This window comes from Zootoca vivipara, chromosome Z1 (genome assembly GCF_965207765.1).
Source record: "Zootoca vivipara chromosome Z1, rZooViv2.hap1.1, whole genome shotgun sequence".
In the NCBI taxonomy this organism is placed as follows: Eukaryota; Metazoa; Chordata; class Lepidosauria; order Squamata; family Lacertidae; genus Zootoca; species Zootoca vivipara.
In genome coordinates, this window is record NC_142583.1 from 6,623,438 (window position 1) to 7,776,870 (window position 1,153,433).

Genomic DNA, 1,153,433 nt, shown 5'->3' on the forward strand with positions numbered 1-1,153,433 from the left:
CAGCCTCGCACGGCCCAATACGGACGCCCCCCACCCGGTAGGCTCTTCTCGCGTGCATCTCCGGCCAGCCCGGACCCTGGGAGGGAAGCCTCGCTCTTCCCGCCGCCTTGGCCCAGCCAGCGACGCCTACAGCTGGAGCACACGCGGCCCCTTTGGCCTCCCTCGGCAAACACAGCGGGGCTCACGTGTCGCGAGAGCTGCGGCCGGCCCGCTGGCCAGCGCCGCTATTCCTTCCCCGCAGTAGAGCCTCGCGAGATTTCCGGCCGTTTTCCTTTCTTGCCGGAGACCGAGCTCTCGCGAGAGCCCGTCCCCCCTCCCGCGACGATAGGATGGGATGGGCAGAGGCGAGCCTGTTATCTCCTCGCCGCGCTTAACCTCTCGCGGCGTTTGAGGGAAGACTCCGCCCCTCCTGGGCACTTGCCCCCTCGCGCCCCCTCCCCTTCCCTCGCCGCCGCCGCCGCCGCTTTTCTCGGGAAGGAGTGACATGGAGCCGGCCGGGCCAGGTCAGTGTGAAGGGGAGGCGGGCGGAGGGAGGGAAGGACCCCGCGCCCCCTCTGCCCTCCTCAAGCGCATTCTTTCTCCTGCCCCCCCCTCAGGCCTCCCGTCACCGCCTCATTTCACCTCCCCCTCAGAGCCCCCCCCGGGTCTTTTCTGCCCCTTTTCCTTTGTGCTTGCCTCTCCCCTCCCCCCCGCCCCCCGTCTTCAGAGGGACCGGGGTCTGTCGGCCATCTTCTCTCCCCAGCCCCGTGTAAAGGGAGCGGAGGAGGCGCAGCCCAGGTCGGCAGGGGCGGGGCTGCTGACCTCTGTCAGGGCTGGGGCACTTCAGGTTGCGGCGCGGGGGTGGGGAGTCAAAGAATGGGGTGGGGGTGGGGTTAATTTTTTTACTGCGCCTCTGGGCGCTTGATGTGGGGGAATAGGAGAGGCCTTGTTTTCGTGGGGTGGGGAGGTTAATCTCCGTCATGACTCTGCCGATTCAGGTTGGGGGGGTTGTTGCAGCGATTGCGGGGGGGGGGCTTCCCCTCAATGAATATTCCGCCATATCATCTATTCACAGAAGGCTAGCGTTTTGGAGAGAAGCGCACGCCCTCTGGTCCTCTGGCTTTGTGTACACTATACAGTATAAACTTTTCCGTTTGTGCATGAGTGCTGCAAGGGGGGTGGGGCTGCCATGTCACACTCCTGGTTTTCTATGTGTAGGGAGTTGTTTTTAAAGAAAGCTAGTGTGTCAAGAAACTTGTCTTTGCTGTGACACACTAGTTATCTTTGCGCAGGGAGTTAACAGAATGCTGCTTCATATATTTTTTAATGTCAATCTGCGCGCGCGCACACACACAGCCCCGACACAGGTTTGAAATGCATTCTCTTTCAAGTGAGAAGTAGGCCATGGCATTTGGTATAAACATGATAGGATTTTTGTGTTATGCCTTTGAGAAAATGAAACAAAATTGTTCTCTGTGCCTCATGTAACAGTTTTCATGCTCTCTATGTTGTGTTTAATTTTTTTCTATTATTTTTTGCACTCCTTGCTGCTCAGCCAGAAGAGCCTGGTTATTATAGTGGCTTGACAGGTGCAGATCAACGTGTAAAAGGGAGATTTAGGAGCTGGTCTGCGCTGTTGCTCCTGCTTCTTTTAATCTTTCCCCAGCATATATGCATTCCTCCTTACCCCAGCAAAAGCTGACAGCTGATGGCAGGAGATGGGCATGCTCAAACGGCATAGAAAATGCAAGTGATGTTAAGATCGAGTTGGGGGATGATTCTCTTTACTGAAAAGTATTTAATGTTAAGAGCAAAAGCCTCCACCAGCAAAATGGCCTCACCAGACAATAAGTCCAGCTTGCAAAATAGCCAGGAACTTTCCCCTTGGATTCAGTGCATGTCAGCATGGTATGAAGAATGGTGATTTTTTTAAAAGCACTTGGGTTACTAAAGCTTGAAAACTGTTGGGCCAATTATGAATAGTAGCAATGCTAGTACAGTAGATATAGTCACAACCCTCCTGCATTTTTCAGAATGCCACAGTCTACTAGCATGAGGAATCTATGCAGCTCAAACTTTCAAAAGATATTTTGTTTATGCTTCTTCAAATAACTTTTTAAAAAGGTATATCTTGTGCCTTAACCCTTACATTTTCCAAAAAAAATTGCTTGGGGCTACTCTAATATGATGATAACATGAAGCATGTTAATGGGAACAATATTTTATAGAAGTATGATCAGATTTGTATGGCTACATTATATATATATATATATATATATATATATATATATATATATATATATATATATATACATACATACATACACCCATTATGAAGCATGTAAACACCACTTAAAGCTATAATCAAAATATTTGTTATGTAATAAAAAATCACTTAGTCATAACCTCTAGTTCTGCAAACTCTTAATTTAGTCCCCCAGTAATATAAAGCTTTTTAGCCTCTTTAAAATTGATTCTGGTATTTAAACAATCAGGGGACGGTAAAATGGCACAGCAGCAATGAAGTACATTGCTATTGGTGTTTAGCCCACCCAAATCAAAGGGCTTAAATAGGACACAATTCCTGTATGTTTCTTTAGAAGTAAATCTCACTGTGTGTTCAGTGGGTCTTACCTGTAGGTGCATTGTATTTAGGATTGCAGCCTAAGCATGCTGACCTTTGAATTGTGACTGATTGAATAATACTGTACAGTGGTACCTCTACTTATGAATAACTCTACTTACGAATGGAACTCCATCCGCCATCTTGGATGCGGTTTAGATAGGATTTTTTCTACTTACGAATTTTTAGATAGGGTTGCTTCGACTTACAATGTTTTTCTCCCAATGCATTCCTATGGGATTCGACTTACAATTTTTTTCGACTTACAAATGTGTGTTTGGAACGCATTAAATTTCTAAGTAGAGGTACCACTGTACTGTATTCCTGTTTCAGGGGGAAATCCCCTCAGTTAAATCACAGTGCAGCTTTTTATTCATCCAGATGTTGCTGCTTCCAAATGTAGCTATAGAATAATTAGAATGGAGGGTTGAGAGAGGATTGGAAGACAGAATACGTTTAATCTATTATACACTATCTAAAGATTAGTGGCAGTAAATAGTGCAAAGCCACTCTAAATTGTTCCATTTGTACCTTAGAATTGTAATCAGTACAACTTGAGTAAATTATTTGAATAACGTATCTACAATATAAAAAAATCATTCCAGTATCACCTTAGAGACCAACTAACGTATTTTTCGGACCATAACACGCACATAGTTTTTTAGAGGAGGAAAATAAAATAAATTTAAAAATTCTGGTTTTCCACCTCTAAAAGGCTGGGAGGCGGCAGCAACAGCAGCAGCACCATTTCGGCTGCTTCTCTCAACCCACAGCTGCTGGCTGCGGAGGCAGCACCAGCCCGATTTCGGGCTGATGCTGCCTCCCCCCTTGTTGCTGTCGGCGAAGGGGGAGGAGCGGACAGTGGGAAAGCGCCGCTAATCGTGCTGTCCACTCCTCCCCGTCCCCCTTTGCTGACAGCAATGGCGAAGGGAAAGGAGCGGACAGCAGGCTGATGCTGCCTCCCCCCTTGTTGCTGTCGGCGAAGGGAGAGGAGCGGGCAGTGGGAAAGCGCCGTTTTCATGCTGTCCACTCCTACCCCTCCCCCTTTGCTGACAGCAATGGCGAAGGGAAAGGAGCAGATAGCGGGAAAGCGCTGCTTTTCGCGCTGTCCGCTCCTCCCCCACCCCCTTTGCTGACAGCAACGGCGAAGGGGGAGGAGCGGGCAGCGCGAAATCAGCTGCCTTCACTCCATAACACGCAGTGACTTTTTCCTTTCCGTTTTAGGAGGGGGAAAGTCTGTGTTATGGTCCGAAAAATACGGTAGGTTATGGTCCGAAAAATACGGTATGAGCTTCTGTGTGCGTGCATGCATACTTATTCAGATACACTGAAACAGAAGTCACCAGACCCTTATATATAGTGAGAGGGTGGGGAGGGGTATTACTCAGAAGGGTGGACCACCTTCCTCCTTCCCACCATCTCACCATATATAAGGGTCTGGTGACTTCTGTTTCAGTGTATCTGAAGATGTGTGCAGGCACACAAAAGCTCATACCAATGACAAACTTAGTTTGTCTCTAAGGTGCTACTGGAAGGAATTTTTTTATTTTGTTTCAACTACATCAGACCAACACGGCTACCTACTTGTAACCAGTGTCTACAATAGAAGATGTAAAAACATTTTTGATGTTTAAAGCTGCACTCCTAAGCTTGCATGTTGTGAATGCATTCGAATATAGCACGAAACCACAATTCAGTGCAATGGGAATAAGCACAAGTTATTTGCAGGGAACAAAATGGTTACTCATTTCATCCAAACTGAGAAGAGTGGTCAGTAATAGTGGTCGCTAACAGTGGTTACTGCTAAGGGCGGGATGGAAACAGAGTTATAAAGCACATTTTAAAAGTTAACTTGTTTCCCTAAACTATAGTTAATACTGTACTATATACGGGTTTTCTGGTTGACAACTGAAGCAAAAGCTTTCAGTGTCTTCCTCCTGACCACACTGGAGGAGTGCATGGGTCCTGAGGCTTGTGCACATAATGTATTGTGTGTAAACCACGCCCTTGAAATTAATGGAGCTTACAAACAATTCTGGGAGAGGAAATGCAGTATAAATACTTAGGTATGAAAAGCACTTCTCATGCATTATTCCAATCAGTTTGCGGATTTATGTGCCAGATAAATTGTACTGTACTCATATTTTCTCACTAGAACTTCACCCATATAGTTTTCATCCTATTTTTGTTACTTGGTTAACAGTGTGTGAAATTAGCCAGGACAATTTTGCACGTGGTTGTCGGTCACTTCCAATCAAGTGAAGATGCCTGGGAAGCAGGATGGCACCTGACATCTCCACCATCTAGAGGTGCATGCCTGGGGATCATTGGATCTCGAATGTTTTCACACACTGATACCACATCCTGTAGAATTCTATCAGTTATAGTTTATCTGTACAATCAGAATGAATTTCAGGAACCAAAAATGCTTTTTCTATGCAGGAGTAGTGAAATTGTTGTCACTTGTCTTCACTTACCCCACCCCACTGCCCTGCTCACAGTTGTGAAGAATATTATTACGTTATGAATGGTTCTTGTCACTATTAAGAAAAAGAGGTAGGAATATGCCAATATATGGATTGTCCCTGGGTAAAGTGACTTTTCTTTAAGTTCTTACAGTTCTTTACCTAACTCAGGGTTGTCATCTGAATTATACCATAGCTGCCAAGTTCTCCCTTTTTTTAAGGGAAATTCCCTTATGCTGAATAGACTTCCTCGCGAGAAAAGGGAAAACTTGGCAGCTATGCTATACAGGTGTTTAACTGAGAATCAATTGCAGCCATTCAGTCATTTAAAAAATAAGACTTTAGAGCCATCTTACCCAAAAATGGCAATTAGATATTCCGTTTTGGTGACTGTAATGTTGATTTAAGGAGTCATTTAGCACCTACCTTATATATGTGAGTTTCTAACACTGCTGGTTAATATGCATTCCTGTGGTCTAGATCAATTGTGCTTACCTAGGAGTAAATGTGAATAGAATTATAGCTGTAGTTTTTTAATCATATATACTGTACTTGTCTTCTTTTGGTAAGAAGTCATTGTCAATAGTTACTTCCCTTCTTCTGTTATTCCAAATCTGTGCTATTATCAGTTATATATATTATACCGGTAATAACATATTATATTAATCATCAGTTTGACTTGTCTTTCAGATCGCCTTTTCCAGCATTTAATTGAACCACTGAATGACAGAACAGACAAGAAGTTCTACAATGTTGCTAAACTGGGAGGCACCAAATACGGTAACACTTAATTTATTATTGTTTTTATTAATATGGCTTCATTAATAAACAATGTAATACCTGCAATATTGTATTACATAAGATTTAAATGCTGATTTTCTATAGGTTAGTATCAACTTCTGGTTTTCTTCAGAACTGTTTGAAATATATGGCATGATATAAGACACTATTACATGCTGATCTCACTGCCATGGAGATGATTACATCTACTGCATAAATAACACAGTCCTAAACCTGTCTGCTCAGAAGCAAGCAGTATTGAATCCAATGGAGCTTACTCCCTTGTGGGGTTCGGATTGGGCCTTGCTCCACAGTATTTGTAATTCAGACTACCTGGAATTTTTTTTCCACGTTTTACGCTTCTAATAAACTGAGACGAGGCCAAATTCTATTATCTGGTATATAACAAGAAGCTCAATACTATGTAGAGTTCAGAATTCTTATGTCCACTGATTTCAAAGTGTTCAAACTCATTATTGGATTTCAGCCTTAATGGACAAGAGCTATCACTGAATTAGTTGAAAATCACAAATCAGGGCAATCTCTTTGAAGTTCCTCACAGCTCTGTTACAGTACAACTTAGTTACGGTGCAAAGATAGTTAACTTTCCTGCAAGGGGGGTGGGGGAAAGCAACATTTTTTGTATTCATTGTTTGGTTTCCATTGATGAGCTGCTGGCACATACAAGGCCAATAGCCATGACTCCCAAACTCCCAGCCCCATTCATTTTTGCAAAATTTTATTAAAAATAGCACTCACTGGGTAATAGCGCAAATCCTTTACGTTAACTGTCATTTTCTGAAGCAAGAACAATTGAGCAGAATTTGGCTATAATCCTAACCAAACTTAATAGGGAGTAAGTCCCATGAAACACATTGGGTCTTATCTCTGAGTAAACATACCTAGGGTTCCACAGTTATTGCACATTGCTAAAATTCTAGATGGATGTCATGGCTTCCATGGTAATTGCAGTTGGGACACTAACTCAAGCAGAGTTAAGGTGAAGTTTACAAAGCAAAGTGTTTCACCTGAAGTGCTTCAGTAATATGTATTATTTGATCCACCTCAGTTCCAGTGGTGTGCAGTGATTTTTTTCCCTAGGGGAACAGTTAAGGCCAGAGGCTCCAGCTTGCAAGGGTGATTTGGAACTGGTTGTCACGCCTGTGAGCATCGCACCTCCCTCAGTAAGCCAGGCAGAAGCTTCCTGGGCTTCGGGAAGGAGGCGCCAGGCTTTAATACTGTACTGTAATACTCCAATTTACTGGGAACATTTAGGGGACTAGCCTAGTCCCTCTAGCCCAGGCACGTCCAACCGGTAGATCACTTGATGTCTGTGGTAGATCACTGGTTCCCTCCAAACAAGTTCAACAACTTTGGCTCCCCTAAAAAAAGTTCAACAGTGTTGGCCTGCACCCCCCCCCCAAACAGGGCTTTCCTTCCTAAAAAAAGCTCTGAACCCCCCAAAACTCAATGAGGTAGATCACAGTGTCTTGGGAGTTGGCCACCCCTGCTCTAGTCCACTGACTACACACCACTGCTTGGTTCATAGATTTTATTTGTTACATAACATAGTTACAAACGAAACCTATGAGCCAAGGTGGATCAAATAGACATATTGCTGAAGCAGTTTTTATGCTGTAAACCACCCTGTGATCCTCGGGTGAAGGGCAGTATAGAAATTTAATAAAGAAATAAATACAAAATATTTATTAAAAATACTTTTAACCACTCTTCTTACTAGGCCTCTAGTATCTCTTATTTACTTTAAACAAATATTAAACAGTGCAGTGCTTTCTTTCTCATTCAAACTTGATGTACCTTTGCAGAGCTCTAAAGTTGCCTTAGTTTTATAGAGCCACGCTATGTATGTTTACTCAGAAGAAAGTCTTGCTGAGTTCATTGGCACTTACTGCAGAATACGTATGCCCAGAGTTTTATCACTTTGTTCAGCCTGGCTGTTGCTAGGCTGCAACTGTTATCTTGTGTAAAACATGGACGCAAACAGTTTCTGCTGTTTATAGCCTTTGAGAAGCAGATTTATGAACACATCAAGCTGTCTTACCATGGGCTCTTCTAGGTCAGTATTGGCTACCAGAAGACAACCAGGATCAGGAGAGCATAGTCTAACACCAGGAATTCAGACTAGGCAGACTCTTGATAAAATTAGGGTTAGGAATAAGCAAGGTGCCCAGGGTAGGGTTTGTCTCCAATGTTGCCTCCCCCCTTCACAGGAACAGCTGCAGGGAAAAGAGACAGGGAAGTTAGGCAAGACACGGAACAGTGCAAGAGCCAAACTGAAGCTAGGTGACAGAGACCTGGGTTTCTAAGCAACTAGCCAAACGCCTGCTGTCACCTTTCAGGAGATTCCCTGTTACGTGTCAAAACAGGCAATTAGGTTGCAGTCTGGCTGGTCTACCAGACACAAAGGTGCTGTCCTCGAGTGTTGATTGTTGCTGGTTGCTGCTGCTCAAGGCACATGAGAACCCTGATTATTGAGCAAGGAAACTTGTAAGAGCAATAAAAAAAGGCCATGTTCAGGATTCTGGCCATTTTCTTTACATGACCTCAATATATGAGCTCAACAGTACTCTCCTTACTTGTGTTCCCCAGCACCTGATGTACTGAGGTTGGTGGTTTCCTGGTTGGTGCCCATCACTACATCACGTGGCAGTGAATTCCATTTTACTATGTATTGTGTGAAGTTCTTCACATCTTTTTCTGTCCTGAATGTCCCACCATCATAGGAACCGACTCCTGGGGGCCGAGGCCCCTTTGTCCCCCCCAAAAAATTTTTGAGGGAGCTGACCCCCAAAGTTAATGGGCATTGCCATTCAAATGGGGTGGGTGTCGTGTCTTGTGGTAGATTATGTGGGGTGGGGCTTATCTGGACCCCCCATATTTTATTCAGGTTGGCACCCCTGCCCACCATTCATCTTCATTGGATGACCTCTGGTTTTAGTATTATAAGGGAGGGGGGCTTTTCTATCTGCTTTCTCTTTTGTAATTAATGTAAAAAATGTATTAATTGCTCAAATTACTTGTTTTTCATGTTTATTCTGCCTTCCATTATGGAGCTAACTACATGTGCATAGGGTTTCCAACCAGTTGCCCGCCAGGCATGAACCAGGCCTGTTTTGCTTCAGTAAGGTTGCTGCATCAATAAAACATCAGTGCCAAATCTTGCATTTGACTCCTTTTGTTCTGATGCATTCTGAGGTTTTGCTATATAAATATTGAAAGTTGAGCATTGCTTGTGGGCAAACTGTATGTAGATATTGATCTGGTTGAAAATAATTATTAAAGTCTTTGGGATTCAGTTAGAAAAGTCTTGCATAGTGTCCATGTTCTTATTAAATTGAGGAAATTGCAAAAAGGACAAAATTTATGTTAAGTTCTTTGGCAGTTTGAATCTAAAACACATTTGCCGATTCATGGTTAGCCTTTGGATGAATCACCTAATGAGAGTGAAAATCATGCTGTCTGCCTTGTAAAGCCCAACTAATCTGAATGAAGCTAGTGAGCCCTGCAGCAGCACTTTGTGCTCTCTGGAGCTGAAAAAATAGTATGCGGACCTGTTAAACTTGCTAGTTAGTGCTGTGTCAGTCTACTTTATTGCAACTTTACATTGTGAATTATTTTTAAATGGCGTAACCGCTATCTCCTGAGGTGGTTGCTGTAAAATCCTCACAAATGCCCTCTATGAACACATGCATGTTAGAACATGCCCCAGAATCATAAAGACCCAGGAAGCTGCCTTATCAAATGATTGGGCCGTCTAGCTCAGTATTGTCTTCGCTGACTGGCAGTGGATCTGTAGGAATGCCAGGGATTGAACCTTTCGAGTACAAAACATGTGCTTTACCATCCGATTTCTGCTGTGTGAAAGAGTTCATGAGCAGGATTCCAGCAGGAATGTCAGTGCATAAGTATTCCCTGAAGGTGGAAAATTTGGCATGGCTGTGCTGCAGAGGCATCTAAAATATTGCTCACTTCAAGGGAAATATCTTAACATTTTCCCCATTGCTTTTAATCTGCCTAGATTTTTAATCTGAGCCCTTCTTAATCTCATTATCATTTTTCTCTCTCTCCCCACCCTGCCCCGACACTAATACTTTTATGAAATCTTTTTATTGCCACATGCTGGACTTAACATCATGGATTTGAAGCAGTAAAATTTTACTGGGCACATGAGACTTTAATAGGAAGTCCCTTGGTTTAGCCATATCCATTAGAGAAACAATTCTCTGTACTAATCTTTGCCTTCTCAAGATGTCAGTCAGTGTTCTTGCCACAACAAAAAGCCCAGAAGCACAATATCAAGGAGATCTGTCTTACAACTAAGCAGCATCATTTGTATGCTTATCTTTGTCAGCAAAGAATACCATTCAGTGTTAACTAGTACCGTGTTTCCCCTTTTTTAAGACGTAGCCATAAAGTAAGCCATGGCAGGATTTTTAAACATTTGTGAAATATAAGACATACCCTGAAAATAAGACATACCTCCATGCCGTGTGGAGCGAGACCGCCGAGGGCCCCAGCCAGCCAGCGGGACTCAGAACGCCGGCTGCAGCAGCAGGAGGCCTGCCGGCTTGGTGCCTGGAGCCAGCTGCTGCTGCAGCGGCGAGCGCGCAGAGCACCCGAGCCAGCGGTTTTGCCTCCGCCCGGCCGAGGAGGCCTGCCGCCCAGAACCGGTGGCTGCAGCGTGGAGCGTGCCAAGCGCTCCGCAGCATCGAGCGCTTGGAGCGCTCTGTCGGGCCGGGCGGAGCGCTTGAGCCAGCGGCCTCCGCTTGACCCGGCCGATGAGACCTGCCTCCCTGCCGCCCAGAAGTGGCGGCTGCAGCATGGAGCACTTGGAGCGCTCTGCAGGACTGAGCACTTGGAGCGCTCTGTCGGGCCGGGTGGAGCGCCTGAGCCAGCGGCGTCCGCTTGGCCCGGCCGAGGAGACCTGCCCTCCCTGCCGCCCAGAAGTGGCGGCTGCAGCATGGAGCACTTGGAGCGCTCTGCAGGACTGAGCGCTTGGAGCGCTCTGTCGGGCCGGGCGGAGCGCCTGAGCCAGCGGCCTCCGCCTGGCCCGGCTGAGAAGACCTGCCTCCCCGCCGCCCAGATCCGGCTGCTGCAGTGTGGAGCGCGCCGAGCGCTCTGCAGGACTGAGCGCTTGGAGCACTCTGTCGGGCCGGGCGGAGCGCCTGAGCCAGCGGCCTCCGCTTGGCCCGGCCAAGGAGACCTGCTTCCCCGCCACCCAGAACCGGCAGCTGCAGCGTGGAGCACGCCAAACGCTCCGCAGCGCCAAGCACTTGGAGCGCCCTGCTGGGCCGAGCGGACCACGTAAGCCAGTGGCCTCCGGATCGGCAGAAATCAGGGGCCTGGGTGGGAGGGCGACTGGGGTGTGCCTTTTGGATTCTTGCATTTTCTTGTTTTCTTCCCTTTTTGCAATGTACAGAAATGCAAACTATATCTTATCATCATCACTATTATTACAATTTCACCCCTCCGTTTCTTTTCTGTGTGTGTGTGTGTAATTGTGGAACCCTCCCGGCCAATTGAGAAATGCACAGACGTCTTTCTTTAGTTCTTTACAACCATTGAACTCTGTTGTCTGTTTAAATTTCACATTTAAAAAGGAAGATAACTGGGTAGTTTCCTTTTCCTTTTAAAAATATTATCTGCAGCAAAGCAGAAATGGGCACAAGAAACAGGAGGTGTGGACCTTTTGGGTTTGCTTTTCTCAGGGTTCAATCCAACCCCACCTTCCCCAGCTGCCGCCTCCCCACCTTTCCTCCCCAGATCGGCTCTGCCCCATCGTCACGTTGCTCTTAGGCATTTTGCTCAAAGCGTAGCGGATGGGGAGGGCTAAGGAGAAGATGTTCATCCAAGCCAGGCTTTCAGGTGCTGCTGGACTCCAACTCCCAATAGCCAGCATGGCCAGTGGTTGGGGATAATGGGAACTGCAGCCCCACAGCATCCGGAGGGCTGGGGGGTTGCTCTGGAACTTCTCTCCCTCCCTCCTTTTCCGTCTCTTTCCCCTCTCTTCAGACACTCATGTGCTGCATCTGCTTTGGGGTAACTTGATGGTAGAATTTGGGCTAGATGACAGGTAATAAAAAAATAAGACACCCCACTGAAAATAAGACACCCTGTGTTTTTTTGAGAGAAAAAAGTTATAAGACGGTGTCTTAAAAAAGGGGAAACACGGTATTTACTGGCCTTTTGTTGTGACACTCAAGGATACTGATACCCTGTTGCACTAGTTCAGCCTTCCCCAACTGGAGCCCTTTTATCTCAAAGACTAGCAAATGAAATTGACAGACTTCCACCACTTCCAGAATTCCATCTAGCTCTGGACAGCCTAAAATATAGGAGTTTAGTTTAATTTTCTTTCACCAATTGGCGTCCATTAGATATATACCAGTTTATGAAGGCTGTTAATCAAGAATAAAAGTGCATTGTTTGGTTCTAGCTTGCTTACATGGGGGATTGGTGCAAATGAATATCCTATTTTGATGTGTTTAATTCTCCTACTAAGAATACTTTGCTCTCAGCTGTAGTGCTATTTTGATAAAGCTATCAACATAATTTTAAAGGCTCAGTTTAGAAATGTGAAGGCCCAAAAAACACATTTGGGGAGTAGCCTATACACAGGTGAATCCGTCCCAAAGTATTTACTTGACCAATTCAGTTACTTTATCTTTTTGCAGATACCCTGCCTTACTCCATACGGGTACTGTTGGAAGCTGCTGTCCGCAACTGTGATGGCTTCCTAGTGAAAAAAGAAGATGCTATGAACATTTTGGACTGGAAAGAAAAACAGAACAATGTTGAAGTGCCCTTCTGTCCTGCCAGAGTCCTTCTCCAAGACTTTACGTAAGACACATTTTCCTCATTATATATTTTAGCTGGATCTAATGCGTTCTTCAAGCACTGCAGGCTTTATCTAAATGTTCAGGGTGGAACTTCCACAGTGTTTACAGAGAGTCAGAAGTTCAGCTATTCATGTAGATTTATACTGGCAACAGATCTACATAATGAATGTCTCTTTAGGAAAAGTGATTGAAATAATGGGGTATCATTTCACTGCTGACTTACATACTTACATATGCTGCAGGAGCTTTTGAACATCTCTGCTTCAGTTCTCATCTCACACTAATGACTTAACTGTTTCTTCACAATTGGGACATTCTTCCACATACATAAATATGGGCTGCTGCCTTATATCAAGTCAGGCCATTGGTCTGTCCAGCTCAGTAGCCATGGGGAATAGGATCCAGCCAGTGGCTCCACTTCACAGTTCCCTGTCAAGAACTCTGGAGTATAATTGATCCCGATAGGGTTTGCATTTGGCTCCAAATTTTAAAAGGTGCCCTGCTTCCTTAAGGTATGATCAGAAGTACACTTTGAGGTTTTTGCAGCTGCATCTTTACCTGCCCTACACCTGGCACAGGACATGGCATGGGGGGGGAAACCCTCATGGGTTAAATTGGGACCCTGGCTAGGTCTCATTAGGCCATGGGACGGAGGTTCCCCATGCTTGGTCTACATTAACTGACAGCTGCTTTCCAGACATGGGTCTTTCCCAGCCTTACCCAGAGGTTCCAAGGATTGAATTGGGACTTCCAGCATATAAAGGATGTGCTACTGTCCCTCGCCTAAGCATTTTATATGTTGTGTGTTGACAGTATTATTCCTGTTAGTTGGATTTGTGTCCTGGTCACTTTGAATCTAAAGGTGGCTTACAACCATTTTTTTTTTAAATGTAAACCTTCAAAGTGCAGCAGCAAACAGTAGCAGTTAATTGTTGTTTTACTCCTTTAATCTGGTCTCTGTCTCAAACACAAATTCTGTGTAATGCAAAACATATAATTAATTGTGCTTTTAATCATTTGCATATCCAGTTAGCAAATTGGTTATAGCAGCATGGACATAGCAGGAGGAATTTGAATGTGTTGCTGTAAGTACTTTAAAACCATGGGAAGAAATTTAGGTCTTCAAAAACATGTCATAGGTGGGCCTATGTCAAGGATAAGCATGTTAATGGTAAAGGATGGATCAAGACTAGAAGGGCTTACAGTGTGCTTCAGAATCCCTAAAGGATGGGGTCCCATGTAACAAAAAAAAACTCCATCAAGAGGTAGGCCCAATGTTCTCAGCTCTGTTTGTCAGAGCAACAAGATGGTACGCACTCGATCTGTTTATACTGTACTAAATGCAGGGAGTAGGTGTGCCCGTTGCCTTCTAGTGTACCCAGACCTAATCAGACTGGACTTGAGGGGGAGGTTTAGATAACTTACGTTCATGTAGCAAGTGGCTCAGTATTAAGGCTGGTGTTTGATGCGAGCAATCTGCCTGCGATTTGCCTCTTGTTGACAGTTTTGTCTTGAAATCGCTGGCAACATTGTTGTCTGGCTGGCCAGTGCTGAGAATTAAGGTGATACAGAGGTCTCATTAGACTGATGTGCACCTTAACATACAACCAAACAACTATCCAAAGTGATTAAGAGGAGTAGAAACAAACCAGGCTCACATACTTCTATTTTCCTTCTAGTGCACAGCATCACTTTCCACTTTCTGCTTAGTGCAAAGCAGGGTTATGACATCTGTTTGTGTATGAGCTCCAGAACTGGAGGTTTGATTGGGTTTCCAGTTTTGTTTTGAAAACAGACACAAGCTATAATTGCTGATTCAGATGTTATGACTAACCGGAAACTGAGAGTTGAAATTGCACGTGAAGAGGGTAAGATGCAGTGTGTAAGTCTGTGGTTTGTTTCTGTTTCTCCAAACTATGTATTTAGAGGATTGTCACACCCAGTCCATTCAGTGCAAAGATATTCTGTAGCATAAAAGTTTTCCTGAGTGTTTCTGAGCTATCATGTGGGACCTACTAAGGCTGGGTAAACCAGTATGAGGCCCATGTCATTGGCTTTAAATGATCTTTATTCTGTATGGCAACTAAATATTTTTTACATTGGTCATTTTCATTAGTGGAATTCCTGCAATAGTGGATTTTGCCGCTATGAGGGAAGCTGTGAAAAATCTTGGAGGGGATCCTACAAAAGTCCATCCTGCCTGCCCAACAGATCTCACTGTGGACCATTCTTTGCAGATTGACTTCAGTAAATGGTATTTATTGTACAACTGTTTTGTTTTTATTCTAGTTTTTGAGTAGCATTTATAGTAGAATGTGGGTCGCTTCATGTATGTGAAATTCCTATTCTCGGCTCCCCGTCAAGCCCCTCTAACCACTACACCACACTGGCTTTCTTGTATTGAGGGCTGCATACTGGAGGTAAACAGAGCCAGATCCAAAAGTGGATGGGCAACCCCTTTTCCATTCCCTTTCTTTTCTGCCACCCTCCCCCCCCCACTCCACTCCCCCCTCATCCTTGTTAAATTAGATGAAGGGCCATAGTTGCCCACCCCTGCTCTAAAGTGCACCACACAGGTGTCAGTTTTACGAGACACACAGGCACGGTGGATGTCTCCTAGCTGAAATTGCCTGCCTGCTGAAGTTTACCAAACCATGAGCATCTCTCATCTCTTGAGAGATAAAACATGATCTCACTATTCTAGTGTTGCTTTGTTTGGGGTTTTCAATGCACCGTATTTTTCGCTCCATAAGACGCACCTGACCATAGGACACACCTAGTTTTTAGAGGAGGAAAACAAGGAAAAAATATTTTGCTTTCTTGAATTGTCCTAGGCATAGCAGCCAACTCCTAGAGGCCTAGGTGCCTTTGCCCCCATTAAATATTTGAGGAAGCTTCTTTTGCAAAGGGGGAAAACTCCATTTTTTTTTAAGATCAGCTCAAAGTTGTGCAGCTTTTTTGCATATGGGAAAAGCCCTGTTTTTTTGGGGGGGGAGTCAGCTCACAGTTGTGCATCTTTTTTGCAAAGGGGGAAAGCTCCATTTTTGAGGATCAGCTCAAAGTTGTTGAGCTTACCTTACAAAGGAAAAAATCCTGTTTTCATGGGGTTCAACTCACATTTCTGCAGCTTCTTTAGGAAAGGAAAGGGACCCATTTCTACAGTTTCCAGACAGATAATCTAATCAGCCAGTCACATGTCGCTGGGGAAACAAACAGCCTCCCTCTGCAGACAACAATTGAGGCCTGGGCAGGAAGGGAGCTAGGTCCCTTATCTCCCTCCCCAATCTCTTGCAATCAACTGCTGTGCGGGTTCCTTTCAACACTCTCTTTCCCTCTTGTTAGCTTTTAGCTCTTTCTAAAAATAAAAAAAAGCATGATCTGCCTTTCACTCCTGGGCAATTCGGCTCCAGGGAACCACACTTTTGCTCCATAAGACACACAGACATTTGGGCCATTCCGTGAAAAATGAGCCTGAGAAGAAAAAAAGTATTTTTAAAATATACTTATTTTACTTATAGTTTCATAAACTAAACATATTAAAGTTCAATATTCCAAAGGAAAAAAGAATTTGAAATTATTGTTTTCATGAGAAATTTGAGCTTGAAGTTTCAGTATCACTTTTCTGATTGTGTAGCTTAGTTTTGTTCATTTAGGTTAGCATTATTTTTTAAAGATAAACAAAAATTGTGGTTGTCATTGTTGGTATATTATTAAAGTGAAGAACTTTGTCTACACATTGGACTTGAAATTTTTTAAATAGGTAAGTTATTTCTATTTTATTTTTATTATTGAATGGGATGCTGTTTCAGTGTCCCACCCGTGACAGCAAAAGGTACAAAAGTTTATTTTGTGATAAAACTAATTTATAGGTTATGTTTGTTTTATTGTGGGAGTATGTATTAGAGTATAACACACCTATCAATAATAAAAATGCAGGTAATTAATGTAAACACCATGAAATTTTAATAATTCTTTTTCTGTCCCACCCGTGACAGTTTTCAACTTGTTTTACTGTTGTAGCTTGAGTTAGTGATTTCAGCAAGTGATTTCAGCTCTCTGCAGACAGGAGACAGATTCCTCATGTAACAATTCTTTATTCTGGCAAACAAGACTGAGGGACTGAGGAGAGGGGAACTAGCTAGAAAGGGATACATTTTGGAGGGAACAATCTCAAGCAATCACGAAGCTGCCTTTTGGTGGAAACCAATAAGACTAAGGAGCCAAATGCAGTTGCTTGAATGAACCAATAGTAGCTGTTCCTTCTGGAACATAAAGGCAGTTACCGTTACTTTACCCTAATGCGAATACATACAGTAATACAGATAATATAACCTTTGAATCAATACACAAAATGGGAAAGACTACATCTGCAGAACGTATGAGAAAGCTGCGTGAAAAACTAAAACAAGATAAAAACAAATGTGGAAGCTTCAAAGACAAGGAGAGGGTCAGAGATAAGAAGAGGCGAGAAAAGATGAAGTTGGTAAAGAATTTGTCTGCAAAGAATGTACAATTTACTGTTAGAGTGGCATTTGAAAGATGAGCAAACAAAATCGGTTATGATTGATTGGGCCAAAGACTTGGGCCATAATGTTATGATGTCAGATTGGGAAAAATTGTGGAAGAAGGGTATGAAATTTACGGCATGTACTGTGCTGAAAGAGAATTTAATGAAAATGATGTACAGATGGTATTTGACTCCGGTAAAATTAGCGAAAATGTATCATAAAGGTGATAATAAATGCTGGAAATGTAAAGAGGAAGTTGGTTCATTCTATCATATGTGGTGGACATGCCCTAAGATAAAAGGCTTCTGGGAAATGATTTATAATGAAATGGGAAAAGATATATAAAAATACATTTTTGAAAAAACCAGAGGCCTTTTTACTTGGAATAGTGGGGGAAGAAATTCCCAAAAAAGATGTTAACTTGTTTATGTATGCCACCACAGCTGCGAGGATTTTAATTGCCAAATATTGGGAAAAAGAGGAATTGCCCTCTCTACAGGAATGGCAAATGAAAATGTTGGACTTTATGGAACTGGCAGAATTGACAGGAAGACTCCGAGACCAAGCAGAGGAAAGGATGGAGGAGGATTGGAGGAAATTTAAATTATATTTAGGGAATTATTTTTGAGAGTTGAAAGTTTGAATATCTAGATATACAGAAGTTAAGGCAATAGGGAGAAAAGTGGAGAGTAAAAAAAAAATTAAGAAAAATTCAGGATGATGAAAATTAAAAGTAAGGAAATAGAAACTGTTATAGCTGAATTTAAAAGGAAAATCAGATAGAGGGGAGTTGGGGAAGCAAAAGAGACAATGAGTTAAAAAGATAATATAAGATGATGTATGTGTTTTTTTTCTGTTTGTTTTCTATAAAAACTTTAATAAAAAAAAGGGAAAAAAAGAATTTGTCTGCAAAATCACTTATGGAATACAGACGGAAAGAAACTGAGCGCAAAAGAAAGTACAGACAAAAGATAAAAGAAAAAGAATCTAGGCCAATTGGCGACACTACTATTCCAGAGATTGGGTCATTTAAATGCCCACAATCTCTTGGAAAGGCTGTTACCAAAGTTAAAAGAGTGTTGCCATTAAGTCCACGGAAAAGAATAGCCGTGTTACGAAAGCTTGTGTATGAGAGTTCACCTCAAGTGCCAAAAACACTATTTGATAAAAGCCCTAAACAGAACACCAAAAGTTCTATTATTTCACAAGATAATATATCAAAGGTCCATGAGTTTTATAATTCAGATGATATTAGCAGGCAGGCACCAGGAATTAAGGATGTCAAATCTATTAAAGATCCAACAAGTGGAAAAAGAATCAAAATCCAAAAGCGGCATATGAATATGACAGTCCAAGAGGCCTATGCCTTATTTAAGATTGATAAACCAACAGTTGAAATCAGCAGATCAAAATTTTATGAACTGAGGCCTAAAAATATTGACTTAGCTTCTCAAATGCCACACAATGTTTGCGTTTGCAAATACCACGCTAATTTCAATTTCGTAATTGAAGCCATAAGTAGGAAAGACATTTTTTCCCTTCCACACATTCTGATCTTTTGAGCCTTGTTGTGATTTGGAAAATGAAAAATGCATGAATGGTGAATGCAAAAAGTATGTACTTAATTTGCACACCCTAATTGATGAAGACTTAAACATGTCGTCTGAGATTTTCTGGAAGCAATGGAAAGATGACTGTTCTAGCCGGCCTAAGGTTTTTGAAGCAAAAGGAACCATAGAAGAAGCTGTCAATGAGCTACAAAATCAATTTAGTAAATTTAAGAAGCACTTCTTTGTAAAGCGATTACAAGCTAAAGCTTTCAAAAATATGAAGGACATAGTAGCTGATGATGAGGTGATTCTTCAAGTGGATTTTGCTGGAAACTATTTGGCAACATCGCAAGATGAAATCCAAAGTGCACACTGGACCCACAACCAAATCACAGTATTTACTGGTTGCGCTTGGACTCAAGGCAAAGTACGTTCTTTTGCCGTGGTTTCGGATCACTTAACCCACGGCAAATACTCAGTATATGCATGCCTAAAAGCCATAATTGAAGAACTTAAGAAAGAATTTAACAGACTGACAAAGGTCAAAATCTTTTCTGACGGGTGTGCTGGTCAGTTCAAAAATAAGTACACACTGTCCAATCTGTGTTTTATGCCTGAAGACTTTGGTGTTGATGGGGAATGGGTTTTTTTTGCTACATCCCACTGCAAGGGTGCCGTGGATGGGATTGGTGGATTAACTAAGCAAGCAGTTTGGAATGCAGTGAAACAAAGGAGAGTAGTAATCAATTCAGCCTCAGATTTTGTTAAATGTGCTGAAAAAGCAGTACAGTGGAAACTCGGTTTATGAACACCTCGGTTTATGAATTTTCGGTTTATGAACACCATGGACCCATCTGGAACGGATTAATTCATTTTCCATTACTTTCAATGGGAAAGTTCACTTCAGTTTATGAACGCTTCAGTTTATGAACAGACTTCCGGAACCAAATACACCCATGCTTCAGTTTATGAACGCTTCAGTTTAAGTACTCCGCGGACCCGTCTGGAACGGATTAATCCACTTTCCATTACTTTCAATGGGAAAGTTCGCTTCAGTTTATGAACGCTTCAGTTTAAGTACTCTGCGGACCGTCTGGAACAGATTAATCCACTTTCCATTACTTTCAATGGAAAAGTTCGCTTCAGTTTATGAACGCTTCAGTTTATGAACAGACTTCCGGAACCAATTGTGTTCATAAACCGAGGTACCACTGTACAGAGAGTGAAGTTTGTCCTTTTAACACCTACTGATATCAGTGCAAATATGGCGATGCTAGATGAGCGCTGGACTTTGGTGAGGAAGATTCCAAACATGTAGTCCAACCATTTTTTTAAAGCTAAAGACAAAAGAAGTTTAGTTTATGGACCTTCTTTTCAAAAGTCCACCCACGTAGTCTTCACAGAACTGTTCAAGTTAAAAGTTTCTGATGTTTACAGAGATTCTGATAGTGACACAGAAAAACAAGATGGTGTAGCAAGTTGTACAAATGAAACAGGTGTGCCAGTGGTTGGAGTGAAGCCGGTCGTTGATGGAGTGACTATTGGGACATATGTTTTAGTTGAATTTGAAACAACTACAAAAAGACAAAGAACCAGGCCTACTAAATATAGATATGCTGCAATATGCCAAAGTAATGTTGAAGATGATGGAGAAGTCAAGGTGATGTGTATGCGAGCAGTTAACAATTCTGGAAAGCTGTTTCAAGTTGATGAAAAAGACATATAATATGTGCAGTTTGAACATATTCTTAGTATCTTACCCCAACCTAATGTTAAACGAGTCAGAAGGAACATTTTTTATGAATTTACTGAAAATATAGATGTGTTTGAAAGTGGTTGATTGGCCCAGAGATGGACTAGAAGAAAATATTTTTTTAATAGATTTTAATTTTAGTAAATACAACATTATACTTTGTAGGCTATGGTAGATAGTAAGTATAGTAATAGCAAAAGGTTTTTTGTAATTATTCCATTTTTAACAACCTTAATTGTATGTTAAATCGAGTGTATGTCAGACGCGTCCCACCCGTGACATTTCATTGTCCCACCCGTGACAGCATTTTTTCCTTAATTTTGTATCATTAAATTTCTTAACCTAAATTTCTGATTTCATAGTTGTAACCAATAAACATTGATTTAAACAGATATGCTGAGTTTATAATTGATTCACCTCCCAACTCACAGAGTTTTTCCATAAATCAAACTTATCTCAAGCTCCATGTCCTTTTTTTGTCCCACCCGTGACAATACTTTAACATTTAATAAAATTGTCAAAAATATCCATAAAAATAATAAAAAATTAGTAAAATGTTCAGTATCTTATTAAGAACATAGTTCAAATTTTGGTTGTTAATTTTTATGTATATTTACATTCTTACACATGTGTGAATACCAAAAAACATGGTCCAAGTGTCCCACCCGTGACAATGGAATGGCCCATTTCCTCTTACTTTTTAGGAGGGGGAAAAATGTGTCTTATGGAGCGAAAAATATGGTATATAATTTACATTTAGTTTATATCTAGTAATTAAAAGGGTTTTGATAAACTAAAACCGGTTTATTTTCTCTGTTTCTTTTTAAAGTGCAATACAGAACACTCCCAATCCTGGAGGTGGTGATCCACAGAAGCCACCACCAAAACTTTCTCCACTTAAAGCTCCTCGGAAGCTACCGTGCAGGGGCCAGTCCAGCTGCAGAGGGCCATGTGATGGAGAGTCTGGTCGTAACTCGGGGCCACTTTCTGTGCAGATTGAGAACACTCCTCCGCTGTGTCCTTTTCATCTTCAACCAGTGCCTGAGTAACTCTTATTTCCCAATTCTCCTTTTTTCAGTTTGTTTTCTTCCTGCAGATGAGCATGCATGCCATTGCTAGGGCTCGCTTCCAATTTCTCTTTAACAGTACATACCTTAAGTTTAACATGGAACATGTTAAGTATCGGGCACTGATTTATCTAACACTAAACACTGCCATACTTTAAGTTGTAACTTATTGGAAATAAAAAACTGGCAGGTTGGCTGCCTATAACAGTTCAGTCTTGCTTCTTTTGCCACAGTGAATGCTTGACAAGGCAATAATGTTTTTATTCTAAAGGCCACTTCTTTTTTTATTATTTCTTTTTAAAAACAAAACATGTGATACATCTTTCTCCTTTTTTTAACAATACACATCTACATGAAGAAAATTCTTAGTTCACTTTGTAAGTTGGAAAGTATTGTGTTTTATTTATTTTGGATCAGTCCATACGGTGCCATGGATGGTGGAATCCTACAACCACATTGTCTACTAGCCTGTTGAATGTTATTTATTTATATTTATAATTATTACACTTTTATGCTGCCCTTCACCCAACGACCCCAGGGTGGTTCAAAGCAACATAACAGTGTACCATCAAGCTACAAAGTCATCCTCATATTCAGACATTCTTGGGTTTGTTCCAGGGGTGCCCAAACTTTTTCAAAGAGGGCCAGATTTGATGAAGTAAACATGCATGAGGGCCGACCAAGGTTGTTGAGCTTCTTTTAGGATTGAAGTTGTTCTTGAGCTTTTTTATTTTTTGACTTTCACTGCTGAGTGGGGATTTGAACCCTGTTCTCCCAGGTCCTAGACCAACACTCTTAACCGCTGCACCACACTGGCTCTGTAGCTGAGTTTCTATACATGTATTTTATCAGTGGGAAACTTTCATGAAGGCCTGGTTCACACAGAATGGTAAGACAGGCTATGGTTTACTATGAACAGGAAAGTTTGCTGGTACATGCTTCTCAAATCATGCTGTTCTTCCATTTTTCCAGCTGGGAGGAAATGAACCAGAGGACTGATTTAGCATTCACATGTAATCCAGCAATCATTGTTTGTTTATTTTTTTCAAAACATGAGAGGAAGCCAAATTTGGCCTATCCATTTAACATTCTTCTGAAAGACGTGATGATTGGCCACATGCAGTAAAATTCAGTCTCTGCCAGGGATTAAGCAAAAGCATAATACATTATAGGAGGACAATTGTTGGACAGGCATAGTAGAAATACCTCCAGATATATTTCTTAATTTCTCATAAATGAATGAGATTCCTGAAGCCGCACATGCCTGACTTGTCACCTCACTGGTTTTCTAATTTGCAGTAACAATATATGAAGATAAACGGTTTTCTTATCATGCATAACATGACTCTTACTTGCTTCTTGCTCAAGGTTACTTACCTCTAAGAACAGTGGCTAGAAAGCACATATTCCCTTTATGGCAGCATCATTCTAAAAGCAAGGTTATTTTTTATAGACACCTTTTTAAAGCCAGTTTGCCCCATGCGAACTGAAGCAGTGCTTATTGTCACATAATAGACACTCACTGCATGCTTTACAAGAGACCTTGGCTTGTTTAAAAAAGGGAATGTGTGGGAGGCATGTGCTATTTCATGTGGAGTTAAAATGCCTCTCCTAACCAGTTCCAGACTTCTCAGTTTTCAACTGTAAGTGAAATATTAGGAGAGAAAACAGTAATGTTTATATGGGTTTGTCCCCCCCCCCCCTTGTAGGCCGGAAACAGTGTTGAAAAACCAGGAGATGGAATTTGGTAGAAATAGAGAGAGACTTCAGTTTTTCAAGGTACGTTGGTTTGAAGAACCTTATGCAAGAACCGCACAAAGTGGTCTGGTGGAGATCTGCTTGGGTCTGTTCTGCAATCAGTTTTGAAGCTTCCACCTTTCTTTCAGAATATTTAACTAAGAGAACAAAAGGAGGCTTCTGGTATTGAACATGAAATGGAATACTCATTCTCAAATTAACTCCTGTTTACGATTGACATACTTCAGGAAAGGTATAATGGAGAGGCAGATAATGGCTAGAATGGCAGAGTTTTTAACCTGTGCAGGAAGCTTTAATTTTTCTGTGTGAAGGGGCACACTATCTTATGAACTGTGATAGCTATGTAGGTTCTCTCCTATACTTGCTGAGACACTCATACTTTCCAGCAGTTTGCCTTTCTTTACCCAGTAGATATGGGATGCATTGGTTAAAAAATAATAAATCCTGATGTACCTATTCTTATTTACAATTACCATTGCTAAAGCTTGGTTGGTTCAGAGAGTGCGAAGATCACTTATCTTAATCCCCCACGCCTTCTCTCTCTCTCTCTCTTTCTCTTTCTCTAGTGGGGTTCCAAAGTTTTCAGGAATGTCTCAGTAATTCCTCCTGGAACAGGAATGGCCCACCAGGTGAACCTGGAGTACTTGTCAAGAGTAGTATTTGATGTTAAAGGCTTCCTCTATCCAGACAGCGTTGTTGGCACCGATTCCCATACAACAATGGTGAACGGCTTGGGAATCTTGGGATGGGGTAAGATGACTAAGTCGGCAGTTCACAATGTTCTTCCTTGTTACATCTCTAGTTTTCAATTTCTTCTTTATTTTAATTTCCTCCTTAACATTTTCTATTGTGATAGTTAGATGGAGAGGGGGAAGTTGCAAGTGTGAGAAAATATAAAGATGTTCTATTATTATTATTATTATTATTATTATTATTATTATTATTATTCATGTGCTTAAAAACATACATCACTAATTCAGTCTTGAGATCAAACAGACCCCCAATGAATTTTTGAAAAGACTACTTTAATAATTAAAAAATAAGACTCACTGTTTAAAATATTAGGCTGTATTCCTGTGTGAGTGAGGAAGGGGCAGGGGAGGGCAGGCAAAGATACTGCACATACCTGTTCATGGCTCAGTGAAGAGCTTCCCCACTTTTGTATTCAGAGCAACTAATCCACTCTCTGTAGGTGAGGCTTATTTGTTCAGTATTTTGAAATTCTGTGTTTTACTCCTGCTCCCTCTCTTTTAGTTCCATTTTCTGTGGGGGTACAATGGGTTATAAATCTAAATAGACACTGCTACCTGGGGGCTAGGAGAGAGTACCTGCTAGATTTTTTAAAGTATGAGAAAAAGCATAAAATACTACATGACATAATGGAGACTAAAGCTATGCATAATACACACCACATCATGCTGCGTACAGGCAGCCTTAATCCTTATAGTTTCTGTAATCTAAAGTTACTTTCATGAAGAAAACCTTTGCCCCCACACAGTTTAAGAGGAAAGAAAGCTTCCTTTCTTTCACTAAGACAAAGATGGGAAACTCTTCATTAACCCATCAGAAGGTAACCTCATCTTCCATTTCAAATTTTATTTATGATCAATGCAACATTAGTTTAAATAATGTTTATCCTGCTTTTAAACCAAAAAGGATTCCCATAATAGCTTACAGTTCACTAACAATAAAAATAAATAAAATTGCTCATCATTACCCTTGGTTTACAATCTAAAAAGGCACAACACAAAAAGAAAACAGATTGGGGTGGGGAGAGGAAATTGGCAGACTCGGATATAAGTTCTTAGTTCTTCTAATCACCAGCTGGTGTGAAAATGTTCAAGACAAGGAGAGGTCCAAAGTTGCTGGTCTTTTGGCTGTACCAACACATGGGTCCTGCATCCTTTCTCTTCCCTCTGTTGCAACCTAGTGTAATGACTGCTGGCTTTTCCTTTGAAATGAATGAAAACCCCAATGTTGGGACCAGGTGTGCTATCTAAAATCTAGGAAGGTGGGGGGAGGCACTTCTGGGGGTAGTATGGTCTGGAGGTTATATATCCGATTTCCCAACATCTTTCCTAAAAGGCAGCTCCATGTGTGCGTTCCAGTCAGGTTAAAATGGGGACGATACAGAGTTATTTTACAGTAGTCAGTTTTGACTTTTGACAAAGAAGATTTATGAAGATACTTCCAGCATGCTCTTTGAACTTCTAAAGAATCTGCCAGTTAACAAGCTCTTTTAAGTGATGTAACGTCTCCTTCCAGGTGTGGGTGGAATTGAAACCGAAGCCGTCATGCTTGGCTTGCCAGTCGCCCTCACCCTGCCTGAGGTGGTTGGGTGTCAACTGACAGGCTCAGCCAGCCCGCTTGCCACATCAATCGATGTGGTCCTGAGCATTACAAAGGTAAATTAGAGCTCTCTTTGTTGCCAAGCCGACCATGTACTACTAGCTCTGCTGGAGGTGACATAAAAGTGACTAGGATTTTATCTAAGGTTACAGTGTCATTAGCAGTGGTTTGGCAAGGCCTTAAGAAACTTTGTGGCAGGTAAACAAGGGAAATTCAACTCCACCTCCATGGATGCACAATGAAGTTTGTGGTGAAGCAGCTGGTGCTCTTTCAGCATGTTACCCCTTACTGGGGACAAGGAGCAGCTGTCTCTGGGCAGGTTCCTAAGCAGCTCACCGTGGTAACCCCACATGAAGCTCTCTCTAGCCTTAAAGACCTTAAAGACACCGGTCCTGAAAGACCACGTTGGCTCCCAGTACGTTTCCGAGCACAATTCAAAGTGTTGGTGCTGACCTTTAAAGCCCTAAACGGCCTCTGTCCAGTATACCTGAAGGAGCGTCTCCACCCCCATCGTTCTGCCCGGACACTGAGGTCCAGCGCCGAGGGTCTTCTGGCGGTTCCCTCACTACAAGAAGCCAAGTTACAGGGAACCAGGCAGAGAGGGCCTTCTCGGTGGTGGCACCCACCCTGTGGAATGCCCTCCCACCAGAGGTCAAAGAGAACAACAATTACCAGACCTTTAGAAGGCATCTCAAGGCAGCCCTGTTTAGGGAAGCTTTTAATGTTTGATTTCTGTATTTTAATGTTTTGTTGGAAGCCGCCCAGAGTGGCTGGGGGAACCCGGCCAGATGGGCGGGGTATAAATAATAAATTATTATTATTATTATTATTATTATTATTATTATTGACCTTCTGGTTTCAGAAAGAGCCATGCCTGGCCAACATAGTGTGTATATGGTTCAGTCTTCTTTCTCCCTTCTTGCTGCAGTTTGGATGGGAGGCCCCTGCTCCCATCTGCTTGGGGATGAACTAGGAATCACCTTCTCCTCCTTCCTCTCCAAAGCCAATCTTCCACCATACCCAATTTTCCTGTAGACACTAAAGAACCTGCTCTGTGTTGGCTTCCAGCTGAGTGTTTATGAAGAAAACAAAGTCAACTCAGGGACTGATTTGATTCCCTCCCTTCCTAGATACTGAGGGCGAAGGACCCTGGGGTGGATAGCCATCCTTCAGCTATTAGTTGTAAGGCAGATATAGAAGAGAATATTACATCCATTCTAGACCAAGGCTGAATCTGTAAAAATAATAATGATTTAATTCAAGTCTTACTGACTAGCGATTTAAATCAAGTCTTACTGACTAGTGATTTAAATTGATTTGATTTAAATCAAATCCACCCTGGGTTAAACTAACTAGTTGTGTCATTGAATCAAATGAAAAAGTGCTATTTTGCCAGTTTGTAGTTTTAGATGTAGGCACCCCCTGTCTCTGTGACTCCAGAGGGTAGTGAAATGGAAACCTTCAGAAGCATTGCCCCACAGCCTTAACTAATTGCTGTGCAACAAAAGGGCAGCACTGAAGAATGGTGACACCAGAAGATGGTGTGTTTAAAGAATTCGGTATGTAGCTTGGCTCGCTTTCCCAAAACATCTTGCACTCACTCAGCATGCCATGCTCCATACTCTGCTCCTTGCTGATTAAGAGGGCCCAAGGGTAGTCTCCTGCCTCATGATCCTGTATATTTCTCTTGGTGGAATTGGTAGTAGCTCATTCAAAACCTTTATGTCATAAGATGCCTCCTTGTTCCGCATGCAGTTTTTGATTTTTTCCCCCCTTCCCCTCTCATTAGCAACTTAGGCAAGCAGGCGTGTCTGGAAAATTCGTGGAGTTCTTTGGGCCTGGAGTTTCCCAGCTCTCCATAGGTGACCGGACCACAATAGCAAATATGTGTCCAGAATATGGTGCTATGCTGAGCTTTTTCCCTATCGATAATGTGACATTAAAGCACTTAAAACACACTGGTAAGATGGAAATTAAAACAGCTGGTTCTCCAGAGCTTTAATATAGCAATATATTATCTAGAGGCTATCTGTTAAGTAACTGTTGTATGCATTTTAGACAGAATAAATTGGTGTAATATTTCACAACATGCTGCAGGATTGGAATTTTACCATGTGTAAGGGGCAGGGAACCTTTCCCAGCCCTGGGGCTGAATTCTGTTCTGGGCAGCCTTCTGGGGGATGCATGCCAGTGGGAAGCAGGGCCACAAACACAAGAGGATAGACTTGATATTGACAGCCTTAACTTTTGGGCCGCATTCCAGCTACATGGAAATCGGAAGGGTCTACATCATGAATCCCAAAGGAAAGGCATTGTGGGGGTGGGGGGAAGTTGGGGAAGCTGCTGGTTGATGACACTGGGAAGGGGCCCAGAAGTTTGGGACAGACTGCTTCAGGGCCTCGAGTGGCAGGGAAGTATGAACAAGGAGTCAGATCCCAAGGAGGGGCCCTGTAGCATAGCCTTCCTCCATCAGTTAGGCCACAGAGAAGCTAGCGGGGTGTGAACAGACAGTTCAGGTCCAGACCTCCAGAAGAAGTTTGGTTTGCTTACCTCTTTGCCATGCTGAAGTTATGCCTGCCCCATTCCCGTGTAATGGGACCCGAGGGGGTTGTGCTACTTGCTGGATCAATGTGTTAGCTCAGGCATAGGGAAACTCTGCCCTCTAGATGTTTTGGGACTACAACTCCCATCCCTAGCTAGCAGGGCCAGTGGTCAGGGATGATGGGAATTGTAGTCTCAAATAATCTGGAGGGCTGACTTTGCCTGTGCCTGTGTTAGCTCTGTTAGCCATACATAGTACCTGCTGTGCCTTTGAACCATGCTTTGTCTGCCTATCGTGCCGACCTGAGCATTAAAGATTTTGGTAGAAACCGTACTCTTGAGTTAGTTTCTCATCCAGTGAAATTCTTGGATCTCTCTAATGTACATGTCTCTCCATCAAGTCAAACGAGGCTCACAGTTCAGGGACCCATTGCAGCCAGGCGGAAATACTGCAGAAGGGCATGGAGGAGGCAAGGCCTAGAGTGCCCAAGGGTGTCAATGGAGAGAGGTGTGTGTGTGTGTGTGTGTGTGTAAGTAAAATGTATCTTCCTACTCAGTGTGTATATCCGAGAGACTTGATTTGGTTCACTTCTGTCTTCCTTTAAGTAAGATGCTGCAGGTGGGTTACCATATTTTTTCCTGGCTTATGCATGCAGGAAATTGGGAGTTAAGTGCTCCCTGGAAGGGACTCTTCAGAGGCTTGTGGTATTTCGAGTTAGGAAAAGGCAGTTAAGTTCAAGCCTTTTGTTGCACAGGTTCTATTGAGCTAGTCTGTTATGTCGCTATATCGGCAAATAATGTTGCTGTAAATTGTTTTGGTGACTATGGGGTTTAATTTGAAATTGCGTTAGCTGATGGTGTTCTAATTTTTCTTATTTTATATTGCTGGTGCTTGTTATGTGATTACTGTGTTTGTATTTGGGTACATTTTAATGTACCGTACTTGTCATGGCCTTTGGCACAATCAACTTACTGATTTGAATATCAGCAGAAGGTTCATTACTTAAACTTTTTTTCTGATTATTTAACCGTTTCCCACAGGCTTTGATGAGACCAGGCTTAAGTTGATGGAAACATATCTTAAAACTGTGAAACTACTTCGAAGTTATGAACTTTCCGCAGAAGAACCTGAATATTCCCAGGTAATGTCAAAATGGGCTTGCCTCTTTCATATTTGCAGCTTGAGTCTTGCTTGGATCTGTACCCCCTAGCTTGCCTCACCAGCCAATAGGGTCTCCTATACCTTCAAGAGAGCCCAATTCCCTGTTCCCAGGTTGGGGAGCATGTCCCCCTCTAGATGTTGTTGGACTCAAGCTTCCATCTGTCCCAGCCGCCGTAGCCTAACGGTCAGTGATGATGGGAGTTGTAATCCTGCAGCACCTTGAGGAGCATATACTCGCCTCATTCCAACCAACTTTCTCCTTCCCATTTTGTCCAACCTGTACCCCACCCCATCTACAATATAATAAAGCTTGGGCAATAAAGATCCAGTGAACTGATGATGTGACATTGCTGATGCTGCAAGAGCTTGGATCAGTACCTGGATGAGACCACTGGGGGGAGCTTAGCATTCTGAGCTTTCAGAGCATCAAGGGAGGGCAGCTCCTATAGACAGGAATCTTTACCATCAGTCAGCTACTGAGCATCTTCAGCTCTCCTGCCCCCTCCATCTGCAATAGGAATTGTGAACTAGGATTATATTAATTGCCACAAACCAGAAGACTCTACTGTGCATGCCTCTTTTACAGTTAAGCATTTGTGTGCATTTTAACGGTAAGCCACTTTGGTACCATGTCTTAGCCAAAAGAGCACACATTATATTTGTATAATTTCGTTCCTTCCCTCAAATCGTACCTCCTGGGTGGGTTGAAGATTTCCCAAAATGTCTCCCAAATTACAGTGTTCTTTGGCAATTTCTGATATTCACGGGGAGTTCTTGTTGGAACAGGGGTGGAGCAGACTATGTCAAGTGGTTTGGGATTTCAAACGCTAGCTCTTACCGTAGTATTTCAATCTTAGTATTTTTTTAAATTGGCATTTTGGATTACTGCTGTTCAGTAAAATGGCCTTTGTAAACTGCTAATTTAGGGAGAGTTTTTCAAAAATATTAAAATCGCACAATAATACGTTGCTTCAAGAAATTGTTTTCCATCTTTTGCTAGAAAGAAAAGTTGATAATTTCAGCTTGTCTGCAAAATGTGCCTTACATAAATTGCCAAAGCCTGATTTCTAGAAAGAAACTTGCAAAATTGTCCAGGTAGTCCACAAATTTTGGCTAGCTTATTTTGAAAGCCTGGGCAGCAGTGCAGTGGTGTATACTGTGCAATAATTTATTAACAAATGTTCTACTCCATCAGGTTATATGCATCAATCTGGGTTCCATAGTGCCCTATGTAAGTGGTCCCAAAAGGGCACAGGACAGAGTGGCTGTTACAAATATGAAGAGCGATTTCCAGGCCTGCTTAAATGAAAAGGTATGTGCAGTTGAAATGAAAAACTACTGTTAGGATTCCTATGTTTTCGAATTATATATTCTCTGTTGTGTGGGAAAGAGGCCTGCTTCTTTCACTGTCACAACATTTTGTAAAACAAAAATTAAGCTCTTTCCTGTCAGCCGTGATGTTTGAAAATCAAAGGGCACACCTAGATGGCAGTCTTCCCATGCTCCCAGCTGGGCACTGTAACATGCAAACACGAGTGCCGGACCCTTGTCTCTTTCACTGGTTGAGGTGCTGCCATGCGGAAAACCAAACATTTGTCTTGGTCTGCACTAAACCATTGGGAATGGGAGAATACAGATGGAGGTATTCCATGCAGATTTTGAAATCAGAATTAATAAAACAGTTTGTGGCAGTTTCCCCAATTTATTGGAGATGTTGGCTTCCTGGCCACCAAGACTATACACCAACACAGGGTTCTAGTGCCTCCTCTCTTGCTTTGAATTCGTTGTGTAATTGATTTTGCAATGCCTGTTTTGATTCCCTAGGCTGGCTTTAAAGGCTTTCAGATTCCAGCTGAAAGGCAAAGGGATGTGGTTCCTGTGGAGTATGAAGGAAATGAGTACAAGCTGGCTCACGGATCAGTCGTCATTGCTGCAGTAATTAGCTGTACAAACAACTGCAACCCCTCTGTAATGCTAGGAGCAGGTATACTCTGTCTGGCTTCGGTTTTCTTCTCTGTCTCTTGCTGTAACAATGGCATTATAGAGCCAAGTTAACCAAACCACCATCCTATAAATGTCTATAGAAGGCACATAAAGGGGTTTGTGCCAGTGTAGCTTAAGCAGAAGCTTGAAAAGTATGGAGGTCCATGGTTCACTGCCTTTTAGTTATAATCCCGTTAAATTTGGATAGCTGAAACTGTACTTGGGATTGTGGTTTTGCCTTGAACAGTATGTCTTTAAAATGCTTCACGGATTCTGCAGTACCCGGTGCAACACGGCAGCTTTTTCACAGTTCCCAGATTTCTTCTGGGTTGTGGACAAAAAATTCTTCAACATATAACTGGAGACTTTTTTTTAAGGGATATTGCACGGTTTGTACCCGAGATGCTTCTGCATATACATAATCTGTTCTAACCTAAAGAGCAAACTTTCCTCCAACAGTTCTACCTGTTGTGGTAATTTATCTATAGGCAGCATAACTTTGCCCCTTAGAATTTTTGTGCCGTTATTTCACTTCTGCTTTCATTCTTCCCTAGGTCTGTTGGCCAAAAAGGCCATTGAAGCTGGCCTGACTGTTAAACCGTACATAAGAACCAGCTTATCGCCTGGCAGTGGAATGGTCACGCACTATCTCACTTCCAGTGGTGTATTGCCATACCTCAATAAACTTGGGTATTAACTTCTTTGCTCTCATATGTAGAAGTTTTAAATACTCTGTGATCTTATATGTAGAGGCTTAAAATGCATGCTTAAAGTGACATGTTCAAATCCACAGTAACATGCAAACATCATATAGCTTCTGAATTAGTGTGTTGCTTGCAGACTCATTGGCATTTGATTCATTTTTAAAGTTTCTGCAGCTGATGGTTTTTAGCCACATCACATCTGACCAGCTCAGCATTCAGAAGCTAAATAATTGCTGTAAGGCATATGTTAAGCATTACTGTATTTATACTCATAGTATTTTTTTAAATAAAAAAAATCAGCCACAGATAATAATTTGCTGGGGGGGGGGGGGAGACATGCTTATTTATTGAAAATTTGGTCAACCACACAGAAACATGGGAAGCTGCATTATAAGGGGTCAAACTATTTGTCTATCAGAGAAACAGTCCTGGTCTAGAGAGAGTCCATCTAGTCCAGCATTGCTTCTCTGACTGGCAGCAGCTCTTAAGGATCTCAAGACATGGGGCTGGATCCAACTAAGATCTTGTCAGAGTAGACCAACTGAAATTAATAGATGTGACAAACAGAGCTCCATTAATTTATGTGAGTCTGCTCCAAGTAGAACATAGTGGGATACAATGTAGAGGTCTTTTTCTACCTGCTGCCCTTCCTTTTTTAAAAAACTGGAGGTTTTAAAGAACCCTGAAAGGATTTCAGTATTACAGGTAGAGAGTCTTGAGACCCTGGCCATGCAGCAGCTCTCTTCAAACGATCCTTTAGCATGCAGGGAAACTTCAGAGATTTCACTACAGTGAAAAGGTGAATGAAAAAGTAGGTTGCACTAATGAAACACTGACATTTTCTTAAAATCCTGGTTTTGCTCTAGATTTGAGGTCGTTGGCTATGGATGTTCCACATGTGTTGGGAATACTGCTCCTTTGCCAGAAACCATTCAGAATGCAATTGTACAGGTATGGTTTTAACAACTGAAGCATAATGGACTTTGTTCCTGTTGACCAATTGGGGGAAATAAAAGGTCCAGACTTTGCCTAGAGCTAGGACAGTAGGGGCCTTTTCCCTATTATGGCCCCTATGCACTTAAGTATTTTCTGCCTGTCTGTCCCGTACAGTTATGAAAGCACTCTTGGGAGTATATATCTTTATGCGCTAGGAAATTTAATACCAGTATTGGAGTTCAGTTCTAGTCCCAACAGCATCTGGAGGGCAACAAGTTCCCCAGCCCTGGTTTAAAGGCAAATTCTGTAGTTTGAGCATTAAGGACCAATATGAGGTTAGGAATATGAGAAGAGAATAATCATTCCTGCGCTAAGAGGGTAATTTTGTTGTTCCTGCAAGGGGACAATGACAATAAAGATATCTTATCTTCATCAAGGGGTTTCCCTCAGCTTTTCCTTTATAGCCACTTGTAAACACTCACAGAAATTCAAGCAACCATGAGAGTCAAGCAGATGTTGAGAAACGTATAATTTTCTGCCTTTCAGGGTGACTTGGTTGCTTGTGGAGTTTTGTCTGGAAATAAAAACTTCGAAGGCCGTCTCTGCAGCTGCATCTGTGCCAATTACCTTGCTTCCCCGCCTCTAGTTGTGGCTTATGCTATAGCAGGAACTGTGAATATTGATTTCCAGACTGAGCCATTAGGTAACTATCCCTCTCCTTCCAGCTCCTATATCATCCAGGACTTGGCTTGTTCCTGTAATGCTCTCAGGGCATTTAACTTGCTCTAAGAGCAAAGCTTACCTTTCTTGCGCTGTTTGAAGCATCACCTAGTATATGATGCATTATGGCCTAGATTCCGCTATGCCATAAAATAACCTACCTATGTTTTCTAACAAAACAACCAAGTTGATCGTTGTGAACCAGTTCAGCAATTTTCTCTTCTGCAAAAATGATTTGCTTTCAGGTGAGCTAAGGGGAATATTGTGTGTCATAGAGCGAATCATGTGCAGTATGTGCAGCTAAGAAAGCTCTTCGGTGTTCGTAATGTTTTTAAGGCGGGTAGAAATGGCAGAGGAATAATTTCTGCTATTATCATCATGATCAAAATTTCTTTTGTAGGGGTCAGTCCTGATGGCAAAAGAATCTTCTTGCATGATATTTGGCCCACTCGGGAAGAACTTCAGCAAGTGGAAGAAGAATTCATAATATCATCCATGTTTAAAGAGCTGAAGGGGAAAATGGAGGTAGTTTAGCATTGTTATTAATCAGGGATAGGGATCCTCAGGGCTGAGCACTGTCTCTGCCGGAGGCTTTGCTCCTCCCCTGGCCACACCCCCTGCGCTCCAAGCCCTCTGGCGCTTTGCCTGCCTAGCAGGTGCCCTGGAACTGTAATAATGTCTCTCGCTTGCCTGTCTGGAGAGAGGTGTGTGCATGGGAAACCTATTCCTTTTTTTGCATGGCTGGAATGTCCCCTCCTGTAGACAAGGTAACAGTCCCATAGATGGATCTGCCCACTTTTGCCTCTGGTCCCTCAGGTCAGTGGCATTTCCATGAGGGAATGTGGCGCTTGGGCTGAAAAAGGTGTCCTACCCCTGTTCTGACTCAGCGAGACTCAAATGAAACACTTTTTCCTGTGTATCACTCGGTGTGTCACGTTCCTAGCGGGGAATGTAGTATGTAAATTTTAAAATGAAATTATGCACACTGGTTCAAACATCTTTGTTAGCCTTTAGCACTTCTGTATGCCAGATCTATAGCAAATATAAAAAGCAAGAGCATAAACAGCCAAATGTCATGATTTATTTACTGTGTTTATAACCTGCCTCTAAGGATCTCACTCTCTCTTAGAATCCCTGCGACAGGGTGAGCTCCCGTTGCTTGGTCCCAGCTCCTGCCAACCTAGCAGTTCGAAAGCACGTCAAAGTGCAAGTAGATAAATAGGTACCGCTCTGGCGGGAAGGTAAACAGCATTTCCGTGCGCTGCTCTGGTTCGCCAGAAGCGGCTTAGTCATGCTGGCCATATGACCTGGAAGCTGTATGCCAGCTCCCTCGGCCAATAACGCGAGATGAGCGCCGGTCACGACTGGACCTAATGGTCAGGGGTCCCTTTACCTTTACCTTAAGGATCTCACACAGTCTCCTTCATTCTCACTGTTTTATCCTTGCAACAACCCTTTAAAGTAGCTTAGGCTGAGATACAAATAAATTAGGCAGGGTACAAAAAAAATATTATTATTTTAATTATTGACAGCAAAAAAAAATTTGGAAGGCTGAGTTAACAAGAGTTATCAGTTACAAAGAAAAGAAATGTTGATGTGGCATTTTGTTGTGGCGTTTCCACTGTATTATATCCAGTAACTGGCATTTTGGGTACAAGAAAGGAGAAGATAGATGATCAGAAGTTTATATCTCCTGCTTTGCAGAAAGGAAATAAGCGGTGGAATTCTCTAGAAGCGCCTGAATCAGTCTTATTTACGTGGGATTGGAAGTCTACTTACATCCGATGTCCTTCCTTTTTTGATAAGCTTGTAAGTATGGTAACACCAAATCTGTATGTTTGAGGTGTTTTGGGTATTGTAGGAAAGAAAACTTAACAACTGAGGGGAATGTTTCTGACCACAATTTAAGATGTCAACACCGTTCTGCTGTCCTTCTCAATGGAAAGGATCTCTCATAACACTAGAACTAGGTTTAGGACAGTCAAAAGGAAGTACTTCTTCAAATACCACAACATTAATTTATGGAATTTGCTGCCACAATATGTGAAAGATATTAAAGAAGAATGGGCATATTCTTGGAGGGCAGATGTATCGGTGGCTACTAGTCTTAATGGCTAAATGGCACCTCCGTGTTCAGAAACAGTATGCCTTAGAGTACGAGAAGCTAGAGGGCACCTGCTTTGTTTGTTGATTTCTCAGAAACATCGGTTTGGCCTTTGTGGGAAGCTGGTCCTTTGCTAGATGGTCTCCTTTTGCAGGGCTGTGCGCACGTTCTTGCTTTCATACTTTGAACATCTTTACCTTTTGACATTAGCTCCATTTTGTGCCTCTTGAGTGTGTTTTCAACTAACCAGGAGGGGGGGTGTATTCATCTACTTTTGTGTCCATTCATCTGGCAGACCAAAGACCCTCTTCCACCCCAGTGTATTGAAAATGCGCACGTCTTGTTGTATTTGGGGGATTCGGTCACGACAGATCACATCTCACCTGCAGGAAGCATTGCGAGGGGCAGCGCTGCTGCCAGATACTTAACCAACAAGGGGTAAGAAACTTCAGAGGAGCTGTGAGGGAAAGAAACTGACGGATTCAGCTGATCCTCACAAATTGCTTTACTGTGGTGGTTGCTGCTTGACCAGATGAACAGTGTGTGCCATAGCTAAAGTAGGTTACTAAGCAGGATTAACTGAATTTCTTTCAGGATTATAGTCAGAATTTTCTGCATAATCTGTCCTGTTTTTCTGGAGCCTATTGATGGTGAACCTTCTGCTTAGTTCAGTGTCATCTGCAGAGCTTCATGTATTAGGCTGCAGGTACCTGCAGGGTTAACAGGTAGTCAGAATGCCTTAAGTGCCTGCTATCCATTTATAACTGACACACATGATATAAAACTTTGACCTGTATTCTTAGGGTTCCCCACACCTGACCATAGCTGCCAAGTCTCCCGTTTTTCGCGGGAAACCCCTGTTTTTGAAGCTGTTTCCTGCCGTTATCCCGATTAGAAAAAAAATCTGGAAATCCCCCGGATTTCCTACCTGCCAGGGAGGCTCCTTCTGCGCATGTCTGGGCACCAGAAATTGGGCAGAGCAGCACCGGAAGTTGCTTCTATGCATGTCCAGAAGCAACTTCCGGTGCCGCTCTGCCCATGCCTGGACATGCGTAGAAGCGACTTCCGGTGCCGCACCGCTGCTGATCCCGGATTTTTCAATCTGGGACTTGACGGGTATGCGACCTGACTAGGAGTCTATGGCACAGGAAAACTTCCCTAAGTGATGTTTGTGAGCAAAGTGCACTTTTCAGGTTGCACGTTTATATTGAGCATGCTCTGTTGTCTCTCGTAGCCTCACGCCCCGTGAATTCAATTCCTATGGTGCTCGGCGGGGAAACGATGCAGTGATGACAAGAGGCACCTTTGCAAACATAAAACTTTTCAATAAATTCATTGGGAAACCTGCTCCTAAAACAGTTCACTTTCCAACTGGACAGACGGTGAGGACATATTTGTTCAAAGCTGTGGGGGGCAGCTGCGTATTGGAAATGTCCCCATGTCCTTTCCCCCCGTCTATTTCTCTCTCTTGCTCTCTCCCCTGCAGCTAGATGTATTTGATGCAGCTGAGTTGTATCGCAAAGAGAATATCCCTCTGATAATCTTAGCAGGCAAGAAGTATGGACTGGGGAGCTCGAGAGACTGGGCTGCAAAAGGACCTTTTTTACTGGTATGTTTCCATTGTATTAACTTCGAAGTAACAAGAAGCCTTGGTGTTTATTACTTCAGGCTGCTTGACAGGATTTTGCTTGCTTGTTTTTCATAGAGCTTAAAGCATGCCATTATGTGCCTTCTGAAAATGCATGAACCAGTTTTTTCACTGAGCTTTAAAGAGTGCCCGTTTGTGGTTTTGACCATTAAATTCACAAATTGGGACCAGTTTAGCGATAATGTACATCTGAATCAAGTACATCTGAATCAATGATTTGACATAGTTGCTTCTTGCTTATCAACCAGAAATCCTGGTAAACTAGACCTATTTAGAGGTTTTATTTCAGTGGGAATAACAGATCTAGGACTCCTAACTTCCATAAGTCCCGGCTAGCATGGCCAATGGTTAGGGCTAGTAAGAGTTGTGACCCCTCAGGATCCCGCATGGACTACAGTTTTCCTATCCATGCTGGACAGTAGTAGCTAGTTAACATTTTTACTACCCTCATGACTCTTGGCTAGCATTCCAGGCCACCTTCCAATAAACTAGATTTCTCTGTCTTGAGATTTTCTCCACGTTTTGTATTAACAGGAGGGTTGAGTGGTTGTATGAAGATGACTTTTATTATTGTTTAGATGGTATTTAAGCCTGATCTAACTGTTTCTACAGGGGGTGAAAGCAGTTATTGCTGAAAGCTACGAGAAGATCCATAAAAGTCATTTGATTGGAATGGGCATTGCTCCGCTCCAGTTCCTCCCTGAGGAAAACGCAACGTTTTTGGGCCTGACAGGCAAAGAACAGTTTTCAGTCTCATTTCCTCATGAGTTATCCCCTGGAATCTCCCTAGATGTAAAGGTAACTCGGACTGACTTCTGAATGCAAGTGTTAGCAATCAGAGAGGTTTACGTTTTCCTTGAAGTGCAAATGTGCTGGTTTGTCCTCTGTTGTAATCTGCTAATGACGAGGCAGTTTTATGGTATCCACACCATTTCAAATAAGGTGGAAGTGTAAAGTAAGTTAATATGAGCTGTGTTTTGGGGGGGGGGGTTCCTTTTGAGTGAGAAGTCAGCGCCAGAGTTGGCCTTTAGATCCGGGATGGGGAACCTGTGGCCCTCCAGATGTTGTTGGACAGGCCTTCAGACCTAACTGGCACAGCCAGCGATGAGGGCTGATGGGAGCTGTGGGCTAGCAACACATGGAAGACCGCAGTTTCCCCACCCCTGTAGAGACTTGGGGAACTGCTCTTAAGGCACAAATATATGCAAAGCAAGCTGTGCTAAGCGGCTCAATGTCCTGAAAGGTGCTCAGATAAAGGGAAGACTTATGTCAAGGTCATTTGAATGGTGAAAAAACATAATTGGGAGCAATGTTGTCTGAATTCATGAAGAGACACAGAAGCGCAAGGCACAGGCAATAATTTTTTTGAGTGCAGCAAAGTTGAGGGGCAGGGGCAGAGATATGACTCACCAGGTATCCAGTGCTAGTCCTACTCAGAGTAGACCCTTGGAAGTAGATAAACATGGGTAACCTGCTTTCATTAATTTCAGTGGGTCTGCTATGGGTAGGATTTAGTTGAGCACAACTCTGTTGCACAGGTGCCCCAGAAACTGACGAGGAGCTGTGCAGTTGCCCTGTGCTCTTGTGCACCTCCCTTCCAGTGAAGCTCAGGTTGACAGTTAAGCTGACCTACATAATTATTGTGGGGTGGTATCCTGTTTAAGTTAGTCATGATAAGCTTACATCCATTGATTTCAGTGGGTCTGCTCAGAGTATGACTCGCGTATCTGCCACAGTTGTTTCCTTATACATAGAGGGGCGGTTGTTTTTATTTCATAACTTACAGGAAAAGGAGAAACACTTAGAATCAGAGCTGTGAAGAGCATAAGAGTCCCAAATTGCTGCTTAGGGGCAGATCTGCATACTCAGTCCCAGATCCCCAGCATTACAGACTTTGCTGGTATTTTTATTAAGTCATTAACTTCCACAAGCAATAAAACTAGTTTAGTTCAAAGCAAGACTTGAGGGTCTCAGGATTTTTGTTTCTGTAATATGCTGTTGTTATTACAGAATATCCTACTATAGAGATGTTAGGAAATGACACAGTCCTAACATATTTCTTGCTTTTGCCTCTCATTCCTGTCTCTTTAAAGACAAACACAGGGAAAGTATTTCATGTGGTCGCCGCATTTGACAGTGACATGGACATAACGTTATACAAACATGGTGGCATTCTGAACTACATGGTCCGAAGGCTGTTGTAGAGGCCTGCTCACACCTTGGGGGACACTGCATCAATGGGCCAACCCCGCAAAGGCTTGCACAGGCCTCACTCCATCGATGGAACTGCGTACAGTCCTGCTGCACTCTGAAATTTCGTCCATGGATGTAAAAGATTGTGAATTGTTGTAGTGACTGCAGCAAGATCCGTCTGGATTTTAAAAATAATACTCGAATGGTGCTATTGACATTGCTTAAAAAATTGACGTGTGTGTTGTGAAGGAGAGCTGTAAGTATGGGGAAGGGCGGGAGGGGGTTGTCTTAGACCATTTTGTAAATAAAGTGACATGAAACCTGAAACTGAATTGTGTTGAAGATTTTAAGCCAGAAGACTATCTGTTGTTGGGCCCCACCCCAGTTTTGGCACCTTCAGCTTCCTTATTGCTGTCTGTTGGTTTGAGGGCAGCACATGGTTTGGCTTGTTGAGGATGGGTAGTTTCCTTTTAATTAAGGTTTCCATAAAATCAAAAGCAAACGTCAGCGTGAAGGCCACAAGTTACAAACTTGAAGGGGATTTGACCTAAAAGTATATGCGGTCTGTGGCCTGGTTTGCACAACCATGGCATAGCAAGAGCATGCTTAGCACATCATACAGACCAGATATATGTGAGGAGGCTGGGGAGTTGTTTCCTCTGAAGGCAAAACACTGCTATGGGAGAACTGTGTTTGCAGACAAACAAAAGCAGCACAGGGCGCTGGAATCTTAACAAAAAACTAGGTGAATTTTTGACAAGGAGCTCGTACGGATGTTTACAGGGTTGGCCTCACCTCCTTTGCTGAAACAGCAGCAATCTCTTTTCCCCATTTGCCTTTTGGAGTTAGTGGCTGTAGAGAAGCAGTGGCAAAACTAGACTTTATTTCACCCAGGTCAAAGATTTAGTTTGGCGGCACAACCCCCCCCCCATTTCTGCACACACACACACACACACACACACACACACACACACACACACACACACACAGGCTGAGAGCTTCAATGGCATTTCTCTGGAGACTTCACCTGGGGCAAAAAAAAACCAAACAGGCTTGCCCCCCCCCCCCCGCTATGACCCTGAGAGAAGCAACCTGGGCTACCAATCGCTGAGGAACTGAGCTGCAACAATAGGTTTCAATTAATAATTTTTATGAATTTTCATTTATAACAATCCAGTTAAACCACATTAATAAAATATCAAATTATAATACGATTTAAAAAGCCAATTATCCAATACTAAATTAAACCATTTTGAATGACTTCCCGGGTTCTGGATTTCAGGGAATGATGTTCTTATTTTGTCCTGCTCCAATACTCTTAGTCCAAATACAACTGTTCCGATCTTGATCCTTTATTTTAACAGCTACTGATCTGTTTACTTTCATTCATATTTAACTGTTCCATATCCATTAGTTTTGCAAGGGGAGTTTTTATCCTGTAAATTTCTGTGTGAAATGTTTGTTTTTCGTTCATCTTTACTCTTCATGTCGTAATCCATCATCCTCAGCATTTCCCTTCACTGCGCTTTCTGCACTCAAGGACTGCAATTCTCACTGCATCACATGCCATTTTGCTTATCCAAGACAAAGAGAAGTCTGGTGTCTCACTATAGCCCGGGGCAGATATCCAGAATTATCTTCTTTGATCCCTCTCCCATCCGTTAACAAGCTGGTATCTCGCCAAAGCCATGATAAGTCAGAACCTAAGTCCTCTTGACCATTCCATAGAAGGTCAATGCCACAAATCATTGCAATGTTTTCACACAGTGCAATTGTTGCAATTAATCTGTAAAAATTAGGAAGTTCTTGTTAATTCACTCTTGCATTTTTTCCAATCAATTAATACTTTGGGGGAGGTTTGCCGAATCATAAAACATGTATATAAAGAAAGGGTAAAGGCTCCCCTCCCCCTACATACCAATCAGGTTACAATGAAAATCCTTTCCAGATCGAGACCTTGGCACTCAGTGGCTGGTTCATTTAGCAGGTTATCTTGTCCCCTTAGTCCAGAACACGCCTGTTACTTAGATCCAAATCCATCCTAAGAAACAGAAGAACCTCCGCTCATAGTGACCGCGTTGGAGAGTTACTGATATGTGCATCAGCGTCCCCTGCCTCCCGCATTCCATCAGAACGAGAGGCAGCTATCAGACAATCTGCAAGTGAAGCTCACACACACCCCTCATCCGGGGGGGGGGGACTTGCAAGGGTAATTACTCTCAAATTATCCTTAATTAGCTGCACGAACTATCTCCGCTAGTGTGGGAGCCGCTTTTCACCATGGTGGAAAGCATCAGAAGCCGCAACAATGGGTTTCTTCTAGTTCTGTTTTAACTAGCCTCTCTGGTTTCCTTCTCTTCTGCTTTTAGTATGCAGTGAAAAACAGCTGCAATTTTTTTTTGCCTAAATAATATTTTAAATACCCACTTACATTGCTGAGGCAGCTCTGTGGTCTTGTAGTCCCATTTACAGGACAGGGGACCAGTTCTTAAAGATCCTTGCATCCTGGGCCAAACCACCTATTAAAACAGGGATATTGCTGCTGCTGCTGCTGCTGCTGCTACTACTACTACTACTACTACTTTTTGGACTCTCATTGTTTCCTTTATATAATAGAGCATATTCTGTGTCACAGCAGGGAAAACAGAGAAGGCCCTGGTGGGTTTTTAATGAGTTGTCTCGGATTCTTTTTCACATGCTCTGTACCGTAAAGTAGTTTTAGTTAACAAACGTGGCCTGTGCCAATTATTCTACAGTAAGACGTAACCTTCAAGATTGACCCAGTACACCAGATGTACACAGCAAAATTGGTTTTGCTCTTCGGAAATTTCCACTGCACGGAAATGTCATTAGTAATTAAAGTCTATTTCAATTTATTGTATAAAGAGCAATTTAAGAACAAGCACACCTTCATGCAGAAAAAATATGTTCCAAGTGATTAGTGGACCACAGAAAATCTCCGATGACAACCTAGTAACCTTCCAAATAATTTTGAGGAAAGAAAGGTTAAATGACCAGGAAAGAGCATGTGAGCATGCGTATGAATCTAACCCATTTGAACCACTGTTCTTTTCAGTGAATGAGTGAGGTAAACAGCCCTTATTTTGTGGAGTTTTATGGAGTTCTGTTGGCATTCTTGAAAAGTGGTCTGGTTTGCACGTAACACTAAGCCATGGTTAATTAAACCATGGCTTGTTTGCTTGCTTGCTTGCCTGATCTCTGCCCAGGGGCTTAACTCTATTTTGCTTACTTACTGCTAACAAGCCATAATCTGAAGCTAGGCTTGTTGTTGGCTTATGACTCTTGCTTTGTTTTCACTGTAGCTTTGTGTTCTACACCAGTGTTTCTCAACCTTTTTTGGGCCACGGCACACTTGTTCCGTGAAAAAAATCACGAGGCACACCACCATTAAAAAAGTTACAAAATTTAACTCTGTGCCGCCCTATATTATAATTATGACTGTAAGAAACACTTGCCAAATATTGCTTTCCGGCGGGTTAGTGTTGTGTATTGGCGGCCGCCAGGCTCGTTTGCACTGAGCTTTGGGAAAGAGGAGGAGAAATATTGCTTTCTGGTGGGTCACTGTTGTGTATTGGCGGCCGCCAGGCACGTGACAATGCAAATCGCCCTTCTCGTCGCCGCACGTCGCGGCACACCAGCCAGCGTCTCGCGGCACACTAGTGTGCCGCGGAACAGCGGTTTAGAAACGCTGTTCTACACAAACCCATCACTCTTCGTTATTCACAGTTCCTTTGGCTACCCTATCCCAGAAGCTCACCAAGTTACAAAGGCATGAACAGCTGAAAAACAAAACTTTGGATAAGCAAGCTCTAGTTTGTTTGACAAGCCATGGTTTATTCTTACAGGTGAACCAGGCCAGTATTGTCTAAACTTCCTGTTCAGGGAAGTTTTCAATGACTGTATTTTTAATCTCTTGTTGGAAGCCACGCAGAGTGGCTGGGGAAACCCAGCCAGATGGGTGGGGTATAAGTATTATTATTATTATTATTATTATTATTATTATTATTATTATTTTATTTTATTATTTTATCATCATCATCATAATCTCCACTGTATATGATGTGCTAGGTGCTTTTCTTAAGGCTAATAATATATTTTTACTACCAACATACTGATAGAGGTCTCTTATCTGCATTAGCGTGGTGTTGTGGTTAAGAGCGGTAGACTCTTAATCTGGTTCTCCACATGCAGCTGCTGCGTGACCTTGGGCTAGTCACACTTCAGCCCCACTCACAAGAGTGTTTGTTGTGGGGGAGGAAGGGAAAGGAGAATGTTAGCTGCTTTGAGACTCCTTCAGGTAGTGATAAAGCGGGATATCAAATCCAAACTCCTCCTCCTCCTCCTCCTTGATGTTTGAATGAAATGCTTGGCATCAGAGTTCGGTCCTGATAATTGCAGAAGGCAAGGTAGTTGTTACTAAAGATACCTTACCAATAATAATATCTAAACTAACTTTTCTGGTCTGGTGGGATCTTCCTTGTTAGTGTAAGGGCTCAGTGACTCAAAAATACTTGCTCCTTGAGACGTGCAGCTGGTTTGTCTTATCAGAGGCACCCATCATTCCCTAATGCCAAACTGAACATGACATTTGTGAGGCCTGCCTGAAGGTGCAGACACATTTAAATGTTTGTGACTTGAATGCACACACAGGGTCCCTCATCTCTTGCTGCCCTATGCCTTTGGGAGTAAGTTAAAAACCACCCATAAAACGCCTTCATTAATGTTCTGATAAACTCAAATGCTTCTTTAAGCAAGCCAATTTCATTCTCATAGGCATGGCACTATTTTCCTGGTCCGTTAAATTAGTAGTAGACATTTCCTTAAAAGTACAGGGCCTCCCATTGCAGTTTTTTACTGTGTGTGACTGACAGCTTCAGCTGTCTTTATGGTTTGGCCATCACTTGGATTTTTCCTTTCAAACTCGAAATTCCTGTTGTTCGGTCCCTGCTCCTGCCAACCTAGCAGCTCGAAAGCACATCAAAGTGTAAGTAGATAAATAGGTACTGCTCTGGCGGGAAGGTAAACGGCGTTTCCGTGCGCTGCTCTGGCGGCTTAGTCATGCTGGCGGCTTAGTCATGAGCGCCACAACCCCAGAGGAGTCGCGACTGAACCAAACGGTCCAGGGTCCCTTTAACTTTAAACATGCTTTAAGTTGGGCTGCAGGTCTGGAATCATTTTAGTGGGACTTGAGCACTGCCCCCCCCCCCCCGAGATCACACTCGTGGATATGAGTGGACTTGTTTTCCTGATACAGGCAGAAAGCATATCTGAAAGACCAGAGCTGAGTGATATACTTCGTCTTTTTTGACATGCAAAGTAGTTCCCTGTATGGCCCTATTGGGTTGAGAGAAATTACCTATACCCATTGCTTAGCAGCAGCACAATATATTTTGCTCGGAAAGGCTTGGGGTGAGTTAATAAGTGCTGATCTGAAGCCCTAGGAAGGGTAAAATAATGGGAACTGGAAATCTATTTTGTCTTCAAGTTCTCTTCCATTTTGATTTGAAAGTGAACCTTTATTCTAATACTTTATCAAATTTGGGGATTGTTAATATAAATTATACAGTACATCTGTGAAATAATGCATTTTATTAACCACACTTAAGCAACTGCAAATTGAATGCTCTTTTAAGCCAACAAAACAGTATATAATTGTTTTACATTCACTAATAAGTATTGTATAGAAATCTTACAAAACAAAGTTCAGTTTGCTAAGAACTGTGCATAAAATGTTAAAACTGATGTAAATTATTTTTAATAAAGAAAATTGTACCATTTCTCAGTTGCAATTGTCTGTGACTGATTTTCGAAGACATCATTGGTAAATGCCAGGGCATAGGATGACTGTGGGAAGCGGCTCAGTAGCAGTCACAAGCACATCTGTCTAACATTTCCCCAAGACACAGATTCTATAATGTGCATTTGATACTGTAAAAAGCGTAGCAGTCACATCCCAGGGTACAACAAGCTAATTGAAGTAGCAGGTGGATAAGTTGTGCCTTTCCAGTTGTTGGGACTCACATCTCCCATCAGTCCCAGCCAGCTTGGCCCAGTGGTCAGATCATCCATTGATTGATTGATTGATTCATTGATTGATTCATTGATTGATTGATTGATTGTGTCTTTTTAGAGAGCGGCTGTATCCCTGCTTTCCACTTTAGTACTGTACTTCAAAGAGGCCACTATGGTTGCACAGGCAAATTGCCCAACCTTAGCAAACCTAACCCCTGCCTTTGTTAGGTCATGACTGCCACCCCACCCTGTCATGTTAGCTCTCTTTCAGTTGCTCACATACTCTCTCGTAACCTCTCCCTCCTGACCCTCAACCGTATCATATTAAAAGTATATTGTTTCCCAGAACCGGGATCCAGAACCGGGATCATCAATGCGGGGCCTTTCAGGTGTTCGGACTACAACTCACAGTCCTTGGGAGCATCACCTAGAACATGTTTGGAATTTGGCTTGTAATTGGAAGTTGAGTGAATGGCTAAACCACCAGCCACCTGCTTGGCTACACCCATACATTCAAAGAGCAGCATGCTCCAAGTGGCTTGGAAAAAAAGTAGCATTCAACCCATCTGTATTTTATTGGAGAGAATCCAGAGTCCTATTCGATAAATTGACAAATTTTATCAGATGGTAGTTTAAATTGTTGTTTTAAATTAGGTATTGCTGAATCGTGTGACCTGTTTTAAATGTATATTGTTTTGGTCCAAGCTGATGGAATTGTTTGATATTGTTCTAATATGGGCCAATGGCCGAAATAAATTACCTACCTACCTACCATCTTAAACACATGAAAAACATTTTTAGGCCACCTCCCTGCTGGGGCATGTGCTGCAAACCAAGTGTCATGATCCGACACCTCCAGGCTGTTTTAAGAGGTTAGTGGCAGAGATTCCTCTCCTCTTTTGGGCAAAGTTCTGATGCCAGCTCTGCAGCTTTTAAAGAGAGTGGGGAAGTCTCGGCTGAGGGCGGATCTTGCCCCTTCTTTGCCTACTCCTCCAGCACAATCTGCAGGTCAAAGGTGTAGTCGATGATGTGCTGCAAAATTTCCACTTGGCTGACTTTGGTGCCTTGCGGGATCCCCGGCACCAGCTCACGTAGCTTGGAATAGCAGTTGTTCATGTCGTAAAGGGCTCTTGTTGTTCGTTCCCCGGGTGATGGCGAGGCTCTGATCGGAGAGGCAGCACACGGCTTCATAGCAGCTCCTGACTGAACTGACGGGGCTGATAGCTTTCATGGCCACAGAGGAGGAGAGACCAACACGGACTTGTAGAAGGGCAAGGTGTCCTTCCTTAAGGCTGAGAAGCAGTGAAAGAGGTCATGATTAAATGGGCCCAATACTTTGGCCATACAATAATGATGAAGGAATGGGAGACGCTGTGGAAGTGCAATATGAAATTTACGGTATCATACACAATCAAAGAAAACATGTTTAAAATGATGTACCGGTGGTACCTCATGCCCTCTAAATTATCTAAAATGTACCAAAGTATAGCAGACGTTTGTTGGAGGTGTGGAGAGGCAAGAGGAGATATGCTACATATGTGGTGGGGCTGCCGTAAAATAAAATAGTTTTGGAACCAGATATACGAGGAAATGAAAAAGATGCTTAGAATCAACTTTACAAAAAAGCCAGAGGCATTTCTCCTCGGAATCCTGAACAAAGATCTTCCAGTAAAATACAGAGAGCATGTCCTATATGCCACGACAGCAGCCCGCTTGCTGATAGCTGCCAACTGGAAAGGAGATAAAATCCCCACAGTTGGCGAGTGGCAAGTTAAGTTATTGGGATTTGTGGAAATGGCTCAATTAACAGATAATTTAAAGGGAAGATCCAAACAGGCATTTACGGAAAAGTGGGAAAAATTCAGGAATTATATGCAAGAAAATGACAACAGGGACGGAATCTTCATGGCAGTTTTGCATTGATGGGTATATAACAAAAATTCAGACAAATTGGTATGATTGGCTTTATTATGTACAAAAAGAAAAAATAAGAATATGATGAGGAATGTCAGTACATGAGTATCATAAAGGAGATGTGTTGCGGAAGGTGACGGGAAGTCAACGGCAGTGATGTATTTAGTTATATATGTGATGCAATGATGTTATGATGTTCTTTTTCTTTTTTGTAAACTTTTTGTAAATCATTACTTTTCAATAAAGATTTGCTTATTCAAAACAAAACAAAAAACAAAACTGATTGGTTCAAAATTGGGAAAGGAGTACGATAAGGCTGTATATTGTCTCCCTGCTTATTTAATTTATATGCAGAATTCATCATGCGAAAGGCTGGACTAGATGAATCCCAAACTGGAATTAAGATTGCCAGAAGAAATATCAACAACCTCAGATATGCAGATGACACAAGCTTGATGGCAGAAAGTGAGGAGGAATTAAAGAACCTTTTAATGAGGGTGAAAGAGGAGAGTGCAAAATATGGTCTGAAGGTCAACATAAAAAAAACCAAGATCATGGCCACTGGTCCCATCACCTCCTGGCAAGCAGAAGGGGAAGAAATGGAGGCAGTGAGAGATTTTACTTTATTGGGCTCCATGATCACTGCAGATGGTGACAGCAGTCACAAAAGTAAAAGTAAAACGCCTGCTTCTTGGGAGAAAAGCAATGACAAACCTAGACAGCATCTTAAAAAGCAGAGACATCACCTTGCCGACAAAGGTCTGTATAGTTAAAGCTATGGTTTTCCCAGTAGTGATGTATGGAAGTGAGAGCTGGACCATAAAGAAGGCTGATCGCCGAATGAATTGATGCTTTTGAATTATGGTGCTGGAGGAGACTCTTGAGAGTCCCATGGACTGCAAGAAGATCAAACCTATCCATTCTTAAGGAAATCAGCCCTGAGTGCTCACTGGAAGGACAGATCGTGAAGCTGAGGCTCCAATACTTGGGCCACCTCATGAGAAGAGAAGACTCCCTGGAAAAGACCTTGATGTTGGGAAACATGGAGGGCACTAGGAGAAGGGGACGACAGAGGACGAGATGGTTGGACAGTGTTCTTGAAGCTACGAGTTTGACCAAGCTGCGGGAGGCAGTGGAAGACAGGAGTGCCTGGCGTACTCTGGTCCATGGGGTCACGAAGAGTCGGACACAACTAAACGACTAAACAACAACAGGTTTGGTTCCTTTGTCTTATCCATGGAGCTGTCAGCTCTGCATGCATACAATTGGCTGAGACACGTTCTAATCCAAATAGGCTTGTTTCATTGAGAAATACAGTGTCCATTCACGATATATTGGCACATACTGTACAAGGAAGGGAAAACAGCAACTTTATTCTTTGGCGCTCGGGATTTATGTGGTACTTAGTGCAACATTGTGAGAGGGCGGGAGGAGCTCCCATGAAAGAGGCTCCCAGAGGTCATCTCCTCGAGTTCCCCCTGGTTCTAATGGAAATAGAAGTCTGTTTGTGCACCCCCCCTCAGGGTTCCGTAACAATGTTTATTTCTACATTGCCCTTTTAACAACAAAACCTTCTCAAGGCAGCATACTTAATAAAATCAACCTAAGAGACGAAATTTAAAGATAAACCAAGAGGCAAATAACAGAACATAAAAATAGGTCACAATATTATTTAACATGGCATCTAAAATCAGGCACAGAAACCACCCTAGCATACAAATGCAATGAATTGTACAATGTAAGTGCTGCGGCATTAAATACCCAATTCTTTGTGGCCACTGGTGAATTCATTTACAATATTCCTCTTGTTTGTACAGTATACTCATTCATTTTTTAATCTTACACATTAAATCCATTTCTTTAAATGCCCTTGTTTTCTCTCTCTTTCTCTTGCCTCCATCATCTTAATGAAGCAGGATCTTGCTTACAAAAAAACAAAAACAAAAAGCCTGTGCTGCAAGCCTGCAATATATTTAGGAATGCTAGTACCGGTAGCTGCCAGGTAAGACACCTCCTTCAGTACTGTTTACTCTGGGCAGAGCATCTACTACAGAGTTGTCTACCTTGAAATTCTCAGGGGCCTTTCCCATTATCTGCTACCCAATTCCCTTTTTAAGTGATGGCCCAAGAGACTGAACTTGGGACCTCCTGCCTGCCGAGATGCAATTTCTCCTCAATTCCTTTCGCTTTAACGCACCTCAAGCTTTTAGCGAGGCCTCACTGGCACTGTTGCTCTCCTCAGGGCTTTTCCTCCTCTGAAAAAGAGCTATGGGAAAATAAAAACCAAGGAGAAGAGTGCCTCTGAGCACGTGCGGAGTGCCAGGCCAAGGCGCTTTCCCTAGCCTATCAAAAACGCCTTCCCAGCTCTTTTCCCGCCACTTCCCCAAGCCCCACCTCCCCACTCCCACGCCCTTCTCTGATTGGCTGCCGTCCGCCGAAGCCCCGCCCGACTCACTCCCATCCTTTGCCCCGCTCCCACCAGAATAACGCCGCGCGTGCTGGGCGAAGCGGTGACGAAGCAGCACGCGTTCTCGAGCACGTTCCCTGGCAGGAAAAGCAACAATTCCAGCGATACAAATGGGCATGCTTCCGTCCTGCGGGCCTCGCTCCCACACTTGCCGCCGCCTCCAGGGCGAGCGCGCCCCCCAAAGCCGCCCCGATGCACATGGGCAGCACCTGCCACTCCCAACCACTGTCGGCCATAGGGGCGCATGCGCGACGTTGCCCCCTGCACGGGCGCACGGCTTCGGCTGGCCGAACATCGAAGGAAGCCTTCGCCACCAATCCGATTAGCGAGCGGACCGCCCTTATAAGTGTGATTGGCGAGCCGCCTAGCCAATCCATCCGCCGCGGGAGGCGGGCCACGTGTTGTGTTTACCTCACAGCGATTCCTCGGTCAGTGAGGCGCTTGATTTACTTACGTTGCAATGTGAATGAATATAGTCGCCTATTTAATAAATATTTAGCAGGTCTACTCAGAAGCCCCACTGAGTCAAGACAGTAGCGACTTAAGCTGCTACACACCATGGGCGTACCCAGGATCAAAACTGGGGGGGGGGCAGGCAAGCCACGGGGCCCGGCCACCCCCAGCCCCCGATTGCCTAGCTGGCGATGACGTGACCGGGTCCGGGATCGGCTAAAAAGTAACCCTGTTCAATTCTTCCAGGTAGACTCAAGGTGCACTTGGTGTTTTGCTGATGGCCACAAGCTGCAAAGTCTCTCCTGAATTCTCAATAAAAAGCCATAGCGATCCTGAAGGGAGTTCATCACACCATTGGCTAGAACAGCCATCTTGCCGGCAACAGACTTCACCCCTTGCTTGAACTGGGCAATATCAGCAGCAGGCAGTACATTTGCAATTGAAACACCACCTGAGTTCCCTGTCTCAGACTCTCCAAACAGATCAGCAGAGCTGATGGCATTGGTGCCAGAGAGTTGTTGGAGTCGGGATGCGGCCTCATACTCAGCATCGGCTTGGCCCCAGAGATGGCTTTGGCCCCAGCAAACTTCTGTCGAGCTTCAGTGGACTCTACTACTGTACTGAGATCTTGCTCTCTGTCTCTCTTCTGTTGGTGGGTCTTTCACCAATGGGCCGAATACTGGAGATAGTGATGTCTGTCTCCTCTTCCCCCTTGTCAATCCCCCAGGTGTTGTCTGTTTCCCACTGCGAGCCAAAAGCATCTCCTAACGAGAAGGGATTATTTTTGTACTTGGGTGGTCCAGATGTAAAACTTCCAGTGTCTTCAAACATATCCAGCTGGGACCGAGAGGACTTTGCAGTCACTGGTGTTTCTTATTTTATCTTTTGCATCTTGGAAAGGACAGAGTGTGAGATGGAACTCCTGGACACCAATCCCATGCCCAGTCTCTCAGCTTGTTCACGCTCTTTTCCTTCCAGGTTCTGGAGTTTCTTCTTCTTCCGATCAATCTGCAACTCCTGGTATGCCAGTCTCATTGAGACAACTAGGGACTCCTCAGCTTGCTTCTTGCACTCTGCAGCCTGTCGTTCCCTCATCTTTTCTTTTTTTCTTTTTTTTAAAAAACTTTATTTCAGCTCTTCAAAATAATACCAAATACAAATAATATATAAATTATAAGGGGGGGGGGAAAATAACACAAGCGAAAGGGCCTACAAAGTATACAAAAGGAACAAATCAAGATTTACAAAGGAAACAAAGGAAAGGAAAACATAAAGAAAGCAAAATAATATTTCATACCACTCAATAATATAAATCATATAAATCAAACATATACAAAACAAAACATTACAAACAATACAATAAACATAAAACTTTAAAAGTTTACTTCCTACCGCTCATACATCACTTCCCTTTTCTTACATTCTTCTGATCTTGCTTTACATTAATTACCAAATTACAAAATTCTTTCCCTAATACATTTTTCCTATTTATATTAATTCTTATACCTGTTTCTCCTATTTTCTTATCTCATTTTCTTTAATTCCCTACTCTTCCCTCAATGTAAGCAAATCACCAAATTGATATTGAAATTTTCTTTGATCAAATATTCCTCCACAAATTTCCATTCCATTATATATTTTTCCTTGGGTATATTTCTAATTGCAGCAGTCATTTTGGCCAGATTCAAGAACAGCTCCGGTTTCTTTTCAAACGTCATTTTAAACATCTATTTTAGCTTTTCATACACCGCATTCCAGAATTCATGAATTTTAACACATTGCCACCAGCAGTGGTAGAAACTACCTATTTCGACTTGACATTTCCAGCATTTGTTTGAGCCGTTTTTGTACATTTTAGCGATTTTAACTGGGGTTAGATGCCACCTATAAATTAATTTTAATATATTTTCTTTTATTCCTGTGCATGCTGTGAATCTTAATCCTTCTTTCCATAGTCTCTCCCACTGGTCACTGTATATAGGTCTTCCTATGTCTTGGGCCCACCTTATCATTGTATTTTTAACAACTTCATCTTTGAGTTCCCACTCGAGCAAATATTTGTATAATTTTGACATTGATTTATTTGTATTTTCTATCAATAATTCTTGTATTTTTGATTTATTTTCTAAAAATCCAATTTTTTAATGCTTATTAAATAAATTTGGAATTTGACAATAATGCAGCCAGCTTGTGCAATCTTTTTTTCAATTGTTGATATGTTTTTAATCTTAATTGTTGCTCTTCTTTTTCTAGGATCTCCTGATAAGTTGGCCACTTCTCTTTTTTTTATTTACTGAACATTGTTGTCATCTCCATGGGGGAGGCCCACCAGGGTGTTTTTGGCTTCAAGATACTTCTATGTTCTATCCAAATTTTTAATAAAGATCTTTTAAATTCTTTGAACCCTCCTTTCCTTTCTTCAAACATGTACATATGCCATCCCTGGATATTATTAAAACCTTCTAAATTTAGGATCTCTTCATTTTCTAATTTTATCCAGTCCCCAATCCAGCATAGGCTTGCTGCAGCGTGATAAAGCCTTAGGTCTGGCACTCCCCAACCGCCTCTTTCCTTGATATCTGTTAGGAGTCTATACTGTATTCTAGGTTTCTTCCCTTCCCAGATGAACTTGCTCAGGCCTTTTCTCCATTTTTCGAAGACTTCCCTTTTTTCAATAATCGGAAGCATTTGAAATAAAAATAATAATTTGGGTAACACTACCATTTTAATTGTTGCTATTCTTTCCAATAACGATAGATTTAAATTACTCCATCTCTCTAAATCTTTTTCTATCTCTTTCCATTTCTTCCCATAATTATTTTCAAACAAATTTATATTTTTGGCCGTAATTTCAATTCCCAAATATCTTACTTTCTTCACTATTTCCCATTCCACTTTTCCCTTTAACTCTTTCACCTCTTTTTCTCTCATTTTTTTATAATTATTTTTGTTTCCCCCCGCATTTATTTTAAAGCCAGATACTTCCCCATATGCGTTCAGGATTTTTTCTAATTTTCCCATTGTTTCTAAGGGATCATCTAATATTATAATGATATCATCAGCGAATGCCCGGATCTTATAAATACTTTCTCCTACTCTTATTCCTCTAATTTTATCATCATCTTTTATTCTTCTTAGCAGATTCTCTATTGTTAATGTGAAAAGAAGGGGGGAGAGTGGGCATCCCTGTCTCGTTCCTCTGGATATTTCTATTGCCTCCAATAACTCCCCATTAATTATCAATGCACCCTTCTGCTTTTTATAAATTGTACTTACTCCTCTTAGAAAATTCCCTTCTATTCCTACATTTCCCATTATTTTTAGCATATAATCCCAATTCACATGATCAAACGCTTTTTCCGCGTCTAGGAAAACAAGAGCAGTTTTCTGGCCGGGATTCCAATCGAGATATTCCATTAGATTTAACAAGATCCTAACATTATTGCTCATCTTTCTCTTGGGGAGAAACCCTTGTTGATCATTCCCTAATATTCTATTCAACACTTCTTTTAATCGATTCACCATGATTCCTGCATATATTTTACAATCAACGTTTTATAAGGAAATGGGCCTAAAATTTTCTACCTGATCTGTTTTTTTAATCACCTTTTGGAATGAGGGTTATAAAGGCTTCTTGCCATGTTTGGGGCATAATTCCTTTTTCTAATATCTTGTTTGCCAACTCTACATATATTCCTCCTAATTCTTCTTTAAGAATCTTATAATGCTGGCTGGTGAGCAGGGGCGTAGCCAGGATCAAAACTGGGGGGGGGGGAGCCATGGTCGTTCAGGGGTGGGGCCAAGGCACGGGAGGGAAGGGACAACGAAGTGGGAACATGGGCGGGGCTACAGGGCTAGCGGGCCTGACGACATTGTGGCGGCAGCAGCAGCGGCCACCTTGTGCTTCTGGGGCTGGCAGTGTCAGCGGCTACCCTGCTTGGCTGGAGAGGACAGGAGGGTCGGGCAGGCCGAGAGGGGGTGGTAGGGCGGGCGAGGCAAGGCACAGCCGCAGTCACGACGGCTCCGAGGCGTTGCTGCATATCAGCATAATATTTCAACCATGTCGTGGGTTCAAGCCCCACCTTAGGAAAAAATTCCTGCATTGCAGGGGGTTGGACTAGATGACCCTTGTGGTCCCTTCCGATTACAATTCTATGATTCCATTGATATACTACCATAGCATATGCATCATTCTGCTTTCTTGAATTGTCCTACTCCTAGGCATAGCAGCCAACTCCTAGAGGTCTAGGTGCCTCCCCCCCCCACAATTACTGGTAAATACCGTATTTGAAAGAGTCATTCTCCCCCCCCCCCATGTTGATGGGCTTTCTATGTGGGGCTTATCTGCCCCCCCCATATTTTATTAAGGATGGAAGAGGGAGGGAGGGATGGAAGAAATAGAGAGAGGGATAACTCACATTTGTGGGTGCCTCTGGGTGACGCTGTGATGCTTGAACTCTGCAGCAAGAGGAAGATAACTGTACGCCTGTACAGGAGCAAAGAGAAAAGGAGATAAGATGCCCCCCCCAAGGTGTCAACATTGAACCCAGTGGCTGAGCCCCAAGAATCATTCTAAGGTGTCCAGAGGGAAAAATAAATTAATGAGTTCCAAGGCTCCAGAAGGAATCCATCAGTTCATAGTCTAACCCAGGCATGTCAAACCTGCGGCCCTCCAGATGTTTTGGACTACAATTCCCATCTTCCCCAACCTCTGGTCCTGCTAGCTAGGGATCATGGGAGTTGTAGGCCAAAACATCTGGAGGGCCGCAGGTTTGACATGCCTGGTCTAACCACAAGAGGGAGATCAAGAAAGAATCACCAAGCTGCAAACTCTCCAGACTTAAGTCCCATCTAGAGGGAACCAGATTCAAAATTCCTTAACATGCTCTAATCATGATATTGGACAGCAAGCAACATTCACATTTCAGAATCAATTGGATGTCAAATTACAAAGTTTGATTGTTTGGGCTCTCTCATTTTCAGCCCACTCCATAGATATTTTCCAATTTTTTGGACTCAAAGCAGTTCCTGTCAACCCAGTGAAAACGCCTGATGTTTGCTGCTGCTGCAAAAGCTCAGAAGATCCTAATTCCAGCTCCCTATATCTGTCTGGTTAAGAAGGGATTAGGTGGCAGACAATTGAGGGGACCTGAGACCCTGGAAAGCCAGAGAAGACAAGGCTTATTCGAAGCTTCCATGGAGACCAGAATACATCCAGTTTTCACTGAGCATTTGCTCTGATCTGTTTGCAGGGGCATTCTAGGTCAACAAGCATTCATTCCTGATCTGCATGAGAGGTGCTTCCAGGTCGTCCCATAAATTTTTCTTTCATCCCACTCAGTTCAGGCAACTCCCTTATTATGCGAGGGTTACATTACACAGGAGCAGAAATCGAATGAATTACCTCTCATGCCATTAAAGCGTGTAAACAGTTATGTTATTCCATGGCACCGTGAGCTCCTGAGATAAAAAGGTGGAATATAAATTCTGTGCACATGTTTTAAAGACAAGGGGAGCTGCGCTGTACAAAAATACTTGAAGTTAATCTGAAGTTTATAAAACCCAGAGGTGGCTTTTTGTTCCTTCCCCTGCCTTTCTCTCTGGCAGGTATGCAGAGACCTGTGCACCTTTTCTTTTTTAGGGGGGGATCCTGCAATATTTTGGGTTACCTAAAGCCTGCTGACACCCCCTTCTTTAAAAAAAAACCCATTTATTTGTGCCAACACAAAGTGCCCAGAGCTTTTTCTAGGGGAATACTGACCAGAATGAACCCCTCTGCTAAATGCCATACATTTTACCTAACCGCCTTAAGCAGCCGCAAAACAAACTCCCAATAAACGCAGAGAGAGCCAATCAAAAACAGTCCTTGCCGCATCCAAAAAAACTCATGTCCAATTGCAGCAGAGAATCTCCAGCTTCCAGAGCAGGACAAGGACGGCAAGGGAAAAGCAGGGAAGGGAGAGCAGAGCAGGGAAAGGGACGCATTGGCGCCGCGAGGAAAATTGAACCCACGCTGTTTCACAAAGCAGGCACCGTCCAGTTCAGCTGAAATTTTGTCACCCTCCTCCTGATGGCACCCCCCCCCTCACTCCGCCACTGCCTAGTGCTAGAGATAGTCAAGGTCCTTGCATGTCAGCCTTGTTAATTCTCTTTTACTTTTTTCAAATGACTGTCTACTGTGTTTAAGGGGTTCTCTAATAGTCAGAATATTAAAAGTTATTGATACTAGTAGATTTGCACGCATGCAAATGCACTAAAGGCTGAGGCCTTGGCTTTGTAAAATGTCATATTCACAAGCAAAACTATGCAAAAAATACACTTATACCGGTACATGTAAGAATGTAATTACTCAGTCAAGTCTTTACAGTTTTTCATGGATATTTATACCCCCAAATGCTCCTCCCCCCCCCCGACTGCTCAACTCTACAGCTGAAAATGTTTCCATACTCACTCTAAGTTCCCCCACTTGCTCATTCGCAATGCTGTGATCACATAGCCAAATCTGATTGACTGCACTTTCATTTATAAATGTGCAACAATGTCATTACATCATGTATAATATTGTGACATTCCCTGTTGGCTATATCATCCTGAGTGGAATTAACCCTCGTCACAAACTCAGGTAGATGAAATAAAAGTTGGTGGGAAACGGTGATGTGCATTCACTTCTCACCAGGTATCTGAGGATGTCAGAGCAACGCTTCTTGGCCAGATGACAAAAGCCCACTTACCAACTCTGCCAGAGGGCTGCTGGCAGTTGCAATTGTGGAAGAGAAGTACGTTTTCTTCACTGCTACCACTACCTCATGGTAAGCACAGTGCTGCAGCCTCATACATGTTGTCAGGTTCAGACCAAGACTTAAGACATCTGTGCTGTAGCCACCAAAGACTCGCCTTGTTTGAACAGATTGTGCTGGAGAGCATGACCAATAAGATAGGTCAAGCATCTATAAGTTACTCATAAACCTTGAGGGTCCAGTAAATGGGCTTCAGGTGGGCTGGGAGCAAGATCTTGAAGGAGGAATAAATGGTGGATAATGGTTTACCTCACTTTAGGAGAATCCCTAAGTCCCCTCCACTGTGTTTGAAAGGAATGGTGTTATTGAAACAGATCTTCATATGTGGTGGGGATGCCATAGTCTAGGGAACTTAGTTTTAATGAAATTAGCCCCATTACCAAACAGCTTACCAAACACTCTCTGCAATTGACTGTTTAAAATTTATTTCTAGGGCGTAGAGATCTGAAAAGTAGGGAGCTGAGGATCCAGGCACCCTCTGTATGGCCCTGGAGCGCCACCGCCGGCAAACCACTACGTATAGCGCATGTGCGGCATCGCTACGCTCAGTTCCCTATAAAAATGATTGTTCAAGTACAAGCTGCCCAGATTGCTTTGGGGAGGTGCGTGACTTTCATAAGCCATGTCTTAATTTTGTAAACATTTATTTCTAAACCAACATTTGCTGAGGTCATGCCAGGTCATAGGCAAGAGGAGACTAGAAAGGGAGAAGTGACTTTGCCTGTATATTCTCTCCCACACCTGTTCCTGCTATTCCCCCACTCCCACCATTGGGTTTATTTCTGGCTTCAGGTCATAAAATATATCATAATAATTTCCCTAGCCACTCTGGGCAGCAATAATAATTTTATAATTTACGAGTGGTGATGGTAGGGTTGGTGGACTCGTATGGAAGAATCCTTCCCTCTGATCCTCTACAAATGCCTTCCAGTCTCAACCCATGTACCGGTAAGTATTACAAATGAAACATAGGATTGGGAACTCTGCATTTGCTTTGCAATGTGAAGCTCTGCCCTGAAACTCATTCGGACTGCCAAGGTGTTGCTAAGCATCATGCAGCAGTTTCCTTACACAATTTCCTTGTACAATTTGGAAAATGGAATATGAGGTGATTGCAAGAAGCCAATCAACAAGTTTGTTGTAGTGTTTGAACTACCTTAGATGCTTCTATGGAAACAGGATATTTGAGTGTTGCTGTAAAACATTTAACGTCTGTTTGATGAACGTGGAGCCAGGAAGGAAAATTATTATGCAGTAAGATTTGGTCCTGCAAACCACATTTGTGAGAAGCCTGAAAATGAATCTTGCTTCTGTACCAGGGTTTCAGGACTTGCCCCCCGGAATCCTAAACATATTGCATTTGTAGGAGGAAAAATAATTGACAATGGCCTCATTTTGGTCCTGAGCCACCTCTAGCTGAATATGACTAGTAGTCGTGCAACAACAGCAGATACTACAATGGTGCATTATTTTTGCTACTTTTATTTGCAAAAGCATTTCCTCTAATGGCAAATTTGGGTGGTTGAGTGCCTGTCAGTCAATCAACCAATCAGAAACACCCAAAGATAAGATCAAGGTCCCTCCTTGGAGAACAAAGGTCTCAGGGTTGCAAGGTGTTACACAAAATGATCCCTTCAAAGGGACCCATTCCCTTGTTGCAAGAACAGTGGTCCTCTCATGCAGAGGGTGATCTGAGGACAAGGGACATAAGTAGCTGGGCGAGTGATGGCTGTGCAGGCTCACTTTCCCCCCAAATTCTGACTGTGAAAAGTTAAAATTTGGCTTAAATTCGTGACCTTACAAAAATTGGCTTTTACGATACGTTCTTTAGGGGTTCAGGTCAGACTTGTTGAGCTTCTTTTTATGGGCTGCAGGGCTAAAATGTAAGCCAAAGTTCTTGGGGGGAGCCACTGATCTACCAGTTATCTACCACAGACGTCCAGTGATCTACCGGTAGATCACGATCTACCTGTTGGACGTGCCTGTTGGACCTGTTGGACGTGCCTGCTATATGGTAATTTATGGACCTAATAGGAGCCTACACAACACAAAACACTGTTGCTATATGTAGGTTTTATTTTATTTGGTTTTTATCTTGTTGTTGTTGTTTAGTCGTTTAGGCGTGTCCGACTCTTCGTGACCCCATGGACCAGAGCACGCCAGGCTATTGGTTTTTAATCTTATATTTTGGAAATGTACATCCAGGTTTTTTTTTGGTTTTTTTTGGGGGGGGGCCCCAAGAGAGTGGGGCCCTAAGCTATAGCTTGTTTAGCTTATACGTAAATCCGGCACTGACAACAGTCTACTTATTTTTCCTCCAGACACCCTTCAAAGCCCAATCTGGCACTCAGCTACATGAAGAGGCTAGTATACGTGGAGAAACTTGTATGCAGTCTTCCGGCTGATCGTGGAGCAATGGCGGGGGCCGTATGGAATAATGTTCTCCCAGTGAGAGAGGGTGGGCAGGATCCATACTGGGGCCAGAATTTAGAGGGGGCGGGGCTGAGATAGGGCTGGAAAGTGGAAATATAACTGGATGGTTTTGTGCTACAATATTTAAAGAATTGGGGAGGCAGCAGGGGAGGATCAAGGAAGAATGGTGGGTAGGATGGGACAGAGTGGGAGTGGGATGAGGGGTATTAATGGATGTAATTTTTATTGATGGATTTGAATGGTCCAAAACTGGAATGACTTATGGAACTCGTTGAAACATCTGGCAGACCCTGAGCCCAGGGGAAGGGGGGGGTTGTATTAGTCTTAAGTGTTAAATGTTATTGTGATATAAGAATTATTATTTGAATTTATGGGAAATCTTTGGTAAGAAAATTTAGGCTAAAGGGAGAAATAGAAGATTGAAGGATGGGAAATGAATTTTTAATTGGGATTAATTGATTAATTATTGGTGGAATATAGTTGATGTTCCTAGAATAGAATAACTGAAAGATAATGATAAAAGGTATTAGATTGAATGAAGATATAAGATGGAAATTCCTTAAATGGAATTCTAAAATGGACCCAGTGAGAGGGGAATCGAGGAAGTCAACACTGTTAAGTAAAAATGTAATAAATGATGTTTTTCTTTTTTATGTTTTTTGTTTTGTCTTTTTTGTCTTTTTGCCTTTATAATGTTGTTTTTGTATTTTGGCAATATTGGAAAACGAATAAAAATTATTTGAAAAACAAACAAACTTGTATGCAAACTGGGTGCACTTTTAACCTGACAGATAAAATAGATTTTGAATATGTTCCAAGACCTGAGAGCAGGGCCCCTCCCTGTCCTGCTCTCATTTTCCAACCCCCCCTCAGCCAAATGCTCAAGCTACAGTTCAGATACTCTACATTATTATTTTTCTTTTGTAGTGACTTGTACAGCAAAGTCCGAATGATGTGTCTGCCTGTATGTTGCCTGTATGTTGGCAAACATACTTGGTACACTTTGACCTGTGAATCTTTGCTGACGAAGAATAGTCGAAACAGGGCCTTGTCCTGATTTTTACTGGAATTTATCTTTATTTGCCTTCAACATTGGGATTGGTTCCCATTTAAACTCCGCATCACATCAATAAAACCTTGTGAAGATTTTTTTGAAATCCATCTTCTTTTGGCCTGAGTTCTTGCAATTTATCTTTTATTTCTGGACTTTCCCAAGAACTCCAATTTCCACTGTAATTCAATAGGAACTGAGTTTCAGCTTTATAAACTGCAGTGTGCTGATTCTTCCACTGGAAGGCGAGGGGCGGCTGGAAACAGGTTGGAATTGCTGTTGACATACAGTTTAGGGTTTGAACCTCTGGTTTCTTCATGCATCCCATTTCATTTGCACTAAAATACATTTTTGTTCAAGTACTATTAAGCAAATATTTCAATATTTTTTTTAAAAAAAAAATTAGGCAGAGGATATTTTAGATGGTGACAGCAGTCACGAACATAGCTGCCAAGTCCTCACTTTTTAAAGGGAAATTCCCTTATGCTGAATAGGCTTCCTCACGAGAAAAGGGAAAACTTGGCAGCTATGGTCACGAAATTAAAAGACGCCTGCTTCTTGGGAGAAAAGCAATGACAAACCTAGACAGCATCTTAAAAAGCAGAGACATCACCTTGCCTACAAAGGTCCGTATAGTTAAAGCTATGTTTTTCCCAGTAGTGATGTATGGAAGTGAGAGCTGGACCATAAAGAAGGCTGATCGCCGAAGAATTGATGCTTTTGAATTATGGTGCTGGAGGAGACTCTTGAGAGTCCCATGGACTGCAAGAAGATCAAACCTATCCATTCTGAAGGAAATCAGCCCCGAGTGCTCACTGGAAGGACAGATCCTGAAGCTGAGGCTCCAATACTTTGGCCACCTCATGAGAAGAGAAGACTCCCTGGAAAAGACCCTGATGTTGGGAAAGATGGAGGGCACTAGGAGAAGGGAATGACAGAGGACAAGATGGCTGGACAGTGTTCTCAAAGCTACGAACATGAGTTTGACCAAACTGCGGGAGGCAGTGCAAGACAGGAGTGCCTGGCGTGCTCTGGTCCATGGGGTCACGAAGAGTCGGACACGACTAAACGACTAAACAACAACAAATTTTAGCACATTGTTATCTGAATGCTCTACTGTTAAGCTGTTTAACAAAATTGACTGTGAGTTGCTATTAGCATGAGATACAGTTCATTAATTCATGATAACAATCAATATAAAACAGTACAATTACTGGCTGAATCAGATTTGGATCTGAGCTGAAGGAGAAGCAAAACATGAGGTAGCTAATGTTGCTGCTGTTGTTGATACCAATTCATAGAGTCACAGAGCGATAGAGTTTGAAGGGACACCAAGGGTCATCTAGACTAACCCCTTGAAATGCAGGAATCTGAACTAAAGCATCCATGGCAGATGACCATCCAGCCTCTGCTTACAAACCTCCAAGGAATTAGAGTCCACCACCTTCCAAGGGAGTCTGTTCTACTACTGCTACATATTTACAATAATTTATAAATTATTTATAATCACTTCTCCTTCATATTTATTTATAATAATATTTGCATATCACCTCTTGGACCTTACAAGGACCCTCACAGATTTATTAGGTTTCTTATCCACCCCTTACGATAAGATCCCGGGGCAAGTTACAATCATGTAAAAATGCAATATTAAAATCAATTAAAACAACTTGCAATTGGAAGAATAGGGTGGTGCCAGGGCTATTTTTCCAGCCAGAATTCGCCAAAGCTGAACTCCAGCGCCTCTCAGGTGGGCACCATTGCCATTCTAAGAGAATAAGGGAGGTGTGTTCATTGTGAGTTCCGGCACCTCTTTCTCTAGAAAAATAGCACTGACTATATACTTCCAATTTTTAAATTATTATTATTCTCAGAAGCTTATGAGGAATTCCTTTTAAAAAAAATTTTTTTTTTCATTTTCTCATTTTACAGATATTATATAAAAAAATTACACTGTCAAATTAAAACACCAAATGTTGACCCCTTCCCTCCTTTCTGTGGTTACTTGTGTTATATATCTTATATCACTTCATATCCAATTCAAACCTGTTTGCTAGTCTTCCTTTAATATTCCGTTTAGTTTACGGTTACCAGACGTCCCCGGTTTCTGGGGACAGTCCCCAGATTCGCAAATCTGTCCCCGGACAAATTTCGTCCCCGGAATGTCCCCAGATTTGCACATCTGTCCCCGGGAAACGGGGCAGCGGCAGCCTCAGCAGCCTGGAGCCAGCCTGGTAGTGCATTTGGCTCTGGCTAGCTTCAGGAGCTGCTCACTGCCGCCGCCACTGCCAAAGGGGAACCAGGGACGTCCAGCGGTACAGATCTCCTGCCCCCTTCCCCCTTTGTTTTGACTGATTGGGGGAGGCTTGGGAGTCGCGGGCGAGTGGGTGTTGCCCAGGAGGGACACAAGTTTCTCTGCTGGGCAAGGTGCAAAGCCCTTCTTTTGCACCCTGTGAAACATAAATGTGCAGAGTTTTTAAAAAACTGGGCAGCGGCATGCCACCCGTCCGTGGCTCCTAAGCCTCCCCTGATCTCCTTCCCCCTTTTTGTTTTCACTGATCGGAGGAGGCTTGGGAGTCGCAGGCAGGTGGCTGTTTTCCAGTTTTCAAAAAAACCTGCGCATTTATGTTTCACAGGGTGCGAAAGAAGGGCTTTGCACCTTTGTACAATATGCATGTGTGCTTGGGCCCAGAGTCTTTTGCCTCACCATCCCCACTTCTGACTCCCTGTTGCTACTCAGCTTCAAAAAACAAACAAACAAACAAACAAACAAACAAACAAACAAAGGGTCCCCGGATTCATGGGGAAAAAATTGGTAACCATACTTTAGTTTATTCTCACTGCATGTTTTTATGTCAGTCATGCTAATGATTTAAGTTGTTTTCAAAAGTCCACATGCCCTCTTTAATTTAGGCACAGATTTTAGGCAATGGGGGTTTCTTTACTAGTCAACCTGCCTGAGTCTCTATTTGTTTGGCCACAGATAGAGATATAATTCTTTCCAGCTGGTGGTGAAGATCTGTGGCATCCAAATAGGATTGAGATGAGTGTGACCCCTCATTCACTTGCGGAGGAGAAGCAGGGCATTCTCCAAGCTGTGGGTCAACTGTTTTAGAGTGTCTCGGAGCAATTGAGCATCCTTAACTAAATTTTAAAAAGGGTGGCGCTGTGGTCTAAACCACAGAGCCCAGGGCTTGCTGATCAGAAGGTCGGCGTTCGGCGGTTTGAATGCCCGTGATGGGGTGAGTTCTCGTTGTTTGGTCCCTGCTCCTGCCCACCTAGCAGTTCGAAAGCACGTCAAAGTGCAAGTAGATAAATAGGTACCTCTCTGGCAGGAAGGTAAATGGCGTGTCCATGCAATGCTCTGGTTCACCAGAAGCGGCTTAGTCATGCTGGCCACATGACCCAGAAAAACTGTCTGCAGACAAACGCCGGCTCCCTCGGCCTGTAGAGCGAGATGAGCGTGCAACCCCAGAGTCGTCCGCGACTGGACCTAATGGTCAGGGGTACCTTTACCTTTAACTAAATAAAAAGCAATCCAAAGTTTGAAAACCTGAAAGGAATGCAGGTGTGGAGTTCTCAAAAGGGGCAAGAGGTGTTTGGACTCCCTGTTCTTTTGTCTGTAGGAAGTCTACTGTTGGTAGACACCCACACCTGCCTACAGAAACCCCTTGGTTTTTCCAGTCTCTGTAGCTTACAGTTGACCGAACTACCCTGAGAACAGCCTTCCGGATAAAACCTGACTGTCTGAGTAGCTCTCACAATGGGATGAAGTCCATGTTGGTGATACATCTCCCTGCACCATCCCTCCGAGATGAGTGGAAGGAAGCGCAGCAAGCCGAAACATGCAGCGTTTCCTGTCAGATTCTGATTTGTGCCCTTTCTGTAACGAAATCAAAGGAGTGCTGTGCTTGGAGGTAACCTGGAGGAAGTAAATAATTCCATAAACACCAAGGAGCCAACGGAAGGAGCAGGACAAGAAACAAGTAAGGAGTTGCCCTGCCTCAGGCCCCATCTGCGGAGGGGGTTTAACAAAGCAGAGGGTGCGGAGCTTGTTATCTGAGCACATAAACCGTACGTATGAACTGAGGGGAATGCATAATATGCACACGGTGACAGATTGCTGAGCTGCCGCAATGGTTGGCCACGGGCAGGTGAGGCCATATGAGGAGGTTGTCAGTCATTGGCCCTAAGTGGGAAGGGGGGTGTATCTGAAGAAAGCGCCACTGACTCATTCATTGTATCCCCAGCAGGCTGTTAGGCAATGAGATTATGAAATAGGTGTGTCGCTTGTACCAGTGCCAAGGAAGGGAACGAGTGAGGTAGGCCATGAAAGGAGTGGAAAGAGATTTCTTTAAAACACACACACACACACACACACACACACACACACCATTTCCACCAGAAAGTGTGAACAGGAAAAGAAAACTAGGTGATTAAGTTTGCAGTATGCAAAGGGTCAGAGGCCCAAGGCTCCCAAACTTTCTTGCCATGGTTACTGGAATGTCAGATGAAGCTAAGTACAATTATGGGAGCCATTGGGATGGAGTAGGAAGCTCCCGTGTTCCTCAGTCCCCATGTCCGTAGTCGAACGATCTTTCATTACCTAACAGGATGTTTGCAAGGAAACCCGAGGCAATTTTTGTTAAACATTTGTAAGTGTTCAAAAACTCAGTGTAAATGCTCAATGTTATTCCTTTTCTTCTTGCAGTGAAAAACTGCTGTGGTTATTGGAAGGACACCATGATGATATGCATATGCCAGGGTGCTTAAGTGGAACCTCCATGTGAAGGAATTGGATACCCCTGGGTTGGGGCAGACACATGCCTTGACATCCGGGAAGCCACGGTTAAAAACAGATTCTTGGGCTAGATGGAGATCTGGATGGACTAGTTCATTGGTAATATGTAAGTTCCTAATTTCTTATGCCAAGTTTATTGGGGTGCACCCAGAGAGTGGGTTTTTTCCTCTTGATAATGAAGCAGCAATAAGCAAGTGCAAATCTAGCATCGATTAAACCACAATGATGCCTTCTAACACCTCATGATGGTGGAAGAAGCAACAGACCTTCCCAACCTCTATATCCTACTCTTTCTGGTTTCTGAAGATTCTTTTCATCATCTAAAATTAATCTCTGGCATTGCATTGCCAGAATGAGGAATGAGGGAGTGCCCTTTCCCCCTCTTCTCCTCTCTGCTTTACAAGGTACATGTGTGTTCCATGTGGCTTTAGGAATAGATCTGAATAACTGCTAGCTTTTATATATTCAAAGGAGTGACAATTTCTTCTCTCTCCCAATATGCTTTGTTAGCACCTGAGAATCTTTACACTTGGCACAAAGTTGCCAAGTGTACTTTGTGGACAGATCCTGAAGCTGAGGCTCCAATACTTTGGCTACCTCTTGAGAAGAGAAGACCCTCATGTTGGGAAAGATGGAGGGCACTAGGAGAAGGGGACGACAGAGGACGAAATGGTTGGACAGTGTTCTCAAAGCCACCAAAATGAGTCTGACCAAACTGCAGGAGGCAGTGCAAGACAGGAGTGCCTGGCATGCTCTGGTCCATGGGGTCACGAAGAGTCGGACACGACTAAATGACTAAACAACAACAGCCTGCAATAAGCTTCCACAATGGCCAACTATCACAGTGTTTCTCAACCTGGAGGGCATATGGGGATCTCTGTGGGATATCCATTTCCCTCTATTGATGGGCACCACCACCTCCTTCATTAACACATTAGGCAGGGGAAGCTGGAGAAGTAATATCCACAATAGTGTCTCATGTCTTTTGTTTTCAAAATGAAGAACACTTCCTGCCTCTATTTAAAAAACTGGACTGCATTTCAGCAGCTCGCCCATTTTCCTTTGAGATGCGTGTTGTGATCCATCTGTCTCAAGAGACAATGGAGTGTGTCTCTGGGGGTAAAGTCAAACCGCTGGAGAATCACACCGCCTGCTGTGACTGCAGAGACCAGTAACTGCTACCCCCTGTATTGTTTTTGCTGTGTTAGTGGCACTGAAGTGACTTCTCCAGGGTGCAAGCCAGGGCAGTGTGTATGGAGGTCCTGGGCTGCCCAGATGACAAGACCTCCATCCTGGCCTCACTGTTGTGGTCCAAAGGAAAACAGAGCAATACATTTGGCACTAGCTTGTCTACAGGAGTTGGCAGAAGAAGGCATACAAGGGGCCACCCAATTGTCTTAGGGACTCCATTCCATATTTGTGTAGGGCTTGCTCCTTAGCCTTTTCTTCACCCAAAGATATCCCACAAAGCAGCAGAGGTTTAGGATCAGACTTTTCCTTCTCCTAGATGAGCTACGTTCTGAAATGGATGAAATCCACCTACCCCTCTTTTCTCTCTGAAGCACATGCAGAAACCACCTTCTTGACCACTGGGCCCACTATTGGTCCCGTCTGCTGGAACCTATCTACACATGCAGGGGAAGTCCCAAACTCACTGAATGTTTGACACCCATTGGCCACCGTCACCTGGTTTAGCCATCCAGTCAAAATTGTTCCCAGAGTGTGGCCACTGTTGCCTGCTGACAACTTTGAGGAGCCACAGATGGGAGCTGAGTGCAGGTTGGGACACCAAAGGTGGATAAACTACCCCAAAAGGAGCACAACATGTTCTCCACCAGAGATACTACGCCTCTCCTAACACCCCCATATACACCATACACTTCAGACATGTAAGTCATAAAGATTTCAAAAGGTGAAAAAGTCTTATACTAGAGGGGGAGGAAAATACATATATGGGGGTAACTTCTGTTGAACACAGTGGGGCATTTTACTGTCTAAACATGCATAGGATAGTGGAGTCTATAGTCTGGGAGGCACGCGAGTAGTGTTGTGGTCTAATCCACTGAGCCTCTTGGGCTTGCTGATCAGAAGGTCGGCGGTTTGAATCCCCGCAAGGGAGTGAGCTCCCGTTGCTCAGTCCCAGCTCCTGCCAACCTAGCAGTTTGAAAGCAGGCAAAAAGTGCAAGTAGATAAATAGGTACCGCTCTGGCGGGAAGGTAAACGGCGTTTCTGTGCGCTGCTCTGGTTTCGGTGTTCCACTGTGCCAGAAGTGGCTTAGTCGTCCTGGCCACATGACCCAGAAAGCTGTCTGAGGACAAACGGCAGCTCCCTCAGCCTTTTAAAGCAAGATGAGCACCGCAACCCTAGAGTCGTCTACGACTGGACTTAACTGTCAGGGGTCCTTTACCTTTACCTTTACCTTTATAGTCCGGAATGTGTAACCTGTGGCTTTCCAGATATTGTTGGACTACAAATCCCATCAATCCTGGTCACTGGCCATGTTGGCAGAGACTGGTGAGAACTGGAGTCTAGGGAAGGGGAGAAATTTGATTCAGTTCATATTTAAACATGAAGCTACCTGTTTTGCACATTCTGAAACCCCAGGTGAACTGAAATGCAGCCATCCTTTGAAATTTGCACCTCTAAATTTTGCAGTGCAGTTCTATGGCCAACTAGTGTGTACAAAAATGCATATGCCAGGGGTCAAATATGCAAATAAATGCAAATATTAATGAAAGACCAACAAAAATGCATTGTATTGGGGAAATTGCTTTGGGAAAATGTGCACATTAGGCAAAATTGCATACAAAGGTGTGTACGTTTGGAGAGATTCACACTAAAATGCTGGTGAATTTTCATGACTTATAGAAAAACACAACTCACACCTCAATGTGAAAATGTAAAGAGCTGAACTGAGACTGGAAAAATGAGAAACTGAGAGAAACTGAGAGTGAGAGCTTCGCCCATCCCTAGGAGTCACTGATTACCCATCCCTGCTAAAGTCATTTGTTAGTTTGCCACAAGCAGGATAACAGGTGGAAAAACAGCATTACTGTATCTTTTGTTCCGGGCCAAACTGGAAGGGACATGAACAATCGAGCTTCTTTAGTCTGCTCCACTTGTGTAATAAGCAGGGCCAAGGGGATGAGTCTTTTTTTGGCGTGGAAAGGGATGTGCAAGGGAGAGGAACTGAACTCTCTCTTCCCACCCCACATTCTGTCGCCCCACATTTGTCCCAGCTGAGATCACTCCTGGGAGGAAAGTACTTGGGGTTGCAGACTTTCGGATCCCTAGACTTCCTATCCCTTTTGATATTCAAATTAGACGTCTCCCCTGGCCACTGTTTTATATGTGAACAGGGCAGGCACCTTACTTAACATACAGGGACATCCATGCATATCACATCAATTTTAATGCTATGTGTGCTTCATCAGAAGCTGAGATGTGACGAGCATTATAAGTGATCTGTCATGATGAACCACAAGGGTGGTTTCTTCTGTGTGGGTGGTACTCCCGAGGGAAGAAAGCTCAGACTTTGGGGTTGGTGATGACAATGAGTGGTCAGAGGGAGAAGAGGAAGAAGACTGGGAGGAGGGGGTGTTGGAAACGGAAGAGGTCACAGGACTTAGTGAACAGGATGAGACTGGGGCAGAGAGCTGTCCAGAATCAGGGGGCTGGAGAGAAGAGGGGGCCAAGAAGCAGAGATCTGACAGGCTGCTGAAGAAGCCAGGGAGTCTCCCCCTCTTGCTGTGACTAGCTCCCTTTCTCCCTGGTCTCCCAGAACACGTAGAGGAATGTAATAGTGGAGAAAAGAGAGACAAGATGAAGGAGCCTCAGGTTGCTGGCGAAGGACCAGGAGGAGTCATTGACAGTTGTGAGAAGGCAGGGACCGTAAGTCCTCGCAGCTGCTTAATTGGGGCAAGATCTACTGGGAAGCGTTGCTGTGATCCCCAGACCTGAGGTGGTTTGTTTGAATAAAGTGTTAACTTCGCTGACACCGGGTGTTTTATTGCTAACCTGCTCCTGACAGCTATTTTGGTGCCATTATTATGGACAGACTAGTTTGAGGCTTTTACTGCCACCTGACCTCTGCAGGACAGGGGAGATGATCTACTCGCCCTTGATGGATTCCGATAGATTTTCCTATTGACCTTTCTGGTGGACATATCCTGATGCTCTGGTTGTTCTCTGGATAATAGAAATGACTGCGTAGTAGTATACGCAATCACTCTCAACTGCCTTCTCCTGAATTGTAGAGTTAAACCACCACCCTGGTTTTCTGAGAAGCTGGGGCAATAGCACAGGACGAATGGTGCTTGAATGGTATGCGATTTGTGACAAATCCAATGAAAAACATGCTAGAACGGATGTTAGAGTCTAGCCTGCAGGGCTTTGCTCAGTGTCAGTCGCATTGTGAGTGGCAGAAGTCCTATTGCAGCTTGGTCTATGAGGAGAGTTGGTAGAACCCATGACAGGCTACTGCGGCCAATTTGCAAAATAAAATCACTCATATCAATTCTGACTTAGACTCCACATTTCTGACTGAGTCAAGGAACTTATAGTAAAGTGTATATAGGGACATATGCATATATGTCTGATTATTTGGAGACTTGTGTCGTAGCATAGTCATCTTGTTCTTACGAATGCTATTCTAAGATAGCAGTCTGAGGCTGTGTTCATGCAATAGTTGATTCCATTTTCACAAGATTTCCCTAACTGTTAATTTCCACATTATATTTGAGTTTTCACACGATGTAGAAGCCACTTGTAGATATCTAGTGGGTGTTTTGTGCTTATTTCTGTGTTAATTGCTTCCAGGAAAAATAAATTGCTTGCAACACTGTTAACCCAGAAAATTGTGGGAATAAAGTGATGACATTTGGGGTGGTATCCTGGCATACAGCTCTTCGTTGCTGTTTTCATGGGTGGATCATGGGAGAAGAAATGCATGTATGTGCAGAAAGCGTGGCATTTAGTGACGTTCATTGTTGTGTCATTCCATGCCACTGGTGTGAATGAAATTGAGTGTGACATGCTGAGATATTGATCAAAAAGCCAATAGCAGGTAACGTAGCAGTGTAAAAGGAACATTAGAAATTGAGGCAGACTCCCTCAGGGTCAAATTATATCTCTGATCCATCATGAGTGGAATAACTGGGGTTTTTCTTAATAAAAAAAATTGATTACATAGACTTATGTACTCAACATGCATGCAAAAGGCACATATCCTGTGTTTGTCCTGTGTTGATTGATTTTAAGTCTATTGAAAACTCACCAAATGGTCTTAGCGCACACAATTGTCTTGCAAGCTTGACAATATCCAACAATTTGCCTTTGGACGTTACTGAATTGTCCCCCTTCAAAAACCATTTTATTTATTTTAAAAAAATAAGATCCTGTATAGTACCATTAGTCTGGGTTGTAGATTAGAATTTCATACTACCGTATATATATATAATCTGGGAATATGGAACATTCATGGACTTCTCTTGGATTTGACATATTTCATTCATTGAAGGAGAGAAAAACCTCTTGAATTTTTTTCCATATGTCAGTCACTTAAATATATGAAAATGTAAATTAGAAATAAATTAGAAATAAGTTTGCCCCTACTCCAACAAGGTTCCCAATTCTATCCCATTTATTTTGGGATCTACGACAGCTGAGCCCATTTATATAGTTCTATCTGGGATTCCAGGTCACAGTGTGATTAACTTACGAGGAAACACAATGATGTTCACTGCAAGTAATAATGAACACATCAGAGAGAAATCTGGCTGTTAATTGTGGATATAAGATATCCACGATTTTTTCATACAGAAAGAAATGTTTAACACATAGAGAACAAACCTGAGTAGATATTTAACTTTATTAATTTTCTGCAACTCTGAAAGCAAAAGTACAAAAAGTGCATAGCACTGAAATAATCACTTTGGCTAGACATACCGTACTCAAGGGAAGGAGGAGATATTCAACAAAGCATAATATGTACATTTTTACAGAGGGCTTGTAACAGCCAACGGTAACATTTATATAGCATGCGATATAAATCAATTTCTCTCTTTAGAAAAATAGAATATACAGCATCTTTGATGACCTGACAAAAACAGTATCTTCTGGGGGGGGAGGAGACCTTTAAATATTCACTTTGAAGATGTCACCCTTATATGATGGGAAAACCAGCATGATATCGGCCTCAGTCCAACCTCCCTCCTTAAGTTGCATCATGTGACCTCTTCCCCACAGTTACGTGGAGGTAATGAGGGTGCAAGTGGGATCAGTAGTTGTGGCCATGGGGTTTGGCAGCAGCCCATTCTGGAGATGAAAAAGGAATCACCTTTGAGTGTCTCCAGGAAAACTGGTTCCTGGGCAAATGTATTAGAGGGCTATTTTGAATGGTTCGTCCTTCTACAATGTGATTTACATGTGCGTCTGTAGTAACTCATGGAACTATTTGCACTTCTTATCTTGTATCATTGAAATGACGAAATGGCAAAGAGACCGCCATAACTCTGAGCAGTGTTCTTCAGCCACTTTTCTCTGATCAATATAATCGACATCTTCAACACAATTGCTGGATGCTTTGTCTGGCTGAGTTCCAGGTGTATCAGGTTCCAGAGGGGTCTCCCGTCCATGCTGAACTGGCTTGTCTTCTCTGGAAGTATGTGGTGCCACCATTCTAAGGTGAGCAGCCGGTGGCCCTTTCCTACAGATTTTAGATTTTAAGATGCTCTTTGGGTCTTCACAGATGTTCTTCTGCCTCTTTAGAGACCGAGTAATTTGCTTCCAGAACACCTTCTTGTTTTGTGCGTACTGGGGACAGCTGGAAGGGTCGCCTGAAAATTCACAGGAGAAGGTGCTCTCCGATCTTTTGCAATCAATTTTCAAGGTAGCAACCTCTGCTTCATTCAGTGCCCAGGTACACTCAGACTTCTCTTTGGTGACGAACTTGCCTTTAAGTGAACCCTTCTGACCTCGGGTTTTCTGATCTCTTCCATTCTGGTTATCAGAGCCAGGCTGCGGCCTCTCACCTTTCCCATTTCCCCTTCTCCTCTCTTTCTGTATTTCACAGTCAGCTTGTAGCATCTGGGAGAACACAATAAGGGCACACACAACAGCGAAATGTCGGACCTTCATGGCTTGCTGTTCTCTTGAAACCTGTTTCGGGAGAGTGAAATGAATTTGTGACAAGCCATTCCCTTGGGGTTTACTCATATTTTCATCTTTAGCCATGTTGGCATCAACATTATCGATACCAGCAAAGATCATAAAGCAGTATGATAATCAGTGTCTCACATCATGGTACCATTCTAGCTTGGATTTATCTCTAGGGGGGAACCTCTGTTGCAATGCCTTAGCCTCTGGAAAATCAAGGTATTGATTGCACAAAATGCAAGCAGATACCTTATGCATGATCTATCCCCTCCATTTCTGAAGGATACTAGTTGTCTCTAAGCCTCGTGTTTACAAGATCTTGAACAGGTGGAGGTAAGAGCCAGAGCCAGTAGGCTTGATCCTTACCCTTCCTCTTTCTAGTTTTGTCAGGTGATGTGTGAACACCTGTATAGAGTTAAAGTATATGCTTTTCAGAGTGAGGGACATGACTGGGCTTTATCCAGGACTGTATGAGCAGAACTTAGGTAATGCACACAAAAGCTGCCCTTCCTCTTCTACTCCCTCCTCCAGGAGCACCCCCAAATCCTTCTACAGAGGGTATAGGAGACCTCCTGAATATTATGGGCTTTTATTTACAAGGATGAGGGATAGGGGGATTGCCCAAAAATGGTGAGCAAGGATCCTTTCCTGGATTTGGGGTAAGTCCCCCTCCCACTGCAGCCCTCTTGTGGTCGTGGACACAGCCACAGTGCCCCTAGCCTTCGGGAAGGGCTGCAGGGTGGTAGAGGAGGAGAGAAAAATCGAGTTGCACGAGCTGCCTTCTGCTTGCACAATGTCAGGTACAACCCATGACCATATAGTTAAATAGGGGGCAAGTCAATAAACTAGGAGCACCTTAACCAAAAGTCCTATACTTTTGCCAGGAATTGGCAAATAGGCATTAAAAAGACTTAAATAACAGAATTGGGTGCCTAATTTAAAGTAAATATTAAATCAATCTTTCTTGGTTTGGCCAGGACCAAACAGGATATTATTTTAAAATGACAAACTCAGATGTTTCTTGACCAGGAACTCATATTATGATCGTGACTACCTGACTGTTGCCACAACCAGTCTATAAGGTTAAATCTCAAAACTGCCCCAAAGGTAAAATTGGCTTTGGTACTATGTTTTAAGACCCCCCAGATAACTTTTGCACAAAAAGTGAAATTGTTTCCTTTCTCCCACATTCGCTTGAGAATGATGGCGGGTGTCGCCCAGGGTCGGGGGGTCTCTGCCTGTTAGCGCAAAAAGTGAATTTGTTTCCTTTCTCCCACATTCACTTGAGGATGATATCAATTTCTAATCTCATCCTAGATCTGTCTGACTGCCGAACCCACCTCTGAAGACAATTTAGGTTAGGAAATGATACTTCCACTCAGCCAGAAAGCAAACAGGGGTGTGTTTGAGAGCTCAGACGAACTGATTCTTCAGTCCAGAGTTTCCCTTTAGACGGAACATCGCTTGCAGCCAATATTGCTTGGAATTTATTCAAATATGCAGCTGTTTCACATCTGGCTCCCATTGCCCTTTCTTACTATCCCTTTTCTTTCATTTCAGCCAAATCCAAGTTAAAGAAGGATCAGGGAAAGAGCCACAAACAGGATGAAAAGTCTGCCAGAGGCAACAGAAGTGAGGGCAGAAAGCTGATGCCAATGTGTAGGAGTGCCCATAGAAAAGTGCTCCACCGTTTTCCAGGATGCTAGAACGTTGGGTGTGTATCTTTAAGCCCCTGCTTCGCACAGATTGGTTTGTTGTGAGGTTTAAATAATATTCTGAGTTCCTTGGGGGCAGGATCAGTGCAATCTGTACAGCAGATTTCTGTGCTCATGGGAAGAGCCTACTAGTAAAAAAAAAACAAAACCCTTTATCCTCAAATGGGAAAGTATGAAGCACAGGGCCATTCCTTATTCAAAGCTCAATAGCTAGTAGCCCCAATCTAGAGAGAGACTGCCACGCACACTTTAGGCTGCACATGCCAAATTGGGTGGCTTGGTTTATATTTAATCCAGGAGCTCTGTGCTTTATTGATTATTGAATAATCAAACCGTGTTTCAGATTCCCCTCTGATAATCATAATATAATAGAATTGTAGAGTTGGAAGGGACCACCAAGATTCACCTAGCCCAATAACCTGCAATGCAGGAATGCAGGAATCAAAGCTCTACTGGAGTAAAAGTTCATGTAAAAGTACCTCTCCAACTTAGACTTCTGAAAAATAATGAAAAAGACTGCAATCCTCTGTGTGCTTACGACTAACCCAATGGAGATGCATACAAGTCAGCTGAATATTAAATATGATGCTATGCTAAAAAATAAATAAATCAAGGAACGTGTTTCCTTTACAATGCAGATATACACATAAAAAATGATTGGGGGGGGGGGGAATGTACATTTGGAATTCGTTCTGCTGCCATAACCTGTTTTACAAACCTGAGTCCTATTGCTGGTGAACCACCCTGGGTGGATAAGCATCATTTATTACACGCAAGAATTGACGGTTATTGCATGATCTGTAACCACAGTTAGTGTGAAATTATTAAAGCGTGCCACTGCCACATCTTCAGTGCTTGCTACCACACCTCCTCCAACAGACCATTTCCAAGGCATTCACATTAGCAAAATGCAAGATTTACTCCCTACTTAATCAGAATACTGCTCACCCAAAGGCAAAAGTGGATACCCAATGGTTTTTTCTTCTATCCAACTCTTTGCTGCCTAGTTGGGGGACAGAAATCTTAACACTGCAGTTCTTGGCCCACAGACTTCAGAGGAACTATTCCAGAGCAAGAGACTGGATCAGCACACACAGATACTGCTATTTTAAGTCGGCATACTTGGCATAAAGCCCCACTGAGGTCAGTAGAATTACTTCTGAGGAAATAGGCAAAGAACTGGGCTCCACCCAGGCCTCAATAAGATTTAAGTAACCTAATGTGAACACAGGAAGCGGCCTTTCTGTTGAATTTAGTCCATCTAACCCAATAGTGTCAACCCTGGCTGGCAGTGACCACATACAGCAGTTGCATCTTTCTTTCCTGATTGTTGTTGGTGTTGAAAAGGAGCCTCTGAAATTTCAATCAGGAACAGAAGAGCAGTAAGGATGCTAGGAACATAGGAATCTGCCTTATACGGAATCCACTGGTCATTGGTCCATATAAGCCAGTATTGCCTATACAGGCTTGCAGTGGTTCTCTAGGGTTTCAGACAGACAGACTTCTTTCACACGGCTATCTGGAGATGCCAGGGATTGAACTTGGAACTTCCTGAGTCCACTACTGGTGTGGAGTGACTGCTTAGTTCTTTTGCCTCTTGCTATTTGCCCACTCACAATCACTCTCCCCAAGTCGCCTTTTCCACTATCTTGGGAAAAGCTGCCTGTAAAATGTAGTTTATAGTGGAAGACAGAGGGGAAAGGGTAAGCAGCCATCCCCCTCACCCCTTCTGCCCTCCTGCTGTCAGTTAATAAGAGCCTGCTTTTTAGTTTTAAAATGTGAATGAAAAAGAAAAAAAGCAGACTACTGTAGGTGAAGTGTAGTTTGCCTTTGAGCAGGCAACCGAGATTAGCATCCTATTGCAGACAAATTGCACGATAGCTATTACACATACCTCCTGCTGTCTTTTCAGCTTGTCCAAGTGTAAAACTCAAGGTGATTCCCGTCTCCTTCAAAGTACTGGCGCTTCTTGCCTATTTATACAGTCAGACACACCTACACGCCTTCGGAAGGGTATTACTCCACAATAGCACATTTTATAACCTTAGTAGTTTACTGGCCAGACACACCTTCTGGAAATATGCCAGGTCTTATTTGCAACAGTTAAAACACACACACACACACACACACACACACCGGTTACACTGCAGAGGCAGATATATGTTTGAAAGAAGGAAAACGTGCCAAATCCTTTCCCTTTCTTGCCTCACAAAGGGAGTCGAAACACTCTCTTGATATATGCAGTATCAGAACAGGGAAGAAGGAGTAGCAAATGATTGCTACAGACATGAATGAAATTCAGAAGGGGGAAAAAAAGAGCGCTCTCTGGTTGACATGAGTCATTACACTTATTTTCTCTGATTGTTAAAAGTTCCGTTCCCTTCACTACAACTTTTGATAAAGGGCGTCTCCAGCTGGTCAGCATTTTGCCAAAGTGACATATCGGGAATTGCAGGTCATGCAATTAAAGCACTTTGTCACCCTAAGACAAGGTTTGCCATGTGGCACCCATGAGTGCTGATGTACCGTCATCACCTTTTATGTTGCCTACAAAAGGGACACGAGTGGCGCTGTGGTCTAAACCACAGAACCTCGGGCTTGCCGATCAGAAGGTCAGCAGTTCAAATCCCCGCGACGGGGTGAGCTTCCGTTGCTCGGTCCCTGCTCCTGCCCACTTAGCAGTTCAAAAGCACGTCAAAGTGCAAGTAGATAAATAGTGGGAATCTGGTGGGAAGGTAAACGACGTTTCCGTGTGCTGCTCTGGTTCACCAGAAGCGACTCAGTCATGCTGGCCACATGACCCAGAAAAACTGTCTGCAGACAAACGCCGGCTCCCTCGGCCTGAAAGCGAGGTGAGCGCTGCAACCCCAGAGTAATCTGCGACTGGACTTAACTGTCAGGGGTCCTTTACCTTTACGTTACAAAAGATAGATACCCCCTCAAAAACCCCATAATATTTGTGAGGCTGTTTGCTCCTCTTGCTCAGAACCTGTTTGGACTAATTTAACCCCTCCTGCATTGAACACAACATGTTCATATTTCATAGGATGCCAGGACTGGAAACCCACCCTCATATTTGTTCTGAGCAGAAAGGGGAGAGGTGCAAAGATTGAGTCTTTTGTCCTCCCCCCTATTGATGGGGCAGCTGGGGGGGGCATTGGTGTGCCATTTTGTGTTCCTGTCTCTCTTTTTTGGTCTTTTACATATGGCAGTCATTTTATACAACCCCATGGCACATACTCAAAATTCAAAAGGTGCCCCACTGGCCCCCAAAAGTTGATGATCCTTATCCTGGTGCAGGAAGTTCCCTTTAAAAAAGAAATGGACGTTTTGTGGGGCAGTGCATTGAAAAGTGTGGAATGAATGGTTAACAGGAAGATATAAAAATATCTCACAAGTGAATCAGGATGAGTGCTGATTGTTTTCTATCAAGTATTAATCAAGAGTTTGTTCTGATTTGTTTGCGGGAAGGTTATAATTTCACCTCTAGGTAAGTTTTGTGCTGGCAAATCAGGAAGAATGCTGAATAAATATGTCCTCTGGAGGTGTCCCTAAAGAGCTCTTCTACAATTAAAACCACTTGTATGTCAGCAACCGGGACTGAAAAACAACAACCCCCCCCCAAACAGATTTAGGACACTGATGTTATTGCACACGAACAGCTAGCAGTCTCGTACCAGGCATTGCTTGGGAATTCTAAGAAATGAGAAGATCAGTGTAGTTTTGAAATGGATGGTTAAAATCAGTGTTAGTTTTGAAGGGTTCAGTCTGCTGTCTTGATTCAAAATGCCTTTGTATCAAAACATGGATGAAAGTCTGCAAACTTTTGTTCACTCTTAAGAGGTGTCCAAATGTATAGTGAGCAAACAACTTTTCAAAATATATACAGTAATATAGATAATACGCAAATAACAGATTGCAGTTTGTTGCTTTGAAAATGCCCATTAATGGGAGTTCTTCTATCTGTTCCCTGCAATGCCCTTATTTCAATAATGCTAGAAGAGGAGGAGGAGGAGGAGGAGTTTGGACTTGATATCCCGCCTTTCACTCCCCTTAAGGCAGGCATCCCCAAACTGCGGCCCTCCAGATGTTTTGGCCTACAACTCCCATGATCCTAGCTAACAGGATCAGTGGTCAGGGATGATGGGAATTGTAGTTCAAAACATCTGGAGGGCCAAAGTTTGGGGATGCCTGCCTTAAGGAGTCTAAAAGCGGCTAATAATCTCCTTTCCCTTCCTCCCCCACAACAAACACTGTGAGGTGAGTGAGGCTGAGAGGCTTCAGAGAAGTGTGACTAGCCCAAGGTGAATGTGGAGGAGCGGGGAAGTGAACCCGGTTCACCCGATTATGAGTCCACTGCTCTTAACCACTACACCATGCTGCCTCCCATTGCTCCCATTGCTGCAAGGAGCGGGTGAGCAGCTATGGGTATTTGGAAAACCCCTGCATGTTTTTGTAGAAATGCCATTCAGTGCATTTCTTACTTATGTAAATGACTTTTGGGGAATCTGGCCTGTCACATGACTAAAGCTGTCTTCATTGAAATCTGCAAGGTGAAAGTGCCAAGAAATACATTATACATTCAGCAGAATTCCCAACCATTCCACCGCCCAGCTTCACACGGAAGTGTAGGGTGGAAATCCCCACTCGGCAGACTTCTTTTCATTTACTTGCAAAGTAGCAATATTGGCTAAATTTTCAATCCTGGTTGCTGGGATTGATCATCAAAGCCATTGGCAAGGTCCAATTCTTACTTGCCAGCTATTCACCTTGCCACTTAATACTTGGATTTTCAGGGTAACATTGTTGGCTTGGGCTGTCTGGTGTCTATTAAATGCTGGTGTTCGGTGGATAATTTCTTCTGGCAGCAGAACATTTGTTACATGCAACCCCTTCATGGATCAATGCCCCCTTCATGGATCAATGCCTTGTCGTGGCGAAGGGGCTTGAATAACTCAGAGAAGCTATGAGCTATGCCATGCAGGGCCACCCAAGATGGACAGGTCATAGTGGAGAGTTTTGACTAAACGTGATCCGCCTGGAGAAGGAACTGGCAAGCCACTCCAGTATCCCTGCCAAGAAAACTCCATGGACAAAGACAACAGGCAACCCCCATACAAAAGGCTTTTGCCAGTTTAGGATTTTGCTTGTTCGCATATGAATGAATGAATGAATGAATGAATGAATGAATGACCACTGTCTACTTTTATTGTCTCATTCCCCCTATAATTTGCACGCACACAACAGTTTATTGCAATCAATTGCTTGATATCTGGTTTCCCCCCTACCACTCACAATGTAGGTTATATATATATATCTTATGTGAGAAAAGTCCTCGTATATGTAGCTCCCACCTGGTTTTCCAACATCAAATTGGGGTCAAGGCTGCCCAAGATGTTCTGTTCCTCAGACAAAGAACAAAATGACACCTTCCATTCCACATACAGAAACTGGCTGGACTAGAAGTTGAATCTGGAGATGAGACAGCATCCATCACCACACCCGAAAGCAGCAGCCAGCTTAGCTCCTTGACCCTCAACAGTGACCGCCAGAGCCAGCCGCCTCACTCTGCCTGGGACAGGGGTACCATCTCATCCTTCATCTCAGGCAACAAAATGTCTTGACCTGGTGGTGGCTGGTGGTGCCCATGAAGATTGGCAGAATGGAAGGAAGGGAAGACTAAACGTAGACGAAGGCCAGAGGCAATGGCAGGTACAGCCGATTAATTCTAATTTTGTCCCCATTCTTCTCTTGGCAGAATCCTACAAAGGACATTGAGACTAGGAAGGAGGAAGCTGGTAACCAGTGCCACCCCCTGGACTAGGTGTAAACACAAAGGTGGGGACTGCTTGAGGTTGTTGGGGCAATACTCCATTTGCTCAAATGGACCACCCTCCACTGGGCAACCTTCACTCTGATCACCACTTCTCAGCCACCTCTGCCCATTTTCCTATGCCCTCACATCTTTCCCCACCCCTTGCGCTCTCCATTATGTTTACCAGTCCCCCCCCCAGGGGGCGCAAGGGGGCCCATACCTCTAAACATTAATGAATCTTTGTACTTTTGTCCATTTACTGTATTTATTTCCCCTGATTTATTTGAACTATAAAATGGTGATTTTCTTGAGTCAAAATGAGAGTACCCCGAAACATTTTTTTTTAAAGGAAAAAAGCACTGTTGACTGCCACCACGCCTATTTGGGCATTAAGCAGTGTGTGTGTGTGTGTGTGTGTGTGTGTGTGTGTGTGTGTGTGTGTACATATATCCCAAATGGTTCTGTTTGAATTCCTGCATAACCAGTGAATTGAGTACAGTATATAGGAGTTGGCTTCTGGGACATGCCTGAAGATCATTACACTTCACTGAAAATCTCCATCTTCATCTCATTGTGATGAGCCTGTACCAACTGGCTCGTGAAAGTTATAGTTTTGCTAGAAGTTCTTGTTAAATGAATACAAAACACACATTGTTTAATAAAAGATTCCCCCCCCCCCTGAGATCTTTGAATGAGTTATCCTTCTTGGATCATCAACATCTATAAATCTAATATGTGGGCATGATTAAAAAGCAAACCTTCGTAATCACATAATTACATAAGAGAACAATCTGCTTGTTTTTAACTACCAACAATAACTCTGCCAATTTAATTATTCAAGATGAAAGAAGTGCTGTGTGGAAGTGTACTAGGACTGCCTAATTGTGTGCTGGGTTGCAGATTTTGGCTCCACTTACAGGCCATGAATGTTATTCCTGCTGCAATTCCCATTATGGAATTTCCTGGAATTCTGGCTTAACTTGCATGCCAGCTGGTAAACAAGTTAAGGCAGAATGATCGTTCAAATTTCTACCACAGAAACGTATTTTAAAATGGCGAAAGAGGGAGGCTTGAGGGCAACAGGGACTGGAAATTTTTCACCTTGACAAAAAAACCTGTTACCGTTTGAGCGGCAAGGGGGCAGCAAAACAACATTATCGTCATTCTTCCTGGCCATCGGGCTGAAGTGTGTGTAAATGAGGCAGCTCTTCCTAATTCAGTTCTTAAAATAGGTGACAGACAACTGGAAGCAAGGATGACTAATCTTAGTCCCTAGTATATAGCGCCACCAAGTTGTTTTTTTTAAAAAAGTATTTTTATTAAAGATTTCTTGATTTACAAAGGTATATGCAATGCCTCTTTCTCATATTTTTACATGTATCATTTTTGCAAATCAGTTTCATTTTTTGTTGATGCCTGAAGCCGAGCATCAAATTACATCCCTGCCCCAGGGATAGGACCAATAGTTGTAGAAGACTTACAGCTGCATTCAGGCAGCAGTTCCAGGCTAGGGTTGTCACCTTTAGTTGGGCAAAATACGGGACAGTTCAGGGGGGATTTGGGGAGCTAAAAATTGCTTTACCCGAGTGCTTTACCTTCCGATCTTGCTTTTTGGCCAACCACCCTTCCTTGCTGCTCATGCATCACAAACTCTTCCTCTCTCCACTGGAGCAGTCCCATTTGCAAACCCCCTCTCACTTTCTGAGTGTGATCAACCTTGCCCCTCCACAGGGGCGTACCCAGGATCAAAACTAGGGGAGGGGAAAGAGAGGGGAAGAGGGAGGGAGGGAAGAGAGAGAAGGGAGGGAGGGAGGGAGGGGTGAGAGAGAGAGAGAGAAGGAAGGAAGGAAGGAAGGAAGGAAGGGGTGAGAGAGAAGGGAGAGAAAGAGAGAAACGAAGAAAGAAAGAAAGAAAGAAAGAGGGGGAAGGATGGAAGGAAGGATGGAGCTCCCGTCCGCCCCCCCCCCCAGCTCAGGCTGCTTCTCCCCCCCCCACGTTCCTGTCGCTGGCTGCAGCCCGATTTCCATAACCCGCAGCAACTTTTCCCCTTCGGTTTTCAGAGGGAAAAAATGTGGGTTATGGTCCGTAAAATATGGTAATTTTTTTTTTTTTGCTTCTGGGGGGGGGCAGATGACCCCCTACCCCTCGCTGGGTATGCCCATACCCCTCCGGGAGCACAAAAAGAAGTTTCTGCCTGCAGAAAGTCCGGCTCAGGCTCTCTCTTTCCTTCTTGCACTGGACCCATGCCCTGCCCATACAGTTTTGAGGAGGAAAAAAGGCATCCCGTTTGAAGTCCAAACTGGACAGGGGCACTTTACCCCAAAAAAGGATGATCAATTTTTTCTAGGGATGTGCAGCAACCCTAGTTCCTACCTTCGTCTTATCTCCTGTTCGGTCTCTTGAAATGGTCTGCTTTACTTTTCGGCCTAAGACAGTCCTGCTGCCACTGCAACACCTCATCTCAGTGACTCCCAAATACACTTTAGCCACTTTTCACCCAAAGTGAAACAGACAAAAGCTCTTTTACCTGAGATGTGGAAGGAGAAACTCTGCTGAAACCTCTGTTGTTTTTCAATTTGGGGGTGAGGGGCCTCAATTGGCTCTTTGCCTGTGTCTTGGTTCATGTGGGCAGCCTTCTTGGCCAAGGTTGCTTTGGGGGACGGGCAAGGGAGGGCTCCGTCTGGGTGGCTTTCCCTTCCCCCACCCCACAGTGAGCCGGGGAGAAGGGAGACGCGGCCGCCCGCCCCTGCGAGAGGTGGCGACAGGATCAGCACCCCAAAAGTGCTCCTTTCGGGGCACTCATCCCGCCACCGCCTCTGGCAAGAGCAGGCTTCCTCCCCCCCCCCCAGCAGGCTGGCCAGCGCCCCCTCCATTTTGGCGCCCTAGGCAACTGCCTAGTTCGCCTAAATGGACACGCCGGTCCTGTTCCTCCCCCCTTTGGCAGTAGGGACGTGGGTGGCACTGTGGGTTAATCCACAGAGCCTAGGGCTTGCCGATCAGAAGGTCGGCAGTTCGAATCACCACGACGGGGTGAGCTCCCGTTGCTTGGTCCCAGCTCCTGCCAACCTAGCAGTTTGAAAGCACATCAAAGTGCAAGTAGATAAATAGGAACCACTACAGCGGGAAGGTAAACAGCGTTTCTGTGTGCTGCTCTGGTTCCCCAGAAGCAGCTTTGTCATGACCTGGAAGTTGTACACCGGCTCCCTCGGCCAATAATGCGAGAAGAGCGCGCAACCCCAGAGTCGTTCACGACTGGACCTAATGGTCAGGGGTCCCTTTACCTTTACCTTTAAGCAGAACAAAGGAAAAGGGGTCTTCTTGCCAGTTAGAAACTTTAATGATCACAGCCAAAGAACAAATAATCCACTTCCTAGGAATGGTGGTGCTCCTAATTAAGGGTTCCACCCACATCCTCCCTAGTCACCCATGTCACTACCGCATCTTGCAACCTGAGCTCGTAACAACTGTGCTTTCTCTGCTGCCACCTCATTTGCTCTCCTTGATGTTGGGCTGAGCAGATGTATGCTTTCCAGAGACAGTGAATCTGTTAACTCTCTCCCCCTCATGCTTCTCCTACTAGCTGTTCCCCATCCAGTACTTCCCAGCTTCTACCTTCTGAACTATGTCCCTCTGCAAACCACTGTTCCAAATCTATACTGTTCTCCTGCTCCTGGGAAGAGTCAGGATCCTGATCAGGAGCTGGGGGAGGCTCCCACCATTCCTCCTCAGTGCAGCCCTCCTCAGCACGGTCCCTGACACACGGACCTTCACGTATATGGCATTGCAGGATTCAAACCTGTCCCCCATACTGTCTAACATCCGCATGAGATCACTAAGTCAGGTCACCCTGAGCTCTAGAGCGCATTGCCAGTAGTATGCTGATGATAAGCTGCTCTGCTTCTCCTTTACATTTGCAAGCCTAGTATAAGGTTACCAGATTTTTTTCAATGAATCCAGGGACACTTTTCAACTTCAGTAGGAATGATAGGATTTTGTCAGGGGACCGATTTGTAAATACGGGGACTGTCCCCACGAAACAGGGACGTCTGGTAACCTTAGTCTAGTAATGGATGTGCTAGATTGGTATCCAGCCATAATAATGAACTGGATGAGAGTCATTAAACTGCAGTTCAATCCAAATATGGCTGGGGCACTGTCAGTGGCTGGTTCCCTATACTGGATGGGGTATGTGTGTCTGGCCTATGGATGGGGTTAAACACCCCCCCCCAAAGGAGCAGGTATGTAGTTTGGGTGTGCTTCTGGATCCATTACTGTCAAAACCTTATGTGACCCGGGACCCCAAAGAGGACTCTTCCCAAATGGATCAACCTGGAGCCTGCATTTGTCTCTTTAGCAAAGTGGGAACTTTTAGCTTGTCTTTAACATCTGGGAACCTTGATTAGTTCCTCAAGGCATGTATTCAGGTGTTAAATTAAGTACACAGCACCCACATGTGCACATTTGGTGTGCCTGCAGCAAACTCTGCAGGAAGTGTAGATCTGCCCTGAAATTAAAGAGGAGGCCACCCAGATCTTAATATGGGTGGTGGTGAGAAAGATAAGACTCTTAAAACTACATTCATGACTATGCCAATAATACATATTCACTTGCCGACCTGTTTTTAAATATAAAATCAGATCACTTTTGCCAGATACCGTTTACTAAAGCTGCTGAAGTTTGGGTGGCATTCAGCTGAACACACAACTTTGGTTTAGGCTACCCTGGGTGGTGACAGATGTATATTCCAAGTGGGGTGGGATTGGCTCAAAGATGCATTCACTACCCTGAAAACAAATGCCTCTGGCTGGACCACGGTATGTCTTTTAAACTGCTTCCACCCCACACAATGTGCAATCTTAGTCATATTTGCTCAAAGCAAAGCCACTTGTACTCAAAGAGGTTTCTATCCAAATAAATCTGAAGGGCTGCTTGCCTTAAAATGCATGTCCTTAAAATGAGCCCCTTCTTGTCAGTCTCTGTAGTTTTCACTGGTTATGCTTCCTTCCTTGTTTCGGTGGGTTAATGGAGGACCAGGTTAGTGCTGGTGTTTTGGCATGGGATGCCCTGACCTCGACTGGATCTCCAACTTTAACATGATTTTATTGTCATATTGTTTTCCAAATTAGGTCTTGTGATTCAAAGAAAACAGAAAGAGACTTCACTGTTCTCAAGTTGTTACATTTTATGAATTATAATATATGCCTGCAGCCAGGTAATGGAAACGACTGACTTGGCTTTCTCCGTAGCTTCCCCCGCAACCCCCACTCGGAGCAGTGGTTGAGTGGCCTGCATTAAGACAGTCTGAGAAGTGTTGGTTAAAGGAGACAGCTGCTTTAAAAGATTTAGAAAATAAGGCACTCATTTCAGTCAACACATCCGCTCTTGTATAGTAAAGGTATCTTTCCCATCCAACCCCAAATTGTTTTAATGCATTTCACTTTATCTATAATTGCACTAGAGAAATGGCTTTTATGTTCTTAATTTTCTCTATACAGGGAGATTTTTAAAAATATTTGAACACTGATGTTACTCATAATGCATGTTCTCATGTTGTCAAAGGAAATTGATGTATGGGAAAAGGAAATATTTTAGGAGTAGCTTAAGTTGTGTGCTTGCTGTGTTTATGTATTGAGCTGCCTTTCATGGCACATTTCTGTCCTTAAAGACACCCAATTTGGTTTTAAACTACATCTTCAGCCCTTTGAGGACACTGGTACTGACTATACTGTACTGAGTGCCAAATTTGGAATATTTTGGGGGAAACTGTTCACCAATAACAATAAGTCCTGTTGCAACAGTCGTTTGAATAAAGACCAGGCCTACTGGCTGCTGCTTTGCTCCTATATTCCTGGCTGGTATCTAATAAAGGATCAGGCTTCCAGCCACTTTGCTTTCTGAAAATCCTGGTCTGGTCTCTGTTTACTGGTATTTCCCCACTGTTTGAGCCTCGATGGTTCAAGCCTTCCTTAAGAAGCTGAACCCCTTGCAGGGACCCCAAATTTACTCCTATTTCATAACTTAAATTCTGTAGCAACCTCTGTAAATAATTTATGAAAAAAGGAAAATGACATAGACACGTATACTTTATTATTAAACAATTAGATAAGTTTCTGCAATAGACTTACAATGAATGAAATATGGTCAGTTACTTTAGAAGAAAATTTATGGTTAAAATGTTGCGATTTCTGAGGATGCCGTTTATCTGTAACATTGAATTTAAGTTCATGTTGTATATACGCAAGTAAGTATAAAAAAGCATTATTATCTATCTATAGAACAAGTTGGTACAAAGTACTGTACATACATTATTCAAGTTTGGAGGAAGATCAAGATTTTATAGTTCAATACAGGATATAGTTCAGCACAACAGGGGAGACATAAAAAAAAGGAAGGGATTGACCTTTATTAATACAATTTTCCCCTTTGAGCTTGAACCAGGATGTCTGTCATCTCCCACATGATAACCATTGACTATTTTCTTGGTGATGCCCCTCTTTAGCAGAAGTCTCTTAGTGAACACACACCAATTAATTGACCCCCTCCCTCCCCACAAACACACCGCCTGCTGCTCCTGCTCTGGGACGTGCCCCTTTGCACCCCAGAATAGGCTCCCTGGCCCAGAAGGCATCCCCCTCTGCACAGAGTCCTCCTCAGAACTTGACCCACCCCTCTGCCCCCTCAGCCCACCCTGCAAGATGTCAATCCTAGGAATGCACCCATCCCTGCAGTGCATTATTCCGCTGCCTCCATTGTCAGCAAGAGCAACCAGGTGAGTGAGGGACTTCTAAAGTTTTTTCCACTACTGTATCCTTTATCTTAGGAGAAGCTTTCACAGACCGCTATCTCATCAGATGCATGAAGTCTAATAATCCTATTATTACATATCATTTGTTATAGGAAAATCCTTGGGCTCACTTGGAATGGAAGAGGGCATATTCTGGCCAGTATTCAGGGGTATATTCTGCCCAAGTTAAAGAGGGCAAGGGAGCATAGTGTGGGAAGGTTTCAGGGTGGGCAGTCGAGCTGCGATGGGGGCAAGGGTTAAGAGGAAAGGCTTGGAAACAAAGGGTCTCTTCATACAGGGAGGGCTCAGGGGGCAAGGGGCTATATTGTGGGGATGTTTTAGGGGGGAGGGGCATATTGTGGGAAGGTTTCAGGGGAGGGGGCATGTTCAAGGAGGGTGTAGGGGGGAGGGGGCATATTCACTCCTCTGCTCCTTCTCCCTTCTACCCACCCCAGAATATGCCCCCTTCCCCCCTGAAACCCCCCAAATATGCTCCCTTCCCCCCTGAAACCCCCCAAATATGCTCCCTTGCCCCCTGAAACCCTCCCTGAACCTGCCCCTCCCCTCCTTAATCCCTCCCTGAACATGCCCCCTCCCCCCTTATACCATCCCTCAACATGCCCCCTCCCTCCTTAATCCCTCCCACAACATGCCCCGTCGCCCCCTGAAAGGTTCCCATTACATGTCCCCTTGCCCCGAGCCCTCCCTGTAAGAGACCCTTTATTTCCTTTTTAACTCCTGCCCCCATCCCAGCTGTCCCCTCCCTTCCTTAATCCCTCCCTCAACATGCCCCCTCTCACCCTGGTACCTTCCCACAACATGCCCCGTCCCGCCCTTAAACGTTCCCATTACATGCCCCCTTGCCCTCTGAGCCCTCCCTTCAAAATACCCTCCCTGAACCTGCCCCCTCCCCCCCCGAATCCCTCCCTAAATCTCCCCATTCCTTATGTGCCTGAACACTGGGCAGAGTACGATGAGGATTGACTGCCTCCTTAATCCCTCCCTCAACATGCCCAGTCGCCCCCTGAAACGTTCCCATTACATGTCCCCTTGCCCCCTGAGCCCCCCCCTGTAAGAGACCTTTTATTTCCCTTTTAACCCTGCCCCCATCCCAGCTCTGTCCCCTCCCTTCCTAAATCCCTCCCTCAATATGCCCCCTCTCACCCTGGTACCTTCCCACAACGTGCCCCGTCCCGCCCTTAAACGTTCCCATTACATGCCCCCTTGCCCTCTGAGCCTTCCCTTCAAAATACCCTCCCTGAACCTGTCCCCTCTCACCCTGGTACCTTCCCACAATGTGCCCCGTCCCTCTCTTAAACGTCCCCATGCCATGCCCCCTTGCCCTCTGAGCACTCCCTTCAAAATACCCTCCCTGAACCTGTCCCCTCTCACCCTGGTACCTTCCCACAACGTGCCCCGTCCCTCTCTTAAACGTCCCCATGCCATGCCCCCTCGCCCTCTGAGCACTCCCTTCAAAATACCCTCCCTGAACCTGTCCCCTCCTCCCCTTAATCCCTCCATGAATCTGCCCCCTCCTCCCCTAGACCCCTCCCTAAACCTGCCCCATGGGTATGTCCCAGAAATGTGGACAGAGTACGATGATGATTGACTGCCTCCTTAATCCCTCCCTCAACATGCCCAGTTGCCCCCTGAAACGTTCCCATTACATGTCTCCTTGCCCCCTGAGCCCCCCCGTAAAAGACCCTTTATTTCCCTTTTAACCCCTGCCCCCATCCCAGCTCTGTCCCCTCCCTTCCTAAATCCCTCCCTCAACATGCCCCCTCTCACCCTGGTACCTTCCCACAACGTGCCCAGCCCCTCTCTTAAACGTCCCCATGCCATGCCCCCTTGCCCTCTGAGCCCTCCCTTCAAAATACCCTCCCTGAACCTGCCCCCTCCTCCCCTTAACCCCTCCCTGAATCTGCCCCCTCCTCCCCAAGATCCCTCCCTAAACCTGCCCCATGGGTATGTCCCAGAAATGTGGAAAGAATATGATGATTGACTGCCTCCTTAATCCCTCCCTCAACATGCCCAGTCGCTCCCTGAAACGTTCCCATTACATGTCCCCTTGCCCCCTGAGCCCCCCCGTAAGAGACCCTTTATTTCCCTTTTAACCCCTGCCCCCATCCCAGCTCTGTCCCCTCCCCTCCTTAATCCCTCCCTCAACATGCCCCCTCCCACCCTGGTACCTTCCCACAACGTGCCCTGTCCCTCTCTTAAACGTCCCCATGCCATGCCCCCTCGCCCTCTGAGCACTCCCTTCAAAATACCCTCCCTGAACCTGTCCCCTCCTCCCCTTAATCCCTCCATGAATCTGCCCCCTCCTCCCCTAGACCCCTCCCTAAACCTGCCCCATGGGTATGTCCCAGAAATGTGGACAGAGTACGATGATGATTGACTGCCTCCTTAATCCCTCCCTCAACATGCCCAGTTGCCCCCTGAAACGTTCCCATTACATGTCTCCTTGCCCCCTGAGCCCCCCCGTAAAAGACCCTTTATTTCCCTTTTAACCCCTGCCCCCATCCCAGCTCTGTCCCCTCCCTTCCTAAATCCCTCCCTCAACATGCCCCCTCTCACCCTGGTACCTTCCCACAACGTGCCCAGCCCCTCTCTTAAACGTCCCCATGCCATGCCCCCTTGCCCTCTGAGCCCTCCCTTCAAAATACCCTCCCTGAACCTGCCCCCTCCTCCCCTTAACCCCTCCCTGAATCTGCCCCCTCCTCCCCAAGATCCCTCCCTAAACCTGCCCCATGGGTATGTCCCAGAAATGTGGAAAGAATATGATGATTGACTGCCTCCTTAATCCCTCCCTCAACATGCCCAGTCGCTCCCTGAAACGTTCCCATTACATGTCCCCTTGCCCCCTGAGCCCCCCCGTAAGAGACCCTTTATTTCCCTTTTAACCCCTGCCCCCATCCCAGCTCTGTCCCCTCCCCTCCTTAATCCCTCCCTCAACATGCCCCCTCCCACCCTGGTACCTTCCCACAACGTGCCCTGTCCCTCTCTTAAACGTCCCCATGCCATGCCCCCTTGCCCTCTGAGCCCTCCCTTCAAAATACCCTCCCTGAACCTGCCCCCTCCTCCCCTTAACCCCTCCCTGAATCTGCCCCCTCCCCCCTGAATCCCTCCATGAATCTGCCCCCTCCTCCCCAAGATCCCTCCCTAAACCTGCCCCATGGGTATGTCCCAGAAATGTGGAAAGAATATGATGATTGACTGCCTCCTTAATCCCTCCCTCAACATGCCCAGTCGCTCCCTGAAACGTTCCCATTACATGTCCCCTTGCCCCCTGAGCCCCCCCCGTAAGAGACCCTTTATTTCCCTTTTAACCCCTGCCCCCATCCCAGCTCTGTCCCCTCCCCTCCTTAATCCCTCCCTCAACATGCCCCCTCTCACCCTGGTACCTTCCCACAACGTGCCCCGTCCCTCTCTTAAACGTCCCCATGCCATGCCCCCTTGCCCTCTGAGCCCTCCCTTCAAAATACCCTCCCTGAACCTGCCCCCTCCTCCCCTTAATCCCTCCCTGAACCTGCCCCCTCCCCCCTGAATCCCTCCATGAATCTGCCCCCTCCTCCCCAAGGTCCCTCCCTAAACCTGCCCCATGGGTATGTCCCAGAAATGTGGACAGAATATGATGATTGACTGCCTCCTTAATCCCTCCCTCAACATGCCGTTGCCCCCTGAAACGTTCCCATTACACGTTCCCTTGCCCCCTGAGCCCCCCCTGTAAGAGACCCTTCATTTCCCTTTTAACCCCTGCCCCCATCCCAGCTCTGTCCCCTCCCCTCCTTAAACCCTCCCTCAACATGCCCCCTCCCACCCTGGTACCTTCCCACAACATGCCCCGTCCCTCGCTGAAACGTTCCCATTACATGTCCCCTTGCCCCTTGAGCCCTCCCTGTAAGAGACCCTTTCTTTCCCTCTTAACCCTTGCCCCCATCCCAGGTCCGCCCACCCTAGAACCTGCCCACCCTGAAACCTTCCCAAAATATGCCCCCCTGTCCCCGATATCCTCCCAAAATATGTCCCATCCACCCCTGAAACCTTTCCAGAATCTGCGCCCTCCCCCTTAATCCTTCCCTGAACATGTCCCCTTCCCCCCTTAATCCCTCCCTGAATATGCCCCCTCCCCAATACCTTTCCACATGCCCCGTCACCCCCTGAAACGTTCCCACTATATGCCCCTTTGCCCTGATCCCTCCCTGTAAGAGACCCTCCCTGAATCTGCCCCCTCCCCTCCTTAATCCCTCCCTAAATCTGCCCCTCCCCCCTTAACCGCTCCCTCAACATGCCCCCCGATTATACCCCCGAACATTGGGACAAGTATGATTAAGAAAAAAAACCTGCTTAGACTGCAGCGCATTGGATAGTGAGGGCCAGGCTGTGATCCCCCCCCCCGTCACCGTATTCGCACTTCAGAACAGCAGGAGACCATGCTGACAGTCATCAATGTGTACTGCCCTCATGCAGACCCTAAAAAGCCAGAGGCTATGTGGTCATCCTGGGGGACATCAACACAGCACACAAGTCTATTGACCACTGTGACCCAGGAGATCTTCAATCCTTTCAGGAGCATCCCAGGCGTCGCTGGCTGGACAGTTTCTTGTGGGAGCCAGACAAGGATTCACAGGATGGGAAATGCTTTGTCAACACGTTCCGTTTTCTGCACCCTGGTCAGAGTGACACAGGTGCAACGTAACCGGGTCCCGGCAGCTCAACTACAGCACCCGCATTGACTATATCCTGGCTGATCTTGCGCTAGCATTGTCAGAGCTGCAGGATGTCCAGCTCATGCCAGAGGAGCTCTGGATTGTGGGAAAGGCTCTGTTCCCTCTAGTTCAAACCAGCCCGCTGCCCTGGGGAAGTCACTGCTGCCAGGCCCTGCTCGACCACCTCACTGCAAGGCCCATGGAGAGCCCTGTGTCCTGCGGACAGTGAAGAAACAAATTGGTTTGTGTCAGTTTCCACAATAAGTTCAAGCCATCAAAAACAACACACCTCTTCTTTAGATGTCTTAAAACAGATGCCTAGAGACCAACTTATATAAAATATGTAGCATTTCATTTCCAAAATGCTGTTATTTTAGTGCAAAGGTAAACACTTGTTGTCAGCATGTCTGAATACAGTAAGGTAGATTTTGAAATAATTCCCCAGATGCTGCTTCAGATTCACTTTAAAGAACTTGCAGGTGACCAGATTTGGGAAGTACAGTATTTCATTATATCACTTAAGTACTTAACAGGCATTGAAAACTAGCAGTGGTAACAGTAGAATTCAACAAATGAAAAGTTTAGAAAGGATTACCGTCTGACATGTCACAAGCGTGGAAAAGTAACTACATGTGCCACTTTGTAAAGATAACACAGTGAGCCAGAAGCCTATAAACTCATGGGTCTCTCTGATATACCTATACATTTAAAGGGGTTTGAAATTGGCAGTAAAGGGGCCAGATGCAGCCCCTCCATTCAGTCTGCAGAACCCCCTTCTCCTCTCAGACAAGTTTTAGAGTTAAAAAAAAACCCTAGGGGGCTTTTCAAGTCTAATTTTGGGAGGGAAGAAACAGGCAGGGCTTGCATCTGGGGAGGGAAGTGCTTACCCTCTTTTCGCTGTGAATCCCCCATGCCAGAGTAAGGCTTGAAAACAAAGCCTTGTACTGCTGCTAATGGAGGGCTGTTTTCAATGCTAACTGCCACTTGGGAAAATTGGCTGTTTTTAAAGGAAGTACAGCTAGGAAAGGAAGGCTTAAACTTCCCCTTCCTAACTAGTATCTATGAAGATTACACACCCACACCTCCATCAGCTCTTTTTCCACCCTAGTGTGGTGGAGGGAAGAAAGAGTAAGAATCTGCATACATAGATGTGTGAGGAGTGTGCTATATGTGCAGTCTTGTGGTGTAGGAGAGAAAGAGCATGATTTGCCCATGGACCCTTTAATCACATACTCCAGAATTAGCCTCTCCTGCCAATGGCATACGACCCCCAAGAGGGGTGGTCAAGATGAAACATAGTCCTCCCACTGAAAAAGATTCCCCACCCATCAAATCTGAAAGCTATGATGTTCTTATTCATCCACATCCCATGTGACTCCTGTTTATAAGGTGTGTTATTCAGGCATGTCCCACTGCCACAAGTGTCAGCTGCTGACATCGCCCAAACTGCTCTCAACAAAAAGCAGCTGCTTGCTAAGAAGTAAACCATATGTTTAGAAACGTTCCCTTCTACCTGAAGGAGTCAATAAAGGATGCACAATAAAGTGATGACTAAGCTTGAAATTCTAAAGCACACTTACAAGAAATAAGCCTCACTAAGCATAGCATGGATTCTTTCTAAGCAAGCATATATACAACCAGCCTTGTGGCACCAGAACTACGCTGAGATTGCACAAATTCACACATGATCTCAGAAATGTGATTTTGCATTCCACCACCCAGAAACCACACACTCTTCTTTCTGAAAGCTCACCTTCACATTCTTCAACCCTTTCTCAGAGGCCAAGCATTTCTAATAATTTATTATCTGAGTGTACATTAGACACACTCCAGTTGCATTGCTGAAGTAATCCAATTATGTATTCATCTTCAATTTGTTCATGCATTTTGAATTCCTTAAAAGTAGCATATAGGGATTGAAGGAGAGCCCCGAAGTTACTGTTGTTGGAGAAGTTGGTCTTAGAAAGCTGATGAGAAGAAACAAAATATGATCAGTTTCTTTCTGGGCTAATACTCAATAAATCATGTTATCCTCTAAAAAGGTATTTGACACCATCCCACTTCCCTGGTCAGATGCGTTTCCCCTCCCCACCACAGGTGTTTCTAACTCTGATTAAGACAAAACCTACCTGACAACACATTATTAATACAGGTAAAAAGTCCTTTAAAGTTATTTTAACATATGGCAAATATATCAAAAGCTCAGTTTTAACTTCAGTAGTACTGTAAATGTATTCTACATTTTTTTGTAATTATAGAAAAAAGGTTTCGCTTATAAATCTGGTAAGAGCACAAGCTTTTAAAGTGCTTTTAGGGTTGTGCTGTCGTTCAGTGCTGAGGTTCAGAGACTTTTCTTACACACACACACACACACACACACACACACACACACACACACACACACACTGCTCCCACTAAGCTGAAGGAACCATCAGTGACCCTCAGCTATGGATTGCAAATTAATTTTGTCACAGACACCCTCCACAATTGATGAAGTGTCTTGGGATACACCCTCCACAATTGATGACGTGTCTTGGGATATCCAGTCTCTGGCATCCTTTGACTCTCAACAGAGGTCATCCCAGAATACAAGGACAGAATACTGGAACAGATGAGGCTGGATGCTTCATCCTTCTCTCTTGCCATCTCCACACATCCAGGACAGACTCAATCATTAGTTTAGGAAAGATATCACATTCAGCTCACTCTCTAAGATGTGTCAGTGCAGCTATAATGCTAGCACCAGTGCAGGCAGAAAATGAAATGTCTTGAAAAAGAAGTTCAAGGAAATCAGTTCCTACACTCAGCAGTATAGCCCAGGACGATGCTCTTCTACAATAAATTGGCAACCATCCTTCTACACTAGAAATATGTGACTATGGATTATTCTGAGGTATCAGTGTTCCCAGCCAGAGTCAAAGGACAAGCTCCAGAACAACCACAGAAGCAACATTCAGGCAAACCTCATCACGGAGACCAGGAACATCTGGCCAGACAACAAAGTGCCAAAGGCAATTTTGGCCTTAAATGGAAAGCCTGGACTTTGAAGTCATCTTATTTTACTTGTTATTTTGTATTATATTTACTGTTTTTAATTAGGTTTTTGTAATTTTGGATTATGCGGAATGCTTTATCGCAGTGGATGTAGCAACCGAGTAATTTCGTTGTTCCCGCAAGGGGACAATGACAATAAAGATATCTTATCAAAGACTGTTTCCCTACTTGGGACCCAAGCTCTGCCACTAGTATCCAGAACTCGTTTCTCAATTGGCACCCACAGCTGCCCTTTCCAAGATGGCTGCTGCTTGCAAGCTGCCACAACCTATCTTGAACAGTTTGTGCTTTCTCACTCCATGGGTGTGTCCCACTCTTCGGGGCGGGGGGGTTGCTCCCATCTTAGTAGTTCTAAAAAATGTACAAAAGTGAATGCCAATGTGGAGACAGTATGAGATCACTTTAAGCTTTGTATTTGGTGTGCATAGAAATAACACTATGAGAAGAGCAACTGTCAAACACCACAAGCATTACCATTTACCAAAGGGAACCATTACGCCACTACCCACTGAGACTACAGCATAGCTACAGAATGAAGCTTTTGGCACTTCTCTCTTTTGCAACAGGAAAGAGAAGACATAGGAGCATCTGTTGGAACTAGATGACAACACCTTCTCAGAAGCAACCTAACCTCTAACAGAAATATATAAAAAATACAATAAAATTGTCCAGTAGCACTTATAGACCAATTAAGTTTGTTCTTGGTATGAGCTTTCGTGTGTATGCACACTTCTTCAGATAGCAGGTGTCTGAAGAAGTGTGCATGCACACGAAAGCTCATACGAAGAACAAACTTAGTTGGTCTCTAAGGTCCTACTGGACAATTTTATTATTATTTATATATATTTCTACTGCGTCAGACCAACACGGCTACCTATCTGAATATATAACCTCTAACAGTGTTCCTCCTTCTTTCCTACACTTTTCTTCTACAGTGCAGATGAACAAGAGTGACATGAAAAGTCTGCTTGTCACCTTGAACAACAGCTGCAGGTGCTGCTGCTGCTGAACATGCAAGTAGGAGGTAGGCTAAGGAACCAAGAGAGATGGGTTGTATACAGCTCAAAGGACTCGGCTAACACTGCTAAAATAATTGAGAATAGAGTTACAGAATAGGGTTGTGTGGGGGTTGCATTCTGGGTCATCACATGCTTTGGTGGAGAAGACGCAAACCCAACCCACCGCCTTCCAGGGCTGAAATTGCCATGCACGTTGGGCGGGTGAGTGTACCTTGGTCACACACAAAATGATCATTCCCTGTATTGAGACCCTTTACAAGCTTGATAACTGCAAACATGTCCTTGTTTATGTAGAAAAGTGCATGAAATATTTAATCCAGGGGTCCTTCATTGGGTGAGGGAGAAAAAGAAGACAGAGAAATCCTTTTGCAAATTGCAAACAACACAATTAAGGGCAAAGGTTTATTTCAGAGATTATGTAGCATTTTCTGATGTAACTGTGTAAGCCCTGCAAAGGCACTAATTAAAGACTAAGAATTTCAGAGGACTCCTCTTCCTCCTCTCTTCTTTCCACTCCCATATTCCAAAGGAAAACATCAACCCAAATTGATAGTGTCCTAAGTACTGGAAGCAACAAATGACATAACTTGAGAGGATAGAAGAAGAGTTTGGATTTGATATCCTGCTTTATCACTATCCTAAGGAGTCTCAAAGCGGCTAACATTCTCCTTTCCCTTCCTCCCCCACAACAAACACTCTGTGAGGTGAGTGGGGCTGAGAGACTTCAGAGAAGTGTGACTAGCCCAAGGTCACCCAGCAGCTGCATGTGGAGGAGCGGAGACGCGAACCCAGTTCCCGAGATAAAGAGTCTACCACTTAGCCACTGCACCACAGTGGCAGGGGCAAGGTGGTGATTTAAAACACCAAGGGGTGGGGAGGCAAATTTAAACCACTAATTTAGATCAAGTTTCCTACTGATACTTTTCATATACAGTCATACCTCGGGTTACAGACGCTTCAGGTTGCGCATTGTTGGGGTGCACACTGCGCCGAACCCGGAAGTACCGGAACGGGTTACTTCCGGGTTCCTGCGCTTTGGGCAGAAGCACCGAATCGCGACCTGCGCGTGCGCAGACATGGTGCTGCATGTTGTGAACATGCCTCCCGCAAGGATCATGTTCGCAACCCGAGCGTCCACTGTAGTACCAAAATAATAGTGTAAATATGACCAGTACACCATGTCAACTTCTAACTACAGTATCATAATATTTAATTACTACAGTGAAGCCTTACATTTATTTGTTGCACCTGCCTCTCATAAAAGCAAAAATGAAATACCCATGACTGAAGAAAATGTTTCAATGTGACTGTGAAAGGAAGACAGCAGAAGAAACCACAGGAGATGGGTAAAAATACTCTGAAAGGCACGTGGGGATAGAAAGGGGAAAATATAAAGGAAATGCCTTCTCTACTAGAAGCTTCTGGTTCAGAAAGTTCTGCCTAAAATGTGGTGGCTGAGTCAAAATCCCTTCAGAGAAAATGTCTGTACTTGGCCTGAGAAAAGCTGAGCTATGGAACTTCTTGCCACAAGGAAATGTGACAAAAACCAAATTCAAAAGTTGGATTAAATATGAGTGGAAAATGATGTCCGTAACTGCCCACTGATTTTGTTAAACCTCGCTTCCATCTGCCACCATTTGCCCTGCACCATCATCTTGTTGGGCCTCAGTATTTTCCAGTCATCTCAAGTTGGCTCTGGGGGTTGACAGCTGTACTATAGTAACACACACCACATGTGATCATATACAGTAAATTCTGTGTATTTGACATGCATATGGCCAAGTAAAATGGCCCCTCACCTGAAAAAAAAACTGCAAATAAAGTTGACCCTAGCTTCTCTTTTCTACAAAGGCTTTCCTGTAGTAGAGCAGGGGCAGGGTTGGGGGGGAGGTAGATCGGGATATACCTGTACACCTGGGAGTGACCTGAAGTAGATCAAATCTTTCTTACTCCCAGATAATTAACAACGGCAACAATTATGCTACTGACATGAAGTAAGGGTGGGGAAGAGGCATACACAGAAATGGATATTTGTGTATTGGAAGGTGTGTGAGTTCAATTCAGTTCTGGTTAAAAAACCCCCACATGGACTGAGATTTAATTCTAAGTAATGTACAGTACCTGTATTTTGTACCTCTCTCCACTTAGTAGACCTCAGGAATCTAGTGAAAAACTAAGTCCTACAAGCCTGGAATCTGCCCTGCCCTACAGTTCGATAGCTCCCACCTGAAACCTACAATTTATATTGTTCTAATTTATTTTTTACTGGCACCTTGAAATAAAGGCGCATGAACACACTCAATAATCAAAATCTGCATTGCTACGTGGGAAAAAACTGGTAACAAAAATTGTAGTTGCAAATTACCTTTGAGGGAAGAGGGGCATGCAGCTGCCAGGTAAATCAGTTACGGTATGTTCCTCATTCACAGTGTGGGAATGCCTCTTTTACAGAGTGTGCTAGAGACCACCTTTCTTCAACCTTGAGCCTTTAATTTAAACCTTGTTGGGATTACAACTCCCATAACCCCGATCATTGGCTAAACTGACTGGGTCAACCCAAACATGCCATCAGCATCAGGAAGCTGCAATAGCCAAAACACATTGAGCAATACATTATCTTCGGCACATCACTGAGGATTGGGCCCCTGTGAGGGAAAGAGGTTCGCAACCAAGAAAGAGGGGAAATCTGCCAGCCGAGGAATGTGGCGGTTGAACGGCCGCCGGCAGCGGGACAAGAGGAGCGAGAGGAGTCACGGCGCGCGCCAGGCGGTGGCAGTTGCGCAGGCGCACCTCCTCCCCAACGTCTCCCCAGAGGGTCCGCGCGCATCCCCTCACGCAGCAAACGAACGCGGGCCGAGCGAGGCCTGAGGGGCGTGTCTCGGAGGAGCGCGCGACCTCCCCGCCCCCCCCCCCCACGGCTATGTCCGGCGCGTCACCCCCCCCTCAGAAACCCCCTCCTCCTCCCTTCAGACCTTGTCACAGTGAAGCCCGGCGAGTTGCTTCATCCGCCAGTGCGGGGCCGTGAAAACATCCACCTCCTCAGGGAAGGGAGCCATCTTCTCTCCCCCATATATATACGGTATATATATATAGACGTCTGTATAGACCGAAAAAGAGAGCCAGGCGCTCTCGCTCGGCAGCCGCGTCCAGAGACGCTGCCACTTCTGCACGTGCCTCCAACCGCCGCTATCGCGGCCGAAGCGACAGTTTGCGCAAGCGCCGCCGCCTCCCTCGCCGGGTCACGTGCTTGATGGACAAACCCGAGAGCTGGGGTGGGTAGAGGAGACGCGCGGACTGGATAGGCAGTTTCCGAGTTTGTCATTGAGGCGGTGAAGAAATCCATTCAGGGATCTATATCCGCACACCAGTTAACAGAGAAGTTCCAGCTCTTCCTAAATCAGTTCTCAGTTTGTGGTCAAGCATTTAAGTTTTTGGTTTCTTTTTTACATATAATTTTTATTAAATTTTCTGTTTTACAATTTAGAATGTTCATTTAAACATCCTTAAAACATCATGTTTCATTTTGCATATCATAAGTCCCTGCAGATTTTATATAAACTATACCATTCAGTATTCCATTATTAAATCCATCAAAACTTATTTACACTGTTGATTTCATCTTAATGCTGCCAATGTTTCCAGGTGTACATAATTTCTCCCCATATAGTCAAACATTTCCCAATCTTTAAATGTACTGGTATGTTCTTCCTGTTCTCTTATTCTATGTTAAGTCCGCAACCTGCGGATATTCCAACAAATATAACAGAAACAAATATACTGTGAATGAGAGGTGAAATATACCTGAAATGAGAGGTAATCGGGTAAGATAAAAATATTTAAGGAACTAAGGATTATCAGAAAACTAATAGAAATAACTGATATAGAAATACAGTAATTTATGAAAACAATCAAAACCTTAACAGGTTGCCGGCTACAACCTCGTTTCACTGCGATTAACAGTTTCCTCAGAAGGAAATTGAAAAAACTGTCTTTTAAATAAACATCTTCAGAGATAAAGGGTAAGAAAACTCCAATTTTGCATCTTCAAAGCCTGCAACACAGGCAGAAAGGGGTTCAAATAAAGCTACATAGCTTTCTAAAAAAACTCAAAGCCTGGGCTGTGTAAACACCATTCAAAGATAAAGGGTAAAAAACCTCAGATTCTGCATTCTCAAGGCCTGAAACGCAGGCAAACAAGGGGTTCTAATTAAGCTATACAGCTTTCTGAAAAACTCAAAGTCTCAGCTGTGATAGCTTCATGATCTAATGCTGAAGGCCTATCCCAGTCACAGGTTTATATACTCCATAGTAAAAGACTTCTTAAGGGGGCATATTATTACTCAAAATGGGCGAGGCCAAAAAGCATTTTTAAGGGAGGAAGATTGAATACAAAAATACAGAATATAATTAGAACCCCTTGTTTGCCTGTGTTTGCCTTGTTTGCCTTGAGAATGCAGAATCTGAGTTTTTTTTACCCTTTATCTTTCAATGGTGTTTACACAGCCCAGGCTTTGAGTTTTTTAGAAAGCTATATAGCATAGGCGTACCCACCGCAGGGCAGGGGGGGAGCTGCCCCCCATAGAAGCCGGTCCGGACCTCTCCGCTGTGCACGGGAGAGCCTGGTGAGTGACGACGAGCGGCTCTCTCTCCCTCGCCGGGTCACGTGCTTGATGGACAAACCCGAGAGCTGGGGTGGGTAGAGGAGACGCGCGGACTGGATAGGCAGTTTCCGAGTTTGTCATTGAGGCGGTGAAGAAATCCATTCAGGGATCTATATCCGCACACCAGTTAACAGAGAAGTTCCAGCTCTTCCTAAATCAGTTCTCAGTTTGTGGTCAAGCATTTAAGTTTTTGGTTTCTTTTTTACATATAATTTTTATTAAATTTTCTGTTTTACAATTTAGAATGTTCATTTAAACATCCTTAAAACATCATGTTTCATTTTGCATATCATAAGTCCCTGCAGATTTTATATAAACTATACCATTCAGTATTCCATTATTAAATCCATCAAAACTTATTTACACTGTTGATTTCATCTTAATGCTGCCAATGTTTCCAGGTGTACATAATTTCTCCCCATATAGTCAAACATTTCCCAATCTTTAAATGTACTGGTATGTTCTTCCTGTTCTCTTATTCTATGTTAAGTCCGCAACCTGCGGATATTCCAACAAATATAACAGAAACAAATATACTGTGAATGAGAGGTGAAATATACCTGAAATGAGAGGTAATCGGGTAAGATAAAAATATTTAAGGAACTAAGGATTATCAGAAAACTAATAGAAATAACTGATATAGAAATACAGTAATTTATGAAAACAATCAAAACCTTAACAGGTTGCCGGCTACAACCTCGTTTCACTGCGATTAACAGTTTCCTCAGAAGGAAATTGAAAAAACTGTCTTTTAAATAAACATCTTCAGAGATAAAGGGTAAGAAAACTCCAATTTTGCATCTTCAAAGCCTGCAACACAGGCAGAAAGGGGTTCAAATAAAGCTACATAGCTTTCTAAAAAAACTCAAAGCCTGGGCTGTGTAAACACCATTCAAAGATAAAGGGTAAAAAACCTCAGATTCTGCATTCTCAAGGCCTGAAACGCAGGCAAACAAGGGGTTCTAATTAAGCTATACAGCTTTCTGAAAAACTCAAAGTCTCAGCTGTGATAGCTTCATGATCTAATGCTGAAGGCCTATCCCAGTCACAGGTTTATATACTCCATAGTAAAAGACTTCTTAAGGGGGCATATTATTACTCAAAATGGGCGAGGCCAAAAAGCATTTTTAAGGGAGGAAGATTGAATACAAAAATACAGAATATAATTAGAACCCCTTGTTTGCCTGTGTTTGCCTTGTTTGCCTTGAGAATGCAGAATCTGAGTTTTTTTTACCCTTTATCTTTCAATGGTGTTTACACAGCCCAGGCTTTGAGTTTTTTAGAAAGCTATATAGCATAGGCGTACCCACCGCAGGGCAGGGGGGGAGCTGCCCCCCATAGAAGCCGGTCCGGACCTCTCCGCTGTGCACGGGAGAGCCTGGTGAGTGACGACGAGCGGCTCTCTCCCCGAGGTGGAGCAGTAGCGCTGCGCAACTTGCAGTCAGCCACCGCGCGGCGCGAGACGAGCGCAGGGTGGTCTCTAGGCCCGGGTCGGGTGGCGCGGGGCGCCAGGCCACCAGGGGCGCTGCTGCGCCCGCTGAGAGGTGCAGTGGAGGCGGCACCAGGTGCGTCTCTGCTCCGGCGCCAGGGCTCAGCCCTTTGCATGCAAATCCAAGTGGCTGCTGCATCATGGCAATGGCCGCAGCGCCATCTGGCCGTGTGCCCGCGGGGAGGCAACCTCACCTTTCGCCGCTCAGGGAGGCGACGCTAAGGGCAGCGGAGTGGGGCCGAAGGTACTGCGGTGACGCTGGGCATACAGAGCGGCGAGGAGGAGGAGTGACGGGGGCTGGGACGGGCAAGCAGATCAAGTTCCCACTGGGCGGCGCTTTGGCTCCGCGTCGGGACTCCCTCGCTGCCTCAGTCCTGGAAGGAGGAGACACGGCGTGGAGGGAGCTTCCTTTTTCAGGTGGGCCGGCCTCGCCTCGCGCACACGCCGAAATGAGGTGATTGGCTGTGCTTAGTTTGGGTGGGGTGAGGTCTTGGCGGGAAAGCGCCACGAGGACCCTGTACTTGGTTGGGACCTCCGTGGTGCAGGCAGGGAGTCCCAGGCTCTCCTCTCGTGCTTGTGAAAAATAAGAAAAAAGTTTTGCCGACAGCAGCAGCTCTTAGTTGAGTTGGCCGCTCTTCCCAACTTTGTGGCCCTTCCCCTCCCGTGCCTTGGCCCCCTTGCCCCCCCCAGTTTTGATCCTGGGTACACCCCTGCTATTTAGCTTAATTTGAACCCCTTTCTGCCTGCGTTGCAGGCTTTGAAGATGCAAAATTGGAGTTTACTGTAACACTTACCCTTTATTTCTGAATGATGTTTATTTAAAATACAGTTTTTTCAGTTTCCTTCTGAAACCTTCCCGTTAAGGTTTTGATTATTTCCGCAAATTATTTCTACAGCATCTTAAAAAGCAGAGACATCACCTTGCAACAAAGGTCCGTATAGTTAAAGCTATGGTTTTCCCAGTAATAATAATAATAATAATAATAATAATAATAAATTTTTATTTATACCCCGCCCTCCCCAGTCAAAAACCGGGCTCAGGGCGGCTGACACCAACAGAACCACAATAAAACATAAAAACAATTAATTAAAATACAGATTAAAATACAGTATTAAAATTTAAAGTGCAGCCTCATTTCAAGTAGGCCATAAATCCAAGCCATGAGGGAGAAAAACACAGGGGTCAGGCTGAGTCTAACCCAAAGGCCAGGCGGAACAGCTCTGTCTTGCAGGCCCTGCGGAAAGATGACAAATCCCGCAGGGCCCTGGTCTCCTGGGAAAGAGCGTTCCACCAGGTTGGGGCCAGTACTGAAAAGGCCCTGGCTCTAGCAGAGGCCAATCTAGCCATCTTATGACTCGGGATCTCCAGAGTATTATTATTTGTGGACCTTAAGGTCCTCCGCGGGGCATACCAGGAGAGGCGGTCCCGTAGGTACGAGGGTCCCAAGTCACATAGGGCTTTAAAGGTCAAAACCAGCACCTTAAACCTGATCCTGTACTCCACCGGGAGCCAGTGCAGCTGGTAAAGCACTGGATGAATGTGATCCCGCGGCCGGGACCCTGTAAGGAGCCTCGCCGCGGCATTCTGCACCCGCTGGAGTTTCTGGGTCAGCTTTAAGGGCAACCCTGCGTAGAGCGAGTTACAATAGTCAAGCCTGGAGGTGATCGTCGCATGGATCACTGTGGCCAGATCGGGGCGAGAGAGGTAAGGGACCAACTGCTTGATGCGGCGGAGATGGAAAAATGCCACCTTTGCTGTGGATGCAACCTGCGCCTCCATGGAAAGGGAGGCGTCAAAGGTTACACCCAAACTCTTGACAGTTACACCCAAACTCTTGACAGAAGGCGCTGGTACCAATTGAGCCCCTGCAAAAGATGGGAGTTGGCCCTCCAACCCCATGTCGCCCCGACCTAGCCAGAGGACCTCTGTCTTCGAAGGATTTAACTTCAGTCGGCTCCCACGTAGCCATCCAGCCACAGCTTCCAAGCACCTAGTGAGTGTGTCCGGGGCCGAGGCAGGGCAGCCGTCCATCAACAGATAGATCTGGGTGTCATCAGCATATTGATGACAACCCAGCCCAAAACTCCGGACAATCTGGGCAAGGGGGCGCATAAAGATATTAAAAAGCATTGGGGAAAGGATTGCGCCTTGCGGGACTCCACACACCAAGGGGTGCCGCGGCGACAACTCCCTCCCTAGCGCCACTCTCTGTCCCCGACCTGAGATGAAGGAACGCAGCCATTGTTGGACTGTGCCCTGAATCCCCACGTTGGCAAGGCGGTGGTCTAAAAGTTCATGATCGACCATATCGAAGGCTGCTGACAGGTCTAAAAGAATCAGCAGTCCCGACCCACCTCGATCCAGCTGTCTACGGAGATCATCTGTTAAGGCGACCAGAGCTGTCTCGGTCCCATGACCAGGGCGAAAGCTGGACTGAAATGGATCTAGAGCCGATGTTTCATCCAGAAACCTACCAAGCTGTTCGGCAACCACTCTCTCAATTATCTTACCCAGGTACGGAAGATTCAAAACCGGGCGATAATTGGATAGATCTAAAGGATCTAGAGATGTTTTCTTTAAGAGTGGACGCACCACTGCCTCCTTCAACTCCTCTGGGAAAGTCCCTGTGCCAAGGGACAAGTTGATGATCTCACCCAGGGGGGCCCGTACCTCATCTGGACACGCTCTAATCAGCCAAGACGGGCACGGGTCCAGGGAGCAAGTGGTGGGCCTTCCAGCTCGGAGGAATCTGTCTACATCGGCAGGGAGTATCTGATCGAATTGGTCCAATACTGAACTCGAAGACAGTCGAGGGGCCTCCAGTTCCGTTATTGTATCCAAATTGGCAGGGAGGTCACGGCGGAGTGTCAAGACTTTCTCCGCAAAAAAGCTCGCAAATGCCTCACAGCTATGGGTCAAATTCGTATTTAAATTTGGCTGTTCCTCTAGGGTTGTTAAAGACCTAATTATTCTAAAAAGTTGTGCTGGGCGAGAGCTAGAGGATGCAATGGAAGCTGAGAAGTAGGACTTTTTTGCAGCTTTCACCGCCATCTCATAGGCTTTCATAAGTTTCCTGTAAGATGTTCTTGAGGCTCCGTCGTGAGCACGCCGCCATACTCGCTCTAGCCGTCTAAGGTCCCGCTTCATTTTCCGAAGCGCCTCGGTAAACCAAGGGGCCCGGTTTCGGCGGGGTCGCAAAGGGCGCTTAGGTGCGATCTCATCGATGGCCACCAAGAGCCGGTTATTCCAGTTCTCGACCAGCTCTTCTAATGAGCCGCCAGGGGGAGCAGGGTCCCGCAAGGCCTGACGGAATCCGTCAGGATCCATCAGCCTATGCGGGCAAGCCCAAATAGGCTCGCCACCCAAGCAGGGGAGGGGCGGGAAGTCAATCCTGGCTTTCAGAGCATAGTGATCAGACCATGGCACTTCCACAGTTGGGGACATGATCACGTCTATACCCGCACCAAAGATCAAATCCAGCGTGTGGCCTGCTTGATGTGTGGGACCCAAAACAAACTGGGAGAGCCCTAGTGTCGCCATGGAAGACACCAGATCTGGAACCCGTGAGGAGGGGGTGGCATCTGCATGGACGTTGAAGTCCCCCAAAACCAGTAGGTTAGGGAACTCCAAGGCCCAGCCTGCCACCACCTCCAGCAGGTCCGACAGGGTGGCTGCTGGTGCGCTAGGTGGTCGGTACACCAGCCAGACAGCCAAGCCCCCCTTGGTGCCCCACACTAGGCCAACACATTCAATGCCGGTGATTGATGGTGATGGCAGAGCCCTGAAAGAGCAATCCTCCCGGATTAACAGCGCTACCCCTCCCCCCCCGACCCACAGTTCGCGACTGGTGGAGGACGGAGAAGCCCGGGGGTGTTATCTCATGCAGGGCAACTACTTCGCCCTCACGCACCCAGGTCTCAGTCACGCAAGCCAGGTCGACCTCCAGTGAGATGAAAAAGTCTCTCATAGTGGCGGTTTTATTGCCTATAGACCTGGCATTGCACAACACCAGTGACGGAGGTGGGTAATCCCTGCTCGCCCTACCCTCGTCCCTCGGGATGGGGCGAAGATTGGAAGGGATTCGAGCATCACCACATCTCAAAACCCTTCGCCTGTAAAATCTACCCCCACCGCCATACCTCCCTCGCCCTTCCACGGTGGTGATCCCAAACCCCATGTTGGCCTCATCTATAAAGGACTGGTATCCCCTCACTAACCAGTCATCCCTGGGCCAGGTCTCTTGGGTCGGAGGGGTATAATGATGGAGTATGGAATCAGCTGGACAAACATCCCCACTAGGTATGGCCCATCCCGCAGCACCCCATGTAAGGAGGGCGGCCCCACAATGGCCCACTAGCTGTCAATCCCTTTCTTGCTCATGGGATGACCGAGGGGCTGCTAACTCTTTCTGGGCCTTTGGGAATATTAAAGAAGCATGTGCTGTAAAATGGGGATCATTCGCCAACAGAGAGCCAGCTTCCTGCTGAGGAGCTCCATCTGTCCTATCTTGCCAAAGATGGAATGGGGAGGAACGGTTGTCTTCGTGGGTTTTGGGAGTATTAAGCAAAGGACCAGACTGGGTATTTTGGATCAAGAGTCTATCAGCAACCTGAAGTTCTTTGGGAGTTGTTAACATGGAGTTATCATGGTCGCCAGGCTCTTCCTCTTCATTGCTATCACTTAGGAAGAGATCCGAGTGTTGGACCGATGTCCTTCCTTGGGATGGAAAGTTGTTGGGCATATTTAAATATTGTGTTCCAGGCTGTAGTGTCCTTATACTTTGAATTGAAATCTCCGACTTTATGCTTAATAATCTTCTCTTCAGTTCTTGTATTTCTGAGCTCACGACTTCCTCTTCCTCTTTCGTATTCATGATGTCTCTATTGTTTAGTTTGATTTCCCTTCTCAGCATTTGTTTTGATTCTCTGTCAGGGACCAACTGTCTCACTACTTCATCTTTGAAAACCCTTACCGGGTGGAGAGAGTAAGACCGCCATAAGTAAACGTGTGGCATTTCTTGTGTTGGGCAAGAAGTGGAAGTTTTCCAGGTCTACTTTTTTATAATGGCAGTTCAAAAGCTGGGATAAGGATGTTGTAATTGACCTGCGATTCGTCCACCTGTACACATTGCGATGAATCTCAAGCATAATCTGGTTCTTTTGGAGAACTTGGCAGGACCTTATTTGGTCCGTGACTTGTATTGGCAAATCGTTAACATAGCTATGCCTGGGCTTTGTAAAGGGAGGGCAGATATCCAATTTCTCCTCTATATTAACTATTTTTGTGAGAATTTCATTCAGTCTTTGGAGAACTAAGACCATAGTTTCTGCAGACATCATGCATATTTCTTGGTAAGGGTGCATGTCTGGAATCTGCTGGCAATAAGCTCTTTTGCTGTTTTGTTCCAAAGACATGGGTGGGTCAGCGTTTGGAGTAAGGGGAGTCTCTCCTCCTCCTGTCCTCTGGATCGAATCATCTCCAACCCTCCTTAAGAGGAGAGGAGTCAGGTCATCTCGTTCCCTTGGAGAAAAGAGTGGGGGGGGGGTCTCCCGACATCATTACTCACAGTTTGCTCTCTTTCAGGGTTAGGAGTAATGGTATTCGCTTTCGACCGCTTCTCAGCTTTAGAGGATTTATGAGTCCCAATTATGCTGTTTTGGTTCTTCTTGCTTCGTTTTTTCCTTCTAACAGGCATTCTAAGGAATTAGCAAAGTTCTGTCGAGTCAAAACCAGGTCTTTTAACAGGTGGAGGAAAAACAGCCAGTGAATAAAGACGAAACTGCAAGTTAATCGCCAGGGCTGCGATCAATCTTCACTCGGCGTTCAGTGATTACGCTAAGTCGAGTTGAGCCATAAAACCATAAAATAAAACCACAAAAACCAAGACTGCTTTGCTCAGGGGCCCCACACAACCTTGGAATAGTGATGTATGGAAGTGAGAGCTGGACCATAAAGAAGGCTGATCGCCGAAGAATTTATGCTTTTGAATTATGGTGCTGGAGGAGACTCTTGAGAGTTCCATGGACTGCAAGAAGACCAAACCTATCCATTCTGAAGGAAATCAGCCCTGAGTGCTCACTGGAAGGACAGATCCTGAAGCTGAGGCTCCAATACTTTGGCCACCTCATGAGAAGAGAAGACTCCCTGGAAAAGACCCTGGTGTTGGGAAAGATTGAGGGCACTAGGAGAAGGGGACAACAGAGGATGAGATGGTTGGACAGTGTTCTCGAAGCTACGAACATGAGTTTGACCAAACTGCGGGAGGCAGTGGAAGACAGGAGTGCCTGGCGTGCTCTGGTCCATGGGTCATGAAGAGTCGGACACGACTCAACAACAACAACAACAACAACAACATGAACTTCTTGAGAAAGGAAGAGTATGGCACATGTCCTCTTGTATTAGCATGTAGCTGCCATGTCTTCTCACTCTTTGACATTAAAGATGCCCCTAATCTTGTGTGCATTTTGCAAGGGTCACCATGCAATGCACACTATGCAATGAGGAGGCTGTTTCCCAACAGCTGCAGTGTCACCTAGTGAACAAACAATTATAGTTCTGTGCCACTGTCCCATGTGGCACAGAAAGGATAAGCATAGCATTAGACAAGAGAGTCATTATTAGCTTTCAAAACAGACATTGTACAGCATCAGGCAAAAAAGCTGCTGTTTGAGTTATGGCCAGGGCCCAGCACCATCTGAAGAAATGTGCTATAAAAGCCCTTTGGCTAGTCAATCAACATGATGTATTTTTCCTGCTGTGGCATGTTTTCTTTAGTTCTACAGTGGTTTTAGTGAAGGGACAACAGAGAGCCTTTCTTTTCTGAACTAGCTTGCTGGCAAACTGAGCTACCTGAAAAGATCCAGTCTGTGAAAGTATCTGAAAGCAGTTTCTGCCTAGGCATTCAGTTCTACTGCATGCACGGTGTGTACTGCAGATATATTCCTTGTTCCAGGTTTATACTGAAATTGAAATTTACCTGAATGATTCCCCTTCCCAAATCAGATGAGCATGCTCTACCATTCATAAAAGACAAAGGGCGCCACCTCTGAACCTCTGACCAGGGTTGTTTGAATGTTGCCCGCTCTTTCCCGGGAAGAACACCACCAAGATGGGCTCCTTCTTTCTCTCAAACAGAAATCCATGTTTCTGTCCTGTGGTTGCAAAGGTGAGCATAATACCTCCATCCCAGCAAAAGGAAGATCAGCTTGGTCACAACTTGATTCAAATCAGTCACAGTAATCTTCCCCTAACTTTTAACACTTCACTGCTTACTCCTGTGCTTTCTTTCCAGAATGTTAGCCTAGAGTCAGGGACTGTAGCATTGTTTTTGATTTGTATCTAGAAGTCTCCTAACCTCTGATCCCTTGCACATGGAATTTTGTTATTTGTATTAAACGTTAACTGATGAGAAGATTTTGTAGAAAATTTTGGCTGAAAAACAGCACAATTTTTTTAAAAAGAAAAGGATCACAACCAGTCAGGATATGATAGTCACCACTATCTGCTGTATAATAAAGCAACAGAATTAGTAGCACTAAGTTGTATGTCATATTTACATCATGAGACCTCAGGGTATAGGGCGGCATATAAATTCAATAAATAAAAATAACCACCCATACATTAAATTTATGCAAGTGCTAAAAGCAGGCAAAAGTAGGACCAAGTAACTTGGCAAGATCCTTTCAAAGGTCCCCTTTACCAATCCTTGCATCTGGGTTATGTACTAATCTCAACCACAGAACAGAATATGACCAAGAACAAGTAAACAGTCTCAAGACAAGCCCAGATCCATTCCAAGCAAATGCTGTGTTTCTGCTCGCTGTGTTAACTAGCTTTTGGGCACTTCCCCTAACTTTTGTTTGTGCTCCCATTAGTGACCACTCTACCCACAAACTTCCAAGACTGTTTTGCTCTGCTGCTTTAGATGTCGTTGTTTGCATCCATCTGTCTTGTGAGACAATGGAGTGCACCTCTGAGGGTGAAGTCAAACCACTGTGCTAGCAGCACTAAAGTGACCTCTTCGGGGTGCAAGCCTGGGCAGCGTGTATGAAGGGTCATGAGCTGCCCAGATGACAAGATGATTCCCCTGCTTGGCCTCACTGATCTGGTCCAAAGGGAAGCAGAGCAATACTGTTATGTACTCAGCTGAATCCTAGAACAATAGGATTCAGAATCAGCAGTCTGATTGGTCAGCAGGAGCTACCCAATCCAACTCCAGGTGGAAGTGAATCCGCAACCTGATTGGCCTGCAGGAGTAGCCAATCAGGCGGCTGGTAGAAGTGAATCTGCAACCTGATTGGCCTGTAGGAGCAGCCAATCAGGCTGCAGGCAGAAGTCAATCCACAACCTGATTGGCCCACAGTTGTATCCCTGAAGTAGCCAATCATACCTGCTGCAGGAGTTGCTGAAAGGAAGTGTACAAGGTGCCATCCAACCATCTTAGGGTCCCCACTCAAGGTTCGTGTACGGTTTACTCCTTAGTCTTTTCTTCTCCAGAAGATATCCCATGAGGTAGCAGAGATTTAAGATAAAGAGTTTTCCTTCTCCTGGATGGGCTTCCTTCCCAGGTTGACGAACCTTTAGATCAGGCATCTCCAAACTCAGCCCTCCAGCTGTTTTGGGACTACAACTCCCATCATCCCTAGCTAACAGGACCAGTGGTCAGCGATGATGGGAATTGCAGTCCCAAAACAGCTGGAGGGCCAAGTTTGGGGGTGCCTGCTTTAGATGAACCTTGGGGCAATCATTTTACAAGGCTGATCATCCAAGAATAGCAGTAAGGCTGTCCCTGTGGTGGGTGTTATTTCTGGAGTTATTGACAGAGAAATTGAACCCAATGTAGGGGTTTCAGCAGACCAATTCCTGCTCTACTCGCGCCTTCCATTTTATTCTGTGTTCCTAATGTTCCATGTCTGAACTGCAGATGACTCCATAGGGACCGAGGGGTCTTCAGCCTTCCCAATAAAATATTTGAGGGGGGGGGCAGTTGATGGGCATTGCCATTCAAAAGGTGTGTGTGCACCATGTGTCATGTGATCAATTATGCAGGTGGGGCTTACCTCCCCCCCTAATATTTTATTTAAGTTGGCACCCCTGATGGACTCAGTCTGCTCAACTCCTTGAAACAAAATAAAAAAATTCCTTCCAGCAGCACCTTAGAGACCAACTAAGTTTGTCATAGGTATGAGCACACGAAAGCTCATACCTATGACAAACTTAGTTGGTCTCTAAGGTGCTGCTGGAAGGAATTTTTTTATTTTGTTTCGACTACGTCAGACCAACACGGCTACCTACCTGTAACTCAACTCCTTGGTTATTATTCAGTCCCTTCCCCATTCCCCTGATACAACTGCCACCAACAATCTCTAAGTCCTTGATGTTGATTGTGTACCATGTAAGCTTCTCCATATACCGTATACTTCTCCATGTCTAGGGTGTGTCACCCCTGCCTGCAAGCAAGTATGCAGAAACCACTCCCTTATTTTTGGGTGACCTCGTATTGCTTTCAAATGGATAGGCACTCAGTGTCACCTGTGTTCACTGGAGACTCGCATCAAAACGCGCCAATGTATCCCCCACCCTCTAAGACACATGGGTTAAGAAAAGGGCTCCTGTTCATGGAACAGACTCTTTAAGCACTTCTCTCTCTTGTCTTTCCCCCTGATCTTCCTCTACTGTGGAATATAGTGAGAGAGAGCTGGCTACCCCAAACAGAAGCATTTTGTTGCTTTGATGCTCTATATCAGGGATGGGAAAGCTGTGGCCATCCAGATGTTGCTGGACTGCAACCCGCTCACCCTGGCTTTGTTGGCTGGGGCTGGAGCCCAACAATGTCTGGAGGACCACAGGCTCCCCAACCTAGCTACGTGTACTGGGATGGTGTACTCAGTTCAGGAGAATGAGACGGGGGAAATATGTCTTTTTTCCTTTTCCTTGTCTTCTGAAGCATGAGAGGTTTCACCTGAATGTTATGCACCACCACCGTAACCCCACCCAGAATACTTACCAAAGGTTGTTCAGGGCTTGAATAAACCATTTTTTTTCATTCCTCAAAGTTGGCAGCCCTGCTCTAGAGTGATAAATTGCCCTTCTATGAACACAAAGCCCCTTCCTCATTGTTTGCAGCATGTGGCTATCCATTTGTGGCCCAAGGGTTTAATTCACCCGTAGCCATCTATGGCCAAAGCTTTTTTTTGCACCTTTTCTCATGTAGAAGTGTCTAGAGCAGCCACTTGCAGCCACTGTTCTTGCTAGCTAGCGAAAGATGAGGGCAACCTGCTTAAAAAACCAAAAACACCAAAACCCCTAGTTACAGGTACCGGTAGGTAGCCATGTTGGTCTGGCGTTGTCGAAACAAAATAAAAAAGTTTTTTTTCTTCCAGTAGCACCTTAGAGACTAACTAGGTTTGTCATTGGTATGAGCTTTCGTGTGCATGCACAAAAATCTGAAGAAGTGTGCATGCACACGAAAGCTCATACCAATGACAAAGAAATTTATTTTATTTTGTTTCGACCAAAACCCCTGACATTCACTTTTTTGTCAATTCAATGGCAGCAGGAGGAGCCACCATGGTGGGTTCCTTCCTGCATGGTCTGGAACTTTGCCTTTGGCAGAACTGGATTTAGAGAAGTGTGACTGGTTCGGTCATGCTGGGCACAAAGCCTCTGGGCAATGCTAAAATTGGGCAACCCCTGAAATTTGAAACCCCAGGGTCTGCCACTGCTTCTGGGCATAGGAATAAGATGCTCAGTTTCACCATATGAAGAGGTTCTTAGGGGTGTGGGGCCAAAACTACTGCCTTCAATAGAATCCAAATGTCATCCACATTGATATATTGGGGTAAGGACAGAGTGTGCACCAGCAATAGCTTTATCAACATGCTTACAACTGCACCTTAAATTACATTTTCTGCCACTTCAATTAACAGACTCGTCTAAATGGAAATTGACTTTCTTAGCCCATATTATGCAATTTCAGTAAACACACATGGATTTTTTTTAATTAGTTGTACAAACTCGAACAATATTTATAGCCTGGTGTTCAGCGGGCCATTAGTGTGCTTAACATAGTACAATTTAGAGCACAATGTCATTAAATTGGCATCTGCTATATGACTCGTAGCTATCTCCTCCTGGAGATCTTTGGGGCTGTAGTTTAAAATACTCAGAGATACAGGGGAAAAAGAACAGCTGGAAAAAAAAGTAATGTGGTTTATATAAACCCAGCTGAAAAAAGTAATGATGTCGGGAGCTCAGCAACTGTAAGGCTTTTGCCCTGCAAAACAAGAAGAAATAAATAGTTTAGAAAGCTGTCTCCTTAAAAGCAGACACTGGATCTTTCTTTTCTATAAAAATACATAGAATTTAAATATTGCATTGTACTTCATGTGACACAAATATTTTATCATAAGTTCTACCAACATTTTGGCGGCGGCGGCAGATTTCAAAGGAGGCTTCACATATACTGTATCTACTAGTAAATTCAGTTTGCATTCTGTAAGCATAAACCCAGGTTTCTGGAAGCTACTCCAAGGAGCCACATAATTCATAGAATCGTAGAGTTGGAAGGGACCCTGAGGGTTATCTAGCCCAACCCCTTGCAATGCAGGAATCTCAACTAAAGCATCCTTCACACATGGCCATCTAACAGCGGCTTTAAAATTTCCAAGGTAGGATAGTCCATAACTTCCAGAGGGAGTCTATTCAACAGTCGAACATCTCTTCCAATTAAGGTTTTTTGTTTGCTCTACCTTGGGGTCCCTATTATGAATTTCACACTTATGTCCTGAATGTTGACTATTGGGTACTATCGTTCCATTTTCAGCCTTTACCAACAAGCACAATGTTTTGGGTTCTATATCTAAAAGTTTCAGCGTTCTTGGTGGTATGGAATGTTAGCTTCTTAGATACCGCCCATCATATATTCCATATGTTGTTTAAGGCTTTTACTGGACAAAGACTCACACATTTATCCAGAATAGACCTGCATTTTCTCATACATGTAGCAGAGGGTTTTTTTCTTGGACTATCACTTTCAGGGTACCAGTATACCTTCCTTCTGAAGGAAATGGCTCTTACTTCAACCATAGCATGGATGCTGAGGGTAATTTCTGGCTAAGAACTACCAACAAAATCTATGGTCGAACTTAGATGAGAACCTTACAACAGTCAATCTAGTGAACACCACTGGCTGCAAAGTTTTCTGTACAATGTTCTTTTATATTCATTTTACACATTAAAATGCATACCTCTTCTATTTAACTTCAAGCCATAAAATTAGGACAAAAAATTTAGATGTTTAATAATCTGCTTTGCTGATTGACTAAGTTAAGAACAGATTTGTAAATCAACAACCTGTAGTTAGATGCCTCTCAAGACATTAAAAGCAGCATAAGTTACCATTGCCAGAGAGAAACTCGCATTCCCCACCCCACCCTGTCCCTTAATACGGTATGACACCAAAATGGAAACAGCTTTTATAAAACAACACACTGAAAGACGGAACTTTTGTCTGTTCTCCCATTAGGTGCAATTGGCTTGACTGCACATGTGCCTTGGCTGAATGACCTAACAAAACAAACTTACAAGCCAACAAATATAGTTAAAATAATATATTCTTGGGGAACAGAGCTCAAAGTACTCTGGTGCAATAGCTCTTTAGCAGGAAATGTCCTATAAGAAAAGCATTAGAGTAATACCAGTTAATAAGGTCTTATGCATAACTTGAGTAGAAATAACTTGGGTAGAACTTTTGGTGCACCTCAGAACTATTAACTGAAAATGTATCTCACTGGAAAGTGCTCGTTTCATCACTAAATAGCTGGGGTTCGTCACTAAACAACCTGGCTCATAGCTAAACAACTTTATCCAGCTAAAGATTAACCAATCTAAGTCATGTTGATTTCAAATGGAGAATTAAGTGCATATGCTCAAATAGTTGCCATTAAAATCATTTGGATATAGAAGCACTTAATTTAGTGGGATTTTGCTAATACATGCCCCCCCCGGTACTCTTAACTTATTACAATAAATCAATCTTGCCATATCCTTTCTTTTGAGTTAAGACATGCTCCTGGGTTCAAGCTGTAATTCTAGAACCAGCTCTCAGAAATTCAGAATGATAGAGACAAAATTACCTTTTCCTCCTCAGCCTCTAAAGATGCTGATGATGTAGGAACAGATGTCGTGCAGGGACTCCCAGCAATGCTTCTGCGCTAACTTCATAGCTTCAGAATCGTTTCCAGACATCTGACCTTCTTGGGTTGCTTTTGTAGGAGGCAAAGGAGATGGTTTGGGTTTCCCTGTTTTTTTAAGTAAGGCTTTTCCTGCCTGGCTTTTTTTAACTTGCTTTGGAGAAGTTGCGGGGTTCGGGACTGCCTTTGCTTGACTGACAGTATCTGGGTTTGGCTTTATGCTGGAAGCCACTTGCTTCATGTGAGCTTCAGGAGGAGCCCTCTGGCACATGGAAGGCTTCAAAACCACATTGGGCTGGCAGGCATTGGTCTGTTTCCTTCGGTCCATGGCAATCTGATTCCAATAAATCCTTGGGTTGTTATTAAAAGAACGACAAAGTGATGGATTCCCAGTATATTCACACCAGTAAATTTTGCCTTGACTCCTGCATTCTATTCTGAGTTTCACTTCGCCATTTCCACTCATATTCATCGTGCAGGCATCTTTCACTTTAGTATAAAAATTTATTTCGTCACTGTTGCTCCTTTTCTTTGGCCTTGGATTTTTTCCTAAGCCTCCCATGAAACTGATAAAAATTACGAAAAAGATTGTGGCCGTCTTCATAGCAAAGCAGAGAGTGAGCTCCTTAGAGAAACTTAGTTCTCCACGCAAGAGAAAGTTGAAATGGGCTGCTTTAACGGGCTGACGTAGAAATAAGTCTCCCTTCTTTTTCAGGGTGTGCGTGTATCGTTTTCCTACTCCAGCCTACTTTTAAACAAACAAGCTTATGGCTGTAATTTATAGCTCAAGGGAATGCCAAATAACCTGTGAACATTCAGGAAGGAAACAAGACAAATCTTGCTGCTCCAGCACACAGCACAGCAGTTGTGTAACTAAAATAAATATTTCTGTCTAACATGCACACATCACATTGGATCTTTAACAGATGACTATTTCTATTCTCCAGTTGCCTTCCATGTCAGGTCTTGTCAGATTACACAGAAGTAGCCAGAAGCATGGTCAAGGAATTAGGGATGCTGACCTGGCTTGTATAATAGAAACCTAGATAGAAGGAAGGGGAGTGTAAATCTCTTCCAGATGTGATTTCTAGGGTACAGAGTGCAGCAATAGGCTCAGCTGGGGGGCAAGGAGGCAGAGATGCTATACTGCTGGCAAACCTTCTGCCAAGACCTCTCCTCCTTGCAAGAGGGGAGGCTTTGCGGGCGGGAGCTGTTTCCCACGCTAGCAGGGGCCGTTTCTTCGCCCCCCTGCCAGTGCACCAGCCTATGCCCACTGCTGCGCCAAGCCTCCCAGCTGGCCAATAGTGCCAGCTGGGGGGCAGGGTGTAGCTCCCACCCGCAAAGCCTCCCCTCTGCAAGGAGGAGAGGTCTTGCGGTTCGAGGACCCGCCCCCCGCGAGGAGTAAAAAGACACAGTGACACATGAATGACATGCAAAGCCGGCCACAGTCAAGAGACCTTTCCACCAGGCTTCCTTGCACATGAATGTTGTAGGAATCTTCAGTAACCAGCAACTATTTACCATCTCATAACAAACAACACCCCCCCCCCCAGGTGAGAAGGGGAGCTGTCCTTCACCTTGACCACTCTGCCCATGGAAAGTGTCCTTCACCAAGACCATGGGATAATACAGATGTTCACTCCACATCTGTGTGGTGTCTAGTCCTCAGTGTGACAAGGCCTGTGCTCTGGAACTACTGTACCTTCCCATTGACATTTGGCAGATATCCTTGTTGTGCCATTTCTGCTAAAACCTTTTCGGTTTTGGAAACCTTACGCAGACATGTCATCAAGCTATGTATGCAGGTGGCGACCATTTTGCACGGGGGTTCCGCTACTGCCCCCCTGTGTGCATTGGTGGAGTGTGCGTAAACATGCCCTGCCCTGTTATGCCACACCCTCCTTCTGCTCCTGTTATGCCCTCTTCCAGCTCCAAAAGGACCTGCGCATTGGTGATCATGTGGCAATTGGACACGCCTAAAATGGTCGCCGCCTGTACCTATTTTTAAATTCTGTGGACTTCCATTTGTATATTAATCATTGTTTTATGTGTGCTGCTTGGGGGTTCTTTGATCAAGCAATTTATAAATTATTCTAAATTTATAAATTATTTGATGCGATGCCTTCAGCTGTCTTATACGGCAAATTCTTGCATATACCAATCGAAGAGCGCCTCTGTCCATGCATGTCCAACAAGGTGGAATCTATTATTCACATTCTTCTATTCTGTGAATTCTATAATGAAGAACGATCACGACTCATTTTACCCCTATTATCAAAATTCACACCCTTGCAATATTATCTGGAATTTCCCCCTGAAAATGTGTTTTCGGAATGTGTTACGCACATTCCTTCTGGAAGACTCTTTGAGCTCAGTATCCTACGCTGTGGCCAAATTCTGCACCTTAGCTATTAAAAAACGTAAATCTCTTTTATTGAATAACATATTATAACAATTTGTCCTGCCCTCCGATGATGATATTGCGGCTACAGTTCTTAGTTAAATTTCTTATTCTTTTATGGTGTTTTATTCCCCTGGACCTGTATTTTAAGTATTGTATATTGACTGTTAAAACCCCATATCAGTTGCTTTTATTGTTCATGTAGAGAATTATGCAGAATTTCTGGTTTAATATGCTAGCTGTTTGCTGTAATAAACATTGACTTGACTTGATTATTCTAACCGTTAAAAAAATCAGTAAAACCCCAGAAACATTCTGGGGGGACGGGGGGACGGGACTCTGATACCATATGAACAAGTGAACAGTCCCAGGAGGGGCAAGTGATGTAAACAGTGTGGAGATGTGAGGCCAGCTTTGTTCTCTTGGTGGTTCCTGCCATAGATTGCAAACCCCTCCACCCCCAGAGCATTGCAAAGACTGGTGAGTTGTCTGCCTTTAGGAGCAAGCTGCTTTTCAAACTTGGGAGAGCTTTAAAACCAACTTCTAGTTTAGTGCAGGGCTGCCATTTGGGGCAGGGGAAGAGCAAAATGCTGCGTAACTTACACAAATAATAATAATAATAATAATAATAATAATAATAATAATAATAATAATAATAATTATATCCCACCCATCTGGCTGGGCTCTCCTAGACACTCTGGGTGGCTTACAAGTTAAGTTGCAATGCAGTTCTTTCTCAACTTACCAGTTACTACAAAAAGTACCTCAGTTCTTTATTTAAAATGGACTAGGTTCACCTGTAGGCCAAAATCACATCATTCCAAATTAAGTGACTCCCTTTTAGAAAGAGGCAGAAATCCATTTTACCTCTGGTCGGAGGCAATTTTAATGCAATGCACTAGCTCCTTGCATGTAAAAATTACACAAACATTAATCAAGATATTTTATTTAAATGATTTGAGGATGTTATCAAATTAAAAACAGGAACTTATTACAACCTACAACTTGGAATGTCAGATATTGAGATATAATTTACTTACATATTTTAAGATATTCTACTCATTGCCTAGTAGAAATCATCAGTTTCCCTAGTGAAAAACTATATAATACCAATTCCCATTCAGTTTGAGGGTTGCTTCATGTGCGCCATTTCCCCACCACTGAGATATGGGGAGAAAAGCACAAATTCTGCACGAGACACAGCACAATAATGCATTTAGTCCCAAGTGTGCAGACTGGGCAACTGATGTGCCATCATCATGCAGTTAAGCAATTCTAAGATTGCCAGGAATTATCCTTACGCGAAATTCTACCAAAAGGGTTTCCAAATGAATGGAGACCATCTAATGAAATCAGCAAGTCATGTGTAACGTTAGAAGACCCATCATATTCCCCAGTGCTGACTGTTGCCTTAAAACTTTCCAAACTTGGCCCTCTAGGTGTTTTGGGGACTACAATTCCCATCATCCCTCACCACTGGTCCTGTTAGCTAGGGATGATGGGAGCTGTAGTCCAAGAACAGCTGGAGGGCCAAGTTTGGCCACCACTGCCTTAAAAGATAAAAAGCCCTCCCCAGCCATGCCCCCAACAGCCCATATTTCCCCACACAGCTTTTAGTTATCATCAGTTAGATAGCTCTTGACAGCTTTTTTTGTGCAGATCAATCCTATTCACAACTTTTACAAGTAAAAGGACAGTGGGGTGAAACAGCTTCCCCATATACTCTCAACACTTTACACCTATTTAACAAAATATAGCCAATTCTTTATTATAGATATAACACAGTTTACAAGTTAAACCTATGAACACCTCATCAGGGCCATAGTGTATTAACTTTAGGCCTAGACACACCTTTGGCAAATTGAGTGAAGCAGCTGCAAAGTGGGATTTTGCCCCACAGCCACTTCATCTCCACACCACTGTAACATCTAAGTGAGGTCAATAGGTGTGCCATCCCTACGCGTATAAGTACAAGCTTTCTCTCTCAAAAAAAATGTGTATGAAAATAATGATTACCGGTATGCATATTAGGCATGTATAGCTAGGGATGTACGCGCATACGCTACATTTAGGTGTTACAGCAGGCTTCCTCAACCTCAGCACTTCAGATGCTTTTGACCTACAACTCCCATGATCCCTAGCTAGCAGGACCCATGGTCAGGGATGATGGGAATTGTAGTCTCAAAAAGATCTGGAGGGCCGAGGTTGAGGAAGCCTGTGTTACAGCAACACAGTGTGCAGTTTGGCATCCATCACACATGCCCTCTATGAAATTTGCCGAAGGTCTGAACAGGCCCTTTCCACTTTTATTACTTCTTGCTATGACAATTCAGGTTACAAAGAAAAAAATTGTAATATCTTTCCGTTGCACATTTCTGCAGAATTTGTTTGTTTTAAGCTAACTGCTTGCAAGAAAACAATATGCTTCGTTAATTAGTAATTCAGAAATAGGGAAGAATCATCTGCCAAATGGCATTCACTTTTCTGAAGACGACACAAAATATATTGCAGGTTTCCATACGTTTTACAGTCAAATGCAGCCACCCAAGAGCACCGAAGAAACACTGGCCATGCGGAACAGGTCGCATGTGAAGTATAACAAACAGTATTAAAAAATCCGCTAAAATACAGCTGTAAAAAACACAGATACAAAAAAGTGTCTGTACACAGGTTGTATTCTTCATGTAAACACATATTTTATACATGGTATTAACATCTCTGGACATGATAACAAGAACCGAGTTAATTTCGACTGGGCAGTTAATCCGAAGAAGAACAACAACCCATAGAAACAAATATAAACCACGGAGCAGTCTGTTTACAATAAATAAATATATTATGTGATGAGAGACAGAACCCCCAGTGGGAAAATGGTATTAGAAAACAAGAATGGAAGCCACTAATTCCATGTGTTAATGGTAATCCACACACACACAAAATAGATGCTGTGTGGCTTGGCATTTCATGGCATACGTTTGCACAGTTCTCTTTCCATTCAACATTAGTTAACTAGACAGGCCCCGGACAACATGGCTCAGAATTCGGAATTCAGCATTGACGGGAAAGGTGCTTCCCAGAGGAGCTACTTGCAGCATTATTTCCCAAGGCTGAAAATGAAGCCACAAGAGACAAGTCAGAATATGCTCCTAACCACCACGTTTACAAGAGAGCGGAAATAAAATGCAGTGACCTTTGGAGAACTAAGGGTCAGTTCAGACATGGCTCTGTGGACCCTCGGAAAAGAGCCCTTGGTGCCGCTGGGCTCGTGATCTAAAGGGCCACATTTGACAACTGTTAACTCCATGAGAGCTGGACCATAAAGAAGGCTGGTCGCCAAAGAACTGATGCTTTTGAATTATGGTGCTGGAGGAGGCTCTTGAGAGTCCCATGGACTGCAAGAAGATCAAACCTATCCATTCTGAAGGAAATCAGCCCTGAGTGCTGCTCACTGAAAGGACAGGTCCTGAAGCTGAGGCTCCAATACTTTGGCCACCTCATGAGAAGAGAAGACTCCCTGGAAAAGACCCTGATGTTGGGAAAGATTGAGGGCACTAGGAGAAGGGGACGACAGAGGACGAGATGGTTGGACAGTGTTCTTGAAGATACGAACATGAGTTCGACCAAACTGCGGGAGGCAGTGGAAGACAGGAGTGCCTGGTGTGCTCTGGTCCATGGGGTCATGAAGAGTTGGACATGACTAAATGACCAAACAACAACAACAACAACAATTCCATGAGGGGCCATACTTGCTAGGTCAAATGAGTTAAGGTGCGCATCTTTCAAAATGGACAATTTTTTAAAGCAGATAAATAAACAATAACACTTACCCATCACATTTCCAGTATGCACTACCACTGTTCCACAGAGCTATATATATATGCGAGAGAGAAAGAGAGAGAGAAAGAGAGACATATGAAACTGTTGGGGGGCAACTTCAGTATAGAAAAGTGACTGAATGGAGAAAGTTGTGGGTGGTTGTGCTTTTTCTGAATGCTCTTTTTAATAATTGTCTGGACAGTGGAAATCTACTAGTTTGTACCGGTAGGCAGGGGAACTTCAGATCACCAACCCTTTTCTACTCCACCTTTTCACTGGCTGCTAGATATAAATTATTATGTAATTCTCTTATAACTGCTAAGTTAGGTCTGAAAAATACAAACAGGTCATTAACTTTCTCCACAAGCAGCACATGCGTTTGCAGTCAGAAAATCCACTGGGAGATCTTCTAGACCTTAGTCGCTCTTTATTGATAGCAAGAAGACAAAGCCCCTTTTAATCAACTAAAAGCAGTAGTGGAAAGTAGAAAAGCATAGGAGGAGTGTTGCCAAGCAGGAAACAAAGTGGAGACGACCAGACTGTCATACTAAGAAGCAGGGTAAAGCAGTTCAGGGATGGTTTTTCAAACTCTGTCTCAGGTACCACTCCTCTGCAAGTTTTAAGTTTCGAGAGGGAAAAGACAATAAGATGCCTGCTTTTCAGTTAGACCAATTTTCACTGATACTTTTAAAGCTTAGTGTTTTCAAAGTTAGCGTTTCGCTTCTCAGCATATTTCAAATAATTAAAAAACGCTAACTCAATGACCTTATACACAATTTTGTAATGTTATTTATTATTCTCTCTCAAGGTACACCAACATTTATGCAAGTTAAATGCTACCAATGGGGGCACCAGGAGGCTGGCTGGGGTGTGTTTGTGTGTGGGAACAACCAGGATATTATATTTAGGAGCCTGATATAAAACGTAGAGCACTCCTGATTTCATCAGCAAAAAGAAGAACTCTGCAAGATGAAAACACTCCCAAATCAATTTTTGCCACTTTCACACGGATGCTACCACAACCTTCTGCAGGTCAAGTGCTTTCTTGAAGTGCAATTTTATGTGACCAGACTCAAATTTATTTGCATTTGCTTTAAGCAACACCTTTTCTCAGCTTTTAAATTATTCAGACAAAATTGGACTTTCTCTCACCAAGTCCAGGGGAGCTGCAGAAATCCTGAACCGATGCCTAGACCAAGCGACAAACTGCACATGGGCTAACAAGCCCAAACTTAATCCAGACAAGTAGAGGTGCTCTGCATTGGTAGGAAAGCCAACTGGCAAGAGGTATTCCGCCTTGTTCTGGACAAGGTGGCACACCCATTGACAGAGCAGCTTTTCAGTGTCTTGGGGGTTCTCCTGGACTTAACTTTGCTCATGGATTATCAAGGGGTGTGTTGGGCTAGTGGCACCTTTGCGTTTCCTTGGCTGGTGCACCAGCTGTGACCTTTCCCAAGAGGAGTGCCAGTTTGGCCCCATGACGGTGGGTGCCTGGGGCCATGGGTGCCATGCAGCGTGCAGGGCCCTGGCACCAAAATTTGTAGGTGCCCGGCCCCTTCATGGGGAATTCTGTGGGTGCTTGGGCCCCAGGGAGTTGGCAGCAGTGCCTTTTAAAAAATGCTTAGGGGTACTCTCATTAGGGGCGGGGCAAACCGCCCATAGGGATGGGATGGGGCACATGACACTCATTCCCGCCCCCTCTGTTGTTTGCTCTCCTGCCTCCTTCCCATCCTCTCCCTTGCCTGCCTGCCTTCTCCAGCTGGGAGCATGGGGTAACGGCGGGCCGCCTGCCCGCAACACCAGACCCTGACCAGGGGACGCAATCCAGGGTGGCGGCCCGGCGGGGTGTGTGTGCATTGGGCCCGCTGGGATTTTGTCACCCTCAGGGATGTCACATGGGGCAGGCCGCCCTCACCTTGCTCTGCCTCTGTGTGTCATTTGCAACCATGTTTGTGGTTTGCTTCGCGCAAGCAAACCATGACTGATAATTGAAGAACAAACCTCAATTGTCACCGATTGTTTGGAAAGGACAAATCATAAGCTTGGGCTCAGATAACGCGACATATGGCTAGGAATTTTTTTTTAGCACTGTGTACCAGCATAGTGCTTGTTCACATTAAACCATAGTTTCTTTTAAACCAAGCCAGTATATAATGTGATATAGGGCATATATTGAAAGAGAGAGCTAAGCAATGAAAAATCATGCAAAACAAAAAGTGGTTTTAAAATGTGCAGAAAAAAAGGAGTGAGTGATTAATACACTTATAAGGCAGGCAGTTTCAAACTTGGTTTACCTTGTCAGAATTGGATTGTGTATACCATATAAATGCTCTTTATGATAACCATTATTACCATTTTCCAAACTGTAATAAAATAAATATACCAAGAAAGGACTGTGTTAATGATAAGATGCAACTCCATACACACTATGGTTACAAAGATGATAATTAAAAAAAATTAATAAGGTGTTTGTTTTAAATGCTATCAGTTTCCTTTCCGAACTCTTTGCCTAAAGCAGCTGGCAATAGCCAACAAAAACAGAAGAATATAAGACAACTAAAACACCTCATTATATATATATATACAGTATACTTAAAAAAACAGTGTTAACTAGGCATGTCCATAGCGGAGCCTGTGGAATACCAAGGACTGTACGGTATGTCACGTATATTGAATTAATTCTACAGAAAGCTCTACTTCAACATGATCTGCATGAAGCTATTTGTGATAGGTATGGTGATCAATATGCCAAAAAAATGTAGAAAATAAATACAATATATATCAAATATGTAACACCTACGAATTAAAAAAAAAACCCTCCCACTTTACATGCTATAATATCAATTAAAATCTCTTACTTTTTCATGGGCATAGTTTCAACACTACAAAATATAAAAAAGAAGTAGTTATCATGTGTGTTAATAAGTAATGGTACGTGATAAATATTTGGCTTTGCAGTATTTCCCTGTTGTTGTTTTTCCACTGCTATTGTAGCAAAAGTATAATGTCATCATGATCTAAACAATAAAAATAAACAAATGAGGAAAAGGCACTGGACAGACTTACGGGGAAATGTGTGTGTTTTTTTAAAAAAAAGGTAAAAGTGAAGACAAGTGAAAAATAAGTAAAAATAGCTATCATAAAGTAAAATGCCAAGTCCCTGAGACAGAGGAACTGCAAATGGAAGAATAGAAGACTGGTTAGGGAAAGCAGAATAACTACACGCGACAAAAGCAAAGGAAAATATGAGATCAGACATAATATGTTTTTAGTTCATACCGTAGCTACCACAAAGTTTCCAATCTATTGCATTATGGAATGTTTTAAGTGCAGGTTATTCTCTAAAGCTTTAATCCTGAATAACTATTCACAGGACCTATCTACACCTCACCCCTCAACTGTCTTGAGTTATCCGGAAGAACCACTATTTCCAGAGCTCTGTACCAGGCAAACCCTCCCATTCCTGTTGTCTCTCTCTGTTTACTGTGTGTCTGTGCACTATACAGTGGTGCCTCGCTTAACGAATGCCCTGCTTAACGAAAGGTTTTTTCTAGCAGAGGTTGCCTCACTAGACGAATTCGTTTTACGAAAAATTCGTCTAGCAAATCGCGGTTTCCCATAGGAATGGGATTCGCTAGACGAATTTTTCATTATAAGAAAAGACCCGTGGAACGAATTAAATTCGTCTAGCGAGGCACCACTGTAAATGCCAAAGCTGAAGCCTGGGGAGTAAGCATTGCAGAAAATACCCACCTACCAAATATATAAAAAACCTCTGCATTCTATTCTTAAAAATAAAATAAAAATATATCTCTGTGTTCTTTGCATATCCAGGGAATTGTAGTACTGTGAGGGAAAGAGGGTCCTTCAGATTGCTCAGTGCTGAATTAAATGAAAGCTATATAACACTGGGTTGTATCCAATGGAGCAATAAGTGAACATTCCATCAGTGCAAGGATTTCCACTTGTGCAACAGAACGCTCTCCTTGCCCTCGCCCCCAAATCTATTCTAGGGGTTCCCCAGCTCTTTGTAATGGATCTGGGTAGGGTGCAGGTGGAGAGAGGAGAGGAGTGAGGAGGGAAGTCTTATTGTGCAAGCAGAAATCCTTGCAGGGACTCAAATTCACTACTTTTTGCCTACGGTTCTCGCATCCCCCCCCTTTATTGCCTACATCTCCCCTCCCTCTGTCTTCTCATATGCTGTTGGAATTTAAATGGGCAGCTACTTTCCCAGGAAACTGTAAAACTCCTGTAAATGTCGACGGCCCCAGATAACGAATTCCATGCAACCTGTTCCTTTGAGCTGCTCTGAGACACCCTGATTTGCAGTACTATACGCAATCACAAAAGAAAACTATGAACATATTTCACATAATGTGCTTTCTTGCATTTCTGCACTCTTCCATTTTGAGCTTTCTGCTTACTTACTCATCGTAAACATCTTCTGTATCCATCCTACGGTAGAATTTGGCTAGTTTCACAGCACAAATGATGGCAGGGATTAGAAATACTGAACAGCCCCCCAAGCCAAACCAGAAGGCATTCTAGGGAAGACAAGAAACAACATTGAGGCACTTAATATATTCTCCGTTATCCATATTCCTTCTCACACATTCTCCAAGATTTCCTACAAAGTTCTTCCCAACTCAGAAGGGGAGTGGGACAAGAGCCAGTGTAGATGTGATGTTGTATCATCATCATATTTCTACTGCATTTCGTAATCATTTCCGGTGGTTCCTCTTTTTCTTTCTGTTGTTATCCTTCATTCTTTCGCAGTCTCTGAGTTGTTCCCACAAGCAAGTTAAAACAAACAATGATGTGTTTCTGTGTGGATTTTATGTCTATGATTCCCTTCCATAAGTTCGCAGTATCTCCTCACACGCTGGTATTTCTGCTGAATCAACCCAAAAGTCTTTTCACTGCTGGCAGCCGCCATCTTCACATAGTTCCAATAAAATCAAATCTAAGCGTCCGCTCAATAATTTTCCCAAACCCGGTTGTCTCTTTTAAATTGGACCTTGCTAGCCTGTGGAACCATCAACTACAGCAGGCACCCCCAAACTTCAGCCCTCCAGATGTTTTCGACTACAATTCCCAGCATCCCTGACCACTGGTCCTGTTAGCTAGGGATCATGGGAGTTGTAGGCGAAAACATCTGGAGGGCCGCAGTTTCGGGATGCCTGAAGTACAGCAAATTTCCACTGGGATTGATATAAAATGGATAACAAGAATGGAAAGAGTTCAACTCTTTGCCACTTTTGTACAAGTTGCTTGGGACTGTTCACAAATTCTCAGTCACTTGAGATCATGGCATCTCGGATAACAAGATTAAAATACAACATCAAAACCTGTCAGCATTAGTGAGGTAAGGACGACAACAGCCATGGCTCCTAACAAATGTGGAATCGTAGCAATACTGGACTGTTTTGGAAAACAAGTGCCCTCTGATCGTTTGAACTGAATTTTCCTTCCGCATTAAACAGTGTGCTGGAACCAAGGTTTTTACCATAGTTAAGTTTTGCTTTGGTATGAAATCAACTTTAAATGGTGGTTAAAGATCCTAACTGAACAGAAACAATAGTTAACCATCTTCAGAGCACCAGTCAGCTGTGGGGCTGCAATAGTAGATACTATGTGCAGCAACAACGGAGTAACGGAATGTGCCGTTCAAAGTTTCAACCCCAGGTTAAGGCTGGAAAAGAATCCAGCCAGTGTGGTTGATACTGAGGTAGCTGGACCAATGGTCGGCCTCAGTATAGGGCAGCTTCCCTCATTCACTGGAACATCCCATATACTGGGCCTCATAATTTGCAATCGAGCAAGCTAAAGCCACTAGCCATGTATTGTGGGCCTGTTTAGTGTTTAACATGCCTCTGGTTATTTTCCTCAGGAAACCGGGCTGACCTTCATGGCAAGTTGTGCTGCGCTGAGCTGGAGGGAAGCTTTCAAGCTATACAGCCCCCTACAGTATATGCAGAAGGGCTCCTGTACTGCAGAGCCAGACCACCTGTGAGGCAGTGTGAAGCAGCCACCTCAGGCGGCAGAAACGCAAGAGGCTGTGGGATGGGAAACACAGAGCAGTCGAATACAACATTCCTAGAGTGGACATAAAAAGAGGATGTCTGGACCAGCCAGTCAGAACTTCCCGTTTCCTCCTGGGCTGCGACAAACTTCCTCTACATGTGACCAGAGTTGGGCGTGACCTCACCTGTGCAGGTAACAAAATAGCACAGGGGAGGCAGCCATCTCTCTCTCTGGCTCCATTCCTCGAAGAAGCAACATCTCCTTAGCCTGAGATGCTTCCAGCCAAGAGAGGACAAAGGCACTATCTCCCTATGGGATACATTCCAGGTGTATATATTTTGTAACTTAAGTCTGCCTCCTGGGATCCTTCCGTGAACAGAATGAGTGAGTAAACTATTTGATATACTTTTATACAATGAGCATAGTAGTGCTCATTTATAACAGGGAATCGATATGGAAATGCTGGGAAGTTTACTGAATTTTTCTTTTACTTTTTATTGTATATTGGTGTTTTTTTTGTTTTTTTGGTATTTTTTCCTTATTTTTTCTTTTTTCTTTCTCTATTTTCTCCTTTTTCTTCTTCCCTTTCCCTGTTTTATTATAAGTTGGTTCTTTTGTATAATTTTGACCTGTATTTGAGTTATGTTGATTTGTATTGATTTATGTTGAGTTATGTTGATTTTATGGATAATATGTTTAATATTAAATAAAGATAATTTTTAATTTTTTTAAAAAAGATATACTTTTATACAAGACTGTGTCGTGTCTATTCTTTTAAGAGGGAATAAAGGGGAATTACCAGGAAACTTATTTTAGAGGCTTATGCAAGCCTGGCAAAGACGTTATCCGATGTGCAAATTTAAAAGGGGAATGTTATTCTGCTAAATCATAGAACTTATTAACGTAAGTTGGGAAGGATATAATTTAAAAATATATCCTCTCCTGCCTCCCTGAACATTCCCACAGAGGCGGCATTTCCAGAAGCCCTTGTGAAGCTTGCCCTTTGCTTGCCTGGTGGTGGTGAGTCTTTTGCAAGGGCTTTTCCTTGAAGGGAAGCTCTTGCGGAGATCTGCCCCCGGCACACACATTGTGTGCTTGGTGACAGGACCTTCTGCCTCAGGCGTCCAAATGTCTGAGGCCCTGCCTGCTGTGTTGTGTTTTAGTGGTAGGAACCAGGATGCTATTGCAAGCCCTGTGCTGGCAAATGCTCAGTTTTTACAGAAAGTAAATAAACCAGGGAAACACCTCGCCCTCCATAACGTAAGCAGCCAAACCAAAATATACTTGTAAGCCAAGCTAAACTCAACTGGAGTGTGCCATCAGTCTAGCTCTACGCTGGGATGAACACAGAATGCATGTGAAACCCTTACAACAACTTTAATAAGAATATAAAAAAATCACACAAGCACATTGCTTTATTCCAACCAGCCTACAACAAACCGCAATGTATGTGTAGGCCTCAGAAGATTAATATCCTAGCCAGGCTTTCCTCCTTCTGTAAAGAGCAACAGATGTAGCTTTATCCCTGCTTGCAGTCGAGTAAATTCCTTGGTATCTTAGTGCAGTTTTCTGGGTCAGGAAATATTGTTTATACAAGAAATAGTAATTTAACGATTACACACACTAGCCCAATTAGTTCCAGCTGTTAAAAAGGTGGTTTTACACTTTGCTTTCAACAGAACTGGAGACAGTCTGAACTTGTTCGCCCAGTTATGCATGAAAAATCCAGGCCCATCCTAAATTAAGCCGCAAAGAAAACAACTCATGGTCCTTTAAGTACCCTCAATTATTAGCAGTAACTGCAGGCAATTTCTGAGGAACATTTAGCTTATTCCTTTCCATGGCTTTTACAAAAAAAAAAAAAAAATCCTCACACAAATATACAACTTCTGTATTTCTCAAGGCAACTAGGAAATGCAGATGTTGCCATTTCAGGACAAAAGGAATCGGTGAACGCTGCCACTGTTCAGGAATGCACCCAAAATGTCTTTCTGTAAGTCAACAGAAGAAAGTTTTCCATTGCATTTAAATACTGTAGATTTCATTATAAACTGCTTGATAAAATGATTAGCTCCAAACATATGTTTCCAGACTGGGCAGATGGAAAACCCATGTTAAAGCTCAAAATTTTGGGACTTTTTAGCTTTTATAAAAAGAGAGAGAGATGAACGAGGATGAAATCGTAAGGGCTTGTTTATTTATTTATTTATTTACTTATTTAGTTATGAGATTTATATCCTGTCTTTCCTCGGGGTTATCAAGGCTCCTATAAAATTATGCATGCCTATCACACTAAAATTCCAGGCCACTCAATGAAATTAATCAGCAGAAAGTTGAGAAAGATGGAAGTGCATTTGCCTTATGTCTTCCCATCCACATCCACATGGAAGCAGCCTATCTGTGGAACAGATTCCATGTGACTAGGAGAACATCTAAGCATGTGGCCAGGAGAACAGAAAGGCCATGTCAGGTGGGTTTTCAGAAGGGATAGAACCACTGATAAGACCACTTGTGTTGTGTTGTAAAAGTCTAACCGTTGGATATTTCTTCCAGGGTGGTGTCTATAAATGCTAATGGCTAAGCGTGCCTCTCAATATCACATGCTGGGGGGTAAACAGGGTCATCTATCTGGCCACCACTGGAAGCAAAATACTTTGGTCTGATTCAGCAGGTCCGTTTGTGTGCATCATTCCTCTAAAAATTGAGGTTTCGGCTGAATAGTTTTTTTGAGAATAGGGCCAGGAGAGAGTTAACCACAGATATCTGATGCCAAAAAATGGCCGAACACTCCATTTCACATTATGTCAATTGGCTTGGCTTTTCAGCGGCAATTTCAAATCTTGTATCGGCAACAAGCTGTTCCTCACGATTACTTTCCAGACATGAGATTTCCAAATTCCCGAAAGATATGTGAACTGCAATTCTTTGGGAGTTACTGTATAATACACATGTACCTTTCCTATTACCCAAGTCTACCTTTATGCAAATGTACCGGTTCTCTAGTCTTAGAGAAATAAAAAGATTTAACCCTCCCTCCTTCACAATTTTTTTTTTTGGAAGAATGCAAAATATTCTTACCAAAGAATCTGTTATATAGCTGCATAGAAATATATCTATAGCAGTATCGACCACATTGGCAATGGGCTTACAAGTTGCAACTTCCATAGCAATCTACAAGAGATCAGAAAAAGAATTCAAGTGCTGAACAATAGAGACAGAAAATTCCCAGTAAGAAGCATTTTATATTAAGCTGGAAAGATAGAGATATGATTCTGATACCCAATCTGAATTAATCATATTTGGTAGGATAATTAATGCTATGTTCTAATTTACTATGTTGTTTCTACCGTAGTAGCAGTGTTGATACACCAATATGTTTCATTTTCCTTTCCCCCCAAAACTGGAAGTTCTCTAAATGGCCATTGCCCAAGAGGTGAGGGTGGGGAGATATCTTACCGATTCCTTCACCCATTCAGCATACTGCTCAAAGTAACCGATTATAGTATCCATATACTTTTTAGTTTCCTTTTGGGAGGGAAAAAAGAAATGGACACATTAAGTGACACACATAAGAATTCCAAAAAACAATGCACCGTATGTGGGTTTTTTTTAAAAAACAACAACATTAAAACTTACCTGAACAATAACGAACGAAGCATTGTTGTTTATAAGAAGTTGTGCAGCATTAACAGCACTGATCACACTTCTGACTTTCCCCTGGAAGAAGAGGGAAAAGAAGATTATGGGGTGGTGAAATAAAAAGTACAGTGGTGCCTTGCCAGACGAATTTAATTCGTTCCACGGGTCTTTTCTTACAACGAAAAATTCGTCTAGCGAATCCCATAGGAATGCATTGAATGCATTGAATTTTTTTTTGCCCATAGGAACGCATTAATTGAATTTCAATGCATTCCTATGGGAAACCGCGATTCGCTAGATGATTTTTTCATAAAACGAATTCGTCTAGCGAGGCAACCTCGGCTCGAAAAATCCTTTCGTTAAGCGGAAATTTCGTTAAGCAGGGCATTTGTTAAGCGAGGCACCACTGTAAGCTGTTGAACCACCCAAACCGCTAATCATTATACAGTTAAAAGAAAAATTCTCCAACACACAGTCAACAAAATCTCTTCCCCCTAAGGGGAGGAGATGTTGTGGGCCCACGAGGCCTTCATGTGTGAGCCCATTGGTCGGCTCCCTGTCGCGGTGCGCCCTCAGCGCATCCAACTGGGATGTACTGTGGGGCGTGGCTCGCTGATTTAAGCGAGTGCACGGCAGGGAATCGGCCTCGCTTCTTCGGACCCCAACTGCTGTGTTCTGTATTGTAATTGTGTTTCTCCCACCCACCTCCCCCTTTAGGCAGGGTTCTACTTTGACATTGCTGCGGACTTCGGTTGGTCGCTGTTGAGGGGCCTGGTAGGAATTTTCCGACTTGGCAAATTGGCTCAGGCCTGGTGGTTTTCGCCTACCTCGTAGCAACTCGTCACAACTTTGGTTTTGGCGGTAGGCATTGGATTATCTCTAGAAGGTTACAGGTGTGGGGGGGAGGTTGCTGCCATCACCTCCCCCCAAATGCGGAAGTGTACTCCCTTAAGGAGTCTGGGGGCGTTGCCAAGTCCGAAGCTGTGGTAGGTGGTAGCCGTGGTGGAATGCCCTCCCACCAGAGGTCAAAGAGAACAACAATTACCAGACCTTTAGAAGGCATCTTAAGGCAGCCCTGTTTAGGGAAGCTTTTAATGTTTGATGGATTCCTGTATTTTTGTGTTTTGTTGGAAGCCGCCCAGAGTGGCTGGGGAACCCGGCCAGATGGGCGGGGTATAAATAATAATTATTATTATTATTATTATTATTATTATTATTATTATTATTATTGGTGAGGGCCAGAGGGCACACCCCCTAGTGGTGGCCCCAGGATGAGCTCCTAGTTGATGTACATCGCAGGACTCATCCAACGGTGGTTAACCCCTCACAGACTGCCAGCAGAGCGGGCTGGAGTCGGATATAGTCAGTTAGATCCAATGCCTATGCCAATACCTCTCTACATCCGTAATCAATAAAGTTGTGGCCATTAACCTTATGCAATGTGTCCTGTGTCTTTATTTCTCCCGTGGAGGCATCGGGGTATGGCCAAACAAAGGGGAGTGAAAAGCTAACAACCCAGACCACCATGGCTGCTTCATACATGCATGTTCATTACTTGATGATACAGTGAATCTTGGTTTTGGATTTGAGACTCTTGTCATTCATATGTAAGAGTTTCAAATCCAGAACTAAGATTCACAGTATCATCAAGTACAGTCATACCTCCAGTTGTGTTTGCTTCACATTGCGGCTTTTCAGGATACGAATGCAGCCAACCCGGAAGTGTTTATTTCTGGGTTCGCTGCACACTTTGTGCATGCGCAGAAGTGCTCTATTGTGCTTTGCGCACATGCAGTAGTGGCGCTCTACTTACAGACTTTTAGAATCGCAAGTAGAGGTACCACTGTAATTCTATATGTGTGTGTGTGTGTGTGTGTGTGTGTGTGTGTGTGAATGAGAGAGAATGATTTCAAAAAAAGAATGATATAGATTACAATACAGAACACAAAATGCACAATATTCATATGTGTGTGTGTGTGTACACAAACACACATGATAAGCAGTAATTCAAACATAGGATCTTTCCAAAATAAAAGAACAGTTTGATGAAATAAAATAAGGATCGTTTCCAGTCAGATACGAAGTCTCTAAATTTATGGCATCCCCTGATACTTTAAAACCAAGTATAAAATACATAGGATTTATATATACTATATAGATAAATACCCTTCTAGTCTCACATTACCATAGTTGAGATTCCAATAGTTGGTAAAACAGTTCCATCTCTCTAGTTGCTCACATCTGCTACTTCTTCCTTCCTTCCTTCCTTCCTTCCTTCCTTCCTTCCTTCCTTCCTTCCTTCCTTCCTTCCTTCCTTCCTTCCTTCCTTCCTGCTAGTTCAGTCAGTTGATTCATAATGAATACATTTCATTGATGTATTCACAACTGAATACATTTCATTGACCATTCCCATACTACAAGAACATTTGAGTCCTTCCACTTCCTAACCAAACTATCTTAGCCGTAGCTAATCAAACAGAAACCAATTCTATCAGCCGTATATTGATTTTATATAGTTAATTATTTTTATTGATGTTTTAAATAGCCTCAAAGTATTTTATACAAAGTCATTCATAAATGGAATGAAATCATGCCATGTCAGTCAATTATTCAGACCTTAATGTAGGTCAAACTACATGTGATGTGGGAGGTCTGCAACTCAGTCTCCCAGTATGTTTTTCTTTGGGTGAAAGCAGCTGTGAGGGACAGGAAAATTTGGACTGCCGCAGGGGAGGAACTCCCTAGCACTGTTTCCCTGACTTAAACACCTCCTGTCCAGGAGCTGTAAGTCAAAAGAAGGGAGAATGCAGCAGTCTTTTCCATCTCCACAGCTAATAGCAGCTTGTGGATTGTTGTTATTTAGTCATTTAGTCGTGTCTGACTCTTCGTGACCCCATGGACCAGAGCACGCCAGGCATTCCCGTCTTCCACTGCCTCCCGCAGTTTGGTCAGACTCAAGTTGGTAGCTTCAAAAACACTGGCCAACCATCTCTTCCTCTGTTGTCCCCTTCTCCTTGTGCCTTCAATCTTTCCCAACATCAGGGTCTTTTCCAAGGAGTCTTCTCTTCTCATGAGGTGGCCCAAGTATTGCAGCCTCAGCTTCAGGGTCTTCTTGCAGTCCATGGGACTCTCAAGAGTCTCCTCCAGCACCATAATTCAAAAGCATCAATTCTTCGGTGATCAGCCTTCTTTATGGTCCAGCTCTCACTTCCATACATCACTACTGGGAAAACCATAGCTTTAACTATACAGACCTTTGTCAGCAAGGTGATGTCTCTGCTTTTTAAGATGCTGTCTAGGTTTGTCATTGCTTTTCTCCCAAGAAGCAGGCATCTACAATGCTAGCGAAAGCGTTACAGCCCTGATTCAAATTCTTCCATCCTCCATAGCTGCTTTTAACCAAAGACCATAGATTTTCCCCATATCACTCATGGTCCTGAGAGACAGGCAAATGACTACACTTATGACATTATAATATTACATCCAAAAAGTTATGAAAACTCTGTGTGTGGCTGCCAAAATGCTATGATTGTTCCTTACCATGAGATAAACAAGCCAGTTGCAAAAGCTTCATGCTATACATTTTTAGGTGTTTTTGAAGATATTTAAGTGTACCCCGGTGGCGCTGTGGGTTAAACCACAGAGCCTAGGGCTTGCTGATCAGAAGGTCGGTGGTTCGAATCCCTGCAATGGGGTGAGCTCCTGTTGCTCGGTCACAGCTCCTGCCCACCTAGCAGTTCGAAAGCACATCAAAGTGCAAGTAGATAAATAGGGACCGCTCCGGCGGGAAGGTAAACGGCGTTTCCGTGCGTTGCTCTGGTTCGCCAGAAGCAGCTTTGTCATGCTGGCCACATGACCCGGAAGCTGTCTGTGGACAAACGCCGGCTCCCTCGGCCTATAGAGCGAGATGAGCGCCGCAACCCCAGAGTCTGACACGACTGGACCTGATGGTCAGGGGCCCCTTTACCCCTTTAAGTGTACACTTAAAAATTTGAAGGCTGCATGCAGACAAACCACAGTTGGAGGGTTGGGAATGGGCCCTGTGCTCACATGGTCCCTTCCTGTCCCTCCCTTTGTGCAGCTTTATTAATTGCTTCCTGGTTTGAGCAAAACATGGTTTGCTACATTCAACCACAACTTCAGATAAGCAATTCCATAAACTGCACACACAAGGGGAGTTGGGAGCACTTGAGCACAGGGATGATTTCCAGTCCTCTAAACTATAATCTGGAGGATCATCCAATCACTACTGGAGGCCTAATTTTCACTAATCTGTAGTCTGAATACTTCTAAGTATTAACAATTTCCCTTTGTGTAACAAGCTAGCATATCAGAGAGTTCACTAAATTTTAACACTTCCCCCTAACATGTAGTTTCCTATGTGGAGATTATTTTCTCTGGTGGACTTTCAAGTACTCAGCATTGTCTGAATGGAACTGATAATGTTTGAACTCGGTTATCAGCTGAATTTAATGTACAACATTCCATCTCTTCACTAGAGTAAAATGAACACAAAATACTGCCTAGCAAATGCGTCGCAAAATAGGTAGTTAATGTTTTAAAGAAACAACCCTAACAGGGGTTTTATTTCAGGAGAAACAAATGAGCAAAAACTTACTGGAAGCTCTGATGATGTTTTCTGCAGTAACCTTATGCTCTGGTTTAAAGTGCTCTGGTTAAAGACACAAAACAAAAGGAAGTCTATCACACAAACCTCTTATACCATATTCCAGAGAAAAAGCTTGATCTGTAAAGCCATATTTCCTGAACGTAAAGCCTTGTAAATATATATCTATTTTAAGTAGAATGGAAACCATTCTTGTGGTGTAGTTTTATATACAGTGGTACCTCTACTTATGAATAACTCTACTTACGAATGTTTCTACTTACGAGCAGAGCTCCATCCGCCATCTTGGATGCGGTTTAGATAGGATTTTTTCTACTTACGAATTTTTAGATAGGGTTGCTTCAACTTACGAATTTTTTCTCCCAGTGCATTCCTATGTGCATTCAGAACACATTAAATTCGTAAGTAGAGGTACCACTGTAGTTTGAAATACCTACATCTGGAGCATGAATTTACGGTGTCTGCTTGTTTTCAATGCTACAAAGTTCAGGCAATGGAAAACGAGAGTGCATAAAAATTAAGAAATCCCTCCCATTTTATAGACTACAAAGCTCTAGGCCAGGAGCTGCTAATCTTTGGACTTGTGGGTATTATTGAACTGCAATTTCCACCTGCCCTAGCTAGAAAGACCAACAGCCAATGGTAGAGATTGTAGTCAACAGCACATGAGGATCGCAAGCTTCCTCATCCCTTATCTCGGTGGTCCTACAGTTCCATGAATCTGCAGTGTGGACAAGTGTCCACTGTTAAGATTACATGCCCACTTCAAGATCTCTATGGGAGAGGTCATTCAGTGTCACGGATGCCACACCAATTTAAACCCAGGCTTTCCAAGTCCAAGGTGAGAATTACATGTCATGAGAAAGATGGGCTGCCCAATATCAACACCCTATGGGTTTCCACAGTGCCTGCTCTATGTCATGGGCTGTCACTGGTGAAGAAAAATAACCTAGTGACATTAATGCAGGCATAGGCAAACTTGGGCCTCCAGATGTTGTGAGACTACAATTCCCATCATCCCTGACCACTGGTCCTGTTAGCTAGGGATGATGGGAGTTGTAGTTCCAAAACATCTGGAGGGCCGAGTTTGGGGGTGCCTTCATCAATGCATGTACTTAGCTTGTACAACATGTTGAGGGGAAGGGGAGAAACTTGGACTGGGCTGGTGTTTATGGAGTCAGCCCTAATTTATTGGAACATGTAATTACACCCAACTCAGCTTTGTACTACAATGTTGGCTTGTAACATGCTATATGCATTTAATGGAGCAGCTGCAAGATGTTATTATGGACCCATATGCAAGGACCAGCATCTGTCTACAACCAAGAGGACTGCTGTCTTATACTCTCCCTGTCCCCACTGTTCTGGTTTTCTGCTTAGGTTTCTCTGTACCGTATAACACAGGCATCCCCAAACTTCGGCCCTCCAGATGTTTTGGACTACAATTCCCATCTTCCCCGACCACTGGTCCTGTTAGCTAGGGATCATGGGAGTTGTCGACCAAAACATCTGGAGGGCCGCAGTTTGGGGGTGCCTGCTATAACATCACCAGGTTGATCAAAGTATCACACTGAGGTTGAATGATGCGGAGTCCCTGATCTGAAATGTGTCTAAAGCTCCCACTTGCAGTGTAAGAAAGGAAAAGCACTTACCCTAGCTCTAACATATTTCTTGACAGTCAGTTTTTGGAAAAAGAAATATTGAGAATGATTAAGAGTTAATTAGAAGAGTGAGGGGGGAGGGAGGAAACAAGCAAACAAGAACACAAGTACTTTTCAGCAAGGAAATTATTTCAAAACAAAATATAGCATCCTGAAGCAGTAGTAAAATCACAAGAAAAGCCAAATTAAAGCCTAACATGTAGAAAGATATGAAATGCTACAACTGGCCCCTCCCCAGCTCAACTCAGCTTTACACAGCTTGTATGCTGGATGTTACAAGAAACTCTGCTTAGTTTTAAAAGCAGAAACGGGAGAGAAAGCTTCAGATTTCTTCCTCATAGCTGTGCCAGGGAACAAGAGGGGAGTGCACTAAACACAAAACCATAGTTTAGCTTACACACAAACAAGGACACTAAAACTTTACTCCAGAAAATCTTTGTACAAGAAGCATCCTTGTGTAAGAAGCTGGACCATATCTAGAAATTGCATGAATGGAGGTAATCTTGACTGGCCTCCCAAACTGATTTGTAGCTTGTTGAATACACTTTCCCAATCAAGTCCTAGCCCAACAACTGCAAAGTTTTTTTTTTTACCATTGCTTGCTCCAATGGAACAACTTGTTGGTTATGTATCACGCGAATACTATTTGCATGTCCTTTTAATGCATTTTCTAATGCTCCTTTAGGCTGCAAAGACAAACAAACAAGTTACTAAACAGCTTACAATTCCAGATAAAAATAAAAATAAAATCCTTCTGGTAGCACCTTAGAGACCAACTAAGTTTGTCATTGGTATGAGCTTTCGTGTGCATGCACACTTCTTCAGATACACTGAAACAGAAGTCACCAGACCCTTATATATAGTGAGAGGGTGGAGAGGGGTATTACTCAGAAGGGTGGTGGGAATGGGTGATTGGCTGGTAGGTGTGGTGACTAATTCTAGATAAATAAGTCTTATTTTCCAAAGAAGTGAGTCATTTCTCATTTTGTGTCAGAAACAGCAAAATGCCATTAAAGTTCTAAGAAAATGTATGCCCTTCTACCAATTCTTATGCGTTTTTATTTAGATGCTTTCCCTACATGGCTGTTTCTCTTTGCAATACTGAAAAAACGAAGTTCAAATACTGAAAAATATGTTTTGGTAAACTTTATTTTTTATTCAGTTATTGGGATAAACACATTTTCCTTTAAGATAAAGGACAATGATTTTTCCAGTAGACCAAAAGGTGCAATGGCGCCCTCCACTGAGGTATTTAATTATGGACAAATACTTATTGGAAGCAAATTTTTGCTTCTTGCCCCTTTTTCCTGGATGAGTTGTTGGAGGGAGAACTCTCTGTGTGTGACAAGCAGGAAGATGTTATGCCTCATGTTAGCAACACTGGCCAGGTGGAACATGCAAAGCTGACTCGCATTAATGCCCACTGCCAGCAATTATTTATATGCCAAAATAAACTACAGATAAATTCACCCAAGTTCTGCTTTCGCAGGCATCCTACTTCGCTAGCTCATATGGCCCACTGTAAGGACATACACAGTATCTTGTATTAATCCTGTCTTCCAGGGAAGTCATCAAGATGCTTTAGGTGAGCTTGGCTAAGTGGATATCTACTTTAAAAATACAGTGGTACCTCGGTTTAAGTACACAATTGGTTCCGGAAGTCTGTACTTAACCTGAAGCGTACTTAACCTGAAGCGAACTTTCCCATTGAAAGTAATGGAAAGTGGATTAATCCGTTCCAGATGGGTCTGCGGAGTACTTAAACTGAAAGTACTCAAACCGAGGCATGCTTAAACCGAGGGATGGCTGTATATTCTTCCATTTACAGCTGTGTCTCAACAATGGAAAATGGAATAAACACGTTCTCGTCAAAGTTTCATTTCGATCAAATTAAAACTCACCAGTTGGTCTGCTCGTGCTTCCAAATCATTAGCAAAGGACAAGAGATCCACTCTGGTAACACTCTTATTGATCTGCACAAGACAGAAGCAAAAATCACATCATTGTAGCACTGAGAGAATGAGGATTGTTGGGCTTCTGGTAGCTGAGCAATATTGTCTCTCTGAATTTAAACTGGAGGCACACTTGAGTCTTACAACTGAAAAGGCTGAAAGAAAGCATGCAACACCTTGCATGCAAACACACAGTGGATGACCTCCTCAGAGGGCATGAAGTTTTGGTCTCCCAGTGTGAGAGAGATGTGACCTTGCAGGCGGCTAAAAGGTGCACACCCAAAGCCCTATAGGTGTATTCAATACTGAATTTATTTCTCACGGAGCACTAGCCATTCTCTCAAGCCACACTAGGGAGCACTAGTACACAGAGCTTAAATCAACTGCTTCAAAGGTTTATGGTGATTTCATTGCAGTTTGAGATGAGTATATACAGGTGAGTGCTTATATCTTTAAAAGGCATGCCTTGGTGTCAAATACCTGTATTTACTGGGGTGGGGGTGGGTGGGAAAAAAACTCTCTAAATCACATGAAAACAGAAGTTACCTCCCCAGTGTCTTACCTCTGACAGATACGCTGCAAAGTTTATCTCATTTATTCCCGAGGAACTGAAATTCATCAAATTCTCCTTTCCCCTCTCATCAAGCAAAACTATATTGCTTAGATTTATATTAATATGCTTGATTTTCAGTGATACATCTTCTGCATACTATAGGAGACAAAAGCAGGAGGAAGCAGCTCTCACCAAAAGTTAGAACATTTACAACAGCAAGTGGAACAATCCCTACTGCCAGCTTCTCATTTGAGACACACACAGCTTTCATCTTGACGTGCAGCAGAACTAGTGTGGTAAAGTTATTGTTTGTCATTTTCTGCTCTATGGATTTTTTTAAAAACTGCCTTGAGTGTTTCATAGAAGAAAGACAGGACAAAACATTCTGAAAAGAATAAACAGAGTATCACCACTCGAGACTGCAGATAGGAAATATCTTTTCTGAATGGACCTTTTCATTTTATATTATTTTTAAATTTTTCCTGCAGGAAAGTGCTGTGCTAGGCCTTCTGTTATGCTTCTTTTCTATTAACGAATATTTCTTTACTGTATGTAAAAATGTATTCTCCTCTACGTGCTATGAAGTACCCAGATCCTATTCTATTAAATCAGGACTCTACTGCCTCATCCGGACAAATTTCAGTGAGTAACCAGTTTACAGAAATGGCCAGAAATGACCATCATTTTAAAATTCAGGGGTGCCCAAACTTTTTTCAAAGAGGGCCAGATTTGATGAAGTAAACATGCATTGAGAGCTGATCACAGTTACCCCAAAGTTGTTGAGCTTTTTTTAGGATTTTTTTTAGGATTGAACTTTAAATCCTAAAAAAAGTTGTTGGGCTTTTTAAAGGATTTTACCCCAGGACATATACTGCCATGGGGGCCGGATTAAATCCCCGAAACGGGGACTTAAAACATGCCTGCTTTAAATGGTGCTCCATTATAGCTGCCTTGATGCAGTAAGCCACATGGTCCAATAGATTCTGTGCACAGCATTTTTTTAACAGCACTGTGTTGCCCCCTATTTTGCACTCAGTAGACTAACAGGCAACCGCCACAAGGCAGAGGAAGACTCTCGGCAAGGCAGAGAAGTCTGGGAATCAGCTTGCTTTCTGGCGAAGATGCAGCAGCTGGGAAGAGAGTGGTGCTTGAATGAGCAGTCTATTGCACCCCTTAGGCTTTCCCCCCTCCCTCCTCTTTGGTCTGGTAATCCAGGAACAACACCGCATGTGCATTCGCACTGCAGAGGAAAAGTGTGGGACGGGTGAAAGAAGGAAATGTGTTTGCTTTGGACTTCCTCTGGTGGGCGACTAACACAGGATGGTGGACAGTGGGGAAATGCGACCCTGCTGGATTTATGGGTGTCCTGTTGAGTTATTTGAAGGGGTTGTGCTTGAAGAACCCTGTATTTTAGTGGTTCCCCTGCTGCCTGGAAGGCTGGTCTCAAGAAAAGGGGGGGTGTTCTGGGAGGATACTGGCCTCTGGGCTGTAGAGTAACACAGAGTTCCAGCTTGTCTTCCATTATTTTCTATACATGCAGGAAACCACTGAATTAGGTCCTCTAGAGCATGGGTAGGCAAAGCTGGATCCGCCCAATCACCTTCTAAATCCGGCCCACAGACGGTCCGGGAATCAGCGTGTTTTTACATGAGTAGAATGTGTGCTTTTATTTAAAATGCATCTCTGAGTTATTTGTGGGGCATAGGAAATAGTTCATTCCCCCCCCCCAAATATAGTCTGCCTCCCCCCCCAACAAGGTCTGAGGGACAGTGGACCGGCCCCTGCTGAAAAAGTTTGCTGACCCCTGCTCTAGAGGTCCTCTAGTAGGGAACCTCTCCTGCGAGCCGTCGGGTCTGTCTCTGGCCTCTTATTTCCCTTGCCCACACCTCTCAACCTTTGAGTGATTTTGCCCGGCTCAATTGTGCCCTTGGACTGAGATGATGCATCGTTTGTCCTGAAGGACAGTAAAAGTCACATCCATTGACCCACCCACTTTTGGCTCTGGCCACATCTGCTACAGGCTTGCAGCCCCTGGAAAGCTGTCCAGGAAGGAAGGAAGGAAGGAAGGAAGGAAGGAAGGAAGGAAGGAAGGAAGGCCTTGGGCTGAAAGAGGTTTCTGTGCCTGATCTGCTGGCTTGGGCAAATTGGCTCCCAGTACGTTTCCGAGCACAATTCATAGTGTTGGTGCTGACCTTTAAAGCCCTAAACGGCCTCGGTCCTATATACCTGAAGGAGCGTCTCCACCCCCATTGCTCAGCCCGGACACTGAGGTCCAGCACCGAGGGCCTTCTGGCAGTTCCCTCACTGCGAGAAGCAAAGCTACAGGGAACCAGGCAGAGGGCCTTCTCGGTAGTGGCACCCGCCCTGTGGAACACCCTCCCATCAGAGGTCGGAGAGATAAACAACTACCTGACATTTCGAAAACACCTAAAGGCAGCCCTGTTTAGGGAAGTTTTTAATCTGTGACATTTTAATGTATTTTGGTATTTGTTGGAAGCCGCCCAGAGTGGCTGGGGAAACCCAGCCAGATGGGCGGTGTATAAATAATAATAATAATAATAATAATAGGGCTGATTTTTCATCAATATGCAAATGGCAGGCACTCAGCTCAACCAGAGGGGCAGCAAAAGTAACAAGTCAGCTGAGGAGTGGATGGGCAGGCTGAACAAATAAACTAAATCCAGGCAAGACATAATTTATTTATTTTTAAAAGAAGATTGCAAACATTATACTAGACTACATTATACTATAGGTTATGCTCACAACCGGTATTAACTTACCATTCTAACATTCAGAATTTCATGGATGTTGAAAAGGTTTTCCAGGTGCAGGGAAGTATAAATGCCTTTGTTTTCCTTGCAATCACTAAAGACACATGTAAAATAAACACCAACAGGTTAACAAAAATAGCTGGCAACATTTGCCATCAAAAATCCCCCTTTTTAGATAAGGATGCCAAATAGCCAAATTCACTTGTGAGAAATAATAGTGTCCTTGAGAACTATTTCCAGGTGGCCAAGGAACACTTGTGTATCGCAAACATACCCAACCAGACCTCCTGGAAAATCCACATACCACCTCTTTTTGAAACAGAAAGGAGTAAATCAGTTTGCAATATGTTGTGGAGGTCTGCCAGCGGTACTGGATTACCAAAGAGGCAGGTTACGCATGAGCTTAGGGCACCACAAAGCAGGGGCACACAAAATAATAATAATAATAATAATAATGAATTCAACTTTTTTTAAAAAAAAACAACAACCACAGAAGCAGTCATTATGGGAAAAATCATAATTTTCTTAGACTGGCTTTCAGTCCACTACAGACCCCCCCCCCCATGTTTCTGTCTTTGCTTATTCCCATCTAAACCTGGAGGAGTCCTACTAATTTATATTGAAATAATACGAGGAAATCAGATTCGGCAATAAATCTATTTTTTATTATTGATACACTCTTCTGACTTATATGTACTTGACTGGTTTTTCTTCCTTTTGTGTGTGTGTGTGAGAGAGAGAGCAGAGATTTAAAGGGGGCATCTATAAGAGATGGAAGATCATGGAAGAGAATACACAAGTAGCCAACAATTGTAGGGAGGTCAGGTGGGTTTTGCGAGTCCAGACTTGCAAAAGAGGTTAATGTCTATGTCTGAAGCCAGAGAAATACGAGTTTTGTCAATTAGCTTCAATCATGTAGCAGTGCAAAATTTCAAATAAGCCATAACTGCATTTGCTTATATCATCATACATGCAGAGTTACCTGTAAACTTTTTCAAATGTCAAGTTAATGTTTGGATTTTTTAAAATGATTGCAGAAAGATAGTATTTCAGCTGCTGATTCAGCAAATATGGCGTATCCAAAACCTGGAACACAAAGAAATAAGCAATGTTCTTTTTCTGCACATCACAATTCTGAGAGCATCTCATGTGACTTCTTGAGTCTAATTTGGTTTCAAGGAAAACCATGGACCTTAAGGTTAGAGAAATCACGCACAATCTACTCATGTCTTAAGGTTATGGTTATAGACTTAAACCAATCCTGAATTTGGTTTTAGCACCTGAGGCTGCAAACTTTTATAAATAAATAGGTAACACACTCCTTTTCTATAATCTGATCACCTAATTTAGACTGATTAGGAACTCATTAAAAATAATGTCTTAGGATATGAGAAGTTTTAGATGATATGAAGGCCGTGAGACCAGCAAGACTTTGCTGTGTCCAAGTGAGACACATTTTATTGTTGCTTAGGAAATTTAACAATTTAAGAAAGAGAAAAGCCTCAGCTTAGGTGAAAAGTCTGGTAAGTCAAATTTATTCTTTGCTGTTGATCTACAAATGACAGAATGGACTTGGAGAGCTAGAGAGATGCAATTTTGCTGACCTGAAAGAAGACTTCTTTTGAAATTCAGTTTCGGTTGTATTTGGCCCCATTTAAATTTATAACCAGTCATCTGATCTGTACTGGCACTTTTAAACAATGCACCTTTTGGACATGGTCCATAACAACTCTTCTGGAATGTGTTATTAATCTAGATTTATTTTGTAGCCCAGACTTCACGGTTATGTATCCTAAGTGTAACCTAGAATTGACAGTGACTAGATTATAGCCACTAAGAGGTGCATTGAGGCCAATTAGGGAAACAGGAAGCATCTTATACCAGATTACACTATGATGATGGCATAAATTGACGAGGCTGCAATCCTATACCCACTTACCTGGGAGTAAGCTCCACTGAATTCAATGAGTCTAACTTCTGAGTTGACAGTGGCTGAGGGGTGCTGTAAAGAGACTGAACTACCGGTAGGAACCTGGAAGTCCAAGTTCAGATCTCACCTCTGCTACCGGTAAGAACAAATCTCTCTCTCTCTCTCTCTCTCTCTCTCTCTCTCTCTCTCTCTCTCTCTCTCTCTCTCTCATTCTCAGGTCCATTCACCAAACTGCAACAGGGGGATTATACAGTGGTACCTCTACTTACGAATAACTCTACTTACAAATGTTTCTACTTACGAATGGAGCTCCATCTGCCATCTTGGATGCAGTTTAGATAGGATTTTTTCTACTTATGAATTTTTAGATAGGGTTGCTTCTACTTACGATTTTTTTCTCCCAATGCATTCCTATGGGATTCGACTTACAATTTTTTTCGACTTACAAATGTGTGTTCGGAACGCATTAAATTCGTAAGTAGAGGTACCATTGTACTACTAACCTACCCTATAGAGCTGCTGATGGGATAACAAGATGTAGAGGAAGTGCTTTAAGCAAAAAAACAGCACTATGTAAATGTAAATGATTATCTAGTGTAGGTAAACAGTGAAGTTATGCTTTCTAAGGCAATACTGACTTCAGTGTATTTTCTCATTGTTGTGGATCACTTAATGGCCTTGAAATGAGGAACCTTACTTTGAATAGACTCCTGTCTTCAAATGGTTCACAAACAAGCTTCTCCACATTTCCTCCCGTAATGAAAGTGACCACTACTATTAGCATCAGAACCCAGGAGAAAAGAAAACTGAATCCAACTCCGCTGAAACAAAACGAGGGGGGAAATAATAATACATCTTATGAGTTGGTTTAAGAGGCAAGTGAAAAGGACCAACTAAAATCAACTTACTGAAAGAGAATCGTGACAAGGAAAACAAAGACAAGCAAAGTGATTTTTAATCAAACAAGCACGGCACACAAATACCGTATATACCATAGCATTCCTAGCAAAGATTGCTGTCATATAAGCTCACATGAGCAAGTATTTGTTGTATCTATCACACACAGAGACCCATTCCAGTTTGGGGAAGAGTGTCAACTGTAATGAGAATTTGTGAGAACAAGGAGGCAAATCAGAACGTTGGGGGCAAGCGTAGCTTTCAAGTAATAGGAACCAAGAACTTCCAGACTATGTGTTGGAATCGGCGACAATCTATCCTTTCAAGTGAAGAGACAGCATTACGGTGCAATTCTAGCCATGTCTACTGAGAAGTAAGCCCCACTCAATTCAGTGGGGCTTAATCCCAGGTAAATGGGGTTAGGATTGCAGCCTTAGTACTTTCCCATAAGTGGACCCCTCGGGGTGGGGGGAAGCATTAGAATAAACTTTGAGGAACAGCTTAAAAGTTCTCTCCTCCATCCACTTTTCGATTTCCTCCTTTGAGACTTCAGATGGATTTTGAAATGCCTGCTTCAAACAGGTTTGCTTTAGAGACTGCAGGGAAACACTCCTTTTATACCCTAATTAGCATTAGCTTTTTTGAAGTCTTCAATTCCCAGGATGGTTTAAAAATAGTTGCTTGCTGCCAAAAGCAGTTTCATCACAGCGATAGGATTCAATATTCTTTTCTCTATTAAAGAAATTAGCCAGATCAGACACTATAGAGCTTTTTCTAATACCCCCCCCCCCCGTTCTTCTAATTCTTCACGTTTAATTAAGGGCACCTTCATACATCACATGACAGCAAACTTGGTTTTCTCACCAGGTGTACATGGAGCAGTCACCTGGAGTTTGCAGACAAGCATACCTGTCTGGTACAAGTGCCTGCAAGGAAATATTGGTCACATTTACATGTGACATGTTTAGGTCTAAACAATATCATTTGTGACACATGAACCCACACTTCTGTAACTTTCTCCAATGTATCCTCCATTGCTCTGTACAAAGATCAGATATTTTAGAAAGGCTCAAGTTTTAATGTCATTAGACTGCAGAGGGCTCCCTCACCATCTTTTTAGGAATTCAGTCAGCTCTCTAAAGCATCAACAGTGTTTGCTTAAAAGACCTTTAATTTTTATATATATAATTTAATATCCTGCCTCAGGAAGGAATTCAAAAGCTCACACCCCACATTGAGAACATCCATTGGTGCAAAAAAGGATTTCTTTTGTTTTGTTTCTGGTTTTTGTTTTGTTTTTTGGTCTCCAAACTTATTTTGTCAATGTTGTTGTTGTTTAGTCGTTTAGTCGTGTCTGACTCTTCGTTACCCCATGGACCAGAGCACGCCAGGCACTCCTGTCTTGCACTGCCTCCCACAGTTTGGTCAAACTCATGTTCGTAGCTTCGAGAACACTGTCCAACCATTTCATCCTCTGTCATCCCCTTCTCCTAGTGCCCTCAATCTTTCCCAACATCAGGGTCTTTTCCAAGGATTCTTCTCTTCTCATGAGGTGGCCAAAGTATTGGAGCCTCAGCTTCAGGATCTGTCCTTCCAGTGAGCACTCAGGGCTGATTTCCTTCAGAATGGATAAGTTTGATCTTCTTGCAGTCCAAGGGACTCTCAAGAGTCTCCTCCAGCACCACAATTCAAAAGCATCAATTCTTCGTCGATCAGCCTTCTTTATGGTCCAGCTCTCAATTTTGTCAATGCAGCCCTCTTAACCTGGTGACATTCTTTGTTTTTTTATGTTTTCATTAAAGATTGTTCTTGTTATTACAAAAGTACATGTGCTGTCTCTGTTTTCCGTCCATAGAATCTTTGCTACAGATTAGTTATAGTTGATGTGAGACACTAATGTTATAGACAGTGTAAGGCTGGGGAAGATTCTGAAACAAAGAATAAGATGACTCACGCCATCAGGAAGTTTCCTCCAGTGTTTGAGATACAGCCTCTCGTTGTTGGAGTGGCATTTTTGTCATAACCACAGGTACCACATAACAATCCCAGGTAATAAAATACAAGGATCAGTATCACCATGCAGCAGAGAATTAAGCAACCCAGCCACCTAGACAAATCAATAAAAAGACAAATGTAACATTAACATGCATGGCAGTGGGCAATTTAAACACAGATCCAAGACAAGAAAACCTCCAGGCTAGAACAGGGGTCCCCAAACTAAGGCCCGGGGGCCGGATGTGGTCCAATCGCCTTCTAAATCCGGGAATCAGCATGTTTTTAACATGAGTAGAATGTGTCCTTTTATTTAAAATGCACCTCTGGGTTATTTGTGGGGTCTGCCTGGTGTTTTTACATGAGTAGAAAGTGTCCTTTTATTTAAAATGCATCTCTGGGTTATTTGTGGGGCATAGGAATTTGTTGATATTTTTTTTCCAAAATATAGTCCGGCCCCCCACAAGGTCTGAGGGACAGTGGACCGGCCCCCTGCTGAAAAAGTTTGCTGACCCCCTGGGCTAGAAAGCAGTTGTGTGTTGGAGAAGAAAGGCATGCAAATATTTAAACATTCAAAAGCCATGTCACTGGTACATCCTTGAATTTCTAGTACAAACCAGCTTTAGAAATCCTATATTGGAGTCACACACCCTAAAATGAGATGGGAAGAAGAAAAATATATACAAGGTGACAGAACCTACTTTGTTTATTTACTTCAGCACCCCCTACTTCTTAATCACTGTGATTGGATTGCACTGGAAAAATCCACCAAAATAAGATTCCCACACCCTCATTGAGATATGTGCATTTCCCATTCACCTAGGTTTCATTTGTCAGAAAAGAAAAGGGGAAAGTGAGGGGTGGAGGGAGGTTGTGTGTTCCTGCTAAGCGGTACAATAGTGTTTTAATGTATGATGTGGATGTGAGCTGGCACACTAACTGCAGTGTGGCCCTTTGCGCATCAATACCCAGATGAATTACGTACCTGTAGAAATCATACTGCTCCACTACTGGAAAATATTCTTGAACGTATGTCTCACCCTGAGTTAGATATAGGGTGAAGTCTGCTATTATCTTGTGGATGGGAAGCATTTTAGTAAAGCTTGTGATATTTGAACCAACAGCTTCCAGTACATTTTTAATATCTGAAATAAATGAGTGTGTTTATGATGATTATTATAATACTGCACAAGATAAAACGATTTATCACATACTAAAAATAAAAAAAAGCTTGTTGGATTGCAGCTCTAGGCAGCAGAATAAGGCATGAAGAGAAGCATGAAACTGAAAAAAGCAAGCTACAAATACAATTTCAATGAAAAATGGCATTTTAATGTTTTCTCTCTCTCTCTCTCTCTCTCTCTCTCTCTCTCTCACACACACACACACACACACAAACATACATACATACAAATCGAGTGCTAAATGTAACGCATGTTGATGCAAGCCACAGTTTTCTGCTTCTGTGTACTGAAATTGTGGTCTAATGTTAAAGCTGTGTCAGATTGCTGTGTGTGTGTGTGTGTGTGTGTGTGTGTGTGTGTGTGTGTGTGTATCTCCTGAGGTTGTACAGCCCAGACACAGATTTCTCACTTCAGTGAGACCAGACCAAAGATTAGAGTGTCTTCTCTAGGCAGTTTCAGTATTACAATCACCGGGTTAAAAACTTGAATCCCAATTTACCATAAGCCTCTTATTTTCTAGAGAGAAATCTCTATCTGGTCTGCATCCTGGATATGCATGCAAACCTCACCCAATCTAGAATGTAATACATGAACTGGGTTGTACCATGTTTATTTGCACACAATCTCTGATTAAGCATCTGTGGGTTAAACCACTGAGCCTAGGGCTTGCCGATCAGAAGGTCAGCGGTTCGAATCCCTGTGACAGGGTGAGCTCCCGTTGCTCGGTCCCAGCTCCTGCCAACCTAGCAGTTTGAAAGCACGTCAAAAATGCAAGTAGATAAATAGGAACCGCTACAGCGGGAAGGTAAACGGTGTTTCCGTGTGCTGCTCTGGTTCGCCAGAAGCGGCTTTGTCATGCTGGCCACATGACCTGGAAGCTATACGCTGGCTCCCTCGGCCAATAATGCGAGATGAGCGCGCAACCCCAGAGTCGGTCACGACTGGACCTAATGGTCAGGGGTCCCTTTACCCTTTAATAGTAATAAAAACAGTTAACATATGCAAACACTGCATAGCCCAGTTTACCGCTTTCTTTCTCTACCCAGCATTGGGTGGGACCGCAAAACAGGGAGATTCACTGTGGGCTGAGATTTGTATCTGGAAGTAACAAGTAATCAGGACCCATAGAGGGAGCGCTGCATTAAGCCCCACCTCAGAAAACGGAAATAATGAACACTGGCTGCTTTTAAATTCCTAACAATTTCAGTTGGTCTGTGCAACAAACATGATCAATTTCATCCCTAATGCCTACACAGCAGCAGCAGATATTTTTAAAGCTATCTAATGCCACTTTGTTGGGAAAACAATATCATGCAAAAGGAGTATAAGCACACTGTTTAAAGTTCCTAGGATGGAAAGAATGGGCAACCGTGACTTTCAATATGCATTAAAAGTAATTTTGAATTTTAAAATCCAACCATTGTGTCAACCTATGCCAAAATGAACCCCGTTCAAAAATTTAGTGTCTCTACATGAAATCTTAGAGTACACATCCCCCCCAAATCGAGGTATATCTCTTTTCACTGAAATAACATGCCATAATCATTCTGTTTGAGAAGTAAAGTACCTGGGACAGCTCTCGCCTATTTTATTCAACTGCATTGAAACTGTTGTAAGCGTGGGACACAAGTCAGACCAAGTGTGAAGACAGACAGACATATTTAAGGAGAAGTGTAGAAGATGAACACCAGTCAATCAAAATCCACCTGTCTTCCAATATTTTTGTATAACACACGTGTGTGCGTGTGCACCTGTGACATGCATTCAATTTGTCACTTTTAATGAAAAAACCAACATAAATAACTGGGAAACTGCTTTAGGGACTGAGTTATATTCATATCAACTACAACTGGTTTCCCCCTTTTAAAAATCAACCACCTGGAAAATGGCACACAATGTATGTTTTTCAGAAACGGCCACTTACCCAGTAAAGGGGTGGGGGGCAGTTGCGACCCAGCATGGGGGTTTCCCCTCCTCCTGAACCCACGCCATATTTGCCCCGACCATTGGCACCTCTCCCCGGGCCGCCACAGTGCCTGCTGGGTTCCCACCAAATCCAGTTTTGAAATTTCTGGCCAATCCATGGCGCATACCTGCCAAGTTGCTGTCAGAGAAATAAGGGACCGGGCCGGAAATAGCAGACCGGAAGTAGTGCTGCCACCATTTTGGAACTGGGCGGAGCATGATCAGAAGTGACTTTTGATGCTGCTTTGCCCAGTTTCAAAATGGCCACCGCAGCAGAAGTCGCACTGCAGCCATTTTCGAACTGGGCAGAGCAGCATCAAAAGTCGCTTCTGAGCATGCTCCGCCCAGTTCCAAAATGGCCGCCACGCCAGAATAAACCGGGAAAAAACAAAAAAAGCTGGAAAAACTGGGATTTCCCGGGGAAAATGGGAGACTTGGCAGCTATGTCATGGCGGCCTTGGGGGACGGCCCCATCGGAGCAGACTGCGTTGGAAGAGGATTCACTCTGCTCCAAGAGTACAAAAGGGGGGCAGAGCCACTCTCAGCTGCACACTTGGCCCCAGAGCATCACCCAGTCCACCCTCTAATCTTATTTTTTTGCAGGCTAACCTTTGCTTTCCAGGCACGTGGGCGTTGCTATGGTCGTACGATGGTTGCTGTCTTCAGAGCCGGGAAGGAATTTCCCCTGCTCTGCAGGTTTTGCCTCCCATAGCAATTATCAGAACTTTGGGGTTTAGACCTTGGGCGGAATCCTTTAGTCAAACACCTGAAGAAGGGGTGAAGTGGTGACTCACCTGCTTCCTGTGGCGGCGATAACGGGGTACCCCGTTAGAGGGGTCATGAGGGTAGTCTCTGTCCATGAGCACACGGTGGAGGGGCCACAGAGCTACCCTCAGCGATTTGGGAGGGACCAGCTGCATAAACTCGCGTTTTGCGTTGGTCCCATCAAATGCTAACTGACCCTGTCATGCCTCAGACCCCCAGCCCAATACCTCTCACAAGGCACCTGAATTCAACAAAGCTGTGGCCATTTTAATCCCACATATATGTTGTTGTGTCTTTTCCTTTCACCTCCTGGGGCAGGGGGTGCTGGGTCTGGGTTCGCAAGGAGTCAACCTCTGACAGGAGGGCGTTCCACAGGGTGGGTGCCACTACCGAGAAGGCCCTCTGCCTGGTTCCCTGTAACTTTGCTTCTCGCAGTGAGGGAACCGCCAGAAGGCCCTCGGCGCTGGATCTCAGTGTCTGGGTTGAACGATGGGAGTGGAGACACTCCTTCAGGTATACTGGCCCGAGGCCGTTTAGGGCTTTAAAGGTCAGCACCAACACTTTGAATTGTGTTCGGAAATGCACTGGGAGCCAATGTAGGTCTTTCTACTTCCAACGTTGTTCCCACTGTTCTATACATGTTATGTCTGTCTTCACCCAGAACTGAACAGTTTCGAGTCCCAATAATTTCAATGGGAAGAATGAAAACAATGGAGCTTCACAAGCTTAGTTTTGTTATAATTCTGCCCTTTGCTTTTACTCCCCTACTCAGGTACAGGAGCATGAAGATTTTTTTAAAGCTTGATGCATATTAATAGTAACTGAGAAATAACGATCTTGCTTTGAAAGTCCCCCAGGTTGAAAAATTAAGGAAGAACATGACATTTTGAAAAAAACACTTGGCATTTCTTGATGAGTTACATACTGTGGATTGCTTTTTGCAAACTTACAAGGTACAGCTGGTTATATGGGTAGAACAGGTCCACAATGCAAGAATAAAAATTGAGAGAGATTAATAAATATTTTCTCACTCTGGGTACACCAACACTTGCCCATCTGGAAAATGCTAGCATGTTAGCTATTTTAAATGTGCTTGAGGGCTTAGTTCTGGAACATTTATGGCTTAGTGCAGAGCTTAACTCAAAAGGAAGACACCTGCAATTATTAAGAGATAGTCTACATTTCTTCAGGTTTTATCTGTGACATGTATATCATTTCTAAACGTGCCTACTTGTAAACAGTGTTATGCCTATGGCACCCATGTTCCTAAGCTATGAGCCCCCTCTTGCTAGAAATGGACAAACAGTCTTGCATTTGTGTCCTAAAGAACATTTGCCACCAGTTCAACTCTCAGAGAGTGCTAATGCCAGCCCTCTTTTGCTGCTGAGGCAGCCTCTCCTCTCCAGAGCAAAGCAATAAAGAAGTCCCTAGGCCTTGGGGAAGAGAAACAGAATAGGAGGTGTCAGAGAGGCTCCAACAAAGATTGGCATGTCCCCAGCAGGCTACCCATTTTGCACAGAGTGCCATTTTTCTCCTGTGAAATCCTGGGGTTGCCGCCTTCCCATTTTCTCCAAAGTGAGGGCTGGAGGAGAGGTAGCAGCCGCTAGACAGCATGGGGTGCAAGAAGAATTGAGGCAAGGAACCTCCTGGAAATGGGCTATGTCTGCCCGTATTACACTCCCAACCATTTGAGTACCCCCACATTAAGAACTTTTGAGTTCTCCTCCCATCTACATTCATGGTTAGCTTATGCTATTTTTATTATGAAGGTTGACCTCTGGCCCCTGGACCACTATCTAGAAATCAGAATGGCCAGTGAAAATGTAGAAACTTGCTACCCATAATTTAAGGGATCCTACACTAAGACTGAATACCAGTGCTAAGCCATTGTGGGTTTTTTGGGGGGGTCTTATGTCAGTGTATAAAGATGGGGGGAGTATACCTCACCACTGCCACACCGCAGTAAGATCCTTATACTGTACAGTGGTACCTCGGTTTAAGAACAGCCCTGTTTACGAACTATTCGGTATATGAACTCTGCAAAACTGGAAGTAGTGTTCCGGTTAGTGAACTTTACCTCGGTCTACGAATGGAAGCCGAATGGTGGAAGGGCACCGGGAGGCCTCATTAGGGAAAGCGCGCCTCGGTTTAAGAACGGTTTAAGAATGGACTTCCGGAAAGGATTAAGTTTGTAAACCAAGGTACTACTGTACTCTTCTTCCAACCTTCCCTCTCTCCCCTCTCACATTACCCATGTTCCTTCTGCTACTTGGCACCCAATTGGGTGAATTGCCTTCACCCAAAGAGTTCCTTGGTCTCTCCCTACATTGTATGGACACAGTCAACACTCTTAAGCCACATTTTGGTCCCCCTTCCCTTCATCTTATCAACAGAGCCTCACTTGTGAGTAGATTAGACTACGATTTCCTCTCCTAGCTGGGAGAGTGTTTTAGGTCATGGCATTCCACTGCTCCTGGGTCAGCTACTAAGAAGTCATGGCTGGATTAGGGACTCCTCCACAAACCACCCATCCATCTCTTCCTTCTTCTTCCCCTGGAATGAAGCCTTTGCCATAGCCTTGATGCAGTGGAGATCTCCCTCAACCCACCGCAATCAAGGAAATGCTCTTATTCAATAAAAAAGTACTGTAGTCAATATTATGATTAAGCATTACCCCAAATCAACTGGGATACTGCCTTGGAATGTCACTAGGTATTTAGAAATGGAGATGAGCAACCTATATTTTAATGGCTTCTCTTTAATAGTTCTGATTTACTTCCCTAAGTAAAAAATAGATGATACTAAAATGATAGCTCACGTCAATAATTTTAACCAATCCAGTTGGAGAACCAATTATCTCATCCTCCTTACCTGATAAAATGTTCCTTGTCTGATTGAGCACCAAATCAGGTGTATCATTAAATGCTGCATAACCCTGGAATAAAAAAACTGAGATGTCCAACAGTGTCTTGACAACAAAAGACCAGTATGCTTATTTCTACCTTTAAAAGGGCCACACCCAAAAGGTTTATAGCACCACATTTTAAAGTTAGCTTGTTACAAAGGAAGTTGGGCTAACCTGCAAGCTGGGTTTATTCTATTAGACTGTACCATGAGCTTTCATAGCGCTGATGCACATTCACTATATGCCTGGTTCACGCTACCAGTGACAGCCTTTCCACGGTGGAGAGAACACCTCTCTCTCCTATCAGACACTTCAAACCATGTGGAGACCTCAGTTCTCACACAGATGCCTAATCACACAAATGACATGTGCATGCTTGCTCTCCCAGCACGTTTTCACAGTCGCGTGGGTGGTATCACATGAGTAGACATCATTATGGAATACTTGGCTTACACATTCTTGGCTTACCTTCCAAGTCCCGGACTGCAGAATCCGGGACCGGCAGCCGTGTGACACTGGAAGTTGCGTCGACGTAACTTCCGGTGTCGCTTTGCCCTTCTATGGGCACCAAAAATGGCCGCCGCCGGCTTCGAAAGTCGCTTGTACGCATGTCAGGAAGTGCGTCGACGCAACTTCCGATGTCGCTCCACCCATCTATGGGCACCAAAAAATGGCCGCCGCCGACACCGGAAGTCACGTCTATACTTCCAGACATGTGTAGATGCGGCTTTTGAAGCCGGCGGCGGCCATTTTTGGTGCCCATAGAAGGGCAAATCGGGGAAAAAAATGGCCGCCGACAGGAGAAAATAACGGAGAAAAATGGGAGACGAAGTGATACGGGGGACCACTGGGAAAAGGTAAGTAAAAACGGGGTTTTCCCGGAGAAAACGGGGTACTTGGCAGCTATGATTCTTGGAGGTGTGCAAAGATGCCCACTCTTCCCCACCGCATGTGAACTGGGATCATGCTTCTTTGAAGAATCTATGAGCTTCATTCCCCTGAACTGCCTGTGTATTATATGTGTCACAGAAGGGGGTGGGCTACTCCCGAGTAAGCACTCCACACATCCTCTGGATTTTCAGAGTTTTATTGTTGTGCATGCTATATACAGTGGTGAGATGTCTCAAATCATGTCTGCTCTGCGTGGGGCAGAAGCCCACAATGGCGTCTCGCGAGCTCTGACCCCCCTTTTAAGACTGGGCATCCAAACGTCCCTCCTCCTTGCTCTATGGGTCCTCCGTGGTCCCAAACCAGGCTCCTGGGGTGCCTTTCTACCTACCTCCTCCCTTCCAGTCCCTGCTGAAGCTAGCTCCGCCCCTGCTTCCCTGCTCCCAGCCTGGAGCTGAGCCTCCAGGACTCTGCAGAGCCCTGGACCCTTCTTGACCACTTCCTGTTCCTGGTTTTCCCTCCCAGACTTGCTGCTCTCGCTGCTGCTCTCCCAGCTGGTAGAAGTAAGCAGAGTGGGCTGCTCTCTACAAGCCCTCTCTCTTACAATAGGGAATGCATATTTTTGCTTATATGTATTATGGAAATGTCCGTCAAGCTGGCATGCCTTGTTGCAACCCATGGGGGGATTTCAGAGATAACTTAAGAGGCCTAGCAATTGCACTGACGCTCTAAACATCAAGAGAAAGGCATCCACAATTGTGTCTGCCCTGCCCTGCACATCCCTTGTCTGAGGGTGGGAGATCTAAATGCATCAGACTTCAGGACTGATGCTATGTATCAGAGCAGGTAAAACAGCCCCAATGTAGTTTTATTTTATTATTTTATGTACGCCGCCATGGGAGTCCTTCTGAACCAACAGGTGGGATAGAAATTTAATAAATAAGGCATGCCTCCAATTTCACTTTAGGAAAGTGTAACATTGGCACAAAGGCTGCGCACCCCCTCTTGTCTTATGTGCCTTGGTACACAAAGATACTCGGAGCATCTATTTGCTGACACATTTTCTTAAGGCGCAAAATTCGACAGCTTCTTGAGCACCAGGTGTGATCCTGAAATTAGAGTAAATGGATTTATACCTTCTAGTAACATACCTTTTGAACAAGACTAGAGAGGTCTGTTTTAAGGACCTCATTGACTTTGACAAGTTGAGCATTCACTCCCGGCAACTGAAGGGAAGAAAAGAGATGTTAAAGTTTGTTTTAGTCTGTGCATCATTTGTTTAAAGTCAAGTCTTCCTTTGTTCTTTGCATCATTTGTTCAGCTTCACTGTAATTCCCAATATCATCCTGTGGGCTTTCCTCTCCCGCAAAAAATGGTTAAATAATGGCAAACAACAACCAACCTTCCCCTACAATATCCAGGCCCTGATTATCATTGGGCATGTTGTGTACTTGGCAGCTGAGAATACATTCATGTGCTGCATGTGCTGAGAATACATTCTAAAATACGATCCCAAGTCTGCTGCAACATGGAATCACAGAATTTTAGAGTTGAAAGGGACCACGAGGAATCTTTTGCAGGAATCTTTTGCCCAACATGGGGCTCAAACCCACAACCCTGAGATCAAGAGACTCATGCTCTACCGACTGAGCTATCCAGGAAGAAAGGCTCCTCAGCAGGCAAATCAACATGGAAGAGGTTTCTAAAGGGTGTAGTGTTTTTAAGGAGGTACTATGCTGGCCTAGGTCTCACTGATTTGGTAAACCCATGTCTGGGGTGTACCACATCAGATTGCAAATAGGGGCTCACATGAGTTTTCCATAGCTGCCAAGTTCTCCCTTTTTTTAAGGGAAATTCCCTTATGCTGAATAGGCTTCCTCGCGAGAAAAGGGAAAACTTGGCAGCTATGGTTTTCCTGCACATAGAAAACATTCCCCAGTCAAGGAAAAACTTGCACATCAGAGAGAAGACAAAATAAAAAAAATCCTTCCAGTAGCACCTTAGAGACCAACTAAGTTTGTCATAGGTATGAGCTTTCATGTGCATGCACACTTCTTCAGAAAGCTCATACCTATGACAAACTTAGTTGGTCTCTAAGGTGCTACTGGAAGGATTTTTTTATTTTGTTTTGACTGCATCAGACCAACACGGCTACCTACCTGTAACCAGAGAGAAGGTTAGACAAGAACCACCCCTACTCATCAGCACCTTATTTTCCACGTCCCAATGAGCATTTTTGTTTGGAAAGGTGCTTGGTCACATGAGGCCCTACCTTCAGTCTGAATAGACTGAGTGAACTGACCTGAACTCTGTAACCATCATCAGAAGCCCTTCTTCATGTGCCTGCCCCATGAGAGGTCCGGAGAGCAGCAACATGAGAATGGGCCTTTTCTGCAGTGGCTCCGCACTTGTGGAAGGCTCATCTCTTGCCCTATGCCTCCATTATACATCTTTAGGTGCCAGGTGAAAATGTTTATAGCCTTGCCTTTGGGCTGATTGATATTCTATGGCCTTATAAATGTGTTTGTGGGAGGTGGGATTGTTTTGTTGTTCCAATTTTTTATTAAGCATTTTGTGTTTTTATTTTGTACTTTGATGCCGAAGGGTGATGTGCAAATTCATTCATTCATTCAATGGCCAGAAAAAAGGCTGACTTCTGAGTGAGAATTCGGCCACTGAGAAGAACTGGTGGAATGTTGATGGAATATCTCCCTTACCTTGCTGAAGTTGGCATTGATGTTTAGCTGATCTAAGGAATTCCTGATGACGTTGCAGGTGGATGACGCTTGGGCAGCTGTGCAAGCTGAATCCCCGAGTGTGTTGATCAGGTGCTCTTTAACATCCGTCAGGTTGGCATGCAGCTTCTCGGTGCCCTCCTGCAGGACCTCCACAGACACACTCACGTTCTCCAGAGCCTCCTTTGTTTCACGAATAGCTGTCATGATTGAATTAAAAACAAAACAAAACAACACCCAAGAACTTTAGCGGTATGGTAGGGTTGCCGTACGTCCGGGGAAACCTGGACATGTCCTCTTTTGGGGGGGCCAACATTCCCATCCGGGTGGATTTTTACATTTTAAAGGAAATGTAAGGGTTGGGGTTTTTTTAATTGGGGGGGGGGTGTTGGCTCAGGCTTGGGCAGTTTGGGCTGGGGCTGCTCCACATGGCACAGCCGTTGCCAGCCCGAGCTGGGGAAAGAGGCACGCAGATGCAGCGGCTCCGCGCGCCTGCAAATCTCTTTCCCCCAACTCAGGCTGTCCTCTTCTTTGCTCTCCAAGATATGGCAACCCTACCAGATGGCTTAGGCACCAGCTTTGTGCATCATCTAGCAACACAGAAAGGACTACTACCAGATCAAGGTACCAATACTGCAATTAAGAGGACAATACAGTTCTAAAAGGAGGAGCTTGAAATTCACAGGCCACATTTGTTACCAAAGTCCTCTAATCATGTTCTATCACTAGAGCCCCGCTTAGCACCAGCTTCTCCAGGACGGCCATTTACAAAGCAAGTACAGTGGAACCTCGGTTTATGAACACCTCGGTTTATGAATTTTCGGTTTATGAACACCGTGGACCCATCTGGAACGGATTAATTCATTTCCCATTACTTTCAATGGGAAAGTTCGCTTCAGTTTATGAACGCTTCAGTTTATGAACAGACTTCCGGAACCAATTACACACATGCTTCAGTTTATGAACGCTTCAGTTTAAGTACTCCGCAGACCCGTCTGGAACGGATTAATCCACTTTCCATTACTTTCAATGGAAAAGTTCGCTTCAGTTTATGAACGCTTCAGTTTAAGTACTCTGCGGACCGTCTGGAACGGATTAATCCAGTTTCCATTACTTTCAATGGAAAAGTTCGCTTCAGTTTATGAACGCTTCAGTTTATGAACAGACTTCTGGAACCAATTGTGTTCATAAACCGAGGTACCACTGTAAGGGATAGTAGACTGGAGCCTCGAGACCCTCGCCTGAATTTGTCTGCTGGCAAGAATACTTGCCCTGCAGTTTTCTGCTTCTTGGTTGCTTGCCAAGTGGGGCCAAGCAAGCTCTTTTCAAGGGCAGTTGAACAAGTTCAAGAGCCTCTAAATGCCAAACAAGCTACAATGTCTACTTCCGCTGAAATAAACATATTATTACAAGCTACGTTTATTGGAATCAGAAACATGAACAACCCCTTTATATCCATATCTAATATCTATTCCATAATTAACCACTCACTGAACACATGAAACAATGGTTTGAAGTGTGTTTATAAACTATGGTTGTGTTAATCACCATAAACCATTCTAGCCTCTCTGGTTGCAAAGTGACAGGCAAGTCTCACTTCCTTTGCATGCCCTCTGGGATTCGTCCAAAAAGAAATGGTTTCACTGGACATTTCACAATATTAATCGGGGTTAAAGCAGCAAGAAGCCATGATTGCCATCAACCATTGTTAAGCGTCGTCTATTGTCTGCACCAGGAAAAACGTGAAGCAGGGAAACAACACCCCCCCTCCCCCCGATTTTTTGTTACCCTAAAATTATTTCCCCCCTCCCATTCCTGTTCATACAATTTATTGCCAGCCAAAACCCAACTTTCCTACTGCAAGAGAAACACAACCAGCACTCTTGCCTACTAGCTAGCTTGCCATTTCCGGTACTCTCATTATCCATATAGAGTCGTACCTTGGAAGTCAAACGGAATCCGTTTCGGAAGTCCATTCGACTTCCAAAATGTTTGGAAACCAAAGCGTGGCTTCTGATTGGCTGCAGGAAGCTCCTGCAGCCGATCGGAAGCCGTGGAAGCCCCGTCGGATGTTCGGCTTCCAAAAAGAGTTCACAAACTGGAACACTTCTGGGTTTGCGGCGTTTGGGAGCCAAAATGTTTGAGAACTAAGCTGTTCAAAAAACAAAGTACTACTGTATCTGCTATGCTGAACTGACGCTGTAAAACAGAACTTTCCAAACTTTTCACGTTAATGAGATGCATCATTTTGCGACACAGTAATGCAGTTTTACTAGCAAATCAGAGGTTAAACTAACCTCTTTCCAGCCCTGTGAGGAGTGCAAGGAACATTCACACGACACACCCACACACTGCAGCTGACACACAAAAGTGTCGCGACATACAGTTTGGAAAGCTCTGGTGTACAAGTTATTATCCACAGAATACAAGTCCTATAGCTTCAATCCACAGCCTGCTTACTCCAGATCAGAGTTATTTCGCAGAGTATATTAGCTATAGTTTGCAGCTGATAACTGGTTAGCCTTTGCTTCTGGGATCCATCCTATGGACCCAAAACAATAAAGGGTTGAACACAATGGAAAGATGACCACGAAGCAACTGCACAAGGGGGATTAAGCAAGGAAGACATTTAACACGAGTCATTTGTGATATTTTACCTTTAATGGCCCTTTCCACTTTGACTTCAAGACAAACAGAGAAATAAAGCAAAGAGTGGAGGATGAGAAAAGGTTTTTGTGAGGTATGCAAACACAGTTGCCAACACACAGCAAAATAATAATAATCATAAAGAGAAAGAGATGCCTCTCCATTGACACAGAACCATTTAAGGTATCTTGTACCAGGACATTACCTTCATACAGAAAAGAGGTTAATTTCAGCCTCGGTCCAGTATACCCAAAGGAGCGTTTCCACCCCCCATCGTTCTGCCCGGACACTGAGGTTCAGCGCCGAGGGCCTTCTGGCGGTTTCCTCGCTGCAAGAAGCCAAGTTACAGGGAACCAGGCAGAGGGCCTTCTCGGTAGTGGCACCTGCCCTGTGGAACGCCCTCCCACCAGATGTCAAAGGAAAAAACAACTACCAGACTTTTAGAAGACATCTGAAGGCACCCCTGTTTAGGGAAGCTTTTAATATCTGAAGGACTATTGTATTTTAATATTTTATTGGAAGCCGTCCAGAGTGGCTGGGGAAACCAGCCAGATGGGCGGGGTATAAATAATAATATTATTATTATTACAGACCATGTTTGGAACTATGTTTTTGGCAGCAGAACCAGGTCTAGGAACATAAGCATCCAAACACCTTGAAAGCGTATTGTCCAAAACCATTTTGAAGTCTGTATTGTGATATTGGTTTCATAATTTTTTACCTGGCAATATATCACAAGTCATGATTGTGTGTGTGTGTGTGTTGCGCAAAAATGACGGTGTGGGAAAACCCGTGAAGCCAGCCAATGCCTCTTCATAGCTCCATCCTTATTTCAGACATTGTGATATATCAATATATGGTAACGTTTAGCTGGTGATAAATCGCAGTGTTGAAAACCAGATGTCGCCCAGCCCTAACTTTTCCTCCACCCACCCCAAAACTGCCATTATTGTTATTGTTCTTTGAATTTATATACCACCCTAAACCCAGAGGTTTCAGAGCGCTTTACCCAGTGCTTTTTTTCCTGTGGGGGCATGCAGGTGTTTGCATACGCCTAAACATTTTGTGAATCTCTGTACTTTTGTCCATATTCTTTTCCAGATTTGAACTATAAAATGGTGATTTTCTTGAGTCAAAATGAGAGTACCCCCAAAAAAATTTTTAGGGGAAAAAAAAGCACTGGGTTTAACCCAGGCACCCCCAAACTGCGGCCCTCCAGATGTTTTGGCCTACAACTCCCATGATCCCTAGCTAACAGGACCAGTGGTCGGAGATGATGGGAATTGTAGTCCAAAACATCTGGAGGGCCGAAGTTTTGGGATGCCTGGTTTAACCCATGATGTGACAGTCACACCTCCAGAATCCCATTGGGGGGGGGGGAAGTGAGGAAAGGTTAAGCAGCCACACACTTTGACTAGAGGCCAAAGAGAACAACAATTACCAGACCTTTAGAAGGCATCTCAAGGCAGCCCTGTTTAGGGAAGCTTTTAATGTTTGATGGATTTCTGTATTTTAGAATTTCTGTTTTGTTGGAAGCCGCCCAGAGTGGCTGGGGAAACCCGGCCAGATGGGCGGGGTATAAATAATAAATTATTATTATTATTAAAAGTTTAATTTATTAAAATAAATAAATGGCCGCCTTGTGGATTTTTAATCCTAAGGGACTACATTACGAACACATAAAGAAATATTTCGAAGTGCATGCATGGGCTGCCATTCAACCAACTTGGGAGCCTGGGGAGCATGAAATGAGTTGATCCCTGCTGTACTGCAGAAGCATCCATCAGAACTTATGAAGTGGACAAATGGATTGGCAATGACAGTGGTCTCTTTACCTCCTGCCATGGTTAGGGCTCCATCGAGTGCAGGGCGCACCTCCTTTGCCAGCTGCTCTTGGACTCTTCTGCCAAGCAATGGCCCAACATCTGTTAGAAAAGGACACAGGGAGAAATAATCCGATCGAAATGGCTCCTTGATACAGTTGGGCATCACCAACATGGCATGCAAGGATTAAATGCTAGTGGACTGGACTAACACATTTTACACTGCATAGAGCTGGTGTCTTTTATATCCCCCCCCCTAAAAATCCAAGAATAAAAACTGGAAGCAGGAAGAGCGCTGTCCTTTGATTGCACTGGATTTAAAAGTTGCAGTGCTATTTGTAACCATGACACAATTTTGCAGTCGATAGATAGTTGAGTGCTGGGTGCCTTCGTATCGTCCTCATGCTTTTTGAGATAGAAATCATTGAAAAGCATTTCTTCCTCCTCTTTCTGAAGAGACCTCCTAAGCTAAAATGACCCACCTAGAATATGATAACTGCCAGTACATTAGGACTTTCAAGGAACAGTAGGTTGCAAAGGCAAATTTTCCTTTTAGTGTTATGTCCAAAAGAGCCTTTGCTCTAAAGAGAAACTATACAAACAGACCTCATATTATTGAAGCATGGCAGTTCAGTTGCTCATGGTCACCCTATTTTTAGGTTTGAGATCATGAAGATCAAAAGGAATAAAGACAGACACCTCCTCCCTGTCCTGAGGTCTTTGCCACCTTGAAATTTGGGGGAGATCTCATTTCTCCTCCGGCAACTGCATGTTCCACTTTAGGGAAGAATGTCTTTATTTGGAGAACCATTGTTTTATCCTGCAATGTGGATGCAAACTATGAGGCTCTTGTCCATGGTATATAACCCAAACTCCCTCCCTAAAGATGTTTACCTGGCATCAGTCAGAGTTAACCCGATTTCCCTGTGTGATTTTAATGGTTTTAAGAAAATCTCTTTACTAGTTTCTAGCAGTTTTTTGCTGCTTTTATCCCAACGGTTTTATTGTTGTTTATTTTAATAGGTGTTTTTTAACGCTTGCAAGTCACCTTGAAGATGCTCATATAAAATGGCAAAGGGTTTGCATTCTAAATTCTAATAAATGATAAAAAATACAGTAGCTAGTGGTTCTCTTCTGCTTGTTATCTAGCATGAAAAATATCCATGCATACACTCCATTCCAAGAGCTCAGGTATGACTTTCATGCTGTGCTAGAGAATTCCCCAAGGAACACACAGAGAATCCCTTCTTTAAAAAGCAGCTAAGAATGTACATTTCTAGCTGAACCTGAGCATGACTAGAGCAAAGCTATGCTAATGTTGTTTCATTATAATTGGTGGTATTCAATGTTAGTCATAGGCAGAACAGACTGACGGGAATCGATGGACTCAAGTCACTTTATGTCCAATTTGTTTTCAATGGGTTTACTCCAGGTAACTCAGCTGGACATTACCCAAATAATTTTTCTTGGTGTTTAACATAATCCACTTACAACCACAAGTTTGTTTCAGATCTTGGTAATAACTTAGGTTCATTTTGTTAACACATAAACCTGCTATTTAATACTTCAGTATTTCTTAGGAGAAGAAATAGTATTTCTTAGGAGAAGGGGACGTCAGAGGACGAGATGGTTGGACAGTGTTCTCGAAGCTACGAACATGAGTCTGACCAAACTGCGGGAGGCAGTGGAAGACAGGAGTGCCTGGCGTGCTCTGGTCCATGGGGTCACGAAGAGTCGGACACGACGAAACGACTAAACAACAACATTTCTTAGTTATTACAGTGGTACCTCGGTTTATGAACACAATTGGTTCCGGAAGTCTGTTCATAAACTGAAGCGTTCATAAACTGAAGCGAACTTTCCAATTGAAAGTAATGGAAAGTGAATTAATCCGTTCCAGATGGTCTGCGGAGTAAGCGTTCATAAACTGAAGCAAACTTTCCCATTGAAAGTAATGGAAAGTGGATTAATCCGTTCCAGATGGGTCCGCGGAGTACTTAAACTGAAGCGTTCATAAACTGAAGCATGGGTGTAATTGGTTCCGGAAGTCTGTTCATAAACTGAAGCGTTCATAAACTGAAGCAAACTTTCCCATTGAAAGTAATGGAAAATGAATTAATCCGTTCCAGATGGGTCCGCAGCGTTCATAAACCGAAAATTCATAAACCGAGGTGTTCATAAACCGAGGTTCCACTGTATAACTTGTACAGTCGAACCTCTACTTACCATCGCCTCTTCTTATGGTCGTTCCAAGTCGTGACCGCGGCAAACCCGGAAGTAACCGGCGGGTTTGCCGCCGTCCACGCATGCGCAGAAGCGGGCAATCGCTGCCCGTGCCTTCGCACAACGGTGCCTCTCCCAGCAACCTGTTTTGACCTCCAGGCGAACCTCTGGAATGGATTATGGTCGCAAATAGAGGTTCCACTGTATTTAGAATTTATACGATGTATTTTAGCTGTAATGCTTCCATATTTCATTCAGGGAGCTGAGACTGAGAGAACAGTGGTATCCCTAAGGAAAGTTTTATGTACTCCAATGAAATGCTGTTGATTATACTTACTATTAAGGTCAGAAAGTGCTTTCTTCTTGGTAGTGTCATACTGACTCACCAAATAGTCAATTTGCTGCAAGATAAAATGATTAATAGTTTAAATGTTACTCTTAAACATAAAGAAGAACACACCAATACATATAAGCAGCAAGCTCCTTCCTACACTTCATTCCATTTTGGGACAAGGTGTTCTCTAATGTATGTACTAATTAGACAGCCTTGATTATTCTGTTGAGTGGCTTTCTGAAAACCTGAAGAGGAGGGAAGAAATCAAGTACAACTATAGGTTTGGCTTCTATAAAAATGTTGTACCACAAAACAACCAGTCTGATCTTGGAAATGCATTGCGCAGTCAGGCGGAGTCCCCCAAAACCCTGGGCAGCCCCCGAGCGGAATAATGACACAAGACCACGTTTGATGGGATTAAAATTGGCCACAACTTTATTAAAATTCAGATGTAGGAAGACCTTGGCGCAGGCATTGGGCGTATATCCCTCCCAGCCCCCAGCCGGGGGTGGGGTAATTTTCAGGGTTGTCCAGCATGTGTGGGGGTTGGGCTAACTCTGGAGAACATATGTTCAAGCAGATAGCCCGCCCCCCCTCGATCACAGCTGCTGGAGGGGGAGGGCAATGGCAGCCTATGCATATGGTCAATGCCCCTCCCTTATGCCCCATTTACAGGAACCCTGTTACCGCCGCCGCAATGGGGTGGGGGGGTTACCGCCCCATGCCCCGCCCATTTATGCAAATGACTAAAGGATTCCGCCCAAGGCCTGCACCCGCCAAACTTGTGGCAAATTGCTACGGGAAAGGCGAAACCTGCCAATGCAGGGAAATTCCTTTCTGGCCCTTCAACAGCAGCCTTGTCGTAGCAGCGCCTGCGTGCGTGTATGCCTGTGGAATAAAATAACCTGTAATGCAATCATTAATTAATTTTTTATTTTTGGGGAGTGGAGGGTGGGAAAGCTCTGGAGCCATTGACTGCTTCCCAAGAATGTCTCCACTTCACTGTGTGCAAGGTAAGGCTACCTGTTCCTACCTGGCCCATCTCCCCGGCACGCCTCCCTGAGCTGGACTGGATGGCTAACTGCGTGGGTGGAGAACACCAGTATGCAGCCCCAGGTTACGCAGTGCCGGCTTCCAAACCTCCAGGGCTGCCTCAAGGATCCCAGGGGGCTGTGCGCGACTGCGCAAAATGCACCTCCCCTTTGTGTGGGGAACGGTCATTCTGCAATCTAAAACACATCCAAGAAAAACTGCTTTATGCAGTAAGCTTCAATTATCGATATAGTTCTATCCAACATATGTACACCACACCAAAACAAACTGTATTGGGTTTCCAGTTGCCAGGATCATGTACAATCTTTTAGAAAGGTAAATAAAAGCTTGATCTTTTTTCTGCATCTGGTGTTTGCTGGCAAAGATTCCCCTGGATTGTGCAGGGTGAACTCAACCCCTTTCATGATCCTGTGGACACCAGAAATGGTCCCAAGCTCTGTCTGAAGGAGGGTGGCCTCCATTCTGTGAAGGACTGGCCAGGCTCCCATCCTTATGTTGAAACGAAGTGGTACACCTGTTGGCTTGGGGTTGTTGTCAGTGTGTTCAGCAGCATCAGGAGGGTGAAGCCAACCCACACATTCCCTCGGGCCCTTTTGCGAGCTGTAAATAAGGTTTGTTCTTCCACAGGGAGCTCACAGCTTGCCTGGTGTGAGACAAACTGGGAACCCAGGTTCAGACAGAACACTAAGGCAAACCATGACTTGGCTCACAAAAGAGCACCAGCAGCAGAACCAGGAGGAGGAGAAAAACAGTTGGCTTGGGGTGTTACTTGCAAACTGACTCACAATGGCTTGGGTTCTACCATACCATGAGCACAAGCCATTGTTTGATATAATGTCCGAAATCTGCAATTTTGATCTGTGCATTACTGCTGTGCCCACTTTCTTTCTTACTTGCTGTAACAAAAAAAGGTATTACTTTACCCCAGGTGTCTCATTCAGGAAAATCCTCAGGTCTTTGAAATTACTGTTCACCAGCTTCCTTGCTCCTCTGACTTGACTTGTGAGGTGCTGGTTAGCAGCATAAGCAAAAAGCACACCAATACTATGTGTAAAAGGGGAGGGAAAGCGAAGATTTTACTTTACTGTTTGCCAAACAGATCTTAATCTAGTTTCAAGTCAGAGTAAAACTATTAACAATCTACAAAAAGAACAACATCTGATGAAGAACATAAAAATGCATAGCCTACTCTAACTTCCAAGACACAATCCATTATTAACTATTATGTGGTGTCAGAGAAGTAACTGAGAAAGAGCTAACTGGACATTCGTGCCAATTATTTAACCAGAATAGTTTTAACTTCAACCTTTCCGACATATGTGTATATTTCCAGTTCCCAAGAATTCATAGGCTAAAGCAGGCTTCCCCAACCTTGCCCTCCAGATGTTTTGAGACTACAATTCCCACCACCCCTGACCACTGGTCCTGCTAGCTAGGGATCATGGGAGTTGTAGGCCAAAAACATCTGGAGGGCCAAGGTTGAGGAAGCCTGGGCTGAAGACTAGCAAACTAAAAGAGGATGTTAAGACAACTGGGAAGTTGCCATGATTCTCATAACAACCCTCATTGTGCTAAGTCAACATGAACTGTCACTTCTCAATATCACAACATGGGCTCAACATGCACATATCCAGATTTATTTAACAAGATTTTGCAAAATTGTTTTCCATGATGTCTTTTGTCACAATCTGGGCACACACTAAAGCATTCACTCAAATGGAAAGCTTGAGAGCTATACATAAACAGCAACAAAATTAGAGGAAAATGTTCAACTATTGGCTATCCGTAATAAGTAAGCTTATTTTTTTTTTAAGGACATAGGGACTTATAATATGGACTTGTAGTGGTCCACAAATTCAGTTTAATAATTCCTTTGTAAGCCCTCAAGGTACAGAACAGCAGAGAAGCCTGTGCCCTTAGGCCAACTCAACCCATTCATTTTTAATCATGACGATTCTTCCCATCTTCAGGTGAGAGGAAAAATTGTGTCCATAGGTCAAGGGGTACAAGAAATGAACAGAAATGACCCCTTTCTCTGATATAGCCTGGCAGGATGGGAATGAAGACATGTCTTACGTTCTGATCTAGAGTTGCAAGAAGAAGTCACCTCTGGAAAAAGCCTTGGCATAATTTCATAGCTTCTCATATGTACTTTGAATCTAACAGGGTACAACTTGCTATGAACTAAAGCCCACGGATGGGCCCAGGGTTTTATTTTATTTTAAGCTGTCCAATTGGCTTGCGTGGCATCAGCTGCTTAGCCCTGCCCCACAGTGTTTCATGTAACTTCCTATCCCAGGCATCCCCAAACTGTGGCCCTCCAGATGTTTTGGCCTACAACTCCCATGATCCCTAGTTAACAGGACCAGTGGTTGGGGAAGGTGGGAATTGTAGTCCAAAACATCTGGAGGGCCGAAGTTTGGGGATGCCTGTCCTATCCCATTTGTGGGCTTCTAGTGGCTGGAAATGATGGTGAAATAGACAGACTTTGGTATGATTCAGCAAAGACTCTTATGTGGGGCTTTTGCTCTGCAGATGCCAATATCGCAAGATGATTTGGCAGAAGGCAGAGACTTGGGCACAGAACTGGACACCTACAAGGGTAAGCAATGCTTTCCCGTTTCCCTGCCTGTACAGTCTGTACTGGGTGTTATTATCTATTCTTGGCTGCCTGTAAAAAGGAAAACATTTCACAATGGACAGTCAGATGAAAAGTGTATTTCCAATTCACATGGCTAGAATTACAGTAACAACTATGTTCTTTGGAGGCTATTGTTTCGGTCTTTCTGCTCACACTACAAAAAGGTCAGTAGCTCAATGCACCATGAAGGTTTTCTGTTTGCAAAACTTTGATAATTTCTCATTTTGAGCCTCTCCAACAGAGTGGGAAAAACACTTTACAAAAAAAGAGGAAAACCAGTCACCCCACTGATCACATTTGTGAAGACTATTAAACCGAGTTCTCCTTCATGTTTAGTGATATGAAAAACAAACTTTGGCTTAACGTTCTTTAATAAAGCGATGGCCAGAGACCTTGGTTTCCCAGAAATGAGGAGAGTATGCTACTCAATCACACTTTGAGAAGCCAACTGGCCCATGCACAAGCACAAGATTTCTTTAAATATATAAAATGTTTCCCTATACAGTACATGTTCAGCAAAGAGGTGGGTGCCAATTACTTGGGGGGTGGGGAGACAGAAATCCTGCCTCTGCCGCAAATCAGCACAAGTGCAGGATTCAGAAGGAAAGATATACCCAGAAGCCTCTTTTCGGGCAACAATTGCCCTCGCGGAAGGGGAACCAAAGATTTTAGATATGCCTGCTTAATGTTCAAGGGTTCTGGTTTCCTCCCTTCCACCAGAAGCCAAAGGCTCCTACATGAGTGTTTACTCACTCAAAGACAGCAGGCTATGGGGCTACAATTGGAAAGACCCCCTTTCCATAGGTCCATGCAACCACAAATGTACCATTTATTCTCTTCCATACAAGGTAATGGAAATCGCTTGCTTCTTTTAGGTGAAAACAAAGAGCTACAACTAGACAAAACGTTGAGGATTGTGTGCATATACATGCATAACTCTTGATATCTGTTTCCAAAACTCTGGTGAACAAAAGGACAAGAACAGAGGACATTTTAGGAATATTCCCGAATGTAGTTCTGGACAGAGGTCCAAGAAAACAACAATTACCAGACCTTTAGAAGGCATCTCAAGGCCTGTTTAGGGAAGCTTTTAATGTTTGATTTCTGTATTTTAATGTTTTGTTGGAAGCCGCCCAGAGTGGCTGGGGGAACCCGGCCAGATGGGCGGGGTATAAACAATAAATTATTATTATTATTATTATCATTATTAATGGAAATCAGTTGTGTTTAAGAGACAAAATGAGCAGAGCTGCTCATTCCGGTTAGAGGCAGCCAGGCTGCCCTTGGTTCTTATTGGACTGGCTGAGAAATGAGTCAAGACCATTACCCCAAAACTGGTAAACAGTTTGGTTCATCACAAAAAGTCCAGCACCGAACAGGATGCTAGGTGAACCAACAGAATATGGCCTGTGGACCACAATCTACTTTCTGCCCATATGACTCAAGGTGACTGCAAGTTCAAACCAGGGTTTAATTCTGGAATCCTGAGTCAGCTCCATCAACCCTAAAGCACTTTATATTCCTAATCTTCCACTATATATGCCCACACTTAGGAAACATGTTTTGTTATGTTAGAGAGTACAGTCTAGTCATGAAGGGGCCAGGGGTTCTGACCGCTTCTAGCTCATAAGGAAAAAGCAGGATCAAATTTTGCATTACCCATCCTCAGCAACAAAACGGGTACATTCAGAGTGAAAATGGAAGCAGCCATACAAAATTAAAAATGACGCAGGTATGATACATTGATTTTGCAGTGGAAAAGCTAGCACAGGCAGTTCTTATTTAAAAAATGGCAAAAGCCTTGCGTACTCAGTTCCAGAACAATAATCACAGAGAGAAGCTGAACGATCAGCAGTCTCACATGATGTTCTTCTCTTCTGTATTGTACCACTCTAGGCTGTACCTGGGGGACTGACTGAATTACCATCTCCTCACATTCAAATCCTACATAAACAACATTAGCTATCCTAGAACCTTTTCCTCGGCATGCTAGTTTTGCTATTGCAGAGTGGGAATGTATTAAAAAGATAGATTTGAGGGGGACCCCACTAAACCCTGGAAATTAATAAATTGTAGGATTTTGATTAATTAGGATATGGGTGAAAGTTCAAGCTCTAAAGCTGTGTCAGACAAGGAATCCCAGGGCTGACTTATGCAAACCAGCCTGGCTGGCCTACTCAAGAGCAAATCTCTTAACATGACAAAAGGTGTTGATGGGCCATCTGAGAGGAATCCTCTGGCTTGGGGAGACTGATGGGGCGAGGGTAACTGGGTGTGAGGTGACAGGAGAGGGGAGTCTTTCAGTAAGGTATTCTGGGAAGAAGAAAGAATGGGATCCATCTTGGGCAGGCTGGCTGAAGGCTGGCTGGGACTCCAAGATGGCTTGGACTCCAGGGCATACCTGCCAAGTTCCTGCTGGAAAAATAAGGGATCGGCAGACCGGACGTAGCGCTGCCGCCATTTTGGAACTGGGTAGAGCAGCACCGGAAGTCACTTCTGAGCATGCTCTGCCCAGTTCCAAAATGGCCGCTGCGCCGGAAGTCGCGCTGCGGCCATTTTGGAACTGGGCAGAGCAGCATCGGAAGTCGCTTCTGAGCATGCTCCGCCCAGTTCCAAAATGACCGCCGTGCCAGAAATCGCTTCTGCGCATGTCCAGAGACTCCAGACATGCGCAGAAGGAGCCGCCACCGGCCGGTAAGTAAACCGGGGGGGGGAAATAAATAAATCTGTTTTTCCAGCTGGGAACGGCTGGAAAAACGGGGGTTTCCCGGGGAATACGGGAGACTTGGAAGCTATGCTCCAGGGCTTCACTGTTGTGGGAGACAAGCTCCTTTTGAAATGAGCTTGCTGTAATACCTGGACTCCCTCCATCCAGACTGAAGGTGTAAATAAGTGAATAAACCATATTTCTTAAAGCTATGAAAGTTTATGCCGCGTCTCAATTCTCCAAAGGAACACAGACCCTGGGTGAGTACCTGGAACCCCCTGGAATCTGGCAGAGAGTGGGGGGTGGCACCCAACTTTTGTAAGAATATTCTATATCCTAAACTATCCTTAGTACAAAGTGGTACATTCTGACAAGTACAAAGTGGTACATTCTCAATACATCCGAAGCGCCGGCTGATCACGTAGCTTGGCTGCAAATCTTTCAGTCTAGTTATGCAGTTAAGCCTGTGGGCATCAAACAGAGTGGCTCTCTTTTAACTAGTGACTTTTATCTTCCTTAAACTTGTGCACATTATTCCCAGCCTTATAAAAAACCCCGTAAATGATAAACCAGACTTAACCCACCTTGCTTACATGGCAAAGCAAAATTCACACGGTGAGCAGCTTGGCTATACTTGCCTGATTATTAAAGCAGCAACGAAAAGTACTGTAGCAAAGCAGCCCCTCTGACAGTCAGCATTTTTCTTCTGTCTTTGGTGCAGCTCCCCGCCACAGTTGTCACAGCAACGACACATGCAGAAGCAAAGCCCCACTAGAGGCAGCAATAGAAGAAACAGCACTCCCAGAGCAGCAGAGACTATAAACCCGATTTCATAGTAAACTGCCTGCAATGCGGACGGAAACAATAGCGAGAGCAGATATATTATAACTGAGATTCACATGGAAGACATAGTTTCCAAACCAAACTCAAAGACTACATGCTGGAGGAAACGTATTGCGCGGTGAAAGGGGCTGAAGGGTGCCTTGATTAACTAAGTCAGCACACTGGATGGAAGTACAACTTTTGCCCAGTTGGAGAGGCACCGTGCAGAATTGATCCGGCTTTCTCAGCTAAAGGAACCGACAGCACCCCAAGGGATGAATCATGCACATTCCCCGATGCCGCCCACGCTACAGAGGAGAGGGGCGGGAAAACTCTAGCAGTATAGTCCCATCCTTGAGCTCCAACTGTACAAACTGGAACGCGGGGTACTAGAAAATTATTAACTAGGATATCCTGGAGTTGCAAAGAAGAATCCTGGCCATTGTTCTGGAAAATGATAAAAACAATACATTTGTTAGTCCAAGAAAGAAGCGAGCTGGCAGCTCTAATTTGGAGGCGAGGAAGGACACCCAGGCAGTATGGCTAAGTGGTCGTCCCCCCCTCCCGAAATACACTTTGAAAAGTCGCCTGTGTTAGGAGTTCTTGTAGTGCACACTGTAGTGCTGCAAAAAGGGACAAAGTCTGGAAATTCCTACATTAAACCAACAGTTCTCAGAGGGAGTCATGCCTAAAGGCTTTCTATGGTAGACTGATACAAGACTACCGTATTTTTCCATTCATAAGATGCCCCCATGTATAAGACACCTCCTATGTTGGGGGACTCAGATTTAAGAAAATGGGGCAGATGGCCCCTTGTATAAGATGCCCCCCTAATTTTTGACATTATTTTTAGGGGGGGGACAATAGTCTTATACATGGAAAAATACTGCACTAAAAAAAGAGATAGATAAGATATCTTTATTGTCATTGTCCCCTTGCGGGAACAACGAAATTACTCAGTTGCTACGTCCACTCAGATAAAGCATTCCGCATAATCCAAAATTACAAAACCTAATTAAAAACAGTAAATATAATACAAAATAACAAGTAAAATAAGATGACTTCAAAGTCCAGACTTTCCATTTAAGGCCTGAGTTTTGCAAGTTTTTAAACAGAGGTTGGATGGTCATCTGCCATGGGTGCTTTAGCTGAGATTCCTACATTGCAGGGGGTTGGACTAGATCAGGCACCCCCAAACTGCGGCCCTCCGGATGTTTTGGCCTACAACTCCCATGATCCCTAGCTAACAGGACCAGTGGTTGGGGAAGATGGGAATTGTAGTCCAAAACATCTGGAGGGCCGAAGTTTGGGGATGCCTGGACTAGATGATGCTTGGGTGCCTTTCAACTCTACTCAAGTTAACACAACTTCTCTTATTTCACCTAATTTATTCTGCTTCCACTAGTTGTAGGAAGACACACTGCGGCACCATCCTTGGCCACTGGAGACCCTGGTCAGCAACCCTCCCAGGTTATGAGGACCAATGCAAGACATAGGGCTGCTTTATTTCATACTTGTGGACATTCCCTTGCTCCTTCAAGCCTGTTTTCTCTGAAGCAACCCCACATGCACACATGTGATTGAGGAGTTAATTAGCAAAATGTTAAGGGTAAATTAGCTCCAGAAAGGAAAAGCGCTACAGAGCAGAACTGCACACTGAAACCACTCTGAAATCATAATTGCAATAATGTAGTTCAACATAAACTTAAGCCAGCATGGGTGTTGCTACCTCTGCAGTTTCCCCCCACATCAGTTCAGGTGTAAATGGATCCACCCACACGGCTCGTTCTTTGGCATTTACCTTACCACTGCTTATGTGGTGTGTAAATACAGGATCCAGATCAGCACTTTTAGAAATACCTAAAACAGCATGAAAGCAACTGTCGAGGTAGCAAGAGCCACACTAGTACAGCTCAGCTGTGCGTGAAGGGATTTCAAGTAAGAGACAGAAATAGGAACTCAAGAGTACTGCAGTTTAAGCACTAGGAATGGAAATATCCCTGGATGCCTTGAAGCCAAGCACTGGTGTGCACTTCTTGCACACATAAATAAGAATGCCTGGGAAGAACTTGGGGTTCACAGAAGAAACTCATCTTAAGGTCAGAAGAGAATAAACTTCACACGATGCAATTAGCTGGGGGAATTTGCAACTGGAAGATGTGCTCTGACCTCTGCCTTAGGTAGCTTTACAAAAGGGGCTAGACATTGTTTGCTGTCAGCCATGACAGCACTATACAATTTGTGGGATAACCAGCCTCTTACAACCAACATGGTTGTGTCTAAATAATGCATGAAGGAGCTCATACCATAGAGTAAGCTGTCCTGCCCGGTTTAATGAGGTCACTTCCCCTGGCCTTGGGAGGAAATGGGCAATCAGACCTATTTTTCCAACCTTCAGTCTACCTGACCAGCTCAGCATGTGAGGAGGTCTGAGCTGGTTGCTCCAAGCTCACACTGCATGGCTCTCACAAGCCACTCTTGAGTTCCTATACCAATAATTTAGGAATTTTCACCAATCTAACTAAACCTAGTTTTACTGCCTGTGCAACGTTTTGAAGCATGTGAATCTGACCTTTGGAGAGGGAAGCTTTGGAACTCACTTTAAAGGGCCTATATTTTCACACTTTGCTGAATACTTTTCCTGAATTCTCCTTTTTATATACCTATTCTCCTGAATTCTTCTTTTTATATACCTATTTTTCCTTGAACGAAACAAAATTTGGGACCAAACAAAATTCAGGGGGAAGCCAGTGCCTTCATATGCTACTTGTAGACTTTGTGGAAGCATCTGGCTGGTCACAGCTGAAAACCTTGAAGCTGGTCTAGACCATGGATAGGCAAACTAAGACCCAGGAGCCGGAGCCGGCCCAATCACCTTCTCTATTCGGCCCATGGATGGTCCAGGAATCAGTGCATTTTTACATGAGTAGAATGTGTGCTTTTATTTAAAATGCATCTCTGGGTTATTTGTGGGGCATAGGAATTCATTCATGTATATTTTTCAAAATATAGTCTGGCCCCCTGCTGAAAAAGTTTGCTGACCTCTGGTCTAGACAAACCTTTGATCCAGCAGGAGACCTGCATGTTCTGAAGACCGTTCCTTGATTGTACCTTTTTTGATGCTAGCTGGGCACTGCATTTTTTTGTCTCTCGTGACCATTCTGTTTATTGCTTTAATTTACCAACTTGGGAAATATTTTTGTTTTGTAGATTATGTGGCTTCTCTCCCACTGCTATTACACATTTGTGAGTGCCAGCCTATTACAAGCACAGAGGGAGAAGAGCAGTCGGACACCTTCCTCCAGGGCTCGTTGCAAGCCAGTTTCTCACCAGCTATATTCCCTCATGCTCCAGTTGTACTCTCAATGAATCTGCTTCAGATTCCCCCATTTCCTCAATGAAAATAGCTCTAAGTGAAAACAATTGCAACACATGGCCATTTATACCAGTGACCTAATTACAGTTACAAGGAGAGTTAAGAATTTTTGTTAGATAATGGGAAATGGGAATGTTAGGTTCCTTTTGAAAACCACAACAAAATATATTAACTAACTAAATTTACAATTCTGAAAATACTCCAACTAAAATGTTAGAACCCATGATCAGAAGAGGTTACATGTTAGTTAAGATAGGCTTGCCAGACATCTGGAAAATTCCTGACATGTCCTGGTTTTCGGATCTAAAAATGGTGTCGGGGGGGAATTTTGCCGAATTGGTGAAATGTCTGGGAAAACCCGGATATGTGTCAACGCGATGGAAAAAGCAGCGGAAACAGCTCAAAAAGCTGAAAATCACTATTAGGGGGCGTAGGTTTCCCCTCAAAAGCTCAACAATTTGGGTTTGTTCTCCCAAAATTTTGGTGGTCTCCTAGAAAAAGCTCAACAACTGCGGGTGTCAGGAATTTTACTTTTTGAAATATGGCAACCCTAGTTGAGAATATATATATATTTCCAAACAAAGTGTGCATCAGAAACAATAAGAGGTTTTACCTGAAGGGTCAGGACAACATTTTCTGGCTGTGGAAGTCAAGGCAGATGGAAAATGTATATGATGCAGAGGCAGCATGCATAAAAAGAATGCAGATGAGCAATGAATTAAGCACCCAAAGATAATGTTTATGATGCCCATCAAAGTAAATAAAAATAAAAATGCACAAGGGCAGTAAGCGATTTAGCACATCAGGTATTCACACACAAAACCATGATGCAGTGTGGGTCCAGAGGCATCTTGCCAATTTTGCAAAATCAAATGCTTTAGGATTTTCATGGCTTTTACTTATTTGTATTCAATTTGTGTACTGTTAACACTTGCCAGAATAAAGAGGGCCAGTTGCAGAACAGCTTGCATTTTCTTCCCAATTGACTTGAACACTACAGAAAAACTACAGTAGTAGCTCGCAAGATGAATGCCCTGCAAGACGAATTTTTCGCAAGACAAATGCATCTTGCGATCTGATGGTGACTCGCAAGACGAATTCGTTTTGCGAAAAATTCATCTTGCGAATCGCAGTTTCCCATAGGAATGCATTGAAATTTAATTAATGCGTTCCTATGGGCAAAAAAAGAAATTTCAATGCATTCCTATGGGAAACCGCGATTCGCAAGACGAATTTTTTGCAAAATGAATTGACTCGCGGAACGAATTAAATTTGTCTTGTGAGGCATCACTGTAATTTCTATTACTGTTTGGATTACTGCCTTCCATCATAAAAGTGGTGGAATTTATTTATTTTAACACCCTGAAGAACATTACACTTAAGTCTGTAATCCTAACCCCATTTATCTGGGAGCAAGTCCCACTGAATTCAACAGGACTTGCTTCTGAATAGACATGGTTACGTAAGACGTGTTGTTTACCACGTTCAAAACTGCACAACCATATCTAGGGAATTGAGTTCCCTGTGGTATTTAATCCAAGCAGCTGGGCAAATGGAGCAGAAAAATGCTGTTTGCCTCAAACCAGGGAAGGAATCACCTTGCATGAGGAGAGGTGTTAAGTAGGAGGAAGAGTCAGAATTTGAAATGAGGGTGATGTTCGGCTGTGCAAGCAGCATGGCGCCTACACAAGAGCACATGTGCACACGTCTTGATGTTCCCAACATGTTCTGAGAAAGTCACTCTTTATCAAGGGCATCTTTTGTGTTTGACCCTATTGTCTGGCTTGGGGCAATCTCCCCCTTCCCTTCCCAGTTGTTGTGGTGGTAGCGATGATGGCACAAAGGGCAATTTGTCCCCTTTTATCTCTGGAATAGTGCATCAGGGCACAAAGCCTGGACACCAGGCGAGATGTTGCTCTCCCGTGGTTCCTTGAGTTTTAAACTGCACAGCACTGATACCCAGGGCATCAGGAAAAAAGAAAAGGGAGGAGCAAAGGGACAAGCTTTCCTCTTCTATTTGTTTATCCAAGTTAGGAAGAATTCAATGACTTCACAAGCTCACTTATCATTTAATGCAGGCTTTTACAAATTTCTGAAGTCTGTATCAAGCCTGGGCTTGGGAAAACTTTCAATAATGGTTTCTTTTCCACAAAGCACATCCACACAGGACACAAGAAGAAGAGAAGAAGAGGAGTTTGGATTTGATATCCCGCTTTATCACTACCCGAAAGAGTCTCAAAGCAGCTAACATTCTCCTTTCCCTTCCTCCTCCACAACAAACACTCTGTGAGGTGAGTGAGGCTGAGAGACTTCAGAGAAGTGTGACTAGCCCAAGGCCACCCAGCAGCTGCATGTGGAGGAGCGGAGACGCGAACCCGGTTCCCCAGATTACGAGTCTACCGCTCTTAACCACTACACCACACTGGCTCACAGCCATCACAAGTATATTATAGCTATTTGCAGTAGCATACACTGCAATGGGACAGAGGTTCTTACCTGACTTTCCAGCAGGTGAACTACTGCTGCTTACTGGGAGCGGCAGGGGCAAGCCAGTGGGTCAGCATGGTGCAAACACAGCAGCAGGGCCAATCTGGTGCTCCTGGTGGCATGTTTATACTGCGTCAGCCTGCCCACCACCTTGTGTCTCTTGGTAAGCAGCAGCAACTCATTTGCCCGGGGGTCAGATAAGCCTCTCTGTCCCACTGCACTGCTTGCTGCTGGCCAGCTGCACAAACCCCAACACCATTTGAGCAAAGAGTTCATCAGGAGATAGTCTGTCAAAAGAAGGAGAACTCTAGGTCTGCCCTAAGTCCGGACACTACCAGGATTTCAAAGGTGGAATTGACGCCCAGGGGGGGTTTCCAAAAGGCGGTGCTTTGTCCTGGATCTTAGGCAAGTCAATTGAAAATTCACATTTTTTTGTATTTTTTTTAAAAAAATCTCCTGCTTTATACTTTTTTTTAAAAAAGACGGCAACCCTAAGAAATCACAACTATTACTATTTCCTATAAAACATTTGAAAAGGAGCCCATGATTTACTGACTCAAACACTGATGGTTAAAAACACCTGAATGATGCTGTGATTGATACAACCAGCATTATTAAGTACATCAAGTGATTTTCTCTCTTTGTTTTGCATGACGCAATTCGAGTTTCCTTCTTTCCAAATTAACACACAAAAAAGAGCCCTCAAAGGTTTGCAAGCTGCAGCCACTCCTCATGACCATGCCTTTCTGCAGTCATAATTACTATGTTCTGATTAGTCAGAATGGGTGAATATATCCACAGCTCTGGGCTTCCAAAATTACAGAAGAAGAAGAAGAAGAAGAAGAAGAAGAAGAAGAAGAAGAAGAAGAAGAAGAAGAAGAAGAAGAAGAAGAAGAAGAAGAAGAAGAAGAAGAAGAAGAAGAGTTTGGATTTGATATCCCGCTTTATCACTACCCGAAGGAGTCTCAAAGCAGCTAACAATCTCCTTTCTCTTCCCCCCCCCCACAACAGACATCCTGTGAGGTGAGTGGGGCTGAGAGACTTCAGAGAAGTGTGATTAGCCCAAGGTAACCCAGCAGCTGCATGTGGAGGAGCGGAGATACGAACCCGGTTCCCCAGATTAGGAGTCTACCGCTCTTAACCACTACACCACACTGGCTCTCTACAGGTAGTTTTCCACCTGAAACAAGCATTTAAATGCTCTTTGAAAAGTTAAAAGGACTGGTTCAGTTCAGAAGTCACTGTGCCAATCAAAAAAACCATAGTTTGGCAATTAGAACCATCTCTGTGTGCACCTCCCCTCCCTACCGCCCTGTGAGATAACCATAGTTTGCTGCGAAGGCAAAATTGAACAAACAATGGTTTGCTAGCTAAAGACTGTCTACAAACTAGAAACTGAAGGAGGTGCATAAACCCACAGCACTTATTCCAATCACCAAGTTAGAATCAACTAATCTTTTAAATAAATCACACCAGTGGGTTTTCATCTTCAGGGAACACTTTTTTGCAATCTTCCATTCCAATCCTGAATATTGCAAAGGATGGAGGGACAGGTTTTAGAGTGCACAGCCATCACCCTTCATGAACTGAGCATGGACTCAGGAACGCACCCAGTAGCCAGCAATCGCAGGAAAAGATTGAAGGTTAGTGAGCAAGCTGTCTTTCAAAGACAGTCGTCTACCCTTCCTGAATGTATAATTAAGAAACACAGTTTGAAACCCATTCAGTGAAGTTTATCCTATCTTTCCCTGTGCCTATGGCACACACCTCTCCCCCCCCTACTTGGAATATGCTCCCTGAAAAAGAGTGGTTGTTTTAAAATGGGAAGTGCAATGTGTAGTGTGTGTCTTCTGGAGCTGATAATGCAATGGGGAACAATATAGGGACCAATATCAGATGCTTAATAATATCCAGTCTCCAGAATTGGAAGACATGGGCTGCATAAAAAAAATCTATGCTACGAAGGGAAATACTAACGTGTTCATATACCGGTATTTCAGTTTGCCTAAAAATATTTACTCATCAGTATCTTAATCAGCAATTCGGATGAAATGTCATTAAAAAAAAAGCCCTATGCAAAGGAAGCAAAAGTTTCTATTTACACCGATCAAAAATATCCCCCAATCTTCTTGGAAAATATTTGATGCGGAAGCTAAGCAAAATGAAACATTTGTGAAACCTTATCATGCAGTTTTGACACACTTGCATCTGGAAACTTACTATTTAAAAGATAAACAAGAAGCAGATATGGGCAAGTTAACATACTGTGCTCTTCTGTTGTTGTTGTTGTTGTTGTTGTTGTTGTTGTTGTTTTAAAAGAATCAGCTCCACAAATACAGACACACAGTCATATGCAAACCATAATAAATACACGTGAAAGAGTTACCTTTTGATAATCACCAGCGGTTTTGCCAAACGATTGCTGTGCTAGTTTTTTGATAAGATCTGAAAAAAGCAAGAACACTTCCAAATTTTAGAGAATAAACTCATCATTTTTTTGTAAATTTAAAAACCATTCACACAAAATATGCTGATCAAATATCGTTGGTGGTTATTGATAAAATACAAGAGTCTCTGTTTACATATGCAGTTGTTTTACACTTGGAGGGAAATACATTTTGCTAAAATGTTTAGAGGTCAAAGCTAAGCACTTTATGGGACATGTTACCCAGCCTTTATCAGTTTGACTTGGTCGAAATTTGGGAGGAGGTCTTTCTAGAGAAAGAAACTTCCTATTTACAGCAGAAAAGGCTACAGTGCTAGAGTGGACTGTAGCACTCAGACCATAGAGGTGTGTGTTGTATTTATGAAATATATAGATAGGCATTATTTATTATTTATTTATTCCATTTAAAGGCTAAGCTAAGAGACAGTGACTGGCCCAAGGTGCGCACACACATACACTGGAAGAAAGAATTAAAATATCACGGAGATAAGCTGTGGCTCAACTCACTCCCTGCTATGCCAGTTTCTATTGGCAGGGAGGCCTTTTGTTTCTTGGAGAGCATTCAAAAAGATGATAAGCTCCTGACATCTAGAATGGTACAATCTGTTTTATCACTTCACTTCAGGATTTTACCAGCTCATTTTGTCACATATGTAGACCAGGTCTAAGTGACTAGAAGCAGGCTAACCTGAAGAATCGACTAAGTTCATACCCATCACAACTGATCCAAAAGCAACCCCTACAGTTTGGCTAGTACAAAGATTCAGCCCAACTTTTATTGTTGTTGGTGGCGTTAAGAGCTCTTTAGCTATTGCAAGCACAATTTTTTGAATTTGCTAATAAACAGTGTTAACTGTTAGCATGGCAACTCAAAAAAGAAAGGAAGAATAGGACAATAAATAATATTGCCCCAAGGTAGAAGCCAATACCAACTACTTGACTGGGTGATAATGATAGAAGCTAGATAATATACATGTAGCAGAATGAGGTGGAAAAAACCCTTTGGACTGAGCTGGAATGTGTAGAAGACTACATTTCTGAATGGTTGTAAACATGAAAAAAGACTCTCTGAAATAACTATCTCATCAGAGAGAGAAATGCTTAAAATGTCTCCCTGTTAAGCTACTTTTCTCCTAGCAGGGTGTTTATACAGAGAGTATTATAACCCTCCACCTGCAATCTACTTACTATCTCATTCTGCTATATGCACAAACCAGGTCAGAACCAGATCAAACCAGGTCTGTCGGAAAAACTGGAAACCAAAAATGGCTTTATTGTGAGGACGATGACATCATATATTTACTAAATTACTTTTGCACTATGCCACAGCAGATGCAGGAGCTTGTTTTGAAAGACTAATAATCCAAGGCTTTGACACAGCACATGTCTTATAACAGAGGTTAAAGGGGATTTATCTTCTAAAGCTTACTGGAAGGACTAATTACATTAATTCTTTACTCAGTTGCTTTCCTGGTATCCTTGCGTTTTCAAGGATGCCATCTGCCCGATCAGATACATTATTCTTTTTGAATACATATATGCATACGTGTGTGTGAATCTCTTTGATAAAGTGCTAAAGAAAACTTTAACTAACAATTGCACTTTCAAGTATCAGCTCAGTGTTCGAACACTCAGAAGAACTGGGACAGCAATAAATAAAAAAAGGTTTGCGTTGCCACACCACATCGCTCACAGACTAAGAGATAGGAAGAAAGAGCAAGGGCTTAGCAATAATCTCTCTAGACATTAAGCACCAACAAAAAATTGGTTTGTCATTCCTCTGCCAAAAGAGCTTTACAGGAATGGATGACAGGTAAACAGTTTAGCTAATAAACAATGTCTTCTCAGGGTATACAAATTCTCCCATCTGGATGTCGAATGGGCTTACATCAGCAAAGCAGCTTTTTAAACCCCTCTTGCCCTGGAGTTTAAGGTTACGTCACCCTTTTGAAACAGGATCCTCTATTCCAAGATACTTCTAAGCTGGGGGTTGGGAAGAGGCATTAAGATGCACTGCACTTTTGATTCTCATGGACCAACTGAAGGAGGAAAATGGCCAGGATGACATGAAACCAGGAATAAGCGTTAAAAAAATAATAATTAAAAGTAGCAACCATCTTAGCATTTATGCAGCACTGTTTAGCGTGGGGTTTACTCATGAGTGTAGGGAAGAGTAGGGAAAGGGGAAAAGAAAGACAGACACTTTGACCTGCAAAGCTCTGGTTCGAAAAGGGAGCGAGAGAGAGAAGGGACCTCTCGACCCTCCGCCCAGGCTACTTTAATCACACAAAAGAATTGCGTCATAGAATTCAAAACAACCAATCAAACGCATCAGCACATCCCAAAAGGGTATCACATGGGAGAGGATCAGGTAGCAGAGAATACGTGAGGAAAAACCAGGAAGGCCTTTCCTAGGCTACAGATCTATCTGCACTACAAAGCATGTAATAAACTGAAGCTACAATAAACAGCCCTGAGCACTCACTGGAAGGACAGATCCTGAAGCTGAGGCTCCAATACTTTGGCCACCTCATGAGAAGAGAAGCCTCCCTGGAAAAGACCCTGATGTTGGGAAAGATTGAGGGCACTAGGAGAAGGGGACGACAGAGGATGAGATGGTTGGACAGTGTTCTCGAAACTACAAACATGAGCTTGACCAAACTGCGGGAGGCAGTGGAAGACAGGAGTGCCTGGCGTGCTCTGGTCCATGGGGTCACGAAGAGTCGGACACGACTAAACGACTAAACAACAACAACAATAAACAGGACGGGAAGAGCAGTAGGAATTCCTGAAAGGATTAGGCAGGGGGAACATCAGGAAACAGGTTTACCACCTCTAGGATCTACTTCAAAGGATGTTTACAAAGGGGGAGAAATGCAAAATGCCTCTTTGCTTGATTTGCACCAATTGGCTTAGACAAATGACTTGTGCCTGCTTACAGCAAATTGCGAAATTATAAACAGTGACCATGTTGCAGAGCCTGTAGAATTAGATGCCAGAACTCATGTATCTAAACTGGATACCCTACTCGACCAGATTTGAATCCAGGAGTATCCTGCTTGATTAATCCACTGACCAGATTATTTCATGGATTCCTTTATCAAACCCACAGGGATGCTACAGTTTAGAGCATGGGTAGGCAACCTAAGGCCCGTGGGCCGGAACAGGCCCAATCGCTTTCTAAATCCGGCCCGCAGATGGTCCACGAATCAACATGTTTTCACATGAGTAGAATGTGTCCTTTTATTTAAAATGCATCTCTGGGTTATTTGTGGGGCATAGGAATTCGTTCATTTATTTCTTTTTATTTTTTCAAAATATAGTCTGGCCCCCCACAAGGTCTGAGGGACAGTGGACTGGCCCCCTGCTGAAAAAGTTTGCTGACCGCTGGTTTAGAGAGTTTGGAGCATTTCCTATACATAGTCATTCTTATAAGGGTAGGCCAGTAAATATGGAACTGAAATTGCACACTCAACCTTATCAGGAAGAAGTGGAAACTTCAAACAACTCACTACTGTGAAAGCAAGAGTCCAGGATAAACAAGACCCTTGAATGCTCATCAGCACAGCCTCAAGTCATCAGGAGTACTGGACAGCCCATAATCCTGCAGAGCCTTTTGCCTTTATAACTGAAAATTTCAAAAGGGTTGGTAAAAGGTCCAGTTCATATATTTAATATGGCGCTGCGGTCTAAACGACTGAGCCTAGGGCTTGCCGATCAGAAGGTCGGCGGTTCAAATCCCCGCGACTGGGTGAGCTCCCGTTGCTCGGTCCCAGCTCCTGCCCACCCAGCAGTTTGAAAGCACATCAAAGTGCAAGTAGATAAATAGGAACCGCTACAGTGGGAAGGTAAACGGCGTTTCCGTGCACTGCTCTGGTTTCGCCAGAAGTGGCTTAGACATGCTGGCCACATGACCTGAAAAAACTGTCTGTGGACAAACGCCGGCTCCCTCGGCCAGTAAAGCGAGATGAGCACCGCAACCCCAGAGTCGTTCGTGACTGGACTTAACTGTCAGGGGTCCTTTACCTTTTTACATATCTAAAATGAGTTTAAAATGGCAAACCTGTTGGATACTTCAGCGTGTAATTGGGATACATCGGGATTGCCTTCAGCTCCTTGATGAGCGTACACTCGATGGCAAACCATATAACGTGTGAAACAGCCAATAGAATGTCTGCACTTTAAATTTTGCCAACTTCTTACATGATAAAACTAAATTGGGAATGTACAGGTGAGGGCTCACATTGAGTTGAACACTACTCTATGCAGATAATCCCCTGCAAGTAGAAAGCTACCACATGGAGGAGAATTGGAACACAGATCTCTTCTTAACATGCTAACTTCTCTGGGTGTGGGCAACTGTTTTTGCATGTAGGTTAACCGTCTCAGGCCTTGAATACATCCAAGCCTAGTATCCTCCCACACTTCTTCCATGAGGCCTCTCCCTTCATTGAGATGCAATATTTATATACAGTGGTGCCTCGCTAGACGAATTTAATTCGTTCCACGGGTCTTTTCTTATAACGAAAAATTCGTCTAGCGAAACCCATAGGAATGCATTGAATTTTTTTTGAATTTTTTTTGCCCATAGGAACGCATTAATTGAATTTCAATGCATTCCTATGGGAAACCGTGATTCGCTAGACGAATTTTTCATAAAATGACTTTGTCTAGCGAGGCAACCTCCGCTCGAAAAATCCTTTCGTTAAGCAGGGCATTCGTTAAGTGAGGCACCACTGTACCACATTTCAATAAAAAGTTATCAAAGCAATTTTCAAAGCAAAAGGGGAACTTGCAAATATGTGTCAGCTTGGTACTAGAGGAATATACTGTAGGACAGCTACAAATTTTTTTGGGGGGGAGAGACTGCTTCAAATGGTTCAGTGTTTTACTTTGATTGAAAGACATAAGTCCTTCCCGATATTGGGAGAGGGGCCTTGTCGTGTGTGCGTGATGTCACACGTGTGATGTCATGTGTGTCAGAAGGAGGCCCCGTGGGGCCTGCCACCGGAGGGAAGCCCAGTCCCTCAAGATTGGGGAGGGGGCGCTCAGTCCCAACCCCACATACTTTGAGGGGGCTGAGGTGTCACAGAGCTGGCACCTATGTGGAAAGTGAAAGCTTTTCTGCCTGCCCAGGTTATTTTTCCACTGCCACTGAAGCTGAGAACAGACAAAGCTTGTCCCAGTACAGTGGAACCTCGGTTTATGAACACCTCACTTTATGAATTTTCGGTTTACGAATGCCATGGACCCATGTGGAACGGCTTAATTCACTTTCCATTACTTTCAATGGGAAAGTTCACTTCAGTTTATGAACGCTTCAGTTTATGGACAGACTTCCGGAACCAATTGTGTTCATAAACCGAGGTACCACTGTATTCTACAATAGGCTTGCTTAGCTAAAAATTAAGTATAGCATTAAATACAAGGTCCTTACCATCCTCTTTTTCAAGAGTTATTTTGAAGAAGACAGCCAACGCATATTTAGAAATAGCCACTCCATATTGTTTACACTTCTATAAGTTTCCCCCATCATTATATTTTGCTTATCATGGCTATCCAGAGTTCTTTCTGCAAGCCACCATCTGGTAGGGATTTGCAATAGATTAAGGGCAAGAGTTCAAATGAGGGTACCCAGTCTCCGGATGCCCAGTCTCAACTGGTTAAAGTTTCAAAAAGCATATTTTTCACTATTCATTGCCCTGGGTCCTCTCTCCAGAACCACAAAACGATTTTTAATCGATACAGCCAGCAGTTCCCTACCCTCCCAATAAACTAAAACTCCATTCTGTCAAAATAGAGTTTTTTGTGTTGGTGGTTACTCTCATTCAAGAAGATGGGGTGAACCTATTCTGGAGATGTTTGCACTTTCGCGAAAGCAGGAGTGGCCAATTCAATGCCCACAGGCCACATCTGCCCCCCCAAGTGATTTCTGGCAACCCCCAAAGCCTCCCAGAAAATTTGGCTGCCGTGTCCCACTTAAAACAACAATGGCAAGCAGGTGGGGGTGTTGGGGCCCAATCCCCATGCTGATGGGAGCAGAGAGGTGTCCATCTCTTTGCTCAGGCTAGAACTCCTTGGCCTTCACAAGTGCGACGCCAGCGTGAGACAGTTTAATTTGGTATGTAGGGCAGTAGCAGTTAACGCCTTTGAAGCTGTGAGCCCACTGGACCCTGAGCGCATGGTTCAGGATCAGGAGAGATCAGCGAGGCATGCTTCAGGCAGCAGGCCACCCAGTTGCCGGCCAATGTTGGGTGGGGAAGGACTTTGGTGTCCTACCTTCTGGAAGTCATTAGGGGGCAGGGGCTGAAAATCGATAGGGAAAGGAGCAGGGAAGTGGAGATCTCCCGAGGTGACAGACTGGGAGACGGGAATCGGCTCCCTTGAGAACTGGAAGCGCCTGACATTTTGTGGAGGGGAGGGTGTGATTAAGGGCTAATCTTGTACACAGAGAGGAATGTGCATTTTGCATGTGGTTTCTGCTGCTTATGTAGCTTATACTGCTGCCTATTTCCCCACCCCCCTAATTTTCATAATGCTGAAGCAGTATTATATTTTAACCAGGCCTTTAGTTGATCTGATTGACATCCTATACCCTTTTAAAATGTGGCTCTTTTGGGGGGGGGTGTTATTTATGTTGATCTTTTCTGTGAACTGCCCTGAGACCTCCAGGTATAGGGCGGTATATAAATTCAATAAATAATAATAATAATGTTTTATAGCTGTACCTGAGATGAGTATATAATAACTGACTGCTGTATTTCACAGAAGATCAAGGTAACATGACACTGTTTCTCATTACGTAATATCTAATACAGTCGGACCTTGGTTCTCAAATGCCTTGGTACTCGGATGTTTTGGCTCCTGAACACGGCAAACCTGGAAATGAGTATTCCGGTTTGTGAACGATTGTTGGAAGCCGAACATCTGAAACAGCTTACGCGGCTTACAATTGAGTGCAGGAAGCTCCTTCAGTCAATTGGAAGCCGCACCTTGGTTTTCGAATGGTTTTGGGAGTCAAACGATTAAGTTTGACAACAAAGGTACCACTGTACAGTCATACTTGGGTTACAGCTGCTTCAGGTTGCGTCTTTTCATCTTGCGTCCTGCACCGAACCTGGAAGTACCGGAACGGGTTACTTCCGGGTTTTGGCATGCGCACATTTGCAGAAGTGCTAAATTGCGCTTTGCGCATGTGCAGAAGCGCCTAATCGCAACCCGTGCGTGCGCAGACACGGGTTGCAAACATTGAGGGTTGCAAATGTGCTTCCCACACAGATCACATCCACTGTATTATGTATTACTGTGCATTGCATATTATTGTGAACTCCATTGATACAACTGTTTTAATTTTTTATATATGTGTGTATATTCTGCCATGTATTTACATTCTGTTATTATTACACTATTTTTCTATAAAGCACCCTGCAGCTTTTTGATTAAGGCTGGTACAGCAGGCTCGTAACTTATGCGGGGGTTGTGTTCTAAACCCAAAATCACGTATAGTCAAAACCCATTGGGTTCCATGGTGGGTGGGATTGCCAACGCCAATTTTCCTGGAACCCCGCCCCCTTTCGGCCCCCTTTCCATTACTTTTTTTTGCCACATTCGCAAAGCTGAATGTGCACAAGTTAAATGTGCGCAAGTTGCGGGCTTACTGTATATAAATGTAGGTTTTCTTTTTCCATCGGTAGAGCAGGAGACTCTTCATCTCAGGGTCATGGGTTCAAGCCCTACATTGGGCAAAAGATTCCTGCATTGCAGGGGGTTGGACTAGATGACCCTTGGGATCCCTTCCAACTCCACAATTCTTTGAGTCAATGCTTCTAAGTTTCAGATATGATAAATCTATTAATATAACCCAAAGCAACACCGGCGATTCTTGCCCTGGCAATGTAGGTTCACATTTAAATTTTGTCATTCGTGATGTCAAGAGCACTCTCACCTATTCAATGCCCCAACATTAAGAATACTCCTGGCAGGCCCCCAGTATCCTCCAATGAAGTGAAGAGATTATTATCTCACCTGTGTAGAATGAAAGCCCCTGGGGAAGATATGTTCCCCTCCCCCGCTCCGAGTGTACCTGTAACTATCTTGCTTTGCATGTGGTGTTTCTGTTTTTGCCCCTTCTTTCCTGCATGCCAAATGGTATTTTTGTTCTGATTAAGTTTCATTGTGATTTATCTTCTGAGTTGGGTATCGTTTCAGAATTTTAATCTTAATGCTAAAATTGCACCATACTCAGTATTTGTCATTCCTTTCAAGATATTTATCACCTGTAAATTTGATGACTGTGTTCCCTTCAATAATGTTGAACAGCTAGGGAAATATCCCTTGTTAAGATGCTGGAGGCAACAGCAGTTGAATACTGATTGTTTAAATAAGTCTTCAAAGTCTTAGGCCAGGGGTCCCCAAACTACGGCCCCCGGGCCGGATGCGGCCCACTCGGCCTTCCAATCCGGCCCGCGACGACCCCCGCCGCCCGCTGCCGCCGCCCGCTCTCACGGCGCGCGGCGCAGCGACAATCAAAAAAATCGGCAAAAAATCGCCGAAAATCCTTTGTGCGCATGCGTACAGGCCTCTCCCGACCCGGAAGAGGTCATTTCTGGTGCACTTCCGGGTCGGGGGAGGCCCATACGCATGCGCACAAGCGATTTTCGGCTATATTTTTCCGCCCGTGTGCGTGTGCGCATGCGCACGGGCGCGCACTCCCCCGCCCTCCGGCCCGCTGCGCGCGCACTCCCCTGCCGTCCGACCCACCGCGCGGGCGGCGCGGCGGGCACCGGCCCGCCGCTCGGTAAGTCTGGGGACCCCTGTCTTAGGCTAACGATATTTTCTAATGCAAGTCTTATTACAACTTTTTAAAACGGCATTCCTAATACTAATGTGTAAACTACACTGACTAAAACAAACACTTCATTATTTCGAATCATCACCCTTAGTTGACTCGAAGAATTTTAATTTATTTTGTCATTTATTTTGAAAGAAGGCGGTTTGAATCCCCGCGAAAGGGTGAGCTCCTGTTGCTCGGTCCCTGCTCCTGCCAACCTAGCAGTTTGAAAGCACCTCAAAGTGCGAGTAGATAAATAGGTACTGCTCCGGCGGGAAGGTAAACGGTGTTTCCATGCGCTGCTCTGGTTCACCAGAAGCGGCTTTGTCATGCTGGCCACATGACCCGGAAGCTGTCTGCGGACAAATGCCGGCTCCCTCGGCCTGTAAAGCGAGATGAGCACCGCAACCCCAGAGTTGTTCGTGACTGGACTTAACTGTCAGGGGTCCTTTACCTTTAAAGGTTCAACTAATGTTGGATTACACAGGCAAATTCTCCTGAATGTTGACTTCAAGATTCTGCAGATGTATGACCTAGAAGGCTTAATTATATTATGGGGGAACATATTAAACAGAGAGATCACTATTTGGAACATAGCATTCACTCTGTCACATGCTCCCCTTAACAATGCTTCACACTTCAGCTACAGGAAATGAAGTAAAGCTGAGGACTTGCTGTGCAAATCCTACTGTAAAAAAATAATAATCCCAGATTAACATCATCTTATTTGGAAGAGCACCTGGTTTCCATAGTGACCAAGCAGAAGCCACTAAGACATTCCAAGCAAGCTAAGATCAGATGAAGTTTGCCTCACTTCTTAAACAATTATTTCAACTCATAAAGGTAAAAGGTAAAGGGACCCCTGGCCATTAGGTCCAGTCGTGACCGACTCTGGGGTTGCAGCGCTCATCTCGCATTATTGGCCGAGGGAGCTGGCGTACAGCTTCCAGGTCATGTGGCCAGCATGACTAAGCCGCTTCTGGCAAACCAGAACAGCGCACAGAAACACCGTTTACCTTCCCATATATGCACACTCAAACTCTAATATCCTCTTTGGGGAGCCTGCTCTCCGTTCCCCACCCCAAGTGAACTGTTATGGTTCACCACCATAGAGAAGACTTTTCTGGTATTGTACCCAGGTAATACAATAGGTTCCACACATAAAGCCTCACCTGGTGCTTCTCTGTGGACTTTTGAAGTGCCAGGTGAATACTTTTTCATTCACCTATGCTTTTATACAGTGGTACCTCGGTTCTCAAATGCCTTGGTACTCAAACAACTTGGAACCCAAACACTACAAACCTGAACATGTTCTGCTTTGCGAACTTTTTTGGGAAGATGAATGTGCTCCGTTTTGAGTGCCACCCTTCCGTTTTGAGTGTTACACTGATGTCTGTCTGTTTTTGCTATTTATTTTGGTTTTGGTTTTTGCGGCTTTTTTGTTTTGTTTTTGTGACTGTGTGGAACTCAGTTCAGCCACTGATTGATTGATTGTGTGACTGCAGTTCATTGTTTATTGCTTTCATTTTATGGATCAATGGTCTCAATAGGTAGTAAAATTCATGTTAAATTGCTGCTTTAGGCATTGTTTTTAAAAGTCTGGAACAGATTAATCCATTTCACATTACTTTCTATGGGAAAGCGTGCCGTGGTGTTGGGAATGCTTTGGTTTCGGAACGGACTTCAGGAACGGATTAAGTTTGAGAACCAAGGTACCACTGTTTTGCATTTTAAATCCAGGCTGAAAATTGTTTTACACTTTACTGTTACAAGGATCTTTTTCTGTAAACAGCCCAGGGAATATTTATTCCTGGGTGGCTATACGTAATTAAATAAATCTCTACACAATAGAGAAATTATTCCCTAACCTGGTGCCTAAGAGCAGTAGAGGCCCTGCTCCTAGCTGACACAACATTATTAGAGCAGAGCTATACTGGTTTATATGAAAATACACCCCCTACGTCGGGGTGCCAAACCATTAAAAATAAAAATGTCAAAACCAGCATTTAATTAGGCCTAGAATATCACACACAGCTCGTGAAATCTGCCTCACACAGGTAAGTATGAGCATCTCTCAGCATGCCTTCGGAAGATGAACAGCGTTTTGTACCAGGACTTCAAGGGGCAGCCCCATGTTGATCACACTGTAGTAGTCAAGCCTTGGAATGACAAACATGTGAATTTGGCTCTATATGGCAAAGCCTTTTAACAAATGCAATTTATAAGAAGTATCTCTTGCCACAGCTATTGTGCTTTTCATCAATCATGCTGTTGTCTAAAAGCATCCTTAGCTCCTCTACCAATCAGAAGGGAATCATAGAATTGTAGAGGTGGAAGGGACCCTCAGGATCATCTAGTCCAACCTCCTGCAGTGCAGGAATATGCAGCTCGGAGATGCATTTTAAATAAAAGGACACATTCTACTCATGTAAAAACATGCTGATTCCCAGACCATCCGCGGGCAGGAATTAGAAGGCAATTGGGCCACATCCAGCCCCCGGGCCTTAGTTTGGAGACCACTGGCATAGAGCCTAAGGGTGATTAACCTTTCTCAGCTTAAGGGTTGCACTGCCCAAATGCAACCCTTCTGGGGGCTGAAAACCATCAGCAGGTGTGTTGACCACAAAGACCATGGATAGGCAACCTAAGGCCCGGGGGCCGGATGCAGCCCAATCGCCTTCTCAATCTGGCCCATGGACAGTCCAGGAATCAGCGTGTTTTTACACGAGTAGAATGTGTCCTTTTATTTAAAATGCATCCCTGGGTTATTTGTGGGGCATAGGAATTTGTTCATTATTATTTTTCCCAAAATACAGTCCGGCCCCCCACATGGTCTCAGGGACAGTGGACCGGCCCCCTGCTGAAAAAGTCTGTTGACCCCTGACAAAGACAAACAGAGAGAGCTGGGTAGTGAGAGCGACAAGAGACTCCACATGCATTTGTTCCCACATGCCACCAACAGTCGCCACTAGCTGCCCACCCCCACGGATTCATCAAAGCCCCTCTGATACAGTCAGGAGAAGCAAGCACTTCTGTGGAAGGGAGGCTCCCAGTACCCCATGGGCTTTTGCTTTTTGTGAAAGAGATGACCAGCTCCAACCATCAATGCACAGTTTGCCAGGGTCCTGGCTGTTCTCCCTAGCAGCAAGAGAGTTTGCAATGGGAATTCCTCAAAAGGTAGGGGGCTGGGCTATAGTATTCATATCTTCCACACAAACAAACACCCACCCCACCATGTGTACCCTGTAGGACAGTTTCCAGGCATTCATCCCACTCAAATCCAGCTCTAAGTTTGCCCCACATTCCCAACCAAATCCTCCCCTTTCCAGGAAAGCAGGTCACTTCAGCTTCACGCAGTGTTAGAATCTCAGGTACAGTGGTACCTCTACTTATGAATTTAATGCGTTCCGAACGCACATTCGTAAGTCGAAAAAAATTGTAAGACTAATCCCATAGGAATGCATTGGGGGGGGGAATCGTAAGTCGAAGCAACCCTATCTAAAAATTCGTAAGTAGAAAAAATCCTAAACCGCATCCAAGATGGCGGACGGAGCTCCATTCATAAGTAGAAACATTCGTAAGTAGACTTATCCGTAAGTAGAGGTACCACTGTATATAAACTCCTTAAACCAGGCTTCTTAAAACCAAGGTATCTCAGTTTCATAAACTTCTTAAATGACTCCTTAAACCAGGGTTAGAGTCCCCAAAACACAACGCCTAGTTGCCATTTTTGAGCCAGACGGCTCGAAAGTCCTGTTTTCCAATATGACTTTTCGGTTCCTGAAATTCATTCTGTAGATAAAATAGAATGGGTATAATGCTACAGGATGGGAGGGCGTTCCACAGGGCAGGCGCCGCTACCGAGAAGGCCCTCTGCCTGCTTCCCTGTAACTTCGCTAGGGAACCACCAGAAGACCCTCGGAGTTGGACCTCATGGGGGTGGAGACTCTCCTTCAGGTATACTGGGTTGAGGCTGTTTAGGGCTTTAAAGGTCAGCACCAACACTTCGAATTTTGCCCGGAAACATACTGGGAGCCAATGTAGGTCTTTCAGGACCAGTGTTATGGTCTCGGCGGTCACTTCCAGTCACCAGTCTAGCTGCCGCATTCTGGATTAATTGTAGTTTCCGGGTCACCTTCAAAGGTAGCCCCACGTAGAGCGCATTGCAGTAGTCCAAGCAAGAGATAACCAGAGCATGCACTACTCTGGTGAGACAGTCTGTGGGCAGGGAGGGTCTCAGCCTGCGTAGACAGCTGCCCTGGACACAATTGCCTTTCCTACCCCACAGTGGTACCAGCAAACAACTGCAGCCTCTGTTTTCCTCCTTTCCTTCCACCCCAGCACTATACACTCTCCTGCTGTGCTCAGTTCTTTGGTCAAGGGGTGTGAGAGTTAACAGAGATACAACATCTCCCAATTGTTCCAAAGAACAGCCAAAGCATAAAGCTAAAGAAAGCAAATAGTGACCAGTAGTGCAGAAAATGGGGGGTGGGGAGGTTAAAGCACTATCAATGACCGGGGGAGGGGACACAATAAAAATTTGGGTTGACATACAGGTGAAACTCGGAAAATTAGAATATCGTCCAAAAGTGCATTGATTTCAGTAACGCAACTTAAAAGGTGAAACCAATATATGAGATAGATGCATGACATGCAAAGCAAGATATGTCGAGCCTTTATTTGTTGTAATTATTTGTCGTCAGGCGGGTCAATTATAAATGGAATGTAATTAATGAAATGTAATAGCGATGTTTATTTTTGTATTATTGTAACTATTTGTTTTATTACTGCGGAATTTCCAAAAGAAAGCATTTGTAAAAATAAAAATAATAAGTTGCATTACTGAAATAAATGCACTTTTTGACGATATTCTAATTTTCCGAGTTTCACCTGTATATAGCTCATGAATTAGCCTCCAGGGAGTTCATGGCCCACTATGGTGTGGTTTGAACCAGGGATTTCGGGTGCTCACTCTTACAGCCAACTTGCCAGTATAAAGGCACGCATTCATTTCAGCAACTCTTAGGCAACAGCTTTGCAATCCTTCATCTTGAGAATGTAAATTCAAGAACTATGATTTCTGTATCGTCTGGAGTTACAGATAGGGTGGCTCTTCCTGAATACAACTCACGTGGCAAGAAATGGCTGGTACATTTTCAGCATGGCACACTTCCAGCATGGCTCAACTGCTCTGATATCTCAGTCAGGAGGCAACGGGATACTAAAGAGACCATTTACTTAGCAGAGAGATTCTGCTTCTACCTCCGTTGGCACCTGGATGCTGGAAGAGGTGGAACCAATCCAAGGCATAAGTGTAAATGGAAGCCATTATTAAAGAGTTTTTCTGAAACGGTAGCAGTGTCAGTCTTGTACCCTTTTAAGTATTTCCAGTTCCAAAATAATTCCACTCAGTTCCGCTAGTTAATGATGTTGCTTTAGATTTAGGTCTAGGCAGTACTTTTTTCTGGGGGTACGCAGGGGTACGCATACCCCTAAACATTTTGTGAATCTAATGGGAGAAGAAACTAAAAAATTTTTTTTAAAAAAGTTTCATCTTTAGCACGGTGAATCATCAGTTCCATTGTTACTTCTGATGGCGGCTTCATTTCCTTTCCTGGTGTTTCCTCAATCTCAGACAGAAGCGAGAGTACCCCTAAACATCTTTTTTAAAAGGAAAAAAAGCACTGGATCTAGGTCTTCTCCTGCTTTTACCAATGACAAGTCTGATGAAGATTAAACCACACTTTCTGAAATGCTATTCTCTTAAAAGTGCTTGGATAGTGTTTCTCAAGTTTTATGAAACCACAAATCCTTTCCAACCACAAAAGACCCACAGCAAGCCCCACCCCACAAACCTAGAAACATTGTTCAGTATCCCTGTCTTCTTTCTGTGCCCTATGCCACACTTTTCTTCCCATGTTCCTACGGACAATTTCCAACACATCTCATGCCAGAGGTATTAGTTTATCACTTCAAAGAAGTTCCCACAGAGTTGCAATGCAAACTTTGGAAATTTCTTCACATACTTTATGTCAGGGGTCAGCAAACTTTTTCAGCAGGGGGCTGTTCCACTGTCCCTCAGACCTTGTGGGGGGCCGGACTATATTTTGAAAAAAAATATGAACAAATTCCTATGCCCCACAAACAATCCAGAGATGCATTTTAAATAAAAGGACACATTCTACTCATGTAAAAACACCAGACAGGCCCCACAAATAACCCAGAGATGCATTTTAAATAAAAGGACACATCTACTCATGTAAAAACATGCTGATTCCCAGACCGTCAGTGGGCCGGATTTAGAAGGTGATTGAGCCACATCCGGCCCCCGGGCCTTAGTTTGGGGACCCCTGCTTTATGTGGATGTCCCCATCGAGAGGCATTGTGACCCACCAAGTCCAACCCACTGCAATGCAGAAATCTTTTGCCCAACGTAGGATTCGAACCCACAACCCAGAGATTAAGAGTCTCAACTGAGCTAGGTTTGACCCTGCCCCAGGGCCATACAAAGCAGCCCTTGAGAGCTAATGACATTTTATAAAAGGAAATTTGGCATTCTTGGAATATTTGGCAATGGTCAAATAATAATTATTTAAGTCAATTGTCTTATGTACCAACTCTATATCGTGGCAAATGAAATTGCAATGAGGAGACAGGAAGGCTACTGAAATTGTCACATGCATACAAATACATTTGCTTCATCACTGCCATGATCCAGAACACCTTTGGCCAATGCTACCTGCCACTCTGAGAAGCATCAGGAAGAATTCTGAAAATGAAACTGTAGAGTTTGAAGAGACCTTGGGGGTCATCTAGTCCAACCCCCTGCAATGGAGGAATCTCAACATGTGGTTCCCCATCCAATTTGAAGTCATACCAGACCCTGCTTAGCTTTGCAAATGTGCTAGCGGTTTTATTGCTGCACCACTACTGTTGCTGATTTCTTCTTAATGTTTTACAGTATTTTTGTTTACCATGCTGTATTCTATTGGAAACCGCTTTTGTTGATTACTAGAAAAGCAGCACATTGATAAATGAACGATGATCTGCTAATCTACATGGGATTAAGTCCCATGTAGTTCAGTGGGATTTACTTCTGAGTAGACATGGTTAAGAATGCAGCCCAAGTCTGGCACAGAAGCCTGAAATGCAGGGCACACCTAACAGCCGAAGAATGCATGCAGAATCTCAGATTGCTCTCCTTTCACATTGCCGCTGAGGAAACCTGCTTGCTCCGACATGGTCTATTGCTCTATTATTGGGGAGTTCAATAATAGACCTCCATTATTCTGCTCAAACCCAGTTGGACATCAGACTTTGTTTAGAAAGCAGTCCAAAAATACCTGTGTGTCACTAACACACTTAGAAAGAAAAACAGAGGAACATATGGCAAGAGAGATTATGGATTAGCCAATTAAGTGATGTTGCTCAAATCCACATGATCCGGGCTGGGGTGGGAAGGGAAGGCAGAAGCCACTGAGAACTCCAGTAGTTCCCTCTAAAAGAGTTAAATATGTTAAAACATGCCAAGAAAAGCTCTAAGTCTCATTCACTTCTCTTTCCTGCTACTCCCCACGAGCCATTAAGCACATAATTTATTGAATGAGCTGCCAGCTCTATATTCAATAGATATTTTGGAGTGAAGCACTTTCAAGCTTCACTCCAAAAATCAATATTTATTGGGCTCTCGTCTTATTCATTGCCATCAAAATTATTAATTGGACTACTCATAGACTGGAAGGAACTGCAGGGCCTGGTATCAATTTTTAATTAATTAATTTATTCTATATAAAAATATATACCCCACTCTTCCTCCTGAAGGAGCCTTGGGCTGCAGATGCTAGCATATCAAGGGATTCAAGATGGCAAGTTAACTTATTCATGCAAGTGCAGCAAGCAAGGAACCTTTTACTTACTTACACACACACACACACACACACACACACACACACACACACACACACACTATAGTTTGGATTTCTCCTCTACCCTGCCCCCAAATGTTTAAGCCCTTCACCTTCACACTTGCAACCAAGGATGGAGCTTGTTGTCTATATCATCTGGTGGTGCTATGCCTGGAGATCCTTGGATCTTGACTGTTTTCACACACTAGCAACACATCCTGTAGAATTCTATCAGTTATAGTTTATCTGCACATTCAAAATGAATTTCAGGAACCAAAAACGGCAACTAGGCATTCCGATTTGGCGACTGTAGCCCTGGTTTAAGGAGTCATTTGGCACCTACGGTAGATTTTCTAACACTGCCTCCGGCATATATAAAATTTAAAAAGGGGTCCCTGACCAGTCGTGTCCGACTCTGGGGTTGCAGCGCTCATCTCGTTCTATAGGCCGAGGGAGCCGGCGTTTGTCTGCAGACAGCTTCTGGGTCATGTGGCCAGCATGACAAAGCTGCTTCTGGCGAACCAGAGCAGCACACGGAAACGCCGTTTATTTTCCCGCCGGAGCGGTCCCTATTTATCTACTTGCACTTTGATGTGCTTTTGAAATGCTAGGTGGGCAGGAGCTGGGACCGAGCAACGGGAGCTCACCCCATTGCAGGGATTCGAACCGCCGATCTTCTAATCAGCAAGCCCTAGACTCTGTGGTTTAACCCACAGCGCCATATATTACATATATTATATGTAAATATAAAATTTACATATGCCAATTTTTCAATAAACAGTAAATTGCAAGAACTCAGGCCAGGAGGAAGATGAATTTCAAGTAAGTCTTCAAAAGGTTTTATTTATGTAATGATAGGATGAATTCAAATAGGAATCAATTCCAATATGATAGTGAGGCAAATAAAAATGAATTCCAGTGGAAAAATCCCAGGACAAGGCCCTGTTTCGCTAATTCTTCATCAGCAATGTTTTAATGGTCAGAGTGTACCAAGTACTATCATTACATGAATAAAACCTTTTGAAGACTTACTTGAAATTTTTCAATAAACAGCAAGCTTCTCCTTGCGCCATTTTACTCTAGTTTTCCCACTAGCAATTAGCATATCCATGATACACTAAGCCTCGGAATCAGTGGGTTTTAGGGATCTTGTTGCATTGTAATATGAGTTCTTATTCATTGCCTGTATTTCCAAGTTCGTTTTGAATGAAAATTCTATGGAAGCAAGCCTGGTCTCTAATGTTTTATTCAGAATAGAAGCCTAAGGCTAAAACTATATGTTCCATGGGGTTTGTTAATTCTGTCATCAGAAAACGTGATTCTTTCTTAATATAAAGCAGCCTAGATGGACTATCGTCGTACCTCGGCTCCCAAACGATCGAAAACCGGAAGTGAGCGTTCAGGTTTTTGAATGTTCTTTTGGAAGCCCAACATCTGACGGGGCTTCCGCAGCTTCCGATTGGCTGCAGGAGCTTCCTGCAGCCAATCAGAAGCCGCGCTTTGGAAGTTGAACATTTCGGAAGTCGAATGGGCTTCTGGAATGGATTCTGTTCAACTTCTGAGGTACAACTGGGAAGCAGAAAGGCACAGGCAGCTTAAACCAGGCATCCCCAAACTGCGGCCCTCCAGATGTTTTGGCCTACAACTCCCATGATCCCTAGCTGACAGGATCAGTGGTCAGGGATGATGGGAATTGTAGTCCAAAACATCTGGAGGGCCAAACTTTGGGGGTGCCTGGCTTAAACTCTTCCAAAACGTAGCTACTAGGCTGCTGGCTGCAAACTGGTGGTGGGAACAGATTGTGCTGGTTCTTAAAACAACTACATTGGTGGCTCATCCATCTCTGATAAAAACTCAGAGGGCAGGTGCTTGCCTTTACAAAATAAAACCTCTATTGGAGCTTGAAAGCTGGGCACCTGAGGGGTTGCCGTCTCTCACAGGAACCTGCCTGCACTCTGCACTATCACCTGCTCCCCATACACAAGCCTTTATAATGCTCACCTGATTCCAGTGCTTGTCTTTTCAGCACCAGGTGAAGCTCTTTTCACTGCTCAAGGCCTTTGAAAGAGCAAGCCTGGCACAAAGGCAATCATCCCCAGCTTTCAACTGTTCAACCGCTTGCTGTAATAATTCTGCTCTAAGCTGCATAACGGTTAGCTGAGTTTGAAACAGTACTGTAATATGTTTTGAAACCTTTTACATCCTGCAATTTTTTACACGTTTCTCAAAAAAAGTGAAGCGAAAAACGAAGAAATACACACACACAAAAGGTAACTCAAAATTGAAACTTTGCTTTCAAAATTGCTACAATAAATAGGAGACATCTTGATCTTTGGAGAAGAAACATTATCCACTGTTACACTGAAATGAGCTGAAGGTTTGCCAGTCACTTACATAAGGATTTTGAAGAGTCTATGGAGATCAGTAAGAACCCACTCCTTAAAAATGAAATAAAACTTTGCACCATTCATTGTGATTCCCTTTAACTAGAGAAGTTTTCTGCATAATGACTTCCCATAATTGCTCCTACCAGCCCTGAATCATTTCCACATTGCAATGCTTTTGCAACTTACTTGTATCTGACAGCTATTAATAACTGGACTTTTTAATACAAAGATTGTTCAAGGTTCAAAATAGTTGAATAGTATTTTGTAACCAATGATATTTTTAATACCACCTACTTACTACCTTCTCTAAACCTTGCATGGCCGTCACATGCCAACATAAACTCATCTCTTCCAACATAGAATGCCTTAACGTGCCTTACAAAGCTCATCTGGTGCTAAATACTACATGGCCAGGAATTTAAAGATGAAGAGATTACGGTTGGGAACAACCATGCATAATTCCATGCTACCTTGGTATGAATTTCACCCACTTCATGATCCCACTACAAGATGATGAAACCTGAAGACTTACAGCAGGCATAGGCAAACTTGGCCCTCCAGATGTTTTGGGACTACAATTCCCATCAGCCCTGACCACTGGTCCTGTTAGCAAGGGATCATGGGAGTTGTAGTCCCAAAACATCTGGAGGGCCGAGTTTGCCTATGCCTGACTTACAGCATATCTCACCCACAAACAAGAGAGTTCCTGTTCAGAGTTTTAACCAGCTAGGTCCTTCTCCAGAATACAGTTAGATATGTAAGTCTCAAGAAAGCCAATCTGATCAACCCAACCAGGTTTTCTGTTTGCTTGCCAGCTGACACAACGTGTTGTGGCTTCTAGAGCCCAGTGAGCATGCTCAGTCACCACTGAATTGTTATTTTGTGTGTGTGTGTTCAGGGCAGTCTCGAGCAGGTCACACGCCCTGGTGCTGAGGGGCGGAGATCACTCTGGCGCCCCCGCCCTCGCAGGGCGTAGCATGGTTTCCGCCCGGCTTTGCTGCGCGGCACCCAGCCTACTGGCCCGGTGCCCTGGCACACCGCGCCACTGGGGGTCTACCTAGAGCCGGCCCTGTTTGTGTTTATACTACTGCATACCTCATAGTTCACACCTAGGCATACTATTACCTCCCTCTTCTTTCTGTCCTGTCAGGACTCACACACCAAATTTGCTATAAGGAATGATGTAAATATGACATATTTTTAGTACGTTTACTACTTTCAGTTATTGGAACCTCAAACCTAAGGAAGTCTGTCAAATTCTTACTTAGCAACTTGCTGTTACAGCTGACTCTTGGATTCATCCTGCAAATGTTGTGATATCCAAAAATCTATTTAAAAAAAGATTACGCACTACTGTAGTCATTTCTCAATTCAAACGCTACTGAACTTGCTTTTCACCCACTGCAGAAAGGATACAAGAAAGCCATGAAAGAGGAGCTTTTGAACTGGAAAATGACCATTGAGGAAAGAGTTGAGCAGCTTCTCCACACCCGCCCTTAACTCAGGGAGGCATCCTTCTTGAATTGCTTGGTTTTTTTAAAAAGAAAAAACCAAGAGTCGGACACGACTAAACAACAACAACAACAAAAATGCTGCAAAACATTTATACAAACACCTTAGATAAATGAAAATAAAGACACAGAACTCCACGTATTCTGTTGATTATACTTCAATTCTCTTACAAAGTTATGCATAGCTAAACAGAAGCAGACAGAAAGCACACCTCATCATCGGTACCCCTCCCTTGCCAAATAAATGCCTCTACTTGTGGTCTTAAAATCACAGTTGAAGGTTTTCCATTTTTAACCCTTTTACCATAAACGTCTTAATATGTTTAAAAGGTTGAGAACCATGAATGACGAGATCTGCCTGCACCGCAATTAAAGCACTCAATTAACAATTTACAAAGTCAGCTTCAAGTCACACTGAAAGCACAATAAACTTGAGTGCTCATATTTTCAAATCCTCTTGTTTGTATTGAAAACATTTGCAGGTGATCCAGGCATACACTTTGAATGCGTTAAAGTCAGTCTTATATGATTTACTGAAAAGCAACCCAATAATTCAAGGAAGCACTTTAAAACAGAAAGGATGCATCGCAAGTGTTTTGTACGGCCAGTTAAGGCCTCCTGTGATTTAAGGGCACATTGAGAATGCCACCATGCACAAAATCTGATCAAATAGGCCAGCTGTCGGACCATTTGTCCTGCTGGCTCAGTATTGTGTCTACACTAGAGAAAGCTAACAATGGCGCACTCCAGATATTGTTGTAGCCCAATTGCCATCAGAGCAGGTGGCAGTTGTATTCCCGTAGCACCCGAAGTTTGTTAAAGTGGAAGGGCTGCGGAAGCCACCTACTTATGGGAACACTTGTCCACTACTTCCAATGTGACTGCTAAAATCGAGGGAGATGGAACATGCAGCAAGGTATTGTGTTTGCCGCCGATGCTAGCTAAAACAACTAATCGCCATTATTTGCTTTCTGCAGTAAAGATGGCCAGATCTTAACTAACCCTGCCTATGTCCTTAACCCTAGCTTGGCCATTTGGGAGAAGCTTTCCTCACCTCTAATATCCCCCCCTTAGAAAAGTGTCACCTGCTAACATTCTACACAACACGCTGCCGAGCTAAACGCCCGGGATCAAGACCAGCAAAAATGAATGGGAGCCCTCTGCGCAATATTTGCATGGCTCATTATATAGAAGTCTTCAAAGAGATGCAAATGAATTAAAATCTTGCTCAAGTAATTAGCATGCAAGGGAAATCGTTCAAGGAGAAATCTTAAATATTAGCTGAATCAGCCAAGGAGAATTAAACCCAAAGGAAAACAAATTAAAGCAGCAAATGGAATGCAAGAATGGCAGGCCCCCTTTTATGCTAGGGTTGGTGAACCTCTCCCTTTGGCAGATGTTGCTAGACCGCAATTCTTGTAATCCTCAAACACCAGCTATGATGGTCGAAACTAATGGGACTCTGGAGTCCAACTTCTAATAGAGGGACGCAGCTTGTTCACCCCGACTTCCTGCTGTACTTCCTGCTCAAATGTTTTCAATTCCCCCTCCCCTTTCTTAAAAGTCATGCTACCCTATGAACCCATCAACTCAACTTCCTGGTAGTCATTTCTTTTGCAGGCAAAACACCAAGAAAATGCCCCGCGCAGTCCAGGATCCTGGCTTGGAGCACTAATCCCATAGGAAGGGGAACAGGGCACCCCAGATTCCCTGCTAAAGTCTGCCAGCCAAGGAACGGGGTTGGCAGATCCTCCCATATGTTCTCTGCCTCTCTTCTGCTCCCGTGATTCGCTTAGCTAGTTGGCCACCCAAACTGGTGCAGCGTCAGTCCTCTGCTGCTAGGAAGTCTCTAGCGCTGTCCTGCTGAAGACTCCCTGGAAAAGACCCTGATGTTGGGAAAGATTGAGGGCACAAGGAGAAGGGGACGACAGAGGATGAGATGGTTGGACAGTGTTCTCGAAGCTACGAACATGAGTTTGACCAAACTGCGGGAGGCAGTGGAAGACAGGAATGCCTGGCGTGCTATGGTCCATGGGGTCACGAAGAGTCGGACACGACCAAATGACTAAACAACAACAAGCGCTGTCCTGCTGTGAGATCCTATCTGTCCTTGGCAGCCTGTGCCACTATCAACATGTCAACATCCCTAGGGCCCGCTCTATAATTTGAGAATGCTCTGTGCCAAGCACTTTCACAAGAATGGGCAAAGCAATGCTAACCTGCTGCTGCCACCACCAACAAGACTCTGCAGAGCAGTGGAATTATTGTAGCGTCCACAATCTGGCAGCAGCTATGGAAGGTCAGGTGGGGCAGGCACATCAGGATAGTTCCCAACACCAGCTTCAGGCTGCTATAGCAGCTGGTCCCTGGCCCTCTGTCAGCCAGAGTTGGCTGAGAGAGTGGCCTGGGATCCAGCTCAGCTCCATCCATCGAGGTCTGTATCAACAGAGTGACACCAAGTGTCACTCCATCTGTGGCAGACAGCAGCCCCTGTCCCTTGCCCCATTGACCAGCAATGGGTGGGAGGAGGAGATTGCAGTCCAAAACAGCAAAGAGACTCTTTTGCACAGAACTATGTTTTAAGCCAATGTGATGGTTCTCATACTATGGATCAGAATCTGGGCGGGGGGACAGGCAGAAGAAGGAGGTTGCACAATACCTTAAAAGAGCTGCCAACACAACTCTGGGAAGGTCTGACATTGTTAGAAGATGAACATCAGCCATATTGATCCCCCTAACTCTTGAGGGGAAACTCAACTTCTGGGTTGTTGTTGCTGCTGCTGTACACTACCTAAGGTTCAAGTTAGCCGAGATGCCAAGATATCTCTTAAAAGCAGAAACATGGACCTCTCAAACTGGATCAGGAATGTGCCTGTGTGGTGGTTATCATTTCTCCACAATTTCACAATCTAACTCCAATTCCAGCTGCTCCTTTATGGAAAACATATGGACATGATTTCCCCCAGTGGAACAAAAAGCAGGGCAGGGCAGGGGGTGAACAATGAAGGGTAAAAAGGGTACAGCACTATTTCCTTAGTACCACAATCCTGTTCAAATTCCATGACCCCTACAATTGCTTTTAAGAGAAATCAAAAGAGATCTAATTGTTCCTCTCTCACTTGTCTGAGCCTTAATCAGCTGGAGGAAGAGACATCACTAGTGATCTTCTGTATCTATTAACTGCAGTCCAAAAGATTCTCACACTACTGCTATATAGTGCAATCCTGCTGCAGAGATCACTGAGAACCCATGTAGGAGAATATAATGGTACAGACAAGTGTAACATCTGAAGTATGGCAAAAGAAGTTACAGTCTGTACTCTAGAATGGGCTTTCAGGTGACCAATTAATTTCACAATACATACAGTAAGTCTATCATTAGTGTAATATATTTTTATTTTAAAAGATCTACACCTATGGACAAGAAGGTAGCCACTCCATAGGGGAGGGTGGAGTCATTCTGATAAATTTTAAGGGCTCCCCCAGTTTAGGAAGTTTAAAGCACACTGCCCTCTCATCTACATATTTAGAAGTCCACAAGAAAAAAAAAACTGCAGCAGACTAAAGAAACTTCCACACTCGTCCTGTTTAATGGACTGCCCATCCCGTGTCGATTCTAAATTGCTGACTTCTAGGTCTGTCTACATTCCCTTTGCAGTTTTTTTCACCTGATCTATGGTAACTAATATATTATTATTATTATTATTATTATTATTATTATTATTATTATTATTATTAGGCAATTGCAGTTCCAGCCCATTCAGAGCTGCAGGTATCGGGTGCTATACAAATGTAATATTATTATTATTATTATTATTATTATTATTATTATTATTATTTTTCTGAAGTCTCACAAACTCACAAACTATAGTCTGTGATAAGAGCTGCCATGCCAAACCAACAGACATGCTTTAGGACAGTTCAATACTAATGACTTACCTTGAGGGAAATAATTTGGTTGCACTAAATAGAGGAAAGTGTGGACTAATCGAAACAAAATCCCTATTGCTCCAGGTTCGTGGTACGCTGCGGTGTCGTAAGTCTTTGCAGGAACAAACCCAAAATCCAGAGTTTCAGAAGGCGGTTGGTATAAAGGCTGCACTTCTGAAATCGTTCTTCCACAAAACAGCAACAGGAGCAGTAGACACAGTTCCCCAGCCATGACTGACCAAAATGCATAAAAATGAGGTAGAAGTTGGGGGGAGCGGGGCTCAAATATTCTGCACAGATCTGTCAAGCAAAACTGGAGTCTTTCCTCGGCTCTTTCCTCAATCCAGAATGTGCTCTTGCTTCCGAAGGCTTTTTTGGCAGCTCTTCACAGGACTTGGTTAGGGCTCCATCTCTGGCAATGAAAGAAAACAGCTGTTTATTATTAAGTGGCATTTCAACCCACAAGAAAGCCTAACAGTGTGAAACACATGCAGTCACCTGTAAGGTTTTAACACATTGCCATGTTGGAAAGCTAAACAGATAGATGTGATCCTGTTCAACATTGAAAGACGGGGCTTTCCACTAAAGAGAGAGGGTAAAGATTATAAAAATACAGTAAAACATCAAAACATTTAAACTTTCCTATAGAGGGCTGCCTTCAGATGTCTTCTAAATGTCATATAGCTGTTTATCTCCTAGACATCTGATGGGAGGGTGTTCCACAAGATGGGTGCCGCTATCGAGAAGGCCCTCTGTCTTGTTCCCTGTAACTTTATTTCTCACTGTGAGGGAATTGCCAGAAGGCCCTCAGAGTTAAATCTCAGTGTCCAGGCTGAGTGATGGGGGTGGAGACCCTCCTTCAGGTACACTGGGCCAAGGCGGTTTAGGGCTTTAAAGGTCAGCACCAACACTTTGAATTGTGGTCAGAAACATAATGGGAGCCAATGTAGATCCTTTAGGACCGGTGTTATATGGTCCCGGCGTACAGATTCTGGGTCATGTGGCCAGCATGACTAAGCCGCTTCTGGGGAACCAGAGCAGCGCACGGAAACGCCGTTTACCTACCCGCCAGAGCGGTACCTATTTATCTACTTGCACTTTGATGTGCTTTCGAACTGCTAGGTTGGCAGGAGCAGGGACCAAGTAACGGGAGCTCATTCAAACCGCCGACTCCAGTAAAGCGAGATGAGCGCCGCAACCCCACAGTCGTCCTCTACTGGACTTAATTGTCAGGGGACCCTTACCTTTACCTTTTTATATGTACAGTATATAATGCAAGATAGTCATAGCCCAGACTATTTTCAAATGGAATTTAAACTTGATTACATATGAAAAGGTTATCTACTCAGCATATTCAGTACCTAACCTCCACACAACAGAAGAGTAATTTTGAGCTTCAATTTGGGGCATTTAATTTCTTATATAAACATCCTACTTACCCAGCCTCTCCAGTTACTTGGATAATAAGGTTTTTGAGCCATTAAATTTGTACTTTCTTTTCCCAAGCGTAAAGATAAACCTGTAATAAAAAGAGCATATTCCTCTAATGTGTCTGACCAATGCACAAAGAGTAAACAATTCTTAGAAGCAGAAAATAGCAGCATGCCTACTTCATCACAGCAAAAATAAAGCGGGTAGTTCTGCTATATAAATAATGTTTTTAACTGACAATGTATTTAGTTCACACACAGAGCTTTATTGTGGTCTGTAGACGCAAAATACACAGTACAACAATAGGAAATATCAACAATTACTAAGGTATAAGATCGGCCTTGGTAGCCAACAGAGGAGCTTTAGTCTGTACATACTGATTTCTGATTTTTACTGCCTCTGAGAGGAATTTTGCTACAGCCAGTGTAATAGTATCAAACTTATTGACCTTAACAGATTAGACAACTGGGCCAAAGCAAACAAGATGAATTTTAACAAGGAGAAATGTAAGGTACTACACTTGGGCAAAAAAAATGAAAGGCACAAATACAGGATGGGAGACACCTGGCTTGAGAGCAGTACATGTGAAAAGGATCTAGGAGTCTTGGTAGACCACAAACTTGACATGAGTCAGCAGTGTGATGCAGCAGCTAAAAAAGACAATGCAATTCTGGGCTGCATCAATAGGAGTATAGCATCTAGATCTAGGGAAGTAATAGTACCACTGTACTCTGCTCTGGTCAGACCTCACCTGGAGTACTGTGTCCAGTTCTGGGCACCACAGTTCAAGAAGGATACTGACAAGCTGGAACGGGTCCAGAAGAGGGCAACCAAAATGGGCAAAGGCCTGGAAACGATGCCTTATGAGGAATGGCTTAGGGAGCTGGGTATGTTTAGCCTGGAGAAGAGAAGGTTAAGGGGTGATATGATAGCCATGTTCAAATATATGAAAGGATATGGAGGAGGGAGAAAGATTGTTTTCTGCTGCTCCAGAGAAGCGGACATGGAGCAATGGATTCAAACTACAAGAAAGAAGATTCCACCTAAACATTAGGAAGAACTTCCTGACAGTAAGAGCTGTTCGGCAGTGGAATTTGCTACCAAGGAGTGTGGTGGAGTCTCCTTCTTTGGAGGTCTTTAAGCAGAGGCTTGACAGGCATATGTCAAGAATGCTTTGATGGTGTTTCCTGCTTGGCAGGGGGTTGGACTGGATGGCCCTTGTGGTCTCTTCCAACTCTATGATTCTATGATTATCCTCAAGAATAGTTAGCAACTCAGCATGCAAAGCTAAGCCATAAAATACTGCTCACTACTTCCATGTCTGTGCATACATTCCCAAAACAGCTACAGTACTTTGCTCCTCTCGTCATGTGAACGGGTAAGCTAAGCACAGCAGGGCTTGTTCATCATGAAATTCAAACTCATGGTCATGGTTTGTTTCGCCCCAGCAAACCACAATTGCCAAGTCAACATCAAGCCATGGTTTATTATTTAAGACTGGCTAACTATCATGGTCTCTTACGGTGAACAAACCATGAACCGCGGCTCAGACATAGTTTGTTTAACCTGCTAATGTGAAAAGTAGAAAAAAGTGGAAGGGAATGCCTAATACAGCTGACTTACACAACATGTTGTGGCTTAGTATTATGTGTAAATGCAACCAAGCGTCTAGAATCTTTAAAAGTAAAGTATGCCATTGTGAACAGGATTGGCTTGCAGTTTTCCAATGATTCTTTTCCATTACAGTGGTACATCTGGTTGTGAATGAGATCCGTTCCGGAGGCCCGTTTGCAACCTGAAAAGGCCACATTCTGAAGCACTGCGTCTGCGCATGTGCGCGATGCAATTGGGCACTTCTGCACATGCGCACAGGTTATGGCTGCGCCGAACCCGGAAGTAACCCATTCCGGGCCTTCCTGGTTCAGCGCGTCCGTAATCTGAAAAGACGCAACCTGCAGTGGACGCAACATGAGGTATGACTGTATTTTAAAAGAATTACATTGTCTCCATACCCTCCAACATTTCTCCATTGAAAATAGGGACATCCTATTTCATAATAATAATAATTTTGTTATTTATACCCCGGCTATCTGACTGTGGTCTTGCCACAGCCACTCTGGGCAGCTTCCAACAGATATAAAAACATAATAAAACATAAAACATTAAAAAAAACTTTCCTATGCAGGGCTGCCTTCAGGTGTCTTCTAAAGGTTGTATAGCTACTTATCTCCTTGGTTTGGGGTGTGTGTGTCATATAACTCCATACCCTCTGACATTTATTTGATGAATATACCCTGTTTCTCCGAAAATAAGACATACCCATCAAATAAGCCATAGCAGGATTTCTAAGCATTTGCGCAATATAAGCCATACCCCGAAAATAAGACATAGTGATAGGCGCAGATCTGGAGGGCACCAAGGAAGAGGCAAGGCTGGACACGTAATAAAAAATAAGACATCCCCTGAAAATAAGCCACCGTGGGGTTTTTTTGGAGGAAAAATAAATATTAGACGGTGTCTTATTTTCGGAGAAACATGGTAGGGACATCCTACCATACCCTACAACATTTATCAGATGAAAATAGGGACGTCCTAAGGAAAAGGATCTGAGATCAACTCAGAAACTGTGACGACTTTTGTAAATTTGGGACTGTCCTTGGAAAATAGGGACACTTGGAGGGCCTGTGTCTCCGCTACAAACATTCCACCTACATTCCACTGCTCTTTATACATCATGCTGATAACACTTCCTGTTTACTCATTTCTAGATGCATAGCACATTCGATCCATACCAGCAGGCATTAACTGACCTTCAAAAGATCTGAGGGCATAGCAGGTACACTGTTTTACAAACTGAGAAACCCTACCTAAGAATAAAGTTAGCAGCTGCAGAGTCACACTGAGTCTTAATAACAGAGCTATAGAGCAAAGGTTAAGTTGCCAATTTTAAATTCCATAATATCAGACAAGTCCTCTGAAATATTAAAGCATGTAAATAATCTTAACACACCACACAGGACCACACTGCCTTCCCTTCCAGACTGAGGCACACTTAACATTCACATAGCTTTCAACATATTACATGGAAGGGGGCAGCAGAAAGAGAGCAGCTTGCTTAAGGCTACCTAGTGAGTTCATGGCAGAGGCAAGATTTGAACCAGGGGCTTCCTGGTTTGCATCACAATTGGGCTGGATGATAGCTGGTTTTCAACATCGTGATACACCACCAGCTAAACAGTGGTATATTGATAGCATCAAAATGTCTGAAATAAGGACGGAGGCATTGGCTGGCTTCACGATTTTCCTTGCATCCTTCTTTTTGCCGGTGCCTGCTCTTGTGATTGGCTACCCCCCTTGCATGAGGCAGGGGAGAGCTGAGTAGGCAGAATTAGCGGGGGCTGGAGGAATCGAGAGAAACATTGGCTGGCTTCATGGTTTTCCCCACATTGTGTTTTTTGCACACACAAACACAAACACAAACATATGCACACACAAACACACAAACACAAACACACACACACACCAAGATTCACAATATATTGCCAGGTCAAAAATTATGAAGCCAATATCATGATATGGACTTAAAACCGGTTTTGGACGATATAGTAACAACACCACGAAATCAGCAATTTGAAGAATTGGGGCTTTACAACTCCATTTACTTGTTACTATGCACTCATTTATAATAAAGAAGTAAAATAAATATGTAGACTGGGAAATCACCACACACACACACACACACACACACACATGCATCTTGAACTAACGGAACCTCTTCCTGGGATTGCCCAAGATTCAAGAAGCTGCAACTTGTTGAATACAAGGAGAATTTAGCCTTGAAAACAATGCAAGAATGTGTGTAGGGGGGTGCACAGTAGCACTGGGTTTTTTGTTTTTTTTACTGCTCTTTCGTATTGTGGTGGTTTAACTTTAACTTTTTGACATCAGCCTGGGCCATGGGGAATTTATCAAGAGAGAGGAATACAAATCAAATCTATATATGGTATATAAAAATGTAAACTGGGCATGTGGGTGTGTTTCCACTTTTCACCAAAACCGCTTGACCGATTGAGGTGAAATTTTGACACAACATCACATTCGGAAGTCTGAAGGCTATAGGAAAGTTTGCGTAGACAGATGTCACACCTGCGCAATGTAAAACCCCAAAACCCCGTGTTTCAGAACACACAACTCACCCAAAAGTGCACGCTGGGTAAAAGAAGCCAGAAGAGGTTGCAAAACAGCACTCTGTTACTCTGGTACTGCAGCTAGAAAACCTTTCCTCTCCACAGCAGCTCGATTCGCCTTTACAGACTAAGCCGAACGGAGGTGGGGACTCGCCTGGGTGGGTGTTGGGAGGAGGACGGGACGGAATAGGTCATGGGTTGGGACAGGGTTGGGGGAATCACAGGGATGAACCGGGGGGTGGGGGGGGAAGGAGACGGGATAGGTCATGGGTCAGGGTGGGGGAAATCACAAGGATGACCCGAGGTGGGGGTGGGGGAGGAGATGGGATGCGTCATGGATCAGGACAGGGTAGGGGAGAAACACAGGGATGAGCCACAGCAACACGTGGCCGGGCCAGCTAGTAAGTAAATAAATGACAAACAATAATCAAGGGTACGTGAGTGATCAAGCATTGCTGGAGATCACTTTAGAAGAATTAACACAATGATTATGAGTTGGGTGACATTTTAAAAAATGGTTTTCAAGTCTCTGTTAAGACTGGAAGCCCCTCTTTGTAAAACATGAGCTGCGCTATAATTGGCTTATTAAAGCACAGTAAAAGCATCAAAAGAGTGATAATCTCCAGAAGCAAGATTCAGCCATCTCCAGACTGGCAGCTGGTTTGAATTGCAGTCAGCTTCCAAAATTCTTGGGATTATAGTTTTGCTAATTGGTATAAAGTCAATTATTATTTATAAAGCACACCCCATGAGGGCCCTGCAAAGCAAGTGAGGAAACATTAATAAGCAACATAATACCACCCCTAGAAAATGCCAAGAGGAAAAACAGGAGGAGGGCTTTCAACTCACTTGGGGGGGGCAGGGATGGGGCGGAGAGAGAGAGAAAATAAACGACAGAGGATGCTCAGGTTGCAAACGTGATCCGTGCGGGAGGCATGTTCGCAACCCGCAGCGTTCGCAACCCGCATCTGCGCATCTGTGCATGCGCAAAGCATGATTTCGTGCTTCTGCGCATGCGGAAAGCATGATTTAGTGCTTCTGCGCGTGCACCGAAACCCAGAAGTAACCTGTTCTGGTACTTCCGGGTTCGACAAGGAGCGCTACCCAAAAAGATGCAACCTGAAGTGGCTGTAACCCGAGGTATGACTATAAAGATTTCGAGGAGAAAACAAATTCAGTTGTGTGAATCATTCCTCCTCTTTCTCAAGGTGCCCAGTGCTAATTGGCGGTAAGAAATGCCTCCAGGCATTGTTGTTGCTTATCCTGCTTTTAAAAATAAATATAAAAACTTTTTAAAAAGAAAAGAAAAAAAATGCCTCCAGGCAGCCAGGCAGACCTACCATTTTTTATATGGACTGGGTGGCAGGCTGGCTAGAAAAAGCAAAATCATAGGCTAGTAACTTTGGGGAATTTACAACACTTTATTACCCCCAATTTGGCCTTGCAATTTGAGGGCACCCTCCACTTTCCTGCTTCAGTTTCTGCTTGACTTAGGTGTCATGAAGGAATTGCATTGCATGGGCCACTTTAAACTCAGGGTCTGACGGATGAAAAGAGACAATAGTATTGTGTAGTGCTATTTTTCTAGAAAAAAGAGGTGCCAGAGCTCACCATGAACGCCTCCCTTGTTCTCTTATAATGGCAATGGTGCCCACCTGAGAGGTGCCAGAACTGAGTTCCACCTGGGGGGGGGAGCCCTGGGAGTGGGCATTTCATCAGTCAAAATAGGGTTTTGTTCAAGTGACTTGTGAAGAAAGATTTGGTCAAGTATTAATTTTATTAGCACAAACAGAAACACACACGTATGCTTGCAGTTAGCCTAACATATTGGAAAAGTATGAAATGGTTTTAATTGAATTTATAAAGAATTGGTCGTTCAAAGTTTCTGTTTCTGCTTGGAGAAGACTGCTGTTATTGCGGATAGTTTGGCTGCTAAGTTTGCTCTCGCATGACTGCTGTAGGACTATGGGGGATCAGCCCTCGCTCTTGCTATCGTGTGGCATTACAAGGGGGGGGGATCTGCCATTAAGACTGCAGCATTCTTGGCATTGTGGAATATGTGACAATGGTTAAATAACAGGTGGCCAATTGACAACACTTGCCTGGTCAATTAGGCAGTGTGCTAATCTCAGGCAAAAATAGAGAGGTCATTGCCCTGCAAGTATCTTACAGTCCGACAAGCTGAGATGGCACTGAAGCTGGATAATGAAGTAACATGCATACAATTCAATTCAGAAGAGTGGAGAGAAGATCTGGCGTTTCTTATGGACTACAGTACTTTTGGCCAGTCAGCAGCACAGCAACTGCCACCTCACTTAAAAAATAAAATAAAAATCACAATTTTAATTTAATTTTTGGAATTATAGGCAAAACAAAAGTTCAATAGCGCTCTCACAATGACACAAATTTGGTTGCTGTAAGTATGCTAAGCCTAAGCGGTATTAAATAGAGCTTTTCAACAAACAAACGAAATAAAACAAAGACCCAAAGCTACATCTCTGACAGTTCAATGAAATAATCAAGTTGTAACAAAGTCACAGCCCTCACCATAAACATAACAAAATTAAAATTAAATATATCACCGAGACTAAGCAACTACATTGGTAGCAGTAATAAGTATTCCACTAGTTCTCTAGAGCTAGTAAAAAAGAAATCTTTGTTTTCTTTTGTACCACAGGTAAGAGGGGTGGTTAACATAAATGTTATGTAGTTTATCTTTTAAACTAGGAAACATTTTTAACTGTGCTTCTAACTAAGAACTTAAATTAGTTATTATCACTTAAGCTTAACCCAGACTTTTGTTTATACAATTATGGTGGGTAAAGAGCAGGAAAAGTACCAAGTTCAATAACCTTGGAGCTGGGGAGAAATGGGAACACTTAAGGTGGTGAGAACACTCTAATAAATATACATTTAACAAGGAGAGAAAGGATACAGTCCTTTAATAAAAACAAGTGGCTGGGCTAAAAGGTTAGCTCCTTCATAACAAGTGAGGTGCAAACTTGAGAAATCCAGCATGAGGTTGTACATGGAAAGCAGATGTTCTTTGTTATCAAGTCCCAAACTGGATAACGGTACTTAGGAGAGACCATAGCTCAGAGCAGGCATCCCCAAACTTCGGCCCTCCAGATGTTTTGGACTACAATTCCCATCTTCCCCGACCACTGGTCCTGTTAGCTAGGGATCATGGGAGTTGTAGGCCAAAACATCTGGAGGGCCGCAGTTGGGGGATGCCTGTCTAAGAGGGTCAGCACTTATCTGCAAGCCCTGGGCCCCAGATTTGATCACTGGTATGATTAATTGGGCAGCTGGAATAGACCGAGAATAGAAAATAGATGCTAGAGTGGCTGACCTATACACTGGATCCATCTTCTAAGAGCCAAAAAGGCATAAGCTTAAGATAAGGAGCAGGCAACTGCCTATCTACTTTTTCGTAACTGCTAACAAGGGCAAGGAAGCTTAACATTCACTGTGCAGGCAGCACCAGGGAATGAAAAGGCTTATCTCTTCACTCTTTCCACCAAGATCAGAAGGGACACCACACACCTGTACACAGGGCCGTCTTAAGCGCCCCTGGCGCCGTGGAGCGACGGATCCCTCCGGCGCCTCCCCGCCCCATTTCCCAGCGTGGTGGGTGGGCGGGCGGGCGCAGCACGGCTGCCACAGGCGCTGCTGCGCGGCGGGCGGGCAGGCACAGTGCGGTTGTCGTGGGCGCAGCTGCGCGGCGGACCGGCTGGCCAGCGGGCGGGCGCAGCTTGCGCCGCCCTCCTGGCGGGCCAGCGCCGTGGTGCCCTGCGCCACCCAGCCTGGCCGTAGGGCCGGCCCTGCCTGTACACAGAGTAGGTGGGTAGGGGTGGGAGAGTCTTCCTTGGTGCCAAGGAAAAGCAATAGATGTAACTGCCCATTATGTATTAACCAGTTCATGTCCGCTTCCAAGAGCTTTACCATATTTGTGAACATGGTAAATGTTCACATCCCACAGAGAGCTAGGGGTGGCTGGCAGCTCCCGTAAAGCAGACAAATCTACAGTGGTACCTCGGGTTACAAACAGCTCGGGTTACAGACTCAAAGTAGCACCTCAAGTTAAGAACTTTACCCCAGGATGAGAACAGAAATCGTGCGCCGGCAGCGCGGGAGACCCCCATTAGCTAAAGTGGTATCTCAGGTTAAGAACGGTATCAGGTTAAGAACGGACCTCCAGAATGAATTAAGTACGTAACCAGAGGTACCACTGTATTCCAAAGCCAGTCCTCCTACCCTATAACAGTGGTGCTGAAACAGTGTCAATCTATTGCAGAGGACTACATATGATCTAGGGACCCAGGTGGCGCTGTGAGTTAAACCACTGAGCCTAGGGCTTGCTGATCAGAAGGTCGGCAGTTCGAATCCCTGTGATGGGGTGAGCTCCTGTTGCTCGGTCCCAGCTCCTGCCAACCTAATAGTTCGAAAGCACGTCAAATTGCAAGTAGATAAATAGGAACTGCTACAGCGGGAAGGTAAACGGCGTTTCCATGTGCTGCTCTGGTTTGCCAGAAGCGGCTTTGTCATGCTGGCCACATGACCTGGAAGCTATACGCCGGCTCCCTCGGCCAATAATGCAAGATGAGCGCGCAACCCCAGAGTCGGTCACGACTGGACCTAATGGTCAGGGGCCCCTTTACCTTTACCTTTACATATGATCTAAAGCAGGCATCCCCCAAACTTCGGCCCTCCAGATGTTTTGGACTACAATTCCCATCATCCCTGACCACTGATCCTGTTAGCTAGGGATCATGGGAGTTGTAGGCCAAAACATCTGGAGGGCTGCAGTTTGGGGTTGCCTGCTCTGGACATTTCATGCCTGACAGTGCTGTTACACTGATGCTGTTACCGTGGAGTAAGCTGCTGCGTTTTGAGGTGCTGCTGTCGGCCCTTCCATAAGCAGACTCAGGTTGTATGTTTGGGGATGCCTGATCTAAAGCTACTTCATGTGTACTTACTAAATTTCAGATTGACCCAGTGCTCCTACACCCAGTTTTTCAATTCCAAAAACTATCTGAGTGGAAGCCATAACTGAAAATATCCCATCTAAATAACAACAGCTTCCCGAAAGTTACTCCATATACAGACTAGCACCCTACTAACCTTATCTCCGGCTTATGCATTTAAGACACTCACCTAAACTAGCCTTGGAGATTGCTCAACTTCAAAATTCCTTTCCCACAAGCAACCTTGCTGCATGCCACTCAAGAGTGTCCGGATTAAAAATTATGTGAACCGAGTAGTGTGACTGTCACAATTTGGGGGAGAGATTCAATCACATACTGGCAAATTCAGGTTGTGCAATTAAAGTGGCTTTGAATGCCCCGCGGAACAAACCCACTTCCTCAAAAGATCGAACTTTTTGCAGTAAGGAAAGTGAAGGGAATGGACTTGCTTTGATGCAACATTGTTTAACCTCCCCACAAACAAATGAGAGTGAATGATCATTAAACAGCAGTTGCCCTCTAATCTCCCTGCCAGCATTTCAGGAAGGCTCAATAAACAGGTCACCTGGAAGCAGCCAGTGAAAAGTTGTGTTTATAGGTAAAGGTTGATGGGGGGGGGGAGTTCACCTAGGAGAATTTATGAAACCCAAATATTCTTGACTAGCTCACTAGAGGCAACAATTTGCAGAGCAGAAAGGGAGGCCAGATCTCAAAGTCCCTTCCCTTCTCCCTTTCACTCCTGAGCTTGTTCCAGTACTAAGTGATAGCAGCTCAAATCTAACCCTTATCAGGCAGCGAGTCCCAACCTTTTGAATTAATTTAACACCACGCATGCACTGCTGGTGGATCGCAACCTACAGCAATCTTCTAAATATGCACGGAAAGGCATGCGGTCACACATTTGCCATGCGGTACAAAAGGTGCTGTGAAAGGAAATTATCATAGAAGTGTCGAATTGGAAGGCACCCCAAGGGTCATCTAGTCCAACCCCCTGGATTGCAGGAATCTCAACTAAAGCATCCGTGACAGATGGCCATCCAACCTCTGTTTAAAAGCCGCCAAGGAAGGACTACCAGTCAGTTGCGCTGTCAAACAGCTCCCTTCTTACCGCAATGCCCAGGGTAGGCTCTGAGCGAGGCTTCAGCCCGCAAGGGGAAATGGGAGCCTCGCCATGGAGCTTTCCACCTGGGTCCCTGTCCTTCCCTCGACGGCGGCGCCCACTTGCGCAGCGCAAGCCCCCCTAAGAGCGCAGCAGCACCTCCTGGGCAAGCGAGCCCTGCGGGAATCCTCGCCTTAAAGCAAACGGAGCAGCGGTTCGGGTTGCAACGCGGCGCGCGCCCTGCCCGGGGACATTAACTCCCGCCGGGACCCCTTTGCTGCACACCTTGGAAGAAAAGAAGCGCCCTGGCAGCCTCGGGGTGCCGTGCAGCGCGCTCTTGCGCCTGTTTCCATCTCCCAAGAAGAAGCGTGCCTTTGCAGCACGAGCCTCGCATGCATTTACTCGGGAGTAAGCCCCGCCGAGTTCGAGGCTTCCCACGGGGCTGCACAGCTTCGCTTTTCTTTCGGGGTGTGTGTGCGTGCGCAAAGTCCCGAGGATTGCGCCTTTTCCCCCAGGAGAGGATCTACCGCCCTAGGAACCCCGGGACCGGCCCGTGCTTGGGTATGGGGGGGTGTCCCCCAGCCAACCCGAGCGCGCAATCCGGAGCGGAGGGTGGGCGCGGCGCAGGCTACTCACCCGGACCGCAGGCACCCGCCCCTTCGCTGCGAGAGAGGCTCCAGCCGCGTAAAAAACTCGCTCTTGCCGCGCCCGCGTTGGTGCTGCTGCTGCTTCTCCACCCCCTGCGCGCGGCATCTGCTCGCCTCCGGGCCTCCCTTCCCCGCTACGCGCTCGCGCGCTCGCCTCAGCGCGATCCCGCCCCTCTCCGATGCGTTGCGGGCTCGAACCACCTGCGCAGGGAGCGCGCCTGGGAAAGCGGGTGGGTCGAGCTGGGGGTGGTGGGAGGGGGTGTTCGAGGGATGGGAAGCGAGAGCCGGGCAGGCTTGGTAGTTAAAGCCCGTGGGGCGCAAGTCCTGGCGCAAAGCGGGCAGCTTTCCTGGGTAGGGAGCAGGAGCTTCGTGGGAAATTAGCGGGATTGGGGCCCCTGCGGGCGCAGGCTGCATACCAGGGGTCGTGGGAGTAGCCAGTGATGTAGAAAGACGCTAAATAAACCAAATGAAGACAACCTAAGAAGGAGATATATAAACCTTTTCCTCAATTTTGCCTTAAGTCTGCTCTCCTTTTAATTCGCTTCTCCTGTTATTCCCCTCCTTCCAATCCTTTCCCTCCCTTTCTGTCAAAGAAAGCATTTTTCTTTCCTCCCTGCGCTGCCTATTACCCTATTTCCTCAATTTACCCTATCTCTATTTTTATAATTGTATCCGAGTATTCTGAACTTAACTTTGGATGGGGTCCCTCATACCATTTTTCATCTTTGTGTAGGGAACCCAGTTGCAACCGAATAAAGGATCTGTGCATAGCTGCCAAGTTCTCCCTTTTTTAAAGGGAAATTCCCTTATGCTGAACCGGTTTCCTCATGAGAAACTTGACAGCTATGGATCTGTGCTTTTGAAAAGCCACTTGCTTCTTTCTCTTCTTGGTTGGACATCACCCGTCTTCTCCAACCCTAGCAGACACCTTTGGGGCCCTGAAACCAAATTCTAAGTGTTTCTTTACATCACCAGGCCTTTTGTTGGTGGGGGAGAAGCTCAGTTAGCTATGTACAGTATTTTTATTGATGGGGGGGAGATGCTCCTCCCTGCCCCCCTGGCTACGCCTATGCCAGGGGTGCCAACTTGAATAAAATATTGTCGGGACCCAGGTAAGCCCCGCCCCACATAATGGACCACATGATGCAATGCACACACGCCATTTGAATGGGAATGCCCATCAACTTTGTGGGGGCCAGGCCCCCTCAAATATTTTCTTGTGGGGGGTGAAGCCGCCACGGCCTCCTATCAAGGGTGCCAACTTCCGGCCCCTGCATACTCGACCACACACCATTTGAATGGCAATACCCATCAATTTTTTGGGGGGGGGGAGGTGACCACCTCAAATATTTTAGGGGGGGGCTGAAGGGGCCTTAGTCCCTAGGAGTTGGCTCCTATATGTGCTTCTCTTGGGAAGAGGTGAGTCCAAACATTTCCCAAGTGTGCATGGGGTTTGCTAGTATAGGCAGAAACTTAAACTTCAGGGCCCCTGATCCCAGAGGGGCCCCAGATTAATTTTAGCCACATTGCTTTAAAAAAATTGCTTTAGAAAATGCCTCATGCATGTATATTACCTTTCGCTAATTTTCCATAATTTTCATCCATCCCCATAACTCAACAACTATAATGCATGGGACATTTTTATTAACACCAGTGACTTTGACATGTGAGATAATCCAGTGCAGCCATTTTAATCAAAATCTGAGACGTAGTAGCTAATTTTTTACTTTAAAAAATAAATGTGGCAATCTGTCGTGGAACAACCCCAGGGGTTCCCCAGACCTTGCTGCTGGTTGCGAAGGGAAGCCCCATATCATTTCTGGGCTCCTAAAATGTAGGTCCGTTACTGGTTGCAAGGGGATGGGTCTGTGGCAGGCTGCGTCTGTGTGCGTTTGCTCAGAAGGGAGCCCTAGCCCTGCGGGAGTCCAGTCCCAAACCCCAGCCAGGAATGCAAGCTTAAAAGCAAGCAAGGAGCAGTTCAGAGGATTGATCCCCCTGGAGATCTGCACAAAGGACGATGGCTAACTGCAAAAGGCAATAAATAGTTCATTTATTGTGCGCTCAACCTGGGAGGGGGAGCAGATGTTAACATAGAGCGTAAATTAATTTATCCATCGATTTCCTGTCCTTGCCCTTCCTTGGTTTCTGTATTTACCCTTGAATGCTGTATATTTCACTGCCAGCTCTTCTCACTTCTTCCTTGGCAGGGGGAGAAGCAACTGCAGGGTCTAGCGAGGTCTCACAGACCTCTTGAAAGATCTCAACAGAAGCACCAGAAACCACTTGATCCAATGTGCTGCTTTTTAGTCCTCGTTTTTTGTGGGTTGTAACATAAGCAGTCAAGTACATCACTTCTTGTTTGCCTAGAGTGGACACAGATGGGGGATGTTGATCCAGCCACTTGAACTTCCTGTTACACCTGGTCTGGAGCATCCTTCCCCCTGCATGTGACCCTTGCAGACACAACAAAAGGTCCAGTCACGCAACCACCTTCCTCTTTTGATGCCTTTTATTCTCTTATACTGTACTGCACTGCTGGCTCTCTGCCAGCAGCACATGGGCCCATCTTTACAAGGATGTAAGTCACACTGTATCTGTAACTACAAGCTAAAGCCTGCCTTCAGGGATCCAACTGTGAACTGAATGTGAGTAAACTTCTTATTACTTTTAAAAGTAGCTTCTCGTGTCTTTATTCTTTTTTAGGAGGGATAAAAGGGGTCTTACCAGGAATATACTCCAATCTGAACAAAGCCAGATTGGATTGCTTAGGTAAAGAGATTCAAGCGAATATACCAAGCTAGCTTCCTGCTATATATTGAGCGATGTCACTCTGCTGATGACTCACAAGCGTGAGTTAGGAAGGATACTATTAAATCAATATATCCTCTCCCGGTATCTACATAATTCCCAGAGTTTTCCAGTTGCATTGTTTTTTTGGGGGGGCGCTTTAACAGACACTTAGAGTTCCATTGGTTAGAGCGTGGTGGTGATGACACCAAGCTTGCAGGTTCGATCCGCATACAGGACAGCTGCGTATTCCTGCATTGCAGGGGGGTTGGACTAGATGATCGTCAGGGTCCCTTCCACCTCTACAGTTCTATGAGAATGCACAAATGGTATCCCTATTCTGCGGGATGAAGTGATGGTGGTTTGAGCCTTACAGGGTGAGGGGGAGAGCTGGGACAAGTCCATAGAGCTGCTGCCTCCCTCCGGTGTGACCCCGTTGGTAGCTTCACCACCTTCCAGGAATCAGAAAGCATGAGATTCTTAATCTCAGGGCCATGGGTTAGAGCCACACATTGGGCAAAAGATTCCTGCATTGCAGGGCATTGAACTAGATGGCCCTTGGGGTCCCTTCCGATGCCACAATTCTTTGATTCTATGAAGCAACTTTACAAAGAGGAAGGCTGCACATCAGGAAAGCTCCATGAGCAGAGCTTGCTTCCCACTGCTGATGCTCCAGGCCTCCCAACTCACTGAGGGCAGCTGCGGAGGGGATAGAGGTAGCATGTTCACAACTGGCTCTTCTCCTTATACAGTCTTAAACCATGTGCAGCACCCTTCCCCAACCTGATGCCCCCAGATGTGTTTTCGACCAAAGACACTGGCTGGGGCTAATGGAAGTTATGCTCCCAAACATCTGAAGAGTGGGTTCTCTGCCGTGCATGTGGAGGAAAATCTTAAACACATTGTAGGTAAAGGTAAAGGGACCCCTGACCATTAGGTCCAGTCGTGACCAACTCTGGGGTTGCACGCTCATCTCGCATTAGTGGCCAAGGGAGCCGGCATACGGCTTCCAGGTCATGCGGCCAGCATGACAAAGCCGCATTGTAGAGTTCCCAAAAATAGACCTGAGGCAATTGCACTTAACCCACAGAGCTTTACTGCTACTGAAGGCAAATGAGCATCATGGTCACAAATCCAATACATTCAGGATTAGCACTGTCCATAAGAAATCCAGTTGCAGCAGACTTAAGTTAAACTTGCAATAACTTATAATAAGACTAAACCTTAAAACACTATATACAGAACAAAGCATCACACCAGAACAAAGAGATAGAAAGAGAAATAAGTGAAGACCCAGGTTTCTTTTGGCCTTGCTATTATAGTCAGTGTGACCTTGACAGAAAGAGATAACAGAACCAGTTTAAGCCAGCTGTACTCAGCTTCTCAGAAGGAATAACCCAAACAATAAACTTCTTTCACATAGAAAAGAAACCTTCCAGAACCCTCTTGAACTAAGCAGAACAGGAAAGATCTCTACACATCGGATCAATAGTTTCTGCACTAAGAAATGAAAACTGACATTCTCATCTTCTCAAATGCCCAGAAATTCTGCAATAGGCACACCCTGCTATTCAGAGATTGAATATAATCTTCATCGAATCATAGACCCCGAGAATCATCTAGTCCACCCCCTGCAGTGCAGGAATATGCAGCGGTCCCTTACAGCAGTGGTCTTCAACCTTGGGCCTCCAGATGTTTTTGGCCTACAACTCCCATGATCCCTAGCTAGCAGGACCAGTGGTCAGGGATGATGGGAATTGTAGTCTCAAAACACCTGGAGGACCAAGGTTGAGGACCACTGCCTTACAGGGATCAAACCTGCAACCTTGGCATTATCAGCATCACGCTCTAACCAGCTGGACTATCTGGAGAGCACCAGGTTGGGGAAGCTGATGGGAGAGGTTTGGATGTCCAAATATGTAACTATTGCATTTGTAGCCCACCTTGCATCTTCAAGAAGCTCAAGGTGGTGTACATAGTTCTCCCCATCCTCAATTAATCTCCACAACAACCCTGTGAGGTAGGTTAGGCTGAGAGGCAGTGACTGGCCCAAGGTCACCCAGTGAGCTTCATGGCCAGGTGGGGATCCGGACCCTGCTCTCCCAGGTCCCAGTCTAACTACTACACTGCCTAGAGTGTCTGACCTCTCCCTCCACATTCCATTGTATGTGCAGCCAAGGTCTTTCAAACTGAAGGCCACACAAACCCCCACTCAATTTGTATCCCCCCCCTCTCTCTCTCTCTCTCTCTCTCTTCACCTCTGTGATGTCATAATGCCAAAAGTTTTTTGTTGGCCCCCAAGACGCCTCAAATTATTATTTTAAAAACTTTTTTTTTTACTGCCTGCTCCTCTATATGTTCCCTGCTGTGATACGGTGGTGCCAAAAGTTTTCCGATGACTCCTCTGCCCCACAGCAATTTGCCATTTTTTTTAAAAAAAATAGTATTAAAAAACCAAACTCTTTTTTACTGGCCACTGCCATGGTTTCCATGCTGCGATTCCAAAAGATGTTTGTAACCTCCCAAAGACCACTACGATGTGTCCTTAAAATCAGGGCCGGCTCTAGGTAGACCCCCGGTGGCGCAGGGCACCACGGCGCCGGCCTGCCAGGAGGGCGCCGCGAGCTGCGCCCGCCCGCTGGCAGGCCGGTCCAACGGTCCGACGTGCAGCTGTGACTGTGGCAGCCGTGCTGCGCGCCCGCCCTCCCACCGCGCTGGGAAACGGGCCGGGGGGGGCGCTGGAGGGATCCGTTGCTCCACGGCGCCAGGGCCGCTTAAGATGGCCCTGCTTAAAATAAAATTTAAAAAGGCTGCACCTCCTTTAACACCTAAGTCACAGGATTAACCCTGAGTCAAACACCAGTAAAGGTTAGGACACTGAAGTCCAGCGGTTCTCTCATGGCGAGAAGTGAGGTTACATGGAACCAGACAGACGGCCTTCTTGGTAGTGGCACCCACCCTGTGGAACGCCCTCTTTTATGTCAAAGAGATTAATAACTACCTGACATTTAGAAGACATTTGAAGGCAGTCCTGTTCAGGGAAGTTTTTAATGTGTGACATTGTAACGTATTTTTAATCTTTGTTGGAAGCCGCCCAGAGTGGCTGGGGAAACCCAGCCAGATGGGCGGGGTACAAATAATTATTATTATTATTATTATTATTATTATTATTATTATTATTAGGCAGCCAAGCTTAAAAAAACGCGGGAAAGAACAATCAGAGCATGGATGAGGAGCTACAAATATGTGTTTTTACAGTCCTTCACACAAAGGTATCCCAGGAAAAGGAAGAGGCGAGTTGTTCATCTCTGCCTGGCTGTTTGTTCAACCTTATAGGCAGTCACACTGATTTCCAAACTCAAGTAATGATTATATAAATGGGAACAGCAGCCAGGGGAGTTTTGCAGCTGTAATCTTGACAGGTAATCAGAGCAGCTAGTCCTTTTCTTGTAAACCAAACATGATAGTTGCTTTCACAGAGTTACTTTGAAATAAGTTGCTCAGGTCTGAAAGCCAGCATACAAAGGTGCTTCTTTAAACCTTAAACAATGGCATTAAAAATAAAAATAAAATACTACATATACCCAGAAGAGTTTGTGGCATGTTTCCCCCTCCCCCCCCGTTTCCTAAAGTGCAAATGCATACCTAGTCTTAACTCTATGTGGGGTTAGGCCTGCCTAAGACCATTGATTTCAATACGTTTAGGCATGCTTAACTTTGCATAGCATTGAGTTGCAAGTTAAATTTTAATAACATTGTATTAAAACATGCTGCTCCTTTTCCCAACTTCACTAGTTTTCAGCATCGTAGCAAACTCTTGCCTGCTGCATCATTGCTAAACTGAGATGCGCAGACTGTGGCTCAAGCTGGCACATGCGTGCACTTGTAATTGTACATAACAAAATCTGCATAGATCCACTCAGCTGCCCGTGCGGACATATAGCCTGGTTTGCAAATTGGAAACAAGCCATAGGAACATACTGAGCCAGCCCTCTCTTCTGGCTGTCCCCCTCCCCACTACAAAATTCTCCATTCACTGATGCCGACAATGGATAATGCTAATCAGGTTCTTTCTTCAACTCCACTTCAAACATCAATTTAAAATCCAGGCTAACATAGCTGCCAAGTTTTCCCTTTTCTCGCGAGGAAGCCTATTCAGCATAAAGGAATTTCCCTTAAAAAAGGGAGAACTTGGCAGCTATGGGCTAAAGCTGAAACCCTTGAAAGGAAGTGGTCAGGAAGGGAGGAAGTTTGTATACATTACATGAATCTATGCACAGTGATTTTTAGGGAGCTGGTGTTACATCTGAGTAGGCTAGGTCTTACATTTGAGGCAAAGGACGATCACAATGTGGTTTTGGTAAAATTAATAGTTTGATGCTGCTTTTAAATGTCCAGAGTGCTTTACATACATTGCACAATTACTATAAGCTAGGTCAGTGTTACCTATATTGTAAGGGAAGTCAGTCTTATCCCTATAAACAGTTTGCGAATAAAAATGTACATTGATATGGTGCACAATCCAAAACATTTTAACTCGCACGGGCTTTGGCTAAGGAATACATATAGGTTACTTTCTGAGTAATTGGTTTATTTCTTTTACCAAGCGGATAATAAAATCTGTTGTTGGTAAATTTGACTAAGGTCCATTATCTTTTTATTTATTTATAAAAAAATACAAAATAATTTTTACCTGTCACTGTGGAGCAACAATGTGGAATACTATTGAGCTCATGATGACCTACTTGTGGGCTTGGGGTAGATAATCTGGGTGGCTGCTGTGGGAACAGAATGCTGGGTTCTTAACTTATCCTTTATATCATTGTGGGGGCGCAAAGGTGTTCTAGTCACCTCCTGTGATGCAGGAATCTCAGCTAAAGCATCCATGACAGATGGATGTTGTGGCAGAGGACATACTGGGCAGCCGCCCAGAGCGGCTGGGGAAACTCAGCCAGATGGGCGGGGTATAAATAATAAATTATTATTTAATTATTATTATTATATTCTGGATAAATAATGTCACAAATCTTCCATTTTAAGGTTTTTACACTGCATTTCTGAGTTTGCTTGGGACTCACTGCGTTCAGTTAGACTTGCACCCTAGAAAGTGTGCTTAAGGTTGTAGCCTCACAGCCCAGCCATGAGCATTACTCAGAAATAAATTCCTCTGAGTTCACTGGGGCTTGCTCCCAAGCAAGTGTGCTTCGGATTGGAATCTCAGTCAATAATTCATAAAAACCAGGCCTCTAAGCTTTCAGCAATATGCCAATTTACACAATCATTTCATAGGTTTACATTACATTCTCCTTGACTCTTGAATAAGGGGTTAGCATTTATCATGTAATGAATATCAGCAGAAAGAACCTTAGGGAGCAGACTTTGCAGCTGTCTGAGAAATAATGTTTAAAACGCTCATTGTTAATTTATTGGAATAAACTCAGCAATAACCCATTCATTGAAAACCTTGATTCACATTAGGAACAAAAGACTGAGCGTAATTAATTTCAAGACAGTAGCTGAAAGCTATCGAGGGAAGGTGTCAAATTGAAATTTGAATTCAGTTTTTTTTAAATTTAGTAATCCAGCACAAAGTGTAACATTGCTATTATTTCCACAGATGTTCTTACTTGCTAAAATAAAAATCATCACCAGTGCCCATCAACTGAACATTGCTTTTTCCCATTGTGAGCCTGTCCTCACTTCCATGTCTTCTGTACTGCAAATGCTACCCTGACACTGCTCTAAATACAAAAATTATTAGATTCCTCATGGGCTTTTCTATGAACTGGTTGCCATAGTATCTGAGTGCTTAAGACATCCATATATTTATCTTTACTCATGAGAGAGAGGGAAAGAGAGAACGGCCCAAACTCAGAAACATCGAAACACAGAATGGGTGTATTCGAACCCAGAGCCCCTTGTGCCTGCTTCTGGAATGAAAGCTGGGGACTTAGTGGCAGGAAACAGAGGTGCTGCTCCACTGAGCCAACCTGGCTTCCAGGTGAGAGGTGGGATGCTGGGGAATTGCACCTGGGATGAGAGCACAAATGCCGCTCACAAACACTCACCTAGCATCATTGGTGAGCGGCATTAGAGGTTTTCGTTTTTATTTTGTAAAAATAAGCAAGCTCCTGCATCCTGTTATTGAGATAACTGCATTGTAAAGATCCTTTGGTTGGGCAGGGGGTACCAGCGATGGCTCACTGTTTGTTAGCCCTGATGTAGTGAGAGGGGAATTTAGACTACAGAGCTGAACGCTGGGGTAAAATGTGGTGCCTGGGTTGGGCGAAACAGCCTATCACATTTTGGCGGGTTCACTGTGTTGGTACTGCCTCTTGGATACTTTATTTTGCTAAACAGTGGTACCTTGGTTCTCAAGTGCCCTGGTACTTAAACAACTTGGAACCCAAACACTGCAAACCAGGAAGTGAGTGTTATGGTTTGCGAACTTTTTTCGGAAGCCGAACGTGCTCCGTTTTTAGTATGATGCTTCCGATTTGAGTGTCACACTTCCGATTTGAGCGTTACACTGAGGTCTGTCTGTTTTTGCTATTTATTTTGCATTTTTGTTTTTGAGGCTCTCATTTTTTTGTGTGTGACTGTGTGGAACCCAGTTCAGCCACTGATTGATTGACTGTGTGACTCAGGACCGGCTCTAAGACAAGCCCGGGTGGTGCCGGGCCACCAGGGGGGCGCCGCGTGGCTGCGCCCGCCCGCCCGCAGTGGTAAGAAACCGGGGTGTGTGTGTGCTAGAGTGACCACAGCACCAGGGCACCTGATATGCGTAAGACGGCCCTGGTGTGACTGCAGTACATTGTTCATTGCTTTCGTTTTATGGATCAATGGTCTTGTTATACAGTAAAATTCATGTTAAATTGCTGTTTCAGGGGTTGTTTTTAAAAGTCTGGAATGGATTAATCCATTTTGCATTACTTTCTATGGGAAAGCATGCCTTGGTTTTGGAACACTGGTTTTGGAATGGACTTCCGGAACGGATTAAGTTTGAGAACCAAGGTACCACTGTATTATTTTGACAAAAATATTGATGATTGACTTACTGTGTATATTGTGCTTCTGTTGTATCTCAAGGGCAGAATGCAGACTCCCTCAGTATTCCCAGGCTAGCCAATCTAAAGGCTTATTGGACAATTTTGTGTGTGGCTTTTTTACATGTCCACCACGCATGATAAACCAGACAACGATGATTTTTTTTTTTGCCTGTTGTAGAAGTTGTAATGAACTGTGCTAGATGCTGTATGATTTTAAATTGTTTTTTTTTTTTACAGATGTGCCCTGGACCATCTGAATGAACTTGCATCCTTGGTCTAGAGTCTACAGAATATAAATGAAATAATATATAAACTAAATAAACTGAAGTACTGTAGCAGAATGAATATAGGTATATTCTATTTAGACAACTCCAGCTTTCTAATCCTATTCCTTTTCGTTAAAAATGGAAAATTCAATAAGTGCAAAATGGGTGGGAAAGGGAAACTTGCAGAAGAAAAGAGGTCAGCTTCTCATTTGACCTCAGACGGAGAAATGAACACAGCATTTGGCTGTAGGCATTTCATTTGTCCACTTTGTGTCAAAACACACGCACACAAACAAGGAATGATTTCAAGTTGAGTGAAATTGACCCAGCTGAATATCACTTTGCAATCCCTTGGGAAGTGTGTCATCCCACTTGGGCCTTGTTTTTAGGCTGGGCTCTCTTTGCCCTCTCAGAGCCAGGCAAGATAAAAATGACAACTCATCATGGAAGATTTAAAATGATACCCATTGTTTTTCATATTCGGTGAAAGCCGCAGCTTGTTCTTCAGGCTTCCCAGCTAAATAAAGATGTGAAATGACAAGTGATTACATGGCGCATGTACGCTCTTGTGAGTTGTTCTCCCCTCGTGATTTTCGGTAATTTGTGTTTTTATTTCTACCGGCAGGATTTGACATCCTGACGTATTGGTACATCAGAAACAGAGAAAATAGGAATTAAATAAGGGGGAGCATGCATATCTGCAGCAAACAAACCAGATGTCAATGTCCTCTAAGGTCTGTTTTTGCTAGCTGGGCAGCTGGAAGAGATGAAAAAGGATGGATATTTTAATAATGTAGAACTTAGCCTTATTAGTGCCAACCTGGTGGTCCAATCATGCCATAACAAGCATATTTCTTCAGCATATGACCTGAAACCCTCTCAGTGCAGGGATGTCCTCTTGTGATGCAAGAGAGGAGATGTAGGAAGCAACCAGGGCTAGATTTGGTTTCTGCAGGAACAACAAGACCCAAATGGAAAAAACCGAACCATCCTATTTCGTAATGCTCATGTGAGGAGTGATAAGGACCTCTGTGGCCAAGCCATTTGAAACAAAGTAGCCCCTCAAAAGCCCCCTCTTCCTGACATTCTCATTTTCCTACATCTCAAAAACATTTAACCGTATTTCAAAGCAGATTTGAAAGTTCTTCTGGCCTCTTTATGCCTGTCAGATTTATTTTGTTTTCAAATGTGTGCCCTGACTCCTGACTCCAGAGAGACCTCAGGACAATTTGCAACATTTAAATAATGGGGGGGGGAGCTCCTCTGAGCGGAGTGTCCCTTCAGCTGGATCTCCTGTGGCATAGCTGAGGTGGCCTTGCAGATGAATCTGGTTCCTCCTGAGCAGAGGTCAGCAAACTTTTTCAGCAGGGGGCCGGTTCACTGTCCCTCAGACCTTGTGAAAATGGGGGGGGGGGAAGAGGAAAGGAAATAGGTGTTAGAATTGAAATGAATGGAGCCCTCCCGCCCTCTGTAAGTGCAAGGTGGGTGCAGTGTTGTAACAAGGAAGCTGAGAGGGACATTTGAGATGGGATGTGGCCTGCAGAGCAAGGGAGGCTGCAGAAAAAGGATGCTGGCTGTCAGGGATTAGCTAGAGGGGGTGGCTGGATACTGAGCAGTAGGTATAAGGAGAAAGGGGGTTGGAGTCTGACTCGGATCAGTGAACTGAGGGAACCGGTAGCAGCCAGGAGATGAGAGACAAAGACAGGAGATGCTGCAGGAGCAGGGAGAGATAAGTCAGGCTGGTGTAGGGCCAAGAGCTCCCACACCTCCTCCTCCTGCCCCTGGGATGCAGGTGGCGCTGTGGTCTAAACGACTGAGCCTCTTAGGCTTGCCAATTGGGAGGTTGGCAGTTTGAATCCCCACGACTCCCGTTGCTCTGTCCCAGCTCCTGCCAATCTAGCAGTTGGAAAGCACACCAGTGCAAGTAGATAAATAGGTACTGCGGAGGCGGGGAGGTAAATGGCGTTTCCGTGCGCTCTGCTTTACATCATGGTGTTCCGTTGCACCAGAAGCGGTTTAGTTATGCTGGCCACATGACCCAGAAAGGCATCTGTGGACAAACAGTGGCTCCCTTGGCCTGGAAACAAGATGAGCGCTGCACCGCATAGTCGCCTTTGACTGGACTTAACCGTCTAGGGGTCCTTTACCTTTATATTTTTACCTCCTGCCCCCCACCTCTAGGGTTGGCCAGATTTTCCTGGACATATCCAGAATACTGCAGTTGGCAGCAGTGTCTCAGCGAGTATTGGAAAAATCCAGACATATGGCAAGCCATGTCGCTAGTGCCGTTTCCCCATAAAAACAGCTCAAAAATGGTTTGTTTGCTTTTTGCGATTTTGCAAAAAGCAAAACAAAACTCAACACCTTTTCTGTCCACAACTGCCTCATTGGGTGCCAACCTAGTAGTAGCCGAGAGATGTAGGACTGATAGACATGCCAAACCTAACTTGTTAGTGTACTTTCGAAAATAAAGCATTAATTCCTCACTCTGGACCAGGCATCCCCAAACTTTGGCCCTCCAGATATTTTGGACTACAATTCCCATCTTCCCTGACCCACTGGTCCTGTTAGCTAGGGATCATGGGAGTTGTAGGCCAAAACATCTGGAGGGCCGCAGTTTGGGGGTGCCTGCTCTGGACATTACATGCCTGACAGTGCTGTTACACTGTGGAGAAAGCTGCTGCGTTTTGAGGTGCTGCTGTCAGCCCTTCCATAAGCAGACTCAGGTTGTATATGTTGTTGTTTAGTCGTTTAGTCATGTCCGACTCTTCGTGACCCCATGGACCAGAGCACACCAGGCACTCCTGTCTTGCACTGCCTCCCGCAGTTTGGTCAAACTCATGTTCGTAGCTAAAAGAACACTGTCCAGCCATCTCGTCCTCTGTCGTCCCCTTCTCCTAGTGCCCTCAATTCCAGCTGCCTAATTAATCATGTTGTTGTTAATCCCACAGTTTGGTCAAACTCATGTTCATAGCTAAAAGAACACCGTCCAGCCATCTCGTCCTCTGTCGTCCCCTTCTCCTAGTGCCCTCAATTCCAGCTGCCTAATTAATCATGTTGTTGTTTAGTCGTTGCTGTTTGTCATTGCTTTTCTCCCAAGAAGCAGGCGTCTTTTAATATGTGTAACTAAACCATATGCCATAAAGACACTAAAGCCTCTGTTGTGCCTCATTCCCGAAGGAAACCCCAAGCCTGGTTAAGTACCAAGAAACCTGGAATCTAATGCAGCAGAGATTGGGGTGGTCAGTAACATTATGTTACATGTTATACATGACAGGACTCAGAATGTGATTCATGCTGCATTGTGCCATATACAAACAAGTCCTCAAAGGTTTAGAAGCCAGAAGCCTAATACATAAAGGCAAACAACTGGCGTAATTTATTCACTATCTTTGAAGAGTGCAGGGGAATAAAGTCTCCCATGGATTCCCTCTGTGGCCCACGCAGAGCAGATTTACTGATACAAGAAGTAACTTAAGATTGGCTGACATATCGTAGGATTAACCTGACGGGGCCCCTCTGAGCATCAGTTTCTATGATTAACTTTAGCAGCCGTGTGAGGCTCCTGGAGTGAGCTGCCTAAATCTGATACACAGCAAAACGTAATGCATTTTAGTTGAATATTCTTTTGAGAATATTTGCTTCTGGGACTGGGAAAGCTTTGGGGAAACTCAAGGAATTGTATGTAATTTGAACTGTGATGTGCAGAGGCACGCTTTCCCCCTGTTGTTCAACAGAATTGGGTTAGGATCTGTCCCTGAACACATACATAAAAGCACGATGCAATTAAAATTCATACTGAATTTTACCAACCTTCCCTACTACCAAAAACAGCATAGTTTAACCCCTCTCTAGTCCCACCACATAGACCTTTCTCCAAATATGCATTTTACTTTTATACCAGAGCCCTGCATGGAATACAGTAGCTTAGTGTGCATTGTAGCTTTACAAGTGTGACAGGGGTTGAAAAGCATTGTAGTGAGAGCTGCCAATAGGTCAGCAGCAAACTAAAATGCCATTTTCACCAACTGTAGCTTCAGGTAGGCAAGTTATAAATATCATTGTAATGATAAATTCTAAGAACACACATGCAGAGCTCAAAGGCATAGAAAATTTAGATTAATTTGCAATCTCAGTTTGTATTACGAAAATATTAACTTTTGTTGGATTGTAGCCAATGCTTGTTATACATTTAAGAAATAGAAAGATACTAGGCTTGACATAAAAAATGATACGTTTCACGTTTCAGTCTATCACTAGTCAGAAAGAAGTCCTATTCAATTAAAAAGGTAAAGGGACCCCTGACCATTAGGTCCAGTCGTGACCGACTCTGGGGTTGCGCGCTCATCTCGCATTATTGGCCAAGGGAGCCGGCGTATAGCTTCCAGGTCATGTGGCCAGCATGACAAAGCCGCTTCTGGCAAACCAGAGCAGCACATGGAAACGCTGTTTACCTTCCCGCTGTAGCGGTTCCTATTTATCTACTTGCATTTTGACGTGCTTTCGAACTGCTAGGTTGGCAGGAGCTGGGACCGAGCAACGGGAGCTCACCCCGTCACAGGGATTCAAACCGCCGACCTTCTGATCAGCAAGCCCTAGGCTCAGTGGTTTAACCACAGCGCCACCTGGGTCCCTCCTATTCAATTAAGATCCCCTATAACTTTAATTATGAGCTTCCTCGTGTTTCACAGCCCGTGACTGTTTCCTGTTCAGTGGCAATAAGAGACAAAACAATTTTTACATGCCAACTCAGACATAAGCCTCATTAAATTAGGTGGTACTTATTCTCAGTGGACCCAGGTGGCGCTGTGGGTTAAACCACATAGTCTAGATCAGAAGGTTGGCGGTTTGAATCCCTGGGACGGGGTGAGCTCCTGTTGCTCGGTCCCAGCTCCTGCCCACCTAGCAGTTCGAAAGCACATCAAAGTGCAAGTAGATAAATAGGGACCGCTCCGGCGGGAAGGTGCGCTGCTCTGGTTTGCCAGAAGCAGCTTTCTCATGCTGGCCACATGGCCCGGAAGCTGTCTGCAGACAAACGCTGGCTCCCTTGGCCTATAGAGCGAGATGAGCGCCGCAACCCCAGAGTCGGACATGACTGGACCTGATGGTCAGGGGCCCCTTTACCTTTACCTATTCGCAGCCAGATGTATAGAACTGCAGCCTCACTCCTTGTTCCTGGGGGGCACAGCTTTTATTACTGTCTTCCTCTCAGTTCCCCCCTTTTCTTCTTAACATAGCCCATGTGCGTTACATTTCATACCTGGGTAGAGACATACCAGTTAGATAGGAAAGTAAAAATAACTGATTTTAGAGGAAGTTACATTGTAATTGGTACTCAGCCAGATGTTACAGTGTTGCTACAGATAAATAAATGTACACAAGAACACTCTTATTCTGCGCAAATTGTAAACTAATAAACACTCCTCTTCACCCTACCTCATTTTTTCTACACTTAATATTAATAATAATAATTAATTTTATTTATACCCCACCCTTCCCAGTCAAAGCTAACAAGGCTAACAACAAGAATATCAAAGCAAGGATAAAAGAAACAATTCAACTGAAATACAGATTAAATACAATGTTAAAATTCAATTTTAAAATTAGGAATCTACAAGTGGAACCTCTTTTAAATATCTGTAGGATAAAACCTTAGGGGGGGGTAACACCCGGGTCAGACTGAGTCAGTCCAAAGGCCAAGCGGAACAGCTCCATCTTGCAGGCCCTACAAAAAGATGACAACTCCCGCTGGGCCCTTGTCCCCTGAGAGAGAGCGTTCCACCAGGTCGGGGCTACCGTAGTACTGAGAAGGCCAGTCTAACCACCTTGTGACTCGGGATCTCCAGTATGTTATTATTTGTGGACCTTAATGTCTTCTGCGGGGCATACCGGGAGAGGCGGTCCCGCAGGTACGAGGGTCCTAAGCCGCATAAGGCTTTAAAGGTCAAAACCAGCACCTTAAACCTGACCCTGTACTCCACCAGGAGCCAGTGCAGCTGGTAAAGCACTTTCAATTACTAGAATGAATTAAAAGCTTGGCGTTATCTTAGGGTCATGTCATTGTTTACTATAGACCCTTTCAGAATCCCCCTTCACATTTTTTATGAACACGTGAAGAGGAAAATGAGGTGGTTTCCACTTTCCGCACACCAGCATCAACTTTCCCACCAGCTCCTCCGTGCTTTGTGCAAAAGAACTGGATGGCGAGCTTCCTTATGTGCAGATGAACGTATTTAATTTCCTCCCAGGGCCGGCCCACACCTGAGGCAAAGTGAGGCGACTGCCTCAGACGGTAAGATCCACAGAGGCAGCAGATCCCAATGCAGATATTTATTCCTCCCTTGTTCCTGTGGTTGATCTTCTCTCACCCTTTCTTCCCTGGCAAGGAGGGGAGCACCATTTTGTGCCAATATGCATTGGGCCAGCCCTGGCTGCTCCACACAACTGGGAACCTCAACTGCTTGGTTCCTGAATGTGAATGGAATAGCTAATGCACACACAACTGTCAGGTACACAGGTTTCCCCATTCAGATGTTCCATGAGGAGGTCAAGGAGCAAAAACAGCTGGCACAATGGCATTGGGAATCAGGCTCAGGGCCGTCTTAAGCATATCAGGCGCCCTGGCGCCGTGGTGCAAAGATCGCTCCGGCGCCGTCCCCCGCCCCATTTCCCACCGCGGCTGTCTGGCGAGCGCAGCGCCGCTGCAGTGGGCGCAGCCACGCGGTGCCCTGCGCCACACAGCCTTGTCTTAGAGCCAGCCCTGATCAGACTCCATACATTCAGGAACACGTGCAGGGTCGCAACTTTAAATTTGCAAACTACCGTATTTTTCCATGTATAAGACGCTCCAATGTATAAGATGACCCCTGTTTTTTGAGCCCAAAATTAAGAAAGAATTAATTCCAACATTCCGTGTATAAGACGACCCACAATTTCAAAGTTTTTTAAAAATGGGGGGGGGGGGAGAGAGAGAATATAGTCTTATACACGGAAAAATACAGTATATACTTCTCTGTATCTGGGAAGACTTCTCACTATATAGAATCAGTTACCTTCTTTATGGGGGGCCCCACTGGGTGATATTGAACCTCACAAGTTCAGTAAAAGAAAGGGAATGATAAGAAACAGCCCTTTAAGATAGCTCAGCGATCCTATCCCACATTGATTCTGAAGCTGAGACGTAGGAACGGTAACAACCCTACAACGCTGACTTCTGAAAGAGATTAGATTAACTGGAAATTTTCCGGTTTCACAGCTCAGAGTAGTGCTAACATGTTATAAAATAAAATAAAATATCGCAGGATTTAGATATAATAATTTATTATACACCGCCCATCTGGCTAGGTTTCCCCAGCCACTCTGGGCGGCTTCCAACAAAATATTAAAAATATATTAAAGCATCAGTCATTAAAAACTACCCCAAACTTTTCTTGCAAGTTTGTCTGCCTCCCAAGTCCATTCCGGGAAGCCCTGCAATGTCATCCATGATTAGCTTTTCGAATAGCACTAAGAGGTTTACAGGAGCTAATTTTTAATCTGTCTCATTTAACCTTCATATACATACTGCCTTAGTTGCATTCTAAGATCTGATGATGTCACTGCTTGTAATTGGCTAGGACAAAATTTAGTCCAGATTTATGAATGCTTTGATGGCAGTGGAATCATGCAATTATTTTGATCCAAATAGTCTCCAGAGGGAAAATATCTACCGGCTAATTTATGTGTCATTAGCCCTAATTGGAGGAATTTCCCCTCTTCATTAATCTCAAATTGAAGAGAATTTGCAAATCAGAAAAGCACACACACCTGTCTTTGGCCAAATGGATTAGTATTTCCTGTGTGATACTGCAAGGAATGCTGCAATTACTTCTTGGGTAAAGATGGGGAGAAGCTTTTTATGGGTCAAAATGAAGGGGGCATAACATGGTGACATAGAAGGCACCTGGCTTCGGTTAAAACAAGGCAAATTGTCACAAGGTGGGAGGATGGGAATTCATATGTGGCTTTCCAGATAATAGAGGACTCCAGTTCCCACCAGTTTTACCCATTGTCTTGTTATGCTATCAGAATTGTACTGTACACAATAGTTTGTTGTGTCTTTCTCCATGCTTTTCCAAACATTATCACTGGGAAAATCATGTTGCTTACTCAAATCCTCCTCTTCCCCACTCCCACATCTCTACCAACTTTTAGCTCTCTTTGCTCTGCTACAGGAACCTTTTTTGGGGGGAGGGGGGGAAAGAAGATAGAAGAGTACTTGGAGCTGAATAGATCTAATGCAGGCATCCCCAAACTTCGGCTCTCCAGATGTTTTGGACTACAATTCCCATCTTCCCCAACCACTGGTCCTGCTAGCTAGGGATCATGGGAGTTGTAGGCCAAAACATCTGGAGGGCCGCAGTTTGGGGATGCCTGATCTAATGCATACCCTATTTCTCCGAAAATAAGACATAGCCATAAAATAAGTCATAGCAGGATTTTTAAGCATTCAAGGAATATAAGCCATACCCCGAAAATAAGCCATAGTGATAGGCAGTTTAACCTTGTACAGTGGTACCTCAACTTACGAACGACTCAACAACCGAATTTTTCGACTTACGAATGGGGGTAATGGCCGCCCGCCTATGAATGTCTCGACATCCAGAAAAAACCCGCGGCGGTTTTAGATAGGGATTTTTCGACTTACGGATTTTTAGATAGGGTTGCTTCGACTTACGAATTTTTCCATTTTCAATGCATTCGTATGGGAAATCGCATTTCCAATGGCGTTTTTCGACTTATGAATTTTTCGACTTATGAAGGTGCCTTCGGAATGGATTAAATTCGTAAGTCGAGGCACTACTGTAGGTTAAACTGTACCATAGTTAATTTAAAAAAAGACATCCCTTGAAAATAAGCCATTGTTGTTTTTTAAAAGGAAAAATAAACATAATACGGTGTCTTATTTTCGGAGAAACACGGTAGAACCTAAGGTCTCACACGGTAAGGCAGCCGCCACCAGACAGGAACGGGGGACATCAGAATTTGTGTGGCATGCCAGAGGAAGGATGCTGAGATCATGGCAAATAAAGATGCTGGATTATATGGAAGTTGCTGACCTGACCGGAAGACTACGCGACCGGGGAGAGGAGAAGGTGGAAGAGGAATGGAAGAAATTTCGAATCTATTATAAAAAATATTGTAGAATTGATGTATGAGGAGAATTATAAGCAATTGTGAAGTTGCAGGTTAAGAAATTAAGTGAGATATAATTGAAAATAGGTTAGAATAGTGTAATGAGTGGTAAAATTGAGAAAAGGATGTTGTATTTAGATAGTAAGATATAGAATTTGCCAAGAATGTTATGCAATGAACCATTAGAAGGGGGACTCGGGGAAGTCACTTACTAAAATGAGGAAAAATGAAATGTATATGTTGTTGTTGTTTTTTAAAAAAACTTTTTTCATTTTTGTATTTTTGAATATCAATGTTATAACAATGTATAATTATATGGATGTTAGTTTTTTCTTCTTATAAAATTTAATAAAAATTATCTTTTTTAAAAAAGGAAGGATGCTGAGATCAGTGGCGGAGCTTCATGCCTGGGGGGGTGGGGCTGGCACGCGTCCCAGGGGTGTGGCGTGCGTCCTGGGGGTGCGGTGCCCGGCGTGGACGGGGAGGGCAGCCACGATGGCACCCCACCGGGATTGCGCTACCGGGGGTGGTGCGCTCCCCTTGCACCCCTCTACCTCCGCCAGTGGCTAAGATCACACCACACCACCCAAGAAGTGAGTAGGTTTACTGCCTCATCATAGAGGACTCCCTCTTGATCTGCATTGAACTTATTTTACAGTTGCCAGTTCAGTAATGGAACATTAGCATTTTTATTTATGATAAATCTTTGGTGTTCCTTGTGCTTCAGTCTACGACAGGGTGACACTGGGTAAAGGCTAAACTGATCACTGTAAAGGCAAATGTGATGGTGGTTTCTCAAGGCAATCACAGCATCAGCAGACCAGTCTTTCAAAGCACAGCTCTTTTTATTTTAATCTGGTTCTCCCTCCCCCTCCCCCGCTTCGTTTCTAGTCCTCGAGCAAATCTAAACATGAAACAGAGAGAGATGGAAACCCTTAATAAAAAGGCTAATTAGGACAACTGATATGCGAGATCCAGCTCTAACCAGCTGTTAGATTTATTTGAGCCAGTTAATGAAGATAACTATCTTTGATTTATTTATTTTTTAGGAGAGAATAACGTTCATTTATATTTTCATTACTGGACAAAAGTGGTCCAGTTATTATTGTGAACCTTTATTTACATTGTGATATATCATTATATCATGTTTATCTGATGATATATCACAGTGCTGAAAACCAGATATTGCCCAGCCCTATTTGAGGCATGGCTTTTTTTGGCAAATGCTTGTCTATGGCATTAAAATATACATATATTTAGGTTGCCGAGGCACCATGAAGTGCTTCAAGTGTCCCCAATTTGATGTGGCACCTCATATGGATCCTGCTTTACCTCTGGCAAGCCAAAAACACCCTCTACCTCTTCGCCACAGGATTTGGAATCAATCTGAATCAGATCCACGTTTCTATGAAAGTCCACAGTGCTTATGTTACCGACTATCTACACTGACCTAGGTAAAAACCCAGGCTCTCAAGGCCAGAAGCGAGATGAGCGCCGCACCCCAGGGGCGTTTTGCCTATAGAGGCAAGTGGCGCAGGGTGCCAGGGCGCCAAGTTCTGGAGGGCACCAGGGAAGAGGCGGAGGCTGGGTGCAGCACCTCCTAGCATCAGCTTGCCGCCCTCGCCCCATAGCTGCCAAGTACCCCGTTTTCCCCGGGAAACCCCTGATTTTACTTACCTTTTCCTGGTGGTCCCCCGTATCACTTTGTCTCCCGTTTTTCTCCGTTATTTTCTCCTGCCGGTGGCCATTTTTTTTCTTTCCGATTTGCCCTTCTATGGGCACCAAAAATGGCCACCGCCGGCTTCAAAAGTCGTATCTACGCATGTCCGGAAGTGCATAGAAGCGACTTCCAGTGTCGGCGGCGGCCATTTTTGGTGCCCATAGATGGGCGGAGCGACACCGGAAGTTGCATTGACACACTTCCTGACATGCGTACAAGTGACTTTCAAAGCCGGCGGCGGCCATTTTTGGTGCCCATAGAAGGACAAAGCGACATCAGAAGTTACGTTGACGCAACTTCCGGTGTCACACGGCTGCCGGTCCCGGATTCTGCAGTCCGGGACTTGGAAGGTAAGTTCGCCTGCCTCGCTGAAGCAGCACCGCGCCCGGAGCCTCCACCTCCTCCCTGCTGGAGGAGCCGCCCTCCAGCCGCCGCCCGCCTCCTCCAGCCCCGCAAAGCTGCCGGCAGTGCCGTAAAAAGGTTGGAAACTCTGGGAAACGGGGGGGGGAGCCGGAGGAATCTTTGCACCATGGCACCGGATATACTTAAGACGACCCTGCTACACCCCATAGTCGCCTTTGACTGGACTCAACCGTCCAGGCGTCCTCTACCTTTTACCTTTACCTTACACTGATCTTGTACAGATGTGCAAGTTTTCAGCAACATGCACCAGGTGATTTAACAAAGGGGTGGGGATTTGACATTGTCTCGTTATTGAGCTCCCATTCAGATGCTAGCATAGGCTTGTGTTACTGTTCCCAGGCAAATTGGCTCCTTTTGAAATCCACCTGAAGTTCAAAAATGGTCTTTTAAACAGAAATGTTAAGGCTAGGTACATTAGCTCAGGAGGGAATGTAGGCATTTAAAGGCCAAATATAGTCTCAGCTTTTCATTTTCCTTCCTAATTAGATAGGTCTAGTTTCCAACCCCATCCATTTGCCTCACAGCAAGCAATTAGTTCTTGGAACAATGGCAGGAAGAAGTAAGACTCCGTTTCCTCCTGTGCTGAGAATGTACTATTAAAGAGAACTGTTACATGCCCTGTTGCTTTTAGATTACTTCATTGTAATTTCCATTACGCATAAAACTACCTTATTTGACAAATTGAATGGAAATTGAAATGACTCTGTGGCTAGATTCACATCTTATCAGATTAAGAATTTTTGTCATATATCTCCTGCTTTTTCACATCGTTGCCAACATTTTACCACCTCAAGAGACAGTTTTTATCAGGAGATTCCTGCCAAGGCACCACCAAGCAAAAGTTATTTACCTGTTCCCTTTTTGAAATGACCTCGCAGAAGCTATGCACAAATACAAAGATCTGAACTGTTTCTTCGTGCGTCAAGATTGAATCATAGAATCATAGAGTTGGAAGAGACCACAAGGGCCATCCAGTCCAACCCCCTGCCAAGCAGGAAACACCATCAAAGCATTCTTGACATATGCTTGTCAAGCCTCTGCTTAAAGACCTCCAAAGAAGGAGACTCCACCACACTCCTTGGTAGCAAATTCCACTGCCGAACAGCTCTTACTGTCAGGAAGTTCTTTCTAATGTTTAGGTGGAATCTTCTTTCTTGTAGTTTGAATCCATTGCTCCGTAGCCGCTTCTCTGGAGCAGCAGAAAACAATCTTTCTCCCTCCTCCATATGACATCCTTTCATATATTTGAACATGGCTATCATATCACCCCTTAACCTTCTCTTCTCCAGGCTAAACATACCCAGCTCCCTAAGCTGTTCCTCATAAGGCATCGTTTCCAGGCCTTTGACCATTTTGGTTGCCTTCCTCTGGACACGTTCCAGTTTGTCAGTATCCTTCTTGAACTGTGGTGCCCAGAACTGGACACAGTACTCCAGGTGAGGTCTGACCAGAGCAGAATACAATGGTACTATTACTTCCCTAGATCTAGATGCTATACTCCTATTGATGCAGCCCAGAATTGCATTGGCTTTTTTAGCTGCTGCATCACACTGCTGACTCATGTCAAGTTTGTGGTCTACCAAGACTCCTAGATCCTTTTCACATGTACTGCTCTCAAGCCAGGTGTCTCCCATCCTGTATTTGTGCCTTTCATTTTTTCTGCCTAAGTGTAATACCATACATTTCTCCTTGTTAAAATTCATCTTGTTTGCTTTGGCCCAGTTGTCTAATCTGTTAAGGTCATTTTGAAGTGTGATCCTGTCCTCTGGGGTATTAGCCACCCCTCCCAATTTGGTGTCATCTGCAAACTTGCTCAGGATGCCCTCAAGCCCATCATCCAAGTCATTGATAAAGATGTTGAATAAGACTGGGCCCAAGACAGAACCCTGTGGCACCTCACTAGTTACTACTCTCCAGGATGAGAGTCTGCAGGGAATGCCTTCACTTTGGGCAATATCCAACTAAGTCACCCCCGGTGAAGACCCATTGAATAAAAGGACTTTAGTTACCAAGTTCCTTGGTTTTATTGGGTGTCTACTTTGAAGATGGCACAGCCGGCGATCACCCTTTGGCTTTTGATTACTAGAATTAGGAACATGATAAATTATAGTAGGGGCCAGGCTACCTTATGTATCTGCCTTGGTCTTAAGATGCTCAGAAGAGCCCATTCTCTTTCTCCCACCAGTAGCCATTGCTCATTTGATGGGAACTTGACAGACAACTTTCTCAATGGCCGTGCCTAGGCTCCCTTCCTCTGGCCAGATGAAGACTTTACTTACAGTTGCCTTTGGCCTGTGATTTAATATTATTTTCTTGCTGCTAATTTTAATGAGGCTTAATTGCTGCTGCTGTTATTGTTTGGTTGCATCTGGTCGTGTTTCGTTTGTACACTGTTGCTTTTACTGTGATCATTTTCTTATCATCGTTAACGTTCTTAGGCACTCTGCAGAAAGGTGGAACAAAAATATAAATAACAGCAGGAATTACAGTATATGGTGTGGGGCGACCCCACGTCAACACAGCTGCATAGAGTGCATGTAATGTGCCCTCTTCCAGCCAGCCATAGACCCTGGGCCATACCAAGTTGGAGCTGAAGCGGGCAAACAGAGGGCAATGGCAAGAAACAAACAGCCCATTGCAGAGAGCTGGTCAAACTCAAGTCTTGAAGAAACTGGAAAAGCTCCCAGTCAAACAATGATATTTATATTGTAGAATTTCATAAACATTGTATACTGCTGGATTGCAGAGAAAACCTCAAAGTGGTTTACAAAAAAGATGAAACAATAAAATCATTTTTAAAAAAAACTTTTCAATCATTATGCAAAACACACAGAAGATCAGAAGCAATAGAATCAAACCAAATAAAACTCATACAAAAGTTTTTATTGAGAGATTTTCATGGATAACAAAGGTACATATAATGTCTGTTTTCAGTTCATAGAGTCATATCTACTGGCCAGCTACATTTGGTTTGAGACATTTGGGGGGGAGAAAGAGATGGGGAGAGGTGGGAGAAAGAGGGAGTGATGATTTTTACTTCTTTTGCCTAGTGTATGTGTACATGGGTGTGTGTGTGTGTTTGAGTGCCAGGTGGGTAGGTTCTTCATCTATTTTTTTATTAGTTTTCGTTGGCAGTGAGAGAGCTTGGGGAGCCTAGGCATGGTTGGTTGCATTTGGTTGACCGCAGTGAATAAAACTCACAGAAACTTTCTGAACACCTGGATAGGCTTGTTCAAATAAGAATGTCTTCAGCAGATGCCAAAAAGAATACAGTGAAGGTGCCTGCCCGATAACAATAGAGACGGAGTTTCAAAGTGCCCGTGCTACCAAACTCAACAATCACTTTCTTACAGATACGGTGGGGGTAGCATGTTGCCCTTGCAAAAGTGCCAATTCTTCCAATTAAGATGCTCAAGTGGGTGCATGTGGGGTGTGGCGATCTCATAAAGTGGTCCTAAATTGTTATATGCCCGAGTAAATGAGCCTTGCTGCCAGGGGCGAGCAGGACGCTGGGGAGTGTGCACTGGGGGAAGTGGGACTGGAGTCTGTGAGGCAGTGGTTTGTGGGGACCTGTAACAAACAGGAGGCAAGAGGCAGAGGAAACTTCAGGGCTGGAGGGTGGAGCACAGGAAGGGTCGGAAGAAAGGAGGAAAAAGCAGGCCAGGCAAATGAAGGATTGGGTGCTCCCCCACACTCTACTTCACCACTTTCCCCCAGAACCAGGAAGAGACTGAAGAGGGAAGAGCAGAGGACATTGTTACGCAGGCGCAGTCTCTAGTTGCATTCAGGCAGCCCATCGGAAAAAGGTACATAAGGTAAATGTAAAGGACCCCTGGATGGTTAAGTCCAAAGGTGACTATGGGGTTATGCTGCTCATCTCGCTTTTGGGGCTGAGGGAGCCGCTGTTTGTACACAGACAGCTTTCCGGATCATGTGACCAGCATGACTAAACTGCTTCTGGTGCAACAAAAGACCTTGACAGAAACCAGAGTGCATGGAAACGCTGTTTATCTTTCCAACTGCTTTCAAACTGCTAGGGCTTTCAAACTGTGCGCTTTCAAACTGCTAGGAGCCAGGACAGAGCAATGGGAGCTCACACCGTTGCATGGATTTGAACTGCTGACCTTCTGAACAGCAAGCCCAAGACAGCACCATCTGCGTCCCGGTACAAAAACTGGTGGAGAGGGAGTGGCCCATAGAGCATGGACCTGGAATTAACTGCCTAGCCTTTAGACTGGTGTGCTGGAGAGCTGTAGAAGCAACTGTGTAATATTTGACAATAAATACCATGTGCATTCCTTTGGCTGGGAAGTGCCCTTGACACCTGGCATTTCAATGAAGCTGTAAAGAGAAGGGATGGTTCAATATCAAATGGCCTCAGCTTGCATCTTTTATTTTCTCCCACAGCAACCTTGAGGAGAAAGCAAAGCCTTGGGTGACTGGCTGGCTGAGAATGCACATAGACAAAAATCATTTGAGATGCCAAGCTATTGTGGACCTGCACTCGCCCTGTTTTGGTCAATTTCCACTGTAGGATCAAGGCCAGCAGAAATCTGGTTCTGATAGTTCCCAGCAGAAGCCAGCTGTGCACAGCACTGGTTGGCTGGCCTTTGTGACATCATGAAGTCACCTCCTGTCAACCCAGGCACAAGAATGAAAACTGTCTTCATATGAGAATGGGGCGGATATTTGAATAAAGCAGAGCTTTCCAAACTTTTCATGTTGGTGACACACCATTTCACGACACAGTAATTCAGTTTTACTAGCAAACCGGATGTTAAACCAATCCCTTATAAGAGCGTTCGCGTGACACACGTAAACACTTTGGGCAACACAATAACATGTCACAACACCCAGTTTGGAAAGTATCAGCTGCTCTAATTAGTTTGGCCCTCAGTTTGAACTCTTAGTTTCACACTGGGTGGCTTCAGTCAGCAGTTCACCAAATAGTTGTCTAGCAAACTAATAGTCACTCACTATGGTTTGTGGCAAAGGCAATGGCAAAGAGCGCTCTGGGTGGTTAAATCCAGTCAAAGGCAACTATGGAGTGCAGCGCTCATCTCACGTCAGGCTGAGGGAGCCATTGTTTGTCCACCACCAGCTTTCTGGGTTTGTGCACATGATACAACAGCCATGTTTTAACATGTTAGGATTCTACCACACACCCACAGTCACTCACAAATCAGGAGAGCAATAAAAGACCTTCACCACTTACCACAACCAATCTGCCAAGGGATTACAAGACAACCGTGTTAAATAACCCTGCAGGAAATATATACCGTATCTACCCCCAGTGGCCAACACTTCTAAACCATAGTGTTGTACTATAAATAGAACGCTTCTTTCTACCTGGAAGAACTATCAGGATTTTGACTTTGAGTCATTTGGAGTCAAAGATTTCGTTCAACCATCTTCTGCTGAAGGAAGCAGTGATTTTATTTAACACAAAGTTCCCCAATCCAGATCAAGTTAGCTACATTTAAATCCTAATGAAATCAAGTGGGTCACTGTGGAGGATAGATCTAAGATCTGCAGCTCAACTGGGTGTTCCTATTGAGTTGGCAATGCAGACAGGTCAGAAAATAAGTATTATATTACTGTAGCTGCTGCTGCTACATTCAATCACTGCTGTTGAGCTCATAGGTGCAAATATATTGAACTCAAACCTGATGCTTGTTTAAGCGGGACACTTTTAAGTGGGTGATATTTAAGCTGCCATTCTACACAAATACACTGAGAAATAGGACTAACACCTGGGTCTGGCTTTGGAGCATATTGTACATTTCTCTAGCCTGGGCCTGAAATGACCCAGAAAGAGTATGAGAGTTAGGATTTTATTCCTTATCCAGCAAAATGTTTTAAGCAACAGTCATTTATCTTGTTTATGAGCTGGACTTTTGTACAGTATGTGAAATCTCTCCCACCTGAAGATCAAGTTTGTTACATTATACCCCACCCCACCCCCAATCTTCCTTTAAAAAGTATCCTGTGGCATATTTGATACAGAATTCATCCTTCCCTCGTCTGTCATCAGGTATCATAATTGCAACAACAAAATGTGGAATCTCAATTATAGGCATGAGAAGAAACAGAGTATCATCTTCTAAAATGAATCTGTGGATGTAACTGGACCATTTACTTACTACAGCATAGGGTCAAGTGAATAGGAAACTACTTGTACTGGGACACAAAGGTGCATTATTTATAGTTACAAAGAGGACTTTGAATCGAAGTCTTTCAATTCCCCCCCACCTTCAATCGAAATCTGAAGTTATACTGCAATTGCAATTTGCTTGCGGGCAAGGGAGGGGAATTGAACCTTGCCAAACCACAGAGGGGAGGCCATAGAATGTGCACCGTACCAGCATTTTCTCAACACAGTTGCTAAGGCTTGTACAATCTGTGTTCACAGCTGGCATGCAGACTTGTGGGGCTGTTGGCAAGGCTACCGCATGTGAACAAGGGGCTCAAACTGATTTGTGGTAATCAAAGGCAAGTGGGCACTGATAGATTCCATTCCAATAAATAAAAATAATAAGAGACTTGTGCTAAAGTTTCAGTCACCCCTTAAAAGGGGTGGGGGTAGGGAAGAGACCCTAGTCTTGCATGGAAACCTAGAAATTGTATTTTTGTATATATATATTTTTCTGTCGCCTCCTCCAGGCAATCAAGTCAACCCAGGCTTGCTGTCCAACATGAATCACTTGCCTGAGGTCTATATAAGTGAGCTGTAGACCTGCAGCTACTGCTGACCGGTTCACTAGGCAAACACATGAGCAGCTGTGCTCACATGTAAGGCCAGAGCAGTCAAATCATCTGGCTTTCTGTTTCCCTGATTAAGGGTACAGAGGCTGGCTTTCTTTTGACATAGGCCAACTTAATGCAGCTCCCCACTCTGTAGCCAGAAGCAAGCCCTGTGGACTGAATTGAGCACAGCTGCTTCGTTCTTGCAAAGGAGAAACTGAAGATGGGAAAGAATCTCAGGTCTCGGTGGTAGGGACACTTATTTGGAAGCAAGTCTAGCTGACGTCAGCGGGACTTACGCTGAAGACATGAATAGTAGTGGTTTGTCTTACACACAGAGCCATGCAAGCTGTTCACAACCAATTCAATCATAAAATAATGAAAGCTGAGCTCTGGTACTGCAGCAATGGCCAGCACCAATAGTCTGAATCCCTGGCAAGTGCATTTACACCAAAGGTGCCATGTGCAGGCATGTGAGGAATATACCGTAATCCACAATGCAGCATGCAATAAAATTCAACACAAGAACCCTACTCCAACCCTACAGTCTACTAGATGCACTGTAGCTCATGCACATTGTCCATACAAAGTAGGGTTGCCAGACTCAATAGAGGACAGGACTTCTGTGCCTTTAATTGCCCTGCTCTCTTTTGAGTCTGGAAACCTTAAAGAGAAACCAGCAGACCCTTTGTTTAATTTCCAAGCAAAGGGTCTGCTGGTTTCTCTTTAAGGTTTCCAGACTCAAAAGAGAGCAGGGCAATTAAAGGCACAGAAGTCCTGTCCTCTATTGAGTCTGGCAACCCTAATACAAAGTGGTAATGCAACTTGAGAGTCTTGGCCAGCACTGTTTATGAATGCATGCCCAATTCATCTGCAACATGATAAGACTGCTCAATGTGGATGGGGAAAGTGCAAAGTCTGAAAACTATGGCTCTATTTTGATCTATTTTGCTCACATTGTATTAATCAACTAATGTGGTTAATGTAGAAAATTTGTTTGAAATTTGGGAGAGATAGGAGAAATAAGTCTTGCAAGGGTAGAAATGTTTTCTGCTAACACAAGCCACCCCCTGCAGTTTAAAACAGCCACGCTGGCTGGAGCTGAGCAGAGTTGGGTTGCTATCTTCTTCTTCTTCCTCTTCTTCTTCTTCTTCGGCGATCACTCATAGCTCCGAGTAAGATCGTCTTCCATAAACACGGTTTTAACAATGAGTCCGTAAGTGACTGTGGAGGCCAATTCTGGATCCACACGTCCTTCCACAGTGGGGACATTGGCTTCCGGGTGGGAGTTGATCACGGTGTGGATTTGCCAAGCGTGCCTTCCTCTTAGCATGTTTCACCCTTGCAGCCTGAGTTCAAGTGTCTTCAAAGCCCATGACACCTTTGGTGAAGGCTGTTCTTCAGTTGGAGCACTCGCAGGCAAGTGTTTCCCAATTGTTGGTGTTTATACTACATTTTTTAAGATTTACGCTTTCCATTTTAAAGTTCGGAATAGAGTAGCTGCTTTGGAAGACGATAATCAGGCATCCGCACAACATTAAGGTACCATGGACTATTAGCTATTAAGGTACCGTGGACATGTGAATGAACAGGCAGAGTACGGATTTATTAAAAGTTGGTTCACACTTGCAGAGGTTCCTAAAGCATCAGGATGGTAGACTGAACGTTGAACAGTAACTTTTATTGGGTTCCAACATTCACCACAAACTTGAGTCTCATGCCTCTCATTCCTACCCAGCCTGGCTTTGGAACTCATGAAGGATCAGCAAATCCACATTATATCCAAAAGTGTCATCTAGACATTTCACATCAATTTAACTATGATCAATTCATGTCAGCTCCAGCAGCAAGCCCTCAAGTGAGGAACATGAAAGCATATTTTTCCCAAGGGAGACATGTTGTTAACCAACCTTTAGTAAAAAAAGTAGCATTTAGTTAATTGAAAGGTATTGACCAGGATCCAAATGACCACATACAGCACTTCTACAGCACAGAGAGGTTTTCTTTGTTTACTTAGGTCTTCCTTCCACAGCCAGATTCCTGTCCTCCAGAAGCATTGTGGAATGGTATGAGATGCTGCTGGTGGAAGGAAATATCACCCCTCATTTGTGTGTACACAGTAGCACTTTGTACTTATGTAGAACGTATTCTGGATCCTAGTGTTAAGTATTATGTTCCATATAACAATATTCAACACTCAGTTTCATTCCAGCAAGAGAAGCAGAGCCTTGAATTTTTTTAAACAAAGGATACAAAATTGATTTTTTTATTGTCACACAAGATGCACTTATAAAATTCATACAGAATATCATTTAAGAGGGGGGGAATCATTCCAAGCTTCCCTTGAGCAACAATTAAATAAAAATTAAATTACAACAAATTCACAAATATTCTGAATTAAATGTTAATGAATCAAAATTTGTCAAAATGAACACATCTGAAACAATCATTTCTGTATATTTCTAGCTTAGTTTTAAAATTCCTATTCCCACAGTATTCTTAACTTTGGCCACTTCAAGCAGAAGTGAGAAAATAGGCTTGACAAAAGGGGTGTGGGCTGGGAAATGGCTCCTTCAGAACAGCCTATATATTTCCACCTTTGTAGCATTCACTGAAGCCTCTTTAATCTGGATTTAATTTCTGTACACTGATTTTATTTTAGCAACAGCATCTGTAGCTTTGGAGGAATAAATGTGTATTTTGAATTTTAAAATTTAGTGTAACTTATCATTTTTTCCCGGGCCACTTTGTAATAGCTAATAAATGAACCAACAAAGATCTAATCAGCACAAAAAATTCTCATATTTAAAAAGTTTTAAATATTGCATTGTGTTTCTTAGACATTTGCTGATCAGGTAGCAAGAAAGCACCTTGAGTGCAACAGGCTTTCTCACTATGCTGAGCTGAAATGTCTGTTATTCCAGATTCAACCCTTCTGGAGTTCCTCTTTGCCTGTTTCCCAAGCCCTATGCACCCCAAGTAAAACAGCTTAATACTTCAAAGCCCAAGTACTTCTAAAGCAACATTCATTCTACTTAAAGTCTAAAACTAAAACCACCTATTTGGGGCTGTCTCCATTTTTGGCCATGTGCAGCTTTTCCAGCAAAGTCAAAGAAATGGGTCTTAGCTGATTGACACATTACCATGTGCAAGTAACTTATCTTGTCTATTTCAACGCAAGGGCTCACAGTTGCAAGTGAAACATCTTTAAGTGCCAAGTGCAAACCCACATGTTGATTTCACCCTTCCTCTCTCAAGCTTGTACACTTTTAACATTTACAAACTCAAGCTTTTCATGTTTAAAACAGTGCAAATTAAACAGAAAGGAAGAAAAGGCTGTTCTTGCCCAGTTATCACACATTCCACTATTCCATGTTGTTGGTCAATTTCTGGCTACTGGCTTAACATTTAGACAAAAATATGATGCAGTAAATATATCCTTTAAGGGTGATGAAATACATTTTGAACAATCCTCTCATAGCAGGAATATCTTGATTATGTATTCTACTAAAAGTTTGAAAAAGTCTTTTGGCAGCTGAAGAATTTTGAAATGTTTTGTAGCGGCTTATGAAAAAAAGCAGAAAGGGATGCTTGTTGTTAAAAGACGCAAACACGTTTCCAATGTTATCCTTCTAATTAAGGGGCTTTATGAATAGTGATGCATTCTGGAAGCACTGTTTCGTAAAAATGGATTTAAATGTATTTCACACGTTATTTTTCAGGAAAGCGATGCCGTAGCTCTGCCAAGCGGAAGCTCTCTCAAAACTCACATTTCCCAAAACAACCAAGTTAATGATGTGAAGCTTGATTGGTTATCAAGCCAAGTTATTCACTGTAATAGGTCTGCCATTAATAATTTAAGTTTTTAAATAAATATTTTTAAGTGCCTGTTTGGCACCCATCCATCGTGGCAGCGCCTGCTGTCCCAACAGCTCAGTATACTAAGCACATTTTATTTACAAAAGTTTAGTCAATTCTGTTTCCACAAATTGTAAACCTGTCTATCTCCAACAAATCTTTCTTTGCAGATCTGTGTTTTGACTCGGAATTGTCCTGGCCTATATCTTTCTCATCTCCATCAGGAGTTGTCAGGAACTGATCCGAGTTGCTCGTCACAAGTTGCGGCGCTGCATTTTCCTTCTGGTGTACAGGCTGACTGGTCACGGAAGCAGACAGGTTTTCATCTGTGGAAATTCATGCGTGGAAAACAGAAATTAGGACTTCGCACAGTGGGGGAAGATGCTGATTACAGATCTGCGCCCGTATGTTTATTGGCTTGTCACTGCACTGCAGGGTTTGCAAGTTAAATATCTGTTCAACAGATATGCAAGGCAACTCAGTAAACGTGGGATATCAGGTGCATAAAATCCTGCCACATAATTTCTCTCTTTTGTTGACAGTAGAGTTACATACTCCCGTTTCAGCCACGTTAGTAACCTTCTAAGTTTTGCATTTCTAATGTAAAATAACTTTTTTGAAACCTTCATATTTTTAAAGATAAAACCATACCAGGCCTCTCTGACAGCTCCAATAAGTAAGGGAGCTCAGTTATGGCAGAAGTTGCTAGTGATTACTATATAGTGGTATACAAAGAAATGCTAAACAAAAGCAGGGAATGATGAATGACTCGCTGACACATGATTTACACCAACTCTACACTTTACTGTCCTTCAAAAGCACAAATGGAGATAGTGATTTTATTTTACTTTAATTTGCTACACTGGACGGAATGTTCTTTATTTTCTTTTGCCTCATTCTCTTTCACTTTGAGCCTGCCCAACCGTTGGAAGGTTGGCTGTTGGGCCAAAAGAGGTTTCCCATCCCTGCTATGCTGAAATCGGACTAATAATAATAATAATAATAATAATAATAATTTTATTATTTATACCCCAGCCACTGGGTTGAGTTGCCTCAATCATTGCCACATCAGATACTGAAGCTTTAAACACTATGGAATTAATCAGGCTGCATATTAAATAACTTGAAAACCATTCTTAAATGGTTTGCATTTTCTTAAAGCTTAGTTCCTTAGAAGCCACGTCTGTTGTTAGGGGCAATGAAAACAAAGGCGAACCTTTTAAGAAATAAAATGATCAAATTCAATATAATTTTTGGAATTGCCCTGTTCAAAGTGCTTATAAATAACCCAGATAAGATGAGGTAGTTTGTTAGAAGTTCATCACTGACTGGACTAACATATTGTAATCCCAGTACTGTGACTTGAGTTCCTCAGTTCTCAAATGTGGTGCTATTACTGTTCAGAGGGCATGAGGAATGGACCAGGAGTGCATGATGTTTTAACATTACTGAAACTAATGGAGTGTAGACCTAGTAAGCTGCTTTACTGAAAAAATGTTGGGAGCCCCTTGTAAGAATAGGATAAAACAAAAACCAAATGCTGTGCTTTGAAAAAAAAATCTAGAAATGGAAAAGACCTTAACTTCCTGTGGGCTCACATACTCAGCTTTCCCCTCTCCTCTCGGCAAGCATGGCTGCAAGAAGTCCAGGGGTTTTGCTTTAGATTTCAATTCAGCTTTAATTGTGAACCCCAAGCTGTGGTTAATTTTAACAATGGTTTGTTGAAACCAGCCAGCTTCATTAACTTTGCCCTGATCCCACAATAAGGCCTCTTACATTCCCAGAGTTCTCCTGCCAAATTCTTCCTGGAGAAATTAAAAATTCAGGTCTGTTCTAATTCAGAACAGTAAATATTTGGCATTTCCCCAAAACTGCCAGATATTTTTAAGTGATCAAAAACACGAAGATGCCTTTTGGTGGGTCGATACTGGAAGCAACACTTTTGAGTTACATGGACCCCTGCGGTTTCCTAACACTTTAGCTGGTGCTTCCAAGGACAAAGCAAGGCTGCGCAGTAGACGAGAGATATGACAGAAGTGCAGAAGTAAAAGGTTCTGCTCACCTTGAGTGGGCTTGTACTTGCTTTGTGATTTGCCTAGTGGTTTGCCTGGGGTGCTGGCAGGAGGTGGGTTGAACAACTTCTCTTCCATGTTGGCTTCTTTGACATACTGGCATGACTTTCCCAAGAGCACAATGCTATTAAGTACTTTGAGTGATATCAACCTGCAAACAACAAGTATGTATGAAGTGATTCCAAAAACAGGAAGTAGATATGTCAGAATCACCACTTCTTCCCTCTCTGTCTCCTCCATCCCTGCCTTATTCAAATTTCTGCCATTCTTTTAAGTCACTACTTTCCCCTTCTGGGTGTTTCCACCTTCTCACTCCCATGCCATGGCCGCTGCTGTTGTGCGACCTGCTTTCGTTTTGCTCCCCTACCCCATCCTGACTTCATGCAAATACAGGATTCTGATGTAGCGCTACAAATCCTGCAATTAGGGTCCCTGGACCACATAAATTGTCATCCAGATCCATAGGTGTGTGTAGTATGGGTTGCTAGAAAGAAGCTGGAAGTACAGTGAGGGGGGGGGGAGTATTTGATCCCCTGCTAAATTTGCCCGTTTGCCCTCTGACGAAGAAATGACCAGTCCATAATTTTAATGGTAGGTTTATTGTAGCTGTGAGAGACAGAATAACAACAGGAAAACACCCAGAAACCCAGAATTGCTTACATCAATTCTTCCAATTAAAGTCTCCTAAATGAAACATTTTTACAAATTCTTTGATCTGTACTTACCCACAGTAGAAGAGAACAACACAAGCATAAGCCAAGACTCCTTGAACTTTTACTGAACTTGTAACAACTCTGATGAGCTAGAGGAAGAAATGAGTTAACACAGTTAAGCATTTTTTAAATAAAAGAACGGTAACAAATCTGGACATTAAAAATGAAAATAGTTCTAATAATTATGTAAAAGAATTTCAGGTATTTTCTATCTTTCTACACGTCATCCTTTTAAAGAAACCTTGCGTCTTTTGAAACACATGAAGTAATAATTTCAGTAGCGTGACATTGGCCTCCACAGTCACTTACGGACGAGTGATCGCCAAAGCAAAAAAGAAGCGTGACATTATCTTAACTACGCTTCAAAGCTGGCTATGGGATCTCTCCTCCCCTTTCATATTGTCTTTTCATTCAGCTGTCCAATGTAGTGGTGGCACTACTGCTTTGTAGTGGTTCCGGTTCTACTTAGCCAATTCCAGCAGGTGAAAGGGGAGTGTTCTCAGACCCATAAGCTCGTGGGGGGTCTGCAGGATTTGGGAAGGTTTTGTCATCAATATGTTGATCACACAGCTCTATTTATTCCTTTCATCCCAAGCAGTTGTGGCGGCTGATATAATGAACCAGTACTGACAAAGGAAATGGACTGGACAAGGGCCAATAATTGGAAGCTCAGTCCAGACAAGACAAGACAAATATACTGTTGGTGAATGGTTCCTCTGACAATGTAAGTGATAATGATAAACCGGTCCAGAATGGGACTATGTTTCCCTTGGAGGACCAGGTTTGTAGCTTGGGGAATACTTCTGGACCCAATACTGTCCAAGCAGCTCAGAGTGTCTTCTACCAGCTTTGGCCGGTGGTCCAGCAATGTGGGTGTGGATAATCTAGCATCTAGTCCAGGCATAGGCAAACTTGGCCCTCCAGATGTTTTGGGACTACAACTCCCATTGTCACGGTCCGGTCGGCGGGCGTCAGGACCAGAGGCAAGATGGTGGTGAAGAAGCAGGGCCGAAGGCAGAGGCGAAGGTCCACGGGGCACGAAGCAAGGCGAAGGCAAAGCGAGGGTCCAGGAACAAGAAGCAAGGCGAAGGTCCACGGGGCAGGAGCAAGGCGAAGGCGAGGCAGGGGTCCAAGAAGCATGGCAGCAACAAGGCAAGGGTCCAAGGAACAGGAGGCCAGATGCAACCAGGCAGGGATAGCGTTGCTGTGGCAAAGAGCTGAAGGGAAATGCTGGGCTTTTATCCCTCCCAGCTCCTGCCACCAGGTGCAGTGAGATCTCAAGTGGCCTCACCTGGGTGATTACTCCTTGCCTCTCCAGCACAAGCTGAGGACTTCACCTGTGTGGCCACGCCTTGCTTCTCCAGCACAAGTTGAGGCATGCCCCAGTCCTGCAAAGCACTACAGGCCCCAGAGCCTGACTCCTGCCCATACTCCTGACACCCATCATCCCTGACCACTGGTCCTGTAAGTTAGGGATGATGGGAGTTGTAGCCCCAAAACATCTGGAGGGCCGAGTTTGCCTATGCCTGATCTAGTCTCTGCTCTAGTAACTTCAAGGTTAGATTGCTGCAATGTGTGGCACCTGAGGCTGCCTTTGAAGATTGGCTAGAAACTACAGGTGGTGCATAACTTACTGAACATATGTACTGGCTTCCAATAAATTTCTGGAGCAAATTTTAAGTGCTGGTTTAGACCAGGCATCCCCAAACTTCGGCCCTCCAGATGTTTCGGACTACAATTCCCATCTTCTCCGATCACTGGTCCTATTAGCTAGGGATCATGGGAGTTGTAGGCCAAAACATCTGGAGGGCCACAGTTTGGGGATACCTGGTTTAGACCTAAGAAGCCTTATATGGCTTGGGACTCCAATACCTTATAGAACACTTTTCCAGCAGTAGACTCCTTGGACTTTGACGTTGTTATTAAAGAAAGGCCTTCCTCCGAGTGTCCCCTTCAGCAAAGATGTGGAGGCTGGTAACAAATGGACCTCCATTTGTGGAGTACTCTCCTCAAGAAAGTTTGCCTGCCACCAACATCATCATCTTTCCAGTGCAAGGCTACAAGCCGTTTCTTCTCCCAGGCATTTGTTAATTTTGCTCTCTCTCTGCTGCTGGGGCTTTCTGCTGGTTGCTTTTTATGGAGAATATTTTTCCCTTTTCAGACTTTTTTGCAAGATCATTTTAGGTTTTGTTTATGACGTTTTTAACTTGGAAGTCTGTATCACCAAGCTCTCACAGTAAAGTCCAAAGAGACATTTTGATTGTAAAAGCTCGCTACATAAGAATATATACCATTTTCAGCCAAGCTTTAACCTCACAGTACATGAGGAAACTATGTTCTGGGGCTACATCACATCATACCCCTCTTCAAAAATAGCAATCCAAGGTTTTAGGAATATATTTCATTCCTTGGTAAAATTTTCACCACTTGCCAAGGGAGTTTGCAATATGACAAGAAAGACATGACTTACTAGAACAGCCAATGGGAGGGGAATAAAGCCCATTCTTCTGGAAACAGAGTCGCTGTAATCTGTGTATGCCTAGGGGAAAAGAATTGAACCTGAGTTTTTAAATTAAGTGTAGAAAACAAAAATAACAGAGCAAGTTCCACTGGGACTGGCTACGCATTTTGGATGACATCAACTTTCCCTGAAGTATCTATCTGAAAAAGGACAAAATCACATTCTAAACCGGTGAAACTTGCCTTATAAAATGGCAAATATGTTTGTGAATACAATTAAAATTAATGCAATTTAAATTCACTGACCTATAAAGAAGGATCAAGCCATCACACATTCATTCACCAGGCTTTTTCTGCTTGCTTCTTCAACACTGCACTTTCTGTTTTCAATTATCACTGACTTCACCTCTCACATATTTGCTCCATTCCCCAGTGAACTATACACATCCCTTTGATCTCCAGCCCTGGCTCACACCCATGCTCTCATCCAGACTCTCCCGCTTCTCACCTGCCATCGAGCTGAACAAATGACACTGCTACCTCGGAGCATGTGAACATGCTCTGCTGATGTGCTTGTGAAGTTTGCTACTAGCATTCCGTTAGGTACTAGCATCCTATTTAGTTTGAATGCTGAAGATTGCAAATAACAATATTTTAAAATAGAGTGGCAAAAAAATAAACTCCTTTTAATATAAAACTAAATGTCAAGTGAATCACATTAAACTTGTACACATCATTTTAATTCCCTGTGCAAAGAGTGAAGTAAGCTTTTTCTAACACTTGGAGACCAACATAATTTCTGATTAACTGATGGATTCCATTTTCTGGAATAAAAACCAGGCACATCCTTTAGTATAAGGAACAGGCATTTTTCATTCTGCTACTTACATTTTTCTGTCGACTGCTAACAAGGTCAAATGCAAGACTGGCTCTGTATTCACTGTAGACCTGAAAAGAGAGCAACACAAGTCCTTTCATTCTGATCAAAGTAAATACCAGCAATAAAATTAGTACTGTTACAGCGTCTAATTATTTAAAATTAATTTAGGATTAGCACACTTAGCATTGTTGTACTGTTTCTCAGATACTCATTTATCATTGAAGAGTATGCTTAACAACTGGATTCCTATGATATGGGATAGGAAAAAGCAGATTCTGTTGGGTCAGTCCAGTGCCATGTGGATATTCTTATGTACACAGGGTTCTGCTCAACCCACATGCAGAGAAAAAGATGCATGTACTAAGATGCAGCATCTATTCAAGTGTATCCATGCAAGAGCTCCATAAGCATTTAAGAGCCCATATCCAATAGTGTGCTGTAGATATGGCTAATAGTTAAGTACTTTGCTCCAGAAAAGCTCAGTTGTTGTTGTTTAGTCGTGTCCGACTCTTTGTGACCCCATGGACCATAGCAAGCCAGGCACTCCTGTCTTCCATTGCCTCCCGCAGTTTGGTCAAACTCATTCGAGAACACCGTCCAACCATCTCGTCCTCTGTCGTCCCCTTCTCCTAGTGCCCTCAATCTTTCCCAACATCAGGGTCTTTTCCAGGGAGTCTTCTCTTCTCATGAGGTGGCCAAAGTATTGGAGCCTCAGCTCAGTATGAATAGATAAAAATTGAGTCTATAAATCATTATACATCATTGAACTGCTTTGCCGCAATCACTTTAAGTATGTTTCTCTCATAAAAACTAGTATTTCTAGGCTTGCTTGTTTATAAGTTAATCTTCCCTCCAAGCAGATATAGTGCAACTCTTGTTTTTTGATATTAAAAACATTAAAACTCGACAAGTGGGTGGAAAGCTGAACATCTACTTGGACACTAGCTGAAAAAGCTTTTTTTTTTTTAAGGTATGTGTCTACTTTCAGGCTACTAAGCCTAATTCTGATTCAGCATCTGCAACAGCCAATCACTTCAAATGTGTGTGTGTGAAATCAGGTACTTCGTAGTTTCAGTATTTTTTATTTTATTAATAAAATCTATGTGTTAATAAGAAACCTCACAGGTCTGGGTACCACAATAAATCTAGTAGGCTAGAGCTATCATTTCCATTTTTCACTGCATTATTTTTGCACTCATTATACAAAAGTAGGCCATGTATAACTGCCTTTGGCACAATATAACTTATTAAGTGCATTTATTAAATGTGCTTCCACACTATACTGCTGCTACTTTAAACAGATACCAAATCCAGCCACCCTGTCTAAATCTGACCTTGCTTCCTAAATGCACATATGTGCAGACAAATGCAATGAAGGGAAAATATTTGCCTCTATTCTTATCCTTTATAATGTCCTTGACACTAAAACACAATTTTAATAGCTAATATGAGATGGACAAGGCTTGTGGCGTTAGCAGACAACACCACTTCATCTTGTAATTTTGGGTTTGTTCCTTTTTTTACTAAAACCCCAAGATCAACCAAGCAGAGCTAGGTGCAAAAGATAGACACTTTGAATTAAAGAATTCTAAAGCCCAGGAACTTGTTTTGTGTATCAGATCTGAACTGAGCTCACACTCCTTCCGCACTAAAAAGCTCCAGACACTGGAACCCTTTTTCATAGGGAAGTCACTCTAGTCTCATGATCATTTTTTCCCTTTGCTCTTTTCAGCACCTTTTACAGGCCTTCAACACCCGTTTTGAGGTGCAGCAACGCAGCACTCCAAGTAACAGAGTGTAATGGCATTATGATACTTGTAGGCAGCCTTGTTTAGGGAAGCTTTTAATGTTTAATAGATTATTGTATTTTAATGTTTTGTTGGAAGCCGCCCAGAGTGGTTGGGGGAACCCAGCCAGATGGGCGGGGTATAAATAATAAATTGTTGCTGTTGTTGTTGTTGTAGCATATCCATGAAATTTGCATCATTTTACAGTTGCTTACAAGTGCTTACAACCATATTTGCCATTTCAATGCCTACTTAACAAATATGGATTTTCCAATTCTTGATTTACCACCCTAAAAAGAAAAGAGGTATTTATTGAGCCCTACATGAACCTTCTTCATACAGATACTGCATCCATGCTAAGACTGCATCATACCCAATTTCAAATTTAAATGTACAGTAGTTCAGCAATATACTTACATCAGCTGTGATGTCATTGAATTTTGTTATAAAAGCATGTTTTACAATATCTACTGCAATTTCTGATGCAATCACCATACAAACATCTGGAAACAACACCCAAAGATGATCTGTAAAGACAGGGTGAATGTCAGATGTACAAATGTGTCACAAAAAGAAATGACAGAAAAAGGTAATTCATACTGTTTGGCCCAACAGTCAGAACCTGAAGCTGCAAATGTCTATGTGTTAGAAACCTCAGGAAATGCCAAGGTAAGAATTGCAGAGGTTTCTGCACCACACAGGCTACAATATTACACACTTATTCTTGGCCATAATCCGCACCAATGTAACTCTTCTGAAGAAAGTGTTGTGCATACAAATTAAGAAAGTCTCATGTGATTAATTTCTGTTCTTCTCATAGACAAGGGTGCCGTTCATTATTTGGGGAAGGTCCCACTTCTTAGGATCAGGAAGGCCTAAATTATGATCTGGATAGCTAGAATCTATGAGAATAACAGGTGTTCACCAAGTAAGATGTTTCTTCTTCTTCTCTCAACAGGGTCCTGCAGTGTAATGAAGATGGGGATAGCCAAAAGCAGTGTATCTTAGTGAAAGCATGAACACTCCTGTGCCAAAATATTGTAACAGGGCCTAAGCGTCCAGTGCTCTCTGGGAGGGCTTTGTGATCAAAGGCAGCCATAGGAAGAGAAAGGGGTCAATAAGGCATTGTTCGTTTGTGAATGAAGACATAGGCTTTTGCTCTGAAAATCTTTTCAGTGAAGCTCTCTTAAAAAACAACAACTGCAGACATCCTTCTAACAGAATGTGCCAGGAGATCACCCAGGAGAAACTGATGGAGGAATGAGTTAGGCTTGTATTAACAGCCACCCAGTGAGCAGCAGTAGAAACATTTTTATTTCTTTCTGAAAGTCAGATAGTGCTATAATTTATATAGAATATAAGGTCCCTGCAGATGTCCAGCAAATGCCACTCCTTCTTAGGCTTAACAGGGTATATACAAAAGAATGAGCTCTGGAGTGGTAACTTTTGGTATGAATGAGGAGTCTGGCAGGAAGATAACACTATTTTGTTGAAAAATTAGAACACTTTTCAGTCCACAGAAAACCCTCTATAGTCTCGTTAGCACAGTGGTTCCCAACAGGTGGTCCGCGGACCCCCAGGGGTCCGTGAGCTATGCCAGAGGGGTCCGCAAGATGCTATTAGAATAAAAAATATATTAAATATATTTCGTATGATAACAGATTTTTTGTTTTGGCCGCTTCCTGCATGAGCAGAGTCTAGCGCAAAACTAGAATTAGATAAGAGGCAGTAGTTCTGCTGTATGCCGTTAGGTGGCGCTTTACAAACACTACTGTTTTGCAAAGAGGCAGCGTGCGCATTCTACTAACGCTCACCTCCCCAAGATGCTTTGCGCGCGTCGGCTTCATTTGTGCGCTACTGCGAAGGTACCCTGTCTTCTCCATTCCCCTCCCTCCTCCCTGGCGCGCGCGCTGCCTCTTTGCAAAACAGTAGTGTTTGTAAACAAAGCATTGTTTTTCGCGGAAGCTACAGTTCGCGTAGTTAAAAATGGACCGTTGGTTAAAAAGTGGTTCATCTCAGTAAGAACTGAAAATTAAAACTAACTGTATACTGATGGAGTACTCCGTTGTAACTGTAAAAAACGTATAAATATAAAAAGACTCTTAATTTGGCTCTCACTTTTTAATTTTAGGATTAAGAATTAATGGGGGTCCTTGTCACAATAGCGGCTTGATGAGGGGTCCTCGAGAAAATTTTGTTGGGAACCCCTGCGTTAGCACATAACACTGTCGTGTTCATGGCTCACTGTGAAAGAATAAGTGTGCTCGTGCACAGAGAGAAAATTGCAACACTTTGCTCCTCTCCTGCTCTGTTACCAAGAACATTATGCATTATGTTTTAACCTGAATTAAAGCATTTGGATAAATCATTAATACAGCATACACACACAATAATAAGATCCAGTGACAATACACAGATAACATACTGAAGAATTAATCAAGTCAACCACTTTTGCATTAAAATAGGTACAGCCAAATTACGTTTACGCTGCTAGCAGTCAATACAGTGGTACCTTGGGTTACAGATGCTTCAGGTTACAGATGCTTCAGGTTACAGACTCCACTAACCCAGAAATAGTACCTCAGGTTAAGAACTTTGCTTCAGGATGAGAACAGAAATTGCACAGCCGTGGCGCGGCGACAGTGGAAGGCCCCATTAGCTAAAGTGGTACCTCAGGTTAAGAACAGTTTCAGGTTAAGAACGGACCTCCAGAACGAATTACGTTCTTAACCCGAGGTACCACTGTACAACTAAAATGTCTCCAATTTTTCATTCTATATTTCTTTTCTGGAAATAGACTTTACCTGGATTCCATGAAAACTGTTCCATGTTTCTTAGACAAACAATCAGTAACAGCACATAGTTGGTGAATCTCTCCTTTATATCTAAAAAGAATAATAAACTTTTAAGGCTACCAAATAGCAATTTGCATCACCATTCTACAGAAGAGTTCTTATACAGAGGCTAAATTTAGCAGTGGGTTAATATTACTTATAAAGAGCTGGACTCTATGCAAGAGCATCGAACAAGTTCTTGACTGATGTATGGATTCATCAAATCCAGCCTAACAATCTGAAGATGGGAAATAAGTTGCCTTTATTGTTTATTTGTTCTATGCACAACTGGAATAATATACAACTGTATTCTTCCTCAGGGAACAACATACATCTGACAAAAGTGATGCTCTACAATACTGGATCATAAGTTGGCTTGATTTAATAATTACTGCTAAATGTAACATATGAAAGAAATGAAACATCATTGCTAATCACACACTACAATCCTATGCATATTGACTCAGAAAGTGAGTCCCACAGCATTCCATGTATCTTCCGCACAGGCCTCTAGTTTAAGGAGGCAGGAATGAACTTAAGTTTAAGTGTTTGAAACATGTCGAGAGTGACAAAAGATTTTCGGTATTTTTAACAGTGTTATGAATTTAACACACAATAAAATCTGGAATATAGTGTAGCTGCATCACACATGGGGGTTCCATGTATAAGCAACACTAAATATTGTCAAAGTTTACCTGGTTGCTAGCGGGGGGGGGGGGGCTCACTGAGACCCTCCCCGTGTCTTTTAACTGCCTTCCATTACTTTCTCTCTCCCCAATGCATAGAAAGGCCGCTGCCAGAACCAAGTGTGTTTAATTGAATTCATGCAAGTGATGCGCCTACGCTGCACAGAATTAGAAGCAAAACATGACAGCGGTGGGCTACATGGACTGAAGACTGGATTTCATCTCAAAACCAAATAAGGTGGACAAACCTTGGTCACAATGTATGACTTGTCTGGATGGAGTTAAAGCACGAGTCTGGTTTGGGTGACATGCTAAACCAAACCATGGCTTAGGTCAATCCAGGAGCAGACACAGCCTCTTCTCCAAAAATTTGCATTGGGCTATGGTTTGGCTTAATTTTATATGTGAACCAGACCAAAATAAATACATTATCTATAAAAGAACTGCTACTTCATTATGGTGGGAGCCAAAGAACGTTACTCATGAGTGGGTTTCATGAAAGTCAGTATGAAACAATAGTCATCATGACTAACTTCATTATTTTCCTCTGTGGGACTTGATTACAGCTACGGTAACTTAGTTTGGTTCCATCTTTATTAGCCTGATAAAAAATAGTGAAACCTCAAATTTGTACACCACTTCATAACTCACCTATGGTTTTATTTTCAGTACTGCTGTTCAAGAGAAAAACCTTTTCCAACCCGGAGCAGGGTGGTGAACAAACCCCTTGCCATACTTGAAGAGGAACACCACAAATTATGATCACACAGGTTTTTATGAAATACCACCACCTATATTTCTGTCAAATCCACCCACTGATTTCACATATGCTACATGATATATAATGTATTAGAAGCACATACTCCTGAATTAGCAGCTCACATATATGTACATACCACTGTTTGACATCTGAAACAGATTATTCTTTTCAAACTTCTTGAAAACGCTTCCTTTAATTTCAACAAACTGCAATTTAAAGAAAGTAACACTCTTATACTTTTATTTTTTAAAAAAACATTTTCTACAAAATATGTCAACTCTGGGAACATATAAACCATTTAATAGAAGTACTGTCACACATCATAAGTTGCCAAAGCCAGTAAGGTAAATATATCTATAAAACACTTACATTGTTAGACATCATGATAGTAAGAAGTGACTTGTTATGCGAGTTGAAGGCTACATTGAGTGTCGTTGCTTGGACCATTATCAGGATAGCATGCAAGACTGTAGTCATATACGTTAAGGTAATTGCTTTTTAGAAGAAAACAGTCAATTGCAATATATATTATGCCAAATTTTAAGACACCCCCCCCCAAAAAAAAAAATTAACCAAAGCAGACTTTTAGATATATTTGTGCTATACTATACTATGGAGTAGCTTGCTGATAAACATGCAGTTATATTAACCATGTCCTTTGCATGATTTTAAGCATTCCAAGAGAAGGTTCAACAATTACTAGTACTGCTTTGCTACCACTATCCCTGAGAGACGTGTGTGTGCATGCCATACTAATATTTGTTATCCATTTGGTAATGCAGTGAACCACTGTGGTTTTTCTTCTCCAGACAAAATACAACCCTGGGTTTAGGTGTAACAATAAACACAACCATGGCTCAGCTCTAGGTAGCAAACCCGCAACAGGACCAGGGAAGGAAATAAGTAGCTGCCATTTTTCCTCTGAGCACCTGCACACTGGCTCCATGGTTTAGCTAAGAGTTAATGCAAGCCAGGCCAGGGGCAAACATTAAAAGCAAGGTTAGCAGGAAAAACATGCAATGTGGACAAGGCAGGATATCAACAAGATTTGTTCTTGGCTATAGTTTGGGGTAAGTGGACAGCTTAAGTACAAGTCCTGCATGGCTGGACTGAGGAGTTCTCCTTAATTAATTCTTCACCCAATAGAAGGTTTTCAATTTACTTTCTTAAGAAAATCCAGTTTTAGTTCTTACATTAATTAAGATGAAGATTCCAACACAATTTCACAGAACTTTGAATAGGTTTGTAGATAAAATGTAGATGGTCCTCAAATTCATGCATTGTAAATACCACAGGTGAAACTTGGGAAATTAGAATATCGTCGAAAAGTGCTTTTATTTCAGTAACACAACTTAAAAGGTGAAACCAATATATGAGATAGATGCATGACACGCAAAGCAAGATATGTCAAGCCTGTATTTGTTGTAATTGTAATTATTTGTCGTTAGGCAGGTCAATTATAAATGGAATGTAATTAATGAGATGTAATAGCGATGTTTATTTTTGTATTATTGTAACTATTTGTTTTATTACTGTGCAATTTCCAAAAGAAAGCATTTGTAAAAATTAAAAGAAAAATAAATAATAATCAGCTCCATTACTGAAAAAATGCACTTTTCAACGATATTCTAATTTTCCAAGTTACACTTGTATTTTAGCATGCCTAGAGATGAAAATGAACTGCAATTCCGACACAAAAGGATACAGACATACAGCACCGCCATGAAAAAATGGGGAATCACACCTATGTGTGCCCTTTTTCTCTCCTTTGGTTCTGTAGCTGTCCAATAAAGAGCATCCAAAATATCTTGACCAAAAGATGAAAACAAACGGTCAGCTACCTAGAAAGAGAGAGAGAAAGAGAGAGAAAATACACCAAGGAAGTATAAACCAAGGAAGTTTAATTTTGTCAAGCTATGTTCCTCTTAACATGTCAGTTTCCAACATGAAATATAAATAGGATTTTCAAAAGTTAGCTACAATTTTTGTTTTCAAAGTTTCTACTTCCAAGTAGCTTTCCCCTCAACATCTGCAAAGTATCCTTGCTGCTGACTGGCCATGGAATGCCTGTGTGTTATAGAAGTTTTACAATTCTGCTTCAAGCACAAAGTGACCTTATGTGGAGCATTGGTCAGACATATCGGATTCCACCATTAGTCTGTGTGAACAAAACAGTGCAACCCAGAACCTCTGGGGTTGTGCATTGCAGGGAACCATTGGTAATGGTCAATAAATGTCATTCAGAGATGCTTTTTTTCCTGAGAAGTCCCTAATAGTATTCTAAGAAACTAGAGCCCCACGGAATGCTGTTTGAAGCCACATCTTTAAAAGGATGCAGAAGTATTTGTGCATCCTCCAATTAATGTTTTCAAATTCAACTTAAAAGACTAAATCATGGAGCAGAAAATGTCATATATTGATAATATAAACTGACTGCACATGTAAGTTCCCCCCAGGGCAATAGCAAAACTGCTGGAATTGTCACATCACTGCATCTGTGGAAATTGAACTATGAATGCCTGGTCAGAGGGCTGATACAACGCAGTTGCTGCAACAGAAGCAGCAGGGTTGTGTTTTTTTCCTCTGGGAAAATACTCTCAAGAAAAAAGAAGATGCCAAAGAACCCCGAGAGCTGTGAGAAGGAGAAAAGGAGGCACCCTGAGAAAGAAATCTGGAGTGAGCACTGAAATGCAAAATGGGGCCTGGGGGGAGATAAAGAAGAGGCAGCAGATGGACGGGAAGGAAAGACGTGTAAGACTCTGCACTGCCCACCCCCATCCCAAGCAGGAGAGGGAGAATAAATGGGGATCATCTTCCCAGATAGAAAGCAAAGACACTGTGCCACGTGCCTGGCCTGCCAGAATTCAGCCTGGTGCTGTATGATTTGCCTGCCTGTTTGTACCTGTAGTGCTTTTGCAAGAGAGTCTCTCCCAAGATGGACCAGCCAGGCCTGACTCAGCAGTTTCCAGCCAGCAGACACTCGTCACCCAATTTCAACAGCTTTCTGGTGGCAGGAGCTTAACAGGAACACTGGGGGGCAGTTTTAGGAGCTCTTTCGGGAGAAAATGGGCAAGAGCACCACCACCCTTTCAATTTTGCTTGGTGTATGTGTGCGCACAAGTTTGTTTGGCTTGCACTCCTTGCTGATCTTCTCACGGATGTGAGAAATGTTCATAAACATGAACATTTCCTAAATGATCAAAATCCAGAAGGCAAATATAATGGATGATATCTACCTACATCATACTAGACTCACTAAAATCTACAATTTCATATTTTGGCCTCGGCCATCGTTCAGCCCAGACACTGAGGTCCAGCTCCAAGGGTTTTCTGGCAGTTCCCTCACTGCAAGAAGTATGGCTACAGGGAACCAGACACAGGGCCTTCTTGGTAGTGGCGCCCGCTCTGTAGAACGCCCTCCCATCAGATGTCAAGAAAATTAACAACTATCTGACTTTTAGAAGACATCTGAAGGCAACACTGTTTAGGGAAGTTTTAATGTTAGAAGTTTTATCGTGATTTTAATATTCAGTTGGGAGCCACCCAAAGTGGCTGGGGAAATAAATTGTTGTTGTTGTTGTTATTTCACATTAGCCTTTAATTATTTTAAAGCCAGTTATTATTTTTAACATTGCTAATTAGCAATACTAGGGCTCTTTATCACTTCAGGTAGCTGGAAGCCGCACCTGATGAAGGGGCTTCCGTGGCTTCCAATATGCACAAGGTGCTGAGCTAAGGCATACATCATCAAATGCGCACCAAGAGCTTCCTTACTGCAAAAAGTGTGGCCCTTCGTCTTTGGATCCAGGTACAGAAATTCACAGGGTTGCAGGCAGGCTTTGAACCATAATGTACAAGGATCAGATATGAACTAGACCTCAAACTGAAGGACGGATCCACTGTGCTTTATACTTCTGTGAGTTTGCTCACCAATGTTCAAGCACTATTTGGGCTTGACATAATATAATCCTGGCTTTACGAAAATTAGTCAAAAATTAGTAAAAAAACCAACAACCCCACTTTTGCTTTTGAACTGTGATACAGTGGGGTGGGGTGGGGACCCAATCCGTTCCGGGGTGCCGTTTGCACCCCAAAAAAGTCCGCAACCCAAGCGGCGCTTCTGCGCATAGCGTGCAGAACGCTTCTGCGCATGTGGTGGAACCTGGGAGTAAACACTTCCGGGTCCGCCCCGTTCGCAATGCGGAAAAACGCAACCCACAGCGACCGCAACACGAGGTATGACTGTATAAGAATGAGTGAACCCGGGTATATATTTTTATTATTTTAATAATGTTTTGATGTTTCACTTTAATTGCATTTAACCTTTTAGAATGTATTAGGCTTGATTTTTGTGTATTCTGCATTTGTGAGTCTCTCCCTCCTACTCTGCATTCCATCTCTCCTTATCTACCCCTGAAAGTGGTACAAATGGAAGGATATTTTAGCAGCAGTGTTAATCAGCTATCCTTGAAGCTATCTGAGACCCAGGATTTTATGATGCTCCTCCCTCCCACTGATGGCTAGGTTGCCAGGGTAACGCTGGACATCCAAGACCTAAAATGGTCAAATGGCCTCACCCCTCCAAGGTGACTGTAAGGGTGAAGGTACGAGTATAGCCTGTTTTACTTTTCATGGCCTGTAACCTTTCCTGACATATGTGAAGATGTTTTATGACTCTTGTTTGTTGTGTTTGAACTACTATACAAGCCTTTGTTCTGAAGTGCCTCGGGACAGACCTTCTCAACTGGCACATTGAATTGAGTGAGCTCTGTCCTGTTGCAATAGCTATAATGAATGTTGGTTGCCTGCTGGATGCTGGATTCAAAATTAGTCTCCTTGGTTCTGTGGTTTATTCAAAAGATGGTTGTGCCTCACCTTGATAACAAACAAGGTGGTGTAGATGTGAATTCTTACCACAACTGGAAAATACAGAACTGACATAATAAAAAAGCAGCTTGGTCCAGTGAGAAGTGTCCTTCACAGTACAAATTATGTAGATTATGAACAAATAGTAAATTATTCAAGGCCTTCCAGTTTCATATATTTGTGTGCCTTTCTCCATACAAAAACATATTTTAAGTGTTATCCTCCTCTCTATACCCTTATGGGTATTGCCTATGGTTTAGGTTGGTTCAGAGTTCTGCAACCTCCAGCCCATGGGCTGTATCTGGTCCATGGAGGCCGTTTACCCAGCCCACGAGCTGCCCGGCACAGGGACTCACCACATGGTGCTGGAAATGCACATGCACACATGCCAAAAACAGCGTCTGTGTATGCCCAGGTGCCGGAAATCGCTTCTGCGCATGTCCGGCCCATGTACGATCGTCCTTGGGAATGATCTGGCCCACGGCCGGAAAACGTTGCCGATGCCTGGGTTACTTCAATGAAACTCTCAACAAAAGTAATTTTTTCCCTAAACGACAAAGGAAGTTCAACCTCTTCCAGCTCCTTCTTTCTCCTTTTTTGGAGGAAAACCAAACTTAGTATAATAGCTCTAAAGTATATTGTGTGGTTTGTTTTTTATAGTCTCTAATTTTTTAATTTTTATAGGACTCTTAAATGCTTACATGCCACACAATACCGCCCCTCTGTTTAAACTGGACTTACCTAAACCCTACATTCCGGCTCCAGACTCCAGAAGAATTCCATGATGGGGCTATGTCACTAGCATTATGTACATTGGGAGTTCATAAAGGAGCAGGAGCCGGGAGACATGAATCTAAAAACAAAAACAAAATGTCATTTGCGGGTATTCAGCAAATGCCTACGTTACTGGAAAGAGCTCACTCAAAAAAATCTGGCTTTTTGTTTCTTTATAGAAGTGCTGTTTTTTTTTTTTTTTGAGGGGGGAATCTTTGGGTGTTCAGTATGCATGGATGGAAGAATGAAGCCGCACATTTCTATTTACGGGGCAAATATAACAAATACATAATTGGCCCAGTGTGCACATCTTGGTAAGTCACAGTTAATGGTTCACCATGAAAGTGGAGATTTGCTCCTTCCCTCTTGTCAGTGGAAGCAACAAACCATGATCTATAGCAGAGTGTCACATCTATCCCAAGTACTGTAGTTTCACCCAAACAAACTATGATTAGTAAGTGATGAACATACCATTGCTTAACATGACAGTTTCACACCTTCCAAGTGTCCCTACTTTCCAAAGACAGTCCTAGATTTACAGAAGCCATCCCGGTTTCTGATTTGATCCCACAATGACCCACTTTTCCTTAGGATGTCCCTATTTTCCTTGGAGAAATGCTGGAGGGGAAGTTTCTATTTTCACTGGAGTAATGTTGGAGGGTATGCAGTTTGAGGAAAAACAAATCACGAGCTCCACTTCAGATATAAAACTAAGCCAGGCAACCATCATCTGTTGCTCTTGCTGGTTAGAGAAGTGGAGTGAAATGGGAGCCAAGTGACTGGCAGAAACTCTCCAGGATTTCAGATAGGAGTCTTTCCCAGCACTATCTAGAGATGTCAACTTGTATCTGGGACCTTCTGCATGCAAAGCAAATGCTGGCATGGCTTCAGCAAAGGGCAAGTCCTGTCTGATTAACCTTTCAGAGTGTCAACATGCATATAGTGTTGATCCTGTTAACATTGTCAAAAGCTTTTTGACAATCAAAGTGCACAAAGAACCTCACCAAAATTTCCTGAGTAAGCTTAGCAGTCATAGAAGAGAAGTTCTCCTGTGGATTATTAGTAACTAGCTAAGAAACATAAGGCAAAGAGATGGGGGGGATGGACAGTTTCCCCAATGGATGGATGTAGAAACTGGAGCTCCCCCAAGTACTTGGACCTGTGCTTTTTACGTTCATTAATGATTTAGTGTTGGAATGAGCAGTGAGGTAGTCACATTTGCTGATGATACCAAATTGTTTAGGGTGGTGAGAACAAAAGGGATTGATATGAAATTCAAAAATATCTCTTCTAACTGGGTGAATGGGATCATTAAGAAAGGGATCAAAAATGAAAATGCCAGCATCATAATGCTGTCGTAAAAATCTATGGCACGACCACACTTGGAATACTGTATTGCCACATCTCAAAAAAGTAACTGACGAATCAAGGGGTTGGAGCAACTCTCCTACAAAGGACTTTTTAGTTTAGAAATAAGCCAAGTAAATGGAGACACAATAGAGATGCATAATATTATGATGATGTAGAGAAAGCAGACAGGGAGAAGTTTTTGTCCCTCTCTCGTACTAAACATATTGGAGAACTGGGCCAATATGAATTTCAATAGGGACAAATGTAAGGTTCTACACTTAGGAAGGAATAATCAGCTGCACAAATATAAGATGGGGACACCTGGCTTGGCAGTAGTATATGTGAAAACGATATAGCGGTCTTCGTAGACCACAAGCTTAAATGAATCAACAGTGTGATGCAGCAGCAAAAAAAAGGCTAATGCTATTCTAGGCTGCATCAACAGAAGTATAGTGTCCAGATCAAGGAAAGTCATAGTACCACTCTATTCTGCTTTGGTTAGACGACACCTGGAGTACTGTGTCCAGTTCTATGACAATTTAAGGAGGATACTGACAAGCTGGAACATGTGGAGAGGAGTGTGAGCAAGATGATCAAGGGTCTTAATATTTAGCCTGGAGAAGAGGGCACTGAGAGAAGATATGATAGCCATCTTCAAAAAGAAAGCTGCAAAGGTTAGGACCTGAACCAATGGCTTCAAGTTGCAAGAAAAGGAATTCCGAAAAAATATCAGGAATAACTTTCTGATGGTAACAGCTGACTACCTCTAGAGTTGCCATACATCCAGGAAAACCTGGACATGTCCACTTTTGGGGGGCCAACATGCCCATCCGGGTGGATTTTTACATTTTAAAGAAAATGTATTCCAGAGACTACAGTCCATAGCTGCTGGGGGGAAATGAGGCAGAAAAAGTCACATTTTGCCAACCTTTTTCTCTAGACAGATCTCAGGATCAAACCCAAAGTCCTGGATCTAAGGGTCTGCTTTGCATAAACAAGATTATATCCATTCACATGAAAGGGGATTGCTCTGGGATAAAACTGTATTTTGAAATATTTCAAAAGATTAATAATAGCAGAGCTGAAAAGGATTTTTAAAAAACCCACTTATGCACATGTAGTTGCCTCCTCAATTGCTATACTATTCTTCTGCTTGCTTTAATTATTTTATTTTTATCCCTTCCTCCCTTCAAGAATTCTTGGATGGCACTATTAATGGCAAATCAGTTGTTTTCGAAGTCGAGGGACTTTGAAAAGCAGCTTGCTTTTTCACATGTAGGTCTACTATTCATAGAAAACAAAGTATAAGCTTCTTCAGACATGTCCAACTTCTGAGATACATGTGAAATAATTCTTGAGATACCTACCACTTTTTAAAAAACTCCTAAAATTGGTTGGGAATATATCTATTACTGTGTTAAAAATCCACCACACTTTTGTGAGAGTTGCTCTTTTAAAACCCATTACAAATTTAGCTGCTTACAAATACTAAAGAAACTATGGCATCCACAATACGATTTATTGCTTATCATTGTTGAAGAAAAATCGATCTTTGTCCCATAACAGGGCAGAAAATATATTACCATAATTCTTTTACCAACTTTGACATTGTTCCATCTGGAATATTCAGGAAGGAAGCATATTCTGACAGTTCCAATGGCAATTTGCTTACCTCAAGCATATTATAGATGATGTAGAGTTTAATGACAGACTGTCCTCTGATCAGGTGGTACATCATGGAATAGTCAACATAGTGCATCATGAAGTAGCAGATTAGCAATATAACTCCTTTGAAAACATCACACACCTGAGCGGGCTGGAGCAAGCGTCTATCACTGAAATATGGAAAGTACACAAAACAAATAGTACATTTGTAAACAATAGCCACGTATTAAATAAGTTTTTTCAAAAGTACATAAAAAAGCACCAGAGCCACTGAACGCAAAGCACTTGTACTGAATGGTATGTTTTCTATTTTAACAACAAATGCTTACATTGCTGCTGGTTTTGCCCCCAGTCAATCTAGAACTAATGGTTCAGACTTAACTCTTTGGTGAGGGTCACTCAGGACTTAAAAATGATACTGAAAGTAATTTGCAAGAGGAGAGCAGGCAACCTGTTTTGCTGAAAGCAGAATACCTCCTTTTTGAGTTCAAAAAGATCATCATTCCAAGAAGTAACCCAGAATAGTCTATTACAGGGATAGGCAACCTCAGTCTCGTGGGCCGGATGCGACCCAATCGCTTTCTCAATCTGGCCCGCGGACGGTCCAGGAATCAGCGTGTTTTTACATGAGTAGAAGGTGCCCTTTTATTTAAAATGAATCTCTGTGTTATTTGTGGGGCCTGCCTGGTGTTTTTACATGAGTAGAATACTGTATGTCCTTTTATTTAAAATGCATCTCTGCATTATTTGTGGGGCATAGGAATTCGTTCATTTTTTCCCTTCAAAATATAGTCCGGCCCACCACATGTTCTGAGGGATGGTGGACCGGCCCCCTGCTGAAAAAGGTTGCTAACCCCTGGTCTATTACTATTACTATTAATTAAATTAACTAATTGGCAAACCAGTGAAGTTAGGCCAGAATCGGTCTAATATGCTCAAACCGTCTTGCCCCCATGAGCAACCTGGCTGCTAAATTCCGAACTGTCTTCAGAGGCAGCCCCATCTTCCAACCTTTAATCTAACCTTACAGGTGGCACAGAATCCCACAAATCACTGCCCACTTCCCCTGGATCCTCCTCCCCACCTGCCTGCTCTGCTCACTTAAGACTCCTGTCTTCTTTCTAACAGTAATTTATTCAGGATTTTAAAACAAAAACGTAGGTTTATTTCGTGAGATGGAAATGCAATCAGCAAACAGACACAACAGAAATTTGTTTGTGGCGTTTTTATGGCTTTGTGTTTGGAACGCTCAAGGAAATGTTTGGACATTTGTAGGCAAACGGTGCAGAAAGGGGGGGTATATGCACAGCCAAAATGATAATTCATATCTAGCTTTATCAAACTTGAGGTACAATTGTCTGAATGTGGCCATCATGTGCTTTAAATTGCCTGAACTATAGAAGAAAATGGACCATACTGATAAGAGGGCAGCTACACAATCTATCAAAAGTATATTATACTGTCAACATTAACTCAGAAGATGTGGGAATACATTTTGATGAATAATTAAACACTGAAATCTGACTCTGGTTGTTGTTGTTGTTGTTTAGTCGTTTAGTCGTGTCCGACTCTTCGTGACCCCATGGACCAGAGCACGCCAGGCACTCCTGTCTTCCACTGCCTCCTGCAGTTTGGTCAGACTCATGTTGGTAGCTTCAAGAACAGTGTCCAACCATCTCGTCCTCTGTCGTCCCCTTCTCCTAGTGCCCTCAATCTTTCCCAACATCAGGGTCTTTTCCAAGGATTCTTCTCTTCTCATGAGGTGGCCAAAGTATTGAAGCCTCAGCTTCACGATCTGTCCTTCCAGTGAGCACTCAGGGCTGATTTCCTTCAGAATGGATAGGTTTGATCTTCTTGCAGTCCATGGGACTCTCAAGAGTCTCCTCCAGCACCATAATTCAAAAGCATCAATTCTTTGGCGATCAGCCTTCTTTATGGTCCAGCTCTCACTTCCATACATCACTACTGGGAAAACCATAGCTTTAACTATACGGACCTTTGTAGGCAAGGTGATGTCTCTGCTTTTTAAGATGCTGTCTAGGTTTGTCATTGCTTTTCTCCCAAGAAGCAGGCGTCTTTTAATTTCGTGACTGCTGTCACCATCTGCAATGATCAAGGAGCCCAAGAAAGTAAAATCTCTCACTGCCTCCATTTCTTCCCCTTCTATTTGCCAGGAGGTGATGGGACCAGTGGCCATGATCTTGGTTTATTTGATGTTGAGCTTCAGACCATATTTTGCGCTCTCCTCTTTCACCCTCATTAAAAGGTTCTTTAATTCCTCCTCACTTTCTGCCATCAAGGTTGTGTCATCTGCATATCTGAGGTTGTTGATATTTCTTCCGGCAATCTTAATTCCGGCTTGGGATTCATCTAGTCCAGCCTTTCGCATGATGAATTCTGCATATAAGTTAAATAAGCAGGGAGACAATATACAACCTTGTCATACTCCTTTCCCAATTTTGAACCAATCAGTTGTTCCATATCCAGTTCTAACTGTAGCTTCTTGTCCCACATAGAGATTTCTCAGGAGACAGATGAGGTGATCAGGCACTCCCATTTCTTTAAGAACTTGCCATAGTTTGCTGTGGTCGACACAGTCAAAGGCTTTTGCATAGTCAATGAAGCAGAAGTAGACGTTTTTCTGGAACTCTCTAGCTTTCTCCATAATCCAGCGCATGTTTGCTATTTGGTCTCTGGTTCCTCTGCCCTTTCGAAATCCAGCTTGCACTTCTGGGAGTTCTCGGTCCACATACTGCCTAAGCCTGCCTTGTAGAATTTTAAGCATAACCTTGCTAGCGTGTGAAATGAGCGCAATTGTGTGGTAGTTGGAGCATTCTTTGGCACTGCCCTTCTTTGGGATTGGGATGTAGACTGATCTTCTCCAATCCTCTTGCCATTGCTGAGTTTTCCAAACTTGCTGGCATATTGGGTGTAGCACCTTAACAGCATCATCTTTTAAAATTTTAAATAGTTCAGCTGGAATATCATCACTTCCACTGGCCTTGTTATTAGCATTTGACTTCACTCTCCAAGATGTCTGGCTCAAGGTCAGCAACCACTGACTCTGGTTAATATGTAACCACTGACTCTGGTTACATATTAGTAAAAAAAATGTTTTGTAAAGCCAAGATTTACTGAAATAGCAATTGTGATTAATTATTTTTCTCTAAATGCTCAAGGCTACACCAAAGCAATATTAGCCTGTAGCACACAAATGCAAGAATTGCTATAATCTCAGATGCTCATATAAAATAACTCTATTTCAGTCCAAACTCAAATAGTTTACAGAAAATATTTGCAAACTTCAGGACCTTTTCTTGACAAGTTAGAAGTTTTTTAGTGTTCTGAATGGCAGTGGGTAACAATACCAGTGCTCCCAGGTTCACCCTGGCTTCCTATTTTCTCCTGAGCATTTTCAGATTACAAGTATAATGAAAAGTCAAGCTCTTCTAAGAGTTAAACTAGACACAACATAGTAAAGCCTAAATCACCTAGACAAGGGTGAGTGATTAGTTTGATTTTAACTGTACTAAACCCTCCCTTCAGGGAAGTGGGTGGCGTTGTGGTCTAAACCACAGAGCCTAGGGCTTGCCAATCAGAAGGTCAGCGGTTTGAATCCCCATGATGGAGTGAGCTCCCATTGTTCAGTCCCAGCTCCTGCCAACCTAGCAGTTCGAAAGCACGTCAAAGTGCAAGTAGATAAATAGGTACCGCTCCGGCGGGAAGGTAAACGGCGTTTCTGTGCGCTGCTCTGGTTCGCCAGAAGCGGCTTAGACATGCTGGCCACATGACCCAGAAGCTGTCTGTGGACAAACGCCGGCTCCCTCGGCCTATAGAGTGAGATGAGCGCACAACCCCAGAGTCGTCCGTGACCGGACCTAAAGGTTAGGGGTACCTTTACCTTTACAAACCCTTCCTTCAACCAAAATGGGAGCAAATTCTTTCTCCATCTTAAAGATAAAGGTAAAGGGACCCCTGGTCATTAGGTCCAGTCGCGGATGACTTTGGGGTTGCGGCGCTCATCTCACTTTATTGGCCGAGGGAGCCGATGTACAGCTTCCGGGTCATGTGGCCAGCATGACTAAGCTGCTTCTCCATCTTACTTTGCCACAATTACTCTCCCCAAGTGCACTTATTCTCAGCTGAATATTGGAAGTTAACACAGCTAAGACAAAATTACTTGCAGAGAAGATTCTGGAGAGGTTAATTGGTGGGCAGGCTTCTGAAGGGGTCTGTCACACCCTTCCTGATATCTTTTTCATTTTAAGCCCTCCATTCTTCTCTGTGTGATTAGGGTAGATTTGTGTTCACACACACAAAGTTGCTACTATCACATTTAGGTGGGCTCCAACCTCTACCACAAATCTCCAAAAATTACCAAAAGTCCCACCTACCTGGTTACCGATTAAGAGCAACTAGTGCACGCAAAGGAGAGTGACCAATGAATATTCAGCTCAAATTGTCCCTAAACAATCATGAGCTATTTCCATAAAATATGCAAGGTCTTTTCTACCTGAGCACAACACTTAAAAAACAACAACTGTTTGATGTTTGTCAGATTGGTACATAACAAAAAAGCTTTGTAATGTATATCAGAATTTGCCAAAGAGTAAAGATAGCATTCCAAACAGATTGCAGTTAAGAGCTACCTTTATTATGCGCTGCAAATTTAAATAAATTCTGAGCTTGTTTCACATAATCAAAGTACTGACTCCATCTGCTGGTTAAGAAAAACATCTACATAGGCAACGCTGACCAAAAACAAGATTAACACGAGCATACCCTATGCCTGTACAGTGGTACCTTGGTTTACAACCATAGTCCATTCTGAAGGTCCGGTTGTAAACCAAAACAGGTTGTAACAAAACGTGCGCTTTTGCCAATGGGGCCTCCCCCCCAAAATTGCTTGTAATTAAAGGGACACACACTTCCGGGTTTGATGTGGTTGTAATCCAAAACAGTTGTAATCCAAAGTGGTTGCAAACCAAGGTACCACTGTACTGAAAAAGCTTCAGGATCATACTTCACGGGATAAGCCCAGTGGTTCTCATACTTTTCTCAGGGCCACACTTTCAGAATAAACATTTGACTGCGCCACATTGAATTTTTTATTGATAAAATACATTGAAAAGCAATAAGAAACAACTCCTAGCAGTACTCGATTTTATAATACTGCTTTATAATATGATCCAGAAGGTATAAAACCTTCTTATGCAGCTTATGTTCTTATGCAGCAACATAAGAACAGGAATCATTTCCAAAATATAAACGAGCCTCTTAAATATGTATGCAAACTCAATGAGAGGTGTGAGCTTGTTTTTACCAAGTAATCTCATTTATATTACATCTAATTTATGACAAACTCATCTCCCTCATCAACACAAAGAAGCCTTTCTCTTTTCTGAACTTTCATATTTGTCAGTTGAAAATCCTTGTTCATAACAATAAGTCGTAGAAGAATAGCCAATGCTCTTGAAAAGAGGCATGGATACTGCTTCTGTTGTTTATCCATACTACACAGAAATGTTTGAATGTTTATTTGATTGTCCTTGAATCTTCCTGCTACACTTGCCATCCTTTCCTGCCATACCCACTGAATTATCCTGTGTCAAACAATTATCCCAAGAACAGCTGTTATCAAAATTCTGCAATACTACACACCCTAAAACTACTTCTGAAACATGCCTTCCACAGAACGTATCTAGGGTCAACTAGAGGTGTTTCCTGCTTTGCTTGTGTGTGTCAGTAAATACTGTACACACAAAGACTGCCTCACTTGACAGTTGTTGTTGTTGTTGTTTAGTCGTTCAGTCGTGTCCGACTCTTCGTGACCCCATGGGCCATAGCACGCCAGGCACTCCTGTCTTGCACTGCCTCCCGCAATTTGGTCAAACTCATGTTCGTAGCTTCGAGAACACTGTCCAACCATCTTGTCCTCTGTCGTCCCCTTCTCCTAGTGCCCTCAATCTTTCCCAACATCAGGGTCTTTTCCAAGGATTCTTCTCTTCTCATGAGGTGGCCAAAGTATTGGAGCCTGAGCTTCATGATCTGTCCTTCCAGGGAGCACTCAGGGCTGATTTCCTTAAGAATGGATAGGTTTGATCTTCTTGCAGTCCATGGGACTCTCAAGAGTCTCCTCCAGCACCATAATTCAAAAGCATCAATTCTTCGGCGATCAGCCTTCTTTATGGTCCAGCTCTCACTTCCATACATCACTGCTGGGAAAACCATAGCTTTAACTATACGGACCTTTGTCGGCAAGGTGATGTCTCTGCTTTTTAAGATGCTGTCTAGGTTTGTCATTGCTTTTCTCCCAAGAAGCAGGCGTCTTTTAATTTCGTGACTGCTGTCACCATCTGCAGTGATCAAGGAGCCCAAGAAAGTAAAATCTCTCACTGCCTCCATTTCTTCCCCTTCTATTTGCCAGGAGGTGATGGGACCAGTGGCCATGATCTTGGTTTTTTTGATGTTGAGCTTCAGACCATATTTTGCGCTCTCTTCTTTCACCCTCATTAAAAGGTTCTTTAATTCCTCCTCGCTTTCTGCCATCAAGGTTGTGTCATCTGCATATCTGAGGTTGTTGATATTTCTTCCGGCAATCTTAATTCCGGCTTGGGATTCATCTAGTCCAGCCTTTCGCATGATGAATTCTGCATATAAGTTAAATAAGCAGGGAGACAATATACAACCTTGTCGTACTCCTTTCCCAATTTTGAACCACTCAGTTGTTCCATATCCAGTTCTAACTGTAGCTTCTTGTCCCACATAGAGATTTCTCAGGAGACAGATGAGGTGATCAGGCACTCCCATTTCTTTAAGAACTTGCCATAGTTTGCTGTGGTCGACACAGTCAAAGGCTTTTGCATAGTCAATGAAGCAGAAGTAGACGTTTTTCTGGAACTCTCTAGCTTTCTCCATAATCCAGCGCATGTTTGCTATTTGGTCTCTGGTTCCTCTGCCCTTTCGAAATCCAGCTTGCACTTCTGGGAGTTCTCGGTCCACATACTGCCTAAGCCTGCCTTGTAGAATTTTAAGCATAACCTTGCTAGCGTGTGAAATGAGCGCAATTGTGCGGTAGTTGGAGCATTCTTTGGCACTGCCCTTCTTTGGAATTGGGATGTAGACTGATCTTCTCCAATCCTCTGGCCATTGCTGAGTTTTCCAAACTTGCTGGCATATTGGGTGTAGCACCTTAACAGCATCATCTTTTAAAATTTTAAATAGTTCAGCTGGAATATCATCACTTCCACTGGCCTTGTTATTAGCAGTGCTTTCTAAGGCCCATTTGACTTCACTCTCCAAGATGTCTGGCTCAAGGTCAGCAACCACACTACCTGGGGTGTACGAGACCTCCATATCTTTCTGGTATAATTCCTCTGTGTATTCTTGCCACCTCTTCTTGATGTCTTCTGCTTCTGTTAGGTCCTTACCACTTTTGTCCTTGATTATGGTAATCTTTGTACGAAATGTTCCTTTCATATCTCCAATTTTCTTGAACAGATCTCTGGTTTTCCCCATTCTATTGTTTTCCTCTATTTCTTTGCATTGCTCATTTAAGAAGACCCTCTTGTCTCTCCTTGCTGTTTTTTGGAAATCTGCATTCAGTTTCCTGTATCTTTCCCTATCTCCCTTGCATTTTGCTTGCCTCCTCTCCTCCGCTATTTGTAAGGCCTCGTTGGACAGCCATTTTGCTTTCTTGCATTTCCTTTTCCTTGGGATGGTTTTCGTTGCTGCCTCCTGTATAATGTTACGAGCCTCCATCCATAGTTCTTCAGGCACTCTGTCCACCAAATCTAAATCCTTAAACCTGTTCCTCACTTCCACTGTGTATTCATAAGGGATTTGATTCAGATTGTATCTTACTGGCCCAGTGGTTTTTCCTACTTTCTTCAGTTTAAGCTGGAATTTTGCTATAAGAAGCTGATGATCTGAGTTACAGTCAGCTCCAGGTCTTGTTTTTGCTGACTGTATAGAGCTTCTCCATCTTTGGCTGCAGAGAATATAATCAATCTGATTTCGATGCTGCCCATTTGGTGATATCCATGTGTAGAGTCGTCTCTTGTGTTGTTGGAAGAGAGTGTTTGTGATGACCAGCTTGTTCTCTTGACAGAACTCTATTAGCCTTTGCCCTGCTTCATTTTGAACTCCCAGGCCAAACTTGCCAGTTGTTCCTTTTATCTCTTGATTCCCTACTTTAGCATTCCAATCCCCTGTAATGAGAAGAACATCCTTCTTTGGTGTCATTTCTAGAAGGTGTTGTAGGTCTTCATAGAATTGGTCAATTTCACTTTCTTCAGCACCGGTAGTTGGTGCATAAACTTGGATTACTGTGATGTTAAAAGGTCTGCCTTGGATTCGTATCGAGATCATTCTGTCATTTTTGAGATTGCATCCCATTACAGCTTTTGCCACTCTTTTGTTGACTATGAGGGCCACTCCATTTCTACTACGGGATTCTTGCCCACAGTAGTAGATATGATAGTCATCCGAACTGAATTCGCCCATTCCCTTCCATTTTAGTTCACTGATGCCCAGGATGTCGATATTTATTCTTGTCATCTCATTTTTGACCACATCCAGCTTACCTCCATTCATGGTTCTTACATTCCAGGTTCCTATGCAATATTTTTCTTTACAGCATCGGACTTTCCTTTCGCTTCCAGGCATATCCGCAACTGAGCGTCCTTTCGGCTTTGGCCCAGCCGCTTCATCAGCTCTGAATCTACTTGTACTTGTCCTCCGCTCTTCCTCAGTAGCATGTTGGACGCCTTCCGACCTGAGGGGCTCATCTTCCAGCGTCATAACTTTTATATGCCTGTTGTCTTTGTCCATGGAGTTTTCTTGGCAGGGTTACTGGAGTGGCTTGCCAGTTCCTTCTCCAGGTGGATCACGTTTAGTCAAAACTCTCCACTATGACCTGTCCATCTTGGGTGGCCCTGCATGGCATAGCTCATAGCTTCTCTGAGTTATTCAAGCCCCTTCGCCACGACAAGGCATTGATCCATGAAGGGGCACTTGACAGTACTCAAAGTATAATAGCTGGATCAGGAGTAGCCCTTCAAATGTTACTGGACTACAATTCCCATCATCCCTGATCAAGCAACATGCTGCCATGAGGCAATGGGAGTTGTAGTCCAATAATATTTGTAGGGGGCCACATTGGCTTCCCTTTACCCAGATGGTTCACAAATTGGGTGGAATTTCACGTTACAGTCTTCTGATTGTTCCTTCATTTATGCTTGCCAGGTGGAAAAAAAACCACCTCCTTCCCCTCATCTCTTCTCAGGGTTCTCCTGACGCTCCAGGAGCACATCTGGGGAAGTGGAAGAGGGGAGGAAAGAAGCCCCACTGCACTAGCAGGAACCCTTGCACTGCCTTAATGGAATCCAGGCCACTGTTTTCAGTTATAACCTAAATTTTTAAGTGCACTCCAAAAAATGTAGTATGTGAATGGGACACATTTGGAAAGACAGGCATCACTCAGATGCACTTACAAGAGCCAAGCTGCTTCAAAGCATGCATTTTGTGTAAGAAGCATTATTTAAAAGAAGCTAAACTTCCGTAATGTGTTTGCTTTTATCTTGATCAACAACAAAAACTACATGCGCACAGATAGCACAACAGCATGCTAAGGGGAAAAAAATCAACACCAACCTCATCCTTAGGCCTCGGTGAGAGCTGTCTCAAAACAAACAAGGCGAAATGAGAAATCGCACGATGATTAGTAAGATTTCAAAACACTTTCCCTAAAGAAATTTATCTTGAAATTGAATGGGTGAGGTACTTTTCATGAGGGATAATTAGTATCTACAGTATTGTTTTCACTCATCCCTGTATCTTAGCATGCACATTACTGACTGTGTGTGTGTGAGAGAGAGAGAGAGAGAGAGAGAGTGAGAGTGAGTGAGTGAGAGAGAGATTGTGTCACACCTGGGCAGGGTGGTCTGCACTATTGAAGGTAAGCTTTCTTTCATAAACCATGGTTTACGAATCCAGAAATGAATGCTCCAACCCACATACCCTTCTTTTCATAGCAGTTTTGGCATTTCATCCCTGTTTTAGATTAAGCCAGACTTCCCTCCTTTGTCCAAACCAGGAAACTCTGTCTTAATTCCTTTTTACACACCCAGGTAATCCTATTATCCTGGTTGTTAACAGCCATTAAGCCCGCCTCCCAAGTTGAGACTTTATTATGCAATAAAGCAAGGACTGTAGTACGAAGAACACTTGATATGCCCTGCACATCATTTTTAAAATTAAAACTGCTTTAGATACAGCTTACATCTGAAATATGTCTTGAATACAGAGGTGTTCTTGTGTGAATTGCAGACAAGGTAGTCCTCCAATTACTGAGGACTCCCTCCTTCTACAGCAGCCCCCTTTGTCATATCCAGGGCTGGTCTCAGAGGGGCCCAACCCTCAGGAGTGGCTTTTCATGGACAAAGGAGACTGTAGCGGGGAGGAGAGGGTTAAAAAGCCCTATTAAGTGAGCAGAGTTCCACTTGCACAGTGATATTTATCTTTCATAAGTAGCTAATACGGAATATTTTGAAACAAACCCATAGCATTCACAAAGTTTACTACTCACACACAAAAACACTATTTAGTCCTTCTTCCCGCAATTGTTTGTGGCTCATGTGAAAGAAAAAAAGAATCCAAACTTTTCCTGCCTGGTCTCTGTAGTTGATTTTTCACTTGCCACAGTTAACTTGACTAGTGGTCATTTACAAGCCTAGGACAGGCATCCCCAAACTGCGGCCCTCCAGATGTTTTGGCCTACAACTCCCATGATCCCTAGCTAGCAGGACCAGTGGTCAGGGAAGATGGGAATTGTAGTCCAAAACATCTGGAGGGCCGAAGTTTGGGGATGCCTGGCCTAGGATAACAATTCATTTGACAGCTCCTGGAAATTCAACTATTAAGATTTTCAGCGAAATAGGCAAAATTGCATGGCGTCTGTTAAAATTGACCGGACAAACTCTTCTTAGATTTAATGTAAGAATGTACTCTAATTTAACACTTTATTTCATTATCTTCCTAAATAATTTTCAAAATAAATGATACTGCAACAGGTAGGTACCATTTGTACCATTTGGTTTTCTCTAATTTCTCTCATCCCTGGGTCTACTCTGGTCAGGAAATAGTTGAATACAACCCAGCAAAATTTATGAACAGAAGTGTGATGTTAATAATTCGATGTTGGCTTTTTAACAACATGACATACAGGTTTACAATTTATGGGGAGAAATCATTTTAGCTGATAATTTAGAAGAAAAATCAGGATATATACTCACCATGAAGGAGGCCCATGTGACATCATATTCCATCCTATAAAGGAAGTGAAAGTGCTCTCCCCTTCAGTCTGATTTACAAGAAATAAAAGAGAAAGAGAGAGAAAGAAGGTTGTAATGTTGCTACACTAGGTACGTTGACCATCACGGAAAAGAGGGAAAGTGATTGAAAACTTTATTTTCCCTCATGTAGCACATACAGATTGAAGCAGGAAAAGAGTGTTATTCTCTTTGAGATGAATTGAATGAATCATATCTGCCTAATTAAGAATTGTGGGATAATCAAGAATTTAACTCAGCAAAAAGGAATTAGATCAAATCTGCTACTGTCAAACTTCAAATATGAGACAAAAGAAAAAAGAAACAGAGAAGAAAGCCTGTATTTCTAAAAAGCTGGTATTACTATTTCGTGGAATTAAATCCATCGATGATGTACATATTATCTACCAAAAGATTGAAAGCCCTATGGTCTCATATAAGGGGAATACAACAGTACATATATTTATTTGTTAGTGAACACAAACTGATCCACAAAACGAGTTACATGAATTTATGCCTTTGGGATCACACTGTAAACTTGGCAGAACATGTAGTCACAAATTACTTAAAATGTGATAAGTTTGAAACAACAGGGAGAAAAACCTTAATGGAGGTATTAATGTATTTCTCCAAAAGAAATTAAAGATATGACTGTGGAAATCCACTATTTTCTGGTTACCAACAAAGGCTCAATTTGTGGCAAAAGTCATTGCTGTATTTAGTAGAATGTGCCCTATGACAAAACTACCATAATCTGTGCTGAGCCCATCACATAGGGCACAACATAAATATTTAAGTTATGAACAAAGCTTTGCTTAAAACAGGAGGAAGGCTACCCCAAGCTTGATTTAATGCTGCAGCCCTACATCCGCTGTGGGAGTGATGCAATAACACCTAGCTTGCCTTTTCTTCCATGACTCCTGTTCTTTTGGGCAATGTTCCAAGTGCTACCTCGGGCCCCAGGCTTTGCTAGACCCAGATCTGCTATCTGGCCCAGCAATGAGTGACATAGCCGCATTTGGCTTGCAGAAGTTGGGTGTACTGAGGCAGCGCAACTGACATTCTGAAACTGTTCACCTGGAAATACTCAGGATTCTCAGGCATCAGAAGATACCTGTAGGTTTTCATTGCATGACTAAAGATGTACAAATTTTAATACAAATATATATATATATATTAAAAAGTAATTAACCCTGTTAGCTAAACATCTTGCTCAAACAATCCAAAATTAATCTGGCAGTCTTGAAAGAACCCGCCTCCTAAGAGGCACAAGTACAAAAGAGCAGGAAATAATCTTAGCTATGAAGAAATCACCTTATTCTGTTTTTATCTAGTCCAAGAGTCTGGATGCAGAAACACAGCTATATGCAATATTTGCACTTTACATGAATCATGAGAACGTGAATGACGATTAACCTCACAAAAGAAAAGGACTGCTATACTTTCAGAGCAATAAAGAATGGGGGAATAGAATCCAGTTTAAATAATTTCTAAGAGAATAGAATAAATGGAGTGTAAACGAAGGCTGGAGATATAGGATATTTAGTCTTTCTGCTGAGATCTTGAAAAAAAAACAGAATGAAGGGAGGAGCACTTTTTGTTTTTACATAGAATGGAATATGATGTTGTATCTATAGGAAGTCCTTTAAAACAGCTCAAACAAACCAATGCCCACATAATACTGAAATATGATCCACCCACTTAAATCTAATTATTTCAGTACTTTATTCCTCAGAATGTCATTTCTTAACAGGCCTACATATATTTTTCTACAGCAATATTTTCACTGTTAAAAACATACAATAATCAAGAAACTTGAAAACAGCCATTTTTTAACCATAGAAGACAAAATTTATAGTGCATTGTAGAATTAAGTGCTGAATAAAACGACCCAATTAAAGGATTTATTAAACAAGTTGCAAATTATACAGCATCAAAAATGTATTTGCAGCACAGTTCAAAAGGGACATTTCATTCTAAAAAAAGGAGCACATAACCTGATTCTTTGCACTGACAAACTCAATGAAGTCAATGGGGAACTGATACCAATTTTGATGTTTCTGGATTGTACTCAAGTCCTTCAAAGAAGCTGGATATGCTGAAGTCTTAGCTTCTGACTTCAGTAACAGGTTTTTCCCAGTCCCCTACAACTGGTCTTAACAACAACAACAGCAACAATAAAACTAACAACTGAGTACAAGCACACTGGGCATGGGATACATGGTACATTCCCAATTGTATCATGAAGAATGTGAATGTTTATTGGTAAGACAATTAATTTATTAAGCGGGCAATATATGGTATGTTCTTTCTATAGACAGGACAATTAATAAGATGGCCAGCACATCTCACAATGTTTTCAAGTTGGCTTGTTTCAAAGAAACTATAGTTAAAATTAACTATCATTTGATCATGTCTGGATGAGTTGACAAGCTGTTGTTAAGCAGAAACTATTACTACTTAACTTGTCAGCGGAGGTGTGAGCATATGAGCCTGGGGCTTATAACAACTAACTCACATCACTCTACATTATGATTTACCCTGATGCTAAATAAATATTGCTACCAGTATTTAGAGGTATTCGAATGGGTTTATTTTATAATCCTGTTATTCTACATTATCAGAGATGCTAAATGATCCTTGGAACTAAGAGGGCTATTCTCTTGAATGGTTTTTGACAAATTTACCCTGCAGGAATTTAAATACTGGGGTAAAATTCATAAGCTTTAACACATTTAAATAAAGAGTATAATCCAGAGTAACATCCTGAGGTCCACTGAGGTCCAGCGCCGAGAGCCTTCTGGCGGTTCCCTCGCTGCGAGAAGCCAAGTTACACGGAACCAGGCAGAGGGCCTTCTCGGTAGTGGCACCCGCCCTGTGGAACGCCCTCCCACCAGATGTCAAAGAGAAAAACAACTACCAGACTTTTAGAAGACATCTGAAGGCAGCCCTGTTTAGGGAAGCTTTTAATGTTTGACGGACTATTTTAATATTTTGTTGGAAGCTGCCCAGAGTGGCTGGGGAACCCCAGCCAGATGGGTGGGGTATAAATAATAAGTAGTAGTAGTAGTAGTAGTAGTTGTTGTTGTTGTTCACTAACAGAACTACTTTGTTATGTATTTTGGTCCTTTTAGAAAAATCATTATAACTTAGAAAAACAAAACCTAGAAAGTAAGGTTCCTGGCATGCCCTCAACACCAAATTCTGGGAAAGCATGGAGAATTTTTGAGCTAACTGCTATTCAAAACCACAAATGGATGAGGCTCAAAAATGAATGTCAAGTGTTAGGATTATTTTTTGTTTGCTTTTCAACATGAAACTGTTTGCAATTTCAAACCAGCTCAAGCCTTAAGACTGACAAAGTTAAATCGGCCAATTAAAGTATATTTAGATCAACTTAGTTTAGCAAAATAAGAGAAATAAAGGAACTTACCGCAAGCCATAACAAGGTAATGTGATGAACCTGAACATTGCCAGAAAAACTCTCAATGGGAGGAGTGTGAACACATAGAGAAAAGCATCCAGGCACAAAAAAATCCCAAAAATCATCAACTGCAGGGTAAAAGGAAAGAGAAATCAGAGTAAAAACTGTTACTTTAAAGATTTCCATGCTGATCAGCATCACAATTCTAAGTCTATAAAATCACCCTTACCTTTACCCAAAAGTAATACTTAGAAAGCACTTACACCCCAAAGACCTTATTAAAACTGCCACAAATACAGAATGCAGAAATCCTCACAAAACCAACATCAGCCAACAAAAGAATAATTTAAATCTTTCTAAGGGTTTGGAAGAACAACTATTTTTTTCAGCATTTCCCTAAACCTAAATGTGTGACACCATGCCAGTAAAGTGGTGGTCGTGGTTTTATGAGTTTGTTTAGTTTGGTAAACTTTATGGAACAATACACTGTGCACTTGGAAAGTGTTCAAGAAAATGTCTGCACTGTAAGAATCAGTCAAAGTTTGCAAACGTTCATGGCTCAATGATTCCAATCTTTCCTCAATAGATGACCTGTTCTTGCACACAATTTTAGATAATCAGCCCTGACCTTCCTTTCACATCATGGTGACTAGTAAAGACAGGCAGCTTTTGCAGAAGTTAGTTTAATTTCGAACGTTGCCCCTCATATGGAACAATATGGGAAAATGTTTAGCTTTGATACACCAGTATTTTTCAGTTTGTCAATTAGGGAATCCTGGGATTTCTCAATAAGTTGATACACCTTCTTAGTTGATGCAGAGTAACAATGAGGTCTAATGGGCCTGGCCAATGTCCCACGTGAACTGAAGGTGTGTCTTAGCCTGGAACATGTGGCAAAACCATCTGTATGAAATAGATATGGAAAATATTTCCTGAAGATAAGGAGGGTGAAAATAATTAGTCTATGGTTCACGTGTTATATGTTAACTGTACAGTATGGAATTGTGTACAGTACTGTTAAATCGTCTTTCAAATGACTTCAGAGTTATCACTTTAAAAGATTTTTTTAAAACCCAGTAGGATTAAATTAGATAAACATATTAATATCTAATTCCAATGTGTAAAACTTAAATTTGAAAAAAGAATCCCACCAACATATTCCTATTTTATTCCCACCAGCCACCAGTTCCAAGTCCCACTCTTTCAGTAGGAGAACTAAGTAGATTCTTATGGGACATTTCGTGGTCTGCTTTGGAGTCTTCAAAGAAGCTCACCACACTGATAAGATATAATAGTTCAGGGAGCTCAGCTTGTCAGATAAAACTATCTACCCCCCATGTACTTTCTGGGGGTTCTCCCAACTGTTTGGGGGAGATGCAGGGGGAAGGTGGGGGAGAAGCCCTGTTGAGCAGATGGAACTCTTTATTCAGGCTTCTGCTAGTGGGACTCCTTACCTGAATCCTGCCAACCGTTAACAACTTTATACTTTAACTGCATAAAGCACACATAAAAAAACCCACAGACTTCTTGAAGCAGCAACGTGGGAAAATAGGAAAGTGTCTTAAACAGAGTCAGACCATCTTGCTCAGCATCTAACCCTAGCTTTTCAGAAAGGATGATGCAGGATGTAAGTGTTGTCATTGTTTTTGCTCAGCATCTTTTAGAATAGAAATGATGTTTATAGCACCTACATAAGGTTTACCCATGGAAAAAAGTTTACAGATGAACCATTTGCGAAGGGGTTCCCCATGAGTGTGCCTCGTAGCCTGTACAAGATCCACTCATAATGACTGGCATCTGCTGGCTTTTTTTGCCAGAGGCAAGCCACTTATTGAACTACTGCTTTTCTCCTTGGCAGTGCTACTGCTGCAAAGAAAACAACAAGTGAAGCTCTGGCTGCACAGGCTGTTCTCTTCAGTCCACACACCCTTTGGATACAAGCCTACACATTCAATTATGGCATCACCATACAAAAGACAAAGTGATGCTTTTGGACTCCATACATAAGACACAGCCCTCAGACCACGTACAGGGAAAAAGTAATTTACTTTTTTGTAATTTAAAACCTATTCAAAATGCATGTTTAGAAAGTTGTGTTATTTTTTAAATTTAATCAGAATTTTAATTGATCAACCCAAGTAGAATGCTGAGAAAGTAGTTTACCTTTTCCAACTCTCTTGGTATTCGCATGCACGTGTACACTCGCTCTCTCCTTTCTGTGTACTTCGCTTCATTATGTTCCAGGAAGTAACCCCTTGTAAGCTCTGCATTGATGAACCTCAATAGTGAAAGATCTGCATTAGAAGAGGGGAAATTTGTTTTAGAGCAAGTTGTACTTCAATAAAGAATAACGCTTTACAGGATTTTTTTCTAGGCTAAAAATATTTGTTTACCAAGTTCAAAACATGTATTGTCCCTCAGACTGGATGGGTTTAAATCAACATATTACCTATAACTACATAGTATCTTTTCAATGTTGTTGCTTTCCACTTCACATCTACTCCTTTCTCTCCTACACTTGAGCCCCAAATCTTGCTCAAAGCCCAGACGCAGGGCAAGCCAACAATCAAAATGTTTGCTCATTGCAGCCCATGCGGTTAGAGACAACTAGGGGTGATTAACAACAACAACAACAACAACAACAACAACTTATTATTTATACCCCATCCATCTGGCTTCCAACAGAATATTAAAATACAATAATACAATAATCTATTGAACATTAAAAGCTTCCCCAAACAGGGCTGCCTTCAGATTTTACAGAACCGATCAGTTGTCAACTATGGTTTGGTGGTCAACTGCAAATGCCTCAGATGTAATGACAGACTATGGTTTGCCCAAATCAGGAAGTCAGAGAGGAAATATGGACATGTGAAGTGATGGAAGGGGGAAAGGGGAGAACACCAGCATGATGATGGCCAAAACTTGGTTCAGAATTACAGTACATTCCGTACATAATATCAAACCCTGAGATACTATTAGAAAAACTACAGTGTATCATGTCATTATCTCTACAGAAAGAGGCCTAGTGAACAGAAAGTGGTGAGGATGACATAAGGGCTTGTGTCACTCTCCCAAACCCTGGAGATGACAAAGCAGTCACTCCACACCTCCTTCCATCGACTTTGCACCATTTGCTTGTGCATGCACCCCAGTCTTACATGTCCCTGCTATGTCAGCTTGCCCTTACTATTGCTTGTTGTCTGCTCCAAATGCACCTGAGACACACCTGAGCTCACCTGGACTGTACCTCTGCCTTTCTGTCACATGTCTTTTGGCTCCTGTACCTTATCCACTTCATGCCAATGTCTTGGGCTTCACTCCTGTGACCACTCACATCTGAAATTATGGGCAAGAGCTGCCTATCACCTAACAGTCAATGATAGCATCAAAAGCAGCTCAGCTACCATATTTAAGTTTGCACTGTTTTACTAGAATTTGTAAGACTTCAGAGACCACCTCTCTGGCATTGTCACTATGCCAATTTTGATAAACTCACACAGAAATTCAGGGCAATCTCCACACAAAGGGAAAACTGCTGCAGCTACAAGAAAGGCATCCATGTTTATTGCCCCAAGGCTGCAGAATGATATCTTCTCTAAGGTGCATTATTTGCCCTCTGTTTCCCAGAAGAAGGTAAAGCACACCTCTTTCAGCTTGCCTTTTGCATGACTGGTTATTCTTTAGGGGGATTTGGACTGTTCATTGTTTTTAATCCACTGCAGGTTTTCTATTCTGCTGAACTCTGGAAAAGTGGCTAGTAATTGTGCTTAATAAATATAATACAACAACTGGAATCAAACTCTGTTTCAGAAGATACAGGGAAAAGTTGCACCAGTGCACCTGTTTTTATGTTTATTAAAAATATGAACTACCAACTAGTAATTGCAATAACGCTTTATCCTCTTTGGTGGAAAAATATATGAAAAGTTCTCAAGTTGACAGGCTCAAATCTAATTAAACTGTATTTACCTGATCCCAGAGAGCTCAGCAACTGTTGGCTCAATCCATTATAGACTATTTATTACTCCCTAGCTCAATTTCTGCTGCATGAGCCAAGAGCTATGCTCAGGAAACACAGATCTTGCCATGTCATCTGCCTAGTAAACAAAATCGTTGCTGGTCTGAACCTAAATTCTTAAAACAAGATTTAAAGAACAGAACTAACCTTTTCAACCAAAAGTCATTGAAGTTGAACTGTGAAATCATTAGGTCAAGCACAAACATACAAAAAATATTGGAGTGGGGAATCACCTTCTCTACTGTTAATTCTACAATGGGAACGAAACTGCTATTTGCAGAGAATGAACCTACTATCTGCCAAGAGAGGAACTTAAATGCATATCCAAAATCTCCTAATATAAAGGTTCCAATTTTGGTTAAGTAACTTGTGTATTCTGGAACGTTTACAAAGTACAAAGTGCTTCAAATATTTGCACATGTATATGAACTGTAGCTTTTCCAAACAAAAGAAACAGGTATGATGCAATAAAAAAGGTTGGCTGCACAAGGGCATTTGTAACAGTCGCTGCATAAAGACAATAAACTGAACCATAACTTGGTGGATTGTAAGCCACAAATGAGATCTCATTTCCTTCTACTCCTGCATAAAGAACTTCATTGATTATTTCTTGTTTTGATCAAACCTTAGTTTCTTATTACATCTGAACACACAAACTCTGGTTTGAGTTATCCCTTCAAGTCACAATCAAACCATGCTTTGCATTGCAGACTTGAAGCTCCAGAAGATGGGAGGCAGTGTTTGAGATGATTGCTTATTTGGGATATTCCAAAGAAAGATGAAGACATTTATCTGAATGAAGCCTCTATTTGACTGTGACAAAATAATAGGCAAGCAAGTGACCAGCCAATTGGTCAGCATTACAATCCCACCAAGAATTTACCCTGAAACCAGACAAGATGGGAAATGATGTTGGCATTCAAGCTGGGCTCTCTCTGAGGCTTTGCTTGTTATTGAAATTTCTCTAGCTCTATTGGACCAAACACAATGTGGGAGTGGGGGGTGGGCCTGGGTGATATATTGATCCCAGGAGTTGTATGAGGGGCAGATCGTGATGACAGCTTCACTCGGCGGTATATTGCAGGTGAAACCGCCACCTTCTGAGTCCCTCTGCTACCAGCGCCCAGCATGCCGAGGGAGAAACAAGCTGCAGTCGGGTGCTGGAGGCAGAGGGACTAAGGAGCGGTGGCAGCTTCACCAATATACCACTGAGTAAAACCACCATAGCAGTCTGCCCTCATACCGGCAGAGGGAGAAAAAAAGCTGCATTGGCAAGGCACGATACAGCTTGTTCCTCCCTCTGCGTCTTTAAACTGCTCAGCTAAGGAGCTCAAGGCTACCCTTGCCTATGCCAAGCAGTTTTACAGAGCCTGCAACCTGCCACTGGCTTCCACTCCCCAGCTGAGAGAGCCCTGATCTGGCTCCTGTTTGCATGTGAGCAGGATCAGGATCACGGCTCCTCAGCTGGGGAGGTGTGGGATCCGTCACATTCTCCCTTGGGGGGGCGGGGAGTGGCTGTACCATCCCAAGGGAGAAGGTTAAAGGAGACCCCACCTCGCCTCCAGCTCATGCAGGGCAGGCCCATGCACTTGCCTCATCCGCAGCAGCCTTGGCATGGGGTTGGGCAGGCTCAGCCAGGTGGTGCGAGGGCTGTGTGATGCTGCTGCAGCAGCGGCAGCCCCACTTTGTGGACTTCGCGCGGGAGGGTGGGCTCCATCTTCCTCCAGGGGTGAGCAACCACCCTAGGAGGAAAGAGGCAGCCACAGGTGACGGTGACACCTGGTCTGTCTTTGGGTAGTGGGGGCCGAGAGAGCAAGGTAGCTTGCCTGCACTGGCAAAGGGAGCCTTAGGAAGGAACCCCAAGGTCCCTACTGCTTGCGTGTGAGTGGCAGGGACACCAGGGCTGGCTCCAGTGGGGCCAGCTAACAAGAAGAAGCATGCACATGTTTAACTAGTCTTCAGCCATTGCCCTGGTCTCCAGTAAGTTTCTGGGTCAAATTCAACATGTTGCTTTAAACTTTAAAGCCCTGGGTGGTGTGAAGGTGTCAGATAGCACCTCTATGTTAGCCTGTCAAGATGATGGTCCTGCTCAAGTTATCATCATTAAGGGAACTTAAGATATCAACAGGGTCAAGCCCTTCTTAGGAGTAGCCTTAAAAATTCAAAACAAGCAAACATGAGAAGTTGTCATTTGATATTGGTCATTCACAAAGCTGTCCAAGGCCCATCTACCTACATACAACTTTGGCAAAAGAAAGCTGCTCTAAATTTTTTTGCCTGCTGTACATAGAAGCCATATGACATAACTATATTTTCAAATAACTCTGCAGTGACTGTTGCACTATTGTATCAAGGTTGTCCATGATATTTGTCTTTTGCTACTGTTGAATAAATTAATAAATAATACATTTTTTAAAAAAAGAAAGAAAGTGTGGTTTAAAGATATTTTTTAAAATATTAAGGAATCTAAGAAAAGATCTGCAGGATCAGACAAAAGTCCTACCTAGCCGAACATCTTGTTCCCCACAGTAGCAAGCCAGATGCTCCTGGGAAGCTGAACACAAGGACAAAACGCTGTTTCCCCCCTGCATTAGATATTCAGAGACCTCCAGTCCTTGAAGTAGTATATAGCTATCATAACTAGTAGCCTTAACCTCCATGAATTTCTCTATTTCCCCTGGCTATCACTACATCTTCTGGTAGCAAATTCCAGAGTTTAACTCTGCACCATGTAAAAAAGTACAGTATTTTCTTTTGTCTGTCTGAATCTGAAAAAAAATCAGTTTCACTGGATGGCACTGTTGTTGTTGTTTAGTCGTTTAGTCGTGTCCAACTCTTCATGACCCCATGGACCAGAGCACGCCAGGCACTCCTGTCTTCCACTGCCTCCCGCAGCTTGGTCAAACTCATGTTGGTGGCTTTGAGAACACTGTCCAACCATCTCGTCCTCTGTCGTCCCCTTCTCCTTGTGCCCTCAATCTTTCCCAACATCAGGGTCTTTTCCAGGGAGTCTTCTCATGAGGTAGCCAAAGTACTGGAGCCTCAGCTTCAGGATCTGTCCTTCCTGTGAGCACTCAGGGCTGATTTCCTTCAGAATGGATAGGTTTGATCTTCTTGCAGTCCACGGGACTCTCAAGAGTCTCCTCCAGCACCATAATTCAAAAGCATCAATTCTTCGGCAATTAGCCTTCTTCATGGTCCAGCTCTCACTTCCATACATCACTACTGGGAAAACCATAGCTTTAACTATACGGACCTTTGTCAGCAAGGCGATGTCTCTGCTTTTTAAGAGGCTGTCTAGGTTTGTCATTGCTTTTCTCCCAAGAAGCAGGCGTCTTTTAATTTCGTGACTGCTGTCACCATCTGCAGTGATCATGGAGCCCAAGAAAGTAAAATCTCTCACTGCCTCCATTTCTTCCCCTTCTATTTGCCAGGAGGTGATGGGACCAGTGGCCATGATATTGGTTTTTTTTTATGTTGAGCTTCAGACCATATTTTGTGCTATCCTCTTTCACCCTCATTAAAAGGTTCTTTAATTCCTCCTCGCTTTCTGCCATCAAGGTTGTGTCATCTGCATATCTGAGGTTGTTGATATTTCTTCCAATATTCTTAATTCCAGTTTGGGGTTCATCCAGCCAAGCCTTTCGCATGATGAATTCTGCATATAACTTAAATAAGCAGGGAGACAATATACAGCCTTGTCATACTCCTTTCCCAATTTTGAACCAATCAGTTGTTCCATATCCAGTTCTAACTGTAGCTTCTTGTCCCACATAGAGATTTCTCAGGAGACAGATGAGGTCATCAGGCACCCCCATTTCTTTAAGAACTTGCCATAGTTTGCTGTGGTCGACACAGTAAAGGCTCTTGCATAGTCAATGAAGCAGAAGTAGATTTTTTTCTGGAACTCTCTAGCTTTCTCCATAATCCAGTGCATGTTTGCAATTTGGTCTCTGGTTCCTCTGCCCCTTCGAAATCCAGCTTGCACTTCTGGGAGTTCTTGGTCCACATACTGCCTAAGCCCTCCTTATAGAATTTTAAGCATAACCTTGCTAGCGTGTGAAATGAGCGTGGTAGTTGCAGCATTCTTTGGCACTGCCCTTCTTTGGGATTGGGATGTAGACTGATCTTCTCCAATCCTCTGGCCACTTGCTGGCATATTGGGTGGCATATTGCTGGCATATTGGGTGTAGCACCTTAACAGCATCATCTTTTAAAATTTTAAATAGTTCAGCTGGAATATCATCACTTTCACTGGCCTTGTTATTAGCAGTGCTTTCTATGGCCCATTTGACTTCACTCTCCAGGATGTCTGGCTCAAGGTCAGCAACCACACTACCTGGGGTGTACAAGACATCCATATCTTTCTGGTATAATTCCTCTGTGGATGGCACTAGGTTCTAGTATTAAGACAGTGAGAAAAACATATCTGGTTACTTTTTTCATACCAGTCATAATTTTATAAACCTCTATCTTTAACTAGGATTTAGTGCGGTGTCACCTCACCACTAGTCAGTTCCATGATAAATTGTTCTAGGCTTGGGCACCATCATTTATGATATCTAGAAATTTTACCTATTTATCTTGACTGGAACATGCATTCACTCAGTATATAAAGCCACAGATTACTATCATGCTTTCCCTTTTGGATGCCAATATCGACCTGAACATTTTGGTAGGTGGGGGCAATAAGTTGCTTCCAGTACTGTACTAAATTACTTTTTGGACTCCATGTTGCCACTCACAGCAATTCTGTAAAGGAGTCTGTCCTATCTGAAATATCGCCTCCAGTATGCTTTTCCTATAGAGTTTGTATGCAAAGATCACAATTCTGCTCACTACGGGCAACCCCCCCCCCCATTTCATGGGGGTTACGTTCCGAGGCATCGTGTATGCCAGTGAAATCATGTATATTTTAACACCATTGGAAAAACCTGCAAACACCCCATTCCGCCCCTTCCCCGTCACTTCTGGGTTTGGCGTGATGCACATATGCATAGTTGCACACATGCTGAACACACATAAATGGGAGGTTCGTTCCTTCACAGGCAGAGACATAGGGAAAGTGTTCTAATGGCAATTTCTTCTATCAGTTCACTCTCTAGCTCCCTGTCATTTTTTCCTATCATGTACACATTAGTTGTTCCAATACGTCTGGTACTCTAATGATTGTGATCCCATTTTCCTGGGACTGTTTTCCAACTGGACAAGGACAACAACAGCTGTGATGGGGATAAATGGCCAGTTTATGCCACATGTATTTTTAGTTGCCAGCATCATCTTTTTAGGCACCCAGGAAAACAGGTGCCTGGGGGTTTTCCAGCCCTGTTCACAGCCATTTTAATGGGAAGTGCATTAAAGTGGTAACGCCTTTGGACTTACTGCTTTTGTGACCACAGGCAGTCAGAATTTGTGTATTAAGGTATGTTAAAATGCATTAATAAAGTTACTTTGCCTATCAGAACTCAGTCTCAAATTTCTACAGCTTAAGAGAATCACAGGGCCTATCCAAATGTTGTCATTTTAAGAATACACCCAAAAATTAAGTGAGTACTTAAAAATGTTACAGGTTAACATTGTAAACAGATGTTTTGTAGAATCATAGAATTATAGACCATGAATTGTAGACCACAATGGTCATATACTGTACTCCAACCCCCTGCAATTCAGGAATCTTTTGCCCAATGTGGGTCTTGCTCAAACCCATAATTCTGAGATTAAGAATCTCATGCTCTACTGACTGAGCTATCCCAGCAGTTTGAAAATATACATATTATACAAGTACCCTTATCAGAGAGCAGGAATGGCTGCAACTTCCTTTTGAGGGTACACCTGGTGGCAAACCCAGAACTGCTGCTGTGTAATGTGCAAAGCAAGCAATTTCTTCTTCCAAAGCCAAGAACTGAATTTCCCTTATTTTATTAATTTGAATTAAATATCATCCTTACTAAAAGTATGTATCATTTCCAAACTTTCTGGTCCCTTCCCTGAGTTTGCAGTGCATTGGCTGTAATGCATTTATGGTGGGAAAAATGAATTTTCTCCTATTGCAGTTTGATCCTTGCAGAGCATCTGAAGTTTGTTCTTTTACACACTAAGGGTGTTCCCTTCTCTGGTCTCGCCATGTACATACTGAAATGTCAATTTTGGGTTCGTGTGGCAAGGTTTAAAATACAAATTGTCTGCAGGTGAGAATACTGTGAAGCAAATGCAAAGTGGCAGATTAGCTAAAGTCTTAAAGGTAAAGGTAAAGGGTAAAGGGGCCCCTGGCCATCAGGTCCAGTCGTGTCCGACTCTGGGGTTGCGGCGCTCATCTCGCTCTATAGGCTGAGGGAGCCGGCGTTTGTCCGCAGACAGCTTCCAGGTCATGTGGCCAGCATGACTAAGCTGCTTCTGGCGAACCAGAGCAGCGCACGGAAACACGGTTTACCTTCCCTATTTATCTACTTGCACTTTGATGTGCTTTCGAACTGCTAGGTGGGCAGGAGCTGGGACCACACAGCGGGAGCTCACCCCGTTGCAGGGATTCGAACCACCGACCTTCTGATCAGCAAGCCCTAGACTCTGTGGTTTAACCCACAGTGCCACCTGGGTCCAAACTTTTAGACTGCCCCAAATATATTTTGTTGCAAAGCTGCAATCTGATAGCAATGAAAGAAAGATCAGTAAAAGAGCATTCTAAACAAGGAAGCCTTAAATACTGGACAGCTCAGCTGGTTAGTGTGTGGTGCTGACAATGCAGGTTCGATCCCAGTAAGGGACAGGTGCATATTCCTGCATTGTGGGGTGTTGGACTAGATCAGAGCTTTCCAAACTTTTCATGTTGTAACACACTTTCTAGACATGCATCATTTTGTGACACAGTAATTCAATTTTACTAGCAAACCAGAGGTTAAACTAACCCCTTTCCGGCCCCGGGAGGAGCGTGGAGAGTGTTCACACAGCACACCTACACATTGCAGCTGACACACAAATGTGTCACAACACACAGTTCGGAAACCTCTGGACTAGATGACTTCAGGGTCATCCAACTCTATGATTCTATGAGAACTGACAGCAGGGACAGCATAACAAATATAAGCTCTTAATACAGTAACATTTATTTGAATTGCAATAAAGCTGCAGTCCTAAACTCAGTTATCTGGAAGTAAGCCCCTGTGAATTAAATAGGACTGAATTCTGAGTGAATTTTTTAAGGATTGAACAGGTATAAAATGCAAAGAACACAGTGGGACTTACTTCCAAAGAAATATACTGCTGATTTTACAGTGGATCAGTAGCCTGCAAGGGTTATATGAGAATTATCTGAGATATTAATTTGTTTAAAAACTCAAAAGTAGAATTCGCAGAATTGCAAATGGTTTCTGTAGTGTATTGCATTCAAAGCTGTGCAAAGAAGTGTTTAGCATACAGTGGAACCTTGATTTACCAACGCGATCCGTTCCATGGAGGCGTTCGTAAACGGAGGCATTTGCTCCCCGAAGGCACGCTTCTGCGCGTGCGCAGATCGCTTCTGCGCATACACGAGCTGCGCAGATCGCTTCTGCGCATCCGGCGCTGAGGAACCTGGATGTAAAAACTTCCAGGTCCGCGGCGTTCGTAAACGGAGGCATTCATAAACGGGACTGTTTGTAAACCGAGGTACCACTGTATCCTGAAAAGCAGTCTTATTATATTTGTATCCCAACCTTCCTATAAGAACTCAGGGTAGCATACATGGATCACTAAGCAACATTAAATGTTGGATATGAGAATCTACAATATAGATCAAGATATAATTATTTGCTTTGCCAACCCCTTGGTGATATAACTACACTCACAACCATGTTACAACCATGATCCTCCTATTTTCTGTCTTTGACTAGAATTGGCACACCTTTCAATACAGGCTTCAATGAGCCAATCTGTCTGGCTGTTAGCCAGCAAGTTGATATTTTGATAGCCTACCCAGGGATGGCTCTGGGCAGTATTGCAGGGGGTTGAACTAGATGACCCTCACGATACCTTCCAACTCTACAATTCTGTGATTCTATGTTCACTTTCACCACTCCTGTTTCCCCCTCAATTTAATAGAACACTTTCCAATTTTATGAAATCACCGTTTGTCAGTTCAGACAGCAAACTGGTATGATCAAACCAGTAAGCATCCTATTTTTATTAAGTGAAGTGCTCAAGGGGAGGAAGTGGCAAACTAAGCATGCCACTAAGCAAGCTAGTAAAAGATAGAAGGATGTAAAGCACATTTGTTAATTCTTTCAGTTACAATTTGCTTTGCTGACCACTAAGTTCTTATTGACAGGCTTCCAAGATTATCTTGAACAAAGCTAATAAAAACCATTTCCCCACCAGAAACACTTTGTATATTCATTTTAACAATGTTTGATACCATTAATCGTTCGCCTGAACTAGTTTTATGCAATGGGCACTGGGGACACTGTTTTGCAGTGGTTCCAGTCCTATCCCTGGGGTCAGTTTCAAATGACAGCATTGGATTATTATCTCAACTCACCTGTAAGCAGTGTTAGAAACTGGGACAGAAAAGCTTTTGCCACATGGTTCCTGGTACCTGGGCACAAAAACAGAATGGCTAGTCACACCCCCCCCCCCCAAAAAATGCAGCAGCACTTTCTATTTATTTTTTCAAAATTCATGAAGACACAATTCACATCAGTGACACTGTTAATAGCAATTACTGGACACCTCAAATATAAATGGGGCTCAGCCCCTGCAGTTTTAGCCAAAACAATGACATCTGAAAAATTTATATTTACGAATACCAGCATGTATATAAATTTTATATGTGTACGTGTTATGTAAAGTATTGTGCTAGATTCGTGAAGGGGCTGGGACACCTCAATGTTCAGAGAGCCCCCCCCCCGTGCAATGTCAGGACATCACACAGCATTGTGTGTGGGTGACCTCAATCCTCTGATTGCATGTGGGTGCCTCTGATGAAAAGTCATTGGAGCTGTCATTAGGAGTTTGGGGGAGAAGTGTAATCAGTACATTAATGCAGTCAACTCTATTTCTCTGTAATATTTGACTCAGAAGAGGCCACATTATCCCTGAACCAGTGCCTGGACTCGTTGATGGGCTGGAACAAGGCCAACAAACTGACACTAAATTCCAAGAAGACAGAAGCACTGTGGTTGGGTAGGTCACAAGTCCAGAAAATTGGTCATTTGTCTACTGTGAATGGGGTTGCACTCCCTAAGAAGGAGCACATTCCTAGTCTGGGGGTTGGATCCATCTCTGATGACTTCATGATCTATGGGTTTCTTTACCAGCTCTGGCCATTTCTAGGCCAGGATAGCCTGAGAACTGCCACCCATGTACTGGTCCTCCAGAATCAAACTGTAGAGTTGGAAGGGATCTTGAGGATCATGCAGTCCAACCTCGTGCAAGCTGTCCCATATGGGGATCAAACCTGTGACCTTGGTGTTATCAGCATCATGTTCTAACCAACTGAGCTATCCAGTGGTCACCAATGGATTACTATCATGCATTGTACATGGGGCTGCCCTTGAGGTTGACCTGGAAAAGCTGGCAGCTAGTGTAGAATGTGGCAGCTCAACTGCTCAGAGGGGAAGAATTCTGCTGTTGAAAGAATTGCAGTGGCTGCTAATTAGCTACTGGGCCAAGTTCAAGATGCATAAAGCCCTATAAAGATTGGGGCCAGGGTAACGAAAAGATAATCAAATCCTTTACATGCCCAACCAATCATTGCACACTGCAGGAGAAGGCATCCTGTTCGCAACATCTTACCAGGAGAGCTATTCCACAGCATGCTGAAATTGAGCCTTTATTATGACAGCATCTACCTTTCAGAACTCCTTCCTCTTACGCACGAGACAGGTGACATCTCTCTGATGTCTGTTGAAGACTTTCCTCTTTCAGTAAGCCCTTTAAGTCGAGATTCCACCTCTGCACCCCACCCCTTCCCAGTTAGTATCCATACTGAATGGAAATGGTCTTTACATATGTAAATGTTTATATATATGAAATGTTTTATACATTTGTTGTATTGTGAAATTCCTTTGATTGCTTGATCCATAGATGAAATAAATAATGTAAGAGCTCCCTGTTATTATAAATCTTAAATCAATGTTCATCGTAATGATAGACCTCAAAAGGTGACGTGACATGTCATGCTAGATTACAGTTGAGTAACATTAACAAGCCAGGACAAACCTTGAGTTCACACTCTCCACCCTTCTCTCCTTCTCCTGTATAGCCAGGATTAAGAGTTCATATGTTTAAATCATGGTATGCAGTTTCATTCGTACCCAGTGTTTGAAACTCCCATTGTTCCAGGCGCATTTTGCGACAGAGAATTTCATTAGTACAAGCAGTTTCTGAGCTCTGGCAGCTTAACACCTCAGAGCACTGCTTATACAACAGGTAGTTATCAGTGTCCCTGTATTTAACCTGTGCAAAGAAGACTGTTGCAGCTGTTGCTGCATATTGATTGGTGCTTTCGGCTAATGTGGGGGAATTCTTATTATGTAACATAATGATGGGTTATGTGGTGCCATTTGTAGGGACACTGTAAGAATAGGCACTGGTCTTGCTACTTTAATTTTTGTTTCTGCAGCCACTTTTGTGCTGCTGACATAGATGCAATCCTTTAGAAACATTTCCAGTAGTAATATGGTCATCTTTTACAGACCACAGGATAGCCCACTAAGCACTTTTTTTCCTGTTTTATAATAATATTTTATTATTTGTACCCCACCCCTCCAACCAGGCCGTCCCAAGTCAAGTCAATTTGCCAATGAGATCACACATTAGTACAGTTTCATCCACATGAAGAGCCGCAGACTTCTGTGACATAATGTTCTAGTCCAGAATGTTATAGAATCTGCGAGTGTCATGAAGAGGAAAAACAACTGCAGCTTTGAGCAAAAAACTGAACTTAATTTTCACATAATCTAATCAGCTCCAATTCCAATAAAGAAATGTATGAGGTATGCATGTGTTACAAAATTAGTTTCCTATCTGTCCATATTTCATGGGCACCAGCAGTGCTTATCTATATAGAACAGATGCCTGCAATTTTAACACTATTTGTTTCCTCTTGTAGTAAAGTATTTCTAGCACCTCCTTATTTTTTCCTTTTTAGAACACAGTTTTTTTTAGCATGGTTTGATAAAATGATGCCTGCTTCCATTTGAATAATACTTATAATTCTGGAACAAAGCACACTATCTATTTGACGTCTAGCAGCTTTGTGGTATAATTGCTCTATCACCTACTGCTGATAGTCATTATTCAGACAGCCCAAATAGTTCTTCTGCTCTTGAGTTCCTTTTCCTAACAATTAACCCTAATATAAATCTGAAATATAGACTTTAAAAATCTGTAAATCCTGTCTCCTGAACCAGAAATGGAGAATGGCAGTGTACCCAACAACTTCTAAGGTGTACAGTACTCTAGTAGTAAATATGACTTCTGACATAATTTAAACAAGACAAACCTCAGTTTTAAACTCTGCACTCAAGTCTCTGTGTGTGCATTGACACTTTCCATCCTACAAGTCAAGACACTAGAATTGTGAGTTGACAAAACCCACCTATACTGTCACATCCAATGCTATTATCTCCACTCTGGAGAGGAAATTTTTTTTTTTACACAGATGCATAGTTATATATGTTCAAGCAATAACCTCTTTCCACACCTAGATACTGCATCAATACAATTTGATGAGCTGCAGAATCTCTAAGCATTTTTTTCCAAACCTCACAGTGTCTAAAATTAGATTCCCAAAAATAACTTACTGCCTTTGCCGACATGCCTAATAAACTTCAGTGACTAACTATGGATCAGAACTGGTGTGCACCAAGCGCCTGACTTAGCAAGAGAAATGTGTAGTAGTACACAAGCTTCAGCTTAGGTGCTTGTAAAACTAAAATTCCTCCAAACTTTTGACAGCACCGAATCTCAAACTTGGAAAGGGCAAGAACAGCAGAGCCAATCAGAGAGCAGTTGACAAGGCTGTCATGAGAGAGAGAGAGAGAGAGAGAGAGAGAGAGAGAGAGAGAGAGAGAGAGAGAGAGAGAGAAAGAAAGAGAAATCCTCTTAAGTATAGTACTTGACTTCAGAGGAACTCTTGTACTGTCTCAAGAGTAGAACTGCCTGATTCACTTCTTGGAGCACAAAACACGCACGCTGCTGGAATGATATTTCTACTTCTACAACCTCCTTGCTACCTTTTGATTTAAAAGAGCAGCAACACTTGGCTGAGAAAGGACAACTTTCCGCTTTGATTTCTGCTCACTCACTCACTTACTTCCTCCTGCCCCCCCCCCAGCTCCAAACACTGTCTGCCAAAAGTCACCCGCCACCTAAATCTCTCCATGCTCCTGAATCTACTCAGCCCTTCATTTCTACGGAAGGGGGGGGACACACCACTGGGGCTTATGCTTTTGTTTGGAAAGGTCTTGCCCTGGCACCCTGAGCAAGACCCACCTCGCAACCTATGAACCACCACGAAACACTAAGCGCAAGGTGCATTTATTTTCCCTGGTGCCGCCAAGACATTCCCCGAGAGAAGCGGGCGTCATAACCACAGGCGTAACAAGCAGCCCCTTTCGTTCCCACCTCTTGGGAAAATCTAAGCCCCTAAATTTGACTCCTGCCGCCCCCAAACAACCGAGAAGCGGCATGGGTTCGAGTGCGTGTGAGCCTGCTCTGCACGTGCCCAGAGGCACTCCGCATTTCTTTTTGCCCGCGCCTCCTGGGCCCGCCGCGATGCACTCTGTACATGCTCACGGGCACGCCTACCTGTTCTTCCCGCCCCCGCAGGGTCAAGCCCGGCGGAGGAATGGCCGCCCCCCCGCTCGCCCCCCCCCTCACCTGAGGCCCCGCTGCGCTTCTGCTGCCTGCGATGGTCGCTCTCGTAGAAGCCGAGCGTCTCGGCGGCGCGTTGCTGCTGCTGCTGCTGCCCGAGACCGGGCGACGGCGGGCTGGAGGCGGGCGGCGCGGAACGAGCAGGAGACGGCTGAGGGGAGCGGCACTCGCCGCCCGTGAAGCTGCTCCGCCGCTGCTGCCCGGAGCCCGGCTGGAGCAGGGAGAGCTCCGGGGGGCCGCCCCCCCGCCGCCCGCCTTCCCCGCTCCCGGCGGAGGCGGCATCGGCGACGCCCGCCATCTTCACGCGAGCGGCCGCCACAAACTCCGCTCCGCGCGCCGGCGGCTGCTGCTGCTGAGGGAAGCCTCCGCTGGCCCGTCGGAGCACGTCATCGCCGCGCGACAAGGAGCGCACGAGACGGGCCCACCTCTCCAGCGCGCGCGAGCGGCGAGCGGTCCTGGCGGCCATCTTGACGGAGGCAGAAGGGGCATTGCCATAGCAACCACCTTCGCGCGGCCTGCTGTTGCTGCTCCTCCTCCTCCTCTCGCCCAGCCCGAAGCCTCGCAGCGACGACGCGGAGGGAGGGCGGGCCCAGCCTCCTCTGTCATAACAACACACAGTGCAAATAGAAATAAAAATAAAACAATCCCCCGACGGAACGAAATACTCGTGCACTTGGAGGCACGCTTAGCTGAGAGCCCCAAAGCCACGAGGACTTTGTTCCCTAAACGGAAAATAGCCTGGCAAAGTTTCTTCTTCCCCACCCGCTACTCCTGCGCTTCTCCGGTGGGGCTGCTGGCTGGGAGTTTCCCCCCTTTGAACCGCGTTTAGGATGGGGCTGCGCGCAAATGAAGCTCAGATCTCCCCTCGGGGTTGCGCAGCTCGGGGCGCCCCCTGCAAATCCCACCTGAGCAGCTGCAAAGGACAAAGCTGTAAAAGTTTGCTTCGTTTTATTTAAGAGCATTCAAGAAAGCAGAAATGTGGGGGACTTGCATTTGAAGTTTTAAGGTTTTTTGGGGGGGGGGGTTTCGCCCTCGCGTTTCTGATAGCGCACAACGCCTGCTTCAAGAATAAACACTCCTTGCTCTCAGCTAGTAAAGCTTAAAACTACAATCCTATAAAGGGCCCTATTAATACACTGGGATTTGTTTCAAAGTACGGTAAACACGCAGAAGTGTGCAGGCACATGAAAGCTCATACCAATAACAAACAAACTTAGTCGGTCTCTAAGGTGCTACTGGAAGGATTTTTTAAATTTTGTTTCGATAGGCTAGGAATGTAATTTTCTTCTAGATTTATGGAAACGAGAAGTTAAAAAAGATTCCCATACGTACTGTATAAGATTCTTTATACTATACATGGGTGTAGCTAGGAACCTCAGTTTGCTATTTATTTTTATTGATTTGGCTACACCTACGGTATGTCTTTAGATCAGTGCTTTCATTTAAACTTACTCTCTATTAAGCCTCTTTCCTTTTTCTTTCTCTACTCACCATGGACCAAACATTAACTCCTCATCTCTATTTTTCTCTGCACTTCCATTTCTTAAGCTATGCCCTCTTTTGGAGACAGGTTTCCTTGCACTCCTCCTGAGCAGAAGCTTTGCAGGATGAGACCAAAGGTGGTAGACACACAATTTCTTCCAGAGCCTTGTGAGAACTGTAGTTTCCCACTCAGAGATCTACAATTCTCACCTCCCCATAACAAGCTACATTTCCTGGAAATCTTCAGGGGTGGGGGTGGGAATAATTTGCTTTAAAAGTATGGGGGTTGGTAGCCAACTGACTTTGCAATAATTCTCTCTCCGGTGATTATGCAGTGGCATAATACTGGCTTGGAATAAAATACTTTTTTTAATACCGGTAGATCTGACAGTTAACCTGGTAGGTTCTGCTAAGCTGCTTAACAGATCTATCCTCCATGGATTTGTCTACCCCACTTTGTAAACTAACTAGAGGTGGGCAACAAATTCAATTTAGTGCACATTTAAAGGTGAATCTAATAAATTTGCACTTTCCAGAACAGTATGCAAACTGAAACACAGCCATCCTTGGAAAGTTGCACTTATGAATTTTGCGGTGCAGGTTTCTAAGCAATGCTTGCAAAAATACACACAAGGGGAATGTGTGCATAAAAAGAAATGTATTTGTGAAAATAACAAATAAAGTGTGTTACATTAGAGAAATCTGCTTGCGTGAATGTGTGCATTGTTCAAAACTGTGTTAAGCTGTGTTTCATGAGGATCGTTTTTTTAAAGTGCACATGGCTGCAGAAATGTGGAAAACTGAATTTAAGACTGGGAACATAAGAAACGGAGAGAACCAAAAGTGACAGTTCCTTCCATTTCTAGCAGTGACCATCCCCACATCATGTGACAGTAAAGTCCTTTCATTAATTATGTGTTGTGTGCAAAGTAGTACTTCCTTTTGTCTGTCCTAAATCCTGATTATACTGCCAGTCAGGTGCAGTGTGGGACTGTGATTTCTAGTATTCTCTCTATCCACTTTTCCCACACCCATGGATCGTTTTATAAACTTCTATACGTCATCTTCATTATCATCATACCCCTCACAGCCCCTGTCACCCTTTTACCCTAAATAAAATGCTTTTGCCTTTTGTTATAAACCAAGGGTGCTCCCAAACCCTTCTTATTCTGCTTGCAGCTTTTCAGCAGCTTTTCTAATGCTGCCATATCCTTTTTGAGATTTAACAGCTAAAACCTACACCATCTTGCTGCATCACAATATTTGCAGTTTTAGTTGCAGTCCTTTCCCTAATAATTTCTAACATGGAATTTGCCTTATTCACTGCCCCAGCATAGCAAGCCAATGCTTTCAGTAAGTAAATTATGCAGTATCTACTTTAATTTCCATAGCCCAATCAGGTCCCATCTGTGAATGTGAAAACACTTTCCCATGAATCTCATTACTGTATGTCATTTTGTTATCCATTCACTCAGTTTGGGGAGTTACTTTTGGAGCTCTTCACCCTGATTGGAGTCTTTGTTCACCTTGATTCTTCCAGAGAAGGAAGGAATAAGTCCTTTGCCATCTCTTCCTCTGTGCATTTCCTCTTTTCTCTACACAGCAGGCCACAGTTACCCACTATTTTTCTTTCTGTCATTCTCTTTAGTGTTCTATTTGCTCCACCACCACACCTTACTTTATTTATCCTCCTATAGCAACTCACACTAAGGGAGTCAGAATTGTGGGAGGGGAACTTGTGCAATACAGCTGGTTGCAACAAGCTGGATAAATTGGCACCAACTTTATAGTATGCCTCTGACTACAGAGAGGAGGAGCAAGAGAGAACATACTGTTTGTGTGTTTGTTTTATTGTTATTGTTATTAACTTTTTTAAAGCATTCTTACCCCAGTTTTCAGTCAAAAAGGATTCCCAGAGTGCCTTACAGGTTTCCCAGGTTTACAATCTATAAGAGGGAAGAGGCACATGTTTTAAAATTCAAAGTTATTTATATAGCATCAGCAGTGTGCCAGGTGTTTTGTACAAGAGGACAGGTTCCTGTACAGAAAGTTTTCCAAGTTGCAACTTAACTCGCTTCCGTGTATTTCCCAGTCATCTCGATAGTGCTTCTTTACACCATTGATATATATACCAATGAATGCCTTATTTAGACCATTCTTACTATGGGCTTTGGTGACTAGAAATGTTCCAGTGCAGCCACCATCTTTTCCTTCAGGGCTTCGTTACATTGCTTCCATATTAGGTTGCGTCAAGGATAGCCAACATGATTTCCTTCAGAAGTGTTTGGCATCCAACTTAAGAGAAATGTCTCCAAATTAGTAGTAACTCCCACCATTTATTTCTATAGAAGAATATTGCTGAAACATTGAAGCAAGTGGAACACGGAAAATGCACGTGCGGAGCAGGGAGAACGAACCAAGAAGCACAGCAATGTCACTTTTAGGGGTGATTTTGCAATGTGTTTGGGGGACATGTGACATTCTTGTGAAACTGAAGAGATGGCTGTCTCTCTAGGCTTTTGCATAGGTTGATCAAGAAAAGAGATTGCTTAATGGGCACTGTTGGTCAAGTAAAGTTCCTGGAACAACATGGCACGCAAGTCGCACGCCTCCTGTTACGGTGACAGTTGAGACCTGCTTGCAAGTTGGGAAAAATCAAAGAGAGCTTCCTGGTCGTCTAGAGCAGGGCAGTTCAACATGCAGCCCTCAGGGCCCTTTTTGGCAACCCTCAGCAGCATTTGACGCCCCCACCTGCAGCCCTCACACTGCCTTCCCAAACCAAGGAAACCAAGGAGCTGGGCTTCTGGAAGTACCGTAGGTGGGAGGGCTGTGGCAGGGTCCTGGAATCCTCTCTAACCTCTTCCCAAAGCCTAGTTAGCACTTCCTCAGCTTTGGGGGAAAGGACCCTGACAGAACCCTGTGCCTCCATCCCAAAGCCCAACACCTCATTTCAGGGCCGTCTTAACCATATCTGGCGCCCTGGTGCCAAGATCCCTCCGGCGCCCCCCATGAGTGAGGCGGGCAGGAGGGGCATGCAGGGAGCTGAGAAGCGCAGAGGAGGCAGCCCCAGGCTCGCGCTCCCTGTGTGCCTCCAGAGAGCTGCCTGAAGCCGCTCAACAGCAGAGGCACGCGGAGGCAGACACCAGCGTTCGGCGCCCCTGATGGCCGGGCACCCTGGTGCCTTGCACCACCCAGCCCGGCCTAGGGACGGCCCTGCCTCATTTACCTGGCTTTGGGAAGGCAGCACGAGGGCCGGAGTGGGTGTGTCAAATTTTGGCCTGCTTCCATCTTCTTCAAACTCCCCCCCCCCAACATACACACAAGGCGGCAATGGGAAGCCTCGGGCTTCTGTGTCAAAGTATTTTTGCGGCCCACTTGGTAAGAAAAGTTGGACCGCCCTGGCCTAGAGCAATATGGGGAAACCACAAGGCTGCGGTGCTACTGTGTGGGAGGGAGCAGGTCGCACCGGTATTTTAAAAGCTACCAACCCCAACCTCATTTGTTCTATACCCCCCCATCCCCATTTTAAATAAATCAAGACTTTCCTACAGAAGCAGGGAGCATTTTTCAGCATCAGCACTGGACCGAAGGCCACCAGTGTGCAGGTCTGGAGTAAAAAATGGGCAGAGCAATTGATATGGCTAAATTCTAACCCCACAAGAGGTTTCTTGTCAAGAGGTTTTTACATACATACATACATACATACATACATACATACATACATACATACATACATCGCTCCCTCCGCCATCCAAACAAGAAAGACAATGTATAGCTAGGTGTTCAAGAACACATTCCAGAAATACAAAAGCACTTGAGGAAAACATGGAGCACAGACTGTGAGACCAGACAGAGAGGCCATGAGGGCTTAATGTACATCGCCTCGCAGCAGGGAAACATCCTTTGGAGGAGTGGAGAACATGAAACACTGATGTCCATGGTGGGATCTTGTTTCCTTGGACACAACTGTTAGTTTGCTTGAGCTAAGGTAAAGAAATAAGCAGCGCTCCTAGTAGAAATTGGACCCTTACCCCCAGCCCCTAAAAGATGAAAGAAAGCCTGCACAACATTGGACCATCATCCACAAATACACAACTGCAAGCAATCCATTTAGCATCCCATGGAGCTTGGTGTGAAGTGGAAGAGCATCTTGGAAAATAGGGGGTGGCTTTTAATTTAGAATGGGGAAGTAGGTTGAGTATTGTAAAGAGACTTTGGAACTTGATATGTGGCAACTCTACAAACTCGATCAGTACACCCATATGCAAGGGTTTCATTTACTCGGGTTTGAAGAAGTCAATTTCAGTTGATTCCTCATCTTATCCAGAAACAGCCATTGTGGCTGATTCTCCTGAATGGGAAACCAACTCTGCGGAGATCACATCTGGCATGCGCTCTTTGCCTCAGAACAAAATGAAAGCCATGTGCATAAAATGTTTCCATGTGGGTGTATAAATTTGTAGGGAAAACACTGTCACCAATACCATGGATGGTATTTAGTAGTACCTATCTTAATTGCAGTTTGCCATGATCCATTCTAGACCCCAGGTTTTATGTCTATATGTTCCATTTACACTTCGGCTCTGGGATAGCTCAGTCAGTAGAGCATGAGGCTCTTCTTCATCTCAGAATCATGGATTCAAGCCCCACGTTGGGGAAAAGATTCATGCATTGCAGGGGATTAGGCTAGATGACCCTCATGGTCCCTTCCAACAGGGGCGTGGCAATGGGGGGCGGGGTGCCTCCGGTTCCACTCTGGGGAGGGTGACACTCGCGCCCCCCCCATGAGCGAGCATCCAGTCACTGCCCGGTAAAACACCTCACTTGGCGGCTGGCTGCTCACTCACTTGCTCGGCCAGCGCGTGCTTTGCTTCTTCCTGCGAAGGGCAGAGGCGAAGGGCAGGCCAGGGCCTCCGCGGCTCCGCCCAGCAGGAAGCTTCGGCATATCTGCCAGGGGGGGGGGAAGCGCTGTGTGCTCATGCGGGTGCTGGAGCGGTTTGCCGGTGGAAGCCGCTCCAGCGCCATGCGGGGATGGTGCTGAAGTCCTGTGCTCACGGCTGCCACCGTGACCAGAGAGTCCCGCCATCATCCCCACGTGGCATTGGAGCGGTTTGCCGCTGCTGCTGCTGCGCAGTGCGCATGTGTGTAGCACACATGCGTGCGTGGTGACATCACTCGTGCATGCTGCGTGGCAACGCTCCGCCCCCGGGTGCACGCCCCGGGTGCCGCAGCAGCTTCCTCCGCCCCTGCCTTCCAATTCTATGATTCTATTCTATGAAAAGCAGCCACAGCTCTAAAGTGCTCTTTTACAATCAACAAATACCAGAGCTATTTCTTCTGTTTCAGTGTACAGTATCTGAAGAAGTGTGCATGCACATGAAAGCTCATACCTATGACAAACTTAGTTGGTCTCTAAGGTGCTACTGGAAGGATTTTTTATTTTTATTTTGACTGCGTCAGACCAACACGCCTACCTACCTGTAACTAGAGCTATTTCTACCGGTAACACTTTTGAAAGTAACTTAGAGGAAAGCATTTGCGTTGCAGCAATGAATAAGCAGATGTTTTGAAGTGATTACAGTGGTGACATAAGCAGGCTAAGTTGAGTAAGAAGTGTGGATAATTAGATATGAATTGCATTTTTCACGCCGGGTCTCTAGCCAGAAGAAGGAAGTAGAGAGGCCTGCTCCCTCTGCCCTCCCGATCTGTTGACTTTTACCGTCTTCGTTTAAAAAACTGGCAAAGGGCAACCCCAGTTTATGGCTAAGAAGGGTGAAAACAAAACACAGAATGAGTCACTTTGGGAACTGCTTCCAAAAAAATGCACACTCAAAAAAAGGTGGGGCTTTCTGCACTCCTCTGCCAAGGCACCCAGAGGAGCCTGTGTCTGATCTCATCATTTTCAGGCCCCAATTCAAGGTGCACATATTGCCACCTTCCCTACAGACCCTCGCTGGTGCTAAGGTCATCAGAGGTGGCCCTCTGGGTAGCTTCAGAACCCTCAGGGGACTTTTATTGTGATTGTCATTTGTTTTGGACTGCCACCCTGGAACCCTAAGGTGTTATCTGAACCTTGACTCATCCCCCTTTCTGCCTTGACACCATTTCCTTCCTCTTCATCCTATTGCTTTATTATTTCATAGCTGCCAAGTATCCCGTTTCCGCCGGGAAAACCCCTTTTTTCCTACCGTTTCCCGGCGGTCTCCTGTTTAGTTTTTTATCCCGATATTCTCCCTTAAAACTGCTTCTGCCGGCGGCCATTTTTCTGGTGCCGCTTTGCCCTTCTATGGGCACCAGAAAATGGCGCCGGCGGCGCCGGAAGTCGCTTCCACGCATGACCGGAAACGCGTAAAAGCGACTTCCGGTGGCGCTTTGCCCTTCTATGGGCATCAGAAAATGGCGGCGCCGGAAGTCACTTTTACGTGTTTCCGGTCATGCGTGGAAGCGACTTCCGGCGCTGGCGCCGCCATTTTCTGGTGCCCATAGAAGGGCAAAGCGCCACCGGAAGTTGCGTCTACACAACTTCCGGTGTCGCGGGCTGCCGATCCCGGATCTTTCCATCCAGGACTTGGCAGGTATGTATTATTTGTGTTGGTGCAAAGAGAGACAGAAAGGGGAGAATTCTTGGATGCCAAGAGCCAAGTTTTGGGGCTTTTAAACTCAAACGTATTTTGATCTGCATGAGAGAACCCCAGCAAAGATTTAAAATCACAAAACATGCAGCAAAGCATGGTAATATAGGCTAGTAGACCTTTAAAACATGTCTCTCCAAGTGAATTCCAAAATGTCCCCTTAAAAGCTTCCTTCCAAAGTTTCCCTCTTTCCCCAGCATAGGAAAAGACCACACATTTGGTAAATTAAAAACTAGTTTACTTACAAATTCTCCAAAGATCAGATTCATGAGCTTTTCCATACATCAGGCAGAAAAATTGCACAGGCAGTAAAACTTAGCTGAATTACAAAGTTGTGCAAGTTCCTGAATTTTTGACGTAGGAACCCAAGAATGGCTACTGAGAGCCATGTAGCTGAGCTCAAACCCTTTTCATGCTGAGCTTCATAGGTAGACTGGGGCGGGGATAATACAGTAACAGGCTTGATTACCTATTTCCTCCCAAGGTAAAGGAAGTGATATAGCTAAGCCTGGCAGGACAGCTTACTCTATAGTATTAACCCCTTCATGCATTAGTCTTAAGCATGTTGGTTATATGAGGCTGGTTATCCCTTACCTTGTACATTCATTATAACTGCAAATTAGATATGATGTGGAAAATTCATTGTCATAACTCCTGATATTATTAGCATTGAATAAGGGTTGGAGTTTTTTTCACCCATTCCCCATATTTTTTTCTTCAGTTTAAATCCGGCTCTGAAGCAAATGCTTCAGAATAAAAGTAAGATCGGGGAAATGACCCTCCTTCACTCCAAATCACCCCTTCTTTTGCTTTACTTTGTTTTTAAGAAAAAAAGGGGGCGATCTCTCTCTCTCCCCCCTCCCCTTTATGTCTTGTTTGTCCCTTTTCTCTAACAGGGATCTCAGAACAAATACAACATGCTGTTCCTTTCTTATTTAAAGTAAAACAAGATGGATGGAGTTACATCTGGAAACACACCAAGCCCAGTATTTCCTAATAAAAGAGCAGAGAGAAACATTTGGTTAATTTAATAAAAGAGCTCCAATTAGTATTCACTGAAAAAGTTTGTAAGTGGATGAACTACTTATTGCACTTTGTCTGTAATCCATATAGTTCTATGCCAGGGCACAGCAAGGCTGCATGAGAAATAAATTAATTGAATTAAAGTCTCCCGTGAGCCCAAAGTACTCACTTAACACATGACTGTTGAAGTGGACTGTACTGTACTCTACAGAAGCTTATGTCGTAATAAAACAGCGAGTCTTTGATGTGCCACAAGACTCTGAGAGGTTTTGTTGAAGGAGACTAACACAGCTGCCCCTCTGGAAAATGGAAACAAATTGCTTTGACCTTGCCCTTTGCAATAAGCCTCTAAAGAGAATGGATCCTTTGTTTGTCCCCGACTCAGAGATGTAGCGGAATTACTTGTGTTCAGCGAAGACTGCATATTACATCTCTGCAGAAGTTAGGAGCTTCCTGCAGCCAATCAGAAGCCGCAATTTGGTTTTCGAACGTTTTGGAAGTCGAACGGACTTCTGGAACAGATTCCGTTCGACTTCCAAGGTATGACTGTACACCTCTTTGTCTTGTCCAGGCTTCATCCCACTATGTGGTGGGTAGGCATTGTGATTGAGATGGCTATCTGTCTGACACTCTTGGGGCAGGATATCACCGGTCATGACTCCTTGCGAAGTCCCTGTGGATGTGATTGTACATCTCAGGGATTTTGGTGGGCTCACTCACCCCAACCCTTACACCTCATTTCCCTGGGTCCTAAACGCCATTGGAACTGAGAAGATCGATGTGATTTCTTATGAATTTCCTCAGGCTTAGAGAGGTGCCATCCAGGAACAAAGACCAGAGATAGCAGCATCAGTACCCTGGCAAAAGGTGAAACATTCAGCATCAGGCATGGAGGAGGAGGAGGAGGAGGAGGAGGAGGAGGAGGAGGAGGAGGAGGAGAAGAAGAAGAAGAAGAAGAAGAAGAAGAAGAAGAAGAAGAAGAAGAAGAAGAAGAAGAAGAAGAAGAAGAAGAAGAAGAAGAAGAAGAAGAGTAGTTTGGATTTGATACCCCACTTTATCACTACCCTAAGGAGTTTCAAAGCGGCTAACAATCTCCTTTCCCCTCCTCCCCCACAACAAACACTTTGTGAGGTGAGTGAAGCTGAGAGATTTCAGAGAAGTGTGCCTAGCCCAAGGTCACCCAGCAGCTGCATGTGGAGGAGCGGGGAATCAAACCTGGTTCACCAGATTACAAGTCCACTGCTCTTAACCACTACACCACACTGGCTCTCAATCAAAGGTGTGCTAAAGGAGAAAAGTCTATTGTTCATTGGAGAAGCTGAATTAACTCTCTACATCTGTCTTCATATCAGAAGATATAGTGCAGATGCTTGTGCCCGAAGTAAGGTGAGGCTATTCCATGAAGCTGAATGTTAGAAGATTCAAGGGAGACAAAAGAAAGGACTTCTTCACACAGTGTTAAACTGTTAGTTAGTTAGCAAAAGACAACCGAAGAATTGAGAGGGGAAGGTTGCCAGGGTCACAGGGGGTGTGATGTCACCACAGGAAGAAAAGTGTCCTTTTAAAAACTGAGGTTTGAGGGAACGCCATGTGACGCTGGCTGGAGGAAGCTGCACTGAGAGACTTGGGACCACGGCTGCCCACTGCTTTGGACCCAAGCTGGCTGAAGCTTTGAGAGGAACAATGAGAGACACTCTTGGGGGTGCAATACTCTGCACTCCCTCCATCAAAGCTCAGGTGTCAATCTGTGTAAAATAAACCATGTTTCTTAACTTGTCTCTGCTGTGCTTCATTCCCAAGCAACATAAACCCTGGTTAAAGTGCCAAGACCCCTTGAATCTTTTGCCACCACTCAGCAGAGATTGGTGTGTGTGTGTGTAACACTATAAAGTGAGGGAAGGGGGTCCGCTATTAATAACAAAGGCATGTACAGTACAGCTCAACGTCCCCTCACGTTGCCTCCTTGTTCTTACTCACACACTTTTGTCTCAGCTTAAGTTTGACACCAAAAGTAGATCAAAATGGGAAGAAAGGCAGAAGAACGAGGGGAGGCAAGTTTGGGAAGGTTCCCCTTCCCTTCACATTTTGGTGTGAAAATTGTGGGGCAGTCTCGCAAATAACAACCTCACAAACAGTCTCACAAATAACAACAACGGCAACCTTACTTTGGCCCTACACTGCCTCACACATTGATAATAGTGTAAAGCCTCTTTTTTGAGCCCTGTGGTTCCTGTCACTTTAATAGTTTTGCAGACACACCAATTTTGGCGAGGACAGCTTGTGATATCAAACCTGAATTTTTAAAAAGTAGCCATGGGGACGGGGAACCCTGCAGCTATTGGAAGTACAATGATCTTTATTGCATTTGCTAAACCTGTGTGCTCCTGTGTCACAAGACCACGAGATAACAATGTTTTCTTTACTTCTTTCCTTGCCAGGTTGGTTGCAAAAACAGACCTTAGGCTAATTTCCACGAAGCTGCTTTCACAAACACTGGGCATGATTTCTTTATATAGTTATAATTTTAAAGGGTATAGCAATTTATTAATTAAAATGCAATCAGATTTATATTGCAGTCCTTGATTTGGTAGAAAGGTGGGGTGCAAATTTAAATAAATATGTAATATATCAAATCCAATTTTAAAAGCAGAAAATTAAAAATGTACAGTAATGAGTGCATCCTGTTCCATTCGTTGTTTTGGCTATGGATGTGGAGGCCATAGTCATAATTAGAAAGCATGTTGCTGAACTACAACTCCTATCAGCCCCGGAAAGCATGGCCAGGGATGATGGGAATTGCAGTTCAGTGGCATCTGTAAGGCCAAAGATTAAACACAATTCATTGACTGTAGGGTTACTATTTTTAGAACTTCATTAACTTTTTTACATATCTGTTTATTGAAAAGTGGCATGTAAACTTGATAGTTAAGCATCAAGAAACACATTTGCTTTTTTAAATGTTCTGAAGCAACAAACAGAATACTGTACATGGATTTATATGGAATATTGGTTGGCATCCATCAGTCTAGGGAGACAGCGGAGAAGTGTGCCTTCGCGGTTGAAGACAAACCATTGGAGAGTTGCAGTGCCTGCTGGGGCTGTAGAGACTGATATGGGAGAGACATGTTTCGTTGCAGCTGAGTTAGATGAAGGTGTTTGGTTGTGCTGCTGCAGATGCACCATGGCATTTCTTCTCTCTGCACTCTTCCCAGCGGTCTTTCCTTCCTTTGCTCGCTGCTATGGTTGCCCAACCTGACTGATTGTCTCCCAGTTCTGCAGTTGTCTTCCAGGGATTCCCACACAGTGGGGCAGGGGCGTCACAATGGGGGGGGGCGATGGGGGCAGCCTGTCCCGGGTTCCATTCTGGGGGGGGTGCCACTTGGCGCCCCCACCTCCGCGATTCCCAAGCCGAGCCTCCTGGTAAAATGTCTGCTCGAGCGGACTTTTACCAGGAGGCTTGAGGCTCGGCTTGGGAGTCGCGGGGGTGGGGGCGCCAAGTGGCAACCCCCCCGACCGCCGCGCTGAGTGGGCTTTCTACCTGGAGTTTGTAGCTGGAGGCGTGCGGCTTGGGAGGCGCGGGGGCGGCGGCGATACCCCGCCATGTAACGGCGCATGCATCGTTACATAATAATAATAATATCTTTATTACAGTCATAGACCAGCAAAAAAGAAAAAGAAAACCAATAATACATAAAATAGATAGTTCTTGAGTATCATCTTTGAACAATACTGTTTCATAATCCTATTTTAAATTAAAATTGGGTTAAAATTTAATGAGGGATAGTTCCCTTTAACTATTATCCGCTGAGAATTAATAGGCGGCTTTATCATTGTTATTGACTGATGTCACGGCGTGTCTTAGTCTTGACGCGTAGTAACAGAATTTAGCTACATTCTTAGTGCACTCTGGATTACAATCCGCTAGTAGGTATCTAGTAAGCGTTTCTGTTGAGCGGCCTGGTAAGTTTTTTAACAAGGGATCAATTATCTCCTTCCTCATGTCTCGTGCATCGTTACATAACACGCATGCATCATTACGTAGCGATGCTGCACCCCCCCCCCCGGGTGCATGGCAATTTGCCGCCCCGGGTGTCGCGGCGGCTCGCTACGCCCCTGCAGTGGGGTTGATGTTGTCAGCCTTTGTGTCTCATTTGCCGACGTCTTTGTAACACAGAGTTGGTGTGCCAGCCAGTGACAAAATTTGGGCTCTCAATTTTGAGCGGCGCCCTGTTTGACGCTAACATTTGGTGCGCCCCACGCCTCTCATGCTGCGCAGTATTGCTGTGGCACCCCCTGTAGTGCGGTGCCCAATACACGCTACCCTAAAACCACCTCTGTGCCAACAGGCCTGGTGCCTGAAGCCAGTTCCCCGTAGAGCACATCCTTGGGAATACGTAAACACTAAGCCAAATGATGGCTAAGCAAAATATCGGAAGGGTAAAGCTGGAATACATGTTTCTCAATCTCTATAAAATGTTTTGTTTTGTTTGCTGTAAACTTCTGAGGAAGGGATTTCAGAAGGCAGAGCTGGATTAAAATATATTTATTTTACGAAATAAAGAATAAATCAAAATATGCGGCCAACACACATTTTATCGCTTCATCTTAGATTTGTACTTTAATATGGCCAGCTTTATTCTGCCAATTTTATTCTGTACATTAGCAGAAATTTAGGGACATTTCTGCTGATGAGCTCTGATGTAGTAGAATGTATCTGCAGCTGTTCTGTCAGCTGGCAGGCCATGCAAGAAGCACTTAGGCTGAGTGTTTGGTATTTGTAAGCAGTAACTCTTGTTGCCCTACCTTTGTGTCAAATATGATGGCAAGGCCTTTAAAGCTTCCCAGTTCCATTTTCAAATTGCCAAACGTTGTCACAACGGTCATTTCCATCATCTACAATCAATTACGCAACCCCCAAATCGGATTAAAAATAAGGAAAATATACAAAGAGCATTCAATTTTTAATCCAAATCGGATTAAAAATAAGGAAAATATACAAAGAGCATTCAATTCAGCGAGAAGGTGATCTGTATTGGCTTCTCATTGAGCCTGGGTACCACAAGAAGTATATTTAAGGAAATGGTATTTATTTAATGAGAATGGAAAAACTTGGCCATAGCCACAGAACCTGGGATTCAATCGTGATAGAAAGGTCTTGGGGCTCAGACACAACAATGGAGTTTAGCTAAAAACTTAGCTAAAAGCAGCAACACCAAGAGTTTTGAAAGCGGGTGCTGTAGTTGGTTCTTACAATGACAGGGCTATGCTTGGCTGGGCGTTGAACCATCTGTGGGGTGTAAGGGCATAAAACCTCAAAAATGAACAAAGAAAGTGTAGGGAATACTGGAAGCAGAGCGGCCAGGATGGACAGAATGAAGTGAAAGCGATCAATTAAGGAGAAATGGGTTGTGAATTCTGCAAACCCCTTTCTCTTACTTAGCCACATCTGGGCATTCCCTAGAGCAGGCATCCCCAACCTTTGGGCCCTCCAGATGTTTTGGACTACAATTCCCACCATCCCTGACCACTGGGTCCTGTTAGCTAGGGATCATGGGAGTTGTAGGCCAAAACATCTGGAGGGCTGCAGGTTGGGGATGCCTGCCCTAGAGTCTTTTTTAAAAAATCATGGCTAAGAAGGTCAATCACAAAAGGTAGAAGTTCTGTCCCACTGCCACCCTACAATGACAGGTCATATACCAAATGACAGGTCGTATTAACGTTACCAGATTTTTTTTTAATGAATCTGGGGACACTTTTCAACTACAGTGGTACCTCGTGTTACGTACCGTCCCCCTTACGAACGCTGCAGGTCACAAGCTCTGCTAACCCAAAAGTAGATGCCCCTTGTTGCGACCTTTGTGCCGGGATGCAAGCGGAAGTCGCGTTCCGGCGTTCCGGCAGCAGCGGGAGGCACCATTAGAGAAAGAGCAGTTTCCTGTTACGAATGGACCTCCAGAACGGATTAAGTACGTAACACGAGGTACCACTGTAAATAGATGGATTTTGTCAGGGGACAGATTTGTAAATCTGGGGACTGTCCCCGGGAAACGGGGACATCTGGTAACCTTAAGTCATATGCCAAATGATGCCCTTGTAGGTCCAAACACCACCCTAGACAACGCTTTCTATGTTCTGGAAGTGCCCCACCCGACCCTGTGAAATGTATACCTTCCATCATTTCACAGGTTAAGTTGAGATACCTTGCTTGTCATGCCAAGAACCACCACTGGAACTAAATTGCATGCCAACAAACTTACCTCTAAAAATAATAATGTATGTTAAATACAATGCTAAGGATAAAGGCAGGTGAATAATCTGTAGTGGAAACTGTCAGAACACATATTTGCCGCATTCAGAGTAGGGACGAGGAAGAGATTCAATTCAGTTCACAACTGAAACCGAATCTATAACAAATTTTCACTTTCTGAAAACACTGGAATTCTCACTTGCTTATTTGAATTTTGTGATTGGTATACTAGCGAAGATAACATACAAAATGCATTATGTTAGGAGAGATTGCAAAAATGTGTATGTCAGACAAAATGACATACAAAAAGATGTTTATTAGGAGAAATTATCATATTGTATCACAGTGTGGTACATTGGCTTGATAGCCATGGACAGAAAGTCTTTACAGAGGGTGGTGAACACAGCACATGATATCATGGGCTGTCCACTCAGCCTGCTAGATGACATCGCAAGGGATCGTTGCCTTAGGAGAGTGAGAAAAATTCTCAGGGACGATTCACACCCCAGCCAGCACCTCTTTAATCTTCTACCCTCGGGCCGGAAATATAGAAGTATAATCAGTTGTACCAACAGGCTAAAAAAAACCAGTTTCTACCCGTGGGCTGTTAGGCTGCTGAACGGAAAATAATATAGTGCAACTGACTTACGGGGTTGGTGTGTTGTGCGACAAGCACACAGAGTGCAATGAGATTGAATATTTTTTGGGGAGGCGGCTCGGTTAATTTCATTGTATACAGGTTGTACATTGACAATAAATGTATTATTATTATTATTATTATTATTAATTATTATTATTATTATCTCACAACGGGAACACAGCATCAATTCCTTCAAAAAACCATATTCCTATTTATCTGTTTCAGAAGCCACAATCCCTCACAAAATCAAGCATGCTTAGGGCCACTGAAATCAATGAACTTAAGTAAATTTACTTCTCTGTTATAGATTACAGCCAATCTCTTTAGGGCTCTGTCACCATCCATTGGGATTTGTACAAGATTCCTGGGAAGTTTAAAAATACAATTGTTGTTGTTGTTGTTGTTTTTAAAAAAATACTGTGCCAAACGATTGTTGACCGGATAAACTTACAAGGTGCTTAGGAGAAACTTGTTGAGTAGCATGAAAAGGGGCAGAGAGGAAGAGGAAGCCAGATTTGGATACAGAGGCAGGTATGTTTGTAAAAAGCAAAGGGGGGGGGAGAGTGTGGAACAGAGCTTATTGTACAGAAGGGAGGGGGGGGAACCACTCTGCATCCTTTATATTATTTACAAGATCTCAACCAAACTGTTCCCTTTTAGAAGCCTTCAACATTGCTCACAACACTAAGAGAGAAGTTTTTTCTCCTCTTTCACGAGAGCCAGGGAGACTGAAGGTTGAAAGATTCAGGACAAAGGGAAGCAACTTCTTCAACACAGCACATTGTTTAAATTATGGAATTCGCACCAGAAGATGTAGTGATGGAGGATACCAATTTGTGGGCTCTGTCCACTGCTGGCATGCAGTCCCCAGAAGACTACCCCTGAGAGAATCCAGTCTTTGGCAGAATCATAGAATCGATGAGTTGGAAGGGACCGTGCGAGTCATCTACCTCAAATCCTTGCAATTCAGGAATCTTCTGTCCACCATGGGGCTCGAAGCCACGGCTCTGAGATCCCCCCCCTCACCAAACTTGGTATAAACCAACACAAAATGTGTAGATTTCATACCTTAAGATATCTTTCTCTGAATCTTACTAACTTCATGCCTTTTCTGCGAAAAATGGATTGTCAGAGCTCATACCATCCAAAACTACAGAGGCAAATTGCAGTGAGGAATGCTAGAGACTATCCTATGAAGAACTGATCAAAAGACCACCATGAAATAAATGGTGCAACAGGGTATCAGGAGATATTGCTCAAGTAATCATTCAGATATATACATATATAAAACCCTGTCAGAATCTCAAGAAGTATTGGAAGCAGTAGACTACTCATTTAAAAGAGTAGTTTTAAATCATTTTCTTCTGGCACAACCTTTTCTCCTATTTGTGCTACGATTTCTTAAACCAAGGCCAATTGGCCAGGGGTCTTTCTTGGCCAGGAAGTATGGAATAAATTGAAACTCTAAATTGAAGCAATGAGTAATAATCTGCAGATGGGGTGATCACATCATCAATTTGTATGCTGATGTTGTACCAGTGGTTTTTGAGCCATGCTCTGTTGAACCCTGGCGGCTCCTTGAGAGCTTCTGAGCAGCGCTGCAGTGAGACAAGCTTCATGGAAACAGAATTCAGCCACCAAGCTTGCCATGCAATGTGTTTGGGGGCACATTTTGTTCACGTGGGCAAATGCCAAGGTTAATCACCTGTGAGCTCAACATGTCTCGTGTGAATGGAGTGTGCTCATTCCTGAGTCCTCCTAGGGCTTAGTAGTATATATGTGAAATTCCTCAGCAAAGGAGTCCAAAGGTGGGAAGAAATGTGAAAATTGCTTGTTTACACTGAGCACTTTTGGTGCAATATTGTTCTTTCCATGGCTGCTGTTCACATTGGGAAACATTAAACACCTGCCATAACTAGGAGTCATTGGGAGAACGAGGAAGAGGACACCATCAAGTGCTCAGAAGCTGATAAAGACCACTTTGATGAAAAGCAAAGGAAGGATTGGAGATTAAAGCGCACAAAAATGAGGAGATGAGGTTGCCAAGCTGAAGGACACAAGAAGCTACCTTATATTGCACCAGAATCTCGAGTCCTGTGTTGACCATTCTGAGTGGCCCCTCTTCCTTTTTCACCTGTCTAAAACAAAACAAACAAAAACTGAAGTGTAGGTGGTTTCCCATTAGGCAAGACTACATACTGGGAAACAGAAGCAAAGAAACTGCTTATATACATTCCCGAAAGCCTGGGCCACTCCCACTCCCAACGTGATTGGCTGTCTAAACTTCCAAGCTGCGGATCACAACTCAGAGTTCAAGGGCCAATGGCAGAGGCCCGAATCCCAATACAGTGGAACCTCAGTTTATGAACACCCCGGTTTATGAATTTTCGGTTTACGAACGCCGCAGACCCATCTGGAACAGATTAATTCACTTTCCATTACTTTCAATGGGAAAGTTCGCTTCAGTTTATGAACGCTTCAGTTTATGAACAGACTTCCGGAACCAATTGTGTTCATAAACCAAGGTACCACTGTATGTTCTGTGGTTGGACATCATATATTGAATCAGAACACAGGAGCTCAGAATCCTTAGTCCAGACTCAAGCTCAGGCAAACACAGGTCACTGAATACATAACAAAAACCCCTGTGATTAAACCATTATACCACCTGAGACTGCAGAAAACCGTTTCAGAGCAAGAGAGCGAGAAAAGTAAGGTGAGGAAGCTAGCCTTCTCCTCAATATGCTAGCCTTCAGTCTGTGAAGGGTTTAAAAATAGAAATGGGGGGGGGGGCTGGGGATGGGTAAGGGATATCTAGTTCTACATAAGTCCTGGAAGAAAAGCTGTGAGCCCAAACAAGTACTCAGAGTCCCAGAAACTTCTGTAGGAAAAAGTTTGTTTGCAAGCTTTCCTGCTATCATGCAGGAGACTTGTACAGTAGTTCTCAATATGGCTGCTCCAAGCTTGGCCAGTACTGTACTGTAATTGTGAGATGCCTGCCTCCCATCTCTCCTTAGCATGGTTGGGATGCTGCTTCTCCCACCTCCCGTTCTGCATTCCACCACCCTGCAGCCTCAATGGCTTTACTTTAGCCTTGTCTTTACTTTAGTGAATTACTTTAGCCTTGTCTAGCTCCCCATGTCCCCTTCTACTGGAATCTAATCTATGTGGTACAATTACTGCCTGGCTGACTATTTATGTGGGCCTTAAAGAGGTCAATTATTGCGTTACACAAAAGCAAAGCAGACTCTCAAGTAATTCTTCTGTTCACATTTCCTAGGCGACACCAAAAAGAGGAACTTGTGCATCTATCTCTCTTCCAGTGCTACATTTGCTTATTTCATACAATTCATATACTGTACTGCTTAATACTAAAGAAAAAACCCTCAGAGTGGTTTACAAAAAGAATGATACAATAAAATTGGCAGTGAAAACAGTTAAGAACAACTACTAAAATAATTTTAAAAAAGAAATTAAAATAAGTGATAAGCTAAAAACAAATTAAAACACAAGTCAACATATCTGAGCGGGATTGTCTAAACAAGAAAGTTTTTAGCAGGTGCTGAAAAAAGTAGTGAAGACATCTGCCTGGTGTCAATAGGCAGGGAGTTCCAAAGTCAAGATGCTGCCAAAAAAAAAAAAGTTTCATATCTTACAAAGCCAGGACAAATATTATGTGGCCCCTGGAACAGTGCCAGTTTCACAGATCAAAGTGGCTGAGTGGGCATGTGTGGGTTAAGGTGATCTCGCAGGTAAACTGGTCCCCATGTTGTGTTGGGGCAACAAGAAAACATATTAGAAGGAAGCAGGCCTCTGAAACACAACACTCCTTTATAACTACACAACAACAAGAATAAACACACTCTGGAGCTCTGCAGCATGTAAACTACAGTACAGGAGATCAAGCGTTCCAAAAGGAATACACTAATAGCAGCATCTCAAACCTGGCCTGGTAGCAAATCAGGAATCAGTTCAGATCTCAGAGCACAGACGTTCTATGCGGGCAAATTCTCATTCTCGTTAGCAATCATGCTGCAGCATTTTGCACTAACTACAGCAGGGGTCCCCAAACTAAGGCCTGAGCCAATTGTGCGGCCCCAACAACCCCTGCCACCCACTCTTATCGGCACGCCACGGTGCGGTTGTCCATCTCCAGGTCGGCACGGTGCTAGAAATAGCTTGTGCGCACGCGTGGGCCGGAGGGTGGGGTAATGCGCTCCCATACACACATGCACAAGCTATGTCTGGTGCTGTGCCGACCCAGAAGTGCACCGGAAATGACGTCTGCACATGCACAGAAGCCATTTCCGGTGCCGCGCCGCGCCAGAAAAAGCAAGTGCATGCGTGTATGGGAGCGCGTTTCCCCGCCTTCCGGCCCGCTGCACAATCAGCGCTGGAGGAACCGTTTGGGGACCCCTGAACTACAGTTTCTGAATCAAGTGCAAGGAGCTGCTCATGCACTGTCTTGCTAAGATTTAAGTTCAGCTTCCTTTTCCTCATCCATCTCACCACTCCATCCAAGCACAGCTTTTCCCGAGTCTAATTTTATGGATAACTCCTAATGGCTGCTCTCAGCATAGATATTAATTAGCATTGGGGACAGGTAGCTGCCAGGGGGTCAAAAGGCATTCCCCCAATGCTACTCTCAGTCCCAAAGGTAAGATTGGAACCACTGTAATTCAGTACACACACACACCCCATTTCCATTTCCATTTCCCCAGCTGGTCCAGGAAGATACCATCGTCAATGACATCAAAAGCCGATGAAAGATCAAGAAGCGGAGGCCAGGCCACACTCCCCTTATCTTGCTTGAGGCAACAATGAGTGGCTCCGTCTCATGGCCAAGCCTGAACTAAGTTGGAATGGATCTAAATAATCTTGCAGCACAGCTAGCTTCTTCTGGAAACTAGGAGAGTAGACCTCCTAAACTCAGGTCCTGCAGGTTAGTTTTTATGTCTGCCCAAACTGGGTGAGTCCAGTTCCACGTATCTTTCTGTACACATCCTGTGTTACCTCCACCTCAGGGGTAGGAATGCGGGTGGCGCTGTGGTCTAAACCACTGAGCCTCTTGGGCTTGCCGATCAGAAGGTCGGCAGTTCAAATCTGTGCGATGGGGTGAGCTCCCGTTGCCAACCTAGTAGTTCAAAAGCACGCCAGTGCAAGTAGATAAATAGGTATCGCTGCAGCGGGAAGGTAAACGGCATTTCCGTGTGCTCTGGTTTCCATCCTGTTGCGCCAGAAGCACTCTAGTCCTGCTGGCCACATGACCCGGAAAGCTGTCTGTGGACAAATGCTGGCTCCCTTGGCCTGAAAGCAAGATGAGCGTCGCAACCCCATAGTCGCCTTTGACTGGACTTAACTGTCCAGGGGCCCTTTACCTTTTTACCTACCTCAGGAGTACAACACAGTGGCGAGGCTGCACAGCAAAGTTCTGTCCTGGCACTGGGGTCCCCTATTTTGGCTCCAGCTCAGAGCCGTGATATGCTATGGGGTCACCATGAATGATTGCCTGCATTGGGATGGCCACCGATCCTCTTCAGAAAAGGACAGTGGTGCGGCAGATACATCTCAAGCCTAAAAGTGAAGTTCCAGTTAAATGCCTAGATGATTGGCAGGGCTCCCTGTGAGCCAGAGATAGCAATTCATTTTAATTTGTGTAAATTACCTGGATGCATAATATCCAATTACGCTAAAAGCAACAAGTCAGCTGATATGGTGAAGTAATTAGCTAGATGAGGAAATGGTATTAAATAGAGCAAATGACTGGATTCGTTGTCTGCCAATCTGCGATTTATTGAATGCTGAGTAGTGCCGGACATGGGGGGGGGGGAGATACTTTGTTTTTAGCAAGCAGCCATCTCAGCAAGTCGAACAGGACGCCACTGCTCACAAGATGGGCCGGACGTGATACCAGGCCCAGCAAGGAATTATTGGCTCCGTTGTTAAAACACAGGGAACAAGGAAAGCTGGCTTCTCTTCCTGGAGGGAGAACTCCACGTTAGTCTTTTTGTCCTTCAGTTTCTGTGTCTGTACAATGGGTACAAGTGCTAACCACCCCCTTTCCACTCAAGGATTGCAGGGCTGAGTTTGTTAAGACCCGTAAAGAACAGGGAAACCTTCAAATGAAATAAAAAGTGCTGCAACATTTTGTAAAATAAGAGGAATATTAAATGTATTGTACACAAAATATCACAATATAACATGTACTAATACTCCAGTTGGTATGATCTTAAACAGTATATACATACCGAATATATAGTGTACAATCCTACAAATCACTATTCAATGTCTCCATTGAATAGTACAACTATATTGTACTGAAGTCCAGAGTGTAGATTCTCTGTGTTAAATCTTCTGGTTGAAAAACGTGGAAAATTCCGACATATGGGTAAAATCTCTGTTTCATCAGGTCGGTCCAAGTACATTGCTAAATGATACATGTCATGCTGTTAATGACTAATATAATACAATCCAATATGCAAAAAGCCACATATTCAAGTATTACACTTACATATACAGTCAAACCTTGGTTCCCAAACGATTCAGTTGCCGAACAAATCGGCTCCCATACACTGCAAACCCAGAAGTAAATGTTCCGGTTTGATAAAGTTTTCCGGAAGCCAAACGTCCGACGTGACTTCCTCTCGAGTACAGGAAGCTCCTCTAGCCAATCAGAAGCAGCCCCTTGGTTTTCGAATGGTTTCCCGCAACAGATTAAGTTCGAGAACCAAAGTTCCACTTTATAGGCAACTAAATGCTCAACAATTAGGTCAGCTCCTGCCTTGCGAGGGCACTCAGCTGCTGGTGAAATGCTGGCTCAGATACTAAATCTGTGCTGTAGGGGTGCCATCTTTCCCTCAGGATTGTGGGTGCCTGCTGCCACAATGCGGACATGCGATGTCACATGTACACACCTCCAGGCAGGTTTTCGTTGTGGCTCCTCCTCCTCCTCTCCGCAGCCAGAGAGGCACCCTTTTCTGTGGGGAGCGGCACGGACTCTCTGCCTCCACAACCAAGGTGCCCCTTCCCAGAAAAGGGTGCCTCGCTTGCTGCCTGAGAAGGGTGGGTTGGACTGCTCTCTCTTAGAGCAGCGCTGCTGCTGCCTGCTGGCTTTTCTCATTGACTTTGTGGGTGCCCAGCCCCCACGATTATATACAGTCGTACCTTGGAAGTCAAACGAAATCCGTTCCAGAAGTCTGTTCGACTTCCAAAACTTTCGGGGGGGGGGAGGAGCTCAGAAGCTCCTGCAGCCAATCAGAAGCTGTGTAAGCCGCATCAGACATTTGGGTTCCAAAGAACGTTCACAAATCAGAACGGTCACTTCCGGGTTTGCGGTGTTCAGGAGCCAAAACTTTCAGCTTGCAAGGCCTTCAGGATCCAATGTATGACTGTCCTCTTATTTTTCATATACAGAATTGTTTTTTATGAGGTTTTTCTCTCTGCATTCCTTTGTTGTTTGGTACACTTTGTAAAATGGCAGCTTTCTACAATATGTTGACTAGCCTTCTTGAACGCTAGAAAAGAGCACCTCAGTATACATTATGCCTTCCTTTAAAACTATCCTAAAGGTAAAGGTAAAGGTACCCCTGACCATTAGGTCCAGTCGTGACCGACTCTGGGGTTGTGGCGCTCATCTCACGTTATTGGCCGAGGGAGCCGGCGTACACCTTCCAGGTCATGTGGCCAGCATGACAAAGCAACTTCTGGCGAACCAGAACAGCACACGGAAACGCCGTTTACCTTCCCGCTGTAGCGGTTCCTATTTATCTACTTGCACTTTGACGTGCTTTCGAACTGCTAGGTTGGCAGGAGCTGGGACCGAGCAACGGGAGCTCACCCCGTCGCAGGGATTCGAACCGCTGACCTTCTGATCGGCAAGCCCTAGACTCTGTGGTTTAGACCACAGCGCCACCCGCATCCCTAAAACTATCCTACACACACACACACAAAAAAAAAAACCCCAAACAAACACCAAAGTAAAAATTTCTTCTCCCAGATGGAGGAAAACAGGTCTACCATGATCCTATATAGTCACATGCCGTTTTAGATACAAGTAATGAAAAATGGAGGATCAGTGCCCTGGGAATATATATTATCTATATTAGACATTCTGTAATAAATCTTTAGAGCAAAGCTATTTTATGCCTGATTTGCTCTGAACGTGTTGTTCCCATTTAGCATCAGCTCTTCAAAGCAGATGCCAAAATGGGGGCACTGGCTGGAACAGGAGCTGTATTGAAAGAGTCCTTGCTTCTTCAACTACAGATTCACTCATGAGCCTGCTGATCAAGCAGTATATTGAGTCTTATATAAATGGGGGGGAAACTCTACTTCAGTAGATGGCAACTGGCACAGGATGCCATTCAAAGAAGTAACCCATTAAAAGGCAGGGCTGTCAAAACTTTCGATCTTCACTTCTGCAAGAGGCACAAAACTGCAGCAGGTGGAGCAATTGTACTTGACCCACCATGGCTGCTCTTAAGTTTGTGTGCAACTTGAGAGGCAAAAGCGTAAGTTAATGCTAAAGGACCGTTACAAGCAAGATAAAACATGGTAGCTCTGCATCTAAAGAAAGCGCATAGATTTTAGTACGTAACCAATGCACTAACAGAGGGCCCTTTGCCAATAAGAAGTTGCTGTTCTGCAATTGAAAGATAGGTTGAGCGATTGGTTTCAGTATGTGCAGATAAATGAAGCATTCAAGTTAGATAAAAAAATAGGATTCCAATCAGAAAAGTCGAAATTAGAAATAGAATTATTAGAGACAGATAGCAAGAATTTGTCCAGAATGTATAATTTGTTGCTAGAATGGCATTTGAAAGATGAACAAACAAAATCGGTTATGATTGAATGGGCCAAGGATTTGGGTCGTAATGTGATGATGTCGGATTGGGAAAAATTGTGGAAGAAGGGTATGAAGTTTACGGCATGTACTGTGTTAAAAGAGAATCTGATGAAAATGATGTACAGATGGTATTTGACGCCGGTTAAGTTAGCGAAAATGTACCACAAAAGTGACAACAAATGTTGGAAATGTAAAGAGGATGTTGGCTCATTCTACCATATGTGGTGGACATGCCCTAAAGTAAAAGGCTTCTGGGAAATGATTTATAATGAAATGAAAAAGATTTATAAAAATACATTTTTGAAGAAACCGGAAGCCTTTCTACTTGGAATAGTAGGGGAAGAAATTCCCAAAGACGATGTTACTTTGTTCATGTACGCCACCACAGCTGCTAGGATTTTAATAGCAAAATATTGGAAAAAAGAGGAATTGCCCTCGTTACAGGAATGGCAAATGAAAATGCTGGACTATATGGAACTGGCAGAATTGACAGGAAGACTCCGGGACCAAACGAGTGACAAAGTTGAAAAAGAATGGAGGAGGTTTAATATATATATAGGGAAAGTATTTGATAATTAGGATTCTGAATACCCAGGGAAATAAAGAAGTTAAGGCAATAGGGAGAAAATATGAGGTCAAAAGTAGTAAATTTTGGTGGATGGTAGAAAGTTGAAAATAAGAAGAGTTAAAGGGATTATACGATGGGTAAGAAAGATGAAATAGAAACTGCTACAGATGTATATAAAAAAAGGAAAATCAGTTAGTGGGGAATTGGGGAAGCCAAAAGACAATGAATATAAAAATGGATTGAAGATGATATGTTTTTGTTTTGTTCTGTTTGATGTATTTTGGTATTTTGGTATTTTTGTATTTCTATGTTTTTGTATTCTTATGTTTTTGAAAATTTGTGTTTTATAAAGCAATTAATAAAAATATATTTAAAAAAAAAGAAGAAGTTGCTGTTCTGAAAGAAAAGGAGTGGAGACAACCAATAAGGTAGAGACTCTAGTGGAGGAGAAAACACAGAAGAAACAAACAACTGGGGGAGTGGTTTTATAGGTACGGTACTCTGGGCCAATGTTTCCATTTCCCCCAGGAAAACCTGCTGTTTACCGCTGAATCAGAACAAATAGCAATGTCTGAAACAGTACAGGACAAAAGTCCTGAAACCATGTTGTCTTTTCCAAATTGACCTCAAATGTTTCTCTGCGGGGAAGAAGCGACAGAAGAAGAATGGAAAGATTTTAAGTTATATTAAAAAAAAAATGTAAAAGTAACATATTAAGATCAGAATTAGGTTAAAAAGAAACTGTGGAATGTATGAATATGTTAAGTGGAAAGGAGTAAAATAAGTATAGAAAAGGTGAATAAAATGGTTTAGAAATTGCTAAAAATTTAATTTTGCCAAAGAACCGCAGTGGACCCCCCCCAGGGGGTCCCCATATATAATGTGAAGGAAAAAGGAATAAGTAATTTGAATTTGTGTGTTTATTTTCTTTTTTATTGTTGTTATTGTAGTGTTTTCTTTTTGTGTCATTTTTTATTCTGAAAAAATTCTAATAAAATTTCTAATAAAAAAACCACAAATGTTTCTCTGCAAGGAGGGAGGAAATGGGGGAAAACCTCCCCATTGTCTCTTTGCTCACAAATCCTGCCTTAAGGGCACATTTAAGGTATGAATAGGGTGAGCCTGTGACCTGGGCGCAGGAATTAAGTATTTATCATCACAAAAGAATGGCCAGGCTTTCCAGGTAAACCCATTAACAGCTTTCCTGCCAGACAGGATTCTGCTGTAGACCGCTCCTTCTGTGATGTATGTATGATGTTTTGGGGATTGGTCTTGGGCTACAGGGTGGGCAATTTCAAAAGTCTATATAAGGCCATGCGCACTATTGTTCTGGGTTCCTCCTCCCTCCTGCGTGTGGTGAGTGAGGACCCTGTTGCAACAGCTTTAATAAAGATCAGGCTTACTAGCTGCTTTGCTTCTCAATATTCTCTGGTTGGCCTCTGTTATTTTCTCCTACCAATAGAGAACCTACATAAGGACTCTATACGGGTTCTTGGGTACCCCATAAGGGGAAAGGAGCAGTTTTTTTTTCTTATAACAAATACATAGCCTAGGTTCCACCCCTCCTGCATATATTGAGAGCCAATGCAGTAAGAACAAATTTTATGATTACCAGATCTTGGTCCTCCTCTGTTACAGCAATATGGTGTATTTTATGGTCCCATGATGTAACATTTGGCAGAAGCTGATACAAGTGCCCCTTATTAACATTCAGCTTCTTAAGCAAGCATGACTTGCCCTCCTTGAGTTAGAGTTCACTCTGTCCTATAGTGCTATTGTCCAATCATGCCTGTCAGAAATGATTTATCTATGTTACTTACACTTCTTTTTAAATTTGGAAAGAATTATAGTCACAGGGCTGGAACAGATACAAAGGTCAATTTCCGTAGATGATCCTTGACAAAAAATAATATTTTTTTTAAAGGGCCTATCAATAAAATTTATTTATGACATTTACGCGTAGCGTTTTTGACTTACCTGAAGTGCCTCTATGAGAAAGGGTGTTGGTTTTTTTTTAAAGCAGTAAACAACCCACACAAATAAAAACAGCTGAACAGTGCAGCCCAATATAAGTCACCAGCCCCCAGCAAAAAACATATTGGAGACCAAATATATTTTCAGCTGGAAATTATACAAGACCTATCAGACCTTCCTTGGCAGGAAGTTGCAAAGTGGGGGACATATAGCTGAAAATAATAATAATAATAATAATAATAATAATAATAATAATAATAATAATAATAATAATAATTTATTATTTATACCCCGCCCACCTGGCTGGGCTTCCCCAGCCACTCTGGGCAGCTTCCAACAGAAAAATAAAACACAGTAATCTATTAAACATTAAAAGCCTCCCTAAACAGGGCTGCCTTCAGATGTCTTCTAAAAGTCTGGTAGTTGTTTTTCTCTTTGACATCTGATGGGAGGGCGTTCCACAGGGCGGGTGCCACCACCGAGAAGGCCCTCTGCCTAGTTCCCTGTAACTTGCCTTCTCGTAATGAGGGAACCGCCAGAAGGCCCTCGGAGCTGGACCTCAGTGTCCGGGCAGAACGATGGGGGTGGAGACGCTCCTTCAGGTATACTGGACCGAGGCCGTTTAGGGCTTTAAAGGTCAGCACCAACACTTTGAATTGTGCTCGGAAACGTACTGGGAGCCAATGTAGGTCTTTCAGGACCGGTGTTATGTGGTCTCGGCGGCCGCTCCCAGTCACCAGTCTAGCTGCCGCATTCTGGATTAGTTGTAGTTTCCGGCCTAATTCTACCCCATTTGAATTCTTATCACCATTAAATAATAATAATATAGGTCACAGAACAAGGTCAATAACTTGGTGTCAATAACACAGAACTTGGTGTCAATAACACAGAACAAGGTCAATAACTTGGTGTCAATAACTTGTCAATAATTGAATGTAATCAGTCTCTCTCATTTAAGCTAGGAGGGAAAACCAGCTTCTGACAGTGTAAAACAAACAAGGACAACACATAATGGAGAATTGTGCTGATAAAATTATTGCAGGTAGCAGCAGGAATACGGCTCTCTTAGCCATTTAACATTAGTTCTTTCGAATAACCGGAGTGAAACAGAATTTCTGTGCTTCTGTAAAGGTTTCCAATGCTTTCTGCAAGCCAATGCCCAGTTATTATTTTGCTTTAGCACTTTGCTTGGGAATTAATATTTTCCCTATTATTAGTCAGGATGTAAATATTTTAAATCAAATAAAACAAATATGCAGATTAAAATTAGTGGATATCATTTAGGTGTCATTCACTATATGTTCGATTAGCCTGAAATCTGCTGCCATCTTGTGTATACAAATGTGTACTGCAGTTCTGTGGACGGTTTCTTACCTACCTACCTACCTACCTACATACCTACCTACTTATCACAAATTTTCATAAAAAACTACATTGAGAATCTCTCTTAATTGATTACTCAAGTAATCTATTTATACTAGAAATAGAAAGGACATTTTATTTTTCTTTGGCATTTTTAAAAAAGGAAGAAACGTTGCTGGTTTAATATCAGAGCTAAAGCTATTGGCTCAAGCTCTACAAACCTGGGAAATGTCTTGTGCCAACCCTTGCACTGCCTGCTGCTCTCAATAAAGATCTGACCTCATTTTATCCCATCACCATTATACAGTCTGCTTATTTTCCAGTTCTCCAGATCCTCCAAGTGTCCCTATTTTCCACGGACGTCCCTGATTTAGAGAAGCCGTCCCAGTTTCTGATTTGACCCAGGAATGTCCTGCTTTTCCTTAGGATGTCCCTATTTTCATTAGAAAAATGTTAGAGGGTATGGAGTTATCCGACTACCGAATCATCTGAAGGAAATCCTGTATAGGGAAGAGGTTTTTCTTTTAAAAAAATCTTTAATGTTTTATTATGTATTTGTATATGTTGGAAACCTCCCAGAGTGGCTGGAGCAACCAAGTAAGATGTGTGGGGTATAAATAGAAAATAGAATATTTATCAAATATTAGCACAGGGGTCACCAACTTCGTGACCACATTTGGAAATACAGTCATACCTCGGTTTAAGTACGCTTCGGTTTGAGTACTTTCAGTTTAAGTACTCCGCGGACCCGTCTGGAACGGATTAATCCACTTCCCATTACTTTCAATGGGAAAGTTTGCTTCACGTTAAGTACGGACTTCCAGAACCAATTACACCCATACATCGGGTTAAGTACGCTTCAGTTTAAGTACTCTGTGGACCGTCTGGAATGGATTAATCCACTTTCCATTACTTTCAATGGGAAAGTTCGCTTTGGGTTAAGTGCGCTTCAGGTTAAGTACAGATTTCCGGAACCAATTGTGTACTTAAACTGAGGTACCACTGTATGATAAACTTGTGGGTGCCACCACAAAACAGGTGAGTACAAGGCTGGGGCCATCTTTGAGGCCCTAATACCAAATCATAGCAACAGAACTAAAAAAACCTTGGGGAAAACTGGAAAGGAATTTGCATATATAACCAATACTTAAGGGTACAACTAAAAACCAACAATCTAACTAAAACATGCAGTTTACAATAAGCTTAGTTGCAAATGAAACACCTTTAAATTAAAATATCTTAGGATTTCTTATTTATGTGAAAACTTGGCAGACTTTAAGCACTTAGGCACACTGTTTACCACTTAATAAATGGTAGAGGTCACACAACCTGCATTGTGTGTGTTCTGTACATGATATAAAATTTTAAATTATTTCATGGTTTTTTTAAGAGCAAAGCCATTGATGATGTCAAATGATAAACTACAAAAATTATAAATTTTGATGTACATAAGGCTAGGCTGGGACACGGCTGGCGATGTGGTCTAATCCATTGAGCCACTTGGGCTTGCCGATCAGAAGGTTGGTGGTTCAAATCCCCACGACGGGGTGAGCTCCCGTTGCTCAGTCCCCACTCCTGCCCACCTAGCAGTTCGAAAGCACGTCAAAGTGCAATGAGGTAAATGGGAAGGTAAACGGCGTTTCCGTGTGCTGCTCTGGTTTCAGTCTTCCGTTGCGCCAGAAGTGGCTTAGTCATGCTGGTCACGTGACCCAGAAAAACTGTCTGTGGACAAACGTTGGCTCCCTCAGCCAGTAAAGTGAGATGAGCGCCGCAACCCCCGAGTCGTCTGCAACTGGACTTACGTAACTTTCAGGGGTCCCTTACCTTTACCTTTTAAAGGCTAGGCACAGACCTCTTCTTGCAACATTGTGGTCTGTAGTTCATTCTTGATCTTTTTAGCCATGAAAATGACTTTTCTCCTGAGCAGTTTGTTGCTATTAGATGCAAAAGGAGCTGCAATTTTGCTTCCACGTTAGGAAAAGCCAACTGAATCTTATCTTTGATGCAGTCTTGTTAACGTTCCTGGTGGCATAAATGTTTTTGATCTGACTAATTTTGTTTGATGTAAGCACAGAAATGCTGTATTTCCCCAATGAGGTTAACACCAACACTGTCAGGAAAGCCTTTCATCAGAAGCTTTAAACCTTCACACAACAATTTTTATAAGTAATCTGAATCAAGTAGAACGGGGAAAAATTGTGCAACATTTTCATATACTGTACGAGTGCTCTTTTTTCAAGTTGGTTTCAAGCACACCCACAATAGGAATAAAGGATTTCACTCAAAACGTGTCTCTTAGAGAAAGTCTTTCATTATTAGCTTTGGTGATCACTCGTAACCGAGTAAGATTGTCTTCCATAAACACGGTTTTAACAATGAGCCCGTAAGTGACTGTGGAGGCCAATTCTGGATCCACACGTCCTTCCACAGTGGGGACATTGGTTTCCACGTGGGAGTTGATCACGGTGTGGATTTGCCAAGCGTGCCTTCCTCTTAGCACATTTTCCCCTTGCGTCCTGAGTTCGAGTGTCTTCAAAGCCCATGACACCTTTGGACATCTGGTGCATCGCTATAATTTTTTCTTATTCATTTTCTTTTATCCACACACCTGTAGTCTACGTCAGGGCAGGTATTTTTTTGCACTGAGATAAAGGTTTTTCTGGTTTTTTCTCTTAAGAAGTGAGAGAGTGATGGGCAAAGCTCTACACATGTACCAAGGGCTTTCTGTGGATCATGTAGGCCTTTGCTGGTTTGGGGTAACTAAACTAACTAATTATATAGGAACATAGGGAAAACATGCTGGGTTAAGCCCATGGCACATCTATTCTTACATCCTGTTTTCATAGTGGCCAATCAGATGACCAGAGGAAACCTGCAAGGGGGATCCAGACATAAGAGCACTCTCCCCTCCTGAGGTTTCTGATCTAAGTACCGGTACAGTGGTACCTTGATTCTCAAACGCCTTGGTACTCAAACAACTTGGAACCCAAACACTGCAAACCTGGAAAGTAAGTGTTCCGGTTTGCAAACTTTTTTCGGAAGTTGGATTTGGATGTGCTCTGATTTGCATGCCACACTTTCGGTTTGAGTGTTTTACTTCTGATCTGAGTGCCACACTTCCGTTTTGAGTGTTAAGCTGAGGTCTGTCTGTTTTTGCTATTTATTTTGTGTTTTTGTTTTTGCGGCTCTTTTTTGTTTTGTTTTTGTGACTGTGTGGAACCCAGTTCAGCTACTGATTGATTGATTGTGTGACTGCAGTACATTGTTTACTGCTTTCATTTTACGGGTCAATGGTCTCGTTAGAGAGTAAAATTCATCTTAAATTGCTGTGTCAGGGGTTGTTTTTAAAAGTCTGGAATGGATTGATCCATTTTGCATTACCTTCAATGGGAAAGCGCACCTTGATTTTGGAGCACTTTGGTTTTGGAATGGACTAAGCTTGAGAACCAAAGTACCACTGTACTGCCAAGCAGTACTTTGTAGAGGCACAAAAGAACACACACACACACACACACACACACACACAAAACCCCTGCTTCTAGAGAGCCAGTGTGGTGTAGTGGTTAAGAGCGGTAGACTCGTAATCTGCGGAACCGGGTTCGCGTCTCCGCTCCTCCACATGCAGCTGCTGGGTGACCTTGGGCTAGTCACACTTCTCTGAAGTCTCTCAGCCTCACTCACCTCACAGAGTGTTTGTTGTGGGGGAGGAAGGGAAAGGAGATTGTTAGCTGCTTTGAGACTCCATCGGGTAGTGATAAAGCGGGATATCAAATCCAAACTCTTCTTAGGTAGCAGTCAACTGCAATGTAGCTCAGTGGTGTAGGGACAGTTGCCCTGGGCGCAAAATCCTTAGGTGCGCAAAATTTCAAAAAAGATAAAGAAAAGAAAGTAGTACTAATAAATAAATAAATTGCACACCCTCCCTCTCAAATATGGATTTGAATATCAAATCCAAACTCTTCTTCTTCTTCTTCTTGCACAGAAAACACAGTGTTCGTGTGGGAGGACTGGGGAGTGAATTTGGGCGAATCCCCCATCTCGTTTGTCTACTCAGAGGCAGATCTAGTGTAGCATGACTGGTCATGCTGGAAGTGGAGTCTTGGGGGTGCCACACCTATGAAATAAAATGGAAGGCGAGAGGTGGTGAAGGTGCCAAATTTTGGTGTCACTCAGGGTGCCAAAGCTTTCCATGGGAGTACAGTTGCCACCAACTGGTATTCAGTAGCACCCTGCCTTCAACAGTGGAGGTTGAACACAGCCAGCATGGCTAGTAGCCACTAGCCTGGTCATCCTTTATACTATTTGCCCCTTAAAAAGCAAGATAAAGGTAAAGGTACCCCTGACCATTAGGTCCAGTTGCGGACGACTCTGGGGTTGTGGCGCTCATCTCGCTCTATAAGTCGGGGGAGCCGGCGTTTGTCCGCAGACAGCTTCCGGGTCATGTGGCCAGCATGACAAAGCTGCTTCTGATATACCTGAAGGAGCGTCTCCACCCCCATCCTTCTGCCCGGACACTGAGGTCCAGTACCGAGGACCTTCTGGCGGTTCCCTCGTTGCGAGAAGCCAAGTTGCAGGGAACCAGGCAGAGGGCCTTCTCAGTGGTGGCACCCGCCTTGTGGAACGCCCTCCCATCAGATGTCAAAGAGAAAAACAGCTACCAGATCTTTAGAAGACATCTGAAGGCAGCTCTGTTTCGGGAGGCTTTTAAGGTTTAATAGATTATTTTATTTCATTTTTCTGTTGGAAGCCGCCCAGAGTGGCTGGGGAAACCCAGCCAGATGGGCGGGGTATAAATAATAAATTATTATTATTATTATTATTATTATTATTATTATTATTATTATTATTATTATATAACCAGAGCAGCGCATAGAAATGCCGTTCACTTGATGTGCTTTCAAACTGCTAGGTTGGCAGGAGCTGGGACCGACAACGGGAGCTCACCCCGTCACGGGGATTCGATCGGCAAGCCCTAGGCTCAGTGGTTTAGACCACAGCGCCACCTGCGTCCCAATAAAAAGCAAGATAAAATGCCCAAATAAGGGGGTCATCTAGTCCAACCTCCTGCAACGGAGGAAAATTTGGCCAACATGGGGCTCGAACCTGAGATCCAAAGTCTCATGCTCTGTTGACCGAGCTATCCCAGTTGTACGTTCTGCCTTTTTTGTTTTATTTACAAAAATAAAACAAAAGCAGCTTACATAAGCAACAAGCATTAAACACGCCAGTGAAAGCAGCAGAAAGCCAGCAGACGATTCTGCAAGCCTCATCCACAAAGGCTTCTGATTTATTTGACTATGCTCATGTCCTAAATGGCCTTGAGACCAAACCGGAAGCCAAGGGAGCCTTCCAAAGAAGGGAGTCACGGCTTGGGCAGCTATGCATCTTCATACCCCTGGCGAGGCCTGGCCTTATTATTTTCTGTATCTCTCCTATCCACCCAGCAAAGGTGTCTCACTGAACAGGAACTGCAGCCGTCAAGGCACAGCAAAGGCAAGCAAATGAAACTTGCACACCAGTCTCCCACAAGGTGGCACTGTGGGCCCAGGTCCTCAGAAAGGCTGCTTGGATACAGCAGAATATATTGTGCCAGGCAGGCAGAGGTGGGCGGGCGGGCAGTTTCGTGTTCATTCGCTCATTCACTTTTTTTTTTTAAAAAAAAATATCCTTGTCTAATACAAAGCAGCTTTATCTTGTATAAAATTTATGGCACACAGAGCTCATGTTCGAAACGTCGCCATTCATTTTATTGATTTAGATGTGTTTTAATTATTGTTGTTGAAATATTATGGTGATCAAGTGCGGTCCATGAGAAAACAGCCATTTGGTTTCCATTTGGAATACAGAATGTTGCCCAAACCTTGGACGTGAGCTCTTGTTTACAGAGACTACGGGTATTTATTGCTGGCATTTATGGCTCCTGTGAGAGTTAGAAAGAGGCTGAGAGGGGCGAGAGAGAGAGAGAGAAGGCAAAGCCATAATTTTGATCACTATCACCAACTAAAAGCATATGTTGGAGTCGGGTTGCATTCAGACGTAGCCATGTGCACAGTAGACCCACTGGAATCACCATTTATTTCATCGAGTCTGCTTTGTGCAGTAAAATATCCAGCCTATAAACAAATAATCTACTGGCTGGAGAACAGGTGTTGATGCACACGGCATTATAAGTTATGTCATTATCCTGGAGATTTAAAGAGTACAACACTATAACACTACAACACTACAACACTAGAATAATAGAATCATAGAGTTGGAAGAGACCACAAGGGCCATCCAGTCCAACCCCCTGCCAAGCAGGAAACACCATCAAAGCATTCCTGACAGATGGCTGTCAAGCCTCTGCTTAAAGACCTCCAAAGAAGGAGACTCCACCACACTTCTTGGCAGCAAATTCCACTGTCGAACAGCTCTTACTGTCAGGAAGTTCTTCCTAATGTTTAGGTGGAATCTTCTTTCTTGTAGTTTGAATCCATTGCTCCGTGTCCGCTTCACTGGAGCAGCAGAAAACAACCTTTCACCCTCCTCTATGTGACATCCTTTTATATATTTGAACATGGCTATCATATCACCCCTTAACCTTCTCTTCTCCAGGCTAAACATACCCAGTTCCCTAAGCCATAAGGCATCGTTTCCAGGCCTTTGACCATTTTGGTTGCCCTCTTCTGGACACGTTCCAGCTTGTCAGTATCCTTCTTGAACAGTGGTGCCCAGAACTGGACACAGTACTCCAGGTGAGGTCTGACCATAGCAGAATACAGTGGTACAATACAGTGTTGAGGCACTTCCTATTAAAAAATATACTATTGGAAGCTGAAAGTACACGATAGCATTCAGGGCTAAGGCTCGATGATGCCGTCTATCAGATCAGGAACAATTCCAGCAAGAGATTGTCTCTTTTTTCTGTAAAAAAAGAGAGAAAGTCTCAAACATCAATGAGAAAAGCCAAAGATTTGACTGGCCCAGGCCTCAAATTTCACACCTCCCATTCATCAAAATGCTTCTCAAAAGCAGGAATTAGGTGGCCATCGGCTTTCATCAGCTTGTATTTCCAGATGTAAGAAAGTTCCAGACTCCCTTAGCAGTGTTTAAGAAGCTTTCTATTTTTAAAAATTGCAGTAGCTTAATCTACATAACAAAGAAGCTCATGGCACCTTACTGCCATTTCAGATGCAATAGCTGAAGAAACAATGCACTATCTGGAGTCTGCAAAATAAAAAAAATTCCTTCAGTAGCACCTTAAAGACCAACTAAGTTTATATTTTGGTATGAGCTTTCGTGTGCATGCACACTTCTTCAGATACACTAGAAACAGAAGTGTCAGACCCTATATATATACAGAGGGTGGTGGGGGTGGGTGGGAATGGGTGATGGGCTGATGGGAGTGGTAAACCTGTAGATGGCTGTTAACGGCTGCTGATGTCTGCAATTAGTCCTGGGGGGGAAAAGCAACTTCTCTTTCCAGTCTGTTCAGCAACTTCTCTTTCCAGTCTGTTTCTGAAATTCAGGAACAGACTGGAAAGAGAAGTTGCTGAATTGGAACTCATTACCAAGCTTAAAACCATGGAGCCACCTGGGATGAATAGAGACATCGGATTCTTATCTCATTATGCATGATCAAGTTTTCTTTAGCACCTCAGCCCTTGCTTCCCCCCCCCCCCCGGACTAATTGCAGAGCACAACATTATAACACCTTTTTGTATCTTATTTCCCCTAATACACACATTCCTGCACACACTTTACCCTGGCATATGCATTATTATTATTATTATTATTATTATTATTATTATTATTATTATACAGATTACACGGCTGGAGAAATGCACTGCAACATTCAGAGAAGTGCGTATTTTGAAGGATGGCTGTGTTTTGGTTCATGAATTGCTTCAGAAAGCGTGAATTAGAGAGGCTGGACTGTGAGCTGAATCAAGTCTCTTCCCCCTCCCTGCCTGGCAGGCAGGTAAATAAGTCACACCGTGTGAGTCAGTGTGCAATATTTACTGCTGCAAATTTTACAAACAACACAGACAATACACTAGTGTGTGAGATAAAGGAGCCTTAAAAGGTAAAGGGACCCCTGACCATTAGGTCCAGTCGTGACCGACTCTGGGGTTGCAGCGCTCATCTCGCATTATTGGCCGAGGGAGCCGACGTATAGCTTCCAGGTCATGTGGCCAGCATGACAAAGCCGCTTCTGGCAAACCAGAGCAGCACATGGAAACGCCGTTTACCTTCCCACTGTAGTGGTTCCTATTTATCTACTTGCATTTTGACGTGCTTTCGAACTCCTAGGTTGGCAGGAGCTGGGACTGAGTAACGGGAGCTCACCCCGTCACAGGGATTCGAACCACCGACCTTCTGATCAGCAAGCCCTAGGCTCAGTGGTTTAACCCACAGCGCCACCTGGGTCCCCAGTGTGTGAGATAAAGGAGCCTTAAAAGGTAAAGGGACCCCTGACCATTAGGTCCAGTCGTGACCGACTCTGAGGTTGCGGCGCTCATCTCACATTATGGCTGAGGGAGCCGGCGTACAGCTTCAAGGTCATAATAATAATAAGTAATAATAATAATTTTTTATTTGTACCCCGCCCATCTGGCTGAGTCTCCCCAGCCACTCTGGGCGGCTTCCAATCGAATATCAAAACAATACAGCAATAACACAATTACAAAAGTCACAAACAACACATAAACCACATCAAAAATACACAACCGAATGGAAAACAGTTTTGACATGAATCAAAATCTAAAACTAAGAATACATCCTTAATACAGTTTAAAATAACATAGGTAAAAATAACAGGAATTTAAAACAAAACAAAATGGAGCCCTCTCTGCCCAGCAGCAGCGGCGGCAACAGTCCTTTATAAAGCCCATCAGGCCCCACCCTGGGCCAGGTGGTGAGTGGCAGGACTGGGGCCTTCAGGCGCTGAGCAGGGGAGTCCTCCTCCCTGTCATGTGGCCAGCATGACTAAGCTGCTTCTGGCAAACCAGAGCAGCACACGGAAATGCCGTTTACCTTCCCGCTGGAGCAGTACCTATTTATCTACTTGCACTTTGATGTGCTTTCGAACTCCTAGGTTGGCAGGAGCTGGGACCAAGCAACGGGAGCTCACCCCATCACAGGGATTGAACCGCCGACCTTCTGATCAGCAAGCCCTAGGCTCTGTGGTTTAACCCACAGCGCCACTTACGGAGCCGTAAAACTGTGCCAGCAACATTATTAAATGGCTGCTGCTCTAAATTTCTACTCCTTACTTGGTGTTTTCACACAAATTCTCCCCTCTGTGCAGTCACTCGCAGAACACCTTGGCTCCTATTCTGAGCTGCCATCATTACACAATGTGTTACATCATTTCTGGAAGAGACACCTGGAATCAACGCCCACCACCACACTTAAAATGCAGAGACAGCTGCAGCACAGTTTTCGCCCTCTTCTACATGACATTCCCATGTGAATCAAGCAATAAAGGAAGAAGCCACACTCCAACAGTTCCCACAATACCAACATAATATACAGTAGTATAAGAAAGATGCCAGGGGCTGGCTAGGCCATACAATTCTGAATACAGTCATACCTCGGGTTATAGATGCTTCAGGTTGCGTCTTTTCAGTTTGCGTCCCACGCTGAACCCGGAAGTACCCAAACGGGTTACTTCTGGGTTTCGGCGCTTGCACATGCGCAGAAGCACTAAATGCGCTTTGCGCATGTGCAGAAGTGCTGAATTGCTACCCGCGCGTGCGCAGACGGGTTGCGAACGTGCCTCCCGCACGGATCACGTTCGCAACCCGAGTGTCCACTGTAATACTACAAGACATAACTTGGGCCCTTGGTATCTTCCTGTGACTGCTGTAGGATTGTATATTAAAATGCTGTTTAAATCAGTTTACTATTAGTATGTGTCGTTTGAACATATTAGTACTGACACAGCCCAAGCCTAACCATATTTTCTGGAAGGAAGAACCATTCTCCCAGTCTACTAGTTCCATCTGGTACGCAGGCTAAGACCCTACCTTCCCGCAATCTGTCTCGCCAGAGTGGTGCATGCTCTGGTTATCTCCCGCTTGGATTACTGCAATGCGCTCTACGTGGGGCTACCTTTGAGGGTGACCCGGAAACTGCAATAAATCCAGAACGCGGCAGCTAGACTGGTGACTGGGAGTGGCCACCAGGACCACATAACACCGGTCCTGAGAGATCTACATTGGCTTCCAGTATGTTTCCGAGCACAATTCAAAGTGTTGGTGTTGACCTTTCAAGCCCTAAACGGTCTCGGTCCTGTATACCTGAAGGAGCGTCTCCACCCCCATCGTTCAGCCCTGACACTGAGATCCAGCGCCAAGGGCCTTCTGGCGGTTCCCTCAATGCGAGAAGCCAAGTTGCAGCGAACCAGACAGAGGGCCTTCTCGGTAGTGGCACCTGCCCTGTGGAACTCCCTTCCAACAGATGTCAAGGAAATAAGCAGCTATCCTATTTTTAAAAGACATCTGAAGGCAGCCCTGTTTAGGGAAGTTTTTATATTTAATGCTGTACTGTTTTAATATTTGATTGGGAGCCGCCCAGAGTGGTTGGGGAGACTCAGCCAGATTTTTTTTGGGTGCAAATAATACATTATTATTATTATTATTATTCCTTTATTACAATAGGATTTATTTCCAATAAGTCTGCTGTCTCGTACAATCCCCCCTCCCCTCTCCTGTGCTAGTTTCCTCTGCCACGCTCTGTGGACTCAGCTACATTAGTAAAGAAACAGAGTTTTGAATGCGTTATAAACATGCAACACCAGATGGCGCTGGAGAGTAAAATAAATTTCAATGCGATTTTCCATAGCGTTTTGTTTTGTTATAATGATTTAATTTCTTGGTTATTTATAGTGGGGTTTCCCCCTCTATGTGTAGATCCACCCTGTATTTCTCTAACCACAGTTTTCTGTGACATCCAAAGTGGCAAACTGTGGTTGGCACCTTGCCGCCAAATGACAATTTCAGCCTGCAGTTTGAAATGGGTCTGCAAACTAGGGTTTGTTGACAAGGCACTAACCATTGTTTGCTAATTTGGACATTGTGGCAAACTATGGCTGGTGAAAAATAGGAGGAGGAAGCTCAAATTGTGTTTGACATTACATCTCAATTGTGCCAATAGGTACCAGGGATTCTTTTACCCACTGTGGATGATGACAATGGTGATAATCTGACGCATCAAGCTTTTCAAAGTGAAGAAAACTTTATATTCTACTTATCCCACCCACCCTCTCTGTTGGATTCGTAATTCTAGAAGAGCCGTCGTACTGCTATTACATTTACAATGTAAACATTTTCTTTCAAGGTCAACATTTCAAAGCACTCGACAGCCAGTGAAACTGCAGGAACCTAAGCAATTCCTCTGCTTTTCTTCCAAAAAGGAGAGGAAAAAACGAGTTTTCTCTGAAAACTGCAGGATACATTTGGAAAGAAAATATCTCCACATCCCCCCCCCCCTTTTCATTGCCACTTGAATCCTCTTCTGGACAAAGGTGCCACTATTGCAAAACGGAAGGAGCAAAAGAAATCTGCTTAGAATCAACACTCTTGGATTCTTGCAATTTTGTTCAGTTTAACAGTGCTGGTGGTGAGCCATTCTTTTCATGAGTTGATTCTCAAGTACATTAGCATGCAGTCTGAAAAACCCAAAGGGACAGAATGCTAAAAATAAACCCACAGTATTGAGAACGCCAACTTGGTTCAATTCCGCCATGCTTCAGTGCTACTATCTCAATGTCATAGCTGAAAGCTGAATTGCTATAATTTCTATTCATGTATAGTATGAACGCAGTGCAAACATGGGACTCAGCTATACAGCTGCAAATATAATGTTTTAAGTGCGTTTTAAGTGCACTATACAAATGTTTCACTAGATGGCAATGGTGAGCTAATGGCAAATTCAATATATATTTCAAAACATTTTTAAAGCATTTTTAAATATATGTCTAGATTCAGCCATGTTCTTCCATCATTTATTATAACTTGGGGAGAAGACAAGTATGTCTGAATCTGTTTCAGGAGGGGTTTTTTTAGTATGGGGAAAGGTCATCCATTGAACCTGCTTTTCCATTTTATTGTCCACCATTTCATTTATTTATGCAGATCATTTATTAGTGTTAAAAGTACTTGTACTTGTATAGAACCCCACTTCTCTACATTATGAGAACTGCCTTCCTATTCCTATTCCCTATTTCTTGTTCTTTACACATTTATTAATACATAAAATGAAAAATTTCTAACTGCAGCTATGCTGTACAGATTATAATCCCATAAATGACTATACAAATTATAGCCCCATAACATTTAGACTCTAGTATGGATGGATGCCTGATCCCCATATCAGCAGTTCCAAATCACATTTTGAAAAAAATATATTAAGTAACATTTCATATTTGGAACTGCTTTTAGATTCAGGTTTTGAATTCGTGTAATAAAATTTGTAAGGGTGCTGTGAGTTATAGGGATTTTTTTTAAAAAATTAATGCAAATTTAAAAGGCTCTAGGTCTAAAAAATCTCAAATGTTACAATAAAATGGCGAAGAAAATGCCAAAGAATATATTAGGTGACAGGACTGTCTTATAGGAAGTCCAGATGAATTGCAAATCAAGACTATAATTCTCTGCAATTCAAGATTATGGAAGATTATTGTTGTACACCCACCATCTTGAAAATGAATCAAAAGCATTTTCTGTGATCCACCCCCGCCCGCCAGTGGGGCTTTTGTATGTATATACAGTGGACCCTCGGGTTACGCTACCTTTGGGTAACATAACTTTCAGGTTGCGAATGCGGCAAACCCGGAAGTGTCTATTTCTGGGTTTCTCCGCGCACGCATGCGCAGAAGTGCTCTATCATGCTGTGCACGTGCGCAGAAGCGGTGCCTAGAGAGGCAGACTTTTCGGGGTACGTACGGACCCCCAGAACAAATTAAGTCCACTATATTAGAAAGTTCTACTAGATTTCACACACACACACACACACGTTCCCAGTGGTGTCATGTGATTTTAGTAATATATCGATGCCTGTGAAATCTTGAGGCTCATAAAAAGGAACGGTAAAAATAAGGCATGCTGGAGCATTTTGCGGTATTCATGCTCAGTAGGCCATGGAAAACCCAGATGATTCCTCAAAGCGTACATGGCAATAAGAGTCCCCGGGGCATCTCTGAGAACTCTGTCCATGTGAACGCTTTAAGGATTGCAGTGAAACCTATTAAACTCAATAATGCCCCCAGAACGTGAAAGAAAAGAGTTCCTACAGGAAGGTAAAGGTAAAGGGACCCCTGACCATTAGGTCCAGTCGTGACCGACTCTGGGGTTGCACGCTCATCTCGCATTATTGGCCGAGGGAGCTGGCGTATAGTTTCCAGGTCATGTGGCCAGCATGACAAAGCCACTTATAGCGAACCAGAGCAGCACACCGAAACGCCGTTTGCCTTCCCACTGTAGCGGTTCCTATTTATTGATTGCATTTTGATGTGCTTTCGAACTGCTAGGTTGGCAGGAGCTGGGACCGAGCAACGGGAGCTCACCCCGTCGCAGGGATTTGAACCGCTGACCTTCTGATCAGTAAGCCCTAGGCTCAGTGGTTTAACCCACAGAGCCACCTGGGTCCCTGGAAGCTAGTACAGGAAGCTAGTGCGTAGTAAATCTTTCAACTTAATGGACCAGGTTTCTTAAGCGCTGTAAGGAAACTTTATTAAGTACTATATACAGGGGTGTACCCAGGATCAAAATTAGGGGGGGCAAGGGGTGGGGCCAAGGCACGGGAGGGGGAGGGGCACAGTGGGAATGTGGGTGGGGCTACATGGCCTGCGCCTTTCAGCTGTTCCGAGGAGGCGGCCCCAGGCTCTCGCTCCCCGTGCGAAGCTCCGGAGGCGCGCGGGGAGCGTAAGCCTGGGGCCGCCAACACTGCGCCCCTCAGCCTTTTGCTTCTGGGGGGGGGCAACTGCCCCCCTGCCTACGCCCATGACTATATAAACAGAAGAGATCTTTAGATATCATAAGCAGTGGTGCAAACGGATGAAGCACATCAAGTTTAGGGTGTTATCCATAGCTGCCAAGTTTTCCCTTTTCTCGCGAGGAAGCCTATTCAGCATAATGGAATATCCCTTTAAAAAAGGGATAACTTGGCAGCTATGGTGTTATCAGAAACGCAGGATTGTCCGGGAAAAGCCTGTCTTTACTTTCAGTTCTCTCCTCCATAATGTGCAATTCCATTTGCTGCCTATTTGCACAGAGTGTTTCTCTGTCTCTGCCCTGCTACATTGGCTATCCCTGAAATGGTGTGGTCAATTGAACTGTACAAAATGAATCGAAGTTGGGGAGGGCAAATTGTATGAAAGGCTACTATATGTGGTTGGCAATGTAAAGTTATCAAAAGGGCCTGGGAAATGACATATAAAGACTTGAAGATAATGTTGAAAATGATTTTTGTTAACAAAGCGGAAGCCATGATATTGGAAGGTACAGGATCTAATGGACTTACGGAGTGAAAGACTTTTTTCCTGCATCTGAGTATGGATCCCTACAGAAGGAAGAAGCTACCCTCAAAGAAGAGAAAGAAGATTGGAAAAACAAATTCATGAACTATGCAGGACATATTAGATCATTTGAAACCCAAGAAAGAAAGAAAGAAAGAAAGAAAGAAAGAAAGAAAGAAAGAAAGAAAGAAAGAAAGAAAGAAAGAAAGAGGACAATGATTTTTAAAAAGGGAAATGTTTAATGCATAATTTTTAAACTGTTGTGTATAGACTTCTACATTAGTAGAATTTTTAAAAGTCACTTGTATTAAGATGAACAAGGTTTTAAAATTGGATTGTTAGGAATATAAGGCTTTAATGGACATGCATGCATAAGCATAAAACAATGGGACCAAGAGGGGGAGTGGAGGGAAGACAATTGAGTTGAGATTTATGATTTGAATTTTTGTTTGTGATGGATTGTTTTTTGTCATTGTGTTGTTGTTGTTGTTTGTTGTTTAGTCGTTTAGTCATGTCCGACTCTTCGTGACCCCATGGACCATAGCACGCCAGGCACTCCTGTCTTGCACTGCCTCCCGCAGTTTGGTCAAACTCATGTTCGTAGCTTCGAGAACACTGTCCAACCATCTCGTCCTCTGTCGTCCCCTTCTCCCTTCTTTTGTCATTGTAAAATCAATAAATTAATAAATTGCATTGGAAAAAAAGAGGTAAGTTGGACTACACGTTACAGAAAGGGTGGAAGAACTCTACTTTTTTGATCGCAGCTCCATACTTACAATTAATTGACAGGAACCAATTTTCATGAGTAGCAGAAAATTTTGTCAGTGGGGCTGAGAGTAACAGTGAATGTGCTTATATTTTCCAACTCTGCTTTGTATACTTGACCGAGGATGACAAATAAAAATATTTAAAATTGTATTTTCTGTCAATAATGCATGGTGCTACTTTATGCCTGGTTCAGCTCTGCCTTAAAAGGATATCTACATTGAGTTCAGACAACTTTTTCTCCCCAAATTCAGTGATTCATCAACAAAACCCACAATCCTGTAACCAATTACCTGGGAATAAACCCCATTGAACTCAATGAGATTTACTTCTGAGTAGGCATGATTAGGATAGCACTGTGAGTTTGCAATCCTTATCCTAATTACTCCAAATGATCATAAATGCTGAGGAAACATGCTTGGGTTTCTACTGGAAAAACAAATAATTATCTGATTGTTATTGAAATATACATAAGGAACCCAGTAGCTTTCCATGACCAGAGGTAATCCTATTGAATACGTCCTATGTGATTTCTCTTGGCCTGGTTGCTACAGCCCCTTGAGAACCGAGCCTTGGCCCTGGCATTCCTTTCTTCTTCATCCTTTTATTTTCTTGTTATTTTTTCTTATTTTGTTACTGCAAGCTAACAAAATGAATTTCAATAAGGACAACTGTAAGGTTCTGCACTTAGGCAGGAAGAACCAGATGCACCCTTGGCTTACTAGCAGTGCATGTGAACAGAATCTACGGGTCTTGGTGGACCACAAGCTTAACATGAGTCAACAGTGTAATGCAGCAGCTAAAAAAACTAACACTGTTCTAGGCTGCATCAATAGAAGTATAGGGTCCAGATCAGGGGAAGTACAGTAATAGCACCACTCTAGTTCGCCTTAGTCAGACCACACCTGGAATAATGTGTCCAATTCTGGGCACCTCAATTTAAGAAGGATGTTGACAAGCTGGAACGTGTGTAGAGGTCGGCAACCAAGATGATCAAGGGTCTGGAAACCAAGCCTTATGAGGAATGGTTGAAGGAGCTGGGTATGTTTAGCCTGGAAAAGTGGAGACTGAGAGGAGATATGTGAGCCACCTTCAAATATCTGAAGGGCTGTCACGTGGAAGAGGGAGCATGCTTGTTTTCTCCTGCTCTGGAGGGTAGGACTCAAACCAATGGTTTCAAGTTACAAGAAAAGAGACTCCAACAAAACATTCGAAAAAACTTTCTGACAGCAAGAGCTGCATAGCTGCCAAGTACCCCGTTTTCCCCGGGAAACCCCCCGTTTTTACTTACCTTTCCCCGGTGGTCCCCTGTATCACTTCGTCTCCCGTTTTTCTCCATTATTTTTTTCTGCCGGCGGCCTTTTTTCCCCTTTCCGATTTGCCCTTCTATGGGCACCAAAAATGGCTGCCGCCAGCTTAAAAAGTCGCATCTACGCATGTCTGGAAGTGCATAGACGCGGCTTCCGGTGTTGGCGGCGGCCATTTTTGGTGCCCATAGATGGGCGGAGCGACACCGGATGTTGCGTCGGTGCACTTCCTGACATGCGTACAAGCGACATTCGAAGCCGGCTGCGGCCATTTTTGGTGCCCATAGAAGGGCAAAGCGACACCGGGAAGTTATGTCGATGCAACTTCCAGTGTCAAATGGCTGCCGGTCCCGGATTCTGCAGTCCGGAACTTGGAAGGTAAGAAGAGCTGTTTGGGAGTGGAACAGACTCCCACAAGAGGTGGTGGTCTGTCCTTAAGCAGAGGTTGAGTGGCCATCTTGTCACAGATGCTTTAGCTGAGATTCCGGGATTACAGGGCTAGATCAGTGTTTCTCAACCTTTTTTGGGCCACGGCACACTTGTTCCATGAAAAAAATCACGAGGCACACCAACTCTGTGCCGCCCTCCCCTATTCGGTGAGAAAACTGGGCCTGGAGTTCAATAGTACTGTAATCAATAATGATTGTGGTGGTGGCGATGCAATCGGATCGTCCCTGTGACGGGTAGGGGGCTGAAGGCTCTTACGCCCCCCTCCTTTTGAAGCGAATAATATTGGGGAGGGGGTCAACACCCCCAGCACCTCACACCGCCTGCCCCCCCCTCGTCGATTACTATTATTCCTATTACCATGAATTTATTCGTCACCCGCCCCTCACCCTAAGGACCCAGGGCAGGGGTGGGAGGGGGCACTTACCGCCCGCAGGAGGAGGCGGTTGAGGAGGAGGAGGAGGAGGAGGCCTGCCGGGCCCCTCCGGTGGTCTCGAATAGAAGCGCGTCGCTGTCGCTGTGCCTCACAGGCGCTCCCCCCGTGGCGGTGCCGGGCCTCGCCGCTTGCTGCTGCTGCTGCCGCCGCCTCCCCTTCCTCCTCAGAGGGGGCTTCTCAGCCAGAGGGCCTCTCTCCATGCCGGGCGAGACCAGACTAGCCTCCGGTTAAGCCCGGGACGAGAATGGTTAATGGCGGTGGCTGAGGGAGGAGGGACGCCCGGCCGCCTCGGCAAAAAAAAAAAAAACCATTTGAAAATGGCGGTGGGAGCCACGCCGGCCAATCAGCGCCGCCGCCGACCAGTTGCTAGGAGACGGCGCGGGGTGCGAGTGGGGAAGAGGCCTAGCTGCCAGGCCTGAGGTCTTCTTCGCTTTGGGGATTGCCCTTCTCCCCAAATCGCCCTTCTCGTCGCCGCACTCGCGGCACACCAGCCAGCGTCTCGCGGCACACTAGTGTGCCACGGAACGGCGGTTGAGAAACGCTGGACTAGATGACCCTTGGGGTCCCTTCCAACTCTATGATTCTTCATTTACTTGCACAGTGGTCCAGCAGGGCTGCCATCTTCGTTGCTCCAGAATGTCTCAGAGGCCGAGAGCACTGGGCTGGATGTCCCCAGTTCAGTATCCAAGTAATAATAAAAAATGTTCTGAAAAAGAAGGAAGAAAAATGAGTGCTACTCTGCAGCTGTCCACCGCCACCATTTGAAGCTGGAGAAAGCCCAGAGGGTGCCCTGAAAGCTGGCATACCTACGCTGATTCCCTTATGCTTTATCCTTCCCAAACTCCTGCAAGTGAGTGCAGGTTTAAGATTATTACCAACCTAGAATCTCATCCAGTTCCTTTTCTAAGCAATCCATTTTCTCAGCTTCTTTGAGTTTGACGCTACACGATAATCTCTACCTGGGTTTGCGCAAAGTGAGGAGTGGGCAGAGAGGGAGGGGTGGGGTCAACAGTGAAACTCTGAGTGACATTTTTTAGTGCTAAAACATCTTTTATTTACCTCTCTATGAATCAAGAAAACCTCTTATTCTTATCACTTTTGAAAAATTGCCAAGCTGTCGCTAAATTGTACACTGCCTGTTGCTGACAGTTCGTTCTCACCTTTGTGTCAGCCAAGGTAGAATTCATTGCTGTAATCAATGTAAATGCCTTGTTTGCTTACATTTCCTTCTGAGGATTTTTCAACCCTTCACATCAAGGTTCCTGTCCTCTGAGATGAAAAGAAAAATAGATAAGGAAGATCAGCTCTTTTCTTCAGTGTTTCAAAAACAGATTGTGGAAGGTGCGTGTAATCATCCGAGTGTTATACATGAAGAAAACATCCTCTTGGTTATTTAATTTATTTACAGCTAGACATGGTGTACTTCACCAAGGAGCTATGTAAGAACAGCTCTACAGAGAAATAATAATAATTTCAGGCCAGACAGAGAACATCTGAGTAGCGATCCTTTCATACATTAGCCTATGGGATGCTCTCCAGGCATTGCACATCTTCAAATCTTGCCTTATGACTGTTTCATCAGGGGATCAGGGCACACGAGAAATCGCCTGAAAGGGCAGGCATGGAAATCCCACTCCACTTGCATCTCCAAAGTAGACTGCTGTAATCCTCATTGGCACAGGCACCAGCGCGGTATTTGGGATGGTGCAGGGCGCTGAGCCAAAGGGATGCAAAATTGAGAAGATCCATAACTGAGAGGATCCATTTGGGCTCGCACAGGGCACCATATTACTAAAATCTGCCCCTGACTTGCTACACACTTGCCTCTGTGCTGATCTGATGGGGTGGATGGTAGTCCTCAGACATGGACCACTTATAAACACCGCCTCCAACCCCTTGAAAGATTCCATCAACGGCGTCTCTGAAAATTTTTCCACACCACTTGGGAAGAGAGGCGAATTAATGACAATGTACTGGAAGAAGCAAAGCTCACCAGTGTATGATTCTTCAACATCAACTTGCTTGGACTGGTCATGTTGTTTGGATGCCTGATGGTCGTCTTCCAAAGCAACTACTCTATTCTGAATTTAAAAATGGAAAGCATAATGCTGGTGGTCAACAACTGATGTTCAAAGACTCTCAAGGCAAATCTAAAAAATGTAGTATAAACACCGACAACTGGGAAACACTGGCCTGTGAGCCCTCCAGTTGGAGAACAGCCTTTACCAAAGGTGTCATGGGCTTTGAAGACGCTCAAACCCAGGACAAAAGGGAGAAGCGTGCTAAGAGGAAGGCACGCTTGGCAAACCCTCATCATGATGAACTCCTGTCCAGAAACCTATGTCCCCACTGTGGAAGGACGTGTGGATCCAGAATTGGTCTCCACAGTCAGTTACGGACTCATTGTTAAAACCGTGTTTATGGAGGACAATCTTACTCGGCTACGAGTGATCACCAAAGAAGAGAAGAAGACTCCTCAGATTGGGCTCTACGATAGCTATGATCTATGCTAATGCTTTCTTGTAATAAATCAGGCCTACTATTATCTGAGGGTTGTATGGGGAGGTCCCTCTGGTGGAGACACGTTGTGCTTCTTCAGGGGTAGTTTGTCCACCTTTGGTCCCCCATCCTAACTCAGCTCTCACCTGTGCCTCCTAGAAGGTGCTCCATCACATCTAGTTTGACTCTCAGAGTCTCCTCAGAATGAGGAATGAAACCCAACAATCCTATTTATTACAGGCCCAGGTCCATAGAATCTCCACCTGTACCTTAAAAAGCAGTCATTTTGCCATTGCTTGTACGTATGCATGTATTATTTACTTCATTGTGCTTTAAAAAGGGAACTTATTTCAATTAGCCTTCATGTGGACCACAAAAGCACATAGCTAAATATTTTATGTTCTATTCTAGATTAATCACTAAAGCAGAGTGTACAATTTCAGTGAATAATTTATTTGAGGAATATTATTGTCCTCCATTTTCCTGGAAGCATTTCTGAAGTTTCTTCAGTCCCTTTATTTGAAATTATACTCTAATTGATGCTTGTTCTCTAGACGTTTAACACTCCCATGACCTAATACTGTGTGCCTACATATGACCAGATTTAGAGAGACAGAGATTTGTCTGCAGGTTGAGTCTTATTTCCAAACGGCAAGCTAATAGAATATTTGTTTTATCTATCTCATCCTATTTGAGAGGCTCGGGGAAGCTTGCGGCCTGAAAACAAAAGCCAGGAGACTGAGGAAAAGATACAACACTAGTTCCAGAGGTTTACATTTGTATCAAGGCCAAAATTCCTCACAGAACTGTGCAGCACTAACTGTCACCTTTCCAAAATAAATGTTATTTATCTCAGTTTGATGGCAAGAGGCAACACAGAGCTCACCCCCACACCCAACCGCCTGATGCCCCAGCTTGTCCAACCTTCCTAGCTTCAGTTAAGCCTTTCCACGCCAACCTTACTTTGGAGGGACCTTGCTTGTTTTAGAGCATCCTGAGATGACGGGTTCTCCATTACAGAGAGCACGATTTGCGGTGGGGGCTGGCAAACCACGCATGGTGCAAAGGTGGGGGCATGAGTGGCCACTGTTGATTGGATAGGGGCTGTTGTTGGGCATATTTGTATGTAACGTTTTGTAAATCAAACCTAGGGGGTATATAAGTTGGAACGTTGGATTTTTTCTTACCCTGCTCTTTGGCTGCGTTTCTGATCCCCACCCTCCCTCCCTGTTTTTAGGCCTCTGTGTTGACATTGCTATGACTTTTCTTGGTCGCCTGTATTCAGGGGCCGGTAGGAATTTTTCCCATCTGGCTGATTGGCTGGTGCCATTTGGGTTTTCGCCTACTGCATAGCAAATAGTCACAACTTGTAAGGTTCGCGGTTAGGCATTGGTTATGTTGTTTGTATTAAGGGTCTTAAAGATTAGTTGGCCCCAAGTTTATGCCTGAGTGGTGGGGAAATCCTGGTCAGGAATACAGTGGCTCTATGCTGTGTCCGTAACCCCTAGGCAGGGGCCAGGACGGCATATTGAAGCCTCTGGGAACCTGAAGGGAGAGGGGAGAGTTCTGTACACCCGGTCCCCGTCTCTCCCTATGGGGATTTCCCCGTGTTGACAAGGCAAGTTTTTTATTCTATTATTAGTTCTGTCCTTAGGTGACAGTTGGGAACCAATGCCTACGCAACCACTCACATTGTTTTGGATTTAATAAAGTTGTGGCCAAATTCATGCCAAAAACCATTAAAACTTAATTCTGTGTTTGTTGTGATTTATTTAAGGGTGGTTTGGGGGACCTCCACACGCAAATGATGCAGGACACTCTTTTTGTCACACAGGGTGCTGGCTAAGCCTGCTGTGGCTCACCAGTGTGCCGTGGGAACCGAAAGTGCCAGAGGAACACACAAAACAATTATTATTATTATTATTATTATTATTATTATTATTATTGCTCTTAATCTCAGGGTTGTGTGTTTGAGGCCCATGTTGGGCAAAAGGATTCCTGCATTGGGCCCTCGTGGTTTCTTCCAACTCAACAGGTCTGTGATTCTATTATTCTATTTATTAAATGTGAACTTCATCCGTAGATCCCAGGGCAATTGTGCATGGGGGGGGGAGATATTGGTCGAGGTGAGCCAGAACAAGGAGCCCCAGCATCTGTTCAGGGCTGCCCCAAGGCGCCCAGTGCAACAAATTCATGTTGTAACACCTCTGTAACACCTCATTCTGCTCACAGCCCTTCTCAATAGGGGCCTGACTTCAGATTTGTACGACCTGAATGCAGCTCCTTAGCTCTCATTGGAGGCAGACTATAAATTGAAATGAAATGAGCTCCAATGAAACAGTTAGCCGAGACTGGATTTCTGAGATTCTTTGCAGAGGAACCATACAGAGGGCCTTCTTGGTAGTTCACAGCTGCCTACAATTTTGCCGATTTGAGAACTGCTGACTTGTTTAATATGTTTGAGTTTGTTATGAGCTGTATTGGATTTAGTCATAAAGAAAAGTAGGATAAAATGCTAAAATAAATATATTATTGCACACCACCCCAGTTTCCAAGGGGTTCAAGATTTCGAGGATTCCAGGTGCTTACCCAGGGCTAGGCTTTCCTCAGAATGAGTGACAGCGGAGACTGTGGTGTCTTTTGGATATATAGTTGATTTGCACATATATACAACCGGAGCCCTTGGTGGAGGGCTTCACAGGGTTAATACCTTTCTTCTCCCATAGCCACAGCTTTTGATCCCAGCACAAATGGGCCATCCCATTTGTAGTCTGGCACAGAGCCACTTCCTTTGTTACCTTAACATTGCCAAGAAACTTGCCTGGCTTTTTCAACAATTTGAATCCTTGTCTATATTTTAGCATTTGCTGGATCTAGGAACTAGAGGAGTCTCGGGCAGACAGCCTACAACCCCCCCCCCCCACTGTCCTGAAACCTATAGTAATATCTATCTGTCTGGCTCTCTGCCTCCTTCTGCTCCAAATAAACTCAAGTATAAAAAAATAAAGTTCTGTTTTGCATCAATGGGACTAAATTAATGAAAGCTTCACACACACACACACACACACACACACACAAGTCATAAGTTGATTTAATTTTTTTGATTACTATATTTCACTTTCACATTGCTGGTGTGGTTCAATAAATTTTCTTATTGACAGAAAAGCTATGTTCTAATCAGGCATGCTTCTCACATAGAAAGGACAGGAGAGTTAACATGCATATGGTGTTTGCAGAAGATGAGGTCAAGCATTTTTGAATCCTCAGTAATAAAACTTTCTGACTCGTGAGCCTACTATAAAATGTACAGTTTTTCTCCGGAGGTCCCAGTCAAATGCATCAAATCATTTGGAAAATATATCTTTGACATTTAGAGGAAGGTAATATGGAAATATTGTCTTCACTGCAGGAAAGGATTTCGGTTGGTATAATAAAGGAACACCCCTTTATGCAAGAGTTTGGCTCCAGGATCCATGCCAGGGTCGTCAAAATTAGGCTTTCTGTCACCCAGGGCAAGTCTCTCTCTCTCTCTCTCTCTCTCTCTCTCTCTCTCTCTCTCTCTCACACACACACACACACACACACACACACACACACACAGAGAGAGAGAGAGAGAGAGAGAGAGAGAGAGAGAGAGAGAGAGAGAGAGAGAGAGAGAGAGAGAGAGAGACTTGTTCATAAGGGGCATAAAAAATAGTTTGAAAGAGGCTGGAGAAGAGGTTGTCTTTCCAAATAGTAAAATTGATAGTGTATGTATCTGGCTTACATTCAGCTTTAAGTAGTTCTCCTCAGAGAGTAATAGATCATTTGAGGAATTCTAAGAAGTGTTATGATGGTATAATAATAATAATAATAATAATAATAATAATAATAATAATAATAATAGAAACTGTGATAATGATGAGGCACATACTAGAGAGTAAGTAAGCTGGAAGTCACATCTGCGCAGATGCAGATGCTGGACATTGCGAGTGTGTGCGCGCACTCACACACACGCCATACAACCCATGGATGAATCTCCGCTGGAGTGAGCTGGCCCAGGCAAGCTAAATCTTGCCAACCTCTGCTAAGCTACTGAAGGTAACGGGGCCCTTTATATGTCCAGCTGTCCTTTGTCAACAACAAATTGTCGCTGTTTTTTGTGTTGGATATATGCTATATGGTAATTTATGGACCTAATAGGTCCATTTGCACATAACAAAATATGTATTTTATCAAAGAAATTGATGAACTTATATTTTGGAAATGTGCATCCAGTTTTTTCCTTTAATTTTTTTTTGGGGGGGCCCCTAAGAGAGTGGGGCCATAAGCTATAGCTTGTTTAGCTTATACGTAAATCCGGCCCTGGCCCCGGTCCATGCACAAGGCAACATCTCACAAAAGCAGGGGTCATGAGTCGTAGGACTGCTTATCAGAGTCTGGGAAGACCTTCCAGAGGCCAGTAAGGAAGGGCAGCCATGCTCAATGGGCTTTGGGCAGTGCTCTGGCAACATCTCAGAGCCCTCACACTTCCTTCCAAAAGCCTGGCACCTCAGTTACCCGGCTTAGGGAAAGCAGTGTGAGGAAACCTCCTAGAATCCTTGCACCTCCTTCTCGAAGCCTGCTAAGTGGGGAGAACCTGCTGTGTGTGTGGATGGCGGCAGCTAGACTGGTGACTGGGAGCGGCTGCCGAGACCACATAACACCGGTCTTGAAAGACCTACATTGGCTCCCAGTATGTTTCCGGGCACAATTCAAACTGTAGGTGCTGACCTTTAAAGCCCTAAACTGCCTTGGTCCAGCATACCTGAAGGAGCGTCTCCACCCGCATCGTTCTGCCTGGACACTGAGGTCCAGCGCCGAGGGCCTTCTGGCAGTTCCCTCACTGTGAGAATCCAAGTTACAAGGAATCAGGCAGAGGGCCTTCTTGGTAGTGGCACCTGCCCTGTGGAACGCCCTCCCACCAGATGTCAAAGAGAAAAACAACTACCAGACTTTTAGAGGACATATGAAGGCAGCCCTGTTTAGGGAAGCTTTTAATGTTTGACGGACTATTGTATTTTAATATTTTGTTGGAAGCTGCCCAGAGTGGCTGGGGAAACCCAGCCAGATGGGCAGGGTATAAATAAATTATGATGATGATGATGATAGCAGGCAGGCCAACTATAGGGAGAAACCTACCCACGTGATACTGGGCACTTCGCACATACATTGTGTAAAAGGATTAAAGCTTCTTCCTCCATCTCGCCTTCTCCACTCTCTCCCCCAGTCCCACATCAAATATAACTGGTCTGTAGAAAGGACTTTATGATCTGAAAATAGTACAGTAATGATGTGCGTACTTTTGTAAGTCAAAAGTACTTTTGTACTTTCAACATCATCATCATCAATACTTGTCTAGATCAGGCTTCCTCAAACTCAGCCCTCCAGATGTTTTGGGACTACAATTCCCAGCATCCCTGACCACTGGTCCTGCTAGCTAGGAATCATGGGAGTTGTAGGCCAAAAACATCTGGAGGGCCGAGGTTGAGGAAGCCTGGTCTAGATGGACCAATGGTCTGATTCAATATGTCTGTGTACTGCTCCTCTGTTCTTCTCTCTTTTTGCATTAGCTGTGTAAGGGGAAGACAGTATAGAGAACCTCCCCCTTGCATCAGGAGTAGCTCCTCCCCAAGCAGCGATGGAAGTGCGGGCTCTGAAGAGGCTAGTCAGGAAGCGGAGGGAGAGTGCCCGGGCTCTGGCAGCATGGGAGAGCTCTGGCTACGCAGGAGGGAAGAGAGAGAGAGGTGGAAGGGGGGGGAGGGAAAGCACGGAGCGTAGACCCTTTCCCCCGGTTCTGGAATTACGGAGGAGGAAAAAGGGGAGGAGATTCACTGTCCCAAGACTCTTATGTTGGGGGAAGTCACGCAGGGGGGCAGTGCCGGATTCTGGATCGGAATGAGCAGACATGTTTCCAACACCCCGTTTCACTGTAAATAGAGTGCACCAATAAAGACCGTTAAAAGACAAGCCTGCGGAGAGTCGTTACTCTGGAGTAGTCGCAACAACCTCTGACAAGCTGTCACAACCAGGCCAGTTGAATAGTGTGAGAGAGACTTGGGATTGAGAGAGTGTGCTCTCCAGCTGAGGCTACCCAACATCAGTGGCAGGAGCTGGAAACGCCAGCCAGAAACGCATTCAGAATATAGGACCTGGCCTGGCCAATCCAGGGAATCCACACTGCCTGCCAATGGCAAGGTTCAGTGTTGCATACCCCAGCCTGCTTCCATTTCTGGGGGTGCTCCAAATCTTGAGCCCACCAATATCTTTTGCCAGGCTAGGTTCCAGCCTGAGACTGCCAGTTCCAGATCTGAGGACTGCACAAGCATTAATATGAATGGCAGTGGACTGTGATTTTTCTGAGAAAGGTGCCTGGCATTTACACGATGACTGTAGTTTATTGTTTTGCATGTTCCACGGCCGAGACCAAATATTGAAAACAGGTTTGGGGGCTCCCAAGTTAAATCAAGGGCTCACTACAGGGTAACTTCTGATTTATGTTGGTATAAATAAGTAAAGTGCTGTGTGAGGGTCTTCACAATCAATTGCAGATGGTGAACAGCTTTCCTTAAGTAGATCCCCTTCCCATTGATTAAATTCAGAGTTATATATGTTGAAGGGGGACAGGATCATAATAATTTAAAATGATACTTTGTTAGCCAGCACAGGGGAGAGAGGAACAGAACAGGAGGAGGTCAGTCCATTTCAACACACCCTGTGAGTGATGTCTATGGAAGTTCGGGGCTAACACAACTTCCAGCATTAAAGCCTAAATCTTTTCTTTTGGAGCCTAGGAAAGCTGGCGCCCTGCCTAGTAACAGGATCATTATATCTTGTAGTGCAGATTCATGCATCTCAGCGAAAACATTCCCAAGAAGCTCCCTTGATCAGTTAAAGATGTGTTTCCTGAAGCTCCTTCGATTCAAAGCGAGGCTCCAGCGTTTTCTGTCTTTTACTGCCCGGTGCTTTCCAAACAATCAATGACAAATATGTGATTATTATTTTTATTTGGTCTGTGACATATATATATATATAATTCCTCCTGATGAAAATAAATGAGAAATCGATGCCATTTATTCACTTTTCACGAGTTTCAATACAACCCCGTCTGGAAAGTTGTGCATAGGCAAAATTGCCAGGAGAACTAGGACTAGAATCAGGGTGCCCCACAATGCTTTGCTGCCCTTTAAGGTTGCTCAATAAGGCTGAAACGCATCTTCCAGAATAGCTCCAGCTGTGATTCCCTGCTTTGCCTTGGACTGACCTGGCTAGAAGAGCTTCTGCAGAAGATCTGGATTTGTCAGTGTGACTAACCATGCAATGTGTTTTGCAGGCTGTGTTGCAGATATTAGTACAGTGGTGCCTCGCTAGACGAATTTAATTCCTTCCACGGGTCTTTTCTTATGATTTTTTTTTTGCCCATAGGAACGCATTAATTGAATTTCAATGCATTCCTATGGGAAACCGCGATCCGCAAGACAAATTTTTCATAAAACGAATTCGTCTAGCGAGGCAACCTCCGCTCGAAAAATCCTTTCGTTAAGCAGAAATTTCGTTAAGCAGGGCATTCGTTAAGCGAGGCACCACTGTATTGTGCAGTTTGAAGCGACTAGATGCATGCAAACTGACTCCTTTTAGAAATGAAGCATTGTCCAGACCCATGTAAATATTGTTCAAATTTTACTAGCAGAACTCTTCAAAATAAAACAGAATGCACCAAACGATACATCCAGAATATCCACACAATGTCTTGTGCCCCTCTCTCCTATTCTAGACTGCTTTAGCCTGCCCCAGGCAACTGCAGCCCTTGAGAGCCATTTCCGTACATTCTTCTCCTTGTGGTTCAGAGAGACTGAAATGGCCAACTCCCTTCAAAACGGAGATTTGCAACTCAGTACCTTCCTCACATGATCTAAGGTTACAACACTCACCAGAGAAACATCAATCAGTTAATCATTAATAATAATAATAATAATAATAATAATAATAATAATAATAATATTTTCCCAGCCACTCTGGGCGGCTTCCAACAGAAAAATAAAATACAATAATCTACTAAACATTAAAAACTTCCCTAAACATATACAGTATAGACCTATCAACACAACACTCTGTTTGTCATAACAATGGACATTTGGCTAACACAATATTTGTGATTACCAGTGCCGCTCCTCCCTTTTCTTTAGAAAAAAAGGTGCCAGTATTCACCATGGAGTTGTTACAGTAAGTGCCATACTTTTAACATTTGGGGGCGGGGGAAGGTGCCAGTACTGCGTACACTTGAGTATCCCCCAGAAAAACAGCACTGGTGAATACCTTCTTGTTATTACCTGTGGCCTTGCAGGACATCTTTGGGAGGAGAAAAGGCTAAGGAGTAAACCCTACACAAATCCTGAGTGGAGTCCCTAAGATGGTTGGAGAGTGTCTTGTAAGCCTCCTTCTGGCAACTCCTGCAGCCAAGCTGGTGCCAAATGTATTGCTCTGCTTTCCTTTGGACCACATCAGCAAGGCCTTGTCTGGGCAGTCTAGGACCTCCAGACACACTGCCTAGCCTTGAGCCCTAGAGAGGTCACTTTGGTGGTGGCTGCTGACACAACAAAAACAATGTGGGTGGCAGCAGCTACAAGTTACTGGTCTCTGCAGCCCATAGCTGCCAAGTTTTCCCTTTTCTTGTGAGGAAGCCTATTCAGCATAAGGGAAAATCCCTTTAAAAAAGGGATAACTTGGCAGCTATGCTGCAGCCGCTTTGGTTCTCCAGCAGTTTGACTTCACCCCTAGAGGTGCACTCCATTGTTTCTCCGGGCGACAACAACAATCTTGTTGCATTTCTCTAGCGAAGTTCAACTTGTATCAAGGAAAGGGCAAATAGATAATATGCCTTTTCTAGGGGGTTCCCATAGACCAAGGCTTAGCTGCATATGGAATCATTTCACACATTGCCATGATACAGCCTGGAAATTGCTATGCTGAAATCTAGTTACTGGCAACAGAGAGGCAGCCACTTTGCAGTACCAGGCAGTATTTTAAAGAGGAAAATGTAAAGTATGTGAGCCAAACAAAGTGCCCAGGGGAGGTGTAAACAGTCAGAATTTAATTATCCATCTTGGAATTTAGCCTGGACAGCAGAGCAGGGCTCACACACTTTCTCACATGGCATCAGAGCTTTAGTATTAAAAGAGGACATGGATTCTGTATCTGTACCAAAACAACAAAACTCTACCTGCTGATATGGGTCGGCAAACTAAGGCCCGCAGGCAGGATCAGGCCCAATTGCCTTCTAGATCCAGCCCACGGACGGTTCGGGAATCGCTGTGTGGATCGCCAGCGCACGTGCTTTCCCTCTCCCTCCTTCTCCCTCACACAGCGGCACCTCCTCCCTCCTCCTGGCTTCTGCCCACCCTGCCTAGAGGAGGAAGAGGGCTGGGCTTTTTGCTGCCAGCCCCTCTCCAGAGCCCTTTCACATGCCGCTCAACGTCCCGTCGCCAGCCCCTGCTGCTCACAAGACACAGGAGCTGCAGTTGGCTGAGCATCCCTCTCGAGCGACCGCCATTTAAAGCAGTTCCTCTCCGGAGCCCTTTCACGCACCGCTCATCTTCCCTCCGCTGCTGTTCATTCCCCCCCTTCAAAATATAGTCCGGCCCTCCACAAGGTCTGAGGGACAGTGGACCAGCCCCCTGCTGAAAAAGTTTGAGGACCCCTGGTATAGTCTGTAGAACTGGCAAAAATGGAAATTATTTCATTGGAGCAAATGGTTGGCTGGCAAAGAGTCTTGACTCCAGCAGGGGAAGATATCAAAACATTCCTAGAAACAAGGGATTCTTCAGATGTTCTATGTATGTCCCGGACACTGTAGAGCATATTCTCTTTCATTGTCCATTGTACAGCACGCTCCGTCAGTGTGTGTTGTCCCGTCTTTTGGGTGGTCTGGAACCCCAGCAAGGTGAAAGTGTGGGATTCTGCCTATCTGACGTTGACCAAAGGGGGGGAGCCGAGTTTTTGGTAGCAGTCCTCCAAGGAGCAGGTTAACAGAGAAAATCCCAGATTCTACATATACATATATACAATCAGTCTATGTAGCCAACTGCTGCCTATATATATATATATATATATATATATATATATATATATATATATATATATTTCAAGGCTCTAATAATAATAATAATAATAATAATAATAATAATATTATTTATACCCCGCCCATCTCTGGGCGGCTTACAACAGAAAAATGAAATAAAACAATTAAACATTAAAAGCCTCCCTAAACAGGGCTGCCTTCAGATGTCTTCTAAAAATCTGGTAGCTGTTTTTCTCATTGACATCTAATGGGAGGGCGTTTCAGTAGGGCAGGCGCCGCCACCGAGAAGGCCCTCTGCCTGGTTCCCTGCAACTTGGCTTCTCGCAATGAGGGAACCGTCAGAAGGCCCTCGGTACTGGACCTCAGTGTCCGGGCAAAACGATGGGGGTGGAGGCGCTCCTTCAGGTATACTGGACCGAGGCCATTTAGGGCTTTAAAGGTCAGCACCAACACTTAGAACTGTGCTCGGAAACGTACTGGGAGCCAATGTGATTTTCTCTTTTATGGTTTTATTTGTAAAATGCCTAATAAAGGTTTGATAAGTAGTAGACTCCAGCAGCAAAGGGACAAGGCAACTAGCAACTTAGGTACCAGTGTGAGTTATGGAGAAAGGTGAGAAAATGGACAATAGACTTTTCTCCTTTAGCTTTTCTCTTTTAGAGAAACTGGAAACTGGCCAAGGAAGTGTTTGAATTTTTGGCTGACAAAGGAAGAAGAAGAAGAAGAGTTTGGATTTGATATCCCGCTTTATCACTACCCGAAGGAGTCTCAAAGCGGCTAACATTCTCCTTTCCCTTCCTCCCCCACAACAAACACTCTGTGAGGTGGGTGGGGCTGAGAGACTTCAGAGAAGTGTGACTAGCCCAAGGTCACCCAGCAGCTGCATGTGGAGGAGCGGAGACACGAACCTGGTTCACCAGATTATGAGTCTACCACTCTTAACCACTACACCACACTGGCTCTCAATCAAAGGTGTGCTAAAGGAGAAAAGTCTATTGTCCATCGGAGAAGCTGAATTAACTCTCTGCATCTGTCTTCATATCAGAAGATATAGTGCAGATGCTTGTGCCCGAAGTAAGTTGAGGCTATTCCGTGAAGCTGAATGTTAGAAGATTCAAGGCAGACCAAAGACTTCTTCACACAGTGTTAAACTACGGGCTAGAAAATGTACTAATGCCCATCAGCTTGAAGGGCTTTAAAGGGGCTTTAGAAAATTTCGTGGAGAATGGAGCTCTCAATGGCTAACAGCCATGAGGCTTGTGTTCTACCGCTAGCATTCACCCCTTCCAAAAGCACAGGGCAACCTGGACGTAAAAGTTGGCAGAGTAGTTACCTTCCCCTACGAGTGGTAGGCAGGTGTGCCAACTCTAGGGGGCTGAGGTGTTTTTGGCCCCCTTGAAATCTCTGGGTAAGGAGCTGGGCCCCCTCAAAGTTGAGAGGGCAGAGGAGGCTCCTGATGGTAGGCCTTTGTGACTGCTGACTCCTCCAGTTGTTCGTGTGACATGCATCCTGATGCTCTGCCAAAGGTCCAGCACTCTGGCGTGACCCTCAGACAACCCCAGAGAGCCGGTGCCCTGTGTGCATGATGGCACGTGTGTGCAACATCACGCACGTGCAACTGCCCCCCTCCAATGTTGGGCGCAACTCGGTGGCAGGCTAGTTTCTTTCCACACCATTATCTGTGTTCCATCCAGACACATACCTGCCACGTTGCTGTCAGAGAAATTTCAGCTAGGAACAGCTGGGAAAACATTGATTTCCCGGGGAAAATGGGAGACTTGGCAGCTATGTCCAGACAAGCCAGAGGCATGGTCAGAGTTCAAAGTCACATTCCATCCAGGCCAAAATACTCTGGCTCCAAAGAAGGGCCACTGGGTGGGTGTTGCCTTGGGAGATTTCCAAGGGGCGGCTAGAGAGGCTGAAGTTTCCACCCCAGGCCTACAGCCTCTGCTTTTCTGCTTTCAAAAAACGAAAGAACACCCTAAAGTTGCTATTTTGCAAGGACAGAACATTGGCGACCAAAGCAAAATTGTGGCTTGGATGCACGCTACTAGCAATTTATTAGGCGATGTTCCAGGCTGGTGAAATATAAGCTAACCGAGGAATGTGGGTGCATGATTGCTCGTTGATGGTGATTACTACTTGATGCATAATCAAGATATTTAATATGGCGATGAGGAGAAATTCAGTACCACCGAGGTGAAGAGAACATCAGAAGGAAATCCCCCACCTATTTGTAATCAAAATGTTTAATGCTAAACTATTATTTAATTATGCATGTCTTGGAAGGGCTTGGTAGATTCTTCTGCTCACTGCTGTCAGCCGGACAGTCTTTGATCGCCAGAGTTGGTTAAATGGCTGCCTTTGATCACCTAGAGAACAGCTCATAAAAAAAACCGTGCTTTTGTTCGGCTTTCCCCTAACTTCATGGGTAAATAAGAAGGTGGTTCTGAGCAGAGAAGGGAGTGGGCGGTTTTTAATAAACACTTTCTCTCTTTGAAGTAGACAGAGTCAAATTAGCATAGAGATGAGGGAAGTTGCTGTGTCAAGGCTTGGAGACAGGGACGAAGGAGGAGAATTCGCCAAAGAACTTAGTTAAGAGTAAATACAATATTTTGGCCATTTCCGAAAAGGGACCAGGCAAGCAAGCAGGCTTGTTTCAAAAGCATTGGTTGGCATTGGCATTTGTATATTTTGCCGATTACTCTCTCACTGTGCTTGTTGCTGTGACCCCTTAGAATTAGTATTTGAAAGCTACAATACACTGAAGCATATCAGGCTTTTGATTTAGAAAAAAACAACTAAGTAGGAACATGGAAGAGGTTTGCACAATTCAGAATAGTAGGGAGAGTTGATAGCAGGCAGAAATGCCCCCTTAACTCTCCCCTAAGTCAGAACACTAGAATTCAGAGGTACCCTATGAAAGAGATGGGCAGCAAAGACAGGTTGAAAGTATTCCTTCACACAACACTTGGGATTCACTGCCACATAATGTGGAATCACAGAATTGTAGAGTTGTAATGCAGGAAACTCAACTACATCATGCCTGACAGAGGCCACCCAACCTCTGCTGCATGGAGAGAGAGAGTCTGGTCCGCCCCCTCTTGTGGGTGTCTGTCCCTAAACATATTACAAAAAAATACCAGAGTTCGCCAGTACTTGGAAATTAAAGAAACTGAACCTTCAGTTCAGGCCAAAGTCTCTCCTCGGCACCCAAAATGAGATTCTGTACTGCAGTCTCTAACCCCCCACCCGAAACACATTCAGAGTCGCCACCACCTAGAACAGGCGTCCCCAAACTGCGACCCTCCAGATGTTTTGGCCTACAACTCCCATGATCCCTAGCTAAAAGGACCAGTGGTCAGGGATGATGGGAATTGTAGTCCAAAACATCTGGAGGGCCAAAGTTTGGGGGTGCCTGACCTAGAATGATGAAATGGGCTGGGAATTATAGCTTTCCTTGTCAAATTTTCAAAGCAGCCAAGGGATTGCAAAACAAAGGGGCGTTTTACAACTTGGCCCAGAGAATTTATGTTTGTGCTCACTCACCCATTCTGGAGTACTATCTTTCTTTGGGTCAAATGTAGCAGGTGCAATCATACACTTAAATTGCAAGCAGGAATTGTCCATTTGTAACCAAACCTGAAGCCACCATATTCCTGGAAATAACAACCAAATGGCTTGAAACTTGGGCAAGCGTTTATATGGAGTAATCTTGCCATAAAAATGAAGACTACAGTAAAGGACTTTGCCCAATGACTAATACTTGAGCTCCCTCGTGGGACATTTATATATTTTCTTCTACTTCAGTCAGAGTGCATGTTGGATAAGCCACAGCTGTGGCAATATGTATGATGGTGCAATGTGATATTGCAAACAAATGGTTCTGAGTTGGCACATCGCCACCAATGAGTTGATATAGCTGAAAAATATTGCCACCAGAGGTCCATAAAATGCAAGCGTGACCAAAATGTTACATGATTGTGTATACTCAAATGCTAGCCTAGACAAAGATAATGAAGCTCTGCTTGCAAGAAAAATGCTCTCGTGGTCAAAATATGAACTCTTTGCTTGAAATCCCTCAGTTATCCTTTGTATGTTGGCATGTGGGGGCAAAAGGGAAAGAAACCTTGCGTTAAAGAAGAGAAGTGCCATCAGGCAGCACAAAAGTATCACTGCAGGAAATATACAAAATAAACTCAGTAGGCTGTGTTCTTCTGCCTCTACGCTAGGAGGCAGCTTGCCTTGGAATTACCAAAAGTAAGGCCAACTTCCTTGCTGCACAAGGTTGCTCCCCACGTGTTTTAGACCCATATTTCCCCATGGTGCTAAGGAGCCTCTATGAGTACAGGAGCCCCCCCCCTTCACAACTTTGGAGGGGGTTACATGAATGGGATGTGGAGACAGCACGTTCACCCACACAACTCTGATACTCTGTGCCTGAGGAGGGCCTCCTACCTCCCTCCTTCCTAAATGCACAGCCCTCAACTGTTGGGACATCCCATTTTTTGTCCTCAAAGCACGGCACCAAAACATGTGTTTAGGGGTGCCACAATCTCACCCTGAAAGAGTGCTGGGGCCCCCCCCCTGAAATCTTGCACGGCATCCCAAAGCATGGGTTCTAGGGCACCACTAGAGCATGCCCCCCAAATGTGTGTATTTGGGGCCACAATCTCGTGCACGTCATGTGACTCCTGTGAGCAGGGTATGCTAAAATGAGGGCTTGTACCAGCAGCTCCCTCTTCAGAATGCGGTTCATGCCATTCAGCTCTGCTTCTGATTGGTTCCACAGCAAGCCTCACGTGATCTGGACAACACCATTGATTCAGTCAAGCACTATTTACAATTTAACCTCAATTTCCCCCCTTCACAATAGAGGGTTTGAAGCTCAGGGTGGGCTCCCTAGACCAGAATGAGGCATTTCCTTTACCCCATCCATGAATAATATTGGAGAAAACTGGGTATTGAAACTTGTTTAACCTAAATCATATATCCCAGTTTTCAGCGGCCCTTTAAAGTACGCTTCACGCAGAGTATACACAGTCAGAAGTCGACCTGGCCAAGAAAGCACCACCAAGAGCGTAGGGAATTATCTCCCTTATATGAAACCCCTTACTAGCTGTACGCTTGTAAAAGTATACAGAAGAAAATACAAATGGTTGGGTTTCTTTAACTGAAAAGCAAACTGACTCAAAAGAGACTTTAAACTAAAGATAAATGCTTTCTCTCTTAGCAACTTTATCTACCCACATTCCAACCCTTCAATCCAATTCAAAACTCCCACAATACTCCCATTAAACTACCCAAGAATCAAACAGTAAACTAGCATTATAACTAAGCAACTCTCATACTAAGATTCAACTGGGAATCTCTTAAACTGAGAGTTAAATCACACTGAGAGATCGTTCTCCTAAGAGTGAGATCTACTGAGAGATCTAACCAAAAGATAAATCAAACTGAGAGATCTATCTAAGAGATGAATCAAACGGAAAGATACAGAAGGCTTTCTGGCAGAGCCTTATATACAAGAAGCAGAGCCCATGCCTGTGAGCAATTAACAGAAATCACCGGCACCTGTTTCTCTTAAACAGACAGTATTTACATTAGACCGGCCCTAAAGTAACTTGACTATTCAAAAAACCCAACAGCTTCCTCCTACTGCAGCAGTTCTGCAGGGTCTTTCTGAGTGTTAGCTGGGATCTTGTTAGCTGGAGATATTAAGAACTGAAACTGGAATCTTTTGCTCCCAATGCAGGTATTCTACGACTGGGCTATGCCACTCTGCTCCTGCATATTCCTCAGTCTGGTTCTTGACCTGCTGTGTCTGCGCAGAAGTTTAGAACAATGATTCGCAAGGGTGAGGTTGCTAATTCAGTTTCTACCCCCAAAGGGGGTTTGTCTCGGGCACCTAAATTTAAGTCGACATCTAAAGATGTCAGCCCCTAATCACTGATATATTAAGGAAGGATGGCAGAGTCTTTTTACAGGTTGATTAAAAGAGCACATTTCGAAAAGTTGTTATGTTTCCACCTTTTCAGCCTCACTGAAATGTAAGTGCAGTGGCAACATTGCATTTTAAATCTTTTTTAAAATTCAAAAGGTGTCGTCATTCATCATGATGCATAATAAAATACGGCTTCCTAAATGTGTGCACATGCAGATTATTAGCCTTTGAAAAGATTATAATAATTGTAACATTTTCATGGCTGCCCTCTTAATGGTGAGCCATTAATGGGCTTGGGCTGGGATTTAATAATTTATTGGGGTGGGGGTGGAGGTTAGAATAGCTGATAAAGTCATTTTCACTCTCCTCCCCCACCTATTACTGCCATTTAGCTCCATTCTTGTGAATGGGTTCAAATATATTTGTTTTATAAAAAAATGCTACACTGCACTTAATGTGGCCTACCGGACTTGAAGAAAATGCTTATTATTTATGGATTCAATTACAACAATTTCTACAACAAAAGTACTGAGTACAAAGTTCTTCTAGATTTCTACATGCAGATTTGTTTGTGATGGTGCTGTTTTTATTGTTGGGAAGAATTAAAAACAAAACAAAAAACACTTTCCACCTGAACTTTCAAGTGATGCAAATCCAGAATTCTCACATCTTTTCGACCCACTGCAATCTACTTAATGTGCAGCTTGTCTCTTAGAAATTAGATGAAAGCAAAGGGTGAGTTCACCTCTGGAACACTCAGAACAGAAATACATTGCAATTTGGTTTTGTTTAGAATCAAGACCTACCAAAATCTTGTCTCTGTCTCTAGAAAACACGTGGAATGTGGCAAACTCAACTTCCTGTGAATCTTAACTTGTCTTGATTGTTTTAAATCAATATTGTCACCGGCGATGGGTTGTGACTACTCTAGAGTAACGACTCTCCAGACCGTTGCCTTTTCATGCTTTTATTGTGTGCAGACTATTTACAGTGCTAGAGCTGTACAGGATACATGTTCTCAGTCTGACCCAGAACCCTGGAATGGCGCTTCCCACGTTTTCTTCCAACATAAGAGTCTGGGCACCCCAAATCTCCTCCCGCGTTTCCTCCTGCGTAATTCCGGAACCGGAGGGGAAAAGGGTCTCCTTTCCATGTTTTCCTTCTCCCCCTTTCCCCCCCCGTTCTCTCTTCCTCTCCCACGTGCAGCAGAGGCTCTGCTATCCTGCCAGAGCCCTGTCTCCTACTTCCTCCTTCCCCACTGGACTCTTCCCCCTCCCCGCTGGCTCCGCTGCTGGTGGAGGAACTACTCCTCAGGATGGGGGGGGGGCTCTCTGTACTCTTTCCCCCTCACAAATATGCTATCTTTTGTGTTTGCAAAGAAGTTTGGAAATGTAGGGGCAACGTCTGATGAAAACTTAGAAGCCAGGTAAGAATCCCAGTAGGGCACAGCTTCAGAGCCTGCATAGTGCTTTAGACCCCTCAATGAGCAGGGCAAGTTTTACAAATGTAAGAGAGGATAAATATATAGATTTGCTTAACTTGCATTATTCATACTGTTCTCAGAAGATCTTTTTGTGCTACAAGACATGGAATTACTTTTGCGGAATTTTAACGTTTTGTTTTTTAAGCTCAGAGGATGCAAAGAAGTCATGGGGGCATGGCCAATGAGGTCACAGGGACCTGAACAGTTCTGGTTTTCTCCCTTGCAAAGATACCGTAGACACTTAAGCATTGCAGTTGCACAAAAATGTAGCACGTAACTAAACTGAAAAGTGAATTATAAGATTGCTTCAGCAGAAGTGTCTGCCGTCACACTTGCTTCTCTGCTGGGAGCAAAGTTTTGTGGTCTCCACCTGTTCTCATTGTCACGCTGTCTCCCCCCTTTGCAAAGAAACATTGGACACTTAAACATTCCATTTAACACCTAACTAAGCATCTTACCTTGGCTCAGAATTGCTGCCACAATTTCTAGTGTGGGTTCATGCCCCCAAAGCTACACATTACTCAGATGAAAGGCTCACTGGAGTCCACAGATATTGCTTCCAGGTAAGAATGTACAGAATTGCAGCCAGAAATGGTTAATCTTAAAGGTGACACACAGGATTCATAACAAGGGCCTCCATAAATGCCCAAACGTATATAGGAAAATATTATTCTCCTCCTGCAGCTTATTTACTTGTGCATCTTCTTTCCAGAACAGGGAATAAGGTGGAAGGTTGCTAAGTCAACTAGGACCTGTGATACCAGGGTTAAAGTCACCAGCCAGCCATGGAACCTCGAGAGACTCACCGTCTCTCAGCCCAGCCAACCTCACAAAGTTGTTGTGCAGATAACAAATGGAAAATGAGAATGGATGCAAACTCAATACTGCCACATTATGGATAGCCATTAATGCCTCTTTCCAGTCCCTGCTTTTGACCAGGGTGTGTGTGAGATTGCCCAAGCTTGGAATCAACCTAAAAGGTAAGCTAAAAATCGAAGGAAAAATAATCTGGGCTACAACCAGGATATACTGAGACCTATAAACATTGGACTTTACATGTAAGTCATTTGCAAATCCATTGTGTGGCTTCAATTCATGATCCTGTACAGTATTATATAAGCAAGGCCAGAAGGAGCCTGAGTTTCACTTTCTCTATCTCTTTTCCTTCGGGTGTGGTGTTCTGTACGTAGTATGCTTAGTGTTAAGGTTTAGACTTATTATAAGCTATTGTAAATTAAGTCTGCTGCAAATGGATTTCTTATGGATAGTGCCATTCTTGAACATATTGGATTTGTGACCATTACGCTCGTTTGCCTTCAGTAGCAGTAAAGCTTAGCTGGATTAAATACAATTGCATCTGGTCTGTTCTTTGGGAATCCTGCAACGTGTTTTAAGTTTTTACTCTGCTAACTATACATTGGAATCTGCTCTGGATCAATATTGAGAGTAGAATTCAAATGACAAATGCACGAGTTCTCATCTGAACTTGTGGCATCGGGCCAAATCTGACTACCCCTGACCTCTTAATCAAAGGCTAATAAAACTCCATCTTAATTGTAAAACTCCATTTTAGTGCAAAACTCCATTTGTCTGAGGCACATCTCAGGTCTTGTCTGTAAATGCAAATTTCCCGTTGCACACAAGCCAAACACCTGTTGTTTTTAACGGTTGGGAATTCCCCTTGACCAAACTGGCCGACCCGAAACTAGACGAGCTAAACTGAATGTCTAATTTAAGGGGTATATGCAAAGCGATGTCCCAGGTGCGTTTGAGTAGGTAACAGGTGCAATAATAGTTATACAGCACCACCTAGTGGAGTAGGCAAAGGGCTTTGCAGCTTGAAACTAAGAAGGCAGCTGATTGGTTAAAGAAATACTGCAAAGGGGCTGAGTTTTGCTGTTTGGGAAAATGTATTTATACTCTGCACATGCACATGTGGGCATGCAGATAGAGAAGCATTATTCTCCTGCATCATCATATTGCTCCTGTCTGACAGAAACAATAAAATTGTTCTTAGAACTTTGCAATTTTGGCTGCCTGAAGTTTTTCATCTGGTCTTAAACACAGTGCAACAAACTCTCCTCTCATTCTCTGCACCACCCTACTTTTTGTAATACTGTTATAAATTCACATTTTAATGGTTGATTCTCTTCCGTAAGTTCATAAAAGTCATTAGAAGAAACATGTGCTATTCAAAAACGAAAATGGGTGGCTCAAATATTTCACCCTGGTGAAATAACGTGTGTGTATTCTGTTGATAAGGAAGCACACAAAGCCCTTCTGTTAACACAGTTTATTGGCACACGTATTGGCAAAGCATACATAAAATACAGTTGTATCGTATAACACACTGACTCGCTGTATTTTTTCTTTTTACATGATGAATTGAACATATTAATATGTAAATGAAAATTTTTTAGTTTATTTTATAAAGTTTCACATAAATATACTGGAATCAAAAATTAGTTTGGAGGGCTTTACAAAAGTATTATACAAGAAATATCGCCTGAAAGAACAACAAAATAAACTTAAGATATAATAAAAACACAAAAAATAGTCTTTGTTTAAACAGCTCACAAAATTAATGGATTACATGGCTTTCAAAATTCAGTTCCACAGCAATTTTACAAAGCATAAACTCTCATAAAGAATGGGTGTCTTTCTCCACACAATTCCCACCCCCCTGCCCATCTTGGATGAAACAAAACTACATTTTTAGCTGTCTTGGTGCTTTTGTAATCAGTTGCAAATGTAAAGCGGTGGGCTTTAAAGATTGCTAGAATAAAAAACGGAGGGCAGCACCAACGAGGGGAAGAAACAAGGGCAGAGAGAGCCTCAATTTGTGCCAGGAAACAATTAAGAAGTTAATTCTTCAGGGACCACTAAAGTAGCACAGGCCCCAATCTGGGTAAGAGCAATACTCCGTTATATCCCTAGCTGCCTCCTCTTCACCATCCAGCAGCCAGATTTTCATGCACGTAGCCCATGACAGAAACCTAAAATCTCACCCATTATCTTTGTCTAAAGGATGCTGTTTGCCGAACAGCTCCTCCGTGGGATTTCAATTTTTGGGGGGTCAGAACCAATTCTGGATCAGCTTTCCATTTTCTTCTCATCAGTCAATATTGCTGGCCTTAAAAATTTTAATTTCACGAATTGTACTTTGTAACAAGCAATGTGTGGGCGATTGAATTTGTAACACCTGATACTCCAGGAAGCTCCTACAGTATTTGTACATTTTATGGGACGTATTTTTAAGAGGCAGAATCACTGTTCTCATGTATGTTATTGCAGCTTCCCCTGACAAAAGTCTTAGAACACAAAACCTATTAGGGTGCAGCTTTTCTTCATAATGAAATTTCCTCCCTTTAAAATGGCTAACCTGGGAAGGAAACTCCATGTGTTTGTGTACACACACACACACACACACACACACAGAGTCGTACCTTGGTTCTCGAACAGAATGTGTTCTGGGAATACGTTCGACTCCCGGAACCGTTCTATAACCAAGGTGCAGCTTCTGGTTGGCTGTGGGAGCATCCTTCAGCCAATCGGAAGCCGTGGCTTCTAAAAATTGTTTGAAAACCGGAACACTCACTTTTGGGTTTCGATCGTTTGGGACATAGCTGCCAAGTCTCCCATTTTCCCCGGGAAACCCCCATTTTTCCAGCTGTCCCCAGCTGAAAAAACGGATTTTTTTGGTTTTCCCCGGTTTATTCTGGCACAGCGGCCATTTTGGAACTGGGCAGAGCATGCTCAGAAGCGACTTTTGATGCTGATCTGCCCAGTTCCAAAATGGCTGCAGCGCGACTTCTGGTGCGGCAGCCATTTTGGAACTGGGCACAGCAGCATCAAAAGTCACCTCTGAGCATGCTCCGCCCAGTTCCAAAATGGCTGCCGCGCTACTTCTGGTATGCTAATTTCGGTCCGGTCCCTTATTTTTCAGAGAGGAACTTGGCAGGTATGGTTTGGGAGCCAATTTGTTTGAGAGCCAAGGCATTTGAGATCCAAGGTACGACTGTGTGTGTGTACACACACACCCCTCCTCAGGCACAAGTTGGAAAAGAGGATGTATTTTGTTCACCATGTTTTTAAAACGGCCAATAGATCCTGAGCACTAATGGTCTTCTGTTAGATAGGGCCTTTAAGGGATAAAGGGGGGTCGTCGTAGGGAAGAATCTTCCACTGAAATGTGAGTGTTAATCAATGTTCATGAGGTGCTACTTACATATTCAGTTCTTTTCATGGAGGTCAGTGTCAGTATCATGTCATGTGCAAGAGCTTATAAATTATTTTCCTAACTTAAAAAAGAGAGAGAGAGCTGTACACATTTAGAAAGAGGTTCTATATCTGTTGAAAACTGGGAGTTATTGTCGTCATAAAGGATGCTGCGATATAGTGATTGTGACTTGCTTCAGGCAACTTATTGGGAAGCCTGAGGTGTTGGGTTTTCAGGCTTGGTCTCTTGGTTTGCAGGAGGTTTACTGCTCCACGGGCTGTTGTTCCCCAGCGCAGGTGAATTGTTGAAGTCTTCATCATCGTCCATGCCATTTGCTGCATCATACTGCGTGTTCTCTAGCCTTGTGATGAGTCGCTCGTCTTCGTCGCCAAATTCTCCCCCCATTAGCGTTGGCTCCCCGACTACCATCACATCCTGTGAAAAGCACCCAACACTTGTTATATAAAAATGCCTGAAAAGAATCCCACACTATCAGTGACCCATTTCGTAGGAGAAGTATCCCTGAATGCAAGCCCCATTGATATTGTGCACTGATATAATAGCCAAGCTCAAAAACGGAACAAAGTGAAATAAAGGATTAAGATCAGAACTGTTGGAATTGGGTTAATCTAGATTATGGAAGCAGAAAGAAGTAAGAACTTTGTACCCTGAAAAGCACACGGAAAGCCACCCAAAATTATTTAATTTGATTGGAATAATTGGCTCTTTTGATTGTATTTTGATTTGGTATTGTGTTAATGTGGCTACTATTGGATTATTGCAATTAAAATGAATTAAAATTATTATACAAAAAAAATTGGAACAAAGTGTTCTTCCTATGCATGTAGAAACTTGTGGTAGGATTCTATTCTGTTGTTAACGCTCAGATCTCGTCTGTTGTTAACTCTCAGGTTCAAAATACAGACAATAACAGGTAACAGGTAGGGGAAATGTGCATTAAAAAAATCTTTCACTGAAAGGATTTAAACAGTTGCTTAAAATGATTTCAGTGACCCTTTTCAAATTCAGTAAATTATTTCTATTTCAGGTTTTGTGGTTTTCAAGCAACAAAGGAGTGAAGTGTCAACACTTATACGTTCAAATTAAAGGCACACTTTATCTGTAAGTTTCCCATACACAAAACACCCTTGAATGAAGAGGAGCCATTGCTGTCCTCATGTATACTTCCATTCATTTCAAGGGGGCTTGTGGAGGAGAACTTCCAGACAGATTATGCGAGAGGTTCTCTGCTTTATTTCTCTAGTCATTGACTACAGCAGTTAAAACGAAGCTCACAAATGCTACTTTGAATGCACCAGCCATTGGAACACAGAACTCAGCACCTCTTATCCCTAACCAACTCACTTGACACCTCACCACTTAATTATGGCAATTAATTTAGGTAGAGCTTTTTTTAAAAAAAATAAAAATAAAAACAATGTTCACACTAATTTGACAATTTGCATTACTAATTAAGTAATTAGCAAAAAGAAAAAAAGAAACCCTGATTGCCAACAAGCCCTGGATCTGCCATCTGCTATTTTGTGGTGCTTGTCACCTCTCTGTGTGTAGGCAATGCTGCTGCCAATCTGTGCGATAAGAGGACCAATCTGCCCAGCTGGTACCATGAAAAGGAAGACAGAACACAAATTATTATTACACCAATGAAGCTACCAGTTGTCAAAAGCCGGAAGGGGCAAGAAGAAAAGGATCTGTCCCATTGCTGCTGTGAGCGCAAACAGTCCTTTCACGGAGACATGCAAAGCACCACAAGTACAACTGCACAGCACATGGCTGGTTTTCTGCTGATCCTTAGCTAGCATGGGGTACTAAGAAAGAGTGCCGGACAGGAACCAGAGGGATTTCTGGAGCTCAATGCTTAAAGGAGATCCCCTAACCACAGCATTCGGTGGAAAGAGCTTATCTATGGGGCACATCTTTTGGCCCAGTGTCGCTGGCAAGGCTCCTTGTGATTCAGCCCGAAGTTCAGATTTGTACGCAGACATTTTAACAAGCCCTGCAAAGGACTGAATGGTGAAAATAATTCAGTTGTAAATGGCCTGTTAAAATCAAGGAAAAGTTTAATAGTGTTTGGACCTCCCTCCAATTCTGTCAGTCCCAACTGCCTCAGAACATCCTAGTACAACTCTACCTATTGTCCCCGCTTGCCCTTTTGTGTCCTGAACTCCCTCTCAGTCAGTACATCTTTGAGGTGCCCCCTCTATGCCTAAAACCCCACAGATATCTCCAGCTGAAAACCAGTCTAAGAAAGTTTCTCTCCGCTTGGAGATATTCCTTCTGCTTCCCTTGGCCAACCCTCCTGTTGGGCATTGTACATATTATTAAGATTTCATGTATCGAAAGGTGTCGAGATGTCGTACATTTGTTAATGAATTTTTGTAAACCACATACAGAGTCGTTCAGTCTGTGATTTATCTCTCTATTTTCCTTGGGCATGGTATTAATCCCCATTTGAAGGCACCTAGGCCCTTGAGCATCACCACCAGTTTAGTCCATGCAGAATACCCTGTGGAGGGAAGGACACCCAACTGCTCACTTATCAAGCAGAAATTGTTGCCACTCAGGTCTCATTTTGTGGGTTTCTGGGGGGTTGTGGGTACTGAGGCTGGAGAGCAGCTACAGCTATGCCCACTGAGGCAGCCCCTTTCAAGAACTTGTATCCACAGTGATACATGAAGACAGTGGTTTTCAAACTTTTGAACTTCCAGGAATCCTTTCTGCCTTGACTAGACGGCCCAGGAAGTTCTGAAGCACACACAGTTCATGTGCAGCCCTGGCAGTCTAACTAGGCCCCTCGCAAGCGACTGTGAGTGTGCCAGAGAGGTCATACCAACACTCTCCTGTGGTAACACATTGCAGGGGAAGATGGATGTGCAAGCTCTTTCAGAGACGCACTTCTGTCATCACTGCTTTTCTGGAGAAAACAGCTCAAAAACCACAGCATTTATGCACTGCCAAGGTCCATAATCGAAACAAAGGGAGCGGGTGGCGCTGTGGTCTAAACACGGAGCCTCATGGGCTTGCTGATCAGAAGGTTGGCAGTTCAAGTCCACGTGACGGGATGAGCTCCTGTTGCTCTGTCCCAGCTTCTGCCAACCTAGCAGTCCGAAAGAATGCCAGTGCAAGTAGATAAATAGGTACCGCTGTGGTGGGAAGGTAAACAGTGTTTCTGTGCACCCTGGAACTCGTCACGGTCCTCTCTGCACCAGTGGCGGTTAAGTCATGCTGGCCCCATGACCCAGAAAAGCTGTCTGTGGACAAACACCAGATCCCTTGACTTGAAAGCAGATATGAGAGCCACACGCCACAGTCAAATTAGACTGGACTTAACCATCCAGGGGTCCTTTACCTTTTTACCTTACAATCAAAAGTTTTGAGGGATGCTTGAATGGTAAAGGTAAAGGGACCCCTGACCGCTAGATCAAGTTGCGGACGACTCTGGGGTTGCGGCGCTCATCTCGCTTTACTGGCCAAGGGAGCCGGCGTACAGCTTCCGGGTCATGTGGCCAGCATGATAAGAAACCAGAGCAGCGCACGGAAACACTGTTTACCTTCCCACAGGAGAGGTACCTATTTATCTACTTGCACTTTGATGTGCTTTTGAACTGCTAGGTTGTCAGGAGCTGGGACCGAGCAACGGGAGCTCACCCTGTCACGAACCACCGACCTTCTGATCGTCAAGTCCTAGGCTCTGTGGTTTAACCCACAGCGCCACCCACTGATGTTCCAGTTGATTTCAGTGAAGCTTCGTCCATTTCTTTGGATTAGCCTCATTGCTTCTGCCCCACAGTGGGACCCTCTGCTCCTTGGAAAGCAACGCCAGAGACACCCGCCAATTAATTCCACACCAAGTCATCTCAACTCCCTAGTGCAATAGCCACCAACCTCTGAAGAGGACTGGAAGTGACTCCTTTTACAGCCCCTCAATGCTTCTCCTTAAATTGGCCAGTAGGGGTTACTGTTGTCGAATGACACAAGGTTCCATCCCTCCCAGGGTTGAGGCTGCAGCTCTGGAGTGCTCCTAGCTCCTGCTCATGGATTGAGAAGCAGAATCCAAGAATTAAACCCCAGGGCTTTCTTTTGCAGGGGACACACACACACACAGCGAAGGGCTAGTCACAGCAGCTTGCAAGTCAGCTACCTCCGCTCATTTCATGGTTACAAATAGCAATAGTCAGTGTACGAACAGGTGGGTCTATGCTTGCAAAATATGGAGTACAGCAAGGCCCCGACAGCCCATAATAGTTGACTTGAAGGCTGTGCTTGGGTTACTGTGACCAAAGGCAGCTGTACTGCTGGAGCTCTCGACGTTACCACACCTGTGGGGAAAAAATCTTTCTTTTTACCCTTAACCCCATGACAGCTTGTTGAGTTATTAAAAAAGCAGAATGTGCAGATCCATTGTAAATACGGCAGACAACCTCCTAGTAAGGTGAATGGATTCTTCATGAATATTATCAATATTATTATGTTTCCATTCTGTTCTACTTTTAAAATTGCTATCTGTGTACGGATGGTGAACTTGAAAATGTCCTGTTCCAAGTAATGTTGAGTGTTATCCCCCACCCAAAACAAACTGATTCAAAGAGCAGGCCCATCATCCCTGGAGCATGAAAAATAGACATATGGAAAAAAAATAGTTGCCAGCTTTTGATTACAAAGCAGTTGAGGATGTGGAGTTGATCAAGACTGGGGCAGCTGCTCAGACCAGTAATGGGGAATGCCAAAGCGCTTACACCAGGGCATCAAGGAACAAATGAAGGACAAACCAACCAAATGGGACAACAGGCAACAGTTCAAAATACCATCAGTTTCTATATGCGCTGTAATTTTAAAAAAGCTTTTTCATAAAGAGCAACACATTTCATGGAGTTGATCAACCACTGTGTGATGCGAACCTGACTTAAGAGTTTCCACAATATAATACCATAGAAGGTAAAACAAACAAAATCTTGGGAGAATCTTGGGAGAGGCTTAGATCATTTCAAAAGAACTAAAGCTTCATTCCCTGAAGCTCCTAGACGGGGGTTGGGAAGCCATTTTCGTCCATGATCAGATTATTTCCTAGATGTCTGAAATGTCCTCTTAGTCCAACAGGCTCCTCATGGGGATACCTGAAGGAGCGTCTCCATCCAAAACCGTTTAGCCCTGACCCTGGGAACTAGCTCTGAGGGCCTTCTGGCGGTTCCCTCACTACAAGAAGTGAGGTTACAGGGAACCAGGCAGAAGGCCTTCTCAGGAGTGGTGCCCACCCTGTGAAACGCCCTCCCATCAGATGTCAAGGAAACAAACAACTATCCGACTTTTAGACGACATCTGAAGGCAGCCCTGCTTTGGGAAGTTTTAAATGTTTGATGTTTTATCACATTATTATTATTATTATTATTATTATTATTATTATTATTATTACTATTATTATTATTATTGGAGCCACCCAGAGTGACTGGGGAAACCCAGCCAGATAGGCAGGGTATAATAATAATAATAATAATAATAATAATAATAATAATAATTGCATACCTTTGCAGCTATCATTGGCAAGAAGGAGACTCTCTTCTCATAATTTGTCATGGGGGGGGTGTCATTGACTAATTGGAAAGAGAATGAGGGCTGATCAGTAATGCCAGGAGTCCAGATGTGTCTCAGTTCCAGGCAAGCGCAGGACATAGCTCTAGGCGCAGAAAATTACTTTCCTGGTAATCTTGACCTTCTTGTTTGCAAGTAAATTTTTAGTGATTATGGTTCCAAAGCTATGCTTAAAAGTACTTTTGGGTAATGCCTGGGGAAATTTCACAGACACCAGAGGCTGTTGCTGAATGTTCACAGGAACGCCTGTATATGGCGCATGCAAAAAACAGATTTCTCACAATACTCAGCCCTGGCTAGGATCAGGAGCTGACTTAGCCACTTTTCTAGCAAAGAGTGGTCATCTGGAGTCCATGGATTGCCTTTTCATTTATCAGCTTCACTTTCCTCATTTACAGAGAAGTGAATGGAAGCATTTCTGGGCTGAATAAATGCTGTTTAGAGAGGGGGACTAAAAAGTGCAGAAACACATGCAGAAACCACTTTATGGTTGCCTGGCTCTTGGCCTATGTGAAGTGTGTGTGTGTGTGTGTGTGTGTGTGTGCGTTATTTGTGGTTGTCATCTTATACGGAGGCCTAACAGGAAGGCGAGACTTACAGGTACCTGACTTGAAAGACTCAGGTTTGCAGCCGCCGCCGCCGCCGCCTTTTTCTTGCTGTTGGTGCTGTTGGCATTGTTCCCGGCACTGCTATTGGAAGTGCTGCTGGTTGAGTTTTTCCTTTTCCTCCGTTTGGTTGCTGGCTGCCTTGTAGGCTCTGCTACAGTAGACACACAAGAGAGAAAATGAGTGACAGGTCTCAGTGCGTGCAGGGAAATGAGAGTGACAAGCAACGGCATTCTCCTCCCCCCTGGTTTAAAATTCCTGCATGCTTACTGACATACCTGCCAAGTCTCCCGCAGAAAAACACGGGATCAGCACTAGCAGTGGCACCGGAAGTTGCACCGGAAGTTGTCCAGTGGCCATCTTGGGGGTGGCCGCATGACGGCGGCCATCTTAGGGGTGGCCATGCGGCCACCTCCAAGATGGCCGCCGGGCATGCGTAGAAGCTATTTCCGGCACCAGTGACAGCCATTTTCTGGTGCCCATAGATGGGCAAACTGGCACCAGAAAAATGGCTGCCGGCAGGAGCGGATTTACGGGAGAGGAGCTCAAACAGGAGACCGCCAGGAAATGGTAAGGAAAAACGGGGGTTTCCTGGGGAATACGGGGTACTTGGCAGCTATGCTTACTGAGCTGAATGAATCTGCTAAACATTGGACACGTTAGCCTAGAATTGAAAGCAAATTTAAATTAAGGGGCATGATACCTATATACAATTCTAACCATTCATAGATCTCAAACCCAAATAGCTCCCTGAGGTGGTGTGGAGTTGTTCACCTCATAGCTCTTCTTCAGAGCAGATTCTCATCACAGACACCCATCAGTCACCCTCCATCTTCCACTGGGACAATGGCTGCTGCTGATTCTGCTGCCAAGGGGCACCTGATCCTGACACCATAAGCCAATTAATGACTACATCTGGCAATGCATAGTGTTAGCTGACCAAGTGATGGGTCGACATGGATCTGGCCAGAGCTGACATTTCTGTGGCGAGAACTCTCTCAAAGGTCTGTGGGAAATGTACAGCTGATGGCTCAGTCAGGTCCTGAGGAAAGGCTACCTTAGCACCCTTTGAAACGGGACTCTCCCCTTCTGAAGCTTCATACCTGGAGGTGCGACCATCCGCTGCCATTTCTGAAACAAGCATGTTTTCAGGCAGTCTCGAGGACTTAAATTATAGGTTTTATGCCTTGACATCAATTCTTGCATTGGCTCCAATATTACACACAACTGCAAAAAAAGAAAGGAGGCAGGAAAGCAAATTTAAAATGAATTGCATTTGCTGAAAAACATACATCTAGTCTGAATTGAAACTCAGCTTATCGCCCTAGTCTGTGGCTCCTATGCTTTCTGCTAAACAGAGGGTTATGTGATAAGCATTTCAAGCAGCGACGCTGTGGAATCTCACATTTCTGGGCTCAGGAATCTAGAATGCAGGTTTGCCGCAAATATGAGGTGAGCAGGACAACTCCATTTCTTCTCTGGCTTGAGTTGTATTCTGAGCAGATGAGGTTGGGGTAACAGCCAGCGCTTGTGCTTCCAAAAACAGGCAGTAGCCATTGCTTCTTTGTCCCAGAATTCTAGCTGTGTAAGCTGACACATGCAGCACATGGAGACTTCTCTAGTCTTCAGTTTTCATCTTGGAACTGAGGTCTAAAAACTGACACTATGGCCATAACTTTGTCCGCCCCGCCCCCCGCCTTCAAGCTTTGTGCAACATCTTAACAGATTAAGAGTTGTTGGAAACTCAAATGTTTGCTCCCTATTTTGTGACATTTTGGTTGGTTCTAATAAATTCATTGCCCAACTGTGGATTTGGGAGGTGTTTTTTCCCCCTGATGGACATGCATGGCAACCTTTCCTTTTTGTATCTCCTGGAGAATACTGTAACCTGTGTTAATTTGTTGTACAGGTGTATAAAGAATGGAAGGAAACATACAGAATACAACATTTTCATATCTCAAGGCTAACTTATTTCTCTTCGCCTACAATTTTCATTTTACTTTTTGTTACACACAGGCTTATGCATCTCTTTCTGTTTGCAACCTGTGCTTTCAGAAACCCTGCACTCCTCAATCTGTCGCCTTAGTCCTCTGTAATCTGCCCATTCATTCTGCTATGCGACTCCTTTCTCTGACCCTGAAGGACTCTTCTTTTTCCTATCCCTATTTCTATAACTTGTTTCCACCATCTTTTTACTCCTTGCCTCCGTCTTCCCAGTTCTCTTTCTTTCCATTTCTCTGATTGTCCCCTATTTACCGTCCTTCCCACTCTAACTTCACAGATGTAAAAAGGGTGAGCACACCAGAAGTGGGGTGAAGCGAGGAGCTGCTTGGCCTGCTCAGGGCTCACAGATACAAAGAGCATGGAGGTTCTAGGGAGTGAAGAGGGCTTCGTTTTTTCAACTAGCCATTCCAGCTATTCCTCACCAGCCTCAGATTTTAACTCACCCATTATGAGGAGGATTTCAGTCTAACAGAGCATCCCTGGGCGTACATGGGGGGGGGGGTGTTCTGCTTTGAACCTTTCTGAAACATCTAGAAATCTACTTAATAACAAAAGGCAATTGTGTTTCTTTGCCCTGCCTGTTGCCAAATAAATATATATATATTAATGCTACATTTATGATTAGCAAACATATCACACGAGCAAAACTCAGATAAGGTTGTCCTAAAATAACCCAGATCTCCAAGTTCATATACTAACTGTTATTTACAGATATAAAGAAACATTTTGCCGCTATAATAAAAATGTCCTGCTCTGGAGTTATAATTAATACACAGATCAATCTTGCAATGTATTTTGTCTGCTAGTTTTTCTGTAGTCAGTTGGGATTTCATATAAGAATAGGTCACTTTTTGGAGTACACAACTAATATTTACACTCTCTGTTGGTTATATTCATTCATATTTTGGTTGTCTTCAATCATTCCTATATTTCCACCAGACACATTCTTTCCATGTCTTTACAAGCAAGACTTCCAAAGAAAGAGCTACTGTAATTCTACCAGTTCTAGGCACCAGGTGGCAGAACTAACTCAGCTAAGGAACCTAAAACCTCACTAGGGTTGTTATGGTGGAAGAGAAATGCAAATTACTTTCAAGTGAGCTAATTCATTTTGGTTGGCCTTTGCATTTTAAGCAAAGAATACAGTGTTTTTTGAAATAATATGGATGCCATATGGCAAGTATATTCATCGTATTTCTTGAAAGATTCCCCCCCCCTTTAAAATCCTGAAAGTTGTTAAATTGAAAACCTAGAATGGAAACAGCCCTTAAATCCTAAAAAAGCATCAAAAAAAGAAAGACATAATTCTGTATATTGCTTAAACTAGATGCAGTCTACTGGCAGTGCATGAGCAGGATCATACCAATAGAGTGTATGGATTTTGTATCTATGAAGTTTTTGCTAATAAGGGATACAAACTACATTACATCAAGATTGCCCCAAGAAGGACTATTTTTCAGGCAGATACTGTATCTTCTTTATTGTCTTTGCAGAATCTGGAACAAAGATGGAGACCTTCATTCCAGTTGGTATCTGTGGACTTGAATTGCTTCAATGTTGTGCTGTTTACAATTGGTTATAGAAACCAATATGGTTGTTACATTGTTTTTATATGTGCAACTGTTTTAACTGTTTTTTTTTACTATATATATGTAACTGTTTTATAAATGTTTCTTGTTATATTGTAAATCACTATGGGATGTTTCATGGGAAAATTCATGAATAAAATACTGTAAAAGAAATACATGCGACATCAGATGGTTGAAGCCTCTAAACCAGAGTTCAGAGAAATATGTAAGATCACCGTCTCAGACAAAACCACTCTTTTTCATCATATGACTGGGAGACAGCCACTGCCATGAATCATTTGCTCTGGCAAGGTTTGCAGGACTCAAGTCATCAAATTAGTTGAACACATATTATGTTTGTTTTTGGAAAATTTGGAAAATTGTTCAGATAGGACAGAATGCAGCAGTGAGAATTCTGACTGAATCGGTTTTCTGCGTTTTTGTTGCAACAATGCTGGTTTCCAATTCCAGGCCCAATTCAAAGTGTTTGGCTACTATCTTTTAATTTGTGTGAGGTTGAGCTCTGAATACTTAAGTGTCGATCCACCCATATATTTCATCAGCAGAGGCCCTTTCTTTGCATTTCGCTGCCTTTTAAGGCTCAGTTTTAATGATAGCACACGAGCACTGGCGGAAGAAGAGTAAACTGGTAAAGGTAAAGGGACCCCTGACCATTAGGTCCAGTTGTGACCAACTCTGGGGTTGCGCGCTCATCTCGCTTTATTGGCCGAGGGAGCCGGCGTACAGCTTCCGGGTCAAGTGGCCAGCATGACTAAGCCGCTTCTGGCGAAACCAGAGCAGCGCACGGAAACTCCATTTACCTTCCCTCTGGAGCGGTACCTATTTATCTACTTGCACTTTGACATGCTTTTCGAACTGCGGGGGGAGCGCACCGCCCCAGCACCCGGTGGGGTGCCATCGTGGCTGCCCCCCCATGCTGGGTGCCATGCTCCCGCAGGTGGCGCACCATGCCACTAGGACATGCACCACACCCCTGCTGGCGCGCGTCCCGGGAGAGTGGGGTGAGGCGCCAGCCGTGCCCCTGCCTGCTCTCCGCCCCTGGTGCCAGAGTATGAAGCTTCAGCACTGCACACGAGGAGGTATTCTCCTTAGAAGAAGAAGAAGAGTTTGGATTTGATATCCCGCTTTAACACTACCCGAAGGAGTCTCAAAGCGGCTAACATTCTCCTTTCCCTTCCTCCCCCACAACAAACACTCTGTGAGGTGAGTGGGGCTGAGAGACTTCAGAGAAGTGTGACTAGCCCAAGGTCACCCAACAGCTGCATGTGGAGGAGCAGAGACGCGAACCCGGTTCCCCAGATTACGAGTCTACCGCTCTTAACCACTAAACCACACTGGCTCTCGAGTCTATAGAGCCTATAGTTTGAAACTCCTCATCCAGGAGGTTCTTTGGTTCTCATGCTGACCATCTTTAAACACCACTTGAAAGCTTTCCAATTTGACAAGCCCCAAGGCCTGGTTGCTGCCTGATTTGTTTTTATCCTTTCCTTTTTCTCTCTCCTTCTCTGTGCTGAAATGCTTGTTTAGCTATTGGAAAATCAAATGTGTATGGTTATATTTTAGTATTGTAGTTGTAAGCTGCACTGGACAACTTGTGGGAGTTGGAAAAGTGAGGTAAGAAAGTCTAAAATATACAAAATATAAAGAAACAAGACCATAACCAGCTACCCACTCTTTCATCCCTGTTCTGCATTTGCAGTTTCGGTATATAAATACTGACCTACCTTACACAGTAGTTAATATCATAACCAGATTAGATATGTATAATTGTATTACATGATATTATGGAGTTCTGGATTTTGCTTCATGGGATTGATGGTTGGAAATGATCTCTCTCTCTCTCTCTCTCTCTCTCACACACACACACACACACACACACACACACACCTGCCTTGTGTGCTATATGTAGAAAGATGGGGTATAAATTGAAATAGATTGGGAGACAGATTAGACAGAGGGAAAGATTAGACAGACAGACAGACAGACAGACAGACAGACAGAAAGTGTTTTGGGACATGGGAGTAACATATCATAAAGGCCTCTTCACATTATGTACTTTGATGTTGTACACGTAAGATTTTTAAGTGTACATGATCTGGAAATTTAAAGTTTGAACACGACACACAAGTGTTCTTCTGGCTGTGCATCACCTACAGTCCAATAGGCCCATGTCTTAGCTCTACCGCCTGACTTCCTTTTAACTACAGATATCTGGAGCTGAACCTCAGATCACTTGCATAGACAATAGGACTCTTTTGTGGAACTAAGCCCTAAATCTGAAACCTACTGTTGACTTGGCTGATATAAGCAATGTAAGTCTGACCAGAATGCAAAATTCAGAAGCTTATTTATTATAAATGGTCCCCAGATAAAAAATTATTTAAACTTGCCTTTGGTCCTGTAAATTTGCTACTTCGTGGACAACCAGTGCTTTCCGTTCTTATATAAAGCTGGTTTAAAGTAGCAGCATTCAGAAATGGCATCCTGATTACCTTTACAGATTAAAAAAGCTTTCTTCTACTCCCTTTCGGAAATGTTTTGTGACCTATCGGAGATTCCCGTGCAAACGGTATCTAAAGGAAACAGCACGGGAAAAAGGCTGGTTTCCCTGTGTGCTGTTTCCTGTCACATGGTGTCTGTGCATGACACTTCCTTCCTCTCAACTTCTCCAAAAGGCAAACAATCCGCTATTCAGCAGTTCTGACTCAAATCCCAACACCTGATGTTTCTGATATGCAAACTGCCAGCTTTTCCTATTTGTGCAACAATTAGACCTTTATCTGTTTGCAGCGTTCCACTTTGACTGTAAAAAACACTCCCAATGTCACTTTTGACGTGTGTCCTTGGCAGCCTGCTGAAGTGCGGAAGGACTGCAGAAAGGGGCTCGCCTTAGTCAGGTCATCACCAATCCAAAGCAAATGACAGTCATAAAAAATATATATAATAATAATTCAAGCACACTTCAAAGTGTCCAGGCAAAGTGAAATTTGGTAAATTTAAAACGTTTCAATGAAATGTGCTCGCTCTACAGGCACATGGGAGACAGGGGGTGCAACAGGTGTGCCCCAATTGCAACCTCTCCCTCAAGCCAACTGCAGCCCACAAAGCTATGGGTTTGATCTGAAGGATTATAGGAGGTCCAAATTACTCTCTTCAGATGAGCATCTGTAGCATGGAGGCAGGACCTGCATACACGCAGGGCTGGTGGGTCCATTTAGGCGAACTAGGCAGATGCCTAGAGCACGTAAATGGAGGGGGTGCAAAACCCCCGCGCCACCACCGCCCTCCCACGACGCACGCTTGCGCTCCTCCCACCTATGGAGGTCCTATGGAGCGCGACCCAAAAGGAGAGCTCAGCGCTCTCCCGCCTATGGAGGGGACGCTGTGAGCTCCTCAGTGGCTGCAACGCTGGGGGCGCTGCTGCTGCCGCCGTCGCTGAAGAGCTCACAGCATGCTCTCCATAGGCGGGAGGGCACTGAGCTCTCCTTTTGGCTTGCTCTCCTCCCGCCTATGGAGGTGACGCAGGGGCGCCAGGAGGTGATTTTGCCTAGGGTGCAAAAAGCCCTAGCACCAGCCCTGCATACACGACTGTACTTTAAAGGTGGAATGCACCCATTCGGCACCCACGTGGCATAAAAGATGCTTTACTGTTATTTCAGGTACTTGGTGATCTTTTTCATATGAATTCCCCAAATACCACGACAAAAAGCAAAAGCAATTAAGGGTACAATTAAGCCTCCCGAATCATCACATAAAACTTTCAGTCAATCTGCCTTTTAACTGTTTTATTCATCAAATAATGAATTACAAGATTTTGCCCCTGTTTCCTTCTCACCTTGGCTACTGCAGTCCAATGCGCTCTATGTGGGGAGAACAGAGCTTTCATTGGGTGCAGACTGCAGCTCTGTCCACGACCACGTTAACAGTAATGCACCAAAACAAAACAGTCTTTAACATTTATCATGAATGTGTCCTTAAATGATAGCCCTCTGGTGAAATTATGTGCTCAGCGGTTGAAACTGGGCCTTGTCAATTAATCAACTGAAGTTTAGTTGATTCATCCATCAGTTAAACTGATTAAAGCTTGCAACTTAAAGTATAATCTACATGCCTGCAATCATGTAAAAAAAGAAGAACTAACAATGTAAGGTGAAGCTCAACAATCTGCTTCTGTAACAAATCTTATTTTAGGTCCATACGAAATAATCTCATTTCTTCACTTCAGCTCAGGCACAAATGTCATGTAATTCACATAACCGGTTCTATTTTTAGACTGAATTGTAGGAAACTTGCTGCATTAAGAAATGGCAGAAAAGCACAGGACTACACTGGCTAGTAATGTGGTAGTGAAATGTAGCCCTGGCCTTTAACCAATAAAGTGCTGTTTGCCATCAAAGCCCTGCAGGTAAAAACAGATATTTGGAGAAAAAAATAAACATATTCCTATGCCCCACAAATAACACAGAGAAGCATTTTCAATAAAAGCACACATTCTACTCATGTAAAAACACGCTGATTCCCGGACCGTCCGTGGGCCGGATTTAGAAGGCGATTGGGCCGGATCCGGCCCCTGGGCCTTAGTTTGCCTACCCATGGTTTACATCAAAGAAGTCCTCACTCAGATAGAAAACAACATGAGAATGACATACGTCTCATAAAACAAAATGTGTTTTTTAATAGAAAGAAAGAAAGAGAAAGAAAGAAAGAAAGACACAAATGTTTAAAACCATGAATACACTAACACATAGAGTAACAAAATGGCTAACACAAGGTGTTCCAAGGACAGGGCTGAGCTTGCCTGGGATCCACTGGATTCCAAGTCAGACCCACTGCAATCACCCAAAGGCATCAGGTCTGGATGACATGGGTTCAAATCTTATCTCTGCCATGAGCTTTTTCTCTCTCACTCCTCCTAGAATTTGGCTTGGCTCTATAGTTAGAAGCAAACACAAACGCTCTTTGGTTTTTGTTTGGAAAAAAGGACGCAAGTTCAGAGTTTCTTAATCTCCTCTGCTTCATTACAAACCTCTAGATTCATGCCCTGTGGCCAGATGGATGTTTACATAAACACAGTTACACTGCCACAGAAGTCCATTTCGAGGTTACATAAAATAAAAGAGCAATTACTGGAAAATGGAACTTTTTAATTAAATGTATTCGAAAGAAGTAGGGATTAATGATTTTAAAGCAGGAGAGTATTTAATTCTTACAGCCATGAATCATCCCCACCAAAGCTGCAATCCTACTGTTTGTCAGTAGTGCTTTCCGGTACTGATATTCCTTGTACTGAATGACGCCTTAAACTCCAGGTCATAGTGAGAAACTCCTTTCATTGGATGGTGACTTCATGGTGGGCAGCAGGTGTGGGATCCACCTCAACTACCCCCCCATGGCCTGTTGGCCCATCCCGTGGCTCAGATGCTTCTCCTATGCAAGGACCATCTTTGCAAACTGGCAGTCAAGAGCACCCTTCTGGTGGTAACACCATTTGCTGATCCCTATCCTATATTATCTCCTTCATGGATCACTGCCTTGTTGTGGCGAAGGGGCTTGAATAACTATGAGTTATGCCGTGCAGCACCACCCAAGATGGACAGGTCACAGTGGAGAGTTTAGACTAAACGTGATCCACCCGGAGCAGGAACCGGCAAGCCACTCTCCAGTATCCCTGCCAAGAAAACTCCATGCACAAAATCCTATATTATGCTTACAACAATATTATCATTAACACAGTTCTTCAATCCAAAACTAAAAACCTCGTGGAATATTATTATTTGCATGCACATGACAATGAATGCAGTATGTGGCTTTCCCCAAGCATCAGATTGTTTATTTTACATTTCAGACTACTTGAAAGAAATTAACGTGTGATTTGTAGGTGCACATATCTCTGCAAAAAAACCCCTGCCCTATGAAAACTGAGAGCTGTGCATCTTAACGACCTGCTGTGACCTCATAACAAAGCCAGGGGGTATTTCATTTTTGCTTGTCTTGCACAATGTCAGTCTAAGAGGCCGGGTTCTGCATGCTTCTAAAAGACACCCCAATCTAGAAGAAAAAAATATTGGTTAATAGCCTGGAAGAGGATATTTCAACATGCAGGCCTTTCCTCAGCTACAGACATCCAAACAGAATGGGCATTTATTTTTCTGTTTAGAATTTCAGGCAGAGACTGAAGCTGCTATTGAATACTTTATTGGTCCACATATTCCTGTACAGCAGTCTAGGTGAACTCTGCACCCTCCCATCATTGCTAAATCCAGGGGGAACTGGCAGGCAAAAGAATTAGCTGAGAGAAAGGGGAGGATTCTAAGTGACCGTGGCACTCTCTCTCTCCCTCTCTCTCCTAATACCTTTCTCTTTCATTGAATCATATCAGATATATGGATACAGACTGCAGCTTGCCCCAATACAATACCTGCATATCTCCATGCCTAGCCAAAACTTTCTCAAGAAAAAGAAGAAGAACGATTTAGTGCAGGGGATCGGGTGGGAAGCCCAAGTAAAAATGTAGTACGAGGGTTGTTTATTAAAGATTCCCCCTGACCCACTTCCGGTTATCGTAGGAGGATGAAATTGCACATGTATAATGCTACCTCTCTCCACAGGTAACATGGTAATTTGTAGCTCTGAGCTCCTAACAGTTTCTCTGTTACTGGTGCTAACGTGGAGTAACGTCTGATAATGGAACCAGTTGAAGCAGAGCGGCCATCAGGTTCCTTTACTTGAAAGGGCGCACACCATGGGAGACGTTCAATGAGATGAAAGGGACTTATGGGGAAGACGCCCCATCGTATGACGTAGTCAAGCACTGGCTCCATCAGTTCAAATGTAGTCGGACTTCGGTGGAACGGCTCCCGTTCCTGGGCGACCACAGTCCGCCAATGATGAAGACACCATCCAGCAAGTGGAGGATCACTGCATAACCGTTCGCCAACTAGCTGCAGATGTCAAGATCAGTGTGGGCTCTGTAGAAAAAACCATCCATGACCATTTGCAGACAAGAAAGGTGTCTGCACCGTGGGTTCCCAGGCTTTTGACGCCTTTCCAGAAGCAGGAACGAGTCACATGCTCACGGGTTCTTTTGGCCATGTGTCATGAAAACCATGATGACTTCTTCGCCAGACTATTTACTCAGGAGGAAACATGGGTCCATCATTATGACCCAGAGACTAAATCCCGGTCCAAACAATGGAAGCACTCTGCCTCACCACCTCCAAAGAAGGCACGTGTCCAACCATCAGTGGGCAAGGTCATGTGCTCAGACGGAAGCACAGTGGCTATGAAATCCTTCCTCACCCCCCTTATTCTCCCAACTTCACAACATCAGACTTCTACCTCTTTCCGACCATGAAGTTATTTTTGAAGGGCAAGCGTTTCCAGACGATGAAATGCTGATTTCTGAGGTCAAGTCGTGGCTTCTGACACAACCTGTCAACTTCTGCAGATGAGGTCTCCACACAGGACCGGCTCTATGGCAAGCCTGGGTGGCGCAGGGCACCAGGGCGCTGGGCCGCCGGGGGGGGGGGACGCCGCATGGGCACGCCTGCTGCAGCGGTGCTGCGCCCGCCCGCCATGGTGAGAAACGGGGCGGGGGCGCCGGAGCGACCATCGCACCACGGCGCCAGGGCGCCTGACATGCTTAAGACGGTCCTGTCTCCACAGCTGCATAAAGCGATGGGAGAAGTGTTTGACTCTTGCTGGTAGCTATGTAGAGAAGGACTAATAACTGTGCCCAGTTTCGTTTGTCTCAGTCCACGGGAAGTACGTCAGGGGAAATCTTTAATGAACGCCCCTTGTAGTGATGGGTTTGTGCTGTTAGGGAGAGCAAAGCCTGCTGTTCAATCTGGAATACAGCCTTGAGGTACTCCTAAACCCACTACAGCATCAGAGGCCCAGGAGCAGGTGTGACTATGGGTCCTTCTCATCCGATTCAGAGGTTCTGGTTTTTAACTCGGTACAGTGGAGTTTAATCACTCCCTCTGCTTCTGTTGTCTCTGCCTGGCAGCTGTGGCTGCTTAAGTAGGGGCGCTGTACTTTCCAGAGTGCTTTGGTCTAGCATCAGATCTTGCCAATGTATCCACCATTACAGCCCCTTCGTTCAATTCCAGAGGATGAATCTGGGTGGCGGTTAGGCATTGGAGTATTCGGTTGGAGGTGAGGTGAGGTGGTGGCCATCACCTACACCTCCTATTTCAAGGGTATTCTGTTAAAGGAATCTGGGGGGCGTGTCCTCTGTCTGAAGCCCAGACAGGGGACAGGGCCATAGCACAACCCCTATCGGTGACCCTGGGGGAATTCCTAGTTGATGTGCACCAACAGGGCTCCCTGTATCGGTGGTTAACCCTTACTAGACTCCCAGGAGGCGGGCAGGAGTCAGATATAGTCATTGGTTCCAATTCCTAAGCATTCTGTAATCAATAAAGTTGTGGCCTTTTTCAGTCCATTAACCTAAATTCTGGTGTCATGTGTCTTTATTTTACAATGGGGGAGGGTTCAGGACCTTGCCGCGCATACCACACCCATGCACATCAAATCACTATTATCACTCACCAGGAAGGCACACGTACAGTGGTGCCTCGCTTAACGAATGCCCTACTTAACGAAATTTCCGCCTAAAGAAAGGATTTTTCGAGCGGAGGTTGCCTCACTAGACGAATTCGTTTTATGAAAAATTCGCCTAGCGAATTGCAGTTTCCCATAGGAATGCATTGAAATTCAATTAATGCGTTCCTATGGGCAAAAAAATAAAAATAAAAATAAATCCAATGCATTCCTATGGGATTCGCTAGACGAATTTTTCGTTATAAGAAAAGACCCGTGGAACGAATTAAATTTGTCTAGCTAGCGAGGCACCACTGTAGTTAACTTCCTTCTCTTGTATGAATAAAAACACGAATGCATGGTTACATGATGTAGAGGATCAGGTTTGGTTCTTGCAGCATGGAAAAACAAGACCGTTTCCCCTTAAGTTAGCAGACTGCTCCCCCCCCCCCCCCCGTCCAGATATGTTAGTTTGATGAATGCTATGTTCTGACCCTGGGCAGAGAGCTAGCAAAGAGGATGGACAAATTCCCCGAAGTACTTGAAGATTGGTTGTTGAACCAGAAGAACATGCAAAGTCCAAGTCTGCAGGTGTAACTCGATTTATCTTCTCTGATATCCCCTTATAGGCTGGGGGGGGGGAGAACTTATCAGTGAAATACAGTGTGTGACAGAAGGAGGGGGGAGAATTCAGCAATAACTGATAGTCAGAAAGTGACAGAAGAGATTCATTTGTAAGTATGTACAAAGTGATGGCCACTGAAACAAAATGTGCATTTCACACATACACTACGATGAGAATCTGATCAGGAGGTAAATAAACAGGAAAGAGATCTTTAATATCAGGGATATTTAAAAACAAAAGAATGTTATAAATTGTGTGTCTTTGCTTCTCAATTTGCATTTTGTTATATTATTCCCTTTTTATTTTTATTTCTATTCTTTGTATATTGTATTGTTGTTTTATTGCTATGGCCGATGGCTGACACAAATATTCATTCATTCCCTGTAACTTGCTGTTATTTTTATTCATTACAGACTAGAAATTATTTATTGTAATCATTTGCTGATATTTAACCTTATCGTGTACTATTATATTCTAATGGGTTATTGAATATTGCCTTATTTGAAATTATTTGAAATAAGCTGTTTATTTAAAAGTTACGGATTTATTGTGACATTTTTGCAATGGAACAGGTTGTTATAATGTGTGTGATCTTTGCTGCTTCTTCAGCTTGTGAACCGCCATGTGTAAAGTAATATTGAAACGCGGTATATAAATTAAGGACAATGGTGACTTAAAATGACTGATGAGGGACCATGTGTCTTGCTTTTCTCAAAGCCAGATTCATACAAGTTGGTGGGCCAAACTATGGTTTACCAGGACTACAGCTCACAGCTGCTATGTGGTCCTTTTTACTCTTGTGGCATACTGAGCTAAGCTAAGTTTGGGCTTAGTGTGTTGTCCAAACGCAGAATTTGGGTTACGCTCTCTCCTCACTAACCATGAGCTGGAGCTGTTTCCCATAGGGAGTATGCTATATGTCTACGGGGGGGGGGGTGGTGTTGGTGGTGTTGGAGAACCACGAGGAGATGGAATGGTATGGAGGATCATGGAATAGTCCAAGGAGCACTCCGTGCTGCAACATTTTGATGCAGGTCACCCTTGCATAGCCCAAATAAATTAATGCATACATAAATAAACTAAAATGATGCCTAGGGTGATTGAAATGATAAGAAGAAGCTGGCTTGACATTTGTGGCTTCTTGGCTTCGAAAAGAGCTGAATTATGTGGAATGCAGTAGTGGGTCGTCATGTTAGACATCAGAAATGACACAAGAGCCTTACGTCAGCTTAGGTTGCCAATCTCTGAGATTTATGGGAGATGGAAAATGGAGAGAGGGGGTGTCTCCCCTAGCATACTGGGTGGAAACTAGAGACACTCGGTGGATACAGGGAATGGTAACTGATGGATCAGCAGCAGCGTAGCCTGGCTATAACTGGAAGCTGAAGAATGGATGCAGCAGGCACGGGAGAAGAGCTAACAGCAAAAACTCTCGCCAATTCTGGAGAACTTGCAAAGGCTAAAACCTGGACACATCAGGAGAAACTCCCAGACCTGGAAGACTTAGGTTTTACATGTCTGCTTGAGTGCTTTATTAAAGGATTTTGCAGACAACTACTGATCAGGACTAATCATCCCTTGTTTATAAGATACAATAAAATCAAAGTCTAAGATGGGATGACTTCAGGAGTTACTTAATGTCCCTCATACATATTTTATGTGAAACAGTCTGATTTGCAACAGAAAAAGAGGCTGTGGACCGTTAATTAAAGCAGCCTCCTATGCTCTCGTTCTGCTCTTAAATCTGTTTTCTTGGTCTAGATGAGTTACCCCCCCCCTGCCATAACAATTCTGTTTTCTTCTTCTCGGATCCTGAAAGCTCCTATTCATTGCTTTGGGCTCACCATTGAGCCAGAACCTATGACTAAATTGAAATAATGTTTACCTTGCTACAAAAAAATAAAGTAAAATGCATAATAAAAACAACTTTTCTTTTGCGTGCATGCGGTATGGCATTTCCACAGTGAGAAAATAGCTCAAGGGGGTGGTGAAATTAATTTCAAGAAATTGGATTTTTGTGGGTACAAAAGACTTCAGAGTGAATGACTAACTGTGGGGACATTGGGATAAGAGGAAATATTCTCCTTGACTTCAGCAGAAGCAGGGCTGAACTCTATTAATGAAATTTAACTTCAAATATTGCAATACAGAAACAGTCATAGCCCCAGAAAAAGAGGGAAATTGAAGAATTTCAGAGGGCCAGTTTCAAATATATAGTGGTACCTTGGTTCTCAAACACCTTGGTACTCAAACAACCTGGAACCCAAACACTGCAAACCAGGAAGCGAGTGTTCCAGTTTGCAAACTTTTTTCAGAAGCCAAACATGCTCTCTTTTGAGTGCCACGTTTCCGTTTTGAGTCTTACACTGATGTCTGTCTGTTTTTGCTATTTATTTTGTGTTTTTGTTTTTGCAGCTTTTTTGTTTTGTTTTTGTGATTGTGTGGAACCCAGTTCAGCCACTGATTGATTGATTGATTGTGTGACTGCAGTACATTGTTTATTGCTTTCATTTTATGGATCAATTGTCTCACTGGATAGTAAAATTCATGTTAAATTGCTGTTTTAGGGGTTGTCGTTTTTCAAAGTCTGGAACAGATGAATCCATTTTGCATTACTTTCTATGGGAAAGCGCACCTTGGTTTTGGAACACTTTGGTTTTGGAACGGACTTCTGGAACGGATTAAGTCTGAGAACCAAGGTATGGCTGTATTTCCAGTGCTTTGCGCCTAATGCTATTTGGACAACATTCTAGGTTGACCTACTCCACATGTGAGAGCCTGGTTCACATGTCTGCAGAACTGAGGATGCAATGAGTTGCTAAGAGCCCTGAGCTGCTAGAACAGAGTGTCCACGTTAGACTGTTGGTGAGTGATCATGGGATCTATAAGTAGAAAACCCGCACATCAGGGAGTATGGCGTGGGTGCAAGCACTCTTATTCATATGACAGATTTATTTATTTTCGTCAATGAGGGTTACCCCCCCAAAATGTAGTACAGTGGTACCTCTAGTTGTGGACATGATCCGTTCCAGGGTGCCGTTTGCACCCCCAAAAGACTGCAACTAGAGTGGCGCTTCTGCGCAAGCTCGGAGCGCAATAGAGTGCTTCTGCTCATGCGTGAAGCACGCAGGACGCTTCTGCGCAAACAGCGAAACCCGGAAGTATACACTTCTGGGTTTGCTGCATTCGCAAGCCGAAAAGAGCCACCATGAACCTAACGCAACACGAGGTATGACTGTAAAGAATTCAAAAGCTGCACCCCAACCAGCTGCTTGAAGAGTTGATGCCACTAATTTAGGATTCTACAATAGGATTCAGTCCCATGTTTTTGTCTAGCTTTAGTTTTTCAATTAATATGCTACTCTAGTTCGCACACCAGAAAAAACAACAACACCCAAATTCTTTGGTAAAATATATTTAAATCTTGATTGTTTCCATATTAAGTTTTGGATGCAACATTTAGCTATTCAGCACTTTTTACAAATTTTACATTGCAAGTGGAAATTTAAGCATGCAGTGCTCTTTGCCGCCTCCTCAGGATTCTGTGTGCCTCCTCATTTGGCGATACATCCTGCAGACAGAGTCTAGGCCCCTGCCAGTTGGGACGCTGGGGCAGGTAAATGTTTCACTGCTGCAGACGGTGGAAGCACGGCCTTGAATACCAAACTCCAAAATCAATTCAATTTGCATAAACCGCTAGCGATGTTCGTGTGGGAATTTCTCCAGCTGAGAGTGAAAGCAATCCCTTACATACGGCACAAGGGGACAAAACTGTTCTGGTTGTCTCTTGTGTGCTGACCCTCTCCCTATCTGTACTGGGGGGAAGGGGTTAATTCCCCCTTCTACTCCACTATAGTCCTAGCTCAGATAGCCCTCCCACCCCCCTTATTTTTTAAAGAAAAGAGACATGACCAGTTCTAATTATAATCTAATTACAGTAAATGAAAACACATTTAAAGTAATGTACAGTCATACCTCTAGTTGCGTTAGGTTCATGTTGCGGATTTTTGGGTTTAAAACGTGGCAGACCCAGAAGTATATACTTCCGGGTTTCGCCGTGCGTGCGCAGAAGTGCTCTGCGTGCTTCGCGCATGCACAGGTGCGCTCTATTGTGGCACGCGCAGAGGCAGCACACTTCTTACGGACTTTTCGGGGTGTGAACAGCACCCCGGAACGGATCGCGTCCATAAGTAGAGGTACCACTGTATAGAGGCAGAACTAGCGGGACTCAGACACCCATGATTTCAAAGTAATTTATCAAGATGCTTAAAAGGGGGTCTAATTCTCCAGTGGAATGCAAACTTGTGCCTGAAATGTACCTCTATAGGCTAAAGGTGGATGGATCATGGAGTGAGTGTGTTTGCTTGCTTGTGGAGGATGCTGTGCACAGCAATCATCATCTGTGGGGAATGGCTGATAGGGCTTAAAAAAAATAGTACCATAATTATACATAGATACATTCAGTCATGTTCATCTGTCCACTGCAGAACTGATTGAACTCCTCATTGAGAATAAGACACGGCATAACACAGGGGTTGCCAACACCAAGGTGGCAGCTTGAAAAAAAGTCTCAGTAAACATCCCATCAAAGCACACAATGCATTGCTGGTTCTTCCTGCTCAATTCCTGTTTGCACTGGAACAGTCTCTGCTACATAGACCCTAGATTTGAAACATGGGCTACCTAAAGGTAGCTAATGAGTTTGAGGCTGAAGTAAGATTTGAAGTAGGGGACTTCCTGGCTCAAACTTCACCACCCGAACCTTCCGGCTGGACTAAAACAGGCAGAAAAATCCACCAGAAAGTCCAAACTTCACCCGATTACCATAAACATGAAAATAAAATGAGGAATTATTTCAATCATACTGCCCCGAACCTAGAGAAATATATGGGATTTGTGCAAGTCCTAGAGAAACTGAGCCCTACACAAAATATTCTAACAGTACAATCCTATGAAGAAAGTTCCACCGAGGATTGAAACCTAAGTTTGTTGATTTATGCCCTTCTCTAAAATAAATTTGGTGCTATCTTAAACATGGATCCATGGTAACAGTAAAACAGACCTTTCTCACAATTTTGTTGCCTTTGATTTTTTTTTTTAAATGGTGGTGGTGGTGGAGAAATTGCACCTTCTTATTCTCTTGGTTGCTTCTACTGAATGCTTCAGAGATTCTTTTCATCTGTAGTTTCAGTGTCATCCTCTTTAATTTTGACCTCCAGAGTTCACCTATAATCAGCTTGGGTTCTCCTACACAATATACCTTGCCTTGGGGGCTAACTTAAACCAAGACCTCTGCACCCTTCACAATATCCTGCCTATCAAAGCCTGCCTCAGAAATGGCAATAGATTTCATTTCTGCTTGTGTTGTGTATCCTTAATGCTCTTAACAAACAGCTTTATTTCTGCGGTAGCAATTCTACCTCTCAGAATTTTATTACTTGCCAGCATAGCTTCCCAACTACACTGGTGTCAAAAAAGCAGGAAAGATCATTCGTGTAGTCATCATTGTAAAAAAAACCAAACTCAAATCCTATCAGTTTCCAAGCCCTTTCCATTGATTTGTTCCAAGCTATCTCATTCTCCCTCTAGCTCAGGTTCTCCATTAGAAATATATGTGGATCAACTTTCTTAAGATTTGGGCTCTGCATTTTTTGGGGGGTACCACCTACGACCTAGATAACCCATCTCAAATGGATCTGTTCAGTCACACCCAACCTAAGCAACAGACTGTCACAAGCTCCGACTGCACCTAACTAGATCAGACACTGGATGTAAACACAGCTGGGCTGCAAAAGCAGCCTGAGGAGGACAACTCAGCCCCCACCTGCAAGAAGGCAAGGGGTGGGGTGCTGGAGTAGAAACAATAAGCAGCAGCTGCAAACTCTAGAACAACGAAGAAGGGAGCTTTAGGAATAACATCAACATAACTTTAGAGGCGGGACCCAGGTGGCACTGTGGGTTAAACCACAGAGCCTAGGGCTTGCTGATCAGAAGGTCGGTGGTTCGAATCCCTGCAATGGGGTGAGCTCCTGTTGCTCGGTCCCAGCTCCTGCCCACCTAGCAGTTCGAAAGCACGTCAAAGTGCAAGTAGATAAATAGGAACCGCTACAGTGGGAAGGTAAATGGCGTTTCCGTGCGCTGCTCTGGTTAGCCAGAAGCTCTGGTTAGCCAGAAGCAGCTTTGTCATGCTGGCCACATGACCCAGAAGCTGTCTGCGGACAAACACCGGCTCCCTCGGCCTATAGAGCGAGATGGGCGCCGCAACCCCAGAGTCGGACATGACTGGACCTGATGGTCAGGGGCCCCTTTACCTTTACCTTTAACTTCAGAGGCAGCAAAGAACACCAAGAGGCAGATTTAAAGTGGGGGCGGTTATAATATAGGACTGGGAGTAGAATAACCACATAGTTCTGGACATTGAAGAAACCCTGAGGAGATGGAACCTTCTCCAGAACACTTCGGATAGAGACAAAATCTGTATAACTAAGCTTCTCAGGAACCTTACAATGACAAGAACCTCAGACCTCCTTAACAAAGAAGAAACTTGAGAAGGCCATGGGGCTCTGAAGGAATGTTGCCAAAACCTTTAGGGGCTACAGACTAGGACCACTGCTTTCCCCATGTTCAAAGTGGTTGTAGGAGTGGGCTCAAACAGCCACCCCCAATTCACCCCCACTCATTGTGCAAATGGGAAAACGGGGTGGCTGGGGTTTTTTTTGTTAATGGGGGGGGCTGGTGGTTCTGTTGACACCTGAAATGACTTTCAAAATGGTTTGAGGGGCTTAAAAATTTGCCCCCCCTTTCTGTAAATAATGCTTCTTCATTTATTTCTGCAGCCTATGATTAGGTGAATGGGGCTCCCAGTTAAAGGAATATGATGTCCATGGAGACCTCATATTTTAGAAATTATGCACAACTCCAAATAAAAATTTAAATGCTCCCAAATATAATTGTCTCAAATACAGTGTACACAACTGTATTGTAGATACAGAATGAAGGCTATAGTCTACACTTGCTTAACAGTTCCCTATGGCAACCAAAGTTTATCTCCTATTGCTTTTGCGGTTGGCTGCTTCTGCTCCTGCATAGTTAACTACTTTAGGCTTGGAGAATAAAAATGATTTGTTCTGGCCATCAGTGGAATTTTTCTTAAGGATTATGACCAACATTTGCAATATGCAGTGAAAGAAAATTTGATGCCTTTTATTTGCATAAATTTAAAAACCTATTTAAAAGCATATTAAACAATGTTAACAAGTCAAAAATATTTGACTAAAATAATGTGAAGTGCTGACTTTAAAAATTGCTTCTGTGCAGTATATAGCTTTGTGTATGTCAATTGAGGAGAATGTTTGCTTCCAAGTGCATAAAATGAAATAGCTGGCTTCCCTGCCCCAATATATATACAATCACCTTAAACCCAGTTCTCCAAATTCACTATCTGAATTCCCCTCCATGTTTATGTAACCCTGTATCAGGGAACCAGAGGCTCTCCAGCTGTTGCTGAACTAAGACTCCCATCATCCCTGATCAATGACCATGTTGGGTAGGTCTGATGGAAGTTGCTGGAAGCCCAGAAGTTGCCCACCCCTGCTGTTATATAAACAGTATTGCATTTATCTAAGTTTCTGATTACCCAGCATGTGAGGTCCTTGTGTGACACGGAGACTACTTCAACACTGAGGTCCATCATCTGCTTCTCTCCTAGATAGGTCATCCCCTAGATCAGGCATAGGCAAACTCAGCCCTCCAGAAGTTTTGGGATTAGGGTTGCCAGACTCAATAGAGGACAGGACTTCTGTGCCTTTAATTGTCCTCCTCTCTTTTGAGTCTGGAAACCTTAAAGAGAAACCCTTTGTTTAATTTCCAAGCCCCACAGCTTTCCTCACAAAAACATCTTTTAAATATTTCTGCATCGCAAGGGGTTGGATAATAATAATAATAATAATAATAATAATAATAATAATATATTATTTATACCCCGCCCATCTGGCTGGGTTTCCCCAGCCACTCTGGGCGGCTTCCAACAGAAAAATAAAACGCAATAATCTATTAAACATTAAAAGCCTCCCTGAACAGGGCTGCCTTCAGATGTCTTCTAAAAGTCTGGTAATTGTTTTCCTCTTTGACATCTGTTGGGAGGGCGTTCCACAGGGCAGGCGCCAGCACTGAGAAGGCCCTCTGCCTAGTTCCCTGCAACTTGGCTTCTCACAACGAGGGAACCGCCAGAAGGCCCTCGGTCCTGGACCTCAGTGTCCGGGCAGAATGATGGAGGTGGAGATGCTCCTTCAGGACTAGAGGACCCTCAGAGTCCCTTCCAATTCTATGACATCTATGGTGGCCATTTGTTGCTTATATGATAGGCCAGTCACAAGGAAGGCAAGTCCTGGTGAAACGCTCTCTACAATCCATGGAAAACGTTCCAGATCGACATTAAAGAGTGGGGAAAGCAGTGGGGCAAAGAAACATTACTCAGCTATGAACTGTGAAAGTGTGGACCCGTGTCTAGAAAGCATGGGGCAAAGCATGGATGAAGCCCCTCCCTTCTGAGATATAACTGGCATGGTCTCATGAATTTTCCACCATCTGAAGATTCAGGTCTTAGTGCCTGAGGCTGTTCACAATTGCTCTAACTATTGGTGGTGTGTTTTAATATTTCCTGCCTTGTTTTTAAGCCCTGTTGTTGCTAATTTGTGCAGAATTGCTTTGGGAAGCAAGGGCTGGCTTAAGATACCTTAATTTTTTATAACAAAAAAAAATCAGATGCACACAGTGCCGTTACTCACTGTTGTGGACAGGGGCTGTGGTTGACAAATGGCTTGCTGCACCTTGCGGATAGCATTGAGGGTAGCTAGCTTGCTAGCCAGCAGCAGCAGCAGCACACTGTCACAATGCTAACTGAAGCATCCCCTACCTCCACTGCTGTTTCCTGATGGATTTCAAGACCCAAGAAATTCTTGATGAATTTTCCTCCATCCACAACTGCACTGCCCTGCTGGCTGACAGTACTCATAGCAAACCGCTTCCCATACGTGGCTGATAAAATAATAGAGGGGCAGGAGGTCAAGGGCTGGTGTGTGGGTGGATGTGCTAAATATTGATCTGAAATCATCAGCCAGATGTTTAGCTGCAGGTCTCTCTAGACTTATGGTTTTGAAATACTGTTGTGTTCGCCAAACCTTCAAGGGACTGCCTTCTTTCTAGTTGCAGGTAGGTAGCCGTGTTGGTCTGAGTCGAAACAAAATATAAAAAAACAAAACAAAAAACAAAAAACAAAATAAAAACAAAAAAACAAAATAAAAAAATTCCTTCAGTAGCACCTTAAAGACCAACTAAGTTTTTATTTTGGTATCAGCTTTCGTGTGCATGCACACTTCGTGTATGCACACGAAAGCTCATACCAAAATAAAAACTTAGTTGGTCTTTAAGGTGCTACTGAAGGAATTTTTTTATTTTGCCTTCTTTCTGTTCACTTCTGTTCCATATTTACCTGGCTAGACATGACCCAAGAAGAGGAGCTGAGCAGAACAGATCCCGGGTTCCCCAGAAAACTGGTTTGAAAATGAAGGGGAATTATGGGGCAGGCCGCGACAAAACACACATGGTCTTTAGGCTACAGAAGAGCTTCTGAGGGCTGTGACAGTAACCTTTTCAAAAATGACTCATGGTGAGCTTACCCTGAGGTAGTTGAGGGTGAAGTTAGTGAGACCCATGCGGGTGATGTTTTTGGACAGCTGCTCCAGCACCTGAGGGTCTTGTGCCTGTAACGGAAAACAAAGAGACAGTCTCATATGCTCATGTGAGAAAGAAACACAACAGTAAAATTATAAGTCGAGGACATGCTTAAAAATTTGGCAATCCTATCTGAAAGCAAGCTGCCAATTTAGGAAAAGCATCCAAGATTTTATGCCGAACATGAGACACTAATTCACTGAGGGAAGGAGAGCGCAGTGCCCATTTCATTCCAAACACTGGGTTATTAGCAATGGTACTGCTCAGCTTTTTGAAAACCATACTTTAGACTAGTCGTTATATCAGGAAACCTTACTACAAGGTAAGGAAGACTAGCATTGTCGTTTCCACACTGAAGTAAAGGAGCTAAAAATGAGAGCAGTGTCTTGTTTTGAGGTCATCTAGTTATTTTATGGTATGGGCAAGGTTTGAACTAGGACTTTCTTGGATCACAGCTTACTCTGCTGCATGAGAGCAAGACTTTGAATTCCACTGGCGGAATAATTCCCATTCTCCTCAAGGGTTTCTTACACACATTACCTCACAGCAGCAAAGCAACTAAGTGTTAGTGAAACGAATCGGGAGGGGGGACCCTACCATAAAAGTAGTTTCAGCCTTACAAATTACCAATGGAAAAAAGAAGCTCCCTAATTAATACGCTCGAGAGCAAAAGCAAACATGCAGACGACATCCGGATGCTAGCTTGAATCTACCGGTGTAGTTTGGTATCACCAACAGAAAGCACGTGAAATCGGGTCCTCCCTTAAAGAGGCAACATGTTGCGGTGAGACCTGGCAACCAAACCCTTGTGTTGTGGGTGGGTACGATTGGTCAGCCACAACACCCTATTGGTAGGTCCCTTGATGCTGGGTTCATTCTAACCAATGGGGACGCTAGCCAAAATGGATCAAGGGACCTATATATGCCAATGCATGTGACCCTGAGCTTTCTCTCTTGGTCAGTGTATTGGAACACCCACCCACCTCTCCCTATATTTAGGGCTTGCGTGCTTGACCTTGCTATGCCGTCGTGTGTTGTCTGTTGTTGGGACAGGGGCATGGCAGGAATTTTCCCCACTTGGCTGATTGACTGGTGCCATTTGGGTTTCACCTGCCGTGTAGCAAATTGTCACAACTTGTAAGGTTGCAGATAGGCTCTGGTTCAGGTGATGGGGATGGCGGAAACGCTCTCGCCATCCCTATGCGAAGAGGTGTTCCGTTAAAGAAACCCAGGGACTCAATGGTTTGGTCAACCCTGAGAGGGGTTGTGCCCGTGTGTGCCTTAGTCCAGGGGGACATCTGGGTGGTGGACATAGCATGTCCCCGGCTTTCTGCCATTCCAGGTGTTCACCCTAGGCTGACCTATGATGGAGCTCTGGGTCAGCACTACCTGCAAGGGTGCAGGGAGCTAGTCGAACCAGAGCCTATGCAACCACTCACTTGCTGTAATCAATAAAGTTGTGGCCTAAATTCTGCCAAAAAATCAAACCAAAAATTGAGTCTCGTCTGAATTTATTTAAGGGGGAGGTTTAAAGGTCTTCACACGCAAATGCGCCGGAAGAGAAAGCAGGAACCATTCCCCTCACTTAGAAAGCAGGAGGCATACAAAGACTGATCCCATTTTTGTACAGAGGAGTAACCTGGGCCTGGATCAACAGTTGGGACAATGCTGGCGATACCCTATATGGGTGCTGCAGAGCTCAGAAGGATCCAATTAACCAACCCACTTCAAAACTGTTTCTGACATGTGCTCTTGTACCATTGGAGCGCAGCTGGGCAAAAGGTAACTCATGCAGAGATTGCCAACATCTGTGTGACAAGCAAGCAAGGTCCCATCTGCACAACACATTTATATCGTACCACTTTAAATAGCCGTGGCTTCCCCGAAGAATTCTGGGGGCTGTAGTCTGTTAACTATTCTCACAATGCTCAGAGTGGTTTGACAATCAATCCCCCTTTCCCAGGGAAATATGGGGGTTGTGGCTCTCTGGGGCAAATAGGGGTTGCCCTAAGAGTCTCAGCACCCTTAACAAACTACAGTACCCACGACTCTTTGAGGGAACTGTTTAAAGTGGTATACTTTAAAGGTAGGGTGCAGATGGAGCCCCAAAGAATGTAAAAAATAAAAAATAAAATAAAAATCCAAGGTGGCGTATTCTTACTCTTTAAAAATAACTTTTATGGATATAAGAATGAAATGTGCCTCTGAATTTAATTCAGAATGAAAGTGTGCATCAGCTTAAGTTGGGGAGACACTAGTCTGTCTACTTATTTGCATCCACAAATGCTTGTGACACACCAACATAACATCCTTGTTTGCAATGCGCATAACTCTAAGATAACTGGCTGTGACAGCAAATGGTGGGTGTCGATTGTTAGTCAAAATTTAATGGATTTTTTTAAAAAAGCAATTCTGGCCAATTACTTACATGCATGGCTAAAATACTGCGAGGGACTAACTCTCTGTATTGTCTAATTGTAAAGTGCCAGGTTTTTATTCTCATAAGGTCATCAAATGTAAATTCCAAGATAAGACGTCCTTCTGTGCACACCTAGGAGAAATAAAGAAAAAGGAAGGAAAATAAACAAACACACACGCACACACTTCTTTGGGAAGCCTCCATAAAACTAAAAGAAATCAAACAAAATACAGTTCTAAGCAGGCTAAATAAATTCCAATATACTTTGTTATTCAGCTTTATTGGGGGAAATTGTATCCCCTCTGGAAAAAAAAGAGGAATTAAGAACAAACAATTAAATAAGCAGTGGTTGATCAGGTTGTGGATTTTATAGCTCTGTGCCATCTAAATCCTATGTTTTGTTTCCCTCCCAAATGGCTGGTGCTGATTAATGGCGTAAAGGGCACAATTCTAACCCCCTGAGGTTGATGGTGGGTGGTTGTATAGCATGATGTGCAGGTTCCTCTCTTTTGGCGGAGAGGAGCATCATGGGGTATGGGGAAGGGGGGACTTCACCATGGCGGGTGGGAAGCCACTGGTGGTGGCGGCTAGCAGAAAGCCCCCAAATAGGCTGTTTCAGAGAATGGATTGCCCCATGGAGTTGGATTCTTCGGCCAATTGGCCGCAGCAAACCCATGTATGAAAAAGCCCCCCACCCCACCTTCTGCCTTGGCTGACCTGAGTGGCAAGGCTTCAGATGTGGCGGTAGATCTGCCCTCCACTGCTCCCAACCAGGGATCTCAGTTGCTCTGTTCACCTTTCACTCTGGATAACAGCTGCAATTGTGCAAATATAATATCTAGCTGCTGAACCAGAGGATCCTGTATTCTTTATGTAATATACATTAAGCAATCTTGTGCAATAGGCTGAGCTATAAAAGTTCTACATGTTCCAACTGGTTGTTAGGTTTACTCTGGCATGTGTCACATTTGGTAGTCATTCTTCAGAAAGTTATTTTCATCCTTTCCGTTATCTATTTTTTGCTTTCTGTTTTTATCTTTCAATCCCTTTTGTCATTTTGGGGTTCCTCCTCGTCTCCTCCTGGTGCCCCATGGCTTGTATCATGGATTGCACACCAATTGCTTCTCAATTTTGAAAAAGTTTTAGTCCCAATTTCCTTCACTGATACTTTTTGTTTAAACATTTCTGTCTGCCTGATTTGTATTCGCAGTTGCATTCAGAGCATCAGGAAACCACAATGCTTAATTCACATAAAAAGGAGTACTGTGGAGTCCCTGAATTCTTCTCCCACATAACAATCGGAGCCAGAGGAGAATTTATAGCATACCCAACAGATAATCCTTTTATAGGTCAGATGCCACATAGCGAGGGATATTGTAAGATGGGCAAACCGTGGAACTAATGAGGGGCGAAAGAAGAGTCTGGAGGGACTTGTGGATATAGGAAAGTAATGATGGCACATTTTCTCTCTGTGTCCTGTGCTGGCTTTTCAAAATGGCTCTAGGACAGAACCAGCGACTGATCAGGAACAGGAAGTGGGGAATTTCAGAGGAGGACATAACCAAAGGGAACATCTATTTACTTTGGAGCCCTGACAAATTCTGGAACCTGCTTTGGTAATTTAAGAATGGCATATCTTACAGAAGCACCCCTGTTGTTTATGGCAATATTTAAAAACATGTTCTTAATTAGTGTAAACCAGGGGTGTCCAACTTCCAAGAGACTGCAATCTACTCCCACTATAAATAAACTGGGAGTGATCTACCCATTGGATTGCCCAGTTGTTGAGCTTTTTTTAGCGGGAGAGAAAAGAGTTGTTGAGCTTTTATTGGGGGGAGAGACCAGGATTGACCAGGGACAGACCACAATCGACTGGTAGATCGCGATCGACCGCTTGGACAGGCCTGGTGTAAACTGGGGGGGGAGTTTTTGGGTTTTTTAAATAAAAAAACTGCATTAAAAGCTGTAGTAGTAATGATGTTGGTGAAGTTTCTGGGAGCGACTTCCCTAAAATCACAAAGCAGTAGGGCAGGCAGAAGGGTTTTTGGTTACTGTTGGCTGAGCTCCACAGCTACTCCCAAGGGTTATGCTGGTCAGCCTAAGGAAGGGGAGAAAAGCACCCTAGCCCTAGGTTAGGAGCCTGGGAAGACAACCAGGCAAGGGAAACTGCTTGACATAAGAAAGGAGTGAGCTAGGGATTGGAAGAGGCTGTGGTCCAGAGGGATACAGTATGTGTGAGACTAGTGAGAGCAGCATGAGAGGAGGAAACAAGTGGGCACAGAGAGAGCTACACAGGCCCAAGAGCTGCAGAGATGAGGTGAGATGAAATTTCACATACTTATTTGGGGAAAAACAAAGCCAGCCCCCCCCCCAAGTCTTTGACTGCAGGCTTCTAGAACTAGGGCTGACGTCTGCTATGGCCTAGGCCAGGGGTCTCCAAACTAAGGCCGGGGGCTGGATGTGGCCCAATCACCTTCTCAATCCAGCCCCCAGATGGTCCAGGAATCAGCATGTTTTTACATGAGTAGAATGTGTCCTTTTATTTAAAATGCATCTCTGGGTTATTTGTGGGGCCTGCCTGGTGTTTTTACATGAATAGAATGTGTCTTTTTATTTAAAATGCATCTCTGGGTTATTTGTGGGGCCTGCCTGGTGTTTTTACATGAGTAGAATGTGTCCTTTTATTTAAAATGCAGCTCTGGGTTATTTGTGGGGCATAGGAATTCGATCATATTTTTTTCCATAATATAGTCCGGCCCCCCACAAGGTCTGAGGGACAGTGGACCGGCCCCCTGCTGAAAATGTTTGCTGACCCCTGGCCTAGGTCTTCCTTCTTGAAGTTACATGCCCTCTTTGAGAAAGAGAAGCAAGAGAACCACAAGAATAACAGTGTGAATGAGCTGCAACCCCAAGAAATTTGAACTGCTTTGTTTCATTTTGGTTCTTGTTTTTATGTTTTTATTGTGTATTTTAAAATAAAAACAGACGTGACTTTTATGCATGTTATAACAGGAAGGAATCTGTAGCTGCTGCTCATACAGCAAGTAGCTCTCTGTGCTGTACCCAAAAGCACAGGTCTGCTTATTATGGCTACCTTGGAAGAATAAAAGCGTTCTCTTTGGACAGGAGGCAGCGTTCTCCCACTGACAGATCCTGACAGCAAAACCAGGGCTCGCTTGGCTTCAAGTATTTCCGAGAGCTTTGATTTTTCCTGTTCCCAAAAGCAATTCTCCTCTACTGTTGTATACTAGTGCTGTTTTTATTTTAATTATTTAACAAATAAAACAATCCATCTGCAGAAGAGTCAGAATGCATACGACACCCCAAATTAAGATATGATTAAATACCAGCTTAAGCAGAATTATCTTAAATCCCATGTTCACTCTGTCTCCTGACCACCAGGATCCACTTTCTGACCCTTTAGTTTCCTGCCCCTTGAGTGTCCAGGGGAACTAGCAACTCTATATGTTGGCTAGCAGGAGCAGATGCTAAGGAGCACAGGGCTCTCATATATTTAAGAGTTGTCAAAGCAAGGAGATTTTGCTACCAAAGTTTTCCTAACAGGGCCCAGGGTGGGGAAACGTGCCACAATTGTTTGCAATTGTTTCTTGTGTATGTGTGTCTGTTTTTGTTCCCTTCCAATTCAGACCTCTCAGGATGAGGCCTGGGTAGGTTGCAGAGTGTGGGTGAAAGTTTGATGTTTCTCAAAAGCCACAGGGGGGAGAGTCTGTTGGCTCAGAGTGCGAGGGACAGAGGGGCAGGGGGAAGGCTACCATACATGAAACATGGAGAGGGAACTGTTGCCAAGACCATAGGTTGTTTAATCTGTTTGTTCATTTTGTGTTTGTTTGTTTTTACCTAGGTATTTGCTTTAATTGAAAAATTGATTCTTGTCATCATAGGTTTGCTTGCTTACCCTGTGACAGAATTGCCAATTTGTTATTTATTGGACCTGTTTATATGAGCTGGTAATTGTTGTATATTGTTATTTTTCTCCGTTTATTTATTTTTATTACTTTTTCCCCTGCCCCTGGGACTGGAAATATTCTATCAAGAGCAAGCTATGAATACTGTAAGTGAATACAGTAATAAAATGCATAAGAGCAGAGGGTATTTATAAATGAGTGGTGCACACTGGGCAAAAGATCTGAGCTTTTATAAACCTTCGCAGCTCAGGAACACACTACGGAACTGATTGGCAGTAGATTCAATAGACAAACTACTTCTTCATATTGTGCATAATTAACTTACAGAATTCACTGCCACAAGATCTGGTGGCTTTATATCGGAGGATAGGTCTATCAGCAGCTATATGGCATGGCAGCTGCACAGGATTTCCAGGTTTAGAGGCATAGCCTTTGAGTATACATTTCCTGGTGGGGAACCGAGTGGGATAGGGCTGTAGCCTTCATGAACATCATTCATGGGCTTACTGGCTGCCCACTGGGTGATATTGGACTAGATAAGTCAGCAGACCAAATGTACCTTACATAGTTTCACATCAAATATTTAGATGGAGAATTTACTCCCATCGTTTTTGCTCGTAATTCTGATAGATGTTAGTTGCTTAACAGTGACAATCATTGGACTTGATGTGAATTTTATTTATATCTACAAATATTATACAGGGCATGGCAGGAAATTCATTTCCCCGCCCCCTTCCCTGACCCCGGTGCCCCCCGACAGTTGAGGAGCCTCTGGAATTGTATAGGTCAGATTTTGCACAGAGAGCTGCAATAGGTAAGGAGAAATTGGCTTTGGCCCTGTGTAAGAAGCTGCACTTGCCTTTTGCACAAAGCCACTGTTAGACATGATCCGCAATTTCTCCATGGTATTTTTTTTTAATGGTGCATTTGTTTAGTGTCTAAAGTTTCAGTGCAATTGCTGATCTCTCTGTAGTTTGAATACCATTAACATACTCTTTAAAACCCAGAGCTCATGTGTTCAGGGACTTTCATTTAACGAGACATTATCTAGGAAAGTATAAAATGCAATTTTCTGAAAACGTTCTAAGCTTTTCCCTCTGTAGTTGTCACCTCGTATACCCTACAAGCCCGTTCAATGGGTTTCTCTTGCTGTATTGAGTAAGAAAATAAAATTCCAGGCTCATATAGTCACATGTCATTAACCTGCCAGAATTTGTTAAATGTGGTGGTGCCTGCTAGTTTAGGATGGTTTTCGAAAGGACCAGAAATTCATTAAAGATCGGTTCTGGTAAAGGCTGTTAGTCACAACAGTGAATGTGGATATTGGTTTTCTGGTTCTTCCTTTGTACCCACCCGGTGATGAGACCTAGTCCTGTCTCCTGTCCCAGCAGTTAAACTCACATATTTAAAAGAAATGCAAGTTCTGGGTTGTGGCAAACCTACATTAAAAATCAATGGATCATGCCCACATGTAGGATTTCAAGTATGACCATTTTTAAAGAGATCACATACACTCACAGATCGTATCATCGAACAAACATACTATGTGACGATATTTAACTTTCTAATTTTCTAATTCCATACCAAACTATTTCTCTCTCTAATCAATTAAGCCAAAATCTCAAGTGAAGCTGCCTTCCTTCCCTGCCCCCCCAAAGCTGCCTTTCCTATAAAACCCAAAATGAAAAGGTCTCCAATTAAGAAAACATTTTCTGTTGTGCTGCATTCATGTTACCGTGCTGTGAGCTCTGACATTTTGTTTCTGTGGTAACCAAAATCAGCTGATTAGTTGGCATGGCAACAGAAAAGATGTAATCCCGGCAGACACACTCTAATCAATGCCCCCAGCACAGATGGTCTCTGGAGGATCAACAAGAAAGAGGCTGGCAGGCATTCAGGAGATCACGTGGCAACTCCAGACTAGGCCAGGGGGGGAAAAGAAAGAAAACTAAAAAAGAACATTTCTCAAAACTAACCAGTAGCTTTTTAACCCCTTCTTTGTCTTGCTTAATTGTCAAAGATTCTGCAACTTGCACCACCAGGAGGGAGAATAGCATCACTTTAGCTTTATTATTATTATTATTATTATTATTATTATTATTATTATTATTATTATTATTATTGCACAAAATGTAAATTTTACAAAGTAATAAATTCTTCCTTGACCTTCAGTTTTTATTGCTTAGAGCTTCTTATATCTGCCCCAAATCCTTATTTGATATATGGTTTGTATAAATTCATAAAAGTAACGTGCTCCTTTCCTTTTTTATAAGGTAAAGGAACATAAATTGATCCTTGGTGTTATGTCCAAGGCTGAGACACAGACTGTTGATTCGAATGCGCAGAAGGGAAAAGTGTATTTCAGCTATGCACATGGGCTGTTATTACAATTTTAACAATGCTGATCATTTCCGCATTTATGTGGTGCTATAAGGAAGCACAAGCAATGCTAGCCTTAAATAAAAACCATTTCTACCACGCCATCAAAGTCAGATAGGGCTGGAAAGAGACAGTTGTTTTAAACATGAAGGCAGGCGTCACACTTCATGCTGTGGAAACTCGTCTTACCATTGATTCTAGTAAAAAGGCTACGCAGGGTTAAAAAAAAATCAGAAGCCTGTGAACCCTTTTGACCAAAAATGACAGCAAAACCAAAGAAGTGTCATATACATGGTGGAAAGCAATTAGAGGTGAATGGGAATGAGGGAATTCATTTTGAAAAAATGTATTTGCATAGGGTTGCCATATTTCAAGAAGTGAAAATCTGGACATGAAGTTGACGAGCTTCTTTTGGGGGGGGGGGATGAAGCTATTTCCCCATAAATTCACCAAAAAAATCAATACAGTGGTACCTCTACTTACGAATAACTCTACTTACGAATATTTCTACTTACGAATGGAGCTCCGTCCGCCATCTTGGATGCGGTTTAGATAGGATTTTTCTACTTATGAATTTTTAGATAGGGTTGCTTCGACTTACGAATTTTTTCTCCCAATGCATTCCTATGGGATTCGACTTACAATTTTTTTCGACTTACGAATGTGTGTTCGGAACGCATTAAATTCGTAAGTAGAGGTACCACTGTACTTCCAATATGGGCTGCCATACGCCCAGGGTTTCCCTGGACATTTTAACTGGTTTCTGAAAATTCTGCCCCAGACACAGTTTTCGAAGGACGAATCCTGGCTATGTGTGGAAAATTCCGGACATATGGCAGCCCTATATTTGCAACCTTGGACTTACTCTTTATTTGGTAGATTCCACCCCCCCCCTGCCAGGGGCCTTGGCATGTAGTGCCATGACGCCATCACTAAACCGAAGACCTGCCACCAGTTTCTGGATATTTCTCCAGAAGGTGAGAATGGCTCCTATCCTTGCACAACTGTCGGTGTTTATGGACTCTTTCCAACTTTTAGTCAATTTGTAGTGGTTGGGGGCAGGGGCAGAGAAAGGAATCCTGCAGCCCGCCATATATTGAGAGGAGCATGGCAATAAGGTTTACATTATCTATTAGCTGGAATTACATAGCTAAGAAAAAAGGCATTAAAAAGACACCAAAGCAGCATTATTTGGGGGTTGCAAATCTTACACTCACTCAAAACTGAGAACTTAGGGGCAGGTTGGCTCAGTTAGTAGAGCAGGAGACTCTTATTCTTAGGGTCATGGGTTTGAGACCCATACAGTATTGGGCAAAAGATTCCTGCATTGCAAGGGGCTGGATGAAATGAACCTCCAACTCTACACTTCTATAATTCTATAATTAGTTTTGTTGCTGTTTGTGCAAACGGAAGGCAGTTTTCACCTTGAAAATGCTGGAACATGAAAATTCAGCACAGTTGCAGAAGTAATGCTTCTTCTCCAACCCACTTTCGTTTGGTTTGGTTTTTTTATACCCATTGCCTGTCTCCAGTGTAACTGCTAAGAATGTTGGACTTGGTGGTCCCTATTCATTCCAATGCTGCTGGAACAGGAGAACTTTCCCATAAATTTCACCTCCGTCTTTCATTACTGGGGCTGCTATAGGCTAAAGGGGAAATGCCAATAAATATGCAATTTTTCAGGTTGAAACGATATCGCTTCTATGAATGCTATGAAATCTAACATGATGCCCTTTTCTATGGGGAAAATTTTGCTACATTTTAGGTGCTGAGATAAACCAATGCAATTTTCTAAACACTTTGTTTCGGAAAGATTCTTTCCCCACCCAAGCAAAGTCCAATATAGTTTTGCTTCAATCTGCTGGGTAGTTATTTACTAAAGAGAAGACAACATGCTGACCTATGCAGCAGAAATTAATTATTATTGTTTTATCTTATTTTATTTTATTTGGTTCTTTTTCACTCCCACAGGGAACACGGAAATTAACATGCAAAACAAGAATGCTAAAAACTGCTGTCTGTATAGAAGCTTCATAGGTGCGTATAAACAAGAAAATAATCTAAGAAATTTTGGGTGGCACCATATCAGAAACAAAGAGGAATGTTTAAGAATGTGATGATGGTGAGTCTTTTCAGCTGGCAGAACATGGCTTGATAGGTCCGTCTCCCTGGAAAAAATGCTCTAAAGCAGAGGCCCTGCCAAAACTGGTCTCACATTGGTAAAAGGCGGCCCATAAAACAGGGTGTTATCTTCTGATCTCCTGGGACAGGGAAATCTATATGCTCCCCAAGAAGCATCAGAGCCTGGCCATTGAAGGATAATATCTATTCAACTATTCTATTAATCGAGGGTTAAACATTCCAGAGAACCAATTTCCTACGAAATATTGCATTAAGTCAACTGGGCCATAATCTTGAGGCTAGTGCTACTCAGTCTGGAGGCTAAACATGGAAGTAACAAGGATGATTCAAGAACCATGCCATAGGTGAGAGCTACATGGAGTGATTCAAAGGTATTCCACTGCTTAATCCTAAAACTCGATGGTTGCAATGGGAAGACTCTATGGCCAGAGGGCAATGTCCAACTGCTAACAGTGAATTACCAGCACTCAAACCAAATTCCAGAGTCCTGAGAAAAGACAACTACAGGTAACGTGCAACATGTGCATTTAACTTGTGCATTCAGCTTTATGCGCGTGACCAAAAATTTAAACATGTAAAAAGGGGCAGAAAGGGGGAGGGTGTCCAGAAAACAACACTTTGGCAATCCCACCTGCCACTGAACCCAATGTGTTTGGATTATACATCATTTTGGCTTTGGAACGTAAGATTGTATTGACTGCAACACCTGGAGCTATAGTACATCCTTACTTTGGAAGGAGGTGCAAGGGACATGCAGTGGATAATGCTGGTGGTATATGATGAGAGATGTTATAGCTTCCCCTCTCACACTGCCTGGGGGCAAAAACCTACCTGCGTTACTTTGCTGCTGTAGCAAAGGCCCTCCAAACTTTAAGCCACCATCCCTGACCAGTGGTCATGCTGGCTGGTGCTGATGGGAACTGAAATCCAGCATAAGAACAGCATGGCTGGATAAGGCCAAAGGCCCATTTAGTCCAGCATCCTGTTCTCACACTGGCAAACAACATGTCGGTGAAAAGTCTGCAAGGCAGTAATATGAACACATGCTATGTGTGGTGGCCCTATTAATGTGACTCGTCATGAAGTAGATCATGAAAATCTGGTGCCTGCATAAACAGGTCTCTGCTCACCTTTTGTATGTGAGTATTGGCTGTTCTTTCATACACAATTGGAGCACTGGCTTTCTTGCTATATATGAGTGAATTATGCCTAAATTTCAGTGTTGTGTTTCTTTTGCAATATAAAAAGTACTTGTGATTTCTCCCAGTTTGTGATTCATGACCAAGGATCTAGTCATGCAATAATAATAAAAAAATTGTTCAAAGATTGAATTCTACCTGAACTTAAGGACTCAGTACTATTTATTTATAACTGTCTGGATGGATATAAATATGAATTATATAACTGTATTAGATAATTGGTTGAGTTGGACTTTGCGATTTCATTCATTGGCTCGACAGCCAGGTTTTGGTTTTTACTGATTTGCACTTAATTAATTTTGTTTTATTTCTTATCTTAATAGCTATATAATTACAGGTAGGTAGCCGTGTTGGTCTGCCATAGTCAAAACAAAATAAAAAATTCCTTCCAGTAGCACCTTAGAGACCAACTAAGTTTGTCATTGGTATGAGCTTTCGTGTGCATGCACATGAAAGCTCATACCAATGACAAACTTAGTTAGTCTCTAAGGTGCTACTGGAAGGAATTTTTAAAATTTTGTTTTAACTATATAACGCCCATCTTTTCTTTATATGCCAATGACCTATGGCTATAAAGCAATAAATCAGAAATGAACTGAAGATTGAAGTTTGTGTACAATATTGTAAATTTTCACATAAGTTCTTTTTCTGGTATTATTTAACAGAACTTCTACTTCAATGGTGTTTTAGTTTTAGCAAATTAAAATTCAAGATATCGGGAATCACTTCTGCCATCCACAGGTAAAAAACCCCCACCAAACCACCAGTTATTAATCTCTAATGTAATCTGAAAAGGGATGCGGAAAACCCAATAACAATTGCATGTTTCATATTAATCTTTCCTATTACCTTTGTAAACATTGGCTTTCCATGTTGAGTGACCATGGTGCATTGATCACAGTCCACTGTGATGGAGGAGTTGTGGTATGATTCTTTTGAATGCTTTAGGATGTAATACAGGTCTGTCACACCTCCTTCAAAGACAGTGCTAAAATAACGAGGAATGAGGGTCCTTCCAATTGCTGTTGGGAAAATACAAAGCAAATGAGCAAAGGGCACTAGACAGAACACGTTTAAGTTGTTTTACTGCTGTTCATTTACTAGAACAATGGTAAAATCTGAACAAAACTTAATGCAGATTCCAATTAAACCAGTAAGAAATAGACTACACTGTTCCTTGTGGAGAGCAAGACCTGCAACAACAAAAAACTGGAGACCTTCACATATTGACATGTGGTCCAAAAAGGGTATTATGATGGAGGTCCAGAAGAGGTCCAGAAAAATGAGTAGGGTTGTCTCTGCCCATCCTTTCCCCAGCAGCATGGTGACCAAATCCAGAAGGGAAGCCAGGCTCCACCCCAGAATCTGCTTAGAGGTGATCAGCTTCAGCCCTAGATGCACCCCTAATCAGGGCCGGCTCTAGGTAGAGTCCTGGTGGCGTGGGGTGCCGGGCCGGTAGGCAGGGCGCCGCACAGCAAAGCCGCGCGGAAGCCATGCTGCGCCCTGCGAGGGCGGGGGCGCCGGAGCGATCCCCGCCCCTCAGCGCCAGGGCACGCGACCTGCTCGAGACTGCCCTGCCCCTAATTGCTGGATTTTGGCTCTGGCTCTGCTAAAAATTGTTCCTACACCTTCACCTTCCTTCCTTCCTTCCTAAATAAATGAATAAATAAATCCGTTTCAAGAATAGAAACAAGTAAAAACATTCCAAATGGAATAGAACAGTCTAGACTTTCACTGGCCCCCGAACAGGTATATCAGATTTTCAATTTTTCAAATATTGGCATGCCTAAAAGGCAGTCAAATACCTAGTAACAGCAGTAGCAATAGGTGAAGAAATAAATATAAGCTGTAGAAGGAGGGTTTGTGGGTCAGGCATCTATGTAGGGATCTATCCGGGTTTCCCAAAAATATGTCTTATTATTAAAATTAAGTGAGAAACATTACTAGTAAATGTAGTATTCTATAGATTGTCTACTTAATAGACAATCTATAGAATTTTAGAATTGAATAGTTTTTAGAATAATTAAGATTTTACTTATTGATATTAAGTATTTTGTTTAAAATACTCCTTTGGTCCTTATATATCTTTGAGAGTGAAATTGCAATTGACAATGCATTTTAGCATGAAAACAAATAATGTGGCTAAATAATTTAGGTAAAATTATAAAATTGCAGAGCTGGATTTTCTGGCCCTCATCGTTCAGTCTATATAGCAAAGCAGCATTAACCATTCCAGATGTGGTGACTGGTATGCATTGCCTGTCAGAGAAGTTTTTCCCCCAGGGCCACAAATGGGTTTATTCCGTCTGTTAGAGAATCACTTTATTTAGGCAAAAAACCACCATAGTTCGATACTACCTCAATGAGATTAATATTGGTGGAGGTTTTGCTATTGAATTAATTTTCCACCCACATTCTGCAATCCCTTATTGTCCCGTGTAAAATTACTGTCCTTATTGCCATCTGTGGACAGGCCCGTCCTAGCCATAGAGGCTAGTGGCGCGGAGTACCACGGCGCCGGGCGCTGGAAGGGCGCCAAGTGAGCGCAGGGTTCCAGCAATCTGGCCAGGACTGCGCTCCTTCTCCGAGGACTCCGCGCTGCGCCTCCTTCTCGTTTCCCCAGCGCTGGGTTCCGCTCAGTCGAGCTTTGTCACCAGCGCGCGCACAGCGCTCAAGCAGCTCTTGCTGGTCCCGCGGTGCGCACGCTGGTGGCGAAGCTTGACTGAGCGGAATCCAGCGCTGGGGAAACGAGAAGGAGGCGCAGTGCGGAGTCCTCGGAGGTGGCCTCCCGCTGCTGCCGCAGTCCGCTTGGTACTCCCGGGCCCTTGGAGAGGCTCTGGAGGGGGGTGCTGGAGAGACATAGCGCCAGGGCGCTGGACGGGCTTAAGACGGCCCTGTCTGTGGACACTTTTGTGATGAGTTGAGGACCTTCTGGAGCAGGTGGTGGTGGTGGGAGATGAGGAACCAGATGTCCTGCTCTGGAAGCAGATTTCCACTGCACAAGCAGGTGGACATAATCTAACATCATTGCATGCAGGGCTTGATGTAATATTTCACCTGACTTTCATCTATAGTAGAGACCTAAGTTATTTTTAAGTCCTACTACTGCTAGAGAGAGTGCACTTCTGTGCATGCCCAATAAGGTTCATGTCTGATGAAATGGCAAGAGCAGCAGCCCAGGTGAGGAAATCCACCTTTGAGGTATTCTAACACCTGGTATTCTAACGTCTGCCTCAGTCAGGGTTAAGACATGGAGTGCTGAGGAGATTCAGCAGCAGAACGGCAGCTGGAAAACGTGAGAATGGAGACGGGGGGGGAGAGGTTTGAATACACCAGGGATGGCCAAACTTGGCCCGCCAGCTGTTTTGGGACTACAACTCCCATCATCCCTAGCTAACAGGATCGGTGGTCAGGGATGATGGGAATTGTAGTCCCAAAACAGCTGGAGGGCCGAGTTTGGCCATCACTGGTATACACCTTTGCCCCAGCCCCAGTAAACCTTGTATGTGCTGCTGGAAGGCAGGACTTGCCGCAGTCTGTGTAAGGAAGCTTCGCTCAGTGAGAAACCCTGATTGTCCTTTTTTATAGTATTTTAAATATATTGTGATACACCTTGAGAACTTCAGTTAGTAAGAGGGGTGTAAATATTTCAAAGAAGCAAAAGCAGAAATAAATGTTTGCATACTACGCAGGCAAACTGAAGAACTTTGATACGGTTCGTTAAGCATTGTACATTTCAAACAAATACAGTTCCTTGCAATCCTCATTAAGACTTCTGTGTGTGCCCTCTATAGTGTATAATTTAATGAGGGGAAAGAAACTAGAAGTCCAGTGTACACGCATTTGTTTTTCAAAAGTGTTAAAAGATTCATACATTGCTTTTTTGTGATATACAACAAACATGAAATTAACCCATCAAGTTAATTCCTTCCTCCCCTAAGGCTAATCAGCACAAATTAAATTTCATGCTAATCATCTTGTACAGTTAACATGTGACAGAAAACCTTGAATTTGTTTTGATAGAATTAAATACATTTGCGTGGCTTATAAAAAAAGTATACCATTTATGATAGTTGATCTCAGGAGGTAAAAGAATACTGTCCCTCTTTCTCCTTACATCTATTAGAAACAATGCAGCATAAGAAATAATACTAGTTCTGTATTGGTGTTATTTTTTATTATTACCCTTGTTCTCCGAAAATAAGACGTAGCCATAAAATAAGCCATGGCAGGATTTTTAAGCATTCAAGGAATATAAGCCATACCCTGAAAATAAGCCATAGTGATAGGCAGTTTAACCGTGTAGGTTAAACTGTATCATACTTAATAAAAAAAAATTAGACATCCCCTGAAAATAAGCCATAGTGTGTTTTTTTGAGGAAAAATAAATATAAGACAGTGTCTTATTTTCGGAGAAACACAGTATTATAAAAGGCCCTGAAATATTGGCATCCCATTGCTATGGAGTACATTTTGCCTGCAAAGGTATAGAAAAAGAATCAGGTGCCATTTCCCTGAATTCACCTATAACCTGTAGGTAAAGGTAAAGGTAAAGGGACCCCTGACCATTAGGTCCAGCCGTGACCGACTCTGGGGTTGCGCGCTCATCTCGCATTATTGGCCGAGGGAGCCGGCGTATAGCTTCCAGGTCATGTGGCCAGCATGACAAAGCCACTTCTGGCAAAGCAGAGCAGCACACGGAAACGTCGTTTACCTTCCCGCTGTAGCGGTTCCTATTTATCTACTTGCATTTTTGACGTGCTTTCGAACTGCTAGGTTGGCAGGAGCTGGGACCAAGCAACGGGAGCTCACCCCGTCACCGGGATTCGAACCGCCGACCTTCTGATCAGCAAGCCCTAGGCTCAGTGGTTTAACCACAGCGCCACCTGGGTCCCTAGAGACATCATCAAATTGCCTTGCATATCTCCCTACATTGGCAGTGAGAGATTTCACTTTCTTGGGCTCCTTGATCACTGCAGATGGTGACAGCAGTCACGAAATTAAAAGACGCCTGAAAAGCAATGACAAACCTAGACAGCATCTTAAAAAGCAGAGACACCACCTTGCCTACAAAGGTCCGTATAGTTAACGCTATGGTTTTCCCAGTAGTGATGTATGGAAGTGAGAGCTGGACCATAAAGAAGGCTGATCGCCGAAGAATTGATGCTTTTGAATTATGGTGCTGGAGGAGACTCTTGAGAGTCCCATGGACTGCAAGAAGATCAAACCTATCCATTATTAAGGAAATCAGCCCTGAGTGCTCACTGGGAGGACAGATCGTGAAGCTGAGGCTCCAATACTTTGGCCACCTCATGAGAAGAGAAGACTCCCTGGAAAAGACCCTGATGTTGGGAAAGATGGAGGGCACAAGGAGAAGGGGACGACAGAGGACGAGATGGTTGGACAGTGTTCTCGAAGCTACCAACATGAGTTTGACCAAACTGCGGGAGGCAGTGGAAGACAGGAGTGCCTGGCGTGCTATGGTCCATGGGGTCACGAAGAGTCAGAAAATTATTTTCCGCCCTGTCATTTGGTATCATTTGCTGACAACATCATAACACAGGGTACCAGATTTCTCAAGATGGGAGTCGCTGATAAGGTAGTGGAGGAAAACAGGAACACAAGTGGATTCTTCCCTGGATCGACCAGGTACTATATTTTGCCGTCACTAGGCTCCCTAATCTACCAAACTCCGCCCCCTGATCCACCGACTATCACTTTTTAGCTCATAGGCTCTGCCCCTGAGTGCCAGGAGAAAGCAACTCAAAATCTCACCTCCGTAAGTAAAGACCGGGCAAGTTTTGCCATCGCCACAACAGTGTCTGCAGGGAATGATTGATGACTCTTCACTTATAGGCTCTAAAGAACCAAAGCGGTAAAGTGGATAAGGATGATATGAATGTATAATATTAAATGGAAAATAAAGTGTGTGTGTGTGTGTGTGTGTGTGTGTGTGTGTGTGTGTGTGTGTGAAATCTTCACCTATAGAGGTGAAAGTTTAGGAATGTTATGAGAGGCTAAACCTGATCCCAGCCCAGAAGACAAAAACAGGATGGGAGGGCTGTACTGTTAGATCACAAGAATCTTTATTTGTATCAGCCACTAGCTATAGCAATAAAATAAAATGTACTGAAGATAGAGGTAAAAACTTAACTATACAAAACACATTTTGGAGGTTTACATCAATAATAAAACAATAGATTTTATTCTAATTACCCCCACTAAAAACCTTGCAGTTTTTGCTGTCATTTGATCATCTTGATCTGCTAGAAGAAAGGACCATAGCTGCCAAGTCTCTCGTATTCCCCGGGAAATCCCCGTTTTCCAGCTGTTCCTAGTTGAAAAAATGGATTTTTTTGTTTTTCCCCGGTTTATTCTGGCGCAGCGGCCATTTTGGAACTGGGCGGAGCATGCTCAGAAGCGACATTTTATGTTGCTCTGCCCAGTTCCAAAATGGCTGCAGTGCGACTTCTAGCGCGACGGCCATTTTGGAACTGGGCAAAGCAGCATCAAAAGTCACTTCTGAGCATACTCCGCCCAGTTCCAAAATGGCGGCAGCGCTACTTCCGGTCTGCTACTCCCGGCCCAGTCCCTTATTTCTCCGACAGCAACTTGGCAGGTATGGAAAGGACACAGTAGCAAAGGTTGAGCGACCTGGCATGGACAAGAGTAGAGGGGTAAGAACCTCAAATCTTTATAAAGAGTGCAAGCCAGAAGCACATAAGCCACATGGACATACAGTAACCGTTTTTCCAGCAGAATTATTTGAAACCATCCCCTATAAACCTCTCTGGGTATGGGAGGTGCTGGCGACCTGCAGCCGCCTCAATAGCTTGCCCCCACATGGATCAGCGAGGGGACAGGCAGAGGCACTGGGCGCTACGCAATTCACCTGATGTGAAACCCCCAAATCGCCATTGGATGCAGATGTTCTCCTAATAATGGGGTTCTAATTGCTATTAAGAATAGGCGTGCACCAGAGGAGATGAACATTAAAACATCAGAACATCAGCTGCATGGAACTGAGATTTGAAATTGGGAGAAGATTCTATTTTGTGTTGGAGGTGGATGGAGGGGGGGAATCTCTGCTATATTTTATGGAAGTTTTTACATTTATGATTCAGCAACCAGCAACCCTCTCCTAATACTGAATTTTAAGATCTACAAGGGAGGTTGGTTTGATGTACGATGTAACATTGAGATGTAAAAGAAGTTGTTAAGTTGTGTGTGGCTTGAAAGGAGTAAAGGGGGAGGAGAGCCTGGTTGCTTTGTTTGGAAATGTGTCACTGGAAAGTTAGAGTCTAACCACCACCCCCCCCCAAGACTGAAAGAGATCATGGAGATGTTGCAATATAACGTACAGTGGTACCTTGGTTTGCAACCGTTTTGGATTACAACCACGTCAAACCCTGAAGTATGTGTCCGTTTTGGATTACAACCCATTTTGTTTGGATTACAACCAATTTTTTTATTTTTTTTGAGGCCCCATTGGCGAAAGTGTGCCTTGGGTTACAACCTGTTTTGGTTAACAACCAGACCTCCGGAAAGGATTATGGTTGTAAACCAAGGTATCAATGTATTTTCTAAAAGATATCACTGTATTTTCTAAAAAATAAAAATGCTACGGTAGCGGCGAAAGGAAAGGGGCGGAAGGGCTTTTTGGATGTTGGATGAGGAATGGCATCGCCTTTCCCCTCCCTTCTCAGCCGGAGGAAGAAATAGCGAATCTCTGGAACTTGTTGACTCGGTGCCAGTGGACGGAAGGGATCTGCTGTTGTCGATTTGGAATGGCTTGAGTATTATGAGAAGGAGCTGAGCCTGAGAAAGAAGAGGGTTTAACCTTGAAGTTGCAGCTCCGCCCCAACTAGGCTGGAATAAGGAGACAGCCCCAAATGCTGCAGGAAAAAGGAAAACATCAGAGAGACATACAAGGCCAAGAGACTAACAACTGACTTTTGGATGTGGCGCATGCAGGATGAAAAGGGAAAAGCTATTGTTCCTCGCTTGGAGCCTTTTTTTGGAAGTTAAATAGTATAATAACACAAATAGAAATCATTAAGAATAAGAGTGCAGCTGCTAATTATGTGACCATTTTGAAAAATGGAATGTAACAGAAATAAATAAGAATAAAGACCCATTAAGAACGGTGCGCGGGAAGCCTCTTTAACGAAATTGCATTAATTTGGAATTAATTTGGGTAATTGGGGTTATATTAGAAAATAATAAAAAAACAATTGGCAGATTTTATTTAGAAAAATGCATAAACTACTTTGTAAAAAACTCTAGGTGCTATACACGAAACGATATAAAATAATTATATCAATAACAGACGTAAAGGTAACCGTTAGGTCCAGTCGCAGACGACTCTGGGGTTGTGCGCTCATCTTGCTCTATTGGCTGAGGGAGCCAGCATTTGTCCGCAGACAGCTTCCAGGCCATGCGGCCAGCATGACTAAGCCGCTTCTGGCGAACCAGAGCAGCACATGGAAAGGCTGTTTACCTTTCCGCCGGAGAGGTACCTATTTATCTATTTGCACTTTGACGTGCTTTTGAACTGCTAGGTTGGCAGGAGCTGGGACCAAGCAACGGGACCTCACCCCGTCGTGGGGATTCGAACCTCCGGCCTTCTGATCGGCAAGCCCTAGGCTCTGTGGTTTAACCCACAGCATCACCCGCGTCCCGCAACAGACGTAAAAGCATATACTAAATTAAATGTGGTATTCACCCACAAATCAAATCAGATCTGATTTGATTTGATTCAACTAAGTTTTACTCAGAGTAGATCTATTGACATTAATTGACCTAACATTCATTTCAATGGACTTAGTCTGGGTAAAACTTAGTTTAATACCACCACATATCTGGATAGCTTTGATTTAATTTTTTTTAAAAAATTTTTTAACAGGTGTCTAAAACTGCAACAGGAGTGCCTGCCTAAATGTTAATTGACTCCTAACAGAAATGGAGCAAACTTGATGTGGCACTTGTAAAAGATTGAAGAGCTTGAGTAGGCGCACATGGGACAAGGCAATCCTTCAAATAAACTAGTACAAAGCTGTTTTTATATGCTAATTGTAAAAGCATGAACTTGACCAGTAACAAACCAATGCAGTTCTTTAACCAAAGGTGTAACACCCTGGCAGGATTCCACTTCTATCAGCAATCGAACAGTAGCATTCCTGACTAACTGCTCTTTCCAGACAAGCCATGCTGTTGCACTCCCATCCCAAAGCGTAACAACAGTGGCTGTTACTTGGAGAGTAAGGAAGAGGTCATTATTCAGGCTAGTAATGGTACAGGCTCTGCATCAAACGCAGGGTCCGGAACTCATGCCTTCGAGGTGCGTGAACAAAGTGAGACATGCAGAACTGAAGAGAAGCAAGGCAGCTGTCCCAACAGGTGTCACGCCCCTCCCGCTCAGCTTTCAAAGTTGAAGCAGGGAGAGCTCATCCACGAGACTCTCCTGCCTGAAGAGATCGATGCACATGCAAACACAAGCTTTATTTGGGCTGCTGCAGGATAACCACTTGGTTTGTGGCAGCAACACTGTGTCCTGTCCCTCTGACTCCAGCCCCGCCGCCACCTCCTCCTGCTCAAACCCTCTCAGTAGCTGGTTGAAGCATCCCCTCCTATGAGGTGATCTGCCTTCTCTCAAACATCTAGTGTTGCAACAGGAGAACTGCCACCCTCCATTCCTGACTACCACCACCCCCTTCAAGCTGCCCCCTCCTGCTTCTGCTTCTTCTCTCTCCTGGCCACCAAACCGTGCCTGATTCTGACTGAATCAAGCAGCCCACGGCAGACATAGCATGCATTAGCAGTAATCCAGCAGTAATCCAGTCAAATCCCCCAGACAAGCGGGGCAGGGATCAAGAGGGCATTTGGTCAGGTATAGACCTACAAACACCTTGTCCACATCATCAGTTTGAATAAACTGAATAAAAGTGTGCAACAACACATCACAAACTGTAATGCTGGGCACTTCAACAGGAACTGCTGCAACTGTAAAATCAAGGTTTCTCGGAAGTTGAGCAAGTTTATCCTCAAAATGTACAGCTAGCTGGTTACAGCAAGTCCTTCCCCTCAGAAGTACCTGAAAGAACTCTGCTGGACAGCATTTTACCCATATAATTCTGGGTTACCTTACAGTATTTTTAAATAATATAATGAATGCAACCTGTTTTGATCATTCAAAAGTGCTACATGAATGCTAAGCGGTAGCAGCGTTATTGTGGTTAATTACTATAATAATTATTTTATGCAACTTCTGAGCATACAAAGCACTGCAGTTCTTATCTAATTTATTGTGGATGGGATTTTAAATAATGAAAAGGAAAATAGGATGAACATATTTCAATATGAATAAAAGGTATATCATTGGACCATATCATTGTGTCAATGTTTCATTTCACTGATAAGCCAGATTCTAAAATGAAATAGCAAGGTTTTGATAGTCCCTGAAGTGTTACTACATTTGTCATCATCTTCCTTTGAGAAATGTGAGAATGAATTTCAAAGTGCTGATGATGTTTCCTATAATGTCCTGTGGTGTGAAGCAAAATGGGTGCAATAATTCATCAGTCGGCAGTTAATTGTTTTCACTGATGTTGCAGAGATGGTTTTGCCTATGATGTGGAAAATCGAAACAGAAGGATTACAAACACACACACACACACACACACACACACACACACTGTTCCCACAGCCAAACACTGCAGTTTGCAAAGATTACTCAACTTTGATTTCAGCAAACAGTTTCTTACCCCCAGATAATATGCATTTGATTTTAATATGTCCGAATATATCCTTTGTGAACTTTATCCTGAACTGAGAATTGCTTGTTTCAATAAAGCTTTTAGAATATAAATATAGATGGTTAGAAACTGTTACCAAACTACAGAAACAAAACTGTAAACAAAAAAGGGCAAGTAATTGATGGGTAATTTTTCCCAGATCAGTTCTCATTCTCCGTTTCCTTTTCATACATCCTACTCTGCCAGTCTTTAAATTTATTCGAAATAATTTATCCAATTAATTTCAAAGCTGGCATGTGAGCAATTGGCCACAATTTTCTTGTTTTTCTGCTTCTTAACGTGTGCCAGAGCATGAGCACAGTGATTAAATCACAAAATAAAACTTTATTCAAACATATCAAAATTCACTTTTGCATTGCTATTTAATCAATGTTCATTTGCGCTGGTATGCATCAGTAACAAGTAAGAGAGAAAGAACACTTACTCTCAGGTAATGGCTTAAGGATCATAGCCTCAAGTGCAATCAGTCTGGTTTCGGTTTGTAATTGGTTTGGAATATCTTCTGATATTCTGGAGGAATAGTTTAATTTCCTGAGTCTATTTATGAATTAAAATGGGGGGGGGTCAGGCTTGCCCATCACTGGCTGAAGGTGATACCCAGAGTACATAGGGCATAAAATAAATGCAGCAGACACATGATTTGCATGTGGAAAATGAGAAAAGAAAACAAAAGAAAAGTATGCCATGTTAATACGAGGTGCAGTATAAATATCTCAGAAGTTTTTCCAAGAGCGAAAAGTAGTTGAACTGTAATGGAAAGAAAAATCAATAAAGTGCACTTAGCGTGGTTTAAATGTCATATTCAAACACTTCCAAGCTTCAGATTATTTCTATTTGAATACTGTTACATATTTAAAGGCTTGACATCTGAATAGCATATATCTTTCTTATAGTTTTGATTTTGGAGGAGGGGGGATGAAGGCACTGAAACCTGAAAAGGTGCACGCAATCAAAAACGCCACTTCCTGGGGATAGTCACCTTAAAAAAAAGAGTTAATTACAAGTTTGATTTTAGATCTGCTTAGAATTTTATCCATTCCAAAGGCTCAGTTTAACTTGTATTGTGTTTATTCATTGTGTTACTTATTAATTTTTACCAAAAAATTTAATGTCTTTCTAAAAGCGGAAAAATTCCCGCAGCATAATATAGTACGGTGCTGGAAAGTTTTCTATTCCATGTCATTATTTTGGACTGGTTTTCAACTGATTTGGATTATACATTTGGAACAGATTAACTTCTCCAACAGCTGGCAGAAAGCTGCTGGGTGTGTAACTTGTAGCTAGGTGGGGGATAGGGGCCAGAGTGTCTACATCAGGCATCCCCAAACTGAGGCCCTCCAGATGTTTTGGCCTACAACTCCCATGATCCCTAGCTAGCAGGACCAGTGGTCGGGGAAGATGGAAATTGTAGTCCAAAACATCTGGAGGGCTGAAGTTTGGGGGTGCCTGGTCTACATGCTCCAGCCACTGTGTTGGTGTAGGTTGGTCTTTACGCCTGTGCCTACTCCATCTCCTATCCCTTTTCAGTTATAATAATAATATAAAAATTATTATTTACACCCTGCCCATCTGGTTGGGTTTCCTCAGCAACTCTGGGCAGCTTACAGCACATAGAAATGGTAAAACATTAGACATTAAAAATTTCCTGAGTCAGAGTTGCCTTCAGATGACTTCTAAAAGTCAGATAGTGAACCTAGCTAGGTTCCCTTAAGGAGGGGCAGGATAAATTACAAGAGACACAAGATAAACATACAGAGGAATTTAAGGAATTAAAAGAGAAGATTGGCACTTTGAAACAAGACGTTCAACAGGTGAAGACTGAAGTGGCAGGAGTGGAAACTAGAGTGGCACATTTGGAAAACATAAGAGTGCAAGATTTGGAAAGTCAGCAATACCAAACGCAGGTGCAAATTGCGTTTTTACAGTTAAGGGAGAGGCAGATGAACTTGAGGATAAGGAATTTTCCGGAGATAGAAAAAGAGGATTTAAAAGCTACTCTAATTCAGGAATTTACGACGGCCTGGAATTTGACAAGAGAAGAATTAGAACCAACAATTGTAAAGGCATATAGATTTGGAGCAAAATCAAAGAAGAAAGATTCCCAATTCACTAGCGATTGTATGGTGGTGTTCCAGACAAAGGAGCAGAGAGACAAAATTTTGGGTCTACATTACCAGAGAAAGTTAAAGGTGAAAGGAAAACAGGTCATCTTTTTTAAGGATATTCCGAAATTCTTCCTGTCGCTCAGGGAGAAATATACTGATTTAACGAACCTTTTGACAAAGAAAGGCATTCTCTTTCGCTGGGAATTTCCGGAGGGAATTTTCTTTAAATTTCAACAGAAGAAAGTGTGGATTAAATCACTGGAAGACAAGTTAAGATTTTTAGAGCAAAACGCAAAAGACTTTGAGAGAGAAAAAGGGTTAGATACAGATCCACAGGTGAAACCACCACCCCTCTTCGATCCGAATCTGCTGGGAGGAGCTGGACCAGGAGCAGCGCCATTTTTACTACTTGCAAACTAAGCAGTCATGATGGCGTTGAGAATACTTACATGGAATGTTCACGGTTTTAATTCTAAGGTGAAAAGAAATCAAATCTGCCACGTGTTAAGAAAACAGAATTTAGATGTGATAAGAAGGGAAGAAGAGATTAGAGGAGTAGTGGTGGGGTCAAAGCAATACAAATTAAAAGCCTTTGCGGATGATTTAGTGCTTACTTTAGAGGACCCAGAAACCAGCGTAGTTAAAGCGCTGGAAATAATTCAGGAGTTTGGACGTGTTGCGGGGTTTAAATTGAACAAGACTAAAACGAAGGTTTTAGAGAAAAATTTGACGTTAGAGGAAAGAAATAAGATACAAGAGGCCACTGGCTTGAATTTTGTAAAAAAAGGTGAAGTACCTGGGGGTAAACATGACAGCAAAGAATTTGACTTTGTATAAAGATAATTATGAGAAGATGTGGAATGAGATAAAAAGGGATCTTGAAACATGGTCTAGCTTAAAATTGTCACTGTTAGGTAGAATCTCAGTCATTAAGATGAATGTACTGCCAAGGATGTTGTTTTTATTCCAAGTCTTACCTATAATTGATAATGTGAAATGCTTCAAGGAATGGCAAAAGATGTTATCGAAATTTATCTGGCAAGGGAAAAAACCCAGAATTAAGTTTAAGATTTTAACAGACACTAAAGAAAGGGGGGGCTTCTCTTTGCCAGACTTGAAATTATATTTTGAAGCGGCGGCTTTATGCTGGATGAAGGAATGGTTCTTGCTAGAAAATACGGATGTATTAGACTTGGAAGGATTTGATAATGTTTACGGATGGCATGCATATTTATGGTATGACAAAGCAAAGGTGTATAAAGGTTTCAAGACCCATATAATCAGGAAATCATTGTTAAATGTCTGGTTGAGGTATAAGGATTTGTTAGAGAGTAAAACACCCAGGTGGGTCTCACCATTGGAGGCTAAAGCCTTTAAAAGGCGTAATATGGAAGCCAGATGGCCAAAATATAAGGATATTTTAGTACAGGAAGGTGAACAATACAAACTTAAACCATATGACCAGTTGAAAGATGTACTATCTGATTGGTTACAGTATCATCAAATCAATGAAGTGTTTAAAATGGACCAAAAGGTAGGTTTTCAAAAAGAAGAATCCAAGTTGGAAACATTGTTGTTAAATTCGAAAATTAAAAACTTATCTAAGATGTATAATTTATTGCTGGAGTGGCAAACGAAGGATGAACAAACAAAGTCAGTAATGATAGAGTGGGCCAAAGATGTTGGGCATAATATAATGATACAGGACTGGGAAAAAATGTGGAAAAAATCTATAAAATTCACAGCATGCAATGCTTTGAAAGAAAATATGTTGAAGATGATGTACAGATGGTATCTGACCCCAGTTAAGTTAGCAAAGATGTACCACACACATGATAATAAGTGTTGGAAATGCAAAGAAAGAGAAGGGACGTTTTATCATATGTGGTGGACTTGCCCCAAGGTAAAAGACTTCTGGGATAAGATTTATAACGAATTAAAGAAAATGTTTAAAAACACGTTCATTAAGAAACCAGAGGCCTTTTTGTTGGGGATTTTGGGGGGTGAGATACCAAAGAAAGAGGTTACTGTTTTCTTGTATGCCACAACAGCAGCGAGAATGCTGATAGCACAGAAGTGGAAGACGCAGGAGATACCTTCAGTGGAAGAATGGCAAATGAAAATGTTGGACTATATGGAACTGGCTGATCTGACCGGAAGACTCCGTGACCAGGGGGAGAAAGCGACAGAAGAAGAATGGTCAAGTTTTAAAAGTTATTTGAAGAAATATAGTATTGTAATTGATTAAGAAGATAGGGATTTTGAATGTTACTAGGAATTGTAGTGTAGTATGAAAGTAAAGTGAAGAAAGATAGAGGATGAATATAATTATAGAATATTAGAAAAGAGGAGTGAGATATAGTAATTTTAGAAATGGATAATGAGTTAGAATTGCTATTTGTGATTAATAGTGAATCGCAGTGAGTAGGGAGCAGAGGAAGTCGAAGTAAGAAGATTAGAATAAAGATTTAGAATTGTGATATTTTTTTTTCTTTCTGTTTTGTATTTGTGTGTATATGTATTCTTTTATTTGTTTTTGTTATTGCACTGTTATTCTGTTAATGCTAAAAAGAATAAAAATTTTTGAAAAAAAAAGTCAGAGTTATTTATTTCCTTGACATCTGATAGGAGGGTGTTCCACAGGGCTGGTGCCACTACCGAGAAGGCCCTGTAACCTCACTTCTCGCAGTGAGGGAGACATGTACCGGTATGTCAGGGAATCTTTTTAAAACAAAACGAAACACTCTCTCCCCTCATTGCAGCCTGAAGTGGTCCTGTACAGAAGCAACTAGTGTTGGCAAGCTGGAGACAAGTCAGTGAACATGTAGCAGCCTGGATAGTTCAGCATGGTGCTGATAATGCCAAGGTTGCAGGTTCGATCCCCATATAGGACAGCTGCATTTTCCTGCATCTCAGGGGGTTGGACTAGATGATCCTCAGGGTCCCTTCCAACTCTATACTTCTATGATTCTAAGTGATCTGGTGTCAGCTAAAAATGACCTCATCCCAGTTCCAATAACTTGCAAAAGAAGGCATGGGATTTTCACAGACTAAATAAGCTGCAAATAATTAAAATATATTAGAAACTAACGCCATGCAAACTGTACACACATTCTGTTAAACACCCCACTGTTAAGCCTGTAGACTTCCAACGGAGATGTTATTAAATATGGTAGATAGATTCTTTCCAGCTGTTCTGTTTACATCTAGGAGAGCCATTAAAAACAGCACCTCTGAGATTTCTTCCAAGCACTTTGGAAACTTGTATTTTGAAATAGCTGCTTGTGAGATAGAACACAGCCCGGTAGTGCATCTTTAAGTAATGGCAATGGATTATGAGGTTTTTCAGATTGCATTCAATGTATTATTCCCGCCCGCCCCCCATCTCCCACAATGGAAAAGTAGCAATGTTGAAATCAGACCACAAAATAATATGTAATGTAGCATGGAAGGGGAAACTCATACCAAAAATGTTCAAGGAGGCCTGAACAGTTTTGCTAAAGCTAATTGAGTTTTTCAAAGAGATTTTACATCACTCAGTTTCTGGTCAGATTTCACCTAAAGTGGAATTAATGAGAATTCTCAGAGTGGCTTAGTGATTAATCCTTCTTCCTAGGAAAATATGGGAATTGTGAGGCAAATATGAGGCCCCCACGCTCTTAACAAACTACCTGAGTGTTAAAGAGGGATGATACTTTTTTAAATGCATAATGCAGATGGGGACCTATGATGAAAACTCAATAAACAAATTGTCTGAAAGCACCCAAAGTCTGTAAATCCTCAATATTTTCCTATGGCAGCTGCCCCTGGAAAACCCTTTCACTTGAGTAAGTAGGGAACACAAAACCATGTACTGGCCAGAGAGATCTACTCATACTGGAAGTTGCGGCCATGCAATATCCAATACTGTAAAGATGACAGTTACAGGTAGGGAGCCGTGTTGGTCTGACGTCGTATCTGGAAAAGTTGGTATCTGAAGAAGTGTGCATGCACACGAAAGCTCATACCAATTGCAAACTTAGTTGGTCTCTAAGGTGCTACTGGAAGGATTTTTTTTATTATTTTGTAAAGATTGCAGTTACCTCTAAATGATAACTTTCTAGTTGCACCTTTCATTATGTACCACAGTTCATTATGTACCCCCACCACCCCCGGGGTCCCATTTTAGTTTTCAAAAAAAGCCTCTGTTTGCTTGGTGTGTTGAAAAGAACGCTCAGGAGACGCGATTAGCAGTCGCTTGTTTCAGTAAACATTGAACACAACATATGCCTCTCAAGTAATGTGTATCCAAACATACAATTTACAAATAATTAACATCATGTTAATTAGTCACATTAATTTATGCCACTTTGTGGAATTATTTCCTCGGAGTCTTTAGGAAGGCTGCCAGCAGTTCGAGCCAAGGAACTGTGAAAATTTGCTGTTGCGATTGGCTGCGACACACTGTTTGAGCAGCAGCTCCCAGGGGCCGCAATGACTGATTGAAGATGGCTGAGTCTTGGAGGCGGACTATTAGGGATGCTGCACATTGTGCACAAATAGCCCAACCTCCTTCCGCACCTGGACATACTGGGACAACTGTTTATTACGTTGCCTTATTACGTTGGCTGGCTTGCTAACAGAATGGAAAGCAGCAAGAAGGCATCACAATACAGTGGTACCTCTACTTACGAATAACTCTACTTACGAATGTTTCTACTTATGAATGGAGCTCTGTCCGCCATCTTGGATGTGGTTTAGATAGGATTTTTTCTACTTACGAATTTTTAGATAGGGTTGCTTCTACTTACGAATTTTTTCTCCCAATGCATTCCTATGGGATTCGACTTGCAATTTTTTTTGACTTACAAATGTGCGTTCGGAACGCATTAAATTTGTAAGTAGAGGTACCACTGTATATCAAGAAAAGAAAACCATGAACTTTATCTAACAAGAAGTCACTACTTGGATACATCTTTTACTCCTGTTGACGGTGATATTTGATTTAAGTAGGGTTTAAGAAAGCACCACAACCTGGGCTAAAGAAATCAAAGGGTGATGAAAGGTGACCATTTTAACCAGCCCCTGTATTAAAATTGTCCTTACCATTTGGAAGACAATGGACTACAGACAAAACAAACTGACCTCAATCCTGCAAGTGTTTCATTTGTATGGACAACTGGTGCTTTCAGTTAAGCAATATTTCAGAATCAGTGCTTTTCATGTGGTTATTAGATCTACCTACCTATATCTGTCATGTTTTTAATTCCACCCATGGTCCAAGCTGCTCAAGAGTAAATTGAGTTTTTCTTATTTTAGCTTCAGAAAAGTTCTGTAGAATAAGTTACGAGTTGAGACACAGCGGCTGCACCCCAACAATGTGCTAAGCCAAACCTTGGTTTAGTGAGATGTTGCAAATGTAAGGGCACCCTGTCCCTTTGGCTATTGTACTGCACTAAACTAAGTCAAGGTTTGCTTTAGTGTTTAGATTTAGTACAGCAGAAAAAAAGGACCAACTTCTCTTCTGGCTTAACATGCCAGTGACTGACTGAAGATCACCAATTAATTGAGCAGTTAGTGGAGATTGAAGAGATTCGACTGATTCAGGTATAACACTACACAGTTCATGACTTTTCATCCTAGAGAACTGGAGGTATATTTTGTCTGGATTTTCTGCAACCAGATAATTATGCTAACTATTCTTAAGCATAATTAGAATTATGGGCTTCTTTTCCACTAAGACCTTGTTAGAAGCTGCCAGAAGCTTGTGCATCTGCTACAGCCCCCAGAAGCCTAATACTTCCATATACCCACAGTTGCAACCTCCATAACATTGCACCCAAAACAGTATTATATCAAGCAGTATACTTTACCATGCCCACACATTTTATCTTCCTTTCCTTCCTAAGCTATCTTTGACAAATGTATAATTGTAGATCATTTTACACATACAAAAGTTGATGCATGCCTATCAAATTCTTGCAAACTGCCCTCTGTAGAAGGAAGAAGTGAAAGGAATAATGAAAGAGTATGACTTGGATTCAGATTAAGACAGTTGAACTTAATCTGCAAGGTATTGCAGCACTTGGTATTGGGCCTGGAAACAGGCAGGCAGCCAACAAGATTTCAGCAAGCCTTTGACAAGGTGCCCCATGATATTCTTGTAAAGAAGCTGGTAAAATGCAGGCTAGACAATGCTACCATTCAGTGGATTTGTAACTGGCTGACTGACCGAACCCAAAGGCTGCTCATCAATGGCTCCTCTTCATCCTGGAGAGAAGTGACTAGTGGGGTGCCACAGGGTTCTGTCTTGGGCCCAGTCTTGTTCAACATCTTTATCAATGACTTGGATGATGGGCTTGAGGGAATCCTGAGCAAGTTTGCAGATGACACCAAATTGGGAGGGGTGGCTAATACCCCAGAGGACAGGATCACACTTCAAAATGACCTTAACAGATTAGAGAACTGGGCCAAAGCAAACAAGATGAATTTTAACAAGGAGAAATGCAAAGTACTACACTTGGGCAAAAAAAAGAAAGGCAAAAATACAGGATGGGTGACACCTGGCTTGAGAGCAGTACATGTGAAAAGGATCTAGGAATCCCAGTAGACCACAAACTTGACATAAGTCAACAGTGTGATGCAGCAGCTAAAAAAGCCAATGCAATTCTGGGCTGCATCAATAGGAGTATAGCGTCTAGATCAAGGGAAGTAATAGTACCACTGTATTCTGCTCTGGTCAGACCTCACCTGGAGTACTGTGTCCAGTTCTGGGCACCACAGTTCAAGAAGGATACTGACAAGCTGGAACGTGTCCAGAAGAGGGCAACCAAAATGGTCAAAGGCCTGGAAATGATGCCTTATGAGGAACGGCTTAGGGAGCTGGGTATGTTTAGCCTGGAGAAGAGAAGGTTAAGGGGTGATATGATAGCCATGTTCAAATATATAAAAGGATGTCATATAGAGGAGGGTGAAAGGTTGTTTTCTGCTGCTCCAGAGAAGCGGACACGGAGCAATGGATTCAAACTACAAGAAAGAAGCTTCCACCTAAACATTGGAGAAACTTCCTGGCAGTAAGAGTTGTTCGACAGTGGAATTTGCTGCCAAGAAGTGTGGTGGAGTCTCCTTCTTTGGAGGTCTTTAAGCAGAGGCTTGACAGCCATATGTCAAGAAGGCTTTGATGGTGTTTCCTGCTTGGCAGGGGGTTGGACTGGATGGCCCTTGTGGTCTCTTCCAACTCTATGATTCTATGAAATCATGACTCGCCTTAAACCCAATTGATTTCTGTGGGAACTATGGGCAACAAGCTTAGCCTAAATCCAAAAGTATGTCTGCAGTCACTTATATGATGGAATCAATATTCCAACAAAGCTCTGGTAAGAATATGAAGTGAAAACATACCATATTTAGATTGCTTTAAGAGCCAAATAAGGTAAACCCTGTTTTCTTCCTCTCATCCATATCGTGGAGGGGTTGACTACCGCGTGTTATTGTATCTTCCTCCTATTCCGCATTACAAATTCTTCCACACATGCCATCTGCAGCTAAGGATGTGGCAAAGGGGTGGTACAGAAACAATGCAATGTTGCTATAATATAAGGTATACATTATTCTTTATATTACACAGGCGAGGAGGCAATTTGAACAAGGGATGCCAGATTCATCAGCAGCCCAGTATCCCGTGAAATATGGATGACCATGGACAAAATGATGTGATCTTAAAAGCACTCTTTAAATGTGATCTTAAAAGCACGCTTTAATGTGATCTTAAAAGCACAGCTTTCGACAACACTTGATAATCCCAATCAAATAATAAATAATAGATTTATTTACTCGTTCTAAAATATGCTGTTTGTAATCTCTATTCAGAAAAATTCTACAGGAAAATTAAGTACCCATGCTTTAAAAGTAGTAGATACAAACATTATATGTAATTTAGAAGGGAAACATTCCTCAGCTGAAAAAATGGGGTGACGATGATGATTTTTTAAAAAAAATAAAATAAAATTATTTGGACCATTTGTATACTGCTTGTAGTTAAGCAAAACTCTTAAGCCATTTACAACATAGGTTAAAACAACTTAAATAAACCGCAAATGCCAAAACAAAAAGGAGAGAATTTCTACGTTCTATATAACATAACTTATCAGCATCAAAACAAACATTGCCACATAAAAATTAGCTGCAAAAAATGCAAGGAAAATCCACAGGAAAGGACCAAATCCAAGCAGCAAAATAATTAAAAATGAAATTGAGGGGGTTGAGGGAGGTCGCAGCTCAGAGGCAGATGAGGGGGGAAGTTGGGAAATCATGGGAGAGAAAGAAGATACAGAGCAGGAACAGCTGGCTGACATGTTATCACTACAAAGCATTCCAGACCATCTCCCAGAACCCGGCAAGCCTTAAAAGCAGGAGAGCAAAGGGCTCAGAGACAGATTGTCCAAAGTAGCAGCTATGGGTGTGGTGGTACTGTTGGTGAATGAAGAAATGGAAGAGAAGGGGGTGGAGATTTACTCGGAACAACGCCATTATTCCAGGAGGCTGCATTCCTAAACCTCTCTCTGTAAATATTGAATAAAAGCAGATGGTAAGGACTTTTCCTTGTCTTATCCATTCCTGGCAACCTGCCATGGGGGTTGGTTCATCTACCGCCTGGTAGTTAATAATCAGAATAAAATAAAATAAAAATCCTTCCAGTAGCACCTTAGAGACCAACTAAGTTTGTGATTGGTATGAGCTTTCGTGTGCATGGCTACTGGAAGGAATTTTTTATTTTGTTTCGACTATGGCAGTCCAACACGGCTACCTACCTGTAACAATAATCAGAATGTTAGAGATGGTTCTCAACTCACCGCTTTCCTGTGGACAATTCTACCCATTCCATAAAGTCTCGGCAAGTTTCTCATTCTCTTACGTATCCATTGTAAACATTTTTTTTATGCCAACTTGTGCCTCCGTATCACAAATTGCAAACTAGAACATTATCTATAAGCGGCACAGTTAGGTAATTATAAACTCTGGGCTTAAAGATTTGAAGAAGGTCCCACTATTTAGATGATAATGCATATTGCTTCACTTCAAAATGTGGTGAGGTAGCTCATTCTTAAGAGTGGTCATATGTCCTAATTTACCGAGGACAACATCTCTGTATGGAAAAAAAAATCATCTGCTGATTGGCTGTCTGATCTGTTCAGTTTAAAGATGAAGATGAACCATAAGAAAGGAGAACAGGGGTGTTGTAACTGCCCATCAACAGTTACATCTAGACAGCTGACTGAGAAGCACACATGTCACTGGGTCAGAATCTCTCTCACTATGGCCAGATGTATTATATTCCTATTTAAATTACTGTACAGTAATTGCTTCTAAATTTGTCTACACTATTTTATATGTATAGCTGGAAATTTGATGGAAACCAATATCTTGGGGGGGTGGGAATGCATAAATACTCATCCTGTAGAGTGGGACTGTGATCCAGGGTCTTGTCCTAATGGCACAACTATTTAAATTTTAGGAAATAAAACGAATGGATGAATGAATGAATGAATATTAGCCTGTGTTGTGTGTTAAGTGATTGAGGATTAACTTCATGATAGAATAGAGTTTTGTTTTGTTTTTTTAAAAGAAAATGTAGGTACAAGATTTGACATTTCTCATTTCCAAACAGCCATCTCCTGATGCTGCTTTTCAGAAAGAAAGAAAGAAAGAAAGAAAGAAAGAAAGAAAGAAAGAAAGAAAGAAAGAAAGAAAGAAAGAAAGAAAGGTTTTGTTACACAAGCTTCCAGTTTTGGCATCCTTGCTTTGAAACTTTCTGCCCCCTTAAAGTTCACCTAGAACCCCTTTTTTATTTCCATTCGCCTTTCTGGTTTGCGTTTTCTGAACTGCTTTTATCTGGTGATGTTGCTTTTCTGCTTTGTAATGATTTGTCACTTAGTTCATTTAATCCGATTATGGTTGTTTTCAGTTTGTACTGGGAGCCATGCTGAGAATTTGTATTGAAAAGTGGGAGACTGAAACACAGAAACTAATTATAGGCATGCAGTTGGGCCTTAAGCGCATGCATGTGATTGTAGGAGATTTGGGTGGATCATCCCCAGAGTGGCGGGAGGGACCCGGCCAGATGGGCGGGGTATAAATAATAAATTATTATTATTATAGGGGGGGAAACTTCATTATTGTTTTTCACATACCTCATCTGAAGGCAACTATATAGTTTGCCAACAATCCCATGCATGAATGAATGAATTTATTAATATGGTTGCAGACCAGCATCAATCCCATGCATGCCTTTCCTTGATATCTCGTTCATTTTCTTGTTTTAAATGACCAAAAATTTAATGGCTGCATCGTGCAGTGTTAACTACCCAAATGGCTCCTGAAAGAGGTACAAAACACAGTCATGATGCTACAGTTTCAGGTCTTCAATAAGAAGGATTGTTCCTCTGTTATTATGTTGGTAGCTTATAAATAATTCCAAAACTCTGAATTATTCCAAAACACTGATTTTGCACTTCCTCTCTTCCTGTCCTGAAATACCAAAACATTCCTGTGCACATTGTACAGGAGCAGAGATGCCGGGACATACAAAGCAAGCTAAGGCAGAAGCACGCGTTTCATCCCGTCACAGGGCCCAGGAAAACCTTTGAGCGTGCAGTTTGTCTTGATCCCTAGAAATAATGAGAATACTCCCTTGTTTAGTGTCAGTCGGGTTGGCTTCACTGCAGACGATAGATCTATGGTGACTTAAACGGGCTGAGGATCTAATCTATTGTCTGCAACCCCATCTGCAATGCTGTAGGGAGCGACACATCACCTACCATGGCCTTCCTTTGAAAAAAGTACATCGCTAGCTTGGTCTACAAGTCTGAACTGGCCACAAGGGACTTGCGGCAAGAATGTCTGCTCCACTAAATAAACTACCTTTTGACAAACATATCCATAGCTGCCAAGTTATCCCTTTTTAAAAGGGATTTTCCCTTATGCTGAATAGGCTTCCTCGCAAGAAAAGGGAAAACTTGGCAGCTATGAACATATCCAAGCAGTACTGTCCTCGGAACTATCAAATTTCCTCTCCTTAAATAGTTGCGAGGAAGGTAGAATTTATTTCCCCATCAGCATTTTGTCTTAAGTGGTGCAGTAGCTGAAATTTAATATGGAGTGGGTGCAGCTTTTGGGAAGAGAAAATAATCTTTCCCTGCTTATTGTTGCAAGATTGGAGGACCCTCTGGAGGGGTGAAAAGGGGAGAGGATAAGAAGGGAAAGTCCCATTGCTCTAGCAAGAGTTAATTATGCTGGCTGTCAGCCACAACTGGACATCATCCTCTGAATATTACCGTTATCATCACTAACCACGGGCAAGCAAACAATATTTTTCTTTTAAAAAATGGTTACCTGAAAGCACCTTATATCTAAATATAGAAGAAACACACCCAAGAAAATATATATTTAAAATACTGGTCTTAAAAATCAGAGAGAAGAATTAGCTTCTGAGAATAGGGAAGTTATGGTGGAAGGGGGCAATCTCTCTGGATCAAGGCATACAGGTATGGTTTTGTTTTCCTTCCTCTTGAGTCTCTCTCTCTGTCTCTCTCTCCCATACACACAAGACAGCTGGCATTCTGGTCAGCCCAGTTGATTCATTCCAAAAGCCAGTATGCCGACTCCAATAACGGGTTCTGCGTAACGTGGCAAACAAAGTGCCAGAGTTGGACCAGGTTCAGATTTCCACTCAGCTATGAATCTCACATGTTGAACTGGGCCCAGACCTCCTTCCCAGATGAATCTATGTCACAGGTTTGGGGTGATGAAAAAATGGCCAAAACTGTGCCTGACGGTATAAATGAAGCTTATGCCCTGCAAGTTCCTGGCAAAATCATTTCAGTCCTACTGTCAACATCTTTATACTCATTTTATTTTAAGCAAGTAATCAACAGACCCACTTTATGCTCAAGTTGCCATGTGACAAACGTGGGCAGGTCAATAATCTCAAAAAACAAACCACAAACCTTTTATTTATTTTTTTGCAAAGTTGAACTGTTTTCTACCCATCTGAAGCCCAGGACCAAAATCTATTCAAAGCTCACAGCATGCTGGCTGAAGGAGGGGGAGGGGAAGAGGTGTGTGTGTGTGTGTGTGTGTGTGTGTAGAATAGCTTTGGGCTCTAATGTTAGCAATTAATCTGTTACTGAGGATTAAGGACAATGGATTATTCTGATGCCAGCACATCAACGGCCATATGTCCGCTTCTGGGAGAGAGGAAATACACACATTATGGTAGAAGTGAGGCACATACAGGTGTCAGTGTGCAACCTGTTCAAACTGCACAGCAGTTTTTAAAGGTTCCAGGTGAAGAATAAGAGTAGCAGCAGCAAAACATCCATCTGGCTTATGGAGTCATATTTTCAGGAGGAAAGCAGACGGCTGGGCTCTTTGAGCACTGCACAGAAGGCACTGCAAAGGTTTTTGCAGAAGTAGGCCCTTGAAGGGGAAACGCACAACAATGTTTTCAGTGATCACCGAGGAGAGACTATGTGGGTACCATGAAATTTCTATGCCATCCTTTCAAGAACAGGTCTACGGAAGCCAGCACAAACAGATAGGCCTCCAAAGATCAATGTTTTTCTTTCTTTTTTAAAAGGGGTAGTGGTACACCATTTTTCTGGCTATTTATTTATATTTTCAAATTAGTTAAAAGGCTATTTATTTATAACCTTTATGTCCTGCCTTTCCTTCAGGGAGCTCAGTGTGCCTGGGCTTCCCATCGCAGCACTGCAACACTTAAGGCTAATAATAATAATAATAATAATAATAATAATAATAATAATAATATGCAGCCCATCTGCCCAATATGCAGCTTAGGTTCAAAGGTTTCTGGCATCATGACCCTTCAGAACAGGTCAGGACTGAAATAATAAATTAGTAGGTTCATCAAGTGCCTGATTTGAGCCTATTCCTTTCAAACTCAGGAGGTGCTGCTGGTGGTGAGACAGAGAAGAAGTGGATGCCACCCCTGCTTGTCCATTTCAATTCTGCCTGGCAAGCAAGCAGGATGCTCTGCTTCCACAAGGGAGTAGAGCAGCACCACGGATAGCTCCACAGGAGCAGCAGATGCCAACAAGGGTTGGAAGTGATCTGAGGACTTTTGAACCTGCCTCCCCTCCACCTCTCCAATTTACACATCTCCATGAGGTGCAACCAAGATTTGCTCTTGGCTTACCACTTGTGGTTTGTCTAGGGGAAGCAAACCACGAGCCAAAATGGGACGGAACGCTACGCAAAAGCACATCTTAGCTTCTGGTCATGCAGAGAAGCACCAGGAGTGAAAAGAGAAGCAAAGTGGCTGTAATTTTTTGCCAGCATGTTGCATATTCATCTTTAAGCCATAGGTGAGCTTAACTGTGACTTAAAGTGATTGTGAACCAGGTCAAAAGACTTCAAAGAATGTAAGTAAAATGGGAAAACAGAGAGGCCAATGGATACAGGGACAATATAATGTCTGCTTTGTGACCCTTGTGTCATTGGAAGATTACAAAACCCGGTTATGGGGGGCAATCCTCACCACACCTCCCCCCCAAAAAACCCCTCTAGCTTTCTCCAAAATTCCTTATTTTGCCTGAACCAGAACATCCCTGAAAAGGTGGCTCAAGTTTGATAGTCGAAAGCCCTTTGTTTGCTAGTTTTAATGAAGCTCTTTTTAACTTCATAACACAGGCACGTGTGAAACAACAGCCTCACTTAAGAAATGTTACTAGCTAGCCCAGTCACAAGTTTTTAGTTTTCTATCAAACCTCCTGGGTGTTCTGCCTCAGCAGAAATCTTCAAAAACTTATTTTGACCAAAGATAGACAAACTGCCCTAGACGGAACGCTCCCCTAACACCTCACCCACCCACCCTAGGATGTCTATAGAACACAAATAACTTACAAGAATATGTATGGGCTATTAACTTTTGTAGGCTTGTGAGCTTGCACAGTATATCTAAAAATGGTCCTCTGACAACACACTACAGTGTGGCTAAGGGACTTAACTCTTTTTCAGAAACACCTGAATGCCAGAGGCAACTGTTGCTATCCATGTGACAAATTGTTGTTTATTCGTTTAGTCGTGTCCGACTCTTCATGACCCCATGGACCAGAGCATACCAGGCACTCCTGTCTTCCGCTGCATCCCGCAGTTTGGTCAGACTCATGTTGGTGGCTTCGAGAACACTACCCAACCACCTCGTCCTCTGTCATCGCCTTCTCCTTGTGCCCTCAATCTTTCCCAACATCAGGGTCTTTTCCAGGGAGTCTTTTCTTCTCATCAGGCGGCCAAAGTATTGGAGCCTCAGCTTCAGGATCTGTCCTTCCAGTGAGCACTCAGGGCTGATTTCCTTCAGAATGGATAGGTTTGATCTTCTTGCAGTCCATGAGACAAGTATCCAAGATCAATAAATATTTGCTGCTTTTTACCAGTGTGATAGGCTACTGTGGGAAAAAAAGCTTCATCCCTCATTCATGCAGATATACTGAAGTCCTGTTTGAACATTATTCTGCGGAGAAGTGAGAAGCCATTCCCTTCCCCTCACCTAACTCCCAAACAGGGCTTGAACAGATCCCAACCTTCTGCCATGGCTACTGCATACTTCCGAAAAGAAAATCCAGTTTAAAATGCAGTAGCTGAGATGTGGCAAGAAATGCAAACCTCTTGACAGCTGCTTCTTGCTTGCTGGAGGCGGGGGTGGGGTGGGGAAGGAGAAGGGAGAAATGTAGCAGAAAGGCTCCCAGCTCAAATGACTGAAAACCAAATTATAAAATTAAAATGGGTGGTAGTGGAGGAAGGCAAGTCAGCAAGGGGTTAAAACAATTTAATCTGTGCCCTTGTTTGCTGCCCCCCTTCTCTCTCTTTAATACTATACTACTGGGGAAATGAGCTGCAAGACTTGCTTTCTGCTTATTAAAAAAAAAGGCAGAAACTGCTTAGGCAGCAGCTGCAGCAAGACTCTGTTGTTAGTAGATAGTAAAGACATATGGAGATGAGTTTCAAACAGTATCAGTGGAGACATTTACAGGGAAGGGAATCATTCTGCAAATGCCACATTTTCAGCTTGTAATTAAGCATTCATCTTTTAGGTGGATTAGGAGCAGGGAGAGCAGAATTAGCAAACAGGGAGGTGTTGGTCTAAGGAGCCACAAAAGGATTTGCTTTTAGGTGGCAATTTAGGGAGACTTTGAAATAAAGGATAGCTGGGACACGTAATAGAGATATCTTCACATCAGCTCTGAAAACAGTCTAAAATGTGGAAATCATGGAGGATTTAACTCAGAATTGTTATTTTATTATTTAAGATATTCACTTTTCAGGCAAAACTCACAAAGTAGTTAACATAAAATGTGTAGCAGTACTAGTTGTTTAATTTATATGCCACTCTTCCTTGTACAGAGCTGTGCACAAAATGATAAAATGCAATGCAGCAATAATCAGTTACAACAACCAACTTAGCAACGATGATACAATAAATTTAAAATATATAGTAAAACAACAGAGACAAACTATATGGTCTTCTGGCTTTGGGGGGGTTGTTGTTGTTTTAACCTAGATCTCTTCTCCTAAAAACAAGATGTTTTTTGAGTAGCCTTGGAGTGGGTAGTTAAGGGAAATTCCACCTCAATAGGAACATGTGGAACTGGATGATAGGTGACTCACAAGCCATTTTATTTTACTTTATTTTTAGAAATACTTGTATACCACCATTACACTGGGGGACACTTTTCTTGTTGCATTGACACCTGCAGTTGTTCTAACCTAATTTCAACGTGCTGATTTCATATCTGAAGTCGGTTTTGTTCTGTAAGCTCTAGGTTTTTTTTGCAATTCATGTTTTTCACTATTCACCTGAAGATCCGTTTTTCACAATGCAAGAATTAAATATTTTATTAAACACATAGCCAAAGTAGTACAATATCATTATAAATGTAAGTGACTTGTATAGCATTGAACTTGACATGTAAAGCATTGAAAATGAAATGTATATCTATGTACAATTGGTGGTATGCAAAAAAATGTATTCCCCCCTGGGATACTGTATATACAAGCTGTTGTTATCCAGGTGAGAGCGAGAGCCAGGTACTGAGACAATCTGCAGGTGAAGCCATTTATTCCCATCCATGGGAGGAATTTCAGAGAATGATTTAACTCCTATCATTCTCTTTTCCTATAGGGTAATTATTTTGGGCAGAAGCCTTCATGGGCCAAATTGACTTCATTAAATCCATGAAGGGGTCATTTCCAAGGACTGTTAGATATTCCCTGAATACAGAGAGATGAAAATGTGCTCTGCATTATACTATGAGGCCTAACCTCAAAAAACAAAGAGTATGCCTAGCCACTCTGGGAGTTTCATGCTGGAGGTGATGATTTTTGGTTACGCCTTGAATGGTTTGCCTCGCTAATGTGGCTGTGAGCTTTAAAATGATTTAGCAGCCCAGTACACTGGTCCCATCACCTCCTGGCCAATAGAAGGGGAAGAAATTGAGGCAGTGAGAGATTTTACTTTCTTGGGCTCCTTGATCACTGCAGATGGTGACAGCAGTCACGATATTAAAAGACGCCTGCTTCTTGGGAGAAAAGCAATGACAAACCTAGACAGCATCTTAAAAAGCAGAGACATCACCTTGCCGACAAAGGTCCGTATAGTTAAAGCTATGGGTTTCCCAGTAGTGATGTATGGAAGTGAGAGCTGGACCATAAAGAAGGCTAATTGCCGAAGAATTGATGCTTTTGAATTATGGTGCTGGAGGAGACTCTTGAGAGTCCCATGGACTGCAAGAAGATCAAACTACCCATTCTGAAGGAAATCAGCCCTGAGTGCTCACTGGAAGGACAGATCCTGAAGCTGAGGCTCCAATACTTTGGCCACCTCATGAGAAGAGAAGACTCCCTGGAAAAGACCCTGATGTTGGGAAAGATTGAGGGCACAAGGAGAAGGGGATGACAGAGGACGAGATGGTTGGACAGTGTTCTCGAAGCTACAAACATGAGTTTGACCAAACTGCGGGAGGCAGTGGAAGACAGAAGTGCCTGGCGTGCTATGGTCCATGGGGTCACAAAGAGTTGGACACGACTAAACAACTAAACAACAACAACAACAGTGGTACATTGGTTCTCAAACTTTATTCGTTCCGGAAGTCCGTTCCAAAACCAAAGCGTTCCAAAACCAAGGTGCGCTTTCCCATAGAAAGTAATGCAAAATGGATTAATCCATCCCAGACTTTTGAAATCAACCCCTAAAACAGCAATTTAATATGAATTTTACTATCTAACGAGACCATTGATTCATAAAATGAAAGCAATAAACAGTGTAGCGCAGTCACACAATCAATCAATCAATCAATCAATCAGTAGCTGAACTGGGTTCCACACAGTAACAAAAACAAAACAAAAAGCTGCAAAAACAAAAACGCAAAATAAAAAGCAAAAAACAGACAGACCTCGGAGCGGAGTTGTGGCACTCAGATTGGAGTTGTGGCACTCAGATCGGAAGCGTAACACTCAAAACGGAGCACAATAGGCTTCCAAAAAAAGTTCGCAGACTGGAATACTTACTTCCAGGTTTGCAGTGTTTGGGTTCCAAGTTGTTTGAGAACCAAGGCGTTTGAGAAACAAGGTACCACTGTAGAAGGAAACTAACCCATGAAGCGCAGCTCCAGTGACACTTGCTGTAACATTTTAAGCGCCCCCTCATGGGGAAGAGTTGTTTTCAGACTCTTGAACAGAGGTCAGCAAACTTTTTCAGCAGGGGGACGGTCCACTGTCCCTCAAACCTTGTGGGGAGCCGGACTATATTTTTTTGGGGGGGGGATGAACAAATTTCTGTGCCCCACAAATGACCCAGAAATGCATTTTAAATAAAAGGACACATTCTACTCATGTAAAAACACGCTGATTTCCGGACTGTCCATGGGCCGGATTTAGAAGGCGATTGGGCCGGATCCGGCCCCCGGGCCTTAGTTTGCTTACCCATGCTCTTGAAAGTGTCCTGGTTTTTCTACTGCTATCCATGTAAAACGGAACCATTTCCCCCAGGTTGCAGGATTTTGCAGGACTTTAAAAACCTGTCAAACTTCGCCAAGGATGAAGATGGGATTTAATAAATGAGTGTGTGCACCGCAGGAAACCAAGCTCCAGGAAAAATTAGGTCAAGCCCAGTACTTGTAGCAAGCCAAACAAAAGAAAGAAAGAAAATAAAATGGTTTACTAGCTGTAGTTGGCTTGTTTTCACTGCCATGGTCTCCACACAGGGAGTTGGCTACCAGGAAAGAAGAGCAAGAAGTTTATTCCAAAATGTAACTCTGAAATGTAGTTAGAAATGTTATCTCATTACGATTCTGGAAATACTAGCATGGGACTAGTGATATGGTAGTCTTTCAACAACATACGAAGCTCAGCTAAGACAAGTAGATTTTTTTTTAAAAAAAAACATAGGGCTCTGTAACAGGGGAAGAACAGATAGAGTGAAGCTTAATTAATATTTGTTGAAAGTTGCAAGATTCAGCAGCAAAAGAGGAATATTTAATACAGTGTACTTGTTTCCCCCTCATATGAATGAATGCATTTTTCAAAGAGGATATCCCTTAGTCCCAGCATGTGAATATTTATGTATACTTTGTGCCAAAATCCTGAGATGTACAAAAGGGTTAATTTAAAAATACCCTCAGAAACCAGAGAACTACAGGTACTCCTGGTACCCTGGCGCATGTAATATTTATGACATTCATACAACTTTAATTTTTTCGTTTTTGCCTTAGAAAGAAATAGTACAGTTTTCCCCCCAAGCACATCACTGCAGAAAGTGAAGCTCTTGTTAGTTTGGAATTTTCCTTTCCTTTCCTTATTTTTTTTTTTAACCTGAAAAGAGTCAGAGCTAGGAGGGTTTCGACAGCAGAAAGAATTTGCAGCCTTCCGCCTTTCACTTGCAAATACGAACTGTCCGTATGATTTTCAAGAGCTTAAGGCAAATGTAATATCCTAAACTAATCATTAAGTTCTAGATAGTAATTAGTGATGTTGTCAAACTTTCAAATGGTGAATTGAGTTGATCATTTACAGAATGCTTACAGAATTTATACACATTGCAGTAGCGGCTGCAAGAATTGCAATAGGAAGTGATGTCTATGCCACTGGTTTAAACAGGCTCAATAGTCTCTGCTTGTCCCCATGGAATCCTGGAATTTGTAGTTCCGTGAATGGGGTGTCTGTAATTCGTAACATTCTTACAAATTTTCAGGATTATTTGGGGGAAGCCATGACAGTTAATCTATTATAATAGCTATATTATAGAAAGTGTCCTTTCATACTGCATCACGGTGTGGTACGCTGGCTTGACATCAACGGATAGGAAGTGCCTACAGACTGTGGTGAATACAGCACAAGGTATTATGGGCTGTCCCATGAATCTACTGTATGACATCGTGGAAGACCATTGCCTCAGGGCAGTGAGGAAAATTATTAGGGATGTTTCACACCCTGGCTGACACTTCTTGATCTCCTGCCGTCGGGCAGAAGATATAGAAGCATGATTAGTCACACCAACAGGGTAAAGAACAGCTTCTATCCATGGACTGTTAGACTGTTGAATGAAAAGATAACAACAGGGCAACTGACTTGCAGCAGCTAAAGAAGCCAATGCAATTCTGGGCTGCATCAATAGGAGTATAGCGTCTAGATCAAGGGAAGTAATAGTACCACTGTATTCTGCTCTGGTCAGACCTCACCTGGAGTACTGTGTCCAGTTCTGGGCACCACAGTTCAAGAAGGATACTGACAAGCTGGAACGTGTCCAGAGGAGGGCAACCAAAATGGTCAAAAGCCTGGAAACAATGCCTTATTAGGAACGGCTTAGGGAGCTGGGTATGTTTAGCCTGGAGAAGAGAAGGTTAAGGGGTGATATGATAGTCATGTTCAAATATATAAAAGGATGTCATATAGAGGAGGGTGAAAGGTTGTTTTCTGCTGCTGCAGAGAAGCAGACACTGAGCAATGGATTCAAACTACAAGAAAGAAGATTCCACCTAAACATTAGGAAGAACTTCCTGACAGTAAGAGCTGTTCGACAGTGGAATTTGCTGCCCAGAAGTGTGGTGGAGTCTCCTCTTTGGAGGTCTTTAAGCAGAGGCTTGACAGCCATATGTCAAGAATGCTTTGATGGTGTTTCCTGCTTGGCAGGGGGTTGGACTGGATGGCCCTTGTGGTCTCTTCCAACTCTATGATTCTATGATTCTATGACTTTTGGGTTTGGTGGGTGTGCTCGTGTAATCTCACTGTATACAAGTTGTACAAGTGACAATAAAGTATTTCAATTGTACAATTTCAATTGTAAAATATAAACTTGTAATTCTAGCACATTAAAGAGATGGATTTAACACCCTCCTGGTGTTAGTTTTCTATATGCAGAAGGTCGTTTTTTAATGATATATTTCAAAAGCAGGGCTTTTTTTTAAAAGCTGAACTCAGTTCTGGCACCTCTCAGGTGGGCACCATTGCCATTATAAGAGAACGAGGGAGGTTTAATCTAGAAAAATAGCACCGTTCAAAAGTATAACATACTGTAAGTGCAACAGAAGAACAGAGCATGCAACATGGATATAGATGTAATCCACTGCTTAAATAAAAAGGTTTTATCCTTAAAATTTAAGACGTTTGCTCAGTCCTTTCAGAATAATTCAAAATAATCTTTAAAACTCTGTTTGATTGTGAAAGTAACACATTTACTTTATAATAATCAATACATGGCTTCTAGCTTTTTAAAAAGCTACCTTTTTTCTTTTGTTCTTATGGTCAATCTTACTACTAATGCAATCTCAGCATTTATCAGTTTATTCATTTGCTGCTAGTACCATTTGCATTCTCCACTTACTGGCATGTTCTGCTCTTTCTGCTAACAACATATATGAAATGTCTTTCTTATATTCAGTCCATATAAGAACTGTCCATATAAGAAAAAAACAATGGTTCTAACACAATCTCACATCCTATAGTTCTTCTGAACTTCTTGAACATTTTCCTGCCCCGCCCCTTTTAAACCAACTGACAGTCCAACCACATTATAATAATTTCCATTCTTTTCCTGACATTTCCAGCAATCACTAAAATATTTCATATTTATTCTATTTACTCACTGTGGTGTGTTAATATCAGCATGCTGATATTTTCTCTTACATTCACACAGAGAAACCCACAGGTTTTCCCTTAGCACCATGAGGATATAAATTCTTTCTCATGACTTGCCTCTTTAATCATGAATTCCTTCACCTGTTCAGGTTCAGTATTATACTTAAGCAGCTGCTTATATATCTTTGACAGCAAGCAATCCATCTTCTGCATTAGTATTTTCTCAAATACTGTTAGGTTTCTTGCCCGCTGATTAATTCTCAGATAATTATTTACAGGGGCTCTCATTTGAAAGTATTCATGATGATAGAATTCCCTTCTTTTAAACTTCCTTCATTTTTTGAACACACTAGACTCATTTGTTAAAATCACTTATCTTTTCTTATCTCTTTATCGTTAGTGGGGCTCAACAGCCTTTTGTATTCATCCCAAATTCTGAACCAGTTTGAAATCAATGAATTTTGTTTTATATGTTTCATTCTAACTTTGCTCTCATCCTGCAATACATTGTATGTAATGGGACCTTCACCAAATTTCTCTCAAATTTAGATAATGTGTGCACATCTGCCATACATTCTGAAAGCTAATTGATACAGTTAGCAGTGAAAATATCACCTTTCATGTAGAACTGATAAGCCCATCTTTCTCCCTTTTTCATCATAATTCTCTTTTTTATTTATCCAAATGAATTCCACCACTAATTGTTGCCATCCCAGTTTGTCAGATTTTAAAAATGTATTCCCCTTTCCTCTTGGTTTTTATGTACTTATGTGGGATATACTTTCTATTTGTTTGTTTGTTTGTCACTTTGGTTTGCCCAGGGCAAAACAAAGTGACTGATTGACTAAATAAATAAATAGTTACATTGATATTCTAGTTGATAATCACAGAAAGTCTACCTTAGTTAATATTATCATTTTAACTGTCGAGATTCCTCCTAAAATGTACAAATATAAGTTTTCCCCATTGTGATATGAGTGATGTACATTATTTATGCAAATGAAGACTTGTGGTTGTTTTCGTCATTATTGTCTGATAGTTTAATCCAGGCATAGGCAAACTCGGCCCTCAAGATATTTTGGGAATACAACTTCCATCATCCCTAACTTAATAGGACCAGTGGTCAGGGATGATGGGAATTGTAGTCTCAAAACATCTGGAGGGCCGAGTTTGCCTATGCCTGGTAATCACCAAATTTTTAAATCAATCTTTTCTCCAATTAAATTTCTCCTTTAATTGTTTTTCTAGATTTCTCATAATTCTTTACTCCCAAAATCCTTTCCCCCTTTATTTAACATTTAATCCTGCAAAGAGACCTAAATTGTGTTATAATTGACTCGGTGGGTATTAGGGAGTTACTTTATGTAGGGTAGAGAGGTGATTTATATACCTGGGCTAGGAAGCTCTTCTGAGTTTAGATCAGCCCCCAGTTCTGAACATCAGAAGTCATGCATTAGTCCTACCTGACCACTATGAGATGAGTTCAAGCTCAAAAGCCTAGCTAGTCTAATGGCTTACCCACACTTACCTTTTGTATTGCTCTTTCCAGTCACAGCTCTGAGTTTTAATGCTCGAAGTCCAATTGTGTGGTTTTTTTGCCCCGAACTTTCACTGCAAAAAACCACTCTTTTGCGCTCAATCTGAGCAAACATCAATTCGGGTTTACCACAGATTGTCGTTTGCTCCAATTCAGCTTTAAAGAGCAGTGATTTTTTTTTTTCCCTGGGGGAAGCTCTGGAGCGAAAGAAAAAGAAAAAGAAAAAACCATGCCTGGAAAGAGTGGAGGACAGTTCACTGTGGTAGCCATAGCTGTCAACCCTCCCCCCCTTTTTTTGCGGGAAACTCCCTTATTCCAAGCCACAGCTGTCAACTTTCCATTTTTTAGCTGGAAATTCCAGCGCCATTTCCTGCTGCTATCCTGGATTGTGAGATATACCGTGTAGACTGTCCCTGGGACAATTGAGGCTGCTGATCCCTTATTTTCAAATCCAAAAGTTGACAGCTATGGTGGAAGCAGAGGGCCTTCTCGGTAGTAGCGCCTACCCTGTGGAATCCCTCCCATCAGATGTTAAAGAGATGAGTAATTATATAACATTTAGGAAACATCTGAAGGCAGCCCTGTATAGGGAAGGTTTGTAAAATTTTACAATGCTTTTATATATGCTGGAAGCCACCAAGAGTGGCTGGGGAAACCCAATCAGATGGGTGGGGTACAAATAATAAATAATTATATTATTATTATTATTATTATGAGCCCTAACTCAACTCACAACAGTGTTGTCTTGAGAATAAAACTGGGTTGCAAGCTCCCAGGTATACCATCCTGAAGGAAACATAGAAATGTAGTGAGTAACATTTTTTGGCTCACTTTGACAACGAACTATCCCAAGGTTGTGCGTTTGTGTGTAAGAGAGAGATGCAACAGCAATTAATTCACTTATGAATTATGATAGGGTTTCTATACAAATAGAAATATTGGTGTATATATATATCCACACACTCAAGTAAATAATATCTTAGATTAAGTATATACATAGACGTAATTATATACATATAATTTCCACTCTAAGCATTTAATCAATACTTTAATCACCAGCAATTAAACGAAATTTATGGGCCATATTATTTTCAGGAACAAGATGAACCCACTTTCCCAGTGATAATTTCTAGGGTTAATTGTTGCAGCTTATTCAATGCAATCTTCTCCACCGGCTTTATTTTATCTGCCAGAACCACCAATAGGCTGTGATTAGCATAAATTAAACCAAATGAATTCTGTGGGTTACTAAATTATTTCACTCTGATCTCTCTTATTTATTTATTTTAAACACTTCAAGATTAGTGATAGTTGAATAGCTCGATGGTGATTTCCCTTAAGCCCGGGGTTTCGGAGCTGCCTCAGCTCCCCTGGGTAGGGAGAAATAGGGTGGCTGAGCTCCTGGAAATGCCTGGGAGATGGGGGAAAAACTTTTTATCCTGAAAGTGCTGTGTAAAAAGCTGTAACTTGATCTTCCCCATCTCCAGCTGTTCTTGTAGGATTGTGCCATGAGGCAAGTAAAACCAAAGCACATCCTCTCTCACCTGCTGTTGATTCCAGGATTTTTGCACGCATCCTGGTAAGGCATCCTCAGTGAGATCCCTCAAATGGGACACGCAACTCCATTTTGTGCAACTCATGTTGCCTCAGCCCAGTATACCTGAAGGAGCGTCTCCACCCCCATCGTTCAGCCTGGACACTGAGATCTAGCTCCGAGGGCCTTCTGGCGGTTCCCTCCCTGTGAGAAGTGAGGTTACAAGGAACCCGGCAGAGGGCCTTCTCGGTAGTGGCGCCTGCACTGTGCAATGCCTTCCCATGAGATGTCAAGGAAATAAACAACTACCTCTAGCTCTAAATGGCCTTGGCCCAGTATACCTGAAGAAGCGTCTCCACCCCCATCGTTCTGCCAGGACACTGCGGTCTAACTCCAAGGGGCCTTCTGGCACTGCAAGAAATAAAGCTACAGGGAACCAGGAAGAAGGCCTTCTTGGTAGTGGCTCCCGCCCTGTGGGACACCCTCTCACCAGATGTCAAGGAAATAAACAACTACCTGACTCTTAGAAAACATCTGAAGGCAGCCCTGTTTAGGGAAGCTTTTAATGTTTGGTGTTTATTGTGTTTTTAATATTCTGTTGGGAGCCACCCAGAGTCGCTGGGGAGGCCTGGCCAGATGGACGGGGTAGAAATAAGTAAATAATAATTATTCCTTATTGCATGCTCCATGTGAAAGGCAAATGCTATGAGGCTTTAGCAAATGCCTAACCGCACCATTCTCCAGAGCTGGATTTGTTCTAAGCTGCCACAGATGAGGTAATAGGTTTGTAACAGCTCTACAACAACCACTGTCTACACACTGTACAAGGTACTGTGCACACTTTATCACAGCTGTTGCTTCATGCCCTTTCCACGTGCTTCTTTTGTTCTCCAAAGCTTACCTAGGCATGTGCAAAGGGTAGCAGAGAGGGTTCAAGGTAAGTACCATGCTGTAGCTTCTGTTGAGCTATAAATGTTGCTGCGAGCACGTTCAGCAGAATCCAGGATAGCCAGTGTTATGTATTGGTTTAATTTGTGTACATGAGTTTCTCTGCTAGTCCTGTAACTACCTTTCCCGCTCCTGGGCGATTCAAATGGGTGCGGTGACAGTTGCTATTGGTTAACTTGTTAGCACAATTTGGATCCTCACTCTGATAGGTTCCCGCCAAAATCTAAATGTATCCTTTCCCCAACCCCTGCTCCTGAGAGTATAAAAGGAGCTCACCCTTTCCCTCCAGTCAGTCAAGATTCTTACTGCAATAAAGAAGACTGTTCTTGTTATACTTGACTCATAGCAGTTCCTTGCTAGTATGCTAAATCACTATTCTGAGCTGACTTCATGAAGAGCTGAAATCACACTCACGACATAACAGCCAGGAACATGAAAGTAGTAGTTTCTGTGGCCGCTGATGTCCCTAGATGCACCTATGTAGTACACTTGCAAAAGTGTGCAGGGCTTAAAAGAAGCCCTACTGCAGCACTGACCACAAACTCTCCCACTGCTGCATCAAGGCAAAGTCTAAGAAATATAAGAGATTGTGTGCAGGCTTGATTTGCACCAGACTCAGCCTGCATGCAGCATGTTATACTTTGAAAGAAAATTGTATGAAAATGATGTATCGTTGGTATTTAACCCCTATCAAATTAGCCAAAATGTATACAGGTGAAACTCGGAAAATTAGAAAATCGTCAAAAAGTGCATTTATTTCAGTAACTTAAAAGGTGAAACCAATATATGAGATAGATGCATGACATGCAAAGCAAGATATGTCAAGCCTTCATTTGTTGTAATTGTAATTATTTGTCACTAGGTGGGTCAATTATAAATGGAATGTAATTAATGAAATGTAATAGTGATGTTTACTTTTGTATTATTGTAACTATTTGTTTTATTACTGCGGAATTTCCAAAAGAAAGCATTTGTAAAAATTAAAAGAAAATTTAAAAATAAGTTGCATTACTAAAATAAATGCACGTTTTGGCAATATTCTAATTTTCCGAGTTTCACCTGTAAGGTAAAGGTAAAGGGACCCCTCACTGTTGGATCCAGTCACGGACGACTCTGGGGTTGCGGCGCTCATCTTGCTTTACTGGCTGAGGGAGCCGGCATACAGCTTCCGGTTCATGTGGCCAGCATGACTAAGGTGCTTCTAGCAAACCAGAGCAGCGCACGGAAACGCCATTTACCTTCTACTTGCACTTTCACATGCAACTGCTAGGTTGGCAGGAGCAGGGACCAAGCAACAGGAGCTCACCCCGTCGTGGGGATTCGAACCACCGACCTTCCGGCAAGCCCTAGGCTCTGTGGTTTAGACCACACCACCACCTGTGTCCCTCAAAATGTATAAAACAAGGTCAAATACATGCTGGTAATGTAATAAAAAAGAAGAAGGCACTTTTTTCATATGTGGTGGACATATAAAGTAGTAAAAGAATTATGGGAGATGATATATATAATAAATTTTGGGGGGGAGAGTTTACAATATCTTTCTCTAAAAAACCCGAAGCTTTTCTTTTAGGAATTCTAGGTGCCCAAATTCCAATGGATCAGAAAAGACTATTTATGTACGCATGCTGCTTGGATGTTCCTAGCCCAAAGATGGAAAGAAGACAGAGTCTCTACCAGAGAAGAATGGCAGGTGAAGTTGATGGACTATGCGGAAATGGCAAAAATGACCGTGAGAATCAGAAATCAGAAAGTCCAAAATTTTAATAGGGAATGGGGAAAATATATAATTCACCTTAAAAAACATTGTAAACAATTAAAATTATTAGTAGGATTGGGAAAACACTTGTAGTTTAAAGTAGAATTTTGCTTATAATGGAGATTTAATAGTTTTGGATTAATAGACAAGATGCATGTTTCCTAAGGACCCACAAAGGCGAGAAGGGAAGTCCAGGAGATTCTTTGGGATTCTCTTTCTCTGTTGGTTGTCTGATAATTGTTTGTTAACTTCAAAATCTGAAACAACAGAAGAAGAAGAAGAAGAAGAAGAAGAAGAAGAAGAAGAAGAAGAAGAAGAAGAAGAAGAAGAAGAAGAAGAAGAAGAAGAAGATTGCACTGAATTGCACCATACCCGGTTCATATTTCATTGTATGTTGCCAAACGCAAGCAGCAGTATTTAAACCATTTCTGAAGTGGATGCAAGGGAAGAGGTCTTGGGGGACTGTTTGAGAGCCTACTGAGATAGCTCATTTGGTAGAGCATGAGACTCTAGGATCACAGGTTCGAGCCCCATGTTGGGGAAAATATTCCTGCACCCTCATGGTGCCTCCAGACTCTACAATTCTATTATTCTATGAAAAATCATAGAACCCTGTGAGAAAAACCCACTCAACCGAAATAATAGAAGACAGTGGTACCTCGGGTTACAAACACTTCAGGTTACAGACTCTGCTAACCTGGAAGTAGTACCTCGGGCTAAGAACTTTGCCTCAGGATGAGAACAGAAATTACGTGGCGGCATCAGCAGTAGGCCCCATTAGCTAAAGTGGTATCTCAGGTTAAGAACAGTTTCAGGTTAAGAATGGACGTCCAGAGCGAATTAAGTTCTTAACCACTGTTATAGAATTGTAGAGTTGGAAGAGATGCTGAGATCACCCACCCCACCCCCTGCAATGGAGAAATATGCAGGAATGCAGGAATATGCAGCTCTCCTATATGGGGATCAAACCTGCAACCTTTGTGTTAAGACAGGCATGTCCAAAGTCCGATTCAGGGGCCTAATCCGGCCCTCCAGTCAGTTTAATCTGGCACCCTGTGGCAGTTTATTTCCTGGGGTAAAATCCTAAAAAAACATCAAAAGGTTAACAACTTTGGGTGGCCCTCACGGCCCCTCACTTCATCAAATCTGGCCCTCTTTGAAAAAAGTCTAGACACCACTGTGTTAAGAGCACCTCACTGTAACCAACTACAGTAATCTAATCAGGAGATAAATGGAAGCTGGGCAAATGACTTGAATTATATGGTGGGTGGTGTTTTTGGCCCTTCAGGTCTGGTTAAATTCAGAAGATGGGTGCTGTTAAAGCTTACCACCTTCTGTTTAAAGTTAAACTGCTGCTGACCAAAATATTAGAATTTTTTTTTTAAAAAAGGCAAAAACACTCCTCCCCGCCCTCATTCCATACATCGTTCTGTTTCTGTTTCCCTCCATCTTCTGCATTCACAGTAAAAACAATTTTTTTAAAAAAAAACCACAACACTATTGAGTTGACAGTGTTAATAAAAAATAATGTCAAAAAATCATCTTCTCACTGTTTTCTAGAGTCTTGTCATCTCAATGATTTCACAAGATAGCTGTCTGAAGTGTTCCAACCCGAAATCAAGTGCGTATTGTCACAGCATTGACTGACAGTTTTTCCTCACAGATGCTCTTAACTGAACTGTGAAACAGTGGATAGAATTAAGAAGAGTATAATGTAAATAAACTGCTCTTTTTAACCCTCAAATAATATGTGCATAATTAGTTCATATTTGCAGGGGTGCTTTGTTCCTACAATATTTTAGACCGAATTATTTCAGCCCGTGCTACTATGGTAGAGATCATTTGAAAGGATAAATATTGTGTTAAAGGATTTAATAATAGCAAACACTCAACATGTTAACATCCACTAATAGGGTTGTGCATTAAAAATTAAGTGTCATTATAATTAAAACAAAAAAACACGCAGCATTGCAATTGTTGTATTTTTTATTTTAAACAGAGAAAGGGTGAACAGGATTTTAAAAGCAAGGTAGCAAAGAAAACAAGACAAGGCACATCCACACCACAGGTTGATATGCATTCAAATAGCCACTCCTTTATTGGGACGGCTGGGGGCTGTAGTTCTACTAAGACCCCTACATCCTTTTCGCACGTACTACTGGCGATCCAGGCATCTTCCATCTTATATTTGCACACCTGGTTATTGTTGTTGTTTAGTCGTTTAGTCGTGTCCGACTCTTTGTGACCCCATGGACCATAGCACACCAGGCACTCCTGTCTTCCACTGCCTCCCGCAGTTTGGTCAAACTCTTGTTCGTAGCTTCGAGAACACTGTCCAACCATCTTGTCCTCTGTCGTCCCCTTCTCCTTGTGCCCTCAATCTTTCCCAACATCAGGGTCTTTTCCAGGGAGTCTTCTCTTCTCATGAGGCAGCCAAAGTATTGGAGCCTCAGCTTCAGGATATGTCCTTCCAGTGAGCACTCAGGACTGATTTCCTTCAGAATGGATAGGTTTGATCTTCTTGCAGTCCATGGGACTCTCAAGAGTCTCCTCCAGCACCATAATTCAAAAGCATCAATTCTTCGGCGATCAGCCTTCTTTATGGTCCAGCTCTCACTTCCATACATCACTACTGGGGACTATACGGACCTTTGTCGGCAAGGTGATGTCTCTGCTTTTTAAGATGCTGTCTAGTTATTTGTCCCTACGGTAGTGATTTTCATTTTTGTTAGTTTGGCCCAATTCTTCCAATTTGTTAAAGTCATATTGAATCCTGATTCTGCCTTTTGCGGCATTGACTACCATACCTCTCCCATTTTGGCATCATCAGCAAATCTGATGAGCACCCACTCAATACCTTCACCCAAGTCATTTATCAATATGTTGAACAGCAACAGGCCCAGGACACAATCCTGCACACCCCACTTGTGTAACTTTTTCCCAGTATGACGAGGAATCATGAGTGAGCACTCTTTGGGTTCGGTCAGTTAACCAGCTACAAATCCACCTAACAGTTACCTCATCCAGCCCACATTTGCCAGCTTCTTTCAAAGTATATCAAGACCATTCAGGGTTAGGAGAACATGAGTGGGGATTTAGTATACTTTGGGAAATCAGTGTTTTATTTACATGAACCAGTGCTCATCTTCTTCAAGTGGTACAGTAGCTGGCACACCTTCACATGTCTCCGATCCAGATGATTGATTGTATGATGCATCTACACTATGATAATTCAGATGGCATATGAACGGATGCTGTCTGCTGGAAAATTCACAAGGGCTGTTATTTGTTGCCGTTTCTTTGTATTTTGTGACTTCTTTTGTATTTTGTTACCTGTGATTAGAACTGTGCTTTGATATTTTTATCTCATTTATTTTTGTGAGTCACTTTGGACCCATCTTGATGTGGAAAAGTGGATTACAGAAACCTAGAAGAGTAGAGTTGGAAGGGATCCCAAGGGTCATCTAGTCCAACCCTCTGAGATGCAGGAATCTCCGCTAAAGCATTCATGACAGGCAGCCTTCCAACCTCTGCTTAAAAACCTCCAAGGAAGGCTTTAGAATAGAATAGAATAGAATAGAACAGAATATGTGATTACACTTCAACTAGAGGCCACGTGGGCAGCTAAAAGGAATTCAGGCAGATGGTTACTTATGTAATTCCTGTACTCTAATCATGTTACACTGGCTTATGTCTAGGAGTTTCATGTCCACATCACCAAAGCATAAAGTAAAAAAAGGACACTGATTTGCATATGCTAATTTGCATGCCTGGATTGGTGTTGGCATCCATCTGTTTCAAGACACAATGGAATGCGCCTCCAGTCTTGTCTTTCATCGGATTTGTCTAGATACAAATATGGTTATAACATCTATAGTTTAAATAGAAATATACAACATCTCACAATAGTGAGGTCAACTGTGGACAGGTGACCTGACTGCCATCCAGGTTCTTGTGTCACAAGTAGCTGCGCTTTTAGAAATATTACCCTCATCATTTTTTTAAAGCTATTTGATGTTGTCCTTACATGGATGAGAGTATAGTTGCTGGATTTATTTGTGGTAAACTTAGAAACTGGCAACCAGAAAACGTACCATTGTAAGATGATATCTGTTTAAAGGAAGATGTACGACATCAGGACAACTGGATTAAACGGTAAAGCTTCAGGAAGCATATTCCAAATAAAAGATTTCTTTCAAAAATCTGTTACACAATATTTGCAATGGTGTCTGGTACAAAACATGCATTCCACGTCACTTGAGAAAGCACCCAGAGGAGCTGCCTTAATCTAGTCAAGTCTCAGATGCAAACATATTACCTCTCTTTGACCCGGTTTACAGATTATCTGGCCCTTTTTAACATTGTTACACACAATGCGCTCTGCCCTAGGTAAAATTCCATACAGGCCATTGGTTACCATAGCATCTACCCCGTATTTTAGCCCACATTTGCTGTGTAACAAAATCCACCAAGATGTGGGAAAATTGAAAGACTTTTTACACTAAATTCCAGTGAGGAAGTGCTAAAGAATTCTTAAAATGTGGGGAGGTTAGTTACCGTAAGTCACAAGCATTGCCGATAGCATTTTTGGAACATTTACACTCCTGCAATCCAGATGGAGCGCTCATAAGTACAAATGACACTATGGCTTAGGTGGGGGGGGGGGAATTGACATTTTACAAATGAGTTACAAATGAGCAATTGTTGCATTAGACGTTATCTTGAAAGGTGATCGTTGAGACAAGCTAGCAATGAGGTGGTTCTTGAGATGCGGGAGGGCTTTACAACAGGACAAGGCTAACTTCCGTTTTAAATTCCCAGCCAGAGGACAGATCATCAGATATTAGTACTTGTCCTCATTCGCAGCAGAGAACCCCCACCCCCACCTCATGCGCTTTTCAGAATGGCACAATTGTTATATTCTGCCGAAGCACAAAGAGTTAAGGAAGGTAGCAGAGGCCAGCTTGCTAGTCCTGAAATACTTCTTATTTCTGAAGCTCAAAATTCTTATCTAGAATAGCAACGGAGGGGAGGGGCCGCCACAATGCAGCGCAGAGCGAAATTTAATGAATCTTTGCAAAACTAAAGCTGCATAATCTGCTGTATTTCAGTCAGTCTTTATCCTCAAAATCCCAGATCTTTGTTTAAGCTAGGAACAGACTATAGAAATCAGCTCACTGGTCTCTCCTTATTATCCCTGCACAAATCAAATGAAGCCTTTCCAACAGAGCTGATAAACATACACACTCCATTCGCGAGTGTGCACAAACACGAGGGCACGGCTGCAGCTAAAAAGAAGCTAAATGTGTCTAATGCCTTTCTCTGTCTCCGGGGAGCACCACCTTTTCAAGGATCACACAAAACCTCACAGCTGAGCACACACCCAAACTTACGCTTGTTTGTTTTGGGGATTTCCTAAAACAACAAAGAGCAAAGACCTCTGGCATCAGTTTTTATTTATAGCACCGCCTAGGGAGTTTGTAAGACAGTGAATCACCATGGCAAATATTTGGGTTCATCTCCATCTTGTCAGGAAAACTTGAGAGGGTCCAATACTGACACAGCATTAGAATGTTTTCTTCAGTCCTTTTATTGAAGATAGCAAACAACTTTTGAGTAAGCTGGGATGGAGACTCGAGGCAGGAGTCACATATGAAGAAGAATCTTTCATGACTCTGTATGGCTACTGAAACTCATAAGGTTCTGCTCCAGAAGTAATCCAGACATGAATCTCTCCCACTATCATATGTACAAAAGGGTGTTTATTCATCCTGTCCGATAGCCTTGGATGGAGGAAGCCTTAGCCTTGTGATCAATGAACTCGGCACCAGGCACCAGGAAACCTTCCTATCCTTTGTTACCCACTAGATATGGGGCAGGGAGCTTATTCCCACGTTCTGTGGGTGACTCTCTTTTTAAATAAAAATCAGCAGTAAGCCTCAGAAATGTACACACTGCGCAACACATGCAGGTACTAATTTTATGGTTCATTTTTATCTGGTTTTATATTTTGCAAACCTCAGTGTTTGCTGCTTGGAAACTACAGTTAAGGGGTGTATAAATGGTTGAAAGGAAGACATATTTTCATCCATGGGGCAGAAAACAGCTTCACGGGTACAATTCAAATCAATGCCGTGTTCGTGATCTTACGCCAGGCATGTGGCAGTTTATTTCCTGGGGTAAAATCCTAAACAAAGCTCAACAACATCAATCTTTAAAAAAAGGTCAACAACTTGGGTCGGCCCTCACGGCCCTTCACTTCATCAAATCTGGCCCTCTTTGAAAAAGGTTTGGAAACCATCCCCTTTGTGCCAGTGGAAAGAGCTTTTATAGCTGTGGTTCACCACCTTGGTCAGAGGGTTTTATCCCATTCCTGCTAACATCTGATACTGAAAATGGGCCCCACCTTCTACTGCAGCTTGAACTGCTGCTTCTGATTTGACTACAATTGCTTAAGGAGCGAGTTTTGCTACTTGCCACTTATCATCTTGGCCACGGGTGTTTGACTCTGGTCTAGCTAATACCTGGGACTTGATGACCAGCCTCATCTCCCTCCATGGCTCCTCCAAAGGGCTCGATTCACTGTTGTCAACTCCCAGCCAAATGGTTTTTCCGCTCTCTTCCAGTTAGTAATGAATACTTAATGAATTGTTTTGATCATTTGATATAATGGTAGTTTTATAGATCTTTAAATAGAGATGCAATCATTGATCTCCCACTGTCTCATCTAGTTTGGCCCTTTTAAATTTGCATTTATATCGCTGCTGCAAAACCCTGAGTGCAGCTTTATATTTTAAAGACTCAGTGCAGCTCACGGAAATATCTGTCTGCCTATCCATTTAACTACATACAGTTTTACATCTTCAGTTATTCTAGACTGTTTTTTCTGCAGGCCATCCAGCGTAGATGAAAAAATGTGAAACAAACATTTCACTCCTCCCAAGAAGATTCCACCTGCTGAAAGAGTTCAAAGTTATAATATAGATGGAAACATTTAAATTACAGCAGGGTGTGTGTGTGTGTGTGTGTGTGTGTGTGTGTGTAACTTAAACCATGGCAAGATTAAACACACAATTCCAAAATATTATTATCCACAGATGAATGGGGCCCTCTGTTATTTTTATGCAGTCACTTCAAATAAATGAATAACTAGGTAAAATAAAAGTGACATCGGCTTAATATGATGTGGTAACAGAGGTGAATTAGATTCAGTCTGTATCAGCCACTGCAAGGGGAAGACTGGCGTCTTGGCAAGGTAATTCACACTTGTTAGGTTAATTTCCAATAGACTTCTGTCTTCCAGAACATCTTGCATGACATGAAGAAAAGGATAATGGTACACAAGTCCAATTAGCCTGAATGACAAACTCGTCTTCTGCTTTCCTGGTATGAAGCTACACTTGACAGATTGGAATGCTTCTGTCTGGAAAGCATCGGAAAAAAGCACAGGTCCCATCGATGTACCATTTGAAATTCACATCCACCTGTATGTTACAGTACCTTAATTACCAGTAGAAAAGTTGATGCGAAGCTATATAAAAACTTAGTGTTCATTAAAAGGTAAAGGTACCCCTGACCGTTAGGTCCAGTCGTGGACAACTCTGGGGTTGCGCGCTCATCTCGCTCTACAGGCCGAGGGAGCTGGCGTTTGTCCGCAGACAGTTTTTCCAGGTCATGTGGCCAGCATGACTAAGCTGCTTCTGGCGAACCAGAGCAGCACACAGAAATGCCGTTTACCTTCCCGCTGGAGCGGTACCTATCTTTCTATTTGCACTTGACGTGCTTTCTAACTGCTAGGTTGGCAGGAGCTGGGACCAAACAACAGGAGCTCACCCCGTCATGGGGATTCGAACTGCCGACCTTCCGATCGGCAAGCCCAAGGCACAGTGGGTTACACCACAGTGCCACCCACGTCCCTTAGTGTTCATTAGTTTATGTCTTGCCCTACTTTTCAACTATATAAGCCACCCCTGATTTGAAACCCCAATTGCTGGGTCTGGATACCAAAATATATTGCTGATCTTTTGTTTGGAATTGTGTTGTTTTGTATAGCTGGCTCTTGCTGTAATAAAATCGACTGACTGACTGATACCAAAATGGCACCTGGGAGCTGACTTGGGACTCCCCAATTTAGCATGTCCTGCATGCTGAACCTAGCCCTTTAAAAGGTGCGTGTGCAAAAATAAAAATAAAACCAGCATGTGCAAAATTGCTTTATCATGGTGTATCCTGGTCGCTCCACTGCAAATCTCATGAAAGTGTGTGGGCTTAAGTCTGAAGCACTAAATAATAATAATGTTTTATTATTATTTGTACCCCGCCCATCTGACTGGGTTGTCCCAGCCCCTCAGCTCATATAATGCCTTAGATTTGATGATTGTTGCTTCCACCACAGAAGTGATTCTCATCCAGGTGTGTTTGTTAAACTGGCTCCTGCTCTATGAAAGGCGACATTATATTGGGCCAAAAAGAGAGATGTTTTACAAATAAGCTGTAATAAAACTGTTAGCTGCCCATTTAAATGTGTCCTTTACCTATCTGGTTTGAAAGGAGGGGCAGAGCAAGAGCAAATCTTGAAAAATTATTTCAAGGTAGAAATAATCGAAGTAAAATTCTTTCTTTAATCACTTTCAAGGAGCTCAAGGTGCTATACGTGGTTCTCCTCCTCCCCAGTTCATCCTTGTGACAACCCTGGGAAGTAGGTTAGGCTAAGAGATGGAGATAAAGAACTATATAACTTTTAGAAGACATCTGAAGGCAGCCCTGTATCAGGGAGTTTTTAATGTTTGATGTTTTACTATGTTTTATATATGCTTTTTAAGTAGCCCAGAGTGGCTGGAGAAACCCAGCCAAATGGGCGGGGTATAAATAATAAAATTATTATTATTATTATTATTACTGGCCCAAGTTCAGCCAATGAGCTTTATGACAAAGTGGGGATTTGAACCCTGGTCTCCTTGATCATAGTCCAACATCCCACACTGGCTTTCTATTCCTCCTTCTTTATATGTGTAATTCAGAACAGTGTCCCCCGCCACCCAGTGGAACAATCCCACAAGGATAATCATTTTAAATCAGGGCCTGATTAGATGTGATGCTAAATGTGTCACTTCAAGCTTGGTGAATCTTCTAAACCTCTAAGCAGCCAATGCAGCTAGAGAGAGGGAATAATTTCATACTCTTTCATGGACAGGCAAGAATCTATTATGCCTGGGAGAGAATCTTCCATTGGGACACCACCCCTTAAATTTCCAGCTAGAATACAGAGAAGGGTAGTGGGGTATTTATTCCAAAAAAATCGGTTCTAATTTTGCCCTATTAATCGGGAGAGATGACGAAAGGAGTCCAAGGCTGCATTCCTGTGCACAGGTAGCTGCAGTTGATTTCAAAGGCACTTTCTGGTCGAAAAGACCGCCCGCCCCAAGGTCACTCACAGATGTTTAGTTATTTATTTTTTTAATTGGTAAGGTGCTATTCCACATAAATGTGCCCAAAGCGCCTCACAACACGGCAGCAAAAATGAACATGAATGCATCGTTGCAACAGCAGTCCAACACTAAAAGGTAAAGGTAAAGGACCCTTGGCAGTTAAGTCCAGTCGCGAATGACTCTGGGGTTGCGGTGCTCATCTCACTTTACAGGCCGAGGGAGCCGGCGTTTGTCCACAGAGAGTTTTTCCAGGTCATGTGGCCAGCATGACTAAGCAGCTTCTGGTAAAACCAGAGCAGCACACAGAAACACTGTTTACCTTCCTGCCAGAGCAGTACCTATTTATCTACTTGCACTTTGACGTGCTTTTGAACTGCTAGGTTGGCAGGAGCTGGGACAGAACAACAGGAGCTCACCCCATCGCGGGGATTTGAACCGCCAACTTTCTGATCAGCAAGCCCAAGAGGCTCAGTGGTTTAGACCACAGCGCCACCCGTGTCCTCAGTCCCACGCTAGTTCATGTCAAAACAAAATGTGCCAAGTCAAATCAATAAATAATTTTGACAATGTGACCATTATAATGTTTAAAGTAGCCCAGATGCAACTTTTGCATACCTTAACAAAAATGTAAGACAGCAATATCAACAAAAATAATATCTCATTTCTCATATATATATATGACTGTAATATACCCTGTTTTTCATATTTTAAGACATACCCATAAAATAAGCCATAGCAGGATTTTTAAGCATTCAAGGAATATAAGCCATACCCCGAAAATAAGACATAGTGATAGGCGCAGCAGCAATGCCAGCCGCGGCAGGAGGAGGAGGAAAAAAATAAGACATCCCTTGAAAATAAGCCATAGTGTGTTTTTTTGAGGAAAAAATAAATATAAGACACGTCTTATAATATGAGAAACACGGTATATAGGGTATATTACAGTCATATATCGAACACAGAACATAAAAACAAGATTCCAAGGAATCTCTTGTACTTCCCTTTGTGGGTCCTATTATTAATCATCTGTTCCCACATCTTTTATGAGGATCCAAATCTTTTACATCTCCATTGTATCCTAAAGTTACCATTAAACTACAAGTGATATTCCAATCCTACTAACAATCTTAACTGATAACACTGGTTTTTAAGATAAGTTATAAATTTTTCCCCATTCCTTATTAAAATTCTGGTCTCCCTGATTTCTGATTTTAGCCATTTCGGCATAGTCCATCAACTTCATCTGCCATTCTTCTCTGCGTGGATGTTATTGGCTAAATAATATCTTTAAAACAAGAAACCAAGAACCAAAACTCACCCTTCCCCACTGCCTCAAAGCTAGAACCAATCCCTCTGAAATTTCAGAAAGAGACCGGTTTTAGGCAAATCACCAACGAGGCAGCTGCTCCTTAGTCGGCTCCCAAGTGTCTTAGTGGATGTGGGGGTGAAGCAGGTGGAAGAGCTTGATTCAAAGTACATGCATTATTTGTGCACAGGGGCTGTGGAGCTGCACACCAGTTGCTGGAAACCACAGGAGGGGAGAATGCTCTTGTGCTCATGTTCTGCTCGCTGGTTTCCCACAGGTTGTCCCTGTGAGAACAGGATGCTGGACTGGATTGGCCACTGGCCTGATCCAGCAGGCTATTATTATTTTTAGCTCTGTCCCCCAAAGTTATGTGGCTCCTTCAGCCCCTCAAATGTTGAGGGATAACTTCTGAAGGGATAACTCTGCCCATGTAGGCTCCCCTTGCAATGAGGAACCCTGATGTTCCACATCAGAGGCCAAGAGGAACTACGTGAACTTCTGGGCTGGGTTGAATTCATGGCGCTGGAACAGCTTTGCTCCAGTAACATGCGAAGAGGACTAGTCTCTCCCCTTAACAGAACCTACTTCAAAATAAATGTACATAGTATTGCATGGTGAAAGTACCTCTAATTTCAAGTTTATCAGCAAAGAGCAAGGCACCGCCTGCATAAAGGACAATTGTTGTTGTTGCTTAGTCATTTAGTCGTGTCTAACTCTTCGTGACCCCATGGACCATAGCACGCCAGACACTCCTGTCTTCCACTGCCTCCCACAGTTTGGCCAAACCCATGTTCGTAGCTTCGAGAACACTGTCCAACCATCTCGTCCTCTGTCGTCCCCTTCTCCTTGTGCCCTCCATCTTTCCCAACATCAGGGTCTTTTCCAAGGATTCTTCTCTTCTCATGAGGTAGCCAAAGTATTGGAGCCTCAGCTTCACGATCTGTCCTTCCAGTGAGCACTCAGGGGTGATTTCCTTAAGAATGGATAGGTTTGATCTTCTTGCAGTCCATGGGACTCTCAAGAGTCTCCTCCAGCACCATAATTCAAAAGCATCAATTCTTCGGCAATCAGCCTTCTCAAAAATCCGAACGAATCAGCTTACAGACAAAGCTTTCTGAAAACAGGATTTTACTAATGATGAATGAATTCCCCCAGTCCTACCTTATTATTAGTCCACAGTTCCATTATGCCTTGGGTTTCACTCTGTCCCCACCCCCCAAAGCGAGAAAAGAGAATTTTGGACTGCAGATAATGGATTTGCACATGTACCCTCACAATTGGCTTGCAGCACATTTTCTCCTTTTGAAGTTTCCTTTAATTTTTTCCCCTACACTACACCTGCAGTCCAGTATGTTTTTTTGAAAGAACAAAATAAAAAGCTTTTCCTTCCCTGATATACTGTGGCAGAAACTATTTTAAAAATAAAAATAAAAAAAATTATAGAATGTGTATTACATTCTGGGGAAGCAGGCCTTTTAAAATTAAATAATTAATATTGCATTACAATTTCCCCCTTACAGCCTTTTTTATAGAACTTCCTGGCAAACTAATACAGTACCTCCGTACCTATCTAGAAATAAACACACATACAAAAAAATATTTCTGCAAGTGTGCAGTGCAACATGGCTTCAACCCCAGAAAATATATCTGTTTTAAGACATTTGAAAATCCGTACTTCCGCAGAAGACAAACTCCAATCTTTGTGCTTTTTCCAATTTTGCATTTCTGCTCCAGTGCTCCAGAAAGCTTGCCCAGAGAACTTAGCTCAATGAAGTGACATCTTCCCATCCTGTATGAATCCACATATGACTACTTGTAGCACAAATTCTGTAAATACTGGCTAACAGAATCCCAATAAAAAAAAGATTTTATTAATCAATGCTGTCTAATTTTGTTCCTTTAGTGCAAAATAATATTTTCGTTCCTTTAGTGCAAAATAATAACAATCCTTTATGCGAGTGCTTAAATGTAAGGTTAGATGTCTGCAATCCTGCAAGTAGGTTTATGGAAGTGTTTCAACATTAATCTAAATTGGTTATTATGCCAATACAATTAACAATATTAAATTATGATTATTATTAATTTACACAGCAATCAAAACATTACTAGAAACAGCATTCATGAAGAAATTAGTGAGTAATTTTGTAATTCAGAATACCCTATTTAATTATGAATTTGCTTCTTTACAACCGCCAGCAAAATCTCACACTAAAAGTACCGTATATTCCGGCGTATAAGACGACTGGGCGTATAAGACGACTCCCAACTTTTCCAGTTAAAATATAGTGTTTGGGATATACTCACCGTATAAGAAATACGACCCGGTGTATAAGATGACCCCCGACTTTTGAGAAGATTTTCCTGGGTTAAAAAGTAGTCTTATATGCAGGAATATACAGTACTAATGCTTGAAGCACTTATTGAACACTTACTGTGGGCAATAACTTTAAAATCTCAGAGATTATTTCATCATCTTGTAACTGAAATAGATGCGCGTGTTTGTTTCCCTACTAAAACTGGGAAAGGGCCCATATGGTGCAATAAAAACTGTTCCTGGTGCTGCAACCTGTGAGAAATTGTAATCTGACACGCTGACAAAGTTTAGAACCAGCTTGTAAGGTTTATTACCTTTTGAATGGCCAAAGGTTATTGTACTCATGGAGGTGTGTTATGCATGTACCTCTGCAGGGCCAAGACATTTTGCACCTGAGGTGAACCCCATAATGGCGCACCCCTCCCTGCCAGGGAAGATGGGGTAGGTGAAGATCTACGTCAGGAACATGGGGTATCAAGATTAGGATCTGCTGCGCCTGGGCACTGTGTCGCCTGCTGGTGCCAGTAGGGATGCGGGTGGCGCTGTGGTCTAAACCACTGAGCCTCTTGGGCTTGTCGACCAGAAGGTCAGCGGTTCGGATCCCCGCGATGGGGTGAGCTCCTGTTGCTCTGTCCCAGCTCCTGCCAGCCTAGCAGTTCGAAAGCACGCCAGTGCAAGTAGATAAATAGGTACTACTGTGGCAGTAAACAGCATTTCCATGTGCTCTGGTTTCCATCACAGTGTTCCATTGCGCCAGAAGCGGATTAGTCCTGCTGGCCACATGACCCGGAAAACTGGCTGTGGACAAACACCGGCTCCCTCGGCCTGAACGCGAGATGAGCGCCACACCCCATAGGCACCTTTGACTGGACTTAACTGACCAGAGGTCCTTTGCCCTTTACAGCTGGTGCCAACACTGTTTTCATTTCAGAGCCAAATTAGAACATATTTATTTTCTCAGTCTTTTGAAGGTTACAAATTCAGTCAGCCTCATGCAGCAAGGAAAGAACCATCATGCATTTTAAAATATTTTTTATCCGTGTTGTTCTATTTTGATATTTCACCAGCTGTGTCATTCTGTGGACTGGATGTTATGGCTGCTGTTACTGGCAATTTTATGTGGTTCTAACCCATCCTAGGATTGATTACAATGAAGGGTAGGCTAGAAATAAAATAAAATAAATAAATGCACCACCACTGACCAATGGACATGGCCAATAGACACACTCATTTCAGATGGGCAGTCCAGATCACGCTTTCACTGAATGTGAGGCAACACACTGTGTAATCCCTTCTTTAAAAAAATTGGTGCTAGGACAACTGACTCACCTATAGGAGGCAAGAGTGAAATGTATGAGCGATATTATTCCGAAAGCCTCCATCACTCCATAAAAGCCTTCCTTAATAGTATCTGTCAAAGCAAAAGCAACTATTTGTAAATTTAAGAATATTTATTTAATGCCAGCCTTCTTCTGAGGACCTCAGGACATTCCCCCCACTTTATCCTCGCAGGCTGAAAGGCAGCAATTCGACCAAGGACACCCAGTAAGCTTCACTACTGTGTGCAGGGAATGGAATATGTCTACCCTCACTCCAGTCTCAAATCCAGCTCTATGCATTATACCAGGCATCCCCAAACTCGGCTCTCCAGATGTTTTAGGACTACAACTCCCATCATCCCTAGCTAACAGGTCAGGGATGATGGGAGCTGTAGTCCCAAAACATCTGGAGAGCCGAGTTTGGGGATGCCTGCATTATACCAAGAAGGCTCCCTTTTAATATTTCGTTTTCAGGTCAATAGAAAAGCCTTGAGCCTCCCACATTGGTGTGAAGAAGACCAGTAACCACAGACATTTAAACTTCTTTAAAAACTCCAGCACAAAAAAACTAATAGAAGCACTTGATGGTACCACCAAGGTTTCATGGATCGTTTCAAAGAGCAATTTGTGGAGGTGGATTGTTTCTTTTTGTTAGTATTGTATACAATTCTAATTCATTCATTTGGTACTTCGCAAAAAGAACATTTCAGAAGCACTTCTCAGAAAACCATCCTGGGTTTTTCCTAGTCTGCAATGACCTCTCTCCTTTATACATAACCCTATAGTTGATACTGCTCTTTCACACTACATAACATATAAGATTCCCCCCCCTGCATTATTGACACATCATGCACTATTATTAGTTCATGGAGAAGCTGTTTCTTTCTTCCTTCCTTCCTTCCTTCCTTCCTTCCTTCCTTCCTTCCTTCCTTCCTTCCTTCCTTCCTTCCTTTCCTATTCTCAGTTTTGTTATTTTAGCTTTACATATCAAACGGTGTCATTTCCAAAATGCAACAATGCAAAACAACCAATGCTCAGAAATTATTTCTCAAATAGGTAGAAATACAAAAGAAAGAAAGATAGATATGTACTTTTGCTGAACATGTGATAAAAGGTAATGTTTTTTTGCTATACATGTTATATTATGTCCTGTTATTAGTGCACGAAAAACAGCCTTTCAAGAGACACCTTTTCCCACCCCAGACTTCTAACTCTTTTTCTTATATAACCTTAGAATGTATTGTTCAAAACTGCATGAAAGGAAAAATTTGACATAATTTGAATTGCTATGCTCTCCAAAACACAGTAATTCTCATTTACAATTTCATGCCTACACAATGCACTTCTTTATAAAATGCAATCTGGGGATCATGCCATGGTGTGAAGGGGAGGACATCACTTTAATACAAGATGATAAATGCTACATAATTACAATAACCTTTATTTCATAGAGAAGGTGATAAGGGTGAAATATATGTGAAACAGCCAGCTGAGATCCAGAACACACTTAAAGGCAGGCAGTCCTTTGAAGAAGTCAATGGAAGTAGCCACATGCAAGTGTTTCTGTTTAGAACTGTTACCACCAAGGTCAGTGAAATCTTCAACTCAGGATACTCTGATTATAACTAGAGATAAATAACGGTATGAACTTCCATTCCTAGTAATAGGATTCTTTTTGCATAGCTTTGTTTTACTACCAGTTACATCATGTACTAGAATGATATTTAATGCAATCAATCCATCTCTCCTACATAAACTCCTTCTGCTGTAATAAAGGAAAGGAAAGGCATTAAACTCTGTTGACATTCTGCCCCGCCACCCTGTTTGGCAACAGATTTATAGTGCAAGAGCACTTGTTTCCCCCCCCCATCATCTACTCCAGGCATCCCCAAATTGCGGCCCTCCAGATGTTTTGGCCTACAACTCCCATGATCCCTAGCTAACAGGACGAGTGGTCGGGGAAGATGGGAATTGTAGCCCAAAACATCTGGAGGGCCGAACTTTGGGGATGCCTGATCTACTCGCTTACACATCCATTCTCATCTTGCCCTGCTGATTGAAGGTCTAATGTGATTCCATCAGCATAACACTTTTGAGAATATGGCTAATCCTGGTTTTGTTTCACCAGCAAATTTTCCTTCCCTCCTGGTCTTGGTTTCCTTCACAGATGGTGCCATCTAGGACCAAATGAGACAACTGAGTGATTCTTTTCAATTGTCTTCTTTTAAGCACCTATTTCTTTCTATCCTTCCAAGGAAATGGAGCCGGTAACTATGGATTGGGGTGGGTAAAAACAAATGAAGAGCAAAATTTCCATATAGATGGATGCATGGTTGCATGGATGAAAAAATAGATCAGGGGTCGTCAACCTAAGGCCCGTGGGCCACCTAAGGCCCGTGGGTTGTTTTACCAGCCCACAAGCCCCCCCCCCGAACCGAGCTGCCCACTCAGTGAGTCCCTGCACGCTGCGCTAAACCGGCGCAGCAGTGTGGGGACTCGCTTCTGCGGTGCCAGAAATCACGTCTGTGCATGCGCAGACGCCGGAAATTGCGGGGGGGGGTGCACTCACAGAGCCCACAGAGGGGGCTCCGCAGCAGTGAACCGGCCCAGGCAAGGTAAGCCTTGCCGACCCTGAGATAGATCATTTATCAAAACATGAAGCTAACTTTTCCACTTGTTACACCAAACTCAGTCATTTCTGTTCTGATTAGAAGCAGCTCCCTTGGGTCTCAAACTGAGAAGGGACTTTCTCAGTTCAGTTATCTGAAATCCTTTAAGCTGGGAGATACTCTGGACTAAACATTGAACTTTTTACATACGGTGCTTGTGGTCTTTCATAGAGATATGACCCCTCCCCCCAAACCTATGGTTTGTATACCTGCCACACATCCCAGGAGTGAAACCGGAAAGGATTTGTGTGAGCTTTGCAGGGTGATCTGAGGAGCCATTAAGAGATTCAAGTCTGTGCATCAACACCTATCTCAAAATTATGGCACATCCTATCAATATTACTTTGCCTTTTTGTAAATTGTTTTTTCTGGAGTTATGGGTGCTCTGTGTTTCAGCTGGCCGCCTCGTTCATCTTGTCACAGCCACAAAAGCCCTGAAGAGGTCATCGAAAGGTGGTTTTGTCTTTGGAAATAGAAGATCAGCCTAACTAGTCATCTACCCTGACGAGCTAGAAGCATGCAAGGTCAGGAATCTGAAACTTCAGAATATTTTCATCTTATCAGAATCAGCATGATTGTGAAGATGTTTAATCATGGTGTGGCGTGATAAACCGGCAAAGGGCCCCCGGACGTTTCACGGTCTATTGACTCAGAGCCTCCCACACCTTTATACTCATTTGTTGCCACCAACCAGTAACTGTACTGGTACACATATATTGGATCCCAGTCAGGTGAAAGGTAAACCAAACAATTAAGTTTATTTAAGATGATCTCACAAGCAAATAAATTCTTCAGAGTTTCTCAGGTACATTTGCTTGAACTTATCCTTTCCTACTAGTTCCCCCAACGTCCTCCTGACTCTGAAATCCCCTTCTTAATTCTCTCTCAGACTCAGCACAATAGCTCACCTCTCTAGCTCTACAGTGGAACCTCGGTTTATGAATTTCGGTTTACGAACGCCGCGGACCCATCTGGAACGGATTAATTCACTTTCCATTACTTTCAATGGGAAAGTTCGCTTCAGTTTATGAACGCTTCAGTTTATGAACAGACTTCCGGAACCAATTACACCCATACTTCGGGTTAAGTACACTTCAGGTTGAGTACTCCGCAGACCCGTCTGGAAAGGATTAATCCACTTTCCATTACTTTCAATGGGAAAGTTCGCTTCAGTTTATGAACGCTTCAGTTTAAGTACTCCGCGGACCGTCTGGAACAGATTAATCCACTTTCCATTACTTTCAATGGGAAAGTTCGCTTCAGTTTATGAACGCTTCAGTTTATGAACAGACTTCCGGAACCAATTGTGTTCATAAACCGAGGTACCACTGTATTCTAACCCTCTCTCCCTCAACTCTCTGACTCTCTCCCTTATATCCTCCCTGCTTCTGCCTACTGAGCTCCTATTGGCTCGTCACTCTCCCTTACTAATTAACCCTTGCTGGTCCCCTAGAGGTAAAACACCACACATGGTACAAATAAATGCAGAAGGATGGGGAGTGGAATGAGTTTGCACTTCTAACCCTGACTTCCATGCATCCAAGGACCCCTGAATATACAGCTCAGAGCGCGTAGTAGGCCATGTCAGCAAAGATCTGTACCCAGCAAAACTGACGTGTTCAAGATCCGTATGCAGGGACTTTGTACAAGAGGCTGTACACACAAAGTGTCCTATGCACAGGTTGGGTGGGGTACACTAGCAGACATAACCTCATTTCCCTTGCATTCCCATTTTCAATGTCTGTCCGGGGCTTCTGTGTCTTTGCAGAATCCACATTGATGAGAAGAGCAATTAAGAAAGCCAATGAACAACATCCCCAACTGCAACCTGTAATGGGAGGCATTCCCTTTAAACATCCACAGCGCCACTTTGATATTCTTCAGAAAGCTCCCTCTTTACAACTTTGCTCTGCTGCAATGGCTATAAAAAACACTTCTAATAAGCACCTGATATATCCAAGTCCACGGCCTATTAAATAACTAGCACTGTTTGCTTTCTGTCCTCTGATAACTTCAGTCTCATCCTCCTGTTATTCTTGTAATATCTGTTTGTATTTTATCTGGTCTTGGGGACCTATTTTTTGTTGTTATTCATATAGCAGCTACACACCTTGGGTCTGCAGTAAAAATCAGCTGTCGTTCTTTAGGGAGTTTTACCTTTTGATGAGGTAAAAAATAATAATTGTATGGACACGTTGACGGAACATAAGAAGCCACACTTGTAAAACTGATGTATTTATTTTGTATTTGAAAGAGAAATACATCTAAAAAGAGGTATTTGAAATGTGAAAAAGTCACACATAGCCAAAATATTGATCTGTTTGTCAACTGCGTTAGATGTAAATAAATGAAACCCAAATGTGTGATGTATTGCAGTAACGCCCCGGGGCATCTGGTTGCAAGTGCAAATATAATTTGCTTTAAATGTGTGAGATTAAATAAACAGTTCTTTAGTGTTTCATTTTTCTTAAAAACCTTTATGAGCTACAACAGGCACCGACTACCTTTTTGTCTTTCCAGGCTTTCCCAACTGGATATATGAGTCTTTACCACGAGTGTCCACTTTTTACAGTTTCAGGATTGTTTTAAATTTATTTATTGTTTTGGTGTTTTTAAACTGTTTTTAATAACCTTATGTGTAAATCACCTTGAGGTGGTGGTTTAGAATGCAGTTAATAAATTAATTGTAACAACAGCAGCAGCAACAACAATTTATCGTTGGTAGTAAAGGTAAAGGGACCCCTGACCATTAGGCCCAGTTGTGACCGACTCTGGGGTTGCGCGCTCATCTCACATTATTGGCCGTGGGAGCCGGCGTATAGCTTCCAGGTCATGTATCCAGGTCATTGGTAGTACAGACCTTTATTTTCGCCAGTCAGGAGAGAATTTCAAGGTGTCCTGAAGCTCAGATCCTGACTAATAATAATAATAATAATAATAATAATTTATTTATACCTGCCCATCTGGCTGGGTTTCCCTAGCCACTCTGGGCGGCTTCCAACAAAAGATTAAAAATACATTAAACAGGGCTGCCTTCAGGTGTCTTCTAAACGTCATATAGTTGTTTATTTCTTTTACATCTTATGGGAGGGTGTTCCACACGGTGGGTGCCACCACTGAGAAGGCCCTCTGCCTGGTTCCTTGTAACTTCGCTTCTCGCAGTGAGGACCTGGGTGTTAAGCAAGTGTGCCTGAAAATCCAGGAGTATTAGAAAAGCCCTGCTCGATCAGAACAGAGGTTTATTTAATCCTGCATCTTCTTTCCCACAGATATCAACCACATGAATGAAAAGCTGGAACGTGTCCAGAGGAGGGCAACCAAAATGGTCAAAGGCCTGGAAACGATGCCTTATGAGGAACGGCTTAGGGAACTGGGTATGTTTAGCCTGGAGAAGAGAAGGTTAAGGGGTGATATGATAGCCATGTTCAAATATATGAAAGGATGTCATATGGAGGAGGGAGAAAGATTGTTTTCTGCTGCTCCAGAGAAGCAGACATGGAGCAATGGATTCAAACTACAAGAAAGAAGATTCCACCTAAACATTAGGAAGAACTTCCTGACAGTAAGAGCTGTTCGGCAGTGGAATTTGCTGCCAAGGAGTGTGGTGGAGTCTCCTTCTTTGGAGGCCTTTAAGCGGAGGCTTGATGGCCATATGTCAGGAATGCTTTGATGGTGTTTCCTGCTTGGCAGGGAGTTGGACTGGATGGCCCTTGTGGTCTCTTCCAACTCTATGATGCTATGAAAAGGTAGCCATAAGTTTCACTGAGGCGAAAAAGCCCCAGCTGAAAACGCTGGCAGCGGAAAGATAAACTCAACAGGGTAAATAATTTTTGATGGATGTAAAAGTGGGAAACGGATTTGAATGGTTATAGTAAAATATGCAGGAACGTAAGATACATAAAATGAACCCTGGAAAGGGAAGTCATTGGATATGTTAAAGTTTGTAAAACGTTTATTTTGAAATGTGAAATTGAAAACTTAATAAGAATTATTATAAAACAGCCCCACCCAACCAAGGGCCAATCAGGTTGAGGGGGGGGGATTCTTTCCAGCCCTGTCAACCAGTGACCCAGATCACTCACTGACAGCTCTAACCCAAGAGTGGGTGAGTGGGAAGCTTGCGGGGCAAAATGACCCCGAACTCTTGAAGGGGGAGCATTATAAAGACTTCTTCCCTCCTCTCCCTCCCATGAGGCACCACAGGAGCTGAGATGTGGGAGGAAAATTGCCCCAGTTGCTGCTTTGTGGGCCACACCAAATTTGCCCAGCATGGATTGTGCCTGGAAATTTTGGCCTCTGTTCTCTGCCAAAATCGGAGGAACACAGCTGACATGTTGATAGTGGACTGAGGCCCCTCGTGCTGTACCCTCCGTGAATATATTTGCCTGGCTGGAAAGTGTTCTTGAATGCCTCTCATTTGCTTGGACAGAGTTGTGGGCAGCGTTGAAACATGCGGCTGCAATGCGGCCTCTTGAAAAGGCAACAGCTACACCTGTTGCTTTGTCCAAATTGGTCTGTACCCTGCCCATCGCTGGCATTCAGACGGCAGAACACAAGGCAACATGTTCCTTGGGCTGAAAAATGTTCCCTGCCCCATGCCAGCTGAATTCCCCCTTTATTGGAAACTGAAACAGTTGTTTTCCCCCAAAGAACTAGAAAGCTCAACAAAGGATATCTGCTCAACGCAATGACAACCATCTTTTCGATGTGGAGAAAACTGTGTCGGGTGTTTTTTGTTTTTGTTTTATCATTAGGCTTGATTCAACCCTTTCTTTCGCCTTGAAATTTCAACTCTGAAATCAATCCAAGTACTAGAATCTTGATACTCGGTCACTGCAATGGCATACTGCAATATTATAAGGATGTGTGTGGTTGTGTAACTATAGTGAACCGAGTGAGGGAAAAGGTGTGTTGGAGAGAGAAACAAGTTGGTAATGTACCACCCTCCTCTCTTGAACAGTTTCAATAAATATTGCTTCCAAAAAACTGGAACACACATTATTTCCTTTACTAAAATAAATAAGGTGTGTTGGGAAAAGACCCTGATGTTGGGAAAGATTGAGGGCACTAGGAGAAGGGGACGGCAGAGGACAAGGTGGTTGGACAGTGTTCTCGAAGCTACGAACATGAGTTTGACCAAACTGCGGGAGGCAGTGCAAGACAGGAGTGCCTGGCGTGCTATGGTCCTTGGGGTCACAAAGAGTCGGACACGACTAAACGACTAAACAACAACAAAATAAATAAACAATCCATATGTATGTATGAGGGTGGATTGCTTTGTTTTGTTATTGTTGCTGTTGTTTATTTTGTGTTTTTATCTTGTATTTTTATGTTGTGAACTGCCCTAAGATCTACAGATGAAGGGCAATAGACAAATTCAATAAAGAATAATAATATGTATGTGTCACAGATGGGTGTTGGCTACTCCCGAGTAAGCACTCCACACATCCTCTGGATTTTTCAGAGTTTTATTGTGCATGCTATATACAGTGGTGAGATGTCTCAAATCATGTCTGCTCTGCATGGGGCAGAAGCCCACAATGGCGTCTCGTGGGCTCTGACCCCCCTTTTAAGACTGGGCATCCAAACGCCCCTCCTTGCTCTATGGGTCCTCTGTGGTCCCAAACCAGGCTCCTGAGGTGCCGTTCAACCTCCTCCCTCCTTTCCAGCCCCTGCTGAAGCTAGCTCCTCCCCTGCTTCCCTGCTCCCAGCCTGGAGCTGAGCCTCCAGGACTCTGCAGAGCCCTGGACCCTTCTTGACCACTTCCTGTTCCTGGTTTTCCCTCCCAGACTTGCTGCTCTCGCTGCTGCTCTCCCACCTGGTAGAAGTAAGCAGAGTGGGCTGCTCTCTGCAAGCCCTCTCTCTTACAGTATGTATGTATATTTTAGGATATTTTTGTGTGTGTGTACAACATTTGTGTATGTGTACACACACACACACACACACAGAGAGAGAGAGAGAGAGAGAGTACACACACACACACACACACACACACACACACACACACACACATGCATATGACCAGTGTAAGCCATAAGCTGCTCCTGTAAGAGGGAAGTGGGGACTTTTAATTTACCATTTTGCTCAAACTCCCTACACACAACTGATGACTATGAGCCCAGCTTCTTCAAGCCAATAAATGCCCAATTTTAGCTCCTTCAGTAGCAAGATTCCTTCCGTAGCCAGAAGGGACCAAGGGGGCTATTGCCCTGGGTATACAAAGCAGGCAGCTTGTTGCCAACTCCACCCCTCCCCACCCCAAGACATCAGTCCTTGCTGAGTCCTATTAGCATAATTTGATTGGGAAAGTGGCAGCCTAGCTACTTCGTGCATTAAGTTCATGGTCTTGCCCATCATTCAACAAATCCATTTGAACATGTGCACTCACAGCATACAGCAACTTAAGGCCAACTAATTCATGTATAACTTAGAGAATGCCTTAAGGGGGAGGCGTTGGGTAGGCACTGTGTAGGCATTCAAGGGCAAATGATGGGGTACACTGCCAGCTAGAAAACACGATACCGGGAGCCAATGTGGGAATCAGAACAGCTAGGCAATCACGCGTAATTCTTTTCTAATGCCCTGGCACACTTAGATTCTGTTGGTTGGAAGGAACTAGCAGTATGTTTCAAACAAATAAACACTATAGATGGATTTGTAATATGATTACTACAAGAGGCAACTGCTAAAACAGCAAGGGGTCAAGAAAACTCAGATTTTCTTTTTTTATGGCTTTCAAAGACTCCAGCTTTATGCATGCGCCGCATAACACAGACGGCACAGCAATTATCTCAAAACATGGCAAAAAGAAATGGGGGGTGAGGATAAGTAGGAACACAAAGAAAATAGCCTCAAAAAAGTAGAAAAGGAGGAATTATTCTGCCATGTAGTAATTATTGAGTGATGTTTAATTATTGGGACTTTGCTGAAATGAAAAGGAACAGGCACAAGCCTATCCCTGGAAACAGTAGCAATTTATTACTTCTGGCAAATGCAATTTTTGTCTAGAAAATTATGCAAGGAATGTCAGATAACAGTTTTGTCATATAACAGGGACAGAAAATGAGTGGCAGAGACTTGCAATGGTTTTGTCCAACAATGGAAGCAGGCGCAAAAAGCAAGGAAGTTGGCTGTTGGTATGTGATCTTTGGAAATCCCAGACTATACCTTGTCAGGGGAGTCCCAGTCTTTGCGCTGATGGCAACCAACTGCATTCCCCAGAATTAAGATGCATATATACATTAAGTAAAATTAGATTTGGATGTAGAGGAAGACCTGTAAGCGGGCAGTTTCAAACAGCAGCAAGGTGCCTGGTTGCAGTTGTGGAAGAGATTTGAGTTTAAGCACTACCGTGGGGAACAAACATGGGTGATAATTGTATGCAGTACCCCAATTAGTAGTTGATTCTTTGCTGCAATAGCTAAGCTGTAAGTGTCAGTGCCTTAAATAAGAAACCACTCACAATTAAGCTGTTTCCCCCCACAGCTGTTTTTATTTTATGTTTATTTGGAGGGGCGTATGTACATGGACCCAGTCGGCGTATGGATGCGTATGGACCTAGGTGGCGCTGTGGGTTAAACCACAGAGTCTAGGGCTTGCTGATCAGAAGGTTGGCGGTTCGAATCCCTGCAACGGGGTGAGCTCCCGTTGCTCGGTCCCAGCTCCTGCCCACCTAGCAGTTCGAAAGCACGTCAAAGTGCAAGTAGATAAATAGGGACCGCTCCGGCAGGAAGGTAAACGGTGTTTCCGTGCACTGCTCTGGTTCGCCAGAAGCAGCTTTGTCATGCTGGCCAGATGACCCGCAAACTGTCTGCGGACAAACGCCGGCTCCCTCGGCCTATAGAGCGAGATGAGCGCCGCAACCCCAGAGTCGGACACGACTGGACCTGATGGTCAGGGGCCCCTTTACCTTTACCTTTATACACAGTGGTGCCTCGCATAACGAATGCCCTGCTTAACGAAATTTCCGCTTAACGAAAGGAATTTTCGAGCGGAGCTTGCCTCGCTAGACTAATGCATTTCATGAAATATTCGTCTAGTGAATCGCGGTTTCCCATAGGAATGCATTGAAATTCAATTAATGCGTTCCTATGGGCAAAAAAAAAGTCGAAAAAAATTCAGTACCTTCCTATGGGATTCGCTAGACGAATTTTTCGCTATAAGAAAAGACCCGTGGAACGAATTAATTTCCTCTAGCGAGGCACCACTGTACAGGGATTTTTTGGGTGTGTGTGTGATAAAATAAGTGTCTTTCCATGAAATGGGAAGAATGGGCACTAATGATCATTTGAGAAACTGGGGGAAATCCCACCCAAATGGAAGTGTAAAATCTGCTTCTTCCAATACCTGGCCACTTTGTGATGATGCAGCCATTCGTCAAGGAAATAAAACGGGAGGTTTCACACATGCCTATGAAAACAAAAACTAATGAAAGGCACAATTTTGAAATGAATGGGAGCAATGCAAGGGCACAGTTGCTTCTCCCAGGCGATTATATGGGGCTTGTGTAGGGAAACTTCAAGATACCCTTCCCTTGGACACGACCACACTCGGCACATTCATGGCAGCAGAAAAGAGCAAGCGTGCTCTTTTGGTACTATTGAGAATGTGCTTTGAGACCCAAATACATTAAACTGTTCTTGTGTCTTGCCACACACACACACATCATCATCATCATCATACAAAGGATAAGACTGGAAAATATATTTCACTTGAATGCCCTGATTGACTTGTAGCTAAATGATTGGGTATACAGTGGTCCCTCGACTTATGAATTACTCGACATCCGATGTTTTCGACTTACGAATGGGACAAATGGCCGCACGCTTATGAATTTTTCTACATCCGAACAGAAACCGTTGGCGGTTTTAAATGCGGTTTCCTCAACTTACGAATTTTTCCAATTTTTTCCCCTATGGGAAACCACTTTTCGACTTACGAACTTTTAGACCTACGAATGTGCATTCGGAACGGATTAAGTTCGCAAGTCGAGGGACCACTGTACTATGCAAAGTATATTACACTCCCTCTTATCATGAAATTGACAGCTGTCCATTATAAAACAAAGCATTTGTTTCTGAAAATGTAACTATTCAAAATCTCGGTGAAATTCTTAGGGCGCGGGGATTCCCTGAATGGCTTGGGGAGGTGAACTTACCACAGCAGTTGTTTCCTCTGTCTCTTTTCCCCCACTTTAAACTGTGAAAAGAAAAGAAAAGTATTTTTACCGCTATTTATGGCGGTGGCTGCCCAGTGGCCCTTGGGCAGACTGCCCCTAGAATAACTCTACATCACATAGTGTCATCCCAGGGGCAATCTGAGGGCAGAAATAGCAGACGAGAAACACCCGGCTGCTGCCAAAGGCAGAACAGGCAGCAGCAAAAATACTTGATTTTCTTTCTTTTCTCCTAAAAGCAGCTTAAAGTGAAGAAAGAGAGAGGAAACTGCTGCCATGTGCTGCCGTGGGAAGCACGTCTCTCTGAAATCATCCTAGGAATTTCAACTCCATCCTGAAAACTGAGAAAATGTACTTTCCAATTAACTACCTGTGGATGGTGGGGTTAGATTTTTTTTTGGGGGGGGGGATGTTGCTCTACAAATTTTCTAAGCACCAATGAAAATGTGACATGAAAAACATCGAGACTAGCATCTCTGTGCTTTAAGGAACATTACATTCTTAGTGGTCATGTGTGTGACACGTATCTGTGTAACAGGATTCTCACCTTTACAAGGAAATCACATCCAAATTTTGATTCCAATTACTGGCTAGTTTCAATTTCAAGCTTATGCGGCAGAAATCAGAAAGTGGATTAATAGCGCAGTCAAAATAATCACCAGAAATGTCTGAGCAATTGTTATGGAAATCATTGCTAGCAATTTATTAATCTTGTTTGTGTTTCACTGAGAGTGTTACATAACCTATAGCTCCTACAATAAAATATAAATCACAAAACACAACTGTGTGGGGAGGTGGGAGGAAATTCTATGCAAACTCTCAGTCTCGGCACTCGTGGGCATGTGTTCTGTTTTGCCAACTGGCTCTGAAAATGCTGCCTTCCCAGCTCTCCTTCTCTGCAGTGCTGCACAAACCCTGCAGATTATTCTTACTGAGCGTGCTTCATCTTTCCCCGTCTCCACAGTCTTGGGCTGTCAGTCACCTGTCAGCCTTCACCACATCAGCAAAATGAACACCAATACACTGTCAGCACAGGAGCTGATGAGACTCTGCTCAGGACTGTCAATCAAGCTTGCTTCTTTTATCTGTTCTGGAAATATTTTGTCTCCGAGAAACAAAGGGCCTGGTCAACAGTGGATCAGAGTCTAGCATTGTACAATGATTAGGAAACTCTTAACATGTTTTTCTCCCGTGAAAAGTGATGTTTTATTATTGGGACAAATGCAGATTTCTTCTCCATACCTTACCATCCGTCCATTTTTGCATACATAATTATTTCTTTTGAACCACCAGAGTGCAACAAATGAAGTAAAATTGCATTTAGGCAATGATTTAAAATTTAAGATCTATTGTTTAGGAAAATATTGCCTGCCCTAAGCCATGGGATAATTTCTCATTTATCCCAGCAATCCACTGAAATGGATCACTATTATTTCCATTTAACCAGGGAGAATCTGGAGTTGTTAAGGGAGTGCTTTGCCAAAAGCTAATATGGGTATCCAATCCTGAGGGGCTTTTGTTTCTAATATTTTTTTTTTTGATAAATCCAGGCATTGAAATAGTCACTTTTCCAGTGGCTTGCAGTAAAAATTAACTCCAAGGGATCCGATGTAGACGGTGGTAAATTAGAAGATAATTTATTCCTCGCAGTCCTCTACAATGAGATACAAATGAGGCAACTTACAGAGTTCCACATGGGAAGGCAAGTCAGTAAAAGAATTGGTGAGATGGGTTTGGGCACAATCCGAACCATGCATGGAGATGGTGGGAGGGGGAAAGAGGCAACCCATTGTGCCAGACGGCAGTGGTCAGGCCAGGTTCTTGATGCCAGCTCAAAAATGGATTTGGCTTGCACCTTTAGTCAGCTATCTAAATGAATATATATGGCAGAGCAAAGTGCAACATTAAGTGCCCGAGATTTGAGTCTCCAAGTTTCAGATTTTCCTGGAGGCAGGCATCAGTTGGGTTGTCCTTGTAAAAAAAAAATGGGGGGGGGAGAGAGATGGCAGGCCCTCCCTTCACCTCTGGAGGAGCTTTACTGAAAGTTTTGTTTAAGTTGGCGCTGTGTGTGTGTGTGAGGGAGAGAGAGGGGGGGATATGTAATGATGATTACATTTGCAGAGGCATTCAAAAAAAAAACACTATGTATTCTGCAGATCTCTGATAGTTGAAGGCCATAACATAACAACATAACATAACATAACATAACATAACATAACATAACATAACATAACATAAAACATAACATAACATACAAGATCTAGGCGCTGGTGATATAGAGAATGGAATCTCTTAGGTTCTAGTACCCATAGAAACCCCACAATGCTAAATACAATACAGTGGTACCTCGGTTTATGAACATAATTGGTTCCAGAAGTCTGTTCATAATAATAATAATAATAATTTATTATTTATACCCCGCCCATCTGGCTGGGTCTCCCCAGCCACTCTGGGCGGCTTCCAACAGAAGAATAAAGCACAATAATCTATTAAACATTAAAAGCCTCCCTGAACAGGGCTGCCTTCAGATGTCTTCTAAAAGTTTGGTAGTTGTTTTCCTTTTTGACATCTGTTGGGAGAGTGTTCCACAGGACAGGCGCCACCACCGAGAAGGCCCTCTGCCTAGTTCCCTGCAACTTGGCTTCTCGCAACGAGGGAACCGCCAGAAGGCCCTCGGTGCTGGACCTCAGTGTCCGGGCAGAATGATGGGGGTGGAGACACTCCTTCAGGTATACAGGACCGAGGCTGTTTAGGGCTTTAAAGGTCAGCACCAACACTTTGAATTGTGCTCGGAAACGTACTGGGAGCCAATGTAGATCTTTCAAGACCAGTGTCATAAACTGAAGCGTTCATAAACTGAAGCGAATTTTCCCACTGAAAGTAATTGAAAGTGGATTAATCTGTTCCAGACAGTCCGCAGAGTACTTAAACTGAAGCGTTCATAAACTGAAGTGAACTTTCCCATTGAAAGTAATGGAAAGTGGGTTAATCCATTCCAGATGGGTCCGCGGCGTTCGTAAACCGAAAATTCGTAAACCGAGGTGTTCATAAACTGAGGTTCCACTGTACTTGAGTTCTTGTAGCGTTTATAATGTTTAACCAAATAGCATGATATTTATCTCCACGGTTCCTTTTGAAACATGTACTATTTTTTCTTTTAAAAAAACACCTGATTTAAAGTGTAAAAATAAAAATGTTTTTATCCACCGAGAAGTTAAGATGCAGTCCTAATTCTGTCAAGGCAGTATCAGGCCTTAATGGGGGGTGGGAAACCCCCACCCCAATATTCTATCTGCAACCCTGCCATTCATATGCCCCAGGGCAGGAGGGCCCCCTGAAAACCTTGTCATTTTGCTACTCCAGTTCCCAGACTGGCACTGATAATAAGCCCAGATTGAGTCCCCACAACTTGTTGGGAGCAGGTCCAGCTTAGGATCCAGTCAGGGGCGGAGGAAGGGGGTGCGGTAGGGGTGGGCACCCCGGGTGTCACCACTGAGGGGGGTGACAAAATGCCGGGTGACACTCACTGTGGGGCCTGCAGCACGCCCGAGCGACGCGTCTCTCCTGGGAGTGACACAGTGGCTTGGGCGCCCGCAGGTTCCGCGCTGCCCCAAACGGTTTGCCTACCGCCTCCCCCTCAGCTGTAGGGCGGCTGAGTGGGAGGAGGCAGGCAGACTCCTCGGAGGCTCCGCGGAGCGTCCTGCCTTGGCTCACCCCACGGGCAGCTGGCCCCACCCCTGGGTGCAGGGCACGTGCGCTGCTCCAGGCACCCGATCAGCTTGCTGGATCTAGTGAAGCTCTCCCTCCTTTCCCCATATGAGAGATTTATGATAGCTACTACAAGTGGTCGCTTGTGCCTGCCTGCATCTAGGTGCATTAGGGGCTGAGCGCCTTCTGGGCAGCAGGTCTGGGCAACAGTGGCAGGGTCGCTCTGTTGGTATGACTTAAGTATTTCACTTATTCACATCATGAAACAAGGCAGATTAAAAATGTACAAAGCCATGCAGCAAATACTTTCCAACACATTCAGTCGGAACAATCCTCATTTCTTCACTCTCTCTCTCTCTCTCTCTCCCACCTGCAACACCTTCATGTTTTGAGTTCAACATCTTGGAAGATTCTTACATTTCTTGTATTGTCTGGCTGTCACTGCATCACCCACACACATTTAATTCACTTTATCAGTTATCTCTGGGTGTTTATTTGACAAGTGCTGCCTCTTTCCGGAGGAGCCAAAGGAAAAGCTACTTTGAACACCATTTAAAGGATTATTGTTGACAGAATTACTATTTCTAGTGTTTCAAAGCAAGTGATAACTGTACAGACCTTCGAATTACAGCCTCCAGCAAAACTGGTAGCGGCTGATCTGTCCCAATTAGGTTGAGTCAACTTGTCAGATATCAAATTTGCTAGTTGTATTATCAGTCTAAGAGGCAAAGATATATCAGTAAAAAAAGCAATTAATGTCCAGTTAGATTGGACAGGGCTGTGCTTCTTCCAAACAGGGCTACTACATACGAAAGAATTTGTCAAAGAGTAAAAGAGATTCCTGTCGCCACAACTAATTTCTAATGACTGTGCTGTCTGCGAAATGTGGAGAGTTCAAAACAGAGCATGCCTGTAAACCTAAGCCCTGATGGAAAGATGAAATAATTGCAAGACCCCCTTGAGAGTTGGTGATCTAAGAACAAATTGTTGTTGTGATTTGTACAGCTTTTGTTTTCTCCTTAACTGGGGAAGCTCAGTTCAGATGAGGACCGACAATGGCAATGGATGGTTCCATGTTCTTGTTCTTTTTTCTTTTTTAAAGAAATAATGTTTCACTTATGTTTGTGTGTGTCATATACAAATGTATAGTTAAGCAAATCGTATTTAATATGCCCATAATTCTGGCTCTGTTTGGTGATTCAAATGCAGCAAAGATGTTAACCAATTATTCCTTACAAGAGCTACTAATTGTATCCTTCCCTTCCATAACTACTTATATCAGTTACATTTATTCATTATTATCATATCCCATAATTCCCTCCTTTGAGGTCAATTATTCAGGCAACATCTGTTGACCAGAATTTAGAACAGGGGTAGCCAACAAGTTGCTCTTCTATTGCCCTCCATCCCCCATCATCTCCATCTAGCACAGTCAGTGGTCAAGGATGATGGGAGTCGTAGTCAAACAACATCCAAGGGGGTCACAGGTTCGCCACCCCTCACTCAGGGGTTCTACCTTCTTGTACCATCAATAACATATTTGCTTCTTCGCTGCCATTATATTGGGTCCTCCCATTTCTTCCATTTGTGTCAGAACTAGCAATGAACTAATTCTTTGTGTATAGCCTGCGGCAAGCTTTAACAAGTCCAAACATTCATTAGTCAGTCAAGCATTAGCCTAACAGGATTTGACCCCCAGAGCCCAACAGGCCCAGAGTCCTCTTCAGTTGTTCTCGCCTCCTCGCACAACTGCAACTGTGTCGTGTCTGCTGATCCTGCCCCACCATTGTGTGCTCATTCTATGGATGTTAGGGATAAATGCCCAAAGCAGGGTGCCTGCTGTGTGCCCACACAATTCAGAATTCACAAGCTGGCCACACAATTCAGAATCCTACGTAGTTGTGCAGGCTTTTAATTTGCACGGCGGTTCGAATCCCTGTGACGGGGTGAGCTCCCGTTGCTCGGTCCCAGCTCCTGCCAAACTAGCAGTTCGAAAGCACGTAGATAAAAAGGTACCACTACAGTGGGAAGGTAAACGCTGTTTCCGTGCACTGCTCTGGTTCATCAGAAGCGGTTTTGTCATGCTGGCCACATGACCTGGAAACTATATGCCGGCTCCCTCAGCCAATAATGCGAGATGAGCGCGCAACCCCAGAGTCGGTCACGACTGGACCTAATGGTCAGGGGTCCCTTTACCTTTATACACTGAAAGACATGACATGTGCCATGCTTCATCTGCCCTCTGAGACTGTATAAATACACAGAAGCAAAAGTGAATATTATAATACATTTGCCTCTTACTGTATCGCTTTGGTCCATCTTCCAAACAAAATGAAAGTGTTAAGGTTGCGTCATCTTCAAAAAACTCCGTTGCAAAGGCATCCCACCAGAGGTTGTCACTGTCCTAGGAGGGAAGAAATCATTCTTTTAACAGAAAGAAACCAGTTGTAATTTGCCTTCTTCTTTTTTTCAAGTGCACTTTATTTTTAAAATATTCTCAGCGAAGAAAAATTACGAAAAGCTGTTGTCAGTAATTCAGTACTATGGCTGGGTATTGAAAAGAAGGATCTCATTTGCAAACGTATAGAAATAAGCACCTTCCGTAAAACAGCGATTCTGCATTAAATCAAAACACAATTTAAGACACAAACTTCAAGGTTTGGCTTAATTTTTGGCTAAGCCTGGTCACATACCGGTAGTGTTTTGCCCAGGATTGTAAACACTGTCTGATAAGGCTGGACAGTTGTAGCCTTGGCTGCCATTTCCACAAAAATTACCTCACACCACCACTGCTACCATATCACTTTGTCCCCACGATCTGTTCCTGTGGTGCATAAGATCAGGTTTCTAAGTCATTTTTTTATATTAAAAAAAACTTTAAAAAATAAATAGTATAATTATTTTTATATAATATTTATTTTATGCTTATAAGTAATCTGCCACTAGGTAATGTAAAATCACACTAGAATAAACACTGCACTAACATAGTAATAACACTTTAAATGGTGTTATCAGCATCGTAAGTACTATTATTTATTTTTATTTATTAAATTTCTATAGTGCCCTTCATCCGAGGGTCACAGGGTGATTATACAATATAAAAACACAAAAATACATAACATAGTAACAAACAAAAACAATAACCCGCAGTTATTATTTATCACTACCAGTAAATAATTATTAATAATTGTTATTTATTGCTACCACTACCAACCACATATTTCTGCAATTATTGCATCCAAGACCTAACCACCCCACCGCCACTTAAAAACAATGTAAATTACAATGATAATCTCAAGATTAGAATCCCAAATTCAGTGATTTCCCCTAGTAATTGGTCCCCTTGAGAAAAGAATATTAATGACACACACACCCTTCAGAAGAAATTATTTCCAGACAAATATTTTCCTTTGTGAATTTCACTTCCATCTTAGAAGATAGCCACAGTGAAATAATTCCTGATCGGTTTAGGGCTGTGATACGTCGTGATCTTACTGGGATTTCAATTGACGTCTGACTAAAAAACGAAACGAAACAAAAAACTCAATAATTTTGGGCTGTCCTGGTTTTTACTTTTCGAAATATGGCAACCCTAGATAAGCTCCAAAGCATAAACTTTCTAAATCTGGACAGTGCACTGTCAGTCCAACTTTTGAGATACCAAAACACAAACAAACACACACACACACAACACAAAGTATATGGTTGATATCCAGCACTTTATTTTCTAAAAAAATATGTTTAGGATTTTTTTCCCTACTCATATTGAAATACTGCCCCTCTATGAGGCCAAACTTCGATTCACAAAATGTTTAGGGGTATGCGTACCCCTGTGCCCCCCCCAAAAAAGCAGTGATATCCAACGTTGCCTGGCAGAACAAACCGCCCACTCCGCCAAATCTGCTTCAGACGTTGTTGTTGTTGTTGTTGTTGTTGTTGTTGTTGTTGTTGTTGTTGTATTTATTTGCACCCCTTTTTCCATGATGGAACTCAAGGTGGCTTACACATAAAAAGTGAAAACATAAAAATAATTTTATGTATTTTTAATATAATTTTTATTGGGTTTTTCATCTTTAAAAAGATTACATCTTATTATAGTATAACCACAAAATAAATTCCCAGCCACCACCCCCCCACGACTTCCCCCAACTTCCCTTTCTGGTTTGTAACATATTAACTTGTCCTGGTTGTTATCTGTCCCTAAGTCTTTAAATCTTTAAATTAACCATTGTTAATTTTTCTTATCCTTTTAACCTCATATTTATATTTTCTACAATTGTTTTGTTGTAAATGTTTTTAGTCAAACCCTGCTAGTGAATGCTGAAATAGCAAAACTGGCTGGGAGACTCAGGAACCCAGAAGATACAGTGAGGACTTTTAAAAAGAATGGGGGGGGGAATTCTAATTTACTTAGGAGACCATTGTAAACAACAAAAACAAAAACAACATTAGATGGACTGTAAAAATAACTGGCAAAGAAACGAAAAATATGGACAAATTAGAGATATGGAAAATGTGGAGAATGTAATGAGATGTAGTTTCAGAAGAATTATTTGGAGGGCCCATGCAGGGGGCTGGAGGATTGGAAGTCGCGAGATTCAGAGAGTCTCGTATATGGATACAGTAAAAGCTTTTTTCTTTCTCTTATTTTGGATTTGTTTTTGTCAAAACCAATAAAAATATTTATTATAAAATAAAATAAAATAAAAAAGAGAACTGTTGGGCAGAGGTTAGCAAACTGTGATTGTGGAAGAGTCAAAAGTATATGTATTTGCTACTGCTCTTGATTTGTTTCCATACCATACCCACACACCCTCACAATTAAGATAAAAGTTCATTAGGACAAAGATCAAATTCATCAAAAAGCCTAAAAAGGCCCTGGCTTACAGCTCAGGATCTCTGTAATATGGCACAGGTTTGACTGATGCAAAGGGAAAATCAAAACAAAATAAAAAAATTCCTTCAGTAGCACCTTAAAGACCAACTAAGTTTTTATTTTGGTATGAGCTTTCGTGTGCATGCACACTTCATCAGATACACATTTTCGTCAGATACATATCTGAAGAAGTGTGCATGCACACAAAAGCTCATACCAAAATAAAAACTTAGTTGGTCTTTAAGGTGCTACTGAAGGAATTTTTTTATTTTGTTTCGATCGACTCAGACCAACACGGCTACCTACCTGTAAAGGGAAAATCAGGACGGACGGTATGTGGTCTGCTGAACCCCGCAGCAGCCTTCAAGTGATGGTGGGGGAGCAGATTTTGAGAACTTCTGCCCCAGGGGAAACAAAACTCACATGGCTTCTGGTCAAGTCATGTACAGTATTTCTTGCTTTCATTTATGTATAAATATAAAAATTCTAGTGGCTGGAAAGTGTAGTAATTCAATTATAAAGTTCTACATGGAAAAAGTATAAACATCCATTTTCTATTGCAATTTGAAAGCCATCCCAGATTTTTAATCAGATGTTTTTGGCATCCAGAAGAAGAAGAAGAAGAAGAAGAAGAAGAAGAAGAAGAAGAAGAAGAAGAAGAAGAAGAAGAAGAAGAAGAAGAAGAAGAAGAAGAAGAAGAAGAAGAAGAAGAAGAAGAAGAAGAAGAAGAAGAAGAAGAACTGAAGCCAGTTGACTGCAAAAAGTTCGGTAGTGAAGGCCTATTCTCATATGTTCTGATATTTGCCAGGATGCCAAATGGCATTCGGAGCCAAATGGTGTAGGAAACCAAACCAGGGTGGGTGGGTGGGGAGTATAATTATAAGGAGGAAAGATGGTTTTTAAAATTCCACTTTTCCAAAAAAGAATCAAGCCTTCCCCCCCAGGCATCCTCAACTCAGGCACTGACAGGTTACCTGGGATTTTGGCAAAGTAATTATTTTCCATTTCAGCAATAATGAGATATTACCATGGCAACACTCCTTTCATATAGCACACTCCTGCTCTCAAACGTTGAAATAATGGACCAAAAAATTAATACTTTGAAAAGTAGTTTAAAAATGCATTTAAAGCAGAGGACAAAAGGAAAGAAAGATCAGAAGGAACTAGACAGAAGGGTCAGGAGAGTAGAAGTGACCAGTGACCTTTGACATCTACTACACGTCAGTTTTTCTTCCGTAAAAATTCCATTTAGTTAATTTTTTCCCTTTTTATTTCCTATCATGAATTTTCTTCAAATAAAAATAATTTAGAGGATTTTTAGAGAAATGCTGGCTTTCATTGTTACCGTATTTCGAAATGTCTGAATGCTGGATAATGCAGGAATACTCTGTACTGCTGAATTGGCCCACAGGTGCAATATAAAGTCTGACTGTTAAAACTGTTAAGTTACCCCCACACTTTTTTTCTTTTGCAATTTCAGCTTAATGTATAATATTGAGAAGTTGCCTCTTTAAGAGCTCTTTACTGCAATCATGCTCTCATTGTGAGTCATGGGTAACAACTGGGGACTTTAAATGTACAGTGTTACCTCGGGTTACGAACACGATCTGTTCTGTAACCCGAAATGCCATTTTGCGCATGCGCAAAGCACAATTTTCGCGATATGTTTCCAGTGTGCATCAGGCAGAAGGCTGTTCCCCCTTGGATGAGGCCAAGGCAAAAGGTCTTTAAGACAACATTAAGGTCACATTCGGTCATTTCTTGAGTAGACTACTATGTGAGGGGCAACGCTTGTTGGTGGTACAGTCGTACCTCGGAAGCCGAATGCCTTGGCTCCCGAACAAATCAGCTCCCGAACGATTGAAACCCGGAAGTGAGTGTTCCGGTTTTCTAACAATTTTCGGAGGCCAAACATCCAGCATGGCTTCCGATTGGTTGCAGGAGCATCCTGCAGCCAATCAGAAGCCGCATTTTGGTTTTCGAATGGTTCTAGGAGTCGAACAGACTCCTGGAACACATTCTGTTTGAGAACCAAGGTACCACTGTATCTGTACGATTTGCCCCACAAATAAATAATAATAATCCTGGGGAGAGAATGGCAATTTTTATCACAAAAATGACATGGGAAAACAATATTAAGTGCCTCTTGTCCTAGCACTGTGTATCAAAGTGCTCTTCTATTCTGTTTTAAAGGCAGGAGATATGATCATGGGTGTCCTTCATGGGTTGGATGTCCATCTGTCATGGATACTTAGCTGAGATTCTTGCATTGCAAGGAGTTGGACTAGATGACCCTTGGAGGTCTCTTCTAACTCTACAATTCCACGATTCTATGCTTCTGTTCCACTTAACTTGGCTCTTGCATTGTTGAAAACGGCCAGACTATTTCAAGAATTATCATTATGTTTTGTTAAGAATAGACACAAATTATTGATTTTAATAAGCACTGGGTTTGGGGGAGGTATACATATGTAAACTTTATTTCAGTGCCCGATGTGTAAGAAGAGCTAGTTTTGTGGTAAAATACGCATGCCAAAGGTCTCAATAACATTACTTTTAAAAAGGGTAACTGACTGACTTGTGTCAAGAGCAACGGTTCATAGAAGTATAGTATCTATATTTTAAAAAAGCAACTACAACAAATGCTCTAAAAAAATGTTTTTGCTTTAGTTTGGTTTTGGTTTTGCAATTCAATCTTGAGTACATCCAACAGCAAGCCTTTGAAACTTATCCTTTATCACACGTGAACTGAAAACTTTGGGGCCTATCCCAAAATTTGAGACAGCAGCCTGGACTATATTCCTGCCGATCATTGCTTCACATATCTCTTGATATGGCTTGGCTTGAGCGCCAGTGCTTGCTTCATATCATTTTGGAGAATGGCTAGATTCCACCTCTGGAACAATGTGTGTTTAAACAGGCAGCAAGATCTGAAGGCTTGGCGTGAGGAGCAATGTGTTTTCTATTTAATGATATTCATCCAGTTTCTTGCCAGAAAATCTACTTGATACTCAGAACACAACACCAGTTTTGTAAGTGCCTTATTAATTAGCTTACATTTTTGTTTAGGTTCCAACTTGGAATCCATCTGAGCTTTCTGCAAGAAAGATGGTTCCAGGTTTCATTTTAAAAAAACCAAAAACAAAATCCTGAATCGGCGCTATATGAAATCTCTCAAAGCACTCTGAAATATCGCCTGAAATTCTCTGTGCATGTAATTCTGTGCGCATGCTCACTAGTAAACTAAAATGACAGCTTGGGATCAACTGGTGAAATGGTACAGGCAGAAAAAACGAAGTACTTTTTCAACAATGAATACTTAAATTAATTCTCGCAAGATGCAATAGTGCCTAATCGATATGATTTTTAAAAAGAGGAATTGATTCCTTTTGAGGGATTAGGTTTATGAATGGCTATTCGCTGTGGTAACAAAACTGAACTTCCATGTTCAGAATAACTGTACGTGTGAATACCTGGTATGAAAACAGAGAATGGCTGTCCCTTCGTGCCCTATTTGTGTGCTTGCCCCAAAAAGGCAGATATAGCAAGGCAATTCCAAGGGGGATTTATGTTTCGGGAAATGTCAGTTTATACTGACATTCAGACAAATCAACCCATTAAAGACTTAACCTCCAGTATTGTGTGATCTTTTTTATTTTAAAAAAGAATAGCACTGAGAGAAATAATCAAGTGCTTGAAACAAGCTACCCTTTCAGGGAGTAAATAATCTTATTATACATGCAATCTGGCTTGTTGCATCACCATATTCTGGAAAAGGAAAGTACTGCAGCAATACTCTATAATGCAATGGGAAAAAATGTATCATATTTCCGGAACAGACACTCTGCACATTCAGAGACAGTAATACTTTTCGTCAACTGATGAACTGGCATGGTGAACATGCCATCAGGAAGTATCAAAAATGCACAAAATAGCCTTTTCTATTGGGTAAGTGGGTTTATTCCCACTTATGTTTGCTAAGTCTCTTTCAAACAGGAAATCTTCCAAATGGCAAAATCTAAAATGCAAGTGCAGGGCAGATGTAGTCCAGGGGTCAGCAAACATTTTCAGCAGGGAGCCAGTCCACTGCCCCTCAGACCTTGTTGGGGGCGGGCGGACTATATATATATTTTTGGGGAGGATGAATGAATTCCTATGCCCCACAAATAACGTAGAGATGCATTTTAAATAAAAGCATACACAGGGCCGTCTTAAGCATGTCGGACGCCCTGGCGCCGTGGTGCGGAGATCGCTCTGGCGCCCCCACCCCGTTTCTTGCCGCGACTGGTGGGCGGGCGCAGCACACGGCGCCCCCCTGGCAGCCCCGCGCCACCCAGCCTTCCCCTAGAGCCGGCCCTGAGCATACATTCTACTCATGTAAGAACACCAGGCATGCCCCACAAATAACCCAGAGATGCATTTTAAATAAAAGGACACATTCTACTCATGCAAAAACATGCTGATTTCCGGACTGTCCGCAGGGCGGATTTAGAAGGCAATTGGGCCGGATCTGGCCCCCGAGCCTTAGTTTGCCGACCCATGATGTAGCCCTGTTGTTTTGCTAGATCCACTAAGGTGAAATTGTCTATTGTAAGAACAAAAAGGGTTATTACTCAACCTGCATACCCCAAAGGGCACCTGTTAAGCTTGCAACATGTCATTATGCTGAGAATTAGGTTTTATCTGTTTTGATTTGCAGGGCCGTCTTAAGCATGCCTGGCGCCCTGGCGCGACAGATCCCTCTGGTGCCCCCCGCCTCATTTCCCGGCATGGCGGGCGGGTGCAGCATGGCTGCCGCCTGGAGGGCCGGCACCCTGCGCCATCCAGCCTGGCCGCCCCCTGTTGCGACGCGCATGCACGTGGCGGAGGCGGCCCCAGGCCCGCGCCCCTCCAGAGAGCGGACTGAACAGCTGAGAGATGCGCCTAGGGCTGCATCTAGGCCTCTCAGCGGGCGCAGCGGGTGCAGCGGCGCCCATGGTGGCCTGGCGCCCTGGTGCCACGCGCCACTGGACCTGGGCCTAGAGACAGCCCTGTTGATTTGTGAGAAACTCAGAACACTCAGGGGCACTGTTATACAGTGGTTCCGCTCCTTTCTCCGGGGACGTGTCCAGAAAGTGGTGTTGGGGGATGAGTGTTCAGACCCCTGGGCTCTCACTTGTGGGGTGCCTCAGGGCTCTGTCCTCTCCCCCATGCTTTTTAATATCTATATGAAGCCGTTGGGAGAGATCATCAGGGGGTTTGGGCTGGGTGTTCATCAGTATGCGGATGATACCCAGCTCTACCTCTCGTTTAAATCAGAACCAGTGAGGGCAGTGAAGGTCCTGTGTGAGTGCCTGGAGGCGGTTGGAGGATGGATGGCGGTTAACAGATTGAGGTTGAATCCTGACAAGACTGAAGTACTGTTTGTGGGGGACAGGGGGCGGGCGGGTGTGGGGGACTCCCTGGTCCTGAATGGGATAACTGTGCCCCTGAGGGACCAGGGTCGCAGCCTGGGAGTCATTTTGGACTCACAGCTGTCCATGGAGGCACAGGTTAATTCTGTGTCCAGGGCGGCTGTCTACCAGCTCCATCTGGTACACAGGCTGAGACCCTTCCTGCCCGCAGACTGTCTCACCAAAGGAGTGCATGCTCTGGTTATCTCCCGCTTGGACTACTGCAATGCGCTCTACGTGGGGCTACCTTTGAAGGTGACCCGGAAACTGCAATTAATCCAGAATGCAGCAGCCAGACTGGTGACTGGGAGCGGCCGCCGGGACCACATAACTACATTTCCGAGCACAATTCAAAGTGTTGGTGCTGACCTTTAAAGCCCTAAACGGCCTTGGTCCTGTATACCTGAAAGAGTGTCTCCACCCCCATCGTTCAGCCCGGACACTGAGATCCAGCGGCGAGGGCCTTCTGGCGGTTCCCTCACTGCGAGAAGCAAAGCTACAGGGAACCAGGCAGAGGGCCTTCTTGGTAGTGGCTCCCGCCCTGTGGAACACCCTCCCATCAGAGGTCAGAGAGATAACCAACTACCTGACATTTAGAAAATACCTAAAGCCAGCCCTGTTTAGGGAAGTTTTTAATCTGTGATATTTTAATGTGTGTTGGAAGCTGCCCAGAGTGGCAGGGGAGACCCGGCCAGATGGGAGGGGTATAAATAATAAATTGAAATTGAAATTGAAACATGATATGAGTAGGACTATGCAGGAGGAGGGACAACTCCACAGAAGCCCACTGTTCTTGGCAGCAAAAACTCTTATACCACAGAGTTCTGCCTTTATTTATTACGAAGCCATAGATCTAGATAGACATATGATGGGCAACACTGAAGAACGGTTGGTTTCCAATAGGCTTTGACTCCTTACAATTCAGGGCAGCAGACAGGCAAGAGGAGAATGAATTATCTGCTACTCGGAACCAACAATAACCTGAGTTGCTAAATGAAAGCATATGTCGCAGACCAAGCTATTTTGGATTTGGTGTGCCTTTTCCCCAGTGGACTGAAGGTGGTGTTTTTGTTTTTAAATCACATATGTGTAGAATAGAATAGAACAGGACTAGAAAGGAACTGGGGGAAGCTGTAATAAAAAATGACATCTCCCAAGATTACAAGACAGCATATAGTGAAGTCACTAAGGTTTATAAAGCTATTAGTTTATCTTCTACAGCAGGCATCCCCAAACTGCGGTCCTCCAGATGTTTTGGCCTACAACTCCCATGATCCCTAGCTAACAGGACCAGTGGTCGGGGAAGATGGGAATTGTAGTCCAAAACATCTGGAAGGCCGAAGTTTGGGGGTGCCTGTTCCACAGCATTTACAATGAAATCCCATAGATGCCTACCCAGAAGTAAGTCTCATTGGGGTTTACTCCCAGGTAAGTGGGCACTGTAGACTTACTCTGGTGCTTTGGAATAGAGTAAGCTTTTGCCTGCAATGATTTGGAGGCTGTCCAACTTGGCTCAGGGTCTATCCAGATTCAGAAAAAATGAAGCTTCATGCTAATCCCAGTCACTTTGGGAAAATAAAAATGGCCATATTTTCCCCGCATCTGACAGAAATGCATGAAATTTGCAGGCATATTAACCCCTCCTAAGTGAATAGTGTATGCCAAATTACAGACAAACAGGTCCAAGGGCTTTGGTGCCAGGTTGGTGGGAGTGTATGATTTTATTTATTATTTACTTGTTTATACTTTATTTACTTATTCCCTGACAGGGACTCAATGCAGCTTACAGATAAAATAAGAACAGCTAAAAACATAAGAGGGGGGAATCATTAAAAATGGATTTGCTCCCCCTCCATCTAGTTTTGCAGGCGGCAATTTTATTATTAAAATGGCGCATATCACAGAGGTGCAGCCAGAAAAATAAAACCTGCAAAATATCAGAAGGATGTAGAACTAGGGGCTTGGGGGTTATGATGAATGGGGGGAAAAGCAGCTTCGGGCTTGTGTTCTTCTCAACTGGCACTAAAAGCCAAATTCTATGCAATGTTCATTTGACAGAAGAGAATGTGTGGGCCCATGGCATCAAAGCAGAAGCACAATGTTTGGCATTTCTTCCTTTCCAGCAGAACTAGAAAAGAGAACCGAACAGACACGGTGGAGATGACAAGGTGACTTCAGCAAGAACTTTCCTTAATCATTCCCTCTGATTAAACCTAGAGCTCTCAGTTGCAAAAGTTGTCTACATCAGTGGTAGTGGTGGGGATGCCCATGGAATATGGCACAGAGCTTTTTCCTAGACAGCTTGCAGTTCTGTAGGTGCCATAGTGGATGCTACCTTATCTTGATTTGGTGTCTATTTACATGAGTTGCTATTTGAGAAAGTCATTGCTAAAGATCACAGCAAAAAAAGAAAAAGAAAAAAGGTTTCGAAGAAAATGCTATGAATTGCAGCCACCCTGCAAAAAAGAGGGGGGGGGGAGAATCAAGTTCTGTTTACAGTTCTCCCTCTTCCCCTGAGTGTGTGTGTGTGTGTGTGTGTGTGTGTGTGTGTGTGTGTGTATCAAAAAATCGAATGCTGCAAACATTTAGTGCTGCCCTGTTGTCAGGGAATACTATTGCATGGTTAGATTATTTGCTTGGAAATATCTCAAAGCACCAAAACATTAATTTGAGTATTTGTCACACACAAAAAATTCACCGTTACACTTTCATAAGTAAATTATTTCAAAAGAACCTCCCAGCACAAGTCATATCTTTCAAGTCTAGCCCATTAAAAAAACAAACTCCTAGCAACAACTTCTCCCTTTCCATAATGTGACCCCCCCCCCCAGTGCACAGATCAAATGGGGGAAGCACAACCCAGCATTTGTGGTGAAGTAGTAATTTAGAGTTCAATTTGCACAGGTGTGACTCTGCTTTGTGTATCTATGAGCCAGTGTTATCCACTGAGTTTAGCATGCTGTTCTGAACACTTGCATGCTGAGAAGCATTAACAAACAGTTGTGAACATAAAAAACCTGCCACTTTAACTGACAAATTAACACAATGATAAGAGTTGGCATTTCACCACTTCCCATGACACACAGTGGGACACCTAAGCTGGGTCTAATCTGATTTTCCATCTTGCCTCAATTTCTGCAGGAAAACCCACAGCCCCATTTATAGCCTACATACTCCATGAAGTCAGCTCACACTAGAGAACAAAATCTTAGGATTCAATATGATTCAAGGAATAAAAATTAAATTGATGTGATGTGAGGCTTAATAACAGGTGTGAACCACACACCCTTTCCCTAAAATGCTGTAGCCTCCAAATTCGCTTTCCTATTATTGGGTGGCAACTAAAGGCAGCTTCATACACTATAACAAAAGAAGGGTATAGTTTTGGGTGTTGTCAAGATGCTGTCAGCGGCTCCCGGTTGGTTGGCCAGGAAAGTATAAAGACAAGGAAAAGTTTCTTACAGTCCTTTTTTATTTCAATATTTACAGAGAGAGGCTATAGAACCCAACCTCTTGGATAATGGCATTGTCCCAAGTGAATCTCCACCCCACCCCACCCCACCCCATTTCCTCATTCCTCATTCTCATCACCTCCTCTACGGGTGCTGCTAAGTGCCCTCTGTCTTTGAGCTCTTTGCTCTCCTACTTTTAAGGCTCACCGTGTTCGGGGAGATGAAGCATCTGGAATGCTTTCTAATGACAACATATCAGCCAGGTGTTGTTCTTGCTCTCCAATGATTTCCCAACATCTGCCTCTGAGCTGCGACTTCCCTTAAACCCCTGTTGTAAATCTATACTGTCTTCCTCTTCCTCCTCCCTGGAAGGGTCAGGATGGGGAGGCGGTCTCTCTCCACCATTCCTCCTCTGTCCGGTCCCTGACAGGTGTAGAATTCAGAATATAGTTAGGGGTATGGAATTCAACTTCCTGCAATGAGCCAAAGCTCAGTGGTAGAACATCCCTGGTGTTATCCCTGGCCTCCCTAGGAGGAGAGGCTCCTGTCTGAAACTCTAAGTGGACAAATACCCCGACTTGGTATAAGCCAGTTTCCTACATCAATTCTCAGCTTACATTGTGTTAAAAAATATATATATCCTTACTTTCTAGTCCCTATAGCTGTGAAAATATGCTCAAGAAGGAGTTAACCAGCATGGCTATGCCGGTTGAAATCTCAAAAGCCAGAAAGGTGGCTAAGTAAGATTATGACTAGCTGCTGTGGAGCTTTTGTTCCCCGAATAGCTTTACACTCTGCTTGATAAGGAAAACCAGAATGAATTATGCAAAGTAAGGCAAATGATTCAACGTGCTCGGTTTACATAGAACGTGAGGGCTGCAGGATTTTGTCTACTGGTTTTCTTCTTCTTCTTTGGCGATCACTCATAGCCGAGTAAGATTGTCTTCCATAAACACGGTTTTAACACTGAGTCCATAAGTGACCGTGGAGGCCAATTCTGGATCCACACATCCTTCCACAGTGGGGACATTGGCTTCCGGGTGGAAGTTGATCACGGTGTGGATTTGCCAAGCGAGCCTTCCTTTTAGCACATTTCTCCCTTGCGTCCTGAGATTGAGTTTCTTCAAAGCCCATGACACCTTTGGTAAAGGCTGTTCTCCAACTAGAGCGCTCGCAGGCCAGGGTTTCCCAGTTGTCAGTGTTTATACTACATTTTTTTGGATTTGCCTTGAGACACTCTTTAAACCTCTTTTGTTGACCACCATTATGCTTTCCATTTTTAAGTTGGGAATAGAGTAGTTGCTTTGGAAGACAATCATCAGGCATCCGTACAATATGACCAGTCCAACGAAGTTGATGTTGAAGAATCATTGCTTCAACACTGGTGATCTTGGCTTCTTCCAGTACACTGATATTAGTTCGCCTGACTTCCCAAGGGATGTGTACAATTTTTTGGAGACACCGTTGATGGAATCTTTCAAGGAGTTGGAGATGGCGTTGATAAGTGGTCCATGTTTCACAAACATATAGTAAGGTTGGTAGTACAATAGCTTTGTAAACAAGCATTTTGGTTTCCCTGCAAATGTCCTGGTCCTCAAACACTCTGCACTTCAATCGGGAGAAAGCCGCACTCGCAGAGCTCAGGCGATGCTGGATTTCAGCATCAATGTTGGCCCTTGTGGAAAGGTAACTGCCTAGGTAGGAGAAGTGATCAACATTTTCCAACGTTACGCCACTGAGTTGGATTTGTGGCGCTGCAGAGGGGTTATTTTGTACTTTTTGGTGCAGCACTTTGGTTTTTGGGATGTTGAGTGATAGGCCAAGCTTTTCGTAAGCTTCTGCAAAGATATTGAGGATGGTTTGGAGGTCATCCTCTGAGCGTGCGCACACTACATTGTCATCAGCATATTGAAGCTCTGTATATGTTTTTCATTCCACAGAGTGGGAAGTGACGAAGACAGGATGCTTGTGTTACTGTGCTTCCTGAAGTGGGACTATTGTCCTTTGTTCATTCTCTTTGCTGCCTGATGCTAGAGAGAGAGGGAGCCATGTGGCAGTCCTCCGTGTGTGTTTATATGTAAATAAAAGTAGATTAGCCAAATGCTGAGTTGCTGGGGTCTGTTACGCAGGTGCTGATGTCAGTTGGCATCAATTGCTGTGATGTTCGGGCTGGAAAAAGCTTGTGAAGCTCCCGAACAATCGACCAGGAGGGAGGGAACATGCCAGTCGGGCATGTGTCTCTACCAGGGTCCTACTCATGAGTAGGAGATCCTAACACCACATTCAGTGAATATTATGAACCTATTGCTTTTCACCCTTGACTAGCAAATCATTAGGAATCCTTTCTTCTCCCTATCTGCCCAGAAGGTTGGTAATCTTTACAAAGTGTCAAATGGTGTCAAATATCAAATACATTCTGCTTGTTTACTAAATCCCTTTACAGAATGCACGATTAGCAGTAATTGATAACACGGTGTTTTGTATCTTTCTTATTGCGTAATCTAAATGCCAGGTCGTCTTCTCTGGGTTGCAAAAGATGGAGAGAGATATAAAGAAGCGCAAGTGTAGGCATAAACAAACTCCAGCCCTCCAGGTGTTTGGGACTACAATTCCCATCATCCCTGACCACTGGTCCTGTTAGCTAGGGATGATGGGAATTGTAGTCCCAAACATCTGGAGGGCCAGGGTTTGCCTATGCCTGCGCAAGTGAAAAAGCTCAATGCCCTCAACCCTTTCTCTGCAACCAGCCGTCTCCAGAACATCTTCCCCCCTTGCTGAAACTATCCGAGTAGCAGCAGCCAAGTTGAGGTGTGTCGCCTTTAGTTTACCAGGGCTTCTCGCTCCTAGGAAAAAGCCCAGGGGCCACAGGAAATGGCAATCCTCGGGAATCTTGGTGCTCAAAATCATTTTCCAAGCTGCTGCTCTTGGCATCTGTCTGTCTCGAGAGACAATGGTGTGCGCCTCCAGGGATGAAGTGAAATTTCTGCATTAGCAGAACCAAAGTGGCCTCCCAGGGTGCAAGCCTGGGCAGTGTGTGTGGAGGGGCTGCCCAGATGGCAACCTCGTTGATGTGGTCCAAAGGAAAGCAGAGCAATATGTTTGGCAGAAGCCGCAGGAGGCAGAGGCTAAAGCCAGTCACCGAATGATGGGTGATGTGAACCGGAGATGTCCCGGGTCTTGCAACTTCTGCTCTTAGCCCTGCCCTATACCAGATGCTCATGTGATGTTGCTGAACTGCTTGCATTCTGAATTCTGACAACTTGAAATTCTCATTAGTGTTGTTGTTGTTGTTGTTGTTGTTGTTTGCTTGCACCACCCAAGGCAGTGGTTCTCAAAGGCTGTAGCTGGAGTGGATGGCAAGTGTGGTGGGAAGATTCAAGGACAATCAAAGAAGCATTTAAACATTTCAATGTAGTTCAGTATAGTATCAAATTAAGGGACCCAGGTGGCGCTGTGGGTTAAACCACAGACTCTAGGGCTTGCTGATCAGAAGGTCGGCGGTTCAAATCCCTGCAACGGGGTAAGCTCCCGTTGCTCGGTCCCAGCTCCTGCCCACCTAGCAGTTCGAAAGCACGTCAAAGTGCAAGTAGATAAATAGGGACCGCACCGGTGAGAAGGTAAACGGCGTTTCCGTGCGCTGCTCTGGTTCGCCAGAAGCAGCTTTGTCATGCTGGCCACATGACCCGGAAGCTGCCTGCGGGCAAACGCTGGCTCCCTCGGCCTATAGAGCGAGATGAGCGCCGCAACCCCAGAGTCGGACACGACTGGACCTGATGGTCAGGGGCCCCTTTACCTTTTTATAGTATCCAATTATTATTTATTTATTTACAGAACACAGGTAGATAAGATAACATTTCAAAATGAGAGCAGGAGCATCCTAGTTGCGATCCAGAACCCCCGTTCAAACAGATTGCTGGAGTAGGCTCGTTTATAATTATATTTTAGGAATGATTCGTGTTCTTATGTAAGCTGTTTTATCCTGGCTGCCCCATGATCATATTATAAAGCAGGGTGTTTTATGTTATAAATCAAGCACTGCTAGGAGTTGCTTCATTTTGATTTCCAATGCATTTGTTATCATTTTTTTTAAAAAAAAATGGTGTGGCGCAAGCAAATTTTTATTCTGAAAGGGTGACCCAGAGAAATAAGTTTGAGAACCACTGTCCTATGTATTATAATCAAAATTAACACAGCTACAGACCAGTCTGTAGTACAGGCCACACAGTCTTCTTTTTAGTTTCAGTACACTGTCTGCTTTGTATTTGCAGCTGACTAAAACTTGGGTGCATGCATTATCAAATCATCTTTTTAATTCCTCTTGTTTTGTTACAAGCTATTACATAAACAGGAACAGCTGGTATTGATTTATAAACACCAGAGTCTACTTGAGATTTTAGATATTATTTTCCCAACACCCTGGCCTAATTATTTGCAGGCAGTTACTCAGCATGCTGGACGGCAGTTTGCCTGGAGTTTGAGGGGGGAATGCATCTCCTCACTAGAACAATATTTCTTTAACACCTTCTGCCACACTCTGCAGAAGTGTGGTATGAACTTTTTAAAATGCTTGCTGTCTTTAAGGCAAAACACAGCTTTGGCTCAGGAAGGCAATTAATCACATGCCCAAAATCTCAAGCACAAACTTGGATCAAATACTGGCTTCACATTTTCGCAATCTGTAAAACTTACCAAAAAGTTCTATTGACTATAATTTACGTTTTTTTAAAAAACAACAACAACACAGAATTGTAGAATCATAGAATTGTAAGGTTTGAAGGAACCTTAAGGGTCTTCTAGCCCAACCCCTGCCATGCAGGAATCTCAACTAATGCACACATAATAGATGGCCATCCAACCTCTGCTTAAAAATCTCAAACGAAGCACACAATTTCCTGAGGGAGTCCATTCGACTATCTAACACTGTCAGAAAGTTCTTTCTGCAGTTCAGTCGGAATCTCCTTTCTGGTAACTTGGAAGCCATTGATCCGGGTCCTTTAGATATTTGTAGATGACTGTTGTATATCCCCTCAGTCTCTTCTTTCCCAGGCTAAACTTACCCAACTCCCTCAACCATTCTTCATAAGGCTTGATTTGCAGACCCTTGAACATAGAATTACAGAGTTGGAAGAGACCACAAGGGCCACCCAGCCCAACCCCCTGCCAAGCAGGAAACACCATCAAAGCATTCCTGACAGATGGCTGTCAAGCCTCCGCTTAAAGACCTCCAAAGAAGGACACTCCACCACACTCCTTGGCAGCAAATTCCACTGTCGAACAGCTCTTACTGTCAGGAGGTTCTTCCTAATGTTTAGGTGGAATCTTCTTTCTTGTAGTTTGAATCCATTGCTCCATGTCCGCTTCTCTGGAGCAGCAGAAAACAACCTTTCACGCCCTTCTATATGACATCCTTGGCTGCCCTCCTCTGCACACATTCCATTCCAGTTTGTCAATACCCTTCTCAAACTGTGATGCCCAGAACTACACACAGGGGCGTAGGAAGAGGGGGGCGATAGGGCTGCTCCGCCCCGGGAAGCGTGATCCCGAGGGTGCCATCATGGCTGCCCCCCCTGCCCATGCTGGGTTCCCCCCCCCACAGGCAGTGTGCCACGCCCCCAGAGCGAGTGCCAGATCTGCCCCCGCCTGCTCTCGGCTCCCAGTGCCGGAGCATGAAGCTCCGCCACTGACTACACACAGTATTCCAGTGTGGTCTGACCAAGGTACTATTACTTCCCTTGACCTGGACACTAAACTTCGGTTGATGCAGAACAGAATAACATGCCCTTCTGGGTCATGTGGCCAGCATGACTAAACTGCTTCTGGTGCAACGGGACACCGTGACAGAAGCCAGAGCGCATGGAAATGCCGTGTACCTTCCTATCACAGCAGTACCTATTTATCTACTTGCACTGGTATGCTTTTGAACTGCTAGGTTGGCAGAAGCTGGGACAGAGCAACGGGAACTCATCCCGTCACATGGATTTGAACAGCCAACCTTCAGATCGGCAAGCCCAAGAGGGTCAGTGGTTTAGACCGCAGCGCCACCGCGTTTAGACCACAGTGACACCGTTATATATATATATATAATCTCATAACAGGGATTAAGGGTGAGTAACACTTGTTATCTGCAAGGTGGATATTCTCTCACCGGTATCAAGTCAGAGAATAAAGATTTAGAAATGTTATTATGGAATAAACATTCACGGAAGCTCTAATCTTTCACAGTATTTGTCATAATAAGAGTTGTTGGTCTTTAAAGGGTGCCACAAGACTCTGGTTTTGTGTGTGTGTGTGTGTGTGTGTGTGTGGCAGAGATAATGTTTGCACTATAGACCTCTTGGTTCAAAGGTTAGCTTCTTAGTCACAAATGCTACATTATCTCAAGAAATCTAAGGTGAAAACATTCTACGTAAGTAAATAATCACTCAGAGGAAAGTAACAGTTCAGAACACAATTTTCTCATAGCCACCTTTTCTTCCATACCTTGATTCCTTCAGAGATTTCATCTTGATCTCTTATTTGAATCGGCTGAATCCTGACAAGACAGAAGTACTACTGTTTTTGGGGGACAGGAGGCGGACAGGTGTGGAGGACTCCCTGGTCCTGAATGGGGTAAATGTACCCCTGAAGGGCCAGGTGAGCAGCCTGGGAGTCATTTTGGACTCACAGCTGTCCATGGAGGCACAGATCAATTCTGTGTCCAGGTGTTTATCAGCTCCATCTGGTACACAGGCTGAGACCCTACCTGCCCGCAGACTGTCTCTCTAGAGTGGTGCATGCTCTAGTTATCTCTCGCTTGGATTACTGCAATGCGCTCTACATGGGGCTACCTTTGAAGGTGACCCGGAAACTACAACTAATCCAGAATGCGGCAGCTAGACTGGTGACTGGGAGTGGCCGCCGAGACCACATAACACCAGTCTTGAAAGATCTACCCTGGCTCCCAGTATGTTTCTGAGCACAATTCAAAGTGTTGGTGCTGACTTTTAAAGCCCTAAACAGCCTTGGTCCAGTATACCTGAAGCAGCGTCTCCACCCCCATCGTTCTGCCCAGACACTGAGGTCCAGCGCTGAGGGCCTTCTGGCGGTTCTCTCGTTGCGAGAAGCCAAGTTACAAGGAGCCAGGCAGAGGGCCTTCTCGGTAGTGGCACCTACCCTGTGGAATGCCCTCCCACCAGAGGTCAAAGAGGAAAACATCTACCAGACTTTTAGAAGACATCTGAAGGCAGCCCTGTTTAGGGAAGCTTTTAATGTTTAACAGACCATTGTATTTTAATATTTTGTTGGACGCCGCCCAGAGTGGCTGGGGAAACCCAGCCAGATGGGCAGGGCATAGATACTATGTTGTTGTTGTTGTTGTTGTTGTTGTTGTTGTTGTTGTTGTTGTTGTTGTTATACCACTTTTTCATCTAAGTGCCTCCAAATTCAAGGGCAGGACCTGAACACATGAGGCTTACTTTTGAGTAAGCATGCATACGATGGTGCAGTTAGTGGTTTAATGGCTGAGCTGCATTTTGAACCCAAGTCTCCCTAGAGTTTAATGTGGGGGTGCACTTCATAAGCTGTTGGAGTCCAACTTCTATCAGACTCCCAGCCATCATGGGATGATAGGGTTTGTAGATCAACAGCATCTGAAGGGTATTACTTTGGCAAACCCTGCTCTAACACTTTGTAGCGGGTTGGAGAAAGGAAAAGCTATGTATTTTCAAGGAAAATAAAATGTACCAAAAGACACATGTTCGCCAGTTCAATGCATACACCATGCAGTTTTTAGTAACAGGGACAATTAAGTAGCAGCTGAATTCTATGGTACTTTAACAATATATTTTATTTTTTTTATTTTGTAACATGTCATTAAACTGAAAAAGTGCTTGCCATCAGAGCTGAAAAGCAAAGCTTAATGAGTCCATCCACCTTGCTAATAGCTTGAAGCCAATAATAACCAGTGTTAGATTGTTTCCAAAAGCACAGGATCATAGTTGTTTGGAGTGCATTTCAATAGCAGAAGTTGGCTGCTTGAAGCCTACAACAGCAAGGAATTTCAAAATCAAGTTTGTCCTTCTCTCACCCATTGTGCATAGGTAAATGGAAATTACATGTTAGGCAAGATCACCTACTGCTCTAAGGACTCCTGAGATGAAGTGTATAATTGCAAGAAGAGGAATTAAAGACAGAATTACAAACTTGATCTTTTGAATTTTCTGGCTTTGCAGTGTTAACTAAAGCTTTAATGGGAGTTCAGTGCTGGTTTCCCTTCCTTTCCTTCTTTTTAAAAACATTAATCGTCTTTTAAAAGCTGGGGATAAAGTTCTGTTCTAGCTGGTAACTATCATGTTGTCAGCTTGCAAAATAGCTACTTGTTGAAAGGCCTCATTTCTGTTGAGCAGTACGGTATATTCTGTTGCCGAGTAAAAGGGATTAGCGCAGGCATCCCCAAACTTCGGCCCTCCAGATGTTTTGGCCTACAACTCCCATGATCCCTAGCTAACAGGACCAGTGGTCAGGGATGATGGGAATTGTAGTCCAAAACATCTGGAGGGCCGAAGTTTGGGGATGCCTGGATTAGCGTGTGTGTTTACTTTCTGTACCGCAAAGGAACTTCAATTGCATGGTGCCATGTGGACTTTTGTGAGAAATTGCAAAAACTTATCACATGCAATGCTGCCAAAGACAATCAACAGTCACATGTCTACTGGTTTTTCATTAAAACTAATATCTGAATTGGTGCATGCTTACTTAGCCACAGTTTTCAAATCATGTGTCATTTTTTCCCCTCTCTCTCTTACAGGTTACTGATGTGCAGCACTGCCTGTGTGCGCTGATTATACACTATGCAGAAAGGAACCCTGATGTGATCGCATACTCTCAGCAGGATACTTTTTTCCTGCCTTGATTCAATCAAAGCATAAACGTGCAGGCACATAAGTAACAGAAGTATGTGAACTGTGCACCGTAGCAAACTATGCCTCTACAATGGTCTGAACCGAGTCAACAAATCGGAAACAAAAGAACGACAGATTGCTGACACACCAGTGCCACCTTGCAAAGGAGATCGGGCAATTCAGAATCAAGGAGGGACTGACTGGAAGTTTTCTAAATTCCTAATTGAAACGCTTAAATTGACTTTCTCTAAAACAAGAGAAATAATTAATAGCAGAGCCTCCCAACTCTGAGCTTCCATTTTAAAATAAAGTGATTCTCTTGCCCTCCTAGGAAGAAAATTTGTACTGGCAAATTTCTAAAACCTCTCCTCCTTCCAGAGGGGAGGGGTTGTGAGCGGGAGCTGGTTCCCGCTTCGGCAGGGGGGTGTTTTTTGTGAGGTATTGATTACAAAGCTGTGATGTAGGAATGATGTATTGGGGGTGTTTCTTGGTGATGGGGAAACTGATAAAAGTGGAGGTTCTCTTTTGCTCTGGGCTCCTTCCTTGTTCTCCTGTGTGAGGGGAAGGACCCTGTTGCAACAGCAAAAATAAAGGCTTTGCTTCTCAAAATTCTCTATATTCTCCTCTGTTATATTCTCCGACCGATGGAAACCCCAATAAGAGCTCTTGTGTACCCCATAAGGGAATAAGGGCAGATTTTTGCTTATAACACTAGGGCAGGGCAAACAGCACCTCCCCATTCCCCAACCCACCAGGGATGCAAACACTCTTTTTCAGGTTTCACAATTACACAGAGGGCTGAAATCCAAGCATGTACAACTTCCCAGAGAGCTTCACTGCAACATGCAGAAGGCTGGGGACGGGATGGGCAAGGCAATAGGCAGAGGAATACTGTGGCAGGACTGGCGTGCATCCTCCTGCCCATCTCCACAGATTCAGCAGTCACATTTTCAAAGGAAATGCTTGAACCGGCCACATCTCTAGACCTCCAGCAGACACAGTGACTGGGCAAATGCACCACACTAGTGTGTTTTAATGGCATTGCCTTGACGACCACATACAAAGTCCTACGGATAACCACTCAACCCACATGCCAATTCATGTTGTGAATTTATGTTGGGATCTACGGGGGAAGGGCAGTGTGCACATTTAATAAATAATAAGAATAAATAATAGTCTACTTGTATGGCCTGACTCCAAAGACAGCCACATTGTCACTGCTGCAGCATACCAGTTTGACAAGCATTTGGACACGGGTGTAGCTCTGGTTAAAGTAACGAGAAAGGCTGAGCCTTGATATGATGGAGGAGCCACTAAAGGAGTTTGCCCTTCAGTTAGCAACCCTGTCAGAGACTGTCAGGATCAGAGCCAGCCTGTGTTATCTGTTGCTGAGAGCTACCTTGTTTTTCATTCAGAAATGGCTGTTCTTCGCTTGTTTGGGAGGGTTTCATTCCGGCTGCTTTTCCTTATCTCACTTCTCAGTTTGCAACCCCAAACACAAACGGAAGAATCTCTTATTGTGCGCTGAGAGACCCATGATAAACTATTGAGATAGAAGAAGACCATTACTTGGTGTCTGCATAGAAACGGGGAGGGGGGTTGGATTCCAAGAAGGGCTGCTATTTGGAAGGCAGTGTTAGCTGTTGTGAAGTAAATAGCTTTTTTTATTTAATAAAAGAAAACCCCAAACCCTTCTGTTAATTTAAATGAGGCAAAGCTTTAACCTTAGGAGCTAACAGATTATGAAACAGCATCTGCCTTGTGTTCATTAGCACTTTTAACACCTTTTTGTTTATACATGGTTTTTAAAATGCAGATTTCCAAATAGTATTTTTTTATATAAAAAATACAACCTTGGAGAACAATGCACTCCATCCAAAGCAACAGATTGATTAACTTTGTAGTAAAAAGAAAAGGGAAAAAAGTATACTACCTCACAAGGAGATGTTTTTCACAAAAAACCCTTTGCAAATTCGCAAATTCCCCGACAGCTTCCCTGACTTCCATTTGCAGAAGTCTCCCCTAGATAAAAGAGCTGTTCATGAATGGGACACTGCTGAATTCAACACATGACAAATACTCCATTTATTTATTTTTAATTGAATTCATATACCACCCTATACCTGGAGGTCTCAGGGCAGTTCATAGAACAAAATCAAAATATAAAACCACAACCCAATAATACACACACACACACACACACACACACACACACACAATGTCCTTTGCCACCAGTTTGACACTAACAGCAAGAGAATAATAATAATAATAACAATAACAATAATAATAATAATAATAATATAAATAAAATTTTATTTGTATCCCACCCTCCCCACCCAAAGCCAGGTTCAGAGTGGCTAACAACAGGTAAAAATAGCACAGTGTGCATAAAGTTGCAGTCAATTAATTAAAATACATTCGAGAATCAATTCAGAATCAAATTAATGGCAACCATTGGGTTAGAGTTCTATGAGGATTACAGAAGGAGAGAGGGGGGTCAGACTGTGCCTTGGCCAAAGGCCTGGCGGAACAGCCCCGTCTTGCAGGCCCTGCGGAAAGATGTCAAGTCCCGCAGGGCCCTAGTCTCTTGTGACAGAGCGTTCCACCATATCGGGGCCACGGTCGAAAAAGCCCTGGCTCTGGTCGAGGTCAGTCTAACCTCCCTGTGACCTGGGATCTCAAAGATGTTTTTATTTGAAGACCTTAAGGTCCTCCATGGGACATACCAGGAGAGGCAGTCCCGTAGGTACGAGGGTCCTAGGCCGTATAGGGCTTTAAAGATTAAAACCAGCACCTTAAACCTGACCCTGTACTCCACCGGGAGCCAATGCAGCTGGTATAGCACTGGATGAATGGGGTCCCGCGGCAAAGACGCCGTAAGGAGTCTCGCTGCGGCAATCTGCACCTGCTGGAGTTTCTGGGTCAGCTTCAAGGGCAGCCCGACGTAGAGCAAGTTACAATAATCGAGCCTGGAAGTGACCGTTGCGTGGATCACAGTGGCTAGGTGAGGGCGAGAGAGGCAAGGAGCCGACTGCTTGGCTTGGCCTATTGAAAAAGTAACATTCCTCAAATAGAGGTCAGGATCTGAGAGCTCCTGGTCTACTAAAACCACCCTATCAAACGTGCCCAACCATAAATGTGTATGGAGTGAAGGCATGTAGGGTGCCGCTTGGCAGGGGAGCTTTAAAGGATTTATGGGAAATCTACAAGCTTCAATACACTTTGCGGTAAATAAACTTAACAAGTACAACCCCTATCGATTCTTGTTGTGCGGTCAATGGAATCTTTACTTCACTAATTGTCAGTATTGACAAACAGTTCATGGTCTAAATGAGCGGCTGCTGGGCTCGCTTTCCAAATGAAACTCTTCCAAATAGAGCTTTAACCAATCTCTCTCAGTAGAGAACCGTTGCCACTACTCACCTGCAATCAATTGAAAAGTCTCGTTTGAAGATTAGGAGCACTCTGCTAATGCACATGGCTGTGTGGCTTCCTAGTTAAATAGTTTCCCTGCATGTTTAAGGCCCTAGAAGCCCAAGCCACTTGCCCTTTCTTGCAAAAGTCCAGCTGCAAAACAGCTGACTATCTTATCAAACACAGGAGAACTAGGAAGAGAACCTACAACAGCCCAGCCATCTCCAGCCTTCTTCTTCTTTTATATTTATTTATACCCTTCCTTATTCCCAGACAGAGACTCAAGGCGGCTTGCAGATAAAGATAAGAACCACTAAAGACATAGAAAAAGCAATAATTTAAAAAACAAACTTTTATAGAGCTAAAACTATTGTGTGTGTGTGTGAAAACTATTAAACCCATACAAATAATTGCAATCAAAAGAGCATGGCACCAGCTATTCCTTTTGTCTACAGTACAGACTTGTCCGTATTTGAGCACCCTTTAGCTGTTAATCCACATTTTGCCCATTCAAATTGGATTGGAGTAGTCCATACCCTCACCCATCCGATTTTGAATACAGTCATACCTCGGGTTGTGAACGTGATCCGCAACCCGCAGCGCCATGTCTGCGTGTGACACGATTTTGCGCTTCTCCACATGCGTGTGACATCATTTTACGGTTCTGTGTGTGCGCGAGCTCTGAAACCCGGAAGTAACCCGTTCTGGTACTTCCGGGTTCAGCGCAGTCCGCAACATGAAAACGCGTAACCCGCAGCATTCGCAATCCAACGTATGACTGTCTGAGCAAATTTGGTATTTATTGTGTTCTCCTTGCCTTCTAATTTGTTGATTTTTAATGGGAGTTGGGTACTGACAGGACACGTGAATCTTCTGTTTTTTAAAACACACAATAGGGTAATTGTAAATAGGCTTTGCGGTTTTCTGGTTTAGTGCAATTGTTGTTTGTTGTTGGTGGTGTTGTTGTTGTTAAATTTCTATATCACCCTTCATCGGAAGATCATAGAATCATAGAATCATAGAGTTGGAAGAGACCACAAGGGTCATCCAGTCCAACCCCCTGCCAAGCAGGAAACACCATCAAAGCATTCCTGACAGATGGGTGTCAAGCCTCTGCTTAAAGACCTCCAAAGAAGGAGACTCCACCACACTCCTTGGCAGCAAATTCCACTGCCGAACAGCTCTTACTGTCAGGAAGTTCTTCCTAATGTTTAGGTGGAATTTTCTTTCTTGTAGTTTGAATCCGTTGCTCCGTGTCCGCTTCTCTGGAGCAGCAGAAAACAACCTTTCTCCCTCCTCTATATGACATCCTTTTATATATTTGAACATGGTTATCATATCACCCCTTAACCTTCTCTTCTCCAGGCTAATAGGGCACTTTACAATATAATAATAATAGAGCACTTTACAATATAAAAACACAAAAATACATATCATAATAAAAAACAAAAATATGTTTTATATATTCTATAAGCCACCCAGGGTGACTGGGGAAACCCAGCCTGATGGGCAGGATACAAAAAATATTATTATTATTATTATTATTATTATTATTATTATTATAGCACGCCCACCCACACATACAGTTTAAAATGCCATACAGGGATGTCCAACTCCCATGTTAACAAACATGGATACATATGCTATAATGTTATTGTTTTAGCTAAATAAATTGTTTAAATTGTTACAGTATTAAGGAAATGATTATTTTTCTCCTTCCAATAAAGTACAGCAGAAAAGTTTTCCAAATATAAAGTTAACTTATTAAACCTCATAATTATCTGTCAATGTATTTCTAATACTATAAACAAATCAGTAATTTTTTATATAACTGTAAAAACTACTCCTGAAAATTTATTATTCCAAAAATGAAACATTCCTCTGGTTATAAATATTAAGATTCTATGAACAAGAATGAGTCTTTCTGTAAAAAAAAAAAAAATTAAATCAAGTCTTACTGACTGTAACAAATCATGATTTAAATCGATTTGATTTAAATCAAATCCATCCTGGTCCAGACCACGTTACTCATGACTAAGTTTCACTGAAATTGCAATCCAAAACTCACTCACTCGCAAGATAAAAGACTTATGAGTAAACCTATACACGATAGCTCAGCTGGTTAGAGCAGGGGGTCAGCAAACTTTTTCAGCAGAGGGCCAGTCTACTGCCCCTCAGACCTTGTGGCGGCCGGACAATATTTTTTTTGGGGGGGGGGAAATAATGAACGAATTCCTATGACCCACAAATAACCCAGAGATGCATTTTAAATAAAAGGACATGTTCTACTCATGTAAAAACAAGCTGATTCCCGGACCCTCCACGGGCCAGATTGAGAAGGCAATTGGGCCGCATCCGGTGCTCGGGCCTTAGTATGCCTACCCATGGGTTAGAGCAGGCATCCCCAAACTGCGGCTCTCCAGATGTTTTGGCCTACAATTCCCATGATCCCTAGGTAAGAGGACCAGTGGTCAGGGATGATGGGAATTGTAGTCCAAAACATCTGGAGGGCCGAAGTTTGGGGGTGCCTGGGTTAGAGCATGGTACTGGAAATGTTGCAAAAATCAACGTTTGAGGCTGAAGAAAATCACGAGGCGGTGAGAAAACAAAGGGTGTTTATTGCTAGCAATAATAGCTCGGTGGGATCACTCTCCAAAAGCTGAGCAAAACCCCAAATATTCATAGCTGTTATCTATTAAAGCAATACATATATGTATAAACTTCCTCCAATCTAAAGTTACAACACAATACTAATTATACCATGTATGGTATTTCCTTCATTACCTACTCATTGAGCATTATTTTACATACTGTGGCTTGCCATTGTATTAATTATACAGTCATACCTCGGGTTACAGCTGCTTCAGGTTGCGTCTTTTCGGGTTGCGCTCCACGCCGAACCCGGAAGTACCGGAACGGGTTACTTCTGGGTTTCGGCGCCCATGCATGCGCAGAAGCGCTAAATTGTGCTTTGCGCATGCGCAGAAGCGCCACATTGTGACATGTGCGTGCGCAGACGGGGTTGAGAACACTGCGGGTTGCGAACGTGCCTCCCACACGGATCACGTTCGCAACCCAAGCATCCACTGTAGTTTAGAAATTATTTATTTTAACTATTGTGTGTATTTCTGTTTAGCTTTTATATGTTGATATTATTATTTAAACTATTCTAATAATTGTTGAATGTTACTGTGAGGGACAAGGGATACAGGGAAGTCCCTCCCATCTTAAGTTCCAGCCCATCACCAAGCGCTGGAGAGAGTAAGGAGAGCTCTGCCTCCAGCGGAGAGTCAGGAAGTGGTGTCCGAGGCTCAGGCAGGGTTGTGGAGCCCATGCCTCAGGTGGGACAGGAAGTTGGACGCACGGGGGGGGAGGCCAATCCCCCCAACTCCCGAATTGCGACGCAAACGTAGGGGGAAGAGGTTGGGTCTGCCAAAGTTGTGGTGCTGGAAGAAAACGCGCCAATCGCCATTCGGGAGTTCTGACACCTCACCTTAAGGATGCATTTTTACTGCTCTGAACACTGTAAATAGTCAGCACTTAATAAAAGCCTTAAAAGACCATGCTGGAGTCTTTACTCTAGAGTAGCCATACCAGGCCCTCTGACAGCAACTCCCGAATCTTTTTTGGCTACTTTGGAGTGCAGCGATGAGCGCTCAAGAGGCTGAGCATTGGAGGCTGGAGGCTGAAGCAGCGAAGCAGGAGCTACAGACCCTCACAGCGCACGCACAGCAGCAATTGCATGCCGCTCAGGAGGAAGCGCGAGGGGCGCAGGAGGAGCTGAACAAGCTGGTGGACCAGGTGAGGACAAAAGAGGAGACTGAGAAACAGCTAAGGGTGATGGTATTAGACCTGCAGAAAAAGTTGGAAGAGGAGAAAGCCGCTAGGGGTGGGGGGGCACCCCAGCCGCAGCTAGTCCAAGTGAGAAGGGGACAGAGCCTAGTCACCAAGTTCAGCGGAGACCCGAGGGAGTACCTCGGATTCGAGACTGAGATAAATTATGCGCTGGAATTGCATGCAGCAGAATTCCCAGATGACGCGCACAGAGTCTACTTTATCATAGAGCATTTGACGGGGGCCGCCCGGGAATGGGTAAGACCGCTCATCGCGCAAAAAAATCCTTGCATGAAGAACGCAACTTTATTTCTAGAAGCTTTAAAATTAATGTACGCTAGCGACAGTGAAATGGAGGCCACTAAACAGGAGCTTCATGACCTAACACAAGGAAAATCGACAGTTAGAGACTACTGGGCGAAATTCACCATGCTGGTGCACAAACTGGGGTGGGATCTGAACAGTGAGCCAGTGAAATCAGCCTTCTACCTAGGTTTGCATGCAGACGTTAAGGATGAGCTGGCAAGAGGTCCTAGACCGCAGACTATGGATCAGCTCAGCAAAGCGGCGCTAGCGGTGGGGGTGAGACAGGAATCCAGATGGTATGACAAACAAGCGACGCGCGCAGCAAAACCTTGGTTCCCACGCTCTCAGGACAGACCACATCACCAAAACCCACCCCAGGGACCGCCCCCAGACCCGCCCAGACCAAGCCCAGAGCCGGAACCGATGGAGATCGGGGGAGCGCGCGCGCGGGCTTTTCAAACCCCGGCGGCGCCAAAACGCAAGGAGGGAAGAGGAGGGAATTGCTTTCTCTGCAACTCCCCCCGGCATCGCGTCAGAGACTGCCCTCATCGCAGGGAGTGGCAAGGAAAGGCGGGAACGGTTGTACCTTCCCCCACTGACGTAGCACCACAGCAGGGAAACGAGACAGCCTGGCTGCAGGAGACAAGGGGCAGCAGCCAGGCACAGTCAGCAGTGAACAGCCCCAGCCCGCCCACCCGCACAGAGAGGAGCAGAGCCAGCCCACCCCTCCCAGAGCAGGAGTGGTTCTAGAAGTCACGCTGACGCTCCCAAATGGCTACCCCCTGTCAGTCCTCGCCTTAATTGACAGTGGGGCATCTGCCAACTTCTTCTCGAGAAACTTTGCAGAAGAGCACCAAATCCAACTTCTGCAGCTGGATTTTCCCCTGCATGTGGCCACCATTGATGGCAGAGAGTTGCTGGGAGGGGCCATCACTCATCAAACCCCCCCCATGAGAATGACGGTGGGAAGGCACTCAGAGACACTGGCTTTCAACGTCACGACCATCTCAGACCCCCCCATCGTTTTGGGAATGAGCTGGCTGGCGCGCCACGACCCTTCCATAAGTTGGCACCAGAGATGCATCACGTTTGGGTCGGACTTTTGTCTGGAACATTGCATGCAGCACCAACCAGGGGAGGGGCCTCCGATAGCCACGGTGGCCACCATGCACGTCAAAGGGGGTGAGGCGATACCCAAGCCGTACTGGGACCTGCAGGAGGTCTTCAGCGAAGCGGAGTCCGACCACCTACCCCCACACAGGCCTTTTGACTGCCAGATCAACCTGGTGCCGGGGGCAACTATACCCCCAGCCAAGCTGTACGCCATGTCAGACCAGGAACTGGAGGATCTGCGCGCTTTCATCGACAAGAACCTCAAGCGGGGGTTCATCAGAGAAAGCAAGGCAGCAGGGGGCAGCCCGGTCTTCTGGGTGGACAAGAAAGACACGCAACAGCGCCGCCTGGTGGTGGATTTTAGACGGCTGAATTCGGTGACAGAGCCAGTGGCTTTCCCCATGCCCAGAGTGGATGATCTCCTGACAGCGGCACGCAGGGGCAAGATTTTCACCAAGCTAGACCTGAGGGGGGCGTACAACTTGATCAGGATCCGGGAAGGCGATGAATGGAAGACCACGATGTTCACGCCTCTGGGCTCTTTTGAATATCTGGTGATGCCCTTCGGGTTGCAAGGGGGCTCAGCCTGCTTCCAGGCCTTCATGCACCACGTCCTGGGGTCCCTCCTCTTCAAGAACTGCCTGGTCTTTCTGGATGACATCCTTATCTATTCCAATGACCCAGTGCAGCATGTGAAGGATGTCAGGGAGGTGTTGCAGCGCCTGAAGGACAACCACCTGTATGTGAAGCTGGAGAAGTGCAAGTTTCACACCAAGGAGGTGGACTTCTTGGGCTACAAGCTGTCAGACAAGGGACTGGCAATGGACAAGGACAAGGTGCAGACCATCCTGGACTGGCACAGCCCCAGGACGCGCAAAGATGCCCAACGACTACTAGGCTTCGCTAACTTCTACAGGAAGTTCATCCAGAACTTCTCTCGGGTCACGGCTCCCATCACCGACTGCCTGAGAGGCAAGCAGAAGTTCAGGTGGACACCAGAGGCACAAGCAGCGTTCGAAAGCCTCAAGAGGGTGTTCGCGTCAGACCAGCACCTGTTCCACGTGGTGCAGGATGCGCCCCTACGCCTGGAGACAGATGCTTCTGATAAAGCTGTGGGAGCGATTCTGTTGCAACTGGACGCCAACAGAGAGTGGAGACCCTGTGCCTTCTTCTCCAGGAAGCTGACCCAGCCTGAACGCAACTACACAGTGTTTGATAGGGAACTTCTCGCGATCCACGCGGCGTTCCAGCACTGGCGACACTTCCTGGTGGGCGCCAAGCACCCCATCCAGGTGTGCACAGACCACAAGAACCTGGAGTTCTGGAGAACGGCCAGGGTGCTCAACCAGCGGCAGATACGGTGGGCAGAGTTCTTCTCGAACTTCAACTTCTCCATCCACTACATCCCGGGGGAGCAGAACGTCAGGGCGGATGCCCTCTCCCGCAAGCCAGAGTACATGGAGGAGGAGTTGCCACCAGCACCCAGGCACGTTTTCCCCCCATCTGCATGGTCATGCGGTGCAGCAGTGGTGAGCGAGGCAGAACTCACAGCACTGACGGCAGCGGATGAATTTGCCACCCGCATCTTCAGAGACCTGAGAGGGGGGAGGGAGCAGGCCAAAGACTTTGAGGAGAAGAGGGGTTTGCTTTTTTACAGGGGAGCCCTGTACCTCCCGACCAAACAGCTGAGAGGTAAGGTTCTCAAGCAGATGCACGACAACCCAACGGCGGGTCATTTCGGAAGGGACAAAACCACTCACCTAGTCATGAGACACTTCTGGTGGCCAGGGGTGCGGGAGGATGTTCGGGATTATGTCAGGGGATGTGACACCTGCCAGCGAGCAAAGGTGGTCAGAGCGCCACCAGCAGGTTTGCTGGAGCCATTAGCCACACCGCACAGGCCGTGGGAAGTAGTGTCCATGGACTTCATCACAGACCTGCCGTCGTCCAGGGGCAAGACCGCAGTGTTGGTGGTGGTGGACCTCATGTCCAAAATGTGCCACTTTATACCGTGTGCCAGGGCGGTCTCGGCAGAAGAGACGGCCAAACTGTTTGTGGACCACGTATTCCGACTGCATGGATTGCCTTTAAGAGTTATTTCGGATCGTGGCCGCCAATTTGTTTCCAGGTTCTGGCGACGGCTCATGAACCTCCTGCAGGTGGAGGTCAGCTTGTCGACGGCTCGGCACCCGCAGACCAATGGACAGGCGGAGCGGGTCAACGCCATTCTGCAGCAGTACCTGAGATGTTACGTCAGCCAGAGGCAAACGGACTGGGTGGATCGCCTGCCACTGGCAGAATTTGCCTACAACAATGCGGTGCACGTCTCCACAGGGGTGTCGCCCTTTAAGGCCAACTATGGGCGCGACCTCAGATCTTTCCCGGAGAGGGAGGGGGAGGAGGAGGAAGAGGGCCCACAGGCCGAGGAGTGGGCAGAGGACCTGGAGACGGTGCACCAACAGCTCAGAGAACACTTGGAGAGGGCCAAGGAAGCGTATAAGAAGGGGGCAGATCGCCACAGGCGGCCGGGAGAGGTCATAAGGGTGGGGGACAAGGTTTGGTTATCCTCGGAAGGTCTTCCCACCAGGGGGCGATGCAGAAAGTTAGCACACAGGAGGCTGGGCCCCTTCACGGTCACGCAACAGGTCAACCCGGTAGCCTTCAGGCTAGCACTGCCGGAGGACATGAGAGTGCACCCAGTGTTTCATAGATCACTGCTGTCGCCGTACAGGGAAAGTACCAGGTTCAGGGACAGCGATCAGCCTCCAGAGGGAGGGGGGGAGACGGGAAACGCCCGACAGCTCAATGAGGCAACTGAGATTTTAGACTCAAGGAGAGGGGTGAGAGGACTGGAGTACCTGATAGCATGGGAGGACACTCCGCCATCCCACAATGAGTGGATACCGGCCACGGAAGTACCTGAGGAATTTTTAGTGGAAGAATTCCACGCCCTGTTCCCCCACAGGCCCAAGCCCTGGCACATGGAAAGGGAGGGAGAGGGGGAGGAGCAGGAGGAAGGGATAGCAGGCAGCAGCTCCCCATGGAGATGGGAAGCGGAATTTGAGGACACGGAAGAAGAGGTGTGGGTTTCACCGAGGTCAACGACGTCAGAGGCAGGAGAGGACTGGCAGAACATTTTTACTCCCACCAGCTCTGATGCCACTGACTTCTTGGGATTTCCGTCTTCTCAGGGGGAAGGAGAGAGATCGCAGGATTGGGGGGAAATTTTCACACCCACAGGCTCGGATGCCACAGACTTCTTGGGATTTCACTCGTCCCCAGCAAGCAGAGAGCCACTGGGGAGGAGGAGAGAGGAGCCTGGGAGGGGGGTGGATGTGAGGGACAAGGGATACAGGGAAGTCCCTCCCATCTTAAGTTCCAGCCCATCACCAAGCGCTGGAGAGAGTAAGGAGAGCTCTGCCTCCAGCGGAGAGTCAGGAAGTGGTGTCCGAGGCTCAGGCAGGGTTGTGGAGCCCATGCCTCAGGTGGGACAGGAAGTTGGACGCACGGGGGGGAGGCCAATCCCCCCAACTCCCGAATTGCGACGCAAACGTAGGGGGAAGAGGTTGGGTCTGCCAAAGTTGTGGTGCTGGAAGAAAACGCGCCAATCGCCATTCGGGAGTTCTGACACCTCACCTTAAGGATGCATTTTTACTGCTCTGAACACTGTAAATAGTCAGCACTTAATAAAAGCCTTAAAAGACCATGCTGGAGTCTTTACTCTAGAGTAGCCATACCAGGCCCTCTGACAGTTACTTTTTATGTGGGTTGCTTATTTTAAAGTTTTGCTTTATTATCACATTTTTGTATTGCATTAGATTGTTATAAGATGTACATTTTTTGTTTCTTCGGCTTGTAAAGTATTCAGGAGCTCCAGAATGCATTTGCCCAAGCTCGATTCCCATTTCCTTCCTGCAATGGCTTAATTGATAACATTTTTTTTATTTATTTAAACAAAAACCTTCCGGTATGATATGGGCTTGCAGAAGCATCTCGGCACTCGCTTCGTCAACATCGCACGGTTTTATTTATACAGAACCCCCTGCTGAGAGACAGTAGTTACAGTTCCAATTTCATAAAATGTGATCCAGTCACAAGCTAATTATTAATAACATACTGTAATACGTTCTCTCTCCTTTTTAAGGTTATGAGGTTGATTAATTACTCAGAATTTTTAATAGCAAAGCGCAATTAATGAGAAAATAGAATATTTGCACCCTAATCAGCTCTGTTCCATTCAATATTTAGCTTTCAAGTTAGCTGCACTTTAATACCGTTTTCTGGTGTTTTGTATTCTGCCTAATAGTACAATTAGAGATTCCCCTCATCCCTTTTGTGTTCAGCATTCTGTGTCCTCAAAGAAGGGGGGGAGTTGAGATTAAATCAAACAAGCAGCAAAATAAAACAGAGCTTTAGACCCTGAACTCCGAAACCAGACAAAGTGACACTTCTGTCAGGATGAAAGGACCACGGGATTTTATTTGGGGGTGTGTGTGTGTGTGCATTGGAAATCAAGGAGAAAGACTGGTTTTGTTGTTCACTGGCAGCTCCTCTGATTCGGCGTGAGTGTAAATGTTATTAAACGTTGACAGCAATTCAAAATGTTCACCAGAGACATATAATAGTCAGAGCCAACGTCGGAAATAAATTCATCAGAGTTGCTAGGAATGCAAAAAGGTTGGCTAGAGTACCAGCCAGGACATAGCAGTGGCACATTGATTGGGGGGGGGGGAGAGAGATAAAACAAGGACAACCTGCTCTCCAGCCTATCCTCTGGTTTTCCTGGAACTTATTTTTAGTCATAGGCAATCAGACAAGTGGCTGCTTGCAAACCTATGCAAAATTACCTGCACTTGCAGCTTCCTTAGTGACAGAGTCAGATTCCCTTTTCATTATCTTCGGTTATTAAAAGCCCTGTACAGTGCAACTGCGTATCATGTCATTTTATAATTATATAATTCCATTCACATGTCCCCTGCACCCTGTATAGGTTTTATTGTCATGTGTTGTCCAGTATGTTTATGGAATAAAGGTAAGGTAAGGGGGCCCCTGACCATCAGGTCCAGTCGTGTCCGACTCTGGGGTTGCGGCACTCATCTCGCTCTATAGGCCAAGGGAGCCGGCGTTTGTCCACAGACAGCTTCCGGGTCATGTGGCCAGCATGACAAAGCCGCTTCTGGCGAACCAGAGCAGCGCACGGAAACGCCGTTTACCTTCCCGTCGGAGCGGTCCCTATTTATCTACTTGCACTTGACTTGCTTTCGAACTGCTAGATGGGAAGTCAATAAAGATTTGGCCTGAGTTTGTCCCAACACCCTGGTGTTCTGTAGGGCCATTTGCTGCTCTGCTGGGTCATAGAATGAGCCTTCCAGAGCAACAGGAATTTACCTATGAGAGAAAAATGTAGATAATTTTAAGCTCTTAAATTTCTTCGGAATACAGTCGTACCTTGGAAGTCGAATGGAATCCGTTCGACTTCCAAAACATTTGGAAACCAAAGTGTGACTTCTGATTGGCTACAGGAAGCTCCTGCAGCCAATCGGAAGATGCGGAAGCCCTGTCGGACGTTCGGCTTCCAAAAATAGTTCACAAACTGGAACACTCACTTCCAGGTTTGCCAGAAAGTTTGAGAACTAAGCTATTCGAAAACCAAGGTACGACTGTATTTTACTCTAGGTGTAGGGCTTCTTTATTTTTTATGACATTTCCTCCAAGGAGCTCAAGCCGGTGTAAATGGTTCCCCACCTCTCCATTTTATGCTCACAACAACCCTGTGAGGTAAGTTAGGCTGAGAGAAAGTGCCTGGCCCCAGGTCACCCAGTGAGCTTCAAGGCTAAGTGGGTATTTGAACCTTGGTTTCCCAGATCGTAGTCCAATGCTCCAACCAGTACAACCACATTGGCTTTGCAGGGTTGCTGTGTGCATGTGCATTTGAACTTGTAGCAAGAGTCTCCAGCTCTACAGAGACTGCATGAGGGAAGCATTTCAATTAGCCAAGTGAAATTATCGTGATGAGAAAGCATTAAAGCAGGCAAGCTCATCGCCACTGGTAGTTTAGTTTCACATTTTGCTGACAAAAGGAGGAAAGCCAGGCTTCCAAAACACAAAATGAAAGGTTACGATTTGGCACTCAGGTGTTCAAAGTTATATTTGAATGTTTTAATAAACTTTGCAGTCTGGCTTTATTTTATTTTTAGGACAAAAACAAAACCTGAAACAGATTTAAGAGAGGGAATAAAAAAGTCAAGCAGCACATCTAACAGAGAATTGCAGGGAGACGTAACACAATATCAAAACATTTTGAGTCATTAGAAATTAATTCAGAAATAGAAATTAATTATAGGTAATTTCTCCAAAGCTAGAGGACTAAAAGTATCCACAAACCAAACAAAAAATATCAAGGTTGTGATCATGAAAGACACAAAAGTCCCTGGAACTCCTTGAACAATTAAATTTCACAGAGATCTCCAGCCCCTCTATCGTAACAGGTTGATTGACATTAGGAACCAGAGTGGTTTTCCACTGTGATAAGTGCAGCGTGGAGAGCCTATTAATTGCATTGTTAGTAGAACTTGGGATTGGATGAGGAAAAAGCTGTGGTCCTGCTGCAGCCTCAAGTACAATGCTTTAGGCCAGTGATGGGCAACCTTTTGAGCCTGGTGTGTCAAAATTCGCCAAAAAACTGAGCATAACCCGGGTGGTGTGTCACTTCGAGAAAAAAACCATAATTTCGCGATATTTATAGTTTAGATAACAAAAATGTATAATTGTAATATATAACTGTATTTAATAAACCCCAAACTAATTATTTAACCTAACCAAACCAAAAAACCCTTATTTATAACAAAGTGCTCAGAGTTGTTGAGCTTTCTGGGGAGAGCTGCTAACCCTTGGAGGTTTTTGGGGGGGGGTGCAAAAGTTGCTTTGCTTTTTGGGGGGGTGCCCCAAAACTGCTGCGTTTTTGGGGGGGGGGAGAACAGAAATAAATGACGAATAATACCTTCGCTGGAACTAACACGCAGCACAGACATAGTCTGCCAAAGCACCAAAAAAACAGCACAGAACGGGTTAAAAAACGAACGCTGTTATACCCAATCATCGTCTGCCAAAGCGCCAGGAAAAGCAGCACAGAAAAGGTTAAAAAACCAATCTCTGGCTACCAGCAACAACAACAAAAAAGGATCTGGGTTTTAACAGCGGAGACAAGCTGTAGCGTGAGGAGGAGTGGGAGAACAAATGGGGGGGAACCAACAACAACAGCGTGAATGGGCCGATGGGGCGCGTGCCAACAGTGAGGGCTCTGCGTGTCACGTCTGACACGCGTGTCATAGGTTCGCCATCACTGTTTAGACTGAGTGTCTACATGCAGAAGAATTAAATGCTAGTGTTCTACTGTGTTAGGGTGTGAATGGGCCACTTCCAGTTGAAGCCTTGTTCACATGCCACAGCAAAGCATAGGTAAGAAATAATATTTCCCCCTGAATGTGTCCATCTCAGCCACTTTGCTCCTCCCCACTCGTGCTGGAAGGGTACACACCTAGAGTTATGTCCAAACTAAGGACAGTGGGTTGTTTACCCCCCAACAAACCATGGTCTGTAACCAACGTTTCTTCTTCACTTCCTGGTATACTGGAGTGAAAAGCCACAGTTTGAGTATAACACTATGCCAGGGATCATAACCAGGGAAGAGATAAGCAATCAAGAAAGGCAGGTTTATAACAAAGCGTTAACTCTTGAGAGTCTTGAGAGTCCCATGGACTGCAAGAAGATCAAACCTATCCATTCTGAAGGAAATCACCCCTGAGTGCTCACTGGAAGGACAGATCATGAAGCTGAGGCTCCACTACTTTGGCCACCTCATGAGAAGAGAAGACTCCCTGGAAAAGACCCTGATGTTGGGAAAGATGGAGGGCACAAGGAGAAGGGGACGACAGAGGACGAGATGGTTGGACAGTGTTCTCGAAGCTACCAACATGAGTCTGACCAAACTGCGGGAGGCAGTGCAAGACAGGAGTGCCTGGCGTGCTATGGTCCATGGGGTCACAAAGAGTCGGACACGACTAAATGACTAAACAACAACAACAACTATGGTTTACTGTGACATGCAAACTGGCCAGAGAAAGGCAGCTGCCTCAGGCAGTAGAGGCTTGGGAGCACAGACCCTCCAAGTGTCCCTATTTTCCAGGGATTATTATTTATTAAACTAGCTTCCCCCCCCCCATTTTTGCAGACAACAACACTTTTGAATGCTTCCCATGGTTTGTTTGTTTTTTAAAAGCACCCTCCCTGCAAGTAAATACTAGCTGGTTGTGGAGAAAGGCTCTAGTCCAGCCCTCTGCCTGCTTTATCCTCCTGCACGTGTAGACCTGCAAAGCACAACTCTACCACAGAGCTAGAATACAGAACACACCCTTTTGCTAGAAGACAGAAGCTGGCTTTTATATAAATAGGGGGCAATGAATACAAAGGTCGCAATCCTGTCCACATTTGGTTGGAAGGAAGCGCCAGTGGAACTTAATTCTGAGTAAGCACATGCATTGGATAGTGCTGCACGCACGGGGGGGGGGGTGTCTATTCCCTGCCATTAAGTTCAAAGGAGCAATGCCACAATTTCTTCACAGAAACCACAAGGCTGCTCTAAAGTAGCTACATACACCCAGCATGCATTTGGAAGTTTGTAGCAGTGGTTACTCAGTGAGGACAACCCACAATCATCCACACCCATTAATGGACATGTATAAGAACAACACTGTCCACTGTCCAACCAGTGTTGTTCTAGTGTTCTCGAAGCTACGAACATGAGTTTGACCAAACTGCGGGAGGCAGTGCAAGACAGGAGTGCCTGGCGTGCTCTGGTCCATGGGGTCACGAAGAGTCGGACACGACTAAACGACTAAACAACAACAACAATAAGAACAACTTCAAAGCGTGTTTTTTCTGTGTTTTTTCTCATCCATTGGTTCATACACACCAACCTGGAAACTGCTTGTTATAAAACATCTTGTCTTGTCATTTGCAAAACAAAAAAACCCAAACAGGGTGCGTGTGATCGTAACTATAAAATTCTCAAACTATTCACAGGTTTCCTGTGTCCAGTCAAGACATCATGTGCTACAGTCTTTGCGCCAGCGCCAGCCTGCATTCTGCTTCCTTCAGCTTATGTGCTTTCCTTTACTGCTGGAATTCCCCCCCCCTTTCATCTCTCAAAGCCAGAGAACAATAATTTCTTCCTAAATGCACCGCAGCTTCCACCTCTTTCCTCCACTAAAAGAACCTCCCCTGCTAGGGATCCCATCTGCATGTTAGCCCGTCTTGTTCACCTTTTCTGTGGTTATGTAATCAGGCTTACAAATGCAGGGCTTTTGCCAGAAGAGGGGAAGAACTGCATTTGCATGTTTTCAACTTGTAGCTTTCTTCAGTGATGTAATTTAGCTGGCCTCTGCTAAGCCCTTAACTGGGAAACGCCAGAGGGTGGGTCTGTAGATCAGAGAAAGTGGCAGGCAACTGTATACATGCTCAGCAGCCAGACTAGTGCAACACGATTCCTTTTTCTCATCCGAGATAAAAGGAAAGAGGCGCGGTGCCTCTGGTAATCATCGTATTGGTTGATCCCTTAATGGCTGAAGTGATGCTAGCAATGAAGAAGAAAACCAGCTGAACAAAAGCCAAGTACCATTGCTTCAATCTTACACACACACACTTGTGTTTCTAGGAAGGAGTGACAGAACCATGTGCCCTAGAACAGCCTGCATAATGGAATAATGGGTCTCAAAGCATAGGCAGTTCTTAAAACTGTGTACCTTAGATTAACTAATGTTTTTCAGATTTGTATAATTAGGCATGCTTCCAAAATGGCACACGGAGAGCCAAATAGTAGCTTGCTCAGAGGTTTATGGGGAAGAGCAAGCCAGGCAGTGAGGATTTATTGCCACTTTTCACTCGCCATCAGCCTGCAACTTAACACAACCCTCCTAATTAGGCTGCAGCAACCAGCAGGATTTTTGCTGGGGGGTTTGATCCCACAGGGATCAGGTGTATAAGCTAGGTGCCAAAGTATAACCTCAAGCCAAAGTTACAGATGCCAAAATGGAATGTCTAGTTGTCATTTTTCCGCAAGACAGCTCTAAAGTCTTAAAGTCAAATGATGGACAAACTGTGATAGATTCTCAGTTTGTTCAGAGGACAACCGTGAATTAGGTTCAGAACTTTGAGAACTTAAAGAAGAAAAGGCACTCAATCCAGGGACAGTCCACATATATATTGTCCCATTTCTACCTATTTTTCTTAACGGTGACACAGACCATTCATAATGCAAGAATATTCTTCACAACTGTGAGCAAGGCGGTGGGGTGGGGAAAGTGAAGACAAGCTACAACAATTAACTATAACATTGTTCACCGCTGCTGGCCAGGCTGCACAGAAAAAGCGTTTTTGGTTCCTGAAATTCATTCTGATTGTGCAGATAAAATAAAACAGATAGAATTCTGCAGGATGTGGTCTTAGTGTGTGAAAACAGTCCAGATCCAATGATCCCTAGGTGGTAAAGATGTCAGGTGTCATCCTGGCACCCTGGCATCTTCCCCCGGTTGCAAGTGGTTGATAGCCAGGTGCAAAATACACCTGGTGCCTGGCTAATTTCGAACACTTGCCTTCACCTTTTGTAGCAGAGGAAAACAAACTTCCAGATCAATGCTTAGCCCATATTTGAGGTGAGCATGAGAAGTCCTTTTTCTGTGCCCAGTTATATGTGTCTCGGTGATATCATTTATCACTAGGTGGCCTCAGACAAGCTATTCTCTCTCAATCTCCCATCTGCAATATGAGAATAATGCATGGTTGCTGTAATGCAAGATAATGTATGTGAAGTACTTGGAACATTGGAAAGCACTGTATAAATGCAAGGTATTGCTGTCATTATTTTCTATGGCATCTCATGGGCTGGTCGGTGGCAGAGGATTTAGAGATGGTTCTATTCCTATCCAGCAGGCGTAACTGAAGAACAGGACTGTGATATTAGTTCATGATGCTAAGGGGTAATCAGGGAAAGAGAGAGAGAGAGACTTATCTACCCTGACAAAACGCTAGAGGGCTTGATGGCATCTCACACTGGAAGAGCCTTACTGTGCATTATGAATATTCAGCAGCAGCAATTGCAGGTAAATTGTTATGCAAGGGGTAATATCAATTGCATGCACTAAAATCCCTCTCTCTTGGTGCACAACATTTTCCTGCAGACAGCTTCATACAAATATACCTGGTTCTGCAAACACAGTTTAAAATTTAATCTCAGCTTTTCGGCAAGCAGTTTTAACTGGAGACTTTTGTTCTAAGCTATTCGAAATCTAGTTTGCCCAGCTATTTTGTTGCTGCTGTAAACAGTTAAACAAGCGGTTTCATTTAAACTTGTGCATTTTCTTTTCACCCCCTTTGACTTCAGAAAAAGCAAATTAAGTCACATGGACTGGAGGGAAGGAAATGGAACGTTGACGGGAAAATGCTGACATTTTGTCGCAATTTTGGATTGATTGAATATTGTATTAAACTAGATTGGATTTGTAGCTCAATCCAAACAGCCAGCGAGACATGGGAAGATTAGTGTAAGGATTTTACAGGTTTGGGGGGGAAACCCATAAAAGCAAACATAGCTGTACTTATCTAGCATATATAGGAACAGTCCTGTGCATGAAATGAAACAGTGGGGCAACAAGCAGAGTCTAGCAGTCCTGCATCCTGGGCTGGTAGACAATGATGGGACCATGGATGCTTTAGCTGAGATTCCTGCGTTGCATGGGGTTGGACTAGAGGACCCTCAGGGTCCCTTCCAACTCTACAATGGCATGATTCTGTGACTGAAAGCAATCACAACAGATTTTTCACTGGGGATGGGCCCTTTACACACTATTTAGCAACTCCCATCATGTCAGGCTTCAGGGAATTCGATCCCTCTCCCTCACAGCTGGAAATGGGAAAATAAGAAGTTCATACCATGATATTTTATTCAATATTCACAGAGAGAGACGGATGGTGGCGTCTCTCAGATAATGGCGTTGCTCTGAGTAAAGTCTCACCCCTTCAGTCTCTCCTATTCTACGTCATCCCTGCGCCGGCTGATCTGTGCTTTCTGCCTCTGAGCTTTCTGTTCGGCTACTCTCAATGCACGCCGGGTCCTGGAGAAGGGGGGTCTGAAATGCTTTCCAAAGACACTGAGTCTGTCAGCTATCTCTCTTCTTCCTGATGCTCTCCCAATATTCCCCAGCTTCTCCCCTCTGCAGCCTCTGAACTATGACCTTCTGCAAACCACTGTTGTGAATCTATTCTGTGCTCCTCTTCTCGGGAAGGTTCAGGAAGAGGGGGCTGTCCCCACCGTTCCTCCTCAGTCCTAATCCTGACACATCAACCCTAACCATGCTGCTGAGCCGATGGGAGTTGGAGTCCAACAAAATCTGAAGAACCACGAGTTCTCCACCCACAATCCAGACTATCCTTAGAGAGACACTGTGAAGCAGACTAGCCTGCAAGCTGCTTCACCAGTAAAGACCACAATTAAAAACCCAGAACTTATTTATGCCTGGCAAACAAGCCACTTATTAAATAGCCCACATTGCTTAGGTGGTAAACGTTTCTTGCCGCTGACTGCCTCTTGTGTACCATGAGGTGATATCTAATGCAAGCTTGCAAACAACTGCCCGCCTTGTCATGCGTTGTGAGTAGAAATTGCCTCCAAATGACCAGAAAGAGATTCTGTACAAAAGTTGGCTTTGTTTTCTCTTACAGTGCAAATATAATATAGTAGGTACAAGTATGCAAAGTATTACTTCGGAGGCAGTATCTGTTTGCAAGGTTAAGTCTACTGAGTGCGTACAAACCAGAAGCTGTTGTTCTTCGCTGCCATGAAGTCTTGCCATTCACTCCAATAACTTGAGATTGAATTACAGAATTACAGTAATGCATTAGAAATAGCGCTCTTCTGAATATTGTTTGGAAACTTCACTTTCATTTTGAATCATGCCCTAAACCAGGGGTGCCCAAACTTTTTTCAGAGAGGGCCAGAATTAATGAAGTGAACATGCATGAGGGCCAACCAAAGGATTGAAGTTTTAGTTGAGTTGAGCTTTTTTTAGAAGTTGTTTTTAGAAGTTGTTGAGTTTTTGTTTTGCTTTTTGCTTTTTTTTACAATTTCACCCCAAAGTTGTTGTTGAGCTTTCTTGGGGATTTTACCACAGGGGCCAGATTAAACTGACTGGCAAGCTGGATTAGGCCCCCCGAAACAGACTTTGTACATGCCTGCCCTAAACATAAGGGAAGCCAGGGAATTTTTTTTAAAAAAGGGGGGGGACCACTAGCACAATATGGTAAATTTAGCATGTTCCATTTGACACTAAATTCTGCAGTAACTGAAACGGGGAAAACATATGCTTGAGCATCTCCCTCATGCATAGAAATGTAAGTTTACTACTTTTCCCTCTTTACCCCCTCCGTTCTTCTTCCCTAACCTTATTCTGTATACAGAACTTATATCTCGCATCATATGTAACTTATATATAGAAAATACTTTACAACCTGAGAAAGGAGACAGTGCACGTACTTTTGTAAACCAATAAAATCTTTAATGAAAATTTATTTTTATTTATTTTTTAAAAAAGTACAAAGCTGTATTGCAGCATGATAGTTCCTGCAGCAGTCACCAGTGAATAATTCCAAAGGTACGTTATGTGACCCAACTGCTGAAGCTAAAGTGGATCACAGGTGCAAGTGGTTGGTGTTGGGTGGATCTGAGTAGTGCTTGGATGAGAGAGTGCCTGGAAGTCGTATCTATGTGCAGGGCCGTCTTACCCATAGGCGCTAGGGGTGTGGGCACCCAGGCGCTGGGATCTCAGGGGCACCAGGCCGTGAGTCCAGGGCCCAAGAGTTGAGTCTGGGGAAGAGCGCGTCCATCGGTCAGAGCACCGTGGTGGGTTCTTCTTCTGCGGGTGGCTCCACGTCGCGGGTTCGGGGGCGATCGAGCCAGCGAGATGTTGAGGCGGCCACCTGGCTCCGCCCTCCTGTGCACCTGGGACTGGGCAACCAGAGAGGGCGGATCTTTGTACCCCGATACCACATATGCTTAAGACAACCCTGTCTATGTGACTCTGAGTGCTAGAAGTACAGTCCCAAAGATTAATTGGGAAGAAATAATTTGCAATTTAAACCCATAGCATTTGTCTTTAGAGTCATTGTACATGTTAAGAAATGGAATGTGGTTCCACTGTCCTGGAATTGTATGGCAGTGCAGAGTTCAAGTGGGAAATTCCATGTTTGAATGCTCCCTTATGTAGAAAAAGAAAGAACGAAAAACCCTCCTGTAAGGGTCACATACCAGGGATAAAAGCTGGCCTAGGAACCTCCTTGATATGATAGCGTTTTATACTTAGTGTGTATGTGGGGTTTTTATGTCAGCATAATTGGGGTAGGTTCTGTTTTTGCTTGTTTATTGAGAGAGGTTGGGTGGGGGACCAGGGCAGGCATAGGCAAACTCTGGCCCTCCAAATGTTTTGGGACAACTCCCAGGATCCCTAGCTAGCAGGACCAGTGGTCAGGGATGATGGGAGTTGTAGTCCCAAAAGATCTGGAGGGCCGAGTTTGCCTATGCCTGGGCCAGGGCATGGTTGGTTGTATTTAGTTGGCTGCAGTGAGATTTGTTTGTGTGTGTTTGGGGGGGGGACTGTTGGAGCAAGTTAGCCAGATTGATTTGTATTCTGATAGTGTGCTTTTGTTGTTGTCTTGTTGGGCTGTGTGTTTGTGATAAAGTGAAGCCATGCAATACAGCTTTGTAATGGAATTTCTAGCTAACATTGTCCTCTCCACAAAGCTCATTCCACATAGTTTTCTCTCTTGTGGCTAGGATTTGGATTTCAGCAGAGGATTTATTGGCTGTCCAGTTGAGAAATCGTAATTGTGGGCACGCATTTACAGTGCTATTCTTTCCTTTAATACTTCTTATTTAAGCCAGTAATATTCGGCAAACTAAATATAGCAGCTGGAATTAGGCAGCCCTGTTCTCTTGTAGATGATGTTCGCAGCCTTACTTGTTCCTCTTCGGAGAGGGGAGAGGATAAGATAGGTAAGATGACAACATTTACAATATCATCTTCTGTTGGTAATAAAGTTTAAAGGCTCTAAGCTACGGGGATCTTTGGGAGCAAATGCCAAAAATGCATACATTAATTAATTAATTAATTGATTGATTTTTAAAAATGCATCTCTTAAAAGTCAAAAGGCTGAAAACCTGACTCAGACACTGGCCTCAACCATTTCGGCCTCTAGGCATCCAGGCTCATGGCAAATTTTTCGCAAAGACCTACTTATTTATTAAAAGTGTATATCATGTGGACATAAAAATGCATAAAACTGGTACATGATCAAGGACTAAACCAGAGTGGTGGGTAGAGTCTAATTTTTGCATTAAAATTGGGAGTGCAGGTGATGGAGACTTGAAGCCCTCCTTCTACACCTTCCTTGAAGCTCTGTCTCTTCAAACACTTTGCTGTCCAGTCCAGCTCATTCCCAGTTTCTGAGCCAGGATGGCAGAGAAAAAAATAATCCCTTTCTGGTGATCTTATCAAAGTGTGTATGTTTTTCCCTAGTTAAACACTTCTTTTTTTTATAATATTTTTTATTGAACATTTTTTCAACAAACATACAAAATACAAAATACAAAAACATATCAAAAACATCAAAATACAAAATACAAAAATATAACAGAAAAATATATCATTTCTCATCCATTATAATACTCATTGTCTTCAGGCTTCCCCAATTCCCTACTATCTGGTTTTCATTTTTTTAAAACTTCTATAGCAGTTTCTAAATCATCTTCTTTCCCATCATGCAATCCCTTTAAAACTTCTAAGTTAATTCATCTTCATATCATTTACCCTAATTTCAAACTTTAAATCTTCTATTGTTTCCCTAATGCCTTAACCTCTTTACTTTCCTGGATTTTCAAACTCTAATTATCGAATACATTCCCTATATACATTTTAAATTTCTTCCAGTCCTTTGAAACTTTGTCATTTGTCTGGTCCCGGAGTCTTCCTGTCAATTCTGCCAATTCCATATAGTCCATCATTTTCATTTGCCATTCCTGCTTCGAAGGCAATTCTTCTTTTTTCCAATATTTTGCTAATAAAATCCTAGCGGCTGTGGTGGCATACATAAACAGATTAACATCATCCTTGGGGTTTTCTTCCCCAATTATTCCAAGCAAAAAGGCTTCCGGTTTTTTCGAAAATGTGTTCTTAAACATCTTTTTCAATTCATTGTAAATCATTTCCCAGAAGCCTTTTATCTTAGGGCATGTCCACCACATATGGTAGAATGAGCCAACATCCTGTTTACATTTCCAACATTTATTGTCGCTTTTGTGGTACATTTTAGCTAGCTTGACCGGCGTCAGATACCATCTATACATCATTTTCATCAAATTTTCCTTCAACACCGTACAAGCCGTAAATTTCATACCTTTCTTCCACAATTTTTCCCACTCCGACATCATCACATTATGACCCAGATCCTTGGCCCATTCAATCATAACTGATTTTGTTTGCTCATCTTTCAAATGCCATTCTAACAACAAATTATACATTCTGGACAAATTCTTGTGATCTGTCTCTAATAACTCCGTCTCTAATTTCGATTTTTCTGATTGGAATCCTAATTTTTTGTCTAACTTAAATACCTCATTTATCTGCACATACTGAAACCAGTCACTCAACCTATCTTTCAATTGTTCGTATGGTCTTAACTTAAAGTGGTTTCCCACTTCCATCAAGATATCTTTGTACTTCAACCTATTCTCATCCATATTTGTCCTTTTAGGTTTCTTTGCCTCAAGAGGTGAGATCCACCTAGGAGTTCTCCTTTCCAACAAATCCTTATATCTCATCCAGACATTAAACAATGATTTCCTGATTATATGGTTTTTAAAACCTTTATGCAATTTCACTTTATCATACCATAAATATGCATGCCAACCAAATGCGTTATCATGACCCTCTAAATCCAACAAATCATCATTATCTAACAAAAACCAATCTTTCAACCAACAAAAGGCAGCAGCTTCAAAGTAAATCTTTAAGTCCGGCAGGGAAAATCCTCCTCTTTCTTTAACATCAGTCAAAAGTTTATATTTAATTCTTGGTTTCTTCCCCTGCCAGACAAATTTAGACAATATCTTCTGCCATTCTTGAAAGCATTTCATTTTATCAACTATCGGTAGGGCCTGAAATAAAAACAACATTCTCGGCAAAACATTCATTTTAACAGTTGCTATTCTACCCATTAAAGACAATTTTAACCTCGTCCATACTTCCAAATCTCTCTGGATTTCTTTCCATAATTTCTCATAATTGTCTTTATACAAATTCAAATTTTTTGACGTCATATTAACTCCTAGATATTTCACCTTTTTTACACACTTCAGTCCTGTGCATTCCTCTATATTCTGTCTCTCTTGTAGTGTCAGATTTTTATCCAATACTTTAGTTTTCCCTTTATTCAGCTTAAAACCCGCCACACTGCCAAACTCTTGAATTATCTGCAGTGCTCTCACTGCACTCTGTTCGGGATTCCTAGTTAAACACTTCTGATTCATTTTTTAAATAATTAAAAAGTAAAATTAGAGAAGTACCGGGGAAACAAAAGTGTTATACCACAACTGTACTAATTTTAAAAGAGGGAAAAATCATTCTAATCACTGACATTGTAGCAACGCAGTACGTAGTATATTCTGGCGTATAAGACGACTGGGCGTATAAGACGACCCCCAAGTTTTCCAGTTAAAATATAGAGTTTGGTATATACTCGCCATATAAGAAATACGACCCGGCGTATAAGACGACCCCCGACTTTTGAGAAGATTTTCCTGGGTTAAAAAGTAGTCTTATACGCAGGAATATACAGTATTTTCCAAGTGAAATACTTTTTGTTTGCCTTTCTGATACGAAACAGGCATATTCATTATTCCCAAGCCACTATGTATTTGCCATCAATTGTGCAAGGCAAAAGGGAGGGAAGAGTTCCTTCCCGCATCTCACTGTTTATCCTCAGCAAATGCATATCAGCAGTATACCGGGGTTGGGAATTCTACCGGTATGCCTAATATCAGAGATGTGATCCCATTCTGAAGAAGCTGAAGACACCTGCTTTATCCCAATATGGAAGTTGTAAGCAAAGTAACAGTGACAGTGTGAGCAAAGTTTGGTGCTTTGTTACAAGATAGCTCAAAATAAACAAAAACAAAAACAAATCACGGAGGACATAAAATATATGTGGACATATGTACAAAGAGATAGGGCAAAGTTACGGTCCACCTCTTGGATCAGCTTTTAAAATTAGCAATCCCAAACCACTCACTTGTACTGATAGTAAGAAATTCATTTGTATAGAGGCAAATATTGTGACTAAACAATCCAAACTGCAGCTTGGGAGAAAGAAAAGTCTGTGTCATAAAGATGGTATGATTTACACCGACGGTTTTAAAAAAATCTTTGATTTGAAAATCTCTTTATAAAAGACACTGACGGTCATCAGGTGGATCTTTGTCAAAGAACATTTTCCAGATGTCTAAATAAAACAGGTTTACTTTGATGACTTCTATGCAGATAGCTGAAGGCAGGAGGCAGTTCTTGCTTCGATTGGAATCCCTTCACTTCAGTGGCACAGAACAAGCACCTGCTTTTCTGATGTTACCCGGCTACAACTCCCATCATCTTTTACCATTGGGCATCCTGGCTGAGGCTGCTGGGACCATATTGGCAGCCATGTCCCTGTGTTCTGCTTTCAGGCATCTGAATAAGCATAATTGGTTCAGGGCGTAAGGCTTCACACTTTCAGCCAAACTACATTCAAGAGTGGTAAGCACACTGCCTTTTTTGCACAGAAAAGGATGCTTCCCAAAGAGGTGGTTGGGAGTTGAGAGCAGAATTAAGCAACAGAGAGGAAAGGGGCACTTAACCCTTTCCCTACTCATTGTTGCCCTGCTCAGAGTTGCTCTCCCAAGAGCCTCTCCTCTCCTCACTTTAGCTTCAACTCATGTCTTCAAAGCATCATTTTGCAGCAGGTGCATAGTAGCTGGGCAGAAATCAAGCACTCTCCTCTCGTGTCTCCACACTCAACTTCCTCCTCTGGAAGTGTTTCTTCCAGTACAAAAATTGCCACCTAGCTACCATGACTCATGTCCTAGTGTAATGTATAGTTCCTATATAATGACCACTCACACTATACAGAGCTTATAGCCCACCTACTCTCAGCAGCCAGAAGTGTCATAGCCAGACACTGGAGAGACCTGCCAGGGGTGAACACGGACCAGTGGTACCAAATCATATGGGAAACAGCCTTACAAGGAAAGCTAAGCAATAAACTGAAACTGACACAGGGACAAATAGAAGAGGATGCCTTCACCCCAGTATGGCTCCCCTTTATCACATACACAGCCCAACAAGACAACAAGAAGAACCCACCAACAACATATGAATCAATCTGGCTTACATGACCCAACAAGCCGCGCCACAAACACACACAGCCCAATGCTAACAAACCCCATTGCAGCCAACCAGATAACCAACCATACCCTGGGCCCCCAACTGCTCTCACTACCAAGGAAACGTAACAGGCAAATAGAAAGAGAACCTATCTAATTGACGCTTTTTTTTAGGAAGGAAACCCTGTTTTTTTGGGGGGGGGGTGCAGGCCAACACTGTTGAACTTTTTTTTAGGGGAGCCAAAGTTGTTGAGCTTGTTTGGGGAGAGCCAGTGATCTACCACAGACACCAAGTGATCTACCGGCAGATCGCAATCTACCTGTTGGACGTGCCTGTTATAGAACATCGAGATTAAATTGAGTTTTGAACAAGATAGCAAGCTCCATTCTCTCTACTACAAGGAAAGGGTCCGCAAGTAAAGTTATGTGTGTGGTTTTTTAAAAAAAGAAAATCTTGTGGCTACTGTATACTGTATTGAGTACTGTATAGAAAACCACAACTAAGGTCAATATAATTGATAGCCAAAGAAGAATCACACTTACATTCTGAAATTACACACATACTAAAAATAATATTGTCTGCCTGCTAGATACTACCAATGCAACAAGACAAAGCTTGAGCAGGTTTTCTGTTTAGAAAGCTTTTAGACACACGAAAGAAAGGTGCCTCTAAACATGCTAACAATTAAATAATTGTTGAGCTGGTCGTTCAGTTCCACTTCCATTTCTCCTAGTCTCTGGACGACTAGGGTTCCTTCAGCCTAACCTAGTGGTTGTGAGTTAAGACCTACCAGTGCCACTCTGTGTTAGAAAACATGTCAGATCTGGGATCCAGGACCCGATTCATAGAGTCATGGAAGATGCATTAAGCCAGAAGCCAGTACAAAGCGAGTCTCTGGACTGCTGTAGCCCAGAGAAAGGCCCAACACAAAAGGAGGTCTTTTGTAGCTTTTCCCGCCCATAATGGCGCCTTGATTGATGTGGCTATTCCAGAATGTGGGAATAAATGATGGCTCAAGGAGAGGCTCAAGGTAACTCATCACATGGGGCAACCATACACAAGGCTGACGTCTCCTAGTTCTAACTCGGTGAGACAGTAGGCCAGGACACCAAGAGTCTAAATATTTCTTAATGCTTTTGATGGGTGTTTTATTGTAGTTAGGGTACAATGCTATGCCCTCACAGCAAGCAGCGGCAGGCAACATGGGACTTACTTCTCAGTAAACATGCATAAGATCAGGCTGTTAGTTGTTGGGAGAGCTCCTTGCATGCTGAAAAATAGGGGAAATTTTTTCTTAAAAGAACACACCTATGGCATTCAGGATTTTAGTTGGAAGACAAAAATATAAAACAAAGGGAGTTGATAAGTTGGCCAACTGTGCTTTTCTTTGCCGGGCAAAGCAGAAAGGGAAGGGTGTTGCCAAAACGCGGTGTTGATCAGATGGAAATGTTATTTTTAAAAAACAATTTCCACTTGGCACTCAGTTCAGTTCAGGTCAAAGTATTATCAGTTATTCATATTGCCTGGAAGGAACTCTGGGTAAGTCACAGGAAAAAGGTGGGAGTATTGTTGGTGCTTCCTGATGGTCAGAAGACTAGCTCATTGTTTTCCTTTTGCTTTTTTTTGTTATCTTTTCATGAATTTGAGTGCACTATCACACCGTGTCATAATTATGCTCTTTCCATCAGAGACAGTTATGATAGCAGAGGCTACATACTACACTTTTCAACTTTATGTTTACTTTATTGCACTTCCATCTCACTCGCCTTCTCTCCATCCTTCTGCACCATACGTTTAAAAATATAATCCCTCGGGTATTTGATTTACCTTTTGATGCCAACAATGGCATCCTTCTGGAACAGCTGTCCATGCCCAAGGCCCTGCTAATAGTTAAAGGTAAAGGTAAAAGACCCCTGGACAATTAAGTCCAGTCAAAGGTGACTATGGGGTTGTGGCGCTGATCTCACTTTCAGGCCAAGGGAGCTGGTGTTTGTCTGTAGACAGCTTTCCAGGTCATGTGGCCAGCAGGACTAAACCACTTCTGGCTCAATAGAACACTGAGATGGAAACCAGAGTGCACGGAAACACCATTTACCTTCCTGCCACAGCAGTACCTATTTATCTACTTGCACCGGTGTACTTTCAAACTACTAGGTTGGCAGGAACTGGGACGGAGCAATGGGAGCTCACACCGTCGCGAGGATTCGAACCGCTGAGCTTCTGATCAGCGAGCCCAAGAGGCTCAGTGGTTTAGACCACAGCGCCACCAGAGTCCCTCACCTTGCTAATGCAGCCTGTGAGGCAGTGTAACATAATGTATACAGTGCATACATGAGACCAGGGAGATCTGCATTTAAATAACCATTCTGCCACGAAGTTTGGTAGCACCCACTTTTAGACCACTGCATCTCTCAGTTTGCTCCACATTACAGAATTTTTGTTACTAATTGTTGATTTTGTTACTAATTCTTGATTTTGAAATCAAGCCACCCAAACAATCTGGGATTGACAACTGAATACACTCAAGTGTGGTAAAATAAAAACCAGAACCTGCTATTGTGTATTAGCTATGTTAGGAGCTGCCGGGAGGTGGGAGGAGGGGGTCCCGCCATTGTCCCGGCCAGAGGTGTCGCGCTCCTCCTGCTGCTGCTGCTGCAGGAGGAGGAGGAAGAAGGAGCCCGGAGCTCGAGGCGGCCTCCCCGGCGGCCCCCTCAGCTCGACGCCCACCGCCTCAGCCCGGGCCACCCCCCTCAGCCGCCTACCCTACGGAGAGTAGGCCCGCCGGCCCCGGGATCCACCCACCGCCGCCTCCTTTCCGCCCCTTGGCTGCCTGAGCCCCGACACCTCTTCTTCTCCCAGCGGCGCCCATGGTGGCAGGCAACCAAGGGGTGGAAAGGAGGTGACGGTGGGTGGATCCCGGGGCCGGCGAGCCTACTCCCTGTAGGCCGGGCCAGGCTTGGCCGAGGAGGCGGCGCCGCTGCCCCGGCTTCTCCTATAGCCGAGCACCGGGGTTGCGATCCGGCATTGCTGCTGCCGCGACACGCGCTCTAGCACCCGTTATTTTAACAGGCTTCAAGATACTAGTCAAAACATTTTAGAGGGGGTTTTTTAGCACTGCTTTTTGAGCTGAACCAAATATCTCTTGACTTCATACTCTGCAGTGCCCTGAGACTAAAAACAAAAATGCACGAGAACTATATACAGTACACTGCTTCCAAGTCAGTCAAAAACCTCAAGCAGCAGCGATGGCATCAAGGGAAGGATACCCAATGCACAGAATGGCAACTTCCAAGGCTGCCGCTCTGCAAAGCAACTTACACACATGGGGCAGATGAATTGCAAGAGGTTTTTGTTTTGTTTTTTAGGTTTTCCATGCTTTATTAAGTTTCATACATAACAAAAACAAACTTCTATAAACAAAAAACAATCTTGTGTAAGTAATCTTATGTAAATATACAAATAAAAATTGATTCAATCTTATACAGTCTCTTTTGTTCAACGTTCTTACTAATGTGTGATAGACTTCCCATCAACTCCTAGTGCATTTAAAATTTCTAATATTGAATGTACATATGATTATTACCTTCATCTTTTCATTTTTTCTAATACAGTCATACCTCTAGTTACGTTCGCTGCGGGTTGCGTACATCACAGGTTATGAACTTGCCGAACCCGGAAGTGCCAGAACGGGTTACTTCTGGGTCCAGCGATTCACGCATGCACAGACGCACTGAATGACATCACACGCATGTGCAGAAGCGCCGAATTGTGCGACAAGCATGCACAGATTCGGCACTTCAGGTTCCATACTGCTCTGGATGGGAACGGGGCTCCGGAATGGATCCTGTTCGAATCCAGAGGTACCACTGTACATTCTTACAACGTATCGTACCAATTTTCCTTATTTCTTTGTTATTGTTTTTTACAGGGGTCATTCAAATGCAGCCATAGATGTCACACCACTGTTATATTTTTGTAAATATATCTTAAACAGGTCCCATTTTTGAATAAATGATTGTTTTGTATTACCTCTCAACCGATTAGTCAATTGTGCCATTTCTGCGTATTCTAGTAATTTATTCTGCCATTCCAATCTTGTTGGAACCCTTTCCCCTTTCCAGTTCATCACGATTAACATTCGGGCGGCCACTGTTGCATATAAAACTGATGATATGGCGACAAGATTGTACTGGCCTATTTACTTTGAATGTTTGTAAGTGATGCCAATAAAGGTTTTGATACTTTGATATAGAAAAAATTCTTTTACATTTTTTGGTAACTCTGCCAATGAAAGCAGCTGGTTTTTTTTTATGAATGTTAATTTTAAAATCTTTTTCATTTCATCATAGAGAAGATTCCAAAACCCTTTGATTTTCCTGCATGTCCACCACATGTGGTACATATTTCCTTCATTTTCCCCACATTGCCAGCATTTGTTCGAGACATTTTTATACATCTTTGAAAGCTTTGGTGGAGTGAGATACTAGAGTTTTAAATGCAGTAGCTTGCACAGCGAAACAGGCAAGCAGAGGTTCTGTTTCAAAATGAGTTGTCCATTCAGCTACATGAGCACCCACAGCAGAATCTTTGACGATGCTTCGGAATATAACTACACTTATTTCTCTTGCATGCATGTATATGGTCAGCCCTGATAGAGTGCTTCATCAAGCGTTCACAGTCCTTCACATATATTTTTTCAATAATCTTAACAACTCTGCAATGTCACTCAGAATTGTTTTTTCTGTATTAGAGATTGCTGGGTGAGGAAGGGAGTGGAAGGAGGGCACTGAAGAGGAGAGGCAGCAGACTCAAGAAAATTGCACATTATATGCATGTTTACTGAATCATGTTCCCGATCCAGCAAGCCTGTCCCTCAAATTTCCTCTTTCCCAAGGAAGTTCAAGAAAATGAAGGGGGAAACAACATACATTTAAACAAGAGACCAAATGGAACAGAACACACATTTATTTATCTACCCTCCCTTCCCTTCATTGCCAAACTTAAATAGCTGAAGAAAGCAAATGACGAAAATTCTGAATTTAGTCCCACATGATGTCGTCAAACGGAAAAGGAAAAGATACACAGAGCAGGAAGAGAAGAAGGAAAAGCTCTGAAAGTTCAATGGAGTTCAATGGAGGACTTATCAATCATCTGGCTGTGACTGTATGCATATCCTGCCTCTGCGGGTATCTGCTTCTGTGAACCAAGGCCATGGACATCTAAACAGGAATTATATACAATGAAGATACAATATGGGAATTCTTTTCACACAGAGAGAACTGCTTAAAGGTGAATAACGGGCATCTAAACCATAAATGAAGCAGGGAGAGTTGAGGATTTCTTTAGAAATCTTATCCAAGGACCAAATTCAGGCATGATGTTAAATGCATTAGAGAGCACATCAGGTGGATTATTTACAGGAGGAGGAGTGTAGAAAGTAATGAGAAGAAGAAGAAGAAGAAGAAGAAGAAGAAGAAGAAGAAGAAGAAGAAGAAGAAGAAGAAGAAGAAGAAGAAAGTGCAGAAAGTGATTTACTCTTCGCCCTTGGAGGTTTTTAAGCAGAGGCTAGATGGCCATCTGTCATGGATGCTTTAGCTGCATTGCAGGGAACGGTTCAACTAGATGATACTTGCAGTCCCTTCCAACTCTACAATTCAATGGTTCTATTCTATGACTGGCCTCCCTTACAGGGCAGCTGTGGCAAAGTCAGACTTCACACCCACCTACTAACAAAAGCTGTCAAGTGGTTTACAATCTATTTAGAATGCACACAAAAAAGGCCAAGACTTGCTTGGAGTTATTAGGTATTCTAGCTGCCATTCTGATGGCCCTCTCAAACCAGGGCTTCATCCCTGGCCTGCTTCTCCATCTCTCTCAGCGGCTGGCTCTAGTGGCAGATGCAGGAGACACAAGGGTAACAAAGGTGTCCTCACACACAAACACACTCACATGGCACCCAATGGTTCAGCAGCCACTGAATAATAACCTTGTGTGAGGATTTTCACTAGGATTGTGGGTTTAAAGGCTGTATGGGAGAGAGGCCCATGACAACAGAGTCCTTAGCACTATCTAGCACAGGCATCCCCAAACTGCAGCCCTCCAGATGTTTTGGCCTACAACTCCCATGATCCCTAGCTAACAGGACCAGTGGTTGGGGAAGATGGGAATTGTAGTCCAAAACATCTGGAGGGCCAAAGTTTGGGAATGCCTGATCTAGCACCACTCCCTCGCACATCCATTTCTTCTGAAGGAAAGGAAAACACTCGGAAATTAACATACTGGGGGTTGTGCAACATCTGGCACAGTTTACCACATACAGCGAGAAGGCAAGTTCATATTTTGGCTTTGGAATGAAATACGTTATAAAATTAGCACAAGCACAGGTTTAATTGATCCCAACCCCAAGATGTTCCTCCTGGGTACGTTTCCAGGTTGGCCTGATTCCAAACGGATCTCACTGTATCACATTTTGCTATAGCTTGCATCAAAGTTGTGAATAACTTAGCAGCACCCAGAGATTCCTGTGCCACAGATCAGCTTTTGAGTAAAGAAGAGATAGTTTCAAAAACACCGATTCACTGTATTAGCACTAAGAGTGCTTCCAAAAGTATATACTGTAACAGCACATGTCAAAAATCTTTTTTTTTCTGGACGTAATCATATATAAAAAGATTCCTTGTTAAATATTTATAACAAGAGAGCCAGTGTGGTGTAGTGGTTAAGAGCAGTAGACTCGTAATCTGGGGAACCGGGTTCGTGTCTCCGCTCCTCCACATGCAGCTGCTGGGTGACCTTGGGCTAGTCACACTTCTCTGAAGTTTCTCAGCCACACTCACCTCACAGAGTGTTTGTTGTGGGGGAGGAAGGGAAAGAAGATTGTTAGCCGCTTTGAAACTTGTTAGGGTAGTGATAAAGCGGGATATCAAATCATAGAATCATAGAGTTGGAAGAGACCACAAGGGCCATCCAGTCCAACCCCCTGCCAAGCAGGAAACACCATCAAAGCATTCTTGACATATGCCTGTCAAGCCTCTGCTTAAAGACCTCCAAAGGAGACTCCACCACACTCCTTGGCAGCAAATTCCACTGTCGAACAGCTCTTACTGTCACGAAGTTCTTCCTAATGTTTAGGTGGAATCTTCTTTCTTGAAGTTTGAATCCATTGCTCCGTGTCCACCTCTCTGGAGCAGCAGAAAACAATCTTTCTCCCTCCTCCATATGACATCCTTTTATATATTTGAACATGGCTATCATATCACCCCTTAACCTTCTCTTCTCCAGGCTAAACATACCCAGCTCCCTAAGCCGTTCCTCATAAGGCATCGTTTCCAGGCCTTTGACCATTTTGGTTGCCCTCTTCTGGACACGTTCCAGCTTGTCAGTATCCTTCTTGAACTGTGGTGCCCAGAACCAAACTCCTCCTCTTCTTCTTTTTATGTGGTGTTTTACCACAGCAAGGAACTGTATGTATGCACCAGTGGAGGACTCTAGAAAAAGAATGTGGTAGCCTCCTCTTCCTAATCAGCACTGCTTTGAATCCACCATGATATATCCAGAGCCAGACAACTCTATTCTCCAGAATAGAGGCCACACATACACATGACTTGCAAGAATCGACAAGAAACTGTCCATATGAACACAAGTCCTTTTGCACTCTCTTATGCAAATTCATGAGAATCTAGACTTGATGAATGCAGCACTAAGTTCGATAGTGGTGCTTCTTTGGCACAGTAGCATTTCCTAGAACAACCAGTGAATCTTATGCAAAAGCATGTGCATGAGATGGGCAGAGCCATAGAATCCAGAATCGCTTCAGTGATTCAATCCACAACCAACCTCCTGCTGCATCTCAAAGGGGCAGAGGTATGGTGTTTGTGCACACACTTCCTAGCAATTAGCTCAGTGTATTTTCCGCATTTGTGCTGAATGTTTCAGAGATGTGGGGAGGGGAACCGCTATGAGTCACTAGTGAGTAATACAACTTCTGCCATCAGGAATGTGTTTAGCTTTTATCACATTTCCCCCCCCCCTTAAGAATTAAGCAATTCAACAGATCGCTTAATAGCAGTATGCTCACAACCCAAATTTAAAGGTGCTTTAGATAAGAAAGATCTGATATGTGGGTGGCGCTGTGGTCTAAACGACTGAGCCTCTTTGGCTTGCTGATCAGAAGGTTGGCAGTTTGAATCCCCGCAACGGGGTGCGCTCCCGTTGCTCGGTCCCAGCTCCTGCCAACCTAGCAGTACAAAAGCACACCCAAAAGTGCAAGAAGATAAATAGGCAGGAAGGTAAATGGCGTTTCCATGCCCTGCTCTGTTTTTGCCAGAAGCAGCTTAGTCATGCTGGCCACATGACCCGGAAGCTGTCTGCTCCCTTGGCCTATAGAGCGTGCAACCCCAGAGTCATCCGCGAATGGACTTAACAGACTTTACCTTTACCTTTAGATAAGAAAGATCTGATATGTGATTTACTAAACAATGCTTAGCCATAGGCATTAATTCATGCACATTGCATGACTGACATTCTATGTACTCTGTAATGATATAAAAGGGAGGGAAATTTCAAGGAAGCACCTTGAAAGAAACATAGAAAGGGCTTTTTCCACATTGATATTGTAATGAAACATGCACAGACAGATATAAACATGTATGTATGTATGTATGTATGTATGTATGTATGTATGTATGTGTAAGGGTTTTTTGTATGAACAAAATCATTATAAGAGACCACCTATTGTATTTAGAGGTAAAGGGACCCCTGACCATTAGGTCCAGTTGTGACCGACTCTGGGGTTGCAGCGCTCATCTCGTGTTATTGGCCAAGGGAGCCGGCGTGCAGCTTCCAGGTCATGTGGCCAGCATGACAAAGCCGCTTCTGGCGAACCAGAGCAGCACACAGAAATGCCGTTTGCCTTCCCGCTGTAGTGGTACCTATTTATCTAATTGCACTTTGACGTGCTTTCAAACTGCTAGGTTGGCAGCAGCAGGGACCGAGCAATGGGAGCTCACCCCGTCGTAGGGATTCGAACCGCCGACCTTCTGATCGGCAAGCCCTAGGCTCTGTGATTTAACCCACGGCGCCACCCGCGTCCCTATTGTATTTATCACATCTATATTCCACTAATCTGGGCAGCAAACACCAGCTTCAAGATTTTGAAGCCTCCAACAAAAGATCATCAGTAAAAGTTTTTAACTTGGAATGTACTCTGTCCAGATAACCTGTGGAAGCTAGTCAAGTTATGTGCCAAGTTCAACAATGCAGTCCAAGCTTCACACCAATACAATACAGTTTTGGGTGTTTGAGTACCGTTTTGGCATCCATTTCTTTTCAAGTGTGGTCAGTAAAAATCTTAGTTAAGATTTCTTGGTTTATAGTCCAGCTTCTCAGGGCTCTTCCGCCTTGCTGATCTCAGGATCCTAAAAAGTCTCCCATCCTGTATTCCAGAGCCACCACAGCTGTGGGATCATCCTTTTATCTTAACAACCTTGTGAAGTAAACTAGCCTAGGAGATTCCCACCGCATGGTGTTTCCTAGCCCCAGCCCAGCCCTGTTCAAATAGTTAAGAATAGTAAAGTTAAGCAATGTTTATTTCATTTCATTGATCTATTGCAATATTTGTACTGTTCCTCTCCATTTAATGGCAACTAAATTAAAAACTAACAGTATCACAATTTTTAAAACAAGACATAAGAAAAATTGTAGCAAAAGTTACAATGTTTCAGAAATAAGTTATGAAGAGAGCACAAAAAAGGCACAAACATGTCACAAATACGTTTTACATTCATAAAACATACAGGTCAAGTTGTCATTTATATTACAATTTAAAAACACCAATCCATGTTGCCATTATCCTCAGCACATTGTATTTTGTTGTGTTACAAGTATCTTTCATAATATACACACTAGCATTTGCTGGAAGCATTCTAACCTTGTGCTCTTTCTGCACAGTGTACAATTGTTTAGAAGTGTTTCAATATCCATAAAAACACAGATTCTGTTCCTCAACACTCAGAGGCCAACAAGTAAGCGCCACTCATTAATACACAAATTCTCCTTTCCCCGATCTCAATGTCAAGTTTCCTTCGATTACACCGTATTTCTCACCGAGGACTGCTAATCTCCTACAAAACTATGTCATCTTCTTGTGCACATCCTCTCGTAAAATAAGCCTTCCTTCCCCAGTGTTTGTACAACATTAGAGCCTATGTGAAATTGCCTTGGTACAGACAACGGAGCTAGTATCAACCAGTCCATTTCTGACTTGGGTCAGTACTGTAATTTTCAAACAGTGTTCTTAAGAATCCTGGGCTCCTCGGTGAAGGAGGAACTACATTTTGCACATAGACATCTGGAAAGCAGCCTCTATGATGTTGTTTTAAATAATAATGATGATTATGACAAAGTAGCCCCAAGGCTTTGTGAACGGTAGCAGACGGATTACTTAACCCTTCCCCACAATCTGTTTCCCTACTCAAAACCTCCCAAACGGCTACCCCACTGCCTGGATTTCAGATGCTTACCGAGGTAAAAACTCACCTGGGACCTTGCAAGAGGAAAGTGGTTTTGGAAGGTTGATTTTGAATGGGAAAGCAGCTGGGGGGAAGGGGGCTGAACACCCTCTCCCTTCCAATTGCACCGCTGCTCAGAATAACAACCTCTTGAGGCTGCTTTTCATCAAAAATAGATAATGGATGGAAGTTTTGTTTGATGCATTTATGTGTAATCTTAAGATTGTGTTCAACATAAGATTGGTAATAGTACTTCCCTGTAACACATAGCCATAGCATGTTTAGGACGCTCTCTCTGTTTGTGCGCAACAGCAAGGTCCAGAAAGCTTGGTCAGCGCTTTATGGGAACTGAGACTATACTCTAAAACTGCCAATAATCCTTTGCAATATGCAGAGATTTTGTGGCTAAGGTACAACAACTACTTAGCAGGTAAAAGGATGTGAAAAGGGTACAATTAGTGTAAAAACTTTTCAAACCACCAGACTGAATCATGCCTGAAAATGAGAAATGTTCCCATTTCTCTTTTATAGGTTTGCCATACGTATCCCCTACCCTGTTGAGCCCCTCCAAGATGCACAAGTATAACTGCCATGCATTTTAGAGGTGCAATCATTAAAGGTCCCAATTAAAACAACTTACAGCTGGTTCAATGTCTACTTACTAGTAAGCCACAAAGGTTATGTCAGAACCTCATCAAGCAGTGTGGTCTCCAGGTAGCTGAACCACAGCTGTATGGCAACATTCAGGCTTGGTTATGATGGTGGCAATTCCATCTCAATGAGTATATTATCTTGGCAGAATGATAACTCGGTGCAAAGAAATCCAAGGCGTACTACCGTATTAGCAGAACTGCCACGTGACCATTTCTTTCAAGCTTATAACAGGCAGTCAATAGTTAATTTAATACATTTAAGGGAATTAATGTGAATGAATTAACACTGGCTGTCCGGCATACACATACACCCCTCTAGTAGAAGTAGCAACTCTTACATTTAGCTATGGTGTCTGACTTACGTATGCTACTAATTCACATATGGACATCAATTTCTTTAGTTCAACTCCTTTCTCTCTTATTAAGAGCAATGTGAAATGTGCCCATCAATGAACTAGCAATAGATTTGTAAGGTAAAAAAATGGATTGAAGTCAGAGCAATCTTCCAAAGTTTTAATGTAAAATCATCTGTATAAACGTAGAAGAATTTCCAAAACAATGACAAACATAGTTGGTCTCTAAGGTGCTGCTGGAAGGAATTTTTTTTATTTTGTTTCGACTACGTCAGACCAACACGGCTACCTACCTGTTCCAAAACAATGTTCATTAAAACAGCCCCAAATGTCATATATGTAAACGTATAGCATTATTTAATCAGTTGATTAGTTCTGTGATTAAAAGCAAGACAACTTTACACTTGGGTCATTTGATAGCTCGACAAAATTTATTTTAACAAAGACAGAAAGCTTTTTTCCACGAAACTGCTGTGTATATACTTCTCTTATAAATGGTGTTGCTTCTTCAATGTTTATGTTTTAATTAGATTTAATTATTTGCAAGCCACACTGAGACCTTGTGGAAGGAAGGGGGGCATTAGACCTAGCCCCCCCATAATTGTGAAAATGTAAAAGTCAACCATAAACTCCCTTTCAATAATACAGTGATACCTGGGGTTAAGAACTTAATTCATTCTGGAGGTCTGTTCTTAACCTGAAACTTTCTTAACCTGAGGTACCACTTTAGCTAATGGGGCCTCTCGCTCCTGCCGCGCCGCCACTGCACAATTTCTGTTCTTATCCTGAGGTAAAGTTCTTAACCCAAGGTACTATTTCTGGGTTAGCGGAGTCTGTAACCTGAAGCGTCTGTAACCTGAAGCGTCTGTAACCTGAGGTACCACTGTACATTCAAAACGGTTACTGCAACCATCAGCTTGTTTTTGTTTTTGTTTTGTTTTTTAGTTTCCATTTTCTTAGGTAAAGTCATACATACTCCTAGGACTCTATTTTCTAAAATCTATTTTTAACTTCAGAGAAAATTCCACAGTGTCTGTTGCCTGATATATTGCAGAGACTGTGGGTCTGCCAAGTCACCAGCAACAAGCCTTAGATATTACCAGTCAAAGTCTGAACCCCGGTCTAGGCAGCTAGGCATTTAATTGAATTTTGCCTTTTCCCTTAACAGCTAAGCACCAGGCTACTCTGGCTGATGCCTCAGAAATACGCTGAAAAATTTCTGAGTGCCTGGATGCTGTGCTGAGCGAACTGAGGGAGAAAGGCAGCAGGGGGAGGGGAGACTACTGGCAAAAATGATAATTTGCCAATGCAAAATCAGCAATGTAACCTTCCAAATCCCATTTGAACAAGCAAGCGCACAGGCAGAGCTAGATGGAAAAATCCAAAGGAGCATTTTGCCAATTCATTGATAGCACTATTCATATTTTCCTTTGGGCAATCTAAAGGAATGGGAAGAGCTCCTTAAATTTTCCAGCAATGCTGCATTTAATGCCTGTTAGTTAAAATTAAGTTCTCAGGAAGATGTTGATGAACAGAATTCATTTCCTTTTATGACAGGGATTCACATTATCCAAAAGTTGTTAAAGTGTCTAGGATAACATTTACTAAATTCCAAGAGAGTGTTTATTTTTACTCTCCTCTCTCCTGTCCTTTATCAGGTCTATTACCCTCCCTCCCCTCCCTAATCTCTAGCCAGGCACCCCTCCCCCTCCCACAGTTAACACAGCCAATTCTATTTACTGCTTTTCCACTTTACTAATTGCCCATGGCAAGGTACAAAGCACAGGGACACATGCAAATCAAAACAGCCAAGCCTTAAAAACAGAACCAAAGCTCAATTTAAGATCAGCACCTGCCACAAATTCGAAGTATTTCTGAAGGCTTAGCCAAACCGGCAGGTCTTTTTCACCATTTACCTAAAACTAGAGAAAGGTGGAGCAACGCAAGCATTTACAAGCATTCAAAAGTAGCAATGCCACAATGAAGAATGCACTACTACAGGCTGGCACCCTAATGCATGAAAGAGCCAAGCTGGATGACTTTGTCAGTTCCATATGTTTAGCCTACTTCCGTGTTTAAATGGTTCCTTTCACAAGGAACATGATTAGCAGCAGCGACATAGTACAATTCTTACCATGTTGGAAGGTGCTGCAAATGATGATGTTTCAATGCTGGAAACTTTCATCTACTGCCACGCAATATAAAAAAGATTGTGCGTAAAGGTAAAACTGTGTAACATGATGGTGGCCTCCAGGTAAGTGCCTAAAATCAGGTAAAGGTAAAGGGACCCCTGACCGTTAGGTCCAGTCATGGATGACTCTGGGGTTGTGGTGCTCATCTCGCTTTACTGGCCGAGGGAGCCAGCGTACAGCTTCCAAGTCATGTGGCCAGCATGACTAAGCCGCTTCTGGCGAACCAGAACAGCACACGGAAATGCTGTTTACCTTCCCACAGGAGCAGTACCTATTTATCTACTTGCACTTTGATGTGCTTTTGAACTGCTAGGTTGGCAAGAACAGGGACCAAGCCATGGGAGCTCACCCCGTCGCGGGGATTCGAACCGCCGACCTTCTGATCAGCAAACCCTAGGCTCTGTGGTTTAACCCACAGTACCACCCGTGTCCCAATTAAAGTCAGATGGCAATGACACCCCCATCGTTCTGCCCAGACACTGAGGTCCAGTGCTGAGAGCCTTCTGGGGGTTCCCTCAGTGTGAGAAGCAAAGCTACAGGGAACTAGACAGAGGGCCTTCTTGGTAGTGGCTCCCGCCCTGTGGAACGCCCTCCCATCAGATGTCAAAGAAATAAACAACTATCTGACATTTCGAAGACATCTGAAGGCAGCCCTGTTTAGGGAAGTTTTTAATGTGTGACATTTTAATGTATTTTTAATCTTTGTTGGAAGCTGCCCAGAGTGGCAGGGGAAACCCAGCCAGATGGGCGGGGTACAAATAATTTATTATTATTATTATTATTATTATTATTATTATTATTATTATTATTATCATCATTATCATTCCTCCCAACATACAACTGTCATCCACAACGTAGAGTTGCCACATTTCACTTTGAAAGCTCTGTGCAAAACTGAACATTCAAGGGCAACGGTTCTCAAACTCCTCATCTTCATATAACACTTTCTACAACGAACCCCTGAGCAACTGCTACAGAATCCCTGCACATTACAGAGAATTGCAAGGCAAATTCTAAAGTGCAAACCCTGTTGAAATGGGGCACCTCTACAACCTCACTTGTCACCTTCCACAAACTGTGTGTACACCTTAGGACATGCATATTGCAAGAGGGAATTAATAGGGGGAATTGTGCAAAATTTATATATTTATTTTAGCTTTCGAATATTTCAATAGTGCAACCTGTTGGCAAGCAAGTCAATAGTGCATGAGGCTTTTGCATGCAATTAAATGTTTGCTTTGGTCTGGAAGTAGGTCTAAGCAGGGGCTATTTAGCAACGCAGGTTTGTTGTATAAATTATTTTACCAGTTTCAACCCAACCTAATACTTCTGGGCAGCACAAGAGAGCCTGATCTGCAGCGGTCCCTGTGAACTCTCACAGCAGGGGTGCTATAAGTCTCTCTCTTCCAGCAGCTGCCCCTTCGGACCTGCAATTTGGGGACAATGAGCTGCGTTTGCCTTGAAATTTCCCTTAGCAAGGGCTTTCCTTTTAAAATGTTTCACACTATGTCCGAGTTAGTTTGCTCCTGCCTTTGGGGGATTGGAGGGAGGGAGGGGCCACATTCTTCATCAATATCTTTGGGCAGCTCTCTCTTTCAGTCCTGCGTTTAAAAATAGCTTCTCAATGTGGAAGAGATGAGCTGAAAATCTCAATCTTTCTCTCCGTCTCTCACAAGCTTCTCTCTCTCTCTCTCTCTTTGTATTGCAGGGTGGACTATTGCAATGCGCTCTACATGGGGCTGCCTTTGAAAGTAGACTCGGAAACTGCAACTAATACAGAATGTGGCTGCTAAACTGGTGACTGGGAGCAACTGACTGGGACCATATAGTCCTAAAGGATCTACACTGGCTCCAAGTACAATTCAAAGTGCTGGCACTGACCTTTAAAGCCCTAAACGGCCTCAGCCCAGTAGACCTGAAGGAGCGTCTCCACCCCCATCGTTCAGCCTGGACACTGAGGTCCAGCTCCGAGGGCCTTCTGGCAGTTCCCCCACTGCGAGAAGTGAAGATGCAGGGAACCAGGCAGAGGGCCTTCTCGGTAGTGGCGCCCACCCTGTGGAATGCCTTCCCATCAGATGTCAAGGAAATAAACAAACCATATAACTTTTAGTAGACATCTGAAGGCAGCCCTGAATCATGAGGGTTTTAATGTTTCATGTTTTGTTATGTTTTTATGTGTTGGAAGCCACCCAGAGTGGCTGGGGGAAGCTAGCCAGATGGGTGGGGTATTATTATTATTGTTATTGTTATTATTATCCAGCAACTCTGTTCTAGTCACCCTTCCTCCCTACCTGGTAGTCTTTTGCTCACTTGGCCAATGAACAGTCCATGCCACTGAATTATTATGAGGCAACTTTCGGGGGGTTTGCCACCTTAGAGTCTTTCCTTCCACTAAAGATTTGTGTGTTTGTTGATATTTGTCTATTGTGTGCAAGGGTGCAGTTTTGGCTTCCAAAGCTCTGCATGCTCAGGAAGAATCTCACTGGGATTAGCATATATGATCAATAAATTAACCAATTTGCTGGACATAAAAGGGGGAGGGAGAGAAAATATTCTATTCCCTAATCTACTCATTTAATGTCCTCTTGCTATGCTACTTAGCAATTATAAAACTACGCTGGGGGGAGGACAAACAAAAGCCCACTTGCTGGCTTGTGAGGTTCCAAGTACAGTATATTCAAGCAAAACCCTAATTCAGAATAATTAGCATACTTGATAGATTTCAATTCTTTCTTCTCACAGAACAGCCACTGATGGAGTCCTCCTGTGACTTTATGAATAATTCCCCTCCCCCACTGCTAGTCCTTGTTTAATCTCTCTATTTTTGCCAGTTGCCTGCTGTAAGATTTTTGATATCTTTTATTAGAAATGCAAGTAATGGTTAGCAGAATGTCAAACTTCAGGCTGAAACTGAAGTTCCTGAATTGTGGCATTCACTAAACTGGTGACCCTTTTGCTGTAAGTCTGATACTGATCAGACTTATAGTCCAAAACAGCGGAAAGAAACTGGTACCCTGTTTCTCATATTTTAAGACATACCCATAAAATAAGCCATAGCAGGATTTTAAGCATTCAAGGAATATAAGCCATACCCCGAAAATAAGACATAGTGATAGGCGCAGCAGCAATGCCAGCCGTGGCAGGAGGAGGAGGAAAAAAATAAGACATCCCTTGAAAATAAGCCATAGTGGGTTTTTTTGAGGAAAAAATAAATATAAGACATGTCTTATAATATGAGAAACACGGTAGTGAAGGTTGTCCTACTGGGTAAACACACTATAGGGTATCTGAAGAAGTGTGCATGCACACGAAAGCTCATACCAAAAAAAAAACTTAGTTGGTCTTTAAGGTGCTACTGAAGGAATTTTTTTATTTTACACTATAGTGTGTTGGGATAAATTCAGAAGACCAGCAACAATCTTGCAGCAGCAGCCGTACAAAAATGAGGGCCCACTTGCAGCAAAGAGGATTTCATGATACTGTTGAGATTCATGATTAATGCAAATGGAACTACTGTATTATCATTTCCTATGATGTTGCCTGACAGAGATCAGGGATTTCACAGAAGCATGTTGATAGTCTGAGATTACAGGAAATCTCTCTCCAGTCCTTGGAATCCAATACCTATCAGATTTAGCACAGCTAACTGGGGGTGGCAAAGTTTTGGTGCCAGTCTTCCATCGGGTGTGAGTTGGCAGAAGAATCATTGGGGTGTTGGTGGTCTTGCGGTAAGGTTAAAGCTTACTGGAAAATGATATATAATGAATTGAAAAAGGTGTTTCAAATAACATTTGTTAAAACAAAACAAAACAGAAGCTTTCCTTTTGGGAATTATAGGAATAGAACTACCCAAACTGTATAGAAATTTATTCATGTACTAGCTGGCCCGGCCATGCGTTGCTGTGGGGTTGTGTGTTAAATGGACCTTTTTCTGTTAAACGGGCCTTCAGAGTCTCCCTTTAGAGTCCCCTCACCTGCCCTGTCCCAACCCTGACACCCCTACTGAAAGTTTCAAAAATAAGACTCCCCCACCCACACATGTTCCTGAAAATGTCCCCACCCCCCACTGCTTTGGCTAACTCAGGGTCCCCCCCCCATGGCTATGTGTTTTCCCCCTCCCTTTGTTGTGCCTCATCCCTGTGAGCCTCCTCCCCCGTTGTTGTGCCTCATCCCTGTGATTCCCCCTCCCCATGAAAGGCCCATATTCTGTTTGTTTTTCCCTGTGGCCTGCTGGGCAATGTTGCGGCCTACTCAGTTTTCCCTGTCCCAACCCACCCCCACTGCTTTAGCTGCCTCAGGGTTATTCCTCCCTCCCCATGGCCATGTGTTTCCCCTCCCTCCCTTTGTTATGCCTCATCCAGATGACCCCCCCCCAACCCGGTTGTGAAAGGCCCTATTCTGTTTGTTTTTCCCTGCTGGGCAATGCTGTGGCCTACTCATTTTTCCCTGTCCCAACCCTCCCCCCACTGCTTTGGCTGACTCAGGGTCCCGTCCCCCCCCCATGGCTATGTGTTTTCTCCCTCCCTTTGTTGTGCCTCATCCCTGTGTTCCCCCCCCCCCCATTGTGAAAGGCTGTATTCTATTTGTTTTTCCCTGCTTGGCAATGCTGCAGCCTATTGAAAAAGCTGGGCCTTGTTGCTGCAAAAGGACTGTTTTCAGTTGGTTGCTGTGGAATTTTGTGATGTCATCTGGCGGCGCAGCTGCTGGAGTCTTCAGAGCTTCTGGTGGTGATGTCTAATTTGGCTGCCACTTTTTTGTGTTTAATCATTATTTTAGGTGTGAAAGGTGTGGGTTTTTTGGGGGGGGGATTTACGCCAGATCCCTTCCTGGTGGGCATTGAACGTTGTGGCCAAATTTGTTACATTACGGTTCAGCAGTTACGGAGAAAGGCTGTGACCTCTGCGCGTGCAATGCCTACATTTTTATATATAGAGATGTGACTACAGCGACAAGAATGTTACTTGCCCAAATATTGGAAAGAAGAAGTGAAAGAAAAAAGGATACAAAGTTATGGAATATGCAGAAATGGCAAAACTTACTGGAAAAATAAGAAATCAAGATAACAAACTTTTTACAAAAGAATGGAGATGGTTTATTGAATACTGTATTTACAAATAAACTGTAAACAGATAAGAGCATTGTCAGGCTTATTGTAACAACCTGCAGTTTTATAAGAGTATATAATTAAAGTAGATGAAAGAATGAGTAAATTAAGTTCATTTGGAATATACAGAAAATATTTTTTTAAAAAAATTAAGGAAACGCAGAAAGAGGGCGGAGGAAGTCAAGTTTTGAAATGTTAAAATGATTGTAAAGTTATTGAAATGTATAAAACTGAAAATCATAAATTTTAAAAATGGATCCTTGGGGCGTCTTTGGGAGACTAAGGAAGGATCAGTGGCTGCACAGTTTGCCTAAGGGAGTATACTTGTCCTCTGTTTGTACATCTCTACTGAAAAAGAAAATATTAGAAATAAATGATAAGATCCCAACATGCTACCTTCCAAAGAAAATGAAAACATATAATACTCCACAATGTGAAATGGGAGGATTTACAGAAACCTATAGCATTGTTATCAATGCAATATAAACTCTGTTAAGCAAAAAGAAAAAATCTGCCTTTTGCCTGCACACCTTCCTTCCTTCCTTCCTTCCACTGGCCTTCATCCGCAGATCTCAGGGCAGTTCACAACATAACTCTTATTGAATCGTTCATAACAAAGGTGTCCCTCCACTGTGTAGAATCACTACAACTGGGCCAAAGAGGCTCGTCCTAGCCATAGAGGCTAGTGGCGCGGAGAACCACAGCGCAGGGCGCTGGAGGGCACTGGAAGGGCACCAAGTGAGCGCAGGGTTCCAGCGATCTGGCCAGGACTGATCTCCACGAGCTAAGAGGCTGTGCTGCGTCTCTCTCCTTCTCTGAGAACTCCGTGCTGCACCTCCTTCTCGTTTTCCCAGCGCTGGGTTCCGCTCAGTCGAGCTTTGCCACCAGGGCACACACAGCGCCCAAGCAGCTCTTGCTGGTCCCACGGTGCGTGCGCTGGTGGCGAAGCTTGACTGAGCGGAACCCAGCACTGGGGAAATGAGAAGGAGGTGCAGCACGGAGTCCTCGGAGGTCGCCTCCCACTGCTGCCGCGGTCCGCTTGGCACTCCCGGGTCCTTGGAGAGGCTCTGGAGCCAAGTCTGGCCGCTCAGGAGCTGGTTTGGCCAGCAAGGCGCGAGGGGGCTGCCTGTAGCCCACCAGCTCATAGAAGGGCGGCTGCCTCAGCATGATCGCTTTGGTGCTGCACTTTCAGAGGGGGGCGCTGGAGGGACCTTAGCGCCAGGGCGCTAGATGGGTTTAAGACGGCCCTGGGGCCAAACACAGGAGGAATAACCACATAATCTCATGTGACTAGCTTATCACTACCAAGTACATTTTTTGCTCTAAATAAATAAACTTGGCTTAGATATTAACACTTGCTGGATCCAGGGCATAGAGAGGTTTGGGACCCACAAAATCATAACAATATTGTGTATCTGGAGCTGCACTCAGAACCTAAACCCTCCACCTGTAGAGGATCCATTCTCTCCATTCCGTGTTCTACTATGTATTTTTGTCACATGTATATAGTCAGACTAAACCACTTACAGTATTACGTGAACAAGAATAAACAAATAGGTGATTGTGTTACCACAATCCATCCAACAAACACAGCACCAATGAATGACCACTCTAGAGAAAATATTGCACTTTTCTATGTAACAATTCAGTGGTACCTCGGTTTATGAACACAATTGGTTCCGGAAGTCTGTTCATAAACTGAAGCGTTCATAAACTGAAGTGAACTTTCCCATTGAAAGTAATGGAAAGTGAATTAATCCGTTCCAGATGGGTCTGCGGCGTTCGTAAACCGAAAATTCATAAACCGAGGTGTTCATAAACTGAGGTTCCACTGTACGCTATTCCAGTCTTAACCTTGTCATACATGCGGATACCTTGGTTTCACAATGACGGAATCAGAACACATAATAAATCTGTAGAATAAAAGGCAAACATACATTTGGGGTACTTTTCATCTTAAAAACTAAGCCGTAGCAGCTGGGTGTTTTTTTTTAAAAAAAAAACAACCTAATACCGCTACCACAGTTTAATTGTAATTTTAATTCATAAATTCCTTGCAATTTTGTAACATGTTCTAGCTCAGGGGTGTCAAACTCAAATTCATCGGGGGCCGCATCAGCAGTTTGGTCACCCTCAAAGGGCCGGTTGTATCTGTAGGACTATGTGTCCACTCTTTATTATCATAAATTATTGTCACTGCATTCAATTATTACTGTTTTTTGTAATAATGTAAGTAATAACTAGCTCTGAAAGCAGAAACATAGTCAAAATAATGGCAAGTAGATATTCAAATGTACAATTATTGTACAATTTATTGTAAAATGATTTTTGGTAACTGTACTGGGTGGTGGAGGCTCGCTAGGGTTTCATGCAGGACCTTTGCAGAGCTACTAGTACCTGGAGATGCTGGGGTCCTTCTGCATGCAGGACAGATGTTCTGCCAGTGAGCCACCACCCTTCACCAAAGGGACTGGCTGAGGTTGACTCACTGGAGCTGCTCTCCTGGTTCCAGGGTTTAAGGGCCAGAAGTATAAAGCAGCATCCTATGTTTCTGAGGAGAGGGAGGGAGGGAGGGAGGGAGGAAGGAAGAATAGAGGGAGTGGGAGGGAGAGAGGAAGGAAGGAAGGAAAGAGGGGAGAGAAAGAAGAGTAGGAAATAAGGAAGGGAATAAAGAAGGAAAGAAAAAGAAAGAGGGAGAAAAGACGGAAAGGGAGAAAGAAGGAAGGAAGTAGAGGGAAAGAAAGAATAAGAATGAGGGAGAGGAATAAAGATGGGAAGGAAGAAAGGAAGGAAGGAAGGAAGAAAAGAGGGAGCAGGAGGGAGAGAGGAAGGAAAGAGGTGAGAGAAAGAAGAGTAGGAAAGAAGGAATAAAGAAGGAAAGAAAAAGAAAGAGGGAGAGAAGACAGAGATAAAGAAGGAAGGAAGGAGAGGGAAAGAAAGAATAAGAACGAGAGAGAGGAAGAAAGAAAGGGAGGGGGGGTCGCCACCTTGATTCAGCGCCAGAAAAGAGCGCGAAGGGACCCCCCCCCGGCACCAGCTGTTTGTCGGCGCTTTGTCGGCGCGGCGCTTCAGCAGCAAGGTCCCGCTGCTGGGTCCCGCTGGTTGGGGCGCTCGGCGGGCCACATGACGAGGTCTGGCGGGCCGGATTTGGCCCCCGGGCCTTGTGTTTGACACCCATGTTCTAGCTGCTAATTTAGCAAACGGCACCATTAAGTAAAAGTATTGGATGTTCTCAAAGCCTGCTGTGACCCATCCCGGGATCTTTGGATGAAAGGTGCATACAAATTTAATTAAATGATTAATTATACTAATAATAATTCCCCTGTTCTGCTCTGTAGTGAGGCTACCTTTTGTGACATTCAGTCTGAATACTAACAAAGAGCAAATCTCTGCTGTTGCTTCAGCAACAGTAAGACTTAGACCAAGGACTCAAACTACATTGGTAGAGAAAAAGCACTTTACAGTATACGCATTATAACACTGTGAAGCCAGGTGGCGCTGGGGAATCCCATCTTTAGCCAACATGATTTCCCTTAATGAAGTTTAGAACGTGTTTTCCTGAAATGCTTTTTTTGATGGGTCTAGATCCAACCCAATCCCGATATAAGAGCAGCAGTTGTTTGTATTCCAACTGCAAGCTCTGCATTCACTGAAAAGTGCCAGCACACCACTCCAGCCATCGCTTAATCCTACATAGCAGGGAAGACTAGTCACACTGAAGCTTCTGAAATGGGTTCTTCTGAGTCCTAGGGTAGCAGTGTTCACACTATGGGGTATTCTGACAACAGTAAAATTCATTTTTACATCGGCAAGCAGGTTGTGTGCACAAACTGATCACACACATTTGCTGCACACACACAAAAAAACCCAACTGTGTGGAATAACTTGTAAAACCTCGGAAGAGAAGATCTGAGAAATCCCATTCCTAGAATCCGACTAGTGTTCGTTCAATGAGGTATAAGCCTAGGCAATTCAAAGATTGTGTGCTTTATCTTATACAAGGTACTACTGTCGGGAAAGGCAAACTCAAAGGGGAGGCAAGTTCAAAAAGTTGCAGAAATGCAAACATACTGCAATGAAACATACTGCAATTTGGAAAGGCAAGTGCGGTGTTATTACTGTTAGCTTCTAACTTACGCCAGAAACAAGCATGATTAGAATGTCGACTGTAGAAGTAAAAAAGAAGCGCCGGATTCCACTACCTTTCAGTCTATATAACATACTGGTACCGCTACGATTCATTTAAAAAATGAATCTCGGTAGTGGCTCCTGCCCTGTGGAACGCCCTCCCACCCGATGTCAAAGAGAAAAAACAACTACAGTACCAGACTTCCCTGTTTAGGGAAGCTTTTAATGTTTAATAGATTATTGTACTTTAACACTTCTGTTGGAAGCCGCCCAGAGTGGCTGGAGAAACCCAGCCAGATGGGTGGGGTATAAATAATAAATTATTATTTTTATTATTATTATTTAAAAAATCTGAATCTGGTAGGAAAGAATTTACGAACATTTCAAATTGCTCATTTTCAGTTTGGAGAGAAATCTTGATTCTTGTCAGAGTGGCCCAACTGAGATCTATAAACTCCCATTGATTAAGCGTATAAAATACAGTAATGTTGAAAATACAAGTACAGAATTCTAGGGAGGAAAGTCCTGAAGTCCTGAGCAAAATAAACAAAACAATGTCACCACCTTGACCAAATTAAGAATGTTTTGTTCACCACAGGCTTATTACTGCAGGTTATCCTATTGGAAAGAGACAGCTGTAAAAGATGCTGACCAAACAATGAGAAAGAAGGAAATATGGACTGCCAAGATTACGCTCACACACATACACAGCCCAGTCAGATTTTTCGTGAGCAGCAGCAAACTGGCCAGCCCTTCAAATGGGGACAAAGGGCAGGACCAATGGCATGGCTCAGTATAAGGGGCATTCCTAAATTAAAGCACTTGGGGGGGTTAGTGCAGGGGAAATGTTATTAATGGGTTTTTAAAAATTTGGAACAGTGGATAGCAAAAGATTTCCCCTCTATCCCAAACTTCAGCTATAGCAGGAGAAAATGTGTGAGCCTGTCTAGTATTTAACAGCTCATCTGGTAACTACTGACATGCAAGTGAAGAGGAGGAATCCTGTACCAGGTTGTAGAAGCTTTTTGTTTTTATCAGTGGCTACAGCCTGTGTTTCCATGTGACTGCTGGGGAGAGGCGGTTCTCTTCCTTCCAGTGTGGAAATGCAAGCTAGCAGGCTTTTAGGCAGCCTAGTAAAACAACTGAAGGCTGGTAGTTCTTGTGAGCTTATTCACAATACAAGAAGAATGAATCTTAGACATGCAAGACCGTATTTTTGCATTACATCCGATTGCCCATTGGTCTGATCCAGCAGAGTCTTCTTGTGCTTGCATAGTCTTAAGATGTGAGTGTGCCATTCCAAAAACCAGCCCTTAACACACACACACACACCCCTGAATTGGAGAATTAACATTCTCATTTGTTGACCTATTTTAGCCATTTATTTGCTACTCTTCCATATGAAATAATTCTTGGTATAACTTGAACATCAAATCTAATGAAAACAAAACGACGCGAAAACAAAATAGTGGGTTGAAGCCAGAGGATGCTGCTTCATGCCAGACCAGACCATCTAGGCCAGTATTGTGGCAGCAGATCTCCAATATTTCGGATGGGATTACTCCCAGCCTTACTTTGAGATGCAGGAGACTGAACCTTGGAATTTTTGAATGCAAAGCATGCGGTCTACCACTGAACCATGCCCTTTCCCCACAGGCTAGTCACATTCAGTGCCAAATGAGCAAGCCTGTGGAGAGCATTCCATAGATGTGGTGCTATCACATATAAGATGCTCCCCTGGTCGCCACCCACCTCCCTCCAGACGGCAAGGACGCCCAAAGGAGAGCTGCAAAGATTGCATTAGTGCACAAGTGGTCCCATAATTGGTAGCAAGTTCAGCATTTCCTCTATCAAGGTCCAACTTCCTGTTAGCACAACCTGCAAGTCTCCTGTGAAGGCTGGATAGAATACCATTGTAAAAATTCCTATACAGTGGTACCTTGGAAGCCGAAAGGAATCCGTTCCAGAAGTCCAAACATTCGGGAACCAATGTGTGGCTTCTGATTTGCTGCAGGAAGCCCCGTTGGACGTTTGGGTTCCAAAGAACGTTCGCAAACCGGAACACACACTTCCGAGTTTGTGGCGTTTAGGAGCCAAAACGTTCAAATCGCAAGGCATTCGTCAACGAAGGTACAACTTTATAGGTAAAATACTTACTCTTCTTCAATTTATATCAAGTACAGTGGTACCTCTGTTTATGACCTCAATTGGTTCCGGGGAGCCGGTCGCTCTCTGAGCAGGTCATAAACGGAGCGTCTCTTCTGCACATGCACAAAGTGCTGATAGAGCGCTTCTGTGCATGCGCGAGCTGTGCAGATCGCTTCTGCACATCCGCACGCCGTGGAAACCGGATGTAAGCACTTCCGGGTCCGCGGCAGTCACAAACTGATTGATCGCAAACCGCAGTGATCGTGAACCGAGGTATGACTGTACAGGCAAGTCCCAACTCGCATGTATTCGAGTCACGCACAATTGTGCACTCATGAGCCGTTTTCAGTGCCAAAAGGGGGCAAGGGGGCAACGGGCTGACACGCACGGCAGTTGGGAACAGAGTGTCTGCATAAACAGGGATTCCTCTGTACAGTATCCTTGAAACTTATGTGCATTTAACTTGCGCACATTCAGCTTTTGCGCACATTCAGCTTTACGTGCTTGGTAAAAAATAAATAAATTAAGGGGGCAGAAACGGTGTCTGGGGGGGGAAGAATTTGCCAAGCCTACCCACCACTGCACCCAATGTGTTTTGGCTATACATGATTTGGGCTTTAGGCATGATTCCCAGAAGAGAACCCTCGTGCAAGTTGTGGGCTTACTGCAATGTCAATGTCCAAATTATTTAGCTAAATGAATCACAAAGATTTAAACCCAAATACTTCTTTTGCTGTATTCTACCCCCACAGAAAAAAATACCCGCCAAAAAAACCTAAATCTAAAACAATGGCGGGGAAATGTAAACATTATCTCCTTTCTTAGTCCTTTGCCTGAAGCCAGTCCTGTTGATTCCAACTGACCTTATTTTCAGGTTGAAACAAAATATAAAAAATTCCTTCCAGTAGCACCTTAGAGACCAACTAAGTTTGTCATTGGTATGAGCTTTCGTGTGCATGCACACTTCTTCAGATACACTGAAACAGAAGTCAGGTGTTTGGGTCAGGGTCTACAAAACTTTGTAGGACCGGCTCCCAGAATTCTACACTCAAGATTACAAATGGTAGTCTTAGTGCTACAAAACACACTTTGGTGTGGAGGAATCCTTGAAGATAATGAAGAGCAGAGGCACTACTTGTCAGGGGACAAGGCATGAATAAATGGGCCCCAGTGAATTTCCCCCGCTTCTGCCACAAGAGTGCCATACTTAGCTAAAGCAGATTGCTAAAACTTCTTTCTTAATCACAATTCTGCAACGGCCTCCTTGGTGGCCAAATTTCTTTTTCTGGCCCTTAAGGTTAAAATTGACAGCATTGAAATGTGTCTAAATGTGCAGCCTACTTCTTATTGTAGGTTTAAGTTTTAAGTTCCTTTAGATGTTTAGATGTTTTAATTTTTGTATGGATAAATGTTTGTTTCTGACTGACGGTCAAATGAAATCTGATTGATTGATTGATCACAATTCTTTACTTCTATACAGTGTTCAAAGCACTTCACAAATGCCATGTTTTTCCTTGTAACAAACCTATAAAGCTTAGTTGCTTAGCTCAGTTGGGCGTGGTGCTGGTAAAGCCAAGGTTGCAGGTGTGATCCCCCTAAGGGACAGCTGCATATTCCTTCTAGTTGACTGGTTGATCCTCAGGGTCCCTTCCAACTCTATGGTTCTATGATTCTAATGACATCAGTTATTATCCACATGTAGCAGTAGAGCAGGTGGGATGGGAACATCAAGGCTGAGAGAATAATGGCCTGCTAAATATCATTTTGTAAGTACTTAGCAGAACCTGGGGGTTCTCCACTTCCACACCTCAGGCTCTTAGTGTAGGCATAAAGCTACACCAGCTCTTGACCCTGCAGTTAATATTTTGGAATTGCTCATCACCATGACAAACTGTTGCAGATGCTCTTCACATTTTTCATTTTTAGGAGTATACATTTTAAGAGCATGTACCGTATTTTTCTGTGTATAAGGCTAGGTTTTTCCCCTAAAAATAATGTCAAAAAATAGGGGGTGTCTTATATTACGGGTCCATCTCCCCCCATTTTCTTAAATCGGAGTCCCCAAAAATAGGGGGTGTCTTATACATGGGGGCATCTTATAGATGGAAAAATACAGTTGTGTGTGTGTAAATGTAAATATGAATATAAATATTCTTAGATACACCTAAATAATATTTCAGACAGAATGTCTTATTTTCCAGAAGTGAAATTGGCTACAGCTCACTCCTGAGTGATTATTTTGTGGCAAACCTGGGCTTGTTGCCCCTATCAAGAGAAGAGGTCATTACCTGAATGTGCAAGGCAGTCCAGAAGTTAGGAACAGGGTACATACCATGGGGAAGAAGCTGATGACCATTGTTTGGCGCATCAGTTAGGTGGCACGTCATGTTGGCACACACTTTAAGGAAAAGTATAAAGTATCATTGGCCAGATGATTATTTGCCAGTAGCGAAACCCAAAGTAAAAATACACAGGGATTCAGGTTTACCTAAAAGCTTTGTTTCCAGTCACAGAAGTATGCATGCTGGCCCTTGCTATCTGATATTTGATAAAGACCATTTATCATTATTTAACATAAAAAACAGCATTAAGAACATTTTCCAGGGTGGATGCTGAATTTCAGCCAGGGCTCTGTCAGTTGCTGAAATGACTTGTCTTTCAAAATGGGCTCATAGATTTCTGAGAAAATCGCCAAAGTTAAATCCCAGGGGAGAATTCCCATTATAAAATGAATGCGCAGGTACTCATTTTTAGAAGACAAACATTTATCTTACCATTCAAAATACAATGAGTTCTCTAACTGAATTTACTGCTGACATCAGATCAGATACTGATAAAAACTCCTTTAGCCTATTTTATTTACAAGGCACTGTATCCTGAATTCTTCAGCATGGAAGAAACAGCTGCTGCCATGTATCTTAAAGAGTCACTACTAGATTCAAAATTTAAATGACTCACCAGAATGTTTTCATTGCATCCACACGTTTAAAATAGGATTGCAATATAAAGTTGCTCCAACAGAACAGCCGTGAGTCCACGTCCACATGACCTGGGCATGGACCTCTCCTAGGTTCTTCAGTTTAACCAATATGATCTTGAATATACATTTATTGCGGGGGGGGGGGTGTCATGTTGGGTTTTTTCTTTGTTTCTTTATAGTTTCATGCACATGGGAATAGATGTAGTGGTAAACCTCAAATCCCACAAAGAGGAAGGGCAAAGTTTAAGAAGTCTGTGAAAGTCAGAATAAACTATCATCATCCTCTAAATACGAAGTGGCACACCTGTTCACACAGCAAACAAATTAAGCCAGGCGCTGTCTTAGTTTGAGTCAGTTCTCATGAATCAAATTACGGGGAAATGTCTTCCTACAAGTCCTATTAAACAACAACAACATTCATCCAACATAAGAAAGGGTAGGTCAACTCAAGCAAACTTGCTACAGTCATGGAAAACTGCAGCAGCCAAACCTGATTTTAATTTCCACAAATCACAAACTATAGTTTAAAAACTCAAGAGGTGGAGCAGAGAATCTACTATCCTGTGTAGAACACCCCAGAGAAATTTCAAAACTACTTTTGCTCCCCTTGAAATTTGTCAGAGGGACTGTCTCAAAATCACATCAGAATTTAATTTCAGGCAAAATTGAGAGGCAATTTCATAAAAATTCAAAGAACACACTGACAAACAACATCCTAAAGCAAGTCAACCTTCTTAAAGCATTCATTCTTGCAAGCTTCCAGCAACCCAATAACTATTAACTAGACTGCAAGAGCAACAACCAGAGTCAAAACGGAAAACACAACCTCAGTTTAAAACATAAAGGGCAGGAGCAGGGTGATCCAAACAGTAATGTTATTAGTGCTTGGAACTCAATTGCTGCCCACCAATTCACCAATCATAAAGCAGGTCACATCTTGTTAACTGGATCCCATATATTCAGTCTATAGCTGCAGTGGACAATTGAAGAGTATGCTTCTTTTACAACCACCTTGGGATCCCTTGAAAAGTTATGCTATTATAACTACCAGCAGAACTCTCAAAATTATTCAGTAACATTGTCGACATTTTCACTTCCAAAAGTCTGAGTTCTCTGACGTGTTCTGTTCCCAGCTGAGCCCATTCAAAGAAACCACTTGAGGAAAACAAAAAAGTAACTGTGCATAGTTGAAGGCACACAGGGAAGAAATGAAGCCCTCCTGCTAGTTTTATCACCCCACACATCCTTCATGTAAGAACACCCCGGAATTATGGCTTCTTTGAATCATTTCATTAAGAGAAGCAGCTTTAGCTTTAGATGAAAGACAAACCTAATGTTTCTATTCTTCTTTTCAGTGAAGAGATTCTCTACTCAGCTATGCATCACTCTAGTCAAACACACATACACTCATGCTCATGTTGTGGTACAAAACCAGCAGATTCTACATTACAAAGCAAGACAAGCACTGGATACAGCTTCTCTTACCCTTTGCGGGGTTAAATGCCGGACTGTTTATTCTTCCCGTTAACAGAATAATAGAAACCTCATTCATTCATTGATACATACCCTCCAACATTTCTCCAATGAAAATAGGGATGTCCCATTCCCTAATGATAATTTTACTATTTGTACCCCACTCATCTTACTGGGTTGCCCCAGCCACTCTGGGCTGCTTCCAACACATATAAATACATAATAGAACATTAGACATTTTTTAAAAATCTTCCCTGTACAGGATTTCCTTCAGATGGCTCCATACCCTCCAACATTTCTCCAATGAAAACAGGGACATCCTAAGGAAAAGCAGGACATTCCTGGATCAAATCAGAAACCTTCTCTAAATCAGGGACGTCCCTGGAAAATAGGGACACTTGGTAGGGTCTGAGTGTATTTGCCATCAGCATAAGGCAATAAGTTTGTCCAACTCTAGCCCTCTTTTCTGCCTTCATAGGCTCAGTGCTGATAACCGGGGTGGGAGAAGTACAGGTAACATCCATCGCCGCTGAAACGTGGTTTGTTTGTTTGTTTTTAAACACGCGCACGCACACACACACATTCCTTCAATGCACACAGCACCTCGAGAACGCTGCGGTTGCAAATGCCAAAAAAGAGAAGAGAGGTCAGGTACCTGACCAAAACCTGCGCGCTTGCACAGGAGGGGCATTTGAAACCGAGCCGTCTCATGGGCTGCATTGCATCCCCCCCTCCCGGTGCAGCCTGCGGTGCCCCCCTTCGAGTGCCCGGGATGCTCCTTCCGTCGTCGGCAGCATCTGGCCGGTGCTGCCCCGCGGGAAACGGAGCCCCCCTCGAGCCGGAGAGCGGCGCGCCGAGTTCCCGAGCCGGAGGAGGAGGAGGACTCACCTCGGTGCGAGTCTGCAGCCTCTTGTTCATCTCATAGATCCGGTACTCGGGCTGCACCATGTACGGCGTGTGCCTCCGGTAGAAGGGGCCGAAGGGCGAAGAATAGAAGGGGTCGTGCGGCGCCGCGCTCGACATCTTGGTCGCCGCCGCTCGCCGGCGAGGCTCAGGGCGCGCGGGAGGCGGCAGCCGACAGCCGCGCCGAGCACATGGGCTGCGCGCGCGGGGCGGGCTACTGCTGCTGCTGCGGCTCCCCGCGCGGAGTCGGCGGCGGGGAGGGAGCGCGAGCGAGGCCGGCAGGCGGGCGGGGAGGGGAAGGCGAGGCGGGCAGCCCGGCGAGGCTCGGCGGCGGCGGGGAGCGAGGCTGGCGCGAGGCTGTGGCGGGGAGCTTGTTTTTCAAGGCGCCGTCGGAGAAGAAGGGGTCATTTCCTGTCCGCCTCCTGCGAAAACAACGCGGGGCTTCCCCCCCCTCTCTTTTTCTCCTCAGGGTGACACAAAAGGAGGTTTCCTGTGAGGAACTGGGCTGGGTGGGGGGCGCCAGGGTCGGCGCTTTCCCGGCTTCCCCACCCAGCCAAGTCGGCAACAACACCACACACACACACACACACACACACACACCCAGTACAATCGCCCCCAACCAGAAACGTGCCTCGAGAGATTCATCCCGCCCCTTCAAACTTTGTTGGCTTGTTTCATGATTTGCGCGCCCAGGCGCAGTCCCTGAGGTAGGAAAACACACGACGGCGTCTTCTATGGGATTAAAATGGACACAACTTGGTTAAATTTCACATGCAGGAAACCTATAGCTGTCAAGTTCTCCTCCCTCCTTTTAAGGGAAATTCCCTTATGCTGAATAGGCTTCCTCGTGAGAAAAGGGAAAACATGACAGCTAGGAGGAAACCTTTGGCGTAGGCACTACTGGGTGTGTAGACGGGGTCAGTCGGGAAGTGGACACTGCAAAACGTGCGTTTACACAGCTGGCCCCCTTTATCCACACAGCTGAGGGGAGGGCTATGACTCGCAACTGTGTGCTTGTGGCCAGAGACTCTCCTCCAGTGGCTAGCGAGGTCAGGTGGTACCCAGTGTGGGAAATTACTTGTCACACAAACACACACACACACACCCCACACACATTGAAATCTAGTTGGACTCCCAAGAGACTGTGATCTACTCACAGTATAAAAACACTGGCTATGATCTGCCCATTGTCATTGCTAGGAGTTGTTGAGCTTTTTTTAGGGAAGGACTGACCAAAATTGTTGCGCTTTGGGGGGTAGGAGGTGGGCGGGCCACGCGCTGAATGTCACCCCCCTAGGCGATGACACCCAGGGTGTGCCGCACCCACCTTGCTCCGCCCCTGCTCCCCTCAAGACCCCTTTGATGGGGAACCCTGATATCGCTGAAGGGGTGAGTCGCCACATTAGCCCCTCACTGAATATGGGGCAAAAGCAGGCACCCCCAAACTCTGGCCCTCCAGATGTTTTGGGACTACAGTTCATCCCTCATCCCTGACCACTGGTCCTGTTAGGTAGGGATGGTGGGAGTTGTAGTCCCAAAGCATCTGGAGGGCCAAGTTTGGGGGGTGCCTGGGCTAAAAGATTCCACCCAAGGCCTAAAACCGCCAAAGTTGTGACAATTGCTACAGGGAGGGCAAAACATGCAGAGTAGGAGAAATCCCTTCCTGGCTCCGAAAGACAGCAACCATCACCCATGAACCTAGAGTGGAAAAGGTGAGCCTAAAAGAAAAGATACAAGTACAGGGAGGGCTGGGGTGGTGATGCTCTGGGGCTGACTGCGCTGCTTGATTTCAGTGCAAGTCCCCTTTTATTCTTTAGGAGTGGACTGGAGTGAAGACTGCTCAATCCCAGTCCACTCCCTTTGCCCCGCCCCCTCAGGCCACCGCAGATAGGCCGGTTTTAAAAAGGGGTTTTGGCGGGAACCCAGACTGCAAACCCCGTCCACTGTCTGACCTGGTGAGTGGATATGATCTTCTCTAGCCCCCCAGGATTTGTGTGTGTGTGTGTGTGTGTGTGTGTGTGTGTGTGTGTGTGTTTAGGTGGCCAAAGCAGCAGATTAAGAATAGTGACAAGGACGGTTGCAAAGGGGGTTCATCCGTGGCTCAAATCCTGGTGGAAATATTAATTTGGTTAAACATCCTTCAAAGCTTGAAGAAGAAGAATGTAAACCGTTTGTTAAGGGAAATCAGCAAAGTAGGGGCTGGAATGGATTATGTAGGATATTCTCCTGTGGAATGAAGCCTGGATACCCTCCAAGGAATCTTATTGGTATAATAACCAGCAGCGTTAAAAACAGAAACAAAACGAAACACCCAACTAGCCAGAACTTTTGAGCACAAGTCCCCGTCCCCCCAAGTCTGGCATATGTTATGAAAGGGAAATGGTCCATTTGAAATAATGAACAGACTTAATCGTAATTTAGCATTTATGGAGAGCTTTCATTTGAACACCCTGAGTACTTCACATGCTTGATCCCGTTATGTCTGTAAGGTGTATCCATATTATCACCATCCCCATGTTCCAGATGGAGGGATGAAGGCATGGGAAGTTGCTGGTTCAAGGCTAATGCACAAATTCCTGGCATGTGTGAGATTTGGACGAAGTGCTTTCTAATTCGCAGCTGAGCACCTTAGCTACATAGAATATTTTGTTGAGTTGAGCGTAACCCACAGTGGCATTGCTAACTGGCTGGAATATATTCTGACTGCAATTCTTCCTTGCATAATTTCCCCCAAAGTTCTCAAACCTTTTTCATAAACGACTCCTGCAGGGAAAGTGTTGGTCCCTGAAAAGTGTTTGAGAAGAAATATTCGTATTCCCAGCTGCTGCACTGAAAAATAACCATTATATGGTTATCACGGTCCTTTGAAAGAGCAGACGATTGAATTAATCTATGTATAACATACTCAATTTTATTAACCCCCCCAGCACAGTCTGCAGAACATGAGACTCTTAATCTCAGGGGTTATGGGTTCGAGCTGCATGCTGGCAAAAATATTCCTGCAATGTAGGGGTTGGACTGGATGCAGGCGCAGAGGAAGGGGGGCAGTGGGGGTGGGCCACCCCGGGTGTCCCCACTAAGGGGGGGAATGCTGGGTGGCACTCACCGCAGGGCTTGCAGCACACCCAAGCCACATGTCTCTCCTGGGAGTGTTACGGTGGCTTGGGCGCGTGCAGGCTCCGTGATGCCCCAAACAGTCCACCCCGCCTTCCCCTCAGCTGTAGGGTGGCTGAGTGGGAGGAGGTAGGCAGATTCCTCTGAGGCCCCGCAGAGCTGGTCCCACCCCGTACGCAGCTGCCCCAGGCACTCCATCGGCTTGCTCCGCCACTGACTGGATGACCCTTATGATCCGTTCCAACTCTTCAATTCTATGATTCCTATATCAGGCGAGCCTGTGAGACCTCTATGGTAGAGAGGAAGGAAACATACAGTGGCCTCCATAACTCTGCTCCAATGACTTGTTCCAACGTCACTCAAGCACCAACACAGGGAACATGTTCCCATCAAAGCCCAAACATATCCAGTAGCAAAATTCAGGACGTAGTTGTCTTAATGTTCAAACAGCCTAACATCTTGGACCTAATAGTGATTTTATCTGGGCACCTTGAAGGACAGTTTGAATAAAGAAAACAAGAACTTAGTGGACATGTTAGTGGTAGCTGTTGTTGCCAAGAAATGGAGTGAGGTTACTTCTCCATTAAAAGATCTGGAAGAAAGTGTCAAAACTGACCAAATATATCTGCCTGCTGGCTACAATCCTATACATACATACTGGGTGTAAGTCACATTGAACACAGTCCACTTCTGCAATGTTGGATATCACCCATACAGTTTTAAACAAGTCTAAACTGAACAATTAAATTGAATGGGAATGAATGTGATTAAGGGTGACAGAAGTCTTGGGAGTTAAGGCTGTGAAGGATTGTAAAGGACTTACATTGCCCTGGTTTTTATTTTTATTTTTTTTAAAAAAAATGTAAGTGAATTGGCAAGAAAGAGAAGCTGACCAAAATAGGACTGAAAGAGAATTAAAACTGCACTGCTGGGTTATAACAATTTGTGGTGATTATCATTTAGTAGAAACTGTGCACTTAAAGTTGAAAGGAAAGTGAACTGGAAATAGAGATTGAAAATGTAGTTTGAAAAATAATGGAGTCTGCTGAAGTGAATTCTATAAAAAAGGAGGTACACATGAGGCAAGTCTATTAGAAACAGAATTGGACCCTGACAAAAATAAAGAGGTTGTGTGAGATTGTGATGAGAGTAAAAATATTTTTAAAATGCTAAGGAGAGCAAGACAGAATTTGAGACTTAGAAAATTAATGGGTAATCAATCTGTAAACATTATATAACTATAATAGGTAAAGGTAAAGGGACCCCTGACCATTAGGTCCAGTTGTGACCGACTGGGGTTGCGGCGCTCATCTCACATTATTGACCGAGGGAGCTGGCATACAACTTCCAGGTCATGTGGCCAGCATGACAAAGCCGCTTCTAGCAAACCAGAGCAGCACACGGAAATGCCATTTACCTTGCACTTTGATGTGCTTTTGAACTGCTAGGTTGGCAGGAGCTGGGACCAAGCAACGGAGCTCACCCCGTCATGGGAATTCGAACTGCCGACCTTCTGATTGGCAAGACCTAGGCTCTGTGGATTAACCCACAGCACCACCCACCTTCAATTTTCACTTAAATTTGAACAAATGACATTATCTGAAAAAACACTGATTAGTATATGGAACAAGACTGATAAATGTTATTTTAGTTTATCAGTTTTTAGACTTTCTGAATTGTTTTGAATATATAATAGGTTGCATTTACAAAAATAAGAAAGGATTTGAATACCTACTTAGAAACACAAAATGAAATATTAAGTATCTGTCCTATGCCCTGGAAACAAAAGAAAATTATTTTCTTTTGAAGTAATTATTTATATTAATTAGTTTTTCATGCGAAAAAAGTAAAAAGAAGCTCAGGAATAACTTGTATTATTCTGGCTTTTTTTTTAAAAAAAAAGAAATGTCAGGAACCATAGGTAAAAGGAACACTGGTAAGTAATATCAGGAAACAACATGAACAAAGCTGGAATGATCAAAAGACTTAGGAGATGTACACATTAGCAGCTTAAGATGCAGCAAGGTCATTTTATATTGCTGCATTTCAAGGCATGTTTGCACAGCGGAATATACGTCAGAGTAGGGATGGGAAAGTTTTTGGCAGATTTTTCTGAGCACTTGGGGTCAGAAGAATGTAATTTCAAACAACTGTTGTTGAGACGTTTCATTCCAAATCTGCTAGACAGAGCCAGACAGAGGACAACTGCCCCCCCCCCAAACATAGATCCTGGCTACACCCAAGGGCATGAATTGCCCCTAACATCATGTGTTAGCAGTGGGAGCACAATGGGTATGAAGTAAGTGCTGGTGTGCATGCCCTGACTCACAGGAGCCAACCCCTAGGGCTGAGGTCCCTTCAGCCCCCCAGTAAAATACAGTGGTACCTTGGTTTAAGAACAGCTTAGTTTAGGAACAACTTGGATTAAGAACACTACAAACCCAGAAGCAGGTTTGTGAACTTTGCCTTGGAAGCAGAACATGTTTTGCTTCCTGTTGAGTGTGTTCCATTTTTAAATTGAGTCCCCCACTGCTATGGGAAAGCACACCTTGGTTTAAGAACTCTTTGGTTTAAGAACAGACTTCCGGGACAGATTAAGTAAACCAAGGTACCATTTGCATTTGAGCCCCTCCCCCCCAAAAAAGTTGATGGACATTGCCATTCCAATAATGTGCACATGCTGTGGTTGCTACCATGCTCCTCCAGTGGTCCCCACCTCTCACTCTGCTCCTTGACTGAAGAAGATGTTGACATCTCTTGATGCCATTGACATTTCCTGCAAAAGGAAAAAGTGAGCCCCTTTGAAAAATCTGTCAGTTTTGGAAAACCAATATTCTGGAATACAGTATGCGCTGCATTCTCGAATCAGATCATGTGCAAAACTGCATTGCAGATTTAGTCTAACTGTGAAAACTTTTTTTTTTAAGTATAGACTTATTTGGTAGGTAAAGGGGCCCCTGACCATCAGGTCCAGTCATGTCCGACTCTGGGGTTGTGGCGCTCATCTCGCTCTATAGGCCGAGGGAGCCGGAGTTTGTCCACAGACAGCTTCCGGGTCATGTGGCCAGCATGACAAAGCCGCTTCTGGCGAACCAGAGCAGCGCACGGTAACGCCGTTTACCTTCCTGCTGGAGCGGTCCCTATTTATCTACTTGCACTTTGATGTGCTTTCGAACCGCTAGGTGGGCAGGAGCTGGGACCGAGCAACGGGAGCTCACCCCGTTGCAGGGATTCGAACCGCCGACCTTCTGATCAGCAAGCCCTAGACTTTGTGGTTTAACCCACAGCGCCACCTGGGTCCACTTATTTGGTAGATATTTTCCTCCAAATACTTATCATGAAGGACATGGCTGGCAGTCAACATATAGAGTTGTTGGGCATTTCTCCCTCCCTCCCTCCCTCTGGCTCTCTACAATAGCAACTACTCACCCACAGTTGCATTACATTAATGTTCAAATAGAAGTTCAGGAGTTGCTAAGGGAAAATTGCAGGAAATCTGATTCAGCTGTGTTGTGTGGGAAGTAGCAATGTGGTATTCTATAGCTGAATGACATAGGGTTTACTCACACAAGCTAGATAAAGCAGGCCACTATGATTCAGGTCTTAATTTGAACTTAAGCGCAACTCACAAACATATTCAATAGTCCCAAAGTTCAATCTGAAAAGTTTTAATGCCATTTGCATTGCTGTTGCATCCTAAAGAAAACCAGTTTCCCATAACTCCAGCAGCACATTCCTGTTCTTAAGAAATGTGCTAAAATATGAAAAAGATTCTTACCCACATAACCCAGGGGAATTTCTGCAGTGCAGTGCTAGCAGAACCTGTCATGGCGGTAGTTTAAATGGTGGCAGGAAACAAAGCAAACTGTGAGTGCATGAAGCAGAGAGGTCTAGTCTAGTGAGCACCAGCAGAGAAGAGAACACAGGAAAACCTATGGCAGCAGCCATTTCAGAATCAGTATTTATGGTAGCATTTGCAGGGCATTGAGCAAAGCTGTTCAAACTTTCAGTCACCTGTAGCATGATTTTATAAGATATTTTAGAAGCAGTTGTTTCTGCTACTGGCTACATACGCTGAACTGGAAAGGGACCTGGAAAGCAGGTACGGTAGAAGGGCCCAGGGATGGAAATAATTGGCAGATCCACTCCGTGCTTTGAAAGAATAGCCATCAAACATTCAAAGCCCATGACTGCAGTTTGTTAAGGAGGCTGGGAATTGAGGGGAAACTAAATTTCCCAAGATTCTTCCAGGGAAGTTGTGTGCTTTCAATGTGCCTTGAATGTGCTTTAGATTAACAAGTCTTGTGGAAGCAAGGAAAGGAGTAAAGCAATCCTTTTATGTTAGGTGTGTCGGTCGCTTTCATAGCTAGGGCATCGGGGACATGACAAGTGCTTGACAGAAGCAAGTGGGGGCGGAGAGTGACCCAGGAGAGACGGGGGGGCAATTTATGTGGTTTGTTGCCACCTGCGAGGCAGGAGCCAGGCTGGGGGGGAGGGGCAGTTCTGAGCAGACAGAGGAGGGGGTGCAGACCATGTTGAATCCTTGCCACCCCCTGCCCTGCTGCCTCCTAGAACCAAGAGGGGCTTAAAGCATAGCTGCCAAGTTATCCCTTTTTTACAGGGATTTTCCCTTATGCTGAATAGGCTTCCTCGCGAGAAAAGGGAAAACTTGGCAGCTATGGCTTGAAGAGGGGCATGGTCCCACGGTTGCCTCAGCTGCTCTGCCAAGCACAAACCCGGAAAAGCTAACACCAATGACATGTGCACATGTGCAGCTTAGGAGCTGCCATAAGTCTGTGCTTTTGTCAATAAGGAATTAACTCTCGGCCATTTGTCTTTCTTGGCTGGGTGTGAGCAGGACACAGACCAACAAAGGAGGAAGCAGCTTCAGCCATTAATTGTTTTAGGGACCTGCCACTGTTTGGTTCCGGTATACAGTGGTAGCTTGGTTTAAGAACAGCTTAGTTTATGAACAACTTAAGAATTAAGAATGCTGGAAACCCTGAAGTAGGTATTTTGGTTTGTGAACTTTGTCTTGGAAGAAGAATATGTTTCGCTTCCTGTTGAGTGTAAATTGAGTCCCGTGCTGCTATGGGAAAGCACACCTTGGTTTAAGAACGGAGTTCTGGAATGGATTAAGTTCATAAACCAAGGTACCACTGTATTTCAGAAGATAGTGGCAAGTCCTTATTTGAAATCGCTCGAATTTATTTCTTTACTTCTGTCGTCTGGCTGACAAAAGCAGTGGCCCCTGATCATTTGCAGAATCCCTTTCGCTCTGTTTGGGATCACAACACAAACCCAGGTCTCTCGCCACAAGAGCCCTCCTGCCCTCCTTGTGGATTTTCCAGAGGTATCTGTTTGACCAAGGTAGGAAACAGGATGCTGCCCCAGTAAGACTTTTGCTCTTCCGTTTTTGTGCCTCGTGGACTGTTCTCTTAATTCTATAAAATTCCAGGTTTATCCACTAGGTGCCACAATGGAAAACAACAATTTCTACATTTATTCCAGCAGATATTCCAGTCCACAACCCCCAGATTTACACACAGATTTAAGAACAGGCAACCAGTTTGTTATGTAACTATTGCAACAACTAGGGTAGAATGCAACAGTAGCTAATCCTCATGTTTAGTACAAAAGGGTACAAATGTGTCCATTCTACCAACAGAAATTATGTATCTCTGTAACTCCAAAACACATGGGCCCCAAAACAAACAGAAAATGATTGGATTAAACCTGACCGAGAACTCCCAGAAGTGCAAGCTGGATTCCGAAGGGGCAGAGGAACCAGAGACCAAATTGCAAACATGCGCTGGATTATGGAGAAAGCTAGAGAGTTCCAGAAAAACATCTACTTCTGCTTTATTGACTACGCAAAAGCATTTGACTTTGTCGACCACAGCAAACTATGGCAAGTTCTTAAAGAATTGGGAATGCCTGCAAGGGCGTACCCACCACGGGGCGAGTTAGGGCAGCTGCCCTACTCTAGAAGCCAGCTGCCCCCCCCCCCAAGCTAAAAAGAAAGAAGAAATCTCAATGCAAAAAGCGGGGCGCGCGGCCCCAGCCAGAAAGAAACAGACCAGCCCTCCCCCCTTTCCCCTTTCCATAACCCATCACACTTTCTCCTCTCCCCCTCCCACTATCGAGCTGCAAAAGCGGTGGGGTGTAAACGTAAGAGACAGAGGGATCCTCACTTGTTCTCCCCACCCTACCCTGACCACCCCCACCAAGAAGTCACTTCTTTGTAGTTTTCTCCCCTGCAGCAGGAGAAACAGACACTCCCCCAATTCGAAATACAGTCAGTCAGCAGCAAACGCACACACGAGCACACACACACACAAGACCCTTCCAAGACCCTCCCTCCCCCCACTTTCTCCCCGGATCGAGGCACTCACACTCACTTTTCTGGCTGGGTGCCTTGATGTCTATGCAGAGCAGCTGCAGGGGCAGCTCAGCCAGGGACAGTGGCTGCGGAGCCAGCCCAGGAGGCACAGTGGGGAGCCGGGTGGGAAGCAGAGGAGGAGGAGGCTGAGCCGTCTGCGCTCAGGGCAGAAACAGCGCACCAGGGGGATGGGGCGAGCTGCCCAGAGGGGCGACCAGTGCCGTGGGCAGGGGGGCAGGAGGGGGCAATTGCCCCCCTAGAAGCAAAAGGCTAAGGGGCGCAGCGTGGCAGCCCCAGGCTCCGGCTCCCAGCGCAAAGCTCCAGAGGCGCGAGGGGAGCGTAAGCGGAGGAGCACTAAGCGGGAGCGGGGAGTGTAAGTGGAGGAGGCTTCGCGCCGGGAACGGGAGCTTGGGGCCGCCTCCTCGGAAGACCTGGGAGGCACGGAGGAGGCAGCCCCAGGCAAATGATGCACAGTAGAAGGTCATTTGACTTTGAGGACAAAGCTGTCCCATCAGATATCTGCATGCAAAATAATGGAATGAATCGAGCACTTCTATTGTACATAAAAGTTCTATAGTAATTTTGTATTGTTTGCCCATCTTTCATGGGGCAAACTGACAGCATACGCAAGGAACAACATTTAATATCAGATTGAGGAGCATGGGTCTGCTCTTCTTAACCTTGGGTGTTGCTTTCGGAGAGCGCTTTGGAGTCAAGGGGATTCCTTGAATATGATGTGTGGTTGAAATTATGGAATGAAACATTGAAATTCACTGCATGTACCGCCTTGAAAGAAAATGTTATGAAAATGATGTAATGATGTATGATGTATTCAACACCAGTTAAATTAGCAAAAATGTATAGAACAAGTAGCAAAAAGTGCTGGAAATGTCAAGAGAAAGAATTCTATCATATGTGGTGGACATGCGAAAAGGTGAAAAGATATTGGGAAATGATATATAATGAATTGAAAAAGATGTTTAGATACACCTTTCCCAAAATAACTGAAGCTTTTTTCCTGGGTATAATGGGAGGGGAAATTGCTAAAGAAGATCAGAGATTGTTTATGTATGCTACTACCGCGGCAAGAACTTTATTGGCCCAAAAATGGAAATTACAGGACTTACCGACAGTTGAGGAGTGGAGTACGAAGATGATGGACTATGCAGAACTAGCTAAGTTGACCCACGGGATCTGATATCGGGGGAAACAAGGTTCCAAAAAGAATGGAGTAAATTCGTTGAATACATGAAGAGGAACTGTAGAAGTTTAAGGACACTTGCAGGACTAAAATAAATCCTACGAACTGACTTTGAATAAGTAGGTAAAAGAAACTGTGGGATAAGAGTGGAGAAACAAAGCCGAAGGACAGGAGTGAGGGAAGTCTTAGCTCGGCGGAGCGAATTTTATTAAGATAGAAGAGTATTAGATGCAAGAGGTTGTGTTATGTGTGTATTTTTGTGTGTGTGTTTTATGTTTGTTAATTTGTGTGTTTATGTGAAAACCAATAAAAATCTTTTTTTTAAAAAAAATAGAGTCAAGGGGATTCCTAATGGATTGAGGCTTCACAGGCCTTCTTCACATGTTACGCAACTGATTGACAAAGATGGAGCGTTCGGGTAGTTTTTCCTCTTGGATTGTTGAGAGGTTTCCGTGATAACCTTATCAACTCCCGCCCTGCCCACTATTGTTAAGTAATTGCCTGACATAAGAGACAATTATCCACAGGAACAGGTCTGTGATGGCTGCTAATCCTCCAACCCACCCCTGCCTGAAGCAATGTCAAGAAGGAAAAACCTACAAGCTTCCCATAATAAGACGTCTGTCAAAGGAAACACTTTGTCTGCAAAACTGTATAAGAAGAAGAGCTCTCGATTGAGAAGCTGTGGGAAACTATGCAAGGCTCTACATATATGAATCATGATATTATGCCCTAAAGGTTTAAGAGTGCACCTTTAAGTTTTAACAGAAGAGCAAAAGTGCTTTCACATTTACCACTGCATGGAAAATCTAAGTAATGGTTGCTGCCTCAATTTACAGGTTGCTTAATTCTATAAAAATCCAGGTTTATCCACTAGGTGCCACAACTTAGCTTCCATTTACTTTCCCTTGATCTTGCAACCACAATCCTATATCTAGGCACCAAATTTCTTATTGATTTTTTTAATGGGACAACACTGGAGAATTTATTTAATTTTTGCCCATATTTATGCAGTTAAACAAGTAACTGGTGTACATTAAATAAGTGATAGCTGTATGTTCTTGTGAATGACAGAAAACAGAGATTGTCTTCTGTCCAGTGCAGATTCCCCCAATCTCACACCCTCCCAATGTTTTCACATTGCAACTCCTGTCATTCTGAGCTAGCACAGCCGAAGGTCATGCTGGGTTGAGCTGACAGGAGGTGTCATTCAAAACATCTGGAGGGTACTAGGCTGGATGATGATGATGGTGATGATGATGATGATGATGGTAATTGAACCCCACCCATCTGTCATTGTTGTTCTGGTGAATAATGTCACCTACTAGCAGCATTCATAGTAAAAATATAAAAACAATTCCCAATATTTCCCAATTCCTAGCATATATACTTGGATTTAGCAAACGCTTTCAACAGCCCTAAAAACTACACTCCCTGGACAATGTTTCTGGGATTTCTTTGAAAGGGGTTGAGAATGTTTGAGCATATGAAGTGAGAGCTACATAGCACTGCAACATCATCTGATCTGCTATGTATGTAATCTCTGGTAGGCTGGGAATGTTCGTTTGATTAACAAGGAAGATCAGATACAAAAATCTGAAAGCAAGAATGTGCTGAAGTTGCAGCAGCATGGAGAAACAATGGCTTTAAGATGTTTACATTAATGAACTATTGAAAATAGTTTCAGCCCCAAAGCAGAACTGGTTGAAAATTTAGTGAAGCCTTAATTTACACTAACTGTCCCCTGAAGAAAGTCAGAATGTCTGTCTTCACCCAGTTTATTTGTACAATACTGTATAAATGTTTTAAATTAAAAGGAAACAGAAATATTACAATGTTTTTATATTGTGCAGTCATGACCTAGTTCTTACCATATAAATATGCCTTGCCTCTTGAAGTGTAGTATAAATAACAAAATATTGTTACAGATTCTTGTGTAGAAAGTTGTCACTGTTTAAATGAATGCTATGCAGAGCCTTCTTGGTGGTGGCACCTCAATTGTGGAACATGCTTCCCCCAGAAAGTAGACTGGTGCTGACCCTGATGAGCTTTCCATGCCAGGTGAAAATGTTTCTTTTTTGCCAGGACCTCTGAAGTTCAGTTTGTTTTAACTTTGTTATTGTGGCAGATAGACAGACACATTGATTGATTTTACTTCAACTCTGACATATCCGGATCATCGCGGATCCAACATTGCTGGATTGATCTATGTAGCGTGTTTGTTGTGACACGACCATTTTACAGTACAAATCTCAAAATAAATATAAATCTCAAAAATCAATAAAGTGCTTGAGAACATTTCCCCACCATTTTGTATTGTTCATGTAGGGTGCAATGTGCATTATAATCTGTGTTCTTGGCTACAGTACCAACACTAAGGCAGGCTAAGAGAAAGAGTGCGACTTGCCAAGGGCCACCCATTGAAATTTATGGATAAATGGGTATTTGAAGCTTGCACACCCCTGTTGATACCCATCACTTGATTTCATTTGTTCTCCAGTGATTAAGGGCTGGTCAGATTTATGAACCACTGTGTGTTGGTCACACACCCAAACCATGGACTTCTTCAGGGGTCAGCAAACTTTTTCAGCAGGGGGCCGGTCCACTGTCCCTCAAACCTTGTGGGGGGCCGAACTATATTTTGGGGGGAAATGAATGAATTCCTATGACCTACAAATAACCCAGAGATGCATTTTAAATAAAAGGACACATTCCACTCATGTAAAAACATGCTGATTCCCAGACCGTCCGTGGGCCGGATTTAGAAGGCGATTGGGCCACATCTGGCCCCCAGGCCTTATTTTGGGGACCCCTGGACTTGTTCCTGCAAGGTGAATACTACCAGGTCTCTAGAAATTCTGTAAGGACATGGGTGTACTAAGGAGACACCGCAAGTCAGTGGGAAACAGCAAACATATTTAATGCAAATGACCTAATATATTTCAACTAAAGTTGGCATGGGGCATAACACCCAGCTCTCTAGCCAAGGATGATGTCATCTAGGTATGTCTATGCATAAAGGAACAAGAGAAGAAGCGATCTGAGTGAGATTGAGCAAAAGATAAGAGAGCTAGTTTCCAGCTTTGGAAAGCCCAGGGGTGGGTGGGTCTCTGCCTCTCTGGACCCAGATGCAGAACACTGGAATTGCTTCTTGATAGAAATGCAAGCTGCCTGATCATCTTGTAAACTCTATTTGTAAGGCATTTGGAGATTTTTAGTTTAGAAGACAAGCAAAGGCAGACATTGAGAGATGTGTAACTCAGTTTGGAGAAAGTGTACAGAGAGACTTCTTCTCTCCCTCTCGCAATATTAGCATTCTGGGGTTCTAATGAAACTGAAGACAGGAGATCCAAGATGGACAAAAGGAAGTACTTATTCACATCACACATCAAGCTGGTTTGCATGACACAGTAAGACAAACTATGGCCTGCTTGGGGGGGGGCATGCAGATGTGGGGTTTCCTGGAAAGCAGAGAGCAGCTCCCAGCCACTTTGATTTCCCCCAATCCTGTGCACAAAGTCAAGGGCTGGCTTAGTGTGTTATCCAAACTGGTACTTGCATCGTCCAAACTGGTATCTGTATAATCAAAACCAGTACTTTCCTCATCAATCGTAATCAGTAGCCAAGGTTTATTTCCAAACTCTGTGGCAAGCACTCTGAGATTTTCATAGAATCATAGAGTTGGAAGAGACCACAAGAGCCATCCAGTCCAACCCCCTGCCAAGCAGGAAACACCATCAAAGCATTCCTGACAGATGGCTGTTGAGCCTCTGCTTAAAGACCTCCAAAGAAGGAGACTCCACCACACTCCTTGGCAGCAAATTCCACTGTCGAACAGCTCTTACTGTCACAAAGTTCTTCCTAATGTTTAGGTGGAATCTTCTCTCTTGTAGCTTGAATCTATTGCTCCGTGTCCGCTTCTCTGGAGCAGCAGAAAACAGCCTTTTTCCCTCCTCTATATGACATCCTTTTATATATTTGGACATGGCTATCATATCACCCCTTAACCTTCTCTTCTCCAGGCTAAACATACCCAGCTCCACAAGCCATTCCTCATAAGGCATCATTTCCAGGCCTTTGACCATTTTGGTTGCCCTCCTCTGGACACGTTCCAGCTTGTCAGTATCCTTCTTGAACTGTGGTGCCCAGAACTGGACACAGTACTCCAGGTGTGGGTCTGACCAGAGCGGAATACAGTGGTACTATTACTATTTTGGCTCCTTCTGCACCACCCTGCACTATTCTTCTCTTCCCTTCTTCCTTGTACCACACCCCCTTACACTACTTGCCTTCCTCCTTCAAGTAACACGACATTTACCTCGGTTTTGAGTGGATCACCAGTTCAGGAAGAGATTTTTTTTCCCTTTTGCTTCCTAACAGGTTGTTCTGCTCAGAACAGGTTGTTTCCTGGTTTTCTTTGGCAAACAGAACCACATCTGTTAGAGAGAAAGTCAACGCTTAATGCACCCCCTTTAAAAACAATACCGGGGTGGGGGTGTTGGAACTGAATGAAGTTTCAATAAAGGCCAAAAGTAAGGAGAAGGTGGAAGTAGAACCTTTTGTCTCCTGCATGTTCAGTACAGTATCTGAGAAGACAAGAAGGTTGCAAAAAAATTGGAAGAAGCTTGCATTTTTGCAAGGAAAATGGAGAGAGGGATAGATGAGAGAAATAAGTGAAGAGGTTTGGAAGCCTGATCAACAAAAGTAGCCATGTAAACAAACAACCCTGACGCTGGGAAAGCCTGTTTAGAGATGGAAATCCATTTTCAAATTTCTTTCCTGCTGCTGAATTTAAATCAACAGAAAGGCTGCTTTGGACTCAGGTGGCAAACCTTGGCTTTCAAGCTATTTTAGCCAATTGCTAATTAACAGCCAGCTAACTGTCTTTATTATAGGTGAGGAGGGAATTGAACATTCCCATCAGAATTAGATGGCCATAAATTCCATGTAAAGCAGACGGACGGTATGTGTGTGTGGAGGGGACAACTTACAATAATAATCCATCTAAACAATCTTCACACAGTAGATTCTTTATAAACAGTCACTAATGTAAATGGTTGTATTAATAGGTGAGATGGAAAGCATTAACATTTCCTTTTATGGAAGAAGCAGAGGCATCAGTAAATTCCTCGCCAATAGCCACTGTTGGCATCTGCAATATCCAGGCCTCCGTGATTTCCAGTTTACAGCTCCCTTCTTTTTTCCTACCCTCCTGCTTCAGAGAGTAACTCCTGGCAACAGAGTTAAACTAGCCGTTAATACCCCTTCTCTCTTTTTCCAGAGAACGCTGGGAAATACAGCTCGGTGACAGAGAAGTTCACGAACACAGCACATAACCAATTATAATTCCCCAGGAGTCTTTGTGGGAATTAAAGTGCTACAGAAGCCAGTGCTTTCATGAGGTGGCTAAGCCAACGGGGTTGAAAGGAGGGGGGAAATGCTGCTATGCTTGTCAGCTTTCATGCTTGCCGACTCTTGAAGGTCCAAAAACTAAGGATGTGTTCACATTATCACCTCAGAGTGCAGGAAAGGTGCCCTCACCCAGGTGCATTTCACAGCTCTCCCTCACACCCCTGCAACACACACACACACACACACACACACAGAGAGAGAGAGAGAGAGAGAGGGAGAGGGAGAGGGAGAGGGAGAGGGAGAGGGAGAGGGAGAGAGCGCTGTTGACATCAGCACAGTTTCATTGGTGTCAGATTCATTTTTGTTTGGCTACATGGGGAGGGGGCAAATGTTGATGGGGCAGGATGTCTTTCCTATGCAGAGCTATTCACACCTTACCTAGAGAGAAATTAAGAACAGTTTGTCGTGTCCAAACTTTTTTCAAAGAGGGCCAGATTTGATGAAATGAAAGACCCGTGCGGACCGACCAAAGGGCCGGTCAAAGTTGTTAGGATTGAAGTTGTTGAGGTTTTTTTTTTAGGATTCTACCCCAGGAAATAAACTGCTACAGTGGCCGGTTAAAACTGACCGGCGGGCTGGATTAGGCCCCTGAAATGGACTTTGGCCAAGGACTCCAGTCAGCTAGCTTGAGAAACATCACATCAAACAGTAGCATATCATAGCAAAGTACATGATACATATGCATTTTGATTAACATGGTATATTAAAAATATTAATAGCCCAGCACTAGAAATGCATTCTTAAGGAAATCAGCCCTGAGAGCTCACTGGAAGGACAGATCCTGAAGCTGAGGCTCCAATACTTGGGCCACCTCATGAGAAGACTCCCTGGAAAAGACCCTGATGTTGGGAAAGATTGAGGGCACAAGGAGATGGGGACGACAGAGAACAAGATGGTTGGACAGTGTTCTTGAAGCTACCAACATGAGTCTGACCAAACTGCGGGAGGCAGTGGAAGACAGGAGTGCCTGGCGTGCTCTGGTCCATGGGGTCACAAAGAGTCAGACACGACTAAATGACTAAACAACAACAAGAAGAAATGCAGTAAGTTTACAGTAAATGAGAGTAGGACTATGACAGGCATCCCCAAACTGCGGCCCTCCAGATGTTTTGGCCTACAACTCGCATGATCCCTAGCTAACAGGACCAGTGGTCAGGGGTGATGTAGTCCAAAACACCTGGAGGGCCGAAGTTTGGGGATGCCTGGATTATGACGTAAATCTGAGGCCTGGTCAGATCTCTTAAATTAAGAAGGTCAGTATGTCCACATTATAGATATTTAGAGTAAGCTTACCAGACATCCCTGTTTCCCAGGGACTGTCCCTGGATTTACAAATCAGTTCCCATGCAAAATCCATTGAAGTTGAAAAGTGTCCCTGGATTCATTGGGGAAAAAATCTAGTAACCTTAATTTAGAGGCCTTTGGCAAAACAACCAGCCTTTCTTTGTATGCGCTGTGTTGTACCTGGTGTTGTACACTAGCTGTGATGGGCGCCTCACTGATCTCATCGCCTTAAATCCCAGACCAGTTTATTTTATTTATTTCATGAAATTTATACGCTGCTTGAATGTGTATTAAAAACACACACACAAAGCAGTTTACAAAAAGATAAAACAAGGAAATCAAAAAAAATCTGCACTCAGAAGGTTTACAGTATAAGGTGCCTGCTTGATCTCAACAGGCAGGGAGTTCCAAAGTGTACCTCTTATCAATGTAGAACGGGTATTATGTGGCATCTCTAGCAGTGCCAATTCTGCCAATCGAAGCGGTCAAGGTGGCACATGTGGGGTAAGGCAATCTCGGGTGTAAACTGGTCCCAAGTTGTTAAGGGCTTTATATACTAATAGTAATGCCTTGAACTTGGCCTGCTAGAAAATCAGAAACCAGTGTGGTCTCTGAGCACAGGTGTTCTATGCTGACAGGGCCACAATCTTGTCAGCAATCACGGTGCAGCATTCTGCACTAACTGTAGCTTCCAGATCAAGCACAAGGGCAGCCTCACAGTGTGTGTGTGTGTGTGTGTGTGTGTGTGTGTGTGTGTGTGTGTGTGTTAGCTGGAGCAAGTTCAGCTTGCTGGTCCGCCTGCCTGCCTGCCTGCCTATCATGCAAACTGCGCAGTCTGGCTCACATTGCAGAGGAAGGACCCATTGTTACTGCTGTTTTAAAAATCATGCCCATCAGTATTAGAATCTCAATATAGAAGCTAAGGAGCACATCTATAGGCTTTTGACTGTTTCACACTTTCCAGATAGGGAGTCTGAAGCTGTTGCCCAGTACCAGAGAAACTTGGTTTAGAGACCCTCCCGATGACTCAGAACACTTACAAACCCTTGCCAAGCTGCCTAGTACACAGAACTATTGATTTCTTTCAAGGATACACTTCACCACAATCATCAGTACTGCACAATCATTCATCATTAATGGACTTATCCTCTCAGCTGCCCTTCTGAAATATTTTTATTTTTATTTTCCTCTGTTGTTGAGACAGGAGAAAAACCTGGCAGAAAGCAAAGAAATGCCACACACCTTCGAGAGAACACACACGCCAACACCCTGTTGGAACGCCCCTTGTCTCAAGGTATACCTGGCATGGTCTTTCAGCCTAACACCAGAAAACTGGTGGGTTTTAGTAGGTGAGTGAGGGAATCTATTAACTATATGTTATCCCTCTACAGACCCACGTGTGTGTTGAGACAAATAGAAAAGGCAGCTGCAAGGCTTTTTCAAAATACAGGGCTTTTGCAGTCTCCCATGGGAGAAAGCCCACTCAGCAGTTTCTTGAGCATTTTAATTGAAAGCACAGGAATTAGCTATGAAACTGGCTACGGACTGAAAAGTAAGTTTAAAACATACAGACTTCTCACAGTAATGCATTCATCCTTAGCAGCAAAATGAGTGCAGGCCAAATACTTGCATTTACAGCAAAAATAGCTTCAGGCATGTGCCTGATGCTGGGGCAACAGTAATAATAATAATAATAATAATAATAATAATAATAATAATAATAATAGATTATTATTATTATTATTATTAGTTTAATAGTTTATTACTTATCCCTCACACATCTGGCTGGGTTTCCCCAGCCACTCTGAGCGGCTTCCAATAAAATATTAAAAATAAGATAAAACATCAGTCATTAAAAACTTCCCTAAACAGGGCTGCCTTCAAATGTCTTCTAAATGTCAGATAGCTGTTTATTTCCTTGACATCTGATGGGAGGGCGTTCCACAGGGTGGGCGCCACTGCCGAGAAGGCCTTCTGCCTGGTTCCCTGTAACTTGGCTTCTCGCAGCGAGGGAACTGCCAGAAGGCCGTCGGCGCTGGACCTCAGTGTCCGGGCTGAACGATGGGGCTGGAGACGTTCCTTCAGGTATACCGGACTGAGGCCATTTAGGGCTTTAAAGGTCAGCACCAACAATTATACAATACAATTCAAGAGTAAAGAGGTAGCCAGAGCAGCTATAAAAACTAATTTAAATCACAAATCCACTTGTACAATATAGTACTGTAAGAGGAGAGATTCCCCCCCCCCTTCTCTCTCTCTGTGTGTAAAAACATATTTGGGTGATTCAAAATACACAAAAAGTTCAACTTTTAAAAGTATCTGGGCTTTATTGTAGACATTCTTCTTTTTATTTAGAAATCCACAAATTCTCCTGGGATAGTTGAAAGGGTGGAAATCTGTTCTAAACAAAATTTCATCTGTTTTGAATTACAGATGTGGTTTCTTCCTTTCTTTCTTCTTTGTAAATAAGAATTAGCTGGCTATTTATTTCAGAGTGCTAATATGAGGTTTTGCAGGAGGCAGTGGAAGATGTGCTCTGGTCCATGGGGTCACGAAGAGCTGGACACGACTAAACGACTAAACAACAACAACGACAATATGAGGTTTATTTGAAACATAATTGATTGTCTTCTTCATTTATATTATTCCATGCAGGTCGTTTTAATTAGATGCATCACACATGTATTGCAGTGCAAAACTGAAATATTGCTGCCTTTGAAAACCAGGTTTAGTTTCTGAAAGATGGAGAAAAACTGTATACTTGCACTTCTGTTTACTGCTCAGCAAATGTATTTAAACCCTAAGATGTCTTCTCTTCTCCCTTTTCAAACGTCTGTTGTGTCGAACAGTAGCTAATGGAATCTACTAGTGTGCACATATAGCATTGAAGCAGTGGTTATGGAGAAGGAAACTGCACTGTGGCTCTCTCGAGAACTGGCATTTTGGCAAACATACTGGTATTTTTAATTTAGAAACTAGTCTAAAAAATAGGGACACAAAGGATCGACGTCACATAAACACTGTAAAGGAAAATAAAAGATGTTCTTCAGCAGTACTGGTGGTGGGGATATGAATATGTCCAAGGAGTATTTAAATTCTACATTAGTTACAGCCTGGTTCCATATATATTTATTCAGAATTAAATCCGAATTGGAGCCTCAGCAGCATTTGCAAGAAATGCCCCTAGTATTGTTTTTGCAAGATATTAGAAGCAAATATTTCAGTTGTAAAAGAATGGCTAAATGAAGTATGGGAACATGCCACAAATCTCAAAATTAATTAACAACATACATATCCAGAAACTCCCGGACAATAATTAGATACTATCTATAAGGCACGGATACCATTTATTAATATTTTGTTACATAAACCAGTGAAATCCAATGTTCCAGAATGTTTCAAGATGCCCTAAAGATTAATGTACAGTGCTGTAAATTACTATAAACATCTATAAAAATAATTGAAAAACTAAATAGGTGTGGGGGCAACTATGCGAAAACGTAGGCCTTTACCACTTTTCCCAGAAACCTCAAAACCTACACACATTCTTGTATGCAATTTTTGCCTAATATACACCTTTTTTTTGCAAAGTAATTTCCCCGAATAGAATGCATTTTCATATGCTATTTTCATTATATGCATTCATATCCACCTAAGCAGGTGCATTTTTGTTGCACATTACTTGGCTGGAGAACTGCGCCACAAAAGGAGGATTTGGGTTGTTGTTTTTTGGAAAAATAATGATCTTCTCTGGAACTCCCAGTGGTGTGCCATCTATGTTTCTAAGCTGTTTCAGCGATGCTGCAGTATCAGGTAGTCCTGGACCATGTTCCAGGTCTCCTTACTAAGTATGCTGAGATGTTGGGTTGGCTGATTCTGAGGTCCAACTATCAATGTTAAAGATCTTTCTTTTTCTTGCTGGCTTGAGAATTTCTCTATTGGTGGACAGGACAGCTTGGCAAGAAAACTGCCTGGCTTTCACCCAAAGCAATAAAAATGAGGTAAGTGAAGCAAGAGGTGTCTTCTGCATTTTTATCCTAGAAAGTAAGAGGAGGAAAGGGGCCCATTCCCCCCCCCCTAGAGAGCATACACAGTACCAGCTTAAACAGCAACCATGCTGTCCTTTTTTTCTCGATTTGGATTGAAGCTGGTTGGGGGGGGGACACATCAAAATGCAATATTTCACAAGGCACAACCAGATAGATCCGGATTGTGACTAACATTGTATGTGCACTGCTTCCTAAACAAGTCGTGGGAATGAACTAGATGCAGAATAAACAGGAGTGCATACACAGCCAGAGAGATAGAGAGAGAGAGAGAGAGAGAGAGAGAGAGACCAGTTCTAAATTATTAGCACAAGGAAGGTTTCTTGCACTGTACAATAAATATGAGTTTGCACAGCTGCTTTTAAAAGGGTCTTGTGCAGCACAACATGCCAGAAGATTGTTTCCTGAGTTCTTCTGAGCAGACAAAAAAAGGCAGCACTCATTAAATGTCTTCCTAATCCTCCTGACTCTAATTGATATATTTTAAGCATGTGGATATCCCTTACTCTGCTGGTGACATTATTTTTCCCTCCACAATTTTCCTTGCTGTCAAACTCTATTTGCTGAAAACGTGAAGCTGTGACAGGGTTTGTGTGGGTGGGTGAGCCATGTGGTATTAAGGTTGTGCAGGAACAAAGATTGCTTGAGACATCTGCAGGAGATTCTGAGCATCTCTCTCTCTCTCTCTCTCTCTCTCTCTCTCTCTCTCTCTCATAAACACACATTACCTACAAGCCAACAGATTCAGAGACAGCAGTCACTCCTGCTACTCAAATAAACAATGTGATGTCAAAAAAAGACCTGCGGTAATAATGTATCTTTCCAGTACTGTATATCTGCATGTGTGACAATGAAACTTAAGCTGCTGTTTTTCAATTACGCATTAAAGAGTGATGCCTATGCATAAAATTGTTGCGTAATAAATATATGGAATATACAGAAGAAAGTTAAGAATGTAAAAGGACTGTTGTGCTGGATCAAACCAAATACCGACCTAAAGAATTCTTTTTTCAAGCGTACTTAGTCTGGTGCCTCTGAAAGCTTTAAAAAAAACAAGGCACGGAGGGGGTACAATCCCCTGGTATTTAGTGGTGCATTGCTCCTGACCATGGAAGTTCCATTTAGCTATCATAGTTGAGAGTCATTCATAGGTCTATCTCCCGTGGATTTGTCTAATTTCCTTACAAAGCCATCTACACCACGGGGCATGACTACATCTTGAATTCTGCATGTTAATTGTGTGCTGTAGTCCTGTTGATTCTGCTAGTCCTGGACCTGCTTCCAGTGTGTTTTCATTTTTGTGACCTTTATTCTGAAAGGATAAAATGCCCCATGGTCTTCCCTTCACAATATTAATAACCGTAAGCCTCTATCATGCCTTTTCAGGGGCGGTGTGTCCCGTTCCACCACCTGCAGGAAATATTTTTAATGGATCTTACCTAGTGGGTGGTATTTCTCCACTGTAACCAATTACAGCCGGAAAAGATTCCCTTCCTCAGTTTGAACAATAAAAATAATTTATGTGTGTAGCATCAGACTAGCAGTGCAAGACTACAAAAGAAGACTCCTATTAGCTATACAATTTATATTAGCAATTGTAATTACTTAAATTAAGTGTGTTTGTGTGTGTGTGTGTGTGTGTGTGTGTGTATACCCTTAACATTTTACAAAACAGAAGTGTTCGTGTGTGAATTGGCCGTAAACAAATCACACATTATTTCATGATCTTTCAACAGGTTTTTTTTTTAAAAAAAGAAATAGATACAATGGGGTAAAAGTACCTCATATTGTTGCTGCAAAGCAGGACGCAAGGTGAGAAGCATCAGAGCCAGAATCTGACTACAGGATGGATCCCCTGGAGGAGCGGATCTCAAAACTATTCTGGAGAACCCTTTGGTTCTTCAATGAGAATCAGTAATTGGCTTCTTTATTTCATAGAGCTCTAGGTTGGCAATGTGAGCAAGCTCCCATGAAATTTAGCTTGCAAATCCTACTGATTTCCACACGTCTCCTGCAGTGCAGTTGTTGCCATCTGTCTGTGGTTGTAGAGACAGGCACAGGAGGTACATGTGGACCAGATGAAGGCATCTGGTTTTGCTGCTACAGGTGCATCATGGCGTTTCGTCTCCCCACACTCCTTGCAGCCGTCATTCCTTCCTTGGCTTTTCATTATTATTTTATTTATGATTTATCATTTTATTTATGATTTATCATTTTATTTATGATTTATCATTTTATTTATGATTTATCATTTTATTTATGATTTTCAATTTTATACATTTCAATAATTTTACAATCATTTTAACATTTCAAAACCTGGCTTCCTTTCCTCTTTTCCTTAAATTTGCTTTTTGTATTTTCTGCATATCCAAATTAACCTAATTTACTCATTTATTCATCTGCTTTAAATATACAGTGGTGCCTCGCTAGACGAATTTAATTCATTCCACGGGTCTTTTCTTATAACGAAAAATTCGTCTAGTGAATCCCATAGGAATGCATTGAATTTTTTTTTAATTTTTTTTTTGCCCATAGGAACGCATTAATTGAATTTCAATGCATTCCTATGGGAAACCGCAATTTGCTAGACGAATTTTTCATAAAACGAATTCGTCTAGCGAGGCAACCTCCGCTCGAAAAATCCTTTCGTTAAGCGGAAATTTCGTTAAGCAGGGCATTTGTTAAGTGAGGCACCACTGTACACTCTTATAAAACGGCAGGTTATTACAATAATCCGCCTTCACCCCGGTTTGGTTCCCCTTTATCACATCACAGCCCAACAAGACGACAACAAGAACCCACCAACAGCATTTAAATCAATATGGCCAACCTGATTCAAAAACACACACTCATACCCCACTCTCACACAAAACCAAAGTTCACCACAGCCAACCAAAGACAACCAACCACACCCTAAGCCACTCCAAACCTCTCTCACCACCAAGGAAATACAACAAGTGAATAGTAAGAGAACCCATACAAACTCTCCCACTAAGTAGAACAATAAAATAATAGAAGTAGAATAATAGAAGCATAGCCACCCGACCCCTCCCCACTCCCCTCCCCTCTCCTCCCTGTTTTCTTCTTCTTCTTCCTAATTGTTTAAACCAATTCATGAACCAAGATCTTATACACTGACCACTAATAATGAAACATTATGTTGTAGATATTTTTTCCACATTTATTATGCTATATTTGTGATATGCAAACGGCATGAGAAAACTTGGTATACTTGTTTGTATAACATTATTCTTGTTTATAAAACCCAATAAAAGAAAAAAGAAGAAGAGTGAGAGCCAGCGTTTGATTCTGAGGGTACGGAACCCAATAATCCTGAAGGAATGCTCAGACAGACAGTTCCTCCAGAGCTCGGTTTCCGTATCCAAGACACCGTATCCAAACAATCCAGGTCCCTCTTTCTCCAGACGCATACTTAAGCAGGAAAGGGAGCATACCAGTTTGGAGATGAAGGGAGTGAGTGCTTGACTCTAGGCCTACCCAAGGGTTATCCCTTTGCATGATCTCTTCTCCTCCTCCATCAGGGCAGAATGGGGCCTGGGAGGTGTGGTCAGGGCCTAGAAGGGTTTAAAGTGTGAGCTAGAAATAAAATTCTGTCGGTGCTAACTGTTCACACTGAGGGATCTGTCAATGAACCTGCAAACCATCTTCTCTGGACCCCACTCTTCTGCATTTGCATGTCCGAAGGCTCTGCAGCCTTTGCCTTTCCTGAGTCATGCCCACCTCCTCAACCACTTTCTTCTCTCCAGAATCCCAGACTGTAGACAGGGCCTCCTGCATCATTGGTTGCCTGACCCAAGCCAGACACTGGACGGATAGAATTCCTGGGGCCTGATCTAAGCCTGTGGAGCCTGTTGTTATTGTTGTTGAATACTGAAGTATTTTTTTTCAAGATTTCTGTGTTAGTTGACGATTCTCCTTCTCCCTAAAATTAAAAGCCAGGAATCATGGAGAGAACAAAACTTGCAATCCTGGACATGGATCCATGTGGCCCCTTTATCACCAAGTGCCCCATATAATGAATCACAGATGCCCACTCTGAGGGTCCTTTCTACTTCTGGGAATCAAGCCTGGGCTCTACTGCATCGCTGCTAATAAAACTTCTAGAGATTCTATGAAAACATGGAAACTTGTCCGTACTAACAACTGTCGCTAAAAGCATTTTAGAGAAGAGGATCTCAGGGAAACAAAAGAGTGACAGGCGTCTGATCTGAACATGTGGACCTGCCTTCTACTAAATCAAACCACTGGTCCATCTCACCCAGTTGTCTGCTCAGACTGAAAGCAGCATTCTTCTAGGATGAACGCTTCCCCAGGTGAGAGCCTTTTTAAGCAGAGAGGTCAAGACTTGAATGTGGACCTTTCTGCTTCAAGAAGCTTGTGCTCAACCTACCAAGCTATGACCATGGGACACTGAGCCTGGGAGTAGAATCAGCTGAAGCGTATGCGTTGCTAAACGCCTAGGGAACTTGTGCCAAGAGGAGGCTTATGCATCTGAGAAACAAGCAAACAAAACAACATTGTCACCGGTGACCCTAAGAAGACAACCTGGGGCACAGAGCAAGCAGTCAATGGAGACTGGATTTCACCTATTGATTTGAACTAACTGGTAATGCCTTGGCCGCAGCCTTCCAGTTTAATTTCAACATTAGCATGACAGATGTAATTAACACCATAGCAGTTCTGTTCCTCTTTTCTCTTGGGTGTTTATGTAGGATTGAAGTCAACAGCAATTCCTGTAGCAACAGGAATTGTAGCTCGAAAGCGAGCCGTGTAGATCACTGAGCCCTACAGTGACTCTCCTCCCTTGCATATCTGCCTATTTAAGTGGGCAGGCATTATCATGAGAAATCATTTCTCATTATTTCCCATCTGCTCAAGTAAAGAGCAATGTGTCAAGGATGGAGCGGAATCCAAAGTGAGGGGAAGCTACCAGTTGATAGGAGTGAGGGGGTGCATGGCAATGCCTGACAATGATGATTCACACACACACATATATATGGCATATACATTGCATTCAAGGGTATTAGAACAACAGTTTTGATACAAAGTATAAAAAGTAATTTTTTTATATGCCTGTTGTCTTTGTCCATGAAGTTTTCTTGGCAGGGATACTGGAGTGGCTTGCCAGTTCCTTCTCCAGGTGGATCACATTTAGTCAAAACTCTCCACTATGACCTGTCCATCTTGGGTGGCCCTGTATGGCATAGCGCATAGCTTCTCTGAGTTATTCAAGCCCCTTCGCCACGACAAGGCATTGATCCATGAAGGGGATGGTGCTGGAGGAGATATGGTGCTGGAGGAGATATGGTGCTGGAGGCGACTCTTGAGAGTCCCATGGACTGCAAGAAGACCCTGAAGCTGAGGCTCCGATACTTTGGCCACCTCATGAGAAGAGAAGACTCCCTGGAAAAGACCCTGATGTTGGGAAAGATTGAGGGCACAAGGAGAAGGGGGCGACAGAGGACGAGATGGTTGGACAGTGTTCTCGAAGCTACAAACATGAGTCTGACCAACTGTGGGAGGCAGTGCAAGACAGGAGTGCCTGGTGTGCTCTGGTTCATGGTGGTCACAAAGAGTCGGACACGACTAAACGACTAAACAACAACAACAAATAAAAAGTAATAGGGCTACAACTATATCCACTTGTTGATGCAGCCTTGACAGTGCAGATCTACAGAGACTCATCAGCTGTTTTGCCTAAGCCTGCAGGGTCTTCAGCTTAATGAAGACCAGCATCTTGGGTCAGGACATTGGCAGCAATCCACGCATCAGCATTGGTGATCATCACACGCTTGAAGTGGCAGACAATTTTGTCGACCTGGGTTGCACCATAACCAGCAACCTGTCCATTGATGCTGAGCTGGAAAATGTATCGGCAAAGTCAGCTATGGCAATGGCGCACCTCTCCAGAAGGGTATGAGAGAATGTGACGCCAACGTTCAACACCAAGATGAAAGTCTACCAGGCTAACATGCTGGTTGAGCATGCTGCTATATGGATGTGAGTCGTTGGCGACTTACAACCTCCAGGAGCAATGCTTCCATGCCTCCCACATGTGCTGCGCCATGAAGAATTTGGGCATCACATGGCAGGACAGAGTCTCAGACAAAGATGTGCTCTCCCGAGCCCAAATTCCCAGCATGTTCACATTCCTGTCTCAGCAATGGCTACGCTGACTTGGTCATGTCCATAAAATGGAAGATGGCAAGATCCTCAAGGACATGCCCTATGGCAGGCTTCCTCAACCTCGGCCCTCCAGATGTTTTGAGACTACAATTTCCATTCCCATCATCCCTGACCACTGGTCCTGCTAGCTAAGGATCATGGGAGTTGTAGGCCAAAAACATCTGGAGGGCCGAGGTTGAGGAAGCCCGGTCTACACCAGTGTTTCTCAAACTTGGGTCCCCAGCAGTTGTTGGACCACAACTTCCATCACCGTTGACCTTGCTAACTAGGGATGATGGGAGTTGTAGTCCAACAACAGCAGGAGACCCAAGGTTGTAACAACAACAACAACAACAACAACAACAATTTATTATATTACATATTGCAATATTATTTTGCAGGACTCCAGCTCTATTAACTAGATTTTCTAGTTAGATGTATTTCTAATGTCTTCTTCTTCTTCTTTTTTTGATGGGGGGACAAATTTAAGAATTGAAATAATGTGTGTTAAACACATATATAATAGCTTATACATTGACATGTCTGTCTTTGTTAACAGGGGGAAATGCTGATATATTGTGCTAAATAATCAAGAAAAGATGTTTGAATGATTCTTTCTTAGGTAAAATAACCAAGTCAGAAAATCAAAGGCATGATTAATATACAGGGTTATGAATTGCTGATTTAAGTAATGATTAAGATTTATTGTTTAAATTCCAGTGATTTAAAGCAACCTATCAGGCTTAATTGGCATCATGATTAGCTTATGGACGACCTGCTTCCTCAGGCTGTTTTTACAAAGATGATAAAATATTAAATACCTGCTGTGGCAGAATTCAACAACAACAACAAAAGAGGTATGTAACTTACATTTTGCTTGTTTTGGGGACTATGTTTTGTACATTGCTCTTCTTTATCTTAATTGTCTACAAAGGGGCACATGGTGGTTTAGAGCTCCAAAAATGTTTTTACAAGAAGACTATAAGAGAAGTAAGTTAACATTTGCTTATCTGCAAAGCTGAAGCTAAACAAGAGGTTACTATCATGGCTGTTGCCAAAAATAGCAGTTGCATGATCTCTCCAAGTTGTTTGTGTCCTGATATCTTAGCATTCAGTGTTTTTATGCCCTGCTCCCCACTCAACTCAACCCCACTCCACTCCACTCTTCTTTATCTCGAACATTTCAGGGTTGTTGTTGTTTTGTTGATTTTGTATTCTGTTTTTGTATGCTAATGGATGCATAGCTTTTATTATGAGGTCTGTGGACTGGATCAATACATTGGTTGAGTTAGATATTGCTGCATCTCAGAGCAGGGCAAGGTTCCAGGGGTTCTAGGTGCTTTCCCAGGGTTCATGTTTCCTTTTGGAAATGTGGCACAGCAGAGACAGTGGTGCCTTTGTGATAGATGGTTTATTTACACCTACAACCTGGTGGTAACAGAATAAATGATGTAAGGAGGGAGCTGCAGCCCAAGATAGGAAAAGCGGTAGTACAGGAACACCAGGCTATCGTATATGCCGGCGTATAAGGTGACTGGGCGTATAAGACGACCCCATAATTTTCAAGTTAAAATATAGAATTTTGGATATACTCTAGCCCTTTTTTGGCAGGGAGGGGAGGGGAGGCTGTCTTCTCCAGCACTCAAGTCTGCAGCTGGGGAAATGGTGGTTTGTTTGTTTGTTTGTTTGTTTAGTTATTGAGAGGGGGAAAGAAGCCATAGAGAGGAGAGAGATAGAGAGGCAGAGACATCGAGGCTCGCACAGAAAGACGCTGAGCAGAGCAGTGAAAGAGAGAGCGGAGAGAGAGAGAGAGAGACGGAGAGATCCCTTCGCTATGCGCTGACAAAGAGAGAAGAGCCGGCAGCTTGACACCAATAAAATACACAAAACTGTATCTCTATGCTGATGCGGGTCGCGAAGCCATGAGGGAGCCGTTCTCCCTGGTGGGGAGCAGCCCTCTCCTGAGCACTTCTTCGCGTTCATACGGTCGCTGCATACGGCGGGGATGCAGCCGCGGCCGTTTTTGAGCTCCCCCCACCATATGCGGCGACTGCAGATTCTTGTACCCGGTGTATAAGACGGCCCCCCCAACTTTTGAAAAGATATTCCTGGGTTCAGAAGCCGTCTTATACGCCGGAATATACGGTACTTTAAATGAATTCAAATCTCCAGGGCCTGATGAGCTGCATCCAGGGGTACTAAAGGAGCTTGCAGGTGTAATTTCAGAGCCTTTGTCTATTATCTTTGAAAATTCTTGGAGAACAGGTGAGGTCCCTACAGACTGGAGGCAGGCAAATATTGTTCTCATCTTCAAAAAGGAGGAAAAGGAAAACCCAGGTAACTACCGATTGGTGAGCTTGACATTGATACCAAGGAAGGTCCCAGAATAGATAATTCAACAGTCGGTCTGATTTCTATTTTTGATGGAATTACAAACTTGGTGGACCAGGGGAATGCTGTGGACATAGTGTATCTTGATTTCAGTAAGGCTTTTGACAAAGTCCCCCCCCCCCCCATGATATTCTTGCAAGGAAGCTGGTAAAATGTGGGTTGAACGAGATAACCGTTAGGTGGATTTGTAGCTGGTTGACTGACCGAACCCGAAGAATACTCAATGGTTTCTCATAATCCTGCAAAAAAGTGACAAGTGGAGTGCCACAGGGTTCTGTCCTGGGCCCGTTGTAGTTTAATGTCTTTATAAATGACTTGGATGAAGGAATTGAGGGGATGCTCATCAAATTTGCAGATGACACCAATCTAGGAGGGGTGGCTAATGCTGCAGAAGACAGAATCAGAATTCAAAATGACCTTAACAGTTTGGAGAACTGGGCCCAAACTAACAAAATGAATTTCAGCAGGGACAAATGTAAGGTTCTGCACTTAGGCTGGAAGAGTTGTTTGGCAGTGGAACAGACACCTACCTACAAGAGGTGGTGGACTCTCATTCCTTGGAGATTTTTAAACAGAGGTGGGATGGCCATCTGTCATGGATGCTTCAGCTGAGATTCCTGCATTGCAGGGGGTTGGACTAGATGGCCATTGGGATCCCTTTCACCTCTATGATTCTATGATTCTATTATATCCAACCTCAGCCTACAATGGAGAGGTGCACAGCATCAACAACCCAAAAAGGTCTTGTTTCTCCCATAGCCACAGCCTCGGATTCAAACAGAAATCAAACACCATGCTCTGACTCTGCAGCTTGCTGGTTTACTTCTTACACCCACACACAAACACCACACCCCTCTCTACTCTAAACTCTGGCTTTATCTGCTGAGAGAACCCCCCCCCCATTTGCCATCTTGCACTGAGCTCCTTAATCCCCATTAATGGCTCATCACCCAAGCTATCATCTCCTGAGAAGCTAGCTGGGCTTGATTAAATTCTAACACTTGCTGGATCCAGGAATTAATTAGAGAGGTCTGGCACCCACAAACTGTAAGGTCATTGTAAGGGGGAGACAGTACAGAGAACCATAGCTGCCAAGTACCCCGTTTTCCCCAGGAAACCCCCATTTTTACTTACCTTTTCCCGGTGGTCCCCCGTATCACTTCGTCTCCTGTTTTTCTCTGTTATTTTCTCCTGCCGGCAGCCATTTTTTTCTTTCCGATTTGCCCTTCTATGGGAACCAAAAATGGCCGCCGCTGGCTTCAAAAGTCACATCTACGCATGTCCGGAAGTGCATAGACCCGACTTCCGGTGTCGGCGGCGGCCATTTTTGGTGCCCATAGATGGGTGGAGCGACACCGGAAGTTGCGTCGACACACTTCCTGACATGCGTACAAGCGACTTTCAAAGCTGGCGGCGGCCATTTTGGTGCCCATAGAAGGGCAAAGCGACACCGGAAGTTATGTTGACGCAACATCCGGTGTCACACGGCTGCCGGTCCCGGATTCTGCAGTCCGGGACTTGGAAGGTAAGCAGAGAACCTCCCCCTTGCATCAGAAGTAGCTCCTCCCCAAGCAGTGATGGAAGCGAGGGCTCTGAGGAGGCAAGCCAGGAAGTGGAGGGAGAGTGCCAGGGCTCTGGCAGCATGGGAGAGCCCCGGCTACACAGGAGGGAGGAGAGAGAGGGGGAAAGGGGGGAGAAGGAAAGCATGGAGCGTAGACCCTTTCCTCTGGTTCCAAAATTACGCAGGAGAAAGAAGGGGAGGAGATTCACTGTCCCGAGACTCCTATGTTGGGGGAGATCACGTGGGGGGGGCAGTGCCGGATTCTGCATCGGAATGAGCAGACATGTTTTACACACCTGTCTCACTGTAAATAGAGTGCAGCAATAAAACCTGCTTAAAGACAAGCATGGGGAGCGTCGTTACTCTGGAGTAGTCGCAAGAACCCCTGACAGTCATCAACTATTTGGGGGGCAACCATGAAGTACAACAGTGTAACCACATGCGACTCCTATATATAACATTCGGTTTGTAAAGAGAGAGAGAGATGTTTGTGTGTGTACGAGAGAGAAACCCAGGAGGATAGCCCTCACTGGCTTAAGGATTTTTGCTAATAGTGTCTCTGTATATCTGCATCCATAATGGCCATGCGGGAGCACAATGTTGTTTGCTTTCTATCAATAACTTACTGCAGAAGAACAGCAGCTTCAGGAGTGATTCAAGCATGGGCTGCTAGCTAGCATCTAATCAGTTACCAAACACCGCAGGCAATGCCAGGTTAGCTCAAGAGGAGCAACTTCTATTTCAGTAATCATCTTTAAAATATATTGGTGCTGGAGGTAAAATCGGATGGAGGCTTCTTTGCTTCTTTACTGCTGTTTTTCTAATTAGCTCCAGTCTCTTCATTTATTTAGAACCATTTCCAAATATTTTTTTATTTTTTTAACCTGAAACATCCCTCAAGGCAGGCGGGCAAGGAGAATCAACACTGAAAAATCACTGAGACTGTTAAAAAAGACTATTTTTAAAAAAATTGAAATTAGCCACTTAAAAGAGCTCCTTGCAGGCACCAGTGGCTTCCTAAAATCACAGCAATAAAGGCTGGATCTAGACACATCAAAAAAACATTTCAGGAAAATGCATTGTAAAGCTCATAAGGGTCGAACTGTACAGCGCCATCTGGTGCCCCAGTGTTATAACACATTTAAAATGATTTTTGAAAAACCCTAATGTAGCTGAGTCCAAAATCTTGCATTTCTTCACCAGACTTTCCATTTGGGGCTTTGTCTGACATCCAGTAGAAAAGAAGTCTAAACATTAGGAATAGCTACCATTGAAGTCTCAAGAAGGAACACTGGTTGCCTGTTGTTGTTGTTTAGTCGTGTCCGACTCTTCGTGACCCCATGGACCAGAGCACGCCAGGCCTCCCGCAGTTTGGTCAAACTCGTGTTCGTAGCTTCAATCTTTCCCAACATCAGGGTCTTTTCCAAGGATTCTTCTCTTCTCATGAGGTGGCCAAAGTATTGGAGCCTCAGCTTCACGATCTGTCCTTCCTGTGAGCACTCAGGGCTGATTTCCTTCAGAATGGATAGGTCTGATCTTCTTGCAGTCCATGGGACTCTCAAGAGTCTCCTCCAGCACCATAATTCAAAAGCATCAATTCTTTGGCGATCAGCCTTCTTCATGGTCCAGCTCTCACTTCCATACATCACTACTGGGAAAACCATAGCTTTAATTATACGGACCTTTGTCGGCAAGGTGATGTCTCTGCTTTTTAAGATGCTGTCTAGGTTTGTCATTGCTTTTCTCCCAAGAAGCAGGCGTCTTTTAATTTTGTGACTTCTGTCACCATCTGCAGTGATCAAGGAGCCCAAGAAAGTAAAATCTCTCACTGCCTCCATTTCTTCCCCTTCTATTTGCCAGGAGGTGATGGGACCAGTGGCCATGATCTTGGTTTTTTTGATGTTGAGCTTCAGACCATATTTTGCACTCTCCTCTTTCACCCTCATTAAAAGGTTCTTTAATTCCTCCTCACTTTCTGCCATTAAGGTTGTGTCATCTGCATATCTGAGGTTGTTGATATTTCTTCCGGCAATCTTAATTCCGGCTTGGGATTCATCTAGTCCAGCCTTTCGCATGATGAATTCTGCATATAAGTTAAATAAGCAGGGAGACAATATACAACCTTGTCGTACTCCTTTCCCAATTTTGAACCAATCAGTTGTTCCATATCCAGTTCTAACTGTAGCTTCTTGTCCCACATAGAGATTTCTCAGGAGACAGATGAGGTGATCAGGCACTCCCAAATTCTTTAAGAACTTGCCATAGTTTGCTGTGGTCGACACAGTCAAAGGCTTTTGCATAGTCAATGAAGCAGAAGTAGACGTTTTTCTGGAACTCTCTAGCTTTCTCCATAATCCAGTGCATGTTTGCTATTTGGTCTCCAGTTCCTCTGCCCTTTCGAAATCCAGCTTGCACTTCTGGGAGTTCTCGGTCCACATACTGCCTAAGCCTGCCTTGTAGAATTTTAATCATAACCTTGCTAGCGTGTGAAATGAGCACAATTGTGCGGTAGTTGGAGCATTTTTTGGCACTGCCCTTCTTTGGAATTGGGATGTAGACTGATCTTCTCCAATCCTCTGGCCATTGCTGAGTTTTCCAAACTTGCTGGCATATTGGGTGTAGCACCTTAACAGCATCATCTTTTAAAATTTTAAATAGTTCAGCTGGAATATCATCACTTCCACTGGCCTTGTTATTAGCAGTGCTTTCTAAGGCCCAGTGTTATAACACATTTAAAACGATTTTTGAAAAACCCTAATGTAGCTGAGTCCAACATCTTGCATTTCTTCACCAGACTTTCCATTTGGGGCTTTGTCTGACATCCAGTAGAAAAGAAGTCTAAAGATTAGGAATAGCTACCATTGAAGTCTCAAGAAGGAACACTGGTTGCCTACCGATAAGCAAACCTGAGAGCAAAGCGATATACTGTACAATGAGTGTGAAGGAAGTTGTGTACAGATTGCTACTCAGCCATGAAAGAGAGAATGCAAAAATAGAAAAAAGATTCAGAGGCACACGTAATCCTGAGCTCAACAATCAACTGTATGGGAAGAAATAATCCACCCCTCTCCTTCTTTTGAGCGCTTGATGGGTGTGTTTGTAACCTTTTCAAAAGGGACTTCTTGCATGCAACTCCTGCTACTGTATCAAAGGAGGAGAAGTCCTATTTGCAAATACACAGATCCACAGCCAGCTGGAAGTGTACCTCTGCATGAACAGTGCCCTTAGCTGGAGTGAGGTGAATCTTAAACCATTACTTGATAGGATTTCCAGTACAATACCCACAGTTAATGCCCGGCGCCTTCAGATGCTGTTCAAATGTCACCAGTCTTCGGCACTAAATTCTAACCTTTCCAGATTTTACCTCTTGCTTCCAGGGCACTCATTTGAGACATCTCTCGCCCACCTTTCAATTAAAACAAAAAGCCCAAGGTTTCCTTCATCATCATTTTCTTCAGTTGAGTTTTGATGGTAGCAAGTTTGAATCTCGTCTCATGCATACCTAGATAGACACTGCTATCTGAATCCCTCTGAGGCATTCTCTTTACAGTGATGCTATTCACCACGCCCACTGTAAAGTTACAGGTAGGTAGCCGTGTTGGTCTGAGTCGAAGCAAAATAAAAAAATTCCTTCAGTAGCACCTTAAAGACCAACTAAGTTTTTATTTTGATATGAGCTTTCGTGTGCATGCACACTTCTTCAGATACACTGGAAACAGAAGTGTCAGACCCTTATATATATACAGAGGGGGTGGGGGTGGGTGGGAATGGGTGATGGGCTGATGGGAGTGGTAAACCTGTGGATGGCTGTTAACGGCTGCTGATGACTGCAATTAGTCCGGGGGGGGGGGGGAAGCAAGGGCCCTTGCTCACATGAAAGCTCATACCAAAATAAAAACTTAGTTGGTCTTTAAGGTGCTACTGAAGGAATTTTTTTATTTCACTGTAAAGTTGTTAGGGAAAGGATGCAAAGGAAGCAGAAGCCTCCCTGTTTTGCACATGGACAGCACTGGCTGTCAGTGGGCAGTTTATGATGTTTGATGCTGTATTTGGGACCACTTCCTATATTAATTAAATAATAATAATAATGCACATAATAAAGCTTTGCCTAAGGAAGTGCACTGGGTCTTACTTTTTTTTTCTGAACCCACTTTAAAATGCTGGTCAGGCTTTTAAATGCAGTACAGTCATACCTCGGTTTAAGAGCACTTCGGATTGAGTACTTTCAGGTTGAGTACTCCGCGGACCCATCTGGAACAGATTAATCCACTTCCCATTACTTTCAATGGGGAAGTTTGCTTCAGTTCAAGTACGGACTTCCAGAACCAATTGTGTACTTAAACCGAGGTACCACTGTAGTCAGTTTGGTATTAGTTTAACAACAAAGCAACAAAATATAATACAGTGGTACCTCTACTTACAAATAACTCTACTTACAAATTTTTCTACTTACAAATGGAGCTCCGTCCGCCATCTTGGATGCGGTTTAGATAGGATTTTTTCTACTTACGAATTTTTAGATAGGGTTGCTTCTACTTTCAATTTTTTTCTCCCAATGCATTCCTATGGGATTCAACTTACAATTTTTTTCGACTTACAAATGTGTGTTCGGAACGCATTAAATTCGTAAGTAGAGGTACCACTGTACAGGGATAGTAATAGGCACACCTGGGAGAAGAGATATGTCTCAGCCAGGCACTCAAAAGGACACCAGTGTTGGAGCCAGGCAGGCCTCCCCGCGGAGCACACTCCATAGACTGGGGAGATGGGGAAAATAACCAAAAAAGCTCAAATCGCATTGTTGTTTTATTGCCATGGCCGATGGCTGACGGAAATAAAGAGTCATTCATTCAACCGAAACAGCTTGCTCCTATGTTGCCACCCTCTGAAACTCAGAAAATGGTCTCAGGTGCCTGGTGTGTTAAGTCAAGAGATGCGTTAGAACCAGCACTTTGACTAGGCTCAGAAATGTATGGGCAGCCAATGCAGCAATGCCAGAACTGGGGTTATATGCTCAGAATCACATTTTGTGGCAGGACATACAACATACCAGTAAGAGGAGACAGTGGGTAATTGGATTGCATTCCTATTCACCCCCTTCTTCTTAACACTCCTTCTTAATATTTTTTCACTCAATACCTTAAGATATTAAATCTGTGTTGCTTCAGCTGTTCAGTAACATATCTAAGTTGAACATCAAACCATTGCATTACAAACTTTGGTTGATTTATCTGGTCTGTGGATGAAGCTTTTACAATGGAGATAATTATGCCTGATATAATCAATCTGCAGTATTCCCCTACCGATTGTTACTGGACTAAAACACAACAGGCTAAACAATTTAACTCTCTCTGGCCATGATACTGAAATGCCATTATTCCTAAGATCCGTCTTGATAAAAGGGAAAGCTGCAGCGCTTTAATTCCGTAAGTTCAAGCACTATTCTGCACACGCAAGCACACCCATTAATACCAAGGACTGCAATTCAAATGGCAGCCCCTCGGTAACAGCATATGCTTACAATTAAAACCACCATCAGGGAATTCAACCTTATCGAGGACAGAGAGGAGGCCTTCGCAGGGAAACCTCAAGAATCCTTTATAAAAAAATAATAAAAAGGAGTTGAGGGTGGGATTGGAGATGGATGAGAAAGCTGAAATAGGGAAACCATTCCAGGGTAATGAAAAAAACATGGCTTTATAAAAAAAAATACACTCTGGCGCCAATCCAAGCTGCTGCACAGACCTGAACATTTGCTAAACAAAAATGCACCAAGAAACAAGTCCCTCTTTCCCTGCTAAGAACAATTATGTGTGCTGCTTTTGATTTTAATGTGAGCTTCCTTCCCAGCCCAATTATAATAGGATCTGCCGCCTCAGCAAATTTCAACAGAGGAGACTGACCAATCATGCCAGCTTCATGGCCCCCCCCCAAAAAAAACACTTGTTTCATGCTCTTGGTGAAGAATATTCTGACAGCTGCCCTCAGCTGGGATGCAGGTGCAAATGTTTAGGTTCAGGGGGGTGTACATAGAACCACAGAATTGTAGAGTTGGAAGGGTCCCCCAAGGGTCATCTAGTCCAACCCCCTGCAATGCAGGAATCTCAGCTAAAGCATCCATGGCAGATTGCACTAATGCAGCTGACCCATTTCAGATTTGCATTGTCTAGACCTGCCCCTACCATTAGAGTGAAGTAGCTGCCTCAGGCAGTACATCTGGGGGTATAACGAAAGCACAGACAGCAAATGGTTAATTATTTCATTTATCTTTGTTTTATTTTTAATTCTTCTATCACAAAACAACTTGGCTAGCCTTTGGTGCTGTGCACCTTGACTAGAGAAAAGGAGACCCGGAGAGTGCTACTTGTGCCTTCCAGCCTTTCTTTTTCTTAAAAAAATAAATAAATTTACTCCCTATGGCCCACCTATGTATTTTAAATTCTCAAAACAAGAGAGAACTTAAGAATGATTGTAAGGAGTATCTCAGACACCCACCCACCCCCCAAGTGTCCATATTTGCCAGGGACAGTCCCAGAGTTACAGAAGCTGTCCTAGTTTCTGATTTGATCCTGGAATGTCCCTCTTTTCCTTAGGACGTCCCTATTTGCATCGCAGAAATGTCAGAGGGTATGAAGTCATGTGAACCCTGAGCCAAGGAGATAAGTAACTATACATCCTTCAGAAGACATCCAGGAGCAGCCCTGTATAGGGAAGTTTTAAAAATGTTTAATTGTGATTTTATATATGTTAGAAGCTGGGCAGAGTGGCTGGGGCAACCAAGTTAGATGGGTGGGGTGTCAATAATAAAATTATTACAATTATTATTATTATTATTATTATTATTATTATTATTATTATTATTATTACTATTATTACTACTACTACTACTACTACTGTATTATTATTGGATCGGACATCCCTATTTTCATTGGAGAAATGTTGGAGGGTACAGTACCTTGCTGTATCAGACTTTCCTTGCAATAATCTCAACAAACAGCAAGCATTAGGTAGCTTACTGCAAAACTACCTCATGACCTGCTAATGGGCTAGCCTGTGCCATCTGCTCACCCCCGGTAGCTGTTGCCACAACTAGATGCTTTACGCTGTTGAAAGAGAAGAGCTACACTACTAAAAACTGCCTTGACATTTCCATTCTCAGCTTCACAGCAGAAAACTGAAATCAGTAACACAGTCAACAAGATTATAAACCACATACACAAATATCTCGTTTTTGCACAATAGTTTGAAAATCCAAAAGCCCCCTCCCCCGTCCCTCGCAACACAAATCTACAGAAAAGTGATTTTATTATTCTCCTGTTGTGTAAGTATTTGCATACAATTAAACAACAACAACAAAACCGTTTATTGTGAGGACCATGACTGTACACAAATATCAACACAACAATAATTAAAAACAATAATTAAAAATGTTAAAATTCATTACATACTATCCCAACAAAACCTTCATCCCACAAAACAGAAAGAGAAGGAAAACAAGCAACGAGTTAAACAGACGATGAAGGGGTCTTTGCTTTATCATCCATAAATCTTTCCCTGGCTTTCATGGCCTTCATCACAAAGACCGCTACCGCATGGGTAATTCGTGGGTTAGCATCAACTAACAAAAATTTTACTCTATCTTCAGGATTGATTATAGAGTTGGGTATAGTTTGCAGCATCGCGTCTCTAAAGCCCAAGTAAATGGGGCAATGGAGGAGGTAATGTATAAGATCCTCTTTGATTTTCATGGAGCAAGGGCATAAATGGTGTTCTGCTGGGATTTTTGTAAATCTACCGGTCAGGTATGCAGTTGGCAATGTTTGAAACCAGGCCATGGTGAAAGCTCTCCGAAGGGTGGGATCAGTGATATCCACCAGGTAGTTGGCACAGATTTTGACTGCCTTTACTCGGGGGAACCAGTAGGAAACAATTAAACGGAAATGAGTGGGACTTTTTTCCAAGTAAAGATATTTGTGATCAGGCCACACATGTGAACGATAGACCTACAGTAAGCTTATGAGAGAGGTACTGTAGTCTTAAACGTGACATCCTTTGTTAAACTGGGCTTCTATTACAGAATGGCACATTTAGATTAACTTTATTAATAAGATCAGTTCAGCAAAGGGACAAGCTGTCTAAAGTCAGTTGTAGACTCACTTTCCTTGGACATTTCGAAGAAAATATTTGCGTGTGTCATACTACATTTTCCATCTCTTTCATCTGAATGTTATTGTTGCTAACATGCTAGAATGCTGTTCTCGAAGCCACCAACATGAGTCTGACCAAACTGCGGGAGGCAGTGGAAGACAGGAGTGCCTGGCGTGCTCTGGTCCATGGGGTCACGAAGAGTTGGACACAACTAAACGACTAAACAACAATGCTAGAATCCTAAACAAACTAAGCATACCTTATGTGAAAGACTGTACTATAATGAACGCAGTACTAGACTGTACTGAACGCAGAATTCAGATAATGTCAAAAGTGATGTTGCAGCACAGATACTAACAGGCAGAAGGGGGGGACCTAATGTTCAGAGATGGATCCTGAAGAAATTTAATGGGTTAGGAGTGGTGATAGGATAAACTCTGGTTGATCAGAGGTAGATTAGGGTGGGTTTCTTTGTAGCGTTTGTCAGGATTTGATCATTCATTGGCAGACTGACAGAAACTGGAGCTTTCGAACACCTGAGTACTGGGGAAACAAAATGTTGATTTGCTTCTAAGTGAAATCACTAGGAGGCTTAAAATTAGTCAAACTTCCAAACCAACACCACCAGATGTTTCTGGAATAAACAGTAGGTTTTCAGGTGAGAGCGGACAAAACAACCCAGCATATTGGCTATGAGCTGCATATATAGTCTTCCAGGACCCAAGAGATCCAGGCGGCCTTGGAGGAAACTGATTTTCTAGATCCATTTCAATCAGAATTCGGGCACAGACACTGCTCTAATTCAGCTCAACCTCTCAGCGGCTTTCGATACCTTTGACCAGGGTATCCTTCTGAAGTGGCTGTCCGAGTTAGAGGTCCCAGACCTACAACTTTGATGGCTGCTTCCAGAGGGTGATGGTTGGGGAGTGCTCTTCAGCTTTGTGGAGCCTTCAATGTGAGGTTCCTCAGGGTTTGCTTTTATCCCCTATGCTGTTTAACATCTGCATGAAACTAATGAGTGGGGTCATCCACAGTTTTGGAGTATGTTGTCAGCAACATGCCGACGACACACAGCTCTATTCCTTTACATTTGCAGGTGTGGCAGTGGATGTGCATGTAATGGACTGGATAAGAGCCAATAAACTGAAACTCAGTTCAAATAAGATGGAGGCACTGATAATGGGCAGTTCCCTGGACCAGATGAATGGGCTTGCTCTTGATGGGGTTAAACTCCCTCTGAAGGACCAGGGTGTTAGGATTCCTGCTCCATGTTTGCAGTCATGAGATTGTGGTCCATCACATGATGGTGTATGTTTTCATTCAACAGTGTGGGAAGTGACAGAGACAGGATCTTTTGTATTACTGTGTTCCGTGAAGTGGGACTGTTGTCCTTTGTTCTTTTTCTCTTTGCTGTCTGATGAGAAAGAGGAAGGAGCTAAGTCAGAATGCTTCGAGTGTATTATATGTAAATAAAGTAGATTAGCCAAAATGCTGTGCTACCGAGGTCTGTTATGCAAACTGCAAATACTCTGCTGATCCCTAAGTGTGCTGATGCTTCTTGGTATCAGTCGCTGTGGTGTTCGGGCCAAATAAAGCTTTTGAAGCTCCCGAATGATCGACCAGGAGGGAGAGAACATGCCAGTCGGGCATGTGTCTCTGTCAGGGTCCTACACGAGAGTAGGACGATCCTAACACAGGTATGCAGCTTGGGGGTACTCCTAGATCCTTTGCTGTTGCTTGAGGCTCAGGTGGCCTCAGTGGTGCGGAGTGTCCTCCATCAGCTTCAGCTAATGGCCCAGAATAGAGACTATCTGGACAGGGATAGTCTAACCTTTGCTGTCTATGGTCTGGTAATCTCTAGGGTTAGAGTACTGCAATGCACTATACATGGGCCAGACATGGGCCAGACATGCGCAGAAGCAATTTCCAGGGTGCCGGAAATCGCTTCTGCACATGCCCGGAATCCAGAAATTGCTTCTGCGCATCCCCGAAAGCCGAAAAACGCACCTGCGCAGAAGCGATTTTCGGTGTCTGGGCATGCGCAGATGCCATTTCTGGCACCACTCGATGAGTCCCCGCACCACACTGTGCCGGTTTAGTGCAGCGCACGGGGGGCTTGCCAAGCAGGCAGCTTGGTGACCGGGCAGCTCGTGGGCCAGATAAACGGCCTCCGTGGGCCGGATCTGACCCATGGGCCAGAGGTTGCCGACCTCTGGTTTAGAAACTTCAGCTGGTGCAGAATTTAACAGCCAGGTTGCTCAAGAGGAACTCAAGCTTCAGGCCTGAGTTGGTTGGTTGACTAATTTGGTAATTATGCAGAGCTTGCTTAGAGGCTCATGGGAAATGGTGGTGGGTGGGTGGGATTTTGCTAGAGGGGTGGGGAGTAAGAGAGAGAATGGACCAACTGTGTAAATGTAAAACCACAATGGTATGAACCTACTCAATTCTAGCAAAAGAAAGTATAACATCCAAAAGTACTCTGTTCCAAAATGTAAGCTTTTTATATTCTGCCATATCCTGTACTAGGATAGGGTTCTAAGTGACATAACTAGCAGGATGCTGGAATGCTGAATTGGAATGCAAAGAGCTTGAACAAAAATAAGAAATAAACCTGGTTGTAAAAAAATGTTTGATGCAGGAAGGATTAAACGTGTCAGTTAAATCCTCTACCCCACAGTCAATATGATGCAAAAGTAAATCTGTTGTCTGATGTTTTGCTTTTTAAGTTCAAGAATCTTTGGGGGGGGGGAATTTCTGTGGGCACAGCAGGGGCCAAGACTGGTAGACAAGCCTACCCTAACCTTATTCAACAGGAAGAGGTTAGAATTGTTCTCTAAATTATAAATTAACAATCCAATCAACAAGTCCCATAAACTGTAATATGGAGACAGTAAAAATACTGTCCTTCTGAGTTTGTTGCAAGGATTATATAGCAAGATAATGTATATGAGGTCAGTTTTAGTTCCACCCTCAAATGCTGTGTTTTCTCTCCACAAGTCAGATAAATTCTGTACATAGGCATTAATGCAGCACTTCCAACCCGATGCATTTTCTACTTTCTCCGCTGATAATCCTGCCTTTGCTACCGAGCACATTTCTTAGCCCTTCTGGAGAATTCAGCTTCCAACCTGATGCCTTTCCCTCTTGCTGAATAATCTCCCCACTTAAAGTTCAAGGACTCATTGTTAACAAACATTGCCAAACCATGCATTTGAGTTTTCAAAATAGAAAAATTACAAAGACGGGGTCCTTCACATTCAGCAAGCGAGAAAGCAATTCAACAAGCAATACCAAACAATATAGATAACCTAAGAATGAGAGCATCCCATATAAAAAAGCAGAACCATGAAAGTGAAAGGTGGAGGGAAGACTATATGTAATCACCATGACATAAAGCCTGATCCATTGCCTGTTTACTCAGAAGTAAGTTCCTGTAAGTTCAATGAAACATACACCCAGGAAGTGCTGTATATAGAGGATGGCAACATTGTGAACTAGGGACCCAGGTGGCGCTGTGGGTTAAACCACAGAGCCTAGGGCTTGCTGATCAGAAGGTCGGCAGTTCGAATCCCTGTGACGGGGTGAGTTCCCATTGCTTGGTCCCAGCTCCTGCCAACCTAGCAGTTCGAAAGCACGTCAAAAATGCAAGTAGATAAATAGGAACCGCTACAGCGGGAAGGTGAACGGCGTTTCCGTGTGCTGCTCTGGTTCGCCAGAAGTGGCTTTGTCATGCTGGCCACATGACCTGGAAGCTATACGCCGGCTCCCTCGGCCAATAATGCGAGATGAGCGCGCAACCCCAGAGTCGGTCACGACTGGACCTAATGGTCAGGGGTCCCTTTACCTTTAACATTGTGAACTAGGTCTCTTAGACTTAACTCATTTCTTTCAGGGGAGAAATGGGCAGATATTTGTCAGGATTTTTGTGTGTGTGTTTATACTCTTATTGACAGCGACAGCCTCATTGTTCCCACAACTAGAGCATGGGTAGAAACCATTTTGCTAGCAAACTGGCTCAAATGCTGCTTTCTCTAGCTAACGCAGCATTTTCCACCATCTGTTCTTGGGAAAAACCATTTCCTAACATAGTTCGCACACCTTTCTGTTCTAAATTTTGGCTGCTGGTGCAGATTCCTGTTCCAGTTTCTGTCTGCCACAAAATGCTCAGTGCTCATTTGTGTCTTAACTTCGCCATGTGGTTTGTGTTAGTGAAAATGGGCTTTTCAGGTTTTACCTAGACAGCAGAGCAGCCTACATTCCTGGTGGGGATGGAGTCGTCAAGTCTACATATGGGAGTTGCCTTTCCAGGATATACACTATAGCTATTATTTACACATTGCACTACACAACAGTGATCATTCAAGTGCTTGTTTGTTTTTAAAAGGTTATCTTTTCCACTCAAAGATATTGGGCCCAGTCCATATTAACTTTAATTATGTGCTAAGATCATTGTGAATAGTCTATAAAAATGTTAACATTGCCAAGGATTCACTTTTAGGCAGCTTTGTTTAAATTTAAATTTTGAAAGGTAAAAGTTACAGTACAGCTTCTGCAACATTGGAAAGGCAAGTTTCAATTCCATAGTGCTATACATATGATTACAAATCACACACAAATTATTTTGCTTTCTTGGGAAAAAATTAATGTAATTATTTTTCACAGATACAGGTAGGTAGCCGTGTTGGTCTGAGTCAAAACAAAATAAAAAAATTCCTTCAGTAGCACCTTAAAGACCAACTAAGTTTTTATTTTGGTATGAGCTTTCATGTGCATGCACACTTCTTCAGATACCAATTCTTCAGTGTGCATGCACACAAAAGCTCATACCAAAATAAAAACTTAGTTGGTCTTTAAGGTGCTACTGAAGGAATTTTTTCATTTTATTTTTCACAGAGTAATCCTAGACATGTTAACTCAGAAACAAGTTCCACTGAGTTTAATTGTGCTTACTCCCAGGAAAGTGTGTATAGGCTTGCAGCACAGAAGGGCAAAGCCAAGCATGTTTCATATATGACAGTTTCGTTCTTTTCAATAGAGATGGGAAGAAATTTGGATGAACTATGGATTCCAACAATTGGCATTGGTAAAAATTCCTAGTAAACGGAAGCGCCAGATCTGGGTAGGATTTTATCCGAGGAGGATTGCATAAGAAGCCCTGTTTAATTGTATATGAAATATGTATGTATGAACAAAATATGTATATGCTCATTATATTTTGAGCTCATGATTGAATTAGAAGATGAGTATTGTATTCAATGGGACATGGGTGGAGCTGTAGTCTAAACCACTGAGCCGATTGGAAGGTTGGCGGTTCAAATCCCCGTGGCGGGGTGAGCTCCCGTTGCTTGGTCACAGCTCCTGCCAACCTAGCAGTTTTAAAGCATGCCAAAAAGTGCAAGTAGATAAATAGGTACCACTCCGGCGGGAAGGTAAATGGCATTTCCATGTGCTGCTCTGGTTTTGCCAGAAGCGACTTAGTCAAGCTGGCCACTTGACCCAGAAAAACTGTCTGCGGACAAACGTCGGCTCCCTTGGCCTGAAAGCGAGGTGAGCACCGCAACCCCAGAGTCATTCACAACTAGACTTAACTGTCCTTTTCCTTTTTATTGTATTCAATACAGCTATTTCATGTAGCCATTTTACTACAAACATGGAAAAGAATTATAAATTCTTGTATGTTTATTTAAGTCCAAGTCAAAACCCCTCACCATAGCTGCCAAGTTTTCCCTTTTCTCGCGAGGAAGCCTATTCAGCATAAGGGAATTTCCCTTAAAAAAAGGGAGAACTTGGCAGCTATGCCCCTCACTATAATTGAACCTGCACTTGAACGCTCTCCCTACTTGTGATTCTGAACAATTGATATTTAAAGGCATCCTGGTTCTGCTGCTGACAGCAAAAAATAGGCATCATAGTCACCGATAGCATTATCCTCCCCCCAAAATTTTCTAACCCTCTTTTAAAGCCATCCACTATATCATATGTTAGCAAATTCTGTTGTTTAATTATGGGAGTGTATGATGAACTATCTCATTTTGTCTGTCCTGAATGTTCCAACATTCAGCATTGGATATTCTAGTCTTATGAAACTCCCCTCTGTCTGCTTCCTACAGACCATGCGCATAATCTTATACCTAATCTTATCTGGGCAGTTGCTAAGCAGGTAGCCCACTTTGGGGCCCAATCCTGCTATTTTGTGTAGAAAGCTTGAGTGGCAAAGCCTGTGTTCATAAAAGGCAGGTGACAATTTATTTATGCTCAGCAGAATTAAGCAGCAAGCCTTGTTTAAGAATGTACTACACCAGGCTGTTGAATTCTCACCTAATATTTGCATCTGTTTGGTGTGGGGGGGAGATAAAAAAATGAACCAAGTGGGGCTTATTTAGTTCAATTTTCATTTGTTACAGAATAAACACTAAGAGCAATGAATGGATATGTAATCTCTATCAAATTACTGAATTTAAGAGAAGATATTACTGGTTATGCTATTCCAGAAACACAAAGAACACGCCATTTTGGTTATTTAAAAGAAATAGATCTCAGTCTTTTGATGTCTTTGATAGCAACAGCTAGGCAAAAAGTCATTGCTAGCAACTGGAAATCTTCAATGCCTATTGAGATACTGTAATAAGTGTCTGGGATACAGCACTTCTGAGCTTACATTTAAAAGGAATGGGGAAGGAAAGTCGCCAAATAGAATTTTTTAAACATTGGGAGTTTATCAATCATTGAATACTAAAACTCACTCAGAATGGTGGTTACCTATTTTGGCCAGGCTATTTACACATATAAATAGCACGGCTCAAATTCTTCCCGGCTGGAAGATGAACGTCATTGTTCCAATCTTAAAGAAAGGGGACAGATCTTTGCCACAAAATTTGCCTCATCAGCCTGTTGGCTATCCCTTCAAAGTTATATGCTCAGCATTTACAAATAAAGTTAACTGACTGGCTACATACGAATAACAATCTGCATGGAGAACAAGCAGGGTTTAAAGAAGAATTCAGCACCATTGACCAATACTTTACACTAAATCGTATCATCAGAAAGTATACAGTGGTATCTTGGTTCTCAAATGCATTGGTACTCAAGTGTCTTGGTTGCCAAACGCAAAAAACCTGGAAGTAACTGTTCTGGTTTTGGAATGTTTTTAGGAAGCTGAACGTCCGATGCAGCTGTTGGCTATTGTTTCCGGGAGGCGGCTGCACCAATCAGAAGCTGCGCCTTGGTTTTTGAACATTTCAGAAGTCAAACGGACTTCCAGAATGGATTAAGTTTGGCGCTTTTATTTTTGCTATTTATTTTGCGTTTTTGTTTTTGAGGATTTTCCCCTTAATTTGTTTTTGTGACTGTGTGGAACCCAGCTCAGCTACTGATTGGTTGGTTGGTTGGCTGATTGATCCACTGTGGAACTGGATAAAAGCCCCCCCCCCATCAAAACAATGACTATCATCAGTACAGTAATAAAAAAAATTAATTTTAATTTTTGTCATCTACAATACTGTCTTATTTATTTTATAGTACAGTACATTTATTATTGCTTTCATTTTATGGCTCAATGTTCTCGTTAGATAGTAAAATTCATGTTAAATTGCTGTTTTAGGGGTTGTTTTTAAAAGTCTGGAACAGATTGATCCGTTTTGCATTACTTTCTATGGGAAAGCACGCCTTGGTTTTGGAACGCTTTGGTTTTGGAACGGACTTCAGAAATGGATTAAGTACCACTGTACTAGAATTAAAAAGTGTAAGTTGTTTGCTGCCTTATTAATTTATCCGCCACCTTTGACTCCTGTTGATCCGAGCGCTGTACAGCGATACCAACACAAGAGTCAGAGTGGGCCTAACATGTGTTGAGGTTCCTCCTCTTGGCTGTTTTTCTTCATACACTGGATCTGACATCAACCCATGCACTTCTACTAAAAAGGTAAAGGTAAAGAACTCCTGACAGTTAAGTCCAGTCGCAGACGACTCTGGGGTTGTGATGCTCATCTCGCTTTACTGGCCGAGGGAGCCAGCGTTTGTTCACTGACAGTTTTTCCGGGTCATGTGGCCAGCATGACTGAGCCACTTCTGGCGCAATGGAACACCAAAACCATAGCAGCACACGGAAACACCGTTTACCTTCCCGCCAGAGTGGTACCTATTTATCTACTTGCACTTTTTGGAGTGCTTTCGAACTGCTAGGTTGGCAGGAGCTGGGACAGAGCAATGGGAGCTCACCCCGTCGCAGGGATTCGAACCGCTGACCTTCTGATCGGCAAGCCCAAGAGGCTCAGTGGTTTAGACCACAGTGCCCCCGTGTCCCTATGCTCTTCTACTAACAGACTCATAAGGTCGTGTCTCAAATGTCAGTATATGTAGTTAACGCTGCAAGAAAACAATTTTTTCCTACTCATTGGATTCATGTGCGTGAAGAACACAGTCATCTATGCAACATCTTTGCTGTCACTCCATGAGTCTGATTTGCCTACCAAAGCTTATGCCAAAACAAACTGACTAGACTTTGTTGTGTTTGTTGCAACAGATTATCATGGCTACCCTTCTAGGAACTGGATATCAACTCTGAGTCATGTCTGAAAAGGTCCTTTGTATAAGAGAAGACTGAGGGATGAAAGCAACTGAGGGGAGGCCATTTTGAATGGAAGAATGTTTGTTTAAATACCCTCTTCGCTCCCTGCAAATCCTACATCCAAAAGCCTAGTCTCTCGCACTTGTGAGGGGAAATGGGGAGAGGGAGAATAACCCAATAGCATATTTAATGTCATTTGGTCTGAAAGTACCTAGCATACAGGAAAGTATTTTAAAGTTTGTATAAGAGAGGATTATTCTATTTAAATCAGGAGAGTGCATCATTTGCCAAAGTTAAAATTAGAATACTGTTTGTATATCATTTTTTCATTAGAAATGACTGTAAAGATCTATTACCTGCAGTATTATAAATTTACACTGTAAATCAATATAGTCGCCATACGGATGTCAGGAAGAAACATATGCATATTATCTCCAATGTGAACTAAGGATCAAAATATTCAAATCGCCTTCTTTGTGGATAGTTCATAAATAATCTAGTAATATGTAATCTGCTCAGCATTGCTCAACTCTGCAATGCTCTCGTTGAGCTGATCTTCCAACTTTGCTTTCATCTCTCTGTTCTATATGTTACACACACAAAAATGAGACAAACTATCCCTACTGTCTCTCATATCAACAAATGTTAGCAAATGTAGTTCATTATCTTCTCCCCTTTATCATACATTACTAATAAATTGAGCTGACAGCCAACTTGCCATGGTGGTTGTGGTTGTGAAATAAACCCATTTTGCCACACATACGGTATTAAAAATGTGCCATTTACTTTAATTCGTAGCTACATTTTTGAGTCTGCAAAACTTGGGCCACCGTGTCCTTTGCAGATTTCAAAAGACGATGAGGTACTGAGCCAGTTTACTAACTGAAAATCCTCAACCTTTGAAGAATCAACCTGGTGTTGCCCTTATATGATAGAACAGCAGTTTATAATCCTGAACATTAAACCTACACATAACACCTTACTGGAATGCAATCTGTCTAAGTGGTAAATTGAACCTTGTCCTCCTTCGAAATTGCTTGCTATTTGGGGCAAGGTTTCTCCGTCTACTCTGTTTGGGCAGCACCCACCATAGTGGCAGGCCCTTAACACAGCTTTTAACAGCGTCACAGAATGGGACAGTGTCACATCAAGGTTCAGTAAGGAAGAGCAAAGAGAGTTTGGGAGGGGGGGTGAAAGTGTCACGTGCATTTTACATTAAATTGGGGAAATAGCTGTGCATTTTAACATCTTTTGCTGTGGTTACTTTTCTTCTCTCTGCCAAGGTAATAATAATAATACTTAATGTTTTTGTATAGTGCTTTCAACAGTTCAAAGTGTGTCACAGGTATTATTTAGTTGTCATTCATACAAAGAAAAAAACCCTGTAAGTCAGTATCATTAATTCCCACATTAGAGATGTGAGGGGTAGGAGAAAAGTGAGGTTGAGAGAGAGTTGACTTGTCAGAAGTCATTTACTGAGTTCATGCCAGGGCCTTCCTGGTGCATAGCTTGGTCTTGTTGCCACAACAGTATACAATTATCCTGAAGGATAAATCACATGTTGCCTGAAACACAGTGAGGGGGGCATCCCTGCTACTTTCATACCTGTGGAATAGGATGACACGACTTCAGGCTTGTGTGGTCTGCTTTCTTGATTATTATTTTTATATAAAAGACACACACCCACACACACACACACACACACACACACACACACCATTCAGAAAGCAAAGGGGACATAACCAGTGCTTTTTTCCCCTAAAAAATATATGTTCAGATCTACTCCCATTTTGAGTCAAGAAAACCACCATTTTATAGTTCAAATTGGGAAAAATGAATACAGTAAATGAACATCGGGGGTAGCAATGGAGCTGACAATTCACTGTGCTAGAGAAGAAACTATTTTTTAAAAAAAATAGTTTCTTCTCCCATTAGATTCACAAAATGTTTAGGGGTATGCGTCCCCCCAGAAAAAAAGCACAGGGCATAAAGATTAATAAAACCTTGGTCAGTGATCCTAATTAAGCACTATTGTCTAAGAAGATGATATTTCCTGGGTCAGGCCACCTTGTCTGCTCACATTCCAGAAACCATGAGGTACTAGGTCATCCTTTGGAAATTGACAAGTACTCCTTGAATAAATAGCAGTCTGCTACAGATGACACATAAAAAGGCCCACCTAAGCAAGCATCAGGGACGCAGATGGCACTGTGGTCCAAACCACAGAGCCCAGGGCTTGCCAATCAGAAGGTCAGCGGTTTGAATCCCCGTGATGGGGTGAACTCCCGTTGCTCTGTCCCAGCTCCTGGCAACCTAGCAGTTCGAAAGCACGTCAAAGTGCAAGTAGATAAATAGGCGGGAAGGGAAATGACATTTCTGTGCATTGCTCTGGTTCGCCAGAAGTGGCTTATTCATGCTGGCCACATGACCCAGAAAAACTGTCTGCGGACAAACGCCGGCTCTTCGGCCTATAGAGCGAGATGAGTGCTACAACCCCGGAGTCGTTCGTGACTGGACTTAACTGTCAAAGGTCCTTTACCTTTACCTTTTAAAGCAAGCATCTGGTTTTCCGTAGTATCTAACACAACACTTCTGGAAAGCCCACAAGCAGAGCCCCTACATATCTTGAAAAGCATTAAGTAGAAAAGCTAAGAGCCCTGCCCATTTGGAATGGTGCTACTGCTTTGGAATGATGAGATTATAGCTGCCAAGTCTCCCGTTTTCCCCGGGAAATCCCTGTTTTTCCAGCTGTTCCTAGCTGAAAAAATGGATTTTTTTTGTTTTTTCCCGGTTTATTCTGGCGCGGTGGCCATTTTGGAACTGGGCAGAGCATGCTCAGAAGCGACTTTTGATGCTGCTCTGCCCAGTTCCAAAATGGCTGCAGTGCAACTTCTGGCATGGTGGCCATTTTGGAACTGGGCAAAGCAGCATCAAAAGTCACTTCTGAGCATGCTCTGCCCCGTTCCAAAATGGCGGCAGCGCTACTTCCGGTCTGCTATTTCTGGCCCGGCCCCTTATTTCTCTGACAGCAACTTGGCAGGTATGGATGAGATGGATCACACCAAACTACATTCTTACTAATTGTCAGGTTTTATTATAGTAATGTCTAACAAACAGTAAAGAGAGAATCCATTTTGAATGGCTACCATCTCACAAATGCAGTATAATAATAATAAAAATTGTGAGGAAACTGGTGGAAACATGTGAAAAACAGCAGTGCATTTTTAAAGCTGATTTAAATGCATTCCCCCCGCAGAAGTGTTCAGCTGACCTTCACCTACATACAAACCTTCAGCTATGTGTTTTCAGAATTCAGAGCAATTACTATTCAGAACATTATTACAAGAATGTTCACAACACCTTTCTGAAACGAGTGAACTCAACATTCAAGAAGAGATGTTTGCTTTAAAAATCAAAGCAAGCATCTTGGATTGAACTCAGTAGCTAACTGGTAACCAGAGTAGTGGATACAAGATTGGGATAGTGGGTGGTTTTACTCAGAGTAGACACATTTAACTCAATGAGCATGATTAAGTTAAGCCCATTAATTTTAAGAGATCTACTCTGAGTAAAACTTAGTTGATTACCACCCAACTCATCTGCCCTAATATGATTCTTTCCAAAATTCCAACAGTAGCATTTTGGACCAGCTGAAATTTTTGAACAGTCTCCAAGACCAGCCCAATGTAGCACACTTAACAAATGTTAGTAGAGGACAACTCCCGTTAGCCCCACCAGCATGGCTAGTGGTCAGGATTGATGGGTACTGTTATTCATGTATTAAAATATGTCTTTAAAAACCCTTCCTCAAAACAGATACCAGGGTAGAGTATAAAAACAAAAAAACAAAACATCCAACTAAATCCTAAAATAAAGAATGTTGTTTTTTTTTAGTCGTTTAGTTGTGTCCGACTCTTCGTGACCCCATGGACCATAGCACGCCAGGCACTCCTGCCTTCCACTGCCTCCCGCAGTTTGGTCAAACTCATGTTTGTAGCTTCAAGAACACTGTCCAGCCATCTCGTCCTCTGTCGTCCCCTTCTCCTTGTGCCCTCCATAATAGGTATTATCAATAGGTAAGGTGCATCTGGTACCTTTATTATACAGCTTCTGGTGAATGCTGAAATGCACCTATTTACCCTGCTTTTGAGATGTATGTTTTTAGGGCGCACCTTGATAACTATGCCATGAATGACTGAGTCTAGGTCTGATTTCTCCAGGTAAGTTGGCTTAGCAGGCAAAATTGGTAGAAAGCACTCCCAGCCATCAGCCCTAAGCAAGCATCATTAGGTTATCCAGCAGCTAGAAGCTTCCACAAACTGTGACCCCAGGATCGTCAGCTCCTCCAGCCTCTCAAGACCTGGGCCCTGCCCAAAGGACAATTGGGCCCCACCGCTATGGCCAACCCTGGCCCCATTAGATCATGGTATCCTGAGTGCAGGACTTCTGGGTCAGGACACCTGGAATCCATGCCCACATCTTCATTCCATGGATCAGCACCTCCCAGTCAACCCATCAGTGCAGGTAATGCACCCAGAGGGACTAATGGGAACAGGAGTACTAGGTGCCGAGCCAAACTATTTTTAAGCAAAGAGGTGGAGCTTAGTGGGCTGGAGACGGGGACTCCTAATGGCTTAGTTCACCTATAGCCTTTGTTATCATTGCTGCCTTATGGACTTTGTGCCAAGGCCAGAGCAGAACCAGCTTGTCTGGAGCAAGCTTCGATTTGCTCCCCTGCCTCTAATCCAGAGCTAACCCCAACTTGATAGTTTTGTGTTAGATATGTTTGTGAGACGTAGGGCCATAGCTGCCAAGTTTTCCCTTTTCTCGCGAGGAAGCCTATTCAGCATAAGGGAAAATCCCTTTAAAAAAGGGATAACTTGGCAGCTATGTGTAGGGCTCTTTCAATAATTAAGGGAGTGGGGAGGATTTGAGTGAATATTGAAATATTGGGGGGGGGAACACCAGGTTTTAATGTGATGTCGTTAGAACATCCATTTCCCAGTCAAATGTGAATGAAGAGCAGCTGAATTGTCTCAGTTGCACTCTCTCTTGAGTGTCAAGCATGAACATTAGCAGCTCTACATTCCTTCTGTTTCATCTCCTTAAGAGCTAAAGGTATTTGGTTTGTTCTCTGGATTGCACAATACCAAAGAGTGGCCTTGCACAATGCAGGATTATATTCTATTATATCACTTCCCTATTTAAGGAAGTGGTTGATAAATGCATTTCAGAGTCTTCACCACAACCTCTCCAAGCTTCTTCTAAAGAGAGAAGAGATGCTTTTAAATAATTTAGACATCCAGCCACCCGAAAGCAATTCAAGGTCTTCATAGTGTGGTTATTCTGCTTCCCCAAGCAGGATCAGACTTACCTTGCTTACAACTTGCGGTGGCAACAATACTGTTCTTTAGAGGAGGAAGAAGGAGGTGATATGGATAGAGGATTTATATGATTTGAATAGGAAAAGAATTGGGGCATATTCACATGCCTCAACCCTATCAGAATACATAAGGTCGAACATGATCCCTAGGAGGTTAAGGGTTATTAACAGCCAAGCCTTTATAAAGGAGATGAGGATTTTATAATGAAATGGACGGGCATATTGAACAGGTGTGCAATTGACCTAAAGCTGTTAATCATTGCAAAATCAAAATCTGAAGTCGATAGAATAGACTAGATAAAATAAAAAAAGACCTAAAGAAAGGGAGCGATAAAGCAACATATGATAAAGAGATAAAGCACCTTGAGGAGTCCATGACTGAGTTTAATAGGGAGTTAAAAATTTACAAAAGGAAAAAGTTCACCAGGCATAGAGACAACTATGCAATGACTGCTCCACACATCAATGGGGGGGCGCTTTTTGCGTGGACGTGCGCAGCCCCCTGATCCCAGAGGGTGGCTCCCTGGAAGTTCAGGTCTGGCACCGCCTTCCCAGGTAGGATGCCAGGGGTCTCCGCCTACCCAAGCTGGGCATCCAATCCTGCCTGGGGAGGTGTTGCCAGGGGATGGCCAGGTAAGGGGAGGGACAAACCGGCTCGGACAATAGCACTTGAATCTTACCTCCAAGCACCAGTTGGTTCCAGAGCTTCTCCCAACCTCCACACCCTTCATTCATGTTATTTTGCAGGTTAACCTTCTCTCTACAGGTTCTCAGGCGCTGCTACGTCAAGGCCGCTGTTGAAGGGTTGGAAAGGAATTTCCCTGCATTGCCAGGTTTCGCCTTTCCCATAGCAATTCGTCACAACTTGGTGGTGTCAGGCCTTGGGCGGAATTCTTTGGCGATTTTCCTAGAGGGAGGGGCGTGAGGCGGAGACCTCACCCCCTGGCGGCGACAAGATCGGGGTATTGGGGGAAGCCTTGACCATACCAATAGGTGTCATCACTTCCCTCTACCAGCGGCGGCGAACAGGGGGCGGGCTCTCTCTGCTTGAACATATGTTCTCCAGAGACAGCCCCAACCCCCATACATGTGGATGACCCCGAAGGCTCCCAGAACCCCGGCCGGGGACTGGGAAGGATAACGCCCAATGCCTGAATCCAAGGTCTCCCTACATCCGAATTTGAATAAAGTTGTGGCCAATTTGAATCCCATAGCATGTTGTCTCATGTATTTATTCTGCTCGGGGGGTTGCCTGCGGGTCTGGGGGACTCCGCCTGTCCACTCAAATAATAGAATATACATCTGGCCTGAAAATGAAAATTGTAATAAATCCTTTAACAGCAAAAGAACTAGGAAAAGGGGGGGGGGAGAAATATACTAGTAACCCCAAAAGCTTCATATTGGCAATGTGTTCTTGGACTTAGCATTTTTGGTGGTACTGCTTCATTTTTTATTCGTTTGACTGGCTTGATATACAGCTTTTTAACAGACAGGAGGCAGCAGGTGAGGTTGGGGAAAATTATATCGAGCAACAATACTATCAGTATAGGTGCTCCCCAGGAGCGTGCGTTTTCCTCACTGCTTTTCTCTCTATACACAAATGACTGCACCTCAACTGACCCATCAGTTAAGATCTTGAAATCTGCAGATGATACAACAGTTATTGGGCTTATCTGAGAGGACGATGAATCTGCGTATAGGCGGGAAGTAGACCAGCTTGTTTTGTGGTGCAGCAGGAATAATCTGGTGTTAAATGCCCAAAAGACAGTGGAAATGGTAATTGATTTCAGAAGGCACGCTTCCATCTTGCTGCCACTTTCCATCCTTGGTAACATATTTGTAGTAGTAGAGTCCTTTAAGTTCCTGGGCTCTATAATTTCTCAAAACTTAAACTGGCCAGGCAACATCAATAGTATTATTAAAAAGGCCCACCAGAGGTTATATATCTTGCGTCAACAAAGAAAATTTAATTTGCCCCAAGAAGTGTTGATCCAATTCTACAGAGGTACCATTGAAACTGTTCTCTGTAATTCTATTACTGCCCATAGCTGTTAAGTTTTCCCTTTTCTTGCAAGGAAGCCTATTCAGCATAAGGGAATTTCCCTTAAAAAAGGGAGAACTTGACAGCTATGTTACTGCCTGGTATGGCACATCCTCCAAGATGGACAAGAAAAGGATCCAACGAGCAGTAAGAATTGCAGAAAGGGTAATTGATGTTAGTTTGCCTTCAATAGAGACACTTTATGCTGTTCGAGCTAGGAAGAGAGCAGAGGGAATTGTCGCAGATCCTTTGCATCCCGGTCATCATCTGTGATTTACTTCCATCTGGACGTCGCTACACAAAAACGGCTAGGCACAGGAACAGTTTCCCCCCTTGTGCCATCAAATTGTTAAATTCGTAGTTGTGTAGCAGAAGGGGAGGCCAGCTATGGGTGGGGTTCCTTTGCTGTGCTATTGTATTGTGAGTGGAGCAGTGTTTGTATAAGGTATGTTTACATTGCAATGTGGTCGAAGCAAAATTACAAGTATGTTTGGTACTTGGCCAATAAATTATTCTATTCTATTTTCTGTTTCTCATGTATTTTCTTCATTTCGGGTTGGTTCGCTTCTCTATCCATTCCCAGTGATTTTCCTCATCATATTGCTTCATTTTCTGCTTCTTTGCAACTGATTTTTTTTTTCATTCTGGTGCTTTTCTTTGTTTTGGTGGAAAAGAAGCTAGACTACACAATGCAAAAAACAAACAGATAGAAGCAGATCCACCAGAAAAGAAAAAGAAATAAAAGCACCACAAACACAAAAACAAATCAAAAATAAAAACCACCAGAACCCCATTAAGCAAGCAACTCATGGAAAAGAATAATCAGGAGAAACCCCCAAAATATGCAACATGTACCATCTTAGTTTTCACTGGTTTTTGGTTTTACTATAGGTGAATTTAGTTTTGGTAAATTCTGGTTGGTTTGCTTCGTTTTTGGATTGTTCGGATTTTGTTTTTGTTTTTTCATTGGTTTGGCCAGTTATTTGTGCTTCTTGTGATTTAGCTTCATTTTTGGGGTATTTATTATTATTATTATTATTATTATTATTATTATTATTATTCGCATATCTGGTGGTATTGCTTCCTTTTTATTAGGTTTGGTATTTCTGGTGAACTTCCTTCGTTTGGGGTTGGTTTGCTTCTTTGCCAGTTTCTGGTATTTTTCCTTGTGCTGCTTCTGTGCAATTGGTTCTTGCGTTACCTGGTGGTTTCCTTCGTTTATGGTGCTTTCCCTCGTTTTGTAGGACTATTATGAAAACTCATAGAAGCTCTAAAGGGAAGAACAACCCCCAGAAATGAAGGGAAAGCGGAAAAGATGAAAAACAAGCAAAGCCGATGGAAAAGAAGCAAGATAACCAGGAACCCTAAAACCAATCAAAATTAATAGAAAAGAAGCAGAACCACACAACGCAAAAACGGGTGAGGGTTAGGTTAGCGTTAGGCTTTGGTTTAGGGGTTAGTGCTTAGGGTTTGGGTGAGGTTACTTTTAGTTTATGATTAGAATTAGGATTAGGATTATTGCCAGATAAATTTTATATTAAAGATATTAAATAACTTCCTGTTATTTTGCTTCATACTGGAGATGTTTTCCTGGCATTTTTGGTGCTATTCCTTCATTTTTATTTGTTTGACTGGGTTTTGTGTTTCTCGTGTATTTTCTTCTTTTCAGGTTGGTTTGCTTCTCTTTCCATTCTTAGTGGTTTTCCTCGTCATATTGCTTCATGTTTTCATAGAATCATAGAGTTGGAAGAGACCACAAGGGCCATCCAGTCCAACCCCCTGCCAAGCAGGAAACACCATCAAAGCATTCCTGACATATGGCCATCAAGCCTCCGCTTAAAGACCTCCAAAGAAGGAGACTCCACCACACTTCTTGGCAGCAAATTCCACTGCCGAACAGCTCTTACTGTCAGGAAGTTCTTCCTAATGTTTAGGTGGAAGCTTCTTCCGTGTAGTTTGAATCCATTGCTCCGTGTCCACTTCTCTGGAGCAGCAGAAAACAACCTTCTTTTTTGGCCTCTTGTGCCTCTCTTTGTTTCTGGTGGAAAAGAAGCACAACTACACAATGCAAAAAACAAAAAAACAAACCCAAGCAAACAGAAGTAGATCCATCAGAAACCCAAAAATTAAGCAAAACCACCACAATTCGAAAACCCCCAAAAAAGCAAAAAAGCAAGATCACCAGAAACCGATCAAAACTAATAGGAAAGAAGCAAAACCACCAAATGTTTACTTGTTGCCAATGGAACAGAATAGATATGATGGATTAACTACTAATAAATCACATGGGAGAGAGCTCAAACAACTGTCTGCCATCAGTACTGTATCTAGTTAGCTGCATTCAAGTTCATATTTTCAGCAGAGTTCCTTCTGTTTTCTTATCTCATCCATAGATGTGCCGGAATATCTTACTGAAAATGTACAACCCACCTAGAAAGCCTTCTTCGCAAGCTTTAGTGATTCAATAAATATTGTACTTCCATTTATTTCAAGCCCATCCGGGGGGATTTTTACATTTTAAAGGAAATGTCCAGTTTTGGGAGTATTTATTTATTTATTGGGGGGTTGGCTCGGGCATGGAAGCTCAGAGCCAGGGAAAGAGGGGTGTGGGAACATCAGCAGCCCCACATGCTGGTGCCCATCTCTCCCTGGCTTGGGCTGGCTGCACCTCAGGCCTCTTAATGAGGGTAAAAGAGGAGGGCGCAAAATATGGTCTGAAGCTCAACATCAAAAAAAACTAAGATCATGGCCACGGTCCCATCACCTCCTGGCAAATAGAAGGGGAAGAAATGGAGGCAGTGAGAGATTTTACTTTCTTGGGCTCCATGATCACTGCAGATGGTGACAGCAGTCACAAAAGTAAAAGTAAAACGCCTGCTTCTTGGGAGAAAAGCAATGAAAAACCTAGACAGCATATTAAAAAACAGAGACATCACCTTGCCGACAAAGGTCCGTATAGTTAAAGCTATGGTTTTCCCAGTAGTGATGTATGGAAATGAGAGCTGGACCATAAAGAAGGCTGATCACCTTTTGCCTTATGCTTTTGAATTATGGTGCTGGAGGAGACTCTTGAGAGTCCCATGGACTGCAAGAAGATCAAACCTATCCATTCTGAAGGAAATCAGCCCTGAGAGCTCACTGGAAGGACAGATCCTGAAGCTGAGGCTCCAATACTTTGGCCACCTCATGAGAAGAGAAGACTCCCTGGAAAAGACCCTGATGTTGGGAAAGATTGAGGGCACAAGGAGAAGGGGACAAGATGGTTGGACAGTGTTCTCGAAGCTACTAACATGAGTTTGACCAAACTGCGAGAGGCAGTGGAAGACAGGTGTGCCTGGCGTGCGTCTGGTCCACGGGGTCACGAAGAGTTGGACACGACTAAACAACAAGAACTGGGCTTTTTAGTTTTGTTTAAGTCAACAGGGCTAACTGCTGGCAAAGCCACTTAAATAGTAAATACGGAGTCTAGAGAGAAAAGAAATCATGGCATTACTTTACTGAGTAAACTGAGCGACAACAGTGTTTAATCTGAGGGGAAGTAAGCAGAGAACTTTTGGCTTTCAGTTAGGTCAGGCCTTGTCCATAACGGGGATAGATATTCAAGAATTAAAAAAATGTTCTCAGAACCAACCAGCCAGCCAATCAGAATTCAACTTAGCAAGGATAATGCTGATCTGACTGGTTGCTAGGCAACACATCCAACCTCCTCTCTTTCTTGGTTGACTGTTCAAAGAATTAATCTTTATGTTACTAGCTGAATGATTCATCCACTACTGTATAGTATTCCAACACCTCTTCTCAACAGCAGATGGAGCATTCTGGGAGGTTCATTCCTCTGGTGAGCAGTACCAAAGCTCTATACAGTACTGCCTTGGTCCCTGTGAGTGCAGAATTTCCCGCAGAGTTTAATTTCCTTTGGTCCATACAGCATCCTTCTAAGGATACTTTATTTACACACAGGGCATTGTGTAACCACTTAGATAGCTCACCTACTAATCTTGCATTCAGGCCTCAAAGAAAAAGCCACAGCACCCCCAAGAGTCTTCAGGATCAACCAACTTGCAGTTCTCTTTGCATATCTTTGCTTCTCCAAAATTCAAATTATTTCTATGCCTCCTCCCATTCACCTTCCAAACCCTCATGGGTATTCCCTTTCTAAACATCCCCAGCTATCTTCTGTCATCTGCTTCTATCAATAAAACTTTAATTGGTCATACTGGACAATTAGCAAACCATCAGCCTAAACAATAATGACTTCCCATAATATATTTAAAATAGTCCAGGATGTGTCCTTCAGTATTATCTTGAGCTCGAGGCTCATGCTGCTGTATGTTGAAGTGAGAGGTGACAAGCTTTATATTATGGATTCTGAATGTCACTCTCAAGATGTGATTCCCCCCCCCCCTCAGACTCAAATCTCACCAATTTATTGCAGAAATGGGGGGGGGAGTACTTTCAGTTGCTATGTTAATTTCAATATATGATGCACAGAAAGCATAAATGGGAAATGGTTTCTAGGCTGGCTTCCTTGCAGTGCAAGATTGATTACAGTCCAGTAATGCAAGGAACGTTCCTTACGTCTGAGACTGAAGTGAGTCTTGCACAGAACAGCAGAGGATCAACATATTTGTTTCACGGGAAGAGCTATGTTGTCTGTAAGATTACACCACTTTTTCTCTAAATTTAGAATGATACCTTAATCTGTTCAAAATCATCACACAATTGGACTCATATCTTTAGAAATTGCCAAATCTAACGACGCGAGGGCTTCTCATGACCCCGAACCTCCATAGGGAGGTTATCTCCTCGTGGGTGAATTTCAGGACTTCCACTCCAACCATGGCAACTGCTGACCAAACAAACACGAGCCCTTTGCCTTGCAGGCAGGATCACAGCCTGGCTACTCTACTCTGAGAAGTGCAAACACACCCACACGAAAATCTCTGCTCAGAGAGTAATTGAACTCTTTAGAGGGGAAGGTGTGAGCGGCGGCAAAACACACAAAAATCCAGTTCATTAAGAAAGGTTGGTTTAACAAAAGATGTGATGATAAAATGGGCAAAAGATTTTGGGTATAATATTGAATATGATGCGTGGTTGAAATTATGGAATCAAACATTGAAGTTTACTGCATGCACTGCCCTGAAAGAAAATGTCTTGAAGATGATGTATAGATGGTATTTAACACCAGTAAAACTAGCTAAGATGTATAGGATGGAAATGTAAAGAGAAGGATGGTGAATTTTATCATATGTGGTGGACGTGCGAAAAAGTTAAAAGATTTTGGGAAATGATATATAACGAATTGAAAAAGATTCTTAAATACACTTTCCAAAAAAAAACCTGAAGCTTTTCTATTAGGACTTATAGGACAGGAGATTGTAAAAGGGGATCAAGTACTATTTTTGTATGCGACAACCGCGGCTTGGACTTTGTTAGCCCAAAAATGGAAAACCCAGGAATTACCGACGATCAAAGAGTGGCAGACAAAAATGATAGACTATGCAGAATTAGCAAGACTGACTAGCAGGATCCGAAAACAGGGAGAGGCAAAGTTCCAAAAATATTGGAGTAAATTTGTGGACTATATGGAGAGGAATTGTAGAAATTTAAAGACACTTGCAGGACTGAAATAAATCCTACGAAATGACTTTAAATAAGGAGTAAAGGAACTGCGAGATAAGAACTGAAAAGAAAACCAAATGAAGGGAGGGAGGGAAGTCAAAGCTCGGCAGAGCATTGGGAATTAGAGATATGGGAATAGTTGTTAAAAAGAGAAAATTTTTGTGTGTTGTGTTTGTTTTTGAATGTTTTGTTTTTTTAATGTGTTTAATGTGTTTATTTGGAAAATTTAATAAATTGCTTTTTAAAAAAGGTTGGTTTAATTCCAAGTAAAGCACAGATAACAGGGGAGCTCCCCCCGCCCCGCCGTCATCTCAAGATGACCCAACTGAACTTCCAGCATCGCGCTTCCGTCTACGGAAGCAGTGGGGGAGGTACCTCCTCCGTCAACGCTGTGACGTTTCTCTTCCCCTTTCCTGTACCCCTCTTGTCAACTAGGTGGTCCAGAAGAATCTTCTGATGTGTTTTCTCCTGCTGTCACTTGCCCTGCTCTGGAAAGTGACTCCTCACCCCCCGCTTCCTGAGAGCATTTCCATGGCAGTGCGGCAGCATTTCCATGATTCTATGCATCTGGAACGTGTGGTGCGTCTATCTGAGTACATAGTTGTGTTGTGTTGAGTTCTGCTTAGGGGAAAATGCACAGTACCTCACTTAACTCCTAAGGCTGCCTGAAAGCTGAACTAGGAAGGAGAAGGAAAGCTGGGTGCAGCTTAACCTCCTGTCTGAGACCAGAGTAGGTGTCCCCTGGACCAAGGATTCTACATTTCCTACTGATAATAATAATAATAATAAATTACTAGTTGTACCTGGCCACATGCTGCTGCGGCTCAGTCATAGGCCTCCTCCACTCAGCGTCCCCGTTCCCCACCCAAGCCGCATGACGTCAAGTGGGACGGATTGACACGGTTCTGAAATACAGTATTTATTCCTACCGGGCTGGGAAAGAGTAAATCCATCTCCAGCCTGACTGACATAACATTCTGGTGGGGGCGGGACTGTTCCCAGTTTAAAAGGAGGGAGCAGCGGTTTTGTCAGTGGAGGAGAGGGGGAGGGAGTGGGTAGGGGTGAAGAAGAAAGTTGAGAGGCCAGGATAGTGGGGATCTAGATGAGGTTCAGGAAGGCTCGATGTTAAATGTTTGACAGAGATTACCTACAACCAAAACGTATCTTATAAACACATGAAACGTTAAATAAACAACTATGTTATAAGGTTAATAAAATTCTTCTCTTTTGTGCCAAGAAGTATCGTCATTATTTTTCCAGCAAGGTATCGGGACTCAAAGAAGTGGTAACTCATTAGAGGACAAAACTTACCTCAGGAAAAGAGGTGAAAGTTTGTGTCTTAGAGTAACACTGAGGAGGCTTAGAAAGATAACCTGGAGTGTCAACAAGCTGCCAGCGTGGAAAGGGGAATCAGGCCGAGAGAGACCCTTTACTGGTGGCAGGAGGTTATTCTATCAAACAGCCTAGAGTTTTTCTTTGATACCAGGCGACGTGAGCTGGAAGGAGAGTCTCTTTACTTATAAACCCACAAGAATAAAGGGGTTTATTTGGGGGGAGGCGGGAGAAGAGTGTGTGTGGCTTCCAGGGCCGTCTCAAGCAGGTCAGGCGCCCTGGCGCTGAGGCGCAGTGATCGCTCCGGCACCCCCGCCCTCGCAACGCGCAGCATGGCTTCCGCACGGCTTCCCCGCGCAGTGCCCCCCCTGCCGGCCCGGCACCCTGGAGCCCCGCGCCACCGGGACTGCACCTAGAGCTGGGCCTGGTGGCTTCACCTCTGGATTCCTGTGTTGCATTTTAGTAATAGAGAGAGGGACATTTGTCGCATCAAGACACCCCTGTCTCTGGTCCCCCCGCCACATGATGTCATCTTCCTCCCACGTGACGGCACCCGGCACCCCGAGCGCTCTCTCTCTCTCCCTCACATGCTTGTTCTGGCAAATCCCCCCACCCCGTCCCCACCCATTCACCCTCCCATAAGACATGGGCCTCCTCCACTCAGCGTCCCTGTTCCCCACCCCAGCTGCACACCCCTGTCTCTGGTCCTTCCGCCACGTGACGTTATCTTCCTTCCGTGTGAGGGCACCCGCCACCCCAACACATTCCTCCTCCTCAAAGGCACGGACACCTCTACTCAGTGCCACCGTTCCTCACCCCAGCCCCATACCACAACCCGGATGTCACAATACCTCTCTCTCTGTGGTCCCTCCAGCTCTCTCTGCTCATCTCTGGTCATCTTCCTCCCATGTGATGGCACCCGTCAACCCGACCCCTCTCTCTCTTCCACCCGCACACCCCATGTGCATCTTGGGCCTGGCCTGCTCCCCTGGCTGTGCTATGCTGGGCAATGCCATGCTACTGTGATGTCACAGATAGTCTGCAGCCAATGGCAGCAGCTGAGGCATGCTCTGTTGTGCTGCTTCGACATGTTTTTCTAGAAAACATGTTCTAACTTCTCACAGGTTTGACACCTGTCCAATCTAAGTTTATACAAACACCCGCATAGTGGAACGGAACGTTGTGTGAATATTTCAATGCAATCGGTCAAGCAGTTTCGGAGTTAGCTGGATGCAAACGAATGGGGACCTTTTACATTTATATATATATAGATTATTATTTCTACCCCACCCATCTAGCTGGGTTTCTCCAGCCACTCTGGGTGGCTTCCAACAGAATATTAAACAGAATAAGACATCAAACATTAAAAACTTCCCTAAACAGGGCTGCCTTCACATGTCTTCTAAAAGTCAGATAGTTGTTTATTTCCTTGACCTCTGGTGGGAGGGCATTCCACAGAGTGGGCGCCACTACCGAGAAGGCCCTCTGCCTAGTTTCTAGTCTAGTAGTTGTTTTTCTCTTTGACATCTGGTGGGAGGGTGTTCCACAGAGTGGGCGCCACTACCGAGAAGGCCCTCTGCCTAGTTTCCTGCAACTTGGCTTCTCGCAACGAGGGAACCGCCAGAAGGCCCTCGGCGCTGGACCTCAGTGTCTGGGCAGAACGATGGGGGTGGAGACGCTCCTTCAGGTATACTGGGCTGAGGCCATTTAGAGCTTTAAAGGTCAGCACCAACACTTTGAATTGTGCTCGGAAACGTACTGAGAGCCAATGTAGGTCTTTCTGGACCAGTGTTATGTGATCTCGGCAGCAACTCCCAGTCACCAGTCTAGCTGCCACACCAGTCTATCTGAGTCTACTGAGTCTTGCTGTAACCCGCCTACTCTCATCTGGGGGTTGACAGATATCTGAATTTGGTGTTCTCTCATTTTCACAATTTCAATTGTTGCATCAATTTGCAGGGGGGGGGAATCCTATATAATAATGTCCAAGTTGACCCTGCGTCCAGTTGTCCCGTGTGTCCCTGAGGTACTACGCATGTGCCCCAGGGATACAGGGATTGGACAGCAGAGACTGCCCGCGCGCACTCTCCCCCCCCCTGCCTCCTCCAACCGCCGCTCCCGCCGGACACCGCCTCACTGCAGGGCACGTCAGGGAAGCGAGGGTGGAGGCCGGCGAAGGCCTCCTCGCAACCCTCCCTGGCCCGTGAGAGGAGCGGCGGTTGGAGGAGGCAGGGGGGGGAGAGTGCACGCGTCCTTCCTGTCGGCGGCTGGGGGAGAGGAAGGAAGGAGAAAGCGCTCCTCCGTTCCTGTCCCCCTGCCGCCGACAGCAAGGACGGGTCCCAGGGTTCGGAGAAGCGCTGCACAAGCGCTTCTCCGAACCCTGGGATGTCTGCTTCCTGTCGGCGGCTGCGGGAGAGGAACGGAGGAGGAGAAAGCAGCGCTTTCTCCTCCTTCGTTCCTGTCCCCCTGCCGCCGACAGCAAGGACAGGTCCCAGGGTTCAGAGAAGCGCTGTGCAAGCGCTTCTCCAAACTCTGGGATGTCTGCTTCCTGTCGGCGGCTGCGGGAGAGGAACGGAGGAGGAGAAAGCAGCGCTTTCTCCTCCTCCGTTCCTGTCCCCCTGCCGCCGACAGCAAGGACAGGTCCCAGGGTTCAGAGAAGCGCTGTGCAAGCGCTTCTCCGAACTCTGGGATGTCTGCTTCCTGTCGGCGGCTGCGGGAGAGGAACGGAGGAGGAGAAAGCAGCGCTTTCTCCTCCTCCGTTCCTGTCCCCCTGCCGCCGACAGCAAGGACAGGTCCCAGGGTTCAGAGAAGCGCTGTGCAAGCGCTTCTCCGAACTCTGGGATGTCTGCTTCCTGTCGGCGGCTGTGGGAGAGGAACGGAGGAGGAGAAAGCAGCGCTTTCTCCTCCTCCGTTCCTGTCCCCCTGCCGCCGACAGCAAGGACAGGTCCCAGGGTTCGGAGAAGCGCTGCGCAAGCGCTTCTCCGAACCCCAGGATTCTAGCGCCCGTTATTAAACGGGCTGAAAACCACTAGTACCTCATAAAATCCATTAGCCTATTAGTCCACATTTTCTCCTATTATATACATTTTGTATGCATTTTTACCTAACGTTCATATTTTTGCAAGCAATTTCCCCTAATATAATGCATTTCTGTATGCTAGTTTAACGAATATATGCACATTTCCCTTGAATGTATATGTTTTTACTCAAATCATTTTTAAGAAAGACTACAGAAGAATAGCTCCTGAACTTAGAAGAATGCAGCAGTGGTTAGGAAAGAGAAGCAGAAATGTGATTAGTTAACAAAAATCTATTTATAAAATGTTTTTAAGTATCAACAAGAAAGGAAGCCTTTCCGAATCAGGTAAGTAGCCAAAAAGCAACAGCTTTGTCATTTTTCTGTTTCTATTATTCTAATATTGTCATACATTTTGTCTGGAAAATCCAAATCTAATACTTCACTCCTCTCTTGCTACACCCTCAGGAAAAAAAATAGTGGAAAAGTATCAAGAAATCTCAGTAAGTATTCTGATCAGGTTTTCTCTGGAGCCTTGCTGCTAGCAAAATGTCTTGGATAAATTTCCACTCAGCGGGGCAGTGTTTTGCATGAAGCAACTCTTAAGCAAAAAAATGTTACGTTCTCAATTCCATACAACATTTAAACAGCATGTTCATGTATTAAGATAATCAGAATATCAGCTGATGGGGGACATTAAAGCGTTTCTGTGCATTCTGGCTTCCATCACGGTGTCCCATTGTACCAGAAGAGGTTTAGTCATGCAGGCCACATGACCCAGAAAGCGGCCTGTGGACAAAATGCCAGATCCCTTGGCCTGAAAATGGAGATTAGCGTCATACCCCACAGTCAAATTTGAGTGGACTTAACCGTCCAGGGGCCCTTTACATTTACCTGCCTATTAAGGCACTGGGAATTGCTAACTACTCTCTTTAAACATACTTTTAATATCTTTATATAGATATTGGGCCACATTTTCATATTTAAGGCTTCTAAAACAGTATCTTACTATATGCATATGTGTTTTCTTAGCAAACAAATGCTCTTCTTAGGAAATCGTTTTGCAGCAAGTAATTTCCCCACACATCACCCTGGCAATATTTGCATCCAAAGTTATGCAGAGGAACTGAGAGCCTAATTGTTTTGGAAGCTCAAAAACGTGAGATTCATGTTTTGATTCCCCCCCCCCCAAATTTAAATTGTACAAGTCAGGTGTACTTGTGTTGGTAATCAATTTATTTTGGCAAGTTTCTCCATTATCAAAGAAAATGTCTTCATGTTTAGGGAAGCTTTTAATGTTTAATAGACTATTGTATTTTAATATTTTGTTGAAAGCCGCCCAGAGTGGCTGGGGAAACCCAACCAGACGGGTCGGGTATAAATAATAAATATATTATTATTATTATTATTATTATTATTATTATTATTATTTGATTCCCCATAAAATATATTGATATGTTGGCTTCCTACATACACCACTGAACCTTAGGATGAATAGGGCTCTTTTTAATAGTCCCTGAAAAATTGGCTTATTTCGTATTGTTTTTCAAATCAGAGTGGCGAAATAGCTACTCAGACTGAAGGAGCTTCTTTTTAGAAAGCTTTCTTGACACAGCCCTGTGATTCAAGACTTTTAATTACCTTTTCATTACAATATATACTGTCTCTTAACATACAGAGGATTTGTGCCGACAAGCCCCCATCCCCCTTGTATAGCATCCTTTTACAGTCATTTTTATCATTATAAAAATAATGATATCTTACTCACAAAATGTTCTCTTATCCATTCACTTTGTGTGCAATAAAACAACATTCTGCTCTCTCTCTCTTTTTCCTGTGCAGATATGGGTTGTAAGTGTGTATGGCTGCCTGTGTATGCTAAACCAGAAGATGTTGCATGCATACAAATGGAAATTAGTTTTTTCGGAGCTTTTCATTAAGGAAACTATAACAGGTTTGCTTCCAACCCAAGAGTGGCGAAATAGCTACTCAGACTGAAGGAGCTTCTTTTTAGAAAGCTTTCTTGACACAGCCCTGTGATTCAAGACTTTTAATTACCTTTTCATTACAATATATACTGTCTCTTAACATACAGAGGATTTGTGCCGACAAGCCCCCATCCCCCTTGTATAGCATCCTTTTACAGTCATTTTTATCATTATAAAAATAATGATATCTTACTCACAAAATGTTCTCTTATCCATTCACTTTGTGTGCAATAAAACAACATTCTGCTCTCTCTCTCTTTTTCCTGTGCAGATATGGGTTGTAAGTGTGTATGGCTGCCTGTGTATGCTAAACCAGAAGATGTTGCATGCATACAAATGGAAATTAGTTTTTTCGGAGCTTTTCATTAAGGAAACTATAACAGGTTTGCTTCCAACCCAAGGAAAATTAATATCCCGCATAAAAATTGCTGGAGCGTGCTTGTACCTCCTGTGAGTCTTCTTAGGTGTTTTGGAAAGATAAAAACAGAGCCTTATTTGCTCCTCCCGACCAGCAACTTATTTCAACGATGAAGGACAGTAAAAGCACATGGCATCTGTAGTTCCATTTCTAATTGTTTTGCTTGCCGCATTATGCTGCATGGAATGGTAGATCGTGCAGGGCTGGTGTGCCAAGTCAGAATAACTCCACTTGCCATTCCCCCCCCATAATAATTTTTATTGGTTTTCAATTACAGTCCAATAAGAACCTCATTATAACCATACCAATTTATAATGCAATTATTAATACCAATTGTTCAAATACCGAATTCTGTAATTTAGATAAAGTGGCCCCCTGCGTGCTAGATTTGAAGGTTTGGTGATTTCTGTGTTCCAAAATCTTATTAATTTCAATCACCACATTTTTCCGTGTACAACATGCCCCCGTGTATAAGACGCCCCCTATTTTGGGGGACTCAATATTAAGAATAGGGGAGGGGAGATTGTCCCCGTGTATAAGACTACCCCCCCTTTTAAACATTTTTTAGTAAAAACAAACAAACACCTAGTCTTATACACGGAAAAGTATGGTACATTTGGTCATAATAATAATAATCCCTCATACAACAACTGCAATATGAATAACATCTATTCCTGTTGACACATTAAATGATTTATAAAACTACAAGGGAAGACCTCAAACCAAAGCCTTGTTCTTCCTGTGTGTGGCAATTATTCTGTCCGTGGGGTTTCCTCCTGTCCTGTCCTTGTAAGATAGACATCCCCAAACTGCGGCCCGCCAGATGTTTTGGCCTACAACTCCCATGATCCCTAGCTAACAGGACCAGTGGTCGGGGAAGATGGGAATTGTAGTCCAAAACATCTGGAGGGCCGAAGTTTGGAGTGCCTGTTGTAAGATGTTATGTCTTTCTTTCCCCCAGTTGTTGCTGTTGTCCATCATGCCTTGGGTGGAGCTGATATCCCATTGTTGTTCCAGAAATTTCTCCATCACTCCGTCTCATGTTTGTTGTTTTGCAACAACAGCTGCCCAACTCACTCTGTCCCAATAAATAACCAGAGTGGAACCGGAAGCCAGAACGCATCACTCTTTCAGTATAGCCTGCAAGTTCACTGTTTAAGAGTGAAACTTGAATGTGATGTGCATCTGGAAGCTTCAAGAAACTTTCATTCAGAAACATCCAACTTCTAGTCCTTCAAGCTTACAAAAGAAATTGGGAAACATTGTACATTTTGGTGATGGGCTTCATATCGAAACAAAGAAGCACTGATGTTTGCCTCCAGTACAGAGCTTTGGTGGCTTCGAGAACACTGTCCAACCATCTCATCCTCTGTCGTCCCCTTCTCCTAGTGCCCTCAATCTTTCCCAACATCAGGGTCTTTTCCAGGGAGTATTCTCTTCTCATGAGGTGGCCAAAGTATTGGAGCCTCAGCTTCACGATCTGTCCTTCCAGTGAGCACTCAGGGCTGATTTCCTTCAGAATGGATAGATTTGATCTTCTTGCAGTCCATGGGACTCTCAAGAGTCTCCTCCAGCACCATAATTCAAAACGTTCTCTATTAAGGAAAAGATAATCTAGCATTATGGTAGGACATTTCAAGACCAAGCATCCATATTTTGGAGATAAAGAATAATAATGGATTCTCTCCACTTAAAAGCACGTAGATGTGTCAATCATTTGAAGTCAAAAGAAATTCTCTTAGAAAAAGTATCTTAGCAATTCAAACCATCTTTAAAAGTACAAAAATTAGAGTGGAAAAGCTTTTCTTCCAACTATCGCCTGCCTCATTTTGCTCTTAAATGGCTCTAGTACGTTGCAGGTGGAGCTGTAGTTATTACTTTTAACTGCAAAAGTAGTACCAATAAAACCCATAGATTTCTTTTTAAAAAAACAACTACTACTACTACTTCAAGAGAATTTGAGAGAGCTGCCTTTGCAGTGGGGATCATCTCTACAGAAAACAATGATGTCTCCTGTTTATTAACAGCCACGTGGTGTAAGAAAGTTCTCACTCAGCTTTTCAGGCGTTTTCTTTGGAGAGTTTAATAGTCCGTTCATAGAAAGTCAATTGATGGAGCGGTGTACTATTGACATGATGATATATTATTATAATAGCAATGTCGGCTATAAAGGCTGGGCTGGCGCAGCAGGTTCCATTCACCCTCTGCGCCCGGCCTCTGCCCGGCACGCACAGTGCGCCCTGGGCACAAACAAACACAGCTACGCCCCTGTGCTTATGTTACTATCAGGAGCCAGGTTGGTAATAGCCAAATACTGGAAACCATCAAAATTCCTGTGTGGGAGGCATGGTTTATTAATGCAGAGGACATTGCTTTATCTGAACATCTGGTCAGACATAGATGTGTAGTCTGGGGTGAAGCCAAATTGGACCAATTTGATGCAGACTGGTCTCTATTTTTTGTTATATAAGTAGCGAGAGTCCCTTGACACACTCCTCATTTTGGTTGGGCCATATAGACTCATCTTAAAAACATGGCTATAGGCATAACTGCCAAGTTCCTGCCGGAAAAATAAGGGATCGGCAGACCGGAAGTAGCGCTGCCGCCATTTTGGAACTGGGCAGAGCAGCACCGGAAGTCGCTTCTGAGCATGCTCTGCCCAGTTCCAAAATGGCCGTTGCGCCGGTAGTTGCGCTGTGGCCATTTTGGAACTGGGCAGAGCAGCATCGAAAGTCACTTCTGAGCATGCTCCGCCCAGTTCCAAAATGGCCGCCATGCCAGGAATCGCTTCTGCGCATGTCCAGAGACTCCAGACATGTGCAGAAGGAGCCTCCCCTGGCCGGTAAGTAAACCATGAAAAAACAAAAAAATCTGTTTTTCCAGCTGGGAACGGCTGGAAAAACGGGGGTTTCCCGGGGAATTCGGGAGACTTGGCAGCTATGGTAGCTGCATCTCTGTAACTTGTTTTTTATACTGAACATGCTGCTGTTATTGTGTGTATGGTAATGTGTTACTTTGAACATATGTTTATGATCAATCAATTTAAAAAAGAATGCCATAAATAAATAAAAAAACCAGTAAACTATAAATACAATTGAGCTTTCATGCCTCTTTATCACGGATTTTTCTCAGCCTCTTTAAAACCCATCTAAGCCAGTCGCTATGATTACATCTTGTGACGGCATACGAAACACAAAAGCTGCATAATCGAACTCCTAACTAACAATACACCAAAGGTATGGTGCAAACTGGTGTTTCCATGTGCTGGTCTGGTTTGCCAGAAGCGGCTTTGTCATGCTGGCCACATGACCTGGAAGCTATATGCCGGCTCCCTCGGCCAATAATGCGAGATGAGCGCGCAACCCCAGAGTCAGTCACGACTGGACCTAATGGTCAGGGGTCCCTTTACCTTTATGGCGCAAACAGGCATGGGTCAACTCACACAAGGATTCCTCTGGAAAAACAGTAAGTATTGGGTACCGATACTTCATAAATCAATACAGGGCTAGGACCAGTGCTTCTTTCGGGGGGGGGGCAAGGGTACGCATGCCCCCAAACATTTTGTGGATCTAATAGGAGAAGAAACAAAAAAAATTAATTTTTTTGATTTTTTCTCTAGCACGGTAAATGGCTTCATTTCCTTTCCCAGTGTTTCCTGAGTCTCAAACAGAAGTGAGCATTTAATGTGTGAAGCAGTGTGGAATGTGGATGTTTGACTGATGAAAGTTTGACCTCATTGAGGGGCAGTATTTCAATGATGTTTATAAAATTGGTAGGCCCTCCTTTGAGTTTGTTTAAGCCTTCAGTGTATGTAAATTCATGGTTTTTGAAAGGATGACATCTGGCCACGGACACCAACAGCAAGCAGAGGAATCAGGAAAAAGTGAGGGCACACAACCTCATGCCAACGCAGAAGTTACTGTGAGCTGTCAGCTGTGTAACATGAGGTAATGCGTGTTCTTTGGACTTTTGTCCATTTACTGCATTTAGTTTTCCCGTTTGAACTATAAAATGGTGAATTTCGTGAGTCAAAATGAGAGTACCCCTAAACATTTTTTTAGCGAGGGGAAGGGGGGGGAAGCACTGGCTAGGACAATGTGGGCACAGCTGCTTAGCATACAGTGTAACCAGTGCCTTTTTTTAAGAAAAAGGTGTGCTGCCATGGGCGTACCCAGCGAGGGGCAGGGAGGGGCAGTTGCCCCCCCCCAGAAGCAAAAAAAAAAATTAAATGGTTATAAAGTAATGAAACGAAACAAAATTAGGTAGGGCGATGGCAAATAATAAGTTGTTTACCACACTGAATGAAGAAAGCCCAGAGTCTAAGCATCTAGGTTCTTGGCTTTGGGGTGCTTGAGTCAGTATGAGATAGTTTTAACTTTGGTCTTAAAACAGTGGGTGGGTTCTGTGTTTTTAATTGACTACAATACTCATTTACTACAAATTGCTGTTGTTATTTTTTCAAAAAAATAAATCAGTTTTATGTATTATTATTTCCAATCCAAATACTGTAGCTTGTAAAAAAGAAGTTAACTACAGGCAAATCAGTTCACGGAAGAGACAATTTGTCTGATTTTCTTGCAAGTTATCTAGGCCCAAGCAGAACATGCTCCTTCCTGCGCCCTCTCCCCATCCCCCACCCCTTTAACAGTTTGCAAAATGTTCATCACTGAGTACGGTATTGAAAGACAGTGCATAAATAAGGCCGTTATTCAAAACAAGAGCCTTCTGCCTCACAGCTTCACTGTTTGTTAGAGCATGAAACAAAACAAATGACTCCCAAGTGTGACTAAATGCAAAAATAAAAAGTAACCACTCAACTTTAATAGTTTTTTTAAAAATGCTATTAAACATAATGGCTCCTTGAAATTCAAACAGCACTACATTTTAAGTGATCTTCATTTTTAGAGGAGTATTTTATTTACATTTTAAATATTGATGGTGTGTAACGTTGATGCATGTAGCAAATGATATCCAGAAGTAGTTAAAATAATTGCCGCAGATCCAAGTCAGAAGTTTGTTCTGCTTTTGTAACCTGCTGCAAGATAAATGCAAACTTTGCGAATCTTCCTACATATGATGTAGGAATGTCCTAAAATTATGATATTATGGGTGTGTAGAAATGTAAAACAGTGGAACCTCGGTTTACGAACACCTCGGTTTACGAATTTTCGATTTACCAACGCCACGGACCCATCTGGAACGGATTAATTCACTTTCCATTACTTTCAATGGGAAAGTTTGCTTCAGTTTATGAACAGACTTCCAGAACCAATTACACCCATGGTTCGGGTTAAGTACGCTTCAGGTTGAGTACTCTGCGGACCCGTCTGGAACGGATTAATCCACTTTCCATTACTTTCAATGGGAAAGTTCACTTCAGTTTATGAACGCTTCAGTTTAAGTACTCCGTGGACCGTCTGGAACAGATAAATCCACTTTCCATTACTTTCAATGGGAAAGTTTGCTTCAGTTTATGAAAGCTTCAGTTTATGAACAGACTTCCAGAACCAATTGTGTTCATAAACTGAGGTACCACTGTATATAGGTTCTATTAGCTTGATAACTAATTGTCCAATTTGGGGATGGGAATGCTACCGTTAATAATAATAATAATAATAATAATAATAATAATAATAATAATAATATTTTATTTATACCTTGCCCTTCCTGGCCAAGACCGGGCTCAGGGCGGCTAACACTGAATATAAATAAAGTAAAAACATTTTTTAGAAACAAACAAAATCAGTTGATTAAAATATAAGTTAGAATACAGTTTAAAATGCAGCTTCGTTTTAGTGGTGGCCCATATATCAAAGCCATAAAGGGGAGAAAACATCAAATATTCACCGGGGCCAGCTATCCATGCTAGTCCTACATGGGCTAGCAAAAAGAGCCGCGGGAAAATTTATATACAAATCCCATATAAGGGGTTCCATTTTTTTTTATAAAAAGATAAATGAGACGGGGGGAGGGGTTAGACTGAGACCAGCCCAAAGGCCAGGTGGAACAGCTCCGTCTTTCAGGCCCTGTGGAAAGATGTCCAATCCAACAGGGCCCTCATCTCCTGTAGTAGGGCGTTCCACCAGGCCTGGCCCTGACCCTGGTTGAGGCCAATCTAACCTCCTTGGGGTTCGGGACTTCCAAAGTGTTGTTATTTATGGACCTTATGGTCCTCCGCGGGGCATACCAGGAGAGGCATAGCTGCCAAGTTTTCCCTTTTCTCGCGAGGAAGCCTATTCAGCATAATGGAAAATCCCTGTAAAAAAGGGATAACTTGGCAACTATGAGGAGAGGCGGTCCTGTAGGTACAAGGGTCCTAGGCCGCATAGGACTTTAAAGGTCAAAACCAGCACCTTAAACCTGACCCTGTACTCCACCGGGAGCCAGTGCAGCTGGTATAGCACCGGGTGAATGTGGTCCATAGCTGCTAAGTTATCCCTTTTTTAAAGGGAAATTCCATTATGCTGAATAGGCTTCCTCGCGAGAAAAGGGAAAACTTGACAGCTATGATGTGGTCTCGTGGCAAGGACCCCGTAAGGAGCCTCGCTACAGCATTCTGCACCCGCTGGAGTTTCTGAGTCAGCTTCAAGGGCAGCCCCACATAGAACGAATTACAGTAATCAAGCCTGGAGGTGACCGTCGCAGGGATCACTGTGGCCAGATCGAGGCGAGAAAGGTCGCTGATAATTAATGATCAAATTCCGCTTAATTTACTGTAACAGGATTTGGATGGAACCGTAAAGAAGTAGGGCTGACCTGAGAGTACTTTGGCTATTCACTTAATTTCCACCTTTTCTCGATTCACATCCTTCCCCCATAACATTTATCTGTAACTGGTGGGTCGGGTCACAACATGAGCACTAGCACCATTAAAATATGTGGTGAAAGATCAAGAAATGGGTCCCCAACGGCATGCCTGAATTAAAAGTGGGCCCTGGATCTGAAAAAATTGAAGCTATCTACTACACTATAATATAGGGACTGTGTGGTCCCTATATTGTGATTTATCATAATTTATCACATTCTATAAGGCTGTCGTCCTGTCACATCTCTAACTACCTGGGATCGCCCATGTAACCAACCCAGGAAACGGTTCCTACACTTTTGTTTGACTTTGTTTGCTTCCAGTGATGCCGCCACAAAGCCAAATCTGATTGGCTATGTAGCATAATTATATTTTCACATCCCTTGCAGGAGTTGATCCAGGAAGGAGAGAGAAAAACAGTAACCAGGAGTGGTAGGGAAAGGGTTTCAAAGCACCAGCATCAAGAGGAATCAATGGCACTGAACAGAGCTGGGAAGGTTGCATATTCTTACAGACAATTATTTTATTTCCCCCTGAAAATGTTGTTTTTGAAAATGAAACAAAAGACTGTTATAATTTGACACGGAACCTATTAACAGTAAAAACCCTAGTCGCCTCCACATGTTCTTTGACACAGCTGCATTAGTAAAGAAACAGTGATTTGAATGCGCTATAAACATGCAACACTAGATGGCTCCAGAGAGCAGGAAAGTTTAACACGAGATTTTCTATAGAGATTTTTTTCTTTTACAACAAAATAGAAAAGATATCGTGATATCTAATTTCTGACTTATTTATTGGGGGGGGGGGGTTCCCCTGTGTCTAGATCCAAGCCTAGTATCAAATACCGGTAACAGTTATGCTATATCTGGAAAACTCACGTAAGTTCAGGAAAACTTACAAATAAGAGCAGACAAAAGCCTCACACAATATTTTGAAGAACTCAGCACTTATGATTTATTTTTCTAAACATGGGCACACCACAGGGATAGGGGGATCTGTCAGTTTGGGTTTCACTTGGTTTCCACATTGGTTTGCATTAAAAAAAGGTGGGCCTTATAAAAATGCATCAGTATTTTAGAGTGAATTTCTCATTTTTTTCCAATTTGCATGCATTTTTGCCTAATATTAACATTTTTGCAAGGTTATTTCACACATCACAATGCATTTCTGTATTACAGTATTATTTTTTTGAAATAATGTTTATTTGATTTTACAAATATAAAGTTATAACAATACAGGATACATATCCATATTTAGAGATTCCTCCAAATCTCTGGACTTCCAACATTCCCCTCCATGGCTCCTATTCTCAACCTTTTCAACTGCATATTATTCAGTAATCCATATTTTAAGTCACTACATTTTGTCCATAATATTTGCTACATTTGAAGTGTTATTGCAATCCTGCAAATGTTTTCATATGCTTACAGTGGTCTCCCAGATGAGTTACAAGTTTCCCCCATTCTTTATTAAAGTTTTGGTCTTCGTGCTTTCTGAGCTTTCTGTATTTTTTTAATGCCATATTCACTTTTATGCACATTTACCCTAGTATTTGCATTTTTGTTCATATTAAAGATAAAGGTAAAGGACCCCTGACCGTTAAGTCCAGTCGCGAATGACTCTGGAGTTGCGGCGCTCATCTCGCTTTACTGGTCGAGGGAGCCAGCATTTGTCCACAGACAGCTGGTCATGTGGCCAGCATGACTAAGCCACTTCTGGCGAACCAGAGCAGCGCATGGAAACGCCGTTTACCTTCCCGCTGGAGCGGTACCTATTTATCTACTTGCACTTGGACGTGCTTTCGATCTGCTAGGTTGGCAGGAGCTGGGACCGAGAAATGGGAGCTCACCCTGTCATGGGGATTCGAACCGCCAACCTTCTGATCGGCAAGCCCTAGGCTCTGTGGTTTAACCCACAGCGCCTTACAAAATTATTAGCACCTTACAAAATTCAGCTTGAATTTTGAGCTTGAATTTTGAGGAGCTGGTGAGTTGCAGTTTTCAGAAAGTGTGTATTAAGCCCATTCGTCTTTAAATGCAAACTGTATCAAATCCCACCCCCCACCAGCCTTACTACTATAGCTGAGTTGGTTAGAGCATGGTGCTGACAACGCCAAGGGTACAGGTTTGATCCCCGTATGGAGAGCTGCATATTCATTCCTGCATTGCAGGGGATTGGACTAGATCAGGTGTAGGCAACCTAAGGCCCGGGGGCCAGATCTGGCCCAATCGCCTTCTAAATCCAGCCCACGGACGGTCCGGGAATCAGCGTGTTTTTACATGAGTAGAATGTATCCTTTTATTTAAAATGCATCTCTGGGTTATTTGTGGGGCATAGGAATTTGTTCATTTTTTTCTTCAAAATATAGTCCGGCCCCCCACATGGTCTGAGGGATGGTGGACCGGCCCATGGCTGAAAAAGGTTGCTGATCCCTGGACTAGATGATCCTCAGGGTCCCTTCCAACTCTACAATTCTATGAAAAATGAACCAATGCAATTGTTTTCTATTGCATAATAGATAACTTGCTTGATTTCTGTGCTCCATGGTTGTTGTTGTTGTTTTTTAATCCATTTTCAGTGGTTTTTATACACAGAGAGAGAGAAAATGCAAGTTTTAAAAAATAAAGCAAATTGCCTGTCATCAGCAGGCAAATGGTGTCCGCTGTATTTCCTGAAAAACGTCCGACGCCCTTTCGCAATCCTCTAAAGAAGAGGAAGAAAAGTAACAGATAATTAGACGGCAATTAGACTGCACTTCGGTATATTGGACTTTTTCGTAATGGTCAGAGAGGCGTTGAACCCTTATGCACTTGGAAGTCAGCCCTTTAGGAGCTGCCTCTGGGATCAAGATGCACTAAAGTGGGGAAGCTGTATAGAAAAATAATAATGAGTTTTAATTACATTTCCAAAAATCCTTCAGAAACAAAATGCTTTTTAGTCCGGTTGTCCATATATTGGTTGAAGACCACTTTTGGGACTGCTGGATGCTTGCTGAACATCACTTTTGGGACTTCCAAGCATTATTCTCACCCTCAGCTGCATGCGAACATAATGTTCCTGGGCGGGTCCTGATTCCCTCGATGTTCCGTGTAATTCCTGAGAACCAAATTGACCCTGATGGATCCCACTGGCCCAGCGAAGCCTCGTGACCAGCACCTTACCACTGGCATACACGAAGCAGCAACCGTGAGTTGCTTCCAACATCTTGTAAAGACTTTTCTTTTGGTCCAGGCTTTCCCTGACCTTATAAGATTGGTCTGCATGTGCTCTGGATCTCTGTTTTAGATACAGGTAGGCTACCTACCGTGTAGGTAGGTAGCCGGGACCCAGGTGGCACTGTGGGTTAAACCACAGAGTCTAGGGCTTGCTGATCAGAAGGTCGGCAGTTCGAATCCCTGCAATGGGGTGAGCTCCCATTGCTCGGTCCCAGCTCCTGCCCACCTAGCAGTTCGAAAGCACATCAAAGTGCAAGTAGATAAATAGGGACCGCTCTGGCGGGAAGGTAAACGGCATTTCCGTGCGCCGCTCTGGTTCACCAGAAGCAGCTTTGTCATGCTGGCCACATGACCCGGAAGCTGTCTGCGAACAAACGCTGGCTCCCTCGGCCTATAGAGCGAGATGAGCGCCGCAACCCCAGAGTCGTCCGCGACTGGACCTGATTGTAAGGGGCCCCTTTACCTTTAGTTTTTTAGTTGGTCTGCCGTAGTCTAAACAAAATATAAAAAATCCTTCCAGTAGCACCTTAGAGACCAACTAAATTTGTCATTGGTATGAGCTTTCATGTGTGGTATCTGAAGAAGTGTGCATGCACACGAAAGCTCATACCAAAGACAAACTTAGCTGGTCCTTCTACTGGAAGGATTTTTTTTTATTCTGGATCTCTGTTTTATTGGCTTTTGTATGTGTTCATGGGATTCAGGTGGAATTTTTGCTTTAACGGATATCGTTTTTATGTTGCGCATATAGCGTACATCACTTAGAGGTTTCCCCCCCCCCCCAAGATATTAAGTGGTTTAGAAATGCTTTTAAATGACAATGGCAACAAAAATGAAATTGCTTTTTGTAAAAAAGAAAAAGAAAAAAGACAATACTTGCAATCAATATCAGCATAGGTAAAGGTATCAGAATCCGTCTCATCTGCATCCCTCTTTTTCTCTATCGCTAAAAGGGATTGACATCAGGACCATTCACACCACCAACTGGCTATGTGTTTACCTGTACCTTTATACATATGCATGTGTGAATGTGTGAGTGCTACTTTGGTGCTGCACATTTGACGTGAGCCCTGCTGGTTTTAGCTGCAGTTTGGTTGTGGGAGTTGCCAGAAGAAGGTGTACAAAGCCATAGCTGCCAAGTCTCCCGTTTTTTGTGAGAAACCCCCAGATTTTAATCCGTTTCCCGCTGTTCTCCCAAATAGAAAAAAATCCCGGAAAACCCCTGGATTTCCTACCTGCCAGGGAGGCTCCATTTTGGGTGCCGCTCGAGGGGGGCAGCTGTGGTAAGAGACTCTTCTGGTCTCCTTCTTTCTAACAGGGCAGTTTTGTGGCCCTGGGGTGTGTGTGGCTGTGGCGGCAGGAGGCCCTGCGGCCACTGCCTGCTACCCTTGGGATATGGTGGACTCAGAGGCCGTTCCCGCTTTCACTGGCACTCCGCTGTGGGGGACAGCAATGGCAGGAGGCCCACCGGCTGTTTCCCGCTAACTGTGGGGGGTGGTGTGGCGGCGCTGCCTCGCGCGGCCATTTCTCCCCCCGCCCACCATTGAGGCACCGCTTCCTGTGGCCTTCCCCTGCCGGCTCCACGGCCACTGGGGGGCTGGCGATGGGGGGGATCTGCCCATGTCTGGGCACCGGAAATTGGGCAGAGCGGCACCGGAAGTCGCTTCTATGCATGTCTGCGTAGAAGCGACTTCCGGTGCCGCTCTGCCCAATTTCCAGTGCCCAGGCATGGGCAAAGCGGCACAAGAAGTTGCTTCTATGCATGTACAGACATGCGTAGAAGCGACTTCCAGTGCCGCGCCGCTGCTGATCCCACATTTTTCAGCGGGAGACTAGGCAGCTATACATCCAACCATCTTAGGAGCTTTACTCTGGATTTGTGTAGGGTTCGCTTCTTCTTCTGGATGCCCCACAAGGCAGCAGGTCCCTCGGTCCTTCTCCTATACCCCTCAACTCCCCTGATTAAATCGGGACATCCCATTTTTGGATGCTGTGCTCTCACGCGGCTCACATGACTTGCGTGGGAGTGCGGCTGGGAAGACTCATGTTCCAGTTTTCAGCCTCAACATGTTGCCGGGGATGTGCTCCTGCTATATGTGAAGAATAATACCCGGACCGAGGGCTTTGTTTGTGTGATGGAACTCCCACAAGTAAATGCTAAGAGTTGCGGGTAACGAAACCATCCCCAGAGCACAAAGACATCCCTATGCACAATGGTACTGCCCCTTCCTCTCCCTGCAACCCGCCCCCAAATCTGCATAGCTGCCAAGTCTCCCGTATTCCCTGGGAAACCCCCTTTTTTCCAGTTGTCCCCAGCCAAAAAAAATGGATTTTTGTTGTTTTTCCCCGGCTTATTCTGGCGCGGTGGCCATTTTGGAACTGGGCGGAGCATGCTCAGAAGCGACTTTTGATGCTGCTTTGCCCAGTTCCAAAATGGCTGCAGCGTGACTTCTGGTGCGGCGGCCATTTTTGGAACAGGGCAGAGCAGCATCAAAAGTAGCTTCTGAGCATGCTCCGCCCAGTTCCAAAATGGCGGCAGCGCTACTTCCGGTCTGCTACTTCCGGTCCAGTCCCTTATTTCTCAGGCTGGAACTTGGCAGCTATGCAAATCTGCTTCAGAGGGTTGGTGGAAAGTCCAGAACGGATTGGAGGGACCAGATGGCGGGGAGTGTGCTAATGGGACGACTTCATTGGATGCAGCCCTAAGCTATCCGCTTCATATGCTTGTGAACCGCACTGCTGGCTACTGCAACATGCACAGCCTTTAAAAGACACATCAGAAGCTGCAAATGATCCAAATGGTGACCGTCGGGTGCTGGTAGGCAGAAGGCACATATGTTGCACCAACCCCACATGGATTACAAATTGGTTTCTGAGCTCAGTTTGAAAGGTTGAGATTGGCCTTCAAAGCCTTAAGTGGTCTAGGAGTGAACTATCCGATGGACAGGTAGATCTGTGTGAATCGAGTCTGCTTTAAAGCCATCAATTTAGGCCCATTATTCAGTTAAAATCAGATTGGCTTGGTATCAGAATGAACAGTTGGCGCTGCAGTTGTTGAAATCTCCCTGTAGGAATTGGCTATTCCCCTCTAGTCTTTTTTTTCTAGATGGCCTTTGAAAACCTTTTCATTCCACCGGGCTTTTAATGATTTATTTATTTTCCTTGCTTGCTTTTAAGATTAGATTTTTGCTTATGCTTTTAAAAGCTCTTGGATACAATGCATATCATTTTATATCACATGAATTTTAATTGTTACTTTCTTTTTTCCTTTTGGTATGTGAGATGCATCGGATTTTTATTTTTATTTTTAAAGGTGGCATAGAAATGTATACCCGTGTGGATACATAGATAGATAATGTGTCCAATGGAGAAGAGAGTAAAACATGGCAAAACCTTCCACTTCCACACGAAGGAAGACGTCTGCCAATCTGACTGTGGCCACAGTTTCCCCTAAATGACAGTTGGTCACAGAATGGTCTGGATCTAGAAATCAGAGCTGCAAAGCTACAATGAGGGAGCAGGAAGCAGGTGATGGAGAGAGTCTAGTTCATGAAGGCAAAAGTTGCCAGCACCTTCCGTGGAAAGAAACCTTTTGGTTTTGTGGAATAACAAACCTCAAGGAGGATCCTAATTCCTTTGGGGTGCAGATATGGTGGGAAATAAAGAGGCAACAAAATAAGTTGAAGCTAAAGGAATTAAGGAAAATATAGGAGGGGGAAAATTGGAAATTGTTTATAGATTATATCAAACTAGTGTCGTTCAGCCCATTAAATAAACGGGTGCTAGAACATATGTGAGCGCTGCGCGGAGCACTGGATCGAGGAGCCGGTCTGCAGAGTCAGTGCCCAGCAACGCTGTGCTGGATTGAGGAGGCGATGCTCCGTGCGGCGTTGCTGGGCGCTGACTCTGCAGACCAGCTCCTCGATCCGGTGCTCCGCGCAGCGCTGATCAGCGCCGACCCAGCAGGCCGCTGGATCAAGGAAGCGGCCTGCCGGGTCGGCACCCAGCAGCACTGCGTGGAGCACCGGATCGAGGAGCCGGTCTGCAGAGTCAGCGCCCAGCAACGCTGTGCTGGATTGAGGAGGCGCTGCTCCGTGCGGCACTGCTGGAGGAGCCGGTCTGTACTCAGCGCCCAGCAGCGCCGCACGGAGATTCACCTCCTCAATCCAGCACGGTGTTGCTAGGCGCTGACTCTGCAGACCGGCTCCTCGATCCGGTGCTCCCGGGACCTGTCCTTCCTGTTGGCGGCAGGGGGACAGGAACAAAGGAGGAGAAAGCAGCCCTTTCTCCTCCTTCCTTCCTCTCCCCCAGCCGCCGACAGGAAGGAGACATCCCAGGGTTTGGAGAAGCGCTTGCGCAGCGCTTCTCCAAACCCCGGGACCTGTCCTTGCTGGACGCACAAACGTGCGTGCTCTCCCGCCGCTGCCAACGCTCAGTCCCGCCGGGAGCGGCAGTTGGCGGCCACAGGGAAACGGTAGGTGGGGGGTGGGGAGAGCGCACGTGCGTGTGCGTTCCAAGTCTCTGCGTCCAATCCCTTTGTCCATGGGGCACATGCGCAGTAGCGCAAACCCAGGGACACAGGGAATATTGGACGCAGAGACACTTGCACTTTATTATATAGGATGCCAGTCATGTGGCCAGCATGACTGAGCCGCTTCTGGCAAACCAGAGAAAACTGATCTCTTTCCAGAATTTTAAAGGCTCAAACAAACAAGGTAGAAAGAAAAATTAAAAATAAAAGTTTGCAGACAAATAAATGAGTTTAGTAGAGGGAAAGGGAGGCTGGGTGGGAGGGGGGCAGAGTATTAAAGATATACATGAAAGACTTTAATGTAATTTTGTTTGATTCTGTTTAATCATTGTTTACTATTATTTGTGAGGGGTTTATATGTTATTACTTTGTAAAATTTTCTGGAAACCAATAAAGCTTTTTTAAAAGAAAAAAGAAAAGAAAGAGGCAATAAGAGGAAAAGGAAACTTCTGGTCTTTGACCAGTGTGTGGATGATAAAACAGTGAAAAGGAGAGCAGGCTGATTTCTTACAAAAAATTGAGAAGAATAGTGTTGGGGTGTGTATGTGTGTGTGTGTGTGTGTACACACACACTGCTTTTTTCTGGAGAGACTCAGAGTTTGGCCTCATTGAGGGGCAGTATTTCAATATGAGTTGGAAAATGAAAGTACCTCTAAATATTTTTTAAAGAAAAAAAGGCTGTGTGTGTGTGTGTGTGTGTGTGTGTGTGTGTGTGTGTGTATTCTTGCAAGTGGGTCCTACAAATGCTAGAAACATTTTATGAAAATGAAAGCTGGGGATCTGGAGATTATGGTTCACCTGAGAGGGCTGTGTTCAAATAAATATTTGCTTTGCAAAGCCTGACTTGTGTGTTGCTGCCTCTTCTTGGGGGCGATTTTTTTCGCCTCATAGGAATCCCAGCTTTCTGTGGTGCCAACTTCTCATACACTCTCTCCCACATAGCTGCCAAGTTTTCCCTTTTCTCACGAGGAAGCCTATTCAGCATAAGGGAAAATCCCTTAAAAAAGGGATAACTTGACAGCTATGCTCTCCCATGCAAAAAATACATAAAATAAATACTGAAACTAAAAGAACATGCTAGAAGTAGAGAGGGCATGTTTGGGGAGAGGTCCTGTGGGATAAAGTTTCTCTCCCCTGAGCGCTTTCAACAGGGTGGTTACTGCAGGGTTCTACTTCTTCCTCTGAAGATCCTGAGAAAGTGGCTAAAATCCTGAAATTAAAACCTTGAAATTTCCAGTTAAACCCTGAGAATTGACAATCCTACTCTACCCTTAAGGCACAATCCAGTTAAACATTAGCACTCTTAACGTTCTAGCAATCAATGGGAGCATGAAGCACATGGTTAAATCTTTCCCACTGAGACTTTGGCAGGATCATGCCCTAACTTTTTCAGACTCGCAGCGAGAAAGGTCATGAAAATGGCAGGAAGGGAAAGATGGTAATATTAATCCTGTTGTGCAAATATATAGAAGAAGAAAGGTTTCCAGAAACTGTCTTTTTATGGAAATGTTTCATTTTCTCTAAATTAAACACCCAGGCTTATGTTGTTATGAATTTCCTCAGAAAGACCACCTAAGAAATATTTGGTTTATAAGCTGTGTCTTATGCAAACTCCTATTTTCATGACCAAACATAGATACACATTAGCTGTCAAAACAATGAGACTATTAACAGATTCTTTTCCACCACCATCCCCACCCAAAAAAACAAAACAAGGGTCCTCACCCTCTGAAGAAAGGCCTTATTTCTGCTGAAATGTTAAAGAGAAGGCATTGGAAGGAAAAGCTGCAAAGAAAATCCTGTTTAATCTGGTGTTATTTATATGAATGATTTAATGGCTACTAAAGAAAGAAGCTCAAATTCTCCCTACAGGGGAAAAACCCTTGCATAATGCTGAATATTGTTGATGTTAAAGACCAATAGACCTTTTTTTCCTTTTTTTTAGGAAAAAGGAATTTACAAACATTTATTTTACAAGGTCAGAAGCTCCCCGTGTCTTTTGGCTAAACATTTGTTAAGTTTGTTATGCACTACTCTCTGTATCAGTAGAAAAATAATAATTTTAGACTGCACACCCTTGTATGGCTTAAGATTGTGTGTGTGTGTGTGTGTGTGTGTGTGTGTGTGTTTAAGACCACACATCAAGAGCCATTTTCACACTCTTCTCCAGGAAGAATGGGGATGGGGATGTGGGGGGCAGGCTTGCCATACCCCAATGTCTGCACATTCCTCTGAACTTGTGTGCAGACCTAAAGTGCATTCAAACTGTTTTTGTGCATGTTGTGATCTGCACCTTGAATTTTGTGAGCATACACAGGGATCCAGGTTGTGCGTGTTCTGTGCATATAGTTTGAATGAAAGTGCAGGGGTGTCAGACTTCAGGGACTCAGCTTCCTCCTCCCCCCCCCCCCGCCCTTGGCAGTAGATAAGCAGAACAAAGCGAAAGGAGTCTCTTACCAGTTAGAAACTTTAATGATCACAGCAAGAGAACAAAGAATCCATTTCCTAGGAATGATGGTGCTCCCAATTAAGGGTTCCACCCATATCCTCCCTAGTCACCCATGTCACTACCGCGTCTTGCAACCAGAGCTCATAACCACTATGCTTTCTGTGCTGCCACCTTATCTGCTCTCCTTGACCTTGGGCTGAGCGGATGGACACTTTCCAGAGACAGTGAGTCTGTTAACTCTCTCTCTCCCAGTGCTTCTTCTCCTAGCTGTTTCTCATCCAGTATATCCCAGCTTCTGCCTTCTGAACTATGCCCCTTTGCAAACCACTGTTCCAAATCTATATTGCCCCACTGCTCCTGGGAAGATTCAGGATCCTGAGCAAAGGGAGGGGGAGGCTCCCACCATTCTGAGCAGCCCTCAGCACGGTCCATGACAAGGGGTCAAGGTCTGGTCAGACCTAGCACAGAACCAGGCTGAGCCCAGTAGGCCACCCCTTAGAGCAGGCATCCCCAAACTTCGGCCCTCCAGATGTTTTGGACTACAATTCCCATCATCCCTGACCACTGGTCCTGTTAGCTAGGGATCATGGGAGTTGTAGGCCAAAACATCTGGAGGGCCGCAGTTTGGGGATACCTGCCTTAGAGGACAAAACTGTGTTGTTTCTGTCACACCTGCAGGATCTTTCAGAGAATAAATTAGTTAACAAAAAAGCTGCCTATGATGCAAACAATTCAAGGGTGGATGAATTATCTTTATTATTATTGATTTTCAGTTTTATTTATACATTTCAATCATTTTACCATCATTTGAAACATTTCAAAACTCAACTTCCTTCCCCCTCTTCCTGCAGTTCCTGAAATTTATTTTTAATGCTTTCTGCATATTCCAAATTAACTTAATCTACTCATTTATTCATCTACTTTAAATATATACTCTTACAGAACTGCAGGTTGTTACAATAATCCTGCCAATGTTCTTATTCGTTTACAGTTTATTTGTATATATTCAACAAACCATTTCCATTCTTTTATAAAAAGTTTGTTATCTTGATTTCTTATTTTCTCGGTAAGTTTCGCCATTTCCATATACTCCATAAATTTTTGTATCCATTCTTTTTTCGTCGGGACTTCTTCTTCTTTCCATTTTTGGGCAAGTAACGTTCTTGCTACTGTAGTTGCATACATGAATAAATTTCTATACAGTTTTGGTAGTTCTGTCCCTATAGAGAAAGTTTCCGGGGTATTTACAAACATTATTTTAAACATCTTTTTCAATTCATTATATATCAGTTCCCAATAAGCTTTAACCTTACTACAAGACCACCACATATGATAAAAAGAACCTTCTTTCTCTTTATGTTTCCAACACGTATTTGGTTTTGATTTATACATTTTTGCCAATTTTCTCAGTTTAGGTACCATCAATATAACATTTTCATATAGTTTTCTCTTAAACCATAGCATGCTGTGAATTTTATATCATTATTCCACAATCATTCCCATGCTTCCATATCTATATTAGGGCAAATATAGATCAATAGATCAATAGATCAATGTGTATCAATGAGGATTGTACTTACTCATCCTTTGTCTCCCATTCCAGTAATATCTTATACATTTTAGACAGCACTTTTACATTACATTCCAACAGATACCCAGCTCTACCTCTCTTTCAAATCAGAACCAATGAAGACGGTGAGTGCCTGGAGGCGGTTGGAGGATGGATGGCGGCTAACAGATTGAGGTTGAATCCGGACAAGACAGAAGTACTGTCGGCCTCTATCCAGTACAGTATACCTAAAGGAGTGTCTCCACCCCCATCGTTCTGCCCGAACACTGAGGTCCAGTACCGAGGGCCTTCTGGCGGTTCCCTCATTGCGAGAAGCCAAGTTGCAGGGAACCAGGCAGAGGGCCTTCTCGGTAGTGGCGCCCGCCCTGTGGAACGCCCTCCCATCAGATGTCAAAAAGGAAAACAACTACCAGACTTTTAGAAGACATCTGAAGGCAGCCCTGTTTAGGGAGGCTTTTAATGTTTAATAGATTATTTTATTTCATTCTTCTGTTGGAAGCCGCCCAGAGTGGCTGGGGAAACCCAGGCAGATGGACGGGGTATAATTATTATTATTATTATTATTATTATTATTATTATTATTATTATTATTAGTGGGGCATAGGAATTCGTTCATTTTCCCCAAAAATATAGCCCGGCCCCCCACAAGGTCTGAGGGACAGTGGACCAGCCCCCTGCTGAAAAAGTTTGCTGACCATAGCTGCACTTCTCTGTGCTTTGTGCAGATGTCTTTCTATGTATTCCTTACCATTCTGCCTCTTTCTTCCTTTTTAAATGATGCATAGATTGATTTCATAGGAATCCAATGGAGGAAAGGATTGCAATCTCTATTTAACTTAATTTATGAGTGGAAAAGATGCGCTGATTGATGAGCAGGGGTAATTAATTGAAGGGAAATGGATGGTTACTACTACAGATGCTGTCATTTTTTAATTTTTCTTCCTGTATACATAAACATGCAAAGCTGTTATCACTCATCCCCCATTGGAAGATTTGTAGTGCCGCATCACAACCCCTGATTTGCATAAAGTCAAGATGGGGAGGGGAGCAAAAGAGAAGGCAGGTTTATTAACCCTGCCTTGTGGAAATCGCTTGCAGATGACCATGGTGTCTGGAGACAGGCAGTCAGGTCATGTACTGACAGCAGTGACCAGAGGAGGAATGACCCCTGGGAGAAGAAATGCCATGGCGCATCTGCACCACCATCACCAGCCACCTTCATCTGCCCCAGCTGCAACAAAACATCTCTGTTGCATTGGTCTCTGCAGCCACAGGAGGCGCTGTAACTCTGTATGTTTGAGCCACCTTCTAATTATTGCAGGCATAGGCAAACTTGGCCCTCCAGACTACAACTCCCATCATCCCTGACCATGGGTCCTGTTAGCTAAGGATGATGGGAGTGGTAGTCCCAAAACATCTGGAGGGCCAAGTTTGCCTATGCCAGAATTATTGGATCCAGCAAGTGTTGAAATCTAAGCAAGGATTCAAATTCTTGCAATAGCCAGGCGAGCTTCTTGGCAAGGTATAAACATGAGTTGCTATGGTAGCAAAGGAAGTGACAAGTGGGTGGGCCTCCCCCCTCAACTCTCTGGTGGTTAGGAAGACAGAGGCCAGAGTTGAGAATTGAGTTTTGTGAGCTAAAAGCTGGAAGCTGGGAGTCACAGCCATGCCTGATTCCTGCTGGAATCCAAGGCTGCGGCTCTGGGGAAAGCAAGCCCCTCTTGGGATCTTGCAAGTCCTGTTGTCGTGGGCTCAGGTTGTATATATGTGTAAATAAACCACAGTCTCTGCCATGCCTCATTCCAAAAGAAACATGAATTCTGGGCAGGCGCCTGGAACCCCTGGAATCCTGCACCGCTCAGATATTGGGATGGCAAGCTACCGTATTAACTGTTTAATTACAGTCGAGCGGTAAAAAGCAAGCAGGTACTTTAGTGATTCTTTAAAGCAGTATCAGTTCTGCAAAAACAGGAAACCACAACACCTCACCTCCTAAGGCTGCTCTTTCCTAACCAACTCACAACTTGATTCATTTCTCCTTGTTACACCCCAAACTATGTAACTCTTTCCTGTGCCCCCCCCCATGCTGTTAGGTATAGAACACCTGAATTATTTGCTTTATGTCTATCAATAGGCCATCAGGGCTCATTAAGCCAGTACCTACCGTATAAGCTATACAAAAGCCTAGGGATATGATCATCTTTTCACTTGGCATTACATGATAGCTTTCCCATAACAATATTTTGGCTCTGTGCCATAGCTAAGCACATTAATGTCTATGTGAGCTTTCAGCACACCCAATATTGACGATAGCATTCATGCATTTTAAAGTCCAGGAGGGAATAACATAGTAATCTTGTGGAAACCCATGCATATGAGCAAGCAGCAGTAATTATCTGCATTTATATATCCAGCTTTAAAAAAACAAAAAGCAAAAAAAAAACCCTGTCCCCAAAAACTGCATTTAAAATTAATAATGCTCAAATCACATACAAAATAATGAAACAAGCCCCTTACATTTCCAAAGTGTATCCTACAGCGAACCTTCCTGCTACTACTGTGTTTCTCCAAAAATAAGACACCGTCTTATATTTATTTTTCCTCAAAAAAAACACGGTGGCTTATTTTCAAGGGGTGTCTTATTTTGTTAAAATTAAGTATGGTACAGTTTAACCTACAAGGTTAACCTACAAGGTTAAACTGCCTATCACTATGGCTTATTTTCGGGGTATAGCTTATTTTAGGAGAAACACGGTAGTATCCGTTTAATCTCAGCCATAGAAAACAATCCAAACTGGAAATTGGCCAGGTGTGAGCTTTTCCTTTTGGCCGTGTGTGTGTGTGTGTGATCCAACAATATCTGTATATTGATTTATAATATACTAGCTGTACCCAGCCACGCGTTGCTGTGGCTCAGTCATGGGCCTCCTCCACTCAGCGTCCCCGTTCCCCACCCCAGCCGCATGACGTCAAGACACCCCTGTCTCTGGTCCCCCCGCCACGTGATGTCATCTTCCTCCCGCGTGATGGCACCCAGGACCCCAAGCGCTCCCTCTCTCCCCCTCGCACGCACGTTCTGGCAAATCCCCCCCACCGCGTCCCCACCCATTCATCCTCCCGTAAGGCATGGGCCTCCTCCACTCAGTGTCCCCGTTCCCCACCCCAGCCGCACACCCCTGTCTCTGGCCCTCCCGCCACGTGACATCATCTTCCTTCCTTGTGAGGGCACTCGCCACCCCGACACATTCCTCCTCCTCAAAGGCACGGCCCACCTCCACTCAGAGCCCCCGTTCCTCACCCCAGCCCAGTACCACAACCTGGACGTCAGTTTGAATTCTCTCTTTTATTTTCAATTATATTTTATTAAATGTCAACATTTTTAACCTATACAGTTAAAACACAGTTTGTCTTTTCTCTTTTATTCTTGTTTACTTCCCAGCCCGATTTCCATGGAATTGTTTTTTCTCCACTTCTGCCTTCTATCTATCATATGATCTAATTACTTCTGTTGCTCATAGCTCAAATCCTACTCGTGAGTTCATCATACTATAATATTTCTTTAAATAGTCCGAAAAGGCATCCATTCTGCCACAAAATACTCACCATCAGATTCTCTTAATTTTGCTGTTAGTTTTTCCAGTTCTGCACAGTCCATTATTTTACTTATCCATTCTTCTTTGCTTGGAACTTCTTCCTTCCAACAAAAGAAGAATGCATAAGTAAGATAATGGAATGTGCAGAACTGGAAAAACTAACAGCAAAATTAAGAGAATCTACTGAAATCTTCTTCCTTCCTTTTCTGCACATCCGGAATCCTAGCTGCCGTTATTACATACATAAATAACTTTAACTTTTTGGATTTCTACCCCGATTATCCCTAACAGAAATGCTTCGAGCTGTTTTAGTATACTCATTTTGAACATTTGTTTGTTTGTTTATTATAATCTTTTATTATTATTATTCAGTTTTACACTACACATTTAAATTCAAACATTAGACATAATCATCAACATTTAGGATTCCTTGAATTCTTAGATTTCCCTCCACCCTTCCATGGTTTCCATTTTCAATCTTTTTCAACTGCATCATATATTTTCTCTATTTTAAAAATAATAATCCATTTTTACCTTAGTTTTTAGTACATTACAAGCATTACTCAAATCCTGCCAAAGTTTTTAGTTTGCAGTGTTCGCTTAGGTAACTTGTAAATTTCCCCCATTCCTTATTAAAGTTTCTTTGTTCCTGGTTTCTGATTTTCCCAGTAATTTCCGTCATTTTGGCGTAGTCCATCATCTTCATCAGCCATTCGTCTCTGGTCAAGACTTCATATCTTCTTTCCATCTCTGGGCCAGTAGTATCTGCGCTGCTGCCATTGCATATATAAATAATCGTTTCTGCTCCTTTGGTATCTCTGCACCTAAAATTCCTAGTAAAAAGGCTTCTAGCTTTTTCACAAACGTTATTTTAAACATTTTCTTCAACTCATTATATATCATTTCCCAGAATTATTTTGTTATCTTGCACGACTACCACATGTGGTAATATGTGACCTACTTCTCCTTACACTTCTAACATACATTTGAAGCAGTTCTATACCTCTTTGCTAGCTTTGTAGGTGTTAAATACCAACGGTACATCATTTCCTCATTTTGAACATTTTTTAAAGTCGTCCTGTATAATTTCCCCAAATGCTTTCTTGCAAGTCCACCACATATGGCCGGGGGGGGGGGGATCCACCCACCTCTTTACACTTCAAGCAATTGTTAGGAAGCTTCTTGTACATTTTAGCTTTTCAGTATGAATGATCAAAACAGTTTACCTTTTTTTAAAATTAAAAACGTAATTTTAAATATAAATATAACATCTGAAATAAAACTAAAAACTACCACTTTAACCACTTTAAAGGGGTTGGGCAAAGAAGTTCTGTGGCGACTGGTGAAGCAGGGACTCCACAGCAGAGGAACTGCCTTATCAAGATGCCAGCCAGGTCAGGAGCTGAGGGACACTGCCTTTTTCTTTCTGATGCACTTGCCATTTCACTCATTATACACTTCCCTAGCATTGGTTCATGGCCCAATGCTTCCATTTACTTTCACCCTGCCCGCTGGTTCAGACATGCATTCATGAGGAAGAACAGCACCACATGTGGCCAGGTTCTGGAGGGCACCAGGCGACAGTCCGGGGAACACTGAACGAGCACGCTGAGTGAGTGAGGGTGCGTGCGCCACTCCCACCAAGTGTTGGCTCAGTTTTTTTCCCTTTTAGCCTGCAGGTGCTGAATTCTGCGGGGCGTCAGAAAACTAAAAGGGGAAAAACTGAGCCAACGCTCGGCGGGAGCGGTGCACGCACTCTCGCTCGCTCAGTGCAGGCCCGCTCGCTTGGTGTGCTCCTGCCATGGCCACCGCAGCACGAAGCAGCCAGTTGAGCTGGGAGGCACCGCATCCAGCCTCTGCCTCTTCCCCGCCGGAGGAGCCGCCCTCCAGCCACTGCCCACCTCCTACAGCCCAAAAAAAAGGTCGAAAACTCTGGGAAAGGGAGGGCGCCGGAGGGATCTTTGCACCACAGCGATGGATATGCTTAAGACGGCCCTGGTTTTGAGGACCAGCATTGAGTGAAGGGCACCTGCCAAGGTCCACATCTCAGCAGTGGGTCCACTGCTGACTCCTGGAATCATCTGATCCTGCTGTTGTTTGACCTTTGCTGTTGTCACCTGCTCACCTGCCACAGGATGTCGGCCAGCCACTAACTTAGGTGTCATGAAAAGGAATTAGAGAAGTTAATGAATGCTAGATGGAACTGCCATGCTCAGATGCAGTATACACAGGAGTACCAAGCAATAGGAAAGAAGAATGTTTCTGACTACAAGTCCTATCAGCCCCAGTCAGCATTACCTATGGTAAAGGTAAAGGTAAAGGACCCCTGGATGGTTAAGTCCCGTCAAAGGCGACTGTGGGGTTGTGGTGCTCATCTCGCTTTTAGGCCAAGGGAGCCGGTGGTTTGTCCACAGACAGCTTTCCGAGTAATGTGGCCAGCATGACTAAACCGCTTCTGGTGCAATGGGACACCATAATGGGTGCCAGAGTGCACAGAAACACTGTTTACCTTCCTGCAGCAGAGGTACCTATTTATCTACTTGCACTGGCGTGCTTTCGAACTGCTAGGAGCTGGGACAGAGCAACGGGAGCTCACCCCATCATGGGGATTTGAACCGCCAACCTTTTGATCAGCAAGTCCAAGAGGCTCAGTGGTTTAGACCACAGCGCCACCTGCATCCCTATGACTTATGACCTATGGAACTTAGTCTGACCAAGCATGCAGAAGGGGAAATAATTGTAAAGGATGCATGAGCCAGACATACCAACTGAAGCAACAATGCACACACACATATATATTTAAATAGATTATGGCTCACTTATTATGATTTCCCACTATGCTTTTCAGATGTCTTCTGTCTGAAGCACTTTAAACACATACCGGAGGCATTTGCTACTCGCTGGAGCTATTTAAACCCACCTGCCTAGTGTTTAAGTGATGCACACTTCCAATGCTGACTATATTATTGCATTAATAGTTTGTCCCAAATTCCACTGAAGTACTAAAAGAAGGTGGAAAGCACAATCAACTATCTAAAAGCCAAATGGAACAAGTAATGGGATTTATTTATTTGTCAACTGATTTATCGAGCCTGCATTCCAGATTATTTTTTCCCCCTTCTGGGCTACATAAGAATTTTCCAGTTTGGATTCATTACCGATATGCTCAACAATAAGACTTAAAGACATAAAAAGCAAAAACAGCATGGCACTGCACATCATCATCATCATTAACTATCTATCTATCTATCTATCTATCTATCTATATCAAAGATTTATTAGTTTACAAAAATACGTGTGTTGTCTCTTTTTTCAAGTTATGCTTTCTGCAGATCAGTTTCATTTGTTGTGAGACATTAGTGTTGCGTGCAGTATTAGGTTGGGAAGAAAAGAGGGGTAGAGAGGGGGAAAGGTGAGTGGGGTGGGGTCGAGCGGCAATGCTTCTATTCTTCTACTTAGTGCATGTGTGGGGTTTGTCAGTGTTCGAAAAAAGCAAAGGTCCGGAACTTCCGTTGTCTCCTCAGCCTGGTCCTCAAACCCTTGTCGGCATAAAAAGAGTCCACGGGGAGTGTCCTTGCAGAGTATTTTCTGCTTTTATCCTTAAAAGTCTTTATCCGCAAAACGACCAACGGTACACACATCAAACGCAACCAGCTAGCTAGCTAGCTACCTACCCACAAACACCACTAACATTGACCATTCTATATATACAGGTACAATTATGTGAGAGGTTGCATGAGTCATTGTAGGCCACTGACTCATGCTGACTTAGTTCTTTTAGGATTAAAGAAACAGCGGCCAATTTTTAGCCATGACAGGGTTTTGTGTCAGCGTCACTTGTGCCGGTTCTCTTACTATTCGCTTGTTGTATTTCCTCGGTGGTGAGAGAAGTTGGGCTGGCCTAGGGTGTAGTTGGTTGTCTTTGGTTGGATGTAGTGAGATTTGTTTTTGTATGTGAGTGGGTGTGGGTGTGGGTGTGGGTGTCTGTATTTTTGGATCAGATTAGCCAGATTGATTTGTATGCTGTTGGCAGATTCTTCTTGTTGTCTTGTTGGGCTATGTATGTGAAAAAGGGGAACCATATCGTTGTGAAGGATTTTTCTTCTATTTGTCCGCATGTCTGTTTCAGTTTATTGGTTAGTTTTTCTAGTAAGGCTGTTTCCCATACTTTTTGATACCATTGGTCCATACTTATTCCTGACAGGCCTCTCCAGGGTCTGGCTATGATGTTTCTGGCTGCTGAGAGTAGGTGGGTAATGAGCTCTTTATGGTGTAAATGGGCATTATTATCTTGGAAGATGTTTAGTAGGGCAGTTCTGGGCTGACTTCTAATACAGTGGAATCTCCGGTTACTAACTGTCCTCCTTACGCATGCTATGGGTAACGAGCTCTGCTAACCTGGACGTAGCTGCTCCCGGGATGTGAGCGAAAGTCACGCACCAGCTGAGTGGCGGCAACGGGAGGCTCCATTACCGAAAACACGCCTCAGGTTAAGAACAGTTTCAGGTTAAGAATGGACCTCCAGAACGAATTAAGTTCATAACTGAAGGTACTGTACCACTGTACTTGCTTAGTGATTTTGCATATTTCTTATATGATTGCTATCCAGAAGAGTTGGATTTAGGGACATTTCCACCACATGTGGAGGTATGTGCTTGTGGAGGTGCAGCCTCTCCAGCATTTTGGTGAGGTTCCTGAGTGCTGGTTTCCATGGTGTTAGGTACCATCTGTGAGTTTCAGCTTCTCAGCATTATCCTCAGTGTTTTCTTCTGGCATAGTACCATAAATATGAAACTACCTAAATCAGACCATTGGCCCACCTTGCCCAATACTGTCTAACCAAACTGGCAACAACCCTGAGGTTGTATTTGTGTTTGTGTATGGCTGCTCCTACTACTTAAGAGATAACAAGTGTGGTCCCCTTGAGAGGTTTTGGACTACAATTCTCGTTAGCTCCAGCCAACATGGTCAATGGTCAGGAATGATGGGAGTTGTCATCTACCATATCTGCAGGGCTACCTCTGCACTACCTGGTATCCTGGCAACTGAGCTTGGGGTGTTCTCTGTGATTTTCCACTGAGTTGTGCTATAATAATTGTGCCTGGCTGAAATAGATGGTATGGATTTATTGTTTTCTGCTTGTTATTATTATACTGTACTGTCAATTGTTTCGAGCCAGTTTTATCAGACCTTGTATGCTGCCTTGGGAAAATATTGTTTTGAAAGGTGTCTGACAAATTTATTACTATAAATAAATCTGAGCAAGTTAAGCTTGTTAATCCGATACATAAATAATGCAGCAACAACAAAGAAGATTTGCAGGAATTTTTAGCTCAGCTGGGTTGCAACGTGACTGGGGCTGAATCTACACTGACCTTTTAAACGTTATTAGAACGATATTAGGAATATTGTTCTAAAACATCAAAAGAGGAAACGTTCTCATTTGCTTTCTCTCCACTGTCTCCCTGGTTTCTGGTTGGTCTGCAGCGTCCCCTGGTGTCACATTTTAATAATGTCAATAGCAGAACATCATGTGGCTATATGGTTATCAGAACCATTCCTTAACTGTTTCTTAGCGTTAAAAACCATGAGTGTAGATCTACCCATGGTGTACTCAGAATGGGAGCATTAAAAAGATGGGAGCTCTACATTTGTAAGTCCTTTGGTTGACCTTGAAACTCCAGTTGAAATAGATCCTGTTTAGATTGTAAGCTCCTAGGAGCCAGGTTCATTTACCACCTCTCCTTGAGTTACTTTGGATGCACTGGTGGCCTTATCAATCAAAAGAATGGTAATATTTCTGTTAAAGTGCTGTACCGCGGAAGCTCCGCATTAGTTATTAATTTATTTCCCCCCCACCCCCACTTTATGTTGGCATGTTCAAGCCAAACAAAATCAGCAATGCAAAAAGCAATTGCCCCAAATCAATATAAAACTGATGAGGATAAAGATAAGGGATGACATCCAATGTTGCACAAGCAGACTTCTGCTGACACAACAGGGCTTCTATCTTCCCTTCTGCCTATAGATGCCCCTCCCACATCTGCTCCAGAGGACTGGAAGAAGTGCCATTTCATGAGTGGAAGGAAGTCCGTGTGCCAAAGGCTGGAACGGTTCAGTAGCACTCTGAACCCTCATTTCGTTTCTTAAAAAAAATAAGAATGTGTTGGTCAAAATCTATGAGGAGCAAGTGAATGCGATGGCTCAGAATCACAAAGTCAGTTGTGTTTGTCAGCCTGCATGCCTTTAACAAACTTAGCTGACCCTTCACTCTGCTGCAGTCTTCAGACAGAAGCAGTCGTGCTAAACGCAGATCACAGAGAGCATCCTCCTCCTCTGTTGCCTAGGCAACAAGACTAAGCAAGCTGCTAGCATTCGCATCATCCCTCTCCTTATTAGCCACTACCCTCAGGCAATAACTTTTTTTGTTTTTGTCTAATGGAACCAGCTGTACTTCAAGGAAATACCTAAATCAAATAGAATGAGGTTTGAGAAATTCACCGAAACGCCATTGGCATGGTGCATTTAAACAGTCATGGTTGCAATACTGGGAAGTGTAATTTGTTATGGAGCCTGAGAGTTGTTAGGTGACCCCTTGTTCTCCAGGTAGGTATATATTCCTCAGAGTAGTGTAACAGTCAATCCCTCTTCTGTAAGGGCAAGAGGGATCTCCAAACATCTCTCAGCACCCTTAATAAACAACACTTTACAAGATGCTTTGGGAGAAGCTGTAACCGTTTAAAGTGGCACAAAGCTGCAGTAGGTGCACGGTGCAAATGGGTCTGTTTCCTCAATTTCACAAAATTTTGGTAGAACACATTGCTTCTCCTCAGTTGTAAAGCAAAGCAAGGGATTGCAGTGGTGGGGAAGAGAAGGCCAATCTCCATAGTGTGCTCCACAGCTGAAGTAAGGCACATGTCTATATGAAGGAAGCCCTTTCCCCACACAAGTCCAGGGTCTAAAATTAGACTCCAAGGAGTGGCAACTAAAATCTGAATGCCTGCAGGAAGCATGACTGTCACCCTCTTTTGAGTCCCCTCCCAAATCTGAAGAGGTGCTACTTCGGTGTTTTTTGTCACCATAACTGACAGAAAACTGAGGATTAGCCCTGCTGTCAGCTTTGGGGAACCGAAATTGTGAAGTGGCTGCTGCAGGGATGGGTATTTATTCACTGCACCACAACCCCAATGTAAGGGGGAGGGGCTTATAGGAAACAGGCCCCCCCCTCATCAGGTCGAGTTCCTCGCAGAGCAGCAAGTCCAGTAGCGATCAGATTACAGGAATCAGGAAGTAGAGAGGGAGGAGAGAGGCTCTGACAGAGTAGAGAAGGAAGCAGCTGGGGAGGAAATGATGGGATTGGCCACTGGAGAGCAGTCAGAAGGACGGCCTTTCCCCCCGACACCTGAATTGAGGCGCACAGCACACCGTAGGGCGAGAGGGAGGCGCTTTGGGGTTCCCAAGCTGTTATGTTGGGCGCGAAACAGAAAGAAGCCACTGCGAGGTTCTGACTCGGACTGAGCAGACATGTTTTCCAGACTCTTTGCACTGTAAATAATATGCACAATAAAGACACCTTAAGGACAAGGAGGTGTGGAGCGTCGTTACTCAAGAGTAGCCGCAAGAACCTCTGACACCCACAAAGGTGTTTTATCCTGAAGTTGGCTTGATCTGGATCACAACAGGTGTAGGTGTGTAAAAGAACGGCTTCCGTTTTAAAAATGTGTCACACGGAAAGCATGTGACCTGTGTGTTGATCTCTATATGTGAGGATTGCACACAAAGATATTCCACAAGGTGCACCTCTCAGCAAATTCACTGTTGCTATCTCAAAACCCCTATAAGCAGACTTTGCCCCTTGATATTCCTTCATCTGCTCGGCATTCCTGTGCAGTCCTGCATTGATGCATTGAATTATCTAGATGTGTTTAGTTTAAACAACAGAGTGATGCCGATGCATTTGATGCCAGGATGTTATTGGTAACATTTAGCAAAGGGGCAACTTAGCAGAGCTGTTATAGTTCATGCTTACTGCATGGTATACTAATGCCGTCTTAAAAACGCAAATGCTCAGCACATCTGGCACTGTGCTGAGCAAGAGATGTGGATTATTCGTTATAATTACAAAATGCTTGCTTACTGTCTGGAATAATGGAAAGAGCTGGAGATTATGTACTTGAAAGCCACCCCGAGGAGAGGATGTACCACTGAGAAACTGTTGTTGCAATGGAAAAAAAATATTTAAAGAACAATAGACACCCAGAGGAGATACAGCAACAGATACAAGATTGCCACTGACTCCGGCAAAGAGAGGAAGATAAGCAATACAAAAGAAGGGAAACCTCAAGCTATCTACCGGAGTCATTCTAAATTTGGGGGGGGGACCCTGCTTGTAGATTATACGCTGTACACAAAGGAGAGGGCAAATTGCAGCCTTGCAGATTATGTGATACAAAAATGAAATGAAAGAAATTGCCAGCTCCTGGTGTGGACCAGGGCCGTTTGTCCACAGTGCAACAAATGGAAGGTCTTGTGATGGCAACCTGGTTAAGCACATTGCTAAAGTTGCTCCTTCAATTCGATACTAATCACTAGAGCAGGAAGGGAGCAATTGATGCTCCTCATGAGCCCCAGATGGCATGGCAAAGAGTCAGGGATGGTGGGTGTTGGTGTGCAAGCAGTGGCGAACGGTGCCGCTTGGCTGCCCGGGGCGGCACATACGCAGTCCATCCTGGTGCGTGCGTCGTGATGTCACGATAGGCATCACACACGGCCTGATGCATGCATCGTAACATCACACGCGCCAGGACAGACTGTACATGTACGCACATGCGCAGTCCGCGGCGGCGCTTGCATGGTGGCGAGCTTGGCCGGAGGAGGCCAGGGGCGGGCCAGGGGCCAACGGTGCTGCCCCCGCACTGCCCCCACCAGACCGGAGCTAGGGGCGTCCCGCCCCCTACGCCCCTCCCTTGCTATGTGCCTGTGTGTAAGGATACTTCCTTCATTGTTTAAGATGGCTGATGGCTGCCACATAATCAGTACAGTCGTACCTTGGTTTGATGAACACCTTGTGACTCAAACATTTTGGCTCCTGAATGCCACAAACCCGGAAGTGAGTGTTCCAGTTTGCAAACTTTCTTTGGAACCCGAACATCCGACACAGCTTCCGCAGTTTCTGATTGGCTGCGTGCCTTGGTTTCCGAATGTTTCAGAAGTCGAACGGACTTCCGGAACGGATTCCGTTCAACTTCTGAGGTACAACTGTAGTGTGTGTGTGTGTGTGTGTAATTGCTTGAACATCCTTGATTCAAACATAATATTAATATTTGATCAAGCCTTGAGGAACCGGTGAATTAAGGTTTATTTGAAAAAGAAAAAAAAGATCTGGGGCACATGGTGGGGGCTTTGGCGGAGGTGTGGTTTCTCAGTTGTTCTTTAAGTACCGTATATCCCACTTTCCTCCTGCTCAGGAATGTCACACTCACAACAGTCTGTCTTGTTCACAGTTCTTTGCCAACACTGCCCATGTGGAAGGATGAACCTCAAAGCAATAAGAACAGTAAGAGCAATGCGATTTAGATTCCCAGGTCTTCTGAACCACAGTCTATGATGCACAGGAGGCAGAGCCTGGGACCTAACAAAGGGCATCTATCAGAAAGGGGTAGGGTGGTGTGGTGATGGTGGGGAACCCTGTAGACACTTGTTAATTTTTCTAAATAGATTTGAAGGCTCTCCTCTTAGCTGACCTTCAGTGCAGGATCACTGCCTTTTCCCTCCTATTTTCAACCAAAGATTTATTATGCCTGGATTCGTGCCCATCAACAGTTACTCTCTCCCACAGAAATGTTGCAATACAAAGGAACATGTTGGAAAAGGATTGTCTTCCTGACATCCTGTTTCCTTAACTGCATCGCAATTTCTCTCGGTTTCTCTTTTCTTTCTATCTTAAATTTCCACATGTTTGCAGTTTAAAAAAAAGACTCGTTTGCAAAAGAATTCCCCTAACAGAATGTGAAAAAATAATGCAAAAAGAATATAACGGGGGGAAAAAATTTTTAAAGTACTTTCACAAATATATGCATTTTTGCATGCACTCTCTGGGGGACTGCACTGCAAAATTGAGAGAAGTGCAAATGTTAAAAGAGTGCTGCATTTCGGTTCCTGCACTCGTTCTGGAAGTGTGAACCCCTCTGCATTAAATGTTTGCATTAAAATGTGAACCACTTTTCCTCCATCCCTTTTAATGGCAACCATCTCTCTGGTGGTTAAGTGTATGGAGAATTATTAACATTTCTTTTCCCAGGAGGATCACAGAATCTCATATGCAGTGAATTGTATCTTCATGCAATGTAGGAGACACTGCGCAGATCAGGACAAAGAGCTGTAAGATCGTATATTAGCAGTACTGCTTCTGGCTTTCCCTCACTCAGTCACCACTGCTGCTTGGCCTGGTAATGAGGCTCCCCTTAATATTATAGCAATTGACCAGATGGGACACCCAAATTATTCATGTCCTGGGCTCCACTCTGCAACGCCTATGAGCTGAATGAGGACATCTGGGCCAGGGAACTCAACTGCATGCATCTAAAGACCTAAAGATCTAAAGGTTTCTGTGGGAGCTGTGCTGGATTCTCTCAAGATAGGCTTCCCCAACACAGACATAGGAGCTTGAAGATGGGAGGGACATTGTCCTTTACAGTATGGGGGCTCCCTTTATGTGATTCAAGTGTGAAAGGGGCCAGAGCAAGGCTGCCCAAGCTCTCAGGCCAAGTAGGCCGCAAGAGGGCTTCAGCATGTACTGGGCTACACACCGAATTAAATTTCTACAATTGCGTGTACAGTGGTACCTCGGTTTGCGACCACAATTGGTTCCGGAGACCTGGTCACCCAAGTTCGTCGCTCCCCGAGGCATGCTTCTGCGCGTGCGCGAAGCACCAATAGAGCGCTTCTGTGGTGTAGTGTGGTGTGGTGTAGTGGTTAAGAGCGGTAGACTCGTAATCTGGGGAACCGGGTTCGCGTCTCCGCTCCTCCACATGCAGCTGCTGGGTGATCTTGGGCTAGTCACACTTCTTTGAAGTCTCTCAGCCCCACCCACCTCACAGAGTGTTTGTTGTGGGGGAGGAGTGGGAAAGGAGATTGTTAGCCGCTTTGAGACTCCTTAGGGGAGTGATAAAGCAGGATATCAAATCCAAACTCTTCTTCTTCTTCTGTGCACGCACTGTGCAGTTCGCTTCTGTGCATCCAAGCGCCGCGGAACCCGGATGTAAACACTTCCGGATCCACAGTGGTCGGAAACCGAAGCTGTTGCTCCCCAAGGCGGTCACAAACCAAGGTACCACTGTATTGTTGTTGTTTAGTCGTTTAGTCGTGTCCGAGTCTTCATGACCCCATGGACCATAGCACGCCAGGCATTCCTGTCTTCCACTGCTTCCCGCAGTTTGGTCAAACTCATGTTTGTAGCTTCAAGAACACTGTCCAACCATCTCATCCTCTGTCGTCCCCTTCTCCTTGTGCCCTCCATCTTTCCCAACATCAGGGTCTTTTCCAGGGAGGCTTCTCTTCTCATGAGGTGCCCAAAGTATTGGAGCCTCAGCTTCAGGATCTGTCCCTCCAGTGAGCACTCGGGGCTGATTTCCTTCAGAATGGATAGGCTTGATCTTCTTGCAGTCCATGGGACTCTCAAGAGTCTCCTCCAGCACCAAAATTCAAAAGCATCAATTCTTCGGCGATCAGCCTTCTTTATGGTCCAGCTCTCACTTCCATACATCACTACTGGGAAAACCATAGGTTTCACTATATGGACCTTTGTTGGCAAGGTGATGTCTCTGCTTTTTAAGATGCTGTCTAGGTTTGTCATTGCTTTTCTCCCAAGAAGCAGGCGTCTTTTAATTTCATGACTGCTGTCACCATCTGCAGTGATCAAGGAGCCCAGGAAAGTAAAATCTCTCACTGACTCCATTTCTTCCCCTTCTATTTGCCAGGAGGTGATGGGACCAGTGGCCATGATCTTAGTATATTAAATACTAAAAAAAAAATACCAGTGATTTCCTGCCTCCGCCTCAGTTCTGACTGCCACTTGCAAGGAGCAGGTAAATTCTGAGCATAATGGCATCGCAAATGCAGGAGGAGAAGTCAGGGAGCAGTGGACAAGCAGGCACAGAAACGTACCATTTCAGCAAAGCTTGTTGTTTTTGAAATGTGTGCATGATATACATGCTTCAGCAATATAGAACCCCACAGATATCAAGTTGGAGATGCACAGTATACGAACCATTTCCTTTGGCTAGGCTCCGGCTTTCGAAACTTGGGTACATTCCTGACTTTTGAGAATTAGAGCCATTCATCATTGTTCATGCACTAGCTTGGAATGCACAAAGTGAAACAAAGCATTCAGCAATCACAATGGCATCTAGCTTTAAATGGAGGTTCTGCAGCTCAGCAGATTGCTGAACCTTTTCCGTGGCGAGTTTCAGAACCCCAAAAATATACACTAGCAGTGAACTGAACTGGATGTTGGGCAGGGAGGGGGGGGACTAGCCCTACATATATTTGCATCATATTAGCCATGAACTAATCGTTTCATAAATCCCATTACCTAGGTGCTAATATTTAGATTAGTTTTCATATAATTTCCACATCCAAAACCCCACCATAGATTATCAGAAATACGTACCATACTGTAGCTAATAGATAAATAAATAAATGGAAGGACAAGCCATCAATATTCTGGTGTAGTAAGAAAGATTGCCTTCTTCAATGACAATCAGCTCTGCATAATTAAAATAGCTTAGAGTGCTGAACTAATTTTCAGATTGGAGGTTTCTTCCGGTAGTGGTTCTTTACATACAAAGTTTCTACTGCGACTGAATTTAATTGTGAGTCTAATTACAATTTTAATGAATATCTTCAGCACTGCATGTAAAAATCGCACTCCACAGCGAAGCTATATTAGCACCAGTAAAAGCTCTTTCTGATCGCAAATACAGATGATGGGGGGGGGAGTGGCTCTGAAATCTAAATATATTTAGATGCAGTATTTTTTTCTACGTTTCTGAAACTGACTGAAGCTCTGGGACATATTCTGTAACACATATTTATATTCTGCAAGGAAGATACCTGTGCAATTTGTTTGCTTGTAGTGCCCATCAGAGCAGATTTTAGGGCAGTTTACAAAAACAACCTAATTTTCAGTACAATGTTTTAAAAAAAAATTGGAGAAGGGGACGACAGAGGATGAGATGGTTGGACAGTGTTCTTGAAGCTATGAACATGAGTCTGACCAAACTGCAGGAGGCAGTGGAAGACAGGAGTGCCTGGCGTGCTATGGTCCATGGGGTCACGAAGAGTCAGACACGACTAAATGACTAAACAAAAACAAAATTATTTGCATGGGTGCATATATTTTGATTGCAATCTGCATTTATTTATTATGATGTATTATGATGTTGATATTCTGTACTGCTTTTCTGACAAAACTAGCTCCCAGTGCATCTTTCAACAAATTAAAATCCACCACAATGATAGCAACATACAATGTCAAGCATTTGTGGGGGTGATATGGTAGGGAGAAGACAAGGGAGGGAGAAATGACTGCAGCTCAAAATATCTTACTTCAAATTATTTGCCTCTTACATTTTACCTGTCTGGCTGGTTCATTCCGCTTTCAAAAAGAAGGAAAAAATGGCTTTGCTTTTTGAAAAAAGTCAGCCCTGTGCAAAAGGTTGGAGGGTTTTTTCCCAAATTAAAAAATAATAATTTACCCCCTCTTTTTTTCTTCGTCATCTCACTTTCAATTAGTGTGTCGCTGTTATTGGTTATTGCATGTTGCCAATCTTTTGGGTTCTGGCAGATTAGGGCTGGGAATAAACCTTGTTTATAAACACCACACTTTCAAAACACACACATGCTGGAGGAGAGGAGGGAGGAAGTGAGATAGATAGATAAAATATCAGCCACAAGCCAAAGCAAAGGAATCAAATACAATCAAATACAAATATAGCTGGATGGTTGGCTGTACAAAATACATTCTGAACATTTACAACTATACAAATGAAAAGCAAATAACTGTCCTTGACCAGGTTAGTCAGATGGTAGAGCTAATTGTAATTGCTCCAGCTAAAAAAATTCCCAGGTTTGGTGTCACCTGGTAATCTTGGTCTGCAAGAAGGAAGGACACTGTAGCATTGGATGAAACAACCTGGTTTGGATGACAGAAGAGAGGTAATAACCTTGTGATGCAGATCTTTAGAAAGAGCAAGCTAGGAGTCCATGAGCTACAGATTCGATACTGCCATCCCTGCATGGGCACAATCGTTTTTCAAGCAGAATTTGATGTAAGCAACCTTCAAGAACCGCTGGTGGTACTATGTTCCATTTTGCATAGGTGAAGGCAAATATGTAGTTTAAAACTTAGGTTTTGCAGACGGGGTGTGTGGAGACGACTAGGTGGAGAAAAACCATACCAAGGACAAAAATTTCTTGCGGTGGCTAAATTATTCTGTTGTTCAATGTCATATAGGCACGGCCTGATTAAATTCTTTGCTTTACCAAAGCCAAAGTTGGGGTGATAAACCAGAGGAGTAGAGCTCATGGGCGTACCCAGCGGGGGTGGGGGGGCAGCTGCCCCCCCAGAAGCAAAAAATTTTTTTTGCCGTATTTTACGGACCATAACCTGCACTTTTCCCCTCCGAAAACTGAAGGGGAAAAGTCACTGCGGGTTATGGAAATCGGGCTGTTTTCGCCCCCTCCGCGGCTGCAGCCAGTGACAGGAACGTGGGAGGGGGGAGGAGCAGCCTGAGCTGGGGGGGCAGATGGGAGCTCCATCCTTCCTTCCATCCTTCCTTCCCCCCTCTTTCTTTCTTCCTTTTTTCTCTCTCTCCCTCCCTTCTCTCTCACCCCTTCTTTCCTTCCTTCCTTCCTTCCTTCCTTCCTTCCTTCCTCCCTCCCTTCCTTCCTTCCATATCTCTCTCTCTCTCTCTCTCTCTCTCTCACACACACACACACACACACACACACCTTCCTTCCTTCCTTCCTTCTCTCTCTTCCTTCCCTCCCTCCCTCCTTCCCTCTCTCTTCCCCTCCCCCCCCCATTTTGATACTGGGTACGCCCCTGGTAGAGCTTTTGAGTAACAGTTTTGGTCCCTTGTGACAGTCTTGCAATTTTAAGGGGAATCGACTGGTGGGGATTATTAAGTTCAGATGGAGCCAATAAGTATTTCCTGTAGTAAATTTGTGATTCAACTGAGGAAAGGTTGGCCTCCAAGCACAATGAAGCATTTGGAACACAAGATGGCACTGAGAAAATTTGCCTTAAGAACTTGGACTGAACGGTTTGTATAGAGTCAAGCATTAGGCCAAATCTGTGCCCCATATAGTAGCGGGGCAAGGGGTTTAGCTTTGAACACCAATAGTGCTACCGCCTTTCATGTGGAAAATACGCATTGAAATTCTGGCACTTTGAGACTCTTTTTCCTTTACGTAATTCAGATGTGCTACCCAGGACCCTGTTGACTGAAAGACAAGTCCAAGATATTTAATGATTTTGACTGGTGCAATCGTCTGATTATCCATTTGCCATCTATAGGCCCTGTGGTTTATTGAGAACACTATGACTTTTGTTTTTATTGTAATTCATAGTGGGTTGTTCTTTTTGGCAGTGTCCTGTGAATGCCTTCATTAATCTTTTTAGGCCCACTTTGGTTTGGGATAGGAGTGTTGTGACGTGGGGTTCGTGATTTCAGCTCTCTTGACATAATATGCTGGAGGCAGTTCTCTAGTAACACTTCTTTATTAAAGCAAACAAGACTAAGCTCTGAGGAGAGGAAAGCTACATTTATAGGGATGGGGGACTAGCTAGAAAGGGAAACATTTTGAAGGGAACAATATCAGGCAATCACAGTGCTGTCTTTTGGAGGAAACCAATAAGACAGAGGATCCAAATACAGCAGCTTAAATGAACCAATAGTAGCTGTACCTTCGGGAACCAAAAGGCAGTTACTCTACCCTAATGCAAATACAGACAATAGTAATACAGATATAAAATCCTTTGACTCAATACACAACAAGGAGTACCTCGTTATCTGCATATAGTAGGACTGAGATGGCTTTTGTGGCCAATTTAGGAGCATGAAACTCTGGTGATGTTAGACTCTTAACAATGTCATCTATGTACAGATTAAGCAGTGTCGGAGCTAAAATGCAGCCTTCCTTAACTCCTTTAGTAGCTTTTTCTGATCCTGAGAGGTGCCCATTAGTGGGACATTGCATCTTCAGCACGGTGTTTTTATATAGACATTTGATCAGAAAGAGCAACCTATGGCTGAAGAATTCAACTTGTCCCCCAATCGGAAGTGAGATGTTAAGTTTGGCAGGGAGAAGTGCAGGGATCTTGTGTCCCCCCCCCGCACCTCGCAGGCACTTCAATTGCTCCCCCAGAAGAGATTTTTTTTGTTAAAGGAAGTAGGGGCTGCAGTTCTGCTTCAAGCAGCCACTTCCTGCCAGGGGCGGAGGAAGGGGGTGCGGTGGGTGCAGGCCGCCCTGGGAGACCCCACAGAGGGAGAGATGCAGTGGCTTGGGCACACACAGGCTCTGTGCTGCCCAAACGGTCCGCCTGCTGCCTCCCCCCCCCCCAGCCGTAGGGCAGCTGAGTGGGAAGAGGCAGGCAGACTCCAGAGGCCCTGTGGTACACCCCGCCCCTATGGGCTGCTCGCCCTGCCCCTGGGCGCACCACCCCAGGCACCCGAGCGCCTTCCTCTGCCGCTGCTTCCTGCCCAGGTGCACCCAGGTGCATTGCTCTGCAGAGTCATGCAGTCTTTGCAGTCTTTGCACATGTAATCAGACACATACGCACCAAGAGACTGCAAGGTGCGCACGCACACATGCACACACATGGAAGCTGGAGACACCAGTTAAGCAGGTGCATGGAAACGCCCACCACCACCTCCCAAGCACTGCCTGACCAGGGCCGTCTTACCCATAGGCAATAGAGGTGCGGGGCACCTGGGCGCCAGGCTCTCAGGATCTTTGCAACCCAGAGCCGCATACAGGTATGCTTAAGACAGCCCTGCGCCTGACCAAGCTTAAAATACCCTCCCGCCCAAGCTTGGCTTGCTGCAATGCCCCCTTATAGACTGGCACAGTCATTTTCCTCCTCCACACTTCTCGGCAAGTTCCTGCATTTTTTTCCTAGGGGAAAAAAAAAGCACCGGGTAAAAGAGGAAAAAATATTCCGTTACTGGAGAAAGTTTTTAAGGAAGGTATATGCTTAAGACATCCTAAGGGCAGGCGCAGCTTGGGAAGAACAACTTTTATGTTCACTCTAAATTTGTGAGAACAAGTGGTGGGGATCTAGCAAGATATTATGAAAACCTTGTTGTGCTTGAGAGAATATTTTTATTTCATTTTGTTGTTTAAAGTTAAGAACATTGCTACTAGCAATCTATCACAGCCGGCCAGATCTTTTTAAGCAGCAGTTGTTGGCTAGTGCTTGCAAAAAGAACTGGAAGATAACAGGGGCAGGTTAGCCAGTCCACACACACACACTTGATACCCCAGTTGGCAGGAAGGAACATTTTTGAGGGGAAGACATCAAGTAGGATAGTGATGAATAGTTTGGCTACATCTAAAGACCTCCACCCACACGACTAATATTCATGTACCATGAAATAACAAATTGTTATTTCACAGTGGGGGGGTGGGGGTGCCTGTGCATGTCCTCTTTTTTGCTCTTTGAAATATGGCAGCACAACACTGCGTCACTCGGAGGATTGTACACACATGAATTTGATGGCTGGCTAGTGAAGGACCCTGAGTGAGAGGCAAGGAAGGGAAGATCTCCCAGGGTTGGAGAAGAAGGAAACTTCCAGGTAAGAGCTGGGAGAGTTATGCCTTTCTGTGTGAGAGATTTTACTTTCTTGGGCTCCTTGATCACTGCAGATGGTGACAGCAGTCACGAAATTAAAAGACGCCTGCTTCTTGGGAGAAAAGCAATGACAAACCTAGACAGCATCTTAAAAAGCAGAGACATCACCTTGCCAACAAAGGTCCGTATAGTTAAAGCTATAGTTTTCCCAGTAGTGATGTATGGAAGTGAGAGCTGGACCATAAAGAAGGCTGATCGCCGAAGAATTGATGCTTTTGAATTATGGTGCTGGAGGAGACTCTTGAGAGTGCCATGGACTGCAAGAAGATCAAACCTATCCATTCTTAAGGAAATCAGCCCTGAGTGCTCCCTGGAAGGACAGATCGTGAAGCTGAGGCTCCAATACTTTGGCCACCTCATGAGAAGAGAAGAATCCTTGGAAAAGACGCTGATGTTGGGAAAGATTGAGGGCACTAGGAGAAGGGGACGACAGAGGACAAGATGGTTGGACAGTGTTCTCGAAGCTACGAACATGAGTTTGACCAAACTGCGGGAGGCAGTGGAAGACAGGAGTGCCTGGCGTGCTATGGTCCATGGGGTCACGAAGAGTCGGACACGACTAAACGACTAAACAACAACAAGTGTGAGACAAGCATTGGGGGGTGGGGCCTTTGTTGTAGTTGTTTTTGCACTATTTCTCTCTTCTTCTTCTTCTTCTTCTTCTTCTTCTTATTATTATTATTATTATTATTATTATTATTATTAGCTTGCCTTTTATTGTAAAAGGTAAAGGACTCCTTGATGGTTAAGTCCAGCCAAAGGCGACTATGGGGTAGCGGTGCTCATCTCACTTTCAGGCCGAGGGAGCCGCTGTTTGTCCACAGAGCTTTCTAGGTCATGTGGCCAGCAGGACTATACCACTTATCACAATGGAACGCCGTGATGGAAATCAGAGCACATGGAAATGCCGTTTACCTTCCCGCCGCAGCAGTACCTATTTATCTACTTGCACTGGCATGCTTCCGAACTGCTAGGTTGGCAGAAGCTGGGAGAGAACAACGGGAGCTCACTCCGTTGGGGGAATTTGAACCGCCGACCTTCCCATCGGCAAGCCCAAGAGGCTCAGTGGATTAGACCACAGTGCCACCCATGTTTCATTGCATTCTACAATGAAAAAGCTTCAATAAAAAATTATTGGGGGGGGGGAGGAATGCTACCATGCAATTCTATACATGTCTACTCAGAAGTAAGCTCCACTGAGTTCAATGGGACTTACTCCTCTGGTAAGAGTGTGTAGGATTGCACCCCTAATTATCATTGTGCTATGAGCTAGAATTGTTTTCATATACTGTATTGGCCTGAATATAAGCCACACCCAAATATAAGCCACACCTTTAAAATTCAGGGGGGTGGGAAGAAAAAGACAATACCCAAATATAAGCTGCTCCCTTAAAATTCTGCAGGCACTCACACCGTTCCGTTTTACCATATGTCTGTTTCAGCAGGGATGTCATAAATGCCAATTTTGTACGGTTGCGAATTTAAGCCGTACTTTAACTTTTCACAGTCAGCATTTGGGGGGGAAAAGGTGAGGCTTATATTCAGGCCAATACGGTGATTTACCCACACTCATACAAACTCACTAGTTAGTCAGGACTATAGGCAAGAGTCTACCAGGGGCATTTTTAGAAATTAATGTTTCAGTAGAGAGCCAGTTGGAATGAATCTCTAGGAGTGAGCTGCGTACCCGGAAACACAAAGATTTGATAGCCATTTACAAGAGGAGAGAATCCTCTGAACAAGAGAGGCAGAAGAACAACATAGGTGGGGGAGACTGGGAAACTATTTGGGTGACCTGTGGTTGCATTGCTATGGTACAAAGCATACACAGAGTGAGTGTACCTTCAAATGGTGCATAGTGGTACCTTGGTTCTCAAACTTAATCCGTTCCGGAAGTCTTTTTTCTTACCTGCCCTGATGATAGTCATTGTTTGGATGGAGGACTTTTATCCATTTCCGCAGTCACACAATCAACTAATCAATCAATCAATCAATCAATCAATTAGTAGCTGAACTGGGATCCACACAGTCACAAAAACAAATTAACTGAAAAAGCCTCAAAACAAAAAAAACGCAAAATAAATAGCAAAAACAAAAGCACCAAATATAAGCTCCAAATACCACCTCAGAACACTGCAATCGGAAATGGAAGGCTTGAATTACAACAGGGGGGACGCAAATTAGCAGAGCAGCGGGAAACACAGGGGTACTCAAAACAGAGCACGTTCGGCTTGTGAAAAAGAGTTCGGCAACCGGAACACCTACTTCCGGTTTTGCAGCGTTCAGGTTCCGAGTTGTTCGTGAACTAAGCTGTTTGAAAACCGAGGTGCCACGGCACTATGAATCAAAGCCCCGGCTGTGTGTGAACCAAGTCTCTGACAGCAAACGTAGCATGATGGAGGGGCTGAGACTGCCGTTTCGTTGCACACTAACCTGCTCACAAGCCCCAGTGAACGCAATGGGAGGCATCTGGGAGTAAACATTGTTAGGATTGTGCCAAAAACGAAGCCATTTCAATGAGACCTATCCGTTTTCTGCAGGCAGGATAGGAGGAGCTTTTATTGAATGAGTCGATCTGATCTCTACCACCCATTACAATTCTTGTCAGCAGCAGTACAATGCATGCCAAGGCTGGTTAAATAATAATTCAGTTGCATGTGTTCGCTGTTGTCCCCGCCTCTTTGCTAGGCAAATGCTAAATCCATTTTTGAAACCTCTTCTAGGAACTGTCATGATGGAAAAATTATTACCATTACTAGGAGATGATTAACACATGCAAATAACATGATTTTACCGACAATAGATTACTAGTAGCTGCATGTGTGAAAAGAGTCCAATGAAAAGCTTGTTTTTTTAGTTCCTCAGAAATGCTTTAAATTGTTGTTACTGTATTACGCTTCACCTGTCAGAGAAATTCAAGGATTCGGTCTCTAAGTGAAAAAATAGGCCTTATTTAAATACAAATGTGTTAAGGGATAGCCTCAAAAATAAAGAGGTTGCAAAAAACCACATCCAAAGCCATACTTCTAATACACTTCCCGATTATGCACTTGAATGCATTTCACCAATCAAATTATCACAGCAATCTTAGCCATTGCTTAGTCACCACCCTGAACCTATCAAAATCATTTAGCTCTCCAGATCAGCCCTCAACATCTTTCTTTATTAAGACTTTAACTAATTTTCCTATTCATTTTCATTAAATGTCTCCCAGTAGCCTCTTACATTATTATTATTATTATTATTATTATTATTATTATTATTATTTTCAGTTTTATATATTTCAATCATTTTAACATTTGGAAACTCAACTTCCTTCCCCCCTCTTTCTGTGGTTCCTAAATTTTGTTTTTTAATATTTTCTGCATATTCCAAATTAACTTAATTTACTCATTTATTGCTCTTCTTTAAATACCAGTATATACTTTTATAGAACTGCAGGTTGTTACAATAATCCTGCCAATGTTCTTACCTGTTTACAGTTTATTTGTATATATTAAACAAACCATTTCCATTCTTTTATAAAAAAAGTTTGTTATCTTGATTTCTTATTTTTCCAGTAATTTTTTGCCATTTCCACATATTCCATAAGCTTTTGTATCCATTCTTCTTTCGCTGGGACTTCTTCTTTCCATTTTTGGGCAAGTAAGATTCTTGCCGCGGTAGTTACATACAGGAATAAATTTCTATACAGTTTGGGTAGTTCTGTCCCTATAATTTCCAAAAGGAAAGCTACTGGGTTTTCTTTTACAAACGTTATTTTAAACATCTTTCTCAATTCATTATATATCATTTCCCAGTAAGCTTTAACCTTACCGCAAGACCAATTCTTACATCTACCTACAAACCCATTCAAGATTAATCAGAATTGCCAGGCCTAGCTGATTCTTTTCTGTTGCATATAGTTGGGAGATCCTCCAAGTGTCCCTATTTTCCAGGGACATCCCTGATTTAGAGAAGCCGTCCCAGTTTCTGATTTGATTTCGGAATGTCCCACTTTTCCTTAGGACATCCCTATTTTCATGAGATAAATGTTGGAGGCTATGGAGTTAACTGACCCCTGAGCTGTCTGAAAGCAATCCTGTATAGAGAAGGTTTTTTTGGTTTTTTATGTTTAATGTTTTATTGTGTTTTATATATGTTGGAAATTGCCCAGAGTGGTTGAGGCAACCCAGAAAGATATGTGGGGTATACATAGTAACATTATTATGATTAATTATGGAAATGTTGGAGGGTGTATATGCAATGGCCACTATAGAGACTAACAGTTTTGGTTTTTTTAAGTCTATTTGCAACAAAAGCAGATTAGGGGACATTCTGCCAGCATGGCCTCTCCTGTCATTGCAGCACTTCCATGGGGAAAATGTGCATCTACCAAAATTCTCCCTTCTTCAACCTCAGTTCCCATCTCCTGAGAGTGCCAAAAAATAAGCACAGCAAAATTATCTTAATAAATAATAAATTTGTTCAGCTCATATTCCCTCATGTATGTGATAAAGAAAAAAGAAAAAAATCAAGGCAGTTCAGAATTTTCCATATTTGAAAGTTTAAAAAGTAGATAGGACTGACATCATTTTTATTGTGATCTCTGCATTGCAATAGGTTGTAATGTGTATCTTGGTTGTGCTAATTAATGCATGTTAATTAACCTGCTGAGGAACTGGGCTTTGATCTACCAGTTTGAGCCCTTGCAAATCATATCTTACTTAACCTAAATGTCAACAACATTGTTTAGAAAAGCCTCCGTTTAAAAATAATTACCTTTAAAGCACTAATCAGTATAAATTCAGACTACAAAGTAGTAAATGCAAGATTCAAATAAAGAAGGGGATAGGAAGCAGTTTTTGTCAAGATGGTTTGCAACATTTGGAGGTACCGGCAGCAATTCAACAGGTGCAGCTTTTGCCGGTGCATAAATGAGGTGCAACGCTCAGCAATGCTGGACTAAAAAGAAAAGATTTTAGTTTTGAAAGAATTTGACATTTGATATTTCAACAAAGCATCGAAGTAGTCATCCTATATAATAAAGTGCAAGTATCTCTGCGTCCAGTCCCTGTGTCCATGGGATTGCGCTACTGCGCATGTGCCCCACGGACAGCCATTGGGACTTGGAGCGCAGATACAGAGCGCGTTGGCTGGCGTGTAAGGGAGCTCTGCCTCTCGGCGTTTGGAGCAGCTCTCGCGAGAGAATCCAGAGGACGCGCGAGATAGCGAGCAAGCGCGCTCTGTCTCCACGCAGACGCACTCGCGAGGTCGTTTACTTCTCGTGTGGACTTACTTCTAAGCAGCAGTGGGCGAGCAATGTCAGCTCTGCGCATGTCCCCGAGGTTGCTAGAGCAACAGGTCTGTTCTAGCACCTGTTAATTTAACGGGCTTCATGACACAGTTGTGTGCCCTGATAAATCTGAGTTCTTGAGTAATTTTTTATTTCATATACACAAAAGAATAATGTAGTCATGTTGCTCTTTAAACCACATATTGGGCACTATGATCTTTTCAATGCTTAGACCTCTAAAGGTCTTAAGCCAACTCTGATGGTCAGCAAAAGCTGTGGCCTTTGAATTTCTGGTTGTCATAACCTGTTAAACACTTACAGGGGTCAGCAAACTTTTTCAGCAGGGGGCCGGTCCACTGTCCCTCGGACCTTGTTGGGGAGGGGGGCAGACTATATTTTTGAAGAAGAAAAAAAGAATGAATTCCTATGCCCCACAAATAAGCCAGAGATGCATTTTAAATAAAAGGACACATTCTACTCATGTAAAAACATGCTGATTCCCGGAGCGTTCGCGGGCTGGATTTAGAAGGCGATTGGGACGCATCTGGCCCCCGGGCCTTAGGTTGCCTACTCATGGCTTACAGCAGGCATCCCCAAACTGCGGCCCTCCAGATGTTTTGGACTACAATTCCCATCATCCCTGGCGACTGGTCCTGTTAGCTAGGGGTCATAGGAGTTGTAGTCCAAAACATCTGGAGTGCCGCAGTTTGGGGATGCCTGGCTTACAGGTTCTGCTGGGGAAAAGGTGTCAGTGGTAGCAGGTTGGTTTATTCACCTCAAATCTTCTAGACTGGATATCCATCGTTTTTTAAAAAGATCTGCAAGGCTCAGGGCCGTCTTTAGCATATGCGCCACCGGGGTATAAAGATCTGCCTAGGGCCCCCAAATTTGGGGGGGCGGGTCAAAGTTGTTGAGCTTTTAAGGATGGGAACAGTGAAAACTGCTAACATGAAGGGGGGAAGTGGCAGCAATAACTCCATCTTCCGTTTTTGCGATCATGTGAAAATGAAAGACAACACTAGGGGGCGCTGCCGGATACATTGATTCTGCAGCTCTTCTGCAAAAGAAAACGGAAATGACCCGTTCACGGTCGACCGGTTGGACATCCCTGAGGTAGATAGTTAAGACCTTACGCAGCTTCAGCAGCAGGCGCCTGGCGCCCCCCATAATTCAGCACCCAGGTGCCATGCACCCCTTGCACCCTCGGGTTAAGATGGCCCTGGCAAGACCGGAAGCCTTTTTAATAACAGATTTGTAAGATTTAACTAGGGTTTCCATTGGCGAGGCTCAACTAAGTCTCATGAAATCAATGGACTTAGGTTGCTAGGACTACTGTTGGACATCTGCCCATGTCTTTATAACTTGAACTGATACGAAGAAGTGAAGTCTGCTAGATGTCACCCACTGTCTGCATTTATCCATGCCAAGCTGCTGTTAAATGCACATAAATGGAACCATTGAAAGAAGTTGGAACCTTATTTAGAATGACTTCAATGTATGCAATGAAACTGAAGTGAAATGTCGCTATTAAAAATATGTCTTTCTTTAAAAAATTTCCACTTTTATAAATGATTTGGTGGAGTTTTTATCGACAGAGCGCATTTCTTGTCACTTGATCACCATTCAGTTGTAACTAGACACACTTCAGGTATATATATATATATATATATATATATATATATATATATATATATATATATGTGTGTGTGTGTGTGTGTTTTAATGTACTGTTTTTAAACTTACTACTCTGATCAATAGATTTGAGCTTTGTTATTCAATAGCAATAATAAGTTGCTATGATGGAAGCCAACTCCATGCCAATTCTTTCCACTCCTTTAAAAGCAGTGGTTTCCAAACATTTTTCTCTGGGTCACAGTACAGTACTGAATAAAAATTTGCTTGTGCCACGCTGCTTTAAAAAAAAAAAAAAAAAAGAAATACATTGGGAAACATTGGGAAAAGAATCAACTTCTAGCAGTGCTTGATTTATAACACAAAACACAACTACTTTATAATATGATCATGGGACACACAGAAAGATGATGGTGGTGATTATGATATTTATACCCAACCCATCAGACTTACAACATATCTAAAAATATAATAAAAACATCAGTCCTTAAAAACTTTCCGATACAGGGCTGCCTTCAGATGTCTTCTAAAAGTTGTGTAGTTCTTTATCTTTTTGACACCTGATGGGAGGGTGTTCCACAGGGATGGAGCCACTACCGAAAAGGCCCTCTGCCTGGTTCCCTGTAACTTCACTTCTCACAATGAGGGGACTAGCAGAAGGCCCTCGGAGGAGGACCTCAGTGTCCGGGCTGAATGATGCTCCTTAAGGTACACTGGGCTGAGGCCGTTTAGGGCTTTAAAAACACTTTGAATTGTGCTCGGAATCTTCTCAACTTTGCCGTTAAAAATGCAAACATGCCAAAAAAAAATGAGGAGCGGAAGGATTTGCCTTAAAAGTGTCCAAATATATTCTGGCAGAAAATATTTATAAACCCACACTATTAAAGCTCTTGGATTCACACACACACACAGTATATAAATCAGTGTGTGTGTGTGTACATACACACACACTTCCTAAGTTTCCATTTCAATATATATCCAGACACAGGAGGAAGACAAGGTCTTTGATAGATTCCTATTTCACCAAGAGAGTGAGGACTTGCTTTCTAAAGCTTAAAAGCATGTTCTGAAGTAAAGCCAGCCAACATCTACCCGTATATTTTTTGCTGCTGCGCAGCTAGGCCTCCATCAGCTCAGAATCCCAGAAAAGAACAGCTTGACCTTTGATTTCCTGCCATAAAGGAGAGAATGAAATGAAAGCCCCCTTCAGTGCTGTCTCACCTGGTTGTATCTTTAATTATCAACTCTCTGCACCTGCGGTGAGCAAGAGAAGAAAACTTCTAACAGAACCTTCTGCGGCGTCTCAGCAACCCCATATCAAACGAGTGAGTACCGTACTTTTCTCTGTTGGTTTGAAACACAAAGGATGATCTGTAGGTGCACAGATTTGGGTTGGCACCATTTCCCCCATGTTTATAGTTTTTAAAGAAATGTTGAGTTGGAAGGGAACCCCAAGGGTCATCTAGTCCAACCCCTGCAATGCAGGAATCATTTGTCCCATGTGGGACTTGAACCCACAACCCTAACTGAGCAGAAGCCTTAAAATCAGCACTCCATACTTGTGTAGCATACCCTCCAACATTTCTCCTGTGAAAATAGGGATGTCCTAACAACAACAACAACAACAACATTTTTATTATTTATACCCCACTAATCTGACTAGGTTGCCCAGCCACTCTGGGCAGCTTCCAACATATATAAAAACATAATAAACATTAAACATTAAAAAACTTCCCCATACAGGGCTGCCTTCAGATGTCTTCTAAAAGTTGTATAGTTAGTTATTTCCTTGGTTTGGGGGTCGCCTAACTCCACACCCCGAAACAGTTCTCTACTGAAAACAGGGACAACCTAAGGAAATAGAGACGTCCTATTTTAGGATAAAATAGGGACGTCCTAAGGAGAAGTGGGACATTCCGGGATTACTGTAAATCAGAAACCGGGATGGCTTCTGTAAATCCAGGACTGTCCCTGGGAAATAGGGACACTTGGAGGGTCTGGTGTATCCCCAGTCTGGCCGCTGCTGATAATTCCAATTGCCTAAACAACAGAAGGCAGGCGCATTAGACAACTAAACCAGCCTCTGCACCTTCTCTTCTTGAACAGATTATTGAAGCTATTGCCACTGGTTTGATCAGGGCAATTGCAACTGCAGATTGTTTTCTTCATTGAGCCAATAAAACATGCCTACTTCTATGGTGTACGTCCTAGCTGAGGTTAGGGTCGGGTATCTGTAGTGTTCCAGTTGTTGTGGGACTCCAATTCCCATCAGCCCCAGCTAGGATGACCAGTAGTAAGGCATGATGGGAGGTTCCAATTCCCTAACACCTGGATGATAAAAGATTCCTCGCTTAGGGGTAACCAACATTGTCCCCCCCCCCCAAGATGGGAACCTTTGGCCCTCCAAATGTCACTGGACTGCTGGGATAGCTAAGCTAGGACAGCTCAGTCAGTAGAGCAAGAGACTCTTAGTCTCAGGGTCATGGGTTCGAGCCCCACATTGGGCAAAAGATTCCTGCATTGCAGGAATGACCTCTGAGGTCCCTTCTAAGTCTACAATTCTATGGTTCTCTTCTGTGCTACTCCCATGGTGTTGCCAACCCAAATCCGTACACAACTCAGGACCTCAGTGCCTTAAGGACCACCTCTCCCCATACGATGACCCTGCGTTTGTCATCTGAAGCCCTTCTCCATGTCCTTCCCTGAGAGGTTTGGAGAATGACTACATGAGAACGGGCCTTTTCTGTGGTGGCTCCCCATTTGTGGAACATTCTCCCCAGAGAGGCTCACCTGATACCATCATTGCATGTCTTTAGGCATCAGGCATTAAACAATCTATGGCCTTTTAAAAGTTTGGGAGGGGGGACTTCTTATCAGGGCTGTCTTAAGCGCCCCTGGCGCCATGGTGCGCCGGATCTCTCCGGCGCCCTTCCGCCCCGTTTCCCAGCGCGGTGGGCAGGTGGGCGCCGTGCGCAGCTGCACAGCGGACCGGCCGGCCAGCGGGCGGGCGCAGCTCACGGCGCCCTCCTGGCGGGCCGGCGTCATGGCGCCCTGCGCCACCGGGGGTCTACGTAGAGCCGGCCCTGCTTCTTATGGTTTTTCTTTCGATTGCTTTATTTCTATTATGCTATGTACATTATAGTGGGACCCAGGTGGCGCTGTGGGTTAAACCATGAGCCTAGGGCTTGCTGATCAGAAGGTCAGCGGTTCAAATCCCTGCAATGGGGTGAGCTCCCGTTGCTCGGTCCCAGCTCCTGCCAACCTAGCAGTTCGAAAGCACGTCAAAATGCAAGTAGATAAATAGGTACCACTACAGCGGGAAGGTAAACAGCGTTTCCGTGTGCTGCTCTGGTTCGCCAGAAGCGGCTTTGTCATGCTGGCCACATGACCTGGAAGCTATACGCCGGCTCCCTTGGCCAATAATGCGAGATGAGCGCACAACCCCAGAGTCGGTCACGACGGGACCTAATGGTCAGGGGTCCCTTTACCTTTACCTTATGTACATTATATTTTAAATGTTGCACACCACCCTGGGATCTTTGGTTAAAGAGTGATATATAAAATAATAATAACAATAATACTATAATAATAAATGCTTTACTATTGGTCTCCCTGTTTGGCTCCGATGGGAGCTTGGAGTCCAACAATGTCTATGGCACACCCTTGGCCTCTCTGCTGGACTGCTGTTTGGACATGACCTTTGTTCGGAAACATGGAATATTCCTGCATTGCAGGGGGGTTGGACTAGATGACCCTTTCGATACCTCTGCAATTCTTCCAACTCTGCAATTCTATGATTCTATGCATCAACTGCCATTGCAGATAGTGTTGCAACATAGCAATTGGAGGGCAAAACCTGCCCAGGAGGCGGCTCCTGTACCAAACAATGGCTTTCCTTTGTGTTTCCAGGTGCACAGGAATGTTGGGGTGTGAATGGGTGTTTCATTCCTCTCCTGCCTCCCCTGCCTGCAGCAACAATTTATGGAAGGAGCAACGAGAAGTTCTATACAAGCAAAAGTGAGCTGCTGGATTGTTCATTCATGTGGGTGTGTTAACACAGCAGCTCAGCTCTCCGAAGCTGGCAACAGTGAAATAATTTAGGACTGAAGCATAAGCTTGCCGTGGCTATGCCATCCCAAATAGCTGGCCTCTGGTGACTGATCCTTCTTCCCACGGTAACATTTGAAATTATTTACCCAGTAGATCAGGGTGACTATCCTGCGACTTGGCTACCTCATCCATGCGATGTGTCACTGCAGAGAAGCTAGAAATTTATACCAGTTTCAACCTGTTTTGATTCATAAACCCTGGGAATTTTAGTTCCATGAAAGGGCTGGGGATCTTGAAGAAGGAAGTGTCTGAATTTCCTCAAACAAGGTTCTTTGGAGAAAGCTATGACAAGTCTGAAATTGGTTTCAGGGCTGGATACAAACATATTGGTCCCTGAAACAAAGTTCAAACGACACCACCACCATTGCTGTGCTGGGTCAACACTTTAGCATCTCTTAACATTGCTGTTCAGATAGCGCTTTCTGCCTTCATTGATCCCCACCCCCCATAAAAAGTAACAGGTACTAATTGATTATAAATGTAATTATATATTTTATTGCTATAAGCCACCTTACAAAAAGGCTTTGGTCTTTCAGTCTTGAAGGATGGCGCAGAAATGTCCGAAACAAAAATATTAATTATATGGCATTGCGAATCCCGACGATCTCTTTAGTGGGTTGTTTTCCTTTGTTCGTCTATCCTTGGGCTTTGATCAATTTCTGCCAAGATTACTTCATTCATTTTCAGGCTTGAGATAGCTCAGTTTATTGTCTCATTCATCATGCTGCCAGCACTTTAGGGTTTCCCTTTGAAATTTTGCTATAGCAGATTCATTCAATCTACCCTGAGTAATGGGGCCATTGGCAGCTCTTACAGTGATTGGCTTGTGCCATATATTGGTTTGGACTTCAGTAGTTTAGTTCCCTCTCTTCCATTTGTTGAATTGTGGACGCCTTTCTTTGCTTAAAGGTCTTTGCTGCACAGGGGAAGGACCAGAAGAGCAATTCAGATTTGTTTTGTAACAGTTTTGGTTTCCCTTTGATCTTTAGCTTCAACAACCTGGCCAGTGCAGGGGGACGTGGGTGGCGCTGTGGTCTAAACCACTGAGCCTCTTGGGCTTGCCAATCACAAGGTCAGCAGTCTGAATCCCCACGGGAGCTCCTGTTGCTTTGTCCCAGCTCCTGCCAACCTAGCAATTCGAAAGCATTCCAACGCAAGCAGATAAATAGGTGCCTCCTCAAATTGTGGGATGCTCCTCAAACAAAAACAAAATCCAACCACTTTGCATGTAATAAAGAATTCTGCAGGTAAGAAAGAATTGGACTACACAGAAACATTCTTCCTGATGTGCTAGTTTACTACATGTTGTTGTTGTTGTTGTTGTTGTTGTTGTTGTTGTTGTTTAGTCGTTTAGTCATGTCCGACTCTTCATGACCCCATGGACCAGAGCACGCCAGGCACTCCTGTCTTCCACTGCCTCCTGCAGTTTGGTCAGACTCATGTTGGTGGCTTCGAGAACACTGTCCAACCATCTCGTCCTCTGCCGTCCTCTTCTCCTTGTGCCCTCCATCTTTCCCAACATCAGGGTCTTTTCCAGGGAGTCTTCTTTTCTCATGAGGTGGCCAAAGTATTGGAGCCTCAGCTTCAGGATCTGTCCTTCCAGTGAGCGCTCAGGGCTGATTTCCTTCAGAATGGATAGGTTTGATCTTCTTGCAGTCCATGGAACTCTCAAGAGTCTCCTCCAGCACCATAATTCAAAAGCATCAATTCTTCAGCGATCAGCCTTCTTTATGGTCCAGCTCTCACTTCCATACATCACTACTGGGAAAACCATGACTTTAACTATACGGACCTTTGTTGGCAATGTGATGTCTCTGCTTTAATTCCTCCTCACTTTCTGCCATCAAGGTTGTGTCATCTGCATATCTGAGGTTGTTGATATTTCTTCTGGCAATCTTAATTCCAGCTTGGGGTTCATCCAGTCCAGCCTTTCGCATGATGAATTCTGCATATAAGTTAAATAAGCAGGGAGTTTACTACATACAGTTTTTTAAAAACCCAAAAAAACTCCATAAGCAGGGACACTGTCCAAAATTCTGCCCCCCCCCTCCAGTTAAGGTTGTTGATATTTCTTCTGGCAATCTTAATTCCAGCTTGGGGTTCATCCAGTCCAGCCTTTCGCATGATGAATTCTGCATATAAGTTAAATAAGCAGGGAGTTTACTACATACATGACCTGGAAGCTATACGCCGACTCCCTCGGCCAATAATGCGAGATGAGCGCGCAACCCCAGAGTCGCTCATGACTGGACCTAATGGTCAGGGGTCCCTTTACCTTTACCTATGGTAGACCAGGGTAGCGTAAGTGGGTTTCTTCCCGTTTTATCCTCACACAACTGTGCGGCAACTTAGTCCCAAAGACGCCCAATAAGTTTCAAGGCTGTGTGGGGATTGAAGCTCAAGTTACCTCACCCCAGACCCAGTGTGTTGGACTCCATTCCCATAACCCACAGCTGTTGGCTATGTTTGCTGAGGCTGATGGGAGTTGTAGTTCTGCAACATCTGGAGGGCCAATGGTTCCCCACACCCGCCACACCTTTGTGATAAAGTTGCCTTGCTCTCTTGATAAAAGCAGATATTTTTAAGCTTAAGTTTGGGTTCTTAGAACTATGCCCAAAGCCAAAGGCATATTCCATTTCCCCATTCCATGCCAAACCTTGGGCCTAACTGTAGGGGGCAGTATGCGGTGGTCCAGCTGCCTCAGACATACTTCTGATTCCTTTCCTGAATTTTCAGTTCTCAATAAAACACAAGAAAGTGCTGATCTCTACATGGAACAGAATAACGTGGTATAATTGTGAGGGAGTTTCAGGTGCAGGGTACCCGCTTGTCAGTCTTCTTGTATGTTTTTTTTAAAAAAAAATACTATGGATCATTACAGCTATAAGACTAGAAAATGAGATCATGCTTCTGGGGAAGAGGCAGATGTGGCGGGGGCAAGGTTATTTTTGTTCAGACTATAAGGGTGTGTTTGGAGGAGCTTCCAAATTTTACTTCATGATTGAAAAGCTCCTTGCTCATTAATCTTCCTTTTCAAGATACAGAGTCAACAATTTTGTCTAATCTTGTTTTGCATCGTTTCTGACCACTAACTTAATAGTCTTCGTTAGTTATAGGTTCCCTAAAAAGTAGCTCCCTGCCACAATAGCTGGTGTTTAATTTGTTCCAGGTGGTGGCTGGTTACATGTGCAATGGTGGAAAATCCAAATGTGGAAGTGTCCAAAAAATTGGCAATCATTTTGTAATTTCATATCCTCTTTCATTTGTGTTCCCACAAAGAGCAAACTTGTGTTTTTTTCCATTAAGGTAGAGCTGAAAAGGTCCTGAGACAAAATCTGAAAACTCATGTGTAAGGCTGGGTGAACAGGCACGATACACCCCCAACTTCCACAAATAATCCTTTAAGGCAGGGAAGACAGCTATGTTTCTGTACTGAAAATCACATAACAAGGGCACAGTTCTACATAGCAACCATAAAAACAAGCTGAAAAGCACACCACTGGAAAACCATGTATCGACAATGCAAAGAAGTAGACCAAATAGTGTTACAATAGCAAAGTTGAAAATTTCAGCAAGATTTGCAAAGAACCATGATTCTGTGATTCTGCATACCACAAAAATATATTATTGCATTGAAGAATGCTCTCAGCAACTGAACAGACCAGCTTCTGGACAAAGTCCTGTTTCAAAGATCTTCCTCAGATGGTCCTTCCTCAAAATCCTTCAGGTGTTCACAAATGATTGCAGCGTTCACAACAGGGAGGACTTCTCCTAAGAGATTACTTAGATTCCAAAAGGATCTGTAAGTGTCCAGAATTATAGGCAGGTGGGCAGAGAGGTACCGAGGGTCCCTTTCACCCTCGGCAGGAGTATTAGCACCTGCAAAAATAAATAAATCACTTTACCAGCATTGGAAATTACTACATTTTATGTGACCCAAGTACTTGGAGCATCTGGAGTGAGGTGAGGAGGAAGGGGGAGAAGAAATGCTTACTTTCATGCCACCATGAAAGAAGGACAGGAAAGCTTGATCTCGCAGCAACAGTGGTTGCCTATCACCACACACATACTTGGCTAGAGAAGTGCATTGCAAAATTCAGAGAAGGGCAAATTCTGAAAGATGGCCGTTTTCCTGGTTCACGTATAATTTTGGGAAGTGTGACTGAAGTAGGTTCATCTCTAAATGCGAAGCAAATCAAATTTATCCCACACGAGGAAGGAATTCTCTGCCTATTCTCCACTGCATCCTATTCACTTTGTCCCACAAAATTCAGTGGGGGTCACTGTGAACCAAGCCAGTTCTGCATATTCTGCAGTTCTGTTTACAAATAAACAGGATGCCTGTGTTTCAACCATTCCTATACAGTGGAACCTCGGTTTACAAACACCTCAGTTTATGAATTTTTGGTTTACGAACGCCGCAGACCCATCTGGAACAGATTAATTCACTTTCCATTACTTTCAATGGGAAAGACAGACTTCCGGAACCAATTACACAATTACCAATGAACAGACTTCCGGAACCAATTACACCCATGCTTCGGGTTAAGTACACTTCAGGTTGAGTACTCCGCGGACCCGTCTGGAACGGATGAATCCACTTTCCATTACTTTCAATGGGAAAGTTTGCTTCAGTTTATGAACGCTTCAGTTTAAGTAGTCTGCGGACCGTCTGGAACAGATTAATCCACTTTCCATTACTTTCAATGGGAAAGTTCGCTTCAGTTTATGAACGCTTCAGTTTATGAACAGACTTCCGGAACCAATTGTGTTCATAAACTGAGGTACCACTGTATAAATGAATGAACGAATGAACGAATGAAAATATATGCTTAAAAGCTCTGTGAGCCCCCACCCCTGCAGTATATCATCAGAATAAACTCTGCAAAGCATTTAAACTATATCTGCTTTACAACTAACGATGGAGCTATAACCCAGATTTTCTCTGGTTATTGCATTAGGCAGAAAGAGTTATGAAACTTCACGCCTTTCCACATTCTGTCGAGCTTGCAATCTCGGTTGAAGGGGAGAGCAAATTCTCAGGTGCTGAACGTCAAATTGCTGATTGGAACAGATGCTGGAGCAAGCTGAGTCAGCAAGCCTTCTGAGGGTGTCGTTCCCACCTAGCCCCATCAGAGCTGATCAAGAGCTAGATGCTTTTAAAAAGTATTATTGTTGAATGGACTTCGCAGGGGTCATGGTATGGTTGCTTCAACTTATGTAGATGAACAGAAACCAGCAGCATAGTCTAACCAGCTCTGACTAGCATAGATGGGTAATTTCTTATCCCATTCCAGGATACCCACAGGGTTCTTAGATAAGGTGAGCATAAGCTCAGAAAGAACAGCATCTCACGCTGTGCACGGATCTTTGTGAAAAAGTCTTATTAGTTTGAGAGAGGCAAAATGGATGGTAATGGGAATAGAACTCCACTGTTCTATTCTCTACTGGAATAGAACTCCACTGCCAACTATGTACTGCATGTTGTTTAATGTTTATTGATTTTTTGTTTATTTTTTTAAAGGAGAGAAATGGTTGAACAACCTTCAGGGAAAAACAATTTGCCCAGCATTTTGGACCTTCTGGTTCCAATGCAATGAAGAGCTACAGTTAGTGTACGGGTATGCTCTAGATCAGGGTTCCTCAACCTTGGGCCTCCAGCTGTTTTGGGACTACAACTCCCATCATCCTGAGCTAGCAGGACCAGTGGCTGGGGATGGTGGGAGTTGTAGTCCCAAAACAGCTGGAGGCCCAAGGTTGAGGAACACTGCTCTAGATCATAGAATCATAGAATCATAGAGTTGGAAGAGACCACAAGGGCCATCCAGTCCAACCCCCTGCCAAGCAGGAAACACCATCAAAGCATCTCACTCTTTGTTCTAATGGCACAACACTGTGCTCCAACAAGCTGGGCCGTTGATCCACATGAATTGAATGTGTGCTGTAAACTATGCTAGAATCCTCTGCAATGATCTGGGATTCTGGGGCAGAGGTACAGGCGTTTCTCTTCAGATGAGTCCCTGTGGAAAAGGCTCCCTAAAAAGGTAGGCATTCTGAAAACAATTGGCTTAGTTCTTCCAAGACGGAATTCAATCAATGTCACCTTATGTCAGGGACTGGGAAGAGGAGGAATGGTGGAGAGAGACCGCCTCCCCATCCTGACCTTTCCAGGGAGGAGGAAGAGGAAGAAGACAGTATAGATTTACAACAGGGGTTTGAGGGAGGTTGCAGCTCAGAGGCAGATGAGGGGCAAAGCTGGGAAATCATGGGAGAGCCAGAACAACATCCAGCTGACACATTGTCATTAGAAAGCATCCAAGACCATAGCTGCCAAGTTTCCCGCTGAAAAATGCGGGATCAGCAGCGGCGCAGCACTGGAAGTCGCTTCTACGCATGTCTAATGAATTCACAGTTTCCGAAACCATTTGCTAACCACTGCTAACCTTTGAAAGTCACATTCATTTGATTTTGCAATGCACTTCTCCAAACAATGTTTCCCAAAAAAATGCATATATTGGTGAAAACAATACACAAAAATGCATTACTTTAGGGAAAATCCCTTATAATATATGTATATTAGCCCAAACTGTGTTTATTGGAGATAATTGCACTGAAATCTAGAAGAAGTTTCATGGTTATTTTTTTTAAATCACAAATTACTGCAAAATGTGGAGAGCTAAAGTTAAGACTGGAAAAATGAGAAACCGAGAAAACCAAAATTGGCAGATCCTTCCATCCCTAGTTTTGACAAAGGAAAGTGAATGTGTATCTCCCTTTTCAGCACAGGATCTCATTGCATTCATGTCCATTAATTCCACATGGAAGGCAAAATATTTATTTGCCTTCTCAGGGTAATGGACCACCTGATCCTATTTTCTTCCTTTGTATGTGAACCTGAATATAAAAGAAACTGAAGCAGCATGAAATCAAAACTTTATTACAGAAAATCTGTATAAAAGGTTGATTTGTATAAAGCTACCCAGGTGGCGCTGTGGTTAAACCACTGAGCCTAGGGCTTGCTGATCAGAAGGTCAGCGGTTCGAATCCCTGTGACGGGGTGAGCTCCCGTTGCTCGGTCCCAGCTCCTGCCAACCTAGCAGTTCGAAAGCATGTCGAAATGCAAGTAGATAAATAGGAACCGCTACAGCGGGAAGGTAAATGGCGTTTCCATGTGCTGCTCTGGTTTGCCAGAAGCGGCTTTGTCATGCTGGCCACATGACCTGGAAGCTATACGCCGGCTCCCTCGGCCAATAATGCGAGATGAGCGCGCAACCCCAGAGTCGGTCATGACTGGACCTAATGGTCAGGGGTCCCTTTACCTTTACCTTACCCTTTGAGTATGAGGTATACGTGTTGCCTGTCCTTGATCTAACCAGTACTCCAACTAAGTGTTCATAGCAAGGGGGAAAGTGGGCTTTGAACCCATGGCCCTTATGGCCCAATCTGAGGACATAATTGTGATTAAACTACCAGAATTAGCACTTTAAAATTCCTGTACGGCCCGTGTGCCATTTTGTTTTTGTCGTCAGTGCCAAAGGCAAACATTTCCAGAAGGTTTGCCACAGTCCCTGTTGAATTTGTTTGCGGCAATAATGTGTTGGCCCATTAGCACTTTTCTTCACCTTTAACGTAATCTGTCAAAGAATGTGGCAAAATGCACTGTTGATCAGTCTCTCTGGTTTAATTTAAGACAGGTCGTAATGACTGTGTTCCTCGGCCAGCGGAGTCAAAATGCTGTTTCCCCATATTTAATGTGACACAACTTGGATGGCTGTAATTTCTATGACAAGATAAAGAGAATTAGTTAAGACTTAATTAAAACCACATGACTTGCAACTCTGACACTGTACATATTTAGTAACTTCAATACTTTGTTTCCGGTTTACCGAGAGGGGAAAGGGTCCGTGTGAATTTTTCTTGGCATTAGAAGTGCATCAATTAAGGGAGAAAATTAAAACACTGATTCTGAATAACCAGATAAGAAACAAAATTAAAATCAGGTATACGCTTTGGCTCATGGAGCAGTAATGAGCTTCCACAGGGATACTTGTTTGCTAAAGTAATAGTAAAGGTGCTCAAATGTTTCATGTTACTTATTGCTTATCGCCCACTTTTTCTTCCTGAGGGAAGCCCACCGCGACAAAACCATGGTCGTGCTACAACCCCTTTCTGTGGAATTTTTTGTGTGTCAAGTGCAGCCTTTTTTGAATCAGCTCAGACCTTTTATACTTATCTTTTGTTTTTGTTTTTAAAAAAGCAATTTATTGAATTTTCCAAATAAACACACAAAAAACGATAAACAAAACAAATATTCAAAAAACAAATACCACACACACAACTATCTTTTTAACAATTCTTCCCAATTCTCTCATTCCCAATGCTCTGCCAGGCTTGACTTCCCTCCCTCCCCTCATTTGGTTTTCTTTTCAACTCTTATCTCGCAGTTCCTTTGTTCCATCCATTTAAAGTCAATTCATAGGATTTATTTCAATCCTGCAAGTGTCTTCAAAGTTCTACAGTTCTTTTCCATATAGTCCACAAACTTTTTGCAACCTTGTTTCCCCCTGGTTCGGGATCCTGCTAGTCAGTCTTGCTAATTCCGCATAGTCTATCATTTTTGTCTGCCACTCTTCAATCATTGGTAATTCCCGAGTTTTCCATTTTGGGGCTAATAAAGTCCTAGCTGCAGTTGTCGCATGCAAGAATATTATATAGTCCTCCTTTGCAATCTCTTGTCCAATAAGTCTTAATAAAAATGCCTCAGGTTTTTTGGGAAAGGTATACCTAAGAATCTTTTTCAGTTCATTATATATCATTTCCCAAAATCTTTTAACTTTTTCGCATTTCCACCACATATAATAAAACTCTCCTTCCTTCTCATTACATTTCCAGCACATTTTATTACTCATCCTATACATTTTATACTTTTATACTTATCTTTTGAAACAAGCTCCAGAGCCCTCACATTTTTAATGTGGCTTCAGATAAATCTTAAGCTTTCACTCTTTTAGGGTTGTTCCTATTGGATATTATTTTGCTGTCAATCCACTCTCCCACCCAGGGCTGTCTTAAGCGTATCCAGTGCCGTGTTGCAAAGATCCCTCTGGTGCCCCTTTCCCAGAGTTGCCGGCCTTTTTTTAGGGCTGGAGGCGGGGAAGAGGCAGAGGCAGGACCCGGCGCCTCGCGTCTCAGCTGGCTGCTTTGTGCTGCGGTGGCCACAGCAGATAGCATACCAAGCAAGCGGGCCTGTGCCAAGCGAGCAAGGGCGCGTGCGCCGCTCCCACTGAGCATCGGCTCGTTTTTTTCCCTTTTAGCCTTCTGGCACCCCACAGAATTCGGCGCCTGCAGGCTAAAAGGGGAAAAACCGAGCCAACGCTTGGCGGGAGCGGCGCACGCACCCTCGCTCAGTGCGCTCGTTCGGTGTTCCCCGGACTCTCGCCTGGCGCACTCCAGAACTTGGTGCCCTGTGCCACTAGCCTCTATGGGTAAGACGGGCCTGCTCCCACCATACTAATTATACCAGAGTAGTCTATACTTGCCCATAATTGAATGTGTTTAAGAGGAGCAATTTGGGTCTTTCCCTTTCATACCTGTAGGCGGGAAACCTATAACAGATTGGAAAACTGGGCCCAAACTAACAAAATGAATTTCAATCAGGACAAATGTAAGGTTGTGCACTTAGGCAGGAAATACTAGCAGGAGGACACCCGGCTTGCAAGCAGTACATGTGAAAAATCTCTGAAAAGTAAATTCTCTGAGAGATTTCAGAGATTTTACTTTTCTGGGCTCCTTGATCACTGCAGATGGTGACAGCAGTCACGAAATTAAAAGACGCCTGCTTCTTGGGAGAAAAGCAATGACAAACCTAGACAACATCTTTAAAAGCAGAGACATCACTTTGCCAACAAAGGTCCGTATAGTTAAAGCTATGGTTTTCCCAGTAGTGATGTATGGAAGTGAGAGTGGACCATAAAGAAGGCTGATCGCCGAAGAATTGAAGCTTTTGAATTATGGTGCTGGAGGAGACTCTTGAGAGTCCCATGGACTGCAAGAAGATCAAACCTATCCATTCTTAAGGAAATCAGCCCTGAGTGCTCACTGGAAGGACAGATCCTGAAGCTGAGGCTCCAATACTTTGGCCACCTCATGAGAAGAGAAGACTCCCTGGAAAAGACCCTGATGCTGGGAAAGATTGAGGGCACTAGGAGAAGGGGACGACAGGGGATGAGATGGTTGGACAGTGTTCTCGAAGCTACGAACATGAGTTTGACCAAACTGCGGGAGGCAGTGGAAGACAGGAGTGCCAGGTGTGCTCTGGTCCATGGGGTCACGAAGAGTCGGACACGACTAAACAACTAAACAACAACAACAACAATTATGCAGATTAAGTACTGATGGAGCCTTCTCAGCAGAAGTTAAAATGCTTTAAATAAAAAAAATTGAATGACTTAGTTTCCTGTGGTTCACATATGTTTTAAGAACCTGTGTGTGTGTGTGTGTGTGTGTGTGTGTGTGTTCAGTGCTGTACTGTAATTCAAGAGATCTTGAAGCTCTTCTTCAAGAGCTCAGAGTTGCTATTGATTTTTATTTTTTATTTTTTTCAGAATGAATATGTGAGTCACATTCCACTCCATTAGTGCCCTGAAATAAAGCTTGCTTTGCTTGTGGGTCACCCTCCTTTAAGGCTGTCTGAAGGGGAACCAGGGAGTCAGACTGCGGCATCTGCTGTGCAAAGGCTCTTCTGAAAGCATTGGCTGAGCTGGCATATATACGGTACCTTCCCTTTCCCCTGCCCGGCTTTCTGAGCCTTCTGATGCCCCTTGAGATTTCCCTTCAACAGAGAGATCCTTCAGCAAATCCGCAGCCTCTTCCTCTGGCAAACATCCCACCCCTGGGACATGTGCCGGGATTCATGCCAGAGAAAACTGGCAGCGATCCAAGGAGAAGGCAGCTCAGTGTTTTCAAGTGTCTCTGTTCCAGCTGAGAGAATGTGTTTTCCAGAAGTCTCTGCTTAACACATTGAGGCTACCAGCCTGTGCACCCTCCCCTGGGGAAAAAAGTCCCGTTGAATTCACTGGGTAGATATGCATGGGATTGCATTCTCAAATGTAACGTTTTGCAGCTAGAATAATAATATATAAAAATAAGTCTCCCCAGCCACTCTGGGTGGCTCCCAATTGAATATTAAAACAATACAGCATTAAATATTAAAAGCTTCCCTAAACAGGGCTGCCTTCAGATGTCTTTTAAAATTAGGATAGCTGCTTATTTCCTTGACATCTGATGGAAGGGCGTTCCACAGGGAGGGTGCTGCTACCGAGAAGGCCCTCTGTCTGGTTCCGTGTAACCTCACTTCTTGCAATGAGGGAACTGCCAGAAGGCCCTCGGTGCTGGAACTCAGTGTCCGGGCAGAATGATGGGGGTGGAGATGCTCCTTCAGGTATACAGGACCGAGGCCATTTAGGGCTTTAAAGGTCAACACCAACACTTTGAATTGTGCTCGGAAACGTACTGAGAGCCAGTGTAGATCTCTCAGGACCGGTGTTATGTGGTCCCGGCGGCCGCTCCCAGTCACCAGTCTAGCTGCCACCAGTGGCGGAGCTTCATGATCTGGGACCGGGGGCGGGGCTGGCGCCCGTTCTGGAGGTGGGGTGCGCCTCCCAGAGGGCCTTGGTGCGCGTTTTGGGGGCGTGGCGGGCGCCCGCGATGGCGCTCCTTGGAGCCCGCCCCCACCGCCCCTATCTTCCTATGCCCCTGGCTGCCACATTCTGGATTAGTTGCAGTTTCCGGGTCACCTTCAAAGTTAGCCCCAAAGCCCCACCTTCAAAGCAACTTCTGAGGCCACCACCCTTTAAAACGGAAATTATGTCAGAGTGAGAAGTTACTGTGGAGGAGAGATTTGCCAATTGTGTTATTGAGCTAGATCTGATCCTATAGTTTGCATTGCCTGCATTGTATAATTCTGACTGTGTGGCTTAGCCCCATATTCCTGGGATGCTTTTTCCCCCTAAAATGCTTTTCAGTGCCTCTGTGTCTCTGCACCAAAGTGTGTCAAAGTGCAAAGCAAAAGGAACAGGATGCCCAGCTCAAGGCTGGATGATGGCTGGCTATGTCTGATGCGTAGTCTTACTCAAGGCTGCTGCTTACTCAAGGCTGCTAGTTTGACGGGTAAACTGAAGGCTAAAGGCTTTGCTGAGCCAGCATGTGTTTAGAGTCTACACCCAGAGATATGAATTCGACAGCAATTGACAATATGCATAGATGATGTGAAGGAGGGGGGAAGATGCGTAAATCACCATTGTCCCCTATAGCCCTGTTTATGTTACCCCTGCCTAAGCCAGCATGTGTTTACGCACAGGACGTGTACTAGTGACCCCCTTGCGTGCGTGAACCCCTTGCGTGCGCACTCTTACAGAGGAGGGGGAAAGAGCCCAAAAGAAGGGTATAAGAGAGCTTTGCAATTTGTGTTTCTTTACTCTTGTTGTGGAACTAACCACCTTGAGTCTCTTATTAAGAATAAATTAAATTATTTCTCTGTAACTCAACCCCGGTGTCGTTTTGACTATCTTTGTCCTTGTCTGGGCGCAACTTAAAGGACCCTTAGTGGCTGATAAGGCTACATTACCTTCATTATTATTTTTTCAGCCGCTCTTTTACTCACGGATGACCAACGTGAACTGCAAGTGCTGACTGTACCACATTTAATTACCTGAAAAGACTCTCCTCTAGGCCATGCGAGCGCTTGCCAGCCCTGTGCTATGCAGAATTGGAAAACAGTTGATGGTGGAAATCTAACATCCAGCGTTACTTGAACTCTTATTATTTCCACAGGCTAGAGGAGATTATATGCACAAATGCCAATTAAGGGATTGGTGTCACTGGACAGAACCACTACGTGATCTGCAAGCGATCAAATCCTCTAAATGCTCTCCCTGGTTCCCCCTTCTAAAAACGGTCCATTTTAGAGTCGAATCTCCGGCCAGCCACACTTAGATTCACCTTTACTGAGCTGTGCCCTCCACCGTCCTGGACCGACCATATATCAGGATACCATACAAAGACAGACTCTGTATATGTGGGCAACCGCAAATAGAAGACATCTTGTATTATTTGCTATATTTCTATATTGGACCCAGGAGGTAGTTTCTCACCTTACTGTCTGTATAGGAAAGATGTATCTCCTTGCAAAGAAGGTCCTATGGCTTGTTAGCGATGTAAACATTTCAGTGACTCATAAAGTTGCTGCTTTTGCTTTGGTGGCCAGAAAGACGACCCTGGACAATATAGCAGTGAACTTTAAGGAAGATACATAAAGACTGTTATTGGTGGCTAGGCATCCCTTTTGCTTGTATTTATTTATTTTATTCAGATTTGCCCTGGCCAATGGCTAGCACAATAAAGTTATTTGGATTGGGTGTTTTTTTTAAATGCCTGACCGACTTTTCTCCAGCTTGAGATGGACCCAAAGCAGGTTATGACCAGAATGAAGAGAATTGCTATGGAATGAGCAGAAATGCATACGGAGCAATATAAAGACCAGTCGCCTAAAATATTTTCTCATACTATTAAAAAAAAACGTATTCTGGCCTCAAATCGTTTATTTACTATTATCTCACCTTTCATCTTAGAAACTCAGGGCGTGATACAAATTGATTAAATTAAAAGCAAGCTAAGAAACAGAGCAGATAAAACAGGCATAGACAAACTCGGCCCTCCAGATGTTTTGGGACTACAACTCCCATCATCCCTGACCACTGGTCCTGTTAGCTAGGGATAATGGGAGTTGTAGTCCCAAAACATCTGGAGGGCCGAGTTTGCCTATAAAACATACCTAAAATTAACTGAAGAGACTAACCAAACCTTGCAACGAAAATAACAACCAAAGACAGCGATCAGAGAGTGAGGGGACCCCTGGACAAACAGGTTTAACCTGGCACCAGAATGTCAGGAAACTGCACATATTGAACACAAATAGACAGTCAAGTGAATGCAAATAGGCCAAAGGGAAGTTTTTCTGCTGCTGCTGCAGTGCAAAGAAGAGAGGACCACAAGCAACCTCAGAAAAAGAGCCAGATGCAAGAAAGGACATCAGCCCAATGTTCCCGACACATTTCTTTATCAAGGGAATCTATAAAATATATATTTAAAAACTGTATACTTGAAAAATGTTCAACCCCTCAGAATTTTCTGCATAGCTCTTGCAGCAACCAGAGGTGGCATTTTGAGGACGAAACCATAAGCCAAGAATAGACAATTGGACCAACTGAAACGCTACTCTCGGGGCATAATATTGATTTACAGTGGTCTGGCCTGACATTAATGTAGAGGCAGCTGCAGGAAATTCTCCTCATCCCAGTGTTCTCCCACCATTTAAATGCAGGGGTTTTTTTTCAATCCTAGAAAAGTCTGGAGCAACCAGGATTTATTTTATTTTAATTTTTTTAAAAAAACAACTTTTAAAGAGAGAAAGATTTGGGAAAATACTGGGATGGGAAAATTTTGTTCTGGTGGGAACAAGCCCTAGCTGAGAAGCAAACAGGGTCAAGATGGAGAAAGCTGTAATGGTAAATTCCTGGAAAGAAACAGTATTTCCTTATTATAGCCATGTTTCCCTAATCAGTTCCATCTCAAGACACCTATATGGTTCTGTGGATGTGTACATCAAGACAGCTTCTCTATGTCACAATGTTATCTACCCATTTATGTTTCATAATGTTTAAAATACTAGGCTGAATTCCACCCCTGAGGAGCAAACCTCTCCCAATTGCCTTCCAAACATGCCCATCTGCTTCGATGGCAATATGCCCACTTGAAATGTACATTTCATTTTCCTTGAAACCTTTTATTATACCCAAGGTACGAATGCAGCACACATTTAGACAGATGAGCTGTATGGTGTCACGGGTGGGATTTCCTTCGAAAGAAGCCCTATGTTTTAGGCAATGGAGATGGAACAATCTTCAAGATCTCCCTCATCATTTCATTCCGTTGACTGACACATTTGTCACTTAAAAGGAAAGGGAATACAGAGGTTGAGCCAGAGCCAGTTCAAATGTTCCAGCTGCTCAATATGAAACATGCCTTGCTAAGAGATGCTGAGGCGACTCCGTGACACATAATGTTACATGGGCATAAACTAAATCAAGGCTAAACCATTTGCAAAGAGAAAGATTTCATAGGAAATCTTCAGTGTTATAAAACAGTCCTTTTCCTAATAAAGCCTTACAGGACTCCAGAGATTCATAATAGCTTTCCCATAAATTTCTGCTTTAAAAAGTAGGGGGAGGAGAATTAAGTATTCTTCTCAGCCTTAGAAATCAGTATTATTTGCCTGTGTTTCTGTAAGAGCAAGAAGTTAAATAATAAGCACTCTGCTTATTTCGAAATGAACTTGACAAAATTTCAGAGGTTCTTCTCAAGAGTGGCGTGGAAGCCTTGCTGAGTTAGTTATGACAATGGCCACTTCCTTTCCCAAATATATATTTTAGGGAAACAACAAATGGGTTTGTTGAATGGCGCACCAATGAGCAGGTCAGATCAAAGAGATCACCTGTTAAGAAAAAGTTTGTTGAACAAGCTGCTGAAGTCCAAAAACTGCCAGATGTGATGCTGTATCTCAGAGACAGTCCATATGTTGTGCAGAACACAGTGGTAGAACTTTGGACTGGACAAATCCAAATCAGTGGTGTAACGTTGGAAAATATTGATCACTTCTCCTACCTGGGCAGTTATATTTCCACAAGGGAAGACATTGATGCCGAAATTCAGCATCTCCTAAGCTCTGCGAGTGCGGCTTTCTCCCTATTGAAGTGCAGAGTGTTTGAGGGCTGGGACATTTGCAGGGAAACCAAAATGCTTGTTTCTGAAGCTATTGTAATAATAATATTATAATAATAATTTATTATTTATACCCTGCCCATCTGGCCGGGTTCCCCCAGCCACTCTGGGCGGCTTCCAACAAAACATTAAAATACAGAAATCCATCAAACATTAAAAGCTTCCCTAAACAGGGCTGCCTTAAGATGCCTTCTACCAACCTTACTTCATGCTTGTGGAACATGGACCATTTAAAAACGCCATCTCCAACTCCTCGAACGATTCCATCAACGGTGTCTCCGAAAAAATTTACACATCACTTGGGAAGACAGGCGAACTAATATCAGTGTACTGGATGAAGCAAAGATCACCAGTGTCAAAGCAATGATTCTTCAACATCAACTTCGTTGGACTGGTCATGTTGTGTAGGTGCCTGGTTATCGTCTTCCAAAGCAACTACTCAATTTCGAACTTAAAAATGGAAAGTGTAATGCTGGTGGTCAACAAAAGAGGTTTAAAGGCTGCCTCAAGGCAAATCTTTTAAAAATGTAGTATAAACATCAACAATTGGGAAACACTTGCCTGCGAGCGCTCCAATTGGAGAACAGCCTTTACCAAAGGTGTCATGGGCTTTGATGGTTAAGAGCGAATGAGAAACTTGCATTTCAGTAGTTTTTTTAAAAGTCAAGGCACAACAAGGATTGATTGTAAGTCAAGGCTAAAATGAATGATTCTGTGCACTAGGCAGGTTAACTCTCAACAATCCTTGTAAGCATATACATCTATTTTTTTATTTAAAAAATTATTTACCGTAGTTTTTTCAAATTTTGAAATTTACAAACAATTATCAAACAACCAACATAGAATGAGAATTCCAAAGAATCTCCTAGACTTCCCTCCTTACCTTTGTGGGTCCTTAGATTAACCTTTTCCTTGTGCATTTTGTCCATTAAAAGGTAAAGGGACCCCTGACCATTAGGTCCAGTCGTGACCGACTCTGGGGTTGCGCGCTCATCTCGCATTATTGGCCAAGGGAGCCGGCGTATAGCTTCCAGGTCATGTGGCCAGCATGACAAAGCCGCTTCTGGCGAACCAGAGCAGCACACGGAAACACCGTTTACCTTCCCGCTGTAGCGGTTCCTATTTATCTACTTGCATTTTGAGGTGCTTTCGAACTGCTAGGTTGACGGGAGCTATTATTATATTTGGTCCATTAGTCCAAATCTATTAAATCCCCATTATAACCAAAATTTGACCTTAAACTACAAGTGTTATTCCAATCCCATTAATAATTTTAATTGTTTACAATAAGTATATACATACATCTAATCAGACGGTAAAGGTAAAAGTAAAGGACCCCTGGAAGAATTCAACTATGGGGTGCAGCCGAGGGGGAGGGAACCAGCATTTTGTATGCATGCAGCTTTTCCGGGTCATGTGGCCAGCAGGACTAAACCACTTCTGATGCAACGGGACACCATGACGAGTGCCAGAGCCCACAGAAATGCTGTTTACCTTCCTGCTGCAATAGTACCTATTCATCTACTTGCGCTGGTGTGCTTTCCAACTGCCAGGTTGATGGGAGCTGGGGCAGAGCAATGGGAGCTCACCCTGTCGCAGGGATTCGAACTGCCGACCTTGCAATTGACAAATCTAGAGGCTCAGTTGTTTAGATGGAGGACAGCCTAACAGGGCCTTCGTATGGCTGCATCAGGAAAATAACACATTATCAGTGCAGGATATGCCACTTAATTTGTACTTTTTTATATTATTACTATTTTTATTTTTATTTTTTGTTGAGCCAGATAGGACTGTAAAAACAAACAAACCCCAGAATGTATTTAAAAGCAACGAAGCATTTTTAATTGAAGAAAGATGTGGATTTCTTTTGTGAGACTCCAGTCTTGCATCCTCTCCTAGAAGCATCCCATATTCTTAGATGTGACGTTGCCTTGGCAACCACACTTGGTGACCTCGTTATTTCAACCTAATCCTGCTTTGAAATTATAGTTGCTCCACCCTTTTGCCTGGCTAGGCTGATAACATAATCATTGTAAATGAGGATGGGGGTGGGGCAGTAAGATACCATTTCCCTTGTGACATAGGACTAGTCTCACGTTATCAAGAAAATATACCAACAATTAAAGTGCATAAATCTCAATGCCCCAGAAAAGGTAGCATTTGGAGATTTATTTATTTATTTGTGAAATTTTGCCATTCTGCTTTGCAAAATGCAACCGCAGTGTTGTGTTGCTTTAATTGGAAACTAAGATTCTTTTTCATTTTGTTTCGTGTTTTCATTCCTAGCACCCCAAATCTACCAGAATTAAAGTGTAGGCGTCCATTATGCATCTGATTTGACTACAGATAAATATACCACACATTATTAAAAATATACTTTTTGGGGGGGAAGGGTTGCTCTCCTTTATTTAAAAAAATGTTTGCTCTTCAGCCATGGAGGAAAAGAAATATATGTGCTCATCTTATGTCCTTTTACATGACGTTGCAGTAGACTGATTTGACTGAAGAACTTATTTCTTTGTTGTCTCTTTTTCATTTCTGCATTAAATTTTTAGCTTACTTGATCCCAACAAGACTTTTTTGTGTGTAATTGCAAGTTTTTACAAACTGTTTTTAATGTTGTATTTTAAATTCCATTAACACGCCCTGGGAGCTTAGGGTGAAGGGCAGGTAACAAATTGAAGTGAAATCATCACTACCATCCCAGCCAAAAAGAAAATATTTACAATCTGATCCTATGATGACTTCAGTGGAACCAAGGGCCCTCATGTTAATGTGAATTGTGAAACCCTTGTGGTGGCACCTTTAATTCATCATCTACACAGTGTTTTAACCATATCAACAAAAAGGAAAGAACTCACTCTGAAAATCACCTACAGGTGGTACCAAGAAAACTAGCGCCAATACACCCAGGAACCTCACCAAAATGCTGGAGAGGCTGCACCTCAACAGGCACATATTTCCACATGTGGTGGGAGTGCCCCAAAATTCAACTGTTCTGGACAACAACCATACAGGAAATAAGTAAAATAACCAAGCAAACATTAGAAATGACCCCAGAATTGGCCTTACTAAACATTTTCCAAGACAATAATGCCCAAGTACACTACAAGGAACTCATAACCCACTTCCTCTCCACAACCAGAAGCACCATAACCAGACACTGGAAAGACCTGTCAGGAGTAAGCATGGATCAATGGTACCAAATAGTATGGGAAACAGCTCTACTAGAAAAATTAACCAATAAGCTGAAACTGACACGGGGACAAATAGAAGACGACGACGACTTAACCCCAGTATGGTTCCCCTTTATCACATACACAGCCCAACAAGACAATGACAAAAATCCACGACCAGCATACAAATCAATATGGCTAACCTGATCCAAAACACCCACCCAACTCACTCGCACACGAAACAAAAACCACTACAGCCAACCACAAATAAACAACCACACCCTAAGCCAACCCCAACCTCTCTCACCACCAAAGGAACACAAGGGAACAACAGAGAACCTGCACAAGCGACGCTGACAACCCCCCCCCCCATATATTAAGTAAAATAGAAACATCGTCACCTGACCCCCCCATCTCCCCCCACCTATTTCTGTTCCCCTCTTTCTTCCCAATGTCTCAACAAATGAAACCGATTTGTAAAAATATTACGAGACACACTGCATAGATTTCTGTAAATCAAGAAAACCTTTAATAAATAAATCTACGCAGTGTTTTCCTTCAGCTACTGCTGTCCCACACCTTCTCCTCCCATCAGTGGTGATGGCTTGGTGGGTGATCTTTATCATCACACCCCAACTTCCATTTGTTCCTCATCATGTCATTTTGAGAGCCCCCCAATATCAAAGGAAAGCAACCCGTTCTCGTGTAGGGGAGAAATGTGATCCTGTGTGGGTTGTCACTGCCCATCTCACCACTGGCAAGAGAAAGCAACATTTTTTGGAGAATATACCTGGGGCAGGGACAATCTCTTTATCCCCAGTTCCACCTCTTGCAAGGCTTCTGGGTGTTCTTGGCGGGGGTGGGGGGCTTGGAAAGAGGCTTCAATTGGCAGAAAGGGCTTTCCTCCAGAGGAGAGTTGTTTTTGGGAATGGATGGTGCTGAAGGCTCTCACAGCTTCTCCCCTTGAGCCTCTACATACGGTTCCCTGAAGTTCGTGAGTTGGAAGGCTCAAGACAAGTATCAGAGATTGTGACCCTTTCCATCTGCAAGGAGTCCTGTATCATTCAGAAGGATCCTGCCTGAAATATACTCGGGAGTCCTGTAGTGGCTTCATGCTCTTTATTGCAGCTTGTAAAACAGTGAATGAAATGCCCCCCAAACCTCAGGCTTTTATATACATTATTTACACAATGAGTCCCGTCTGAGTGGCTGATTCTGCTTCCCTCCTGGATCCTGATTGGTCTTTTCCTGCAGGCCAATCAGTTGTTGCATTCTACTACCCTACCAGCCTAATGGGGTGATTAACTTCTTCCTGGAGCCTGATTGGTCTTCTCCTGCAAGCCAATCCATTGTTGCATTCTAGGATCATACTTGCCTATTGTTCTAGGATCCAAGCTTAGTGCATAACACTAACACATTGTGATCAGACCCCCAACTTCATGCCTAAGGGCAATTCCATCTTCCACAGGACTCAAGAGCCTCCCCACCCCCCACCCCAAGTCCAAGTCGGACAGGAGAAAAGAACGACACACTCTGCATGTGTGCAGGACCATCAAGATCTCCCACAGATGCCCATTGGAGTCCAGGATGTTTCCTTATGCTTCCCCTCCAATCCAGAGCCAACGGAATCCAGATCCCCAGCATCATTGGCAGGTGGGATCAGGGCCTGCATCACCAAGTGGTATGAGGGAGTCCTAGGGGGTGCGCCGTTGGGAATCACACATCCCATTAGTAGTCATCATGGGCCACGAGTCGGCTTCACCTGCTGAGCAGCAGCCTGAAGGAGCAGAAGGAGAAGTGACTCCACCTGCTGCTGATCAGCCTTCTTGCTCCTGATGAGAACCGGCTGGCTCCAGGGTTTCTTAAGCAGGGTTTCCAGCTCCAGTCGCTTACTGGAAACAATATTCATCGTTCCCGACCAGACCTTGCGGCTTCTTGTGACCTTGGATCCTCAGCTTTCTTGACCACCAGATCATCTGACTACGTGAACTGAAATATTCCTGACCTTAGGACTGGAGTGGACCTTGTATACAGACTCTGCCTCCAAGCAAGAACTCCCCCCCCCCAAGACTTGGCTGGTTGGCTGACTTCTCCCTCCACTGAGCTCTGCCGTGGCTGGCAACACAGGACTATGGCAGGCATGTCCCACAGGGACCACTGAATTTCCTGCTCCTAACTAGCTGGTTTCCTTGCTTTCTATTCTGATGGTTGTTTATTCCTGTCTATATGGTTACTTGCTTAAGCACAAATTGAATTGGAGATAACGGGGTTGTCGCTGCCCCAGGTATATCCCCCCTCAAAAAAGGGGGGTTACTTCCTGCCAGTGGTGAGAGCCCCACACAGGATCAAATTTTCCCTTACGGAGAGGGACCTTATCACGGTAAGTACCAACATTTGTTTTCCACTGTTCGGCACTCGCCAGGATTGGAGGAGATATTCTCTCAAGACCTTTAAGCAGGAATGTGTGGAAGCTAATTTGTCAAATGTGCACACAGCGAAATGAGATCAAAATGGCCTGTTTGTGTTAGAAGTTGCTCATCTGCAGGTATGAGGAGACGAGAGGAGGCAGGCCATTTCACAAGCATTATGACCTTGTATTGGACCAAAGGTCTCTATAGCTCAGCATTCTGCCACCAATTGGAGCCAAGGGGATGCCTTGAGAAGCTTGCGAGTGAGATGTGCTGAGAAAGAGGCATCTATTTCTGCTTGTCCAGATAACTGAAAGTTGGAGAGAAGCCAATCTAGTGTTTCTCCTCTCTCTTCCCTGCTCCCTCAAATAAAATCCTCTCCCCCATATCTTATAATATCAAGAAAACAACAACTGTCGCTGCTGAGCCTCATGAGGGTTTGAAAGAGATTATGATTCTGGAATTCTGCAAGAGCTTTCAGACCTTGGATGAAATGATATTGTCAGAGCTTCTTGCAGCTACTCTTGAGTAACAACGCTCCACACCTGCTTGTCTTTAAGGTGTTTTTTTTATTGTGCATTCTATTTACAGTGCAAAGTCTATGGAAAACATGTCTGCTTAGTCTGAGTCAGAACCTCGCAATGGCTTCTTTCTGTTTCACGCCCAACATAACAGCTTGGGAACTCCAAAGCGCCTTCCCCTTGTCCTATGGGGTGCCGTTCGCCTCAATTCAGGTGGCGGGGGGAAGGGCCGTCCTTCTGACTGCTTTCCCTTCATTTCCTCCCCCTCTGCCTCCCTCTCTACTCAGTGTTGACGCTGCTAGAGCCTTGTCCCTCCCTCTTCTCTGCTTCCTGACTCCTGTGATCTGATCTGCTACTGGACTTACTGCTCTGAGAGGAACTCGATCTGATGAGGGGGGGGGGCTGTTCCCTATAAGCCTTTCCCCTTACAGATATGTATCATGGTCTATGTGTCATGGCTGACCATTCTGGCCCTTCTTAAGCCACAGTCCTCAATCCAGGGCTGGTCCACCCATGACACCAGATGAGCGGCAGCAGATCCCAATATAGATATTTATTCCTCCTTTGACATAGATCTTCACTCCCCTGAGTGGGAGGGGGGCACCACTTAGTGGCTTGCCTTAGGTGCCAAAATGTCTTGGGCAGCCCCTGCCTCAACCCACTTACTACAGAGTAAACCCCATTGAATGTATTGGGTCTTCTGTCCTGAGTAAAAATACATCTGCTCTGAAGTCTGCCATTTTGTTTCTTTACTAGTTTTGCTTCATTAATAGTGTTGTTACAATCATCATTGTTGGGCAGGACATTGGCATGGACTGCAAGGGTTATAAAACAATTCAACCAAATAAAGTTCCATTTCACTTGCCTGTTAGAACATGGATCCTAATCCTGCAGTTTTATGTTCTGTTTTGTAGACCAACAGAAATTATTATCTCCATTCTATGTTTTTTGAATTGTTAATATTTGTCCTTGTGAGCTGTGAATTGTGTTATATTATCTGTGGTTTGTACAAGTCCGTGGTTTTTATTTGATTTGTTTTGTTGTGTTGTGTTTTATGATGGGCGTAAAGCCGAATAAACATCTTTACTTTACTATTATCTCCATTTAGTAAGGCTATGGTGGAAGACCTCCTTATGTGGGTTCTTACTCGAGCAAAGATCATGTTAGTAATTCATGGTCAAACTGGATAATTCTGCTGGAGTATTTGCAGTTTTGAAGGAAATTGGGGGCTGCCTAGTAAAGACACAGTTATTAAACTTGGAGAAACATCATCAAGCCAGTGTGGTGTAGTGGTTAAGATCGGTAGACTTGTAATCTGGGGGACCGGGTTCGCGTCTTTGCTCCTCCACATGCAGCTGCTGGGTGACCTTGGGCTAGTCACACTTCTCTGAAGTCTCTCAGCCCCACTCACCTCACAGAGTGTTTGTTGTGGGGGAGGAAGGGAAAAGGAGATTGTTAGCCGCTTTCAGACTCCTTAGGGTAGTGATAAAGCGGGAAATCCAATCCAAACTCTTCTTTTTCAAGCATACACCCCAGTAATTCATATTCTACTGGGATTATCACAGGGTTTTTAAAAAAATTCCCAGTTTTGCAAGTCTCCTGCTGCATGGAAGACTATGATTCTGGTATCACAGAGAGGCTGACAAGATCTTGCAGAAGACGCTGCCATCTTAATAAAACATCTCTGTCCTTTCTAGGATTCTGATGTCATTGGAGCTATCCCAAGAAAAGCAGCAAAAGTGAAGCCAAGAAAGAAAAGGTCATTGGGGGGGAAGCTTTTATTGCAAATATTTTGACTTAAAAATAATAATGTTAAAATGTTTTAAAATGTGCCTGCAATAAGCATGCCACGCAACTTAGGGAGTGCCTCTTCTAAGACGGCTATCTCATACCCTGATTTGTCCCAGTCCTATTGTTATGTGTTTGCTTGAGAGCTGGCACAATTGTTCAACAGCTGTTGCTAACACATTGCAAAGTAATGGATCCACAGTGCAGATTTAAGGAATTGCTTAGAATTTTTGAGTCACAAATTGTGGATAGAAGTCAAAGATGGGGGGGGGGAAATGGAGGAGGTAAGAACATCTTCTTTATAAAAAAAAAATCCCAGTGTCTGTGGCAAGAGTAAAATAAAAAAATTCCTTCAGTAGCACCTTAAAGACCAACTAAGTTTTTATTTTGGTATGAGCTTTTGTGTGCATGCACACTTCGTCAGATACACTTGAAACAGAAGAGCCAGACCCTTATGTATATAACAGAGGGTGGGGGTGGGTGGGAATGGGTGATGGGCTCGTAGGAGTGGTAAACCTGTTGATGGCTGTTAACGACTGCTGATGACTGCAATTGGTCCTGCGGGGAGAAAGCAAGGGCTGAGGCGCTAAAGAAAGCTTGATCATGCATAATGAGATAAGAATCCAATGTCTTTGTTCATCCCAGGTGGTTCCATGGTTTTAAGCTTGGTAATGAGTTCCAATTCAGCAACTTCCAATTCAGCAACTTCTCTTTCCAGTCTGTTTCTGAAATTTTTCTGTAATAAAACAGCTGCTTTGAGATCTTGTATAGAATGTCCTGGGAGTGTTCTCCTACTGGTTTCTCTGTCTTGTGGTTCCTGATGTCAGATTTATGTCCATTTATCCTTTGGCGTAGGGTTTGGCCTGTTTGTCCAATATAGAGAACCGAAGGCAAGAATGGCAAGAGTGTACAGCAAAGCACAAATGGGAAGTGTGTGTGTGAGTGAGAGAGAGAGAGAGAGAGAGAGAGAGAGAGAGAGAGAGAGAGAGAGAGAGAGAGAGAGAGATTGCTTCTTACAATATAAAAAGCAAAGGTAAGAGAAATGTTGATGGGTGAAGAGCCAACAGCACAAAGTACTTTGTATAAATTGGTACGCCAAGTGCAGCTGCTCCTAGAAAGAGGCTAACCACAGTGATGGATATTCTCAGGACCAGCATCTGCACGTGAGGTGGCTGAGCCCAGAGGTGGATGCTGTGATCTCTTTATCTTACCGGCACCCTTTTGCACTGAGATAATCCAGGAGTCCGGAATTCTCTGACGCTGCTGCCCACCCAGTAAGCTTGGCATCGGCCCTTCATGTTTCAGTAACCTCCTGTATCATACGAAGTGCTGCTCTAGAAAGTCCAGAAACTGCAGCTGTTCAGAATGTGGCTGCTGAACATTTAAGCTGAGAACGTACTTGATCGTTTCTGAAAGGGCTTCAGCGGTTGCCAGTTCCTGAGTACAGTTACAGGTACTGGTGCTTATCTGTAAATAGTTCAGGATCCAGGAATGCCTGCTCACATATCAATCTACTTGCCCTCTGCCAATGCTTTCCATGGGTGCTTCTGCCATAGGAAGAAAACTGAGAACCTATTTGAATGTGTTGCCTTAATTATGGAATTCCTCACCCAGTGAAGCTTGCCTGGTCTCTACTTTGCTTTCCTTTTTTGCCACTAAGCAACTCTTAGGGTGTGTGTGTGTGTGTGTGTGTGTGTGTGTGTGTGTGTGTACTAATATATTGTTGTTGTTTAGTCGTTTAGTCGTGTCCGACTCTTTGTGACCCCATGGACCATAGCACGCCAGGCACTCCTGTCTTGCACTGCCTCCCGCAGTTTGGTCAAACTCGTGTTCGTAGCTTCGAGAACACTGTCCAACCATCTCGTCCTCTGTCGTCCCCTTTCTCCTAGTGCCCTCCATCTTTCCCAACATCAGGGTCTTTTCCAGGGAGTCTTCTCTTCTCATGAGGTGGCCCAAGTATTAGAGCCTCAGCTTCAGGATCTGTCCTTCCAGTGAGCACTCAGGGCTGATTTCCCTCAGAATGGATAGATTTGATCTTCTAGCAGTCCATGGGACTCTCAAGAGTCTCCTCCAGCACCAACTAATATATTAGTATATATATTAGTATATATATTAGTTTAATAATCCAGCCTGCTGTTTTTAATTACTATACTGTTTTGTAGCTGCTGCTATTATCCAGTGTTTCTGGGAGTACTCAAGGGTACGCAGTACCGACGCCTCTTTTTGTGGCACTTACTGTAACAACTTGATGGTGTGTACTGGCACCTGTTTTTCTAGGGAAAGAAAGCTTTGTTATCTTTGGTCTGTATTGTATCTTTTAATTTGTTGCAAACAGCCCTAGGATCATCCAGATCGAGAGTGGTATACAGTGGAACCTCGGGTTACGTACCGTCCTTCTTACGAACGCTTCGGGTTACAGACTCCGCTAACCCAGAAGTAGTACCTTGGGTCTAGAACTTTGCCCCAGGGTGAAAATGGAAATCATGCGCCGGCGGCGTAACGGCAGCGGGAGGCCCCATTAGCAAAAGTGTGCCTCAGGTTAAGAACAGTTTCGGGCTAAGAATGGACCTCCAGGAGTAATTAAGTTCCTAACCGGAGGTACCACTGTACAAGCCTTTTTAAATAAAGCAAAATAAATTGTAAGAGAAGTTTTGAGTAAGTCAGAAATGTCAGCGCACCATGGCACAAACAGATGCTGTTCTGTATCAGCAAAGAGAAAGAGAGGCTATGGATTAACTCATAGATTTTGGCTAATTGTCTCACCTTCATTGTTTCCCATTTTGCAAAATGGCACAGACACCTGATGTCTTTCACATTCTTAATTCCGCAACAAAAAATGTATATATGTGTAAACTGACAAATCATTTGTGGCTGAGCAACACACACTTGAACAATCTATTCTGTGTGATTTATCACTTTCTGCTTCTGGTCCTTATATCCTGCACACACACACACAAAACTGAATTGGGAAAACGTTTGCATTTAAAAATGTATTAAAAACATAATTGACAGAAAAACAGCACAGCACCAGCCCTTTCCAAAAGCCTGTTGGAACTTTTGAAAGAAAGTCACCTGCTGGCAGAAGGACAAGGAAGGAGCCAGTCTAGCTTCTTGAGGGAGAAAATTAAAAAATCTGGGAGTAGCCACCACCAAGAAGGCCCTCTTCTTCATCCCTACCAAGCATGCCAGTGAGAGTGGTGGGACTGAGAGTAGTGCCCCCCCCCAGATCTCAGAACCCAGACAAGCTTGTATTGCATGTTTGATCAGAATTAGGTGGCTGTGGATCTATAATGCTTGTCTGTTATGTATTTCTTTAAATACATTCTCTGTTGACTCAATGATGACCAAGGGCCATACTAGACGTGTACTTAAATGAGTAGCAGGTAGCAACATATCTTTATTTATCCTTAACAAATTTCATGCCATGGGGTAAAGGAGCTAACTCCTTCGGATCCCCTAATAAAATATTTAAGGGGGCTGGGCTCCCCCAAAGTTGATGGGCATTCCCATTCAATTTTGTGTGCGCCTTGTGATTTATTATGCGAAGAGGACCTCCGCTCTGATCTCAGTGCAGGAGTGAACAGATGAGCTTCCACATTGCAGTGAAAAATGAAACTCCCTTGTGCCTGGAAATAGTTAAGGGCAAACAAGATACATAACCCACAATGTTTGGCCCACCAATTCATGCTGTGGTTGCCAACACACACACACACACACACACACACACACACACACACATATATATATATATATATATATATATATATATATATATATATACACACACACTAGCTGTACCCGGCCACGCGTTGCTGTGGCTCAGTCTGTTAAATGGAAAAGAAAGAAAAGAGAAAGTGCGCGTTTCTAATATGTTTAATTTCACAATGGTTGGGGGTATACAATATTTTCTGTTGTTCCATTGTCTGTGGAGATACAGAGATTGTCTGGTTTGCTGACTCTAGAACACGCAACATAGAATTATCCATGTGAGAAGTAACCCATGTCTAGATGTAAACCGTACAATTCCAAAGATTGGCCCTGAGCTTTGTTGATAGAAAAGACACACATACCAGGCTTCCATTGAAAGCAGAGAGCGCCCCCCCCACATTCAGAGTCCCCCTTCATTTTGCAGACTCCCCCACCCACATGTGTTCTGGAAAACCCACCCACCCCACCCACCCCAAAATAAACCATGGGGAAACCCCACCCCATTCATCCTCCCCAAAGCCATGCCCCTCCTACACTCAGCGGCCCCGTCCCCCACCCCAGCCGCATGACATCACGACATCTCTCTCTCTGATCCCCCGCCGTGACGTCATTTCCTCCCCCGTGACATCACCCGCCACCCTGACCCCCCCTATCTCCCCCTCGCACCCCCCATGCGCATCTTGGGGAGGGCCTGGCCGCTTCCCCCAGCGGGTCCCAGCTGCAGCTGGTGTCCAAGGTGGACATGGCGAGGGTGGCGGGGAGAGGAGAGGTGGTGGCAGCAAAGGGGCAGGATGCCTCCCAGAAGGAGCCACCGGCCAACCGCTCCCAGCAGCCTCTGCCCGCTCACGCCGGAAGGACGCCACCCCCCCCAAGGCATCCTGGGAGTAATATATTTCGTATAGCATTGTTGCTTTGATGTCCAACAGATGGCGATGTTTTTCGAATAAAGCATGTCACAGCTGTGACATCTACAGTATATAATATCCAATAAAATGTAAATGTCCGTTTGTTCAAAATCTTATGCATGTATTCGAATGCAATGTGTCAAAATTTCAAAGCAATCGGTGAAGAACTTTCAGAGATTTAAGATTCTGAACAAACAAACATTTACATTTTTATTTATATGGATTAGTTAGTCCGGACCAATGCTTTTGAGAGGGTGTTTGGCTTTGTTGACTGATGTTATTTCAGAGGGCAATAGCGTATGCGATGGAAGGGTATCTGCCCAGTTCGCATGTCTTAAGGATTATTTTTTAAAAGGTGTATAGGGTTGGATTCAAAAACATTTAGACACATTGCTAGCATTTTAAAGTACGTTTCTGCTTTAATAAATAATCAGATTTGCAAAAATCATCCAGCGAGTCGTTTTCCTTCTTGACATTCTGGGGCTGTAGGACTAGAATAGCAAATAATTAAAAGAAATAATGATATTAATTTTTTTAAAAAAACACCTTGCTTAGTACAGGACATTTTTACAACGGTGAGGATCGTAAGGCGGCTGGAGAAATTTGTCATCTGTTTGCTAATCATACAAGAGGTACTTCAAGGGGGGAAAGGGGAAGAGGAGAGATTTAGAACAACAGAAGGTCTCTGCTGTATTTTGGTAAGATGGAAACTATATATATATATATATTTATTTAAATCCTTCTTTTAGATCACTAGTGACTCCCAGTGGTGAAATTTAACAACAGCACAGAAACATATGGAAAAGAAATACTGTAGCTTATTATCACAACTGGACATTTGATCAGTGGGGAACCCAGCCTCTCCATAAACTTTTGGCCAAATAAGTGCCAAAGATATGTTTCAGATAAATTAAATCATCTGTGTTTCTCTTGTTGTAGTGGTGGTGGTTAGCAGCAGCATTTGATTTAGTAGTATGCAATTTGCAATTTTCCTAGCATTGCCTGAAGACCGCAAGACACTGGGTCAATACCTACCAACTTTCAGGGTACAGTACATCCTCTGTCCCGGTAATGCTGAAGTGGGGGTGGGGGCAGAGTCCCGGGAGGGGGGGAGCTGTGCTGACATCAGCAGGAAGGCCAGCAGGTCTAGTCCAACTCATACTTTCAACTTGCATTTGGTGTACATGTTTTGACGAAGATCTGTGTCAGAGTTGTTAAGACTACTACTGAGTAATGACCTTCCACATACTTGTCTTTCAAAAGTCTTTATTGGTGCACAATATTTACAGTGTAGTGAGCTGTCGGTTTCATGTCTTCTCATTCCGTATCAGAATCCGGCACTGCCTCTTTTCACGACTTTGACCAACATAAAAGCCTCGGGACAGTGAATCTCCTCCCCTTTCTCCTCCTACGGTCTACGGTCTGCCTTCTCCCTGTCCACCCTTCCCGCCTCTCTCTCTCTTCCTGCCTGTGGAGCAGGGGCTCTCCAATGCTGCCAGAGCCCTGGCACTCCTTCTCCGTCTCCTGACTCACCCCTTCAGACCCGCGCTTTCATGACTGCTAGGAGACGGGCTGCTCCTGATGAGAGGGGGGGTTCTCTATAATCTCTCCCCCTTACATCCGTAATGGCCTTTTAAATGAGGCAAGATCTCTTTTTTAAAATAATTTTTATTACTTTTCCATTTAAACGTATATAATCACATCATTATTATCCACTTTACTTCTCTAGAGCCTGTTGACTTCCTTCCCTCCCACCTCTTGGCTTTCAAAACTAACCTTTATATCACAGCATTTGATATATTTTCAGACTTATCGAGTTGGGATCATTGATTCTTACAACCACCGATAGAAACTTCGCCACTGCTACGGTAGTGTTCTAACATTTGACCGGTCTTCCAATAGGAACTTGATATAATACTCCTCCGATTTTCCTGGGATCGGGGCTAGCAAGGGTGAAATCAATTCAGCCCTAGCTTGCTTGAACTTCACACCGTGCAGCATAATATGTTTTATAGAATCTGTGTCTTGGGCACAAGAGCAGTCTTTCCTAGTAGGGGACTCCTCTCATCCTACCCTCCAGCACTGCAGAGGGGGAAAAGTTTAATCTGGCTTTTGTGAATAGCCTTCGGTAGTTTGGTACAGTCAGGTTTTTAATGTAAGCTGTTAACTTAAAAACATGCCCATATTGTACTCCTACTGCCAACGGACTGCAGACTGCATGTCATCAAAGTCTCAGGTCACTGTGTGTATTATCCCAAAGTCTTTGCTTTAAGGTCTTTAGGGCACCTTCATAGCCCAGGTAAAAGAGTTGGGTGGGTGAGACAGGCCAATAAGTCTGAACAAAATGTTTCTGAAACCTGAAGGCAGGATGTCCTTATTGGGTATTGCTTTGTGACAAACTGATGGGTCTATGGACCGTAATAAAGGTTGTATTTGTATATTTTCCGATTCTAACTCTTTATTAAACACCTCAAAATTTAAATAAATACAGGAAGGTGAAATAATTCTCATTTCAAGTCTTTAGATAACACTACTAGTGTTGTTAATTGCTTACAATGATCTTTCAAATATTGTATAAATTTACTCCAGTCATTTTGGAATACTTGATTTGGAATACTTCGGATTTTTCCCATCAGCTTCGCCAGTGCCGCAAAGTCCATCATTGTCATCTGTCAGTCTTCTTTCATTGGTATTTCTTGTTTTTTTTCCATTTTGGGGCTAAAAGGATTCTTGCCGCTGTTGTAGCATACATGAATAGTCTTTTATCTATTTTTTTGGGGGGGGGGTCATCTCTTCACCTACTGAACCCAGCAGAAAGACTTCTGGGGTGTTTTTTTTTAACAAAAGTGTTTTAAAGCATTTTCTTTAACTCATTATATATCGTTTCCCAGAAGGCCTTTACCTAAATGAGGCAATATCAAGCAGTCTGCATTGGGTGGCAAGATCCACAGGAATGACAGATCTGACCCCTAACAGATGGCCCGCCTCTGTCACCAGAGAAGCAAGGAGCAGCAGCTTCTGGGGGGGACCTTGCAAGATCTCATCAGATGTCGCCGCCACCACGAAATCCCAGTAAGTGTGACTTCAGCAGGGGGAGAGGCTGTATAGGGCGATACCTTCTTGTTTTGCAAAACAGACCGGGCCACCCCTACTGGAATTGCTTCCCAGGGCTCTGACCTCCTTCACCTGGCCATTCTGAACTCGATTCTTTCTGAGTTGGGTTTTGGGATTCCCTTGCACTCATGAGCTGCAGTGTGGGCAATATTGAAGGATCTGACAGGATCATGTTGCTACTCATATATTGGCCGGGGCAAGGGGAATCAAGCGGCATAAGAAAGGGCAATGGCTAAATACGTTGGCTTAATTTCTCCTTTTATATATATATATTTTTTGAGTTTTACAGTTTTATATCCATATAATCATCATCAATTCAATATATATATATATATATTCTGAGGTCCAGTGCCAAGGGCCTTCTGGCGGTTCCCTCGCTACGAGAAGCCAAGTTACAGGGAACCAGGCAGAGTGCCTTCTCGGTAGTGGCACCCGCCCTGTGGAACGCCCTCCCACCAGAGGTCAAAGAGAACAACAATTACCAGACCTTTAGAAGGCATCTCAAGGCAGCCCTGTTTAGGGAAGCTTTTAATGTTTGATGGATTTCTGTATTTTAATATTTTGTTGGAAGCCGCCCAGAGTGTCTGGGGGAACCCGGCCAGATGGGTGGGGTATAAATATTATTATTATTATTATTATTATTATTATTATTATTATTATTATTAATCTGGAACTCCCCCCTTCTCCGATTTCCCTCAACCACCTCTTCTGGTTCTTTAATTACTTGTTTCTTCTGCTGAATTTATTTTACCTTAATTTTAGAATCTTTTGACAACATATTCTCATATTCTTATCATTTCTATACCATATCTTTCAAATCCCATCATACATGTTAATTATTTTCCCGGTTATTGCTCCTTAACTTTTACATTTGGGTTTTTTGGGGGGTTGTGTTTTTTGTGTTTTTTTTTTTGTGAGTGTTTACTCAAACCCTGCTAGTGAGTCCACTTCTTTACAATATTTCTTCAAATACTTCATAAACGGTTCCCAATCTTTTAAAAACTCTCTATTGTCTCTGTCCTTAAGTTTCCCTGTAAGCTTCGCCATTCCAGCATATTCCATGTTTAGCTTGCCATTCTTCTTTTGTCGGTGTCAGTCCATCAGTAGCTGAACTGGGTTCCACACCGTCACAAAAACAAACAAAAAAGAGCTGCGAAAACAAAAACGCAAAATAAATAGCAAAAACCGACAGACCTCAGTGTAACACTCAAAGCGGAGCACATTCAGCTTCCGAAAAAAGTTCCCAAACTAGAGCACTTACTTCTGGATTTGCAGTGTTTGGGTCCCAAGTTGCTTGAGTACCGAGGTGTTTGAGAACCAAGGTACCACTGTACCCCTGTATGAATGGGGTGGCAGATTTTGTTAAAGACTTGAGCTTCTTTCAAACATTTCAATATTATATTACATCAACTATTAATCGTGTAATAGTTGCAATCTGTTTTAAAAATCTAAAGCGGCTTTTGTGGTGCATATATAATTGCTGCAAACCACTTTGTGTGTGTGCACGTGTGTATTTGTGGTATACAAGTATTTTTAAAGTAAATAAATAAATGTTTCTAAACCACCCTTCATAAGAACATAAGGGGATCCTTTTCTGGTTGGCCACCGAGAGAACAAAATGCAGAGTATGGGAAGCCCCCAAACAAGACCTGAGTACCACTGAGTCTTCCTAGCAACTAATATTCAGAGGCATACTGTCTCCAATACTGTCTCCATAACCACCATATCTAGTAGACATCAACAGCCTTAGCTCTTCCAACAAGTCTTTTAAGTTGAGGTCTCGAGTCTGCATCTGTAATGGAATTGTTTAAGAAGTTTTTTTATTGTTTTATCACTTGTTACATGTCATCCTGGGCACCTATGGATGGGCAGACTATAGATGTAATAAATTAAATTAAATTAAATTATAAACTAGCCAGACTTAACAGCACTTAATTAAATGCTGTCGTTTTCCTTAATGAACGTAAAGGCAGAAAAGGGGGTATTTGGCAAGGAAGGGGAAACAGAGGGGGGAAATGAATGTTTCCTATCTGTTCTGTTGAACAGACGTTGTTTGAGTTGTACTGTCAGTTTTCTGGTAGGGCGCATATCAAGTTTGTTGTTGTTTAGTCTCTTAGTCGTGTCCGACTCTTCGTGACCCCATGGACCAGAGCACGCCAGGCACTCCTGTCTTCCACTGCCTCCCGCAGTTTGGTCAAACTCATGTTGGTGGCTTCGAGAACACTGTCCAACCATGTTGTCCTCTGTCGTCCCCTTCTCCTTGTGCCCTCAATCTTTCCCAACATCAGGGTCTTTTCCAGGGAGTCTTCTCTTCTCATGAGGTGGCCCAAGTATTGGAGCCTCAGCTTCACGATCTGTCCTTCCAGGGAGCACTCAGGGCTGATTTCCTTAAGAATGGATAGGTTTGATCTTCTTGCAGTCCATGGGACTCTCAAGAGTCTCCTCCAGCACCATAATTCAAAAGCATCAATTCTTCGGCGATCAGCCTTCTTTATGGTCAAGTTTGGTTACCACTGCGCAATTCTGACATCACTAGTGTCAGCTAGTGCTTGTGCCATCACTAAAAAGCACTGACGTTTTGCCATTCGGGGCTCCTAGATTGTAAATACAGGCAGCACAGTTCGGAATGTCTCCTCAAAAGCCAGTCAAATCCCACTTGTTCAATGGGACTTAGTCCTAGGTGTGTTCAGAGCTGCAGCCTTAGGTTACTCAAATCCCATTGACTTCAGCCCATGTTTGCACATAATTCACATTCTGTTAAGAATGCTTTTGTTTTTATTTAGAATGCATTTTTGACCACCAGGTGTCACTGTTCGGTTTAACAGAATTCCTTAAAATTACATGGAGGGATTTGGAGTCAGAGAGAGAGGTGTGTGTGTGTGTGTGTGTGTGTGTGTGTGAATGTGAATGCACATTCCCCTTCTCCTCTTCCATTTTAAAATTTGCTCAGCCCATTTCCCTTCCCTTACTTGGGTTAAACCACTGAGCCTAGGGCTTGCTGATCAGAAGGTCAGCGGTTCGAATCCCTGCGACGGGGTGAGCTCCCGTTGCTTGGTCCCAGCTCCTGCCAACCTAGCAGTTCGAAAGCACGTCAAAATGCAAGTAGATAAATAGGAACCGCTACAGCGGGAAGGTAAACGGCGTTTCCGTGTGCTGCTCTCGTTCGCCAGAAGCGGCTTAGTCATGCTGGCCACATGACCTGGAAGCTGTACGCCGGCTCCCTCGGCCAATAATGCGAGATGAGCGCGCAACCCCAGAGTCGGTCATGACTGGACCTAATGGTCAGGGGTCCCTTTACCCTTTACCTTTACTTGGATGACAGGAGCGAAATAGAGTGAAATAGAGGCACTCTTTCATGCTAGGGCAATTTCTGGCAGTGATGCCCAAAATCTAGAGGCAGTCTCTAAGCAACAGGCTGATCTCCAATTCTTTATTACCATTGCCACCACTTGATTCGCTAGATGCGGTTTTTTAAGCTGCAAGGGATGCGTGGAGATTATCTCAGTAAACCCTACAGCAGTCCTGTAAGGCAGGCCATTATTAAGCCCATATTACATGGGAAGAATTGTTTAATAAATAAATAAATAAATAAATAATTTATACCCCGCCCATCTGGCTGGGTTTCCCCAGCCACTCTGGGCGGCTTCCAACATAAAATAAAATAAAATAATCTATTAATTTTCAGTAGGGAGGTTTTTAATGTTTATCTGTTGATTCCCCAGTTTACAGTCTTAACTGCTCTACACAGCAGCTATAGGGACAGAGATTGAATGCCCAGTAAAAACTAAATGTTGCCATTGGCTATTATTCTCTATGAGGACCACTCTCCCCCCTCACCATCGCTTGGTTATGACTTCCTATACTTTGCAATGTAATAATAATAATAATTTATTATTATTATTATTATTATTATTATTATTATTATTATTATTATTATTTATACCCCGCCCATCTGGCTGGGTTTCCCCAGCCACTCTGGGCGGCTTCCAACAGAATAAAATAATTGATTAAAGATTAAAAGCCTCCCTAAACAGGGCTGCCTTCAGATGACTTCTAAAAATCTGGTAGCTGTTTTTCTCTTTGACATCTGATGGGAGGGCGTTCCACAGGGCGGGCACCACTACCGAGAAGGCCCTCTGCCTGGTTCCCTGCAACTTGGCTTCTCGCAACAAGGGAACCGCCAGAAGGCCCTCAGCGCTGGACCTCCACGATGGGGGTGGAGACACTCCTTCAGGTATCCTGACCGAGGCCGTTTACGGCTTTAAAGGTCAGCATTAACACTTTGAATTGTGCTCAGAAACGTACTGGGGGCCAATGTAGATCTTTCAAGACCGGTGTTATGTGGTCTCAGCAGCTGCTCCCAGTCACCAGTCTAGTTGCCGCATTCTGGATTAGTTGTAGTTTCCGGGTCACCTTCAAAGGTAGCCCCATGTAGAGCGCATTGCAGTAGTCCAAGCAGGAGATAACCAGAGCATGCACCACTCTGGCGAGACAGTCTGCAGGCAAGTAGGGTCTCAGCCTGCATACCAGATGGAGCTGATAAGACAGCTGCCCTGGACACAGAATTGACCTGCGCCTCCATGGACAGCTGTGAGTCCAAAATGACTCCCAGGCTGCGCACCTGGTCCTTCAGGGGCACAGTTACCCCATTCAGGACCAAGTAATCAAAGGATGTACAAGCCAACAGGCAGCCTTGGATAAAACATCCTGGAAAATTGGAATAAACCAGGGGTCAGCAAACTTTTTCAGCAGGGGGCCGGTCCACTGTCCCTCAGACCTTGTGGGGGGGCCAGACTATATTTGGGGGGGGGTGAATGAACTTAATTCTATGCCCCACAAATAGCCCAGAGGTGCATTTTAAATAAAAGCACACATTCTACTCATGTAAAAAACACCAAGCAGGCCCCCAAATAACCCAGACACACATTTTAAATAAAATGACATGTTCTACTCGTGTAAAAACACGCTGATTCCCGTCCGTGAGCCGGATTTAGAAGGCGATTGGGCCAGATCCGGCCCCTGGGCCTTAGTTTGCCTACCCATGGAGTAAACAAATTCAGATGTCAAGGAAAACAGCAGAAGATGCTGAGCAAATCTAGTGTTCAGAAGCAGACGCAATTCCTTAAAGAAAATGAAGTTTTGCTGGCGCAAATGAGCTTTGCTTCAGTTATCTAAATCTTGAGGTCTAGCACCTTTATTGCAGATTCCTGTACTAGACTGTCCATCTATTAAAAGGAGGGGCCAGTGAAGGCCCACATCCTGCTTTGGAGATAAAAACTGACAGCATTTGATGTAAGAGTACATAAGAGACCACATAAAATGTACAACTTGAGGGCTTCTAAACAAGAAGTTTATTGAGGACAAAATTCAATATATGGCAATATCCAGAACTGGGACAATTTTAGAGCACTTTTATAAATCACTGTATGAAATTTATAAAGGCATGATTTGCATGAGAAGCAATGAAGCGGTTTGCTGGTTGGTGCTCACAGCTGATTGAAGGTGATGTTGCTGCAGAAGCAAACATCCAGCTACGTCTCTTTGTACAATAAGGCTTTGGACAACAACCTATTACCTACCCCACCCCACCCCCACCCCCAAAAAATCTTCTCCATAGCCTTGGTGGTCTGGCTCCCTTTCAGAGAAGGTCTGAACTGTGCTGACTGTGCTGAATAGCTTTTAAGGCAAAATAATGTTTCCTCTTTAAACCTTGTCTCTTGCAAACAGCCCCCTCGGCAGGCTTCCTGGTGTGCAGTTGAGAGTGGGGGATAAATGGCGGGATGTTTTCTCGAGGGAAAAGCTCTGCGCACACCTGTGTTGTACGTGTATTGTCTAGTGAGAAGTCTGTTCAGGTAGAGGAGCATTTCAACACAGCCGCCTCCTGCAACACAGACAACAGCTTGCTGTGGGGTACAGTTTACAACTAACACTGTCAATTGTACGTTCTGTCCCACAGGTTTCAATGAATCTTCTTGATTTATCACACAACATCCCGGAGGAGAGATAGCAAGACTGCATGTTTGGTCTGTCTTAATGTGACAGTTCATAATTTTACACCTGAGGTAATGACTACCCAGGCAGCATTCACAATGACAACTCAAAGTGTGGGGCGGAAACCCCAAGGCGGTAGAACTTCCACAACAGTGACATATATGCATTTCATAGAATTAAAACACAGTTTTACGGCTCAACTGTTTGCTTTTCTTGAGACTCGGCATAATTCTGTAGAAAATGCTGCAGTGAGGCCATTAGTGAATCTTGAAATTCACAGCCCTGATTCATAAGACGCTTTGTACCTTTGGATAATTTTTAAGTGCACCTGGCTAACATCAAGCAACACAAATAGGACCTCAGGTCTTGCTCGACAAATAAGACCATTTAACTGGCAGAAAGAGAAGACCACACAAACTACACACTTTGCATCTCAACTTCACTGCTGTTTGCACTTATGACCGCTCAGAGATGAGAAGCAGACAGCTCCGTCTTTCCTCCTGTGGTTACAACCTGGATCAGACTCCCAGAACATGGACGGTTTTTCCCAGTGATCCAGTCATAAAAGGTTCTGTTAAACACAAAGATCAACATGTTGTGAATTAATTCAATTCCTAACGCAGGCTTCCTCAACCTCGGCCCTCCAGATGTTTTGAGACTACAATTCCCATCATCCCTGACCACTGGTCCTCTTGGCTAGGGATCATGGGAGTTGTAGGCCAAAAACATCTGGAGGGCCAAGGCTGAGGAAGCCTGTCCTAAAGCTTCATGTTATAAATGATATTTGAACTGCTTTTTAAAAAAAATAGCATAGAAGCTTCTCAGGTCAGAGATTTTGTGTCCAACACTCCTCCTCGTACTGCAATTCTATACATGTTACCCAGAAGTAAATCCAATGTTCAAAGGAGCTGACTCCCTAGCCAGTGCTTAGGACTGCAGTCCTAACCTTGTCATTTTAGAATATTTAACATCTATCCATTCTTTATTCTCCCTTATACATTTATATCCCACCTTTCTTCTGCCACGGAACCCACCTGAAGCCCTGACCAAGCCCAAACCTGCTTTGCCTCAGCATGACGTTGCTCTTAAGACTAGCCTGGTAAACTGAATAACTTATATTTATAATAATAATAATAATAATAATAATAATAATAATAATAATAATAATAATAATTTATTATTTATACCCCGCCCATCTGGCTGGGTTTCCCCAGCCACTCTGGGCGGCTTCCAACCGAATATTAAAAACAATAAAGCATCAAACATTAAAAACCTCCCTAAACGGGGCTGCCTTCAGTTGTCTTCTGAAAGTAGAATAGTTACTTTATTGCCTTGACATCTGCTGGGAGGGCGTTCCACAGGGCAGGTGCCACTACCAAGAAGGCCCTCTGTCTGGTTCCCTGTAACCTCACTTCTCGCAATGAGGGAACCGCCGGAAGGCCCTCGGTGCTGGATCTGTGTCCGGGCTGAATGGTGAGGGTGGAGATGCTCCTTCAGGTATACAGGACCAAGGCTGTTTAAGGCTTTAAAGGTCAGTACCAACACTTTGAATTGTGCTCGGAAACGTACTGGGAGCCAGTGTAGATCTCTCAGGACTGGTGTTATGTGGTCCCGGCGGCCACTCCCAGTCACTAGTCTAGCTGCCGCATTCTGGATTAATTGCAGTTTCCGGGTCACCTTCAAAGGTAGCCCCACGTAGAGCGCATTGCAGTAGTCCAAGCGGGAGATAACCAGAGCATGCACCACTCTGACGAGACAGTCCGCGGGCAGGTAGGGTCTCAGCCTGCGTACCAGATGGAGCTGGTAGACAGCCGCCCTGGACACAGAATTGACCTGCGCCTCCATGGACAGCTGTGAGTCCAAAATGACTCCCAGGCTGCGCACCTGGTCCTTCAGGGACACAGTTACCCCATTCAGGACCAGGGAGTCCTCCACACCTGCCCGCCCCCTGTCCCCCCAAAACAGTACTTCTGTCTTGTCAGGATTCAACTTCAATCCATTAGCCGCCATCCATCCTCCAATCGCCTTCAGGCACTCACACAGGACCTTCACTGCCTTCACTGGTTCAGATTTAAAAGAAAGGTAGAGCTGGGTGTCATCTGCATACTGATAAACACCCAGCCCAAACCCCCTGATGATCTCTCCCAGTGGCTTCATATAGATATTAAAAAGCATGGGGGAGAGAACGGAACCCTGAGGCACCCCACAAGTGAGTGCCCAGGGGTCTGAACACCACTTTCTGAATACATCCCCCACCACCACTTTCTGAATACGGCCCAAGAGGAAGGAGTGGAACCACTGTATAACAGTGCCCCCAGCTCCCAAGCCCTCTAGATGGTCCAGAAGGATGTTATGGTCGATGGTGTCAAAGACCGCTGAGAGATCCAGCAGAACTAGGAAACAGTTTGGCCCTAGCTCGCCAGAGATCGACCAGCACGACCAAGGCAGTTTCAGTCCCATGGTGAGGCCTGAATCCCGATTGGAAGGGATCCAATTTATTATTTATTATTTATTATTATTTCTGCCACAAGGAAGCAAGCCATTATTATTCCCCTTCGACGGGAAAGGAGTTTCAGAGACTGCAGCTTGCTTCGGGATGTTTCAGTTGGTTACTGAGTCTACCCTAAGTACCACTACTGTCACCCGGAGGCACAAATGGCTTCAAAGGCTCAGAGTGCCTTCCACTAACTTCGACTGGGACCTACCTGGACAGGAACAGCTTAGCTGCTGTTGTCTACAGTCTGGTAACCTCTAGGTTAGATTGCTGCAATGCGTTCTACATGGGGCCACCTCTGACGGCAGCCAAACAGGACTTGATTTGTGCTGCCCAGGGTGGATTTTATTTAAATCAAATCGATTTAAATCATGGTTTAAATCGCTAGTCAGTAAGACTTGACTTAAATCTTTTTTCTTTTCTTTTTTACAGAAAGACCCATTCTTGCTGGTATAATCTTAATATTTACAACCAGATGAAGGTTTCATTTTTGGAATAATAAATTTTCAGAGTAGCTTTTACAGTTATATCAAAAATTACTGATTTGGTTATACTATCAGAAATAGCGCTGTGGGTTAAACCACTGAGCCTAGGGGGCTTGCCGATCAAAAGGTTGGCGATTCGAATTCCCGCAATGGGGTGAGCTCCCGTTGCTCAGTCCCAGCTCCTGCCAACCTAGCAGTTCGAAAGCACGTCAAAGTGCAAGTAGATCAATAGGTACCGCTCTGGCGGGAAGATAAACAGCATTTCCGTGTGCTGCTCTGGTTCACCAGAAGCGGCTTTGTCATGCTGGCCGCCGGCTCCCTCGGCCAATAACGTGAGATGAGTGCCGCAACCCCAGAGTTGGTCTCGTCTGGACCTAATGGTCAGGGGTCCCTTACAGATAATTATGAATTATTGTGAGTTTTAATAAGTTAACTGTTTATATTTGGACAACTTTTCTGCTGTACTTTATTGGAAGGAGAAAAGTAATAATTTCCTTAATAACAATTAAAACAATTTATTTAACTAAAGCAATAACATTATAGCATATGTATCCATGTTTGTTAACTGATGTGGTTAAACTTTTCTTCTTCTTCTTCTTCTTTTTAAACTTAGGCTGAGTTTTAGCAGACATGAAAAACTTAAAACAAATCCTTATTTCCTGATGAATAGCCTTTGGACTATAATGTAACCTAAATTAAAAACTATCTTTAGAAAGATTTTTCCTCCAAAAGCATTTTATTTTAAAAATCCGATTTGAATTTTTAAAAAATCTGATTTAAATTTTTAAAAATCCGTTTTTTTGGATTTGATTTTTTTAAATCATTTATTTTTATGCACCCTGATGCTGCCTATGCACAGGCCATAGAGGTGATTTTGAGCTGATCTGGCATCCATCAATTCCCACAACCCATACTTTCAGAACCACTCGCCCAAGCCATGTTCAGCCACTTGCACTTCACAGAAGGGCATTTAACTTCCAGTGACTGAGGATCTGCACTCCAGATTTGAAGGCACAGGCGACCTAGATGTAAACAGCAGCAGCTGTTGAGCAAGGAAGCCTCTTGTTTACTCACTCGGCAATGAAATCTAACGGTGTCCAGGAGCCAACATCCGCATCAGGCATAGATTTCCTGTTCATTGGTGTATCCAAGGTAACACTGGGGCAAAGAAAGATAGGCATCTGATAAATGTTGCCTGCATTTCTTCTCCGTCACAATGCACGCAGAACGCTGAGGACAGTGGAAGGTGGAGACTGCTCTTTTTATTAATATCTCGCCTTCTAGGTGACTACAGTGGTACCTCTGGTTAAGAACTTAATTCGTTCTGGAGGTCCATTCTTAACCTGAAACCGTTCTTAACCTGAGGCACCACTTTAGCTAATGGGGCCTCCTGCTGCCGCTGCACCGCCGGAGCACGATTTCTGTTCTCATCCTGAAGCAAAGTTCTTAACCTGAGGTACTATTTCTGGGTTAGGGGAGTCTGTAACCTGAAGCGTTTGTAACCTGAAGCGTTGGTAACTCGAGGTACCACTGTATACTGAAACTGACTGTGCACCTGTGAGCAATACAAATTTCTCACTTGCATGCAAGCATCTATTATCCACAGGCAAAATGACGTCTCACACAAATGGTGGCTGGGAAAAGATTGCTCCCGTGCATAACATTATCTACAGTGGTACCTTGGGTTATGTTACCTTCGGGTAACGTAATTTCAAGTTATGAATGCGGCAAACCCAGAATTCTGTACTTCTGGGTTTTGCCGCGCATGCATGTGCAGAAGCGCTCTGCGTGCTTCGCGCGTGCGCAGAAGCGCTCTATCGCACTGTGCGTGTGTACAGAAGCGGCACCTCCGGATACAGACTTTTCGGGGTAAGTACGGACCGCCAGGACAAATTAAACTCGTATCCGGAAGGCCCACTGTATTTCCAAAGCTGCTTTGCAGCATCCCACCAAGGACTGTCTCTCACATGCATGCTTGTTACATGCAGTTTGACCGTCAGATCATGTATCATGTAATTGCCACATAAATACACCATGGCTGCGGTCCTCAAACAGGTGCCCAGGAATAGGTGCCACTGATTTCAGGCGCTAATTGAAAGCAATTTTCATATGAAAGCGTCAGACTGAAACTTCAACCTTATTCTGATAGCAGCAGCATACATACTCTAAAAAGTGTATATGTTCAAATATATAAAAGGATGTCATATAGAAGAGGGTGAAAGGTTTTCTGCTGCTCCAGAGAAGCGGACACGGAGCAATGGATTCAAGCTACAAGAAAGAAGATTCCACCTAAACATTAGGAAGAACTTCCTGACAGTAAGAGCTGTTCGGCAGTGGAATTTGCTGCCAAGGAGTGTGGTGGAGTCTCCTCCTTTGGAGGTCTTTAAGCAGAGGATTGACAGCCATCTGTCAGGAATGCTTTGATGGTGTTTCCTGCTTGGCAGGGGGTTGGACTGGATGGCCCTTGTGGTCTCTTCCAACTCTATGATTCTAAGTGCATTTTGAATAATGACCACCCAGGTATGAATAGAATTAGCACCTGCATTCATGGCCCGATAAATGGACACAAGAATTAGAGCTGCAATCTTACCCATGCTCACATAATAACATGGTTGCCTAAAGCCAAGATTTGAAGCAGGAGTTCCCAATTTGTAGTTCGGTCCCTTAGCAACTATACCACTCAAATTATAAATTAATGCAAAACAACAAAAGAGAAAGAGAGGGAGAGATACAGAGAGAGAAATCCAACACGTTCAAATTAAAAGTATTTGCTTTCAGCAGAGGGAAATTTAATGTGAACGAAATGTAAAAGTTAAATGGCATGAATCCACCCCTTGCCCATGATTCTCAAGCAATTGCAATTTCGAGTTGCCAGGCCAAGAGTTCACGTAGACCACAAGCCACTGATTTCAGAGGTTGCTTCTTCAACGGGGCACAAACTGGGCATATGAAAAAACCTAAAGCAGAGGGTGCTGTAGGGATTAAAATGCCACCACTTACGGGAGAATGGCAACCGCAGCAGACCCTGGTGGCAACCCACTGTTTGTACCCGAGAGGCTCTGGCAAAGCTGGTGGACTGCTCCTTTGGCCATGCCATAGCCTATCATTCCTAAAACAAAAGGAAGAAAACATCAGCTTTGTGCAATAAGAGGGTTAGGAAGCAGAGCTGTTTGAACGAGACACCAAAATATTGTCACCGTTTCAGGGGAATAAACCCACACTTTTCTGGCTTCTGGAAGGGAGCTGTCTAATGTGGTACAATTGTGAGGATTCATCCCAGCAGTCCACTGCTTTTGGAAGCTGCTATGTGCATACACAGGCACCTCTATGACCAGTGGGACACTAGTGGCTGGCTCAGCTGTAATTTTGCAACAAGGAAGTCAGCCAAGTCACAGTGGGAGTGAAAGCTAGTTGCTGCTGAAGCCCCAAAGTCTCTGTCCCAGGACTGTACCACTTCAGACTGCTGGAGGGGGGGGGGACGGGGACTGTCAGGGATTGTTGGTAGAGGAAAGAGGCTCCTGACTCAAACTTTCCAGGGTTCAAGCTTCAGGAAAACAGTGGCACAAACAAGCAGCAAGTCTACAATGAGAGCTATGTGACTGAAAAGGGCCACCCAGTTTATTAGAGCCAACACCCTCCCATAAAAGAACTGAAGGGAACAAATTACATGGTATCCCAACAAACAAGAGATGCAATAATATAGTTCCAAACGACCCACATTTGTATCTCAGCGGAGAGCCACTGCTCTTCACAACTTTGGTCAAAGCATTTATCGTGATGGTCTATTGAAAAGGTTTGTCTCTGGAAACTCTCAGCGCTTTTGGTCTCCAATAGCCACTTGCCTTCAGATACGCCAACTATGGCACACAGTGGCAACATGAGTCGTGCCTGTAGAGACTATAAGGTTGCCTTAATTTTTTTAATTCCCTGCCCATAAACATCCAGCATGCCAGGGAAAGACCCCTTCTTTGCAGGATAGATTTTTTTATCTGCAAGGTTTTCTTGGAGGTGTGTGCTTGGTATGAAGGAACATCCCATAATGCTGGCCCTCACATGCACCCAGACACAAGTTTACTACCTCAAAGAGAGGTTCCCATTGAAGCTCACCTGTTTACCTTCTTTCCCCAATCCTATTTATATGTACAACAAAGTGTCAATCCCAGCCATACCATTTCCAGTGGCAGGTGGTCAGGTTTCCATTCCCTACACTCTGCCACTTGTGACGACTGCCAAAAGCAGAATAAATTAAGCAAAGATAATTTATTCAGGTCACAGAATTCATCGTTTCCAATGCAGAATTTGGATTCCATGGTTAGAAGTTTGATTTTTAATGCAGAGTACACAGATGACTGACATCCAACATACTTGGAACAGACTGATTTATATCCATAGACTAAAGTTCATTGATTTCAGTGGGTTTGCTCAGATTATAGCTGGCAGTGAATATAGTCCGGTTTCCACACTCTTTTCTGTGCCAAGAGTTACGAAACGGGCCAGGAACATTCGTAACTATTGACAGAGGGTTGAAGGTCATTGGTCTTTGAAGAAGGCAGGTTAAAGGTAGGATCCAAAGTAAACAAGAAGAGCTGCCACTCGTTTTGAAGAAATAAAACAGCAGCCTACTTTTATTGTGTCTCGCAACTTAGAAATAACAGTGTGCTTATGAGCCTTGTGCTTTTTCACACACACAGCCCAATTTCTCTAGATTGTGGCTCTCAAGCGTGGATCCCCTTACAGGTGTCAAAAATGTCCTCTGAAAAGACCTTAACAACTAGTCAACATTGCAGGACAAGAGAATTTGAAAGACCGCGGGCTGGTTTTTCCTCAAATGGGAATGGTTGACACCACAAAGAATACTGGCAAAGCACACCACAATATTTTACCTGGAGTTCCAGCTAATGCCGCTTTGGCCCCTGTTAGGGTCAACAAGCCCCCTTCCTTCAGGTGCTTGGTGGCCAAATGGCTAGAGATCGTTGACGTCCAAACACTTTGTTTCCACATCAGGTCAGTATTTTTGTATAAAGCTGGTGAGCAGAGAAAATCCAGGACACGTTAGGCATCAAGACAGAACCAGCATGTGCTATTCCTTGCTCAAAACTGCAAATCTCCCTTAGTTTGTCAGATTTCAGATCCTAGTTTTGAATTCCTTGTTTTGCAGCAGAAACTATATTAAAAAAAAAACCCCACCCTACCCACTTCGAAGTTATCTTCTGAGGGCAAGATCTTCACTGGTCATCTTTTGTATTCTTTTCACTATATGCTTAAAACCTGGTGACTCGAGAGACCTATGCCTGCATTTAAAATAATAATAATAATGATGATGATGGTAAATTATTTATACCCCACCTGGTTTTCCCAGCCACTTTGGGAAGCTCCCAACAGAATATTAAAAACACGATAAAACATCAAACATTAAAAACTTCCCTAAACAGGACTGCCTTCAGATGTCTTCTAAAAGTCAGATAGTTGTTTATTTCCTAGACATCTGATGGGAGGGCATTCCACAGGGCGGGCGCCACCACCAAGAAGGCCCTCTGCCTGGTTCCCTGCAACCTTACTTATCACTGTGAGGGAACTGCCAGAAGGCCCTCAGTGCTGGACCTCAGTGTCCAGGCAGAACAATGGGGGTGGAGATGCTTCTTCAGGTATACTGGTTGGTTTCTTGTTCTCTTAATGTTTTACTGTACGTTTGTTTCATTACATTCTTGGATTGGTTTATATTGTAACAATATGGTGAGAGGAGTACGATTATGTTTTAAGGTGAGCTTCCCAGATGAAAGACTCCAAATTATCCAGAAGACTCTGATTTGAGTCCTCCTGAATCTAAAAAACAGGGGGCCCAACACACAGCTCCCGCTTCCCAAAGAGAAAGAGAAGGAATATGTAGCAATGTTCTGTTCTATACTTCCCTAGCTCAAACTACATGTTCCTGGTCCAGCAATCCATGGTTTGCTGAAGCAGAAGTGAGCGATGAGCTTAAGGGCTTCCTGCTCTCTTCATCTACTCCTCTTACACACCTAGCTTCAGAGATTTCCTGGTTTGCTAAACCGAACTCTGGTTTAAGACAAGATCAGAATGTGTTTGGCAAATCGTACCTGGCACGCAGGACACAGACCACAATTTCCTGGTTGGGACGTCACAGGGAAGCTGTGGCTTATCAAACTGGGAGGTCTTCTCTGAAGCCAAGCATGGAAGAAAAGGGGAGGGGGAGGTGCTCAAACTTACACCTGCTCCAAAAACCAATACTTTGTTGGAGCAGGAAAATTATGCTTTGAACTGGACAAGTGCTTTTAGACACAAACCATCTCGGAAATATTACGCTCATAATTGAGACTTATGAAGCTATTTAGGATCAGTTTGTCCTTTGAGGAATAGTCTCCTATTCTAATATGTTTCTAATATGTAAGTGCAAAAGTCTGTCTTTTATAATCACTGGAAAGTGCTTTGTAGTACCATGCAAAAACCTGGGTTTGATTTTAGAAACCATTAACTCTTTTCCTGGAATTTAATGGAATTGACCAAACAAACCACTAAAAAACAGAGAATATTTTCCAATGGTCTCTCTAAATGCCAGACATAACTGGTTGTAGAATGTGCAAAAATTACGTTGTGAGTCTCTGTGAAGCGGAATTTTCACCAGAAGTTTCTTTTATTTTGCAAACATGGTACAGGCAACCCCCGTTTTGCATGGGTTCAAAGCATGAGCGGCCGTGTATGTGTGGGTTGTTTCTGGACCCGGAACAGGACAGAACGGGACAGAGTAGAGCAGGATGGGCTCATGCATGCTCCGCTGAAACGTGCAATGAGCAGGAATGCAACCTCCGCACAAATCATTCTTAAGGACATGGCAAACAGGATCTTATTCACTTTAGGGTCACTGGCAGGGTTAAGGCCTGGCTCAACAGAAGCCTAGTTCTCCATTTGAAGCAGCTCCAGGCCACAGCTGGTCTATTTGCTTTAAAGTCCACAATACAGAATGCATCCCCTTTCGATGAAGAAAAACCAACTTCTGACCTAGTGCAACAACAACGGACAAGGTAGAATCCACTCAACTACCGGCACTTCCATTCCCCTAAAAAAAGCTGATGACTGGGTGCTGGTGGTGGTTAGGACTCTGCCTGGATTTTTCTCTGCCAGGCTCTAGCAGCAGAAGGAGAACCGGGGGGGGGGGGGTGGCAGGGCCCCTCCATGCCAGAGGTCCCAAGCTATGGCCAAGTGGGTGGTAAGCTCTCCCTGGCAGTTCTTCCACTGGCAGTAATGTGCGAAATGGGGCCCTGTGGCCGTGCTTCTCAAACTTGGGTCTCCAGAAGTTGTTGGACTACAACTCCCAACATCCCTAGCCAGCAGGACCAGTGGTGAGGGATGATGGGAGCTGTAGTCCAACAACTTATGGAGACCCAAGTTTGAGAAACACTGGTAGGGTGTTGGGTGGTTTCGGGATCACTGGATACAAAGCCTGGAGATGACGCCCTGAAAAATCAACAGGGTTGCCAAGGGTCAGTACTGCATCTGGATACAGCCACTTGGGCACCCCCGGCTTAAAACACCATAAAATGAATGCAGGAAAGTGACTCTTAGCAAGATAAAGGTAAAGGGACCCCTGACCATTAGGTCCAGTCGTGACCGACTCTGGGGTTACGCGCTCATCTCGCATTATTGGCCGAGGGAGCCGGCGTATAGCTTCCAGGTCATGTGGCCAGCATAACAAAGCCGCTTCTGGCAAACCAGAGCAGCACATGGAAACACCGTTTACCTTCCCGCTGTAGCGGTTCCTATTTATCTACTTGCATTTTGATGTGCTTTCGAACTGCTAGGTTGGCAGGAGCTGGGACCAAGCAACGGGAGCTCACCCCGTCACAGGGATTCAAACCGCCGACCTTTTGGTCAGCAAGCCCTAGGCTCAGTGGTTTAACCACAGCGCCACCTGGGCGGTTAAGATACTAACTGCTTAACAACTTAACAAACTTCCATCAGGTTTCAATATTGGTTGGACACAGCTACTACACTCGATTTTCCGATCGCACACAAAAGGGAAAGAAGCCGTTCTGAAAACTCTCGTTATAAGACAAAGAAGAAATGATTTCTTCCACGGCATTCACAAGTTTGTTGCTTACATTTTGCTTTCGCGCTGCCTCCAGCCCATCCACCGGCAACACAAAGTATAGCATCGACTTTTTCTTCGCCCAGGAGTTTTCCAACATCTTCTGTCACCTTTAAATATGTGAAGACAAAGAAGTGTGGGGGAGTGTCAGTTCCAAGAGAAATACCTGGAATTTGCATATGCCCAAATCTCAAAATTGCTATTTTCTCAGACCTACAACTAATACAGGAATTGAAGCAAGGTGGGGAACAAGTGCCTGAAGTGACGGGTGTGGGGAGTGGAGGGGGGGGGAGCTGAACTGCCCTCAACTGTGTGCTACTTTTCATGTAAGAAATAGGATCCACCCGCATTAGGATTTGAGCAAGGCTGGCAAATCAACAAAGGTACACACAACCACCTCTTGTCATGTCAGGTTTAACCTTCAGAACCAGGGAAAGTACCAGTATATATAATGGAATATAATGGAACTAGGCTTAGTATAAACCAGAGCTTGCCAGCACTAAATCCCAAACCCTGGAATCTGTTTCCAATGCACAACCCTGGATTGGGGTGGGTGGGGTTGATAGAACAGTGGGTGCTGGTTCCGAGCAAATCGGAGGTAATAGATTCCTCTTTTTAGAACGGAACCAATAAATATGGGGGAAGGAAGAACAAGCAACAGAAAAACAAGCATGGGAGTTGACAAAGGTGTGCTAAGATCACCAGTCCATTTTATCTTAACATGCATTTAAAACGATATACCGCAAAATATATCAATGGCATCTCTCTCACACACACATTCATGCTACGCAGCCCCTTTTGACCTGCATTTGTTATCACACAACCCAGGCAGACTTTTAAAAGGGATAGCCAACATCTTGAGCCAAGATGTTCCCACCTAAATGTTCCCCAGAGGTAAAGTTATTGCATCCCTGCCCTAATGTTGGCAGCTGAAGCTTTAACAACTGCACGACAGGCAGAAATTAAGTCAGTATGGCACCTCCTAGTGATGGGGCAAATGGAAGAAAATGCAGCTACTGAATTTTCTGCCTTTCGTAAAGCTGATGAAGGTGAAGAAACTGTCGGGAAGTCTTTCCCAAGAGGAAAGAACTTTTCACACGCAAATAGGATCTTATTTCAGGCAACTACTATTATTTTGCTACCCTGTCATCTTTCTGCTTTCATTTTAATTGCTTCCAACAATAACATAGGAGCAAGACACAAACAATACCATGCACGTTACCTGATCTGCTTGTTCAACGAAGGAATCGCTCATTTTCACAACAACATTGGCACTCGCTTCATCGTTTTCTCCCAAGTCAATGCTGGCCACCCACTGAATTAAAAAAAGAGAGCAAGATTTCTCCCACTGTCAGTTTAAAAACCGATTTACTTATTTTGTGCTTTTGTCTTTTACACCAGAAAACAAAAGTATTTCCTAAAACTGTTTCAAAGGGAAACAGGGAGGAGTGTCAATTCATTCACTGCAGATTTATTTCAGTATGTTGCCCATACTTTGCGCACTTCCCTATACCTCTCAGGCTCAAGCCCAAAAGCAGGACAGCTTCCCCCCCCCCCAACCCTATTTCGAAAGAGCCCTTTGTTCCTTCTCATCTCCCCAGCAAGTATTGCAAGTGTCCCCTTGCGATTCCTTAACGGGCAGCGGGAAATTGCTGTTTCGGGGGATGATGCGGGGATAAGGAGCGCTGGCTGCGCCCGACAACCTACAGCTTCGTCTACCGGGAGCAAAAAAAAAAACTTTAAGGGAAGGGACAGGACCAAGGGCCGCCGCGCAAGTCCGTGGCAGAGCGAGTGGCTGCGGCGACGCGCAACCCGCGCGCCTCCTTTTGCAGAGACGCGGATGGAGCTCTTTGCGCACACGCGCGCGCGTTGTGCCGGGAAGGTGGGTTAGGGAACGGCGCTCCGTGCAGACGCAGCTGATCTGCACCAACGCCAAGAACGCCTTGGCCCCACCACCAGCAGCCTCGATTCGTCCCCACGGGGCTGCTGCCCTTACCCAGTTCTTCCCTCGGAAGTAGCGCACGCATTGGGAGCCCAGGGCGCCCTGGCCGCCATACACGAGGACCCGGCGCGCTTCCGCCGCCGCCGCCGCCATCTCTCAGCCTCGCCTGCAGCCGCCTTTCGCCTCCGACCCGGGATCGGCGAGCAGCCGCAAACGCTCCGCCTTCCCAAGAAGGAAGGATCTTGCGCGGAGGAGGAGAGAGAGCGAAGCGCCTCCCTCGCTGCTGCGCCGATGGGTGGCGCAAGCGCCCCCTGCCCTGGGAGTTGGGAGCAGGGTTTTCCCGAGGGATAGGGCTGCACCTGTTTGGAAAGGGGAAACAAAACAAAAAAGTATAACCGCATAGGAACGGCTAGGATAATCATAAATGAGTTCAGAAGTGTAATAGTCGACCAATATTTCCTTAAACCGATGCGGCTCTTTTCTGTGTGCCATTGTGGAACCCAGTTCAGCTACTGATTGATTGATTGTGTGGCTATAGTCCATGGTTTATTTGCTTTCATTTTATGGACCAGTGGCCTCGTTAGATAGTAAAATTCATGTTCAATTGTTGTTTCAGGGGTTGTTTTTAAAAGTCTGGAATGGATTAATCCATTTTGCATTACTTTCTATGGGAAAGCGTGCCTTGGTTCTGGAACGCTTTGGTTTGGGGATGGACTTCCAGAACGGATTAAGTTTGAGAACCAAGGTACCACTGTACTTCTAGAAGTTGTGTATGGTGGAGCAGACGATCGCTCAGGCTAATGCAACAGCAACACTACACCCTTGCAGTCCCCAAAACAGTTCTTTCTCACCAGTCACCTCTGCAAACACAGGCAAAATATATCAATGGCATCTCTCTCACACACACATTCATGCTACGCAGCCCCTTTTGACTTGCGTTTGTTAGCATACAACTCAGGCAGACTGCACCAGGGGTCAGCAAGGTTTACCTCACCTGGGCCAGTTCACTCGAGCGGAGATCCCTCCATGGGCCGGATCGCACCTGCGCACCTGTGATTTCCGGTGTCTGCATCTGCACAGACGCGATTTCCGGCGCCGCGGAAGCGAGCCCCCACGCCATGCTGAGCCAGTTGAGCACAGCACATGGGGACTCACCGAGTGGGCGGCTAAGTTCGGGGGTGGCTCGTGGCCAGTTAAATGACCCCTGTGGGGCGCTTGTGGCCCATGGGCCTTAGGTTGTCTACCCCTGTGCTACACCTAACAATGGCCAAACTGTTGTCTTCATTCCCATTCCAAACAGGCCAGGCGTCTTCAAAAGCTAACCAGCAGCCATAAAAGAGACATTGATGCTCATTAAGCAAGCTTCTACAGTTTTATGAGGTTATTTTGCATTTCCCAGAGAGATGCTTGAGCTTGAAACTGTGCAATGCGGGAAAAGCACGTGCTTCTCCAAGCTGCAACCAATTTGTGTTCCCCTTTACGCCCAGAAGATTGTTCTAATTGCAAGCCCAGGCATCCAGAAATATTGTGTATCTATTTCATTTAATAGTATTGGAAAGCAGAGTATCATTAATTTGGGAGAGATGACAGTAATGACATTTACAAATTCAAGGAGATGGCGACTTGGTGCTATATAGCCAGTGGAATTCTGATGTCAAATTATAACATATCCATCCTAGTTTGCTTCCCAGCAATAATTAGATACCTGGCAACGAATTGAACAAGCATGTGCAATTGAACAAGCAGCCAAACATCTTCCAGGTCAGAAATGGAAGTCATTTGAATATTTAAAACAGGTAAAGAATTCGAGCCTTTGAATGAAACACTAGTCATGTAACAGATATGGTGTTACTCTCTCAACAACAAGCACCGTTGCCGTGCAGAGAGATGACGCTCTTCTTTGTCATCCTTGTGGATTATTGAACAAAATTGATCTTTTGGAGCTGGTTTTTGATCTGCACATCTCAGTTTGTGAATTAGAGAAGATGCTGTGGAAAAAGGATGTTTTTGAAACAACAACAAGCATTGCCTGAAAAAGAGCCAAGATCTATAATTACTGCCGGGAGATCCTGAAAGATGATTTATTTGAGACATTAGAATGCCCAGCTACTTCAAATGGGCTGTCTTTGCTTCCATTGCTGTGTTGAGCTTTGTGTCTTTTATCTTGATCCTTGTTGCAATGAGCACCCAGAAATGGATGACTGGAAAAATCCTTTGCAAAACAGGAGCTGAGCTGGTGAATGCCACAGACCCAGAGCTAGTCAAATTCATGGGGGAAATTTACTACGGACTCTTTGGAGGTGGCAAAATACGGCAATGTGGGTTAGGTGGGCGGCGATCCAAATTCACAAGTAAGTAACACTTTTGGTTCATTACTCGCACATGCGCATATTGACCATACATTTAGATGCATTCATGATGGGCATGTTTTCTTTATGTTAAACGTTGGAATTTTACCTCTGTGGCTTGTTTTACAAGAGAGTTTTTTTCTTCTCAAATTGGAATAAAAAATATGGGTATATTTTAAAAACTGCTCTCTTTGACTAAAATGTGGGGACTTGAAGAGGACCCCCCACCTTACCCATGGCCCTTAGATGCTGAAGTAGTATCCTGATGGGGAGAGGAATAAGGGGGGACCATGTTGAGACAGGGGCCATGGGGAAGAAGCAACTCTGGCTCTGAGGGCAGGACTGGTTGCCCGCTTTGGCAAGGCAAGGGGAGAATGAGTGGCCTAAAACGATTCCTTTGAGTGGGACAAAGGTCTGCTTATAAGTAAAATCAGGACGGGAAGTGAGGGCAAGGGAGCCAGGAAACAGATGTGGTCAGTGGAGGAGAAAGGGTGCTTCCAGGCCGCCCCTATTTTGGGAATCATATACTGGCCAATTGAAGCTGTGCAATTTGGAATTCTGGTGAGATAAATGTCCGGCTTAGGCCAAAGAGAATCCTTCTTCTCCCACTGCTTTCCTAACACACTGTACTAACAAAAGACAAAAAACAAACAAACAGCTCTTTGCTAAATTAGGGCTATGCCTAGGTGTTCCCTTTAAATCTTCTGTAGGGGAAGAAAGCCTTTCACTTTTTCCTCTTTTTAATAAATGAATTAGCAGCCGCAGCTGTAAAGATGCACATCAGTGGAATGTGCAAACCGAGCTGAAAAGGCAATGATGTAAAAAGAGTTAAGAAAGAAGCAGAATCTGGGAACAGGGGGCAAGAGTTGCTTCATGGTAGCTTGAGAATTAAACTGTGTCGCACATGGGCTCTGCTGTTTTACATGTCCATATAAGAGAAGCTGCGTGAGTAATCCCAATTCAGGGGCATCAGCCCTTTTGGGGGAAACCAGGAGAGATGTGGTGCAGCAATAAAACTGCTACCGCCTTTGCAAAGCTAAGCAGGGTCCGACATGGTTTCAAATTGGATGGGCAGACCATGTGTTGAGATTCTTGAATTGCAGGGGGTCTAGCAGGGTCCATTCCGGCTCTATAATTTGATGATTCTGTTATTCAGTGGTTCTACGTGGGATCTCCCTGACAATTAAGTTCACAGTCTGCAGGTTCTCCTAGATCCAGCTTGGTCTCTGGAGGCTAAAATAGCCTATGGAGCTTGGAGGGCTAAGGCTGGTGCAGCTGCTGTGGCCCCACAGGAAGTACGGGCACGGTTATCTGTGCACTGGTACCATCCAGGATTCATTATGGCAATACCTTTGAAGACACCTTGTATACCCAAGTCAAAATACATCTGCTGGCTTACTCTGGGAATAGGGTTATTTATGCATGCTAATACTGCGGCCCATGTTCCGTTAGCCCAAAAATAGAAAACGAGCAAGGTCCCAACCAAAGATTGGCAACTTAAGTTGACTGAATATACACAATTTGCAGGCTTAACATATAGAATAAGAGAACAAGAAGAGCGTGCATTTCAAGAAGATTGGAAAATGTTTATTGAATATATGGGAAATAATTGTGTACGGCTGAAAACGTTGGCAGCATTAAGATAAATGCAACAGTAAGTTTTGACGGAAGCAATAATGGAATACTGAATGGTATGGTTTTAGTAAAAGATGCAGGAATTTATGATATGTAAAATGAACCATGGAAAGAGAAGAAGGGAAGTCATTAATATCTCAAGGATGTAAAATGAGTATTTTAAACTGTAAAACAGAAATATATAATATATGAATAGGTGTACAGATTGGTGGTCCACTGTTGTGCCTAATTCAAAGTATTGTGCTTGCCTTTAATGCCCTGCATAGTTTTGGGCCTAGGTACCTCAAATAATATATGTTTTTATGCAAATGTGTCCATATATTGTGGTAATAGACAAGCCCAGCCCTATCCTTAGGCAGAGTGGGACAACCACCTCAGTCCATAAATGCTGGGAAACATTGGAGACAGCCCTCCCAGCTTAGTCCCCTGGCTGGTACCCTTTCGTTGGTCCTGAGGACTTCCTTACATTTGCATTTTGAGCCTGTTTCCCTTGGGTATTGAAGTAAGATTCAACTGCCAACCCAATCAGTTTCCATACATGGAACTGAGAGTGGTGCCGTTCAGGGCCGGCCCAAGACATTTTGGCACCTGAGGTGAACTGCAAGATGGTCCCGGCCCTGCCAGGGAAGAAGGGATGAGTGAGAATCTACACTGGGGACAAGAAGGGAATAAAGGTCTACATCGGGAAGGAGGAGAGGAGGGCGACCAGCCAGTTGCAAAACCACCTACAGAATGAATAATTTCTAAGAAGTAAATTGGAGGTGATAGGACAACCAATATGATTAATGGTTTAATCACTTTAATCACTGATCTTATGACTTTTATATTGCTTTTATCTTTTTTGTACACCACCCTGGGAACAATTTGACGGAAGAGGAGCATGAGAAAGAAAAGGAAAGAAAGTTTAGGCATCTTTAGAAAGCTAAGATGGTCAAGGCATCTAACGAACTGTGGAAACCACACCCAAAAATTGGGGGGGGGCATGGAGCTGTCAGTGCTAGGGTACAAATTTTTGTATTCCCCCCCCCCAATACCTCCACAGGGGGTGACACACTCAGATTTGATCCTGGCTCCTGAAACATTTGATTGCGATGAATATGAATTCTAATATTTTCCAATACTTATTGCTGCAATCCTATGCACACTTAGCTGCAATCCTAACCCCACCGAGGACTGAATTCAATAGGACTGAATTTTGAGTAGACGTGGTTAGGATTGCACTGTTAGTGGATTAATAAAACGCTAAACATGGCCCATTATCATTTTAATTAGTCCCTGAAACTAGAACCTAAGAAGTTCATCTGACTTTAGTTGCTGCTTTTCAGGTCACTGAAGATGGGTCCCATTGTCATAGCAGAAGCAATTGATCCATTACTCCACATCACTGGAGCTTGGTTAAATTACCTTGACCTGTCATAAACAGAGCTTAACTGTTTAACATTAAACATGCAGTCGGAGCGCAATAGCATCATCATTCCCATAGTGAATAGCAAGTACTGTACACTCTTCAAAATCTAACGCTTTTATATCACCTAAACAGGTGGAACGTCTTCCAAGGAAGTAATTTCCCATTAATCTTGAATGGAAAATCTTCATAGCCTTTGGCACATTTACACAACCAAAAACTCAATGTTGTTTTGTTTTCCCTGTCAGTATTTCCGCACCTGGTGAAGAAGCTGAACACAGCTCTCCATGTGGCAATTATCCTTTTCCTCTGCGTGGCGTTTTCTTTTGCTCTGGTCAGTTTGGGATTCTGCATATTCAACATAATTAAAGTTCCCTATCGGGCTATTAAAGGTCCAGCTGGAATCGCCTTGTGGAACGTCATTGCAGGTAAAATTTCTGATGACACCCACCTTTTGCTAGATTGAGAGTTTGCTTTCCATTATCTGTGCATGTCACTAAATGCTCTTAGGGAAATCTCCATTGGTGTCATTGGGTATGTGGAGATAGGATAGCCATCTCCAAACATCTAAAGCAGGCATAGGGAAACTCGGCCCTCCAGATGTTTTGGGACTACAACTCCCATCATCCCTGACCACTGGTCCTGTTAGCTAGGGATGATGGGAGTTGTAGTCCCAAAACATCTGGAGGGCTGAGTTTGCCTATGCCTGATCTAAAGGGCTATTATGTGGAAGATAGAGAGAGCTTGTTTTCTCCCACTCCAGAGGGTGGCTTCAAGTTACAAAAAATATGATTCAGACTAAACATCAGGAATAACTTTATGCCTGCAAGACCTGCTTGACAGTGGAACAGATTCCCTTGGAAGGTGCATCTAGACTCTCCTTCCTTGGAGGATTTTAAACATGGAGTAAAGTGGCTCTACAATTATGTTTCTAAACTATTTTGCATTTCATTGTATTAATGCCTGTGTGTTTTGAATTCTCTTGCAGGTGGCTTTGCAGTGCTGGGCATGACGAGCTTCATGGCTGCCGTCAAACTGCACAATCTGACAGAAAGGATTGCCAATTTCCAGGAAAACGTCTTCCAGTTTGTAATCCTGGAAGAACAGTATGAACACTCTTTTTGGCTTTGCGTGGCAAGCGCAACCATTCATGGTGTGAACTTGCTACTAGTTGCCATCAGCACAATTCATTTCCCTAAGCGGAAGACAAAGACAGAAGAAGCAAATGTTGCAGCCGAAGACATCATGTACTGAATACCTAACTGCTGGGCCCACCAACTTGGCTGGCCCCAAGCTTAAGACTTGCATTATCTGTTTATCTGCACTATGTGAAAGAAGGGTAACACCACTGTGGGAAGGGGTGCGTGAGTGCGGAGGAAGTGCAGAGAGAGCCACAAGTTGGTTCGTGCAAATGCTTAGACCAAAATGCCCCTGGAGGGTCCACCAAGTCAAGAAGGAGACCATTCCCACATTCCATTAAACTCCTGGGAAGCTTGAGTCTTTCCTACACTGGGTCAAAATTTCCCAGGAGGCCAACACAAAGCAAGAACACCCCTTCCCATTCTCTCACGTGGACCTTGCCCATAGAACTCCAAAACCCTACAGCCAACCTGAGGAGGACGTTTGCCTCGGGTACAATGCTGTGCAATGGGTAATTTATACCTGGACTCACTTAAAGGTAATTTAAAAGATAGAGGAAAAAGCACATACCACCTCAGAATGTGGGTGTGACGTTTTCTGAATGTTCCCAGCCTAAAAATCCTTATGCGCAAAGTTAACATGGTGGGAGAAGGGCTGTGCTGAGATCTTTCTCCCTTGACTACGTAGCTTTCCACATAATGTTTGAAGTGGGGAAGCATTTGCAGTGGAGGCCTCTACTTTAGAGTGAATGGGGTACTGCCCCACCAACCCTAGTTGGCCCTCAGTGTACTACCAACTGCCTGTCTTCCTTCCTTCTGGCCAGTCCAGGAGGTGGGACACGTGTGGCAATTAAAAATTATAATAAAAGGGGGCGGGGTTCCAGGAAAAATGACTTGAGCAATCCCACCTGCCGTTGACAATATGCAATTTTGGCTTTCGGCACAATCACTGGAATGTAAGTTGCGGGCTTACTGTGAGCACATCCTAGCGTGCTCCCATCCTGTGGTTTGTGACAGAAGCTTCTTCTGAAGATTCAGACGCAGATTTGAGCACTCTCTCGCTGACGGTGGTTGTTTCTCTGCAGGCTGGCTCAAGCTGATTTGCTGTCCTATACAAAAATAATGTACAGGCTTGGCACACAGATTCTAATCACATCGTATAACATGTGGGGAGGGCAACTGCGATTTGTCCGAGAGTTTTCCCATCACCCCCTTTTTCTGCTGCAAAGAAGTGAATGGAATCAAGAAAAAGCATTTTCATTGATGGTTAAGGGGTGATATGATAGCCATGTTCAAATATATAAAAGGATGTCATATAGAAGAGGGTGAAAGGTTGTTTTATGCTGCTCCAGAGAAGCGGACACGGAGCAATGGATTCAAGCTACAAGAAAGAAGATACCACCTAAACATTAGGAAGAACTTCCTGACAGTAAGAGCTGTTCGGCAGTGGAATTTGCTGCCAAGGAGTGTGGTGGAGTCTCCTTCTTTGGAGGTCTTTAAGCGGAGGCTTGATGGCCATATGTCAGGAATACTTTGATGGTGTTTCCTGCTTGGCAGGAGGTTGGGCTGGATGGCCCTTGTGGTCTCTTCCAACTCTATGATTCTATGTGTATGTGACATGTTTCACAAGTCCCAGGCTCTGATATTACAAGGTGAGGTTTTTTTTGCTACATAGAAGTGAATGGAGCAAAAGTCTCAATTTTCTTGAATGAAGCCAGGTTTTAAACAGACAACAATGGAGGGGAAATGTACATACAGTGTGACAAAGCACACCAGATACAGGTACTGTATATTGTTCCAAAGGTGGTCAGGGGGGAATTGTGTGTTTCCAGTTATCTTGGTGCTCCTGGGTTTCTACTGCTCCAAGCAGTGGATTTTTGGCTGGTATGGTATGTGCTTCAGAAAACATATTACCAGAATACTTGCATATTACCAGAATATTCAGCCAACAAAGCTTTGGCCATGGTGATTTTAAGGTGGGTGTGGTCTGTTGGTGTTATCACGACAGAGAAGATAATGATTTGACCTCTCAGCAGAAACAGCAATTAATATAAAATTCATTGTAAAATCTGTTTCAGAGAGGATTATTTCAAAATGGAATAGAAATGGCATGGTTGTTTTTTAGATTGTATGCAATTCTAAATATGCATCACAAATTGGAAGGAAAAGACCTTTACTGCTTTTTTAAAAATGCAAACACTGTATTTGGGCATCTGAGTAACTTAACTTCCACTGTTAAAATTACTATGAAAATATAGTGGATACAACATTTCTATAAAGACTATGAGGCTGTTTTTAATTAGCTGCAAAAATAGGGTTGCCGTACTACTGCTCAACAACTTTGCTAAAAAAAAAAGCAAAACAACTTTTCTGGATTTTCACTTTTTGAAATATGGCAACCCTATGCAAAAATGGAAAATGTTTGCAGGATTCAAGAGGAAAAACTTTCAACACATGTCTGAAAATAATTTGGAAAGCCTTTGAGCCTTTGTCCATTCTGAGAACAAAACTATTAACTGAAGAGAAAAATTTTAGGAGCAAAATTTAATACCAAAGGGGGCATTAGCTTACCCATTTTTCCAAGAAGTTGGAATTTCCGGTCCTTTTTTTTAGAAGCTGATTCCTTGTGATGAGAGAGAACACTCCCAGCATTATTGTACTGTTTATTTACAAAAATACATACAGTACTTAGAAGAAGAAAACAGACTTGTACAACAGACAGCACAACTGCTAATCCTGTCTCACATTCCTAATGAATACCTGCACCCCAACACAGTTTAAATTATCTATTCCAAATTGAAATTCTCTCTCTGTCCTTTCTTCTCCCCCTGCCCCACAGCGTGACATTCTCAGGCCCGTAGATTCCAGACCATTAAGAACCACCAAAAGTTCCTGTTGGCTATACAAGCAGAACCATCATGCTTGATAGTCTTGCTTATTGACCTAACTCATAACAACATAAATAGATGATGGCCATTTTGAGAACTAGCATACCATTGTGGCAGAGACAGATCTGTGTACCACAAAGTCCCCAGGTGACAATTCGCTTTTGCCAAAGACTCACTACGTAAGTGTTTGAAAATCCCCCCCACCCCAGTGGTGGTGGCTGTTGAGAGCTGTGCTCGCTCCGCGTCGTGACCCGTCCGGCTTCCTTTCCGGTGGGTTAGTGTTGTTTATTGGCGGCCGCCAGGCACGTGACAATGCAAATCGCCCTTCTCGTCGCCGCACGTTGCGGCACACCAGCCAGCGTCTCGCGGCACACTAGTGAGAAACGGTTGAGAAACGCTGTCCTAGCTGACTGTGTGAACTGCCTTTAATCACTTAAACAAGATGTTACAGGGATGGCGAGGCTGCCATGTCCACCAGCCAATGTCACTCTGGAAATGTCCTCGTCCCTGATTTAAAGAATCTCAGGATGTGAAAGACCTTTGCCACTGCCATTTAAAGTTGATGGGAGCTATGCAGAAATGGTAAAACTTACCGGAAGAATAAGAAATCAAGAAAAAAAACTTTTTTACAAAAGAATGGAAATGGTTTATTGAATATTTACAGATACTGTAAATTGTAAAAGATAAAAACTTTGTCAGGATTATTGTAATAACCTGCAGTTTCATAAGATTATATTTTTAAAGAAGATGAATAAAGGAGCAAATTAATTTGGATATGCAGAAGATATTAAAAATAAATTTAAGGAACAGCAGAAAGAGGTGGAAGGAAATCGAGTTCTTAAATGTCAAAATGATTGTAAAATTAGTGAAATGTATAAACGTGAAAAGCATAAGGTGTTTTTTTTTAATAAATAAAGGGGGGAATAAGGTTGATGGGAGCTAGATCAACCAATGCGCCAAGAATTGGACTGGATGCTAATTGGTGCTTCTTATTTTATTTCCCCTTTATGCGGAGGGAAAGTTCTCTTTTTTATTTTTATTATCATGATTTATTAAATGTGTATATACCGCCCTCCAGCCGAAGATCTCCGGGCGGCTCACCGCAATACATAGCAATACTGTACAGAGACAAAGCGGCGCCTCGGGGAAAGAGTGAGCGGCGCGCCCGGCCTAGGGGAGGCGCGCGCGGAGGAATGCGCAGCCCGCGGAGCCTCTCTCCTCTAGGCGGGCCTTCCTTCTCGCTGCGGCCCCGTGATCGCTGCCGGGCGGACGGGGGGTAACCATGCTGCTGGCGCCGCTGCTGGCGAGCGGGAGGCTCCTCCTGGTCCGCGGCAAGGAGCTCCGCGTCCCGGTGGCCACCTTGTCCTCCGCCGCCTCGGGCGCCCGGCGCGCCAGGAAACAGCAGGTAGCGAACCCCGGGCGCCCCGGGGAGATGCGGGGGGAGCTGGTGGGTGCCGGGGAAGGAGGGGAAAGCGGGCATGCTGGGAGCAGCAAGGGAGGGACTAAGCGAAGGGCGGAGAAGCATGGCGGAGCAACGGGCTGCTGGCGACAGGAGAAAGGTGCTGGCGCGCAACGCAGGGGCCGCGGGGGTAGCGAGCGTCTTTGCGCGCGTCTTTGCGCGCTTGGGGTCCGGAAGGTCGGCTGGGGGGCGCGATTGGTGGCGGAGGAAAAGCTGGGCTTGCCTAGGTGGTGCGCCTTTGGCCTGCCCGGCATGAGAAGGAGGCGGCTTTGTGGGCCAGACACTGCGCTTCCGTGGAATCCTAGAATGGTCTAGTAAGTTGGAAGGGACCTCGGAGGGTCATGTAGTCCAGCCAAGTTGCGCTGCAAGAATTTTGCATGCCAGAAATACCCCTGCCTCGTATTAATTGAATTAAATAGTTGCTCCTCCCGGAAAAAAAAAGATACCCTGCACGTGCCCAAAGACACTAAGGAGGTCACATGCAATGCCTGCCCTTGTCTTGTCTTTGCATACTAACCAGGAACCCTGGTTTGTAAGAAACTCTGGTAGTCTGTTAAGCAAGCCAGCTTCAGAGCTCACGGTTTGCAACTGGTAGGTGTTGAAATGGACTAGAGCAGGGCTGGCGAACCTGTCACCTGCCAGGTGTTGTTAGACTGCACCTCCCATCCGGCGAGTCATGCTGGAAGTTGTAAGGCAGGAACATCTATAAGGGCCACACAAGACAGGTTTCCCACCCCTTGAGGTGCAGTTTATTTTGAAATTTAAATCATAATTCCAGGTTCACACAGAAAGACAACTTGGGAATCGGGGCAAGCAACATTGAATCCTCCACCTGACTGCGTGGGAGGAGGTTAGGGTGAATTGTGCAAGTCCACTGTCTCCATTTTGTTTTTGCGGGTAGTGCTAACCTTGGTTTTAGCATTTTACAGTACTGTATGTGAATATGGCAACCCAAACAGGGTTGTATCCATTGCATATGTGGAACAATTTCTGTGAGTCCAGCGGAACTCCCCTTTATGCCCTAAGTCCCTCTGAAATGAATGGGGAAATAAGGCTCTCAATGGCTCCATATCACAGTGGCTATATATTACTTCCATTGTGCCTCTGAATGTCAGTTACTGGGGATCATGCATGCTATTCTGCTCATGCCCACTTTGTGGGCGTCATGTAGGCTGGTGTGATCCAGCTGGGCTCTTGTGTTTTTATGTAATAAAGGCCATTCAGTAGCTACGGAGGGGCTTTTGTGTCTTGGGTCTCTGTAACAGGAGCAGTATCCTGTGGCTGTGGGCCTACTGTGTCCTTGTCATGAGCCAGAAACCTCTTGGAAATAATCCTGCTTGGTTTGTTCCATTTGGTTTGGGCCAACCTAAATTGAGATGAGCAACAAGGTATATCATAGTTGCCAAGTTCCGGATTGAAAAATCCGGGATCAGCAGTGCCGCGGCACCAGAAGTCACTTCTACGCACTTCCGGACATGCGTAGAAGCGACTTCTGATGCCACTGTGCCCATTTCCAAAATGTCCGCAGCGCCAGAAGTCGCTTCTACACACTTCCGGACATGCACAGTGGCACAGCGGCATCGGAAGTCACTTCGATGCATGTCCGGAAGTGCGTAGAAGTGACTTCCGGTGCCGACGCTGCACCAGAAGAACATGGCCGCCGGCAGGAGCTCCGTAATCCGGGGGAATACGGGGTATTTTGCCATTCGGGACACCTGCGGGAAACGGTAAGAAAATACGGGGGTTTCCCAGGGAAAACGGGGTACTTGGCAGCTATGGTATATCAGAAACACAACACAAGGCTTTGACCTGCCTGTTTTTGGAAAGGACCCAAATCTTTCCACAAACACCCACCTCTTGGCCACGCCCAGCCTTAAAGAGCTGCGTTAAGGACCTGTTAGGAGACTGTTGCAGAGGCGGGACAAAGTTTCCCTCTTCTGCTATAAAGGCTGCAGACTGCCGAGTGCAGAAGGGAAAGACCACGGTAGCTTCAAATACACCTGGCAACGGATCAACACGGCGGTGTCATGGGTGTAAATAAGGTAAGGGGGGAATTGTGGAAAGTGTTCAATTAGCTGGTTGATGGCATGTTTGCAGGGGTCTGGAGAGTGTGCAAACCATGTGCATTATGCCCATGCTATGAACAGAAGTTTTCCACTCATGTTCCTGCTTGCTTTAGATATTTTCCTGAAGCATTGTGCTTGTCAGAAAGCTGGCATTTTATGAGCTGGCTTAGGCAGAGGTGCACTTTTATGGGAAAGGCCATCTAAAATGCTATTTTTAAAAGTCATCCTGGTCTCAGTGGAAGATCTAAGCTGGTACCTAAAAGTCAACTCCGGTTGAAATTGATCTCGTATTAAAAAGTGCTTAGTTGGAACAGGGTCGTGCCTTTTTATTTTTATTTAGTTTGAAAAAAAACATTGACTCAGGTAGGTAGCCGTGTTGGTCTGGATCAAAGTAAAATAAAAAAATTCCTTCAGTAGCACCTTAAAGACCAACTAAGTTTTTATTTTGGTATGAGCTTTCGTGTGCATGCACACTTCTTCAGGTATCTGAAGAAGTGTGCATGCACACGAAAGCTCATACCAAAATAAAAACTTAGTTGGTCTTTAAGGTGCTACTGAAGGAATTTTTTTATTTAACATTGACTCAGAGAGTCTGGAGACGCAGGATACAGAATGAAGTGAAGGATGTGGAATGAGTGCTGGGTACACAGCGAAACAAGGATAAATTCCGTGTTCTGTTCTGGTGCTTTCATAATTTGTGGGTGCCTTGAGTTGGACAAAGTGGGTATTACATTTCAACTGTTGTTATAATTGCTCTCTATGTTTTACATGCATTATAAAATGAAATAATACAAGAATCTTGGATATTACAGGGCAGTCTCACTTCCCTTTCCCAGTATAATGATTTTGGTGGCAAGTCTGAGCAGGAGAGTCTGCTTGCTTAAGCCATTCATCTCTGTTAATTTTTCAGCCCAAGGATGTGAAAGGCAGCTCAGGGAGTATGATTTTGGGGTTGTGCCTCTCCAAGCTGCTTTCCCAGGGGAGAAAAGCAAGTTGAATTCAATTTTTGAGCTGAAAAGTGATTGGGAGGGAAAGGTTCCTCCAGCCACTTGTCTTCTCTTCAGGTCTGCATCCTGCTCAGGCCATTTTGATTTCAGGAAACAAAACCGAGAGGGAGGAAAGGATAATGAAAGGACCCCTTGTAATATCTAGTTGGACTTAGGAATGCTGCTGGGGCAAATTGAACAGCTGAAGAGAGAAACCGGGTCAGCTCAGATTATCTTTTCCCCTGTGAAGATCATGTCTTCTTTCCCAATGAGTGTTCCTATCCTGCCAGGATGTCTGTGTCTAATGTTCAGTGTGCATCTTCCTGAACAGCACAAAGAGAGTGGTACTGCCTTATAATTTCCCATCCTAAAGATTTCCATATTGCTTTACACATTGTATGCAGACTACTTGCAGATTAGCATGTTAATTCCAGAATAAGTTTCGCGCAAAGGTAGTTTTCCCAGTGGTTCATGCAGTGAAGTCGAGGTGTTTGCAACAGACTGGTTTTCAAAAGCCCTTTAAGGCAAAGGGCACCATTTAAAAGTTGACAAGTGGCTTTTCCTTGCTCAATAAATAACCCAAGCGGACTTTAGTATCATTCTTCTTATCATTTTCCTTGGTTTCCCCAACTGGTTCTTCCACTCATTATTTTTTCTCTCCTATACTTATCCATGAATTGCTAACTAGTTTAAACTTGTGCAGTTGCAGGCTGCGATATAGATCACCCTTCCAGTATTTGCCATGACACAGAATATTGCTCCATAAGTCTTTAGACCTACAGTGGGAACTTGCTATAGAAACTACACCACCAGCCTCTCTGTTTTAGCGGTCTCTGTTATCCGATGAATCGGGGACATGCAGTAATAAATTAATCAAATGGATTAATTAAAATGCGTGTCCCTGATGTTAAAATATCCCATTTTACATTTCTGTTGAGTTTCGTTTTGCCTGCAGGTCTTGGGTTCAACAGGAGGCAGAATGTTTTTTGTCCCAACTTGTGCAATGCAAGTTTCTTTCCTGATTTTCCGCCTTAATTCAGCCACAGGGCTAATCACAGCCTTCTGCTCTCTGTTCTTGAAACCAATTCGCACCTCGAAAGGGACAATTTCAAAGAGTTTGCCGTCAGCAAACCCGCTTGCCAAGGAGCAACCGGGAGTGTGCTTGAAGCCTTTGCAGCTGCATCATTCCCTGCCCCACACCTGGCTGTACATATGGCAGCAGGATGGAGCAGGTGGGGATGGTTAGGGGAAAACTGGCTCTTGGTCCTGCACGGTGGAAGTTGCCCACCACTGTTTTGCAGTCTAGCCCAGCCTTTCTCAATCTTGGGTCTCTAGATGTCATTATACTACAACTCCCATCATTCCTATCTACCATGGCCAATGGTCAGGGGTGATGGGAGTTGTAGTTCAGGAACATCCAGGACCCCAAGGTTGAGAAAGGCTGGTCTGGACTGTTTTCTGAATTGCTTTGCTCTATCTCTGGGATAGAACATCTTAAAAAGCAGAGACATCACCTTGCCGACAAAGGTCCGTATAGTTAAAGCTATGGTTTCCCCAGTAGTGATGTATGGAAGTGAGAGCTGGACCATAAAGAAGGCTGATCGCCGAAGAATTGATGCTTTTGAATTATGGTGCTGGAGGAGACTCTTGAGAGTCCCATGGACTGCAAGAAGATCAAACCTATCCATTCTGAAGGAAATCAGCCCTGAGTGCTCACTGGAAGGACAGATTGTGAAGCTGAGGCTCCAGTACTTTGGCCACCTCATGAGAAGAGAAGACTCCCTGGAAAAGACCCTGATGTTGGGAAAGATGGAGGGCTCAAGGAGAAGGGGACGACAGAGGACGAGATGGTTGGACAGTGTTCTCGAAGCTACGAACATGAGTTTGACCAAACTGCGGGAGGCAGTGGAAGACAGGAGTGCCTGGCGTGCTCTGGTCCATGGGGTCACGAAGAGTCGGACATGACTAAACAACAACAACAACAGCTCTGGGATGAGGACCTTGTGACTCTCTGAAAGTTGTTTGGCTGCATCTCCCCTAATCACTGACCATTGGTCATGCTAGCTAGGTCTGGGGCTGTTGCTACAACATTATAGTCCATAGGGAAGTTTTTAATGTTTGATATTTTATTAAAAGCTTCTTCACCACCCTGCAATCCCTGGAGGTATTTTGCAATTGCTTTGTAGGGCAGCATCTAAAAAGTAACTCTCTCTTTTTCTTTTCTTTTGTAAGGGCCTTGTCCTAGGAGTCTTTGTCGGCAAGAAAGAAGAAGGGCCTGTCCAGTTTACCGAAGCAGGAGACGCTTTTGACAAAGTCGTGTCTGGGAAGCTCAGAGAGTTGCTGGCAATGTAAGTACCAAAACAGATTCCCTTCTGTTTATTTGGCAGTCATGAAATAGCATTTGACCATTCAAATTGTACGTAGCTGAGGAGCAGGTACCTGCTTGCAACGTGGAATAGCTCAGTTGGAAGACCATGAGACTGTTAATCTCCTGCTTGTTTTGTGTTCCAGTTCAGGACCTCCACTGAAGAAAGGAAAAACCCGCATCTTTCATGGCTTGCATCAGGTATGGATTTTCTGCTTTCTTAAGTATGTTAACCTAACTTGGGCCTCCAAAGTTGTTGTTTTTAATAGCAATTCATTGAATATTTCGAAGTATTTCATTGCATTCGATGAGACTTATGAGTATCCGATTCCAGTCTGAGGCTGCATTCAGACAGAACTTTCCTATCTGAAATTTTTTTGTGTTTTATATGATCTTTCGCGTGATGTAAAAGTCACTTTTGGAATTCTGGTGGAAGCTAATGGAAGTTAGCTAATTTCCATGTCAATTGCTTCCAGGAAAAAATCCACTTGAGAGCAAGTGAAGGTAAAACACATATTAAGAAAGGAAAAATAAAAAATCCCTTTTATTGATGAGTTTCCATTTACCTTGGTTTTGCTATGCTCTCTTACTCTCTTATGCTCTCTTACTATGAAGTAAAGTGCAAGGGAATGGCAGTGGCTTTGGTTAAACTGCCTGTTTGCTACATGAAGAACTTGCTATGTGCATTATTTCACTGGTTATATGAGGCAAAAAGGTGCAAGTGTAGACACTCGGATGATTGGAGTTCAGTACTTGGGCAATGCTTGCTTAAGGAGTTGCAATGGGCAGTTGTCTGCAAGCTGATCATGCTGCAGAGAGCATGCTGAAGGCTGCCTAATCAAAATGCACATGCGCCGGGAGTTGGAGTGATGTATGCAATGTTTCCTAAAATGTCATGTATCCTTAGAATGCTATGATTGGATGCTTTGAAATCTCCCTGTCTTTGAGATGGCCATGACTGGAGTTCCTGTGTGGTATGGTGTTCTTTCCAGCAGCACTCTCACCGTTTGTCATCACAAAATAAAGTCTTTCTTGACTTAAACCCCCCCTTTCTCTTTGCTGACTGACTTTAACCTGGAGAATTGTGAGAGTTTTGTTCTATTATTTTCCTCTGGTTTTCATGGCTAATATATCGCATATCTTTCTAACTGACTTAATTGTTTCAAGAGTTGTTGGAACTTTCAAATATTTTGATCCTAATTCTGTCCACCCAACCAAAAGCTTTATATGTACGGTTGTCCAGCTCGGGAGATTAAGAACCTCAGCAGGTCTCCAATGTTTGATACTTGTCAATAAATAAGCATGATGGTATCATTCCAGATTTCCATGATAGTATCATTCCAAATCCCCCTTTCTTAATTTGCAATTGCATTTTTCTGCAATGATCTTCTCAGTACATTTGAAACCCAAAGACATTTCCTAAAGAGGGGGTTTCGTGACCCACACTCGCATGTCAAAATTTGGGGGCAGTATTCAGGCACACAGTTCTTTCCTCCCATTCTCATGGTTGAACAGGGGAACAGAAGCACACGTGCCCAGGTAAGGTGGTGACCATATCTGCCAAGTTCCTGCCTGAGAAATAAGGGATCGGACCGGAAGTAGCGCTGCCGCCATTTTGGAACTGGGCGGAGCATGCTCAGAAGCGACTTTTGATGCTGCTCTGCCCTGTTCCAAAATGGCCGCCGCACCAAAAGTCGCACTGCAGCCATTTTGGAACTGGGCGGAGCAGCATCAAAAGTTGCTTCTGAGCATGCTCTGCCCAGTTCCAAAATGGCCGCCGCGCCAGAATAAACCGGGGGGAAACAAAAAAATCTGTTTTTTTCGGCTGGGGACAGCTGGAAAAACGGGGGTTTCCCGGGGAATACGGGAGACTTGGCAGCTATGGTGGTGACGTGTCTGAAGACATGCACTGCTGTGTCATGGGTGTGAATGGAAATGAGCATGGCATGGCAGTATAGCAGTCAAAAAGCCATAGCTCCACAATTCAACGGGTAATGCAGTGTAAAAGGAACATTAGAAATTGAGACGGAAGCACTAGCATTGTAACCAGGGAAACTGACACAATAATCCCCGTGCTCAAATGCACCCAAAGGTCACCATACCATATTAACAATGAGAAAGTGAAATTTCACCATTGCCTTTCCAGCAGCTACATATTTGTTTTTGATTCTCTGGAACCAACGGGATGCAGCCAAACTAGACAGGACTGTGGCAGGTCCATGTGCAGAGTGGGGTTTCCTGCTGAATCCTTATAAGGTGGCACTGAACCTAGGGTGGGAAAAAGAGAATTAAAATCCCGCCTCCATCCCAAACCATTTCAGGTTCAAAGGGATGTGGGCAGTGGAAGAAAGTAGCTCCTCCAAGAAGCCCACTTCATGGGGAATTAGCAGAACCCACAGCTGTTCATAGCTACCTGCTCTCTGAGACTACCTCAAAAGTAAGGCTTTTGGGTGTGTGTGGTGATTCAGAGATAAGAGCAGTTGAACAGTTAATGCTGAATTGGCAAGATAGGGGCAGTTGAACACTTAATGCTGAGTGAGCAAAAGAAAACTGGAATACTGAGATAAAGAGGGTTTTAAAAAATTAATGAAGAGGAACTTGGCCTGAATGTCACTGAACCAGCATTTATTTATTCTGAGGTGTTCTACTGCTGCTAATTGGCATTTATGAGTAACATTGTTATGATGCAATCTCCTTTGGAGAGGTCCTGAGGTGCTTAGAGCAGGCATCCCCAAACTGCGGCCCTCCGGATGTTTTGGCCTACAACTCCCATGATCCCTAGCTAGCAGGACCAGTGGTCGGGGAAGATGGGAATTGTAGTCCAAAACATCTGGAGGGCCGAAGTTTGGGGATGCTTGGCTTAGAGCAACATTGGGGAATCTGTGGCCCTCCAGAGGTTGTTGGATTCCAGCTCCTCTCAGCTACAGTTGGCATGACTAATAGTGAGGAATGATGGGAGTTGTAGTTCAGTAACATCTGGGGGGGGCACAGTCTTAGAAGTCCTGCACACAGTGAAGACTAGATCTTTGGTGTGAACATAGAGCACTGCATAAAAGCTTTGGAGCAAGCGTTTTCTTGGCAGGGAATGTGTAACTTGAAACACCCACAGCAAGTTCTCCTGAAGTCATTTTAGGAATCCTGTGCTTGGTGCTAATCTTTTTTTTTTTATGACCCTTCATGGTACATTTCACTGTTGGGCTTACTGTCTTACTTCTTAAACATCAAATCTATATCATTTGATGGCCTGTGATATTTATTTGGGTGGATGTGTGTATATATAGCAACAGTTTTTAAGTCCTTCCCACTCATTCTCTCTGTCATTTTTGAAAGGGAAGAAGAATCTTGCAAAGGGTTTTAGTTACTCTCATCTGTGCTGAGAGTCGCTTCAAGAGCCCAGTGGCGCAAGTTTAAGTAAATATCTAAAGAAAGAAAGTATGTATAGGTGGTTGAAAGGTTTTGGAAATCATGGCTGGTGCAAGATCATGTGATGTTTATGTGTAGGAAAAAGTTTGGATGCGAAGAGTAGATTTGAGGTTGCTTGTGATCCTGTGGCATGTTACACTTTTCAGTGTCCCGAATGTCTCTTGTTTCTTACCTCTTGTGATTTCCAGTTAGATGGCTGGGTCAGACTCTTATTTTATAAAATGTGTATCTCCTTTATTCAAGGTAGTTCACAATTCAAACAACACTTGCATGCACACCTGAATGATAACAGATGAAAAGAAAACCAAATTTGAAAAAGCAGTTTCTTAAATATGCTGAGTTACACATTTCCCTAAAACTTAAAAAGGGAGGTGCTTTGTTGTGCTGCCTCACCCCCCAAAAGCCAGGCCATTGACGAAGCAGGCTGGGGCTGATGGAAGTTGAAGTCTAACATCTGGAAGCCTACTGTTGCCTCCATCTCATTTCTAGGGGCGGACTCTTAAGACGTTCAGATCCCTGTGGAGCCTTAAATAAAAGCTTCCCATTAATTTCAGTTCAGCTTCTGCAAGGGAGCATTAGTGTATTCTGGCACGCTAATGACAAAAAAGCAACACAAACATATTTCAAAGTATACTTCCTAATTACAGGGTGTTGTTGGTTTTCCTGAAAGGATTAAATCAGTTTCTTTGCTGTTGGGTTGCTGCAGGACTTTTCAAGCGTAGTTGTTGTTGGCCTGGGCAAGAAGGCAGTCGGAGTAAATGACCAAGAAAACTGGAATGAAGACAAAGAAAACATACGGGCAGCTGTTGCAGGTTAACTTTTTTCTTGTCTTTTCTCGTGAGTTTGTTCTGTAATCTATTAAATGAGACGTGCTGCATTTTGAAGATACTTGCTGGTTTCAGAGCTAGTGCCTCTTAGAGCCAATGACCCAGGCTGCACTCCTGGACCTACTTACCCAAGGGTAAGTCCAATAGATTTCAGTAGGAATTCCTTCTGAGGAGATGTGGTTAGGCCTGCGCTGCAAATCAAACAGCTCTCAGGCATTGTGGCATTAAAATGCCAAATAAGTATTATTAGCATCCAAGGTACTTTGATGGCATAAGCTCAAAATAATGGCTGTAGTATAGACTTTGGCCTGTTGTAATTGCTCAGTCATCACTGTGCCACAGGGCAAGTGCGGGTGAGGCTCACTCTCACTCTTGCTGAATTGCCTGCAGCTAGAAGTTGCTTGATAAATGTATCTGAAGTGCACTAATGGGCCATATATTAATAAGCCAGCTTCTCCTTTGAGTTGCCTTAACTGGTGACATGAACTTTACCGAGTTGATTTGTAATACCGGGTAGACAGAGCCTGATCACATTTTTAAAATCTGCCCGTTCCCTTCCTTTCCCTTTCCCTTTCCCCCACCCACCTCCAGTTCTTAATGTTGCAAACGTGTATATTATTTTTCAGCTGGGTGCAGGCAAGTTCAGGACTTGGAGGTCCCTTGTGTGGAAGTCGACCCTTGTGGCGATGCTCAGGCCGCAGCGGAAGGAGCTGCCCTAGGACTCTATGAATACGATGAACTGAAGCAAAAAAAGAAGCCGGTGGTGGAAGTTCAGCTCTACGGGAGGTGATTGGCTGAGAAACAACATTTATACGGTGCCCGGGATCAACGTGCTTGGTCCTCTTTCCCTTAAAAAGGGGTCATCACATGCTGAAAGAATATGTAAAGGGGGCTGGGGTGGGGGAAAACATGGATTAGCCCCATCCGCTATTGGTGATTTCCACAGCAGCCATGCCCCCCTCCCCCAGTATGTGGGTTCTGTGTGTGGCGACAAAGGGGCAACCGTGCCCAGTCAGGCTGGCTTCTACATAAAGGAGTTGTATGTGCATACATTGGCATACTTATAGGCCCTCATCACATGCCAGCTTGAAGTAGGGGGCACTGTGTGTGTTGCTGGTTGACACATTCCTTCATTGCCTGAAGGGTGTAATCTGAACCCCCTTTTTTGAGCTCAAAAACAAAATGCACGAGTCTTATTTGCAAAGACTTCCCCTGAGGTTAAACCACTGAGCCTAGGGCTTGCTGATCAGAAGGTCGGCGGTTCGAATCCCTGTGACGGGGTGAGCTCCCGTTGCTTGGTCCCAGCTCCTGCCAACCTAGCAGTTCGAAAGCACGTCAAAATGCAAGTAGATAAATAGGAACCGCTACAGCGGGAAGGTAAACGGCGTTTCCGTGTGCTGCTTTGTCATGCTGGCCACATGACCTGGAAGCTATACGCTGGCTCCCTCGGCCAATAATGTGAGAAGAGTGCACAACCCCAGAGTCGGTCACGACTGGACCTAATGGTCAGGGGTCCCTTTACCTTTAAAGCATAGATAGGGGACGCGGGTGGTGCTGTGGTCTAAACCACAGAGCCTAGGGCTTGCCGATCAGAAGGTTGGCAGTTTGAATCCCCGCGACGGGGTGAGCTCCCGTTGCTCAGTCCTAGCTCCTGCCCACCTAGCACTTCGAAAGCAAGTCAAGTGCAAGTAGATAAATAGGTACCGCTCCGGTGAGAAGGTAAGCGGCGCTTCCGTGCGCTGCTCTGGTTCGCCAGAAGCGGCTTAGTCATGCTGGCCACATGACCCGGAAGCTGTGCGGACAAACGTCGGCTCCCTCGGCCTATAGAGAGAGATGAATGCCGCAACCCCAGAGTCATCAGCGACTGGACCTAACGGTCAGGGGTCCCTTTACGTTCTTTAAGGCATAGATAAAGTAAGGTACTCTGTACGAGAAGTGAGAATCAAACCTTCCAATGAAAATGAATTAAGTCCTCTTCAAGTGCCAGCATTGTCTATATTGGGGTAGTGGCTGACATATAACTGGTACTAAATAAATGCTACATTTAGACTCAGGAAGCGTGGCTTGCTGGTTTTGGTCAGGCAGTCTTGCTACATTTGAATATGGTGCTTAGTTTTAATGGCCTACATAGCTTGGTGTCTGGGTATTGGAAGAAATACCTGTTCTCTAGGTGCCTCTGCCATCTGATGAGGATAGTGACTGGGTGGGTGGGTGTCTCTTTGGCACCAGACAATTTACCGTATTTCTACCTTTCCCAAGACCTTTCAAATTTCAAGAGTAAGGTTTTGATGTTTGCGATTTTGTCGTCCCTGTTCATCTAAGTCAACCAGCTTAAAATAATTATACAAATTCTACAGTTCTGCAAAGTTTGCCAGTAGAAGAGTCACTGATTTATGGCATTTCAATTCTGTGATGATATTTCATTGATTATCCTCCTGTATTCCTCTTTAGCGATGGAGCTGAGGCCTGGCGGAAAGGCCTTATCTATGCCAAGGGACAGAACCTGGCCAGATCCCTCATGGAGGGTCCAGCCAACCACATCACACCTACCCGATTTGCTGAAATTATTGAAAAGAAACTTAAAAGTGTCAGTAGTGATGCAACCGTCCATGTAAGGTAAGTTCTCACAGTGGCATGAGTGAGAACTCTTAGATTTGTGTCCGCTTTCAGTTGCTTGCTGTGAGCTAGTGATGGCTCAGCGCTGCTTCATAGACCTCTCCTTGGGTTACCTTTGTTGGCAGCATTAGGGAATTTTGGTAGTCCAAAAAAGTTTGATGCAGTGTGTCAAACCACTGGGACCTGATAGTTGTTGTCAAGTACCATTTTAAGCTAAAAAAACCACAAATACTGCAGCAATTAAAATCCACCAACCTTCCAACAGCTATGAAGTTTAAATACATCTTTCTCTGCTTTGCTGTCTGGAAAGTCCTGGTTTTCAATTCAGTTTTGGTGGTTCACCCAATCAAAGCAGAATTTTTGGGACTGTTCTTTACTAAATTGGCTCTAGATGTTTTGCCAGAAACTTCAAAAGGGCAACTGCCCATGTTACTTTTCCATCTATGTTTCTGCCCCTGCCTCATTCCTTTCCTGCCCCAAACTTGCTTATACAGAGAAGCTGCTTTTTTCATATACTGTACAGAAGAGAACTGTATCCATCACCAACTTCATTTAAAGAGAAGGCTGTTTTGGTTTAACCTTTTATGGTCAAAAACCGCAGGATAATCATTTTTTTAAAATGCCTTATAAACAGAATAGAGCAAAAGTTTAAGCTAGGTTTTTTGCTTTGTAATTGCCCTATAATTTGGGGGGCAGGGGGAGATAATTGCTTTGCAGATAGGTTGAGACTCTGCAGTTCAACTTGTGCCCTTTTCCCATTCATTCATTTTGTAAAATGGGGATGGTTTTACATTGTTACAGGGATAAATCCTGGATAGAAGCACAAGAGATGGGATCATTCTTGAGTGTTGCCAAAGGCTCTGATGAACCACCCGTCTTTTTGGAGCTTCACTATAAGGGAAGCTGTGATGCCAGTGAACCTCCAGTGGTGTTTGTTGGGAAAGGAATTACTTTTGATAGGTAAGTACTGTGCATACCTTGGAAGCAAAATCTGAAAATCCAGCCAGGTGTTATCTTTAATCAACAAGGAAAAGAAGCAAACAGAGAATTGCCTTTTCCCAAAGTACACGTATTTGAGTTAGAGCTGTTGATTTATTCGCAGGGTTACTGGGTGATTAACCATCTTTAATGATTAATTAGTTAGGTGATTCAACATTACTTTGACCCAGTATTGGAAAGCAGAAAAACTAATAACCCAATAGTAAGCACAGAGTTTTGTTTTATTTATTATATCCCCATTCACACATGTTAATCGCTCAACCTGAAGCGGTGACTTGCATGTGTGAAGACAGAATTTTTTGTATCGCCTGAAAATCAATTCTTTGTGTACTGCCCTGAGAACTTCTTGGCTTTTGTTGTATAGTTGAACGCAGGCAGTTCTCCAGTATCTGCTTCCATATTTTCCCTGCCAAGTTTGTGGTCTTCATAGCACAATGCGTAGCAGTCATCTCTGCCCTTCCATTCATGAAAGGGTCTCGGATCCAGCAGAGGCACCCGCCAATAGAAGGTGGGAGTTGGAATTTATTAATTCCTGTCTTCTTTGTGACCCCCCCCCAATCTGTTGGGGGACCCTTGGAACAGGAGGGGTGGCACAAGCAGCTGCAGGAGAAGGAGGGAGGCGGGATTTGTGAAAACAGCTTCCCACCCTCCTTCCATTCACAAATGCCTCTCCTGGATTTGTAAATGGAAGGACACAGCTCTACACAACCCAATGCCATGTTTTCCATGGGTGTACCTTTTTTTTGAACGTGGAAAACGGTCATTTTCCAGCAAAGGTATATTTTGGCAAGATATGGGAAGGGAGGTGTTGGTAGTTGCAACCATTTGCGTCCAGAAACCGGAGCCTTCCATTCACACCTGGTTGTGTGTTCTGTGACTTGTTCCTCTCCAGTGGCGGCATTTCCATCAAACCGTCTGCCAACATGGATGCCATGAGAGCCGATATGGGAGGAGCAGCCACTATCTGCTCTGCCATTGTGACAGCTGCGGAACTGAAGTTGCCCATTAATTTAATTGGTAAGTGGAAGAGGAGGAGAGGGTGAAGAATGCGTAAAAGGGGCCAGGCACAGAAAGACCCGTGGGGGTATTTCAGTAACACGCTTTCCAAACATGCCTTATATTGAGACCTGTGATAGCTCCACCTAGCCCAGATTTTCTGCTCTGGCTGGCAGTGTGGCTCTCCAATATCTTGGACAGACATTCCCTGATCTGCTGTCTGGAGAGCCATGGGGTTGAGCGTAGGACCTCATGCACACAAACAAAGCACACATTGCCTGCCACAGCTATGGTCCTTCCCTGAACCTTCCTGCAGCATTGGGTTTCCCCATGGCTGCTTGCTCGTTCTCCAACCTCTCTGCAGTTTGTTAGGGGTGATGAGAGTTGTCCAGTGGCCCCTGTTCCCCTTGCAAAGGTAGAGTTTCTAGAGTAGTTTAATGTGGAACTCTTGGAACTGTAGATCTTTGATGGGAATAGGGGGACCCCAAGCAACTCTCAGCTCCCTTAACAAACTGCATTTCCCAGGATTCTTTGGGGGAAGAAGCCACGATGGTTTAAAGTGGGGTAGCAGTGCCATAGGTGCTTGGTACAGGTTGGGCCTTGGTTTCCAATAACTTGGCAGTAACTGGCGGGTTTGCCGCCATTTGCGCATGCACAGGAGTGGTGATCGCCGTTCGCGCATGCACAGAAGCGGTGATCGCCGTTCGCACATGCACAAAAGTGGGCAATTGCCATTTGCACATGCGCAGAAGCGGGCAATCATCGCCTGCGCACAACGGCACCTCTCCCAGTGACCTGTTTCGACCTCCGGACGGACCTCCGGAACGGATTATGGTCGTAAATAGAGGTTCCACTGTAGTAGAAACTGTTTGATCAAAGCTTTGAGGTAAACCTTCAAAACAGGATTACTAAGCTTTTAATAACAAACACCAAATAATGTCGGAGTGTGATGTCAAATTGCAACAGCAGTTGGCTTTTCCCCCCAATCTCAGGCTTGACACCCCTTTGTGAAAACATGCCCAGTGGGAAGGCAAACAAGCCTGGAGATGTCGTGAAGGCCATGAATGGGAAAACAATTCAGGTATGTTTTTAAGATGCTTGTGTAAGCGAAGGAGGTTTGAGCTGCATTTGGACCAGTGGTATCACATTAAGCTGAGCAAGGCAATTAGCTTTTAATGCTCTCTTGTGCATTAACAATTGAGCCCTTCCAGAAGTTGGAACCAGAGCACCAAGGAATGGGCTGGGTTCAATCCTTTCCCTCTGATGTGTTGGATTTCGTTTTAAAATCAGCAGCGAGTTTTTAGCGCAAGGGGATGTAACAGAAGCTGCACCCAATCACATGCAGTCTGACACGCCTCGGTCCCCATTCTGCCCCCTCATTTTGCTTTCAAGGGCCCATGCTAGGAGCCCTTAGGCAAACTACTATTCTTCAGCCTCCTCTCCCCTTTCCACTCGGTGTGGGTGGAAAACAATAATGGTGCTGCCCAACTTTATAGGGCTGCTTTCAGATTGCTAAGAGAGAATGTGTGAGGAGTCTTGAACGCTATAAAGGGCTATTGAAATGCTAAGCTATTGGCTGGTTAATTATTTTTTATAGCATATATTACTTTTAATTAAATCCTCAAAATCAGAGGCTTTCTTATTGGGAATCACAGGATGGGATATTCCTCCGAAGGCGAAATATATTTTTCTATATGCTACCGTTGCCGTGAGAATTTTAATTGCGAGTAACTGGAGAAGTGATAAAACCCCTTCGAGGTCGGAATGGCTACAGAAACTAGTAGAGTACGCAGAATTAGCCAAGTTAACCGAAAGAATGGAAGATAAGTCCAAACAAGTATTTATTACAAAATGGGAACCTCTTAAAACATATCTTAAAAACAACTGTGGAAGTCTAAACTCGGTCGCTGCTTCTGAATAACCTCTGTAAGTTGTACTAAGTAAGAAATAAAGATACAGGAGAAATGATATTTTACTGTAAAATGAATAGATAGGTTTATGCAAAAAGTTAGTAGAATATAAATGAAGCATGGAGAAGACGGGAAGTCAATGAATTACAAGAAGATTTATTGTCAATTATATAAATGTATCTTTTTTGGTTAATGGTGTAATTTGTAACAAATGACGTAAATACTCTCTGTTTTGTATTTTGTTGGTGTGTAAGCACAAATAAAGCAAAAAAAATCATTCTCTTATTTTTTTGGGGGGTGTTCCTCATCTTGAAAGGTTGACAACACAGATGCAGAAGGAAGGTTGGTCCTCGCAGATGCTCTTTGCTACGCACACAGTTTTAACCCACGAGCCATTGTAGATGCTGCTACATTAACAGGTACCTATTTTTATTTTTTTCTTGGAAGTTTCTGGCTTCCGCATTCAATTCCAGATGTGGAATAGCGTTGGGATGGTCCTCAGGCCATGCTAAAGTAGTTCAGCGCTACATGTATGGTTTCAGCGAGTGTCTGTCGCCCTAGCCTCTTCTGGGGAGGATAAAACTTAAACACAGTGCAGAGCTCCCCCCCAAATAGACCAGAGGTAATTGTACTTCATCCAGCAGAGCTTTTACTGCTACTGAAGGCAAATGAACATAATGGTCACAAACCCAGTACATTCAGGATTGGCACAGTCCATAAAAAAAATCCAGTTGCAGCACTTAAAATGAAACTTAACAATACTTATAATAAGACTAAGCCTTAACACTACAACACACCAAAACAAAGAGATAGAAAGAGAAAGTGATTATTATCACTGGCCTGATTATTATAGTCGGCATGACCTTGACAGAAAGATAATAGAACCAGGTTAAACCAGCTGTACTCAGCTTCCCAGAAGAAATAACCCCAACAAAAACCTTCTGCCTGTTTCTTTCACGCTTTCTATAACCCTCTTGAATTAAGTACAATGAGAAGCACATCAGATCAGTACAAAGAAATGCAAACTTGACAGTATCAGGCTCATGTGCTCCCCTCTTCTGCCATGTAGCCAAGAGGATGTATGCCAAGTTGACTTTCTTCGACAAATCTTGACTTAGCATTACTCACAGACCAAGAATCCTTGTTTAAAACAAAGGTTACTTAAACAAGCCAAGATTACAACCCATGATTTAGCGTGTTTGCAACGAAGCATTATTTGTTTTGAACTAGACTGTAGATAGGAATGCATTGCATCTTCAGGAAGAAACCAAAGTCTGACACAATCCCGTGTATAAATATGTAAGATTATGCCTTCTGCGGGTCATAGAAATGTGTTGAGAAGCAGAGAGCAAAAGAGATTGTTGTAACTCCCCATGAAATGATGGGTTAATAACTTGATCTGTGTAATACTGTATAGGTGCCATGGATATCGCACTAGGATCTGCAGCTACTGGGGTTTTCACCAATTCACACCAGCTGTGGAACTATTTGTATGAGGTATGTTTGCAGCACAGATAAACAGATGTGAAGGTGGCTACTAACTTAAAGGACTTTAAAGAAGGACCGGTGTTAAAACTTGGGTCTGCAGCGGTTGTTGGACTACAACTCCCATCATCTCTAGCTATCAGGACCAGCGGTCAGGGATGGTGGTGGTTGTGGTCCAACAACAGCTGAAGGCCGAGGTTTGAGAAGAAACACTGGGTTAGACCAATATTATTGGGAACCTGTCAACAACTGTTAGCCACAAAAGCTGAAAAAAAAGGAACCCCGTTTGGAAGGTTATAAACCTCTTGTGAACTAGGTGTTGGGAGCAAGCTCCAGGCTTGTTTTAGCCATTACCAGAGAGTTGTGCTAGACTAATTTCAACATATACAATCAAAACACAATTTCGTCTTTTCTGTTATTTTTTTTTATACTTCCCACCCCATTTTCCATGGAGTTTTCTTTCTTTCCTTCTGCTGCTATCTTCTATCAACTAATTCAAAACCACAATATTATAATCTAATTACTTCTGTTGCTTATACAGTGGTACCTCTACTTACGAATAACTCTACTTACGAATATTTCCACTTACGAACGGAGCTCCGTCCGCCATCTTGGATGCGGTTTAGATAGGATTTTTTCTACTTACTAATTTTTAGATGGGGTTGCTTCGACTTACGAATTTTTTCTCCCAATGCATTCCTATGGGGTTCGACTTACAATTTTTTTCGACTTACAAATGTGTGTTCAGAACGCATTAAATTCGTAAGTAGAGGTACCACTGTAGCTCAAATCCTGCTCACAAGTTCATCATGCTCTATTTCTTTAAATAGTCCAAAAAAGGCGTCCATTCTTCCACAAGGCACTCAATATTAGATTCTCTTAATTTTGCTGTTAATGTTTCCAGTTCTGCATAGTCTTATCTTTCTTACGCATTCTTCTTTGGTTGGAACTTCTCCCTTCCATTTCGTGCTAGATTAATCTTTTGCCTGATGCACAAGGCCAATCTAAAATGCTAAAGCTTATCAATGCAAAAACCTTTTAATTGTGAAACATAATTATATAGCGCTATAATATCAATTACAGTTTTCAATGATGTTTTGACACCATGCTCAAGTCTCTTTGATCCTGTCTCATTCATTGGTGCCAGGAAGAAACTGGCAGTTAAAATTATTTTTAAAGTGTTGCTAGAAGTGTTTCTGTTCTTGCTGATGATTTTAATATTTCATTGTAAACTGCATAGGTTTCATTACAACCAAGTAAGTGGTATATAAACTGAAAGTGAAACAATCGTATGTGTTGAAGTTTTCCATGCTACTGACTTCCTTTACTCACGATGCATTTACAATTGTAGGCCAGCATTTTGACAGGAGACCGTGTTTGGAGGATGCCTCTCTTCGAACATTATACAAAACAAATGACAGACTGCCAGCTTGCAGACATCAACAACCTTGGAAAATATAGGTAGGAAATATAGCCACCCAGTGTTGTTGTTGCTGCTACGTTTAAACCACTCTTGCCAGTGCATACAATTTAGGATGAGAAAGAGGAATTTAGGAAGCGCATAAGGAGATGACTCTCTGGCTGACCTTCTCTTCCACAGGTGAGGAACCTGTGGCTCTTCAGATGTTGGACTCCCAAGTTCCGACATCCCCAGCCAAACATGACTCTTGATCAGGATTCATGGGAGTTGTGCTCCAACAACATGTGAAGGGCCACCAGTTCTCCACACTTGTTTTATTCCTGTTCAGACTGGGGAGAGAGTAATAACTTTCCAACTGGGTCATGGTTCATGTAGGGATGAATTGGTGAGCAGAGGCAATGCAGCTGACCCTTTGGAATTTGCTCAGTACAAGAAGAACTGTCACTATACACCAGACCAGAGTTAAAGAAGCTAACTGTGGTTTGAAGTGATGTCTGAATTGAAAAAGGCTATACAGTCGTATCTTGGTTGCTGAATGCCTTGGAACTTGTACGTTTCGGCTCTCGAACGATCGAAAACCAGAAGTGAGTGTTCCAGTTTTCGAACTATTTTTGGAAGCCGAACGTCCAATGAAGCTTCCAATTGGCTGCAGGAGCTTCCTGCAGCCAATCAGAGAAGCTGCACTTTGGTCTCTGAACATTTTGGAAGTCGAACGAACTTCCGAAATGGATTCCGTTCGATTTCCAAGGTACATACAACTGTAACTTGCAATTAAAAAAAGATGTTTGAGGTGGGTTTGTAAATCGTGGCTTATGCTAACTATGGCTTGGCATCGTGATAAACCATAGTTACAGCTATTGGCTCTGCTTCTGGAGGCTACTGTACCATGAAGATGAGAGCGTACTTACAAAGTTGAGTGCTGAGAGGAGAAAATGAAAGCAGGCAAACCAGTTTTCCTTTTCCACTATTGGAAGCACAAGTTATGGTTTGAATTTGAAACTATTGCTGGTGCAAACCATGGTTTGATGATATGTCTGAATTGAGCGTCCGTGGTGCTGTACAGTTTGGTTTATAATTCTTTACTCCTATAAGTAAACAGATATAAGTAATCCACTCATATTTTATGTTTCTTTCCCATTAGATCTGGTGGTGCATGTACAGCTGCTGCATTCCTGAAAGAATTTGTGACCGCCCCTCATTGGGCTCACCTAGATATTGCAGGTGTGATGGGAAATAAAGATGAGATTCCATACCTCCGTAAGGGCATGGCAGGACGGCCCACAAGGACCCTAGTGGAATTTGCTGCTCAACTGAGTCAAGACAAGCAAGCATTCAGAAAATAGTTAGATGTGCAATTATAGAACCTCCCAGCCTTAAAATAAGTTTGAGTTAATTTCAAAACTGCTGAATCAGTGTGTGTATTAATTAAACAGGAAGGAAAAGAAAAATATCCACAACATGGATTTTTCAGTGTGTTTCTAAATCCAATGATGAACTGAAAATTTATTTTGTAAAAAAAAAATCTTACTGAGCAAGGATCTCTTATACTTCCCTTTTTTATTCTACTGATGAACAGACATATGAATATTCTGTTTAGATATTTAATATTGAAGGAGCGATCACTTTGAACTATCATGTTTTGCAACTTGAATGGAAACTATAAAATTGTCACAATAAATATCCATTTGGAAAGACCTGTAGTGAGAATTTGTACCGGCATCCCTCACAAATCAGAACCAATTCCAAAAGCCACTGCCTTTTCCAATAATAGGCCCAAGTAAATTGGATTTCAGGATTCACAAGACATCCTTAATTGATTTCCGTAAGATACAGAGGAGAAACTGGTAGAGGACATGCTTTGTGTGCAGGTGGTTCCAGAATTGATCCCTGGTACTTCAGGGGGGGGGGACCCTCTGTTAGTAGAGCTAAAAAAATGCCTCTCTACCCAAGACTTTGGAGAGTACAATAGCTTGCTAGTCTGAACAAACAGTACTTCTTTTAATACACTAGTTCAACACTAGCAAAGTGGGCACTTCTATTTTCTCAACCAAAGGTTCTTCTTTCCTCTGATCTATAAATGGTTTGCCTGTATCTACCTCATGAGTAAATCCTGTAATCTGTTGCCAGAAGCACCTGCTTTTATCTTGCTTGGTAAGGTATTGCAGCAGTCCAGGATTAAAGACACCTAGTAGCTACAACTTTGCCATTGAGCTCACAGTCGAATACTTCCATATCCGCATCGTAGCATGAATTGGCAGTCTGGCTCAGATCAGATATTATTTAATCTAAGGGCAAAGTGATGCACAACGTTGCATAAAGCCCCAGACGGCAAACTAGCTGCAGCTATCCGAGAAAGTGATTTTGGAACTGTGACTGTGGCTTTCACGGAAGATAACTAACTGGTGCCGAAAGCAAACTGTACTGGAAACATACTCTATCATTACTCAGTGCTTTTATGGATGCGAACTCTGCAGATGCTCAAGGGCTAGCTGATGTGTCACTAAGCATAGACATGGAATTAAAAATGATGTATTCTACACTTAAAAAATATGGATGAGATTTAAAATACTTGAAAGCTATTGTAAGCCTGCCTTAGGACCAATTATAATTATATTTATAATAATTATATTTATATTTATACTTTGCCATTTCCCCCGACAGTGACTCAAGGCGGCTTTTAGATAAAATAAGAACATAGCTAAAAACATGGGGGGAAACCACACTAATCACACAAAAACTAAGCATGAATAGAAAAAAAAACCTATAGATTTAATTCTTATTCATATTTTATAGTTTGTGGTTTTTTATGTTAAACATACAGTTAAATATATACACACTATATATACATATATATATATTCTAGATAATATATATATAGCTATACATATTACAGTAATATATAAAGGATTTATATAGCCGTAAATAATTATTGATAGCAAAGTCCAAATGCCAAGGCTCCAAAGCCCCGCCCCCTCCGCTCGCGTCACCCCGCCCTGCCCGTCACCGCGTTCCCCAGTTGCGCCTGCGCACTGGCTGTTTCCGCCCTGCGCTCTGTTGCCATGGCGGCCAGCCTGAGCGGGATGTTCGGGAACCAGGGCCCGGTCCCCCCTCCTCCGCCGCCTCCTCCGCCCGTGGCCCCCGGTGTGTCGGGGCCAGCCGGCCTCCTCCCGCCGAACCCCGCGGGCCCGCGGAACCCTAACAGCACCCTCGTGGACGAGCTGGAGGCGTCTTTCGAGGTAGGCCGCGGCGGGCGGGCGGGAGCCAGAAGGTACCATGATTGTAAGGGGAGGGGGAGGATGAACGAAAGTGAGCGGAAGAGGGCAGCTGCCGTGTCCCTCCCTCGAATAGGGAAGCTCTTCGAACCAGAGGCCTTCCTAACCATAGAGACGGGGACAATGGTAAACAGAGCTTGTCTTTACTTCTGGTTCCTGTTTCAACAATTCCCCCCCCCCGCCTCCTTTTAATACGGACATAGACTTCCAAAAACTGTAGACTCGAACATGTCCTGTGTGCAGAGCAGCTTTCGGGCTCCCATTGGAGGATTCCCCCCCCCCCCTTTGTCGAATCCCAAGAGCAGAAGGGAATCTTGCCCGTGCAAATCCTAAAAACGCTCTTTCTAGGTCAGGTCTTGCACGCTTTTTCTAGTTCAGGCCTCATTAACGTCTGGCATTATATGTTTTAAGGATAATACGTTGTTATTGTTGCACATTTTAGTTTTTTATTTATTTATTTTTAATTTTGTTTTATAAACAAGAATAATGCTATACAAATAAGTATGCCAAGTTTTCTTATGTCATTTGTATATCACAAAAATCGCATGATAAATGTGGGAAAATATCCACAACATATATTTTCATTATTAGTGGTCAATGTATAAGTTCTTGGTTCATAAATTGGTTTAAACAATTAGGAAGACGAAGAAAAAAAGGGAGGGGAAGTGCTCTTCTGCCCTGATGCTGCCAAAACAACTAGCTGTCTTAGCAGCACCTTGAAAAATCAATATGCTTCTGATGGCCTATGCTTTTGGGAACAAGGGAACAGAACAGAATAATGTTTGTTAGCCTTGAGGCAGTGTTTCTCAAAGTTGGGTCCCCAGCTGTTGTTGGACTACAACTCCTATCATCCTGGACCACTGGTCCTGCCAGCTAAGGATGATGGGTGTTGTAGTCCAACAATAGCTGGGGACCCAACTTTGAGAAACACTGCAAGGTGCCACAAGACCCTTATATGTAATCACACCCTGTTAACTTTTCAGGTTTGGAGGCAAGGCTGCAGCTACTTTGGACTCCTAGCCGAAAATCCTCCATGCACGCATATTTGCAAAGCTAAGCGGGGGCTGCTTGGGTTCCATATTGGATGGAGGACTGCTTGTTGAGATTTCTGCACTGCAGGGGATTGTACTAGATGACCCTTGGGGTGCCTTCCAACTCTATGATTCTATGATAATGGGTGTAGTCAAAAGTGAGAAAAGGCATCATTGCTTGCAACACAGACTGGATTTTCGGATGACTTCTAAAATCCCCAATGGCCCCTATTCCTATTGGCACAGAGTGGCATTGCTCTGAGATCTGCGGCTTTGCGCTGGGAAGTTGTCAAACCAGTTTTAGGCTGGAAGTGGCCAGAAGGGTCATAGTAGGGGAGTGTGTTTCTAGTATTTGTTTCTCCAGTGGAGCAGCCCTCCCTCTAGAGCAGGCATGGCCAAACTTGGCCCTCCAGCTGTTTTGGGACTACAGTTTCCATCATCCATAACCAGTGGTCCTGCTAGCTAGGGTTGATGGGAGTTATAGTCCCAAAACAGCTCTAGAGCCTTTAACAAGAAGTGTGCAGGGCACCCCTCTTGCCTATCAGATATTTATTGTATCCAGTCCTGCTTGGTTGTTGAAACAAAAAAAGTGTATATGGTTATACAGTGGTACCTCGCTTTACGAACTTAATCCGTTCCGGAAGTCCGTTCTTCAACCAAAACCGTTCTTAAACTGAGGCGCGCTTTCCCTAATGAGGCCTCCCGCCGCCGATGCCCTTCCACTGTTTGGCTTCTGTTCTTAGACCGAGGTAAAGTTCGCAAACCGGGACACTACTTCTGGTTCTGCGGAGTTCATAAACTGAATAGTTCCTAAACAGGGCTGTTCTTAAACCGAGGTACCACTGTAGTATCTATTAGCCCTGAAGATTCAGTTGGATCTCGCAATACTACATTTCATGATCCCTTTTGCCCCCCCCCCGGTTCACCATCGCCCCCCCCTTCTATATATTTGTGTTTATAAAGTCACAGGAGGACTATATCTGTCATTAAGGCAGATATAAATCTCTGTCAGTGGAGGAGGAAGGTGTTTCATTTATTGGCATGTGAAATCAAAGCCCATGAGTTTTTTCCTAGAAAGCAAAAATGCATTTGATGCTTTAGCATTGGTTACTGGAAACAAGAGGAAGCTGTATACACATAACGGCATGTAGACTGTGAACGTCCTTCTGTTTTTAGTAATTGCTTGTATATATTTCTCTAATTACCTAGGCTTGCTTTGCTTCTCTCGTGAGTCAAGATTATGTCAATGGTACAGACCAGGAAGAAATTAGAACTGGTAAGTCTGTACCTCCATCTTCATTTTAACTTAGATTTTATTTTATTTTGCTGCTTTAGTTTTTATCTCTTGTTGCTTTTTTATGATGTTGCTTGGTTAAATGGTTTTTTTAATTGTAAGCTTTTTTGAGAGTCCTCTGGACTAATCCAACCAATTATTAATTAAGATAAAATAAATTTGATTATGCGACATCAATAGGGCTGGATTTCAGTCAGTATTTCCCAAACCATTGATAGCTAGACCACATCTGGTGCTCCCAATTAGAAGCATATTTTACTGGGCACATTTTACTGATTATCTTACAGGAGAGCTCCATCAGGGAATCCTGTTGCACTTTTAATCTTGCCCTTGGGGTGATGCTCATACTTATATATTGGCCAAGAGGCATTCTGAGGAACATAGATTGGCAGATGCATCCGATATGCATTAGCTTAAGTTTTCAAGATGTTGTTTAGTTCTCTTTGTGATACAGTTTAAGAATCATGGTGCTACTGTGCACTTAAACTCCATCACTTGAATTCTACACAGGTAAAACTTCTTATGTATGTAATTTCAATTCAAAAACTGAAGAATTCTTTTTTCTGTCATCAGAAATTTTGTTTTAATTACCTTTTTCAAGTTTTGTTAAAATGGTTATATTTTAGCAGACTATGTATACAACATGCAAAATCAAGATTACTATGTATTCTTTATCAGCCCACTGTCTGACTTTGAACATTGTTTTTCCCTTTTTTAAAAAAGATTGTTAAAACCATGAACTACTTTATACAAATCTCATTTTTGCAAGTTTTTAAGAATGCATTAATTTTAGCCAAAAAAATTCCCTTTGCTTGTATCACAGCCTGGTCCGTAACTGGTTTGTAAAGTTATGAATGTTCAATTTTCCTGTGGAATAACTTTAAAATCTTGTTGATCTCTCTGTGTATTAGGTGTTGACCAGTGTATCCAGAAATTTTTAGATGTTGCACGGCAAACGGAATGCTTTTTTTTACAAAAAAGGCTGCAGCTATGTGTCCAGAAACCAGAGCAAGTAATTAAAGAGGTACATGCTAGGTTTTCTTCTACCGTGTTTCTCATATTATAAGACACGTCTTATATTTATTTTTCCCTCAAAAAAAACACACTATGGCTTATTTTCAAGGGATGTCTTATTTTTTTTCTCCTCCTCCTGCTGCGGCCGGCATTGCTGCTGCGCCTATCACTATATCTTATTTTCGGGGTATGGCTTATATTCCTTGAATGCTTAAAAATCCTGCTATGGCTTATTTTATGGGTATGTCTTAAAATATGAGAAACAGGGTAAGCGGATATATGCTGAGTGATACTTTGGTCTTCGATTCATTCACTTAGTTCAGTCTTAAATGGATAAAAATAATTTAATAAATACAATGGAGTTAAATCCACATACAGTTAACTTCGAAAGCACGCCAAAGTGCAAGTAGATAAATAGGTACCACTCCGGCGGGAAGGTAAACGGCATTTCCGTGCGCTGCTCTGGTTTCGCCAGAAGTGGCTTAGTCATGCTGGCCACATGACCCAGAAGCTGTACCCCGGCTCCCTCGGCCAGTAAAGCAAGATGAGCGCCGCAACTCCAGAGTCGTCCACGACGACCCAACAGTCAGGGGTCTCTTTACCTTTTTAACAGACAGATGAAGGTTTTTTTCCCTGTCCAAACAGTCTCATAACTGTATGTGTTTAGATTGGTGCAACACAGTCCTGACCATGGTTTCCACAGCAGTAAGTCCTGTTGAATTCAGCGGGCTTACTCTCAGGTATGTGGGGTTAGGAGTGCCGTTTTAGGGAACATTTACCTTGTGTAGTAGTTTTAGAACTGCTGGGGGAAAGTAATCAACTGCAAAATTTGCAGAAAACCTTGGTTAGCACTTGTTGAAAATTTGTTATTGGGCCTCCGTCCTGAGGAGCATAATTTTAACACTGTGACCACACTAAAGCAATTTATGTTTTAATCAACACAGATGGCGTTGTGGTCTAAACCACTGAGCCTAGGGCTTGCTGATTGGAAGGTTGGCGGTTTGAATCCCCGTGACGGGATGAGCTCCCGTTGCTCGGTTCCAGCTCCTGTCAACCTAGTTGCTCAAAAGCACATCAAAGTGCAAGTAGATAAATAGGTACCGCTCCGGTGGGAAGGTAAACGGCGTTTCCATGTGCTGCTGTGGCTTAGTCATGCTGGCCACATGACCCAGAAAAACTGTCTGTGGACAAACGTCGGCTCTCTCTTGTCCTGTAAAGCGAGATGAGCGCTGCAACCCGAGAGTCGTCTGCGACTGGACTTAACTGTCAGGGGTCCTTTACCTTTACCTTTACCAGGCAGGTGCTGCTTTAAAGTTGCAAGGTATGCCTTCCAGTATAGTTCATCATAGTTCTAAGAAAAGGACAAATGTTCATTTTGTGTGGAGAGTTAAGTGTAATTGCTGTGCAGCTGAGCTGAGCACCAGGAATGCCCATGATCCCCATTTTGCCTCTGCCATAGCCTCAATGTTGTAAAGATAACTGCAGGAATATGGGCAAAGTGCACTAAATACTCAAAATATTACATATGTGCTGGGGGGGGGGACATAACTAGATGTTGGAAAACTCTGCCTTGCTCCAAGCACTCGTCCTGTATGTGTCGTCATCCTTCCCCGTGAAGTGTCTCAACCTTTTCCAGAGGTTTGTCCAAAGGTTGAAAGTCTGTTTCAGAATCATTAAAAGCACACTTAAATAGTAACTTGTACAGAGGAGGAGATTGGCACTTATCAAATAAGAGATGCATTGTCCAGAGAGGGAAAGAAGTGTTACTTTTTCTTTTGAAACTTGCATCATATGAATATTTAAAAAGAATATAACCTGTTGTGACAACAGAGAGGGTAGCCTGCTGTGTGAATTATTTATTCAGTTGCATAGGAACAGATTTTACATAAAAGAGATTCCTTGTTGCTTGTAATTTCCTGCGTACCTGTCTCTCCTGTAGGATGTTTCAGAACTGAGAAATGAATTGCAGAGGAAGGAAGCCCTAATTCAGAAGCACTTGGGTAAACTGCGACACTGGCAGCAGGTTCTGGAAGACATCAATGTCCAGCACAAAAAGCCTGCTGAAATGCCTCAAGGATCCTTGGCGTATTTAGAGCAGGCGTCGGCGAATATTCCTGCACCGCTCAAGCAAACGTGAACGACGCAATTGACTTTCTTATGTCTGTACGGTGCAACTTCATATGGATATTTTTAAGGTGATGGCGAGAAGCATAACAAAATGATGATAAAGCAATTTGCCCTTGCAGGGCTGAGAATGGGGGCGAGGTTTAGGTTTTTTACCTTTATTAATCACCTAGCTCAACAAATCACATCTGGGGCAGACTGAAAGCAAGCATATCTCTGAGCTGTTAAAATGCTTTCTGCTGAAGAAACGACAAATAGGTGTTTTTGACATATCACATGGGTAGTTTTGTTGTAGTAATGGATGTGTTTTTATTTTTAAAAACTCCAAACTTCATAGGTAGTGTGCCATGTGCCCAAAATATAGTGGCTGATCTGTGGAACAAAATATTGGCTGAAATTCAGAGGGTTACTTCAGGCATGCAGTTTGGGGCTTGTCTGCTTTTGAAATTTGCATTGGTGGTCAGCGGGGAAGGGGATCTGCTGAAAACAGTATCTTGAGCCCTTGGATGTGCTCAAAATAGCCTTTTGGGTCACTGCTGTTGGTCCTAGGGTTTTTTCTTTCTGCTACTATCTCTTTTCATGGTATAAGAAATTCAACAAAGGGCTCTACGGAACATATTCTTATTTTTTATGTTCCTTCTGCCTAAGGGAGGAGAATCAGAGCAGCCACTTTATTGTTATTTTATTTTACCACCTCAATTGCTTTCTTAATGCCTGCCATCATAGCTTCCTACGTATTTTTCTTTTGTGTCTCAAGCCATGTCTTTTTCTTTTGTCCCTGGAAGCATGTCGCTCTAAATTATCTCTTCAAAGTAGCATCAGCATTGCTGTTAAATGTTCCTGTTTTATAATGGAAGAACAGGAAATACTCATGACATATAGGTAGCTAGGCACAATTTCATGGATCTGCCTGTAAATCAAGAACTATTTTCTCTAGTTTGAATCAACAAAATGATAATAAACCACACATGGGGAAAAAATAGTGTACTTGGTTTTATTTTGATAGCATCACCAAATGAGTTTTAGGTAATCATTTTTATTTTGATCATGTAACAGTAAGTTTGTTTTATATATACAAAGCACCCTCGGCTTACTTTATTCAGAAAATTGTTTGGCTTTCTTTCAAGTACACTGTTTCGCTTCAGACATTTCCTAAAGATTCTGGTTCCAAATGGGTTTGGTAATCTGACATAGTATATTGACATTGCTGGCTGAAATTATAGGTGTTCTTGAATTTGCTTCTTCAAAACTGAACAGTTTGAACACTAACACTTGGCTTTTATGGTATATGTATTTAAATGTGACAATCCAAATAATGCAGATGTTCTGAAGTTAGCTTGATTTGATGTTAAGGTAAAGACAATAGAAGGACACTATTTCCTAACCGAATAAAAACATGTTTTGTAATCTTTCAGTACGGGGCACAGATGCACCAGGAAATATTGGCATCCAAAGAACCATAAAGCTGTTGGTGGGTGGGGCTTTGGCCTGATCCAACTGGAACCTTCATACATTCTTATGATACAGATACTTGTGTTGCTCAGCTTTCTGGCAAACTGCTTTAGGCACAAAGATGTTTTCAGAAGCAGTTTATTACATGGTATCAGGGTGGGTAGAAGACAATCGTTTTTTAAAAAAAATTAAAGCAAGCATATAAAATGAGGAGCACAAGCTTTTTCCATATGGGGGCTTGCTGACCTTGACTTAATAGACACAGCAATATTCAAGCACCGTTTGTGCGAAATCAAGGTGTTTCTTTTCAAATGGATTTAATATTTAGGCCTCTGACAGATTGATGCGCGTAGGCAGTAATGCCTGAAAGAAGTGCCTCATTACCAAGAGTCTGGTGGTTCTTTTAAATAAATAACTGCCGTAGCCAGTTGACTACATTGTAAAAGGGATAATACAGAGGTGTAGCTGGGGGGGGGACACTTACCGCGGGGGCCTGGCCTGCAGTGTGTCGGAGCCACACATCTTTCCTAGGAATGAAGCGGTGGGCTTGGGCACCTGCAGGCTCCAAGCTGCTCGAAATGGCAGTGTGGGGCTTGGCTTTTGTCTCCCCGCCGCCTCCTGGGCCCCCGAGCGGCTAGCTACACCGCTGGGATAGGGCTTCTGTCTCTTTGAGGTATGAAGTAGGGTAACATTAAGTTTCCAGCGTCGTGACCCTGGTAGGCTACGCTGCATTTGTGGCACTGTCCTCAATTCTTAACGGAGCAGAAGAACATTCTTTGGAATAGGATACCCCTGCTATTTCAGACTGGAATGAATATGGAGCTAAAAAAACCAACCCCATCAGGCTAGAAACTGAAGTCTGCTGTCACCAAAAGCACACTTTTCTCTTTCACCGTGCATTTGGTACAAAAGCAAATACATATAATTAAACTTTTTGTCCTACGTTGCTCTCTTTGTTTACTGTGCTACCTAAGTGTTTTAGTGTAATTCTTTTATAAACTGCTCTGGTAATCCTATTGAACTGAAGCTGATTAGAAATAAAATATTAAGAGGGGTCTTAAATTAACATAAATAAAATAGTACAGTGGAACCTCGGTTTATGAACACCTCGGTTTATGAATTTTCGGTTTACGAACACCGCGGACCCATCTGGAACGGATTAATTCACTTTCCATTACTTTCAATGGGAAAGTTCGCTTCAGTTTATGAACAGACTTCTGGAACCAATTACACCCATGCTTCGGGTTAAGTACGCTTCAGGTTGAGTACTCCGTGGACCCGTCTGGAATGGATTAATCCACTTTCCATTACTTTCAATGGGAAAGTTCGCTTCAGTTTATGAACGCTTCAGTTTAAGTACTCCGTGGACCGTCTGGAACAGACTAATCCACTTTCCATTACTTTCAATGGGAAAGTTCGCTTCAGTTTATGAACGCTTCAGTTTATGAACAGACTTCCGGAACCAATTGTGTTCATAAACCGAGGTACCACTGTATATACATGAAGATTGGTCATCCATATAAAAAGTACTTATTTATTTATGGTAATGTTTCAACCATATGTTTTTTTTTAAAAATCATGTTAATTTCCTGCTGTGTCAAATCAAATGTAATGGTTCTCTCACTTAACAAACCTCAGAGTTTATGGTCCTTGTGTTACCTTGCTTATCTTATTCTGCAAAGCACTATATAAATATTTAACATCAACAGTACTATCAGTGTAGGATATTCTATAAGTAGTTTCTCTCAGAAAGAGAAGTATTTTGTAAACCACTCCTGATGGCGAGGGTCCGGTTTCTGAGCATCTTTGGGTTCTGATGTTTCATTACTTTGCAGCCTGAAGGAAAAAAATATAAATAAAGATATGAGTGAATATGAGTAAAAAAAAATGAGTTGGAAAATGCAAGTAATCAGAGGTAGCAATAACTGTCATTGGCATTTCTGTGTAATGTTGCCTGTGTAATGTTTGCATTTTGAGTCCTGGCCACAATCATGAGTGGAAGAAGAAATGGCTGCAGGAGGCAAGATTCTTCCCTCTATTCCAAAATAACGCTCTACCCCTAACTGCCAGTTGCCCTGGGACTGCAGAATCCAAAAGGAAGTGCACATTTCTTGACAAGAGGGCTAAGGGTGGGCTGCTGGGTTGCATGTGGGGGTGGGGGTGATTTTTTTTAATGGACACCGACACAATATTGTTGAATCTTGTAAGCTACTTTAGGGACCATACAATCGAAAGGCAAAATACATGTATAAACATGGACTGTAACAAGGGTTTGGCAACTCAAGATATTCCACAAAGCAGTCCAGCGTCGCTGGGTAAGCTTTGGCTTGATGTTCAAGCTACCGTATGTTGAAATATTCCAAAGAGCAAATCCTGTGAAATGAGGAAGGTACTCTGAATATTCAGCTTGTCTTCAAAAATGACGCAAGAAATGCAGAGGTGAGGTTTTATTAAAGCAGGTTTAATATAATCTGTTTTCTGTCAGCAACTTCTTACTCACTGACTTCTTTATTTGAATTTTGTATTCTCAAAATATGTAATATATCTGTCCATACAGCGGGAGCTAAGAAAAAAAATTCTGCCACATCAAACCACTATCCCTGTCAGAAAAATCTTATAGCAGGAATTATCTTGATCACCATCAATGGTTTCCAAATGAAATATTTCATAGGTTGTAATCTTGCTACATCCAATTTGTTAAAGATACTGCTATTTACACAGGTCTTAAGGTTGCTATCTGAGTTACACTCGTTTATACAGTGGTACCTCTAGTTACGGACTCGATCCGTTCTGGGGTGCCGTTTACACCCCAAAAAGTCAGCAATTAGAGTGCTGCTTCTGCGCATGCGCAAAGTGCACAGAGCACTTCTGCGCATGTATGCGCGGCGAAACTCGGAAGTAAACACTTCCTGAAATCTATGGGTGTAAGTACAGTCGTACCTCTTGTTACGTTCTCCATATATGTCACATAATACAAAACACCCAAAAAGGTCAGTCTCTAGGAAGTTGTTATGGTGAGAAAGACCCAAATTCCCAACACTCACTCAAACCTTGCATGGCTTGGGGACTGTAGCCATTAAACTGGTGCTAAACAAGCCTATTTTGCTGGGAAACATGTCTTTCTAAACAAGCTGACAAATTTAGTGACTTTTGTTTCCTTTATTCCTGTTTATTCTCTGATCATTGTTTTTATTCTTCCCCAAAATTATGGAGCTCCACTTGGTATTTAGCAACAGATTCTAGGCACTGCTGAACTCATTTTACCAGGAGTAACATTTTTGATCTTGTCCACACGACTCATTTTAGAGCTCACAGAATCTTAGAGTTGGAAGGGACCCAAGGGTCATCTAGTCCAACCCCCTGCGATGCAGGAATCTCAGCAAAAGCATCTATGACAGATGGCCATCCAACCTCTGCTTAAAAACCTCCAAGGATGGAGAGTCCACAGCCTCCCGAGGGAGTTTGTTCCACTGCCAAACAGATCAGAATGATGTTTTGTTATTGATGAAGTCTAAGAAACTTTGGTTAAATGAACAGTAGTGACTCAGAAGTAAATACCAATGGGTTCAATAGGGCTTTATTTCCAGGAGGAATGGTATAGGATTGTAGCTTCATTATATAGGATGACAGCTTTCTCCCCATAAGTACAGACTGATTACTTACCTTGGGGCTGGCTTGGTCTCCAAGGCTTGTACTGATGGATAGCACACTCTGACACAGCCAGGATTCTGATCCAAACTTGTAGATTTTGTAATCTGAGGTGGATTTCTCTTAGGCCTCAAGTCACCACTCAGAAAGCTTTTCGCATAGGAAGCTAAATTCGGAACGCTGACAATGCGGCTGGGAGCTTCATTCATTTTCTTCTGCTGCTTTATGAGGAGAACAGAATTGCATATCTCATTATTATTAATATTTATTAACTAATGGATTTATATACCACCCTATACCCAGAGGTCTCAGGGCAGTTCGCAGAATAAAATTAAAATATAAAACCACAAAATACATAAGCAAAATAAAAACAACCACCCAATAACACCCCCCCCCCAAAAAAAAACCCAACACATTTTAAAAGGGCATAGGATGTCAATCAAGTCAACCAAAGGCCTGGTTAAAAAAGAATGTTTTTGCCTGGCACCTAAAGTGTATAATGAAGGCGCCAGGCAAACTTCCCTGGGGAGAGCATTTCACAGGCGGGGAGCCACTGCAGAGAAGGCCCGTTCTCGTGCTGCCACCCTCCGGACCTCTCAAGGAGGAGGCACAGGAAGGAGGATCTCGGAAGATCTCAGGGTTCGGTAGGTTCATATGGAAAGAGGCAGTCCTTGAGGTATTGCGGACCTGAGCTGTTTAAGGCTTTATAGGTCAAAACCAGCACTTTAAACTGGGCCCAGAAAGAGAATTGGTAGACAGTGCAGATGGACCAGGATCAGTGTAATATGCCTAAACCGTCTTGCTCTGGTGAGCAACCTGGCTGCTGAATTCTGCACTAGCTGAAGTTTCTGAACTGTCTTCAGAGCCAGCCCTTGTTTCCTTGTACCTTATGCTTTCTTGTCATTGAGTATTATTAAAATACATTGTGCCCTCTCCCCAAACCCAACTTCACTGCTCGGAATGTAATAACGTTCAAGGCACATATGTTCTTCAGCAATATTTAAAACAGCCCAAGAAAGTAGGTCAGTTTTATCATTCCCCATACAGCAGATGTGAGATTAAGGCTGGGAAGCTTGCCAAAGACTACCTCATGAGTTCATGGCTGAGGGAAGATTGGACCTGGGGACTTCCCAGCTGACAGTATTTATTGGTTTCACCAATATGGAGACAGAAGCCTGAAGGTAGGGAGTTTGAAAGCCCCAGAGAATCAGATAATGTAAAATAAACTTAATGAGTTGCACGCAAAGTTAACTTAGGTCCATTAACGTCAATGGCTCTACTCAGAGTAAAACTTCATTTACTAACAACCTGCAATGTGTATCATTCTTTATTGTCTGGCATCAGGCATACAGCATAGCAAAATATGGCAGTGAAAGCCACTTCCGCGCTTGCTCCGGAGGTGGGGTTGTGGGCTTCCCGACTGAACCATTGCGCAGGGGCTGCCAGCTCAGCCCCTGCACGATGGAAGGTTCCCGCCTGCATCACATCTGGACCGACCAATCAGGTCGGTCGGGGGCAGGGGCTTTGAGTTTAAAGCTCCCTGCAGGCGGGAACTCTGCCTCTTTTACCCCCTGTTCGCCGGAGCAAACGAGTTGGAGAAGTAATTCCGTTAAAGGATTCCGGCTTGGTCCTGAGCCTGGAGATGCCAGGGCCGTAGGGCACGCCCCTTCGGTGGCCACAGGAGGAGTTCCGGTAGATGTACATCACTGGGCTCCTTACTGGTGGTTAACTTCTCACGGGCTCCAACACACGGGTTGGAGTCGGATATAGTCTGATAGGTTCCAACGCCTAAGCCAATTCCGCTCAACGTTCGTAATCAATAAAGTTGTGGCCTTAACCACCCAATTAAACTTATTTACCGCATGTTGTGTCTTTATTACACGGGAAGGAGGGACATTGCCACACAATCCATAACTATCGGTTGCACCCAATCTTGCACTCCGTGAAAGGAAAGAGAGATGTGCTCAGAAAACAGGCAGTTGGCTGCAGCTCTATGCAATTAATATCCAATGCTACTCAAACTCATTGTCTGTTGATTTCAAGGGAAAGTACCACCCATGGCCTTTAATATTATCTAGGTATTTAATCATTTGTAATAAGACTTTTGTCCTTGTTAAATTGTTTGAATTACCTTTGCAATAGGAGTCAAACACGTAGTAGGGTTTGTGTTAAAAGAAAAGGACCGGTTGCGATATGGTTCTGTACTGGGCAAAAGTGAATGTTGAAGTTTGCTTCCATCCTGTCACAGAAAAAAACACGTGCTGGTTATAGATCATCAGCTTGAATATTATTTTAGAGCGCTTAAATCAAAAACCCCTGAAGAAGTCTGAACTGAAAAATGAACACAGTCTGAAATGATTGATCCTGAATGAGAGTGGGGCAAATTGATAACAGAAATACAGAGCCGGGTGTTGAATGGAAAATTGAGGAGCATAGATTACTGTCTTCAAGTACATAGCTGGGCCTGTTGCATGGGGTTAACAGAGGAGATCTATTCCCTCTCTCCTTCCCTCCCTTTTCCATGATTCTTTTGGGCAAGAGTAACTTCTGGACTGAAGAAGGAGGCAACTGGGTGGTTGGGTATACGGGAAGTGTACACTGCACATGCAATGGGGTGGGATGGCTCAAAATGGGATCAGATGAGCCCTTTGTTAATTCTTCCTATAGGAGGATGGCTCGTGCCTGAAATTAATATAATTAAGTCGGGGGTGGGGAAGGTGGAAATAATGTTATTCTGAAAGTGGAAAATCTTTCCAAACTCTTTCATCTTGATCGCTATGGAATATCAACGTGCTGAAGTTTGAGGTTGGTTGGGCTGTGGCCCAGCCAAAGGTCAACCCTTAAGGGCCCTTGATTTCAATGTGAAAGATGTCAGGAACTGCTTCAATGCTTCCACTGAAATCAAGAGGACTTGGAAAGTGCTCACCTTTGGCCGGGTCCTACCTATTGTCCTTCCAATGGGCAGTACCCACGTGAAATTCTGAAGATGGAAAAAATAATGGGTGAATATGAAATAAGCAGCTTATTTGAGTTTTTAACACCTGTGGGGATTCCTCCCTCTCACTTCCCCATATAACTCTTAAAAAATTAGGATTGCTGGGTTGTTTGCAAGTAGGGCATTCAAAGTAATGTAAAGTTGTTATGGAAAGGAAGGGAAAACATATCCAAAGTAATACCTTTCCTCACAGCCTTTATAGCATGCACTATGAGTATTTTCTGGATAAAATCTCACCATTAATTCCTTGATCATGTCTTCTTTTTCATGTAATTTATCCCGCAGGCAGCCTATAAGATGTAGGTCTTCTAGCCTAGGTTCCCTCTTTCGCTCCCTCTCTTCTAATTCTTTAAGTCTGTGTCAATTACAGGGTGAAAAGCACTTGAGGAAGATCGCAGAACGCAAACAGAAAGTCATATATTTATCAAAAATCACCATACATTAACACCTTCACTAGTCCGACACACATTGCACACTTATGCACGTAGAGCCACATACTCATTTTCCAAGGAGACAATCTTCTCATGAAGGAGGCCTTGTGAACTGCTGAAATCAGACATCATGCTTTGAATCTCCTGGTGGTGTTCTTGTTTCAAGGCGTCCATTTCCCTTTTATGTTTGATTTTAAGGTCCTCTTCCAATAACCTTAAATGGTGACATCAAAACGTATAATTAAAAAATAAATATCGAGGACACAATTGTTAAACATGCTGTAGTGGCTTGAAAATGAAATATGAAACATTCCATAGATCAAGTGAGATTTCTTGAAGTATGACTGACATTTCATTTCACAGCTAAACTATGCAATGAAATGCTCAGGCAGTAGCACATTGTGTGTGTGGGGGGGGGAAGGCTCTTCATTTGGAGAAGGGGAACTGAGCATTAGCTCAGCAATGCTTCTCTACTGCTGCAGTCACACTGGCTGTGGGTTTCCCCAGCCACTCTGGGCGGCTTCCAACAGGAGATTAAAAATACATTAAAACATCAGTCATTAAAAACTTCCCTAAATAGGGCTGCTTTCAGATGTCTTCTAACCGTCAGATAGTTGTTTATTTCTTTGACATCTGATGGAGGGCGTTCCATAATATTCTCTCCCTCACCCAGGACAAGTCTCTGCACCGGGGCTTGTCAATCTCCCTGGTGTGGGAGAAGTGAATTTTCTAATTGGACAATGTCAGGGGGTCTCCTTACAGAGAGCCCCCACCCATCATTTTCACCAGCTCATCACCCAGCGTCAGCACCAGTAGCGAGTCAGAGGAGAGGAATGAGGAAGTAAGCGGAGTGGAGAGAGGGCTGTCGTATGCTACAGAGCCCTTGCACCGCTCTAAGGGAGAGCTAGGGGAGGAGGAGCTGAGACAGCCATCGGACACAGGGCGTCTGTTTCCCCCGACACCTGAATTGAGGCGTGCTACCACCAGTAGGGCAAGGGGGCGGCGTTTTGGGGTCCCCAGGCTTTTATGCTGGGCGAAGACCAGGAAGAATGGGTTGGGCCCTAAGGTGAAAGCAGCAAAATATCAGTGGTAAACCTTCTCTGCTGGCTCTCCTTGTCTTGAAGCTGTGCAGATGTTTGTTTCTGTAGTTCCACATCTACAGTCAGCAGCTCCATTGTGTCCTTAAGGAGGACATTCTCCTTTTTGAGCCCAGAATTTTCATGCCGACATTTTTCCAGTTCCTCTTTAAGAGACTTCATCTGATTCTGGCAATTTTCTTCCTAAGAAAAATAGCAAAAACTGACGCTTGCACATTATGGATGTGGGCGATAACATTCCATTTAGAAAATGCAGAAAAGGATGAAGATCTGTTTTGGGGGTCTTTTGCTGAGTCACAGAAAATAGCTGCACATGCCTATTCAACATGCAAGCTGTATGAAATGCTCCCATGCCAGAGCTTGCTTCTCTAAATCAGAGGTGTCCTCTACATTATGTTGTTGGTCAACATCTGCTATCATCCCTGACCACTGGTCATAATGATGGGAGTTGTAGCTGACAAACATACAGTGGGCACCACGATGGCTACCCCTGCTTTAAATTATCGGGTATATTCAATGATTCCATGGCAGGGCAGAAAAGGGTGTGGCAATGGACACAGGAGTCCGATTCCTGAGAATTTGAGCTTTCATTTAGCAAAAAGGCAGACGGTTAGCCCTTATGGATGTGATGGTCAGGCCTGAAAATGTGGCTGCAGGCAATGGCTGGCAAAACCCATGCAGTTTCTAGGGCTTAGCGTTCTCTATGGCTTGTTGACTCTCTCACACGGAGCACCAAGGGGGGAAATCTAGGGGAGCACATAAGGGGCAAAGTATACTTCTTGGGGGTGATATGTGTGCCACATGTTAAGAAATATGACAGTATATGTTAATGACAGGAGCCCAGCAATGGGGGTGAAAGAGAAGGCAAGCATTTTGGGGGAGATTTGCCCCCTGCTCTCCATGGTGCTGGCTATGCCCAAATACCCAACAAAAGCGCTATGTAAAATAGCAAAAGAGATCCCACAAATTTGTTTCAGTTGCATAATGTATACAGGCTATAATATGTCTGAATTACCAAGGTTTTATGGATGGTTTTTTATGATTTTATTGTCTAACCTATGCCAATAAAGGCTGAATGAATGAATCAATGAGTATATAGGCTAGAGAATTCTGCTCTCGATGCAGAATTTGGGTGACTGGTGTAAAATTTAACACAAGCCCATGTGGATAGAATTCCAAAGTACTGTCAATAGTGGCAAGTTTATTATAATATATAGTAAATATAAAGTACACTGATGGGCTTTTGAACTGAGAACTCTGTTCCCAAAAAAACAGTAGAAGCCATATAAAATCTTAAACAAGATTCGTTGCAACTGATCAAGATTAGTTTGTTTGTGGCATCTGGTCAATAGTAGAGAAATAAGAAGCTTGCCTGCTGCCTCTTCGCAGTCATCATAGCCTTTAGTTCCTCTTGGAGTTCGTCCTTTTCTTTATTTTTTATCTGTTGCTCAGACAGCTCTCTTCTCAGAGATTCTAGAAACAAACGCAAACATGTGAAGGAATGCAGGGAAGTTCTTCTGAAACAGGGAGAAGCTTTTACGTACCAGTATCCTAGTAAGTAGTGGGATGCGGGTGGCGCTGTGGTCTAAACCACAGAGCCTAGGGCCTGCTGATCGGAAGGTCGCCGGTTCGAATCCCCGTGACGGGGTGAGCTCCCATTGCTCGGTCCCTGCTCCTGCCAACCTAGCAGTTCAAAAGCACGTCAAAGTGCAAGTAGATGAATAGGTAATGCTCCGGCAGGAAGGTAAAAGGCGTTTCCGTGCGCTGCTCTGGTTGGCCAGAAGCGGCTTAGTCATGCTGGCCACATGACCCAGAAGCTGTTTGTGGTCAAAAGCCGGCTCCCTCGGCCAGTAAAGCGAGATGAGTGCCGCAACTCAAAGTCGTCCGTGACTGGACCTAATGGTCAGGGGTACCTTTGGTAGTAAGTACTAAATGGACATCAAAGAAGCAGAGAACGATGTGATGTACACATGTGCATGTGTACATAGAACCATAGAATTGGAGGGTTGGAAGGAATCCCGAGGGTCATCTAGTCCAACCCCTTGCAATGCAGGAACACGTGGCTCAGTTTAGTGAACCCAGATGGATATGTGCATCCAAACACACCTCTGTATCGATGCTGGTTGAGTGAAGCTTGTTTCTGCACATAGATCTCTCTTTCTGCATCAGGACAATTATATTAGGGCTGCACTTATTATTATTGTTGTTGTTGTTGTTTTTATTATTATTATTATTATTACTAATTCTACTAAACAAAAGCTGCCCTTTGGAGGATAAGCCTTTTCTTCAAAGTCAATGGGCTTCCCTGAGGTCAGGGGAATACTTGTTTGCTGTCTAACTGTCATCCCTCCCTCTCTTGCCAACAGGGAGATAATCTGCCTGCCGTACATCACACTGCAGACCCGCTCCTGAAAGTGGTGGTTGCCACTTGCAAAAGGAGGCAATGTGTTTGCATTCTTGTTCTCGTGGCCCCGAAAGGCGGCTGAAATGGAGAAGAGGGCTTTTCTGCATGGACAGAAGATTTTGTAAAAGGGGGGGGGAAGGACCCCACCCCAAATTTCGACTCATAACATTGACAATTTATTTACTTGCATAGTTGTAGCTATTATTCACATACAACTGGCATTTAAAACAACAGCAGCAGCTTCATCAGAGAATCATTCTGGGGCCTATTCTCACAACCACTTGAACACATTGTGTGAAAAACCTGCCCATGGTGCTACTTGATCCGTAGTAAGCAGCCACTTCCAACAATTTCCGCATTGAAACTTTGGCAACTATTATGTGTTAAGAAGAAGTGGGGAAATGGATGCTTCCTAGCATGGTAGAGAGCCAAACCTTCCACGTGGCAATAGGTGGAAGTGGCAGCTTTCCATGGATCAGGTACCATCATGGGCAGGTTTCATTAGTTAAGTCCATTAATTTCAGTGGGTCTACTCTGAGTAAAACTTAGTTGAATACAACCCAAGGGAAACAATTGAGTGAATAATTGCCAAGTGCCCTAGTCATTACTAAAGGGACACGTGTTTAATGTTCTACCTATCAGCAGTGACTGTGGCTTCTGTATCCTCTCAAGTTTGCTCTCCAACTCTTCTCTTGCCTTCTCTTCCAATGCCTGCATTTCTAGGCTGTGCGACTGCTGTTGGATATTGAAGCCGTCATTATATTTCTGCTTCCAGGACTCCTCTGCTTCCTGCAAACAAGGAAAAATTCAAGCCTGAAACTCCTGTTTGTAAGTGGAAGTGTTGACTGATTTTTAGCGAGGGAATGTTTAAATTTGAACTCTGTTGGCTCAATCCTTTTGGTTCTCAAGTTTACCCAAATAACCCAAGTCTGTTCTAGTTTACTCTTCTGTAACATAGAAAAAAATTCCTTCAGTAGCACCTTAAAGACCAACTAAGTTTTTATTTTGGTATGAGCTTTCGTGTGCATGCACACTTCTTCAGATACACTAGAAACAGAAGTGCCAGACCCTTATATGACCCTTATTCTGACACTTCTGTTTCTAGTGTATCTGAAGAAGTGTGCATGCACACGAAAGCTCATACCAAAATAAAAACTTAGTTGGTCTTTAAGGTGCTACTGAAGGAATTTTTTTCTATTTTGCTTCGACTCAGACCAACACGGCTGTCTTCTGTAACAGTTGTGGATTTCTGTTTTCAGATTAATAGTCTTATAGCCCTCGATTTGGAGGGAGTCAGATGGATTTGATTTGATGCCATTGATTAAATCTCGAGTTGCTGAGAGGAGATTTGCTCCGCAGACCTCTCAGCCTTTTAATCGTGGTTAAGATCAGACCCAACCATTAGCCTTTTCTTGCACTGGTTAGTTAGGAGGAAATTGGTCTGGAGAAACCAGGAAAGATCAATAAAGCTGCAATCCTCCATCCATTTACTTGAGAGCAAGCCCCAGTGATTTCCACAGCATTCTGAGTAGACACGTAAAGGAATACACAGTAAACCATCCAAATCTCTCAGAGCTAAATTCTTTTATGTATGTTGCTCGCTTTCATGCCCATCTCTATCCAAGAACACAACTGCCATGCCCAGAAGCTGGGTGAACATTTATCTGCTGTGACTTTGATCCTCAATGGTTAAGGCTCAGAATTAACGTAAATAAATCAGCACTGCCCGTACAAATCTAACCTCCAGCTCTTGATTTTTGCTTTTCTCCAGGAGATTTATGGCTCTTTGGTGAGACACCTCCAGCTGCATTTTAATATCTTGGCTTTGCTTAATGGTGTCCTGAAGATCTTGCAGAAGCTTTTCTCTCTCCTTACTGGACAGTAGCTCCTGTTCTTCAAGGGCTTCCCTGAAAGCATTTGCTTGCTGCTCTAAAGCTTGCTTCAGCTGTGCAACCTTCAAATATTAGAATCCAACAGGACATAGTCATTAACCACAGCAGTTACCTAACATCACAAGCCCTTTCAAGAATAACTTATTCAAAGGAAAATATCCTTTATTATTCTTTGAAAATGTATTCTCAGGTAAGCTAGACTTACTTGCTTCTACCAATCTTACATCAGATTTTAAACCACCAGCAGCAAGATCAGAAATCCCTGCTTGGCTTGCAAAAACTGGAGCATGCTTCGAGCATGATTCCAACAAGTAACTATTTCAGATGTAATTTTAATGGCAACAAAGTACAGTGGACACTCGGGTTGCAAACGTTGATCCTTGCGGGAAGCACATTCGCAACCCACAGTGTTCGCAACCCATGTCTGCGCATGCGCAGGCTGCAATTCGGCCTTTCTGTGCATACGCAAAGAGCAATTTAGTGCTTCTGCACATGTGTGCACGCCGAAATCCAGAAGTAACCCGTTCCGGTACTTCTGGGTTTGGCGCTGAGCGCAATCTGAAAAGACGCAACCAGAAGCAGCTGTAACCCGAGGTATGACTGTACATTGAGCTTTCTCAGGATTGTGCTCAAGGTCTTCAAGAAACCCTGTGGGAGATTCTTGTTACTCTAAGTCAGGGGGGAGGGGCAACCTTCTGATTTTATCCAGACTCATCCATTCATTCTAAAGTAGGCTGGCAGGCACAAGACTGTAAGCCGAGAGAGGTCTGTAAATTCTTGAAGCGGCACGTTCTGGCCTGGCTTTTCCATTTGAGCAAAGTGTGCTCCCAGACTGCTGGGTCTACCAGACCACGCTGTGTGTTGCTTCTCTCCTTGGAAGTCCCCTTAGCAGGGCTGACCCACCCATGAGGTGGGATGAAGCAGCTGCCTCAGGCAGCAGTAACCCAAACAGTGGCTCCCCCATGGGTGCCCTGCCAACTCGGTTGCCTCCACCGGTAGAAAGAAGTGGCAGCAGCCCTGGCTTCTGGCAAGATCTTGCCGGAACCTCGCGAGATCTCACTGAAACCCATCGCTGTCATCATTTCGTGAGTGCCACCATGCAGCCCAGGTAAGGGAGACTTAGGTAGTGGCAGGGCAGGAGCAGCATGTTCCCAATTTGCCTCAGGCAGCAAAGCGGGATGCGCCACTTCGCCCATCAGAATCCTCTGTCATTGCAGATCTCTCATTTCCTGGTGGGCAGGGCAGGTACCAGGTAAGATGGAATGTGCCTTCCATGCTGCTTCTTTTCCTAGGCTCTGCTACTCCTTGAGCAACTTTGTTTGGCACAAACAAACGAGTGATGATGATTAATGTTTTTAGCCAGAGGAGACGGAACCATCCCTTCCAAATAAGCCAGCACTCACAAAGTTTTCCATGGACAGCTTGGTTCCATAGGCTGAGGAACCCATGGCAAGAGGCCTGTTGTACATGGGCCTGTGTTTAATACCAGTGTGTTATTTTACAGATAAAATTGGATTGTTGCTTACATGACTTTAATTCAACATAACCTATAGCTGACTTCAAGCCAGTGAAAACTAGCTGCTTGGAATAAATTACTGTTGGTCACTGGGATTGCATAGCCTGTTGCCCCAACTGATGTCTGGGTCAAAAAGCAGTTTTAAGAAATAATGGTGGGGTTTTTTTTTTTACTGTCATTCCTATGCTCCCAATGAAGTATTCTGATGAAAGTCAGCTAAGCTTTATTTATAGCATCTAAATTCTCAGTTCTTATGCCTATCTGTGTTTTCAAACTCCCTGACCTCCAATAAAACACATCCCCTTTTCCATCTGTGTTCAACTCTCCACATAGCAATGAAGCCAAGTTAACCTGAAAGTTTCTCTCCATGAGCAAAAGAGATCTTCTGCTTGGAGCATCCTCTCGTAGCCAAAATGGAGAGGTGCCTGCCATGTTCTTATGCTCCATGGATCCTGCCTATTCTACAAGGAGCTTGGGACAATGTATTCGATCTCATTCCAATTTTTGTCCTTGCAAAAGCTCTGGAGGTAAGTTCTCAGCTGAAAGCTTAGGAGTCGTCATTTGCAGCTGACCTCAGATCTGACAAGGATCCTTTCTTTAACTTGTAGAGGCAGACTTCTATGTGTGACACAATTATAGCGCGGCTGAAGGCACAGGGCTTTCGATCCCATGGCTGAGGTTTACAGTGGTACCTCTACTTACGAATGACTCGACTCACGAATGTTTCTACCTACGAATGGAGCTCCGTCCACCATCTTGGATTTGGTTTAGATAGGATTTTTTCTACTTATGAATTTTTAGATAGGGTTGCTTCGACTTACGGATTTTCTCTCCCAATGCATTCCTATGGGATTCGACTTACACATTTTTTCGACTTATGAATGTGCGTTCGGAACGCATTAAATTCGTAAGTAGAGGTACCACTGTACTGTCATTTCTATATGCACTGGGCTGAGTTTGACATATGTAGCTGGCCTGCTGCTCAAAGGAATGCATTTGTCATGAAATATCAATACAGAATTCGCCACTGTACTTGAGCTTGCAATTCTGTCTTTTGGTAGTACCATTCCTCTTGCAAAGCTTGCATTTCTTTGGCTTTCTCCTTCTGGAAACCGGCAAGGGAATGCCTGACTTCTGTTTTTGGTGCACCTCCAGAGTCCAACCTTGAAGAAAGAGCGTTTGTTGCATTATGAAAAGAATATCAGTACCTTCCGACACAATAATTACCAGACTTGAAGGTTACAGCCTTTAGGGTGGATTAGGACTGCCCCCCCCCCAAATACCTTGGCTTCTCTTCATTTTTGGCACCAGGAGCTGCTGGCTGTTCCCTGCCTTTTGCTCTCTCTTTATGCTGTTTGGAGATGTCTTTCTGTTTCACAGATGCGTCCTGGGACTAAACAATGAATGCCAAGATAAAGCTTCCGTTATGATGTTATACTTCATACTAAGCCTTCTCTCCCAAGTTTTTCAAATGCAGTGTAATAAATCGTTCCCTCCCTCATCAATACACACCCTCCCCCCATTACCATTTTCCCTCTCAGAATGTATGTAGGGAGGGGGAATATTCTCAGAGTACTAGGTTGACGTTTCAAAGGCATTGTGGCCACCTAGAAATGGAAGTGCCACATTTCCCCAGCCTGCTGACTGTTGATTAGGTAGGGCAATCCCTTTCCTCCCATTTGCCTCAACTTTGTGACATGTGGAAGCTTTTTGCCACACCCCTTGGATGGGTTTTAGGGGTGGTGGGGAAGAAATCAACGCAGCCCTTGAGCATAAATACCTCAGGGTTCTGTCGTATGAGTCTCCACGGCTCAATTCTCTTGATCTTTCTTTGATCTGTGTTCTCCTCTCCCTGACACCCCACAGACCAGAATAAAAATGACTGCAACGAACTGACTTGTCAGATACACACACACACACACGGGTTGACAGTCAAATGTGGTTTCCTTATATAATAATAATAATTTATTATTTATACCCCGCCCATCTGGCTGAGTCTTCCCAGCCACTCTGGGTGGCTCCCAATTGAATATTAAAACAATACAGCATTAAATATTAAAAGCTTCCCTAAACAGGGCTGCCTTCAGATGTCTTTTAAAATTAGGATAGCTGCTTATTTCCTTGACATCTGATGGAAGGGTGTTCCACAGGGCGGGTGCTGCTACCGAGAAGGCCCCCTGTCTGGTTCCCTGTAATCTCACTTCTCGCAATGAGGGAACCGCCAGAAGGCCCTCTGCGCTGGATCTCAGTGTCCGGGCTGAACAGTGGGGGTGGAGACTAGAGAAAAAGCAGGAACTAGAAACAGAAATTTTCTCCGACTGGCCAGAACGTGGGAAGTCATTTGGAATGTATAATTGGCTATATTATTTGTATTATGATGTGGCATGATTTGGCATTGCATTCATTGGAGTATTATTAATGAAAAAATTAATAAAAAATATTTATATAAGAAGAAGAAAAGAATGAGGAATGAGGATGTGGGAGAGACGGGGTGGAGAGTCACTCAGGACAACGCCATTATCTAAGAGGCTGGGTTCTATAGCCTCTCCCTATAATATTGAAATAAAAAAGGACCGTAAGAAACTTTTCCTTGTCTTTATACTTCTCTGGGCAACTAGCCGTGAGCCACTGACAGCACTCTGACAGTCTATATTGGTATGCTATTACCATAAAACTTTTATTCACTTGTTCATAAATATTATAATTGCAACAGCAGTGAGATTGTTGCCAGACATCCATAGCAAGCATATTACTATTGGTCTCGGCTAAATTTCCCAGACTAAGCAAGGTTATTCAAGCCACTGTGATTTATTTATTTGAAAACCTATAACCTGCTGTTTCATAAAATACAATCAGGTGGCTTACAGCAATAAAACCAGTCAATATCCATAAAATAGAATTTAATACACCAATAAAACATGCTCATTTGGACATCTCCAGTAGTCTGAGGGTACTCCTGGATCTATCACTGTTGACTGAGGTTCAGGTGGACTCTGTGGCTCAAAGTGCCTCCCACCAACTTTCAGTTGCTAAAACAGCAATGGCTATTATTAGGCTGTGAGAGCTTGGCTACTGCAGTCCTGAAATTGGTAATTTCAAAACTGGATTCTTGGGCTTAATCTGGCAGCTGCAGCTGGTGCCGAATGCAGCGACCCAGGATCTTGACCAGGGACCCACCGACACCCAAGAACACCTCAGCTGTGGGAGCTGCATTGGTTGCCAATAAGCTACCATGGACAGTTCAAGTCTCTGGGTTCAGCATTTAAAGCCCTAATCAACTTGGGATCAACTAAGGAACTGCCTGACTCTATACCTGAAGCCCCATCGTTCAGCCCGGACACTGAGGTCCAGCGTCGAGGGCCTTCTGGCGGTTCCCTCCCTGTGAGAAGCGAGGTTACAGGGAAGCAGACAGAGGGCCTTCTCAGTAGTGGCGCCCACCCTGTGGAACGCCCACCCATCAGATGTCAAGGAAATAAACAACCACCTGACTTTTAGAAGGCATCTGAAGGCAGCCCTGTTTAGGGAAACTTTTAATGTTTAATAGATTATTGTATTTTAATGTTCTGTTGGAAGCCGCCCAGAGTGGCTGAGGAAACCCAGCCAGATGGGCGGGGTATCAATAATACAGTGGAACCTCGGTTTACGAACACCTCAGTTTACGAATTTTCAGGTTACGAACGTCGCGGACCCATCTGGAATGGATTAATTCACTTTCCATTACTTTCAATGGGAAAGTTGGCTTCAGTTTATGAACGCTTCAGTTTATGAGCAGACATCCGGAACCAATTACACCCATGCTTCGGGTTAAGTACGCTTCAGGTTGAGTACTCCGCGGACCCGTCTGGAACGGATTAATCCACTTTCCATTACTTTCAGTGGGAAAGTTCGCTTCAGTTTATGAACGCTTCAGTTTAAGTACTCTGTGGACCGTCTGGAACGGATTAATTCACTTTCCATTACTTTCAATGGGAAAGTTGGCTTCAGTTTATGAACGCTTCAGTTTATGAGCAGACATCCGGAACCAATTACACCCATGCTTCGGGTTAAGTACGCTTCAGGTTGAGTACTCCGTGGACCCGTCTGGAACGGATTAATCCACTTTCCATTACTTTCAGTGGGAAAGTTCGCTTCAGTTTATGAACGCTTCAGTTTATGAACAGACTTCCGGAACCAATTGTGTTCATAAACCAAGGTACCACTGTAAATTATTATTATTATTATTATTATTATTATTATTATTATTATTATTATTAATCCCTGCCCAGCATTTTTTTTCTTCCCCTGTTTGGAGCCACTGTGCAAAAGACGATATAGAAATAAGCTGCATGTATAAATAAAGCAATGAAACAAATAAAGGAAAGGAAAGATGGTATTTCCTTTTCACCGGCAGTCCCAGTTCTGATCAGGCAAGAGAAAAACAAACAAATCCAGAGAGGCAGGGGTGCTTATTTCCTTTCAAAATTAGCCTAGTTAGCTGCTGATAGTTGTTACCCTCCTGTGTGTGTGTAGGTGTGAAGCACATAAATGTTAATGCGCCCCCGCGGGCCTCTCCTCCTCCTGAGCTCTAATAATGAAGTCAGCGGAAGTTGCACAGAATAACTTTAAAGGAAAATGTTAGGGATTAACAGTTCACATTTCCCTCATTTAAAGGGGGAAATCCTTTCATCTCAGATCCTGCAAATAAAACATTTATGGAGACAACTGAGCATCTGAACTCCAGTTGTGCTTTTGTAGGTTAAGAAGGTACCAGGGGAGGAATCAATGAGTGAAAATACTCTGAATGCCAACAGAAAGATCAAATTAGCCGGGTACAAATTAATTGAGCAAGTCTAGCTAAGCCTGGAGGCAGGCAGTGTTAGAGAAATAGTTGCCTGTGGTGGGTTTACTCATTTCACTTTTGTCTCTGCTAAACTGACTTCACAGGTTTTTAAATGGTTTCAAAAACTTGCAAAGCCTGCTTGACTAGAGGTAATAGAGGGCCTACACAAACATTTGTGTCTGTGTCTGTCTGTGTGAGAGCTGGGCAGGAAATATCTGTCTGGTGGACCACTGTCTACCTGTGCCTAATAATAATAATAATAATAATAATAATAATAATCCTATATAATAAAGTCCTTGTGTCTCTGCGTCCAGATTCCCTGTGTCCCTGTGTCCGCGCTAATGCGCATGTGCCCCACGGACACAGGGACTGGACGAAGAAGCGGGACGTACACACGCACACACTCTCTCCGCCCCTCAACCCTCTGCCTCCTGTTCCCCTGCGGCGGCGGACCAAGATGGCGGCATCGGGCTCCGGGGCCGCCGCGGCGGGAGCCCGGTCCGGCTCCGCCACGGGCCGCAGCCCCGGAGCCCAATGCCACCATCTTGGTCCGCTGCCGCCTCCTCCTGATAACCCTACCTGGCCTGTGGGAGGAGCGGCGGGGCCGCGGCCTTACCTCCCTCTCTGCGCTCGGCCGCGGGACACGACGGGAGAGCGCTTTGTTTAATTGTGTTCTCGGCGCGCCCCACGGCCGAGCGCAGAAAGGGAGGGAAGGCCGCGGCCCCGTCGCACCTCTAGCGCCCGTTTTCTTAACGGGCTGAATGAGACTAGTAATAATAATAATACCTTTATTGTCAATGTACAACCTGTGTACAATGAAATTAACTGAGCCCCCCCAAAACACTTAATTTCATTGCACTGTGTGCTTGTCGCACAACACACCAAACCCCAAAGTCAGTTGCACTATATTATTCTCCGTTCAGCAGCTTAAGAGCCCACGGATAGAAAGAGTTTTTTAGCCTGTTGGTACAACTGATTATACTTCTGTATCTCCTTCCCGAATGCTCCAACTACCGCACAATTGCGCTTATTTCACATGCCAGCAAGGTTATGCTTAAAATTCTACAAGGCGGGCTTAAACAGTATGTGGACTGAGAACTCCCAGAAGTGCAAGCTGGATTTTGAAGGGGCAGAGGAACCAGAGACCAAATTGCAAACACACGCTGGATTATTCCTCTGCCTTGCAATAGTTAAAGTGAATTATCCTGAAATGTTGCTATGCCTGGGAGCTACTTTAAGCATGGTTTGCCAAAGAAAAGTGGCATTACAACTTAGCTGGAACTGTAAACTCTTATTTCACCTTTTCACCCCCCTGCAGCGAGTTTCCCCTTCACTTATTAGAATAATGGACCTTCTTTTGGAAAGTTGCATTGTATTAAGCAAGTATCTGGCAAATTATCAGCAAGAGTGACTGGGTATTAAAAAAATGACCTGAATTATAACAACTTTAGCTGTAACATTTATGTCTATTCCACATAGGCTAAATTTGGGGGTTGGGCCAAAATGTGCCTTACACAGGCAAGGAAGTTATTTTTAGTTTACAGTTGTGCCTAAGTGATAACTGCATTGCTGAGAGCATGCTGCTTCATGCTGGAGGAAGAAACTAAGCCTGTTCCATTTCACTGCTCTCAGCTGGGAGTCACACTCTCAGCAAAATGCACACTTTCCTATATGCTCTGTAGTGGCCATTCCAGTTGTGACATTTGAAAGAATGGCGAATTCTTCATTGCTTATGCTGTTCTCTCTCATAACTTGAATCGTACCCTGCTTTTGGGTTGCGGTGCCAAAAAGCTATGGCTTCCCATAGAAATGACACGAATTTGTGCAAACTGTGCTTTTCCAAAGGCAAATATTTCAATCTAATGGCTCTAACAGGATGCGATGAAAGGCAACAATCCCACCAGCCACCTCTGTAGGCACTGCTAGGTCTCCCAGAGACAACTTCTTTCTCCTCAGGGAGCTTCCACACAGCAGTTTACTGTTGATTCATGGCTGCTCACACACACAAGATTTGCCCAGTGTCAGCATGTCATTGTCCTTATCAAAATGCCATTCCATATTATTTCCTCACTTCTTCAATGGCTACGGTTTCTGCAGAAATCCAGAAGGTAAAAACAATGATGGAAATTGCACATTTGGATTAACAGGGAGGGGGAAGAGAATATGAGATGGCATCAGCTAGAATAGATGCTGCACAAAACTTTCATGGACGAGAAGTACCAAGTCCACAGTAAATGCCATGTGGAAGAACCTAAGGTTGCCAGGATACAACCTGAAGATAAACTCTACCACTAAATCATGTTATCAGTTTAAAACTACAACCTGGAGCCATAGGTGCAGAGCCTTATTTAGCAGTTTGTTATTGATAAAGCAACTAGTCTCCAAGTTCCAACCTGGCAATGAAATGGTGCTGATAAGTACAATCCAACCAGACTGAAGAATCTACCTATCTTCCTTTGCTTTCTGAATACCAAAGCAGTGTTATTTCACACACACAGCAAGAGAAGTCATTAATTACAGCTTCTCCCTCCTTTGCAAAAGGAAACAGAAGCTGACATTTAATTACCCCAAGAGGGTACTCAGGTGACAATTAATCCCCTTGTTGGAATCAACAGGAATGCGGAAAAAAACAGGCTGAACTTGCAAACCATAAACTTGTAACTGAAGTTGCCATAGACCTTATAGAATTAATGTGTGAGTGATGATTATGCAAGAATCTTTGCCATAGTAAGAGCACTGCAGGATAATGTATTGCCAAATTCGTACTGTGTGGAACCTCTATTTTGATTCTTATTAATTACAGAAAGCAATACTGTGGAAATGCTAACAGCCTCTAGTATGGAAGCAATTTACAATATGGAGTCAGAAAAAGCTGGCTTGGCCCTTTAATGACCACCACCACCAACAACAACAATATTTTTTTATGTATACCCCACCCTTCCCAGTTCAGAAACCCAGGCTCAGGGCGGCTAACAACAAATTTAAAACACTTAATTGTAATACAACATAACAACAATGTCCACCCCTTACCTCCTGTTGCCGCTCTTGGGTTTTTCTGGCATGAGATTTAAGAAATTCTGCATATTTGGGGATGTCTCGGTTTTGCCTGATGAAATTCTCTAGCCTTAAAACCTAAATTAGCAAGATTAAAAAAGGCACATAACATGGGGGACATCACTGATGCAACATCTGCTTATCTGATATAATCCTAAACCTGCAAGAGGATGCTTTTTATAGTGGAATCCTAACCATCTCTACTCAGAAGTAAGGCCTACTGATTTTGATGGGGCTTACTGCCAGCTAAATAGGACTGCAGCCTGAAATAGTGAACATACACATTAGGTGTGAAGCCAAAATTTGGGCTGGTAAAAGCATATCCTCCTGTCCCCTTGTTGCCCAGTCAATAAACCATGGGATAAAGGTAAAGGTAAAGGGACCCCTGACCACTAGGTCCAGACATGACCGACTCTGGGGCATAGCTGCCAAGTTTTCCCTTTTCTCGCGAGGAAGCCTATTCAGCATAAGGGAAAATCCCTTTAAAAAAGGGATAACTTGGCAGCTATGCTCTGGGGTTGCGTGCTCATCTCGCATTATTGGCCGAGGGAGCCGGGGTACAGCTTCTGGGTCATGTGGCCAGCATGACAAAGCCACTTCTGCCGAACCAGAGCAGCACACGGAAACGCCGTTTACCTTCCCACTGTAGCAGTACTTATTTATCTACTTGCATTTTGATGTGCTTTCGAACTGCTAGGTTGGCAGGAGCTGGGACCAAGCAACGGGAGCTCACCCCATCACAGGGATTCGAACCGCCGACCTTCTGATCAGCAATCAGTGGTTTAACCCACAGCGCCACCTGGGTCCCCTTATCTCTCCTCCCCTTATCTCCCCTCCCCTACTCATCTTCTCCCTGATGCATGCTCTGTTAGTGTCAAGGCTTGGCTGCCACAAGCAGAAAACAATATGAAATTTGACTTTTGCATGGAATTCACTTATGATTGGGCTGAGAATTGGTGACAAATGCAATTCATTTTCCAGGATTGTTCTCCAACCTTCATGGGAGATAAACGGTCACAGTTTTGTACCTCTGATCATTTTAACAGCAAGAAATAAAACTTCCCAGCCATAAAGTTTTAAAATATACTGGGCAGATGATGCCTTGGAGATAGCAAACCACTTTTCTCTGGATCATATACTGCACAGAGTTGCTAGTACTATTACAGGAACCAACTCATTCTACAAATGAGGCCCCTATTTAAATGACAATCAGCATAGTCCATATTTTCAGGCTATAGTCTTGTGATGTCCTTCCTGAAGAATAAGTTGAAGCTTGTGAATCCCATCAGGAGTTTTTCAGGTAGGAAGAAAAACTAAAACGGCTTCCATGATCACAGATGGATTTATGCTTTACACACCTCCAGAGAACAGTCTTCTAGCTTTCCATTTATTGCTTCTTTTTCCTTTTGTAGCTGTCTTATATCATTCTCATATTTCTTTTTTAATTCCTCTATCTGTATCTGAACCTCCTAAAATTGAAAAAAATCAAGCAATTGTCATATTTTAACACTATACAGCAAAACAATGAGTAGAGGCACAGGGAGAAATATTAAACATGTAAAACACACACTCAAAACAGATACACTGAACCCAAAGGAAGGAATAGCATTTCTCAAATCTGGCATGTGGGAGAACATGAAAAGTATCTGAAATATCCCCATCTTTGCAAGAACACTCAGTCTCCTCAAAGGTGTATGAGCATTAAGGGACTTTGGTGGGGTGGCTACATTTTAAGATTTTTGTGTGTGGCTGCCACCTACCACTCCAAGAATGCCCCTGGGAATGATGCTGTACCATGACTTCCCAATGCTAAGAAATAATCTTGAATAAATTACGGTAAATAAAGTCAGCTGCTGCTGCAGTAAAAACTGACAGGTTTGGGAGAAGGCTAGGCCAGGTGCAGCTTAGGAGCAGCTGCATTCTTTGGGAACAAATTTCTCAACCTCCCAATTTCACATTCCCAATTTCACATTCTACAGTGTTGCATATAATAAGATTGCAATCCCTCTTATTAGGGAATAAACCCCACTGAACTTGCTGGGACTTACATCTGAGTAAACATGCATAAGATTTAGATTTGTCTAGACAAGCCATAAAAAAAGAAGAAGATGAGAAATGCACCAGATTACATAGCTGTCAAGTTTTCCCTTTTCTCGCGAGGAAGCCTATTCAGCATAAGGGAATTTCCCTTTTAAAAAAGGGAGAACTTGACAGCTATGCACCTGAACCTTTTTCTCTGAATCATTGATTCCGCCCCCTCCCCAGTAAAACCATTCATACATACAGTAGATGAGTATAATCAGCCTTGCCAAGTTGCAACTTCAAATAGAAGCCTGTACTTTTAACAGGTCAGATTGGTATGTTCTGCAGAAATGCCCATGACACAGGCCACCTTCTGGTTTGGAAGTCAATTCCTTTATTCTTCGATCTGTGAGAGTTCTTCACATTTTCCCAAAGTGACACAAAAAAACTGCACTTCTCACTTGTCCAGTATACCTGAAGGAGCGTCTCTACCCCCATCGTTCATCCTGGACACTGAGGTCCAGCTCCGAGGGCCTTCTGGTGGTTCCTTCCCTGAGAGAAGTGAAGTTACAGGGCCTTCTCGGTAGTGGCGCTCGCCCTGTGGAACACCCTCCCACCAGATGTCAAGGAAATAAACAACTATCCGACTTTTAGAAGACATCTGAAGGCAGCCCTGTTTAGGGAAGTTTTTAATGTTTGATGCTTTATTGTGTTTTTACCGGTAATATTCTGTTGGGAGCCACCCAGAGTGGCATTGCAGTAGTCCAAGCAGGAGATCACCAGAGCATGCACCACTCTGGCGAGACAGAGGTAAGATTGGGCAAATGTTTCAGGCTCAGGATTTCAAATGCCATTCAGAGAGGCAGGAAGAGTTGATGGGAAGTTCTCCTGCATAAGGTTCCACTGAGCTGAGCTGAGCTGAGCACGAGGTGTGTGAAAATGCTAGAGAGGCAGGCAGGCAGACCTGCCTCCTTCCTTCCCATGTGATGCTCGATGCCCGTCCCGCCACTCAGATTTTCTGGGCATACTGCTAGTATGTCTAAAATACTCAAAGCCAAGAAGTATCATGCTACTACACAAATCAGTTATTTAAACTTCTGAGCCCTGAGCTGAATGCCTAGCTCACAGAGTCCACCGGGAAGCTGTAAAACCCGAGTGCTCATTTACTTGGAAAGAGCTGAATGTTCATCTTGTACAAATTGCCTTAGGATATCCCTATTTAGCATACTAGTGAACTTACTCTTCCTCCTTGAAGCAACTTGCTGACGGAATACAATATTTCAGCCTCATCTTGAAAGACTATGAATTGGGGAGGGAAGTGGGGAGTGGAGATGACAAGGGCTTCGTCCCTAGTGGAGACCGATAAATTTCAAAGCAGAGCAGCTCAAGATGATTCAGAGCAACCAAGCAAGGCTCTAAGACGTACTGAGCAGAAGCAATAAAAAGGATAGCCATAACACCCGCAAAGGGAATAAGTGATGAGAAAATTTAGATTTAATCTAAGGATAGCTGCAGTAAGCAACATTTCAAAGTGAGAAACGGGTTTCTTCCCCTAAAAAAAAAAAACCACACACACACAAAGCCCCAAAGGCAATGGGTTCCTGTTCAGCTAGAAACAATTTGCTCTTGACATTCCTGGATAAAACACAAAGATTCTTATAAGTAAAACTACCAGGGCTAGAAAACACACTAAAACAACTATCGATGTCTCCAATATCAGAAGCCAGGATTAGGGGAAAATGGCAAATGGTAAAGCACCTGGGCTAGACTGCTTTCCAGTGGAATGGTATAAAACATATTAACTAAGTGACAGGAGATCAAGATATCAGTTATATGATGAGATCTTTAGAGAAGGAATCAGCTCAACACTATTTAACCAGGCTTATATTACTGTTATTCCAAAGCCTGGCAAGGACCTAACGCAATGTGCCAACTATCACCCAATTTCTTTGATAAACATTCATACAAAAATCTGAATGAGGATATTGGCAAATAGACTGCAAAGAGCAAGATCAACTATTATTAAAAATGACCAAACAGGGTTTATAAAGATGAGACAAGCTGCAGATAACATCAGACTGGTAGTGGATTTGATACATTTAAACAGGAAAGGTGAAGATTATACTATACTATACTATCTCCCTGCTTATTTAACTTATATGCAGAATTCATCATGCGAAAGGCTGGACTGGATGAATCCCAAACCGGAATTAAGATTGCCGGAAGAAATATCAACAACCCCAGATATGCTCATGACACAACCTTGATGGCAGAAAGTGAGGAGGAATTAAAGAACCTTTTAATGAGGGTGAAAGAGGAGAGCGCAAAATTTGGTCTGAAGCTCAACATCAAAAAAACCAAGATCATGGCCACTGGTCCCAACACCTCCTGGCAAATAGAAGGGGAAGAAATGGAGGCAGTGAGAGATTTTACTTTCTTGGGCTCCTTGATCACTGCAGATGGTGACAGCAGTCACGAAATTAAAAGACGCCTGCTTCTTGGGAGAAAAGCAATGACAAACCTAGACAGCATCTTAAAAAGCAGAGACATCACCTTGCCAACAAAGGTCCATATAGTTAAAGCTATGGTTTTCCCAGTAGTGATGTATAGAAGTGAGAGCTGGACCATAAAGAAGGCTGATCGCCGAAGGATTGATGCTTCTGAATTATGGTGCTGGAGGAGACTCTTGAGAGTCCCATGGACTGCAAGAAGATCAAACCTATCCATTCTGAAGGAAATTAGTCATGAGTGCTCACTGGAAGGACAGATCCTGAAGCTGAGGATCCAATACTTTGGCCACCTCATGAGAAGAGAAGACTCCCTGGAAAAGACCCTGATGCTGGGAAAGATTGAGGGCACAAGGAGAAGGGGATGACAGAGGATGAGATGGTTGGACAGTGTTCTCAAAGCTACGAACATGAGTCTGACCAAACTGCGGGAGGCAGTAGAAGACAGGAGTGCCTGGCGTGCTCTGGTCCATGGGGTCACACAACAACAACAACACTATCTCTAGATGCGGAGGGAGCAGGCAGGAGCAGACAGCAAACCAGCCCAGAGGTCATTTGCTGAAAGACTTCGGCTGCTGAGACACAGCCTACCTGAATTTCCAAGGTCATTTGCCTAATAGTCCCACCAGTTGGCAAGATAGCTCAATTGTGGAGTGTGGTGTGGATAATGCCAAGGTTGCAGGTTTGATCCCCATATTCCTGCATTGCAGGGAGTTGGACTAGATCAGGCATAGGCAAACTCAGCCCTCCAGATGTTTTGGGACTACAATTCCCATCATCCCTGACCACTGGTCCTGTTAGTTAGGGATGATGTGAGTTGTAGTCCCAAAACATCTGGAGTGCCAAGTTTGCCTGTGCCTGGACTAGATGATCCTCAGGGTCCATTCCAACTCTACAATTCTATGATTCTAGTCAGCAAACCACAAACACCAAATGGAAGCCAGAAAAATCCAGCCAAGGGACAAACCCCAAAAGCCAAATATCAGTACAAGTTTGTAAAACAACAACCACCCTATGGTGTGTAAGGCGCAGAAACCCGTTATGGACTCTTGAGACAAATCCACAGCTGGACTTGTGGTAGTGCAAACTTTGATTAATGACTGGTCCCTGTTCCAATGCACGTGAAAGCAGAATACTGCCCAGACTGACATTTCCCTCTGTGTGGTTAATTTCTGTAGCGACTGGGTGCTGGAACAAGCCAATGGCTTCAGTTAAAGCACACTGCCAACTCATACCTATAGCATTCTGCATGAATGTTGGAGTTACCAGGGCAACCAGTTTGGAATAAGTGGAAAGAAAGTAGACCTGGCTGTCTGGGATTGAACTATGGATATAGGCACCAGCTCATTTTGATCATAGTTTGCAGCTGGTTGGCCAGAGATTTTTGCACAGTTGGACAACTATCCTTCAGTGGCATATGTAGAGAGAGACCAGGGTTACAGAGGGCTCCAGTACAACTTTCCATTATTACTTATGTATTGTACATAAACGTATCCACCCCTTTCAGTTAAACAACAGAACTCACAAAGGAAAAATGCCATTCCAATACAGAAGATTTCTAAATCCCCTCCAACAAAAACCACCACCAGCATCAGTATTACTAGGTGGGAAAAGCTTTTGGATATGAAGTGTGTTTGCCTGTTGGTGAACCAAGAAGAGGGAGTTGACAAGGCAAATCTCTGTGGGGACCACTAAAACAGTCCATCCAACACTCTTGACTAATTTCATTTTCAATTATGATAACGATAACTCGGGCGGCTTCCAACATATATAAAAACATAATAAAACATTAAACGTTTAAAAACTTCCCTATACAATTGTTGCCTTCAGATGTCTTCTAAAGGATGAAGAGTTACTTATCTCCTTTCCAAGAACTAGGGGACACTTTTGGTGGGGGATATATTCAATTATTCATTAGCTCCTACTCCTTCTTTTGGCTTGGTCCCCCACGGCAGATGACAACAACAGATTTAAAGATTCAGGGCATGGGCCCCAGAGACAGAAATATGCATAACATTTGTGTATGCTAAAAAATATAGATATATATAGATGCAAATTTAAAACTTAAATGTCACCAGTCAACTAATTTCCCATTCAAATCTCTCCAGACAATTTTTTCAATTACTTTGCATCCTACTTCAGATAATCCCCAATTAGTTTCCCAGCAGATCTTTCTCCTAATCAATTAAATTCCCCGTCGATTTCCCATATTAATTACCCCCCAATAACCTTCACATGTCTTAAATTCACTTATTTTCCCAAATAAACAGCATTTTCAGGTCCCCCGTCCCCCCCCCCCACCATTTATTATCTATCTCAGGGGTGGCCAACTCTGAAGAGTTGCGATCTACTCACAAAGTTAAAAACTGGCAGTGATCTACCCCCTTTTGGGGGGTTCAGGTCAAAGTTGTTAAGCTTTCTAGGGAGGAGGAAAGCCCCATTTTTAGGGGTTCAGGTCAAGTTGTTGAGCTTTTCTGAGGTGGGGTGAAGGCTAAAACGTTGAGCATTTTTAGGGGAACCAAAGTTGTTGAGCTTATTTGGGGGGAGCCAGTGATCTACCAGTGATCTACCACAGACGTCCAGTGATCTACCGGTAGATCACGATCTACCTGTTGGACGTGCCTGATCTATCTGAAACCATTTAGGACACTCGAGGCAGGAAGGGGGCCTGTGAATTAGGGCAAGCCAGGGCTTGCTCAAGACATTTTGCACCTGAGGCAAACCACAAAATGGTGTCCCCTCCTCTCCATAGAAGAAGAAGAAGTGAGTGAAGATCTACATCAGGAACAAGAGGGGAATAAATATCTACATTGGGATTTTCTGCTCCTGGGGATCCTGCTGCCTGAGGCAGTCGCCTCACCTTGCCCCATGCATGGGCCGGCCCTGGGGCAAGCCTCTCTTGCTGCTTAAGCCGAAGAGGGAGGAGCTAAAGGACCCTTTGCCCCATCCACTCCTCTAGCCCTTCCTCGCTTCAAGATAGGATTCTTGTTTTGAAAAATGAGTTGCCAGCCAGGAGGATCATACCAGGCTTGAAAAAGCAAGGACCCATTTGCAATCTGCATTGTTTGTTGCGGCAGCGATGACATTAATCACTGCACTGTCATGACGAGAAGCACAGGCGAGCAACAGCAATGCCGGGAATACAAGAATCCTGTCAAGGGTAAGCTAACCTTCCTTCCTTCCTTCCTCTCTTGCAAAAGCTTTCATTTAATAGGAAAACCTCAGCTCAGCTCCTTTTTAAAAAAACGAAAAACACAGCAATAAAATCCTCGTTGTGATTTAAAGCTCCCTGTCTTGTAAGAACAATTTAAATGATGTCACCATGACTAAAGAGATTTAAAGGAACAGATGAATCACAGCGCACTATTAATAGAACAATCCCACCATGTGCCTTTTTTTCCTCTCGGCATCCATGGAGGCTTGGGCTGATTTGATTTCAAGGCTGTGCTTCTTGACAAGGTCTTCCAGACCTTTCACCAGCTGCGCTTTCAAACGAATCTTCTCCTCGCCTGGCTCGTGTTTGGTTTTGCGGAACTCTTCCCTGTGCTGGGGCTTAACTGGGTCTTTCTCCAAACCTGCCTTTACCTGGAGTGACAAGGCGCAAGTCCCATCAATTAAAGTGACCACAGAGAAAGGCAAAAGGGTTAACTCAAGCCATAAAGCAAATGCAAGCATATAAAAGCAAGCTATGCAGGTAAACTTTTATCAACATAGGAGATGCTATTGAAGACAGGCAATTAAATAAGAGACACTACAACTAAATCAAGAGGTCTTTCTTTCTCTTTTAAAGCATTCATTGGGGTGAGATTGGAATATACAAGCAGATCTCAGGGTGATTTGCAGGAGATTGCCAGGTGTTCCTGATTCCCAATCGTTTAACAATAGCAGCAAGAAAACTATTTCCCCCACCTAAGTGAGGCTGCTGAAAGGAAGGGAGCCAACCAAGGACCGACCTGTGTTTGAAAGGACTGCGAGCTCATCTTAAGTTCTGGTACTGGCAACCAAATCCCAGTTCTTTCACTCTAACTTTCACCCCCAAAACAGAAAAGCAGATCCAACAAGCCGGAAGTCTGCACTCCACTAAACATCAACGGGGAGAAATGTCTGCAAAAAGCTAGACTGTCACAAACTAGACCAGAACCCTTGTCCCTGATGTGCTAGCACCCCACATATAGGTGGAAGTCACTGGGAGTCTCGAGATGGAGATAATAATTAATAATAATAATTTATTATTTATACCCCGCCCAATCTGGCTGGGTTTCCCCAGCCACTCTGGGCAGCTCCAAACAGAATATTAAAACCATGATAAAACATCAAACATTAAAAACTTCCCTAAAGAGGGCTGCCTTCAGATGTCTTCTAAAAGTCAGATAGTTGTTTATTTCCTTGACATCTGATGTGAGGGGGTTCCACAGGGTGGGTGCCACTACCGAGAAGGCCCTGCAACCTCACTTCTTGCAATGAGGGAACTGACAAAAGGCCATCAGAGCTGGACCTAAGATAATTCCAGCTAGAGCATCAATACTTTACTCCTTAAACCAGGCATCCCCAAACTGCGGCCCTCCAGATGTTTTAGCCTACAACTCCCATGATCCCTAGCTGAGAGGACCAGTGGTCAGGGATGATGGGAATTGTAGTCCAAAACACCTGGAGGGCCGAAGTTTGGGGATGCCTGCCTTAAACCATCATATTTAAACCATAGTGGTTTGCCAGAAGAGGGAGCCACTAGACCAGGGGAAGCCAACACCAATAACAAAATGGCGCTCAAGAGCATCAGAACATTCCAGAAGCGCAGAAAGAACCTGGGCACTTCCAGATGGTTGGTAATTTTGGATGGGATTCAGTCATGTGCCAGCAAATTCAAGTCTTGCAATTACGAAATGGTTTGGAGATCTTGTGCCACAAACCCACTCCCACCACTTTTTACAATGAGGAAAGTGGTGGGAAAATGTATTTACTTTACCTTATTTATCAAATTTGTATACTGCTCTTCATCCGAACATCACAGGGTGGTTCACAACATAAAAATACAAAGTGAGAACACAAAACACATAACAAATAAGCAAAAACAAACCAATAACCCCCATCCTACAAACACATTTGAATGGCCACCGGTTGCTTAATCAGCCATATAGAGAAACATTTTTGTCCGGTGCCTGAAGATATGGAATGAGCAGGCGAGCCTCTTTAGGTAGAAGACCTCCCTAGGGAGAGTGTTCCACAAACAGGGAGCCACTGCAGAAAAGGCCCTTTCTTTTCATGGAGAGGGTATGAAAAAGGGTTGTTGGGCCCTTTTGCAGACTAGCTCCAATGAACCATGAGCAATTTACGTGGAAATGGAAGGAATGGCTTCCAGTTAACTTAGTCTATCAAACTGCATCATCATGCAGAGCTTCATCTGCATAAAGTAGGAGAAACATGAAGGCTATGCACCTGAACGCCGCCACCGTCTTGCTTGCCTTGGCTCTGTTTGGTGGACGCTGCTTGCTGAAGGGGTAAGGTCTGGTTCTTTAGTTCATCCGCTTCGCTCCTGGTCTTGCTTTGGGAGTTCTGCACGGTTTCCATTGCTTCTGTGAATGTGAAAAATGCCATGTGATGTGCTGATATTTTCATGTGCACGATGAAGAGGATGAATGCATATAAAACAGTGTTGCATTCACATAGCTCATTACGGGGCTGTTGCTGTGAAACCTGTAAGGTGAGGCCAGTCTAGTTGCCCTCATGTTGCAGTTGGGGCAGAGGCAGAGAGGGTAGCAGAATGCATAACAAACCTACAGACAAAATTCATAGCTGGGGTCATATTTGAACTGGGAATTTCCCGGTTCACGTTCATAAATGTTCCACTTCTGCATCTCCCTGCACGGAAGCAAGTCCTACCTGTTTTATGCAGTATTTCATTTTCTTGCAACAGAAGCCTCTCTTTGGCAATAATCAGCTCCTCCTCCAGTGCTTTGGTGAGACTTTTTGACTCCTTAGTCGTTTGATGAGCCTCCTTGAGCCGAATTTCCAGGTCCTGTAAATGCACCACACAATTACATACTGGTAGTTAAGACTGTTGTTTTTGCTTTTTGAAAATAATTACCATTATGTGGGAGCACCCCAGTTGTCAATGAATTACTTTCCCTCTTGATAAGTACTGTCTGACCAGGTGGAGATATGAACCATTTGCAGTTTCTGTTCAGGGCAGCGGCCCACAAGTTTTCTCTTCTTGGAATATGGCGATGGAACTATTACCCTAATCCAGGCATCCCTAAACTTCGGCCCTCCAGATGTTTTGGACTACAGTTCCCATCTTCCCCGACCACTGGTCCTGTTAGCTAGGGATCATGGGAGTTGTAGGCCAAAACATCTGGAGGGCCGCAGTTTGGGGATGCCTGCTCTAATCCATTGTAAAAGGGCTTATGAGATGAGAGCAGGGATTTGCTCACAAGCTCCACCTTTTCAATGCTTCAGTCCCACCACTCTCCACCCGCTGAAGAGTAACCGTCTGCAGGGGGGGGGGTCCTACTGTGATTGTGCAGAGTACACTCATGCAAAACTTTCCACCACCCAAATGGTGCATTTCCCTGTGGCCGCTTGCTTGATCTGCACAAGTACTGTAGGATTTTAGCCCTTACAAGTGTGATGCACCTCTCTCACACACATTACAAGGAAGTATTGCAGATGCAGAGACAGGCAGACAGAGTCAAGCTAGATGTGAAGGCTAATACATTTAACATTCAGGTGCTCTTCTTCTTTTTTAAGTAGCTTATAATTATTGGGATTGCAGCAGGAGTCATGTGGGAACTTAACACTTTCCTCCATAGCTGCAGTCCAGGCAAAAAGGTAAAGGTAAAGGACTCCTGAACGGTTAAGTCTAGTCAAAGGCGACTTTAACTGGGGTTGTAGGGCTCATCTCGCTTTCAGGCCCAGGGAGGCAGCGTTTGTCCACAGACAGTTTTCCGGGTCATGTGGTCAGCAGCACTAAACTGCTTCTGGCACAACGGAACACCGTGACAGAAACCAGAGTGCACGGAAATTCCATTTACCTTCCCACTGTATTGCTACCTATTTATCTACTTGCACTGGCGTGATTTCAAACTGCTAGATTGGCAGGAACTGGGACAGAGCAACGGGAGCTCACTCCATCGCGGGGATTTGAACCGCCGACCTTCTGATCGGCAAGCCCAAGAGGCTCAGTGGTATAGACCACAGCGCCACCCGCATCCTTTACCTTTTACCAAGCAAAAACCCTCTACTGCAGTTGGTATTTGGTTTAGGGCAAAATCCCACACAGACAGATTCCATCCCAATGCTTTCTGGTGGTCCCAACTTCACAGCTGATCACTTGGGGGTTACCAACAACCAACATCATCTCTCTGTATTTTTTCATCATGATAAGAAGTACGATGTTCTAACTTAGCATCCGTAGAGCACTTTAGAGTGCTCCAAGGTGGTTTGCTGAAATTTTCTCAGCAAGCCTTACCATCTTTACAAGGTAGGTTGGTATCGCTAGGCCTGTTTTGCAGGGAAAGGTGCTGGGATAATATGGCTTGCCAAAGCCACTGAGTGAATTTTAAGCAGATGTAAGGTTTGAATCAGGGGTTTTCTAGCTGACACTCTTAGCCACTCAATACATCAGCTTAGCAATTAATAATAATTATTCATTTGCAACATGAATGTGCCTTTCAGTTGCATTTCTCTAACAACTTCATATTCACGCGAAGGAAAACACATCCAGAAAATCATGGAAATATGTCAGTCCTCTCTCTATAACTTTGCCTTAAGAATTAATTAATGATCAGACTGATGTTTCCCAAGGAACACCCCTTTCATTTCATCCTTTCATCCTACATAAATTTCTGGGGGAACAAAATCTCATAGTACTGAAAGAAGTTTCTGCCAACTGAGAATTCTGCCCTAAGCAAAATAAGCTTTCATAAGAAATAAAAAGAAGTGTCCATGATAAATGTGTAAAGTATGTTCCTTTTGTTCGCGTTGCCCACATTTTTTCCTGAAGAATGGCTGCTTTCTTTTGACACTCCGTGTTAGCTTGTGAGTTGGAAAAAAATAGGAAGTTTCTAGTTATTTCCGCTATTGGAAAGCTAGCTGTTGGGACAGATCTTTCTAGCATAGTCAGTTCTCCGCAAGATTTATTCAATCAATAACAAATACATAAGGCACACTTTTCAAGGAGGGCAGTGTGTGCTGTGTTCCCCCAGCCCCTGATAGCACAAAGCCTTCACTTGGCTAAATCGCAAATGCCTAAAGCAACCTGGTCATGCATAGACACAATTAGCGTGTGCACAATTTATGTTTTAATATTGTATTTTAAATTCCCAAGAATACCGCCTTGAGATCCATTTGTTGATGAAGGTATGGTTGATTAATTAATTAATTAGCAATAAACTAGAAAAATGTCAATTGCAATGGCAACTGGGTTGTGCGCCTGCGAGGAAGAAAGGAAAAGGATGAGTGCTACTTAGATGGCTTTGAAAGCAGATGACACAAATCCATTAAAATGTTCCCATCCCATCAGCCCCAGCCAGCATGTGTCATGCCTTGGGGCTGACGGCAGCTTTAAAGGCTGCATTAAAATATGATGCAAGTGGGCAAGAAGAATGTAACCCTGTGGTTTTGCATACACCCAGCATCTAATTTAAAAGCCACCAGGCATGCCATATCACCACTCGAGAGATCTGGAGTCCGGCTGAGTGCAGCTTGTGGTGTGTTAACCCCATGGATAGCAAATGAGGACCTGATGGAACAAAAACAGGTAGCGCCCAGCACCACATCATTGAAATTGAGCCCGTAAAGCTTTGCAGGTGGAAAATAATGTAGATTTCCATCCATTTTTCAAATCCCACTTACTACAAGTTCATGCACCCAGCCAGTGCCAAACTGCACATTACTCTTAATGTGTAGCTTGTAGCTAACTCTTCTTTAAAAACAAATGAACTTTTATCAATTATAGGTGTGACAGAAATGCTTGCCTCTTCCCTCCACAGCATGATCAGAAGGAAATTCCAGCCCCCATCCTAATTTGGCCATAATTCTTGGGGGGGAACCTTCCTATTGACATTAACAGGATTTCCCCCCCTAGTCATTCTAGCTGCATAGGGGATTACTGATTCCAATAATTCTGGAGAGGGATGAGATAAACCTGCCTTCCCCTTATGCTGGGTGTGACGGATTGGGCTGGCTTGAGTAGAACTCCAGGGTGTTAAGTGTTAAACCCAGCCTCTTAGTTGATTGACGCATTCCATTCCAGGAGGGGCGGGGCAGCCACTGGTTTAAAGGGGGATGGGTAGCCGTTAATTCAGTTGAGAGGGTTTTGGGAGTGGGAGCGTGTGGGTGGTTGTGGAGAGTAGAGTGTTAGAGAGGGATGCAGGAGCTGTATTTTCATGTGTTATATGAAAAGAAGATGATGAACTAAGAGTTTAAACAAATGTAACCATAAAGAAATATACATGTTCTCCAGTTAAATAAAGCTTTCTTCTATGTTGTGCAAAATTGGGTGTTCCTCCTTATTCCAGCAACGTATCTAAACTCAAAAGGGTGGTGACTGAAGAGGGGAGATAAAACTAAGCCTGAGGAGCAGGTGGATAGTTTGCATCTCAAAGTCACACACAGGGGAGGCCAGTGGAGGGAAAGAGTTGGGCTGAGGCAAACAGCTGCTGAGGTGAACCTGAGTTGAGAGGGAAACCTTACTGAGGGCACAAGATTGTTCCTGTAACATTTGCCTGGAGTTTTTAAGGATACAGAGCCACGTTATTTGGAAAGCTGGAACTGTACTCTATGCACTAGCAAACCCATATAAAAACAGGGAGTTTATTTGGGAGAAAGAAGGAATAGTGGGTTGTTTGAACAATAACTGAATTCCTTCTGCACACTGCTAGTAATAGAGAAAGGGAGGTACGTCACACATTTGGTGGCTCTCATTTTATTTGTAAAACCCACAAGGGACAGGAGGATTACAACAAGGCTATAGGGGAGAGTGGAGAGGTTTAGTGTTACCTCAGAAATCCCTATTAGTTCTTTTGTAATTTGAGAGGTTTGAAAACAAAAGGCGTAAGGTGGGGACCTCTTATGTCGCACTGGGTTTCCTGTAAAGGTGGTCCAATTTGGCATGCCAGTAATTGCTAAGAGTAAAAAAGGGAGAGGCAATTACAAGCTACACACATTAAAACATAGCTTGGCAGCACTTTCTAATCTAGCAGAGAAGCTGTCCTGATTCTGGCCTCGGTCCAGTATACCTGAAGGAGCGTCTCCACCCCCTTCGTTCTGCCCAGACACTGAGGTCCAGTACCGAGGGCCTTCTGGCGGTTCCCTCATTGCGAGAAGCCAAGATGCAGGGAACCAGGCAGAGGGCCTTCTCGGTGGTGGCGCCCGCCCTGTGGAATGCCCTCCCATCAGATGTCAAAGAAAAAAACAGCTACCAGATTTTTAGAAGACATCTGAAGGCAGCCCTGTTTAGGGAGGCTTTTAATGTTTAAGAAATTAGTGTATTTTAATATTTCTGTTGGAAGCCGCCCAGAGTGGCTGGGGAAACCCAGCCAGATGGGCGGGGTATAAATAATATATTATTATTATTATTATTATTATTATTATTATTATTATTATTATTATTATTATTCTGCCCCCAACTCCTCATGCTACAACAGCCACAGCTGAAGATGAATGGGACATCAAAGAGTAGGGGCTTACAGTTTTTCCTTCTGTCCATCTCCTGCCCCCCTCCTGCCCATTGCCTCTGCTGGAGAAACTGAGGTCCCGCCTCCTGTTACCTCACACTGACCGCAGGAGAGATAATGCCCCTCACAATCCAGAAGATGCGTTTAGGATGGAGGCAGCCATGGACAGCAATGGGTTCCAGGGGGCCCCATTCTGCTGCTTACCTGACAGCAATCAACTGTTGCTACAAGCTGCTGTTTTTAATTTCCCACAATGCCTTGGGATGCCCAGTGGGGCACTTTTGAGGCATTAAAATGGTGGCTCTCAGTACTGGATGGGTGCCAGTACATGGGTCCTGCTTGGCTCTGTATTGCCATCCTTAGCTCAGCTCCGTCAGTTTTCTTTGGGTGGGGGAGAGAACTTTAAAAAATTGCCCCTTCTGAAAGGGAAATCAAAGTTCAGGTTAAGCCAACCAGTGTCATGGATGGTGCGCAAGCTTTGCCTTTGCTATATGGGTCTCCTCAAATGTTGCATTTTATATACTATATTTTTCCTAAATGGCAGCCATTTGCTTTGAATGGCTCTGGTGAGAGCTGCACACAGCCCCCTCATGAATTTCACTCTTGGCGATCCTTGGCTGCCAGGAACTCGTTTCATAGATTTAGAAGCATGTTGATGACTTGACGACTCAAGGTGCAAAGCAATAAAAAGCTTTTGTCACTTGCTCTAGCGTTATGGCCCTACCTGCATCTTCTCCTTGTGCTTCTGGCAACACTTATTCATTTCACAGATTCGCTGGCCTTTTGCCACCAGGTCAGCCTCCAGCTTCCTCACCTGCTGCTGGAGGGCAGCTTCTCGGGCTTCGTAATTTTTCCTCTGCTCCAGTTCCCTTTGCTGCCATTCTCTGTATGAATCAGCCAGGGACTGCTGCATGGTCTTTCTCCAAGTTTCTTTCTCCCTCTCGTGAGAGGCTTGGAGCTGCCTGACTTTCTCGGCAAATTCACTGGCGAGTTTCTGGTTCTCCCACTTGAGGTGGGCTGCCTCTGTTTCCACACTGGCCTTTTCGCTTAACTCCTCCTTGCAATCCAGCATGTCTCCTGTAAATGCCCGGTGTTTGTTGACAAGCTCATTCGATTCCTCACTTGAAGACTGGATTCCATTTTCGAAGCTGAGCTTCGTGGGTGCCACCTGCTTGGAGAGGGCAACCTTCTCATCTGCTAGATTGATCTCTCTTTGTGGCCCCCTCTCTCCGACCTGCCTTTTGCACATGGTAAATTCTGAAGGTACCACCTCTTTCAGCCTCCTGTGTTTTTCCAAAGTTTCTTCAAGGGTCTGGATGTGCTTCTGGAGCTTCTCTGCCTCCTCCACTTTGCTTTTGTACTGGAGGACAGTTTCCCTTGTCTCATCAAGGATGTGCTGAATCTCTTCTTGGTGGGCCTCTTTGAGAGCTTGGATGCTGGCCTCATGCTCATCATTTTTCGTGTTCAAGGCATAGATCACCTGTACCCAAAAGGAAAGAACAACATAATGTAATATGTGCAGAGGAAAAACTTAAACACATAGAAGAGTTCCCAAAAATAGACCAGAGGCAATAGTACCGTGTTTCTCCAAAAATAAGACACCGTCTTATATTTATTTTTTCTCAAAAAACAACAACACGGTGGCTTATTTTCAGGGGATGTCTTTTTTATATATTAAGTATGGTACAGTTTAAGCTACAAGGTTAAACTGCCTATCACTATGGCTTATTTTCGAGTTATGGCTTATTTTCGGGGTATGGTTTATTTTCGGAGAAACACGGTACTTTAACCAGCAGACTTTTACTTGTGCTGAAGGCAAATGAGCGTAGTGGTCACAAATCCAAATACATTCGGGATTGGCACAGTCCATAAAAACCCAGTTGTAGCACTTACAAAAACTTATAAACTTATAACAAGACAAAACCTTACACTAGGCATCCCCAAGCTTTGGCCCTCCAGATGTTTTAGACTACAACTCCCATCATCCCTGACCACTGGTCCTGTTAGCTAGGGATCATGGGAGTTGTAGGCCAAAACATCTGGAGGGCCGCAGTTTGGGGATGCCTGCCTTACACTATGTACAGATCACCACACCAGAAGGAAGAGAGAGAGAGAGAAAGTAAGACCCAGGCTCCTTCTGGCCTATATTTATAGTCAGCATGACCTTAATTGGAAGAGATAAGAGAACCAGTTCAAACCAGCTTCCCAGAAGGTATAACCCAAACAGTCATGAAGCTTCTGCCTGCTTCTCTCACACAGAGAAGCTTCTAGTAGCTTCTAGAATCATCTTGTATTAATCTGAATAGGAAAGATCTCCACACATCAGATCAGTAATTTCTGCACCAAGAAATGCAAACTGACACATAAGGGGTGGGGGGGAGGATGACCTGATAATATATTTTGGTGAAGGTTCCATGGTTTTACTTCTAAGTAGTCCTGAGCACACTTGACTGGGAGCAACCTCTACTCAGCCAAATTTATCTTTATTTATTTACAAAAGTGTTTAGATAATGCTCTCTCATAAATTATAAAGATGGTATACAGCAATATAGAACCATTTTAAAAAATCCATTAGAAGCAGTAGTTCGAATGATGGAATGCACAAGGAAATGTTAAACAGTTGTGTAGGTCTGCTTGCATTTAAAAAATCTTCAAGAGATGCCTGAAAGTCTAAAGGATGTCAAATCTATGCTAAAAGAGTTGTCTGCAGCACGGGGCTGGTGCCACTAAATCTCTGGGCCAAGCCAGTTGGGCCTCTCTACTGTGTGGGGATTGGATTTACTTCCAACGAAACATGGCTTGCATTGCAGCTTATGCATTTTTTAAAAGTTCAGGGAGACCTGTGTGCCCCAAGAGGTGACAGCTGAAGGGATTAATAGGCAATAAGGGCAAGGACCAATAGTAAAGACTGGGGAGGGCGGAAGCAACTGAGATGTTTCGAATGAATGCTCAGAGGCAAAACCGTTTAAGCTTCTTCTCCGAATGTATGCGGCAGATGACTTCCTTCTGGTTATGTGTAAGGCATGGCAATAGGGACCTGAATAATAGCCAGCCATACCCCCACAAAGATTAACCACAGTGTGGGGAGACTGAAAATTTAGCAAGCTTAAGCTGTTCGTTTGCGCTCTTCTGCCAAGCCGTGAGAATGATGCCATTTCTCTGTTTTCACATATTTCTCATCGGTAACACAGACGTTACAGATGGCCATAGGATAGGTGTCCTACCCAGTGCTTTTTTTTAGGGAAACTCTCATTTTCCTACTCATATTGAAATGCTGCCCCTCAATGAGGCCAAACCTAGATTCACAAAATGTTTATGGGTATGCGTGTTCCTGCATCCCCTGCGACCCCCCCTAAAAGCACTGGTCCTACTTGTATTCACCTGGATCAAGTACTGTACACATAAATTCCTCCAGGACAGCGTTTGAAATCACCTGGGTCTTTTGTGTCTTTTCCTGCCACACTACCCACACCAAACATCTGATTAGCCCAACAGCACAGCGGCAAAAGATGCACTTGGCCTGGTAGGCAGCATTCTTGCCCCCCTGCAGGGCTGCCTGGTCTGGTAGTAGGGCAGAACCCCCCCCCAAAAAAACCCGCTAACACTGCTAATGAGTGGTGTTTTATTGTTTAATGTTTATGTTTACTTCTGTAGTACACCGTTTGCTTAATTGTTCCATATAATTTTTATCAAAACCATTGGTTTTCCATGTAAACTATCAACATGTTTTATCTTAAATAAATAAATATTGCAGAAAATAATAGCATGCAACTATTATTGCTCTACATAAAACCTAAAATTTATGTTTATTAGTTCACAATTTAACATACTGAGAATTAATGAGTCAAATTCCTATGTTTTTATCACTCGTAGTGAGGCAAAATTTCAATCTGTAGGAGCAGGGTCCAAATATTAACCGATTTGTCCCAAATTTGAAATTTGACTATATTTATACCATATGCCCGAGATAAGATCAAGGGAGGAAACAAAAAAATTTTTTTTTATGGCCCACCCTACTAGGGATAACTTCCACCTCTACTATTCTATGAATTAAATAGGCTGGCTCAAATTATATAGCCATGCATACCTGTAGGTCCCATTATTTATTTGTTTGTAAAAGTAGTTATATACTACCCTCTCATAAAACAATGTGGGAGCAATATGAAAATAAATAAATGAAGCACTATTAAAAGCAGGACAGATAAATTATAAAAATGACTGGCTATTAAATAAATAAATAAAAATCACATTAGAGAGTGCAGGCAGCTGAGGAAGATGCATGATCTTGAAGAAGAATCCCAAATCTGCAACCTGCAATGTGAACAGAACAGTGCAAACAGCTTAATATTACTTGACTTGAATACGCAAGCTAAACGACAGCCTCCAGGGGTATTGAGGCCAAGCCGGTTATGCGCACATGCACACACCAAGACCGCACATCAAGAGACAGTGGTGAAAATTATGTGTCTCTTCTCCTTGAAGCCATTTCCCCTCTCCTTTCCCATCCAGGCATCAATGATGGTTTTCATATTGCCTATGCACAGATGCAAAGCACGGCCGAGCGCTTGTCCACACTTCCGCTTGGGCTGTGTCTAAAAAGCACAGGTCTGAGCTCTTTAATGCTTGCCCCACGCTTTCTAGGCAGGGCTCCAAGAGGTTTTCCCCTTTCCAAACCGGCTCTTTAGCAGTCGATTGGAACAAATGGTATTCTCTGAATTGCTGTTTGCTCCAACTGAGTGCTCAAGAGCGGTTTCCCCCCTGGGGATGGGGGAAGCAACAGAACAAGAGGAAAGGTGGATAAGCCCTGAGCTGAGGGAGGAAGACAAAAGCACATCTGAAAAGTCTCTGCATGCAGAGCAAGAGAGGTCCACACTAGGGCTGGGCGATATATATCATCCAAAACTGGATTGGAGTCCATATCGCAATATCGGTTTCATAATTTTTGACCTGGCAATATATCGTAAATCAATGATGTATATACAGTGGCACCTCGCAAGACGAATGCCCTGCAAGACGAATTGGTGACTCGCAAGACAAATTCGTCTTGCGAAAAATTCGTCTTACGAATCGCGGTTTCCCATAGGAATGCATTGAAATTTAATTAATGTGTTCCTATGGGCAAAAAAAGAAATTTCAATGCATTCCTATGGGAAACCGCGATTCACATGATGAATTTTTCGCAAAACAAATTGACTCGCGGAATGAATTAAATTCATCTTGCAAGGCACCACTGTATGTGTATGCTATGCAAAAATCACAATGAGGGAAAAACTGTGAAGCCAGCCAGTGCCTCTACATAGTGCCATCCTTGTTTCAGACATTGTGATATATTGGTATATCACAATCTTTAGCTGGTGATATATTGCGATGCAGAAAACCAGATATTGCCTGGTCCTAGTTCACGCATGCCTTCCCAAAGGAGGCACATGCCATAGAAGGCTTTTGACACACCAGTCAGGAAACCAAATAAAAACTTTGTTTATCTTTCTCAAGTGAGAACGGAACAGAGACAGGAAACCGATACAACAACTAAGTCCAGTAACATAATGATACACAATGCGCACATGGGCAGAAGTGAGATAATGGAAGGGGTTCATGGGAGGTGAGCAGAATTTCTGGAATTACCCATAAGATGGCTCAAGAGCCATGGGGCAGCTAAGTGGTGTTGCTGCAGTGAAGATTCCACATGGCTGCTGTCCATTAAGCAAACGGCATGAAAATAAAAGCCATGCACATGCTCATTGCTTGGTGATATTTGAAGATTGCAGTCTTAAAAATAACAGGAGTATCCGTGCTGTGTCTGGGAACATTCCAGATAAATATGCAACAGCAAAACATATTCTGGGAACTGAGCAAACAAACACCCCAAAGCTATATTGGTTGTTAAGACACTCCTATGAGGGAGTTTCATATTACTTCTTGTGATTTCTCTGTAATATCAACTCTTCTCTTTTCTTTTTAGCCAAAGAAAACGGCCTTCCACAATCCTTCCTCCTAAAGGAGCGCTAATGAACCCAGATGTTGCTCAATTATTCAACGACTGCTGTCAAATTGGCGGAAACAGAATTAAATAATTCTGCATGTTGCCAATTAGAAGCAATGGCTCAGATCCTGGGCAGGGGTGCTCTTCTTTAGAAAGGGACAGGAAGCCATTTCATCTTAAGGATGAGATTACTTGGGAAGAAAGCTCATGGGGTCACACTCCAGTAGCGGCTGCGCCAGATCCGTAGGGGATGGGGCCAAGTTGGTGCCCCTCCCCAACCTGTTCAGGGGGATATTTTCATCCCTACTGTGGTGGGCAGGGCAGCGAGATTTAAAGCAGGATGAAAGCCTATCTCTCACTCAGATGATCCATACCAATATGGTGAGGAGTGGTGAAGGCCTGACTGTCCTCCCCTTTGTTTCTCGCTGGGTTTAAATCTCCCTGCCCCACACAGCATGAATCATAGAGTTGGAAGAGACCACAAGGGCCATCCAGTCCAACCCCCTGCCAAGCAGGAAACACCATCAAAGCATTCCTGACATATGCAAGCCTCCACTTAAAGACCTCCAAAGAAGGAGACTCCACCACACTCCTTGGCAGCAAATTCCACTGCCGAACAGCTCTTACTGTCAGGAAGTTCTTCCTAATGTTTAGGTGGAATCTTCTTTCTTGTAGTTTGAATCCATTGCTCCGTGTCCGCTTCTCTGGAGCAGCAGAAAACAACCTTTCTCCCTTCTCTATATGACATCCTTTTATATATTTGAACATGGCATCACCCCTTAACCTTCTCTTCTCCAGGTTAAACATACTCAGCTCCCTAAGCCATTCCTCATAAGGCATCATTTCCAGGCCTTTGACCATTTTGGTTGCCCTCCTCTGGACACGTTCCAGCTTGTCAGTATCCTTCTTGAACTGTGGTGCCCAGAACTGGACACAGTACTCCAGGTGAGGTCTGACCAGAGCGGAATACAGTGGTACTATTACTTCCCTCGATTTAGATGTTATACTCCTATTGATGCAGCCCAGAATTGCATTGGCTTTTTTAGCTGATGCATCACACTGTTGACTCATGTCAAGTTTGTGGTCTACCAAGACTCCTAGATCCTTTTCACATGTGCTGCTCTCAAGCCAGGTGTCACCCATCCTGTATTTGTGCCTTTCATTTTTTTTTGCCCAAGTGTAGTACTTTACATTTCTCCCTGTTCAAATTCATATTGTTTGCTTTGGCCCAGTTGTCTAATCTGTTAAGGTCATTTTGAAGTGTGATCCTGTCCTCTGGGGTATTAGCCACCCCTCCCAATTTGGTGTCATCTGCAAACTTGCTCAGGATGCCCTCAAGCCCATCATCCAAGTCATTGATAAAGATGTTGAATAAGACTGGGCCCAAGACAGAACCCTGTGGCACCCCACTAGTCACTTCTCTCCAGGATGAAGAGGAGCCATTGATGAGCACCCTTTGGGTTCGGTCAGCCAGCCAGTTACAAATCCACTGAATGGTAGCATTGTCTAGCCAGCATTTTACCAGCTTCTTTACTAGAATATCATGGAGAAAGCCACACCACCATCAGATCAGCAATCAGCTGTTTCCTTCCAGTTCATGCTTACTGGGTTGGGAAGGGGGCTGTGCTGGCGATGACATTGGGCCCTCCCTGCCCCTCAGTTAATCCAACCTGCCTTTCATTGCACACTTCCTGTAGTTTCTGCACTAGCAGCACAGTGATGGGAAATGGCTGTACCAGTCTAATTTCCCATACTCATTATTATTATTTATTCTGTAAAAAGAAAAAAAAGAGAGGCAGAAATGATACCATCTATTCCTTGAAGGTGAGGAATGAGCCCCCTGAGCTGGGGTTCATGAGTTCATTTTTAACATTAAAAATGACTAGGAGAAACGGAGCCTGCTTTTACTGTATCTTGTTCTCTCGCTGCTGTCTCAATTCTGGTTTTTTCCTGTGTTGTAAAATGTGTCCTTCATTGGTTTGTCATCTTTTGTCTGTTTGGATCTATTTTAGAAGCCTCTCTGCTCAGGCAGACAAGTAGGGATCTGTTGGTTTAAAGAATTACCTCCAGGATGACACCAAGGCAGGTCCACAAGCCCACTCAGTTGAATGCAACTCATAATTCATATACATACTAGGTCGTGGTGTGAGAACTTTACTGCTTTCCTAGTCCTAGGCATCAACAATACATGACTGCTGAGCTGTGTTTAGCTCGCTAGTCCTCAAGATGTGTTGGCCTGGATTGAGGGTGAGGCAGGATGAACATTCTGGATGCACTCATCCTGCTTGTTTGTTCCCCCATACTGTCTCATCCACCCATCCCCCTTATTTCAGAATGTACAAACCACTTGCCAACGAGTGTTTCCACAGCAGTATTCGATAAAGATACCAAAAAACCCAAAATGCATATCAGAAATAAATATATACGCAGCCAATATAAAAACAAATCTTTAAAACACCGCATTATACAAACACGGTGGTGTTATAGATTTAAGGGGGGGACCCCCCTAAAGCCTAGAAATTAATAAATGCTAGGATTTGGGGGTATGGATTTAAGTACAAGCCAGTGGCGGAGCGTATGTTTCCAGTGTCTGCAGGGCACATCCCCAAGGGGGAAGGCACAGAGGGAAGCCCGTTGCCCCTCACAGCAGCCCAGCCAAGGTGAGGGGCAGCGACTCTCTGCTGCCAACTCTTCTCCACTGCGCTCCAGGATCAGAGTTGTAGCAGGGCACAAGGAAGATGCCTTGGCAGCTCTTCCACAGCTGGAGCCTGCCTGATGGGAGCCTATTGTGGGGGCACCCGGTCGCACCCCCTCCCCAAAATGCGCTCGGGGTGACAGCCCCCACCCCACCCACCCCGCTACGCCACTGGTACAAGCTGCAGAGCTCTGTCAGACAGAGAATTCCTGGGCTGGCTTAGCGAAGAGAAAACCTGTTAACATGACAAAAGGTGTTGATAGAAGCAGGAGGAAGAGCTGAGATCCATTTTGGGGGGGAGGTGGCGACAACATAGCTGCCACGTACCCCGTTTTCCCCGGGAAACCCCCGTTTTTACTTACCTTTTCCCGGGGGTCCCCCGTATCACTTCGTCTCCTGTTTTTCTCTGTTATTTTCTCCTGCCGTCGGCCATTTTTTTCTGATTTGCCCTTCTATGGGCACCAAAAATGGCCGCCACCGGCTTCAAAAGTCGCATCCAAGCATGACCGGAAGTGCGTAGACGCGACTTCCGGTGTTGGCGGCGGCCATTTTTGGTGCCCATAGATGGGCAGCCCGACACCGGAAGTTGTGTCGACGCACTTCCGGTCATGCGTAGAAGCTACTTTTGAAGCTGACGGCGGCCATTTTGTGCCCATAGAAGGGCAAAGCGACAGCAGAAGTTATGTCAACGCAGCTTCCGGTGTCACATGGCTGCCGGTCCCAGATTCTGCAGTCCGAGACTTGGAAGGTAAGGGCGGCAAGTCCCTCTTGAAACGACCATACTGTTAAGATCTTCAGTCTGCATGGAGGAAGTACAGATCTTACAGTATGGTGAATAAACCATATTTCTGACAGTCTCCGCCGTGTCTTCCATTCTCCAAAGGGGCACAGATCCTATGTGGGTGCCTGGGACCCCATGGCTCTTGCTACCGCTCGACATGACGCAGGTGGCGCTGTGGGTTAAATCACAGAGCCTAGGGCTTGCTGATCAGAAGATCGGCGGTTCGAATCCCTGCGACGGGGTGAGCTCCCGTTGCTCGGTCCCAGCTCCTGCCAACCTAGCAGTTCGAAAGCACGTCAAAGGGCAAGTAGATAAATAGGAACCGCTCCAAGTGGGAAGGTAAACGGCGTTTCCGTGTGCTGCTCTGGTTCGCCAGAAGCGGCTTTGTCATGCTGGCCACATGACCTGGAAGTTGTACGCCGGCTCCCTTGGCCAATAACGTGAGATGAGCGCCGCAACCCCAGAGTTGGTCATGACTGGACCTAATGGTCAGGGGTCCCTTTACCTTTACTTTCTCAAATGGCTAAGTCAGACTTCAGGGAAGGCTGTGAAGCTATGGCTGGCTCTTTTGAGCATCACCATATATCTGGAAATATAACGAAGATGAGGATAATAATATGAGGAAAGGGCTGGTTAGATCCTGGACCTTATCTAGGGAAAATCCAGCAAGTAAAAAACAACAACCAACCCCCAAAACTAATGGCCCGTGTGCAGATTAAAACCTTGCCTAGAAGCACCCAGCACTGATAGATCTGAATCTTCCTGAACCCTCACATGCAAAAGTCTTTGGTGAGGCTGTTCATTCCCTGCTGTGAAATCTTGTACTAAAAGTTACAATATGTGTTTGCCTTGGCAGCATAAAACATGGAGTGGATGGGGCTGGGTAGAGAGATGTTAAGTGATTCTTGGGGAAATGTCCTGATTTATGTTTTTGTTCCTGTCCCATTAGTCTTGCAGGAATCTGCTGTCAGCGCACTAAAAGAGCTGTTCCAGCAGCCAGACTCATTAACTCTGTAAAAGGTGTCATGAGAAGGTGTGAGGAAGGATAGGAAATAGAGGAGAAGAAAACCCAAAGAACGAGAAAGCTTTCTGAAAGGCAGCAGGCAGAAGGCACAGATTTATCTTATTCATACCCTACCTTTCTATCTAGATACGTATATGGAAAGTAGCTAACAGGAACTAACAGCAAGACAAACATGCATGAATAGCAATCAACATATGAGGAAGAGATTAATAGCAATTCAAGGGAAACATCTAGATTACAGATGTCATTTTTGTCTGTGTTGCAATTTTTGCATATGTATGTGTGTTTGTGTGTGTAAACATGTATACTATCCTTTTCTGACTTTTTAAAAACAGAAACAACATTTGTTTGCTTGGAAATAATCCCCACTGAGTAACTGGATTGCAGTCATTTATATACCATTTACCCAGAAGTCATATTGAACTTAATGGGGCTTACCTCTGAGTATACAGTGGTACCTCCGGTTGTGGACGGGATCTGTTCCGGAGCTCCGGTCGGATCCCAAGGTTTCCGCAAGCAGAGGGACTGCTTCTGCGCATGCGTGCGTGGCGGTAGAGCGCTTCTGCGCATGCGCGCGGGGCGAAACCTGGAAGAATACTTCCGGGTTTGCTGCGTACATATCCTGGAGGTGAAGGTTAGTAGAGGTACCACTGTATATTTCATGGAATCATAGAATTGTAGAGTTGGAAGGCACCACGAATATAACCTAATCCAACCTCCTGCAATGCAGGAATCTTTTGCTCAACATGGGGATGTGCTGCTAGGTTTTTTTGTATTTTATTGTTTTAAAATCCATCTTCAAAGGTGATTGTAGAAAGGTAGGATGGAAATACTCATATTTGTAATACATAAATACCTGGTGGGAAATGGGATTGGTTTCGATCTGACCTGAACAACTTCTGATTATGCAGCCCACTGGCCATGTCAAGTAAGTAACTCACCTCCTGGAAGTCACAAACCTCCAGGTCTTGCTACCTGCAACCACATGGATTTTCTTGACCTCGAGATGAATCAATGGGGAAAGCTTCATCTACTGAATATCTGCCTACATGTTCAGACTGCTCTTAAAGGCGCAGCCCATATAACCATAGTCCACAGTGGTTGATATTTATTTACTAGCTTGGCAGCAATTACACAAATTCACATTAAAGCTTTATAAGTAACCTTTTAACTTCTGCACATTCCATACATTTGCCTGCCTGTTCTGGATCTATATACATAGCAGGAAGAGATGCGGCAAAACATTTTCAGCCTTCCGAAATGTTACCGTTGTCTTGAGTTTTCTGTTGCCCAGTGCCTGGGTTGTTCTTTAAATATAGTTGGAGAGACTGGAGCTCAGATGCCAGCTTTGTGGTTTTTTTTGGGGTGGCCTTTTATAAAAATGACATCCTCTAGTTAAAAGCAACAACCTAATTTCACTTTTTCTCTTCCTTTAGCCATTACTGGATCTTTCTTTCTTTCTTTCTTTCTTTCTTTCTTTCTTTCTTTCTTTCTTTCTTTCTTTCTTTCTTTCTTTTCACCCCACTTATCTAAGATCACATGGCCTGGCATTCCTGAGATGCACAAAGCTCAGGTTTGCTTCCTACATTGTTCTATGTTCACACAAGAGGCTAATCACAAAAGGAATAAAAAGTAGGGCAACAGAATGTCTGTCCTGTGAAATATATAGATGCACTAAACCTCAGTGGACTGCCCATTTAAGGGATAGTGAAGTCAATATGGCTGGAAGTGGAAGCAAATTTTACTGGTGATATCAGGAAGGTTTGCTTAGCTAGTCCAGAGATGGAAAAAAGGAAGAGTCCCTATCAGAGAGGAATGGCAAGCTAAACTGATGGGACTATGCCAAAATGGCAAAGCTGATTGGAAAGCTCAGGAACCAAGAGGACAAAAAGCAAGCAGATGGAAACATCAGCAAGATTTTAATCTCACCTGTAATGTATCAAATATTACAGATAATATAGATGGATGCAAAATATAGATTATGGAACAATATGCAGTTGTACCGTAAATGATGACAATACGGTAGGACCCATGGAAGGGTTGGGGGAAAGTCCTGAGATTCAGAGCAGTAATCTCTATATATGGATATGCATTTGGATTGTTAGAAACTTACCGTATATCTGTAAAATCAAATAAAAATGTTCTTGTTCTTGAATGAAACCAACCACCTGTCTCCTTGATCCTTGCCCATCCTGGCTTATAAAAGCTAGCCAGGAAGGGCTGGGCGATGGGCTTCGCGGGTTGGTAAATGCTTCTCTCCATGAAGGAGCCTTCCCAGACCCGCTGAAAGAGGCGGTTATTAAACCGCTTCTCAAAAAACCATCTTTAGATCCGGCCAATATGGCCAACTATCGCCCAGTCTCAAATCTTCCATTCTTGGGCAAGGTGATTGAGCGAGTGGTTGCGGAACAACTCCAGGCACGCCTGGAAGAAGCGGACCATTTGGATCCCTTCCAGTCAGGATTCAGGCCTCATCATGGGACTGAAACTGCCTTGGTCGCACTGGTCGATGATCTCCGGCGGGCTAGGGACAAAGGTAAGAGCTGTTTCCTTGTTCTGCTGGATCTCTCAGCGGCTTTTGACACCATCGACCATAACATCCTTCTGGACCGTCTAGAGGGCTTGGGAGCTGGGGGCACTGTCATGCAGTGGTTCCGCTCCTTCCTCCTGGGCCGTGTTCAGAAAGTGGTGGTGGGGGATGAGTGTTCAGACCCCTGGGCTCTCACTTGTGGGGTGCCTCAGGGTTCTGTCCTCTCCCCCATGCTTTTTAACATCTATATGCAGCCGCTGGGAGAGATCATCAGGGGGTTTGGGCTGGGTGTCCATCAGTATGCTGATGATACCCAGCTCTACCTCTCTTTTAAATCAGAACCAGTGAAGGCGGTGAAGGTCCTGTGTGAGTGCTTGGAGGCGGTTGGAGGATGGATGGCGGCTAACAGATTGAGATTGAATCCTGACAAGACAGAAGTACTGTTTGTGGGGGACAGGAGGCGGGCGGGTGTGGAGGACTCCCTGGTCCTGAATGGGGTAACTGTGCCCCTGAAAGACCAGGTGCGCAGCCTGGGAGTCATTTTAGACTCACAGCTGTCCATGGAGGCACAGGTCAACTCCGTGTCCAGGGCAGCTGTTTATCAGCTCCATCTGGTACGCAGGCTGAGTCCCTACCTGCTCACTGACTGTCTCTCCAGAGTGGTGCATGCTCTAGTTATCTCTCGCTTGGACTACTGCAATGCGCTCTACGTGGGGCTACCTTTGAAGGTGACCCGGAAACTACAACTAATCCAGAATGCGGCAGCTAGACTGGTGACTGGGAGCGGCCGCCGAGATCACATAACACCGGTCCTAAAAGACCTACATTGGCTCCCAGTACGTTTCCGAGCACAATTCAAAGTGTTGGTGTTGACCTTTAAAGCCCTAAACGGCCTCGGTCCGGTATACCTGAAGGAGCGTCTCCACCCCCATCGTTCTGCCCGGACACTGAGGTCCAGCTCCGAGGGCCTTCTGGCGGTTCCCTCATTACGAGAAGCCAAGTTACAGGGAACCAGGCAGAGGGCCTTCTCGGTAGTGGCACCCACCCTGTGGAATGCCCTCCCACTAGAGGTCAAAGAGAACAATTACCAGACCTTTAGAAGGCATCTCAAGGCAGCCCTGTTTAGGGAAGCTTTTAATGTTTGATGGATTTCTGTATTTTAGAATTTCTGTTTTTTTGGAAGCCGCCCAGAGTGGCTGGGGGAACCCGGCCAGATGGGCGGGGTATAAATAATAAATTATTATTATTATTATTATTATTATTACTTGTTCTTGTTCTTGTTGTTGTTTTAAAAAAGGAAGGTTTTGCTTAGATTAATTTATGAATTGTACTTACCCATCTTTCTTCCAAGGGGCCCATGGTGGCATACTGTACAGTGGTACCTTGGTTTATAAACACAATTGGTTCCGCAAGTCTGTTCATAAACTGAAGCGAACTTTCCCATTGAAAGTAATGGAAAGTGGATTAATCCGTTCCAGACGGGTCCACGGAGTACTCAACCTGAAGCGTACTTAACCCGAAGCATGGGTGTAATTGGTTCCCGAAGTCTGTTCATAAACTGAAGCGTTCATAAACTGAAGCGAACTTTCCCATCGAAAGTAATGGAAAGTGAATTAATCCGTTCCAGATGGGTCCGCGGTGTTCGTAAACCGAAAATTCGTAAACCGAGGTGTTCATAAACTGAGGTTCCACTGTACATCAGAGCTTTCCAAACTTTTCATTCTTGGCAACACTCTTTAATGACGTGCATCATTTCGCAACACAGTAATTTAGTTTTACTACCAAACCGGAGGTTAAACTAACCCCTTTCCAGCCCCGGAAGGAGCGCAGGCAGCATTCACACAACCCACCATACAACACACTGCTGCCAACACACCAATATGTCACTACACAGAGTTTGGAAAGCTGTGCTGTCCCTCACCTATCCTTTTCGCTGAGCCTCTCATCCACCTTTGTGACATACCATAGGTATGCCATAGACACCCATGGGGAGGTCAGATGAAAAAAGAGGATGGTGTTCTACACCTTAAATAGGTTGCGTAGAAGCAGGAATTCTATGCATCTTTTCTACACAAGTAAAGGTCTGGCGCTCTCGTCATCCTGTCATTCAGAGAGCGTCATAGTTGAGTGGGGATTTGACCATGAGCCAATCTAGTCCAACACTCCCTTTCCTTTCTGCCTCTTGTTGTATGAAGAAACCATTAATGAGAAGCTGATGGGGACTCATGGGAAGCTGATGAATGGCTGATGAAGGATCCTGAGTTAGGGGTAGGGTTAGGGAAAGGAAGATCCCCCAGTTAGAGACAGCAGAATTCCAGATATGTCCGAGAAATTGCGGGCATATGGCAACCCTAGTCTTAGAGTACAGAAACGGAAGTCTCTTTGCTGACCTTTCTAAAAGAAGATTCTATCTGGCATATCTTGGTGACACTTCAGCTTTTAGAGTTCTTGTGCTCAAAACAAACTGAAATGACAAAATACCTGCAGAAAGGATCACAAACTTTACTACAGTAATTTAATTCTATTTCCTGTATAATTAACTGAATAAAAGTGGTCCATGCAGTAAAGCAGAAATGTCTCGGATACCATAAACCTGATTTATAAGGGTAACCGAAGGCTCTAAGTGTAATCACAGGAGCCTTTCGAAAGATCAATATACTACAATATAGTAACTGATGTGAAAGCACTTTTGGAGGATCCTAGAAGAGAACAAATACCAGATGATTTCCTATTTATTTTTACTTGTCCCTTTAGTCAGAACAGAAGAATTCTTAGGGAAGCTCTCAAGCCTTTTTGTATGAGGAACTAAACATGTATTGATAATCATTTGTTGTCCTACGCACCAGAAAAATAAATATGTGGAAATTTAAGGTTTGGGAGATGGACATGTTAACTTCACTGAAAGTTTAGTTTGAAGAGGAAATGGCTGATTAGAATTACCTCCATAAAAGAGGTAACTGAAATATTTTGCATTATTTTTTGTTCTAAAGAATAAGTAATCCCATTCCTAGGAATCAGGACAGTTAACAGTACTGTATAGGTAGAGGTAAAGGTACCCCTGACCTTTAGGTCCAGTCGTGGATGACTCTGGGGTTGCATGCTCATCTCACTCTATAGGCCGAGGGAGCCAGCATTTGTCCGCAGACAGCTTCCGGGTCATGTGGCCAGCATGACTAAGCCGCTTCTGGCAAACCACGGAAACGCTGTTTACCTTCCCGCCTATTTATCTACTTGCACTACATGCTTTCGAACTGCTAGGTGAGCAGGGGCAGGGACTGAGCAACGGGAGGTCACCCCGTCACAGGGATTCGAACTGCCAACCTTCCGATCGGTAAGCCCTAGGCTCTGGTTTAGACCACAGCACCATTAGAGAAATTGTAACTAATTTCAAGCACTGGAAATGAAGTTTGTACAGTGCTCTTTCAATAGTGTTGATTATTGTTTTTATTGTTCTGTTGTATATCTTACTGTTTTAATCTACACTGTAAACTGCTCTCAGCTAGACATTATGAAGTGGCATTTGAATTTCTTAAGTAAATTTTTTTTTGCGTACTTCTGGACTGTTTTTTAGGTGAGATTCAATCACATATTGGCAAATTTAGATTGCTGCTCTCAGGCACACATTATTACCGTGTTCTTCGCTCCATAACATGCACTTTTTTCCTCCTAAAAAGTAAGGGGGAATTCTGTGCGTCTTATGGAGCGAATGCGTGGTCCCTGGAGCTGAATTGCCCAGGGGCGGAAAGCAGATCATGCTTTTTTTTAGAAAGAGCTAAAGGCTAAAAAGAGGGAAATAGGGGTGTTGAAAAGAAGCTGCTCAGCAGCTGATTGCAAGAGACCGGGGAGGGAGAGAAGGGAAGCTAGCTCCCTTCCTGGCCACACCCCCTTGCCCAGGCCTCCATTGTTGAATGTTCTGCAGAGGGAGGCTGCAGCATGTGACTGGCTGATTGGATTATCTGTCTGATTAGATTATCAGAAGCTGCAGAACTGTGAGTTGAACAGGATTTTTTCCCTTTGCAAAGTAAACTCAACAACTTTAAGCTGATCCTTTAAAAATGGGGCTTTTCCCCTTTGCAAAAGAAGCTGCACAACTCTGAGCTGATCCCCCCAAAAACGAGGCTTTTCCTCTTTGCAATAGAAGCTACACAACTCTGAGCTGATCCCCCAAAAAACGGGGCTTTCCCCCTTTCCTCCTCTGAAAGCTAAGTGCGTCTTATGGTCAGGTGTGTCTTATGGGGCGAAAAATACGGTGGGTACTGCCTCTTGATTAGTTTTTTCCCTAACAAGCTGTGATCTGAATTGGGGGGAAAATGACCTAGTTGCATTTTAAGCCAGCATTGCGTACACAGCCTTTGTGTGGAAAGAATTGTGGCCTTGGAAGGCAATCCTACATATACTGACAGACCTAGAAATAACATTCAGTGAGCTATACAAATTGTGTTTTCAAATAAATGGGCATGGATACTTAAAGATGGATTTGCACAACAAATGGAAGAACTTGACATTTTCACAATTATTCTAGACCAAAGGGAAATCAAAAATGTAAATCATGCGCAGCTTGGTATTCTATGTTTATGACCCAAACTCACCAAGCAAAAGAGGTTATGCAAAAGAGGTTAGTCGTGATCTGTGGACCTTGCCGAATTGGGATGCCAAGCTTTCGGTTAGCTTTTCAAGCGCAGCATGCGAAGTTTGACACACAACTTCCTCTAACAACAATAAAACCCGATAATCTCATTATTCATGTACTGGTTTCTCTAATGGGTCCATAAATTATGTATTCCAAAGAATCAAGGAAATTCAGAGCTCAGGAGAAAGGCAAAGATAACTTGCTTTTGAGATTCGTATCATCTAGGAAACGCACAGCCTGTTGGTTCATGCTTCATTAGCTCCCTTATTTGTCTGCTCCTCCTTCCAAACAGCTGCATGTGCAGAGACTTCTGCTCCTAGGCCCTGTCCGTGCATGGATATTGCCAGCACACTTGTCTTCTCTCTAATCTCTGCCGGCTCTGTGTCTTTTTCTCCGCTTCCCGCCTCTTTCCTCTGCTATTTCCTCAGGGTCATAACAGATGTGGCATGAAAAATCTGAATGCATGGAAGGTGTCTTGTCTTGTGCACTTGTAGTGTCGGGTTTAACCCTCTGCGCCACCCACCATGTTCTGCATTCGGTCAACCTCCCGTCCTTTCTCCCTCTCCGGAAGCACCCAGTGACCTGTTGTGCTTGGGAAGCTAGGAGAGCGATGGCTGTGCTTCCTCACGGCCACTACTGTGATGACTAAAGGGTTATCGGACTGGGATTGTGTGGGACGTATCATCGCTGAAGCAGTCAAATACAACATTTCCTGGGCAACACAGGGAAATGTTGCCCAATCGCCTTCTAAATCCGGCCCGCAGACGGTCTGGGAATCAGCATGTTTTTCTTTCTGACTAATGTATGGGAAAGCACATGAACCTGACCTTTGGAGAGTTTGTACGTAAACCATCTTTTAAAGTGTGTGGTCCAAGATCTGAGAAGCACTGAAGAAGCCCCGACACTATTGTGGGAGTGTGCTATCTGCTAACCCCAACCAAAGGGCCACATTGGGGGCGAATAGCAGCCTCCTAGGTAACAGGACTGCCAGGGCGAAACAGGTTGAAAACGCCGGCACCCTAGTCTGCCTACAGCTTGCCTACATCTTCATCCATATCTTCAACAACATCTGTTTACAATTCTACCAGCATCTCTTGGAATTGTGAACAACATCTCATGAACTGATCCAAAGGAAATTAAAGGACTGAGTTAAATACTATAACACAGTAGAAGTGGACATTTGGACTGAGTCACATATGTGAAAAATTTATTGGAATCAGATACAGTGGTACCTCGACTTACGAAGACGATCCGTTCCACGGCCGTCTTCGTAAGTCGAGGTTTTCGGTTGTCGAAGCGCACTGTCGGCGCATGCGCGAAGCGCGATTCTGTGCTTCTGCGCATGCGCAGAATGCACACGCCGAAAAGACTTGGGGTTGTCGACTTCGGAAGCTGAAACCTTCGGAAGTCGAAGCGTTCGGTTGTCGAGGTATGACTGTACTAACAATTCCTGTCAGATTTGGTAGTTTGTAAATCCTTGTGGCTTTTGCATAAAGTTTTGCATTTTAATGTATAATTAATTTGGATTATTGTGTGTTGCATGTTATATATATATATACAAAACCTGGGTCTTGGCATCCAGGAAAAATGCTTTCTATACTTTGTTCTGCACCAACACTATGTTGACAAAAAATTTTTATCACATGCTAAATCTCAGAAAGGTGAAAGCTAAAAAAATGCTGCAATGAAGAGTTTTGATTACTCTGGAATAATCTGTGGTGGGTGTGGCATTGCTGTTTCAGATGTGACTGTCTTTCTATGTGTGATTGCTGCTGCTGTTCCCCTTAAGGCAACTGTGGTCATGAAAAGGGCTCTAATTTGGATCAGGGCAAGCCTTGGCAGCCTTCAGTGCCAAGATTTTGTCCCTCCATAACAAAAAATGTGCCTTTAACTAAATTTATGCACACACTCATCCTGATGGAAACACAGTTAGGTTATTTGCTTTCAAACTCGCCTTGTAGTCTGGTGAACGGGGCACCAGGATGCAGGTTTATAATGAAATTAATACTTCACCCAGCCAATCTGACATCCTTTAAAATATCCCATCGGTAGTTATTAATAGCTGTCACTGATCCTGTGTGACATTTTTGATTACAGCCTTCCTCCCATGGAATCGCAAAGGGCTTTACAGATATCCTAGCAAAATGCCTAGCAGGTGGGGTTTTTTACAGAGGGAAGGCTTGCATATTGGCAGGATCCTACGAAGTACATCCCAGTTCTGCGCAACCTACATAGAGGGACACATTGCCTTCCTTTGTGGGATCTCTCTCAGCAGGTATCCAGGACATCGAGTATCAGGGAAGGAGAAAGCTTTCCTCCCAAATGCATTGCTTAAGGTTTCATTGAGAGCTTCTGCTTGGGCGGAATGTGTCTTTGAAATTTGATGGTTCCTCTTGTTCCATGTTCCTCCTGTCAGGTAGCTACTAGGGAAATGGACTTTTCAGTGATGGCACCCTGGCTACCTAATGCCTTCCCAGGATAGGCTTTGCAGGTGCCTAGCCAGATGCCATTTTGGCACCAGGTGAAAAGCTCCTTTAAAAAAACCGAACCAGGCATTTTAATCTCTCTCTCTCTCTCTCTCTCTCTCTCTGCCATATATATTTTATTGATTTTTTAAACAATACATTAGTCATATTCAACTCATTATTTTTCACATTTTATCAGGCATTTTAATCTCTGGTACCTTTAATCTATTTTTTGCCAAATGTTATTCAAATTGCATTTATGATCTATTGCATTTTTTTTAATTGTATGGTTTACTTCTTTTTAACATTAAGAAGACAAGAAGAATCCTTCTGGATCAGACCAAGGCCTACTAGGCCACCATTTTATTTCCTACAGTGGCCAACCAGATGCCTCTCCCACAACACAACTGGCCTGTCCCACCAGTGCTATTTTTCTAGAAAGCCATGTTCTCTTAGAATGGCGTTGGCGCCCACCTGAGAGGTGCCAGAACTGAGTCCTGGTGAGTTCCGGCTGAAAAAAAGCCCTGATTTTAACCTGTTTTAGTAATTTAACTTCTGTACGGCTGTGAATTTTCCTTCAGTTTGTCTTGTTTTATATTCTTGAAAACAGTTGGAAGCTTGTGTATGTGTGTAATCAAGCAGTGTATAAATTTTATGCAATAAAAATATGAATTACTGCACTTACTCAATGGTGCTGGCAACAAAAAGAACCCAGTAGTTATCACTCACACTCTTTCTGACCTGGGTTGTTCCATGAGTGAGCAGAGTGGATCTAAGTACATGGCATGAGTGTCACTTGCGGGTTTGAATGACCTGTTTGCTTCAATCTTGCCAACCATGTCTGCTTACATCTTGCTGCCTCTGATCATCCAAACCAGGGAACTATGGTTCCCAGTTTTAAACCCAAATAGGGTCTGAAGTTGTTTTCATAGTGTGCCTTGGTACCCTGGCTTGTTCTGAAGCTGATAGCCATACATTCCCAGTTCAGATGAAACATGAAACTGGATAATTAGTTTAACCAGGGACACGGGTGGCGCTGTGGTCTAAACTAAAGGTAAAAGGTAAAGGGGCCCCTGACCATCAGGTCCAGTCGTGTCCGACTCTGGGGTTGCGGTGCTCATCTCGCTCTATAGGCCGAGGGAGCCAGCGTTTGTCTGCAGACAGCTTCCGGGTCATGTGGCCAGCATGACAAAGCTGCTTCTGGCGAACCAGAGCAGCGCACGGAAACACTGTTTACTTTCCCGCCGGAGTAGTCCCTATTTATCTACTTGCACTTTGATGTGCTTTCGAACTGTTAGGTGGGCAGGAGCTGGGACCAAGCAACAGGAGCTCACCCCATTGCAGCTATTCGAACCGCCGACCTTCTGATCAGCAAGCCCTAGACTCTGTGGTTTAACCCACAGCGCCACCTAGGTCCCTGTGGTCTAAACCACTGTTTCCCAACCAGTGTGCCTCCAGATCTTTTGGGACTACAACTCCCATCATTCCTGACCACTGGTCTTGCTAGCTAGGGATGATGGGAGTTGTAGTCCCAAAACATCTGGAGGCACACTGGTTGGGAAACACTGGTCTAAACTACTGAGCCTCTTAGGCTTGCTAGTCAGAAGGTCGGCGGTTCAAATCCTTGTGACGGGGTGAGCCCCCGTTGTTTGGTCCCTGCTCCTGCCAACCTAGCAGTTCGAAAGCATGCCAGTAGATAAATAGGTACCGCTACAGTGGGAAGGTAAACGGCATTTCCGTGTGCTGCTCTGGTTCGTCAGAAGCGGCTTAGTCATGACCCGGAAGCTGTACGCCGGCTCCCTTGAAAAGTAAAGCGAGATGAGCACCGCAACCCCAGAGTCGTCTGCGACTGGACTTAGCGGTCAGGGGTATCTTTGTTTAACAACAGCTTGTGGTGAAAGGGTGGGCAAAAGGCTTGTGGCTTAGGTGAGTAAACTAAGGACTTGGCCACACTTTCTAGGTCTGTGTTTTAAAGCGCCATGTCCATGAAATTTACCGCGTGTACAGTGCTAAAAGAAAAATTGATGAAAATGATGTATAGATGGTATCTGACTCCGGTAAAGTTAGCTAAGATTGATCATAAACTAGATAATAAATGTTGGAAATGTAAAAATCAAGAAGGAACTTTCTTCCACATGTGGTAGACGTGCCCCCAAGTGAGAGACTTCTGGGAAAAGATTTATAATGAACTGAAAAAAGTGTTGAAAAACACCTTTGCCAAGAAACCAGAAGCCTTCTTACTTGGGATAACGGGAGATGAAATACCTAGGAAGGATGTTACTTTTTTTTTGTATGCCACAACAGCTGCAAGAATTCTACTTGCAAAGAATTGGAAGAATGAAGAATTACCAACAGTGGATGAATGGCAGAAGAAGCTGATAGAATTTATGGAACTGTCTGAGTTGACCGGGAGACTCCGGGATCAGAGTGAAGCAGCAGTGGAAGAAGATTGGAAGAAATTTAAAATTTATTTAAAGAATAAGTGTATAATAGATTAGAATCAGTGGAAGTGAGGGAGATAAAAAGAGGTTGTAGATAATATAATGGTGTGAAATAAGTATTGTTAGAAGACAATGATAATTTAATTAAGAAGTAAGATACGGTAGATTGTAAAAGGATAAGATGTAAAAGATAGAGAAATAAGGTAATATTAAAGTAATAATTAGAGTTTATATAAGATTTAGAGTTTACTAAGGATTATATATAAAGAATCGCAGAAGGAGGTGGAATGAGGAAGTCAATAGATTAGAAATAAGGGTTATAAGTTAGAACTTTTGTTTTTGTATTTTTGGTGTTTTGTATTTTCTTTTTGTGTTTTGTATTTTTTTATGTTTTTGTTATTTGAAAAAATATTTAATAAATACATTTTTTAAAAAAAATTAAAGCACCATGTCCAGCTGCTTCCCTTAGAACAGTGATGTGTTCTTTACAGACCTATAAAGTTTAACTAACTGTGTATTTGGCCATTTAGCTCATGTTTCCTGTAGAATCAAGGTTTATTCATGTGTGAAGTTTGTGCATCCATGCATATGGATGGAACTATTACAAAACACATACTTGGTCTTCTGAAAACGTATAAAAACTCACTTGTGTATACATTTTTATGTACTGTGTATTATCCATGCACAAAACACATGGTTTGTCATTATTAGGGCATGAGTGGAAATCACAAGCAGATGATAGCAGAAGTATGCAATGTTCACACCCCTGAGCCGTAAACATCTAAATAGGGTTGTTGTTTTTGCTTTTGCATATTCTTGACAAAATCTAAACTTAAGAATAGAGTTGCTTGTGTGGAAAACTGGAACCTCTGTTTCTGAGTGCGTACACATAAAAGCCTCCTGGAAATTACAGGTCACATACTACCTACAGACCATCAACAGGAAAAAGCTCCTTTTAAAACTGATCACAAGCAGCTAAATTATATGTTGTGTGTAATTAAATGTTGTGTAACATAATAGAAAACCTTCCTATGTCCCATCAGTTGCAGAGTATGGTATATGGCTCTTAGGGTGTGGGGGAAAGTAACTAAGCAGGTATGAATATCAAAATGCCTACAAAAGTGTAACAATTTTTTTAGTCCCATTTCTATCACACCCAGACCAAAATGAATACAGCCATACCTTGGTTTTCAAACAGCTTAGTTCTCAAACGTTTTGGCTCCTGAATGCCACAAACCCGGAAGTGACTGTTCCAGTTTGCGAACTATTTTTTGGTAGCCGAACGTCCGACGGGGCTTCCGTGGCTTCTGATTGGCTGCAGAAGCTTCTTGCAGCCAATCAGAAGCCGCGCTTTGGTTTCCAAACATTTTGGAAGTTGAACAGACTTCCGGAACGACTTCCAAGGTACACCTGTATTCAGTAGGGAAGTCGGAGCTATGTGGTATATAAAAAACACTTGCATGCCACAAGGTTGCTGCTGTTTTTCTTTCTTTAAAAAAAGAGCAAGCAAGATTGGGTATCCATGGCTGAATTAATTGACAGGTATGTTTTCTTTTCTACTGAGATGAAGGGACAAGGTTTCAATGGCACCCATGTGGGATTTTTGGAGAGGAGAAGGTATGGGATGAAAAGGTCAAACCACTCCTCATTCATGCTGAAATCCTGATATTCATCCTCACAAACACTATTTCTATTAAAAAGCAAGAGGCCCAAGGGAATCTCAAATGGTAAATGTATCCTTTAGTCTGGTTCACTGAGCAGTTGAATTTCACCTACGGGAGTAAGAACCCACAAGTAAGCGTAGAACTAAAGGATAGGCTCAAAAAAAATATTTGAAATGTGCTGATCTCGTTCAGTTCCATATTCAGGCAGAAACTACCACCCACAAACCAGATCTATTAAATTAATTAGCATGGACTATAATCAAGCAATATTATCCTAAGCAGAAACAGCAAGGCTAAGCAATTTTTTAAAATGGAAAATAGATAAATTTGAGGGGCAGTGCCAAAAAAGATAGAAAACAAAACTCCCCCCCCCAACTGATATATTAATTATACTTTGCATTCAGCTAGGAGACAAATAAAATGATGGGAGAGAGGAAGGTTATCAACTATGTACTATTATATACTATATTAACTAAATGTCCAGTAAAAAACTGAATGACTATTTTCAGTTCACAAATGCCTTGCAAGTTCTTCAAGAAGTGTAACATATTAAAATGGTAGCATCTCCTTCAGGTCACTCCAAAAACCCTGTGTTAAAATAGCATATTTCATTCACATAAGGCGAGGTGATTTATGTACTTAGTGGTGTCTATGCCCAGGACCAAATCTTCTCCACCAAGAACCAGAACTGTTGCTGCGGAGATGAAAGATCTCACCGCTATGATATACTGCAGATCTCCTGCCCAGAATCTATTGTACAAAATCAAAATGAAACCAAAACAACAGAACAAAACCCTGTAATTTTCCATTCTCAAGTTTTCTTCACCACCAGCAGCCAAGATTCACTTCTTGATGTGCTTTACCGTGTTAGGCTGCAAGCACCGGGCCAATAAGAAGATACAGCTTCATCACTCTGCCTGTCCTGCTGCCCTCACCAAGCCTCTGAGAAAGCTCGCTGCTATCATCTGCCCCACCAGGGCCGGTCCAAGACATTTCGGCACCTGAGGCAACAACCCCCAAAATGGTGCCACCTCCCTGGCAGGGAGAAAGAGATGAGTAAATCTCTACATTAGGAACAAGTGGGCAAGAAAGATTGATGTTGGGATCTGTTGCCCCTAGGGGTCCTGCCGCCTGAAGCCATCACCTCACCGGGACCCTCGAAAACCTACGCTGAAAACCAGCATCCCAGTATTTCTATTAAACATTCCATTTCCTCATTTGTGCCCTTATCCCGACTGAGAGGACAAGTTCTCCGTTCTCTCCACCACAGCTACAGGTTTGCAGGCAACATCCAATATTAGCACTGCAAAAAAAAGGCGAGGAGGCGAGGAGGGCTCGGCGGTCAGGCTTCAAAACGGCCGATCTTTTCGATCCCAAGGGGAAAATCACAGACTCTTGGAGAGAGTCGGAAAGTACCCCCTAGGGTCATCTAGTCCAACCCGCTGCCATGCAGGAATCTCTCTCTCGAACCAACGACCCTGCGATTAAGAGTCTCGTGCTCTACCGACGGAAACGAAAGTTTCTAGGCGTTTCCCTTCGTTGGGAGATGAGAAGCACGCGCAAACTTCTCCTTCCCTACAGCAGCAGCTGTTTTCAAGCAGCTGCCAGCGAGCGACCCTGAACACTCCCCGCCCCCGGTATTTTATTTAATTTATTTATTTTACCTTCGTGAGCTGCGCGATCTTCTTGCACATTTTCACCTGCAGGTCCGGGTCGCTTTCTTCCGACGAGCTGCGCGCCGGACGCGCTCCCGAAGCCCCGTTGCAAGTCCGGGGCTGGGGGATCTGGCTGGCGCCGGAAGCCATCGGGGAGGCTTGCAAGAAACGCTATTTTAAAAAATCTCTCCGCGTGCTGCGATCGCCTTGTCGTGCCACACACACACACACACACACACAGAGCCTTCCCTCGCTAGCTAGGAAATAAAAGAACACGGGGAGCCCTCAGTTTCCAATTGCGCCTCGCATGCCGGCTAAGCTTCCTTGCTGCGCCCGATCCACAACACCAGGAAGCCGCGCGCATGGAGAAGGCGAGCACCCCACGCACGCGCGCCCACTCCTCCGCCCATTGATCATGGCCCTCCCCTCCCGGCGAAGGGATCGGCCTCCGCCCCCGAGAGATGAGACCACGCGGGCGGGATGCTGCGCATTCCCTGGCGGAGACGCCGAGCCGCTTGCCCGCCCCGGGAGAAGAAGGAGCGAAAAAAAGGATGCAGCCGCGCCGGGAAGAGTGAGTTTGTCTGGCGCAGCGTCCCGCTTCTACAGTGACCGGGCGGAGACTTCCAGGGTGAGCCAGGATCCTGCCCACCCCCCTTGGGTTTCCAGCAGCACTCCTCCTTCAACGCCTCCGCGCGCCGAGATTGCCTACGGCTTGGTGATGCGCTTCCTGGATCTCGGCTTTTCTGCCTCCTCGAAAGCTCCTGCGCAACTTCTGACAGCAAATGATCCCATCACTTAATAGCGCTGGGGAGAGGCGCTTTCAGCAGCAGGCAAGCCAAAATGCAGCCAAATGAGACTTTGGGTTTGGGGCTTGGCTACCAGTTGGTGGTATTCAGCACAATATAAGGAAGCGGGTGGTGATCTAAACCACTGAGCCTCTTGGGCTTGCTGATCGGAAGGCAGGCGGTTCGAATCCCCTCGAGGGAGTGAGCTCCCGTTGCTTGGTCCCTGCTCCTGCCCACCTAGCAGTTTGAAAGCACATCAAAGTGCAAGTAGATAAATAGGTACCGCTCCGGCGGGAAGGTAAACGGCATTTCTGTGTGCTCTGGCTTCCGTCATGGTGTTCCGTTGTGCCAGAACCGGTCTATTCATGCTGGCCACATGACCTGGAAAGCTTTCTGTGTGCACATGCCGGCTCCCTCAGTCAGCCTGAAGCAAGATGGAACACCACATCCCATAGTCGCCTTTGACTGGACCCAGGGGTCCTTTACCACCGCTACCACCACACCTTGCAGGGTGCCGTTACACCCTCGCAGGCTGCCACCACTACTGCTGCCCCAGCGTTCGTAACCTGCAGCGCTGCGTCTGCGCACACGCGTGACGTGATTTGCCACTCTTGCACATGCGCAAGCGGCGGAACCCGGAAGTAACCCTTTCCGGTACTTCCGGGTTTCCCGCGGTCCGTAACCTGAAAACGCGTAACCCAAAGCATTTGTAACCCGAGGTACCACTGTACTGCGGTTATGGCAAGCTGTTTCAGCGACTACTGCTTCTGCGTCCTAGCAGGCTTCTGCCTGGCTGTCCCAGATTATTTGTATTCACTATGACTTACCACCGAACTTTGGATTGTCCTGAATACCACCATTTGGTAGCCAAGCCCAAAACCAAAGTCCTGTTTAGATGCGTTTTGGCTTGCCTGCTGATGAAACCGAGTGTGTGATGATTGATATTGTCATTTATCCGTTTTAGACCCCTAAATAGTACCGGTAGCAGTTGCCAGGACATTGTCCTGTTCGCCTCTGTTTAGTTCCATCCTTATTTCAGACATTGTGGTAGATTGCAATATTTAGCTGGTGATAACATTGCAGTGTTTAGCTGGTGAGTTACCGCGATGTTGCAAACCAGATATCGCCTAGCCCTTACACACATTGTGATGCGCGATATATTGCCATCTCAATTATTATGAATCAATTATCACAATATGAACTTCAAACCGGTGTTGGATGATATATTGCCCAGCCCTATTTAGAAGCATAGAATTGTGGCGTTGGAAGGGATCCTGAGGGCCATCTAGTCCAGCCCCCTGCAATGCAGGAGTCTTTTGCTCCAATCCACAACCCTGAGATGAAGTCTTATGCTCTACCAACTGAACTACCCTGTAATGTAATCTATATATAAATGTAAAAAGTGTGAAAGTGTGAGATCCACTTTTCTCTGTAACCGCTTGACCGATCGTCCTGAAATTTTGACACAATGATCCAGGCCACTCCCCGAGCGTTGTTAGAAAAAAAATCCCTCAAATCTCACACCTCCGCAGGTACAAACCTCTTTTTCAACAAAGTAAAACAGCGCCCTCAAGTGGATTTCCTCCCACAGTACACCCCCTCCCTTCCTGTGAAATCTACACCACACCCACAAACCCCGCCTCCACCACGAGATCCACCACTCACACCCATCCATCCGGCAGAGGTGTTGAAGACCAAACCAACTAAAAACAGGCCTTTTCCAGCAACAAGGCCCAACATTGCCAAGTGGAGGTAGGGGCCTGCCTGGGGGGGGATGGGGGGCGAATAGGGGGCAGGGATATGTAATGGGTCAGAACAGGGTGGGGGGAGACACAGGGATGAAACCTGCCCTCTCCGCAGTATCTCGCATCGACTCAGGGGGACTCTGAGGCTCAGGAGGATCTGAAGGGGGGCTATTACCCTCCATTTCACAGACTAATGCACAGCAACGCGTGCAGGGCCAGCTAGTGTAATATAATATAATAGTCACTTGTGCCATACTCTATGAATTTCCCCCATCCTGTTCCCTGCTGGTGACTAAATGAATGCCAGTTTCTAAGTCCGAAAAAATATTTCAATATTTTATGTAGTTATACCATAATAACCATTTATATTATTTTCTAAAACAAGAAATCCAAAACTATTGTTAGAAGTTTTGAGGGGATCAGTCTGGATGATGTCCTGAGTCCCTTCCAATCAAAAGAAACTGAATAAAATAAGGAACCACCTTTTCAAACAGAATTACAGTAACTTTTAGCCAGTGAGCAGTGTGCGTGGCATCTTGGTCTCTAATGTCTGGTGCCCTTGTTGCTTTCACACTGAGTTGTAGTCTTAATTTACTGTTATTTGATGCCCCTGACTGAGAATGACTTTTTGGTGAAATATGATGGGCAGTGCATTTGAATCCATAAACTATCCCTCTGCCAGTTGGGGGCTTCCTTGCTTTTTTGAATCTCTGGCCAAATTAGTTTCTCCCTCCCCGCTTTATTCCTGTTTGCTTCGGTTTACAGCTTCACACCTCAGCTCTTTTAACCATTACCATGTACTTTTCTCCAAATATTTACCAATCTCCAAATATTTACACCTGTGCTGACTGAGTAACTGCACCTCTGCATACAGTACTTTGAATGACCAGGCAGGGTTTCATTTCAGAGCACATAGCCCCATACAGTTCTGCTTTTCGGTTTTGCCTGTATTTGACAGTGTTCTGCGAATGCAATCCAAAATATTATTTAAAACTTGTAAGGTTGTAGCTTGTAGTGATACTCCCACACCACTCTGTACAGGACTTGGCTAGATTTACATACTCACTGTGGGCTGTAAAATGCATTAATTCTTGCAAAACTACGTGAAATCCAAACTGGATCCTAATTGGCTTCAATGGGAAGCCAGGTGACGACCAGATCCAGAGTTTATTTTGAATACCAAGGCGATTTCTTTTGCTGCTGCTGCTTAGTGCATCTGCAGCAGTGGAAAGAATAAATATAGCAGATACCCGGAGTCAAGGGAATTGTTGGCAGCAGTTTGCCATATCTTAGTATCAGAGGCACATACATTCCTGAGAATTATGGCTCAATAATGGTAATGGAAACCCAGTTTGATTAAAGAGTAGAAAATCGCATTTCATAAAGCTTCCCATTAGCTGATTAACATTAGGACAGGCATAAAGCTACCACTGTTCCATAAGTAATTTAAATAAGATGGGAAGGATGGAGAAATAATGAAAGGGAGACTGGCAAAGGAGACATAAGAAAGAGGGAGGAAGTAAGAAAATTCAGGGCGTTTTTGACAGAGGGGTCACTCCTAAGAGATTAACAGAGCGCATGGGGAGTGTTTGCATCTCAGCCCCTCAATGAGAGGGAGAGTGGAGGGGGAAATAGTTTACTGTGGTGACAGTTTGGTTCAGCTGTTCCTGAGATTACATATTCTGATAACTGGACATTTGTGGTGTAAGTGTAGGATGACCGTGGTGTGGGGGTATTGGTATCACATTGCAAGTTATTTCTGGGAGGGGAAGTTGCAGCATGGTGAATGGCAGGGATCAGAAAGGGGGGATGGTAGCTGCAGGCCATTCTCTCTACTGATCCACATTTGCAAGTGACTGGTGGCTATGGAGGCTGCAAGCCTGGTAGTGCTGGTGCTCAGCGCCAGGTCAGTATATAATACAGTCATACCTCGGGTTAAGTACGCTTCAGGTTGAGTACTTTCAGGTTAAGTACTCCCAGGGCCGGTGCGTCCATTTAGGCGAACTAGGCCGCTGCCTAGGGCGCCAAAATCGGCACTGCTGCGGTTTAGTCACGCTGGCCACATGACCCGGAAAGCTGTCTGCAGACAAACGCCGGCTCCCTTGGCCTGAAAGCAATATGAGCGCCGTAACCCCACAGTCACCTTTGACTGGACTTAACTGTCCAGGGGTCCTTTACCTAAATATGAACGCATTCCTGTGCCACACAAATAACCCAGAGATGCACTTTAAATAAAAGGACACACTCTACTCATGTAAAAACACACCGATTCCCGGACCGTCCACGGGCCGGATTTAGAAGGCAATTGGGCCGGATCTGGCCCCTGGGCCTTAGTTTGCCTACCCATGATCCCACAGCTATTTCATCTACCTGACTGATTAAGAGGTCAGCAAACACTACTTTCTACCGTGTTTCTCATATTATAAGACATGTCTTATATTTATTTTTTCCTCAAAAAAACACACTATGGCTTATTTTCAAGGGATGTCTTATTTTTTTCCTCCTCCTCCTGCCGCGGCCGGCATTGCTGCTGCGCCTATCACTATGTCTTATTTTCGGGGTATGGCTTATATTCCTTGAATGCTTAAAAATCCTGCTATGGCTTATTTTATGGGTATGTCTTAAAATATGAGAAACAGGGTAGCAGGCAGGGCACGGGATGTAAATCTTTGGAAGAGACTCTAATCAATGCTTCTTGAAGGCTGCAGCCAAGGAATTGACTAATCAATTGAAACAAAGAGTATATACAGGGAACTTCCTGCATTCCCCCATCCAGGTCTGTGGATGCCTGGGGGCATGTTAATCATTTTTGGGGGTTTTTTAAAAATTTTTTTGCAAAAACACACCCACCCTGTACTACCAACATATCTTTGCAGTGGCGAACCGCATAAAATCAACAATAATATCACATTCGTTACACATCACAAATCAGCAGATGGGCTTAATATGTCGCCGTAGCAGCATTGCGCCTCAGGGAAATTGGGAACACTGGGGTCAAGAGTGGCTGGGTTTTTTCCCTGCAGGCAGGCCACCCCCATGGGAGAAGCCAGTCCACCCATGAGGCAAAATGAGGCAACCACCTCAGGTGGCAGGATCCACAGGAGGAGCACAGGAGCTCCTTCCCTGGTGTGTGTGTGTGGGGGGGTGGTGCCATTTGAAGTTCACCTCAGGTGCCAAAATATATTGGGCTACTCCTGCCCAAACCTCTAGGTCAGGGGTCAGCAAACTTTTTCAGCAGGGGGGCTGGACTATATTTTGAAAAATATATATATGAACGAATTCCTATGCCCCACAAATAACCCAGAGATGCATTTTAAATAAAAGGACACATTCTACTCATGTAAAAACATGCTGATTCCTGGACCATCCGCAGGCCGGATTTAGAAGGCGTTTGGGCTGCATCTGGCCCCCGGGCCTTAGTTTGGGGACCCCTGCTCTAGGTGACTTCACCAGTGGCTACGTGAACCTATGCCATGCCCCCATGGCAGAAATAAACAGTAAATTGCAAGAACTCGGGCCAGAAGAAAAATGGATTTCAAATATATCTACACAAGGTTTTATTTGTGTGATGAAGAGTTCAAATAGGAATCAATCCCAGTATAGTAGGCAAATAAAAATAAATTCCAGTAAAAAATCAGGACAAGGCCCTGATGGCAGCCATTGTGTGTTTCACCATGTCCCACTTTCGTAGCAGCTATTTTGCAGCACGCACTCAGATTCAAAATGTGCCCACTGGTTCAAAAAGGTTTGGCAACCTCTTCTCTAAATTATGTGGGTACCGAAATCAAATGCTTGAGAGCATATTTTCTTGGAAGTTAGTTCCACTGTCTATATAACACCACCCATATTTGAGTTGTTTATATGCAACCAACAGGGACATGCAAACACATGGAACAAAACTTCTAATTTTAAGAAAGGATGTAATTGTGAGTGGACTGGCAGCGATAGTGTTTATCTTCCTCCTGCCTGTCGATATTCTACTCGGTCCTCTCCAAAGCATCATTTTAGTAGAGAATGTGAATTGTAGCAGCAGGAAAATGGAAATATCTGCATTTATTAATAATAGATATCCTTCCTGATGTACTATCTTTTAAAGTATGTATGATGTAATCACCTTTTAATTACTAGTTTTTATCCCTTACCTGTTTTAAGTCTTATGTGTTCAGTTTATCCGTATGTTTTATCTTGTGCTGATCTGTGACCGAAATAGTTTGATACTTTATACTATGTATAAGCTTTGGTATTAGCTTCAACCTGTGCATGTATAGGTTAAAGGCAAAAGGTAAAGGACCACTGGACGGTAACGGTTAGAGGTCCAGTCAAAGGCGACTATGGGGTTACGCCGCTAATCTCGCTTTCAGGCTGAGGGAGCCGGCATTTGTCCACAGACAGCTTTCCAGGCCATGTGTCCAGCATGACTAAACCGCTTCTGGCGCAAGAGAACACCGTGACAGAAACCAGAGCGTACGGAAACGCCATTTACCTTCCTGCCGCAGCAGTACCTATTTATCTACTTGCTTTCGAACTGCTAGGTTGGCAGAAGCTGGGACAGAGCGACGGAAGCTCGCCCCATCTCGAGAATTCGAACCGCCAACCTTCCAATTGGCAAGCCCAAGAGGCTCAGTGGTTTAGACCACAGCTCCACCCGCTACCCTTGTGTGTGTGTGTGTGTGATATATATATATATATATATATATATATATATATATATATATATATATTACCTGAACAGTGGGATTTTGTATAATTCTTCAAGATTTGTAGACACTTCCCCATGTATTAATGGTGTGGAATTCAACGGAACATCACATTCTGCATGTGTTTTGACAACAGCTGGTTACAAAAAAATAAGCAAGTGCATGGCATGCCACATACTTCCCACCCTTTTATGATATATAAAGAAAAGCAAGTCTGATTTAAGTGCTTTTCTTTATGCATTAAAGGCAGTTCTGCATACAGCCAAATCTTTCAGTGCTGCAACACACAAATAATAGTGGTTTTGACCACAGGAGCAGTGCAAATCTGCAATTTGATTGTCCCCTAGTGGCTAGTTCTTAAAATATGTTTAAAATACATTCCCTCAAAGCATAGAATCTTTTCCACATAAGAAAATGGTCTGGCACAGCATCTAATGCACAATCATCTTGTTCTCTTGCTTTGCTTTCATTCTGAATTTCAGTTAGGTGGCGACAGAAGGATCTTCCCTGAGTGTTAATATACTGTATTACAGTTGGAACAGGACACACACACACACACACACACACACACACACACACACACACAACGCAGAATACCTGAAATTGGATTTGACATGTCTTGTTTGACATGCATAGGATTGCACTATAAGCATGTCTAGGATCTTTGCAGCACTTAAATGTTACTAAACTGGTAACTGGGTATCTCTCCTGCATTAGTCCGTTTGGAATGGGGGTGTCAACAACACTATCACATGTAATAAACGGTCACATACGGTATTCCAGGCACAGGGCATGTCATTTTAGGAGGTGAAACTAATTACTTCACTGAGGATTCTTAAAATATTATTTTTGTGACTGGACAACTTTTAGCTTGGTAAGTCTACATCTGATGAAGAAGCACGTAAACTGCTTTTGGTAAACGAAACTATTTTAAGTTTATCTTCTGAAAATGTCAGGTAATGCTAAATAATAATAATAAAGATAAATAAAAATATTCAACTGCAAGTACTTGAGGAGGTGGTTGTTGTTGTTGTAAGTGCAGCCTGTTTACTTGGAAGCAAATCCTCAACATTCAACAGGGCTTGTCTTTCAGACATGTGGCGAAAATGTGATAAAGATCCCACCTTAATCGTGTGTGATTAAGGGCAGAGGAAGGTTAAATGCACGGAGGTAAATAAAATGCCCATCATTGAATCAGCAATCAACTGCACTGTTCCTATATACAGTAAAATCATAAGAAGAGCTTGCTGGATCAGGCTGTTCTCACAGTGGCTGAATAGCTGACTGTGAGAAACCAGCAAGCAGGGACTCCACCAACTGACATTTGAAAACATCACTGCCTCAAACTGTGAAGGCAGAGCAAAGTCATTGTGGCTCATAGCCATTCATAGAATCATAAGAGTTGGAAGGGACCCTGAGGATCCATCCGGTACAACTCTCTGCAATGGAGGAACATGCAGCTGCCCCTTAAAGGGATCTAACCTGCAATCGTGGTGTTATTAGCACCATGTTCTAACCTTCTGACCTGTATGTCTGAAATCACTTGCGGAATCCTTGACAAGTCTCTTCTCCTCCATGAATCTGCCCCCAGCCCTCTTTTAAAACTGTCCAAGTTGGCGGCCCAATATTGCCACGTCCTGCGGGGGTGAGTTCCATAGATTAACTGGTATATGCTGTTGTGAAGAAGTGTTTTTTTCTGTCCTAAATCTTCCAACTTTCAGCTTCATCGGGTGCCCATGAGGTCTGGTGTTGCAAGAAGGGAGATAAACTCCTCTACAGTATCTCCACTCTTTCTCCATGGCTGTGTTTTTAGAATCAATGACTTTGGAAGGCACCCTGAAAATCATCTAATCCAACCCCATGCACTGCAGGAAACTCAAGGAAAACATCCACTCACTCAACTTCTGCTGAAAAGCCTCCAAGGTTTCTCAAAAACTCCTGCCCTGCAGCCTCTTCTACTCGCCTTTCGTCTAAACCAGGCTTTCTCAACCTCGGCCCTCCAGATGTTTTGAGACTACAATTCCCATAATCCCTGCCCACTGGTCCTGCTAGCTAGGAATCATGGGAGTTGTAGGCAAAAAAAAAACATGGAGGGCTGAGGTTGAAGAAGCCTGCTCTTTCTCAGCCGCCAGAGATCTGCTGGAGTACAACACCGATCATAAAGGTAAAGGGACCCCTGGCATCTAAGTCCAGTCGCAGACGAATTTGGGGTTGCGGTGCTCATCTCGCTTCATATGGCCAGCATGACTAAGCCAAGTCAAACCACTAGTTGAACACTGGTAGCCTGCCTTTTGGCACCCACAGCATCACATCATTGACATCTTGAGAAGTTGCTTGTGCCAGCCTTGCTCCTCTCTGACGTTATTCTGCCTAGAGCAGGCATCCCCAAACTTTGGCCCTCCAGATGTTTTGGACTACGATTCCCATCTTCCCCGACCACTGGTCCTGTTAGCTAGGGATTATGGGAGTTGTAGGCCAAAACATCTGGAGGGCCGCAGTTTGGGGATGCCTGGAATAGGATGCCCCTATTTTCATCGGAGAAATCTTGAAGGGTATGGAGCCAAGCGGTCCTCAATCCATCTGAAGGGAACCCTAGTATAGGAATTTTAAAAAAATGTTTAATGTTTTATTATGTTTTTATATGTTGGAAGCTGTCCAGAGCGGCTGGGGCAACCCAGTCAGATGGGCAGAGTATAAATAGAATGAGGAGGAGGAGGAGGAGGAGGAGGAGGAGGAGGAGGAGGAGGAGAATGGAATAGGACAGGCATCCCCAAACTTCAGCCCTCCAGATGTTTTGGACTACGATTCCCATCTTCCCTGACTACTGGTCCTGTTAGCTAGGGATTATGGGAGTTGTAGGCCAAAACATCTGGAGGGCCGCAGTTTTGGTCTAAACCACTGTGCCTCGAATCCGCATGACAGGGTGAGCTCCCATTGCTCTATCCCAGCTCCTGCCAACCTAGCAGTTCAAAAGCACACCAGTGCAAGTATGGGTACCACTGCGGAGGGAAGGTAAACAGCGTTTCTGTGCGCTCTGGTTTCCGCCACAGTGTTCCGCCTGGCAAATCATTCAGATAAGATCCCAGCCTTGCAAACTGGCACAGGGCTGGGCAGGGCAGGGCAGGGCAGAGCAGAGCAGCACCCCACAGGAAAATGTGTCTAGAGCCAATGCCCCCCACTCACATTCTACAGCCCTGTTAAAATCTAATAGAGGATTCCATTGTTGAGCTATATTTCAAACAGTGACAATCCGGACACAAAAGTTGTAGAGCTCTTGAAGTGGTTTTTTGGTTTATTTTTGAAGTTTTTGAGCTGGGGGGGGGGTAAAAATGACAGTGCTGACATGAGTTGGCATGTATGTCTGGATTTTCCCTGATTTTTTTTGTATATGTGTGTGATTTCCACATGGACCCTAGGCTCTGGTTTGACCCACAGCGCCACCCGCCATAGCTGCCAAGTTTTCCCTTTTCTCGTGAGGAAGCCTATTCAGCATAAGGGAAAATCCCTGTAAAAAAGGGATAACTTGGCAGCTATGCCACCCGCGTATGATCGCCACACCGATCACTCAACTGCTGATCCTGCTAACCAGGCATGATGGGAGTTGTAGTCCAACATAACCTGAGCATTCCGCCCCCTCCCACCAAAGTTGAAGAAAAAGGCTGCGTGTAACTGAAAAGCACACAAGCGCAGCAACTTTTCCTTTTCCTCATGGCGGAGTGCTGGCGCCGTTTCCTCATAAGAGAGGACCCTGGAAGACATTTATATACGCAGCGTCAGTCCCTGCGGCGCGAAAGGGACACCGAACAGCCTGAGGGACCGTCAGCGCTGACGTCATTTCTTTGCCCCTCCCCCTTTCCCTCCCCCAGTCACAATCCGGGATTCCTCCTCCGTTCCGTTCTCCGTCTCGCTCCTCTTCCGCCACGATCTCGCGAGATTTGAAGCGGGGAGTGGGAGAGAGTGTTTGCGAGCTCCGCCTTCCCAACCCCGCGCTTCTTCCGTGGACATGCGATTAAAGATTTTGAAGTATTAAGCTTGTGGTTGGCTGTCACGGCGGCGCCTTTCACGCCGGGCTCTCGCGAGAATAGGGTGGGGAAAGAGAGCGCGCGAAAGAGAGAGCGTTCGCTCGCGCTCTGCCCCGCCCCTCTCCTGTGTGGGCGTGTCCAAATTTTGAAGGCGACGGCGGGAAGAGGGGGGCGCGCGGCAGTTGGACCGTCGGAGCGGCTTCTGGTGACCTGTGTTGAGTTCAGGTGACACGGGTCTTTTGAGGGCATGTGAGGAGAGGGGCTGGCTTGGGAAGGCGACGCCGCCCCCCGCCGCCCCTTTCCCTCTGGGTGGGGTTTTTATTGGGATTATTATTATGTCTATGCTGCTTTATCTTTTGCAAACCGCTTTGAGGTGTTTCCACAACCGATCTTTGTATGAAGCTTTACGGAATGAAAGGAAATAAATACATACAGCTTCCTGCGATAGAGAACGGCGCCCCGAGTCTATTATTCCCTGTGGGAGAGGAATGAGATTGTAAGCCGCCTTGGGCGAGACAAGGCAGCCTGCAAATTCAATACACAATAATATAGGCCAGGCATCCCCAAACTTCGGCCCTCCAGATGTTTTGGACTACAATTCCCATCTTCCCCGACCACTGGTCCTGTTAGCTAGGGATCATGGGAGTTGTAGGCCAAAACATCTGGAGGGCCGCAGTTTAGGGATGCCTGATATAGGCAGTTCGGGACACGGGTTTGGGATTAAGCTGCTTTTTAAGTGGTTTCTTCTCCCACAAGTGCTTACAGGAATTGGGCAGAGGCGAGGGGGGAAAGTGAATGGCAAACGCGGCCAAGGACCGGTTGAAATGCTGTCGCTTCAAAATCAATTCAATTTTAATAAACAAAAATGATGAGGTTACTAGAAGTTAGGCTATCCTTGTCCAGATAGGAATGCAGCTGGGCCATCAAGCAGTTTACAAAAAGAAAACAGAAAAACCATACTAAAATACAGATTAAAATTACCTCAATAAATTAGTCAAAAATCAACATGGATATTTATTGCAATTGAGATGCTTTCTCCTGTATTCAACCACAAATCCACGGACACACTGTGGACCACTTGAATGATGTTTGTGGACTATTGTTGGTCCATGAACCACAGTTTGGGAACCCCTGTTCTAGGTTCAGTGCCTGGCAACTCTGACTCCCAGGTATGGATGAGAAAGCCTCTTATCTAAAACCTGGACAGGTGTGACACATCAAAGAAGACATTGGTTTAGATTGACAAGTAGTCTGAAATGATAGAAACTGACAGTTTGCTCTTTATGTTCTTTAGATTTGGCATCAGTATATGTAGTATTAGTGGCTCTTGCAAGACTACTATCTTCGGAAGCAAAAGTAGATAACATTTCTGCTCCCCTTGGCGGGCATTTTTCCAAGGGCTGCATGCTGACCGTGGGTGGTACAGAAGCCACTGTTTGGCATGGTACCTCTTTTTCTCTCAGCCTCCGTTACCCCATACTGCCAAGGTATGGGACGTCCAGTAATTTTTACCTGAGGCCTGAACTGATCACTTGCATAGGGCTTCTGAAATTGGGCTGCATATTGCTCACCTGTGTGCCCTAAAGAAATGAGAGGACATGTGCTAAAATAAAAAAGTGACATTGATTTTGAATATATTCCACCTGTGGAAACTGCAGGTGGTTTTTCTTAAGTTTTGTCGTTGATTAACTACTATGGAGACTTGGTGGAAAGGCAGAATATGGGTGAAATATGAAATAATTTAGAATTAGCTTTCATATAAGTCTAAGAATAAAAGGTTTTGCAAAGTAATGCAGGTAGAAGCTTGTGTTTAGGCAAGTTGAAAAACTTGAAAACTCTGGTAACGAGGCATAATGGTTGATCCATGGTGATGCCAACACCTAGTGAAGCGGGTTCCATGAAGTGGGTTCCAGTTTTTAAAATGACCCATTTCTTTGCAGCTATGAACGGGAAGAAGTTCAATATTAAGGAGACCTTTGAAAAAGCTCAAAAAGCTCACCAAAATCATGCAAAACTTGTGGCATCTTTGAAGCACATGTACAATGAGGTAAATATTCTTACTTTCATGCTTTTTGACTTTAACCCCCAGGGGTGGCTAACACATTCATAAAATACATTGCTCTCACTGAAAACCTTACCCTTTACACATCAAAACCATGCAATGGTTGCTTCAAGAAAAATATTGGGTGGGAAGTAAAGAGAATATGTAACAGGAAAGCTGGGGCAACTGAGCATAGCAGGCAAGTGAAAGTACCTTCACCTGCCTGCCTTCCCTAAATAAATACAACTGCAGAATATCCATATGGATTTGCAAGTACAGTGGTACCTCTGGTTACGAACTAAATTCATTCTGGATGTCTGTTCTTAACCTGAAACAGTTCTTAATCTGAGGTACCACTTTAGCTAATGGAGCTTCCCACTGTTGCCGTGCCGTGCCGCTGCCGCGTGATTTCTGTTCTCATCTTGAGATAAAGTTCTTAACCCGAGGTACTACTTCCGGGTTAATGGAGTCTGTAACCCGAAGTGTTTGTAACTCGAAGCGTTTGTAACCCGAGGTAGCACTGTAGTGAACCATGTTCAGTTTACAACAGTATATTTTGCAATAAACACAGTGCTTCACTTCCATATAACAGTTTTCCTGATTGTTCAAAGTGCTTCATGTTATGTCAGTACAGAACCCTTATAGTATCATTGTATTGCCTAAGTGGAGGAGGAAAGCAAGGTTGGAAAGGGGCCTACTTATGGTCACCTATTGAGTTCAGGTCCGACAAAGGTCCGTATAGTTAAAGCTATGGTTTTCCCAGTAGTGATGTATGGAAGTGAGAGCTGGACCATAAAGAAGGCTGATCGCCGAAGAATTGATGCTTTTGAATTATGGTGCTGGAGGAGACTCTTGAGAGTCCCATGGACTGCTAGAAGATCAAACCTATCCATTCTTAAGGAAATCAGCCCTGAGTGCTCCCTGGAAGGACAGATCGTGAAGCTGAGGCTCCAATACTTTGGCCACCTCATGAGAAGAGAAGAATCCTTGGAAAAGACCCTGATGTTGGGAAAGATTGAGGGCACTAGGAGAAGGGGACGACAGAGGACAAGATGGTTGGACAGTGTTCTCGAAGCTACAAACATGAGTTTGACCAAACTGCGGGAGGCAGTGCAAGACAGGAGTGCCTGGCGTGCTATGGTCCATGGGGTCACGAAGAGTCGGACACGACTAAACGACTAAACAACAACATTGAGTTCAGGAGAGGTGACATTTGTCAATGAATCCATGAAACTATTAACTATAGGAAACATTAAGTCATTCTTTTGCAGGAAATGATTGCTATGCTCTTAATATGTTATATTTCCCCAGATTATTAAAAGCTCCAGTCTTATTTCAGGCATTGTGGTATATCAAGATATTGCAATGTTTAGCTGGCAATATATATTGTGATATTGAAAACCAGATATCACCCATACTGTCATAATATATCTTTTGCTGATACTAATAGTCTTCTCATGTCACAGTACATGGTTCTCGAACAGCTTAGTTGACAAACAAATTGGCTCTCGAACGCTGAAAACCCAGAAGTAAGTGTTCTGTTTTTCAGAAGCCAAATGTCCGACATGGCTTCCGCTTGAGTGCAGGAAGCTCCTGCAGCCAATCGGAAGCCACACCTTGGTTTTCAAATGGTTTTGGGAGACAAATGGATTAAATTTGAGAACCAAGGTTCCACTGTACTGTGACATGAGAAGTTTGTATCAACAAAACATATATTATGACCAGTATTTCAGATTTCAAGTCTTAATCTGGAATTTTCAAGCTCTGTCCAAAGAACCAGTTCTCATTGAAAAGGATTTTATCATGTCATTGGATCTGCCCATTTTTAAAATGTCTGTTCCACCATTATCAATTTTGATACTGAAATTGCATTACTTACTGTGTAACTTTGTTCTAGTTGCAGGACAAAATCTCTTTTCATGAGGAATTTGTGCATTACCTTAAATTTGCCCTGATTGTCTACAAAAGAGAACCTACAGTAGAACAATTGATAAATTTTGTGGCCAAGTTTGTTGTTTCATTTTATGAACCAGAAAAAGATGACACCGAAGAAGAGGAGCAAGTGGAAAATTCTCTTCTGAATTATTTGTTCAAGTTTCTGCTTGAGGTACCTTAGCAATAATGTAATGATAAAAAGTAGCATTGGATGCACAATGCTTCTCTTTATAGTATGATCTAATGGACACCATATGAATCTGCATATAAATGGGCTGTATATTCCTACGCTATTTTCTTAATGGTGATGTAGTATCAGTCTTAAGTTATATTGGGTAGAAATCACATTGAATGCAAGGGCTGTGTTATCTTTCCTGCTCTTAAAGACATAAAGCAATGATAAGTGGGCTTAGCTTTGGTCTGAACAATCTGTGCTGTTGACCAACATTCACCTAAGGCCAGAATTTCTAGGGACCTTGGATGATGTTTCTGAGGCTCCAGTTTGCTCAGTTGATTTCTATGGGATATGGCTGTGTTTTGGTTATACCTACAGTCTGCATTTATGTTCTATAGTCTTGCATTCAGCCACATTTGGAGACCAGCTTCATAATTGCTGTCTTAAGCACCAAGTTTATTTTGCACAGCCGTTCTGGTTTAAACCTGGTGCCATTCATTCATGGGTTAAAGATCCTTTAAATGGAGAAATAAATAATTTAAGATTAAGACTGACTGCCAGGATTGTAAGAATAAATTAAGGGTGAGTTTGTTATACCATAGAATACATTTGGTACTTAAATACATTCATATTGTGTGAATTTGAGATTTTTATATGTAAATACCTGAAACTATTCATATTGTTTATACATAAGAACAATAATGCAGGAATACTTAAAATTAACTCCTTGCTTCTTTTTAAGTCTCACGATGCAAACAGCAGTGCAGTACGATTTCGAGTGTGCCAAATTATTAATAAACTTCTGGTAGGCCTGCCGGAGAATGCTCAGATTGAAGATGAGCTATTTGATCAAATTAGCAATGCCATGTTGCTCAGAGTGAAAGATAAAGTTCCAAATGTGAGAATTCAAGCTGTGCTGGCATTGTCTAGACTTCAAGATCCAAAGGACAGTGAGTGTCCTGTGGTTAATGGTATGTTGTTAATCTATCAGTGATATTTATTTTAATTTAAATATGTATTTTTATCTTTTCAGTTATTAAAAACTGGCTATAATAATTAAGACATTAACATTAGTATTGAATTCTGCCTGAGAGACTTGAATGTAATTATTCAAACAACTTTAAAGTAGTTAATACTTTATAATATTGGAAAATAGATATATACGAATATTAAACATAGGGTACAAGAACAGTTTAGGAAACTGGCCTGGTTTGGATGTACTTTTCCTGGCTTGTCATGGCATAGTTTTGCTTGCCTTCTCCCTTCATGGAACTGAATTGTACTGAATAACCATTTGTTTCAAAATCTAATTTGTTTCAAAATCTAATTTTTAAAATTGGTTTTTCTTTATTTTTTAAAAAAAAGTTTAAAAAAAGTTTTGAGCAATACATTTTTGGGGAAATAATGTGGTTTAAAATGATCTGAATTTATGATCTTATAAAATGTTACTTTTTTGCAGTGATAACAGTATTTTGGGGGGGGGGAGTTTTAATCAGTCATTAAACAGTGCAGTTGTTTGTGTCAGTTTATTATGACTTGATACTGGTGTCCAGGGACTGGAAAGTTAACACAGGTGTCATCCACAAAAGGGTGACCTTGTACTCTTGTGTTATGCCTAAATAATTTGATATCTGCGATCAATTTTTGAGTCAATACTCTGATCAATGGTTTACATCCAATGCTGTGGCAATGAGGTTCTCCTGGTATAGCAGGATTTCCGTTTACTTCCCATCCCTCCACATGCCCACAAATCCTCCAGAATGGATTTCTAAGAAGCATGGGGAACTGGAGGGGAAGAGGAAGAGGGCATCAAGTAGTTTAGGTTGCAGGCTACTGGATTCTGCAAGCCATATCATGTTTGCCTTGGTTTGTGTAATGTTTGCTACACTAGTGTAACTTAATGTTTCCTGTAGCAAATATGTGAAGTGTGACTCACAAGTGCTGCCTTTTAATAATCAGGGGCTTGTGCTAGGAAGCCCGTGGCTTGTTGTCAATTCCAGCCTATTTCCCCGAGCATTGGTGTAGAAAACCATTGTCATATATTGGCCCATCAACTGAATGTCTGCCAAAAATGTAGAAGTTGTGCATCTAACATGAGCATCATGAAAATCTTATTGCAAAGTGTGTTGGCCACCTTATTCATGTACATTTTCTTTATTATTTATGTACATTTTCTAGTCATTAACATACTCTCTGTAATGCCGCTTTTTGTTTAGTTTACAATAATTTAATTGAGAATGACTCCAATCCGGAGGTCAGGCGCACTGTACTGTCATGTATTGGTCTCTCAGCTGAAACCCTGCCAAAAATTATAGGTCGTACTATGGATGTAAAAGAGACGGTTAGGAAATTGGCATACCAGGTAACCCAGTATCTTACTACAATTACAGTGGTACCTCGGTTTATGAACACAATTGGTTCCGGAAGTCTGTTCATAAACTGAAGCGTTCATAAACTGAAGCGAACTTTCCCATTGAAAGTAATGGAACGTGAATTAATCCGTTCCAGACCTTCCGCGGAGTAAGCGTTCATAAACTGAAGCAAACTCGCCCATTGAAAGTAATGGAAAGTGGATTAATCCGTTCCAGACGGGTCCGCGGAGTACTTAAATTGAAGCGTTCATAAACTGAAGCATGGGTGTAATTGGTTCCGGAAGTCTGTTCATAAACTGAAGCGTTCATAAACTGAAGCAAACTTTCCTAATGAAAGTAATGGAAAATGAATTAATCCGTTCCAGATGGGTCCGCGGCGTTCATAAACCGAAAATTCATAAACCGAGGTGTTCATAAACCGAGGTTCCACTGTACTTACATTGTTTGTATGTATGATGTAAACATTTGGAGAACTCAACTTTATTCTCTCTGGGGAGCAAAATTACGTTTGGGGTACAGGTATAAATTTATGTATAGGTGTATTGGCAGTGTTTTTTAAACCTCTGTTATAAATATTGTTGGTTCTGATCATTGTGCCAAGGAATTCAGTTCAAACTCTATCATAGCAGTTTTTCCAATTAATCTACTGTATTCTGGCTGCCAAGTGTTTTGCATCAAGATGGTCCAGAAGCAATGAATGTACATGACAATTAATAATAAAATTATTATTATTATTATTATTATTATTATTATTATTATTATTATTATGCTATAAATCTGTCCTAGCCTGTTGAAAACATGAGCAGAATTGAACTGCAGAGGGCCATTGGGATATGCCAGGCACAGTTTTTGGTCCATTTTAATACAGCTTTTTATTGAGGATTATAAGGTTGAATTTTGTTTCAAGCTCTGGTTCAGTGTTTCAGATTGACCGCTGTAACTAATGTAAATGTTAGTAAAGTGCATTATATTAACTGTTAAATATTGTGGCTCAGCTCTTAGAGCATTCATCTTGCCATAAGAAGTAATGAGCTGCACAGCTACATCAAATAATGGATGCAGCCAGTTCAGAGGTCTGGAGGAGCATGATGCAGATGTGCATTTGTATCCATATTAACCACTGAAGCATGCTTTTTATACATGGGTTTTCATTGCTGGACTGGGATTTGTGCCGATAAAACATACCACCTGCTCTTGTGGCCATAACAGGTTCTATGTCAGTGGAGTGAATGTTTCTTTGAAAGTCTTAAGAGTTTAGTTCTGGGACAAAAGCATAATGACTATTTGAAAGTTTTCATGGGTTTCCTTTTAGAAAGAAAACAATATATAAACAAAACAAATACAGTGGCTCTTAATTTTCAGCCTGCTGGATTGCAAATCAATCGATTACATTTTATGATGGAATTAAAATGCCAAATTACGGTACATCTCTCATTCCACCTGCCCTAGTTCATTTATTCTGAGCTTTTAAAGTGTGTTTTAGACACAAAATGTGTCTAAAACCCCTTCTTACTGTTTTATTACTTACTATGGCAAGATTCCAAGTATGTAGCTGTTGTGATAGGCACATAAAGTTGCTTGCACCAATTTGTCAAAAATTATTATTAGTAAAGCCCTAAAGTCTGTGTGCTCTTTAAAAGGTTTTGGCAGAAAAGGTTCATATGAAAGCTTTGACAATAGCCCAGCGAGTAAAGCTTGTGCAGCAAGGGCTTAATGATAGATCAGGTAAGACATTTTTATTTTATGTTATAGTTGCCTATATCGTGTACTTGTTCATTGTGCCAATTCCTTATTTTTTCATTCCTAGTGACATGCCTGAGAGCCTTCTTGTTAACAATGGTAAATGAAGGCTGCAGCCCTAGGCATTATTGAGAATGAGTCCAATTGCAAACCAGTGGGACATACTTCTGAATAAACAAGTACTGTAAAGGCTTATATTGTAACAGTGGGCAATCTGGTTCTTCTGCTCCTCATGTGTGACAACATTTGTAGCTCTCATGTTGGTGACATGCTCCCATCTCTTCTGCCAGGCTTTTACAGACATACCTCTATTTCCCACATTAGCTGAAAAGCCCTCTAAAAAGGTAAAGGAGGAGATAGGCAGTAACAATGGATAATAGCCTTATGCAAGTATATGCATGTTGCTCTGTTGTTGAAATTTGTCTGACAGCTAGGATCTACAAATATACTTCACAGTGATGTGAAGAGACAGTATAAATATAATTGAAGAATATACTAAAATACATTGCATCTAAAGTATTCTTTCTGGGAAGCCCTCATTGCTGTTTATAGTAGAACAGGTTTCATAAGGAAATCCTGATTTAATGAGTCAACATAGACACACTCATGCAAAGTGCCTTCATTCCTCTCTTCCTGCTAGTAGGAAAAGTTGGCATCTGAATCCTGGCTTGTTTGGAAGCCATTTACCATAACTCACTTTGCATGTAACAGGAAGCTGTTGTTAACTGTAGCTTCCCAGCTTGAATCTTGGCTCAAGTGAAGGGAGAAGCGAAGCAGAAATGAAGGTGTTGTGTACAAAATCATGGCTTATCAAGTCAGGAGTTGATAATGTGAACACTGCCATATATAAGTAGCTTAGATACTTTTTAATGTGATATGGCAGAAACAGTCAGCTTAATCACTAAATGTATGTATGTATGATCATCTATCTAGATCTCATAGTCTCTGTAAAGGTTTTTTTTTTTACAAAATATTTTTTCAGAGAAATTATATCTCAGTTTAAATTTCCCTACTTAATAGAATCTGTAAAAGAAGTGGTGCAGAAGAAACTTCTTCAGGCCTGGCTACGGCTGGTTGAGGGAAATGTGTTAGAACTCCTTCATCGGCTAGATGTGGAAAGCTGTCCAGAAGTGGGTATTCCAGCGCTTAATGCCATGTTTTCGCTGTCACCAGTCAATGACTTGATTAAAAACTTCTCAGACCTTGATGAAAGGTACGTATGTGTTTTTTTTATATATATATAAACAACTTTATACTTGAGAGTTGAACTTGGGAAAGTAAGTCAAAGGTTTCTGCCTCATTACTTTCATGTTCCCTGCTAATTTTACTTGCCTAAACTTTATTCCAAGGACTAGTGAAATAACCATGTTTGTTTCTGAACGTTTCTATGACATACTACTTTCTGAAAATAGTAAACTGAACTCATATTTGCAAAAATACCTATAAATAGCTAAATATCTGTAAGTAGCAGCCAGAACTTCCTGCTTTTAGGCAAATCAAAAAAGCAGCTACTAAATGGCATCCTATTAACTAGTGAGGAAGCACCACTAAAGAGGATGTTTGTAGTGTGCATGCTATCTGAGTGTTTGCAGAGTTTTCCTGCTCCCCCGCAACAACCCCTAAAGGTTTAGTCAGAATTGGTTGTACATATGAGAAGAGAAATGTCCATTAAAATAGCAGATGAGAGGTGGTAGGGTATATGCACTCCCCCCCCAGCAGTAATACTTAGGAAGCCCATTTAATTTGTTCAGTAGAATGCAATGCAATTCCAAGAAATGGGGGTTAGTCTCTTAATAATGCTAAAGAGTGACACTAGGGACAAACTTTCACATACAGAGATTGCATTAATTTAGGAAAAAGATAGTGCTCTGCTTACTAGTATTTGTCTAGCAACTAACTATGGAATAACATTTTGCATGGAACATAATTATATTTTGCTTCAGTGAGGCATTCCTGCTGGTTACCATGAGCTGGTTACCATCCTTAAGTCATTTTAAAGTCATTTTTAAATCAGTGAAATTGTCTACAACATAATTCTTGTAACAGCTGCTCTGTCTTTTCAGCTCTTAATGTGTGTGGCTTAAAATGTGAATGCCAGCTTGTATATTTGTCAGATGTCTTCTTAATTGACAAAGCAACCCCCACCCCACCCCGGTTGAAAAAGTAACATTTATATATTTGTTTTCAAGGAAAGTAATTCCAATAGAAAAACTAACTGCTGAGAATGCTTTGTATTGGAAGACCCTTTGTGAGTACTTGAAATCTGAAGGGGAAGAATTCTTAGATAACATTCTGCCTGAACCTGCGATATATGCAGATTATTTGCAAAGGTAAAGTAATAAAAGTAAACAAGAAAGTTAAAGCATTAGTGCTTTTTTTCCAGAAAAAGGGGTGCCTGTACTCACCATGAAGTTGTTACAGCAAGTGCTACAAAGTTTAAAACAAGAAAGAGGTGCTGGTACTGCGAACCCTTGAGTACCCGCTGGAAAAAAAATCACTGGCATTAGTTTAATTTATACCGCTTTTGGTTTTTACAGTCACAGTATTCTTCTCTTCATCTCCAATTACTGGATTTGGACTTACTTCTATGTTGTTCACAAAACAGCAATTAAACTGGTTTGCTGGAACATAAAGATTACTGTTACTAATTTATGTGCCGGACTCCTTGTTGAGTGTGCAGAAGTAGCTATGTATGTGTGAAGAAGAATCTTTTAGCACTGGAAACTAGGACATGCTCTTGGGAAGCTCAACTAGACACCTAACGGCCAGTGTTTCTTCATGTAAGGCCCAGCAAAGGAATAAAATAAAAGCAGTGATAAATGCATAGTATTGTGAAGATAGACGAGGCAGCATTCTTGTCTGTAGGTAGACTCAGTCACATTTCATTTGTAAGCCCTTTAACTGGTACAGTAACCTAAAATTCAAATAAAGATCAATATGTTGCTTGCATCATACTGAATAACCATTTGTTTCTAATTAAGTTACCTTCAGAATATGCCAGTTCTCAGTCAAGAAGAGAAGGAAAATATGGCTTGTGTTGAGCAACTGATGACCAAAGAATTTATAGGTCAGCAGCTGATCCTTGTGATAGGCTGCATGGATACAACTGAAGAAGGAGGGAGGTAAGTAAGGCTTAGTTTAGCAACAAATAGATTTTTGATGTGTGTTATTCTATTGACTTGGCCTTTGACTTGTAACCTACTTGCTTTCTGGTGGTGCAGTGCTTATTTGAGAGTTGAACTGGAATTGACTAGGAAATGTTTCAGTAGCTCTGTCCATTTTATTCAGCATTCTAGTCACTTTGTTTCATGTCAAAGATCCAACATTAGTATTCATCAGTACAGCACCAAATGACTTGGTTTAATGGTCAAATTCACTTAAATAGCTTGTTTTGAACATTTCTCTTTCTCTTTCCATCCTTCAACACACTGAAACCAGAATATGTTTCTTGTCCTGGGACTGCAATGAAACTGTATAGTGCTTTATACAGGCCTGGATAGGATGGCACCTACTCCTTTGCTGTCCAGCCAGGTTTCCTCCATAGATCCTGTCAGGTTCCTCTGTAGTTCCAGGATGAAGAATTTGCTATGTTCCAAGACAATAATGCCCACTCACAACACGAAGAGCTCATAGCCCATCTAGTCAGACACTGGAGAGACCTGTCAGGAGTAAACAGACCAATTGTATCAAATAGTATGGGAAACGGCCTTATTAGAAAAACTAACCAACAAACTGAAACTAACACGGGGTCAGATAGAAGAAGACCCCTTCACCCCAGTTCGGTTCCCCTTTATCACATACACAGCCCAACAAGATAACAAGAAGAACCCACCAACAGCATTCAAATCAATATGGCTAACCTGATCCAAACACACACACACACATCCCACTTGCACATGAAAACAAAGTTCACCACAGCCAATCACAAATAACCAACTATACCCTAGGCCAGGGGTTGACAATTTTTTTCAGCAGGGGGCCGGTCCACTGTCCCTCAGACCTTGGGGGCTGGCTGGACTATATTTTTTTTTGGGGGGGGGAGAACAAGGGATGATGAGTAGTGTGCGAAAGGGCTCCGGAGAGGAGCTGCTTTAAATGGTGGCCGCTCGAGAGGGGCGCTCAGCCGATCGCGGGTCCTGTGTCTTGCGAGCAGCAGGGGCTGGTGTCAGCGTTGCAACAAAGCTCAGTCCCCTTACTCTAGGCAGGGTGGGAAGAAGCCGGGAGGGAGGGAGGAGGCGCCCCCGCAGAGTGTGTGTGTGTGTGAGGGAATGGTGCAGCGCAAACAATCAGAAACAGATCCATGTGGCGATTCCCAGACTGTCCACAGGCCGGATCCAGAAGGCAATTGGACTGGATCCGGCCCCTGGGCCTTAATTTGCCAACCCATGCCCTAGGCCAACCCCAACCTCTCTCACCACCAAAGGAATACAAGCAAATAGTAAAGAGAACCCACACAAGTGACACTGACACAAAACCCCACACATACAACACAGTTGTACCTCGGGTTACGTACGCTTCAGGTTGTGTACTTTTGGGGTTACGAACTCCGCAAACCCAGAAGCGTTTACTTCCGGGTTCGCCGCGCGCACATGTGCAGAAGTGTTTTGCGCAGTTTGCATATCCACAGAAGCGCGCTTTCGCAGTTTGGGTTGCGTACTTTTTGGGGTACGTACCGTACCCCGGAACAAATCAGGTACGTAAGCTGAGGTACCACTGTAAGTAGAATTGAAGCATTGCCACCTGACCCCACCCCACTCACCATTTTCCCCTCCCCCTCTTTCCCCCTTTTCTTCCTAATGTAACACTACCGTCTCCACAAATGAAACTGATCTGTAGAAAGTGTAACTTTAAAAAAAGAGAGACATTGCACATACTTTTGTAAACCAATAAATCTTTAATAAAAATATATTTTAAAAAAATTCTTTTTGCTATGTTGGTTGGTGTTCTAGATTTCCATCTCTTCCATTCTTGACTCTGGTCATGTTTGAATGTTTTGTTCCCCATCAGAAATTTTAGTAAAAGTTGTGCTTTGCTTTCCACTGTGGAAGAGATTTTGAAGAGATCCCAGTTGTAATAATCAGGATCTGCAAGTGTGATGGATGGGAAAGGGAGGTAGTTAAACATTTACATGTATTGGAAACACCAACTTAGCTTATTCAAAGAAACTGCCTCACTTCTGAAGTAGCAGTTAATTGCCAGTTCCTGGATTTTAAACGAGAATAGATACTACTCATTGTTTAGGGATTATTTTATTATTATATCATCAATATTATAATTTTTCTTAAGGAAGAAACTGCTGACAGTGTTACAAAAAATCCTTATGATTCCCACTACTTCAGCATCTCTTGTACCATCACTTATGGAGAATCTACTCCACATTCTCAAAGATGATGACAGAAGAATCCAGACTGTAAGTTCTAATTGCTCTTTGTCATTTTATATTCCAGGGGAAAATCCATTAAAAATGTGTGTGTGTGTGTATGTGAATCACACTGAAAAAGCTTCATGAAAATTTTCTCATCTAGAATGACTGTAATTCCTCATTCTGCAATATTAGAGAATAATTCTGAAACATGCAACACTCAGATCCATTTTTTCATTAAATTTATGAATCACTTCCTATTAGATACCTCAAAGCGATTTAACAAAAGCATATATAAAACAATTTTGCAGTGAAAACAATTTCAAATCTAAAGAGATATAGACTGGAAAAATACATTCTCTAAAGCCTTTTTATGACCTTCGTTTTAGTTTGGAGACACTAGAAGTATCGTGTTTGTGCTTTCTTTCTACCTTCCTCTTGGTTAGCCTTTTCACTATTCCCCCCACAAACAACAACAGGAACACCCTGCTACAGACCGGGAAAGAAATAGCATTTTGCCCTGCCTTGCTATAGGATAAAAAGGTTAAAAGGAGTTGGGACAGAAACTTCAAAGAACTTTTGTGGCTTCCAAAGCTTCAGAGAAAAAATCTGAATGGTTTTGTGAGAACTGAGTTTTAAGCAAGATGCACAGGTGGAAGTTGGCTGCAACTCGTTGTAGTCACAATTTTATTTGTTCAAAATTGTACAGATTTAATAAACATGCTAAGTAGGCTATAAAATTGTACTAAGTTAGAGGTTACCGAATTTTTTGGACCAGTAGCCACATTTGTAAATAGAAACTTGTAGACACCTCTTCCCCCTGCCACTGCAATCAAGCATACACCACAATATTACGGTGCTTTTTTCAAACCTGTTTCCAGTGGGAGTTGGGGCAGAGTAGAGGATCCTGTAGGTGTCAGGGACGGCCTTTCGATCTCCTCTCTGTTGTGACGTGGGGTTTGTGATTTCAGCTCTCTTGACAAAACATGCTGGAGACAGTTCTCTAGTAACAGCTCTTTATTAAAGTGAACAAGACTGACTGTGAGGGCAGGAAGGCTACATTTATAGGGACAGGGAACTAGCTAGAAGGGGATACATTTTGGAGGGAACAATATCAGGCAATCACAGTGCTGCCTTTTGGAGGGAACCAATAAGACAGAGGATCCAAATACAGCAGCTTAAATGAACCAATAGTAGCTGTACCCTCTGGAACCAAAAGGCAGTTACTTTATCCTAATGCAAATACAGACAATAATAATACAGAGATAAAATCCTTTGACTCAATACACAACACTCTCCACCGTACTTTCCAGTCCGGTGCTGGGTCCTTCCCAACGCTGCTGCCGATCTATCAGGTACAGACACCCTCCAGAGCCTTCCAGGGGGGCTTTCCACCCCTAGGTGAGTGCGCTTTTCGGGAACAACCCGCTAGTGCGTCCAAAGCTGTTCTGCGGGAAACCGGAAGTCTTTTTTAAAAAAACGAACATTTCCAACACGCCAGGTGAAGTGTTTTTGCACTCAGCATCTCCTTGCCTCCCACATTTCATGCTGGAGTGAGAGCCAGGTACATCAGGCTCTTGGCCTTTATGCAGAAACTAATACAGTGGTTCACGCTAATCATGATATCAAAAAGGCAGCATATTATCTTCTATATCCTTAGTGTTTATCTAGTGGCATGTGAACTTTTTAGGGGGTGGTGATGTTAAGGATATATTTTAGGGGAAAAGAAATGGTCCCTAAAATCTCACATGTGCTTGTTTATTTGGTTATATGGTGACATTATCATTGCTGGAAAGAAGACAGGTTTGGGAGCAAAGTTATGCTAAGCAGCAGCATTTAAGAATGTTAATGATCCTCCATCTGAAGTTTCACTTCAGTGTTAAGTTTGGAGGGTTAGGGGCTTAATGAATTGATGTTCTAGCACTGTAAACTATTTTGCATCCTTTCAAAAATAACTGAAAAGGCGGGATGGATTTTTTTGGGGGGGGAGGATAGAAAATATTTGCAAAATTTGAGCTGAGTACTAACTTTCTTTGTATCACCAGGTCGCTGAAATCATTACAGAGGTTCGTGATGAAATTATTACAGTAGACAAGCCCCCAGATGCAACTGAAATAAGAAAGCAACAGCTTAAAGTAAGTGGTGATTGCACTTGAGCGAGTATGGCGGCATACTCGCGACGGAGCCTCAAGAACATCTTATAGGTCGCTTATGAAAACCTACGAGATGGCGGTGAAAGCCACAAAGAAGTCTTACTTCTCAGCTTCCATCGCATCCGCTAGCTCTCGCCCGGCACAACTTTTTCGAACAATCAGGTCTCTAACAACCCTTGAGGATCAGTCAAATTTAAGCACAAATTCGACCCATAGCTGTGAGGCATTTGCGAGCTTTTTTGCGGAGAAAGTCTTGACACTTCGCCGTGACCTTTCTGCCAATTTTGATACAATAGCGGAACTAGAGGCCCCTCGACTGTCTTCGAGTTTAGTATTGGACCATTTCGACCACATACTCCCCGCTGATGTAGACAGATTCCTCCAGGCTGGGAGGCCCACCACTTGCTCCCTAGACCCCTGCCCGTCCTGGCTGATTAGAGCGTGTCCAGACGAGGTACGGGGCCCCCTGGTTGAGATTATCAACTTGTCTCTCAGTTCAGGGACTTTCCCAGAGGAGTTGAAGGAAGCAGTGGTGCGTCCGCTCTTAAAGAAAGCATCGTCAGATCCGCTAGATCTATCCAATTATCGCCCTGTTTCAAATCTTCCATACTTGGGTAAGATAATTGAAAGAGCGGTTGCCGAACAGCTCGGTAGGTTTCTGGATGAAACATCGGCTTTAGATCCATTCCAGTCCGGCTTTCGTCCCGGCCACGGGACCGAGACAGCACTGGTCGCCCTAACAGATGACCTCCGTAAACAGCTGGATCAAGGCGGGTCGGGGCTGCTGATTCTTCTAGATCTGTCAGCCGCCTTCGACATGGTCGATTATGAGCTTTTAGACCACCGCCTTGCCGACGTGGGGATTCAGGGTACAGTCCAACAATGGCTGCGTTCCTTTATCTCAGGTCGGGGACAGAGGGTGGCGCTAGGGAGGGGGTTGTCACCGCGGCACTCCTTGGTGTGTGGAGTCCCGCAAGGTGCAATCCTTTCCCCAATGCTTTTTAATATCTTCATGCGCCCCCTTGCCCAGATTGTCCGGAGTTTTGGGCTGGGTTGTCATCAATATGCTGATGACACCCAGATTTATCTGTTGATGGATGACCGTCCTGCCTCGGCCCCGGACACATTGACCAAGTGCCTGGAAGCTGTTGCTGGATGGCTACGTGGGAGTCGGCTGAAGCTAAATCCTTCGAAGACAGAGGTCCTCTGGCTGGGTCGGGATGACATGGGGCGGGGGGGCCAACTTCCATCTTTCGCTGGGGCCCAATTAGTGTCAGCCCCTTCTGTCAAGAGCTTGGGGGTAACCTTGGATGCCTCCCTTTCCATGGAGGCACAGGTTGCAACCACAGCCAAGGTGGCATTTTTCCATCTCCGCCGCATTAAGCAGTTGGTCCCCTATCTCTCTCAACCTGATCTAGCCACAGTGATCCATGCGATGGTCACCTCTAGGCTTGATTATTGTAATTCGCTCTACGCGGGGCTGCCCTTGAAACTGACCCAGAAACTCCAGCGGGTGCAGAATGCCGCGGTGAGGCTCCTTACGGGGTCCCGGCTGCGGGATCATATTCATCCAGTGCTTTACCAACTGCACTGGCTCCCGGTGGAGTACAGGATCAGGTTCAAGGTGCTGGTTTTGACCTTTAAAGCCTTATGCGGCTTAGGACCCTCGTACCTACGGGACCGCCTCTCCCGGTATGACCCACAGAGGACATTACGGTCCACAAATAATAACATATTGGAGATCCCGAGTCACAAGGTGGCTACCGTGTTTCTCATATTTTAAGGCATCCCCAAAAAATAAGCCATGACAGGATTTCTAAGGGTTAGTGAAAAATAAGACATACCCCGAAAATAAGCCATGTCGTGTAGCCCCGACATAGCGAGAGGCGAAGGCGCGGGACCCAGCAGGAGCTCCCTGCCTGCTTCCCCGAGCCGTCGCGCATCGGGGGACAGAGCCGAAGATCGGCGGGCGCTCCTTGCTGGGCTTGACAAGCCCGGGAAACAGCGCCCGCCGATCTTCGGACCTGTCCTGTGTGACAGGCGGGGGTGGGGGGGGAAGCGGAGATCATGCTCCGCTCTCCCCCCACCCCCGCCTGTCACCGAAGATCGGCGGGCGCTGTTTGCTGGGCTTGACAAGCCCGGCAAACAGCGCCCGCCGATCTTCGGACCTGTCCTGTGTGACAGGCGGGGGTGGGGGGAAGCGGAGATCGTTCTCCGCTCTCCCCCCACCCCCGCCTGTCACCAAAGATCGGCGGGCGCTGTTTGCTGGGCTTGACAAGCCCGGCAAACAGCGCCCGCCGATCTTCGGACCTGTCCTGTGTGACAGGCGGGGGGGGAAGCGGAGATCGTTCTCCGCTCTCCCCCCACCCCCGCCTGTCACCAAAGATCGGCGGGCGCTCCTTGCTGGGCTTGACAAGCCCGGCAAACAGCGCCCGCCGATCTTCGGACCTGTCCTGTGTGACAGGCGGGGGTGGGTGGGGAAGCGGAGATCGTGCTCCGCTCTCCCCCCACCCCCGCCTGTCACCAAAGATCGGCGGGCGCTCCTTGCTGGGCTTGACAAGCCCGGCAAACAGCGCCCGCCGATCTTCGGCCCTGTGCTGTATGACGGGCGGGGGTGGGGGGAAGCGGAGATCGTGCTCCGCTCTCCCCCCACCCCCGCCTGTCACCAAAGATCGGCGGGCGCTCCTTGCTGGGCTTGACAAGCCCGGCAAACAGCGCCCGCCGATCTTCGGCCCTGTGCTGTATGACGGGCGGGGGTGGGGGGAAGCGGAGATCGTGCTCCGCTCTCCCCCCACCCCCGCCTGTCACCGAAGATCGGCGGGCGCTCCTTGCTGGGCTTGACAAGCCCGGCAAACAGCGCCCGCCGATCTTCGGACCTGTCCTGTGTGACAGGCGGGGGTGGGGGGGGAAGCGGAGATCGTGCTCCGCTCTCCCCCCACCCCCGCCTGTCACCAAAGATCGGCGGGCGCTCCTTGCTGGGCTTGACAAGCCCGGCAAACAGCGCCCGCCGATCTTCGGCCCTGTGCTGTATGACGGGCGGGGGTGGGGGGAAGCGGAGATCGTGCTCCGCTCTCCCCCCACCCCCGCCTGTCACCGAAGATCGGCGGGCGCTCCTTGCTGGGCTTGACAAGCCCGGCAAACAGCGCCCGCCGATCTTCGGACCTGTCCTGTGTGACAGGCGGGGGTGGGGGGGAAGCGGAGATCGTTCTCCGCTCTCCCCCCACCCCCGCCTGTCACCAAAGATCGGCGGGCGCTGTTTGCTGGGCTTGACAAGCCCGGCAAACAGCGCCCGCCGATCTTCGGCCCTGTGCTGTGTGACAGGCGGGGGTGGGGGAGAAGCGGAGATCGTGCTCCGCTCTCCCCCCACCCCCGCCTGTCACCGAAGATCGGCGGGCGCTCCTAGCTGGGCTTGACAAGCCCGGCAAACAGCGCCCGCCGACCTGTGCTGTGTGACAGGCGGGGGTGGGGGGGAAGCGGAGATCGTTCTCCGCTCTCCCCCCACCCCCGCCTGTCACCGAAGATCGGCGGGCGCTCCTTGCTGGGCTTGACAAGCCCGGCAAACAGCGCCCGCCGATCTTCCGACCTGTCCTGTGTGACAGGCGGGGGTGGGGGGGGAAGCGGAGATCGTGCTCCGCTCTCCCCCCACCCCCGCCTGTCACCAAAGATCGGCGGGCGCTCCTTGCTGGGCTTGACAAGCCCGGCAAACAGCGCCCGCCGATCTTCGGCCCTGTGCTGTGTGACAGGCGGGGGTGGGGGAGAAGCGGAGATCGTTCTCCGCTCTCCCCCCATCCCCGCCTGTCACCGAAGATCGGCGGGCGCTCCTAGCTGGGCTTGACAAGCCCGGCAAACAGCGCCCGCCGACCTGTGCTGTGTGACAGGCGGGGGTGGGGGGGAAGCGGAGATCGTTCTCCGCTCTCCGCCCACCCCCGCCTGTCACCGAAGATCGGCGGGCGCTGTTTGCTGGGCTTGACAAGCCCGGCAAACAGCGCCCGCCGATCTTCGGCCCTGTGCTGTATGATGGGCGGGGTGGGGGGAAGTGGAGATCGTGCTCCGCTCTCCCCCCACCCCCGCCTGTCACCAAAGATCGGCGGGCGCTGTTTGCTGGGCTTGACAAGCCCGGCAAACAGCGCCCGCCGATCTTCGGCCCTGTGCTGTGTGACAGGCGGGGGTGGGGGAGAAGCGGAGATCGTTCTCCGCTCTCCCCCCACCCCCGCCTGTCACCAAAGATCGGCGGGCGCTCCTTGCTGGGCTTGACAAGCCCGGCAAACAGCGCCCGCCGATCTTCGGCCCTGTGCTGTGTGACAGGCGGGGGTGGGGGAGAAGCGGAGATCGTTCTCCGCTCTCCCCCCATCCCCGCCTGTCACCGAAGATCGGCGGGCGCTCCTAGCTGGGCTTGACAAGCCCGGCAAACAGCGCCCGCCGACCTTTGCTGTGTGACAGGCGGGGGTGGGGGGAAGCGGAGATCGTTCTCCGCTCTCCCCCCATCCCCGCCTGTCACCGAAGATCGGCGGGCGCTCCTAGCTGGGCTTGACAAGCCCGGCAAACAGCGCCCGCCGACCTGTGCTGTGTGACAGGCGGGGGTGGGGGGGAAGCGGAGATCGTTCTCCGCTCTCCGCCCACCCCCGCCTGTCACCGAAGATCGGCGGGCGCTGTTTGCTGGGCTTGACAAGCCCGGCAAACAGCGCCCGCGTGCACTTTATTAAAAAATAAGACATCCCTCAAAAATAAGCCATGTCGTGTTTTTTTGAAGAAAAAATTAATATAAGACATGACTTATAATATGAGAAACACGGTAGGCTGGCCTCGACCAGGACCAGGGCCTTCTCAGTACTGGCCCCGACCTGGTGGAACGCTCTGTCCCAGGAGACTAGGGCCCTGCGGGATTTGTCATCTTTTCGTAGGGCCTGCAAGACAGAGCTGTTTCGTTTGGCCTTCGGACTGACGCAGTCTGACCCCACGGTTACCCTCCCCTAAGGTTTTATCTATAATGGTTTTATCTTATTCGTAGATTTTTAATTTTAAAATTGAATTTTAACATTGTATTATTCTGTTGTTTTAACTGAATTGTTTCTTTTATATTTGTGTTGATATTATTTGTTGTTAGCCGCCCTGAGCCCGGTCTTGACTGGGAAGGGCGGGGTATAAATAAAAATTATTATTATTATTATTATTATTATTATTATTATATTTTTCTTTTAAAGATTTGTACTTTAAGGTAACTGTAGCACCGCTTGAATATTTTAACAGCCACCCCCAGCTTTACCATCGTCTACTAATACAAACAGAATTACTAGGAAGGGAGAGGGGTCAAGCCCTCAACAGCTTTGAGCTATGTAGTTGTTGCAAGGCAGTCCAAATTTCAGTAGAGCTACTAATGCAGTATTGTCTGTGTTGTGTGACTTAGAATCATAGAATTGCTGAGTTGGAAGAGACCACGAGGGCCATCTAATCCTGTCCCTGCAATGCAGGAATCTTTTGTCCAATGTGGGGCTTGAACCAACAAACCTGAGGTTAAGAGTCATGTTCCTGTAGTGAGGAGAACATTATTCATAGACTGAAAGTAAGGTTTATGCATTTAGCAGCCAGGAAATCACAAATGATGCTCTCTTAACATCTGGGTAACAACTCTCCAACAGTTATAGTGTACCTCCCTGGTCCTGAATGGGGTAACTGTGCCCCTGAAGGACCAGGTACGCGGCCTGGGAGTCTTTGGACTCACAGCTGTCCATGGAGACTCAGGTCAATTCTGTTTCCAGGGCAGCTGTTCATCAGCTCCATCTGGTACACAGGCTGAGACCCTCCCTGCCCACAGACTGTCTCGCCAGACTGGTGCGTGCTTTAGTTATCTTTTGCTTGGACTACTGCAATGTGCTCTATGTGGGGCTACCTTGGAAGGTAACCCAGAAACTACAGTCATACCTCGGTTTGAGTACTTTCAGTTTAAGTACTCCGCAGACCCGTCTGGAACAGATTAAGCCACTTTCCACTACTTTCAATGGGAAACTTCGCTTCAGGTTAAGTACACTTCAGGTTAAGTACGGACTTCCAGAACCAATTAAGTACTTAACCTGAGGTACCATTGTATTATGGGAAAGACTTCAGAAAACAGATTTGAAATTCATTGCATGCTACACGTTGAAGGAAAATTACATGAAGATGATTCACAGATGGTATTTAACACCAAGCAGATTAGCAAAGTTGTTCAAATCAGAATTAGGTAAATGTGGGAAGTGTAAGGAGACAGAAGGAGCATTCTACCATATGTGGTGGACATGTGGTGTAGTTAAGGAATACTGGGTAACAATTTATACCGAGCTAAAAAGATCTTTGGGAAAGCTTTTTCTAAGAACCCAGAAGCTTTTATTCTGAGGATGATTACAACTGAAGTCCCTAAAAGTCAGAATGAGCTCAGGCTTGCAAGAGGTTAAAAATATTAAAAAACGTTTCTTTGGCTATGTCCGAAGTAAGAGGAAGAACAAGCAAGTGGTAGGTCCTCTGCGAGGGGAAGGTGGAGAAATGCTATTGGGTGAAAGATAAAAGGTGGAACTGCTCTTAGCTGCTTTGCCTTTATCTTCACCCAACAGGAAAGTTGATGCCCAACCTGGTGATAACAAAATAAATGATGTAAGGAGGGAGCTGCAGCCCAAGATAGGGAACGAGGTACTAAGGGAACACCTAGCTACTTTAAATGAATTCAAATCTCCAGGACCTGATGAGCTGCATCCAAGGGTACTAAAGAAGCTTGCGGATGTAATTTCAGAGCCATTGTCTATTATCTTTGAAAATTCTTGGAGAACAGGTGAGGTCCCTACAGACTGGAGGCGGGCAAATATTGTTCCCATCTTCAAAAAGGGGGAAATGGAAGATCCAGGTAACTACTGACCGGTGAGCTTGATATCAATACCAGGGAAGGTCCTAGAACAGATAATTCAATAGTTGGTCTATGAGCATTTAGAAAAGGATGCTGCAATTACTAAGATCTAGCATGGGTTTCTCAAAAATAAGTCATGCCAGATCAATCTGGTTTCTTTTTTTATGGAATTACAAACTTGGTGGATCAGGGAAATGTTGTGAACATAGTGTATCTTGATTTCAGTAAGGCTTTTAAGAAAGCCCCATGATATTCTTGCAAGGAAGCTGGTAAAATGTATGGTAGGTTGAACGAGGTAACTGTTAGGTGGATTTGTAGCTGGTTGACTGACAGAACCTGAAGAGTACTCATTAATGGCTTTTCATCATCCTGGAAAAAAGTGACAAGTGGGGTGCTGCAGGATTCTGTCCTGGGGCTGTTGTTGTTAAATGTCTTTATAAACAACTGTCAGACTTTTAGAAGACATCTGAAGGCAGCCCTGTTTAGGGAAGTTTTTAATGTTTGATGTTTTATCATATATTTAATATTCTGTTGGACTCCTCCTGGAGTGGCTGGAGAAACCCAGCCGGATGGGCGGGGTATAAATTATTATTATTATTATTAGTAGTAGTAGTAGTAATGACTTGGATGAAGGAATTGAGGGGATGCTCATCAAATTTGCAGATGGCACCAAACTGGGAAGGGGAGCTAATGACGCAGAAGATAGAATCAGAATTCAAAATGACCTTAACAGACTGGAGAACTGTGCACAAACTAACAAAATGAATTTCAATAGAGACAAATGTAAGGTTCTGCACTTAGGAAGAACCAGATGCACAACTATAGGATGGGAGAAACCTGGCTTACTAGCAGTACATGTGAAAAGGATCTAAGGGACTTGGTGGACCACAAGCTGAACATGAGTCAACAGTGTGATGCAGCAGTAAAAAAAAGTTAACACTATTCTAGGCTGCATCAACAGAGGTATAGTGTCCAGATCAAGAGAAGTAATAGCATCACTCTAGTCTGCCTTGGTCAGACTACACCTAGAATACTGTGTCTAGTTCTGGGCACCACAGTTTAAGAAGGGTGTTGACAAGCTGGACTGTGTACAGAGGAGAGCAATTAAGAGGAGAAGTGATAGCCACCTTCAAATATCTCAAGGGCTGTCACATGGAAGAGGGAGGAAGCGTGTTTTCTCCTCAGGTGGGTAGGACCTGAACCAATAGCTTCAAGTTCCAAGAAAGGAGATTCCCACTAAACATCAGGAAGAACTTTATGACAGTAAGAGCTGCTCGACAGTGGAATGTTCTCCTTCAGGAGGTTGTGGGTTCTCCTTCATTAGAGCTTTTAAAGCAGAGATTGGATGGCCATCTGTCTTGGATACTTTAGTTGATACTCCTGCATTGCAGGGGGTTTGCATTACGATAAGATAAGATAAGATAAGATATCTTTATTGTCATTGTCCCCTTGCGGGAACAACGAAATTACTCGGTTGCTACATCCACTCCGATAAAGCATTCCGCATAATCCAAAATTTCAAAAACCTAATTAAAAACAGTAAATATAATTACAGGACTAGATGACCCTCAGAGTCCTGCTCTGGTGGGTAGGACTCGGCAATGACTTCAACCTACAAGAAAGGAGATTCCGACTAAACATTCGAAAAAACTTTCTGTCAGTAAGAGCTGTTCGGCAGTGGAACAGACTCCCATGAGAAGTGGTGAACTGTCCTTCCTTGGAGATTTTGTAGCAGAGGTTGGATAGCAATATGTCGTGGATGCTTTAGCTGAAATTCTTGCATTGCAGGGAGTTGGACTATAGATGATCCTTGGGGTCCCTTCCAACTCTAACATTCTATGATTCTATAAGGATAGGTGTGCCTGTCGATTATTAAGTAAACTTCAGTTCCAAAGGGATCACAAGTTAGGCATTAGTCCCTCATGTTAGATGTGGCAAGTTGAAGGCGAGGCTGTAAAATCAATTTTAGAAATAATAAAATCTACTTTTGTATTATAATTTCTGGTTTTCTTTCCAGCTGGCTGAAATTAAAGTGAAACTTATGGAAGCAAAAGATGCATTGGAGAAAAGTGTGGCTTTGCAGGATTTCAGCCAGGCATCCCTGTTGAAAGAGAAAATAATGGATCTGGAAAGCATTAAAAGTGACCTGTTAAAAGAGGCAGAGGAGCCCCCAAGCAAAGAAATACGCATGGAAAAGGTGTTGACCTTTACACCAGCTACTCTGGTTCAATTACATCATTTAAAAATAAGTATGAATGTATTTGTGTGGTTTTAAAAATTTGTACGAAGCAAACTATAAAGAAGCATAGTTCTAATGTTGATGTTTTGTAATGCTGACATCAAATTAGTTTCCGTGTGATTATTTAGGCTTTGTACACAGTGACTCTCAATTATGAAGGACTAGAAAAACCTTGGACCTCCCTAGTATCTTAAAGGGATGGAAATGGAGATACAGTTTGTGAGATATGGAGGTGGCATTCTACAGTGTGTTCAAGTAACACTTTCTTTTTTCCCTTTTTTTAAATAAAGAGTGATCCTGAAACACTACTGAAATGTCTGATGATGTGCAACGAACTTCTCAAGCAGCTGTCCCTGTCGAAAGGATTAGGCCCAACAATGAATGCAATAATTGAATCTTTGGTAGGTGACAACAAAAGAAAAGTTAGACATACCTGGGAGTTGAGAATATTTATTCTGAGCTGCTTGAATATTGATATCCGATTTCTGAACTTTGTAAATCCATATTTGGACAACCAAGTTCAGAAATCAGAGGGTTAGGCTGGGCATCAGAGAGTCTCGCCTCATCTCCTTGCAGAAAAATAGAATCTGGAGGATCAAACCATCTACTCCAGACCCAACATAGATTGCTAACCATCACTTTTGTGTGCCAAATAATTTTTTATTAGTTTTCCAATAATTCCCCAAGAATAGTCCAACTATAACAATATCAGTTAATACAATTATTCAAATACCAATTAATTCACAGTTAATACACTTTGGTTAAAGTGTCTCCCCTCGCAGTGGATTTAATGCATTCCTGATGATATATTCTGCATTCTATAATCTTATTTTTTTAAAATAAAAGAAAACTTTATTTCAATTCTATAAACAATACAAGATAAACAAAGCAAAACAAATCAAATAAAACAATAAACAAATTAACGAAAAGCAATAAACAAATTAACAAGTTAACAAATTAACAACTGTAATCTTATTCACTTACATTACAGTTAAAATAGTATTACTTTATACGGCAACTGCATTAATGATTTCTAATTGTGTTATTATATTATTTAAATTTATAAAACTTCAAGTGAGGAGCTGTAACTGTTATCATTGCCTGTGAAAACTGTTATGTCCATGGAGATTCCTTCTGATCATATATGGTGTATCTTCCACTTTTCCAGCTGTTGTCTCCCATCATTACTTGGGGCAGAACTGTATCTCTCCACCCCTTAAATCAATGTTTCAAAACAGAGAACAAACAGCCTGCTAGAATCCACTCTGTCTCACTGATTAAACTGTGTCTCAGATCTTTGCCATTTATTTTTTTCCTCAGCCTGGGAAGAGTGGGCTACATATTTTCAAACGTCCAGACCTCTGCCTCCCTTTTTCTTCCACAGCCCACAGTTTCTTTTCATCCTTACACCTGAGATTTATGGCCAATTATCCTTCAACTTAGATTACATTCCGAATCGTCTGTCTTTTCTCTTCCATTCCCTGTTTTTTTAAGTGGAAAGTGGAAGAACAGCTCTATATTTCCAGCATAGTTCCAGCTTTCCCCCCAACCCCTCATTTCAAATCACATGCAATCTCCGTTGTTGCTTGTTAATCTCAATATTACTCCAACTTATTCCATCCTCATTTATAAATATTTATTTAAATGCATTCCGGAGAGGGTTGCCAAATCATAAATATGGAAACAAACCGTAGCCTTCCATCTCCCCAACTGTCTCTTGCACAGAATGAAATCTTATCTCAGTTCAAACCTTAGATCTATGCAGCTGAATGCCCTGCAGTTCGTAATCGCATATCTTCCAGCACACACCTTTACTTTCATTGCCAATTAAAAATCCCATAAATAGGATAACCTCTGCTTCCAGAAACGGAGTTGGTGGGTTGTGGCAGACAAAATGCTTCTACACCCAGTGCCTTTGCCTGCACTCACATTTCATGAGCATGCGAGTGCCAGACCACAGGGCAAACTGGGTAAAAGCCCATTCCTCCCATGCCCAGAGAGGAAGTAAGAGAATGCTTTAACCTCCACCGTTCTCAGTCTTTAGCTGTGTCTCCCTGCAATGTTGAGAGTTTGTCCATTCCTGGCGCAGTCTGGAAACAAGCCTGCTAGCCATCACTTACTGAGAGCCAGTGTGGTGTAGTGGTTAGGAGCAGTAGACTTGTAATCTGGGGAACCGGGTTCGCGTCTCCGCTCCTCCACATGCAGCTGCTGGGCGACCTTGGGCTAGTCACACTTCTCTGAAGTTTCTCAGCCTCACTCACCTCACAGAGTGTTTGTTGTGGGGGAGGAAGGGAAAGGAGATTCTTAGCCGCTTTGAGACTCCTTGGGGTAGTGATAAAGCGGGATATCAAATCTAAACTCTTCTAGTGATATGGGAGGTTGGATTTGCTTTGGTACACAGCCAATTTCCATCCTTAAGGCGCATGTTGGTCAGTTCTGCTTAGCTTGGAATGCCTGACAGCCTGTCTTCCTTGCTGCTACCAACCACTGAAAAGATAGAGCAGTGAGAATTTCAGGGAGGAAGAGAAGTGATTCCATTTTTAATGTAAAACTTATGAAGAATTAGTTCTGTTCTTTATGCTGTGCTTTCAAATAAATGGAAAAATTACTATTCCGGGATGGGAGTGAGGAGTTAACTAGACAGATTGCCTGCTTGAATATTCCTATGATAAGTTCTGAAAAGGTGGAAGTCAGGTGTAGACGAGAATCACCTTCATTTTTCCTGTTTAGTTGTCTGAAGTAGATTCTTACTTGCCCCAGATAAGCAATTTAATGACTGTTTGGAAGATTATGTCAATCTTCACCTGAAATGTGCATTACTGTTTGTTTAGATCATTCCAGGAGTTACTAATATCCATCCAGCTGTAAGAAATTTGGCAGTTTTATGTTTGGGTGGCTGTGGTTTGCAGAGCGAAGAATTTGCCAGCCAGCACCTTGCATTGCTGTTGCAGGTAAATATTCTACATTGTGACCTTTCTACATTATCTCATTTAAATTAAGAAACTTTATCGCTTTGAAAAGTGGCGGGGTGTAAAGGCTCATTTAATTTGCATATCTTTTCATGGAAAGGTGCAATGGGAAGCTATTTGCTAATGGGTGAACCTGGCATATGAACAATTGACCCCCATATTAGTAAACTTGGACTTGTTTTTTTGGCTCAGTGCAAGAATGCAAGGGCTCTTATTTTGTCATGATGAGGCAAGTTCTCTTGCATATTGAAATCTTTCCAATTGGATGATTAAGAGTTGATTGGTTGTTACTTTTATACCCTAGTGAGAAAGAGAGCTGCAGAGCTGTAGTTTCCCACATATCCTGTTGTGCGGTGATTGTGCACATAAGTGGAGTTAGGAATTGGATCTCCAACCTTGGCACCACTTCATGTAGAAGGACCGCAAAAACAGATTAGAGATGAGCTTGCAGTATCTCCAAATTTGGGAGTTGTGTACAGCTATTAACCAAATGAAAAACAACAAAGCCCCAACCTTCCATTATTATCTGAGACTGTGCAGCTTTTCTTATTTTTTAATCTTTTTATAACTTGGGATTACAAGCATTTTCAGGGAGGGGGGATTAAGAGACAATCATGTGCAAAACTGACACTGAAGGCAAGGGATTAAATTGGTCACATTAATGAATTCAGATGTCCTGTTCATCTTTCTAATGCCAGGTCTTGCAAATTGATGAAATAACGGTAAAACTAAGTGCCTTAAAGGCAGTCTTTGACCAACTGATGATGTTTGGAATAGAACCTTTCAAAGCAAAAAAAGAAAAATGTGCCCAAAGTGAAAATGAAGAGAATGAAATTGAAGAGAATGATAATGAGGCGACCAAGGAAACAGAAGAAGAAATTGCAACTACCCACAATCTCCTTCAGCTTCTTTCTGGGTTTTTAGACAGTGAGGTAAGGTTGTGAAATCAGCAAATATTAATACATGCTAGGAGGATAAATAAGGATGGGGTTTTTATTGTATTTTTTTAAACAAAAGGATAAAAGTATGTTGGTCATTAAATATGAAAGCAACAACTGGTACGTTTATATTCTTGCAGCTTATTGATTTCAGCAGAGCTACGTATGTAAAACTAACTTACAAAAGACATTTTTGCTTCTAACTATATGTTGGTTGTTTTTTTACTTAGATTCACAACCTTTTCTTATTTCTTGGGCTCAAGACAGGCAGGAGGAGGATCTCACAGTCCTAGATAACATTAGTACATTAAGGAGTTTTGCTTCTAAGATAAAAGGTGGAAAGACCTCATAGTTTGGAATTATTGTCAGGGGAAGATTTGATTTTATATATTTTCTCTGTGAACTAATTTAGGTCAGTGGAGATGAAGAAAGTTAGGGTAAATGATAATGGAACTTCTCTGGGGAAGATATTGTCGTTTGCAGTGGGGCAGAAAGAACAGTTGGTTCTTGCTTGACAGGTGTTTCTTGGAGGTGTTGAACACATGGTGTGCTGCGTTGTGCTGCCATCTTGCGGCTAAAGATGGGAAATGCAGACTGGTCTTTTTCCATTGGCCATGCCTCCATCACCTCAGTCATTTGAATGGATCAGACTAAACTCATGTAAGGAAATTAGTACTTGAAAAGCAGTAAAATAATTAACCAAACTACAGAAACTTAGTAAAAAGGGCATTGCAGCAAACATAGGAGAAAAAACAGAAAGGCAGCCAACCAGGTGGACCTATCTATGCTGTCTCTTCAACACCTCCGAGAAACACCTGTCCAATGGACAAAGACCAGTGTGCTTTTCCCATCTTTAGCCACAGGAGGGCAGCATAACCCACCATGTTGGGTGTTCACCATCTCTGGGGAGAGAAAGCATTACAAAGGGTAGTCCAGTGCAATTGCCTCCACCCCCTTTAAACTCTGTTTTAGGTGTAATCCAGCTACTCCTGGAGGCTGAGTCTGGCGGATCGCTTGAGCTCAGGAGTTTGGGGCTGCTGTGGGCTATGCCGATCGGGTGTCCACACTAAGTTCGGCATCAATATGGCGAGCCCCGGGGAGCCGAGGCGCGCCAGGTTGCCCAAGGAGGGGTGAACTGGCCCAGGTCGGAGACGGAGCAGGTCAAAACTCTGTTTTAGGGGCTGTATAATACGTGTGAGAGGTTTTACTTTTGCAAATGTGCTAAAGGTAAAGGGACCCCTGACCGTTAGGTCCAGTCGCGGACAACTCTGGGGTTGCGCCGCTCATGTCGTTCTATAGGCCAAGGGAGCTGGCGTTTGTCTACAGTCAGCTTCCGGGTCATGTGGCCAGCATGACTAAGCTCCTTCTGGCGAACCAGAGCAGCACACGGAAATGTCGTTTACCTTTCCACTGGAGCGGTACCTATTTATCTACTTGCATTTGACGTGCTTTCGAACTGCTAGGTGGGCAGGAGCTGGGACCAAACAGCGGGAGCTCACCCTGTCGCAGGGATTTAAACCACCAACCTTCTGATCGGCAAGACCTGCGTCCCTGCAAATGTGCTGGGGTGTCACGATTTATTTCTTCTTTATGTTTTTTTTATAGAGCTGATATATCTACTGTATGAGTGATCCCACTCCTCAGATGACCGAGGGCTGTCAAGTGCTGTTGTATTAATCTTACGGAACGAAACTCATGATAGCTCGCTCTTTTTCCTTTCTAGACTAAATGAACAATGCACCCCTAAATAAAACCTTTTTCTAGATTTCAGAATTCAGAACCGTATCTGCTGAGGGCTTCGCCAAACTCATGTTCTCTGGGCGATTGATTAGTGCGAAGCTGCTTTCTCGACTTGTTTTGTTGTGGTATAATCCGGTGACTGAAGAAGATACCTGTCTCCGACATGCCCTAGGAGTTTTCTTCCCTTTATTTGCTTACTCAAATAGGTACGACTCTCACCACTCCACTTTCCCCCTCCTTTTTGACATTTTAGGCAGTTTGAATTTAACATAATTGGACAGCAGAAGCAAAAAAGTTTGTTTTCATGCTTTAATGAGAAAATGAGAAAAGTTGCCTAGCAGTGTAGTGCACTGCTATTCCGAAGTAAGGTCCACTGAGGTCAGTGGGATTTATTCCCAAGTAAGTGTGCATAGGATTGCAGTCTCATCTCATTCTTTGTAACCTTGTCCTCCAGATGCCTAGCTGCCGTGAGTAGCTTATCTTGGTTTAGTGTGCTGGGCATGGCCACTCTACATTTTTAGCTGTACCTCTTGATGGTTATCTGCTTTGGCAGAACCCAGTATTTCATTTCTTCCTCACTTGAGTTTGGAAGAACTTCCTATAGTTTTGGTTTATTTCAAATTTCTAGAAGCCTTTTATAAGAAGTAGAATTTTGATAACAAAGAGCCCAGTTTTACAAGATTATAAAGGTGTATTTTCCCCTGTATTGGGAATGTGTATGGGAGGCATAGATGACTTGGCCCTCCATTAATACATAGAAATGACAAGACAAAATAAAAGAAGTTCCCTTGAATGTGTGTTACACAATCTGGACATACTTTCCGAAATGTTTCTTGTAATGCATTATATTAACATCTACTCCATTTTAAAAATCCAGGACAAATCAGGAATGCTTCGGAGAAGCTTTTCTTCCAACTTTAAAAATATTGTTTAATGCTCCTGCATCTTCACCATTGTCTGAAGTTGATGCAGCAAATGTTTCTGAGTTGTTTGTGGACCTAACAAGACCAAGTGGGCTGCATCAAAGCGCTAAGAATTCACGGAACTACCAGGTATGCAGGGCCCTATCCTATTTTGCTTAAGCTGAGATTGAGCAGTGCCTCCTGATACCTGGTAAATGCTAATGCTACAAGATGATTGTGGGAGAGGAGTTTTCAATATTTGATTCTTTCCCCGCCGGCCTTCCCCTCTTCCCCCTTCTTTTTGGCAGCTTGAGAGTTGTGGTCGGGAGGGGCGCCATTGTCCCACCCCCCCAACGGCCCTCGGGGTGGCATCCTGGGTATGGGGGAGGGTGCTCTGCATTCCGGCCTTGGAAGGCAAAGCCAGTTTTGGGGAGGTCGTGCTGCTTTGCGGGGAGGGAACCGCGCTGCTGTGCTGGCTACCTTCCCCCTTATTTTCAGCGGCTTGGGAGCTGCGGACAGGACGGGCGCTGTTGCCCCGTGCTGCTTCCTCCCAAGCTGCCAAAAATAAGGGGGAAGAGGGGGAGGCTGCTGGCAAAGCTTTCCCCCCAGGAAGCAGCGCGATGCAATGGTGCGTGTCCCATCTGCTGCTCCCAAGCCGCTGAAAATAAGGGGGGGGTCGCCAGCCTCCCCCCCCCAATTTTAAAGGTGTGGCTTATATTCAGGTGTGGCTTATATTCGGGCCAATATGGTAACTGCAGAAAACTCTTAAACCATAAAGACACTTGTAATGTGGGTTTTTGTGTGTGATTATGGTCATATAATAGATAAGGGTAAAAGATGCAGTAAATTTAATCTTAAAGATGGAACGCATGGAGGAAGGGAAGGAGGTCTGAGGGTTCGAAAGAACTATTTTAATGTTGGAAATCGTTTTGTTTTATACGTATATAATTTTTTCAAAAACTCAATTAAAATTATTTTTAAAAAGAAAATTCTTAAACAACATACAGTCAGATATTCCGACATTTTATTGCCTTTTCCAGGGTTTGACAGTTCATGATAATTTGGCAGTGAAAATATGCAATGAAATCTTGATGGATCCAAGTGCACCTGATGTCCGTATCTATGTAAAAGCATTGAGTTCCTTAGAACTTAATAAAGACTTCACCCAAGACCTGCTGGTTTTATTGGATGAGATCCTTAAGGTAGGTAAACACTTTTTAAATTCTATTTGGATTGTGTGTGTGGAATAGTGCTTAAATGGTAGTCCCTTAGCTTCATTTGCCATAAGTAGAAGTTAACTGAATAGGGGAGATCCTTTAAAACAAGAACTTCATGACCATGTGAGATAACTTTGGTTTCTATGGTGAAAGTTGCCCCTTGAGTGCATTCCTGTGAGTCAAGTAATTAATTAATGACCCTGGAGAACTTCATTTTGGAAAACACGTATTCATAGAATCATAGAGTTGGAAGAGACCACAAGGGCCATCCAGTCCAACCCCCTGCCAAGCAGGAAACACCATCAAAGCATTCTTGACATATGGCTGTCAAGCCTCTGCTTAAAGACCTCCAAAGAAGGAGACTCCACCACACTCCTTGGTAGCAAATTCCACTGCTGAACAGCTCTTACTGTCAGGAAGTTCTTCCTAATGTTTAGGTGGAATCTTCTTTCTTGAAGTTTGAATCCATTGCTCCGTGTCCGCTTCTCTGTAGCAGCAGAAAACAATCTTTCTCCCTCCTCCATATGACATCCTTTCATATATTTGAACATGGCTATCATATCACCCCTTAACCTTCAGCCTTGAGTATTGTTGATGATAAGCCTTTATTTGCTTTTAGTTTGCCAATTCTAAAAAAAACCATAGAATTAAAACGAGTGATTTTAAAACTTGGCATGAGTGTTTTCCAGCAACATTCCTATATCTCTCATGTTGCCGTTTGATTATTGGCAGTTATTTACTTGGACTTCTTTGTTAATGTGTGTGCGTTAAAGCTGAAGTTAATTTAAACTGCTTCACATCTAAGATGGAGAAAAAAAGATGCATGTATTGTGATATTGATATATGCCCATTGCACAATTACCTTATAATTAATTCCCACCATTTAAGGTTTATTAATATTTACCATTATCCTTCACTGCAGAAATTGAAAGATAAAATGTGTTTACGAATGATAGAAAAAGTGAAGAGCAACATAAATGGGGGGAAAAGTACTACTGGAGACATCTCTGAAGCGGCACATGAAATGGATGTTTCTCAAGTAACTCAAGACACTGCTCGTCCCGACAAACACCACTATAGTGACAGAACATCTAATTCCGCTGACCAGAATGGAGAAGGTAATGTAAAAATAATCAACAAAAAAAGACCTCTGTGTTGTTTTAATTCTTTGTTTGTCTCTAGAATAGCTGTCTAATGTAAAGAATGTTTGCTGTCTAATGCTGCCACCCTGTACCTACTTAGGTAAAGGTAAAGGGCTCCCTGACCATCAGGTCCAGTCGTGTCCGACTCTGGGGTTGCGGCGCTCATCTCGCTCTATAGGCCGAGGGAGCCGGCGTTTGTCCGCAGACAGCTTCCGTGTCATGTGGCCAGCATGACAAAGCTGCTTCGGGCGAACCAGAGCAGCGCACAGAAACGCCGTTTACCTTCCTGCCAGAGCGGTCCCTATTTATCTACTTGCACTTTGACATGCTTTTGAACTGCTAGGTTGGCAGGAGCTGGGACCGAGCAACGGGAGCTCACCCCATTGCAGGGATTCGAACCGCCGACCTTCTGATCAGCAAGCCTTAGACTCTGTGGTTTAACCCACAGCGCCACCTGGGTCCCTTGTACCCACTTATGTAGAAGTAAATCATTGGGGCCTATTTCTAAGTAGACATATGCAAGATTGCAATATAAACCAAGTTAACCCGAGAGAAAACTGTTCAACTTCATGTCTGATTCTATATTGCCTCTGCATCAAGGAGAGCATCCAGTAAGGTTTTTCTGCACAAGAGCCACTGAAATGAGTGGGCAGGCATTTATTATATGTACATACTTTAAATATTTTTGTATTTTGCTATATTTATATCTTTACTTCCCTTCCCTTCAATGAACACAAGGTGGAATACAGTGGAACCTCATTGAGCATCACAAATGAGTGGGGATTTGAACCTCAACAGTGCCAACATCCCCCCCCCCCATTTTTACATGGCAATGTGCAGCAAGATTCTGGTTGAGGCTGCAGGTGCCTGCCATCTTCCTGGAAGTTAGCAGCCTTGAGTTTCCTTTGCAAGGCAGCTGCTCTCGAAAGCATATGGATCAATATGGCTAACCTGACCCAAGAATTTCTCTCTCCCCCCACATATGCAAAGAACTCTCCTGTCCCCGAACCTCTCTTATTGCCAAGGAAAAATAATAAATGAATGGAAATAGAACCTATCCAGGTGACATTGGCACCAAAACCCCACACATGCACTAACTAAAATAATGTTGAAGTTCTACCATCCCATCCATCCCTTTCCCCCCTTTCTTCTCCCTCAACCTTATACTGTAAACAACACTAATGTTTCACATCAAATGTAACTGATCTGTAGAAAAGATGTTGTAACCAAAGAAAATCTTCAATAGAAATTATTTTTTAACAAAGAGGGAAGGAAGGAAGGAAGGAAGGAAGGAAGGAAGGAAGGAAGGAAGGAAGGAAGGAAGGAAGGAAGGAAGGAAGGAGAAAAAAAAAGAGATACCTACTGGCCACTGTCTTGTAGGCTTGCTTGGGAGCACTAGGCTGGCATGGAGTTATGGAGAACCCACAGGCTGATTCAGCCCCCAAAGAGGGTACCATTTTAGTGGGGACTTGTGCAGTAAAACTTTCAATCGGATTTTTGCCCGCTAAATTTAGGGTCTATGATCTGAAACATATATTTTTTTGAAAAGGACTTCAAATCTCAGAGATGCGCTTAGGGCTGCTTGGATAATAATTTCTGCTTTTGATGTTCTTTGTGTTAAGTAGAAAATAAAGAAACCACTCAAATAACTGAAGAGAGAGTGAGCACAACTGCAAAGTCAAGATCTTCAAGAAGAAAAGCCACAAAAGGTATTTAATGTTCTCCTGTAAATATATTAATAGTATTTGTTTTGTGAAACATTTTTTAAAAATTTTTAATTAAGATTTCCCCATAATACAGTAAAAGAACAGCTACAGAAGATACAAACCGAATAAGTAAAATATAAAGTTCTCTCTTAAAAGTAATTATTGGCTCTTATAACCCACAGAGGACGGTGGCTCCTGGGATCTTTCCTTTCTCCTACCTGCCTCTTACCCTGGGAGACCAACATTTCCCTGTCTCTCACAGGGTCCTCCATCTACCCTCATGAGTATACAATCATTCCTATTGTCTGTTTTAATCATACAGGCAGCAAGCAATTTACACAGGGCTTACAAGTGTAAGCCTACCTCGCCCTGTTCCGCTGTGCCCCTTTTTGTGACGTTTTGGGGTCATTTCTGGGCTTGGAGCGTTTGTGTGGTCATGCATATATCGGACTTGCCTAAAACAGTTGCTGCCTGTACATTATTTTATTTTATTTTATTGCTGCTGTGGGCAGAAATATTTTGTTTGTTTGTTTATGACTTTCCCCAGTTTTATATTTACAGGTAATATTTTCATCCTTGTACAATAATTCACATAGACTTCCCTACCCAGCTTTTCATGGTAGTTCAGATACATCTTATTTAACTGCATATCCATTAATTTATCCATCCTCTTCCCCACCCTCCATATCATTGTTATCAACTCTTGATCATATGATTACCCCTACTTGAACATTAAATTTAAAGTCATATGCTGTATTTGTAGATATTCTCCAAAGTTTCCCCACTCACTCATTGTCTGTTTTTCATTTTGATTTCTTATTTTACTGGTTATGCTCGCTAATTCTGCATATTCTGTCAGTTTGTACAACCATTGTTCTTTTCCTGGAATCACTTTTTGATTCCAATTTTTAGCTTACACTGTTCCTCCTCCTCCTGCTGCTGCTGCTGCGTACAAGAATAGGTTGCAAGCCTTTTTTGGTGTTTCATCTCCAATTATGCCCAGAAGGAATGCTTCTGGTTTCTTAAAGGTAAAGGGACCCCTGACCATTAGGTCCAGTCGTGACTGACTCTGGGGTTGCGCGCTCATCTCACATTATTGGCCGAGGGAGCCGGCGTATAGCTTCCAGGTCATGTGGCCAGCATGACAAAGCCGCTTCTGGCAAACCAGAGCAGCACATGAAAACGCCGTTTACCTTCCCGCTGTAGCGGTTCCTATTTATCTACTTGCACTTTGACGTGCTTTCGAACTGCTAAGTTGGCAGGAGCTGGGACCAAGCAACGGGAGCTCACCCCGTCACTGGGGGAAAGTCAATTTAAAGATCTTTTTTAACTCAACATTTTCGGGTGTATTTGCACTGCCACCACAGAAAAAAGTAATTTGTGGTCTTTTAGGTCTGAGAAAAACGGAAGAGAAGTCTCTGCTGAGAAGAGGAAATAACAGAATTGTGGAGTCCGAAAGTGAAAGGTAATTTTTGTGCAAACATGGAATGTTTATGCTGCAACTCCTGTTTCGATTGGACAAACATTTATAATTCTCACTCACCTCCCCACCAGCAGACATTCAGCTAAATTGATCTGTTTAGTCATTTGCTGATTTACATATATACAACAGGACTGCAACTTTGGGTGACTTCTGCTTGACCCTGTGACAGTTGAGCTGTGGCGTCCTGCAGGGCTACAATGTTCCCCCCAATGCTTTGAAACATGTATACGAAGCTATTTGGTGCTGCCATCATTTGGGACTTTGGGTCATCATTATGTGGACGATACCTAGCTGTCTCCATACCATCTGACAAAAATGCAAACGCAACATGCTGGCAAATAACTGTTAGTGAATATATAGTTGGTTAGGATGTCATTCAAAATATATGAATAAGCCACTTTGAAAGTCTCAAAGGAAGACGTCTCTCAGAAGTCTCAAAAGGACAGTATGTATTTGAGACACCTGTGGTCAACTTTATATGTCCTATGCATTTGTGTTGTAAGCATTAGCAGATACACTATCCAGTGAGCACTGATCCACTAGCATGATCTCCACGTATGAATATTTCATTGATAATTATTCAGTATGTACCTCTTTATATATAATTTTGTTCTGCTATATAACTTACATCCAGGTTGTTCAGTTTTGTTCTCATTCATTGCTTGAAATGCCTTGTATTCCATTTCCAGCTGATTAAGACTTTATTCCGAAACAGTTGAACTATTCCAGATATACTGTCATTTGACTTAAGAGAGCCTTCTTCGTTTGAGACTTTTGTGAGACGTCTTCCTTGGAGACAGCTTGGCTATCATTGTTTTGTTTGATTCTTTGTTTGACTCTGATACATATAACAACTTGTAGTTGCTTGTATATTTTGTGAGATGTGTTGTATGATATATACATCATTTTGAAGTGGCTTATTGGTATACAGTATTTTGAATGACATCATAACCAATTATATATTCACTAACCGTTATTAGCCAGCGTGTTGCGTTTGCATTTTTGTGGATTGTTAATTTTGCAACACGGGTCCATACCATCTGAAGCAGACGTAGCTGTGTGGATAATGAACTGATGTCTGGAGGTCATGAACTGAAGGAGGGACAAAAAACTGAAGCTAAATCCTTACAAGACAGGCAGTGTGGCTGAGTAGTTCCCATGTCTGCCTGTCCTAGGTAGTGTTCCATTCCCTCTGCAGGATCAGGCTAAGGTTTGGAGGGAGCTCCTGGACCCACCTTTGTCATTTGAGGAGCAAGTGGTTTCAGTGGCAAGGAGGCTGGTTCAACAGCTATAACTGTCCCCGGGCTGGGAGAGCCTGGCTGCATGCTGTGGTCATTTCCCATCTCGATTGTAGTGCAAAGGCTCTGCTTGACAACCTGAAAGCTGCAGCTAGTGGAGAATGTTGTTGCTAAGAGTGCTGATTGACACTTAGGTTGTTACGTAACTGTGTAGGATCTTGCAGGATCCACACTTGCAGCTTATATTGTTATATACTGATTTGTTTTGCATCCTGCCCTTCCTCCTGAAAGAGCCATGTATGTTACCAGACCCACTTAGGAAGTCCTGAACAATTTAGGTTCTAGGGCAGGGGTCAGCAACCTTTTTCAGCCGTGGGCTGGTCCACCATCCCTCAGACCATGTGGTGGGCCGGACTATTTTTGGGGGGGGGGATTGGAATGAATGAATTCCTATGCCCCACAAATAACCCAGAGATCCATTTTAAATAAAAGCAAATGCTCTACTCATGTAAAAACACCAGGCAGGCCCCACAAATAACCCAGATGTGCATTATAAATAAAAGCACATATTCTACTCATGTAAAAACATGCTGATTCCCGGACCGTCCGCAGGCTGGATTGAGAAGGCAATTGGGCCGCATCCGCATCCACGGGCCTTAGGTTGCCTACCCTTGGTCTAGGGCAGGGGTCCCCAGACTACGGCCCCCGGGCCGGATGCGGCCCAATTGGCCTCCCAATCCGGCCCGCGACGACGCCCGCTGCTGCCGCCCGCTCTTACGGCGCGGCGGCGATCTTCAAAATCGGAAAAAAATCGCCGAAAATCCTTTGTGCGCATGCGTATGGGCCTCTCCCGACCCAGAAGAGGTCATTTCCGGTGCACTTCCGGGTCGGGGGAGGCCCATACGCATGCGCACAAGCGATTTTCGGTGATTTTTTTACGACCGTGTGCGCATGGGCGCGCACTCCCCTGCCCTCCGGCCCGCCGCGCGGTCGGCGTGGCGGGCACCGGCCCGAAGCCCGGTAAGTCTGGGGACCCCTGGTCTAGGGTCTGTATGGCCTCTACCAGTACCAGCCTGCCTAGGCTTTACTTTGGGATACTTTCATGCTGGTCACAGGCGAGTGCGGCTTTTTGTGTGGTGATGCAAGATATGGGCATCTCTGTAGTTTCACCCCAGCTGGGGGTGAGAATGGGCGGATAAAGGAGAGGTGCATATGACCTTGAGCAGAGAGGTAAAGAAGGCTGAATTTCACACAATAATTCGCAATAGCTCAAATAATTGAGTGTTGCTTCTAGTTTAAAATGGCTGGCTTTGTATTAATAATTTCTAAAACCTGTTACTTTGCAGTGAAGATCAACAATCTGTTTCACTGGCAAGACCATCACGCCAAGCAAAAGCAACAGCACTTGAAAAAACCAGAATGAATCTCTCCAAGCTTCTGGACGAATAATTGACGTGAAAAGTAGACCAGTGAGCTGGAAGCTGGTTGTAAACCCACTTTTAAATCATTGTATGTAAAAAGCAAAGCATACCTGCTCGGTAACTCTTTTTCTGCTTAATCCTTTTTGTGTGTGCACATGCAGTAAATGGTAAGACTTGGGTATGCAAGTACAAATACTTTCTTCTTTAATTTCAAAAGTGTTTTTTCTGACTTGATATGTGGATGATTTGAGAATAGTACCACCTAATGAAGTTATGTTGCATATCTGGCTTAATTGCAAGCTGCATTCTGTTTCCTGCATATGGTGCAGGTGGTAACCTATTTATGGATTATAGGTCATGTTTTTTATACCATGCAAAATGTATAAATGTTGAAGTTACTCTTTTAAAAGATGAAATAAAGGCCATTTACTAGATGTTAATCATCTTTACCAGTTTGATAGCTGTGAGATTATTTTGGCTTCAAAGGTGGTGGTGAAAGCAGGATTAGAAACATGCAGAATTTTGGTAGATCGGACTGACATAAAATTCTAGAAGCCTCAAACCTTAAAATCTCAGACTTATTGCCTTTATATTTGAGATGTATTTGAAACAGGTCAGTTCAAGTTGTGCCCCCTGTACCTTGCGGCAATTATTATTATTGATTATTATTATTGCCCCGCTCATCTGACTAGGTTGCCCCAGTCACTCCGGATGGCTTCCAGCATATATAAAAACATAGTAAGACATTAAACCTTAGAAAGCTTCCCTATACACGGCTGCCTTCAGGTGTCTCATGTTGTTATTAAAAAGAAACCATTGGTGGTGGGAGTAGTTATAGAGATGGCTAATGATCCATTAGTGCTGGTTACACCTTGTGTGCTAGAATTCTCATCCACTACCTGTCACCTTTTGGTGGAAAAAAGTAAGTGCTCATAATACTTAAAGCTGTGTGAAGGCGTAAAATGCTGCTGTATTTTATTAGCAACATTTTGGAAATGGGGTGGGTTTCTTTAAAATCTTGGTTGTAGAGTGAATATTGAATAGTTGATTTATTATATTGATATATTGTTTAAACTGGCTGTAGTATATAATATGCTCCATATTTGAAAACATGGTGCCAGGACCAACGTGTGTGTGTGTGTGTGTGTGTGTGTGTGTGTGTGTGTGTGTTAGAAGTATCAAGTAATCTATTTTTAAAAACAAAACTATAGACAATGTAACCATTTTAAGACAGAAAATCCAGAATGTAGTTTATAACCATTTTAATCTTAGTTTGATGTAATTTCTACAAGTTTTCACCCCCATCACCGAACACTTAGCAAAATGTTGATAAAATGAAGGCTTAGGAAATGACTGAGTCTATTTTCTCTACAATCAATGGCCCTTCAGATTATAATTATTATTATTTTTTTAAAAATGACATTTCATAGAATAGGTGAAAATTATGATTTAGAAAGCATACCATACACTTTAATAATTATAATCTGTAAGATTTTTAAAACCCTTTGCATTTTTATACAGCTTTGCACCAAGGTAAACTATCTACTGAATGTATGAATAACTTTTACACATCACGTTACATAAATATATTAACATCTGTGCATGAAATAAAACCAGAGAATATATCATTAGCGGCAAAAGAATAGAAAGAAATACAGCATACTGTAAAAAAGACAGTATCTCATTCTTATGACCTATACTGAAGTTGTTTTGTATTTACATGCAAAGAGTCACAGCCAACTAACAATGTTCATGGTTTACTATGAAGCCACAACCCCAGCATGTCATCTCATGATCAAAAATGCTTATTCAGCAGAAAAAACAATTGCACGCAATGTACAAAACAATAGTGCAAGAAGAGCTGCAAACTCCTTGTTCTCTTCATCTTTGAGCTTTTGGTTAAAAACTATACAGCTGACCAGAGATGCTGTTGTGAAACTTAGCTTCTACTCCATGGGTAGATTTAAGGCACATCATTATTTTCACAGGTTGGGTGCTTATCTTGTGTCAAATATGTTCCAGTTTTCTGTTTTTTCATATGTAGAAACTGGTTAGAGGGAGGACAGGAATTAAATTTAGATTAAAAATTGAAACTACCATCTAAAGTGGATGCAGCAACCTGACTTTTATTGCACTGTCCAGAATATCAGGTTTCATTGGCTTTCTAAGTGCTGCCCTGTCCTATTGGATTGAGCTATTTGAGCATACACAGATCCCACCTCAAACTACTGTGAAACTGGATTTCCCAATCAGGAGTCTCCAAAGTGATTAGCAGTGTAGTACTTCTCTATCTGGAAAACTTCACAAGGGTGTAGTGGTTTCGAGCAAAGTTTTAATTAACGCTTCTAAAAATGGGAAATGTTGAAACATCTTGGGCTTTGCAGAGGCAGAAACTGTCTGCTTCTAGTGCTGGAATACTCTCCAAGCTACGGGCTTATTCTACTACTCAGTACACCTAGAGACATGTACGGTATATAAAATAACCATGGTAAGGTTGTTTGGGCTTCTCAGTGCATGTATTGGAACTGCAATACATGTCTAGTGCAGACATCTAGTGCAGTCGTGGGTGTGAATCTGTATAGGAAAAGCTACAACTTTCTCAAGTCTGCTGCAAATGCACAACACATGGCTCTCTGGCTTGTAGTAAGGCACAGATGTATGTATGCTCTTGCATAACCCTCTCTCAGTAATCAGGGAGATGAGGACAATTCTGGAATACATTTGGTTGGATCCTGAGAGCCACAAGCAGAATGACTTTTGCAGAATTTCTTTTCTCCCCTCCACAAAAAAAACAAAAGCTTCTGAGGGTTGGGGAACCCTTTCGTAAGGGATTTGAGAGGTTGCTTACACTTTGCAGTTATTGGGTTCCAACCCCATTTTTGTTTTGCTATTATACATTAGGGTATTTGCTTGCTTTTAATGTAGAGCCTGTCCTGTACACTTCAAATTATTATACTTTCTATATCATGCTTATTCTCTGGTGGCAGCAGCAGATGGAAGAGGCAGGCAACTACAGTGGTACCTCGGTTTATGAACACAATTGGTTCCAGAAGTCTGTTCATAAACTGAAGTGAATTTTCCCATTGAAAGTAATGGAAAGTGGATTAATCTGTTCCAGATGGTCCGCGGAGTACTTAAACTGAAGCGTTCATAAACTGAAGCGAACTTTCCCATTGAAAGTAATGGAAAGTGGATTAATCCATTCCAGACGGGTCCGCGGAGTACTCAACCTGAAGCGTACTTAACCCGAACCATGGGTGTAATTGGTTCCGGAAGTCTTCATAAACTGAAGCGTTCATAAACTGAAGCGAACCCAAAAATTCATAAACTGAGGGGTTTATAAACCGAGGTTCCACTGTATTAGACTTCTTTGCAGCTAATCTAAGAAGCATGGATTGATATCTGAGAGTGCAGTGCTTGAAAGTGATTTCTGCAAATATTTCAAAGGGTATGTGGGAAGGACTTTTGTACCTCTGCACACTTACTGCTACGTTTCCAATAGACTTGGGTAACTGAAACTCAACTGGAACTAAGGTGTGTTCATGCAGGCTCTACATGCTATGCTCAACAATATTTTTAAATGCATCTGTACATCCGCCAGCAAACATTTTAAATATTTCACTAAAACCACACAAAATACAGAAATATTTTGTTAGGTAACTGGATGAAGTGCCTGGGTTTACCACATTTCAGATGAATTTACTGCCAGTTGCATAATTTTAGCTCAAAAAGAAGAATGAAGGAATTCTCTTAGCCACTGAACACCATGCTTCTAGGTCATGACATTCCCTTATAAAGAGCCTGGCTTTTCTGTGCAATTAAGCAGCAAAATATATTTTACTTAGTATGTTAAGTTGCACATATATTGAAAGGTATAGTTACACTACATACTATTTTCTCCTATAAATGAGTGGCTGTTTCTTTTTTATGGAGAAATGTCAAGAGTTGCATTTAGGGACAGCTATAGTATACCCTGTTGATCCAGGATGAGTCACTAGCTATATACCACTAGTGCGACTAGTTATGATCAAGACTATTCTTAAGTAAGCCAGTGACATTACTGAGATTTTAACTCTTATAAATCCTACTAGTGTATTTCAGCCCGTTCAATAACGGGCGCTAGAATCCTGGGGTTCGGAGAAGCGCTTGCGGGACCTGTCCTTGCGGTCGGCGGCAGGGGGGCAGGAACGGAGGAGAAAGCGCTGCTTTCTCCTCCCTTCCTCTCCCCCAGCCGCCGACAGGAAGGACGTGGGACACAAACGCCTACCTCGCCGCCTCCGCTTCGCAGCCTCCCGCTGCTCCTCTTACGGGCCAGGGAGGGTTGTGAGGAGGAGGCCTCCGCCGGCCTCCACCCTCGCTTCCCTGACGTGCCCTGCAGTGAGGCGGTGTCTGGCCGGGAGCAGCGGTTGGAGGAGGCAGATGGGGGGAGAGTGTGCGCGTGCAGTCTCTCTGTCCAATCCCTGTGTCCCTGGGGCACATGCGCAGTAACACAGGGACACACGGAAAACTTGGACGCAGAGACACTTGCATATTATTATATAGGATGCTAGCTGCTACACCTAAAAGTCTGTACATGTTGAGAAAAGATTCAGATCAAACAGTATAGGAACTGGGCTGGTGGAATCATCCAGATGTCTAATATTACTGCACAAGTCTTAGAAGAATGAGTCTGCATGTCTGCCTTTGGGAAAAGGGCCAAAGGGGACCATCGGTTAATTCCGACCATTAAAATCCAACTTTTTTAAAACGGTGGCCTACATTCAAAACTCTTGGATAGGGTACCAGGTACTCATGAATTGAATGGTGGCACTGGAGGCTCAGGGGATTTGCCAAGGACTAGGGGTGGGTCCCCCCCTCTTTCTAGTTTGGGCTGGTTTGCCAGTTAAGGTTCTGTTTGGATAGAAATGACTTTGCCACTGTACTCCATGCTCTGGTAACTTCCAGATTGGATTATTGCAATCTGTGGGGCTGTCCCTGAAGACAACTTGGAAACTTCAATTGGTCTAAATGCAATGCTACCAGATTAGTGTCTGTGATTCGGTTCAGATCTTATATTACCCGTTTTAAAACTGTTGCACTGGTTGCCAGTTCATTTCTAGGCCCAATCCAAAGTGCAAAGTGTTTAAAAGTCCTAAACAACTCAAGTCTCAAATACCTGAAATATCATTTCCTTCTCTACAGACCCTCTCAGGTGTTAAGGTCAGCAGAGGGGGGGCCTTTTGGGTTATTCCACTACCCTCAGAAGCTTGGGGGGGAGGGCAGCAGCCCAGGAGAGGGCATCTTCTATTGCAGCTCCTAAGTTGTGGAACTCCATCCCCACACATCTAAATCATACCGCTCTAGCAAACGCTGTAAACACCTCTTTTGATACCCAATATGTATATTTTTAGGATCCATCTTATTTCTGTGATTGCAAAGAGTTTTAAACTGTTATAAGAATTGTGTTTTAATGGTTGTAACCCACCCTGAAACTTTAGGATGAAGGATAGGTAGTAACTACTACTATTATTAATAATTCAGAGTGTAGTTGCCAACACCAAGACCCAGAAAGCCATGGTTTGTAACTGCATAATCTCCTGCACTAATTAACATTCATGACAATCCAAACCTAAAGATCCCATGGAAAGTAAGCATCCTTTATGGCCAAATCAGCTTATTTACAAAAATACATAACTGCAAGCTGTATTACTAATCTCCAAACATAGGTATTACTCTATATCTGAGCTTTGTGCTTTTAACACATCCTTGTAGGCCACTTCAAGCTCTTGCATGGCCAAATGCATAGGGTGTTATTCAACTTCCATTTTACTCTTGAGAAGATCCAGTGAAATTAAGAGACCTAACTTAGCCACGTCCTTTCATTTCCATAGGACTACACTGAGTAAATTAATTGCATTCCACCCAATGATTGACTCTGCAAACTTCTAGAGCCTATATATAAGCATGCACATTCTGGTCTGTAAATATGAACTAGATCAGGCATCCCCAAACTGCGGCCCTCCAGATGTTTTGGCCTACAACTCCCATGATCCCTAGCTAACAAGACCAGTGGTCGGGGAAGATGGGAATTGTAGTCCAAAACATCTGGAGGGCCAAAGTTTGGGGATGCCTGAACTAGATTTTCCTCTATCTTAGGCAGTACCTGACTTCTAAAAAAGATGGCACAGTCCTGAAGAGGATAATTTGTGGACAGACCATTCTACTATATCAAATGGCTGCTTTGGGGAAGTGGAAGTCCCCTTTATCAGCCATGCACATTCTGGGATCTGTGCATACTCTGCTCATGGAATCCCTCCATCATCTTCTGCTGGGGAAAATTTCCTTCTCCCCATTGGGCTGGTGAGGGAAATAATGTAATTGGTGAACATTACCGCACTTGAAGATTTATAACTTGGGCCGTCTGAGCAGAAATACCAGGGCAAAGACACAATGGGACTGACAACTTTCAAAAGGTATATAAGTGCCCTTTTCACTATAGATGGCATAACTATACCTTCTAGTGCAAAGGTTTACATAACTCTGCGGAAACAGATACTGTAAAAAGCAGCCTGGGATGGATTAACCCTATAGTTACTCTTGCCCAATCTAACGATCCTAATTCTACTTAGGTTGAATCATTACAAAATGTTAAAATATTCTGGCATCTTTATACATTTATTTGAAATATAATCTGCAAGATGAGTAGCTGAACACATGATTATTTTTTTAAAGAAGAAATGCCTACTGCGATTATACAATGTTGGATTGAACTTTCCCTCTCCCCCCCCCCAAAAAAATCTCAATTTATAATCAGTTTATCAAGCAAAGCTAAACCATAAACTGTGATGCTCAAATACTAAAGAAACACCATCCAAGTAATATACATGTGCACAAACTCCTTGCTACACTGTTTCTTGGTGCTTCCATGCAGATACCTCAGACTGGGAAGGCAGAGCAGAACTGCAGACTACAATATACAATGTACTGTATACAATATACATGATTGTCTGTTCTGTTTGATGAAAGCCTGGCAGGTCTGGCTCTGGGAAGGGGCGAGAGAGGGAAATGTTTAGCCTCCATGGAAGTATATCTTTCCTCCCCATTGAATCTACAGAACTCCCCCCCCCCAAAAGCTATGAACCTGGAGACTTTTGAAATCCATCAAAAGTACATGAAAATAACTGACAGCTCGGTGCAGAGGTAGATTTATTACTGGAATGATATCTAGGGACCCTACACATTTCAAGCTACACAAACGTCATCACCGTGGGGTAGCATCAGTCCTGATCTAGAACAAAACCGTTTCAAGTCACTCCCAGTTCCCTCTGCACTCAGTATGTAGACTAGTGTCCTGGACTGGGGGAATCTGTGCAGAGAAGCAAGGGTCTACTAGCAAGGCCAATGCAGGTGTGCACCTATTACGATGCTCACCTGAGTCCAGCTTAATGAGCTGGATTGGGTCAGAGATTGGGGGAAACCCTTTCAACCCTAAGGGAAATAAGGACACAAGAAGTTAACCCCAGTCCTCCACAGGCATCTAGTTAAAAGTCCATAGCTTCCCACAGTTACATTCCCCTTAGTCTGTCTCAGGTGAGGTAACAGTGCAGAAGTCCCAAGTATCCAGTAAAGATCCCTTCCCAACCAAACAACTTGCCAACCAAGTTGTCTGCCAAAGGGACAATTTTAAGGAAGCTCTGCAGACAAAAAAAGAAGAAGCTAATTTTAACACCAAGAAAAAATATACATAAAAATAGGGCTCATTACAGCAATCCCAACTTCATCAGAGAGAGGTTTCTGAAGTTGCTATTTTCTGCAGGGTTGTTTCCAAAGGTCTTTTGAAAAAACAACAACAACACCATGCACATATATCTTAAGATACACACAAAATGTCACATAAAAACACAGCAATGCAATTTTACTCTGCATTGGGGGGGGGGGGTGGAATCTTAGGAAGCCAGTTTGCCCAGCATGCAACTTCTGGGCACCATGACCGAATGGCTAACCATTTTAAAGAGATTTTGGCATGCATGTTCACAAGTCAGTCATAAGAAGCTTACGAATGGGCACAGCCCCCCAGGGCACTTTCTGGGAAGACTATGCCTGACCATCAAAAGAAGCAAAGAAGCTCTTACCCCAGGTAGCACATGCTTGCCTGGCAGCAACCCAAACAGCCCCCAGAAAGGTAGTGTCTAGATCTTTGAAGCAGTTTTGCTTAGTTATTACAGCAATGGCTTGCTCAGTTTTTACAATCATTCACAGTATTGCATGCTTATCAGCGACTACAAGACAGATGGACTCATCTTGACGATTCATGGGTTTTGCTGTTAGACTTGGGAGCTTCCATGAAGAGGCAACTGAAATGGGATCATGGAGTATTCAACAGCTCTGCTTGCAAATCCTCCCAGCAAAGGCAGTCCGACAGGTTTAAGAGGTCCTATAAAAAAGAGAAAATTAAGACCTGGACTTCACACATTTTTGTATGAATGGTGTGTGCGTTCACAATATCCAAAATTTAGCAGAGGTTTCTGATGGTACAAACCCATTTAATCAGGACAAATATATTTATTCTTTGCAATTTTTGTCAAATGCTGTTTTTCTTTATAGTTCAGCTAAATTAAATAATCCAGCCTTAGTAATTTCAATGGAAAAGTTAAGCATGTGGTGTAGTGGTTAAGAGTGGTAGACGCCTAATCTGGGGAACCGGGTTCACATCTCTGCTGCTCCACATGCAGCTGCTGGGTGGCCTTGGGCTAGTCACACTTCTCTGAAGTCTCTCAGCCTCACTCACCTCACAGTGTTTGTTGTGGGGGAGGAAGGGAAAGGAGATTTTTAGCCGCTTTGAGACTCCTTAGGGTAGTGATAAAGCGGGATATCAAATCCAAACTCTTCTTCTTCAGTCTTTTCCACTGAAGTCAATGGGGCGTAAGGCCCAACCTTTGTCCAAAGCTTACAAATTCAGAATTTGTCTGTCAGTGATTTGCAAGGGAGCCACATACATAGTGTTGTAAAACTTTATATTATTGCCTCAATTATCAATTATATTATTACATAAATTATCAATTGAAGGTATTTACATCATCCAAGGAAGCGTATTCCATTTATCTCTGTTTTGAGATAACCATTTACACAGGGGTTGTTCTGAACCCCTGTGTGCATCAGTGAAATAATGTAGAATGGGGAGCACCCTGGAGATTCCCAGTGGCTCGCGAGGAGACCAACCCTCCTTGCAAGCCAGAGGCTTGCTGAAAGCTTCCCTGCACCTCAGCTGAGCTGGTCATGGCTCCCGTTGTCCCTCCGGCTTGTAGGAGCTGCAGACACATGGGGGTTTGCACAGCTGACACGCAATGAAGTGAGAGCTGGAGAGGCAGCAGGGCGCTTTGTTGAGCAGCTGACCTGAACAGCCTCAACAAACCTCTGGCTCACGGGGAGACCCTTCCCAGGACCCAAAGAGGACTCCTTCCGAGTCGGAGGCGCAGTGGGGCTTTCCAGCTAACAGTAGCCGCTTTCCCATGGGTCAGCTGTTAGCTAGAAGGCTGAAGAGCCTCAGTAAAGCCCTGCTGCACCTTCTACTCCTGAGGAGACCCTCCATGGAGCCTGAAGAGGATGTCCCCTTTGGGCTCCAGGGAGGGTCTCCTTGCAAGCCAGAGGCCTTTTGCGGCTGCTTAGCAGATGTGCGGGAAAGTTTCCCTGTGTATCAGGTTAGCGGCTCAACAAAGCCCTGCCGCCCTTCCAGCTTTCACAGCTGATGAATAGAGAAGTTTCTTCCCTGAGCATCAGCTGTGCAAGCCCCTAAATTCACCTTAATAACATCTTCGTCCATTCATCCCTTTTTGAACATTCTATCAGGCTTCATTGCCTGCAAGTTAACCCACAAAATCAGAGAGCTGACTACCAGAATTAAGAAAGTTCTTTCTCCGCTTCTGATACACCTGCCCTCCCATTTGTACATGCCCATGCACATCTGGATCTTAATTCTGGAGGTCTTTGGCTGCACAGATCAATGTATGGTGACCAGTTAAAGAGACATCAAATCTGCTCCTAGTTTAGATAGGCAACTATTCGGGGCATTGCATCGCTGAAAGTAAGCATTTCAAAATCCTATGGATTTACTAACGCAGCTCAGTTGGTAGAGCACGAGACTCTTAATCTCAGGGTTATGGGTTCAAGCCCCATCTTGGGCAAAAGATTCCTGCACTGCAGGAGATTGGACTAGATGACCCTCACAGTCCCTACAATTCTCTGATTCTACTGCCCCATTGAGTAACTTTGGCTTGATTGTTCCTTTTCCTCCTGATTTTGTAGGTAGCTTATTTGGCCCCCCCTAAAAAGGGTATCAGAGTTAACAGACATTATGTAGTTTTAGTATTTCATCTTAACATAAAACCAGTGTTTGTTTTGGTATCTCATCTTAAGTAAGTTCCAATATTTCACACTCAAAGCTAATTTGAAATAAGGCCAATTGCTTTTATCTTTTCCCACAGCTGTAGAAAAATAACTGGAATTGAAACTTTCGAAAAGGATTTTTGTCCCCAGCTCAGCAAGAGCATCCGGGGCAGATTCACATCCTCAGCTAACAAAAAACAGAACGAGGGGAAAAACCCCAGAATGAGATGAAAAGAGAAACAGCAGACAAGGCAAATAATCCAGTTAGGGATGCCTGTGTGTGGCAAGAGCTTTCTTTTGCAAGTCTTATCTAAAACTTTGCATATGAGCTGGGATTCTAATGCATGTTACATTAACAATGTGACAAAATATTAGGAGGAGCAGGGAATCACCATTGCCCCCCCCCTAATCATTATATTGGTAACCCCCCCTCGACCTCGTGGCAAATAGCATTTGGAAAAACCTGTTACTGGAAAAAATAGTGCATTTGTGCTCTCCAGCTCCAGAGAGGCACCATGTTAAGGGGGCAGTGAGAAGGAAAACCTAGCTCCTCTCCCAGAGTGTCGGCAGCAGTGCTTTCAGGTGGCACACATTTGGGTGCGGGTCGTGTCCATGTTAGTTGACTATACTTGCTGTAGACATTTTGTACATAAACCCTATTAATAATAAACCCTGATTTTGGTGACATTCAAGGTCAAACTGTAAAGCAGCAGTGCGTTTCGAGGTATCTATTGCTATTTTATTTTTAACGTCTTATAAAACAGGTTTGCAGAAGACTAGATTTGCTGATATTGTACTCATCAGCAATTTATCAGTAATTGCTGGTCATTTTTTAATACTAAGCTATAGTGTTTTGCATTGTCACTCTATTGTTTACTTTTTAGGTGTTACTTCTTTCTTGAAAAATGTAAATGAACGACAAACTATAGCAATGCTTTCGGTACAGGACAGTAACATACACCCCCCCCCCACCAAAATGAATTGATTCATCAACCAATCTGCACAACGTATTAATATTTGGGTAACATTTTGACCTATCATCTTCTGATCACAAAATGAAGTGCAAGTCCTTCTGCTTCTCTAATTCACATTAGAGGACTGTGGGAGAAAGCAGTTAAACATAATAGGAAAGGGTGGCTGGTGGCAAGTGCATAATAGGGTGATGACTTCTTTTGCCTATTAATGACTAAAATGAGGTATATTCCATTGAAATATTTAAAAAGGTTAGGCACAAACCGTTTTTAATTTTTTTTTATGCCGTTTTACCATTTCATAAAATTGTATTAACAATTCTATATATATTTCGTATCAAATTTGGACACAACACCACATTCCACAATGGGGAGTGTTCTTAGCAACATAGGGTACACAAATGTCACATTTGAGCAAGGTAAAAGCCCCTTTTGGGGACCTCAAAACTCTGCCAGCAGACCCTGCCGGGCATGCTGGGAGAAGAACCTACAGGAGAGGTAGCAAAACACTGTCCTCTGCAGCTAAAAAAAGCTTCCTTGTGTGTTTGATGACCCTGTATAATGTTGTATATATGTGACTCTAAAGCTTGGGTTCAATTTTATATCTGCTTACAGTGACTTCAAAAATGGTCAAAAAACAGATAAATAAAAATGTTTACATCATTTTGTGCGTGAGTTGTTTTTTTTAATCAAATCTCTTTGAAAGTAAGATTTTATCTAATCTTTAATGAAAGCTCCTCAAATTATGATACAAGGAAATGAGGCTGTAAAAAAGTCATCACCCCAGTGCACACCCAAAGCAGCATTGGTTACTTGGGCAATTGGCAGGTGCAGGTGACAGGTCTGCCGGCATAAAATGTGTGATCAATCAATCAATATACTTTATTCGACCGATAGTCAGAACAAAAACATTTCACAATACAAAGATAAACATATAAAACTGAAGGCATCAGGAGGATACATAAAATATAAAAAATATAAAACTGAAGACATCAGCGGGATACATAAAAATATAAAACTGAGGGCATCAGCAGGATACATAAATGGGGTATGACCGCACTACTAAACCTCCTACAGGTAACCCACATCAAGACATTCGATTATACGTTTCCGACACTTGAGCGCCAGGAAAAGGAATTTAGCCACTGAGAAGGTTATTTTCCCAGTGGGCTTGTTTAGCAAATATGCTGCCTGCCGTTCTCTTGGTCGGGAACTAAACTGAGATAAATACGGGTCTATAAGATATTGCCTTAAATCATTATAAAAGGGACAACTCAGTAGAATGTGTTCTGTGGATTCTACCTCACCCAAGGCACAATGGCACATTCTCTGACCATATGGGACTCCTCCAAATCTTCCCCTCAAAACCGCCGAATCAAGGACATTCAGTCTAGCCGCAGTAAGTAGTCTGCGGTATTCCACGTAGTGGATATCCGCCAGGTAACGGGCTGGTGCAGACCGATACACCTGCTCCCCTAAAAACATCCCAGATTTCACGCGGGCTATGTCCTCCTGTCTGGCGATATCCCCCAATCTCTGAGCGATCATCGCTTTAGCGCGACTGAACGTCATGGACTCAATATAAAGGGAGGACAGACCGCACTTTTGCACTTCCTCTACCACTTCCCTTTCCCATGGAGATTTAAAATTATCCCTCAGAATCAGGGGGGCCAAACCCATCGGTCTGAAACATAGTTTGAGCCATAGCCATAATTTCGCTTTCAGGGCCACATACGTAAAGGCTTGGCAACCGGTCTCCAATCTCATGATCGCACCCGCAACAGAAGGGGGGATCCTGAGAATGGCCCTGAGGAATTGTGATTGGATGGATTCCAATCTTACAAAGTCCCTACGCGTACCCAAGGCAATGCCCACCAAAAGTAGTGGGAGAACTTTCATTTTAAAGAGTCGCAGGGCAACATCCACTGTTTGTGCCTGTTTCTTGGAGTACAGGGATCTAATCAACAGAGCTGCTTTAGAAGCATTTGCGGCTATATATTCTCTGTGTGCCAAGAAGGACCTGTTTGATCGAACTATCTGACCCAGGTATTTGAAGCAACTAACCTGCTCTATGGGAATACCATTAATTGACCACAAATTAGGTTTTGGTCGAGCAGCAAAGACCATTATTTTGGTCTTGGCATAATTAAGATGGAGCTCGTGTTGGGTCACGTATTCATGAAGAGCTCGAAGCATCCTCCTTAACCCAATGGGGGAGGTAGCTAAAAGGGCGGCGTCATCCGCATACAGGAGGACATTCAAGGCTCTACCTGCTAATTTTGGCGGGTGGAAAGCAGCATTGGTCATATGGGCCACTAGTGAGTTAATATAGAAATTAAATAGGGCAGGGGCAAGCAAGCAGCCCTGTCTTACCCCTCTAGTGGTGGCAACCGGATTAGAGACTAGCCCCTTGCCATCTAGCCTAATTGTGTGATATTTCATAGCAGATAAACTCCAGATTAGGGCTGGGCGATGAATGCTTTTCAATATCGCGACATATCACCAGTTAAACATCGCAATATATCACGATATCTGAAACTAGGAAGGAACTACCATATTGGCCCAAATATAAGCCACAATTTTCCAACTGGTAAAAGTTACAAGTGTGGCTTATATTCGCAACCTTACGGTACCACTGCTGAAACAGCTGGCCACGAGGGCCTTCAGGGGTTTGGGACAACCGTTGCACCCGTCCTGACCGCCTCTTCCAAGCCGCCATAAGGAAGGGCACTGGCAAAGAAGCATGACTCCCCCCCCCCAAGGAAGCAGCCTGGGAGCATGGTGCAATAGCTCGCCCGCCATTCCCGAGCCTCCCCCGGTACCAGCCTGGGGAGGTATTGCCAGGAGGCGGTAGTGTTGGGAGGCCGGTGCGCAACACGCTCGGAACCGAGCATCAGCCACCCCCTGTTCAGGACGGTAGTGCCAGGAGAGGGGCCGTACCCGCAAATAAGCCTTGAATTTTAAAGGTGCGGCTTATTTGCGGGTGTGTTTATATTCTGGCCAATACGGTATGCAATGTCCTGGCAACTGCTACTACTTAAGGGTCTAGAACTGATAAATGATGGTAGTGCATACAAATAATCTGGGGCTGCCAGGAGGGCTAAGAGGCAGCCCAAACGGCAGCAGCCTGGCAGTGGCAGAACCAACAGCATCAGGGGTCAGGCAGAAGCAGTGGCAGCCTGGCAGCAGGGGCACAATAATCAGCCTGCGAAGCATCGTCATGGCAGTGGTGGCAGGAAACGGTGGAAGAAGCCACGAGGACTCGCAGGCCACCACTGATTGTGCTGCCGTGAGACCTTGCAGGTTGTCGCCACTACTGTCAACCTGTACTGCGACCATGGCAAGCTGCTTCTGCCACTGCTGTTTCTGACTCCCAGCAGGCCTGCTGGCAGTCCCAGATTATTTGTATTCACTATGACTCATCACCATACTTTGGATTGTCCTGAATAATACCATTTGGTAAAAGGTAAAGGGACCCCTGGCAGTTAGGTCCAGTTGCGGATGACTCTGGGGTTGCGGCGCTCATCTCACTTTACTGGCCGAGGAAGCCGGTGTACAGCTTCTGGGTCATGTGGCCAGCATGGCTAAGCCGCTTCTGGCGAACCAGAGCAGCACATGGAAACGGCATTTACCTTCCCGCTGGAGTATTACCTATTTATCTACTTGCACTTTGACGTGCTTTCAAACTGCTAGGTTGGCAGGACCAGCAATCGAGCAACAGGAGCTCATTTTGGCCTGCCGGCTGAATGTCCTGGCACCTGCTACTACTTAAGGGTCTAAAACAGAGATACACTCAGTGTGTAATGATTGATAATAATGTCATTTATCTGTTTTAGACCCTTAAGTAGTAGCAGTTGCCAGGACATTGTCCTGTTTGCCTCTGTTTAGTTCCTTCCTTATTTCAGACACTGTGGTAGATTGCAATATTTAGCTGGTGATAACATTGCAGTGTTTAGCTCAGCCATCCTCAAACTCGATCCTCCAGATGTTTTGGGACTACAACTCCCATTATCCCTAGCTAACAGGAGCAGTGGTCAGGGATGATGGGAACTGTAGTCCCAAAACATCTGAAGGGCCAAGTTTGGGGATGCCTGGTTTAGCTGGTGAGTTATCACAATGTTGAAAACCAGGTATCGCCTAGCCCTTACACACACTGTGATTCGTGATATATTGCCAGCTCAAATATTATGAAACAATTATCAAGATGTGAACATAGCTGCCAAGTTATCCCTTTTTTTAAGGGAAATTCCATTATGCTGAATAGGCTTCCTTGCGAGAAAAGGGAAAACTTGGCAGCTATGGATGTGAACTTCAAACCGGTGTTGAGATGATATATTGATATATCGCCCAGCCCTACTCCAGATATCTTGTAGGAGAGGGGATGTCAGGGAAGAGGCTGAGACTTGTTTTATTTGCTTAGAGATTTAGGGAGCAGATTGGTAAATGGTAAAAGGGGGAGATTGGTTAAAAACGAAGTTGAATGGCACCGCCAAAAGTGTTAACTCTTTCCAAAACAACTGCTCAAAACTGCAAGAATAGAAGGCATACCACAGATCAGAAACAGTACCACCAAATCCTTGAGGGTGTCAGTGTGGTTAATGAGCAGAATCAAGGAAGCTATTAAAGAAGCCTTCCTTCAGAAGATGGAAGTCTTGCCCATAGGAAGACAAAAAAGGAACACAAACACTGGCAAGAGAAATGCAGGCAAACAAGAGAGCCAAAAGAAGAATTTGAGCAGCATATTGCTAAAAACATTAAGAAAATGTAGTTAACTACATCAGAACTAGGAAACCAGCCACAAAGGTGGTTGGACTGCTGGATAACAAGGGAGTGAAAGGGATGCCGAAAGAAGAAAAGGAGACTGCAGAGAAACTGAATTCTTTGCATACGTCTTCACTGCACCAGGTTCAAACTGGTATGTTCACAAAGGTAGTGTGAAAAGCTAAGGCTGATATCTATATGCATCTACAGATGAAGGGTGGTATACAAATTTAATAAAAATAATAAAATTAAAATAAGGCAATTAGTGGCAATGAGAAGAAGTTCTAGATCTTATTGACCCATTAAAAATTAACCATTCATCAGGTGCAAATATTATCCCTCCGGAGTCTTTTCAAGAACTCAAATGTTATTAATTTTGGTCTGCTAACAAAACTATGCAACTTGTCCCTAAAAACAGCTCTATACCTGAAGACTAGAAAACGGCCAAATGTAACATACATTTTTAAAAGACATCCAGGAAAGAAGATGTCATTTAGCATGTGGACAGGGACAAAACCATACAGTCTATGAACTTGGACTTTGAATACTCTTTTGATAGTTCCTCCCCCCCAAGACTCCTTTGTGACCCCAATGTGACAAGCGGACAAGTCGTCGGATGAAACAGTAGCTGGATAAAGAACAGGAAGCAATAGAGTAGGAATAAATGTTCAGTTCTCACATTGGAAAGAGAAGGTGGGTTCCCCCAGGAGCTATACTGCACCCTAAATTATTTAGAGTTAGGTGAGATGATGACATTTCCTTGAAAACACCAAATTGTCTGGGGTGGTAAAGATGAAGGGATTTTCAAGCTCCAAAAAGATCTATCCAAGCAGAGTGAATGGGCATTAATATGGCAAAGGCAATTCATTGTAAATAAGTTTAACATGATGCACATTGACAAGATCTGAACGGAGAAACAGCTCTTGGGGGTGTGAATGAAAAGGTTGAGCAGCCCTGAAAAATGTAAATTCTATATGCTAGGGATCATTATAAAAGGGTTTAGAAATAACACTAACAATGTAATTTCTTTAAACAAATCAATGGTGCACTCACCTTCAAAATACTGGATATAGTTCTGATAGCTGCATCTCTAAAAAAATATTGTAGAGCTGGAAAATGTGCAGAAAAGGGCACCCAAAATGATCAGGGGGGTTGGAACAAACACTTCTATGAGGAAAGGTTATTACATTTGGCCCTTTCTATTTTTCATAAGGTGAGTAAAGGATAACAAGGGCTTTATAGCTTTCTTTATACATGGGATGAAGAAAAGAGATAATACTAGAACATGGGGTCATCAAATGAAGCGGAATGGCAATTCAGAGTTCATTGAGGTCAATGGGAATTACTTTTAAGTAAAAATATAGAGGCTTGCATTGTTAATTCCTTATAAAAAACAGACATTAATTGCTTAGCACCAATAAACTGTTCAAAAATACAGGTGCCCTGAAAAATAATTGCACTGAAACACTCCCTCTCCTAAAAGTACCACTGCATGAAACAGTTGATGAAAATTTGGCATTGCAATACAGATACTTTAAGTCGTACCTGTATTACTGAAGTTTCACATTAATGCCATTGTACATATATGTCATTCTCCCATTCTGCCCATTCATTAAGATATTCAGAGGAGGCCCTATTAACTATGCCACTGCCTGCAGACCTTCATTTGTGGCAACTTGGAATAAGCTTCCCACTGAGATATGGCTTCTGGGAAGCTTCTGCCAGCTGTTAAACCCTATCTAATTACTCACATTTCCCTGAGCCTCTGATGTAAGTTCAATGATTCCTGGTCTTGGTAATTGTAATATGGGGTTTTCATGGAATATGTAATTGTTTCAGAATTGTTGTTTGGTTATGAATTTGTTTTATTATTCACAGATTTGGTGATACTTTTAAAAAATAATACCGGAGAGAAAATGAATATTCTAAATACATGACTATGTACTTAAAGTGAGGCATTTTCTTACGGTCATTAGAAGAGGGCATGTGGAATCTAATTATGTGCCTAAAATTAATACCATCAGAGCTTTGGATTACAAACGGAGGCAGATTTGATATGATGTCTCCTCTGGTTACAGCACTGTCCAGCGAGCAATGGTTTATTTCCTTTACATGCTAGTAAGTATGGAAAACTATGAACAACAGAGAAAGAACAAAAACAACACAACAGAAGTCTCAAGTGAAATAATGAAAGACTATGAAAAAGTTATCAGTTTCTTTTTCTTAAAAGGATATCACAAAGCTATGCCTGAAAAAGCAGCTATTATAGTAAGCAGAATTTTGTTGCCGCTGCCAATTTTAACACATCCGTGCTTGCTATGCAATTTGAATTTTCACCCCACCACATGAATATATATCTAAAGTTGCCAGATTACAACATGAGGTCCTGCTGGCCCCTTTAAATGCAGAGTATGTGGCTACAATATTGTTTGCCTCATTCCTGGTTCCTTCATTTCCCCCAGCTGTCCTGTTTTAGGATTTAAATAAACAGGCAAGATTGGGGGGGGGGGGTTGCAATCTGGCAAACTCTAACCTACCAAGAAAACTGGCAGCCATGAGAGAGCTCTTTATACATACATTAATATTAAAATGAGCAGCTCATCTTATAACAATGACTTCATGCTATAGACATTTCATTTATCTAACGCCCCCCCCCCACCAGTGTGGTTCAAAGTGCATGGATAGGACACATTCAAGATAGATGGTCCTCAAGAAATCAAAATATGCAAGTTATCCCTCCACCCCCATCCCCCAGTACGTTAATATAGGCTTGGAAATAATACAGATAAATGAAAAGGGGCATAAGCTAAGCAATTAAACATTTTAGCCTCTTCCCCAATTTAGCATAATTCTGCATTTTTAAATATAATTTGGTTGTGTCTCCCCTCCTTGCAATTTACAATTTGTCATTCTGAATAACTGGAAATTAGCCACCGCCTCCCAATTAGTCCAGATTTAAATTTTATCTTCTTTTGTTGCTTATATACCCATATTAAATGTTATTTTTAGTTACACATCCAACCTTCTTTTCTAATTATGCCTTTATAATGAAAAGAGTCCAGCTCTGTACTGTTAGTTCTCTGTCTGAATTCAGATTCCTTAGACTACTGTACCAAGCAGTACTTGGCGTGTGTCCTGCTTTCTCCAAGAATGCACATGCACATGCTAAAGTGGTCAGCAGTCTAGTTTTCATAATGCTGGGCTCTATCAGAGTAGGGAGGGGATATACATTCTATCCCAACAGATGCTTTTTCCATAGTATCCAATCTGTGCAAGGAAGCCTCATTGCCACACATATATACACAAAGACTGTGTGCTTTAAACTTTATTGAAAGGAAGCAGAATTTAGTATACGCTCTGCTCAAAATGCTTTAAATTGAAAATTGCAGAGCACTTAATGATTTTCCTGCCTGTTGTAGCATTTCTAAAGCAGTGTGTCAGATGTTGTATGGCTAGTAATTGCATTGGTAATGCTTCTTATATTCTTTATATATTGTATTTTTATTATATTCCACAGGATTCAAATTGCAAGGCAGTAAGAATACAATTTAAGAAATAAAAGAAGCAATTAACACAATTATATATCAGTATATTTAAGGTGATGGATATGTCATCTCCCATCCTTCAACCACAAATCCACAGACAGAATGCGGACCACCTCAACGAAGCTTGTAATCTGCAGACCAGTTTGGGAATTCCTGCTTGAAAATATTGTACTATCAAAGCAAATGGGAAATTCAATTTTATACAGCAAAACATTAAGCAATGCTAAACACTTTTGTGTTCCTAACTTTTGTAAAAAAAATAATCATAATGCTCTTCTGTAGAGAGCATTTTCATTTGTCTCGTTTTAATGGAACATTAATACAGATTTTGTATAAGGGTGAGGGGGAGATGAAATAAAACTTACCTAGTTGGTACTTTGAGTAACAACTTGGTACTTGGCCAGTGCTGCATAATTGCCTCGTATTCCTTTCTCTTATATTCAGGTTGGTGAGCTTGTACTGTGTCCTCCTCCTCTTGCTTGTTTTCTTAGGGACCTCAGCAGGACCATCTTCAAAAGTGACACGCTTGCTTGGCTTCTTGCAGTCTTGTTCAATGTGCAGGTCTTTAACCAAGCTGAAATTCTTAGCTTCCTCAGCATCCTTTTCACACCTGTCAGACATTCTCTGCTTAGCAGAATGGGACCTTAAAGTACAGTGCCTTTTCCCCTGAAAGTAGCCGTGACTGGCACTACGACCTACAGATTCCGGAGTGCAAACAACAGTGCTATTGAAAGAATGCTGCTCTTCGGCCGGGTTGATTTTCTTCAAAAATATTCTACAATCCTTAAAGGTTTTGTCTTTCCAGTCATCTTCACCAAAAGCATGTGCTTTCCCAATATTGTTTTGGTTGTGATATACTGATTGTGTGCTTGGTCTACAATTATTTATCAAGCCAGGCTTTGTGCTGAGGTCTGTCAATTGTGTTTTCTGTTGATAAAATGCACCTGTGATTTCATTTCCAGTTGAAGTGATTCTCTGAGAGTCTACAAGAATTGCGGGCGATTTAGTGTCTACTGTACCATTCTCATGGCTTGCGCTCATTTTGTTGTTCATCTCCTGATTTGTGTTAGCAAAACACTGGCTTTGGCAGAAGAATCGCAAATGCTTCTTCTTCGATTTCCAGTCACTTGCTCCATGATTATACAGCTTTTTCACTTGTCTCCACCGATCATGCTGTAAATTCTCAAATCTGGTTCTTCTTAATTTAGCTAAAGTGAAGTTACGTTTCCTCTTTAAGACTTGAGACCTGGCAATTTTATGTAGGATTTGTATCTTTCCTGCTGATTTTGATGGCGTGGATAGTGCAAATTTTTTAAAGTGCTTTCTCAAAGGACTAGTATTACAATCACATTGTCTTGTTCCAATTTTAAATTGTCGTGTACTAATTACTTCAACAGGATTGCGAGCATTCGCCTTTCTCACTAATGCCAGTGACTGTGTTTCCGTAGTTTGCATAAACCATGTGCACAGTTCATCTATATTACACTTTTTCTGGAAAAGCATTTTTATAGGAGATCTTTCAAGCTGTAACATGCAGGAGTCCAAAGGGTTTGATACTTTAATGCTATAGTCTTGTTCATAGAGACATTTTTCAAATTCTTCTCCGCTCACGTGCAACCAAGTATTTGTTATCCGTTCATATCTATTATTCAGTTCTTTTAACAAGGAATCATTAGAAATGGAAGGATCCCACCATCTGAGGGAAGAGTTTGATGAAATGGTGGGATCTGATGACATTTCATTAACAAATCTAAACTTATTATTCTCTGAACTTTTTTTTGCTTTTTCTGGGCCCTTATTTCCTGAGGTATCTTTGGGTGTCATGTTTGAATGTTTTATTTTTTGATTCTTAGCATTTTTCAAACAGAGCTTGTAGGATTTGTGTAGAAAGGCACGTCTACAAGACAGTGAGTTAGAGGATGCTAAGGACTGTAAGAAAGGCAATGATGGTCTTCTATCTCTAAGAGATTGTCTCAAAGGGATTTCGGGTTTACTTGGGGCTATTGTAATAATTTCGTCTGAAAAATCCTTACTTTTATCATTCCGGAAGCTTTTTGAAACATCCAACTTATTGCATTGATGATCAACCTTCTTAGGAGACGCATGTTTTTCTAACACAGTCTCTTGTTCTAAAGGAGGCAGGCAGCTGCTAATATTCACTATCCTTTCCTGAGATGAAATCTGGTTAACAGTCACTGATATGCCAGATATTTTTACTTTTGCTGGTCTACCAGGTTTTCTAATTATATTTAAAGGCTTCTGTTTTGGTCTTACGATATTGCTGCAATGGGATGGTAGCACTGGGCTGCTCTCTAAAGGTCTAACATACTCATAGCCAGAGGTCTTGTGTTCAGTAGCCGAATTTTGCATACTTCTGTTTTTTGGCAAACTATTCCTCGTTTCTGAGTTCTGCTTCACTTGATCAGATTCACATATAACATGATTGTGAGCACTTGGTACCAAACTGACTACATTTAGGCTACCTTCAGAAACACACCTCTTAGTCCTTCGTGACCTTCCAAAGACAACTGTCACAGTAATGTTTTTGTTAATATTGTTGTCCTCTAGAACTTCTGCATTGGAGCTCACACTTTTTTTCCTAGCACTGATGGAATCACTTATATTATTGGCATTTTCAGCATCTAGCTTAGGCTTTGGCGGTCGACCAATTGGACGCTTAATCTGCTTCACAACTTGAGGACCTAATTTTTTGGGTCGGCCCGGTTTCCTTTTCAGAGAGGATCCATTGCCACTTTGTTCTAAAGGGTCTTCATCTGGCTTACGCTCACCCATGTTTGTTTCGGGAGCAATAACTGTAGGAAAAACAGAGTTTACTTCATTTTTAGGACTGTTTTCAAGAGAAACAGTTCTACCAGGATCCACAGCTTCCAATTGTTTTCCTGCTAGCACACTTGTTTTCCTCTGAAGAGAATAAAGGTCAATGTTTAATTTAGCAGAATCATTTACAGAGGTTAGTGTGTATTTCACTCCTTCGCTACTATTAATCTCTGAAAGGAACATAAGTTTTATAGGACTAGAGTAATTTAGTGCTGGAGAATTATCTCCCACATCAGAACTTGATTGCAAGTCCTCATTATGGTAAGTCAATGAATCTGAATTAAATGCTGATGATTTCAAAGGGCTTTTATATCCTTCATCAGACACTTTTTCTTCTTTTGTTGGCAGGCATTCCTGTTTGCTATTATTGCTACATGGTGCATGAGCTTGTGACAGTACATATTGTCCTGTACTTCCATTTTCACTCATGCTAATAAGAAGACCATTTTTAGCGTTATTGTTGGCTTCATACTTGTGCGTATCTTTCAGTTTGCTGGATATTTTATAACCATTAAACAATGGCTTTTTAGTCTTTTGAGCCATATTTATTGTATCTTCCAAACGCTCTACAACAACATGTAGATTTGTGTTTCGTACAATCTTATTTATATCTTCGTTGCTGCACGTTTGGGCCTGTAAATCTTTAAGCATTTTTTCTCTTTCCATGCAGTTAGGTTTTTTCCCGTTTAAGGATTTTTGAAATAAAAAATTGTTTGTCACATACACAGAGCACCACACAGGAGGAATAACATTATGTTTGGTCCTGTCCAACATCCTATCATCATCTCCCTTCACAGAGACTGGATCCATATGTAGTTCACGATTTCCATGTATTTTAGCCAAGCTGGTTTGGGATGTTGTAGAATTGTTTTCTGAAAATGCCACTGAACCAGAATTGGTCTCTGAATTATTCAGTAGTAGTTCTACTGTCTCTTCTTCACCTATTGGCAAAGACTTTGGTTTAATGGGAGAAAATAGCTGGTATTTATTTTCATTAATTTGTAAAGAATGATCTTTTGATGTGCTATGATTTTCATTTTTGTTTGGTGATAGTTTGCAATTTTTTTTCACATTTCTTTCTGAATTTGCCTTTTTCCTTATGAAGGTTTCATCCAAACTGGCTAGCTCCCTCTTAATTTGCAACGATTGTCTTTTAAACAGTGATGAATCGGGGGAATTATGCAGTGCAAATAAGGTTTCTTGCCGTTTGCGAAATCGTGTTTGGATAATTTTATTTTCTGCTTCCTTGTCGTGCTGGCTCAACAACTCCATAAAATTGTAATCATTTGCCTTAGCATCATGTAAAAGAGAGGATATGAAGCTCTGTAATTTAACATCAGATTCTGTTCTCCCATCACTCTTAGAAAATTTTGCAAGATTTGTTGTATCAGTAGTTTCGATTGATTTTAATTTCTCATTAATTCGATCCATTAAGTCCTGAAAGGCGGCAGCATTTTCAACTTTTTCAAGCTTATCAGAATTTATAAGGCTAGTTTCTTGATTTGCACTTAGAAAAGACTTATCCTCGTTACCGGGCACTTCTGCAATGCATAATTTATTTTCCGGTTCACACACAGAACAACTTCTTTCAGCTCGCGACAGGGAAGGAGGCTGATTACGATTCATTTCAAGTCTATTTAGAGATCCTTCAACCGATTCCTCCAAATAATCATATTCATCAGCTTCCACAGGTGATAATGTAGGTGGCGAAGGGCTATGGCCTCTGCTAGCTTTGTTAACCTTTTGCCCTGCTGAAATGAGATGCGTACAAAGTGCTGTTCTTGCTGCGTGGCTCTTACACTCCTTTAACTGTTTGAGGCAACACCTAGGAGGACTAGAAGGCACGGGATTCCTTTTGTTTACCACTGTGTTAACATATCCAACGGTCACAGACTGGCGTGACAAACTATCTAAGTCTTTCACATAGACTGACAGAGGTGGCAAACAAGTATTTGTTCTTTGATTTTGTAAACAGCACCTTTTCGTTTGCAGGTTGCCATCACAACTGCAGACTGGAATGGGCACATCGTCTTCAGATGCTTCTGAATATATAGTTTGTGGCAGTTGGCAACTACCAACAGAATCAATACACGATTCTTGGATTAAAAATTTCAACACAGCTAAAATCTGATGCCCATGATAAGAGCATAGCGATTCCAAAACCTTGCTTAGAGCAGAATTTCCTCTTTCCAATTTAGATGTTTCCTCTGATTTTGCATCATCTGTTGCACTTGAACTGAAAACGAAAAGCAGATCAAAACAAAAAGGAAATTGCAGTTAAATATGGCACAATTCTGATAAGGTACCAAAACTCTTATTTCAAAAGTGACACTTCCACTGAGGCTCTGCATATACATTGTATGGAACACATACAACATTAATGAACCTGCTAACATTATGTGATACAACAGTGAAAAAAAACTCAAGCTTGGCTAATAAATTATTTTTAGTCAGATAGATTCTCCAATATAAAATATGCAACTGCAGCTTCCATAAAATAGCCTAACCATAGAAATAATAAGCCTTCATTTACTCCAGTGAGATAATATTTTAATTTAAACAATAGTCACGATATGGTTGTCATCCTAATCACATTTTAACTATAAGTAAATTACATTTAAATCAATAGGACATTGGGCTGCTTCACACATGGCAAATATCTAATACAAATATCATGTCTTAATAGCAAATTTCATGAGTTCTAAAAGTACATTTTGTGCTACAAAAGCACACAGCACAGGGAAAAAACCTCAGTTGGTTGATGGTTTTCCCTACTTGTACATGGAGCAAAACATACACATTTGAATTTATCAGACATGACTGTATATTTGTTTTTATTTTGTGGTTTATTTTTTTGGTTTTATATTTTGATCTTGTTCTGTGAACCACCCTAATATATTCAAGATGTATTGAGCTTCCTACAAGAATGTCATATTTCCATACAGGAAATTAGCTATTTGTTAAGCAACCCTTACTTTGAAAAAAATGTGTTCTGGAAGTAAAACACTGATATTAAATTCCCTTTGAAGCTTATTTAGGTTAAGTTACCAGTTAAATGAAAAATGCTGTATTTCCTTTTATATCTTGAATTTAAGAAATCAGGATTACTTAAAAGAGCTTTATTTGGGCCAGACTATTTCCAATCTCTTTCTAAACAGGCAGCAGTCTGCTAAACATAAAAATAAATAAAACAAAACAAAACTGAGTGGATACTGTGTAATGTTGGATATTTAACCAGCCACTGCAGGTATTGTTCTAAAAATGCTGGCTATTCTTTTAAAATCTGCACTGCGTATATGAATTTGGACCCTGTGTGCTTTAGTTCACTCAAAACTTTACATGAATGGTTTTCCTCATTCCTTTCAAGGGCAGTCAACTCTTGCTCTTTTAGAACTATGTTGTCCTTCATTTTAAATAAATGGGAAAGGCCTTATGGGTGCCCACATGACAACTGTGTGTAGTGGGTACCATTTTTAAAGTCACTGTACAACTGAGTCAATGAAATGAAAAGGAACCAGGTGCACATATATTTCAATTTATAGGACAAGTCTATGGAAATCAATGTAGTTTTTTATAGTTTAGAGTAAATCTATATAGAACTAAATAGGGCTTCAACTAAAATAACCAGTTAAATATTTTCTCTAACTACATATTCAAAGCTGTTACTACTTACCTAATCATTAATTCAAACTGAAAAGCTAATAGCTCATTGCAAAAAGTAAATACAGATTTAAGAACAACATTCCTGAATTGCAACCTCAATCATTAACATCTATCAATATTTTTAAAAGTACTGATTAAGAGAAGTTAACTTATATTAATATAATTCTGTTTCAGAAAAGTATGTATATTCAAACATATCACCAAACTCTGAACATGACACTAGCTGTCCATTTTTGTTTTTGAAAATTTAATGTTTATAGCTTTAACCTTATAGAATGCAAAAAAAATTAAGATATACCTTATCAGATCACATGTAGCATTAGTTTTGCTGTTGATTCAGAAGTTGTAAAGCATAGTGTTGCTCTTGTCTAAAAATAATATAGAATTTCTCTAGATTTACACTATTCCAGTCCCTGTTACCAGATTAAAAGCTCCAAATTTACATGTCAAGTGTTCCTAGGTTACCAACTTTTGATGGCTCAGGTAGCTCTGAATAACAATTGTGAAGTAGGCCCAAAGAAAGGAAGACCCAAAGCCCAGTGATAGAGAACATGCCTAGAAGCATACAGTATTTTATGTCTTTAGCTAAAATAACTGAGGCTGTAGGGCTGGGAAAGACTTTGGAAAACCACTGCTGGTCAGGCTATGTAATGGTGGCCTATAAGGACCAATAAGCTAAATATTTACTTCATGTATGTTTATGTGCAACTGTAGTGCATCGATTATAGTGTTGGTGATGCAAAGTGGGTTTGGTACCATTGACTTCATATCAAATAAGTGTGACACAGAAACAGTAAGATGTCCTGTTATTGATCATATATAAAAGTCTCACAGCACTCTGACTTTTTACTGATTTAGATGGACTTTAAATCCCTTCAGCAGCCATAGTCTATTCATCTATGAATGGAGACAATCTCTAGAGGTCAGTAAGCAACTGATATAATAAAAACCCAAGATTTGCACTGGGTTACAGAAGACCTGTGTTCAGGAAATGTAGATAGGTTTCCCTCAAAACGCTGTGCTAAGGGTGGATTCACAGCATAAGTAAGTACAGTGGTACCTTGGGTTACAGACGCTTCAGGTTACAGACTCCGCTAACCCAGAAATAGTACTTCGGGTTAAGAACTTTGCTTCAGGATGAGAACAGAAATTGCATGGCGGCGGCAGCGGGAGGCCCCATTAGCTAAAGTGGTACCTCAGGTTAAGAATAGTTTCAGGTTAAGAACGGAGAACGGATTAAGTTCTTAACCCGAGGTACCACTGTATTGCAAAGGAAACACAATTCCCAACACCATGTTTCTATCACAACGCTAATGTAGGGGCATTTGAACGGGAGAACTAACAGAGGGTTCATATCCAAAACTGCAATCAGGCTTAATTTAGCAAAAATAAGGGGGGATTTGTTAGGCAGAATTGAGGGGCCATTTGCTGGTCCTCCCTTCTGCTGCCTCTGCTCCTGCATCCCCATTATCCTGGGTAACAAGATTTAGAAACACTTGTTTACCCGCCCCCCCTACAGTTCTTCCCTTAAAACTATCCATTTGCAAAATTACTAGTACAATATGTGCAAGATTACCTCCTATTGAAAAGGCTATGGGAAAAGTCAAGACATGCTTCCTAATGTCATCTTGCAAAACTATTCAGTTTCAGAATGTGTTCTATAAACTTGAATAGTGGAGCACAATAGTTTAGATTAGCATGATACCAGTTATTCACTTTTACAAAGTAAATCATCTCTGCAAGTAAATGTATGCATTAAAAATGTTTATATGAATTTCTCAGACCTTTCCACTTCAAATATAAATGTCAGCCCGTAATTGTGAAAGAATGACATGCTTCATGTTATTAGGGCACCAAGAATGGCAGAGAAATAAACTATAAATGTATGATTCCATTAGTGAAAAAGATTGTAGAAAAGGAAACAGGAGGTAGTACATACATATACCTTGAGGACACATACACATACATAGAATAGCTTAGCTTCTCTGCTGAATTTCCAATACAGTACTGTTTCTCGCTGCACATATAGTGCCATGCATAGATTAGGCTACACCAGGCATCCCCAAACTGCGGCCCTCCAGATGTTTTGGCTTACAACTCCCATGATCCCTAGCTAACAGGACCAGTGGTTGGGGAAGATGGAAACTGTAGTCCAAAACATCTGGAGGGCCGAAGTTTGGGGATGCCTGGGCTACACAGTTAACAGTATTTTACTTTTGTTTTGACACTAAAGGGAAAATTGTAATGAGATTTACCACTAGTCCTATGCATTTTATTTTACCACATAGTGCAGAAACGTTTAAAAGCTATTTGTTGGCTTTAAATGGGCATTTAAAAGAGCATGTTATAATAATATGGATTTCCTAATCTGGTCATACAGGTATTTACGAAATACTGGAAATTGAAACTGATTATAAATGTGAAAATGAATTAGTAAAATTTGCAGAACTGATCGGTTTCCCTAACCATAGGGGAAAATACAGCAAGAAGTTATCCTGCACACATCCCATTTAAATAAATGGAATCTGCGCAAGAGGCAGTGGCCCATATATGAAAAATATTGCCCTGTGTCAATGTTTGTGCTAAGTGTGTAAAAAGTGCAATTGTAACTTATTGTAACTTTGCGCTTGTTATACCACTGTTGTCTTGCCCATAGATTAAATCAAATGAGGCAACATAAAAGTATTTTTCTTTTTACTGAATGAGCAAATCAATGACACATCAGTTTTGTAAATTTATGTGCAAAAGCATTGAAGTGCTTTACTAAAAATTACAACATAGAAACACATCAACAAATTCATACAATCAGATTTAGAAATATAACAACACAAAGAGGAAACAGAATTACAGTACATTTACAACACAAGACAAATACATGGAATTCATTAGAAAATATTGTAATAAATAATTCATGAATTATAGTGCAATTGATTTATGCATAAATAGAACTAATTGCCTAGAAATCAGTTATTAACAAAATCTGTCAAAAATCAAGGCAGCCACAGAGTTTTACTAAATTACTGCAACAATGGAAATACTGCAATTAAAAAAACACACAAATACAGGTATTTGTACTGTAAACAACTAAAAAAACAGTATTACTAAAGTTAATATACAATTTAATTTAATATAAAAGTCATTAGCTACCAGAAATGGTTTTAAACAACTTTACTGAGCAGTAGTTCTAAAAACAGAGGCACTGTTTTTTTTAATATAAAATACTTGAGAAACATTCAAATAAGTAGAAAGCATGTAGGGCTTGCTTTCACCTTCATTTTAAAGTCTGCTGAAATATGTATTTTCAGAGACTTGTCAATTTCTAAGTAGCATCTGGTAACTGAATTTAAAAGTACTTCAAAATTATAACTTAAACAACCTTTTTAAAAGAACACATTAGGGGTGGATAAGGGGAGTCTATGCATTTCCCTGCCTTTCCTCAGTTGTATAATCAAAGGTTTAGACCATTCATTAGAAATAATCACGTTTCTTTTTTTAAAACGTACAGGTTGAGCATTATCAAACTATCAAAAAATATTTTAATATACTATTTCTGACCAAAAATAAATACAAGTACTAAAATGCTGAAAATTAATATTACATATAAAACTACCACTGTTAAAGTCAATAGCAAAATGATCCCTGATTTTATGAATCCTGTCACTTTTTGGTCAGGCCACCTTTTAAAATGATATTAAAAGTGTACTGTAATGTCTTTGATATATATATCTCTGACTAAAATCTAATATTGTCTGAGAAATTAAAAAAAATGGCTGAGATCTAAGAAGTGCATCAGTGGGAAATCCCCTCACAGTGGAATCCCCCTCTTATGTCACGTAACACAGTGGTCCAGAGGCTCTCTTGACCCTCAGGAACCGTTTTTCAGGGGGAGCAAGGAACAGTAGCGAGAAGGATGGAGATGCTGTGGTGCCTAAGCAGGATCCCAGGCTCCTGTATTAAGCAGTAAACTAAGTCCCAATAGCTCTCCAAGTAAAATGTTCTAGAAAAGACAGTGAAACCTGTAATCCTGTTTTCTACTGGGAAAGACACAACAAATTAATCATCCTAATCCTGACAAAAATATGGCTTAGTTCTTTAAAATTAAAGATGACCTTGACACCTGATGTTTGATGGTCTCTTAATTTCTCTAATACAGAATTTTGCCTTTAAAAGATTTTCTAATACGCAACAGAGCTGAAGAAGATTCAGCACAGAACTAAGACACCAGTTTTGTTACCTTTATTTTATATTGTCACTCCAGTTCTTAAAAAATCAATAAGAAAGGGCTGATTTCCCTCTCAATAGTTTATTATGAAATGTTACCAACTGAGGTGGATAGCATACTTTTAAAATATGACTGCATGTGAATCCAGATGGTATAATTCAAAGTATTACCTTACACAAAATGTTGCTTAGAATGTGTTCAGTCACACATGCATGGCAAAATAGATACAGTGTCTGAAAAATGTAAGCTTTCCCATAAAAATCTAGTTTTTCAATGAAAAAGGCCATGGATGTCTCCATTAATATGTAGATATGATTTGACAGTATACCCAGGTTACATAGTATAAAATCTAGTAGCTATGATCCTTCCCTTAAGGGGCACATTGCCAACACACAAGGAATTTCCATAAGGCTCAAAAGCAACCCTGTTGCTCTGCTTACGCCCTGAGCCCATGTGAATTCACAGGTAGAACAGTGGGTGGTTTTCAGGGACTGGATGTGTACTTGTGTCCCAGACGTTCACACAGCCCCACTTGGTCAAGTTACATAAACTCTGGTGCTTGCAAAATTGGACTGAGCAGGGCTCTACTGGATCCCATCTCCCAGGCTGCCTTAGTGCTCTGCTTGGTGCTTGCGGAGAGCCAAGTGGAGCATGGTAAATCTATGAACACAAAGGGATTCTTCTTGCAGGGAAGGATCATGCCCAGTACGAATACTCTGAAATTCATTTAAAAAAAACCTGTAATCTAAAGGTAACTGGTCCTCTGAGATTCTATGAAAAGTTATATATTTAAAATGAACTGCCCGGCTTCCAAACAGTAAATATACAAATAATCTCTAGTTACTGAAGATTCAAAACAGTTTCACTGTTTCATATCTGTAATTCTATAAGACCCTGAACTGTAAAATTTGGTTATTAGCAAAGTGATGATGTATCGGCCCACCAAAATGAAAACCTGATGTTCATTTTGATAAACTAAGAAGTTTTGAAATGTCGCAGCAGCAAATACATTACTGTTACAGTGAGGTTTTTCAGTAGGAGTGTTACACAATCCTTAAATAAAATGTAAGTAGTCATAACACCAACTAACTAATCAGCACACTTAAACCAAAATAACCATTCTCAAGCTCATTCTGTGCACATTATGAACATGCTCTAATCTGCATTCCAACTTTCATCTTTAACCCTTACAAGTTAGCTTATTTTCCACACTAAAGGAAAACAGTTAATTTTATGCCTTTAGTATTCCATCTTATTTAATAATCATTCTATAGCTACACTAAATTGTCAGTTTTCACAAGTATATATTTTGTAAACACCAATTTCTTGCTAAACCAACAATAAAATGAAAAGAACCAAGTTTTATACCTAACACACGCTTTTTAAAATGAAACTTTATCTATATCAGATGTTTAGCCTTTATGTAGTTTCTCTTCCATAGAAAATTCTATATTCAGCTAATACTTCACATTAGTTTCCAAGTTAAGAAACTAGCACTGTCCCCTAATTTTCCCTTGATTTGTATTATTTTCAGCTACTTGCAACTTCTGAAAAATTCTGAGGCATAAATGTCTTCAAAGTATTAATCATGTATTTCCTTAATAAGATGGATTATTGAATGGCTAGGGTCACTCTTCATCAGTAAAAAAAATGCTTCACATGACAAATACATGTTATTCCAAACATTTTATGCTATTGACTACTGAATAAAACCTGAATCTTTTCCACTTATTTGTACAAGGATTATATTAAATACAAACTATCACAATTGTGATCGATTCTATCATTTTGTCCACAGTGAAAACCCTGAATAAAATTATTCTTCAAAAAGGCATGTATGTGGTTTCTGAACTGTAAAATTTGTCTTCTGTCTAAGTGAATTTTTCTGTTTCTCATGTGTGTATGTTTAACACAGCCGCACACACACACACACACACACACACACACACACACACACACACAGAGGTTTCTAACAAATGAAACTATATAGGCTTGCTGCTATTTTTGCAGGTGCCAGTCCCTGAATCCGTTATGTTAAATAACCCAGTGTCTTGCAATCGGAGTTTCTTTTTCGGCGGAGTCTTCAGCGTTCCAGATCTTTCTTTAACTTTGTATTCTAAAGTGCTGTGAGGTACCCCATATATTCCTTGTGCTTTGGAAACACTCATTTTTCCACTCATTACCATTGTGATAGCTTCCTCCATTATTTCATGATCATATTGTCGGTAGCGACCACGTTTTTTCCTTGGCTGTTTGTTATCCTTGCGATCTAGACCATCTTCTGTGGATTCAGAGGTGCCATCAACAATTCCATTCTTAGCATTAAGACACAAAGGAGAGAGGTCCCCGTGCAGAAAGTATGAATCAACACTTGACTGAGTTACAGATGCAGAACATTCAATTTTGTTCTGTTTTGGGAGTATATTTTTCAATTTTTGAAGAGCTGATCCTTCTAAGACTGATGGGGTTTTGGAAACATGGTACATAACATCCAGAAGTCCAGCACTATCAGGCTGTTGTTTGGGCACAGCATTGATTCTTAGCTGAGGAATTTTTAACTGTACTGTTGGAGCTGAAGTTTCATATTGTACATTTTCATTTTTTTCTTTAAACTGAGTGACCATTCTTTGTAGAGTTAACTGATGGAGGTAACTGGAAGCTGTTGGGAATCTTAATTCTGAGGTTTCAAGTAGACTGAGTTTACTTTTTTCTGTGCGCTCTGCTTGAGCTTTTGCCCACAAGGCTACTTTTTGCAGCACTGCACAAGTTTCTCTACTGTCTTTGTATGAATAACTGTCATTGAAATCTCGAGTTTTGTTTCTAAAGGGTGCAGGCTTTCCTGCTGGTAAGGCTTCTAAGTGGAGAAGTAAAGTTTTTTGAGGTATGCCATAAAGTATGCCTGCTTTATTAATGTCCAGTGCTCCGGACTGAATGTCTTTCAACGCTTTTGAGAGCAAACCATCTGCCAACTCAGCACTTCTTTCCACATAGTCCTCTCTGTGTCTGTGGAGTCTCCTGGATGGATGGAATGAAACGATGGTGAACTGATGCATGAGAGACTCTCACACAGCTATGGAAGGGAAGGGTCCACTCCTTTATTATACTCCTTGCTTAGGTAACATCACTGCTTCTGATACTTTTAAGTCTTTGAGATGTGGTAGCTATTGATTACCATAGCAAAAGCTACAGTTTTGGTAGGACCATGTGTCAAAAATGATACCCCAGCCTCTACAGCAGCCCTTCCAAGAACTTTAAATCCTAGCTCAGTATTTGATAACTTTCGTATCTGCTTGCAATTCCCTTTTGACAGATGCTTGCAGAGTAACACTTAAAAACTTTACACAATTTAACATCCATTGAATGCCCCCATCCAAAAGGAGTTTTGTTAGTAGAAACGTGACGTTACCGCTAAACAAGTAATAAAAGAGTCAACCCCCTCATAGAAACTTCGTTGCAACTACTAACAGAAAACATATTAAGACATCCAACTAATTTTTCAGTTTTGCAATTAAGTCCTAATCTTACATCCTAATTGCTAATAAAATGATCTATTTTTTTTCCACGACTATCTGAAAAAACAAGCAATTTTAAAACAACATGGAATAATTCTATTGAACTGTTAGTCTTTTTTTAAAAAAAAAAAAGTTTGCAAAAAGCACAATTGGCAAAAAGAGCCTGCTATTGATGGAAGGATGCTAAAATAATAATATCTGTTATTTAACTATTATTTCAGTAAATAGTACATTTCAGCACATTAAACATCTAATAATAAATGGGTCTCTCAGCAGCATGACATGAGTGTAGTATCAAATTTCAAGAATGGCCATCAAGAGCTCTCTCTTTCATTAGGAAACAATAAGGATTATAGCTGTTTTTTTAAAAAAACTTTCTACTATTAAAATGTAAATGTTTTTCTTTGTCTCTAAATCATGAAGAATAAATTTTCTTCCATAGCCTAGTTTCTTTATGTATGTAAGCATTCAGTAAAGTTTGGTGATTGTTCTGATAACTTTTCTTTAACAGAAAAATGTGAAAAACACAAAATGAAACATATGAGTTATATATGAACACACAATTATGAGTGAAACTCTTTGGCAAAAGCAAAACATGTGTCACTAAACATTTTACACAAATCAGTTACAAAAGAAATCTGTTTTCAAGCTAAAATTTTATATCCCTTTATTATGTTTAACAAAACAAAAATAATGCTTGTTTGCTTACCCAGACACAGAATTTTCAGAACAAGATCCATCATATGCTGACTGTTCCAAGCTTGTTTTCTTTGTAGAAAGATCTAGCACTCCATCCCCTATTGTAGTAGCAAACAGTATAAGGATTACGTAGGTAATAGGTTTCCTTTACAGTAAGAAAATTCATTTTAATGTTCCTTATCATCAAAAAGCTATCTCTAAATGATTGTACCCGTCCCTCCTTATGCTGGTCTATGACTGTAATAAAGATTTCTTGTTGTTGCTATTTCTAACTCTACAAAACATCAAAGTACAATTGTCGGGCCGCTGTAGATAAGATCTACCAATTTGTAGGTCTGAATTTGTAGGTTGTGAACATGATTCACCAGTTCCTCAGATTCACCCTTACCCTGCTACAATTAGGCTTGGCTCCAAGAGAATGCTGTTTTCAAGCCTAGTTTTTGTTGAGGTGCAGTGCATATGATCTTCCTGTAGATCCCCAACTGCACTCTCTAGGAAGATTACTCCCCATTAAGCTTGAAAAAGCTAAAACATTTCTTTCAAGCCGAATTACTGGCAGTGGAGAGAAATATGAGTGCCCTTGGAGCATGCATGTGCTGTAGTGGTGTGTGATGAGTGCCCATGACAGTTTCTCGGGTTTTCAAAATGTGCGCACAGATCTAGAAAGGTTGGTGCCCTATGGTGCAGGTCATGTATGCCCCCAGAACTGTGACCAAATAGGGTTCCAAGTTCCACATATAAGCCTGATCTATACATGCAGCAGAATGAGACAAGTGGTAAAATGTACTGTACTAAGAGAAGACTCCCTGGAAAAGACCCTGATGCTGGGAAAGATGGAGGGCACAAGGAGAAGGGGACGACAGAGGACGAGATGGTTGGACAGTGTTCTCGAGGCTACCCACATGAGTCTGACCAAACTGCAGGAGGCAGTGCAAGACAGGAGTGCCTGGCGTGCTCTGGTCCATGGGGTCACGAAGAGTCAGACATGACTAAACAACAACAACTTCTGACTGGAGATGAAGAATGCCTTTTTAATGCTCCCCTATCCATACCACATGACCTGGAAGCTGTCTGCGGACAATCGCCAGCTCCCTCGGCCAGTAAAGTGAGATGAGTGCCACAACCTCAGTGTCGTTCCCGAATGGACTTAACTGTCAGAGGTCCCTTTACCTTTACCTATCCATGTTTAAAGATTTCCAGCAAGTTAAAACCTAGCATACCAGAGAGAAAGGTACTAATCTAGTCTGTTTCACAATGTGCTTATCGTCTACTTATAGGAAGATTTTACACATGGGAACATTTAAAAATGTGATTCCCCACCAGCAACCTGAAATGATACTGCCCATTCTATCATCTCATTCTACTACATATATGTTTTACATTCAACTGATGGCAGATATATATAAATTATGCAATTAGAATATATACCATTAAGATGAGTAAATGAGCTAAACAATGAGATGACAGAAAGCTACTTCTCATATTGTCATATTCATAATTACATGGCAGTGGCACAATAGTGGGTAGAATATTTTGCATGCTATATAAGGAGAGACATGCTTTACACATGGCTCATGTATTTGGACATACCAGTAAATTATGATGTATAAAGCTCTTTCTTATCATTTCCAGGGCCGGATTTAGGTTTGATGAGGCCCTAAGCTACTGAAGGTAATGGGACCCTTTATATGTCCAGCTGTCCTTTGTCAACAACAAATTGTTGCTGTTTTGTGTTGAATATATGCTACTGTATATGGTAATTTATGGACCTAAGAGGCATCTAAAGCCATTTTATTAGTTTTTTATTTTGGAAATGTACATCCAGTTTTTTTAACTTACATTTTTTGGGGGGGCCCCAAGAGAGTGGGGCCCTAAGTTATAGCTTGTTTAGCTTATACATAAATCTGACACTGATAATTTCCTACTGGTGCATGCTGTGTTTAACTTAGGAGAAATGCTGCAGTTTAGCACAGAAGCACTGGGAGGCATATCCTTAATTACATAGCTTTAAAGAGAATATATTGGCATATAGTTGCACATACTCAGCCATTTCAAAGTATAGATTGAACAAATGGGTTGGGAATGGGGGATTTCAGATATCAGAAATGAGTATGTATCTGTAACTCATCTTGAGTCATAAGCACTCTTAGGATATTTGATAGGAAATGTGGGGGAATATAAAGGTCTGACCAAAGCAAGTGGTGAACAGGTCTATTTGAAATTCTGGGCACCTGTCAAAGTTGACCCAGAGCCAGGTAGGATATTAAGGATTCAGTCTGCTAGCTGGACCAAATCCCCACTCCTGAGGCCTATAGGACATCATCTTCATCTGCCTGGTTGAGCTGCAAGCTATTATTTCAATAAGTGTCTTTAATGACTACTTTTTATAACAGCCATTGCTAATATGATACATGAATTTTATACCTGTCAGCATTTTCACCCATTTGACAACTTTGTTCTATTGTACAATGCAAGTGTCAATAACATCCTTACAACGCATTTCACTGCTCAAAAGGGCCAGCTCTTTGCCACAGTACACACCTGGGGGGTATTAAGATTTGCTCCCTCCATCTTCATTGCTAAATGCAGTCCTACTCCTCTTCTACTCATTTAAGATATCTGAAATTTAGGCTAAAGAGAAATCCCCTGCTTCATGGCCCATTCGTTCAGCTGCTGCAACCCCCAACCCCATGATGCATCCATCATGCTGCTTGGAATAAAACTACACCACATTTTCAGAAAAGGGCATTTTCTGAAAATGAAAACAGCAGCTGTAGAGAAGATGCATTAACATAGGTAAGTACGACTCCTGCTACAAACCCCCACCCCCAAAGTTGAAAGTAAAAAAACACATACCTATATAGCAAATTTATACAACAAAATAAATTAATTTTCACTAAATAAGTATATGTCTGTGAACAGTCTTATTCCTTCTATTTAAAGAGGTTATGGAATAAAGAGAAGACGTTTATATACTACCAACAATATATTTTGTGTCTGCAAAGGTCCATATGTTAATCCATTCAACGAAAGGATAATTAAGACCTAAGGATGCTAACTTGTTCAGTATTAATTCTCTTTAATGGCATTTTGAAAAGTAAAACAGTTACTACTAACTCTTTGTTCTGCATTTTTAAGTAAATAACTTTAAAGTTGCACTAATTTACATGGAGAAGCAGCAATACTTAACTCCCTTTCATTTTAATCAGTGACTTAACTTTGGAAGAACTATCTCCTTATTTCTTTTACGAAGTCCTGGTTAGAACTAAATTACAAATGAACTTCATGTGAGCTGTCCCTTCCTGGTTTGATTTGGATATATGGTCAATTTAAGAGGGATTTAAAAAAACAACAACAGAGAACAATGCTTACAACTCTGAAAGAACATCAAGGTTAATCATTATGCCCAACTAACTATACTTTCAATCTTCATTTGTGGCTGACAGCACATTTAGCAGAAATACGCAATTCAGTCTTGTAATTTGCCACTTGCCTGCACTAAGTAGCTGGCAGCTATCCATGAGAAAGCACCCAAGTGACAAATTATATTGTCCTCAACAATTTTCACTGCAGGTGTAGCCAGCACATGCAATTTCAGGGGCAGTAAGCTAGGGCTGGCTACCATCCCATCAATCTGTTTTCTCTTTTTACTGGTATTTAAAGGCAGAAGCCACAGGACCTGATTCTGTGGCTGCGATTCTCTCACTGGACTTTCTCACTGGGTCTTTCTATCTAGGAGCTGCAGCAAGGAAGAAAATCAGTGCTTTTCTTATGCTGTGTGTGGGACAATAAGCACAGTAATCTAGCTTCCCTCTTCCTTGCTTCCACTTGGATTCAGAGTCTAAGGGAAGTGCTGGTGACAAACAAAGGAAGTGGATGACTCTCACAGGAACTGGGTACAAACTGGTTACATTTTAAATGCCCTACGCCAGCAACTACTTAAGAGATATATTCCAAGAGATTCTAAATTCATTTTAAAAAACTCAATGTGAACAGGTGTGTTTAAAATCTGCTCATTTAAATATGGTGCAGCCATATGTGGAAGAGAATCATGTATGATCTGTGGGTTGTGGCACCTATCTTTACAAATTATTTTGTATAGATAATAATAAGTGAAACTGTATTCAAGATAGATTTCATATTTATCATAAAACTCAATGAATGCCATTTCTAATCACATCAAACAAACAACAAAAAAGAAATTTACCTTGCTGAGTATTCTGCTCTTGTATTCGATTCACAGTGAGGTCTAGAGGGCTATCCTGTTCTTCCTGAAATGAATTTTCTGTTTGGTTCATTTGGATACCTTTACATAACAGACTTGTTTCATATGACGAACCGTTTCTATTTTCTTGCATTTTACTACTTTTTGAAATGTATTCAATTGCAAATTGACGGATCATCTTTTTCATTAATTCCTGAGCAACTAAGGGAATGTTAGGATCACAGTTCTGAGGAAGATCTGTTGGAAAATAATAGCAAATAAACATATGAATTAGAATAAACACATTTACTGCATTTGCTTTATCCCTCTGCATCAAGAATTAATACTCCAATGGAATATTTATAAAGTTGTCAGTCTATGCTCTACAGATTTCACTTATTAAAATAAAAGCAGTTAATGCAACATTTTCCATAAGTCCTGTCTACTCAACAAATTCAAGGGCTAAAATCCAAAAGAAAGAATACAAATATACACAAAAGAATCACACTTGTAGTCAAATATTTATCTAGTTTTTGCTCTAAGATGCCGAAGAGGCAGCTGCTTCTTCAACTCTCAAAATACAGAAAAGTGGGCTAGAAAGTCCTCAACTGCATAGAATTGGAATGAACCCCAAGAGTCAGCTAGCTCAACCCCTTGCATTGCAGGAATCTTGCACGAGAAGTTTCCACGAATAGACACCCTTCACCCCTTACCCTAGTACCCAGCAGAAAAGTACTTTGCCCATGCATTCTGAATTACTGCTATCATCTGAGCAGGACACTAATTTACTTTTTTTAAAGTATTTATATCCCACCATTTTTTCCATTCAAGGTAGCTTACAAAAATAATGTATTAATAAAGCAATATCCCTACCGCACTTGCAAACTGATTTTGAGGATCAATGTTTGCTACTACAAAAATAGGCAGAAACATGTAATAGTAGGAAACACTTAATTGGCACTAGGGCTGAATGATGTCTGGCTTTCAACATTGTGATATACCAATATAACACAATGTCTGAAGTAAGGATGTAACTATGTGGAGATTAACAGGGTAATGTCCTGGAAACTGCTACTACTTAGGGCAGTGATGGCCAAACTTGGCCCTCCAGCTGTTTTGGGACTACAACTCCCATCATACCTACCTAACAGGTCCAGTGGTCAGGAATGATGGGAAATGTAGTCCCAAAACAGCTGGAGGGCCAGGTTTGGCCATCATTGACTTAGGGGTTTAAAATGGATACATGTTTACTTACCTTTAATATATTTTTACAACTGTTATTTTATGGTACAGAGCAACAGGGGCAGAAGGCACCATGATAACTGGCTTCTCCGTTTCCCCCACATCACAATTTTTTACATAGCGCACACACACACACACACACACACACTGTGATTCGCGATATATCACCACGATGAATATTATGAAAGTGTTACCACAATGTGAACTTCAGACCGATTTTTGACAATGTATCAATACATTGCCCAGCTCTAATTGGCACAAGAGTATATAGTCATGTATATCTTACATGAAGGCTGACAAACTAAAATTGAAGACAACATGAAGATTATTAGATCTAGAAATTCCTGCAAAGTAAATGAGGTACCCACACTTGATTGGCTTTTGTTTAGCCCTACAGGATCTGATGCATAATTTTGGTATGCTCCAGAAGCTGCCATTACTCTTGGATTCTCAGGCAGAAATCATGTGCATGGAAATACTGCAGTTATATATTATGTGCTAAATAAACAATGCCTGGAAAGCAGAGGTGTACACCGTCATCCATGTCCTTGACTGAAAAGCCTAGTGTTTATTTGCTCAGAAAGGCAAGAAATTATGGAAACAGTTACATCCATGCATTCTATGAAGTGTATGTGTTTCAGCTGCTGAATACTGCTAACTACTCTCCCTTTGCTCTCCACAAGTAGCTCCAGCATACAGGACCATCCTGCATACTATGCCGACCAAAAGGGAGGCTCACCCCATAACCAGTTCCCCCTTAAAGTAGCTTTAGCAAAAGGTATGTGCATCAGAAATGCTTACCATTAGATAAGCTTTTAAAATATTTTTTAAAGAAATAAACAAGAATATAAAGCTACACTGGGACAGACTGGCAATGGCAAACAGAACACATGAAAACTGCAAAGGGATGGCAATATCCAATTGCAGGTTTGCGTGTTGAAAGTGATTCAAAAGAATGACTAGACAAATAGAATCAATTATGACATTAATTGAAGTAATATTACCTTTCTTGCGAAAGAGTGCATTTAGGTAATTCTCTGCTTGGCACTCAATTTTATCAGTGTTGGACTGGCCCTGAGATGATAGTTCCTCTGTAGTTGTTGACTGCAAAGAACCAATAATTGTTGTATGATCCTAAAAGGTATAAAGAACACTTCTAAATATGGATAAATTATGGCTCTAAAAGTTTGCAAATAGTGACTAAAATTAAGATGGCTTTCCATTTAAAAAATATGCATTCATCAGATCTTTTATACTGTAAAATAATTTGAATTCAAATAAGGTTTTAATAAATATATTAGAAACCATCTCTTTCAACAATTTATAGCACACATACTCACACTGACTGTGTCTTTATGTAAATTACAAAAGGAACATTTTTCATCCATAGACCAGTCAGCCACTTCTTCTGGTTCACAGTCTAGAGGGGGAAATTAAAAGCAAATTATAAAAATAAAGTGTTAAAGAAACTTATAATTGACTACTACCAAAGGCATGTATAACTGTTCTTAGGAAGAGATACTGTTACACTGAGCTGTCACCATGAGAAGATTGCATATGTATACAGCACAAAAAAGATGTATTAGTTTGGAGCCCAAGCAGATTAGTGACTTTTTCTATTTATTTCAATGGAGCCCAAGTGCAAGTAACTATGACACAACTTAAATTCCAGATTTCAGTGGGAACTGAGAATGGTGAAGGTTGCAATCTCAAACCCCAGGATGCCCTCATGTTGGCTACCTCTGCTACCTCTACCTCAGATCACTGTCATCCCAATCAACACAAAACATGAAAGCAAGACTGTGTCCAGACACTTGAGTGATGACAGATATTAACAGACAGACTTATTACTGGTAGCTGTCATGGAGATCATGAAACACTATCATGTCAAGTAGATCTCAGCATGGATGACATCCCTCAGAAAACAACCATGGGAAACTGAGACCATCCAGCTAACTTAGGCAGGAAGACTGTTGGGCTGCAACTTGGGTGGTACACCCACCAGAAGCCCAGTTTTGTCTCTTAACACTGACCCTTAAGAACATTCAAAATGACTGCCAGAGAATTTTTAAATGGTGAAATTGCAACAGACAACAGAAACTCCACTACACATCTTCTAGGTTTAAGATACTGCAACACAGAAAAATCCAGTGGATAAAGCTGGATTTTAACTCGGCATCATCTGACCAGGCTTCTGTGATAAACGCTAGCTTAGTATGTTAATCAAGAATGAAATCTATTAATGGACCTGAATCGAGAAGCAGAAGCTTAAAAACAAAAGGGGTGCTGCTAGGACAATGAGATGGGGAAGGGGAAATAACCCTCAAATGTCTACCAGCATTATGCCTATAAGTCTATCTCTCTGCCCCAGCCCTACCTGCTCCTGCCCTACCTGCTCCTGCCACTTCTATTCCTCTCTGCCCTGTCCAGACAACTCATTTCCAAGCAGTTCCCAATCACAGTAGAGAAAAACCAACAAATCCCAACACAGAGAACAAGCAGACTGATGTACAAGGCACCCAAAAAGTAGTCTTCCTGACTTCTTGAAGTCTCTTGTTATTTTCCCTGCTAACATATTTTTTCATGGCAGAAGCATTTAGAACATGTTGACTCCCTACTGATAGAGTTGAAGCCATAAACATGGGAAAAGCTTTACTGCTTGATTTTGTTGACTCTGGAATCTAGTCCTTAGCCACTGCACCAACTCTCTTTTAAAAAGTTTTTTTTATTAAACAACAATTTGTTAAAAGAAATATATTTTTACAAATATATATTTGCACAGGATTCAGAAAAGTGAGACTTCATTCAGTTATTCAGTTATGATAATAATGGTGCAAAATCATTACTGTTATCATATTTAATTAGTTCAAAAATAATCTTAGCAGTACACTGATTCCTGTTATTCCTTTCATAAGGTAACACCCCAAAAATAAACTAACAAGTGTCAATATTCTAAAGTGAACAAAATATCAGGAACACATACCTTAAAATCAAGGACGTTAAACTAATCTTAAATCAGGGTTAAAAGAAATGCTTGTATTCTAGAAAAGCACTTGTACAGAAGAGAACAAAGACAGCAAACACTAAAATTCCCCAGCACAAATTCCTTATTTTTCAAAAACATGCTTCAAATGGTCACATTATTTAAAAGTAGCCTTTAAGCATTTCAAACTTTTTTTTTACCTTCAAATAAACTGAGGTCTCTTCGTAGCCTTGGTCCATAAAGCCCTTCTAAAATACTTTCAAAACCTACCAAAAAGAAAAATTAAAACATTTTACAATTACATCAAAAAGTTATTTACACAAATGTAGCAGTGGGAAAAGTAAATCATTACATTTGGGGACAAGACACTAAATGGAGTTTATTCTCAGTGCTCATTGGCTAGTGGGTATCTTCTTTTTCCCTTCCAATGTCTTCTTCCAAGTGGTATTTTTTTGGGGAGTGGAGTTATTGATAGTAGAATGGCACCATCCACCTTGTTGGTAACCTTGTACATAATCTCCCTGACCCACTAATTCATCTCAGAATAGGGCATTTAGGGTGTGCAGGTGAGAGATCATGGCTTGTGTGAGAACTCCAGTGAATTGTACTGCCTTAAAATTGTGTGTCTCATCCCACCAAATCTCTGAAATCCCTTCACACAATGTTGTGGCTTGTAGGATCAAGAAATAAAATTTCCAGAGCTTTGTTCCCAGGGTATCTACTATATATTTTGGAGAAAGGTTTGTCTGTCCATTTGTTTGTTCACTATACGTTTAGATATCTGTGAAGGTAACATTGCCATACTTGGCAGAGGGTTTCTAAGGTGGGGACAGTGCTGTTTGTTGAAGTCTGGATGTCACTGAAACTTTGCCCATTATTTGACATACTTTTGCTTGCACCTTCATCACCACCAAGATGCCATTGGGATGTTTGATTCATTTTTAAACAAAATGGTGGACTGAAACATGCTTTTGGAGTAACTAGACATAAATTTGGCATGATGGGTCCAAACTCACAAATTGCACTATCCATTTAAAATTCACAATATTTGTTGGTTTCTAAAAATATCCAGGCAGCACTGGGCACTTCCTAATAGATAGTACTGCTAGGATTAAAATATTATATGGATTGTTGGTTAATAAGAGGATCTCTTTATTGTTCAGTTCCTCAATATTTTCAAAGTTTATTTAAAAATTAAAAGAGTAACTGTCTATATTTCTCTGAAGTAAAATTACAACCCAACCCTGTACTACAGTACTATATCTCTTTTGTGTAATTTATATTTTACATTTTAATACTCTTAAGAATTCATAACCAGTTTGGTTTAATATTATGTGTTAACTGGACATCTGTATTATTATTTATTTGATAATGTTTGGCAAAGTTTGCAAGATCAAAGTTAGTATGACAGCTACGATTTATATACAGAGTGGAATGAATTCCGCCTCCTCCTTTCTTGTTCTTCCCTCAAATGATAGTTAACTTGTGGACACACCAAGGCTATGCTGTTACTCATTCCACCTCTAAGATTTAAGTATTTTGGAACACAGTTTAATAGCTGATTTGGGCAAGGTGGCAACTGATGAATCTTAGATTTAATCTATTTACATTATATTTGACAAAACATAGAAAAGTGATAAACATTTACTTATTAAAATCATAAAATGTTTTCCTCCATGGGTTACGGTAAATAGAAAGCATGCATTTTATTTGGGAGAAAGTAATGGAGGGCATTCAGGAAGCAAATGAGGTGGAAAACCTGCACCCTGTGATTCCATCCATTGAAACTCATACCTATTCCGACTTGTACAACCCCACCCCTTGATTGCCTGTGTTCCATTTGTTGAACAAGTTTTGGTGTAAAAGAATGTAAAACCAGTTAGAAAAATACACACACAGACTTAGAACAAAATCTTATGAATTTTGATCAAGCCCTTTAACTCCAGCTTTGGTCAAACTGAAAAAAGAAACTTGCAGGAATCCATAAACTTTTACTTCTTCATTTTCTAGATACTTCCATGTACTAACCAGCTCAGTTCCTTATTGCTATACACTGGAGACTGACAGGTGGCCTTGAAAGGGAAAGATGCTCTTCTTTTTTCCTTTCACCCATCCTAGAACCTTTCCATATAGTGTGGGGAGGAAAGGTATTCTAAGCTCACAGCACATACCCACCCTCCAATCATACCACCTTGTCTTGGATACTTTAAGGTGTGGGGAACCTTTGGACCTCCAGATGTTGTTGACCTACAACTCCCATCATCCTTAGTCATTGGCTATGCTTGCTAGGGCTGACTGGAGTTGTAATTCTGCAACATCTGGGTTGCTGAAGGCTCCCACTCCAGCTTTAAGCTATTGGGCCAATTTCTTCCACCACACTTGTGTCTTTTTTGCTTCCTCAGTTGATGCTCAACTTCCACAGATTGAAAAGAACTGAACATTAATAGAGCAAACGTCTAATATTGTGGCATACTCCCAGTCTCTAGCAGTAGTGCTCCGGTTTAGGACTCAGTTTGCATCCAACAGAGAGGTTTTAGAATACTGTTACCAGATGCATGGTAGGGGCAATTTTTGGGAGGGAGGGAGTCCTTATTTTATACATCCACCCCACACCCTATCTTCTATTAAACTAAAAATGAGACTGTCAACCCCAAACGCAAATTTCACCGTATACTGGTCACCACAGCGTAAAATTCACACACACCTTTTTCAACCCTAAAACTGGCCCCAGAGCATTCCCTGCATAATAGTCACAGAGATAATTCCAAGGCGAGCTGGGGATCGGCATGGGGGCTCCTGGTGGCTCTTAAGGCAGTGAGGGCGGGAGTTCGGGTCCTCACTGGCTGTTCATAAAGCTGGAGAAGGCAAGGCAAGGCGAAGCCAGGCCCATTGTGCTGCTGCCATTGTCACTGCTCGGGCCACACGGAGTAGAGAGGCAAGGAAGCAGCTTAGCTGCAGGGTCCTGCTTTGAGCAGAGGTAGCTGGAAGAGGCGAGGTGAGACTCCAATGCTGTGAGACAAGGCAAGATTGCTTAAGGCAATCTTGCTGGGAGGCAAGGCAATGCTGCTGCCACTTGCCTTGGTCTCACGCTCCAGGACCCAGCCAAGTAGGGAAAGCAGCAGATGATCAACAACCTCTGCCACTTGTCTGTGACCCCTTCCTCTGCCTCCGGCGCATACCGGTAATTCAGTGCATAAGTCACACACCCCTTTTTTGAAAGAAAAAATCGGCACCAATAATGCAAACATTATGCGGTGACATACAGTACCTCTCACTAAATACCCAGGACAGGAAGGTTTCTGGAGATTGCAAAGGCAAAACAATGTTATTTTTTTCTACCCCATCCCCTAACTTGTCCACTTGAACCATATCTTCTTTTGGATATATTTGAAAAATTATGTTGGGGGATCCAGTCACGGAACTACACTAACATATGAGCACCATTTGGTGTAATGGTAGGATAAAAATTCGATAAATGAATGAGTAACAAATTCAATCAGAACAATCAAAGAACATAGGACCTACAAATCTAGTTCCCTATACTCCTACACACAAGGACCTCTAAAACAAAATAGCACTGGAATGCCAGAATTATATGTCCATATTAACATGCCCATAAAATGGCAGTGAAGGTCAAAGCACACTCTGCTTTTTCCACTGCATCTTTGAGTAAGCAGTTTAGGTTTGTTAACATCTACCCTTGTGATGGGATGCCAGAACCTTTGGATGCCTGTGACAGATCCAGCTGATGTGCTCAATGCACCAGCTGGTCTCGTTTTGGGGTATTAGTTTTAGCTTTTGATGCCTAAGGATGTGGCCATGGTACTTGTCACAACCTGGCTGAAGACATGCCCTCCTGATCCTTGCCCATGATGGATGATTCAAGAGAACATATGAGTGGGTGGAGGTTCATCAGGTGGGTCTAATGTGAGATCAATATGTTTGTGCGAAGAAGCAGTGCTTTTGTGAAGAAGCAGTTGTTTCTCCTCCTGAAGAAACATACCCTGGACCGAGAGGTTTATGACAATTTCCATCCAGTCACAAACGACCCCTTTATGGGGAAGTTCCTTGCAAGGATAGTGGCACCTGACCTCCAAGCACTCTTGGAGGAAGCAGATTATCTGGACTCATTCCTATATAAATTCAGGACTAGCTTTGGGGCTAGATCAGCCTTGGTCACCCAGATGATCTTCATTGCAAAAGGGACAGTGGGGGTGTGTGCTAACCTGTTAAGCTGCAGTGTATTAACATGTCCCCAATGCTATTAAATATTTAAACAACTATAAGAAACTGTCAGGGATTAGGAGTACTGTGGCATAAGTAATAATATCAATAATTTTATTTATTATACCCCACCAATCTAGCTGACCCATCACACCCATTTCTCTGCTGCATCTGAATCAAATGTGGGCATGCAGGTAGGCTGGATGAGGGCCAAAAAGCTGAATCCAGACAAGATAGAAGCCAGAGTGGTGGTGGTCCTGGGTCCAATAATTAAGCAGTTTGTTGGTCCAGAAGCTGAAGCTGGTGCTGAATACAGCAGTTGCTAAGTGCAGCTACCTAGTGCAAACATGATGCCACTGCTAAATGAACTGCACTACTTATATAAAACACTCCAAAATACACCAGCTCCTGTATAGACATGTCTGTCCATTGAGAACATCAGATCACATCATCTTGTTTGTTCCACAGCGTATACTAATTACTTTGTATAACAAACAACTGTGGGCCTCTAGTGTTAGGTACATTCACAATATGGCCGTTGAAGATTATTAACTGATTAGTAGAGACTGCTGCTCCCTAGAGGAGCAGAATGTGATCATATACCAATAAGCTTTCTATTGCACACACTTGAAATTTGAAGCTACGTAACTGGATGAGGAAGGGACGCGGGTGGCACTGTGGGTTAAACCACAGAGCCTAGGGCTTGCCAATCAGAAGGTCAGCAGTTCGAATCCCCATGACGGGGTGAGCTCCTGTTGCTCGGTCCCTGCTCCTGGCCAACCTAGCAGTTCGAAAGCATGTCAAAGTGCAAGTAGATAAATAGATACCGCTCTGGCAGGAAGGTAAACGGCGTTTCCATGTGCTGCTCAGGTTCACCAAAAAGTGGTTTAGTCATGCTCGCCACATGACCCAGAAGCTGTACACCGGCTCCCTCAGCCAGTAAAGCGAGATTAGCGCCGCAACCCAGGAGTCGTCCGCGACTGAACCTAACTGTCAGGGGTCCCTTTACTTTCCCCTGGATAAGGTAGTTCCTCTGTTACAAAAATAGCTTCTTCTCCAGCTCAGGAGCTCTGTGATTGTTGCCATATAAGTTTAAAACCCAACTGTCACTGGCTTGGTAATATAAGTGTAAGGCCAGTAGCTACCTTCCTATTTTATATGTGCAGAATGTGCAAAGCAGGGTTTCCCCAAACTTGGGTTTGGGTCTCCAGCTGTTTTTTGACTACAATTATTATCCCTGAAAACTGCTCCTGCTAGCTAGGGATAATGGGTCCAAAATAGTCCAAAAACAGCTGGAGATCCAAGTTTGTGAAACCCTGGTGTATAGCATTATATTTACACTGCAGATAAGTTCTGGATCACCAAACATTACCCATATTGCATATGTTAAAGCCTAATGAATGGAGGAATCCAGAGGCCCCCTTTAGACATACCTTTGCTACTATGTATGGTTATAATACATTGTAAAGGTAGTTTTCTTTACAAACTACCCTTATGATAACCTAGCATCTTGGGACAGCCATCATTATTTGCATGGTTTATGAAGACAACAGGAAGCCAAATCAAAGAAGTGTACAGCTTGCCCAACATGGAGGCAATCTAGAAGGCAGCATTAACCACACCAGGAAAGGAAAACATAAATGTCATTCAGTAGTCAAAAACCATTCCTCTATTTTGCTTCTTGGAGCCAAGAGCTGAGCGCACAAACTACCCAGAAGGAACACACGTCCCACACCAGAGATACTTCCCCTTCCCATACTAGAATGATATATGTGAGATAGTAAACATTGAAGAAATAGGCAAAATTTCAAAAGCTCTAATTTCCATTCATATGCTGCTTGTTGCAGAATACAGGGTTTCTTCACACAGAGAACACATCTATAACTTTGTTTGAAACTAGACCTAGACTGAAAACAATTTAAAGGGCAAGTATTTTAGCACACAACTGCTTACAGTTTTATTATATACCGTTTCTCATATTTTAAGACATACCCATAAAATAAGCCATAGCAGGATTTTTAAGCATTCAATGAATATAAGCCATACCCCGAAAATAAGACATAGTGATAGGCGCAGCAGCAATGCCAGCCGCGGCAGGAGGAGGAGGAAAACAATAAGACATCCCTTGAAAATAAGCCATAGTGTGTTTTTTTGAGGAAAAAATAAATATAAGACGTATCTTATAATATGAGAAACACGGTACATACAGTAAATGTTTTAAAACAGAAAGCATCTTTAACATTTTCATAGTTTTACTCACCTTTCCTTCTAGCTACCTACCTATAGAAAAGAGGCATTTTGGGTTACATGATGGTAAACTAATAGAAACTTAATTGATAAATTCATGACCAGTTTCAGTAAATCTGGTCTTTGATGGTGTCACACATCCTCTGAAGGTTTGCTGCTTAAGTTGGGGACATTAGTGGATGCAGCTTAAGTTGGGGACATTACTGGATGCTGTTCCACCTGAGTAGCAGGTGGCAGCAATGGCCAGGATAATTTTTAGTTACCAGTTTATGGAAGGAATTTGAGGCAGGGGAACTTGTGGATCTTCAGATGTTGCTAGACTACAACTCCCATCATTCCTGACCACTGGCCATGCCAATTGCACACAGTCCGAAATTACTGGTCACTTTTCATTTTTTTGCGACTTAAGATCGCCATCTAGAGACCAATTTAAGCATTGCAGTCACCTCATTTGCCCATGACAGTAATCTCCACTGCAGGAGAGCAAGGGCAGCTGTTAACAACTTTTGTTGCTATGCTAAAGAGACTCCATTGTGGAACTGTTTTCATAAGTAAACAAACAACCTGTGAAGCTATTTCATGTGCTTAAATGGATTACTTATCTCTTGTGGGTAGGAGGGAAGCTTTGAATCCAACTTTACAGGAGACAAAGCAAACTTTTATTCTGTGGTGGGCTGCTCCCAGCCTCCTGAGGATTCCAAAGGCTGTTTGTTGTTATTGAAGCGCACATTTTTTGGTTTGCTCTCTGTTCTTTGCTCCCAGATAGGAAAGGCATGAATTGGTCTGTCTCCCCTTCTCCTCCAGGTGATCATCTTCCCCCACCCCCTTATTTTAAAAGAGAAGGGGTTTGTATGGATGGTCTTTTAAGCAAAATGAGCTTTGCAAGGGTGGGAAAGGAATCAAGGAAGAATGGGAGGTTGCTTTATTGTTATTTTAGCAACAAGTTTATTTCCTCCATTTGTGGGCATTCCTTTCTGGTTTACATAATGAGGCGCTGGAAGGCTGCTTTGGAGAAGTTTGGGGCCTCCTCTCTTCCCCCAACCCCCAATGTTTAGGAGGAATACTATGGAATAATATTTAAGATGAATATTATGACATTTTTAAGACTTAACACATTTAAACCCACTTTGTAAGTCTGACACCTCCTTGTTTTTTTTTAATGTAATGAATCTCATAATACTGAACTCACATTGGCTGGGACAAAACACTCTTGAGAGAGGACATGACAGTCTTCAAGGGAGGAGGAAGGGATGGTGCTAACACTAATCTTTTAATGTTTTAAGAGATTCTCAAATTCTGGATATTAAAAGGTAGGCCTGGAAGATGCATTAACATTTACATATTTGGTTTGCCATTGTAAATGTGGCATCTCAGGTACCCAGAACCTTTCATGTAACAGGATTCTGAAAACTCAGCTGTACAGGCAGTCCTGCAAAAAAATGTTTTATTGCGAACAGAGAGTTACTGCTTAAAAATAATAAATTAGGTTGCAACCCCAATCCTATTTGCCTTGATCTATTTCAGTACGGTAGGATCTATTTCTGTGTAGAAATGGTTAGGGTTTTCTGTTAGGCCTGTTCTTCCAATAAACTTATTAGAATATAATAGACATATTTAACTGTGACTGCAGTACTTGCTGAAGCTGCAACATAACATATTGAGTTAAGACTAGAGATGTGAAGGCCCGGAAAACCCCCCGGAAAAATCCCCCCCCCAAAATGGAAAAATAAAAAATAGATTATGGAATGTTTTATTTTAACATGATGAATAAAATATTTTAAGATAAGGGCTTGAAATATTTTATAAGTCATTTTTTAAAAATATGTATGGTATCAGATTATTCTAATTTCTTTGAGGACAAGCAAGTCCTAGATTACAAACTGAACTCTCCAATGCAAGAACAAGATACATTTCTTCCTTTAGGAGGTGCTATTGTCACCAGAAAAGAAAAGGTTTCAATTTTGTTTTTGCATACGTGTTCTGTTCCTCTTCACTAAGCCTCAAAGCACTGGAAGAAAATATAGAGCAACAAAAAGGGCCTTAAAGTATATGTGTTGTTGTGGCAATCAGAGACGTGTTATGAAAGAAAAAGGAAAGGAAAATATTTTAAACATCAAATGCTGTAAAACAGTCTTTTAAAAGTGAAATAAACTAATTTAAGCATATAGTATAAAATGGTTAACAGACCACACACATCAGTGTGAGGAAATACATAAGGTCTCATGAGCAAAACATGGGAGGTGGAGTAAGCATGTAGCATAGCAAATAATGATGAATGACAAGTTAAATTTCAGTTCCTGCTTGGATACACTATATTATTAATATGCTAGTTGTGATAATTTTATGCCCATTAAAATTATCCATAGTTATATTTTATGTTTCTAAAGTAACAGAATGACTTTCAATCTGGAAAAGAAAAAAGAAGTGCTAATGTAGCATTTTTTTCTTTTCCGAAAATTTCCGTCCCTGCCCCCCCCCCGAAAAAACGGTTTTTTTCTGAGCTTCAAAATTTCCGGAATTTTACATCACTAGCTAAGACAGCCATACACATACACATACACACCCAAACCCACCAGTATTTATAAATACTTATGGCTGGCAACGATTGCCGAGGCTGAGCCCCATTTATGTTTGTGGTATCCAATTAAGAGCTGCTCTTAAAAATATGATAGTAGCAAAGTGTCACTGATGTAAATTGTGCATTAGTTCATGCATTTAAAAAATAATAAAAAACAGAAAGTGTTGCTGCATGGGGGGGGGGGGATGGCGACGAGTCATTTTGGATTTGCGCCTGTAACCCAGGTTCTGGGATCCTTTGGCTCCTAGCTTTTCCATCTCTGTTTCTAACACTAACTGCAGATGATGGGAGGAGCCCAAAAATGTCTGGAAGGACACAGACTTCTCATCACTGAAATAAAGCAGCAGGTCTCAAAATGAATATTGATTTTTGTTCCTTCTCACATTTTTCAAACGTATCATTCAGTGCTGAACTGGATTTTTAACAAACCAGAGGGCAGAAGGGGCTGGTGGAGGAAAGCAGGGGCCTATAATATCACATAATGATCTTCTTGGCCAAGTCAAACTCTAAACCAGTCTCTGTGATCCTAGTTAAACACACTGTGCACTCAACTTTGCCACTGATGAATGCTTATGTTCCTGTGTGAAGATGGCCCCAGCTTTATCAGTGAGACAGTAGCAGATCTGCCCTGGACTGTTGCAGGATTAGCAGTTCTCATGCCTTTGCTGCCCTCACTCCCACTCTTACTAACAAATTTTACCATTAATGAATTTTCAAAAAAGGAATGCTGCTATTTCGTTCTTTGAATATTTAACCAATATTTGACTAAGATTAAATACTAAGCAATCAATTGGTCATATTTGACAATTGTGTCAACTCACTTCTAATAATTCTTTATAAGTTCATGAAGTGTTTACATGCACTCCACCTTAATTTGCCAACTTCTACTCCCCAATGAAAGATGTAGAAGACATATAAAGGAAAGAAAGAAAGAATACAGAGTGGCGATTTCAAATGCAGTTTTATTTTTGAGATGGTGTGGAAGAGATATTTGGACTTTTTAAAAAAGAGTTATACTAATAGAGGAAGTGCCAAAGAACTTTTAAAGCTTATTGTGCCATAAAGTCATATTCTGTGGCCTCAGTGATCTAAACAGCAACGTGGCTCCATCACATCTTTTAATTTCTGAGAATACCTCATCACAGAAATAATAATGCTATATAGTATGGAGAAGAAAATTAAGGTAACATTGTACATCAACTTAGTTATGCCTAATGTTCAGCACACTATCTTGTTTTGATTTTGTTTTGAGTTCATGGTGGCACTAGAGTAACACTAGAAGATGTAAAGGCTTGTTTTAAGATGCTCAAATGCCCTCACCACCAAATTCAAGAAAAGTTTAAATACAGAGTTTTCTTTTCTGGTTCCCCCAAACTTCAAGTCATAAAAGTACTTTCAAATATTAAAAGAATATAGACCATCTTCAGGTCTAAGAATGTAATCTGGGAATCTGCCACATAGATTTCTTATGGCTGTAAAACAATGGCAAGGTCACACACGGCCTCAGATTTCTCCTCCTCTGCTACAGATTTCTCCATCTTCTGCATATTATGAAAGAAACTTGCCAATGTATTGGAAATACACCACACATGTATTTCCAAGACATAAATTTCATGAAGATCTAAATCTGAAGCTGTGACTCATACACACATGGAAAAATGTTGAGCTATGGTTACTGTTTCAACATGTAGCGTTAATCTGAATCAGTACATTTTTGCACAGATTACAGTATTGGCTATGGCCCATGGCAGGAGATAGAAAAGGTAAGCAGGAAGCAGATAAGCATATTCCAGTCTGCTAACTATGGTATAGAAACTTGGGTACCCATGATGTATGAACAGGGTCATTACGATACTATAATAAAACTCTTATAATGTATGGCAGAATAACCAATAAATAACCTAAAAAGTATTATATGTCAGTTCTGTGACATGTTAATTATAGGGGCATTAATTTTCTAATCCAGGCATCCCCAAACTCCGGCCCTCCAGATGTTTTGGCCTACAACTCCCATGATCCCTAGCTAACAGGACCAGTGGTCAAAACATCTGGAGAGCCAAAGTTTGGGGATGCCTGTTCTAATCTGTTTGACTTGGAAAATAAGTAGCATGGATTAATAATAGTGAATTTTTTTAATCTTCTGATATCTGAAGCATCTCTAAGATATTCCATCTTAAAATGCAATCTTAATTTTATATAATAAACATGTTAAAATCTGCACCTGTAGGGTTGTATTCAGAGTGAACCTCTGCAAACTGCATGTTCCTACAGGTGGGATGTGATTTTAATCCATTCTTTCTGCTCTTTATGCACCATGAAAAGTCTGTTCTGGATAGCAGAACCCCTTGAATAACTTGGAAGGTGGTGCTGGGGGTAAACAATATTTTCTCCTCCTATTCTTGCAGCAAGAAACCCCTACCTACTCCATCACATTTGATAATGGGGGGAAAATATTCCATTGATGAAAATCATCCATAGGAGTACTGTTTGCAGTGTCCTATGCTGTGGAGCACTATTCCAGCAGAGATTTGGCAGGCATCCTCATTTTTTTACTTTCAGGTGTCTCAAATACTTTTTTTTAATGCTGCAGGCCTTTGTAGAGAGCCAGAGTGGTGATGTAGTGGCTTTCCAGAGCCAGTGTGGTGTAGTGGTTAAGAGCGGTAGACTCGTAATCTGGGGAACCAGGTTCGCGTCCCCGCTCCTCAACATGCAGCTGCTGGGTGACCTTGGGCTAGTCACACTTCTCTGAAGTCTCTCAGCCTCACTCACCTCACAGAGTGTGTGTTGTGGGGGAGGAAGGGAAAGGAGAACGTTAGCCACTTTGAGACTCCTTCGGGTAGTGATAAAGTGGGATATCAAATCCAAACTCCTCCTCCTCTTCTTCTTCTGTATGATCAACTCTAATGACACAAGATGTCTACCAGCAGGACAGCACAGCAAATGGCAATCAGACCAGAAGAGGGATGAAGCACAACCAACACTCAAAACGGATCTGAATGGTAAGGGTGGCAAAACCCTAACCCTCCACTGCTTAGGAAGAGCTACTTGCTCCAATGCTCAGGGAAATATTTAAGTTTTATGTGCAGAAAACTTGAGGCAGAGCTATCAGTAGCAAGTCAATTTAGGAATAGCAAGCCAATGATTCTCAAGCTATGAAACATATTACTATTAAGACTATAATAACAGCCTGCTGGATCAGGCCAGTGGTCCATCTAGTTCAGCATCCTGTTTCCCACAATGGCCACGCAGACTGATAGGAGTCCCACAAGCAGGACCCGAGAACAAGAACACTCTACCCTCCTGCTGTTCCCAGCAACTTGTATTTAGAAGCACACTGTCTCTGACAGTGGAGGCAGAGTATAGCCCAGGGTGGTCCAACCTGCAGCCCATGGGCCACATGTGGCTCACAAAGTCTTTTTTGGCGGCCCTTAGCAACATTCAAGAAAAACAACTTGTAGCCTTTAAAAAGTGTCAAGCACTGTTAACGAAAGTGGATAAATCTGTTTGTGTATTAAATCTGTTTAATAATTAAATCTATTAATTGTATATTTATATAATTAAATACACTTATTGTGTATATTAAATAATTTTATTATATTGTGAACACTTTAATTCATGATATGGAAATTTAATTCAGTGTGTGACTCACAGGTTCAGTGTCAAAATATTCTTGCAACCTACTGGGCACGAAAAGTTGGATTGCCCTGGCATAGCCATTAAAGTAAGAAGCTATTGCAGGATATGGAATACATGAAACGGGCAGCAGCAGCAAAGACAAGCGCCTATGTGCATCTCCAAATATGAAAATATTTACACATTCACCTGTAGAAGAAAGCAGGGTATGGAGGAACGGAAAGGGGTGAAAGAGCTACAGTAAGTACAGAAGTGTGGCCCCAAAATCAGAAAGGTTGAGTAACTGGAATAAGCCAAGCCAAATTTGTGGATGCATGTCAAACATGACATGAACAGTTTAAAGTATTATTAAAATTTCCCTTTTCTATAGCTCTTTCTCTGGACTCCATAAACGGGGGGATGTCTGTACATGATTTTAAGTTAATGTAACTTAGTGTCTAGGCTGCAGAATGTAGTCTCCCCCTCTCACACATATAGCCTGGATTCAATATACAGTGGTACCTCTGGATACACACACATCTGGTTGCGTATCCTTCAGGATGCGAACGCGGCAAACCCAGAAGTATTTTTCTGGGTTTCGCCATGCACACATGCGCAGAAGCAGCAGCTCCGGTTGCGAATTCCTTGGGATCCGACCGGAGCTCCGGAATGGATCCCGTGCGCAACCGAAGGTACCACTGTATTTCAGAGAACACTGAATCATAAATATGTTTCCTAAGTAAAAACAGCAGCTGAAATCCTGCTCAAGACATTAGACTCATTAGATGCATTGGTAGGATCTTCTCACTAATGGTTTCATGGGCTGGACTCCCTACTCAACCACCAATACATAACATATGTAAATCCAAGTTCATGGAATATCTTTGACATCATCATGCTGTCTTCTCTATCTGACTGGTTGTCCAATTCCATATAGTATTTTATTGACAGACATGCTAGTATTCATTTTGCCAACACCTAGTTAATCTTTTATACCGTAGGTCTACAGGTCCTGGTGTGTCTGTAGCGAAGATGCTGGACATGGTCACTCAGAAGAGTGACAGAACACAGAAGGGTTGAGGCTTAGATTACCAAGGAACACCAAAAGAGCAAGAGTCTTTGTTTGTTTATAGAAGACATACAGCAGCCCAAAATTTTTGAGCAAAACTCAGAGCTCATCTAGTTTATTATGGTACCTATACATAGTCCGGAAATAATGAAAACAGATTAAAGGTCAACTTTTGGAGAAGGTGTATGCACACTCTGACCTACACATTCTCTAAGCTAGCAGTCCCCAAACGTCAGGGGATCTCTGTAACTCACCCAGGGGGTGTGTGGCACCATTCACATAACAAAAACGACCATAGAGTAGGCCTGGGCGATATATCACCCAGGATCGGTATGGAGTCTGTTGAAGTGCCTTCCTTTTCCCTAGGATCCAGGCACAACAAAAATGGTAAGAAAAGGAGAGGGGAGCAGAGGAGTAAGTAGGTAGAAAAACCTTAGAGCAGGCAAGCTGGAAAGGAGAGAAGATCAAGAAGTGAAGAGCTTCTACCTACACACTTTTAATACATTCTCAATGGTTTAATTACTGTTTTGCAAAGATCCTTCAGTTTCTGCAGAATTAATTTCAATTTTTAAGTATTATTAATCAATTTAGGCCCCAAATAGACAAAGGATATTTATGCCAGGTAAACTGTGAAAGATAGCAAAGATAATATTAAGGGTATAAAATGTTGCCTTGCTGCAAATATAATTGGGGGGGGGGTATGGAAGCTGAGGTACTGTATTTGGTTAAATTAGTTAAAAATAAACTATGATTTAAAATGAATTAGCAGTGTGCTGTTGTATGCTGCTCAAAAATCTCTGCTTCACTCTTGTCCTGCGCCTGCTGTTGACATGTTGGGGAGGAAACAAGACGAGACTTCGTTTGCATTATGTGCAAACCAATGTTCATGGTTATCCCCATCCACCTCCAAAAAGAAAACCTATGAAAGGCAAGCCTAGCACATTCCTAGATCAGATACCTGAAAATGTTGGCTTTGCAATGTGAAGCTCATTTTCCATATCCAATTTCAAGGGAAAATAAAGAACGAAACACTCCAAATCTCCTAGATCTTCACATTCCTCAAGCGCTTTACCAGCAAACCACACCAGTGAATGAATTCCAAAACATAGCTCAAGACTTCTTTTCCTTACAGGAATAGTTTGATATACCTGGCAGTTATCTCCCACTTAAAACAAAACAGAACAGAATAGTCTTTAACAAAATTACTGTTACTTGAAATAGAATACTATAGCAGAGTACAACAGCTCAATAAAAGCAGACAGAATACAGATTTTGGTAAGAGTGGAGTATTATTACAAGACACCAAATTTGACAAATTTTATTTTTTACTTTATTTTTGTCTTTTCTTTTAATATTACACTTTCAGCTTTCTGATAAAATTGCATGGCTTGAAAAATAAATTAAAAGGCCAGAGTTAAAGTGAAGTATTAATCATCAGAATAATTGAGCATTCCTCTGAATGTAGCAAGTTTTATCCACTTTCCTCAAGATAAGTGGAACTCAACAACACAGCTTCTATCTATCCCCCCCACCCACCAGACCAAAAAACCTCCACAAGCTACTTACATTAAGAAACAGGCAACTTTCGAGAACTTTAAAGCATATATATGCATGTCTGGGAATCAGGAAGTTCTGGGAGTAGTTGCACTGCCCCAAAGGAGCTTGTGGGTATTTCTTAATTCCAAACTGTCACTTGAAGACCAGGTGGCTTGGGTAAACAAAAATATATTTACTCTATTGCCGATAATGTTGAGGACAGAATTACCTGTCTGGGGAAAGTTCTACAAATGGGACACCACTGCAAAGAAGATAATCTCTTGAGTCATCTCTCTACACCAGGTGTTGGCAACGTTTTCCGGCCATGGGCCGGATCATTCCCATGGACGATCATCTGTGGGCCGGACATGCACTGAAGCGATATCCAGCACCGCGCTGCCCATATCCGGGGTGCTGAAAATCGCTTCTGCGCATGCCTGGAAGCCAAAAATTGCTTCTGCCAAAAATTGCACCTGTGCAGAAGCAATTCTTGGCATCTGGGCATGCGCAGACGCGGTTTCTGGCATCTGCACGTGCGCAGATGCCATTTCCGGCACCACTCGGCGAGTCCCTGCACCACGCCGGTTTAGCACAGCACATGGGAGACTTGCAGAGCGGGCGGCTCATGGGCCGGATAAACAGCCTCCCGTGGGCAGGATCTGGCCCATGGGCCAGAGGTTGCTGACCTCTGCTCTACACACAGATCTTGTTGGGGGCACCACCATCAAGGCTTCTTTTGCAGATCTCAGAAGCACAGGTTGGCAGGTCAGTGTTTCCCAAACTTGGGTCTCCAGCTGTTTTTGGACTGCAGTTCTCATCATCCCTGATCCCTAGTTCTGCTAGCTAGGCATGATGAGAGTTGGAGACCCAAAAATGGCTGGAGACCAAGTTTGGGAAACAAGGAGGAGGAGTAAGCAGGGCTGGCCCCAAGACATTTTGCTGCATAAGGCAAAGGACAAGACCACCACCCCCCCCATTATTCTGTATGTATGCTTTTGTTGAGATTCCTGCATTGCAGGGAGTTGGGTTAGTTGATCCTCGGGGTCCCTTTCAATGCTACAATTCTTACTACAGACTCTAAGTATAGAGGCCAATTATAATGGCATTTTCTTTAACACTGGCCATAGGACAGCATCCTCTACCACTCTGGGACAGTAAACTAGCTTAGGAGATGCAGGGCAGATTGCTTGGCACACATAGCTCTGTCTGTTCCATGCCCCAAGCATCTGCCACCCGAGGAAGCTGTCTCACTCAGCCTAAAGGCTGGAGGTGTGTGATGGGGATGCAGTAAAAAAAAAGGGGGGGTACTACAGGGTACAGAGAAAACACTCCGGATCAGAGGGAGAGAGGATTTAATTTAGAGTTTTTTAAAAAAATAAAAAACCCTGCAGTGATGCAAAGAAGAGAGAGCGTAATTCTTTATTTGTGGAATATTTACTTCCAGGCTAACAATTTCAAGTTATAATTAAGCAGTCGGACTGTGAGCACTTAGAAAAGGATGTTATGATTACTAAGAGCTTTTCTTGCTGAAAAGCTGGTATGATGATGATAATAATAATAATGATTTATTTACTTATACCCCGCCCATTTGGATAGGTTTCCCCAGCCACTCTGGGCGGCTTCAAACAAAATATTTAAAATACAATTTAAAAAATCAACCATTAAAAACTTCCCTAAAAAGGGCTGCCTTCTGATGTCTCCTAAAAGTCAGGAAGTTTCTTATTTCCTTGACATCTGATGGGAGGGCGTTCCACAGGGTGGGCGCCACTACTGTGAAGGCCCTCTGTCTGGTTCCCTGTAACTTCACTTCTCGCAGTTAGGGAACTGCCAGAAGGCCCTCAGAACTGGATCTCAGTGTCGGGGTTGAACAATGGGGGAGGAAACACTCCTTCAGGCATACTGGGCCGAGGCTGTTTAGGGCTTTAAAAGTCAGCACCAACACTCTGAATTGTGTTCGGAAACGTACTGGGAATCAATGTAGGTCTTTCAGGACCAGTGTTATGTGGTCTTGGCAGCCACTCCCAGTCACCAGTCTAGCTGCCACATTCTGGATTAGGTGTAGTTCCGGGTAACCTTCAAAGGTAGCCCCACGTAGAGCGCATTGCAGTAGTCTAAGTGGGAGATAACCAAGATGTGGACTGGATGAGATAACTGTGGATTCATAGCTGGTTGACTGACCAAACCCAGAGTTCTCACTACAGTGGTACCTCGGGTTACAGACGCTTCAGACACTGCTAACCCAGAAACAGTACCTCAGGTTAAGAACTTTGCTTCAGGATGAGAATAGAAATCGTGCGGCAGCAGCAGGAGGCCCCATTAGCTAAAGCGGTGCTTCAGGTTAAGAACAGTGTCAGGTAAAGAATGGACCTCCAGAACGAATTAAGTTCTTTACCTGAGGTACCACTGTTCTGGTTTCTCATCATCCTAAAAATAAGTGACCAGTGGGGTGCCACAGGGTTCCCTTCCAGGCCCATAATGACTTGGATGAAGGAACTGAGGGGATACTCATCAAATCTCCAATGACACCAAACTGGGAGGGGTAGTCAATGCCACAAAATACAGAAACAGGATTCAAGACAACCTTAACAGATTGGAGAACTGGGCCAGAACTAAGAAAAGGAATGTCAATAGGGACAAATTTAAGGTTCTACATTTAAGCAGGAATGATCAGCTGCACAAATGTAAGATAAAGGACATGTGGCCTGCCAGACCTAAATGTGAAAAGAATCTAGGGGGCCTTAGTAGACCATAAGCTTAACACAAATCAACAACAACAAAAGCTAATGTTATTCTAGGCAGAGTGGATAAAAATCAATGATTTTTAAAAATAAATTTAAAAAACATTTTTTAAATTTAAACTGGATTTTTAAAAAGGTTTCAGAGAAAAAAATCTTTCTAAAGATAGTTTTCTATTTAGGTTACATTACAGTCCAAAGTTTTTCATGTGTGCTAAAACTAAGTCTAAGTTTGTTTATTTTTGTTTAACCACATCAGTTAACAAACATGGATACATATGCTATAAAGTTATTGTTTTAGTTAAATAAATTGGTTCAATTGTTATTAAGGAAATGTTTGTTTTTCTCCTTCCAATAAAGTACAGCAGAAAAGTTATCCAAATATAAAGTTAACTTATTAAACCTCACAATAATTTCATAATTATGTCTCTATGTATTTCTAATAGTATAACCAAATCAGTATTTTTTGCTATCTGTAAAAACTACTCTGAAAATTTATTATTCCAAAACCATCTGGTTGTAAATATTAATATTATACCAGCAAGAATGAGTCTTTCTGTAAAAAAAAATGATTTAAATCAAGTCTTACTGACAAGGGGTTTAAATTGAATTGATTTAAATTAAATCCACCCTGATTCTAGGCTTCATCAACTGTCCCAGTCAAGGTAAGTAATAGTACCACACTATTCTGCCTTTATCAGACCACACTTGAAGTACTGTGTTCAGTTCTGGGGGCCACAATTTAAGAAGAATACAAAGAAGCTGGAACATGTGAACAGGAGAGAGACCAAGGTGATCAATGGTCTGGAAACCAAGCTGATAAGAAACAGTTGAGTGAGTTGGGCATGTTTAGCGTGAAAAAGAGGAGACTGAGAGGAGCAGTGTTAGAAATTGAAATATAAAAGCTGGGAGCCAAATGGCACCCTAAACCTAGATTTCAGTCGCCACAATGATATGCCTAGGGACTTTTTTACATGATTACAAAGCACATGAAGACAAGATGGGGGACAAGCTAAAGATGGATAAATGATGTGCACAAATGACAACTTTTTTTATAAAAAAAAACCACACACAGAGAAGCAATCAAGTAGAAAAGCCGTCTAGAAGAGATGTGACTGCAATTTCATTCTACCGGTAGCAATTAGAGGGGGTAGTTTGCCATAACCTGTATCTTTATAAACTTGTGAACAACTTTACACAGAGAATTTATTTGGTTCTTTTTACAATTTGTGGTATTTGGAGGGTGGCAACCAGCCACAACAAAACATTTAATACAGAAAACACACTAGACTAGGCCTGGGAGATAACTGGATTTTAATATCATGATGTATCACCAGCTAAACATCACAATATCTTGATATATCACGATATATATCTGTGGTGGCAGAGGGCCTCGCCAGACCACGGTGGAGGAGGGCCCCGCGGTACCCTCTTCCGCCACAAGGAAGAGTGCCAAACCCTCCACCACTGCGGGGAGGTACGGGGGGAGGGGCTCTGCCCCTGCAGGGAAGCCCAGCAAGGCCCTCCACCACAGCAGATATATATTGTGATATTTAGCTAGTGAGATATATCGTGAAGTTGAAAACTAGATATCATCCAGCCCTACCTGGAACCAGTTTTCTAACAGTAAGAAAATTTCAGAACAACATCCCCAGGTGCACATCATTAACTGTTCAAATTTATTTGACACACAGTGAACTTTACTTCTTTCTGAATTCAAGTTTTCTGCTCTCATAACCTGCTGTCACAGAAATTCTGCAGACCAACTCCAAGGGTTTGGTTTTTTGTGCATAATTACTCGTTCCATTAAGTTTACAACCGAGGTACCCAATACTACATGAAAGATGATGTTATGGTTTTATTGATTCACCAGGATCTTGTCCATGTTATCTTTCAAATACATATGGCAGTTGAGCAACACAGTAGCTGAATACTAAAATATTGATTCTGCACTTACAAAAATATTGAATGAAAGTATGGAGGAGGGAGAAACGTTTGTCAGGGGGAAATAGCCAGCATGTGAGTCATGAGCCATGGAGGAGAGGGCTACCGGTACTAGCCATGATGGCTATGATCGTTCTCCATGGACTCAGAGGCAATAATCCTTCTGAATACCATTGCTGGAAACCATAGGAGGGGGCAGAACTTTTGTGCTCAGGTCCTGCTTTCAGATTTCCCGCAGTCATTTATTCAGCTACTGTGAGAACAGAATGCCACTGGCCTTATCCACCAGGCTCTTCTGTTCTTAATCAAGACATAGCAATTTCTCTACAAACAATAAGCACTGCTTCTGAATTCTCCACATTTTTTTAAACTAGAAATACTATGCCATTTCTAGGGATAAAGGGGGCGGGTGGATGCCCAACTATAAAAGTTGTATTGCCAATACATTAGACAGAAGGGGGGCACAACTTGAAGACTGCGCTTCTACCATTTTTAAGTAGGCTCTGTAGACAATTAAAGCCCCCCACTTTCAATAGTACACTGGAATATGAAACCACCACCTGAACTAGATTATATGAATGTCCATACTTTATTTTTGCTTCCCCATCATTTTTCTTATCTTAGTGAAAGAGCTTTCGATCTGCAAGCAGCATTGCAGTATAGAGAATGAGGTGCCAGAATTTGCAAGTTCTCAGCTGCTTATGCAACTCCACACTAATTATTATTATTATTATTATTATTATTTTATACACCGTCCATCTAATTGGGATACTTCAGCTTCCAACAAATTAAAACACCAAACTCAAACACCGCATAAAGCTAGCATTTGACAGAGGCCCCAAATAATGCTTAATGCTTTCCAAACATACAGGTGAAACTCGGAAAATTAGAATATTGTCAAAAAGTGCATTTATTTCAGTAATGCAACTTATTATTTTTAATTTTAATTTTAACAAATGCTTTCTTTTGGAAATTCCACTGTAATAAAACAAATAGTTACAATAATACAAAAAGAAACATCGCTATTACATTTCATTAATTACATTCCATTTATAATTAACCCGCCTAACGACAAATAATTACCATTACAACCTAACGACAAATAATTACCATTACAACAAATAAAGGCTTGACATATCTGGCTTTGCATGTCATGCACCTATCTCATATACTGTATTGGTTTCACCTTTTAAGTTGTGTTACTGAAATAAATGCACTTTTCGACGATATTCTAATTTTCCGAGTTTCACCTGTAATTCATACATCAGTATCTCTCCAAACCAGTGTTTGAAATTAGCCAGGGGCCAGGCTCTCGGCCACTTGAGACCAAGTGAAGATGCCTGAGTGCCAGGAGGGCACCTGACAACTCCGCCATCTGGAGGTGGATGCCTGGGGATCATTGGATCTTGACTGTTTTCACACACTAAAACCACATCCTATAGAATTCTGTTATATTTTAGCTGCACAATTGGAATGAATTTCTGGAACCAAAATGCTTTTCCTGGGCAGCCTGAGCAGGAGCAGTCGACATTAAGAATAAGAGGTTGAAATAGGCCAATATACGGTATATGTGGACTGGCGTGCTATGGTCCATGGGGTCACGAAGAGTCGGACACGACTAAACAACAACAAATATGTGGACTGTGATTTTTCTTAAGCTCTCAAAGCTCTTAACCTAGCTCAAGGTTATCATCTGAACTAGCCAGATGTTTAACTGAGAATCAATCAGTCAGTTCATCATTTGACAAATAAAGTCTTTAGAGCATCTTGCACGAAAATGGCAACCAGACATTGTTTTGGCGACTGTAACTTTGGTTTAAGGAGCCATTTTGCACCTAGCTTATTTATCTTGGGTTTCTAACACTGCTCCAAACCACTTTCATTTTATTCTTAGGCACATAATGAACAGAAGCCAGCATACTACTGACTTCAAGAGATTCAACTGATAATTGCAAGACAATGTGCTTCATGTAAATTTAAATGATGCCCCCCTAGATGCCCCACACTGTCAGAGAGAAAATGCCTTCTTGAAAGCCTATGACTGGAAGACACAGTTCTGAACACAAATGCTATCTAGAGATAGTTCAACAATCATATCTAAAGATCTTCAAGTAGGAGCACTAGGCAGAGGAAGGAACAACCCAAGTCACTTTGCTATTGGAACTACTGTATAAAAATCTAATGCCATTTCCTTCCTCCATCCCCATCTCCAACATGGGGCACGACCTACTTGGAAATGTCCCTGCAAGAAACGGGAGCTGCATATTTTGATAGTGCTTGTACAACTTCCCCTTGGGTACGATCTGCTCATCTTATGTTCTACTACGGTTAACAGTTCCACCCAAATGGGATAAGGCCAACACCAGGAGTACACCGCTGGATAAAGGTCTGCAGGAAAAAGCAAACCTAAGGAGCGAGAAATCAAGAGTCGCGCCACCAACCCATGCTACACGAAAATCTCTCTTACTCCCCACACGTGTGCACGCATGCACACACTCAACGACCAAATCCACAGCTAATACGTGGTCTTTGCAGCCAACGGAGCTGTCGAAAAGTTTTCCAAAGGAAGAAGAGCGGGGAGAGAGAGAAAAGAACGGTGTCCGACCCGACCCTATAAGCCGCCCTGGACACAGGATAGCCGGGGATGGGGGAGAGGAGGAGGAGGAGGAGAAAGGAGCGAGAACTGCCGTTGTTATGACAACCCCGGGAGGGAGGGAGGGAGGCAGGCGCAGGCCAGCGCGAGCGAGCGAGGGAGGGAGGGGGAAACTTCAAATCCCAACCGTCAACGCACGAGCGGCTTCCCCTCTTAAAGGGGCGGGCGCGCACAGGGACGGACCCTCTCGAGGAGGGAACCCGGGACAAAAGGAGACGCCGCTCATCCACCCTCCTCAGCGCGGCTGTGGCGGCGGCGGAGCCTAAATCGGCGGGCAAGTGTCGCCCGCGTTCGTCGCCCCACCCCGCCCCTCCAGGCCCTTCCCTGAGGGGGAGTTGGTGGCCGGCACTCGGCGCTGGCCGTGCTTCCCTCGCGGCGCTTCCCTCACGGTGGAGGCGGCGGCGGTGGCTCTCCGCCGGCCGACCCCCCGCCCCGCACACGCCACACACACACCCCTCAGCCCCTTCCCCTCCGCCTTTCTTACCCACACAGTGCATGAGCCGGTGCCGCCAGGAGTCGAGTTCGCGGCGGACTCCCCTGCGCTCCGCCGTGCAGCGGGGGCTCCGGCACTGCGAGGCGCCAGGAGCGGGAGCCGCGGCGGCCATTCTGCCTCTTCCCTTTCCCGTCTGCCTCTGACCTCACGCCCGCTCATTTGCATACGGGAGGGAGGGAGCCCGCGCGAGCGGGAGGGCGCCCGACGCGGCACGCCCGCTCATTTGCATACGGGAGAGAGAGAGGGGGGGAGGGAGCGCGCGCTGGCCACGCCTACTCTCGCCCCTCAGATTCTTCTCTTCAGGTTCCTTAGCTCGCGGCTGTTTTTTCCTCGCTCAGGTTTCCGAACCCGCGAGAACGAAGAGGAGGAGGGGAGAAGCAAAGCGCCGGTAACCCCTGAGCGGATAGTATAGGAAAGAGGCAAGGAGGTACAGCCGTTTGGTACTGCAAGCGGCGGGCGAGCGGGAGTCGGGCTGGTAATGCACTGTGTGGAAAGCCGTTAAACAGAAGGGCGGGTCTCCTCCCTGCGGACTACAAACCCCAGAAGCCCTTGCGCCAAAGGGCGGGCCTCCTTCCTGTAGCACTTACGAGATGGGCGGACCTAGAAGTTCGCGATCCTTGTCAGCTTCGCGAACCACATAAATCGGGTTGCTGTTTGCTGCTCTTCTAATTATTACGTTTGTATACCGCCCTTCATCTGTGGATCTCAGAGATTAATAATAATAATAATTATACACTGCCCATCTGACTGGGTTTCTCCAGCCACTCTGGGCGGCTTCCAGCATCTATAAAAAGAAGGCTCACAGCATAAAAATACAAGATAAAAACGCAAATTACATAATAAAAGCCAGAATAAAACACAAAACAACGACCCCCATCCCTCCCACAAACAATTTTTAAAAGGCCATAGAATGTTTGAATAGCCAAACGCCTGGGGGAAGAAAAAGGTTTTCGCCTGGCACCTAAAGTATATGTAGGTGAGCCTTCCTGGGGAGAGGATTCCAAAAATGGAGAACCATTGCAGAAAAGGCCAATTCATGCGTTGCCACACTCCAGTCCTCTTGTGGAGGAGGCACACAAAGAAGGGGCTCAGATGATGATCGCAGGGTCTGGGTAGGATTTTGCACACGCGCACACCAATCTACCACGATATCACCATAACATTTAGTGGTGTAGAAATAAAACAAATCAGTTGATCAACGCAAATTACAGACATTCAGCTGCCCACAATTTTGTACCCAAAGTGCTAGTATTTTACTCGTCCCCCAGTGACCAGAACCGTTAATCTTTTTCCCCCACAGCTGTAGGAGTTGCCAATAGTTTTCAAACAGCATTCCAAGGGACACTTGAAGGCAGAAGGGGGTCCTTAGAATCTTCTCAGTGAGCTCCATGAAACATAACTTATGCATGCACTACTAATTTTCCTTGCAGTGTACTGACAGAAGGGGAACATTCAGACTTCTGGGGGTGGGGTGTATTTTCATGGTGATACGTGTGAAATGTGAAGTGAGTCCACACCTAAGAACATGTCCCAGAATATTTTCTGATGTGTAGCAGCTGTTCATTAACAGACACTGTGGTGGGAAAGTGTAGTTTGGAGGCTAATACAACATTCTGTCCACACATACTCATTCCTCTCTAAGAAGGATGTTTACTAATCCATTTCTTAAACCAACACATTCTACTACCACTAATAATACCCTCTTTCCCCGAAAATAAGACATACCCATCAAATAAGCCGTAGCAGGATTTCTAAGCATTTGTGCAATATAAGCCATACCCCGAAAATAAGACATAATGATATGTCTGGAGGGCGCCAAGGAAGAGGCGAGGCTGGACGCCTAATAAAAATAAGACATCCCCCTGAAAATAAGCCATAGTGTGTCTTCTTGAGGAAAAATAAATATAAGAAAGTGTCTTATTTTCGGGAAAACATGGTAGTAAATTATTACCCACCTTTTACCCTAAGGTTACAACAATTAAACAACTGACAGTGACAAAAATAAGGTACGTCACTTGTGACTGCAGTTTTCTACATTATTTTACCAGTATTGGACAGTTGATCACAACAAACACCTGACATGCTGTGGAGTAGTTATCAGTTCCAGCCAGCTACAATCAAGGATACAAGATCCTCCTCCTAATCAATATCCTCAGTTAAGTTATGGAAGGTCAGCAGGGGAGAATTGCCAAAGTACGCTTTTGCTAGAAGTATCTATGAAACAAAAGTTTGCAATGCAGTTATTTCAGTTCATATTACAAAAGAATATATATTTAGTAGAGTTTTCAAATAAAAGAAAGAATAGAAGCAAGTTGAAAATTCAATTCTCAACAGACTGTGTAGATCAATGCCATCACCCTGCACAAGATGACCTCCAGTCCCCACCCTCAGTGCAAGTCCTAATGCCACTTCATGCTCACATAAGCTTATCAAATAGTGGCAGTGGTAACAGCAGAAATGAACATCCCTACCTGCCTTTTTAAAAAAGATTTTTATTTACAAATTTATAAAGAGCACTTTCATTAAAAAACGTAAGCTGTTATACAATATTTTAAAACAAAAACAAAGATACATAAAACAACATTAAAACATTATTTGAAATATCAAATAGTGATTGGATTAAAAAGAAATTCATGTTACAAGGGCCTGTCTGAGCAAGAAAGTCATCAAGAGGCATGTGAATAAAAGGAGGAATGGTTCCCACTGAATGCAAATAAGGAGTTCCATAAGGTAGGGTCTGCCACACTAAAGCCTTGGTCCCTAGTGATGGCCCGCCAAATCTCAGGGACTTGGAGAACTGCCAGAAATCCCCCATAAGGGGGTCTTGGTGATCAAGGTAGAATATAAGGAATCGGACACTCCTTGAGCAAAGTGGAAACGAGTGCTATTTTACTAGACTAACTGTCAGTACGCAGTCCAGCCCTGATCAGTAAAGTGCTGGGTAAGACTACAGACACCCACTGTCTTCATTTTCTCAGGGTGGTATGGGCTTTGCTTCAAGTGGCTGCAGCCTCACCCAGCACATCACAGTGCCCCTGAGCACCACACGCTCCTCTTCCTTCCAACAAATGTTTTAGAAATGGCCATGGCTCATAATATTTATCCCAATATATGTCAGCTCTGTTGTAGTGATTCAATTCATAGTCAATAGTAAGGTTAAAATGTTGTTTGCAAAGCAGAGCGAGTTATCTTTAACGGCTGGATGTAGGCAGAAATTCAGCACGTACCACCCCACCCCTTCATGGAGAAAACTTCATCCTACTAGCTAGGCATTAATGTCCGTTAGATTGCAATGAGAGAAACAGGAATGTGAATGTGGGCGGCGCTACATTGTCTGCGCCGCCCAGCTCTTCCAAGGAGGCCCCAGGCTCCCGCTCCCGGCGCGAAGCTCCAGAGGCGCGCGGGGAGCGCGAGCTTGTGGCTGCCTCCTCCGCCTCCCAGGTCCCCCGAGGAGGTGGCCCCAGGCTCCCGCTCCCGGCGCAAAGCTCTAGAGGCGCGCGGGGAATGTGAGCCTGTGGCTGCCTCCTCCGTGCCTCCCAGGTCCTCCGAGGAGGCGGCCCCAGGCTCCTGCTCCCGGCGCGAAGCTCCAGAGGTGCGCGGGGAACGCGAGCCTGTGGCTGCCTCCTCTGCTTACGTTCCCCGCTCCTGCTTAGCGCTCCTCCGCTTACGCTCCCCGCACGCCTCTGGAGCTTCGCGCTGGGAGCGGAAGCCTGGGGCTGCCACGCCTGCGCCCCTCAGCCTTTTGCTTCTAGGGGGGGCAGTTGCCCCCTCCTGCCCCCCTGCCTACACCCATGCAACTACTCCTGCTTTGCAACAATGTACTGAAGATTCATAGTAGGATACTGTACAGTACTTCCATGTGGTATGGTTTGGGAAGTGATGCACACAACGTTGGCTGCAATCCATATCAATTCTGCTGTTTCTTCGGAAACACGGTGTTTTGATGCAGTTTTCCCCAAACCAGTTTTGATCTGAATTGAGAAAAAGAATGACCTCACTGTGTTTTAAGCCAGTAATGTGCACACATCATCAGTTTTCAATGAAATGTACAGGGATAGATATTCCTTCCAGGAGCCGCCAACCTAATCAATTTTAGTTTCTTCTAGTACTCATAACAGCATGTTAGGGGGTCAAGTGTTAGAAATTGGGTTGTAAGAGGATCTCTTATAACTTGTTCATTTGAAGAGGCTACTCAAGATCTTGCTTAAGACCCTTACCAGGCAGATGTTGTAAAGACTGTTTATGACTACTATGTTAGGCTAGGGAAAAAGACACAAGATGTTCAATCAAACTGCCTAATAAGATTAAATACTCTTGTTTTTAGTTTGCATACATCAGTGGTTGACTCTCCTGGGATTATTCCTTGACAAGTACAAATTACATTTTCCTGTTTACTCACCTGACAAGTGTTTCCCCCTTTGCTCTCGAGGTCCATCTACCTGTTGCAGGAACCATGGCTTGTCACTGCTTCAGATGCATGCCTCATGAATTATGCTAGTAATTCATGCTAGTAATTCAAACTTTACTGTGAGTACAGCAGGGGATTAGCAGCAGCCAGATACTAACTGCCTGTTACAGGGAACATGATAAGTGTAGAACATTGCAACATAAAACAAATGAAGATGGCTTCTTTCAGAAACCGAGAAGCAAGAAACTGTAGAAATCTGTTTGAGGCACATACAGTAAGCCTATAGCCTGACTTGGAAGAAAACACAGTTTACAATAGGACGTGCCTTATTCCCAATATATGTGATTTCAGCCTTAGTAATCTACTGACCTTTGTCTCAGCATTCCATTGCAACCTATTCTTCCTTTAAGATGATTTGATGAACAAGAACAGCTTTGCACGTTGCAAGTAGGTTAGTTGATTTTGTGTCTCATAGATTCTGCATGATCATTCTATACTACATCTAGTGCATGTTGGTGATGTTATATGAATATTAAACTAGCTTATACCACAACCTTAAAATGAGCTTTATAACTATTCCATAGACCTGTTGAGGAATTTTTGCTGTATAAGTCCAAATGTGTGCAGGAGGGGGAGAGAGACATGCCACCCACTCCTACCACCCATCGGGTTGGGGGGGGGCATCTATAGAAGCAGTATCTTCCATGCATATAGGATCTTCACACTCCCTTATGTTCCACATCATAAGGGGAGCCCATATGTTCCCCCAACATGAGAATGGGGAGAGATTGAGTTTGCAGGCATGGTCCAGCTCTTCCTTTCTGAAATTCCTCACCACATGGACTGAATGCCTGAATATATCATACCTCTAGGGCACCCTGGGGTCTGGGAGGGGAACTAGGGGTCCGAGACAGTTCTCATGATAGCAAATCATGATAGCAAATCTGGTATAACATAGAAATTTGTAGTGCAATTATTCCTCCTACAACTTTGTGATAAAATAGTCCAATGTGAGTCACAGGTTTAGTATCTTACAGTTATGTTCACCATGGTAAATGTCAATTCAGATGATAGCACCATTCGTGATATTTGGTACTGGTGGTAGTTTTAGTTCATTTCAAACAATATGGTTTGAAATAGGACCACTATGTGGTTCTTGCAAAGGGGCTGTATAACCAAGTATGTCATCACCACAGCAACTCGGCAGCAGAAAATATATTGAGGCAAGCCCTACAGAGGATACACTACTAATTGCACTTTAATATTAGATATCCAAACAGGACCCAAAGCAGAGAAACATGAGTCTGTGCACAGAAGGAATGTTTGAAAGCTAGATAGCCAGATATTATTTTTAATTCTCCTGGGCTGCCCTGAAAGCATTTTGTGTTAAAGTGCTCAGGGAAAAATTACAAAATAAATAGAAGTAATGGATATAAGAGCCTTCCTATTGATCATTCCACCCAACCCGGGGGGGGGGCGCTCAACTATGGGAGCAGAGCAGCCAGGGAGTAGCTTGTCTCCCCTACCAGCACCTAGTTCAATAGCAACGCTAACAGTCAGCCCAGAGCAACATCAGACCAATATGTACTGGGGCTCTTGTTTAGGCTGTCTACACATGCTACTTGTTTCAGCAACCATTACCAATACATAAAGGAAATGTCAAATTAGTCAACTAGAGTAATGTAGCATTATTGACTATTTGACAGTGGATTTCATTGTTACAGACTATTTCATAGACTGTTGTAATTAAAAGCCTGGCAGGATCTTGCCCATTTTGGAATAGCAATTAATTCAGACTTCAGTATCACTTACCTAGCCACCTATATTCCCAGAAGCCCAAGCCTACAGCTATCACACTTTGGAGAGTCCCGTATTTCAATGCAGGATCAGAACCCTCTAAGGAGTAGGCAACAACTTCACTGGATCTTCCAGAGCAAGAAAATCAGGCCAAGGTAGCTAGTTTGAGGGAATGGCGTAAAGAGAGCTAAGCCAAGGTCAGTTACAGGAATCTTAGCAGAGCAAGGACACATAGGCTTGCAGGCTTGCTGCTAGAAAGGGAAAGCTATACAACAACAGAAAAGTTCAGTGACCATTCACAGGGGAGACAAGTGGTGCAAGGTGCAGAGTGGTGAAATCTGTTGGGAATTCCATTCCACCCTTTGCTGCAGATATGTGGATTGCTACATGTCACATGTCTGTTTACATTCCAGCACAGATTGCTGGCGTGAGTGAAACTTCCGCTCTGTGTTGCTTCCCCCCCCCACTCTGAGTAGAATGACAAGGAGAGAGGCCATGTTTTCTTTGCCCTGATTTATGTATAATAAATGCGTAGCTTAGTATCGTGTCCACCCTCAAGCCTCATCTGTTGTGCAGTTTACACTGCTAAGTAATGTGTGCTCAAGCCTGCTCTGCAGCTTGAGTCACAGACGCAATTCGGGGAGGATGACTGATGGATCTCTGCAGCGGCAAGGCTGAGAGGGGAGACGCTCCAGCTAGGGCTGAGCCACCTGACTTTTCATCCCCCAGTTCTGACATCAAGGTTATGGGCCCAGATTCAAGGCTTTACACCGAAGTAGTGCACAGTTTCAGTCCAATACTAATTGTTGTTGGCATTCATCTCTCTCAAGAGAGAATGGAGTGTGCCTCCAGGGGTGAAGTCATACCTCTGGAGAATTACAGCACCTACTGTGACTGCAGAGACCGGTAACTCATAACTGCTGCCTTCCACATTGTTCTTGCTGTTTTAGCAGCACCGAAGGGACATCTCTGGGGCCAAGCCTGGGCAGTGGATGTGGAGGCCCTGGGCTGCCCAGATGACAAGACCCCCCTCTTGGCCTTGCTGATGTGGTCCAAAGGAAAGCACAGCAATACGTTTAATACCAGCTTGGCTACAGGAGTTGCCAGAAGGAGGCTTACAAGACACTATCTTAGGGACTCCACTCAGGTTTACTCCTTAGCCTTTTATCCTTCTGAAGATGTCCCACGAGGCAGCAGGTATGGCTTGTTCATTGGGGTTTAACCCTGAAGCCGTTCTCATGAATGAGTATAGCTGCAAGTCAGTGGAGGTTTAGCATCAGAGTTTTCCTTCTCCAATACTAATTGACATTTTCAGTTTTAAATTAACTTGCTGCAATGCTAATTAATTCATTGCATGGTATACGGGGTTTTACTGGAGATGAATTGATAGAGCAATCCCCCCTGAATGATAGAGCATTACAGCTGATGGCATATCTCCATTTAATGCAAAACAATTCTGGCTGCTCTTATCTCTTTCTTTTAAAACAATATTTAAGGATTAAGCTGCTTAGGAGCTAGGGTGTCCATTTCTGAGGCAGGAAGAATGGATAAACTCCAGCTCCCAGAAGGTTTGTAGTTCAAGATTCACCATGGCACTGATGTAAGCTTGCTCACTGCCTTTGTTTTTTTTATATAGGCCAAGAGAACAGAATAGACAAGAGGCTAATAGTATACCTGCTCCAGAACAATTGCCGAAATCAATCAGACCTACTTTTTTGGAAAGTAAATCTGCATTGTAGCTGGCAAAGTAAATGGACAGTTTACAGTCTCGTTCATTTTATTTTGGTAGAGAAGCGGGTAGAGGAATCAGGTTACCTTTATAGAATTACCAAATGCAACAGTTACATCATCATGTTGTGGGATTTAGCCTGCTATAACCAGATGTTTTCCGGTGCACCTGTACCTTTGGAACAGGCTTGCTTTAGCACCTGCTCTTTCTCAATAGATGTATTCTCACTTGGAGCAGAGCAATCCCAATAGTTTAAAAATTGTCCAGGTTTTAGTGTCTGCTGTGGACTCCTGAACACAGAGGTCTATTGTCTTTGAGGAAACAGTCTTTTTTGTTTCTGAAGGGTTGCTGTTCTCATAAATTAATATATGTTCTAGTGAAAAGCATGTGTATATATGAGAATAGGGCATTTAACATGACCATTCACTTCAGCCCCCCGCCCCAAAGTGTTTTGTAGGCTGCTCTGGAAATGCATACACTGAAGAGCAGAATACAGATAGGTAGGCTAAGGAAATAAACTGCATATTAACCAGTGCATTGGTACATTTCCAGGCACAATTTAAAGTATTGGGTCATTATTTTCCTCCACGGGGAGTTAGCATGCAAAGCCAAAAATACATATACTATAGTGAAAAACCGCATTGGGTTCAATGGCAGGTGGGATTGCCAAAGTCATTTTTTCCAGACGACCAGCATAAATAAAGCTGAATGTGTGCAAGTTAAATGTGCATAAGTTGCATATTACCTGTGTACACATATATATACACAAACACACATATACAGTACATAATACAATACTGAATGGTTTAGGACCAGGGTGCTTGGACTCCCTTTTCCCATGTGAACTGGCCACATGCTTCAGCATTCACCATAACGCTTTGGATGTGACTGGTCTAAATAAGTCAAGTGGAGGAGTCTTTGAATAATATAGCCTCCAATAGGGACATTTGCATTTGTAACACCTATCCTAACCCCAAGGACCACTACCTAAACTCTGTTCCCACTGCAACTAAAGGCTCTGCCCTGCCTGGTACATTGCATTCATTTACTTTGCAACAGCTTGTTCTGCCCTGACTTACACTGAAAGTGTGTGTGTTTTAACTGGCCATAACAGTTTCCTTTTAAAGAAGAAAACATGTTTAATCTCAAAATGGATCCACTGTTTCTCCTAAGGCTCCAAATGGCCTTTCTTACTAGGAACTGTCCATATTTCCATATGTTTGGTAAAATAGTGACATTTTGCCCCCAGTTTTTGAGTGTGAGACTTCAATTGCAAAACTATATAATTTATCTTTCTACTCAATTACAACATAGCTTTATTAGTAGAGTGAATCATAAGTGTGCAGAACTGGGCATGTACTTCATGTGCACTGCAGTATTTGGAATCAAAGGAAATAACCTTCCATATTATATTACACATGTTTATGATATCTATTGTAGTGAATGTCCAAAGGTTGACAAAAGCTAGCATTTATTGGCAAATCATAGCATTTACAAGGAGAGGGGGAAATGTCAGAACATTCTGTCATTTACTACTAGTAACTAGAAAAGTACTTGTACTCCCAGTAAATGTTGACATTTATTAAGCCAGATGGGATAATTTCCAAATTCAACCAAATAATGTGTTCAGTGATGACATTTACTAGTAAATCCCATTTATTGCTGAGTGCCCTGGATAAATGACAGATATCCAGATCCAACTGTGCATGCTTATGGCATCTGGGGCTATATGCACAGAGCCCTCTTCAAATGATAGTAAGGCAGTAGAAAGGATAATTCAAAGGATGGTCAGTAGAAAGTATAATTCAGGCCATACTTCCTGTCCTGGATGGCCAATGGGCTTGATTAGTGCTTGTGTGCAGGGCCAATGGGAGCAATTTAGCAAACAGTGGCTCTGGTGAAAGAAGAGCCAGTGAAGCAATGACCCATGATACATGAGTCAGTTGTTATGGCAGCGGAGGCATGTCCCTGCTGGACTCTGGAGGCTGGTATGGAGCATGTGCAAGAGGAGAGACAGTATGCAAGGACTGGAATTCCTCCAAGGATCTGTGGGAGTAGCTAAGCAAACCCAGGTTTAGAAGAGATGGAAGAAGATGGGAGTAGGCACACCCAAACATCCTTTCTGTTGTTTGCAGCAGTGCTAGGGAGGGAAACCCACAACTGCTCAACAGCTCTTGCTGCTTTTAAAAAGGGATCCATTCTGTAGCCCCATCAACTGGATTATCCAGAGGAACTCCATGTGTGCCGTTCACACAATTCCTTATTTAGATGGGGATTTGCACATGGATTTGCCTGTTTAGGCGAACATACAGCCTCCAAATTGGGGTGAATATGTCTTTCTAATCCTCTTGGTTCATTGTGATGATTTCAATATTGACCAAGTAAAATCGAAACTGTTCAGAATAAACAATGCTACAGAGGTGCTGGAATTCAGTTCTGGTGAGTTCTGGCTAAAAAAAGCCCTGCTTTTTACATATAAGCCATGTTGTATGATACCTGCATACAATTTTCCATTAATTGGACAAACAGCTACCGTAGCTTACAGTAGTATATGTGTGATATTGTCCATTCTGATTTTCTGCAGCCCTATTGCCTGCAAGCCCTTTTCCAACCAGAGGGCTGCATTGAAAGTTGGTCAACCACTCAACTGTATGCACAGCCCACACCATACACAGAGTTACAGATATCAGGTTTTGAACCTAAGACTCTTTGCATACAAAGGCCTGAGCTACAGTTCCACCACATGACTGTGACATGTAAGGATCTTACATATGGCATTCATATCATGTATGGAAAAATAAAATTACTTCAATGTTAACCTATTTAGGATGTCATGACACATAATGTTTAACAAATCATAAATAAAATAAAAACTTACAAATTTAAGTGCTAGCTAATAATAGAAACCTCAATTATCTGGGACTCCTCTTCCAATCAATGAGAGAAAATGTTACCGTATTTACTCGAATGCAATGCTCACCTTTTTTGGTCAAATAATGTCACGAAAATTAGAGCGCACATTAGATTTGATGGCCCCAGCAAATAATGTTTTGGTTTCAAGGTTTTGACAATTGAGGTGCTCATTGGATTTGATGGCACATTCGATTCATGTAAATATGGTACGTTAGGAAGATTTTGAGGAATCTTTGATCACATACAGAAGAGCTGCTGTGTAGCGATTACTTCAAGGCGCTGGTGCTTTTATGTGTTCCTGGAGGTTACCTATTGTAAATGGTTTCCTTGTCTCTTTTAGTGGGCAGAACCTATCTGTGCACACAGTGGAATTCAAACATAAATTAGCTGATTTTTTATAAAAACAACAACAATCCCTTGCAAATATAAGAAGTACTGAATAAACAGTCATCTTCGATTGTCACGGAGTGCAGGATTCAAGTTGAACGAAAAGTTGCTCTGATCAGTGCGCCGAGCCATTCAGGAACCTTAAGAAGATAATTAGAGCCTGCTGGATCATTCCAGTGGCCCATCTTGTCCAGCATCCTGTTCTAACAGTGGCCAACCAGATGCCTGTGGGAAACTGGGGAACAGAACAACTCTCCCCTCCCCTCCTGCGGTTTCCAGCAACTGGTATTCGGAAGCCTCCAGTTACTGCCTCCAACCTAATAATGGGCCAGGCAGAATCCTATTGGCATTTTGTGTCATCTGACAAATCCTCTCGGACCTGTGCTTTTTTAGGCATGGAGCAAGCGGAGGTGTGGGCAAACCCTACGTTTTCAGAAAGGGAAAATGGTAAAGAGAAGTGGCAAAGAGCTCCACTGGGCCCCAACATTTTGAATGCTTGAAGAACTCAATGTGTGTGTGTGTGTGTGTGTGTGTGTGTGTGTGTGTGTGTGTGTGTGCAAATCTACCCCCTCCCCCCAAAGGGGGGGGGAGCTTGGAAATGAGCTGGAGGAAAGCTAATCCATTTCTGTTGTTTTTTTCAGCATGCCAGTCTTCAAAATGTAGAGCAGAAACAGTTGTGTTTCTCCCATATTAGCTAACACACACACACACACTTATTTTAAGATGACAGCTTATGCAACACTGGAAAAGTACCTTTGCTCTGGAGGACTTTTAAGATAAACAATTTACCCAAGGATTGAATTCAGATTATTAATTCTCATAAACAAAGCCTTATATGTCTAAGAAGTGAACTGGGGCGTATGGGTGCTGTCCAAGGAAAGATTTTTTTTAATCCAATATCAAGGCAAGTTATTAAACATTCCTTTGGCTCATTCATGTTTCCTCACGTTACAGATGAAAGCTTTCCAGACACGTATGGAGGATATTGTTGACTTAGCAAATGCACATTGTAACAGAGAAAAGGAATTTTAACTCTAAAGTGATGGGTTTTGTTTTTTTAAGACTAAAAGCAGTCTTCTTAAAAGAAAAAAATTGCACAAGCATGATGAAAGGAAGATGTCACAAGAATTTGCTCAAAAACTGTTCTTGTCCTTTCACTTTAGAAAACATTTATTTAAAACATCTCCTTTGTTTAATTAAACCTTTGTGTTTTGACACTTGTGGTGAATGCTATCCTCTTCTTGCCCATCTTTATAAGCTGGATGGTATAAGTTAATGTGTGTGCAAGCCTCTCTCTCTCTCTCTCTCTCTCTCCCCTCTCACCAGTATGGGGTTAATATCAGGAATCATTTGCATCCAGGTGCATGTCTGTGTCAATTATTTTTAATCTTTCTGCACTGTCTTTCCATAAAAAACATTTTCAGGGTAATTTGCAGCAGAGCAAATAAAACTGCATGTAAAAGCAGCATTTGACCACTAGCAGAAAGAATTCATGCAACTATGAAAAAAAAAGTATAGTGCCAGGATCTGCAAAATACAGCAGGAGTCTCCAAAGCAAAGCCCAAGGTAGAAAGCCACAATGAACTCGGTGCCATCTGCTGGAGAATGTCAACGCACCCTTTGGTGTTTTTTTTTTAAAATCTCTGTTTTTATTGTTTTTAATCGAAACAGTAGAAAATACAACAGGTAGCATGGGTCAGCAGTCAGTAATCAGGCGCACATGCAAACAGAATGTGGCATATGGCATCAAGCCATAATGCAGTGGGACTTCAGAGGGACGTTTGCACATGAAATAGCCCCTCCATTGTTAGGCTTGAGTTGCTGGAGGATGTTATGGTAGTTGTATTTGGTCACATCTGAAATGTGGTTAAGGATGCATAAGCGAGGCTACAGTGGGCCAGCTACCCAGGCATCCAAACTAGAACCTCAGGTTTTCCTGGGCGGGGGACTTGACTATAAAAGAAGGAAAACAGCCACCAGAAAAGGGTTAAGAAGCCTATGATTCTCCATAGGTTGTTGGACTCCCAACTGGGGAAAGTGGGTTGGTGCTGATCAGATGACCCAATGGTTGCACTGTTGTTGGCATCCATCTTTCTCTTTTTTTAAATATATATATATATATATATATATTTACAGTATTTACAAAGTTTATTAATATATTTAAAATGTTACAGAGAAAAAAAGATATGGAAATCAAAATTACATCAGATCTTACAAATCAAAACAATCACTCACAATTATGCAAAAGAAAGGAAAACAGACATCAAAAGAGTGTTATACATAGATATATATAATTCCCCCTCCCCCCTCCCAGCTTCCCACCCTTTCCTTTCCTCCACTTCCACCCACCTTCCCCCCCTCCTTCCCATTCCCCTCGTTTGTTTATGTCATACTATACATTGTATATGTCAACACTGGAACATGGAGAGAGAGTCCAATGGAGGTCAATAAAGCGGAAAATGTTGGAACAAAAAGGGTCTGTCTGGTTTTTTCTTTTATAAATTTCTTTTCTTGTCAGACTTCCTGCCGTTTTCTAATGTATTTTTAAACTTACGCGAACGTACTAAACCCAGTATCTTTCTCTAATACACATATCTAATACGTTCATTCCTCTTCATGCATCAAAACCTTGTATATAAGTTTTGTTTTTGTTTCCCCCCTTCTTTTTATTTAATTAATTATTACCAAATTCAGTGCACCTTTAGTATATTTTTGAATGTATAATTTGTACTTTATCCATTTTTCTGAAAAGTTTTTTTTTTTTTTTTTGCGATTTGCCTTTCAGGTTGTTAGTTAATAGAGCCATTTCTGCCAGATCTTGTAACTTGCTTTGCCACCTTGGAATCCATCTTTCTCAAGAGACAAGGGAGTGCGCCTCCAGGGGTGAAGTCAAACCACTGTGTTAGCGGCAGCAAAACGAGACCCCCAGGGTACAAGCCAGTGCAGTGTGTAGGGAGGTCCTGAGCTGTCCAGATGACAAGACCCCCCCCCCCTCTTGGCCTCGCTGATGTGGTCCAAAAGAAAGTAGAGAAACACATTTGGCACCAGCTTAGTTGCAGGAGTTACCAGAAGGAGGCATACAAAATGCCATCCAACCATCTTAGGGACTCCACTACAGATTTGTCTAAGGTTTACTCCTTCTCCTGAAGTTATCCCACAAGGCAGTGGAGGTTTAGGATCAGAGTTTTTCTTCTCCTAGATGGGCTACCTTCCCAGTCTCATATGCCCCTCATTCTACCTTATGCAGAAACCGCTTTCTTGACTGTTGGACCCACCATTCGTCTTGTCCACTCAGTTGGCTGGAGCCTGTTGTCGCATGCAGAGGAAGTCCCTAACTCACTGAGGGTTTGAGACCCATCAGCTACTCACGCTACACTAGTACATTATTAAGGACTAGTGTCATTCAGCCCGTTTACTAAACGGGCACTAGAACATTCGGCCTTTCTCGGTGGTGCGTGGGGGGGCCGGCTGGCCCCTCCCACGGCCGCCGCTTTGTCGGGGCGCTCCGCTGAGCCCAGCTGGCCAGCGGGCGCCCAGGAGAAGGCCGCGATTCTTCTGAGGTCTGCGAGGGAAACGGTAGGCAGAGGGGTGGGGACAGCGTATGTGTGTGCGTCAAGTCTCTGCGTCCAATCCCTGTGTCCGTGGGGCACATGCGCAGTAGCGCAAACCCAGGGACACAGGGAATACTGGACGCAGAGACACTTGCACTTTATTATATAGGATAAGCTGACACAGTGCTGCATTACTGAGACTGTGTTGGCATCTGGAAGTCTGCAACGGGAAGGTGGATCTTTAACCAGTAACTCCTGTTGCAGAAGTGCTTGGAACTAATGCAAGCTGACCCAGGAATGGGAAGGATGTGACTGCCTGAACTGGCGTAAAAGGGCAGAAGAAATCTTCCAGAAGCCTGCAATGGAATGGGGTCTGGAGGGTTGCCAAACAAGGCAAGGCAAACAAGGCCTGTTCTCTCCTCCTGCTCGTCCTCTGGAAGTTGTGGTTACATGGACCAGGCAGGAATGACCCCTTAATCAGCACCAAAGTTCTCATTACATCACAAAGAGAGACTTGCCTTGGCTCTTAGTCAAAAGCACAGAGAGTGGCCTACTGCAGAAGGGAGAAGAGACATTGGACATTGGAGAAGAGAGGGGATAGACAAAGGGCGATTCCAGTCTGTCACTATTTTCATAGAATTGTAAAGGTGCAAGGGACTGTGAGGGTAACCTAGTCCCACCTCCTGTAATACATGAATCTCAACACATGCCCCCCCCCATCCAATTTGAAACCATACCAGACCCAGCTTAGTTTTGCACGTCTGCTAGTCGTTTTATTGCTGAACCACTAGGAGGTTTTGTGGGAGAGATTCAAGTACATAACAGAACTTTAGGTTTGATCAAAAGTGCTTGACAACCTAGCACAACAAATCCCCTTAAAAACTTTTTTTTTGCTGTTAAGAAAGTGATGGGGATTCTTTAAATCTCTTAAAATCTCTGGAGATTTAAAGAATCTCAAAGAGAAGGTTTGTGAAAAGGTATTTGTTTTTATTTGTAAAAATGTAACTGTGAAAAACTAATAAAAAGAAAGAAAGAAAGAAAGAAAGAAAGTGATGGGGAAATAAACTGATAAATTTGGGATGAACAAAAGACCAGAACTGGAAGGCATGTAAGCACCCTTCAAACAAAGCAGGATGGGTGTCTATTGTTTTAAAATCACTCCGTAAGAAAAACAGAATTTATGCTCCATAAAGCCTGAACACAGTCTAATCACCATATAACCTTTGTGCAAACAAACATACACACCATACATTTAAAGTATCGCCCCCCCCCCCAAACAAAAACAATCTTGGGAGTTTACAGAACCTTTGACAAACTACAAATCCCAAAAAATTCATTGTATGGGAAAATATGCTTTTAATGTATAGCGTGGATGCAGCCTTAGACAAATGCTAAATAAACATGGCATCTGTAGGATTCAAAGATGGTTTTGTGTTGCTTCTATTCAAAGAAAGATTGCTAGTATGTAAGATCTTCTAAATCTGGCACCTGTAATGGCTCAAGGGCCATGTTAATGAAGGTGATGTTTTGACCTATCTTAGCAAATTATAATGTACTTCCAATAACATCACATATTTAAGAGCTAAAATTCGGCCTAGAATAAAACCGTTGAATGCTTTACATTTCATCTGTGTTTGTGTCAAAAACAATTTTAATGCTAAGGGACAGCTGTAGATTACTAATGACTCAAATACAGTTTGGCTGTTTTCATGAAGTGCTCTGTGGGATGTCAGAATATTTAATTCAAGATGTTAAAAACATCCCCAAATGTCACAATAATTATATCACAGCAGGCAATTAAAACACTAGAAAATGCCAACTGACTAAGAGGGTTCCTTGTTATTTAGAAAACTAATGAGTGACTGACACCTAAAAGCAGAAAATATTAATTATAACCACAAATTCCAATACACACTGTAATTAATTTTAATGGAAAATATATATATTAAAATTAAACAGCCTTATTGAATCCAACAAAACATAGCCAATGGGTACACGAGCCTTGAGGTCTAGTAAAATTTAGGTACCAATACACAAACAGACACGATGGAGTGTTTTACAGTACAATCCTTAAAAGTGTATGGAGGTAAATCCCAGTTAACGCTTTGAGAATTACTCCCAGTATGTACAGGATTACAGTTTCTGTAGTTTGGGGTTACACAGAGAGATGTCAGTAGATACATTGGGTGAAATTCAACACCGTTCTATGACAAAAGTTCTGTCTGTACAAGCATTGCAGGTGGAACGATCCCGTCTCTCCTTCCCCTGTACTGTTCTGGGGGTTATCCTGACCTCCAGAGCCATTTTGGGGGGCTCACAGATAGCAGGGGAAAGATCTTCCTCTAATGGGGCACATTAGGCGAATCCTACCCATGGAGCCCAAACTACATGAAATGTAGGAGAACACTGACTAAATCTGTAGATTTTTATTATATTGGTAGTTCACGGTACACTGAAATGTAGAACTAATAAATCTACTGCTTTGGGAGATAGTTTTAGTTTTCATGCTATTTGAATCAGTTTTCTCTTCTTTAATGGCTGGATATTATAAATGCTATGTTGTTTTTACTGTCTTTTATTTTATAGATTTGGTGTATTTGGGAAATTGCCACGGGAGTAGTGAAAAGCCAGTCTTCTGTTTCCAGTCATATAGGTAGGGAGATGAGGAACAAGAGAAGGAGGAAGTACTTGGAGAAACAAAATGACTTAACAATTTGTGGTACCTATGAGAATAATATCTTGACAGACCACGACACACTCATTATGAAGCTGTTCTAAGCCCTAGTGGTATTAGAGTGAGAAATCTACAGCTGACCTTTCAAGGTTCATAACTCCTTTCAGCAAAGAACTAGAGGATTTTAAATCAGATTCTTATAGTTGAAGACATATTTTATTATGTACAATAAAAAAAACCAACAGTATTCACTTCTGGTTGCCTTTACCAAATAACACACATGCAAATCTTTAATAAACACATTTCATCAGCAATATACATTTCAAATTTAATGCAGAAAAGGGCTCCCCTAGTAGACATCCTGTATCATCAAATATGTGTTGGTTACATATTTTATTTTTATTTTGGAAAGGGTCCCTTTGTGAGGATGTATTGGTTGGGGTAGGGGTGACACAAAACTCAGTTTTATCATTTGCTACTGCACTGGAAAAGTCTTTGGGTTTTTTTTTTTTTGCCATTGCTTTGATTGTACACCAATGGTCCCCAAATCCACATCAAACAGATAGGAAAACACGATTGTGCTTTTTTTTGAATATGACTTTTACACGTACAGTGGTACCTCTACTTACGAATAACTCTACTTATGAATGTTTCTACTTATGAATGGAGCTCCGTCCGCCATCTTGGATGTGGTTTAGATAGGATTTTTTCTACTTACGAATTTTTAGATAGGGTTGCTTCTACTTACGAATTTTTTCTCCCAATGCATTCCTATGGGATTCGACTTACTTTTTTTTTTTTTGACTTACGAATGTGTGTTCGGAAAGCATTAAATTCATAAGTAGAAGTACCACTGTATCTTCATTTCTTTCAACAGGATTCTAGCTATAGGTTCTGTACTTCAATGAATAAAAGTGTAATATTAAGATGATCTTCCAGAATATGAAGTGGCCATTGGCTTATTGCAGAGGTTTTCAACCTTTTTGAGTTTCTGTGGCTCCCTGTGGGGAAACGCGCTCACCCCTTGCCAGCAGAGTCGGCAGCCCCTCACCCCTTTTTGAACACCCTCCCTTGTGGAACGTTCCCTCAGCCTCTTCTCCCCTCTCCTTGGGAGTCATCCGGGCAGCCGTAGCCACCACTCCTTGTCTCTAAGCCACTCTCTCATCCCAAAGAGTGGTGCCCCCCTTTTGCCGCTCCACAGGGGCCTGGGAAGAGGATGTCCCCAGAATTAGTGGCCTGATGGAGACTGGCCAAAGGGTGACCACGGGGCAGCAACATTGGGAGGCAGCAGTGGAAGCAGTGGTCATTGCTGAAGCGTCTCCACCTCCATCGTTCTGCCCGGACACTGGAGTCCAGCACCGAGGGCCTTCTGGCGGTTCCCTCATTGCGAGAAGCCAAGTTGCAGGGAACTAGACAGAGGGCCTTCCCGGTAGTGGCGCCCGCCCTGTGGAACGCTCTCCCATCAGATGTCAAAGAGAAAAACAACTACCAGACTTTTAGAAGACATCTGAAGGCAGCCCTGTTTAGGGAGGCTTTTAATGTTCAATAGATCACTGTGTTTAATTTTTCTGTTGGAAGCCGCCCAGAGTGGCTGGGGAAACCCAGCCAGATGGGCGGGGTATAAATAAATAAATAATAATAATAATAATAATAATAATAATTATTATTATTATTATTATTGCCGGGCCTGCATAGTAGAAAGGCTCCCCTTTGGCACTAAGCTCCCAGGCAGGCATTGCACAGAGCCAGCACAAGAAGAGCCAGTGTGGCGCCTTCCTGCTTGGTCTCCCACTTGTCCATGCTTTCCCAATGGCAAGGGTTGTTGGGCTGGCTTGCTGGCGTCCCTCAGCCACATGCCTGCTTACTCTGAGACCACCTTAGCTCCTGGCAACCAGCACCCCCTGGCCAGCCCCAGAGGCACCATTTGCCCAGGGAGCTTCTAGCCAGGGCTGCTGCAACGAACAGCTGTGCAAGCCTTTGGGAGGCAGAGATGCAAGAAGGCATCAAAGGAGGGAGGGAAGGAAAGAGGAGCAGAGGCCAATGTTGCCTGCTTGCATCCCTGACTCTCATTCAAGAAACTCTGGGGTGCCACAGCACACTGGTTAAAACCACTGGCTTATTTAACTCTTTCCAGAGATATCAATAAAAGTTACAGCATAATAAGACATGGCTTACTGTTGCAATTACTTCTGAACCACTGGGAAATAACCTAGTAATAAAATATGGTATCTCCCTAAGTCTCCTCTTCAAAAGAACTGAGGGTATGATGAGGAAACATAAAAGAGAATGCCTTTGTATATTTTTGAATGCTTACGTTTTGCAAACATTTGCTTTGAGAGTTTAATAGAAGCATGGTCAATGCCAAACAGCAAAGGTGATCTACTGACAGTCTATCGAAGCCATAGACTTTCAAAATCGTTTTTTTATAGATTGAATAGTACAGCATCGAGCCTTGTCAGGACAATATGAAAAAAGCTACAATAGAGAGAAACCCAGCATTTCAATTTTGTAATTTTAGTGACTTCGTCCATGAGCTTATATACCAGGCATCCCCAAACTCGGCCCTCCAGCTGTTTTGGGACTACAACTCCCATCATCCCTAGCTAATAGGACCAGTGGTCAGGGATGATGGGAATTGTAGTCCCAAAACAACTGGCGGGCCAAGTTTTGGGGTGCCTGTCTAAATGAATAAATCTAAATGAATAAATAACCATGAGAGGGAGGGAGAAAGGAACATTAAACAAAGCTAAAACTTTAGTCCGTGGGTAGGCAAACTAAGGCCCGGGGGCCGGACCAGGCCCAGTCGCCTTCTAAATCTGGTCTGCGGCCGGTCTGGGAACCAGCGTGTTTTTACATGAGTAGAATGTGTGCTTTTATTTAAAATGCATCTCTGGGTTAATTGCGGGGCATAGGAATTCATTCATCCCCCCCCAAAAAATATATATATAGTCTGCCCCCCACAAGGTCTGAGGGGCAGTAAACTGGCCCCCTGCTGAAAAAGTTTGCTGACTCCTGCTTCAGTCCAAGCTTACTTCTAATCTCAGAGATGCAGCTGCCATACCTGGTGACACTAAAGATTGACCTTAAGAAACCTGATAGAACTTTTATCAACACTTGAAGTGAAATGCAAATGTGAAAACCATATAAAGCTTAGCATATGTTTTAGCACTGAAAACTAGGGCATTATAATGACCCTCCTCTAAGTGGAAGGGCAGCAAGGAATGCTGAGTAGCAATCATGTTAGAGTTTCAATTAACAAAATTCCCATGAGATGTCCAAGATAATGAAGAATAAAACAAAATGCCTAGATACTTGCATGTTGAAACTTGTACAAGTCCATCTAAAGGCCAGTTATAGTTTTTGTTACATCTTGAGCCTATGGGTAATGCCCATGAGTCCTGTCATGGGGGGGGGGGTTCTGGGGGGGAGGGAAGGTGAGGTGGGGATAAACTCAACTATAAAATGGACCACCTTTGGCTGTCCACCTTTCATGGGACTCTCTCGTGGGAGGAGGGGGTCCATGGAGGGTGGGTAAGTGGAAGGTGGAAAATATGTTAAGGGAAAGGGATAAGTTTAGAGATTAGGTACAGTATAAATGTTGGAATGTTTGCTTAAAGAATAAGAATTGAAATTGGGATGAAGAAATATGCTATGATTATTACTAGGAAACTATGAAAATCAGGAAGAAGGGATTTGAGGAAGTCACCAAGATAATGTCAAACAAAGTAAGAGATTGAAAATATGATGTATATTATTTGCTTGTTTGTTTTATTTTTTGTTTCATTTTTTTATTTAGATTTTAATGTACGTATGGATAAATAGTTGGGTGGCCTGCATCTCTCCTTGTCATCCTAGAGCCTCTTGGTGGCAGGGGGGAGGCTCTGGGGGGAGGGAGGGTGGGGTGGGGACAAACCCAATTATAAAATGGACTACCTTCAACTGCTCACCTTTCATGAGACTCTCTTGTGGCAGAAGGGGGCTCGTGGAGGGGGGGATGGAAGAAGGGGGAGATTATGTTGTGTATGTTTTTCTTTATTATGTAAAATCAATAAAACATTATTTAAAGAAAATACTTGAGTCCTGTCATAGTTATTTATGGGAGCTCCATTCCTGCAAATGTTAGGACAATTACTTTAATAAACATTTTAGACCTATTTGTGTCCGAGTAGTATGGCATCGCCTGCAACGAGGAATAGAGCCTATCCCTTGCTTCTGCGAAGTTTGGTGAATGGAATTTGGGGGTGTTAAGACAGGGTGCAAGATCCTCAACATAAACGTTTGAACTAAAGAACAGATAGAATACATGCTGGTGGAATCTAGACACATATGGGGGAAATGCTTTTAAAATGTTTTGAAAAATATATGGAAATTGCCATAGCTCACCATTGCCATCTAGTGTCACATTTGTATAATGCACTTTACAACACACTTAAAAAGTTTTATTTGCAGTTGTATAGCTGAGTCAGTTGTCTAGCTTCCCTAGATGTTGCAGTGCAGCAGCTGCCTTCAGTCCCTGCCAGGGGAAAAGGTGGAATATAAATAAATATAACAACAACAATAAAAGGGACATGGTAGATGGTAGACGGCTTCCCACACCACATCTGATTTGCACCGAAGCTTCCAAATCTAATTGTTTCATGAGATGAAGCTGCCTCTTTATCAACTGAGATGTCTTATCAACTGTTCCCATAATTGCCCTCTAGGAATCAAATCAAAGTCTGATTTGAGAAATGCAAAGGCTGCCTTCTTCCCCATCCCCACCCACTCATTTCAAGTCAAAAGTTCACCATAGAAAACATGTGGCTCAGATATACTTTTAACACACTTCCAAGGCTATGGACACATTAGTGGTTTAAAATGCAGCAAAGTAATTTATGCCTGTTGCATTTCGAGTCAAATTTGCACTCGTTGTAAACACCAAATTGTGTGCGTGTGTTTATTCTGTTTTTTTAATTATAATTTTTATTCATTTTCTCATTAAACAATAATTTCACTTTACAACACCAATCCAATCTTTCCACGCTCTGCCGAGCTCAAGACCTCCTCCCTCCCCCTTCAACAGGCTTTCTATTACAATTCTGTGTCTCACATTTATAACTTTAACTATGAAGTCCACGTCGTAGGAATTATTTTAGTCCTGCTAGTGTCTTCAAACTTTTACTTACTTACTTATCAAACCTTTATTAGGCATTTTGCAAATAAAACCATAAAAGAGAAAATAACATATAAAAGCCTTGAAATATATATAAAAAAGGCAGCAGTTGGCTACATACATATATATATATGTAGAATCTGTGGTTTTCCTTGTTAACCTGCTCCTTGGAGGACTGCTACCAAAAACTCGGCTACCCCTGCCATTACCCTTTGGTCAACGTCACATAGGCAGAATCCCACACTTTCACCTTGCTGGGGTTCCAGACCACCCAAAAGAGGGGACAGCACACGTTGACGGAGCGTACTGTACAATGGGCAATGAAAGAGAATATTCTCTACAGTGTAGGGGACATTCATACAACATCTGCAGAATCTCTTGTTTCTAGGAATGTTTTGATATCTTCCCCTGACAAATGCAGAGGGAAAAACATTCAAACGGGCCAGCATAAAAGCCCTACTTTTACAATGATTATTAATGTAGTCATTGAATTTACTCCAGTCTCCCCCTGGTTCCTGACTCTGCAAGTCAATTTTGCCAGTTCTACATAGTCCATCATTTTTGTCGGCCACTCCACAATCGTTGGTATTTCCTGTACAGTAATTTCCACTTTTGGGCTAATTAAGTTCTTGCCGCAACTGTAGCATACAGAAATAGTCTTTGGTCTACTTTTGTGTGTTTATTCTGATGCGCATTAACCGATTTGCAACCCTCCGCCCCCAATTCCTATTCAAGAAAATTGTCATCACATGAGCAATGGCTGGCTGAACTGTACACAGCTCAGGTTGACCCCAGCTCCCATTTTCAAATTGGATAGAAGCAGGTTTGAGGGAAAACCTCACATCAAACAGCAGTATTTCTCATGGATTGTGGCTAATGTCATATATACTCTGCATCAAATACCAGCGGTGGGAACTCACTCGGGCTGGAGTAAATGGTAATGTGCAAACAACTTAAGAACCATTTTAAACCTGCCGTGGTTTCCTTTGGAGAGAGAGAGAAAAAAGACTTTTAGGCTGCATCTTGCTTGCCAATAATATTAGTATTGACTAACACCTAATATGATGTGAAGGGCCTGTGCTATCCTGTTAGTGTCATATTTACGATTCAAATGGCTGAATTATTAACAATGGAAAGCTATCCAAGAGAAACATTTAATTTCCAAGTTATTTGTCAGGGAGACAGAAGAATATGGGTTACACACAATTCCCATTTCTAGTTTCCATTTGAGCACTGCAAAATGCAAGACAGGAGCAAAATGCAGAAGGGGGAAAGCATTGTAATAATAATAATAATAATAATAATAATAATAATAATAATACCTTTATTGTCAATGTACAATCTGTGTACAAGGAAATTAACTGAGCCTCCATCCCTGTCCCCACCACAAACACTCAATCTTATTGCACTTTGTGTGCTTGTTGCACAACACACTGACCCCAAAAGTCAGTTGCACTATATTATTTTCCATTCAGCAGCCTAACAGCCCACGGATAGAAACTGTTTTTTGGCCTGTTGGTACGACTAATTATAGGGACCCAGGTGGCACTGTGGGTTAAACCACAGAGTCTAGGGCTTGCTGATCAGAAGGTCGGCGGTTCGAATCCCTGCAATGGGGTGAGCTCCCGTTGCTCGGTCCCAGCTCCTGCCCACCTAGCAGTTCAAAAGCACGTCAAAGTGCAAGTAGATAAATAGGGACCGCTCCGGCAGGAAGGTAAATAGCGTTTCCGTGTGCTGCTCTGGTTCGCCAGAACAAACGCCGGCTCCCTTGGCCTATAGAGCGAGATGAGCGCCGCAACCCCAGAGTCGGACACGACTGGACCCGATGGTCAGGGGCCCCTTTACCTTTACCTTTTACGACTAATTATACTTCTATATCTCCTGCCCGAGGGTAGAAGATTAAAATGGTGCTGGCCGGGGTGTGGATTGTCCCTGAGAATTTTTCTCGCTCTCCTAAGGCAACGATCCCTTGCGATGTCATCTAGCAGGCTGAGTGGACAGCCCATGATAACAGGGCTGTGTTCACCACCCTCTTTCTGTCCGTGGCTTTCAAGCCAACATACCACACTGTGATACAATATGAGATTCTTTTACTTTCTATTGTAGACCAGTAAAAGGAGGTCATCAATTGTTGTTCAACATTGTTCTTTCGCAAGACCTTGAGGAAATGGAGCCTCTGTTGGGCCTTCCTAAACACCTGAGTTATATTGTTTTTCCAAGTGAGGTCTTCACTAAGGTAAACTCCCAGGAATTTAAAGGAAGAGACTCTCTCCACGCAACCCAGTCCCCCCAATATACAACGGGGCTAGTTCCCCTCTCTTCCTCCAAAAGTCCAACACCATCTCCTTTGTCTTGCTAATATTTAGGTGCAAGTTATTCTCTAAGCACCATGTAGATACTTTTTGAACCTCCCCCCTCTACGCTGATTCATCTCCCCCTGTAATTAGACCCATTATGGTAGTATCATCTGCAAACCTAATAACTGCAGTAGATGGATCAGATGAAATACAGTCATATGGGCACATTCAGATGGGGACTGGCAGGGTCGCTATAATATAACTGAGTTGGTGAGCCCTTATGTCTCAGTTTTCCCAAGAAACGTTTCAACCATAATGGTACGGCTTTTCTTCATACAATTTGCATTAAATTCAACTTTAGGGATAGGATTCTTAATCCAGAGCAAGTGTATATTAAATATATATCTCAAACTGCCCTTGCTCCTAAAATACGTGCTTGCGAACAGCTGGAGTTCCCAAAGTGTCTCTTCAGATAAAACGGCAATAGAAAACAACTTTTCTTTCGGTCTCAGCAGGCAACACATAGTGAAAAGGGGAACCTGCTGGGTCACCTATATTCAGAGCAATCATGTCAGGTGCAAGGGCAAATGTTTAGCAGAGAAACAGAAGCTCATCACTGACGTGCTGTCAAAACTGCCCCCATTTTTTAGTTTTCCCATATGTGAAATATTTGCGCACTTAACCTTTTTGCAAAAGTTTATTTTCTAAATGAAATATGCCACTTGCTGTCTTCTTCATGCAAGACACTCTAGACCCAATACAAAAATAACGAACACTGTGCTGATGGCTAGGGTTGCCGGACTCAATAGAGGACAGGACTTCTCTGCCTTTAACTGCCCTGCTCTCTTTTGAGTCTGGAAATCTTAAAGACCCTTTGGAAATTAAACAAAGGGTCTGCTGGTTTCTCTTTAAGGTTTCCAGACTCAAAAGAGAGCAGGGCAATTAAAGGCACAGAAGTCCAGTCCTCTAATGAGTCTGGCAACCCTACTGATGGCACATTTTGTACCTTGCTAAGTGAATTCATTTTTTAAATAAAAAAAAATACCCTACAGGATTGTATTGAACTTGCCAAAAGCAAAGGTAACTACATCAAAATAACTGAGTTTATCAGGCTGGTTTTAAAAACTTGATGGTTTTTGAACTTGATGCTGTTAAAATTATGATTGGAATATATTACCAACATATCACATGTAAGCAAAATCTAGGTGCAATCCACGTTAGGATCGTGTTGACACATTCGCCAACCTGTAGCTATTTTGCTATTTCTGCCCCTTTATTATGGGGTTTTCCAGATAAGTTTTATGAGTTTTAAAACATTATTGTGTTGTCCTTGTGCTATTGATTTCTGTGAGAACCAACGGCAAAATCTCATTGCTATTATCAGCGCGAGTGGCTTTGATTCTGTAAAACCAGTTTGGCAGCCTTTCCCCCAACCTCCTTGGCCTTTTCAGTGTTAACGTCAGCAGGGGTGGAGTGAATATGCGGGATGAAAATTTTATCCTCCATTTTACTCTCAACAGCTGGATCATGATTAAAGCATAACAAAGAAAGACAATACCATTCACTTGATTTAAGAACCTCCCACTTTTTAATTGCACCTCCTGTAATATATAATGCATGGAAATGCAGTATAAGCAAGGGAGACACGGAATTGTTTACAACAGGCATCCCCAAACTTCGGCCCTCCAGATATTTTGGACTACAATTCCCATCTTCCCCGACTACTGGTCCTGTTATCTAGGGATCATGGGAGTTGTAGGCCAAAACATCTGGATGGCCGCAGTTTGGGGATGCCTGGTTTACAATCACCTGTGTGGCAACTGCTTTCCCCCCAAAAAATTACCAGTAATCAATGCTCAGCAAATAAGGATACTTCACATGACTTGTTTATTGAGAAAAAATAAAAAAAATTCTTCCAGTAGCACCTTAGAGACCAACTAAGTTTGTCATTGGTGTGACCTTTCGTGTGCATGCACACTTCTTCAGATACACTGAAACAGAAGTCTCCAGACCCTTATGTATAGTGTGAGGGTTAGGAGGGGTATTCTCAGGAGGGTGGTGGAAATGGGTGTTTGACTTGATAGGTGTAGAAACTCGTTGATGACTGTTAATGACTGCAATTTGTCTTACAGGAAAAAGCAAGGGGTGAGATGGCTAAAGATAGCTTTATCATGTATAATGAGATAAGAATCCAATGTCTTTGTTCAGGCCAGGTCTCTCCATGGTTCCAAGTTTGGTAATGAGTTGCAGTTCAGCAACTTCTCTTTCCAGTCTATTTCTGAAATTCTTTTGTAATAAGACAGCTACTTTGAGATCTTGTATAGAATGTCCTGGGAGATTGAAGTGTTCTCCTACTGGTTTCCACACCTATGAGTCAGACACCCATTCCCAGCATCACCCTTCTGAGTAATACCCCTCCCCACCCTCACACTATATATAAGAGTATGGGGACTTCTGCTTCAGTGTATCTGAAGAAGTGTGCATGCAAACGAAAGCTCATACCAATGACAAACTTAGTTGGTCTCTAAGGTGCTACTGGAAGAATTTTTTTATTTTGTTTCGACTACGCCAGACAAACACGGCTACCTACTTACTGAGAATTCACTCGGATTTGTTTGCTGGGAGACTAGATGATGCTGTGTCAAAGCAAGTGTTGTCACATAATTTCCCCTGAAGTTTCCATTGAAATTCCACAAAATTCCCACCTGAAAAATAGTCTGGAAGCATCCAAAGAGCTGAGCTAGTGCAGACATGAATTGGGGATGGGAGTTTCGCTAAACATTTTTGTATCCATTGGAAAAGTCAGCTCAACAGGACAGTCGGACTAGATGACCCTTGGGTTCCCTTCCAACTCTATTGTTGTTGTTGTTGTTGTTGTCTAGTCGTGTCCAACTCTTCGTGACCCCATGGATCAGAGCACACCAGGCACTCCCACAGTTTGGTCAAACTCATGTTGGTAGCTTTGAGAACACTGTGCAACCATCTCGTCCTCTGCCGTCCCCTTCTCCTTGTGCCCTCCATCTTTCCCAACACCAGGGTCTTTTCCAGGGAGTCTTCTCTTCTCATGAGGTGGCCAAAGTATTGGAACCTCAGCTTCAGGATCTGTCCCTCCAGTGAGCACTCAGGGCTGATTTCCTTCAGAATGGATAGGTTTGATCTTCTTGCAGTCCATGGGACTCTCAAGAGTCTCCTCCAGCACCATAATTCAAAAGCATCAATTCTTCAGCCATCAGCCTTCTTTTTGGTCCAGCTCTCACTTCCATAGCTTTAACCATACGGACCTTTGTCGGCAAGGTGGTGTCTCTGCCTTTAAGATGCTGTCTGGGTTTGTTTTTGCTTTTCTCCCAAGAAGCAGGCATCTTTTAATTTCTGTAATTCTATGTAAAGAACATTAAATGCAAATATGTGTTTAATGTCATGTGTACTTTGTCCCTGATAATCCTATTCTCACACCAAAGATTACTGCCTGATGCCATGTAACATATGCCCCTGTGTCACATAGCTGAAGAGCATTTTGCACCTGCTACAGTCTGTATTCTCTGTCTTGCAGTTATTTTTTCTTTTACAACAATTAAATATAAACTTCTAATGTATGTACTTGGAGAAGGCTGCATTTTGTTAAATTTAGGAATTCATAATAAAATGTTCCTTTCAAAATGGATCTAGGTTGAAATTACTGCAGACTCACAGCAACTCAGATAATTCAGCAAAATTTACTACCCTCTGATTAAACAATTTTGGGGAGGGAAAGAAATGAGTGTAATATTGTGCACAAACTAACTTAAAAAAATAAACACCATCCTAGTAATTTCTTCAAAAGGCAAAATAAAGGCAGCTGTTTATCTGGAACAGCTAACAGAAAACAGGGAGAGTGATAGTTGGTGTGTATGTTAATGCTAAACTTAATACAGCTAAGATTTATATATATTTTACTTGCTTTAAGTTGCTGGTATGCAAACAAACAATTCCTCATTCTCCAGTTGTTCAGCAATCCACATTCAAATGTCTTGAACAAATCTACATATAGTGCCATATCTGGGAGACTGTAGCTTTAAATAGCTGGCATTGTATATAGCCTCCTCTTTATATGAATCACGAGTCTCTGCAAAACGACATGCCTTTGTTTCCTTGGTTTCACAACTGTCACTTTAAATCACGGGGATGTACAGTGCTTAGCCGCGCAGCTCGGGCAGAATAGCCATTTTTGTCGAAATCATTGTGCAGTGTTTACAGAACCGAACTCTGAACTGGAAGCATGGCCATTTCACACATTACGTAGCAACGAAGTTGGGTTTGCCACTAGGGCTGTGATTCCCAATGCAGTTATTGGAAAGTGAGTCTAAATGAACTTGGAAGGGCTAACTTCAGGTTAAACATGGTTTATAGTAAGATTGTGCTATTTGGCTACCCAGCAGGGAGCTATAGCCAAATCACCTATTTCCCACTTAACATTTTGGATGTGCCTGCTTAAAACAATGTGCAACTACAGTTTCCAGTGCAAATTTGCCTCCCAAGGCTTCTGTTCTGGCTTCTAGTTTAATGTTTCCCCTCTCTTTATGTAGGAAATCTAAGACTTGGATCACACCAAATGTTTAAGATTAGTATTAACACTACCACTATGTTTAAGATTAGTATTAATACTACCACTACTACTACAGCTACTACACTACTACTACCTTAAGCTATATTATATTCCTAATTCTCAGACGGCAGAAGAGTACTTGAAAACACAGAAACTGAAAGGAAGGAAGTAGATCACACACTGTGTAAGACTTGAAAAGAAACCATCAGCACTTTGAATTGTCTCTTGAACCAAATAGGAGACTCGTGCACTTGAGCCAAATATTGGGGTGTTGTGCTCCCTTGAACCTGTCCTTATCAGGAACCTAGGAGCAACATTTTGCATTCAATGAAGCTTCAAAGGCAGCCCCACATAATCAGGGCCGGATTTAGGTTTGATGAGGCCCTAAACTACTGAAGGTAATGGGGCCCTTTATATGTCCAGCTGTCCTTTGTCAGCAACAAATTGTCGCTGTTTTTTGTGTTGAATATATGCTATATGGTAATTTATGGACCTAATAGGTATCTACGGGGTGCATCACAAAATAGGCATCACAACGCGGGTGGCACTGTGGGTTAAACCACAGAGCCTAGGGCTTGGCGGTACGAATCCCCGCGACGGGGTGAGCTCCCGTTGCTTGGTCGCTGCTCCTGCCAACCTAGCAGTTCGAAACCATGCAGTGAAAGTAGATAAATAGGTACTGCTCCGGCGGGAAGGTAAACGGCGTTTCCGTGCGCTGCTCTGGTTCGTCAGAAGCGGCTTAGTCATGCTGGCCACATGACTCGGAAGCTGTCTGCAGACAAATGCCAGCTCCCTCGGCCAGTAAAGCGAGATGAGTGCCACAACCCCAGAGTCGTCCGCAAGTGGACCTAATGGTCAGGGGTCCCTTTACCTTTAGGTATCTAAAGCCATTTGCACATATTGTCATGCAATCCGTCCATGCAGAATGTAGGCACCCTATAAAGTGGTACGTCTAGTTGCGGACACGATCTGTTCTGGGGTGCCGTTCGCACCCCAAAAAGTCCACAACTAGAGTGGTGCGTCTGTGCAAGCGCGGAGCGTAACAGAGTGCTTGTGCGCATGTGCGAAGCATGCAGAATGCTTCTGCGTGCGCACATGAAGCAAAACCTGGAAGTATACACTTCCGGGTTTGCTGTGTTCACAAGCCGAAAAGACCCAACATGAACCTAAGGCAATACGAGGTATGGCTGTACTGTACTGAATATAGAAATGAGCAAACCAGTGATATTTTAGGCTAGCATTACTGACATCATAGGAGCCTACACAACACAAAACACTGTTGCTGTATGTAGGTTTTATTTTATTTGTTTTTTATCTTATATTTTGGAAAGGTACGTCCAGTTTTCCCCCCTTTAAATATTTTTGGGGGCCACACTAAGCTATAGCTTGATTAGCTTATACGTAAATCCGGGACTGCACATAGTGTTCATTGTGGTAGTTGCTTACTTCATAAGGAATAATCGCAGCCAAACTTTTGTCTGAGAAAAGTGCCCACACTGGCTAAGCATTCAAAGTTTATGAAAGTCTCCACTGCCACCGCCAGAATTTAATCCCATAGTAATGTAGGGTTGAGGAATGCCTGAAAATAACGCACCTTGCCTTTTAGGATGAAGGTTACCCTATCCAAGACAGACGATAACTTCTTGCCTGAGGCTGCCCTATTATGATGGCTGCCTTTGCCTCTTGTCTGGATTGCATTTCAGCTTGTTTGCTCTCATCTTGAAACTGCCCTCAGACATTTGAGTCAGGGATAGAACTACCAGCTCTGAAGAAATGAATGGTAAAATTGCTGGGTCTCGTTGGCATTTTGATGACACTGCATTCCATATCTCTGGACAATCTTTCTCAGGTGTCACGTAGATGCCAAAACCACCGGGGGAAAGGTGGGCCCTTGCCGACTCCACAGGGCAAATTCCAGAAGACGGAGCACCGGTCACACATAGCTGCTTTCTCCAACCAATCAGGTAGGAGCCCACCTAACTATAGGTTATCTAAGATGGATGGGAGTGAGTGGCAACTGCTACATAACCAATCTTTGGTCTTTGGATCAGATCAAAGACCTATCATAGAATCAGAGAGATGGAGGGGACCCTGAGGAACATCTAGTCCAACCCCCTGCAGGGCAGGAATTTGCAGCTGTCCCATATGGGGATTGAACCTGCAACCTTGGCATTATCAGCGCCATGTTCTAACCCATGGGTAGCCAAACTAAGGCCTGGGGGCCAGATCTAGGCCAATCGCCTTCTAAATTTGGCCTGCGGATGGTCCAGGAATCAGTGTGTTTTTACATGAGTAGAATGTGTGCTTTTATTTAAAATGCATCTCTGGGTTATTTGTGGGGCATAGGAATTCGTTCATGCCCCCCCCCAAAATACAGCCCGCCCCCCCAAGGTCTGAGGGACAGTGGACCGGCCCCCTGCTGAAAAGGTTTGCTGACCCCTGCAGTCTAATCAACTGAGCTATCCCTCCTGTTGCCTATAGTAAATAACGCGAAGCATGACATGGAGGGAATAGCCCTCTCTTGCCTATGCCCAGTATACCTGGAGGAACATCTCCACCCCCGTCGTTCAGCCCGGACACTGAGATCCAGCACCAATGGCCTTCTGGCAGTTCCCTCTCTGCGAGAAGTGAGGTTGCAGGGAACCAGACAGAGGGCCTTCTCTGTGGTGGCGCCCTCCCTGTGGAACACCCTCCCTTGAGATGTCAAGGAGATAAACAACTACAGTGGTACCTTGGGTTACGAATTTAATTTGTTCTGAAGGTCCGTTCTTAACCCCAAACTGTTGTTAACCTGAGGCATGCTTTCGCTAATGGGCCTCCCGCTGCCACTGCGCTACTGGCACGTGATTTCCGTTCTCTTCCTGGGGCAAAGTTCGCGACCCGGAGCAACTACGGGTTAGCGGAGTTTGTAACCCAAAGCGTTTGTAACCCGAGGTACCACTGTATTTGACATTTAGAAGACATCTGAAGGCAGCCCTGTTTAGGGAAGTTTTCAATGTTTTATTGTGCTTTTAATTCTGTTGGGAGCCGCCCATCTGGCTGGGGAAACCCAGCCAGATGGGCAAGGTATAAATAATAAATTCTTCTTCTTCTTCTTCTTCTTCTTCTTCTTCTTCTTCTTCTTCTTCTTCTTCTTCTTCTTCTTCTTCTTCTTCTTCTTCTTCTTCTTCTTCTTCTTTACAGAGGGATGCTAACTTTGATCTTGGTGGTACCATGCAGGCTACCGTGAGCAAGAGCCAATGATAGCATCACCCACAAATTTGTCTAATCCCCTTTTAAGACATGACATCTTTAAACAGGCACAGGCAGCTCCAGATGTTTTGGGACTACAATTCCCATCATCCCTGACCACTGGTCCTGTTAGCTAGGGATGATGGGAGTTGTAGTCCGGAGACATCTGGAGGGCTGAGTTTGCCTATGCCTGTCTTAAAACAATCAGCACATGTTGTGTCAGCAAATTCTATGTATGGGAGTCCTGAAATCTCTTCCTATTTAGCTTCATTAGATAATTCTGGGGTTATAAACAAATAAAGTTAATCCAGGCAAGCAATATGCTGTCTGTCTCAAAATCTATTCTAAATCCTGGTATGAATCTGGAAAACCCAAGTATTCCTGCACTTGTCTGATCATTAGCAATTTAAGTACTGTACCCAATCAAGGTAAGTTGAAAACCAGCCTGTAATCATTATACTCCTTCATATCCAAGGTTTTTTTTTAAATTTAGGGATTTGAAACGGAGCTTCACATGGTTTAGGTCAGGCATCCCTAAACTCGGCCCTCCAGCTGTTTTGGGACTACAACTCCCATCATCCCTAGCTAATAGGACCAGTGGCCGGGGATGATGGGAATTGTAGTCCCCAAACAACTGGTGGGCCGAGTTTGGGGATGCCTGGTTTAGGTGGTGAGCAAAGTGAATTACCTTGGTAACTTTAAAGAATGACTTGTGACAAAATGTGAAAACTGCACTATTGACGAAAGCGCTAACAAACATTTTGGGCAATAGGACTAACAGTCAAACTAGATGAGAGTTGATTTTAGATTTGCCCTTCCTCCAACAGATGCATTGCCACAGATTAAATTCCCTCAATAGCAGTCGCTTCTGCAGATACTTCAGTTAAATTGCAATTGTTTCGCAGCTTCAGACTCACCTGTCAATTATATTATTGTGCGTGGGGCTGAGAGGTCTTCATTCATAGACTCACAGAATCCTAGAACTGCAGAGTTGGAAACCGATTCCAAGGGTCAACTAGTCCTACCCCCTGCAACGCAGGAATCTCCCAGCCATTTGAAACCATATTGGATCCTGCTTAGCTTTGCAAACGTGTTAGCAGTTTTTTTTATTGTACAGTACATGTTTTCCCACAGACATCAACACAAGCGCTCTCCAAAGAGTTACTAAGGGAACAAGAAACTATGGTAACGCAGATGGAAAGAGTACTCTCTTACCCTATGAAAGGGTGATGAAAGGCAAAGGATGTGGGTGGTCTGTAGTCAATGGGGATCAGAAAGTCAGGAGAGTCACTTCGGGGAAGGATTTTCAGAATGTCTGCTTCTGGGCTTCAGTTCTGGTCCTCATTTATCTCGTTGTGGCTGTAGGAAGTGTTCTTCATATATTATCCATAGCTGGCTTCGATGTCCCTAAAATATATATAAATGATGTTAGAATTATAAGTGCTAGTGAAATATTATGCAGCCTGTGCAATCATTTGAAATATCTTTTCTACATAAAGGTTGATTAAAAAAATACAACACAATAGGGCCTCACGACAAATGTTGAAGGTCATTCAACATTCAGCTCGCAAGTTTCATTCTCTGGGGTTACATGAATTCACACAAAGGACTTTCTCTTCTAAAGCCTTTCAATTTTCCCATGCAATTTGTGATCAGAATTCGGAAAATGAAACAAAACAAAAGCACAATTAAAAAAGAGATGCAGGAGTTCTCTTATTAAAAATCTGATCCCTCCAAGTACAGGAACCCGTATGTGTTGAAAATAATTGACACGGACATTACAAATTAAATCTGTACTTATTTATTTAGTCTGCAAGTACATATCGTGTAGGTTGTTACAGGTCACTCTTATTCCCTTTGAACAGCAAACAAATCAGATGTCAGGGAAAAGGCTTCTCCTTGACAACCCAATTTTCTCTGTGCAGGGATTATATTATTATTATTATTATTATTATTATTATTATTATTATTATTATTATTGAAGTTATGTTGGTCAACAAGAACTAGGTTGGAATTGTAACAGAATCTTGTGCTTTTAAGATTATGACAAAGATATAGAATCTGATAATAATAATAATAATAATTGCTTTTAAGAAGGTAAGGAATACTGTTGATTGGACTCTCTCTCTCTCTCTCTCTCACTCACACACACACACACACACACACACACGATCTGTAGGTCAATCTAAATCCAGCTTGTTATTGAAAACTCTTGTTTTTGAGCTCAGGTTTTCATCATAATTCCCCATGTCTTCAGCTAGCTCAATCATATCAAATCTACGTGCAGTGTAACTCCCAAATGGTAAATTACAGCTCTTTGAACATAGTGCGCTGCTGGTTCCCGCCTCATGAGAATACCCGACAGATTGTATTACAATCTGTTGGCATTCTTGATGGCAACTATAAAGTTGTAATTGTTCCTCAGCTAATAAGCTGCGAGAGATAGACACTGTACGCTTCTGCATGTGTTGCTTTCTGAAATGTATGCTGGTGTTTATGTCCCTACAGTCTCAGCTGGTTTGAGGAGGAGGGAGAGACACAGGGAGTTTAAATGAAAGTAGACAGAAGGAAACTGTTATGTATTAGTGTATATAGTTTTCCCTCAGGTCCTCAGGTCCTTGACAGTTGTTTTAGGAGGGAACTTTAGGAGGGAACTTTGAATTATGTTTGATACATTGTTTGAGCCAGCCTCTATAAAAGCAGGCCGGCTCGGCAATGCAGTTCAGTTCTGTTCCAGCTTCCGAATAAAGAGCTTCTTAAAGAACTGCTGTGTTGTCTACCCACTATTTTACACTGGCGACGAGGATGGGATTGAAGGACAGCAGAGCACAGCCAGAATTGGACATGCAATGAGCGAAATCACTGAGCAGAACCAATTCAGAGCTGACCGTTCTGGCTAGAGCACTGTGTTCCATCCATCGTCCTCCACGTCGGCATCGGAATCATGGCTTCATTCATGCCTCTACCGCCGTTCGCACCAGCCTCTGAATCATGGGACACGCTCCAAGAGAAGCTCCGTACCCACTACGCGCCCAAGCCGTCTAAAATTGCTGCCCGCCATGCCTTCTACCACAGGAACCAGGCCGAGGGGGAGTCCATCAGAAATTACATCGCTGCTCTCAGGAAGGCCGCCCTACAAAGTGGATAATTAGAGGAAAACATCATAACGAACCACTAGGAAGGGTTCTGCAGCCAAAGCTCAGGAACCCAGAAGACCAAAACTTCAATAAAGAATGGGGAAAAAAATATAATTTATTTTGGAGACCACCGTAAGGAGATGAAAAAGTTAGCAGAATTTCAACAACACTTGTAATGTAGTGATATTATGGACAATATGGAAAGATACGAAATATGGATTATGAAATAATATGCAGTTGAGGGTGTACGATAGGACCCAGTGCCGGATTTACGTATAAGCTAATCAAGCTATAGCTTAGGGCCCCACTCTCTTGGTTGCCCCCCCCCAAAAAAAAATTAAAGGAAAAAAACACCTGGATGTACATTTCCAAAATATAAGATAAAAAACCCTGCATACAGCAACAGTGTTTTGTGTTGTGTAGGCTCCTATTTTGTTATGTGTGAATGGCTTTAGAGACCAATTAGGTCCATAAATTACCATATAACATATATTCAACACACAAAAAAACAGCAACAATTATTTGTTGCTAACAAAGGACAACTGAACACATAAAGGGACCCATTACTTTCAGGAGCTTAGGGGCTCAGGAAAAGCTAATTCCGGCCCTGATAGGACCTATGGAGGGGAAGGTGGGAAGTCCAGAGATTTGGTGAAATCTCGAAATATGGATATGCAATTTGGATTGTTATAAACTAATATTTGTAGAACCAAATAAAAATTATTTTAAAAAAGACAATTTTACTTTTATTTTTTCTCTGTTGACATCTTATTTTACCTTGTGCACTGGTAATTTTATACTTATTTTTCAACAACAACAACAACAACAACAACAACAACAACAACAACAACGGTTAGCCATTGTCATGCCCAATGTTATTGTTGTGTATTGAGTCAAAGGATTTTATATCTGTATTATTATTGTCTGTATTTGCATTAGGATAAAGTAACTGCCTTTTGGTTCCAGAGGGTACAGCTACTATTGGTTCATTTAAGCTGCTGTATTTGGATCCTCTGTCTTATTGGTTTCCTCCAAAAGGCAGCACTGTGATTGCTTGATATTGTTCCCTCCAAAATGTATCCCTTCCTAGCTAGTCCCCTGTCCCTATAAATGTAGCTTTCCTCTCCTCAGTCTTCAGTCTTGTTCACTTTAATAAAGAGCTGTTACTAGAGAACTGTCTCCAGCATGTTTTGTCAAGAGAGCTGAAATCACAAACCCCACGTCACAACAACTGGCGACGAAGGTGGGATCCGGAATGCTGAGGAGCGGTTAAACACAACCCTGCCTCAGAGTCCGGATTGCAGCTGAGAACAAGACTCACTGGCCAGCTGAGAAGACGACCCTGCCCGCTAGGACAATGGAGAGTCCAAGGGTATTGGAGCCCTTCCAGCCATCAGAGCCCCACACCTGGGAAGACTACGTCGAACGCTTCGAGTTCTTTGCAGTGGCTCAAGGGATCACCGATGCCAGCAAAAGAAGGGCCACATTCCTGAGCTACTGTGGGCCCGAGACCTTCAAGCTGGCCAAGGCATTACTTGCTCCAGCGAAGCTGAGTGAGACATCTCTCAAAGATATTCTTGCCTGCCTAACAAGCCACTTGGCGCCTACTGAGACCAAGATGGCCCGGCGGATGGAGTTCCATAAGAGGCAGCAGCATGCTGGGGAGTCTGTATCCACATTTCTGGCTGAACTCCGGAAGCTCGCTCAGCACTGCGGCTTCCAAAATCTGGAAGAGACTCTCCTGGATCGGTTTATTGGTGGTCTGAGCAGCAAGAAAGCCAGAAGACGCATCGTGGCTAAAGAAGAGGTTACCCTTGCTTCAGCCTTGAAAGAGGCCACCGCCACGGAGAATTATGAAAGAGAGGAGCTTGATGCCAGTCGCAAGGCCACTAAGCCACAGATAGAAGTTGCGCATGCCATGGACGAGCTAGAGGCTACTCCGAGCCAGAGCCCAGTCCGTGGGGTCGAGTCGGTGCGTCAGGCCTGCACAGTGCACAGAGATCGCCGAGGCAGTTGCCCAGGTTGTGGCGGAAACCATGAAAGGAAGAGTTGTCGTTTCAGGAATGCTATCTGCCGGACGTGCGGAAAGACGGGTCACATCGCCAGGGTCTGTAGATCGGCGGCGTCGGGAGCGACAGGAGCACCTAGACTGGAGCATCGCAGACCGCCCACAGCAACTCGTTTTCTAAAGGACTGCCACTACGTAACGGAGATCAACGGGAGGGCCGTGCAGTTTCCAGCGCAAGGCAAGGCACACGTCAAGGTGAAGATTGAGGGTCAGCAGTGCGACATGGAGGTGGACTCCGGATCCGCATTCACCATCGTGTCGGACCAGACCGCGAAGACATTCTTCCCCAGGGGTAAGTTGCCCCCTCTGGAGCCCTTTCCGGCAACCTTGCAGTCGTACTCAGCAGGCCGCATCCATGTTATGGGAATGTGTGCCGTGAGAGTACAGTTCCGGGACAAACAGGCTGTACTCAAACTGGTGATTGCGAAGGGCAGTCGCCCCAGTCTCCTGGGCACTGACTGGTTCCCTGCCCTGGGACTGAGTATCTCAGGGCTTAATTCAATCCAAACCTGCCCTGAGATGAGTGAGGTATTATGCAAGGAATTTGCTGGTCTCTTTAATGGAAAACTGGGTTGTTATAAAGGGCCCCCAGTTGACTTCGAGTTGGACCCCGGGGTGGCTCCAATCCGACTCAAACCAAGGCGAGTGCCATTTGCACTGCAACCCAAGATCGAGGCAGAGCTGGATAAATTGGTCAAGCAGGGAGTTCTCTCACCCGTGGACTCTGCTAAGTGGGAGACTCCAATCGTCACACCCCTTAAAGCAAATGGGGAAGTCAGGATATGTGCAGATTACAAATGTACTATCAATAAGGCACTCAGGGGAAACTCATACCCCATTCCAGTCGTATCACATCTGTTGGCTAAACTGGCTGGGGGCAAGGTGTTCGCCAAAATTGACCTGGCACAAGCTTACCAACAGCTGCCAGTAACCCCACAATCAGCGGAAGCACAGACTATTGTCACACATAAAGGGGCGTTCAGAGTTAACAGATTACAGTTCGGAGTTTGTGTGGCCCCAGGGATTTTTCAAGGGCTCATGGAACGCCTGTTAAGAGGTCTGCCGGGGGTCTTGCCATTTTTTGATGATGTTTTGATTGCTGGAAAAGACCCACAGGAACTGGTTGCGCGTGTCCGTGCAGTGTTGCTCAAGTTCAAGGAGGTGGGGTTGCAACTGAAAAAAGAAAAATGCAGTTTTGGGGTGCCAACTGTGGATTTCTTGGGGTTTAAAATTGATGCATCAGGCATCCACCCCACAGATGCTAAGATTAAGGCCATCATCGAGGCACCACGACCACAGAACAAGACGGAGTTGCAGTCATTCCTGGGACTTATTAACTTTTATCATTCGTTCTTACCCCAGAAAGCTTCGGTAGCTGAACCATTACATAGACTATTGCAGAAAAAGAATGTGTGGCGATGGGGGCGGGAGCAGCAGAAGGCTTTTGACTCCTTGCGAGGAATGCTGAGTAGCAGGAGCGTCCTTGCTCATTATGATGAGTCAAAGCCGCTGGTCCTGGCATGTGATGCCTCTCAATACGGTCTGGGGGCTGTGCTGAGTCATAGGGAACCGGATGGGTCGGAAAAGCCCATCTCTTTCTATTCCCGTACGTTGTCGCCCACAGAGCGCAACTATGCTCAAATTGATAAAGAGGCACTGGCTATTGTGTCCGGAATCAAACGGTTCTATGATTATTTGTACGGTCGCCATTTCTCCATTGAAACGGACCACAAACCACTGTTAGGGTTGTTCAACCCAAACAAACAAACGCCACAAATTCTCTCCCCCAGAATGTTGCGTTGGTCAATATTCCTGAATGGGTTCCAGTACACCTTGACCCATGTGCCGGGGAAACAGTTGTGCCATGCTGATGCGCTGAGTCGATTGCCCCTTCCTGGCGGGAGCAATGAGGATCCTGCTCCGGCGGAGCACATTATGATGCTAGAAACACTTCCGGGGGCTCCTGTAACAGCTACGGATATAGCTGAGAAAACTAGGAAAGATGCTGTTCTCTCCCGTGTGCTCACTTGGGTGGGGAGGGGGTGGCCAGGTGGTCCGCATGAAGAAAAATTCAGGCCTTATGCGACAAGGCAGCACGAATTGTCCATGCATAAGGGTTGTCTCCTATGGGGAGATAGGGTGATAATCCCAGCACCACTGAGAAACAGGGTTCTTGAGACGCTTCACATGGGACACCCGGGAATGGTCAGGATGAAGTCGCTAGCCCGATGTTATGTGTGGTGGCCTGGAATGGACCAGAATATAGAACAATGGGTACGAACATGCAAGGCATGCCAAGAGGTGCGGCCAGAAGTGGCCAGAGCACCAGTCCACTGGTGGGAGCAGTCCAGGACTCCCTGGAGCCGGCTGCACATAGATTTTGCTGGGCCATTCCAAGGGAAGGTCTTTTTGGTTATCGTTGATGCATATTCCAAATGGTTAGAAGTGGCGATGGTCCCTAGCATGGCATCAGCTGCCGTAATCAAGGTGTTGAGGCAGCTGTTTGCTACCCACGGGTTACCTGAGACCATTGTATCAGATAATGGGGCAGCTTTTGTATCCCAAGAATTCAGGGCATTCTTGGCTGATAACTTTATAAGAGGGGTCACATCCGCGCCCTTTCACCCATCCTCCAATGGGCAGGCTGAGCGCATGGTAAGAACAGCCAAAGAATCCATTGCGCGCTTAATGGAGGGTAACTGGTCAGCTCGCATTGCGCGAATGTTATTTTTGCAGCATGCGACGCCGTGTACTGCGACGGGCAAGTTGCCAGCCGAGCTGCTCTTAGGTAGAAGACTGGTAACGGTGCTGGATTATGTCCACCCAGATAAAATGCCAAACCGTAATTCAAGAGCAACCCCCCAGGCTGAGAGTGACACAACAAGGTATCTCGCCCCTGAAGATCTGGTCTGGGTGAGGAACTATTCACGAGGTCCGCGGTGGGTGGCCGGTGTGATCACCCGGGCTAGTGGACCTGTGTCCTATTATGTGACCTTGGAAAATGGGCAAGTTTGGAAGAGACATATAGATCAGCTGAGGCGCCGGGCGCTCAGCAGGGAGGAGTCAGATAATTCATCCCTGGCTAATGACGCACAGCTGCAAGACCAGAGTGAAAATGGTCCAGAGGTGCAGTCACCAGGGGCTTCAGCAAATGAACCAGGGTCTGCTAGTCCTCAGGATGACGAGGTACAGGTCGGGGACCCTGAGATGTCTGGGACTCCATCTGTTCCTGACGAAACCCCTATAGCAGCCCCTCCACCACAGGTAACACCCAATCCAGAACCTGCAACACCTGTTGTCAGGAGATCAGGTAGAAGTTGTAGGACCCCACAGTACCTGAGGGATTACGTCTGCTGTGCTCACTAGGGGGGGAGGGGTGTTGTGTATTGAGTCAAAGGATTTTATATCTGTATTATTATTGTCTGTATTTGCATTAGGATAAAGTAACTGCCTTTTGGTTCCAGAGGGTACAGCTACTATTGGTTCATTTAAGCTGCTGTATTTGGATCCTCTGTCTTATTGGTTTCCTCCAAAAGGCAGCACTGTGATTGCTTGATATTGTTCCCTCCAAAATGTATCCCTTCCTAGCTAGTCCCCTGTCCCTATAAATGTAGCTTTCCTCTCCTCAGTCTTCAGTCTTGTTCACTTTAATAAAGAGCTGTTACTAGAGAACTGTCTCCAGCATGTTTTGTCAAGAGAGCTGAAATCACAAACCCCACGTCACAACAGTTATCAAGCTGGGAGTGAGTCTGTGAGGCCAGAAGGAATCAGACGTCACTGGAGAGACACATCGACTGTACCTTCAAGAACTACAGTCCCTACACCTCCTCTCATCCTTCTCTCTCTTTGATAAAGTGTAGTAAAGTCAAATGTCTGACAGATGACACAAACACATTTATTGAACCCTGCTCTACTCCATTAGCTGCTCATGCGGCAAGGAAGCTTGGGGCACAATGACATCATCACCACACCTGTTTTGTTTTGTTTTGCTTTTAAGATTATGACAAAGATATAGAATCTGGTAATAATAATAATAATAATAATAATAATAATAATAATAATAGACACATAGCTGTTGTTTTCTAAATCACCAGTTGCCCGATTTCAATTATATTGGTAAAACAACATGCCCTGCAGGCAACAGGTCCCAGGTTCAAATCTTTTTTTTAAAATAAGATTTTATTTATTATTTTTCCACAAATAAAATACAATTAAGCAAACATTTCCCAATATACATTCACTTGAAAAAGAAAAAGAAAACCGACTTCCATCCTTCCTTGGTTTTCTCATTATTATATTGTACTGCTGCATATTGTAATTATTATATACCTTCTTTTCTCAACTTTATTCTCCAAATACCTTTTACTGCTGAACTTACTGCAAACCAGCTAGCATATTAACATGTTTACAATAAGTTTTTAAAATAATCTACCAACATTTTCCAATCCTCCTTGAAGGCTGCCTCATCTTGTTCTCTAATCTTACTAGTCAAACTTGCTAATTTTGCATATTACATCAATTTCAACTGCCACTCCTCTTTCGTGGGTACTCCAGACTCTGACAGTAAAGTCTGCCAGAGATATGATTAGTGCTCTTTGCCAGCTATGGTTATAATTTTTATTTTTACTTGTATGGGCTAGTATCCACTATGCAGATCTGCCAGCTTTTGCTCCCCCATCTAGGGCATATCTCTCTGCTCCTTTGGATGCGTGATCTCCTGGATTTGTTCTCATCAGTTTCTAATTTATTGAGGTTTCCTATTTGATTTTTTTGTAAATTGAAGCGAGAGCTCCAAGAGTCCGCTTGCTGGATAAAAAACACTCGAGAGTGCAGCTCAGCCTTGCACTTTGCAACTCAATCCAGATATTTTCCCTGTTGAATTTCTAATATCAGAGGAGACCACCAATTATTGTAACGTTCTGCGGCAGAGGCAAGAGAAAGTTCTCAGCACCTTGGAGATGTTAAAAATACCTTTTGGAAGAAAGTGTGCATGCAAACCAAAAGGGGAAGCTATGAAGCAGTGACAAACAGGCATTCCTAGGCTTTGCCAAACATTACCCCATGGGAATATTAATTTTCACTTCATACCAGTCAAATTGTACTGAGTAACAAATACGTTTAATACCATCAGCCCGTTTTTGCCATTCTTCCTTGTAGTAATCCCTCACTCAGTTAAATTGCCTTCTTGAAACAATGGACTATCTTACATGGTAAGATGCTTTTCAATAGAAGTCAAGTTGCCGGAATGAATGAAGCCTTTTATGCGAGGCTGTGTAGGTTAGAGTATGTTCCATAGCCCTCAGCAATAAATAAAAAAAAGGACACTCGCATATGTATAGTGTTATGATTGAGTTTTATATGTTGCCCAGCAGTTAATTGGCTTTGTGTTGAAACTAGATTCACAGCAGCTTACAGCTAAAATCCTATTTTATTCCATTTAGCTGTTGAAGTTGTTGCACACGAGCCTTACTGTGACACATGTCTTTCTTTACAACAATCCTGCGAGGTAGGATAGGCTGAGAGGTTGTAATTGTCTCAAAGGTGGCAGGTGTATAGGGAATAGAATGTCCCTATTTCCATCAGGGAAATATTGGAGGGTATGGCTTACGTACCAAAGGTTGAGCTTCTTTGACCTCTGCAGATATAGCATCTCTATCCTGGCAGCTGAAAGGACTTGAATTTTCTGGCCTGAAACCAGGGAAGTTTCCCTTAAGTCAAAAATGTATTAACATGGAAACACTGCTGCGATCAACATATTAAGTGTTTCCTGCTTAGTTGCACTTTTTTGTGGCAAAGAGCATTTCAAATGCTTTGAAAGGGGCGATCAACTTATTATTATTAAAATTCTAAGTAATTCGGGCATTTGTTCTTTAGGCTCTTATCTCAGAAATGTGAATTCTTTTGAATAATTTTGTGTATAAATTACACAGTTTTGCCATTTTTTTTGAAAAGAAACAAAGCAACACATAAAACGGGAGCATTTTAAACTGACATTTAAAGTAGTTTCACTTACAGGGTAGCCAATATAGTGCACTCCAGATGTTGATGGACTCCCAAATCCCATCAGCCCCAGATAAATAAACAACACTTGGAAAGTGCCATTTTGGTTACTCCTACTGTATACAGATTTATCTGTATTTATCTAGGAGCAACTGTCACCGTAGCACAATGGCAGGGCCTGTGCTTTTCATGCAGACAACATCTCCATTTTTTAAAAAGGGCTTAGGTATCGGGCGATGGAGAAACGTGTTCTGCCTGAGACCCTGGAGAGACTCTGCCAGTCAGAGTAGACAATTTGGGGCTCGAGAGACAAATAGTCTGACCTGGTAAACAGCAGCCCCTATGAGCATAATGCTGGCTCTTCTTTCATATAATTGCAAAATAAATAAAAAAGCAGAATGTCATGATGTAAATTCATCTCCCACTGGACAGTCACATGGCCATGCAAAGCTGTTTTGCCCTTTCACATCTTTAAAGAGCCCGAGAGCACTTGGATTACCAAGGAGCATTCTCAAAGTCGCAGCACCAGTCCTTTCACAACAGGGGGTAGGGATTTGCTGATCTCAATCCCCTTTGGATTTTAGACTCTGATTTGCTCTAGAAACACTTTCCGAGCTGCTAAGAGTTAAGCAGGTAGAAATGATGTGATGTGAACTAATTTATCGAGCTCACAAGGATGAGTCCCCAATGTTTCTGTAAAAACAATGGCAGGTTCTCTTTCTGCTATTGCTGCTGCTGCAAGACCCTTGGCTCCTCTTACTCCCATCTCCTTTAAGAAGGAATGGCTTTATGGTCCAGTGTGCATTGTCTCAAGTCCTCAAACCTAAGGGTGAGAATAATGCTAGCGCAATATGCAATCCAATGGAACGGTTGCACTGGTGTGTAAGCTTGTGTGCAGCTGATTCTGCAACAGGAAGTAGTGGGGCAACACCAATCTGTAGCATAACAATAACATACTGGATTCCTACCCCTTTCTTGCACAAGCCATTCTGCTACTGCAACGGGCGCCAAATGACTTTAACTTGGCGCAGTGTTGAATTCATCATTAGGGAATGAGCCTAAGCACACTAGGATTTACTTCTGGGTAAATCTTGTTGGAAGGGACCCAGGTGGCGCTGTGGGTTAAACCACTGAGCCTCTTGGGCTTGCTGATCAGAAGGTCGGCGGTTCAAATCCCTGCAACGGGGTGAGCTCCCGTTGCTCGGTCCCAGCTCCTGCCCACCTAGCAGTTCGAAAGCACATCAAAGTGCAAGTAGATAAATAGGAATCGCACTGGCGGGAAGGTAAACAGCGTTTCCGTGCGCTGCTCTGGTTCGCCAGAAGCAGCTTTGTCATGCTGGCCACATGACCAGGAAGCTGTCTGCGGACAAACCCCGGCTCCCTCGGCCTATAGAGCGAGATGAGCGCCGCAACCCCAGAGTCGGACGACTGGACCTGATGGTCAGGGGCACCTTTACCTTCACCTTTAAATCTTGTTGGAAGATTGCCATCACTTACTCTTGCCTTTGATGTTGGGAAAGGTGTTGCAGGATGTTAATGAAGATATAGCACTGTACAAAATGCCCTGTGGAATAATGTGTATAATTGCACTTCTAGCTGATAGTTGATCAGCAAGTGTTTCAGGGTGTTGTAGCAAAATATTATTGCATCTTCTATATCTGCAAGCCCCCCCCCCCATCACATAGCTAGTGGTTTGTGCATGTCCCTTATTCAATCAGGCACCCTCTACTGTTTTCTAAATGAAAACCAGGCAGGGGCATCGCAAGGGAGGTGCAGTCCGCCCCGGTTGACATGCCGGGGTGTGTGACAAAAAAACCCTGGGTGGATCAGCCTGGCGGTGCTCACACCCCTGGCAGGCAGATTTTCGCGATTGGCATCTTGAAAATCCGCCCGCTGGATCGCGCAAATATAATAATAATAACAATAATAATAATAATATTTATACCCTGCCCATCTGGCTGGGTTTCCCCAGCCACTTTGGGCGGCTTCCAACAGAAAAATAAAACACAGTAATCTATTAAACATTAAAAGCCTCCCTGAACAGGGCTGCCTTCAGATGTCTTCTAAAAGTCTGGTAGTTGTTTTCCTCTTTGACATCTGTTGGGAGGGCATTCCACAGGGCAGGCGCCACCACCGAGAAGGCCCTCTGCCTAGTTCCCTGCAACTTGGCTTCTCGCAACGAGGGAACCGCCAGAAGGCCCTCGGTGCTGGACCTCAGTGTCCGGGCAGAATGGTGGAGGTGGAGACACTCCTTCAGGTATACTGGACCGACGATAATATGCCTGGCGATCAGCCTGGTACCCGCTCAGCAGTGTTTGCTCCCCCCGGCAGGCAGCACTCGCATCCCTGGTGGGCGGTTTTATGTGATTGGCGGTTGGATTTTTGTGATCGGCAGGCAGCACTGACTCGCCAGGGGTGCCAACGTCGCCCGCCGATCACGGAAATCAAACTGCCGATCATGCAAATGTGGAGTGGGGGTGACGAAAAAGTTTTACACCGGGTACCACCTGACCTTGCTACGCCTCTGAAACCAGGCCTGCTATGTGCTCCATTAAGGGAAACATATGGAAACCTAACAGATTGGAGGTCATTTTAATGTGGATAATTATAGTGGTGGTGATGGGGAAAGGGTTAATGCCCTTCTCAAAGTGTTGTGGTTCTGATCCAAGCTGGACACTCCTTACAGTAGCTTTCTACAAAACCGAAAGAGGTGACAGAAATGAAACCAGATGATTGTTTTATGCAGTTTGGCCCTGTGTACATAAGAAACTGGTTGGCAGAGTGAGGCTGCATGATGGTGAGTGGAGAAGGAGAGCAACAGAGGGAAAGAGATTGTCCTCTTTGGCCTGAAAATTAATGTTGGTCTTCACATTTCATAAATCTCCCCCACTGTTCCCTTCTCCAGTCTAGGATGCTGGTTGTAATAAATCCTTCAGATTACAGTTAGAGGGTGATTTCATTTGTCTTCACTTAACAAGGGTCAGAGTAAGTGCAAGGAATCTAAAAGCCTGGCTTGATGAAGAGCAGACTGCATTAACAGAACGTCCATCTTTCCCATCAGTTGTAATGCGGGATGAAAAGACTAGCTTCACCTTGTTTTCTGCTGCTGTAAACCTGACGTCACTTGTGGATGTTTGCAGGTTGCCATATTCGGGGCCAGGCAGCAGCTTTCTCCTTCAAGCAAACTGGCCGGCTTGCAGGTTTTCGCATCCCTCATAGCAACTGTCACAACTTTGGCAGATAAGGCATTGGGCTGGGTTCTTATTCATGCAGGTACCCCATTAAAAGGGTCCAGTAGGGGCTACTCTGTCCAGGAATCCACACGATGACCCATGGGTCAAAACACCTTTCCCAATGGTGGGCCTGTGTGGGGTTGTGGCACCTGATCCATGTCGGAAGCGACTCCCCAGAATGATGCTGGATACATGCCCATTGGCCAACTCCCAATAGACTGTGATCTACTCACAGAGTTTAAAACTGGCAGTGATCTACCCCCCTTTTTTAGGGAGGAGGAAAGCCCCATTTTTTGGGGGGGGGCAGGGCAGATTTGTTGAGCTTTTTTTAGAGGAGCCAAAGTTGTTGAGCTTCTTCGGGGCGAGCCTGTGATCTACCAGTGATCTACCACAGACGTCCAGTGATCTACAGTAGATCACGATCTACCTGTTGGACGTGCCTGCCTTAGCCCATGCGGAGCGCCGGGCAGGCGGTGCGCAGCTCACCCTCCAGCTGCTCCAGCGTGGCTGCCGAGTGTGCCACCACCAGCAGCGCTGAGCTGGGCACCAAGCGTGAGGCCAGTGGGCATGCCAAGCTCCGGTTGAAGCCCTGCGACGCACCCGTCACGATGCCCATGGCGTGGCCCACACCCACCGCCTGCTTGCCAGCCTCTCCGTCCATGGCTGCGATGGGTTTACCTCAGCGCGCGGGCAGTGAGGCTTCCTGCAGCCAATCCGAAGCCGTGCCAGCATGGCGGAAGTCAGTCACCACGTGGTGCAGCGTCTGCAGCTTCTTCTCAAGGAAATGCTGTGCCGTGCCATGCCGTGCCAGCTTAGCTCAGCACGTGGGGACTGACTGAGCAGGTAGCAGGGTCCATGAGCCGGATTTACGAGCCTGGTGGGCCGCATCTGGCCCTCAGGCCGTAGTTTGCTGACCGCTGAGCTAAAGCCTGCCTTTAGGGATCATACCGTGAACTGAATGTGAGTAAACTTCTTGTTACTTTTAAGGAACAACTCTTGTGTCTTTATTCTTTTAATAGGGACCAAAGGGGACACCAGGAATAATCCAGTTTGATCAAGCCAGACTGGATTGCTTAACTAAAGCGATTCAAATTAATCTGCAAACTAGCTTCCTGCTGTATTGAGGGGAATCTGCTCTGCTACATGACTCACTAGCGTGAGTGAAGGAAGGATAATATTTAATCAATATATCCTCTCCTGCTAGCCTTAACATCCCCACAGGGATCCCTTCCAACTCTAAAATTCTAACCCAGTTCTACAACAAAGAAATGATGTGGGCTGTAAATCTAATGGAGGAATGTGCATGATGGTGGAAATGCAATGGAATTAACATAACTTTGCCAATCTACTTATGGAAGCCTACAAAGGCACCATCATCACCACAAATCAAGCATGGCAGAGAAAAACTAGATTGCACCCATTTGCCAGTGGCAATGTCTGGATTCCAGAGGAAAAGGTTAGTATGGAAATATATGTCTGGTGGTCATATAGTTATGTTAATGTTTATACCTTATAATAGCAGGGAGTTTCTATTCAGTTCTCAGTCTGCAAAACCGTAAGTACAAAGAAGAAGTCTCTAGAAAGATATAAAGAGCAAGAAAGAAGTTATTTATTTATGTACAGTGGACGCTTGGGTTGCGAACGTGATCCATGCGGGAGGCACGTTCGCAACCCGCAGCGTTTGCAACCCAAGTCTGTGTGTGCGCATGCACAGGTCACAATTCGGCACTTCTGTGCATGCACAAAGCATGATTTAGCGCTTCTGCGCATGAGCACATGCCGAAACCCGGAAAGAATCCGTTCCGGTACTTCCGGGTTCGGCGCAGAGTGCAACCCGAAAAGACACAACCTGAAGCAGCTGTAACCCGAGGTATGACTGTACTGCTTAATTAAAAAAACGACAACTTTCTAAGCAGTTAACATGTTGTTGTTGTTTAGTCGTTTAGTCGTGTCCGACTCTTCGTGACCCCATGGACCATAGCACGCCAGGCACTCCTGTCTTGCACTGCCTCCCGCAGTTTGGTCAAACTCGTGTTCGTAGCTTCGAGAAAGCAGTTAACATAAAACAATATAAAACACTAATAAAACCTACCAATATAAAACAAGTAGACAGAATTAAATTTATCAAAATATAGATGAAAGCAACAGTTCTAAAAATAAATGCGCACAATAAATTATGTCTGACTAGGCTGCCTAAACGAAAATGTTTTAGCAGGTAGCTCAGTTGGTAGAGCATGAGATTATAAATCTCCGGGTCATGGGTTCACATTGGGCAAAAGATTCCTGCATTGCAGGGGGGGTTGCACTAGATAACCCTCATGGTCTCTCCCAACTCTGCAGTTCTATGATTTTATGATTCTAGGTGTCAACATCAGTACAATGAAGATGCCTGCCTAATATCGATAGGCAGGGAGTTTGCAGAGAATAGATGCTGCTACACTAAAAGATTGTTTCTTCCCAAGCATGGCTTTCATGTTCTCTTGTAGTTGAGAGGCCTAGGTTGCTCACAGTGCAAGGTCCCTTTGTTTCAAAGGCAGACACAGTGACAAGCATGCAGACTGGGGCATCAAGTGTTAAAGAAAAGCTTTGTTTAGAATGTTGCGTTGCCAAGAAAGACAATGCACAGTTTTGACACCGGTGGCAACAATCACCACTGCCAGGTAAGGCTGCACCAGAAACCTACACAATGGCTTGCAAGAATCCATAGCTACTATGTTTGTATATACAATAACAGCTTGCGCATGTTCAAGGAGTCTCCTTCCCAAAAACTTCACTGGACACAGAACAGACTCGGGAGCAAAGAGAAAGGCTACAATGCCAAGACCAAAAGTAAGCAGACCGGTTCTTTCACTAAACCTGGACACTTTGTATGCCCAAATAAGAAAGGTAAGCACTGCACTAAGGGACCCAGGTGGCGCTGTGGGCTAAACCACTGAGCCTAGGGTTTGCTGATCAGAAGGTCGGCGGTTCGAATCCCTGTGACGGGGTGAGCTCCCGTTGCTTGGTCCCAGCTCCTGCCAACCTAGCAGTTCGAAAGCACATCAAAATGCAAGTAGATAAATAGGAACCGCTATAGCGGGAAGGTAAACGGTGTTTCCATGTGCTGCTCTGGTTTGCCAGAAGCGGCTTTGTCATGCTGGCGACATGACCTGGAAGCTATACGCTGGCTCCCTCGGCCAATAATGCGAGATGAGCGTGCAACCCCAGAGTCGGTCACGACTGGACCTAATGGTCAGGGGTCCCTTTACCTTTACCTTTAAGCACTGCACTGGTCCCATCACCTCCTGGCAAATAGAAGGAGAAGAAATGGAGGCAGTGAGAAATTTTACTTTCTTAGATTCAATGATCACTGCCTGCTTCTTGGGAGAAAAGCAATGACAAACCTAGACAGCATCTTAAAAAGCAGAGACAGCACCTTGCCGACAAAGGTCCATATAGTTAAAGCTATGGTTTTCCCAGTAGTGATGTATGGAAGTGAGAGCTGGACCATGAAGAAGGCTGATTGCCAAAGAATTGATGCTTTTGAATTATGGTGCTGGAGGAGACTCTTGAGAGTCCCATGGACTGCAAGAAGATCAAACCTATCTATTCTTAAGGAAATTAGTCCTGAGTGCTCACTGGAAGGACAGATCGTGAAGCTGAGGCTCCAATACTTTGGCCACCTCATGAGAAGAGAAGACTCCCTGGAAAAGACCCTGATGTTGGGAAAGATGGAGGGCACAAGGAGAAGGGGACGACAGAGGACAAGATGGTTGGACAGTGTTCTTGAAGCGACTAACATGAGTCTGACCAAACTGTGGGAGGCAGTGGAAGACAGAAGTGCCTGGCGTGCTCTGGTCCATGGGGTCACAAAGAGTCGGACACGACTGAAAGACTAAACAACAACAAGCACTGCAAAGAGGGGCTGAATGATCAGGTTAAAGCAAAGGAGGATTTAAACTCCCTCCGACTGCAACAGGGTATTCCTGCTACTCATCACTCTGTCTTTAGCTTAACATCTGATGACAAATGGCAATAAGACAATTAGAGAGATGCTGCTTCTCTCGACACAAACTATAAATACCCCACTAAATGCCCATGTAAGGTTGCATTAAGCTCTCAAAAGTCAGAAAATGCCACAATTAAAGTCCCTTGGTCTTTATGTCTTCAACATCATTAAAGCAAACATTCAATTATGTGATCACAAACTCCCACCACAATGAATAACGTTAATTTTTCTATACCTTTCTATAATTTTACATAACCTTTCTATAAATTTACATACTTTTAGGGCATCTGATGACATTTATTGTTTCTCACAAATGTGGATGTTCAAGGTATGCTTGTTTAAAAACAGGAAAAAAACCATTTTGAAGGGAAAGAGATTTTTGGCAAACTTCTTGGTTCCCAAAGTGATTTAGATGTGTTAAAGATGTGCTTATATTGTGATTTATGGTATTCAGACCACTTCATGTACATTATCTTAGTAGAGATAGAGATAAATAGAGCAAGGTTAGTGTTGTTGTTCCCATATTGGATAGGAGATGTCTCAGCCTCTTAGCCATAATGCTACGCGATTGTTCAGATGTGGGGTTTGCTGTTGACAGGTATGGAATGAGGTGACAGACACGTCATCACCACTACCTCGTCCTTCCCAGTGAAGGCAGCGCCACCACCACCAGCAAGGTGCTGCTGCCACTCATTCCTGCCCCTCCATGTGCTGCTGCTCATTAGCGGAAAAAGTCACACTAGACTCTTCAGGATTTACTTCTCCACACACTGACTAGTCCTGCTGGCTATATGCCACCTCCAGGATCAAAGGCAGGATGGCTTTCATTTCCAGTTCCTGGAGAACAACAGTGGAAGCAGGATCCTGTGCTCTTGTGTGCTTCCCATAGGTACCTGTAGAGAACAGGATGCAGGATTAGATCAGCTTGCAGAGGCTGTTCTTATGTTCCTAGATTTTATTCCTTATTCCAGGGATGGGGAAGCTGTGGCCCACCACATGTTGCAAGACTACACTTCTCATCATCCCTGACCACTGGGCATGGTGGGCCTGTCTCCGACAAGATTGCCATGCCGGATGGTCGGGTCCACCGCAGCATGAGGACCAAATGCTGTGCCACCTGGCTGACGTCCCAGCTCCAGCTGCTGCTACCACACCAAAGCACAGGGGCATAGCTGCCAAGTACCCCGTTTTCTCCGGGAAAACCCCGATTTTACTTACCTTTTCCTGGTGGTCCCCTGTATCACTTCGTCTCCCGTTTTTCTCCGTTATTTTCTCCTGCCGGCGGCCATTTTTTTTCTTTCCGATTTGCCCTTCTATGGGCACCAAAAATGGCCGCCGGCGGCTTCAAAAGTCGCATCTATGCATGTCCGGAAGTGCATAGACGCGACTTCCGGTGTCGACGACGGCCATTTTTGGTGCCCATAGAAGGGCAAAGCGACACCGGAAGTTACGTCGACGCAACTTCCGGTGTCACATGGCTGCCGGTCCCGGATTCTGCAGTCCGGAACTTGGAAGGTAAGCACAGGGGTGAGGTGAACGATCAGCCGGGCTCACAGCCTGATACACCCACAGAGGACCCTGTGGCTCAGAGTAGGGCTGAGGAACGGGGCCCTGACCGCCAGACAACGCAGAGGCAACAATACCAGTGTCACCCACAGCACCAGCTCCAGCTCCATTGGGATCCCCAATGACCCAAGGGGGTGAGCTCCGCCACTTCCAGCGCATGAGGCACCGCCCTTGCCACTTTGACGACTGTGTTGACAGGGATGAGGGTTCATGCCTAAGGGGGTTGGGTGTTATATATTCAGTGGTCTGTGTTTGCCTGAGTTTGAGTCTGGACTAAGGATTCCGAGTTCTGATTCAATACATGATATCCAATCACAGAACATTTCAGAACATTGGGGCCACTGCCATTGGTCCTTAAATTCTGAGTCATGATCCGCAGCTTGGGAGTTTAGACAGCCAATCACGCTGAGAGTGGGAGTGGCCCAGGACTTCAGAAATGTATATGAGCAGTTGCTTTGCCCCTCTTGTCCAGTTCTATTAGTTCAATAAAGGTTCTTGCTGTTATCATAGAGGGAAGAGTTGCTTATGCCGCTCTGCTGCACTGGCCTGCAAGCGCTCCAGTTGGAGAACAGCCTTGGCCAAAGGTGTCATGGGCTTTGAAGACACTCAAACGCAAGATGAAAGGGAGAAACGTGCTAGGAGGAAGGCACGCTTGGCAAATCCACACTGTGATCAATTCCTGCCCGGAAACCAAGGTCCCCACTGTGGAAGGACGTGTGGATCCAGAATTTTCCTCCACAGTAACTTACGGACTCATTGTTAAAATCGTGTTTTATGGAAGACAATCTTACTCAGCTACGAGTGATCGCCAAAGAAGAAAGAAGAAGTGGTTATCCCCTAATCATAGCCTGAACCTTATTTTTTATATTATTTACAATTATTACTTATCAAAACTTGTTGGCATTGTTTTAAAAAGAGCTCTGTTAGGGTTGAGTGCTCCTCTCCTTTATTTCAGTTTATCTCAGGGCTCTTTGCCATTCATTTTTACATCTTTGCAATGGCATAGTCACTGGCGGAGGCAGAGGAGTGCGGGGGGAGCGTACCGCCGCTGGCAGCATGATCCCAGTGGGGTGCCATCGCGACTGCCCCCAGGACATGAGCCAGCCCTGCCCCGCCTGCTCTCCACCACCACCCCGGTGCCGGAGCATGAAGCTCCGCCACTGGGTGTAGTTAGACAATTTCTGACTCCAGACTTGGTGACCTTAGACACATACCATTTTTTAGATGGCATCATTTTACTATTTTACTGCATTTGGGGCATGACTGGGACCCTGGACAGTTGACCTGAACCCCTGACAATCATTCTGGGGCCTACTGCATTCTGGGGCCAGACTGGCTATCCATTGCTATTTCTTATTAGTTGGTATTTCTAGTCATGCTAATTTGAGACACTTGGGAGACTTAAGGTTTAGGATAGTACTGATGCTGTTTAAGAGGATTTTGGCACTCTGAGCAGATGGCAGATAGAGGCATTATCTCCCTGAATTGCGCCTGTTGGCTCCTTAGGCAAAGGAGAGAATTCTCCAATTGCCAATATCAAGTGTGAGAAACATTTTTTTTTTTACTGACATTGTCATTCAGCACCAAGAGACTAATCAATAAAGTTTTTTTAAAAAACCCTACACAATTGCTGTTGCTACTATAGAGAATAATGATTCTATATTGCAGAAACAGACATATCTTCTTAAATAATGTCACTGATCTCTGTGGGGCTCTTTGTCCACCGTCCACCCCATATTCTTCTGATCTCTCATTTCCCAGGAGCTATTCATTTCTTTGCGGCCTTCTTTTTTTGTTTGGTTCTTGAGACTGTTTTGAATACTAATATTGCCAGGGAGTGTGCCTGCTTCCTTCTTTCCAACCAACGTGCGCATTTGTAAATAACACCAATAACACCATCTGTCTGTTGTACACTTTCATCATAAGAAAGTGGACTGTGTAGCGGCAGGCCCTGGAATTTCCTGCGACTGGAGGTGGTGTTGAAGCACCACACAAAAAATGCTATTCTCTCATTCTTGGTAGCAGCAGCCCCTTTCTGAGTCTCAAAATGGAAACACGAAATCTTCGCTAGTCACGACAACATGTACAGCAGCAGTGTTTGTATACTTGCTTTGTAACAATAACAATAACAATGGAAATGTGTTTTTTTTTTCCACATTTGCCATGGCTGATTTTTAGTACTGTCAAAAGAAAATTACTCCTCTGCATGCCAGATACTTTAATTAATTGCTTGTTTCCATAATGTCATTTGCTAATGCCTGCTGAGGCATGAACTCTTGTGTTTTGAAATTAAAAATTGACATTTATAATCATTACATCTTTGACTAAAGTCATAATTGTAACCTGAGCTCCTAATTCCATTACTGTAAAGCTTCTGAATGGGAAAAGGAGTGCAACAACAGCACAACTAATGCAAGGACTGTTAGAGCCCCAAACTGAGTATTTTTTTCCAGTTCTGGCAGGTTTACCAGCTACTGCACCTTATGCATAGAGGTGATTCCTGAGCCAGACCTGAGACATCTTCCAGGTGGATGTTGAAGTCACCCAAAGTTCTGGGTTCCTCAAACACCAGGGAGGTGGTTGAACAGTATGGTAGGCAATACAAGAACAGCCTGCCTAACATGTCTCTTTGGCCCAACACCAGATGGAGCTACCCCCTCCCCAAAGCACAAAAAACCATAAAAACAACAAGGGCTTATCCACATTGAGTGGCAGACCGGTGCCCCTCAATACGGCTTACAAAATCTACCCAATGCATTCAAATGTATAGATCACACCATAAATGGAACAGCAGGCAAATAAATCAATCTTGAAATTAAGGCATTAAAACATTAAAAACAAATGATGTATAGTAGCATTTCTGTCATAGCAAACCCTGTGAAAGGCTATAACCAATGATATGTGATTGTTGACACCCACCTATCTCGAGACAATGGACTGTGCTTCTGCGGGTGAAGTCAAACCGTTGTGTTAGCAGCAGCAAAGTGACTTCCCCAGGGCTCAAGCCTGGGCAGTGCATATGGAGGTCCTGGCCTGCCCAGACGACTTGCTGATGGGGTCGAAAGGAAAGCAGAGCAATACGTTTTGCACCAGCTTGGCTGCGGGAGCTGTTGGAGGGAGGTTTACAAGGTGCCACCTGTGATGGAAAGCTCAGAAAGGCCAGAATTTGGTGATGGAGTGCAAGCGTGGAAAGTAGCTTGCAAAGCACTGAGCTGGAAACCTCAGTCTGATTCACTGTGGGTACAGCTAGTCAGAGGGGGTGGAGATGCAGGTGAGAGTTGAGTGCAGGGTGGGGATGAAAGGTGAGCAAACTACCTTGGAAGGAGCATGGCGTGTCCCCCACCAGAGGTACCACCATGAGTAACAGCATAGCTCCTCTAGACCACAAAAGGGCTGTTCCAACAAGTAGGGATATTTCGCCAGGAAGAGCAGAATCCCCTGTAGTGAAGAATATGCAGCTGGCTGTTATCTCCACTCAGAAATCATGCCTATTTGGGAATCTTGAATGATGGCTTAAAGGTGCAACGTAGAAACAAAGCAACGGAAGCTCTACTCATGTGTTCGGAAGCATGTGAGCGGGCACAAAGTGTATAAAATGTGTGTGCATGCGCCACCCTCACTGCCAGTGCTCTCCTGGTACCACACACACCTTTTCCACCTCTGAGAGGCTTCCAAGCGGACGCACTTGCAAATCACTTTGTGACTGGCAGCATCAACATTTGGGAAAGCAGAAGGGTGAGGGGGGTGAAACAGGTTTATGCCCACATGTGTTCTTTTGAATATGTGAATAAGGGGAGACTGTATCTTCTGTTCCAACATTTACCTTAAAACAACACAGGCGGTGGAAATCAGGATTCTCTATCATATGGGGAGTCTACATGAACAGATCTGTGCTGAAGATGGCTCCTTGTGACTTGTGGAGGGCAAAGCAGGGGGAGAACCCCTGTACAATATAGGGGGAGCAGACATTGGAGATTCAGCACTTGGGCAAATCCAGCACTTGGGCTACTTAAATGAAAGTGGTGTGTGTGTGTGTGTGTGTGTGTGTGTGTGTGTGTGTGTGTGTGTGTTACTACTTGGCAGAATGAGGGAATTAGAATAGTCAAGGAGTGTGGCTTGGAGATTTGCCTATAATAAATGGAAGGATAATCTGTGCTTTTCTCAGAGCGAGAGGAGGCCTGATGGAAGCATATTGGGGTGGGGTGTGGGGTGGGGGTTAGTCTTTGATTGGCCCAGGGCAAAATGTAGGTTCAAATTCCCACTCAGGGTGAACTTGGGACGGTCACCATTTTCAGGTCAACCTACCTCACTTGTGTTGCTGTGGAGGTAAAAAGCAAAAGGGAAGGGGATCTAGCTATGAGGATATTTGTTGTTGTTGTTGTTGTTGTTTATTTTAAAAAAATCTAGAATGGGAGGGGCTTATTGTTTTGTAGTTTCTGTTTATTTGTGTTTTTATCTTTTATCTTTTGATTTTGTGAACTACCCTGAGATCTGGCAAAGAGTGGAATATACATCTAATCTTGGGAGCAAAGTCTAGCACACATTAGGTATCAGAAAAGCCCACCAGAAACCCTCTGGGGCTGCAGTGCATGTTCAGTGAGAAAAGACTATAATATGCATTGGGTAAATACGTCTCTGTATTTAGTAATCAAAATTACAATAATGCAGTTAAGCCCCTTGGGCTCTACTTTGATTGGTATAAGCCCCTGGGGTCCTGCTGACACAGAACTTGGTTGGCCAGGTTCAAAGGCAGCAACAAATTACAGGATACAGCAAATTAGTAATTAGTAAATTTTCTTAATTTATACAAATATAAAATCATTTCATTAACTATTTTGATGAATTAAATTGTAATATCACAGAACAGTAGTTAAAAGCATTTCTAGTGTGTAAAATTTCAAAAAACAGAAGGGCATTTGCTGTTGATGCCTTAACCATATATGTCATATGATTTACTGCAATGTGAGTCACAGAATCCATTTAGGAATTGCTTCAAGCTTTTAATAAGAGCTGAGAGAGATTGAATTAAAAACAAAGATCCACAGAAATTTCTTTAGGCCTGGGTGATTTGGTGCCTCTGAATTGCAGCAAGGCTTTCCAATCAAAGCTGCTTTTGTAAATTTGTACATTTCTGTGATGGCTTTTGATGTGACTGTACTTATTGACTTTTTGGTAAATTGTTATTTTAGCAATCCTGAAAGTGTGTGTGGGAAATGAATAGATCATAGGGTAATTAATAAAAGAATTGGCTGAATCCCTAGATCCAAAGCGCAGAGCTAAACACACCCTCCAACAAGACAGAGCCCCCAGCAGAATATTAAAATCACAGAATCATGCAACACAGTGAAGCATGAGGAATGTAGGCTGTTAGACCTTTTAAATATCCTGTTTAGTCCATTTACAGCACTTCCCTTCTCTACACTGCTTGCAATGAACAGACTACACTGTTAGTAAGTTTAAATCCCCACAAACCTCCAAAGGTCAGATTCATGCAGCAGCAAGAAGAACACAGGCATAATTCTTGGGATACAAAATATAGTGAAATAGCTCTAAGCACACAGTCTGAGCTTGTAGTGAGCAAGCTTAGACACATCCTAGCTCAGTGAGTTCACATGGTGAGAAAGAATGAACAGAGGAAACTTAACTTCCTTCCTTCCAGGTGAGGGGCATGACCAGCTGAGTCTGGGGAGGGGGGGAATTCTGTGGTCTTAACCCCTTCATGGATTATCTAGTCCTAAATTTGCCAGCTATATTTGTCAGCAATTTCCCACAGAGAAATGATGCTAACTGATTCCTTTGGTTGGGATTGACTCACATGCATTAGCTAAATACAGGTATTTATGATAAGGGATAAGACTTATCCTACAAATGGTGCGTGACTTTCATCACATTCCAGTCATGTTGTTATAGAAAAGGGTTTCCCATAGTTATTTCTCTTGTCCTAGTACAAAAATGCCCTCAGACTTCTACCACGTGATGTTTCTACCCTTTCTTAGTGGATTGGATTTCGACCACTGTGGGCTACTTGCAAGGAAAGCATAGATACCTTTGTTGTTTAATTTCCCCCATCAGCAAGCCTCAAGGAAATTGAAGTAACAAAACCCATTTCTGTGGCAAGTGTTGACTTGGTGTTGACATTATAATCTTTTTGGCACCATTGAGGTTAATGGACACGACTAACTCAGGTTCTACATGAGTAGAATTTAGCTGGATGACATCTGGGTTTCTTTTCTATTTTTTCCTGTTTTCTTTTTCTTTTTGTTGTTTTATGGTGATTTTAGGTTTTGTAATAGTTTGAATTTTGCTTTTATTGTATTGTATTATTGCTCTTTCTATTGTATGCTGCCCTGGGATCTCTGTTTGCATAAAGGGTGATTTAGGATTTTTAAAGATAGCCAAAATCAATAAACTAGAATTAGACTCTATTTAATTCGGTGATGTTTTGCTATGCTTTCTGAACTATGGGAAACACCTCTCCTTGCACATTTGCTGACTGAACCGGATGCGCAGACATTATCATAACATTATATGCTTGAGTGGATCAAAACAGGAAGTGGTCTCTCAGGTATGTTGGGCCAAAGCTGTTTAAGGCTTTGTAAGTTACGACTAGCATCTTGAATTGTCTCCAGAAGGCAGTGGAAGAAATACAAAAGTTCCATTTCCCTTCTGCTTAGCTGCTTTCTATTGTTTCCTGCTCTTCTGAACTTCTGAGCTCGTGCTGTCTCCTATTGCGTGGGTAGGATGAGGAATTTAGGAGCAGGAGCCTACATTAATTATGAGTATTTGTTTCATTTACCAGGCTTTCCACACACTTCTTCTGCTGCTCCCACCCCCCTTCAGCATCTCTTACCAATTGCTTCCTTCAAGCCCACTGCTCCCTGGACCATTTTTTTTTAAAGGAATCTTGGCATTTTAAAAACCCCATCAGCTGGGACAAAGCTTCAGTGTTCCAAGGCGTGAGCAGGGATGGGGTAGGTGGGTGGATGGGATTCAGTTCAGTTCAGATTTTAATGCAAACCTATTTAATGCACACTTCTAGAATAATATGTGAATTGAAACACAGCTATTCTTCGGAATCCACACTCCTGAATTTTGCAGTGCAGTTCTCCAACCAAAGAAAGCAGCACAAAATGCACATCTTAGGAAGGAAAGTGTGGATAAGAATGCATGCCTTACTAGAAATATGTTTGTGTGTGTGTGTGTGTGTGTGTGTGTGTGTGTGTGTAGGGATTTTATTTGCTTGCAAAAATCTTCATCTTAGACATAATTGTATGTAGAAATGAACATTCAAATGCTGATTAATTTTTGTGAGGACTTTTTGCGGGGGGAGAGGGTTGCAAAATGATTTGGAAAGGTGGTGAACTGAATATTGGAAAAATGAGAACCGGAAAGAAACCAAAACTAACACATGTGTCTGTCCTTAGCCTTGAGTGTGAGCTTCCTTATACCCATTCTCTATCTTTCGCTAATCACACTTCCTGCATATTATGAAATAAATTCCTTTTAGAAGACATATTTATCAATAACATGTAGAGACACAAAAATAACTCCGTTCAGATGAAAGCTAAGGACCAACATGTCACCCAGCAATTGTAATAAAGAAATCTAAAAGCCAGGTTGCCATGGAGATTAGTTCTCTGGCCTCTGATCCAACAGGTTAAAGCCATTTAGTTCAACAAAATGCAATCCACAGTAGATGCCATGCAGCTGTCAAGTACTTTGCCTCCACTAATGGGAAAATAACTTTAAAATTAACAGCATACTTAACTTTAAATCAGATGTATGGAAAGCACTTTGAAATAGTTGAAATAGGTGACCTGTAGGGCTGGTGCTTTTACTGAAAGACTGTAGATTAGAGCTGTGTAAAACAACCATATCTCTTCAATAACAAAATAACAAAATTCCTTCAGTAGCACCTTAAAGACCAACTAAGTTTTTATTTTGGTATGAGCTTTTGTGTGCATGCACACTTCATCAGATACACTGAAACAGAAGCCACCAGACCCTTATGTATATTTAGAGGGTGGGGGGGGTGATGGGAATGGGTGATGGGCTGATAGGAGTTGTAAACCTGTTGATTAATGACTGTTAATGACTGCAATTGGTCTTGCGGGGGGGGAAGCAAGGGCTGAGGTGCTAAGGAAAGCTTGATCATGTATAATGAGATAAGAATCCTATGTCTTTGTTCATTCCAGGTGGCTCCATGGTTTTAAGCTTGCTAATGAGTTGCAATTCAGCAACTTCTCTTTCCAGTTTGTTTCTGAAAATTTTCTGTAATAAAACAGCTGCTTTGAGATCTTGTATAGAATGTCCAGGGAGATTGAAGTGTTCTCCTACTGGTTTCTCTGTCTTGTGGTTCCTGATGTCAGATTTGTGTCCATTTATCCTTTGGCGTAGGGTTTGACCTGTTTGTCCAATATAGAGAGCTGAATTGATGTTAGGTTTCTATTCGTCTCACTGTGCAGGTCACATGCTGGTGTTATGCATTCCAGCACAGACTGTTGGAATCATGGGAGCGGATGTTTGCTCTATTCTGTTTCCGTTTGTTTTTACCCCCCCTTCGGACTTCTCTCAGCGAGAGGAGACATGTTTTCTTTTGTTCTGCCTTACTCTTAATGAAGTAGCTTTTAGTACACAACCTCAGCCTGGCTCCGTCTGTGTTTTATCTCTGCTGGACTCTGAATATGTGCTCAGTGTCTCCAAGACACGAGTCGTGAAAAATTGTCGGGAAGGGCTGTCAGAACTCCCTAGAGCTGATGGGAGAGAAGGGCTGGATTCGTTCCTGCATTATACTTGTGGATTGTTCCTCCCCACTGGCTGACCCAACAGTTAACAGCATTTGCTTTAATTTTCGGAAAGGCTTGAGATTTAAAAAATATAAAACAAAATGTTGTGATTCCTCATGTGACCATATTTTTTTTGCCTACCCCAAGGGTATCTGGGAACAGTTTTGTGGTGTTAAAAACCAGGGGCGGATGACTTGATGGGTCAATTGCTATGTTGGCTTTGGCTACATTGGAACTGAGAATGTTCAGGAGTACCCAAAGGGACTTGAGTAATAAGATACGTAGGATGTTACATACAATTACAATTTGTTTCCCACAAAGACCCATGTTTTGCTTTGCTATCTGATGTGGCTGAAGCAAATGTGATGAATTACATAAGTAGTTTTGTAATTAACTCCAGTGAATTCTGCATCAAAAACAATGCAGAAAATGTAATTATTTACATAACAATTTGTGGACTAAAGGATTGATGGTAGTGCATACCGCTCATATTTGCTTGCGTGGTTTCTGCTCCTGACCTTGGATGAACATGTGAATTGCAGCCATTTCTGCCTGACAGGAGTGAGCCAGCAATAAATCACAGTCATAATGATCACAGGAACTAATCCCTGGTAGTTCTTGCCCTATGGCTCAGTTGCTGAGCCTAAAGGTCCCCACCTCTCCACAGCTGTCTATGTCTGCTCCTGCTAGGCAATCAGAGACTGGGCTTGCATGCTTGTCTTTGCTCCTCCTACTTCATTAGTCCGGTTCTGAGAGACGGTGGAGAGGGGAGACACCCATGACTCTTCACCAGCCTGACTAACCTCTGCCTCTTGACATCCCCTGCTTTGGCCTCTGCCTCTGATTCTGGCTTTCTCTCTACTATAGACTCTCCCAGCTCCTTAAGCCCTGCCTGATACATCTTCAACTTCCCACACCTCCTCTTCCCAGTCTTCTCCCTTTTCTCCCACTGACCACTCAGACAACCAACTCATGGTTGTCCCACCACCACCACTCCATGGGCTCTGAGCTTTCTTCCTTCGGCGGTTCCCCACCTGATTGCTCCCACCATTCCTCTGTGCCCAACCAGTCCATGACACTGCCCCGTTTCCAAGGGAGTTCTGCAGCACCACTATTTTGTATATGAGTGAGACAAGGAAGCCAGCACTGGTTGAGATTGAAGAACCATGCTTAAAGGCCAAAAGAAGGAGACGACCAGCTTTGTGAATCTTTATGGAGTAGACAGAACCTCAAGCAACTTCTGCGAAGTTGCTTCCATTGCTGAGGAGGCTACTGGCTTTTTAACTGCATATAGCAGGCTTCCTCAGCCCTCCAGATGTTTCTGGCCTACAACTCCCATGGTCCCTAGCTAGCAGGACCAGTGGTCAGGGATGATGAGAATGGTAGTCTCAAAACATCTGGAGGGCCGAGGTTGAGGAAGCCTGGCATATAGCATGAACTAGAAACTCCAGGGGAATTTCTAGATCTTTAGCATTTTCTCTCCTTATTTTGAGGGTGTTTGGGGTTGGCTGAGAATGCAAACCAGGGTCCAATGGTGACCTCTTGGTCATTGTTTAAACCCCACCAACCTGAATAATTTTTTTATCAGGTGATTTCTCGACAGATGCTTTAGTGGGAAGGCTTTGAGGGCAAGGTGGAAGAAAAGGCACATTTAATTGTTTAAAAATGACAATTCCTAGGGCTTTTGTGTTTTAGCACACATTGTCTCCGATAAGCTGCTTTGTAATTTCACAGTGACAGTTAAATTGAGGCACCATGTTACCTTAGTTACGCAGTTTACTTCAAACAATAATAGCTTAAATAGCAGCATGATTATATGACAGCAGGCAAGGAACCATAAAGTGACCTTCTAGATGTAAATGCAGATCAAATAGTTGGGCAGGGGGATGTGTGTAGGAAGGAATTACTGACATACTTAGGCACAGATATCTTCTCGGGTGCTGATGGCATGCATTTCACAAAGAGCCATGAAAAATAGTGCTGTTCTGTAGATGTAAATGTAAAATAGCTTGTGCTGTAGTTCACTTAGTGCATTAACATTTATTTATGTAAAATATTTTTTCAGCCTGTCCTTCACCACAACAGGATTTCAGGATGGGGAACAGTGAACATTTAAAACAATAAGCCAAAGCACAATTCTGAATAAGGAAAGTGGGTGAAATTAACAAAGAATCCAATAGCAATAATGATAAACACACACACAAGCCTGCTGGAAGAGGAGAGCTTTCAAGTGATGCTGAAAACACATCAGAATTAACACTAGCCATACATCAAAGGGGAGTGTACTCCATAAGCGAGGCACGATTGCAGAGTAAGCTATCTTGCAGGATTGAACCTAGTTCTTTTTACATGCAAAGAAAGTATTCTGCCACAGAAGAGTGACAGTCCTTTCCCAAACAGCCATTCTCAAACTTGAGTTCCCAGATGTTCTGGGGCTACAACTCCCATCATCCCTAGCCAACCTGATCGGTGGTCAGAGATGATGGGAGTTGTAGTCCAATAACTTCTGGAGACTGTCTTCCAGTTCCGCTCTGCCTTAGTGTAGGCAGCTCCCACAGCAGCAGGAGATCTTTGGCGAAGGAAAAACAAGGGTGATTGAGGGTAATGATCCTTGCAAATTCCCCCTAGGGACAGGGGAATGGGCTTCACTCGCTGTTTGTCTAGGTCAGGCATGTCAAACCTGCGGCCCTCCAGATGTTTTGGACTACAACTCCCATCTTCCCCAACCACTGGTCCTGCTAGCTAGGGATCATGGGAGTTGTAGGCCAAAACATCTGGAGGGCCGCAGGTTTGACATGCCTGGTCTAGGTCATGGGTAGGCAAACTAAGGCCCGGGGGCTGGATCTGGGTCAATCGCCTTCTAAATCTGGCCCGCGGACGGACTGGGAATCAGCGTGTTTTTGCATGAGTAGAATGTGTGCTTTTATTTAAAATGCATCTCTGGGTTATTTGTGGGGCATAGGAATTCATTAATCCCCCCCAAAAAAATATAGTCCAGCCCCCCACAAGGTCTGAGGGACAGTGGACTGTCCCCCTGCTGAAAAAGTTTGCTGGCGCCTGGTCTAGGTACCTGGTTCTTGCTCTGGCATGGAATGTGGGAGGCAGGAAGGCGCTGAGTGCAAAAGCACTTCGCCAGCTGAAAACTCTCCAGCGGCGCCATTAAGAAGCAGAGGTTCTCCTGTTCATTAGAGTTTAATTGGACTAAAGTACAGGCACATGCTAGAAGAGAGGAAATAATAAACTGTGGAACAAACCAACTTGCAAGGACTTTAAAGTTTAAACTTGAGATAAGACTTCATTTGGTGCAATAGATGGTAAAGAGGGGAGGGGAGCCCACAGTTTCTTCTCTACATTTATGATTTGGCAACCCTCTTCTGAATGTTAGGCTGAGAGGAAAGATGGTGACAACAGGTTTTATTCATGGGACAAAGCAACTTTTGCAGCTGCTGTTAAAGTTCTTGGTGCAAAACAACGAAGTATGAGTTGGAGCAAAGGAGGAATTTCTGGAACAACAATGGGATATCAGCTCTGCCCAAGGCATGGCAGATAACAGCAACAACCGGGGGAACAAATGACATAACATTGTACAAGGGCAGGAAGAAACACCATGGACAGAATAATTGCCATACACACAGGAAGAACAAGGATATAGTTTGAGTTCCTCACTTGCAGTTTTATATATCATTTAATGTGTCAACACGAAGAGAAGTTATTAATATTGCAATTGTTGTATAAGGGATTATTATTTTGCATTCAGTGCAAGTTTTCTCAATCCTCACTGGGCAGTGGTGTTTAAATCTGTTACTCCACAGTATTCACAATATCCCCCTTTTTAACTTTTGCAAACTTTGGGGCTCTCGTAAGGATGCTGGTGCCTCCCTCTTGTTTCTTGGGGGTCCCATTTTGGCTCCGGTCATATCACCTTGATACTCACCACCTGAGCTCACTAATAAAGGGAGAGATATGCCCCTATGTATTGTGTTGACACCCAACAATATATCTGAAAAGTCATTCAGAGCCATTCAAAGTTTTCCTGATTTTTGCATACGTAGGCCTGAGAATCAACCAATTTTACTTGAACAGAAGCAGAAGTGTCTCCTAGAAGCCTTTACTGGGTAACATAAACTACAGTGGTACCTCGGTTCCGGAAGTCTGTTCATAAACTGAAGTGTTCATAAACTGAAGCGAATTTTCCCATTGAAAGTAATGGAAAGTGGATTAATCCGTTCCAGACGGTCCGCGGAGTACTTAAACTGAAGCGTTCATAAACTGAAGCAAACTTTCCCATTGAAAGTAATGGAAAGTGGATTAATCTGTTCCAGACGGGTCTGCGGAGTACTCAACCTGAAGCGTACTTAACCCGAAGCATGGGTGTAATTGATTCCAGAACTCTGTTCATAAACTGAAGCATTCATAAACTGAAGCGAACTTTCCCATTGAAAGTAATGGAAAGTGAATTAATCCGTTCCAGATGGGTCCGCAGTGTTCGTAAACCGAAAATTTGCAAACTGAGGTGTTCATAAACCGAGGTTCCACTGTAATCTTTAATAATAATAAATCTCACATAATTGGGTTCTTCAGCTTCTTGTGCTTAGCCAGCCTACAAATTCTTCTATTTGTAGATAAAGTAATCACTACAAAGTGGAGAAAGGTGAAGAATTATACCGAGGACAAATATCACACACACACACACACACACACACACACAAGCTTACATATTTCATTCAAGCAAGAACATTGATTTCAGTCTGTGCAACTTCAGAATTCAATTTAATTTCCCATTGGTACTTACATTAGTAGATAATGATTTTGAACCTCTTCCAAGGAGAATTTTCTTCCCCCCCAGGTTTGTTTTGGTGCTATTTATTGCTTCATCAAATATGTTGTTCAGAGATATTACACCACAACATGAGAATCATTGCATCCACTCAACAATCTCTTTCGACCCCACCTCCCATTTTACATTAAGTGAAAGTTTTGAGCAGTGAGGTGGTTTCTGTGAATCCTTCACTAATGCCTTTCCAGAAAATGTTTTCTTTGCTCCCTAAATTATTGATCGTGCTATTAAAGGTCTGAAATAAAACTTTAATTAGTCAGTAGAGGCTTTGCAAAGTATGACCTACTAGAATCATGCGAATGCATGTGAGGAGAGATAACCCACCTGACTAGAGTGCTTACCACCAGGCAAATGAAAAACACTCAGCCCTGAAGAAAACAAAGATCAGTTGCATATTTGTATTGCTTTGGCAAAGATGCTTTTTAGGTGCCTGAGGAAGGTGCATTTGTAAAGTGCAATGAGAGATTATCTAACTTCTTTGCATTTGTGTTTTGCAATTGCTATTGGAGTACACTTTCCTGGTTTTACTGGTCCTGGCCGATACATTCAGTTTATGTAATCTGAACATTTATGAATACCTATAAAGTTGCAAAATCTGGCCTTTTATGTTCATTTCCTAGACTTATTTACTCAAAACCTTGCTCTATAATTTTGTAGAAAGCACTTTTTGTCCCCAAACGGAGTGCTGTAAGAGGCTGAGTCTGAGGCCCATGTGGGAGAACTAGAGAAAAAAAAAAGCTGAGCATATACCGTAGCACCAATCCTGACCTGATTGCACTGGCTGCCAATTAGTTTCCAAGTCCAATCGAAAGTGTTGGTTTTGACCTACAAAGCCCTAAACGGCTCAGGACTAGAGTACCTCAAGGACTGCCTTTTCACATATGAACTGAACTAGGGCCTGAAATTATCATCCAAGGCCCTTCTTTGTGAGCCTTCTCTGTGAGAAATCTGGAGGATGGCAACATGAGAGCGAGTCTTTTCTGTGGTGGCTCCCCACTTGTGGAATGCTCTCCCCAGGGAGGCTTGCCTGGTGCCTTCGTTACATATCTTTAGGCGCCAGGCAAAAACATTCCTCTTCTCCCAGGCCTGTCAGGAGTATGGGCAGGAGTCAGGCTCTGGGGCCTGTAGTGCTTTGCAGGACTGGGGCCTGCCTCAGCTTGTGCTGGAGAAGCAAGGCGTGGCCACACAGGTGGAGACCTCAGCTTGTGCTGGAGAGGCAAGGAGTAGTCTCTCAGGTGAGGCCACTTGTTATCTCACTGCACCTGGTGGCAGGAGCTGGGAGGGATAAAAGCTCAGCATTTCCCTTCAGCTCTTTGCCACAGCAACGCTCTCCCTGCCTGGTTGCATCTGGCCTCCTGCTCCTTGGACCCTTGCCTTGTTGCCGCCGTGCTTCTTGTTCCTTGAACCTTCGCCTCGCTTCTTGTTCCTTGATCCTTCGCCTTGCTCCTGCTCCTTGGACCCTCGCCTTGTCGACGCCTTGCTCCTCGACCCTTGGACCTTTGCCTTGCTTCTTGTTCCTTGGACCTTCGCCTTGCTTCTTGTTCCTTGAGCCTACGCCTTGCTTCTTGCCCCGTGGACCTTCGTCTCTGCCTTGCTCCTTGACCCTGCAACTGCCTGCTGCTGGACCCTCAGCCCTGCACCTGTTCCTGCTTCTTCACCACCATCTTGCCTCTGGTCCTGACGCCCGCCGACCGGACCGTGACAAGGCCTTTGTCTAATTAAACTAGCTATGGCCTTTTATGGTGCTGGAGGTTTTGTTGGGTGTGCTCTAATGATGACTAAGTCTGCAGCCTTTGTTCCTCTCTGTCTTTCCTGGTCATACCCTTTACCCTTCCTTTGGCTTCTGCCATGTCTACATCTCCTGCCTGTTCCTCATAGTCCTTAAGTCCACCAAGTTCCCCCTGCTTGTCTGCAGTGCCTGCCATGCACCTAACCCTTGACCCCTACTTGCACTCATCACAGGCCATGGTCTGAAGGCATCTGAGGGACTATCTTGCTGAAGCTTATGAGCCCCGGGTCTGCTCACTTCCGAGAGGGATAACCTCTTTGGAAAAGCATATACTGTATGCCGCTTGGGGTTCCATGGTGGAAGAATGATGATCTATAAATGTAAGAAAATAAATAAATTGAACTGAATATGTTGGAGTACTTGGACTAGAAACAGTTACTGTTTACCAAAAGGGTATTGTGTGTGTGTGTGTGTGTGTGTGTGTGTGTGTGTGTGTGTGTGTAGATGTTTCTTCCTTGTTGCCATGGCAGCTGCTACTCCAGCTCTCCTTGACTCTTTTAAACACCTGTTAATCCTCTGACCTTTTCTACAAATGGGATCACCTGCAGCGAGGGCAGACAGTTTGCAGAAGGATGGTATCCTTCCCTCTTTGGAGAACGGCAATTCCTGCTGGGCTCCTGCCCCTGTTTCTAATTATTTCGTTGGCATTACATCTTGAGGGTATTGCCAATTAATTTCCCAGAAAGATCCTCTCTTTATAAGTCAAAGGAAAATTGTCTCAACAATTTTCTTTCTTTCTCATAATAAGGGAAGTCTCCCAGTCTCTTCAATGACATATCCTTGAACAGGAAAGCATTGTCGGGAATGAATTTTCAGGACATCCAAATATTGGATGTGTTATGGATTGCTTAACCTGATGGCTCTGAAACATCTATAGATAACTGGCACATTTCTCCAAAAATGCCTAAACTTACTTGAAAATGTGTGGCAATACCAGCTGAAATCTGAGATACCAAAGGGCTATTCTGAATAAAATTTATGGTGGTTGACTGTGTGGGGTTTAATGACTCAGCTGGATCCTGAGGCCTCCTCACAAGTAGAAAAATTAGGTAAAATTGTGCAAATTTTCATTTTCATCCTTAATACGAGTGACAGAATCTAATATAATATTGGTCCCAAAGACCTACATTGGCTCCCAGTACGTTTCCGAGCACAATTCAAAGTGTTGGTGCTGACCTTTAAAGCCCTAAATGCCTCGGCCCAGTATACCTGAAGGAGTGTCTCCACCCCCCTTGTTCAACCCAGACACTGAGGTCCAGCTCTGAGGGCCTTCTGGTGGTTCCCTCACTGTGAGAAGCTAAGTTACAGGGAACCAGGCAGAGGGCCGTCTTAAGAGTGGCGCCCACCCTGTGGAACGCCCTCCTATCGAATGTCAAGGAGATAAACAACTATCTGATTTTTTGAAGACACCTGAAGGCAGCTCTGTTTAGGGAAGCTTTTAATGTTTGATGTTTTATTGTGCTTTTAATTCTGTTGAGAGCCACCCAGAGTGGCTGGGGAAACCCAGTCAGATGGGCGGGGAATGAATGAATGAATGAATAATTATTATTTTCCTGGAAGAGAATTTGGATGACCTTTGCCTTGATTTTTTTAAAGGCCTGGGATACATATATCTGTCAGGAGTATGGGCAGGAGTCAGGTTCTGGGGCCTGTAGTGCTTTGCAGGACTGGGGCCTGCCTCAGCTTGTGCTGGAGAAGCAAGGAGTGGCCACTCAGGTGAAGACCTCAGCTTGTGCTGGAGAGGCAAGGAGTGGTCACTCAGGTGAGGCCACTTGATACCTCACTGCACCTGGTGGCAGGAGCTGGGAAGGATAAAAGCCCGGCATTTCCCTTCAGCTCTTTGCCACAGCAACGCTCTCCCTGCCTTGTTGCGTCTGGCCTCTTGCTCCTTGGACCCTTGCCTTGCCGACGTCTTGATCCTTGCTCCGTGGACCCTTGCCTTGCCTACGTCTTGATCCTTGCTCCGTGGACCCTTGCCTTGACGACGCCTTGATCCTCGACCCTTGGACCCTTGCCTTGCCTTCGCCTTGCTCCTCGACCCTTGGACCTTCGCCTTGCTTCTTGTTCCTTGGACCTTCGCCTTGCTTCTTGTTCCTTGAGCCTTCGCCTTGCTTCTTGCCCCGTGGACCTTCGTCTCTGCCTTGCTCCTTGACCCTGCAACTGCCTGCTGCTGGACCCTCAGCCCTACACCTGTTCCTGCTTCTACACCACCATCTTGCCTCTGGTCCTGACGCCCGCTGACCGGACTGTGACAATATCCTTTATTGTGCAGGGTTTTTTTGTTTTGTTTTTAAGCCAGAAGGCACAGTAATCAGTGTAGAAATTCAGTTCCTGAGACCACAATCCCATACACACTTCCCTGGGAGTATGTCCCATTGGACTCAGAAATGGTTTGCATCTAACATGAAGCCAAACCATGGCTAAGCATGAATGTGAAGGCTCCCAGAGAGGAGATCATGTCTGTTGCCCTCCTACCATCCTGCTCGCCCTACACTACTGTGAATTAAGTCATGGTTTGGCTTGGTGTGTCATCCAAACACAAACTCATAGTTTGTCTCACTCCAGACAAACCATGAGCTGTAACCAATATTTTTTTCCTTGGTTTTACAGGAGTTGTTTGTTTGGAGGCAGCAGTAGCAGGACTAGAGGAGGGGCAAAGTGGCCGCAATTCCCTCCCCCCCTGTAATGGTGTGCAAGCCAGCTTAGTAAATGTGCCTTATTCACTTTGACTTAGCTATGTGCGGTCTTGCGCTCGGAGCTCCCTGTCCACAGCTGTGTGCTCTGTATTCAAATTTCTGTCGCACAATAGCGCCAGCCTTAAAGACCTTTCCAACATCTGCCCTTTTGTGTTTCCTACGCCATCAGCAAACCACCTTATCAGCAAAATAACAGGAACAATATGTTTTCCATGCACTTAATTAATTATGTTTTCATATTCAACATCAGATAACTTAAACTGCCGTGGAAACAAAGAATTTTAAGTAGGATGTTTTACACAGTGTGGTGGAGGAAAGGAAGCCCTCAAGCAGTTTATTTAATGGAGTTTCAAATTCCTAATTTTGTTAAAATCCCACAGGCACATAGCATAAGAGACACTAATGTGAGCCACTATGTAATTAGGGCTAATAACTAGTCTTGGATGTGGGGGAGGGGCGGTAGGAGAATAAATGCAGATCCAGCTGGCCCTCTTACACCTGCAAGAAACAGATGATTTCCTCCGCTGAAAACTAACAGGCTAATGACAGTATGGAATTAAACGAAAACATTAATTAATTCCCTGTAACAGAACGCAAGGAAGAAGCCCACCAATTAAGAGGGGTTGTTGTGTGCAACTTAAATTACGCCTCATTGTCATCTTACACGCTAACGGCTCAGAAATCTTGCATCGGATGAGTTGTGTGAATTGTGACATCTCCCTCATTTGTTCTGAAGTAAGATTTTATTTAAGTTTTTTATACTACTATATTTTTTAAAAGCTACAAAAAATACAAAGAGACTAAACAGAATGTGGAGTCCTCTCTTATTGGTAGTTCTTAGCCATTTCCACCCACAGAGGGTCCCTCACAGCTCTCACCTGGGATATTTCCTTTCTCCTCCCAGATTGACATTTCCCTGCCCCGCCCCCCAGCTCCTCCACCAACCATCTCCCTCAGTCACACTTCTCTGAAGTCTCTCAGCCCCACTCACCTCACAGAGTGTTTGTTGTGGGGGAGGAAGGGAAAGGAGAATGTTAGCCGCTTTGAGACTCCTTTGGGTAGTGATAAAGCGGGATATCACATCCAAACTCCTCCTCCTCCTCCTCCTCCTCCTTCATCATCATCATCATTGGTGTGTTCGCGGCTGTATTTACCTGGGCGCCGAATTCTAGGGGGCGGCAAATGTATACCTACTGTATACCTGTTCCTCTCTATCGGCGGTGGTGAAAAGCAATGGAGCAAAAGTCCCCGCCCCCTTCCTCAGTCACTCTGTTACTCCGTAGCGTCAAATATTCCTGATGAGTCAGGAAACAAAAGCAGTTTTTCCTGCTGTGTCGTTGTTACAGGTGAGCAACTTTCCCCCTAAAAAAAGTCAACGATTTTGGCTCCCCCCTCCCCCCCCAAAACACAACAACTTTAAGTTTGCCCCCCGCCTAAAAAAAAGGTCAACAACATTGGGGCGTTGGGCAGATATTTGCATCCTGGTGGCGCATATGCTAAAGCCGGCCCTGGGTGTGTTAGCTGTTGCACTGCTTCTGCAGCTATTTATTGTTCTTTTTATGAGAGACCTGTGGGGCCTTGGCACTAAAAATTTCTAATAAACCTTCTGTATACGTACGTACTAAAGAGATATAGGGAAGGAGACTTTTGCTGACTTTAGGTCAAAACTGAAATGAAATTCTTGTTCCGGTATTTAATATTTAATATTTCTCTTTTGAGACTGAAAAATTATCACTACTTTTATTACTGTGAATCGCTCTTGTGGCCCACTTATGGTGTAATTTTTATATTTCCATGATCCCATTCATTGAGTGGATGCTATGGATGGTATTATTATTATTATTATTATTATTATTATTATTATTATTATTATATTATAATTATTATATACCACTCTATACCCAGAGGTCTCAGGGCGGCTCACAGAAAAGATCAACATAAAAACCACAATATAAATATTTAAAATAAAAACAACAACCCAATTCCCCCCCCCAAAGAACCAAATTTTAAAAGGGTATAGGTAGCCTAGGTAGGACATTTCCCCCCACTCTCCAAACACACTTCAGGTATACAAATGGAAGAATATGTATAATCCCATTTTTCTGGTTCATGTCTGTTTGTAACAATTAAGCTGCAATAATATTTGGATGACACACTTTATATGGATTACCCTTCCTTGCCCCGACTATCTCTGCAAACATGAGGTCTAGAAACTTAACATGGAAAACACCCTGCATTTAACCCGCAGACCATAAAATATCTGTTTATGAGTTAAATCTTTGTTATTCCTAAATTCAGCGAGGTGTACTCAACTGTACCACAGTAATTTAGAAGCCATGTTTACCTTTGTATGTGCTTTAACACTGATTATTTTTCAGCTTCGTGATCTTCTGACTGCAGAGTAAAAACAGTTTTATACAGTAGTTTCCCCATTTTTCCATGGCCAATTTGCTTTTAATTATACTCAGGGGCGTAGCAAGGGAGGGGCGTTGTGGGCGCTCTGCCCCGGGCAGTGCGCGATCCCGAGGGTGCCATGGCGGCTGCCCCTGCCTGCCCGCGCTGGGTGCCCGCCCCCGTGGACAACATGTCCCGCTCCCAAAATGCACGCCCTGCCCGTGCGGGCAGTGCGCTCCACCCCCAGAATGCGCGCCAGCCCCGCCCCCGCCTGCTCTCCGCCCTCGGTGGCGGAGCATGAAGCTACGCCACTGATTATACTGATGCTTTAATAGGGGATTTCCACAATGCTAAATAGGCATGCCAAATATCTATCAATCAAGAGATACCGTATTGGCCTGAATATAAGCCTTACTTTCCCCCCCAAATCCTGACCGTGAAAAGTTAAAGTGTGGCTTAAATTTGCGACCTTACAAAAATTGGCATTTATGATATGGCTGCTGAAACAGACATACAGTAAAACGGAACAAAAATATATATATTTTATTGCCGATTTGTGAGACTGTTCATTTGCCATTTATGGGTGTGAGTGCCTGAGGAATTGTAGCAATGAAACAGTGATTTGCGATTTTAGCGATTGTACGGTAACTTTTGTGGGCTTGCAAGATCAAAGGCTTAAATGGGCTCGGAGTTACAATTCTACCAACTGCAGAGATTTTCAGTCTGTAGCCCAATTTTAAGGGAGCGGCTTATATTCAGGTACAGTGGTAACTCAGGTTACAAATACCTCAGGTTACAAACACTTCGGGTGACAGACTCTGCTAACCCTGAAGTAATACCTCGGATTAAGAACTTTACCTCAGGATGAGAACAGAATTCACGCGCTGGCGGCATGGTGGCAGCGGGAGCCCCCATTAGCTAAAGTGGTGCCTCAGGTTAAGAACGGTTTCAGGTTAAGAACGGACCTCCAGAACGAACTAAGTTCATAACCAGAGGTACCACTTTATTGTCTTTCTCTCTTTCTCCCCCCCCCCCCGAATTTTAAAGGTGCGGTTTATTTGCAGGTGCGGCTTACCGGTATATTCGGGCTAATATGGTATTAATGCTAATTTTGTTCTAGTAGATTTCCAGCACAATAGCTATGGGAGTATGAGTTGTGACTTCTCATTTATATAGAATTAAAAAATATTTGTTTTGAATGAGCACCTATGTATATTACATTCCACATGGGGACTCAGGCAGTGTAATGGCTTGGCTCTCCCACAGAAGCGAGATACCCGGCAGTAATTATCTCAGGTTTATTGCTCAAACACACAAATCATTCTGGAGCTCCATCACTCCGTGTCTGTCTCCAAGTTCGCAGTTGCAGAGTCTAAACTCCACCCCTTCCTTTTCCTCCACACTGGGAGCCAGTGTGGTGTAGTGGTTAAGAGCGGTAGACTCGTAATCTGGGGAACCGGGTTCGCGTCTCCGCTCCTCCACATGCAGCTGCTGGGTGACCTTGGGCTAGTCACACTTCTCTGAAGTCTCTCAGCCCCACTCACCTCACAGAGTGTTTGTTGTGGGGGAGGAAGGGAAAGGAGAATGTTAGCCGCTTTGAGACTCCTTCGGGTAGTGATAAAGCGGGGTATCAAATCCAAACTCTTCTTCTTCTCCAACAGGGGAAAAAGCCCTTTCACTTTCGTTCTTTTTCCCGCCTCTCACGCGCCTACGAGTTTTTGGGGAGGCTTTTCCCGGCTTTCCTTCCTCTGTGTCTGAGCTCAAACTGCCAGTCTGTGTATCCCTGCTTGGCCCCCCTTTCCTTGCCCACTATGCTCAGGGATTAGGTTACCGTTGTCACCTGCTGCCTGCTCTCTGTTCTCTGAAGTCAGGTACTGGGCTGTCCCTCCTCCCTCTCACATTCCAGCATCCTTATCTCTCTTTGTCTGTCCTCATTCCCAGCCTCTGTCAGCTCCAGAATGAAGCTGACAGGCAGCAGAGGTGACTACATCAATGCCTGGATGGGGGGGGGGCGCAAGTTGGGAACATTCAGTATTTCCAATAAAATGTCATCTATAATGCCTTAATATTACTATTTCGTTCACATTTTATATTGCTGTATCGTGATTGTCTGTTGTTTCCTGGGGTGTGGATCTAGGAACCACAGGTGAGAGCTGAGTGCCGGCTGGTTGATGGGTCTCAAACCCTCAGTGACATACCTGTCAACTCCTGGATTGAAAAATCTGGGATCAGCAGCGGCGTGGCACCGGAAGTGTCTTCTACGCATGAGACGTGTAGAAGCGACTTCCGGTGCCTCTCCGCCCGATTTTTGAAAATCCAGGGGAATTACGGGATATTTCGCCATTCAGGACAAAAATGGGAAACGGCTTTAAAAACGGGGTTTTCCCGCGAAAAACGGGAGACTTGGCAGGTATGCTCAGTGAGTGAGGGACTTCCCCTGCGTGCAAAGACAGGCTCCAGCAGATTGAGCAGACAAGACCAAAAGTGGGTTCAATGACCAAGAAGGCGGTTTCTGCACATGTTGTAGAGAGAAGTGAGGGCCAGATTGGGGCTCGTCAACCTGGGAAGGTAGCCCATTTAAGAGAAGGAAAAGTCTGATCCTAAACCTCCACTGCCTTCATAAGAAAGTCTGTGGGAGTCAACCTCAAAGAAAAATCCACACCCCTACCTTGTCATCCCACACAGAGCCCCCATCTTCTGTTTCCCTTAATGGCCCTTCACCCAGGTGATCGCCTCAACACGGGAAGCTAGCCTGGCTTATACTTTAACTCTTGCAGGAAGACCTCACACACAACCTGCTCCCCAACTCATAACAACTCATAAATGTGCCAGAGAAAACTTGGAGGCAAAAATACTTCAGTCATAGTTCCAATTTACTATTTATAGATACTGTTTAGCCCAGTAGGGGACTTACATATTTTGGGTTGTCCAAATTATACTCTATGAGACTGAAGGATAACCAGAAGTTAAACAGAAGGGGGAAAGCAGCATGTTCTCATTTGTTTGCTATGTTAATACTTGTGAGAATATTGCATGATAAGAGTCAGTTGCACTACCGTTTTTATATGTAAAACAAGAAGCAGCTGGTTTGGCTAATTAATCCTAGAATGGGAAAGTCAAACTGCCCTGGTAGCTCAGCTAGAAAAAAATAACTTTAAAAATGATAGGAAAATATAGCATCTTTCTTTCCGTACACTGGAGAACAAAGATCAGATTGATTTAAATGATAATGCCAACATTTTCATGCCACAGGGCTATACTCACAACCCTCTTTACATTTTAACAACATCAAACTGCAACGATGATGAGCATAGTACAACTGAGGTCATAGTTTGCTAATATATCGGATACATACTGTCCTGGGCTCTTTCTGAGGAAAGGTGATTTATAAATAAGCAAATAAAATAAACAATTAAAGTAAGGAACATGAGAAGTTGGAGCTAGCTAAGATACAGTTTACAGTACAAGATTACAGGCACTTAAATTATTGGAGACGTTTAACTGTTCCAAAACGTCAAAGTTTTGGAATTAGAGGGGAAACTTGCAGATCATCCATACACATTTTTTTGTAGGGTTTGCAAGTAATTGTAGGGATTTTGAAGGAAACAAGTCTAATTTTGATAATAAGGTCTGCATTTTCAAAATTAAAAATTAACTCAATTCTATCTTTCAAACAAGTTCTTCTCTCCCTCTTTATCAGATTGTAGCATGCTGTGATACTCCCCTTATTGAATATGCCATCACTCCTTCCAGTTTCCCTTGTGTTTTGCTAGATTCTACTGCTTCTAGGCTATATATTACTGCTTATTCCCTTAAAACAGCATCATTTCTTGGCTGTTATGAAAGTGTGCCATTATTTTTAGACTTGCTAATTGTGCACTCACATGAGGTTGATTTTCTTAAAATGTTCATCACTCTGCAATATGTGTTGGCAGGGAAATGCAGTCTCTTTACTTGCACGAGGCTGGAAGCAAACGATGCTCTAGTTTCGCCTGCATGGTAATAGGTACCATTCAAGATTAGCCATTTCAGCATTGGTTTAGGGACAATGGAATGTCTTCTGATATTTCTCAGAAGGATTTTGCACATTTCTATTTAGGGCACAATCCAGTTTGAGTTAAACAATTCCAAGATCCATTAATTTGAAATGTGCGATATTTTAAAATGCAATCTTATATCTTTCTATGGAGAAATAAGTCCCAAAATTCAAGCATTTTCTCTTTCGCTCTCCCAGGCAACGTATTTTTTTTTTGCTCCATAAAATGCACCTGACCATAAGACGCACCTAGTTTTTAGAGGAGGAAAACAAGAAAAAAAATTCTTTTCTAGCGAGAGCCGCGCAGAGCGTGTAAGCGGCTCTCCCTTTGCTTGCTTTACAGTGAGCAAAAAAAGTGAATTGGATCTAAATCATTTTAATTTTTTTATTTTGTTTCGACTACGGCAGACCAACATGGCTACCTACCTGTAACTGGATCTAACACACTCATTTTAAAGACATTTCCTCCCAATATATGCATTTTTGCAAACATTGTTTGGCTGGAGAACTGCATCAAATTTATTTGATAAGTACAAATTTTGGAGGATAGTTGTGTTCTGGTTTTCATTGCTTTGGAAAGTGCTGTTTGATATGCTATTCTGTTTAAATGTGAACTGAATTGAATTGTTTCCCCACCCCTAGCCATCTCCATGACATTGCAAAGAGGACCTGTGGCTCAACTGTAATACCACACTTTAAGACTGGCAGGAACCTTGCATATAGGAAGATATACAATAGTTGCTGTAATTTTCCATACCTGGATACTACAAGTAGGTTACCATCTTTTCAGCCCCACTCACAAGGACTTCAGTATTCAGAAACTGGTTTGTTTTGTTTTGTTTGACAATATTTTGGAATATACTGCTATCTTGTGGCAAGAGTGAGAAATGCAACTTAGTAATTCTTGCGAGGGAGGGTTGTTCCACTGAGAGAATCCACTGAGTATAAAGCACACTAATTTGGCATAAATGGAGAGAGAAATGATAGCAGAAGAAGAAGAAGAAGAAAAAGGACACTAACAGGGTATGAATACAGTGGCCAGTATTTGTATTTTATTTATTTATTTCATGAAATCCGCACACCACTTGATTGTAGAATATCTCAAAGTGGTATTTTGCATCAGTAAACATTCTAAAGATGAGCTCAGATTTCGAAAATGGTTCAAAGTCTCCATTATACAAGCTAGAAAACAACAAGAAGCACATTTTGACCACTGGCATTTTCTCCAGAGTATGAATTAGCTGGATACAACACAGTCCTAACTCTGTTTATTCAGAAGCAACTCCTCTATGTTCAATAATACATTTCACATTAGGCAAAACATTGCAGGTGTGAATATGGGAGCACCCAAATAAATAGCCTCATACACAGGGCTGTTTTGGACCATCTCTTTGCAAAGCTGTCTAACTTACTGGCATCTTTTGGTAGCAAACACAATAAGTCTACCACACTTGAATGCAATGTTTTCATCCTGCAATTTCCATACTTCCATGCATTTATTACAAGGCAGTGGCAAGCCATATCTCAACGGGACTTGAGTGACGCTTCTTCTCACTTGATGCTAACCAAGAACCAGTAGCCAATTGGCAGTTTTGAACTGATGCTATCAGATTCTTTGATCTCTCAGACTGTTTGAAATTTCATTTGAATATATTCACCCCTTGTGCACGTGCACCGGCGCCAGGTATATGGGGCTCCAGGGGCTCCAGCCCCCTCAATCTTTTAAATAAGCCCCCCTACAATATTGGGGGCCCCAACATCCTTAGTATGTACACTACCTATCCAATATGAAGTTAATTAATTAATGATAATAATATTTTTTATTTATTTATACCCCGCCGTTCCTGGTTTAGAAACCGGGCTCAGGGTGGCTAATAACAAATATAAAACATTGATCAAAAACGACTAAAAAAACAGCTTAGAAACAGCATAAAGTACATAAAGCATAAATTACAACAAATGTAGCATCGCCAGGGCTAACTGGCCAGGTTAGTCCTGCTAAGGCCAGCAAATAGACCAGGGAAGAATTTAAATGTGGGGACCCAGTAGGGTTTCTTCATATAAAAAGGGAAGGGAAAAAGGAACGGAGGATCAGGCTAAATTGAAGGCTAGGCGGAATAACTCTGTCTTACAGGCCCTGCAAAAGGAGATCAAGTCTTGCAGGGCCCTAGTCCCATGGGACAGAGAATTCCACCAGGTCGGTGCCATCACTGAAAAGGCTCTGGCCCTTGTGGAGGATAATCTGGCTTCTTTAGGGCCTGGGACCCTTAAGCAGTTATTATTCGTGAACCTTAGGGTCCTCTGCAGGACATACCAGGAGAGGCGGTCCTGTAAATACAAGGGTCCTAGGCCGCATAGGGCTTTAAAGGTCAAAACCAGCACCTTGAACCTGGCCCTATACTCCACCGGGAGCCAGTGCAGCTGGTAAAGCACTGGATGAATGTGCTCCCATGGAAAGGACCTTGTGGGGAGCCTCGCTGCAGCATTCTGCACCCGCTGGAGTTTCTGGGACGGTTTCAAGGGCAGCCCCGCATAGAGTGAGTTACAGTAGTCAAGCCTGGAGATGACCGTCGCATGGATCACTGTAGCAAGGTCGGGGCGGGAAAGCTAGGGGACCAACTGCTTGATATGGCGAAGATGGAGAAATGTTGCCTTGACTGTTGCTGCAACCTGCGCCTCCATGGAAAGGGAGGTGTCAAGGATTACACCCAAACTTTGTGTATTGTTGATCAATGCATGGATGTTACAGGTGAGGGCAGCAGAGACAATCCTAGCCCAGCCTCCGTTAACTGATTCTACTGCTTTTCAGAAAATCTGAGTTGGGGTAGTGCATTAAATAAATCCCCAAAACAAGCATTTCAAAAGGGTGACATATATTTCCCCTCCAATATATCTTGTGTAACTGGCACTAGTGATTAAGCTTGCATAGCTTGTCCGCCCTTAATAGATTTCGGCAGAGATTTGCTGCAATCCACTTCATCGGAAATGAAACAAATTCTGTAGCCCAACTGGGCTATGCTTGCTGATTAAGGATTTGCATATTTGCACATGAGATTGTCTATTTCAATTTGGTGCAAATCAAACTGAAATGTCAAGACACTTTCCATCTGGTTTGTGCATAACTCACTCAGCAGGTAGAGGAAGTGCAGCAACTGAGAGCAGTCTTCATATAGTAAGTAATTGTTACCCAGGGATCTTTCAAAACTACACGGACACAGGATACCACCCTTGTAAACCACAGACTTTCTTTCTGGAAGCAGAACTGCTTTAATTGGAAAAACAGGCCAATGAAGAAAACCAAAGACTGCTTCCTCCCAGCAAAATAAAATGAAATAAATGGAAATAAATGAATGTAGGAAATAAATGAATGAAATAATGAATGTAGGAAATAAATGAATGTAGGAAATAAATGAATGAGCAACTATTGAGAGAGCGACTTCCCTTGTGGAAATTTCATGGGTGGGAACTTAAACTTCCCATTTACTGCTGCATTCCCAATCAAAGTTTCTACCCACTAGCCCCAGCAAGACTTTTAACTTTTTGAAAAATGTGGGAGATCCAATGTTATACCTACTCCCATCTCATCCAGTTGCACCTTTATGAATTGACTGGGTTTTAAAAGAAAGATTGTTTGTTCATTTTAGTTTTACACACACACACACACACACACAGACACAGACAGACAGACAGACAGACAGACAGACAGACAGACAGACAGACAGACACACACACACACACAGAGAGAGAGACACACACACAGACACACAGACACACAGACACACAGACACACACACAACCTAATTGTCCGGTGTTACGTCATGGACACAAGTCTTGTACCAGTTGGTGATCCATTTGTTTACATTCATGTGGACTGAAATCAACACACACCCTCCACTGAGAGATCAGACTTCAAAAATTTGGGGGAAGACTGTTGAAATGTAAAGAGCGGCAACTCTCATGTACTAGTTTGCAAACTAATAAGTCTTCCTTTCTTTTTAGAAAGCCCCCCCCCCAGTGGTGGAGCTTCATGCTCGGGCACCGGGGGGGGCGGGGGGCGGAGAGCAGACGGGGTTTGTGGCTGGTGCACATCCTGAGGGCATGGCTCACATCCTGGGGGTGTGGCACGGCGCCTGCAGGGGCGTGACACCCAGCGTGGGGAGGGGACAGTCGCAATGGGACCCCACCAGGATCGCCCTGCCGGGGGTGGTACGCTCCCCCCACTCCCCTCTTCCTCCGCCAGTGCATCCCCCAAGATTGCAACCAAAGGCAAAATGGGGATAAGACAAGGAGAGTCACTCACTAGGATCAGATAGTAGAAAATGGGAATGACTTCTCTAAAAGCGGGGCAACTGTTGTTGGCATCCGGCTGTCTCAAGAGACAATGGAGTGTGCCCCAAGGGCGAAGCTAAGCTGCTGGAGAATCAGAGCACCCACTGTGGCTGCAGACGTTGGTATCTCGTAACTGCTGCCTCCTCTGTTGTTGCTGTATTGACAGCACCAAAGTGACCTCTTAGGGGCACAAGCCTGGGCAGTGTATACAGGGATCCTGGGCTATGCTGCCCAGATAATGAAACCCCCTATTTGGCTTCGCTGATGTGGTCCAAAGGAAAGAAGAGTAGTAGTAGTAGTAGTAGTAGTAGTAGTAGTTTGGATTTGATATCCCACTTTATCACTACCATAAGGAGTCTCAAAGCGGCTAACTTTCTCCTTTCCCTTCCTCCCCCACAACAAACACTCTGTGAGGTGAGTGGGGCTGAGAGATTTCAAAGAAGTGTGACTAGCCCAAGGTCACCCAGCAGCTGCATGTGGAGGAGCCGAGATGCGAACCCGGTTCACCAGATTACGAGTCTACCACTCTTAACCACTACACCACACTGGCAAGCAGAGCAAGGAGATTGTGTTGGACTTTCAGAGGAAGAGTGGGGAACTAGCCCTGTTGTATATCGGTGCGTGTGTGGAGAGAGATAGTCTCTTCCTTTAAATTCCTGGGAGTTTACCTTAGTGAAGACCTCACTTGGAAAAACAATATAACTCAGGTGGTTAGGAAGGCCCAACAGAGACTCCATTTTCTCAGGGTCTTGCGAAAGAACAATATGAAACAACAATTAATGACCTCCTTCTACCGATCCACAATAGAAAGTGTCCTCTCATATTGTATGACAGTGTGGTACATTGGCTTGACAGCCACGGACAGAAAATCTTTACAGAGTGTGGTGAACACAGCACATGATATCATGGGCTGTCCCCTGAGCCCGCTAGATGACATTGCAAGGGATCGGTGCCTTAGGAGAGCGTGAAAAATTCTCGGGGACGATTCACACCCTGGCCAGCACCTCTTTAATCTTCTACCCTCGGTATATAGAAGTATAATCAGTTGTACCAACAGGCTAAAAAACAGTTTCTATCTGTGGGCTGCTAGGAACGGAAAATAATATAGTGCAACTGACTTTCGGGGTTGGTGTGTTGTGTGACAAGCACACACAGTGCAATGAGATTGAGTGTTTGTATGGGGGGGAGGGAGGCTCAGTTAATTTCATTGTACAGAGGTTGTACATTGACAATAAAGGTATTATTATTATTATTATTATTATTATTATTATTACATTTGGCACCAGCTTGTCTACAGGAGTTGCCGGAAGGAGGCATGTAAGATGTCGTTTTAGGGACTCCAGATTTGTGCTGGGTTTAGCCTTTTCTTCTCCTGAAGATACCCCACAAGGCAGCAGAGGTTTAGGCTCAGAGTTTTCTTTCTCCTAGATGGGCTACCTTCCTAGGTTAAAGAACCCTATCAACAAATAGCATGTGCAGAAGCCGCCTTCTTGACTGTTCGACACACTATTGGTCTTGTCCGCTCAATCCACTGGATCCTGTCCTTGCACGCAGGAGAAGCCCCTAACTCACTGAGGTTTTGAGACCTATCAGCTATCCTCACCTGATTTAGATGGTCAGTCAAAGCCATTCCTGGGGTGGGGCTGCTGTCACATGCTGACAACTTCTAGGAGCTACAGGTGAAGTCTGAGTGCAGGGTGGGGACCAGTCCTCTAACAACCCATATACCCCAAGCAGGACAACTGGAACATATGAACCCCCAGTACCAATCTGATGCTTTATAAGAAATTAGTGTGCACAGGACTAGTGTTTTCCCAAAAAAACAGAGATACTCTTGATGAAGACATCATAAGTGTGAGCGAGGTCTGCAGATTCCTGCCTCAATTGTGCTCCTGACTAGACCAGATTATGTACAGTGGTACCTCGGTTTATGAACACAATTGGTTCCGGAATTCTGTTCATAAACTGAAACGTTTATAAACTGAAGCAAACTTTCCCATTGAAAGTAATGGAAAGTGGATTAATCCGTTCCAGACGGGTCCGCGGAGTACTCAACCTGAAGCGTACTTAACCCGAAGCATGGGTGTAATTGGTTCTGGAAGTCTGTTCATAAACTGAAGTGTTCATAAACTGAAGCAAACTTTCCCATTGAAAGTAATGGAAAGTGAATTAATTCGTTCCAGATGGGTCCGCGGCATTTGTAAACCGAAAGTTCGTAAACTGAGGTGTTCATAAACCGAGGTTCCACTGTGTCTTGCTTTCTAGTTGATTTCAACCCTAAGTCCTACTTCTTTTGTCTTTTTAAAGACCCTTATTGAAACATAGGTGTGGTAGTCAACAAAGATTTACTCAGAGTTGTTGTTTAGTCGTTTAGTTGTTTAGACTCTTTGTGACCCCATGGACCAGAGCATGCCAGGCACTCCTGTCTTCCTCTGCCTCCCGCAGTTTGGGAGTAGACCCAGTTAAATTAATGAACATGACAAAGTTCGGTCCATTACTTTCGCATACCCTCCAACATTTCTCCAATGAAAATAGGAACACCCCATTCCATAATGATAATTTTACTATTTATACCGCACACATCTTACTGGGCTGCCCCAGGCACGCTGGGCAGCTTTCGACATATATAGAAACATAATAAAACATATTATGGGCAGCTTTCGACATATATAGAAACATAATAAAACATTTAACATTTAAAAAACCAGTCCGTATACAGGATTGCCTTCAGACGGCTCGGTGGTTGGATAATTCCATACCCTCCAACATTTTCCCAATGAAAATAGTGACATCCTAAGGAAAAGTAGGATATTCTGGGATCGAATCAGAAACCGGGACAGCTTCTCTAAATCACCTAGCCACTCCTAGCCACAATTGGTCAAGCTATGGGCAGGGGCCAATTCATATTTCCTTTTCTTCAATCCGTCACCCATGTACCGTAGCTGCGGTGGGCTTTAAGCTTTCCAGCCAGGCCTCTACAGTTTGCACGAAGGCCTTTCCGAGCTGCCCTAGCCACCCACCTGAATCTAAGAGATTGAGGAAGGTTGGGGTGCATTTATTTCATGTTCAATTAATTTTTTCTTTTCCTTTGCTAAATAAAAGATAAAAAGTAAAAAATAAATCTAACCTTCCAGCAACCACTCAGGCGCCAATGTGCCCTGTTCTGTACCTCATCTATATGACAAATTCATTTGTGTAACTATCCAACTTTTAGAGGAGCACAGGGAAGAAGAGTAGGAGAGTGGGGAAAAAGGGCAAAAAAATGGAGACAGCTGTTTTTGCTCAGATGTCAACTCGATTGTGCTTTCAGGAAAATGAAAGAAAGTGAAAGAGGACTATTTTCATGATCTAATTTTTCTTAAAGACTCTGTAAAATTGGTTGGATCTATGCTCTATTCCTTGAAATTATTTCCCCTGACTTTGCTGCAATGCTGTTAGATTTATTTCCCCTGCCCCTCTTGAGACTAATCTGTACTGGTTTATTGTAAGTGTGGCTTTACTGAGAATGCCAACATTAATTCAAGAGCATTTTCATCTTACACAGATTCAATGCTCATTATGGCAGGGCAAATCCAGATGTCACCAAAGTGAATATTACAGACACCGCTGGGTTTTTAAAATAATGCACAATCTCATATGCAAAACAGAACAGCATGCATTATTTTTTTAAACGGAAAGTAACTTATAAAACAAAGTAGTTGTATTGATTCAGCACAAAAAATACGTTTCTTCGACTGTAAAACTTTCTTGCAATGGCACCGACTCAGAAGGAAGTGAGGTGCATTTGCTATATAACTCATGGCAGAAAGAGAGAATTGGTGAGCCCTTCACAGCACTTCAGTGGGGAACACTACATCAGAAAAGTTTTTGTGAGAATTTTTTTTAAAAAAATCCAAATTATTGGAGATTTTGGGGTGCCACACAAAACTTTGGGGTGGGGGGAGATTGACCCTATGGGCTGTGGGTTCACCATTTCTCATTTAAAGTGTCCCTTTGATCCAGCACTTTTCAAGCAATGGTACACCCTGATGCAAATTCACTGTACACCAGATGATGCATTACAGAACATCTGACATCACCTGGGACCAGTGTATCTGTCAGAGGTTATTGCCGCTACTCTTGAGTAACGACGCTCCACACCTCCTTGTCTTTAAGGTGTCTTTATTGTGCATCTTATTTACAGTGCAAAGAGTCTGGAAAACATGTCTGCTTAGTCCGAGTCAGAATCTCGCAATGGCTTCTTTCTGTTCTTTCCAACATAACAGCTTGGGAACTCCAAAGCGCCTCCCTCTCACCCTACGGGGTGGCGTGTGCCTCAATTCAGGCGTTGAGGGCAAGGGCCGTCCTTCTGACTGCTCTCCAGTGGCCAATCCCGTCATTTCCTTCCCCAGCTGCTTCCTTCTCTACTCGGTGTTGAGGTTCTCGTATCCGCTACTGGACTTGCTGCTCTGCGAAGAGCACGACCTGATGAGGAGGGGCTGTCTCCTATAAGCCCTCCCCCTTACAGTATCCAAGGGGAAATCATTAACTTAGTTTTGGACAGAAGTCAGAAGAGCATCTCCTGATGTTGGAAATACAGGATGTCTTCTTTCTTCTTCTCTGGCGACCATTGTCTTCCACAAACACGGATTGTCTTCCATAAACACAGTTTTAACAATGGGTCCGTAAGTGACTGTAGGATGATTGCCATTCAGATCAACCCAGACCCTCCAATTGTCCCTATTTTCCAGGGACATCCCTGATTTAGAAAAGCCATTCTAGTTTCTAATTTGAATCCTTAAATGTCCCTATTTTCATGAGAGAAATGTTGGAGAGTATGTAGTTATCCAACCGCCGAGCCACCTGAAGGCACTCCTGTATACAGCAGTTTATTTTTTATTTAGCCAAGGAGAAGTAATGAGTGAACATTAAATGAATGCATCCCCACACCCCTCAACCTCTTAGATTCAGGTGGGTGGCTAGGGCAGCTTGGAAAGCGCTTTATATCATATAATATAAAGCGAATTGTGGTAGGGCTGTTAGGAAATTTAGCTTAGGGTTTGGTTTGTGTAAGGCCACAGCTTATGCTGAGTAATGGGGGTGTGGTATGCAAATTCCTTGGATCTGATTGGTTGTTGGGGCCCCTCTTAAAGCTCCGTCCACCATTTTCTAGTCACATTTTTGCCTGGCTTTTGAACCCCTCCCACCCGCCCTTTCTTTCTTGCAGGTTAGCACGACATTGCTATTGCCTTCGGGGCCGCCTGTATTCAGGGGTCAGTAGGAATTTTTCCAATTGGCTGATTGGCTTTGCCTCTTGGTTTTCGCCTACTGCGCTAGCAAATTGTCACAACTTGTTAGGTTGGCGGTTAGGCTTTTGGTTGGTTAATCGGTTGGTAGAGGGGGTGGCACACAGATGCCTACCCTCACCTCCGTTTGCTCCATATAGAAGTATTCCGTTAAAGGAATCTCAGGGCTTACACTCTTGTCCTTACCATCCCGCCATTGGCGGGAATGGTGGGCCCAATTTTAAGAGCAAGAGCCTTGAGGAACATTCTTGGTGAAGGTGAGGAGGGAATGACTGGGCGCAGCCACCTCCTCACTCCCAGGTATGTTTACTTGACTTCCATTCGGAAGTCGGAGCAGGAACTGTCCAAGCGGACAGTGGTGAGTCCTGTCCTATGGTGACAGCTGATGTGAGTCCTGCCACGAGGGGCAGATGAGGTGAGTCCTGCCACGAGGGGCAGATGAGGTGAGTCCTGTCCTAAGGGGACAGCTGATTGAGTCCTGTCCTAGATGGACAGATGGGGATAGTCCTTCTTTAGGAAGGATGAGTGAATAACCAAAAGCCTAAGCCAACACTCGGATTAAAATTGTGTATTTAATAAAGTTGGGGCCCTAAATTATTTGCCAAAAACCAAACCATAATTCTGTTGTCAGTTGTGAATTATTTAAGGTAATTTCTGGGAAGCCTCGACACACAAAGGCCCTCGCACAAACGCATGCGCGTACAATGGTAGAGGCCTAGCTGGGAAGCTTAAAGCCCGCTGCACTTACGGTACATGGGTGATGGATTGAAGAAAAGGATATATGAATTGGCCCCAGCCCATAGCTTGGCCAATTGTGGCTAGGAGCGGCTAGGAGCTAGGCGGAGTCATAGATCCCAAAAAAAGGGTGTAGACTCACACATGCTGGGCAGCTTCCATTTTGACTTGAAATGTTCGTTTTGGGCTTCTCAGAAGTACATAAAGTCAAGAAGCTGGTGGGGTGAGTGTTGACCCGCAGTGGCGCCCACCTGAGAGGTGCCGGAACTGTGCTCCAGCATGCTCCAGCTGAAAAAAGCGCTGGGTATACAAGGTTTTCTCAGAGTACCACCTACTGAAAGCAGATTCTCTGGCCTAGATTAACCTTTGGCCTGATGCTGCAGGCCATTCTTATGCCCTTATGTTCCTTCCCCACCCCCATGAAACAGATTAGCCTACTTTGATTTTGCTGTAGGAATGAGCACAACCAGCATCTGAAGTAAGATATCAAGGTGCCCAGAAACATTTCTTGAAATTCACCTCTCCCCCCTCATAATGCTACAATTCAGGGTTATCCAGTTAGACCCATTTACTCCTAAGGTACTTCACTAAACAACGAATAATTGGTGTATGAAACTTGCGGCCAAAAGCAATCATGATGACCTCCAGCTTTAACAAGGAGTTAGACAAATGTGCATGGAAAATGGCTAGTAGCCATGATAGCGAAATGGGAACTTCCGTAGTGTCAGCCTATTGGGATCATGTTACTTCAATCCTGAAAGAAAAGCACTGGCTGCCAATTTCCTACTAAGCCAAACTCAAGAAGTTAGAAATGACTTAATAAGTCTTGTGCAGCTTGGGAACTAAATACTTGAAGGATATTCCTGCATTGACCTGCTCATGTACCAAGGTCAGCTGCCCGAGGAGGCCCTTTGGGTTGTTCCATAGATGCTAGAAATCTTCTGTGTGGCAACCAAGGAAAGGGCTTTCGCTGTCATGGTCCCTTGATTATGGAACATCCTCTCTGCAGGGCTGCCAACTTGAATAAAATATTGGAGGGGCAAGTAAGTCCTGCCCCACATAATCAATCATAACATGTGGTGCACACTCACCATTTGAATGGCAATGCCAATCAACTTGGGGGGCACCCTCAAATATTTTATTGGGGGTGGCAAAGGGACCTCAGCTCCTAGGAGTTGGCGCCAATGCCCTGAAATATCCTTGTTGGTTTTCAGTGCTAGCTGAAGACCCATTTATTCAAGCAGGTCTTTGTAGGATGACTGTAATGTTTGACTGGGTTATGATACTGCTGTTCCAATCGTTACTTCTGCCCCTCTTATTGCTTCTTTTGTTGCTTTTATCTACAACTGTTTTTTGTGATTTGTTGTCAATCTTTGATTTTTCAATCTTATTTTAATTACCCCATCCTGGGATTGCTGTTGTGATGAAGAGTAGTGTCAGAGGGTCGTTGTGGCTACTCTAGAGTAACTCCGCTTGAGTCCAGTTTGTCTTTTATTGTGCAAAGACTTTTATTGTGCAAAGTATTTACAGTGTAGAGACAGCTTAAAACATGACCTCTCATCCCGAATCAGAATCCGGCAGTGGCGTACATCTGTTCCTACGCCAGCAAAGTAGTCTGGGCACCTCAAAACGCCGCCCCCTTGACCTGTATTGTGGCGCTCTCCTTACTTCTGGTGCCGGAAGGAGTGATGCCCTCTCAGCTTCCTCCCTGAGCAGAAGGTTCCCTGGCTCCGCAGCATCTCTAAGCGTCTGCCTGCATCCCTCCGCCCCTGAGCTTTCCCATTGTTCCACCCTCTGATTTCTCTCCTCCTCCGAGTCTCCCCCTCCCCCTCTGGCTCCTTCAGAACCACTGGTGCTCTCTGTACTTGACAAGGTGGACGTCAGGATGATGGGGGCTGGCTCCCTGTAGGGAGTCCCCCTTACATCCAGGCTAGATAGGTGATAGATAGATAGATGATAGATAGATAGATAGATAGATAGATAGAAGGTAATAGGACCCCCTGACCGTTAAGTCCAGCCGCGGACGACTCTGGGGTTGCGGCACTCATATTGCTTTATTGGCCGAGGGAGCCAGCGTTTGTCTGCAGACAGCTTCTGGGTCATGTGGCCAGCATGACCAAGCCACTTCTGGTGAACCAGAGCAGCGCACGGAAACGCCGTTTACCTTCCCGCCAGAGCGGTACCTATTTATCTACTTGCACTTTGATGTGCTTTCAAACTGATAGGTTGGCAGGAGCAGGGACTGAGCAATGAGAGCTCACCCCGTCGCGGGGATTCGAACTGCCGACCTTCTGATCGGCAAGCCCTAGGCTCTGTGGTTTAGACCACAGCGCTACCCGCATCCCAATAGATAGATAGATAGATAGAGATGATAGTCCTTCCTAGATGGATTTTTGGTCTGATAAGGCAAGTCTGCTGTTGCATCCTTATGGTGCTCTGCTGACCTGCCTGTTGTCCTCTCTGCTCCTGTCCGCCTCTCCTGTGGAGGATGGGTGGAATGATCAAATTTTGGATCAGGTGCCTGAATACAATACAATAATGCGAGAACAGAATGCTACCACTAGATAGGCCTTTAGTCTGATCCAATAGAGTTCTTTTTATGGTCTTAGCTGTGAGATAAATAAGTCATTTAATAAGGAAGAAACACGGTAAAAAAAGCAAAATCCTAAATGCTTACTTTAATCTTGTCTGTGTCTAATGCCACCCACAGAAAAGTACATTGGACGAAGAGTGTGTGCTTTAGTAATTTAATGTTGGTTTAAAAGTCTGTGTTTTCCCTAGTCGCATATTCATGCGCAGGGAGAATAATAAACACTGCCTTTGATTTCCCTATTTCTTCCTTGCTCAGCCAACACAAGACGTGTCACATGAAATTAGGAAAACAGAAGCCACAGAGGAAGCAATATGGAGACTCCAGGGTACCTTGGGATTTGTTAGCAACAGATGACCATATGGCTCAACTGCAGTGGGAAAAAAGCAGTGCTACTAATTATAGCTTTAGTGATGAAAAGGAGGTTAACTGTTGTTCTCATCAAACAGCAGCCGAAGGAGGGGGTCCCCAATGAAAGAGCAGACTAGGATTAATACCGAAGGCCTGCCTGAAGGGGATTGCTTGCATTTGGTATAGCTGTCAGGTAGGAATTTGCAGACCCATGCTGAGAAATGCTGCTATCCTTACTGACACTCTCTTTGCTTCTCTCAGAATTCCTCAGCTTCAGCCCCAAGACTGCAAAAGTCCTGGCTCACTTTACAGAATTGCTGTAAGGAGAATCGCAGAGAAAATGGGTGGTAAGTTAGTTGAATACTCAAAATAGGCCAGGTATTGTTCTTATCATTATTGGTAGTGTCGCCATGAGCCTGCTTAACAAAGTGTGAGGGAGCAGAGGTATAGTTGCCAAGTCTCCCGTATTCCCCGGGAAACCCCTGTTTTTCTGAAAAAACGGATTTTTTTGTTTCCCCCCGGTTTATTCTGGCGCGGCGACCATTTTGGAACTGGGCGGAGCATGCTCAGAAGCGACTTTTGATGCAGCTCTGCCCAGTTCCAAAATGGCTGCAGTGCGACTTCTGGCGTGGCGGCCATTTTGGAACTGGGCAAAGCAGCATCAAAAGTCGCTTCTGAGCATGCTCCGCCCAGTTCCAAAATGGTGGCAGTGCTACTTCCGGTCTGCTACTTCCGGTCCGGTCCCTTATTTCTCCCACAGGAACTTGGTAGGTATGAGCAGAGGAGAAAAGGAAATTATACCCAGGGTTATATACCACATAATAGAAACAATAAGGAAGCAGAAACAGTTTAATGATAATGATAATAATTTAGCATGTGTATAGTTATTACTGAAGGAAGTTAAAATGATTTCTGTAAGATCAGCAAGATCTCAGGGTCGGCCCTCCTTGCTAGACAAAGAACTGGAGCTCCCACTTCTGTTTCTGCCAAAAACTTCACACATAGGCAAGGCACTGGTTGAAAGGTATAACAGGTGCAAGAAAATTATGTTTGCATGGCTTAAGTGCTAGCTGAGGTCAGATGCCCCCTGCATTTTCTTTGTTCAGAGTGGTGGTGGAGTATCTCTTAGTGGCTGGAGTTGGCCCTGTGAGGTTTGTTCACACTGGGCTCCAGTCCAGTGGTACCTTCGTTCCCAAAAGTAATCCGATCTGGAAGTCTGTTCTAAAACCAAAGTGTTCTAAAACCAAGGTGCGCTTTCCCATAGAAAGTAATGCAAAATGGTTTAATCCATTCTAGACTTTTAAAAACAAACCCTAAAACAGCAATTTAACATGAATTTTACTATCTAATGGGACCATTGATCCATAAAATGAAAGCAATAATTAATGTACTGTACTAGAAAATAAATAAGACAGCATTGTAGATGATAGGAATTAAAGTTATTCCCCCCCCTTACATACACTGATGATAGTCATTGTTTGGATGGGTTTTTTTTAATCCATTTCTGAAGTCACGCAATCAATCAATTAGTAGCTGAACTGGGTTCCACACAGTCACAAAAACAAGTCACAAAAATGGAGTCACAAGCAACATTCACAAGTCAGTCCCATAAAATGAAGAAAAAGTCACAGTAAAAACAAAAACAAATACCAGTTGCTGGAAACCATGAGAGGAAAGAGGGCTCTTGTGCTCATGTTCTGCTCACTGGTTCCTCAATGGCAGTGGTCCTCAACCTTGGGCCTCCAGATGTTTTTTGGCCTACAACTCCCATGATACCTAGCTAGCAGGACCAGTGGTCAGGGTTGATGGGAACTGTAGTTTCAAAACATCTGGAGGCCCAAGGTTGAGGACCACTGCTCAAAGGCATTTGGTTGGCCACTGTAAGAACAGGATGCTTGTCCAGATGGGCCATTGGCTAGATCCAGCAGGCTATTCTTTTGTTCTTTTGACAATAGTTGGCTTGCCTAGCAGTTCCCTGAAGGTCAGGATAAACTGCCACTTGGCAGATAGTCTTCTGTATACAACCATGGTGGTTTATCATTCGAAGAAGCTACTATGCACCTCTGGATTTTGGGATAGATTTGAAAATGTATCAATCAAAATGTCTTGTTTTGCTCTGGCTAGTAGCTTTCTGCACCATTTTGCTGATTGGACTGGGGTTAGTAGTAGACATTTGTTTCAGCAATTGGACTGGGATTAGTAGCAGACATTTGTCTCAGCAAGATGACAAATTTCAGGGAAACAAATTTCCTCTTTGCTTATTGCTTACTAAGTGGAATCAAAAATTCCACTAATAATAAAGCCACAATTGAAAGAACATATCTACAACATAGGGAACAGTATATGTGTTTATACCTTTACCAGGAATATGCATGAACTAGAGCTCATCAAGGGAATGAGTTCAAGGAAATGTTGCTGTCTGTGACCAGGTGGTCCAAGTCTATCAAAAATAATAGTGAAGCAATTCCCATTAAACGAGGGAAATGACTGAAGGTAATAAAACATGGGACCACAATATGTTGGAACCACACACATACACTAAACACAGTTTAGTAGAAAATTACTACTATTAAGTATACAGTGTGTTAGGATGATCTACAAAAATAGACAGGGCCTTTAATCTGTGTGCTGCTCTGGTTCGCCAGAAGTGGCTTAGTCATGCTGACCACATGACCTGGAAGCTGTACGCCGGCTCCCTCGGCCAATAATGCGAGATGAGCGCGCAATCCCAGAGTCGGTCATGACTGGACCTAATGTACAGGGGTCCCTTTACCTTTAATCCTGTACAGAGTATGATAACATAACCTCTCATGTATTCTTTCCAATATTCTTTGTATATTTTCTTGAGCTCTGCAAGTATTCCTGTCATATTTACCACACAAAGTTTTACGATTAGTTCCGCTTGTAGATAACCTTCGTTACAACCATTTTGTATCTAAAGCAGTAATATCTCAACTACCACCAGTCAAGCATGTACAACACCTTGGGCCAGTCATTCTAGGGGTCTTCACCCAATTCATGCAACACATGTATGTGTACCTGGGTACACAAATAATCAAGTGGGTATACTTGTATGGTTAGTGGTTTCTCCCATGCAATGTTCAATGAGTGTACAGTTTGTGTACTTGTGTACTCAGTGGCTGAGGTGTACAAATCAACTAGTGTACAGTCTTTCACACAAACACTTGTACATGTGCAGTGACAGCTTATATCTGTGTTCAGTGTAACATCTGAATAAGCCCCCTTTCTCAGATTAATCTACCTCACAGGCTTGTTGAACGGATAAATGGGGAGAGCCATGTATTCCATCTTGGGCTCCTTTGAGTATAAACATTATTTTGATGAAAACTTACCATCCTGTGTTGGAAACTGAAATAGCTTTGCTGTTACCAATCCAAGTGGGGACCCATTCTCCTATCAATGACCATATACTTTGAAAGATCAGTACTTTCAATGCTGCTGAAACAACAACAATAACAACAACTTATTATTTATACCCTACCCATCTGGTTGGGTATCCTCAGCCATTCTGGGAAGCTCCCAATAGAATATTAAAAACATGACAAAACATCAAACATTAATAAACTTCCCTAAACAGGGCTGCCTTCTTATGTCTTCTAAAAGTTAGATACGGTAGTTGTTTATTTCCTAGACATCTGATGGGAGGGCATTCCACAGGACGGGCGCCACTACTGAGAAGGCCCTCTGCCTGGTTCCCAGAAACCTCATTTATCCCAGGGAGGGAACCGCCAGAAGGCCCTCAGAGCTGGACATCAATGTCCGGGATGAACGGTTGGGATGGAGACATTCCTTCAGGTATACTGGGCCAAGGCCGTTGAGGACTATAAAGGTCAGCACCAACACTTTGGATTTCTTCAGAAAGGAGAGGAAGGGTTCCACCATTACCCTAAATGAGATTGGAACCTCTGTGTCACCTTGCCCCGGTGATTGAGGGGCCCCAGGGCTGTGTGATGTCAATGTGCTGTGTGTGCCTGCCCCATTCCGTGTGTGCATTATGACGTGTGTGTGTGGACACCCTGTGGTGTGTGCTTGTGCAGACGTTTGGGAGTGTGGCCCCTTCATTTGTAATTTTTTTGGGGCCCCCACTTCCTCCCAAACCTAACGCTTGTGCATTCAGGTGAATGAATCTATCAAATAATGTCCACTCCTTAGTACAATTGGAATGGCAAACTAGCTGCATTTGAAAATTATAGCCGTTAATGTTGCTAATGAATCTGATTTCCTGCCGGAAATTTCTGCAGAGCAGAGAGAGAAGTAAGCGCCACCTCAAGAAGAATGTCAGAAGTGTATTTTGTTACCTCAGTTCCAGATAAATCTTTTGGACAAGGTACAAATATTTGAATTTACACTTCTTTGGTTAGCCATTGAAGGATGGGGATAATTTCATTAGCAACAATTAATCACGGTTCAACTTTGGAAGCCGATGTATGTTTACATATCTCAGCACTAGGGATGGGGGATAAATTCAATTGAGTATGCATTTAAAATCTAATCTGCTAAAGTTGTCATTTCCTAAGCAATATATAAAATTCACACTTATCCAAATTTTTGCAATGCAGCTCCCCAATCAAAGCATTTTTTCAAAAACCCTATATTATGGGAAAGTGCGAATATAAATTAAGATCTTAGTGAAAATAAAATACCAAAAAGCATTATATTAGGGAAATTACTTTAAAAAATACACATATAATGTGTCCAGAAGGAGAAATTCTCACAAAAATAATGCTGATGAATTTTTCATGAGGATTTTTCATGTGCTTAAAAAAAAACCAAAATGAAAATGAAAATTCCCTCTAAATGTGGAAAATTGAATTTAAGATTGGAAAAATGAGGAACTCAGAGAACCAGAATTGACAGATACTTCCATCCCCACTGAGTGCTCTCTCTCTCTCTCTCTCTCTCTCTCTCTCTCTCTCTCTCTCTCTCTCTCTCTCTCTCTCTCTCCTGTTTTCTCTGCCTGTCTCTCATGAAATGATGCTTAAAAAAAGGACCATGTAATAACGCATTATACCCCCCCCCTCACAATAGGAGCTATTTCCTCAGCTGGGTCTTATTTCTTGGCAGGTGAATGCATATTCATCAGTTAAACATTATTGTATTTCATTCTTCTTTGTAATGTTATGAAACACATCATTATAGTGTTTTTTAAAATATCATAACTGCATTAGATCAACTCTCACTTGTGTCCAAAAACTGCTTTCAAGTCAAACGGGAGACAAGTTTTCTTCCCTTGAGCTGCACATGCGCACGTTAACAATTTTATTATTCTCCACTCTCTTATTTCGGCCTACGCCTGTGGATAAAATGTCACACTTGGTTTTTCTATTAACATATCCTCCCAAAAGATCCATTTTTCTTGATAAAATACGGTCGTCCAAGTGTATCTACTGGTTGTTTTAAGAGCTTTGGCTCAGTATGAATGGGACCTCCATCCTTAGTCTGCCTCCTGATTGATGGAAATGGAAAGAGGCCAGTCACTGGACAATCATGAAACAAACCACAGAGCCTAGGGCTTGCCGATCAGAAGGCCGGCAGTTCAAATCCCCACGACGGGGGGAGCTCCCATTGTTCGGTCCCAGCTCCTGCCCACCTAGCAGTTCAAAAGCACATCAAAGTGCAAGTAGATAAATAGGTACCGCTCCGGCAGAAAGGTAAACAGCGTTTCCGTGCACTGCTCTGGTTCACCAGAAGTGGCTTAGTCATGCTGGCCACATGACCAGTTAGGTCCATGATGTCAGGTGACTGAAGCTTCAAGCTGTGGCTGCAAAGGAAGAATTGGGAGCAAACTTAGACTATGTTCCTGTATCCTTTCACATCTAGAAGTGCTATTAACATACCTGCCAAGTTCCTGCTGGAAAAATAAGGGATCGGCAGACCGGAAGTAGCGCTGCGGCCATTTTGGAACTGGGCAGAGCAGCATTGGAAGTCGCTTCTGAGCCTGCTCCGCCCAGTTCCAAAATGGCCGCCGCGTCAGAAATCGCTTCTGCACATGTCCGGAGACTCCAGACATGCGCAGAAGGAGCCTCCCCCGGCCAGTAAGTAAACCGGGAAAAAACAGCGAAGCCCATTTTTCCAGTTGGGAACGGCTGGGAAAACGGGGGTTTCCCGGGGAATACGGGAGACTTGGCAGCTATGGCTATTAAGCGTTGCTTCCAGTGAACAAAATAATGTTCATTTAGAACAGGCAAACCTCGTCCTAGATCACTTTCAAAATCTCCACCAGATATTTTTTAAAAATATAATCTCCACTGCTTTAGGTTACTGTAACCTCTGAGGGAAGGGAGGGGTTACTTAATCCCCACTAGACAACCAAGAACTAAAAAAAAATTATACAATTCTGGGCCCATAACCCAATGTAGGAACATTTTTATATAATATAGCAGGGTTAAACATTTCCTTATTGAATTTACACAGCATCAAGCAGATTGCTGACTCGTTTGAGTCCTTCCTGCCTTCTTGGTTGTTAATCCCTTTTGTCCCTCTTGAAAGAATAAATACATACAAATCTGAATGATAACAATATAAACTCGTTTACTGTCAGATTCATTGAGTACATACTTAGGTTACAATAGATATATAAGATATTAGTGAGTCCTATATATAAGATATTAGTGAGTCCTAAAAAGACTCCATCAGAGCATTTACTTCTTAACACTTTTATAAGCAGCAGCCTAACCAACCAATGGACCAAACTAACTGATACATAGTGGCAGTTGGTCCTCTCTTAGAATGTTGGATTTGACTGACATATCCCACAATTTCTGCCGCCAAATGTACAGGCCCCAGAAGATAGGTGAGTAAATAAGCTATCCCGAGTTTGCAAGTTTGTAAGCCTATCAGAGATTCATGTCAGTGGAATTTTGTGATAAAACTAATTTCAGAATTCTGCCTGCCCCCCTCCCTCTTCAGTGCTGCAAAGCTCCGCTGACTGCAGATGCTTAGAATCACTGTTCACTTCAGAATAATCCAGGTCCTATTTCAGAAAACCATGGTCTAATTTGAAGAGTTGTCTGCCCCTCAGCCCAACATCAGTATTGGTAAATTACACGACAGCAAAATATTTTCAGGTAGAGTGGATTGAGCGCCAAGTAAATTAGCATCCTTCTTGCTTCCGGTTTGATGGCAGAACAAGATGGAGTGCAGGATCGTTTCTGCTGAGTGATCCCAAGCTTTGCAGGGTAAAAAGAGGTCTCACTAGGGCTCCGCGGACCTCGAAACCCAAGGATAAAATCCTGGGGGACCAGGGGACTCGGCTGGGTTCGAGGGCGACTCTCCAGCTCGGAAACTGGGTTCGCTAGAAGAGTCCGGAGGGAGCAGGATCGAGACGTGAACGCTGGAGTTCATTCTTCCCTGCAAAGCACTGCCTCAAACTCCTAATGAGAAGCGGGCAAACACCCTGAGATTTTTAAGTTTGACTCCGGAACCCTGAGATAAAGAAGAAGAAATTACATATTTTGGTGCCACCAAACAGTAAAAGGGAGTTCTGGAACCTTGGGGAAAAGTATGAAGCAAAGGGATTCTCCCAGGTGCATTCCAGGTGGTACAGGAATGCTAAGCTATGAGAGAGTCAGCATTCAAACGAGTTGCTGAGTGAGCTCAAAGACAGGATGTTTCTTGAAAGGGGAAGAGAGAGCAAATTAAGCTGTAAAACGTATCTAAGGAAGGAAGATATAAACAATGTTTCGAGCGCACAACCAAGACTGAAACTTTATATCCACTATGGGCTATTTTTAGATATACCAGACTTGCTTCCTGGAGGGTAATGCGGAGAGAGAGAGAAGTGTATATAAACTCCTCACTACAGAGTCATAGAGCTATGAATTCTAAACGTATCTATTTGAGGATGCTAATCTATATATATAAATGTAAAAGGGGCCTGTGCTTGTGCGTTTACCTTTCGCCAAAACCGCTTGACCGATTATGTTCAAATTTTGACACAACTTCAAATGCAAATGTCTGATTAACACCATGCCCATTGAGAAGACAGATGTGACACCTCCACAATGTAAAACCCCCAAAACTTGGTCATTTGGAACCCTCAAATCACACAGCTGGGGAAGCTGGGAAATAGAAGGCAGAGAGATTCTGCAACAGCGCCCTCTAGCAACGACTACACTGGTACTACACCTAAGGTAGAAAAGCTTCACTCTCCACTGTATCTCGGCTCGGCTATGCAGACTAGGCTGCTTGCAAGACGAGGTTGAGTGGAGGTGGGGGCTTGCCGGGTGGGGGCTGGGGGGAGGGGGCTAGATAGGCCTGGGTGGAGTGGGGGGAAGAGGGGGCGGGATAGGTAATGGGTCAGAACAGGGTGGGGGGAGTCACAGGAATACGCCTGTTTAAACATAACACGTGTAAAACAGGGGGACTCTGAAGGTGAAGGGGTCTGAAGGGGGACTCTGGGGCTCCATTTAACATACTGACCCACAGCAATGTGTGGCAGGGCCAGGTAGTATAGTATAAAATGGACCTTTGAACTTTTATCCCCTTGAATTTAGTTAAACTTTCTTGACTTTATTGACCCATTGTGACTGACATAAACAAAGTGCCTTCAGGATACGGGAGATCTGAGGCGAAGGAAACCAGAAGTGATGGTTAGCTCTTTAAGAATCAGAAGAAGACTTAAGTGCCCAGGATAAATATACTCAATATACTTAATATATTTAAAAAGCGTAAAGGGCAAATGTTAAAGGGCAAATGGTGGGAAGGCATAATGTGGCTTAGCGGGGTCTGGATTGATAAGTGGTTTCATGTGGTTAATTGATTGACATCGCTTCCCGATTGTGTTTAACAGGAACAAAGAAAGTGAGGGGGAGAGTATAAGGGATAAATTAATCATAGAAATTGCTAGACTACTAGACAAGAAAGAAGAGGAAGTTGAATATATGATAACTAATGCATTCACAATAAAGGTCACCTCCCCCATAGCAAGATAAAAAATAAATAAAAAATAAATCCAGGGGACTGTTTAGTAACATTGAATTCAATAGAAGCCAGAAATATGATCATGAAGAAAAGTAGAGAGAAGAAGTGGAATATAGACAGGAAGCCAATTGTGGTGTTTAGAGACATTCCAAACTGGTTTTTATGTAAAAGAAAAGTTTTAAGAGAATTGACAAAAAAAAAAATGACTGTAAACAAATTAAGGTTTCAATGGGACTATCCTGAAGGTGTAACATTTTACTTGTTGTTGTTTGTTGTTGTTGTTTAGTTGTTTAGTCGTGTCCGACTCTTCGTGACCCCATGGACCATAGCACGCCAGGCACTCCTGTCTTGCACTGCCTCCCGCAGTTTGGTCAAACTCATGTTCGTAGCTTCGAGAACACTGTCCAACCATCTTGTCCTCTGTCGTCCCCTTCTCCTAGTGCCCTCAATCTTTCCCAACATCAGGGTCTTTTCCAAGGATTCTTCTCTTCTCATGAGGTGGCCAAAGTATTGGAGCCAAAGTATTTTACTCTAAGGAGAAAAAAAAAAGATTAAAACAGAGTTGGAGATGGAAAAATTTGGAAGAAAATATAAAGAGTTGGGAAAATACAAGGAGGAGAAAAATTGGATGAAGATAAAGAAATTTTAATTATAAACTTTATTGATGGGGGATTTTAACGGGATCTCCTCTACTGAAACTGATAGATCTCTTTTTTCAGATTTGGAAATTGTAGCAAATTCTAGTAGTGGATGAATGGTGATAGGAAATAATTGGTTACAAGGAAATAGTTAAATTAATAGAAAAAATATGACAGTAGGGCGAAGAAACATTTTGAAAAGAAATTTGTAAAGTATATCAGCAAGATGTGTGAATGTATGAACATCAGCAAAATGAAATTAATCTCATAACTAGACGCTAGAAAATCTTTTATTATAATAAGTTATCAGGTATGAATTTTAAAACATAACATATGGTATAAAAGAAGGATAATATTTTGGTATAATAAATACAGTATATGATTGATTACAAGTTAGTTTCTATAAGTATATTTAATGTTATGTTTGCAATATGTGAGAGAAGTAAATAAAAATGAACTGTGAAATTAACATCTTCGAAAAAGCGAAAGACAACAAAAGGAAGACAGAAGAAGGAAGAATGGAAGCCCAACAATTAAATTGAAATAGAAATAGTATTTAATAGTATTTTAAATTTTAGTTTCTAGTTTTGTGGGTGTTTTTCTTCTTCTCTTTTTAGCTCTTTTTTCTTTTTATCTGGATGATATTTATGCATATAAATGCATGATAAATGTTAATGTTAAAAGCATAAGTAACGAATATGGAAATGGAAATTTCTTTTCTTTTCTTTTTATTTGGATGAAATTTATGTAGATATAAAGCCATGATAAATGTCAATGTCAAAGGCATAAGTAATGAATATGAAAATGGAAAAACTTAATAAAAATTATTACAAAAAATAATAATTAGCATTCTTCTGTTGGCTTATGGAAAAGACTGCTGAGACTCCGTCTAAATAACCTTGCCCAGCACACACCACCAGGTCTTACATTTTAAGGAAATGGGAGACATAAGCTTTCATGCATGCCAACACTATTGCCTGTTGTTTATTCATATACACTTTATGCAAAGTGTTCTGAGATTGTCTGGACCTATTTGAATGTGAAGCTATTTTGTGTGCATCTATTTTTCTTAATAAGTCATGAGAATTGGTACAAATGCTATTGGGCTGCGAGCAATAAATTGCATTCCAACAGCATTTCTATTAAGAGTTAGATTGTCTGACATCGTCTTGAAAGAGATGTAATATTTCTCCATGTCAGATTTTCTCCTTGTGTTGGAGTTGTTTGTGGAGTTTTTGTGCCACTGACAATAGAACTGGAGGCAGGGGGACCTTGGCATTTCATTTCACTATGCTAAAAGGAAGTAAACAGTGTCAGGGACAAATTGAAATGACCCACCTACATTATTGCATTGAGCTTCTGAATGAGCAGCTGAGAACAAAAGCTGGATCAGTTGAGGGTTACAGAGGCTCTGCATGTTGTTTTCATTCGTGAATATTCGCTTATCAAAAGGAGAAGAGGGAGAAAGACAAACACGCCATTTACAAATGCAAAAAATAAAATAAATGAAAATGCTCCCGCTGTTCCAGCAAAGAGATCAAAAAGTCATTTTCTTGTTCCATTAGAAACAACAACAACAACAACAATTTCTATTTAACAATTATATAAGGCATTTGACTGTTAGAGGCACTGTGCAATAGATGTTTTCAGAACCTGTTCCCATGGTGAGTCTCTTTCCCTCCTATCCTCACATGAATTGGGGCTCTCATGCCATGGCTTTCTTCATCCATGATCCATCCTTTCCACTCAATGATATTTTGATATATCTTAAATGAGCTACTAATCATTGAATTTTTAGTGTTACGTTGTGTATTACCTGGCTTTAGTGTGTGTGTGTGTGATGCTATTTCAAGTGATGTTGCAGTGCTTTGTGCTGTGCAGTAACACAGGATTATTATTAATATTATTATGTAATAAAATTTATATGCCGCCCACCCCTACTTCGGAGAGTCGCTCCAGAAGGATACCATGATTGATTACAAAAGCCACTGAGGATTGACAGGGGCATGTTCCCCTTGTTTCTCTCTCGACAGAGGATGTGTTGATTTTGTTCACCTAAAGCTGCACAAAGGGTTTTCTTCTAGCAGCAGGGCACGTGTCCAAAGCATTGTTTGTGGGTCAGGCGCTGCTTTTCTTACTCCTGCACCACAAGGACTACTGGTCTGAGGATGGATCTGCTTGTAATTCAAATCAGGACGCTATTGTCACAGCCCAGAATCCTTCAGGTCCTGGCAATCAGGGGTCACCAAAAGGCCGACCCCATGCCACCGTTTGCTACAAAACTCCCAGAAGTCCTGCTCTTGCCAGCCCTTGAAGCCGAATGCCTGAAAAAAGTTAAGTTAAAACAGCCCACAGAGTTGTAAAAACAAATTCAGCAACAGAGGTGGAACTATTTGCATGTTTAGACATTTAAACCACTTCCTATAAATAAATTCAGACAAGACTCAAATTTTGGTTTGTTTGTTTTTTTGGTTTTTATTGATTCTATCAGGTGAGTAGTTGCATAGGCTCTGGTTCGACTAGCTCCCTGCACCATGGCAGGTAGCACTGACCCAGGGCTCCATCATAGGTCAGCGAAGGGTGAACACCTGGAATGGCAGAAAGCCTGGGAACATATTCTCTTCACTCCCCAGATGCTCCCCTGGACTCAGGCATGGGCACAGCCCCCTTTTGGGGGTTGACCAAACCAAGTTGAGTCCCTGGATTCCTTTAACGGAATACCCTTCACATAGGGATGGCGAGAGCGTTCCCCCATCCCTATCACCTGAAGCAGTGCCTATCCACAACCTTACAAGTTGTGACGATTGCTACATCGATTTGCGAAATCCAAGTGGCACCAGCCAATCAGCCAAGTGGGGAAAATTCCTGCCGTGCCCCTGTCCCAAAGACAGACGACATGCGACAGCATAGCAAGGTCAAGTGCACAAGTCCTAAAAGTAGGGAGAGGTGGGCGGGTGTTCTGACGCACTGGCCAAAAGAGGAAGCTCTGGATCATGTGCATGGGCATATATAGGTCCCTTGATTGGTTTGGCTAGCATCCCATTGGCCTGATTAAACCTAGCATCAAGGGATCTACCAATAGGGTGTTGTGGCTATCCAATTGTACCTACCCACAACACAGGGTTTGGTTGCCAGATCGCACCGCAACACATGCCCTCTTTTAGGGAGGACACGATTAACAAACATGAATGCTATCATAAGGACTTCAGTAAAACTTTTTGTTTCAATTACAGGTAGGTAGCCGTGTTGGTCTGAGCTTTCGTGCGCATGCATGAAGAAGTGTGCATACACATGAAAGCTCATACCAATGACAAACTCAGTTGGTCTCTAAGGTGCTGCTGGAAGGAATTTTTTGTTTGTTTGTTTCAAGTTCAGTCTTAGCTGAAAAACCCACCCCTATTGAAATAAATTTTGTTTCATCTTTTTGAAGCCAAAGTCTGCAAGAGTTAAAGGGAAAGGGAAAGGAAATGATGAACGACCAGGGCTGAGATTTATGAAACTGCAGCCTCAAGCTAAGCTTCTAAATCATTATTTCGATGCCTGCATGAGATGCATGGCTGTCAAAAATGCTAAACACCTCTTTGTTTATAGAGGTGGTACTGCTTGCTCAGCTCTTCTAAAGATGAGGCTGCTGGCTGCCCCTCCCATTTTGAAACTGCCAATAACCTAAACCACAGGCATCACATTTACCTGTCATAAATGTGTTGGAAAGGGCAGAACATGGGCAGTTGCTTGTGGCTAGTCCAGAAACGCCTGAATACAGGAAGCACAAGTCTAAATTCTTTACGCCCACCCAGGCTGGTGAGGGGTTAATTAGATTAAGGATACATTTCCAACCCTATCACAATCCATTTATGAGGGGACATAACAACAGCTATCAAATGCCAGTATTACTTGTGCTGGCCTTGCTGACTTAACTTTGCATTATGTCCTCTCAAGAAAGTTTTGGACTGTTCCATCGCGCTCTTAGTGAGATTTCTGTCCACAATGTTTTGGAACTGGATTCTGGATTCATACATTGGCAGTGAGGTGTCACTGTCACGATGCTGACAGGTGAGGAATGCCCAGAGTGATGTGTTAACTCTTTATTGTCAGAAGTATATTTACAAGTTAGGGAAAGGCGTGCCCATCAGTCCTCCATCTCTCAGCCACTCCTAGATGTGCACCTGTTGAGGCTGCAACAGAGAGCCCCCCCCCGCCCGTTTTGGCTTATGTATCTCCCCCATGGAAGTGAGAGCTGGACCAAAAAGAAGGCTGATCGCCGAAGAATTGATGCTTTTGAATTATGGTGCTGGAGGAGACTCTTGAGAGTCCCATGGACTGCAAGAAGATCAAACCTCTCCATTCTGAAGGAAATCAGCCCTGAATGCTCACTGGAAGGACAGATCGTGAAGCTGAGGCTCCAATACTTTGGCCACATCATGAGAAGAGAAGACTCCCTGGAAAAGACCCTGATGTTGGGAAAGATGGAGGGCACTAGGAGAAGGGGACGACAGAGGACGAGATGGTTGGACAGTGTTCTCGAAGCTACGAACATGAGTTTGACCAAACTGCGGGAGGCAGTGGAAGACAGGAGTGCCTGGCGTGCTCTGGTCCATGGGGTCACGAAGAGTCGGACACGACTAAACGACTAAACAACAACAAAGTAGTATTAAGAAACTGGCTCTTATGTGCACTTGATCTCAGCATGGTAGACAAGCATGTGGAACGCCAAGCTGAGCTGACTTAGACACAATATCTTCCAAAGGTTGTTGAGCAGCAATCAGTAGACCCCATGAAAAGGAATCAGATGGCTTCACAGTCACTGATCCCTTCTTCCATGTCAGTCTCCAACCCCACTTCTCCCTGTGCCCACTCATCATTAGCCACCACTCCTCAGCGTCCAGCTGGTCCCTGACTGTGACACTTTAAAGAGCCATGGATATCAAGCAGTGGTGTCAATGTGTCCATTGGTAGGTGTGGAGCCAATGGAGGCCAGCTGCCCCCCCATCAAATAAAACAACAGAAATACTTAACTGACAATTCATGTAGGTTTTGCCCGCCCCCAACAAAAGTCCGGCCCCCTGGCTGGGGGCAGACTGAGGTTGGTGGTCAGTGCCCCATTCACCCTAATAGATTGGCCTCTACTGATGTCAATAGCTACACCGATTGCACCACTTAGAACAGGGCTGTTTTTAGCATATGTGCCGCTGGGGTGCAAAGATCCACCCAGCACCCCCAAATTTAGTTAATTTTGTGTGCACAGCGCCATAGAGAATGACAAGTGCCGCTTTTGTTGCCATTGTGAATGACAAGCGCCACTGCTGGAGTGGCATGTCTTTGGTAAATGAGTGCACAAATTCGACAGTCCTTTAGTGAAGCAGTAGGTATACATTTCGGTAATACCTAGGTATATATGTATTTTGTTTCTCTAGCTTGATCAAAATTATTATTTCATAACAGGTAGATAGATTAGAGCTTAGGCGGCTTCAGCGGCGGGTGTCTAGCGCCCCCCAGAATTCGGCGCCCGGGGACCCTGCATCCCTTGCACCCCTGGGTAAAGACGACCCTGGTTAGGAAAGTAGGGCAGTGTGTACCCATTTTTATACTCATCCTTCTTTTGTGACATGACCCATGGGGAAAATGGTAGGGAGGGAAACGTCAATGTTCTTTCACAACGGGGAGCTTCCATGAATGAATGGCGAAGGGTTTTGCATGGGAGAATGACCTGGTGGATTGTGCCCATTGTAAGACATCGAGAAGAACATTTGGATTCTTTCAAACTTTACCACTAGTGCCCTGCATTCCATTGATCTAAGAGCTCATTAATTACCATGATGATATTTGCAATTGTCTCCTGCAGAAAGTGATGAACAAAGTCATTCTCGAGAGCAATCCATTCCAAATCTAATTTGTTGGCGAAATGAACCATATAAACAAAATGCCACTTGCAGTTTTACTCAAATGAGATGTGCTTAACGAGCCTTTCATTGTCTGAAATGCTCATCACTCTGTGGTCATAGCGACATAAAAATCCAAACCAATGCGCACAGAGTGGAAACATTGCATTCTGTATAGGGTATAACATAAAATGGATGGCCACTCTTAAATCTCACATTTCCTCATTTTCTATGTTTTGGGCAACTGGATTTAGAAAATCCTAAACTGAGTGAGCTGGCTAAAAGTGAATAAGTGAAAACCAGCCACATGCCTATTTTCTTGTGCATATTATAATCCTAAACCGAAACCAAGGGCTTTTAGAAGCTATTATACCTGCGTAGGCTACAGAACAGTCTTCTAAGTGCAGAAAGTGATGCTGTCAAGACCAGCTAATTACAGATTAGGTTGGAAGCTATGCTTTTGGGAGGGGTCTGAATATTTTCAGCTGTGGACCCTAGACCCAAGGGTTTTCCAAAGAAAAGCCACAATAAGCCAGTATCAACCCTTTTATTTTTGTCTGTGGTATAAGCTTTCAAGGTATGGAGTCACCTGATAAATGCTGAACCAGAAGCTGCAGTACTGGCCCCTTGCCACATGTCATGGCGTGGCCTCTGTGGATCAAAGAACAGGCTAGCACTTACCTCTTCTGGTAACGTTAAGTGGGATGTCTGTCTCTGGTTGCCAGAATCCCTCTTTCAAGAACCTTGGGCACTTCAGTGTTATTGTTGATGTATCTTTAAAATTTAAATGCTCAGTGGCTGCAAGGGCAGGGCTTTTTTTCAGCCAGCCAACTCACTCTTAGGTGGGCACCCTTGCCATTATAAGAGAAGGAGGGAGGTGTTCATGGTGAGTTCTGGCCCCTCTTTTTCTAGAAAAATAGCACTGTCAAGGGTATTTTGTAACTAAGCTGTCCAGCTCCCTATGGGGTTGTATCTGACTAATGGGCACTCAGAGCAGACCCACTGAATTGAACGGACCTAGGCTAGTCATCATGTTCATTATTTTAATGAGACTATTTTGGGCAGAACTTACATTGGATACAACACATGGATATGAAACTTTATAAAACCACACAAATAAATTTAAGACTTCTGTAGAAGCATAATCTCTGGATTATAGGATGTTTAACATTGAAATGTGGTTGGTATATCGTGTCCTCCCTAAAAGAGGGTACGTATTGCGGTGAGACCTGGAGACTGACCTCCTGGTTGTGGGTGGGTCTATTGGATAGCCACAACACATGATTGGTAGGTCCCTCATTGCTGGGTTTAATCTGGCCAATGGGGTATAGTCTAAACGGATCGGGGGACATATAAACCCATGCACGTGTCCCAGAGCTTCCTCTTTCAGCTCGTGCATCAGAACACCCACCCACCTCTCCCTAATTTTAGGGCATTTTGCAATTGACCTTGCTATGCTGTTGTGTGTCGTTGGGACAGGGACACGGCAGGAATTTTCCCCACTTGGCTGATTGGGTGTAGCCATTTGGATTTCGCTTGCCGCGTAACAATTCGTCACAACCTGTAAGGTTGTGGATAGGCACTGGTTCATGTGATAGGGATGGGAGAACAGTCTTGCCATCCCTATGTGAAGGGTATTCCATTAAAGGAATCCAGGGACTCAACTTGGTTTGGTCAACCCCCAAAAGGGGATTGTGCCCATGCCTGAGTCCAGGGGAGCATCTGGGGAGTGAAGAGAGTTTGTTCCCAGGCTTTTCACCTGCTTCAGGTTTTCACCCTTCACTGACCTATGATGGAGCTCTGGGTCAGCGCTACCTCCAAGGGTGTAGGGAGCTAGTCGAATCAGAGCCTATGCAACCACTCACTTTTCTGTAATCAATAAAGTTGTGGCCTAAATTCTGCCAAAAGCCAAAACTAAAATGTCAAATGTGTCTTTATTTAAAGGGGAGGTCTCTGGGTCTGAACACACAATTGGCGTATATGGCTAGTTATTTCGGTGATGAGCTCCTGAGAACCTGCCTGGCTGCAAGGAAGGGCCTATAAGCTTATCATTTCTGTCACAATTCAGCTGCCACCCAGCAATCTTCCACAGAGACGAACCCGATACCTCCTTCAGATGAGGTAGGAAAAGAGGCACTCATATATGGATTTAATGTGCCAGGACCCCAGGGACTCGTGCAAATGGTTCCGTATGATTAGTTGGCAGCGATGAGCAAGAGTGATAGGAAGGTGTTAGGAAGACTGATGACAGTCGTGAGCGCAGCAAAAGACACTTAAGGGGCCAAGGGAATGCTCTGACTGATAGCGGAAAGCCCACTTTGTGTCTCGCTCATCTCCCATACTTAGTTCATGAGACAGCATGTCTCCTACCTTCTGACACGTGATGACCTTGGTCCCCCCCCCTCCCCATGGCCGAAAGTAGTAAGTAATAACAGAATACCAATAATCTCTCCTTGCAGCTTTCTTATTGCTTTGGAAACACCTTGGATATTTCCCAACGAAAGGCTCTTAACTGACAATAGTTTACGAATATTAACATACATTTGCATTTTATATTCTCTCAGGTTTGATTTAAAAAAATATTGGTTATGGCAACAAAATTTCCAAAATACAGCAAACATGAAGTATTAATGACTTATATGTAAGTTAAATATAAGTCAGGATGCGGGTGGTGCTGTGGTCTAAACCTAGGGCTTGCCGATCGGAAGGTCGGCGGTTCGAATCCCCGCAATGGGGTGAGCTCCTGTTGTTTGGTCCCAGCTCTTGCTAACCTAGCAGTTTGAAAGCGTGTCAAAGTGCAAGTAGATAAATAGGTACCGCTCCGGTGGGAAGGTAAACAGCATTTCCGTGCGCTGCTCTGGTTCGCCAGAAGTGGCTTAGTCTAAATAAATATGTTGAAATGATATCTTGCATGAACTGCGACATAAGGGTGACGACTGCATAAACAAACAGCCCTGCTTGGCTAAAAGCAAGGACGTCAAAGGCAGACAGGCACGGTTTGTAGTTATTGTTCCTGCTATTCCAATAAAAGCTATTAGCGCCTTTCCTAAAATACACAAAAGCAAGTTCTCATTAGCTCAACTTTCCTTAATTTAAAGTTTATGATGCTTGCAATATGGAAATATATGCAACATTTCATTGCCTGTGGGTGTCCTTGGGTCGGGCGTCACAATGGTCAATGAAGCGAAGCAGTTAATTGTAATATATAAAGCTCAATGAGCAGAAACTGAGCAAAATTAACACAGCGGTTCTTGACTAATTTCCAATCCTGCCTTTAGATCACATCCCTCCGCTCTGTAAAGTCTTACACACACTCTCTTGAAGAAGACAATTCCAGGAGCAAAATAGCGCTTGAGCCCAACTATTTATTTATTTATTTATTTATTTATTTATTTATACATACCCTGCCCATCTGGCTGGGTTTCCCCAACCATTCTGGGTGGCTGCCAACAGAATATTAAAATACAATAGTCCATCAAACATTAAAAGCTTCACTAAAAAGGGCTGCCTTCATATGTCTTCTAAAAGCCTGGTTGTTGTTTTTCTGTTTGACATCTGGTGGGAGGGTGTTCCACAGGGCGGGTGCCACTACCGAGAAGGCCCTCTGCCTGGTTCGCTGTAACTTGGCTTCTCGCAGCAAGGGAACCGCCAGAAGGTCTTCAGAGCTGGACCTCAGTGTCCGGGCTGAACGATGGGGGTGGAGACACTCCTTCATTGCAAGATTCGACCTCAGACTCCATTTTGGAAAAGGCAAGAGGATTACTCTAGTTCTTTCGTGAGGGGTTTGCAGGCACAACTTTCCACACAGAAGGAAACATGCAAATTACTAAATGAAATAAAGACACATGATCCAATGGATTTTAGTATTAAGTTCAGCATGGACACAATTTAGCATAGCTGGTGTATATAATAGGGACCTATTTTACATTTTTATTGACCAGATTTATCTGTTGGCTGGATTTAACTACCTTTTCCCACTAGCAGAAACCAGAGTTAGGACTCACGCAAGTGGGTTCCCTCCTTCTTGTTTCCTCCTGTATCTCATCCAAATCCTCTATGGGGGTTGAGGAAACCCCAGAACAGTGTGTGGGGTAAGGGAGAGGGCAACCGTGCTTGAATTCAATCAAACAAAGCAAATGGGTTGTAATTTGGGATCTAAATGAAAGGGTTGCAAAAACTGCTCTTCGTCATAGACATTAGAATCACCAGGAACAGAAGGGAAAGCTTAGCTCCATCTCAATAATGTCCTTCAGACTTCCTGTTCCTTTCATAAATAAATGGTTCCCATTCACAGCTATGGGAAAACAGACACTCTGTCCTTAGGTATAATGTTACTATGGAAGGGGAGAGAAGCATAGCTGCCAAGTGTTCCCTTTTCTCGCGAGGAAGCCTATTCAGCATAAGGGAAAATCCCTGTAAAAAAGGGATAACTTGGCAGCTATGGAGAGAAGAGAATCGCACATTTGATGTCAGCATGGTCTGAATTTGGCATAAGGTGCAACTGGACTTAATTCCATCTATATATAATAAGTTCAACCTCCCTAAACTATTTTTAGAATGAGACCTCCCCCCCCCCATTGATTATACAAGAAGTATGCATTTGGGCTGCATTCCCATGTTAATAATAAGTAGTATTTAATGGCAAATAATTTCTCCAACATGTCCGTTTCCCTGCTCCATCCATTCTTTATTTGTATACCCTGTTTATGTATTTAATGGCTTTTAAAGCTGGCAGCACTCGAGGAATGTTTGAAATATAGGAGGTATATGTAGGGAATAAAACATGGGACAGCTTTCTTCAGACATACATGGGCCTTTGGGGATGAATATTCTGGGCTGCCTTCACAAAACTCTAGCCCTCAGATCCGCTCAGTACACCTGATCCTTCAGTTGCCAAAGCACAACAGCTTGTCTGTTTTATTTATGAAGGAAGTAAAAAGAAAAAGAAAAAGCATCTTTCCAAACAATAAATTTGGTTTCCTATGCAGGCTTGATGAATTTTCTAAATCAGGCTAGAACTCAACCATGGTATTTGTTTCCTATTCAAAGGAAATGAAAAAGGGCAGGGTTTTTTGGGTGGTGGGTGGGGTCCCAATGTAAGCTAGTTCACTGAAACACGATATATATTCACAAAGAGCATTAATATTGGGTTTAATCCAGCCCACATTAAGCACTTTCCATTCTCGTTGATTCAGTTGGACCATGCCCACTGGTCTTGAGTTGTAAATTCTGCATCTACTTTTCAGACCTAATTCACGATAACAACAGGGCTTAGGCCAGTTTGCATGTAACAGCCTCCATCTGGAGGTCATTTTAAATTGCTTCCATGCAGCTGTTAGCACATGGTGAGCTGTTAATGTGCAGTAATTCATCACATCCACTGAGTGATTTTTTACTCCCAGAAAACTACCCCCCAGAAAGAGAGAAGTGTTTGCACAATAGTGATGTAAGGTAAAGGTAAAAGGGACCCCTGACCATTAGGTCCAGTTGTGACCAACTCTGGGGTTGCGCGCTCATCTCGCATTATTGGCCGAGGGAGCCAGCGTACAGCTTCCAGGTCATGTGGCCAGCATGACGAAGCCACTTCTGGCAAACCACAGCAGCGCATGGAAATGCCATTTACCTTCCCGCCGGAGCGGTACCTATTTATCTACTTGCACTTCGTGCTTTCAAACTGCTAGGTTGGGCAGGAGCAGGGACCAAGCAATGGAAGCTCACCCCGTCGTGGGGATTCGAACCGCCGACCTTCTGATCGGCAAGCCCTAGGCTCTGTGGTTTAATCCACAGCGCCACCCACGTCCCTTCCAATAGTGATGTAGTTGGTCCAGTTTGGATAGAGTAGCTGGATCTGAGGCAGCCCCATTTTGGGGCACCATTTTGGTTGACATGAGGCAGCCTGGATGTAGTACACATATGCAGGAATAACCTGAAGCCTTTTCAAAACCTGTGGAGGTAAACACCCACTACTGCTCCCCTATCTGGTCAGGAGAAAAGCAGGCAGCTCTCATCCATCTAATATTGGGTCCAAGACTAAACTGGGACCTATAAAGTTCTTTCATTGTGCCTGTGTTGGATTGGTCTGAGGTAGTGATAGGGTTTCTGCCATTCAGTAGTTCTGAATCTTACCTTGGTGGTTGTTGTTTAGTCGTTTCCGACTCAGGAACCGGCAAGCCACTCCAGTAAGCCAAGCCAAGAAAACTCCATGGACAAAAACCTCGGTGGTATCTAAAGGAAAAGATAAAGGACCCCTGACACTTAAATCCAGTCGCAGATGACTCTGGGGTTGTGGCGCTCATCTCGCTTTACAAGCTTTCTTTCTTTCTTTCTTTCTTTCTTTCTTTCTTTCTTTCTTTCTTTCTTTCTTTCTTTCTTTCTTTCTTTCTTTCTCTCTCTCTCTCTCTCTCTCTCTCTCTTCTTTCTTTCTTTCTTTCTTTCTATTTTTAAAAGGAAGGAAGGAAAGAAGGAAGGAAGGAAGGAAGGAAGGAAGGTCCAATAAAAAATGACCTGCAAAGTTAACCTATCCTAGGGATTGTATAGCTTTGAATTCAGGCAGAATGAAGGATAGTTGCAATGGCAAGCAACAAAATTATAGTTATACTGTAATTTCAGCAGGAGTTTATTTGTTGAGGATATTATAATACTAAGTAGAACTGAGTGTGAATATTTTTAAAAGTGGGTTTTTTTGGAGGGTGGGTTCTTGGGTTCTTCTTTTTGATCAGATTATGTATTTTGTGGTTTGATATTTTGACTTCATTTTGTGAACTGCCCTGAGACCTCCGGGTATAGAGTGGTATATAAATTCAATAAACCAATAAATAAACCAATAAACCAATAAATAAACCAATAAACCATTAAATAAATAAATATTAAAGAAATCTGTGCCACTGGCACAGTGGTAGGATGGAACCTCAGAGCCACTGGGTGGCACTACTTTATCCTGAAGGCATTACTCTGTAACCTAAAGCAAACCTAATTCAGGTAGAACAAAGTAATGCGGGACTCCAGGCAAGGAAAGATCAGCTGAATTCAGACACTATTTTTTTTTAAAAGAAATCAAAATTAAAAATTCAACTCAAGAATGTGCAACATAGCAATGGTTATCTTAGTGAAGCCAAATACAGGTGGGATTTAGTCTAGTAAACCACTGCCTGCTGGCATTACAGAGATAGCATTGCATATTCCTTTTCTCTTAGTTGCCTTTTAAGCTTTTCTTAAAGCAAAGGGGGGGGGGAATCCGCTTACCCATTTATTCATTTCCCCCCATTTATCTATTTCATTGTTGCCTTTTTAATAAAACACCAAGGGAAATGCAAATGTGCAAACTGCTCCAGGGATTAGGTGTGTATGTCTTGGTGACCACACAGATGCTGGCCAATCAATACCATGCAGAGACGGCTTCTGTAGTAAATCTGCAAAACTCCCCCCCCCAAAAAAAACCCCCTCAACCAAGCCTGGAGAGGATTAGGTGCTTCAAAATGAATGTGATGATGCCAGTTCCAACTGAGCCCCACTGTTTTCTCTGAGTTGTCTATGCACAGCTACATCTCTGTTCAAGGTCCATATTGTGGAAAAAGTGCGGCTAAACACTAGATGGCAGAATTCCCATTGCAATTGGCAGTGTGATATGCTAACACACAAAAGGCACATCCTGTTTCTGCACAAAATGATGCATAAGCATAGACCGCAAGATGCCATTTGTAACATGAGGATGAAAGAGTTTGTTCCATTTCAACCTACCTTTGTCTTACTAAACCATTACTACCATTGTTTTTACACTATTCCAGCAGCTTATTCTAACGCCATAAATGCACCTTCTTCAGCCAGGTGTTTGAAATATATTTTCTTCAGAATATTCAGAACTGTCTCCATTGATGAACACAGGCTTGACTGTGATCTTACTTACTGGCATTCTGTTCATGTACCTGATTGGAACAGCCATCACAACCATCTATTTGGATGTCACCATTTAATAAATTGGACCCAGGTGGCGCTGTGGGTTAAACCACAGAGTCTAGGGCTTGCTGATCAGAAGGTCAGCGATTCGAATCCCCACCACGGGGTGAGCTCCCATTGCTCGGTCCCAGCTCCTGCCAACCTAGCAGTTCGAAAGCATGTCAAAGTGCAAGTAGATAAATAGGTACCGCTCCGGTGGGAAGGTAAACGGCATTTCCGTGCGCTGCTCTGGTTCGCCAGAAGCAGCTTTGTCATGCTGGCCACATGACCTGGAAGCTGTCTGTGGACAAACGCTGGCTCCCTCCGCCTATAGAGCGAGATGAGCGCCACAAACCCAGAGTCGGACACGACTGGACCTGATGGTCAGGGGCCCCTTTAGCTTATTTAATAAATTATTAGTAGAAAAACAAGCCAACCCATTATTATGCCAGATTTCATTTTTCTGACTACGTTAGGGTAGTAATGCGTAGCTTTGGTGGCTATTAGAAACCTGCCTTAAAGGTAAAGGTACCCCTGACCATTAGATCCAGTCACGAACGACTCTGGGGTTGCGGCGCTCATCTTGCTCTATAGGCCGAGGAAGCTGGCGTTTGTCCACAGACAGCTTCTGGGTCACGTGGCTAGCATGACTAAGCTGCTTCTGGCAAACTAGAGCAGCGCATGGAAATGCCATTTACCTTCCCAACGGAGCGGTACCTATTTATCTACTTGCACTTTGACGTGCTTCCAAACTGATAGGTGGGCAGGAGCTGGGACCGAACAACGGGAGCTCACCCCGTCGCGGGGATTCGAACCGCCGACCTTCTGATCAGCAAGCCCTAGGCTCTGTGGTTTAGACCACAGCGCCACCAGCGTCCCTTAGAAAGCTGCCTTAGACAGAGTTAAAAGATGATTGTTCCGTTTGGTCTAATATTGCATTCTTTGACTAGTAGGAACAAGCCAAAGGGTTCCTTCGCCAAGAAACTTGGGTTTTCCTGTATGCAAAGCACCCTGCCTTTTATCCAGCTTGCTTGGGGGAGTGGGGTTTACCATTTTGGCCTCGGTGCAAATATAACTGATTTTTTCCCCCACAGAAGCATAGAATCATAGAATTGTAGAGTTGGAAGGGACCCTGAGGGTCATTTAGTCCAATCTCCAGCAATGCAGGAATCTCAGCTAAAGCATCCATGACAGATGGCCACCCAACCCCCCCCCCAAGGAAGGAGAGTCCACAACCTCCTGAGGGAGACCATTACAGCGTCAAACAGCTCTTACTGTCAGAAAGTTCTTCTTGGTTTTTAGTCGGGATCTCCTTTCTCGTAACTTGAAGCTGTTGGTTTGAATCCTACCCTCCAGAGCAGGAGAAAACAAGCTTGCTCCATCTTCCATGTGACAGCCCTTCAGATAAATCTTGTCTGTGGATTTGAGCCACTTACTCTTTACTCTTCTTCCTATCAGGGCCGGCTCGCCCATTGATTCTAGTGGGGCAGGGTGCCAGGGCGCCTGGGCACTCAGGGGGCACTGAGGGGTGCCCCAGCAAGTGGGGGAGCTGTGCGGTGGCCTCTCTTTTCCCTCCGCCAGCCGCGCTGCTCAGGGGAGAGCAGGGAGGTAAGCGAGCGGAGCAGGGGCACTAGGGCCCTGTTCCGCTCTGCAGCGCCCACCTTCTGGCGCTTGTCAGCGAAGGGGAGCGCCAGCCACGGCATGGCCCGCATGGCTTCTTGCCAGTGCTGCTGATCCTGCTCGACCGACATGAAGACGATCTCCAGGCGCTGCTGCCGCCGCTGCTGCTCCGCCGCCGCTCCGGCTTTGCCTCAGGCTGCCTGGAAGCGCGCGTAGAAGGCAGCCAGGCTAGTGGCCAGCTGCGCACCCGACCCAGCTCCGGTGCCGCAGTAGAGCCCCACGAGCGAGACACCCCGTGCCGGCAGCGAGGCCACGGGCACCACTGAACCGTCAGGCGCCGCTAGCGCCTCGCCCAGCAGCTCGGACAGTGGCGCTGCGGTGGCAGCGCAAGGCAATGAAGACATCCCCACTGAGCCCCACGCAGCTCCCGCCACCACCGCCGCCAGAGGTGGCAGCAGTGGCGCTCGACCCGCACGCTCTGTTCAAGGCTGGGACTGGAGAGGACTGGGACTGGAGAGGTAAGAGCCCAAAGGAAGCTGGAAGGACTGGGGGGGGGTCAACTCTGGGAAAGAGGGGGGCGCCGGAGGGGTCTTTGCACCAGGACTCCGGGTATGTTTAAGACGGCCCTGCTTTCTATAATCAAATACAATAAAAAAGCACTTGGGTCATAGTACATTCCAAAAGAATGGATGCAGATGTTGCTCTGCTCTTCATCCTTGCCTTTTCCTGCCTTATAATGATCCGGTAGATCTTGTACAATAATGAATCTTTCCTACCACCAGGGCTGATCAGGCTTCCCATGCCGTTGCCCCCAACCCTCATCGCTTCAGAACTGGCACCTTGATTAGTTACAAAGTAGCTTCAGACTTTAAAGAGTTCTGGTGCTGAAATTTCAAATTCTCACTGTTCACACTGCCATTGTACAGCAGCTGCTGCAGAAAAAGTGCCAGTGTGTGAACATAGTGTTGGAGGCATAGCAATGGAAGAGAAGATTAGCAGCTGCAGCTGGGAAATCAGATCTTAAACTGAGGGTGGAATTTTATCATTCAGACCTGAATTTGGGCTGCTTTGGGTTTACCTAAATCGGGTTTTTTTCAGTAGCCTGTTGAGCACATTCTACAAATGCAAGGCTACTGCATTCAGAAGTCACAGCAACTGATTGGTGTAGGAGTAGATAGAGAAACTTGCATTCCTGCTGCTAGCAGTACCTGCTTTTATTGGCAATTTCCGGATCTCCTGATGTCTTTGCAAGCAGAAAATTAAAATCTAAGAGGCATTGATTGGAAGAATCACTGACACAGTAATTTGTTTGTAATAATTGTTGTGACTGTAGCAAAAAAGCTGCATTATAATTTACTGTATAAGTAAAGTGGTTGCATCTAAGAGGCATTACCTAAATGTCAATGAATCCACGTTAAGATGCTGACTTAAACCAATCAAGTAAACAACCTCATTTTCTGATTACTGTGGCAAAACAAAGCTGATTTTGCTTTCCTAATCTATGTGATAAGCTTTGGTATTGCAAAACGTTGCTGTGTCTTAGGCCCAATTTGCCACATTTCACAGAATCAAGCAGCAAAGCTTTTCTTGGGCTGTACAAACAGCTTCAAATTTCAGGTGGGCCACTGTATGTTTGAATGATCCTTTGCCGAGGGCCTCCTGGCGGTTCCCTCGCTATGAGAAGCGAAGTTACAGGGAACCCGGCAGAGGGCCTTCTCGGTAGTGGCACCCACCCTGTGGAATGCCCTCCCACCAGAGGTCAAAGAGAACAACAATTACCAGACCTTTAGAAGGCATCTCAAGGCAGCCCTGTTTAGGGAAGCTTTTAATGTTTGATGGATTTCTGTATTTTAATATTTTGTTGGAAGCCGCCCAGAGTGGCTGGGGGAACCCGGCCAGATGGGCGGGGTATAAATAATAAATTATTATTATTATTATCCCCAGCTGGAGCTGCAAATAATGGCATGCTTTGTCACAGGGGTGGGGAAACAATTCCAGATCAAGGATCACATCTGGGCAACCATTTTCTTTTTGGAGGGGAGGAGTGCCTTTGTGTGGTAGGTGAGGCCAGACACAAGCATGGACATAGCAACGAATGTGAATTTTATCTTAACAGATTTGAAATTCAAGGCATGTTGTTTACTGAAAGAAAACTATATGAAAATGATGTACCGGTGGTATTTGACTCCTGTTCAAACAGCAAAAGTGTACAGAAAGAGTACAAATACTTGCTGGAAATGAAAAGATAAAGAAGGTGCCTTTTATCATATGTGGCGGACGTGTAAAGTAGTAAAAATAAAATAAAATAGGGAGATGATATATAATGAAATGAAAAAAATGTTCAAAATAACTTTTGTTAAAAAACCAGAAGCTTTATTATTAGGAATTGTAGGTACCGAGTTCCCAAAGGATCAGAAAAGACAGTTTATGTATGTGACAACAGCACAGATACTACTGGTCCAAAGATGGAAGGAAGAGTCAACCGTAACCAGAGAAGAATGGCAAATCAAGATGATGCCAAAATGGCAATATTAACTGGGAAGCTCAGAAATCAAAAAGGCAAGAACTTTAAAAGAATGGGAAAAGTTTATAATTTATATACGAGACCACTGCAAGCAGGTTAAAACATGGGCAGGATTTTATCCACACTTGTAAAGTAACGGAAACTATGGACAACTCAGAAGGAAAAATATTTGGATAACTATTAATATGCAATAGTGAATATTTCCATTAGGACCCATGGAAGGGATGGGGGGAAGTAAGGAGATTCAGAGTAATCTCAGTATTTGGATTTCAAATTCTTGTTTGTTGTATGTTTATATTTTTTAAAAATCATATATAAATTTCACATCATATATATATATATATATATATATATATATATATATATATATATATATATATATGATGTGAAATTTATCTTTATCCAGTAGAGTAGTTCCTACCTCACATACTCTTCTCTGTCTATCATCCAAATGAACATCTATTTCAGTCAGGCAAAAATATTCAAGGAAGGGGCAAAGCAGACCCAGTGAGGGATCAGACTTGCAGAGGAGTTGTGGCTGTGTGTGTGTGTGTGTGTGTCCCAAGGGACAGACAGAGAAACCAGGGGTGGACGAGTTAAATTGGCCACCAGGCCTGAGAATCTCCATCCCTGTCCTGCCCCTTGAGTCTAACTGGACCTCATCTCATCTCCTTCTGTTGTAGGAAATTGTCAGGATGTTGTCAGCGGCTCCCAGCTGGTTGCCCAGGAAAGTATAAAGACAAAGAAAAGTTTCTTACCATCCTTTTTTATTTCAATCTTTACAGAGAGATGCTATAAAACCCAGCCTCTTGGATAATGGCGTCATCCCGAGTGAATCTCCATCCCCTGTCTCTCCCACTTCCTCATTCCCCACTTTTATGGGTGCTGCTATGTGCCCTCTGTCTTTGAGCTCTTTGCTCCCACTTTTAAGGTTCCGGGAGATGGAGGGTCTGGAATGCTTTCTAATAACAACATGTCAGCCAGGTGTTGTTTTGGCTCTCCCATGATTTCCCAGCTTTGCCCCTCATCTGCCTCTGAGCTGCGACCTCCCTCAAACCCCTGTTGTAAATCCATACTGTCTTCCTCTTCCTCCTCCCTGGAAGGGTCAGGATGGGGAGGCGGTCTCCACCATTCCTCCTCTGCCCAGTCCCTGACAGAAATGTGACCACGCAGACCTGAGAAAAGTGTTCTTTATTCAAAGTCACAAACACAATACAGTCATACCTTGGCTTACAGCCGCTTCAGGTTGCGTCTTTTCAGGTTGCGCTCCGTGCTGAACCCGAAAGTTCTGGAACGGGTTACTTCCGGGTTTCGGCGCATGCGCATGCGCAGAAGCACTACATCACACTTTGTGCATGCGCAGAAGTGCCGAATCGCGAATTGCATGTATGCAGATGCACAGACATGGGTTGTGAATGCTGTGGGTTGCGAACATGCCTCCCGCACGGATCACATTTGCAACCCGAGAGTCCACTGTATTATCTTACGAATATTCGTCTATGAAAGCTGTCAAATGCAAATTATGTTTTATGTTGGGTAGTTCTGGGTGCAGTCTTCAGGCAAGTCTTCCTACTTGAGCCCCATTGAGAGTGAAGGGAGCTTAGTTATCTTCCTGTACATTTGTCCTATTTGTCTCAGTGAGGCTTGAATATCCCGGTGAACTTTGCCCTGTGCATCTGACAAATGCAACCAAATTACTAATGCCCCTCTGCTAGTCCAAAGTGCTTCATAGATCTCAGCAGTCCTTGTGAGCAGTATTATTCTGATATTGTGGATGTGGGGCTCTAGCTTGCTTAAGACCAGCTAATAAGCATGGGTCTGAGAAGAAATTTGAACTTCCTCCTGGCTGCCACCCTCTTCCACTGTGCTATGTAAATGGAACTGGTTTTGACAGAATCAGCATTAATCACGATCTCCCTCAAAATCATTCTCTTCCCATCTCACAGCGCTCATCTGTATGATGTATGCCGGCAAATCTCCCCTATTTATGTTAGGCTTATTTATCCTGTGCAAAGAGACACCTGAAACAAGGTAAGACCTGTGATTTACTTATTTATCAAGTGATCTCTGGTAACGTCAAGTAACGAGGGCTTTGCTTCTGTCACAGTGAGGCATCCCTGCAAAACGTTCTGCTTTGTTTTCCATTCATTATGTAAATGAGATCATGTTTGCATGAGCAGAGGGTCTTATTCTTCTATCACTCAACAGCACTTCCATTTCCAACACCCTCATTTCAATGCTCCCAAGGACTTTTCTGTTGCAGACTAAGAAACTACAGTCACTCCCAATTCAGTAAGGGAGATCTGCAAACAGAATAGCTTTTACACATTGATTTCACTGCTGGGTCAGGAACCGTGCAAACAACCGTTCATCTGCATGGTAATGTAGCTAAACGACTGTTGCTCACAACTGTTTCTGAAGAAGGTACAGCGTGTACACATAACTGGCAAAAAAAGGAACTCTGGATATAATTTGCTGTTTTTTCACCACTGCCGCTCTTAGGGGATGAATTGAAAAGCGTGTGGCTTAGTTAAGGCAAAAGCAACTGGAGGCAGATGAGACAGAATAAATGGTAGAATCCATGTTATAAGGCACTTGCGACCATAAGTCTCCAGTGTCATTTGGCTGAGCAGGTGCGATGGCACAGAATGTACATGAACATTCAAGATGCTCAAACTTATTGAACATCTGCGGGGAAGGGGAAGGTTGTTAAAAATATAGCCCCCCCCCCAGGAACTAAAGTAGCTCTGTGAAACAATTTGAAGACTGCGAGTTAGGGAAGGGAAGGAAACCCAGAGATGGGCGAGGGGCAGCAGTGATGAAGCTAGACAACAGATGAAACAGACTGCCCCAACCTGGTGCTCTCTAGATATATTTGACTAGACTTGGTGCCCAACATCCAAAGGGCACCAGCTTAGGAAAGGCTGCCTTAGGAAACAGCAGATGAAAGAGGAAGCTTAGAGAAGAAAGTAGAGACCAAAATGAGGTAAGAAGGGGGCCAATGGGTTAGGGGGCTCTGGGGAAACATCACAGCACTAGGCTGGATCAATTGCAGTGTGTAGAAGCAAAGGCAGGGCAGAGCAGCCAGGGAGGCTGGTGAAGTGTTGAACCAGCTGAAGGAAGTGGACAACATTGCCTGTGGGGTGAAAAACTGATACCTGAGAGAACCATGGCTGATGCAGAGGTGAGGCTTAGACCAGATCACTATGTGAGTCGCACTGCACCCTGCTCTCTGTTTTATCAAAAAGGTGGCCTTGGGTTTTATTGCCTCCATTGTGTTATTTTATAAGGTTGATAAAATGTGGGGATATTTAGAGGAGAGGGAGAAAGTGGCCAGTCTTGCCATATGGCAGGGATACAGCAAAGTGCACTGGAATACCTAATCACTTTTTCTGTTTGCCATCCGGGATTAATCCTGACTGCACTAATACTGCCAATATAAATGACTGATTGTCAGTTGCAATAAATGCCAGCCGCATAATCTGCCAGGAAGGGCTCGTAAATTTTCTAAGCAAGGCAAAGGAAGGTGTTTCACCCCCTTTTAAAACAAACAAACAAACAAACAAACCCAAAACCTTTATATATATATATATCACTGTTCTACTATTGCTCTTGCAATATTTCACATTAGTGTGGGCTTCTAGAATTATCCCCCCCATGTAAACATTTTTTTAATGCACATAAAAAACAGTTCTTCACATTCTATCACATTCTCCCATCAATCTCTGGTGTGGCCAAGAGACTTTCTTAGTGCAGGGCTTCGTGGGATCAGACTGGGTTCTTACATTTCAGTGGTGTTACACAATGAACCCTTAACATTCCCCATTATGAGCTGCCATTCACTCTTATGAAGAAAAGCAACCCTCTACTCATGACACTGGGGCAACTTGCCTTCCCCTGAACTGTCCTTTCTTGCACCAACACACACACCTGACACAGTGATAGGCACCTTAGATACAGTGGTACCTCTAGTTATGAACTTGATTCGTTCTGCAGGTCCGTTCTTAACCTGAAACTGTTCTTAACTAGAGGCCTGCTTTCGCTAATGGGGCCTCTTGCTGCCGCTGCACCACAGGCACACGATTTTCGTTCTGATCCAGGGGCAAAGTTCTCAACTCGAGGTAACTCTTCCAGGTTAGCTGAGTTTGTAACCTGAAGTGTTTGTAACTCGAGGTACCACTGTATTGTGCTGTGCAAGGATGTCAGAGAAAACCTATGAAAACAGAAACTGTAGCAGAAATTGCTGGTGTTCGCTTATTTAGACCCATGTTCGGAATGGAAATCATCCAGTGAATAAAGATCAGTGTTTGCTGCTGTTGCTGTTGCTTTCAGTCCGCAAATGATATGGTGTTATGTACTGAGCTGAATCATAGAACAATAGGATCCAGAATCAGCAGTCTGATTGGTCCACAGGAGCCACTCAATCCAACTCCAGGTGGAAGTGAATCCGCAACCTGATTGGCCTGCAGGAGCAGCCAATCAGGTGGCTGGCAGAAGTGAATCCGCAACCTGATTGGCTGTTCCTGCTGGCAGAAGTCAATCCACAAACTGATTGGCCCACAGGTGTAGCCCTGAAGTAGCCAATCACGCAAAGCCCATTGTGTAAATATGTATATAAGCAGATGGTTTGGGGGAAATGGCATTCTTCTTCTCCTTGATGACTACGAGCTGAATAAAGAGCATGAAATTCACTCTCGACTCCGAGTATATTTCAGATATGTTAATTGATTATGTTTCCCCCCATTTGCCCTCTTTCTGGAAAAGTGCATGAAAGTGAGAGGGGAAACAGTAGCTCTTTAGAACCCCAGCAATTTCTGTTGTCTGGGGTACTTATCATTCACAGCCTCATTCATTCATTCATTGGCTTTAAAAAGCCGACAGGTAGAAACAGCCAGACTAGCTCATTTCCCAGAAATAGCTACCTGTGCATTTTGTTTCATAATTTTATTTCTAGGAGGGCTGGAAATGGTTATTTTTTAAAAAATAAACAAACCCAAAAGCTCAGAGTTTGGAGGCCTTGCCCAGGTATTGCATTGGCATCACCTGTACTAGTTTGTGAAATATCAGAAGTTCCTTAGGGCAGCTTCTTGCTGCTGTTGTTGTTTAGTCATTTAGTCGTGTCCGACTCTTCATGACCCCATGGACCAGAGCACACCAGGCACTCCTGTCTTCCACTGCCTCCCGCAGTTTGGTCAGACTCATGTTGGTAGCTTCGAGAACACTGTCCAACCATCTCATCCCCTGTCGTCCCCTTCTCCTTGTGCCCTCAATCTTTCCCAACACCAGGGTCTTTTCCAGGGAGTCTTCTCTTCTCATGAGGTGGCCCAAGTATTGGAGCCTCAGCTTCAGGATCTGTCCTTCCAGTGAGCATTCAGGACAGATTTCCTTCAGAATGGATAGGTTTCATCTTCTTGCAGTCCATGGGACTCTCAAGAGTCTCCTCCAGCACCATAATTCAAAAGCATCAATTCTTCGGCGATCAGCCTTCTTTATGGTCCAGCTCTCACTTCCATGCATCTCTACTGGGAAAACCATAACTATACGGACCTTTGTTGGCAAGGTGATGTCTTTTCTTTTAAGATGCTGTCTAGGTTTGTCATTGCTTTTCTCCCAAGAAGCAGGTGTTTTTTAATTTCGTGACTGCTGTCACCATCTGCTGTGATCATGGAACCCAAGAAAGTAAAATCTCTCACTGCCTCCATTTCTTCCCCTTCTATTTGCCAGGAGGTGATGGGACCAGTGGCCATGATCTTAGATTTTTTTGATGTTTCTTGCTAGCCAGTCTATTACTTACCAACTGAATCTTTTCCACTCCCCATCCCTGGCAGAGGAGAGGATGTTTGTAGCATCTCAGGTTATTTTTTCCTTTTATTAGTTGCATTGCATTTGGACTTTTATAACACTTTGAATGTATGTCACCTAGATGCTACACCATTAGGTGATTAATAGATTTAACAAATAAATAAAATTATGATAACAGTGGTTTAAGCTACCATCCTGGCTGGTGGCGTCAACCTACAAATTTCAGAAGCTTACAGTTGCCACCAGCCATTCAAAACTATTAATCCATCAAGCTGTTTAAAAACCTAGAAAATTACAAGAACATAATCCTCACCTTTCTTTTTCTCTACTTCTCCAAATCCCAGACTGCACAATCCTAAACTTGGATGTCCTCATGGGGCTTTAGCTAGAGAGAACAAGGAAGAAATTAAGCAAGGAAGAAAGAAAGAGGATTGCAGTTGATTCAGAAGAATTTCTGGCTTGATGAAGGATGGGGCGAAAATCAAAGACAAGATTTTGTATGAACTCTCCATCGTCTCCACCTTGACCTGATACAGAATCTAATGCCTGGCTAGTGATACTATTGGCAGAGTTTTTTTTACATGGCCTAATTGGGATTTCATAGAAACACATCAGAATAGCTGCAAAGCGTTCTGTCAACCCAGCTTCAAATCAATCTGAATAAATTTGATAGCCCTGAGGAAAATCCCCTAAAGGTGTATTTTTTGCTTGTAGAGATTTATTGTTCTTTGCGTCTTCCTTGTGACATTGAGACATTTTAACTCATCCTGTTTGCTGGTGCTTGTGGATTTAATATCACGACAAAACAACTGCAGCATATATATATATATGCTATAGTAAAAGAACTCTACATGATATTTTCCACGACGTCTTGATTCCATCTGGAGTACAAAACAAAATCTGTCAGTACAAGTGTGGCGGGAATCCTTGAACAGCTGTGCATGTGTGAAGTGGCACAGACATTATTGCATAGCTCTGAAGATAAGATGGGTGTCTTTTGCCTAGGATGTGCAAATAGCAGATGAATTTATAAAAATATTTATTGGCTATACTATTTCAGACTGCAGGTTGGAAATCACATAGTTCTCCACCCTTAAAAGCAAAATCCGCACACAGTACGCTGTACATAGAACATAAGGAGGTCTAGGCTAGATCCCTTCTCCCTAACATCTTGTTTCCAGTAAGACCACACACAAGGTTAACAAAATTTGCTTCATAATCAGAATATTTCAAAATTACTTACGTCTGGTTTACAACTTGCATGTTCATTACTCAGTGATATCAAGAAGAAGTAATGGCCTTGATGTGTGAACTGACCATTACAGATAGATATTTTATATCGCCCCCCCCCCAAAGCAGCTCAAAACCAGTGCTTGCTGGTGGAGTTAGTCCACATAGTCAGCTTTCACCCGCAAAGTGATCTGAAATAAAAAAAAATTATGTAATGCCCTAAGGTTGACATTATTTACTGAAAATATAATGCAAACTGAACAGGTATGGCCACAAGATTTAAGGATGCAAATAGCAGTAGGTATGGGAGAAGGTTGATGACATAAAAGTTAGCAAATGGCACACTTGATAGCACTCTCTCTACTGTGCTTGTTTTCTATTTGCATGTAGTTTTGTGGTGTTGTTTTAACTTGGGGATGTTAAAAATGTGGTCACTTCATCTGAAGTAGTTTGATTTTTTCTTCCATCTCATTTTCCTGCATGTAGAGACGAGTTCTGTGACAACACACACACACACACACACACACGTTTTGACTTTCACAATGGACCTGCTTTGCCTGGTAAAAATTTCTTTACTTCTCACCCAGATACTTTCTTCACGAGACATGATTACACATTGACAGTGATTTGCTCTGCTGCCTTTTCACTAGAGCTTATCTAGATGTAGTCATTGCCTTTGCCATGCTTTTACTGTGTGTTGACTGCGAACTTAGTGAAATAATGGGCTATTTGCGAATATTTTTATTTTGAAATTATCTGTGTGCCCCAACCCACACTCCCCACAGATTCCCAAGAAATGAACGTCTCAGGCTAAAAGCGAATAATTAGACTGGGCAGTGGAAGTGAAGGCACAATGAACATGCAATATAGAGCCCAAATGAATTTTGTTAAGCCTCAATTTTGTTTAACATTTAAAATTTTGGCAGATTTTTGTTGTTGTTGGTCACATCAGCAAACATATTATGCAAGAATTGAGAGTGTCAAACTTAGACCAGCAAGTGGGGCTGTTGTATTACATCGCTTGCAGCTGTGACTTTAGGTAACAAAGAAGAACAAAGAAGAAAACAGCCATGTAACAAAGAAGAAAGCAGCCATGTCTTGGGGCGAGTGATATAAGTGCTTGCAGTTATGTGATGCCCTGCACTTCGCTCCTGAGATGATGTTTTCAGGAACAGTTTCATTTCCAAACAAAATTTAAAAATTCCTTCCAGTAGCACCTTAGAGACCAACTAAGTTTGTCCTTGGTATGAGCTTTTGTGTGCATGCACACTTCTTCAGACACACTGAAACAGAAGTCACCAGACCCTTATATATAGTGAGAGGGTGGGGATGGGTATTACTCAGAAGGGTGGTGGGAATGGGTGATTGGCTGATAGGTGTGGTAAACATGTGGACGACTGTTAATGACTGCAATTGGTCTTACAGGAAAAAGCAAGGGGTAAGATGGCTAGAATCCAATGTCTCTATTCAGACCAGGTCTCTCCATGGTTTTAAGTTTGGTAAGGTAAAGGGACCCCTGACCATTAGGTCCTGTCATGACCGACTCTGGGGTTGCGGCGCTCATCTCATATTCTTGGCCGAGGGAGCCGGCGTACAGCTTCCAGGTCATGTGGCCAGCATGACAAAGCAACTTCTGGCGAACCAGAGCAGCACACGGAAACGGCGTTTACCTTCCCGCTTGGAGCGGTACCTAGTTATCTACTTGCACTTTGACGTCCTTTCAAACTGCTAGGTTGGCAGGAGCTGGGACCGAGCAACGGGAGCTCACCCTGTCACGGGGATTCGAACCATTGACCTTCTGATCGGCAAGCCCTAGACTCTGTGGTTTAACCCACAGCGCCACCCGCGTCCTTTAAGTTTGGTAATAAGTTGCAATTCAGCAACTTCTTTTTCCAGTCTATTTCTGAAATTCTTTGGTAATTAGACAGCTACTTTGAGATCTTGTACAGAATATCCTGGGAGACTGAAGTGTTCTCCTACTGGTTTCTCTGTCTTGTGATTCCTGATGTCAGATTTATGTCTGTTTTGAGGAAACATCAAAAGAGCAGTGTGCCTTCTGGTAGTTCTCCCAAAGCTTACCAAGGGAATGAAGGGGATGGACAGTGGTACTGACAGCATCCCTGCTCCAGTTGCCTGGCAGGTCAGTGCCATGAAGAGACAGTGAGGCCAGAGCATCTTCTGCATCAGGTGTGATGGGTCTTCTAGAGCCTAAGCTGTCATTTCCTCACCATAATAGGTGCTATGGCTGGGTCTGCCTGTTGTCTGCTTACATACCGGTAGGAGCCAACTCCTAGGAGCCAAGGTCCCTTCCGCTCCTTCCATAAAATATTTGAGGGCCCCCCAAATTGATGGGCTCCATTCCAATGGTGTGCATGTGCCGCATCTTGTGACTGATTATGCAGGGCAAGGTTTATCTGGCGCCGCCAATATTTGATTCAAGTTGGCACCCTTGTCTGCTTATCTTCATTTTATCCTCTCTCTCCCCACCCTAAAATCCTCCAGATCCTTGCCGTGGTCATTCCATTCTGGCCTCAAAATGCTTGCCAGGGTCACCAAGACTGGTTGCTACACCTGGTGGAAAGAGCTATAGGGCTGGGGAGGCGAGAACCCAACCCCACACTGGGAACTGGGAAATGAAAAGAAAAACACACCCAGTGATTGAGTTATGGCAATGGGTTTTTGGCAGGGCCGGCTGTAGGGGTAGTCTGGGTGGCGCGGGGCGCCAGGGCACTGGCCCGGTAGGGGGGCGGCGCGTGGCAGAACTGCACGGAAACCATGCTGCGCACTGCGCCCGCCCACCAGCCGCAGCAAGAAACAGAGCGGGGCGGGGGTGCCGGAGCGATTTCCGCACCACAGCGCCAGGGCGCCCAACGTGCTTGAGACGGCCCTGGTTTTTGGCTATCCTTGGCATTGTGTTTGAGGATATTTGTGGCCTTCTCTCTCTCTCTCTCTCTCTCTCTCTCTCTCTCTCTCTCTCTCTCACACACACACACACACACACACACACACACACACACACAGAGAGAGAGAGAGAGAGAGAGCGCCAGAGAGAATTTGTGATGGTTGTTACCTTAGGTATCCTCTGATGGCGTCTGTTTTCTTTGCTACATTGTAGTTTTTTTTTCTTTTGAGTGCTTCCAATTCTCACTTTGTTTTCCATTTTTGACCTCCACTTTAATTGCATCTTCTGAATAAAAAGAAAAGAAAAGGAAGAGTGAGTCTGAAAAACAAAGTGATTCAGAGGCTGGCTAATATTCTGTATGAAGCGAAAGTGTGATACAAGCAAAAACCAGAACAACACAAATATTGACCTTGCTTCACCTTTGTTTCCATTCCTTCAGCTTATTAAATGTAGTCCCTTTATTGAACCAGCAACATGGAAAATCACTGGTGTTAATGTGAGCATGAGCCTGCTGTTGCTGTCTATGCTTCTTGCATATCAAGGAGGAGAAAGGACTGAAACTGGAGGGAAAAACATATATTCTAATTACATAAACAGACAATCTAGAGATGGTAGCACAAACAATCCTGTGAGGGTTACGTTCTGTTACTGAATGTAAGCAGGATCCAAAGCTGAATCTGCCAATTATAGTTTCTCCCCCCCCCCCCCAAATCCAGATTCCTACATTTCTGCATCAGTTTGCATTTTTTAAAAAAGCCCTAATGAAAATTATTCAGTATTTTCAATGCAAATTTCTAATATACATAGTTTTGTATACATTTCCCCCAAATATAATATATTTTCACACATGGCTATCAATAATATATGCATTTTAAAAGCACATTTCCCTCTAATACACATATTTTTGCACATGCTATTTTGGATGTTTTAAAGCATAGTTGTTAATTTTTTCTTGATTTTCTTGTTTTATCTTTTTGTAAGCTGCTTTGAGGTGGGGTTTTTTGGTTTGTTTTTGCAATTAAGCAGTGTATAAATTTTATGAAAAAAATGAATAAGGTTATACAAGTGCTAATTCTGAGGGCTTGCTGTGCTTTGATTCGTATATTTTTGGGGTGTGAATCAAGCAGGTCCACCTTTAAATGTGAGCAGAACCAAATATATTTTCTCCTGTCCTTAGCTGAATAAGACTGCAGGTCAGCATCCTGTTTAAGTGGCCACATGCTAGCACCAGAAAGGTGGGCATTGTGGTATGAGCCCTAAACCCTCCATCCAGCAAGAGGGGTTCATCCTGAAGCAGGCTCCCACATGCCCAACCAGTGTGGATGCAGATTTTCACCTAGATACAACAACACTAATATATGAACCACTGTGGTTTACTCAGAGGCAGAGGGGGTTGGGTAAGCCTAACAGGGAGGTCAGCATGGTGCGGATGCACTGGCAGAGTGCTGAGTTGATTCTGCACATCTGCATAGCACAAACCTCCCTCCCATTTCACCCCAGTAACCTGAAGTGGGTCTCGTGTGGGGAGGCCAGATGCACCCTGCTGTCCCTCCCTGCTGGTCGTTCCTGTGGGAGAGGAGTCTTAAGTCCTTTCTCTCTCCCATTGTTTCAAGGTTGCCCTACGTAAATGTATGTTTAGGGCTGAATATACAAACAACAGAAAAGCAATGACAAACCTAGACAGCATCTTAAAAAGCAGAGACATCACCTTGCCGACAAAGGTCCGTATAGTTAAAGCTATGGTTTTCCCAGTAGTGATGTATGGAAGTGAGAGTTGGACCATAAAGAAGGCTGATCGCCGAAGAATTGATGCTTTTGAATTATGGTGCTGGAGGAGACTCTTGAGAGTCCCATGGACTGCAAGAAGATCAAACCTATCCATTCTTAAGGAAATCAGCCCTGAGTGCTCCCTGGAAGGACAGATCGTGAAGCTGAGGCTCCAATACTTTGGCCACCTCATGAGAAGAGAAGAATCCTTGGAAAAGACCCTGATGTTGGGAAAGATTGAGGGCACTAGGAGAAGGGGACGACAGAGGACAAGATGGTTGGACAGTGTTCTCGAAGCTACGAACATGAGTTTGACCAAACTGCGGGAGGCAGTGCAAGACAGGAGTGCCTGGCGTGCTCTGGTCCATGGGGTCACGAAGAGTCGGACACGACTAAACGACTAAACAACAACATACAAACAACAACGCTGAGAACAAGGTCTACTTCTTTTTATGCAATAGCTCCACTCCTTCACTTACATACCTTGGGTTCAGTTTCTTGGTCACGGTCGAGTGTGATGTAGCATGTGACCAAGAGACAGAATCCAGGAGTGAGCTGTCCTTTACCAGTTTCAGATAATAAAAAGGGTCAGAATAAATCTGGTGAGGAAGTCCAGTAAAGTGAGAAATAAGAAATGTTCAAGTAGAAGTTTATACTCTTTGCTCTTTTCCTTTTATTTTCTAGAACCCATGAAGTTTCTCTGCATCTCGGTGCTGCAGCCATTGAAATTGTTTGCTTTGTGTTCATTAATTAACAGGATGCAGTTCTGCAAGCAATCCATTTTCTGATAAATGTAGTTTAATGTGCATTGATCTAACACATTCTCATAAACATCACTATATAATTTATGGTGAGTTCCACCCTGGTTTATTGTTCAATAATCTGCATCACTGATTTTGTGCTGATAAAGTTGCACACTGCTCTTCCTCAGATTTTCTCATTGGGATTTTCAGCCTTCACCATCTGACTATTCACTGTGTCACTCCTAATGTTCATCATTATGAACCATGGCTTGCTTGCCTTTGAAGTTATCTTGCATGCAGAATATTGATCCATCAAACAGGCACCTAATTCACTCTGATAGTCCCTTGTTTTTTTCTTCCTTGCTGTCTGTGGCTGTTTGCAGAAAACCTCTCTCTCTCTCTCTCTCTCTCTCTCTCTCTCTCTCTCTCTCTCTCTCTCTCTCTCTCTCTCACACACACACACACACACACACATATTCCACTGCAGTTATTGACACCCTTCATTACACACACACACACACACACACACACACACACACACACACACACACACACACATAATGTGAGACAATTAGTAAAATATTTGCATATACAGATCTGTGATGCAATATTATGTCCCAGCAATTCAAATTCTGCACCAAGAGTTGAATTCTGTGATCTCTGTGCAATCCTTCATAGAAACATAAAAATTGTACAGTTGGAAGCTACCACAAGGACCATCTAGTCCAACCATCTTCTTCTTCTTTTTTATTTTAAAATAAACTTTATTAGAATTTGGATTAAAATACATTCACAAACACACTCAAAAGAAACCAAACACACAGAACAAACAATAATATAGAAATAATAATGTACAAAATCATGTAAAAATAATAATAATAAAACATAACAATAATCTATCACTTCAGCTCCAAATAATAATAATACTAATATAAATAATAATCATAATAATAATAAACATAGAAGTTACAAATGATCAGTAAACAAAGAAAAACAAGAAAAAAGAAAAAGAAAAAAACATACATTCGGCAATCATTTGTGCCCAAAATCAACAAATCCATATCAAACCAACTATATTCCCAATCCCCTACCTATACTCCTCCCACGAAAGACTTCCACTTATCTCTATCTCAGATTTTTTAACTATTATTCTCTAATACTGCACTCCTAATTCTATATAGTTATATGAATATCTCCAATAGTCCTCAAATAGTCCAACCATCTTCAATGCAGTAATCTTTCACCACCCAATGTGTGGGTGAACCCACAACCTTCTCCTCACCTTGAGAGGAACTAGGCAATCATACCTATTGTTCTTTCTTAGCAGGTTGTTCTTTCTTTCTTGTTCTTTCTTACAACTTGAATAAAATATTAACAGGCCTAGGCAAGCCCTGCCCTGCATAATGGATCAGAAGACACGGTACACACCCACACACCCACACACCCACACACCCACACACACCATTTGAATGGAAATGCCCATTTATGGAGGGGCAAAGGGACCTCTGCCCCTAGGAGTTGGCTCCTATGTCTCCCAGTCTACCTGAAAAGCTCAACGTGTGAGGAGGTCTGAGTTGGTTGCTCCAAGCTCAGAACGTATGGCTGTCACCAGCCGCTATTGAGTTACTATAACAATAATTTAGGAACTTTTACCACTTTGTAACAAAGCCAAGTTTTACTATCTGTGCAATATTCCTGACTGATGTATGGGAAATCGCATGAACCTGACCTTTGAAGAATTTGTAAGTAAACCATTTTTTAAACTTACGAACCATTCACCTTTTACTTTGCTGGGGCAAAATTTTGGAACTCACAAGGACAGATTTTAAAGTTATATTTCCACACTTTAATTAGTTGCATTTTTAAAAAATTAAATCTCTGCTGGGCTTCTATCACCAAAAAGTATTTGTCCCAAATCTTGATCTTGGTATCCAGGAAATACCCCTTTATACCCATTTTTCCTTGAACCAACACACCTTCACATGTTCACTAAACACATGAGTGAGGAGTGTTGTATGAAAACACCTAGTCTAGCAATGGACAATCAGATACCAGTTGACTATATCTAGTGTGTTGACAAGGCTGGAAGGTGTTTTTTTATATAAAAAATAATCTCCTGAATTGATTAATATTTTAAACACCTCCCCAGAAAACTGACATGTTCTGTGCTGTAATTTGACACCTTGGTTTATTACTCGATTTGTATACAATATTACTCAAAGTGGTCTTTGACTTTGCCAATGAAGTTATAGAATTGATAGCCTCCAATACTTGCACAGAGCTTCCGGGATTGCTAAAATATACCATAGTAGTCTGCTAGTAGGCAGCTAATTTTGTTTTTGTGCACAAGAGGGAAATGGGAACGCTTCCATGTACCGCATTTTTCCGTGTATAAGATGTCCCCATGTATAAGACAACCCCTCTTTTTTGAGCCCCAAATTAAGAAATAAATATTTTAAACATTCCGTGTATAAGACGACCCCCCAAGTTTAGACTTTAAAAATTTGGGGGAAAATATAGTCTTATACATGCAAAAATACAGTATAATTCAGCCACTAGATGTCACCACCCAAAGAGTTTAGAATACAATTTAGCAAATAGGATAGTTTCCTCATCAAGCTGCAGCATGGAGTGCAGAATCGAGATTTGCTGAAGAACTTACTCTGAAAGAGACATTGATTTCAATTGATTACACTAGAGATGAATTTGGTAAATCAACCATGAGCGGCGAGAAACATGTTACTATGGAGAATAAATCTTGGCTGGAAAAAATTGATTGCTTAATTTGGAAAGATGTAGAGAAATAATAGATGGAAGGAATGCAGTGCATCTTTAGTATCCCATGACTTTTCTAACAATGATCAAACAGTTCTTTTTTTAAAAAAAAAAAGTTGAAGCAGAACATGAGCTAAAAGTGAACAGGTTGGATAATCCAAGGATTGATTTCACAAATTAGCCAAGTGGGCGGGGTATAAATAATAAAATTATCATCTTCATCATCATTCTCAGCAGCATCAGCAGGAGCAGCATTGATTCAGAAATAATAACAGCAGAATAATAATGAGTTTGGAGTTGAAGAAGGCTCACCAGAAAATACAGCACAATGGAAAAGGTAGCCACTGTAAAATTGAGGAATAGCTGGGAAATGCAGCCTAAAATGTTTAATGAAGTAATCCTAAAGAATATTTAAAGGCAGCCAAAAGTTGCCTGTTTTAGTGATATTGCACCTCTTTCCTGAAATTCTCTCCCAAATGCTGCTCCCCACCCCTGCTTTTGGGCTTAACCCCTTAGCTCTCCTTCCTAATGAAAATAAAACTCAGCAGAACAATCCTACAGTTGTGATGGCTATGTTTAGAGAACCTGTGGTGAAGCAGACATCACATCCAAACCCTCGCCAGTTCTTTTTTTTTTAACCTTCCATTTCTTACCCCTATCCCACACATATTGAATGCAATGGGAGAGAATTATCTATGCTAGCTCCAGGGCTGGTTCAGCTTGGGAGAGTATGGGGCTGAGCGGGTGAAGGATCATGCAGTTCCTAATGTGCCTTCCAACACCCCACTGGAACATTCACTTGGCAGAACATCAATGCCCATAGAACTTGACATAGGTGTATTGAGGGGATGGGGACCGTTCCAGCGGTGGTTCTTTCTCTCCCCCAGCAGGGTGGGACTTCTCAAATGGCCAGATGCTGGCTGTAGGATTGTAGCTGGGGCATGTCCTCACATGCATTCCCTTGGCTCTCCCTTCCTTCCTTTCATTGTCTTCAGTGGCAGAGCTTGGGACCTATAATTTCTGTGGTGCCTTGTGTGATGCCAAAATTTGGTGCCCCCCCCCACCTCTCACATTCCATTCTAAATAATAGTTGTGGTGTCTCCTGAGGCTCTCCACCCAGCGTGACCGAACCAGTAGTGCTTACCTAAATCTGCCTTTCTTAAATCTGCCTCAGGAGGTGGTGGACTTTCCTTCCTTGGAGGTATCTAAGCAGAGGTTGGATGGACATCTGACATGGATGTTTTAGTTGAGGGGTCCCTTACAACTCTACAATTCTATGATTGTCTTCCCCACTGTTGAGACTATAAGACTCAAGGCAGGTACCCATCTCTTTTTGCTCATACTATTTTTGCTCATACTATTCTTAACAACAACAACAACAACAACAACTTTCTGGTACTCCACCCATCTGACTGGTTTGCTCTGGCTTCCAACAGAATATAAAAGAACACAACACAACATCAAATATTAAAACTTCTCGAAAGAGGGCTGCCTTCGGATGTCTGTGAAAAGTCATAGAATTGCTTATCTCTTTGATATCTGACACTAACAGCAATATGTTACAGGTGCAATCTAATAGTTATTTCACATTTGTAAGAAATCGATCATTTGGTGTGGCAGCACCCACACTTTGGAAATCCCTGCCTATTGACATCAGGCAGGTCCTTTCACTGTACTCTTGTTGGCGCCTGCTAAAAAACATTTTTGTTTCTACAAGCCTACCAAGATGCGGAGAATGTTGGCATGTGTTTTAACCTGGGTTTTTAGTTTATTATTTATTTTAATTATTTTTTGAACATTTTAACCGTTTTTATGGACACTTTTTTGGATTGGCATTTTTTTTTTGTAAAACGTTTTGAGTGTTGTTGTTTTTAAAGTAAAATAAATAAATAAATAAATGTCAAAAATCCATATTGGGGCAATATTTTCATTAGGAGAACAAAAGTGCCATAAAAACAGTACACATTTTAAATTTTTGTTTTCTTAGTACTCTTCATCCAATTAGATTGGGGGGGGGACATGGGGTGGGGGAGAGTGAGGGAAAAAATGTTCACGCCTCCTCCCACGTCTGCATGCGGTGAGAGTCTTAAAATGGGGTGTGAGAAGTGGCAGACACAAGGTCCTTTTTAGGTGCTACTCAGGCCTCTTGGGAAAATGAAATTTGCTGTCTCCAGCTCTGAACATAAAGCAACCCACATTCACTCTGTTCCATCTCCACCTTTAGACAAAACACAAAGATTTCTTGGTAAGTGGAAAACAGGAAGAGCAATTTTACCCATCTGCAAGGGTTGTGGCAGCCACTCTGGGTGGCTTAGATAACATAGATAAAAACATAATAAACCTTTAAACATAACATAGATAAAAACATAATAAACCTTTAAACATTAAAAAAAAACTTTCCTATACAGAGCTGCCTTCAGATGTCTTCTAAAGGTTGCATATAGATATTTATCTCCTTGGCTCAGCGGTCGCATATCTCATTTCTCTGATGAAAATAGGGACGTCCTAAGGAAAAGTGGGACGCGGGTGGCGCTGTGGGTTAAACCACAGAGCCTAGGGCTTGCTGATCAGAAGGTCGGTGGTTCGAATCCCTGCGACAGGGTGAGCTCGTGTTGCTCAGTCCCAGCTCCTGCCAACCTAGCAGTTCAAAAGCACGTCAAAGTGCAAGTAGATATATAGGAAGGTAAACGGCGTTTCCATGTACTGCTCTGGTTCGCCAGAAGTGGCTTTGTCATGCTGGCCACATGACCTAGAAGCTGTACGCCGGCTTCCTCGGCCAATAACGCAAGATGAGCGCGCAACCCCATAGTCGGTCACAACTGGACCTAATGGTCAGGGGTCCCTTTACCTTTACCTAAGGAAAAGTGGGACATTTCAGGATCAAATCAGAAACTGGGAAGGCTTCTGTAAATGTGGGACTGTCCCTGGAAAATAAGGACACTTGGAGGGTCCGGAAAAAAAAATCGTATTAGGGCAATACCTTTTTTAAACCAACCAAACATATGCAAAAGGAAAGCTGTTGAGTTCTAGAGAACTCTTCACCTGGCTAGATAGTCAAAAAGCAACTGCGGGTGGGGGAAGAGAGGACTCTTTTTTGGGGGGGGGGGTGTTCAAGCCCTCCATATGTGCATTTGTTATGAATGTTGTGTGGGAGGTAGCAGACATCCAGGCAAGTCCCTTTTAAGGTGCTATGCAGCTATCAAGTTGCACTGCAGCCTCCTGGCAAAGAGACATACATACTTTAGAAAACACTCTGCAGGTAAGCAGAGCGATGCCTTTGCTTTGCTTTGCTTGGCATTGTTGGTTAGCATGACATACTGAGCATCGAGACGGCAGGATACAATTCTACATTGCAAGTGCTAAAGGTAAAGGTAAAGGGACCCCTGACCGACTCTGGGGTTGCACGCTCATCTCGCATTATTGGCCGAGGGAGCCGGCGTATAGCTTCCAGGTCATGTGGCCAGCATGACAAAGACGTTTCTGGCAAACCAGAGCAGCACATGGAAACGCCGTTTACCTTCCCGCTGTAGCGGTTCCTATTTATCTACTTGCATTTTGACGTGCTTTCGAACTGCTAGGTTGGCAGGAGCTGGGACCAAGCAACGGGAGCTCACCCCGTCACAGGGATTCGAACCACCGACCTTCTGATCAGCAAGCCCTAGGCTCAGTGGTTTAACCACAGCGCCACCTGGGTCCCTCGATTGCAAGTGCTACCACCAGCTCAATTGCTGCAGCCATATCCCAGTGGCGCTGGTGGGGGCAAATTTCATCTGCAGTGTGATGCTGAAACCTGACAGCTGGTGTGCGTAGGCAGAAAACAATGTTGCAACATCAAATTGACCCGCATACCTGGTTACAGTGAGGCCAGAAAAGATGTCGAACCCATCGTAAGGAAATATACCCCTTGAACACTGCGATGCCGCAGCGAAACTCAGCATATATTATTGTGACGTGCTTCTCTGCCCTCTTGCCACTTGCGTCTGTTTTCAGGGAAGGTGAGGAGCAATGCAAAAGGCAGCGCTCTGTGCATCCCAAGTGAGCCCTTGAATGCTGATTTCCCAATAAATAATATGAAACAAACCTAAATGAATTGGTGGTGGGAAGAAACGCACTGAGAAAATACCCCGAGTAGCAAATCATCCTGTATCAGCAACCAAGGAGATTTTTCTCTCCTTTAATAAAGGAGATAGAAATCTCGGAAGCATCAGCAAGCTTCAATATGTCACCGTTGGTGTATGACCAAGGACCTTCGTAAACTGAAGCATCCATGTGTGAAGGAAGAAAAGCAATTAGCAGGGAAAGGATTGCATTAGGTATAGCTCATTCAGCGCAAAAAGAGGAGGACCTTCATCGTAAACCTGAGCGCAGAACAGAGGGGGCTGTAATACTTCAAGGACAATTCTAATTGCTCTTTAATTTCTTTATGCATTATCTCCATTGACATATTTCTTCCTCTCGGTATCTACCCATTTAATTTAATTTTCACTAATGTTGCTGCTTTCGGTCGCATTGTGTTGTCCCCCCCCCTCCCAATCTGGGTATTGTTTAATTATAATTAATAAGTCAAGTTCAATGCTACTATAAAGGCTTTAAAAATAAAATAAAATAAAAAGGGACTCCATTTGCCATTCATTTCGCACAATGCGGGGTAATGGTGGCAAAGTGTAAGATTCCCTGCTATTTCCAAACAAAAGAGAAGCCGCTGCATTTCTTGAAATCCTCCCCATGAACCCCAAAGTATCCGTCTGGAAGAACCCTGGCTTCGTCCTGACACAACAAAAGCAGTCAGTTTAATGAAAGTGTATTCAAAATGTATTATGAAGTAGGCATGGGTTGTGATCCCCAAAGCACTTGGGGCAGAAGAACCACCATGAAGGTCAATGGGATTGCTGGGGAGTAAGTGGTCTGTGGATTCCAGCCACTACCTTGAATTCCTACATGCGCCCTCTCTTTTATTTTCCTGCTTGTCCAGACATCAAATTTGGAAGCATTTCCTCTTAATGCTGAAGGGAAAGGGTTTTTTCTTTTCCAAGCTCAAGTGCCTAATTAGGAAAAAGTTTCTCTGCCTTTCACCCCTCTACTTGAGTGCGGCTGCTCTCCAGAGCCCCATCTACAATGCAGGCATTTATAACCTTCGAGTGGAGCAGCAGGAAGCTCTATTCCATTATTGTGTGATAAATGAAAACAACAGACAGAAAATAGCCTCATTCAAGCAGTACACCTGCTTTGTGCCTCTTCTGATCCTGGCTGAATTTTACAGCGGCCTTTTCCCCCTTCCTTTTTCGGAGCGGGGACCATAAGCAGAGACCAATTGGGGAAATAATCATTACTGAAGTCTCTGAGCTGGCCACTTCAGATAGCTTGCCTAGTTCTTAGGTTATCCTTTCCCAATAGCTATACACTTCCCTCAATTGTTTCCATTTTGGAAACTGCCTTTGATTCCGAAGCTTTCAATTTGCCACAAGTCCTAGTTATTGCATGAGTTATTTCATCTGGTGCTCATGCAGACATGTTGTGCTTAAAGTTACCAGAGGCAAAGAAAGAGAGCTTCTCTCCCCACTCAGCCAAACTATGCTTTGCAAATACCTTTAATAGCTGTGTAGGAGAAGGAATTTCTAGGCCAGAATGGATCTCCCCCCCCCCTTTCTCTTTATTGTGTACTCTGCTCGGCATGCCACTGTTCTTGAATTTTGGTTTAACTAGGATAAATACCCAACTCTACTTCTCATTTAAATTGGAACCAGGGAGAACAGTGAATGTCCGGCGTGAGTGTCTGGAGACTGTGGGGGGATGGATGGCGAATCTACATCTCCAGATGTTCTGCTGAGTGGATCCCTGGGCTTCTGTCCCCAATGTCCCACCCTGTCAATTCAGTTCATTCGTATCTCCCCTCTCCCATGTTACTGATGCTCATATACACATAGGCAGGCCACTGCCAGAAGCATGACACAGTCATGTGTACAATTTTATGTACTACTCCCAGTGCTACCTCCGCTATCATGCCTTTAAGCACCAGTTGCTGAGGATCCCCAGTGGGGACAGTGTTGTTGCAGTGTTGTTGTTTAATGTTTAATAGATTACTGTGTTTTATTTTTCTGTTGGAAGCCGCCCAGAGTGGCTGGGGAAACCCAGCCAGATGGGCGGGGTATAAATAAAAAAATATTATTATTATTATTATTATTATTATTATTATTATTATTATTATATCCCCTGCTTATGAGCTTCCCATAAAGCATCAGGTTAGTCATTAAGGCAACAGGATCCTGGACTTTGGTGGGTCTTTGATCTGATTTAGCAGGGATCCAAATGGGATGTGGGTGGCACTGTGGTCTAAATAATAATAATAATAATAATAATAATAATAATAATAATAATAATAATAATAATTTATTTATACCCCGCCCATCTGGCCGGGTTCCCCCAGCCACTCTGGGCGGCTTCCAACAAAACAGAAGTTCTAAAATACAGAAATCCATCAAACATTAAAAGCTTCCCTAAACAGGGCTGCCTTGAGATGCCTTCTAAAGGTCTGGTAATTGTTGTTCTCTTTGACCTCTAAACCACTGAGCCTCTTGGGCTTCCCGATCAGAAGGTTGGCGGTTCGAATCCCTGCAACGGAGTAAGCACTTGTTGCTCTGTCCCAGCTCCTGCCAACCTACCAGTTCAAAAACACGCCAGTGCAACTAGATAAACAGGTACTGCTGTGGCGGGAAGGAAAACAGTGTTTCTGTGCGCTCTGGCACTCCTAATGGTTTTCCGTTGCACCAGAAGTGATTTAGTTATGCTGGCCACATGACCTGGAAAGCTGACTGTGGACAAACGCTGGATCCCTCAGCCTGAAAGTGAGATGAGCCCCACAACCCCATGGTCGCCTTTGACTGGAGTTAAACATCTAGGGGTCCTTTACCTTTTCCTTAGCCGAGCTCCTATGTTCATCAAGTTTCTTTTTCTGCAGCATTTTTACACCTACACATAAGCACAATGTCACACAATATATCCCCATAGCGTATGAATTCAGGAATAAATTTAGAATTGTTGAAACAATTACAAAAGCAATGCTATCTACATTTGTGTGTGATACACAATAGAGCCACCACCTCATTCAGATTCTGCTGGCAGCCAGTTTTTTTCTTGTGGTTACAGTATTCTTCACTGCCCTTTTCACTGACAGAAAAGCAGGTTTGCAGCACTCCTATAGCCCAACACCTCTGCTTCCTTTTAAAGAATATATTTAAAGAATATACATATTCTTTAAACATTCTCTAATAATGCTTGTAATTGCTGATGCAATTTTGAATTGTGCAAAGGGCCTAGGACCCTCGTAAAACCAGCACCAAACTAAAAATATACTAGCATTCTAGATATTTGGGTAAAGGTAAAGGTAAAGGGACCCCTGACCATTAGGTCCAGTTGTGACCGACTCTGGGGTTGCGGCGCTCATCTTGCTTTATTGGCCGAGGGAGCCGGCGTACAGCTTCCAGGTCATGTGGCCAGCATGACTAAGCTGCTTCTGGCGAACCAGAGCAGCGCACGGAAACGCAGTTTACCTTCCCGCCGGAGTGGTACCTATTTATCTACTTGCACTTTGACGTGCTTTCGAACTGCTAGGTTGGCAGGAAGATATTTGGGTAGGCTTGTCTAAATAAAAATGCCTTTAGCAGGCACCAAAAAGAGTATGTTGAAGACACTTGTCTGATATCAAAAGGCAAGGAGTCTCAAAGTGTAGGTGCCACAACACTAAAAGATTGAGTTCTTACAAATGCAGAACAGATATTATATGGCACCTGTAACAGTGCCAGTTCTGCAGATCAAAGCAGTTGAGTGGGCATATATGTGGTAATGTGATCTCGTAGGTACAGTAAATGGCTCCCAACTTATTGAGGGCTTTGTATACTATTAGTAGTAACATCTTGAATTTGGCCCAGATGCAAATCAGCAACCAGTGCAGATCTCTGCACTCTGCAAAGGTGTTCTACGCTGACTAGGCCTCACTCCCGTCAGCAATCGTGTTGCAGCATTCTGCACTAACTGCAGCTTCCAGATCAAGCCAAGGGAAGCCAAACGCAGGGAACATTACAGTAATCCAGTCTTGGAGTAACCAGGCTTTCCCAGTCCAGGCTTTCCCAGTCCAGGAATGGTCAAAGCTGAAAACAGGTATGAAATTCACAGCCTGTTATGGCTTGAAAGAAAATTATGATGATGTCTAGATGGTATTTAACTCCAAAGAAGCTAGCTCGGATGTATCAGAATGTATCAAATAAGTGTTGGAAATATATGTAAGAATTGTGAAGGTTCTTTCCATCATATGTGGTGGAACAGCAGAGAGGCCAAGGCCTATTGGAATTTGGAGGAGAAGGAACTGGATGACATCAACCCCCTTTCCAGCAGCAGAGGCCAAGGAGGCTTAAGGTTTGCCCAGTCCCATTACATGTCTTTATATGCAGGGTTTTTGATGTGTGTGTGTGTGTGTGTGTGTGTTTTGGGGGGTAAAGTAGCATTAAGATATGAGACTCATACACAACTGCAATAAGAAAAGTACAGTCCATGAACAATGAGTTATTTGATTCAATGGCAGCTAAGAAACTGGACACATGAAGGGAAGAGAAGACAAATGAAAAGGTAGAGCAGATGAGTTCAGGTACACAGGATATGGAGAAGTTTTCTCACCTAGTAAAAGGAAGAGTGAAATGGTTGTCAGAAAGGTGGAGAGCATCAATGGAGAGGTACAGATATATGGAGTCAACATTTCATAAAACTTTTCCTACCTTGGAGCATTTCAGGCTACAGAGACAGGTTACATACTTGAATCTTTTCCATGCAAAATCCTCCTTGCGCCTACAAAAATAACACACCCAGAAGATGGCTTCAGCACCACTACTTAATGAAAGGGTATTTCTTTGTGGGATTGAATATTTAGTCGTACAGTCTCTCCAACTTCAGTGTGAAGTGTCTCAACAAAGGAAACATTTTAGTTCTTGATTCTTTCACTCAGATAAACTTATAGTCCCATGAAGAGGGCTCTAATGTCCCCATTGGCCAGTTGGACCCACTGCTAGGGGAAAGTCTGAACAAGGACTGCCGGCATTGGCCAATAGCTGTTAGCTGGGCGTTCAGGCCTGCCATCGGGCCTGCCACTTGCGGTGTTTGGGGCTTGGCCGCAACACCGCCCACCCAGGAAGGTGAGCGGACTTAGAGAAAGACTGCAATCCAAGAAAGGTGTGAAAATAGGATTTTGAAATAATGTAGGTTAAGATTATGAATAAGGTCTAATAACTTTCAAATAAAGTATCTGAAGTGTTGAGTCCATCAGAACCTAGGGTTGAACCTTTGAACGTTCACCCTTCACTAATGTGAACAAGTCTCCCGTTGTATTTGCCACATCTCTTTATCCTCTGTCCAGTCAGAGAACATCACAGAGCATTTGTGCTGATGGATGGAATAGCTTATGGCATGTCATAACATGATCGAAAGTGACATGGTGTGTTAAAATATTGGTCAAAAGCTCTCAGGGTGGTAAAATCTTCATGACACATGAAAATGTCTTGAAGCAAATACTTCATTTGTTGCATGCCTTATCCTTGGCCTATGCACCGGATAGGCATAGTTTTATTTTTCCAGAATATTTGGGGCATATAGTATTTGCTTCCCCCCCCCAAAGACCCATAAGCAGGTTTTTATCTAACTGTAGGTGTCAATGGAATGGGCCAGCTGCATTAGCAGGCAAAGTTACAAGTTTCAAACCACAAGTGGGGGGAGACCTAAAATTGCAGCAGCAGCAAAATGGTTTCACAGAAGCAGGGAATTAACTTTATTCTCTCGGAGTTGTTGCATCTGTAGCACAATTCACCCAGAACTGCCTATGACTAGAAACAATTTTCTCTAGCAGCTGTTAGTGGTTTAAATGTACCAGGAGTACTGTTGCCTGCATGCTGAATATATATCAGCTGAGCTGAAACTACTCACTGGTTTCTGTTGAAAAACACTGACAAACCGGCAACACATTTGAACCTGATTTTAGGACTCCTCTATGTTCAACCAAAAGACAGATAGATAGGGAATTTTGTTGGCCTCTGTCTGTCTCAATAGACAATGGAGTGCACTTCCACGGGTGAAGTCAAACCGCAGGAGAATCACAGTGCCTGATGTCGCTGCAGACATCGGTAGCAGAAAACTGTTGCTTCCCACATTGTTTTGCTGTGTTAGCAGCACTGGGACCTCTCTGGGATGCAAACCTGGGCAATGTCTCCTGGGCTGCCCAGACAACAAGACCACCCTCTTAACCACGCTGATGTGCTCCAAAGGAAAGCAGAGCAAGGAGTTGCCAGAAGGAGGCATCCAAGGTGCCATCTAATCATCTTATGGACTTCAGTCTGGATTTGTGTAGGTAGGGTCTCCTCCTTAGCCTTTTCTTCTCCCAAAGATGTCCCACAAGGCAGCAGGTATGGATTCCCCCCCCCTGGGTTTACTCCTGAAGCCCTTCTCACAAGGCAGCAGAGGTTTAGGATCACAGTTTTCCATTTCCTAGGCGAGCCCCATCTTCCCCTCAATTCCTTCTACAGCATGTGAAGAAACTGCCTTCTTGACTGTTGGACCCACTATTGGTTTCGTCCACTCAATCTGCCAGAGTCTTCGCATGGAGCGGAAGTCCCTAACTCACAGAGGGTTGAAGACCCATCGGCTATTCTCACTTGGTTTAGCCGGCCAATTGAAGCTGTTTCCCGGGGTGCGTCCACTGTCACATGTTGACAGCTTCTAGGAGTCGCAGGTGAGAGCTGAGTGCAGGGTGGGGACCAAAGGTGGACCAACCACCCCAGAAGGAACACAATGTGTCCTTCACCAGAGGTATTACCCCTCAGGCAGAGTAAGCCCATAGAAAAATAATGTAATTGAATTGGGACAGTCTATTCACATAGGAAACAGCCTTCTAAGAGCAAGGGTCCATCTTGCTCAGTACAGCCGACATCTTTCCAAGTGCTCAGATGGCAAGCTTATATACATCTGCTACTGAAATTCATAGCATTCCCAGATTCTGATGTGTGGCCTTTTCCCTGAAAGGTTGAATGATGCATTGCCTGCTTGTGGGGTCATGGAAGCTTGCAAAAATTGTGTACGGGCAAATTCTGAAGTGCAGTGTCTCTAAGCTTGCCATGTGTTAGGAAAATTCCTGGTTTTTGGGTGTGAAAATGGTGTTGGGGGGAATTTAGCTGAATCAGAAAAATGTCAGCGGATGGAAAAAGCAGTGGAAACAACTAAAAAAGCTCCACTTCGCTGTGTGCAAGGTAAGGCTACCTGTTCCTACCTGGCCAATCCCCCCGGCACGCCTCCCTGAGCTGGATTGGACGGCTACCTGCGTGGGCGGAGAACACCAGTATCCAGCCCCTGGTAGGCAGTGCCAGCTTCCAAACTTCCAAGGGCTGCCTCAGGGATCCCAGGGGGCTGCACGCGACTGCGCAAAATGCGCCTCCCCTTTATGTGGGGAACGGTTATTCTCTTTCCTGATTGTGTCAGACCCTTGAAGGTGGGAGCCATAGGATTTCGAAAGAAGCAGACGAGAGGAAGATTTGTCAGCTCTGAGTGTGCTTTTGTGGTGCGAACCATTTCCTTTTTAAAGCCTTTGACTCATGGTCATCACCTTGTTGAATCACCGCAATCTGCACAGTTTTGAAAATAACTTGCCTAGAATGAAGATACTGTGGCCTCTCTGGAGGCAACCAGAGTATGGACAAGAGGAGAGAGGTAGCATGTGTTATTCTTCCTCCCCAGCTCTTACTGAATTATATAATGCCAGGCAGCATTAATCAGTACTAAGAAGAATAGAGGTTCTAATGTACTGCCCTGGAGAGACATCTCCCATTAATTGCTTGCCAAGTAGTAGAAACACAGTTGATTTTACTCTACTGCCTGCAGTCTATAGGAAAACTGTGATCCATTAAACCAGGCTGGATAATTCCATAACCTTTCACGCTGCATTGCACAATGCCAAGTTATGTCAAAGTTTTTTTGTGTTTTTTTAGCCACCCACGAGTGATAGCTTTCTCATCATCTCAATTTCAGATTATGTTCAGTTTAACTGAAGATTCCGCCCACTAGGATCAGAAAGGATTTTTTGCAGGACGGACAACTCAGGGGTTGTAAGCTAGATTCAGGTCCCAAGGTAGCCTGATCCAGCCCCTGCCATGGTACAGATTGTAAACAGGGAATCCACAGTTTTGCTTAAAGGTTTTGAGAACTAGGCATACCCTACACTTTAAGGTTACATCTTTTCTATGAATTTACAGTGTAACACATAGGTGATGGCCACAGAGCTAGGCATTCTCAAGCCGAGGAGTGGCTAAACTGTGGGCTCAAAGTCCCATCAGCCAGAGTGACCAATGTCAAGGATGATGGGATTTATAATCCATCAGCATCCAGAGAGCCACCCCTGCTTTAGCCAACAGATAGCAGTGGACTTAAGCAGCCATTTAGGGCTGTGTTGGTTTGTGACTACTGCAATTAAATGTACACATGTTCATGTATTGGGGTGCTGGAATGCGGGTGCTACAATGGTCTAAACTACTGAGCCTCCTGGGCTTGCTGATCGGAAGGTCAACAGTTCAAATCCTCGCGGTGGTGGTGAGCTCCTGTTGCTCTGTCCCAGCTCCTGCCAACCTAGCAGTTCGAAAGCATGCCAATGCCAGCAGATAAATAGGTACTACTGCTGCGGCGGGAAGGTAAACGGAGTTTCTGTGCACGCTGGCACTTGTCACGGTGTCCTGTTGCACCAGAAGTGGTTTAGTCATGCTGGCCACATGACTCAGAAAGCGGTCTGTGGACAAACGCCGGTTCCCTCGGCCTGAACGAGGAGATGAGCGCCATACCCCAAAGTCGAATTCAGCTGGACTTAACCATCCAGGGGTCCTTTACCTTTTTACCTTGTTGGGGTGTTTCATAATTCCAATGTTTATATTGCTTGATGGAATCAATTTTACCTTGGAGGGAAAGCTGACCCAAATCTGGAAATACATATTGTACCTCTTAAAACAGGAATGTGTGACATCCACTGGTGTCAGAAAAACAGTCGCAAAGTCGCAAAGAAAAACAATGCCCACCAAGTTGCCAGGCCTATAACACACATGGCTGGTGAAAAGGGTGAGCTGCAGAAAGAAACCTTTTGCCTCCCTGCCGCCTATTTTAGCCAAAAAAGCTCTGCTTGTTACAGACGCTTCAGATTACAGACGCTTCAGGTTACAGACTCCGTTAACCCTGAAATAGTACCTCGGATTAAGAACTTTGCTTCAAGATGAGAACAGAAATCGTGCTCCGGCAGCAGCAGGAGGCCCCATTAGCTAAAGTGGTGCTTCATGCTAAGAACAGTTTCAGGTTAAGAACGGACCTCCAGAATGAATTAAGTTCTTAACCCGAGGTACCACTGTAGTATGAATTGATTTAAATGCTTCTCCAGCCAGACAAATTTGTTTGCCTCAATTTGTCAGCTTTACTCCTTTTACCATGTACATGCTACAGCCCGAGTAGCATGCATTATGAGTTAAAGTTGGGGCAAATAAATAAAATAATGAACAAATCCCCCCAAGTCATTTAAGACATGAGCTACAAATTTAAAATATTTATCTTCAGTAAAATTTATATTCAGTAAAGGCATGCATCTGCTTGGATGGTGCCTAAATTTTGAGGTGAAAGCAAGGAAATTTCACAAAAATTGAGCCCCCTTCCTTTGGGCCATATGTTATCATTCCTGTACAGGAAACTCGGCCGTCAATCTACATTTTCCCTCAATGACACCATTAAAAAGCCAAATCTGACATGACTTTGTGGTGTCCAACACATCATCCCTGATTTGGCTGGGATTACTTCAGGAATGAGACAAAAGTGTGAGGGGAGGCTGCTGAAACAGCAGAAGAGAGGGAATGCAGTTGTGAACAACTGGGAATTGCCTCCCTCCTTTTTAAGTAAGGTTATTTTTTTTCTTTAGGATATTCACTGTCCAGATTTACTATGAACTTGCTGAAGAGAGCCCTGAGAACCTTAACTCAGCCCAGGTGGTTGCTTTTCTGAACAACCTGAGTTTGGATCTAAACATCGCTTGGGTCCAGCTAAATATCAGATCACAATGAGATGTAGACAACTTAATCCTACTCAGAGTAGACCCATTAAAGTGAATGAGCCGAAATTATTCATATCTGTTAGCTTCAATGAGTCGACTCCGAATAGGACCAGCACTGAATCCCACCCATTATGTTTGCTGCAAATGTTGAATTCTGTTCATTAGGGCGTATTATGATGTGCCCTTCAAATAAGCCTCAATTTGGATGGTCCTGCTCTGAGATGGCGCCATATGGTCGCTCTGACAGTCACTGAGAATGGTACTCCCGGCTGTGCAGGAGACTGTGCCTCACGTGTAATTGTCAGCTATTAGTTTTATTTCCTAAAATTAAGCTCCAGAGAGGCTCCTCATTGAGTCTGGTAATGGCGTGCTTCTAAATGGTCCCCCTATCCCCAAAAGAGCAGTACTCGATGTGACTAATAACTTTCTTTCTTTCTTTTTAAACCCTGTTGGCGATAATGAGTGTGTGAAATTTTCTATCGGGAAAAAAAAAGGCCTGACAAGCATGAGTGATTGACTGACGATCAAAATTATCAACATTTATAATCATTAGAATGTGGGAGAGTAATTATGAGCACGGCATAGCTGTTACATTAATTAGCTGTAATGGATGCTCACAGCCAGTGAAACGAACAGGAACAATTTAAGGTAATAATAGACGATTAACTTTTTGGACTATTTCAAATCATCTTCTCATTTGCAATGCTGTTAAGGGTACCCTTTATTAAGTTCTGCAAGCTTCCATTCAAAAATCTGGGTTTCACTAGTGTGGCACACACACACACACACACACACGTTTGCTGTCATTCAATGTACTTTTTATTTTATTTTTTGCTTGGATCAACTTAGATATGCTGTTGCTATTCATCTTTTCAGTTCCTTCCTTCTTACCATCGGGGATCTGCCATGGTGTGTTGCACCCAACTTCAAGCAGGACATCCCAGAATCACAGAAGCCATCCCAACTTCTGTTTCAAATCCTGGAAGTTCCGCTTCTGCCGCCTCGCCTCCTCCTCCTCCATGAGGAGTTTGAGTGCACAGAGTTTGGGTGCAAGAGATCATGGTGGGGGAGTGGGACAAAAGAGCATGGAGATTGGGTGGTGTCCGGGACTGGGCAGAGTAGGAGTGGTGGAGACAAACTCCCCAGCTTGACCCTTCCAAGGAGGAGGGAGAGGAAAACAGTTTAGAATTACAACAGGGGTTTGAGGGAGGTCACAGCTCAGAGGCAGATGAGGGGAAAAGTTGGGAAATCATGGGAGAGGAGGAGGAAGCACTGGGGGGGGGAATGACAGCTGATGGACACAGTGTCTTTAGAAAGCATTCCAGACCCCTCCTCTCCCATAATCCGGCGAGCCTTGAAAGTAGGAGAGCAAAGAGCTCAAAGACAGAGGGCACGTAGCAGCACCTGTAGAAATGACAAATGAGGAAGTGGGAGAGATGTCTCTGTGTGTGGAGGTTCACTCGGGACAATGCCATTATCAAAGAGGCTGAGTTCTCTAGCCTCTCTCTGTAAATACTGGATAAAAAGCGGGTGGTAAAAAACATTTCCTTGTCTGACAGGTGGGGTTGGTGGGAGAAACAGCTCTTATTGCTTTGGTTGACGAATTCAGGGCAGAATGGGAAATGCCAAGACAAATACTGTTTAAGCAGCATATGCCACTCTACTGACACCCCAACAGGGCTCCCCGAAGTTTGCATTCTTTCCTATGACTGGAAATCGTCATACATTTAAAGAGATGAGACCTTTATTAATGCATTTGGAGAACCGGGGAAGCCAGGAGGCCATAAAAACCCAACTGGAGTCACAGAGAAGAGGGAGCGATGGAATAGTTTCGACACATAACCTGCACTGTTCAGTTACTCCAAGTATGAAGTCCTAAAGCTCCCAAATTTGCCCCCCAATTTGCAATCACAGTGGCAAGGACTCCCACATGCTAGCTCTGCAGGTAGCTGGTGACTGGATTACTTTTTTTTTAATAGATTGAAAGACAGATTTGTGTGTGTGTGAACAGAGACACAATCCCTTGGAGTGATTGAGGCATTGCCTCATGACCCCTGATCCAGGTTATCAGATCATATCCAATGAGCCCACTTAGGAACCTGCATTTACAGTGGTACCTCGGGTTACAGATGCTTCAGGTTACAGACGCTTCAGGTTACAGACTCCGCTAACCCAGAAATAGTACCTCAGGTTAAGAACTTTGCTTCAGGATGAGAACAGAAATTGTGCGGCGGCAGCGGGAGGCCTCATTAGCTGAAGTGGTACCTCAGGTTAAGAACAGTTTCAGGTTAAGAATGGACCTCCAGAACGAATTAAGTTCTTAACCAGAGGTACCACTGTACTGTAAATTTCTAGCCTTCAGTACAGAACGAATCCCAAAGACATGTGCAGGCTAGCATTTTTCATTTCAAGCAGCAAAAAAAAAAAAAAAAAAAACTTCGCAGGAGAATGATGTTCACTTCACAGTACATCTGAACCTTTTGAGCCAAGCAAATTAATGTTCTGAACCAGCTAATTAGAAACTTTGACAACATATTTGGTAAATAGGTGATTTTTTGGGGGGTGGATTGGGGGTGGATGAAGATAGCTGTTTTGCAACCTGAAAATTGATGCTGGAAAACGGGTGCACTCTACTCAAATAGATTTGTGATTGTTATGCCTTTAGAAAGCTTGGTTTCTTCAAACCAGCCAACAGTCTGAAGCTCTTCAGCTTTAATCACGGCAGTTTTCTATCAGTGCAATAGGAGGTGCTGGCAGTTGTGGGAGAGTGGAAGTAGTCTCAGTTCTACGCCCTTCAAATCCTTTCCTGCAGGGATCTATGAATGCTCAGGATGATAAGGTTACGAGAGAAGAGCTCTCTCTGCTGGAATAAAATAGTCACTCCTGGGTGGACTGTCATCGCTATTGTTCAAGGTCACTTCTTTTTATTACTACAGACCTTTATAGAGAGCCACAATTCATCATGGCTTAGACATGTGATGCATCATTTTCTGTGGTATGTCTCTGACTTATTTCACTCTGAAGATGATGGCCCCTTGCTTTCTATCTTCACCAATACTACATTAAAGGAAGGGTGTTTCTGTACCAGCTCACCAGAACCTTCCTCCCTTCCTGTGCTTTATGATCTTTCAAAAGGGCTTTGAATCTGCATCTTTGTGGATTCTGCTGAATATTAGGGTGCATTTTCACCTGCTTCATTTAGCATACTCTTTTGATGGTTTCCAGAGAGGAAGGCACAGGGCCGGTGCTAGGGTTTCTTGCGCCCTAGGCGAGATCACCTTCTGGCGCCCCCCAGGGGTTGAGAGGGAAATAGAGAGAGAGAGAGAGAGAGAGTAAGGATGGGAGGGAGGGAGGAGGGGGTGAGAGGGAAATAGTGAGAGAGAGGTAGGGAGGGGTGGGTGGGTAAGAGAGAGAGAGAGAAAGAAAGAAGGGAGAGAGAGAAAAGGGGGGGAGGAAGCCTGCTTTTGCGAGAGGCGGTGGCGGGATGAGTGCCCCAAAAGGAGCGCTTTCGGGGCGCTGATCCTGTCGCCGCCTCTCGCAGGGGCGGCCGCATCTACCTTCTCCCCGGCTCACTGTGGAGCGGGGGGGGGGGGAAGGGAAAGTGGCCCAGATGGAGCCCTCCCATGCCACCCGCTTGCTTTGGGGCAACCGGCAAGGGAGGGCTCTGTCTGGATCGCTTTCCCTCCCCGAAAGCGCTCCTTTTGGGGCACTCATCCTGCCACCGCCTCTCGCAAAAGCAGGCTTCCTCCCCCCTTTTCTCTCTCTCCCTTCTTTCTTTCTCTCTCTCTCTCTTACCCACCCACCCCTCCCTACCTCTCTCTCACTATTTCCCTCTCACCCCCTCCTCCCTCCCTCCCTCCCATCCTTACTCTCTCTCTCTCTCTCTCTCTCTCTCTCTCTCTCTCTCTCTCTCTCTCTCTCTCTCTTTCCCTCTCAACCCCTGGGGGGCGCCAAGTTTCCCCTTGTTTGCGGAATGCAGAAATGTTATGCCAATGAATGACAATCAGCTGTATGAAGACCTTATTATCTGAGCTACAGACCTCCAGTGTGGGATTTATATAATGGCGGTGGTAGAGCCAGTGTGGTGTAGTGGTTAAGAGCGGTGGACTTGTAATCTGGTGAACTGGGTTCGTGTCCCCACTCCTCCACATGCACCTTGGGCTAGTCACACTTTTCTGAAGTGTCTCAGCCTCACTCACTTCACAGAGTGTTTGTTGTGGAGGAGGAAGGGATAGGAGATTGTTAGCCGCTTTGAGACTCCTTAGGGTAGTGATAAAGCGGGATATATCAAATCCACACTCTTCTTCTAAATGTAATCAGGTGTTTGCCACATACTGTGCTCTGTCATGGTGATATGGGTGGGATAGTAGTAGTAGTAGTAGTAGTAATAATAATAATAATAATAATAATAATAATAATAATAATAAGTGTAGTTAAAATCCTGCTAATGTTTTAACCTGCTTACAATGGTCTTGTAAATAAATTGTAAACTTTTCCCATTCTTTTTTTTAAAGTTCTTGTCCTCTTGATTTCTGAGGTTCCCAGTTAAATTTGCCATTTCAGCATTGTCCATCAACTTGGTTTTACCATTCTTCTCTGGTCAGGGTTGTTTCTTCCATCTCTGGGCTAATAGCATCCGTAAACAATGTTTTCTGGTCCTTTGGTATCTCGTTACCTGTAATTCCTAATAAGAAGGCTTCTTGGTTTTTTTATCAAAAGTTATTTTAAACATTTTTTCAATTCATTATGTATCATCTCCCAGCAATTTTTATCCCCACAGGTTTTCTACTGCCTTGGGCATGAAACCATGATGGCTTCTATTCCAGCCTATGACATTGACTTACATAAAGATCAGCTTCTTAGCCTTTGTTTGGATGGCATGGCTTTCAGTCTCAAATCTGGACTTGGTTGGATGACAAAAAAAGATGACAGAAAAGCTTTGCTCTTGGTTATCATTGTACATGATTATAAATATTTATGAATATTTTCTTTCCCACCTGCACGTGATGTGGAATTTTGCCCATAAGAGAACATAAGGCTTGGAAAAAGGGAACTATCTTTGAATATAATGGTCTGCGAGTTTCCCCCCTCCTGACCCGCACTTTGAATTCTCAAGCCCTTAGGGCTATGGGAGGTCACAGAATTGGCTCCAGCACCTATCTGCATCGCTGAATGCCAACCTCGTCTAGACCCCAGAGGGATTGTTTCTCACGCAGATCCATGGGTACTTCCTACAAGAGAGCTGAAAGGGAGAGGCAGCAAGTATCAGAATTTGATTCAGAACCAGAAGCAATTTACCAAGAGTTCATGGTTGGATGTTTGGGTCTCCTGCCTGAAAAAGCTGTAAATTCTATAAAGATAAATAAATCGTAAATCTTCATGGCTATGAGAGAAAATGAAAGAGATTTGAGCCTTTTAAGATGGCGCTGCTACTCCGTCGCAACAGGGAGCTCCACTAAGAAGATTTATGGGGAGGCTGGACTGATTAACTCACACAGGAGAAAGAACATCTGTGAAACTTCGTTTGACATTTATCTCAGCAGCTGGAACAATCGGATGAAAGTGGAAAACATCTAGGTGACTGTAAGGGGAAGATTTGGAATATTATGAGCTTGGAGGACGATTTGAACTTTAGAAATAAGACGGCAGTGGACAGTTGCGAGGAATTCCCAATTTCTTAAAGCATGGGAACCCAAAAATAAATTATTTAGATGATTTGGCATAACATTCGGTTTGATTGATATATATATGTGTATAATTTGAAATATTGAATGTGATATAATTGGTTTTAATTGGAAAATTAATAAAAATATTTTTTTAAAAAAAAAAAGATTCAGAACCAGAAGCTCATGCTTTGCAGCTGCCTTTTTTCCTTCCAGGCCACTGTGATTTAAGGAATCGTTTCCCCCCTTTCAAAATTTCACTTGGAAATCTGAAGATCAGCCACTTTGAGATTGAAAGAGGATTATTTCACGTTCCTCCTCCCGCCCCCCGCCCCCCATTTCTGGAATGAGCAGAATTAATCCACTTAGTCTAATGCCAGGCCTCTCAGCAGGCTTGTTTATCAAGAGAACTTTTACTCCTTAGGAGCAGGGGGGGGGGAGGGATTTTGATTCTTGGACCACTTTATGATGCAAATGTCAGACAGGAAGCGTATCCTTTCTGTTTGCAAGCCAACACCCATTATTTTTCCAACATGGGAATGGATTTGCAGACATGTTTTGAGAGAATATTAATATTGTCTTCACATAAAGCTGAGCACAGGGAATAGGAAGCTGAGTGGAAGCCACTAAGGCCATCCTGCAGCTTATGTGCTATGAATACTGTTACTAAATCAATACATGCTTGTCATATGCTTTTCCATGCATTTATTTAAATCATATGGCAACCCCTCAAATGCCACAAAACTGCTTTATATAATTTTATCTGTGTATAGTTTTTATACACAATGAAGAAGATTGACATATACCATAAGTGAGAATCATAGAATAGTAGAGGGACTTTGAGCATCATTTGCCCAACCCCATGCAATACAGGAATATGCAGCTATCCCATATGGAGGTTAAACTTGCAACCTTGGCATTATCAGCACCAGGCTGTAACCAACAGAATTAATACCTAAAAGAATAAGGTAGCATAAAAAACAACAACTAGATCTGTCATCCATTGGCACTATGAACTGGGAAGAAACAGATGAAATTGGGAATTGGTACCTGGAAGCCACAAGACTTTTTAAAGTGTTGGCACTAATATGAGTTGAAATAATTAGTGTGAAAAGAGAGGCAAAATATTCAAATCTTTATTGAACGTCTATTTTCAACTTCTTGTTACTTGGGGAAAACTCGGTGTTTGAGAAGTCAAATCACAGAATGTTTAATAGCCTAACGGGAATGAACAGATAGTCTGTTAACAGGCCTGAAATACTCTTGTCTCCTTTTGAACTGAGGTCAGTTCAAAAAATGACCCAAGTGATGGCCTTCCAAATGAAATCCATTCTTCTTCAGCCTAAAATCAATTTTTATAATTTTATTCCCAAAGCCGCACAAATTAATTACAATTATAGCAAGTGTGGAATGCTGAAATGGAGATGGATGAACCTGCAAGCCCTCTCTGACTCTTTAATATATTGTTTGCCCAGAGAGGAATTTGTCACTTCTGTTGACAGACAAAGCACCATAAATTCAAATCTAGTGTGAGACATTCTTGGTCTCAGATTATCTTGCAAATGCGCATGGTAGGACCTCTATATAGCCTTTATGTCGACTTGAAATAAAGGATGATCAGAACATCTTGTCTTGAAGGGATAATGCTGATAGTCTTGTTGTGCACTAAATTTGAAACTAATAACAGGGTGGGACTGAATAAATTTTCGGACATGCTCATTGTCTTTAAGTACATTACATTGCCACAGAAGCATGCAAAGGAATGTTGTATTCTCTCTCTCTCTCTCTCGCATGCAAAGAGGGATTGCTGCTCTGCTAAGTGTATGAATGGCCCCTCACTTCCTTCCCCCTCTTTCTGCAGTTCCTTAAATTTATTTTTAGTATCTTCTGCATATCCAAATTAACTTAACTTGCTCATTTATTTATCATTCTCTCTCTCTCTCTTATATAGCTGCAGGTTATTACAATAATCCTGCCAGTGTTTTTATCCGTTTACAATTTATCAGTAAATATTCAATAAACCATTTCAATTCTTTTATATAAAAAAAGTTTGTTATCTTGGTTTCTTATTCTTCCTTCCAAGCTACTTCTAGTTGTCAACAAGCCACAGCAGTTGAGGGTGGCCAAAGCGAGAATAATTGCAAAAACTTCCATAGAGCAGATATAAATATCGGAAACAACAGGCAGTATGGGCCAATGCAGAAATACAACACCACGAGAGAGAGCAAAGAGGACTTCACTGTGCCCTATAATTTTTTCCTCATGATCACGACTAGCATTTCTGCTGCAGAAAAAGAAATGGCCGTTTCTTGCCACCCAAAGCATAAGTTGCTGCTCCTGCGGGGAAATGTAGTTTACTCCACAGCTAGCATTTCCATTGGGCTGCTGCCTAGGTCATCGCTGCTAATAGGGTTCAGCACTACTCTTGTGGAAAGCAATCACGACCTCTACCAATGTTAGGTGATTCCAAGTACACAGATGTTACAGGTGGGGCACTGGACCCAACCATTAGGAAACAGGGGTCTCATTGCAAGGACCATGTATGAATGGGCACTTTGTCTACTCTTGAAAGGGTCAATGTCTTAAGTAGGCATGAGTTCTGGGGATAACGGAAAGCTTACAGAGATCAAAATAGCCAAAGGGAAAACATAAACAAAGCTGGACTCAAAAGTATTGGCATAATTAATCCAGCGTCTTGGCACCCATGTGTTATTTAGACATCTTGAATTCACACAATGGCTAATCTGCCTAAATTAAATTTTTGAGTGTGCACTACGGTTGCCGCTCTGTACCCAAGTAATTCCTTTAAGACCCATTTAGGTCCTGGGTGCAGGATTTCAGCCTGTGGTTACAATCCTTTCCCACATATTTTGGAGGAAGTCCCATTAAACCCAGTGAGTCTTGCTTTTATGTAAAGATGTAAAGGGCCTGGCTTGCATGATGTGTTTAGAAAATGCAGCAAATACATTTTAATGGTCTAAAATATGGTAATTTTAGACCATTAAAATGTATTTGCATCAATAAAAGATGCAATGCTACTAGTTTATAGAAACTATTGAAAATTTGAACTTGCTGAAGTCAATGGTATTTTTATTAGCCATACCGGTGGCGCCAGAACTAAACTCTCAAAAACAAAGACCCCATTAACACTGCCTAAGCTATTCTGATTTTTAGTTTCTGTTGTTCCTTTCTTCTTTCATCATATGAAATGTGGGAAAATTAAAGCAAATTACGTTCTGACTCAGGCTACATATTCAAGCAGCCTTTAGAAGTGATCTAAGCAGTGCCTAACATCTTATATCCTGCTGATTGCAAATGCTTACCTGCTCTCATTTGGCAAGACCCGATCTCTCTGTGTGAGTCTTGGAATTTCACTGATTGACGGGTGGGTCAAAAGTGACAATTATGACCAAAGCCTGATTCAGAATTTCAAAGGCTACTTTTTCTAATAACCGAGAACAGGAAGCAGCAGGATAACACTTCACAGTGGCCAAAGAGCAAAAGGTCCTTATAAAAAAGGGGGAAAGGAAACAGACTTTAAGTGATATCAGAACTCTCAGGAAGTTTAGGATTCAAAATTCCACGTGTAAAAGGAAAAAGTGAAGTAGCTGACCCTGGAAGCATTTGTTTATTTAGTTATAAAGCAGTGGCCTTATATAGAAACATGGCGTGTTGAAGAACCCAGCCTAATTGGGATTGGAATCCTAGACATACAACTACCTGGGAGTGGGGGTAGGAAATGTGCCACACCCCCTGCCTGCTCTCGCCCCCCCCCCCCCCGGTGCTGGAAAATGAAGTCCGCCACTGGGCGGTGGATAAATCCAGTCCTGTTCACACCTACCTAATTCACGCTCTCTGAAACAACAGGGAGACGAAAGCACAGACATCTTATGAAATCTACACTTCTCTGCATTTTACAATGCAATTCTCCAGCCAGGTGCAAAAAAAATTGGGTATACTAGAGCAAGGTATGCAGAAAAATGCATGTCTTGGTGAAAGCTGCATTCAAAATGCATGATTAGGGAAGACTGCCTTGCAAAAATATGTATATTAGGCAAAATACACACTTAAATCCTGATGAATTTTCAGAAGAACATTTAGTAACTGAAATGGAAATGTGGAGAACTGAATTGAAGAATTTCTTGCCTGCCTCAATGTGTTGTCCTGGTTGTCTTGGTAACTGGTAGGTCACTGAGCTAGGCCTAGATTAGAATCAATTATTACTTAAAATAGCAGCGCTTATCATTATGATGGACCAAACATCACTGGAAAGAAAGCTTCTAAATTTCAAAGAACTTCAATGGGAACATGTCTATATGTTCTCTGTTCATAACGATACATTGCATCTCACAGCAGTGAAAGTGGGGCAACTTTTGTACTCGCAGCAGCAGCAGCACAACACCACACCACAATTCACAACACAACACAACACAACAGGGAGGGGCTAAACCTTCTCCCTGTTTCTGGTAAGCTCAGCATTTCACAGCCCAACTCTGATTCATCTACATAGCCCCATCCTGGGTTCTGTTCTTGGTAGAGATACTGTGTGATGACATGTTGGGAAATCACTTTTATGTCCCTAGATGGATGGCGCTATCCAAGCATCTTCTTCTGAATTTTTTGAGGGGTACCAATTGCTGTTTTTTTACCCAGCAGGAGCAAAAACTGATAAGCAATAGATACTGTGGGTCCTTAGGGATGCAGGTGGTGGTGTGGTCTAAACCGCAGAGCCTCTTGGGCTTGCCGATCAGAAGGTTGGCAGTTTGAATCCCCGTGATGGGGTGAGCTCCTGTTGCTCTGTCCCAGCTCCTGCCAGCCTAGCAGTGCAAACATGCCAGTGCAAGTAGATAAATAGGTTCCGCTGCAGCGGGAAGGTAAATGGTGTTTCCATGTGCTCTGGTTTCTGACATAGTGTCCCGTTGTGCCAGAAGCAGTTTAGTCATGCTGGTCACATGACCCAGAAAGCTGTCTGTGGACAAACGCCGGCTCCCTCAGCCTGAAAGCGAGATGAGCGCCGCAACCCCAGAGTCGGACACGACTGGACCTGATGGTCAGGGGCCCCTTTACCTTTACTTTACCTCACCTAACTGTGGGTCCATGAACCATCCACAGAATATGGGCACTTGATGGTCAAATTCCTGCTTTTCCACTTTGATGGGCCAACAAATCCAACCAAGAAGTGAATTTTCTTGTTTTCCCAGCTGTCTCTATTGTACATTCAACTGTGGAGGAATTCCAATTAATAAGTAAACATAAAAATAATTAGTTTTTTTTAAGTGTGAATTTTAATGTTTCCCTCCAAAGTACCTACTTTTATTTGTTATAAATATAGTAGTTCTGATGGGTTTATATTATTATAGTAGTTCCAGTGGGTTAATATTATTAAGTCTATCTTCAGAATAATTTTTAGAAACTGAGTGGAGGAGAACAAGAAACCCACTAAATGTTTAAATTGATTGTAGTGTTTGCTAGTTTGATTTTATTTTGCAATTAGAATTTGGCATTAGCAAACAAGTGAATTATTTTCTACAAACCTATTACAAGTTTCTTGATCAAGGGCAACTATATTTCAATTTTAAAATTGAGAGTGAAATTAAGCACAGTAGGGGATCCTGACAGGATTCACTAGGGAGTTCAGTACCAAGGCTTCTGTTTAGACATCAGTTAGAAAAAAAGGGGGATAACCCAGAAGCTGGTAAAATGGATTTGTAGCTGCTTGACTGAGTGCTAACGGTTCCTCGTCATCCTAGAAAAAAAAGGGACAAGTTGAGTGCCACAAGGTTCTGTCTTGCGCCTATTGTTGTTCAATGTCTTTACACATGACTTGGACAAAGGAATTGAGGGGATGCTCATCAGATTTGCAGATGACACCCAACTGGGAGGGGTAGTGAACACCACAAAAGAATTGGGATTCAATATGACCTTAACAGATTGGAGTACTGGGCCCAAACCAACAGGATGAATTTCAATAGCAACAAATGTAAGGTTCTGCACCTAGGCAGGATGATCTAGCTGCATAAATCTAAGATGGTGGACACCTGTGAAAAGGATCTAGGAGTCTTAGTAGACCACAAAGCTAATGCTGTTCTAGGCTGCATCAATAGAAGTATAGTGTCCCTATCAAGAGAAGCAATAGTACTACTCTGTTCTGCCTTGGAATAAAGGTAAAGGTAAAGGGACCCCTGACCATTAGGTCCAGTCGTGACCGACTCTGGGGTTGCGTGCTCATCTCGCATTATTGGCCGAGGGAGCCGGCATATAGCTTCCAGGTCATGTGGCCAGCATGACAAAGCTGCTTCTGGCAAACCAGAGCAGCACATGGAAACGCCGTTTACCTTCCCGCTGTAGCGGTTCCTATTTATCTACTTGCATTTTGACGTGCTTTCGAACTGCTAGGTTGGCAGGAGCTGGGACCAAGCAACGGGAGCTCACCCCGTCACAGGGATTCGAACCACTGACCTTCTGATCAGCAAGCCCTAGGCTCAGTGGTTTAGCCCACAGCGCCACCTGGGTCCCTATCTGCCTTGGAATACTGTGTCCAGTTCTGGGTGTCACAGTTTGAGGAGGATATTGGCAAACTGGAAGGTGTGCAGAGAAGGGTGCCCAAGATTATAAAGCTTGTTTTCTCCTGCTTTAGAGTCTAGCACCTGACCCAACGGCTTCATGTTACAAGAAAATGGATTCCAACTAAACATCAGGAAGAACTTTGGCAGTGGAACAGACTCCCTAGGGAAGTGGCGGGCTCCCCTTCCTTAGAGGTTTTTAAGTAGAGGTTGGATGGTGATCTATCATGGATGCTTTAGTTGAGATTCCTACATTGCAGGGGGTTGGACTAGATGACCCTCAGGTTCCCTTCAAACTCTATTATTCTACGAGTCCTTCCAGGCACCCTCTGGGGTTCTGGGAGAATCCTGCTTTGCATGGCAGCCTATAGCCCCTAAACGCTGCCTTCCGGCTGATATCCATGCCACTTCCCCAAACTTCTGCTTGGTGCCTGCTTCCTGCTCACATCTTGTACTAGTGAGAAGCATTGCTCTGAATTCTAAGAAACCAATAGCAACAACAAACAACCATATTAATGATAATATTAATGATAATAATAATTCAGCACAGTTTTGAAATTGATGGTTAAAGTCAGTGCAGTTTCAAAATGTTCAGTCCACCATCTTGATTCAAAATCTTGCCCCGTTGTATCCAAACACAGACCTGATCTTTGATCTCAGGAACCATCAGGCTAAATGTGGTTACAATATCTGAAAGCATAAAGAACAGACAAAGAGACACTCAACTTTCCAAAATACATGGGTGTCGGGACTGAAGTCAGATGCAGGTCAGCATGAAGAGGTACTGTCAGTTGTCAGTAGGAGTGCCAGCTTGGCCCTGAGCCCGTGGGTGCCATGCAACATGCATGCCTCTTGTGCTGAAATTTGTGGGTGCCTGGCCCCTTCATGGGGAATTTTGTGGGTGCTCGGGAACCCAAGGCCCCAGGGAGCCGGCAACTATGGTTGTCAGTGAAGTTCAAGGAAATGGCATACAATTCAGCATCACTTCCCAATCAGTCTACCTTGTGTGTGTATGTGTGTTGTTGTTGCTGTTGTTGCTGTTGTTGTTGTTTATTCAATTTATACCCTGCCCTATACACGGAGGTCTCAGGGCAGTTCACAAACAAGACCACATCATATAAAATCAAACCAAAAACAATAACCCAATAACCCCCCTCAAAAAAAGAACCACATTCTAAAAGGGTGTCGGATGTCAACAAGATCGACCAAGGGCCTGGTTAAAAAGGAACATTTTTGCCTGGCACCTAAAGTGTATAATGAAGGCACCAGGCGAACTTCCCTGGGGAGAGCATTCCATAGATGGGGAGCCACTGCAGAGAAGGCCCATCCTCGTGTTGCCACCCTCCGGACCTCTTGAGGAGGCGGCACACAAAGGAGGGCCTCAGAAGATGATCTCAGGGTCCGGGTAGGTTCATGTTTAGCAGCTGCCAGGACTGAAGCTCCCTGACTTCCACCCTTTCTAGGGCTCCTCCTCTCTCAGATGTTTCCCAAGCAGTCAGAAACTGTGCACTCCTCTGCTCTCTGTTCTGCCCTCCTCATTATCCTGCATCTTCTTGGAGACCGGGGGAGGGAAGAGGGGACCTTGTTGCACCAGGAGAGGGTTGAGTCCTCGGATTCTGCAGTAGTTGGTTGACTGGGCTGTCTCCTCTGCTTCAGCCTCAGAGTCTGAATTGCTCCCTGCCACCAGCTCTCCCCTTCAACATCCAACCCCTTCTCCTAATCTTCTTCCTCTGACCTCTCCTCAGTGTCCCACCACCACCACCACCAAAGCTCTGAGCTTTCCTCCTCTGGGGTTTCCCTTGGAGACTCCGTGGCTGCTGCTTCCCCCCACTCCTCCTCACCCAGCCAGCCCCAGAAAAACGAGACGAGGGACATACCTATGCCAGCTGGCAATGGATCTGGTGTTCTTCCACTATACTCCCTTTGATTCTGGGACCATCTTGCAAAATCTTTCACACTCAGATCAGAAACTTCTGAAAGCAAGCTTCTGCATACATAACTCTAGCTGGATAGAGAATCATCCAAATGAGAGTGCTGCAAAGCTAGGGATGTGTGCACATAGGCCTTTTGAAAATGGGGAGATCATGCAGACTGTCTGTCTCCCCAGGATTTCTTCTCAAGGAGCTAATCAGCAGGATCCCACCCAGCTTCTTAACAAGACCTGACAGCTAAGTTTGTGGACTCGCTGTTGGATTGTTGGAGTCAGCAGGGACCAAGTTTTTCCTAATCTATATTTATATCAAAATGAGAAAATGTAAGACTAATTGCACAGGACAGCATGCAATGTCATGCAAAGGGAAGGGCAATATGCTTTATGGTCATATTGGCCTAATACTGTATGCCAGGTTTGATGATATGCAGATGATACGTGACTAGTCATGTGTGTGTGTTTAATAGCAGTCATGTCTGCCTGGCAGTTTAAGTGAAGCAATGATAGGTTCAGGATTTGTTTAACCCTTTCCCCTCCTGCAATTGGCCTGCTGAAAATCACCCTCGCTAAGTTGGTTTTCTCCTCACAATGAAGCAAACCCCATATCTTTTCTTTTGCAGGTGAGAAATCAGTTTGAGCAGGGGGAAGTTTGAGCAGAAAACCCTGCTGCTCTCCCATTTTTGGAAGGTGCCCCCCCCCGGTTGCTTTTCTAATTTTCAAAAAAGGAAAAGAGTGAATGCATTTCCCCCAAAGTGTTGACCAACACATTTTTTAAAATATTAGATTGGCCAAACTAACACCCCACTTGAGTGAAGTCAATGGAATTCAAACTTATCTGAAGTATTCTTTATATATATATTCAATTCTTGTCTGATACCTTCACCTGTGGAACCTCCTTCTCCCGAAAGGAAATCTGTGTTTATTGCTTGAATGACTCTCCCACTACGGCAAGTTACAATATGTAATTTAATTGTTTGAATTTTATGGCAGTGGAAAAGCACCAGAGAATGCATAGCATGATTATTGAATCTAACCTTGAATTAAATTACTCTTACATAAAAATCAGAGTAGCGTGCCATGTACTCTAAACATTCAACTTTTCTGTTCTGCTATAGCTGCAAAAGCTAAAGGTGTCCTTGAAGCCGTAGGCATTGAGACATTTTAGGATAAATGATCAGCACAAGGCGCCTTGAGACATTCTGCCTGAGAAGAAAAACAACCTGTGAACATCAAGAGCAGTGATGAGCATGCTATCCTTTCCACCTCTGTACTCATGGAGGCTCCCCACACAGCTTAAAACCCTGATCTTCACAAGTACAGCATCCATGGAACGGGATGGGTAGAGTTTAGTACACTCCCCTCCATTCTCCCCACTTCCATGCTACTTTTAGGCATAGGTGAAAAGTGGGCTATGCTATGCTGAAAATCAGTGCCACTAAAAGTATGCACGTGTTTGCTCCTCTGGTTATCTGCTTGCCTCTGGTGCAATCACTGCTCAGATTGGAGCTGGAGAAATGGGCACTGTTTGTAACTTATTGTTTTTTCTGTATCTGAATCTAGCACTGGGTAATGTCTATTGAGAGCCGCATGCATATTTAGGCAAGGGAAATCGCTAAACGTCTGCTGGGGGAAGATATAGTATGTTTAGAAATGTGCCAGGTGTATTGATTAGTTAAAGAGAAGGGGGACTTAAATCCACCTTCCCATATGTGAGGCAGCTTACTGCTTGAGATGCCACATTGTCATGGCTAATTGCAAGTATACTCATAAAAACGCAAGCCAATGCATTTTGAAAGATGAGGGGGGCACCCACTCCTAGCGTATCATGAAACAAAACCATGTGATTTCTCCATTTGGGGAGCATTGCTAGACAGATGCATGCAACAAAGTTATTGGATTTCTGAAAACAAACGAACAAATAGATGATGGTGGTGAAAGGGTGAAAAATAGTATAAGAAGAAGAGTTTGGATTTGATATCCAGCTTTATCACTACCCTAAGGAGTCTCAAAGCTGCTAACATTCTCCTTTCCCTTCCTCCCCCACAACAAACACTCTGTGAGGTGAGTGGGGCTGAGAGACTTCAGAGAAGTGTGACTAGCCCAAGGTCACCCAGCAGCTGCATGTGGAGGAGCGGGGGATCAAATCCGGTTCACCAGATTACGAGTCCACCGCTCTTAACCAAATATGGGAAGAGATCGGGAACAATTGGCCCCAGTGTAAGGATAAGCTCAAGCATGTGTTCAATGTTACCTCCTCTATCTTGGTTAGAAGGTTAGGGTAGGGAGAGAGTCAGGGAGGGAAAGAAGCCCGCAAGAGACCATTTGCATAAGCATAGCTCATTTGACGCATTTCTCCTCTAAGACTGAGAACACTGCACTCAGATAAAAATGTTTTGGTGATACTAAGTATAATACCATTTTTTCCCTCTGGATCTCATTGCATTTTATTGTAATGCACAAAAGGATTTTCTGGCACCAGTGCGGAAGTCCTTATTCCACAGAGTGAAGTCATAAACACCTCAATGTTCTGACTGTGGTGAAAGAGAAATAGTGAAAGGAACACCTCAGAAGGTAGAATTGGATATGGTCCAGATCAGGCATAGGCAAACTCGGTCCTCCAGATGTTTTGGGACTACAACTCCCATCATGCCTAGCTAACAGGACCAGTGGTCAGGGATGATGGGAATTGTAGTCTCGAAAGAAACATCTGGAGGGCCGAGTTTGCCTATGCCTGGTCCAGATGGTCAAGGGGATGGTGCTGACTTCCACACCTTGGTTATGAACTTTCAAAAGACTGACCGCTCTGTTGGAAACAGAATGCCAAATTAAGTCTGCTCCAGCTAGATTTGTGTGGGGAGGTGTGAGAGAAGCAAAGGGTTATATAAAGGTCTTCTTCCCTTGAGGGACATTGGAAGCATGATAAACCTAACAAATGAGATGAATCTCTCCTGTGAGGCCGACCTTTCTGCCAAATAAGTTGGTCTACCATAGAAGAAAGCTCAGTGGCTTTCCATGGGTCATTAAAACTGAACAGAGCTTCTGATGATTGGCTAATTTATTCTTTCTCCATGTCTAATGATCTGTGAGGTGAAACATTGGTAGCAGATATGAAAATGCATAGCATGATTAGATTTCAGATTGAAAAATACTTCCATCAATCTCCAGTCTTGTTAACAGGGGACTGCCGAGAGCAGTTAAACATTCAATCTTAGCCCATGGAAAGAAAATACATTCTTTCCCTTATTAAAGGCAAAAGGGTGATGTTTCCTCTTATGAGAATCAGTTAAATGGTATCAATTAGAAAGGAATAAACTACATGTAGATGTGAGATTTAACAGTACTGCTGGATGGAAGTTCTTCTCATGTAGGTAGCTTAAAGGTAAAGGTAAAGGGACCCCTGACTGTTAGGTCAAGTCATGGATGACTCTGGGGTTGTGGAGCTCATCTCGCTTTACTGGCCGAGGGAGCTGGCGTACAGCTTCCGGGTCATGTGGCAACCATGACTAAGCCGCTTCTGGTGAACCAGAGCAACACATGGGAATGCTGTTAACCTTCCCGCCAGAACGGTACCTATTTATCTACTTGCACTTTAACGTGCTTTCGAACTGCTAGGTTGGCAGGAGCAGGGACCGAGCAACGGGAGCTCACCCCATCGTGGGGATTCAAACCGCCGACATTTCTGATAGGCAAGCCCTAGGCTCTGTGGTTTAGACCACAGCACCACCCACGTCCCTATGTAGGTAGCTTATTCTGGTGCAATAGATCAAGGATGACATCCCTCCCCCTTTGAACCTTCCAGTAATGCAATAACATTTGAAGACACCCTGCTCCAGAAACTCTCTCTTATGAGTACAGTGGTACCTCGGTTTATGAACACAATTGGTTCCGGAAGCCTGTTCATAAACTGAAGCGTTCATAAACTGAAGCGAACTTTCCCATTGATAGTAATGGAAAGTGGATTAATCCGTTCCAGACGGGTCCGCGGAGTACTCAACCTGAAGTGTACTTAACCCGAAGCATGGGTGTAATTGGTTCCGGAAGTCTGTTCATAAACTGAAGCGAACTTTCCCATTGAAAGTAATGGAAAGTGAATTAATCTGTTCCAGATGGGTCCGCTGCATTCGTAAACCAAAAATTCGTAAACCGAGGTGTTCATAAACCGAGGTTCCACTGTACAGGTTTCTGAACATCTTAATGATATGGCTTTCTCCACTATATGTACTCCCCAAGAAAACTCACCAGGCAGCCATCATATTAGAATTTATATGGCAAATAAAACAGTGTCTATTCCACCCAGCTTTTAATGGATAGTTACTCCATTTCCTTTGGAAGCGTTTCAGGTAGTTATGTTTTTAAGTGATATTTAATAGCATGTTGCTTTTTTAAAGGCATGTTTTTTTATAAATTCTCATGGCTCCTCTTTTGTTAAATGAGCATAACCAAAGCAGAGTTGGCACAATGACACAGACCCATGGTGTCTATGGACTGGTCATGCTTGGGTGTTCTGCCGATGCTAAGCAGAAAACTGTATGATGGACACTGTCCATATTTTTGTGTAATTAAATTGGATGGGTGAGGAATTTGTGTGCTCTACTTTTTGCAGTGGACCAAGATGATGCAACACACCTGAACTTGTTTATGGAATACAACACAATCTCTGCCAGAGCCCCAGCGCCTAACGCCTGGCAGCTTCCTCCGGAAGGTGGGACTGAGGCTCAGGAGGAGATGCAAACCCTTAGGGGTGTTGGGGAGATGGGAGCTCCAGAGGGAGAGTTGCAGAGGGTGGACCCAAGCACTCAAGAGGAGGAGGCTCCCAGAGCCACAGCACCGGCCCCTCAACTGAGCAGCTCTAGTTGAGAAGGTGCTCCACCAACACCCTCACCCCAACAGAGGAGGGGGGGGGAGAGGAGGGACCAACAGGAGGTTCAGGGTGCCTCAGGGGTTATGCTGGCAGAAATCACGAAGGGGGCGCTTCCGGATTCTGAATCAGATTAGTACAGTCATGCTTTTTGATGCTCTGTCTTGTACATATGTATATAATAAAACCCTGTAAAAACCAGGCACGGGGTTTGGAGCTGCTTACTCACGAGGAAGCTACCTACACCATTACACCTATTTATCTACTTGCACTTTGATGTGATTTCGAACTGCTAGCTTGGCAGGAGCTGGGACCAAGCAATGGGAGCTCATCCCGTCACGGGGATTCGAACCGCCGACCTTCTGATCAGCAAGCCCTAGGCTCAGTGGTTTAACCCACAGCGCCACCCCATGTCCAATTAAAAAATATGTGCTATTTTTTATTTTATTTTTAAAGAAGGCCTATTGAGATAGCAAAGAGCATCAACGAAGATGTGTTTAAAATAAAAAAATGAGAGGAATTTGTTTTGTAGAAATAAAAATAATATTTTATATGCCAATGGCACTTTGAGAATGAAACCTGATGTGCAGTCCATTAAGGACTAAAACAGCCATTCGTAATCAGTATCCAAATTTCATGTCAGTTAGGTCTGAAGAAAGTACCTAAAGATTTAGAAGATACCTAAAGAAGGTTTAGATAGCTATGTTAAATCTGTCTTTCTGGGACAAGGTGACCAATTATCTTGAGATTTTTCTGGATAAAATTGATGATTTAGATCTGTTCTAATCTCTCAGCTAACTACCTTGGTTGTCCTGATAAATGGCCTGTGCTAGGAGATAGGGGGAAGTGTGTGGCCTTTAATTTGCCTGGACCACTCACTAAACATCATTATAGAATTGCTGTCTTAAAACAAGCACTTTCTATTTTAACAGCTGGGAGTCAGTCAGATATATAATGAGTTCAGCTTTTCTCTGGATGACAATCTGTTGAATGTTTGCCTCTTATTGCAGTTATTTTTAAAACACAGAGCCTCTGCAACGAGGCAAGGTGCAGATTCTGTCTGTAAGATATATTTCACAAAATGGGTGAGTGGCTGAAGTCAGGTGTGAAATCTTTGAGCATAATGTTGAAAAGGCAGGCTTGCAGTCCTAAACCTTTTGTGATTTGTTGCCCTTTCCTGTCCCCATAAAAGCATTTAACCACAGTATCAGTAGCCACACACATTTCTGGCAGCACTGGTCGCTGATTAATTCACTCTGCAACACTGAGGATTGTAACCTTTTCAGATGTAAATTATGTTACGTTTTGTTGAAGAACATGTAACTGAAAAACATAAGTTCATGCCAGCAGAAACAATCAGCGTGAAAGAGAAGTGGTGGAAGAATAGTTGTTTCAGCAAGCATTTAATTATCTCAAGTGATATTAATCAGCAAGTTGGCATTGGAGCCCATCTCTCAGCATAATTTAAGGAACGTCTCTATGGGAGCCTACCCCATTTTATATTCTGATCATTAAGGAGATGAGTGACTTCCCCTGGTCTTGTGTCTGATTGGCTCAGAAAATAAGCCGAGCTGCTTCCTCCCCAAAATCAGAAATGTTGTTGCTGTTGTTTAGTCGTGTCCGACTCTTCGTGACCCCATGGACCATAGCACGCCAGGCACTCCTGTCTTCCACTGCCTCCCGCAGTTTGGTCAAACTCATGTTCGCATCTTCGAGAACACCGTCCAATCATCTCGTCCTCTGTCGTCCCCTTCTCCTTGTGCCCTCAATCTTTCCCAACATCAGGGTCTTTCCCAAGGATTCTTCTCTTCTCATGAGGTGGCCAAAGTATTGGAGCCTCAGCTTCAATAATGAACTGGCAAGCCACTCCAGTATCCCTGCCAAGAAAACTCCATGGACAAAGACAACAGGCATATAAAATCAGAAATAGTTCTGCTTATTTTCTGAGCCAAACCAACTTCCAAGCATCAACAGAGTAGACTGCAAGACAACCCAGCTGTGCATCTAGTGCACAAATGATGCTAGGCTGGTCAGAAGGCAAAAGTCAGATCAGGAGGACCGCAAAACCAGCCTGCTGAGCTGCAAGCAGCATGGTTGGCTCCAAATAGTGTAGCAAATGCTTTTCAGGATGTCATAAAAGGCTATGTTCTTAAAGGTTCTCAGTAGTGTTCCCCAATTGGACCATGTGAGAAGAGAACCAACTTCTCTTCTCATGAGGTGGCCCAAGTATGGGAGCCTCAGCTTCTGTATCTATCCTTCTAGTGAGCACTCAGGGCTGATTTCCTTCAGAATGGATAGGTTTGATCTTCTTGCAGCCCATGGGACTCTCAAGAGTCTCCTCCAGCACCATAATTCAAAAGCATCAATTCTTCGGTGATCAGCCTTCTTTATGGTCCAGCTCTTACTTCCATACATCACTACTGGGAAAACCATAGCTTTAACTATACGGACCTTTGTAGGCAAGGTGATGTCTCTGATTTTTAAGATGCTGTCTAGGTTTGTCATTGCTTTTCTCCCAAGAAGCAGGCGTCTTTTAATTTCGTGACTGCTGTCACCATCAGCAGTGATCATGGAGCCCAGGAAAGTAAAATCTCTCACTGCCTCCATTTCTTCCCCTTCTTTTTTCCAGGCGGTGGTGGGACCAGTGGCCATGATCTTAGTTTTTTATTTGATGTTGAGCTTCAGACCATATTTTGCGCTCTCCTCTTTCACCCTCATTAAAAGGTTCTTTAATTCCTCCTCACTTTCTGCCATTAAGGTTGTGTCATCTGCATATCTGAGGTTGTTGATATTTCTTCCGGCAATCTCGATTCCAGCTCGGGATTCATCCAGTCCAGCCTTTCGCATGATGAATTCTGCATATTTCTTTTGAAGGTTATATTAACCCAAGGTAGTAGATGAGGGCTGGATCACCATTTAAACGTTTTTAGAATGATATTAAACATAGTGTTCTAAAACGTCAGAACAGGAAACGTTCTCTTTTGCTTTCTCCCTGCTGTCTCCTAGTTTCTGATTTCTTGCAGGACCCACTGGTGTCATATTTTAATAACGTTAAGAGCAGAAATCATGTGACCCTATGGTAATCATTCTGTAACTCATTATTAGCTTTAAAAAGTATGAGTGTAGATCCGCTCCTAGTTTGAGGGGATTGCACACCATGAGATAACAAACACCCTCTTATGGTGTACTCCACACATTGACAGCAATAAAATAAAATATAAAATAAAAATGGTAAAATTTATTACCTGCTCTTCACCAGCATGCAACAATTTAGTTTTTTTTATAAAAAAGTTAAAACAAACTTAAGTCACAAGATGACATCTGTGGGGAGTAATTCTACAACTGAAGGGCAGCCAGACAATGCTGTCTCCTAGATCACCACACCCTGGACTCCTGAGAGGAGAATGGGGATGCAGAAAAACATAATAAAAACAAAGCACTTTTGTTCCAGGCTGGCTAGTGCCCTCCTGTTAGGGGATGGGGACTCACTGCAACATTTTTGTGGGTCCCTTCTTGTATCTGGGATGCAAGCCCCTCAATGTTACATCATATATATTTGTGACTAAGGCATGGGATTCAAGATGAAGGAGGCTACAGAGATCACCTTGATTTTAATTCTCGGTTACTGGAGTCACCAGAAACAGGTAATAATGGGTGGCATAGAACTAAGTTGTTGCAAGCACAGAATGAAGCCAGCTCCTGCAATGGGATTCCCCTTCATCTTCTCCCACTGCAGAAACCCCAAAACAGGTTAACGGGGCATGTGGGGGAAGGAGCGAGTTTGATGGGGGTTGGATGAGCATCATTCGTGACATCACTAGCGAAATTTTTGAGGGAGTATTTCTGAAGGGCCTGCAGGGTGGCAACAGCAGCTACTTGCATTTCTTTTTCAAATTTTATTTCATTGTTCATTTTTCAATTTTCAATTTTACGTAAACAAGCAAATTTAAAACATAGAGATATAATCCCCTTTGACTTCCCTCCCTCCCATTGTGGATCTTAATATAATGATTTTCTCCTCTGCATCTCTTCCATAATTCTACTCTTATAAATCCTTTGTCATTCCATAGTTCAAATTTTTACTACCAGTTTTCTGTCAATATGTATGCAATATGTTTACAATAGTTTTTCAGATACATTATAAACTTTCCCCATTCTTTGTTAAAGACCTCCTCTTCCTAGTTTCTGATTCTTCCTGTAAGGTTTGCCATCTCGGTTTACTTCATCAATTTTATCTGCCACTCTTCTTTGGTCAGAGTTGTACCATCTTTCCATTTCTGGGCTAACAGAATTCGGGCAGCCGTGGTCACGTACATAAATAGTTGAGCTCTCTGGTCCTATAATACCTAAAAGAAAAGCTTCTGTTTTCTTAGGAAAAGTTATTTTCAATATTCCCCCCCCAATTCATTATATATCATTTCCCAGAAGTCTTTTTCAAATTTTAAACAATAACAACTCTCTCTAAGTTAAACTTTCAGCTCAATGTTCCTCTTTCATTCCCTTGTTGGATTAGAATGACTACTTACCATTATATTGGATTTGAAATCTCAGTTTGCTAAGTTTTGAAGAAATGAGCCTCTTATGTTTACCTGCAAACATTTTCAATGAATGCTTAAAACAAGTGCTCGATCCTATTTTCAATGGATGCTTTTTGTTATTGTTTTGCTACCATGTTATGTATTTTTCTCTTTTTATATTGCAAATTAGCCCGTGATTCTTGGATGAAAGGTGGTATAGAATATTTAAAAATAAAATAAAATAAAATAAAATAAATATCCAGCTCTACCATACTGGAATACTTGGAAGTTTTCATGTACTATTAATTGACAGCACAGGAGAAACAGCAGCTATTTATGTCAACTCTCACTCTTCCTTCATATCCCTCCTCAAAACCCATTTGACTTAATCCCTTTCACTGCAATCCTAACATTGTTGATTCAGAAGTAAGCTGCACTGAGCTAAATGGGAATTGCTCCCCATCCAAAACAAATATTTTGTATATGTAAGGGCATCGGCTCACATTCACTGTTTGTTCATCCTTTTTATGTCATTGATTTACAATTAAACTTCATAACGCCTAATCCCCAACCAACTAAAACATCAAAACTAAAATCAGAACAAGTAACAGAAAATACTCCAGGGGGGCAGAAATCAGCTACTGTTGGAATGAAAATGTATTCACCTGATTATAACAATTTCCAGGAAATGCAACAGTTGGACATGAAAAGGGGAGTCATTTTATAACACCAGGGCCAACACCAAAAAAGTCCTGCTTCTAGTTTCACATCCAAAAGGACTGGAATTGGTAAAATGACTTCATTACCGGATCAGAAAATTTCGGAGCGGAAGGGAATAATACCATTTCCTCTTTCCTCTTCCTCTGTCATGCCTTTTGTCTTCCATACTGTCAAAGTGTATATTGTAAATTCTTTGGGGCAGAAATCTGTTCCTTTCTGCTTATGTTACATAGGTTTTTGACAAAACAGTTCAGTGGCTTTAATAGCTGCTAGTTTGGTATTGCTATGCCAAAAATGTCTTTAAAAATAGGAATTTCCCATCTTGCCAGACTTCAATGAGGTGCCATTCCTTTATGTTCTTTCTAAAACCAGCTGTTTGCACTGAATACCCTATGCATCGGCACATTTTCCCTGCTTAAGCCTTCCACAAATCTAATAAAAAGCACCTGCAAAACATTGGGAAGTATGAGGAACCATCATAATCAAAATTAGCTGCTGGGGTTCTTAACAACAGGTGAAATTATTAATAATCATTCTTTGCATGTAGCCTTGTGATCTAGACTCACAGATCACAGCTTAAATAGCCAGCTACAAATGTAAAATAGCCTGAACTTTAGTCGTAGTAAAACCAAATATAATATTTTTTTCCCCTGCAGATGCAATAAGGCTCTTAATTGGAAAAAATGTCATAAAATCTGCAATGTATGTAGAACATGTTCTATAGTTTCACAAAGAAGTACCCCGCTCTCACCCCCCCTTCAGTTTATTGACTCAAAGAATATCATACTTTTTCCTGCAAATCAAATACTGTGGGACTAAGTGATTCCCAATATATTTAGCATGTCAACATAGCAATACAAGCACAGAGTGAAAATGAATTTGTACATCCAGATGTAGCCCTTAGTCACTTCACTAGCAAATGTCCAGGGACACAGGTGGTGCTATGGTCTAAACCACCAAGCCTCTTGGGCTTGTGGATCTTAAGGTCGGCAATTTAAAACTGCTCTATGGGGTGAGCTCCCATTGCTTTATCCCAGCTTTTGCATTTGAAGACACCCCAAGACCTCCCAAAGAAAGACACAGTTGACACCAGTATTAGTTTAAGGTTATTGGCATAATTTTGGCAACAACTTTATTGATTACAGAATGTGAGTGGTTTGCTTAGGCATTGGACACTGGCAGAAGTCAGTAAGGGTAAACATCCTGGGGGAGCGTTGGTCCTACCACAGACGCAACCTCACCACAAAATGCTCCCAGGTGCTCTGGCATGGCCCTAACCCCTGGAAGGGGATCAGACAAAAGCATGGCGAGCCCCTGGATTCCTTTAAGAGAATACCCTATCGCGCATTCGGAGGGACAGGTGTGACAACCTCCCCTCCACCACACCTTGAACCAATGCCTGACCGCCAAACTTTACAAAGTTGTGACGATTTGCTACGCGGCAGGTGAAACCCAAGTGGCACCAGCCAATCAGACAAATGGGGAAATTCCTACTGGGCCCCTGCCCCAAAAGCAGATGACCCATGACAGCATAGCAAGGTCGTAAAGGTAAAGGGACCCCTGACCATTAGGTCCAGTCGTGACCGACTCTGGGGTTGCGCGCTCATCTCGCATTATTGGCCGAGGGAGCCGGCGTATAGCTTCCAGGTCATGTGGCCAGCATGACAAAGCCGCTTCTGGCAAACCAGAGCAGCACATGGAAACGCCGTTTACCTTCCCGCAGTAGCGGTTCCTATTTATCTACTTGCATTTTGACGTGCTTTCGCACTGCTAGGTTGGCAGGGGCTGGGACCAAGCAACGGGAGCTCACCCCGTCACAGGGATTCGAACCGCCGACCTTCTGATCAGCAAGCCCTAAGCTCAGTGGTTTAACCACAGTGCCACCTGCGTACCTGGACATTTGCTAGTGAAGTGACTAAATTTAGGGAGGGAGGGCAGGTGATCTGATGCATGAGGCGCTAAGAAGAAGCTCAACACAAAAATATAAGAAAAGAAGAGATAGGAAATTTGGAAAAATTGACAGGCTGGCAAGTAGTTAAAAAAGTGAAATATTTAGGCATAGAAATGACCACGAATAATATAAATTTATTTGAGAATAATTATTCAAAATTGTGGAAAGAGATTAAAACGGATTTGGAAAGGTGGAAAAATTTATTTTTAACAATCTCAGGCAGAATAGCAGCGATAAAAATGGTGGTGTTACCCAAGATTATGTTTCTCTTCCAAACCCTTCCGATAGTGGGGAAAAAGTCGATATTCAAAGAATGGCGAAAGATTTTAAGCAAATTTATCTGGGCAGGGGGGAAACCCAGGATTCAATACAAATTATTAACAGAAACAAAAGAAAGAGGTGGCTGGGGAGTACCAGATTTAAGGTTGTACTATGTGGCAGCGGGTTTCTGCTGGATTAAGGACTGGCTAACCTTAGAGAATAAAGAATTGTTGGAGGTGGAAGGCTTCTGCAACATCAAAGGTTGGCACAACTACTTATTAATGGAACAAAAAGGAAACAATAGGGAATTCACAGACCACATAGTTAAAAAATCATTATTCCAGATTTGGCAAGAGTTTAAAAATTTAGTAGAGCCACAAAGCCCCTGGTGGGCATCACCCGTGGAAATGTCAGTGATGAGACCTAGTTGGGGAGATGGAAAATGGCCAACATATAAGGACCTGGTAGTGAAGGAGGGAAACAACCTGAATTTAAAACCCTATGATGAAATAAAGAAGTATTGCTCAAGTTGGTTACAATATAACCAAATAAAAAGTATACTTAATTTACATAAAGCAATTGGCTTTTCAGGTAAGGAGTCAAAATTACAAGAAATAATAATAAATAATGATAAAAAACCATTAGGCAAAATGTACAAATTTTTATTGGATTGGGAATTAAAAGACGAATTGACTAAAAAAGTAATGATAACCTGGGCGACCGATATTGGAAGACCAATATTAATTAGTCAGTGGGAAAAATTATGGAAAATTGATGTTAAATTTACTGCATGTATAACAATTAGGGAAAACATCTTAAAGATGTTTTATAGATGGTATATAACCCCAGAAAAGATTGAAAAATTCTATAGATCGGGAGATGGCAAATGTTGGAAATGCCAGGAAAAGACAGGCTCCTTCTATCACTGCTGGTGGACATGCCCAAAGGTGGCAAAATTCTGGAATGAGGTCTATGAAAAATTAAAAAAGATGATGAAATTTACTTTTGAAAAGAAGCCCGAGCTATTCCTCTTAAGCATGGTCCCATTGGATTTCCCAAAGGATAGAATAAATATTTTATTATATGCATGTGCGGCTGCAAGAATCTTAATAGCATCAAAGTGGAAAGAAGAAAAGATCCCGACAATACAAGATTGGCAAGAGAAAATAGTAGAATATCTAAAATTGGCAAAACTAACAGCGATAATAAGAGAGATTCCTAGACATAAAATAGTAGAAGAATGGAAATATGTGCAAGAGTTTCTGGAAAAAGAAAATTTAGAAAATAGATTAGTAACGTGTATAAACTAAAGTTATAAAAGGTGAGAAAGAGTATTTAGACAAATAGAATATTATAAAAATAGGGGAAATGAGAAAAGGCAGTCAACAGGTTCAGAAGAAGGAAAGCGGGTAGTAATTAGTAGGAAGGTTAGCTATTATTATTTCGTTTCTTTCTTTCTTCGTATTGTTCTTTCTTTTCTTTTTCTTTTTTCTTTTTTCCTTCTCTCCTTTTCTTCCTGTTTAATCTTCTTCTTATTTCTTCTCTTATCTCCGGCCTCTCCCTTTTTAATCTTTTGTTGTAGATGTATGAATGGAATGGATTATATATGATTTATGATTTATATGATTTATAAGAGCTATATGATTTGTATATGTATAATTTTTTCTTTTCTTTCTTCCTTTTCTTTTTTTTCTTTTTTCTCTTTTTGAGGAGTGAGTGGATGTAAAAATTATGATTTATCTGTCTTTTAATGATATATGTTCATTTTAAAGTTTCAATAAAGTACTTTTTTTAATTCAAAAAAAAAGAAGAAGAAGAAGCTCAACGCAATGTGCAGCAGTATAAATGGGTCCCCCGGCTGCAAATTCTCTCAACCCCATTGGCCAGAATTACCCCAGCAACCAAGGGACCCAACCAGGTTGTTGTGGCTATACAAACGATCCCACCCACACAAACGGTGAAGTCAGTCTTAGTGATCTCACCGCAACACGTGGTCTCTGGGAGAAGGACACGATTTGCCAACCTAGCAGTTATAAAGCATACCAGCGCGAGTAGATAAATAGGTACCACGGTTGATGGTGTTTCAGTGCGCTCTGGCTTCTGTCACAGTGTTCCACATGACCTGGAAAGCTGTCTGCAGACAAACTCTGGCTCCATCGGCCTGAAAGAGGAGATGAGTGCCACACCCCATAGTCAAATTCAACTGGACTTAACCGTCCAAGGGTTCATGTATTGGATTAATCTTCCTTAATCCTTTTCTAATTGTGTGTGTCCATTAACCTGGCATGTAGTTCTGTTCTAATATCCTCTCTGCATTTTTGGGTTGCAGTAGGCTAGCAAAAACAAACACCCCCAACAGAATTGGTACCCTTGCTCTTATCAATGTTGGAAATCTCCCTCAGTCTGCCCATCAACTGACAATTCCTCCTTATTGAATACATCATAGAATTGTAGAGTTGGAAGGGACCCCGAGGATCATCTAGTCTAAACCCTGCAATGTAGGAATTTGCAGCTGTCCCATAAGGGGATTGAACCTGCAACCTCAGCATTATCAGCACCATGCTCTAACCAAGTGTGCTATCGAGGCTGACCCTGGATAATACAATACTTGAGTGAACTTGGTAAGGCAGCTTGTTGTTTTGCTGTTCAAAATACCGTAGAAAAGAAAACACAGAAGTATGGTACTCATAGCCACGAACATTTCTAGGTTGGTACAAGGGATAAACCCTTGAAAAGAAGGCTCTTTCTTCAAGGAAGCTAAGTTTTATTTAATAAATCTTGACTCATGATTTTTAACATTTCAGACTGCAAATGTCATAACCGTACTCTAACAAAACACATAGAGAACGCTTTAAGGAACTTAAGGAACTGAACTCTGTAATAAACACATTCTACATAGTCATATTTTTCCATCAAGGATGAGCAACCTGCAGACCAAGGCCACATTTTGTGTGACCCGCAACTTTGTTTCACATGGATGACAATGAAGGCAAAGGGAATAGCTGGAAGGGGGGAAGGCAGGAAGAGAATATGGATGGCAGAAAGGGAGAGATGAGAGGGAGAGATTACTGTGAGGTAATGTGGCTTTTAACAGAAAAAAGATAAGTAAGATTTTGTGGTGAATATTGCAAATTGGATGAAACCCTGTATGGTTTCGGTTCAGAAGTTGTCAGACACAACTATTCCATTGCACATGACATTCACCTGAAATGGTGCGGGTGTGCATTTACACATCCTTGCTGCAAAAATGAGAGGAATGTGGGTCTCAAGCTACACCTTCTATCACATCTCATGTATGGAATGGACTACATTAGATTTTAAACATTAGAAAGAGATTTTGGCACCGGAACATACAAATTCCAAAGGGAAAATACTATAATATGAGGTGCCAACTGCTCAAGCAATTGTCAGTATAATGGCAAACATTGTGCTAGGGCAGCTATTCCTTTAATTTTTTAAAAAGTGATGATTTATGTCATGGGAGGCAAGGCCTGACCTTAACCTCTGCAGATGCTCTGATCAACACTCATCAGCCATTGCGGTCCAGGCAGAAAATAGTAGCAGCTGTTGTCTCCCTGTTCCCACTGATGTCTGAGACCAGGTGAAAAAATGGTAAGCCAGTCCCTAACAGAAAGGAGCTCCTTGGGCTCCTTGATCACTGCAGATGGTGACAGCAGTCACGAAATTAAAAGACGCCTGCTTCTTGGGAGAAAATCAATAACAAACCTAGACAACATCTTAAAAAGCAGAGACATCACGTTGCCTACAAAGGTCCGTGTAGTTAAAGCTATGGTTTTCCCAGTAGTGATGTATGGAAGTGAGAGCTGGACCATAAAGAAGGCTGATCGCCAAAGAATTGATGCTTTTGAATTATGGTGCTGAAGGAGACTCTTGAGAGTCCCATGGACTGCAAGAAGATCAAACCTATCCATTCTGAAGGAAATCAGCCCTGAGTGCTCACTGGAAGGACAGATCGTGAAGCTGAGGCTCCAATACTTTGGCCACCTCATGAGAAGAGAAGACTCCCTGGAAAAGACCCTGATGTTGGGAAGGATTGAGGGCACTAGGAGAAGGGGACGACAGAGGACGAGATGGTTGGACAGTGTTCTCAAAGCTACCAACATGAGTTTGACCAGGGTCCCCAAACTACGGCCCCCGGGCCGGATGCGGCCCAATTGGCCTCCCAATCCGGCCCGCGACTACCCCCGCCGCCCGCTGCCGCCGCCCGCTCTTACGGCACGCGGCGCGGCGGCGATCTTCAAAATCGGCAAAAAATTGCCGAAAATCCTTTGTGCGCATGCGTATGGGCCTCTCCCGGCCCAGAAGAGGTCATTTCCGATGCACTTCCGGGTCGGGGGAGGCCCATACGCATGCACACAAGCAATTTTTGGCAATTTTTTTCCGCCCGTGTGCGCATGCGCACGGACGCGCACTCCCCCGCCCTCCGGCCCGCTGTGCGCGCACTCCCCTGCCCTCTGGCCTGCTGCGCGGTCGGCGCGGCGGGCACCGGCCCGAACCCCGGTAAATCTGGGGACCCCTGAGTTTGACCAAACTGCGGGAGGCAGTGGAAGACAGGAGTGCCTGGCGTGCTATGGTCCATGGGGTCACAAAGAGTCGGACACGACTAAACAACTTAACAACAACAACAACAACAGAAAGGAGAATATACCATGGTGTGGAGGAGAAAAACATGGTAAAGTGATCCAAGAGACACTCAGAATTCCAGAAAGGTGAGCAAGAGAATTCCTGGAAGAGAATGAATTGGAATAAACTGAGTAAATATAGAGAACCTAAGTCTCCAGCCCTGCAGATTATTCGTTACTAGGAGATGTGTCACACATCACACAGTGCAAATCTGGTTTGCTACTTCAGCAAGCTCACATTTATTTATTTCATAACATTTATATGCTGCTTGGCTATAAAACAACAACAACAACAACAACACCCCAAACCCAACAACCTCAAAGCAATTTACAAAAAGATAAAGCAATACAACCAAGAAAAATTCAAAACCATACATAAAAACATACAAACATTGCATACACCTGTGGGGGATATCTAGCCAGTTTTTGACAGCCCAAGATGTGATAACATGTACATTCAAACATTTATTCACTTTGTGCTATAGTTCTAGGTGTATATTAAAAATACCTCTAAAAATAAAGATGAGTAGAAACATTTGCTGCCAGATGAACAAATTGAGGTTGATTTGTGGTTGCCATTTTGGTTCTGTTTCGATGGTTGGAATTTAATTTCCAAGACAGTTTTAGAGGCTTAAGTCTCCATCAAGGAGACTTTTTATCCTCATCTTTCATTTTTTTTAAATAAAATACACATGTACCCCAAAACTTCATTTTCAGTTTTTAATGCCCCTGTGCTGGAATTGTAGGTTCTTTGTCATTCTTCACGTCAGTGTTGCCTCTGCAAACTTAATTGAAATCCCAAAGCAAAATGAAAAAAAGACCACAGGATTCCTAGGACACTAGAAAAAACAAACTCAAAAACAGAGAATCGTTTTAAATTGCCATTTTCAAAATCTACTGTTACTATTAAACAAGTCCCAGAGCAAAATTAACTGGGATAAATTGCTTTATCCTTGGGTGTTTGGGTTTTATCTCAGTCTATATGTTAATATGAACAGTGACGATCCCTCCCTTTCATGATTGTTAGTGAAGAAACAGCTTTGATCACACCATTGCCATTCTCTTTCTGAAAGGTTTCTTTAAAACTTGTTTAACTTACTTCTAATCAAAGTCTGACACTACTGCTTCTGAACCTGCACTGCAAGGTCATATATCTCAGGTCGACTTTCCTCTGGTGTTGCCATCAGTCTTTAGGAGAGACTGTAAACATTCCATGAAATATGATTTATTGTAAAATAAATGAGAATCTATATCCTGCATCCAATTCTTCCACTTGAGTTAATGGGGGTGGGGGTGGGGGTAAGAATTATCACAAGGTCACTTTTCAGATGACCTTCATCTACCTTGTACTATTTCTAACACTGTTATTCCTCTGGGATTTTGATTTCCATTGCCCTTTATCACCTTAGTTTGAAGAGGTCACTAGGTTAAACAAATAATAGCTTTAGAAGAAGAGAGAAGGTGAAGGATGGAATCTTTTTCTTTTCCGTAGTAGCACTGTTCTCTCCATCCAAATTCCCCCTTTGACTTCGGGATTCCTTGATCTTGCTGCCAATGCATTAAAAATATACCAATTTTCCATTTTTAATCTTTGGACTTTGTTCAGATGGTTGTGCATAAGGGACCTGCCATAGTTTGAGTGTGCCTTCTTTCATATTACAGTGGTACCTCGGTTTATGAACACAATTGGTTCCGGAAGTCTGTTCATAAACTGAAGCGTTCATAAACTGAAGTGAATTGAAAGTAATGGAAAGTGAATTAATCCATTCCAGATGGGTCCGTGGTGTTCGTAAACCAAAAATTCGTAAACCGAGGTGTTCGTAAACCGAGGGTCCACTGTATTGATGTTTACCAGCACATAAATTAAATCATGAGAGAAGATTTGGAAAATGATTCCAAATTGAACTGAGAGTTCACCAATCAATTCTACTATATTTTATTGTATTTCAGATATGTGCATACAGCTTCATAGTCAGAATTTCTAATTATATTATTATTCTTTCTAGATAATTTCTTTTAAAAAAATAATAATTTTTATTTGGTTTTACAAAAAATTCCAAATATATATCCATATACAGAGATTACTTGAATCCCAGGACTTCTCCCCACCCCCTCCATGGGGTCCCATTTTGAACATTTACAGCTACATATTCTTTGATATTCTAGTTTTTATATCAATCCATGTTGTACATGGTCACTTTTACACTACAAGTGAAATAAAATCCCTGCCACTGTTTCCATCTGCCTACAGTCGTCTCCTAAATAACTTACCTTTCTAGATAATTTCTAATTAAGTTATGTCCCACAACTCAAACAGTAGATGAAGCAACTGTCAAATTCAGCAAGCTCCCCACTCCCCCAAAATATGAGTATTTATATGATGTTCTTCAAAGCATTTTACCCCTCTTCAGCTGAAAAGGTTCCCAGAGCAGCTTGAAAGCAATCTCAATTTGGATTTGGGGTCTAAATCAATCTGAACCAAATTAAGGTCTGATCCTAATCACCAAATCAGGCTCTAAATTGAATCTGGGCTTGGGCTTGCACAGAACTAGGTCTTCATGCGTTATGTATTTTCTACTCAGAAAAAGACACATCATGGTAGAGTTAAATAGTTCCTTGTCTCTTTTTAAGCTGAAGCTCGTAGACTTCCCTTCAGCTGGAAACAAAGGAAACACACACATTAAACCTTGAACCAAAGTATCACTCTAGCTTTACTTAATTGTACTTGTCATCATGATAATAAGCTTACACTCCATTCTGGCCTTTTTCAGCATGAGATTTTGATGGTTTTTCAATCCACAGTTCATTTATTTTTAGACTCTCAACTCCTTCTGACGTAAGCAGATACAGTGGAACCTCGGTTTATGAACACCTCAGTTTACGAATTTTTGGTTTACGAACGCCGTGGACCCATTTGGAACGGATTAATTCATGTTCCACTACTTTCAATGGGAAAGTTCGCTTCAGTTTATGAACAGACTTCCGGAACCAATTACACCCATGCTTCGGGTTAAGTACCCTTCAGGTTGAGTACTGCGCGGACCCGTCTGGAACGGATTAATCCACTTTCCATTACTTTCAATGGGAAAGTTCGCTTCAGTTTATGAACGCTTCTGTTTATGAGCAGACTTCCGGAACCAAATGTGTTCATAAACCGAGGTACCACTGTATGTTTTTAAACTTCAGTATACACAGAAGTACTCAGTACAAAACTACATTGGGGTTAAACATTGCTCATCCAGATTTCTTTGAAGTTGTTGAAGATACTTGTTGGTTTTTGTTATCAAGTTTCAAGAGGCTTTTTCAAATTCACACACACGTGAAGTGGCAGTGCAGAGGGCAGGATTTTGGAACCCCAGTTTCCACATGTAAGATACACATGGTTGAATTCCTCATTGCTATCAACTCTCATTTGTAGATGGCCCTAGGAATAAATTTGTCTGCAGAGAGTTAATCAGCTGATAAGGGCATGCCAAGAAGGCTAAGTTGAAGCAAAGCATTGCAGCCTTGGGTCGATGTAATGTACATTGGTTTCCAAGATTTCTAGTTGGGCCCAGAATTCAGATTTGGACGTCCATTCTCAGGACAGAAAGTTTACACCTCAAGGTCACCAGCTAGATTCATATTTCTGCCTTTGAATCATGGGTCAATGACTTTACAATTGGCTGTAACAATGTTAGTTTGAATCATAACTCTGAAAAACCCCCACACACATTCTGGAATTTTAAAAAAAGTTTCCCAATTTCAAATATTTTACTCTAAAAGGAGAGGGGAATCCTTTAAACATTGTTTTTTAAAAAACACCCAACGTACCACACCCCCTTTCCTGGGCCTTCATATCTCTACCTGTGCCCCTGTACTCTTGAGCTACAGTAAAGTTGGCATCTGGGTTTATTGCAGGCTCTGGTACCAGTGTCCATGTTAAGTCTGGTGGTTGTATTATTGTGGGTGAGGAGTTGTTTAAGATTGGGTGGCTGTCTGTAGGCAATGAAAGGTCTTCCTCCCAGAGCTTGAGAAAGAGAACTGCCATTGTCTAGGAGAGGTTGTAAATCTCTGATGATGCATTGAACTGTTTTAACTTGGGAGCTGTATGTAATTACTAGTGGTGTTCTGTTATTTTCTTTTTTGGGTCTGTCTTGCAGCAAGTTCTCTCTGGGTATCAGTCTGGCTCTATTGATCTGTTGTTTAACTTCATCGGGCGGATATTTTGGTTCTAAAAAGGTTTGCTGTAGATCTCTTAGGTGAGAGTCTCTGTCTGTAGAGTTAGAAAAAATGGGGCTGTAAAGTAGGGCCTGGCTATATACAATGGATTGTTTGGTATGTTTGGGATGGTAGTTAGAAGCATGTAGATATGTTTGTCGGTCAGTTGTTAGAGGATGTATTGTTAGAGGATGTATACATGGAAAAACCAACAATTTTTTAAAATAATAATAATAATTTTTATCATGTCTTTTGTGCTTTTTATATTGTAACTTTATGTTGTGAACCGTCCTGAGACCTACGGATATAGGGCAGTATAAAATTTAATAAATAAAAATAAAATAAAATAAAATAAATACCACTGAGCTATGTTCTCTCCCTCGTCTACCCCAATCCACCAATTTACTGCTGCAGTGGTACCTTGGTACTCGAACAGCTTGACTCCCATACAAATTGGCTCCCGAATGCCGCAAACCCAGAAGTAATTGTTTTGGTTTGCGAACGTTTTTTTGGAAGCCGAACGTTCGACGCAGCTTCCGCTTGAGAGCAGGAAGCTTCTGCAGCCAATCGGAAGCCACGCCTTGGTTTTCAACGGTTATGGGAGTCAATTGGACTCCCAGAACAGATCAAGTTCGAGAACCAAGGTACCATAGAATCATAGTTAGAAGAGACCACAAGGGCCATCCAATCCAACCCCCTGCCAAGCAGGAAACACCATCAAAGCATTCTTGACATATGCCTGTCAAGCCTCTGCTTAAAGACCTCCAAAGAAGGAGACTCCACCACACTCCTTGGTAGCAAATTCCACTGTCGAACAGCTCTTACTGTCAGGAAGTTCTTCCTAATGTTTAGGTGGAATCTTCTTCCTTGAAGTTTGAATCCATTGCACCACTGTACTTGTGGCAAATCCCGCTGTGCAGCATAATTGAGTTCAAATTATTCCTGTGAAATTGCAGAGGAGAATACTTTGAAGTGTTTGGTGCTGGATGGCAACTCAAACATTTATTCTCAATTCCACTTCTTAAACCGACCTTTGGAATGGTTGTGTATAGCCTGTCTGCTTTCAAATATCACATATGGTGGGGTTTTTTTTGCAGCCTGGGATTCTTGCCAACAGCAAGGAGAAAACAGCTTTTCACTCCTTAATTTAAAAGGTTAAGTTCAATTCCATTGGAACTCTGGAGTCCTGACACTTGACACCGACTTGACGTTGTTATCAATCCTGTACTGGTGGAAAGGCCAATCATAGCGGAAAAAAGTGCCCCTGAGGCTTCCGGTTCCGCTCTGCCTTAAGGGAGGCAGCCTCCACAACAGCCACCCCACCCATTTGCCCCACCACTCTGGATGGCCTCCAACATATATAAAAATAATAATAATAAAACATTAAACATTAAAAAAACTTCCCTATACAGTGGTACCTTGGGTTACAGATGCTTCGGGTTACAGACGCTTCAGGTTACAGACTCTGCTAACCCAGAAATAGTACCTCGGGTTAAGAACTTTGCTTCAGGATAAGAACATTAATCGTGCTGTGGCGGTGCAGTGGCAGCAGGAAGCCCCATTAGCTAAAGTGGTACCTCAGGTTAAGAACAGTTTCAGGTTAAGAACGGACCTCCAGAATGAATTTAGTTCTTAACCCAAGGTACCACTGTATAGTGCTGCCTTCAGATATTTTCTAAAGGTTATATAGTTACTTATCACTTTGACTCCACACCTTCAAACATTTCTCTGATGAAAACAGGGACGTCCTAAGAAAAAGCGGGACATTCCAGGATCAAATTAGAAGAAGATTGGAAGAAGTTTAAGATTTATTTGGAGAAAAACTACAAGGTCAAAGAAACAAGGGAGGGGGAAGTATAAGAGGCTGAAGAGGCGAGAAGTAAAATAAAGGAGAGAAATGATTGTATGTTAAATAGTTATAGATTCCAGACTCTAAGGAGTTTTTTCTTAATTATCTTCTGTGTGTACATAAAAATAGTTTTGGAATAGTAATGTAATAAGTGAACTAGAATGAAGAATGGAGGAATGCAGTAGAAAGTGCCATATTAGTTATATAATAGAAACGTGGAAGGGGGGGATGGAGGAAGTCAACAAAGTAAAGGAATTATAGGGGAGCAAAATCTAGTTAAGGGGTATTATATTGTTAAGGTAGAAGAATATGGTTCCCCAAAAATTGAGTTTGGATGTATCTAAATTTTCTTTTTGTTTAAAATTTTTCAATTGTTCTTTTTTTGTATTTTCTTTTTTGTTCTTTGTTTCTTTTCTTTGTAATGCTCAGAAAATGAATTTTTTTTTAAAAAAAAAATTAGAAACTGGGACAGTTTCTGTAAATCCAGGACTGTCCCTGAAAAATAGGGACACTTGGAAGGTCTGCATTTTGGGATCTGCCACAGGTGCCAAAATCTCTTCTGCTTCCCTGCCTCCCTGCCACCTCCTCCTCCTCTCTCCCTGGTGCTGTCCAGCCCACTTAAATGGTGAGGCTTTCCATCTTTGACTATCCCCTTCCCCTCCGATGGCTGCTGATGGCTTTTGAGTGGACCAGAAGACACCCAGCACCCATGTGTGTTTGAATTGTGGGTGTTTGATGCAGAGCTATGGCCAGCCCTTGCAATACCAAGGGGTTGTTGTTGTTGTTGGTGTGTAGGGGCGGGGAATAAAACATGAAAAGCTAAAAGTAATTAAACTATAAACAAATGTAATAAAAAACAGCCAATCCCTATTTAAAGCTCTTTCTTTAAAAAACAGTCAGTTCCCCAAAGCCTCCTGGAATTAAACAATCTTCATCTGCCGACAGGAGGACAACAAAGAGGAAGGCAGTCTAGCTTCTCTAAAGGAGGATGTTCCAGAGTCTGGTACTAACCACCAGCTAGAAGGCCCTCTCCTGCATCTCCACTAAATGTACCTGTGCGAGACGGAGAGAAAGCTTCCCTCCAAGATTTTCGAACCCAGGCAGGTTCATATGGGAAAATACAGTCCTTCCAATAGTCTGGGCCTTATGCCACATGGGCATAAAATAATTCCACCTATATCGGTCCTATCATTTGGAACATCACAATTCCAGCATCTCACATTCAGGCGTGGGGTGGAAACCCTTTGATCTGTTTTGAAAGTTACTTTTTGTGTATTTAAGAATTGTTTTATTATTGCATTTTTGTTTCAATTATTTATTACCCAATAAAAAGGTAAAGGGGCCCCTGACCATCAGGTCTAGTCGTTTCCGACTCTGGGGTTGCGGCGCTCATCTCGCTCTACAGGCCGAGGGAGCCGGCGTTTGTCCGCAGCCAGCATCCGGGTCATGTGGCCAGCATGACAAAGCTGCTTCTGGCGAACCAGAGCAGTGCACCGAAACGCCGTTTACCTTCCCGCCGAAGCGGTCCCTATTTATCTACTTGCACTTTTGACGTGCTTTCGAACTGCTAGGTGGGCAGGAGCTGGGACCGAGCAACGGGAGCTCACCCCATTGCAGGGATTCGAACTGCCGACCTTCTTATCAGCAAGCCCTAGGCTCTGTGGTAACCCACAACCCCACCCACAACTGGTTTAACCCTGGGTCCCTTATTACACAATACTCAAATCAAAAAACGAAGGAAAGGCAGTATAAAGCTGTTTAAAATACAGTAAATGAATAAATACACAGGAAGTCCCATTGGGACCCAGGACATCTTCATGAAGGCTGATGTCTTCCAACGCCCATCCTCCCAGAGCAACACAGTTTCTACAAACATATAGGTGTTAGGTGATTAGAGGACACAAATTCAAGCTTCCTATTGTCTTTGAACCCTTTAAATTGGACTCAAGCGTAAAGCTTGCCTAAGGAAATAATAACGGATCTTGTAACATTTTGTCACTAAACATCAGAGTTTAGAGATGGACTGTGTGGAGACCTGCTCTGAGCCACCATGTGCTTTGCCTTTTAAATACAACTCGTTGTCACCTAAGGCACTGGTGTGATATTGTTTAAACAAACATAAGCCAATTAAAAAGCCAAAGAGTTCCAAAGAGAAAGATGCTCTGAGCAGAAAAGGCCTCATGGGAAGATAATTTAAACCACAGATCAATAACAGTGGAAGATCTATTGTCCCCAAAGACTGAAATATGGCATGGTACAAATCTTGAAAAAGGCGTTTGTATGTTATGACCAGGTGAATCATGAAAAGCCAGATCTCTACCATAATGACTTATAAATATTGGCAGAATCCTGGCTATTGAAAAAAAAATGTGAAGACTCTACTATTCAGTGCATTAAACAACATAAAAATTGATCCAAGAGCTCACATTGTTGCAACTCAGATATTACAAAACTCAGGAAATACAGCCTAAGTTTACAACACACTGTCAAAAGGTATTAATATTGGGTTTTTGCAACTCTACTTGTTTTTTAAAACGCTATTTAACAACATGCAGTACGGAAAAAGAATATGGATTAACTTCCCATCTATTTCAAATCATAAAGATACAAAGGATGTTTAATTTGGGCTCGCCCGCAAAGGCTGATGGATCCTGACGGATTCCGTCAGGCCTTGCGGGACCCTGCTCCCCCTGGCGGCTCATTAGATGAGCTGGTCGAGAACTGGAATAACCGGCTCTTGGCGGCCATCGATGAGATCGCACCTAAGCGCCCTCTGCGACCCCGCCGAAACCGGGCCCCTTGGTTTACCGAGGAGCTTCGGAAAATGAAGCGGGACCTTAGACGGCTAGAGCGAGTATGGCGGCGTGCTCACGACGGAGCCCCAAGAACATCTTACAGGAAACTTATGAAAGCCTATGAGATGACGGTGAAAGCTGCAAAAAAGTCCTACTTCTCAGCTTCCATTGCATCCGCTAGCTCTCGCCCAGCACAACTTTTTAGAATAATTAGGTCTCTAACAACCCTAGAGGGACAGCCAAATTTAAATACGAATTTGACCCATAGCTGTGAGGCATTTGCGAGCTTTTTTGCGGAGAAAGTCTTGACACTCCGTCGTGACCTCCCTGCCAATTTGGATACAATAAGGGAACTGGAGGCCCCTCGACTGTCTTCGAGTTCAGTATTGGACCAATTCGATCAGATACTCCCTGCCGATGTAGACAGATTCCTCCGAGCTGCAAGGCCCACCACTTGCTCCCTGGACCCGTGCCCGTCCTGGCTGATTAGAGCGTGTCCGGATGAGGTACGGGCCCCCCTGGGTGAGACCATCAACTTGTCCCTTGGCACAGGGACTTTCCCAGAGGAGTTGAAGGAGGCAGTGGTGCGTCCGCTCTTAAAGAAAACATCTCTAGATCCTTTAGATCTATCCAATTATCACCCGGTTTCGAATCTTCCGTACCTGGGTAAGATAATTGAGAGAGTGGTTGCCGAACAGCTTGGTAGGTTTCTGAATGAAACATCGGCTCTAGATCCATTTCAGTCCGGCTTTCGCCCTGGTCATGGGACCGAGACAGCTCTGGTCACCTTAACAGATGATCTCCGTAGACAGCTGGATCGAGGTGGGTCGGGACTGCTGATTCTTTTAGATCTGTCAGCAGCCTTCAATATGGTCGATCATGAACTTTTAGACCACCGCCTTGCCGACGTGGGGATTCAGGGCACAGTCCAACAATGGCTGCGTTCCTTTATCTCAGGTCGGGGACAGAGGGTGGCGCTATGGAGGGAGTTGTCACCGCGGCACCCCTTGGTGTATGGAGTCCCGCAAGGCGCAATCCTTTCCCCAATGCTTTTTAACATCTTTATGCGCACCCTTGCCCAGATTGTCCGGAGTTTTGGGCTGGGTTGTCATCAATATGCTGATGACACCCCGATCTATCTGTTGATGGACGACCGCCCTGCCTCGGCCCCGGACACACTCACCAGGTGCTTGGAAGCTGTGGCTGGATGGCTACGTGGGAGCCGACTGAAGCTAAATCCTTCGAAGACAGAGGTCCTCTGGCTGGGTCGGGACGACATGGGGTTGGGGGGCCAACTCCCATCTCTTGCAGGGGCTCAATTGGTACCAGCGTCTTCTGTCAAGAGTCTGGGTGTAACCTTTGACGCCCCCCTTTCCATGGAGGCGCAGGTTGCATCCACAGCAAAGGTGGCATTTTTCCATCTCCGCCGCATTAAGCAGTCGGTCCCTTACCTCTCTCGCCCTGATCTGGCCACAGTGATTCATGCGACGGTCACCTCCAGGCTTGACTATTGTAACTCGCTCTACGCGGGGCTGCCCTTAAAGCTGACCCAGAAACTCCAGCGGGTGCAGAATGCCGCGGCGAGGCTCCTTACAGGGTCCCGGCTGCGGGATCACATTCATCCAGTGCTTTACCAGCTGCACTGGCTCCCGGTGGAGTACAGGATCAGGTTTAAGGTGCTGGTTTTGACCTTTAAAGCCCTATGTGACTTGGGACCCTCGTACCTATGGGACCGCCTCTCCTGGGATGCCCCGCGGAGGACCTTAAGGTCCACAAACAACAATATTCTGAAGATCCCGAGCCATAAGATGGCTAGATTGGCCTCTACTAGAACCAGGGCCTTTTCAGTACTGGCCCCAACTTGGTGGAACGCTCTCTTTCCCATGAGACCAGGGCCCTGTGGGATTTGGCATCTTTCCACAGGGCCTGCAAGACAGAGCTGTTCCGCCTGGCCTTTGGGTTAGACTCAGCTTGACCCCTGTGTTTTCCTCCCTCATGGCTTGGATTTATGGACTACTTGAAATGAGGCTGCACTTTAAATTTTAATACTGTATTTTAATCTGTATTTTAATTAATTGTTTTTATGTTTTATTGTAATTCTGTTGGTGTCAGCCGCCCTGAGCCCGGTTTTTGACTGGGGAGGGCGGGGTATAAATAAAAATTTATTATTATTATTATTAATTATTATTTTATCTCACGTTTATTCATTTTGGAAATTTACACCCTGCACTTAAAACATATTCACAGGATGGTTTGCAATACTTAATAAAAAAAAAAAGCATGCAAATGCTGCTTCTTTGGTGATGTATAGCCACACCATAATATCAGAATCCAAAATCTAAAAAGAGCCTTGGCTCTTGGGAGCTTCTTTCCTATGCCTACTGCTGTAGCTCAAGCACTGCTGGGATGCAGGCGAGCCTGCCAAGGAGCTGGGAGCTCACCGAGCTGAGAGGGTGAAAACGGTGACTGACAGGTGACCTCTCTGAGAAGCAGCTGCCGCAGAGGTGCAGCAAAGACCACATGTTGCCTCCCAAGGAGGTTAGGGGGCAAAATCCTTGCCTTGCCCCGGGCACTGCCAATGCATGCTATGCCACTGCTCCCAAGTAGTGTTTAAATTGGGAACAGGTAGTATAATATGCTGAAAGATTAAAATGGTATTAAATCATGCAGGTTTCTCTGATCAATCTGCGAAAATTGCAGTACGAGGCTATACGTGTCTGCTTAGATGTAAAATCCCACTGAAGTCTATTAGATTTACTGCCAAGTGGGTGGCGCTGTGGTGTAAACCACTGAGCCTTGGGCTTGCCGATCGGAAGGTCAGCGGTTCGAATCCCCGTGACGGGGTGAGCTCCCGTTGTTCGGTCCCAGTTCCTGCCAACTAGCAGTTCAAAAGCACGTCGAAGTGCAAGTAGATAAATAGGTACTGCTACAGTGGGAAGGTAAACGGTGTTTCCATGTGCTGCTCTGGTTACGCCAGAAGTGGCTTAGTCATGCTGGCCACATGACCCAGAAAACTGTCTGCGGACAAACGCCGGCTCCCTTGGCCTGTAAAGTGAGATGAGTGCTGCAACCCCAGAGTTGTCTGCGACTGGACTTAACTGTCAGGGGTCCTTTACCTTTTTAAGCGTGTATATTGATCACAGCTGAGGATACTTCAAAGTGGATAGTAAAATGCCAGCTATTTCAGAGGATTAGTAATGGAAACAGACCAAGCTGCCGCCTAACACAGTCTTCTTTGGCGATCACTTGTAGCCGAGTAAGATTGTCTTCCATAAACACAGTTTTAACAATGAGTCCGTAAGTGACTGTGGAGGCCAATTCTGGATCCACACGTCCTTCCACAGTGTAAAGCTGACACAGTAAAGTACATTGAAAGAGAGGTAGAGCTGGGTATCATCCGCGTACTGATGAACACCCAGCCCAAACCCCCTGATGATCTCTCCCAGTGGCTGCATGTAGATGTTGAAAAGCATGGGGGAGAGGGCAGAACCCTGAGGCACTCCACAAGTGAGAGCCCAGGGGTCTGAACACTCATCCCCCCCCCACTTTCTGAACACAGCCCAGGAGGAAGGAGCGGAACCACTGTATAACAGTGCCCCCAGCTCCCAGCCCCTCTAGACGGTCCAGAAGGATGTTATGGTCGATGGTATCAAAAGCTGCTAAGAGATCCAGCAGAACTTGGAAACAACTCTCACCTTTGTCCCTAGCCCACCAGAGATCATTGACCAGTGCAACCAAGGCAGTTTCAGTCCCATGATGAGGCCTGAATCCTGACTGGAAGGGATCCAAATGGTCCGCTTCTTCCAGGCGTGCCTGGAGTTGTTCAGCAACCACTCACTCAATCACCTTGCCCAAGAATGGAAGATTTGAGCCTGGGTGATAGTTGGCCCTATTGGCCGGGTCTAAAGATGTTTTTTTAAGAAGCAGTTTAATTATTGCCTCTTTCAGTGGGTCTGCGAAAGCTCCCTCACAGAGGGAAGCATTCACCACCCCGTGAAGCCCAGCCCTTCCTGGCTAGCTTTTATAAGCCAGGATGGGCAAGGATCAAGGAGACAGGTGGTTGGTTTCACTTGTCCAAGCAGCCTGTCCACATCCTCAGAGGTAACAGATTGGAATTGATCCCATGCAACTGGACTAGACAGGACTCTAGCACTTTCCCGCTCCGGCCCTGCTCCCATGGTGGAGTCTACCTCTTCCCGAATCTGAGCGACTTTATCTGCAAAAAAAACTTTGCAAAATCATTGCAGGAGATCATGTGGCCCGTATTGGGCCACAAACAACCAACTAATTGCAGGGTTTGCCAATGCGTCACTTTTAGCTGCTCTGGCCCCAGCAATTCCTCCACTTAAGGATATAAGGAGGCAAAACTACTTTAAAAGTGAATGGGAGCTGGATGCAGGAAAGTGATGCTATTTGCCATTGTATTATCTGTATCACAGAGCTTCATGACTCATAAAGCAGTGCAGCTGTTGCCCACTCACAAAGTTCAACATTTCACTTCCACTGGAATGAAGGAACATAAATTTTCCAATCTAGACTGAGCACAAGACCATTTCAGGTGTTTTTACTTATTTATTTAACTTTTTGCCCGGTCTTACAGATTATTGATGGTTGTGGCGGCAGTGGCAGTTAGGGTCTCACTAGTGATTGATGCCACAGGTGCAGCCAGAACTTGGAAGAGCCCCTACATCTTTTGTATGAGAATCCAGGGAATTTTCAGTCTCCATCTTTAATCACTTAAAATGATCAAAAAGGAGAGAAAACTCCAACAGTAAGTCAACTTCCTCAGAAAAAAATAAGTTATATTTACTTAAAGAGGTTGGTTGCCAGGAGATGAAACAGAGGCCAGACCGAAAGTTATTTAGCTTCTACAAAAAAGTGTAGATTTTGTTTAAGAAATTAACCATTCTGCAGAAACAATGGCAAATACAGTATACAGGCTCCTCTGTTATTTATGGAACAAGTGAATTTGAAGTGTGGTATTGTTCAGTCCTAATTATATTGCGGTTCTGAATCTCTGTATCAGATCACAGCACAAAAACACAGCGATCAAAGCCTCCGGATTGATGATACACTACTGCTCAAGCGCTTTATATTCAGGAGCAAAAACTTTTGTCTCAGAAAAATCAGTGACATTTGTGGCGCCCCTCAATACATCAGAATATTTGAGGAGCTTGAGCGAACTATGCAAGGAAACAATAACTAAATTATGACCTTAAAATAATCTCAACTTTTACAGAGACATAATTGGAGACCTGCTTGCAGCTGAACGCCTGGCAGTCTCTAGGGGAAAGAATGCATGTTGGTCCTCGGCTTGTAACTTGACTTCTCCTTATGTCAGTCTGCATACTTGCCATCACCCAGGTAAAGCTAGACGGCTTCTTCAATGGCACATTCTCTCTCTCCCCTTCCACCACACACTCAACACAACCTTTTGACCTTTGGGGGGAAAGTAAGCAACGGGGCTCTTCGGCTCTTGATTTAACTGTGGGAAAATATCTACTTGAAGAGGAAGTGCAGCAGGACAGGCAAAGTCACTGGAGTGCAGAACAAGACGACGGTTATGTCACCACAAGCTGGAGAAGCTGAAAATAATTCAGCTAAAATGCGTTTCATTTGTGGGTGTAGGTGTACAGAAGGCAGGATAACTGAGGGTTTTGTGGAAGGGCAAAGCATTAAGAAGATGCCTCTTTCTGTTTTGTTTTCAAAACCTGCTTCTCTGCAGAAGATCTCCAAGTAGACATGAGGGAGTTATTTCTCTGCCAAGGATGACATGACCCTTAGCCATCAGCATGCATCCTTGATGGAGACAGTGGTTAGCACATTCCTGGGGTGGGGTGGGGGGATCCTGACTTCATTATGCACACATACATCTCTTGGAATCTGTGCAACTAGTATTCTTCACCTCGCCTCCAGCTTGCATGGTGATCACTCAGAAATTTTACGGTCAATTGTTTGAGGAGGGGGTTAGAACATTTCATATTTCCATGCAGGAGGCAGGTGTAAAATATATATGCATATCTTAGGGAGAATACATAAAAAACTGCACATTAGTGTGGAAATATGAAGGAAATGAATTTAAGATTGTGGAAATTATCGAGGTATCAATCTCTTTAAAAAAGGTGACAGAACGGATTGCGGAAACAATCGAGGTATCTCTTTATTAGCTGCAGCCGGCAAAATTCTTGCAAGGATCTTAGCAAACCATCTCTTAACAATATCTGAGGTGACCCTTTCTGAATCTAAAAATGGTTTTAGACCTTCTAGGGAAACAGTGGACATGATTTTCACGGCTCGACAGCTTCAAGAAAAATGTAGAGCAAAACCAACCCCTGTATATGACGTTTATTGACCTGACTAAAGCCTTCGACATTGTAAATCATAATGCCCTGTGGTTTGGGCTGCACAGATAAATTTGTGAACATAATTCAGCTCCTCCATGATAATATGACAGCAACAATCACAGATAACAATGGCTCTCAAAGTGAACCATTCACAGTGGGATCAGGTGTTAAACAGAATGGTGTTATCACCCCAACTCTATTCATTATTTTCATTGCCATGATCCTACACATTGTCAAAGGGAAATTCCCCTCCGGAGTAGAAATCATATATTGTACAGATGGAAAGCTCTTCAATCTGAGCAGGCTGAAAGCAAAGAGGAAGGTTACTGCAACTTCTGTCATAGAGCTTCAGTATACTGATGGCAATGTAGTGTGCACACACTCCAAAACATCCTAAATATCTTCGCAAAAGCTTACAAAAAGCTTGGCCTATCACTCAACATCCAAAAAACCAAAGTGCTGCACCAGCAAGCACAAAACAACCCCTCTGCAGTGCCACAAATCCAACTCAATGGTGTAACTTTGGAAAATGTTGATCACTTCTCCTACCTATCTTTCCATAAGGGTCGACACTGATGCCGAAATCCAGCATTACCTGAGCTCTGCAAGTGCAGCTTTCTTCTGATTTACGTGCAGAGTGTTTGAGGACCAGAACATTCACAGGGAAATCAAAATGTTTGTTTACAAAGCTATTGTACTACCAACCTTACTGTATGCTTGTGAAACATGGACCACGTATAAACGCTATTTCCAACTCCTCGAAAGATTCCATCAATGGTGTCTCTGGAAAATTTTACACATCCCTTGGGAAGTCAGGCGAACTAATGCCAGTGTACTGGAAGAAGCAAAGATCACCAGTGTCAAAGCAATGATTCTTCAACATCAACTTCGTTGGACTGGTCATGTTATGCAGATGCCGGATTATCGTCTTCCAAAGCAACTACTCTATTCCAAACTTAAAAATGGAAGGCGTAATGCTGGTGGTCAACAAAAGAGGTTTAAAGACTCTCTCAAAGAAAATCTAGAAAAATGCAGTATAAACACTGACTACTGGGAAACACTGGCCTGCAACCGCTTCAATTGGAGAACAGCCTTTACCAAAGGTGTCATGGGCTTTGAAGATGCTCGAACTCAGGATGAAACAGAGAAACGTGCTAAGGGGAAGGCATGCTTGGCAAACCCTCAACGTGATCAATTCCCGCCCAGTAACCTATGTCCCCACTGTGAAAGGACATGTGGATCCAGAATTGGCCTCCACAGTCACTTACGGACTCACTGTTAAAACTGTGTTTTATGGAAGACAATCTTACTTGGCTATGAGTGATCACCAAAGAAGAAGAGAATAAGAAGATTCACAGTCACAGATCAAATAGGGCATTTGCTGAATTAAGTTCTTTGCTTTGTGAAGTATGGTATAAATATGAGAAGGAGTGTTTCCTTTGATCTGTCTCAACTTTCAAAAGCTCTGCTCAGTGAAAGGGCCGAGTAAAACCAATGAAGGCTGAGTAGTTAACTTGCTAGGCTCATTATTGTAGACCTTCTGCCCGAGGGTGCTCTGTTAGTTAAGGCCCCCATTGACAACCTTTGAAAGGCTGAGTTATTGCAAGGAGTGTCAGCGTTGGAGAGGAACAATTAACTCAGGCTATCAGTTGGTTGTACCTTTTTTCATGGTTCAGATTTACAAGCTGAAAGGGTCAAATACTTCACACTCTTTTCTCAACAGACATACACAAACTAAAAAAAAAGCGCCCAGTGGTCTAACATTCAGAACACAACTCTACAATGATTTATCTGTCAGAAGCTTTCAGAGCTAACTCAGTGTTACAGCTCCCTGGAGTGAGAGTCTGTGCCTGTCCATCTGATTTTCTTGAGCGAGAGCCTGAAATATTCTCTGCAGGGGAAACACTTGCTGTGTCACACAGTAGTAAAGCGAAGGAGTGTGAAACCATTTGGAATTCTTCTTACCTGTTGTCACCTATAATCACTGTATTCATGGACAAGTTTTATTGCTTGCCGCAGGGCTAATATAGTCCACTGGTTGCTACTTTGTGCAGCCCCCAGATTTGCTAAATGTTGAGTTCAATGTCAGATGTGAAGGGACAGTCACACTAGGCTAGATAGTTGTAACTCAGATGTAGTTTTTAACTGCCAGATTACTTAAGTGAGGTGATAAAGTAGGAGTGACAATGTTTTTAGTTCTGGAAAGCTGGAGGAAGGGACTGTTTTTAAGTGGTGCCGTTTCTTCCAGAACATCTCAGCACCACAGCACTCAAGAGAGCCTATGGCTGCTTGAGTGGACCATAGGATGGAAGAGATGATTTTCATTGAGAAGGTGGCAGGCGGAGTTGGCAGTACTTGACTCAATCGACAAATTGATAAGGAAGCTTCCTCTGTTCTTCCCCTTTTTCTTTTTAGTATGAATTATCAGCCCTGTCCAGTAAGGAAGTTTGGCTTGCAGGAACTGACCATGGTCCCTGGAGGGCATACCATGGCTGGTGCAAATCTGCTTGTTTGCTTTTTCAGAATCTCCCAGCACTGCAAAGATAATCTTTTAAACTATCGTTTTGACTGTTTAACATTTGTTTTTAGTGATTGTTGCTTTGTATTCATGTTTTACATTATTGTATTTCATTTTATGGTGATGTAGCCTCGTAAAGATTTGAACGCATGTCTCTCAAGACAAAATATTATACTCTGTCCTCCCCCCCCCTGTGTGTGAGGGGGGCACCCGACATTCTCAATATACAGTTCATGGTTCATTATGTGTTGTGGGCTATTATTACTTAATTTCTGCAAACATGCAAACTCTCAGTTCAGGAAAACTTGATAAAAAACCTCAGGCACCTACAAAGGGAACTTGTCTGAGGCAATTCTTCCTTCTCCTAGATATGTAAATCCCAAGAGTTCATATGCACCATCCATGATGTATTGTAGTACCCCAAGGTAGGAATGGAGGAGAAATCTGGTTCAGTAATGTGAGCCATCTAATTTGCACTTCCCAAGTCTATATTCAAACTGAAATGCTGCTGCCCTTTGAAATTTGCACTTTCCTGAAATTTTCAATGCAGTTTCCTTATAAAAAAGTGATATAAAAATGCACATGTTAAGTGAATAATCACTTTAAAAATGCATTTATTACACACCTTCTCCTGCTAAGCAATAGTGACCTACCTGCTAGGAAGCTAGCGTGTCACTCTGCACCACCTAGTGAGCTGGTTCTGTGTGGGGAAGGTTAGATGTTGGGCCAGGTAACTGGAAAGACAGTTTGGCAATTAATGAGTAAAGTAGGGTTCCTCTCACGCATGTTATCCTCTTTATTTTACATACCCTACTTCATATGTGGGGACGCGGGTGGCGCTGTGGTCTAAACCACTGAGCCTAGGGTTTGCCAATCAGAAGGTCGGCGCTTCGAATCCCTGCAACGGGGTGAGCTCCCGTTGCTCTGTCCCTGCTCCTGCCCACCTAGCAGTTTGAAAGCACGTCAAGTGCAACTAGATAAATAGGTACCGCTCCGGCGGGAAGGTAAACGGCATTTCCGTGCGCTGCTCAGTTCACCAGAAGCAGTTTAGTCATGCTGGCCACATGACCCGGAAGCTGTACGCCGGCTCCCTCGGCCAATAAAGCGAGATGAGCACCGCAATCCCAGAGTCGTCCGTGACTGGACCTAATGGTCAAGAGTACCTTTACCTTTACTTTATATGTGAATAAGAAACAAGGATATGCCATGTCCAGTTTGAGCTGCAGACTATGACAAAGAGATGAAATATTTGATGTGATTATTATACACATTCCTCTCTCTCTATGTGAAAGGCATCTACTTCACTCCTGATTGACCCAATGGCATTTCTAACCCTTACACCATGAATCGATCATTAAAGAGCAATGGGATTAAGTTTTTGCAAAAGCCCTGTCTAGCAGGGAAGGCTAGATACCACCCATGCTCTCTCATATCTGTTTGTAGATTCTGCCGCTGATATTTCTACCATTTTGCACTGAACCATAGCTAGGTTTTTAAGAAAGCCCATTTTGTTTGTTTTAGGCAAATAGGCACAGGCTTTCCCAACATGACAGCTTACACAGGGTCCCTATTATTCGTTAGGTTTTGAATTATTATGGGAGGGAAAGGGGCTTGGAAGGGTGATCAGGGCCAGCAGCCCCCCAACTGAGCTAAGCATCTCTCCAAGTATTTGTGAGATGAAGGTGGCATTCTTGCTGTCAACAAATCAGCAGCTTAATCCATAGCAACATGCTTTAATGAGTTTGATCGGATTTTCAACAGGATGGGAGAAAACACACGCACAAAGGGTGGCTTAATAACATTACTTCTTAAATCGACATTAATTAAATCGTAGTTTGGACAATAATATCTCTTGTGTAAACATTGCTTCCTTTTTGGGCGGAAATGAAATGCTAGGATCAAGAACAACATAGTAGTGGTAGCACTAGAATGAAGAGGATATAATTTAGGCAACTGTTCTCATGGGAACATCAAATTAGTGTTGCAGGGTAATTCATAACCATTTTTTTATTTAAAAAAAATACTACTACCAATAATACATCCCAAAAACCAGGAGTTTTAAAAGGAAACAGCCTAACTGTTTTGCAAATGCCTTCAAAAAAGTTAAGTTCATAATGAATAACAAAAAGTTGGGAGACTGACATAGCAGTGATGCCTGTTGTCTCAGTACCTCGGGTTACAGACACTTCAGGTTACAAATGCTTCATGTTACAGACTCCTCTAACCCGGAAGGTTAAGAACGGACCTCCAGAATGAATTAAGTTCTTAACTCGAGGTACCACTGTACAGTGGAACCTCGGTTTATGAACACCTCGGTTTATGAATTTTTGGTTTACGAACGCCGCGGACCCATCTGGAACGGATTAATTCACTTTCCATTACTTTCAGTGGGGAAGTTCGCTTCAGTTTATGAACGCTTCAGTTTATGAACAGACTTCCGGAACCAATTACACCCATGCTTCGGGTTAAGTACGCTTCAGGTTGAATACTCCGCAGACCCGTCTGGAACGGATTAATCCACTTTCCATTACTTTCAATGGGAAAGTTCGCTTCAGTTTATGAAAGCTTCAGTTTAAGTACTCCGCAGACTGTCTGGAACAGATTAATCCACTTTCCATTACTTTCAATGGGAAAGTTCGCTTCAGTTTATGAACGCTTCAGTTTATGAACAGACTTCCGGAACCAATTGTGTTCATAAACCGAGGTACCACTGTAATAGCATTTTGCAGGGGTTAGTGCGTGTTGGGAATGGACAGACAAGTCCCAGGCCTCTGTGGGGCAGAGTGAGGAGGCACCTCCCTTTGAGGGCAGGGGGGCAGCTCAGAGACCAGGGGCAGCAGCAGTGGGTGCCCAGAGAACTCCCAATGAGAGGGGAGAGGAGGCTGAGGAACACTCCACAAGCGAGGGTGTTCAAAAAAAAGGTGAGGGGCTGCCAGCTCTGCAGGGAATGGGGTGGCATAACTGGGCTCCTGAGCCCCACAGGGGTGCCACAGAAAGAATGTCAAGGGCACCATGGACTTGAAAAGGCTGAAAACCTCTGCACTAAGATTTCAATTCTCCGTCCCACTCCCAGTACTTTTCAGTAGCAGCATCAGAAAAAAATGGAGATGGACAGAGATGGGGACGTCGGGCTTAAGACATAGAAACTTTTCTGTTTGGGCAACCTACTTCACAGTTCTGCTCTCAGTCTCAGAGGCTGTGATTCAATTAGGTTTAGAACTAATAGGAAACTTTCTCCTCATCTTTATATGCTTGCCTTTCTGGACAAGTTCTTCTTAAGGTGACAACCAAAAATATTAACATGGAATTCTAATATTTCATTATATTAAAAATCTTTTTTTTAAAAAAAAAACAAACAAACATCCAAAGTACT

At 43.4% G+C, this 1,153,433-nt stretch overlaps 13 protein-coding genes, 3 long non-coding RNA genes, 1 other non-coding gene and 2 pseudogenes across 72 annotated transcripts; 8 read left to right on the forward strand and 11 right to left on the reverse strand.

Annotated features, from left to right (window-relative positions):
* Window positions 1-278: 278 nt before the first annotated feature.
* Window positions 279-40,010, forward strand: IREB2 (iron responsive element binding protein 2). 2 transcript variants are annotated; one of them, XM_060278989.2, is made up of 22 exons: window positions 279-503; window positions 5,758-5,847; window positions 12,543-12,708; window positions 14,824-14,961; window positions 21,348-21,563; window positions 23,295-23,364; window positions 23,910-24,093; window positions 25,609-25,748; window positions 27,482-27,653; window positions 29,275-29,375; window positions 30,591-30,707; window positions 31,220-31,379; window positions 31,933-32,068; window positions 32,949-33,033; window positions 33,565-33,721; window positions 34,139-34,263; window positions 35,443-35,547; window positions 36,138-36,280; window positions 37,077-37,224; window positions 37,329-37,451; window positions 38,103-38,288; window positions 39,584-40,010. In XM_060278989.2, exons 1-22 carry the CDS (start codon window positions 485-487, stop codon window positions 39,692-39,694), a joined length of 2,892 nt encoding a protein of 963 aa, XP_060134972.1. In that variant the 5' UTR covers window positions 279-484; the 3' UTR covers window positions 39,695-40,010. The 2 variants fall into 2 exon arrangements, with proteins under 2 accessions (XP_060134972.1, XP_088514168.1); XM_088658042.1 differs by lacking the exon at window positions 279-503 and adding an exon at window positions 4,811-4,911.
* A 6,452-nt stretch (window positions 40,011-46,462) lies between these two features.
* LOC148687274 (DNA-binding protein inhibitor ID-3-A pseudogene) lies at window positions 46,463-68,162 on the reverse strand (annotated as a pseudogene). The gene is made up of 3 exons (XR_015947082.1): window positions 68,052-68,162; window positions 54,969-55,036; window positions 46,463-47,008 (listed from the first exon to the last, which is right to left on the reverse strand). The product of XR_015947082.1 is annotated as a DNA-binding protein inhibitor ID-3-A pseudogene (transcript).
* Window positions 50,704-51,739, reverse strand: LOC118084211 (ADP-ribosylation factor GTPase-activating protein 2 pseudogene; annotated as a pseudogene).
* On the forward strand, window positions 64,679-80,993 carry LOC118084210 (uncharacterized). Its single transcript, XR_015947084.1, has 4 exons — window positions 64,679-64,817; window positions 65,543-65,738; window positions 74,348-74,501; window positions 80,261-80,993. It is a non-coding gene; the product is annotated as an uncharacterized LOC118084210 (long non-coding RNA).
* FGFBP1 (fibroblast growth factor binding protein 1) lies at window positions 71,483-76,439 on the reverse strand. The gene is made up of 2 exons (XM_035113568.3): window positions 76,397-76,439; window positions 71,483-72,790 (listed from the first exon to the last, which is right to left on the reverse strand). Exon 2 carries the CDS (start codon window positions 72,767-72,769, stop codon window positions 72,083-72,085), a length of 687 nt encoding a protein of 228 aa, XP_034969459.2. The 5' UTR covers window positions 72,770-72,790; window positions 76,397-76,439; the 3' UTR covers window positions 71,483-72,082.
* Window positions 80,994-91,387: 10,394 nt separating the features above from the next.
* On the reverse strand, window positions 91,388-99,087 carry LOC132592656 (uncharacterized). The gene is made up of 3 exons (XR_009558186.2): window positions 98,856-99,087; window positions 93,564-93,777; window positions 91,388-92,026 (listed from the first exon to the last, which is right to left on the reverse strand). It is a non-coding gene; the product is annotated as an uncharacterized LOC132592656 (long non-coding RNA).
* A 13,919-nt stretch (window positions 99,088-113,006) lies between these two features.
* FGFBP2 (fibroblast growth factor binding protein 2) lies at window positions 113,007-115,966 on the reverse strand. The gene is made up of 2 exons (XM_035113223.3): window positions 115,171-115,966; window positions 113,007-113,309 (listed from the first exon to the last, which is right to left on the reverse strand). The coding sequence occupies exon 1, from the start codon at window positions 115,829-115,831 to the stop codon at window positions 115,181-115,183; it is 651 nt and encodes a 216-aa protein (XP_034969114.2). The 5' UTR covers window positions 115,832-115,966; the 3' UTR covers window positions 113,007-113,309; window positions 115,171-115,180.
* Window positions 113,007-217,534, reverse strand: PROM1 (prominin 1). Of its 22 annotated transcripts, none has more exons than XM_088658081.1 (30): window positions 217,372-217,534; window positions 206,491-206,570; window positions 205,061-205,463; window positions 180,431-180,489; window positions 176,171-176,197; window positions 171,998-172,203; window positions 166,935-167,055; window positions 164,962-165,025; window positions 162,414-162,503; window positions 157,915-158,132; window positions 156,349-156,423; window positions 154,276-154,339; window positions 148,476-148,635; window positions 147,453-147,605; window positions 145,299-145,422; window positions 143,654-143,757; window positions 142,681-142,765; window positions 139,910-140,056; window positions 139,297-139,368; window positions 137,989-138,081; window positions 137,387-137,404; window positions 135,726-135,779; window positions 131,105-131,185; window positions 130,925-130,993; window positions 130,547-130,639; window positions 125,873-125,988; window positions 124,303-124,326; window positions 123,739-123,807; window positions 121,456-121,495; window positions 113,007-113,309 (listed from the first exon to the last, which is right to left on the reverse strand). In XM_088658081.1, exons 3-29 carry the CDS (start codon window positions 205,281-205,283, stop codon window positions 121,477-121,479), a joined length of 2,628 nt encoding a protein of 875 aa, XP_088514207.1. In that variant the 5' UTR covers window positions 205,284-205,463; window positions 206,491-206,570; window positions 217,372-217,534; the 3' UTR covers window positions 113,007-113,309; window positions 121,456-121,476. The 22 variants fall into 22 exon arrangements, with proteins under 22 accessions (XP_088514207.1, XP_088514198.1, XP_088514224.1 ...); XM_088658072.1 differs by having other exon boundaries at window positions 137,387-137,413; XM_088658078.1 differs by lacking the exon at window positions 113,007-113,309 and adding an exon at window positions 118,559-120,735.
* Window positions 217,535-247,897: 30,363 nt separating this feature from the next.
* On the reverse strand, window positions 247,898-302,355 carry TAPT1 (transmembrane anterior posterior transformation 1). 2 transcript variants are annotated; one of them, XM_035112367.3, is made up of 15 exons: window positions 301,881-302,355; window positions 287,168-287,298; window positions 285,014-285,132; window positions 279,905-279,928; window positions 270,258-270,420; window positions 263,301-263,436; window positions 261,965-262,062; window positions 261,732-261,801; window positions 260,120-260,200; window positions 257,733-257,842; window positions 255,537-255,596; window positions 254,659-254,727; window positions 252,201-252,277; window positions 251,466-251,626; window positions 247,898-249,729 (listed from the first exon to the last, which is right to left on the reverse strand). In XM_035112367.3, the coding sequence occupies exons 1-15, from the start codon at window positions 302,338-302,340 to the stop codon at window positions 249,512-249,514; spliced, it is 1,977 nt and encodes a 658-aa protein (XP_034968258.2). In that variant the 5' UTR covers window positions 302,341-302,355; the 3' UTR covers window positions 247,898-249,511. The 2 variants fall into 2 exon arrangements, with proteins under 2 accessions (XP_034968258.2, XP_034968259.3); XM_035112368.3 differs by lacking the exon at window positions 279,905-279,928.
* A 68,047-nt stretch (window positions 302,356-370,402) lies between these two features.
* Window positions 370,403-564,380, reverse strand: LDB2 (LIM domain binding 2). Of its 7 annotated transcripts, none has more exons than XM_088658279.1 (9): window positions 564,107-564,380; window positions 485,155-485,257; window positions 413,964-414,136; window positions 403,478-403,600; window positions 400,995-401,078; window positions 379,659-379,782; window positions 378,549-378,706; window positions 376,250-376,392; window positions 372,648-372,778 (listed from the first exon to the last, which is right to left on the reverse strand). In XM_088658279.1, exons 1-8 carry the CDS (start codon window positions 564,239-564,241, stop codon window positions 376,288-376,290), a joined length of 1,005 nt encoding a protein of 334 aa, XP_088514405.1. In that variant the 5' UTR covers window positions 564,242-564,380; the 3' UTR covers window positions 372,648-372,778; window positions 376,250-376,287. The 7 variants fall into 7 exon arrangements, with proteins under 7 accessions (XP_034968244.2, XP_034968241.2, XP_034968245.2 ...); XM_088658284.1 differs by having other exon boundaries at window positions 378,555-378,709; window positions 564,107-564,376; XM_088658277.1 differs by having other exon boundaries at window positions 378,549-378,709; window positions 564,107-564,376.
* On the forward strand, window positions 554,218-891,222 carry LOC148687275 (uncharacterized). Its single transcript, XR_015947149.1, has 2 exons — window positions 554,218-554,298; window positions 891,092-891,222. It is a non-coding gene; the product is annotated as an uncharacterized LOC148687275 (long non-coding RNA).
* Window positions 720,105-734,019, reverse strand: QDPR (quinoid dihydropteridine reductase). The gene is made up of 7 exons (XM_035113549.3): window positions 733,840-734,019; window positions 733,066-733,158; window positions 731,857-731,953; window positions 728,626-728,766; window positions 726,743-726,851; window positions 724,817-724,900; window positions 720,105-721,334 (listed from the first exon to the last, which is right to left on the reverse strand). The coding sequence occupies exons 1-7, from the start codon at window positions 733,936-733,938 to the stop codon at window positions 721,229-721,231; spliced, it is 729 nt and encodes a 242-aa protein (XP_034969440.1). The 5' UTR covers window positions 733,939-734,019; the 3' UTR covers window positions 720,105-721,228.
* On the forward strand, window positions 735,884-740,509 carry CLRN2 (clarin 2). Its single transcript, XM_035111631.3, has 3 exons — window positions 735,884-736,136; window positions 739,422-739,601; window positions 740,162-740,509. The coding sequence occupies exons 1-3, from the start codon at window positions 735,884-735,886 to the stop codon at window positions 740,425-740,427; spliced, it is 699 nt and encodes a 232-aa protein (XP_034967522.1). The 3' UTR covers window positions 740,428-740,509.
* Window positions 744,441-765,446, forward strand: LAP3 (leucine aminopeptidase 3). 3 transcript variants are annotated; one of them, XM_060278982.2, is made up of 13 exons: window positions 744,441-744,759; window positions 749,944-750,059; window positions 750,223-750,277; window positions 754,206-754,311; window positions 754,953-755,112; window positions 756,778-756,942; window positions 757,744-757,902; window positions 758,834-758,958; window positions 759,930-760,018; window positions 761,164-761,266; window positions 762,265-762,344; window positions 763,684-763,793; window positions 764,894-765,446. In XM_060278982.2, exons 1-13 carry the CDS (start codon window positions 744,679-744,681, stop codon window positions 765,093-765,095), a joined length of 1,551 nt encoding a protein of 516 aa, XP_060134965.2. In that variant the 5' UTR covers window positions 744,441-744,678; the 3' UTR covers window positions 765,096-765,446. The 3 variants fall into 3 exon arrangements, with proteins under 3 accessions (XP_060134965.2, XP_060134964.1, XP_060134966.1); XM_060278981.2 differs by having other exon boundaries at window positions 744,441-744,605; XM_060278983.2 differs by lacking the exon at window positions 744,441-744,759 and adding an exon at window positions 746,557-746,701.
* On the forward strand, window positions 766,806-773,467 carry MED28 (mediator complex subunit 28). Its single transcript, XM_060278979.2, has 4 exons — window positions 766,806-766,988; window positions 769,265-769,331; window positions 770,261-770,373; window positions 772,303-773,467. Exons 1-4 carry the CDS (start codon window positions 766,812-766,814, stop codon window positions 772,498-772,500), a joined length of 555 nt encoding a protein of 184 aa, XP_060134962.1. The 5' UTR covers window positions 766,806-766,811; the 3' UTR covers window positions 772,501-773,467.
* On the reverse strand, window positions 773,468-837,639 carry FAM184B (family with sequence similarity 184 member B). 17 transcript variants are annotated; one of them, XM_088658220.1, is made up of 20 exons: window positions 836,875-837,155; window positions 815,246-815,308; window positions 811,812-812,477; window positions 806,202-806,337; window positions 805,758-805,894; window positions 805,288-805,308; window positions 803,709-803,909; window positions 797,154-797,264; window positions 795,772-795,873; window positions 789,206-789,315; window positions 788,956-789,085; window positions 786,256-786,468; window positions 785,150-785,303; window positions 783,483-783,583; window positions 782,109-782,293; window positions 781,081-781,227; window positions 780,820-780,937; window positions 779,719-779,826; window positions 777,603-777,808; window positions 773,468-775,775 (listed from the first exon to the last, which is right to left on the reverse strand). In XM_088658220.1, the coding sequence occupies exons 1-20, from the start codon at window positions 837,013-837,015 to the stop codon at window positions 775,685-775,687; spliced, it is 3,141 nt and encodes a 1,046-aa protein (XP_088514346.1). In that variant the 5' UTR covers window positions 837,016-837,155; the 3' UTR covers window positions 773,468-775,684. The 17 variants fall into 17 exon arrangements, with proteins under 17 accessions (XP_088514346.1, XP_088514328.1, XP_088514324.1 ...); XM_088658202.1 differs by having other exon boundaries at window positions 777,603-777,805; window positions 811,722-812,477; XM_088658198.1 differs by having other exon boundaries at window positions 811,722-812,477.
* Window positions 848,096-888,207, forward strand: NCAPG (non-SMC condensin I complex subunit G). 4 transcript variants are annotated; one of them, XM_088658261.1, is made up of 23 exons: window positions 848,181-848,339; window positions 850,055-850,161; window positions 852,053-852,262; window positions 853,008-853,236; window positions 854,482-854,627; window positions 856,278-856,362; window positions 857,398-857,590; window positions 858,567-858,707; window positions 859,359-859,499; window positions 861,664-861,787; window positions 863,785-863,874; window positions 870,653-870,763; window positions 872,781-872,960; window positions 873,293-873,403; window positions 875,834-875,953; window positions 876,670-876,903; window positions 878,674-878,855; window positions 879,527-879,701; window positions 880,592-880,753; window positions 881,691-881,886; window positions 883,533-883,619; window positions 885,009-885,081; window positions 887,684-888,207. In XM_088658261.1, the coding sequence occupies exons 2-23, from the start codon at window positions 850,057-850,059 to the stop codon at window positions 887,784-887,786; spliced, it is 3,198 nt and encodes a 1,065-aa protein (XP_088514387.1). In that variant the 5' UTR covers window positions 848,181-848,339; window positions 850,055-850,056; the 3' UTR covers window positions 887,787-888,207. The 4 variants fall into 4 exon arrangements, with proteins under 4 accessions (XP_060134954.2, XP_060134955.2, XP_088514387.1 ...); XM_088658262.1 differs by having other exon boundaries at window positions 883,536-883,619; XM_060278971.2 differs by lacking the exon at window positions 870,653-870,763 and having other exon boundaries at window positions 848,096-848,339.
* On the forward strand, window positions 877,875-878,157 carry LOC148687276 (signal recognition particle RNA). Its single transcript, XR_015947918.1, has one exon.
* A 3,171-nt stretch (window positions 891,223-894,393) lies between the features above and the next one.
* LCORL (ligand dependent nuclear receptor corepressor like) lies at window positions 894,394-953,992 on the reverse strand. Of its 5 annotated transcripts, XM_088658175.1 has the most exons (9): window positions 953,843-953,992; window positions 930,961-931,026; window positions 929,118-929,197; window positions 928,782-928,911; window positions 926,539-926,793; window positions 922,342-922,429; window positions 907,763-912,471; window positions 904,906-904,942; window positions 896,038-896,171 (listed from the first exon to the last, which is right to left on the reverse strand). In XM_088658175.1, exons 1-8 carry the CDS (start codon window positions 953,961-953,963, stop codon window positions 904,908-904,910), a joined length of 5,484 nt encoding a protein of 1,827 aa, XP_088514301.1. In that variant the 5' UTR covers window positions 953,964-953,992; the 3' UTR covers window positions 896,038-896,171; window positions 904,906-904,907. The 5 variants fall into 5 exon arrangements, with proteins under 5 accessions (XP_034967539.2, XP_034967538.2, XP_088514301.1 ...); XM_035111648.3 differs by lacking the exon at window positions 904,906-904,942 and having other exon boundaries at window positions 894,394-896,171; window positions 953,847-953,992; XM_035111647.3 differs by lacking the exon at window positions 904,906-904,942 and having other exon boundaries at window positions 894,394-896,171.
* Window positions 953,993-1,153,433: the final 199,441 nt, after the last annotated feature.

Excerpts from the sequence above, each read along its gene's own strand:
- IREB2 (XM_060278989.2), top strand. Across the intron at positions 12,709-14,823 it reads GTCCTTCTCCAAGACTTTAC|TGGAATTCCTGCAATAGTGG; the intron begins GTAAGACACATT and ends CATTTTCATTAG. Across the intron at positions 31,380-31,932 it reads CTCTGTAATGCTAGGAGCAG|GTCTGTTGGCCAAAAAGGCC; the intron begins GTATACTCTGTC and ends ATTCTTCCCTAG.
- FGFBP1 (XM_035113568.3), bottom strand. The coding sequence starts at position 72,769 with ATGAAGGTCCGACATTTCGCTGTTGTGTGTGCCCTTATTGTGTTCTCC.
- FGFBP2 (XM_035113223.3), bottom strand. The coding sequence starts at position 115,831 with ATGAAGACGGCCACAATCTTTTTCGTAATTTTTATCAGTTTCATGGGA.
- PROM1 (XM_088658072.1), bottom strand. The coding sequence starts at position 205,283 with ATGGCTGGGGAACTGTGTCTACTGCTCCTGTTGCTGTTTTGTGGAAGA. Across the intron at positions 145,423-147,452 it reads GGAGGAAACTTCCTGATGGC|CGGAGTTGGATTCAGTTTTC; the intron begins GTGAGTCATCTT and ends GTTTTGTTTCAG. Across the intron at positions 142,766-143,653 it reads ACATTTGAAAAAGTTTACAG|TGATTGCAAGGAAAACAAAG; the intron begins GTAACTCTGCAT and ends ATGTGTCTTTAG.
- TAPT1 (XM_035112367.3), bottom strand. The coding sequence starts at position 302,340 with ATGGCCGCCAGGACCGCTCGCCGCTCGCGCGCGCTGGAGAGGTGGGCC. Across the intron at positions 285,133-287,167 it reads TACCAAGAGAGTTGGAAAAG|TTGATGATTTTTGGGATTTT; the intron begins GTAAACTACTTT and ends TTTACCCTGCAG. Across the intron at positions 260,201-261,731 it reads GTTTCAGATGTCAAACAGTG|ATATAAAGGAGAGATTCACC; the intron begins GTATGTACATAT and ends TATTCTTTTTAG.
- LDB2 (XM_035112350.3), bottom strand. The coding sequence starts at position 564,241 with ATGTCGAGCGCGGCGCCGCACGACCCCTTCTATTCTTCGCCCTTCGGC. Across the intron at positions 401,079-403,477 it reads GCAGTATTTTAGCCATGCAT|GCACAAGACCCTCAGGTGCT; the intron begins GTAAGTAATTGG and ends TTTCCGTTACAG. Across the intron at positions 379,783-400,994 it reads TCACCCTCAACTACCTCAGG|TTGTGTGTAATATTGGAGCC; the intron begins GTAAGCTCACCA and ends CTTTTTTTGCAG.
- QDPR (XM_035113549.3), bottom strand. The coding sequence starts at position 733,938 with ATGGCGGCGGCGGCGGCGGAAGCGCGCCGGGTCCTCGTGTATGGCGGC. Across the intron at positions 733,159-733,839 it reads ACTTCCGAGGGAAGAACTGG|TGGGTGGCCAGCATTGACTT; the intron begins GTAAGGGCAGCA and ends TTTTTAATTCAG. Across the intron at positions 728,767-731,856 it reads AGGCAGCGCGAAAGCAAAAT|CTTTATACAAAAATACTGAC; the intron begins GTAAGCAACAAA and ends TCTGCTCACCAG.
- CLRN2 (XM_035111631.3), top strand. The coding sequence starts at position 735,884 with ATGCCCAGCTACTTCAAATGGGCTGTCTTTGCTTCCATTGCTGTGTTG. Across the intron at positions 736,137-739,421 it reads GCGGCGATCCAAATTCACAA|TATTTCCGCACCTGGTGAAG; the intron begins GTAAGTAACACT and ends TTTCCCTGTCAG. Across the intron at positions 739,602-740,161 it reads CTTGTGGAACGTCATTGCAG|GTGGCTTTGCAGTGCTGGGC; the intron begins GTAAAATTTCTG and ends ATTCTCTTGCAG.
- LAP3 (XM_060278981.2), top strand. The coding sequence starts at position 744,483 with ATGCTGCTGGCGCCGCTGCTGGCGAGCGGGAGGCTCCTCCTGGTCCGC. Across the intron at positions 755,113-756,777 it reads GAAGTTCAGCTCTACGGGAG|CGATGGAGCTGAGGCCTGGC; the intron begins GTGATTGGCTGA and ends ATTCCTCTTTAG. Across the intron at positions 758,959-759,929 it reads GTTGCCCATTAATTTAATTG|GCTTGACACCCCTTTGTGAA; the intron begins GTAAGTGGAAGA and ends CCCCAATCTCAG.
- MED28 (XM_060278979.2), top strand. The coding sequence starts at position 766,812 with ATGGCGGCCAGCCTGAGCGGGATGTTCGGGAACCAGGGCCCGGTCCCC. Across the intron at positions 766,989-769,264 it reads AGCTGGAGGCGTCTTTCGAG|GCTTGCTTTGCTTCTCTCGT; the intron begins GTAGGCCGCGGC and ends CTAATTACCTAG. Across the intron at positions 770,374-772,302 it reads CAGAGCAAGTAATTAAAGAG|GATGTTTCAGAACTGAGAAA; the intron begins GTACATGCTAGG and ends TCTCTCCTGTAG.
- FAM184B (XM_088658198.1), bottom strand. The coding sequence starts at position 837,015 with ATGGCTTCCGGCGCCAGCCAGATCCCCCAGCCCCGGACTTGCAACGGG. Across the intron at positions 805,895-806,201 it reads TGAAATACTGCATAAAACAG|AAGCAATGGAAACCGTGCAG; the intron begins GTAGGACTTGCT and ends TCACATTCACAG. Across the intron at positions 775,776-777,602 it reads GAGACCAAGCCAGCCCCAAG|GCTGCAAAGTAATGAAACAT; the intron begins GTAAGTAATCAG and ends TTTTTCCTTCAG.
- NCAPG (XM_088658261.1), top strand. The coding sequence starts at position 850,057 with ATGAACGGGAAGAAGTTCAATATTAAGGAGACCTTTGAAAAAGCTCAA. Across the intron at positions 850,162-852,052 it reads TGAAGCACATGTACAATGAG|TTGCAGGACAAAATCTCTTT; the intron begins GTAAATATTCTT and ends ACTTTGTTCTAG. Across the intron at positions 863,875-870,652 it reads TAAGAAAGCAACAGCTTAAA|AGCCATTGTCTATTATCTTT; the intron begins GTAAGTGGTGAT and ends ATGTAATTTCAG.
- LCORL (XM_035111647.3), bottom strand. The coding sequence starts at position 953,963 with ATGGCCGCCGCGGCTCCCGCTCCTGGCGCCTCGCAGTGCCGGAGCCCC. Across the intron at positions 931,027-953,842 it reads CCGGCTCATGCACTGTGTGG|GTTTTGAAAGTATTTTAGAA; the intron begins GTAAGAAAGGCG and ends TCTTTTTGGTAG. Across the intron at positions 929,198-930,960 it reads AGACCTCAGTTTATTTGAAG|ACTGTGAACCAGAAGAAGTG; the intron begins GTAAAAAAAAAG and ends TTCCCCCTCTAG.